The 1,153,433-nt window shown below is 30.8% G+C and overlaps 26 protein-coding genes and 3 non-coding genes across 39 annotated transcripts; 15 read left to right on the top strand and 14 right to left on the bottom strand.

The window, feature by feature from the left end:
- Positions 1–27,505: 27,505 nt before the first annotated feature.
- LOC113395168 (glycerol-3-phosphate phosphatase-like) lies at positions 27,506–39,106 on the bottom strand. The gene is made up of 6 exons (XM_026632731.2): positions 38,921–39,106; positions 36,253–36,410; positions 30,434–30,568; positions 28,569–28,776; positions 28,204–28,348; positions 27,506–27,842 (listed from the first exon to the last, which is right to left on the bottom strand). The coding sequence occupies exons 1-6, from the start codon at positions 39,006–39,008 to the stop codon at positions 27,689–27,691; spliced, it is 888 nt and encodes a 295-aa protein (XP_026488516.1). The 5' UTR covers positions 39,009–39,106; the 3' UTR covers positions 27,506–27,688.
- A 121,145-nt stretch (positions 39,107–160,251) lies between these two features.
- Positions 160,252–206,772, top strand: LOC113395179 (uncharacterized). Its single transcript, XM_026632746.2, has 9 exons — positions 160,252–160,403; positions 183,789–184,091; positions 195,645–195,745; positions 198,152–198,357; positions 200,027–200,167; positions 201,217–201,419; positions 202,908–203,092; positions 203,975–204,098; positions 206,574–206,772. Exons 2-9 carry the CDS (start codon positions 183,903–183,905, stop codon positions 206,679–206,681), a joined length of 1,257 nt encoding a protein of 418 aa, XP_026488531.1. The 5' UTR covers positions 160,252–160,403; positions 183,789–183,902; the 3' UTR covers positions 206,682–206,772.
- Positions 206,773–352,263: 145,491 nt separating this feature from the next.
- On the top strand, positions 352,264–663,941 carry LOC113395185 (protein TANC2). 5 transcript variants are annotated; one of them, XM_064216204.1, is made up of 18 exons: positions 352,264–352,371; positions 371,282–371,323; positions 418,486–419,043; positions 559,534–559,947; positions 560,625–560,738; positions 571,673–571,848; positions 572,186–572,330; positions 572,714–572,842; positions 573,016–573,147; positions 573,222–573,427; positions 573,518–574,964; positions 575,052–575,299; positions 575,459–575,744; positions 575,860–575,970; positions 576,083–576,240; positions 576,404–576,483; positions 576,677–576,911; positions 663,925–663,941. In XM_064216204.1, exons 3-18 carry the CDS (start codon positions 418,578–418,580, stop codon positions 663,925–663,927), a joined length of 4,350 nt encoding a protein of 1,449 aa, XP_064072274.1. In that variant the 5' UTR covers positions 352,264–352,371; positions 371,282–371,323; positions 418,486–418,577; the 3' UTR covers positions 663,928–663,941. The 5 variants fall into 5 exon arrangements, with proteins under 5 accessions (XP_064072274.1, XP_026488538.2, XP_026488539.2 ...); XM_026632753.2 differs by lacking the exon at positions 663,925–663,941 and adding an exon at positions 577,165–578,693; XM_026632754.2 differs by lacking the exons at positions 560,625–560,738; positions 663,925–663,941 and adding an exon at positions 577,165–578,693 and having other exon boundaries at positions 352,266–352,371.
- LOC113395186 (uncharacterized) lies at positions 578,809–588,058 on the bottom strand. Its single transcript, XM_026632758.2, has 14 exons — positions 587,952–588,058; positions 585,771–585,818; positions 585,317–585,532; positions 584,968–585,059; positions 584,661–584,724; positions 583,964–584,101; positions 583,323–583,394; positions 583,008–583,196; positions 582,708–582,935; positions 581,739–581,773; positions 581,564–581,624; positions 580,651–580,791; positions 580,217–580,447; positions 578,809–579,383 (listed from the first exon to the last, which is right to left on the bottom strand). Exons 1-14 carry the CDS (start codon positions 587,979–587,981, stop codon positions 579,063–579,065), a joined length of 1,866 nt encoding a protein of 621 aa, XP_026488543.2. The 5' UTR covers positions 587,982–588,058; the 3' UTR covers positions 578,809–579,062.
- LOC113395187 (activator of 90 kDa heat shock protein ATPase homolog 1) lies at positions 589,778–593,480 on the bottom strand. The gene is made up of 4 exons (XM_026632760.2): positions 592,835–593,480; positions 590,955–591,491; positions 590,509–590,665; positions 589,778–590,027 (listed from the first exon to the last, which is right to left on the bottom strand). The coding sequence occupies exons 1-3, from the start codon at positions 593,189–593,191 to the stop codon at positions 590,534–590,536; spliced, it is 1,026 nt and encodes a 341-aa protein (XP_026488545.1). The 5' UTR covers positions 593,192–593,480; the 3' UTR covers positions 589,778–590,027; positions 590,509–590,533.
- Positions 594,753–600,322, bottom strand: LOC113395181 (cytosol aminopeptidase-like). The gene is made up of 12 exons (XM_026632750.2): positions 600,012–600,322; positions 599,169–599,278; positions 598,696–598,831; positions 598,227–598,354; positions 597,869–598,043; positions 597,533–597,729; positions 597,152–597,254; positions 596,946–597,053; positions 596,565–596,670; positions 596,000–596,140; positions 595,538–595,611; positions 594,753–595,280 (listed from the first exon to the last, which is right to left on the bottom strand). The coding sequence occupies exons 1-12, from the start codon at positions 600,168–600,170 to the stop codon at positions 595,086–595,088; spliced, it is 1,632 nt and encodes a 543-aa protein (XP_026488535.2). The 5' UTR covers positions 600,171–600,322; the 3' UTR covers positions 594,753–595,085.
- On the bottom strand, positions 600,536–601,795 carry LOC135193494 (alpha-ketoglutarate-dependent dioxygenase alkB homolog 6). Its single transcript, XM_064216203.1, has 2 exons — positions 601,534–601,795; positions 600,536–601,280 (listed from the first exon to the last, which is right to left on the bottom strand). The coding sequence occupies exons 1-2, from the start codon at positions 601,576–601,578 to the stop codon at positions 600,639–600,641; spliced, it is 687 nt and encodes a 228-aa protein (XP_064072273.1). The 5' UTR covers positions 601,579–601,795; the 3' UTR covers positions 600,536–600,638.
- Positions 602,879–607,643, top strand: LOC113395180 (uncharacterized protein). The gene is made up of 5 exons (XM_026632748.2): positions 602,879–603,063; positions 603,133–603,413; positions 604,661–604,858; positions 605,701–605,860; positions 606,359–607,643. Exons 1-4 carry the CDS (start codon positions 602,982–602,984, stop codon positions 605,848–605,850), a joined length of 711 nt encoding a protein of 236 aa, XP_026488533.1. The 5' UTR covers positions 602,879–602,981; the 3' UTR covers positions 605,851–605,860; positions 606,359–607,643.
- On the bottom strand, positions 613,897–620,967 carry LOC113395169 (cytochrome c oxidase assembly protein COX15 homolog). Its single transcript, XM_026632732.2, has 7 exons — positions 620,743–620,967; positions 620,006–620,138; positions 618,220–618,352; positions 617,501–617,687; positions 615,606–615,867; positions 615,135–615,403; positions 613,897–614,203 (listed from the first exon to the last, which is right to left on the bottom strand). Exons 1-7 carry the CDS (start codon positions 620,902–620,904, stop codon positions 614,063–614,065), a joined length of 1,287 nt encoding a protein of 428 aa, XP_026488517.2. The 5' UTR covers positions 620,905–620,967; the 3' UTR covers positions 613,897–614,062.
- Positions 624,274–626,732, bottom strand: LOC113395183 (tubulin alpha-1C chain-like). The gene is made up of 5 exons (XM_064216201.1): positions 626,656–626,732; positions 626,375–626,582; positions 625,837–626,309; positions 624,988–625,344; positions 624,274–624,671 (listed from the first exon to the last, which is right to left on the bottom strand). Exons 1-5 carry the CDS (start codon positions 626,662–626,664, stop codon positions 624,414–624,416), a joined length of 1,305 nt encoding a protein of 434 aa, XP_064072271.1. The 5' UTR covers positions 626,665–626,732; the 3' UTR covers positions 624,274–624,413.
- LOC113395171 (3-oxoacyl-[acyl-carrier-protein] reductase FabG-like) lies at positions 627,989–628,939 on the top strand. Its single transcript, XM_026632737.2, has one exon. It carries the CDS (start codon positions 628,108–628,110, stop codon positions 628,870–628,872), a length of 765 nt encoding a protein of 254 aa, XP_026488522.1. The 5' UTR covers positions 627,989–628,107; the 3' UTR covers positions 628,873–628,939.
- Positions 631,022–638,976, bottom strand: LOC113395172 (protein takeout-like). Its single transcript, XM_026632738.2, has 6 exons — positions 638,816–638,976; positions 634,830–635,058; positions 634,435–634,565; positions 633,652–633,789; positions 632,111–632,265; positions 631,022–631,540 (listed from the first exon to the last, which is right to left on the bottom strand). The coding sequence occupies exons 1-5, from the start codon at positions 638,880–638,882 to the stop codon at positions 632,114–632,116; spliced, it is 717 nt and encodes a 238-aa protein (XP_026488523.1). The 5' UTR covers positions 638,883–638,976; the 3' UTR covers positions 631,022–631,540; positions 632,111–632,113.
- LOC113395182 (protein takeout-like) lies at positions 652,554–657,621 on the top strand. The gene is made up of 4 exons (XM_064216206.1): positions 652,554–652,776; positions 656,502–656,626; positions 656,711–656,863; positions 657,461–657,621. Exons 1-4 carry the CDS (start codon positions 652,658–652,660, stop codon positions 657,607–657,609), a joined length of 546 nt encoding a protein of 181 aa, XP_064072276.1. The 5' UTR covers positions 652,554–652,657; the 3' UTR covers positions 657,610–657,621.
- On the top strand, positions 661,283–667,470 carry LOC113395173 (protein takeout-like). Its single transcript, XM_026632742.2, has 4 exons — positions 661,283–661,526; positions 666,318–666,448; positions 666,827–666,982; positions 667,243–667,470. The coding sequence occupies exons 1-4, from the start codon at positions 661,402–661,404 to the stop codon at positions 667,389–667,391; spliced, it is 561 nt and encodes a 186-aa protein (XP_026488527.2). The 5' UTR covers positions 661,283–661,401; the 3' UTR covers positions 667,392–667,470.
- A 2,158-nt stretch (positions 667,471–669,628) lies between these two features.
- On the top strand, positions 669,629–670,743 carry LOC113395170 (uncharacterized). The gene has a single exon (XM_026632736.2). It carries the CDS (start codon positions 669,716–669,718, stop codon positions 670,736–670,738), a length of 1,023 nt encoding a protein of 340 aa, XP_026488521.2. The 5' UTR covers positions 669,629–669,715; the 3' UTR covers positions 670,739–670,743.
- A 670-nt stretch (positions 670,744–671,413) lies between these two features.
- Positions 671,414–674,681, bottom strand: LOC113395175 (superoxide dismutase [Cu-Zn]). Its single transcript, XM_026632744.2, has 4 exons — positions 674,392–674,681; positions 673,908–673,958; positions 672,217–672,387; positions 671,414–671,932 (listed from the first exon to the last, which is right to left on the bottom strand). The coding sequence occupies exons 1-4, from the start codon at positions 674,455–674,457 to the stop codon at positions 671,753–671,755; spliced, it is 468 nt and encodes a 155-aa protein (XP_026488529.2). The 5' UTR covers positions 674,458–674,681; the 3' UTR covers positions 671,414–671,752.
- A 1,162-nt stretch (positions 674,682–675,843) lies between these two features.
- Positions 675,844–678,211, top strand: LOC113395174 (uncharacterized). The gene is made up of 3 exons (XM_026632743.2): positions 675,844–676,104; positions 676,186–676,236; positions 676,314–678,211. The coding sequence occupies exons 1-3, from the start codon at positions 676,066–676,068 to the stop codon at positions 676,923–676,925; spliced, it is 702 nt and encodes a 233-aa protein (XP_026488528.1). The 5' UTR covers positions 675,844–676,065; the 3' UTR covers positions 676,926–678,211.
- Positions 678,212–681,314: 3,103 nt separating this feature from the next.
- LOC113395166 (uncharacterized) lies at positions 681,315–1,080,823 on the top strand. Of its 2 annotated transcripts, none has more exons than XM_064216205.1 (3): positions 681,315–681,358; positions 681,799–681,871; positions 684,335–685,166. In XM_064216205.1, the coding sequence occupies exons 2-3, from the start codon at positions 681,799–681,801 to the stop codon at positions 685,057–685,059; spliced, it is 798 nt and encodes a 265-aa protein (XP_064072275.1). In that variant the 5' UTR covers positions 681,315–681,358; the 3' UTR covers positions 685,060–685,166. The 2 variants fall into 2 exon arrangements, 1 of the variants encoding a protein (XP_064072275.1); XR_010309272.1 differs by lacking the exon at positions 681,315–681,358 and adding an exon at positions 1,080,813–1,080,823 and having other exon boundaries at positions 681,762–681,871; positions 684,335–685,122.
- Positions 685,401–688,139, bottom strand: LOC113395177 (uncharacterized). Its single transcript, XM_026632745.2, has 5 exons — positions 688,016–688,139; positions 687,641–687,671; positions 686,464–686,606; positions 686,107–686,244; positions 685,401–685,771 (listed from the first exon to the last, which is right to left on the bottom strand). Exons 2-5 carry the CDS (start codon positions 687,641–687,643, stop codon positions 685,591–685,593), a joined length of 465 nt encoding a protein of 154 aa, XP_026488530.1. The 5' UTR covers positions 687,644–687,671; positions 688,016–688,139; the 3' UTR covers positions 685,401–685,590.
- On the top strand, positions 701,381–701,453 carry Trnaa-agc (transfer RNA alanine (anticodon AGC)). Its single transcript has one exon. It is a non-coding gene; the product is annotated as a tRNA-Ala (tRNA).
- Positions 715,915–771,878, top strand: LOC113395164 (uncharacterized). Of its 5 annotated transcripts, none has more exons than XM_026632727.2 (6): positions 715,915–716,117; positions 716,618–716,741; positions 743,230–743,319; positions 763,698–763,848; positions 769,296–769,417; positions 769,912–771,878. In XM_026632727.2, exons 2-6 carry the CDS (start codon positions 716,676–716,678, stop codon positions 771,031–771,033), a joined length of 1,551 nt encoding a protein of 516 aa, XP_026488512.2. In that variant the 5' UTR covers positions 715,915–716,117; positions 716,618–716,675; the 3' UTR covers positions 771,034–771,878. The 5 variants fall into 5 exon arrangements, with proteins under 5 accessions (XP_026488512.2, XP_026488511.2, XP_026488510.2 ...); XM_026632726.2 differs by having other exon boundaries at positions 716,598–716,741; XM_026632725.2 differs by having other exon boundaries at positions 716,588–716,741.
- LOC113395163 (formin-binding protein 4-like) lies at positions 773,344–782,784 on the top strand. Of its 2 annotated transcripts, none has more exons than XM_026632722.2 (10): positions 773,344–773,735; positions 774,682–774,816; positions 775,056–775,239; positions 775,399–775,678; positions 776,340–777,194; positions 777,658–777,791; positions 780,293–780,416; positions 781,521–781,622; positions 781,865–782,038; positions 782,356–782,784. In XM_026632722.2, the coding sequence occupies exons 1-10, from the start codon at positions 773,528–773,530 to the stop codon at positions 782,449–782,451; spliced, it is 2,292 nt and encodes a 763-aa protein (XP_026488507.2). In that variant the 5' UTR covers positions 773,344–773,527; the 3' UTR covers positions 782,452–782,784. The 2 variants fall into 2 exon arrangements, with proteins under 2 accessions (XP_026488507.2, XP_026488504.2); XM_026632719.2 differs by having other exon boundaries at positions 781,518–781,622.
- On the top strand, positions 797,218–892,805 carry LOC113400846 (uncharacterized). Its single transcript, XM_064216286.1, has 8 exons — positions 797,218–797,419; positions 874,972–875,871; positions 876,208–876,320; positions 876,543–876,735; positions 878,498–878,557; positions 886,689–886,878; positions 891,588–891,768; positions 892,026–892,805. Exons 2-8 carry the CDS (start codon positions 875,040–875,042, stop codon positions 892,065–892,067), a joined length of 1,611 nt encoding a protein of 536 aa, XP_064072356.1. The 5' UTR covers positions 797,218–797,419; positions 874,972–875,039; the 3' UTR covers positions 892,068–892,805.
- On the bottom strand, positions 975,573–976,178 carry LOC113400821 (uncharacterized). The gene has a single exon (XM_026640491.2). The coding sequence runs from the start codon at positions 976,161–976,163 to the stop codon at positions 975,588–975,590; it is 576 nt and encodes a 191-aa protein (XP_026496276.2). The 5' UTR covers positions 976,164–976,178; the 3' UTR covers positions 975,573–975,587.
- LOC113400937 (GS homeobox 1-like) lies at positions 1,039,880–1,040,791 on the top strand. The gene has a single exon (XM_026640637.2). It carries the CDS (start codon positions 1,039,880–1,039,882, stop codon positions 1,040,789–1,040,791), a length of 912 nt encoding a protein of 303 aa, XP_026496422.1.
- LOC113400956 (5S ribosomal RNA) lies at positions 1,057,285–1,057,403 on the bottom strand. The gene has a single exon (XR_003369105.1). It is a non-coding gene; the product is annotated as a 5S ribosomal RNA (ribosomal RNA).
- LOC113400957 (U6 spliceosomal RNA) lies at positions 1,058,430–1,058,536 on the top strand. Its single transcript, XR_003369106.1, has one exon. It is a non-coding gene; the product is annotated as a U6 spliceosomal RNA (small nuclear RNA).
- Positions 1,080,824–1,099,119: 18,296 nt separating the features above from the next.
- On the bottom strand, positions 1,099,120–1,148,423 carry LOC113400897 (uncharacterized). The gene is made up of 17 exons (XM_026640573.2): positions 1,148,406–1,148,423; positions 1,125,359–1,125,453; positions 1,118,081–1,118,715; positions 1,117,599–1,117,730; positions 1,111,927–1,112,105; positions 1,110,272–1,110,411; positions 1,109,975–1,110,111; positions 1,107,451–1,107,636; positions 1,104,556–1,104,696; positions 1,103,918–1,104,056; positions 1,103,298–1,103,498; positions 1,103,006–1,103,171; positions 1,100,872–1,101,076; positions 1,100,542–1,100,718; positions 1,100,192–1,100,357; positions 1,099,846–1,099,961; positions 1,099,120–1,099,761 (listed from the first exon to the last, which is right to left on the bottom strand). The coding sequence occupies exons 2-17, from the start codon at positions 1,125,405–1,125,407 to the stop codon at positions 1,099,255–1,099,257; spliced, it is 3,276 nt and encodes a 1,091-aa protein (XP_026496358.1). The 5' UTR covers positions 1,125,408–1,125,453; positions 1,148,406–1,148,423; the 3' UTR covers positions 1,099,120–1,099,254.
- LOC135193501 (cilia- and flagella-associated protein 157) lies at positions 1,107,836–1,109,696 on the bottom strand. The gene has a single exon (XM_064216241.1). It carries the CDS (start codon positions 1,109,689–1,109,691, stop codon positions 1,107,862–1,107,864), a length of 1,830 nt encoding a protein of 609 aa, XP_064072311.1. The 5' UTR covers positions 1,109,692–1,109,696; the 3' UTR covers positions 1,107,836–1,107,861.
- Positions 1,148,424–1,153,433: the final 5,010 nt, after the last annotated feature.

The raw sequence follows: 1,153,433 nt of genomic DNA, 5'->3' as shown, positions 1-1,153,433 counted from the left end.
TAGGTACCACCCACTTATCACCTATTCTATTGCCAAGCAAACATATTTAGTGTTGCTGTGTTGCGGTTTGAGGGGTGAGTTAGCCAGTGTAACTGCAGGCAAGGGGAATATAACATCTTAGCATCCAAGGTTGTCGGCACATTAGCACGGTATAATGAACGGTTACTATTTCTTACAGTACTACGATGGTGACCGCTTGCCGCTTAATTAGATGAGCCTTGTTTTGAAATAATATTTAACGTGTTTTGATATTCTGGTCAAAAAACAGTTTATTTTTAGGTCTACGTGAAAGTTCTCAGTATTATTTTATAAATATAATTCTGAAGAATATTACCATAAAAATAAATGACCGACGCATTGCGGCATCGATACAGCATAAAAATGGCAAAAAATTTAACACGCGGCATACTCTGAGGGTGTCACGTGTATATACTCATAACTTTGTACTTGTGTTTGTTTATTATGTTTTTTCTCATTTCAACTTAGTACATATTATATGAAAATACTTTCTACTGTCAAATGGTAATATGTATCTTTTCTTTTATTATTATATTTTATCTTCAACGACGTATCGTCTGTGCCTTCGATGTATCTTATTATTAATCGGTATCAATGTTATTGTAATGTTATCTGGCAACACCAACATGCAGGTAATGTTGGTATTGCCAGATAACATCACAGTCAAAGATTCAGAATTAAAAGTTTATTAAAACATGGTATTCATATGCAATATAAATATAAGTTTGTATAAGGAGCCGTATTTCCGGATGACCAAATTCAAAATATTTTTTACTTAAGTAGACACATTAAAGCACTTGAGTTGTCATGTTACAGTGGTGAATTAAACCGGTTCGGAAAGTAGATTCTACCGAGAAGAACCGGCAAGAAACTCAGTACTTACTCTTTCGATCATTTTAATTAATTCTTCATTGACTCAGACTGCGTCCTCGAAGGAGTGATATTTATTTTCGTGGGATTCTGGATTCCCTAGCCGATCTTGATGTTATTCGGCCGGTATGTTTATAATCGGACCATTTCTAATATGGATTGCAATTTTAGTTTGTAATCCAAAAATCAATTCGACACTTTTGTCTTCTCACCATTGTTCCCAGTCTTCACTGTCGCTAATATGAACTAAGCTAAGATATACTAAGAAGCTTTTCGCCTGAAACCCCATACAGTGGTTTTAATCATCATTGCTATCATGCAATTATATCATTTTCGTCGCACAGTTTATACAGATGACCGTCTAGTAATGTAGTCGATGTATGTAACAATTAGTACATTAGAGTTTTTTTAGTGTAATGTTTATAAAGGCCTATTTCTTGTACTGTACTATTGGACGACCCAGTACTTAATAATCCTTAGAAAAAGAGACCCGGTCACCCTATTCTGTCTTTGTATTAATAAGTTATTATCTCATGGCCACCTATAACAATATTATTCTTTTTTTTAAAGCAATTTCTTGGTAAAAACTAAATTTCATTTTCTTGTTTATTTCAAAACGAAACGTAGATTTTTCTCCAAAAAAAAAAGTAAAAGAAGATAAGCGAAAGGTTTACGAGCAGTTCTTAAATCTCACTGTTTCTCTCAATGTAGCCCTCGTGGAGCGTACAATGTTATTTACGTACCGGTGGAATTTCTATCGTCAAGATCGTAACACGTTTGTGCAATGGTTCGTGAAATTTCCAAAAGAAACTTTTATTGGGATTCCGCTAAACCGAGCGAAACCGAACATTCATACCCTCGGGCCAACAAAGCTATATCTCCTTAATAATATTTTTTCAAATTAAAATAATATAATGGAAGAATAAAAAAATATTATTCTTCCCGGATCGGAATACGGAATAGTTACGAAAACGCAAAATTGATTTACTTATTATTATCAATTCAAGAAATCGTATAATTTGATTATGAGCTGATTTATTTATAGTTTTCATATTTATAACATTATTGTACAAGGCTATGGTATGCTTTATATAAGTGCAGCAAATAAATGAAGTAATATTTTACAACCGGTTGCCAGTCTGGAATTCGTACTGGATTTGGAGGATTTAATTCTGTTGCATATTTTAGTCAATAAAAATTCGCCAATCGATATTTTCATCCATACTGTTGTAATGCATTGTACACAGGTGATACATATATTATGTAATACATACGTTTGTATATTGTAATATTATTTTTTTAAAATATTTTTTTAAGTGCAAAGTGAAAAAGTTTCTTCCCTTTTAGGGTTCCGTACCTCTAAAGGAAAAAATGAACACTTAGAAGATCACTTCGTTGTTCGCCTATCCGTTTCTCAGTCAAGACCCTTTTTCTCAGGAGCGTAAAGGTATAGAGTTGATATTAATACCAAATACTAAAACTTGCAGTTCGATGGAGCTGTTAAAAAATTAGGCCTTTAAGTATTCGTAATCAAAAGTTATGACTGCTTAAGTCGCATATCCCATACATTCGTAATGGGTATCATAACATTTAGGGTACATTCCGTTGACCTAGTAATCAAACTATTCGTTCATGAAATTTAAAAAAGCATTATCTTGTAGCACAATTATAGGGAAAAATTCGAACATCGTAAATTTGTTGTTATACGTCTGTTCGTCTGTCTGTAGCACTTGCCTAACCCTTTTAAACATGGTTGCTATGAGTATTTATAAAAGATTGACATATGCTGTCGATGATTTATTGCGTTAGATATTTTGAAGTATTATATATGTATATTTAATACTTATTAAGTTTTTTTTTACAATATTTATTCATTTATGAGTAAGTAGGTTTATATCTCAACAGGTTATACCACATTTCAATAATATGTTTTATCAAAACGTTTTAAAGAAGAAATATTTTAATCGCTAGCAACGTGAATATTTATTAAGTATATGCGTAAAATACGCTTATAACGAATGTAGGGTTTAACGTTCTATTTTTAAACACGGAAAATGTACAAAAGGTTGTTCAATTCACAATTCGCGTCGATTTTCGGTCGCCGTGGAAATGTTAACAGAATTAGCGCTCTTGTGCCAGGTGTAACCCGCGTGTGAGCTCGGTTTTACTGCGTAGTTAGACATAAATGCTAATATTTTTCGTTCTTATATCGACGATATAAGATACATTTTTGATTGGCAAAGGGAACGTTTAAAGGTAGCCTAAATTTGAACCAGTCGTAGTGCAACGAATCGAATTGAAGCAATTAATGGAGTGCCTACTATTTTGAGTTCTTTAAAAGAAATTCGATTTATTTTGACCTTATACTTACAGTCGATTTTGTATTGTTAGTTCATATTGGAGAAATTTGGACATGTAATTGTTGTGTTTTTTATCTAAAATCAGTATGTAAGACGAAAATTAAGATTTTAATAAATTCAATTACATATATAATTACGTATATAGTTGAACAAGCTATTTGGCGCCTAAATAATTTCTTAGTTATAAGCATCTCATTATATAATCTAATAACTATTTTATATTCGTTTGTAAGAAATCAAAATATGTATTTTATATACGTGTCGATTTGTTGGCAAATAGTAATTAAAACAATGTCTTGCATTACTTTTTGCTTCAATGTTCGCTGTATCTTTTATCTTGTCTAAATCCTCTAAAATCTATATTTAAACGACAGAATATTCACGCGAATAGCTAAATTGATGCACAGCGCTGCACTTCCTCGGCTAATGAGCTGTAAAGCGGTAGATTAGACACCGTTCTCGGTAATAAATTACTCTGATCTATACGTTAATACTCTACTTAATACTGTATTTAGCTTGTAATAGTTTTACCACCTAGTTTCCTTTTTATATTAATAGTGGCTATCTTTATCTCATACCATGTTAAACTTCATTTTAATAATTTTCTCTAGATTTTAGTTTTTTTTGCAGCCTTTATAAAGTTGATTTTTATTTTTGCTTTAACTGACTTCTAGATATGAGGAGTTTCTCAAATCAGCTTAGAGTCTATTTGTGTGTAACATACACCACTCACAACAGCTTGTAAATTGTCGCAGCTGAGCTTAGGGCTCTTCTCTTTTTGAGGACAGGTCAGCTTATTCCACCATCCTACTAAAATGCGGAATGGTGAAATATTTGGCAGTTTGGGTGAGCTTCAAACATGATTTATAATTAAAAAAAGTAATACACATACAAAAAAAATAACTCATGGTAATTAATTATTATTAACAAATATTTCTGAGTAAAATCCAGTCATCCAAAGGATTAATATGCAATTTTCTGCTATTCGTTTCAGTTATAACAATAAATTTATAATAAATTTTAAAAGGCTATACTTAATAAATCGCAAAAGTTTTGAACGTTCCAATATTATTTTTTTAAAGATTGTAGCAATTGTAACTAATATTTTAGGTAAGTTTAATATTACGAATCAGCAGATTGCTATCAGCAGCTGGCAGCTTGGATATGATGTCTTGTTGAATAGTTATTGGCACAGTTAAATTATCTAACGTTGTTAAGTAATAATATTTTGTTCTATTTGATTAGTGTCTATCTGATCTTTTTATATAATTATTTAGTACATATATATATAGTGTAACTTGATATATATATGTTAACTATCGGAGAGAGCAGTAAGCTAAGGTGCAATTTAATTTTGTTTTGCATTAAAGTATATAAATAAATAAAATAAATTATAATATTGAAGTAATTATAAACGTTTTATTTAATTTTAATCTCCCACATATTTGTGTGCCTGGTTATCCTATAGATTGCACCCGATAATAAATAGTATAAGCTATCCGTTAAAGCTTTATTAATTTGTTGCGGCGGACTTATGCATCGTTGCTGTGGTTTAATCTTATTGGATGTTACCGCAACATCAGCGCTGTGCAATCAGAATGTTGTAGTAAAGTGATATAGGTGTTTTCTGATGTGAGCTATTTACGCGATTTATAAATGCAAACAAAAGTTAAGTAATCTAAAAAAAATAATTTTAATTTTAGTTTTCTACTAAGAAGTACACTTAACGAAAAAATTGTGACCATCGCGTCTGCAGAGACGCGATGGTCACAACACAACACTGCACAGAAATTATATATTTGAGTAGCAGTACTCAAATATATAATTTCAGTGCAGTGCTTTGGCTGCACGGCTTTAATAGAATAAGGTTCTATTATATTATACCGTAAAACATATATTTATTTTGGTTTACGTACATCAGAAAATCTTATAGTTGGCACGTTTTATATAATAGTTTTATTTTTTTTATGACATTATTCTGCAGCTAACAGCAATACTTAATATTATTGTGGTCCTTTTTGTAGGGCGAGTGTGCAGTAACTACAGGGACAAGAGACATAATTAACAGTTTAGTTTCCAAGATCGGTGGCGCAATGACGATGTAAGGAATGGTTAATATTTTAAGGTGCCAATGTTTATTGGGAGTGGTGAACACTTACTTTCAGGACATTTGCAATTCCATGTACATATGCCGTAAAAAAATTCGTATGATGAATCGGTTATTAGAAATATTTCGGTTACCAAGAATTATACAATAATGGAGTAAAAGTTATAAAACATATACTTTTCGTTAATGTGGAGGTTCTCATCTAAACGTTCAATAGTAAATTATCTGAGGATGGTCATTGACGGATGGACTATACCTATGTGTATAATCAATCCACAGGTTTACAACGTCCTGCGTGTACAATATAAATAATAATACCATTTTAATTTAGGATGTTGATGTTGCTCCCGTGCTTCTTAATTGCCTCTCAGATGTTTGGCGAAATTACGCGAACATTACGAGAACTAGAACGGGTTAAAATAGACAACCTATTTACTAATTTGGCTGTGTGTAAAATAACAAAATGCATGCTACATATAATTTAATAGTTAATTAATAGGATAATTTTAGATTATTTTATAATTAACATTACGGGCCTTTGTTCGAAATAAACATACATTTATTATTAAAATCAACCCATACAAACGTGAATCAAGTGAACAGAGATAATATAAAATACTAATATAATTATAAAAGGGTAAATTCAGTAGTGAAAAATAAATTTTGAAATTTGATAAAAAATAAAACTTATGTAGAAATTTACATAAATATTCTGATTTAGAATCATAAAAGCACACAATTGTTTTATTAAATTGTATTAAAATTAAAAGTCGTATTCTTTAATCTGTATTTCACGTGACCTAAAACACGAGCCGCCATGGTGTGGCTTCATATAGGCAAAAACTGTCAGTTCAGTGTAAACAGTTGGGTACATATCTATCAACTTTCATAGTAGTTGTACGTGATGTTACTATCAGCTTTATTTATACATATAAACGAAAAGGGCAAAGTATTAGATTTTAATAAGGGAGTTTATACTAATATTAAAATGATCATCACATACATGCAATCGACTTTTAGTTGATAAGAATCACGTTTTGCGTGTTCCAACCAAACATTCCTCATTCCAATATAATATGGCACTATGATAATCAACTGTTCTGGAGTTTTATTGCTAGTATTTGTAAAACTAGACATCAATAAGACTAGCAATAGAGATTGTAATTCATTATTTCCCCGAAAATAATGAATTATCGTTTGTTAATGTTGAATGAGTGCCGGTCGTAAATACGCGACTGTTGTTTTTACCCATATGACTGACAGCTTTTTGCGGGAATAAAAAAGGTTTGAAATTTAATTTAATCATGACAAGAAAGGGTCTTTATTTTGCCGAAGTATATTTTATTGTGGTTTTTATTAGGAAAATCAACATTTTGATGAATTTTCAAACATAGTAGAATATCCAATTGAAAAAATGTAACTCCTTACTAATTTAAAAAATATATTAATATACTACATTTGAAAGAAACGGTATCTTCAAAACAAATTAATAAATAAACATATTTAGTTATTTTACCTAGGTCGTCTACAGCGCTCTAGCTCTAGAAACCTTTCTAGCCCGTAGGTTTTATTTAAAATTAGTGACCCGCATCGGCTTTGCACGCGTGCAGATATTTTTATATATATACACCGTCAGCTAAAAAAAGTATAATCCGATCATTAGTTCTCAAAATTACTCCCACCATACAAAAACTAAATTTTTAAAACGTTATAATATTTTATAAATAACATCGTGTGCTCAAAATATATGTACGAATAAATGGTAAAAGATTTAAGACTTTACAGTTCACCAGAAGTTTTCTTTAGTTTGCATCCTGTTCGCAGTCAACAAAGTACTGAAGTAAGTTTAAACTCGCTGACAGGAATGTTTAAACACTACTAACAGTGTAAGAATAATAATGACAAAATTATCTCTTTCGTCTTGTGAAAAGTGCCTCTTCATGTTTGTTTAAACTCTTCTTAAGTTTATATTTAATATGACGAATATTACTATAGCAATTTTCATGGTAATGGTCTAAAATTTAAATTTGGAATTATATAAATACTCGTAGTTACTTTGATTAAAATTATTCTTGAAGCTAACAACGTCTTATTTATTTGGGATGGGTATAGTGTGTGCGCGTATGTGTGTTTTATTTTTAAATGAAGAACCATATATATTCATCAGATTGGATTAATAGAAACTAAACGTAATGACCTAAGCTAATAAAGACATACCTACAGAGATGGGAGTGTTTTGCCGAATTGCAAAATTGTCGTGCTCAAATACGTAGTGTAGTCCAAGAAAAGTTATAGAAAGACAAATGACAGACGTTTTTTTTTCATTAGCTCCATAACCAGATCCATACATCAATTCTTCTTGTCATATGAAACAATAAATAAATAAACCTTACATGGTTTGGTTACAAGTGCTTCTTTCAAACTTCCCATTTCGTACTTTTCACGAATTGAATTTTTTCTGTCCATAATGTATGTGAAGTGAATTTAAAAATAATAAATAAAGAACTGCCAACTCAAAACCACTTTTATTAGGAAATATTAAACAAAAATATACGGCACTTTCTGGAGTTTTGTTTTATCGAAATTGCAAATAATAGTTTAAACTGTTGAAATTTAATAATTTTGTGTCGTAAATGTTGTTTATGTTTAATTAATAAATATGTCATAGGATGATATTAAAACCCTTAGAAACGAATGAAAATGATTCGAAGTTAACGAGGAAAATTTTGGAGAGATGTGCAGATATGTTTAAGGTTCTAGGTTCAAAGCAAAGGCTAAGTTAAAAAGTTTTTAGGGTTTTCTGTCTAAATATTCTGTGTACCAGCCCATAGAAGTTGGAAGTGTGTATGCTCCCGTGGCTCGGAAAGAAGTGTTTACGCACACATTTGTGCATTATGTATTACTCGAAATTGGCCGCCGGAACCGGAAATCGCACGACTTCTATATAAATAAATAAGGAGACGTTTTTTGTGTTCTAAAATGAAAAAAGCTGCGAAAGTAGCACTTTGTACAAGCCCTTCTGGGTAGGTACCACCCATTCATCGGATATTCTACCGCCAAACAACAGTACTCAGTATTGTTGTGTTCTGGTGTGAACGGTTAGTGAGCCAGTGTAACTACAGGCACAAGGGACATAAAATCTTAGTTTCCGAGGTAGGTGGCGCATTGGTGATGTAAGGAGTGGTTAATATTTCTTACAGCGCCATTGTCTATGGGCGTTAGTGACCACTTACCATTAGGTGATCTATCTGCTCGTCTGCCTACCGATATCATAAAAAAAGCCAAACTTATACCAGAAAATGCAGCGCGTTTCGGAGAAGGCGTAATATACATTCATGGGTGATAACGTCTGCCAATGGTTTTGTTTGTATTCAATTTATTATTAAGATAACTTTCAAATAAACTGAATAATAAAAATAATGCAATTTTAATTATATTTAGTCTGAAAATAATATCACTTTATTCTTATTAATTATATTGCTTAAAATCATCTATTTATAATAGTAATTTAGTAGCTTATCGATTCTAAAGTGTCATAACGCATTTGCATTTTAAGAAGCATGGTGGTGCCTATTTTCAATTCAGGTGACAATGAATTGTTAAATCAATGAATGTTAATATTGTCTTATGTAATTAATGCTTTTTTTATGTTTTAAATTTTTAATCACTAATATTAATTGATTACTGTCCTTGTAATTACTTTTTTAAATTGTTATTGTAATTATTTTTGTCCTTATTACTTCCTAATTCTAATTTGTTTTAGATATCAGTGAAAACTTGATTGGTTTATGTGTTATTGTTTTCATATTACTGTTCTAAAGTACTGTTTGCATACCTAAAAAAAAATATGTATTAATTAATTAATTTCTTTGCATTGCATTTGTTGAAAGAGAATAAAAAAAAAATTTCTAAGAAAAATTTTTTTTCTAACTTTAATTGCGATGATGACCACTCGCCAGTCGTCACTTTCGAAGGTTATATCAGTCACTCATTGCGGTCAAGACAAGATACAGTCCAGACAAGTTACACGTCGCCAATAAAATGGGTAGAAATTATATAATTATTTGATATGTCACGTGAACAAAGGTATACGAAAGAACGATACAATCTCACGAAATTTTTTGAGCTCGAATTCAATTCGAATTTCAATAAAAAAGCATTCATAAAAGATCGTAGTCGAATCAATTATATTAATATCCAGTTAATTGGGTTGGATATAATATGCTTTATTATATGCGCAAACATATAATTTGAATCGATAATAATTTACAAGAATAAGGCTGATGAAATACACTTGGTTAACTAGACAAAATTATATTATGCAGATAAAGATTGACAAGCGAGAACATAAAATAATTGATGAGTAAGCAGTTTCAACTCAAATGTATCAATCACAATTTACGTTTCCAAATGTAAAAACAGAAAGAAAAACCAATGAATTATTCTTTTGTTTATATGTTGTACCAATATTAACTTTAATTTAATTTCCATTAAGTTCAAATACATGGAAACCTACCATTGGTAAAATTGCTTCTCAATATGAATCAAATGCGAATCCATCCCATTATTAAAGCAGATATATTAATTTTGCAAACAGTAAATGTGACATAGTAATGAGGGAGATGCAGATAGCTAATTATCGACATAATGGCCAACGAACGACAGTATCTGCCAGATAGCCGTTGAGGTTTATATTGTAATGAATTACCCTTGTATTGTTTTAGTTAATGAAACGTAGGATGTAGGATAGGATGCATTGTGTGAACATGTGGATTACTGAAACAGCCATTACTGTTTGTGTTCACACCGTACGACAGTCAGGCTTTATGTTCATTGTTTCAAATCATTCAATAGATGAATCATTAAATATATAAATCGATTCCCAACTTCTTCCCATCTAATACCTAAACAATAGCATTATTAATTAAACTCTGAATATATACTCTAAAAATTACTTAGCGAAATACGGGTACTGCATAAAAACATGTATTCATGATCAACATTAACGAAAAATTATCTTATTAATTCGGTCAACATTTTGACAAGATCTCGGAAAATGTGTAATAATAATAATAAAAGTGTTTTTTTTTTTCATTCAAGAAATGAAATACAAAGAACCAATAAAATGTCGAAAAGTATTGGAGTTATTATTATTATTATTCAAATTATACAGGGTTATTGGTAATTCGACGTATTCCCATTAGGATGTGATAGGGGTGATTATTTGTGATAATTTAAACCCCGTATTAACATCATTATTTAATTAATTCATACTCTATCTGATACATACGTCACTAGAATTGAACAATTGAATAAAATAAAGGCTATCAGGACTGCCAACGTGATCTATAAATCAAGCGGAGACGCGTAGAAAGGTAGGCAATTTGCGACAACCGATTGATACAAGTTCCAGTATCAGCCACGTTTCGATGTGATATGCCCAATTTTCAGGTAAGGGTTTTTATATAAGAAGTAATATGTAAATTTGCTTTAACAGAATTATTGTATTTTATAATAACTGCTACCTTTTTTCCATTTACTTATCTCCATACATATTTATTGTGTTCTGGATTTTATACTCAACTAAATTTTGCATCGTCAGTTATACATATTAACTTTTTTTTACGATATTTGAAGGCTGGGCAAATTGACCATCTGATGGTAAGTGGTCAACACCACCCAAACATTGATGCTGTAAGAATTATTAACAATTCACCGCCAACCTTAGGAATTATGTTATGTACCTTGTGCAATTACTTTCTACCTTCAACTAGAACACAACGACACTAAGTATGGATGATGACACATGGATGTCTTAAGGAAAAATAATAGGTAAGTTTTTTTGTAAGGTAAAACTCCTTATTATTTATTCCGTGTCGACATCCGGAATCCATCTTGAGTGACGTGTTTGTTATCATCTGATGATAACAAAAATGACGATGCTTTAATGTGTTATTAATTGAAATATACATATTATATACAATTACTTTAATCACAAAATATATATAATATTAATCACAAAATATAAATAAGTTTAGCGAATCGGATTAAAATAATTTGATAAAGAAACATTCTTAGTATTCATATCAGATTGTTTCAAGACCACTTTTTGGTAATATTTTCTAAATGTGTGCTCTTGCTTCCAATTACCAGTTTCTAAAATTTTATCAATAGTAAAGTCCTGGATCCAATTAAAAGATGCTACCGCAGACCGTACGGAGCGTGGGGATGCTTCCACGCCTGCTTCCCTCAAAACTGATTTCACCCAACCTCCAATCACAGTCCTTGATGCAGCCTTAGGATTTCCTCTTGTTGTAATGAATAACTCCATCAAATTTTCAGATACGTGACGATGTTCATTGGAGAGATGTATCATACAACGAATCCAATAAACGCAATCCAAAGGTTTGCTTAGATGTTGCAACAGTTTCCATCCCGACTGGCTATAATTTACGCTGTTCGTTTTAGCATAGCATAGTATTATTTTGCTCAATATATCTGCCTTCCTCAATACTTAGCAAAGTCAAATCATGGACTCTGCGTCCCGATGACAAAAGAAGTAGGATTGCTGCTCGTCTTGATACTTGATACAAGTTTGTTTCATCTGGAGTATAATTGTTCAGGTATTGTATTACCATTTGAGCATCCCATATAGGCGGTGCAGCATTCCTTATTCTTGCAACTGAAATAGCTTTTAGCATATGTTTCATAAAGAAGTTAGAAGATAATTCGATTTTTGATGAAATATTTGTAAAAGTTGATATGACCGATTTATGAACTAGTATTGTTTTGTATGCTAAACCTTCAACGGTGTGCAAATAGGCTAAGTAACGAGCAACTTCTGTTGGATTTGGGGCTTTGTAGTCAACAGTATTACTCATGCACCAGGATTTCCATTTTCGCCAAGCTGGTTGGTATGTTTTTAAAGTCGACTGTCGCCAACTGGATAGTAAGAGAGATTTCTCTTCTGGCGTCCAATTTTCAATCATTTCCGCCCACCCAAAATCAACCAAGCCTCCAAATGAATTTGTTGGATGTTCGGTGGGTGGAATCCAGTTGTCGTGTACAGTAGCACTTCTTGAAGGTTCGGAATGTGGTAAGGTTCTCGAATGGCACGGCACTGTAGATCTGCCATCGAGAACGTTTTCTCCCACTTGGGTGCAATAAGTATATATACTTGTAGACCTTTCGCACTGTTTAGCTGAAACAGAACCCGAGGCATTAAGTTGGGAGGTGGAAATAGCCAAGCTAGTCTGTAATCCCAATGGTGGCAAAAAGCCTTGTATAGGAAAGCCGTCTGGTCGGATATAGCTAATGTGATATATTTCGGTACGACGTGGGCTGTCCTTGAAGCGAATAAATCTACATCTGGGGTACCCCACATTTGAAAAATCGTCCCAGTAGCCTGCTGCAGAAGATGCCATTTCGGACATGGTTTCATTCTGGACAACGCATCGACTTCGCAGTTGTAACGGCCTGGAAAGTACTGAGCCGTAAGTTGAATGTTCAGGAGATCCATTACTTTCAATAACTGCATTGTGAGATTTAAAAGCTTCTTCGATTTGGTACCACCGTCTTTATTGAGATGGGACATCAGTGCGATTGTCTGTCAAGAGAAGTATATAAGCATTGCGTAACTGGTCCTGTTCGTGAATACTGACTTTGTGGACTGCAAACAGTTCTTTGAGATTGACATGCCATGTTTGCTGTGCTGTGGTCCACTGACCGTAAACAACCTTGGTGTCCCCAATTTGCGCTCCCCAGCCTATATCGGAAGCATCGGTTGTGAGGTGATGACTTACTGAGGCTATGTGAATGGGTAAGGAGCCTGACGCAGACGTCATCCACCGTTTCATGTCGCTCACTACAGAATCTGTAAGGTTTATTTTTTGTATGGATGAGACCTGGGGAGTTGTCGGCTGTAGTATTGCACTGTCCGACAATGCATTCTCTCTCGGCGAATAACAAATGAGGCAAAGTTGAGTCTGCCTAGAAGCGACTGGGCTTGCTTGAGAGACCAACTGCCTCTTGCGATCTGTTGCTGAAGTGCCCTGCGGAGCGTTAGGCACTTCGATTCCGACAGGGTCTTCGTGTTGAGTTTTGTGTCCCAAGTCACACCCAGAAATACCAGGCGTTGAGTCGGAATCAGCACAGATTTGTCGAAATTTATTGACCATCCCAATTGTTTTAGAATGCTCACGAGAAATGCTATCTGATCGCTTAGTAAAATTGGAGACTGGCTGGCTAGCAGAAAGTCGTCCTAATACAATACGCACCTTATGTTGCGACGCCGCAGGTATTCAGCTATCCAATTGGTTACGGTAGCAAAGATTCGAGGTGCTGAAGAAAGGCCAAAGGGCAAGCATGTCATTTGTAACAGTTCGCCCTTGTAAGAGAGCCTCAGGAATCGCCGATGTACCTTCGCAATGTTTAGGTGAAAGTAAGCACGGCTCAGGTCTAGCTTCACCAGCCAGTCTTTTTCCTGTAAAAATCCTGGAATTCGACAATGATTTATCAGCCGAAACGGTTTTATTCGAACAAAGTTGTTCAGCTGTCTCAGATTGAATATTGGACGGAACGATCCGTCCACCTTTGGAACTAGAAAGAATGTTGACAGAAAACTGGGGGACATATTGGCTCTCTCTAATATATCCATGCTCAACATTTCCTCAATTTGTTGTGACATTAGTGTACTTTTCATCCGCATTATCCGTTGCTTGCATTTTGCGAATCCCACGCACTTGCCTCCTTCGTCCTCTTCCCCTAAATGATCGTTGACGTTGTACAGTAGCTGAAAAGACAACGAAAAATATTTAAATGTGATTGTATAATATATCAAATCATCTACGTTGGTAATTCTAGTAATCGATAGATGCAAATATTCTTATCGAATAAGTAAAGAAAAGAGTTAATAATTACCAAGTGGCATATTGTCATTTGAGTCGTCACTGCTTGAAGAATTCGCTTCGGATGGAATTATCTCTTCTTCTGAATCGCATTTAGTTTCCATATCTTCGCCCTCACCGTCTGACTGATCCTCAAGCCATGATTGTAACGATAATAATATTTGATGGCGCCTAGACATTGTAAAATAACTAAATAACACTGTTTGCTCCACGAAAGTAACAGTTGGTATGATTCTATACAATTAGTTTCACATGTAACATCCAGGGCTATAAAAGAATAATGTAAATATTACGACCTACCTTCAAATGGATACTGTTTATCTTAATAAATGCCGCTTGGGTCAAATGACCCGGCGCCGTCTTTGTAGGTAAATGGTATGTTTATTTAATTCAGGATGATAATATAACAATAACATCAACAGTACATTGAAATATAAACTATTTCATTAAAAGTCACGGGAGGACATAGCACCCAAACTAATAGTTTCGAAATTATCAAACGATAAATTTCAAAACGGGTCAAAAGACCCCTGCCCGTCTTTCTAGTGTTAAATAACGTTTCAATGTTATCGAATAAGGTTTTTGAATTCAATGCAGTATTTTTTCATTGGACCAGTCTATCAAATTTTGCAAAGTTTTTTGTAATTCTTCTTTTTGAAGAATTAAAGCGTTTGATAAAGCAGCAAACGAACGTTCTAATAGATGCAGTCGATCAATTAAAGAAATTGTGTATAATGAGGTTATAAATTGATACTTAAAATTTTAAAGGAAAAATTTAATTTCTTATTTTAGAGCATTTAAATAAAAGCTTTTTTAAAAAACGTATTTTTCTTTGAATTTATTTTATAGGTTTATTTTTGGGGAAATATTTTTAACTACATATTTGACGGCGCATGGTGCGCCATCTTGTTTATTCATACTGGTTGGAAAAGAGTGTGAATACGGCGCTTTAGTGAAGCGTCGCGTCGATGGTAGCGCGGCAGCCATCTTGGATCGATATCGCTAATTTTCAACATTATCTTTATTCTTTTGTAATAGATTCAGTGATTTATGTGTGTTTGTGTATATAATTTATTAACGAATCGATATTGATGACCATTTTAAATATATCTGTGTGATTGATTTGTTTAATTAAAAACTTACTGAATTTGTGGATCGTATAATCGTAATCGTTTGAATATACGCCCACTTATCTTGAATAATCCTGATATTGCTAATAAAATGTCTATATATACAATGTTCTACTAAATAAATAACATTGTCAATAAAGAAGTTTGTTTTTGATTTTTTATGCATTTCTGAACATATTTTTATTTATTTTTTACCGACAATACAGCTACAGTCATAACCTTCTATGTCTACATATCGTTGTTAAAAATTGACAGTTCGTTTGGCGCGGAAATTATTTAAAATTATGAGCGTGAAAGTGTTTTTTCCATTTTTGGTATTGCAAAATGGTTATTCTTTGGTAAGTTAATATTTCTCATTTATAATTATAACACATTGATGAGTCATTACGAATATAGAGTGACACCGGCCTGAGGCCAATATTACGAGGTATAATTTACCTGTTTCACTGTATCTGTTTTTTTCCACGTGACGTTATTTAATGTTTATTATTTTTGCAGAATATGATTCGTAAGAGTCGTGAAGTCCAGCTCAATAAAAATGAAATCCGAATATTTTGATAAGTGATAACAGTGACGAGAAAGTCGATTTACAGCTTGACGAATAAAATGTTGATACAAGATGACCAAGGTGTCTTAAATGTCGAGATCGAGGATTATGTATCTTCGTGATAGCACCGAAACACAATACAGTTTGCTAGTTTTCAAATGGAGCCAAAGAACATGCTTCCCATTGTTTTTCATGATGAGTTCGGAAAAGTAAAAATCTGAAGTCGATATATTGGCTTCTTTTGATATTTGTATACGTTCATAAAAAATAATGGGATTTATAAAAACAATTCAATATTGGATTCCTAGTAATTTAGTTATGGAACAGCGGTACCTTATATGTTAAATGTTATGCCAAAGGCTTGGTAGGATGAAAAACATAAGAATTTAAATTTCTGTAATAACGAAGAAATAATGGACACAAATAGTTGAGGCTTACTTATCCTAATATAAGAGAGCCTACAAAATCTGGCCTGTGATGGAACATTTAACAGTAGTCGGTACCTCGTTTCAAAATGTACTCATTTATATAGAACAGCAATTTATAGACAAACATATGATAAAATACAAATAATTGAATAAATCGATTAATAAATATAAACCCATCAAATGGGGCTTTAAATTAAGGTTATATATTTGTTTAATTCGATATATGGACTTCTTGGACTGAGTATGGGTTGGGTGAATCATTTGAATTGCACTCAAAAATACAATTACGGAATTCACGATACCGTAATTATATTTTTGGGTGGGTTTGGTGGGTATTAATATAGATAAATTCTTATTTTTTTTCTTTTCTTCTTCTATTGTTGCATTACAAGCTGTTTAATCAAACTACCTAAGTCTGTATCGAACGTGTTTTTTTATATTTTTCATGAATAAAAAAAATCCCCAAACTATTGACTAAGCCATTAAAAAGCATGAAGCATTTACAAGCAAAATGTAGCTCTTATCGATCACTGATTATGTCCATTATGATATTGTGTTCCAGAAATTTCAAAATAACGATAATTGTTTCGAGTTTGCTATTATAATTTTTTTTTTGGCGTCCAATTGATCAAAACGCTTTAGCTTTGCACTCTTATAAAACGAGTTCACATCCACTTATTGGACCGAAAGTTAATAACTAAGAAATTCAAATCTTAATTGTCAAATTTATCAACTAAAAACAAACAAACGTGAACAAGATATGTTGTTTATGACTATGTATTAAGCCCATGACTTAAAACAATTAAAAGTAAAAGATTTAAATAATACACCATTTTAATTTATTTTACAATTTTCTCAAATGAGCAAAACCGTCAGGAAGTCCACTAACATGTAGTATTGTATTTACTCGGTCATAAATTAGTTTATATGTAAATTTTATTTTAATAGCATTTGCATAAACATACGAATTTCGAAATGGCTAAATGTCGTAGTCTATTTAGAAATTTATCAATTTTTTGTTTGACGATACTAAGAGAAATTTAAGTCAAGATTAACCCAGTCGTACAGAGATTAATAATGTATGAAAACTCTTCGAGCGAGGTTAACCCAAAAAAGATTTAATAAATTCCTAAAACATACCACGAAATAGCTTAACGTTATTTAATATACGCAACCTTTACATCGTCTAATGTTTTGATAATGTCAGTTTCGTAGAATACAGGCTATTTTTCGGTAGTTTCTGTGTGATATTCTTATTTTATTTCATTTTTTGTCTATAATTTTACTAACTGATATCAGCATTTCCAATATTATTTAGCCAAAAAATTTCCTAGAAGATGAAAAAATACATTACGAAAATTTCAATTTAAACTGATCATCATGCCTTATAGTCTAAGATCCCGCAACAAGATTTGTACATTAATAAAGTAGATAATCAAAATCTATTTTTTAAGTAGTATCAGAAGTGGAGGAATTATTTTTTCATAAGGTGCCAATTAAAAAATTTGCCGGCAGTACCAGTAATTAAAATATTATTGATTGACTTTTAGTGAAGTATTTCTTGTAATTGCAATCATTGATTAAGATTCTAATCACTGGTCCATTTCAGCTGTATCGAGTAGTATTATTCAAACTTATGGAATACACCTTTCTGAACAAATGGGTATCAGTTGTCATTTTACGTCACGCTTAGACAAAAAGTTATAATCGCTTTTCAAAAAATAATATTATTTCAGAAATAATATCTCTTATGATGTGTAAAGAACGAAGTCTAGTTTAACACCTTTGATATTGAGAAAATAGAAAATGACTATAAAGTTCGTTCGGAAGTCTGCTGCAAGACTGCTCGAGTGCTACGAAAAAAGAACAATTAAATGTTGCTTTTAATAAAAAGCGCGAGCACTTAATAACCAATGGATGGCGAATGCGATGAAAGCTTCAACGCCTTGCTTATTCAAACAAAACTTGAATATTCTTCAGTTCCAAGGCACTTTAAGAATCTTCCAAGTTCAAAAGCACAAACATTTCTGAAAGTAAAAGATACTTTGAGTTTGACAAAAACTACATCTGCAATTTTCCTGTGGTTTTTAAATGTGTTACCTACCCAGACTGGCAACGTCCTTTCACCGAGTGAAAATATTAAGTTTATAAATGGTCCTAAAATTTACCTATTTTATTTCCATAGCAGCCATATTATAGTGTTTACGATTGTGAAAAGGTAGTGTAATACTATATTAAGCATAAATCTCCGACGTGGTGTTCAAGTATTTTTATTTTACGGTACAGAAGCAATACGTTGGAATAAGCCAGGCACTGTTGTCTTCATAAATAAACGGATAAATGAAAGTTATTATTTCTTTGCGAATAAAATATTTTTATTTAAACCTGGTAAAAATTTAGAGCTATAACATGTGGCTACAAGAATACCTAAAATATATACATTCTAAATAAACATTTCGACTTTGATCAGTTATACAAACGGATTTAACAATTATACTTATATGACGGCGCGCTGATTTTTGACTAATTGTAATGATAAAAATTACGAAATTATTATTTACGATTTTTTAATTATGTTTTAGTTTTAGTTGATTATGTGATAGTATTAAAAATATGAGCGGTAACTCCGAATAGAGTAGCGGGTGTCGCCTCGAGGAATGGCGGCCGTCATTCGTTTGACAGCTGCCGCATGAGGTGCACACGTGCTAATCTATTGGCTCTAATCTAATTATAATAGTGTTAATTGTGTACCTTTTGTGTAAAATTTTAGAACAATAAAATAATAAGACTTTAGACGATACGAGTGTGCTTTTATTTTCGAATTCCTGCCGTTACAACGCCCACTATGGATAACGACGCCCAGGATCGCTATGAGATCCCTTCTGACGCTCCTTTATATATATATATTTTATGTAGTCGCTACCGGGCCTGGTAGTCTGAATGAAGACTATCTACTAAACAGTGCACAAGAGTTAGTGCAAAGAAAGGGAAAAGGAAACAGCTCTATTCCTTCACTGAGATGTGATGGTAAATTATTAACAAGTTCGGCAACACGATAAATTTGGGTACGTGCTTTCTAAGGCATGGGAGAGCAAGCTCTGCTGCTAAAATATCAATTTAGTAGTAAGAATGCGTAGCTTGCTATCATCCCCATGGGGAAACGTGAAGATTGATAGTCAGATTTTGTTCAGGAAGAAATTAAAATTTTACATTTTATGCTATTTAAAATATGTAATATCTTGGTCATTATTCTAAAGACCGAACACAGAATCTGGTACGTCTGGCAACACGCCATCTTGCTACCAAAGAACGTACGTAACTTTTCTATGCAACGTGACCAGAAAACCCTATGAATTCGATAAACTTAAAAACGTTTATGTGGCACAATTTACTTTCTTAGTTCATACAACAGCCGACATGATATTATATTTTTCAGCTTATACTTGTGTATGTATTGGTCAAATGGGAACGACATGTGACTTTGTTAAAAATAATAAATTGAAAATATATTTAATTAATTTTTGTCCTCGGCATCGCCTGCGTGTGAGGTGCGGTGTCAGGCGTTACGATAATTAATAAATTTTCGTGAATTATTGATAATACACATCAATTTCACCACGCTTTCTGTCTACGAAATAAATGCCAAAAATATTTTTACAAAGTTATTTACGTGACTATATTCAAGGAATGTAGTTTACATCATTCCATATTTAAATGCTCGTTATCAGATTGTCTATGTTGATATAGTCGGTTTGTAGTTCGTATGCAAAGCAAATTTGTGGCAATTGTTTCATGAGATAATAGCAACATCGGTTTAATATAAGATTACGATAATTATAATATTAATCTTGCTAAAATGACTTCATGTTTTTAACAGTGATTATTAAATAATATGCTCGTGTACATATATATACGTATGTATGTACATATAGATACGTAAGAACATGTCACATTACAGTGTGTAACAGTAAATGACCGGCATTCTTGGGCCAGCATACAGGCAAACTGCTGGTCAGTTACTAAGCATTCATGGTTTTTCTGTTTGACCTAAAGGTTGACTGGCAGAGAATGCCTTCAGGCATTAAGTCCGCCTTTTGTCCCATTAAAAGTTAATGGGACAAAAGGCGGACAAATGGTGGTCAATAAAGCATTTAAATAAAAATAAAAAAATAAATAAGCAGTATATTATTAAGTCAAACCAGTAGTTATAAAATAGGCAAAACCAATAGTTAGAATATTCAGATATATACTATAATATAACATAACAATGTAATATTAATTATTCTGTAGTAACAACTCGTAGTATTGTAACAATAAAATATATAATGATAAACAATTAATAATTGTTTTTATTCATTTTATAGGGCTCCTATAGATTGGAAGCAATGTAGGTATGCGATTGTTATAAATAAAATGGATTTTATTAGGTAACCATCAACGCTTCTTCGCTTCTCAGATGTCAAGACAGATAACAAATTGTCCCCAAAAGTGAAGACGGCCTTGTTAGATTTCTTAAAAGTTTTTAATAGTCCAGCAGATAATTATCCCCACGTACTTTAACTTCCCAACATACTTTCCATTATTTCTTTTTGATTAAAAAATAAGTCCTTTATTCGGCAACAGAGGAGCTTCGTATAGGAAAAGGTTTTTTTTTTGTTATTCTCAGTTATCACGAAATTTTTATTAAAATACAAATATGAAAATTTGTGGCAGCAATACCAATGTTGTATTTTATTGTTCTGGAACATCACGCATGTTTTAGGATCTACAAAAAATAATTTAAAAACTCAAAACTCTGATCAAATACAACAACATATTTTAATGTGACTAAGCTAGCTAGCATGAAATAAACGATATGATACCACATCCTCTTAAATGTAATCCACAAAATCCGACAAATTATTAAACGCCTAGTTTCATCAAGATTAAATTAAGGATGGAAGGAAATATTACTTAAACAGATACAAGCGCATTTAATGCGAGTTATTTGGGTAAAAGGGTGACCCTTTAATTACATTCAGATTAGGACTGGGCCCTTGGCAAACCGTGGTTTGAGATAAATACTTTATGACCACTAACGTTACTAAACAATATGGGTTTAAATGTCGGTTGATTAAATTAGTTCTAATTTCGCATGTAATTATCTTTCTACAAACGAAAAAACAGTGAATAAATTTTTCAATAACCAACGAAATACATGTAATTTTATAAAAGTTCTATTAAACAAAAAATATTTTTTAGTATTTGTTCTAGATAGGAAATATTTCGCCATTCCTTATATCGCCAATTCACCACCGAGCTTGGGAACTGAGATGTTATGACTATCATGCCTGTAGTTATACTGGTTCACTCAGACTTCAAGCCCAAAACACAATAATACAAAGCATTGTAGCTTTGCGGTAGAACATATGGTACCTCCTTTTTTTTTTTGCTTAACGAGGAGGAAATGCATGCCGCCCGGTCGGGGCACTGGGACGGGTATGTCGAACTCAACCGGGCTCTAATGCCCCGTGCCAAGGCACGCTAGTGCTAATGCCCTGTCCTACCCACTAAAACCATCCTCGGGTTTCCACCATGCGGCCGAGTAGTGAGGCCACGGGATCGTTAAGGGCATGTAACCGCGACCCCACCAGCGGCAGCCGCCGTAAGGCGGCTGAATATTCATGGAAAGTGCGCCTAGAGCGCGCCTTCCCCCTCATCCTCCACGTGGGAATGTGGCCACGTGGGAGTGTGTGTTCACAAGTTCATGAAGGTCCGCTCACTTAAGTCGACGCGTATTGCACAATAAGCAGCTGCTGCAATCAATCTCAAGTTAATATCAGTATTGCAATGATAAAAAAAAAATGCACGAAAAGGCCATCGATATTGCTATGATTAAAAAAAAAAACGGTATGAATAGGACATCGATATTGATTTACTTCTAACTAAGGCTGACCAAACCTAAGTATAAAATACTTACAATAAATATAATATGATATTTCGAAAAAATATATCGTAAAATGTTTAATTGAAATACAAATACATTATCTGTAGACAAACTATTATTATTTATCAAATAAAATATTTCATCTGATTTCATTTTAATTAATTAAAATATTAAATCCTATACATCATTCCTACAGAAGATAAATATTTTCAGTGAAAATATAAAATTCATTTCAACTAGCTGATGCTATCTGAATGCGTATTGGATACGAAAAAGTATTTTTATTCCTTCGTTTTTTCTGTCACTGGCTAGCGTTAACTGTTGCCGTTTTTTAGTTTTAATTGTACTTTATATATACAGATAAATGTATAATGATAAATGTTCAAATATAGAATACACAACGCAATTAAAAGGAAAACAAATAATAAATTAAACGTGTTTAATTTGCGAATGGCAAAATTTTGTCTAAGTTAGATAAATCAAGTAAAAGTTATAGGATTAGTTGAAGAATATGTAAATTATATGCAATGTAATGGACCGGAAATGGTTGCCGGGTAAAGGCTTTATCAATTTTGAAAAATTTCTTCTCGTTTACTCGCGATAATTTTCGCCGCAACGTTCGAAAATTAAATTAACTCAAATTAAATACTTTAACAACTCCAAGCTTGATCAACTTTGTATGCACGTTTTTTGGTTTCTATCGTCCTTTTGAATTTCTCAGTAATAGTATTTAACTGTTTTTAATTAGAAATACAGTAATTATAATATAGCATATGCATACATACTTCTCGGAACGCCACTGTTTTAATTATAGTCTGCTTAACATGATATTGATATTTTGTTTAATATTTATTCAGGTAAAATACACAGCTTATGCACAGCTATAAATTTAATTGAATTCCATTGTAATTTGATGTCATGTAAATAAAAATCTGTTATACTTCATCATGTCCCTCATTTCTGTGTTCGTAAAGGCAACTATCAAAACTCTATAAACGCTAGTAAGTGTATATTAATTTTATGAGACCGATTAAAACAATTATTCTTTATAATTCAAGTATTTATAGTCTATGCCATTAATAGAAGTAAAAAAAAAAAACTTCTTTGACATTGAATTGACATGATGATTAAATAATTAATGTTTGTGATAAAATGTCGTTTCGAATGTCAATTTTTTATCTAAAGATTGGAAGTAAAGTAATCGTTTTATATTCTAAATACAGATATACTAGTCAATAAATGTTTGTAGTGTATAAAATAGAAGAGCTATTAACAAATCGCGTGGGACATGTAAATGTAAGATTTATGTATTTCTATTCCTTTTGCAATTGGAATTGACTATACGTAGACAATATTGTACAGTTTTTCGTACGGTAAAACTTATTATACAATAGTTTTTACTTTTATAAAACGATTTTTTTATGGCATTAGATTTTTGTGAAGGCTACGTGATATGTAGCCTACTAAATATTTTATCCGAGATCAGGTGGAGCAAACAAAATTCCCAAAGTGTGACGTAGATTTATTGGGGGCGGTAAAATTGCTAAAATTGGGTTACGTTTTATCGGATCAGAGGAGGTGAGGACATGTTCACGTTGAAAGGTTGAAGTGAACATTCTAGCGATACTTTACATATTTGATGTTTTAAGATAACAATATTAGATATTATGTTGTATTTTAATATTTTGTTTAAACTTGATATGCTTCCAATAATTATCAAAAAACTTTAGTGACGTATCTTAAAGATCTCCTTTTTTAGAGTTCCGTACCCAAAGGGTTAAACGAGACCCTTTTACTAATACTCCGATTTCTGTCCATCTGTCCATCTGTCACCAGACTGTATCTCATGAACCAAGATAGAAATTTTTACAGATGATGTATTGCTGTTGTCGGTATAACAACAAATACTATAATAGAATAAGAAAGAAGAATATTTAAGTGGTTCACCCATACAATAGATGATTTTTTTGCTGTTTTTATTGATAATGGTACGGAACCCTTCGTGTGCGAGTCCGACTCGCACTTAGCCGGATTTTCTTTATTTGTTTTTATTACTCATTTTCTAACGATCGTAACCGATTGTGTAGATAGCTGGGAATCACTATATCGACTTACCTAAAACAGAACACAATATTTCATATGATAAATAATAATTACTAGTTTAGCAGTTTAATATTGGTGTAGTTTAGTATAGGATAGGTGGTAGTATTTTTCTTAGTTTATCTGAAATATAGACGTTCCAAATAATGTTTGCGTTCATCCCTAAGTTTAAGATGGATAATAAACTCAAATTTATCATCATGTGGTTTTTTATCTATTCGATAATGACAGCGATTTTGTATTTTACAGTAAATTAACACAAGAACGTCTTAAATATGATTTAAGATCATATCCATCGTACAAAATAATGTTAATAACTTTTGATAATACATTGATAATCAATTTCATTCATTACATTACTGAGTCTTTTTATTATTATTATTCTTTTAAAATGTTGTATAATAAGAAAATTGTTAAAAAAAAAACAAAAAGGCAATACTGCCACTTAAATATTTTTGATCAAACATCATCCACTAGTTATTTACTAAAAAAATATTATATAGAAATATTTCGCAATTCTAAAATAGTGTAATTTTTAAATATATTACATCTTTATTTATACTAATTAAAATAAAATAAAATAGTAAATGACAAAACATATAGCGACGCAAAACTATCATATCTAGCATTTTTATTATAATATATTTTATATAAAAAGCATAATTAGCAAGATGTTTTTCACATAACTTGATTATATAGAACATTGTAGGAAGCCTAACAAAGTTAAGAATATAAAATACATACTTCGATCTTATTAATTCGAAAGTCTAATATTCGTTACGATGGTGCAAGACCGCTGTAAAAGTGCAGTGACGTCGACTTTCTTAACATTCTAAAATATAGCACCACTGCACTATGCAGCAGTATTCAATATAGTTCAAACGACAGTTTTACGAACCGTAAAGGAAAGTCCTAGAGTGGCAATTTTCCACAAGCTGACAAAGGTCGTGTCGTGTTATGTTTGGATGTAATCAGCGATTTTACGGTTTTGGATATCTTCAACAGAACATTCAGCTTATTCGATTTTTAAATTAAGAGAATCATAAACATTTTGTCGATTTTTATTTAAAACTCTTAAAATGAAATAAAATACAAAAATAAGTTGTAACAAAAGATAAAAAATACACATTTATGTTTTTTTTTTAAATTACATTTATATTCTTTCATGATACAAAGTTAAACTTTGTCGATGTGTTCAAAAGTCATGATCAAGAAAATGATTTCATAATTTCATAAACTTACAAACATAAATCCTTTTATAAATGATGGTGCTGAAAATGTAACCACGGCCTAAGATACAATTGTCATATAATTCAATACTGAACAAATTATGTATCGTTTTAATTGTGCTTAAGGGGGACACCCTTGTTTATGGTGTCCTAGTCCGTAAGGAATCTTTTAGATTTTTATCCTATTTGAAGAGAGGAAACTTGGTTCAAGATATGTGTGACGGTTCTGTCCTATACGATATCTTATTTTAAGAATGTCTTCCCATTCTACCCACTCTACGGAATTGAGATCTTAACAGGCGGTATTTTACAAATTATATTTTTAGTTTTCTTGATGTAATTATCATTTGTTGTTCCTTTACTCGCTCAGGGATTCAAGCCTTTGTCCATCGTACATAAAACCATCGCCGAACACGCATAACAAAGTGGCTATTCGAATGTGTGATCCAAAATTCGAAGCGCTAATTTCGAATAAATATCTGAGAAGCAAGTGTGAATAATAGTAAATATCAGTGAGCATCTATGAGTGAGTATCTATGATGCTTGGCGTTGAAGTCCACCGGAGAATGTTAGTGCTGTACGTGAAACTCAATTAATTATGATGTGAAGCGTTAGTTAGTACCATTATAGTTCATTCCTTATTTGCTGAATTTATGAATATTTACGCTGACTGGATTATTTTGATTACATAAAATTTGTTTAATTTTATTTAAGGTAAAGGTGATAGATAAGTCGTATTGCTTTTATTTATTTTTTTATACCATTTGTTTGCGGACGAGCATATGGGCCACCTGATGGTAGATGGTCACCACCACCCATAGACAAAGGCGCTGTAAGAAATATTAACCATCCCTATGCGCCACCGACCTTGGGAACTAAGATGTTATGTCCCTTGTGCCTGTGATTACACTGGCACAAGGGTTTGAATAAAAACATCAATTAATTAATTTGGTTATTTAATCATAGAAAAAGTCACTATTTCATCATATAACAAGCCAAACCAAATGCTGAACGTCGATTTACGCAAAAAAAATTAAGTTAAGATTGCCCAGTATTATATTATTCATATCTAAAAAAAAAAAAGAATTTAAGAAATTATGAAATGAAAGAACACATTTCGCATTATTTTTTTATTAAGGCTTACACAAAGATAAAACGCAATTACAGTAATACAATCCCCATTAGAAAGATATAAAAAAGATAATAAGCATTTAATTTATTGATTATTAAGCATTAAGAAGCCTTGGATGTTTTTTTTTTGTATAAAAATCTTTTAGTCTTACTCAACTATGGCCGATATGGAGGTATAATGTGTCAGTTGATTTGTGTTTATTATGAAGAGAAGTCTTAACAATACATAAGTTTTAAGAAAAATTTATTAAGTACTAGACTACTAGTACTACACTACATGGATTTTAATTGTATAAAAATTAACTATGCTATGTTACGTACAAAACGAATATCGGAATTGCTATTATAAGAATCATTTAATATTGTAAGTATAGATAAGCATTAAGCGCGTTCTGAAATTATCAATAAATAAATAAATATGATACAAATGTTCAGGTACATTATAACTAACAGTTATACAACAAAAAATATTTTTAAAAACTACAACACTAAAGTACAAATAAACAACGAGCTGAGATGGCCCAGTGGTTAGAAAGCGTGCATCTTAACCGATGATTTCGGGTTGAAACCCAGGCAAGCACTTCTGAATTATCATGTGCTTAATTTGTTTTACATGTGCATAATTCATTTCGTGCTCGGCGGTGATGGATAACATCGTGAGGAAACCTGCATGTATCTAATTTCAACGAAATTATCCCACATGTGTATTCCACCAACAATGGAATGGAATATGCTTCAAACCTTCAAAGGGAGAGGAGGCCTTAGCCCAGCAGTGGGAAATTTACAGGCTGCTAATGTAAAGTACAATTATTAAATACTTCGTGGATATTGTTTTACTATGTGCAAAAATGAAAATAGTACACTTATTAGGCAAACATACGTCATTAATTACAAGAAATATTTCTTTAGCTTTAATAGGAGATAAGATTAGATTACTTAAGATAATATAGGAACTAAGCTTCCCAAGGAATCAGCATAATAATCTGGTTTAAGTGATTCGTGTGACATCATTTCCTCTTTTGTTTTATTGGTTAATACCAGGAGAGTCTTAAAACCTGAAGCTCTGCCCAAACCTACATCTTGTTCTATCCTGTAAATAAGACACGAAGTTAAAATGTATTTAATAAAAAATAAAATCTGAACATTTCTGAAATTGATCATTATCATCTTAAGTGCAAATAATATTAATTTCTCTTCGTCAACTTTGCTATTGATTTCTTGGAAGTATTTATTATAAATAATAAGAATTAATTATTATTTAATTTTGGTTACGGTTTTTATAGGAAATTGCAATATTGATTTAAAATACTATTAGTAAGTTTATTAGTAAGTTTACCTATTGGAAATATATCTTAAATACCTTTATTATAAAAACGCTAATATAGTAACAGCATTTCACTGTCAATTATATACATATATATATAAGATTTTTTTTGACAAATCCTACTTACATATCACCAATGAATAGCACTCGGCTCGGATCAGTAACGCCCGCTCGTTTCATAGCAAATTCGCCAAACGCCTTGCCTGGCTTACCGAGCAATATGGGTTGCCGTTTCGACTCTACGCTTACTATATCGCTAAATACTCCAGTACCTGTTTAAAAATATGAGCAATAACATAAATGCCTAATAAAATCGTCAACTTTTTTACTTATTTTTTTCTATATTAAATACACAATTTAAAGAATACCTTTAATAACAAGTGAAAAGCGTATATAACATGAAATGCAAAACCCTTGCAGAATTTTACATGAAATATTTATGTAATTTTTTTTATAATGAAACCCCGTATATTCAGAGTGAAGATTTCATACCTAGAGCTAAGGACCCCGGCTTCAAGGGTACGTATCTGTCAGTCGCTCCATTAACAAAGAGTACTTCTGGCCTCTTGAGGTAAGTAAGAGCCTTGTACATCTTTGGCAGGTTCACCTTAAAGTCGCTATCGAAGACAACCGCACCTATCTCTTCATCATCGGTTAAGTATTCTATATAGTCCCCGTAATAATAAGTACCGACTTCGGGCTGTAAGAAATTTATGAAATTATATCTTGACTTAATTTTTAAAATGTAATAATTATATGTATATATATAATATTTTTTTAATGGAAAAAATACTTTACATATTTTATTTTTATTATAATGAGGATAATTTATTTTTGTAAATACATAAAATATTAATGTTAAATACGGATTTGGATTTGAAGTAATATTTAATGTAAGCAGAATTTTAGTATATTTCTATATATATATATATATAGAATGAATCACACAACTATGGACCGTAAGGAACAACTAGTTCGGTCTTATCAGCTTATGTTCAAACAATATTCAACAACGATTACTGCGAACTACATCGATAGTGTAAATAGTGGTAGTTATATAGACGCAATGTATCGATTTTGATTTAATATTTCCCGGTTCATACAGTTATGTTAGACAAATTCGCACACACACACATCCACACATTTTATACATTCACAAAGTTAACACATCCTTCCTGGGGCACGGTATTTGTCTCTATAATTAGAATCCGCAGCTATTTTTAATTTGGCCTATTAAAAAAAATTAGAGCCCATGTCAAAAAAGCTTTGATAAATAAGGCATATAACTCAATACAAGATTATATTAAAGATAAAAAGTGTGGACTTACTATTTATTGACTTCTAGGCAGGATATATAAAAAATAGAAAGAGTAACTACTAGTTTCTTGACGGTTCTTCTCGGTAGAATCTACTCTCTGAACCGGTGGTAGCTTTAAATTTAATTCAAGACGGTAACATGATGATTCAAGAGCACTTTTATATAGAATACTCGAATAAAGAAAATTTTGTTTTTACACCCTATACACAAGCGCACGCACTGTCAATGACAACACAGTTCTTGATTTCTATTGTTATAGTTTTTCATGAACATTATCTAGAAACTACTAAAAGTTCCTGTATTAAAAGAACCTTAATCAATAACTTAATATTGACAATCCCCATAATATTATTGCTAGATATAGATCCCAATTACCAAAAAAAAGGAATATATTTTTACTAAACTAAAATTAACAATTAATAACAATATTACATCTCAAACTAAAACATAAAAGATATTTTATTATGTAGGTGAAAATTCCACGCAAATGATATTACGTAACAAAATCATAACTAACGAACTGATAACCCTCTTATAAAAAACGGTTGATAACTGACATTAATTTGCAATTAACATCGGTTTATACAATTTTCATCGTCCAGGTAACAATAGGTACAGCAAAATTTAATTCGATCGATACCTTTCAGCGTTCTAATTGAGGTAAATAGTTACTATGTTAGGCATTGTATGGTAGGCATATTGTAACGAATGTAAGCAATTGGATGGATAATTTAAATGATGAGGTTAAGTATTCAATTACTATGTGAAAATTATTGATATTTCAATTTAGTTTACGTAGTATTCAATTTTGATATCATTGCCTGATTCATAATTTAAAAATACCTAAGTTTTAACCCTAAAAAATCATTAGTTGTGCACTAACAAGGTTATATTTTTCTATCAATTAAATATTTATAATATAATATATAACAAAAAAATATATTGAAACATCTTATCTGCTAAAAATTTTTGATCTCAAGTATATTTTTTATTTAATTTATTATTTAAGTTGTAATTAATTTAAAGATTAATGACTTACCCCTTCTTTGCATTTAAAGCCATGTGATTCCAGCACTGAGATGGTCTCCGGGCATGTTACACAATAAACTGTTTTGTTGAATTTAACTGATTTCAAATACTCGCATATCGCTGATGAAGGGATTGTGAGATTATCCTAAAAATAAAACATACTCTGAATTATAAAAAAAGTACAATTTCAGATAAAAGAACAATTTTCTTATATTAAATAAAATAATCTGTTAAAATATTTTATAATTATACTGAGACTGAATTTGATCGCCATCCTATTTTTGTTACGAAGTTGAGAACCTAATTAGATAAGTAACTTGCTTATCTAAAAACATAATTATGTGACAATAGTATTATTCAAATAAACTCTAAATAATTACGTCATGTAGATGTTTTTATTTTTATTCGTTGTTATATGGAGTCGAACTGGCATATGGGCCACCTGAAAGTAAGTGGTTTGCCAATTACTAGGTACTGCAAGAAATATTAAAACATTCCTCACAATGTAATTAATACGTCATCTAGGTTGGAAACTAAGATACATGTATCTTGTGACTGTTGTTATACTGGCTCACTCACCTGTCAATACTAAGCTTAGTTGTTTGGCGGTAGATCGGTTTGCACAAAGCCAACAAGCAAAAATAGTATTATATGCCAATTTAATAAATATTAAAATGATATGATATACGACTATACTATGACATTCATTTTCATATAACCATTAAATTGCATTTATAACTTTTTAGACAAAGATATTAATTATTAAGTAATTATTTGTATTAATTTATGATGAATAAATAAAATAAAAAATTTTTCGTTGACATTTACCTGATTATAACTATACCACGAAAAAGTGAAAATATAGAAAAACGACGTCTTTAGATTTTCCTACTTTACGATATTCAGATAGCGAGCACTTGGGCTATGTGTAAATAAACGATCTACGGGATTTTATTAAAATTGAATTTTTTGCTGGCAACTTGCCCAAGATCAGCAACGTAACACTGTTTTATAAATAAAATAATACAATTCATTATTTGTTTGACTAGTACACATAATAATATAAATAAGGTGTATATTTGTACTGTGAACCGAATAACATATGTCGAATAAATATGTTTTATAAGTTTCACTAACTCATTATTAAAGTGATAAAAACTCCAGGTTGAGTCAATTAAAAATTTCGAAAAATTAAGTTGTTGGATTTTGGAAATTGACAGTGTTAACACTGTCTGTTCCTCTGAAAGCGCATAAAACTGTTGGTCCTGTGCAATATTTGTTTCACATTGTGTCAAGTAAAATATAATGTACTTGTGTTGTATATATTTACTCACTTTTCTTTCATTAATATTATGTACTACAAATCATTAATAAAATATTAAAGACTGGAGGAATATTTAATACGTATATATCACTTCAAATCATTGAATTAAATGTTCTGATTCAATCAAAAGACACTTTTTAACTGCAATTCATACTTTTGTAATACCCATTTTGGGTATGTAAGAGTTAGTATGAAATTAGCACTCTCAAAGTAGAGTCGCCTCAATAGACTCGGCTCACTATGAAGTCTAAATGCTACTCGGGTGCAAGATAACGTACTCCCTACGATCGTCTTGTAGTCATGGCAACATATCAAAAAAACATGCTAATACTAATTGCGTAAATTTCATTTTAATGTATGATTTGATTAAAATAAAACTTGTATTATACAACAGAATAAGGGTATGTCTACATTGCTTGGCACGAACAATACTACAAATTACGCTCGGATGACGTTATGTACGCGAGCCACGCATCTGAGGACCATTTGGGCATTATAAAAAACGCAGTGCGTTTATCGACCTCGTCCTGCCTCAATTGCATACTAAACCTTAATATTATGCACTTTTCGAATTAACTATTCGTAAAATTAATTAGTCGTTTATCAATATACATTCATATTATATTAATATAAAATTGTTTGTTATAAATACGCAGATGCGGAATGAAGATAGAGTAATACAATAAACATGATAATTACGGCAACCTAGTTTAGCTGGGGTGAACTAAGTAGGAGCTAAATAAGTTCCAGTTCAAATTACTTTTATAATTTACTCAGAGCACCTCATGGGTAGCATTATTTCTATCTATTAACAACGACGAGTTATTTTGTTGTGTGTTGTTATGAATGAAGGGTTACATTGCCGAGGTGTGAGAATACGAAAACTGACCTTAATTAGGTTGAATTAAAACCTTTACTCGGTAATTGTTACAAACAAAAGTTTAAAAAAAAAGTATGTTAATTATAGAATGAAAAAATGTATTTATAGAATTATCTCTCTGTTTCGCAAAAATTTAAAAGCAATTTCAAGGAATAGAAATAGACAAGCAGTACCTTTTGTTTACGTAATTGCATATTCGTGTTTTGCTCCAAAGCTGTTCACATGCTTTTTATTTTTATTGATAGCAGCATATTTTACTTGGTGGTAGGGCTTTGTGCAAGCCGGTCTGGGTAGGTACCACCCACTCATCAGATATTCTACCGCCAAATAACAGTACTCTGTATTGTTGTGTTCCGGTTAGAAGGGTGAGTGAGCCAGTGTAATCACAGGCACAAGGGACATAACATCTTAGTTCCCAATGTTGGTGGCGCATAGATGATGTAAGGAATGGTTAATATTTCTTACAGCGCCTTTGTCTATGGGCGGTGGTGACCACTTACCATCAAGTGGCCCATATGCTCGTCCGGCAATCAATGCCATAAAAAAAATATATATATTCAATAGGCAGGAAAACTTCGGATTATTTTTGCAACACATTTTATTTATATTTTTTACGTAATTGATTCGCGTAAATCGCGATGAAACCCCTCTGTCGCCTGATAAATCAGTGGAGGACGAGACGTTGTGCTGAACAGACCTCTGACGCTTTGCCTCCGCAAAAAACACCGGACAAAAAAGCACAAAAATATTCTCAGCCCTAATTTTTTCGTGGTGTAATTATGGTATAACCCATCGGGATTAGAAATCTTGAAAATATACACATGAACCTGCCTTATCAATATTAACAATATTTTTTTGTTTCCTACCGTTTAACAATAGTTTGTTATCAAACCTACTGTATTTTATATGTGAATCAGCGGGAACTCCTATCACTAGTTAACTTTATGACTTAAAAGTGAATCCATAGCTGAATATTACATTCCTTTTAGGTTCTATGTATAAGTTAGACAAATATATATATATATATATATATATTTAAAATATTTTGTAGTTTTATAATTTAATTATTTATTTATTAAATAGTTTCTGAATATTACAAGATTATATTAAAGATAAAAAAGCGTGGACTGATAAATTATTTATTTGTAGGCAGAATTATAAAAAAAATAATTGTACTTTACTGACATACTCTGTAATTAAAGTAGTGGAAAAGAGTTACTACTGAGTTACTTTCTACTTGAGTAAGGAATATTTTTATTTTTATGTATTATTATTATGACTGGTAGGTACGGAACATGCACTAAAAATTGATAACGTGAAAGTTCTTCGTACAAAACGAAAACAAAGACGCTTTTCTCTATAGGATATGAATTAATATTTCGATAAAATCTTTCTATAACAAAATTCTAATTTCATGCTGATAAAGTCGAAGGAAATAAATGGAACCAGTTGGCAGCTGGCAGACGGTGTATTCGTAGATGTATTGAAATATAATATTTTCGTATTTGGTGAATAAATGCTTATATTATTATATTATATTTCACATGTTCTTTTATTTAAAAACAAGTCAAGACCGACGTTTTAACGTATGGTAATTCGATAAAAATAAACATTGGTAAAAATTTTACAATTATCTGTGAATTTTTTAAATTAATAAGGTCAAAGATAACATTCTATTAGCACGAAAAAAAACTAATCTAGAGCAATAATTCGAATGAACGGAGGTATTTTGTTTTGGACGTAAGTCATATTGTTGTACAAAGAGATGTAATTAATTTTAAAATCATTTATCAATTCAAGTATGGCTGGCGTGACGTCAATGTAAGTAAAAAAAAATCTTACTATCTAATGAACACGCGACATCTAGCCTGTTCTAAATCTGTGGTCAAATATATGTAACCGTATTTATTCGAACAAAGATTAGTTGTGATAATAAAATTGGCAATCATCTATCACAAAGGGCCCACAAGTATTAATATAATGTATATACTATTATATTCTTTCTTTTGACACAAAGGCTTCTAGATTTGACTGATCAATCAAGTCTTAAGCCTTATTTGGGGCATTATTATATGAAGCATATTGAAACTACATCGAAAATACGATTGAAATTATAGGTAATATATTTCCAGGATTTCGATTATATACTATACTATACTTTGTAGAGAGCCGAGATGGCCCAGTGGTTAGAACGCGTGCATCTTAACTGATGATTTCGGGTTCAAACCCAGGCACCACTAAATTTTCATGTGCTTAATTTGTGTTTATAATTCATCTCGTGCTCGGCGGTGAAGGAAAACATCGTGAGGAAACCTGCATGTGTCTAATTTCAACGAAATTCTGCCACATGTGTATTCCACCAACCCGCATTGAAGCATCGTAGTGGAATATGCTCCAAACCTTCTCCTCAAAGGGAGAGGAGGTCTTAGCCCAGCAGTGGGAAATTTACAGGCTGGTAATGTAATGTAAAAAAGAAATACTTTGTAGGCAGAATATATTATACTTTGTTGACGGCCTCGTTGGTCTTATAGTGATATAAGGCCTCATCTTCTATAAGTCCTGGTTTCAAACCCCAGGTTAAGTCATTAAAAAGTTATTTTTTTTCCCTCGAAATACACGGAAAGCTGTTGGTTCTGCGTCTGAACTCTTTCCGGTCACGTCGGATATGCCGTCTCATCGGATTATGAGACTGACGGATTAGAGTGCACCTGTGTTTGCGCAAACATTTGTGCACTATAACTATAACATGTCCTGCGCAGTTGGCTGGTCTACCTTGAGATTGGCACCTTAACCGAAATCCGTCAGGCCAACATCATACCTTTGTAACATATATGTATATCATCTGTAGTGATTCGTCTAATCTTGGTAGGGATTAATGTAAGTCATTACAGTCCCATGAGACATAATATTAGAACATATATTTTTTACATTTCTTATAGAGCCAATGAATAAAGGCGGAAGTGAAGTGAGTGAAGTGATTACTTGGTGTAAGGCTTTGTGCAAGCTTGTCTGGGTAGGTACCACCCGCTCATCAGATATTCTACTGCCAAACAGCAGTGCTTAGTATTGTTGTGTTCCGGTTTGAAGGGCGGGTGAGCCAGTGTAGCTACAGGCAAAAGGGACATAACATCTTAGTTCTGTTCTAATGGGTAATATTTCATACAGCGCCATTGTCTATGGGCGATGGTGACCATTTACCATCAGGTGGACCATTTGCTCGTCCGCTTAGCTTTGTCATAAAAAGGCGGAATTACCACACGTGGCTCGTTTTGTTTATATACATATAGTATATTAGAGGTATTTTTTAATTCGGATAAGTAGTTCCTGAGGTAAACGCGTTCAATCAAATTAACTAACTCTTCGGCTTTACAATATTAGCATAGATATAATCACAATTGATTTTTGCTCTAGTATCTTAGATACTAATTACACCCTCATGTCAATGCTGAACGTTATTTAATGTATGAGCTAAATTATTTTATGATGTGAGACTTGAATGTAGTCACACTGGCTTCTTTTTATAATTAAATCACAGTACAGTGTTTAAACAACTGGTCTTATAAATCGTTTAACAGGAAAAAAATAACAATTTATGTAATAAGTATTCCGTTGTTTAAATACTTACAAAACCGCTCTTAATACCAGCCGCTTGAAATAGCGATTCATAATTTTCTTTTGTTCGTAAACTATTGTTTGACACGAAATGCACTGTCTTCCCAAGCCGCTGCATCAGTTCGAAGAACTTGCCCACGCCTGGTAATGGGGTTTTAGCCCATACGACACCTGAGAAAGGAAATTATTTTAAAACTACAGACGATGTCATGACCATGGAATTTGATGACGTCATAACTATTTTTACATTAAGTATTAAGCCGACGTCAATGTACCAAGTACATGGTGATTCGAAAATCACAAATCTCTTTTAATTAAGTATTTTTGTTTTTAATTTTGCTTTCCTAGACATTATTCAAGAAAAAATAAACAAAAATCTTTCACTGTTCTAATTATAGATTGGGGGGGGGGAGGTTACGATACAAACTATTGTTAATCAAAATAAAAAATGAAGTACAGAAAATTTAAAAATTATATCTTAGCTTGTAAAGCTAATAATATTATAAAGGTAATATATTTAATTAACAAAATTTGCAATTAAACATTTCATACGATTCTTCCAAAATCTCATAATCACTATGCGTTTACACTTTGCATTTTTTAGTTTTATTCATTTACTAAGACGGACAAAGCTGTTCAAAATGATCAAGAAGTATTTAAAATAAAATTACAAGGAATACCGTTGAAATAAAGTTCGATAATTCTGTTTAATTACTTGATAAAGGAATATGAACTGTAAGCTTAAATATATGTTTGCAAGCTGTTGTTGCTATGCTGAATGTTTGCTAGTACTGGAAGAATAACTTTGACACCATGCCCTATTGGAGCAGCGAGCTGAAATAATATATAAAACAACCTCTTAAGAGGAAAGGAAACCTCTGTCTAACGGTGGGATATCATCAGGATGCACGTAATAGCAGATATGATAAATTATGTTAATTATGTAAATTGAGATTTATCTTATGTTATTGTAGTAGTAGTATTCGTAGTAAATATTTATGTATACAAAATAAAAAAGGCATATAATAATAACTTTGATTAAATTTTAACATAACATAATTCATATTGTGGTATATATGACGTTTTCACATAAGAGTTGTTTCAAATTTAATTCGTAGTAATTAAGATACTTAGAACGGATAAGCAAAAGACGGGGAAAGTCCATTATATATTCTCCATACACATTAGGAAGCCTGACGCAGATAATATGATACATAACAAAAGGATGTTACATCTGTATAACATGTTTTTTTTTTAAATTAAATTTGGAGAACAACAAAAATATCAAGATATATAATTTGTTTTAATTGAATATATTTTTTATAATTCATTTGATTGATTTTGTGATTCGGCTTGAGTTGACTCCGCTTACTTTTAATTTAGAAGGAAGTACGTAATTTAATGTTGTCCAACGCGTGTAATTAAAACCTGTTTTAATTTGCGCTATTTTTTTTCGAATTAGCGTAGTTTTTTTAAAAAAATGTGACGCAAATGCACGTTTATGAACACGGGCCTCATTATATTTTAATATTTTACAACTTGTAACATACCAGATGAAACGTTACGATATTTAACAGTTTTAATCATGATTGTTTCTTTATGATTTTCAACGATATTACGACTGAGTTCTATTTTCGATTTAACGACCTGAAAAAAAAAATACAACTTCCAAGGCGTACATTTGTATCAATATGTAAGGATGTAACTTCTTATTTATTTATTTTCTACTACCATGTCATAGTAAAAGATAGAAGAACTATACAACATCTTTTTTTTTTTATCCAAACAAATTCTCAGAAATTACACTATCGTGCAAAAATGCAACATCATGATAAAAGGCTGAAATGACTCACATATTCAGTGTGTTTTCCTGCGTTAATTTCCTCCTAATGTTTTTGTTTCGTGTTTCTATTACGTCATACTCTATTAAAACTATCTTTAGTTGATTAGAATTATGAACACCTTAATTTATCCCGTCAATTCTTTAGTACAGAATTTATTTTAATGGTATAAAAATTGCGTACCATATAATCTGCTTGTCGAATTACACTAGTATCAAAGCGTTGCAGCATAAAAGCAGGACAAACAATTCAGTTAATAACTATAAGGTTGTTTTAAATACTGTGATATCATCTCATGGTCTCTAATGATAAGAACTATGAATATAATTAGTTAGTATTTTTTTAGGTTGCAAAACTCAAATACTACTGGTTTATTTTCGGTATATCAAGCTTTAGATAGCGATATGATTTAAATTAAAGCATAATTAACAATTTATGATTAATGTTGAACGAGAAAGAGTTCTATTTTAATTCTAACCAGGAGCTTAAATTTATTCCACCCGACATGAAGCATATTTGAATCGATTGCATTGAATTTTTAAACTGTTGACCCTAGATGTGACAATGTTAATGTCACAACTCAATCAGCTGATACGAAAAACAAAACCAAATGAAACATACACGATGTCGCAACCGACATTTAGTAATAATCACATGTTACGTTAATGTAACGTTAAATGTAATTCATAAAATGTATATCAGAAATATTAAATAGCTTAAACGAATTTCAGAGGTTACTTATCTCTAAACATGACGTAATGACTATGTAAGTCAAACATAGCCTAATTCCCATAGCAACGTTCAAACAGTATCGACCGGTACACGTCTGACGCAACTTACCGTCGCAATCCGAGAACACGTGATCGAAAGAAGCGAGAAATTCTTTTAACTTATTCCCATCTAATTCCATAAGATTCACTGGTTCCATGTCGATTATTTCACTGTCACTTCAAAATCGATAAACAATTATCGAGTCGACACGTGCGATTCTAACCTAGTATGGGTGTGTACTGCGCTCGAGTCGCGAGGAACGTAAATAAATATAGACACTGGTCAGGGCTTTGTAGCTCTTATTTCAAGTTAATATAAGAATTATAATTGAAAAACATTTTAATATGTGAAGTGGATGTCGTATGGTATAGCAGACGTTTCCGTTGCTACACGATTCCTATTATTTGACATTGAATAACATGTGTCATTTGAAAAAATTTAGTTATATCTGTGACATTTATATATAATATAAATAAACTAATATTCATTATTTTTTTTCATTGATAAAAATGACTTCGCACAGATACTCAAAATTAGCATAGATCTTACTCGATTACGATGCTCAAGCTGCAGATAACATATAAACAAAAAAAAACTTAACAATTTATATAATGTAGTGTAATTCGTTAAAGCTATTACAATTATTTATATTTATAAAATATGTGTTTGCAATAGTTTTAAGGTTTAAACTGACAAGTCTTTACTAAATAAAAAATAGTCTTAAAAAAGTGTAACAACAGCATTTTAATGTATCAGACAATTTTATAAACCTTTTCTAAGGACTTTTGTTTACACATACCAATAAGAATCTCGTATGAGCGCTCAGCGTCTGAAGCGTCAAATTAATGGGCCTTGTAAGAACAGTGTTATTCTACACAAAAACGTCTCAGAATATAATATAGAACTACTGCATATGCACGACTATAACTTTAATTAATAATATACATAAAAAAACATCCTTCTTTCAAAATAGTGACGTCGGATTGCATCACAATATTAATGATGTCAATATATCTGTTCTCTCCACGTTCAATTATATATTATTTTACTATTTTTATTCTCATATTAGTCATCTCACGCACACTAAGACATCTTGTAAAAATGAGAGAAACTCATACTAATGCTCACCGATAATGTTGTGTGGAGGGGCGTGCCTTGACATATCATATTTTGATCAATCCCAATTTTATTGTATGTTTGTCTGTGAGTGCGTACATATGTTATCTACATTGTAAAGTCATATTTTTCATTTCTTTTACCTTTCAAATGTTAAGAAAATATAATTATTTTAAATCACGGGTATCTTAAGACTTGACTCTGACCTATTGTGTTAAGCGCATTCAATGAATACTAGGATCTTAGCAACACGTAACTCGATCGCTGTAAACAAACCCAACAGTACAAGCAATACCAAGAAAAGCTTGACTCAGGCAGGCGGTCTGCCATAAGAGTATACTGAACGAATTAAATTGCTCTATTGTTTGCACTCCAAATACATATAAGATCAAGCAAATGACTATGAATATGATACTGAGCAGTCATAATCGGGTTTTTCAACCAATTGGCCCTTAATTTTTAATAATTGGTATGTAAAACATATTTGCATAATGTGTGCGTTGTATCTAGTTCAGTATTCGTGCGGTGTCTTATGGAAACTCTCGAGAGACCAGTTAAATATTTTATTCCACAATAAATCGTCTACATTTGCAGGGATGGCACACCTTGCTTACAATTTTGCAAAAGTTTTGAATTAATCAGAAGACCTTTATAATTGCTATTATCTTATGCTATTGAATTTATTATGAATGTAAATTGTAGGATATTCAGTAAATATTAAGTAAATTAACAGATTGTAAATGTGCCGTTGCTGGGCAGTTATCTCTTGAAATTTAGATTTTATTCTAACACGTTCCTCAACAACTATGAGGAGACATATGCAGCCCCATATTTTATTACAGTGCTGCACGCCATGATTTATAAAAACGTTTTTTTTTTTTTACTTATTCTATTTGTATCTCCACATGTTGTCCGTAACTTTGGTGCACCTTATCTTTAATTTGTATCAATATTATTTTAGTGTGCATGCATGTTTTAATACCAGCTAGCATTACAATTTTTTTTTTATTATTTTGTTTTTAAAGTTAAAGCATATGTATTACAGATATAATCTGCATTATAAGTCATAGATTCCAAAGAACGTATTCATTGACTCGGAATTTATCTTGAAGGGGTATATAATACTGCATTACTACGCAGTTGGGTTGTCTGGAAGAGATGGCTAATTAGCCATAAGGCCGCCCATTGTACAACACATTAAATTTATACTATTTTAATTTTAAGATTTTGTATTTTGTGTTTATGGTGTACAATAAAGAATAAATAAAATAAATAAATAAACAATATAGAATTAGTAAATACATGAAGTACCAGAATAATTTGTACATTATTTTTATTAACCTAAAATATGCAACCTTAGTCTTGGTAAGTATGATGTTGTGTGCAGTGTGCATGCAGCGTGAAGTGTCATTTGAAACTGCGCTAGTTTTACAAGACATAAAAACTGAAAAGAACTAAGTGCTCTCAAAACATGTTAGCGTTTGGCAAAAAGGCTAGCTGTTACCAAGCTGTTTTATGATGTCTTTTATACGAAGAATATTCCTTTATATTTAGAGGAGTAGAAAGACTACGTTACGTATAGTTGGGCAAATAACGAAGCCATTGGAAGCCGTTTACATAGAGACAAAATGGTCGCTTGTTATTTATTTGTCAAAATCGTATTGTATTAAGATTATTAGAACGAAAATAAGAATATGTCAGTTCATTTAGGATTGAAATTCGATGAATAAGTTTTAAATGATGAATGAAATATTGTGTTTATCGTAATTTAAAACTGTTAAATTTTTAATTCATAATTTACAATTATATAACATAAAATAAAACCTAAATAAGTATGTAAAAATAAATATAATAAATAAATAAATATTGGACAACATCACATACATTACTCTGATCCCAATGTAAGTAGCTAAAGCACTTGTGTTATGGTAATCAGAAGTAAAGACGGTACCACAAACACCCAGACCCAAGACAACATAGAAAACTAATGAACTTTTTCTACATCGACTCGGCCGGGGATCGAACCCGGGACCTCGGAGTGGCGTACCCATGAAACCGGTGTACACACTACTCGACCACGGAGGTCGTCAACAAAATCAAAATTTCTACAATGTTTATATCAAATTATAATATATTTGATACTACAGCAATGGAAACTTTTCTTCATATCATATAAACCGATAGACGTTACAGCGACGACCTTGTTATATTTATGACAGGGCGCATCTATCCATGCCATGGAAAATACCATGACATAATTCCCTTCATTCGATCAATTTTCTATCGTCATACAGCTAATACTTTATTTATAATAATATCACCGCATCTTATGTATTTAACATTACACAATTTAAAACAGTTTATAAACGTACAGAAATCTAAGTTTCTGAATTATAATTTTTAAAATACCACTAATTTTAATAAAACTCAATCTTAAAATAAAATTATAAATCCGGTAAGATATTTTGAATATATGGTATAATGTATATTTACAGTAATTTAATTAAAAAGGAAACCTGTCTATTTAATAATAAATACCAGGGACATATTAAATACAATAAGACAATGTTAAAAACAAATGCTGCGTAGATAACATTTTTCAAAGTTATTAATATTTTTCAAGCCGAGCCGAGATGGCCCAGTGGTTAAAACACGTGCATCTTTACCGGTGATTTCGAGTTGAAACCCAGGCAAGCACCACTGAAATTTCATGTGCTTAATTTGTGTTTATAATTCATCTCGTGCATGGCGGTGAAGAAAAACATCGTGAGGAAACCTGCATGTGTCTAATTTCAACGAAATTCTGCCACATGTGTATTCCACCAACCCGCATTGCAGTAGCGTGGCGGAATATGCTCCAAAAACCTTCTCCTCGAAGGGAGAGGAGGCCTTAGCCCAGCAGTGGGAAATTTACAGGCTGTTAATGTAAAATGTAATGTAATATTCATTACACTATTAGAATATTAACTTATAACGTTTATCTGTAGAAAATATCTACGGAATGAAGTGATGTTCATAATACAATATGAAACTTAATCTGCTATCTATAGTCATTTGTTCACAGACATTTAGGATTAAAAAGGTTTAATTAAAAGGATCGAAATCGCTCCTCCAACAATAATAAGAAAACAAACGATAAGGCTTATAATAAATATTAATTTAATTATTATAAATTACCTTTAAGTTATACTTGATTTAGATTAATCATTACAATATTCCATAATAAATTATTTGTCATAATTTACGTATTTAGGATGATCTAGTTTAGTTTATTGTAAAAAAAAAGGTATAAAACAATAATTTTGCTCAATTGTAAAAATCTTATTAAAAAGTTTTTTGCAGAAATAATAATTTTAGTATGAAGCTTTTGTGCAAAAATATGAAAGAATGCTTTTTGTTTTTGCATATTACATATAACCGTCAAGGTACTGTGAGTTCATAATTCAACAACAAGACTATATAAATATATGTCCACACGGGAAACGAGGTTGGCCCAATTGGTTCTTAAATAGATCTAAGCTACTGCTCATTATAGTTGTCGAATAAATTTAAATATTCCACTGAATAAACAATTTACCTACATAATGAATGCAAATCAGAAAAGGTCACTCGGTGATTGTCTTAGAAAGGCGACGTGTTTTTATAGGAATGGAGCAAAAAATGTAATTAGTTTAATTTCAACTACTGTAGTCTTACGCTGTCGTTTGTTTTTTGTTCCTTAATGTGTTTCAAATTAATTTACATTTAGGAGTTCTGTAAGTGCTAAATATAATATTTAAAACAGTGAATTTTCATACTATACAATATATTTATTTTAGACTTTTGACGTGTTGAATTATGATAAACACAAAAAAATCACATGTAAATTCAGGTGCTTGTTTGAGATTGAGCACGTAATCTTGGTTAGGATACATGTTCTGATCGCTGGGCCATTTCGGCTTTTATGTTACAATAGCGTTGTTTTATTTACTTGCATAACTTGCTTTAATAAATTCACAAACAAGCTTCGCCATTAGAATTTTTTTATTACAAGGACGCGTTATTAAAGTATCTGTTATCATATGCTATCATATTGTAAATATTGATGTATGGTTGGATGGATGTTCGTTACTCAATCATGCCAGAGATGCCAGAGATGCCTGTAATAACACATTTGTTACTTCTCATCCCTAACACTCACTAACCCCTCACACCTTCCTATCACAAGCGGATGAAATTGAAGCGGAAACTAGTAAGTTAATAAAAAAATATCGACTTGCATTATTATCTGTACGTTTATAAAAAGGATATTTATGTCTTTGTATATATATTCTGTAATATTGTCATTTGTATAATTAACATTACATATAGTAACATACATCAAAAGATATTAAGTACCGCTTCCATTTTCTATTTAGTTAGTAAGAATACTACAGAAACATTAATTTATGTGGTCCTGACAGGCAACTATATTTTCCATTACTATAGCCATAGCTAAAATAATATAAAGATAATGAAAGTCATAAATACTGATAATATTGAGACTTAATTACAATTCGGAAAATTAATGACGACAGGAAAGTCCTTTAATGTCAACATTTTAGTGATATTTATCTTTTATTTTATATATAAACCTTCGGCTACCTCAGTTTATATGTCATGATTTAGTCATAAAATTACGCTAGTCACAGTTATATCTCTATTCGTTTCTATCTATAGTCACAGGATATTAAAAACGAGTACAAATGCAGTGTATAGAAAACGTAACTTTACAAAAGATCACGCGTTCAATCGAGCAAAAATGACTGTTTTCATTTGCTTGGTGGTGAAGAAAATATTGCAATCAGCACGTATCAGCTAAAATTGCTGTGTATTGTACGTTAAAATGCATGCTGTGGCCGTCTTAAAGAGTCGCACGCTTTATATTAAGTATAAATATGTTTTTCTGTATAACATGTGTAAGTTTAGTGACTGCTGATGGTTCTCAATAAATAAATAAAATAATGTATGTCGGCTGGAGAATTTTATTGATGCGATATTTTTCAAAGCGCATTCCTTTAAAAAACTGACATTACCTCAAATAGTTACTTATGTTTTATTTAAAATTTTGTTACTTATGTTTATTTAATAGAGAATATAACATGTTATAGTATAGAAATAGGGTAAAAACCTTCAAAATGCAACTGGATTTCGGACTGGATTAAAATTTAATTTAATTTGATGTTGATTTATATTTTAAGTAAGTTGTTAAGCGAAATATAATACTAAAATTACGACTTTAAAATGAATATTATGTACATGAAATATTGCGTAACACTGATTAATTATTATTAATGCAGACGCTGTACTTTTGAATGTGATACCAAGTTAGCCGAGCGAGTGAACTTTTGCAATTAGGTGGAGAACGGAGACAAATTTTCTTTGTCGCGTTGATAATATTAAAGTTTAAAGACCTAGACGTTGAACGCAAAAATTGAGAAATGTCTGGAATCGGTACAGCTTAAACATTGTGTTCTAATTTATTGCTATGATTTGAATATTTTAGCTATGATTTTTATAGTAAAAGAAATAGTTTACCATTTAAACCTGTTGTTTGATTAAATTGATTTTCATTGCTCATAATGCTTACGACGACTGAACGACCGTCGTCAATTAGACGATTTTAAACTAAAGATGGAATATCATTTTTATGTTATTTTTAAGTAATTAGGTTAGTTTTCGAATAAGGTTTGAGTTTGAGACAAGCGGCTACTTGTTAAGTTGCTAATTTGTTACAAACTTTAATTTGTCTGATTTTAATGTTTCTAAAGTTATTGATGTTTAGTGAATATAAAACTATTATTTTTATTAAAAAGTCAGTTTTAGGAAGCTATGTTTCCTATTATCATCGAAAAATCCTCGATAAATAACTTTTTTAAAAGCTTTTATTTAACTTGCAATGTATATATGTATATATGTATGTATGTATGTGCGGGTGGAATCTTGCTACTCAATTTTGAAGCAGATATCTTTAACCGATTTGGCTGAAATTTTGTATACACGTTAAGTTTGGGTGACAATACACGATATATGCATGATACAGCTTTTATGATTAAAGAAATTGTGTATAATGAGGTTATAAATTGATACTTAAAATTTTAAAGGAAAATTTTACTTTCTTCTTTTTAGAGCATTTAAATAAAAGCTTTTTTTAAAAAGTATTTTTACTTTGAATTTATTAAGAATAGTGAAGATCAAAAATGTATAGAAGTAGAAGAACAAAAATAGCACTACATTAAATAGGATGATGATGCTTCTAGACACCTAAAAGATATTAATATTTTTGTATCTAAATTATTTATGCTAGTGTGAAATGATTGATATGTTTTCGTAGACTACAGTTCCCATCACCGTGAAAAATTTGTCGATTAATAACATTTGTGAACATCGAAACAGTAAATAAATTATATCATCTACGTAATTTATTTTCCGTAAAATAATGGCGTTCTTACAAGAGAGGGTTAAATATTTCGTCAGCTTGGACTAATCAGTACTTACTACCAAATAGTAATTTTCTTCTATTTTTCGCAGTTAATCTTTTATTTTATCATACAGTATTTAAAACAATTTACAGAAACTTCAATTAAAAATTCTGATTTGTCATTAAACATAAATAAAATGTATTATAATTTAAAGTCATCAGACATGTTTTATCTGCAAGGTTCGTAAAATCGAATTTGAAAGTAGATAATAATTTTATAACTCCAAGGTGAGAAGATTGATAATAATTTGGCCCTTAGGGCGTCGTCGCCGACAGTATTTTTAAAGTTACGACTTGTAATGGCTCTCGACGAGCATCTTTCTCTCCTTTTTCCTTATTAATAAGTTTGACTGTTGGAGAATTGTTAAAATTAGTTTGTCATTCTTTTGTTTTGTTAGTATTTTATTGATAGTTAATATAATTTAATTTGCCTTATCAATTACATTTTACTTAATAAAAAAGTTCATAATGCCAAACATTTGTAAATTATTTAGTATATATCAATGTAATTTTAAATTTTAAAACAGATTTACCACTTACTAATAAGTTTCCATCTATGTAAGGACATGGTAAGTGGTCACACCAGCAACATAGAAACTAGCAATGTGCATGTTGTAACATAAAGCCATTAAGACTGCCTAATAGGTCACTTACATCCTTATCAAAATAGGCTACTGAGCCAGAGTAATTATAGGCACAAGGAACATCGAAGTAGTTCTTAGCATATTGTTAATGTATTAAATGGCACATTCCAATTACAATGCAAATGGAATGAAGTTTGCAGTGATCGTTCACTCGTACAAAACCTCGTAAAAAACAGACTGTTTCCACAAGCAATGAACACTTTTCTTTTAACTCAAGGTATTGTAGATTCAGATCCTTCTCTATAATTTAATAATAAACTCTGAACCAACCATTAAGAATATAATTCTGTCTTTTGTTAGTAGTGAAAAATATTATATGATATGATTTAATTTTCTAGCCGGTTTTAACCGAAAATGAATAAGTTATATTGAAAATGTTCAAGTGTACACGAAAATTGCCTCACGCTATATTGAATATAAGATTTATGCCTTCGTATATATTACATCAAAAAATCATATCCTTGTTGTGATAAATTAGGGCGATGTGAAATTTATATCCAAGTACACCAGGTAGGCAGTGGTTTTTCATCATAGTTACAGGAGGGGTCATATCAGAATGGACGTTTTCGAATTTTGAACCTTATGGTGGTTTTATTTAAACTTTGTTCGGCATATGTTTCCAGAAGACCAGTATTAACGAAGATATATCAGTGATTTATTGCTTTTGTCAGCCTTCAGACCCTCCTAGACCTTCCTTTGAAAATATTAAAGTTATAGTATAATATATTCCATCCTTAATATTACTGAAGATTTAAGAAACGGACTCTTTTATTTCAATACTCCTCTGTAACTCGTACTTGCTCAGTTAAAATAAGAATTATTATTACTTACTAATATATAGTTTATAGTAGATTATATTCAAATACTTTTAGTTATTATGTTGATCCTATGTTTCGGTTAGGCAAAGAAAAAATATAACGCCCTCATCAATAAATTGGTGTTATATTAAGGCTTTGAAAAATGCACTATAAAATAAATTTATAAATTTGAACAATTACAATATTGATTTTAAAAAAATCCAATAGGTTCTTGCAAAGAATATTTATTTAATAATAAATACTTCAGACTAAATATTAAATATAGCAATCACATTGTTTTTAGTTTACGAAAAACATCCATTATAAAGTTCGATTCTTATTTAATCCTCTTAAGTATTATAAGATTTTTTTAAAACGCTATAATAAATATACTTTACTCTAATCAGAAATGTAAACTGATTTCCATATTTAGAATATCAAAAGTGTTGAACTTATATAGAATCTTTTATTTCCAAGTTCAATATCAGAGTGATAACTAGCGAAATTCTGAACAGACGTACCCTACATCCTAAATTTATTTTTTTAGTTGATGCATTTTCAAACAATCTTTAAGAACTGTTTTTAACTCATTAACACAATCCCAAATGCGAATTTCCATTTTTATATCTTTAGAAATTACTAATTTACATGCAAACACTTATTATATTTAACGCACTTAGCATATGAATTTTAAGAAATCCTTAGTTTTCATCAGTAATCGTTCATTACTGAGTGAGTGAATACGTTAGTTCGTATTCACTCACTCACCAATTAACGCACCGATTAGTGCATTGATCTGAAGACATTATAACTATAACAATTCGATATATGTATATATATATATAGATGTGTATTTGAATATAATATATATATTAATTATGGATTGACGACAGATTAATAATTCTTACAGATTAAAAAGTTTAGTTAGTCATAAAAGAAACGCTGCCATTAGGCTTAGGTTTAGCTGGTGGCTTAGGTATTCTGTAAGAAGAAACTCGAAACTCACCGCAGAACACGAGCATGCAATCGAGTGTGGTATGTTACATAGACTATAATGATTTAATTTAATTTAAATTTATAGGGGTACACTTATAAAAACACCGGAAGTCGGATGTCAACATTTCACGAGTGAGATGCGGAGTGATTTCTTACATTATCACGATGATGAGTAAATCTATCTAGATTTTCGGTTACTTATCAATGAAGATTTTACTTTTTAAACTTGAAACAATTTGATATTAATTTATTTACAATCAAATCAATTGACTAGAGAGTCAACATCATTAATATATTAAGTTTTCTTGTCAGTTAAAATCGACTTAAAATGCACAGAAATAGCGATTTTCTTGAAAAACTTAATATATAATCTATACAAATAGGAATTCTAAAATTATATTTGTCGATGTGATGACGTCACGTAATTATTTGCTATACTTATTATAATTTTCGTTTATTATTTGTTTTTTCGTTTAGCGGAAAACAAAAAAGTCATATGGTATTCACCTCGTCGTCAATTGCTTATCCGAGTTAACTTAACATTAGGTTTGAAGAAGTATAACTATTATAGTTTTTTGTCTTTTAATGAAATATCAATAAGTTGTATTGATTTGACTTTTATCCAATTTTTAAAAATATAATAAATTTAATGTAAAGTAATTCTTTATCCGTCCCAGATTCGCAATACTTTCTCATCCTTTATTCACACTGAGTTAGAATCTCTTCCAAAGAAATATAAACCACATTGAAGTACACGAGAGATCAATTGGCTTATTATCATAATGTACCGCCTTACACTTTATTTGAATAATACACAAAAAGCCTCTTCGTTTCGGTATATTTTTTAATATTAAATCTTCCGTTATTTTAAGAGGAATGCTTTGGTATAAAAAATTATAGATTTTAGTATAAATATGTTTGTACTAAAAATGTTAACAAGTTTATTGGAATATATATTATTCTCAGTCGATATAAGTATGCGAATCTAACAAATCGAAGTAAAATGGATTGGTAGTCATTTGCTGGTTATGTAATCAAATGGTAAAGACTTTATATACAAGTTTTAACAACGACCTTTTTAATATTATACTCGCCTTGTAACAGAGTTGCACTTGTTGTGGCTACGAGCTGGCTTGGAGCTCAGCATGTGCTCCAAGGTTGATTGGTTATGATGATAATGAGGGATAGAGTTTTATTTGTCTACATCCTTTGTCTTTATTTTTACAATTAATTCTGCGAACATATTGACATCCAGTGTTTAACTGATATGTTTGCCGGTATGGCAGGTAAATAGTAACTAATTGAGTTTAATTATAAAAAAAAAAAAAAACATAATAGCAAACCGATGGTAGGAAGGTGCCAGGGTTATTAGAGGTTGACAGTTCTATGCCTTGGAAATCAATTCAAACCGTTTTTATCAAAATAACGACAACAGCGATCCTGTTAGACTTTGAAAATGAAAGTATAGAGAGTACACTTATTTTTAAATCGAATTAGGCAACTAGCTGAAATAATCATTATAGAAAATTTAAAAAATACTCATAATTATTATTCTTACATGTTTCGAACATTTCTTCTTCCCTTATTATAAACTACCAAACAAAAAAATAGGGAGACGTTTGAATAACAGAGGAGCAAAGACACTGAACTGTTTCGTCTTAGTCTGTTTATTCATAGTAATAATTATATACTCGTGTATATTGTCTGTGCTATCTACTATGTTATCTGATATATCTGCCACTAAATTTGTACGGATCACCATGCCTGAAATATTGTCAATAAAACTTCTTACTTCAATAATATTAATTGATTACCATCAATAAAACAATATTAGTGGATCTCCCGCGAAACTTCGCGCTTCGAAAGATTTTTTAGGAATTTCGAAACTTATGACAGGTTTTGTTTTGCAAGTCACTTTACTATATTTGGCGCCAAAATTATAAAACCTCTTTTAAATATATTTTTTTTAATATCAAATAGTAGACATTCCTTCAGTTAGAATTGGAGTTTGTTGACAACAATTTACTTTAATTTTGTTTACGTTTTTCATTTTTTTCTTATACAGTCGTTGTACCGCTCTCTAGCCGGCCAGTAACGTTTTTCCGTACTCTGTAATTAATTCGTTGTTAAAGCATCACAATTTGCAGCTATCTTCCCATAATCACTGGGACAAAAATCGTCTTACTCTTTTAATATAATATATAAGATTGTATTCGTGGACTTATTAAATTAATTTTAATTCATTTTTACTGCTACGATTTGTTACTGTACTTAAATTTAGAAATTGTACCAGTGGCACGTTCCCAAATATCGTCAGACAGATAACTTCTATGAATTTTAGCGCTAACGTTGATTGAGGGTAACAAATGTTAAGTTAGATAAACACATCAACTAAAACTAATGTGTAGTTTGCGAAAACGTGACCTTATTAAAGTAACGTGAGCCGTGAGAAGTATGCTTAATTATTTCAACGTAATTTAACCGACTATTGACCAAGGCAAGATACATTTAGTCTAGAGTAACATTAGTTATAAGCTTTTTTTATTGCAAGTTTTTAGGGATATAATTTCTATATATATTTGTTGGTAATTCTAATTTCAGGAACTATCAATTCGATGCTTTTTTCTAATGTAACATTTATCACTCTTCCACCTAAAGATAAGGTTATTATAAGACTTCATCCACAATGTTTAGTTAATGCTTGTTGCTGAATACTTATCTGATTTTGACACATGATAAGTGTATGTTCCTGATTGGAACCCACTTTCTTCAATTGAGTGTTACCTGTTCTATTCACTTTTCCATCTGTCATTGTCTTTTTACTCTGTTGATTAAAAATTCCTATATAAATAAGTAAATAACATTTGTGAACTGATCGGTTATAGTTTAAATTGAAATTTTTATTGTTCACTCTATACTACAACTCACCCGGTTGCTAAACGATTATAACTAATCTATTATAATTGAATAGGTTATCAGGAGTCCTATTAAAATTTAAAATGAATATCCACAGCGACCATGAATGTAAGAATACACAACATATATAAGAAAACTGTCATTAGAGTCATAATGTAATATAAAATCGACTACATTTGTCTGCATATCAATTTCAACTTAACACAAAAATTTACATTTCATTTAATATTCAAAATCATTGAAAGATGCTGTCAGCCATTTATAATATACTAAATCTCCTTATTCGAAACACGCTGCTGGTATAAGTTACATGTACATGTAGATTTATTCAGTTGGCCAATACAAAAAAACTTCCACATTTATCAATATAAATAAGTTTAAAGAAAACAGATAAATATTTAAAAGTATTTTGTTTTATGTTAACTGAATACTTTTGAATATGTATATTATTCCATCAACTTAAAAAAGTATTACCATTAAAATAATAATCCTTAAGTCCGAAATCTTTATTCAATGCTAGATTGCTGTCTGACAATTACTTATTCATCACTCTGAAATATGTACCTCAGACTTGAGAAGGAATATCATAAGAGATTCGATAATTTGGTTTGACAATAAGATGAATAATATTAAATTTTTACTTGAAATGTTTGGAACGCGATCTTTTCATTCCCAAGAGTTTAACATGCAACATTGCAAATTATATGAATTGTTTAGGTTTTCTCAAGGTCACCAACTACTATATACAATACAATACAAATGTACTTTATTGTATAACAAAGTACGAAACGCGGTATTATCCCTTATTTAGCAAAATACAATTTATTTTTTTGCACAATAATTTAAGATTTATATCTTACAAGTATTTCTATAGCTATTCAAAATACTGATGAAAACTTTTGAATGGGATTTTATACTCTTTAGTTTGTTTTGAACTTTAACTGTTGGTATACTATTTTTTTTATTGAAAGTATCATTATTTATGTAAAATAAATAGCAACAGAACAATGGGGTCATAGTAAATACGCCATTATACTTATACAATTTTTAGCTAAAAGATTTTAATGTAAATAAAATTGTATATACATAGTTAATGACAGTTATGGCATAATAATATACAATATTACATACATCAACCAAGTAAATATTACATACATATCAAGTTTATTAAGCAAAGACAATACATAAAATCAAATACCTATTTGATTTTATAATATTGTATTAGCTTACCTAAGCTAATACAATATTATAAAAAAATTAAATATTTGTAAAATAAACAAAATTAAAAATTTAAACAAATGTAAGGCTATAAAGGCTACATTGACAAATTTGTTACAGACTAAATATTTATACACTTCAGTACATATTTTTATAAATTGATACATAAATTTATCTGATTTAATTTATTTAAAAGAATTCAAATACAATAAAATTTAATGTCAGGTTTTAAAAACAATCATGTACCTATCTTGTGAGCCATTATTTACCCTTTTGCTTAAGCGGGATAAAATAGTTTTTATTAAAAATTTCAATACCAAGAAGAAAAATCAACAATATATTGATGGTGAAATTAAAAAGTACTTAGTGAAGAATTAAAGATTTAGGAACTGCCTAATGCCTATATAAATGAATATTTAAAAGACATATTTATTAAAAAAAACAACCAACATTCTTAGAGGTGAAGTTTGTCTCCCGCCTGTTGAGTGCTCACAAGGTAACGCACCTTTAAAAAATACCAAAAACCTATCCACAAAATTATTTATTTAATTTTTATCAACAATTTCGAATCATAACCGCCTACGGCGCTATTGAATAGCAGCCGTTCCATAACAAACGAAATCCTCTGCCTGTGATTTTGTCACAGCGGGCGTATTATGGAGATGTATACTGTAAGCGAGGGGAGACGTATACTGTAAGCGAGGGGAGACGTATACTGTATTATCTACCAACGCTTACAGTTTTATAAAAACACTGTAAGAGAAAAGCTGTCAAGGCATGGCATGCAGCTGTCTGATAGTTTTTAGAAGTAGCTCATCAAGGCGAAACATCGGGATAAATAATAATTAATGAATGCCGTTTGGCACTTAATTATATCCATAGATTATGATCTCGTTGTGCTTAATAAAATGGGTATGGTGTCATTCTGCTTTGACTGGAAAGTTATTTAAAGATTACAAATAGGTGAAAGTAGAATTTCACAATTTTTTTTACTCAATTTTCTTGACCACGGCTTTACAATGGAATTAGTGTTCGTTTGATCAGAGACCGGCTGATAATACTATTTGGAATTCCTTTTTTCGCAAAACTCAGGATTTGGAATCTAACCCAATTAAACTAGATAGACATAACCTATATTTTAAAATTCAACATGTAAAAGCCGCACCATAATATCGCACCGATAAATATCTTGTCATTATGTAAAGCCTTACGTCTTTTAACATGCCTTTTATTACGCGATATTCAGTGCATGACGTTTAGACTGTCGTAAAGGCAGTTAGCGTCGTCTTAAATTAAGAGGTAGACTGACTAAAGTCTCAAACCCACTATTTACTTTTCGAAATTCAAAAATGATATATAAAATCTTAATAATGTTAGATTGATACTGAAATTCTTAGGTTAAATAATCATTATTTGTCAGCATGCATCTTAATGAAACTCTGACTTTAATACTTCTATTATATTTAAATTTCCGGGTTCCAAAGGCACACGGTACGTTCACATTGAGAAAATGAAGTTGGTTACAGCTGTTAAAATTGCCAAAAACATTTTAAGTTAATATCGTTCCCCCTTTTATCAAAGTTAGTTGATATAAATTCGTGACTCCATGGCTCCGTGGATATCAAAGGAGTGTGGGCTATAAAAAGTGAACTAAAATACATAATTTAGTATTACATATACAGCTTTTGAACTTATTCACCTAACGTGATTTGAGAACGTCATGAAGTAAATTTATCCGCCATTCAGCGAACGAAGATGCTATATTTAGGTTTTTTCTCAAAAGGATCCGATGACTCGGTCCAGCTCGGGGACAATTGTGGACTATTGCTTATAACTTAGTCTCGAAGCTGGTGAAGTTTTGGACTGGTATTGAGATTTCGATACCTCTAGGCAGAGTTATCTAGTTGGGAAGTTTGGAGAACTACATAATTATAAGAAACTAGAGTTATAGTTATATTGCCACCATTATATTGTTTCAGAAACTAGCATGCTTAGTAGCATGATCATTGTTTAAATATTTTTTTTTTTTTTTAACACTAATATTTGCTTTATTTTTATTATTGTCAAAGTACAATTTGAGTCAATGATTACACTATAATTAATTTCCTTTTTAAGTATTTTCAACAAGTTTCAATAAATTTATACTTAATTTGGTGGAATAAATACACTAATTCTATTTTATATTTTCATTTCGTATAACATTAGTTAGGGAAAGATCTGAAAATAAATTTTTAGTAGGTAATTCCGTTAAAACAAAATTAGGTTGTATGCTTAAGCCGTATATTTGGCTTATCTGTTTAACATCTGCTCCCTTGTCTATTGCTAAATTTTGTCAAAAATCACTTCGAATTTTGAATTAACTTAAACAATTAAAATGTCGAAAAAACTTCTCCGACGTTATAAAATTTTATTTCGATACGTCTTAGTATACTTGGAAAAATCTTTGTAATATTGACAGACTATTAATGACGATTAATTAACGCTAATACATTAATTTGATATACTAAGGCGAGGGTACTAACAAAAGACCTACAAGCTATGATCCAATATAATTTACCGTGCTTTCATTGTTGTTCTTGCGTTAATTATGCGTGTGTTAAGACAATGCCCCCAATATTCATTGGTATGGCAGGTTTATTCTGCTTTGATAATATATTTTATTTATATACGGATAAATTTCTAAGCATTAGCATTAGCAGCCTGTAAATTTCCCACAGCTGGGCTAAAGGCCTCCTCTCCCTTTGAGGAGAAGGTTTGGAGCATATTCCACCACGCTGCTCCAATGCGGGTTGGCGGAATACACATGTGGCTGAATTTCGTTGAAATTAGACACATGCAGGTTTCCTCACGATGTTTTCCTTCACCGCCGAGCACGAGATGAATTATATACACAAATTAAGCACATGAAAATTCAGTGGTGCCTGCCTGGGTTTGAACCCGAAATCATCGGTTAAGATGCACGCGTTCTACCCACTGGGCCATCTCGGCTCATTTCTAAATTTTTCAATTTTATATAATTCCACATATTTTGATTTGGATATTTTTTGGTACTCTAAAACGTACGTTGTTCGTTCACCACCAAACACGAAATTAAATATGGTAATGAATGAAATAATATTGTTGTGTGGGTTAGAATCACAAATTTTGGTCAAGATTGACGTGTTATATCCAATAGGCCGCAGCCCTTCAACGTCAACTGCTATTGTGTTTGTTAGCTTACAATAAAATGTTTAGTAGTAGAATAAAAGTGCATTATTCAATCATGCTTAGTAGGTAAAAGTTGTAACAAGTCATGAGCTCCCAAATTTACACGAATGCATTATAATAAATTGGCGATTGTATGGTAAATATAAATCGATTTTTGATCAACCGCTAGGATTTATTCAGCTTACTGATTTGAGACCATATGCTTATTTTGTATAACGTTTAAATCAGTATAGTTATGACGGATTTTATTAAAATATATATATATTTTTAATATCGCGTATATAAAAAAGCGTGGATATATTATAATATATAAAATTAGTAGGTGGAGACGCAAATGGGATGACGCTGTAAGTAATATTTACTACTTTTTACATCAGCGTAACGTCGCCACGCTGTAAAACTTCCTAGTTCCTATCTTGTGCCTGTAGTTGTTACTTTGGCTTAGCTAACTCATCCTGCAAATTGGAAAATAACAATAAAAAGTTTTACTGTTTGTGTTTAATTTGTGATGAGTGGGTGGTATCTACTCAGACGGGCTTATACACAGTCCTAACACCTGTTATTGTGTGGTTGTATTTGCTATTGATAGGAACAATAATAATGATATATTTTTTTAATTTTATCCAATATAATCAAAATCAAATATATTTATTCAATATAGAAGTGTTTACACTTGCTTATTGATGGTCAAAAATCTACCACCGGTTCGGAATTTAACACCTTGGACTTGAGAAGAACCGGCGAGAAAATTTCGGAAAAAAGGCGATTCAGTGGGATATATATTTTTTATTTTCATGTTACATTTACAATAATAAACATATTTTTGTTATTTGAAACAGCCTGGAGGCGATCAAACATGGCAATGCATTCAGGGTGCTGATGGGGCTGCCACGATTCTATAGTGCATCGGAAATGTTCGTGAGAAGTCAGTGGCAGCACCAACAGCAAACTTGGCATGATCGCTAGCAGACTTGAATGCTTGTATATCAATAACTGTTGAGCAATCTCTAACGGAATGCCGCAACAGTGATTGTAAACTGTGTTTCTTTTTGTTTTTATTTATTTTACTAGTATAAAAAATGCTACTTACGAAATGGGCATGTAATCTGAAATAAATGATTTATTATTAATTATTATTATTAAAATAAGCCATCCGTGGATAAATTACAAAACAGGATTCAAATTGTGTCTTTATAATATTTAGTTAAGACAGAATGATTCCTTTGATTAATTGCATACAAACATTACCCATTTCTATTTACTTTTACGTTGGTGGTAGAATACATTGGAATAATGAAAATTCAATCAATGCGATACCAGCTAACAAGTCAAAGGTAAATGTTTGCGCTAATCAGTGACAAAAAGTTCTCGAAGCCGCTACGTGTTTAAAATAAACGGTATTTGTTCGATGTGGAATATATCACGAACCGATTTTATGGTCGCAATCTATTAGGCAAAATATTCCGTGCAATTTTAATGAAGCTAAAATAGTATTTATTTCAATGAAATTTTTGATCTAGGAAAGTCGGTCTCATTTTATTTATTTTATTTTATTCACACAGGATATATATAAATTTGATATCAATTACAATTTTATTTAAGAAGAAGAGTAATTAATAATTATATTACTTGTTTTATAATGGTTTTATAAGTAAGGATTTACAACGTTTGAGTAGTGGTATTATAGGTAGAGCATGCTTTATAATTTATAAAGCATGTATTATAAAATTACTAGACACTTCGAAACTTCGCGTTTATGCAAACCTATGACAGGTTTTGTTTTGTTTTAATTTCATTTCATTGTAAACTGCCAGTCACTCATCCCTATTTGGCGCCAAAATGATGAAACCTTATTTAATTGAATGACAATTTACTTTAATTTTGTTTTCGTTTTTATTTTTTTTTCTCATTCAGCTGAGGCTTCGCTTTCTAACCATTCTTTGTAACAATTTAGTAAATTGCAATCATGAATTATCTTTAATTTTCTGCACATCTACGGCTGGAGCTCTTGAAAATGTGACCATAATCGATTTTTATGTGCAACTATCGTCCCATAATCACTGGCCATAAATCCGCTTACGCTATTAATATATAAGATAAACCAAAATCAGTAACATTTTAGATAGTTACTTAACTTCCTTTAGTTTACACAAAAATAAATGCTTTTTGTAGTGTGGGGTTTCAATGAACTCTATCATTTTACTTTAAAATATATTTTTATATAAGTGGAATAAATGATGTCTTCAACAGCCAGTAAAATCATATCATTGAAAGGAGTTCGACTATAATACAACCTCTTTTATTTTACAATACATATAATCTGTATTTATTTTTTTGCGAATAATTAAATACCAAAATGATGTTTGCATTAGTTACACTGTTATTAGGATTGCTTATACACTATATTACAGCCCCAAGGAGCGGAATAGTAACCATAAATATAAATCAATCTGATAAGCTATAGACAGACAATTATCATGTGTATCAAATAGGCATGTAATCCAAATTTAATGCGGGTGATACCATGGGCTGTTATGATATCTATAGTATCTACTATATAGTATGTTACTATATCTAGCCATAACTAACTAGTATTATATTACATACAAATATTATATGGAATAAAACACAGCCGCTTTTAAATCATTTGAATCTGAAGTCACAGATTCTAATGCAGGAACAAATTGGACGGTACGTGATTAATAAAATGTGCACACACTCATCTATATATAGTCTTTTAAATATATAATTACATAAAACAATGCAGCGAAGTTTTTCGAAGTTAACGAACATATAACATATATCTGTATTATAATTTAGATTTGAATTATTTAAAATGTTGCAGTTTCATTTTCCAAGCAATTGAGTTTATATATTTGCATTAATTAAAATAAAAAGAACTTTGTTTTTGAAAACGTTTTAAAGATCCATAACTTTTAACAATAATAGCTTGCCAAATTTACTAACAATTATGAATACGCAATTATCATTTACAGTAAGAATTAAGTATCAAAACATTAAGCTGTAACATTTACATTGTAAAACGGTTATTGAATTAACTTAATTTAATCTCCATTTCGGAAACCTTGTGACCTTAATAAACATTCGGAAAGGCATTCAACGAGACAACATTGGGATAAGGTTCGAATTGGGTCAATGAGATAATCAAATGTATAGCATCATATAGTTTTAAACATTTAATTTGATTGATTATTTGTTAAGTTTGATTTGTCTTCTTAGGTATTAAATTTTCTCTTTTACGAAAATTTGTTGTATTTATGATAAATATTTAGTTTATAAGTCCTAATAAGTAATTTAGGTTTATTCTTGAATAAGAAAATATACATACATGAATTGTATCGGAATTAGAATTTTACTTCATGTTAAAATATAAAGATTCTTTATTATTATTTTTTTTTATATCGATATTATAATTTACTTCAAAGTATAAATTAAAGATTCTTTATACTAAACGAAATAATTAAACATATAATAAGTTATTTATTTGATAGAAAATCTTAATCGAGTAATATCTTGCCTAGAGCCGCAAATTAGTAGTGGAAACCTGTATTTGTCTCATTTTAATGAAATTCAGCTACATCTGTATCCACCAAACCGCATTGGAGCAGCATCGTGGAATAAGCTCCAAAACCTTCTTCTCAGGTCGCTCTCCCCTCACATCGAGCGATATTACTTGATAAACGCGCTATTCTATTTTCACTATGAACGATCAGCTTTACATGAACGGAGGACGAAAATCTTGAAATAGAATTTAAAAACCTTTATTTCTTCATGAAACGATGCCCGTTCCTTTCACGGCAATGTCAATTACCTTTATACACATGAAAGTTAATTTTATGTCTCGCAACTGAACGGCGTATTTCGGTGTAATCGGCTTAATTAGAGCAAACATTGTGTTTTTAAGAGCGGTGATTAACTTACTTTTTAACTTGACGCCAACAGAAGTTACTATTTTGCTTGACGCACCATTATTTTATACATTTACAGATTGCTTTATATAATTTTACTCGACGTTTATTATAATTATGTAATTGTAATTATATACCTATATGTATAAATCTTATGTGCCAGTCATTGTTAGCTGCCAAAGAGCTGTGTTTTGTGGTAGAGTGTTACGGTTTAAATTCGTAAACGTATGGAGTTACAGGTACAATGGACATAACATTAGATTCCCTAATCGGGAAATATGTATTTTGAAAAAATATATATTGTTGCAAGCCAATTTTATACGAATAATTAAAAAATATAGTCTATATCTCACACCACTAATTCATCTTCTGTAACTCCAACCGATACCGTGGAAATCGGAAGTTAAATACCAAGGAGTCACACTCGATAGAAAACTAAATTTCCATTCCCACATAAGTAGAGTCCGCAAAAGAGCAGCGTTTGTATTGGGAAGACTGTATGTGATGTTGTGTAGGCGGAGTAAAATGTCCCTTAGAAATAAGACGACATACGAGTCCTTTCTTTGTCCATATTAAAGTGTCCCAAATTAGGAAACTTCAGCTAATTCAAAATCGATTCCACCTTATCGCCACGAACTCGCCGTGGTACATTCGGTACGTAGATCTCCACAAGGACTTCGACATCGATTTGATCGCCAAGCACCTCAAAATACATTCTACGGCGTATTTTTAGAGAGCTAAACAACACAGTAATCCGTTGATAGCACGAGCATGTCAATATATCTCCTTCAGAGGTAATCTGCCAAACAGACTCAGGCGTCCTATGCACGTCCTGCTCAAACTTCAAGGCTGAGTCCACAACCAACTAACCACAACGCCCGTTGGCGCTGTAAAAAAAAAAAATATATATATATATCCCGCTGAGTTTCTTTCGCCGGTTCTTCTCAGGTCCGAGGTGCTAAATTCCGAACCGGTGGTAGATTTTTGACAATCAATAAGCAAGTGTAAACACTTCTATATTGAATAAAGATTTTTGATTTGATTTGATTTGATTTGAAAAAGGCCAGTAGGGCCAACAGAACGACTATATACAGACAGAAAAAACAACTTCTATAATAGGTATTTATTATTGAATCGTTCTAAAAATTTAATTTTGTTTGAATAACACATATATCAATACTCAAATTCCAACTGCTATATAGAATTTTTAACATTTTATATATAGTACATTATATTACTTTAAAAAGGTAAATTGTTTGCATGTATTTGCTAACACGTTACCCCTGTCTGTCTCGAGTAAGCGGGAAAACACAATATAATTAGAACAAATAATTTAATTCCAATATAATACTTTTTTATATTCAATAAATATTTACAAAAGACTTCGTTATGTACTGATGAAATTTGAAATAATCAAATTTAATCAAAATAAACTTCATTTACTTAGGCTCTTAGGAACACATAAATTCTGAACAATAGTTCACAAGATAATATAAAATTTAAGTTATCGCCGGTTCGAAGAATCCAGTCGTTACTCTTTACCTTTAATTATATGTAATACCTAATTTTATTGAATTACAATTCAATTTATAAATAAAATATCCTTCTTCTTTTTATCACGTATAATCAAACGGACCGGTGTGTTACTAAGTAACTGCCTGTAAATGTCCCAATCTCTGGGCTAAGACCTCCTCTCCCTTTTGAAAAGAAGGGTTGGAGTCTTGGGAAGACACATGTAGCAGAGTTATTGCGTTTAAATATATATTATAATCTATACTTGTATATTTATTTACATTACATTTTACATTAACAGCCTGTAAATTTCCCACTGCTGGTCTAAGGCCTCCTCTCCCTTTGAGGAGAAGGTTTGGAGCATATTCCACCACACTGCTCCAATGCGGGTTGGTGGAATACACATGTGGCAGAATTCCGTTGAAATTAGACACACGCAGGTTTCCTCACGATGTTATCCTTCACCGCCGAGCACGAGATGAATTATAAGCACTAATTAAGCACATGAAAATTCAGTGGTGCTGCCTGGGTTTGAGCCCGAAATCATCGGTTAAGATGCACGCTTTGTAACCACTGGGCCATCTCAGCTCACTTTTTTTATTTATTCACTATTAATGATTATAATATTATATGGAGATCTTCACTCCGCACCTCTTATTGATTGTTATCTTTGGAATATGGCAGATTAGACGTATGTTTAAATATATGGCACAATAAAATGTGCATGGCTGCAGTTAAACAAGCTAAATCTTTTTCCTGTGACAATTTGTGAATATTCATATAGTATATTTTAATTACTAACAGTATTTATAACGGGATATTTACCATGTTTTTTATTTTTATTTGATGGAGCTCGATATTTCGACATTATCTACGAATGTCTTGTTCACGAGACTGACGTTTGCGGGTAGATGTTGACGGCATTAGAATAGATGTTAGTAATAATAATAACCATGTTAATTTAAAATCTTATATAGTATATTTTAAGACAAGCACTTTGTACGAATATTTCGAACAGGTAAGAGATATTAATAATTATAATTAAAATTACAAATATGTCACCCGCATTCGATTCAAGAATATCCTTGACGAACAAATATTGTCGTGGGATCCGCGAAGCCATTTGCTCTTTTTATCGTAATGTGATTTATTATATAAAAAAGGAAACCATTTTAAAAGTACTACGAGGGAAAAAATAATATTATTGATATATGAAAAATAAAATGTCATACCTTTTAGCCACCTGAGCCACTTTACTGCGTAAGGAAACTAACCTTTTTTTACTATAATTTCACATATTATATTCGAAGCACAGAAAACATTTTATCGAAATATTATGGCACTTGTCACTCATAAAAGTAGGTACAGGAATTCAATACAATTCCTTTATGTATGATCCCTTTTTGTAACTCCCAAAAAGGGTTGGCTTTTACGTTCTCACTTGTCATTGGGAAAGGAATAAATTCAATGTGAACCCATTTTTTTACGAGGGCTACTTTTACGCGAAGGTATTATTAACTCCTTATTATAAATTATTGCAAGGAAATCTATTCGGCTTCCATTAGACCGATTCTAAAGAAATTCTTAAATGATAAGCGATCTCGGTTTTGTGCTTTTAACAGTGCCCTTTACTTTTGCTTTGAGGAAATGAATAAAAGATCAGTAACAAATTGCCGTGTTTTATGAGAGTTTAAAGAGAACTCGTATAATATCGCTCGGCTTAATTACTAGTTTTATTTGAGCTTTGTAAAAATTTGGATAGTAAAGTATTAAATACTTTTACTATTATAGTTATTTTGTTGCAAATTTATGGAATTAATTTCATTCATTTAGTTGTTATTAAATTTTTGTTATGTTTTGTTATGTTTTGATTCTAAGTTTTACTTTATTCTGTAAACACATTCGGACACGTTTTTTAAATATATTTTTTTATGTATAAAATAATATGTACGAATAAATAATTGTTAAATGTGTTGTAGCTACGAAGTGGTCATGAAAAATGTGTCAACTTTAATTGTGATCGGTCAAACGGTGTCAGTCTTATCTCAAAGATATATTTTGTCTTAAACTTATGAAGTTTAACAAAGACTTTAACAGTGTGCTTTGTAAAACACAAAATAAATTTATAAGAAAGCGGTAATTATTGTGATAATAATTGTGATATGCAGCAACAAAGTATTTAAAAGTATTCATAATATTTAATTGGCAATATAAATTATTGACAACATTTGAATTTTTCAAAATACACAACCGTAACGTAATACTTAATATATTCCTTTCCATATTTTGATATAACCCTTAAAATATATTAAGTTATATCACGGTAAAATTCCACTAATCAATCTTGAATGCGAGTGAAACCTGCGATCCATCAACAAGAACTTAGCATGATGAAATACGTCATGGCAAATGAGAAAAGTTTGATTAGTGGAAAACCTTCAGAAATTCATTAGCGCACGCAACGCGGAGTGATATTATGCCAGCGTTAATAAAAGTTAGGAATTGGGCCTGTCTAAGAAGACTACATAGACTTTTTGTCTTCGTGTTTGGTGTAGCGTTAATTAAAAAGTAATACGTTAAACAAAATAGTCAGATCTCTTACTATAAATCCATGCAGTGATTTTTACAAGAATATTTCAAATTCGATGTAACTATTGAAGTAAAGAAATTAAGTTTTAACATCTTGCCAAAATATATACGTGACAAATAACAAACTTAAGAAGATACCCTTCTAACAACAATTCACAATTAAATTCAATTTTTATCCAATCCATTAATATATAAACGTGTAATCTATTTTAATGAGAATGTAGGTTTACGTGACTATAAACAATTCAGTGATATACGACACCCTGTGGTAGTTTATTTAGAAACCGAAACACATATAAATATTTTTCACGTCTGTCACTTCCAGAACTGACTTAAAACACTAAAGCGGTAAATCCAAAGTAGAATTTATTTCGCATTGTACGAACACTTATTCAAAGCTAGAAGAAATTGGTTATACCGAGAAGTGTACGCTAGTCATCAGTGCGTAATCCTCAGATAATAAAAATATCAAAACATTAAAAAAAAAATTGCGTTATCATATATCAGTCAAAAGTTTGATTTTACATTTCGTTTTTGTTCCTCTTACGGTTATTTTCTGTGTGAAATGTTTTATTAAGGTTTATCTCATCACAAAATATATTTACTGTACATACTTTTATTATTAATTTATTATTTTGTTCCATACTTTAATAACGTCACTAATTGAATAACATTAAGCCATAGCCAAGCCATAACGAAATAATAAAACCGAGTCCGAAGGGCAAAATTCTTAAGGACTTTTGAACAAAACAACAATTCCGTCAGCTCCAAAAACCGAAAACAATAAAGCGAATTGAATTTTAAATCAAGAAAAGGGTAAGTCATTGTTCTCAGTTATATCCAAAATATAATTAGGTATATTAAAAATAAGTTTCAAATATCAGAGAAACTATGATACATCGTAAAATTTCAAAGATTTTATTTAAGACCATATTTATGAATTTGCAATAATTTTATTCGCTTGTAACATTAATTGTATTATTTGGTTTGTAATTCGACCTCTAACATTGTTAATAGTATTTATTAGCAAAAGTTGTAGTTAGGTATAACATGTTCATTGGAAATACATTTCTAATTATTAATCTCGTAAGCCGCCATAGCTATCCCCACCCACGTTGCTTTTCGCTTCATGGATTTCACCTTTGATTTAATATTTCATTTATCACTCAGAACTAAGAAAAGTAAAAAAAATATATAAATGAAATAAAATCCATTTCGAAACTCGAAAGGATATTATTATAAATATGAAAAGCAGACAAGTAAGAATCCGCTTCAATTTGTTCGATGAGCGTATTCTAAAATAGGCTTAAGAGGTGACATTAATTCGCACGAATCGCGTAATAAATCAACAATTTTTATTATATTCCTTAACAGATTTGTCATAAGAACTAATTTTGCAGATAATCTTGTTTGACAGATGTAAATCTAAAGATGTTTAAGTTTCTATTCACGCTTCCCTCCCTTGTGAGAAAAGCTGAGAATTTACGCCGACTTGTGAATATATTGTTCGAAATACAATTACATACATACATACATACATACATACATACATATGTATGTAGTTACCGTTCGTGTCGAGGTATTGTTTCGTAGCGCTCAAATAGTTTTTATTAAAATTTAGCTACGCTTATATTGAACGCTCATGTTGTAAGTCGTGAACCGTGATGTCCATTGTGAAGTGGATAAAACATTGTATTTTTGGCCGATGATTTCGGGTTCAACCCCCAGGTAAGCGTAACTAAAATTTCATATGCTTAATTTATGTTTATAATTTATCTCGAGCTCGGTAGTAAAGAAAACAATGGTGAGGAAGCCAGCATGTGTCGAATGGAAATTTGCTACATACATATGTATGTATGTACATATCCGTCAAACGGTATTGGAGTACTGTGGTGGAGAAAGCTATAAGTATTCTCTACTATAAAGGAAAGGCCGGCTTCGGCCAACATATATCTATAGGGTGTTTCGGCTTATTGGTTTTTACTACATTTTTATAGTATAACATGTCGATTCTATGTGGTTCTACATGTTATGATATGGTTTTGTGGATGGAAACAGTAAATTTAAAATAGAGGATTGAACACCTGGCATGAAAAGGGCGTATGAGTAAAAAAACAATAGCATATAAAATCGTGAAAACTTCAGTCATATTAAAATATAGATTATATTGGTAAAACTTAGCAAAAGAATGCCTTGCTCCCCTAAACTAAAACTGGTAATATTTTTATGTTGTCCTCCTAACCGGTTCTAGACTCGGCAGCTATTGATAAAAAAAAACCTAGCTAACCGTGCAAGAGCTATTATAGCGCTCAAATGTATGTACAAATAAAAATACACACTCTACTCAGACAATGTTTATTAATTACAATTACATTAAAACATTCAAATATTGAATCTTACTTAATACTGTACAACAAGCTTTACTGTTGCTTGACTGTATGTATGCATGTATGTGTGTTATTGTTCAGCTCGTCGATCTCCCCCCGAAATTAGGTACAGACATTAGGAAGCTGTAGAAGCAACATACTAGTATGCACTAAATCTAGCTAATTGAGTCTGCGGCGAGCAAGAGCTACTTTATTACAACGACGAAGACGGGATGAATCGTGCTGTTAACAGAGCGGAGATATAAACTGTGCTTCGGTAATCACCAATAAAGCTACGTTCTTATTTTCCACATCTTCTATCCTATAAAATAAAAATAGAATACAAGTAAAGTATATAATGTAATTTATTTAAGAACGTATAGAATTATTTTTAAATAATCAAAGTCAATGTCAAAAATTTGTCGGTTCGGAAATTAACACCTCAAGCAATTATTAATGAATGAGCGTCATTTAAAGGTCGCAAAAATTATTTTTTACATATCGTTACCAACTTACGTAACCTTAGTAAATACGTCATCAGGTATCTTCATAAACCATATCAAATAGAACACTCACCTTAATTGCTTGATTATACCTCATCAGTTAATTAAATGGATGCGTCTTATGTTTGTTTCTTGGTTGAGCATCCTTGTAATGTTAGGCTTTCGGGTAAATATTAAACTTGTGTAACATAATACACGAACAATTAAGATAATAACTACTATTACTAAGACTAGTTGATGTTTTGACATAATTACAAACAAGATTTGACTATAAATACTAATTAGTTTATACGGTAATAGTAGAAACTTATTAAAGTGCAAAATTAAAGTAAAACTTACTTTTTATTTTCTTTCACAATTAAAAATAAATCAAATCTTTCTCTTCTGTCATATATTCATACAATTGTTGTTTTAAGATAGTTAAAGAAATTAAATCAGAAGAAGAAATGAGATAGATGTTTTTAAGTTGCAGTTTTTAATTATTTAAAAAAAAAAGCTCAAAACGTGATAACTCAAAAATGGTTCACCTTTGTTGAATTTTAGCTCTATAAAGGGTTATTGGTAATTCGAAGTATTCTCGTTTGCGATAATTTTAAGCCCCTAAATTATATTTTTGTTTTGTTATTATTGTATAGTTTTAAGTCTAAGCGTCGAGAACGAATACCGGTTAATTATTACTTTTGTCCCTCAATACTAATATGCTAAAATATTAGAAATAAGTAGCAGTACATTATACGTACATTATACGTACGTTATACGTACGTTATACGTACATTATACGTACATTATACGTACGTTATACGTACGTTATACGTATGTTATACGTACATTATACGCAGGCTTTGATTATGAAAGGATATCAATACATAGTCATAAAAATGACAGCTTAAGCTGACTGAGTAAATAAGTTAAAAATATAAATTATTGAGCTGAAAATATGGCTGATTTTTTTTCTGAAGAGAATATAAATATTAGTTGAACTAATGTAATATGTTATAAATATTTGCATTGAATTTACATTATTAAAAACAAAATTCAAAAGCATAATAAAATGCTTGCGATTCAGACCTTTGTCTTCGATTAAGGAATTTTTGAATTACTTTTCAGTAGTAAATTCCTTCGGGTAAGATTATAGGAGAAATTTAGCACTAGACAGTGAGCAGCTGCAAATACTAATTAAGTTTAAGCACTTTGGTTGCTGAATTTGACAATACGTGGTCGTAATCTGGCTGTATATATGCATATTGACTTTCGTTGTGCAGGTGACGACTAATAATAATCTTCCTACAATCCTCGTCGCCAAGTAAATTATTTTTTTCATGATTGTACAAATTTCAAAATAAATATAATCGTGTTCTATTTTTATTCAAAAATTTCGACAGCCTGATTGGTCAATTTATAAGGCCAGCGACCCTGAGCCTGGGCCGAGCCAATTATAAATTCTTTGAAGAATTTCCGGTTTAATTGTATAATCGATTATTTCTCTTTTGTTTCTGCACAAATTAGACTATTCTTCGGTAAAAAAACCAAGGTTAATTTAATCAGCGTTGAATTGAAAATTGGCGTATAAAAGAAAATGTTGAATGCGTCACGATTAGTTTTGTTGTTATATTTGATTGGGTCATGAATGTACCGCTGTATTCGTTTTGAGTAAATAAACTATATTGAATTTTTACTCTATGGTTCAAATATTTTATTTTAAAACGACAAATTAAATTTGGAATAAAAACTTCTTATCCGTTTCATCGTTTCCACCGCATTTTCCCACTATTAATGACAATTCTCTGATAAATAAAATATAAAATTTCTCTTTCTATTGCAAAGAGCAAAAAACGAACTGATGTCGCAGATGTCCATGGGCGGTGGTAGTCACTTTCTATGTGATGAGCCTCCTTATGGTTAGCCACCTATGCGATTAAAAAAAAAACAGTGACACAAAACGTCATGAAATAAAATTTGAACTCATTTTATTGAAACCTCACTCACTTACTACATTCACGACAGAACTTTAAAAAAAAAGTTAGATTATATTATATATCAAGCGAATGGCGTCTTAGATTCAATGAAAGATATTATTAGATAGAGGCGCTGTTTCTATATGTAGTAGAATTATATCTACATTTTGGTAACGTTCATTTTCAATATAGCGAAACCATTTTAGTCTAAGATCCGACTAGTGATGTTACGCGCTATCTCTCTTTCACTCTACTTTTAAAATTTACTATCTTTAACAGCCAGCAACCCTTATTTGCGGCCAGATTCAATTAGGCAACCGTATATTATAATAAACAGAAAAAAAATAGCTTTAATTTGATATATAATTTATGAATGTACGTTGTGAGTGTATAAACGTAACAAAATCATACCTGTGTAAACCTGGCTGCGAAGAGGTGCGGCCAGATGCGCAACGGCAACCATGATTTTTCAGTCTTTATAGGTGTTGCCGTAAAGTGGACGACATTTTATTGAAAAAACAAGTCAATGAAATTTTTGACGAAATAAGAATTATTAATAATTTAATTAAAAATACCAGCGGCCACATTTTGATAGGCAACCTGGTAGATATAAATTCTCCTAATCATAAATATGTGTAAAAATTTGGTTTTTAGCAAACACTCGATGGGTACACTGATTCTGCAGCCGGACCTCGTACTATTTCCCTTTACTTCTAATATAAATCCTCGTAGTAGAATCTAGGTTATATTCAAATAATATAAGCTACGCAACGCTAGTAACGGATATTTATTTGAATGTTATCCTTGTCAAAAACAAAAAACAATTTGACTCCAAGATTAAGGTAGGTATTTATGTATATTTTTAAAGTATTTGTTGTTTTATGTTGTTAGTATCGAGTATATTAGTAAATGAATCAGGATTCATATTCAAAATTATACAAAAAAAGTTATTAGATTTTTTTGATAATAAGTTATAAGTTGTCAATAACATTCTTATGTCTGAGAAAAAGCCGTTGTGAACTGTGGTCCTGTTGTGGTTCGTCCTATCTGGTCGTTACTGTAAGAAAAGACAATGCCTAATATGTACTTGTGCAAACATTTTACATTTAGTACAGAATTTTAAATTTAGATTAAGATAGAAAGTTCTAATTATTGGTTAAAAAAACCTTTAACGTCCTTTACATTTTGTACACTATGAAATAGCGAGTAAATTATTTAGATAATGCTATAAAATGCTTGTAGAATTCAAAGAGGTCGTTCGCCTCTTTTAAATTCAAATTTCGCTTTTAATATCCTGTATCCTTCTGCACTGAATGACCGCTGCCGATGTTTGGAATGTTCTAGGAAAGCCACTTTCATTTTGCGCAATTAACGAAGCAGATGTTTTGTTCTAGAGTCACTATCGTCAAAATTGGAATTTATGAATATAAAATATATAATTTTATTTATTGCTCGATTTATTTCAATTTCAATATTTGTAGGACGCGATGTGGGTTTAATGAAATGAATTGAATTTATATTTAATCGGACTTTTACGCTTAGAAATAAAAATATGCTTCAAGGTGCAGTTGGTCAAAAATAAAATCTTTTGTTTTTATAATGTGAATCCAGTATTAACAGCATGTGTTACGTTAATTCAAAAAGGAAATCAAACATATTCATCACATTCTTAGTGCATATCATCTATTTATTTTAAACGGTTACTAATTTAAACAAAGTAACACGATATTATAAGCATGTAGAACTGATCCCTCACAAATTTGATTTAAATATTGAGCACGATGATATATTTTTCAATGAATTATTTTGTCTATCAAGCAATGAGTCCTAAAGTCAAAGTCTGAATATGTGATGATTATTCTTTAACTTCTATAAATTTTAATTTTTTTTCTATATTATGAAGAATCCACGTTATTATTTTTATGTGAGTCATTAGATAATTTTAAATTTTAATTTGTAATTGAAAGTAAGTTTAGTTTGACGCGATCGAGATTTACTATTTTTTTTTAATGTGATAGGTGGCAAACGAGCAGGTGAGCAGACTCACGTGATGGAAAGTGACTACCGCCGCCCACGCACATCTGCAACACCGGGGGGCTTGGAGGTGCATTGCCGGCCTTTAAGGAAGGAGTACGCTTTTTTCTTGAAGGTCCCCAAGTCGTATCGGTTCGGAAAAACCACCGGCGAAAGCTGGTTCCTCAGAGTGGTTGTGCGAGGCAGAAAGTTTCTTAAAAATCGGAATATAAAATAAAATAAAATATAATAAAATTTCTCTATAAATTTCACTTAAAAATGGTAAGTCTATACTTATTTATTTATCTACATTACTATTACCGTATTAAATCAGTTGTCAGTAATTATAATTATAAATGAGCTGAGAAAATTAATAAAATAGTTGAGAGTATAAATTTATTACAAAACTCGAAAGGGATTTGTCTTGTTTACACCGCTGCTTCATATAAAAGTAGCTTCGACGTGATACTGATACGATTAATATATAACCAAATTCAAATTCCCCTAAACTATTGTATTTTCTCATATAATATAACCAAAATATATGCAGAGAAACTTACTTATATCGTTGTTGGCAGTAAGTCGTTGAATAAAATTTGAATTCTTATTGCTTTTCGAAACCACATCTCATTTTCGGGTCGATCCTAAACCAACACCAGGATTTTATGTATCATAGTTATGGAATAAATACATCCAATCTCACTTATAAATTCGTAAAAAATATAAAATCGTTTTATCATTATTTGTCAGTTTCATGTATAACCGTCTCGTGGTACATCTTAGGTATGATCAGTAAAGACGGTGGCGCCATATAGCGGCGGTAAATAACAGAACCGGCTCATAAGCTCCTGATTTTTCTTTAGTTACCAGAGTAGATCATGCCAGGTCAGCCAGTAATTTTAAAATGTTATTAATTAAATACTTTAATTTTATCAAAAATCTCAATTAAATTGAACAATAGTATACAATTTCTTGAAACTTGCTTTAGATATAACATTACATTACATTAATAGCCTGTAAACTCCCGCTGCTGGGCCTCCTCTCCCTTTGAGGAGAAGGTTTGGTGCATATTCCACCACGCTGCTCCAATGCGGATTAGTGGAAAATCAGTAGAAAAAAAAAAGATTTAAATTGTTACATTCTTTTTAAAATATATTTTGAAGTTACGTTTTTGACTTATTTTGAAAAAAGCTAAAAAACGTAAAAACTCAAAAATTCACTTTTGCATATGGGGGTTAAAATTATCGCAAATAGTCACCCTTATTCCCTCCTAAAGGGAATACATCGATTTACCAATAACCCTGTATATTAGATTATTTTACTCTAGAATAATAAAAAACATAGAAATGTAATAATGAACTCGATCGTTATTGTAATTATATTGATACATATTGACAAAAAAATAACTTTGAAGTGACTTACACTTCGTAAAGGGCCTTTGTCTACGTACGGAATCGATAAAGCTACCAAACCAAGTGCCATTTTTTTCAATAGAAATGCAATTATGAAAGTCAATTACTGCGAGCTGGTATGTGACTAGGCCCTAGCCTAGTAGTAACCTATTACTACTACTATCCGCTGCAAATCAGAGGTACTGTAAGGGTACTTATAGTAAGGGTAGATACCTCATCCATAAATAAAAAATGTAATGCGATTGTATTTAAATGAGTGAAATTGTAAATATGTATTTCATGTCCTTATTACAATTATGAAACATGCATTAAGTCGTGTATATGTTACTGTAAAAGCTTGAACTACGGTAAATCTTAAGATTTTTCAGTAAAACCTAAGATTTACCGATTATGAATGGTAAATGTCCATAAAACTTTGGGATTCGAACATTTGCCATCATTCACTTAGTAAATCTTGAGATTTACATGTTAGGTTAGGTTGGAATGGTAAAAGTCCGAAAAAGTCGTCCCTTTATAATAAATACTTACATTTACCAACTCATGTCGGTAAATCTTAGGTTTTACTGAAAAATCTTAAGATTTACCTTAGTTCGAGCTTTTACAGTAACATATATATCATAATTTTGCGACGAACTCGAGTTTTTATAATGGCTTAACCACACTCCCGCCGCGCGCGCCGTCATTACGTAGAAGCGAGTATTTAAAAGGCCGTTGCAATTAAATTTTAATACGATACTACGTTTTAGTGCATTCAGAAGAGGTTTAACGGTACGTTTGGAGTATTTTGTTCGAGTTTCGTTCGTAAATGGACATTTTTACTGTACTGTGAACTTTTGAAAAGTAAGATTGAAATTCATATAAAAATTTACTTAATACTCTTAAATACTGTTTCTGGATAATGTTTACTTATTTTATAGCTGTAACCTTTCAACATATTATTTTATTATATAGCAGTTGACATAAATAAAAATATTTTAAGTTCAAATAAGAGCGGGATACTGAGTTGAATTTATTTTTATTGGTTCAAAAATGTAATAAATATTTTAACTAAGAAACATCAAACGATTTCGTAATAAAAATTCTATACTATATTATATACGGAGCTATCAAACGTTCAACACTCTAATTTGTACGCGCAATTAATTACACAACGGCGCCCATCACCACGTCCTATCTACATCTCATCCAAACACCCTAACCTAAGCAAAAACACCACTTAACCTGATTAGAGCCGTCAAATAGGTCGTAATCTATCAAACTGAGAGGTTACGGTACCTCGTTGTCTCGCTGCTAACTTCTGGGATTCCAACAAGTCTGATATATGACTCATTTGGGAAACACACGGAATTATTTCAAATCAAGCAACTTTAATATTAAAATATATTACGTCAATCTAAAACAAGAGTAGCACACAACTCAACACTAACTTGTGGACAAGTAGTGTGAGCAAAAACACAAATGCAGACTTTATTCCCTTACTGTTGTAATTCGATGGAACGGTAAATGTTAACGTCTGGTAAGAATTGAGGCGCAGAACCAACGGGTTTCCGTGCGTGACACGGCAGTTTTTGCACTGTCAAATTATATTTTTCTAAAATTTTCGTCGCAAATATACGCTATATTAAACAACTGTTTTTTACTATATCACGGGCAGGCAAACGCGACCAAAGCGGGATAGGTACACAGTGGAAATTCTCCGCCTACGTACGAAGCACTTCGAATTAACCTTTATCATTCGCATTGCTAAAATGTGGAATACTTAGCCTGAGTCTGTATTTCCTGATAGGTAAAACGTTATTGTCTTCAAATCTCGAGTTACCTGGTATCTTCTAGGCAAGCGTGTTACGTCGTAGAACGTGTCAATGCTTTACAACAGGCATGACAGCGGTCAAACGCTAACCTATCATGGGTGAAAAAAAAAACAACACAATTGTCATAAAACATATAATTGATATTGAAAATATATTCCTCTTATGTTTTCTAACTTTAACAATTTAAATTATGCTGGCTAGATAGTGTTGTTGATATTACGGTTGAAAAAAATATATAAAATATATATATTTTAAATGGCAGGTAGGCAATTCGACGCCGTATATTTTAGAGTTCGATGTTTAAAGTTATATGTTCGGAGCTTTGTTGTTGTTCTGATGCTTATAGCGACTAAGCCTCGTTAATCTTCATAAGATAAATTAGTATGTATACGGCTTGCTTGTTTTCATTGCCGCTTGTACAGATTACACTTTTCAAGTATGCTTGGATGGACAAATTAAATTGCAAGGAATAGGGAATAATGCTGAGATGTTAACGATTTTCGATGCATTGGAAAATCGTAAGTAAAATGTGAATCATTAATCGTCGAAGACAACTATTATTTGTTAAGCCTACTTCTGTTACGTACGGGCTTGAATCAGTTAATTTAAAAAATATATATATAACAGCCTCACTTGACCTGCTTTCTGTATCAGGCAGTATAATTTAAATCTATTGAATAAAAAACAAAACGCAAATTAATTTAAATTAAACGTTACATGGGGTAAAAATTGTATATTTGTTCATCAAGTTCCTATGAACTAAAAATGTTTGAAAATATTTTAATTTATAGACACGGCTCTTCTATCTTTATTATCTATAAGTATTGATCGAAGCTGTCACTTCTTGCGGTTATTATAATTAGGTCAACGCTAAAGATATTTCTCATTAACGCGCAGCAGGTCAGATAATTATACAACAAATGCATAATATTATATTTTATTTTTATGTAAAAATATTATATGGAATAATTGATATATTATATAAGTTCTTAATATATAAATTAGTTTACATAATATTATAGTGGTCCAGCGTAAATTCGATATACTGAAATCGTTTACTGCTTTTTTCAACAAATTGCCTAAGTTTAAGCCATTAACTACACGCTGTCGTGTATTTACGACTTTGTGTTAATGTTTTTTGTTACTTCCTTTCAATAAAAATGCAATTGCTTTGCTTGAATTATGCTTATGTTCGTACTTCAGATTAAAAATATTGTTTAAATTGTCATAAAATTATCGTTGTATCGATTGCAGTATTTCACGTCGATGTAAATTGTTGTTTTGGTAGTTTTCTTTTAATTTTGAAATAATAAAATCGGCTTGAGTTTTTTATATGATAAATTCTGATAGTGTTGCATAAGAAGAACTCATAATTTATTGGAACATATGCATACAATTGTTACTACTTAACATTCCTGTAAATTTAATGACACGTTTGGGGAAGACTACTGTTCTCATCGTTATAGGTGCGACCAAAACATTTTCGAATATACTTGGATAAAAAAAAAAAAAACTGTGATAATTAAATTAGAATAAAAAACTAAAGGGATATTAAGATATGTTCTCGTTACTCTGAAATTCAATTATATTTTTATACCATAAAATATAATTTACGTGTCATATTCATACATAGTACAATAAAAGCGTTGAAGTAATGTTATTATATTACACACGCTCTGCGAAAACCTCGATGACAACAAAAGCCGAGGTGTGATCTCGCAGGAGACATTATTTACAATGAACGTTAATTCTCTCACGTGAGCTGCCTCCCTTTTATCGAAACTCCCCCTCGGCTGTCAATATCCATTTAAAAATATTGTATTAGATAGTTACATAAATGGAATCGCGCAGTTCAGACAACGGTGAAAATTTAATGTAAATAATTAATTCTTGTAAGTATTTTGTGTAATGTTCTACTTCTCAGTCTGTCAAAAGCCATTTCTTGGTTCCCATCTTCCTATAACGCATTCAAGAAGAGTGTGAGTCAATGAAGAAAGTGGTTGAGCTTATACTGTTATAGAGTAGTAAATTATCAGAAAGTTCATATATTGTAAATATATTTATGATTCAATGTGATAAAATTTGAACGTTGTCTTGTTTTTTGTTCAGAGAAATGTTTTGTTTCTTTTATAGACTATTAAAATAATTTAGAATCGAACAATATATATTTTTTCTCTTCAATATGCTGTTATTATTTTGTGCAATAATATGAGCTCTTATGCATTCAGAGGGAGCGTATTAAAGTGTTTTAAAGGCTTAATTGCGCTCCATAATAATCTGTATGAACCACTTCATAGAGCATTGCCTCGATATAGTATGCCAGTCAGACCATTATTTGTAAAAGTTATTAAAATGAAAAAAAAAGTTAAAAACTCTTAAAAAATACTCTAAGTTTTAATTAGTCTGTACAATCGTAGTGAGTGTTATTGTATTCCAGACACAGGTTCGGATAAGGAGTTGGGAATTGTTTTACGTGACGCGTTATAACGAACGGAGAGTTTGCACGAGTCTCGACTTACTAAGATTTCAGTTTCGAAGACTTTGTCGTTTAATTTAATATGTCACAACAAGACCGACGTCTGGAATAAGTAATCACGCAATCTAAATCCTTGACTTGGGATATTTTAAATTTTTATCTTACTTTTGTTCCTTTATGTACTTTATTCACAATCAATAATTTATAAACGGAAAAATCTTTAAATAATAATAAGTATTGCCTACACGTGATAGTGAAATGATGCAAGCGTAATCGTTTAATTTGATTACTATAGTTTTTGCGGTAGAGCGGTCGGGAATTAGACGGTCGATCGCTCATTGCGACACGGTCAATGCTTCGATACAGCCTTTGCGGTGTGGCTATAAAATTAAGATAATAAATCGAAAATATTAATTAGTTTTTATATTATAATAAAATGTCTGACACTATTGAAACTGATAATGATGCGACGCGATTACACTTGCGAAAATATAAAACAAAGTGGCTAAGTATATTAGAAAGTGTGTGTGTGTGTATATGTAGGTATGAGTGTGTGTTGGTATGAGTGTATGGATGCACACTCGCGTGAATTTGTATTTGTGTGCTAATATTTCTTACGGCTCTAATGTATATAGCTCCACACTTTTGTATCACCTATATCCTAATAATAATAATCCTTTAGAAGTACATATATGTAATACGCCTTATAATTAAAGTATTGAGGAATGGCAGCGAATATCTTACCCAGGGAAGGAGCAATCGACTGCTGAGACTAGTGGAAAAAAATTTTTTTTACTTCTTGTGTCTATACAATGTTTGTCACTGTCTATATGAAAATAATCAACATTGTTACGGATATACTTGAAGTCGATGAAGAAGCCGATGGAAACAAGCTTAAGTCAAAATAAAACAGAATACAGAATCATTCTTCGCGTCATTAATTTGGTCGAACTAATTTAAGGATATTTTTGGATTTAGTAAGGTGAAGAAAACAATTATTTATCACGATTCTTAACACAAAATTTGGTATATTAATATAATGTATTCAACAATTTTCGTAAATATGCGTTAAGTTTTGAACATAGCACGCTATTGCGCATTAATATGAATAATAATAACAATAACGCATTATAATACATTATCAAGTAAATATATGTGTAGAAGTATTCTTATCTAACTATATACTATACTACTACAATCATTTTTAATTGTTTCTTACTTATATTAACTAACAAAATCTTGTTCAAGTCATCGCAATGAAAATATTTCAACAGCTTGATATACCGAATTCGACTTCTTTATCTCTACATGGACATAAAGCTGTATAGTAGCATGTGTTATTAAGTAATGGTTCTTTTTTATGTTATAGGTGGCAAACGAACAGGTGGCTCACGTGATGGAAAGTGACTGCCACCTCTCATGGACATCTCCTATACCGGGGGGCTTTAAGGAATGAGTACGCTCTTTTCTTGAAGGTTTCCAAGTCGTATCGGTTCAAAAAAACCGCCGGCGAAAGCTGGTTCCACAGAGTGGTTGTGCGAGGCAGAAAATGTCTTAAAAATCGCGTGGATTTTCGGATATCTAGGTGGTGCGGGTGAAACTTGAAATTTTGACGAGATGTCCGAAGGTCAAATTCAGTAGCCGGGATTAATCCAAATAATTCCTGGAAATATTCTCCGTGAAAAAATTGGTAGAAGGTGCAGAGTGATCCAATATTAATAAAAATTTAATTAAGATATTTTATTGTTAAGATATTTAAGATTTATGTACTCTTTTCTCTTCAACTCTTTCCAAAATTCCTTCCAGAAATCAGGATGGTGACTGTAGTTTACTGATAATTCATAATTATATCGTGATTTTGAATACGAATACTTGAGATGAATACTGAAAATATGGTACATTTATCTGGTTTAGATAAATGTACCATATTTTTCAGCATTATTCATTTCCATTTCCTCTACACAAATAATTCGATTACTGTTGTATTCGTAGCAAAATGGTCGGGAATCATGCGGTCATTGAACCGCTGTGTCATGGTTTATGCTTGAATAAACCCTTTACATGTGGTTATCAAATTAGATTACAAGCAAAATGTATTGCTCAGATGAAAAATCTTATCATATAAATCAGACCAAATTATCTGAAATGCTAAATTATTTATAAATAATATGAAGAAAGCCTGAATTAAATATATATAGATTTAAGTATAAATATAATTGAAGCGTCAATTTTAAAGGTTGAAACAAAAGCAATATTGGTGCCAAAAATGTTTCATTAAATCACAATTCCCTTCTCAAGTTTTAGGTGAGGATTATGTTTTTTTTTTATGAAGTAATGAGACGAGGTTTATGATATTGTCATTTTTTGAGCTTATATTAAGGTTCTGGTTGTTGCTTGGATAGAATTGGATAGAAGTAGTTACATAAATGATAGGATTATAATTTGCGTCTTCCGTCGACTATTAAGTAGGTATTTTACGCGACCACTGAATTAATCTTAGGTTATCTGTCAATTGTACATGATTCTTATCTGTTAATTATCAAAAATACTGACAGCAAAATCAGAGACTACGTCATGTTGTGGAATAAAATTACACAATATTAAATAAGTTTATTCTGTATTATTCATCTAGTGGTTAACTTGGGGTTGTTGATCGAGTTAGAAAGCTGATGCGTATGTAAAAACGGTCCGGCAGCCTCTCTGACCCGTATCAAAGATGGCCATCGTAAGGGTTTTAGTGGGTAAGAGTTTCACATAACCCGCTTCCCTCTAGACATGAATACATTTCGAAGATTTCCCCTGCGAAAAAAAAAAATTGCTTGTACGATTTCAAATATATATGCAGAGCGCAAAACTACAAACAATGTCAAAATCTATTTATAAAAAGAAATTTATTCACTATATGATTCCAATACATATTGGATAGCAACTTACAACTTTTCTTATGTAAAGAAAAAACAGTAGCTACTTCGTTGGAAAATTTAATAAGGCAAAATAAAAAAAACTTTTTGAGTATTACTTTCTTAATATGAAAAAATGCCAGTGAGAAACTTTGTAAAACGAAACGAGAAATATGTTATTAATATATTTTTTATTTCTTAGAGACAACGATAATGTTATAAAATTGATTCAGCAGAATGAGTCCGGCGTATTTTTGATAATATTATGAAGAAAAAATTGTTGCGTTTATTGCGATAGTTTCAAAATCTATTTATGAATTTTTATAGACTGAAACAAAGCTCAAAATTTGTAAACAAAAAACCTACTTGAGCATCGTTTTGAGCAGCAAAACTCCTTACGGCTCTCTGCGTAGTATTAAATAGTATAGATTTTTATTTATAAATTTTAAATCACATTCAAACCTATCGCAGGTATTAGACTATAGAGAAGTGGAAGGTTATATGTTTGAATAAAGATATCTCTAAAAATGTTACCACATTAAATATTTGGACTTTCCTTTACAAAATATATAAATTCAATAAGTGCAATACAACCATATCTAGCTTCTAAGTTCTTATATAAAATTTTCTACGTAAATAAAACATTTTGCTTACTTATTGATATTTCAAAATCTATTAACGATTCGGAAAAGAAATACTCATAGGTCTGATTAAAATCCTGCCAAGGAGCTTTAGCGAATTAACAATACAATTGAAACACAAGTTATTGCTGCTACATATGCTATATACATACATACATATATGATGATGACATTTAATTAAATAATTAATACTAAATTTTAACATATTAAACAGTTACTATACTATCCGCCCATTATCTCGCTGTTAGCAATATGGTCAAATATTTTTTTATGATGAAAACATAATTATAATTAAATTTATATGTTTTTATTACGATTCTATGTATTCGTATAACATATTTAATTTTGTAGTTTTAAAAATATTTTTCACAAAAATAATTAACTGAAGTGGTTCATTTCTGTTTGCTTGATATTTTGTCGTAGCGCTTAATCCTGGTCCAGATTTTTATAAAACAGAAGTGGACATCATCTTTTTCGTATTTGTTTCCTTGTGTGCGTAAAGTTAAAAGTGAAATTTTAATGTTATTATAACCGTACATTTTTAAATGTCAAAACAATGTTATTATTTTCTACTTATTTGCTACTCTTTTAATAATTACCACGTATTGAATAATTTAATTATATTTTATTGCAATTTATTTCAGTTGTTTTGTGTGAGTGCAAATAAGATATTTTTTAAAAATTTTGAAAAATCTTGAAAACTACATAAACTGTTGGCACAGAGATGGTTATGTGATTATAACCCGGTGAAGTGAGATGACCGACCTCGAAACAGAGAGAAGCCGAGATTCTATTAACAAGCATCTTCCACCTGATGCGCCGTACTCCACTTTTTGATCGTTAGAAAGAGCTACAGCAGTTGATGCAGTCAGGCTTAAATTGGAACACATGAGGTCGAAGCCTCACTTATCCAAAAAAGTATTTCTCTTTATATGTTTTTGTATTTTTAAAAACAGTTATTTTTAAATGAATAAACCAATAATTTAATTAGTATATTTTGTAACCTGAAGCAACTGTCCGTGCGGGCCTTTAATATGATTATTACCGGAGTTAACGCGGTTGAATGGTTGGAAAATACGCGGTCAGTGGGCCATTACGCGACGTCTAGTAATCGGATAAGCTCTTTAAATTATTATATTGGATATTTGAAATTACGCACAGATTTTTACACATTATTTTTAACCCTGGAAATATTAAAAAGTGCTTATACTAAGCTAAGACATTTATCGCTCAAATAAATATTTCAAACAATGATTTGTAGACAGAGCATGTTTTGAAATATTATTATTTAATTATTATTGTTTAATTTAAACTATTTTTGATTTAGTCTTTATAGGGTAAGTCGTCATTAGTTAAAAAAAATAGTACTTCAATTGATGTAACGTTTACTTATCATACAGTAATACTGAAAAGTGTATTTGGTGAAGAAAACCATTTGCATCCACTAACTCGTAGAGAGAGTTGATGGTCGCTTGATAAGACATGAAAGCGTAACAAACAAACAAACTCACTTTCATATTTATCACATTATTGCTTTTAAAAAAATGCGTTGTAAATTTATTTGTGCGTGACTTATAAGAATTACTAATACTATGTTGTTTGTTAGAAAGAGTCATGATGCGGGTATGTTCTCAATGTCAATTAATAACAAAATCGATTCTAAGCCACAAAATACTATTGGAATATTTTCGTAACATCATATCGTAAAATCGAATAATAATAAGATAAAATAATAAGATTTTTATCATTTAGTATGATATCGAATAGACAACAATCTATTATAACTAAAATTAGTAAATAACATTTTAATTTTGCTATTTTCTTTAATTAAATGTATTTATTAATTTAGTATAAAATACAAGAATAAATTATTAGACGAGGACTAATAGATAAGGCGTATTACACAATACTAGAAGATTAAAAATATTGGAGTTATTCGTTGATTTGCATACGAAATAAACATGTATATAATAACCGAAGGGAAAGAGCTATTATTATATATATTGATTCTCTTGTCCTTTTTGGAATATGACGATTCAAAAATTAAAAGAGCCTATTTGAATAAAATATACCTTAGTGATATAAATTGTTTACCTTCAAAAAAATAATACCTATAACGATTAATTTACTTTTTTTTTTTTACTTTAATGTATTTTTTAATTTCATCTGGAGTTGATTTGATTTTATCACAAACATCTTTTAACTTTATTTCTTTTTGTTGTCACCGAAATATTCATATTTAATTTTTTTTAAATATGAATATAACGAATTTAATGATTTTCTAGTGATGATCTATATATATAAAATAACATGTCCTTACTGACTGATTCATCATCGCCGAGCGTAAACAATTAAAGTTAGGGCTAAAAAAAATGGTCAAATCTTTAAAATGGCCATTTCTAAATAGCCTGTTCGAGAGAGCTCTACGAGCAGTCTGATAGGTCTACCCCACGAAAATCGAACCACAAAGGTGATATACAAAGAGGTCTTAAATTAACGTAATATTTTAAATTATTCTGTAATATAATCAATTTCCACGCGAGCAAAGATATAATATAAATGTGGATGAATATAAAGGTAGAGGACGACCAAAGAAACGATGGATGGATTGTGTGAAAGACAATATGGTTAGAAAGAATGTTACTTGTGAGATGACGTCCGACAGAGTAGTATGGAAGAATAAGACATGCTGCGCCGACCCCAAGTAAAATTGGGATAAGGACAGGAGGATGATGATGGATGATGATGTATATAATATGTTATATGAGTATATATTTTGACTGACACTGACTCTAAAAATAGCTGATCGGTTATAAATAAAATATATTTAAATAAAAAAAACATACATGCTAATTAATTTCTCATTTACTAACAGTATTTATAACGGAATATTTACAATGTTTTTTATTTTTATTTGATGGAGCTCGATATTTCGACATTATCTACGAATGTCTTGTTCACGAGACTTGTCTGAAGTCAACAAGACAATCAAATAAAAATAAAAAACATGGTAAATATCCCGTTACAAATACTGTTAGTAAAAAAATAACTGTGTTAATTTAAAAAAAAAATATATCTCATTTATTAATATATAATATTATTTTAAAAATTATTTATTTTTACCAACAAAATATATCGATATTTGAATATAAAAATAAATACAACTATAATTCCAATCCAATTTATTTGAGGCTATAAGAATTTTACATTATTACCATAACCAATAAAATATTCAATAATAAATTTTGTAAATCGAAGACTTAACCTAATTAATTAGCATCAATTTCCTAATTAAATTAATAATGGTTCCTTCCGTATTGGGGCTTCCGTCACAGAGTTCCGAAGTGGCAGGCTCAGAGCGCACTTAACTATGTTTAATGGAGTTTACCTACTCTCCACGGACAAAGTCGCTCCTGACATACTGGCTCATTGATATGCACCTTTAAGAATATCTCCGTTATTACGTCCTTAGGTGGAATACTCAATACAAAATGTCAAAGTATAAAAAAATAAATATATTATTATTATTATATAATCCTTATACTAAAAAGGTACGAAGTTGATACTAAATACAAAATATTTTTGTTTCTAACATAATATTAAAGAAAATATTTAATGTTTAAAGACAAATTAAACATAAATTTAGTAAGAATAAATTTGGTCTCCTAAGTCTTTATGTTTTTTGATAGATAATCTAAAATGTAAAATCAAATTAGTGTCTAAAAAGCTTGATGTGCTTAGCAAAGCGAGACAGACGTCGGCTTAACGTCTAAACACTACAAAGTGCAAATTTAGCCCTACACAGAGTACTGGTCTCAGCCCTGGACGGGACTCCTCGGTACCGGATACTTCCATTTGACCATAAGTGATGTTTTCACCCTTTTTGAACTGCTTTTTGGCAGTTTAGCATTGGGCAGAGATGTTTATTTTTCTAATGTTGATTTACTCTGAATATTCTACCGCATTTTTCATGGGAATTATTTGAATAAATTTTATCTTTGAACATCGTATTAAAATTATAAATTTCATCCATACTGAACCTCTCGAAATCCACGGTATCGTAATTTTTAAAACAATTTTTGTTTTACAAAATATTCTGCGGAACAAGCGGCAGTTTTTATAAAATGATTCGACTTGAGAACTTTCAAGAAAGAAACCTACACATTTCTTAAAGGCTGGCAACGAACCTCCGACCCTTCCAGAGTGGGCTATGGTAGTCTTTCCAACAAGTGAGTCGGCTGCACGTTTGCCACCAACGCTATGAATAAAAATGATATCGACGATGATGTGGGAGGGATGTTTATAGAAATATGAGTTAACTACGTTAATAAAAACATTGTAAGAATTTGTCAAATTGGATTCACGCTATTTAAAATTTATATAGAAAGCAATGCCTGAGTAGTTTGTACACCGGTTTTACTTGATACACCACTCCGATGTCCCGGGTTCGATTCCCGGCCGAGTCGATGTAGAAAAAGTTAATTAGATTACTATGTTGTCTTGGGTCTGGGTGTATGTGGTATCGTCGTTACTTTTGATTTTCCATAACACAAGTGCTTTAGTTTAACTTACATTGGGAGCAGAGTAATGTATGTGACATTATTATTATTTTTTTAAATTTATATTACACACACACACACAATTACGTGACACACACACTTAAATAAAAAAAGACATTCAACAATGTCTGCTATTTTTGGAACTATGAAACAATGGATAAAAATAATTATATTTTGACGAGGCAAATACAGTTAAACAATAAGAAGTTAAACAGTGTCTCCATAAGCATTTTACAAAAGATAACACCGATGATTCTGAACGGTTAAAATAGTGGCAGATTTGATTGAATTGTTTCGGATAACATAGAAAAAACTGTAAATTGAAGTTGATACTTCAAAAATATCAAAAGTGACTTAACAAATTGAGCATGCGGAAGTTGCATTCGAAGTGGATGCCGCGTTTGCCCATACCGGACCAATAACAACAATGAGTCGACAATTGAGGGCGCTTTTTGAAGCTTTTCAAGCACGATAAAAAGGATTATTTGCATCAATATGTGACAATAGATGAAAAATGGATTAACTGCTACTCACATGAATCATGAAGTCAGTTAAATGGCAGCCAATGAAAATTCAAAAATCGCAAACGCAATTTTTATGGTATCTATAATTTGGGACTCGCATGGTATTGTGTTCATGGAATATCTAGGTATTATTGAATCGATTTAGTTTAGAAATTAGGATAAAACGATCGTAGATGCAAAAGAAAAAGTGCCTTTTCACGAATATGAGATCTGATGTCAGTCAGAAGTCAATGGACAATTGTTAAATTTAATCAATTACGCTTCCAAATTACCTCGCCCACCGTATTTACCTCCCATCGATTACTGTCTTTTTACCTTAGATTCCAAAAAAGTGCCCCAGGGATTAGTCCTAAAATAAAGAAGTGATCGATACTGAGGTTTATTTGAGAGCAATAACAAATGGTTCTACAGAATAGGCATCGAAAAGTTAGACGAAAGATGGAATGATTATATGATTACCTTTGAAAGAGAAAATGTTGATAAACAAAGTCGAATTTCTAAAAATATGTGTTTCTTAGATAATTATATTTATTGATTAATTGACAACTTAACTAAAACGTCATAAGTACGGTCTTACGTTTTAGGATAAGACACTAATGTCGCACCAAAAATACCCTAATATTTTTTTTTACTTTCAACAGCCAAGGACGTGACGTAATTAAAATTATGGAATACGATATAAACATTATTATATACGTGAGACACTTAAATAAGATTCTCACGTATATAAAGATAGACATCTGTGACTTTAAACATTTCAATGACATGACGATTATTCATTACATGATGAGAAATAAATTTAAATCTAAATACGTCACTATAATATAAATGACTACTGTAAGTTTTTTCATGTTAAAAAAATCAATATCTGATCAGTACATCTACTGATCTTTAGTGATAGCAATATCGCATTTTGGCTTAATTTGATAATCAGGTAATAATGATAAGAAATTGTCGTTGCATTATTATGGGAGCTGTTATCTGTATAATTTTTTTTTTCATGTAACCGCAAATTAATTACTGATTATATCCGAGAATTTATTCATAATGCAATAATAGCATTATCGCAAACATTTGTTAACGTGGGATACGTAGGATGTAAATTGTTTTGTCCAAACATTAATCTTTTAATTTATTTAAAAAAATCTTTTGAAGACTATTGTATTTTAAAACAAATAATTTCTAATTATCTTTTATTTGATGATTTTTATTAAACACTAAATATTATTTATAGTAACGAATACAATATATTAACACCTGTTGACTTTTCCTTATCCTATTTATTTCGGGTCACTGCGTACAGTGTCTGTGTGTGTGCGTGCGTACGTGCGCGCGCGCGCGTGTGTGTATGTGTGTGTTTGCGTGTGTATGTTCGTATGTAAATGATTACATAGATAATTAAATAATATAGTATCACGTCTTACGACAATATTATTAAAAAAAAAATAGGTATGAATTATTTAAGCATAGTTATTAGGAAAACAATCTGATACTGAACAAAAAAAATGTGAAGTTTATTTAAGCATAGCACGCTGTTCTTTACATATTTTTCTGCAAATTATAAATATAGCAGTAAATAATTTCGTTGTAGTGTTACAGTGTCATGACTTCAGACAAAATCGCATGTATACGCATGTATGAAGTTATTAATGAGCTAAAGAGTACAATAGAGGCTGATGAGCGTGATTATCATATCAGTATTACCGTTAGACTCCAGCGAAACCACGAATAGAAATTTGCATGACCGGTAGATTATCTTTTCATTCGCACTATATACATTGAAACATATTTTTTAAATATAATAAGAGTCTTATTAAAAAATGTATATGTGTCAAAACAAAAAATAATACTATACAATTATTTAGACTGAAAATACTAAAAATATATAACACGATGTTTGCCATTTTTGATAGTAATAACACACTGTCTATATTGTATTTAACTACTACTACTTACATAAGACGTAAATAGCATTTACAAGAGTACATATGTGTATAAATCAAAGATAGCTACTATACAAACCATAACGTCGCGGAATGGTGACTAGAATTCTGCCAGCGTTTTTTCGTTTCATTCGCAATTTCGACTATCTGGGTGAAAAATTAACTACTACATTCTTTTAGACATTTAGCCGTCATCATAACATACAAATTTAAGTAACAGCCTATAAATTTCCCACTGCTGAGCTCAGGCCTCCTATCACTCTGAGGAGAAGATTTAGAGGTCTATTCCAACACGCTGCTTCAATGCGGGTTGGTGGATACAGACGTGTTTCGTTGAAATTAGACACATGCATGTTAACGATCCTGACGATATATTTTTTATTTTACCGCTGTGCAAGAGATGAATATTTGATTTAAATTATTTAGTTTTGTTTTGGAAGTAAAGCTTCATGTACAAGTTTATTATGAATGAAATGAAGTAAATTGTTGATTAACCTGTATATATTTTCACACGATGGACATTTTTTTTGGGATTTTTTTCATACACATTAAGTTGAACTTTCTCAAAGGTTCAATCCAAATTACATTGTTTATTTTGAAACTATTAACAACTATTTCATAGATTTATTTTAATAGTATTTAAGTACACATTCAAAGCGTAAATTTGAAAAAATAAATAAAACTTATATCTTCATAATATATCATTATATAATCGATGACAATATTTTATATATATTACAAGACAAGCAATATAACTTATTGTGATTCTTTTCCTAGAACTGTTATTCCTATTTCCTAGAATACCTATATATATATATATATATATCAATATTATGCTCAATTATATTACTTGCTCGTAGATTATAACATCTAACGATAGCAATAAGGTAAAGGATGTAAAAGAAATTGAATAAAATGAATTATAAATATACTTGTACATATTTTATTCATTGTAATGAGAAAAAGAATATGAAAATGTTATTAGATTAATCACATAACGTTATTTTAATGTGTGTCACAAAACAGTTCATTTTAGTAACTTGTTTGAACACACTAACGTCAGAACCTACCAACTTGATAAAATACTTATGCGTTAGTTTGTCCACTTATTAGAAAAATCTAATATTATAACATCACAAGAGTGTTTGACTGACTTGTTGTTAGAGTTTTGTGCAAACAAATCTGAGTAGGTACCACCCTCTCGTCAGATTGTATAGCCAAACAGAAATACGTAGTATTATTCTGTTCCAACTTAAAGAATGTGTGAGCCAGTGTAAATAAGAGGTATAACAACTTAGTTCCTAAGGTTAATATTTCTTACAGTGCTTATTTCTATAGGTGATGAAGACAACTTACCATCAGGCGAAACTCATTAAATAATAGCATAAGTATACGATATTTAATAACAAACATTATATATGTATTACCGTACCTCGCAATATATAAATATCTCAGCGAATTCCTAAATTTACAAAAACAAAACTAACCCGCCTCGTAGGACAAGGTAAGACATATGTTCAAAGGCTGTTTTCCAAACTACTTCACTTTTGGAGTCGTTCATGTTTGTTTAGTTCTTTGCTATTTCACATAGTTGGCAGAGCAGGTGCATACTTGCGATTCAAACTTGGCAAGAGTGTTGTAACATTTCGTCCACCTGCGTCCTCATTCATATAATATGTCAAGTCGCCTTCGGAAAGTGTATGTCTTCACAAGTATTACCTACCATATGCTGACTATGAACGTTTTAGTTCTTAATCATACCAACTTTATTACGTTTAATTTTAATTTCATATTAAAATAAACTCAACAGAACGTGAAATTTATTCGTTCAGAGTTATTTTCTATTAAAAAAAAAACACGACAGAGACAATCGTAGCGCTCTTTCAAGCCTCAGTTGTAAATTCTCTGCATTTCATTCAATAATCAATGTAATTGAAAATTCTGATAAAATATATTTAATATTTGAATTATAATAATATTATTGATAGATTAAAGCTTACGAAAAGTTCTGATCTAAGATTATTATAGAGATAAAATGGAGTTCTGTATTTTACCTTTATCTATTTTTAACCTAGATTCGGTTCGATTATACATTCAATACGGTAGTAATAGTGCTCATACGTTCTATAAAACCCGGTTAAGTGTTATTGAATATATATTATTCTTTTCCAATTAATCTGTTCCTAGTATTTTGAATTTATAACCTGATTACAGACAGTATTTTTAAACTCCCTGTATGATATATGTACATGATAGAATGTGGAAAAGATGAACATAATTCATTATTATGTTTAATTCATTATTTCGAAGGAATCTGAAATGAATCAATATTCATTTCAGATTCCTTCGTCGTCTTCGAATTTGAATCCAAACAAAAGACAGTGACATAAAAAGTTTACATCATCACTTAAGAAATTCGTGGAGTCGAAATCGGCCGGAAAGTTGATGATTTAGATTTTTTGGGGTAGTCATTTTATAAATTGATTATTAAGAGAGGCGTACCACAATAACCTGATCTGACCCAAGAATATTGAGCTTTATAAATAAATCAATTAAAACAACCTATCAAGGAAAAGAAGGAGAAAAAACGAAAGGTGTCTCGGTTTTGTAATACAACGTGTCGACGTACAAGAGCCAAGTTGTCTCGCCTCTTGAATTCCTAATATTTTGATTGTAATGTTTTGATTTCATCTTTCATAAACAAGAAAAAGAATAATTTAAGCAATTTTTAAATTAAATGACTAACGACTTTATCTATGTATCCCTTTTCGTCCGAATATATTGTTTTTTAATCATTTGCGATTGATTTAAATTGATATTATTGGTATCTATTAAAGATATTCGGTTTCTATCAAGATAATTAATGTTTATACGATATAAATCTATTCGTTCACTTCGATCGATTTAGTCGTAATAAAGATGTTAGGAAAATTGTTTGTGGTTTTGGTGCTCTCCGTTTATAACGGTCAGTTTTTTTTTATAAATATATTTGTTATTTAATATAAAAATGAATTAAAAATAGTTACTGTATAAATAATGACCGCGTAGAATGGTGGCAAAAATGCTAGGAGCATTTATTCGTTGCATCGCAGTACCGATCCTCTGGGCAAAAAATGAACCATCGCCAAGGCCTCCTTTCATAATATTTTAATATTAACTTATAATATTTTCTAGTTAAAATTATACGTTTAGTTTGTTTTTACATTATTTTATAATTCAAATAAATATTATTGACAATAAAAAATAATTGATTGTTCCATACTTCTTAATATTAATAAAATGATATGAGCTAATGTTAATATTAAAACAGTATATGTACATTTTAATTAATGAAACATTTAATTCTTAATGTCATTACGATTACAATTATACATATAATATAAAATTGGAGTGTCTATTTGTAATATTAAAATAACTGTTTTTTACTAAATGCATATGTCTGTTTGTTCCGGCTAGTCTCTGGAGAGACTCGACCGATTTTGACATGACTTTCACTGGTACATAGTTGATGTAATAAGGCGTAACTTAGGCTGCTTTTATTTTAGAATTATATATATATAATAATAATAAAGTCACGCTGCAATGTCCATATACACCACTCCGACGTCACGTCGGGTGCCTTCCAACGACTAAAGCTGCCTAATACAGAATTAATAAGTTATAGTAAAATCTGCGAACTGAACAATAGCATTTTATTAAATTCAAACGCGCACGAAGTTGCGGGCACAGCTAGTGTATAAAATAAAATTAATTATTTTTATATTCCATAGGGCATTGCCTTAGTGAGATAAGGCTAGAAGACCGGCACTTCACTTACATTCGGCATGAACACTTGGGAACTAGTATGAGCATCCCTAAACATTTCGAAGACACCTTAAGTTCTTGTCACGTTATTTTCCCAAATGGAGTGATGTATGAAGTGTATCCCAGGAATACTATTCCACACCAAAATGTATTTCCTGCGAGCGGCGTTCAACCGTTCCAAAGCTGTGGTATTGAATTTAGAAATGTTGGTGTGGAGTTCAGCGGTGTTTACGAGCTGCTCTCCACTGTTTTACACTCCGCGGACAACAGCTTGTCCTTAACAAGACAAAGAAACCATATGGTTGTAATTGAATCTGACTTTAGATCAGATGCTGCATAGGTTCGACATTTTATATTTTAATTTAATTTCAAAGATTTTTGGATATATATCTGCAACGTCTTCTGATCACGCACACGCAATCTGTAAGTTTAATGAATGTCCAAAGTTGCCTTTAAGGTCGCTGTTAGCGGTAATGCCATATCTGTTTGTAATTTGGTAATCCCATTTTAATAGTTTTTATCATTATATATGGAACACTTGTTAGTTTTTAATTATTTCAAAAAAATATGATATCTATCTCTGTAACTAAATATAAATTAAATTTTGTTTTTCATAAATCTATAAATAGTTTTATTTATTTTTTTCTTATTTTTTAATCTAAGAATTCTGATGAATATTCTTTAATTTATTGAAATTACTGTTTAATATTTTTCCAATGCTAGTTACGAAATATTAGATTCCTAACACGCTCATTATGACAATTATAGCTCATATTCTCTTATGTTGTATCATTATTTTTCGCTAATTTAATCAGTATTTTAATTTACAAAGGACATCGAACCTTTGATTTTTCGTTATTTATTTACTGTGCTAATTGACACTAAAATATTATTATTGTCTGACGTAATTATATGTTAATAATGTTTTGATTTACTTCTCGAAGACGTCATGATTTATGCAATCGCAAGTCTAGACTACTTAATTAACAATAATGATGTTACAGTACCTAGTTATAAAGCAAGACATATTATTACTTTTTCGGTAAATATTAGTATTGCTATATTTTATTTCGAATTGTGTCTGTAGTAAATAGTAGCTCCGCAGTCTGACATACTCATGACTCTGTATCACATCTCGATGTTGTCAACACAGCGAGTATCTAAGAAAAGATTTTTCTTAAAAGACATATCTGAGCTGAAGTTGTAATATCATCTCTTTAAAAAAAGTTAAATAAAATATTCGTTATCTAAAATCACTACTTACATAAAGATAATCTACGTTTGTTGAGATGGTTATCAATCATATCTTATTGTTATTAGAATAAAAATTAGCAGTCAAGTACGTGCTGATAGGGAATCTATCAAATTAAATCGATTAACCTCGCTAGATACCATTTGTAATCACTGATAAATAATGCTTTAAAAGTTTTTTTCATTTAGTACTTCACTTATATTTTTCTTATTAATTCAATAATTCGTGTTTATGCTGTTTTGCTTAACCGACGGACAAATAAGCCTCCATATGGTAATATTAATCATTCCTTACAAATACAATGCGTCACCGATCTTGAGAACTAAGAAATTATCCTTGTACCTTTACACTGGATCACTCGCCCTTCAAACTAGAAACCAAACCAACCAACCGACCAACCAAAACAACCCTAAAACTTGCTGTTTTGTATAAAATATTGATGGCGGTACTTATCCGGTTTGCACAAAACTTTACCTCCAAGTAATCATTTTTGAGTCTGAGTATGCATTATTATTTATTTAAAAAAAAAACAATCTTTATGTTATCAGCCTAATATTGTATATACAATGTCCATTATATATAGATGTGACTTGTGATTTCTGTTCGCCATATTATCGTGATAAAAAATTGACCGCAAATTGTTGAAATTTGACAAAAATGGTAGAACGCGATCATTGCATAACTATAAGAACTTAAACGTATAAATAAATGTTTTTACGCAAAAAGAAATTTACGCCAACTGGAGTCTGAAAAAAATCCCAGACTTAGCGGGGCATCGCTAAGTCTGGGATTTTTGATATTTTTTTCTTACACGAATCGTATCAGTCCGTATCACAGTACTGTAAATCGTTTAAGTTTCTAGCTTAATACCATATGATAAAGAGAAATTATTTTGATACATTTACTTAAAGAGTCTTTATTTATCTATCTTTCTATTTATTTATTTATTAAACTATCACTAAACACTTAAAATTAACAACTAATATAGTTAATATTCGAACATACTCGCTGCTGAATTACAACCGTTATATTTTTCATACCGTATATTAAGACACAATATTGAAGTTATTGGTTTTTAAATTATATGTAAAATATATTCCCATTTGTATTTTTTTTAAAAACAATGTACGCCTGTTTGTTCTCGTATCAAGCGAAAAACTATGGTGGATTTTAATTAAACTCTGCAGCGACAACTATCACGGATCAGTTTAATAAAGGAAATCTTTAGCCTGAAAATAATTGGTCCTATGTTGTTATATCCTTATAAAGTCATTTTTTTAATTAAACAGGCTATAGATGTATACTACATATCACCATGAAACTTACTATATGATACATAAAATCTTTTTCAATAATTTACAGTTTGACTCTTAAAAAGAGTAAGAAAATACCATAAAAACACTGTTTTTTTTTTTAGAATGGTATCAATTTTGAGCAATTACTAATATTCCAAATTGCCTCTACATTCAAGCTAAAGCTTGTGACGACAATAGTCCAAGGGGTCAGGTTCGATCCAGCGACATGTTAGATCGCTAAGCGGAGCGACATTGGCGCTTAAGATTGATAGCACACCGTGTTGTGATTCTACCTAAAGTAACTGCAATAAGTAATTTGATCGCTTTCACTAAGATTTTTTTTTAACTATTATGTTAAATATACAAAATAATTATAAAATAGTTACAAAGATGTTGCCTTTTTATGTACTAAAAACAAAGAGTGTTCACAATACGTTCAGTTTAAGTAATTAATTACGGAAAAAATCAGTATATAATTTTTTTATTTACATCATATTTTTCTTTAGTCACTTCATATGTAAATAAGTAAGTTTAAATATACAGAGGAAAATAAACGAAAGGAGAGCTGTTTATATGGTAGCCAAGCAAATGACTCATTTGATGGTAAGTAGTCATTTGATGGTAAGTAGTCATAGCCGTAAAAAAAATACTACAAAAATATTTAACATTCATTGCACCGGTAATAAACCTGGCCATAATAACCACGGTGTTATATTTTTTACGTCTGTAATTGCACTGGGCGACACGTTCTTAGCTGAGATACACCAGCGTGAAGATCGACTATTTGGTATTGGTGGAATACTTACTTAAGTGGGCTTTACAAAACCCAACTGAGTAACAAATCCCTACCAAGTGCCTATGTTTTTTCTCCTTTAGATTTCATTTTAAAAGTGGCGCTTCATCAGGCTTATTAAGAAGTGGAGTGCTTTAGATTAAGAACTCGGTTTTCTCTTTTAAGAACTTTGTATTTTTAATTCTGTCTATCTTTTATTTTAAAGTGGAAAGTTCAAAATGCACTTTTGCTGTTTTCGAGTTCAGAGTTGTTCTCTTTTTAAAACAATGTATTTTAAGGCATTTTTATTGCTATGAACCTTTTGAAAATATGAAGTTTTACAATGTTACTATTTCGCTTAGTAGTTTCTCGCTAGCAACTTATGTGATTATTGTTTGTGAAGATAAAATTTTAAGGTAGAACATGATGCGTACTTACATTTAAGATCTTCAAATATTCATTCAGAATTTGTTTGAAAACCTTTTAGTGAGAATATAAAATAAAAGTAAGTGTATTGTATGTAGCGTTTATTTAGTTGAAAGTAAGTAAATGTTGCTATAAACTTGTGCATATCTTTATTACATTGTCTTGTGATGAAAAAAATAACATAATTAATATTTTTTGTATATGTATAAATATATTATATATACATTACAAAAATATTTTTGTTTCTCGATAAAAATGATCTATATCTGATCTGACGAAGTTTAGCTGCTGAGCCACCCGGTTTTCAACCAGGCTACAGGTCCGTGGACTATATCCACACTATAGAGCTATAAAACCCCTTAAACAATTTACGTATGGGTTGGAAGGTGGGTCTACGATAGATTGGACCGGATACTGAGTAAATGTACGAGTAGGTTCATAATTGCAAAATCGCTGGTACAAATTATCGACATACTACGTAACCAAAGCGTATGAACTTAAGCAGCTAATAATTGTTAAAATAATGCATTCATAAGCATTTGGAGGTCATAATTATGTATGTATCAACCATGATATTATTTTAGACGTAGATAAAAAAATTGGCTTATTCTACGTAGATAAAAAAAATCAAATTGAGACCTTTATTTCAGTTGTATGTTATAGTTTATGAATAAAACAAAAAATAATTTATAGAACAGATTGTCGAGTCGTTACTTGACTTCAAAATTCAAGGTCTAAATTGTGACTTAAAAACTTAAATACGCCATTTCAAAACTCGTTTCATAGAAATTAAAATTTTAACTGCAATTTCAATAGAACTGACGTGGAAAATTCGTAGCAATTTCGTTTTAATGCCAACGTTTTTATGAAGCTATTATTAATAGGGAAAATGGTATAGAAGCGACGTAATGAACTATTCAAGCCGGTAATTTTTACGTTCTTTTTAAAGGTGACTTTAAAAACTGGCTCAAGAGTACAATAGGGCCTGACGAGCGTGATTATCATATCAGTAGTTTCGTTAGAGTCCCAGCGAAACTATGGATGGAAATTTGCATGACCGGTAGATTATATCTTTGCATATATTTTTCATGGAAAATTGTTTCATTTACATTTTAAGTTCGAAATAAAAATGTTTAAAATCTGATATTTAAAAATAGAATAAAATATTATTTAGATTTAATTAAAATTTTAGTAAAATTTATATCAACAATTATTTATTGTGTAAACATTTCACTCGGTTTAGGTTACAACAGATGGGAATAAATAGTAATAATGTTTTGTTAAAAAGCTTTGTGCTATTCGTCAAAGCCATATTAGAGATGAATGGTAAGATAATTTTAGCTTTATTTATATTAGATATTATACCCATTACCTGGGTATATTTCGTCATTAAAGACTGAAGTGAGCTGCTCTTCCAGGTCCTGTTGGCTATGAATATGCTGAAACGTTGGTTGTGTCAATTAATTTGTCATAGATACTCTTCCCTGAATGTTCTTTGAGGAAGGGAGCATAGAGAATGTGTAATGTTGAAAGTGTGTCGAGGCTTATCCGATTAAACGCCTGCTAAAGATTGCTAACTTGGGTTTTCTAATTAAGAATATCTATGATTCCTTATAAGCTAAGAACTCCAATAAGCCGGGTATACTTCGAACATTTTCCCTGCCTGAGGTAAAAGGTTCTAACAATTTTTATTGATTTTATGCTAGGAACACACATTTACGCCCATTCTATACATGAAGCAAGGAGTACCAACGGAATACCCACTAAAATATCAGCGGTTCCCTCTTTGTCGCTGGTGTCACGGTCGGGACTTCTCGAGGGATGGGTATATGCGGTTCTCTAATACATAAGCGTGTACTCGGGGTATGGAGGACCCCCTAGCTACAGCAAAACTTATGGCTGGGGTAGAAAGAGCGCATAACACCGATGCCTTCTTCCTGATCTGTTTCGGTGGAGTAACTCAGTGATCAGTACTCTTCCAATATTTCCACTACACGGCTTCCTATTGTGACATGACGTTTTTGCAGAAGAAGACCATCTCTTTTACTGGAAGGCTATGCTTAAATTCAGTACTCTCGCTACCAAGCATGGCACACTCAGCAACGAGAGATCTCCGCCGATAATTTACGTCAATTACTTTACTGGGCCAAAGCCCTGACTCGCTTCAATTTACCGGACCCAGAAGAGTCGTCACTAGATATCGCTTACACCCGGAACCAGTACGCTGCGGTCCACGACACCGTAGCCTCATCGCTCTCATCGATATGACTTTCTACGGTCTCCGTAGAAGAGCCTTGTTACGAGCGGTGAGCGCATTCACCAAGATGGGTGGAACAAACAGTGCCATGGAGTGTACCACATCGGCGTATAAATGCCTACATGATGTTTCTCGTACTGCTTACGTTGATTAGACGGCGGATCAAGGCAACGGCGTTAGTGAGATTCGGGCCGATTTAGCAAAATTCTGCCCAAATTTCCCTCTTAAGTCTAAATACCTCTCGTGAAACTGCAACAGTCTCGATTTCTCGTCTAAACCTCCAAGATTGTAACATACGCAAATACTATGCAAAAATGAAAGACAAAGTTAAGGAGAAAACCATAAACTTTGCTGAAAGAACATTATTAAAAATGAAATATGGATATTTCTAAAAAATTCCTGCGAAAAATACTGTAATTCTGAACAAAAATCGAATATTAAAGAACGAATGAGACTTCATAATATCACGAACTGAACTAATCATCTCAGTTTTGAAATTCTAATAGTTGTAAATTTTACATTTCCCTCGACGTAGACTGAAGTCAATTTTTCTTAAATCTATAGGAATTGTATTTCAAACAGGTTTAATTTATTTTTATAAAACAAAAGCTCGCAGATAAACTTATAAACTTAATATGCGTGTGATTATAAAAAGGGTTAAAAAAATATTTTTTTCATAAACTTTATTCCTTCAGAATTATGCCCACATCAATATCTTTTAATTACAGTTTCTTTTTTATTACAAAAATAATTATTAAAAAGTGTCAAAAATAAGTTGCGCCATTCAAAGTAGTTGAAACGCAACGCTATTGGCCCGATCGAATGAGACGTCACAGTCTACAATATTCATGTCAACAAGTCGCCCGGCCTCCAGTGGCGGACTCGGGGAAGTTCGTCACATTCCGACATGGAGGCAGAGGAGGAAGGTGCGCACTAGGCGCGCATTCCATGTATTCAGCCGTCTTACGGTGGCTGACGCTCGTGGGGCCGCGGTTATAAGCCGCGGGCGTTCCCGTTGCCTCACCACTCGGCGGCATGGTGGAAACCCGAGGAGGTTTTAGTGGGTAGGACAGGGCATTAGTTTGGTTGAGTCCCACATACCCGTCCCGGTTCCCCAACCGGGCGGCATGCGTAGATGCATGTCCTCCTCGTAAAATTAAAAAAAGAAGGTATTTCTATACAAAGGTACGAAAGAAAAAATGGAATTAATAAAAATAAATAAAATGCCTATGGATAATAATGAATATTACAACGAATTTGTAAACCTATGGTATTATTTCACAATTGCTATTCTGATAAATATCACTTCGTATCTGTTGACTCGGGGCGCGGGCGAGGAGAAACGATACGACCGAGCATGGAGTCAAAGGCAGATGTATTCGATTACATTAGACCATTAGTTACATACACATTAGACCACCATCTTTCTACTTTATTTTTCTGTTACATGCAGCTGGTTAGATTATCCATGAAGCTAAATCACATCATTTATCATGGTCAAGGATTTGTTTAACCACTCACTTAAAGTAATACGTTACATTATGCATATAACATACAGTACATAAGTGCTATATTATAATTATTATAGTCAACGACGTGACTAGTTTCTCAGATTTCACGATGGATTTCGGCAGTGATGATCGAGTCCGTTTTCATACAATGCTATGTAGGTAACATAATCACTTATTTCAACCATAACAGGAAAAAAAGCCAAATAAACAACATTCGACAGCAAATTGACGCGATATAATTGGTGTAGCTTGTTTAATCTGTGATATTCACTACGGATTTGCGAGAAATGGCGTTCTAAAGGTCGACTAAACTGTTATCGGAATTTTGGAAGTCAAATTTAAGTGGAAATAAAATTCTTAGAAGTGTACAATATAGCTGAGTTATTAGCAAATCGCATGAAATACGTAAATCTAAGGTTTGTTTATCTTTTTTCTTAATTCCATTGGAATAGGCTATAAATATATATTTTTGAAAGCTATTTCTGCAAGAATCCAAATGAGGTGGCCACCTCATGGAATGTGTATCATCCAAAGTCATTGCACATTACTGATGTAAATGTTTTCAATCGAAATTGTCTTGCACAAAGCATAGGAAGTTAAACAAGAAAAAAAACAACATAAATTAATAGTGTTGTATATGTAGAATTTTTAATTTCCGTTATTGTTATTGATATATTTTATTTTGATGATACACTTTAATTCAATACCTTTATCGGAAACGGATTTAGTAAAACATGCAATGTACGCAATTAAAATTTTGTTTAAATTATGTCAATATGGCGCTTTTCATTATTGGGTCAATAATAATTTAAAATAGGATTAATAATTACTACACAAATATTTTTAAACTACATATTCATGACTTTTTATTATAATTTTATTCTCTTTAAATTTTCGCGTTGTATATTATTACAAATTACTTTAAAATAGTAAGAGAAAAACTCCGCGATATTAAGACGAAGAGTTTCTAGGAATACATAGCGGTATCCTTTCCGACGTTAAAATTCCGCAGATATTAATTTTGCCCATTATAAATATATTTCATATAAATTTAACTGACTTTTAGACATTAATGAGAAATATTATTTAATGGAAGTTATATATATAAAAAAAAAATTTGCACTTTGCATTCTATATGTTACAGTAACATAATTGATAATGAAGATTATATTCTGAAAAACGAGTCTAATCTTATTGCCATTCATATTTATATTGGATTTCTCTCTCGGATTCAAAAGTACTTTCAAGGGCCTACGAGAGGTGGATTTGTTGTTGAAATACTTGATACTGACTTATATTTAGTAAAATATTAGGCCTTGGTTTCATATCGGTTTTCTTCACCGCTACTTGCTTCAATTATTACACTTTGTTTCAGGAATAAAAACTAAGAATTAAAAAAACATAAGCACATGCAAATTGGTTACGTCGTATAAGGAAAATATATCAAAGCATAAACACGTATGTCATTTATATGTAGCAATTTATATGAGCGTTAGGAGATTTCTTCTCGATCCGTGATCCATTGCGAAATCAAAATCAAAATCTACTTTATTCATGTAGGCTTTTACAAGCACTTTTGAATCGTCATTTAACAAACTATTTAAAGTAAAGCTACCACCGGTTCGAAATGTAGATTCTACCGAGAACCGCCACACCGAACGAAAGATGAATATTATGTACATGACAACAAGTCCATTAACTTGTTCGATATTGCTGTGGGTTCATGTGGTTCTGTGAAAAATATTTATTTTATGTTCAATAAATATGTATTGCCAATATAATTTATATAGAGACCTAAAGGTAACTTTCGTGAATGTAAAAGAGCAGCGATTACAATGTCAAATACAGCTGCTCGGATATATTATTTGTTAAAATCTCTGATATATTAGTTGCTTTTATTGTTTAAAAGATTATTTCGATAGATCTGATTTTTTCTCATGTTGTTTCTGAAAAAAAGTTATCTTGCTATGCTAACAGCAGACTCTAGTTTTGCATAAGTATTCTATGTAAAAAAAAAATGAGTACGTAATAATTATTCTTATTTATAAAAGTTTAGAGTTATTTTTTTTTAACTCAAACTGTACTTAATTAACTTTCTCAATAAAGATCTCTCCTTCTTCCATTTATCATATGTGCGAAGTCAAGACTTGTCACCAGTACTCAATAAAGAGAATCCAATGACCAAGGCAAACGAACGATCCCTATAAAGAGGTCTCTTGTAATTGGACGTTTTGATCATTCCAATTGTCATAATTTCTACGAGGTTGTTATCCAATGTTTATTGTTGATTTTATTATTCAAGCCTCGGAACATTATTTTAGAAATGGCATCGTAAATTCAAAGTCATTCATTTGACCTTTATCTGATTTCATTATTAATACTAATAACTCATTTAATACAAATAATTATATTAAAAAAGCATATAACTTGAGTATTCACTTAGCGGTTTTGTATAAGTCTGTCTAGGTAGGTACCACCCACTCATCAGATATTCTACCGCCAAATAGAAATACTCAGTATTGTTGTATACCCATTTGAAGGATGAGTGAGCCAGTGTAACGACAGGCACAAGGGACATAACATCTTAGTTCCCGAGGTTAGTAGCACATTGACGACGTAAGGAATGCTTAATATATCTTGTAGTGGCATTGTCTATAGGCGATGGTGACCACTTACCATCATGTGGCCCGTTTGTCCGTTCGCTTAGAAAAATAATAATAATTCAAGTAAAATATTTTTGTTCCGATATATTGATTGCGTTGAAATAAAATATCACTGAGAGATTTTTTAAAATCAAAATGTTATCGGCAAAATCGTGGTTTATCTTATCGTGGAAGATCTTAGCTTTAAAGCTGACCTATAACATCTGATTTTACACGTGCATGGTTTTTGTTTCTTACAATTCATCTAGTAATAGTAATCCAGTCAAGTCAGAGGTCAAAATAAATAATTAAACACAAACCGTGATTACAAACTTTATCTTGTTGTTCAAGGATACTACTAATAAGTTTCACATATGCCACTTAAACGTATTCTACGTTCCGTGTTGAAAACAGCCTTTTACATTGTATTGAACGATAAAATTGCTCCTCATAAAATCTGGTATCATATTGGTTTTGGATCAGTTGTGGCGCGGTTAATCCTCGGGAGACTGTTAAATTTGTTGTGAATATCGTATTGGCATGAATGTCTTTACACACGGCCGTTTGTATTCAAGTTTTCCTATATATATAACATATAAGTAGTATTTCAATAGATTTATTAACGAATTTTAGGACTTTATTAAAATTATTCAGTTAACAGTTCTTGTCAGTTCTTCGCGCTATAGTCTGAAACTTTTACGATTGCTGATGTGGCCGAGTTGTGTCCTGGCTTTCAGCCACTTGGTTGTAAAGCAATAAGAAGCTCATAACGTTTCGTATAATCTCTGTTACGACGTGGATACCTACATGAAATAACTTAATTTGAGTTACAGTGATTCCATTTGTTTTGATAATTTTTACAGTAAAAACTTAATATAAATATATGTTAACCTACATCATGTATAGCATTGCCACTTATTATTCAAAAAAGCAAATAAAGAAGTAAAACTGCTCTCTAAATTTGTTATTAGAATTTCCTCTGACTATTATATTTATTTTTTTTAATAACTGTAAATTCTACAGGGATTTATATTACAGGACAGAGGTTTTGCGGGTGTGACTCGCTTCACAAGTTAGAAGAAAAATGCGGAACATTAGTTCATGCACAAAAATCACAATTTTTATTTTTACAGCAAGGTAGCAAAATAAAAAAAATATTGAAAATTGATTGCACTAACCAAATACGAGATACTTTAAACAAGCGCAAATTGTGCGTAATTGCAAGAATATTAAATGAGCAAAAATATACCAATAACCAATCACGTTGATCTGTTGCTCCGTGCCTTCACGCGAGTAAGACAAACGAACTAAGTCTCTCGACATTTTAATTAAGGATTTATTAATTTTAATCCTAATGTTATTGAAATGTTTTGGTATCTTTAGGTAATTTGGCTCACTTGTCCTTTAAACTCGAACACAACAATAGTAAGTAATGCTATGCTTATTTGGCGGTATTATATATTATGAGGAGGTATTGGTACCTCTCTTTGTGAATTAGCACAAAGCGCTAACTTCAAGCAAAGAACTGGCTGAAATTACTAAGATGGCAGAAATTCTGAATTAATCATGTATTCTAAATGGCATAACGTAGACCGAAATTACTTTAGTTTCGAAACAACTTTAAATAGGTGTTCGATTTGTTCAAACGATAAAATAAAGATAATATGTCGTAATTCTAAAACCGAAAGATAAAGGTTAAGAACAGAACATTAAAGTTATACAAGCATATTTGACGGTTATTGATGCTTGGGCATTGTCTGTGTTCGGTTATGTGTCGGTAAGTAGTGCCAAAACTTTGTGACATCGTATTCCGATTTGAAGGATGAGTAAGTTAGTCTTTTTCAAGATACAAGGGACAACATCTTAGAGTTTGTTGTTGGGAAGAAGTTTCAAAGTGCAAGAGTGATTCCTAAATAAATTCAAAGTAAAAATACTTTTTTTAAAAAAATATTTTATTTAAATGCTCTAAAAAGAAGAAAATAAAAATTTATTTTCTTCTTGTTAAAGAGGAAAAATTAAATTTGATTTAAATAAAATCTTTTTTAAAAAAGTTATTTTACTTTGAATTTATTTTTTACTTTTTAGTTATGAATGTCTAGGTTTCTGAGTCTATTCATCTCAATCAACGCATCATTATTGCAAGGTCGTTTGCCGGTTAATTTCGAATAGTCTAAATCTTCAATAACAATACTTTCTAAATATTTTACCCTACTTAAGGCCACGTATGCTTGACCAGAAGCAAAGAGCTTCTTGCCTAAATAAACAACGGCGTGATCGACAATACTCCCCTGCATTTTGTGTACTGTGCAAGCACAGCATAATATAAGTGGCAGCATTCTTCGTTCCACGGTTCCGTGACTATATTTTGCTGGAAATTGCACAGACTTGGGCTGAATGAGGTGAACACCGTCTTTACCGAAATCTATACGGACGGATGGTATATTGGATTAAGAGTGATGTCAGAATATTTTTCAATTTATTCTTGACAATCTCTTTCATTTAACACCCATATTACATAAGTGCATAAATAATAACTATTCTGCCATCTCGAATGTTCCACCATACTGAATTTATAATGACGTCACATTATTTTTGGAATTACTCACATCGAGCCCTATCATTTGATACCTATATCGCAGAAGTGTATAAAAAATAACTATTCTGCCATCTCGAATGTTCCACCATATTGGAATTAGAATGACGTCACATTATTTTTCGATTTACTCTCAACAAGCCCTATCATTTGATACCTATATTGTAGAAGGGCATAAAAAATAACTATTCTGCCATCTCGAATGTTCCACCATATTGGAATTAGAATGACGTCAAGCAGCTTATCGAGTTTTGTCATCCAAACTTAACGTGTATACAAAATTTCAGCCAAATCGGTTAAAGATATCTGCTTCAAAATTGAGTAGCAAGATTCCACCCGCACATACATATATACATACATTGCAAGTTAAATAAAAGCTTTTAAAATACAGTGTTATCGGTTTCACGAAGATCACTATTGTATGTATAAAATTTGCTAAAATTATTCTTTCTTACATCAGGTAAGCAAACACTAAGTTTCTAGTTTTTGGCATTAAAAACTAAATTATTCATAAGAGGGTGTGCCCTCTTATAAATAAATAAAAAAAACTGAAGCATAAAAAAGAGACATGTTTGATTAATTGCACTGTTAGACATATTTTTCTTTTGTAAAATAACCTAAAAATGTCATCGCAACAACTTTTTTTTTTTTTTCCGAAGTAATTGTGGCCTTTTAAATTATTATTTTTTAATTTTAACACATTTAAGATTTTAATATACGTTACAATCCATGTATGATCTTACAATCTTTTTTTTTCCTTTAATTATGGTCGAATGAATTTATGTATACTGTATACTCGCAGTCTAACATATAAGTAAATCACACCATAAGAAGATTACTCTCATGTTTTGTCATGTCGAGTGTGTGATGAATTGTTAATGATAATCTTAAGTTCTAAGTATGTGGTCGTTGCGTATCTCAGAACTTTAGCACGAAATCTGAGAAGTTGAATGTTGAAATTTATTTATATTGTTTTTTATATTTGATCCAATCGTTGATACTACAATTAAAAAATATATTATACCCTTGATTAGTAGTTGTGCTACTAACAATAATAAATTAAAAAACTAGTAATAAGACAACGGTTAAGCACTGTGAATATATTATTAATATTGTACATCAGAATTTACAGAGCTTATCCAGCAAAGAAAATGAAATAGAATTATTTTTAAAGCACTTTAATATTGACATATTTTGTGTAACAGAACATTGGATCTTGTTATATCAACTACCACCTAGTATTAACAATTATAAATAATCAAGTGCGTTCTTTAGAAAATCAGATAAACACGGAGGATCATAAATATATACAAAGCAGACGATAAACTGTAAAGACCGAAAATACATTGTAGATCTTTCCATAGAGCGCACTATTGAATTGTCATGTGTGGAATTCGAGCATACTATAGTAATGTGCGTATACCGACCTCCACAATCAGATTTTAACCTGTTTGAATGTGTGCTAGAGGATGCCCTTAAGCGAGTTTGTACTGGGCGAAAGAATGTTGTTATTTGTGGAGATTTTAACATTGATATTTTAGTGCAATCTTCCATAAGTACAAGGCTTATAAATTTATTTCAGTCCTTTAATTTAAATAAAATGTTTTCTGAACCTACAAGACTATATCAGCAACTTCCGCAACCTGTATAGACAACGTATATTGTATTTGTGAGGCCGTTAATAAGGAAATCTTGTCAAACCTAACATCGGATTACTGTGGCCAAATGGTGTCAATAGATATAAAAGAAAAACAAAAGAAACAGAAAATCACTTGTAGGCCAATTACTTTAACAGGCTTAATTACCTTAAATAACGCTATACAATGTAACCTTCGAAATTTGAATTTTAGCTCAAACGATCCGAACTTTTTATATAATTCACTTTTAAAATTAATTGAATAAAATATTTCAGTTAAAATCTTTTTATCTAAACGATCAAATACAGTTCTCAGACTGGGCCACTACCGGTATCTATATAAGTCGAAATAAATTATATGAGCTATATGAATTTAAGAAATATAATCGTAATTATAAATTTCTCAATTTTGTCAAAAAATATTCCAAGTTATTTAAACAAGTTTGTCAAGCAGCTCGTTTGTTGCATATTAAAAAAAGAATTTTAAAATGTAAAAATACAATGAAAACTACTTGGGATATTATAAGTTCAGAGACAGGCAGAATGAAGTTTGATGCAGGGCAATTAACCCTTAATATAAAAGGGAATATTGTAAGTGAAGACTTAGATGTGGCCAACCAATTCGCAGTATATTTCTCTCATATTCCTTTGAATACTACTAAAGAACTTAATGCGTCACCCAATGACGCCTTAGACTTACTTAAGTGTCGCGTTCCCCAGAATGAGTTAGAATTTTCTTTTGAGAGTATAACTCCGCACGATGTATTAAAAATTTTTAAAACATTAAATCTTAAAAAAACCAGAGATATGGGATCTATCAGTTACAATTATTAACAACGTAATTGTCGACTTGGCTCCTTGTTTAGCTATCATTTTTAATAAATGTATACAATCTATATACATCACAATAACTGCTAAAATGTATACAATCACAAGTACTTATTTTAGTAATTTTCACAGTCTTATGTCATATTGAATGTTGTTATGGGGTAATGCAGCAGACATTGAAATAGTATTTATTCTGCAGAAAAGAGCTATCCGAACTATTTACAATATTAGCTCTAGGACATCATTACGCGAAAAATTTAAAGAAATAGGTGTATTAACGGCTGCTTCACAATATATTTATGATAATATAATGTTTATACAGAAGAATATACAAAAGTATTCCATAAAAGCTGATATACATACTATTAATACAAGAAATAAGAATAAACTTGTAACCCCTACTCTCCGTTTGCATACGGTAAAGAGAACGTTTTTGGGCAATGGTATACGCATATATAATAAGATACCGGGAAATGTAACCAATTTACCATTTACGAAATTTAAAAATTTTATTAAGACTACATTAATTAATAAGTCTTATTATTCATTAAAAGAGTCCTTTTTAGAAAAAAACGCCTGGATTTAGGCACGGGTTCCATCACAGGACACTTAATTATTGTAAAAAAACAGCATTGTAAATCTGTTTATTTGCAAGAGCAACTATGCGAGTTTCTTGCCGTTTCTTCTCGCTGGAGGCTGCTTTCCGAAACGGTGGTAGTATTTTAATATTGACGATTCAAAAACGCTTCGTTGTGAAGTTTACTTGAATAAAATTGATTTGATTTAATTTGATTTGATTTGATTTGAAATTTGTATACCCATGAAATATACATAAAAATACTTACGAGTATAATGTAAAGTGATGTTCATCTCTATAAATGAATCTGGTAGTCAAATATATTTTCCAGTTTTTCCTTTATTCATTTCTAATGGTTGTCAATTTGTTGTCCGTATTAATCGTTAATTTTATCGATTTTCAATCGATTTTTAGTCACTTTGTGTATATTAATAGCTAGGCTTTCCCACGTAAAAAGCAAATAATCAGCCCTAAAGGTGAGAAACTTTGGAAATTTGTCACTCAATGTTTTAATTATTAGTTGTTTATATTTTCCTTCAATAAACTAATTATAGCAATGAAACGCACACATTCTAATGTGATTTGACTTGTTTCTGTTCTCTAATCAATGCTGGCTTTTTTGAGCAATGCAGTTAGACGAGCCTTAAACTGCTACATATAAAAACATTAATTCTTATTAATTACTAAAACTTATTTTGCTTTTAAAAACATGAAATAATATTTCCCTTAATTTAAAATATAAATTAAAATAAAAAAGAAATCTTTTATGGATACTTACATTATTGTTATTAAAATCTATACTAATATTATATACATAAAAGTAACTCTGTTTGTCTGTCTGTTACTGTTTCACGGCCAAACTTCTAAATTGAATTCGATGAAATTTACTATGAAACAAGCTTGAGCCCCAAGGAAGAACTTTTTAATACTTAACATCTGAAGATTTTTAACTCGTAAACGCCAACAAAGCCATGGGCGACAACTAGTATTTAATATTTTGAATTATTTCTGGATAGTGAATGTAGGTACATACAATGTTTTTATTTCATATAGTCTAGTGATACCATATTTATATAAAGGTATATAGTATAAATAGTTAGCTATTCTATAACGGCGCTATATTTCAATACATGACTCCGTGTAGCTACCACTTATATATACAGTGTAACCTTCATGTTAAGGACTCAATGGTGTATGTATTCAGAACCGAATTCTTTCTTTAGTGTAAGTGAGTCTTAAATAAATTAGAAAATTTTGACAATCACCGTTATTCTTTTTTAATATTTTTAGTTAAAAATTTGTTTAAAATCGAGTTCATCGGTGGGGTCGTAATCCGTGAATTTGGCCGATGGAAGCCTGCATTTATCGGATGAAAATCCACCATACGTGTAACCCAATCCATATATGGAATGAGCTCCAGAACTTTCAGAGATTATCTGCTCAATAATGAGATATTTAAGGCCATACTTTAGTAATTTAAAGATATTAAATATTCGTCAATTTTGGGGTGACCTAAATAAATAATACATTTTACGGTAAGTATCACGATTAAATTTCCACAGAGAATATCAGATAATTCAGTTTGTTATTCAAAACACGATGACGGAGATTTGTACGCAATTTTCCTTTTTGATCTCCACCGTGCAAACAAAACTCCGTCAAGGCAGCAGACGGCTCTGTCTTTGCATAAAATATTAAGGCGATCTCGAACACGGTCCGTTGGAATATGCGATGACAATTTTTGGTTGACACCATTTTTATATTACTAATAAATAAGAGTACCTTTTTAAAAGATAAAAGTTTTAACTTGTGTGTGATCATTTTATTTTATTTAGAAGTATTTACATTCGTATTAAAATCACATCAACCTTTCAAGAAATGTGACATATATATAAAGTTTACGTATATAATTATTTTCGTTCTGAATATTGAGAATAATGCCAAAAAAAAAAATACAATTTTGAAACGTTAACTACGACAACTTAAGTTTTTTATTTTGCCAATCAGTATCAACATTATTATTATTTACTCGACTAATGTTATCCAAACTTAAAAAATGATACATAAAAGCAAAAAAAAGCTTTCATTTTATTTAAAAACATATAAGTATTTTGTTATCTACTTATTTATATATGCATGAAATGGTTTATTCGTAAAAAAACCTCAGACATAAAAAAGCGTTTATTCTTTTTTTTAATCGATGGAATTGTTTGAATTTGCGTGAAGGCTTTTAACATAATGTCTTCAAGGTAGGCTCGAGCCAAATCGGATAATCGGTTGCAAATAAATTCAAAAACACATCGTAATGCATGACAGACTTGGGATGGTATACCAAAAAGGCTTACTCTGACTGTATCTTAAAACCATAATTATATTTTGTATGCGAACTGATGATATAATTACTGTGTAAATTATATACGTATTCTATATATATAAATGTTATGTAATAGTTTATAATACTAGGATATCAGCAGACGCCAAGCGTTTTACGTGTGGATAAACTAACAAACAAACTTAGTGACTTGTCGGTTGCAGACAGTAATCCACCTTCACAGAGCTTATGTGGTAGACGTAAAACTAATACGTTTTATAACTGAGCAAAATATATGTACATAGTTTCTGCTAGGAAATGTTTTCGTAAATTCGTCCGCGAACACAACGGGTGTAGTGGAAAAGTTTTTTAACTATTCAAAGGGAATTCTCAAATTTCATGGTTTTTAAATTTTGCAATGTGACGAACCAGAACGGAGCAAAATATTAAATTATAACACAAACAGCGAAACAAAATAGAATAATTAAAAAAAAAAACGTTTGAAGTCGTTGCTATTAAAATTTTAGAAATTAAATTTTAAAACCTTCGTAGTGAATTTATGATGCCTATATCATATGAATAATTATTATATATTGTAAGAAAACCTGACCCATAAATTCCAAAATAATTACCAGGTTTGAGAAAAAATGGATGGTACTGCTTCAAATAACACGGTTCAAATTATATATGTATATTTAGTAAGGGGAAGGAAAAAAAAACCTCGTGTAGATTTTGTTTTATCCCAATTCAAAGGATGTAAAGTTAAAAAATTAATTACAATTATTTCACAAAATAAAATGTAAAAATATTTTCTTACTGCTGTAATGAACGCTAGGATGCACTTCTGTTTGGAATAACGGATAACTCTTGGAACAAATTCACCGCGGAACAGGATTTTGGATCCGTGGAAAAAAATGCGACATTGTCTCTACAATAATTGTAACATATAAATAACACATATATAAAAATAACGCATCACTGTAAGTCGAGTTTCAAAGATATTTCACGAGTAAAATACGAAGTAATTTCTTACGGATAGCACTGTTGGTTAATTATTTATTTCTCCGCATCGGTAGTACATATTTGATATCCAAAGAGTGCGTACAATATTCTGTACAGAATATCAATTTAGATTCTGGCTATTTTTCTATGTGTGTGTCACATCAATGTCATAATTCTACGTACTTATGTGATAGAGCGATAGTCAGATTTCAATTCAAGTTTCTTAGAAGTATGAATTATCGTGACACCGTATGAAATGTGCGGTCAAGTAAAGAAAATACTATAATTATTTGATCACGTTGCATCTGATGGATTACGCGGAGCCTATAGCCCTTTTCATTGTTTTTAAATGAATCCAGAATCGTCTAATTGTAAAACAGGTAATCAGAATACTGTTGTCATTGAAATCGAATTGCGAAATGGTCAATTTGTTTTATTGTCAAGTCAAACCGAAATTTAACTACAAATGTTCGTTAATAATTGGACAATTAAATTACTTGCTAAATGTTCGTTACATTGGTTGGTTTTATATTAATTTAAAAATGGAAAACGAAGACTGTAAGACGTAAATCATGTAAAAATATTATGACAATAAAAAAAAGTATCTATTAGAGGAATTAGTAAATATGTGAATATTTTTATATACACGAAAGAATACATGATTTAATGAGAAATCACAGTCAAGGTTAAAGAAAGTCATGATCCTTAAACTTATACTAATTTTATAAATATTTATTTGTGGTTTATCAAATAAAGCTATCAACAAACTCAAATAAAAATTAAGGTAGGATGTACTATATCTATAACCAGAGTACATTGTTGGCAATAAATTTACCAGAATCGCCTTTATTTGACGTCGATAAATTTATAGCGTACTAAATGGTGGCTTTCTCAGGAATAAATTACTGGTTGGGTTACTAAGTATCAGGTCAAATACAAACTGATAACAACTTTTAACTTCTGAGCTATTTATTGATCTGATTACATAGGAATTCAGCAATTATACATATTTGAAGTAAGTGTATACATAAATTAACAATGTATACAGTTGGGCATTAGGCTAGGTAGATATTATAAAAGAATGCGTAGTATGAGATAAATATGATATTCAGTACTTGAGAAAATCAGAATAAATATTATACATCGGCAAATATCAGTAAAAATCGTATATCGTATATAATCGTATATCGAGCGAGAAAGCAAATATTTGCTGTCTCGCTCGCACATTAGCTCATTAGCACGGCCATTTATTACTAGGATCTTGCTTTTATGAAATGATACAATTTAGTTTTTTGTTTATACAGTGTTAACTTCTTTAAAATCAGATTTTAATTTTTGATTTTTTTCCAATTGCGAACGAATTGAAATTATTTTTACTTTACACATAATAATTTCGGCAGGATGTTAGTGGATGCACAGTATTTATTCTGAAGTACTGTACTTTATTATAACCGTTATTAAACAAAACACATTCCACAAACATAGTGAACTAGGTGAGGAGAGTGCGGTATTAGGATATGTATACGTAATTGTAAAGCTAAGGAAAGTATTATCAGGAATACTAGAATTATTCCTCCGAATTCTACGAATAAATATATTTTATATGACATCGTATATACATACATATGCATTAAGGAGTGCTGAGAAAACTTTGTAATTGTTTTTAAGTTATTGCACGCACAAAGTGTGATATTAGACATAGTTAAAGCCCATATAGTTCATCAATAACAAATTTGTATTTTCAATTACTAATACTTAAAATAATGATTTGTCGAACAGTCAATCAAATATTACTTACTAATAGTTTAAACATATTTTATTCACTTATTGACTAAGCGATAACGGTAATAATCTATTTATTTCAACAGATATATTAGTAAAGCGATAGACTATTATAAAAATCAGTTGGTAAAGTAGTATTTTAAAAGGCGGTAAAACTCAGCTCACCATTGTTGTAAGCCAAGACAAGTGTAGTATTGGTCTCGTTTAAGCAGCAAGTGTCGTCAGAGAAACCGGGAACATTACTTCTTCAGACTCTATGCAATCAAACAATACAATATTAAAAGGAATTAAGAAAATGAATTAGATTTCTCACTTACTGTCTTATTAATATTATATTTCTATTATGAAAAAACTATAATTTTTTTTCATGAACTGTGTATCCCAGTGATCAATTTTACAAGTATATCATAATTAAAACATTATGTTTTGTATATTACAGTAAATCTCTTTTAAACATTAAGTCAAAGAAATTATAAATAATAAAAAAATAGTAATATACGACAGACACTAGTACTAGTAAGGTGAAAGGCGAGTGTTTCAAATGTATCTCGAATTATATCTTAATTCTGTAACGCTTTGCCGCAAGGAATGTCTTTATTGCGCGGTAGAATTTCCACGGAATTCAATAAGAGATCGGGTTTGAATATACACGTGTATTGTATTATATACTAGTTTTAAAAATATGTGGTCATATTTATATGCTATATAAATGTTATTTTAACAATATCAATTTCTGTTTTTGTTATGAAATCAGATTAATTTATAATATGAGTTCTCAAATAAAACACATTTGCTTTGTATACAAAAATCATAACTATGTATTATTGTTATGTTTTACACGGCCGTAATATGTGTAAAAGCCAAATGAAAAAATCCAATGTTTTTTGATAACCCTTCTTGAAAATGCTTTTGCTAGTGCTGATGTCACGCCACGGTACAGGTGGTTGATGCACGTGGTCGAATGATGGACGCGTTTTACGAAACAATCCTGACGTCCACTCATACGACATCCGCGGTTGGTAAGAGGTGGTTATTTCGTCCTGACAAAACAAAACAGCTTATTAAATAGAACTTAAAATGATGTAAGAATAATATTTGTTATTTTTTTTTGCTTTAAAGTATTATTTTAATGCAACCACAACCTTTCTATTATTCTCAGGTAGAAGTGTGTGATTTAAAACGTGAAGATATTGTGATGGCGTTGAGACTGTGTTCCCGATACATTCCATTAAATAAGTTTGCGAGGCTGTACTGTATTTTAATAGAGTGTTTTCGTTGTGAGCCCCTACTATTACAATTAATAAATAAATCAATTTGAATATCTATTTTAGAAGTCCTACTTCAGAATTAGCTAAAATTATGTATAATATACATAATACAAATAAGCGAAACTAGACAATATAGTAGAGCAACAGTCATCCAAGTGACTCAGCTCTTAAAATTTGTATTTAAAAAAAAAAAAGTATTGTTTTAATGTTCTTTCGTTATTTGTTCTTTGGGATTGGTTTTGATTTGCAGCATTGACTGATAAGAAATATCTATCGTTTTAACTTTTTTCAATATATGTGATAATAGTATCTCTTATAAAGATTGGATACGGTACTTAATCTGGCGAGAATGATAAACAAATAATCAGACAAAGTGCTATTAATGTAATATAATTAAATTGCAGCTTTGCTCACTATTGTAATATTACCGCTATGAATTTAAATGAAAAATAAAGACGGACAGCTTAAGTGAAATAGAAGGAGACAAAGAAATCCCGATGTCAGAGAAAGCGCAGCGTCGACTCGTAACCACGACAGACGCAACTGTCAAAACGTCTTTAAAATTCGAATATAACATTACAATACATAAAAAATATATATAGCATAAGTTGGTCTATTGGATACGGGTTATAACATACTATTAAAAAATATATTCTGTAAATATTTATTTTCTTATGAAAACATACCAGTTTATTCTGAGAGCCTGAATCAAATTTCAATTAAATTATGGACAATCAAACAAACTAGTGATCGGACGGTACATAATTTAGTCTATAGAAGTGTGTATATAGTCTTATAATGAAATTGAAAAGATTTTAGCTTCTGTTAAACTACATAGAAATTATAGATCTCTAAAAATTTTTTAATTCAAAACGTATTTTTCTGTTTTCAATTTTTTAATTAAATTAACAAATTCATTTCAAATCATGTATAATTACGAGCTAACATAAAATTTAAGAAAATTAAATCTTAATGCAGGTCTTTAATGATAACTAAATGAGAAGATCATTGTCGGAGATTGTATTAAGAAGGACTTTAGTATTTGTCAAACAATATTTACAAAGCATCATAGTATATAATCGTAGGGAACGTTGGCCACTGATATATCTGTATATATTTTTCAAATAAAGATTATTATTATTATATATAGATATTTGATTTTTAATACATACTGTATTGCCGGTGATATCATCACATATGTATATAAATTTAGCTCCGTAATATTTAAGCCGAATAGTACAAAGCTAAAGTTTCAAGGGGAATAGTCCAATACACGTGAGAAGCACATATTTTAAAGGTCACGGGGTGGCAATCAATTCTATCATCTCGCTTCAACGTCACGTTTTAACACTCTCTTATTTGATCCCTGTTATCTAGAGCTTTTACGCCCATCTTGAGCTAAATCCTTATAAAAGACAGCAGTTTTAAACGATATCCTCTATAGTAAAAGGAGGAAATATTGTACAGGTGCTTTAAAATGTCTATTCTTAAAAATAAATGCTCTTAAGATTTTGCAAAAATATACATACATCTTGAATTTTTTTTTTTTTTTTTTGTGTTATGTAATGTTTTAAATTGTAGATTTTATCTCTTTTATGCAATGCCATTTTTAATACAGTAGTCCATAATTACCTTAGCCGTCGCTATTTTCCATAATTACAACGCCGTCGGTGTAGTATATACTATTAAATATTTAACGAACGACAAATAAATTGGTCATAAGCAAAAAAAAATCGTAAAATTTAACAATATTTTAATGTAACTGATACGATTTATGGGAATCACTTAAAATTACTTAAGAGATCTTCGCTCGTCAATCCTAGGACAGGTAGGCATACAGCGGGAGGACGACCCAAACTCACTCCCGCTGCGTCGACGGAGACCTGGTCGACGGCGCCGTGACCATCTAGGCCGGATGCCTTGACTTTGACTTTGACATAGTGGTTGGCAGCGGAACTTTACATTCGCTGCCGCCTAGCCTCCAGTGGCGGACTCGGGGGGAGTCCGTCACGGTTCAGACGGAGGCGGAGTCGGAAGGTGCGCCGTAACACCCTGGCGTGCCTTTCGTGGCGAGTCGCCCTTTTACAGCGACGGCCGTTGGCAGGGCCGCGGTGGTGAGCCACACGCGTTCCCGTAGCCCTGTCGCCTTGCGGTGAGGCGGAAATCCTAGGAGGTTTTAGTGGGTAGGACGGGGCCTTCTGCCCCGGGAGTCCCACATATCCGTCCCGGTCCCTCTTCGGCCGGTCGGAATGCGTAAATACATTTCCTCCTAGTAAAAAAAAAAGCACAGGTAGGCAGCTCCACGACATACATATACGGCTACAATTGTTAGGTTAGCAATTGCAATTATGGTTTTTTTTTATGAAATTGTCTCACAGGATACACTTCTTTTCAGATGACATACATTCAACAAAAAATATTACTGGGTCTATATTATAAGCTTGAACCGGAACCTTAGGCTATTTTAACATCGTAAAAAATACATTAAATTACGTCACAAATTCACATCAATGTTAAGTATATTTATAATAATAATAATATTCATTATTATAAAAAAAACAGTTTTATTAACATAAAAAAAAACACCGAGATTTCGCCTCACAATAGTTCCTGCTAGGATATAAGATTATAAAATAAAATCCCGTTTACCGTTGTACTTTAGCCAATTAATAAATTTAATGCTTATTATTTAATTTGTAGAAAAGAAGATATATCCAGTTCCTTGCCGGTTCTGTAAAGGATGCATTGCGACTGTAACACGACGATTTAAAAGTGCTTGAAGTGTTTTACTTGAACAGAGTATATTTTGTTTTTAATTTGTTGACATTTAACCATATTGAATATCCATACTAATAAAACAACCAATGATAGTCATCTTTATTAAAAAATAGGCGAAACATTTCTATGACAAGACATGCATGTAATTTGACATGACCGCACGCATCAGATGTGCTGCAAAGCTTTGAACAGAACCGTATTTATTTTCATGACTGGTAGGTAAAAATCGTTGAAAACAGTTTGTTCCTAAAAGTTCTATACCTTAAATATCGATAGAAAATGCTATAGGGTAGATAATTGTGGTCCAATTACTTAGCTTATGCCAATAGTCAGTTTAATTTAATTAATATTAATAATATTTTCGAAAAAATTCGTGGAGCGAGGAGATATTGTTTGTTTTTCGTTACTTCATTTTAATTTGAGCCAAATGCCATTGAGACTTGATGTTATAATTCATATATATATTCCTGTTTTTTTTTTTATATCGGAACGCGGACGGGCAAGTATTCCATCATCGGCTATAGACATAAGCGCGGTAAGAAATATTAACCATTCCTTACATCGGAAATGTGCGATCAACCTTGGTTACTTACTGTTTTTTTTATTTTGTTTTTATGTCATAGGTTGGCGGACGAGCATATGGGCCACGTGATGGTAAGTGGTCACCGACGCCCATAGACGGCACTGTAAGAAATATTAACCATTCCTTACATCGCCTATGCGCCACCACCCTTAGGAACTAAGATGTTGTTTCCCTTGTGTCTGTAGTTACACTGGCTCACTCACCCTTCAAACCAGAACACAACAATACTGAGTACTGTTATTTGGCGGTAGAATATCTGATGAGTGGGTGGTACCTACCCAGTAGGGTTTGCACAAAGCCCTACCACCAAGTAAACACTGGGTCATCCAACCTTCCAACCAGAACACACCAATACTGATGTTTGTTTGGCGATTGAATATCTGATAAGTTGGTTCTTCCCAATCATCAAATATTCAATAAACATAAAATAGGTAGTCCTACCCAGACAGGCTTGCACTAAGCTTTACCAACAAGTAAAATACTTGTTGTATTTATGTATGTAAATAATAGTCTTATACTTTATATTAGTTTTATACTATATAGTATTATACTCTCAATAATTTATAATTTGACTAACCCAGAATTTGATCCCACACCCGGGGGTCTGCAACCGTAAAAGCTATGTACATATGTAATGTATCTGTTATCCTAAAAACAATAAAATTTTGTCGTAGATTATTTTTCACGAATTTTATTTTTAACTCCTTTATTTTGCTCTCCAGATCACAGATTTCTATTTGTTAGGACACATTGCTTATTCGATATTTCTATAGAAACTTGGCGGACAAATATTTTGTCAAGTCACAGATCGTATTGTATTTTTACTTACGGTTCACGAAATTTTAATATTTGTTTCAAACAATGAATTTATATGGAGATGAAACATTTATTAAAATGCAAATATGTTTCATTTGATGAAACTTTATATTCAGATTTTATACGCGAAGAAAAGTCGTGTAGCAATATTAAGATAAAAAATGCAAAAGGCCACAATCTCCAAAATGACCCAATGGATTAACGTTGCGTTTTAGCAAGGTTGCATGTTTTTAATTTGATTTCAGGGATAAAATCAAAAGTTAGAAGGACTCATAGCCGAGTCCTAGATTTGATGAACTGAAGAAGATGTTGGGACTCGGCTGGATGTGGAGGATAGGTGCTTTGACGCAATTTGGGAAAGGCATAAGTCAAGCTGTGGAATACTTTTTAAAATAAAATAAAGCTATAAAGCTATTCAGGGGAAATTTGAGCTACTTTATTTTTTTATAAATAAATTGTTAATAAACTAAAATCTTGTTTTGTATTTGAGGAAATTTTATCCATATATTTTTATCAATTAAATCAAGATTTTTTTATATATTACCGATTTATGAATCCATCAATCTCACATTATTTATGACATAAAAGAAAAATGAAGATGAACATCAATTTTCCCGTGCGTACTTTTCTTGCTATATAATTATAGTAAAATACAATACAGTATTATAATAATTACTTATCCCATTTTCCAGTTGACTTCTTTAATATAAAATAAATCCTCTCTATACCCTCGCGTATAATATTTATCCACCTACGAGATAGTGTCGGCTTTCAATGGCTGTGTGCCGTAAATTTTATTTTTGACGTACGTTGACATCGGTGTCGCTAAAAGCTGTTTGTGTTGCGCTCCAACAAACAAATTACACGAATTAGCTGAATAAATTAATTTGTAGCCTTTAATGTGTTTATTTATTTTTTGTATATAATTTCGTTCCATACGGTTTTTACTTATTAGTTACAGAACCTATTAATATTTTCCGTTTGCTGTTCCTAGTATTCATTTATAAAAAATGTAATTTATCCGTTATGAGTAGTGCACATTTTACTAAAATGTATTTATTGAAAAAAAATTACTCAATTAGTCATTTCTTTCGGTAATATTTAGTGTGTCAGATTTCATACATAATTTTACACTTTTATCATATTTTGATTACTTAATACTCAGTTCTGTGACCTCACTTTAAATCTTTCATAAATTATAAAATTCGTGTAAAATTATATTTATCTCTCCACAATATCCATGTCATGATAATCATTTTACTGTTTGGCGGAAGAGTATCTGATGAGCGGAGCAAACCAGACGGGCTTGCACAAAGCCCTAACACATTTTGTCCAAAAAGAATATTATAGTATAAATATTGTTCAATTTCAGAAAAAAGAAACATTTTTATACTGAATAATAAGAACTATTATTTTAACTGTAATATTTATACAGCGTATTTCAATGACTGTTTTTTCTGAATAAAAATTCACGAACGAACAAAATAAACTTTGCAATATTTTAAAAAAAGAATTAAACGTTATTTACCAGGAATTTAATTTAAAGACTCCGAAGCTTTCAACTACGCCAGTGATTAAAAAGGCAGGGCTTTGTTTTGAGCTGAGATGTTGGTTTTAATCCGAGACTAACATCAAGAATGCCCGCAAAGAGAATAGAATGGTTGTATCAAGACTGGCCGGCTTTTTGTGTAATGAACTAAACGTGAATTGTTTGAATGTATAGCTAGTGTGATATTTGAGAAGTATATTACGGAATGAGGGTCTATTGTCGGGCTTAAGATTAATTTAAAAACGACATTTGTTTTCTGAAAATGACATTTAAGAAATTCGTTAAAACACACAATGTTTTCTTGTTATTCAATAACAAATAAACCTGTTTCTTTTCTTCAATAAAGTTAACGTAGAATTTTTCATATTAAATTGACATAGTTTATTTTCCCACATATAATATATTTCAGTATATCACACCTAGGCATAAGTGAACCAACGTAATTACATAACAACTTACAGCTTAATCAAAATATATTTAAATGGCAAAATAAAACAAACTGATTAAAAAAACGATGTGGTGATGATTATAATTCCTACTTAGACGATTTTGCCCACGGCGGCTAATCTCAAGGGAAACTAATCAACTACGCAGAACATATTACACAACTGTGTGTGCAAACACAGTTGCACTATATATTCCCTCACTCCTTTCAAAGAGGAAAGGAAAGAGTTCAGGCCCAGGACCTACGGCTTAGCGTTATTTCAAAGCATAAAATTGTACACACTTCCAAGTACTAGACTTCGGAATATTACTATAAAAAAGCCTAATAACTATATGTCAGCCCAACCTGGGGTTTGAACTCGGAATCTCGGAATCTACCTCCTTCTATCTAGCCATTATTTGTCTAGAAAAATGAGTCAATGACGATGTATATATATATGTTAGAGCTTTGATAAATTACAATTCGCGGCATAAGCTAGAAAATAATAAGCAATCAAAAAATTCTTATATTTTGCAGTCAACCCCAATACTTTAACATAAACAGTAGGCAAACATATCCATTTTATTCGTATACTGGCAAAACGATTTTATCGAACTACAATAATTGCAGATCTAATAATAGATCTTCATTATATACCTATCACAAAAAAGATAGAGAACAATATTTTAACAATATACTTGATAATGACAAACTAATTCAATTTTAATTAAATACTTATATACTTGTGTCTTTATTTATTTATACATTTAATTTAATATAAATTACATTTAATTTATTTAAACGTTAGCTAAGCATTGACAATACTGACTGCTACTGCTTACTGCTGTGTGCTAAGAATATATATAAAACATCAGTTCTGTTGATCAGTACTAACCCTGTGAAATTTAATGCATAAGATAATTAATACGAATATTATACTATGTAATATATGCTTGCACTATTGGTGTACTGATTTTTTCAAAAATGTAATACATACATATATATATATATATATATATATATATATTATGTCTATAATAACTAAACTATTAGGGATCGTGGCAGATCAAATGGAAAGGTAGGAACTATAATATGGAACTATGAATCAAAACCCATGCTAGCCAATAATACGTGATTTAAAAAAAAAAAAAAAAAAGATATTCGATTAAATTTAAAAATCAATCGTTAGAATTCTGCTAAAAGAACACCTTGTAATAAAACATATGGTTACAATTTTTTGTTTTGTGTGTAGTCTTAACATTCTCTGTTCTATATACTCGTAAGTTAGTAGAATATTTTAAACCATGACTTTATCGAAAGTATAGGACGCCAAATCCTCTAAAGTTATTCAAATGAAGAAAGCCACAGTGTTCCGCATAAATGCATATTGAATTTGTTTACGTTTACTAAAGCTCGAATGGAGATAGGTCATACTTGTGTATTGGAATTTGAGCCAAGATCTAGATACCTGTATGACTAAAATAAGGGAAGACAAATAAATAATGTAATATATATTTTAGTAGTTGCTTATTACACTGCAGATCCTGAAGACTTGGATTCAGATCCTGGATTGGTCAGTAAAGGTATTGGGTTTATATGTTATATTGTTATGATATTTACTTACTAGTAAGGTGTCAAGTCCATCTGGATAGGTACCATCAACCATAATATTAATTCTACCGCCAAGCAGTGTTTTATTATTGTTGTATTTCGGTTTGAAGGTTGAATGGGCCAGTGTAACTACAGGCACAAAGGAGGTAACATCTCATCAAGCTTGGTGGTTCATTGGCTATGTGAGGTATGATTAAAATTTTATAAGGCACCAATATCTATCGGCAGTGATGACAACTTACCATCAGGTGGCCTATTATCCAATAAACAAATTTTAAGAGTTTTTAAAATGGAAACGAGTTTATTAAAAACATACGGAGTAAAGAGTGGGCGTGATTACTTTTGTAAACAAAATTAAACTTTGTATTTAGCTTGGATATCCTAAGGAGTTATGATCTTCTTCTAAATTCATAAGTCATCGATTTCATTAGAATAAATTATAGTAACAGAGTAATAAATCGCCCAAATAATTGTACTAGTAGCATATAATACAGAATGATGTAAACGAACACATTACCATCGACTAAATATAGCATGATATATATTTAAAAAATCTAACTCCTTTGAATTTTGACACTATTATTTACAAAATAAAAATATTTGAAATTAATAGATTGACAGAAAATATTAAATTATCAATATGGTAAGTGCATCATAAAATAGAATTAGAATTAATCAAATAAATTAATGTCATACTATCCTTCAAACGATAATATATTTTTCCTTACAATAATATTAATATTCGATGTATACGGCAACTCACTTTGCATCTCACACTTGAAATGTTGAAAACCGACTTACAACGATATGATATTTTGAATTTTAGTCAATGTTGCATATCACTTTATTCTTCGCGTTCTATGGTGAGTGTTAAGTTTGTTCTCCCAGAATAGCTTACCCGCGTCTGGAATTATCCGTGTTCTAAATTTCACGAATATTGCTAGAATTCATATGGGCTTAAGAGCAGGAAAAGTTTTACATTCATAGTTTTAATAAAGATCCAGTTGGATAGTTCCAATTCTATATATAATTATTAAGTTTTTTTTTTAATGTAGGTGTGGCAGTAATAGTAAGGACGATTTCAAATTAGTACTCCAAATTCGCTTAAGTTTTATTTTAATGTTTTCATTAATAGTATTTCTTTATTTAATATTATTGTTAAAACTAAAGATATACATTGATATATATATATATAATACACACCTTAGAGCACATAATTAGGTACTTTAATTACAAACCCTCATTTATACTGTTTTATTAAGAAAATCCGCCTAAAAACCACGTTTTTAAAAAAAATATATTTGATGGATTTTGTTCTTTTTATCGTCTTATAAATTGCGCAATACTAAGTTCCCACAATTATACATCATCTTTCTTCCCATAAAAACATTGTTGCTTATTTTGATCTCTTATAGTTTAAATAAATATATCAACAATATATTCAAATACATAAGGCCAATAGTTTCATGTTAGCGTGAAATTGGCTCTACTCAGCTTAAACTACACAGCCAATAAGCTTACTATGATACTCGGATATTGCAATTTCAATTCTGGTTTCGGTAAAATATTTGAAAATTGAAATATTTTGTTTTAAAAAAAATGTCATCGTCGTGTCATAAAACTGTATAAAAGTGAAAGTTATACAGTCATTAATCCTAATCCGTCAACTCATTCCTCTTTAATCTTCGCAATACTTTCAGTTTCGACGTTAGTGCTGTACCAATTAGTAGCGCGCCGTTAGCGAGTAATTCACTGTTACAATCAGGCGCTGTGGACGAGACATTCGATGCTGTATTACGTGTCGTTTCAAATTAATATTTTATTTGTTGCTTATAATATCTAGTAATATGTGTATTCGAACTCAAAACTAATGTTTACAAGACGAAAATACTCTTACATTCTATATAAAATTGATGTTGGCGTATTATTGCTCTTATAAGCACTAAATAATATATTTACCGACAATAATAACACTGTTTGACCAATGATCATAATTCTTTAATATAGCCTTCATATACGAATAGTATACTACAAAAACAAGGAAGAGATGAGGTAGCTCGGTGGATTGAATACGTAGGTTTTAATTCGCAATAACAAACCTTATTGTTTATTAGGTATTCGTTTCAATACTAAAATGTACTTGGTGGTAGGGCTTTGTGCAAGCCCGTCTGGGTAGGTACCACCCACTCATCAGATATTCTACCGCCAAACAGCAGTACTCAGTATTGTTGTGTTCCGGTTAGAAGGGTGAGTGAGCCTGTGTAACTACAGGCACAAGGGACGTAGAATCTTGGTTCCCAAGTTTGGTGGCGCATTGGTGATCTAAGGAATAGTTAATATTTCTTACAACGCCCTTGTCTATGGGCGGTGGTGACCACTTACCATCAGGCAGCCCATTTGCTCGTCCGCCTACCGATATTATAATAAAAAAAATAAAAAAATCCACAGATTTTTTTTAAAGCATTTTTATCATCTATTTAATATAGATGATAAAATTTATTATATTAATTATTGAGTTTCAGGCGTATAAGTTTCTCGTTAGTTCTTCTCGGTAAAATCTTAAAAAAATCTTGAAAAAATTAGTAGTATAAAAAAATCTGAGAAATCTTCTAAACCAATATGCGTTAAATTTAGAAGATGCAGTGCGTTTTGGAAAGGGTTTTAGTTCACATGACAGATGACGCCTTCCGTCGGTTTTTCCCGTGTTTAAGAAATGGTAAAAGGTGTATTATTATTTATTAAATATGTGAATACTTTAATAGGTTTCTGTACACTTCTCGTGAATTGTGAAAGATAAATCTTTTAAAAATCGTTGACGTATTGACGGTTAATCTTTAGTTGACAAAAAATCGTTATATTGGAATAGCAACTAATCTCGTTCAATTCCTTTCACACGTAATATAACCCTCAGTACTAAGACCAGTAAGGTTGTGATTAAGGACAGTACAATTATTTCTTGCTTAGCACTAAGCTACCATCTTGTTTCTTGAATCTTATGGCTGGTTATGAACTACTGAATTACATAAAGGAATTCAAATTTGAATATAGGGTTATCGTAATTTCGATAACTTCATTAATAAATGTTTCTGATAAAGACAGTACCGTATTGAATTTTACTTGTTTTTCTGTCTTTTGTGATGTAGCCTGCGCTGACGAAAATTACTTTTCATTACATTTAATAGAAACATCCATAGAAATATATTACTGCATGACAGTTAAGTAGTTCGGCAAATTCACACATGTCCACCTGAACAAAACAATTTGAATGGTTGGCAAAATATATAATATAATTTGCACAATTGGATTAAATTATTTAGCCGTCAGACTCAAAAACTTCTACACACAGACTTGCCATATACGTACGACAATCATGAATGACATTTGCGCACAATGTGCGTGAGTGGTTATGAACGTTGACTGATCTATTTTACCACAAGCATAGTCTATTACACGTGATTATACTGTTAATGCGCTTGTGTGGGTAGGCTTTATTTGTGCTTAAGCAGATCGGAAATTAATTGTAAACTAATCTATTATCAAATCTAAATTTAATTAGATAGTTATAATTGGTGTGAGAGTATGAGAATTATGTATATTATAGTTATTGCGTGGATTAATTAGGGTGTTCAATTTTAATATTCAATAACAGCATTTTTATATAATCCATAACTCACTTCTCTTTAATTACCGATAAAAAAAAATGCAGAACTTTTATAAATTAAATAATCCATCTATTTGTAATGACAATGTAATGACAGAGAGCGACGTAAATATACTGTAAAAGAATATCATATTTAGCGTTCGCTTGCTACGCTTGGCAGTTGAGCGAGCTGACACGCGATGTTGATAAAAATATTGTTGACATTATAGTGTGCAAATTTGACAAAGTATTTGCTGGTTCATAAACAGGAGCTTCTAAATCATGTGACATGACACGGATTGCAGGTTTATTTAGGAATAAAAACAAGTTATAAGACAACGAATAGTGCGATGTGAATAATTGCAGATAAATGTACACGAAATATTTAGTTTCAATTAAATGTGTTATTAGAGTAACGTTCAGATCACTTATCAGACTCTTATTCATTGTTTTGGAAATGAAAACTTCTTATCGAAGGATAAACCGCTTCGTTACGTAACGCGTTACGGCGCTAGTCTGTCTGGCTTCCCTTTCTCTTGCGCATACGGCAGCGATTGGTTTAAGTCATCAGGTCTGTCGGGCGTCCCAAGACGTATACATATTTTTTTTTATGTTATCCCATGCGTAAGCTGTCTATAATTTAATAGACTATATGTAGTATGATGGTGGGTATTATCCAATATGGTGGTTACCGGCCATCCATCGGATGGTATGATCCATGTATCAGTTTTTGGTGCCCACTTCAAACAATCTTGGCGTTCACCGCTAATAAATTTCACGCATTGGTCTTTCATTCGTATTGCACATGACTGTATGTTTAAGTTTATGAGTTATATTGGCGGTATGGAATATTACCGAAATAACCCAATAATATAGAATCTTAGATATAACAAACATAAACTATAACTTTATTAAACGCGTTAGTGCCCACATTTAATTCTAGCACTCAAAAATCTTTAATATACCTCCAGCATTACAAGTCTTAAGGGTTCTTGAACAATTTTAAACAAAGTATTCAAGAAGTGCTCAGTTATTGTTTCTTTTTTACTAAACATTCTTTGAAAGTTAATATATTATTTCAGTTTGGTTTTGATATAATGTCATGATATTGAGTAAAACGACATGATCATAAATTGTCTAGAAGTAAAAATAAATATGCAAGAATATACCAATGTCATTGGTATAGAATTTTAATAAATTGAAGTAATAACTATCCCATTATGCGTATCTAATTAGAACCTCGGAGTTAATATCGCATTAAAAATAGTATTTTATTGATTTATAATTTATTTTTCTGACATTTAGACTCAGAGGTATCATATGTATATAACCTTAAACCATAACCAATTAAAAATAATATATATTTGAGTAAACCTAATTTAAGACGTCAAATATAATACTATAAATTAATATAACATGAAATGAAATAACATGATTTTATGTTAAGGAACCTTAAAAAAGTTGTACTTTATACCAAATGTTTTGTACATAACTGTGTTAAATGATGATTTAAATATTTTTATTGTTATAACGACAATCGGAGTAGTGTAAAATAAGTCAGACGCCTTATTTTTCTTTCGTTTTTATTAAATATATTTTAAGTATATCAAAGGCAATAGTTATTATTAATATATATAACACAATTAATAGATTGAGACAATAAAATATATGTATGTTTGCATATTTATTATTTTTTTATTAATTATATTATTTATTTAATTTAGGCAATTGCTCGTACAAAATTCGATCATGTCTTATAAAATAATACGAATTAATTCCGAGAAAAATAAAAGGAATGTTAACATTTTATAAATAATTTAATTTTATTAATTATTTCCTATATTTTGGTACGATAAATTTATTTATTTATATAAAGACTTTATTGACCACTGTAAAGTAAGTGGAACAAAAGGCAGACTTAATGCCTGAAGGCATTCTCTGCTAATCAAACAAGCAGACCTACGTGGTCTTATCTATAAAATACAGATACATTGAATACAAACACAAATATTATTTAAAAATATGTTCTTAATCCTTATACAATATATAATATATTAACCAAATGATAAAGTATTTAAATAAAAACAAGTCAGGAAAAAATTATGTATAAAATATTTGATTACAAAATAGAAATAAATTAAAGAGGGTCAACTCTTTGAGTAAAGCGAAATAAATGCACTAACTATAGTTGTTTTACTCGGATACCGACAAAACGAAGTTAGTTGTGTCGTTCTGTAGCCACTATCTTTTTCAACCTCATTCCTCTTTTAAATCGGCAATGTTTTCCCATCAGAAGTAATTCTGTCCAATTAGTCGAGTGCTTTGTGATTAAATTCCTGCCACAATCTGATATTTCAAGAAACTTTAACGTTAACCTTATTTCTTTTAAATCATTTTACAAATAATCCAAAAAACGATTTCAAAGCTGTATTTTATTAGTTTTAAAAATACTCTTTTATTTTTCCCCAGTGGCATAAACTGTTAAATTTATCTGAGCACTTGTTACTTGGCAAAAATACCACTGATTTAAAATGTTACTAAGATAAGAAACAAGAAGAAACTTGACAATTATAACTCAATCGAATAAACATGTAACATGTAAAATAAAATGAACAGTAAGTGTAACGTAATATAACGCAACTAATGTTTTACTTTGTTTCATAACATTTCCATAAGTTTTGGTAATAATTTTACATTAATGTGAGTGCAGTTGCATAAACATATGTAGCTGTGACAAACGGAATGAAATATGAGACAGCGTGGTGTACCGCAGGTTGAGCTGTCTTACATCTGCCGTGTAGGAATTTAATATCTCTTGTAACGAAATGACAATAGTATGTTAAAAAAATTAAAACAAAGGAATATGGGGATCACAACATTTTAATAAAAGAAAAGAAATATTTTGAAACAAAAAATATTCCATAGTAAAAAAATATTTTTTTATTCATAATAGTCTTTAAAATTTTGTTTATTATAAGAATGATTCAAATAGAAAATTACTTAGAATATTTAGTATCGGTGGCTAGAAATTCGATGAGTATTATATGCCCCATTTTCTGTTATGTAGATCATACGATAATTTATTATAAAAAATCAATTGATTTGCAAAAAACTCTGTTGTGTATATATATTTTGACTTTAGTTTTTAATTAATTTACGTATAAACGAGTAATCTTTGTTCTTATGCTTGGCTCCTACTCACGTAACCTCCAATAGCGTATACTGAAACTGGCATCATTCATAACAATTCTAAAATAATAAATCTAGTATGTATTATAATAAGTGTTTCATTTTATGAATCTGTTTTGTTCGGATTGCTTTCCTTTGTAAATAAATATTATAATCTAGCAAAGTTATGCTATACCAAACACAGGATGATACATCGCTACGGCAAATTGTAAGCTGTCTTCAATCATTTTTCGTACTTTGAATTTCAGAAGATCCCACAAGGATCTATTCTTGTTCCATTTTTCTTTCTCTTATATATTAATGAATTACGTTATCATTTGGATGACAACACCAGATAAAATTGATTCTTATTCATTCTGACTTCAAAAAGTTGCCGATCACTGTAATAATATAAACAAAGATGTCTCGAATATAGTATATTGGTCTACTAATATACTATATTTACAGACGTTACATCAGATAAGCATAATAAATGTAAATTGAAATTCTTTTTAAATTAGTAGAATTTTAGCAATTACTAAATTTGTGAATAATATTGAATACCAGTTTGGCCAGAAATAATAAAATACACATGATTATATAAAATTATATATATTCAATGAAGTTTTTTCCTTCAAAACGTTATGTAAAAGAAAAGTAGATTAGAAATAAAATTAATTTTCTTAGCGGACTTACAGTCAATTCGTTAATAATTCATCAATTTTACAGTCAGTTAATTAACATTTAATTAATTATAATTTTGTCTCTTTTGGAAATTCAATTTTGTATTTAAAATAAATTTAGACTTCCACAAAAAATATCATAAAATTCCGTCCAATAATTTCTTCGAATAAATTCTCCATCCTTTATTTTCACAGTAGAGAAAACGTGCATGTTATTTCTATAGTCGTCTTCTTCTTATTGGTGTACTAGATGAACCTGCGGCTTTTCCCATGCAAAATTTATAAAACTCTACAAAATTCATAGAATGCGTTTGAATACCCTCTCGAGAGAAAGTAAAATGGGTAAATTAAAAAAGTAGCATTTGTCCTTCCCCGGCACTCAAACTATATCCGTACCAAATTTCTTCTAAATCGGCGGTTTAATCGAGCAGAGATATTTTCGCGTTTATAATATTAGTATAGATTGCGAAATAAAATTGTTAGTGTTCATACATTTATACAGATTAAACTGTGTTAATCTGTACGATTTATCAATCAAAATTTTGATTAAAAAAGCTTTTCTGGTGAACGACAGTCAATAATTTCATATTAAATCCATATAAGATAATTCTTCCGTTATATAGTACACGATAGTAAATACCAAATAATATTTGTACATATATATTATTTCTGGAGTAATATTACGAATTTATCGGTACGTTAACAAACACATGATATTAAATTCCGACAGGAGCACAAAAGTGTACCTGTAGCACTGTATTCGAGCCATGTGATTGTTTTGGCATCCGCTACAGATGTTTATGCAACTGTACATTCAGAGGAATAAGGATGACTTCTAATCGGAAATGTAGCGCAACGCTGAATGAAACTTTATCGAAATTTTGTTGACTGTGCGACAATATAGTCGTTAACACTGAGCCTTACCACCTACAGAACATTTTGAAATACTCAATGCTATAGCATGATTGTGATCCAAATTTAAACAACGAAGACTAAGAGAAATTCATTCGATTATTCGTTAAAGTATTGTATATGCGGTTGTTAAATATTATTATTAGTACTTAAATAAAAAATTACCATATTTATTTTATTAATAATAGTATATTATTTTAAAATATTAATTAATGTAACTCGGTAAGAATTATCAGTTGACGGTGTAATAACATCGTAAATTGCGTGGCTGGTGTATAGCCAACGATAATCTAATTGACAAAACTATACACCCAACGGCGGGTTATTATTTTTACATCGGATTCTTTACTATCCATAAAACAGAAAAATATCGCGCTATCTAATGCTATAAATTTAATAGACGTTTAACCTAATTTTAGCAAAAGTCAGGATTATGGTAATTTTGAGAATCAGCCTAAAGTATTCTCGGTGCAATTTACAATACAAAACATTGTTACTGAGTTTCCAACTTTTGTATATTTGAGTAATACCGTGATATAGAGTTATAAAGTTTTGTATTATCACGTGTAACAATAGAACAAACGAAATTGTATTTATACTTATTTGTCTTGAGTCAGATGTTCGTGAAATGTTTTACTTTTATTCGTTACTTTTTGAATGTAATAAGAATATATTAAGAAAGTTTATTAAGTTAGAAAATATAAATAATAAGACGAGCTAGCAGAATGTGTGGATGTGATCTAAAGATATTATGGATTCAATGCAATTAAAACACAGTTTTTCAAGTTACGTTTTAATCAATTTCAAGCCTGTGGTCGAAGTGACAACGTAAAATAATATTCATATCAAATTCAAAAGGAAAATAGCGAGGTCTGAGAATTCACCCACTAGAAATAAAGTATGTGGTGGTTAAGTCCATACCTTCCTCTTTAATAGCTTAAGATATTGCCTGTCTTTCAGTAATTAATATATTATTATATAAGAAAAAGGTAATTAAGTAACACTTGCTTATTGATAATCAAAAATCTATCAGTAGTTCGAACACTTAACATTTAACACCTCGGACCTGAGAAAACCCGCCGCATGAAACTCAGCGGGACTTTTTTGTTAAATGACATTGTTTACAATTATTTTTTTCATACAATAACAATAAATATATTTTCATTATTTGAAACAGCCTAGACTACTTTCCGAACAGAAGGTTTAATTAAATACTGTGCCATGGCAATTCAAAAGTGACTTATATCTATAAGCCTATTTGAATAAAGATTATTTTGATGTCGTTTTTTTTTTGCAATTGGAGTCTTTTTATTAATAATCCTTGCTTTGTCTTGTCTTTTAAAATTAAAGAGGATAAATGTCATATTTCTTTGCTAAAAAAGCCAGTATCGTGTTTTATAAGAGTGATTCATCTTAATTCAAGATCTTATTATTTTCAACGACGACGGCGAACTTTACTGAAAAAACTTATTATATCAAGCCATTTTAGCTGTGGTTACAAGTTATCTAAAATAATATACATTGTTAGTGTAATTTATTTGAAATAAGATTTATATGAAGTAAATTAATAATTTGTTTTTGAGTGATCAATTTTTTAAATTTATTTATTTTATTCTATTCCGTATCATCATTCAGATAATTTTGGTTGTAAAAAATAATTAAATGTATAAATAAAAACGGTTAGCCTGAATCTTATTACAAAACTTTGCTTCTTATTCAAACTATTTTTTTAGTATATTTTGGTAATGGCTTTTGTTTAAATAAAACGACAAATGTATTTAGCATTTGATGTAATAATATATTTGTTTATACAAATATTGTTTAACATTTATTCTCTAGTTTTGGAAAAAAACTTCTGCATCCAAAAAACCCGGTATCGAGAACTTGTACTACAAATTAATGCGTGACTCCCTACATTAATAAAAGGCTAAGTCGATTCCAAGTTTTAATAAAATTGAATCCATAGCTTAGCTAAATACAAACAGATGAATTATGAAATCCCCGAAAATTTTGATTTAATCCTCATAACGAAGGTAGTACAAACAATGATTTGCCATTTCACATTAAAAAATTACAAAATTTTCATTTAATACGTATGGCTCGAAGTTAAAAATAAACATTGTCTCTTTGCTTAGTGAAAATTAAGTTGCTTAAGAAAATCGTAACTATCCCAGACGCGAGTACAACTTTTTCCATTTCCAAGTAAGTTAAGATAAAAACAATCGCTTCTAATTTATAAAGGCTATATCCAGAGCGATGGTGCTCTCGTTTTATTTATAGCGAGCTCCATCCATTGTACGTGATCGGGGAAGTAAATGTTGGCACAATTAGGCACGTTAAGGAATTTGTCTTGGACATACTTGGTTGAGTGTTTGGTGTCATTAAACGCTTTTTTATTTATATTTTAATTAGTTAGTTTGATATTTGTATATTTTTTTTAATTTCTTAGATTCCTTATAACTTCAAGATATAGCAAATCTAGGACGTCACTTAAAGTAAATGCTCCACTACAACATAGTTACCATTCAATTCAAGTCTATAAAAGTCTATTAAAAGTGTACATTAAAATATTAATACGTATTCCTAACGATAGTTTATTTATTTCGTTATTTAAAATTCAAATTGAAACTATCGTTCCATTTATTCATTCTATTAATGTATCGCTTAGAAAACGCTTAAACAACGACCATACCTCCCGTGACCCTTAATGGGTGTTTACATAGAACGGGAACATTCGATAAAATGGATTATGTTTCTCTTAAGCATCTTTCTCACTTCTACACTAGTGCTGTCCTTATCTCTCCCCCTTAAACTTTGTTAATTAAAGCATTTCTAGTTTTAGTCCGACATTAAAGTTTTTCAATTGCTTCCCAAGTTTCAGCTTGACATCGGCTGATATTAAAAGTATTTTATAATGAGGGATTTAATTGAGGAGTAATTGAATAGATAATTAGACAACTTTCTAAATGTAAGTTAATGTTTTTAGAATAATTATATTTTATTATGTTTTCCCAAGGTAGTGGTTCTCTAGTGTGAAATTTTTTTCAAGACTGTTTTCTTCCACGAGCGCGAGTAAGTTCATTGTAAAATCTATAAATTAAAAATAAAACCAAACTATACTTTGTATAATACAATAATGACAACAAATCGAAGACATATACGGGTTAAAATGATATAAATGTTATTTTACACGGGTATAAATGATTTGGCTCGATACTGACTAAAATCTTAAAAAAATATCTTTTTATTTGTACGAAATACAATAATGAATTAATTTAATATAAAATATTGTATATTTATCATCACTAAAACACAAATGTATGCTAGCTTTAACATCACATACAAACAGAACGAGCTAATTAAAAATAAACTTGTAAAAAATTAAAACATAGTTTAATCGTGTAAAATCATGACTAGTATATTTTAATAATATAAGACTTAAATGTATTAACAATTGACTACTATATTTAAAAAAAGAAATGGAATATTAGTTTAGAAGAAAAAAAAAATAGATCAGCTTGTCAAGGACAGATGGTTTAACTTTTTGTGGACTCGAAAACTTAGTAATATTTATTTTTCCTGTTCATGACGATGTCCATGAACGATTTTGACCACGATGGCCTTTATTAAAGACTAGCGTAGGATAAATTTAAAAATTAAATTAAAAAATCACAAAATTTCTGTCCTATAAATAATAAAGAAATTACTTTATCTATACTAATATCATGAATGCGAAAGTAACTCTGTCTGTCTGTCTGTCTGTCTGTTGCTCTTTCACTGCAATACGACTGAATCAAATTTGATGAAATTTAGTATAAAGGAAGCTTACGCCTTATAACGAGGGCGAGCCGCAAGCGTCAATGAGTTTTTTATATTGTCAAATAATATTACTTCATTATTATATTAATAACAACTTCTCAAGTTTTGGTTTCGTCATTAATTTGATGTATCAACTAACATACAACTCTAGCATACAAATATTATATAATATACTATTAACATAAAAGAGGTTAATTTTATATATATTATAAAAAAGAAAAGAAAAATTACCCGTAATTATAGAAAACCCAATTTAAATTCAGTAGATCTTATCATTAATAGAAACTTGTTGAATTGAATGAATTAGGTATAAGCAATGAGATCAAAAGCTTTATCGTAACACCGCAATGCTTAAGCTTATGCTTATATTATAAAACCATTTCGTATCCCATTAAACCAAAACATCATATAAATCATACAAAACACCAAAATGATTTTATACATTTTGTGATTTATCTCATGCATTGTATAGTATCTCTGTCTAAAAAGTATGGTATTAGCACAAATTTCCCTTTTAATTTTGATATCTGTGCGTTCAAATCGTTTTTATTTTACTAATCAAACATATAGCCGTATATAGTTGGTTAGTAAACATAACATGTTTCGTTATTGCGCCGTGTAATAGTATAATAATTCTGAATCAAATTTCTATTTAAAATGTACAAAATAAATATTTTCTTTGCTTTGCAAAGATAAAACATAAGAAACATTTCCTTCAGAACAAAGACGTTTACAGAACGGCATCGGGAGCAATAATATGTAGATCATAGGTTCGAATTTAAATACAGAAGTATGGCCTATCTCCATCCCTGCCTTAGCAAACGTAAACAAATTCAATATGCATTTATTCGGAACTCTGAGGCTTGCTTTATTTGAATAACTTTAGAGGATTTGGCCCCGTATTTGCTTTTAGCTAAGAATAAAAGCGCAGCGTTATTTAAACTGGTTAATGATTTTGTTGTGAATTAAATTGTGTTTTTACATGAAATGTCGAATTTATCGAACATATCGAATTGCTGTTTTTACATCTAGGATTAAGAAAATTGTTGTAATTTAATCAAAACAATTATTCCATACAAACATGATTTTGTAAATACATGATAGTATATTATTTTATATATTATGTCTAATTATATTATTTATTATGTATTGTATATTTTTAATGACATCATAAGTAAATACAATTAGATGTAGATGAATTTTAATTATTATTCTAGTAATTTAAGAGACGTTTTTGGGTGAATAAAATATAGTTTATTTTTTAAATCCTAGAATTTGTTTATGTCAACTGCATCAAAATTCAATCAATGTAATAAATTTGTATGTGAATTACAAACATACGTGTAATCTCTATTCTCTCATCTCTCTGATAGATCAACCTATCAGACTAAGGACGAGAGAAATTTGATACGACCAGAGAGAGATCAGGCAGATGATCTAAACGTTAGCGTAGTAACCAAGTCCAAGAGGCCAAGAAGTATTATATCGCCAAATTTCTAACTTAGGGCAGATACTAAAAAATCTTCGCAGACAAAATCCAATTACTTTCATTGGCCTGGCCCTAGGTAGGGAAACTTGGACATTGTAAACTGTAGTCGTACCAAAAAAAAAGACCTAGGAAACACGTTTTCCTATTTTAGTAATAAAGTAAATAACTGTACAATTGAAAATACAAATTGCTCTTAATTCTGGTACATACAATTTTAATTCGAAATACTTATTGCTGTTAATCCCACATAAAACTTTAGTAATGCAAATTTAGACGAATGACGAAGTAAGCTGTCCCCAATTTTACACGATAGCCAGTCCGTAGAATTTACGATACTATAAAGGCTCGACTCTATTCATTTTATGAGATGAATTTCATCACCGTTTTAAGGGAAATCGCTTTCTAGTTATCTTTATTTCCATTTTACGACACCTGCAAATGAGATTCGTATAAAATTGAAAGGAATTCTGATAGATTCTATTATAACGACTTAGACATTTTTTTGTTTATTTAATTAAGCGTCTTTTTTCTTATTTGCTTAAAGTAAATTTCATTTACGCTATTTTTATTTGTTTCAATTTTTTTAACGTGGAGTTTTTACTGGTAAGACATGGTACTAAAGTACGGATTCTTGTATAAGTGCGTTATACTAACTCCACGCCATACAATGTTATCTAAACTTTTACATATAATAGTATGGTTATTATCCTTTAATAATAATCTTTAATTTTATTAGGTATTCATTTCAAGAGTAAGCAAATTCATCACTTTTTATAATGTTTCTACTGCAGTCATAGTGTATTAATTAGGACATACATATGTATCTTTGTTGCGTTGCGTATTTATTTAATAAATGCTGTTAAATAAATTTAAAGCATTTCAAAGGAAGTCAGTGAAAACTCAAAGTGATAGTAACAAAATTTCAAACAATTCGTGTTTGACAAAGTTAGTAAACGAACATAAGTTGAACGGATGTGAAATAATCTTGATTACACTTGTAGTAATTTCGATGCGTATTTATTTAATAAATGCTGTTAAATAAATTTAAAGCATTTCAAAGGAAGTCAGTGAAAACTCAAAGTTATAGTAACAAAATTTCAAACAATTAGTGTTTGTCAAAGTTAGTTAACGAACATAAGTTGAACGGATGTGAAATAATCTTGATTACACTTGTAGTAATTTCGATGGGTTTTTTTCATTCGTAATATCACAGAAATGATCAGACTTGACATTAATATTCCAATTGTTCAGTAATATTTTGTTACTATATATTACTGATACAAGATTATCGCCGTGGCGATAAATTAGTGCTGAGTTAAAAAAATAAATACTGAAAATGAAAACTCATACAAAGTTTCATTTAAATGTGGATGAATTTTGAAAAAGTTATATTACTTTCTATATTATTAGTTTATTCATAAACAGAATCCTAAACAGTAATATTCATATTACTAACTTCTAGAATCACGAATTTCTATACAAACTTTTACTCCTATTACCCTTGGATGAGTTTTCAAAAGTTGTGTCTTATATTTATAGGTCTGTTTTGTACAAGATTATGCGTTAAAAATAAATGAGTGAGTCACTTTTAGAGTTTTAATAATGATATATAAAATCATGCTTGTTTTTGCTATATATATACGTTTACACATCGTTCATCTAATTGTATCGATTTTATGTATTGTTGTTGCTTATATTTGCGTAAATGTTTCTGATATAATACAGTCGTATAATATACGCAAACATCTTATATTCGTTTCTCGCATCATTTGTGTATTAAACGTAATACGTGGAATGACTAACTTATAAGATTACTTATAAGATTTAGATGAGATAGAAAATCTGCCAGAGGTGACACGAAGGTGTTCTTGACTTCATTTAGGCTTTGTTTTATGATATCATTAGGCGCAAGAGCAAATGGGCCACCTGATGGTAAGTGGTCACCACCGCCCATAGACAATAGTGCTGTAAGAAATATTAACCATTTCTTACATCGCCAATGTACCATCTACTGTGGGAACTAAGATGTTTTGTCCCTTGTGCCTGTAGTACACTGGCTCAATCATCCTCCAAACCGGAACACAACAATACTGAGTACTGCTGCTTGGCGGTAGAATATCTGATGAGTGGGTGATACCTATCCAGAAGGGTTGCACAAAGCCCTACCACCAAGTAGAACATTGAAAAGGTTTTATTCAATTTAGTGATACGAGTAAAAATACAAATTATATAAAAAAATATTAAAAGACATAAGTACCAAATGTTTAACTTCAAACACAGGTGTTATATTTAACAAATAAAATAAAAGTAAAAAACCTTTTTAAAAACAAGATTTTACTTGAATGCGCTAAATAGAAAAAATATACATAATTTTACACTAAAACTGTTACTGTTAACGTCATTTTACATTTGACACAATTTATATGATAAAAAATCTTTGTTGCAGAGATTTAAGTACTCGCAGTTAAAAATTTACTTAGTTTGTAAATTTTAGTAGAAAAAAATTATTCATATCAAATTATTTAATTTACTTGTTTATCTACAAAAGTAAATTCAATTCTTAGTTTAATGGCTTTTAGTTGTGCCACAGGGCACAGATTATTTCGCCAATGTCACGTAGGATGGAGAAGACACGAATGAGATTGATCGGTATGGTTGAGATAACAATACACAAGTAAATCTCGCGACAAGCTTTTACGTCATATAAATTGTGTCAAATGTGTCAAACATTAAATTATTTTATGAATTAACTGTAAAAGTTTTAGTGTAAAATTTTCTTTTTAGCGCATTAAAAAACAGCTTGTTTTTAGAAAGGATCTTTACTTTTATTTTACTTTTTAGTAATTAGACTCGCATTCGAATTCTCAGTAAGTTCATATGATACCCATATGGGCAAGCACTAAAAACTTACTCCGCCATTGATTAAGAGTGAAATCACATTATTTTTCGAGTTATTCTTAGCGAGTTCTTTTATTTGATACCCATATTGTAGGAGTGCATTAAAAATAATTGGTCCGCCATCTTTTTTATGCCACCGTGTTGTATTTAGAATGAGGTCACACAGTTAATCAAGCATTTTAAATAAAAACTTTTCAAAATAGTTAGTCAGCTAGCAGACTTGCTTGATGTATTGCTATATGCTTGAGAGGACCGAAAGCAAAACTTTCTGTAAGAGTCTGAAACTAACACCAAAAGTTTATTTAGAATACTATTAACTGTTTGAAATTAATATAAGTTCTAATTATAAAGTCATATTTTATGTATGAATAACTCACAAGCAAAGTTTCTAATACCTGCGTTGAATGACATATAATATAAGACTGAGTATAGGATATCGAATGTTTATAAATGCGCGATTTGTATTTAAATATTTTCTTCTTCTTTCTTTCTACTTCTTCAGTTGCCTAGCATTTATTAATTCCAGCTATTGCCAGGATCTGCCTTCCGACTAAGCCTATTCTGCACGGTGTTTAGCGTCATCCTGTGTAAGTCAATTGGCTTTTATGTCGTGCTTCACGACATCCAGCCATCGCTACCTTATGCGCCTGGAAGACCTAGTTCCAGGGATAAACATATTAAGGCATTTTTTCTCGACATAGTCCCTAAGGTCGACGCGCGACATGGCCTTACCATATCACCTCACCTAATCGGGGACCTTATCCGCTACGTCACGGTCCCCGAGACTGCCTCGGGTGAACGAGCAGGACTTACTGATTTATTAATTATTTGCTTGATGATGAGCATAAGATTATAAGTTCACTATCACTTACATCCCCAAATAAACATAACGTCACGTAATGCTATATATAATATTAGAAATATTTATGTGGCATATACTCTGATACAAAAATACACACATACATAAACGAGATGCAATGGTCTAGTCAAAAATAGGGTTGTCACGGAATAACAATATTGTTGTTTTAAAAAAAAAACTTAATTGTTGTTCTAATCTACTTGTGTATAAATCTTAATCGTAGATTGAAAGCATTTTAATATTGAATAGCCTCGAGCTCAAGACCGTGCTGGTAATCATAGCCTGTGTGTGCTTATCTTTATAGCTTGAACTGAGGCTGAGGTTCAAATATGTATCGTGAACTTTATTTAGGTTTGACCGATACAGATATCGTTTTATGGTTTATAAATGTTATGTACTGTAATCGAAGTTGTGAAGTTAAGCTTGCAGAGATTTCTAGTTAAGATTTTTTATCTTGTTTTACATTACTTATTTACATAATAAACAGCTAATGTAAAATTAATCAATGTGTATATAACATAACGAATTATTTGGGTTTTAAAGGAAATTGGTATAAAAATAAATTAAAATAATATCCTACATGTAAATTGATGGAGCGAAAAGTGTAAATTTAAAAAATGTCTTGTAAATAATAGACGAATAATCGTTCAATAAAGTACATTAATATCAATTAATTGTTCTTTACGACATGGAAGTAATTTGTATATATTCACACAATTTCATTAAAAAATGAATACCTCATTGACTGAGGAAGGATATATTTACTCTACGAAGGCGGAAACTCGGCGCTTCAAGTTTGTCTTTGCTTCTCGTGTTTATGGAAAGTTTTTTACTATTTCCATAAAAATAGTCAAAACTTTCGACTTAAAGGTGAAGTTGAGTGAGATGTAGCTACAGGCACACCATTGTGCCTGTAGTTACGCCTGTCTATGTCCCTACATAGCGTCTTAGTTCCCAAGCTCGGTAGCGCATTGGCGATGTAAGGAATGGTTAATATCGCCATCGTCCATGCGCGATGGTGACCACTTACCATCAGGTGGCCCATTCGCTCGTCCGCCAACCTATATCACAAAAAAAAAAATACATGCTTTGTAAATTATAATAATGTCATTTGATCGAAACCTCGTGGACGTTGCAATCACTATGCATACTAGCACTTGTGTCTATGGTGTGTATGATGTTGTCGACGCTACCGGCATATTCATCGGCCATGCGGCGGCTGCCTCAGAAAGGACCATCCTAGAGCACAGCCTCAAGACATCTATATACAGAGGCGACATCAAAGTCGCCGAGGCTGTACTCTCTCTGATCGAGCGTGGAAATTTAAAATAACATGTCCGAATGTTGTTTCTTAATAATCTAGCGTTCGTTATAGTGTTATAGTAGTTCCATGGCTAATGATTTCATTTGCGATGTCATTTCAATTGATTGGGACATTCAAATTAGTCACAAACAGTCTTAATTACATTCAATGTAGCTATGATTTTATTAATTTATATTTTAGATATATAAATACATATACTTATCAAAATTTCATGCTGATCCTACATGATTTTCGCTTCAAACAAGTGTGAATGTAAACAGTTTATGCACCTGTAGCTATTCAATGAGAAGAAACTCGAAACTCATCGAAGAACACTAGCGTGAAATATCACTATGTGATATGTGATTTTGACTTTAATAATTATCAAATTATTAAGATACATCTATCAAAACGACGTACCACACAAATGTAAGTCAGTATTCAACATTTCAAGAGTGAGATACGAAATTAATTTTTACAGAATCGCACTGCTGCTCACACGTTTCACGCATGGCCGCGTTTTCTATTGGTATTTGTGCTTCCCAATACGTTCGGAACATAGAAGAACATATTCACCACGCTGGCTTTGCAAGAATATCGAGTCTTGAACTCCGTGATTCATAAATCTGATTGATAATTCTATTTTAAATAAGTAATAACAAGAGGGGTATCAAAATATTTATGAACTACCGCCCAAGTTTAATCGAAATTTGTTATTCTGTAAATGATTGAGTAATAATTCAAACTGCCATACTTTAGAAATAAAGACCTATTTTACAAAAACGGAGGTCTGGTGTAAATAGTGTTCATTACCACGAGGGAAATCTTGTGCACATCAACAACTTGTTAAGGCTATGAATTCCCGAGCGTGGCGAAAATAAAACAGACATTTTTAATTATTTGGTAATATATTATCAGTATATTTTCCCGAATAATTAAAATGTCCCCAGTCCTTGAAATATTTACCATAGTTAATGCTATGTTATATATTAATAAAAATAACTGGTTTGATGGAGTGGAATGAGACGACAGTTTTGCTTATAATACTGTTTATTACTATGTAGGTCCTAAACTAAATTACAGTCATATTAAATTTAGTTACAGTGGTTAATTTGTTCCAAAACTAAAAAAAAATATGCCAGCTAGCAACAATCAATGAACTATGAAATGAAATAATTTGTCTGATTTAAAATTAATGTTTAGGCGCCACTGACGATTAAATGACTATATTTATAATAATTGAGTACACCGTTCGCAAGGCCGGCTTAAACTTAAGTTTGTATATAAAAAAAAATTAAAAATACAGTTACACGTGGATAATGCTAATTCTTAAGGGAACAGGCATGCCATTCTTGGAGTAGCACCAGCAGGTATCTGGACACACTCAACCAGGAAACTGCAGCCGTCCACACTTAATATTTCAGCTTAAGATTTCTACTCTATGTGGTAGATAAAAAAAAAACCTCCGTTAATATGAAATATACAGGTTTAAGAATTAAGTAAATAACCAAAGATAAATACCTTGAACGAGGGATGTAAGCAGTAATTTACCTTTTGGAGGTTCAAAGTCCTGCTTACTTTAAATGACAATTTCAACTCCGGAGGAACATTCCAATGGGTCAAAAATCAATGTAAATTACAAATTAAACATGACTACGACTTTTTGAATTGCAAACTAACGCATTTAAGCAATAACAAGAATTAAAGACTTACATTTTTTTAAGGTCGGTAGAAATATGTTGTAAAAAGTTTTATCAAAGTTCAAAACTCCATTATTAATATGTTCTGAAAATATATATTATGTTGTTAAAGCACTGAAGTAATAATCAATCACAAATTAAGAAACTAAACTATTAAGGTAACTCACCGATATATTCAGTATATAAAGTTTGAATTCGGTGTTGAACCGAAGATGTAAAAATGCAAAAAGAACGAATCGAATATTTTTTAAACTTTGAAAGGTGCGGGAGGGTTGCCAGTATCACCACCAAAATTAAATAGGAATAGGCTATTTGACAATGCGAAAAATAAAGTGTCAATTATTGTAATCAGTATAATATATTATGAGTTTAAAAATGGTTATTTATTAACGAAAGTTGAAAATAATAATTAATTTATTCAAAAATCCATAAATATAAATGCACCTGATACAAAACGCTCCTGATTGGTCGGGCTTATGATGACGTCACTTGCTTGTTAACCTCGTTTTCTTACTGTATGTGGATTATATGTGCCACAGATTACAATACAGGCAAGTAACGTCACCGACCCCATTGCAGCGCCATATTGTCAAAGTAGCGTTTTCGCGCGCTATTTAAATTTTTTATTTGATAAATGGAATTTTTAATTTGATATTTTTCAGCAAATATGTACTAGAATTAAAAAAAACAACTTTTACTGGGTTACTTAACCTCTACTAAATAATATAAAATGAATTTTAAAAACCAATCAAATAGCCTATTATATCCATATTTAAATCAAAGAAATAATTATTTTATTTAATAAAAGACAATTATAAGGCAAAATAAATCTGTCATAATAAATTTCCGACATTTTCAAACAAATACTAACCTTTATATTGGATGACAGCTAATAAATTAATCTGAAACGACGCGAAATGAGTTCCAAACGAATTAGATAATAAAATCCAATAGTATTAATTATTTCACTAAACCGATAAAATAAATGTAATTTATTTTATTATTTAAATTATAATAAAATGCCAAAGTAAAGGGTTAGCAACACCAATATAATGGAAGTAGTAAATGGGCTAACGGCACGGATTTTAGCCAATTGACAATTTTAGTTAATTTTAAAAAAGTTAAAATTATAAAAATAATTTTAAACGTAACAGCTATTAACATTTTATAATTATTTTTTTACCACAATTTTTTTTCGTTATTTTTATAATTATTCAAAATAACACACATATTATAAAGAGAAAAAGTTTGGTTTGATTATTTTTTCCTATAATTGTTATTAATAATAATAATAATAAACATTTAATACATGATTAAATTTATTTATTCGATTACTATATTGTTATGATTTTAGAACTTTGACTGACTCTCAACTTTCAAGTAAATATCCATTCCATTCCGTTCCTTACGTTAAGTCAATAAAAAGTTTAAGTTGTTCTGTTCTGAATTTTCCATTCAGTCTAATTTTATTTAAAATATTTGTAATAATTAATCTCTTGATATTGATGTATTGATTTGACTGAATTGCTTGGTAATGTTGCTGAATAATACTTTATAGTGTCATATAAAATATTATTGTAATGTATATGTTTTTTTTTTTAGCATTAGCAGCCTGTAAATTTCCCACTGCTAGGCTAAGCCTCCTCTCCCTTTGAGAAGAAGGTTTGGAGCATATTCCACCACGCTGCTCCAATGCGGGTTGGTGGAATAGACACATGCAAGTTTCCTCACGATGTTTTCCTTCACCGCCGAGCATAAACACAAATTAAGCACATGAAATTTCAGTGGTGCCTGCCTGGGTTTGAACCCGAAATCATCGGTTAAGATGCACGCGTTCTAACCACTAGGCCATTTCAGCTCAATGTTTATGTAATGTAAATAAATAAAATATACATTATTTGAAATGTCAAGTACATTACACATATTTATTCGCAAAATATGATACAGTTACCATTTATCAATCATTCGATCCACTATCCCCATATTTCTTTCGAAGATTTCCCAAAGTAATACACAAAATGGAGTACCTGAAAAACATTGTACAGAAATGGAATATTTATAGAAATTTTGCATATTGTAAATACATTTTCTACCTTCGTTTCACTTATTTGTGTCGCATGGAATCCTATTAATTTAAAATAAGGCCTCCACTATTCTCAAGCGACGATATGTCATCCTGTTGCTACACAATGCATAGGAAAGGCTGGCTTTTAACATGCCCTTGTCATAGTAAATTTCAATATTTGACACAGTTACTCTGATACTGTGATGTAAAAAGCATAGACGTACAAGGTTATACCTAAAAGGAAATGTTGTTAATAGTTAACGTTAATTAGAACAAATTTATGTTTCTTTATTTATTAAATAATATGTTTCGAATATAAGAGAGCTAACTCTATTTTAAATAGACATCATAATGAGAATAACTTGTTTAAACATTTTCAGGTTAATTTTAAGCCTTTGTTAATATATGCAAACATTAAAATGATTATAGTGCTAGCATTAGGAGCAAGAATTGATGTCTTAAAAGTTTATGAACACGAAATGATAGTATGAACATTGTACATGAACGTTTTATTTTTATTTTAATTACTTTATGAAATATATTGTCCTCAGTCACGTTTTACTTCATTACCTTAATTTTAATACAATTATTTAATACGTAGATGCCGTATGGTTTTAGGAGAATTATGGAGTCAGCCTATTCTAAACTACGGATGAGGATCAAGGGATTTTTAATCTAATTGCAACCATAAATACTATAAGCACTTCGCTTACACAGCGTCCTCTATATGGCGTAGGAAACCACCGACAGTCAAAAACTTTTTTGGTAACGACAGGAAGTTGGTTGTAAATGTCTACCAACCCTTTTTATTGAAATGTTTATAAAACATACTTTACCCTTTGACCCTAAATGAATAAGATAAGGATAAGTAAATGATCATCATTTAAGAGGTCAAATCGTGGTTGTAATATATTTAAACAAATAAAACATTTAAGTTATTAATAGGGACTTTGTGGTCGTTTGGCTCTTTTGATAATACAATTATCTTAAAGTAATAAGATAACTTTATCTTCTTTGTGTTATAACCCGTGCAAAGTGATAGAACCAAGAACTTTTGTTTCGATATATGATATATTTAACAATATGATATAGGATAGGCTATATTAACCGAAATAAACGAGGAAACCTAATCAATTTTATCTATGGCACAAAGTCTCTAGAGATGGATCGCCATTCTTGGATTATCTTAATTCTACCGAGAGGACAATCAATCACATATAAAAACAAATGACACGTTTTTGTTGCTATACTTGATTAGGTATTGTCAAGGTCAAGTTGTTGAATAAAGAAACGTTTGCTTAAAAATATTGTATACTATTTAAAAATAAATAAATAATAACAACTTAGTTCCTAAGGTTGGTGGCACATTGGTAGTGATTTGGACAGTGGTGACCAAAGCTGTGCCAGTGAGGCTACCTATTTGAAATAAAAAATATTATTGTGCACGGCTCTTATTTTTTATAAGTACTTAGTATGAATCATACATTGTATCATAAATCATATGGACCATGTACTGTGTGATACAATACATTTTAAATTACAGTGTTACTGTGTAGAGTAGTGAGCCAGTTTTATGAGAGATAGAATGGATTCGTTATAAATTATAAAGTAAATATTGGGCAGCATATTGTAAATATGTATAGTATATACAGTAATTATGAGTTATTTTATTATTTTAGCTAAAATATTTACATAAAATTAAACAATTGAGGATTAATGTGGTAAAACTTTTTTCGTTCAAAATCAATGTTCAATTTGTCTTATTGCTAAATAATAATGGGGAGGTTTACCCTATTTTCATTCAAGTCTCGATAACAACAGCATAGTGGCTATAAAATTTTTAGTGTTTGAACGAATGATCGAAGTTGGATCTTATCCAAACATCAGCACATCCCTAAATGCTACACGTATTTTGAAAATCGTATTCCAACCTGCTATTTCAAATAAAGAAGAGATTTGTTGTTTCAAAATGTTTGCCTTAATAGGAAGTCACGAATCGTAAAACTCCTAAGTTAAGTTATTTTGACCAACAATTTATGTAGAATAACATTCTGCAATATACAAAGATATTCCCTAAGAATGTTGCTTGCTCTTTGTGTCGGCTTTTGTGAATTACCATAAAGGACAGTACAGGATATACGAACTAAGATAATAAGGAAGTATGGATGTAATGTACAGTAAATTTATCACATCCTAAGCTATTATTTAGGTAACAAAGTGATTAAAAACATCAAAGGCATTGCTTAAATTTATTGAAAAATAAATAAATATTTTCAATAAAATCCTATACAATGATGCTTACCAAAGACAACCCTATGTACCCATCTGGACACAACGACCTCTAGAGTTAAAATATAGGTACATGTACATAACCATATTGTGCTCACGTCATAAAGACGGCGACTTATGTCTCTCACTTGGCAGCATACTAGGCAATGCTCTTCCCAAACACAGAGAATTTCATATACGTTCATGGACAGCTAGAGTTGACATGACCCAGTGTTTAGAACACTAGAATCTTAACTGAAGATTGTAAATTCAAATCTGACCAAGCACGACTGTATTTTTATGTGCATAATTTTTGTGTATAATTCATCCCTTGTATTAAAACATCGTGTCGTAACCTGTGTATATCAGAAGAATGGATGAAAGAAGATTGTTAGATCTGATGTGAAAAATATATTAGTGCTTTAAGTGGTAAGTCTGTACGCTGTGATTGCAAACGGAATGACGCTCTCTTATAACATCATGGCACCTCGGACTATGTTCCTGGTCCCTGTAGTTACACTGGCTCACTCACCCTTAAAGCCGTAACACAACAATACTAAGTATTGCAGTTGTTGGTAGAGTCCATTATTAATGGGTGATACCTATCGAGACGGGCTTGCACAGAGCTCTACCACCAAGTACATATCATAAGTAATATTAAAAACAGTTATTTTTTTAATTTATTAAATGTTTATTTCGCCAGACACTCATATGTTTTCTGCTGTCAATTACTTAGCATTTTTCGAAAATAAAAATGGTGTATTTGTTAAGAGACGAGAGAAAAGTTAAACTCTTTGTGAATATATTTTATCGAGTTCGTCCTCATGCTTCCATAGCCCGATTTGACAGCAAAAACACGAACAATATTCAGAGTGTTTCATGAAAATAATATTTCTCTATGGATTCGATTACGTACCGAAACTTTATTTTTTATTTAATTACATCGTCTGATAAATAAAAAAGAAAGAGTTGATTTTAGCTCGATTAATTATTTTGTTAATTTACGTTACGTACGTTAATTATTAAAACCGTAGTAATTATTGAAACAATTTCAGTTATTAATTACTGAGTCTAAAAAGTATAGAGAGTAAATAAAGAATACGGATCTATGAAAGAGAATATTATTTTGAAGCTTTCATATAAAAATAAGATACCATACAAATTCTAATGAAATAACATTTATTTATTTTATTGGGTTACATGTTTGCTGGTATGAATAAAAAGTCAACTCTCTTTCGAAATGTTTGTGACTACGCTGAGTCAAATAAAAAAAAACTGCCAAATAATTATTTCAACCAGCACTGGTTTGGCTTTCGGGAATAAAAATGAAAAGTTTTCAGAATTTAATTATCCTTAACACCTTTACTTTATACTTTTGTTTTATTATTGTTTAACGACTTATATATTTAGACTGGAACGAAACAATTTTAATATTTCTGTCAATATTCAACAAACAAGAGTAATAATACCATTGAATATTAAAATATTTCTATTCAATATAGTGGAGGCAAATACATATACGTATGACACTGGTGACAGTGGAGGGCTAGTTCTTTTTTTGCCCAGATCGGAATTACGATTCAACGGGGAAATGCTGCTAGCGTTCTTGCCACCATTCCACGCGGTCAAGATTTATACCGTAACAATTTTTGTTTCATATTTGTATATATTTAAGGGCTTAATGTTAATAACTCATTAACAATTTTTATATTTAAGTAATTTAAAAATATGTATGTCGTAATAATAAGAAATTGATCGCCCTACTTTACCTTCCAAAATTCCAGCTTTAATTATTTGCCTTCGAAATAACTTCGTTGTAAAATAATTTAAAGATTCAAAACGTTCAAGGACATAATAATAACAAATAAATCAATTATTTTAATAAGTTACTTACGATTCCATTGACAAGTAATGAATAGTAGCCTTGAAATTCGTTTTCGTTGATTATCAAGCAGAATATATAAATTTATTACTGTAAATAATAAATGATTATTTTATAAAAAACTATATACAAAGCAAACCCGCTTAGTTTTCCCTCGTCTAGTACTAAGTAATTAAGTAGGCCGGGGTTTAGGAATTTTGTCTTTAGAACTATTTGTAATAAAAAAATGCATTTGTTAGAATCTCATACAGGCTTTTCGAGTGGCGGCTGAGAGCTGCCATGATGTTATAAGAGAGCGTCATTCCGTTTGCAATCACAGAATATATTTTTCCCATCAAATCTAACAATCTTCTTTCATCCATTCTTCTGATATACACAGGTTACGACACGATGTTTTAATACAAGGAATGAATTATACACAAAAATTATGCACATAAAAATACAGTCGTGCTTGGTCAGATTTGAATTTACAATCTTCAGTTAAGATTCGAGTGTTCTAACCACTGGGTCATGTCAACTCTAGTTGTCCATGAACGTATATGAAGTTCTCTCAGTGTTTGGGAAGTGCATTGCCTAGTATGCTGCCAAGTGAGAGACATAAGTCGCCGTCTTTATGACGTGAGCACAAAATGGTTATGTACATGTACCTATATTTTAACTCTAGAGGTCGTTGTGTCCAGATGGGTACATAGGGTTGTCTTTGGTAAGCATCATTGTATAGGATTTTATTGAAAATATTTATTTATTTTTCAATAAATTTAAGCAATGCCTTTGATGTTTTTAATCACTTTGTTACCTAAATAATAGCTTAGGATGTGATAAATTTACTGTACATTACATCCATACTTCCTTATTATCTTAGTTCGTATATCCTGTACTGTCCTTTATGGTAATTCACAAAAGCCGACACAAAGAGCAAGCAACATTCTTAGGGAATATCTTTGTATATCGCAGAATGTTATTCTCCATAAATTGTTGGTCAAAATAACTTAACTTAGGAGTTTTACGATTCGTGACTTCCTATTAAGGCAAACATTTTGAAACAACAAATCTCTTCTTTATTTGAAATAGCAGGTTGGAATACGATTTTTAAAATACGTGTAGCATTTAGGGATGTGCTGATGTTTGGATAAGATCCAACTTCGATCATTCGTTCAAACACTAAAAATTTTATAGCCACTATGCTGTTGTTATCGAGACTTGAATGAAAATAGGGTAAACCTCCCCATTATTATTTAGCAATAAGACAAATTGAACATTGATTTTGAACGAAAAAAGTTGTACCACATTAATCCTCAATTGTGTAATTTTATGTAAATATTTTAGCTAAAATAATAAAATAACTCATAATTACTGTATATACTATACATATTTACAATATGCTGCCCAATATTTACTTTATAATTTATAACGAATCCATTCTATCTCTCATAAAACTGGCTCACTACTCTACACAGTAACACTGTGATTTAAAATGTATTGTATCACACAGTACATTGTCCATATGATTTATGATACGATATACGATTCATACTAAGTACTTATAAAAAATAGGAGCCGTGCACAATAATATTTTTTATTTCAAATAGGTAGCCTCACTGGCACAGCTTTGGTCACCACTGTCCAAATCACTACCAATGTGCCTTAACCTAATTAAATAATAATCCTTAAATAATAACCTTAGGAACTAAGTTGTTATTATTTATTTATTTTTAAAGAGTATACAATGATTTTAAGCAAACGTTTCTTTATTCAACAACTTGACCTTGACAATACCTAATCAAGTATAGCAACAAAAACGTGTCATTTGTTTTTATATGTGATTGATATCTTAATTCTACCGTGAGGACATCACGGTAGAATTAAGATAATCCAAGAATGGCGATCCATCTCTAGAGACTTTGTGCCATAGATAAAATTGATTAGGTTTCCTCGTTTATTTCGGTTAATATAGCCTATCCTATATCATATTGTTAAATATATCATATATCGAAACAAAAGTTCTTGATTCTATCACTCTGCACGGGTTATAACACAAAGAAGATAAAGTTATCTTATTACTTTAAGATAATTGTATTATCAAAAGAGCCAAACGACCACAAAGTCCCTAATTATAACTTAAATGTTTTATTTGTTTAAATATATTACAACCACGATTTGACCTCTTAAATGATGATCATTTACTTATCCTTATCTTATTCATTTAGGGTCAAAGGGTAAAGTATGTTTTATAAACATTTCAATAAAAAGGGTTGGTAGACATTTACAGCCAACTTCCTGTCGTTACCAGATTCTAAACTTACTTGGAAAAGCTTTCGATTGTGGGTAGGTTTCCTACACCATATAGAGAGCGTTGTGTAAGCGAAGTGTTTATAGTATTGATGGTTGCAACTAGAATAAAAATCCTGACTCTATAATTCTCCTAAAACCATAAGGCATATAAGTATTAAATAATTGTATTAAAATTAAGTTAATGAGATAGCCGAAATGGCTCAGTGGTTAGATCGCGTGCATCGTAACCGATGATTTCGGGTTCAAACCCAGGCAAACACCACTGAATTTTCATGGGCTTAATTTGTGTTTATAATTCATCTCGTGCTCGGCGGTGAAGGCGGTCTAATTTCAACGAAATTCTGCCACATGTGTATTCCACCAACCCGCATTGGAGCAGCGTGGTGGAGTATGCTCCAAACCTTCTCCTCAAAGGGAGAGGAGACCTTAGCCCAGCAGTGGGAAATTTACATGCTGTTAATGTTATTGTAAAAATGTAAGTTAATGAATTAAGACGTGACTGTATACAACTGTACTTTCCAATATAACGAGATGAACTAAAAAGAGATAAAAGAAAAACATATGTGCTATCTTATTTCGTTTAATAAAATTCATATGTATGGTAGGAGTTTTAAACTTAAAGTAAATACGCCGTGAAATAAGACTGTAACTTTCAATTCAAGGGACCGTGTTTTTGTGTGCGTGTGACAAATGTTTTAAAATATTTGATGTTTTATTTTAGTTATCGTGTAGCAAAAAAAAAAAAACTGCCATAGAGCACTTTTTTGTAACCCTATTTATATAGTAAGTAACAAAACATTAAAAGAGTGGTGTAAACGAGTTCTAACTTAAAGTTCTTAACGACTAACGTTTTTTTTTAAAAACCTTTTAAAAATAACGTTAACATTATTTAACGTCAATAAACGAGTCTATAGAGCTTGACGAAATTTAATAAAATAAGTATTTTTTATGACTTTTATTAATTGCCAGAATAAGATTATTTGTAAGTGAGTCCTCTCTCGACAAAATTAAGATAACCCGAGAATTAGACGATCAATCTGGTTGGGCTTGGTTGGAGTTTAGTGCCACAAATAAAATAGATTAGATTTCTGTTATCAATATCCTTTTTTGTTTTTATTGATATTACTATCTGTGATTCAAATATATATTTTCGTTTATAAAGTATAGTCTGATGTTGGATTTGGAAATTATTTTTATTATTTTATTTGGGTTTGAATTTACATCAATGAAAGAACATGATATTTCCCTTGTATGATTAGATTTTCTATCATGATCACCTGCCCTGTCAGTTCAAAAAATATATATATTTTGAATTTATGACGGTGCATGGTGCGTTATCTTGTTTATTTATACTTGTCGGAAATTAGTGTCAACTGGATTTGGACGGCGCTCTAGTGAAGCGTCAAGTCGATGGTGACGTGAGTGGTGAGAGTGACGGCCGTCTTTTAGCGACGGTTACAATCAATATCGACTATTCAGATTTTAAGTAAAGACAAAATAGAAGATAAATTTCTAAGATTGCTTATGCAAGTTGTTTCTGATAATTTTATTTCTGACCTAGTAATAATCGGTAGCTACATTTTAGATGAAGGTTTATAAGTAATTGATAATGATAATCTAATAATTATTCTAAAGTACTGATAAACCTTTGCGAGTCAATATCGCATAGGGGAGATTTTTTTATAATCGTTCCTCGGAAAATGTAAATGAATGAAACAGAAATTTCTCGTAAGATTCAACCGTTACTGGATGCACCACCTCCCAAGATTGCAATCCTGTCCGGAAATTTCTCGGACTTGCGTCTTATATCCAATAATTTATTCATGAATTTACTAAAAAAAAGTTATGGTTAACTTAATTATACTTAAAATATTACATTACATAATAAAGTATTAATAATAATCCAAGTAATCAGACTATGTGATGTAATGATACTTTCCTGTATGAATCCCTATAACGGCGATATGAGTATATAAATATTTTACTTGTTTGAGCATTTATTTAGTAAACAGGAAACCAAAAAAACATAGAATTTTATAAATAGCAAGTTAAACGCGTGAGTACTAAATTTATTTGGTTAAATTTATTTTATTAAAAACAAATATCATAAATAAAGCATCATATTTTTTCACATGAAATATCGATATTATTGTACGCGAGGTAACGGCTGAATTTTTATGTATTAATTATTTATAGTGCCATTATAATCATCATCCATCTGTTCACTGCCATTTTATAATAAAGTGCTAAGCTATTCTTAATAAGTATAAAATCAATTAATTCTCATATATTATTTAAAAAAAAATTGAATACAATTTTAATAATTTCTGTATTTTTCAATCACGTAATAAAAACTAAATATTATTTGTTTTATAAGTATTATATTATTATTGATTTTACAAGGAGTATTTAGTGAAAAATTATTACGGGCGTACTGATAATATTACAGGGCTTCATTAATTTATTGTCTCAAGAACAAAGAACCATAAAAGCAATCACATCCGCAAAAAGGTAATGTTTTCGGGAAAAGACGAACGAAACTCGAGGATACCGTTACTTTATTGTGTTCCCTTGAAACCAATTCATATAGTATGGCTTTATTAGTATGTTATGAAAAAATATATTTCGCGTGTTACTTAACGCGACATATTTTTTATTATGTCTCTTTGTATGTCATAGTCTATTCTAAATTATTTAGGCGATGATAAGTTTAAACATTGCTGTATTTTCCTTTTGAATGTCAATATTCAACCAATCGCTCATTAAATAACGCTGTAATCTTTAGTATTTTGATCTATAGAATATAAGCTTTATATTAACAATATTTAGCAACGTTAACAGTTCATTGACTGTTTCAAATTAAATATTCACTCTCTATTTTGTAATTCATTGTCTCGTATAATTTCGTAATGTGTATATTGTGAGTATTCCAGACAGAATCACTATTAATATTTCATATAAAAAAATTAAACAGAAAAATGGCAAATGGTTCCGAAGCAAGCTGCTTGTTTAAAAATTCCATCAACAGCGAAACGTTTTGGATGACCGCTTTTAATTATAATTCGTGTAAAAACGTGCTAAAATGCCGGTACATGAAAACAAAATTGAGGGTGATTATAAAAAAGTCCCAAGTCAGTAAATGTTTTTTTTGAAATTTTGCGTGTTTATTATTACTAATTACCATATTTCATTAGAAACGAAAAACTGCAAGTTATTAAATGAATACTTTATTTTATGTGCTAGTGAAATTCGTATTAGCTTAAAATGATTGAGAGTATTAGTAATTGAATATTTTTTCATTATGCACAAATACATTGAGGGATTATTTATTATATTAGACAAATCAACTGTACTGCACATATGGAACTGTGTGTAATTTAACCTCCACAGAACTCTAAGTTAAAAATGCTACTTAATCATATAGGAGTTAAGCTATGTATTCGCAAAACCTGAGGGGTCGATGCGTAAAAAGAAACGTTGCTTTAATTTATTTACATTAGTCTAAATAAATATTTTTCATTAACGAGCCATTAAAATGAAGGGTTCATTGGTTTTGAAAATATCAACCGATGTTTTATAAAAAATACAAAATAGTGCGGAAAAAACTAAACGAAATGTATCTGCGTTAATGATGAAGTTTACCTTAAAATTGTTGTCATATATGTCATATTATATGTATATATATATATATGTCATATATGTTTTATGAACGTGCTGCTACTGGTAGATTTCAATTTTGTTATAAAAACTGAAGTTTCAAAAAAAATCTGTTTGCTTTGAATTTAAATGCTTATGAAATAACTAAATTCGGGCATTTTTACGTAAAATTCTCTGAATTCGGATATGTATAACAAGCCAAACAAACGCCAATCCGTACGCGTTAGACGTACATTTTATTTTATATTGTCGTTTATGAAACATCGTGTAAATAAAATTAATGACAAGATGATTGACAATAGTATAAGAAATATAATATTTCAGATTTACTAAAAAACGTTTTGTTAATAAGGCGAAAATTATCTGTGAGGTTATACACGTGTATGTGGAACATCTGCAATAGAGTAAATATAATCTTCCAAATCAGTAAAATAATTATTTTTAAATAGTCTGTGATCAAATATTTAAAAAATAAATACGGCGAACATACATATATGTAACTCCTTCATTGTTATTTCGTTTGAGAAATACTGTAAAATTATCAACTTCCAAAAATAAGGTCTCAGCACTTATATACAATGTACATACATCTAAGCTGATCTAGTGTGGGTTGGTAAATATATTATTATAGCTTATATAACCATAATTATGTGGCCGATTTATTTACCGACATGCCGGTAGAAGGATACTTTCCTACATAACCGAGCGCTATCGATTGGACCACTAAATCTCAATCAATTATACAATATTTATTACATTTTTGCCATAAAAATCCTAGTATCCAACTTTAATCATGGACTTGGTAAAGTTTGATTGGAACGAGATTATAACTTAACACCCAATAATGTTTTACTCTTAACAGTGACCGTACACTTTTTCTAAATATAGTACTCATATATGTACATACACCGTTCTTATAACTTCTTTGTAATATAACGTCACTATAAGTTCGTTCAGTTAATCACTTATTGTTTATGCGTTTAAATGTTTCCTTATTAATATAAAATACATTAGCACTTTATCTCTGACTCGTTTAAACATTTGCCAATTGAAATTGCTCATAAATACGAATTAAAACAATAAATATGAAAAATAAAATATAAAGATAATTATTACAAAAAAACTGTTACCAGCTGGTTTCATAAGTGCCTATTATACTAGCAGAGCAGTTAAAATATTAAATTAGGTACTGAGCTTTTATTATTTATGACGTAATTTAATGCTCAGTATATACAAACTGCCTAACGTTTTTTTGTTTACCTGCCTTTGCTGTTAAGACAAAGCGACTTAACGTAAGTTAAGCCATTACGAAGGTTATGACTTAGCTTTTATTTATATTAATTCAGTGTGATATAGATTATACATGTCCGCGAAAAATCACGTATTTAAGAAAACCACGTGCCCGAAAATAATTATTTTAATAATTGAAAACTATTTGATTGTTAAATTAATAATATTTAGTGAATTTTAAGATGTTAAATTAGTCAGAAATATTTTACCGTCCATAAATAGTTGTTATATTGAGTGAATAGTGCCCTCACCCAATTTTGTTATAAAAGGCCGAACGCCTGCCGGTTTGTGGACCCCACCGACTACGTTCTGAGCCGAGGTGCGATCTCGTAGGAGACACCCTCAGGACGAACGTCACTCTCGAGCCCAAAAGGGTTCACCTTAAGGCAGAGTTTTAACACTCGCCCCAACGTTCGGTGACGCTGTAAAGGCCAGTAGGGCTAACAGCACTACTCAATCAGGATACAAAAAAAATACGGTTTGTGGAGGCTTGTTCGAGCAGTCGGAGCAATCGGACCTCATCAGTTTGGAATAAATCAGAGAAGAATATTTCTTGTGTTTAATTTCATAACTTTGAGGATGGATAGAAAACCAAACCCTGACATTCGTGACGTCAACAATGCTGACGTCATGTTTTTTAAAAACAAGCTGAGACAAGCTACTCCGTAATACACATTGATAAAATTATTGTTATTAAATTAATTTATTAATTTATTTATGTAACGGCCAATTTTTCAAACGTCAGATACCTTTTGATGAATAACCCCCAAATTGAGTAATAAATCTATGTGCCTCTTTGACGGTCAGACAAATGTCTTTTCAATAGATATAACAAGATACATTGCCGTTTAAGTTGAAATTATTTCTTCTTTTTTCAAAATAGCAAGAAATTACGGACATTCTTGTTATGGACTATTGACGACCAGGCCGTAAATATCCTACAGTCGCAGCACAGAGAACTTATTTTTAGTACATTTTTAATACCTTAATTATTTAAGTTTAATGACTTCTATGTGCATATATTATTTGAGCCGTTTTTATATTTATTTGTTATTTATGTTTGTGCTTGTCGACTCGAAGAATTAAAATTTCGCAATTACTAAATCGCTTTTGTATTTGAGTCTATTATAATTGAAATAATACCGAATTACAGGCACAAGACAAAAAACCAAACCATAAAATCACCACACACAATAATTGATAAGAAAATAAATGAATTAACAGAGTTACATCGGTCATACTAACATCACTGTCGGAAGAGTGAATGGAAACAGAGTCCGATTCTGTTTCACTATCACTAGCCGTGGATATGATGAGTCGGTCCATTTCTTCATCTATAAGGCTGTAATTTTTTAAATTTTGCTCTTCCAAATGCTCTGCGTGTTTGCATTGAGCAGCCCAATCTTCCGTTGAGATACTCTTAAAAGCCTCTTCGGTTATACTCATTATTTTTTATGGGTCTTGGGACACGTTTTTATCCGCCACCTTTATTTTCACAAGGCTCCAGATTTTTTCGATCGGGTTGAGTTCGCAGTGATAAGGCGACAATTCCAAAACCTCATGGTTGTGAGCACAGCATATGTCGGTGGACCTTAATTTTGTTTGACAAGATCGAACAATACAGCTTTTGTCCAGGTATTTTCAAAATAGATACCCTTTTCTCGCAGCCACTCTTGCAACTTACTTTTGATGCTTGACATTGAAGGCGCTTTGTTTAATTGTGTACAGTGATAAGGAGCGTTATCCATTACCACAAGAGACCTTTCAAGTAGGTTAGGAATCATTTTTCCCTCAGCCCTTTAAGGAAATTTGTTGAGTTCATGTCGTCGTGATAATCTGAAGACTTTCAATTAAATTAAGTATATATCACTTGCAAGTTTTTTTTAAATATATATATATCTTAAAAACAAAAATAATAGGAATATAACAACAATACAATAAATCGGCAAAAAAATCATTGGCACGGCAACCCTAAAACATACCTGTCATTGCGGCGACTCTCTTGCGAAAATTGTCTAGTGGTATTAAAATACCTTGATTCTTTTGTTCCGCATCACAGAACTCCTTCACCTTCAATATAATTTCTCGAGCAGAGATTTTTACAACTTTAGGCATCACGAAAAATCCTAATTAACGCATTAATCTAATTAAAAACACACAAACATCTACCACAACAAACGAACTTGATAAAATTGACTGACTATTGACATCGAAAAATTACAACATGGCCGATCTGTCAAATTTGAAAGTATTTTTTTGTTCCACAATCCACCGCGGGACTTCTTTCATGAAAAGGAGTATACAATGAAGTTCGCAATTAAGATCCACGGGTAACTATTAGCTTGTTACCTGAAAATTGAAAATGCGTCAATTTTATTTGGCCATTTCACAGTCAGATAAGCTAATTCACTAATTAGTTCTTTTGGTTATTCGAAGATTCAACGATCAGCCCTAAATAGTGTTTGTTCATTATCAAAGTATTTTTGGAGGTGGGCAAAAAGCCCTTACTTTCGCTTGCTGATACGATTTCGACGTGTCAGCTCATTGTTGATTTGGGAGTTTTAGTGTTCCCGAAATAGTGTATCAATTAACCTTTGTTAGCTAAAGTAAATACGACAGATTGTTGATGAAGAAACTACTAAAAAAAAAACCAATCCAACCAGAGAAATTAATTAACACTTCCATAGTTCAATGACGTCATTTGTATTCTATTTGGTAGTAAAATATAACATAGGTTGTGTACTGTTCTGAGAACACCTAGGCAGATTAATTAGTATTCAAGAGTGGTATCTACTGGCTCAGACATTGAGCTATCAAAAAAGAAACGCTTCTGTCATAACTTCGCATTTTATCCATTTACAATAAAAGTCACTCACTTACAATAAAAGTTTGTTGTCGCCTATGCTTAATACAGTCTGATTCAAAACTTAATGTTTATATAATACTTGAACTATTAACACTACTATTCCTTGCCGGTCCTTTTCGATAGAATTAACATTCCAAACAAGTTATAATTTCGTATAATCCTATAAAATTACGAACTCGTAAAAACCTTCTCGAATAAATTTTATAATGATTTTGAATAGTCTTATATCTATTATTTCAATTTAAATCAATTTATTTAATAGAGTATTGTTAGAGAATTTTCAGGAAATTAAGACATAGCCAGATCAGCATTTCCTACCCTCCAATTATTTGTCACGGCTTGACAGTGTCGGGTAGACGAAAGAAGCTACGACATCCTCAGGCTCACTTTTGTGCGGACTGCGAGCGGTGTTCGTTAGATAGTTTATTTTGTAATATTCATGGTCCTTTTCATTTTATCATTAAAATATACTAGTTTCGTACTTCGTAATGATTGTTCTTATTATTTATTATTAAAACGGTTGTGTTGGTTTTGGAAATTTGATTAGAAATAGTATTCATGTTTAATGTGTTGTGCTGACTAATTATAGGAGATTAGTTGCATTTTGTATATATTTTTTTATTTATCCTACTTCTGGTTTTACTACCTTAGTAATAAAAATAAAATGGTTTTATTTCAAGAAAATTAGTAACAAGAAACTAATCTCGACAAAAAAAAAACAAATATCTAAAGCTTTTGTTCTATTCTTAATATAAAAGCAAAACTCGTAGACGAAAAGATTGCTAGATTAACAAGAGTTCCAAGATCGTTGCCAAATGACCGCAATTAAGATGCTCCAATTAAAATAGCATCTACTTAATGCAACTCGTATTATACCGTAAGCTATTTTAAATTAAGTAATATAGTTAATATTAACAAAAGAAAATATTGTACCGATTTGAAATTTTTATTTAGACTAGGATGATACAATATTAATATATTCATAGATTTTCAAATTTTATGAATATAGAATCAACGTAGCACTTGTTTACAAGAATCTGTTATTACGTTTACATTTATTTTTATTTTTAGATCTGGATATCAAATTAATTATAATTAATTATAATATAATATATGAAATAGTGAAAATTGTAAGTAATCCATTCTGTAGTTAAGTTTTTATTTTCGAGTACACAACCTAAAGAGTATTCTTAGAAGCACGATGAAACCATAACTGAACACACGTAATTTATAAGCCTTTGTAGCTTTTTTTAAAGTAACAATAAGATAACGTTGACAAAAAAATATCACATTTTTAAATAATTATAAATATACAAAATAAAAGTGTTCGTAAAGATAAATAATAATTACAAACAAAAAGCGAATGGTATTCAAGTCGAGGTAGTTCGTGAACAGAACGTTTGAGATGCAAATCCCGATGTTGATAATCTAAACCAGGTGCTCGCTTTGCATTTGCATATATAATGTATATATACAATATATCAGAGACGAAATAAAAATGTTAGCATATGTATCTTGTGTTAAGTTGCATATGCAATCAGTTGATTCGTATGAATATTAATGCTGAGTAGATAACCATTTACCTACCAGTGGAAATACGTTATGTTAAATGAATGAATGATGTACGTTGAGAATACATGTTACTTTCGACACAAAAAATGCAAATCAACGAGTTTTTTTAAATCATTAATTTAGTTTATCTGTAAATGCATAATGATGCGACTGTATATGATTTTTTTACATCAAAAATTTTACGAAATTTATATTCCTTTTTTATTATATTTTCAATCGTTACTTGCGACGTTAACTGGGGACATTTTTGCATAATCTTAAAATCAAAGAACATTATGTCGATAAGACATATTGTTCTTAGTTCTTATAATCTTACGTGATAACATCAAACTACTATTTTGCACGCGAATGCACTGATTAACCATAAAAGATATTTTTTTTCCAATATCATAATTATAAAAAAAAAAATTCAATATTGAAAAAATATATGTAGATAGGATTAATAAGTATGTCCGTCACGTATTTATAATTGAAAACGCAAACCAATGTTTTTTTCATTGTTCTTTGATCGTATGTAATCATTTCTTGATATTTTTTTCCTTATTTATGTTACATGTTCAATCAAAACAATTTGAAACCTTATAAATAAACATGTGAAATGTTTCAATTAGAGTTGGGATGAACGGAATCGAAAAACAATTATATTAAGACAATGAATAGTCGAAACCAGCATCCACAGATAATTGCATTACAACGAGTAACACAACATGTCGTTAACCTGCCACTCTGTAATGACTAATGTCGCTATAATCTATGGCTTGATAGCATATTACTGTGTACCTCAGTCCTCCTTCAGCCGTCGTGACGAACGGACGTGAAGCTCCGTTCCGTTTTTCCACAAATTTATCTCAATGAAAACTTGAATCGGACCGAACTCTGTGGTATAAGCTGTGCTCTTTTGTGTGACGTTTTGTGCACGTTTAAACTTCGGATTTTGTTTTATTTTGTAAGTATTTTTATGATATGATTTTTAAGTATTTATAGCTTCGACTACACGTAATAACCACGATTATTCCGTGACAAAATTTAACATACAATTTATAATTTATTATCTAATCAAGATATTTTATACTTATAGAATAGAAATAGAAATAGGTAGAACTTGGCAGTATAGTATGTAAAATATATTTCAGTAATATTAAATACTTCAAAGCGCTCCTTTTGAGAGTTTTTAATTTTGGATATGTATCGTTGTGGTTACACTTAATGATATTATTATAAATAATCGAATATCATTATATTTGCCCTGAAAAAGTGATACAGCTCCGTTTATTTTGATATAATAAAATTAAAACAACCCCGTTTGTTTGTAACAAAGAAACTAAATTTTCGTTGAAGTTGCTAAGCTTATAATCATCTTACAATATCAAAATTTTCAATATATGGTAAATATTTTGAAGCCTCGATGTATGTAGATGTAAGTATGGGCGCTGCAAATATATTTTTTGCTTATTTATGAATCAATTAAATAATCTGTACATATGAACCTACTTATTTTAATAACAAAGGTGTATCATACGTAAAACCACTTACACAATTATTTCCATCTATACAATTATCGGTCATGAATGAAAAGTTAACCAGAGAATATTAGCGCTGAAACCAATTACAGCCGACGGGTTTTCGACAAATATGATTTCGTATGGGTTATTCGATTTAATTATTTTTTATGCTCAGTGACTTGAATCAAAATGGGCTGAGAAAATCTATTTCTCATTGGAAACAGTTCGAGTTGTAATCATATTTTCAATTTTTATGCTTTTGTATCTTTTAACAGTGACTTGAATCCGTTGTTCTTTTTATGAAATTATTGTGCATTTTTCAATAATAATAATAAGTTAACCCAGCGTACTTATATATAAAAATATTAAAATGTGATAAATGGATTATGTTACCAACCATTTCTGAGAACGGTGGCAAAGTGGCATTATTAGCTCGTTTTTGTCCACAACCGGACATAGGTTAAAGCACTCCAAGCACGCCATTGAGCCAGATTTTCGGCGTTGCTAAAAAAATTATGATTTCTCTAATTAAAAAATTAAGCTTAACGTAGCTAAGTTAGCAAAATCGAAGTATAGATTTTCATCAATATAACTCTTTGAAGCGACTTGCAGTGTCCACCACAAATTGAACATAAGCTGGGACGTTCCCTGAGGAATCGACAGACGACTTCCAGCCCGCATCGAGTTTAATCGAAAGAAAAATAGGTGTAGAAAATACATTTCCCACAATTCTTTTGAATCGACTTGAAATGCCTAATAGTGATACGGTTTTATTTTATTTCTATTCTATATTCAAAACGTGTCTAAAGTCTACATATAATCCATTTCGTAAAATAACATACCTTTTTGCAAACAAACTCATTAAAATTAAAATAAGGTAAATTGACACGAATACTTATAACTGTAATTATTTACTATTATTAAGTAAAATTTAATCAAATCTTTTTACAAGTTTTGCTTATGAATATTTCCATACTTTTTTCCTACTTATAACTACCAATGCGTTTTACCCTGAACGTGGTCACTAGCTGCGCGACTAGATCAAAAACCAAATTTCGCTCACGATCCCATAAAGCGAGCTATACTGGGAGTATATACATAGAATCTACATTCCGAACTGATGGTAGCTTTACTTTAAATAGTTTGTTAAATGACTCCAAAGTGCTTGTAAAAGCCTACTCGAATAAAGATTTTTTTTTTTATTTGATTTGATTTGATATAGCCTAATATATATATATGCCGAGAATACAGAGAATCTGGGTACAAGCCCGTGTTGGATCAAATGTTTTCAGGTTTTTCTGTAAAAAAAATAAACAGCCGAGAGCTTGGAAGTTGACAATGTTTATATTGTGTTTCAGTCGTGAGCTGTAGGCTTTGCACCTCTATCTTTTACTATAAGACTATGATGATTATGTCAGTAAAGGATTATACTGTTGTATATTATAGTACACATTTTTGTGCGCTATAACAAGTCCTGTGCAGTTAGCGAGTCTTTCCCTTGGGAAGGCCATCGCGGCTGAAATCGGAAATGAAGACATCATCATCAAATAGCCACTTATACCAATGTTACTTGTAACAAGCCAACTAAGCCAGCCGACCACCCGGGAAGCTAGGTACCTCCTACTCATCAATTTTCACCAAAAATATTTAATATTTCTCATTGTTTTACGGTTTTTGTGTTCAGGTTAAAGTAGTCCGTGCTATTATTAGTTCAAAGGGTATAATATAATATTCTACAATTTTAGGCACCATAGTGCCTCTAACTTTTTTCCTTCGTTAAGGTTCAAGCTTGCTTCATAACAAATTTCATAAAACTCAGTTCAATGGAAAATGTAATAGGCATAGTTTCTTTCGTATTTACAATATTACTATAGTAACTATTACATGATTACATTTATAAAATAATACATGACGAAAAAAAAAAAGCGAATACAGCATTAAAATTCAAAATAAGAGTTTTAGTCTAATATAAAATAAATGAAGGTCTTTTAGTATCTTTAATATAACTTCTACATTGCGAGCGCGACCTTTACTGTCCACCACAAATTGAACATAAGCTGGGATGGTCCCGGAGGATTTGACAGTTGACTACTAACCCACATCTAATAGGAAGAAAAATGGGCTGAGAAAATCTATTTCTCATTGGAAACAGTTCGAGTTGTAATCATATTTTCAATTTTTCTGCTTTTGTATCTTTTAGTCTAGTTCTTTTGAAACTAAAAACACAATGAATTCCGTTTTCATTTGTTTAAATTTTCAAGAAGACTTTATTAAATCACACATAACTTAATTGAAAAACTGTTTTAATCAACAATTTTAATATAAAAAGGGCAATTATTTTTTGATTGACTGAATTTCAGCTCAATTTACACTAATAATATATAGAGACTTGAAATTTCAAGGAAACCTTCGTATTATCAACAGGTTTATTAAACATTGTATTAAGATTTTTTTTTAAATGTATTATATTAAAATATAAATTCCATGTTTTGAATGGGACAAAATAAAAACTTCGTTCATAATCAAATCGGTCCTCAAAGCGTCGAAAATCGTCCTCTCTGTGCGTTCGAACTAACCATTAGCCTGTGGACAATATCGGACTAGTGCCAATTTTTCTATCAGTTAGGTCTTTTTTTAAGTGCCTACTTTTTCCCGATCGCTCTATGTTACCGTAATCTCTGATCTTGAAAAAGCTTGCATAAATATTTTTTCCACTCTACTTATAAATTATTTTATCTGACATTTTGACAGAGATGCGCCTGTCTTGATCAAGAATTGACTGGAAGCTAGGGGCGCGCTCGGACGTCAACCGCACTTACAAATTCAAATATAAAATATGGTATTTGAAGACACTTCCGGAGCAATCAGATATATTACGAGTAGAAAATGGAACGATAAGATTTCAGGTGTGAGTTAGTTATTTAAAATTCATATCTTAACTTGAAACCTTCATGCACAACCACAGTTGGACGAATAATATTTTTTTGATTAGATATTACAAAACTTAAGAGTTTAATAAAGACTATACTACATATCGATGGCATGTGTTACAAAATGTTTTGCCATTTAGCTGCTACGACAGCCTTAAAAAGACAAGACAAAATCAAAGCTACAAGACGTAAAAAATTTTTGAAACTTTAATGAGAAAATTCTAAAGGCATCTTATATCAAGAAAACAAAAACGCCATTATTAGGAAAACAAAACAATCATGAAGTATTTTCGCTCAAGAAAGGAATTTCGACTTTAAAATAATTCAGTAACTTTGTATCTCTTGTTTAATTATATAATCATTTATCGGGTTTTGAGTTCAGTTTTCGCCCCTGAAATAGGTTTAATGGGCCGTACTAATTTAGATATTTCAAACTATGCGATGAAACTTTGTAGTGGTCCTACAACGTTATACGGGTCAGATGGTTAATTGTCAAAATCGATAGTACAATCGCGTTGTAAATTATATCTAAAATTGTGACATACAAATTTGAACCAATTAATTTTTCAACTGCAGTCAATTATACATATGAGTAGTCCTTTAACTGCTTTTATTGTATTTATTTAATTATACACTAAATGAAATGCTCATTCACTGGCAAATTGCACAAAACCGTGCTAAAATATTGATTATCCTATATAAATGTTATATCCATTTAAATCAATTTCCATCAAATTATTTTTGTTTTGATTAGCCTTTCTATTTTGAAATTTCTACATCTCATTTATTTTATTATTATTATTGATTAATTATATTTACAAAAACAAGTATTTACATTGTCTTCCATTGTTAGATTCAGACGTTCGCATTAATTAACTCGCTTTTTTGTATCTTGATTGAATAGTGCTGTTTGCCCTACTGGCCTTTACAGCGTCACCGAACGTTGGGGCGAGTGTTAAAACTCTGCCTTAAGGTGAACCCTTTTGGGCTCGAGAGTGACGTTCGTCCTGAGGGTGTGTCCTATGAGATCGTACCTCGGCTCAGAACGTAGTCGGTGGGGTGTGAATTTAAGCACTGAAAGAATTTACTGACGTCACGGCCGCCTCCGTGACGTCGCTAGTCTGGGTCCTCGTTTCCGCCGGCGGAAACGCTGTGAGTGTGAGTTGTGGTGGTTTTCCCTACTAATGGCGCGTTTGCGATAGTGAAGCTATCGTCGTTGCCGTTCAGGACGTGCATAGGTCACCTGAGTCTGTTAGGTAGATTACCTCTGATGGAGGTGTATTGGTAAGCTCGTGCTATCAACGGATAGCTGTGTTGTTTTGCTCTCTCGAAATACGCCGTGGAAAGTATTTTGAGATGTTTCGCGATCGAATCGATGTCGAAGTCTTTGTGTAGGTTGACGTTACGGATGTACCACGGCGAGTCCGTGGCGATACGAAGAAATCGATTTTGGATGGTCTGTAATTTTTTGATTCGTGACGCTTTGATATGGGCAAAGACAGGACTCGCATAGGTCATGATAGGACGAATGCAGGCTTTGTATAATGTCGTCTTATTTCTAAGGGACATTTTACTCCGCCCGCATAGTACGAACGCTGCTTTGTTTCGGATTCTGGTTATGTGTGAGTTGAAGTTTAATTTCCTATCTAGGATGACTCCTGGGTATTTGGCTTCCGATTTCCACGGTATAGGTTTGTTAAATAATTTAATGTCTCCCGGTTTGCCCTGATTCCACTTGATGTAGATGGGGTTTCTGGTGAAGTGTACTGCTACGCTTTTGTCGGAATTTACCTCGATTCTCCATTTCCTAAACCAGTCGCCTAGTGCGTTGGCTGCGGATTGGAGTCGTTTTGTGATTACCTCCGTTGAGGTCGATGTTGAATATAATGTGGTGTCGTCCACGAATAAGGCTAGGTTAACCTTTTGTGTGACGTTCGGTATGTCATCGGTGAAGAGACAGTACAGAATCGGGGATAGCGCGGAGCCCTGAGGGACTCCAGCCCTGATGGGTCGTGACTAGGACAGGGTACCTTCGATTCGGTAGCGGAAGGTGCGATTCGTCAAGTAGTCCCGTATGATGAGAACGAGTCTGTCTGGCAACCCTAGCAGTGTGATGAATTGTTGCGGGAAGCGCTTAACGGCTTTATCGGTTATCCGGTCCGCACCGGGAGACTTTTTTACTTGAAGAGCCTTGACGATCGATCTGACATTCACTCGCGAATGAAAGGTCCTTTTATTTGCATGTCAAAAAAAAAAAAAAATATCAAGTGTCCTCGCCCTGGTAGTCGCAACAAATCTATTTTTGATTTTCCATTGACAAAGACTAAATATGCAGCAAATGCATTTATTAATAGATCATCTAAACAGTACAATAAAACATTTATTGAATGTGATATATTTTATCTCTCATTTAAAAAATTCAAACTACAAGTAAAAGACATATTATACTCTGAAGAGCCTTAATTTACTCATGCATTTTTAATTAATTAATTATAATTTGATTATTTATTATTAAATTATGTTTTCTTGATTTAAAAATTAATTTATATTAAATTAAATTATATAAATGAATTATATAATTTCATGCACCTATTAAATATAAAAAATGTCTTATTTTGTAATTACTTATGATTAATTTATAAATGGAAACTGTTTTGGTTTAAGAATTGTTTTATATTTTTTTATTTTATTGTAATTATTTCACTGTTTGTTTCCTGTATAGTAAATAAATAAATAAATGTCATTTAATCTAGAATAAATGATTACAAACATATTGTACCCGGAGGCTTATAAAAATAAAACCACGCCACCGTTATTCGTTGCTACATCTACTCATCAATTCTATATTTAGTCCCAATATTTAATTTTTTAATAAATAAATTAATTATGTAGATTTCGAAATATAATCCTCGTCGTAAAATATATGTATTTAATTACAGAAAATGTAAAAAAAGTTTATCAATCCAAAAGTTATACCTACATAACTATATGTATAAACTATAAACTAAAAATAGAATTATTATATATTATCATTTCTCAAACAGAAAAAAAGCTATTGTTTTAAAAAGATAAATTGGGTACTAGTTTTTTATTGATACAAAAATAAAATCGAAGACCCAAAATGCATTGTATTAATGAATTTTAGCAAAACTGTTTTGGCGAATAGTTATTAAAGGATTAGCATATTTTAAAAATAAAATTACATGTGGTCTTTCGTTAACAGACCCATTAGGTTAAAGAAAAAAGTCCGTTTTGATATTTTTTTCTGGTTCTCTCAAATTTTGAGATATAATTTTCACTTTTAAGGTGGTGATTATTTTGAAAATCTTTAGTATATATAGAATATACATATAATTATAATAATATATAATTTACTTGATCTCATGTTGTATATAGTATAATTGGAATATTTTTCTGTGAAAAAGCTTCTACATTTTAATTTATAAAAGCGTGCGCGTTTTATATGAATAATAATACCGTATGTATTTTAGCTTTACAATAACATTATATATCATATGAAGCAAAAATACTCTACGCTCTACAACTCACATATAAATCTGCGCTATTTCATCCTTGATTTAACTTTAGATTCATAAAACACTTCACTTTTAAGTAGGACTTTTCTAGAAACAATTTGAGTAGAACAATATATTCAACAATATAATAAATGTATTTCTCGTTTGAATTATTTTCGTTCCACTAATATAAAGAGTTATGAATTTATATATTTCTTTTCATATTCGTTGATCAAATGATTTATGACGTCACCGACACGAAAACACTACCTATTCCATCAACGTACTAAACTGAGGTACTTTTGCGCAAGAAGCATTCTTAGAATGTTAGTCTCTCAGAGCCCTTCGTGACCTCACTAATAAATATTAAAATCTTCATTATAAAAGCAAAACATTTGAATAAATAAATAAATAATTTAGCTATCGAAGTAATTCTTTATTTATTGTTCTTTAATTTTTTAACTGACCTACCAAGCACGAATATGGAGGGTTGTCGTCAGATCCCGGATCATAAGGTTGTCAAATCATTTTTCCATGCAGATAATACTAGAAACTGGCTTCATATAAATAGGATCAGAGCAAGCAAATCATATTTACGAACTTCATTGTAAATTTTATATCATTCAATTTACAACTTATTAATTGGAATCGATATTCATTAAATTATTTATGATGTAAAACCGGTTAAGGTATTCCAAAATGTATTCCGTAATTATTAAATTGGTTAAATCAAACTTGCTTCTCGTATTCTGTTATTGTTTCGACATTTTCTACTAAAAAGTTTTAATTTACTTGGTGGTAGCTAGCCCATCTGAGTAGTTACCACCCACTCATCATATTATATTCTACCGTCAAATGGCAATATTTAGGATTCTTGTGTTCTGCTTTGAAGCGTAACTACGGGCACAATATTTCTTTGCTTGCAAAGTTGTTACGTAGTAAGGTAGGCCAATACCACCACCAACAAACGATTTTATAAAAAATAAAAAAATTGAATAAAGTTTTATAGTCATTTCTTGGTATCTATTAATATGATTCTCTTAATAGTTAATTAATAATAATAAAATAAAATTGGATAATTGGTGAATTTTGTATTGTCATCTTAAAATTACGAAAAAAAAACTGATATTATTTGTTTAGGAATTTGGAATCCGATGAGATCTCATACAATTATTAATTAATACAAATCCTCAATACAATAGAATTAATTTATTCAAATTGTAATTAATTCCGTGGAGATCGTAAACCTTTATGATTTCAACAATGAAATTAGGCAGATGTTTTCGAATTATTGCTAGAGTATAATGCGAAATATATATAATCAACTATCAATATAGGGATGAATTACTAATAGCTATAAGACCTAATAACTTAGAACCGCTTAATATATATAATTAATCCCTATTAATTAAGTTATTCAGTGAAAAATGTTAATTAAGATATCGGTAGAGACCGAAAATGTTAATTAAGGCATCGGTAGAGACCGATATTACCGAACACCGAACCGATACCGAACATTTTTCACTGAAATCTCTACCTCTAGAACAAGTTGTCATATGAATTCTGCAATAGAATACAATAACAATATTATATTAACAATCACTATGGAATTTTGAATTGTTTAATACGATGTTCAAACCGTCATGTAAAGTCATATTTAGAACCAGGGAAAAATTACGTGTATGTAGTTGGTATTCTATCACCAATGTATATCTTCTACTATAACCGATATATTTATATTTCATGTTAAAATATTAAATAAAAAAAGAAAAAATAAATACATATTTCATACGCTTAGTAAGTTGGCTGGTCTGAATTGAGGCTCTTTTAAGAGTGTTGTGGCGCTGTTACACGCGGGAAAAGTTAAGGTAACTATCCTTACCAATCTTCTTAACTTATAGATTTATGTCAAAATCTGTCTCTCAAATAATGGTTTTATATAGGGGTTATTTATTTTATTTTTTAAATTGCTTTGGTTTATTGTTGCTATATCACCGTAGCCGTACGTAACTAAATTCTAACTACGATAAGCTATAGGTTTCTCTTAACGTTAGCATTCACTCACTGAAAGTATCTTTATAATTTAATTATAAATGCTCTGAAGTATTGTGAAACTGATTTATGAAAATTTCGATCTCTCTACAGCTTTTGATAATTTGAGTTTCAAATACTTAGTTATATAAGTATCCTTTGAAGAGGTAAACCGCTCCGAAGTAAGGGTGCTTTTCATTAATTACAGCTTCTATAAAATAAACCAAAGGCAACAAAAAAGGATAACTTGATTTATTTTCCCTTTAGCCTAACCACGGTAGGCCAGCACTTTTAATACTAACATTTACAAGTTATAGCTATTTATTTAACCCTTTTCGTAGTAATATTTGAAATGAATTTATTCTATATTAGATTTTGTAGAAATTGATATTTATTATTATAGAAAAAAATATTAAATTTTCTGAGTGATCATTTTTTATATAACATTCGAAGTTTTTCTAATAGATTTGATTTAAATTATTTTGACTAATGTATACTTTTAGGGGTTCTCAAAGTTTGAACTTAATTTCTTGGGATATCTATATGTACGATGTACATGCATATGTGTGTGTTGAATAACACGGTAGCTAGATCAATGCTTTCTATCCTTATATGGCCATGCAAACCGACATGATTTCCGATTTTTTTTATTATATTTCTAATTTGTAAGAAATTCGGAAATTACTTGATTTAATTTAAGCCTTTCCTTGCTACAATTTATGTCATCTGAAACTGACGTCATCTTTCTTGCCTTACATTGAAAATAGAACATACATATCTACTAATTTGTGTTTTTTATATATTATATTTACTTTAATTTTAAGTATGATTAACAATATCAATATTTTTGAAATACATGTAATTAAACTTATAAATGACAAATAAACATTATTGGCATTATAAGGCTAAATTAAGATGATGATAAGGCTGAATAGATATGTTATCTATCATAACATATATTCTTAGTAGCGTAAAAATTTAATTAGTGTAACATGAGTTCAGGGAAGATTGAAATAAAATGTATTAATACTAAATCTCATTACTCTATTAGTGGTCGAAGAAATATTAGCAATGTGTTTCTGATTTTATTTATCTCCACTAATATAAATAGTAAGAGGTTTTAAACGCTACTTTTCATTAGGAGATGATGAGAGCTAAACATTGTAATTTCCACATTCATTTTGCAAGGAAAAATTTTAAAACTTCTATATCAACTAAGAAAGGAAATTGGAGTGGCAAATAACCTTTGTCCTCTGTTTCTTTGACAAGTCCTTTCAAGTTATTTGTATGAAACTCGTTTTCTACTTAAATTCACTCAATAGTCTTAACGCAGTTATATATATGGTAAAATGCTAAAAAGCTTAAAATTAGATAGGATATTATATTTTACTTATCATTATTTGGTTTCTCTTATCCTATATTGAATCAATGAACAGTGTGTGTTTACTGAATGGAACGGATTTGGACCAGACTTTCGGATAAACGCCCATCCTCCTTAGGTATGCTTTTCATAGCGGATTAGTCCCAACAATTGGTGAAAGTGCTTAGCAAATAAAATTGTTTTTTTTCTGACACCTATTGAAGTGGAGTGGTTCTATTCTACTTAGAAATCTAGTCACAAGCCAAAACCACTTCGTTAAAGAACCATTAATCATTTATCTAACCAAACATTAGTTCGAAAATCAAATACTATGAAGGAAATATAGTATATTATATCTAGTTCGATATTTATGTAATTTAATCATCCCTCCAATGTATATTACCTACCTCACTTGAAGACTCATCTCTAACTTTACTCTATTCAAGTATTCATTTACTAATGGATGAAACGATGTCAGTTGTTTGAACCTCGAAGCCAATATTGTGTAAAATAATAAAACACTGAAATTATAATTTTAAAAGATTGAATTGATGTTGAGGGATGGTTTTTGTATCTTAAAAATTGAGTACATTCTTAAATACACACACACAACCTTAGAAACAAATGTCAACGAAGATAAAATTATGTCTGTATACTTTAATAAGAAAATCATTGTTTAGCATCGAGTTTATCTGGTCAATTTTCAGCATTTCATAAAACAGTTTACATCGAGACCATTCTTTATAAACAAACGCAAAAAATATTATATAAAATTTAATAGTAGTTATTTGTTAGTAGACTAACCGTACTAGCTTCACACGAATATTATAAGGGTCTTCCTAAATGATTTATATCGTCATACAATCATATATCTCCAGTGGTTTAAGTTGAGCACACAAGTGAAGCTCCCAGTCAGGATGATATTTACCATCTCAACAAACATCGTCATATTAAGCCAATTTATAAAAAAACCTTGATGAATCATACACTTAAATCTACTTCATGAATTACTCCGTTCGTTGGTAAAAAGCGTATGGGAATCCGTTTGGTATATTTTGTGTTGGTCGCCGTGCAAACCGTGTTTTACAAAATGTATAGAATTTTTATTGTAACAAAATATTTAATATAAAATGAAATAGAATTATTTTCCATTGAAGTGCCCATAGTTTTCTGTAGGTTATAGTTATTTGGATCACGCTGAAAGCTATAAAGTTTATTTTTAGAGCCTTTTAAATTAATTAATCCTTTATATTGAAATTCTGCTAATCTTTTATTTTTTGTTATTAATACAATAAAAATAAATAATAAATTTAAAATAGATATTAATTAAATATAGAAAACTTTAAATTTGTTTAATATAAGTAAATAAATAACAACACTATTCAGATATTCAACGAACATTTTTCGTGTCAGACATTCAATTTTAACAATTTAATATTATTATATTGTGACCATTAGAACATTTCTATTGAAGCTCAAAACTATTTTCTGATTAATGAAAGAAGCATTAATTAAAAATAAAACTCTCCAATGATTTGCTCATATCGAGAACAAAGCTGCAATACGTACAATTAACGCAGTGATCATAAAGAATAATTGCAAACCACAGCAACCGCATACCACAAGTAATTACTACAAGATACAACTGTATGCTCAGAATTACTTCATGCAGTGATGATAGTTCGATTGATTGCTGAATTACATCGCCTATGCAACGACTTTTGTGTTATACAGTTCAATCGTATAAATGTGATACTATGTATTCTTAAAGAGCCGAGATGCAAGCACCGCTGAATTTTCATGTGCTTAATTTGTGTTTATAATTCATCTCGTGCTCGGCGGTGAAGGAAAACATCGTGAGGAAACCTGCACGTGTCTAATTTCAACGAAATTCTGCCACATGTCTATTCCACCAACTCGCATTAGATCAGCGTGGTGGAATATGCTCCAAACCTTCTTCTCAAAGGGAGGAGGAGGCCTTAGCCCACCAGTGCTTATGTTGAATGTTATTGTATGTATTCTTATATAAGGTAATTTTTTATAATTAGTTTTCAAAGTAGTATATGAATCGTCTAAAATAAAATAGTATGTATAAATTAGATCTGTTTGTTGCAAACTGAGTTTATCCTTATTATATTTTTTTATTAATTTTAATCCAACTCGATTGATTTTAGTAGTAAATAACATATTTTTGTTGAAATTTATTACTTTAAAAGGTAGTAATGTACAAATTGTTGTATACATACAAACATATAAATGCTACACCTTATCATCTTATATGTGGAAATATAAAGCCGAATAAGTCAAATCGTAAGTCAAAACTTATTAAGTTCGTTATGTAATTTGTAGCATATTATATTACTTCGCAAGCAAGTAGGTTATATAGTCAACAATCGCTCAACTTACCCATCCATTGATATGAGTAGCTGTGCTTATAGAGAAGTAAGCTTAAGTGATTTAGGGAAAGCCGAACCGACTTTGACTCCGTTTGATGTATTAAGCACCGATAGTGGATAAGTCGTGTCTTGTTACGCTCTGTTTACATAGTTAAGTATTGCCTACTTCAATAAAATTCTATGATTGGAGCGAATTATAGCAATTATATAAACCGTTCATTTATTCTATACTTGGACTATAATATAACATGACCTTGTTTCTTTTCTGCAAATCACGGCAGTATTTCAACGATTAATAGTAGTTTATAAGTAAGGAAGTTTATAGGTATAGACTTTACTTGTGATAGATTAATTCTTATATTTTATTAAAATTAAGAGATATATGAAGTCCACTCTAAAAATACAGAGGGAGTTAATTTATTTTAATTTCAAATATCATCATAAAAGCAGACATATAAAATAAACACATACTGTAACCACTGTACATTCATGATGATATAATATGTAGGATGAACATACTTAAGGACTTAGGTTTCCAAAGCGTCTGAAGCTTCAGTTTGACATATTAAGCCTCGATGCTTCATGATACGTGGCGAATTGCGGTCTCGTAACGCCTGTAAATACAATCAATTTACAACGTTTAACACATTCTATCATATTTTTTACAAAGCTACATTGTTGTAGGAGTTTGCAGATAATGCATGTACAGATAAGCTAATCATTGCCTTTAATTTCTTTTAAATATCTGGTGGTTAGACCTTTTCTCAAATTTGCAAAGACTGTTGACTGTGTTAGTTATTACTATGAATTAATAAGTTATTATTGTTACGGTTTTTGAATCGTACAGGTAAGATCTATTGTACAGGGTAAAAATAGTTTAATTATAAAAATTTAAACTTTGTAAACGTAGATGAGCACATTAATTTGAGTCCTTTATGCGTAAATATACAAAATAACGGTTACTAAAACGTAATGTTTAATTTTGTGTAGTTATAGCTTTATTCATATAATTTATCTATTACTTAGCCACAATTTTAAATTCTTTATTTCAAAACATGAAACGTACCATCATCTTAGCAATGATAATAAAAATAAAATAGCTCTGATGGTCCTGATTCTCTTATTCAAAAGTATAAGCTCACTTAACTGTATTAGTCCTGTGTAAAATAGTGTAACGGACTATACTATACTATTTGCATATAAACGTGACAATGAATTATTGTTATTTAAATACATAATTATTTTAAACATAACATCTGTCGCAGCGCCACCTACCGGGTTCAGTATAAGCCGTCCGCAGACCCAATTAAGCACATATTAAAATTTAATCAAAATTGGTCGAGTTGTTTTGGAGAGTTTACATACATACATATATAGAATCATAAAAACATGCATACAAATAAATTCATGACATTGCATAGTAAATGTATATGTCGGCGATTCGCCAGAATTCTCCCCGGGATTCATGTAGATATCCAGAAAAACACTTTTTGTTTTGCATTAATAAATTTAATATTAATAGTAATAATTGTATAGTGATTGGTTCTACAATTGTCCGAGGAATGCCCGCCTGAATTTACTTTTCTACTAACTAAACTACGACATCCTTTTTTATATCAACAACAAGACCATATTTATTTTGTTACAAACATAATAACTATTAATGGCTTATAATAATAAAAAAATAATATAAAATTATTTTTGATCTTAATTAAAAATCCAAATATATTGTAATTAGCTTAATTATTTATCACTATCTATATTAAAAATATACCGGACAAATCAAATTTACGCCTTTCTTGACAAAAACAAATCATATTTATATTTCAAAATTATTAAAACAAATTTTATGACAAAAATAGATCATATTTATATTTCTAAATTATTTAAACAGTATTAGTTAATAATTGCCATAACCAAAACTTCTATTAAATCTTAATTTATTTAATTCCTTACTTATTATAATAAATCTGTCCGGAAATCATAGGTTTAACGCCATAGGTACAAAACAAATGTTAATTACTTGCTTGATACATTCTACATTCCAAAATAAGAAATATAACTTAGTATTATCTAAGATTGATTCTAAAATATGAATTACAATTTATTATTCTACATTTTGCTTACTTTATTGCTAAGAGTAGATAATAATATTTCCTGTATTATTAAGTCCCAAATTAGCTGATAGATGTCTCTTTACAGATTATAAGTTTTATTCGATTTGTTACATATATTGACAACAGATGGCAGCACTGCCGAGCGCCCATACGGCCATACTGACTCAAGCGCGCTCTCAGCGCTTTCTAAGTTACAAAATAATTAACGGAATTGACAAATAATTAAACAAGAATTCAATATTATTTAAGCACACTAATTAAATAATTTTTAGTCACAACAATTAAATAACATATAAACACAAGATTTCAATATTATTTAAACACTAATTAAATAATATTCAGACATCAATTAAATAACATATAAACTCAAGATTTCAATATTATTTAAACACTAATTAAATAATATTCAGACAACAATTAAATAACATATAAACACAAGATTTCAATATTATTTAAACACTAATTAAATAATATTCAGACAACAATTAAATAACATATAAACTCAAGATTTCAATATTATTTAAACACCAATTAAATAATATTCAGTTAGAACAATTAAATAACATATAAACTCAACATTTCAATATTATTCAAACACCAATTAAATAATATTCAGTTAGAACAATTAAATAACATATAAACTCAAGATTTCAATATTATTTAAACACTAATTAAATAATATTCAGTCACAACAAAACAAAATTATTAAACCATAATCTTGATTCAAAAATGATCAGGAAATTGTGTAATGCAATAAAATCTTTACAAATAATAAAAGAAAATTTTACAACATTGACTCATTACTAAAACTTTCATAATCAAAAATAAAACAAAATGCTTTGACACATACAGTTTTACCACTCTAAGGTAAAGCCAACACCAGCAACGGCTATTACCTTACAATCAAAACGGGCAATCACCCAATCTGGGATCTAGCCACCAACAACACAGGCATCACCCATCCTGGGATCGAGCCACCAACAACACAGGCATCACCCATCCTGGGATCTAGCCAAAATCAAAACAGGCATCACCCATCCTGGGATCTAGCCTCCAAGACCTGGATAGGGATACGCATGGTGGCCAGCCAGCGCTTAAGGAAGGATTTTGGATAGGAACATATTAAAAACATATTAAAAACAAAAAAAAATCATAAAAAATAAATACAACATACGAATAGATTTATTATCAGTAGTAGAGGCTCCAAAATTAACAGGAATGTTTGCACAATTATCGGATGCAGTGGTAGAGGAATGCAATTCGACAGGCATTCCTTATGCATCTTATTGTTATTCGCCCATACGGTCAACTGATTGGAGTCAGAATCACTTTCAAATGGGTCGCATTGTGCAAGAGGAGCAGCCCGCAAGGAATCATGAGTAGCAATTTTTTTTTTTTTTGGAACAACCACGGAGATTGACATGCTTTAATCTATATCTGTCATTGGGTAAGATTTGTAAAATTCTAGAGTCTAGTTGTGTGACGTTCATTGTGCCGTAGTAAAACAAAGTCACCAACTTTATATGGCTTAATTTTAGCTTTGCCTTTGTCAAATCGACTCTTATCCTGAAGGGATCGCTCGTCCATCCTATCCTTGCAAGCCGCTCGCAATGGATCTAGATCGTCCGTTAGCACATCGTCATCAACTTGTAACAACTTAATAGTCGGCGGTGAGCATTTTTTTACCAAGTAAAATTTCTAAAGGACTTTTGCCCGTACTTTTCGATATACTACAATTTATAGCTAATTGTAAATCTTGAATAGCTGAATGCCAAGGCTTATCGAGTTCTACAACTGACATGTTATCTTTAATTACTTTCATAAGGCGCTCTACCTGTCCATTTTCTCTACTAGCGCCTTTCGCCACCACGTGATGCTGAATACTAAACCAAACTTTTGAACTCTGCGGCTGTTATACTCTTATCTTGGTCAGTAATAAACAGAGTAGGGGTGCCAAAAATAGATATTAAATTTTGAAGGCACTTAATTGCAGTTTCGGTAGTGCGATCGTTAGTATAGATCATGTGAACATATTTACTGTACCCGTCAATATAAACAAAAGCATATTTGAGAACCAGTATTGTTCATATAATTTAGCAATCAATTTCTCCCAGCTAAAATGTTGAAGAGAGTTGTGATAGTTACTAATCAGATTCCATCTGTACTTGGTAGAGACAATAATGAGCTTGTGAGTTTTATTATCAATGTGAACTCTAAGCCTCAATAATTTATTTTGTGTAATGATGTAAGTATCGGCAATAGTTTTAGGAATAGAGTCACCTTTTAATTGCTCTACGATTTTACTTAGGACTGGATCGCGTTTCTGCTCAATGAGTAACTAATTGTGGTCAAGCGAGTTATTTAGCAATTTCCAGGGTTACGCAAGCGCGACTTTAGTGGTAGAATGAAATTGACAGATCGAGTGTCTTTTTTTTTTTTTTTATATCTATGGGGCTACGACTGAAATAGTCTGCTTGTGCAAGTATTCGAATTGTCCTTCGGGGACTCAAAAATAAGCAGTCTTTTCTATTGAATATGGTGAAATGCAGATTCCATGAAAACCCGCGGCCATATCTAAACAAGTGAAATAACGTGCTTTCCCCAACTTATGAATCTGATCAGCTATAAGCGGAAACGGAAAATGATTTAACGATATTGGCATTTAGCTCGCGAAAATCTAGTCTGTCAGACCAATCCCTTTTTTTTTGTTAATCGAGTAAAATGGGACTACTGAAAGGGGATGAACTGGCTCGTATGATGCCATTAACCTTAAGATCTTGAACTATCTCTTTAACTATTTCACGTTCCACAGGCGAAAACCCGTAGGGTCGTCACTGTACAATTTTAGTTTAGTCTAGATTCTTTAATCTTATTTTTAAAGAACCAGTTGTCACCTGTGAAACACGATTCCCACTGGTGAAATTGTCTTTATACTTACAAAGTATTTCCCGTAATGTTTTAAGTTCTCGGGGATCGCTTATATCAGCATCAAGATTTAAGGTCAGGTCACTACTAAGAAGAGCCGTATTAATAACGAACTCACGCTTTAGAGAAATGCTATCTTTCTTTAATATAACGCTAAGACCTGGTACATTTAAAAGGTCGAATCCGATTAGGACGTCAATTTTTGTCTGTGTATCAGCGACTACATAAAGTTCTAGTTCTACATAAATATTGTCTATTTTTACTATAAAGGTTATACTTTTATTTGCTTTTATTGGAGACCCACCAATACCCGAAAAGGTAACATCTACACTTTTACATTAATGGACAATCGGCACCCGTGTCGAAAAGGCACGAATAAGTCTTGTTACCTATATCTACTCTGATCAGACTGCGCTCTAAAGATTGGCAATAATATAATTAACTAATTAACAATAATTAACGGATTTGTTTAGTGTTTTGAAGCGCTCATCATTCTGTCGGTGAAAACAATTCTTTTCAACATGACCTGGACGATGGCAATACACACACTCAACATTTTTAGAGCCATTCGAATTACTAGATGGAACTGATTTATTAGAGTGATCACTGGTAGTTTGCATTGATACTGGATTGACCTTAGGGGCAATCCTCACTTCCTTACAATCGCGAGAAATATGACCAGTCTTATTACAATTATAGCATTTAATAACACAATCCCTTTTAGTTACACTGTATTCAGCAACACGTGGTTTCTTTTTTTTCTTTTTTTTTTTATTATCATGAATATCGTTATTTGACTTTACGGACGGTTCTAGTTTTAGTTTACGTTAAGTTTTTAAAATGAAAATTAATTTATGTAATGATTCAGGCGTATAACGCAATAGGTCTGAGCGAATATATTCTGGATATAATAAATACCTGTAACCACAGCATCAACCACAACCACCTCCGCATCCGAAGCCTCAGGTCTGACTCGTTTGAACAACGTCCACGCTTATGTGGCGTATTCAGCATAACTCGATGCGTGATCAGAAGTAAAGGTTCTCCACTGCTGAACGTTGTCTGCGTACCGGAACTCCCTGCCAAAAGTTTGAATTAGTTTACATTTCACTTTGTCACACGTGGTAGCACTGAGCGACCACGTGTCAGCCTAAGTCTTTGCCCTTCCTCTTAGTTGTAAAATAGCTTTCATGAAAGCCTCGCATGTAGGTATGTTGAATTTCGACATCGTCTCGTCCACGTGGGCGCACCAATCTCTGATATCATGAGATCTTTCGTCGGGGTCGAATAGCGGCAAGTAAAAATCATGACGGTGACGTGGCGGTAATGATCCGGCGCTGGCAGCTGTTCGTTTCGTATCAGAATTTAAAAGACTCGTGGCCTTTTCCATGGTAAAAGTCGGCTCTGGTTGACGTGGTAGTCCGGAATCACCGGTCTGTGATCCCACCGCTGCTGTCGGCGATTCGCCAGAATTCTCCCCGGGATTCATGTAGATATCCAGAAAAACACTTTTTGTTTTGCATTAATAAATTTAATATTAATAGTAATAATTGTATAGTGATTGGTTCTACAATTGTCCGAGGAATGCCCGCCTGAATTTACTTTTCTACTAACTAAACTACGACATCCTTTTTTATATCAACAACAAGACCATATTTATTTTGTTACAAACATAATAACTATTAATGGCTTATAATAATAAAAAAATAATATAAAATTATTTTTGATCTTAATTAAAAATCCAAATATATTGTAATTAGCTTAATTATTTATCACTATCTATATTAAAAATATACCGGACAAATCAAATTTACGCCTTTCTTGACAAAAACAAATCATATTTATATTTCAAAATTATTAAAACAAATTTTATGACAAAAATAGATCATATTTATATTTCTAAATTATTTAAACAGTATTAGTTAATAATTGCCATAACCAAAACTTCTATTAAATCTTAATTTATTTAATTCCTTACTTATTATAATAAATCTGTCCGGAAATCATAGGTTTAACGCCATAGGTACAAAACAAATGTTAATTACTTGCTTGATACATTCTACATTCCAAAATAAGAAATATAACTTAGTATTATCTAAGATTGATTCTAAAATATGAATTACAATTTATTATTCTACATTTTGCTTACTTTATTGCTAAGAGTAGATAATAATATTTCCTGTATTATTAAGTCCCAAATTAGCTGATAGATGTCTCTTTACAGATTATAAGTTTTATTCGATTTGTTACATATATTGACAACAGATGGCAGCACTGCCGAGCGCCCATATATACATATACACGGAATAATAAAGTATATTAAAAGGAATGACATTATATTAAACATACTTTTTTTCATACATTTTTGGTGAAATCGTTCATGTATTCAAGGATATGTTCGTGTATTGGCGAAGAAAATGACGTACCATTTTTTGAGGAAAAATCTCGGCGCCAGCATTTTTCCGTACAAAATTCTATAGATTTCAGGTTGACCCGCGCCGAATATCATACTCGTTGCGGCGCATATATAGGGGTATGGTGCTTGACAGCTCGGTTCAAATTGGACGCGTGGAGTGATGCGCTCGCCACATCGGCCGCGTGCAATAATGCACATCTAATTACATAATTAGAAATTATACTAGGCGGTGCAGCTGTGCTGGTTATACTGCGAGGCTGCTAGCTATGGTTGATTATTCTGAAATATGGGAGTGGCGCAGATCCGTGTGTCGGTGTAGTGCCTACTCATTTATCGATGGTGGATGCATGGCAAAATATAATTATAATGAGAATGTGCTTCGTGCACTTTACCTATAAATAATACAAATTATTATTACAAATGACGCTATGGCAGGCCGTCATATGAATGAGTGTTCTCAATGAGACATCATATTTATTATATAAAAGCGATATAAAGAAGGTCGGGGTTTACCTCGTATAAAGTATAATAATGAAATTAATATGATATAGAAACGGTTTGATGGTAGCCGACTTACGAGAATATCTAATTAAAAATACGTATGTACTGGGCGATACACACTGATACTAGAGGGTTACCTCGATGACTATTAATTATGAAATTTAAATCAAGTATATTAACAAACAGCAATAAGGCTATAAATAATGATTGCACTTCCTTCAATAATAATTAATTTGTTTAAAATAACTAAACATATTGCTTGTCAACTTTGTCTTCCATGTTGCAGATTCTTGTGAACCGTAAGCGAAGCAAGTTGTAGCGATATTATATTGTAAAACTGTGACGATCGGCGGATGCAAGTCCGTATAGCGGTCGAACTCAACATTCTTCATGTAAAATTGTGACGATCGACGGACGTAAGTTCGTAAAGCGGTCGTTATAAAACTCTTCAAATATTATCAGTAAACAGATTCAAGTTTGGTATAACTGCTTGGTACGATCACGACGATAACAATCTAATGATGTTGATGTTTTAAGGTTTTTATTGTTAAATAACAAAACCTTTATAATATATTTGTACTATGCACATGCAAAATGATCGCGCACGAGTACTGTACTGAATATACTCTGGTGGATTCTTGATGATTCGACGCGTGGTATGGGGCTGTGTGGCTCGACCGAGAGTCACTGCATTAGTGTCCCTCGTGGCGATGTCGTCTTGAATTTGCGTAGGTGATGCAGTTGCGAGGTTTGAGGTTACTGTATAACGTCTTCGGCGATACGGTAGTGTCCCTCCTTCTGGTACCAATGAGGCTGCCTACGTGAGATAGTTTCGGGGTTTGAGATTACTGTATAACGTCTTTGGCGATATGGTAATGTCCCTCACTCTGTCTTACCGGGTTGCTAGAGTATTGTATGTACTATGTGGTACTGCGTTATGGCTGGTTGACGTTACGATGTCGTTATTGATGTCTCTCATCAATCAGTAGTACCAGAATCACGACCGAATGTTGCAGGGCGTTGCGGAGGCTGAAATAATGATGAAGTGATACGTTCATGCAGTGAAGGACCCAAATAATAGATTTCATCCAGGCTGGCATCACTATATATGGCGCACTAATCGCTTTATACGAGAAGTGTCATTTGTAGCAAAATGTTCGTCCTTTTAGGGACGCCTCCTTAGCACAGTGTTAAGGATATTATAAGAGACATTGTAGTAGGGCACCTATTTTAGTAATAAGGCTGCGTATATCTCTTTGAAGTTAATTATCACGTGCAAATAATGATCTGAATTCTAAGCTGGTTATATATCTATATATGGTATCGACTATCGGGTGTGTGCCTGTAGGCTAGAGTTAAGTATATCCACTGTATAATTTTAGATTTAAGTAAAACGTGATACGCGAAGCGTATAAAATATAATATAAGTTTATAAGCTAGTTAAGAAAACGTTCGATTTAGTTAGAAGTCTTAGATATAAGTCTTATATATAAGAAGAATACGATTATACGTAATATGATATATATATTCGTACTTTATAACCTACTATGGTAGAAAATATAACATTAGCATTAGCAGCCTGTAAATTTCCCACTGCTGGGCTTAAGGTTTATAAGCTAGTTAAGAAAACGTTCGATTTAGTTAGAAGTCTTAGATATAAGTCTTATATATAAGAAGAATACGATTATACGTAATATGATATATATATTCGTACTTTATAACCTACTATGGTAGAAAATATAACATTAGCATTAGCAGCCTGTAAATTTCCCACTGCTGGGCTTAAGGCCTCCTCTCTCTTTGAGGAGAAGGTTTGGAGCATATTCCACCACGCTAAAAGTGTATTCACAATAGTGATACGGAAAAAATACTTATTTTGATAATAAATTCGTAAAAATTTACAAGTAAATCGTTTATGTTGACTACGTCGTAGCGCCTCGTAGCAATTTGCTACGCATTCTTCATGGGCAATATTATTAAAACGACTCTACTAGCTAGATTTTTTTATAAAAATACAATTTGATATTAAGAACTGAAGACATTTTTATGTATCGATTTAAATAAGTTTTTTTAGACTACATAAAAAATAACTATGCCTTATGTCATCGCTTTCTAAAAAAAGTCGTAGGTTCAAACGTTCTTCTAGTTAACATTAGGAATATTTTAATATATAATACTTATTATACCCATATTTTTATATTATATTTATCTCCAATTGGGATTTATTTTTGATTTGCCACTTTAAAAAAAATATAGAGTTGGTTTTTTTTAGTTTTGTTTACGGTCATTGAAGGTGTAATTTTTAAGTTTTAGGTTAAATATTTTAACACTTTTTAAAATGGACTTGTTAGTTTTTAACTTTATGTACTGTATTGTATCAATAATTATTTATTTCCAATTAAACGTTCAGAAAATATCTTGTATACGTGCTCAAAATTATATTTTACAAAATACACATTGCAAAATAATATCTATTTCCAAGTAACATAAAATTCAATTAGTACTCATACATGTAGTATGAAAAAACAATTAAAATAACAAGACGGAACAATACGATGAAAATTAAAAATAAACAAACCCGATTGGAAATAATCCTTCCATTGCTCCAACAAATAACCAATTGCATTTCTTGTTACAGATAAAAAAAATGCAGAGCAGAAAACGTCAGAAGAAACGGAGACCGAAGTGGAGTGCAGTGAAATGAGTTCGACAAGGGAATATGTGACTTAATTTTGTACACATAAAGTTAAAAATGGCATCGTATTTCATATGCCCAGTGGGCAAAATTTCCAATAGAGATTTGTTGTTGGTGGTTTTGTTTTTGTGTCAAACAATAGTTTGTGACAGCCAGTGTCCGAAGTTCGCGGAGAGACCTTTGGAGACAAGAGTTCAAGACGCTTCCATAGTTTTTAGAGCTGTGGTGGTACAAACAAATTATCAGGTCAGTTGAAATGTTTTGCTTATTTCTTAGACAATAATTCGTTATATAAAGCCTTATACCACTTAATAATATGACAATACTATTCTTACAAATCGTTGTATGTAAAACTGTATTATCGCATAATTACATTTATACAATAAAAAGTATATATAGAAAATTTTATTACAAGGTTATTTATTATATATCAATTTTATCTTATTTTTATATTTGTTTTAACTAGTAGAATCAACAAATACTGTATTAGTTAACCAACTTTTAGTTTAAAAAACAGACGGTAAAAGTTAAACAATTGCCGTCATCATAATTCGCGTATCCTGGTATTTCTTCTCGTTAATTTATGGTCAGCACAGTGTAAACTTCATGAAAAAAGAACTTGGCAGAAATTTATAACTACCTAATGTGATACCTAACGTAATAGAAAAAACTTTTTCTAGAGGTTTGGCTTGCAGTCACTACACATGTTTATGTACAATCTAGTGGAAGAGTAAGGTAGAGCTGATGATATCGAAAGGTGGGGTGATACGGTAACAAAAACCAAAACTTTTTCCAATTGTCATCTCATCACGCCTGAATAACATGTCTTTCACCATAAAATATTTGCATTTCGCCAATATTGATTTTTGTGCCGTTTCTAACTCATATTTATATATACATAATTATAAATCGATGTAAAATAATTACCTGTATATACATTTTCTACTAGTATTTATTAATAATTATTAGGTTAATTTTCTTTTTTTATTAATTGTTTAAAATCCGTAAACCTAACCACATAAACCCAAAAGTTATCTGCAATATATTGCTGTTACGGGATTGAGAAAAAGGTGGTACAAAAAGCGGCCTTTGTACCACTCTTTTATGTATTTCTTGTTTATTTTTTTCCTGTTTTGGTGTACAATAAAGTATATTGTACCCCGTCTTATTGCTTCCCCTAGCGACTGGAAGGCTGGATTTATTTTTCACCCAGAAAATCGGGATTGCGTTTCAACTAGGAAACGCTGCTAGCATTATTTCCACCATTGCACGCGGTCATGATTTGAAAAATAATATTTTTAATTATGAAATTGATTCCTTGCTAGAATAAATTGTTGTATGTGATCGTGTAATATATTTATTATTGTACCAATGGTCGAATAAGAAACAAATTTAACTTCATTCTAATATCACAATAAAGCTCTATCAAACACGTCACTTGACAAAATTCATAACGATATAACAAGCACGACTATCATTTGTTTGTCACGTATTAAACACTATTCAGTACATTATCTCACGCCCAATATAATTTGAATGTTGAATCATAATAACGTCATGCAGTGAAAATGAAAACAGAATTTAAAGCAAACGTAATCAGTAGCGTTCAATTCTGCGTGAAATTGTTTTCGATGGATTATAATTGTTAATTCGTGTTCTAAATATAACAATAATGATTTAATTATGTACTTACCATAAATTTTCAATCAATTATATATAAGAGAGAATCCGTTCTGACTGAAAATATTAAGAAGTTGAGTGCAGAGTGTGTTTTCTATACCGATTGGTCCAATTATTTCGAACATTGAATTGCTCTTGATTGAAATTACTAGTATTCTTCTAAAACGTTTTAATATTTGTTTGCTTCTTTTGAGTACTTTTTAAATTATAATTTAAGTAATTACTTCATAACAGGTTTAACTGCTACATAGTTATTTGAATATTTAATTTGGAGGTTCAATAAAAATTTTGCCACCTTTCAACTTTAATTGTTGATTTAGGTTTTTATTGAAATTAATTTGACCCCTCTGTTTGATTAGTGAAAAAGCAAAAGCCCGTAAAAAAGCCCACCTCCAGGCCAAGGCCTCTCCACTTTTTTTCTTTAGGAAAAGTAAGATTTGTTTTTTATTACGATGCGTATTTAAATCCGACTTATACAGAGTTCCTCACTATGTTTTATTTCATAATTATACCATCAAATTAAATTAATAATTTAGTTTCCGTTTGTAAATATAATTTATAAATATCAGCACTTACAGAAAATTGATCAAATCCTGTGTTAAATAGGAGTTAAAAGTTTATACGGAAGTTCGTAATTTGTAAAGCTACAAAATACTACGCCATCATATTCATATAACAATACAATAACAGATATAGATAAGAATGAAGAGAAGAGAAGAGATAGAATGAAAGAAAGAATTGTTTTGTTTGTAATCTATTATAACAATAGACTATACCAACATAATAATAACCATGGCTATTTGTACATCTAGCTCACGCATATAACGCGCATATAGTTATATAAACTTACAAACACTTAGTTCCAGATTCTTCAGCGTACAAATAATAGGTAAAATAAAAACACGTTTATGATATTATCAATAGCTTTGAATAAACAAATTAATATTAAATTTCTATCTTATTATTACAATATCATTTATAATTTACATTTTATGATAATAATTATATTTATAATATTCAAATGATTTGCAGTGTCTTACGTTAATAATCTAAATATTGGTTCATTGGACTCCTTTCGCTTTTATTTTCGTTGGTTGACATTTTAAAACGTTCGTTCGTTAAACCCAACCATTATATTGAATAGTTAATTGCTATGAATATTAATGTTATATAATGTTAAACAATAAACTTAAGAATAAGAAATAGAGATATATTTAAACCTAAATTGTAATAAGCTATATTCTTAATGCATTTTTTTAAATGTCTAATAAAGAATTAAGACAAAATGTATTACATGTTGGAATAAACTTATTTATAAGAGCAATGAATGTATTATTCTTTGCATGTTTCACTTTTCATTTTTGTTTCTATAAAGAAAATTTTATGTCTTTGGGTTAATAATTATTGAGATTATTATTTAGTTCTACGTACGATTTAATGTTATCCATGTAAAATGACGTCAAATATTAGATTTCTTTTTTGCTTTGAATCCGCTCTTAATGATGTTGAAGTGCATAATTTGCCAAATATAAAATGCCATCATCTCCCTTGTTCGCCTGAAAAGTCGTCTTTAATGGGTGAGACAAGGTTCTATACTGTTTTTGACACTGACCTTTAACAGTGTTTTATAAACATTTACTTTTGATAAATACAACGTCATAACTAAATCACTTTTATACATTTTTTTTTTACAAATAACAGCTTATAAAACAAAAGGCAGATGAGGCGTGCGGAATAAACCAAAACGGGTAGCTAATTTCATATAAGTACATATATATTGAACAGTTTTATTTTTGTATGGATGATTTAATTTATCTTGTTGTAAGATAGTCCTTTAATTTTACAAACTATTGGTAAATCTAATCTTTTGCCAGTTTCTTTAATAAGCATTTTTCTACTTCGTCTATTTGATCACATTTTTATAAATTAATCATATTCGTAGATACATATTTTGTAAATAGTTGATGCGAGAATTATTAAATAAATCATACTCACAAAAAACAGATAAAAAATATATTTAATGAGTCTTATAGTAAGAATGGGATATATATATATATATATTTGCATATATATATATTTATATATATACAAATATATATATATATATATATATATATATGAGTGTGTATTTATTGCTTAAGAAAATAAGTGTTAAAAAGAAAAAAATAAAATTACTTAATTGTTATAACTAGCGACTTGCTCCGGGTTCATACTCCAAAATCAATGTTAAGTTAGAGTCGAATCAGAGATTAGCAGGTACGTACGGCATGCAAACAAACAAATTTTAATTTATTATAATATAGGTACGCCAGACAAATGACCTCATTATTGTTTTTCATTTACGCGAGATACGCTCTCACAAAGTTTATGCCATCCACTTTGGATTAGACCAGCTGTCTTCTAAATATGTCGCGCTATGCAGTACTATGTCGCTAGGTAATTTAATAAGGTATTTACCATTACACATACGTAATATATTCAGTATACACTCTTGAAGAAATGAAGTTCCATTCCATTAGAAAAAAATAAGTGTATGAATTCGTAAATTATAACTTACAGGAGAAATTGTAGTAGACTTAATAATAAAATAACTGATGTATTATTCCAAAAATATTAAGATATTGTAAAGCTTATTTCCTTTTAAAATTTAGCTTTACATAGATCACAAAACATAAATTATCTCTATATTTCAAATACGTTGTATTTTTACGAAGATTTGTTTGATTAACCTAATAAATCTTTCTTGAATTAAATAAATTGTTATAAATAAAGGACTTCTTTACAGCTACAGCTAGAGACATCATTTTTCCTCATAAACTACGAGTAGATTGTATGACCCTAAATAACCGTTACGACATAATCTTTATGGATGTTTTATGTTTATGTACGTCATTAAGTAGGTTTTATTATATCGTACTAGAAATTAGATGTTATTATTATTTTAATTTTTTAATTCAGTTTTTTTAGTAGACGCTATAGTGTAATGGAAAATTAAATATAAACAATGGTGCACAATTCATTATTTCAGCATATTTGTATTAAATTTTTTAATTTAACAAGTAATAAATATACATGAATATATTTTTGTACGTACTGTGCTTAAAAAAATATACGCTCAATTCATATAAAATTATTGAGGAAAAAATGTTACCTATTTTTCCTTAACAATGCGACTACAATTACTACATTCCTTATTTATAGTTTTCATAAAATATTTGCATTGTGCACAAATATATTTTTATTTTTTATATTATAATTGTTTCCTTCTTTTAATACGAACTGAGTATCTCATTAAAAACGCCTCGCTCCTTTGCATGCCCTGTGTAAAGTGAAGGATATATAAGTTAAGGATTGGCTTTTGATGAATAAAAGACATGAACATTTATGTATGAATTAATAGTTAACTGACCCTTTAGGAATAAACTTGTATTATCTAAATAAAATAAATTCTTCTTTTTCCTCTTGGGGTACATTTCATGGGTCAACCTTCAGCTCTGTAAATATTCTTGTAAAAGTCTATTTCAATGAAAGAATCATTTCAATATGTTTTATATTGATGTTTTTTAAGCAAATATTCTGAGACGGATATACGAGACCGCAAAGCGCTGACGGCTATTCTAAGGCAGTATAGCGATTCCGTAGCAGTCTCTCAGTTGACAACGGAGTATGTTTACAATGTGTCTAGATTCACATTACTTGCAATACTACACTATCTCTATCTATTGGAGAACTTTTAAAAATCTCTGGGTCCTAGTTAATTTGGGCCAATTCGATATTAATTTGTTTTTCATTCGAGAAATGACTAGAATAATAAACTATAAGTCAGAAACTTATCAGCGTTTACGTTTCCCGTGCCTCAGAAAGTCTGTAAAGCTGTTGGTCTTTTTAGAATTTGCCATCCCATCACATACTGGCTGTGGTAGAAATCAGTATCGATCATATTTCATAAAAAATCATATTTCGTAAAAGAACAACAGACAGACAGAGTTACTTTCGCAATTATAGTATTAGTCTACTTGATTTTGAAACATACTTATGTTAATAAAATGCTTGTGTGCTTAGATTCAAGTTAGGAGCATCTTAGATGAAAATGACGTTATTAATATAGAATTAGAATTCATAACGAAAAAACGCTAATTAATATTGTTTAATAAGTTAAAATCACAGGTTACAACTAAAACGATACTGTAGGAATAGTAATAGAGTGATTAGGACTGACAATCAGTATATAATATACTTAAATAATTATAGAAAAAATATTCATCGTTGAGCTAAGGCAGTCAAGACATAACAAATAACATTGAATATATCTACTTAGCAGTAAACACACGCATGTTAAAAACTTCTAAATATAAAACGATTATCTAATTTACTACGCTATATATTGCTGAGTATTCTGTGAAAAGACAGCATCGTAACCGGTCCATTCCAGAGCGATGTTCCTCCTAATTTGTGGGATTGGTCGAACTGATAGTTGTTTCTCGTAAAAGGGTTAATTGTGTTAAGCTTTGAATAACCTAAGGCAGTTGGGGGCTTAGTGGATTTCTAGCCGCATCAATGTTCCGTTTTCAACATTATTAAAGTTCTATATTATCTTTATGTTGGTGAATATATTATGGAAATTTCAATAGTTGTATAATAAAGTAGTTGTACTAAAGGCATTGTGACGATAACAGTGACTAGGAAACGTGCTCCGTCTGATGAATTCGCATTCGTTAAGACGATTTATTCTTAGTGAAAGTGAGCAGGGAAGGAGTTGCACCCTTTATGGGTTGCATCAAGAGAGACTTGCATTTATCCAAGCCTGCTTTTAAACGTACATATGTACCGATAAGTAGTAATGACAATTTTTTTTGGCACGCATTTCACGTCCGTTCAGTTTCACTGCAGAGTAGTTTGGTCCATTGTGCCAGTCAAGAAAAAAGGTGAACTTCTACTAATGACGCACTTTTAATCACCAGTAACAGATGAGAAATAATACAGGAATTCATGTAATTAATAACTCATTAGCTTACTAGATACCCGGAGATCATAAGAATGTTGTGTGTAGTGTATAGTTTAACTAAAGAGATTATGCTTGTTTGTTTTTATTTTGGCTAGAAACTTATACACTATAATTGCAATTAAAATTGAGAAAAGATTTAAACTATATATCAAATAATATACCCTTCTAGTTATTATTTCGTACAATTTGATATATAAGTTACGAAATTATGAGGCTACAGATTCCAAGGTCAATTAAAACCGCAGGTTGGGACGGTAAAAGGGGCGAAGTGTGTGTACCGTGGATTGGAAAGCAAGTGAAGCCGTTAGTCCTTAGTTTTAGAATTGTCCTCGTTTTGGATTATGACAGTATGGGAACAGAGAGTGCACATGTGTTTGGGTACACTTGTCAGTTATATTATGTGTATAATAAAAAAAAAAAGCAAAGACTATCGAGAATTTGTTTTGTCAATGCAGTGTGTAATAATAATAATAATAATAATCAGTCTAGAAACTTCGTGAATGCCTCTATGATTATAAGTGATTTGCTAATATTTTTAGAGCAGATCTTATACCTACAACTAGTCAATGGAACACTGCTGAGTAGTCTTCCTTTTCTCGTATAAATCAATTTCGAAGATGTGTTCGCCATGCTGCTCCAATACGGGTCAGTATATACAGAGTAAAGGTTCATGTTTTTTTTTTGACGCACATGTTGTTTATATTCAGCGCTGAGATAAATTATAAATAGAAATTAAGCCCATGAAAACGTAGTAATACTTAATGCGAGCTCAAGCACGTGCTCTTCAGGTAAGATACACGTTTTCTGTTCACTGGACCTTGTTTACTCAACATTTTTTTATATTTAAAACAATCCATCACTGTATATATTATTACAAATGTAAAACACAGCTGTTTTGATAAAATGATCTAGTGCGATTCTAAATATAAAAAAAAATAACGGACATTTCTATGAATTAATTTATTACTCAAAATATTTTTTGTGGTTTTACTTTTATTTATAACGTCATTCGCTATTGATGAGGGTTTAAATGTATTTTAATTTGTAGGTCATACAATACGAAAGAACCGTTAGCTGAACCACAGTTCATGCAAGAAACAAGTTTCATTTCCATCGTGCAAGGGTTGTCGAAAGCGGAGTAAATCGAGATTAAAGAAAAAGAAAGAAAGATCGTCGTTACAATCCGGTGTATAAAAATACTGAACACGATAAGAACCAAATCTCACAATGACAAGATATTACGAACAATATTATGTACTTCACTTTTGTGTTGTGTTTTTCCAAAGTAAATATCATGTCATTTACTAAATAGATGCGTCAATTCTGGTAGCACTAAGCGCTTTGGGCGCTTTAACTCTTTCTTATAGCTTACGGATTCATCGCTTAAGGTATTATACCTTCAAATATTTTTGGAAATTGGAGAAAACAGCGTAAATTCCCATTTAATTTTTTTGAAATGATAAGAAATGTCCGTTAAATTTTAGTAATTAGAATAAAGGATATAAAATAATAAAATAAAATAAGTTATGAATTATGATATGAATAACCTATCTGTTAATTATTACGCAAAATTGGATCTTATTCAGAGACAAAGGTTTTATAGGTGCGCAGCGCGTAATGGTACTGTCAAAACATCATGAACACCATCCCTCATAACTCTTTTCGGAATTATCCGTTATAGATTACCAATTGTAAAAAGTAATAAAAACTTTAATCATTTAAAAGCAATCTATAAATTCACTAACTCAGTAGCACTCCGTTATAAATATTATGTTCTATTCCATACATTTCTATATACTGGTTGATGATTATTATTTGTCTATATGTTTGATATGAACAATCTATGGGCGTGCCTTCGGGGTAAGACCAACTCGTTTGGCAAATGGCATGACACTCTCGTGATTCTATTCTCTTATGTATGTGTGGTACGTAGTACATAATGATATCAAGAGACCCGAGAGACATTTGATTTATGTCTTGAAAATTAGGCCGATTCAGGTTCATTATTTCAGTGTTCACTTGTTGTTTTCATCACAAAAATATTCGTAGTATGAAGGTAGTTCCACGTGAGGATACTTGAATATTACTCATTGAGTAAGCTGGAGACGTGCTGTGTGATCAATAATAATTTACCAAAAATTACAGAAATTTTGCAAGGATATACCCAAAGGAATCCATCCACGCGTTTGAGGTACAACCACAAGAATATTTGCACAAGACATCTGCACGCTATTGTACGTGATCGGGATGTTTGTACTTGTTTTACGTGTAGTTTCAATCACCTGACACAAAGTATCTTAGTACGAAGTGTAGCATCCTAGCCTATTTAAAATATATTTCTTATTCTAAAAATTAATTAATGAATAATGATATCACATATCCGAATACATGTTTAGCCATAGATATTTAAATTAACACTCATATGTCTAATAATATCAGCCCCCTGAGTATCTAGAGTATTTATCATTAGAGAAAAAACGAAGATTACAAATCTACAGAGCAGTCTGGGCGAATATTTTTGACATATTGTTTACGTATTATATAGAAATGTTTGTATTTCAAAATAAAGGAAATTTTACTAATCGTCAGAAAATGCCTTGATTGGTGAAAACTAAAAGCTCTTCTTTTGGAGTTTGACTTAAGTAAAATAAATTATGCAAAATTTTTACCAAAACCATGGGCTGATGTTGTGTGAACGTATGTATAAATTAATATAAAGAATTATTTCCTATTGTTGTTGGAATATTGTGGCAACATCGTTACTATAATACGGTGCAAAATAAACGAAGTGTTAATTAGATTTTTATACAAGTAAGTATTTTTAAAAATACAATTATTAATCAGAATAATACATTTAATTCTATCAAAGTAACAATTATTATTATTGACAAACACGCAACGAACGTTGTTGCCGTCCTTGACAAAAAAAAAATTGACACCGTATATGTTATGAGTTCTTATTTATAATATAGTTTGAAAATTAATTTTATTAATAAAAAGTGGTACTTTCATAAAATTGTTCATACTCTACCAAATAATGTTTATGTAAACATTTATACTTCATTCATCACAACATCAATAACGTTTATGTATTTACATATTTTTAGAAATATATGTATTTTTTAAACTGATGAAATTTTTCGATTCAGTAAATTGGTTACGACTTCATGTGATGCGAATGTATGAGTGTTCAATATTTAAACGAAATGTTTGATACGAGTATTTTAACTCACGGTAGAAAATCATTGATTTAATGTTTATAAATGTTTAAACGATAAACTTTCGGATTGGTGATATAGGGAATGAATAATACTTTTTACAGTATCAATGTCAGTGGCACTTACTATCAGTCATTTGATTACATATTATCCATCATCATTTGTCAGTCTGCCTGCCAAAAATATAAAAAAAAAACAATAATTAAGACACAAGACTTGTCATTAATTATAAGATATTGAAAATTTTGTACATTTTCGTCTATTATAATTATTCATTGTTCCTATCATGTTTATGAAACATTATCTGAAATAAATACTATATTACTAAAATAATATTTCACTGTATATTGTGTTTTTATGTTATGTTAAGACGCCTCGTTTTAAATATTTGTTTTTTTTCTAAAAAAAACTTATAGCAAATATATTCGTACGTTACTTAGTAGCTGCAACTCTGTTGTTAGTTTTTATGTTTCCACCAAACACAATTATGGTCACGATTAATATATATATTTTTTTCTTTTAACAGATTTTTTAATAATATTTCAACGTGTGAATCTTCTTACAAACCATATACATTTACAGATGGTCCAATGATTAAATATTTATTATGTTATTTACATATTCACACATTATTGTAACATTTAAAAATATATATGAAAAACTTACGGATTGATGGGTATATACAAATATATTAAACATTTGAAGACGAAGAAGAACGTCAAATAAATCAACCCCACTAACAAAACGTCGTAAGTTTCATCAGATGATTGAGACACTTAAGAACTGAGCAGTTTGAAATAAGGTCGACTTTCGTGTAACTTCTGTTTCGTAATCGTTGAAGTTGGAGAAGCGTTTATATTTTTTCCGCGTCTCTCCATTACACGAACACGGCTGTGGAAAACTATTTCTCGCTTGTAACAATAAAAAAGTTGTAGGCGTAATATACTGTGGGTCGACGTGACTCGAAATCATTTACGCAGCTGTGATATTGTTCTAACTTACGAACTTTATAAAAACTAACTCCTCAGGCCGTAACAAGTCAAGGTACTTGACACAAGTACAATTACTCATACCTTTCCCGTTAAGCCCTATGCTCTCGAAAGCAAAAGAAAAGACATGCTTTCGAAATTTAAAATAAAAAAAAACGATTTGGATAATAATTGTATAAATAAAAGGCATAACTATAAATTCAAATAAGAAATCTACCATTTTTATCTTTACAATTTTTTTGTATACAGATCTTTGTGTATATCGATCGCACGCTTCGGAAACGCTTCTTTGGCCACCAGAAAGGAAATACGTGATCATTTTTATTTTACTATTGGGAACTGATTGCTTTGAATATCGCATCTGGTGACTAAACTTGACAAACTCAAATTACTATTTATTTTTATTCAATTCCATAATTTTATAACTAAAAGTAAATAATATATTTAAAATATAAAATTAGTGTTCGAGATCTATTTAACATGTTACTTATTAATATTACACCATATTTTTCTTTCACAAACGTATAGAAACATTCTAGTAATATTAAAACATTATTTCTATAATTTATATCTTTAGAAATATCAAAAATGTTACACTGGATTGACAGAGTCGGTTCCTTTTCTATGTATAACATAAGTCATACTGCTCAAAGATTTGGTAACCTTTCGCAACAAGACGCCAGCCCGACATCGACTCTCGGGAATATTATTTGAGGAAACTACAAGTGCTGGGTGTTCTGCTCACATTATAGAAAGATTTCCTCAGATACACACTTCGGTCGCCTTTTATGACATTCAAGACAGAGCGGGGTGTTTCTATTTTAATCCCTGGGCTACATTTATAAAAAACGAGTTTTTTTTTTCATTTTATTTGTATAAAATATGTAAAAAAATATTTTTGTTTCAGATTAAAACGCTAGATTTGGCACTCGTGTCGATATATAGAGGAGGCGTGGAACTAGCATCCGTCAGTCAATACTCTGGTTCACCGTACAATACCACAGACAGGTATTTATTTAAACCAATAGAAACAATAGAGATCTATCTAGACATTATCTTATATGTATATAAGGAATATATTCTTATTCTATAATAAATCAAATCAAAATACTCTTATATAATATTGTACACCAATAAACACATACATAAGTCACATTCAAGAAAGATGCACACGAGGCGGCCTTATCGCTAAAACAGCGATCTCCTCCAGGCAACTTTAAGGTAGAGAAAAGAAACAGAGATAAAAAGAGGTAGGGGTGTATATAGCAGAGATAAACATAATACATAAATACATTAAAGTGGAATAATAATATATTGAAAATATGTTTAAATAATGTACAGTACTAGATACATAGGTACCCTTGCATATAAATATGTATGTATATAATTAGATACAATTTATATATAAAATTAATAATAAAATATATGAGTAAATTCACGTGCACTTTGGATACTTCATGTTATACTCATGTTAATTGAAAAAAACTTAAAAGATGTGAGACGAGTCCTAGTTTCTATGATCATGGAGTAGACTTAACGAAACCCATTTCAGTCCTTGGGCTTTCGGAAATATATTAAGCAGTCATATATTTACTTAATACTCTATTGTATATACTAGATATTAAAAAAAATCAATAGACTTAGTATAAAGGCACGCTTATCTCTTACAAAGATTTCTGAACAATCAAGAAGGACAAAGTATACACATAGTATATATATATGCCTATATCTGTTCTTAGAGTTAAAGCTATTCTTCGTATCAAAATTCATCAAAATCGGCTCAATGATTTCGATGTAAAGCGCAATAGACAGACAGATAGACAGATAGTATGGATATAACTTCGAACGACGTTTGATTTCGGTTGATCGGAAACGAATACGAACTTAAGAACAACTTAAACTTAATTTTCAACTTTGATATCTATCCCTTCTTTTTGACCTAAGTATTTTTAGTTAGAAAATAGTTTTGAAACAACAAAGGCAATAACTGCTTCAGTAGTGCTAAAAGTACAAAACTTCTTCAAGAAGAGTGTTGGAAACACGCATAAGTTTTTAAACACGGTAAAAATTACGAGCGCATAGCGTTTGCGACTCATACTGAGATTGTTTTGCTTAAGTGTCTTGTGCTTGCTGTTTACTTACAGATTCACCTTTACTTTATACTTTTTAAGAATACAATAAATATCTTGTAATTGTGTTTCTATAATAGTTACTTGATATCGCATTCTTTTGATTGCTTAAATTTATTAGACAATCGTTATCGAAGTTACTGAATACTGACTTAAAAAAAAAGAGATTGATGAAAATTACTATGTACTATTTTTTTTTTACATTTTCAAATTTCTCTAACATTGAGTTTAAATATTCCCAAATTCAATTATTTTATAAATAAATAAATAAATTTAAATATTTTATAAAAAATAAATAAATGTTTCATTAAATTGCCATAGTAATTGAACAGCTTAAATTAACATTAATATTTACTGTTTAATTATTACCTACAACAAAAAAATAGCTAAAGCTTTTTTGAAATTATTAATATCTATCTTTTCTACGATATGAATCCGGGGGTAATACCTTATTTATACTTAGCAAATATCGCTTTATAAACTCTGAATAAAATATGACATTCTGGGTTGTTGTAATAATCCGCTATAAGCTTAATTTTGGTCGCCACAGAAACTTCGCAGAGGCAAGTTAAAGATTAGTGTGGAACTCAATTAAACCGACGGAGTTCGCAAAGATCGCGATCCGTATAATTAAATTTTCCCAGCAAAAGTGTTTCGTGATTGGAATGTAGGCACTCACGGCGCACGTGTGAATGCCCTTAACATTTACTTTTGTAAATTCAATTTGCTCCTTCGGGGGCTAATGTAAAAGCCTCGTTAGCGAGAAAAGATTTAATAAGAAAAGTTTCATTTAATTCACATTCCGTGTAAAAAATAAGAGGCGGTCATCAAACAGACTACTATTGAAACATGAATAGTCTTAATTGCATTTTATGTAAACTGAAAACTAAATTACACCTTTGAAATTTATTTATGGGTAAACAATAATCGTTAAATTGTATTATATTTGCCCTCGTGGTTATAATACAAAAATCTATTCAAAACGTGATATTCCACGACCTAGTTGTATCTTGGTTAAATTAAAAAAGTAATATTTTCTAGAGATCCTTCTATTTATTTTTCATATATATAAATGGGTTTTGTTTCGAATAAAACTCTACTGTTTGAAAAATTGTACACGATTGTGGTCAGTGGGAACGGTCTGAATAGCTATTAATCACTTCGTTTTCATGCATACTGAGATAAATCTGAACGGATTTATTTCTGAGATTAATACTTAGTCGTCAAATAGAAGATTAATTTTATAGAGGATATACTATATAAGACTAAATAAATTGCTTCTCAGACAGGTGAATCTGAAAATAGGTCCTCAACTTGAGAATTGCTTCAATTGGAGCATGGCGCCGCAGAGTGAATTGGTGGTTTTCGCAAGGGTCAGTGATCCAGCAGTGGACCTAGAAACAACACCTCCAGATGGCCCATGGTTAGAAGCAACTGCTGCTGCGGTTCCTTGGAGCCTGGGTGTTGATATAGCTATATGGAATGCCGTTGGTATGTATTTTGGTTTAATTGTTAAAACATCGAAGTTGTATAAAAAAATCTAAACGTTTTTTTGTAACTTTTCCAATTTAGCTGAGTTATACCCTTACCATGACCCAAGTTAAGTCGATATATAAGATGCAAATAAACTTTGGTTAAGCGAGTGATGAATGATAATTTGTTTGAAATGTATATAAGTACGTATTTTTTTCACAAAACTAAAACTAAAGTTAAAACCTCGCAACATCCCAAAGCGAACTCATCTATCAATATCTGAACTATTAACAGTTGAAAACCGAATAAAGTTTGTAACAGACTGTAAACTTAAAAAAAAAAAAAAATTAAAGGATAATCTATGTAAATATTTTGAAACAAATGCAGTTATACATTTTAAAGGAAGACTAGATGTACATTTACAAAGAACAACTGTTGGACAGAGTTAAAAAGGTTAATCTACACATATCATAAGAGCTGAAATATGCATGATGTTATTTACTACACTACACGTACCTCGCTAGACAAGCAATAAAGTAAATGCTTGTGTTATTTATTTCATGTACATAGTAGACATAACAAATTAAAATAATAATAAAACGTACAATATAAACAATAAGAATTAAAACACAACCTATTTATCTTGTTCTGAGAAAGGAAAACGTATATATTTTTAAGGATAATGTTTCTGAAAACGTCGTGTAAAAATACTAAGCTGTTTGTTATAACCCACAAACTGAATCGCTTAGCCAATCTTCAACTTATATTTTGGTATGATCAACTGCTTTAGCAAGATATCGTTTTGTAGGCTAGAATTGTTTTTTTGTTTAAAATGTTTAGTAGTGTTTAGTAGACAAACAAATTTTTTTATATTATATTACGAAAAATTAGCAAAATAAAGTTAAGTATATAATTTTTTATTATTATTTTAGTTTTTTTATGTACTAATCTTAAGGCTATTTAACAATTTCCTTGTCGTGTGTATACTGTTAATTGTTTATCAATTGCATCGGCTATTTGGTCAGGCACTTGTTAACATAAGCAACAATTGTGTGAACAAGGTTATTCTTATCGATTGAGTTGTAAGGCTTATGAGAGAGATTTATATATATAATAATAATAATTGATATAATTACGTAGTATAAAACAAAGTCGCTTACCGCTGTCTGTCCCTGTATGGTTAGATCATTAAAATTACACAACGGATTTTGATGCGGTTTTTTTATTAGATAGATTAATATAGAAGCTTTATATATATAATACATGAACAATATAGTAAAGAAACACTGATAATTTTAGACATTTCTAAATTTCTGTCGTAAATAAATACATTGTGCATTTAATATAGATCGATATGGCCCTTTACAGCATGTAATTTTAAATGAATATTTTCGAAGATATTAGAGATTTAAAGCGCAGGGACACAGCGGATTGTATTGTCATTAGACTGAAATACTGTGAACGTTGTAAGATATTATGTAGTATATTTAGTATCAGCATTGCACCCGTGCGAAATTGGGGCGGGTCGCTAGTTTAGTTATATATTAATATGAAATATAATTTCGTGTGTTATATAGGGTTTCGTCCTGTTGAATCTTTGATATGTTATGATTGAATTACGAAATGGAGTGAAGAGTTTATTAGAAAGACGTGTTTTACGATTATTGTTATGATTATATTGTTGCAGGTTGGGCAGGATGGGGAGAGTGGGGACCTTGCAGTAAAACCTGTGGGGGAGGGAGACAGATACGCAGGAGGTACTGCTCTAAGCCGTCTTGTGAGGGTTACGGCGAGCAAGGGAGGTCTTGTAACTCCTTCGACTGTGAGGGTCAGTTTGCTTTATTAATTGAAAAAGTTTGTTTCTAATACAATTCAATTAAGTATTGGAAGAACTTTTATTATATAATTGTTAAAAAATTTAAATTTCTAAGTTACTTTGATGTCATTTTGATATATGCACTAGTTAAATGTTACCGATAATTAATTTTAACATTTAGATTTAAAGAGTCGCGATGGCTCAATGGTTAAAAGACGTGAGTCTTAACCGATGATTCCGAGTCAAATTCCAGACGATCACCACGAATTTTCATGTGTTTATAATTCATCTCGGACTTGCTGGTAAAGGAGAACATCGTGAGTCACATGTTATCAACTTGTGAAGTAACATGGTCAAGTAATATCCTCAAAACAGAGGAGGTTGTGGAAGATTTAAATTCTGTTATTTTATTTAGAAATTATAATTACTTTTGAAATTATAATTTAATTTCAAATTGAAAAATTATTATGAAAATACCATATATTTATTTAGCAATTAATTATTACTAATGTATTTATTTAAATATTATTTAACTGTAAAATAGGTTATTTTTAACTAACAAATTAATTTAATAATATGTTCCGGAGAGTAGTGATTAAAAAGTCTTGTGTTGAATTATATCTTGTGATTTATAACAAAGGCTTTAGAGATAATATGATAATTAATAAATTGAAATTTATTCATTTGTGTCTTCGAAAATAGATATAAAAAATGTTGTAAATTCATACACCTTTAAAACTATTAATTGCAACAATTGTTTTTATCTTTGACAGAGTATTTCTACCCAGAGACTAATAATAAATAAACAGTTAATTATTTTAAATTATAAGTAACAGCTTGCTTAACTCGCTCAACTATTGTAGTCGACGACTGTAGTTTATTGAAGATAAATTAAACAAAACACAGACTTCTTCAGTCTTACTTAATAAATAATATAATTAGTTCCCAAGAATATGTGCCTAATTCAAACACTCCATTCCATTATAGTTTAATTTATTGAACTTCTAAATTTTCTCCTTTAGCACCAAACTATGTAGAGTCAATATTAATTAATTATGCAGGTACTATAAATCCTCTTGCACCGGGCGCAAGACGTAACTTCCATCCTGCGCAGGCGCGCTGGGGTCCAGTACCAGACCGGCCTCATGCTTTCAGCTTAAGACCAAACTCATACATCTGGATTGCGTCATCAGAACTATTCGCCTCGGGGAAGACATTTCCAAGAGAATTCACGCTTTTCATTTCTTTGAGGTTAAGGCCAGAGGTAAGTAAGATTGTAGACAGTTGAATAGTTGTTTAAATTTCTCAGATTTTAAGAAGAACGTTTAAATGATTCATTTGGAATTTCCAACCTAATGATATTTTGCGTAAAATAAAAACCCAAAAGACATATCTATATATTATAGTTGAATCAACTGCTTCGTGTTCTAAATATGTTGTATAATTTACTGAGAATATTAATTAATTTTATAAATAAATAATCGGATAGAATCGAGATTAATTAACTACTACTACGTGCTATTCAGCATCTAGTACCACTGAATATACCTATTCGACAACAACAATGAAATCACTTTTATATTTATAAATTAAAGATAATGAAAATACATTTATTTTTAACAGATTTACGTAAATATATGATTTCAATTCAATAAGCAACGTTTTGCTATGTAATTTAGTTTTTTTGAACTTATTTTAAGGCTTACTTTATCTATAATTTTAGATTTGATTATGAAAAACATCTGAATCTGCTTTAAGAACCATATTGGTGCTCTATTTATTTCAACTTGTGTGTTAAATAAAAAATGTAAAGTAATGTACGTTAATTTATTGGACTACAGAATAAAGTAACGACTTTTGTTTTCATTTGAATCGAATTGGATAAATCAATCATCTAACATGTACTGAATTATATTTAAAGAACACCTTTACGTAATTATATAAAATATTCGGTCGTAACAGCAAACTTATTTAACTTACACAGCTTTAATTAAAATGAATGAGAAACGAATTACAAAATAGTTTTTTTTTTTGTAAGCAGAAAAAATTTCCGGAGCGTGACATAATTTATGATTATAGCAGTTATTACGGACCCAAAAAAGAATTTTCCTCTATAAAGAAATTTTATATGCCAAGTATAAAGTGATAAAGCTAAAGAATATAATGATGTTATGACAAAATATAGCATCGCACCTTTGTGATTAATGATTCTGCGATTTTAATGATAATTTGTCGCTAACAAGCCTTCAAAGATTTTCTTTTAAAGTGACACTTTTTAGTTAGATAAATGTTAACATTAATTATGAGCTAGACAGTTAATTTGCTTCAAATTATTACAGTAAACCCAGTTACTTTTTTTTGTAAACAATATATAAAATTTGGAGATTGGAGTAAAATACTTAAAGTTGAAATTGTTCAATTTTCATTTTTATTATAAAGCAAATTTGAGTACCCAGTTTTTGTTCTGAATCTGTATTATAATTTATAAAATATGCAGACTTTAATAAGATGTAACATCCCAGTCTTATCTTCAGCTTGATAATATAAAATTGTACACGTGTAACTTAATTTTGTCATACATTGACACGGTATAACATGACTTTAGATATATACTACCACAAGAACAAAGACTTCGATGTGTATATTATATTATCGTATGAGCTTAGGTAATAGCAATTCAAGATTAGGTCAAGACATAATATCATGTCTGTCTCTGTTGTTATTTTCGACCAAAATATCAATTTTCTTTCAGAGTGGCGGTTACGGACAAGGTACTCTATTCTCCCTCCGTTCTCGTCGTCGAACGGGTTCATTCTTATCACTTGAGCTAGCTGGTAGAGGAGCTGCTCGCCTCGTCCACGCGGGTGGAGGATCTTCAAGATCTATTTACTTAGCTGTACCTTTGTATGACTTCAGATGGCATCATATTGCCATTAGGTAAGATTAATATTTTACCTTACGATTATATTATATATAGAAGATTAAGTCTTTTGATGCGATAAAAGAATGAAGCAACATCGTAACGTTTAACAAAGTGGAAAATGTAATATCATGAATATATTATAAAGACTCCTTGAACTGTTTAGTGCTAAGATTGCGACGTGCTTAGGCTCCTATGAGACGAAAATATTTAATCAATTATTATTTAAATGTTTTATTTATCTTACTTTTATAGGCCGATATATTCAATTAATATTTATATACAACGGGAATCTTATAGTTGAGTCAATATAACCTTCATATGCAGAGACCTTAGTAGGAGAAATTTAATCTATTTTTTTTCGGATTTATTTATGCGTCCTGGGTAAAAAAAAAGAAAACGTTTAATACTGAGCGAGTGATATAGCGGTTCTTTTATAAGATTTTTTTTCGGCATCGTTTGTCACGTCTAGTTTTTAAAACCTAACTCAGAGTCGGGCCAGTAAAAAGTATTTGGGTTTTTGTGTCAGGTAATTCTCAAAGGCCGCCCGGTAATTCTCAATACTCTGGAAATATTTACACTCAAGCACCTCGGAAAGCAAGTGAAGCCGTTAGCCCTACGCCGTTACTCTTCTCGGTCGTGTCAGATTTCTTGTTCGAATTTTAATTATATCGAGTATAAGAAGCCTATTTAAAAAAAATATAGGCACGTTGCTCTCTAATTAAACGAAAAACTTATCGAGAACGACTATAGACTTAGTGTTCAGAATCGAACTAAATAATTACATTCCTAAACACATATTTTTTTAAAATTATTGAGGCTTATTAGTTCAATACAAAAGAACAAAACAAACAACAACATTTTTCTTATATAACTTTAGTATTATTTCATCCAATTAGCGTTCACGATGACAACACGGTTCGAATCTACGTTGATTGCCGCTGGCTGAGAACCGACGTCCTTGAAAAGGACGCTTTAGACACACCGAGGGACGCTGATCTCATTATCGGCTATCTTTTTTCAGTAAGTATATATTTATCTGTAAATAAAAGAAACACAATTGTATTTCGAACAATAAGTTGTAAAGATCAAACCTGTTTCGTATGCTTGTTTTTTTATACAATAGGTGTAATTTACTCCTAAAACTCACTTGAATGCGTCTGCTAGTAAATTACCCGTATTAATCATTCCTAAGAAAAGACAAAAATAAACTCATAAAACCCTTTATATTATTAACAAAAACATTAATCAGAGGAATCGAACTCCTGACCGATATCGCAGCAGACAGTTACTAACTTTATAGTGCCAATTCACTCTGAACGTGAAACATAGCTTGTTGTTTTGTTATGTGGTTAGCATATGATTTTTAAGTCTCAGAACAAGAATATCCTTAAAAAAAATTCTCCTTCCAAAGTACTCTCCAAAGATGTCATCCTAATTTTTTCGCTAGAAAAACTAACGGACCATAAAACGGACACGGCAAATATTTGTACAGCCCTCGTAATGTTTTAATATGACAATGTTTCTCCAATTTATCTGTCTCGTGAGATTGTATTTTTTATATTCATTTTGTTAATTTCTCTTTTATGTTTAATGTTTGCTAGGACCTTTCAGCAGACAGTATTTATATATTTGTTATTCTTTCGTTACTAATACATATAAATTATACATTAATAAAAAATAGAAAAATTAATAAAAATTTCAAAACATTAATCAATTAAAATTAAAATACTCGAATAATTACTAAGTAACTATTTTAATGTTCATATTTAGAATTACTTTATGAACTCGTCATACGAACAACAATCTTACCTTATTTAAATCGTGCAACAACACACAACAACAACACAAGATACAGTATATAATTATGTTGTGTTCTAAACCCATCGCTCGACTTTATTTTTAATGAAGTAAGCGAGTAACATTTTGAAAAACATACAGAAAGTAATAACACAGTCACGAAGATTCTTATTACCATTTAAGTATTGTCGTATTATATTATTATCCTTTAAATATATAATATTAGAAAGATATTTTTTTTTTTTCTTAATTTCGCAGTCTGTGGAATGTGCTACATATCCTGTCCATAATTTAACGACCGATGTATCATAATACAATTTATTTAAGAACTTGGAAACGCGTTATGTTTTCGGTTTGTTATATTATTTTCTTGTACGTTTTTTATTCGTTTTGCTACACGCAACTGAGCTATCTAAACATCAGAATGAATTATCATCATTGCTTTTCAATAAAGGATATCTCGCATTACGATAAGTATATTGTATATAAACTTATCAATAAACAGTTCATAAATAAATTATCCCATTCCAATTGAAACCTATTCCAAATTAAATTTTAAATCATTATTTCATCTTCAACTGTCACGTTTTTCTGTAAAGTAAACCCGAAATAGCTAAACTTTGTGAATACTAAAGTTAGAGGCAACTAACTTGACTTTGGCAAGTCTAATTCTCTTGGTTTCGAAGTGCTCTCAGACGTTTTGCTAGATTGTCGAAAGCTAGTTAGGAATCTTCTGAGTGAGTGCTAATTAAATAGCATCTATTATACGTGCAACTAATTTCATTCAATATAAATATGACACAAATTTAAAAGTGAACTTCATTATAATGTTATGTAAGAACTTTTATGTTCGAAATAAGACAATGTATAAAAATAAAATAATGAATTCTCCCAAACAACATTCTTTATTACATTTCGCTTCGCTTCAGGCTTCTAGACAATTCCAATAAAGGGCGGATCAAATTGGAGGTCTGTTTTTGATATTTATATCGCTTATATATTATATTTGCTGACAGAAAATTGAAAAGTTAATTTCGATGTATTTATAATATACTCGTTTTCATTATGCGGATACGGATTTTTCCAATAGATTGATCTGAATTGAAGAATTAAATTGTTTTTTATTTTTATTTTAATAGCTCGCCTTTAGTTTAAAGTTGTTGATGATTAATTTAAATAACTTGGTAATTATGAGTATGCTCTGTTTTTCAAGTTAATAGCTTTAAATGCAGGCCTTTATGGAAACCTGTTTGGATAGGTACCATGCACTCATCCGCTATACTACCGCAAAACAGCAATACTTAGTATTATTGTGTTCCGTTTTGAAAGGTGAATTAGTTAATGTTACTACCGGCGGAAGGGACATAATATCTTAGCTTTGAAGGTTGATGGCGCATTTATTATCAGGTTTGACCATTTGCTCGTCCGCCAACCAGTATCATAAATAAATAAACACTTATAAACAAGCCAATAATCAATAAATCAATAACAATTTAGTATTCAAATATATTATTGGAATAGCTATTTATTATATTTCATATAGTCGCACTCTGTCAACTTTGATAGAGTGCGGCTATATGATACTTGCTAGCATATTTAATTTAATAATAATTTATAATCCACTGAATTTAAGCGTATACGTTGTTTTATAAAACGCAAAAGAAAATTTAACCCTTTATATTGCCTTTTTTCTGACAGGGAGATTTAGAACAAATGGTTCTTGTACCAAAAGCCGGTCAAGCTCACAAGCAGTGCTCGAGTCAAGTGACAGGCATCGCTCCCTTCGTTACACTGCGGGACACGTAAACAGGTATACTAATTTGAATTAGGAAAATGTTTTACTCTTTTAACATGTTTATAAATATAATCTATCACTCGTTTTTTATTATTTCGTTTTACTTTGTGTCAAAGTAAATGTTTTAATATTCAGCGTGAAAAATAAAATATGATTTTTTTCAAAATATTTTTAAAACAAATATTAAATTTTATTTTAATTATAATGTTTTATTTATAATAAATATGAAATACCTAATTTAAAGTATCAAATTTAATCTCTTAATTAAAAGAAACGTGACAAGTAAAAGGCTTTGAAACTGTATATAATATCAAATAAAAATTGTACAAGAAACCTACTAAATTAATTGAATTAATATAAGGTAGAGAAAACAGAATTGAATACCTATGAAAATTTCTGGCATCTAATTAAATACAGTAAATTAGCTTTTCTTACTTAATGGTAATATAACGTTGCCAAGTACTTTAAATCACGCAATCAATTTCAAGATCGCTATTTTTCTCAAAGAGAAAACCATACACAATGTAAGATTTTCTACGTGAAAAAGTGTTTTTCTTATTTTTTGGCTTCAAATAATACAATTGGCACAGTTGATTGATTTTTATAATATCAGTGATCTTGAACATGCTTAATGTGGTGCCAACTAGGACCTACATGGTCAAATTCCTTGAAAACTACTTAATACTTTATAACAACAAATATTACTAAAGATGTGTACCTTAATTTATATTATATACATAGATAATATGTAAGTAAATAAGTAGTACATTTAAAAAATTATGTTCAAGTCAAGTGTTTTATATAAGCATTGAAATCCATCATTGTAAAATTTTTCACACACCATCTAATAATTAAGAACATTTGTACATGTTTTGTCCATTTCTTACTAAGACATTATTGTACACAACAAACAGAGACAAAACATGATTTGAGCGAAATATTAATGTTATTATTATTCTATAACAGGCGATAAATGTTTTGGAACGCTGAATATTTAAGTGATAGCGTAATTTGAATTAAAAAAAAAATAGTATAGAATATGAATTGTTTATAAATTTAGCTGGCCTAAAGTGTAAATAAAATTTAAAGTAGTTAATTTATGTAAAAATAAGTTTTTTTCCTAATTTTAATAATTTGACCTGTATGTTGGAGATATGCTTTGTAATGGTTTTGACCTCAATGTATTTTAAATAGTTATAGATTGTATCCTCTAATATTTTGATTTATAAAATGTACAATAACCTTGAATGTTCTTAATATTTGTCTTGAGTAATTGATAAAAGAGAATTATGCTAAATATTATCTTGTTTTTTTTTCTGACATAAAATAAATTTATCAAAATGTGAGTGATGTAAACAACCGTCAAAATGGCCGTCATGGTACGACGAAAATATGAAATAATTTTTAATCAAAGAGAAACAACAGATAAATATAGGAGTAAAGTAAATAAAAAGTTAACTTCGTTATTAAATGACAACGTAGATTTTACGTATTGCTGATTAAAACCACAGGACAATGTATAGTATTCACATAATGTCTAGTATCCTTTCTACCATAACAGTATAATTGAACAAATTACCAAATTCAAGCACATATACACATTTATAATAAAATTATCATACAAAATAGGTACCTAAACTAAATGGAGTTGAAATATCAAATGTAATGTATACATCACAGTAGACATTATTAGTTCCACTGATTCATTATTAGAGGTAAATCACTGCCAGTGTAATTCACTGCAGTTGCAAGATATGGCTGCAACACAATCGTTAGTCAGTACAACATGACTGGCAAGTTGCCAGCCAGTAATACAACCTCAAAGCAACTGTGTGAAATGATAACAGAATGTGGGTTGTAAGAATGCCATAATGTTTTATACTGTGTCAGGAATTTTATTCCATTCGATTTGTTGTGTTTTAATTTGTTGATTGTTTTTATATGTTACATAATTTTTTAATACCTTGATGTTAAAATGTTGATCTGGTACAATCAATTCGTGCTAGGTATTGAAAGATTTTATTTACTCCGTAATGTTCTCGTACATATAAAATATTTTTAAACTTCAATCTGTGTGTGGAGGCTTAGTGTATAATTACACAACACAATTTATTAATTGTATATGCATATATAAAACATTTTAGTTAAATATATCACTAACTCAATACATATAATACATTTACGTAAATGAACAAAAGTAATGAAGGTTAGGTTAGTTGTTAATATCCTCAGTGAATTTAACCATTATCAATTCTGTATAATTTTTAAACAACATTTTAACCTTGTCCTAACTTTATCGTATAACCCACGGGCCACGGGCGTATAATAAACGTCACTACATCTTTTTATTTATAATAAAGTGTTCTTTTTTTATCTTTATAATTATACAACTCCATTATAGACAATCCCTATCAGTATATATGTTTATTCCTTTGGTAAAGTGAACGTAAAACGCTGGCGGTCGTCCAACGTGCGCAGTTTCATTTCTGAATTGGCAAGAGCTTATTGAGAACATAGTTCAACTTTCGTACGAATGCTGCTAATTTAATGCCTTCCAAAATTGTAATAGAAAACGTCAGTTTCAGAACTAGTTTTAAATTAATTTAGTTTTCGCCATTTAGCATAAAAAATTCTCTGTGAAATGCGATATTTTATAAAGTTCTTTTTGAATTTCGTATTTCTTAGTGCAGTTTTTTTTCCAAGGAACAGATGTTTATGAGAATTTATTGAAAAAAAAGTTTTAATTAAAGTAATTTACTGTTTATAAGTGAATTAGTCAAAAATAGTTGTTAAAATACAGTCATTTTAGAACAAGTGGAAGTCCATTCAGTGCGTTGGACGCCGATCGTCGAATTTATATTTCTTTTCCAGGTTTGGACGACGTTGATCGGCGTAATTCGTACTCTAAAACACTACAGTAAAACAAATGTTTTACATTAAATTAAATTACCTACATGGTTACTCGAGTGCAAACATTATAGAGATAAATTAAATAGTATGGTATACGGTTGCTATGGTAACATAGTCAAGATCAAAATGATCTTTGCGTTTACTTCGCTAGCCGTGGTAGCTACTTCGTACCAGTGACTCTCTTTATCATTTTTTTTATATTACGAAATAAATCATCCAAAAATTTCATGAAAAACAACAATATATGAAGCTTCTGCGTTTTTCTTAACACTATGTTCCACGGTTATGTTTTTTAAATAAAAATTATATTATATATCCTGGAGAGCTGATTTTGTCTTTAACATTTTCCTGTATCAATTTGGTAGACTTCAGCTCGATTTTGTGATGATCTATACTTCAACGCCATACAAGAGAATGGAGAAAATATACGAGCGTGCTAATCTCTTTCGCAGCTGGATGTTAAGCTTTTTATTTCTATGCAATAAAAAAGTTAACCTCTTTCCTTTATCCTTTGATTTAAGTTTAAAGATATGGGCTTTTTCTATAAATAAATATATATATTACAAAATATATCTAGATATAATAGTATAAAGGCGCCTTATGTCACTATATCTCCGTTAATTTCTTTTTAACCACTCAATGAATTTTTGATGTGATTTTAACTAATATAAGGGGTTAGTAATGAGAATATTTTCAACAAGGTTAAACTATGACGATGTTTTAACCAAAACATTGTTTTCGTACCCTAACACAGTTAACGCTGGCTATACTTTAGGATATTTGTCAAAACAATGTTCTAGAAAATTGTGGATTATAAAAAATCCACAAAAAAGTCCCCCAAATCAAGTATATATTCTAAGGTGTATTCATAACATTAACAACTATTTTTATTTATATCAGTTCATTAATAATAATCCTTATGCAGATAAATATTTTAGCTACCATAGATATTTAAATGATAATTAAAATCATCTTTTACACAATATAATTCGAATGAGATTACTTTAAAGTAAGTCACTAATTCTAAATTACATGCAAACGAAAAAATCGTTTGATGCAAAGTCGGATTACTAACTATAACTTTTTCTTAAAATATTTTTTACTAAAACGATTTTCATTAATAACATATTTACTTACTTATATAAACTAATAAATAAATTAACGTTACATAACTACTGACTTTATATTTTCTATATTAATATATTTTACCCGTGCGATGCCGGGGCGGGTCTCTAGTTTATAAAGATAAATTAAGGACGTTCCTTTAGAAATTCGCACATCGCCACGTTATAAGCACGTGCGCGTCATAAATATATTTTAGATTTAGAAGGCTTTCCTCACGGATACTTGTGTGTTATAAGAATTTAAGAGGAAAATAGGCGTTGAATGCTACAAGAACATAAATTCGAAATATTAAATGGAAGCTCAGCTTGTTAATATTTATTTTACAATGAAATATAAATAATACTCACTTCGGCTTTCTCAAGCTGTAATGCTCTTAAAGGCAACGCTATTCTTTCCTGTCCATGCTGATCTTTGTATTTCCAGCCATACATAAAATTTATAAAACTAGACATAATAACATGAGGAGAGTCTATATTTGCATTCTAGTTCCACTATGAACTAATTCATAAAAACATTATGAAGATTTTTATATATCTGCTTCGATCAAATACAATTAATTAAATAAACGTACAACTTATAACAAGCGAATAGCTGTGGGCACGTTGAATCGCATACAAATGGGTGTAAGTGTCAAGGCAACTCAACTCCAAATTTAAACGCAAGTGCAAATACATCGTGACAATGACTTTGTGCAGGCCTCCCGATAATTATACCATTCATACTCTGTATTTCTGTATTTGAAGCACTGAATTGAGGATGTGTAATTACAGGCACGGAACGTCTTTGATATGATGATTTTATTAAATTCATAAAAGGGATACGTCAGATGCTTTTCCAGAATCACGCTGTCGCTGCGTTCACTTAAAAGTCAGAGAGGTAACTTTGTTTTGCTTTTAACTTTCATTTAAAAATAGGTTGACGTTAAAATATACTTCATATTATTTTTGTTACTTTTATTCTCGTTTTGTAGTAATTATATGAACACTTATTCGTACTTAAAGAGTAAGTTTTCGATGTTTTTTTTATGATATAGGTAGGCGGGCGAGCAAATAGGCCACCTGATGTTAAGTGGTCACCACCGCCCATAGCCACTGGCGCTATAAGAAATATTAACCATTCCTCACACCGTCAATGGGCCCCAATGTTATGTCCCATCTGTCTATAGTTACACTGGCTCACTCACCCTTAAAACCGGAACACAACAATACCTGGTACCTACCCAGACGGGCTAGCACAAAGCCCTACCTCTAAGAAATTTCATTTAACTGTGCTGCTACACATTGGGTTTAATGGATATACATACAAATGGTAAAATTACGTCTTACACATACACATTGTAATGTTTTACTTCATCGAGCACGAACATTATATTTCATCTCGTGGTTGGCAGAATTATTAACACGATAAACCAAAACGTCGATATGAAATATGGGTTGCCTGTTGATCCTTTTCAAAATATATATTGACTGTATATGCAGTTGTAAATAACTTTATGAGTAATGATAATTTTGATACTTGCAAAATACTGAGTGTTTGTCGGTTTATTTTTGATAAAATCTAGATTCCGAACCGTTGGTGGCTTAAGATTTAATGTGATTCTGTAAAATGACTATTGAAAAGTTCTCGTAAACACCTACTGAAAAAATATTTTCTTGTAATAGTGCTTTAAATGTTAAAGTTTCTGTATTTATTTTAAAAAAAAACTACTTACATTAATTTGTTTCGTTATTTTTGAGTTATTTTAATACTGCGTATCGTTAAAAAATGGCACCAATTTATTTGTGTATGTTCCTTAATCACGCAGTCAAGGTCTGTGGTAAAGAGCTTATACCCAGGTTTCGTGTTCAATATTTAATAGTTTATTGTATATATCTAAACTTTTAATGAAAACTGTAATTATACGTTTGTTAAATAGTGTTTTATTCATAGTTTTAATAACTTTAATTTTTTGCTATCAAATGTATGTTTCCCGAAAATAAAATAAATAAATAACTATTTTGGCTTTAAATAGTTACATTTAAACTCTAATATTTTAGTTGATTAATTGCAGACAGTTATATAATTAATATATATGTTAATTCAAGAACATAAATAATACACGGTAAACTCTCTGGAGGGTTTTGGTCGTTAGTCTCCGCGGTGACCGGCCTTATTGGGGATTGTTGTGGAGAGATGGTAAGACGAAATTTTTGAAAGTAAACAAAGACTGGATGAGAATAGCTCAAGACAGAAAAAAATGGAGTAAGATGGGGGAGGCCTATACTCCTCGAGAGGTCCTTAGTTAAAATTAGATAATAAAAAAAACTCTCTTATTACTATTGTTACAAATGGTATTAAAGAGGTTTAAATAAATAAATAAACTGTCTGGACTCCGGCGTGACATCCATTCCTGCCTTTATTAAACGTACATAAAATTGGTAAAGTTCTGTTATAAAGAGGATGTATATATATCTGTATTAACTAACTCATACTTATATTGCAAAACAGCAATGTGAAAATATTTTATGATACATAAACTCACCAATTCATATGGTTCAATTGATGGGAGCAGATTACTTTTTATCTTGGATAACCTGGTAACAAACTATTGTATTTTAGAAGTAAAAATATAATTTAAAACAAATTACCACGAAACCGAATATTGTTGAGGTGAGAAGTCCAACTTGAATGACATATATTGAACATTCACAACGAACTATTGAATTTCAATATTATTAAGAACAATGTTCTGTAGTTTAAACCAAACAACGATGCTTTTAATCGGATTATGAAAGTCTAAGCTACAATACCAAGAATATTACGTGAGAGTCCACTGCGTGATATGGAGGAGATACGTTCCTTATAGTTACTGATATTTACACGCCCCGACACGACTTTTAACGGTATTATAATTTGTTATAGGTTATTTAAACCAATATAATTATACTCATATTTTAAAGAAATACGATGTGTTTAATTAATATTTATACAGTTTTTTTTTTTTACATTAACAGCTTGTAAATTTCCCACTGCTGGGATAAGGCCTCCTCTCCCTTTGTGGAGAAGGTTTGGAGCATATTCCACCACGCTGCTCCAATGCGGGTTGGTGGAATACACATGTGGCAGAATTTCGTTGAAATTAGACACATGCAGGTTTCCTCACGATGTTTTGCTTCACCGCCGAGCACGAGATGAATTATAAACACAAATTAATTACATGAAGATTCAGTGGTGCTTGCCTGGATTTGAACTCGAAATCATCGGTTAAGATGAAAGCGTCTTTATAATATTTATTTTTAAAATTCGAATTACTCTATGTGTTTTTATAATTATGAGTTTTTTTTTATTAATAAGCAAACATGCAAGTTCTCCGCCTAATGGTAAGTGGTCACTACCGTCCGTAGACTTTGGCACTGTAAGAAATATTAACCACTTGGATTGCCATTGCACTACAATCAACCTTGGAAAATAAGATGTTATATATAGTTACTCCCTGTAGCTCACTCAAAAATCATTTCATCAATTAAATTAAAAGAGGTAGAGTTAATGAAATAATAATATTAATGTAGTCATTATAAAATACGATACCATCTTATCGGATTTAGTAAATTAAAGTCTCAATTCATTAGGTGCTGAGCGTCATTCCATTCACGCAGTCTTTCCGTAATTGGAATTCTATAGAAGATTAAGAACTCATAAATCAAGTAAAATTAAATTTACGGATTAAAAACAGTAAATTTAATAAAATATTTATATAAATTGAATATATCGATAAAAATGACGTCACTTTTAAGACGATGAAATTAAAATTATGAATATGCTGTACACTTTATAACCATCATATGCGTGTTGGAACATAATAACATGTAACAAAATTTTATCAGAATTTCCCCGGTTTTCTTCACTAGCGAGCACGAGATGAACCCGCAACCGTCTCTTACAATTTACGTATTCAAGCCATTGAACCATATTTTTTTCTCAAATATAAACTCAAAACCAATTTAAAATACAAAAAAAAATTGGGGAAATAATGGTAACATGACTATATACACGGAAGATAAGTACCCTTAGAGAAAATGTACTCGTAACTTCATATTCCTTTGTGCTTCGTATTATATTCGTCTATTGGTCCTGTATGATATCACGTCAATTTATATTCAAGTATACAGAAGGGGCTCATTTGATACCTCAGGAACAATTTTGTTGCTTAAATTTTATGTACAGAAAACCTTTGATTTTATCAATAAGAAGTTTTATTTGCTATAATGAGTATTCACTCATGACTTCAGTGAACTATGGTCCGAGTTTGAATACAACCCGTCCAATGGTTTCAGTACGATACATGCTCAGACAGACAATGTACAATGATTGTGATAATATATTAGTATTATCATAAGTCAGTCATGCGTCGGAGACATGTTGTAGTAATAACTAGGACATGTCTCGGACGCATAGTTGATTGCCAAAACACTTAACACAATCCCTGTTATAATATTTTCAATGTTTTACTTAAAAAAATATATCATGTATTTTATTAGAAATTATTGTGATTTTACTTTAAAGTCTTTTTACCGAGATATTTTTCATAGATACTAAAACATTTTTCTTTGTAAGAAATATCATAAGCGCTATCTAATGAAACGCAGATTCAGTTTTCAGACGTTTTTCGTCACTATCAGAGATAGTATGGCATACTCTTATTAACGATAGATTGCCACTGCTCGTTTAAATGTGGGTATAGAGAATTATTCGCATCACGTAAGCGCCTTAATTGGAATTCTCGGTGGGATTTAGGCATTATAAAGGCAGATTGACGTCAAATAAATCATTGTGATGCTCTCTGAATTCAATTTTAATATTAAGATCAAATATTAATGACGATCGTTATTCCGAAAATAGATTGAGCTTAATTAAACTAATTTATATATCATTATTAATTAATTTCGCGTGTCTTACTTTATCTTAATTCTAATTAAAGATTTTTGACTATGTCAAGGTAACTCGTTCACATGCACGTTACTATAAACTGTTGTTATCTGGAGTTACATTATTTCCATTAATTTTATTTCCACCTAATGCGTCAATTTGCGGCTATTCTTTTGGTTCAGTTTTGATATTTTATTTATAAGCTGGGTACGGCTAGTCAATTAGAAATATTTTAGGACATCGTATTTCATTTGTCTTCTTTTATGTGAACTGCTGGTAAAATCCTAACTATGTACTTTAGTCCTAAGTACTATGTTATCTTAGTGGTAGCTCTTGGTACAGGCCCGTCAGGTTGGGTATCATATACGTATTATATATTTTACCATCAAACAGTAATACTTTGTGTTGTCGTGTTCCGTTTTCAAGGTGAGTGATTGAATGGTGAGTGAATAGGTGTAATTACAGACAATAAGATCCCAAAATTGTTGGAGCATCAGCAATGTAAGTTTATATTTTTACAGTGCCAATGTCTATGGATGACCACCAGATAGTGACCACGAGATAGTGACCACTTGTCATCCTGTAGCCCATTTGTCAGTTTGGTCACCTGTTTTAAATGAAAACTACTGACTCAAATCTACTATAAAGTTAACAATGACTTCTCATCGTATTAAGTAGTATTCTATCCTAGATATTTAAGGAAGCACTGAATGATAAACTAAGATTTTATTGGATGTACCAAATGTACATTTTCGCCGAGCGACTAGAAGAGCATTTCGACATTAAAAATTAACACTTAACTCAGTTATTAAGTTATGAATTGTACATGGACTAATTTATAATTAAGATTAATAATTAATTTATTCGGTAACCATATTAATTATCTGAAGTGTTGAGGAATGATGCCACTAGCGCAGAGATCCAGGATCACCAGACTGAATTTTTCTGATTGTATAATAGCAATAAGCCCTACTAGCTAATAATGATTTTGGTTGCGAGTACTACTTTCATGTATCACCTTGAAATTAGAGCCATCTCGGGCACTAAATGACGGCCATCCTGAAGAGGCCTACCATGAGATAGCATTCAGTTCAGAAAGTGTTTGATAGGGTAGAGAGGCTTCATTTCGTAATGTTAATTTTATCGATTTCCATTGATGATACGTCTTCACTCGTCGTCATTGATGGTAAAAACTATGTTAAATGAAACTATGTCATATTTTTATATAAAGAGGGGTTTAGGTACAGATATCGTACTGTCATTGTCTCGCAGGTTTTGTAAAGGACTCCCGAGTCTCTCTGGAAGGTTATATGCTGGCTTTCACTATGAACTGATGATAAGGGATCTTTGTTGTTGGTCTCGGTCTAAATACACAACAGAAAGATCGTACAGAGCATTTCTAAAACCTCAAGTACTTGACACTTGAATCGATATTGAAGTCTTAATGTAGGTCAATAGTGTGTATCACGGAGAGCTTGTGATTTCATCGTATTACAACAATACAATGAAATCTATTTTGGATCACCTTTACTATACTCATTAGAGAGTTATTCCTATAGAAAAAGACCCACGTAGGTTATAATAAGATGAATAAAGATTTTGGCCAACTTTGTCTTATTTTTAAGGAATCTTTTAAATAAGGAATTAATTTTCCAAAAAACGTATTCGTTGAGAGAGACGTCAGTCCTTTTATAGTCTTTGAAGGTCTTGTTACGAAGTGGGAAGATAGCACGCGCTAAGTGGTTTGATCTGTGTTATTTTCGTTTTCAAAGAATACAATGCCAAATATTTTTAAGTACAACGTATTATGATGACGCCGCCCAATATTAATGACGTCTTTAAGTAAAGCAAATGTATAGGCTCCTTAAAAAAGTTTTAAATATTTCTCCTTACTTCCACAATAAAAATCTTACTTATAATATAAAAATCTAAACTTATACACCCGCAATTTTACTAAAACGAACGTCTCGTAACTCGTAACTTTTAAGACCTATTATGCCTGCCTATCCAAATAATATAAGACGTAAGTCTCCTTCAACTCAAAACTTCATAACGTTGCGGTATTTTAATCTGAAAACTGTAAGTACTTATAGTATTCTTTAAATCATTATTTAACAAATAATGTTTGGACTATTAGAGTTAAGATGTTCTGAAACTTGAAGCATGTTATCAATATTAATATATTTCATTAAACACCTTTGAGTGGGGTATCAGTAGTGGCTTTGTGCTAATTTGTCTGGTTACCTATGTGTCTTGTTTGGGTGAGCCATACATAAAATCGTAGATTTCGTGCACTTCCAGGGAAAAATAACAATTATTTTTTTTATTGCACTTGTATCGAAGAAACCATATACCTACCATATTATATATAAACAATAATAGATCACGTTTCACCAGATTATTATAAAAATAGGTAAATTAAAATAATTTCTAACTCCAGCTCGTCGACACTATTACAAATATCAAACATCTAAACTTTTGCGTTCGAAACATAAAAAAATATTGTATTAAATTAATATTCAATTACGTACTAAGAATAACACCAAAATAGATACTTTTGATTATTCTCTAGTACACAGTTTATATGGATGCATAATATTAATCTGCTCGGAAATCGGAAGTCGGTTGGCTGACAAGTCACTGTTGAATGCAGCAGCTGCTCGAACGAAATACCGTATTGTAATAATGCTCTATTCATATTTTAACAATCTTTAATTAATATAAAGATTATTCAATTATTTTTTCAAAATAGAATTGTTTTTCAAAAAAGACGTCGTTATTGTAGTACGTTTTTTGTCCCATTAACTTTGTGGTGGTCAATAAAGTATTTAAATAAATAAAATAAATAAATACGCTCTCGTATGTGTGATTTCAGTAAAAAAATATAAATATTAATATTACAAATGTTATTGTTACAAAATGTTAATGTTACAAAAAATACTTTACACACCTTTGAAAACAGTTTCATTCATAAATAAATAATTCATTTATTGAGGGATGTATCCCTTAGTAACATTATTGGCACGCCAATCTTCTTAAAAAAAACTCTACTTAAAAAATGACGGACTTCAAGACTAAACTATATTCGAAATTTCAACCTCTATTTCAACCCTTACGGGTAGAATATCCAGAAATGCTTAATTTCGTATCTACATATTTTTAATCAGTATCCCAAAAAATATATGCTTCTAACCTAAAAAAAATTACGGTATTCCGTACAAACTTTCAATTCTTATTTCACCCCTTTAAGGGTAGAATATCCAGAAACGCTTAAATAAGTATCTACTTATTTTTAATCAGTATCTCAAAAAAAAGTTTCATGTTTCTAACTTAAAAAATGATGGACTTCCCTACAAACGTTCAATCCCTATTTCACCCCCTTAGGGGTTGAATTTGCAAATTTTCATTCTTAGTGGGTGTCTACTCAATAAAATGTTCCTATTCACCAAATTTCATGGCCCTAACTTTAATAGTATACGCTCGACGATATTGAATCAGTCAGTCAGGACTTCTTATTTTATATACATACTAGCTGTGCCCGCGACTTCGTGCGCGTTTGAATTTAATAAAAAAGCGTGACTTTACTATTATTTTACATATAATTCTAAAATAAAAGTTACTCCTTATTACATCAGCTATCTGCCAGTGAAAGTCCCGTCAAAATCGGTCCAGCCGTTCCAGAGATTAGCCGGAACAAACAGACAGACAGACAGACAGACAAAAATTGTAAAAAATGTTATTTAGGTATATGTACCGTGTATACATACATATGCATCTAGTAAAACGCGATTATTTTAATATTACAAACAGACACTCCAAATTTATTATATGTATAGATATAGATAGATCACAATTGCGTTTTCACGTGACATAGTTTGTCAATATACGTACAGTTTTTTTGTAATCAGTTAACAAAGATAGTTTGAAATAAAAATAAAGCAATAGGTACATTATGTATTATGTCATTTAAACGAACATTTTCTGTTATCGTATCATACTGTAGCCTTGAGGTTGTATTACTGACTGGCAGCTCGCCATTTTATACTGACTAACGATTGTGTTGCAGTCATATCTTAAGTGCAGTGACTTATAAATGTATATAACGTATTTATAATGTGTATTGAAACAAATTTTGCGGTTAAGTTTTTGTTGAAGATATATATTTGAATTTATTTCATTTAATCAAAGGTGTGTGTGTGTGTGTCTGGTGTGGTGGGTGTCTCGTGTACGGCTAATATGAAAAACCAGTCAATATTATTTATGTTGAGAAATCAAAAAATATTATAGGTACTGTAAATCTATGCGTATCAAAAAATATCATTATTTGATAACAGCTACCATTCCAACTAAAATATTAATAATAATGCAAAGTACAATTGAGTTTCTTCAACTCAATAAAATTATGTCTTTGTATATATTAGTGTATATCAATCACTTATTTGTAATAATGTTGAAATATATCTATATATTGCAGAATATATATTTCTTTTCTTAAAATACAAAGGGGTTAAGTCATCAGGATATACATAAATTCCGCGATCGAATCTGATTTTTTGAACACAATATTAACGTAGAAGCAAAGATCAGTATATTTATAAGAGCATTACTAGTATATAAAAATTAACAAAAACATTGTCCGACTAAATATTTTATTATTTAGTATACGTTACGACAGCAACGTTTAAGAACAAATACTTAACAACCGACAAAACCTGATAAACGATAAACAAATAAAAATATATACAGTAATGTAGGGACTAGTGATATAAAGAACATACTTCATAAGCAAATGGACTATCCTTGTAATAGAGTTCAGCTATAATTTAAATTATTTCTTAACATTACACAAAAGAAATGATCAGACTAATGGTACTAAAGGATACTATAAGATACTAAAAGATATAATGTTGCCTACAACAAGCCACGAAAAACATTTCAAGTAATTGGTTTAAGGGTTGTTTCAAATGAATTGAATAACATATATAATAGTATAAAAATATCGTGTATTAATATAATACACAATAGTCGTTAATAGCTTATTCCACAATATTATAAACATTATTAGTGCTCAAAATCTTGACCATCGTGTAGACTCCTTAACAATATAAGATTCGCCTGAGAGATCTTTGTATACGAAAGAATGATTTAGTTTTTTTACGACATTTAAAATTTGAAACTCGAATATTACGTAAACTTATTATTATTCTCCTTTACGCCACTATTATAAAAATTATAAACAAATCCTTTATTTATTGTATAATTACCTTATACAGCATGACTGTTTGAATACTATCGATACTTAAAGACGTGATAGTTACGGGTTGCACGCCGCACTCACCGCCCGCACCGGCATGGCTGGCAATGTGTCCACACTTCATTTATTTAAATTTAAATTTATGGATAATTGATCAAAAATTAAGTACTTATTTTTTACATAATTCGAATGAGAATCATGTACTCACCAGTCATCGATAATTCACCAGTCATTCTGTATGTGTTAAATGCTGTCAATCATTGGACCAAATATGTTGAGTTTCTTATCATAGTTATTTTATTTCATATTTATCTTAAATTACATTGTCTTGCAGTTTAATATGTGATAAGAACAATCGACGTAAATTATTAAAATTTAACTGCCTAGCATGGCGGCACATCGGTGACGTAAGAAATGGGTAATATTTCTTACAGCACCAATATCAATGACCTGTAGTGACCCTTACCATCAGGTGGGACATTTGCCTTTACACCTACTATTTATTAAAAAAAAAACAAATAAGACCACTCCTTATTTTATGTGATTGCTAAGTAATTATCATTTCTATAAACGATTAATCTATACTTCTATACTAATATTATAAAAAGGAAAACTTTGTTTGTTTGGTTGTAATGAATAGGCTCAAAAACTACTGGACCGATTTAAAAAAATCTTTCAGCACACGAAAGCTACATTATCCACAAGTAACGTAGGCTTAATTTTATTTTGAAAAAAAAATAGGGTTCCGTAAGATATTTGGGTTTTTCGGATTCAAGGTGTAAAAAATCAACCAAAAAAGTTACTTAGTTTGCGTACGCTGCCTAAACTATAAAAGATAGAACCATTAAATGTTCAAATTCATTGTAGATCTTATAAATATCTACAAAAAAGTCCGCGACACACTATACCTATCTATGTCGAGTGAGGCACAACAACAAATTTTTATTTAAAAATCTTAAATTTTTTTGGACTACATTTAAATGCATTTATTTTACTAATGCTATTAATCCTTATCAAAATAATTTCTCCCAAGAATGAAACAGTCAACGAAATAAACAATTTAATTATGCAGAAAGTACCGGGTGAAGTTAAGTGCTATAAATCCATAGACACCGTCACTAACATCGAAGACACAGTGCACTACCGCCAGGAATTTTTAAATTCTCTTAACCCCGCTGGGCTATCACCTCATGAACTGTCGTTAAAAGTTGGCACGATAATGCTTCCCAGAAGCTTAAGCCCCCCCAACATGTGTAATGGCACGATACTTCTTATAAAGGAGCTAAAAGATAATTTAATAGTAGCGAAGGTAATTATAACCGGCCCTGCAGCTGGTGAATTAGCTCACATAGCGAATATCTTCCAATTCCTACTGATTTGCCTATACCCTTCAAAAGGCTCCAATTTCCAGTAAAAATTTCTTTCGCACTAACGATAAAAAAATCCCAGGGCCAAACATTCAAATTAGTAGGAATTGATTTACGAAAATAATGTTTTACGCATTGGCAACTTTACATTGCCCTATCACGGGCCGGGGCTCCCGACCATCAGTATATTTTGTTACCTGAAAATAATGTAACATCAAATGTTGTGTATAGAGAAGCTCTACAATAATCACTTTAGTTATCTATCCTAAAAGAACGGGTTGCACTCCGGGACAGCCGGTAGAAGTGAAAACTTAGTATTAATTACATTTAAATATTTTCATCATTAACAACTTTAACATCCACATAAAGACAATATATGCACATTACGTTACAATAACAGCCTGTAAATTTCCCACTGCTGGGCTAAGACCTCCTCTCCCTTTGAGGAGAAGGTATGGAGCATATTCCACCACGCTGCTCCAATGCGGGTTGGTGGAATACACATGTGGCAGAATTTCGTTGAAATTAGACACATGCAGGTTTCCTCACGATGTTTTCCTTCACCGAGCACGAGATGAATTATAAAAACAAATTAAGCACATGAAAGTTCAGTGGTGCTTGCCTGGGTTTGAACCCGAAATCATCGGCTAAGATGCACGTGTTCTAACCACTGGGCCATCTAAATACAAAAACGCTACTCTTTAAATTAAAGCAACACATTAAATTTTAAAATCAATTTTTTTTCTCAGTGGTGAAAAATACCTAGGGGAAATGTTCATGAGTCGGTAAAATTTTGTTGCAAGTTAATCCGACACTTTAAAGTCGACGAGCTTGGCGTGTGACCTACCTCTTCCATCAAGTTTTTAAGCAGAACTGGGGATAAAGGCGGATTTCTATTTTAATTTTAGTGGTTATTTCCAGATCTCGTGAATACGAATAGTCCCTAATAGATTGAACTATTACATTGGAGGAACATCTTGTGAAATAGTTTGCGATGATAAAATATTTGATTTAAATGAATCTAATGTGATCTCACTCGTGTTATTTCGAATTTCAATAGAAAATTACATTTTACTACTTGTAATAATAAAAGCATGTATTCGATACAATGAGAATGATATTATTATTAAAAAAAGTACTGACAATTGTAACCTATACTCAGATTTGATAGCAGGTGAGCTTTCAACACGTTTTATCTGTACCATAAAAATAATAATTAGGAATACAAAAATCATTTTATAAATTGTAAAAATACAATCGTAGTAATATTAAATAAAGCAATGAAGATAATCTACAATCTTAAGTTTGACTCGAAGACATAATTATGCTGAATACCTAAGTAGGTATATATTATGAGTAGATTCGGAAAATAAAAATTAACAGTTCAATAATATACATACAGTTACAAAGAGTGATGATATAAGGATTTGGTTATTTCATTTATATTATATATTACACTTAAGAGCGTAGTTCGTAAGCGACGAATGCCAAAAAGTAAGCAATATTTAAATAAAAATTACTATAATATTGTGTGATATATAACACGGAGAACTTTTTATTTACACTTTTGTGTTCCCATTTAACCAAAAATACAAGTATAATGTAGCAGCTATATAGCTTAAAAAATGTTAATAGAAAAGGTCGATTTCAGTGTTTGGAGTGATGTCGACGATGAATTTACTAAGTTATTAATACATTTTTTATAAATATCATGCGGTGAAACTTGAGATACATCTACTTAGATACTGAATGTATTTTTTTATCCATAATCAATGTTCCAGATTTAAGATATTTTGAAAATAGTAAGCGCAATTTTGGCGTTCCGCAAGGACTGTCCTCTAAAATCACTCGTTTAGAATAAAAGTTACTAGTTAAATAAAACTTACCTAGCTCTATTTACTAACACTGTTTCCTTCATTATTTTAGTTTTACCATGATATACATATAATTACAGTACATTACATTTGCATTGTTTTCTTTAAAGACAAGTGCTGAACTTTTTACAATTCTCACAAATTAGCTTATATTTGTGTTTGTTTGTTTTTTTATTACATGGTTTCTTTGCGACTCATATTGTATGATCAACTTATAATTCACTGGTTTATCATTATTTTTTGCTTTAATGGAAAAAAAAATACCAATTTATTTCAGAAAATAAAATTAATGCATGTCAGATTTTATGAAAATATTATTGATTAATTATTTATAGCTCTTTATATTTGAGCTCTAGATTGTAAGTCTCCATGGATGAAATAACGACAAAATCATCTCCACGGGCTCTACTGCCAGCATTCGATAGCAATGACAATAACTCACATTAATGCGTTATCCTATGAGAAACGTTAAGGTAAGATCTTTGCCCGTAATGATTTATGACTAGCCAGGATTGTGAAGAATAAGACCATTAATGAATATACTGTAATATGAGCGGTGATCACGAACGTAATACCTTTTTATTATAATTGATAGTACTGATTTGACCTTAAGCTTGAAAGATTGAAAGCTTTTTTACAAATGTTAAAAATAACGGTACTCTTATACTACCTATTCAAATATGATATGTAATTTATCACTGTCTAAATCAAACAATTCCTTTAAAGTAACGACTCACTCTTGAATAACTTATTTGCGAGTTATAGTTAAAAATCCATTACAACAACGCATTAAATAAACGCAAATAACGTAAACGAAAATCGGTTTTAGGCCAGTATCTGGCTTACCACCAGTTTACATGTAATTTTTTTCAGAATTTTGCTGATGACCGCATTATACTTTTGCAGTTCATAATGTCACGACGTAACATAAATAATTCAGGAGTCCTTATGACAGCACATCCTCTTGAAGATTCGCATACTGAAAAGAAATGTATTCGTTTTAATGCCTTATAGGTCTTCCGGCTTTAGATAGTGTTGTTATGTAGAAGTGCATTAAGGAAGAGTTTTTAAATCAATCTTCAACGAAACTCAAAGAAACTGTAGCATTTTGTTACCTGGAATGTCTTTCTTCTAGGAAAAAGATGAACAAAAATGTAGATATGTTTGTAGGACAGAATTCATATTCTTATGCTTATTTTAAATTATATTGATTATTCTGGAAAACTTTGAAGCGAATAATCGGCACAAATGTTCAGTTTTAATGGCAAATTATATATTTTAGCTCTTCGTAGTTAAAGCGATATTGCCTCCGCTGGTGACTAGAAGTTTGGTCAATTTCTCATTCAAAGATAGAATTGTGAACAACAGGAAAATGCTGACAGGATCCTTGCCAGAAATTATTATGACAATAAAGTATCATTGAAAAAGACAAAAACGGCATAAAAATTTAAGAAATACAAGCAGTACGAACTCTTGAGGTTCAACGGGGCAGGTACTGAGAAAAACGATATAGATAGTGAACAGCTTCTACCCTTAACTACCAAAAAAGTAGTAACCCTCAGTAGTAACCCGGGTTTTTCTGTAATACATTACAGAAAAACCCAATAACTTCATTTCGGTCCGACCTGTGATTTGCAGTCTTATATCCACTAAACCGACAAGGCAAGGCAGACAGACGAAAGACAACATAAACTCGTTCGGATAGTTGCTTTGAACATTTCTAAATGACGTTGTACGCTATAGCTTTAAAACTTTTAAACTTATGACTAAAGTAGAGCCCACATAAGAGTCGAGCATGTTAAAAATGTAGGTCAAACAAAATCTGAATTATATCTTATATAGTTTTAATTGAATTTCAATGTTCAAATATAATTTTATAGTTACAACTAAAACTTGATTAAGGAAAAACTTTTCCGAAATTCTTATCGCTATAGGTTAGTGAGTGAAGATGTTATTCAAGCAAATATCCTAAGGGATTATAAATGTATAATAACATGATTGAATGATTTGGACGGAATGAGCCAGTAAGCAATCTCTATACAATGTTAATTAATGTTTAAACCAGAAGATTCATAATTTGACACAACAGAAATAATTTATAAGGGTTATTCTTTCACACGCGACGGTGATCATTTCAACTAGAAAACCTTAAAAGTGTGCATAAAATAAACATTTTTTTATATTTAACTCACGTCTTTATCTGGTCCTCCTATAGATCATGAACACGCGATCTTATTTCTATGTTGATTCTATCTTTGTAGCCCGTTCTTAACAAAATACTCACTAGAAACAAAATATTTTTCTAATACTGTTAAAAATAATGTCACTTCCACTTCGATTAAAAGATTTCTGAAGTACTTAATTAATTTCCATTTCCAAAAACGAATAATTGATTACCTGCCCTTTATTTCCAATGTATATCTCCGGCAAAAACTCAATTAGACTTAAATAATTGACACAATGACTAAGCACCACATTTTTTTCCCAAATCGTATTTTACTAGACGCTGATTTAAAATAATTGTTATAATACAATTTCGTTCTATATTTTGATTTTCTTGACGCTTATTAATTTATAATATTTTTATGATAGAATATAATAATTAGTAAATTTTTGGTATAATTTCTACTTAAGAATTATTATTTGGTCTAGTCTAGTTTTAGCTTTATATGCACATTATGTTTTTTTAACAGAAGTATTTAATCAGACAACTTTTAACAAACTTGATGTTACCAACAGTATGCTACAGACTATGTAACAGGAAAAAGAAGACGTCAAATATAAACGTGAATGTCAACGCTGATAACGTAGGTATTATCATGAAAAACTAACTTAAGGCGTCAGGGGCATTAGCGAGGATTATTCGTGAAGTGGGAATGTCAGGCGATTCACGAGAACCGTGGAATCACTGCCGGCCTTATGGAGCGGAACTGACGGACGCGATTTACAACTGTGGAGATAATAAACGGAAAGATGTTTTTGCTGGAGGCGCAAAGAGTTTAAGAAATGCTCAACTTTTTGTAACATTCGCTTCGAACTCATAAAAACATTGAAATTTATTTTAGTTGTTATTAAGAAGCATTAGATATGTTATTCATTATTACTTATTAGTATTTGATTATTTATATTTAATTTTCTATTATCACTTATTGATCTATATTCGAAACTGCCCAAAAAAATTAGTTTTATTTAAATCTCTTCAGATAATCGAATACAGTAATAAACCATCATATGATGATGGTAAAGTGAAACGCTATGAATATTTGAGAAGATTAAAACCTAAATCAAACATTCAATACTATCATAAATATCATCCAAAATAACGTTAATGTTTACTTAGCTTATTAGATATGAAATTGGTTCCATTGAGGTAGAATAAGCGATTCTCTCCAAACTCATCTAAGCAGATTGTCAGATTCTGGTCGTTACTTGTATTTTGTCTCGTTGGAAAAAGCTAGCTCAACATAATTGGGCTTTCCACGAAACTCGAGGATTATTTCCAGCTGAGTAGACACTGAAATGAAATTCAAGATAACAATGGTATTACACAATTATTAAATAAATAAGAAATATTATGTTCCTACTACGCCTAATATAGGAAATTAAACATATTTTTAATTTTATGATCATGTTATCAAATAAAGTCCTTGGTGGTAAGTCTTTGTGCAAGCCCGTGTGGTGGGTACCACCCGCTCATCAGATATTCTACCGCCAAACAGCGGTGATTAGTATTATCGTGTTCCGGTACGAAAGGTAATTGAGCTATTGTAACTACAGGCACAAGGGACATGATATTTTAGTTCTCAAGGATGGTCGCACATTGGCGATGTATGGAATGGTTGATATTTCTTATATCGCCATTTTCTATGGGCGGTGGTGAATAATTACCACCAGGTTTCCCATTTGCTCGTACAACCTCTATAATTAAAAACACGTAAGATATGTTTTTTTTATTTTGTATATACTCAACAAGAATATGTCACTCTAGAAATCATTTGTTTCATTGACTTTAAATTGTTAATAAATCCATTAATTTGTCATAAAGTTAAAATTAACTGGTTAATATCGTTACAACAGCAAAGAAAATTAAGATTGATTGAATATTAAATATTATTTCGCCTCTTCATAATAAAATTAAAGCCTGATTCAGCCGATTTAATAAAATAACCGTTCTGTATTTGCCTTGTCGGGATGCGGTTGAAAGAACCCTCTTGATTAAAAAACATATAAAGGATATGTTTTATCCTTTGATATTTTTGTGGTGATTAATTTGCAAGTTCATTTGAATATTTGTCAAATTTTTTTTTGTGTTAAGTTTTTTTGTCGAATGAATATTTCATTTATAAAATTTATTTTATAGAAAGAATATACCCATCGTCTTAATTTTAGCTAATTATAGGCGTTGAAATTTTAAAAATTTACTCGAAAATATTATATATATATATATAAAGAAAACAGACAAAGAAATATGTCTTGTAGTTATGTCTCTGACCATACATCTACAAATAAATATTCACACACATACACACGCACACACACACTAACATACACACAGTTATCCATGGGCAAAAAAAAAACCTGAAATTCCTAAAAATAATATATTATTTTACTAAGTTACGTATTTCTTAGGTTTAATTTCTAAAACATTTTTCATGAGATAATTATGTAACTTCGTAAAAGGAGTGCTAAGCACTAGCATTAGAAGAGATTTTATTAGCACCAATAGTGCATAATAAGGGAAAATTAGTAAAACTTTGTGCAATTTTCTCTTCGTATTCTGGTTTATAGGGCGATTAATGTTAATTAATTAAATGCCGGTAGCGTATTGACTGTGTAAAGAATAACTTATATAATTGATAATGACAATGTATATAAATATAAATAAGTACATACTCTAGATAGCTAATTTGTTACATACATTTGTTATTTGAAGTTTAAAATGTCAATGTGGAAATCGTAGATTCGAAGAAGAGGATGCTATTGTTGGTAACGTAATTACATAAATATCTTTGTTCTAAAACAAGAAATTGAGTGAAATTGCTTATTTAGCTAAGGCTTGTAACTCGTCGGACTTGATAGACATTTTAATCAGAATACTAAACAATATGTTATCAAAGTTAATTAAAATATTGGCAAAGGCAATAGTTCGATTCATCTAGTTACTGAATAGACTACTGTTTTTTGCACTAGCTTTTTCTCTTTGAACTTAATTATTGTTATTATTATATTCAAGTTAATATAAACTAAAAATGGTAATAAAAACTGAAATGAAATTTTACTCATTCGACGTCGTGACTGATAAATTGATTATTAAAATTATAAAATAAGCCGCGAAATATGAATCATAACATGAAAATAGAATATTTTTAAAGGACCATATTAAGCCAATCATATTATTTCAATGATTTATTTAGTTCACGAATCATAACTCGGATAATAGTTTGATATGTTTTTATTATTTTCTGTTTTTTAAGTTTATTATTTTGTTTGAAATATATTGAAATAATTAATTTAAATAAATAATATATTTAAAAAATTTCGACCTCAATATATACTTCTTATGATAAAACCATATTGTAATAAATATAATACTAATATATTGGGCTACCTTCTGGTTTTTTGGATTTCGGATTATTTTTTGGATTGGCTCACCTTTTTTTTTTTTAGTAACGGCCCAGTAGTTTTCATGTAGTATTTAAATTTCCTTTAAAGTCTTTCCTAGGAAAACACGTCAATTAACAGCATGTAAATATACCGATCATAATATGGACCATATCCATTTTAGAATAAGGTGAGGATTAGTTACATCACTCTGCTCCATACAGTTTGTTGGATATACATGTGGTTGATTTTCATTTGGAGCACGAGATTAATTATTATACATAAAAATTACACATGGGAATCAGTGGTTTGGGTTTGAAACCGAAATCGTAAGTTAAAATATATCAATAAATCACCGATTACGAGATCCGGATATATCTACGTATATCATTTACATATTTCAATCATAATGATATCTAAAAGATTATCACAAGAAATAAATAGGTGAGAAAAAATGGAGAAATATATTGCATTCGTAATCCAAAATAATATAAATGTAATAACCATTCTTTGCCGATCGTAACGTGAAACTCATAATAAAGTAGAACGAAATATTGCCGTATAAAATATGAGTGAGAATTGAAATGAAACGCTGTAATGAATAAGTATTTGTAGGATTTCATATGATGTTAATACATTTCATATTTGGGTATTTTTTTTTAGTTCTTGTAATGGTAAATATCGCCGTCTGGCGCCAGTCGGGGACTCTTTTTTATGGGACATATAAAATTGTCTAGTCTGTATGTTGTCCTTGTTGAATTTTCCAATTAGTAATTTGACCCAAGTAATAACTTCTAATCCGATGAATAGCCTGGGGGTGTTTTGCAAAGTTTGCGCAAACAATAATAATTTATTGAATACTAGCCGTGTACTCCGATTGGATATCCCATCGGAAACATTATTCCGAGTTTTTTTAAGTATCATTGTTTTTCCCTATTTACCTCGATTTACCTAGATCACGGCAAACTATCCGTAACACTACTAACAACCATCAGAACTTATTGACCTCTTATAATGACAATATAATTCAGGTCAATGAAAAATAAAAATGATCTCTGTTAATACTAACCATCGATGATATATTCTTGGACTTAATCTGTTCCTCATATTTCAAATATTAAATTTCATTATATAAATTTTGTGATACATAAATGACGTTCCTTTTCTTATGCAGAACAAAGTATGATACAGTATTGTTTGATGATGATATCTCATTCGTTTTTGAAATAGTTGAAAGAAAATAGTTACATTATGAAATTGTATACAATGCTACCTCTGATATAGAATAGAATTAGAAATATTAGAATTTATATCACATAACTGTTGATCTAAAGATCAATGAGGATATTAAACCCTTTGGATTTGTGAGTAGACTAATTTTTCGATGTTCATACGTCATTTTCCATTATTCGCGTTGTTTCAGTATCAGTTTAATACTCTGTCACCAGTCGATCAATATTGCATTATCTCTAATAATAAAAAACATAAATGACGTCATTATACTTTGATATTGTTTATAAATCGGTTGGTCATAATTCCATTATATCTAATATATACACACATGTTGATATATCTGTAGTAAATCAAGTAATACCCAAGTTCCATTCATAAAACGATTTCTAGTTATTCACAAATCCATACACAGCGACCTATTGTAAGACTCTTTGTCTTCCGTTCAATCTGCTGAGTAATTTGACTGTGAAATACACTAGCTGTAACCTGATCGAAGTCTGGCTTGCTTCGGGAGATGAGATTCGTTAGATCGTGTTGCGATTTGATCTGTGTGAAATAATAATAATTTATTTACGTAAATCAGAAGGAAGATGGATATGTCGATATTAAAGAGATCCATCTTTCTCAGAGAAAGCCTCCTTACTTGACTTTTAAATTTCCAGAGGGTTGTCTTACTCTATGAAAAATAAAGAGAACTTGTTAATTACTTTTGGAGTTTATAATTATTATACTAACTAAATGAAATGCATAATATTATGATTTCGCATCAAGTTATTGGTTAGCAGATAAATTTAGGAACTCGTTTAAACTTTACCGTTTTGTTGTACAAAACTTTATCGCAGTTATACAAGGTGAAATTAAAAAGAGTTAGACCCGTCACATCGTAAAGAGCCTAATCGTCGAAGTTTCAAAGTCCAGAATTCGACGAGTCACTTCCAAAATGAATCGGTTAAGATTGATGATTATTTATACGTGACGATTCAGATACGACCGGATATTTTGAATACAATTCTTATCATAAATATTTTTCAGCCAAACCTTTATAAGTATTTTAATATAAACTAACGTAAGATTTTACAAGTACTGATACAAGAATAACAATAATAAAATAAACCTTTTTTAACTTGTTATCGTTGTCAGAGATCATAATATAACACAAGCCATGGCTTGCAAAAGTCATGAGGAAATTGCAACATATCACTATTAACAATAGTGTATTATCGAAAATAATGCGTGAAAACCAAAAAAAGTACGAAAAGAAAAACAAGTCTTATGTTAAAATAAAATGCAATTGTTATTGAAATCGTATCGATACCGTTTTGTGTATCAATAAAATGACTTGGCTTTTGTGAAGATACAATAAGCCAGAGCCGGATTAGGTCGTATTGTACTGTAACACTTAATACTCGCTTATACGCTAAATAATGACGCAAGAGTGACGTTACAAGAAACGTGTGCTGTAACTTAGAATATTAACGATATCGGAGTGAAACACGTTAAAGGCGGTAATTGGTTCCAAATTTAAAATTCCTACTATCTTATCAACATCATATATAGCTACACCAAATTAAAAATAATGAGAGAAAAGTCTTCGTTAGTATATTTTTGGATTACTCACAGAAAACATTTTTGTTTTTCGAATTGTAATTAAAAATAATAAAATATTTGTGCTCCGTGAAAATTTCCCAAAAAAAAAAATTAGTTAAATGAATCGATTGAAAATATTTAAATAATGCTTAAAGACTTATTTGAATTACGTAAACAGATTATAAATGTATATAACTGACACAAATACCTAAGCATTCCAAAAACGAACGGATTTGTCATATAATTTAGTTTACCGGGTCCTAAGCAAATCCTTTAGTACATTCGAGCGTTCAGTCGGTTTCAACTCGAATAACGAATGAGCCTCTAAATACGCGATCGGACCGCCGTAATGGGTAAACGCATTAAGGTTCAAATGTTTCCATTGTAATTTCAACTAATTTCATTAGGAAGTAAAATTAACTTACGACAATTGTTGTAATATTTACCAACACATGTAACTATAAACATATATATCTAGACTTTTCAACTATCTCGTATGTTTATTCTATAGATTTAAACGTTTAACTTGTTTTCAAGATCATTCGTCATGCGTTAGGCTTAAAAAAGTATCCTATGTCCTTCCTTAGAGTTAAAGCTTCATACCAAATTATATCAAATTCTATTCTGTGGTTTAACCGTTAAAAAGTAACAGATAAACAGAAAGACTTAATTCGCATTTACAATATAAGTATAGGTAGCATAGATCAATAAATACAAATCATAAAGAGAGGAAGTTACGCCGAAACACAGGCTTGTTTTGAAAGTAAGTACAAAAATTTTACACAAGCTATTGTTTCATATATTGCTAATATCCTGTGTCAATTTATTTATATTCGTCATCATAATTAATTCTTTTGTGTCTAAATAACAAAAATATTAGATAAATATTAATCTATTCATCGATATCGATAATAATCAGTGAAGTAGCGTAATGGAACGAACACGAAGATTCCAAATCCAAAAGTGGAACGTTGGAATGGATTAATAATATTTAAATGTGTATAAATAAAATTATCGATTAAAATAAATTGATTTTCAAATATTTACGAATTCTCAGTACGACTCTATATCTCATTGCATTACCAAGCCGTTAAACTTGTGTTCAACTTTTTATCCACAATAGCAGGTAACGTACAATGCGTTCCGTACAAAGAGTTTTACATTTATATGTAGTCCAGAGTATTATGGTAATGAGGATGCCAGAAAGCTCGCATCGGAAACGATAGTCTCTGTTTCTGCTGTTAAATATTTAAACGTTGACCGTTTCGTAATACTATGGATTTCGTTATTTTCGAACTCGTATTCAAGTAAAGAGCATTAAAATGCCTTATAAATTGTACATATAAATAAAATACTATCAATATTAATGACAAATAAAGTATAATGTTGATTGTGATTTATTTGAAAATATAATTAAATATATTACTCTTAATGTAGCTTATTGCTTAATAATATATGCTAAATTTTAGCTTAATTTATTTGCAGACTCTTAAATTAATTAAGGTTCTTCTAAACATTAACCTTTTTCATTTTCACCTCTGTTCGTAGTGCTTATTGATATTACAAAGAAAATCCTAGCTAACATGGACACAATTTCGTCCTATAAATAAATGTTGTACAAGCCTTTCATTCTCAACCTCTAATGGGTCATAACAGAGTCTTTAGGTCTTGGGTACCCTCATTAATTGACTACCCCTTAATTAATAAGAGGATTTCCGAGACTTTTCCTTGCACTGGCTATATTAATAGTCACCCGCTTGACATTACATCGACTACTTTGTTTTTATTCTTCAGTTTATGAATAATTAAATTATAATGAAATTTAATAAATTAGTTAACTTTAAAAAATATATTTTATTATAATAACAGAACTATATTGAATATGAAATTATATTGATTAATATAAATCTGATTTAAAAAAGGTTATTCTGAACAGCCGGTAATACACTCGCGTCCATATTGATGGGTTTTTACCTTACAATTTATTATGAAATATCCATATTCCATGTGAAGCCATCACAAATTTAATTTTTTGATTTTGAAAACACGTGTGTCATAAAAAATAACGTAAATATTCAATGAATTTTTTAATAATATTTATAGTTATTTCGGATTTATCTTTAATTAAAATAGTGCTGAAAAAAATTGTGGTGGAACCTGAAATAACAAACGTTTTGTAACCGTTTGTTCTGGAGAGAATCCAGTCCAGTTTTTTAAAATTTTCAATCGCTTTAAACGTGTATTGTTACATGAATATTTTATCGTCAAACGAGAATTTCAGTTTATTCATATCATAAAATTGTTGTTTCTTTCCAGAACATGTTTACAAGTTGCAGACTTCGAGGCGAGCGTGTTTTTGAAGACTGTTTTTCTTTACCGTAGTACATATGTTTTTTTGCTTATTTATTAAATAATACAATAACGAGTGTACTTTAATAATAAGACTACTTCTATTTTCAGAATTTAAAATCTTTAAGATATGTCTAAACCAATACAAAAACGTTACAAAATTGCAGTACACAACTATTCATTAAATTACGAGCATTGTACCCACTGATACTGTAATACTAGTATTTTAGTTATAAACTAAAGACTAGACACCAGTCTTTATGTGTCATATTTCGTAATTAAAATCACGAAATTGCAAAAAAATTCTTTTCCTATATTTATCTCATTGAGGAAGAATATTAAAAAAAACATCGAAATTGTAAATGCGTTGTATGTCAGACAGTCATTTTAAAATTTAATTGAGTAGATAATTGAAGGTGTTATGTATTATAAAAATATATATTAATTATGGTCAAAGGCAAGTTTACAGATAAGCCTCGTATTATTGTATGTGTTTGCAGAAAAATACATAATTTGTTTTCCTTATATTTATTGTCTTGTATTTGAGTAGGCGAAGTGTAATTAACTTCTATTTGTAGTCCCATCGTCTTCCTTCTCACACACAAAGTCACACAAATTAGTACAAACAATATTGAAGTATTTGTATTTATTTTCTTGGAAAGAAACATAAACTTATATTACTTATTTTACTGAGGCACGATGACTTGTATGAAAATAAGTAATATAATAATTTAGACTTGAAATGGCCCAGTAATCTCGCCACGTGAACTTTAATCGAAGATTACGGGCTAAGGAGCTGAAAAGTATTAATGAGTTTCCACGACTAATTTGCGTTTATAATTGATATTTGCGTTTATAAATTCTGTTCCTTATGTGACCACCACCAGTGTAGTGGTACATACTCCAAACTTTCTGCTTAAGAGAAGAGGTCTTTTCTAGGATCTACTGTAGTCTGTAGCTAACTCGTAATTCGTCATGTAGCAAATACTTGGTTAGTTAATTATTATTATAATTTTTAAACCAGTAACAATATGTTAAAGTAACAGTCTATAAATGTCCCACTGATGGCTCAAGACCTCCTATGCCACCGATATGGGGATGGTTATATGAATATATAGGAGGTGGTTGGGCTAATTACGTAGGTAAGTACGTTCTAATTCGTGTCAGTGGACATACACATATGTTGCATAATTTAATTAAAATTAAACATATTCAGATTTTCACACGTATTTTTTTGAGATGTACCAATCAAGCAGATGAAAATTTAGTGGTGCTTGCCTGGGTTTGAACCCGAAATCGTCAGATCTTGCCTGACGTTCACGTTCACGTTCACGTTCTAACCACTGGGCCAAATAACATTATTTCCAGATAACTCAATGAAATCTTCTTTTTGGCTAGCGTATGGAATTTGCCATTTCTTATTTCCGCTTCGGAATTGGATTCACTTTGCACCATAAAAGTACGTCGTCTTTGATATTTTTATCTCAACGTTAAATGTCTTAACGTGCTTTAAGCTCTCCACTTGACAAATTACGTTTGAAGTGAGGGCTTTGAGGTCATTTAAGATAAATGTGATTTGAACCTAGTTCAAAGTTCGTATCGTTTCTTTTTTTTAATAAAATTAAAAGCTCAATTTAACTAACTTAGACCAATCAGAGACTTCATTTAATTTATTAATATTCAATTATTATTTAGGAAACATGAAGAGATGGTAAACATTTATTAAGTTTTATTAAAAGAAGAAAATATCGTCAAGGAGTTTGTCTGTTCACAAGTTTTACAAAACAATATACTACTAATTTTATGTTTTAGCAGACCCATATAATTAGCGATCTCTTAAAAATCATTAAAAATATATATAATATATGTAGTTTTATTTCAAAGCAAAATTTCCTCAAGAAGTATCAAGACAAAAAAAATATAATCCCACTGAATTTATTTCGCTTGTTCTCACAGGCTGATATTTATTTCTGAACAGGAGATAGATTTTTGACAGTCAATAAGCAAATGTAACGCAATTTTATTGAATAATGTTTTCGTAATAACGAGACGATTATAATCGTAAGTTATTCAAAGATAAATAATACTTTAAATGTCACTTATTTAATACAGAGATTTAGGAAACCAATTTTAATGATTTTTCAATCACAGGAACATGGACCAAACATCACACAGCACACTTATTCCATCTTTATAAAGGTAAATTTTAAAGTCACTCTCGTGGCACATCTTATACGTGCTACAGAACTGACAGCCGTATTTCCTCGAGATGTTTTTCTACGTAAAACGAGCACTTTCAGATTTCAACCCGGAAAATATTTGTGGAGCTGTAAATATATTGAGGCCAATGGAAATAAATTTCTTTGGTGAAAATACCGGAGGAACATGAAAGAATCCATCCAATACGTCAACGGTACCTTATGATAATTGAATTGGATGGATTTATTATTGGATCAAATGGAACAGTAGTGATTTTTTCATCGCGTACATATTCATCTTCTATTTTATAGGTTCGGGTTAAAATAATTTATCCAAGTGTTTTTTTTCCTCGTTTTCCTACTTTATATACCGTATTCTTAATTGCTAATTAAGACTGAAAAGTTTCTGCACAAGATTACACTGATGAATGGATAAATAAATTTCTCTATTTCTTTTATACAAAATTAAACTATCTTTTTGCACAACTATTACATATGTAGTACAGACTTTTTAAAATGTAGGCTTCATCCTATTTAAATATTATAAAATTAGAGGTAAGGCTTGTTGTAGGCTCATTTGGATAGGTGTTACTCACTTATCAGAATTTTTTCCTTCAAACATATAACCGGCTTGAAAGGTGAATGAGTCATTGTTACTACAAGCACAAGAAGTATAACATCTTAGTTCCTATGGTTGGTGGCGCATTATCGACAAAATTAATATTTGTTTCAGCGCCATTGTCTATGGTCCGTGGTGAACACATACCATCAGATCCATATACCCGGCGGTCAATCTTTATATACCAATATATCGTTTATTATGATTATTTGTTTACTCTCGTGTAATAATATTTTATTTATGTATAACGGATCATTTAGTCAGCGCATGTAGACAAATTAGTTCGGTAGCGCTTTTTCACAAATACCATTAGTTTAGTCCAAAATTTTAATACTACTAAAAACTTTATAACAAATAAATATTTTCTCTTTACACTTCCTCATAAGATCCGTTTTCCAGGATAAAAAGTAACCTATATGAAATTCCAGACTATAAACAATCCTGGGCCAAATTTCATCATACTGCGTTTCTAGCGTGATTGAGTATCAAAATTCCATCAATCGAGACTCACATTTATAATCTTAGAAAGTTAAGACAATTTGGAGTACCTATTATGTAATTTTTGACTACATTTATAAAATATGAATAATATTTTATTATATTTAAATTAAGAACAAAATACTCATCTGGATGTATGGTGACATCGTGTTTGTCATAGCCGCTCCATATACTCAATCTCCTAATCATCAGATTTAAGATAATACGAGTATGTCCTTTTGTGTTTGTAATTTATCTGACTCATACGTAGTTCAATCGTTAACATGGTCAACACAAAATTGTCGTTTGCCAAAAACAACTGATCGAGATCGGTACTTCCAAGAGCTGACCAATAACTCTAAAACCAGAAATATAATGCTATACAATCGACAGTCCAAACTACGGTAATTTATGAAGGAGGTACAAAAACACGCCAAAAAAGTCATGTTATAAAGCCTAATCAAGCCGGCGAGGAAAGTGTAGGTCTACTAATACTACCCATTACGCCAATCAGATGTCAGACTGACAGAAACATAAAGGTAGTAGTTTTGTATTTTTCCAACAAACTTCAACAATTAATTAATCGTTTTATGTTTCACTGTTAATATATATATATACTTTAGAACTACTTTGAATAACAACGTGGGTCGTTCCGTGTAGCTCTTTACGGTGGTAGTTAAATTATAATAAACTTGCTACAACTATATATGGAAGATATATGAATTTTAAAAACAATCAAGAAAAACCAAAAGGAAATATAAGCAAGTGGTATCCTATAGTAATATTATTTGCAAATAATGTTAAGTACGAATCACTTTATAGAAAATTTAATCATTGAAGATTCGATTTAAAATCATACACAATTTCACCAAACGAAAGAGAATCATTAATTATATGTCGCATTTCCATCTGTCGGTGAAGGAAAAAACATGGCTACATCCGTAACGCGTTCCGACCGCCACATTGAAGTTTGCACAATACGAAAACGAGCGCGTCATATTTCCATCTCTGATTCTTTCCCTCCTACACTTGAAGCCACAAAAAGGGCGCCTAGCGGTGCCTATTTGATTTATATATTCGAACTGATACACGCAAGTGTAAGCCGTTATGTGAGATTTATAATATACTTGATTTGAATCAAGTAATTCATAAACAAACTACATTACTAGATTAGAAAATTTTGGGTGTAGATACAAATATACACCCTAATCTACTTGATTTTAGTTTATATTTCAATTCAATATCTAAAGCTTCATCTATATCATATATATATATATTAAGAAGTGCTATAACACAGATTTGATGACGCTGACATCTTAATTTTCGAAATATCTTTAAAAGATCAAATACCAATACTAAGTACAATAACTATTGATACAAATCTACGAGTTATCCTAACTTTATTAATTTAAACGAAATTATACATTTTCATTAAAGTTAATTTAATATTGTGTTATTTACTATGAGTCAATTACCAAATACCACTAAATGTATATATATTATTACTTTAGATACCAGAAAATTCAATAACAATTCTATGAATATTTTAAAATTATATAGAATAATATTTGTTGAACGAATATTGTGTGCACATTATAATGCTAGTATTTGGAGCATGCATCGTTAATAACGTTGAAAACATCGTCGTCACGCGAATTTCCATATCCATCCGAACAACTCTTGTTGTAGTGAACATTGTGAATAAAGAGTCAACATTTCAACTTCAAATTACAGGTTACATTAACTACATATCTACGTACGCTATTTTGCATCCAATTTATATAACGATATTGTTCACATTACATTACATTAGCAGCCTGTAAATTTCCCCCTGTTGGGCTAAGGCCTCCTCTCCCTTTGAGGAGAAGGTTTGGAGCATATTCCACCACGCTGCTCCAATGCGGGTTGGTGGAATACACATGTGGCAGAATTTCGTTGAAATTAGACACATGCAGGTTTCCTCACGATGTTTTCCTTCACCGCCGAGCACGATATGAATAAACACAAATTACGCACATGAAAATTCAGTGGTGCCTGCCTAGGGTTGAACCCGAAATAATCGGTTGCGATGCACAAGTTCTAACCACTGGGCCATCTCGGCTCATTGTTTACATGATCTTCGGTTATTGAAATAACGGGAGATAATTTATTTTAATTACATATTAATGTAATAAAAATAAATGACATTAAAATCAAAAACATAAAAAATAAAAATTTTAATGTTAAACAAAATACTCGGTTGTACAACAATATTGTATTTCAGTATTGACGTTGTTTTTTTTATTTTACTGGGTAGGCATACGACTGTACTTCGCCCAATGGTAAGTCGTAGTGGAGTCCAACGCGAAGACGGCCAGTACAGTCAGGATGAATGCACTTTTTGTCATTGGCAATAATGGGCTATTTACACTACCCATAGACAGTAGTGCCTTGAGTTTTTTTAACCATTCCTTACACCGCCATTACACTACTGACCTTGGGAACTGGGATGTTACGTCCCTTCAGCCTTTAGTTACATTGGTTTCCTAACCTTTCAAACCAGAACATAACAATATTATGTATGACTGCTGAGCGGTAGAATATAATATTATATACTAAATTATCATATTATGATGAGTGGGTGGTACTTATCGAGACGAGCGTCTACGTATCATGTACGGCACACAAAGTACGACAATTTTAGGATAATAAGGGCTTACATTTAACACGTAACTATTAAACTTTAGGTGGCCTAATCGATACTAATAAAATAAGAATTTTTAAGTTGTAATGGCAAAATTTAGTTATTATGTGTAGTACATTTTATTAGATCATCAAAAATAAAGTATCAGCTACAAGTCAAATAAAGAGTTAGAACTGAAAGCCTATTAAAAAGGTATGATTACTTTACAATGCTCATTCAATGTAGCTTCGTTATAACACAATACTTTTTTCTAGGTGGCAATTACGCAGATGCGTCTCTCAATTTCACTTCAATAAATTGCCAAAAACGCTGCACATAATAGCCCATCGCTTTTTAACTGTGAATAAATTCGACATGTTCTCATAAAGCACATCACTCCAGTATAACAAGCATCGGTTTTAAATTGAACATCCAGTGAGCAAGTCATCTCTATTATTTAAATGACGGAGTAAATTATCTATGTCCATAAATTGCTAGGCACTTTTTTTAACCGCTATGAAAAAAACATAGCGAACCTAGAAATATCAAGTTGCTTTAAAAAACTTCAATAAAATGGGAACAATCCAGCTAAAGAATAAAACGAAACTAATTCAATCATAATTACCTGGCTTACGTTCCGTCCCGAGGAACCGATTCTCTAAACTTCAGAATCCCCGCAAAAGCAGACGGGTAAAAGAAGGTTTTTATTTTTATTTATCATATTATATTAATATTCAATATTTCATCAAATTATGTTATTTTAATGTGCATGCATTTTATTGCGAGGCGGCACCATAATCTGATTATTTGGATTGCAAATTTATATCGAAAATTATGCATTGAACTCTACACGTCGACGAATCTCACGACGTTATTTTGTCTCGAGTTTATTTTTGTTGAGTAGCGTTTTTATATTATAGTATAGTATTTGTGGGATTCTAGATTTCTCAGCTGATCGGGATTGGTCTAGTTTGTCTATAATCTGGTCATTTCTATTAAAAACTCTTTAGTACTTACCATTTATGCTCTCAATTAAAAAAAAAAAACATTTTAATGCATATCTTTGTAATTCGAATAGCACATATGTAGCAAGTTCAAGTCATTAAAAAGCAAACGCTCGCATTATTAAATATCTTCAGAATTAAAATGGTGACTAAAGCGAGTTTCAAACGATTTAAATAACATAATTCTGCACCTTTATTATTTTTCCCTAAGAATTCATAATTCAATAAAAAATGGACTGACTGGAAGCTTATTCATCTAAAGTTGTTAGATTGCTGTATCTTGTTTAAAGTTCATTTAATAAGCTCCTTTTTAAAATAATATATGTATTTTAAACACGTACATACATTTAATTATACTGATAAGTTTTGTTTGAAGTAACGATGTCTTAGAATATTTCTTGTCTTTTTTTTTTTTATTTTAATTCCCTCCTAGTAAATTTTCCAGTAATTAAGTATTATATAATTTATATATTTTATAAAATATGTAAAATCAGACCTTTATGCTAACTATCAATATGTTTATGTCGGAGATGTCAACAATACGGGAGTTGATTTGACGAGCCGCAAGCGTTGTCAATATTACATAACGCTTCGACGGAGTCTAGATGGGTTGGTGCGAGTCGGCGATACTACACTTCAGTGCTAGCCGCCGTACAGACAACACGTCTAGGAACTGTCTCACGACTCGTCATTATTATTGTATTTAAAAGTGATTAAAAGTAAATCGTTTGAGTGATTACGGAAGTGTTATTATTTACCCGTACCCACATTATGCCCACACATAATGTCTGAAGGTGAGGACATCCACTTAGATCAACCACCCATGGTGTCATATACTATCAATAGTTATAATAGTTACTATCAATAAGTAAGACCAATCAATTTGTTAATACAGAGATTGATAAAATTATATAACAATCATAATTTATTACAAAAGTTTTTTTATGGTTAGTAAAGAACTGAGGAATGAAGATACCCACACTTGTTGTTTAGTAAATATAATTACATCGGAAACAAATACGGATGGAATCCTTGGGCATACAATTGTTTCTTCAAATTGGAATAAAATAATTCTTGCCACAAAGTCTGACATTTCAAAATAGTCTAAAATTTATAAAAGAGTTTATAGTCATCAGATATTCCATCGCCAAACTGTTGTACTCAATTTTATGTTCAGGTTGAAGGGTGAGTGAGCCAGCGAAACTACAGGCAGAAACGACATAACGGCTTAGTTCCCAAGATGGGTTTCGCATTGGCGATATAAGGAATGGTTAATATTTACCACTTACCATCAGGTGGCCCATTTGCTATACCTATATCATACAAAAATATATCAAGTAACGTAAATCAAAATAAGACAACCGAATCACTGACTTCGTTCTATTAATAGAATTATTTTAAAATTGATTGATATTCATAATAACGATTTGGCGTATCATCGTCGTTTTAAAAATGATATCTTGGTTGTTGAGTAATAACATAACATAATCAGCCTGTAAATTTCCCACTGCTGGGCTAAGGCCTCCTCTCCCGTTGAGGAGAAGGTATGAAGCATATTCCACCACGCTGCTCCAATGCGGGTTGGTGGAATACACATGTGGCAGAATTTCGTTGAAATTAGACACATGCAGGTTTCCTCACGATGTTTTCCTTCACCGCCGAGCACGAGATGAATTATAAACAAATTAAGCACATGTAAATTCAGTGGTGCCTGCCTGGGTTTGAACCCGAAATCATCGGTTAAGATGCACGCGTTCTAACCACTGGGCCATCTCGGCTCACTGGGCCATCTCGGCTCGGGTTGAGTAATAACGTAAAGCTATTATAGCATACAATAGAAACATATTATTAGAAATCTACTGTGCTATATTTAGATACGAAAAGCGCTTAATATAATATTAAATAACAATTATCACGACCATTTCACATTTAAATAATTTCATAATGGTTTTGTTGGCATAATTGTTATAATAGACTAAATTTAATTCCCATTTGACAATTTGGTTAGATATAGGTACATGTAGGAACGATTCATTGAAATAAAATAAATAGATTTATTATATTACTTTTATAATAATTCATAAATAATAAAAAATATGTCCGTTTGTTATACCATTACGGCGTAGGCATGAGGAATATTCTGAGAGGATGATTGTTTTTTTTATGTTGGTTATAAAAAACAACAAAGAAAATGCTGATTGTTAAGTCTTTTTACCACCTGAAGAAACATCCATTATTGTTACGTATAACGCAATTTTTTTTTATGGTTGCGTTCCAGCTCAAAACGTGAGTAAGGCAGTGTACTAGTATTACGTTTTAAATCTCATTGTTGCTAGCGAATTGACGGCTTAAAAAGTAATTATGATATAAGTGATTCCATATGTCTTATAGTGCCACTATACATCATATCAATTGACTCACGTTACTTACCATCAATTGATCCATTTCTGTTTTCCTTTTCAATAAAAAGGTTAATTTCGTGCCTATTGAGGTATGTAAATAATTGACAGACGCAGTGTTCGCTGTAACCAATTTATAAGCTAACAAATAAAGTAACAATAGATTCATACCTCGCTCATAATTTTTTTTTATGGTATAGGATGACGGACAAGCATAATATGAGCCACCTGATGATGAGTGGTCATCACCGTCCATAGACAATGAGGCTGTAAGAAATATCAACCATTCCAATGCGCCACCAACCTTGGGAACTATTGTAAAGGCTATTCAAACATGGGTATCCAACCATGATGTATGAATATGCTTGTAAGATCTTTAAATATTCATAATACGTCCTTACTTAAGTAATAACTGTTTTATGTAGTAAAAAAATCATACAAATCCTGAGAAATATATGACTCATCAGTGAAGGCTATTATGAAAATATAAACTCAAATTCGGTCAACTCAAAGTCGGTCCGCTGTGTGGTAGGTGGACGAGCGCTTTTGGGAAAAAGCGTGCACTACGAACTTGTCAATCATCTTTTGTCATCATACAACATAGTTACACGATTTTGCCGCCTTCCCTAAATTCAATGTAGGAGTATTTTGTATAGCAATCGATGGCACTACAGGATCCACTTTTCACCATAAGTGAATGTTTTTTTCAGATTTTTTTCTGCACCTAAATTCGGTTTTTTTTTTACTTTGACGTAAATTACTTACAAATTGTTCTATGAATTAGTAGTCTATTTAAAGGCTGATGCTAATTCAGACATGGTTTGACATGTATTTGATTTCACTATAGTTTTTAAAGCATCGTTATCAGTTTTCATTATCAGTCGGCCACGTGGCTTATTTTTGCGAGCATCATTTTTAAATCGGAAGCGACCAAAAACCCATTCATCTTTCATTTGTGGTTCGCGTAATTAATTCTCCATGCTGTCTGTGCTGCGTTGGTTCCACAAAGGAATACGAATTCGAATTTAAAATTTTTCATCGTCACATAAATTTTAGTATTAAAGAAAAATCTAAAATAAATGAATTACTGATTTCTAAAAGCAATCTCCTCACAGCAATATTATAAAAAATATTTGTATTTGTTACTCGATGTAGAATAATGCATATCGAAATGTTATAGATCATATTAACAACATAATATCAGAAAATTGAGGTACGCTGGGCATGACCAACAGCTGTATTGGCTCTCGTGATATTAAAACTGTTATCTTCTGCCGAAGTACATATACGGATACGTAATCAATGTTTAAGACGAGAAAATTCTAAAACAAAATGTCCAGCGTAATGAGAACGGTATAATATCGCAGCTATTCAGTTTTATTGGCACTTGGGGGGAAACTTCAGTCGTATGGAACGAAATGCATATGAGACTGAAACTAACATGGGCGGTGAGGAAATGGATTCCTTGAGTTTAGTTTGACAGTTTTTGGTACTTATTGAAAAATTAAAACTACGAAAATGTATCTTTAGAGCAGATAACATTTACATACAATATATTTTTAGCTTTATAGCGTTAAAATTGACAAATAACATTATACATACATACGGGTAAGGGTGGATCGGAATGCATAATATAAGTAATCAGGCACACAAGCACATACACTCACACATATATACATACATATAACACAAACATACTGACAATTATGTTTATTCCATTGTTCCTTATTGCAATAAGCCCATCTTATTCGGCCGACTTATATCGTTATTCAAGCTGTATAACGTTATGAAAACGTTGTAATGACACAGCCATTACTTTTTATCACCTCTTGAGATAACGGCTTGGCATCAGATGCATATAGAAGATGAGTTCACGTTATTGAAAAATCGAGTCAAATGAACTTAGGATTATTTAAATCTGTTGTATTTAATTATGGTTAATATTTAAAGTTTTTTGGCACTATAACAACTATTAACGACCTCCGTGGTCGAGTAGTGTGTACACCGGTTTTCATGGGTACGCCAATCCGAGGTCCCGAGTTCGATTCCCGGCCGAGTCGATGTAGTAAAAGTTCATTAGTTTTCTATGTTGTCTTAGGTCTGGGTGTATGTGGTACCGTCGTTACTTCTGATTTTCCATAGCACAAGTGCTTTAGATACTTACATTAGGATCAGAGTAATGTATGTGATGTTGTCCAATATTTTTTAAATAGCTAATTTGTTATTTATAACGTATTCAGTTTGTGTGATTTGTATTATTAATCAATAAATAAAGGTTTTTCTTAGATCTGAGATAAATTATTTCCAAGCCAGAGGTAAGGTTTGTGCAGGCTCATCTTAATGGGTGCAATGGGTATTTTGTATTGGTGTGTTGCGGTTTAAATAGTGGATAAGCCTGGGAGTTCATAATAGGGACGGCGTATATACTTTAATCTTACATTACTGATAGATTATGCCTGGAGTTAAAACTCTTGATTACATATTGATAATAATCAATATGCAAGTATCAATATGTAATCGTTCTATACTTAATAAACATAAACACTGACTTGACTTTAATAAGGTTTTCGTTAAGCTTTATATAGAAGTTATCTTTATGATAAATAAAATGAAATGTGGATAGCGTGGGCAGACTTAAACCGAGACGGAGCACCGAACTATTATAATGAAACCCAATAAACAATAACCACTATTTATTAATAATATAATGTGAATATAAATCTGATCTTATATTTGCTCCATCGTCATCCCACACTAATTTTAAGAAAATACTTTAGTTTTTTCTTTTTAAGAACATACATATTTTTTTTACATATATTGAATGCAAGGTGCTATTTTTATTTATTTAACAAACTGTTCAATGCAATATTAAATTGAAACATAAAATTTGGTTGTTTCAATTTTCGCATTTCATTTTATATTTTATTCTTGTTTTAAGGTTTTATCATTATTTTAAATAATATAATCTTTCCATTTTTGGATATTCGTTGGATTTTAGTATTTCTTATAATCTGATTTCAGAAGTGAATTTATTATGCTCTAAGAAAGTAAAACGTCAATATGAAATTGCGTGCAACGTAAAACATCTATAGCCTTAGGCCGGAACGCTACTGGCGCGAAGATGCTCTAATTCTGTCACTTTGGTGCACGCTATGAATTATTTTAATTCTTAACAAACTAGCTACGCCTCATAATTTCACCTCCTTTTAATTGTACTAATTAACTCAGGTGGGTAAACAAGCTACTTGATGCAAAAATATACTTTCAAATCAAACTGATAGGTTAATAATAATAAAATGAATTTTTACTCTACAACTTTTTAATATTATGTGACGAATCTTTTATTCGAGCGTTTTCTTAAGCTTGTCGCAGTTTTGAATTTGATTGTCTTTAGAATAACAATAAATGTATTATTACTATTTAATTTATAATAATATTAACTGTTATTACGGAGGCCACTTTCATTTTCTTTGTTTGCGAAAATAAATAAGAAACAAAACAATATGAAATCGTAAATGCCGTGCAAATAAACATATAAATGCATCGAACCCGAATTTCGTTCAGTCTGGTGTAAATGATATCTGTGATAACAACACTGACGCTGATATTGATTGAAAAAATACTATCAAGCCTTTGTAGACTACAACAAAGCTTTTGAGTCCTTGAAATATTGAATATACATTTGAATTATTTAGGGGAAACTTTAAACAGGGTGTGGTCGAGTAGTGTGTACACCGGTTTTCATGGGTACGCCACTCCGAGGTCCCGGGTTCGATTCCCGGCCGAGTCGATGTAGAAAAAGTTAATTAGTTTTCTATGTTGTCTTGGGTCTGGGTGTTTGTGGTACCGTCGTTACGTCTGATTTTCCATAACACAAGCGCATTAGCTACTTACGTTGGGATCAGAGTAATGTATCTGATGTCGTCCAATATTCTTTTAAAATATTCTTTTTTAAAAGTAATATCGAACCGCTCATATAAATAATAAAAAAAGTTATGCCTAAAATATACACAAAACATTTTTCTGATTAAAATATGCCAATTAAGAATTGAAAGTAGTATTATTAATATTATTAAGTTGTTATAAAAAATTTAAATAAGTACATCGTATAGTAAATTTTTTTAGAAGAAAGTATATAATCTTTAGATATTAAGGCTGTAGTGGAAGTATCATGTACAAGGAAAGCATTAGACAGAAGTTTATGTTTGTGTCTAAACGAGTCCCGTGCCGGAAAGCAAATGATCATAGCGTTCAGCACAATACACATGTTTACGACATTAAACTAATTACTTTGTTTAATTATAATTAAGATTAATTAGAATCTTTGTGGAAATCTGAATCAGACATATGTATATTTACTTATAACTCAAGATAATTATTTATGAATATGTTGATTATGTGACCCTTTCAATATTTCAAACTTAAAAACCAAAACGATTCTTTTTTATTGAAATCTTTATTCATTTTATACGTAAATATCTTAAATATCGTATTCCAAAATTGTATACAAAATATAACCATTTAGTAATTTAATTCGAAAAGACATTAAACTTTTTCACAGTTGAATATGTTAACATACAAAATGGCGATTCTGAATCAGTGAGGCGTTGTTTATTCGAATAAAAATAAGATTTATGAATAATTTATTCAGCTCGTTTCACCATCTGCGTTATATCTTTATTTTAACTTTATTACAATTTAATTAGAATACAGTTGTAAATTTAATATTTATATATGTTTCTTGCGAACTCTATTAATTAAAAGGTGTATTGATTTTAGCAATTCTGTATTCTAGCTGTTAAATATAAATTCAGTTTTATTTAAGTAGTTCTATCCGAGGCTAGCCTAGTAGTCAGAGAACGAGAATCTTAGCTGATGATACGCGTTCATTCCCGGGAAAGCATCGCTACATTTCTACGCGCTTAATTTATGATTCTAATTAATGTCCTGTTCAACCTGAAGTGAAGCATTATGAATTTAATTTGACACTTAAAGGTTTCCTGATATATCGAATTAAATTCTAACACGTGTTTATTTTAAGGTATAGGTAGCAAACGGGCCCATCTGTTGGAAAGTGACAACTGCCGCCTATAAACGTCTGCAAAACCAGGGGACTTGCAAGTACGTTGCCGGCGTTTAAAAATGTGTAAGCTCCTTTCTTGAAGGTTCCCAAGTCGAATCAATTCGGAAAAATTGTCGACAAAAGTTGGTTCCACAGAGTGGTTGTGCGAGGCAGAAAATGCCTTAAAAATCGCGGTGTTCTGTGTTTTCAGACATGTTAGTGTGGATGTAACTTGGTATGTGGAATTTAGCAGCCGGGATTAATCCAAACTATTTTTTGGAACATGTCCGTGAAAAATGCCGTAGAAGATGCAGAATGATTTAATATCTCTACGCAAAACCAAAGGATCTGTTTGAAAGGAAAGGTTTGAAATAAACTTCGTCACTTCCCAGCAGTGAAACATTAATTATAGTCTGATACTTAACTTTAGGTTTATATATCAATTTATTTTTTTATAAAAAACTAGGATTCCAACGTTAAATTAAACTGATTAAATTTGTAGAAACAGCAATAAAATGTCTGTTTTCATGTCTGTCTGTTATCCTTTCAAGGCTACACAAATGTGTTGATTTTAACGAAATTTAATACAAAACTAACTTGAATCTCGAACACTGCTTTTTCCTCTTAGACAGACAGACAATACTTTCACATTTATAACGTTTGTACAGATACTAGGTTAACAGCGTGAAATTTACCCCTCCCTCCAGTGGTGAATTTAAAAAGTAGCCTTTTCACGGGACTCAAACTACCTCCACACCAAATTTAATCTAAATTGGTTAAACGGTTAAATCGAGAAGAGATAAAAGCTACATTCGCATTTATAATATTAATAGAAACAGAGTTACAACTACCTAAATGTCATAAATATATAAAACACTAAATATTATAAGTTTTATAAAAATAACCCTGGAATGAGAAAATACGTTATTTTGCTTTTACTAATATTGTCAAGTTTTTTATTACGAAATAACATAGATCACTTACATCACACGTGGGTCGCTATTTAACAAGTATTAAATTTACATATTAATTATAGGTACTTTGATTTAAAGCGTTGCCTTAATATAATACGTGTGATTAAAAAAGGACAGCGGTTGCGCAAACCGTCACATACAACAATATTACACTCAAATTCTGTTATTATATAAAGATAATTAATTTTGTTGTATACTGGCCTATCACTTAGAAAATACGGTTAAACACATGTGCTATCTCTAAGTAAGTAGTCACATCTGTGTATTCCTTAATTTGCTGATTATCTGCCCACAGCCTTATGAGATAAAGTCCCCGGATAAAATGTATCACATAAAGATAATTATGTTGCTTCAATATATAAGCACCTCGTAATATTATGTAAAATAAAAACCAAACCAACTTGTTACATATGTGAATAAAAAGAATGTTTTTGAATTATTTAATTTCGATAATAATTCACCGGTTTACAAAATTTGAAACAAGAAAGATACCAACTCATTAAAAATACCTTTCTCTTATCCCAAGGTCACGATTGGGTTTCTAGGCTGATTGGTGGTACTCGGCCAGCCTATCCTTGATAGCGTCTATTTTGGATCGCAATTGTAAAGTTATAGTGAGATCTCCTTGGTAGTCGCCGTTTGTGTCATATGTTTTTATGTATCTTATTAGATCTTACGCGCTTGCCTATAGCAAATGCTTCGTTTGGTGATTTTATTATTTATATTCGAGCAAAACAATCTATGACATTATTGCAATTTTTTTCAATTAGAAAGTAGCCATCAGCTAATGAAGCTTGTAGAACAACCGAAGGTTTCATGTTATTTACATATCCATGGATATTATAAAGTCTATTAAGATTAATCATTTTTAACAAATATAAAGTTTCCATTTCACGTATGGCTTAAGACGCAATCATATGAGCAAATTGAAAATCTCTTTGTAATACTAAAATAGCAGCAAATATTGTAAACATATTTGTTTCTTTATTTTATTAATATCATAATCAAATTCAAGCACATGCATACACACACGCGAACACACATATAAAATTGTAAGTTGTGGATTATTATTAAGTTAATTATTGATATACATGATAATGATAACAAGGATATGTATTAAATACCTACGCTTTCCATTACATAAGAATAGCATAATTATGTCACCATTAATTTAGATACTTGGAAGTAACTAGTACCTATAGTACAGGCTCGGCCTAGTTTAGGTACTAGAGTAACGTGTACCAACGTGTAAATAAACACTGAAATTATTGATTATAACTATAAACAAATAAAATAATATATGTAAAACAATATTAGTTCATAGTTTTAGTGGTTAATGTAATGGGCGCTTACAATCGACGCGACTACATACGCCATAATGACCCGTATTACTTACACTTAACACTTCTTTTTCTATGATACACTGGCCGCTGTTGGATAGTTATAATATGTGGTCGATGCCGAGGGTAGCGAACAAAAACTTTGTTGTTAATTGTATTGTCACTGATTGTATTAACCGCACTGCATATTCTTTAAAATCTATGATGTCGGTATACAGGTTTTGATTCTTGTTTATTTTATCAATAAATGATTTGAATTTGAATTTTGAACGTATATTATGTATCATCATGTATTTTGTAATTTCCTCAATGAGTAAAAAACATAATAGAATTATTTATATGTACTGTACATTAATTAGTAAAAGTGAAAAGTAAAGTGACAACCTGAAAGTGTCACATTCAGTGGGACAGAATGGTTTGGAAGTTTTTCTACCACGTTGCTCTTCATTCTATTCGAACGAGAAATAAATCACAAGAAAACACAATTATGTTTACGCTACTTTGAACCAGAAACCATTGGTTAAGATTCGTGTGTTTTAGCCACTGGGCCATCTCTGCTCTAATAAATAATTATTGGAATTCAATTTAAAATTGATTGGCGATACTTCGTGGTTAAATCAACAATTTCACTTGTAACGAACCTGTCCAGTGGTTCGATTAAATAAGTGCTCCTAAGAGCAAACTTCAAAAACATACTGTGATTTTGATTGATCATTACTTTATGGGAGATCATTGTTCCATATAACTCAATTATATCAAAGGTCGGTCATATGTCTGAAAAGATAGTGACCTGAAAGTAATAGGGTTGACGGTTAGAATTCCAAAAACAATGCATTGAGTAAGGTACTGATATTGACAGACACGTAACACGGGTCCATAATGCTTCTGACGTGTTGATATATGACTTTGTTAAGCATAAAAGTGTCTACTTTTTTCGATACAAACATTTTTTGGCGACTAAAATTTTGCTTTAGTTAATTCTTATATAGAAAATTATCATAATTACTCGATATTGAAATTGAAAATGTTTAACTATTTTAGTAGTACAGGTCTTTTTAAGTATTTAATGTAATACTCTATAAGCGGTCCACAGGTGAGGCAAGGCTTCCTTTTGGTAAAAAGATTTAGAGCGTATTTCATCAGTCTGTGCCGAATTTCATTCGAAAACAAAAGGCTAATCCTCGTGTTGTTTTCCTTCGCATACGAGCAAGAGATGAATTAAAAATACTAAGAAAGGATATAAAAGAAACTCGTTAGTTTATTTGTATTAAATTTATAATTTAGAATATATTCTAATTCACTTTATTTTTATATATGTTAAAAATTACCAGAACATTAATAACCCACTGCTGGGTTAGCCTAATGCTTCTACTCCCTTTGAGGATAAGGTTTTGAGTTTGAACCCGCAATTATCGGGTAAGATTCAAGTGTTTTAAACACTGTACCATCTCAGCTTATCTAGCTTCAATCAAGCCCTCGTTTATAAAGTATTTCATAACATCAGTTTGTAAATTATGAAATAATAAACTATTTTAAATATTATATTTGATTATTAATTTTATTTTTTGAATTAAAATTATTTCTATCTTATTATGTCTATCTTAAAATAAAATATAATTAAAATAATTTGAAACACAATTGCTAGTTTTCATTAATTTTAAACCCGACTACAATAAAAATGCGTTTGACAAATTCTGTGAAAGTAATTTAATTTACAAATTAAATTAATTGTACATTCGATAAATGTTTACATACTCGTAATTATATCAACTCCGCTAGTTATCGCTTAAATACTCTATTGAAGTGCATTTGACAATGACAAATCATAATTTATTACAGTGATAATAATTTCGATTGAAATCCTAACTTACTGAAAGCCATACATCAATATATTCAAAGCTAATAATTTCTATCCGATAATAAATTGAAATAGCATTCCATTTTAAGCATATGTAATGCATAGATAACCGAATTACCCACTAAATAGGTGTTTCGGTGAGCCAATTTCGGTTGTAGATTCGCTTAGGTTTCACACAAATCTCGAACATAATACCCATTCGGATCCAATTCGATCCAGGCATTCACGTGAATTAAATTTGAAATTGAACGTTCATAGCGATTAAAGTATACTAAAATAGTTCCACCTGCCGCTATGGCTGTACTATTAATACAATCGTGGATTTCATTATTGTGAGATATTATGTAGTCAGTAATTTTAGATCGAGTAAAATTTAATCGAGAAAAATAATAAATAACCAGCTGATGCTGGTATAACACAATGTGAAACTTGGTTGAGTTTTGGATTGCTTCGTTCAAATTACTCAGCAGGCACATGACTGTTATGTATAAAAATCACAAGTACTATTTAGTACAATGTTGCTGTTATGGACAAAATGTGCCTAAAATCTGTGTGTTTTATTTTTTGTACAATATATATATATATATATTTAATTATATAATTAATCAATATAAATGTACTTTAATGATGGTAAGTATGAGTTGCTTTTATTAAATGAATCTGTATGTACATATATAATTGAATCTTTCAGCGTGATTTTCACATTTTCATTTTCAAGCCGTCCGATGTATTGCCTGCGTAGCGTAGTAGGTTCGGTAAATGTTATAATTTCACGGTTATTTTAAGTTTAATATTTCATTATTATTTACTTTAGATTGGTTTCAGAATGGTATGCAAAAATGTATAAGTTTGTTGGATCTAAACTTTTTAAACTTTAAAGTTACCTTGTAACTCTTTGCATTTATTATAATTAATAAACATTAAATCTATTTCTATTTCGGAATAAAAATCCCGATGATAAGACTATGATACCATAAACTTATTAACCTTATTTTATTTATTAATATTTTATAAAAAATATAAAGTTAATTAGAGCGAATTTTTATAAAATTATAAATTATATTTTTTTACTATTATCAAAACCTCAATGTTACTCTGTTTAACCGCTAGTCTGGGCTGATGAATAGAAAACGAAGTGGCTATTGTTACCAAATAACTTTTAAGTGTGATATCAGCTATTCTTTTGTTCGGTGACCTAAATAACGACAGCATTTATTACATTTTTATGTAACAAGGTTAGGTCACTCCCTCGCTATTTAAGTATTGTTATACTCCAGTTTAGGTTACAATACTGATTTGAGTAAAAAATATGTATAATGTATGCTTCATTAGAAATTATCAGTTATTTTGTTTCCTTATTCTTTTCAATTTTGTATAATAAACTCATACATACTGAATAAAATAAATAGTATTTTAGACTAAACTGAAACGATTTTTTTTTTTGTTAAGTACCTGTCGGTTCGTTTATATTTCTGGTACTAAAACAGTATCGAACTGGAATAAACTGGATTTATGTTGACTGATAAGACTCAAAAATATGCGCTAGGAAATTTTCTGAAGTCGGTGCCAACTATAGAGCAGTTTTTATCATCGATAACGGTTGCCATGTTACTGAGAAAAAAAAATATACGAATTTTGACAAATATATTCCTTCAACAATAACCAACAGTCTAATAAACATATTTATATCTTATTTTAAACTAACCTGTTTTTTAAATATATATCAATGGAAAAAAGAAACATTGTTTACTAATATTTTTAGTGTCATTATTAGCAAGTACTAGTAATGTTTTAAATTAGTTTATATCGTTTGGCTTCCTATTTTTAATAAAAAAAAATTATGAGACCATTTGGGATCAATAAATTAAGTTTAAATGATTCAAATTAATTATCTTCTAGATTAAATTAAAGTGGATTTAAGGTGCTCGTGTTCCGACTGTTGGACATTCTCGGCTATTTTGTAAGATTACTTGATAAAAGTTTAAATAGATGGGGAAAAAGTGGGATTAGCAATCATTGATTGTTATACTAAATAATAATTTAATTTTATATTTAAATAACGTAGATAAGAAGATGTATGTAAATAAGAATAATTACAAGTATTACATTGCTTGTTTTCTCGGTAAAATCTATGTTCTGAAAGATATTTTTAAATTTAATTTAATCTTCCCACATGACGATTCAATAATTTCGCTTCAAGAAAAATACCTTCTAGAATAAAGTAAAATTTTGATTACTTTAGCGCCATTAAAAAAAAATACTACCAAATATTAACAGAAATAAACGTACGAGAATAAAATATATCGATTTTAATTGTTCTAACGTCATTAAAATATATTATTATCTACAAAATATTAATCAAGTCGACATCTGCCTTTACAAAATGATATTATATCAAAATTATAAACATATTCCACAATTTTAGCGCAATGAAAAGTTGAAACTAACTGAAAAGGAAATTGCATACGTGTTCCGATTCACAAGTAAGGATATGAAAAATTAACTGTATCCCCCGGGGTTCTGGTTCATCTTTGAAATGATGGTCGTAGTTTTGTAACAACTATATTTAGAACGAGGAAAATAACTTTGTGTAATTTAAAACTTGTTACTTTTATATACACATTTTATAATAAGGAATTCAAACCGCTTTATAATTATGTGTGTTTGACGATTAAAAAAATGAGAGTTGTCTAGTCCCACTGCTGGGTTAAAGCCAGGGCTCCTTTTTGTTGAAAAGAAATAGAGCTTATTCAACCGCGTTTCTACAATGGAGTCGTTGGCGGTTTATCTTCTGTATATGTATATAAACGCGAAATACCACTCACATAACACCTACAAACTTGAAATTGGTCAGGTTGTCCTTATAGGGTGTAGAGATTCGCTATTTACGAAATCCGGATTTTACGAAATTCCTCCCCTAAGATGGGTTGGAAGTTTGTGTTTTATAAATTTTGCGCGGGTAAAGCCGCATGTTCAGCTTATCTTATTTAAATCTTTTTTGTCTCAGGATGTAGGATTACACTTATTACTGCGTTATTTGTGAGCAACGTTTCAATAAATGTAAAACAAATAACAATAATTAAATATAAATTTGCCTTGAGAATTTCAATCTCTAATATTAGAAATGCGAAAGATTGAATTATATTTAATCAAGCTAGAATGTCTGAACGAATCTGAACGAAATTTGGAATAAAGATAGATTTTGGTTTGGTATAGAACCTTTGATACCTAAAATCAGCCACACCCCCTCCCCCTTCAAATGTGGGTGGGTGCAAACTAGTGAGCAAAAAAATATAAACATTAAAAATACCAAACAAATGACCTTGTGAATTTTTAGCAGGATTTCCCCGTTGAATCGCAGTTCTGATTTTTTGGGCAAATAATGAACCAGCCAGAAATAAAAAACTGGGTGTTATATATTTTAGAAATGTTCTCACACTGCAACTCACAGTTCATGATTTTTAATTGCAAAAAGCGCAAACATTGAATAAAGTTATAATAATTAATAAAAAAGCGCATATAAATAATTTCGAAGTCGATGAATATTTGTACCACTTTTTTTGTTTCAGCATCATCCACTGCTGCTCCAGCCTTGTTGCAACAAAAATATTATCATGTATATTTAAAGCATTTATATTTTTACACAATTGTACGTATGTCAATAAAACCAAACACTATTCCAATTTAAACTTGAAGTCCCTGTACTGTGACATTACATAATTTGTGTGATCAAATGAATTGTAATTGTTTTCTATGATCTGTCGATCGCCGATCTAGTGTATTAAAAGTAATTAGGTTTTTACACTCAAACCTTTTCTGATCATATTGGATTGCTCATGATCATGCTGAAATCAGTGAGGAGGAAATCATATTTTTTTATGTCATAGGTGTCAAACGAGCATGGGGCTCACCTGATGGAAAGTGACTACCACCACCCATGGACATCTGCAACACTGGGGGACTTGCAGGTGCGTTGCCGGCCTTTAAGAAATGAGTACGCTCTTTTCTTGAAGGTTCCGAAGTCGTATCGGTTTGGAAAAACCACCGGCGATAGCTCCCACAGGTTCCACATCACATCTACATCTAGGTGGTGCGGGTGTAACTTGGAAATTTGATGAGATGTCCGAAGGTTAAATTCCGCAGCCGGGATTAATCCAAGCTATTCCTCGGAACATTCCTCGTGAAAAATTTCGGTAAGAGCAGTACTCCATGTGAAGCCGATTTGCGCCTTGTATAGTTTTAGGCGATGGGCAGACGTGAAATACTGCCTTGCCTTGTTGTGCACACCGAGCATTTTTGACTTTACCTTCTAATTGACCGCGAAACTGAACGAGGCTTGAAACATCGACGCCAAGTATTCCGATACTTGCTGTGGCGTTAATAGGAATGTTCTCAAATCGTGGAGATACGACAAATGGCAATTTTTTAGCGGTTTACGTGCAAACTTGCGTCTTTTTGGTTTGAATTGGTTGAGCCGGCCGCAGTCCGAGATTTTATTTAACTCATCTCAATTTCAGACACAAGTTTGTTCCGTTTTTCGTCGACGTTTTCCGAGAAATATTAGCACGGGCGGTGTATGAGGCATCAAAACGATACCTAGAAACAGTTAAATACTTTTACTACTCTAAGCTATATTAAATTATTTCATAGAACAACAGCTTTATTCAACCGAATTGAGAAGTAAAGCACGAAGCAATATAATTTGGCATGCAAAGTCACTAAAGTATCAGTTATAAGAAAACAGTAAAGAACAATAAGATTAAGAGCTCGCTTCTAAAGAGATTTCGTTTCACTTTATCATACGGCTATTTTACCACCAAAAGGTAACAAGAAAACCTTTCTTATTGCTTTTAAATCCACCATTTACTTCGTTCAACGAGGTATATGTGATAGGTTTCGGAAATAATATGAGCTTTATTATCATTGAGTGGACGCGTCGTTTGGTTTAATAATATTTTAGGAAGATTTAAATCAAAAACGGAGTTGTCGTGGGACCACTCGGTTGGAACAAAGTTGCTTTCGTTTTATAATATAGATAAATTAACAACGTAATATAATTAAATGAGTATCACATAATTTTTATTAAAAATCCTAAGTGAATTAAAACATTAACAAAAAAAAGTTTAAATAATTTTATATAAAACGGTATACAATATAAATAGATACATAGAGAGAGAAATGTCGCCTGGAGAGGGTAGAACGCTTAACCTTTCCTCTGCCAGTTCACTCTTTTTAAGCCTCGTAAATGAAATTCGTTCCAATAATAATTTCTTCGATGCACATGACCTACAAACAGTATGTATGTCTTTTTGAAGTTACTTAAATTATTTATATCGTATGAATATTTTTACATAGCCTACCAAATTAAAATAGAGTTGAAGATGTATTATGTTGTTAATAAACGTTCTAATATTTTCTGTAAGTGGGCAGGTACCTCTTCATAAAGTTGGTTATATAATTTATATAAACTAGACTATAAATAACACAATATATTAAAAATATTGTACACATTTTTTTTTTTATAAAATAATTTGTTATTCTTCAAGCGATTGAATATACTACTAATAGTATATCGTTACATTTGTCCTTAGTCTTCGCTCTGCAAGAAACATAAACTACGCCCTCAACGGGCCAGCAACAATTGGAACTCCATTTTATCAAACTACAATTCTCAGAAGTAGCCCGAGATTTGGAAGTGGGCAGCTTAAAAACTTCCTTGTTCTTAAACTTCAAGTTGCCGTCCCATCAGATTATGAGCAAGAGAATAGAGAACACGTACATTTGTAAACACGCACGAGCACTATTATTGTCTTTTAATAATAACAGAAAATAATATAGTGCTACATATAATAATATGTAGTTACTATTGATAATAATAATTACCACCGTGACCAAAATCGATTGGAAGGATATCACAGTGTAACTAGAAGACAATTGAATAAGTTACAAATCGGTGTAACAGAATCCTCTAAATGCAACGGACAAAGTTGAATCCATTTTAAAGTTAGTTCGGGCGAAGCTTTTAGCGCAATAAATGCCTTCCTTCCTACTTTCTTAAAAGTTTCCTTTAAAACAAAAAGAATTGTTTCTTATCCTAGAACAAACGACCATCTCGTGTCGCTGGCCGACGAACTTTGATATTAAATCAGTCATGAAACTACTTTAAAATCCCTCTTCTTTGTTTATTGCACTTTTTTGTTTTATAGCTCATCTTATTACTTTGAGTACAATGTACATTTTCATAAAAAAAAAATTATATAAAAAACTTTATTCTTTCGTTATACTAGCCTTGCAAACTAACCTTTTTTTACAATCTCACAGATATCTGTCCATTAGTAGATACAGTACAAAATTCGCTTATTTGTAGCAGGGAAGAATAGGATTCTAACATGCAATCATAACCTCCAAATATTCAATCAATATACACTCACTTAACTCTGCAATCGTCTATAATTACACTGGTTCACTCAAATTCAAATAGAATTATACAAAGTTTTCATTTTGGAGTTAGCGTATATAAAGTGTAAATAGTACTTACCCAGAGGGCCTTGCTCAAAGTCCTACCCATTTTTATATTATTCCAAGTTTCAATATAGTAATACTTGTGACATACACATAAGTGATACTTGTAATTTTTCTTTGCTAGATATATTTTATACGAATAATTTAAAAGGTATTTTCCGACTGGCTGCGAAATTGTAAGCTTTTCAATATCAATTTGTCTCTGAAATATTTCTCACAGTCTATATAATCTTATACTGAGCTTCATCGATATCTCCTCGAGCCACCGATAAATTAGTTAATTATAATATTCAAATATCGTAGTAGAAATCAATAATATGATAATGAACTGCTTAAAATGTTTGTTTTCGATTAAATATAATATCGTATACATTTTATAACGATGTGTGTGATAAATAATCAAAATGTTTTCAAACCAATTCTTAGTTTGATGGTTTATAGTTTTGCCAACCAGATCAAAACTTTTTAATTGCCTCTGATGTAGTAGCGATGTCAGTTTGAATGTCAGTGACATTTTTTTATTTTTTATTTTGTCCGGAATAGTTCATGTCAAAGATTATAATAATTTCGTTACCAGGCTCTTATAAACCAGGCTACCGGTTAAGGTGTAGTTTTTAGACTACTAACTTACTAAATATTTAACTTTATTATTAAAAGAACACTTTATATAGTTTTCCACTTAGATATTCATCTTGCGAAACAAAACAATTCAAATTATGAAAAACTGATATTAACGGTACGGCCTGAGAAGAACCGGCGAAAGAAACTCAGCGGGTTTTTTTATGTTGTATTTTACAATTAGCTTTCATACACTAATAAAAAATATATTTACATTATTTGCCTGAAGGCGATCGTCTCATTCCCAGGGTGGGTAATCTACTCTTTCCGGTCGTCTCGGATTGCCGTCCCACCGGATTATGAGAGTGAGGTAATAGAGAGCGCATCTTTATCTTTTTATCATTATCAGCCTTGGTGCCTTTAAAGTATTACATAAACATGCGTCTCATATATTTTATGTAATATGTTTATGTAATATTTTTATTTTTAATCTGAATTGTCTACAAAATATTCAAGACATCTAATTTGGACATAAATTAAAACTTCCGTGCATTTATTTAATATCAGAGTCTATCACAGTTACGAGTCAAACACTAAACTTTTCAGAAATAGTAAACTCTGCTAGGAAAATATATAAGGATATTTATACAAAATAAATTAATAAACAGATATATTTGTTCGATTCATCTTTCCGACTACTTGTTTTAGATAGATTACAAGATATTAAAAAAACGCATGAAAAACATTTACGCTAACAAACATATATTGTACGTGTATTAGCAGAGTGCGAAGACATACATACTGTGCAATAAGAATTGAAATAAATGAAAAATTTACTTAAAACAATTAAATAAAGTTACTTTTAATACCAACAAGTTCAGTCAAGTCTTTAAAACATTTCGAATGATATTCAAAAATGAAAGTAGTTTCAAATTTCTTAAAGTCCAACTAAAAATAATCCGTCTCCTTGTAATTACTGATAGATATCACCGATATCGAATTAATGGCAGGAGCGTTCAGTCGATTAATCTTTTAGCGATAAAGTTAACGAAGTATCGGGAAAATGGATTAGAGTGGCAGCGGAAAAGTGAATATCGAAATAACTTCAACCCACTATTTTACCCGCATCGAAGAAAACATTTTAGTTTAAAATAATTCCGTAAATACTATTGACCAATCATTCTTCTATTCCACATTCTAAGTATTTGGAAATGTATTCAGTCTTTTAATATATTCGAAATTTAAAACAAAATTCAAATATATAAATAATATATAAAGAATAAAATATCAAAATTCATATAAGCAATATCGTTATATTTCAAATTGCAACTCCCCATCCGAATTGTGTCATAATTAATTACAAACGTCATTAATTTCTATACATAAACATAATTCAAGACTTAAAATCTGGCACTTAAACTAGTTAAAGCCACAGATCTGGCCAGAATAAAACCTTCTGTATTTTATGTTGAAAATTTCTCAATACCAGCTCGGAGTTAAAAAATTGGAAAGCTCTCTGTCGTTCGTCTGATTTATCTCAGGGCGTATCAGATTAACGTCAAATCGGACTACGTGGGTGACGGAAGAGGGTACCTGTATTGCGGATTCACTTGTGCATCTTCTACACGTATGGCTATCACTTGATAGTAGTTGTCTTGTTTCAAATACAATTAACGATACTATAAAATAAGAACATGTTTTTTTGTAATGCCTAACTGAAAGAACAACAAAACCAGTATAGAACTGATTCATGGAAGACGCAGCGCGTTTCGGAGAAGGTTTTATAATCTACTATTTGTCACCCGCGGCTTCGCTCGCGTTTAAGGGGGTCCGTTGTCATGTGTTGGGTAAAAAAAGTAGCTTATGTCCTTCCTTGGAGTTCAAGTTTGCTTCATAGCAAATTATATCAAATTCGGTTCATTGGCAGTGAAAGAGCGACAGACAGACAGACAGAGTTACTTTCACATTTATAATATTAGAATAGATTATATTATTGTATACTTTTATAAGTAGCTTCGCCATTTGACCCCCTTTAAATTTAGAATATCGAGAAGCGTGAATTCTATATTTTTGGTATATGTCTCCCTTTTCATAATACATATTTGTTACTTTTATGTAATACATGCGATAAATTCTTTCAAACACAATTTATTTAAAAGTATAAAAAAAATATTTAATTAATACCGTGCAAATAAATTCAAATTATCTTACGAAAAAGTATAATTAAAATCTATGCAATAAACTATATTTCAATCTTAATGGCTCAATTTGTCAAATATAGATGAACTTAACGAGTGAAAATATCTTCAAGCATAATAACGTTATTAAGTGAGTCTTAAAATTTCTTAATTAATTTATAATGAACTTCGCGTATTTATGACTTCGTCTAATTAAAAAAGCGATTATTATTACAGACTTATGTGGGTTTGAGTAAAATGGAAGTTTCTAGAATATGAGAACATTTTATAATACAAAAAAAAAATGTATTCAATTCTTGAAATAATAAACATGACGATTACATTTCGATTCGCATTTCTGTCAGGCTTTTTTTACTATTAACTCATTACTATTACTGGTAATAATTGTTCTAAAGATCAACCCACACACACACACACACACACACATACATTTTATATCGTCAATTTAATCATATAAGAGTTATTTGCACTGAAGATTTAAATAAATACTAGCAGCAGCATTGATTCACAATTCCAATCGTATGGGCGAAAAGTAGACCAGGCTTCCTGTCCAAATGGACCTCTGAAGCTATGATACGCGGTGTTATTCGGATTGATAACTATAAGGTGTTTCAACTGCAAACGGGTCAAAGCTATAACTTGGAATTCATATATTTTATAAAGTAATTTAATTTGTAATTATAATGACTTAGAATTAATAGATAATCCAATATTTTTTGGAATGTAAAACTATGAAGTTAGATAATTTATAAATAAATTCTTGCAAGTCGTCGAATAGGTATATATAAGTAGGATACATGTACACCGAATCGACAGTCATGACTGTTCCATATCAATCAGAATATCGGGGAAAGCAATTGTTTAGCAAACATTCAATTAAATATGCAAATAACTCATACCAACACTCCAACTTATTGACGAGTTCAGTATCTCCAAATATAATTATTGTTGATGTAATGCACCTATCCACTAAATTCATCACAAGAGTAGCACATAATTTTAACTAATTTTATTGAATATATTAATAATTATAATTATTTTAAATTTGATAAATAGCCTTTTATACCTATCTATTATACATTTTCGTCTCCTTATTCTTTTAGTCAAGATATAGCTATATAATTATGTATTTAAATCATAATTTACTTTTAATTTATTAAACTATAAATTAAGCTCTCTATGCAAGCTCGTCTGGCTGGGTACCCATTATTACTCTTTCTAACACCTAAGAGTAATACTTAGTAATTAGTATTGTGGTGTTCCAGTTTTAAGGGTGAGGAAGCCAATGGCACGATCAATTTCAATTAGTTATTTATTCTGCATATTAATTTACAAAAAGTGTACCACATATCTAGTCCAAAGTAAACAATAATCCAGCTACAAATTTACATAAAAAAGTGGTGTGAAAATTAAATATACATTGCAAAACACAATTGCAAAATGTCGATAACCGAGAATTAGCAACGTTACATTTTAAATAGATACCGCGAAATATGGCTTGGCGTCCATTTCTTTACACGGTAAATTAAACTACAAAAGCGATAAAAGATATACGAAATAATCAAATGCCGATTTCTACTTGCATATTTACGTAGCAGGTGATATTGTTTGCCAGAACAACTGACAAACAAACCGTCATGGCCCAGTGGTTAGAATTATTATTAGAATGCGTACATCTTAACCAATGATTGCGGGTTCAAACCGAGGCAAGCACTACTGAATTTTCAATTTTTTACTCAATTTGCTTAATTAGTGTTTATTCATCTTGTCCTGTCTTGTCTTGTCTCGGCGGTGAAGGAAAACATCGTGAGGAGACCTGCATGTGTCTAATTTCAACGAAATTCTGCAACATGTGAATCCACCAATCCGCATTGGAGCAACTTGTTGGAATATGCTTCTAACGTTTTCCTCAAAGGGAGAGGAGACCATAGCCCAGCAGTGGGAATTTACAGGCTGTATAAGTTGTTGTTGTGATTTTGTTTATGCATTCTAGTGCATTCATTGGTGATTTATTATTTTGTGGAGATTACTTATTGCCGTAGTGTTGGTTATGATTAAGGTGTTTAAAATGTATGTGAGAGTGTGTTTCACACTATATACACACACTCACAAAAATATCACTACAACTATGAACATAACAGTGGTCATAGTTGTAGTGATATTTTTAATAATTATTGTATTTTGAACTTGAAAATTCTTATAATTTTGCCTTCAATCTACTCGTGTAGATTTCCAAACGATAATTTTAAAATCACCAGCAAACGCTAATAATTAATTAGAAGCATAATTTGGTACACGAAGGGGACAATTTCGACAGTATTTGTACTACTTTTTGCATCGGCGTGATCACTATTGAACGTACCAATCGATTTCGTTGAAAGCGTCCACGGCTACAATTTAATGATATTTTAAATTACGTCATGGAATATCATACATTGGTTGTTCTCTGCAATTAGACGAAAAAGTAAAATACATCTTTGTGTAAACGCAAATAAAATTTTAAACAAGTCGAAAATGAAACTTTTCGTTGGTATTAATAAATAATTAATTTTAATATCGGAAAGACAGTGATGATCACAGTATTTATTTTTTTTAATTTGATATATCATTTAAACAGTCTTTTATTGAGTATCATTACTTTTAAATTTTTTTAGATAATTGACTTTTAAAATTATTAGAAACATAAACCAATTACAAGTTTATGTATATTGAAAACTTATTTAAGATAATGATGAATACATTGAAAACAAATGAAATAAATATATACAAATATTTACTAGAGAAAAGTAGGTTAAAATCGGTATAAGTAAGTTTTCTCGTTCAAACCAATTGACCGTATTACTGGAAAGTGCGATCTCGTATACGTCAAAAGCGAACTTCTGTTTTATTCGGATAAAGGATTTTATCTATATGTCTAGTTTAAATCTACTTTATCAGACGGAACTGAATTATCAGCTTATTTATTTAACTGTCTCTTTGAAAGTTATTTTAGTTTTTCTGGTATTTTGCAAACCCAGCTGAGAGGGGGCCACTACGATGATTTTTATCAAATGTTTTTTTATTTTTTATTTATATAATTTTAACTATTATTTATTTTATACAATAAAACATGAATTTTGAACACAGCAAGTCTTAATAATGATGTAATAATCTAGTATCAATTAATTAGCAAAATTTCTTAATTAACCTTTTTTCTCAGGAAGTAAACCTTCAAAATATTACCCCGGAAGAGGAAGCCGATTATCCCACTATGACCTGTGAGGGCCATTTTTGGCACAGATCGGAGAGGCTGTGAGATCGTCTCAGTGTACAGTGTCTATGACAGGTTGGCTTCGCTCGTGGCTGTGCGGACCTCAAGGGTCAAAGTAGTCTAGCCATTATAATATTATCTAATTATATTTTTATTGAAATATTTCTAATTCAAGATTACAATAGTTTTTGTCTCCTTATATTCTAATAAAAGACTATAAATTCCTTTTATGAAATCCCCTTAATATAAATCTTTGAATTTGTTTGTAACATTGTAACGGTAAATTATGTCAAGCTAACAAAAGCCTTGAAACATGGTCAGCAAGTTTTGAAGATTAACGTCCGATAGTCCTGAAATATTTTCCTCTATACATACTGAAACTAATACCACGTCGTCGCTCTGTTTTATTAATATAAGGGACATATCTGCTCATGTTGTCATAACAGGTCTTAACTCATAATTTGAAAAGATATCTAACGATAATATTATAAGTTACAACTGACTCTTGAATCCCCAATACATTACCCCAGAGGAATTACTTCAAACATTAGCCAAGCGGCATAAAAAGACTTTTTGAATATTCAACGGACTATAACCAATACGCATCCCATCAATATGATTTGTGGATCGTTATAAATAAGTTTAGAAACGCAAATCCGCGTTACTATTTTAGAGGAGATAGAGGGTTTCAATTGATTTACTTGGATTTTTACAATGATTTAAAACACAAAATGTGAAAAAAATATGTAAAAAGGAGACAAAAACATACTCCTTACGTTTTAAGGGTGTTAATTCTACTAAAAACTTGTCAATGTATCGCAATCGAATTGGGAATATATAATAAATATTACAAGTTAGTATAATTACAAAATTTAATACAAAATAGCCTGGATTCAAAATGATTATCAGATTTCTTATTATTCTGGAATATGAAAATCTTCTCAGGAAACTGTGCATAGAGATATATAAATAAATAAATCTCTAATATTTACAATTGCAGTGAGAATTTTTCATTATTTTTTAGGAAAGCGTTATGGATAATGAAGCCCATGGATAGTCTGCAGCATAAAGCACTGCTATTATTTGCGAATAATGAGTACCAAGATGTCATCTCCTTCACGCGAGATTTAATTATTTTGAGTTCAAAATACATCGCTGAGGTAATCAAACGGGTGAAATTCGTTTTGAGTGTAAGCTTAAAATGTAATCGGAATATCGCTAGTGCTGACTTTGATGGTAATCCCCAATCGCTAACCTTCCGTCCCCTGTAATCCCCTAAAAGGAAAAGCTGATTTTATAGTCCTCTTTAAATAGGATATTACGAGGATGAAATGAAATGATTTTCTTAAATAAGATCACTAATTATGGACAAATTATGCAACATTCCAATGCAGATTTGATTATAATTATTTGATTTTCAATTAATAAGAAATATAAATTCATTATATTACATATATAGCGATGTTTATTTTCAGTATTCGGTATGTATACAGTTTTGCCCCACCTTAAATTTAAATTCATAAGATTTTCTCTTTTCAAATTTGTACTTTAAAATACTAGTTATTTTAATTTACCACCGTTCGCCAGTCTACTAAAAACTAAGTTTGGGTGTTGGACTTAGGAAAATATGGTTAAAGGAACAGAGACCGCACCATTGGAGCAGCACTAGCTGGATTTTGGATACACTCAGCCAAGAAACTGCAGCCACCCATTACAACCTGCAATAATCCTCCATTACAAATTATGCAGGTTCAATAATGATCCAAGTATCCAAAACATAAATTAAACATTTATCGAGGGATGAATCATGATTTTACCTTCAGATGTCTAAAAGTCCAGATCAAAATAAATAAAGATTTCCAGTTCAGAAATTGCTAGATGTCGGTAGGAATATTTCGTCAACAGTTTTCAAACTTTAACACTCCATTTGTTTTTATATTCTGAAAATATATTTACTACTATAACGTTGAAATATCAATCAATTATGAATAACCAGCGATAATTATTAAGATAACTGAACGAAATATGTAGTATTAAACTTAAATTCGGTGTTAAGTCGTCAGTAGTATAATGGTAAAAGTAAGAATGCGAAATACTTGAAACTTTGAAAGGCGAAAAGGTGAGCAAGACCATTATCTGTGGAGAAATTACCCTTATTTAAAACGAAGTTAAATCCATATTTAAATTTAAGCAATAAGTAATTATAAGTCAATTATTATTAGGGGTAAGGCATCCGATGTAATAAATATTGCGCCCCATTTTCCATAAAAATATACCAACATAGTAGATGATAGGAAATAAATCGACCTGAAAATATGCAAGATGACCACCAAATCCCTTTTTGTAACCAAATCAATTAATAAAATTTAAATTTAAATTTCACTAACACTGAAACGTGAAAATAAATTTAAGTTACTTAATATATAAAGATTAAAAACGAAAAATTGGATTAGCAACACTTCACCACGTAAAAGTTTGACGGAATAGATTTAAGCGAATTAATACGTTTAAGTCGCTTAAAAATTTATTAGAAAATTAATGTAACAAAATGACTTCAAAACGAACAAAAACTTCTGGATGTTTTGGCCAAATTATAATGAAATGATGTCAATATAAAATTGTGTTTCGTAAAACCTATATTATTATAAAGAAAGATCGAAAAGAATGAAGGAGTTATGATATCCTCCTCACTGATTTCGGCCACAACATTCCCGCAAAACACAAAACAATGTGTACACATTCAGAGGTTTACTTTCTATTTTCTCATTAACCTTTCTCCATGGTATGACAATCGAACAAAAGAGAGTTCAGGCGCTGGACCGACAGTTTAACGTGAAAAGCTACTACTGGAAATTCCTTGACATAGAAATTTAATTACTTTTTATTGGACTGACTCGATGGTTTTACCCGAAACATCCACTAGATCAACGAGATGGTGATAAATTATTCCAAACACCCTATAAAAGTGATTGGAAGAACAATCGACGGCAAACAACAGCACGCTTTTGTAATTTTGTATTTATGTGTACTCACTTACCGTCTTTGTAAAGGCTTCATGGCCGTGTTTGTGATCATGTATGGGTACGAGTATATCATTAATCTTTTTAATCATTAATTCTACTCGGTATGTAGTAACTTTTTGTAGAAAAGAAAATATTTTATGTAATTTATCTCTAACCGTTTTATTCATATTGGTCTTTAACATCCCTAATATTAATATAAGATTTTAAATTAACATGGTTATTTTTATTACTAACAGTATCTAAAACGGGATATTTACCATGTTTTTTATTTTTATTTGGTGGAGCTCGATATTTCGACATTATCTACGAATGTCTTGTTCACGATATATATGTCATATTAATGTCATGAAAACAATTTACCAGATTTTTTTTATTAATTTGACGGCTAGAAAAGAGGATTGTTACTGGCACTCTATTAGAGCATCGCGACTATGATAGCGAGGCAGCCATTTTGATTAAGAAGAGATCGGAATGTCAACAACTTGCCATGTCATCGGGAAATCGCTATCCAATATATAGTAATTAGAATATTTACTTAATATATTTGTTAATAAAGATTAGTTTAACAGTTTTATTAATAAATACATTTGAACAATAACCTAGATTGATATTGATGAAATCCATCAATCCATACTCGTAATGTTAAACAATTTTAATTTAATGTAACTTATTATATTGTGAACTGTTCAGAAATTGTTTATAAAGAAATATAATATGATGGAAAGATAAATATTAACACGCTAAAATAAATTGAGGATGTAATTTTAATTATGTTTAACGTAATATTAATTTGAACAAATATTCAAACGAATAATGTCTGAATTAATATAAACGATTAATTCCATATGTAAGCTTTGAAGTAGTAAGTTTTTTAAGTCTCATCCATATTAATTACAAGTATTATAACGTATTGTATATGCTGTCAAACTGTAATTATGTAACGTTGAGTTATGGGATGCAATTTTGAGACTTAATCACTGATTTCCGCTACTACCGGCGTAAGATCTATACATTTATGTATAAAAAGTATAAAACAAATTACCTTTATAAATCTGTCTGTATCTCCACTAACTTCTTTTTAATCACTATACGTATTTCGATTTTCTTTTCATTAATAGAAAAGCGATAAACAAGATAACTCTGTTTATACAATTTGTAAATATTTACTACAAAATTGCTAAAGTATGACGAGGTTTTGTCCAAAAAACTGTTTTCGTACGCTCACTTCAGTGACGCAAAACTTTAAGAGTTACATCAAAACAATGTAATTGTAGTATAGTCCTTCTTCTAAATACTCGTACATTCAAAATAAAAATAAAAGAGTCAAGAGATATAGGTTTATTAATTGTAAAGCTATTTTATACAGTTAAATATTCTAATAAAAATATTAGTTACCTTGGACATTGAATATAGATTAAAGTAGTCTTTTACACAAGATATATTGAATGAATACTTTAGAATACTTTACAAATATCACTGATTCCAAATTACGCGCGGGTGGGTGGCTGTAAAAATAATATGTTGTTCTTGGTTAAGCCTCAACCCAATTTTTATATTTCTTATTTATGACATACTTATGCATAAAGTAATAAATAAATTGCGATTCAACGGGGAAATGCTGCTAGCATTCTTGCCACCATTAAACGCGGTCAAGATTTATACAGTAACTATTTTTATTCATATTTGTATATATTTAAGCACTTAATGCTATCAATTCTTATGTTAAATAACAATTACAATAAAAGTTATAATATAAATATAACCTATTTAATAATGTATTTTTAAGCAACTTCTCATTTTATTTATAAATAAATGCACAAGTGCAATGTCGGAGTAAGTCACTAGTTACAACAAATCAAATCTTTATTGCGAGTTATTCAGTGTTATGAGAGGTCGCTCGACAACTGATGCGGGAATGGCGTTTCTTAAACATATTTACGATGCATGTGTTAAAGGTCAAGCTCTTGATCTCATTACTTCATCCTTTAGTCAAAGAGTCCAACAAGTTTTCATTAATGGAATAATGTATTCTAGAACTATGCTAAACATGGGTGTTCCACAAGGATCAACTTTAGGTCCTTTTCAATTCAGTATATATAAATCACTTTTCTTTCTAAGTTTAAGGTATTTTGAATATTAAATATCTTAATGTAATTGATACTGTGTTTTTAGGAATAACATTGGATTCTAAACTTCAGTGGAACTCATTTATTTATCCAACAGGAAGACTCATTCACGGTCAGAATAATCAGACAGCTAACTGATATTGTTTTTATTTTACAAAAGAGAACTGTCCAGTATATTTATAAACTTGGAGCTAGAGACTCCCTATGGGATGATTTAACAGAGTTGGAATACATTTACGTAATAATATATTTACAATAATGTTATGTATATTCACAGTAGCATTGATCACATTAATAGAATCAATGAAATAATTGTATGTACACGAGACGTAATGCTTGAAACACCAAGTTTTCGACTCCGTAAGTCAATAAATCATTTTTAGAACAAGGTATTCGGTTCTATAAAATTCCGCAGATATTTTTAATTTTGCTAATTCGTAAATTCGATTAACGATTCAAAAGTGCTTGTATAAGCCTACTTGAATAAAGTATATTTTGATTTTGATTTTAACTACTAAGATTTGGTATACCTGCAGATTTATAATCTTATACTTCCTAGGATCCGGCCATATGTTAAAGGCTAATCCTTTATTAAACCTATCATATTTTGTTAATTATATCTAAATTAAAAGAAAAAATCTATGGTATGAAAATAATTAAATATTTTTCTCCTATTAGATCTCGAATTAAAAAATAGGTAGCGAATTAAAAAAAAAGGATACAAAAAAATTAAAATTTTCACAGCAAGTTAATCTTAAATGAAGTACCTACGTATGTTTTTTGAATTCAAGTATAATTATTATATCCAAAATTACGTAAATACATATGATTTATATTTACTGTTCAGTGCTCATGAATGGCTTTGCTAATGAGTGGTGCGTGTTACTCGTTATTAATAGCCCTTATTAAATTCATTCCCATTAATCGTGTTTATATATTAATCAATTGCTAGACATTATATATTATGTAGATTAAATATAAATAATGATAAATAATGTCATTAGAATTTTTAGAGCCATACATTACATAATTATATATAGTTATGTTTGCTAATGCCATCTATCGGACGTTGATGGTATTATCACAGAAATGGTCACGCAAGTGTCAATAGTAACCTCCCATAGAAAGTTACAACTAAATTGATTGAACGATGTGTTATCATATAAAAAAGGAAAAAAAAAATAAAGAATCAGGATATATTTATCGATTACAATCATGTATCTGAAAGTTTTCGAAAGTTTTCGTCTTCCTGTATAGATCGCTTAGAAAGGCGCACCGCTTTACGTTAAATTATCAGCGTTTTAATAAAATAAACTTAACAAAAATATATTTTTTGGCATTTTTTTGTTGACTTTACATCGTCCCACTCACACGAAGACATCTTGTAAAAACGAGCGTGCCTCAACGCAAATATTATTATAAAAAGTAATTTATCGTGGAGGGACGCGCCCTCGTGATGTATAGATCTATAACATAGTGAGCTTTCATATTTTAATAGCTTAATTTTAAATAGCTATATAAAGGTAACATGACTACGATCCAAGCGATATATCGATAGATTGACGACCTCCGTGGTCGAGTAGTGTGTACACCGGTTTTCATGGGTACGCCACTCCGAGGTCCCGGGTTCGATTCCTGGCCGAGTCGATGTAGAAAAAGTTCATTAGTTTTCTATGTTGTCTTGGGTCTAGGTGTTTGTAGTACCGTCGTTACTTCTGATTTTCCATAACACAAGTGCTTTAGCTACTTACATTGGGATCAGAGTAATGTATGTGATGGTGTCCAATATTTATTTATTATTTATTATAGATATTTAAATCCCCTGTCATTAATATTACATTTGGTGACACATTATTATAAAAGCAGTATCATGTGTCAAATCGTATATCGTAGTAAAATATTGTCCGCGTAAAAGTAAACACTCTGTTGCTGTTAGCTTGCAATGACGGTGATAATTAAAATTATGACCCCTTTTGTTGAGGCACTGCCTGCCATACTGACATACTGATTATACTATTTGTTGGCTAGTAGAGTCAATCATTGTTTTTTTTTTTCTATGAAGTAGTTTAAGAGTCGAGATGGCCCAGTGGTTAGAACGCGTGCATCTTAACCGATGATTTCGGGTTCAAACCCAGGCAGGCACCACTGAATTTTCATGTGCTTAATTTGTGTTTATAATTCATCTCATGCTCGGCGGTGAAGGAAAACATCGTGAGGAAACCTGCATGTGTCTAATTTCAACGAAATTCTGCCACATGTGTATTCCACCAAGTGTGAGCAGCGTGGTGGAATATGCTCCATACCTTCTCCTCAACGGGAGAGGAGGCCTTAGCCCAGCAGTGGGAAATTTACAGGCTGATTATGTATGAATGTTAGGAACAATTCTGTCGGAAAGAGACTTGAGAAAAGGAAGAAGCAAAAGTTTGGAATACTATTTTTTTGTTTTTCATTTAATAAGACAGTTTTTGAATAAAAAATATCATGTACGAGACAAAATATGTCTAGAGTTTGATCGCTACGTCAATTCACCCACAAGTTCTCTAAGCTTTGTCGCTTACTCGTCGAAGGGCAAAGACAAAAGGCAAGCCAAACGCGAGGCAAAAAGGTGTTTTATGGTTAGAAAATTCTAGTATCTTATTCTTTTCAATACTATTTTTGGTAAAAAATATTATGTTATCAACATCTTTTACGTTATTTTTATTTGGCGCACGTTATTTCAACGTAAGCACACTAAGAATGGCTGGCAAAGCTACTTCCAGTCTGTAATTTTTATATGTACATACCTATATACTAAAAAACTATTCTGGGGATGCCTAAGTTAAAAATATATATGACGTATATAGAGAAGATAGTTTGAGATGGAATAGCTACAAATAATTTTTATATATGTGTGTGTGTGTGTGTAAAGAAACACTATACTTTATAATATATACGATACACGAACTCTTATATCTTTACTGATTTAAGCAAGAGAAAGCAAAGCGTGCCTATTAGCCTAACAGTTGGAACAAAGGACATACCTACTAACTTAAGTTAACAACGCAGTGATCATAAGGTGTGACCGAGTAACGCTTTTGCTTTGTCAGCGCCTTCTGTGAGAGGCGCTATTAGATATTCAATTCTCTCGTCTCCATTTGATTTATATAAATACAATAATCGTATAAAATTGAATGAACCTTCTTCAGATAGTCGTTAATCATCTGTCCATTTATTGGAAATTCGAAATTCGAACTTTTTTATGTTTTTGACTTTCAAGTAAATAACCCCTTTAATACTTTGTTGACATTGCGTATAATATTAATATAATTTACTCTATCTATCTGTCTATTGTTATTTATTACATATTTATAAACTTACTTAGCCTAGCGTCTAGAACTACATCGTTGATCAAGTAGAAGCTACTAAGTTTATTTATATTTTTGAAAATATTAAATACCTAAAAAACCAAAAAAATGTACCAAATTACTTCCCTTACGTTATTTTAATTAATTTCATTTAAGTATCTATATAAAATGTAACTTATGAAAAGATTTCCCGCTGTCTATAGGATCAGTTTATTTCTTTTTGATGTTGCTGTATAATATAACTTATAAATATTTTACAGTGTATAAATAACCGTACCAATATATCGGTGCATATTTCATCCTATTGGAGTAATTCATCACTTTTACTATGAATCGTAAATACTGTATCAGTAGTCAGAGCGCGTATCTCTGTTCTGGGGTATACGTGTGCGTTTAAATTATTCGCTGGGAATACTAAGAACTAGTCATGCGTGTAGTTATGGCGTTGTACAAAAAATATCTTTATGTATATGAATATACAACTGAACTATGCTTTAAACAATGTCTTATTATAGTTTTTTTCACTTTTAAGTAACAGCCTTTGTTCTCATTCTAATGAAAATTATTAACATAAAGGCCTTAATTAAACACGAATAAAAAGTAAAAATAGCTACTGTACAAATCATGACTGCGTGGGATGATGGCAAAAATCTGTGACTTAAATGATAGCAGTATTTCCTCGTTAAATTGCATTTTCGATCCTCTAGGCAAAAAAATGAAACCAGCCCTCTTATCATCAATAGAGGCAATAAATTAAGGTGTTATACTTTTAATAAAATGAATTGCACTAATACTCCAAGGTCCAGTGTTTCAACTGCTAATGGAAAAATCTATTGTAATTGAATTAAACAATTACATTAAATTTGTTCGCTGAAGCTTTTTCCGCAGTGGCTTTAAACCACTTTGATAAATAGAATCAAATCGAATGTATTTTATTCAAGTACACTTTACAATAAAGTATTATTAAACTTTCAATATTCAAATTCTATCATCATGTCGGAAAGCAGCCTCTACTGAGAAGAAATGGCGTGAAATTCGCATAGTTGCCACCGTTGTTAATCGGTGGTCTTTTTAAAATGTGATAATATAAAAAAAATAATACTTCATAGTGAGATATATCCTCAAAATGCATTATCACTAATACAAAAATGATTTATATAAAAAAAAATAGTTCTTAATGATAAAAAGACAAAATACGTACTGTTTGACATTTTATCACTTTAAAATCCACATTCTGAACTAGTGAGCTTTTGATCATTTCATATCACAAGTGTTCATAAAGTGGACGAAATTTAATTACTATGAGAATAATGACAGTGTAGTGAATGAATTTGCTGGTTTTGAAATAAAATATTATGTTCTTATTTCCATTTCTTCTCTAAAACGCTTATGCCCGTCAATAAATACCACAGAAATATAAAATATTTTAAAAACAAACTGATGTAATATATCAGTATGTTTTTCTAATTTACCTATATATAACTAGCGACCTGCCCCGGCTTCGCACGAGTGCAATGCTGATACTAAAAACTAAAGAAGACTAAAATACTACAGAATTTCTTACAACATTCACAGTTTTTCAGTCATTACACAATACAAACCGCCAAGTCCCTGCGTTTTAAATCTGCAATATCTTTGAAAATATTGATTTAAATTACATGCAGTAAAGGACCATAGTAATCTATATTAAATGCACAATGTATTTAAGGTACTTAATTGGATAAGTTATTTTGGGTTATCCCTAAGAGATAGACATATACCATCGGGGACTTTTTTGAAGACTTTTTTTAAGGTGTACAATACTGTACAACATTATTTTGATCTATCTCGTAGGATTTAGCCAGCGTTTGCAATGTAAACGCAAAAATTGTGTTTATTTACATCACTTTAGGGACCTCTAAAATTATAAGTGTTTCTCTACTATATTGTGCATGTATTATACATATAAAACTTCCTCTTAAATCATTCTAACAATTAAAAAAAAACCGCATCTGAATCCGTTGTGTAATTTTAAAGATCTAAGCATACATAGGGACTGACAGCATTAAGCGACTTTGTTTTATACTATGTAATGATAATTATAAATATTAGACACCTTGCAAAATGGTGTTATAAAGCATCTTATTAGGCCTATTTGAAAATTGAATGCCAGTAAATTCGTTTTTATGAAGTAAAAATGTAAAGTAACAATCTGTAAATATTCCACGACTGGGCCTATATTTTGAAAGAGGAGGCTGAGCCTTCTTTGAAGCGCTTACTTATAATTTATTTCTCGCAAGCAAAGTAAACCAACATATTGATGGCATACAATATTATTAAGATATTAAGTTTTAATAGGACGAAAACGGGTGCCGTATAATTTTATCTTTCAAATGAAATTCATTATATTTTAATAAATGAGTGTACAATTACGTTTCATTAAAATTGAACACAAACATTTATGAAAAATTAATTATTTACCTGCCATTTATAAATAATTAATTAGTAGCGACCACTTTCAGCGTTGAAATAGTGTTTATGAAAAATTATCATTTTAATATGCACTCAGATTATTCGGTCTTCATTCCAAACAATACTTAAAAAAAGATAATGAATTGAATCAATTCATACGAAGTTTTCGATCAATCTTTATTATTTTATGGCTTTAATACATTACACAATGACGAATAATTAATTAATCGGCGATAAAGACTAGTTACTGACTAGAGTTGTTTAAAATAATGTATCAAGCAACATACAAAGAAATTAGTCTTTATAAATTCGAATGAAAGGAAATCGATAGACAAACACTTGTGAACCTATCCATGCTAAATGTAGATTCACTAGTTAAGTCTGCCGCCAAACCGCAATACTTTATAATTCTATTTTGATCTGTGTGTGTTGTTTGTAAAATTGTTTATTTTACTTAGAATTTCGGCGTCGATGTTTTAAAGTGACCAATTATTGCAGTAGGTCCATTTCCTTGGTAATTGTATAGTAAATGAAATTGCCCCTATGTTTGTAGCATTGCAAACATTGCAATGCTAAAAGCATAATTGCCATTATCCTGCTCGTTAGTCCTTGTACTTAGTGTTTAGCGTGTGTAGCGTGTATGATCCATAAGCCATACGCTTCTCTAATAAGTCCTTATGTATCTGCATATGTACGAAGTATTGTGTTTTCCTGTCGTTCATCTATGTGTGAACTTATGTATCTTTTCACCTCAAAAGAAAGAGGACGAGATGTATTCAAGACTGGGCCGAATAAACACCCGGGTACGCGTCACTTGTTTTTCCGTACGTATATACGACAACGGCCATCCTACGTTTGAATTATGTGCCTATATGAACATTATGTCGTATTTTTGTAACTAATCAAGAAATCATACGATACTTATTAAGTAATGTTTTGCTAAAGCGCAATTTTACTTAAATAGTGTAAGATATCAATTATGCAAGTTAATTACAAATTAAATAGTAGTGAAAGGCTTAAGCGAATTTATTTATAGGGAGGCGGACTTTGTGGCAGCTGTACACAGAACAATCCCTATTCACAGTCTTTTGTACAGCGGATTTTAGTTACAATAGCCTCCGTAATAAAGGGTGTTGAATAAATTATAATGATAATTAAACGAGTGTCCTTAGAGGTTTGTGCAAATAATTTGCCGAGTCATAATTTCGCAGAAAGTATTCTACAATATGAAGCCTCCGTTGCGAAGTAAATTTGTTTATATAATACAGTGATGTTATTTTAAGCTCATATTACTACCTACTAACCTTTATAAACGCATTTTTTTAATATAGAAAATTATTAAAATTATTGAATATCTAAAAATATAATACTGAATATAAATATAATTACTGAATAATATAAGTTTTTAGATAATTGTTAGATATTGCTCTAATTATTTTTATATTATAATTAATTAAATTTTTCTTTAATTTATATAATAAATCATCCTTATTAATAGTATATCGCTTACCATGAACACACCTTTATGAAAACGCCGTTATGTTACCTCTGACATTTTGAAACACTTCGTTACTGCAAGCGCTGTTGCGCTGAAACTAGTTGCAGGTAATTACAACTTCCAGCGCGGATTTAATGTTAAAAAGTAAAAAGTCAACACGAGTTTTGAATATGGAATTGCTTCACTATTTCGCACTCATACTAAATAAGTATATTATATCTATCGCAATATAAAACTTCGTTAATAAAAATTAGTTTAAAATTAAACTATTCTAATATTTCACGATTTTCAAATGTTACGTTTACTTTTTAATTCCGAGTTAAAATGTTTGTTTAAAATAACCTTATGTAAAGTTAAATAAAAAAAAAATCTTTACGACATTATTAAACCAATAAATGGCCTTGAAACATAAAAGACTTGCTAATCGACAACATCAGTCTTCCTCGATAAGGTTAAACCAAACAATTTATATTGTATATAATACCAGCATTCCCCAGTGTACCCTTTAGAAAATACTTCGTACCCAATTCAAAAACGAAGCCACACCATTAAAATTTCAAAGAAATTTACCCCTTATACCACAGAGCAAGAGCCTATTTTGCCATGCATTAAATCCATCGTATATTCCAAACGAGCAATATTAACGATGGGAACCTTGGTGAAAGCCACTATCCTTTGAGCTTTGAGAGATTGACGTTATCGTAAAGTAATCATATAATAATAACTTATTTAATGACGAAATATGTATACCATTATTAAAAATATTTCACTCTCGATTTTAATATTTAACTTTATTTATTTCGTATCTACATTCTTACGTACTTACAATATACATAGAAAACATAGACATTATTATATTTCTAGGAGTGTATTGTATTACTAGAAAAGTGGTGGGAACATTCACTGAAAACAGAACATCTGCATTAGTTGATATGTATATTCCTTTTTAATTTCGTTTGCGAGCGGAAGCTCCGTTAGTTTGAATTGCGATAGACGGTTTGATCTGTGAGTACTTATCTAAATTTGTATAAATGTTTGATTTGTCCTTATTTCTGTTTTCTTTTGTTACTTAGATTAGTTTTCATTCATTGTTATAATTATTTTGAAATATACAATTGATGTTAATACTTTAAATTTTTTAATGAATATTCCAACTGATTCCTATTAAGTGTTAAATTTTAACAGAGAATCTCACTGACAAGTGATTGGTGATTTTTTTGCGTGCTATTTGACCAACGAACGCGTGCGGTGCGCGCTTTGGCCATCCAAAAGGATTCATATCCATAAGGTCATCCTTAATATTACCAATCAAATGTTACACATCTTAAGCGACTACTGTAAAGCTCATTATTAGTTTTAAATGCATAATAAGAATTGTGAAATATGTCGAAGGCAATTATAGCTCGAAAAATTTTATAACCGCTTTTAATCCGGAGAAGCACCTGAGTTTTTCATGTCACCGAGGTTCATTTAAATATTATTATTTGTCGATGATGTCATCATGATTAACTAGCATGTTCTTGAATTAAAAAAATAACATTTCATTTTGTAATGTTTCGTCACGGATATGATCACATAATGAGTATTTTTTTTATATATTCGTAATATTCCTGATATCCTATAATGATTTCTGCTTAAATATGTGTATTGTGTGGCGGTCGTTTTTCAACGCAACATCGAACAAATATAATTTAAATTAAGTTTTTCGCTATTGACTATTTAATTGTTTTATTGGACATACAACGTGTCTATTGCAACTATTTCAATTCGATTGCTTTAATGTTAAACAAATGTAATCAGAATATTTTATGTTGGAATTATTATTATTATTTTCCAATAAAACGCCATTTACTTTTACCGTTAATTTATTACATATCGATAAAGAGAATTATTACGCAATGACGAGCATAGCGATACCTCTGTAAAGTGGATAATTACCCGCCGAATATTCAATAAGTAATCCTTTATTTCCGAAGTTTTCATTCATTCAAACCTGATGTTTTTATTTTTACACGTGATGACACTTGACAATATATAAAGTAAACATGTAATATAGAATTTCTATAAAGTCACGATAAAACACGTGCTTTGTGAAAGAATTTAAATGAAAATATATTATATTGAAAGACGATCCTGCGCTCGAACAAGCACTTTTGATTCGGTATTTTATAAAGTTTTAGATTAATTATAAGATATTTTATTCTAACATCGACTTTAATGACATTCACCCGAGAAAAACATGCAAGTAAATTATCTAATTATGAAATTACAGGTATTATTTAATAATGATGATATTTTTATATATATAAGTACATATCTAATCAAAAACAACGAAAAACAAAATTCAAGTTTTTCTATCTATAATAATAGGTAAACTTAATTTTAATTTATTATATACTTTTTATATACGATTTTATGAATTGATTAAAAATTGCTGCAATTTTGAAATAGTGAAAGTAATGTATATGCATCTAGCAAACTAAGAACATAATCGAAATATCTAGTACCAATTCTAAAGTTGTTTGATTGTAGTTAACCAAATACACATGCTGCGGATCTAAGTCGTCTGGAGACGATAAATGAGGAGCTACCGAAGCATCGAATTTAAAGTTATAAAATACAGTAGTAAATTATATTACATATATCTAACGACCTTTTGATTTATGATGATGACAAATATGCAGATGACACGTGTTTGTTTTATTTTGGGAGTACTATAAATTCAATCTTGGTAAAGCTCAGAGCGATCTTGATGTATTAAACGCATGGTTTCAGTCTAATCTTCTGACTATAAATATTGCGAAAACTAACTTCATTGTATTTGCAGCTAAAAACAAAAATATACCACCATTTACGCCTCTTTTTATTAATAATATTAAAAGAGTTTATAATGAAAAATACTTTAGGACTTATTTTGGACAGTGGCATGACGTGGAAACTTCATTTGGATAAAATAAAAACTAAACTTGTCTCTCTCACGGGAGCATTGCGAGGCATAGTTCGATGTCTTCCACAAAGAGTACTATTTATTATTTATAATTCTCTTGTTAAGCCTCACTTAGACTATCTTGTCGAAGTTTGGGGAACTGCTGCTAAAACTCATATAAATTCGTTCCAAACGGCACCAAACAAATTAATTAAAAGACTATTGAGTTATAACTACCTAACATCAACAAATAAAATTTTTAAAGAAACAAAAATAATGAGCATAAATCAATCTTATATATATAAAACCTGCGTTTTAGTACGTAAAGTTTTAAATAGAGACATACATACACAAATTACTTTTACTAAAAAACATCAAATACAAAAAATTTAATTAAGGAATGCTAATGACCTAATTTTACATGCACCAATGCACAATCATGGCAAACAAAATATTTTGTATACAGGTGCTAAACTATATAACCAGTTGCCGAAGGATATTAAAGATTGAATCTGCTTTGACGTTTAAAAGACTACTTAAATACTACATTCAAAATAAGGTTGACTTAATTATTCTCTAAAAAAAAAAAAATATTAAAAACATTTTCTTTTTTTTTTTTCTTTTTACAGCACAAAAATTACATTAATATGTCAAATGTTACATTATTTCTGCATAAATATAAAATATTTATTGCAAAACTTTTATATAGTAATATGAAGAAATAAATAAATACAAAAAATAAATAAATTAAAAAAATAATAATTTAAAAAATAATAATAAAAATAAATAAATTGTTAAAATAAAAATATAAGTTGTGGCACATCTAGTTTTATGTCGGTTTTATATCGTAACAAATACGACGGTCGCGAAGACGTTGAATGAGTCGTGCTGGTCAGACTATATTATTTCAGTTCTACCCACACAATATTTTTATAACTATATTATTTCGCCCTAACCTTCAAATATTTGAATACTAAATGTTTTATAAAGTTTTATGTAATCTAATGAGTGTTTGGTGATTTCCGGTTTTGTCCCAACAATTTTTGTATGTTTTTTATGTGTTTCTCATATAAATGATTCTTTGTAAATCTTTTTGAGAAATAAAGATCTTTAAACCTAATTAAGGGCGGTATACTTTGAACATTAGGTCCCGAGCCCTTTTCACTTAGCGACTTCAAAGGGTTTGTAATAATTAAGGCAGTAATAATATAGTGACCATATTATTAGAGTTATATTGTTTGTACTTCATTTTAATACTCTGTGATTGGAATGGTGGAAAAGAGTACCGATCTAGAGTAACGACTGAGTTCCTTGCCGGTTCTTCTCGGTAATCTAGAGTAACGACTGAGTTCCTTGCCGGTTCTTCTCGGTAATCTAGAGTAACGACTGAGTTCCTTGCCGGTTCTTCTCGGTAATCTAGAGTAACGACTGAGTTCCTTGCCGGTTCTTCTCGGTAATCTAGAGTAACGACTGAGTTCCTTGCCGGTTCTTCTCGGTAATCTAGAGTAACGACTGAGTTCCTTGCCGGTTCTTCTCGGTAATCTAGAGTAACGACTGAGTTCCTTGCCGGTTCTTCTCGGTAATCTAGAGTAACGACTGAGTTCCTTGCCGGTTCTTCTCGGTAATCTACTTTCCGAGCCGGTAGTAGCTTAACATTTAATTCAACACTGTAATATGACGATTCAAAGGTGTTTTTATGAGTCTGCATTCATAAATAACTAAAATAATCATACATTTTAGTTAAATTAATTTATGGCATCCTAATGTACTTAACAAGAGGTAATGTACTTAATAGGTTCGATAGTAATAACATATAATATAAATCGTTGCAAATTATAAATATAAGTACACAAACAATGTATAAATAAGGCTTATCATACCTATCAATTAATTAATTATTAATTAATTAAACATTTTTTAATTTTTGTTTTTTTCGGTGAGCTTAATTCTTAAAATATGTTTAATTAATTATCTTATGATAAATAGCGGCGAAGTTGATTTTAAAATAAATTAAATATATATGGTTTTTGTATTATTAGGTCAAAATTTAATTTGTTGTATTGTTGTATGTTTATTCTTATGAACTTGACTTAAAAGAGGAGCAATTAAATAAGCTTGAGCGTCTTCAAAATCTTTGCATTCGTTTCATATTTGGTCTTCGTAAATATGATCACATCTCCGACTTTCGCAAAAAGCTCAAGTGGCTCCCAATTCGCTATCGCAGGAATACTCATATTCTCCATCTTCTTTACTCAATTCTTTTTCATCCTTCAACTCCGCTCTATTTAAAGGAGAATTTTAAAATTTTATGTACTACTCATAATCGAACGCTTCGTTCTGAAGATAATTTACTTTTAAAAATTGCTCCTCATTCGAATTCATTCTATACAAATTCCTTTACAGTTCAGGCTATTCGTCTGTGGAACTCTCTTCCTATTGAAGTAAGACGTGCACAATCACTTGCTTCATTTAAAACTAAGTTGAAACAATACTATCTTGCACTTTAATGTTGTATTTAATTTGAGAGAATATTAGTTTAATTTTATATATAATTTATATCTAATGAAATACATACATAAATGTATGCTTGTTAGCTACCAGGTACTGTACATTATTTTAAATATATTATTATTTAACTGTAATGTATTCATATATTATGTTTATATGTGCCTTGTACACCCCTACCTCTTTTTATATCTGTTTGTTTCCTCTACCCTAAGGTTGCCAGGAAGAGATCGCTGTTTAGCGATAAGACCGCCTCTTGTGCATCTTTCTTAAATGTGATTCAACTTTATGTTTACTGGTGTACAAAAAAGAGTATTTTGATTTGATTTTGAACAGTGTCATCGCTGGGCAGAGAAAGGAACTGAGTCAGCTAATATACGGAAAATCAATGCTGGGAATGGTATTCATTATATCTCGACTTATATATCGACTGGACTTCACAAATCAGGGATTGTCTATTGTCTTTCATTATTTTAACTACACCTTTACACTACTAGACAAAATCTTCCTAGCACGACGTAGATAAATTAAAAAATGAATAACGGTATCTCTTCATAGATATATTATGTAAAATATTTACTCATCTCAACTACTATAAGTTCAGTGAAATTGAGAGATATTAATAGATAGATATTGATAGTATATTTATAAATCAAATATAAATGTACGAGAAACAAATAACATAATTTTATCGACTCTCGGATCGTAAATAATAAATATCGAAAGTCATTCCTTTATGTATACAGCTGTATCAATGTTAATATCCGTTCGTGAAGAATATGAAGGAAGGACGAATAATGTCGACAAAACAAAAGACGCGGTCGAATGAAAGAACATTTGTCGGGCGCAATTTGTCATCTGAATGTATAACGATCCGTTGATATTTGCTGCTTTGTCATGGATTGTATTGTAATTATGGTGTTTTTAACGATACAATCGGATTTCGTGATATCCATTCATTTTGTAGCTTTACAATAAACATTGAGCCATTTTGAAATACAAGATTAAATCAGAATAATGCGTGATACCCATTATTTTTTTCGGAATGAAGATTTTACGTTGAAGACCTCACATGAAAAAATTGTACTAATTTGTACCCGCGACTTAGTGCGCTTGTGAGGTGAAAGAGTCAAAAGTCAGGTGCAATGTACCCTATGGCCTTCACTTTGTTACAACGTGTGCGCAAAACGAAGATGATGTTGATCATTTAAGGAGTTACGATGTGAAAGCTTAATAATAGTTACTGAATATTATTTATCGAATAATACGTCTTGTAGTGTAAATATATGTGTACGTAAAACTATATTTAGTTGATGTTCTTTAGAATTAACATCAAGAATCGATTTAATTTAATCCTGTCATATGTTTGTATGAATTTATTTGAATGATACATTTTCTGTTGAAGTGGTTTTTTATGATTTAATAAAATTTTGTTTGAATTTGTTTACGAAGTAATGTTATTAAGTAATGAATAGAAATGACTTCGTGCTTGGTGGAGGTAGAACACCCGGCCACCTGCCCAAACGTGGTTCCACCAGATATTCTACCGCCAAACAGTAATTCTTACAGTGCTAATGCTTATGCAGTCGTAACTACTCACCATTAGGTATCCCATTTGCCCTTGCCTACCTACACTATAAAAAAATGTACATTTATTAAGAAATATTTCTCAGCGTTGCTAAGAATATAATCTAAACAAGTAATTCCTATGTTTTAAATACAGTGTAAATTAAAATCATATCTGCTAATATGTGTTGAAATAAACATATAGACCTTAACGAAAACCAAATGAAGATTGTAACGATTAAATATAAAAGAAAATAATGAACACTGTAAACGAAGAGTAATGTCCAATGAGACCATTTGAACTTTCGTCGAAGGCAATTTATCTGTCCGCAAAATAACCACCAATTCCACCATTTCAACGGTTGCTCTGTCATTATTTTTATTTCGAAGTAAGCGTATGAAAATAGTACATTATATAACTCAATTCCTTAACATTTATTTCTTTGATTTTACTATATTTATTCGACACTGATCAGTTGCCAACTATAGACCATATCGTCCTTTCATAATTATACACGAAAAATAAAACTAGCTTAAGACATTTGAAAGTATCATTGTTTGTAATTTAATCTTGATCGGCACATGAGCTTTATACACATGCAAGTAGCGTGTACCTTATAAGCTACGTATCACGTATACGTTTTGCAGAAATTGCATTTTTTACTTGTCGGATAGAACCCGTAGCGCGTCCATACCTTGCTTTGCGTTGTATAGACTATTCTGTTCCAGTCTCGTTTAATATCCCAGAATATTACTTATTACATAGAAATAGTTAAAATTTTATTTTAATTTAAAGTAAATAGATTATATTAACGTAAGTCAGTAATTCTCAAATTAAGCAGTATAAGCGAAAAGGGTGTTTCGCGTGGATTACTGAAAATTTCGTTGAATCGTCACTTTGTATTCAGGTCAAACAGATGTTTGAGCACCGTCAATGGTTGAGAATATTTGTATTAAATGATATAAAAGTAGTTGGTGACATAAAATAATAATAAACCATAATCCTTTAACGGTCTATGAATTGCCCATCATTTTGAAAGTTGTACTTAAAAATTACTAGAATACTTTAAGTAATTTAAGGGTATAATATATGTGAGTAATAGAGTATTTTAATAAGTACATCGTGAAAAACAATAAATACATATTTAGTAGAAACCAGTTAAAACTATGCTTCTTATGTTTAATAGAAGAAAACGGTTGATTAACGTCGTATTTTATGATATAAATATGTTGTTGTGTAAATTTTTAGAACTTATGCCTGCGTCCCTCATGTGCCCTAATAGAAACCCAGATAATTTTTCTACCTAAGTATAATTATAATAGTAGTTATTTATTTTTACAACAACATGTTTATCATTTACTCATCTTTACAAACATATCCTTAGATTTGTTAAAATATAGTGCATCAGTGTGACTCTTTTGAATTTAATAATAAGTACACAGCCCCATGTTACGAGACAAATAATAAACTTTAATTTAAATATAAAAGCATTTGTAAAAGATTATTAATATGTCAATTTGCATATTTAAAGTTCTTGCAGAGGAAGTCGTTAAAGAAACTAATTGATCCGACATATGCTAATAGATAAATCATAATAATGTGAAGATAGATAGATATATTTTACTGTATCCAATTCCATATTTTTTAATAAAACGATATGCTACGCATATATACGAATAGTCATAGAGTACAGGATAAAAGGCCTTATCGCATACAACGAACACTTCCAGGCATAATTTCTCACAGAAACTTAACTGTGTAAAAGAAGAAAAAAATAGCGAACATCCTACAGAATATACCTGTACTAAAAGATAGCATTATATTTACGATAATAGAGGTTATAATAATGTAAAAATAAAACATAATATTTCGTAAACGAAATACGTACTTAATTACATAAACATAGAACGTTAGTGTAGTAAACTATTACGATTTCCGGTACGATATGAAACTTTATTTTAAATCTTTTTTATTTCTTATTTTATGGTATAGGTTGACGAACGAGCATATGGGCACCTAATGGTAAGTTTTCCCCACCACCCATACATAATGACACTGTTAGAAATATTAACCACTCCTTACATCGCAAATGCGCCACCAACCTTGGGAACTAAGATGTTATGTCCCTTATGCCTATAGTTACACCGGCTCACTCACCCTTCAAACCGGAACACAACATTACTGAGTGCTGTTGTTTGGCGGTCGAATATCTGATGTGTGGGTGGTACTCACCCAGGTGGACTTGCACAAAGCCCTAACACCAAGAAAATCTAATTTATCATCGTACTAGTTTCCGCTTCCGTCTTCATATTCGTGAAATGAAAGTGCTAACTTTAGTAATGCCAATATTTTATAAACTGATTCTCATAAAGGAACACAGCGCCATTAGAAGTTACATGCGGCAACAATTAATCAAAATAAAAAAAAATCTGATACCTAATATTTAACATCGTTTATTAACAACTTATTTTTAACTTACATTTGTTAACGCTTGCGTAAGATACTTATCACGATATGTTTCTTCTAAATAGAGTTTAACTTTTTACCTAGTTGTATCTGTAGATCAAAACTTGCAAATTAATTTTAAACATTTTCCACCTAACCGATTGAGCTATAACTTTGTGCAAACTTTTGATTCTGGAGAAAATATCTAACATATTAAATATTAGTAGATAGATAAAATAAATTCCTGTTTATAAAAATAATTTTACGTAGCTATAATATTGAAATATTATAAATAAAGACAGGTCATCGACCTCTAAATTGTAATAAACACTTCGTCGAGTAAATTAAGGTATTATCGATTGATTTGTCACTGCTCTGTAAAAAGAAAATGTTATACTCGATGTGACAAATCGTGGGTCGTTTTTGGTTGGCTTCCATTTATTGACTCCATTCGTCAAGTTGATGCTTTCAATTCGTATGAGTTAGATACCTCGAAAGATCTCACTTTCATTCTATTTAATACGTTAAATCTAGCTTCATAAACTATAGTAAAAAATTATAACACACTTTAACACTAATATATATAAAAAAATAAATAGCTATTATTGCCGCTATAATAATAATCTGTTATCTTTTTTTTTTACTTAAATAAGAAAGAGATAGCACGATTTAGTTAAATAAACGTAGTTCAGATATTGTTATATAATCAACACCGCTATCTGATTTCATAGTTATTAGGGATCAGGTGTATTTATGTTTACGTAAATCACAATCTCATAGCCGGAATTTTTAATTGAATACCGACTTATATAATTAGCGACCCGCCCCGGCTTCGCACGCGTGCAAGGCTGATACTAAATATACTACAGAATGTCTTACAACTTTCATAGCTTTTTTGACATAAGACAATACAAATCGCTATGTCCCTGTATTTTAAATCTGTAATATCTTCGGAAATATTCATTTAAATTACATGCAGAAAAGGGCCATATTGATCTATATTAAATGCACAATGTATTTAAGGTACTTAATTGGATATGTTATTGTGGGTTATCCCTAAGAGATAGACATATACCATGACGGACTTTTTTGAAGTCTTTTTAGGGTGTACAATATTGTAGTACATTATTTTGATCTATCTCGTAGGGTTCAGCCAGCGTTTTCAATGTAAACGCTGGCTGAATTTACATTGTTTATTTACGATATCTATTTAGAAACCTCTTAAATTATCAGTGTTTCTCTACTATATTGTTCATGTATTATACATATAACCCTTCCTCTTTAATCAATATATCTATTAAAAAAAACCGCATCAAAATACGTTACGTAATTTTAAAGATCAAAGGGACAAACAGCGGTAAGCGACTTTGTTTTATACTATGTAATGATTTATAGAGTGCCTAGTCGAAGCACTATCTTAAATAGTTGCAATATGAGGTCCAGGATTTTAACCCGGTATGAATAAACGGTAGGTATATCAGTCCATAAAATTTCGATACGTTAAGAAAGTAAGCTAGCGGTGTAGCAATGGCCTACCCGTAGATATGGATAATATTGATCTCTCTCTGATCACGTAACTTATAGATCACTGCTTCGATTCACATTAGACGGAATATTTTATAAATAGCTGCTTTACTTTTTCTTTTTTTTTTTTTAGTAATACAATGTATTTTTAACATTGAAACATTTAAATACTGGGCAATCATGGAATGCATCTTATTTAAACTTTTTAGATTTCAAACAATTTTTTCAAATTTTTTTTTTTTTATAGAAACACAAATAAACAATAAACAGATATCAATAACAGTTGCTCTGTAAAATATTTTGTTACAAAGTATCAAAAAATATTATTTTTAGTCAACGAAACGTAGCAAAATTCATAAAGGTTATTTTCGAAATCCTTAATAATATTATGTGCGAAAGACGGAGCCTGGATTCGTTGCCAACAAATGCATATTTATTTCTTCAATTTATTTACTTGGTTGCTCAAGATCGTCGCTATAAAACCGCACGGCCACACATTGCACATGAAAATTTCAGCTCCATTGAACATAAGTGAAAGAACCGCAGTTTTTCCGCGCATTTATCACGAGCTCACAATATCTCGTTTGTAAAGAAACTCTTAACATTTAAACTTTATTTCGGAAACTCTGCCATCTTCTTTTACTTCATAAAATACATACATTATTTTAAATAAGAGAGCATTTTCCTTTGTATGTTTTCTACTTATATTAAGATAATCATTTTGTCTTTTTAATTGCTCTATTTTTTCGTTTTTCCAACGATAAATACTCTGTAAGCAGATGTTTCATTTGATTTTGATTTGATTCAATCTTTTTATCATTTACCAAAATTTTTATTAAATATTTTAAGAACTTTTAATTTTACAACACCAAAAGCACAGCTTGTAAATTTCCCACATCTAGGCTAAAAGGTAGGCTACCTTTGAAGAGAAGGTTTGAAATTTGTTCCACTATGCTGCTACAATTCTTGGTAGTGAATATATATGTGGCAAAATTTCATAAAAATTAGACGGTTTTCCTTAACCACCGAGCAGGAGATGAATTGTAAACACAAATTAAGTACATGTACTCAGTGGTGCATGCCTGCCTGGTGTAATGTGGTGCCCTAAGAAAGGAATGAAAGCCGAGACTACTGAGTAGATACTGTTTTTATTTGCAATAGGTCGTACATTAAATAGGTACAAAAGTAGGTTACATAATGTATAATGGTTAATAAGTATATTTAGTTAATATAATCTATTCCCTACATCTCACTGGATTCGAACCCGCAATCATCATTAAGATGTATGTGCTCATTAATTATGTGTAGTCTAGTTAGTCAGTCTAGTATTTAAGATTAGTAACAGTAGCAAAAAACTAACTTACCATTTTAAGAGAAATATAGCTATAAGTCAGTTTAATTTATTTAAAAATTAATAATTATTATAAAGATCTTATTCGAAGTAATATTTAACAGTCGCGTATATGTATTATCTTCATATATTAATAATTACTACTCCTATAAATAAAGTCGTCGCATATTCAAAGAAATTATCGTCAATTTATTTCACTGACAGTTTTACATCACGAGTTAAAATTTCCCTCTCGCCTTATATTCCGACGAGCACACGTTACTTGGGGTTATTCAAATATTTATGTGAATCTAAATCGTTACACACGGTCGTGTAGAAAGGAAATTGTTTTTAAAATAACGTTTTTGCTATTATAATCAGAAAACATTTCGGTGAGATATTTTTGTAGAACCGACGCTTTTATTTTTCTGATAACATTATTTTTTAATCCTTTAAATTGTATGAGTATGGTCAATTAGACGTTATTATAAAAACTATTTTAAGCTGAACTACAGGTAACGTGATAAAAAAAAAAGTTTACGTATTATAATGTTAATAATTTTTAATAGCACTAGCCCATTTGGGTAGAAACATGACTACCTTTTACCTAGTGGTTACGTTTATGATACTAAATTTTTGCTCCGTTTTCATGTGATAATAAAACTCCTTAAAATTTAATTTAATTAGATGACTTGCGTGGAATTTAGATTTGGCCTAAAGCTATCTTTGTAAAGAGGGTAATCTCGAACGTACGTCCGGGTACTTAAACAAGGTTGATAGTCTAAATCTCTTTACACAGGTAGCTTCCGCCTTGTTATTTATTTTTGTTCAAAAAGAGCAGAACCCTTTATAACTATAAGTACTATTCAACTATTAAATCACGACTACATCGGTTTTATTTATTTTCTACTAATTAAAAAGAGCAATATTTAATTTTTATTTTTCTAGTAAATTGTTATTTAGTTTTATTTCCAATTTTAACCCAAAATCATTATATTTATTACACATTATATTAGATTACAATGAAACAAAAAAGATTACGTGAATATTGAAGGAAATTATTGTAAAGTAAAAATTTATATTTAACTAATAAGAAATAATAACAAAACTACCAGTCTGTAAATTTTTTACTACTGAGCAAAGCTTTAATCTGTTAATGAGAAAAAATCGAAGCCTATATCCCCACCGACCTCCACTACTTGTATACAAAAGTAATCTGAATGTGTTTCGTATATTTTTTCCTTTAGGAATTACTAGCGACCCGTCCCGGCTTCGCACGGGTGCAATGCTGCCACTAAATGTACTACATAATGTCTTACAATGTTCACAGTTTTTCAGTCGTTAGACATTCACATTCGTAAAGAAATGTGTTTATTTACGACATCACTTTGAAGAACTCTAAAATTATCAGTGTTTCTCTAATATACTGTGCATGTATTATACATATAAACCTTTCTCTTGAATCAGTCTATCTATTTAAAAAAAACACATCAAAATCCGTTGTGTAATTTTAAAGATCTAAGCATACATAGGGACAGACAGCGGTAAGCGACTTTGTTTTATACTATGTAATAATAATTTAAGAATTGTATTATATCATATCCACAATCACGTATAACTATGAATATGTCAATTTACAATATTTACCCTTTCAATAAATTTGTAATTCACCCTTTTCAACGAAAATCGTTCAATTGTTTTTTGCCCATAATCATATACTCATAAATAGAAAAACCGAATAATGCTTTCGAATAATGTTTCATTCCTCTTCTGTTAAATAAAATACAAAAAAGTCTATGGTCTATGTTTATGTATTTATGGATCACAAAACAATCTAACCGTATGTCATACAGCGCTGATACATTAGGTTCGAAACCACAATCTGCTGCCGGCGGCGTCAAGGATCTGTTAAGAAGGCGATCATTCGATAGGCGTCGTTCAAGCGGTGTTTTTGATCGTTCCAGGCTTAACGCTCACTGATAATGTAGCTCTACATTCAAAATCGCCCTAGAATTCTCGTTTTTTTTTCTCTTTTAATATATAAAACAGGATATCTAAGCGGGTTCATTCTTTGCTGCAGGGAAATTATCTACGGAAGGATTTATATAAGGAATGGAAGTGCAACATTCTCGTCATGGACTACGGTGGTATTGTAGCGTATATCTGTTATATATTTCAATCTAATTAGTTAAATATTATAATATTATTAAACTAAATACACCCGTATTCGTATCCGCATTGTTTGAACGAGATAATATCAGTTTCAAAAAACTCTTATGTTGAGAAAAGCTAAAAAATAAGCGTTATTTTTTATATTATCGTCTACATTAGTGTTTGTATGCGATTCTCCAAGATAATTTTAGTTTGCGAATATCATTGATGCCTTTTATAACAATAGCCAAATCTACAATTCTTACAAATTTATTATATTATAATTAAAATTATTAAACATATTACTTGAAATATTTCAAAGATAAGAAAATTTACAACAACTTACATCGCAAAAGATAACAAAACTTATTTAATAAGTAATCAATTAAATCTTAAATTTTAATCAAACAGCTATATTTAGCGATATAACAGTGGACAGTCAGCCTTAATAGAGCTGAATTCGGGAGACATTTTCGATTTAATTTTAATTCTATTAAATTATAATTTGAATTTAGCGTTCAATCGATTTTTTACGTTACTCGAGTACAATTTTATTCGATGCTTTCAAATTGGTTCTGACATATGCTTTTGCGTGATGGGCTTAAATGATTTACGAGCTTATACGAACACTTAAATCAATTTGGTTTTACTTGTCATCTTTATAGTTAAATTGTATTAAAATATCGGTCTGTGAGTGGTTTTAGTAACTTGCAAAGATATATTTAATGTTTTTACTTCGTTACTAATTTGTATTCAATTTAAAATTTGTGTATTTTTGAAGTCGAGGAAACAAAGAAGTTACTTGTTAAAAAAATATATATATGTATATATCAGTAAATTCAATTCTGAAAAGCTTTCAGTCGTCACAAATATGAAAAATCTTCTTCAGAAATTATACTCGTACTTTCAGTTTTACGACCGAGACGGTACAAAACAAAAAGATTGGAACATCAGGCGGACATCATCGTATTGACAATTCACGAATATAATTTCCTTTACTTCCCGAAAAACGTTTTTTAAGTAGATCCGAAATTTAGATAAAGTGCTAATTTATTCATTGGCAAGGAACGCCGTGAGCTTACTGGATTCAATTTAATCTTAAATTCGTAATTTACTTTTGATCTTAAATTAAAGCTCCATCTTTTGCCCTTTGTGTGTACGGGGAATTCGCGGATTTTTTTGATTTATCGTTTCATTCAATGTAACGAAACAGAAGTAATTTTATATACGTAGCATTCTTTCGTTATTCGTATTATGTAATCATTGCCTTGTCAATTCTAATGAACCGATATAAACCATAATGATGTATACATTAAAATAAAAATTAATAACTGTTCAAAAAGTATATACGTATGATTTTTGTAATACATAAAGACTTTTTGTCTATTTTATTGTATTAAACTAAATAATAATATTAAGCCTCACGTGAAGCAGCACAAATTATACAAATAGTATTAGTATTTTTAGTCAGACAAAAAAATGTTTTAAGCACTTTGTTTTACTTTGTATATTTAATGATGTCTACAATGTTCTTTGTAAGTTTTTTTCTTATAATTTATTATTGTTATTTAACGTAAATACAAATACAGCGTTTGTAATAATTTCATATAGAGTGGTAATATGATATTTATTATAAAGATTTAACATTTTTAAATATAACAATAAGAGATAAGAAAATGAACTTAAATATACAAAACTAACGACCTGTCCTGACTTCGCAAGGGTGCAATGCTAATACTAAATATACTACAGAATGTATATACAACATTCAAAGCTTTTCATTTAAATTACATGCTGTTAGGGCCATATTGATCTATATTAATTGGACAATTTATTTAAGGTACTTAATTGGATAAGGATTAATGCTTTATTGCTTTAAATCTCTTCGTGAATAAGCCATTATTTCTCGTAAAAAGTAAAGATTAAAAAATGGTTATTGTGGGTTATTCCTAAAAAATAGTCAATTTTTGTACAATACTGTAATACATTATTTTGATCTATCTCGCCAGCGTTAGCAATTTAAGCGAAAAAAAATGTGTTCATTTTCGACATAACATTAGAAACATTTAAAATTATCAGTGTTTTTCTACTATTATATATTATGCATGTATTATTATAAACCTTCATCTTGAAATATTCTATCTATTAAAAAAACGCATCAAAATCCGTTGCGTAAATTAAAAGATCTATGCATACACAGGGACGAACAGACTTTGTTTTTCAAATTTCAAACACACAAATCAAACCAAATTCGTTATTGCTTCGTAAAAATAATTTTGTCTTATGATAACGACGATAATGACAGAATCTCTATCATATTATATTATTAAAATCACCTACCAAGAATTTTGGCAGTTAATACATAAAGGCGTAACTAACAGATAAACCAACTCACTTTCGCATTTATAATATTAGGATATAAAATGAATTTAACTATAAAATAAATTACAGATGAGATTCTTTTTAAAAACTGGCATTCAAATTTATTCAAACAATTTATATGAAACGCAAGTACTCGCGCTGCTATCTCTTAAACTAATAGTATTTTCTTATTTAGAAAGCGGGGCGATAATCATTGAAATTTGAATTTAAAAACATTGGAATTGAATCTGCACCCCCATTTGCTTTGACTCCATCTTGCTCTGAATGCATTAACATTTTTATGAGAACCTGAAGGTTTCGCTGAGTTGTTTATTTTTCAGCTTCAATGTTATGTAGTATAATGGGCTTTCTCAGCAACAAGAAGAAAACGTAGGACGTTACTCCGTTTTTATTTCACCACGAACCTAACAATAAATTCAAATCATTTTTCATTAACATTAAAATAAATTACTAGCGAAAAAAAACTTTTAAACTACAACTAAGTTTTGGAACTTCATAACCTAAATATCCGAGCTGCAATGATAAAACTTTTATTTTAATTACATTCAATTTTTGTATGTATCATTTCTTAACAATATTAAAATTTTAAATTATATTTCTATAAGTCTTTAGAATATAGATGCGTCGAATTGATGCTTAATTGTCTTACTGAATCTATAATTATTTCGTTTAAATAATATCCCACAAAAATTATAATAATATAATTAGGAGTCTCCATTTATTTATTGTCCCATGGCCTTCAAACCACCAAATCCAGCCCCTTTTTTGATTATGCTGGAATAACACATTTACGATTTTCCTTCCTTTGCATGGAGTAAGAGGGTTTGTAGGACTCATCTGTACAAAGGGTGCCGGAATACCCTTTAAAAAATCTGTACAGTCTCTACGGAGGACGTCACTGGTACGCTTGCACATAATACCGTGTCGACGTGCATTTAAACTATTTATTTTAACATTATTAAAAAAAAGTCGGCACTACTTGGTCGCAAGATGTAGGGTTTACTTCTAAAAATATGCAGCTATCATTCTTGTGTACAGTTTTTTTAAGTATGTGTTTACGTAATAATGCTGACTTTGAAGTCAGTTTACATCAAAAAACTCTTGTATATTTTTCAGTTAGTTATATTTTACTTGGATTCTATTTTTAGATAATAATTATTATTTAAAGGATTAAAAATAGAGATTAAATATAGAAGTAAAAGAGAATACACGTAAAGTAAATAAAGTATGGGATATTGTATTAATAACGCCCTGTTAATGTCCCTCTGCCGAGATGGCCCAGTGGTTAGAACGCGTGCATCTTAACCGATGATTTCGGATTCAAACCCAGACAGGCACCACTGAATTTTCATGTGCTTAATTTGTGTTTATAATTCATCTCGTGCTCGGCGGTGAAAGAAAACATCGTGAGGAAACCTGCATGTGTCTAATTTCAACGAAATTCTGCCACATGTGTATTCTACCAACCGCATTAGCTCCATACCTTCTCCTCAACGGGAGAGGAGGCCTTAGCCCAGCAGTGGGAAATTTACAGGCTGATTATGATTATGTAATGTCCCTCTGCTGGACTAACGCTTTTAGCAGAAGTTCGGCTCATCAAAACAGTATGTAAGTATTAATCATCAATAAGAAATAGCGTTTGTAAATTATGCTCTACGACTCACTAAAGATATATAAAGAAAATAAGAAATAAAACATAAATCAAATGCAGTACGACTCGATGACTTTTTTGGTAGGGAAAAGGCGAAAGGCTATACTAACGTATATAGCCTTTCGTCTTTATGTAATTTTAATTAAATTTAAAGAGAGGTCTTAGCAAAGTTTTTTTTATTTAAATAGTTGATAGATGATAGGATACAATTTGCATATATAATAATAATCCGTCGGAGAACAATTCATTCAGTCTTTGCACAATTTGTATTTTGCAAAAAAATGCGCCACTTTTATGTCATTAGTAAGCGGTCTGAAAAATGGCCCAATGATGGTAAGTGGTCACCACTATTATTAACCAATCCTAACAACGTCAAAGCGCCACCAACTATGGGAAGTTAGATGTCATATCGCTTACGCCTGTAGTTATAATGGCTCATTCGCCCTTCAAACCGGAACACAACAAGCTTTTTTTTTTAAATTTAATTTACGACATCCACGGGCTCACAGTTGCCCGTGCCTTTTTTTACGTTTTGTTTTTATAAATTTTATAAAAATAAAATTATTTTTTATTTTTTTATAGTTATGTTATTTTATATTTTTACTGAACATCAGCAGATCTTCGCTGGACTTCGAGCTTGTCGTCTGGCCATCGTGGCCCACACTGACACTTTTTTTTTTTCAATTTAAAATAATATATAAATAATCCATAATATATAATATATGATAATATATAGTATATAAAAAGACTGTATATAGTAGTTGTTTTTTTTTTATCCTAATTACTGCAATCCAGCGGGCCCTGCTCCGTGCTCGATCAGAGAGAGTACAGGCTCGGCGACTCTGATGTCGCGTTTATGTATAGATGTCTTGAGGCTGTGCTCTAGGATGGTCTTTTCTGAAACACCCGCTAGCGTCGCTACCATCGTTCGTGTAATAGACACAGGTGTTAGTGTGTCTAGTGATTGCCACAACTGCGTGAGGAACACTTTCGTGTATACGGAGCCTCACATTCTTCGACTGGACTATGATAACGTCGCCGTAGGTCTGTCCCTAAGATTCGTGGATGGTCATGACGCTTGACCCTTCACCTTTTCCGTATCCCTGGTCTATCAGGAGTTTCTTTTCCTCCTGCGTATGGGCCAAATATAGGGTTTTGGTTTGGTCGGATGGTATGTTGGCGTCAGTGAATCTCTCCATTTTGAGGGAGTGGACGATGGGGCTTGCAGAGTAGATGTTACGGTAGACCTCGCTAATGGCGTATGCGACGTCCAGGGGGTTTCGGTGCGTACAAGATAACTCACGGGTGATGTTTGTTGTCAGGGTTGGTCGGCAGTACCTCATTTCGAACAGATTTTCTCTGTCGATATAAGGCAACAATCCAAATGCTTGGCGGTGTAAAATAAATGTTGAGTGGGTAGTACAAAGCCCTACCCAACTAACTCTCACATTAGATATATAGTATTTCAGGGTTGTATCTTTTCCTTGATAGATTTTAAACTTATCCACCGCGATATTCCTATCTGCACTATACTTATACATATATCTTGATTTATACATTTACTGCCGAGTGTTAGATAAATTATACAGAATGAGTAAAAAGAATTGGAAATTATACTAATATTTATAATACTAATATTTCCGAAAATATATTTATTTTAATGGAGATTTTATTATTTCAGAGTGTCAGCTTTTGGAAACATAAGTTATAAAAACCCGGTTAATATTTTAATAACGTACCAGTGCTTAGAACACGAGAATGTTGAGTCTTAATAATTTTTTCGTGTTCAGACAGTTAATTAATGATCAGACAAACAAACTAGTTCGTAACTATAATTCATTTCGTACTCGGCGTTCAAGGAAAACATTGCGTGGAAACCTGCACGTGCCAGGTGAAAATCTGACAAAATCTATCTACCAACCCGCATGGAGCAGCGTAGTGATTGAGCTCTAAACCTCTTCAAACACTGCCCTGAGCCCAGCATCGACTCATTTACACACTTTTTTGTTGCTTCCCTTTTTTTTTATAATTTATACATTAGAGAGACGATGTCTCTATAAATCGAATTCATTTAAGCATGTTAAGTAGAAGATTTCAAAAAAGTCCTATCGTAAACGAGAATCGATGACGACGAAGTGTTACAAGAGATAGGGTATCTTATGTCACAATCTGCACGTTCTTATTCCTCGTAAGGCATTTTGTTATCTGGGTGTTCATCTAAAAAATCGACGATGTACCAAAACCAGTGTTATATGTTATACATATATTATTTATATAGTAAATAATAGTGCTTACTGTAAACATCGCATTACTATCGAGTGAACGCACTTATAGACAAGATTTTAATGTATTCGAACATACTAACAACAAATTTTCACAAACACAATATTTATTTCCAGGCAGAAAACAGCTTCTGTAGTTAAATCTAGCAGACACTAACACTGTCTTATAAATTAAAGCTTATGCCAAATTTAATAATTATTACGTAATTTATGCATAATATTAGTACACAAAATACGAGTAGAGACATACATGATTAAATAAAAGCGAAAGTTAGCATATTATGTTGATTCAGTATGTATGTATTTATATACATACTACGTAAATAATTTATTTTTCAATAAATTCTCAGTGTTTGCTGTTTCTTCTGAGTAGAATCTGTATTCGGAACTGTTAAGGATCTGTAATGTTAAACCAATACTACAAATGCGTGTTTAAACTTGTGGCGATATTAATAACAATATGTGGATTTTTAAACCGTCAAAAACTACGAGAAAAGTACATAAATGACCTGTCGGATGATAGTTTCAAACGCCTAACAGCGTTTGAGAAAAAAAAATTTTTTTTTAGCCCAATTCTGGACAGATTTAAAAGAAGTTGCTGTTGCTCTAGCTTCTTCTGGTTCTTCAACTCTGTTGAACGGTAATCGAATGGCAAATTCAGTGCTTAAACTGCCATTGAACTTAGCTTAGAAAAATCGCAGAAGATCCTTTGGCAACAGATAGTAACGGTATGATTACTTCGAACTGTGAATTCTGTAACATTGCCTAAACACAAAAAGCAACGTCTATCCCGATCGGAAAACGAATAATTTTCTTGTCATAGAGTTGGCAAACTAGCAGCTACCTCACCTGATGATAAACGACTACAACCGCTCATGAACATCTGCATTGTTGTGTTTTCGGTAGAAAGGTGAGTAAGTTAGTTTAATTGCAGATATTAGAGACATCTTAGCTCCCAGGGTTGGAAGCACATTGGTAAGGAATCGTTAAAATTTCATACAGCGTGAATATCTACGAGTGGTGGTGATTATATGACATCGGGCAGTCCATTTATTTCAAAAGAATAAATAAATAAAAACTTATTATCTGATTAAAATTGAAAAGTTATCGCAACAGCCATAATAATGTAGAGTTGTTATAGAAAGGAGTATGATGATACATCACGCTGCTCAAGTACGGTAAAAATAAACTACATCCTAAATACTATAATGGATTTCAAAGCTAGACAGTTTATTAGTTTAATAAAAGTGGACTAAGTGTTAAGCTAATAACTACCAAGTAATAAAATGCAATGTTATGCCTTATTTATGGTAAAGATAAGTTCTGTTATATAACAAGCCTTGCATCAGAGAAACTCGTAAATTAATCCATTTATTAGAACTCCTCTCTTTGAATAAAATGTAAAGTGTTTAGAAATTAACTATCATGCTTTAATTAATTATACAAAAAATAATCAAAGAAAAAGAAAATAGTAAAAAATCTTTATTAATAAAACACAATTTAAAATATACATTTATATTGTTACACGAAAAAACCTCGCAAAAAAGTACCAATAAAACCGAGGTGACGTGAAATTGTGTAACGACCGATGGTACAATGAAAAATATTTGCTCAATATTATTAGATTAACGAAATATTTCCATTGTACGGAATTTCGTTTCGCTGGAAATAGTAACGGGGCTTATAAAATAGTTACAGTTTGAGCTTCGTTTGTTTGAATATTATAATGTAAATTGTATATCCTGTTAATGTGCACGGATTATATTGTATTTCAGATCGCTTAAATATAATGAGGAAATCATATTGATTATATAAATATGTCCATGATAGTAAAAATCTGTACAAAAATGTTATATAAATATATATTTATTTATTTATCATTTATATATATGTATATGTCATATCCCTGACGGCTTTGTTAATACACTTTATAAGGCTACTAACTTGTAGGTACAGTCAGAGTAAGAAAACCTTCATCAGTTTCCAAATTCATTCCTTTATCAAGTCGTAAACTCTTATTACCTTTTGAAACTAAAGCACTAAACAGACAACTGCATATAAAATTAAACTAACATAGTATGATAACTTGGTTCAAAATAGTGCAACATCTTTGGACTACGTCTAGTGTCATATCAACATGAAACCTTTTTAATAGCCTAATAAGTCATTACAAGATTTAAATTAGATATGATATCTTCTACTGAGTTGTCAGTCTGTCAGTGTCGCATATTTTCTTGCAATATCTTGCAATTTTACAACAATTAGAATAAAAACGCTTGTAATATTATTCGGCCGTTGTTTTGAGTGACGGTTAATGTAATGACGTGACGTGTGATGAGTGGTTCCATCGGCACCGGGAAATGGTGGTAATTCCTTGGCCTGCAAAAGCGGTGGATATAAAACCTATCGGAAATCTATGAGATTTGATGGTGCAGTGGTGGATAAATAATAACGATAGAACCAAAGCAGCTGTCTTAGAACATTGCCGAAGTGTTTGGGAGAGCTTCAGAAGAACCGACATATGCTCTCGCCTTGGTGGATCAATGCGACAGCGACTAATAGAATAAACAAGATTTGTTTAAATGAATAAATTTTACCATAATTACTATTTATTTTTACTATTTTATTTACTACTTCCGTCCTGCGATTTCACCCGCGTTCCCGAAAGATTTTATGTTTTCCCGGGATACAAAGTGTCCAATATGTTATTCCAGTATATATTCTATCTCTGTGCAAAATTTTATCCAAATCCGTTCAGTAATTTTTACGTGAAAGAGTAACAAACATACATCCATACCTCAGAGAAATCAGCCAGATCCATACACACAAACCTTCGCGTTTATAATATTATAAATATATTCCTACTAATATTAGTAGGAAGTAGGATTACTACTATACACTCTCTTTTATAAGAGACAAGATAATATCCTAATCTCCGATGTTACACGAGCATTCACGAAGGGCTATAAGGTTTCGTGAAAAGTTGGTAATTGTCATCCCGATTGATCTTATTATTATTATTACAGTTTTTAAACGCTATTATACTCTTTGCTAGATGCGACTTATAATGACATTGCGACGCAATATGTCATACTCATCGGTAAAGCAGGTTATCGCTCATACTGAGGACACGAAAATAGATCTTAAGGTGACGAACCTTTTCTTAGCCCGACTGTACAATAAAAATATATTTAGTTTAAATTAAGAATATCTCAGTAGCATTTCTGTCATATTATAAGAGTTAGGGGATAGAGAGTGCACCTGTGTTTGTGCTAACACATAAACCAGTCTCTATTGACAATGGTCGCCGCGACTGAAATAGATCAGGATTACAGTGTAATAACTTTACATATTGGTTATAAATAACAAAGAAAAAATGAATAAAAATGCACCAACTTCATAATACTTTAAACTGAATACGTATTACGTTCTTTCTTTAATATAATCTTTCTCATAATACTTTGCTAACGTATTATTGATATCCCATATCTATCCCATGAAATGAAAATATATTATTCTGATAATTAGATAATTCACAGCTGTTGTGACGTTGGCCAAAATAAAAATGTGACTTCCGATCTTATATTAAATAAGTTTTTATTTAAACTTTTTATTTTATTAATTAATCTAAAATTTTTACACAATTACCTTTTCTCTCTCTCTTTAAAAAAATTAAAGCCGCTTAGGAAGTAGAAGCTGATTAGTTCTTAAGCGGCTTAGCTTAGTAGATTAATATTTTTTCTCAATTGCTTAAAGTGTTTTACAGGTGTACAACTTTATGTTTCCAGGCAATTTAACTTATTTCCACTTTAGCATTCTACAAACACGCTGAAGTCGGTACTACCTAAGTTATTTTTTGTACAAATTTATCTTATCTTGTTACTTTTAGAAGCCCAAGTGTAGTCAAAAGTAATTGCAGAAGTGAATAATTATTTATTATGGATTCAATACTTTACAAGCATAAAAATAAAAGTATAGTATAATATTTTATAGCCTATGAAATTAATATGCAACAGCCTTTACTAGATTAACCTTTGCCGTACTATGGAAAATACGTATAAACAGTGTTAACTAACAATCATTAATAAGCTCTTACTCGAAATAACCACAGATTTAGTCAGCGGTCTAAATTATTCAAATTGATTTGATGAACTAAATTCCATTCAAACAGTTATTGATTAATATATCTTTATTCATAGTACAACACTATTCCAGTTAGCCAGTTATATTCTCTTTAATTTTTCTTCTTAAGTTCCAATAAAAACTTCGGAAACACGCAAAATGCCATTTTTGAATCCTTAATGAATATCATTTATTATTCAAGATTTCGACCAATGATATCGCGTCATTTCAATGTCAAAGTTATTTTTTTTGGCATTACTCGTTTTGTGGTTGGTTTAAAAAAAGGTATTACAAGATGTCAACAGGTAATCGTGTTAATTAAAATAAGCAATTTCTCGAATTTTCTATTTTAATCGCAAGTGGTCTAAGATCTCTTACTTCTTAATAACATGATTATTTTAGTTTTATTAAGAGATATCTTACACATACTACTACCAAGTTCATTCACGAACATTGAAAATTATATAAATTAAAAATAATATCCATATAATTTAATAACAAACTTATAAATCAGCATAACAAAGGTACAACACAATTGTAACCGCAACACTCGTTTTCCGAGCTGAGCATTTATTGCATGGTTACAAAAAATTGCATTTGCATGTTTTACTTCAAATATTTCTATTGTTATTTTGAATTAACCGTGACCACATAAAGTAGACAATTTTTAAAGTATATATTCATAACTATGATATGGATTGCAGATTATTGGCTTTACAAAACCACTGATATGCTGGACAAGCTATAATTAGCTTGACCTGAATGTATTTTCAATCGAGACGTGCGAATAATTTATCCTGCATATATAAGATAAAATTTCGTGATTCGAAACGTATTTAATTTAAATCCTTTCCAAGGGCAATATGCTTTATTTGTACAAGATTCTATTTTTTTAAATGATTTCGAAAAAAAAAGTACAGCATATATAGAAAATAAAAATACTTTTACTAGAATTCCCTGAAAAGCTTTTGATACGTTGATAATAGTTGTATCTCACTATTAAAAACATAAAATTTATTTTTATATTTAAGTTATTACAATAATATAACTCTATGCAAAATCCTAATACGACTTAATGCGGTGAAGCAATCAGACGACTAAACAAAAAGCACAAAGACGAACCGCTTTGAACTGCTTTGAACCACTTTGATCTGATTTGATTGCACGCCTCGATGAAGTTGATAGGGATAAATGATTCCATTTGGACCATTAAAAGCTTTTAGGTTATCGAAATGAAATTTAAAAGATTTACGCTCAATCCTTTGATTGAAGAGGGTTTGGTCAAGCGTAAGATTTCGTGACTCTTTTCAAAGTTTTAGCCTCAATACATTTTATATAGGTTTGCACAATATTAGCTAAAGATAAAAAAAATGTTTTGACATTTTTATAAGTATTTAGATTTGATTAAATACATTTTTTGTCATATCTTGAAGACCGGCAACGCTATTACAAACCTGCCAGTGTTGCGTATGATCATTTGCGGTAGTAGACACTTTCCATCAGGTGATCCTCTTGCTCGTTTGCTACCTACGCCATAAAAAGCACAATTAACATTGAAATAAACGATCTACTCATATGCCTATGCAGGCTGCACTAAACTACCTTGTCGCACATTCGATTTCCTTTATAAAATTTTTATTATTTAATTTAATATTAATTTTATATAAAATTTCGTTCTTATATATGCGGTAGATATATGACGACTAGAACTGTCAAAGTACAATAGCCGCTCGATGAGGCTGGACCGTCATCTCGCCGATCTACGATTAGAGTTTATTGATATCAACTGGCATATACTGGGACTATTTGAACACCGAAGACTGAGGGAACGCACAAATAAGCTTAAAGTCAGGTAGCTTACTCTAGTTTAAGAATATGATCAACTTTCCTAAGGTGATGTCACTTAATTAATCAACAAGGAAATCAGAAGTATGTTGAATGATTTCCCACCGAAATGAGGAGTGGCTTATGTAAATATTTGTAGCCGATAATATACCATTTTTCAACACTATTATCAAACACTTGGTTTAAATTATTATAAATGGTCTAATATCATGGTCTAATATCATATTCAATACCGGAATTTCTTGAAGTGTAAATAGGACGACGGAGCAGCTATGTTAACCTAGAAGTCCATTATACATAATAGTATTTCAAAGAGACGAAATTAATATTATGAAATAATAAATTGCTTTTTCTTGCTTTTCCCGAATTCACGCAAAATTGCTAAGCCCATAAGCTAATGCTAAGCTATTAGAAAGAATACATTATGTAATTTGAAAACAAACGTTTGCGTGTTGATATGATAATATAATATAGAGATATATATAAAGTAGAACTAATGATTATTTTGAGTGATTAAAATATAATTTAAGATAGCAGAATTCAGTAGTGTTAAATCATAACTTAGATGTTGTTTCCAACACTGCGCAGAGCATTTTATAGTGTTTAAGTGTGCGCTCATAAAGAAGTGCTCTCTCAATTTCCTCCCCTTGATAATCTAATACTTGGACGATCAAATAAGACCAAAGATAGTTCATGTGGTAGATACCATCCACTCATCGAATATTCTGTCAAACTTACCACCAGGCCTTGTAAGCTAGCCACTAGACTGACAAAACAAATGTTATACTCTGTTTATATAGGGACACATACTATTCATAATTAGTATAATAATCATATAATTAGTAATGATATTGTTACAACATCGGCTAACCCAAGATAGACCTGGGATAGTGGAATATTTTGTCTGTATCATTATATATTTTAGTGAAATTGTTTGTTTTCGAATACAAGTCAACATAAATAATTCCAAAAAAAAACCTTTTTAAAATATTTTGTTTTTGCGTTAATTATTCGATAACGAAAAATTTTATACTATCATTCAAAGTTTTTACTCTATCTTTACTTAATAGACGGACAATTTATACACAAAAAAAACATTGGGCCAAATAGATACAAGCAAAAATATTTTAAATTCTATTTTTTTGACTTAGCAATAAAAAAAAATTTCATACAGCGTTTCTCCTATATTTAACATGAAGTTAAGTTTTAATTTGATTTAATCTAGACACATGATTATTATGTTTGTATTTAATTTTACTTAAAATTACAGTAAACAAACATAAATTATTGTCATTCAGTTTTGAATAAATTTCAACCATAATAATTTAATATTTAATTTAGATTCGATGAAAAGTAATAGATAGAAAGACTGTTTGTATTACATTTAACTTCTTACAAACTCTTTTAATAAAACATTTCACTTTGTTGAAAATGAGTAACCTGTTACAATTCGAAACGAGCCGAAAACTTTGACGAAAGGTATTCTATATCCAATTGTGAAAGGCGCCAAGTTTACGCATAAACAAAGGAAGGTTTTAGTACTAAGCCGAATTCTCGTTACGAACTCTGTAAAAAGTTAGCGCCCTTTATTTGGGAACTTGTAAGACGGGTCAACATGTAACCACTTAAACGTAGCTTGCAGTGGAATTCTTCTTTTCTTCTTCTTTTCTATAAATAATTTAGTGAAACAAAACAGAAACCGGACATTTTGATTAGTTATCTCATTCTGGGACTTCTTATGGGGTGGTAAACCGCTTCTTTACGTAACGCGTTGCGGCACCAGTCTGTTTGTCTTCCCTTTCTCTTAAGCATACGGCAACGATTAGTTAGATTACATAAGTAATCACTTCTGTCGGGCGTTCCGAGACGCACACGTTTTTTTTTTCATCTTTAGAACGCTAAGGTTAATATTTTATTTATAACTAAACATCTAAAATATTTGTTGTACTGTTTAAGTAATACTATGTATTATGAAACAAAGCCACTCGACCGCGTTTTCTGTCTAACTCAAAAACACAGAACGGATACTCATACAGTTCTCTCCAATGGATGAGGTGATTTATATGGAAAGTTTAAGTATCTAATTCAGGCGTTAAAATTAAGCTTTCATAGAATTTACTAAAATATGACGATAATTATCAATAATTCATTTTAGTTGTTTATTTTTGGACGCGGACAGTAAGGTCGATATTGGCGCGACTTGTAATTTGTTAAAAGTGTTATTTGTGTTTTATTTGGATTTGTAAACTCAACTGAGTAAGTATTTTACTTCAGTATGTATGAATTGGTGATATATTTATGTTAAGATAAATTCGAAGTTAGAACTATTTTTGTTTTGTTAGTAAATTGTTTAAAGTAATTTATATTCTTGTATTTTTTTAATCTATTTCATTTCTGTATGCTAAACATATATACCCGTAAAAAGTCGAAGGTATAAATAATAAAAAAAAAAATAGTTTAAAATTTTTAATACGCCAGTTGTGAGATTCACATAAATTACATCCTGTATCTTCTGAATACATGTATTGTCTGACGTAGATACGGTAAGTATTCATTATGTTTTGTAAAAGTATACTCTAAATTCGCATGCAAAATTTACCGAGAGGCTGGTTAATTTATATGGTTGTACGTCTGAGTTTAAGTCGGGTTGGGTAAATAGAAAGTTGTAAGGCTTTCCTCTCGAGAAATTCTCAATAGTATCCCCGACTTAGAAAGTACTCTTTCTTCCGTGCATCGGATAGCAAGTTAAGCCGTTAAATTCTGCGCATAATCACTCTTCGAGAGGCGCAGTCTTGAGCATTATATTATCTTCTCACCGAGTCTAGTCGGTCGGTTGAACAACATCATCAAGGAAAATTTAATCATTAATTCAATTCGATTTAGCTGTATTTATATATTATACTCGTATATATAAAAAAATCAGCGTTTGCATGTGTGCATCAATATTCAGTTTGCAATGTTAAGTATAAATAAAAAATATTTGGCAAACATTTTTTAATGTCACGTCATGTTTGGCTAATACTACCATATTAATTTGCATTTGCAAGTTAAAAAAAAAAAACACGCGACTATTGGACGAATATGATACTTCGCATTTGTGCGATGTTTGTGTCTAATAAAAAAACTTATGTCATGAGAATAATTGAATGTAATAATAATATTATATGTATATTATGTACGTTTATCCAAATAGCATCAGGTCAATCATTCAAAATATTTAAAAAAAAGTTGCACTTAATTGTGGATTTGCGTATATTTGTAAATTGTTTGCAAGTTGCAAATAATAATAATAATACCTAGTGAATTTGAATAGAAAAAATATTACAATAAAATACAAGGGAAATTTGATTTTAGTTCAAGGTGCTCGATCAAGTACAATTTATTTCCTTCGTCTTTATCCTATTTATTGTATTTCATGTTGTTTGTGGTATTATTGGAAAAAGACTAATTAATTGAGTACTTTATCGTTTAAATAAATATATATTACTTCAAAATAATAGATAAATCATTATATAATTCAATTAAAGATTAAATCTGCCTTTCCATGTGTATAGTTATAGTGAACAATACATACTCGAAGAATTATAGTGTGTATATACATATATATGATTATATTAAAATGCTAAGATGACATTTTCTAATTAATATTACAAGACACCTGGGCAGATGGTTTAAATTTGCATTTACCTTTAGTGAAGATGATCTAGACTACTTCATTTGCAATAGTTTATCTCACATTGAACTGAAGTTAATTATACCGTCAAAGGAATACTGAGTATATTTTTTGCAAATTTCAATTATATTCTGAGATGGAAGAGGCAAAAATTGCATTTTCATTTATGCATATTCTAATGAACAAACTAGAAATATTTATACCAAAGTTGTATTTGACAAAATTCTAGCACAATTTCTCCGTCATTTCGTAATTATTTGTAAAAATTACATTGTTATTTCGTAAAAGCTACACTTTAAAAGTAACGACCAACATGTCTGTGGAGCTACAAATATGTTATATTTTTAACAATATATGAAAAACGCTTAACAATAAAGGTTTATAATTTAAGAAAAAAAAATCTTTACAAATACAGGACCCTTGATTATAAGGCACATAATTTTTAATCAGAAAGGCATATAATTTGACAATGATTGAAATATTATAAACTAGGTATGTTTCTCAAAAACTGATTTTTTTCTATTGGCCCAAAAGATAGTGATTTTCCAGGCCAGCTGGATTAATTAATTCGATCGGCTTTACATAGTAGGGGATTTTTTATGGCTGTATTTCAACCGTAATTGATCGTTAGTGATGATAACTTTAGATAAGAGGGTATGATTGGAGTGTAGGCAACTTAAAAATTAAAGATAGCACATTTATTTGGTATAAATATTTATAGTATAAATTTATATTTGACAAGGGAGACAACATTTCTAATTTTGTTTATTTGAATGCTGAATCCGATTGATTCAAAAATATTCTTAAACGAATCTAATGTATAAAACCTTCAAGATAATTTTATATTTCTGTTTGAGCTCTAAACGTTTTTAGGTTAAATTATGTCTTCATTTCTCTCCTGTGGAACATTACGTCTAAAATAGAGGTTCTTTTACTGCGATAGATACTCTTAAGATAGTTGGGGTAAGATTTAGGTGAATAAAACTTGAGAAAAGTATGTTATAAATTTTAAAATTATATATTTAATAAAAGTAGTGCATTTCCAGCAGAAGTTCTGATACGGAATTCCAATTTTATGGGTATATATAATATGTACCTTCTCATCGCCTCGTTGTCTGCGTCGTTTGTTATGAGGGCGATGGGAGAGAGTTTCAAGAGAACCAAAGAGCTCGCCAAGCTTTGGTATGATCATCGTCGTTGGCAAGATCTGCGAATTTTACCTTCTATCAGGGTCTAGAGAGTAAGGTGTCGTCGTGTGTATGCCGGTGTCGTGCGATCGATAGTCCACTACGGGTCCCTATTTGGTAACACAGACTGTCGGTCTTTCACGGTCGTAGAACTAAGACCAAAAATTCGCAGCGGTATGTGGCAAAGTGTGGAGATATCATACACAGCGGCAACTCCTAGCAAATTAAGCATATCTACGGTACGATAGGATATGGCTGCGATAGCCTATCAGCGGACCCGCATCCTTCATCAGAATGGCGAAAGCGCAAGCCCTCTCCGAGTGAAATATCATACAAAACAATAGACATTTTCCAATAGGTTTTACTGACCCTTGATTTGCTATTTTAGTGTTGAGGAAAGAAAGCAAAATATTTTATATTCATTTATTTGTATTATTTATACAGTTAATTTTAATAGATTTTGACGGCACACATTCTATAAATCTAGAAGTAAAACGTAAATGAACAACACCAAGTTACCGATTCCTGTGGTAAGGTATTCGTTTATATGGAAAAAAATCTTATACGATTTTTACATTAAATTTTAATTACATTACCTATAAATAAAAATTATAGAAATCTATACTCAATCCATACTTCCATACTACTCATACTTCCATACTAATATGATAAATGCGAAAGTAACTCTGTATGTCTGTCTGTCTGTCTCGCTTTTACGTCAAAACTACTGGACCGATTTAAATTAAATTTGGTACACAAATAGTCTAGAGCCTGTGAAAGGATATAGGCTACTTTTTATTTGGAAAAAGTGCTGCAAGGGGTTAAAAAGAGGGATGAAAGGTTGTAAGTTGTTGATAGTATTCTCATTTTTAGGACTAGAAGCATAAAACTTATATTTTAGTCTGTATGCTTATAAACTAACATATCATGACACCCACTAAGGACTACCCCTAAAGGAGTGAAATAAGGGTTGAACGTTTATATGGAAGTCCGTAATTTTTTAAGATAGAAACATGAAACTTTCTTTTTGGGATACTGATTAAAAAGGAGTAGATATTTATTTAAGTGTTTCTGCATATTCTACCCCTACGGGGGTGAAATAAGGATTGAAAGTTTGGATAGAAATCCGCCATTTTTAAGATAGAAACATGAAACTTTATTTTTGGGATACTGATCAAAAATGAGTAGATACATATTTAAGCGTTTCTAGATAATCTACCACTAAGGGGGTGAAATAATGGTTGAAAGTTTTTATTAACGTCGTCATTTTTTAAGCTAAAAATATGAGACTTTATTTTTGAGATACAGATTGAAAATTATTAAATACGTATTTAAGTCTTTCTAAATATTCTAACTCCAAGAGGTTTAATAGAGGTTGACTTTTCTTTTTATTATTAAATTTTATAGCATTAAATTTTATTTTTGGGCTACCAATTAAAAATTATTTGATACGTATTTAAAAGTTTGTGGATATTTTACGCCTAAGGAGGGAAATTGGGTTGACATTTCGTATATAGGTTAGTTTGGAAGTCCGTCATTTTTAAAGTTAGAAGCATGAAACTTTATTTTTGGGCTACCGATTAAAAATGAGTTGATTCGCATTTAAGTGTTTCTAGATATTCTAACCTAAGGGCTGAAATACACACCAATGTGGTATACAAAGAGGTCTTAAATTAATGTAATATTTTAAGTTAATTTGTAAATATATTCATATTCTACGCGAGCGAAGTCGCGGAGAATGTAACAGCTAGTACAAGAATATATCATAGGTGACAAAAATGTGTTAAGTTCTTGTCATTGATTTTTATGCAGGAACTATATTTTTTCATTAGAGTAAAACTTAGTTTCTACATTTTCTTGTTGGTACTTTTTCGGTAGAAAACTCATTCAGTCAGTGTGGGCCACGTCTTCTAAGAAGACGACAAGCTCCAAGTGCAACAAAGATCTGCTGATGTTCAGTAAAAATATAAAATAACGCCACAATTTATAAAAATAAAATGTAAAAAAGGCACGGGCAACTGTGAACCGTGGATGTTGTAAAGTAAATAAAATATATATATATATATATAATATTACATAAACTATATTACAGTAACAATTAGAAGTATTCTTGAAATACTTAAATTAACTCTGTTCCGGTAGTACGATGAACGAACGAGTGTACTGAAGTGAAAAGAGCGCCACTCAATCCCGTGATTAGCAATGTATTGATTAAGCTATTGTTGTTATTGTCGGTGCATATTCTTATGCAATGGGTTTATAACATCAGATGGCTTATTACCTCGCCTACGTTCATGGAATTAATAAAGTAAAACCAAGTTAGATCACGTAGAAACTAGGATTTCCTCGTATTGTAATTTGCACGAAACTAAGTTGTTAGGGATTAAATAGTTATGAATATGAATTCGTCACTCTGAGTCGTTTGTCCGATCTTCAACTTCGCACCTTCATATTAATATATTCCAACACCAAGATATATACTTTTTAATAAGATATTAAAATAATATTATTATGTAATTAATATCGAGCGGAATTAGTGCACATACGCAACACGTATTCTAGTTTATAATGTAATTATATATATGTAATTATCTCTAAACATTGTATAAACACGAGCAGTAAATATTTTATAAACACTACCTTTCCGTATCCGAAGTCACTTATTCCTTGGGCAAGATGTTCGTATCTTTAATAAAATCTAGTCTCTAGTAATCTTAACTTTGCAAATTATTCAATTTAAATCTCATGTCATCTTAAAACATAAATAAGTTTTATTACTTAAAAATGTATTATAATAGATGATGTAAAAAATATAATGCGAATTAGTATTCATAGTCTTTAATGAATACTATAATTATTTTATCGTATTATTAAATACATTGTCGTTTGTTGTCAATTTGTTGTTTTAATTATAAAATCCTGATTTTATTATTTGACAAATAAGAGTCATAAATATAACATAACATAACATAATCAGCCTGTAAATTTCCCACTGCTGGGCTAAGGCCTCCTCTCCCGTTGAGGAGAAGGTATGGAGCATATTCCACCACGCTGCTCCAATGCGGGTTGGTGGAATACACATGTGGCAGAATTTCGTTGAAATTAGACACATGCAGGTTTCCTCACGATGTTTTCCTTCACCGCCGAGCACGAGATGAATTATAAACACAAATTAAGCACATGAAAATTCAGTGGTGCCTGCCTGGGTTTGAACCCGAAATCATCGGTTAAGATGCACGCGTTCTAACCACTGGGCCATCTCGGCTCTAATAAGAGTCACAACTGTGGTTTTTACTAATTCATCAACGCTTCAATTTATTTAATCACGTTATAACACGTCTGTTCACTTGTTTCCCACAACTGTATTCCCCTTTGGACATTGTCACGAGTAACCTCCGTGGTAATGTCCAGTGACACTAATACTACGATCAAGATCAAGCCACAATGGTCACATACCTTGTAGCGAGTCATCAGGAATCCGTCAGAGTATCTTACATGTCGTGCCCCGGCTACGTAGTGAAGTTTAACCGAATAAAGCAATCAATTATAGAAGTTCTCTTTACGATTTAAATTGTGTATATATATTTTGAATAGTTACTTATATATACATATAATGATAAGGCGGTTTATGTTCAATTAATTGATTTTTGATAGTTATGACGTTAAGTTCTTGAACGTATTACACGTATTGCTTTAAGAAAATTATGTAAATTAAATTTGAGCTAAGATGGCCCAGTGGTTAAAAGAAGTTTAAAGATCCATAATTAATTTCGATTTGTGAAAACATTGTGAGAAAAGTGTTTTTATTATAATAAAGAGGAAAGTTTTATTTGTCTGTTTTCGAAAACCGATTACATTATTTTTTCAACACTATTTTTATATAGATAGTAAATTACATAACTTGAGTTCACCCAATCACGTTTACTCTCGTAATTTCAGTAGTTTAAGATAAAAATATAAAATCACGTTTTTTAATAATGCTCCAATATCTAAATTTTACAATCATAAGCAATCATGTTATTATTTTTAGTAACAGCTGACGGCATTTAAAAAAAAAAAAAAGGATATCTGTATTTATGGCAGTCTTAAATATCATACCATATAATTATAGCTCAACAAATTATTAAACAACTAATTAAGCCAATAATTTAACCAAATTTCATCAAATTCGGTTCAGTGGTTTGGTAGTGAAAGAACGACAGACAGACAAACAGACAGAGTTACCTTTTATAATATTAGTATAGATAGATAATAATAAGAAATTTATAAATTTATTTATTATTTTAATTAATAATAGACTTATTCAATAACCATCGAATCGATGTATCCTGTGTTGAAAATATTTTTTAAGCGAATTCACAGTGCATAAAGTTCGTATTGACGAACTCGTCAAGTCAACGATTCATTGAAGACTATTCACATTAATTGCATGCAGGACGATCATCACGTTTCCTTTTGTAATGATCGTAGTTTACAATTGTTGCGAATTTAATTAAAGCGATTACTGCCTCGATCTCAATGTTATGTACTGTTCAGTTTTATGTATATTTTGCTCCAAATTTTATTTAAAATTGTTCGTAAATAAAGTGTTTCAAATAAATTTGATTTGTATCTTAACTGATGACTGCACATATCGGACAACATTTCAACTCACCTGTCTCCACTATTCCACGAGTACCTTCTACACAAAAAGGAAAAATATTTTGCCCAGCTATCTAATAAAAGGGGCATTTGTTTCTTTTAACTATTAACCTATAAACATTCATAATAAATAAAATTATATATATTTGCTTAATATTACAATACATTACATTAGCAGCCTGTAAATTTTTTAGTGGTTTATATTTATGTACCAGAAAAATATTAAAACAGTATTATTGAATATTTTTGCTGGTTGTTTAATTTATATTTCGTTCAAACCGTGGAAATTTTAGTTGGATTTACTAAAATAAGTTATGTAAAATAAAGATTCTTCTGCAAAAAAAAATTGAGAAGTGTATATTTTAAATTCGAAATTAAATGTACTAAAGAGGATAAGCCCAGCAACATTGTACTATTGGAATTTTGTAAAGAACAAAATTGTAAGAATATATATTTCATCATAAACAATATATTAAAAAAAAATTAAACATGATGTTGAAAACTATTCATCATGCAATGCAGTGCATGAAAACAAGACTCGTACAACAGACTGTTAAGAAGACGAGGAATCGATAATGTTGTTAATACTACGCTAAGCGAAGGCCATCATTAGAAGTGCTTGCGACAAAGGAAAAAGTTTTAAGGGCAAAACTCTTAAAACCTCTTGTTTGCAGTTAGCCAGGAAAAAAATCCCTGATGTTTATTATGACACTTTGTTTAGTCGTTTTGTTTTAGTGTTCTACAGCAATGTTAATGCTTTTTTTTATATATTTTAATTTAATTTAATTACCTCCTATAACATACACATATTCGTGACATAACACAAATTCCCCGATATAGATTTATTACAGTTTTCTAAAACTCCAAACCCATTTAAAATTATGTTTATTAGTAAAACTACTTATGCTGGTTGTAAAAGTTTCAAAAGTCTTCCTGAATTTCCTATCTAAAAATCTCGTTTTAAACAACATTGATTTCTTTATCTATGTAATTCTTAGTTAAAGTATCTTAAGATGCTTTGGGATAATAGAACAAAACAATAAGATGAATTATTATTATTTCCATTGAGAATTATATTAACTTTTAGACTTATATTAAAGATTAGTTTTATCATTATGACTATAGACAAAACTTCTTAAGTTCTTAGTATGACTTCTAAATCCATGAAACGAATCAAATTACGAGCAGATAAAACCACACTCAGTCCAATTAATGGAAGTGTAACATAATTTTAGTATCACATGATACGGGTTACGTGACTGCAATAAAAATACTATATAATAGCTTACGAATCTAAACTCCATATACATGTATGTTGAACTGCATGCAATAAATATGAATAGACCCTGATGAGCTCGCTGGTGCTTTAATATAGATGGTAGTCTAATCGTGAGTAGATTTTTCCTCGATTCAAATTAAGGACATTGTCGACTGGAATATGTATTTTTTTCTTCAGATCAAGAACTTTAAAAGGCTACGTTAAATGTTATGTGTAGACGCTTTAAGTACACGATTATACTCTTACGTATTTATATAAATAACGCAAGTTTACCTACTTTCTATGTCTTCGATTTATGTACGTATATCGTTATGTATGTATGTATATATATATATATATATATTGTGTAATATTATATTCTACCATTAACTTAACTTTTATTGTCAGTAATAAATATATGTGTCGTATAAACAAATAAATTGACTCACAAAGGCCCGCCTCTCTACGGTTAACTCACATTCTAAAATAAAATAGAAGATAGAACTTTGAATTATTGATAGGTATGAAAGAAAAACCATGATAATGTAGTATATTTGGCAATAAAATAATAATGTTGATGTTACAATCTTAACGGTACAAGGTCAAGACCCAGAGGGCAACCTAAAACCAGATGTACAGATGTGGTCAGAAAAGATCTTAGTTCCTGCAATGTTACTGAAAAAGATACGTCAAATAGAGCGAATTAGAAGCAAAAGATGATGGGACGATAGAGCATTTGCTTTTAATTTAGTAAAACTATTACTTACGAACAAATTATATTGCAATACTAACGTTTAAAAAAATGACAATTTTAATTAAAATTCTCCTTTGAAAATATAAACCACATCAGAATAATAAATTATAGATATATTATAAACACTTACCATTAATCTATCGGTTGATAGATTTTATCATAACATTTAAAATAATTAATCGATTATAAGAAATAAATGAAGCGTTTTCGTGCTTATTCTTATAATTTTATTGAATCATTAAATTCCAAATTTGTCTATCTCATCGCATACCTTCAATATATACGAGAAGTATAATTTAATATCAAATAACAATAACCTATAATAACAAAGGCATTTCATTAAATCGAGAAGTAATGAGATTCAATACAAATTCAGTATTAATATCATGCAATAATATAAGATATAATGAGATCGTATCGATATTAATGCGTCTTGAGCTTAATACAAAATAAACTAACTGTTGATTTGGATTAGTATTCTGTGTCAGTTAAGAGTTCAAAACAGAACCATAATTAAATTTTATTTAAACTCAAAATAAATCAAACATTATTAAAGTGTTTTGTTGATTATGGTTATGTTAACAGCATTCTGTCTATTTAATGTTTCGTGTTTCGTGAAATTGACAAAACCTTCTTCAATCTCAAGTCAAAAATTACTTAATCTCTAAGACATTATTTACCATCTGGTTTATTTCATTAGTCGTCTGTTATACTAAAAAATTGATAAGTAAATTAAAGTTTAGAGAAGTGATTTCAGAAATTTTATATTTAATTTAAGTAAGGTATTATTAAAAATTATATTGACCCGATCAAAAAAATAAATTATCATCAGCCAATCATAATCCACTGCTGGATTAAAGGAGCCATTGCTCCTGGTTCTTCGCTTTTCATATCCAGTCGGGTTCCACCACGTCCTTTAGGTTACGGTCCACCTGCTCCGATGTGACAGTCATCGATGCCTCGATATACGTCAAAAGCTCAGTGCCTCGTCTGTCTAATAATCTTGCAAGCTATGCGGCAACTCTCGTTTTTCTCCGGATAACCTGGTTACTGATTTTACATATCCAAAAAAACACCGTTAATAAATATAATGTAGAATAAGACTCTGTTTTTCATTTATATGTATATAGACTAGTAAAAATAAAAACATTTTGCATGGGCAGGTTTAGAAATTATTATAATATATAATTATTCTAAAATATGTTTTGTATCTTCGCTATAATTTATAAAATACATAAAATGTTGATATTAATTTTGCCTAGACGATCAATATTTATCATATTCTTTAGCAAACGTTAATTTTGAAATATAAGAAAGACACTTAAATCCTATTGACATACAATTTATTGCTTTATAATTGGATGTTGTACACAATCAAACTTGGTCCAATCAAATATTACCTGAATAAATTATCATAGGCATCTAGGTCAAACATTTTAAATGCAATTCAAATAATTTTCTCTATTACTACGTAATAATAGCCTCTACTACACGTTCAATCAAATAAAACACATTTACGTAACACAATAGTGTAAACATCGAAACACGCAGGAGCTTTAATTAAATTATTATTATCTTTCAAAGTTTCACAGATCTAATGTGTTTATTCATTTTTTTTAAATTACTTACTTCTAAAACCGCCATTGCTTCTCTAACCAGAGTATCTAATCTCCCCTTTTAAAATGTAGGCTAGACGAAATAATCGACTAACATTATTTATTATATTCCGTATGCCGTATGACGTAACGGCAAACGGCAATAGACGTTTTATATAAAAAAAATAACTACGTAATCAAACTTAATTGAAAGGTACATTCAAATATTTCAGCAAATGAATTTATTGTAGTGTAAAATAGTCTCTAGGTATCCAAGTTATTTGCTTGCTCAACGACAAACATTTATTCCTTAATCTTTCGAAAAACAAAAACCGATTAGAATTTTTCAACAATTGGATTTTCGATCTGATCAAATCCAATAGCATCCAAAATAATAGAATGAAATAAAGTATAATTATGCCTATTACATTATTGTGTATTATACTTGCGTGTAGTTGTATGAAAACACTAACATACAACACATAACTGCAGCATTCAAATTAACAACAAACACACGGAAAACTTGAACCATCGAACTAATTTTTTTGAAATGAAAAATATAACGCAATCCGATAAAAGTTCGGTTTTGTTTTCAACTTAAAGTTATTAAAGTTTGTACGGCTTCAGTCGAGTTGACTGGTCTACTAAGTTCACAGTTAACAGAAAACAGAGTAGAATTTCATAAAATATGAAAAACCGATTGTGTTCGTGTTCTAAGCAGCTAGATTTACTATTATTGGGTTAATAGGAATAATATTAATTTTAAATCCAATTTATTCCCATAACGGCATAAATATATAAAAATACAGCTCTCTCTCTCTCTCTCTCTTTCCCTCTCTCTATAATTCTCATCAATAATATTAACGGTGGTCCAATCGTCGGGGCGTCACGGTAGCATGCGCAAGCGTTTTTTAGTGGGTAATCCGACGCCGTCAGCGCCGGCGAGCCCTAAATACCGCCCCACTTCGCGTGGGGGAAATGCGTAAGAGCGTTTTTCCAGCGAGAAAAAAAAAAGCTTCGCTGACCCTAGACCCTCTGACCTTGGAATAATAATTAATATCTAAGAATAAATATCACTCTTGAAGCAAATTAAATTGTCGGTATGCATTAAACAATATCTATTTCATCATCTAATTTATATATTTTTTGCTTCTTTATTCTTATATTAGTCATCTCACTAACACTAAGATATTTAAGTAGAAGTGCCATTATTGGCAATTGCTGATTATTTATCGTCAGAATTACTTCTATTGCACTGTCCCTGTATTGGAGCAAAGGAACAGAAAATATGTGGCCCAATGTTAGCCATTCGATCAAAGAGGCAGTCATCGACAGTTTATGAAGAGTCTCTCTATAGAGTCGCCGGATACTACCCGCCATAATTGCTTACACAAAGCCCTACCAACTTAAGCACGAATTTAAAATTATTTTTGTAACGTATTTTATACTTTACTACTGTAACTTCTATTTCTAAAACTCCTGATCTGAGTTTTCAGTGGATCAATGAGTAAACATCATGCAGAAGGCCGAACAAAAGAAACTTATTTAATAATTTGATAGTTGCAATTTCCTATGAAACCGGATTCAATTAAGTAGTTTTAACTTTAGAATAATGCCACTGAGTTTAATGAGTCTTAATTTATTTGTATTATTTTTTTGTCTTGAACTCTGGTGGAAGAATTAGAAGAAATTACTAAAACTTACGAAATTCTTCTTTCTAAAAAATAATAATTACGCAAGACTCATCGTTAAACATTCCTACAACGCTCGTAGCTTCAATTTCATTACTTTGAGATCTTGATGAATATAATTCCAGCTGTTAAATGATTCAAATTGGAAAAAGAAAGGCGTCGCATTGCTTTGCCAAAAATGTGAAACTAAATTAAATTTCTCTTTTGTTTTTGAATTCAAGATAAGCATCATTCTCATCAGACGCGTTTGTCTGATTCGTTTGTAAAAAACGCCCGGTGAATAAATTTGTATTCCAACGGTTTCATTCAGTGGGGATCCTTTTTTCCATTTAAAATGAATTATCGCCAGATGAGGAAAGAATAGAGTCACTTACCTGCCTGAAATCTCTGACTTTGCAAGTTTATTATGCAACATACGAATGAAGATTGCGACGAACAAAAATATTATTTATGACTTCCTAATTAGCCTTTTTTTATTATAGACATGAATACAAGTTCTTTCCATTTAATTGGAATAAGGAAAGTTTTTACTTTTATGTAGACCAATTTTCATAATCCTTGTAGCATGTGTCTTACTTAGTTAACCAAAATTAAAATATCTCACCTGAAACAGTGCTATACAGATTGTGTATGGATGTTTACTTTAAATTCTAACTCAACTAGGTCAAAAATAAAGTATAGAGAAAAACATATGACGATAATAATTTAGATTTTGAGTAGGACCTTCAATATACTCAAACAGTTCGAAGTAATGTTTTCACGTGTTTACCATATACTCTTTCATCTTGACACCTATACCACTGAGTCAGCAGTTAAAAGGTCGATGTCATGCGATCTTTCAATGGAAGGACTTTATATAGTTCACACGATCCTTCTGAAACTTCTTAAGATTTCATTTGAACCTGTTGGTGTCAAGTTCTCACTTTACTAAAACTCTATCTTTAGATACCTACATAACTATTAACTTAACAGTTTTTGGAACTTTATTATAGAGCTATTCGTCTTAACAACTAGGTATCTAACTTATTAACTTTTGGTTATTGCATTCCGATTAGAAATGAATTTGAAATTCAAAAACTATTATGTAGATTTTATTAATATGGAGCCCTTTAAATCGAATTCTGTCTACGTTGACATATCTCAAGAACTAGCCAACTATTTAGGATCCATAGTGTAGTGCACAAGTATAAGCAAACACCGAAACGTTTCCTAGCTCTCATAATCCGATAATACGATTTTGCAAGCTATGTCGATAGCTCCGGTTCTTCTGCAAATTACAAAATTCCTGAAATAATAATTCTATTTTAAATACTTCAAAAATACCACAAGCATAGCTCGCTTCATCGCACTTTGAGCTACTCAGAATTATTGGACCAGTACCAGTGCACTCCAGTGCTTATAGTATTATTACTAGGATTTGTAGTGTTCTTAATTAAGAAACATGAGCGTTTTAAGAATTTAGAATCTTAGTATTTTCACATTTAACAAACAATATGTTTTTTATTACTCCAATTAAATACTACGCTATTAAAAAATACTACCGTATCGAATTTAATTAAAACTTTTTCAAGGATCCTGAACGTTTCAGTTGTTTAGTTTGGTTCAACTATTTTTCTCTTTGTAGATTTGTCATAACAGTTTAGTACAATATGACTTTTTATATATACAATAAATACTAGAAGCGATTACAAGTATTACTTTATTGTCTGCAAATTCATTTCCTTTCTAGAAACATTTTATAATACAGTACTAACGGGCGGACCTTAGCTCTGGGCTACAGACAACAGATTCATTATTTAAAGAGCCATTCGCTATATTCATATCGTAATGGTTTCGTATAAATCTGTACATATTTCATTCTATTTAAAGATATTTTAATGTCTACAATATTTCATGTATTGTTACGTTTTAAAAGCTTTATTTGAAAGTGTTATTTGCTATAATATGAATATTCGGTGAGGAGGTTACCACTTCAATAAAACACCTGTACAAAAATAGACTAGATGATTTCATGTTTAATCGTACTTCAAATTGTTACAAAAGTTTCAAAACAACTATTAGATATGCTGTAAGTTTAATAGTTACTAAAACCTGTTTCTCCCTTTATTTCTGAGCTACTTCCCATTTTTTGTTATTGTAGGCCACATCTATAGTCTGGCGACTGATGCTTCGTCGTACCTGAACCACTCAAAAAAGAGATACATTTTACAAGCATGTCAGATGCAAGATTTGGTTTTTGAGTCTAAGAAAATTTAGTTTAAGTTCCTTTAGTTGCCCTATTTCTTGGAATATTGAAGCGACATACGTCAATGTTTTTAATTTAAGATGCTTAGCGATGATTTAGCGTTTCTACTCCCGACATCGCGCGGACCAGAACTCTTCGCATTTGCTTGGTATACATGAGCCATTACGTTTTGCTATTTCTTTTGTTATTTTGATTTAATTTTGTCGTATGTAACATTTCCTTATATATTTAAGTGAGTCTGTGGCCAGTTGTTTTTTTTTGTGTTACCGTACTTCTGGTTGCTAAATATGTATTTAACAAAACAGTTTTTGAAAAGTTTTTGGAACGGAAAGAAATACAATCTCAATCTCAAAGTATATATTAAATACGATAATATATATTATATAAGATTAAATACATATTATATTGGATTACATATATCGCATAGGTAATCAAAAAAAATAAACGTGTCAGATTCACCAAGAACAATATATTACAGTCTGAAACCGAACTGCAATAAAATAACCTTTAAAGAAAAGCAAAGAAGCCGATATGAAGACATATACTATACAAAAACCCAAACTAACATACAACCGAAAAAAAATATAGAAAAATGAGCACAGAACAATCAAGTAGACATTGAATAGCAAACCTAACTGTCATCTTGCAATCTCCCAATACGGTTATTCAAAGCAGGAGAGCTAGACTATAACCCTCCAAGTGACTAAGTAACCCTGCAACGGATAAGTGTTTTACAACTGGACCTACAGCAGTTAAAAAAAAAACAATTTGTATATCTATGCTTTCAACGTTAACAGGGCTTATTCCAATTGCTGCTTCTCAGTTAATGTCATTTTTAAGCCTGCGTTTTTTAGGTGCGTGTAACTGCGTATGCGCGTATAATCTATCCCATCAAAAACATAAATGTAAAAATGAGAGCCAAGTCCAATATTATGATATATACCTTGGTAGTTGACTTCAACGATAAAAGAAGTGAGATCTAAATGGGTGCCAAGTTCAAAGGTCCTTCCTGAAATTTATTTATAACTACATAAAATATCATTTCTTCTTATAACTTAGGATAATATATTGTAGCCTAAGGTTTGTCTTGGCTAGTTCTCATATACGAATTATATTATATATCACTACTTTTTGTATATAAATATTAGTAGGTACTTATTAATAACAAAATTAATACCAAATGGTTTTTGTTAAACTATTCTATTTTCCTACGTTAACGGGGTATAATTGTCTTTTTGTTCTATATTTTCTTGTACCTCTGAAATGTTCGAATGAAAATTGCCCAATCAGTGCCCGGATTTTTTTTACGCGTTTTCTGTTTATACGTAATTTGGCCAAGTCGGGGCGGTATAACGTGCGCAGACGGTTGTACTCTACAATAGAGCTCTCTTGTGCCTTGATTTGACTTGGACCTAAATTGATAATATGTACTCCATCTAAGGTTTTAACTCTCGAGAACCTAACGTAAGCCTGCTCTTTACTAAATATAGAGAAGCCTATGTCGAGAAGAGCACTGTCAAGGCGAAAGCCTTGTGCTTTATGGATAGTATTAGAATATGCTAAGCAAATAGAGAATTGTTTCCTTTAAACATATACAATACTTAATATCTGAAACTTGGTTTTGACGTCTAGTTCGAAAATTAAATTGTTATTTTACATGCGCTATTGCTGTTATCGACGTCCCAATGTACCTTCTCTATTTTTCCATTGGACCCATTCACCAGTCCTTTGCTGACGTCAGCATGCTTGCTCAATACTGTTTTTCCAAGCAATAAGAATCCCCATTTGTAGCGCTAGAGTACATACTTAAACCATCCCAGTTACAATATACACACTCTACTACAGTCTCACAAGACCTATTTTTTTGTTGTATACTTATGAGCGTGGTTGCCACTCGCTCGGACACGTCAAGGTTTTATCGCAACGCTCCTATTCCGCTGCTCCAGCGTCGCGTCGCGCGCCTTGTACCGAAATGCCTATTATTATTTTTATTATTTAAAGTATAATGATTTTGCAACATTGATGTGCGCTAAATTCCCTTTAATAACGTAATAAATACGAAAGTCGACTATAATCATAAGTACTAAAACGGAAATATTTGGATTTAAAAAAATTAAGGGTGGTATTCAACTCGTTATATATTCACGTGAAGGCCTTAAAATCCACATTAAGACCGGCTGTCATAAGTTTTGATTGCTGGTTCTTACATCATTTTTTTTAGTTATTACAGGAACTAAGTATATAAGTGTTCCTAATAGACCCTATAAAATGAAAAATTATAATAAAATGATAAAAATTTACGAGTTTCAGTTACATCATTTTTTCCTTTGTATTGGCCTAATTATCTACCTGCATGCCAAATTTGAACTTTCTAGGTCACCTGGAAGTAGGTAATAGTTTTGATCTATAGGTCAGTCAGTGATAAAAATAACGATTTTTAGACGTTAATATCTAAATAACCGTTTGAGATACGTTTATAAAATTTGGAACACATATGTATCACGCGAGTCTTAATATATGAGCCAATTTTGACACGTTTATGTCAAATAGTTTTTGAGTTATGAGGGGGTCAAAAGTGGCTCCAATTGGTTCGTGTAATATTACACACGGTGCTGCTCGCCAGTTCTGTTACTTGAAACTTGGCTGACACGCTACCACGTGTCTAGATAAATTCAACTACTATAGTCAAGCCAATCGAGATAAATTGCCGTGATGGTATTATATTGTTTATTCCATAAAACTGGGTAAAACGGCGTTCCATTTACAATGAAATGTAGAAATATTTGAAACCATGCATTTTTAACAAATAATTTGTCAAATAGCAGTAATGTTCATGCAGGATTTTTTTTTAAATATTCTATTAAAAAAAGTCTAAACTTTTGCACAGTATTTTTTGTTTAAGTGACTAATAAATATTTGAATCACAATCGCACAAAGCAGCGCTTCAGAACATTAAGAAGGACTTAGTAGGTTCGTGTGAGGTCCGCCGTCTAGAAGAAAATATCAATGAAGACGTAGTATGAATGTAGTCATACATTATGATTACCTGTGTAAATTGGCCTGTACGGTGTGGGCGTTCTAGTTAAAAAAAAACACAAAGAAAATGTTAGTCTCCATATGAATATCTGAGATGCTGATATGCACCTCTATAGAGATTTCATCTCAAGACAATATAGACAATTATTATCTGAAGATCTAGCATAAGCTCACGACTCTATCTCCACGAAATACATAATGTCTATAGGAGACTTCAATGCAAAAATCGGTATACCCAAATAACTCAAGCGCTTGATAAGGTTATGGAAAATAAATGAAAGGATGAACGACTTATTCAATATGAATGTCACCTTAAAATAATAAATACAATGCTTAAGTTGAAAAATACAAGCAGATAGCTACGAATCTCTCCTGACAGAAATATAAGAAACGATATTAATTAGATCGACCACAATACGTTACTTATTTTCAAAGTACAAAGTTCCCAGGAGGGAGACAGAAAACGGATTGAGGACAATCCATTTTGGATTACAGATTGATAAGAGCCACCATCATCCAAAAATGAAAGAAAATATAAGAAGAACCTTTTCGAAAGTATCACGATCAAAATAATAACGTTCTCAATATTAACAAGCTTAAAATTACAAAAAGGAAAAGGAAAGAGTAGTATATTATCATAAAAGGCACTAGATCTCAAGAAACAGAAATAAATAACAAACCCGGACAATTCAGATAGGTAAGGCTAAACATAATCTACAAACTAACAAAGAAACACTTAAAATTTGCCGACGACATCATTCTGTTAAAAAAAAAATCCAAAATAGTTAAGTATCAGATACACTTACCATCTCGGTACAAAAAAAAATAGAAGTGGTTTGGTCACTTAGCCTGGTATGAAGATGATAGATGATGAGATGATGATGAAGGTGATGGACCGTAAATTTAATAAAATGTGGTCCACGTGGCTCCAGGAACAGAGGCCGACAAAGCGCCCGATGGATGGTTGAAATAGGGGAGATGGCCATGGCTAATCACAGCCAGAGACAGAGAAAAATGGTATTCCTTACTTTTAGAAATCATATACTTCTAAACGTACGGAAAGAATAAAGCTTTATTGTTATTATATATGACGAAGATAAAGAATATAAATCCGCCAAATAATTTTCGCGGGAGCATAGTATATGATTAATGTAAGGGCCCACCCTTTTATTGATGTACGGCGTATGAAACCGAATCTGACGTTATAATTTTTTTACTATATCTATCAATCCGCGCAGAAGGTTTATATTATACTATTCATTTACTCACTAAGGTAGGTTAGGTTTGAAAGGACGAGTAATGTAACCCGCAGAACCAACGGCTTTATAATTATGCTCCCTTGGGCGAGGGATTGTAGTACTAACTTCTAAACTCCATACTGCTACTAAGATAGAATTAGCCACTATCTTTTATCAGAATAACTTGGAATTCGTAACTCAAGCGTTTGAATCTACATTCTTATAAACTAGCTTTTAGACCCACTAAGCAGTTGATTTTATGAAAATTACAAAAAATTGTTAAAGTATATCAACACCGAGTTTTATCGCACAAAATTACCAACTTTATTTTTCCTCTTTAACCGTCTTGTAATCGGTAAAAAACTTTCGAACCAGGCATCATTAATCATACTCCTGTAATTACAGGTCAACTTTTAATGTTACATCAAGGAGCACCTGAAAGGACTACGTAATAAAATTTACCTTTCACCGTAAAGGACATTAATCAACCTTTGTTCACGACCACACGGTATTATCTTCTAAACTATTTATAACGAGGTGTCTGTGATAGGGTTGCTGATTTCAACAACATTTTCGACTCACGCTATATTCTTGTACAGAAAATAAGTTGAGCAAAAATTTGATATTATTGAATAATACGGTTAGGAAGTTTTTCTAATATATTTTTAAAGGTGTTTGTTTGTTTTAAAATTTAATATCTATAAATATAATATCTTAAACAGTTCAAGCTATCTCAATATAAGAAGTAGCTGATCTGCGTAAATTTGCCACCTTTTTGCTTTCGCGTTTATAATATTATACGTATTTATGGGTAACTGGACAATAGAGACTAATGGCAACTTTATTGCGTGGCCATACTGATCGCGGTTTGTAAACAAGCGGTTAGCGTTAAGCGTGCTATTAAGTTATGTACGTCATCATATGACACGAGATTCTAGTTTTTTACTCGTTTAAACTAGTTTCAAAATAGTGTTCGAGTATTTACTAATACTATTCGAAAGTTTAATTCAGAATATTGACATATTATGACTAAACCGACAACAATAATATGATTTCTATTTGGGTGATTTTATTTTGTTAAGTTATGACTGTCATACTGGACTGTTACTTCGACTGTATGTGGCAAAATGAACAATAATGAATTTAGAGTCAAACTATTTAACTGTATACTTATTTAGAGCCGAGATGGCCCAGTGGTTAGAACGCGTGCATCTTAACCGATGATTTCGGGTTCAAACCCAGGCAGGCACCACTGAGTTTTCATGTGCTTAATTTGTGTTTATAATTCATCTCGTGCTCGGCGGTGAAGGAAAACATCGTGAGGAAACCTACATGTGTCTAATTTCAACGAAATTCTGCCACATGTGTATTCCACCAATCCGCATTGGAGCAGCGTGGTGGAATATGCTCCATTCCTTCTCCTCAACGGGAGAGGAGGCCTTAGCCCAGCAGTGGGAAATTTACAGGCTGATTATGTTATTATGTTATGTATACTTATTTAATCCATTGATTAGATCGATAAAATGATCGTCTTCCTATCTATGAACTAAAATCCCACATATTCATTTCGGCACTTGTTTGCTCGTGTTATACTAATCAGGCTGCGTTGCTTATCGTTGCTCGACCGCTTCCGCGACCGCTTATATCACCCAGTCGCGTTTACTATAGACGAACGTTTGTTGTAATACCGCTACCTAACGGTTAAATAATGAATGAATATTCGATCGCTGCGAATAAACGCTAATTTATTTATGAATAAAGGAATAGTTTGGGAGCAGTATGGTACCTTCCTGTGAGGAAACTAATTTCCTATTATTTTCATATTAGTGATTTATTGCTTTGTGTAAAATATTAACACAAATGTATATTAGAAATTTCTATACCTGATGGGATTTATAGCTTTCTCGTGTAAATATTATATGTTTTTAATGAAATAACGAGTAGTAAATATGGTATTAAAATGCTATAAAATAAAGAAGTAAGTACGAGTTATTTTTGTTATATCATTGTACAACTGATACGAAATTATTATAATCCTTTCGACTAACAATGCGGAAGAATTGCAAAGTATATTTACTAAACAAATTAATTTACCAAAAGTTACAATCACTATCTACTACATAAAATAAAAATTAATCACGCGAGGAAGGTTAGTATTTATGTCATACGCAACTATCTTCAGCCAAATTTTGTAGATAACTTAGCAAATTAAACGGCCAATCACAGATGCAGCGTACGCTTCGAGAATTACACCTTGAGTATTGTTTATGAATCAATAGGGGACCTCTACGAACGCTATGAGAAATGCCATACGTAGCGTAGCATTGCTTATTGTACCTACGTATTCTTTCTAAATATGGATGTAAGCCAATTATAGCATAACTATTTGCCATCAGAAGCTTAAGGAGTACAACGGCACATATCATACTTAGAATATCAGGTCAATCAGGTAAAGCTAACGAAATGAATAATATACGAGTATGTCATTATCAAAGTAGTAGAAGAACTCACTAAAAGAATCGCATTGATTATACATAATAGAATTGTCTTATTGACGCTTCCGACTGTTCGAAACTCATTGAAGCACTATTTTTGAATATAGCTACCACGTGAAATTATGTCAAACGTATTACGTAAGCAGAACAGTCTGAGCTCGTCGTATTTTTATTGATATCCTATGCTAAAATTATCCTTAAAGAGAGAGGTCTTAGCCTAGTAGGCAGTTATGTTAAATTTTCTTTATTTTCTATTTATCTGTAAAACATAAAGTAAATATATAACTGCTGAGCTAAAGTCTCCTCTCTTAGTATAGATCTATATGTAGGCCAGGAGATTATATTTCTTCAATGCCGACTACGATAATTCAGGAGAACATTCACTTTGGATTTCTGTTTAATTTTCGGAAATTGCAAGATTACTATTAATATAAACAGCACTATAACATACACATTTAGTATATCTATACTTATGTCGAAAATATAAATATAGACAAATCTTTATATACCTAGTTAGAAAAATACTTTCATTTATACAACGTTGATTAAATTACTATACTGTTAATTTAAGTTAAATTTCTTATAGCGAAACAAACTAATAAAATGTTACAACATAATAAATTCAATTAAAACTCACGGCACGTTTCCTATTTCATTCGGCGCAATTTTTAAATCTTCGCCCGTATGACGTGTGGAACTACGTGCAATGAGTTCTTAGATAATAGAATTATAAAACGCGCTAACTAAAAAAATTGCATATTTTTCTTAAATGTGTTGACATTATATGACACAAATAAATTTACTTGGTGGTAGGCCTTCGTGCAAGCCCGTCTGGGTAGGGGGTACCCACTCATCAGATATTCTACCGCCAAACAGCAGTACTCAGTATTGTTGTGTTCCGGTTTGAAGGGTGAGTGAGCCAGTGTAACTACAGGCACAAAGGACGTAACATCTTGGTTCCCAAGGTTGGTGGCGCATTGGTAATGTAAGGAATGGTTAATATTTTTTACAAAGGAATTGTCTATGGGCGATGGTGACCACTTACCATCGGGTGACCCACTTGCTCGTCCGCCTACCGATATTATAAAAAAAAACTTTTCTGTGAAAATCAATTATATTCTCCTATTCTTAGACTGGTATAAAATTTATGAATATGGATATATCCAATTACAGTGACATATTATCAAAGTATCTCATATACGCGTGGTGGAGCCAGAATTGATGTCCACATGCATCCAGCGAAGACCCGTTTCCAATTTTCGTGATGAATGTACCGTTTCTAGCTTTCAATATCGGATTGATCTTTGTTATATAAATTGGAAAATTTGAAACGTGAACAGCTTGAATGCCTTTCGTGTCAATAACGAAACTTTTTTACTGTATATTTATGAGAACTTTTTATAAATATTTTGCCACATTTTGATTCGAGTCGACAATGATAAGTTCTTTCCTATGATGAAATCTCAAATAATCAATGAGGCTTAACAGTACGAATGTTTATCTTCAGAAACAGTGATAAATTCGTATTTTCGTAATCGCATAATCTCCGCGTGGGTTTTATTTATTCAGACGTCTCTAAAATATGAGTTAAAACCACTTGGTTTAACTTATAAAAAATTGTGCGGTATCTACGCGACCCTTTATGATAATATTGTAGAAGATATCCTTTATTATTTCGATTACCCGGATAACAGGATGTACAAAAAACTGCCATTTTTTTGAACAAACACAGTAACGACTACTACTTACTTGGTGGTAGGGCTTTGTGCAAACCCGTCTGGGTAGGTACGACCCACTCGTCAGATATTCTACCGCCAAATAACTCAGTATTGTTGAGTTCCGGTTTGAAGGGTAAGTGAGCCAGTGCAACTACAGGCACAAGGAACATAACATCTTAGTTCCCAAGGTTGGTGGCGCATTGGTGATGTAAGGAATGGTTAATATTTCTTAACTTACCATCAGGTGGCCCATATGCTCGACCGCCGACCTATACCAAAAAAAAATGTTTACGTTAGTACGTTTTATTTTTTGACATTTATCTTCAATATGCTTATATCTACCCAACAAAGCGTACAACTGTATCCGCTCTCTGAATACATAACAAAATTTTGCTCTCAAATCGCGCTGTTACAGCACAGCTCGAAATCGCGCGGTTTCCGCATGCCTGAAGCGCGGAGTGTTTAATGCGTAGATACATATTTCTGCATTGTAATTGCATGACACTTTTACGTTATTCGTAAAAAAAACTAAACTATACGTAAAAAAAACTGTGTTCGAAGTGTACAGAATATTGCTTTGTATATGTATTTTTGTATTGACTTTAGAAATATTATATGTTATTCTGTAAGTTCATGTTTACATTTATTTATATAAAAAATGTAACGGTTTGTTTTTATCAAATAAATAAACAACAAAATATATAATAATAAAACGTATTCTATTCTTTTATTCAATTGAAATTTTAATGTATTTTTCTGTTATATATTTAAGTCTTTAATTATGAGTTTAAAACAGTAATGGGAGTAATAACAATTAGATTAAGTCAATGTTTAAATTCATATCGGTCGAAATACGTTACTACGTTAAGATGGGATTGGAAAGCTAGTTATAGTATTATGACGTTAACTAGAGATGGGTGTTTTAATTTTTTTTATTATATTATTGAAACCACAACACCTAAAAATATTTAAATATAATGGTTATTTTTTATCTGTAATTATATTGATGTTTAGAAATTGTTGTTTTAGAAATGTTTAGACTTAACATTATCTCTAAAATAACTGACGTATTAAGTCTGTCCAGACTGAAGACAACACAAACAATTGTAGCATTATATTATGAGCAAAAATAAATTATAGCAGGAGAAAAATAAATACAAGATTAAACTAAGACTAAAAATATTGCACTTTTGATTTACAATTAGATAATTATTTATTATATTTTAGTTTGACGCTTGTTTGCAGTATTGTTTACACAGTTAATACAAAATTGTGAAGGAATGAACTACACTATTATTTTTTTATGATAGTGGCCATTGTTATATTATATTTTACTTGAAACTTCACCTGGTTAGCTGTCGCGGTTCTAAGGATACTGGTACGCCACAAGCAGGTGGTTTAGGTATAGTAACCTTAAGTTATGAAACTCTAGAAAAATTATCTGGGCAATCACACTATCAACTTATTGTGCGACGTCGGTCTGATTAATACTTATTGTTTCTTATAATAAAAAAATCTTGCAATAACACTACACCCGGCAGATGAAACGTTGAATTTGATGATTGAAATAATTTATGATACAGTTTAAAAAGAAGTGCAATAAACTATACTACTTCGTTAGTAAAATAAAATAATATGTATTTGGTATTTTTATAATAAGACAGAGCAATGAGGTATAAGATATACGCGCAACGCACACACAAAGGAGTAAATAACGTCAAGCCGTTACCCGTTACGACATACAAGTCGACCTTACCCCGATAGATATTTCACACCAAATATCGAGTAGTTTGAGACTACTATTTACAATATTTATGTGTAATTAAAATCAAGCGTTCACGCTAATATAAACACATTTACCACAAACATCCAAATATTGAAGTTACAAGATAGAATCGAACTCATTATAATAACTTCCAAATGCCAAGTTAAAATAAAATATTTGCATAAAATTTTCAATAATCAAAACACGTTTCGTAAGACTTCAAAGCCGTCGTACAAACTAAAAGAATTGGCGAGTCAAATGTGTCTGAAGCGTCGTCGTCAGCAAAGTAAATTTCAAATCCGCATCTTCTCAAATTTACATTTCAACGTCTGTGCTGTCATTCCGAGACTTCAAGATGTGAAGCTAGAAAATGCTATATTTATTTAAACTACAGATCGATTTACTTATGTGGCATGTTACTAAATAGGATTTTAAATGTCAATCGTTCAAACATTGCATAAGCTTAAAATCCTTGTCAACGTGAAGGAATAAAATGATTATTAAAGTCCTTTTTTTTAAATAAATAAAAGAATAAGTTTACACTTGATGAAAATCAGGCCTCTTGAAAACAATAATGTCTAATTTGGTTGTGCTATTGTATGTACCCCAACCATCACACACGAGTGCATCCCCTACCGAGGCGGTTTGAATCAGGAACGTAAATGAAAAACATTTTATGTGAATTGATTTGATTTCAACGACTAAAGAATGCCTCAATTTGCGGTATCTCTTCTTTTTAATTTATAACTTACCGAAAAGGTAATCAGTGAAACTGGCGTATATAATGTCCTTAAATACGGGAGTGTGTGTGTGTGATGAGTTAGTATTGATTGTGATTACAAAATTCTTAGAATATATAAAGACGACATGACAAGACATGACGGTATAAAGTTCTGTCTAAATGGAAACTCGGTTATTTGTTTGTATGGCTTCTTTAAAGCCCATCTGAGTACACGTACCATAGTTACTACCATCAAAGATACTATACTTGAATACAATACAATACTTGAAGTGTTCCGGTTTGAAAGATGAGCTAGTGTAATTAAAGTACCGAGGGACAGGAATTACTATTGCTACTTAATTACTGCTGCTTAATAGAATAATAATCTCCAGTAAGCACTTCAAAAGTAATTATTTACATTTTTTTATAATTAAAGCAACAAAATCTATACGTGTCTTCATTATCGTTCAAATAAATCTATGTGATTATTTTAACTAAAATCACTTGTGGTTAGAGATTGCCTAATCAAACATGTTCCGATTATAGAGTATGTTTAATAGAAGTGGCACATGAAATGCAAGATGAAACAAATATATTTTTTTCTAAAGTGCCACGACAGACAATTTTCTCCGCCTCTCTTTTTTGTTATAAAATTCTACTATGATATCTTGAAATTATAAAATATATAATAATGTGAAAATTTCGTTAAGATAATCTTATTGGTTGTTATTGCATCAAGGTTCAAACCAAAATGAAAAATGTATCTCTAATATTACTAATATTACGATCGGAATGTCCCAAAGAATAAAAGGTTACACATACTGCATTTTTACTTAAAATAGATTTTGTCACGACACTCACGCTGAATGTCATTTCTAATTTTATTCTGTGGTTAACTTACTATGTCTGAGAATTTGGTTAATTCGCTTTGCGGTGATTAAACGGGACAGACGATTGGATTGCCGTTTGAATAATAATGGAGATAAATTTAGGACATTTCATAACGATCTTCGGTCAAATTTACGATAATTTACCACGATTTAATGGAGAGGATACATTAAACGTAATTTAATTGTCAGTTTATTTTTATATTCAGTATAAATAGTACAATAAGGTCGCTTTCTGCCTCTGTATATATCTCCCTCAACTTCTCGAACACTCAACGGATTTTGATGCGGTTTTCACTAATATTTTGTACGAAATGGCTAAACTATGACGCTTACAAGGCTAACGCTGGCTAAAACTCAGGAGACATAACAATGGCCTGTATTCATTTTATAAGTTTACTCTCATTATAACTGTTATAAATTAGTAAAAAATTATAGATTATTTGCGAATCCATTTTCTATTTTGAAGGGCTGGAATGGCTGCATCTGCCGGGATTCTAGGCCTAGAGCGATTCATATTTTATATTAAAAAATTCAGTAGCAGCCCGGCATCGCAAGTACATACTCCCGTGTCTCGGAGAGCACGTAAAGCTGAAAATGACACTATTCCTTAAAAATTGACACCGTAGCGGAAATTGGTAAGAAGGACATTTCCAAATTGTATAACTGCTTGAAATATCACATGACGAAATGATGACGATATTTGAATAAGATCTCCATTGCAAGTTACTCAAACACATTTTGAATTCAGATTTTTAGTCGATATATAGTCCTTGTCCGTTTTTTTTTTTTCTTTTTATGGCCTGTGTAAAAGAGGTGACAACTATGAGAATTTGAAACCGTTTAGTTTCAAAATTTGAAGAGTTTAGTAATGATGATGATGACGAATAGATACTAACTGTAAGGTTTATTTTAATAATTATCCTAAATTTAAAGTAGCTTTACCGGGTGAATGATTTTTTTTATCAACTGGGCACACTGGTGGCCGCTCGGTGGGGCGGGGCATCAAAATAAGATGGCGGTTGGTTACCAAGCGCGGGAAGCGACATTTTAAAAAGTTACCGAATTGTATTTCAAGAAATATAGTCCTTGTCACCTTAATAATTGCGTTTAATTATAAAATATAACCTTCGTCGACACGTTCAGTGACATAAAGGGGATTTATTTTTACATAACTGTTTTTTTTATGTGTTCTAGTACATACATATATGCTTATAAAAGAAGAGATGTACTATAAGAACTACTAAACGAATATAACAAAACTCATAATAGAAGATGTAGGGCGTTTTGGACAAGGTTTTAGTGTATAATCTTATATAAATAGTTGCGCCTTGCGATTTCACCCGCTATAAATTTAGACTATTAAAGTGACAAGTGTAAATTTCAAGCTCTATTAGTATATATATCACAGATAACCTAAAAGACAAAGCAAAATATTTTAAGTGAATATGGTTTGATATATCACTTCTGGCTTACAATTATAACTAGGATACATACTAATAACTAGTAGGGTAGATTAATAATATATGTAATTGGTAACGTTAATTGTGAGAGATGAGAGTTTTAGTGATTCCTGTGTTATTATAAATTTAGACCTATTCTGAAATAATATCATGACTGTGCGATTTGGATGAATTTAATAAATAAAATTATTGGTACTCTATTAGTGGTTGTTACCATTCTTTGACAAAATAAAATTCGTTATTCAATAAGTAGTACATTTACACTTGCATATTTAAATATGTACTGTAACAGTTTGTAAATAGTCAACTCCTAGTTTTGATCACTTTTTAATTAACTGGAAACTGTGGCCGGAACTTATTTGATTAAGCTGCTGGTTTTCTCAAATGATTTCCTTCGTGGATGAACACGACATGAATTAGAAACATACTAATCACATCAAACTCTGTGATGCTTGCATCAAATTAACCGTACTATCTTCGATTAAGATCAATATGGTCTATCTGGGCCCATCCATGGTCCACTGAGCCATCTGGATTCCTATCTATATCTATATTGGTATAATATAAATACATATTACCTATTTTAACAGCAGATATGACCTTTCAAAAGATGGTTATTAACGACTGTTTGTCTTAATACGATATTTACAAATGTTTTTATAATGGAGTATCATTTGTTTTAAAGTAAAACTATGTTGATTTATTTTTTATAAGTATTAATTTCCATCAAAATAAACTTTGCCAAAAATAAACTGTCTAAAAAGAAGTATTAGGAAAGTTCAATATTAAGAATGACGTATGTAATAGACTTTCCTTACCTATAATATTATATTTCTAAGCTATATACGTGACTTCTTTTATTGAAGTTTGATATATAAAAATGTATATGAAATCCTTGTCAATTTGTGCTAACCAAATTGCTAAACGTTCAACTTATAAAGTAATAATAACATTTTAATTAATTTTTGAGTTGGAGTTTAAGTATTATATTATTTTAATAGACAACTACGTAGTTTAAACGAGTATACATAGTTTAAAAACCATAAAAACACAGCATTATAAAATTAATTACCGCATAATATAGATGTCCTTGTGTTTATATCCATTCTAATAATTCTATATTTTAGTACATTTTATCATATTCTCCTTTATATATGAATAGGAGTATTTATAATGAATTTTGCAAGTTCTTTAAATTCGATGCGAGCTATATCACATTTTGATACTTCTAATTTGTTTCTAGACAATAAATTGGTACTCAAAGCGCAGTATAATATCTGAACCCGAGCTTCAAGGAAATAAATTAACTTTGACACCGTATCTAAGTTATTGATTGTCAAAGATCTAACGAGTACGACGATAACTTGCATAGTGCTAACAAACGTTGTGTGTATCAGATGACGAAGCCAATTGTTAGTTTCAAGAAAAAACCAACTCTTCCCTTATAGAAGAATAAAACATGACACGCTTCAAATTGCCTTGGTCTTTTTTGTCACGTCACGAGGCGTTAAGCTTCACGTTTTATTTGTACCCTAATTAACTCCGTAGGTTTTTGTGGGAATGACATAAATGGTAATGTAATAGTACCCGGAGGACATCATAATTCATAGGCATTCGTATTTAGGAAAATTCAAGCCACGAAAATTATGATTATATATTTTTTTTTAGGAACTCTAAAATTATTTTTTATTTAATTAGGCTTTATTAAAGTGAGTAAATCATATTATTAAACAATAAATTATATAGTGTAAGGCAATTATTACAATGATGTCTTGTATTTTTTTATTTATATTTTTTATTATTTTGATTATGGTGATGATTTTTATATTTTTTAAGTGATTTCTATTATAACAATTATGTTATGTTAGTTAATTTGTAAATTGGATGTATGTTGTAAGTTGTGCTTTAATCAATAAATAAATACAAAAAAATGAGTTTCAAGTATTTTTATTTAGTAGTTGCTGAATCCGATTAAAAGAAATGTCTTCTCTTCCTAGTACATTATTTTGAAAAAAATAATCTGGTCAATTAGAATCTATTATTTGTTAATATAGTTCTACAGTATTGATAATTTTCTGCAACATTATAAACCACAGTACTGTTCGCAAATACGCAATAAACGCATCACAATAAAAATAAATAATTTCAATGAACTCTTAGCGAAGAAAACTAAATCAGTATTTTAATTTATGTATTCTTTGAACAAAATACAATATTGAAAAATCTATACTTGGAAATTTACATAAAACATTCTTAAATGTTAGAACATTATATTTAATAGTTGTAAGGCGGGGTATGTTGAGAAAACGTACAATAAAAGAGGCATGTTTCATGCATGAAACAGTACCTGTGCAGAATGATTCATATCTATATGACGCTAATTTCAACATTGTTCATTATTTAACATATATTTAAAAACAGAATTAGCTTAAATTAATTAATTTAATTAGCTAATAGTATTCCACGGCTGGATATTTTGAGGGAGCCCGAGTATTATTAAAGCTTCCAGTTCTACGCCATTCGCTTCGAGTCGAATCCGGCACTCTCTTCATGACCACGCTGCGTTTACCGATAAATATAGTTCGCTGAGAATTTGGATTAATAATAATTTCATTACAATTTTTTTTTAAGACATTGATACGACAGACATACAAATTCAGACACACGGAGATTTGTCAAATTGTGACTTTCAAAATTGGGACCCATGCGAAAAGATGAACCCAAAAAAAAAAAAATTATATAAAATTTTCAACTGTGTTCTTATCACTGAAAAAGCATAAGAGATCATAATACCCTTACGGTTTTCGTGGCCGCATTAGAAATGGCCAAACGTAATGTCAATTACATATAGCCCACGCAGACAAATTAATGCGTAAACACGTAAGTACCAATTTGATGTTAATTCCCTTGTGTGCTCATAATAGTCGACTTAGTTTCACGACTAATCTCTACCGAAAATCGACTTGTTATCGAAAAGCACAAATAATTAACTACGATTATTGACCGTTTGGCGAAGTTATAATGAGCCTTTAAAACCGATGGTAGTAAATTCCCTTTCGAGCAAATTCAAATATATGAACAGTTATTCCCGATATTGCGATAGCGTGAAGTTGGTTTATTGAAATTAAATATTTGACTATCTCCGGGGCACATAAAATCAGAACGAAAACATAAACATCCAAATCATATTGCTGTTAGAAACTGTACCGCTGCGTCACCCGTGCGTAATTGGATATATCGCAGCGTTCATAACATTATTTAATTGCAATATTTGTCAATCTCATTCCGTACTACATCAAAGTAAATTTCAGTGATGATATAATTACACAGAATACATCCATAAATAAAAATATCTATCAAGGTTAATTTATTTCCGACCATGATATGTTACTAGACTTATACGACTTCAGTCCTGGAATGCCTACCTCAAATTATCACAAATTTTAATGCTACTTATATTCATATTATATAAATACATATACGTACATAAAACTTTATTTATTATAAGTAAATGTTTTTACTCGATGCGCAATGAATATATATATATATATCTGAGTCAATTTTCCAGCTAGGACAAGTATCTGTCAAATGTTTATGTGGTCAGATTAAAAAGCTATTAAATTATAATGATATATTAAGCTAATAATATTATACTGATCATTATACAATCTTACAGATACTCGTCTGTAAAATACAGATAATAATATATATGTGTGATACATCTCAAACCCAAACTCATACGATACGTGCGACAGGCATTCGTAAAGTTAAGTTTTATTGATAAGCGGTCGGTGGAATCCAACCCGAGGTTAAGGGAGATTTTTCCATCATTTTGTGGTCCTTCGAGATACGGATATTTAATTTATATAAAGCGGCCTTAGTTTCGCCTTTGTCGGTTTCATAAATTGCATACATAGAAACTTTTCACAAGTAACTACATACAATTGAACATAAAACATTGATCACAAGAATACGGCTATTAACAAACAATTATTTACAGAATATTTTTCGGTAAATAAATATTATAATATTTAAAAACAGTATTTATATATGTTCCCTTTACTATTATACATTTTTTACAAAAAAAAAAAACTACTCTCATCATAATACACTCGACATTTTATTGTATCGGCGACATTTTGATTAATGAAATTATTGTTTCGATGGAGTCATATAAAATGAAATTCTTTTATTATTATATTAAATGAAAAAAAAACATATTTAGTATAAATTTGTTGTGCGGAAAAACAGTTTCCATTTTTAAATTCGGTTGTCGGCGTGTGGCGGTTGTACATATATGATTATAATTTTATTTTTGTTAATGTTTACCGTGTTATGTTAACCGTGAACAGTTTGTAATTAAATGATCATACGCATTTAACAAATTTAATCTATTTTAAGTAAAACAAAAAAACTGTTCAAGTTTTATTTATTATTTTTATTAGTTGTAATTCAAAATGGGAAATAAAAAGTTATGAAAAAGTTACATTATCCCAAAAGGGACTTGATATTAAAGATGAAAAAACATTGTTTAAAATAAGGCGTTGTGATTTAGAATCGATATTTAGAGATTTTCAGGAATTACTTCTGTTTCTAAGCTCTTTAGCTGGCCCCGAAGTAGATCAGGATAAACATATGGAAGGTCGTTTTGTAAATTACTGATGACTATTTAAGCATCATTTCAGACAAATGATATTCCCATTACATAATCTATTGAAAATAATAATTCTCTTCAAAATTCTGCATTGCCAAGTATTTACATACCTACTTTTTCTCATTACTTTTGCTAGGAAATTGGATGAATACAGTCATTTCGTAGATCTGTTTTCTGCCATTATAGGCCACTGTGACAAAAAATCCAATACACAAAAAAATTATCATCACCTGGGGCTTTAGGCGTTGAGGCCGAGTCGTCGCTACAATATTTATCAATTATTTATGAAAATTATCAAGTTGTTGTAGATATACTGAAGCTTAGGTATGGAAATAAATGCTTGCAAGCAGACAGATTATTAAATACATTATTATCATTGCTTCAGGTTCCAAAAGGAATGAATTCATTAAAATATTTCTTAAATACATTCTTAGAAACAACCAAATGGTCGGAAAAATAAGAATTCCTATTGAATAGTGGCCTTACTTTATTGCACATTAATTTAAATAAAGTTAATATATATGCATCACTAAAGCGGCAATTTGGGAATAAATATGTGTATCATGATGAATTACCTAACTTTGATCATTTTATTTCATTTAGCTAAATTTTTGGAAACTACTGATTCATAAAAATATTTAATATCTCATAATTATATATATATTTTTTTTTATTTACTTTACAACATCCACGGGCTCACAGTTGCCCGTGCCTTTTTTCACATTTTATTTTTATAAATTTTGGCGTTATTTTATATTTTTGCTGAACATCAGCAGATCTTCCCTGGACTTCGAGCTTGTCGTCTTCTAGGAAGACGTGGCCCACACCGACATTTTTTTTTTCAATGTAAAATAATATATAAATAATCCATAATAAATATATATGATAATATATATATATGATAATATATATATATGATAATATATAAAAATACTGTATATGGTAGGTTTTTTTTTTTTTAATGCTAATTACTGCAATCCAGCGGGCCCTGTTCCGTGCTCGATCAGAGAGAGTACAGCCTCGGCGACTCTGATGTCTCGTTTATGTATAGATGTCTTGAGGCTGTGCTCATAATTATATTATATCATACAATAACTTATCAAAACAATAAACGTGGAATAATTCCTAAATTAAAACCAACGGAGAGAAAAATTTTGTAATGATTTATTCAAGATGTTTAAATTCTCGTTACATAAATAACTTCCATTTAAAATTAATTTGTGCTAAATGTAAATCTCCTAAGCATAATTCCTTATTACATTTTGATACTTTATTTACAATCACTATTATTAACATTAAGTCCTAAATATAAAAAAAAATGAATTAAAAATAGTTACAGTAATTATAATTGTTTATTGAGAAGTAAGTACATAAAAATATAGTTAATTCTATGACGGAGACTGTTACAAAACCCAAAACTGAGAATAATTTAAGTGGCAACAAAATATTTCCACTGCCGCCACAGCTAGTATCGGAATACATGGCGTTGATGTTTCAAACCCTGTTCAGTTCCGCGGTCAATTGGAAGGTAAAGCCAAATTGGCGTCAAAAAGCTCGGTGTGCTCAGCAAGGCAGGACGATACTTCACGTCGGCCCACCGCCTAAAACTATACCAGGCGCAAATTCGGCCTCACATCTCCATGAGGCCGAATTTGCGTCAGAGTTTAGAGCAGTACTCCTACTACTCTGACCTCTGGACGATCTTATTTATAATAATGTTGTTAAATCTTATGTTAATGTTATTAGAAAAAAGTTCCAGTCGTGCAGCTATTACCTTTTTCTTGTCTAGGTAGTTAGTTTTAGTGCGCGCCACCGAGGCACCCGCTTCCACTGCCATATCGTCAGTATCCGTTCATTGTACTAAATCCATTCTGAGTTCATTATTTAAATTTTTAAATGCCATAATATTTCTAAGACAATAGAGCTAGTTATGGCCAATCTCCCACAACAACACACAACACTCAACTCCACTCAACATTTAATTAATTAGAAATAAGTTCGATGTCATATTCACTTTTAAAACACACAACTTTTACACCTATAACTTTTTAATTGGGCAAATGTCGGGATACACAAAATAAAACTGTAAGTGTAAAATTAACTTTATTTTACCATTGTAGACACAAATGTCATTATACGAATTACGATTAAGTCAATAGGTATTAATAAAACTGCCGATATGTGAGAATTTCTGTAGAGGTGATAAAATCAATTACGTGATGTGATTGCACTTTAACTTGCAAAAATTTAACAGTTGTTTGTAAAGTTGTATATTTCCTGACCTGATGACACAGGTTTAAATCATTCCAATATTTAACTCTGGTAGTTCTCTGGACCCCAACAACTATAGACCAATAACAATACTACCTACCCTATTGAGGCGGTTTATAATTCTCGACCTATCCATTTTCGTTATGACCATCGTGTAATTATTTGAATGAATTTGAGGTATGGCATCTTTTAATAGGTTCGTCAGCGATATTTTATTCTTTTATTTATATTTCATAGTTTTATATTTTGGGTTTTCTGATAAAGACTTGCTTAGCCTTTCTCATAAGGGAGGATGTAAACGTCCTCCCCTACATTTATAATGATTACAACACCACAAAGAATATCAAAACGTATATATTGGTTTCCCTTCCTTATTAGTTATTGGAATCTCGTTTGACCAATGAACGATGAGTTTTTTTATATGTGAAAATTCGGTGATTAACAAAAGGGAGCTCCTTTTTATTTCGAATTTAAAATTTATTAGTTGTGAGAAGTGAATACAAGTTATCTAGGACTCTGAGGTAAGCTTAGAATATAACTTATATATTAAATTTTTAAAAAAGAAAAGCTGAAGATATATAAATTTATACCTTTTTAATTTCCAGTAACGATTCCTGAGAAAAAATGGAATTATTGTAACTCAAATAAAGCCATTTCACGTATACATACGTTAACCACGCGTTCAATCAATAAAGCTTACGCAGAAAACAAATCAATTGAATTGATTATCTCTTTTTCGAAGTCGCATATTAACAAATATACCTTAGCGATTTTATCAATACAACCAGACTATATTAAAAGTAGCATTAAAATAAACGTTCACATTTCATAATATTTAAAATATTATGTAACATTTATTAAACTAAGTTGAAATGAAATTACAATTTAATTTATATAAATGAATACCACTTAAAACAAAAACATGTATGCTTATTTCATGTTCATAATAGGTAATAATTGATAAAATAATTCGATTTTCGAAAACCGATATTAATTGGATGTACTCGATTATCTCTTTAACAAAGGTAACAGAAAATGAAATTCATATGTTAAATTAATTGAATTTTCAACGCAATTACAAGAGTTTATGTATTTTTCTGTGTGTGTGTGTGTGTAGCGTGAGTACGCACACTGTGTTTCACGTTGTGTTTGTATTATTATATTTTTGCCACGGTAATATTTTTCATTTACCTATACACGTACAGAGCTACTGACTCAATTTCGCACGTGTATAATATTCTACTCTGACATATAAAAAAATATTATAATACAATCAAAACAACGATTTCTCCGTGTCTATTTACTACAAACGTCACCATACATCACGGCCAACCTTTTTCGAAACATTTTTTCAAATGCTATGTAATTGCCGTTTGAAGGAAGATGTATGCAGTTTATTAATTTAGCTGATTTTTGGTTGTTTGTTTATTTATACATTCTACACACTTATAAGATAGAATAGATAAATAACGGATGGCATACTAAGCCTGTACCCAAAAATATACCAGCTCTGGCGCTGTAAGACATTATTCATCCCATCACTTTAAATGCGTCACCAACCATGTAATCTAACATGTTATATTTATTGGCCTTTGGCTCACTTACCCTTCAAACCTGTATTTTAAACCAGTAAAGAATTGATTTTAGATGGTCTGAGGAGTTAATCAAAAACGTTCAAACAACCGTGAACAAAGCTCTACAAAAACGTACTATGTCAAACTAAGTAATTAGTTACGTAAATGAATACTACAACATACTCTCACGTTTCAATCCACAATATATTAGCCTTCAGAAAAGGGTTACGTGAAACGATTTCTCATTAAGAATTTATTGGTACGGAAAAAATCTAAGGTTATCTGGAAATCGCGGCAATTAATTAATTGCAATTGCCGCTAAGCGAACCGTCCGTGCCAAAAGGATACCTCTTTTTGCTCATACTACGTACGTAAACGTTGCAATTTAAATTCTTTAAATTCAAATGTTTTAGGTGTATTGTTTCACAATGACTTTTAATAAAAACAAAGCAGGTGAAAAATAAATACAATATAATGTGACTTCTGATCAAGAAGAATTATAAGACGTCCGTTTAATACTAAGAGTATACTTGATGATTTAAGAAAAAGAACACATAATATATAATTTTATGATTTTTAAAGATAAATGTATAATATTAGTAATACTTTGTCAAATAAAGTAAAGGCAAAAATAGTATGAACGCATAGCATAACATCGCACTAACGAATTTCAAAAACAAATAAACAATCCGAAATCTGACACGGACTGCACTCGGATAGGCCGCCATCTTCCTTTTCATATTTCGCTCACATCAATCACCGTTGTTTGACGAAAGAAACGAAAAAATTCCACATAAAACGAATCACGGTGAACATTTTTAAAAATTCTCTGTGGCTGTAAATTCATGTTAGTACCAAAGAATTATATATGACAAATAATGTACAACACAACGATTTCAAAATATGCGTTACGATAAAATAATAAAAAATTAACAGCCGCTCAATAATTTGCACATTTTCAAAATAGTTTTTTATAGAGAACAGAAATTTAGATTCTCCTGCAAATAAAAGTTTATAAACATATCATATTTTGAAATAAATTATATTATGAAAAAACGTAACGTAACGTTTCATGCCTTTAATTAAATTCAATAAATAAAATAAAAAAGTACCAATTCTCAGTAACTATTGATGAAAAAAATAATAATTTACGCTATCTAATCGAGATAAATTTACATTCCTGTAGAGTTATTTGGTTGAAATTGAAATAAATTCAAGGAAATTACCAAGGAAATTGTTTTTTCGCTTCGATGGTTATTTTAATTAAGTATCCTCCCAAATATTGGCCGCGTTCAATGAGTTTTTGAGCCTGTGTTATTGAAACTTGTATTTTGTGAATAAAATCTAAAGTACATAATTTTTATAATATTTTATTTGTTTGTTTTTGTATTGGAAATCAATACCTATAATCCAATTAATTACAACTGTAACAGCTACTATTCCTATTGCCAACAATTGCTGTTTCTAGTGGTGGAGCCGAGATGGCCCAGTGGTTAGAACGCGTGCATCTTAACCGGTGATTGCGGGTTCAAACCCAGGCAAGCACCACTAATTTTTCATGTGCTAAATTTTTGTTTATAATTCATGTCGTGCTCGGCAGTGATGGAAAACATCGTGAGGAAACCTGCATGTTAGACAGATTTCAACGAAATTCTGACACATGTCTATCCACCAATCCGCATTGAACAGCGTGGTGGAATATGCTCCAACCCTTCTCCTCAAAGGAACAAAAGGCCTTAGCCCAGCAGTGGGGAATTCCCAGGCTGTTGATGTATGTTGTGTTTGGTGGTAACATGCCAAGTTAGGTATACACGTATCTAGGTTGAATGGCAAATTAGACTCCCGATAAGTTGTCACGTGTACAATAATATATATTAATTATTATTTTACTGTCAATACACCAACTCGTGAGGCAAATTTATATCAGTCAACAAAACTAAAAACAGTCTTACTTGCTCTTTACACTGGAACATAAAGCACAAAGCCATATTGCTTGAATGAGACTACAAATGAATTTCTTTGTCTGTTGAATATTTTTTGTTTATTTGGCAAAGTAGAAAGCTATGAAAATACGCAGGAACAATAACGTAGGTGCATTTTTCATGCTATATAATTTAATGTTCTTTAAAAAATATGTACGTACGTACAAATAAAATGACTATAATTAATAGTTAATTAATAATAGCTATAGCTTTTTCTTATATGATATTAATGTTTTACTTTTAAAATGTTTTTTTTTTAAATACCCGTTGGAATATTACCGTAATTAAGTCCATATTAAGAATGCTTATGCTTTTTTTATGACGGAATAGTTAGATGGGAGGAACAAACAGGTCACGCGATGTTAAGTGGTAACCATAGAAGCCACCAATGTATCGTAAGAAATATTAACCATTCTGTACAGTATCAGGGCAAATTATTTTACATACAAGAAAAACTTATAATGATAAATTCCATTTCTGCAATATTTGCAACACATTTAATAAATAAACTTATTAAAAAGATATTTTAAAACGAGTAATTAAAATTTAACCGTCCTTGGTTATCTTTATTAAAAGTACAGTTTGTAAATATTACTTTATCAATACGTAGAATCTACTCTAATGAGATGTTGAGCTTTGCTCATGGTTTCCCTTACTATGTTTACTATCAAGTCATATTCGTATATTATATTTTCGAAAATTTTATGCTACCACACTACATGCGTATATCTTGGTATATCATGCTTTTCGGTTGGTGAAGATAAAATATAAATAAATTCCCTACGCGGCTAAAGAAGTTTGAACTTTAATTACTATTGTCCAAATTAACTTAGTGTTGTGGAGAAGTGTATATACATTAATGTCGCCACTTGAAGACCTCCTATGTATGAAATCAACAACACTTGAGTTTACTTGAGTATTGCAGCGTACATTTTGTCACTAAACGAGACCGTTTCACCAAATATTAAATTTAGTTAGATTTATTAAATCATTTACCATTTATGTTCATGGCTATCACAGAATTGCAATACAGTCTTAGTTTTGCTTAGTTGCACAAATGTGTTCGATCTTTACTATACTGTTACGATCTTAACTATTTTAAACCCAATAATTCTTCACGTGGTCGCATAGGACGGGAATCTATTTATAAAAAAAAAACGCATCAGTCGCCCGTTGTCAATCAGTGTAAATTCAGAAATATCCATCACTCGAAAGAAGGTGAGTATAGTCACTGGAGTATTTATCTTAAAGCTATCAGAGGAAACAAATTAAACACTTTAATACATCGGGCGTGACTAAAAAAGAAATGTAGGGATGTAAAAAAATCTATCGTAAAGTGATACTATAGTTAATCATACTGGATGTGGCTTTTGATTTTTTAAATGTTTATTTTAATTAAGAGGTATAAAATATAAATATAGGTTTAAAAAAATATGTTAATCGTTACAAGCATTATATAATCACTAATATGTTGGATTGTTTATATATACATATGTCTAGACTAAAATAAACGAGCCAACTTTATTATCTTAGTGTGCGTAACTGCTACGCTTGACATTCGTCAAACGCCATACTACTTTACTTAACTTAGTGACCAACTGTTGACCACTATTTTTCGACGCGTCCTCCGCTTTGAAATTATGTTTTATACTCTTTAATTATTTATATGTCTCAATAGACAGAAAAGAAAAATTATGTTGAGTTGACATTAAAGGTTAGATATGTCAATAATAGATTTGTCAGATTTGTATTGTCTTTATTATTAAATATTTAAATCTCATAAAATACGTCAATAAATCATAAAATAGATTAACTCGTTTACATAAAATATTAAATGAGTTCATAGTTGTACATAATTAATCTTATTTTTTTTTGAGTGAAAAATATTTTATATCTATTAGTGCTTATTTTATAATCTAAAGAAACTGGTGAGTTGTCTACTTGAAGACCTAAAATGCTAATGACGATTAAAAGTAAGTATTTGTAAGATCACAAATATAAAAATAAGAATATCTCAACAAGACTATTTAGCAACAAAGATTCAAAATAAAAATATCTAAGTATGTGGCAGAAGGCCAAAGCAGCGGCTAAAGAGCTATGGTCGATAGAGCGTGTCCTTGTATGAGATACAATCTGTGTACACATGCTGGCTGCATCTTTATGTAAACGATACATGTATGTCAAGTCAAAGTCTTAAGCGTTTTTCACATTATGTACATATTATTTACAAAAGTTTTAGATTTAAATAAATAAAAATCTACTTATTTCTATAGTCTCTTCAAAATTTTCTAATTCCGTTCTCCCTTTAACGTAAGTGTGACGGTAAAAAATGTCAGTCCCCAGATATCCGGATTCTAAATTTGTGGGGCAACTGCGTCCCTTCGACGTATGTCGGCCATTCTCTTGTGTTTCATTAGTAACGTTTTTTAGTAAATTTAAGTGCCCCACGGTGATGTATAGGTTTGTTGCATCTGTGAAACTTATCAATTGTTGAAAAATAAATGAAACACTTAATTGATATTTTTATTCCTCTTTATTAAACTCTTATTAAAAGAAGATTCTAAAATAGGTTAAGCCATATATCATATAGAACAACAATGCGGTTGTTATGGTAATGAGAGCCGAGATGGCCCAGTGGTTAGAACGCGTGCATCTTAACCAAACTCAAAACCAGGCAAACACCACTGAATTTTCATGTGCATAATTTGTGTTTATAATTCATCTCGTGCTCGGCGGTGAAGGAAAACATCGTGAGGAAACCTGCATGTGTCTAATTTTAACGAAATTCTGCCACGTGTATCCACCAACCCGCATTGGAGCATCGTGGTGGAATATGCTCCAAACTTTCTTCTTAAAGGGAGAGGAGACGTTAGCTCAGTAGTGGGAAATTTACAGGCTAATAATGTAAAACAATGTTATGGTAATTATAGTATAAAAGCCATGAGTCAAGCCGCGGTGAATTTCTGTAGGAATTCGAGCTTGATAGGCTGTTGGTCTCGTGTTTGACGCCAGTTTCCTCCTTAAGCTGATAGTTTCCCTACTGCTTATACAGGATTATTTGAAGTGCTTAAATTGTAAACTAAGATAATCACAAGCTGCATAGGGAAACCGAATTGCAAAATGACAACTTGAAATTCAATTCATAAATGGAACATCTCTTTTAATTATTATTTTCCTAAATATTTGTGACAACTCCCTTATTCTTTGATGTTTAAGAAATAAGTGTTACAGTTTACATGGTGGAAGAACTTTGTGCAATTCCATCTGGGTTGGTACCAACCATCCAAACAGCAATGATTAGTATTATTGTGTTCCGGTTTGTAGGGTAAGTGAGCCTGTGTAACAACAGTCAAATAGAACATCATATCTCAGTTCCCAAGGTTGGTGGCGTTTGGATTATGTAAGATGTGATTTGTTGGCGCTAATGACTTTGGGCAGTGGTGATCACTTACCATTAGTACTTTCAGCCCTCACCCTAACGATGCCGTAAAAATAAAATTAAAATTAAAAAATGAAATCAAGATGTTTTTAAATAAAACCTAACTAACAAAAAAGCTTAATATTAGAAGTTAATTGAATTACAACGATTTAAGGATATTTTAAATATCGTTACTTAACAGAATTATAAGTTATTTTCCGACGATTGTTCGGATTCAGTCAGTTTCTTAAAAACGACTTAAAACTGCTCAAAATATCGAGATGCTAAAATTTAAACCGAACTCATGCCACTAATAAAATAAATTTAAAATTATGCCTTATTACGAACCACAAAACCGACACATTAAATAATAGAGCAAATTTAAGATTGTTTTAAAAAGTCACGTTTAGCCGACGTTTAGAAAATTAGCTTAGCGTCTGAATATTATAATTAGTAACTGGTTTGATCATGTCTAGACTTGTCAGCTGACTCATGTCTGGATAGAATTAGAACGAGCTATGCCAGCGACTTCGTTAACTTAGACGATGGTATGGCGATACAGATTTTGACCAAACCTGAAAATCTTAAAATAATCTCTTCGTTCGCGGGATTAATGATATCGTATATTTAATATAGACTATGACATAATCAACTTTGTATTTCATATGAGTTTAGATTGCCTTATTTAGTGATAAGACTTTTGCAACTCTGCGTCTGCTTAGATATCCACTGATCATATATTCTACCGACTAAACAGCACTAACAATTAGTAAATCATTGTCTTTGTGTTAATATTGCGTAGTTCATTTCATTACCATCAAGTAGCTTATTCGCCAGTCTCTATACCTATTTCAAAAAAAAAATAAATAAAGACAATATTTTTCCAAATTCTTGCCATTATTATCAATGAAAAGGTGATTATTGTTTAAATCAACCATGCACTGTCAACTGTCCTTTGTATTTTTTTAACAGGGCATATTAAACGCTTTCCAGGATCCTGGGATCCATTATATTTACTTTACAAAATATTTTAATAAGCTTAGGTCTTAAGGCTAAGTAAGTTGTTGTATTTTTAATGATTTAGTTAATATTTTTCTGTACTAGTATCAAGCGCAACGAATAATTTTATATTAGAATTTTTTTATATATATAAATTTAACGACCGGAAAAGTCCTTGAAAAATTTACATTTATAATTATAATTACATCTATATATATAATTTACGATAACAAAATCAACAAGCTGAAGTAGATTTGTAAGTAAATAGGTTTATGTACTTAATTATCATTACATTTTTATATTTACTGCCATCATCTTGTAAATGTACTCGAAACAAAAAATTTACGTAAAAATTTTACGACGTCCGCACCGACTTTTACGGCGCCATTTTAAAAACCACGTCACGAGTAAATGCGAACAACTTAATATTTGAGTTAAGTGATACATTCGGAATCAAACTTTATTCCTTTATATATAAGTTTTAAATTTGGGTGTGTATAAAATGGCAAAATTCATTTGAAACCATCTTCGTCTAACGAGTTTACGCTAAAAAGAGACGACAACTGAAATTATCAAAGCGTTATAATTATAATTTTCAGTCTCTTTTTAAAAAAATATTTCTGCTTTTACATTTCAATCAGATTCTTTAATTGACACATGAAAGATAATCAAAGTGCAAAAATTGTGTATATAACTTTTTTATTTCCCTATTGATATATAAAAACTAAAAAGATAAAATTGCAAATATGTATGTATGTTTGTTTTTGAATTACGAATAAACCGTTCGATTGGAAGATTTTATTCCAATTAATCAAGCAATCAAGTTTCAGTTTAAGTATAAAGTAGATTAGCTTAAAAATTTGTGTTTTTTTACATTAAGAAAACCTATCAATTGTGATATCGATATGAATCAATCAGCACACAGCGTCAACTATATAAATTAACTATGTATTTTAAAACATATAACATTCAAACTTGACTTTAGATCCTGAAAAATAACTGATGTGTTTTTTATAAAATTGGTAGGCGAGCAAATTGGTAAGTGGTTACCACAGCCCATGGACATTGGCGCCGTAAGAAATATTAAACATTCCTTAAAATACCCATGCGACATCAACATTGGGAACTAAGATGCTATGTCCCCTGTGCGCTGTTCAGCACTGTACTTATATTGACTAGTTCACCCTGTAAACCGAAAAAAAAGAGTACTAAGTATTGCTGTTGGGCGGTAGAATGGTACCCGCCCAGGCGGGCTTGACAAAGTTCTTCTACCAAGTAATTTTTTTTTTCATGTCAGTACCTGTAACCAATGCAATAGAAGGCGCTTGCAGTGACATCAAATACTTTATAGACATTTTATTAAATAAAAAGATATCAGATACTTTTAAAACAATTGAGTCATCACGTATCTTTCGACATACTTTGATAAATTGCTGAAAATTTAACTTACTTAACGATCTCAAAAAACCTTGACAATGTATTAAAATAACTTCAATCGAGCCGAATAGTAAATGTAGGAAACGCAAGTTTTAATAGCTAATGAGAATAGGAACTAGCGTAGATTCGACGCTATTAAACCGAGGGCCGGACGTTTATTTTTGGATTATTATCTTAACTAGTATAACTAGTAACGAGGAAATAAATGGAATTTCAGTTTCTCGTACGCTTTCCTGAGTGAACGAACGGACGGTTCGCTGAGTTATTTATATAAATGCGGCGAGGGCGCGCGACTTCCCCTCCTTTTGTTCCTATTACGTTGAAAAATAGATCCGAAGGGTGTTTGTGGGTACGCATGAGTCAGTGATGGTCGGCGCGCCGGCGCGTGCGCATAACCGCGCCGAATTCGAATTTCAAACGTTTCAATGTGTGTGTTGAGTGATTTATAGTGCTGGTGATTTTTCTGTGCCATATATAAATTATTGTACCATTTTTAAATTGGTAAGAGACTTTTTATACTATCTTAGTTTTAATACCATTTTTAGTTTCCACGTGTTTCTAATATTAGCCGCTCCATATTTTTAAGTGCGGCCCGTCTAATATATATTTTTAACGATCGTTATTTAAAGGTTAAGTGAAAAATTTACAAGACATACCTACTGATAATTCGCAAGTAAACTGCGAAAAATCTAATCAGTAACCACTAACTATAAGCATGTCGCATCTTGCGCCCTTATATGGAGTTTTCGTGATGTGGTTCTGAAATGTTTTATACTACTTTATAAAAATCAAACGCAGTTTTTAAATACCTTGCTGACAGCTAAACCGCTATGGTGTGGTATTGATCAATGAACTGAACTATGAGATTAGCATATCTCCTTAAAGTTAATTTAAACTTTTAATGTAACCTAAGTAGTAATTAATTCCAAATCAATGTATTATATGTTTCTATATTTAAATAATTCTAATCTACTTTATTATAGAATAATCGTAAATACTTGTAAAAATCCCTAAATAAAAACAGTTTCGCTGTATGTAAGTAAGTCTTTATGGCAATGTAGACAAGAATCGCCTATAATCATTCCAATTGTATGTAAATTAATTAAGATTACACGATACAGATAAAATATTAAAATAAATATTTCTTAATTTCGATAAAATTTATTTTGTATACTTTTTTTAGAATTATTCAATGAAACTGAACTGTCCATGGGGGAATTAACCTCAATAAGTCGCAGAGCGAGGAAAATTAACAACGTATAAATAATGTTTCATTATATAATTTTTTTTTTTTATGTTACTTACTTTTCTTATTAATGTACCATATTTCTTACTTAAAGTAGTACTATAATAAATACCTCGATTATTATACACTTAAAAGTAATAACACAAAAAATATCAGGAACATGGACTAAACAGTTTATATATATAAAAATAAAACGTAAAATTACGCGTCGAAAACCACGTTAACAGTAGAATAAACGGGTCGATGGCCTCATTCTGTTAATAATTTTCCGGCCGTCTGTTGGTCGATTTCCACAGCCGTTGCGAGTGATAACGGATTTTAGCTGCGAGATCGCGTAAGCTATCTTCACCTAGATATTAGCTCTGAATATTTTAATATTTAAAATGTAATCATAATATAAGTATTTTAGTCGTTATTTAATGAAACTGTTTAGAACTAACAATAAATGTTGTAAATATGTGCTGTTGTATAAGCTTTTCATGTAGCAGTTATAAAAGGTCGAATGAAAACAAAAAAAAAGTATTTATTAAAAAAAAATCTCTAATTGTCCTTATAACAAGTTTTTAAAGTCGCTATTAGACCATTATTACAAATTATTATTTTATAAATATATTTTTATAAGGTCCAGGAATTAAGTATTATTACAATAAATCAATTGTTCATTTTTATTGATATGAAATTCAGAAGATTTCTATCATTGATGCCGTCTTAATTCATTGCGGTCGAAATTGAAAAATATTTAATTAAATACTAAAAGGTTTTCTTTGTAATTCATTATGTTAATAAAAGTTTTGAAATTCATTTAAAAAAAAATACTTTTGCTTTTAATTCGATCCTATTCATTTTTATGAACGCGTCAATAAAGTTGCTTTAAGTGAAATTGTTTGATTGATGTGACAAATTTCTGACCTGTCTGAAGGAGATCCAAAGTTTGTTAGAAATATTCACAAATCCGTTATTAATGTTTTTTTTAAACATTAGTAATTAGTAGTAATTTAATTTGGTTTGGTAATATATTTTTTTTATGTGTAACAATCTCACCCACGTTAACTCCTACACAGCTCAGTAGGTATAATAATTCGGTAAGAACAAACTCCAAGCTAACAGCATAATATGATCTTGAAATGTCACAAAGTGAGACGCGATATTGACATTATTAATTAATTAAAATATTTATAAGATACGTACATTAAAATATTGTATCAATGTAAACTAATTTTCAACATTTCACGAGTGAGATACGAAATGAGTCGTTTATTAAACATGAATAAAAAATGAACCTATCATATTGTTTATGATTTTCAAATTAATATAGGATCATTGTTTCTTCTATTTATAGTCGTCGTTTATAAATAACTAGTGGGTCGCACGTGAAACTTCTAGTTTATTCAACAGATTTTTACCGAAAACCTATGACAGGTTTTTTTTTTTAATTCATTTCATTGTAAGCTGATGACATCTGATCGCTTGTTTTACAATTTTTTTTTTTATACAGTCATTACGCTGCTCTTTACGTGGCCAATAACTTTTTTCCGCTCTCTAAAATTAATTCTTTGTTAATTCATAACAAGCAGATATAAATATAAAGAGGATTCTTGATTACAATTTATTAAAATAAATCTACGACTGAAGCTCTGAAAAATGTGACTTCAGACCATTTTTTTATGTGCAACTATCATTCCATAATCACTGGGACAAAAATCGGCTTACGCTATTAATATATAAGATAAAGACGGATCTGTCAAAGTTAATATCAATATGAAACCTTGTGCTAATGAATTTTTTTTTAAGTATTGAACAATTGTATACTGGTAATTTTTCTATTGCTTAGCTTCTTAAGTGTAAGTTAATATGTAAATATCGTACACAAACGAATACACCAACTACCAATTTTTATTTTTTACTTTCGTGTCATTGGAAAGTAAAGTGCCTACGTGATTGCTAAAAATGTAATATTTAAAATAAAATATAGTTTTTGGTTAAATCACTACAACTGATACCACAATAAAAACGGCTGAAAAGCAAAAACAAACTGTAGAACTACGTACGAGGTGTAATCAAGCGACGCAAAGGTCCGGAAAATCGTTCGCAGCCAGATATTGGGATACGCGATTATCTTATCTATACCAACACAATAGAGACCGAAATAGCGTATACGATAACTTGTATAGATAATAACGAGGATCGGTACCATGGGTACCGGATATCGTAGCGCCTTTATAAACCTGAAGTGGGCATGACAGTCTAGTTTGCATATGTATAGGCTGATAATATTGAATAGTTTATCAATCAAGAAGTAATCTCGTTTGATATCCTTTGAGGTATTCAAACTCCATTATGAGATTATTGTTAAAATAAATAATTGATTTTGTAAGAACCTCATCTTGATACCTAAGTATGAGATTTGGTGCTAATTCCACCACACTGACCGCCTGCGGTTTGATGGATATACTCGCACACATGCGTCATTTTTTTCCCGACGTAACCAAGTAGATTGATTTAAATTATAAAAAATGTAACTATACAAATGAAAGTTTATTTTACTTAAACAAAAAAAAAATATCCTCTTCTTTCGAATATCATATTTAAGAAAACCGTATTTACATCTGCTAGCAATATTTATAAGTAATAACGATAGAGTGTAAATATTTGTTGTAAGTCTTTGTTGCAAGCCCGTTTGGGTAGGTGACACCAACTCACCGGCAAACGGTTATACATATTTAGTATTTCCAGTTATGTTCCAGTGCGTATATGCATAAGGGACATAATATAATTGTATTAATAGTTGCATCCAAGGTTGGTTAGATTAGCGATGTAGGGAATGGTTAAAATTGCCTACATCGCCATCCCGGGTATCCAATCTGCCCGTTCGCTTACCAATGTAGGTATAAAAAAATGGTTATATTTATACCAAAAAAAACTTTTTACGGAAAAAATGAACAAAAATGTGACTTTGGTATCTTATGAATAATCATGCAATAACAATAAATACAATGCTTACTTTATGTTATCGTATTGTTTGTTTCTTATAACATTTCATTTGTGTTGTCAATATCAGAGTTACATAGCAAGTATTCGATTGCATTTCATGGTAAGGTTTTAGGAAATTCAACCGAAATTGCATCGCAGTCACAAATCCGTGCTCAACGTTTACGAAACAAACTATATCCAATATGCCGCTAACAAATGACTTTGACTATAAAACTTATAGACAATTTATTATTAGAATTACTGTATTAAAATCTAAGGATAAATAAAAATTAAAAACAAGACTAAATAAATCTGAACATTATTTTATTTATTATATTAGTATTACAGATTTTACCTATAAACGAAACTGATCATCGATCATAAAAATATTGATACGTGTATGTATGTACCCGCATTGAATCGTGGCAGAGTGACCTCCGAAATCTCCCCATTAAGGAAATGTAGGCTTTAGCAACCGTGGGACATTCACAGGCTTACAACAACGTTTTAACTTAGTTTAAGTATATTATATAATTTTTGTAACAAGGCAAATCATATAGTCTCAAAAAGTATTAAATAATAACGACTAACCTAAAATTACTTCGTATGTTTGGTCAGACTGCGTATATAAAACGCTTTTGCAGAAAACACGTTATGACCCCATGGAATAGATTGCCGATATTTCGAAGCATCCAATATGGATAGCTTTATACACTAGCGAGCCACGCTACGCAAACTTTGTCATACTTGAATTTTCAATCAGGGTTAAATTTTTCATAACATGGTAGCTATTTCAATATGATTTCGCATGGGTATAGATTGATGTTTTATGACTAAAGCAAATGGAATCTCTGTATATATTTTCATTCAGGGTTTAAGTAAAGTTAAGAACAAATCACACGAGACAATATTGAAATGTCTAACTCAGCATGAGAGGATATTATTAACATTTAGACTATCTGAATTCAGTGTAATCGAAGTTACGCCGCCGTACTACAATCAAATTATCCTCTGAATATCACTTCTGGTAATATGGGCTTTTAATAAAGGAGCAAGCAAACAATTATTTATCCAAGTGGATCTCATATTTATTTTTTCTATTACTATTCATATAACTGTAACGCGCTTTATTTTGTATTATTCTGTTAAAATAAAATACAAAAGACTTATGAAATTATACTCTTGAACTTAACAATTAGTATCAAAATATGTAGCAACCAAATTAATTAATATCCGTCCAATCACTTTATTGCAATATATTTATTCAGTTATTATAAAAATGTGATTCATTCATCAATGGCTACCTCAGTGTATTTTTATTTTAAAATATAAAGGTGCGTTCGGATATTTCATTTTATAGAATGTAGTGATTTAGTCACAAATTTATTTGGACAGTATATATCAAACGCTTTGGCAGGCTAAGCGACATGGACCGACGCAATAGATTGGTGACATTTTGCAGCGTTCAGTATTGATGACTAGCGTTATCAGACCACAGAACGCTCTCTCGAAATCAAAATAAATTATAAAAAATTCAAAAATCATTTTTTATAGAATAAGTATCAATTTTCCAATGACTACGATTAATTATAGATAATGATATTTTTTACGGATGATTAGATTGTATATAATTATATATTGGTAAAACAGTGTTTTATATTTTGAGATTTTTCATCACATTTATCTTCATTTTATCCTCGTAATAAATAAACTGAAACAATAATTAACCATGAAACACAAAGAAACAAACATATATGTATATATTCATTTCAAGTTTTTATAATTTTATTCCTATATTAATAATACTAGCTGTTACCCGCGGCTTTGCCCGCGTAGAATATGAATATATTTACAAATTAACTTAAAATGTTACGTTAATGTAAGACCTCTTTGTATACCACATTGGTGTGTATTTCAGCCCTTAGGGTAGAATATATTCAGAAACGATTAAATACGTATCAACTCATTTTTAATAAGTGGCACAAAAAAAAATTCATGCTTCTAACTTCAAAAATGACGGTCTTCCAAACTATTCTATATACCAAATGTCAATCCGATTTCCCTCCTTCCTTCAAAGTGAGTAGATACTCACTTTTAATCGGTAGGCCAAAAATAAAATTTCATGTTTCTAACTTCAAAATGACGGACTTCCAGACTAACCTGTATACGAAATGTCAACCCCTACTCTTTCCCTTTAGGCGTAAAATATCAAAAAACGCTTAAATACGTATCTACCCATTTTAAATCAGCAGCCCAAAAATAAAATTTCCTGTTTCTAACTTAAAGTTTAATGCGTCTAACTTCATAAATGACGGACTTCCAGACTAACCTATTTCAGAAATACCAACCCCTATTCAACCTCTTAGAGGTAGAATATCTAATAACACTTAAATACGTATTTAATCATTTTTAATCAGTATCTCAAAAGTAAAGTTAAATATTTTTAACTTAAAAAATGAAGGACTGCCATAAATACTTTCATTCCTTATTTCACCCCCTCAAAGGTAGAATATGAAAAAACGCTTAAATACGTATTAACTCTTCTTTAATCAGTGTCACAAAAATAAAGTTTCATGTTTTTAACTTAAAAAATGATTGACTCTCATAAAACTTTCAACCCCTATTTCTCCCCCTTAGGGGTAGAATATGCAGAATCACTCCATTTTAATCAGTATCCCAAAAATAAACTTTCATGTTTCTAACTTAAAAAATTATGGACTTCCATACAAACGTTCAACCCCTTTTTCACCCTTTTAGGGGTATGTAGTATGTCCTTTCTCAGGCTCTAGACTATTTGTGTACCAAATTTCATTTTAATCGGTCTAGTAGTTTTGGCGTGAAAGCGAGACAGACGGACAGAGTTACTTTCGCATTTATAATATTAGTATGGATTAGCTTTTCTTGTACCTAATAATATATATGGTATATATTATACTAACCTAACCATTCGAAAAGCATCAAGATCATCCAATATTTTATTATGAAACATATTATTGAATCCAGTGAAAATGTTTTAGATTTTAAATTTTATTGTTTAAAGTTTTAGTACCTTCCTTCCATATTCTGTTTAACCAAACAAAAATTAAATTATACTGAGTCTGTTTTTTTAAGATTGCTAGTAAACCAAAATTATACTTACGAGGAAAATCTAGTAATATAAAATCGAATGTTTTTGCTTATTTCATAGTAAATCGCGCTCGATCAGCTTCTGGATTATAACAAAATTTTGCATAAGAGTTGATTATGCCATCAGACATATGTAAGTACCAACTCGTATTTGAACAAAGTGGTGGCATAACTTCGAAACGTAGTCCTTAAGAAAAAAACCTTAGCTCAGTAAAATGATATTTAAGATCTACTTTAATTAACATAAAAATTATTAACTTTAAGTCCTTAAATATATACAAATATGAATTAAAAATAGTTACTGTACAAACCCGAGTAGAATGGTGGCAAAAATACTAACAGCATTTCCCTGTTGAATCGCAATATTGATTGATTTTTAATAAATGTTGTTTAATTTTAATAAATTTCAACATTCATGAACTTTAATTAGAATAAAAACCACCATATCCGTTTAACAAATTAAAATTAATATTATCAATATATTTTGAATGAATACATCTAAAGATATTAAATATTTACTTTACAAATCTTTTATCGATAGTTCTGTGTAAAGCGAATATCATTATTATACGGATTCGTCCGTGAAACCTTCTAATAAATTTTAGCATTCATTTGAGTTAATTACAAGATATTCTTATATATGCGTATCCTCCGAGCTTCTTATTTTTGATGTATAATATTATGGTCTTCAATAAAATAATACTTCGTCTTTTGTGGACTTTAAATCATCATTACATAGTATAAAACAAAGTCATGTACCGCTATCTGTCCCTATGTATGCTTAGATCTTTAAAATCACACAACGGATTTTTTGATTCGCTATAATAATGTGCTACAGTATTGTACACCTTAAAAAAAGTCTTCAAAAAGTCCGCGATGGTATACCCATCACATTTCAAGCAATACAGCATTAATACTTATCCATTTAAGTACCTTAAACACATTGTGCATTTAATATAGATCAATATAGCCAGTTACAGAATGTAATTTAAATGATTATTTTCCAAGATATTACAGATTTAAAACGCAGGGACATAGCAGTTTTTATTGTCTAATGACTAAAAACTGTGAACGTTGTATGTAGTCACAGCATTGCACTCTTGCGAAGCCGAGGCGAGTCGCTAGTATATTATATAGTGATTATTCTTTAGTATCATATGACGTGACAAATGAAATCGTAAGTGATTAACGTAATATTGTTTATATTTTGATATGCCTCATATAATGATATATCCAATACGAAACCACGTCAATGCGTCACACACATTACGTCATGAATTCGTCATTGCAGCAGAGTTTTGGGGCCGTTGACAAAATTCGTTCATCCGTTGCCCAAATTTGTTTCACCGACACTAATTGGTCGGGCAGATGAATTATTAACGTTTTAATTGTTTACTCAAAGTTGACCGTGGATTAAGTTGGCAACTTTATCCATTTATTCATCTCGCTTGCTGATTTATGGTGCTTTTTTAATTTTTTGTAATCTGAAGGTTTGTGATCAATTAGCGTGAATATATTGCTTTAACGAGAATATAATAAACATAAATTAAACTATAAATAATTTGCAATTTTACTTGATACTTATAAATTACTTTTTTATTCTATTGTACTGTATTGTACACACATAACATAACATTAGCGGCCTGTATATTCCCACTGCTGGGCTAAGGCCTCCTCTCCCTTTGAGGAAAAGGTTTGGAGCATATTTCACCACGCTGCTTTAATGCGGGTTGGTGGAATACATATGTGGCAGAATTTCTTTGAAATTAGACACATGCAGGATTCCTCACAACGTTTTCCTTCACCGCCGAGCACGAGATGAATTATAAACACACATTAAGCACATATAAATTCAGTGGTGCTTGCCTGAGTTTGAACCCGAAATCATCGCTTAAGATGCACGCGTTCTAACCATTGGGCCATCTCGGTTCTCTGTACTGTATTGTAATAAGAAACTTTATTACGTTTTTGACCTACTGTATCTTTAGTATGAAATTACTTTATAAAATAAAAAAAAACGTAATGATTTTACAAGCTTAAATGATCTATTATATTAATATCAGTTAATAAATATTCCATTCAATAAAAATTACTATTATCTTATTAATTAGACACAAAATCTAAGCTTAGCCCCCTTGTTTTTTTGATTTAATTGATTTAATTGTTGTAACTAAAACAAAAATTGTACATTTTTTGTTTAAATTCCAAGAGTCATCAGTCTAATTAACCAAAGCAACTTAGACAACAAATAGAAAACAGGGAAAATAGTTCTTACTTAGTTTAGCAAATTCTGTTAGCAAATATTTCGTCACTGTAATGTAACCATTCAAAGCGTCAAGCAATCGACAGCCCTTTCCCGCAAATGGAAATGAATTTCACCCTTAGATCTTCCGCACCAAATGACATAGAATTCAACAACCAACAAAACGAGAACTTTTGATGTGTGAGCGACACGTTCAGAAGAAATTAGAAAATTAAGCGACATGTATATACTTTGTTTACATTCTGTTAACAGAGCCTTTGAAGTCGCGTAATAAACAAAACACCCACATACCAACAACGAATACATACAAACAAGTATGAACCTTATTTTAGTACGAGTAAGAAGGAAACTCGATTATCATAATTTAAACCATATCATACATGTTTTTAGTGTAGCATTACTCAGTAATGGGTATACGGAATAGTGATGCCTCTTTACGTCCTAGAATGTTTCATCATGTTATTATACTTATAAATTGCTATTTACTAAAAATAAGTATATTGTGTACTATTGTACCGAACTAGTGTACCGAACCGGTGGTAGATTTTTGACAATCAATAAGCGAGTGTAAACACTTCTATATTGAATAAAGATTTTTGACTTTGACTTTGATTGTTCGTTTATAAGACAATATTGCTTTAAATATTAAAATCAAAATATACTTTATTCAAGTAAGCTTTTACAAGCACTTTTGAATCGTCATTTAACAAACTATTTAAAGTAAAGCTACCACCGGTTCGGAATGTAGATTCTACGAGAAGAACCGACAAGAAACTCAGTAATTACTCTTTTTCAACATCTAAAAATACAGTGATTTTAGCCTGGAAGTCAACAAGCACTAACTCCACGCTTTTTATCATCTATATGATATAAAGATTGCTCTGAGTAGATTTATGTGAATCTAAATTTTTATCGATACATTTTCAAATTTAAATCAAAATAAAGTTTTTAAAGTGATTCCATATGGTAATGTTACATAAACTAGTTAGTTATTTTTTTGTCAATGTCAATTCATACGAATTTGTTTGACATAGCTTCTAGTAATATATAATACCTAATTTAGATAATATTTCCAGTCGTCTGTAGCGAAAGCAACCTTAGATTGTAAGTATAGGTCGAAAGCTCTAAAGGTGATATCATAATTTTGACATGACGTTAATAAGTATTTGGAATTCCAATTCAAATGTTACATGCTGTTTAAAACTGAAATTAATCGAACACACCTATTTGTAGACGATTAAATATTTGGCACCTCAACGTATTCGATCCCAAAACATAGTTACATACATACATACATACATACATATGTACAGACATACATACATACTTACATATGTACATACATACATACATACATACATACATACAACATACATACATACATACATACGTACATACATACATACATACGTACATACATACATACATACGTACGTACGTACATACATACATTTATATGTACGTACATACATACATACATATGTACATACATATATACATACATACATACATACATACATACATACATACATACATGCATATGTACAGACATACATACATACATACATACAACATACATGCATACATATGTACGTACATACATACATACATACATACGTACGTACGTACATACATACATTCATATGTACGTACATACATACATACATATGTACATACATACATACATACATACATACATACATAGAACATACATACATACATATGTACGTACATACATACATACATACATACATAGAACATACATACATACATATGTACATACATATATACATACATACATACATACGTACATACATACATACATACGTACGTACGTACATACATATGTACATACATACATACATATGTACGTACATACATACATACATACATACATACATACATACATACATACATACATACATACATACATACATACATACATACATACATACATACATACATACATACATACATACATACATACATACATACATACATACATACATACATACATACATACATACATACATACATACATACATACATACATACATACATACATACATACATACATACATACATACATACATACATACATACATACATACATACATACATACATACATACATACATACATACATACATACATACATACATACATACATACATACATACATACATACATACATACATACATACATACATACATACATACATACATACATACATACATACATACATACATACATACATACATACATACATACATACATACATACATACATACATACATACATACATACATACATACATACATACATACATACATACATACATACATACATACAACATACATACATACATATGTACGTACATACATACATACATACATACATACATACATACATACATACATACATACATACATACATACATACATACATACATACATACATACATACATACATACATACAACATACATACGTACGTACGTACGTACGTACGTACGCACGCACGCACGCACGCACGCACGCGCACACACACACACACACACACACACACACACACACACACACACACACACACACACACACACACACACACACACACACACACACACACACACACACACATATACATACATACATGCTCACTGTTGTTCTTTTATACAATATTTCATTCATTTATAAAATTATTGTATATAGAATAGTGGTACTGCCAAAGCAAAAATCTTTACGTAATTCAGGTTCCAAATGATTGAATGCAAAGATTTTACCAGCGATGAAATAAACATTTAATTTCTATAATGATATGTATTAGATAATAACATTATCCATCCACAACCTACATATACATATATTTCAAGAAATATCTTATCACGTTTGAACTCGATTAGAACAAACGATGCTCCCGAAGCTAAGTTGTATTCAATGCGCTCTCATTTCCATACTATTAAACCTTATGCGTCCCTTGAAAATGAACGGCACGAGAATGACTTTGCAAAGAAATAAGTAGGCACGCGAATGAGCCACGGCAATGAGCACGCACGACGGCGAATGAAAATGAAATTTGGCTTTCGGATTTTGTCCTCGGCGGTTTCTCTCGTAAGAAAAATTCCTTTCTAAATTTACAATGACTTTGTTAGATTTTATTATACGACGATAAAGGATAAGCGAATTGGTTGGAACATTAATGGTCTGATAATTTCATATTGGACTATTTTTTCATAGTGCATATATATATGATAATATTGTAAGTAATTATTATTATTTTGATATTGCGAAATTGAAGACGACTCGAATGTGAACAAATACTACGATAACTATATCTAGTACTTTTCAATCTTATTCATTAACTACCTGTGACCGCGACTTCGTACGCGTTTGAATTAAAAAAAAAGTTATTGTTGTAGCCTAAGTTACCCCTTATTATACCAGCTATCTGCCAATGAAAGTCCCATCAAAATCGGTCCAGCCGTTCCAGAGATTAGCTGAAACAAACAGATGGATAAAAATTGAAAATAATTTTATTATGTTATATGTGCCGTGTATACATACATATTATGCATTTAGTAAGAAGCGGTTATTTTAATATTACAAACAGACACTCCAATTTTATTATATGTATTGATGATGATTAGTTACCATATAAAGTGTGTATGAAATGATTAATAAATAGTATATTGGATTCCAAAAATGAGCTGGCCAATTACAACGTAGCTGGATTATCTTTTTAATTAGTTTTTTGCATATAATTTTTACACCTACTTAACTGTGCCTTACTTACCCACCCATAAAAACAAAAGCTATTTATACCACAAAAAACAAATTATTTTTATATTTCCATGTTTTGCACGTGCATAAAAATTCTGTTATAAGGTGTAAATATTTTCCTAAAAAGTCACTAACTAACTATGCATCCAAGTAGCATGATGTAACATTTTTGTGTTACAATCAACAGTAACTCACTTTTTATATAAATGTACCATAAAAACGCTGAAACATTTTTACTTGGTGATAGGGCTTTGTGGAAGCCCGTCTAGTAAGGTACCACCCACTCATCAAATATTCTATTGCAAACTAACTACGCTTAGTAATGTTGGTTTCGTTGGTTTCGGATTAGAAGGGCACTGAGCCAGTTTAAATATAAAAGTACAATGAACTTAACATCTTAGATGTCAAGGTTGGTAGCACATTGATAATATGAAGAATGATTAATATTTTTTATAATACCAATGTCTATGGCCAGTGGTGACCACTTACCATTAGATAGCCCATTTGCCAGTTTCCATACATGACATGAAAAAACCTACATATAGTGGTAATTTAGTCTTAGATGTTTTATAATAAATAATTTTAAAAAGAATAATGTACATAAAAAAAGAAAAAAAATCAATTTTCGAAGTTTTTCAGTAAAACATCAAGTATGTTCATTTTTATTAAGTTTATTTTGATATTAATCAAACAAACACTTATCCTACGGCATAAAATATTTAATAAAACAAAATGAAGCATCTATTTGCTAGCTGTATATTGTCTTTATTTATTAATATAATTAACTTCAATTTTGTAATTTAACTCTTGTGAAGGCTAAAGTTTATAACGATAGTCATTAAATATTTCTTTAAGATTTTTTCACATATATGCAGAGTAAATGTAATGCCACTGTTAATAGTTACTAAGTAACATAGTATATCAAGACGCTTCAAGGCGTTGAATCTAAGCGATGTCTTATGCAATAAGCATTTGCCGTTCATTGGCATCTTACCACTTTAAAGCAAACTCCACTACTATTTCCTATTTCATAAGCAAGAGCTGCCTTCGTCAGAAGAGACAAATAGCCCTCGTGAAGGGGTTAGGTAGTTGAACGTAAGCTAATGCATTATTTATAAGTCTGAGCAACCCAATTTCTACCGTCTTTCTTACAATGGATAAAACTCGTTAGAGGCAATCAAATTATTTATAAGACATTTTAAATATAAAAGGGAACTTCAAATTCGAAACTGAGAGTTTTATTAAATTATCGTCGTTCTTTATTTTTCAAGTAATCAGTATGTTTTCGCTTTTCATTTAGTATTTCTTTTAGCTTTGCGATTGTATATCTTTATGCTTGTGGTTTTTTTCACGTTTATGGAGATTTAGTTTATGTCTATGTCTACCGTTGATAGGACTTTGTGCTGGCACGCCTGGCTGGCTAATATCGTTAACTTTACCACCAAATATCAATATTTAATATTCCTTTGTTTGGGTTTAAATGATGAATCAGTTAATGCAATTACTGTCACAAACGGCACATGGATCATAACGTGGATCTCAAGATTGTTGGTGCACTAGGGGTGTAAGACGTTAAGTACCAGACGTCTTAAGTACCAGTGTATATGGCAAAGCAATTTACAAGCTGGTTCATAAATAATGCATTCCTATATTTCATTAAAAAAAATAAAAAATAGTCGATAAAACCTCATTAATTATTTAAGCAAATTTACATTAGTTAGTTTTGATATAAATTATGTGAACGACTTAAATTACTCAATAATAAGGTCTAGCCATAACAAACATTTGAACTCGTAGTCACACTTTAATTGGCAGTGTAATAACGTCCTTTATTCTATTTTCATTTTACTAAAATATTTTCAAGCTATCGTATGAATACGAAATATACAGTTACGAAATATTAAACAATTTGTAATTTCAGTAGTTTACAAAATAAATTCACGTTTTATAATAATTCTCCAAAAAATTTATTTTTTAATACATACTTGCAATGATCTCATAATATTTGTATTTGTGTCAGTCTTAAATACGAATGTGATATAATTAATCATGACATCCTATGACGTAACACCGTATTGGAGGCTAGGGCTACTCTTTAACAAATTTTACGTAACGTATTTTGATAATTTAATAGATTTTTAAATCGGCAATATAGCTTTATATTTTTCATTTCAATACATGGCAGCCAATGAATCGTTGCAATCGACTGCTTGTCACAGTGGTACTTGACAAATGAAATTTTCCAACGAACTGACGGTCGCCGATAAGGAAAATGTAGTTATGAAATTTCCAATTTTCAGATAATTTTAAATTGTTCTAAATAACATTTTTTAATTCATAACATAATATACCTCTTGATTTACATTATACTCGTAATATGAAAAATATCAATCAAGGTGTTTCGTTAATTTATTTTATTTTACCAAGAAATATATCCCTGGTATCTTATAACATATTTTTATAGTCTAACAATATTTTCAGAGTTTATATTATACTAATTTTCACGAATAGGTATTCAGCTTCCCAAAGTACGTGGATTTATTGTACGTATTGTATTGTATGGGTATAAAAGTGCCACGATAATGTTAGCTATTTTGCACTTCAAAGTAGCTTTACATATTTCAATGAATTTCTTAAGCGTTTAAAGCATTTATTGAACAATTTAACATGCCTATAAAAAATATTGTTATATGTATAACTATCACAAGTTACTTTCCGATATTAATTATAATAACTGTTATAAGAATTAGACCGGACTTATAATGCATAAGACCCGTCTGATTATTCTCTAATGGCAACATACAACAATCGGCTTATTATAACAATAATGTTTCTGTAAATAATATTCAAGAATTTACATTTGAGATAAAAATAACGATGCAATGATAATCATTATTTCAATTACACATTAACTACATATTTTATATAACTAAATTACATAATTATTAATTTATTAATATTCACAAACATATAATGAACGATGAAATATTTTCAAATTGTCGTCTGGTGTTTTAAATGATTTATGAAAAAAACAATTTAAAATTTAAAACCACAAATCAAATAAAAGTTAACTGATAAATTGCACAATTCGGACGCAAAAGCGTTGAGTGTTCACTACAAGTCTCACATAGCTCATAGCCCTTGGTTATTAAACTGACTTTACATCCTCAACTAAATATGCCGATCAAAACAATAGAAAAAATAGTTGTATTATAATTATGAACTTAAAAAAAAGCTTTAGCCCTTCACGAATATTTAAAACGACAAGTTTTGAAAAATCTGAAGTTTTTATAAAAACTTTAGATTCAGATTGACAACAATCTTTTTGAATCTCTATCTCGAAGCGTTTCATTTAAAAACAGTTTTAGAACCATGTCCAACTTCAGTCCAGTTGTTTGGTTTCCTCTCTTTCTGATCATTGTCTCTATCTTCCTGCATTTTATTTAATAAATCTTGAACGATTCAGGTGTATTTTTTTTTTCATAGGAAATAATATTCATGTTTTAACTTGTAAATCCGAATGCGGGATTCCACGCGACAATTTAACTTTACGATTCGACTCACGCGCCACAGTAACTGTAAAACGTTTTAACTCAATCAAATAAATTACAAGCGAATGCATAGAAGTTAAAAAAAGATTATATTAAATTTTCTTTTTATTATCGTCCATAAATCTAACCGTTTTGACTATATAATATTACATGCTATAACACAATAATGTAAATCTTACCAACCTACTTACTGCAGTATTACTTCTATTACTTTTTAGTCTTTGCTTAAGACTCTTCTTTACTCGAGTAACGGTTCTTCTTCCGCTGTTGTTCATCAGACAAGATCATCCAACTTTATATATAGTATAATCTCAATGGTTTCTATTTATTACGAACAGTTGAAACGGTATATCTATTATAAGTTTAGGATTGAGCACGTTTTACATTTATCAAGATTAAGGAAATGCTTCTGAATGACCCTTTTAATTAATTCCTTTTCTTCGTATATTTTAAGCCTATTAGCTTATGGTATTGAAATGTATTTTTAATTCTAAATGATATAAGTGAAATATTCTGCTATTTAAATTGCATTGCATTTGGAAGGCCTGACTGACTTACATTATATACAATTAAAATTGTTTTGTGACTTAGACATGAAGCAGGAAAAAAAATTGAAAAATTTAATATGATACAACAAAATAAGGAAATATGCCATAACAGCATTAGCGATTCTATAACCCAACAAGCTTGCGATCAAATCAACCAGACAGTAAAAATAATTAATACATACCATTATCTGCTGAAATATTTCGGCCTGTACACTTTAAGGGAGCCTTCATATTAAAATGTATATAAACGTATGAATTAAATTAAAAAAAGAAAAATTAAAAACTATTCTATCAAACCGGTTGCAATATTAACGCAGCTGTTATCACTCTACAGGAAAATATCATTATTACGTATTCCGTTATCGTCATTACTGTAATCAATTTCGTCCCCGTTTTCATATCCCTGTCAAAGTATATATTTTTTATTTCCTCCTGTTACACAAGTGAAGTTTTATCGTTTTCATTTAAAATTCGAGCTACAAAAATGTTTTTAAATAAAATAAAACTTTTTGACGCACTCGTGATTTCTACTTATTGAAATAATTTAAGTTCAGAGTTGCTGCTGTTTTTTGAGAATATTAATTTATTAATAAATAAAACAGACACACAAGTAGGTCATCTGGTAATCGGATACCTCCGGTTTTAGACATTTAATATTTAATAAGGAAAATCCAATTCAGTACTAGAATGTATTTCACTTTACCTTCCCTTAGCTTTCACTTTTATCAACCAACACATAGCTAACCAAAGTATTTTCAAGCGAAGGCATTCAGAAACAATACTTTTTTTTCAAAATGTAGCTATTACAAGCATTTTTAAATCGTCATTTTACAAGGTTTAAAATAATCTTATATTCAATAAAATGTCCCATTTATTTATCATTTGTTTTAATCTTAATTTATTAACTAATGTTATTTACCAGAAATAATAATGAGTTATTATTAAACAGAGTATTATTCGAATAAAATAGAAGTGGTATTGTGACGTATATGTTTAGACAAAAGACAATACAATTATAAATATAAAATATAATAATACCTCAATATGAATAATATACCAAGATAAATCGTCTACGAAATAAAAAGAAGTGCTTGTATCGTGGGAGACACAGTCGCGAGGGATTAACGTAGAAACGTTTTAAATCCAAAGTCGCGTCTTTTGCCGAAGTAAGGATAAGTGTACTCAATGTTTTGAGGAAACCATAAATTTATATTATTCTTAAAACGAATAAAATCATTGGCAGGCTACAAATTAAAATATATATATATTTTGTAAAATAACAATATTTTTTTTTATCATTAATCGCCATATTATACATGTGGTCAATTGTCTCGGCGATCCATTGTAGTCAAATGGGCCGAATTTACTTTATGACGCTTCACATATATCTTCTTTCTTCAATGTATGTCTGCTTATATTAGCAATGACTACATACATTACACACACAAAACAACACACAATTAAACACAAATTAAGCACATATAAATTCAGTGGTGCTTGTCTGGGTTTGAACCCGAAATCATCGGTTAAGATGCACGCGTTCTAGCCACTGGGCCATCTCGGCTCACTTAAAATTATTGTATATATTATAATATAAGTGACAGCAACTGAATATCCCACTGCTAAAACTCATTCCTTAACACTGTTTTACTGTCGTAGACTTCACATTTCACCACTATTTCTTCCACGAGACATACATATAAACATAAGTACGAACTTAGCACAAAAAATAACCAATGAAACATGTTAAAAATGTAAATCACATTATTCTGTTTTAATTTATGATAGTGTTCATAGATCCTTAAATCTTATTTTAAATTAGGTACCTCGTTTTAAGGATATAAATGGATAAAATGTTACAATGAAATTTGGCATGGAGCCGCTGAAAACAAAAGCCGTCCGTTAATTAAGAATTATTTTTTGTTTCAGGGACAGAGAAGATTTATACTTTAAACCGGGACAATATCAGCTGTAAGTTTTTGTTTATTTATTTTATGTAATAGCTTTTTGTATAGATTTGATGATAGAAGAAAGTTAAGCTTTTCTAGACGACACCCCCCCCCCCCGCGTAATATCCAAAATTTCATTTTCATTTCCAAATGTATATAATGACTGGACTATACGTCTTTTTTAAGCAAACTAATAATATTGTGATTAGTAATAACATAAATAAGCTTTAACGCATACTTTAATTTGTATTTGATCTGTATGTAATTTCACCATTTCGACCAAATTTGACCATAAACTTTGTAAATTACCTATTGTTTCACAACATACAACTTGATATGGTACTAAAAGCCCTCAAGAGACAATTGAAATAGCGTAATATAAAACAAGGAACGTTAATCTTAACTAAATGTGTCTCGCGAGCCGCATTTTCGTCTCAGCGTTCCGATAGCGTAAATTCCTTACTTCTATCCCAATCTGTATATGACTCAATATTACTTCGAATATTTTATATCACTTCAGATTGAAATTATCATAATTCTTCAATGTTTTGTTGATATATTTAAAATAAGTATAATGTGTAAGTCGAGTCACGGTTGATAATTTAGTATTTTGTTTATGATATATAAGCGTTGATAACACAATGGTTTATAGGTCGCCTAGCAATGTGAAGAGTTCCAGGGTTGAACCTGTGCCTTTGGGCTATTGTCGTCACTAGTCCCAGCATAAACTATTTGTTCAATTGGAAGGGTGAATAGGAATATTAGTAATAAATTTGAACGGGGCATTGCTAATACTAATTTGAAAAAAATGCTTGTTAGTTTTTCAGTATATGACATTTTACGTACCTATATTTTATTAATTTTCAATAATGTACCACTGACCTAAAATATCTCAAACTGAGAAAATACTATATATATATATATAAAAACTATGCAAATCAATATAATTATATATTTACCTGTGAGTACCTAAAGTTGCAAGTTTTGTAATATCGTTTAGCACACAAAAGATGGTTAACGACATTTTTATATTTTTATATAAATCTCTATTTTGAACTTACACTTTGAAATAAATTAAAATATACCAGGAAATCCAGGTATCTATCTTCAAAGGGAAATCTTTATTTCTATTGGAAATTAGTAACTTCCAACGGAGATTGTATCAAAAGTAAAATATTGTTTCTGCGTAATCCTCCCTATAGTGTAAAAGTGCGCTTTCATAATCTGCCAATTCTATACTACGGGAAAGAAGTCATTCGCAGAACCGATAGCATGAAACGACAAGCTCTACGAAACAGAAAAGTTTAATTTATTATTGGTCCTATCCACAAGTTGAACTCACTTCCTTAAAAAGACGCAGCCTTATAAGCGAGCAACTAGATCAACGAGGCGGCTATATAATATGTACATATATCAAGTACCCAAATTTAAAGTTCAGTTTACTTTCCAACATTAAGTGAGCAAGTCGATTTAATGCCAATTTTTAGCAACTTGTCGTTAAGAGAAGTTAGTATTACTTTTAACAATAATTTGATCAGAAAGTTCGATTTGAAAATGGAAAGTTTGAAAAAATCTGCGATATAATTATGTTTCCCACTGCGAGTGCCAGCATATGTATCATCCAACAGAAGCAGGTTTTCTCACAGATCACGACCATAAACATTAATTAAGCACATAAAATATTAACGGCAATTGCCTGGGCTTGATACAGCAAACCTCGGTTAAGATAAAGTAGTTCCTACCCCACTATGCCATCTTGGCTCTAATAATCTCTTAATCATTTAATATGTTAGTCAAGACTTTTTTACAAGAACTACCATAAAGTCCGCTATCAATGGAACACGCCTTATTTTAATTACGTTTTACAAACAGTAGGTTTGATATTTGATAAGACCTCAATTTTCAATACTGTTTCGGATACCGTATTTCAAAGTTAATTAGAAACCTTTTTGTTGTTACTTTGTGATCTTAAATTGATCCGTTCGAAGATTAATATAATTTTCAAGAAGTCGCTATTATAAAGCATCTAATTAAATGTATACTGATAAAAAAATATTATGTACTATATGCCTTATTCCGTTAATGAATAATTGGTTATCTACACAACGACTTACATGATATTTTTTTTATTATTGCGAATAAATGAGTGAGTTTTCATGTCAAACTCATCATCATGATGTCATAGATACTTATTTATAACTATAACATTTTATAAACGTACGTAAACATGCACGTCTGTTCATACTGGTTTTTTCCGAACCGGTGGTATATTTTTGACTATCAATAAGCAAGTGTAACAATTCTATATTTAATAAAGATTGTTGACTTGAGTTGACTTGACTTAATACAAATAACTTGTCACTGGTTAGTTCAATAATATTTACATCCCTAATAATATTTCAACAGTCTTTAAAATATTCACATGAAGTTATCGATACAAGTTAGCATTTTGTAATCTGTCATAAAATATATCGTACAAAACCATTTGATATCCGTATTTACACAGCTCAAATAACATCAAAATCTTAGTTTATAAATTTATTACATGATGTTGTGAAAGCGAGCCAGCTATTAATTATTAATACAGAGCTCATCTCCCGACGTTCCTCAGAGACTCGCTCGAGCACTTGATGTACAATAATCTCTTTGACGTCCCTCGGGCATTCTGCTTGTGATAGTAGGTATCTTTGAAGAAAAATGCGTTATTATTCTCTTCATATTCATAAACGTAATTTTCGTTGGAACGAAAACAAAGGCATAGAAAACACATTGATTTACTTAATTTTTTCTTAGAAGGCGTATGTGTTCACATAAATTACAAATTTATAAATATCGGTATACATATACATATGTATATGTATATAAAGTAGGCCATACAACAAAATGTTATGTTACTAGAAACCTAGTTAGTTACGTACATGTAGATTAACTTATGAAGAAACATTGGTAATCGGTTGTCAGGTAATTTGACAATATTAAAAAAATACGTCGTCACTGTAATAATATTGGTTTCAACCTTTCAAACAGACACAATTTAATATTTTGCTTTAGACTTTGGCCTTTGATGGCATTTCCCGAAGCCCTATCACTAAAATAATATTCATTTGGTATTATTTAGCATACAAATTTTAAATAACAAATTACCCACATTACGTACATTAAGTACAGACGCTGTGTTGGAATCTTAGAATAACTCCCAGTGTCAGTGTCATGTCAGAGCCGAGATGGCCCAGTGGTTAGAACGCGTGCATCTTAACGGATGATTTCGGGTTCAAACCCAGGCAGGCACCACTGAGTTTTCATGTGCTTAATTTGTGTTTATAATTCATCTCGTGCTCGGCGGTGAAGGAAAACATCGTGAGGAAACCTGCATGTGTCTAATTTCAACGAAATTCTGCCACATGTGTATTCCACCAACCCGCATTGGAGCAGCGTGGTGGAATATGCTCCATACCTTCTCCTCAACGGGAGAGGAGGCCTTAGCCCAGCAGTGGGAAATTTACAGGCTGATTATGTTATGTTATGTATGTCATTAAAAATAAAATAAATAGCTTTGAATATACCTTCAAAAATCAAATAAAAATATAAGCATCGCGGATAAACCCTTACTCATAAGTATGGTATATATATACCTTTTTGTTTTTCACATTTAAGTTAATGGTTTCATTTATCAAAGTTAATATTGTACTCGGTCAATTTAATTTTCGTCGAATCACTATAATTGCGATATAAAATGACTTCAGATTTTGGGTCAAAAGTACTTTTGCAGTCAAGTGGATTGGTCCAACCCCCGAAATATGTGAAGCAAAATAATACCACCAATAAGAAATTCGCCATTTACATAATTGTGCCTTTACGACGCTCAACTAACTTTGTTCTCTTATAAGATTACGTCGGCGTAGATACACATATTTAAAGGAAAGGATATAAGATGATTGTGCCCTTGACAAAGAGTTATTTCATTATATATAAATACAATAATATATAGTCAGTAACTTTTTTTTAGGACAATTTGATTTTATAAAAAAACACTAAATAACGTCGTAACTGTTTTTGTAGCTACATAAAAAACAATTGTAGACCCGTTACAATATAATACAACATTATTAATTAGTTCATAGATGATAGAATACTTTTAAAACAAAATAATCTCTTCGTAATTTTTTAAATTAATATTACAAAACAATTAGCAATTAGTTCTTATATATTCGTTTGTCTATGAATCTGTAGGCAATATTATTAATCGTAGCACAGTCGTAGCAGTCTTAATAATATTGCTGGTATGGCACAGACTTTCCAGTTTTATTTTTTTTTATTATATATTTATTGATCCACAGACGTTTTCGTCTCTGCCTTTTTGAGTTTCGTATGTTCAAAACACATCGTTATGGTGAAAATATCCGAAAATTTAGTTATAGGAATCAGGCTCATGAAATCAAACAAGAACTTTTAAAAAATAGTGGTTTGTTAAAAATATGAATATCCCATTGTCGTTCTTCAATATATTATTCATCAACATTCAATATCGGATTTTATGAAAAATTTATCAGTTATTGTATATTATGAATATCCTATTACTTTCCGGAAAATAAATGCTTTGGAATCTACATGAAAATATATTTGCAAAAATATGTGGCGGAATAAACAACAAACTAATAGATATGTATAATTATACACACCTACAGATAATTTCCTCAATCCTCCATAACGGGGATTTCCAAAACTCAGCCGTATAGCAACAATTTTTAAATGAGATAATAATAAATGAGTACCAAATAAAATTCGACACTTTTACACAATAATGCAGTTAACCAGTGGCATATATTTATTACATAACTCAAAGGTGTAACGACTAAACACTAGCTCCAAAAACAATATGTTAAGTGCAAGGAAAATTCAATTTCGTTTGAATTAGAAAAAATAATTAAATTCTGTGCCGTTGATGGTTGTACATTTTTCACTCACGCGTACTAATATATGCTATATCCAAGAAATACAGGCTCGCGTGCCGCAACCTATTCTAGCCCTGTACTAAGATGCTGAATAATGAAGACAAAAACCTGTAATCATGAACGCTATTTGTGTAACACATATTTATTTCCTTAATGTACAACAATCTGCTTATTATAGTGATTTACGGACGGACATTAATATCATGGCAAGGTTGTATTTTGTTTCTGAGTTCTAATAGTCTCAATAGCTCAACGGTATACGGGTCATCTAGCATAAAAATCAGACGTTAAATTCCTTCCATTGACCAAAATATCTTCCCGGGTTCCTAGCTGAGAATATTCGTTACTTCAAAAAGGGTCTAAGTCACAAAGTCAAATATACAAACGGGATTCCTTCTTATTAATTAATCTTTGTAACTTTAATTTAATAATATTTTAATTTAATACTGATCGATGTTATGAGGAAGATCTTGAGCATGGACGTGGATAGATATATAGGAAGGGGACGACCAAAGAAACCCATCGTTTCTTGGATTGTGTAAAAGACGATGTGGCTGGTAAGAATGTTACTTTAGATGACGTCAAATAGAGAAGTATGGAAGAAGAAGACCCCAAGTAAAATTGGGATAAGAGCAGGAGGATGGTGACTGATTGATATCGCATAGTATATAGATATAATATAACGATAACGCAGAAGCAACAAATATGTTATGAATTGGTAGAAACTAGTACTTGGCTGATATTCATTGGATATAATATAAGTGGTACATTAGTTTACAATTCCCCAAGGCACACTCAAATATATTAGTTTTGCTGTAGAATATAACTGAATGACAGATGGTTGGTATAAGAAATCCATTGACCTTGAAAAAATATTTTGTAATAATAAACATATATTTACTAATCTGAAATGTTACAGACGACGACACATTCGTTACATCTTATATCAACAAAAAATGTTAAAGGCCGGAACCTCCGCGGACTGCTTAAGCTAACAACATTGTAAATATTTCATCTTTGATTTCAATTTGTTCTATTTGAAACCCTGTCTTCAAAGGTGACAGGAGAGCTGGTACAATTCATTAAACTGTTCGGAATTGCGATTCAATGAGTTAATACTGCTAGCATTCTTCACATCATTTAGCGATTTGTACATACTTATAATATCCTCACTGTAAACAAATTTTAAAAAAGTTTTTGTATATGGATAAATGATGATTATACGTTATTACGAGTGTAAATATTTTAAAGTCGTAACTCTGAATTGACCGTGGGCGTAACGTGATTTTTATGCTTTTTTCTATTCTTTAAGTTGAAAGTAGGTTACAATGTCCTGTAATCAAGCTGATACGCTCATATTTTAAATATTTTATCATGAAGTGAATCAAAAACTATTCCGACGAAAGAGTAATTAGGTCTCGATTCGACCTCGATTTTGTTAATATATTGTAAATCCGAATGTAATCTATACATACACTTTGGTTTACCAACGCGAACTGCGTCGATGTTGTGTTTGATATATAGTTCTTTAAATTTGTAGTAAACTTTTTGTAAGCATTGCGTGAAAATAAAGCTTAATAGATTCTACGCATTTCGGGAAATTACTCATAAATATTTATTACTCTTAAAACGATATAAAACCGTTTCGTGAGGAGCCAATCACGGAATATACCAATATCATTTTGTCATGTACCATGGATTGAATATATTATTTCAATGAAGTGCTATACTCATATTATCTGTTGAACGACCCCTATTAAAAACATATTACTTGCTATAAATATATGCACAAATCATTTTATTATTTTAGTTTTTCATGGAAATAACAGCTTATTTGTTAATGTAAAAAATAAATTCTAAAATATGGGGCCAAAAGTAGTTTGTAATAAAAGTGTAAACTTTTCAGTTAATTTTAAAAGATAACTGATTTTGGCGCAATTAAGGATTTCCGCGATACTAATTGTTTTGATAAATTTGAACATATCACCTTTAACAATAGAGTAGATATACAAAAGAACATAATTACTTTTTTGCTTCGCATGTTACAAATATGTATACAAATTCAAAACATATGATAGGATATAATAATATCATTGATGATGATGATGATGATGATGTTTTCTCGAATATTTTTGGTCTAACCCGTGATTTGAACTTCGAATTTCTTAATCAACAGCCGAACAAACTCACCACTAAACAAACGAGGCAATTTTCTTGTAATAATATGTAATCCGTCAAAGCCTGTTTTGTTTACTAAACACAACGGTGTGACCCAAATAAATAAGTGAGATTCAAATAGACTGGGATCATTATGGTTCTGCGGGAATAATGAGGTGCTTGTAGTGGCAATTTGGTTCCGCGTCATGATTCAAAAGAAAGTTTATTGTCCAAATATTTCTTGAGACGGGCTTTGAAAACGGATTTCTTTAATACATTTGGACGCTTGGTGTGAATAAAATTTCATAAATTGTACAGATTAGAGCTATATTTTTTATTATATTTTAATGTCAAGATGTTCAACGTTCGTCGAACTAGACGAGCAAATGAGCTACGATGTATTGATGACCACAAGTAATTATTGACACTGGCAAAAATCTTCCTTTCATGATATCTAAGAAATTATAATTATTTACACTCACTTTTCAAACTGTAATACGACAATACAAATTATTTAATAGTAACAATAATCATGCTTGTGCAAACTCCAGCTAATATGTAACAGCCACCAAATATAAAATTAGTAACTAGGTAAGGCCTCTTCTGCTTTTCAGTGAAAGATTGGAAGCATATACTCGAATTCAAGTTAGTCGCTACACATATGGCGGACGTCCAGGTTTTCTCACGTTATCCTTTACCGCCGAGTATGAAAATTATAAATACAAATTGAGCACTGTAAGGTTAAGGCTACTTGCCTGGGCTTAAACCCAGTTTTTTCGGTTGACATTCACGCGTTAAACTATTGGGAAACCTGTCTCGATAATGTCTTATATAAATACAAAAAAAAACTTAAATTTTATTGTTTTATAATAATAACATATATTTTATTATCTATGAAAAATTGATAACCGCTGGGACCTAAAGGCGACCACGAACCGGATGACGCAGCGTAGGCCGACCCCCACAAGGTGGACCGACGATCCTTTACGTGTTCCGGTAATCCGTTGAACGCTAAAAGCGCAAGACCACGTCGTGGAATTGCTTGGGGGTGGTTTTTGTCCAGCAGAGGACATCTTCCAACTGACATAATGATAATAATAACGAAATCATAATATTATCAGAATATAAATATTTGATATGAATGATCAATATTATTTAAAAAATCTAAATATTTAAAAAATTATACATGTTATAGAAAAAAATGTATTTTTTCATCATTAAACAAAATATTTAATTTTTTTGTTGTGTTTGCATTCAAATGTATCAAGATATTATGTTCTAATAAAAACTTAGCCTTGAAACCATTAAACTATCTCAGTAAGCTGTGCTGCAGACTAGACTAAATAGGGCTACCACATACTAAAAGCTACACTATAACTACTTTGTAATACTGAAAACAAAAAGTTTTTTTTTTATTTTAATTAGTAAGTGTACTGTGTCTGGGCTATGTGATGGTAAGTGGTCACCATCACCCATAAACATTGGCACTGTAAGAAATATAAACCATGCCTTACCTTGTTTATGCGTGACCAACCTATCGAATTTAGACTGGCACACTCACCATTAAAATTGAATCAGAACAATACCGTGTTTTGTTTTTGAAGGATAGAATAAGTGATGAGTCGATGATTACCCGAATTATATCGGCGTTCGTACAGTATAAGAGATGTTCGATAAAAATAATGTTATATTTGTTAATGTTTATTTTATTAAAAAATAAATAATTTAACTAAGACGGGCGCGCCTTTGTTAGTTAATCGATTTATATACATGTGATTTTTTACTTTTATCAAACATCAAAAGGCTTTTGTGTCGTTAAAAAAATAATCCTGAAATTAGTCTTTTTACGCTGAAATCTGCGCGTCGTGTCAACCCTAGAATGAAAATTGAAAAAAAAAATGGCAAACTTGGCAGCCATTTCGGTTTTTTTCGCTAGCCAATTGACACAGTTAGGAAATGGAGAACTCGGTCAAGCGTGGGCGAGCCACAACAAACTGTTTTAAAATAAAAATAATTTGTTTCGAATCACGTAACTTCTAGCCGAATTAAATGAATAGTTTAAAAAAGTCTATCTAATATATTTTTCATTATAAATCTGAAATGTTGGGTTGAACGGGCTATTATATAGCCAGATACCAGATATGTGTACTTTGCGTTAGATTCTTGAATACATGGTATTATATATACATACAACAGTCGTAAGCTTGATTTGAAATAAATACAGTTTCATGATATGTCAATTCGAAATTTTAATTTCGATTCGAATTTGGAATAAATTTAGGAATTACTAATATTCCTATTTACCCCTCCTTATAAGCTTATCATTTGTGCTAGGAGTGGGTACGACAATATACCAAGTGTCCAGGATCGATTCTGCTACTTTTTACATCGCTAGGCGGCCTATAAACTATTGCATTATTGACGCCATATATACATATAATGCAACACAAACGCCATTCTTACGAAAGTATTACTTCAGTATTCCATTGAAAAAACTAAAGTAATTTATATACTAGCAATGGGTTTCAAAGTTATATTATTGCGTCCGATGAATCCAAAGTTTACATAAACATATTTGAACATTGAAATCCTTAGATTCAATATCTTAATCGTGAATTAGACTGTCTGTACATAGAAAAAAGACAGAATAAACAGTAACAAATTATGTATAATTTATTATTGTTTATTTCTTAATATAATAAGTAAACTGAATATCCCAATACTGGGCTAGGGCTTCCTCTTCTTTTTGATGAAAAATAAATGAATAGGAAGCGTAATATTCTACAGTAATATTTATGAAATTGTTTAGAAAATCTAATTAGAATTATTCTTAATTTTCATAGTAACATTTACGTTTGAAAACGATTTAATTTTTATTAATTTGACCTATAACATAATTGTATAACTTAAACAAAATTATAATTTAGCATTTATTTATTCATGCATAAAATATTACCTTTACAATACATAAGCGTACATTTAGCATTAATTTAATTAGAAGTTATTATTATTATTATATAATGTGATATGATTATTTATGAAACAGATCATCATTTAATAATCTCATCGGTTTTTTTTTAAAGGCCGCACAATTCGAACCGGATCTAGTTTCACATTTAATTTATATCGTAATAAAATATTTGTAGCCTGGGAGTACGTGACATCGCCAACAAGCTCCAAGAAAGCAGGCTGCGCTGGTTTAGGCACTTCAGAAGAAAATCCCCAGAGTACATAGGAAATTTTGTGACCAATCATAACGTTACAAGGTCAAGACCCAGAGGGTGTCCTAAAACCAAATGGACAAATATGGTCAGAAAAGATCTTAGTTCAATGTTACTGAAAACGATACATCAAATAGAGCGAAGTGGAAGCAAAAGACTAGGACGGCAGACCCCACCATCAGATGGGAATAATAAATGTACGAGAGAAAGAGAGAGATTTGTAAATCATTCTTAATAATGTATAATATTGTAATATATTTTGAGTTTGCTTATAATTTGATATATATAAAAATGCTAATTTAAACTCACGTAAATCAAACAACGTTTGTACTAAATTTACTTTCGCATTAGACGAGACGAGACTAGAATAAACTTATCAGATAAGTAGGACACTTATCTAAATGCGACTGTTGCAAGATTGTCGGAACTTGCTGGGTATATCCCGATATTCCCAAGTCTAAGGTCTTTTGAACACAGAATGTACCGATAAATAGGTTAAAGTGACTTCGTGAATCTTATTTTATAAAATGACGATTCAAAAATGCTTATAAGATCTTTTCTCGAATGAAGTATTTTTTTTTTTAAATTTAATTTTAAAATCACTTAACCTTTACTTTTTAAAATATAAGTCACAATAAACATATACATTTAATATAATCACTTGTTTACTTAACTTTCAGTTTAACACCTTCAATAATACATATTGATACTACAAGAAATATAACTAATATATCACAATTTACAAAGCCGTCTTGATGCCTTGATTTTTGATATCTGTCAGCCCTAAGTACAGAAGTCCAACGACCTTAGAATATAAAGTACGATATTACCCCAGGGTAGGGTAATGGCTTGTGAATCTACGCAAATCATTCTTATTTGAATTATCTGTCTTGCTTGAGTACGATGCGAAGTTTATCTAGAATACTGACATTTGATCTTTGATATATGTACATAATAGACTAGGTAAAGCCACCATTGCAAAATCCATTTTCCTCGCCATTTTTTCTTTAACACCAATCGTGAAATAAAATCTAAACACAAATCTTTTTTGGGAAATGTTATTTAAAATGATTCGTGTGCCACCTATTGTACGTTGACCGTAATTAGCAACACGTCAATGCATCGAATATAAACTTTACAAGCATTATTATTTTTTAAATTCAAATAAGCTGAAACACTCAACCGTTACGGATAAAAAATTGATCTGGACTGTACCAGATCAGTTATACCCTTTTTTTTGTATTTCATTTTATGACGTTATGCTATAACGCTAAGCTTTAATCCATTATCGTTCAAAATACAATATATCAATCTCCTCTAGAATGGTAGAGGGCATCGTTCTGTTAATTTTATTCTGCATTTTAAATTAACAACAGTTTCACTAAAAAAATATTTATACTAATTATCAAGTTCAATTTGTTAAAATATATAAAATAGGACTCATCTGAAACAAGAACATTTTCGTTACAAATACACAAAAATATTTTAATATCTATAATGTTGAAATAAATTGTAATCCTTTTTACAAAGGTTTTGCCCGTAATTCAAATTAGTCTGCACAAGACAGGTCTAAACATGGGTTCCTGTAATAAGAAGATAAATAAATATCTCGTTAAGATTTATAATCTATTCGATTTTCTAAACTTTTTTTAATACATTTTTTCGACAAGTGATTTTTAAAAACCAAATCTGCTCTGAAGAAAATATTATAAACTCGTAACATTAAAATATACAATTATTATTAACGTTAACAATTAGATGTCATGTATAGTTTCTTAGTTTTAATATCTAGAACAAAAGACTGAATTAGGCATTTAATTAAAACCAATATATACAATACAACACAAAAAGTTGCTCTTGAAATTCAAGAAATAAAAAATACTCACAATAATAATTGCAGAATAAATACAGGAGCCGTTGGTCCTGAACTCTCTACGGTCGTGTCGAGTTTGCCGTCGCGTCGAATTATGAGAGGGAATGAGTGTTTGCGATCACACTCGTACACTATAATATTATTTCCTTGCAGTTAGTTAGTGTCCTTTTAGAACGATCGCCATGCCTGAAGTTGGTACTAATACGTTACGCTTTCATGGCTACAGCACTGAACCAAATTCAATAATTTTTCATATGAAACAAGCTCGAATACCAAAGAAGGACAATCTTTTACACCAAAAACCTAACGACACACAACACGCGAGCGAAACTGCGAGGGAAAACTAGTTGCAGTTGGTTAATGCCCTTTTAGAACGATCGCCATGCCTGAAGTTGGTACTAATATGTTACGCTTTAATGGCTACAGCACTGAACTAAATTCAATAATTTTTCATATGAAACAAGCTCGAATACCAAAGAAGGACACTATACCAAAAACCTAACGACACACAACACGCGAGCGAAACTGTGAGGGAAAACTAGTATCATAAATATGAGGTAGAACTTTACTCTACATATACAGGTTTCTTCACGATATTATAATTCAACGCCGAGCACGAGATAAATTATAAACACAAACGAAAAAACTCAGCCTGTCCACTGGGTCCCGTAAAGGTATTTATATTTAATTTAGTACAACACAAATAAAAGCGCTTTAATGTTTTCACTTAATTTTGGTGGTTCTAAGGGTGGAGTTTTAATTAGGGTCTTAGGTCTAAATGATTAAACAATCATAATTATAATAAATCGGTTAAAATAAATGTTTAAACACTTTTTAATAGAAATAATGATCGCTAATTTGTCGAAATTTGAACGTAATTCATTCGAATTAAAATGAGAGTTAATATGAGTCTATATATTAAACTACACAAACCTGGACCAATTTAGGAATATACGTGCCCGAGATTTTTTGTAGATAATATGCATTTTTATGTTATCCGTACTTTGTTGTAAGTACCCTTTATAACTAATATTCGCCCATCTTACCTGATTCTACTGGATTAAACTTGTGTAATATTAATAAGTTATATTTCTGTCTTACTGTTTGATGGTGAGTGAGCCAGTGTAACCAAAGGCACAAGGTATATAACATATTACTCCGCATAGTTGTTCGTATCTCTTACAACGCCAATATGATGACAGCGCAATGTATTTCTAAGAGGGCGGTGATGACCACTTACCGTCTGATGCCTCGACCGCCTACATATTTTGTGACATTCTTTTTTTTTATTGGATTTCTTTTTTCTTCTTTTTTTAAAGATTTTTTTATTTATTTTAATTCTGCTTGTCTGATCCAGAGTCTGCTTTACTTATTCAAATTAAAATACATTTTGTAGAAAATATTATTAAAGTTGTATTAGTCAGATATCAAATAAACATTTGAAATGATTGTTATTAAGATTTATTCATAAAAAGAAAAGTAAGGATCAAAGATTTTTTTTTTAATCTTACGAAATATATATCGTACGAGTAGTATACTAAATTAGTTATTTATATATATATATATATATATATATATATATATATATATATATATATATATATATATATATATATATAGTATAGTATATATAGTAACTATTTATGTAAAAGACCAAAGTAACTATTTCATTTGAAATTTATATTTCAAATAAGTTTTGTAGCGATGTATGAATTCGGGATTTGAAGATCTTTAAAGTTAAAAGGTTTTTTTAATGTCAAAATTCGGCCTTTGATATTAAAAAAATACTTCTTCAATTTATGATTTTTTCTAAGAAAGACGAACTTTCTTAGTATTTCATAGACTTTGTGCCAGAGAGAGAAACACTGAGCAGTTGACGGGACTTGCCACCTAATTGTTGGCTTAAAACCAGTATGCCTACTTTCACCCCTCGTGATGCACTACCTGCGTAGGCAAATTTTGTTAGAGCAGCAGATTTCGTTTTCAAAAATACGTTTAGTTGACTATATTTTATAAACTCAAATTCATATGAGTTTAACATTAAAAACATTTATAAAGCTTTAAGTGCTAAAATCCTAAAACACATAAATAAATTTCATTTTCATAATTGAAATAAAAAAATAATCAAAAAATATTCCTCATCGTATAAAATCTTCAAATCTAATCTTCCACGTAAACTATTTTGAATTCCTGCAATTCACTAGAGCCTACATTCTTTGTAATTTCTTCATGAACTGTGGAAATAAGCAAAATTTCATCCCAAACAATTTAGAAATATACATTCAGTTACAAAATTTGCGAAATAAACAAAGCCACAGGTGCGGAGGTAGAAAATTAAATACACGCTGTAAGAGAACTGCCCACATAAATAATTCGCCCTTTAATAAGGGAACGAGTGTATACTGAGATCTCTGAATAAAGTAAACTAGAAACGTCTCGCAAATTGTACTTATATTATGAATAGCGACTCTTAAACACTATTATATATGTAATCCCTACAATTTAATATTTCAGAGTCTTAGCTTCACGGCGGCATAAACTCTTAAATCTATATTCAAATGTTTTTAATAAAACCTCTTTGACACTTAGAATGTTTGGCCTTTGTAAAATAATTCTATGATATTATAAAAAAAAATTGGCGTCGCGCTTGTTGAAAGATATTTTTGCTTGAAACGCGATACTGCTATCAATTAAGTTTATAAAGCATATCACAATCACCGCGCATTTTATTACAATTATCACTATATATATTATACTAGTTGTCGCCCGTGGCATCGGTCGCGTTTTAGGGATTGGTTGCCACGTGTTAGGCAAAAAGTAACCTATGTCCTTCCTTGGAGTTCAAGTATTCTTCGTATCAAATTTCATCAAACTTGGTTTGGTAGTGAAAGAGCGACAGACAGACAAATAGAGTTACAGTCACATTTATAATATAAGTATAGGTTGTTACCTTTGATGTTATTATTTCTCTCAATTTACATTCATATATAAATTATATATATAATATTATAAATTGATTTTATTCTTAATCTAATATATCATTAGTTTTTATTAATTAAATATACTCATAAATACCTATATATATATATATATATATATATATATATATATATATATATAAATATATACAAATTCTGTCGCTTTCACTATTTTTAAATCCACGTTAAAGTCTGTACAATTGAGACCGCTTATTTTATCTTGAGAATGAAGCTAAAAGGGTTCTGAAGAGACTGTGTCAATAAAATTTATCAGAGAAGTTTACTAACTCTCACAATGACCATTGTTGAACTAATTTCGAATTAATATTAACGGAATTATGATGTTATAAATTTTTTACTAAAGGTACCAAAGGTTACTCAGGTAAGGTTAACCTCATTCTCAAGATGAAATAAATTAATAAATTAAAACTAACAATTAATTCAAGATATAAAAATGAAATTGATTATATTCGATGTTTAATTGTTATTGAATATGTTTTATTCGATATCATTTGAACTGCAATCCATTTTAATCCAGTTGTTGTTTTTGTTCATAGATAAACATACTTCTTATTAATTTATTGATACAATATATTTGTCTATTACAATGCTGAATATTATATATTTAAACGATTTAAATGATAAGGTCTTTACAGTTTTCAATCATCATTTAAAAAGTATTATATTCAATCTAATATTAATTCAGCTATTATAAAATATATATTTTATGATTTATTAGGTAGTATTTATTAGACTGTTTATTACTAATAAATACTACACTACCGGGAAATAAATAGTGTCACTACTAATAGTACTCTTTGCGTTAAATAAAAGTTAATAAACTTCTTGGCGGTAACTTAAATGGTAGATGTAATGATTGGTTTGATATTTTATATTTAAAATGATTATTTTTCATAATTTTTTCAATGATTTAATCTACGTATTATATTTTCGAAAAATTTCGCAGTATTTATATCATCGAAAAATATAATTTCGCAATACGGATTATTGTTAAAGGCAATTGACTTCCAACCGAGCGTGGGCCCTTATCCCGCAGTAAAACTCAATGAAAGGGAAACATTGATAGTACATGCTACTCCTGCTCGTATTAAGTCCTCAAATCTTGGTAAATATGGATAAACTCGTCAGCGACGCTTGGACGGAGTTAAAGTGGAATCGTTTCATTAGAAAAAAGGCACTCTTGCATACATTTGAATTTTTTTTTTCATAGCTTATTTTCGTCTATTTTAATGATTTTTTTCTTCTCATTGTGATCGTAATTATTTGAAGTCCTTGTGACTGTCTGTTAATAAGCTGGTGTAAATAGTTTATATTGTGTGTTCTGGCAGATGCCTTTTGAGGATAAATTTTATTACAAGCATTTGCGATGAAAGGATATACCGAACTACAAATACTCATTAAATCTATTTTAATCTCAAATACTCTTCATTCTGCTGTATGGATGAATCAAGCCCTTTGTTTACCTACACTCATCCATAATGCATTAATGCAAGTCATTCACCCTCAACTTAGGGGCTAGGATGGGACAAAGGCTGAAACATATCGTTGTTTTAAACTAGAAGCGATTTAAACTTCCAGAGATATTTTATATTATTATTATTATATTTATATATTATTATTCATTTTAATTAAATCTTACCTTATGAATCATAAAATTATAACATGTATAATATAATCAATGAAAAGGAGTATCTTCTGAGTTTCCTGTTGGTTATTATCGGTAAAATCTACTTTACCGACTGGCGGTAGCATGAGATTAAATTTAATTTTATAAGTTTTCGATTTAGAGATTATTTTAACAGTATAAATAGTATATTTTGATATTGAAAACGATTCCTTAGAATTGTTACAGATTACACATTAACGGCCTGTAAATTACCCACTGCTGGACTAAGGCCTCCTTTCCCTTTGAGAAGCAAACCTTCTTAGCAAGCATATTCCACCACGCTGCTCCAATGCGGGTTGGTGGATTAGAATTGTTAAATAGAGGAATATTACAAAATATATTTGATGGGTATTTCAACGTTGTTGAAGCAATATTACAAGACAATATTTTATGTATATATAACATAATATATATATATATATATAACATAAAAAATGATAACGATGTTTGTTATGTTACATTTGTTTTCTTTTAAACACAATGTTTTTGGTTTATGCTTGTGTCGCTAAAAGTTTAAGACATAGAAGCAAGCGTAGTTTATTGTAATGAAAACTTTTACCATCTGGGGTTGCGACGTCTAAATGTAGATGTTTCTTATCTCCAGAGTATATTTTAATGGGCGGTGACGGCTGAGTTATATCCATCTGTCAAAACATAAAATATTGTCTTGTAATATTGCTTCAAATTCGTTATACAAATTATGTAACGTCAACTACCATATTATTTGATACGAAACTTCTGTTTCATCTCTTATGTCAAGTTTACATTTAAATATATAATGAAGCACAAAGTGGAATAAGATACATAAATTATGACAGAAAATGTGTATTTAAATGACTAATTATAGTTATTAATAATTATGTATATGTACTGAAAACAATTATTTATTATTATTATAGTAACAAATTATTTTTTATGAATAATCTTCTGATTAAAAGTTATTAATTGTATTTAAATGGACAAAATTTAAAACTCAACTTATTCAATTTACTTTAATGATATTAACGAACTAAATAGATGCCAACTTGAAATAAGCAATCATTGTGATTCGTAATGTATGATAAAAAAAAATATCTCAAGTTTTTATGAAATAACTGTTACGGACATCATCATATATTCTACCGCTAAACAGCAGTACTCAGTATTGTTGTGTTCCGGTTTGAAGGGTGAGTGAGTCAGTGTAACTACAGGCACAAGGTACATAGCATCTTAGTTCCCAAGGATAGTGGCGCATTGGCGATGAAAGGAATGATTGATATTTCTTACAGCACCATTGTTTGTGGGCGAAGGTCAACTTACATCACCAGGTGGCCCATTTGCTCGTCCGCCAATCTATATCATAAAAAAGACATCTCGGTGCTAATAGCAAAGCAAGAAGTTTTCGTCAATTTAAAAGTTACCAGTCCAATTTAGATCGGAGACCCTATCCTATTAGGAGCAAATTTTGAAACATTTTAGATATATTTAAGGTTAACCAGAAAGATCATTCACGCTGTCGAACGCTAGCCATTTTATTAACGCATTAAAAACTCTTTAGTTTTTCACTTATTTTGGAAACTACTTTCCCGTTCTTTATTTAAAATCTGCTTTATTTATTTGCCCCGCCATTTTGGCTGTATTTGCTTGTCTATTGATCAACTAATCAGACACTAATGGTATCCTTCCGTATTTTGTCTGATTATTTTCTTCTTGCGTTTGTTTATCTCGTGGGATTCATTCACCTCAATATTCGAAAGTTAGGGTTGAACGGAGTTTTACGATGATTGTACATTGGAACCAGGTGTGGCTAAACTAAAAATACATGACAGTGATTATATTAGGATTATCGTTCTAAAAATAGCACCCTATAAATTTAGAACTCGAAGTTTGATGAATGGTTAGGAAGCGTTGTTCTATCATAGCTGGTTTAAATTTGTTGTGTACTTTCAGCGTCTCGTGGACTTATAGAACCGCTTACTTTTAATTCATTTTATTATATATTGGCTGGACCCACGGCTTCGGTGGAATTCGGTTTGTAATAAAATTCCTTATGAAATATCTTAATAATTATTATAAATGGAGAGAATGGTGTCCGTATTTAGAAGTATTATAATATTATATAAAATCTTAATAATTATTTTATATAACAATTCATTAATTTATTATTATTATAGTTTAGTACCTCTTAAAACAAAGTATTCCTTAATGTGTAGTTCCTTTTTTAAATAAAAAATATTAATATTATTTAATATTTTGGGAATAGTGAAATATTCCCAAAATATTAATGTTTAATATTATTGTTTTATTTGTCTGATATATTATGTGTTTGCAGTTCAGTTCATTTGGTTTTGTTTAGTACATGAAAAAAAAAACATCTGAATCGAATTCTTGTATACAAATTAAATTTGAATTACGTGTTTATTTGAAAATTCAATATATTATTAACATGTTACCCCGGGGTTGTGGACTTGCTTTATCGCTAAGCAATTTATCTTTTTAAAGATAAGTCAACTTGTTAACTTCTGTAATTTAACAAGATTACTCGGAATTCAAACGAAAGGAAACAAAATTAAATGTTTAATACTTAAGCATTTCATTTTAATTTTCAGTACATAATTCTTATAATATTTACAATATTTTCTTATAATACTGTAACTGCATGCATTTATTAATATTATATTATATACGCAAAAGAAAAGTCCTAATTAAGTAATAAATGCAAAGGATATTTAAGTGACCCAATACGGCTTGTATCGTATTAACTCTACTGCGTCATAGCTTGTATTATGCTTTTAATTACATGCAATTTACGTCAGAAACAGGATCCAATTAGTTTCAAATGGCCGTTAATTATACTAAAGACTATGGTGTTTATTACGTTTTAATTTCCAGTTGAATATACTAGCTTGTAAATTATTACAATCTCATGAGTTTACCTGATTAATGTACTGACATAACATATTAATATATCGATATTAATCTCACTCATGTAATTAATTTATTTTTCCGGTTAAAAAGTAATCCACGAGACGTATTTGTTTAAGTAGATTATTTTTATGTTTATGGATAGTTTTATATTTCCGAATTCAGCGCAAACTAAATTACGAACTGGTTTTGTATACATTAAAAAAATCAACAGCTTGATGTAACAGAATCACTCGACTATTTTAATGAAAAAAAAACTCCGCACTCCAGCCTTTTTAATATTCAGAAACTGTATTCAATTCAAAACAAGCGAAGTGTATTTTTAAACAACTTTGTAGAGCGCGATAATATTTATTTTAAGGTTCCGTTCAATTTTTATTTCGTTTTTATAGTAAGGCCATTGTCACAAGTATTATCATCTATCATCATTCGCCTGCCCTTATCCTTTTTCTTTGGAGTGTATTTATTTTTCATCCTAGTCAAATTTTTTACTGCCTTTCACATTGCATCAACAAAAAACATATATCATAAAAAATAGTGGCTTTCTTTTTTACTTTAAAGGCATCTACTATCATTGTTCATACCTAAAATCTCCACGTAATAGAACATACATATATATCGTATTACGTGTCCATGCCCTGAAAATTACTTTAATATATTTTTTCTATCACGAATGCTTCTTTGTAATTTCCCCTTAAAAATTTTCGTCGCTAAATTCTGTTTTCAGCTAAATTTTTATTTGTCTTTGATCTACCATCTTATATGACCTAAGACTCAGAGTTAACATCATCGATCGATCGATCATGACAACAGATATGATGGCGATTGAATAAACTATCTCCCTTAATTGAAAAGGATCATATATAAGTTCTGTTACTTGTCACTATTTTGTTTACAATAGCATGTATGAATAATAATGTACTATCGTTATTATTACAGTATTCCTTATTTGAGTCTGTTCTTCGAAATAAGATCGGAGATTTTTTAACTATGAACTTTTAAAGGAGAATAGTCCAAAATCATATCGAATTTGCCAAAAAGGGTGAAAAATTTACATTCGACCTTGACCAGAATAATCTGTTCTCGCGTTTTATGCATGTTTGCATCATGCTTTCTGTTCTGATCCGGTATTTGTTCACGCGTCCCGAAAATTTCATATTTCCTATGAAGAAAAAAAAAACAGTGTCGCCAGAATACATCAGGAGTACAATATTCATTAGAAAATCTGAGTAAAAGTAATAGTTGTAATAAAAAACATGACATTGATCAATGGTGCAATTCAAACTTAAGTTTTTATGCGGGCTCCGCATTCGTGCCTAGAACATAAAGCAGCGCGAACGCGAATGTGTGTGGTTTTCGCATCTGTTGACGCGTTTTACGCATGTTTGCACCATGCTCTCTGTTCCGATTCGGTATTTGTTTCCGCGTTTAAGTTTCAAACAAGCGTATACGCAAACGCATCTACTCTCACATCGTGAATATATAATCTGTTAGCGTCCATGCAAATTGAGCGCTAAACTCGAATTAAGCTAACAATAGTGAACATGCAGGAATATGATTTTTTAAGGTGATTGTATTGGAAAATCTCCGCGTGATTTATAATCACAATTCAATCAAAAGTCTGGACCTTGCTTTTCAAACTATCTATACTAATTCTCTGTCTATCTGTCTACTACGCTTCTACGGCTTAACCACGGAACCATATTTGAATGAACTTAGTATGAAGCAAGCTTAAACCCTAAGAGAGCATATAACATACATCTTTTATATCAAAAACCTACACAACGAAATCGCATACGAAACTGTGGGCGAAACTATATAAAATGGATTCTCTACCTAAATTAGATTTTGTTATCTTTGTTATTATATTGGTATAATTATTTTTTATATAAAATATATATTATATAATATGATTTCCTCAAGATACTTGCATTTAGCTATAGAATATAATGTATTTGAAAAAGAAGGTTTTACCCAAGTGCCAATGAACCCAAAACTAAGAAAGAAAATAAAAACGCCTACTGTTTCGGAGCACGTAGCGAATTTACGCATTTCGCTTGATCCCGAACCCGATAACCGATTTGGCATGCGATCACTGAGCATAAGGGCACGTGACAACCGTATTTTGAACTTATAAGCCCTTTGTGATCTTTAAAGGAATTTTATTTTTTTATACATATATTATATATAAAAATATATTATATATAACATATATTTTATGTTATGCTTCCGGATCAATATATGTTGTTCAACAATGTAGTGGTTTGAATTACGAGCATTATCACATTAGAAGCGTTACAAGGTCGTCAATGTACGAGCAAATGATGAAACCAGCCCAGTGCTATAAGATCATACTGCATGACTAAACATTTTTTATTATATTATATAAGCTCTTGCTAATATTTACCTAAATTAATCCAAATCGGATGGTTCGAATAGCAATTTCCAGTAACTAAATAAAAAGTAACTATGAATGAACATTGTTTTATCTTGGCCATTTATACTTTTTAAAAATAGCTCGAATATTTTTATAGTATTTATAGTATAAAATTTAATAATAATAACTCAATTTTTTATGAGATACCGAAAAACATAATTCGTTTTTTTTTTAATTTTTAATACGGTAATTTTTCGCTGCAATGGTTAATTTTTTTTAAGAAAAACTTTATCATTTATTACAGATATTAAATTTTTCATTTATACAGATAATAAATTATAAAAATCTTATAAATTGTACGATTTTGTGAAGGAAATAAAACCTTTTCCTTATTTCAAACCACATTAAAATAGACAGATATATTATTTTACATCAAAATTTTCTATTCAGTCAAAACACGGAGTCGTATCATTGAAAATCTTTTAAATCAAATAGAGACGTCTTCCTGATTTTCAAAGACCTTTTCAAATCTTTTTCATTTCATATCTAACTTTGAAAATTGCCTGCAATATGACACACTCGTAAAATAAAAAGTTAACTAAAAACTCGTAAAACAATTACCTTATAGTATTATCAGCTATGTTTCAATAAGTTGTGTTTATTAGGTAACAGAGCTGGCCTATTGTAAAAACATATAGTGTAAAAATTCCGTGTTGATACCTGGTCAAAACATCAATTGATCATTGCTAACTAACTAAGCTAACTTTATCTATATATTTAATACGATTGCATATCCACAGTTCTAACCGTACATATATCGACATAACAAAGACTGCGTTTTCAGTTGATAAAATTCTCTATAGCAATACGAAGTTTAAAGGACGTAAAGTAATCGATCAGGAGCATGAACTCCTTCCGGTCGAGTCGGATTTGCCATCCCATCGGATTACGAGAGTGCATATGCGCAGTTGACTATTCTTTGTTAATAGTGAAAAGAATAGGCGCCGCGACCGACATTTGGCTGAGATATGCGATTTCGGTCGCGGCGATTATTCGATTTTAAAACTATAATAATCGATTTTAAAATCGATCAACGTAGTCAACATATTTTATTAAAACACGCACCTATTTCATAAAGTTATGCCCTCCATTTCAAATCCCTACATCCATTAATAAAGGTTCGTATGAAATCTAGCCTTCGACATCTGTTGTCCACTGCTCATATTTTTTCCATCACTAACTTCATATAAACTTTCTACCATCGGACTAACGACCTAGATCAAAAATACGATCTGCTACTAACTGCGAAAAGATGTTTAAAAACTGCCTCCGATTTGTCATCGTCTTTTTTATTATTTTTATTTCGCTTTTGAAGAGTAACCTTTATGCAACATTTTCACAGAGTTTTCAATTTCCAGCTACAATAATGGTACATTATCAAAGAATTTCCCTTTATAGGAATAATATGGGTATGCATTTATTTGAGTTAACATTCTAAAAGATTTAATTCTATGTATGTTCTATTAGATTAAGTATTATTATTATTTATAGATATTGATTTTATCCACTAAATTATTTAATCATCTACTTGATTAAAGGTAATTTTACTTTTACAACTGAACTTCGATCTAGTTCAGCTAACGAATCTGAAGTCACTGGAATCAAACATTATATATTATTTATAATTATATATATATATTGATGTTATAGGTCATACGGAATATCTCGTTTTCTATTTTTTTATTGCCTGAATCCTTAATAATACCTATAATAATTTTACTGTGTTTATACATGTGTTTTATGCGTTTTACTAAAGATACAATTTGAAAAAAAACTCGTCGGCAAAAGCTTGTATTAGTATAAGATCGAATCGGATCCTTGAATTGTTCAATTTACATGCGCTATGCGACCTATTCTTTTGTACCCCAGGTCTTTCGTACTTGCTCTGATTTCTAAATGAGATGACGAAATTCCACTATCTGTTCCTCTGGCTTCGGAAGGGTGCTTTTAAATGAGCAAGAAGAATCCAACCGGCAAGAAGTTTTGTGAGATATGTGTTGAATTTCTAATTCATTGTTGCGTCTGGTAACAGAAGACATTGATCCTTCTATCCATTTTTTATGTCTATTTTCGTTTTATGTACAATAAACTATGTTAGCTTTCAAATTCATATACGTTTTGTACCATTACAATGAATGAATCAATTTATATTTTAAAATCCTACTGAAATAACTATTACGAAACAATAACAGTAATGCTAATTTAATTGTATTATCAATACAATGAAATCTTTATCATTTAATAAGAAAAATAAATACGTACTTTTTATTATGGTTTCTTCAATTTCGAGTTAAATATTTGGTTGTTGTTGTTGAAGATTGTTGTATGTTATTGATTTCCGATTTTTACTCCTGGATTTTTCATTTTCCTTTAATTAATTTTACTTAAAGGCGATTATTGAATTTTTACTTGGTCCAGAATTTTTTTGATTTATAATCATTCCCATTCGAAGGTCTGAGAAGTACCTATCCCATTTTATCTGTTAATGTTTAAAGCGTTTTGTTTGTTAATGTCTTTAGATGCATAGTGTGACTATACCCTGCCTATCTTAGTTAAAATATAATTTTACGTTTATATTTTTTATATATAAATATCGGTTTGGCTCGTGATTTCGTCTAGTTAGTTAGGATCCATATAACGTTGATTTTGTGTAATAACCGTGTTCTTTTAGAGCGTCAGAGATTAATTAATTTGAATAATAATAATCGAATGTATGAGATACCGGTCCCATTTCCTTTAACACCTCTTACGAGTAGCTGAAGGATGTCGCTCCTACCCATCTTTATATATTTAACTGTTTTGAAAAATATAAAAGGGGGAGGAGGTTGAATTTAGATTCCAACCATAGATCGGCGAACCTTCCTCGAACATGGGAAGTGCAATTTTATAGTGTGCCAACACTTTGTTAAATAATATATGAACTAGAACTAAAGTCCAGCAGGTATCACAACCGTAGCTGAGGTGTATAAAAGACTAATAGTCTTATAAATAAACTAGACCGTAGTCCAACGGATAGCACAGTAATAACTGCGTTATTCAAATCGACCATTAGACTTATAAATAAATCAAGAAACTAGACCGTGGTCCAGTGGTTTTCACAGTCATAACTGCGGTGGTTATAAAGCAGCCAATGCCACAATAATAATAATAAAAATAAGGATCAAAGTCCCATAAATATTCAATCAGTCATAGCTGAGGAAATCTGTAGTCAATGGGTTAAAACCTGGATTATCATTGCATTAAATCACTGTTTCTCATACCAGTTCAAGTGCACGACTGTCAGGCGGCCTAATGCAAGCAAAACGTTATTCGTTGCTATATCCACTGTCGCAGAGTGTCGTTTTATCGTAAGATAATACGTATTAATTCCAAACATAATGGAATAATATTCAATGAAACTCATAGATTATCGCGTAAGAATCATTTAATAGATTTTATACTCATACAGAAGAAAAAAATCATTTTTCAATATATGAGTCTTCAGTTCTAGTCTTCAATACTTTAAACGTTTACATTACCCGTATCTAATATAAGATATTGTGCTATTGATAACTTATATATTTTTGACTATAACAATACTTATATAAGTAGTTGTTAAAAAGTAAAGATTTCGCCATGTATTAGATATTCCCGATATTCTAAAAATTTTTATGTTTGATGGAATATTTCTGTTCCTGCAACCATTTCTTTTCTGTAAATGAAATAAAAAAATCCAATGAATAAAATGTTTGCAGTCTGTTCTTAAAAAAGCAAATCAGATTGCTTACAATCGAACGTCGAGTCTGAACTTTCATCACACCGAACAATTTTCAAAGTAAATATATTTTAATAAAATACTTGTGTATTCGATAATTCAAATGAAGCTATAATACATGTTAAGAAATAGATAAGAGGAGTACCTAAGAAAGCTATGCAGTTCTCTAAATATGAATTATAAAAAAAAAAAATTCAATATGACGTAATAAGCTCACAAACTCATAGTTGCCACATAGTTATTTACTTACGATAGAAATATTTATAAAAATGGTAATAATCCAAATCGAATACTCACTTGTGAAAGCTTCGAGCACAAACTAGTAGTGTATATAAAATCGGAAATGAAAATAAGATATATTTGAATATTACATCCTGACGGTGTGACTAATGGCGTGGAGGCGGTGACGTCACGGGAAGCGAAGCAACGGAAGCGGGACCGCCATGTTTCCCTTCATTTGCTCCCGCGCAAACTTGATCAGTATTTTGAAATTGGAATCGAATTGAATACCGCAAGCTAACGGATTGCTAATTTGTAATTTATGATCCAATAAAATATTTTCACAAGTGAGATGATATTCTAATCACATAAACTGTATTAAAGTTGAGCATTACTTTCAAATTAATCGTTTCAATAAGTAGGTACTTACTTTTTATACAAATTTAAATTAAAAACTATAGATAAGCCGATCTATAGTCTTTAATTTAAATTTACAGGTTAGTATCATTCGTGGTTAAATTGTAAAGTTGGTTTTGTGTTAATACGGTCCTTTACGTCCAGGTGAACCAGATTAGGTTTATCTAACAGTCTTGTGGAATATTGTCCCATTCTTGTAAACTTGCTATTCGTAGTGCTGCTGCTGATGTGGGCACAAGATCTATCGCACTTATAGGTCATTTTAAAATGTCCCAATCATGCCAAAAGTATATAGCGATTATTATTACAGCGATAGGCCGTCAAAACCCCGCTGTTACCGTTTTGACGAACCATGTCGATGAACACAAGTTCCGTTCATCCATTCATTCAGATCATATACGAACCAATGCAACTTACGCTTGAGACGCGCTCTTCAATGCAACTTTGATCGTATTTGCCACTATTTTTCAAATATCCATTCTTTAATTATTATTATTATTTATGAATTATGGCCATTTCGGCCAGTATTTACTTTTTAATTTATGTAAATAATAAAAAAACGTTTGAAAGTATATAATCCTGAATTCATGTATATATATTGTAAGCGAAAATGTTCAGATATTCAGTTTGTAATCGAAATGACCATTTAAACGTTAACATATGTTTATTTATAATTCACCCTATAAATATCAAAGGTCACATTTGTAAATAAGTAGCATGAGTCGAAAGTGAAAAGAACATTTTTTTTTAAATTTCAGATTCACTAATTTGGACATTGACCATTAACTTTAATTCATGATGAAATAAATTTCACCGAAAAGAGATTAAGGCGAGCCAAAACACATACTTCAATTTCCGAGATGGAAGCGAACAAATACGACAGCTAGACATTAACATCAGAGCGTCGCCCTCGGACCCCCTGCAAACGGATGGGATGTTTCCGCTCCGAAAATATAAGGACGCAAATAGCCACTGAGTACGAAGGGCATTAGATAAGCATGATTCATAGCAGGGAATATTTAGAATACTTATTGTCAATGTTTGCTTTCACAAGTTTGAGTTTTACTTTTTCAAAATGGTAGACCACAACCACTCTAGTAGCTTACTTCAAATTAAAACTGTAACAAAAAAATATATTCACATGGTCTTTTACTAACAGTTTTGTCGAGTTGAAGCAGGCTTGAAATCTCGGAATATGAACTATATTTTAAAAAAATACTGAAATTGACACATTTATTATCGATATGATGAGATAGAAACAACCACAACACACACACAAACATACAAATATATATTAACAAATCACAGTAAAAAATCTTGACATAAAATCATAAATCTATCATCATTTAAACTTAAATAAGGGGTGAGAGCACGTGACAAGCACGTGGCGTATTTTATCTCACTCTGGTAAGATGTACACTAATTGATAGCATGTGTTCAATGACTTAAAGTAAAAGTATACTCCCAATCTAATGTAAGCCGCTATGAATTTTATATACATACGTTTACGGATGCAGGTGACTTGATAAACATCGTTTTTTCTCTTTCTCTTATGACTAGTTTTACATTAGTACGAAGGAGACAAAGCATTTTATAACTTTACATCCGATTAACTTTTATTTGAAAAAGACTGGAGAGTATTCGTATACAGAGGCTTAATTAAATCGTTGTGTAATTTATCTCAAAATCATTAGAGCAGCGTAGTATTAAGGTAGAAACCTTTTCCAAGCCTTTTCCTCAAAAAGACCTGAGCCCAGCAGTGGGATATAAAGGCTATGACTTAACTTTATATTTCATTACGAACCTTTGAAAAGAGTATACCTACAAGTTTGAGTATACTAGTAAAGACCTACTTGGAATGACGATTCTACTAGAAAGTCTATTTACTCGTATAATACTACTACATTTACAAAATTATTTAGAGTAAATACAAATTTTTGAAGTAGGTCTTCTTTGATTGTACAGATTATATGAAAGTGGCGTTGTTTCTCACAATACAACAAGTTACGAAAATTTTATTTTACAAATATTGAAGACTTTGGAAATCACCATCAATTTGGGATACCTAATCAGATAAAGTTAGCCACAATTATTGGAATATCAACGAAATTAATTGCGTAAAAGAATCCAATACGGAAATTAGAAATAGGTTAAAATATATACAATAAAACATTTTCAATAAATATATTGTTACTACTATAGACAAACATTTTTGTAAGTTTTTCCAAACAGAAAACAATGTGTATGACTCATTGTTGGAAAAGTTCTTGCAAAACATTTCGAATCGTCGACAACTGACGGTTCTGCAGTAAGCCGCATGCCAATACAAAACGGATTCTATTTCGTGTACATAAGTTATGAACTTATTATTAAATTAAGAAAGCAAATAATTTTAACTTTGACGATTCATAAATTCAAAATCTTTGTAAAAAATACATTGGTAATGAAAGCATATTATTCAATACAAGATTATATAGAGGAAAAAAAGGGTGGAATAATACTTGTTGACTTCGAGACAGGATGTATGTATATTATATGTATATATGTTACTGTAAAAGCTCGAACTACGGTAAACCTTAAGATTTTCCAGTAAAACCTAAGATTTACCGATTATGAATAGTACTTTATTCATAAAGTATATTTTGGTTTTGATGAATTTTTAACTTAATATAAGATAAATTAATCAGGTACATACATCATGATAGGTAGTATATCGGGAAAGTAAAAAGAAAAAAATATTTATGTTAAGCATATACACAATTACATATTAACAAAATATTTGAGTAAATATTATACAAACTATTTTTGTTTCCAAGTTTTTTACAACTAGACATTTAAATAAAATATTACCATTCGTTACTTTTAATTCAAAGACGTATCAATTGCTATCGGCACACGTAATAGTTCCATAATGCAGAAAGTTCCCACCTAATAATCCTTTGTAACAAAGGAGCTTGACAGATAGGAATTGTTACGTATTGTTGATTTTTTTCTTGCCTATTCCACGGTACTTTGTTTGAGATTTGGAATTGTCTTTAAATAATTCAAGCAAGGTATTCCACATATAAAGTATATTCTGATGTCGTCCTTAGAATTTGACTACGGTAGCAATTTCAAGGAAGACCAGCCTACTACGCAGGTACGCACGTACGCACGTATATTATAGTGCTCAAGTTTGTGCAAAAACACAAATGCACTCGATATTTCCTCACTCTCATAATCCAATGGGACAGCAAATTGAACACGACCGGTTCAAGTGTAGGACTAACGGTTTTACGTGCTTTCCAAGGCACAAGGAGGAACACACCAAGGAACGTTCCAAGGAGTGTACACACCTCCAGCTTAGTAACAACTAACATTTTTTCGACAGAAAAGTCCCATAACTTTTTATATGTCCACCTGGGGTTTGAACCCAGGTTTCAGGTTTAACGACCTCATCAAGCCCCTACACCTCAGAGAGATAATATAGTAAATACTCTTTAAACTATGTAAAGAACACACGTCGTATTTTTTCGACGCTTATTATAAATTTTTGGCCTCCTTCAAAAAATAAGGATATACAGGCGGATTGTGTTGAATCATTTTTATTGAATAGGATAGGGTAAGTACACTTTCCTGTGATCCCATTCAACATTGAACAAAAGTAACCGGATGTCACTGCGCTTTTATATTCAATAACATGTTTAAAAATATATGTATATTAGTTTGTTATATTTAATGATATTGGTGGTAACTTTTTTGTACATTACTTCAATGAGCTTTGTAGAGTAAAATTTGAATTGTTCAACTGTTAAGAAAAATGAAACAAGCAAATTCTAAAAAACGATTAGATACGAAACCATCACAAATGTACGTTAAGGCTTCAAAATGAAATTCCCCTTTTTCCATTGAGAACAGAAGTTGATTTTCCGCTCGAATAAATGTTGATTTTTAATGTTATTTGTTGGGCACAGCCGAGAAAATTATGCGAAGGAAGCGTCGAGCGTGATTGAGAGACTGCCAACGGCATTACTATAAGGAATCGATTTCGACGCCCCTACCAAGAATCCGATTATATCGGTAAAAGCCGAAAGCCGAAAAATATGGTTAAAATTTGATTTTTTTTTAGTTACATCGTGAAAGCTAATCGGAAAATAATTTACCCGATGGTAAATGGGCGGGCCCATAAACATTAACAAAATATAAGATGTTTAAACCATTCTTTACGCCGCAAATGTGCAGTCAGACTAGGACTGAAGTAATATGTCCCATATGGCCGAAATTATTGGAGCAATCATACATCTAACTGGAACACGACAGAACAAGACAAAGTACTCATATTTGGTTGTAGGATAAATGAGTATTAAACTAAAAAGTAAAATAATATAAACTCGGGTAGTTATGTATAAAAAAAATCCAATTACAACTATAATACTAATTTCGATTCAATAAATAATCAAATCAAATAATTATTTTATGAAATAAATCATAATTAAATTGTGCAAAAGCTCTTGACTGGCTTTGATTTCGCCATCTTAGGTTATGTAATTTATAACGTTACTTTATATATATTTGTTTGTATAAATACGATAAATCATTAGTATTTTACAGTGATTAGTATAATTTAACATAGACAATTTATACATTATATTAAGCTGCTTCAAATGAAAGTCGCAGGTTGTAACAGTTGTACCTATATATTCATACATCTAACAATTTCACTAGCAAAAATTTATTATGTTATCGATCTATTTGTTAAATTCTTAGATTAGAACCTTTTTATTTAAAAGATTGGTATTTCTGAAAGAAACCGCTACGAAGTTCTGTGATATGTTTTTTTAAATTATATTTTCATGCATTGAAATTGAAATACCTTACTAATTAGGAATAAATACTAGGAATTATTGATTGACTCCGTTTATAATAGCTTTCAGTTTTAAAATCGGGCGGTCACCTTTAAGTTTTCACGAACACGTGATTCCTTTATCGCCGCGATAAAGGAAAACTTCGTTAGTAACACTGCATGTGTTGGATGCAATTTTTTTACGTGTGTATCCATCAAGTCACATTGGAGCATCGTGAAATATACATTAAAACCCTATATCTACTCCAGAAGAGGAATGGAAGCAACCAAAATAAAATCAAAAAATACCTTAGTCTAGTAGGTATGAGTAATGAGTACTTTTAAATTGACACATTTTACAATGTTAAATTTAATGTAATGCAACAACTGGCGTGAAAAATAGATTATACCGTTTGCTCAACTGCGGGAAATTCTCCTTTACTTGCTTTTAAATTTTTACTTTTTATGTTTAATCTTGCACGTTATTTTTCGATACTAGAAAAATATTATGTTTTTATATTTTATCAATTTCGAGTTGAAATAGTACGAGCAAAATCGGAAGATGGGTATTATCGTCAAATAATTTCCTATTACCAGCACACACTAAGCCATCTCTCCCATTTCCCAAAACAAACACTTCCACATTGTGACTTCAGCGTTTTTGCGCTTCCAGAAAGTACTTTTAAGCCGAGATTCGTATCAATATACAAGTTTTGTTTCAAAATTACAATTCAGTAATATTTCCAATTGCGTTTATTATTATTATTTATAAATTTGCAAACACACCCTTACGTTTGTATGTAGGTTCGTCACGACATTAATTTCACCCACACCAACACGTTTACAAGATTCACAAATACTACATACATCGATCTGAATTTAACCCCCTTAATAGTTTAATTTATTTTAATCAAATAATTCTATTTTTAATAAAAATGTAATTAAAATTTTCAGAAGACGCTATATAATATGACGATTCAATTGACTATTGAATAATCTTTCTTACTTGAAAAACTTGGAAAACTTAGGCTTCGAACCTTATTTAAGCATTTAATATTACTAGTGCGTCAAAATAGACAAAGAAATATTGGTAAGCTTACCATAATATATACATATAATATTGTTATAAGTGTTAGATGTATTACAAATGAAATACAATTCCCGTTCTTACAATAATTTTTATTTCATAGATTAGTGGTTAGGCAAATGGGCCATCTGATGGTAAGGTGATTCATATTTGGGTTGTACGAAACACTAACTATTCCTTACATCGCTAATGCGCCAACAACCATAAAACTATTTTTTTTGACACACATTTGACTAACCTAATTATAATATGAAAATTTAATATAATTGAATCAATTAACGTATAACAATAGATATATTTGAAATATTAATATCTGGTTATTATATTCAAAGAACTCTTTGTTTTGCTTACGGATAGTATTGTCTATTTAATTAAAAACTTAATAAAACAAGAAAATAAGCTGCTCATAAATTAACTCTCATTATATTTTACTGAACGTTTAGATACAAATCATACGTATTGCTTATAGCGAACTATAATTATGTTTTTTGTTATTTGAAATATCAGCGGAAACCGTTTAAAAGTATCGACTAAATTGATTCATAAGGTAATTATTATTAATACGCTCCGAAGCGCGGCTAGGCATTTCTAGTACCGTTCGAAAACTGCCATCAGCGACGTCAAACTTAAATGGGGTTTGATTTTAACAGATACTAGATATATGGAGAATCGAGGACGATTATTTAAATTATTAAACACAACCTAAATTTCTTCTTCAGCCTCGATACAGTACTTATGTAATGTATTTTATGTCCTACGACATGTCTTTAGAGGAAGAAAGACATACTCACCTAATGTTTATGAATAGTTTTCATCCTTTAATATTTTTTTTAATTTATTGATTAAATAAATTTGAAGTCAAAAAACAAAAACTAATATATGTTTAGACTGTTTAAATTCCTAGCTCGGAATTCAAATATTTATTTTGTTTATTCATACTCAATATGCAAATGTTGAGCTATACAAATAAATTAATTAGACTATAGTAAACAAAATATCAAAACGTCTACAAAATAAACTAATTCGTCATTTAATAATATATTCGCATTTTTTCTAACAATAATCATAAATAGACTCAAAATATAAACGTCAAATGAAAGTAGGAATATTAAATTAATTCATTCATTCATTCAATTTAAAAATAATAACAATGATAGTTTAAAAAATTAAAAAACGCGGCTTTAGCACCCAAAAAAATACAAAAGCAAACCCTTTCATTTGATTCCCATATCATAGGGGTGCATTTCAAATAGCCTGTCCGCCATCTTGGACATCCGCCATATTGGATTTAAGTCACGTGACTATTTTTTTCGTATTCCTGACAGCAAACCCTTTCATTTGATATCCATATCCATATGAGGGTGGATTTCAAACAGCCAGTCCGCCATCTTGGGTAGGCCGCCATATTAGATTTGTAATGGCATTGTAATCTTAGCTAGTCATGTATTGTTATCAGAACTCAGAGCGTGTGCAAAATTTCATCCTAATCGAAGACCGGGAAGTGGGTCAAATTAAGATTCCAAGATTTTCTTACATACATACATACTTACAAGTGAAGCTAAAAGCGTATAAGCGTGTTAAAAAGGGGACTCCAAAAAGGACGAACCACAAAGTACATACATTACATACAACACCCATACTTCCACCAACTTCACAAATATGATAAAATCACAGGATACATATAGTAAAATGAATTATGTACATTAAAAGAAAAAAATATTGCTATAACATTATAATAATAACTTAAATAAAATAACTGAAGATATTCAAACAAATTTATTCTCATAGCTACACATACATGTCCTTCCATTATTTGCTTACAATATAATTAGTTCCCGACTAGTAATTTCAAAGAAATCTTATAATTATAAACTTCAGGCATTCGGCAGAGGACAGGCTGAATAGGGTCCGGAATGCGCTGAAATCTTGTGTGTTTGGAGTTCCAAGAATTCCGTACATGCGTTAACCGAGGCATGTTGAATATTTGCATTCCTTTACGAAATTTAAAGCAATAAGAGCCGATCCTTTTTAGGTGGAATGGTAGATCTTGAGAAATGTCAAGTTGTAGGGTTAGTATTTCAGACGTTTATCGTATGTTTTATTTCAAAGGATTATTTGAGAGTTTCGAGATGCGATGAGATAATTTTCCATTCATAAAAAGGTTTTTTTTAAACGAATATACTAATTGAAAATAAGCTGTGATGTATTTAGATAATGCTTGTAGTTGTGATGTATTTAGATAATGAATGAGAGCCAAGGTGAGGTGGCTAAGGTGTGTCATGAGCAAAGATTGCGAGTTCAATTCGAGCGACGCAAGAAGGTTATTAATATAATTCATTTAATTATTTTTTTTAAGTCATTTGTGTTTATGAAACGTCAAATACTCAATAAGTGAAAATATTGGTTATAATTACAATAATTGAATGGCATTTGTACTTATAAAATCAAACTTTGTCTATTTTGAATAAAGTAAGAATCAACGAGATAGCCCAGTAATTAGAACACGTGCATCTTAACCGATGATTTCGGGTTCAAACCCAGGCAGGCACCACTGAATTTTCATGTGCTTAATTTGTCATGTATCTAATTTCAACGCAATTCTGCCACTTGTGTATTCCACCAATCGTCATTGGAGCAGCGTGGTGGAATATGCTCCAAGCCTTCTCATCAAAGGGAAAGGAGGACTTAGCCCAGCAGTGGGAAATTTACAGGCTGCTAATGTAATGTAAAGAACCAACTAAAGAAATCAATGAAATTAGCTCATATCTATACAATTACATTATGGGAGTTTTACTGTAAGCCTTCGAGGTCTCTGCATTCTCTAGCCAAGTTTCAGTACCTATAAATGTATATATTATACTGCTCTATAAACTATCATAATGTCAAGATTATGTCAACCGGGTAAGTTATTTCTGCGTGAAACCAGAAAACAAATCGACAAAACTCTTCTTTTTATAACTTTAATAATATATATATAAACTATGTGAACATACTTTCATGTGATACATAGTAGCATTAGCCAGAAATAGAACAGAATGTTATGAAAAATATTGCTGAGTTCAGTTTTACGTAAAACGTAACGAAATTTTGATTTATCTGGCGCCGCTAAAAGCTTGGAAACGAATAAGCTGAAAGATAGAGAGCGTGTGTATTAAGATTAAGTACGATGAAAATTTATAAATAAAAATAGTAAAAATTTTATTTAACAACGTTTTACACATTTTACGGAACTAAATAAATGTCTAAATGATCTGGGTATTTGACTTGCCATAATTGTCAAGTGTAGTTGACACGTAAACGACGAGGTATTACAATACATTCAGTACATTAACGAGCTTCTTTTTTTAAATTATATTTAAAAGTTATGTAATAAATATATATTTTATTTATGTTCCATTTACGGTTCAAAGCGATTCATTATTTTCATTTAAAAAAAAAGTTAAAGGAGGAACGATGTCATTAATTAAAATTCAAACAAATTTAATCAATATTTCTTAAATAAATAAAAAGCTTGCGAAAAAAATAGAACCCTGATATTAAATTAGTAGTCAACAATTCTCAAATCTTAGTGTCTTACACTCTTCCTACGTAAACTGACATTTCATTAAGATTCCCAGCTCTTCCAGAGTGCTACTTTATTATTAATTGCAACCTCTATCTTTCCAAGTATGTTGAAAGATATCACGATATTTGTTTTACGGGCTTAAAAGATTTTGTTTACGCTTTGTTTTAAAAAGTTCGAATTCTTTGAGTCTTAAAATCTACAAAAAAATAGTCTGTTGAGTTGATTTGTCAGTACACACAACGCACTACTTCGCCCGTGGGTCTAGACACATACGCGTCCTATAAACACACTTTATTGTACACCAATAAAACTAACAATAACAGACAAGGAAGATTTATAAGAAGTGGCCTTATCTTGGATACAACAATATGTTCTAGGCAACCTGAGCACATGAGTTTACAAGAATGCTTAATATAACTTACGTCAATATTGATACATATCCTTCGAAAATTCGTCCCGTAAGCGGGTTAAAGAGAAGATAGACATTAGTTATTTTTAAGCTATATATATATATTTATAATGAAATTTATGTTTTGACTGCTGTTCGTAAATAATAGTATGTTATGAAATTGTAAAAATCATTGCTTAATTTATAAATTTGGAATTAATAGTTTCTTTAGAAGTTATAATTTTTTGAACAAAATATACATGTAACAGATCTCGTATCAGCGTTTTAATCGAATAAAAAGTTAAGCCCCTAGGCGGGATAAGTAGAAAATAAATGCTTGTATGGAAAAGCGTTATTTTATTAGTAATAAAAGTGGAAGCTCTCGAGTTTTTTAGTCTATTTGCCTGCGCGTAACCAACTCATTGCAGTGACTATAGAGTAAACTAGAGAAGGTTTAGCCAAATAAAGTTTCTTAAACTTTTTAATTTAAGAAAAATCTGATAATTCTGAAAATGTTTAGTATCATCCTCCTGTCCTTATCCCAATTTTATTTGTGGTCAGCGCAACATGTCTGACAAATAGTGAGTGCAATATATCTATATTGTATATGATTTTTATTTTGATTATTTCTTACGCTGCAAATTTTTATCAGACTAATTTCCGCCCGTAATCTCACCCATGTTAGGGTCGGGGGCTTTAGATAGACTTATCTAAGATTAAAAGTTATCTATGTGCTATTCTATTGTATAATAGGAATAGGAATATACATAGGAATTTCGCAGATAGATAGCTATCTGCGAAATTCCTTTCATATCCGTTCAGTTCTTCTGGCGTGATTTAGTACCATCAAAACAATCGCATAATTATACAATATTAGTAATACAATATTTGTAAAAGATACGCAATATTTAATTGAATCATAGGATACAACTGTGACAGTGCAATACAATTTAAATAAAATAATTGTAAATATGACAAACTTAAATAAGAAATAAATAATTTATCAAAAAAGCATAATTTTTATAATATGTATATATAATAATAAATAAAAGATAGAACCATCTTGATATTTATTAAGCCCGTCACAAAATTAATACCAAGGCGAGACTTAGCCACGCGGCTCTGATTTGTGGGTAATATTACGGAGGATTTAATTTAATAACGAGCTTGACTCTGATATGCCTACAGTATAACAGTTCCTATTAGATTGTTTAGTAACAGCCTGTAAACGTCCCACTGCTGGCCTGAATAATAAGACTTATTTATTAATTTAGTCTTAATAAACTTTTTAAATTTCGTAAATGGTAAATTGGTTACATTTCCCGGTATCTTATTATATTTTTATTTTTTTTCTTTTATTTATCTTAAGGACCACTAGTAGCTACTACATGTTTCAATGACAAATGTAACACAATTAAATGAAAATAGTTAACATGTAAAGCTTTTTAAAGTAGCCACAACAATTATATATGCGTATACCATTGCCCAAAAACGTTATCTGTACCGTATGCTAACGGTTCTTTAAATTTTTCGCGTATTGATGTCCTAGAGCTAATATTGTAAATAGTTCAGATAGCTCTTTTCTGCAGAATAAATACTATTTCAATATCTGCTGCATTACCCCATAACAACATTCAATGTGACATAAGACTGTGAAACTTACTAAAATAAACTAGTCTAGCAGTACTAATGTCCGTGAGTTTTCTCATTGTTTTATTGCATAAATGGTACTACTTATGTAGTTTTCCTGCTAGGGCATACAAATAGATGCCCCACTGAAGTTTGGAGTCAAAGGTTATCCCTAGAAAGGTCGTCGACTCAACAAACTCAAGCCTTTCATTATTCAAAATGACGGCAGAAGAATTTGATTTGACATTTGGCAGAGAACTTACTTATTTACGATGTATTAAGGATATAAAAACTCAGTGATTGCCGGACTAAACCCCACAATCTCCAGTTGAAATTTACTTGTTCTGTCCGTGTCTGTTGTATGTTACGATTTATTACCAATATATCAGAATCTGAGAAACCATTTCAAATCCATTCCTTACATCGCTAATGCGCTATCAACTTTAAGAGTTGAGATACGTCCCTTATGCCTGTCATTGCACTGGCTTACTCTACTTTCAAACCATACAAAGACGGGCTTACCTATCTACCATCAATTGGAGCAAAATTTTCTAAATCTGCAAGAAACTAGCGTCAGATTTTTGATTAGAAAATGATGAAAGGCATTGATTTTATTTTAACATTCGAGTAAAAAAACTATTTCTACACACTACCAGTATTAAGCAATAATTCGTAAAAATGTAAGACTTTCAGAGGATTAATTATTATTCAATCGAATTAAATGTTTAAACCTTGTCTGTTCCATATATTTTTACTTTATATATTCCTTCAATTGTTAACTGATTTACTTTGATTGAATCATCTATTTCATTTATTCAATTCACAATGAGAAATTTAAACCCGCGCCTTCACGCTCACATTTAACATTGTTGAGTGTTTCCTATACAAAAAATCAAAGATACGCGTAAACCAGAAGTGACAAAATATAAATTTATTGTATCTAGTCTTATATTATAATTAATGACAATGTATTAAAATTATATCTTGATACTTTTTAAAAATATACCAAAATCTACGTATGTACTAAATCAGTTTTAAATAGATTCGCCTTCTATGATGATGGAAACCGTAGTCTTTCTAAAACATATTTATTATAAAAAACCATATTGAAAAGATACTTTACTTGAGCAGGCTCTTGCAAACACTTTCGATCGTCGTTTTACAAGATTATATTCAATGTAAAGCTACCGGATCGGCATCTAAATTTATCCGAGAAGAACCTCATTAGTATTTTCCACAAATTAAATACATAAGTATGTATAATATTTATCAATATTCTTAAAATATTAATTATAATCAATAGTAATATGGTGTTCACGCCAGGCTTATTAAATACTTCCATAATAACTTGATAATAATTACTAATTTGAAGAATGATAAATATAATTTTCTGACAAAATACTATTTTCAAAATTACTTCAAAATTGATTTAATATTTGCATTGTAAATATGCTGTAATTATTATTATTATAAGCCTTGATTAGCAAAATTTGTAAGCCCGTATTCGTATATTGAAGCTGATCTATTGACAATTATCAAAGCAGGTCGTTACGGTGCGGGTGTTGGACGAATTCAAAGCTATGAAGTGCAACTATTGAAATCACTTTTCCAAATTTCATTTTTATGCACAGTTTTGAACAAATATTACGCTAAACTCTTGGACTCTTGGACATAGACTTGAAGAGGATTTTAATTATTGATAGTTTAATTATGATTTTATATATTAGACCCATTGGTTAAAATGTATATCATACAAAACGATAACGATCATTAGTAGATATTTGTGGTAACGAGAACTGACAGCTCATTAATCACCGATATAACACTCGGGCTGAAACGTATTCGTATTCGTATGGCCATATGAAATATTCTTGCAGAAGGCGAGTGTGATTGTAGATGATTAAAATAGTAAATCAGATACGTTGATTTTGTCCAACCTTAGACTTATAAGGTAACTGCAGACACCAATTATTATTAATCTATAAAATAACTAATTCGTAAATTAAAAATTACTAGTCAATATTAATAATTTTCTTGGTTGAAATACCAAATAAATTAAATTTCTGTAAATTGATTATTTTAAAATAGATTTTTTCGTCATTTAACACAATTAAGTCGCCTCTAAATTATCTATATCCTCAGATCAGCTCGGCGAAATTTATCGTCAAAACTTGGTGTAATTTATGTTCGACAATAAGTCAGGGCATTACCCCAAAAGTTTTCGGAGCTTACTTCATTATTTGGTTTGCTTATATTTAATTTATAGGAATTCCTAATCAGCCAACTCACTTTACCTGAAAGGGTTATTTATAGAACAATCCCTCTAAAATAAAAGGAATGAATGTTGAATATTTAAAGGCTAATGTTTTTTTACTGCTTATAGCAAAAGTCAAGATGTATGTCTACAAAGATGATTTGATAAGCGGCGATATGATTTACTGTATAAACAAAGAATCTTTCTAAATCACGTCATATCCTTAACGACTTCAATGAAAATCTAACCAAAGGTGTACATTTAATGAATTTCATGTTTAATTAAATTGCAAAAACATTATACGGACTTTGAAATCTAGTTAAATGTCCAACTTATTCAACTATTTCAATACATCCGATGCATTAAAATATGTGTGTAGTAAAGTTGAATTTATGATTAAGGCGCCTGGAATTTAAATCACCTAAATCTAGACATTCAATATTGAATGTAATTGTAGTTCATAGCTTTGAATTCGGACAGCACCCGCACCGTATGGGCATGATTTGATCATTGCAACGTAATATATCTATCTCAAACAACGAACGCACAAATTTTCCAGAATCATTGGAAGGCAGTATATTCTATTCATTGAAAATGTATAAATTCTTAATAAGTTCTCAGCACAGAAGATTAAAATGAAATTTAGTTAAATTGTATATTATGTTGTAAAAATATATGTATGTACACATTTTTTTAATTACTTTAATATTTTTTTATAATATTTACGCTCAGCAAATAGAACTACAAAAGTTACTAAAACTACATAGCTGTGTAAATTGACAGTAATTTAATTATAAAATCCGCAAAATAAATAAGAAAAATAGAGAAATCAGTTTACATGCATTAAAGTCACAGTTTAATGTAAAAACTAAGTTTATTTATTATCAATAATACCTGTAATTGTACTCGCTATAAGTGAGCCAGTGGCCATCCCATAAAACCTCACTACGAAAACAATTCCCGCGTCTAAGTTGTATTTAAAAATCTTCTCAGTTGGTGGAACTAAACAGACCTTTACTAACACTCGTAGAAACTTTAACAACATATGAGATATTTTCACAGCTGACATTTGGACAGAGATTTATTGACTTTTGGGCCAAGATACGTTCGTTTTGAAGACCTGCTGCATTGCAAATATAAAAATATAATAAAGGTAAAATTTAAATATAAATAAATGTGAATAAAATGTTAAATACAGACTTACATCAAGTACACTTTAAAAATTTAAATATAATACTACAAGTAATGCAGCCAGCAACGAACGCGTAGTTTGGATGAATAACATCCAGGTCGAGATTCCCATAGGGCTGTTGGCTCTGGTTACTAACTTTTCAATATGGATTTTAAAATTTGATTATTTTACACAAGCGATAACACCTACTAATTCTATAATGCATATTATAGATAAAATAGACAGCAGTAGTAGACTCTCCAATAGCTACACAATAGTACAGGAAGGACATCATTACTTGCTAATTTGCTGTCAATTGTTAAACCTATGCTGTTTACATAAATAAATTAAACTCCAAACACAATGAAAATAATTCCGCACGAAACTACAATTAGTAATTAATAAAATACCCCTTCATAATGTCATACCCACACATCGAAAGGATTGAATCAATGAGTGTAATTATTCTTTAGACTGCTTTGACGTCAGAACACAGCAGTACGTCATTCAGTTCGCTTTGATCACCGCAGCGAGGAACAATCGTCGACTCTGAATGCTTTTCCCAATTGAAAAGGAAATTAGAAAATATAGACAGTAAACAAAAATCAATTCAATTGATTTTTGTTTAACGCGTACTTCTTTGTTACATCAATATTATAAAATATAACACTCAAACTCATTATAAACATATGAAATGTCATTATGATTCAAATGTTTTTCTAGAGTATACAATAGCCCTATATTACACGTAATGCTTTACAAGTAATCTTCCTTTTACTTGATGATAGGCTACTTCTAATCATTATATATATATTATGTACGTCTGTTTTTAACTGAACTCCTAGACAGTTAGACTTTCGATGATATTTTTGTTTGTACTTGACTGGGTCTCCGGGTGGCATAGATTGTACTCGGTAAGTAGCGCTGCGATCTGGAATAAATACAATTGTTTTTTCACCCATACGAAGTCAGGACAGGTGTCTTATATAAAATTAAAACCTTTTAGTCTTTTTAGTACATTATACTTAGAAAAAGCCCGCCTGGGTAAGTACCACCCACGCATCAGTTATTCTACCGCGAAACAGCATTGCTTAACATTGTTGTGTTGTGGTTGAAATGAGCCACTGTAACTATAGGCACAAGGGACATACCATCTTAGTTCTCAAGATTGGCTATATAAGTTATAATAATATAATAAAATCTTTGATAAAAACTTAAATTAATTACAAACCAGTTTTATACGTACGACGTAGTGATTTTCATCAGAAATGATATTTGAAATACAATTCAAGATGGCTTTTGATTGCGCTCGAGCCGTCGTACCGTGCGGTCGTGTCGGAATTATATTGTATATCTTCAGCGTGATTTGCAACATTAAATCTTTTTACGTACATTGTTTATAAACATTATTAGCAAAGGAGATATGAACTCTAAATAACTCCTAAAGTGGTATGCCTACGTATAATAAATTATAAATAAATATTGGACAGCATCACACACATTACTCTGATCCCAATGTAAGTAGCTAAAGCACTTGTGTAATGGAAATCAGAAGTAACGACGGTACCACAAACACCCAGACCCAAGACAATACAGAAAACTAACGAACTTTTTCGATGTACGACTCGGCCGGGAATCGGACCCGGAACCTCGGAGTGGCGTACCCATGAAAACCGGTGTACACACTACTCGACCACGGAGGTCGTCATTGATTGGTCGTCAATGATTGAGACATCCGTTCATCTATTTGGTAACTTATTTATTTATTTATTTATTTACGCCAAAGATGTAAAAATATATTTTTTGATTTAATATTTATACAGATAGAGAGATTTTAACGTATGATATACTCAAAATATGTTTCGAACAGCTTATATCCAACTCGAACGAGAAAAACTAATAATTTCCGATATCAATGTCAGATATTTCTGATACAGTCTCACGTTCCGAAGCTGAGGAAATAAATTCAACAGGAAACGAACCGCGGAGTTTTGAAAACTAACACTAGCCACAATTTAAAGCTGAAACTTTCAGCGAATACCCCTGGTAATTGTCGCATGCATACGATTTTAAATTTTTATGCTTGTCGAATTTTTAGTAGCTATTTCATGTCCAACTTTTACCGTCTATGTATTGATGCAATGCAGATATTTCCTATCGAATTCTTTGTACTGGAAAACTGTCTATGCGTAAACTATCCAACTGACATACAATCTAAATTGTGGCTAATATCCAAACTTAAGCAATGAATGATGCAATATATTTTATAGAATATATTAAGTATTGTGCAATAAACTTCAACTGTTCAAGGCCTCTCCATTTACTGTCACTGTACAAGCTAAACTTAAGCTATTTAAATGTATACTATATAGTATTCATCGATTTAATAGAAGTGATTGACTAAACAGATGGTATGTGGATATGAAAATCAAAACCCTGACTGATGAATTTTCAATAATATTTCATAGTGGTCATAATAAAATCGAACGAACTCAAAAAATTATCTTCGTAGACCCAAACGAGTAAAATATGCTTTAGAAAATTTTATTAAATATATTAGACAAATTATATTAACTATCAATATAATTACAATAAATCAATAATATACCATCGCATTCAAATTCGTTAGTACAATTAAGATGTTTATCAAAACGTCAAAACATCAATTTCAAAAACAAAATAGATGCGATTTTTTTATCTAACCGATTTAAACAAAACAAATGGTTTTAAACTAATTTAAATATAAAGAAGTAATTAAAATATTTCAGTCCTAGAAAACTCTTTGAATACTCTTCAGGTATAAACATAGTTATAGTTCCGCTAATTAACTACTTGTAATAACGTAACCGAGCTATTTAAATGGTAGTCACAATTTGCAAAGTTAGTCTGACTTGTTGATATGAGCTTTAAAAATTGTGTTTCGAAGTAATTTTATAACCAATTTACTAAGAAAAAATATGTATTTATTTTATGATATAGCGTCAAGATATTTTGTCCATTAACGTTTTACTTCTCATAAAAATCTTATACATACTAACTTCTATTTATTACTTTATTTAGCTTTACAAACGAGTGAAATGATGTATCTTGTATACCTTTTTATACAAAATTTAATGTCTAAGATGTTGACCGTTAAGGAGTTCCACTGTGTGAAACTTATATTGGGTAACGAATCAGGTCATGATTACCATAAAAATGCATAATCATCGAAACGCATTCAACATGTACAATTTTAACTCCGTAGGATGAAATGGAGGAAACATTGCAAATCAAATATAAACTTGTAATGAAACGATGATTGCAGGAAAACAGTAGCCGGTTTTAAACCCACAATCTTCAGTTCAGATTCACAAGCTTCCGCCACTGAACCATCCAGCCCCAGCTCTAATAATTATACTTATGTAAAAAATTAATAAAGTTAATTTAATTTCTAAATGTCCGAATATAATTAACAATTCAAGTTCAATAAGCTCTTTTACTAATTAAGTCCTTTTTCAGTATGCAATTTACTAAATAAAATAATAAGCAGCAACTGTTTCCTTAATAAAATATACGTTTTTTTCGTTTTTATTGTCGTATTTATAAGCAGCTTGCAACTTGAAAATCTCACAATCCTCTTAATTAACCAACTTTATAACGCTAGCAACTTAAACAGCGGTCACTTGTAATTACACTACGTTTAAATGTCATAGCTTTGTTGTCGAATTGCTTTTGTTGTTGCTTTTATATAATGAAAGAGTATATATTTCAGTATAAATAGTAAATAGTGAACAAATTCATGAATCGTTGAAAAGCATGATATATTATCATATCATATATCATACTAATACATTATGTAATTGTTTTTTTATACTGTTTATTATACATAGAGTACATTAGTCTCTAAATAACATAATCAAAAATTGATTAACTGTTGTTTTATAAACATCCTTGTTTATGTAAAACGTTTTTAAGCGAGATGAGAAGATTTCAATATCGAATTAAATCGCAACAGTTTTATATGTAACGTTACAAAAGGGCCGTTTATTTTGTATTTTTTTTTATGTAGTAGGTAGGCGGACTGGCTAATAGCCCACCTGATGGTAAGTGGTCACCACCGCCCATAGACATTGACGCTGTAAGAAATAGTAATCATTCCTTAAATTACACCAATGCGCCACCAACCTTGAGAGCTAAGATGTTATGTCAATTGTGTCTGTCTCATTCACCCTTCAAACCTGTTATTGTATTGCTGTTTGGCGGTAAAATATCTGGTGATACCTACCCAGATAGGCTTACACAAAGCCCTGCCACCAAGTATGCAAATATGAAATATGAAACATTTATACGAGTAGAGCGATGTGATGATAATATTAATATGATTACTTTCTTTGAGGTCAATGACATTGTATAAATATAAACCATTTAAAATACGTTGCCAACCATGGATAGCAGCATGTTGTGTCTCTTGTCTCTAGTTTTTAATTTCCCGGTGCACCTTTTAAGCTGAAACAGAAACAGAAAGTGAATTGAATGTCTCTTAATAAAATAATGAGTATTGTGCTGGAAGAAGCCACCAGTGGAACGTGCTCTTAATGTGTGCCACTAATTTTAACACCTAACTTGGTGATAAAAAATTCTATGCACTTAATTCTTATCTAGAAGTAGATGAAACGCGCAACTATCAGTAGTAAGACTAATAACAATAATTATCATATAATCTATACTAACATTATAAACACAAAACTTACTTTTGTCTATCTATATCTATTGCTCTTTCGCGGCACCTGCTGACCAACTCTTAAAACGTAAGCGAAGACGCGGGTGACGACTATTCTGTAATAAATTTATCAAGCAATTGAATTCTGTCATAAAAAATAATAACGAATTCTGTAAACATCGTTACAACAGTAATATACAAAACAATACGATTTAATTGCCCGTGGCAATTTCATTTCCTGCTCATAAAGGTTCTATTCTAACAAAGGAAAAGTACAGAACCGGTAACCGCTATACTCATTTCCTTTTAATTTCCCTTATCGAAAATCCTACTGATTTATATTCGGTATTTGTAACAACATAAAACCTTTTATGTTTATTAATTTCAGTTATACACAAAATATATTGAAATAAATGTTTTATAAATATATACAATAAAATGGCGCCATCTATCCCATTTTGTTAAAACTTAGTAAGGGTCCTAAATCAAAGTAGACAAAGCAACGCTCTCATAAAGTCGAAAGCGTTCATTTTATCGTAGTGTCAATACTAAGAACTAGGTGGCGCTGACGCATAAATGAAAAGAAAAAAAATGTCCATACTTTAAAAACAGAAAAATAATATGGTGCTCCTAATGGTTATTTTTCCTTATATACATACATGGATTTTTTGGAGTGACAAATCACTTTTGACCGACTCGCTAGCAAGCACACCGAGCTTTAAGCCTCGGCCAATAAGCAAGTACTTATGTAGCGTTACTAGTTAGTTAGTTAGCACTACCTCCTTGATTTTAATTGGTTCTGCTCCAGAGCTCTTCGTAGATTCCCAGTCGTAATCTGAATTGCCATCCCACCCCTTGTCGAAATCTGTCAGTTGAATATTATATAGTGTATTATTATTTCAACAATTTTATACTAATGCCTTGTTTTTATCAAAAATAATATCTAATTTATTAATTTATCTTGTTTCAGATTCACTTTCACAACTAGGCTCACGAACGAACGAATAATTCCAAATGCGTAGTCAAAATAAGTTCCTAAAAAGTAGCTTAAGTTAGTGTAAAATGTACAATTCGAATGAATTTCTGCACAGTGCGGGCGTGAGCCGCCACATGCAAGCGACGGGAGAAGCTCCATCTCAAAAAACGAGTATGAAAAGACGGTCATGTGAAGTGCCTTTAGGCGACATATCGTCAAATAATTTCAAAGTATCCCTCGGTGATATCACCAATGATGGGCCAAATTACGACTGTCGCTCACTGAGATCCAACAGGTCGGAAGACACGCGATCGCTGCGCTACTACAGGCCGATAGACAGCAGAAGTGTTAAGAACTTCCGTTCATCGTTAGCTGATCTATCCGCATATTCATTATCTCGTCCGCCGAGCTATGACCAGCTGTCGAGGCGGTCATTGGTCGAGGGTCCGGATTTAAATTGCAATACGTCAAGCATTGAAGGCGTGCTGTGGTCGGATGAAGAGGAGAACGAGTACTTCTACCACGAGAATGTAACCACTGCTTGGAATCAAGGTTAGTCATATATATATATTAATTTTCGGTGAAATCACAATTACCTTAGTGATAAAGGAAAATCTCCTTTCTTATAATATAAAAGATACCGAGCAAACGCTATAAACTGCACGAGTTTCAAATCCTTTGAACACAAGCATAACGTATGAAAACTGAACACGATTCAATACGTTTTTTAAATATAGAACCAGGAATTAAAATCAAACAAGCGATCCTTGATGTGAGCCTATTGCCGTTAGGCATCAACCAAATCTAATATATAAAATACTCCGAACTTATTAAAAACTAACCATTAAATATATTATTAAGCAAGGTATAAACTATAAATTATTTATCAGTCAACTTGCTGTTTGATGGTATAAAACATTTTTTTATCGTTTAGCCAAATGTATTAGGAAGCTTACGAATACACTTTTTGATAGAATTTTTTTTTATATAAATTACATAAAATTATGTTACAAGTTAACCCATCGACGTGTTAATGTCACGCTAATGGGATATTAACCGAATTAATGGAATTAATAAATTTTATTTGAACTCTGCTCACTAATCGCCTTAACGCTTTCTAATCTTTATTTGTGTGAACATTTATGTAAAACGATCTTACTGAATATTTATTCAAACATCAAAAATGTTTCTTACGATATAAATATACATATATTTTAACAATTAAAACCTTAAAAAAATGCTTGATTTTGAACTGAATTTTGAATAATATTTTACAAATTGATACATGATACATAATAAAATTTTATAGTTTCATCGTTTGATACAATGTCTACATAAATATAGAACGATCTTGGTTGTAGGAATTTAAAAAAGTAAGTATGTATAAAATATAATATGATATGATATCGCTATTAATATTATAGAAAGTCCAATAAACGAAAAAAAAGGCCCAACAAAAATAATGCAATTCTAGCTCCTATGCTGTGGTGCATATGGTTCAAAAATAAATAACATTCGCCAACTTTTTGGAGGTATTTCTTAAAGTCAAAATCACACTCAACTGCATATATTATGGGAAGTTCTGAGATTACTCATCTCGCTAACACGTAAGTGCATTTCAGTCACTGCCGATGTATTTCAACAATTTCCGCTGACTGTTACGAACGAAAGATTCAATTAACTCTAGGTAGAGTTTTACCTAAAATAATGTGAAATCTAAGCTCTTCTTAAATATTTTAAATGAGTTTAAGACGCTGGAATTTTATCATCCCATTAAAAGTAATTTTATAAATAAAATTTTAAATATAAAAAATATAATGATTTCTTTAAATATGAAGGACTTCAAGCAAATCGAGACTCAACGGCCTCTTATCTTCTTATCAAATTAAAATATTTATTTTTTGAACAAAAAAATACTTACCACTTTAAAAGAAAACCGCTTATGCATAAACTATCTAAAAAAATATTTGAGAATTCAGTTCAATTAAGAAAAAACTAGAAAATGTTTAATGTTCATTTGCTGGAAAAAAAATAATGTTATTTAAATATTACGATTAGTTTCAATATTTAAAAATAAATCAATTTTTTACGTTGACACTTGAATAGTCAGTACATATTTCAAAAGTAGTGTTGATTTAGACAAATGAATTTGTCTGTATTGAATATGCTTTGTCTATCGTCTTTCTCCAACAGTTATTTAGCTTTTAAAAGAAAATGCACTAAAAAATATTTACCCAGAATTTATAAAAAATGTACGATGGATAACGCTAACCGACAACATTATCTTGATAGATAGCTTCAAGGTAAGAGAAGCTCTAATTGAATCTGCCAACGACACTGATGTAAATAGTCGCCACGCTTTCTATTCTGGAAACTTTGAAAGTATACTTTGAAAGCATACTTAAGTAGAAAACAAGTCAATTACATTAATTATGGAAAAGGAATCGACTGAAGATAACCGATGCAAGCACTTCTTTCAACGCGAATTCAGCGAGTGACAAATATTGTAACCGTCGTAGTAAATATTTAAGACAAATATTGGACCATTGATTTAAAAAATTGAGAACTCAGGGATAATACAGGCTGAAGTAAATTTAAATGAATTTAAATAATTCATTATTTTAGTAGAATTATTATAGCCGTGAAGAATATTGATAAAGAATCAATTAATACGATATAATATTTTTTATTTTTATTATTTTATTTATTTTAGTGAAACAAACAATTATATGACACTATTACAATGACAATATATTAATATGACAATATTACATACATCAGCTAAGTTTCCACTGATACTGATTACACAATTAATAAAATTAAATAAAAAAAGACTAACATACATAAAATCAAATAGGTAACATTATACAATTAATGAGATCAATAAAATAATAGAGAACGTAGAATATTTATCCGTTTTACTCATAGACCTTATAATTCCTAATCCAATTCCTAATTCTATCTCTCGTGAAAGATAAGATTTGTTCCTGTAATAACACTGGCCCACTCACCCTTCAATGTAAACCAATATAAATGCTTCATACTATTAAACTACCTAGACGAGCTCCACCAGTTACAAGCATCTATCATAGAATTATTATCAATAATCTACTACGTTTAACTTAACCGTTAACCTAAGAACTTTACAAAAAACAAATTAGAACAGTTAATTTTATTCAAAATTAAAGTGGACCGTTTAATTCTTAAAGGAATAAAAATTAAATTATTCGTTACCATTTTTATAAGAAAATGTAGGTTTAATTGATCGCAATTGCCTCGTTAAAGACGAAGCAGTTCAGACACGTGCTTATACTGGAATCGATAAACTATTATCTGTTAGGTGGTCTCATTTCGATGGAATAAAAAATCCGCTCTATAACTAATAGGAGAAAGAAAATGTGCACGACTTTAAGTGTCACGATATACGAAGATCACTGTTTATAAACATGCGATATTATTACCTTATAACGATAACGACTATCTGGTGCGATTGTCGGATGGCTTTATTTTTTCTTAGGTCATTTGGAATTGGCAAATTGATATTTATACTTGACCGAAAACAACATTTTAATGTGTTTTCTAATACATCAAGACAAAATTTTCTTTAAATCTAAAGATCTGAAAGATTCAGATCTTTCAGATACTGGCAGATCAGAGACCTGTTAAAAAAATTAACAGAGCTCGCATACTCAATGATATATGTGTCACTTAGAATTAGAAGGACTTAGATCTCATCCTTGTAATATTACCATAATACCTTAATCTATTAAGTATTTAAAATATCAAAGTAATCAGTAGAGTTCCACATTCGGAATGAATTCGATTTTACAACTTTTGTTTGCTTTCTCAATTAGTTTCTGACGACTTCATGATAGGGTTTTGTGTAAGCCTGTCTGGGTAGGTTCACCACTTACTCATCAGACATTCGACCCCAAAACAAAAATACTTAGAACTGTAATAATAATTGAGCCCGTATAACTATAGGCATAAGGACAAAAAATCTAAGCTCCCTAGTTTTGTGGTGCATTGGCTTTGTAAGGAATGGTTATTTTTTTTACAATACCAATGTCTATGGGCTTATAACCATCAGATGGCCCATTTGCTCATCCGCTTATCAATACTATAAAAAGACGAAAAATTTAATCGAAAAACGAATACGTTGACGTTGTATAATAAATCAAATTTTATATAAATTAAATATTAAAAATAATATTATAATCTAAAAGCAGCAAATAAGGTAGGATTCTGAAGTCTAAATTGAACCAAAATATGATTATTAAATAATACTTATTCGGATAAAGTATATTTAGAAAAAATATCATGTGAAACATCTTAATATAACGTATAATAACTATTGAATTGTTAGAATCATCGATAAAAATTATAGTTTATTTTTAGCTTTGATTTTCAAATCGGATACGACTTAAAGGCAAAGATCACAAGATCACACATGAAATCGTATGAGTGTATCCAGTTTTAAATGCCATGTAATGCGCTTAATGGTGGAGCAAAAAACTAAATAATGCGGCCCTACTAACTAACATCTCCACATAAATAAGTCCAAACGATAACTTCGTGAAAAATATGAGTCCAATCAGTTTGACGTGATTTTTTTATTTACCTTAAACAACCGATTATCTTTGTATTTAAAAGAAAACTAGTTGATACTGAAATATATTAATATAAATAACAATAGAATAATTGTGGCAATCGATTCAATTCTTAGTTTAATGGCTTATAGTTATTATCGGGTACAAATCATTTCTCCTGATAATGGAGTAGGATGGAGAAGACACATCGTAGTATTAGTAGCACGTCATATTTTTACAATCGTAAAATAGCAATAAATATAATAGATACTCCTTCCGAAATAGACACACTATTGTGTAAAAGGATTATAATTACTTTTAAATAAACAAATAATTTTAATTGATTAGATTATATGCTCGACTTACACTAAAAACAAACATAGAAATTAACAAATGATTAAAAAATTAAAAAGTCATAATTTTGTTAATTAAGGCTAGCTCGTAGTCGCCTCTTTGGAACTAAATTAATTTTATAGTTCAAATGTATGTATTATCATTTTCTATACACAGTCGCGAATTCCATTGCTTAAACGCAATTAATTCAATATTTGTCAATGTAAATTAATTATACTAATTGGTCTGTATTTACGATGCTAGATTTCTACATTGAAATCGTAAATCTATCGACTTACGTACCGATAGTAATCATCGCTGGACAAGGGAATCTAATTGGAACAGTGATTGGCGCGTCCTTTCTCACTTTTTATCAGTTTTATAGTATTAACTGTCACTATTCCGTGATAATGGAGTAAACGTATAACGGTAGAGGGTTTATGTAAGAACAAACTTAAAACTCATCATTGAACATAATCGTAAATTGGTAGAAAATGATATGCGAGACTGACTGACTACGATAGTTACAAACGCAACGTAAGGCTTTTTAAGTTCTTACTGAATAATACTGCAGGACTGAGCTGTATTTATATTTATATTCCATACTCTAAAGACTTAAACTTTTGTATTCATAAACTCCTCCTGTTATGCGACTAAGTACCAAAACTTAATTTAATTAGTATAGTAAATAACTCAGTGTAATTACATGAACAAAGGACAAAACGTCTTCGATTTCGTGGTGTTCACTGTTGTCAAACTTAATGATGACTACTTATCATTAAGTTTGACAACAGTGATTGACCAAAATTATATTATTTAAGTTAGCCTGAAGTTATACTCTCCGAGATGTTTACTCATTTACTTTGGTCAAAAAAACTAGTAATTCTAATTATTACGTATTTCTAACTACGCATTATACGTACTTACATCTCTAGTTCAAGTTACAGCATTCTCCGCCTCCATACTTAATAACAAATTTAAATAAAAAAGACAATAATATTTGTGCAACCAGTCGTGACAAATTTTTGTCCTTATTACTTAGTCTCAATACTTAAACATGGTTATGCGGTCAAGCGTTATCCGTAAATGAAAATTACAATTATGTTATTTGGTCCAAAAAATCAGATAATCAATGTAATATATTTGAAAGAAAGCATAAAAAAGCATGGATATTTAAATTTTATGACATATTCCGTATTTTCCCAAGAAACGAGAGTTGTTAACACTTCTAGCTTCCAAACTTCAGACTGCTTTATTAATAGTTCTTTTCTTTTTACGAAAACACGTCGAACTCCTTAGCTTTTCTTTTATATGTGAGGTTTATCGAGTTCATCAATTCATCGATATAGTGATTAGCTTATAGGACAACAATCCCAGTTCGAAACCTGGATCAGGCAAAAAAATATTTTTTTCTTTGTAGAAGTTCTCAGTTAACTGGAGTTAATAAGTTACTCATGCGTCTGATCTCTCTCTCTGTCATGTCATACCTTTCTTCTCTCTACACTATTAAATCTGATTTTTTAAATTATTTATACATTTGTATACATGTATAATTTATACGAGAAGATGAAACGCGTTTTGGAGAAGGTTATAGTTAAGCAATAAACTGCGCTTCGCAGTTTCAACTGCCGGTAAATTAAGACTATTGATGATTGATGTGATAGACTTGAATTTCACATCTTGTAGTTAATAACCATTATGTAAAAGCGATCCTGCGTTCCGAGCCGAGATGACCCAGTGGTTAGAACGCGTGCATCTTACCGATGATTTCGGGTTCAAACCCAGGCAAGCACCACTGAATTTCATGTGCTAAATTTGTGTTTATTCATCTCGTGCTCGGCGGTGAAGGAAAACATCGTGAGGAAACCTGCATGTGTCTAATTTCAACGAAATTCTGCCAACCCGCATTGGAGCAGCGTGGTGGAATATGCTCCAAACCCTCTCCTCAAAGAGAGAGGAGGCCTTAACCCAGCAGTGGGAAATTTACAGGCTGCTAATGTAATGTAATGATGTTTATATATATGCGCTATATATTTTCAAATTCATCGGAAATAAGAACAACCTTACAAAACATACCCTTTTCTAACAGTGCTATCAGAGGTCTTGATAATAGTTTTGCTAATGTTTTCATTGAGCGCGTTAAGTGGTAACCAAGTGATAGTGATCAAAGTAGGACAGCAATACCATCCTACAAGTGGGTTGACGTCATTACCGCGTCTAGACTAGACTGGCTATTGACTTATAGCCATACTAAAGCACAAGCGACCGACGATACTTGCGGGTAATTAGAATTATTGCTTTAGGAGATTAGTTTAGACACTGAAGACAAGCAAGAATATGAAGAAAAAAATTTTTTTTTTTGCGTGTCAGTGAAAAAGATATCAAAGCACATTTTCAGCAGTTTCATTTTATTTGTGATATCGAGAGAACCATTTCAAAATTAGTGTAGGTGAAAACTATCTCTATCATTGTAGGAGTAAGTATCTCTTTAATTGTAGAAAATAAAGTAAAATCATATTTTAGTCCGATAAGAATTAATAGCACAATTCGTACAGATTTCTAATTATGATTTTTGCTTCGTGCTCGAATTAGGGGAGTGCCCCCTAGTCTCTTCCATATGCCATAAAATTAATTATATAAATTAAGGAAATAATGTATTTAAGAATAAGAAAAGCATTTAAATATTTATATGACTGCGTGTAGGTGAAAGTGCGTGTGTGTATAATTGTGTGCTTGAGTGGTACTGAGTGTGAACAGTACAGTACAGCATTTTACAAAGACAAAAACTGTGTTCGAATACTTCAGTTTTGGACATGGTTTCCATATAATAAATATTATACTTCATATTATTGTCTATTTTCCTTTCAATAAAGATAGAAAAAAAGGTTACACTTGTATGTAAATAATATTTAAATTTTTGTTTCGAAGTTTGAAATTCATATTTAAAATTACGTGATCATTTTATTTATAATAAATCGCAATTTCTTAAGATTTAGGCTAAGTCTTAAACTATTATGGAGTACTTATACCGTACTCTATATGCAAATGAAGGGAAAATGAGGACGCTAATCCAATAGCTGACGCTGATCTACAGCCTGGACGCAGACTGTCATTAGACGATAAAAAGGGTGCCTTTCAACTTGGTCATGATACTATATATAGAATAAAAACATAAAATATGACACACAAATATTCCGTAAGATTTTTAACAAAAATACTTTTGTATTTTCATAACAATTTGTAGTGTGAGAGTAGTACAAATGATAAAATTCGAATTGAATCGTATCGTTCAAATCATATTGATACGTATCTTGATATATTTTCGAATTTTACTAATCAAGAAATGCATTATTTGTATAAAAATAGCCCTGATCGTAAAAAATGGCTTTGAGGGAACATTACTAGGAGACGATATCATTTGTATTCCGAACTCACAAAAGAAACGTTTACGACCAAATAATTAATATAATACAAGAAGTAAGTAGTAAAAAAACGATTACGCGAAAAAAATTAGTATTGCAAGCACGAAATTATAAGGGAACAGGAAATGAATTTAATAAAAATTATATATATAATTATAAAATATAATTACAACCACAATATATGCAGCCCTAACCTTAAGCCATACCATGTAGATACTTGGTCTTGGTAACACAAAAATTCTCAAAAGAGCAAAGAGTAAAATTAAATATTAATAATTAAATTAGTCTTAACATTCGTCGGACAACACGCTGAATCGTTAATTTGTACATGGAAAACTTACGAACCGTTTTTTTACTTTACTTGTTTATAATTTAATTTATTAATGTTACTTCATAACATTGTAGGTGTTCATAATAAAAAAAAATATCATTAATTAACTCAGTAGTTATAATTAAATCGAAGAACATTTTGTAAATTACACACTTACATAGTATATTGTAAGTAGCCGTTAATTGGTAATTAACAATATTATTACGACCGTATCGTTTAAAAGTAAAAGGCAAGAAGTTAGCCCAACCAATTATAACATGAACGCCGCCTACGGTTATGTCTCGCTTAAATTAAATGTTAGTATATTAGAAAATATTAAATTAAATTATGCATATTTAAGTTCTTAGAAGATAATTATTAATTCGATAAATCCTGATTATATGGCTTTACAAAACAATTTAATTCTTAATGATAATCATTATAAGTATTGTAACAATATATATTCCACAGCTGCTCAATTGCGGTTTTGATTATAAATAAACATTTAGCCGAAATTACGTCACACACAAGTGCAGGTATCCTCACAATGTTTCACTTTGCCTAAACCTATGGTTTTTCAATAATGTTTTGACAATGATATAGTTTATCCTGAAAACTTATAAAGTGTCGTTTATTGCCGCAAAAGCTAACATAAGTTTTAATTTCATATAGGTAAATTTGTAGGTCACTTATCGACAAATCTTCAAATATATAAGAACTTCAACACATTAAATTAATATAATACTTATATTACGAAAGAATTTACTTTAGACGTAATTATTATAAATAAACTCTTTTTTTTTTTAGATAGCTTTTTTTTAATATATATATATTTTTTTTTAATCTGGCAACCTTATGGCAACGCCCATTTATGTCGGTACAGCTAGCAATATCAACCATCCCTTACATCGGTCGGGAACTAAGATGCCATGACAATTGTGCCTGTAGTTACACTAACTCACTCACCCATCAGACTGGATCACACCTGTACTAAGTCATTGTTGATTGGCGTTTGCACAAAACCCTATCACCAAGTGAAACTACCTAACAAATTTTCTACTTTAACTTTTTAATAATAATACTATCTCTGATTACAGACGACTTCATATTTTTTTTTACATATGTATAGAGAAGTTCGTATTGCTCGTTTTTTGATAGTGGCAAAAAATTACGATCTTATACAAGACGAAATAATGTTACGAAATCTTTAACAGGTCTCGTAATTATATTGGTTTTGGTGAAAGTTAAAAATAAACCGATTATTTTATTCATGTTGTACTTTTTATATTATTTCTCTATCCCCGAATTATAGACTATACCTTTTTACTTTTGTCTTTGTAAAATAAAAAAAAAAACCGCAGTCACTTACCTCCATAAGCGCCTCACTCGCTATGCATACGAGTATCTGTAACATTCAATACAATCAAATGTTCTTTTTGTAATCTAATACTAAAATAATAGACTAATACATATATAGCACGATAATTATTGTTAAAATATATCACTAAATTTCACAGTAAAAGTTTCACTGTTTAATAAAGATATGCACAGTTTTGGCTCATTCCTAATAAGCATATCTAGTGACGATACTTTTTGTTTTTATTTTTTTTATAATAGAGGTAGGCGGACGGGCAAAAAGTCAGGTAAGTAGTCATCGTGGCCTATAGACATTGATCCGGTGCCTGTAGTTACTCGTTCTCCAAACCAGAAGACAATAAAACAAAGTATTTTTGTTTATCGGTAGAATATGAGATGATGAATATGGATACTATCCACCCAGACGAGCTTGCACAAAATCATACAACCAAAATCTCTTTCGGATTAATTACTTACCCGATAGAGATTTGTCTTAAAGATTAAAAACATAGAAAAACTAAGAAAACACAACACACAATACTTACACTTTATTTAACTTGAAGTTGAGTTTGTTGAGTTGAGAAGTTGAATCCATTTACACAATTAGTTATGTAGATCGTATTTTTTATTTAAAATCCAAAAGCAGAAAGACAAATTATGAGCCACCTGATAATGTTCATAAGTTCTATTAACAAATCCTTTTATATCCAAAGCATCGGCCTCCAATCTAATCTCGGATGAAACATAGCACTACAAACTATTGATGGTTTAGCGTTAAAATAACCAACAAATAGTCTGTACTTAAGCAGATGGGCTTCTAAGACCCTGCGACTAGAGAAAGTGTTTTATCATGATTCGAAAGTTCTATATTAATCAGATAAGTAGATTTTGCATATATCAAAAGGAAATGAACAATTTATTTGTTCTCTTTCTTGTTTTGTTTTGTTTTTTATTTATTATATCGATAGGCGGTCGAACAAATGGGCCACCTGATGGTAAGTGGTCACCACCGCCCATAGACAATGGCGTTGTAAGAAATATTAACCATTCCTTACATCACCAATGCGCCACCAACCTTGGGAACTAAGATGTCACGTCCCATGTGCCTGTAGTTATACTGGCTCACTCACCCTTCAAACCGGAACACAACAATACTGAGTACTGCTTTTTGGCGGTAGAATATCTGATGAGTGGATGGTACCTACCCAGACGGGCTTGCACAAAGCCCTACCACCAAGTACAGTTTTGTATTGTAGTAATGAAGTAATTGAAATCGTTTATAAAATAAAGCACTGCTCCAACCACATCATATGTATTTATTGGTTTATCGAATTGAGATTAGATAATAAGCAACATGGAATATGCTCTATAGTTTTAAAACAAACACAAACTCAACTTAGCATAATGACTTTGTTTGACAAGACCGAGTCTGTTATATCTCAGACAAGAATCTGCCCGCTATTAACCGCTGGTAGCCGCTTTCGTAGACTTTCCACACATTGCTTTTGCTATAAATAATAACGTTCGCACGGTACATGTATTTTACTAAACGTAACAACTTTCTATCAAAGGGTGGATGCAGACATTGTAACAATATTACGCAATATCATTGAATCTTATTTGAGATTATTATAGTATAACGCGCCTTGTTGTTGTGTCGTGTATGGGTATGTTGTAAAAAACATATTGTTAATTAAAAAGTAAACTAGATCGTTTTATTCTAAATTACGAAATATATCTATTCACTTGCACTAATTTTATAAGCCGCTTAATTGTGTCAAAAAAATAATAAGTATTCTTTTGTGTAACACCAGCATTGTTACTTGGAGTTCATACAACGAATCCATACAACGAATTCAACATCAATCCACCGTCATTTTTTTTTGTTTTTATTACTATATTCCAACTTGAAATCTTAGCCAGTGCACTACCCATCGCAATTTAAATGTGACTAAATATTAATTAACAAATTTTATTGCCACGTTTGGAAGTGCCTATGATAAATTACCTTACGGAAAATCTCATGTATAATATGAATACCGTTCATAAAGATTAAATAATACGACAATAATGTCTTAAAGTGCCGTTTTGTACGTTTGCAGTAAGCCTTAGCGATAATTATATATAATGTCCTACGACAACTCTCTTGAGCAATTATCGAATTAGTGGAAATCGTTATTTAGTTATTTTAACCAGTTGCAAACATATTTAGTTTTGTCGATCAAGTTGCCTTTTATTATTACTATTTTATAACAAAATGTTATTAATCATTTTAAATTACTGCATAAAACATATTACGTGAAATACATTAAACACAAAATAACTTTTTTTTGTACAAATGGTGCTCCAAGTATTAATGTATAATTAACAATATATTATAAAGTAGACTGAAGATGAGGATAATGTGGCTTAATTGTAGCGTAAACTAAATTCTCAATGGGTGCGGAATCCAAGGCTATCAAATGAAAGTAAAAGGATGTAATTGTTGTACAGCTAGGGATAAGCATTAGGTCTCTTTTGAGGAGAAGATTTGGAGCTTATTCGACCCAGCTGCTCTAATGCGGGATTGTGGATACACGATGATGTCCTTCACCTAGAAATTTTGCGGTATTTACCCCGTATTTGAACTCTGAAATCATCGGTTAAGATTCCGTTTTTATCCACTGGACCATCACGGCTCTTAAATCATATGAAACCGAGAATTAATTAAAAAAAATTAAGGAATAAGAATATTAAGATGTATAATAACATTGTATTATTTAAATTTGAAACCGAAGAGATATAACTCACATAAAAAAAAGAGGTTGGATTAAAATTATTAAAAAAAAAAACTAAATTAATACATTTATAACAAATATTGCAGTAAAGATATATTTGATATAAAGTTGCATTTATCGCCCAGTCGTCAATTAAAACAAGCAAGCAGTGAATAGACGCAGAATCAATTGACAAGGTTCAATGTACCGAATGGGTAATAATTACACGGTGACAGATCAGAACGAGCTGTTTGTAGTTAATGCAAATGCTATGGAAAATTGTTTGCACATAATACTAGCTGTTAGTTGCAGCTCTTGCGGAATGAGCCGGTTCTTTTTTCAAATTGTTAAATAAAATAAATAGTTTTTGTGGAACGTCGATCTATGAGCTCAAAAAACAAATTAATAAACTTTGCCTTAATGTAGGTGAGACAACACACTTTTTATGTAATAGGTAGGCGGATGGGCCATCTGATGGTAAGTGGTCACCACCGCCCATAGACATTGACGCTGTAGGAAATAATAACCAATCCCTACATTAACACAATGCGCCACCGATCTTGGAATCTAAGAATCTCTTGAGCCTGTAGTTACACTGGGTCACTCACCTTTTTAACCGGCACAAAATTTGTATTTGATGAATAGAATGGAATATGTATCTGATGAATGGCTGGTAACTATCCAAACGGACTTTCCACCAAGAAATATGAAATATAATGTACAAATCATGAAAAATGAATATGAAATATAATATAAAAAAAATAGTTTATGAGAACTATGGTTTAACTAGTTTTCGACCGCAGATTCGCCCGTGTGTTCAGATGTAGGTGCTAGTTTCATATTTTCGGGATAACAAGTTATATTATGTGCTATTCGAAACTGTAATCTATCTTTTTATCTGTTATGCCGTAATTGGGTAGGTAATATACACGCATCTTTCTAAACTTTCGCATTTATAATATACCTAAGATGTCACAAAGAACTATGACGCAACAAAGTTGTTACCACCGAACACTATGATTCGGGCTAAATGAAAATTTTATATTACTCAAATACAAAATTAACAAGATCTACGAAAAAATTAAATAGCAACTTTATCAGTAATAGCGATTTCAGGCAACCTCAGGTGAAGTAAGATTACATTTACAAAGAAGGGAAGCGCGAGTATATAAAAGCATGTATAATATAATTCAATTGTATGTTATAGAAATATTCATTTATATACTATATAAATAAAAAGGCAATGATATATAACGTAAATTTTAATATATATATGGAATATCAAGCCTCGACCATAATATAAACGCAAATTCTAAGACTTTAAATTCCCACGGGAAACCGAATATTGCGGAAACTTCTCCAAGCAAATCCGACTCGTGCTTAACCGCATTTTTTTGCTTCTACATACTATTATTTTTATTTATTATTTGTAACACGCCTCTAATGAAAAGTCCTGATTTTTGTATTGGGTTACCGACGAATGCTTACAAACTGCATACCAGATAAAAAATTTAATGAGAACATATTATAATTCAGTCTCCATTTACATAGAACAATAACATTAGTGAATTATAGATGTGTTGCATTTACCAAAATTAACTTCCATTATGACTGAAAACAGATTAAACAGTCCAGTACTAATGCATCAAACTTAATTATTCGGAACAATTGAATTCACAGACTCTGTTTATCTTTGCTAATGTACATTACCTTAGAACAAGACCATTAGCAGAAGTTCAATATGCTATGCAATAAATGTAGGAGGCATCATATATAAGATACAATGCTAGTAAAACAAAGATATATACTTTTAAACGTTTGACGACGTCCGTGGTCGAGTAGTGTCTACAATAGTTTTCATGGGTACGCCACTCCGAGGTCCCGAGTTCGATTCCCGGCCGAGTCGATGTAGAAAATGTTCATTAGTTTTCTATGTTGTCTCGGGTCTGGATGTTTGTGGTACAGTCGTTACTTCTGATTTTCGATAACACAAGTGCTTTAGGTACTTACATTGAGATCAGAGTAATGTATGTGTTGTCCAATATTTATTTATTACTAGCTGTGCCCGCGACTTCATGCGCGTTGTTTGAATTTAAGTTATTTGGATATTGTAGCGTGATTTTATTTTTATTCTGTATATAATTCTAAAATAAAAGTAAGTTACTAAGTTACTCCTTATTACATCTGCTATCTGCCAGTGAAAGTCCCGTCAAAATCGGTTCAGCCGTTCCAGAGATTAGCCGGAACAAACAGGCAGACAGACAGACAAAAATGGTAAGAAATATTATTTTGGTATATGTACCGTGTATATATACATATGCATTTAGTAAAAATGGGTTATTTTAATATTACAAACAGACACTCCAATTTTATTATACACTAGCTGTGCCCGCGACTTCGTTCGCGTAGTTGTCGGAAACACTATCATGATTATCGTTTGATTGCTCACGTTGGTTTTTGTTATTATAATCGTCAATAAGATTTAATAATATGTTTTACAGTACTTCAGCGTAGATTATATTTTTAGTTTTATTTTCTTGTGGTAGAAGAACATACTGATTTTGCCCGCAACCCGATCTTGACAACGCGACATATAGTTGGCCGTGTGAAAAGCAGTCTTGACGTAAATCGATTCCTACGTGTTTAAATGTTTGGCCCTGTGATTTATTAATGGTTACGGCAAAAGATAACTTAATGGGAAATTGAATTCTTTTAAAATTAAAAGGTAAATCATTTGGAATCATTGGGATGCGAGGTATAAGCACTGTTTGACCAACTGCCGGACCATTCAAAACTGTTGCAACGATCACGTTATTGCGAAGGAATTTTACTTGAAGGCGGGTCCCGTTACATAAATTTGGTGGTTTAAGATTTCTGAGGAAAATTATCGCAGCACCTATTTTTAACTTCAGGGAATGTGGTGGAAGGCCGCTCGGGTTTAAAGAATTGAGAAACTCTTGTGGGTAATGGACAGCATCTTCTTGATCCATTACATTATCAATAGATGTGTAGGTAGTTATATCGCCTGGAAGTTTGGTTAAAATTAGGTCGTTAATTTCGTCAACGCTACTATTTCTCGCCGCCAATATTGCCCTTTGACACATCCATTGGTAATCTTTATTTTCTATTTCGACGATATTAGGGTAAACTTTTGATATTAAATCCTCTATGCTAGTCACTTTTTCTCCTAAATCGCGATCAATTTCAATTTTATTTTCAGAATGAGGTACTTTTCCATCTCCTATTAAAAGTAACTTTGAAGGAAAATTTGTACTTCCTCCCCCCAAATGTGCTCTCATATTCGTAGATAGTTTTAAGGTATGGACAAATTTCCATAACGGTGAACTTTTAAGGCAAGACCTTACAATGTCTGCTCTAGTTCCTCTTAAAATTACCGGTAAAGTTTGTCTAAATAAATTACCAACATCTGTGTTTTTATTGCTTATTGTTATACGGTCAATTATGACAACCCTTTTCTTAAACATAAAAGAAATATTGTACAATAGTGTACGATTGCGAATATTTTTTTTGTTAACAATTCGATGCAGGTGTATCGACATCTGGATGTAAGACAAAAGAAAAAGTCAATTGTAAATAAATAAATCACAAACAAAATTCATACTCTGCCAAAACAAACAAAACTGTCAACAGGAAATGTAATAGTAAATCTGAATGACTTTTCTTTGTCTTGGATTAGGAGAAAAGTTCATGAATTGTAATACCTGACGGTAGACATGTTTGCTTAAACACTCAATTTTGATTCCAATTTTCTGTCATTATATAGGACCACTATGTACGTATAGGGTTTAAAAAAACATCAAGAAGAAGTGTATTTATCGATAGACCAGATTTACAAATTTGGAGTATATCATATATTTACAAACCTACCTTGGCTGACACCACCTCCAAAATTAACAATAATTTTAACTATAATATATTATCGTAATAACTTTGCTGACTTTTAAATAGTCTAAATATTTTTAATTTCATTTTACATAGTATAAATCTAAAAAATATTGTGATCATTGTTTGTTATTCATAGGTTTGTGTTAAGTCAGATTTAAAGTGGGTAGGTACATACTTATCTCCTTGCGTGGAAACACAGAACGTACCTACATATTGGTAAGTAGAATAAGTTACTTGATTATTAAGTTGTAGAATAATAAGCAATTATTTTTTACTTTTTAGAGCATATTACTTTTTTTCTCTTTTGAAGTCAGTTTTTTTTTTGTTAAAATTTTTGTTTCTAAAAGATTCGGCCAAGTATCGCTAACGTGCTCCTTAGAATTGTTCCGTTCCCTTCCGTACCGTTACTTTGTCAAGGATCCTATGCTCAGAACCTTACCAAACTTTCACCATAGTACCCTTGAAGTATACCCTTTATAATAAAAAAAGAATCATTAAAATTGGTTGGCACAATTTTGAGTTATTCACCTATTTATCACGCACATACATAATGCACATTTAAGACTTATATCGTTTTCATAGGGATACCATCATCGTAACAGGATAAAATTAAAATGGGGCCCCACGGGAAGCACTACCTTTCAAATAAAAAAAATAAAAAAATACAGACGAATTGATGACCTCCTCCTTTTTGAAGTCGGTTGAAAACAAACAATATTAACTTAAACGTAATAAGATAAACAAACCGAACAATAAGAAGTTTAGATTGTTTCTCCTTTGGTGTTATTATTTCATAAGGTGATTATAGTACAACCGTGTTGAATATGCTTGAACGTAATAGAAATTACTTGAAATATTGAACTACTAATTTATTTGTGTAGTCATTTTAAACGATATTCACCTATTTGCTTATTTTATTTTCTCAGTGATGATTAATCTCCATCGGTGAAAGTATCGCTCGCCATTTTGAACTTTTTTACGTCTGTAATGTAATTTTTATACCTTATTTATACTGTGAAACGTTTGAATTGTTTACTTGCAAAGTACGAAGGAATGTTCATTGAAATTTTATCTTATATCGTAAGTTAAAACTACAGCAGATTATGATTTAAATGTAATCGATTTTAAACGATAAAAAATAATGAGCAAATAAGCTGATAACAAAACCTAATTTTGATAAATAATTTAACTATTAAGAATGTTAATTTTTTAAGTCGTTATGTGCATTGCTACTTCGCAGAACTACACCCGCGGGTGAGAGTGGCGAGCGCGGCGGCGGGGCTGACCCGCCTCCCCCTCAGCCGCCGCCGCGCCCCGCCTGCTAGCACACTCTTAACAAATAGACATATAGTGTCACGGACTTTTTTTTATTATTAAAAGAGGAATATATCTTTCATACACATTTTTTGAGTAACTTAAAACGTTTATGCTGCGCACGCATCGAAAGTCCATAAATGTGAATAATTTTCCCCGTTTTTGCAACATTTCTCACTGTCGCTGCGCTCCTATTGGTCGCAGCGTAATGTTATATAGCCTAAAGCCTTCCTCTATAAATGGACTATTCAACAAAAAAAGAATTTTTCAAATCGGACCAGTAGTTCCTGAGATTAGCGCGTTTAAACAAACAAACAAACAAACTCTTCCGCTTTATATATTAGTATAGATATGTATAGATTTATTTATATATGTGTGTACTTTTGCAAATTTATATTGGGTTTAAGGCATGAAGATATTTTAAAACAGAATCCGGATTGCCTGATTTGTCACTTTATCTTCCTTATGCCTTTGGTATACTCAAATATCTATCTATACTAATATATAAAGCGGAAGAGTTTGTTTGTTTGTTTGTTTAAACGCGCTAATCTCAGGAACTACTGGTCCGATTTGAAAAATTCTTTTTTTGTTGAATAGTCCATTTATAGAGGAAGGCTTTAGGCTATATAACATTACGCTGCGACCAATAGGAGCGCAGCGACAGTGAGAAATGTTGCAAAAACGGGGAAAATTATTCACATTTATGGACTTTCGATGCGTGCGCAGCATAAACGTTTTAAGTTACTCAAAAAATGTGTATGAAAGATATATTCCTCTTTTAATAATAAAAAAAAAGTCCGTGACACTATATGTCTATTTGTTAAGAGTGTGCTAGCAGGCGGGGCGCGGCGGCGGCTGAGGGGGAGGCGGGTCAGCCCCGCCGCCGCGCTCGCCACTCTCACCCGCGAAGTAGCAATACACATAACGACTTAAAAAAATTAACATTCGTAATAGTTAAATTATTTATCAAAATTAGGTTTTGTTATCAGCTTATTTGCTCATTATTTTTTATCGTTTAAAATCGGTTACATTTAAATCATAATCTGCTGTAGTTTTAACTTACGATATAAGATAAAATTTCAATGAACATTCCTTCGCACTTTGCAAGTAAACAATTCAAACGTTTCACGGTATAAATAAGGTATAAAAATTACATTACACACGTAAAAAAGTTCAAAATGGCGAGCGATACTTTCACCGATGCAGATTAATCATCACTGAGAAAATAAATTATGCAAATAAGCAAATAGGTGAATATCGTTTAAAATGACTACACAAATAAATTAGTAGTTCAATATTTCAAGTAATTTCTATTACGTTCAAGCATATTCAACACGGTTGTACTATAATCACCTTATGAAATAATAACACCAAAGGAGAAACAATCTAAACTTCTTATTGTTCGGTTTGTTTATCTTATTACGTTTAAGTTAATATTGTTTGTTTTCAACCGACTTCAAAAAGGAGGAGGTTATCAATTCGTCTGTATTTTTTTTTTTATATGTCTGTTACCTCATAATTTTTCACTGGATTTTGATAATTTTTTTTTGTTTGAAAGGTAGTGCTTCCCGTGGGGCCCCATTTTAATTTTATCCTGTTACGATGATGGTATCCTTATGAAAACGATATAAGTCTTAAATGTGCATTATGTATGTGCGCGATAAATAGGTGAATAACTCAAAATTGTGCCAACCAATTTTAATGATTCTTTTTTTATTATAAAGGATATACTTCAAGGGTACTATGGTGAAAGTTTGGTAAGGTTCTGAGCATAGGATCCATGACAAAGTAACGGTACGGAAGGGAACGGAACAATTCTAAGGAGCACGTTAGCGATACGCGGCCGAATCTTTTAGAAACAAAAATTTTGACAAAAAAAAACCGACTTCAAAAGAGAAAAAAAATAATATGCTCTAAAAAGTAAAAAATAATTGCTTATTATTCTACAACTTAATAATCAAGCAACTTATTCTACTTACCAATATGTAGGTACGTTCTGTGTTTCCACGCAAGGAGATAAGTATGTACCTACCTACTTTGAATCTAACTTAACACAAACCTATGAATAACAAACAATGATCACAATATTTTTTAGATTTATACTATGTAAAATGAAATTAAAAATATTTAGACTATTTAAAAGTCAGCAAAGTTATTACGATAATATATTATAGTTAAAATTATTGTTATTTTTGGAGGCGGTGTCAGCCAAGGTAGGTTTGTAAATATATGATATACTCCAAATTTGTAAATCTGGTCTATCGATAAATACACTTCTTCTTGATGTTTTTTTAAACCCTATACGTACATAGTGGTCCTATATAATGACAGAAAATTGGAATCAAAATTGAGTGTTTAAGCAAACATGTCTACCGTCAGGTATTACAATTCATGAACTTTTCTCCTAATCCAAGACAAAGAAAAGTCATTCAGATTTACTATTACATTTCCTGTTGAACGTTTTGTTTGTTTTGGCAGAGTATGAATTTTGTTTGTGATTTATTTATTTACAATCGACTTTTTCTTTTGTCTTACATCCAGATGTCGATACACCTGCATCGAATTGTTAACAAAAAAAATATTCGCAATCGTACACTATTGTACAATATTTCTTTTATGTTTAAGAAAAGGGTTGTCATAATTGGCCGTATAACAATAAGCAATAAAAACACAGATGTTGGTAATTTATTTAGACAAACTTTACCGGTAATTTTAAGAGGAACTAGAGCAGACATTGTAAGGTCTTGCCTTAAAAGTTCACCGTTATGGAAATTTGTCCATACCTTAAAACTATCTACGAATATGAGAGCACATTTGGGGGAAGGAAGTACAAATTTTCCTTCAAAGTTACTTTTAATAGGAGATGGAAAAGTACCTCATTCTGAAAACAAAATTGAAATTGATCGCGATTTAGGAGAAAAAGTGACTAGCATAGAGGATTTAATATCAAAAGTTTACCCTAATATCGTCGAAATAGAAAATAAAGATTACCAATGGATGTGTCAAAGGGCAATATTGGTGGCGAGAAATAGTAGCGTTGACGAAATTAACGACCTAATTTTAACCAAACTTCCAGGCGATATAACTACCTACACATCTATTGATAATGTAATGGATCAAGAAGATGCTGTCCATTACCCGCAAGAGTTTCTCAATTCTTTAAACCCGAGCGGCCTTCCACCACATTCCCTGAAGTTAAAAATAGGTGCTGCGATAATTTTACTCAGAAATCTTAAACCACCAAATTTATGTAACGGGACCCGCCTTCAAGTAAAATTCCTTCGCAATAACGTGATCGTTGCAACAGTTTTGACTGGTCCGGCAGTTGGTCAAACAGTGCTTATATCTCGCATCCCAATGATTCCAAATGATTTACCTTTTAATTTTAAAATAATTCAATTTCCCATTAAGTTATCTTTTGCCGTAACCATTAATAAATCACAGGGCCAAACATTTAAACACGTAGGAATCGATTTACGTCAAGACTGCTTTTCACACGGCCAACTATATGTCGCGTTGTCAAGATCGGGTTGCGGGCAAAATCAGTATGTTCTTCTACCACAAGAAAATAAAACTAAAAATATAATCTACGCTAATGTACTGTAAAACATATTATTAAATCTTATTGACGATTGTAATAACAAAAACCAACGTGAGCAATCAAACGATAATCATGATAGTGTTTCCGACAACTACGCGAACGAAGTCGCGGGCACAGCTAGTAGATCATATATTACGAGTCGTATTCGCGTGTTGGGAATTTCGTACTTTTCTCTGTAGGATTTTCAGTTGGATTTTTCTCCAGCTTTTGTTCAAATATATACTTACTACTAAGGAATTACTAATATTCCTATTTACCCCTCCATTTAAACTTAAAACTTGTAAAATATTAAAATATTTTCTACGTAAAATTGTGGACGAAAATAGCTCAAGAGGTCAGGATCGATCCTGCGACTTTTTACTTCGCTAGTCGGCCCTTCAACCATTGCACTAATGACGATTACAATATAAAATGTATTAATATTAAATTAATTATAAAAATAAAACAATTTTTTTAAATATAATTTCCGCCGTACATCAACATTTAAAATTAGAGGTCGTTTATTTTCGCTATAGTCGTGATTGAGTCTATAAGCAATGTTTGAGTACCAAACAACAGACAGGTACAACATTGACCTTAGAATGGTCTTTCACTTTATATATGATGCCTTAAGAAACACCATCACATAATGGCTGAGGCGATATAGCTCAGCGGCAGCTGCAACTGTTTCTGCTAGTTAATACATATCAGTTAACATTAATGGTTTTTGTCAATTCGTATAATGTACTGCTAGAATCAAATCAACTTGATAAATACCAATGCATATTAAACACTCTTAAAGAGTCTAAAGTAATTGACATATATAGCAATAACAATCCGAATAGGATACCGTAAGACGACAAGTTACAACACGTTCAAACACGTTTAGATTAAAGCGCCGCTACGGGAAGTTACTAGTCTCTACACAAGCTTAAAAGCCAGATGTGCATCGATGCAAGGAAGGCGTCTATAAATAATAAATATTTATCATTTTTACAGCGCTTCCGTAATTAATGTACAGAAATAGACGCATCGCATTCAAATTGAGGGAACGAGGAAAATATTGGAAACCAAGGTCTGTTTTTTATGAAGTATATCAAAGTAACAGTCGAGAGATGGACAAAGACTACGTGTTTTCAATATTAAATCTGTATTTCAAATTACATAATCCGATCATAAAATCCAACGTGGTTTACGTTACGAATGGCCTAAAATTTCTTGACGTAATCGTATTAAGAAAATAGCAATATCTACTACTATTATATAAATATTGTATTCTGATAAAAGAAGGTGTAGACTAGTAAAATGATGTATATATATTACATTCACTTTAACAGCCTGTAAATTTCCAACTGCTGGGGCTCCGTTTGAGGAGAAGGTTTTAGAGCATATTCCACCACGCTGCTCCAATGCGGTTTGGTGGAATACACATGTGGCAGAATTTCGTTGAAAATAGACTACATGCAGGTTTCCTCACGATGTGTTCGTTCACCGCCGAGCACGAGATGAATTATAAACACAAATTAAGCACATGAAAATTAAGTGGTGCTTGCCTGGGTTTGAACCCGAAATCATCGGTTAAGATGCAAGCGTTCTAACCACTGGGCCATCTCGGCATATATATTATATTTGTTTTTTTTTTCTTAACATGTTGAAGATGATAACCTCTTGACCTATTTCGACCACGGCGGCTATTCTCAAGGGAGACTAATATAGGATATAGTGTGTGCATGTGTTGCACACACAAATACACTCTCATTATCGGATGGGAAGGCAAATATGCCACGAACGGAAAGAGGTCAAATGCAGGCCCACTTTCCGAGTCATGGGAGTGTAAACACTACCGACTTCTATACTGTTACTCTGTCAATGTTTTAGAGCAAAATTCAATAACTCTTTTGCACCCTGAACCTTGGAGTCGGTTGTCTCTTACGCTGGCCTCTCGACTAACGAGGTACTATCGAGGTATCTAATGTTATTCCATCACAGAACATGTAATCACATTAAATAGTTTAAAATAGTTATCCAGATACCCAGACATACGGCCAGTCGACTTTGTTTTATACTCTTTATTAACTAATTATAAATAGTTTAATAGCTGAGTCTTGCGGCCTGGACCTAGCATTGGCAGCACACTATAAGCTCTAAATTGCTCTCTTCAAATATCACCGTAATATAACGTACTCTAATTAAAAGATATACAGTACATATATTCTATTATTGATAATTTTTTGTTAATAAATATATTTCTAAGATAATATGAGTTTCGACTGAGATAAATCTAATATGCATTCAGTCTATTTAAATTAAGTAGGTAAAAAAATTTAGAAAAGTAACAGCTCATTAAATCAACATACTGAGATAGTATTCCTATTAAAAGCTTTTTCCATCACTTCTCGTTACCGTTCATGCCTTTTTAAATTCTACTAACTCAAAAATCGAGTTGCATTTGGATCGAAGTTGCATCAGTATGTAATCGGGATCGTATCATAATCGAGATATATATATATCATCATCCTCATCATCCTCCTGCCCTTATCCCAATTTTATTTGGGGTCATCGCAGCATGTCTTCTTCTTCCATACTTCTCTGTCAGACGTCACTCACAAAGTAACATTCTTTCCAGCCATATACAGGGTTATTGGTATTTCGACGTATTCCCGTTAGGAGGTGATAGGGGTGATTATTCGCGATAATTTTAACCCCCATATGCATTATGCAAAAGTGAACCATTTATGAGTTATCCCGTTTTTTAGATTTTTTCAAAATAAATTAAAAATGCGACTTCAAAAATTTGTTTAAATAAAAGTATCAATCAAAATATATTTTTTTAACTATCGCATTACCAATAAACCTGTATATATATAGAATAGGTATAGGAACGTAATCGTTATATGGTAGCAGAGTTTACTTATAGGTATTGCTTGATACGTTCATTCCGCACAAGAGAAATTATAAAGACAAGTGAAGAATTTTATTAGATCATGTGTACTTAATATTGCACGACATCTTATACAACTATGCTATCTCGATTAATATGATAAATAAAAAATAACTTTTACTTTACAAAACACTTTCTTACGCTCAAAACTGACAACTTCATTCAAACAAATCAAGTGTTGTACAGAATATGTATTTTCTCTCCCGAGAGAATAACAATGAAAACAGGTTGCTACGTCCGTGTAAGGCAAACAATTTACTTATTAGAAGCGCAGAAAAATGTGGCGGTTAAAATGGTGCTTACCTTTAATTATAAACTTAAAAAATATTATAAACAGTTACTTTTTATACAAATTATACGACATACGATTTAATAAGGTAGAGCTATGTCAGGTTAAAAAATGTTTGCGATTGTCATATTATTTTGAAATATATTTGAAAAAATAAACGAAAAAAATACTAATTTTTTTTTTTCATAAAGCTGAAAGTGACCTTACAAAATATATAATGAGTATAATTTATATAAAATGGGTTACTGCTTGTGCTGTGTGACGGTTGATATTTCTTATTATTTTAAGTAAAACTTCTTAAATTTTCTAATTGAACCAAACAACGAAGAAGTTTTGTAATTTAATAAAATTGATATGTATATATATATCAATATGTATGTATATCTCAATATGTATATATATCAATTTTATTAAATTAAGAAACTTCTTCGGTTTTTGGTTCAATTAGAAAATTTAAGAAGTTTTACTTAAAATAAATTAAAGAACAACTATTTCAATTTCTTTATTTAACGGCCATTACCATTTTAACAATACAAATATTTTTATAACGACATTTTAGAACACCCGGCTACTTTTTGCCACCGCCGATGACTCACAGAGTCAACGATCGCGTCGACCACATCTCTGATCGCTTTTTTTCAAAATACGAGCTAACACACGCATTCTAACTGTGACGTTAGAAAACATTGATATTATTTATAATGTTTTTATAACGATATCATATCAAGATGTAGCATGATTGAAGAGAAGTTTCTAACAACTGTTATTTCTACAATTTATAATAATAATGATGATGATATCCTTACACTGTGCAGGAGTGATTATAGTGCACAAATGTGTGCGCAAACATTCTGTTCCCTACTTCATAATACGATGTGTTAACAATGCAACACGATCAGAATTCAGGCGCAAGGCCAACGACTTTAGATGTCCAAGACAAAGAGTGTCGACACTACCTTCTGGCAAATTCCGGGTTGATATATTTCTTCACCCCGTCCCGGTATTTAACCGAGCTAACCACTACACTAGCAAATATATAATAAAACCTAATTCTGCTTAAGATGACCTTAACAAGTAAAGCCGTTAGTAATGGTTAGTGTGCCTTTAAAACTCGACTCCAGTTTCGTTTATATTACAGATTAATCTTATTTTAATGGATATTTTTTAAATTCCTCTCACGATCCGCCCCACTTTTATGTCTGACATTTATAATGTTCACCCTTTAGTGTTTTAAAATGCATATCACGTAATGGTAGTGTTACAATCACACCAATTAATCTACTATGAACGCGATCTCCAAAAAATGTTAAGTATGACGTCATAAACATAGATATATATCAGATACAATAGATAATGGTATGTTTATGTTAAAAAAGATTAAGAGTGGAATTGTGAACAATTATTTTTTTGTTTTTAATAGTTTAAAATAAATTTCGGTAACTAACAAGTATTTGGAATTTAATGAATTGAATGAATAAATACGATTTTGCTAAAGCTAATGCTAGCTTCTAAATTATTAAAGCCAGCTAAGATTACGGTCAAACTATATTTTAGATCATAATTGATTTGTATAGAAAATGCAAGCAAGCATAATATATATTTCTCTTTAACTTCACAATTAGATAAGCAAAAAGTAAAAATTATAATCATCGGGCTGTTATGTATGGTAGAAAAAAAGTAATAGATCGACAAGAATCAAATAACAAATGGAATAAATCTGTCGGAAAAATGGAATAAAAAACAATGAGAATGTTCCAAAAATGGGACGACTAAGAATGTTCGGGGAACATCCTATCGGACGAAGGGAGAATTTTAAAGAGGTACCTTTATTTGGAGATGTTTGGATACCAATGATGAAAAAAGCACAAGTCCAGATACAAACGTTCTGATCTTTAAATACCTTGACGAGTTATATCTAACTTAGAAGTTTTAATTTTTTTAATATAAAGGTGACATAGAAAGTTAAATATTTATCCATTAATTATTGTAATATCACAGGAAAAAAATAAAACATTTTCTTTAAATGAAACTTTTTTTAATTAAGTTATTTTTTTGTTGTATGTACTCGAAACAACTTCCTTTTGACAGACGACCAGCAGTCGATCACGAGGCTTACCTGAAAGTCAAGTCACATGAACTTGTTACGAGAATTATAATATTAATTCATTATATACAGTTTTAATTAAAAAGGAAAGTATTTAAACAAAAAATTTTCTTTAATTAGCCTGTACTAAGTGTCACAAGAGCCGAGATGGCCCAGTGGTTAGAACGCGTGCATCTTAACCGATGATTTCGGGTTCAAACCCAGGCAGGCACCACTGAATTTTTATGTGCTTAATTTGTGTTTATAATTCATCTCGTGCTCGGCGGTGAAGGAAAACATCGTGAGGAAACCTGCGTGTGTCTAATTTCAACGAAATTCTGCCCCATGTGTATTTCACCAACCCGCATTGGAGCAGCGTGGTGGAATATGCTCCATACCTTCTCCTCAACGGGAGAGGAGGCCTTAGCCCAGCAGTGGGAAATTTACAGGCTGATTATGTTTATGTAAGTGTCACTACCAAGCGCAAAAATAAACATTCATATGTGCAATTGAAATAATAAATTTGCTCTATACTTTTTACTGCATGGCAATTAAATATATTGAGAAGTTGCCAATTCACGAAACTCTTACATGATATCATTTTAAGAACTACGATATATTTATCGTAGTTCTTAAAATGATTATTATAAGTAATAATATTTTAAAAATTAAATATCTTAACGACACTTCGTAAACTAGGTTAAATGAACCTTTGCAATTATTGGAAATCGAAGCAGTAATATTACGAACTATTAACACGTAAAAGACTATCATTATATCGATTTAAACTATTCTACGAATGGCGATTTAACAGCAATTACGATCTTATAATAATCGTTATCAATATATGTATATATGTATCCACATTACAAATATATTTTAGCTTGTATTTTTAATGTGTTGATGCGATGCACGTATGAACAGCTTATGTCCTGTCGGGGCAGCGAGAAAAATAACAAATAAGATATTGTCTAAGCTTTATTTGCTCATGGGTTCGGCTAAAAGAGAAAACTTTTATGAACTAAAATAATCTAGAGACTATTATAAACATAGTTTATGTAAGTAAAATTTATTGAAAAAAAAATTGGGCACGCATGAATTAAAATAATATAACCCATTTGGCGTCTAAAGTAGCATTTGATTACATAATTAAGACATTTGTGAAATTCTATGTATGTAGGTTAAATTTAGTATTAGCAATAAAGATTGAGTGAGCTAAAAATGCCAACACTCTGCTATTTAAGACGTCATAAACCATGACATTCATCACGTGTCATGGAAATACAGTTTCTTAAATTACATTGGCTCACTCAAACCAATCATGCAAGAATATTTATGCTCTAAAATTGTTTGTTTTTTGATATGTATTTATATTATTATACATATTATATATATTATTATACATATCTAAGTTTAAGTTAATATCCCACTCTTAAACTTAGACCTACTGTAGAGAAGAGGGTATAGTTCTTATTTCGCCAGCCCAAGTCTATATATTTGATATGAATATAATAGTTAAGAATAAATACTTTGATCAAATCAATCACTATTTTGATCAAAGTGTAAGCATAGCCGCAGGTTGTCTGTATAGTAAAATATTACGTGCCAAAATCATAAAGCAGAAATCGTGAAAGTTAAACTGTTTGAGTAATCAGATTGACCATAAAGAAACCGTCAGATTGGGTGCGGTTAATAATTTATCTTCCATCCACTGCATTGATAACAATTTCCGACCTCGATTCTACATGCAAAAACCTAAAATTCAACATGGATATAGACAGACAAAGTTACTTTCGCATTTATAAAATTAGTTTATATGGTTATATTTAAACATCTTGGTTTGAAATGGCGTTTTCGATACCGGTTGTTGTTTTAATATTGGATGATATGTAATAAAACGAATCAAAAAGTACTTCAAAATGTTGATTTTCCTAATAACTTTTTTTTTACTTTTTCACCTCAGAAGTCCGTCATTTATGGTTATTATGTTGTAATTATTAGGTAATATTTTTTATTCTTCTAAGTTTCCTTGCAAACTGTAAACAAAACTTCGCGAAATTAAATTTTCGCATAGAACTGTCACGATTGTCTTGTAATGTGATTTTTTTCAAATATAGTGTACTACTGTACCAATTACTTCCTCTGGTTGAATCTAAATTCCGTTCGTATGGGTAAACAAATAATCAGACCTCCTGTAATAATACGTATTAGTTTAATTAGTTTTTGAATAAATACGTAAACAAACTCTGCAATATCCCGCGTTCCTCATCAAGCTCACGAACCCCAAAAAAACAATCCCTTGAGATGTATGCAATATTTTATTTGGGATTTAGATCAGTCTTAAAAATACAACTGAATTAACTAATTTAGTCCAGAGATCAACAGCTCTGAGATAGTTTCGTGGATTTAACAGAAGAAATTTACAGAACGGTTGTTAATTAACTAAAGTATTTATACCCAAATATGCGACAGCTTCTCTAGCTGTATATATTATTTTGAATTAGATAAACAAATATTATAAAACGAGCATCTGACCAAAGGATGTCTCCATCCGCAACAGCAAGGCAAGCGCAAGTCACTGTGCCAAGTGCGTGTGTGCCACACAGGCCATAAACGTTTAAACTACACTTTTTATACAACAATTTTTAGTCTCAAAAATGCTTTAAAGTAATTACTCTGTCATTTATTCTGATAAGAATCAATACTGAGAGAAATAAATCGAACGAAAGTTGCCGTACATTACGTTTGATATAACTGTTACATTTTACCAGCGATCATCTGAATAGTGTCCACTCTGATTTTCGGTATATAAATGTTCAAAACCTTCATAAAAACCCATCTTGATGCCCGGACAGGTTTACAAATGAAAATACAAATATTAACATATTCCGGTTTTCATTTTGTCGTTTACGAATTACCGAAGATTGATGGAATGCTAAATTATATGTTGGTTCCGTCAGACGAAATTGGTTTGGGAAATACTCTAAAGCAGCACTTGGTCATAAAAACAAGGGACGCCTGTGGGAACGAGTCGGCTTTATCCACATTTCTTTTTTTTTTTATTCGACCTCCAATCTCGAAGCAAGGAGTTATTTCGACCGATTAAATTTTTATAGTAGTCCATTATGTATTAACGACGTGATATCCAATCAATTATGAATATCATTTTATTTTCTTGTGACAAAAGTTTCAATATTTAATTAGTGATGATTATAAAATGCGGCATGCCTTAAGGAATTCAATGGCTTAAAAAATAATACCTTTTTATATTTAGTTGTTTTTTTTTTTTTGAGCTGAACCCTCTTAAATGGTGATTTTGTGTCATTCATTTTACTTCTTTTTCTTTTCTTTTGTTAAAAGGAACGACAACGACACGAAAACTAACCTAAACTAAAAGATTCAGTACAAAGTTTATTTTAATTTCAATTGAATATTTCAATTCATTTTATTATAATCTATACTTCATTATAGAAAATAACTTACACAAATACCTATAGTCGAAATCAACATATGATCTAGTTTGAACTAGTAATTTTGTAAAAATAATATAATTTATCCTACACAATTAGCATTTTTAAATTACGAACGGTGAACATTAAAATGATTGCGTGCAAATGTGTGGCACAAATTATTACTTGCGAAAGGGTCGGGCCCTATTAAATGCTAGATTTGAAAAATAGTTCTTATTACAATAGTATAAGAGCTATAACGGTTGATATGTATCTCTGTATGACCCATTGTACCTCATTGTTCTCAGAACGTGGCAGATCAATTCACAATACCATCCCTCACGTACAGGAACGTAAAACTAGACCTTATAGGCTTTATTACTTTAAATTTAAAGACTACTATTCATTGACAGTTTTTTCAAGCTTTAACTCGTGGTTACTATTTATAGAAGTAACAATACCGGTTAATTTTATTTTAAACATGGACTTTCACACGTTTTGACATATAGATTGAATACGAATAACGCTTAAATGTAACTCGTTAGGTATTTTTATCGTTATTTCTTCATTTGTAAGTCTGACAAGCAATCGGAATGCTTGATAAGTGGTGACCACTTACAGAAATTGGTTCTGTAAGAAACACTAACTATTCTTTAAATTCCTAATGCCCCTCGAAGCATTGGAACTAAAAAGATAAGGTGGTATAATACACTGGCTCACTGACCTTTCATTGACACAATAAATAATAGTACTACGGTATTCATATTTAACGGTAGAATAGAATAACTTGTAAGTGGAGTCTTCCCACATTAACTTCATAAATACCGGTTACAAGTTATATTATAGTAATTAAATATCTATACATACATCTACGTAGAAACAACCTTAGGACATCTTGATTTAAAGGGAGACCAACTACAATTTTTAAATTCTGGATGAATTGGCTGAATGAATCGGCTCATTGAAAGTGTCATTTTTATCAAAACACATATATAGAAAAAAAAATGTTTAACAGGTAATATTAAAATACGATTTTAAAATATGTATGTACTTGTAAACTCTACTTTTTCAAAGTGACTATTTTTATTAACATTAAAATTGTTAATTTGTCTCGCTTTCTTAACTGACTTAGTAGGTCCTATTAATAAATTAGACTTAAATTTTAATTAATTCAAGGCAGGCTTTTGAATAACTATTGTCTAATTAACTGTAAATTATTTTAATTATCATATACACCTAAGAGATATATATATCTACATAATATAAACTTAAGTATAATATAAAAATTAATTACATTGTTTTCTATATCAGATGTGACCATGCTTTTTGTTAAAAATAGTTTCAGGGAATGAGTAAAGAAAATTTTGTTAATATGTATTTAAAAAATAAAAAAGTATCGTTTTGAAAAAATGAAACCAAATTTATAAATTAGCGGTGAGTAACAAAGTGTATTATTCACTCAGTTACTTACATTACTTACAGTATATTACTGTAAGTAATTAACTACCTACAGTATAATGCTAAACTTACTCATTCAAACTTTCGTCTGCTTACGAATTAAAAATATTTTATATTTTAAAACAATAGTTTTTATGGTATAACTGCGGCTGTTCAGGAAAACAATAATTCTTTCATTCACAATGGCACGTTTATAGAAAATAGAACAATAATCGCAAAGGGCACTCTAATCAGATTAGTGCGATCTGTGTATGTATGCGTAGCGTCATGCGTCACTCATTCATTCTCATTCGCGTCGGTGATTCGGACCGTGCAGGTCGTCAGCGCGCGCGCCGGCCTTTCAACGAGCAAAATTTAAAAAGCCGTTGTAATAAGTTGAATTAAGTAAAACTTAGAATAAAATTGTGCGTGTAAGTGAAGTGCCGGACAAGTGTGTGACCTTTAAGTGAAATGTTTAACTAAGTGCAGGAAACATGAATTCAAAAAAACTGGAATACTTTAATGATAATGACTCCGTGGATGAGAAAATTAATCTCAGCTGTCTAGGTGAGTTTTTGTGTCTCAATTTTGTTCACAATGTGTTTATATGGAATGTTAATTGACTTTGATGCCATGGAATTACAGAGGTGTTTGTGCATAGCTGATAGGAATATCGAGGAAGCTACGTGCCTTAAATGATAAGATGTGGCGGGACAGCTATTAATGACTGACAAATAAATTGACAAGTGTTCTGATTACTGCACAATAAAGTTTATTGATACATTGTTAATTATAGATCATATTTGTTATTTATAAATTCGATAACGAATCTAATAGTAGATTATTTGAGACAAATATCATGTTAGATTTAAAATCGTTTGCTTATTTACTATTAATAAATACAAATAGTCATCCTATTGCTCTTGTTTAAAAGTAACAATTATTACTAAATATTTTTAACACTATAGTCTTAAAATTAAATATTTTAATTTTCATTATTTTAATTTTCATTATATTAATTTTCATTACTCTATAGGAATTTCATAACATTTCATGTCATGCATTTAATGATTGAAAAGCGGAGGAGTGAATCAATGAGTAATCTTAAAGATTTTTTATATTCTGACTCAGCCGTACTAAAACTATTACTTAAAGAAAACTTTTCTATTAAACTTACACAAACAAAGTTACCTCTAAAGAAAAAGAATAGAATATTTATATAAAAAGTAAAACTAGCAATCTTCTTGCATTGCCCAGAGGCTAAAAAGGACCAGTACTTTTGTCTCTGTCTAATGCAAAGCTTTAGAATAGGTGAGATGGAGTCATTATCTTGTAACTGTGTGGGTTCGTCTGCCTATGCGGTATGCGCTGCACTGTTAACAATAACATCAAAATGTATAAAATAATGAAAAAATAGATTTAAGTAATTAAGAATACAAACCTCGATCAATCAAGGCAAAAGTCAAAAATTGAAGTGGAAAATTTTCGACAAAATAATAATACAAAACTAATAAATTATTTATTTACAAGATTATTTAATAAACCATGTCGTACACTAAGTGAATCCTTATAAATTTGCTTTTTTTTAAGTAGAAATATTCAAATATGATTTATTACTAAACCCAATCTTCAAATCTGCTGACGACACGATGACCCAAATACATGATATAAACAATCTAAATGGTGCTATCTCGTTTGTCTGGACTCGTTAATGACCTTAAGAGTATTAAGACGTACCATTGCATGTGTAGAAATTTTTATAGTTACTAAAATCTTTATAGATTCCTTTTATTTATTAATTTATTGGCAATTTAATTTATTTTTGTGAACGAATGCATAGACAACATTAATATAAATAATGTGAAACTAAAAAAAACATACGTATTAAAATATCCATTTATATTCAGAATCTCTTAGGAAATAACTGTAACGTATTTCCTGAATACGAGTTTTTTTTATAGACAGCGTCTAAATAGAGTATATTTAGTTGTTTCTATTTATGTTTTGCAAGTATTATGAGCAACTTGAATCTGTTATATGTTCATTTTACAACTAAATTTGTACAATTTCACGCCTTTTAAATGTTTATTACCTTTTTTTAGCATTCGCTGAGTGATGAGAATGCTTTGCAGACTATTCAAGGATAGAATAAACCAGTTTTGATGTCGCTTATCATGATTGAATGCATAATATGTATTATTATTTTGTGCAAAACGTGCATGACTTTGATACAGGTATTTTAATTCCAACAGATTTTTGCTGTTGTGCTTAAATTAAAAATTGTATAATTACGTAATATTTTAAATGTATTGAATTATTGTTTTAAAACAGTTTGTTCATTCGAATACACCTGACGACCTTTTGTAAAGCTTTCCAATTTTATAAGGTAATAAAAATAATAACGTATTTGATCAAGTAAAGCCGGATAAAATACGGTTAAATTGCCGTAATTCGAGTCATAATCCCGAGCTAAACGTTTCAAGCTTTCACTTACATCAAATGGGATTTAAGAGGATATTTTGATAGTAACACAAAAGCAGTTTTCTTTGATTAATTTAATGGTTCAGATTACGCTACCTGTCATAAAAGTGGTTTTACTAGAAGAGAAACTTCATTGTCGGTTTCGTATCGTAATGTTAGACGACCGACTTCGAATTGGAAGTGGCTGGTTATTTGTTCAAGTATTTTTTTTGTTAGACTCAACATTCAAGTACGCACGACCGTGTAGCCTCTACTCCTATAACTATGTAAATATTTCAATATCTTTGTATGTTCATGTCATAGATAACGTTCATGATTATTATGTTCACTATTGGAATATTCAATCTAGCTTTAACATTTAAGGAGTATAATTTATGTATCGACGTTGAAAACATAGTTACTATTTAATAATATTGTTATATTGCAATTGTTATTTAACAAAACCTACAATATCAAACATATTTTATAATACATTTCAATGTATTATGATTTTTTTTTCTTAGTTACTTCCAATAACTATCTCAAATCATCTTTAAATAATAAAAATAAAAATATATTTAACATATTGATGTTCCTACATCAAGGTCTTTATTGCGTTAAACATTTTATACATTATATTTTTTGATAACCCTTTTTAATAGGACAAAGGCGCGAACATCTTGTGTGGTCGGCTGATTAACTCGCAAGGATCGGTTATAAACGTATTTAGCACTACCCTTTGTGATTTTTGAAGGGTAATGAGGTGAGACTGATGAAGACTTCCATAGTTTAAACTACCGAAAATCGTTTGAGTTACTTTCGTACACGACAGCGTTTCGTTAATTTTATCGAACTCTCAATATTTTTAAACATAATACAATTCAAAACATAAGACATACATGATACCAAACGCTACTAATAAAATGTACTGAATAGGTGTTGATTAAATCATATTTATGAAATATATTAATACAAGCAATTTGAAAGACTTAAAATCTAAAGAGTTTCATTTTAATATAACCTTAAATCTAAGATCTAAGTCCCAAATGTTAGATACTTATATAAAAACAAAAAAATAAATATTTGGGTCTAACAATGAGATTTTGATTAAGATTATAGGTATTTTTATAATTAATGCAAAGGTCATAGACAGGATGGATAGATCATTAACCCCATGATACAATGCGGGCGGTGCATATTTTAGCAAAGGACTGGGATATAAAAATTCCAAATGTTAAAAGTAATTAAAATAGCGGCTCGATGAAAAGTAACTTTACGATCATGCTCGGTTTCGATAAAGCGATTGATAGTATGTTTAATATAATGAAAGTAAAGATGTAGATAATACTGATGCAACCGTAAAATGTAAACAGAATATTTTATAATCAGCAATATCTAATTGTGAAAGCAGTACAAGTACTGGTATACTGAACTGACTTAACCTGTAACAACAAAAAATATAATGTATTTAAATCAATTAATGTAAAATATTGATATTAAGAATGCAGATCTATGAAACTAATTAATAGTCATTTTTAAGGTTACTTGGCAAACGCTGACATCAATACGATTGCTAGATTCTACATAAAAATGTGTCTTCGAATTTAGCACATGGACTTTTTTCAAGGTTTCGTGTAGTAAGCATGATAATGCTTACTCTGAATTTATTTGTTTTGATTGTAAGACGATTCTCTTTTGTCAATGTATTTGATATAACGAACGTGATTAAAGAATAAATCGAAAAGTCGCTTTATGTTGGAAATTAAATAATTGAAAACAATTGACAACAAAATGCAACTATAGTCTCCAATATAAACTTGTTTTAAATAAATAAGAGAATTTAATTTAAAAATAGAATAAGAAAATAAAAAATAAGAATAGAGTAATAATCTTTGTGGTACAGGATTTTCTCTATCAGAGTATTATTGTTTTAAGGTGAATTTGGGAAGCAAATGAAGACAGGGCACCTAAACAAACACAAATACAACCCGAAGTTTAAAATGGAAAAGTCACTAATTGTTTCCCTAATATTGACTATGCTTTTTGAACACCGTTCCGTGGAACATATAATGTACATAAATATACAAGTGGCTTCATGCGTATTGAATAGATGTGATCATTTAACCGTTGTTGTTTTTGATAATCTTATATTTACTGAATTCGCTGGCAACTTGACTTCATCAATCTAAGGAAGTTTAGAAAACATAAGACTCCTATTATAGTAAGTGACTATAATTTTTTTATTTTTTTACGTAGCTGAGGTAATAAAATAATAAAATTGATGACGTAAAATGACTGTTCAAGTTTCAATTAACATTACTGACACTGTTAATTTAAATAGAAAAGTCGGCAAGAGACTTTTGGTAGTAAATATTCTCAAAAGGCGATGGAACAACTCAAAATTACCTTTTCGTTTCCAAACAAGGATTTAGGTTTAATATGAGAACAAGAAACCGGTATAACACAACAATTAACACTAGAAACTATAAATGGTGTAATTACACACCTGGACGTGGTGGTTTGCTCGCTAAATTAGCGTGTAGTTCAACGAACCTAAACTCAGTTGTGTTGTATAGAAATCTTGTTTCCTATGAAGTAATTTATGGGACGTCAAAAAGTCATATCACATTGAATACGAAACATACGATAGATGATTAAAATTTAATGAAATATTTAAATCGAGGAATTTGATTTCGAGGAAAAAATAAACATGCAGATACTTAATTTCAAAAATATTATGAAAGTATATGTAATCCTTAGTAGTTCTATTTGAAATGTAGTCATGTAAAAGCCGCACCTAAAACTATTAAATCAAAATTACTTTAAATGTACCTATTAATATGATATGTATATTATATCGTCTCGTTTCAATAACATGGTTATGAAACCCAACTTCATTGATCGAAGGTCTAACTATAGACGGTTAAAATTGTTGTACCTAATATCCAAGAACATATTTTTTGTGTACATGCAACTTATATGTAAAGGGTCAATAAGAGAAGGGTCGGCTCGAACGTTGGAGACAGGTGTTTGAGTTCGCGTTTGGGAGTTTTTTGCTCCTTTATCGATCGCTATTGCTCGATCTTTTTATGGATTCTCTTCAATATGTCTTTTTTGGCCGTTAAAATACTTGTAGATCTTCTGTCCTTATGTTTTATACTTCTAAACATTACCTTTCTATCGTATCAATTTCACGTTAAATGTTACACGAGACTAATGAAAAGAAACATGAAAATACATTAGTCTCTCATTTTACAATTAAATGTGAAATAAAACCATTTTCAAATGTTAATATTACGTATCCAATTACTACACTACACAATAAATAGAATAAATGAATGGGCAATATCAATTCAATCATCAAGCTTGTCTTAAACAACGATCATGAACATCGAAACAAGACATCGGTTAAAATTATATAAGAGGTTAGATCTGGTAATTAGTTTTATGATTGCATATTTCTAATTATCATTCAAAATTGACACTCATCAAAGCATGTTTGTCATTTAATGTTACCGAATGTTGGTTTCATATATTTAATGATTATAAAAAATATTATGAATACATTAATATTAATAATTAAAACAAAATCATTAACAAACAGCGGGATGCAAGATCATATACGTGGGTGTCGAATGATCCTACTATCTTGCTCACTCGTGTAGTGTTAAATGAAACAAAAATCGAGGCCAAGAAAGATACGAAATATTTTTTATCATTAAAAACCAGTGTTCCTGATCCTTCATTGATATTATCTTTTAGTAGATGCAAGTCGTACTCTTACTACCATCGCATATAACAACGCTGCCAAATTTCATTTAAAAACATGTACAAGAATACTAATAATAAATTTATATCATTTCATTTAACACTAACAACACCTGTGTACAACAAGACACAAACAGCTACGACGTCATATAAAAATATGCTAGTGAAATTAAAAACGAAACTTATTCAAATAGGTTAAATAATTATATTCATAATCCAATAATATAGGTATATGCGACTACATAAATCAACTTTGAAAACACAGAAAAATTTCAATATGGTCCAGATATACTGGTTGCATCACAAGAATCACTACCTGTTAATGGTATAAAAAAGGACTCCATAAAAAGACCAGCAGTTTCAAAAATCGATACGACAAACAAAATTGAACTTTAACGCATAATAATAAATATTCAAATAGCATGCAAACGTTTGAACCATTATGCCATCTGTCGCTCCACAGACGAAATTAAATATCTTGGTGATAGCAGTCGGATCCCACGCTAATTGAAATGGTTTCGATTCTGTTGTTACTTTTATCATTCTCGAAATAGAATTGATTATTTCTAAAATCTTTTATTTTATACCGTTCGAATTTTTTTTTACATTTAACATCGAAATTGATTTTACAATTGTCGCTTTTGTTGATCTTAAATTGAATTAATTTAAAGAATACTAAGCTTTATCAATTTCTAATACAATTTTAGACAAAAATAACATAAGATTGTGGAAGAAAATAATGGTTCTTGAAAACGTGGGCTAGAGAAATTTCGTCCTATTAAACATTTCCAACATAGTCCAAGATACATAATAATTTGAGGATTAATTATGATTAAACTTCGGACAAAGATCGAAAAGCTAGCTCTTGTTTTATTATAAAATTTTTTATCATGATAAAAACGTTCTTGTGTTTATATGTGTAGAGTCTCGTTTTCCATAGCATATATACAGCAATTTGTTTAGCTATAAGTTCTGTACGTTAGAGATTTATGGAGAAGACAATTAACCATTGATTGTCTATCGAAGGGTTCGCATTTAGTAAGGATTAATGAAACTTAATTTTGTTTCTTCTGATCTCTCTATTAATAATTTATGAAATGAGTACTGTGTTATTTACTGCTGTAGTGGAATAGATCTATGTACATAGGTTATAAATTTTACTGCAAAGATAAATCTGCGGTATTTTATTCTATGTTCAATAGTTAGAAAAGTATTTTCTTAAAAAGTTAATTCTACTTGAACGATTTAGTATACTCGATTTATACTTTAGGTCAAAACACAGCTATAAATATTAAAATCCAGCAGTTCTTAAGTATGTTCTAATAAAGTTTGTCACGTATTTTTTTGAAATTTAAAATTTGGTACTTAATAGCATTAATGTGGAACCCCAAAAATATGCTCATTAAAATTAAATCAATTTTACAAATATCGCAAAAAATAATAATAACGCGACGCAAATTGATAAATTCAAGTTGAAAACTGAAAGTACTTACATGATGCAACTGAACAAGTACACTGGGAAGGTGACGAAACTATATCATATTTTACCATACAAAACCAAATTGTCACTCGATTTTCTGACGTAACGTTCAATATTTAAAGGTCATTGATTTTTTCGTATCGGGAAAGTTGAACATAATGATGTGTTACGTAAAAAAACTCTGACATTATAGGTTTCGTGCTAAGGGGCTCATTTCTTCGAAACAAGTAAAATAATGGTTTTACCAAGAATTTGTTTTCAACTGAGCTTATGCGAGATGACCCAGTGGTTAGAACACGTGTATCTTAATCGAAAATCAGCCTACTTAGTAATAACAAAAAAAAAATTGCTTATAATAATAATAATTGAACTAGAATATTACAAAGCTTATTGAATTAAATCACAAGAACAGATAGTTTTTCTATATAGCTTTTGCAATTCCTCCTTATTGGGCTAAAGCATGTTAAGGAAATTAAACGTGGCTTGTTTGACCTGGACTTGTAAGGCCACCGAGAGCTTTAGTCGTAGGCGTAACATATGAATATATTATGCACGAAACTTAATATCTTGCAAATATTATTTTTGTAAAAAACGAGATCATTAACAATATTTTTAATAACGGTAGATTGATTTAAATTATATCTTTCCACACTTGTGTCAAATAATTGTGGGTTTATTACAGCACTAGCTGCTCCGGTTGATTACATCTGCGTCGAACTTTACTTCTTTATATTAAATGGGCTATCTAACGCAAAAAGATTTCTAAAATCGTATTGGTAGATCGAAATATATAAATAAATATTTCATAAATAGCAAAGATATATTTATTTTAACGATTTATAATATAAGTATTTTATTTAAATATTTTTGTCATAATTGTAGATGGAAAATGTGTCTTTGAATCCATTTTTGAATACATACTTTCAATAATTTTAACTTCAAAGAATAAATGAATAATTTGATTTCTGTTAATCATCTTGATTTGTACCACGAACATATATTAAGATTTTGAAGATATTGATTGGTGATCACCCAAAATTTCATTTCCTGCAATTAAAATGTCATATTGTTGCTAATAAATTCGGTTTCAACAAGGCTCTTCATAGATTTTATATGCGGTGTCATTCACGATTTGACCTCAAACGGGATCAAAAAGAAATTATGCCATTCGATTAAGTCCAAAATCACACTCTAAAGTGAAAAGTAAAGTAAGATAAACTTGATTTTGTTATTTATGAGTTCTTAATATCTGTTTTTCTCATATATATTTTATTTTGATACTTAAAAAGCGGCAACTATTAGAAGATTTTGAATTATTTTGGAAAGTGAAATTGAATAACGCTGTGGTTTCATTTTATCATATGTATACGAATATACGAATAGCTTTTAAAGTTTTTATTATCATGTACCTAACAAAGTACATAAAAAAGTATTCGAATTCGAAACTTATTGCTCAATACAATTTATATAGCTTGTACTGATGAAGTTTCATTCCTACGGTATCATCAAAGTAACCATTGTATTTGAAACTGGTACCTACAATGGATCGTCTCTCAAGCCCCCATTTGTACTTCCAATAGCAATACCAGATGAACTAGCGATACCTTTGCGTAATAAATTGACTGCCGACATTGCATTTGAACGTATGCACCGTTAACGAGTAATAGAATGGCGCTTTCACACTGCAGATCACTCCAGCAGCCGTAGCAGAGTAAGATGCCTATTCATAAGAAGAAGTAATCGAATCACTGACCTACAAAAGTCATCGCGTCGGCAATAAGTTCTCGTATTTATTGCTCTTACTCTGATATAATACTAAGATCTATATTTAGAAACTTCCTCGTGAAATTGTCTCATAAATTTGATGGACTTGACAATGCGAATACTTAGTACACGTCAAAAAAATTCGAAAGTAGATGAACTATGCTGTAAAGCTCACGTGCTCAATACGAGGTGTCTTCATTATTCCTAACAAGCATGATATCCAATTTCATTGCCTCCCCACGATCTAGCATTCGTGTGAAAGGACTTTATCGTTATTCAAAATAAATTATTTTCCCAGACCTTTAGTAGAGAAATTCAGTAATAAGTATAAAGTATTAAGCATCTCAAACCCTTCATTTTGCTTTGCTTTCACCGACTTATTGCGTAAAGTTCTATCTAAATAGGAATCTTTTACTTTGAAACTGCCTGAGGTTTAACTATTAACATAATTGTACTTTGCTTATTCGTCATTTCATTTTCTATGGTCTTTTAAACCGAATCAGTCTCCTGTTTCATTATTATTACTACGGATGTTATAATCTCATATCATTCGTTCGTTCGTTGAATTTCCTACGTCAAGTAAATATAGTGTAATTTTTTCAATATTCTTATGTCTCAAAATGATATTTTTACATGTTCACGAAACATGAAATATTAACAAATATTTAATATTTGAAAGTCAATAACATCTCCATATTTTCTAAAAAAGTACGGTTACCTTAAACAGGGTTGCATACTATTTTTGATTTAATATATGAAGATTCATACATCATATCTGATATTTGTTTTGTATAATGTTTTCAGTATTTGTTGCTCGATTTGATAGTTAATTTATAGCTTTCAATTGTACGCACATAAATAAATTTTGTACATAATCTGTACAATAACTTTGGACATCAATTGTTTATATAACAATTTTCACTTAAATCTCATGTTACATATCTAAGCGTCATGTTATATTTACCATAAACAGTCTATAGTACAAATTTCTCGGCATCGTATCAGTCGAAATACCTTATCGTACTTTGATGTTTAACTTCCTGTAGTTATTTATTTTAGGGCAAGATAATAAAGTAACTTATGATCACATTGATGCAATCTTTATCAAGCATGCATTAACAGGTATTTGCACCGACGATCCTATTATCTAAGAAATAAGAGTAATAATTGCATACCGTGTAGTTAGTTTATTACTTGGATATTATTTTATTTACATGTCTTAAAAACATTGCAACTCGATTTAATAAAATACTACCAGTATTGAATATAATCTTAATCTTATTCTATAATTTAATCCAAACATTTACCAATATTAAATATCTTATCAATCTATAGTTCTTAACATCAGGTATGTAAGTTTATGTGTTAACTAAAAGAGGTCATAAAGCAATTGTAACTCAGGAACATAAACTGTTATTTTTATTGCTATAATATACTCGTGTTATGTTCAATTATGCAGTTAACAAGAGTTATGCATTAGGGCACAGTTGGAACTCCTACAACATAAGTTGAAATTAATATTCGTATCATTCAAATAACGTGTCTCTTGATCTACTTCTCTCAAAAATAAATATTATTTTATAAAAGAAGGAGATGTAAGCCGTAAAGTGAGTAAAAAAAAAAATAGATTATTTGGATTCTTTTTTTAAATTTTTACTATTGAGTCTACCATCCCATTTTTTAACCTAAAGCGATAAATTATATAGTATTGTTATACTTTTTCTCTTTAGAAATGTAATGTTTTCTTAACTTTTAACGGTATTTCATTTGTTCTCATATTCTTCATAGGTACTAAGTAATCTTATGCTAATTAAAGCTTAGCCGATTTATCTGTCTGAAACTACACTTAATTACTGCTGGTAAAGCATTTTAAAAAAGCCTTATAGTTAAATAATTGAAAAAAGATAAAAATTACTGATTTTTAGTAATTAGCCCATGGATATATATCAAACCGAAATATAAATTATAAAACATACGTACTGATACTAATCATGGGATAAAAACGGAACTCTCATGTGATACTTCACGGTTTACCAATTTTATGACTTCCGAAACATTCTTAATGCCTCTATGATCATAATTACCATTCATATGAAATATAATTTTAGTAATTACCACGGCGACCTTTGTTATTTATGTAATTAGATTGAAGTCTATTCAAAAACATATTTCTTTTGTATCTATGATTAAGATTAATTGAATCTGTGAGTGCATAACACATTCATAACAAGGTACGCCGTAATTGAAGATTTTATAAAAATAAAGTTCAAGGTAAAAATAGTTTAGAAATTGTTATGCAGGAAGGAAGGATCCCGTGATAAAATCCTAACGAACAATACTTGGGCACTTCGTACATCATATTGAGAACTCAGTGCTGAACGAAATTATATTAAGATCCTTAGTAAATATAATTGTACGTATAATTTTAAAATATCAAACAGCGCCAGTGAAAGGGACAGAATGAAAAAGACACTAACCGATTCAAATGCCAAATGAAAACTTGCTACGGCTAACCGAGTTTCACATGATCAATTCACTGTTCAACGTTGATCAACCATTAAATCAGCGCGACGGGATTTAATTGTGAGCAAGTTAATTAGATTGACCGTTGAATGCGATAGCCAAGATTTTACCGGCCGTGGGAATGCTGCAAATATTGTCGGAACCTAAGTCAATGGAGGAATATTTTCTGTGTGCGTGTGTGAATTAATTTTGCTGTGTTTAAAATGTATGATACTTGTTGTTAAGTAACCAAAAATGTTATAGTCCAAAATTTAAACGTATTCCGATTTATACATTTGTATATATTCTTCGTCATATACATTCTGTTAATATTTTGGAAATGGAAGTTCCAAGTAGTTTCTATGTAACATGTATACCAAATCATAATAATTACCGTATACATGAATATCTTAATTGTAACTGTATTTTAATAAAACCCCGATATACTCAAATAATTCCATTAAATTTAGATAAAATTTTAGTATGTTGTTGTATTTCCCAGTATCAACAAAATTGGAATTTGTATTGGGATTTATTTTAAGTGTAGCTACATTGTTTGATGCGTTATTCATTGCATGTGATATTTGGGAACTTCATGGACTTGCTCTAAATTCAAGACGCGTAGAAATCAAATGTTGATAGTTTCTGTTAAAATAAGCCGTCTTTGCAATCCATGAGTCATCAAGTTTTATACCGGATATGTCTTTGGTGGTATTTAAAACAATTTTTTTATTTTATTTTATTATTAAATAATTTAATTTAATGAAGTGTTGTTATTCAACATTAATCAATGTATTTATAGCTAAATAAACCGCTACAAATCAGTCACTTGTTATAGAATTCTATCTGTTGATCCGATTTTTTTTATGCGAATTCACAGTTGTAAATATATTTAACCAAAAGCTGCTTTTAAGGAATAGTATTTAATTATTGTTTTACCACGCTCCGATATAGTACGATCACCATGTACGTGCAGATTTTCTTACGATAATTTCCGCCACCACTGAGCACGAAATGAATTATAAACATTAATTTAGTTAACGAAAAACCTAAAAGCGAGCATTATCGTTCACGAGCAAACGTTTCTACACGCTCGGAAATCTCATTTCATAGTGTATTTATCAGTATTCCTAAGTTAGGTATTAGTTGCACTTTATGTTTTGCGTGTCATCGTTCACCTTAATGTATCAATCCGATTTATATATCAGTTTTTCATTAAAACCTATTAAATCAAGTCCTATATTGTTCATGTGGTTTTGCTATTCGCTGCATCAAAAACTAATATACTCGTATGTCATAAATTTCAAATCGGTCATGCAGCAAACGATAATAATTTAATCCATACATTGCAAAGATTTTTATTTATTACATCATTCTACTTTACTAAAGTCATAATCTCGACAAACCAATGAAGTGAAAAGAAATTACCGAGTGGATAATTCATGAGGTATTCAATTCCTTAAATGGTTATCGGAAAGTGATTCCGAAAATACACCGCGGAATCCGTTGCTTAAAAAAGTAAACAAAGGCAAGCGAGATACGAAAAATCAAAAGAATTGTATTGCTAAGATTTTCGCGTATAATATATCGACGGTTAAATTGAAATGAGAATATTTTCACAGTTTAAGAATGATGTCATATTAATATGTTGGTCAAATAACAAGTAATAACTTTGTGTATTACTCATCCCCTATTGATGTTTCTTTAAAATGACTTATCGTGTATTATTCATTATTTTCGCAATACCTAATCAACTTTTTGATCAGACTTAACTTTATCACATGTTTTAAATTCAAAAAAATGTCCTGTATTATAATTAAAATAATAATTTTACAATTATGAACATTTACCCATTTCTATAAATATTCTTGATATGAAAACAAAATAACACGGGCCATTCATCCATCACACTTGACTTCGGTCTATATTATGACTTTGCTAGTCTTAGAATTATACGTAATATTTTTTTTACACGATGGTATAAAGTGGACGCCACAATTAACCATTTACCTTTACTTAATTATCCAACTGAACAGGGTTAAAAAAAAAATAAAATTCACAACATGATGTAAACATACGCACAAATGTGTTCCCTAAAAATAACATCTAACTTACAGCAAAATAAAATATAATCAACATACCAAAAGTCATCTCACACAATACAAACCTTGTAACGTTTAAACTCCCACAAAAATTTAACCAGCGTAATTAATTGTTATACTCTATAAAAGATCTTGGTACTTACATCATACAAGAGCAGTTATATCGTACGTGTTATTATTAATGATAACAATTGATATTACGTAACCGTACCTGTGCTGTGCCCACTATGATGTAATTCGTTGATTGATACGCTCATTACTCAGCTTGACTTTAATATTCTTAGGATCAGATACTAAGTTTGTTTCATGTTCATTTATATTGATATATATCTCAGTTTCAATGTTTAATTATGAACTGTCGTTATCTATTATATATTTTATAACATTTTCATCAAAACATACTTTTATTTGTAAACAATGGATTTATTAATATTCAATCCATTTACTGATTATGTCGTGTATATTTCTCTTTATAATCAATATTACTTGAATTATTTTATCGGCTGTCGCACGATTTAAATAATTTTGAATAATTTCCAGTTTTTTAAGTAAATATAATATACATCCCGCTATTGCAGGGCAAAACATTGTAAACAAATTGCCTTAATTAAGACACAAGATGCATCTCGTGTGCCTGTAATTACTGTGGCTCATTTATATTCTACGCAGGAACGGCATGTATTCCTTATAATACGACATTGCCTTGGTGTGAATACTTTATGATTGAAAATTCTCCTACAAATTGATATATACTATGTATATAAAACGAACATAAAGTGCATTGTATTTGTAAGAAAATGAAAAATTGACAGCATTCAAGTATGAAATGAGCCTTATCTATTGTCGTAATTGGTAAACTCTAGAATATTATAGTTCTACAGCATTGTCGGAAGCAATTATACGGACGGTGTCGTCTATAGACGGAACGCCATTTTGAGAACTACAATCCCAAATGACAAAGGCTAAACAGACAGGCAGTCTAAACTGTAATTTGAAGTTATTAATTCATTGAACACTTTTGATTGCTCTATTATATTATTTTATGGTATCAAACCATATATCTTTCTTTAAATTATATTGCTATTACAATAAATTATTTTGTAAAACTATAAAAAATAGCACATATATAATATTTTTAAGATGCTTAGATTACGACAATATAGTATGAACTTAAAACGAGACCAGTTGATACTTTTTTTGTGCTAATAATAAGAAACATATCTTTAGAATCGATAACTTTTCAGTAACTCATTTTATTTCTCATATTTCGTTACAAATTGATATATTGTATAACCTAACTTTGTAAACGTTCTCTATATTAAGCTATCGTATACCATTCATCAGAATATGCTTTTAATAAAGGCCTCGAGCGTAGCACCAAAATACATAATAAGTCACGAATTGTGACTTAATTACTATAACAAGCAATATTAAAGAAATTTTCTATTAAATTCACGTCGATTTCAAATCGCATTAATCTTATCTTTGAAATAAAATGAATTGATTTTATTAAAGGAATATACAAATGTACTCTTATTTTATTCTGATATTTCGATCAAATCTTTATTATTTTTTTCTAAATTTTAGCCGAAAAGAAAGAAAACAATCGAATTTAAACTATGCAACATTTATGTAAATTCTTATTGTTCATATTACGTAACCATAGAAATATTATAAAATGTTATTTTTCGTGACTTCCTTAACATTCTTAATAAATACTATCTGACATTTCTTCTAGTAAAAGAAACTCCAGTTTGATTTAAAGTATAATAACTATCAAAATATCCACTATTAAGTTTTTAGACATTGATTAATCATGTGCTTAATTTGTGTTTATAATTCATCTCGAGCTCGACGGTGAAGGAAAACATCGTGAGGAAACCTGCATGTGTCTAATTTCAACGAAATTCTGCAACATGATTATTCCACCAAGCCGCATTGGAGCAGCGTGGTAGAATATGCTCCGAACCTTCTGCACAAAGGGAGAGGAGGCCTTAGCCCAGCAGTGGGAAATTTACAGGCTGTTAATGTATATATGATTTATCGTGATGGTTAAAGTGTATCGTTTTGTAAAGGTTCTACTTATATTAGATGCAAAACCTGAATATCAGAGCGTATGATCGTGATAGCAAAATAGTAAAAATCCGTCAGTTACAACGTTCAATATTAGGCTTATTAATAACATTTATATTTAGATGTATGTAGCAATATAAGAACGGGAATACTGATAGTTGGGAAATTGTAGAAATTTAGAAGGTATCCATTTCAAGAACAGATCTACATCACAAATACTCCCGCAACGTAATCAATAGAGAGTATCATTTCTTCAATCAATTCAACAATAGGGTATCGAGAAATCAGAAACAGTTAACTGACGGTCTATTCCAATATATCGGAACGATTTCAATGTTTTATTTATTTAGCTGATAAGATGGAAACTGACATCTATAAAATTAGCTAATATTAGAATTATTTACGTCTAGAACTTAGATATTTATTGCTACAATTCTTACTATTCAAATACTTAAAAATAAAAAAGTCTTATTTTAAATATATTTATTTAGCATTTATATTCCGTTAAAAATAATAAAAACGCAATCATATGTATGATATGATTCCGTTTAGCAACTACAGTTACTTGCTTAAAATTTTCAAGTAAATTACTAACCTAAAAGCAATCAAGTAGAAATTTTACGACGTTCGATTGTTTTTATTTATGATTTACAGACTGCAAAACGGTGTTTAATATTTATTTATAATCTAAAAACGTCGTATTAAACTTCTTATTAAGTATTGTAGAATTTAGACAAAGTTTTTGCTAGTAAATGTAAATACACGCATCTACACACAGTATCTGAACATGTTAACTGCTCAATAATGTATGAGAAATATCTTTGAACTCATAAATAATAGCAATAACATTGAATCTAATGTTCTTTATACTATCGTTATCAATCTTATTATCTGTATTTATTTCAACAAAAATATCATCAAGTACTATAAAAGTCATGTTCTATACAGCTAAAGGTACAAAGTACCGTTAAGCGTTCTAGACAGTAATAAAATGATTAACACCTTGGTCCATTTGATCAGAATCGTGATTGGTGGATTCGCTTACACGTGAAAGTTACAAACTTACAAGTGGTCAATGTGTTTCTAGTTTGCGCTTGAGTTCAAATCCGATTTATATTCCTTATGGTTCTAATAAAGTTTTATAGTTGTAAAATATATATATTTCCTTTAACAAAATTCTACCGCTGCCTCCGACTGAGTTAATTCATTACTTGAAGTGTACAATTTTGCACTTTGTATCAGAATTGAATCTTAGAGTTCCAAATCGCTGGACACCTCTTATACCTTATTTATATCTTTCGTAATTTATCTCTCATCAATTGATAATATCCGAACGTGAGTACATTCAGTTTGACCATTAACTGTATTGTTGCAATTTGTCGAACTTATTTACTCTAATTCAAGATTTGCCCCTTAAGTGTCTAGTTCAGACAGCAAATTAGAATCGCTAACTAGCTTTGAAATGACAGCCTTCACGACGTAATGTCGTCTCGTAACGATAATAATTAGAGCCTTAGTATTATCATTATATTTCAGTTCAAATAGAAATGTTGTTACTCAAATTTAATAAGAGCTATTTTGTTTCAGGTAAACTCTACAAATTGCATCAGTTTCGTAAGCAACCAAGTGAACGTCGTCGGTGAATTATATCATTTTTTAAGAAACTTTTATGACAAATTCTTTCGTATACATTTTTTTTTATATTTTAGTATAAAATTGTGTGCTTCTCAATCAGATTAATAATTAAAACTACCATTACGTAATACATTTAGTTACATATTATTATAGAATATGATAAAAAAAAACGTTTGGTAAATGGTTGCCAAACATTATATTTTATTGCGATTAGATCGTTATCATAAGCTTATCGTGGAGATTACGTTAACCAAGAACAAGTAAGGAAAATGACACTTTCAATTGTTTCGAACGTTTACTATTCACCCACACATAATTCACAAACAAAAAGAAATTAGTCAAGACGACTCATTGACCAAGTAGCACAAACCAATACAGAAGTTTGACGCATTTTGTAACCATATTTGCAGACACACCGGCGATACTACAACTTTTCATTGATATAAATGGTGTAGGCGGACCGCTTTGACCGCTTCATTCATGGATTAGGAAACATAGCCCACGCGTTTAACGGTTTCGATTATAGACGATGCATTCTAGTAAATTGCCAGTTAATTAATACGATACTTATGTTGTGCCGTTAATTTCACGGAATACAGGAAGCGGTTAATCAATTTTGTACATTTGTCCCACATGTTGTAACATCGCAACAAGAACAAATCAAACCCGTCTCGATACATTGAAGACGAGTGGTCTTCAATGTATCGAGACGGGTTTCAAAACCGTCTTCTCCAACGAAGTATTTTTATTACTGTTTAAATTTAAATGATATAGAATTTTGTTTTTAATATTGCAAGAATTTAACTAAATTAGTACCTCCGTAATGTGAAACAAATTGAAATGTTAAATGATCGTGTTATATGATGCTAATCTAATCGCAGTATTCATCGTGATTACCAAATACTATATAAACAAGGCGAGTCAAGACACCTACATGCGACAAATATAGTGACAAGCGACACTATTATGATCCTAACGATCGAGTCATACCTAATGATAAATATTATTTTACATTTTTATATTAATTTATATTTTATTTCTATTCGCAAATTTTCAATAAAATGTCTATTAGATGATAATTAAAAGTGCATGTTAGTTTTACATAAGTATATATATATTTAGTTGATTATAGGAAGGTAGACAAGGCAATTGTTGTACATGTTTATTAGTGGTATTTCGTCTAAACACACTGATATTAAGAGATATAAACCACATATTTAAAAGTCAATGTACAACTAACCATGGGATCTTAGAGGCTTTAGTGGTTGTGATTGCAATTACACTGGATCACTCACCATATTAACGTAAACAAGTTGCTCACAATGAGTAATACCACTAATTGTATTTGTGGCGGCATTTCTCTTTGAAACTTTGTCATAACATTGTATACTTTTTAAAACTTAGCTGTTTTTGAAACACTGTTTTCCGTTTTTTTTTTCTGAGTTTTGGACTTGTGCTGTGGATGCGACAAGCTCAATATAAAAATTTAATTTGTGCAATTAATTGATTATATAGTTATATTCTAAAACCAATCAATACTAATATAATGCATTGCATATTTTTTTGAATATAGAACAAACTAACACACCTGCTGCGTTTTCTGATACTTTTTGTAACTACGTTGCAAAAATAAACGCCTTCCGTTACTTCAAACTTCGAAAGTATGGAATCGTTTAAGCATAAACCCAGACGCGAACATTTCTATTAGTGATGACCGCTACCCCATTGTCTGTGTGATAGTACGCTCAGGCAAATGGCCTATTGTTTGCTGATATCCGATATTTAAATCCAATTTAATGGTATCGGCGATGTCGTATTTTCTTGGCTTTTAAACTCTATGTTTAAATATTTGTATCATAATCGAGCATTTTGTTATTTTAATTTTGGACTTTTAACTTCTGCAAAAAAATGTTGATCTTGGGTTATACTAAGTATAATTGTGTTTTTGCACCAATTTGAGCAACTATCTCGTGTTAGTTTTTTACACATATGTTTAAAAACCAAAAATGTTTAAATAACACATTGATGGTAACAAAATTTGAGGTAGTCTGATGTTTAGAATACGTAAATTATAACCGAGCAATGCGGATTCAGAACACAAACTTAAACTACAGAATTGACAAGTGCTTAAATTGTGCTTTTTATTAATCGTTTCGCTTCGTAGTGAGCGGCGAAGAAAACCATATGAATGAAAATCTACAAAATGTTTGTTCACCAACCCGCAGGATGGTGGAATAAGGTTCAAACTCCAAACATTGATAAATGTACCCAGTAAGCTAGCAGACGGTAGTAGCAAGTAGTAAATTAGTATAACGATAAAAGTGAATTAGTATACATTCCTTCAATCTGTTCGTACTTTAGCTTTACGCCAAATATTTCAATCAGTTTTAAGTTAAAATCTCAGCTTTATCTTGCTTTACACATATCTCATTGCCGCCTTTTCGCTTTAAATCCATAAACTATTCTTTCCATTAAGGTACAGGGTAATAAAATACACTTAATTACACGCGAAATGGTGCTGCCGATTTAATTTATGCATTTTCTTCGACCACCCAGTCATATCTAAAAATAAAATACTACTTGCTAACGTTTGATTAAGGCTTCATCGTAAATTAAAACTATAGATTTATTCTATTCGTTTTTAGAGAATACCATTCGATTCAAAAGAGATAGGTCCTAAGTTGACGTCTTAAATTAATTTGAGTTTACTTCGAAGATGTATGCAGTTAACGTCGACTTTGGTTAATTTAGTTTGACATATTTTTTTACTAAATTAATGATTTGATGCTAATAATTAGCATAATTATTATAAATAATTGATAACTATCTAGTTGTCTGGAAATCATTAACGAGATTCCACAAAGAAACTTTTAATTTCATAAATTTCGGACACAGTTTTTTTGTTACATGTGACATTTAAAAATTGTGACAGATAATCCATTTATATTGAAAGCGCATGTAATTACCGTTCAGATTGACATTTAATTCGATATGTTTCGTAACCACTTTCCCAGTTAACTGTAACGAGATTGTGTAACTTAGGGTTTGTTAGGACACTTGTACACTTCAATCAGAGAAACGCCTTCGAATAGTTTTATTTTCGCAGTAACGAAATTCTTACCAAGATTTTATTGCTTTTATGTAAAATCTAGGATCGAATTTATAATTTCTGGAGTGTTTGTAACTGATCTTATTCAGATTTTTATATACATTTTTATAAATGTTATAAAGTTCAGAAATGTTATATCAAGTAATCATTAAAATAATAAGTGTTTTTTTGTTAAATCTAATTGCAATGTTTTAGTAGGAAATATATATAAATATCAATAAGGCAAAAGAATTACATACATAAACAAAATAAATGCGAACAAACTCACGGAACATATCTCGTTAAATATTTATCATAGAAATATAGTCGCTTACAATAAAATGTCTGATGTCATGCTCTCAAAGCTAACTGTCATATTATGCGAAACAAGTGAATAATATTACGCAATATATTTCATGCTTCACGGTGCTAGAGGAGGAAGCGTGTTTTGCAAAAAACACGAGGGTCGTGCCTTGCTTGACTGAGTCGTGAGGCCAATTAAGCAAATAAACTTGCTATTAAAGTCTCTTACCCCTTGCGTTGATAATAAACGTATTAGTCACTAGCATTATAATTGTAGACCTCAGTATGAAATTAAAACCTAAGGGCCTCGTTGTCTCTGATTATTTTCCAGAAAACATATTTATGTATAGACAAAAAATTAACAACTTTAGCTTAATTAAATTAACAAACTCATGCATAAAATTAACCAATTAAATAAATTTAGCGTTTGAACATTCATAAAAAATCGCCACCCAGCAAGGTGACGTTCTTTGATGTTTTATTAAAAAGTTAAATTTAATTTATATAAAAGAATCTCTGTTTCGGCATAAATCTTTTCATGTTTTGTCTTATATAAAGGTAATAAGAGCTATTTTTGAATGTTTTTCATGTCTAGAGCGATTTCATTAACGTTTCCAAATTTTATAGGCAATATTTCAAGAGAAACAACCCAGTGTACACTTACATCGACATTCATGAATGGTTTCGCCGTTTTCTGATATCACCGATACCTTTTGTGAAATGGAATTAATGAGAGTGCATTGGTCCCTCGTTTATGTTCTAAATAATCTTACTCATAAAAAATTTAACCATTGATTAAGGTATATTGTTTTCACTTGTCGTTATTAAAAATGGAGTTATTTACTTGAAACTTTATTATTACTTTTGTAAGTATTTTTTTATGAAACAAACCAATGTCCCAATTAAAATTATTTTCGTAATTGCTGTATAAAGTATATACATAATATATTTAACTATATTTGTATTATGTCGCTTTAGGTAAACGTCCGTAAAATCGGAATATTATGATTGATTTCTAACTAAATTCTTGTTGAGTTAGAGACTCGAAATTTTGAATATAGCCCTAGATAGAATGATAATGCAAGGAAATTAATAAATATTCATGTGTTGGTATTGTAATGACTATGAAATTCATTCTTATGCATTATTTGTCTGTACTTTCGATGCAACCTGAGTAAAGCACGTTGCTTAATTGGCCCGAATAGGCTCTGTACCCAATCAGTGAGAGTAATTTCGGTCTGCGAGGTGACTTTTGATTTGTAATTTACTTCTGTATAACAGTTTCTTTTTGCTGTTAGAGAGAGTCGTTAATGCCGTGCATTTGTGTTACGTGTTACGGAAATATATGTCTTATAGTCATTTTAAGTAAAAACGGATAAATAACAACCTGTAAATTATTTCCTGATGGGCTAACTACTGGCTACGTTTTGGAGCTTATTCCAACGCACTGCTTTGTGCGATGGTAAATATACATATGACAGATCCCACGCTTGCTTCATTGCCCATCAAGTGATTAATTTTAAACACAAATAAAGCTCATGAAAATTCAGAGGTCTGTACCCAAGTTTGTACCGGCGATCGTTTGAGGCCCTGTATTGGTTAAGTGACGTGTATTTTATTACTTATAATGTATTGTAAATATATTGTTAGTATTTGAAATGGGTAATAAACGAAGTTTGTTCTGATATATATAAATGTTAATAATAGACCTTCCACTTTTCCACTTCATTACATAGTATAATACAAAAATAACGCTTTCTGTCCCTGTGTATGCTTTGATCTTTTAAATTACACAACAGATTTTGATGCGGTTTTTTTTTAATAGACATATTGATTAAAGAGAAAGGTTTATATGTATAATACAAGCACAATATAATAGAGAAACTGATTATTTTAGAGGTTTCAAAAGTGATGTCATAGATAAACACATTTTTTTGCGCTTACATTGCAAACGCTGGCTGAACCCTACGAGTTAGATGAAAACAATGTACTACAGCAATGTACACCTTAAAAAGGTCTTCAAAAAAGTCGATGATGGTATATGTCTCTTAAGGATAACCCACAATATTTTTTATCTTTTACTTTTTACCAGAAACAATGGCTTATATTCGAAGCGATTTTAGGCAATACAGCATTAATCCTTATCCAATTAAGTACCTTCAATACATTGTGCATTTAATATAGATCGATATGGCCCTTTACAGTATTTAATTTAAATTAATATTTTCGAAGATATTAATATATTCTAAGATATTATTATAGCGGTTTGTATTGTCTAAAGACAAAAAAAGCTGTGAACGTTGTAAGACATTCTTTAGTATCAGCATTCCACCCGTGCGAAGACGGGGCGGGTCGCTTGTATATTAATAATGCGAATTATTTACTTGACGATTGCACATTTGGTATAAAGTATGTGAACAAAATAACGGCTACAGAAAAAATGTATAGATACTTTAGTTTTATAGTTGTCATAAGAGCAAGTTATAGTCCTCGTTTTCACACCAAAATTGCGATACACTAAAAAAAAGCTGTGAACATCTGTGCAAATACATGTACTTGTCAAGCATACTTCCAACCGGGCATTGAACTCGTTATACAATAGATATTTAACGAAGGATATCCATCTGACCGGATTATGTCGGATTTGTCTTAGTTTGTAAAAAATATACGCCTTCGCCTAACTTGCATAAACTTCAGACTTTTAAGAACTTATTTTACTAATATACCTGCTTTGTGCGTTTCAATATAGCGATAAACCTACACCAGATAAATATTTACACGTACAGATAAATATTTTTGTCATGAACACTCTGTCGATTCGATTCACTACTGTTATCGTAAAAGTGTGTCAAGAACTTTTAAGACTGAATATTTCCGGCGAAATATTCATAACAGCTACAGGAAAAAAAAACAGCAATACCTTTTGCTATTTCTGTGTTGACTCTAGAAAATGCATATAAATACTAATGAAAAGTCACAAATTATAAAATTAACGTTAATTGTAATATTAAAGCTATATTCACGTGATAGGGATAGCCCTATTCATGTGATTTCAAAAAAATAATTCCATAGTAAAGAAACCGAATTATTTGAATTTTAAGTCCTCTTTTATTAGCTGTAAAAATGGTTACACTAATTTTTAATGCATACATGTGTTAACTGATTCTAATCTGCAGGAGGTTGTATAAATTATAAAAATGTCCGTTAAGCTAAAACAACTTTTCGAATATCTGCTAATTATAGTACGTTTGAGATGATCAAAGAATAAATACCAAAATCAATCTTGTATAATCTTAAATATAAAATATTCGTGCCCTTAGTGACGGATTCGTTTACTTATAACTTCATGAAATCATAAAATTATTTCTTTCGTTAATAAAAAAAAAGCCGTTTGAAGCCACTTGTGAACATATGTGCTACCAGTAGGCAGGAAGGAAGTTAGTTATTAAGCCGTACAAAGGGATACATCCAACATTTATATTTGTAGTTTAATATTTTTTTATAATGACGTCACAGCAAAAATTTGGTTCTCATAATTAACTAGCATTTAAGAAGTACGTTTTTATTATTACTACTTTTTTTCATATACCAAAACAACAAACATAATAAAATATAGCGTCATTTTTAATTACAAATGATTAAAACCATTATACAACGAATTAATGTAATTTTTCCTGAATCTTAGAACACTAAAAAGCAGTCGGTTCTACATAGAACTACGAGTAAATAGGTATGTTTTCATTACATAACTTTTACTGAGAACCACACACTGTGACACCGTTACGTAATTGTCTTTTTGCGTGCTTTTGGAAATTTAAAAGATCTTACAATATGTATGGTTCTTTTGTACAAAACAAGTTTTCGTTAATTCCGCTTAGTAGGTATTTTCTATATATTATATAAATTAAAACACCGAATCAGAAGTCATTTTCTTTCGTATAAAATGCAAATAGGTTTATTGACATTCGAAATCAGTTCGATAACAAAGGTGACATTTATCGCACGTAATAATTTAGTAGACAGTAGTTTCTGCAAAATAAATAACCTTATCTAAATTCCTTTGATCGTACTTTATCTACATTTTCAACATTTACTTCATATTTATTTACTTTAATGTGACCTACCACAAAGGTCCGATGCAAATGGCTAGTCACTACGTGCCAACGAGCAACGCGTTCCGCTCACAAATAAAGGCTATTAAACTTATTCTTGGCAACGATAATGCTTGACAAAGGTACAAAAATTATATCTTAAGTTGTGAAGGAAATTTCAATATGCGCTTTAGTTACCAACTAACGATTTAATTTTAGCGTATCTAACATAAAGACATAATATTTAATTAATTTTTCCGCATAAATTCAAAAAGCAATTTTGACCTGATTTTGAATTTGAGATGATTTAAGTGCTATTTACGTTCTATAAGAATGAAAAACTCTTGCTTTTTCTTTGTAAAAGTAATGTAATTTGACCAATTCTGTTCCAATACGTGTTGTGCTAAATACATGTTGTATTTAGCTTTTGTGCGTTCGTGTGAATTATTTTATAATAATGTTATATTCTAGAGTGAAAACCAATCTGTTTCGATGGAAACAGATTGGTTTTCATTCTAGAATATAACGGCCATCGCCGGTCAACGCTTTGAGTTGGTGGCCCCGAGCTAAATAAATAATTCAATAAGAATCTTTAAAACATTTAAAGACGCTTAATGAGAATGTTTGGCAGGAAAATCTCTAATAGTATTAACCGAAAATTGCTATAAATACCTAAGTTTCAAATATAAACATTTTGAACTCTTGGAACTCAATGATGGTATTTTTATCAATAAAATAAATTTTGAAACAACTACTGAAATGTAGGACGTCATCAATCTTTATTTATTTATTTAATATAAAGTCGATTATAATAAATAATAGTTATATTTCAATGTGATTCTGTCTTAAATTATGAGCAATATTAGTTAGGTTGGCAATATATATATACATATATAATTTAGAAACAATAAAACAACACTTTTAGTAATATTAATCAATCTCAAGTAACAAAGGTTTCATAAAATTAGTTAACACAAAAATGGAAGCAAAATGTATAAAACAGTTCCAGTCACAAATAAACATTACGTAAAATTTATTTATTTGCATAAAATATTGTAGTCATTTCGAAAAGGATAAAGTAATCATTTATGTCATGATCATATCCCGAACGGCCATTGTCCCTTATTGAAAAAAGGATCGCTTATTTATTCCTCCATTATGCAAATATATGCGTTGGTAGTCTTTGAAAAAGAACTTTAATAACAATGCAGTTAATTCGATTATTGATTAATGCATATACTTATACGGATAAATGAAAGATGATCAAAAAAAACAATGCTCAAACTTGACTTCCCCATGCAAAAACTGTCAATGCTTCAACGTGGAAGTTGCAAGTTAACTGGCTTGCACCATTGACTGATTAAAATCTTAGCTCCAAAGTATCGTATTACTTTTAAGGGATAATGAGGAAGCAAGTAACCCAACATTCATGGCCGATGTTCAAAATCTGATACAAACTCGGTATATATTTTTTGCAATTATATAATTTTGACGCTCGCCTTTTTATCTCGGTTACAACATTTTATTTGAGCTAGCTCTTTTTCAAATACGCATACATATCTGCATGTAACATTGAATATAAATAAGACTTGTATCGACAGCTACTTTAGAATAAAACAGTAGCTACTGCCAACGCCCTGACAACCATAGAATTTATGAAAATTCTATGGTTGTCAGAGAATTGACAGTGTTATGAATAACTTACATCTCTCTCTGGTTGCTCATTTGTCCGTAAGTCTGTTCTATATATAAATTAATAGCTTAAAAGTTTAGTGTCATCGGAATTTAACTATATTCTAAATTATTATCTGTAGGATAAGAGAAAGTGGTTCTAGCTTAGCTTGCAAAATTTGTCCGAAACAAACTAACAAACATTGCGAGGTAAATAAAAGATTGAGAAATCTTACCATAACCATGACATAAGATTACCATAAACATGAGAACTGTCATGGTTATGGTAATCTTCAAAATGATGAAAGCTACATTGCTTGGATACATTTCTGTCACGGGTATCTATATCACAGTCATGGTATCTCAAAACCTCTAACTATAGGTGCGAAATATTTATTCACACCTTTAATTGTATGGGTACTTATCTGTATGGCTAAATATTAAAATGAACATCGCCCTTTGTCGTGTGATCGTTTGTTTAATTTGAACATTTTAAATAACCCATTTAAAACTATCAGATGATTCAACTTTTGAAAACCGCAACATACATAGTTTTTCACGAATAATAGCATCCCATTCAATTTAACCTTGTTTCGCACAGGATATGTTCGAGCACAATGCCTCATTTCGGATGTTGCTTTTATGTACAATAATTTTGCAACAATTGTTTTAATACATATCGTCCATAAAACTTTACAAAGAGTTTATTCAAAATTGCAGTAGCAGGATGTTAATGCAGTGTTCACGATGACCTCTGGGTCAAGCGGAGCGAATTTTTCATACTTGGTAAGCACAAGTATCTTATGCGAAAAATCTAGATTGTACTCTTTTACTTTGTGGACAACATAATGAACTTAATTTAAAAAAAAGTAAAATGGAACAAAACATTCAGAAAAGAAATGACATACGGGATTCAATATGGCGACCAATTTTATCTGACCATTATTCCCTAGAGATTTCGTCATAAAAATTTAGCTTAACTTGTCAAATCATAGTCTATTAACTACCCCTTAAAAGTACCATATTCACCTCATCAGATAATCGAAACAATACTGTATTAAAACTTAAAACAGTGTTATGTGTATTTGTCTAGTCTTTGCTCGGTATTTGTCGAGCTGCTTATTTTTAATATTTAGATAACAATCAATGGTAACACTGTTGATATAAAGAATGAAAAACTAAAGCAACTGTTACGTATATTTCTGAGAAAGAATTTTTCATATCTCTAGGTGACATCAATGATAAGAAACAAGTTTATGAATGTTAATAACACAATGATTCTCTATGAACCTCTTTTATATTTACATCAAAATTCTTCATTATTACATCAAGCTTTTATAATACTTTTGTTTTTCCTTGAAAAAATAAAATTTTATTTTGGCTATATTTAGAATATTTTTAAAAAAAGAATGTAATTTCTTTATCTCCTTAATCTAAACTGCTGTCGGCGTTTTCAAATCAAGCAAATGTACCGATATTATCGAAACGCGCACACGCAACGACCATTTTTGAATTTACACGATATGCTAGCGCCGATTACGCCTTCCACATATAAAACTAGTTTACGACTGTTGTTACCTTTATGTGCTATCTTTATCTGTACACGTTACAACAATAGTAATTCATACTTCTTGCTTTAATAATTTAGTCCATGAGTTTTATTACTCAAAAGAGGTTTATATGTTATTTCTAGTTTGGGATAAAAATATTTTTATTAACTCCAAGCATTATATATATGTATAAAAAGTTAAAAATTTAAGATACTGTGTCAACTGAAAAGAACAAACAAACTGTCACTAACTGTAAAATATCGTTAAGCAAATATTTCAAATATATGTTTTCTATATGTAGTACGATGCTCGTAAAAGTACTGTAACATTAGTATCCCGTCAGATCAAATAAAATAAGTTTCATAGGTAAGACACATACCGCTTAAGGCAAAAATGGATCTATTTTCAACGTAAATGAATCTTGCGCAACTTAATGGATTCGATATGCAGAAACAGAACTTTCTCGAGTTTAACTCGGTCTGGAAAGCCGTGATAAGTTTCCTCCAGGCAAAACAAATTATACATCAACATTATTTATACTTACAAACGATCGACCCCCACCTGTCTGTGCGTTGAACGGTTTATTATCTAGTAAAAGTTATACAAAAAACTCTTAAATATTGTATGGATATGTTTTTTGTATGTATAAAACTTGCTTATGTCTGCATCATAACCTTATCTGTATATAGATGTATGTATCACTTTCAAATTCATTCTACGTTAATGGTCCTTTCGAAAATGTAATTGCATACTATTGTATTATAGCGGTTTAAGTGGTTATAAAATGTAATGACGAACCTAACAACTCAATAAAGTCCGTTCATAAAGGTTGTATTGAACGAAAATATTCTTGCCACTTCATTATAGAGGACTTTTGGCATCATTTCTCAACATTTAGGGTTTTAATTTCTCAATCTCAAGTTGGTCAGGGTCAAAATTGTCTAACAAATGAACGATTGTTTAGTCGAAATCCTCAAAAAAGTATCCATTTGCGTATTATGTCACAATAAAAAATACCATAATAAGTGAGTGGTAGGTATACCTGTAGTTATTGCAACTGTTCGTAATTTAAGGATATCAAATTTTGTCGGTTTTCTTAAATTCAGGCAAATAAAATCTTTAATATGATACAATAAAGATTGGCTGGTTCATATTCTGGAAACAGTTACGGTATCGTTTCTTTTTATTTCCGGTATTATTATTTTTATAGCTTTTTGTATTATACTGATTAATTAAATGATACCCGACACAGTAATAATTTATTATGCCGTAAAATGGTTTGCGTATATTCTTATATCAACATCATTAATTTATGTTTAAAAGCCTCCTAAAAAGAGAATGAAAAGTAATTAATTGGAGACCAAATCCGCCGCAACAGTGAAAAATTTTCGTAATTTCGAACGTTTTCGTTTCATGAGTAAGTTATTTTTTATCTTGAATTGCTTAATCATTTTCAGATTTAATGAGATTTTTTTAAAAGAAAAATGTATGACAGCATAGCACAGCATAATTAAAATATGTTATCGATGGACATAAAACTTCTTATCTTTTTTTATTTCAAACGAATCGTTGAACCTAGCTGGGAACCTAGATGACTTATTTTAAAATCTATATAATTAAGATTAATTATATCCAAAATAGCCAAATTATTCAAATCAATGAAGTATTTAATAGGTAAAATTGTTACCATGCTAATAATTAAAAAAAAGTGTATTAAACAATAAAAGTTACTTAAAAAATATATATAAAAATATATGTGTTAAGTTGCATTGCGTAAGAATTTTTGAACAAAGAATAGCTCAATAATGTCCCAAATTCACATTCGTGATATCATAAGATTCAAATGTTGCTTCGTACTGTGACCACGTACAACTTTGAAATTTGTTATATTTATAAAATATCTGTTATATTTATTATAAAGTGTCGTGTTAAATTAATAATTTATTTTTTCTAATAATACGGCATGTGTCTGTTTATGAAATAACATTGGCACATTATTTTGATACAATTTTAATAAAACGACTTAGATATGTTTAAGTCCACTATAAAATTTGCTAACACACAAACACACACATACATAAACGACAGTTTTTATCTTATAAGTATATGAACCAGTTTTTAGTAACAACGAAATTATAAATTGTCTTAATATATTAAAATGCACCAACTAGTCTCGTTAAAAATACAAACATTACATGTTCAAACATGCACACATCTTATAAAAGAGTAATTGAATAGAATGAGAACACCGAAATTTCGATGCTGTTTGTGAATTAATTTAAATCTGTTCAATGTCGATAACATTTAAGACATGTCTTTGATGATTTGGACCGTTTTGATTTATCAATTTAATTTACTGATACAATATATGCAGCATGAAGATATTATTTGAAATCGATGCTTAAAGAGTATTATTATACAATCTATATTTATTATGGTTTCTGTTAAAATACTTTCACTCTACAAATGCAATGGTTAATCTTGTGTGGAGATATGTTTATGTGTGCGTGGCAAATCAACGAAATTACAAGCACAACGGTCGTAAGAACGTCATAGGCAAAAGTGACCACAAATCTTCAAATGATTGATTGCTTCGCATTCAAATCATTCATAAGACAACGACGACAATGATGTTAAAATACTGTAATTTTGAAATCATTTCCTTAAACGCATCAAATGATCTAGAACTTTACTTAGTTAATACTTTTGTACTATAACAGAAGGTAGTCAATTCCAGTGAATATGAATAAAAGGGAAAATTGTGAAATACTCAGAACTCGTTAATATTGATAACACGTTATCTATCGAGGCCACGAGTGTCTGAAACGATATCTACGATTTTATCAGCCGATACAAAACCTGGCGGCGCTGTTCAATTAGGCAATTGGATCTTCAAAATATTATGTTTTATTTTACTCTTTCCGTACTATAATCACAATTTCAACAAGAAGCAATTCGTTTTGATTACGGAAGTTCGTCTAAGAGGCGTAATTCAAAAGCCCCAATAAAACACATAAAAACACATTTTAAGTTTGGAGTCGAATGTAACGTAATATGCTCGTTACACAAAAAAGCACAAATTTTGTGCTTTCTTGTGATTCCTGTGCACGGTCCTTGTACAAGAATAATTCATAGCATGTAAGAATTACGTTATTTAAGTCTGTAGGTACACGAAAATTCTTACCAGAATTAAGTTTTTTGTAACAAAGTGTAGGGCACCCTTATACAAAATATTGTTCAACGGTGCACTTAAACAATACTTTGTATAAGGGTGATTGAATCACTTATCTTTTATGCAGGGTATGAAAGATAAGTTAATGTAACAAAATAATATAGGTCAGTAACGCATTACACGTCGCATAAACTATATAGAGTATATTCTGTCCCTTACAATTTAAATAAGCAAGCACTTAAGCAATCTTTAAAAAAGTTCCGCCAACTATCATCAAAACTATTTTCTTGTGTTCTTTTTAGAGACGATTTTAATAGACGTAGCTTAATCTTAAGGAAACATCGATTTGATTTTATTTTTTAAATTTATAATAATGTCTAAACTCTTGAAAATGAGGTCTTAAGTTCTAAATTAATTATTAATAAAATTGCTTCTAGTTTATCTTCACCGAGAACAATTAGAAAGTTTTAATTCAAATCACTCATTTGTACAATGGCCAAATATAATACGTATGAACACTACCGATAGTATCTGTTAAGTTTATCGACACCGAATAATTTGATAGAGAAAGTTCAATGATTATTGAATTCCTTTGTTTATATAATCATATATCGATGTAATATAAGGAAATATTTTATTTTTTATATTATATTAAATTCTGACCAATGCTTCACCCGCATTGGAGAGACAGGTGTTAGGTACCCTTATTTTCCCCCTTTTATATCCCTTACTACGTATATGCAAAATTTTAATGATGGTTGATTCTACAGTCAAGACGTTAAAGTTTAACAAACAAACAAAGTCACTTTCGCATTTTTAATATTAGCTAGGATTTTGCTCGTAATGGAATCTAATAAGCGTTTATTGACCTTTTGATATTCTTTCCATTTAAAAACTGTATACTGTAAAGGCTTAATTATCTATATATATAATAAAATTGGAGTGTCTGTTTGTAATATTAAAATAACCGCGTGTTACTAAATGCATATGTATGTATACACGGTACATATACCATTACATTTTCATTACATATAATTTTTTTACAATTTTTGTTGTGTGTCTGTCTGTTTGTTCCGGCTAATCTCTGGAACGGCTGAACCAATTTTGATGGGACTTTCACTGGTAGATAGCTGATGTAATAAGGAGTAACTTGGCTACTTTTATTTTAGAATTATATAAAAAATAATAATAAAGTCACGCTTTTTTATTAAATTCAAACGCGCACGAAATCGCGGGCACAGCTAGTCATAATGTATAAATAGTTACTGACTGTAAGCCGCAAGAAGGAAATAGTGTTACGTAAGACATATTACCAGACACTTTGACCGGTGGTAGCTCTCTGTGCAGCCTAAATTGCTGTGGTTTGATTTGAAGAGTAGAATTACATATATATATATAAGACATATAACATTTAAGAACTGTAATTAGTAGTGCATTAGCAATATTAGTGGAAGTCTTCATGAAAAAGGAAAATAGTGAAAACTTACTGCCAATATTGCCTATAAGAATACCTTTAAAATAATTATTTTTTTACCAACAAAGAGACTAATGTCTTGCTATCAAAAATAAAATTTATGACAGTAACCAAGTCGGAATTAAATTTTGATAAACAAAATGAATGAATATGAGTCATAATTTTACAACGCTAATATTAATAATTAATTGTAAACGGTCACGATACTGACATACAAATTAGGACAAGTTGAGTTATAAATCAATCAATATGTGTTTCGTTCATAATACTTGTGAATATTATACAACGAGCTGTATCTGAGACTTACTTGGACTTTAGACACGGTGTTATATCTAACGATATAAATATACTTTGGGATGCCTTCATTTGTCGAGGTAAAAAATTCATAAAATAATGCTGACTTAAAAAAAAACTGCTGTACATTAAAAGGGATATGTTTTTGTTCTTACATAGTCCCTCACAAATAATCCTGTAAAAATATATTATACAAAAATACAGATGACGGATAAAATTAGGATGGTTTTATTAAAAAGCGCCCATTCTTTGAAAGTTAAATTATGTTTTGTTATATCGACAGTAGTGTCGATTTAAAGGAGTGTAGGTTCCGCCCCTCGATATATTTACATAGTCACAAAGTTTTTGTTACCAATTTACATACCACCTTATTAACATTAATGCACTATTAAAATACTATGCTTTATTATTAAAATATTATTTTCGTCTTCCTTACTGTACTTTAACAATATAGATATTCCTATTAATTTTATTTGTCATAATAGGTGCAAGCAACAACTTAGCTAAGTTAGTATTTTTTTTATAAGTACTTTAAACTAAATATTGTTTTTTTCTGATATGACGATAGAGATTAATTCAAAAGAACGTCAAATAATACATATAAATGATACGACATAAAGCTCAACTTACATGGTTAGTTATAGTCATTGGATGAATAAAATCGGACTTCGTATAACAGTTTAAAAATAATCTTTAGAAAATATCTGTCAGAAGTCCTTAATCTGCTATTTATACTTTAAATACAATTAATTAAACTACTTCTGTATTACTTAACTCGGACATTTTAATGCAAATTGTAGATTCTATTACCGTTGAAAGTCTCATTAAGTATTTGGTTTATGTGGAACAAATGTGGTCGATGTATGGTAATTGATTTCAAATCCTTAACGCTTAGATGGTTATGTTTATTATAAATAATGTTTTCAAACTTTTAATTAATGCGGTGTCTCGTTAATATATTACAAAAAGAACTGAGTTTTTTGCCAACTGTTTCAGTGGAATCTTTATTGTAAAACGCTAGGCACCGATTTTTTAAGAAAACGGGTGCTTTGATTCTTACGATGGAATAAAAAAAAATGTACATATATTCGTAATATAAAGCCAGAACGACACTCACTCAATATATCTTTAATATTTAAACTCAGTTTGTTATTATATATCGTAGTAACATTAGATCATGAGGTACCAGTGTAAGTGACACCTCTATCGCTAGTATTTATAGGAGCATAGCATTGCCTTAGACGTTCCTGACTAATATTAACCATTTATATACCCTTACTTCATTACAAACTGTGTTGAAAGTATCTGGGATAAATAACGGCCTACCTGACCCACCGTAGAAATGTTTTTGTTACCTAGTTGGTTTCTTTCACAATGCGGTTGGTTAAAACACTTACGTGCTCAATTGGATGCGCTTTATAAAAATTCCATTAGTCGACTTTAATCCGAGAGTTAAGATGGGGTTGCTCATTTATCTACTAGATTATAGTTTCTGACAAAAAATAAAATTATTTGAACTGATTAATTCATAAATATTATCTATGCTTTAACAAGATAATAATAAACAATTACAATACTAAATATTTTTTAAACTGTAATAAAAATTAATAAAGAGTATCGCATCAAATTTCATATCTTATGTTATTGTTGATAACGATAAAGTTACAGCTTATCGGTTTTTTATCGTTACCAATTGGCGGTCAATCGTCTGGACGGCGCCAATGGCTTAGGGTTGAATATAATTCGAACTTATTATCTACTATATAAGAGCCACCCACGTGGTTAAAACTTTAGCCAGTTGTCTCTAAGCCTCGACGAAGTTCATCACTATCGGTAGGTATGTAGGGTTCAAACAATCAAATCTTACATGTCGTTAAAATTATCACGATATTAGAATATTCTTTATTCATGTCTTTAGTCATGTTTACTTTGTGTCCTTTCGTCGTTTGAAAATACATTTCTGACGATGATATGTAATTAAATTTGCTCGCTATAAAGTTATGATCAATGTACAGAACAAAAATGTATCAAGGAGATCCCATCGTGATAAAAGGAAATATCGTAAGAAATTGCAACAAATACAGCGCACTAAAGTCCTTAGCATTTTTCTTAACAGTCGTGAATTGCCAAGCCATCCCATATTTACTCTCACCAGAAACACAAGTTTTGACCTTTCTCGGGGATATAATAATATTGATTTTATAAGTACTTTCATGTGCATTGTTTTTATATATTAACTGATTTATGCTTAAACATATTATTTTTTAGATTAGCGAAATTGTGAATTTATTTTTATTTTTGGATAACTATTTTTATTTTATTATATCTTTGTCATAAATGATCTCCAGCTACCTAGAATCTAGTAAAATACAATGTTAATAAATTGATGACTTATTCATAATTTTACTCAAAATAATAACTATTATAATTAGCTTAAACGTTGTTTTAAAATTTACTTATCGCCAAAAATAAAATATTAAAATAAGATCGAATTAAAAATGCACATTTAGAATTCGCTACCGAATCTTAATATATTTTATTCGTTTTAAATATTCAAATGTTTTAAGCCTTAGTGTACAGGAAATAAAGTTGAATTTTAATTAAATATGGTCTATAGCACATATGTTGTGTTAAGACATTCCTTGCCATAAATAGTATTGGTTTAAAGTATCTGACGCCGGCGCCTGAACATACTTGAAATGAAACCTCGCCTATGTTATCTGCATTTCGTACAGTGAAACACATGCGCAATTAAATTAAAAATAATCTTATTTGACATTTAAAGTTTTTTATTTCTGGTATGACTTTCCACGGTCCAGTTTTGGACCACTTATGTATAAGTTATTGTGACGTCAATGTCAATAAATTTGTTATCTGTTATTATTATTATTAGTTTTCCAATTATAAGGCCAATCTTACCAATTTTGGCGACGATCGTAAGTGTGTGCTTTAACTCAAGTGCAGGCAAGGTAATTCCTTGCCTTATAATCCGATATATAGTTGCCCGACCTGAGGTTTTTTTTTTTAACAAAACAAAAGTCAACATTTGGTTCATTTAGCAGAATTGTCTAAAACATAAAAAATAATCTTACGTTTACACACTTGTACTTATTCATATATTTACTTACAAAGAAGTATGTAAAGGAATGCCCATATATAGCGGTAAAGTAAGTGTTGTACCTCCGTTATCAGCGGCGCATGCGTCGAACTAATGTTCTGTGCGATAAGTTGCAGCTCAGCAATTATATACGTAAATACAAAGTGTGTTTGTAATTTTGTACTTGTTTTCAACTTTGATACTTGTGTATATAGATCATTTATTTACAAGTTAATGTATACTTGAGACTTTCATCTAGTGATATTAAAACATGAAAAGATTTTCTGTTCATGTATTATTTGAAACAAAATCCTAAGCCATAATAAGATTATAAATAAAAATAAGACCAATATTAGATTTTTGTGAACTCTACAATTATATAAGCGAATATTATTTTAATTTAATTTCACTGTAAAATGTGATTTGTTGCATTGCATGCAACACTCATTTTGCCCCGATAAATTAAATAGTTCCCAGATAATATTGAGCAGAATTTATAATCGATTTCACATAAAAAATCACGGGACCCGTAATTAATAAAATACGTCTATTGTTTCAAATTCACATAATGAATTTTAAAACGACCTTTAAGCGAAAGGTTGATTAATTCAATAAAAACTATTAATTCCCTTGACATTTATTAAATGAATACTTTCTTTTTCTCCGTTTCGTTCAAGTTATATATAAGTAAGTCATATTTAATTACCTGGGAATGAGATCTATAATTTCAAAGGGATTATAAAATCAGTTAAAAAATATGAACACTCTTAGTGTTGCTCACTCTGATTGCTTGTGTGGAGTTCTTTTCTCGAAAGTTCGACAATAGATTCGATTACAAATTCTGACTATATTTGACTATTACTATATAAAAGTTGCATATAAGTCATCACCATCTGTCTAATTTTACTGGAATATCATTTAATTGGATTGCTCTCGGTTATATTCGAAATGACGAACAAAACATATGACGATTCAAAATTGTACTTAAATAAGTTTGTTTTAATTTTGATTTTATTATTGATTCGATAGCATTTTTAGAATAACACAAAAATAATAACATGTTTCACAGATGTATAAAATATATATTTAATGTATACTGACAACATCTATTAATGTATAAATTCTATGACCTAAAACTTAACATGTGACAATTCAGCGATTCAGAGTCACGAACCGTCGTTCGAACGAAAAGTCGTCACCATTTTTCTCTGTTACGGTATTTACGATTTAAAGTCATTATACGGTACGTATTGTTATTAATCCCAAACCAACAAATACTTATTAGAGACCCGTATATTTGTATATAAATGTAAATTCTGTTCATTATTTAGTTCATCTAGTCGTGACTCACACGTTTTTTTAACTTCTATTGCATATATTTGAGTCCATACAAGTCTATTTATAATAATAAATTCCTTTGATATTGATACTCAAAATTGTATAGAACCACCATGGCACGATTTCGACTCAAAATTGATAGGTTTTAACAATAGTCGCAATACGGAAATAACGGTTCTTTGTTCGTATGTATTTTTAACTGAATGCCGACTCTAATCAATAGTCGAAACTGTGATTCCGTTTGTCTATTAAACATTTATGACTGGCAGTTTAGTTTTTAAGTTTTACCGCGTTTGTTCGTGTAATAGAACACTTTCTAATTATTTATTTAACGAATAATATTTCTCCGTAAAACTATGATACTGATATTTGTTGTCGTGATTTAAGGTAGTTTCTTGAGCTTTATTTAATCATTTGAATACGTTACGTTTTCATTCCTTTATTCTTTATTTAAATACTAAATTAACCTGTAAGCGATTCTACATAATACATACATACATTTATATTAAGCATATACGTTAAATACCCAACCAGAATCACTAATAAAGTCCTACTATAGATGGATCACATTCAATCATATCCCTAAAATAAGAATACGATTTACGTTTATTGGTATAATTTAAAAAACAAGATCTAAAATTTGTTTTTCTTTTACAGGTAATATACTCTTTTAAGGCATCAAACTCTTCGTGGTACTCTTGGTATGACTCATTGTATATAACAAATATTTATGTATACCTACTAAGCTAAAATAACCTCTGTTGAAGTAAAACGCTAGTATCTCTAAAAGCGACGAAATCCATGTTTTCTTTGTGTTATCTTAAACCAACATACAATTACAGCACCTTCGTTATGATCCTTGAAGGGTTATTCCGAGATTATATATCGTTTCAATTTTACAAAAAATATTTTAAATTACAAAATTATATAAAAAATGTAATCGGATTATTTAATTTATTTCTAATCCAATTTAACTCTACTAATATTATAATGAATACTTCACCCATTTACGGACTTATGTAGATATAATATATGTACCAAGTTTTTAGTGTGTTAGGATTATTTATGTTCTAACGTAATATATATGTATAGGTATATATTAGGAGGATGTATCTATTAAATTTTGTTTATTCCAAACTTGAAAAGTATCGATTTTACTTGCCATATAATTGACGTAAGGATTTAACAAATCTGGATAAATAGTCTTAGATTTTGTTTATATATAAATGTAATCATACATATTTTATTACAATTACAGCTATTCCTGTTTCCGGTATTATTAATAATTAATATTTAAATACCGGAAGTCATCGTATCCAAAATGTTATTTTCAAATTCCTAAAAACGAATCTTCTTAAAATAACACCCGCATCGTTAGTCTACTATTTATTATCAAAAACCTTAAAACAGTTATTTTTATCTCATAGTTAAGTTGTTAGGCTTAGTTGTGGCGTTGCTGTATTTGCTTTTGATAATTTCGTTTTGAGTTCATTTCGCTTTGACGGCGTCAACCAAATTTCCTTTTACGGTTAGTTCAAAGCAATTTAGATTTACACGTGTTGCTTTCTCTTTAAAACATTACAAATAAAAAAATACTGACAGAACTTAAAAAAAACCTGTTAAAACATAGATAATGCAATTCGTTATAACTTGAAAAATAAACTTTTTCGTTTTTTAATAACGAGGCAAAGATCTCACCGTAGTAGGAGGTGAATGGTTATGAGTTTCTTATTTTAAATAAAAGAAACAGCAAATGAATCAGTAAGCCCATTAAAATCCTCGAAATAATTCATAATTTATAAATTAATTTCCAACAAACGGATAATATTTATGTTTACGTTTTGTATGTATGTATTAATTATTTTCTTTTGTATAATTTATACTATACGAGTACATTCTTTGTAAAAATTAGGGTTGACTGTGAGAGAATGCCCTTGGTCGTTATTGCATTTGCATATAGTTATATAAGCGATAATAACTTATATTTATCAAACGTATCATAATATATGCATACGAACTTTTATTATTTTTCATAAAATATCATAACAATAGGGCTCACTTTACTATCGACTAATCACTCTAACGTTTCCTTTATAAATGTACTCGTATTTAAGAATGTAACCAAAACTATAAAATCCTTAATAACTACACTATAAACAAACAACATTAAACTATTACGGACGAAGCAACACTGATCTTTAAAACAGCATTTAAGATGTATAAGGCTTATGTGATTCCCTATCGAGTTATCTTACATAGAACAAACTTAAGTCACGATCTCTAAGGTCTAGACATATCTAGACTGTGATTCAATTAACCTTTTCATGTATTTAAAGCGATCTCTCATAAGTCCCTTAGTGATAAAGGCTGCATCATAAATCTTTTTAGAGGGTTTTAACAGTTCGTGACTCTAATGACGTGCGCAGTGTAATTTATTATACTATCGCCTCGCACTGTAATTGTACTGTAATTCCTCACGCTTCTTATGTTGGGATACATCAATCATCGTCAGTTAGAGCCTTGACCTTACAGCGTCATATGTGATTCGATTTACATAATACAGTTCCGCGACTTATCACGCAATTACATAAAAATATATGTGTGTTGAAGTATAATTTCACACAATAAATATACCAATAGGAATTTCTATTTTCAAATATTCAAAGCAATTAGTTCGAAATAAGCGTGAAAACTTGTAACTATCATCGTTTTCAACGCATTTGATTTTATATTCTAATTGTTATTTCGAATCTGTTAAATGTCAAATTGGCTCGTTGCCCGTTTCAAAACGAAAATTAAAATAAATACAAATGTTCTCAGCGATAAAAATCTAATAGAATGATTAAAGAAATGTTCAAAATAATCCGTTATAACACTAAAGCTGTATTAGCAACCATTTGGTTCCATTAGTATCGGCTGTACAATATCACTAGTTATTTTGCGTAGAAAGTGTTAGGGTCAATGTTCATTGGACTCATAGCTCGAGAAATTCGCATCTACTTTCTTAGCTGTCGATTTTGTTACTCATAATATTAAGATCCAACGAATTTCATAAGGATAAGATTATCTATGAGTAAGCCGATTTAAATTACAAATCTTCGTTGCAGTGGAACACCCGTTTGGAACGACGTTCTTTTCACAATATACTATATAATAAAAAACAGACACAATGAAATAAATTAACAATATTTGAGAATAATTAAATAACAAGAAATAACATTGTAATTAAGATTCAAAATAGTCTAAATAATAATTTATATTAAATTGTATAAAATAGAAAGAGACAGAGAGAAAAAGAAAAAGGGGGAGAGATCGCTTGGAGGGGGATAACTATTTCTGCCAGTTTAGTCTACTGTAAACCGCGTATATATATATTATACACAATTAAATCAGGATATTGTTTCAATTCAATATCATAAAATTATATACTGATGTTTAATAAATAATCGACTATTTAAAATTCGAATCATTTCAAGTTCTAGTTGTGCCTCAACTTACCTAACTCACGCTCTATAGCTATGTACTGTTCGAAGAACAATCTACGATCGAATGTAACATATCTCTGTGCCGTACAGATTGATCGCTTTCTTTCTGTCGACACGTAAAATCTCACCATTAATCAATTAATGAAATGGAAAGCAACATGACATGCTCTGTTACACTACAAATAAAATAAGTACCTCTGACGCCTTATGAAACTGATAGTCTTTGCATGATTGGAGATTAAAAACTAAACAGAAATAGATTAGGCTTTTATATCAATATTTGTAGTGAGTTCATTCGTTCACTACAAATAGTTCTTAGTTTAAATAATAATTACTAGTAATAAGAGAATGATATTAAAAAAATATGATGGACTTGATTTTTCTTATTTAATTGCAATATACCCAATTAGATATACATATTACAATCCTATTAACTTAACGACCCAGCAGAGTTGTTAACCAAAACTCTTCAACAAGAAACTTATTACTGAGGTTATAAAAAACCTTATATAATAATCGTGGTGTCTTCGTGTAACATGACTAATACTCTTTGGAGGTTGAAATATATAGTAAATTTTAATGTTTAAAAAATTCTTAATGTTTCCATTTTAGGGTTCCTTATTTCCAAGCAAGTAGACAACCTCCCTAATGACGAGGTCACACTCAAGTCTCTTTTATTAATTCATAGCGTAAACCATTTAATTATTTCCTACAGTTTTTAATTATTGAACCAATATCGTATGAAAATAAACTTTGGCAATGCATTGTTATTCTATGAAACTTGCAAAAAAAAGACGTTACTAAAATAGGAATTTATTCGAGTTCTCTTCTGTTTCCGGTTTATCATGCAAACGCAAACGCTCTACTTTACGTGCATGCGAACTTCAAGGTCTCATCATTTAGATAGCATGGATTTGATTAAATACATTCAGTTGATTCAAAATAAACGATTATAGCCGTTACGAAAATAATTTTCAGTATTATTTGCTGTCTTACAATTAGTCATTCTTTCGTATTAGCGCGTTAAGTGAAACGAAACGTATTTAACGCGATAAACGTTTTGCCGAAATGACAGTCATCGACAATGATAATCAATTAATCATTTCTCACTCGCTTTCCGATTTTCTTAAGCGTGTTATAATGACAGTTTTCTTTGACGACTTTTGCTTTTAATGCGAATTTCGGTTTTCAAACTCATCGACTTTTACTACTTGTCACAGAATCTCACACAATGGTCAGCGCCATTGGTAATTAATTATGCAAAATATGTTATTTTTACATTTGTAAGTTATCGGTAATAAAGCGACCATAAAATTCTAGATCTGGCATGCTTGCATCGCAATTTTTTTTTTTGTTGGTTCAAAGTTCTATTGAGTTTCTATTAATATGAGCATAACTGTGTTTTTAAATTATTATTAATTAAGTCATTTTCAAATCTCACAAACTTGCTTATACACTTAGTTAAAAAACCCCAATCTAAATATAATGCACTCTTATCTCCGCCGATTTCATCATGTCCACGCCCCCAGTTTCTCTTCTCTATCAGATGGGCGCAGTGACATTTGCCATTGGTTTGCCATTGCTCTGGCAGACAACGATCGAATCCTCATTGCATTCAAATAGCCAATATATGCGGGATGTAATTTTGTTAGTGAAAGCATGTCGAACGAACTCTATACTCAATTTGGTCTACTTGGAAACTGCTTCGTGATGATAATATCCATTCAATGTTTTTGCGATTCAATATCTCAAAGATAGATAAATTCAACAGGCTATTGTTTTAGACGAAGTAATTTTAGTATGTGTTTCATGCGTTGAGATATGACGATTTGGATAACTGGTTAGCGCAGCGGCAATTTTTCTTTCAGTATAGATTTCATATTTGTTAAGTGTTGCTCTTCAATACGAATTTGAGTTAAATACTTACATATAACTGCATAACGGTTTTGCTTAATGTTTTATAATTTAGCCCAATTATTGTAGATATTAGGACTTTATTTATTCGAATTATTAGATATTAGATTTTTTGTCAGTAGCGGGCCGAAGAAGCACGCAAGCCGGGCGGCAGTGTGCCTCGGCAATCACGTAATGAACCCTTTTTTCATTGGATTATCATTATATCATACTATGAGAGTAAGAGAATAGATAAGGTTGCGCACTGATTTTCAAACTATACCACAGTATTGCGTCCTCACATTACTACTGTGATACTTTTACGTGTGTAATTTTTGTTCTATATCAGTGTTATGGCAATATAAATTTTATTAAATATATAATTGTATGTCAAATATAATATTATTCAACAATAATTATAATAGTTTTTGTACTAATTTCAAGTATGTTATCTTCCTATTTCTATGATACTTGATATTATTAATCTGTACCATTAATTATTAAAATGAATTTTATCAACGGTTAATTAATAAAAAATACCTGAAAAATAAACCAATGGTGCGTCGAAATTAAGTTTCTTAACCTGTCAATTAATAACAGACAAATGGACACAATAATAAAGTATAAGATTGACAGACAATTATTGCAAAAACGAATACGAAAATCAAACCTGTTTAAGTCTCGCTTTGCGTGTTTTTGCGCCGGCGATAATAGTAATATTATTGTAACAATGGCAATCTAGACGTATGATAATGACCTAAGTATTATATGAGCTAGCCTTGGCAAGAGTTATACGCCGATACCGGTTCGTTCGTCACATCGCACCGCTCGTGTGATTTAAGCGAGTGTAATAGTATCATTTGCATATATATGTTATTCAGATAATTCCATTTTTTGTAAACATAGGATTAACGGATTTGACACATAGGCCCGCGAACAACACAGCTGCTGTTGTCGTGACAAAGAATATTTTTGTTTTTGTTTGTCTTTAAGTGCCACTGCAGACCACCAACTAAATATCTATTATGATGTGCGCCTTGCGCTATTCATTGTACAGCCAATACAAGTCACTCTTTAAATAGTAACACAATGCTTTTTTCGATATTTATAGTATTTGTCATATCTAAACCGATTTACACAAAGCTCTAACGAGGAACTTGGTTCGTATATTGTGTTTATTCGTAATAAAAATATTTTAACTTTTCAATATTTTCCTATGCCTAAAGTAAATAATTTGCAATAATACTACATTCTTATTACGGTTGAAATTTTCTTAATAACTGAAAATAACAATAACGTAAACGAAGGTTATGCTTAACTTTATTACTAAGATTGTTTTGACGTGTCTCTATTCATACTGTTTGAAATGATTACGGTGTGACTTGAGCTGCATTTCAAGACATATTACTTGTTATTCGTTACTACGTGACTTTTAAACTAATCCTATGATCTCGCACAACAACTGAGATCATAATCGACAATACACAAAGGGCTTAACTGTTGAATATGTTTACACAATTACATATACGCATATATAAGATAGATCTTTTTTGAACAGACGTAAAACTTAAACAATTCTTACATTAATTGCAATGTATTCTATATATACTATATAAGTCTTGTATATTCTTATGAACCATCTCGCCAATGGTGATAATGTTTTGCAATGACGTCATTAACTCAAACATAAACTTGATTTAAAAACAATACAAATTAAGAAACAATACAAATATCAAACGCTTTTTAACGTTAACTCAGTTAAGTGAATCTTTCATTTTTAACGCTTGTTAAGGTCCCCATAACAGTAAATAGCATCTCAAATGTGCTTCACGTTTCTGTTTTCCGCTTTCAATTTTCAAACAAAACTCATGGCGTTCGGTCACGAAAGTGAAATTGTATGGAAATTTGTGAAATATTCTTCATTTTAGTACAGTATAGTCAAAGCGTGCTTAAGTTTATAAATAAATAGACTCTAACATCGGTTGGATGAAAGTTAGACAATTGAACTGGCCGACTTTAACAGATAATTCTGTATGATTGATAATATTCATACGATAAAGTAGTTAATGGAGAAGAGTCAACCATTCGACTGAATCCAGACTATCGATTGTTTAGACAAATAGAGAGTAGACCTACGCATAGAAATGTCTCCATTGAGGATAAACGTGGACAACAAACTTTATAAATAGTAACTACAGAGTTTATAATATAGCTTGCAGCTTTTATTTCGAGCTGAATAATTAGGACATAAACTGTGTGCGAAAAAAAAAATCGATATCAAATTTTGGAAATTGACCTTTAATCACGAAACGTATAAAGGACATAATTATTCTTAGATTTCTTGTTTATTAGGTATCAAAGAGTTTACAATATTTAGTCAGTATGCACCGGCAAATATATATTTCTTATTGATGCATATTCTTAATAATGCTAATAAATCTTCATCTGCTTTTATTCATTCGTTACAAATTAATTTCTTTCAACGCCATATTATAACTACACAATCTTGATCTTTAAAGACAAAAAAAAACATCCAAAAAAATTCATATAAAACCTTGTTTTTTTTTTTACTGTTCTAGTAACCGGAGCGGTCTGTCCGTATAAATGAATAATTCAAACACGTTACAACAGTACTGTAATCACGATTAATTAGGACTAACTGTTGCTCACCGATAAGGAAGGCTGCGCAGGCGCCGCTACACCTGTTCACATGACGGATCTAGTTGAATTTAAATAGAATGTGAAAAACTAGTAGGATTTGCTTAACGGAAATTTAAAGATGGCATAGTATGGTAATTCTTGATAATAAGGGTTAATGGTAATTATGTTGTAATTATCAGATGTTTTTTTCTTGTTTTCTTATTTAAATTGCACAAACAACTTGCTACAGTTGTCCGCATGCGCTACTAAGATTCTTATTCAGATATATTAGGAAAATCTTTCAGAGATATTTAGTTTTCATTATTTTAGATATTATATGTTTTTGGATTGGCTTTATATTTTTTGTCAATACCTTATTCAATTTCTGTTGAATTCAGTTAAATATATCATAATATAGATTATGATATGACTTGACGACCTCCGTGGTCGAGTAGTGTGTACACCGGTTTTCATGGGTATGCCACTCCGAGGTCCCGGGTTTGATTCCCGGCCGATTCAATGTAGAAAAAGTTCTTTACATTTCTGTTGTCTTAGGTCTAGGTGTTTGTGGTACCTTCGTTACTTCTGATTTTCCATAACACAAGTGCTTTAGCTACTTACATTGAGATGAAAGTAATGTATGTGATGTTGTCCAATATTTATTTATTTATATATTTAACTTAATTCAATATTTCATATGGCAAAAGAATGAAGCGACTTGAACATAAATACCCTTAAAACATAATTATAATCTTAAAGTAAGTTCAATGCACTTTCGAATCGCGGTTGTTCTATATACAATATTAACTTCATCATCCCAGTATGAGGTAATAAATAAACCTCGCCACACAATTTAAATCCTAAAACAAGTCTCGAATAAAAATACTACAAAGAAATGCAGTAATACCTACCCGGCAAACATTGTAGGGACTGTGTTTACATTGGGTGCGCCTGCGCAGAGTTTCTAGAGATCCGTTTCGTAGAAAAACATAAAATTATATTTATATATTCTTTTCAAACTAACTTGATACAGTAATATTTACCTTTAATGTATTTAAATGAATAATAATGAATTTATATTGCTTATGAATTTAATGTACGGTATTGCCTTATGCTTATTACAAAAGACAAAATATATTTATTTTACTACTAAATTAACCGGAAATTTAATCGCTTTGTATAATAATAATAAATTATATAATTATTAGCAATGATATATTATATCTATATTATATTGATATGGATGTTAAATGATTCAAAGCCTAATGCTTAAAAAGCTGCCATTAGTGATAAACCTAAAATAATTGATTTTGTAATGATTCATTAAATTATTGGGTACATTTTATTTTACAATAGCGTAACCAAAAGACGCATATTACTATACGACTAATACGAACTTTCTGTAGACATCAAAGTCTGTGACGTCATAAAAAATGGCGGTTTAACGTTTGCAGTACAATATCGATCAATTATCGCGTCAAACATTTTATTATTCACATTAATTAAATATATTATGTTTTTGTTAAATATTATTTTATTTATTTATTACCCGATTAAAAATTTATACTCAACCAATATTTTATATAGTGTTTATACTTGACGGTTTTTTGCAGCCTTCAAGTGAACTAAGAAATGGCATTACGTATAAATAACGATTATCGCTTCGAATACAGATATCCTACGCGTATAAATTGATATTATAAGATAAATTAACAATTATTTGCGTTGTATTAGTTGCGACTTGAATTCTAAATTTAATTTGTTGTTTCAATTTAATGTCACAGTAATATGAAGTCCCTCGACATTATAAGAGCTACGTTAGTGGTTTGCATGTTGCAACTTCGAACAGGTCTCTAGGATTTTTAGTAGTTAATTTTTATGTTTAGTTTAAAAGGAAGAAAATTGATATTTTTAAAATTTATTATCTTGATGTTTTGCTACATATAAATCATTCAAAGAAAGGGTTTGATTGTTTCTTTTCATGAACAATCTATTTATCTACTTGCTAAATTTATGTTGGCTTAGCCGAGATGGTCCAGTGATTAGGACGCGTGAATCTTCACCGACGGTTACAGGTGCAAACTCAGGTTAGCATCATTGGATTCTAAACACATATATGGTATTAGCCCAGCAGTGGAATGTTAACACGCTATGACTTCACTATGTTTATTAAAATTAATAAGCGTATTTGAATATCAAACGAATTATATACGATATCCGAGTATCCGCAAGTCGTGGTATTCTTAAGCATTACTGTATAGTTAATTAATTCCAGACGTAGTTCCTGATAAGGTTTACAAATAACAAGTTATTGTGCGCAGCTACTAGCTTTGATTAATCCCGGTTTATATATTAGCTCCATTACATTTTAAAGTTTATTTACTTTATGTTACAATATATTTGAGCGAAATAAAATAAACACCAGAACTAATATAATTAATGGTTTGAATTTGTAATCCTAGATATCTCAATATAATTCCCTGTGTTGATATGTTCAATGTATTCGTCAATTTGTAATCACATCCGTACTTTAATCGTAGGCTTCATAAGAGAGACTATTTATACAACTTTTAGATTGAAGAATAACTATAAAAAGAAAATTTCTTGTTTTTCCAGCTAGGAAAGTTGAAATTTTTTGGCTTTTGTCTAATATAGTGTATTATACATATATACCTTTTTCTTAAATCACTGTGTTTATTGATGAAAACCGTATTAAAATCCGTTGCGTAGTTTAAAAGATCTAATGGTGAGGAGCGATTTTGTTTTATACAATGTTAAGCGATATAAGAAATAAATAATGTCATAGGTAGGTACTAGCAAAACCTGGCAGACGTTATGCCTACCATACCTACAATTACCTACAATTCCATTTATCATGGTAATTGCTTAAACGGCATAGATGCTGTTGTACTGCAATGCCATCTAGCGGCGAATTACATTTAAGTGGATAGTATAAAATCGTCTACAGAAATGTATTCTAAAACAAAAGGCACGTATTAAAAGCGAATACAAAATTATTATAAAGCGAATTAAATATCCCGGTAGCGCGAAAAGGTGCGTCTTCTCGTTAATACTTTACTTTAATAAATAAATTTATTATTGACTTATCAACAAATTGTTAAATACTATATACACTACCGGGGATTTACATTCGCTTTAGATTTTGTATTAGCATTTATTGCTTCACTATATTGCTTTTTATCTGTTTGTCTTTTGTTTTATAAACTATGATTATACATATTATTTTTTATAGTTTGTTTAACACTAATCTTAACCTTATTTGAAGTCAATAGTACGTACTTTTAACCGAGTTGGCGATCAAAGTATTGACTTGGAAAGTGTTCAAATATGTACATATATATATATGTATATTATAATTAATAATGTAGTAAATTAGTAACAATTTATGTTTGTTTCGTCTACAAAATATCTCCTTGCAAGAAAAATTGTAAGAGCGTATATTTATACTGTTTTTGGAAAACGTTAGATGAATCTCGAGCTTTATACGTAAGTGCCTCATTGGGAACAGCTTTCTCTCCTGATAAAGACGGAGACGATAACTATGAGATTTATGAATCCCCTTATCTCAAAAAGTATCATAATGCGTACGTACTCCGTGTACTGAGTCAAAGAGTACAGAATATTAGAAGTGCTATGATGTCATTTGAATGTTAAAATATATAAAAGAACCAAATATGAAACCGTCATCCCACCCACTCGATCATACCTACGCTAATTATTTACGTATCGTATTTTATCACGCTATGAAAAGTAAGTGAATTAATGTCTATAATACAGTATGAATATCGATACTTCAAGTTGACAATAATAATAAACGCTAGCTTAGAAAATACATGATTTTAAATATCTCTATACAATTTAGAAAGGTGATAGACGCGCTGTGTATAAGTATTATGTTATATAGCTATGGATTAACTAGACTCCTTAGTGTCATTGTCGGTTGGTTGGTTACAGATATTTTGACGAACATACTGATCCCAATTGGGTTTAAACTCGATGCAAGCGAAGTTTCGTTTAAAACTAGATCCGCTTATACATATTTAAAGGATATTTAAACTCTTTCTCGGTATTATACATTCAATTATGAGGTACCACCTACCTACCACCTACATTACCATTAATTACTATTAAAATTACGCAAACAAATTCAATTCAATATCAATCGATAATATTGAAAGCAAAATATCCTATGAGTACGTAATCGATATCCATTATTTATGTGAATAAATATCCAAGCGATTCTGAACTTATGCACTCAGACCTTAAGATTAATAAACCCTTGTACATTTAGACAAGTACATGCAGAGGTAATAGTGTAACAACAAATCGAGTTCAAGCAAACATAGAATCGGTTAAGTTTAAGCTTTGTCACTTTTTGTTTGAATAACTGTTAATCTTAAAATGGTTACAAATACTTATTTTTGGTTCTATTGTTAAAATGTTATCAGTTAAACTAGCTGCTTTCCTTTCACTTTGCTTAGCATTAATTTAAATAAAGATATTTCATAGTGAATAAAAAAAAAATCCGGTAGAGTTCAAACAAACAACTTAACACGAAAATTTTCAACATTTTATTGTTTGAATCGCAATATATAAGTTAGAAAACAATTATTTTATCGTGTGAGCTTTTAAGTTCCCACTTTTTGAGTCCCATACTTTTTTTCCGCACAAACGGTGACGCTTTCGCCTCCAGTAGAACTATCACAGGCAAAAATAACAATTAGTTAATCAGTTAAATTAACAATAATCAGTAAATGATTTCAAAAATGTAATCTTAAATATTTAACTAAACTTTACTTTCTTAACTTAAGTTTTGTAATATCTTAACACTCATAATTTAATCATTATATTTAAAGAAATCAAAATGAGTAGGTTAATTAGCTCTAGTGTTTTGTCGTTTCAATAAAATGAATACATAATCATTTTTATAAATTGGTTTATATTTTTAATTTACCAAAATATTGATATTAAACGAGTTAATGTTTGTAAATGTATCACCTCAGCGCTGTAAAAAGTTTCGGAAGCACATAATTTCGTTCAATAAAATTCGGACCGGATACAATTTATAGCGTCAGACGTCGCTTCTTTTGATAACTCGTTCAAACACTACCATGTCGTAAATGTGACAAATTATATCCCTATCAACTTGCTTATCGTATAATAAATATGATTTGATAGTTCCGACGTTGAAAATTGATCACCTTTAAAAGGTAACGTTCAGTATTTAAGAAGCATTTTGCCCGTAACTTTGCTCTGATGCGCATGTTCGTGTTTACGTATAGAACATATATACCTATTGTACACGTTACCTTTAAGAAATATATTCAACCCTTTTAAAGTGTGAGTCTTAAGAGAATGAATTAAATATATATATATATATATTTTTTGTATCAAACATAAAGCAAGTAGGTACATGTAAGAATTGTTCCTTTTTTAAGTATTTTTTCCAGAGGAGATATTCTTCAGTTTAAATTTAACGGTATGAATGAATATTAACAATATGCAAATAAACAACACGACTAATAAATGTATTTATTGAAAATTGTATAAAACACAATGCCAAATGGTATTTTATTCCAGTCAATTCTAAGATCAGAAAACACATAGTCCGAATAATACAATAGAAACAAAATAAAATTTGTACATTCTACAGAAACAAATATCTGTATAAATGAGAGAAGTATCACTATACCAAGAAAAAATCTAATTAACTCAAATTATAATGAAAAATATGAGAAGTACTCATGTTTATTAGAAACTGTCTACCCATCCGGTCTTCGCACAGGTAGATTAAGGGTCATAAAAAGTTTATATTTAAGGACGAACACATAAAAAAGAAATATTATTGTTTATTTTGGACAGGTCCTTTGATGATTTATGTAAAATACCTCAAAGTTCCATCACAATCGGATGAAAACCTTATTAGGAATGTATTGGGGACAAACAAACAATCAAATTTATTAATATAGATATGCTTATCTATCATCACAACCATCTCAATTAAAAGAGAGATTTATGGTATGTCACGACCGTTTCTTGAGAAAACGACACCCGTCGAATTGTTTCTAATAAGTTATTTGATAAAACATACAAAGATTTATAGGAACCCTTTATTGGATGTAATAAAATCATTAAATTGATTTATTGTTTTTGAAAATAGTTCAATCTCTTTATAAAATACTATATTATAGATATCATAATAAAGATTAAAATACTTTTTTATTAAATATTTACCTGTTTATAAAAATAAAAAACTCGTAAAGGCCCAAAGATGGTCCGAGATCATTGCGTTACTAAATAATAATCGTTTATTAACGTTTTTTTAGTATAAACATAAACCAAAATAATAGTAAAAAAAATATTTTATTATTTAAAAGTAGAAAAAAAGTCAATGGAATTATAATAAGTACAAAAAACTACACGAAAATTGGTATGAGTCCAAAAATGTGCGGATATTAAAGAAGAGAAAAATATACATTATAAGAAAAAAAAACAAGTTCTTGAAAGCACGGGCCAACATTACATCATAGGTTAAATAAATTCAAAGCTAACATTTTTTTCACCATCTTTCTTTTAAAAGTCACACTAAAATTATGTTTTGTAATATCAATTTGGATTTTTTTATACAGAATCAAATGAATACGATAATATTATAATGATAACAGTTAAAACCAGAAACATCATATAAATGTATAATTTTAATTTAGCAAAAAATAATTTTGTAATACAATAAAATATAACATAAAAAAGGTCGTTAACATTATAAGATTTTTAATATTTAATTACATGATTTATATAATTATGTTTTATTTGATTTTATTAGCATACAAATACGTCTAAATGAATTTTAAGTTCATATTAATATAACTTTATCATATAAATAGTTTTGATACTGACGTAGTTAATTCGAAAATAGTATCGTGGTAAACTAATACAAACAATCTTAGTATAAAATACATTTAAGTTAACATTTTATAATTGAATGTACCAGAAAATTAAAAAATATAAAATATGTCAAAGATAACTTAGTATTAAAGCCATGCCTTGAATAGATTTATTTCATTTGAAATGAAAGAGCTAAACAGGCTTATTATACCTACTAGGGTTACGGCATCGTATAAGTACGAGTAGGTACTGTCCTAATAAATTATAACACCAATCAATAAAATATTACAGAAATAAATATCCCTATACTGACAATAAATAGTAATTAATATAATATATATTGGATTTTTTTCTATAATCCTCTCGTAATAAACTCAAGGCGAAGTGTGTTTAGTAATTACGCTATCAACATTCGCACAGAGCATCCTGCGAAGGCGCCACTAATGAGTTGGGCGCATCAATCGCTCACAATGAATGATCGCGACTCATTGCCGGCTAATAACTTCGTGCACCAACGACAAACACGCTTCACCATCGTAAAATATTATTGATGAATATATAGAAGACTTTTAATTTAATCAATCAAATCTAAACGTCAATGAAATTATGTTTGTCTTCATTTCACGCGAATCATTCGCCTGCCAAGTTCTTCTAAATATTTACACGTACAGTTACGTATTCAACATAATATATAGGTATTGCTAAAATGTATTTAACGATCTTAAATAATTCTATACGAAGTTCTTTTCAGTCATTCAGTAGGTATGCAAAATAATTTATGCTAAACCATGTTCCATAATATTTTCGTTTGGTTCTTTATTGAGTAAAAAGCAAATGCATGTGAGTAATTCAAATATGTTGAAATATTAGCCTAAATATTGAAATGGCTATAAAAACAACTTACGTCGTATATTAATACAATGGTTTTTGACGCCAAGGTCGTTTTATTAAATGCAATATGCATAGGCGACAGAATATAACGCATTCCACAGATCAATTTGTTTAATATTTCGATCACAGACCAAAAAAGTTAAGTAAGAATAGAACCGTTCTCAAGGTGAACATTGCTTTGAATGTATTTGATGCCCAAAAAAATGAACTAAATTTAATTAAAAACGTTTTTCAGCTCGCACCTCACTGTCAGACCAACGACAGGTACAAGAAAATAAAAGAATTTATTATGTAACATTTACAATTAGATTAGATGGGCATTAAAAACCTAATCATTAATAAAAAAAATGTACATAAAAATTGTAAAATATATAATACTGAGGCTTCCAAGGCTAGGAACAACATCTGAGCTACGTATGTGCTTTAGATGAATTCATAAATACTTTTTCGTTTCGCATTGATGTTTAATATTTAGATACACTTAACATTAGTCTATGAAATTCATTCAACATCATATAAAGTGATTAGCTTGAAAATAATTTTAGTCATAATTTTTCCGTCTTATCTTGCAAGTAAACATAAACCATCGGCTTGAAATATTCTATTTCCCAGAAATACCGTTAAGAAACACAACATACAACGTATTTAATAATTACCGTACAACTTTTAATTACTTACAATTAAATTGATATATCCCGCTAGAAAACTATCCTGTCTATTGATGACTTTCAAAATGATATGCATATTCAATTAAATACTTACGAGTACGTCATCAATCGTTATGCTATAATTTATTTAAACGCGACGCAACTACGGTTTTAAAAATCAATGCGAATTATTATTTTTACTAATTTATATATGTATATATATATAGTTATGTCCATTATAGTGAAATGTCGTACAATTATGTTGCAAATTTTATTTATATACAGAGTCGTGTTGCACTTAATATGCACGGTTCATAAAATGTTAACTCTTGTATAAATAAATATTATTATTTAATTGTTATTCTGATGAAGTTCGCTACTCTGCGTACATTGTGATTGGTATAAAGTGATCGCACTTAAAGCAATCGTTGGACATCTAATTGATTCTATTGGTACATTTGTACTGTATGGACATTGAAATGCTTATAGCAATTTCTTTGAAATCTAGATTCGAAGAAATTAATAAGCGTTTATTTGTTGTAACAATTTAACAATACAAGCGACTACCCTATTAAATATATTATTTCTTAAATAAATTAATTATAAATGTACAATTATACATGGTGTATTATTTTTAGGTTTATTAAGGAAATGACTTCATTGATGTGCCCAAAAACATCTTGTCGTTGGTATATGACGTAATTGTTCGTTTTAAAATATAAATATAAAATTAAATTATTTTTACTGTACTTAATGAATCTTTATTTTACTAATAGTAAATACTTTTAGCTGATACCATGTTAGAATATTTCAGTCAACAATCAAGTAAAATACACAATAATAAATTACAGTTCATTGACAATAAATAGCATGATCATTGTTCGCACTTCACCAATTTACCAATAGAATACTGATCAACATCGACTAGCTATCTATTAAATAATACGACATTGTAAGCCATTGTTACAAAGAATTCTTTTACAGTATCATATTGCCATATCAAAGTACGGAAGTACAAATCTTCAGACAACACTTTATATTATAGAATAGTTTGATAACGCATGCCTAAAAAATAAGTTAATGCTGAAATAAAATACTGTAGAGGCAGATTGTCACGGAATAAAATATTATGATACCAATTTTATTTTTCATCAATAAAAGAAGCCATAACTACTAATGTTTTATTTACACAGTGTAAATATTACTTTGTCTGTCGTTATGCCCCTTACAAACTACTCTATTATATTTATGGGTTACAAAGGGAGTCCTCACACGGGCTTTATTTAAACAACGCGCGTCTATGCGGCTGTCAGACATCAAACATACTTTGACCTTACATCGACCTTTCCAATGAATGTTAACACAGCATCACTACTTTAAAGCGAGGCGAAAAATATAGAAGCTACTTATTTTATATTATTTATTTTTTAATTTACTTTACGTATAACAGATAAAATATAGTAAAGATAAGGAAATAGTTCGTTAGTGTTTTTAAATTTCTTCACGTTTCAAATAGATCCTTTGGAATATGTTATTATAACGCTGATGGTGATGAATGTGACGATCCACGCGTAGGACAATATCATCCGACGCAGGTTTCTATGAGTTTCTTCTACTATCTGAACCATCATGACGGCCTACTTTAGTAACATATTAGCTATAATAATATGTATCATATTTAATGTATGTTTGAATATGGTTTTAACCTTATATCAGATAAACATAAATCAAGCTAAAACTATGTATTTAAAATATTCAATTGATATCTAGTAAATTTACAATTTTAATAACAATTAATCATAATTTCCATGAAAATTTATCAATTTATACAAATTGCATTCGCTTTAAAATAATAAATCACACATCCGCAAGGAAAATTCTATTTATAATAATAATAATAATATGAAATTGATTACAATTTATCTAAAATATTAAAATTTCGCTATCACGTGAAAATCGCGAGCTGCGAAAATAGCTCTAATCTCAAAGTTATAAAGCCCAAAATGCTATTTTATATCAAGAATCTCGCTCGTTCGATTTCATCGCCTAGCTTGTTATTGCAGTTAGAGGTTAAAGGTTTGCCCTTTTCTAACATGCATTTTCTAACATGTAACATGAATATGGTGCGAGGACTTTCAACATTATAACGTTGTGTTTTAAATTAATTGCATTATACAAGAATTCAATTAAATACAACGAGAACCTTGTAATGCTACAAGCAGAGAAATTATTAATCTACAAGAATACTTTATTACCAATATAACATGAACCTTCGCTTATTTTATATAAGGTATCCAAATAAACGCAAAGATAAATTATATTCTAGCTTATTCTATATATTATTACTACGGAACTAAACACACTCCGCACTGTAACAGTACTGTATTATAGCTAAGTAACAAAAAATATAAATCAGGTGCCTCAAATATATCTCTCTAAAACATAATGTTATTTACGTAAAGGCCTATTTTAGGTCCAGTTTTATTTCTTGGTGTCTGATTCTGTGATTTGTTAGCATAATTAAAATGTAATATCATATTTTATTAGTATTTATGAATAAGTTAGATGACACTCAGTTTATGGAAACGGTTAAATAATTACTTACAATACAAATGATACAAAAACACTCGTAGATGCGTGGGTCGAATACAGTGCATTATTTTCGGTAAAATATTTAATAAATTTTTGAAAACATATAATGTTCTATCAAACACTAAAAAAATAATGGTTTTTTAAAAAGCATAATCAACATCATAAAAAGTCAGTACTTTGATGTTAGCTGAAACGCGAAATTTTAGTATTCCACAGCAATAGGACGAAGGCGTATTTTATTATTATTTTTGTAGGCTTTTTTCATCACTGCTGTATGCTATCCCGCTGTACAACTACCCACTCATCATTTATTCTACCGTCAAACTGGAATTGGTGTGTTCCGGGCTTAAAAATAAGACATCCAGTGTAATTACTGACACATGGAGAATAACACTTTTTTTTCTAATCTAAGGGAGTGGTTAACATTTCTTACGATACTGATATCTAAAGATCTTTTACAAAAATGACCACCTACCTTCAATAGTCAATTTGCTCATCTCCCGACTCGATAAAAGAAACAATACCTATTTGCGCTCGTATCACGGTTGTCCGCAGTAATCGTAATTCGTGGTATCTGCCTACATCTGATATCGTCGTGAATACACAATACGCAGAAGTGTGACAATGGCCATATTAGTCTTGTAACAGATATACAAACGGTCCCACACGTACAGGTTTAACTTTATTATATGTTAATACGGATTTAACGTCTTGGTGTTCGTTGTCGAAGGTCCGGATATACTAATGATATGGAAATTGTTATCTATTAGAAGGAAAAGATTATATTATACATAACTCGTAATCTAATTACATCTTGTGCCATGATAATACGGTACTTTATTTTTTAATATGTTTTTGGTATATATTGAAACGTTAAATGTACGAATGTTGCGACAGCTTTTTTATTTTAAACAGCTAGGCCGTCTTATATATGGGTCATAAGTGAGCACCACCATAAGGTATGTAAGGAATATTAACGAACCCTGACATCGCGAATTCACAACCAACCTACGGAACTAAAATTATACGTAACTTGTGATTGTAGTTATACTGGCTCATGTACCCTTCGATTACGGTTTGACAACTCAAGAAGCTTTGATGCAGTAATTAGTCAAAACGTCATGAGTAATAACATTTCACATTCTGTAGTATGTTTAGTAGCAGCATTGCAACCGTGCGAAGCCGGGGCGTGTCGCTAGTATATATATAACATTACTATAGATGTATAGCATTACCATAGATCTTGCCTAAGCGATAAAAACTGATTATGGTTAGCGCCATATGTTGCTTTCATCGCGCGAAGTTAAAATAACCACTTAAAACAAGACATCCTAGAAAATAAGATCATAAATAACCATATATACATAACATAACGTAACATAACTTATGCACAGATTAAATAAAAAAATACAGAATGCAAGTCACAAATTGTTCAACATCCATAACCTATATTTGCACATATAAATCTTTATATTTCTAAATATTATTTATTAATATAAGTAAGATATCTTACAAAGCATGGGAAGATTATTAAAATTTCAACTTGGAATGTAACCTCTGACCGCCATTTAATATTTCGTGTCATTAACGACTCAATCAAATGCATAAAAATGTTTATTTAAAAACATATTTTTATACTTAAGAGCGCCACTTGCAATGTAAATTTTATTTTACACTTTTTTTAATTCCTAAGGTTATATTGAGTAAAATGGTTTATATAAATTCTAAATTTATAAAATTAAATTTCTGCTTCTTTTTTTTTTTAATTAAATGTACTTATATTTTTATCTACATCCTAAAACAATAACAAATTAGTTTACTTCATTTTATTCTCAATGTGTGCCAATTTTTAGCTGAATAAAGTGGTCCTCGCTTATATCTCAGTTGCTAGATTTAACCCGCTCGTAGTAATGTGTAGTTAAATAAATCATGTAAGCTTGGATGGTAAGTGAATTTTTAAGATTACAACCATGGAATATCCGTCATTATTTATTTACGTGGATTTTATTCCCCAACATGACTTTAGAGTAAAAAAGCGTAAAGTTAGCGCACATTAACAAAAATCAATAATTCTATAAAAGTAGGTCGGTTCCTAAGATGAATGCAATGGAAAATATGTTAGTCTAATCATATAAATTGGACGTAATGAATCGTAAAATTTGTATTCCGTTATAATCCCGGACATACTAATTAAAGTTTTACATTTTATGAGTGGGTGTCATATTAAAAGTCATATTCAGCCACACGTGTTTTATTTCTATTGTAAAGGGTCCAATCTTCGTTATACTTTTTTTTCGTTTTTAATTTTATCGAGTATAGGTTTGAGAAATTTCAATAACAGTCCGAAGTTAGGAAGTTCATTCCCGTGCTCAGGAACGCACGTAAAGCTATTACCTGACCTGCAACTTATTTTTTCCAACGTCGTGTTGTATTGACACATAACTCACACATTCAAAGTTAGAGAAGACACGTATTTACTTTTCCCCCTGCGCTTGTCCCAAACTATTTGGAGTCTACTCAACATCTTTTTTATTTCCATTTTCCCTATTATTCGTCATCAGATCCATCACATATCCATCTCTCTCATATCCCTCCATCCATGTCTTCTTAGATCGTCCTCTTTCTTTCCATCCCTCTACGCTCATTCTCATCAGTCTTTCCGTTACGTACTTATCCACTTTAATAATAAATAAATGATTATTTCAAATATTACCTACATAATATATTATTACAATTAAATACAGTTAAATGTCATTAAGTTAACGATTGCATTCCATTTATGAAAGCTTTACTGTACAGGTATCTCCAACGAAATCTAGACTCGGAGATTGCTTAATCTTTAAAAATTTATGATCATATTGGACTTATGGATAGTAACAATACTGTATCATAAAAAATTAATTGAATCCTACCAGTTTTCCGTGTGTCAATTTAATTTACAGAGCCTCGAGACGTGCGATTTGCGTCTTGTTTTTTTAAACGAAAAGTAATTTAATCATGTTTCGTATATAATAAATAAAGCAGCTATGTCATTAAATATTGTTTTAATGAATGACCATCTAGCATTCCCTATTTAATTTTACTTTAAGATTTTAATTTCAATATAATGATAATATTCAAATTCAATAATACTATTATGGTCAGTAGCCACCCTCAGGCATGACTGTTATTTATATCATATGACATAGAGACAACTTTTCAATCTACAAATATTCCATAGAAAACTTGCCGGTGATACGGCTTAACAGTGTAATTTTTTCGCTGGATTACTTTATCATCATATATCATAATATGTTATGTGTTATGAATAATTTGCTTAAAATCTTAGAAACGACTTTCCCTACGTAAAATGTTACATAGCACATATAATTTTTTTTTGTTAAATATAACATCCAATTGATTTGTTATATTTTTGTATAAATGTCACCATCACACGTGTAACAATTCAGTCACACGTATGTTTTGTTTCTATTGTAAATGGTCCAATTTTCGGTATACTTTTTTGTTGTTTTTATTTTTATCGAGTTTAGGTTTGAGAAATTATATAACAGTCAGGAAGTTCATTCCCGTGCTCGTACGTAAAGCTACTATTAGTATATTATTTTTATGTTTCATTATCGCATTCATAATTTAAAGGCTTGTATCACATAAACTTTTAAAATACATTTTAAAACTTATAGCTGTCAGTATATGAGTGAGACAGATCTATTTTTTTTTTAATGATCTAGTTGGCAAAGAGCAAAGTGCCTTCTATCTATCTCAGATATTTTAACGTGTGACAAAAAAAATATCCTAAGTTTTATTGAAGTAATACATAAACTTTAACTTTTACTTCTATACACAATCAATTAAATTGTAAGTATTATGACGATCTTCTTAATGCGTCCACTACAAATACGATAAGATAATACGAGTACAAAAGATAGAAAGTGAAATGGCATGTATTCTCGATCACAGACACCATTTGTTCATAAGTTCGCATTCCGATATAAGGAGTCTTTATGTTAAATGTGGTAATAAATAGTAGCCAAGTAATGATTTATAGGAATTCGAAAACAAATAGACCTCTCTCACACAGTAATTTATATGTGTTACGTATTATCCCTGGTACGTCTGTTAGTGATCGTGTAGCGTCTAAGACACGACTGATTGAGATCATATCTACATATTTGTCCTGTTAGATGGTGCGGATTATGTAATCATTTCGTATATTATTTAATGCTGGAAAAGTAACTCACGAAATATTATATTAAAATATGAAAAGACTAAAATTATAGGTATGTAAAATTATAAGTAAAATATCTGTATAGAATTTTAAGTAAGTTAATTTACCAACAAAATAAAACATATTCATTAATAAAATACCAAGAAATTGGAAGGCAGAAATATAATGAACATATTTATAAGCATATTGTTTCAAAAGTATATTCATCTAAATTTACCTATAATATATTGATAATAATATAATGATATCATAACAATTTAGAAGTTCATTATGATTAAAATATATATAAATAAAATTATACTAAACATGATATCACAAATACAGTTTTATAAATATCGGATTCCGTTACTGACTTTTATCTTTTACATTACCAATAAAAACTCATCGGTTCTCATCCTTCTATCTATCTTACGTCGATTCCAAGTTACTTAATTTAGTGGCAATTAAAGATAAAAATATTTTCATTATAAATCCTAACGAAGTAACAAATATTGGTTTTCTAAAGTCGTTACGCTTTGATTTATTGTAACTAAACTACAACTATCTGAAATAAATTACTTTTATACAGGATACAATATCTTATTTGAATAAATTATAAGTCATAATATTATTCATTTCGTTAGAGGATTTATAAGTTTCATTAACATGATCTGAGAATATATTTATCGGTCAATAAAGAATGTTTAAATTTTATTTTAATATTCGCTTGAAACATTGTATCGGAAATATAAAATACTGGCTGTTCCATGTGATTTCAATTGCGATAAATATTCGCCGCTGTGTCGTATCCTTATACTATCGTTATATAGTCTATCTCCGTTTTAATAAATGAATAATTTGGAAAGAAAATATAATAGTTAGTGTTAATTTATTTAAATCGAACTGACTGTTACTGAACTCATAATATTATTGTATAGACTAAATAATTAATGTAACAAATATTATTGTGTTAAATATACTTTCTATATATTTTGTATATCACAGCGTTTAAACGGAAGATTCTAGAACCTATTTTAAAAACCTTCGGAAAATGAAATTTGCCGATTTGACATTTCAGATTAAAACACAAGCCAAGCTATTGTTATTGTTCTGTTCAATTTTCGTTTACACATTCTGATTAATTATTTAACCTTTTTAATCTTGTCGGTGTTTTCAAGGTGACTTTAAATATGGCTAAAATCAGTTTATTTAATTTGGACGATGGAGATAACTAATTAGTATACAGAGTATTTTTGTATGCACGCTTAAAGCTTCGTACTTGGTAAGGTGTAAACAAATAAACCTAATAGTCCCTTCGCTTTTTTTAATAAAAAATATATTTAACTACACGTATAAGTTCTTCATTATTCCTTATACCTTATTCAGCCATAATTTAAAAAATTTCAACATAATTACAGCTACATAATTATACGACACCAAATAAATCATTTCAACTAATTTACACCTGATGTTAAGAATTACGGATGCAGTATTTACTATACTGACATTCTTGAGCATTTGCCATTGGATAAACATTCTTATTTCCTTACGAATTAAGACTATGGGTTATGTTATGTTTGTATGACCATGTGTAAAAGAATTGCGTTGGCATACGGGTGGCGCTGAAATTGGCGCCTACTTATTACTCACCGTCTCAATGCCAATTCAGGTGACAGTGGAACGTCTCATTGTTAGCGCTATGTGTGGGAAGAAGGCAACTTGGAAAAGCAATTTCTTTGATTTATATTATAATAAAATCAACTTTCATTTAAACAATATAAATTATTTGCATTCCATAAGGTACAGCTAACGAACCGAAATAAATTTATACAATATTAGTCATTAATTATTGGATCCCAATGTCCCGAGAATCGGACGTGAGTATCAAATATAATATGTATATCAAATACTTAATACTGATTGAATAAAATTGTCGAGCACACTTTCAATTACATTAGTATTAATTCTGACAATTGAAGCCGTTAGTCAGCTTAAAAAAAGAAAAAAGAACATCTAAATATTAACCAATTGGATTGATATCTTTATCGGATTCACTTTCAATTTAAACACGATTATGATTGTGTATGTTTCAGATTGCTTATGATTTGTCCTCGACTTTGATTGGCCTCATTTTACTGAGTGACACATTAAAACGTATCTTGTAAATCGGATTTGAGTACGATTCAAAGGCTTCATCCGTTTATAAGGTAGGACGACTGCTTATCTGATTTTAGTTTTACAATATTTTTATTTTACTGTAATACGAATTACTTTAATACTTCATACATAGACGACAGTCGATATGGCTCAGTGGTTAGAACGCGTGCATCTTAACCGGTGATTTCGGGTTCAGGGGGCCTGGGGCAAGCAACACTTAATTTTCATTTGCTTAAGTTGTGTTTATATAATTCATCTCATGCTCGGCGGTGAAGGAAAACATCGTGAAGAAACCTGCATGTGTCTAATTTCAACGAAATTCTACATGTGTATTCCACCAACCCGCATTGGAGCAACGTGGTGGAATATGCTCAAAATCTTCTCCTCAAAGGGAGAGGAAGCCTTAGCCCAGCCGTAGCAAATTTACAGGCTTTTACTGTTCTGTACAGTGACGACCCATTATCATATGCCATGTTTTTTCACTGCAGGGTTCTCGCCCGGCAGTTATTCTACTACTAGTATAATTTAAAAGATTCTGTAATATACGAAAGATTGATTTGAACCCGAAAGATAAAATAGTTCCAACGATTTCTGCTTTTTTATATTATAGTACTCGTCCATATCTGTAGTAACTTTTATAATTTATCAACTTTGCTAAATATCTCTATCACCTTTTTTCTAGATCTCGTCTTATCTCTTTCCGTATACTTTTATTACATTGGAAATAAATCATCGTACTCAATGTCGTATTTTGGCAGTACCTCCTAATTAATATTTCAAGCAACGGTAATTACTGAAACCGACAAAAAAGTGAAAGCAACATTGCTAGTGTAAAAAAAGAATCCATACGTATTTACTTTCTACTTATAATCGGCCTTGGTACTTGAAAAGAAATTCCCAAATTAATCTAAGATACTTTATCTGATCATATTTTTAATCATAATGGCCGGTAGCCAGATATTAATTTATTGCGTTATAATGTTGACGCTGTTTGACATAGCGGATAGCAGACACCGCATGTAGTGGAACCCCCACCGCCGTTCATAAAACGCTTTCGTTTCGGTGTTGATGGTGAAAACTGAAAGTGATACTGTCAACATGTGTGTGGCTGTGGCTAGCCGGTTTCTGTTTAAAGTAAAAAAAAACTTGACAGACAATTAAATTGAAATTTAGTTCATCATGAAAATATTCAACCAAATTTGGATTAATAATAAATATCTTGTTTGAACAATATATTCAATTCAATTCTTAGTTTAATGGTTTTTAGTTGTGCCACAGGGCACAGATTATTTCGCCAATGTCACGTAGGATTGAACAATATATAAATGTTTTGAAAACAATCGATTGACGTTCTCAAAGTATTGTCTACGTGTATTACCAAAGGCAATATTTAATTTAACTCATTCACTGAAATGGAATGAGTAAAATTAAATATCTATATTATTAACATTACAAAACAAAGTTACTGCAACCGAGCAAAATGAAATGTTGATTAAATTTGACAGCGGTGTTAGGTTTCCCGTTTAGAGTACGTAAACATTTATAAAGTCACAACACGTAAGGCCTCCTGTCATTATCAAGGCCATATGTACAAATTTTTTGCTAACACAGGTTTCTTAACGAATTAATTTGGCAGTTTTATTGTAAGAATAAACAAAAAGTTTATTTTCTGGGTCGATTCCTTTTACGTGATTGTTATTGGTCAATCAAAATTCAGCAACTTTTTTTATTTTTTATTTGATTATATTATATTAATTTATTGAATTAAATTGAATACAGATTATGTAAATATTTGTAAGGTCGTTTTGTTTAATATACAAGCATCAGGCCCATTAAATGAATCAACATTCTTTTGTTTAATTTATAACGCTCGGTAATAAAAACAGATCAGCCTTGTACCCACATCCATTCTGACAATCGTATCAACGGAAATGCTAATATTATGCCCGATTAGGTGAAGACCATTGTGATCAAATTCTGCAGAGGAGAGACGAGAAGACAATTTAAGAAAAGTTTATATAACTATTATACATATATTATCAACTTAATACTAACTGTTTTAAAACACTGCGCGTGACATCATTGTTGATATCGACATAATTACATTTAATATTATTACTAATAAATCAGTATAGGTATTCGATAATATATCGGCATTATAATTAAGAAAACATTTTAAAAATAGAATTGTAATGAATTTACAATATTATTTATACGATCGTACTAATGGTCGTCAAAGAACTGTCAGAATAAATGATATGCGATTTTTTGCGTGATATAATTATTTATAAGTAAACGTTCTTTAGTTCATATATTCCTTGCCATTGATTATGAAACGTATAGACGGTGCGAATATATATGTATGTAGTTTAATAACAAGCTGTAACTTACACTCGCGTAGTTTTATACTCAATTAAGACATTTTTTCATAGCATCCATTAGATCAATCACTTCATGATTGACAGGTGAAAGTGGAACAAACACACAAACTAACATTCTTTATGATATTTACGTTATTTCTTAACTAATGTTAATGATTAAAACAAAATAATATCCGTTGTATCCATTCTAATATGGTCTCTTAGCGATACGGTTTGATAAATTATGAACGAGACATTGTGGGTGATCAAATCAAATATGCAACATTGTCGCCTTGACTTTTGGTTATTAGTTTAACAAATACGAACCAGCTTTGTATTCTATTAGAAATACCATCGTATCTTGTGATGTGTTTATATATTTAGCCGACTTACGGTGATACGATATTTTGATTCGTGCCTTTAAGGGCTATAATCATTGTAATCAATGTCGTATATCACTTTTCATCATTTTACGATTTTATGTATATTTTCGTTGAGGTAAATGTTTCGTTGAGGTTTTTTTACGTTATGTTATAATCACATAGCCATAGAAAGCAAAGATATTGTTTTTTTTTATTACAAAATCTTATGCAAACAAATTATATACAAATCTTAAAAGGTTTTTTTTGTGTTAATGGAATTATAGTTGTCGCTCGCGGATTCGCTTCTGTTTTAGGGGTTGCTCGTCAGGTGTTAGGTATAAAAAGTAGCATTGGAGTGCAAGCTTGCTTCATTCACAAATTTCATCAAATTCAATTCAGTGGTTTGTCAGTAAAAGACAAACAAACAGGCATACATACCGACAGAGTTCATTTCACATGTGTAATATTAGAATAGATTATTATAGATAACATTTATTATGGTTTTTTGATCATCGAAATTTACTTTTTTTAACGTAAGGCGAACGTTTGTGAATATTTCACTAAGACTTGTAAATCATAAATATATTCATTTCTTTTTTTTTTACAATAAATATGTGCGTGTAAACAAAAAGTGTATACAAAGTACGATAAATTGTGTGTAACTGAAATGAATTTTCAAGGATTGACTCTCACGTATCAACAAGCAAAGTTAATTAAAAGTAAAAAAAAAGTACCAAAGAGGATACATATATATCAATAAAGAATAAAAAAATGACATAATAATTCCCTATGCCTTACAGATACATCTTACTTAGAGCTATTAAAAAAAGTGGGCCAGCAAAAATAACACAGTCGGGTGGTCCGCCTCAGGTCATACAATAGATTGATAGTTATTGCTGGTTGTCCGTATGTAATGGTACCTTGTATATAGTTCAAACAGTAATTTGTGGTTTTAGAAGACGACATTCTCTGATCAAAATAAACGTATAACGGAACGATTATTTCCTTGTCAATTTATGTTATTTACTAATATAATAAAATTTATTTTAATATTTAAGGATAATAAAAAAAATAGACAAGAATTTTCACATACAGTGATTTTTATATATATACTGTATGTATATTTTTTTCTAACAAAGGAACAACATGTAAATTTTAAAGCGTGTGTACGCAGCCTTATCCTGATTATTTATTACTGTGAGTGTAAAACTGTCTCTTTTAGACTTGCTCTATTACTACCACTACTATTTACTAATTAAAATATTTAATTAATTAAAAATAATACTCAAGCGATCGTCATGAAATTATGCATACATGTTGTCAGAGGTACAAAAAAGAACAGAGCGTACCTAAACACTCCAAACATGCAGTCGAATCCGCTTACGGAAACTAGTATGTTTTTATTTTTCAATTTCTCATTATCTTCCATTCAATTAAAGCAAAAATAAATCGATACAAATTTGTTGTGATACGGTAGTAGTTTTTATTAAAATCATGACACGTTCGAAGTGGGTGTGAAATTATTATGTACTTATAAGGCCGTGTTAGGCCTTAAGCCTTATGATGAACGAGACCAGATGCATTTAATCGACATGAAACAGGTAATTTACCGGTAGACATCCCGTTAATGAGATTAAACATCAAGACAGACCTAAAATTGATGGGTTATAAGATATATTTATAGCAAGGGTTCATATTTGTAATTGCTGTTAGTTAGTAATACACGTATACTTACAGATAACCGGCTGATTACAAATAGTAAGTATCAAATTCCAATAAGGAAATTTGTTAATAAAACTCAATATACTATTAATAGGACTATTAAAGAAATTGGTCAAAGTACATTATGTATAAATATTTGATGTCAGGAACTTCTTGTACATATTCATTTTAAACCTACAAACTTCTTATACATAATTATTGTAATAATATTTGGTGTGTAGTTTTACAAACATTGTCTTAAAATATTTCAAAGCATATAAACACAATTTTTATATATATGTCTTACGAAGAATTCTTACAAAATTTTAAATTAAATAACTTTATAAGAACGTACATATATAAACGACAAAAAAAATATATTAAAATGTAACAATATTGTTTTGATATCGACGACAATTATGAAAGCAAATTTTAGGGTGTAATTCGATATGGTAAAAGTATCACGAGCTATCAACGTAATGGCATCTGGAATTTATTAAAACAAGATAAAGACTGAGAGAACTTTAGCATAATTTTGTATTCATTTAAAAATTACATTCAAAGTTTATGTTAACCGACAAATGAAGAAGGTAAGGAGATTGCGTGTGAAAGGCGGAGATTCGGGAACTATAGCGAACCTTTATACAAGTCATGTTCAACTGACAACTGTAATAAGGAATAATGATAAACGTTATTCGACTAAAATGAATAAATCCGTCACGGATGTCACTAATATAAGCATCAAAAATTTACACATGTACTATATACGGGATCTACTATTTAATTTCACCGCCTACAGAAATAAATATCTATAATGGTTCCTAAGTTATAAACAAAACAATGAAATCGTTGTAGATTCCACGATATAGTCGTGGTAACTCAGAAAGACAAGGTCCTATTTGTCTAACAATAATAATATCTCTTGTAACTTTGTCTACCCGATACTATTTGAACAGATGAAAAGTTAACACGGGAAGGTTGTCGAATTTCTATTTTAGTCCTTGTTACTTATTTATAAGGGTTATTTTTATGTGGAATATTTTGATAAGTATTGTCGTCAAGTTTTGGTTACTAATGTATTTACTGTTTAGACAAGTTTAACGGAAGACAAAACGTCACTATTTATTCCATTTACTTAGCACTATATATGCGTATTTATATATGTATGTTTGATTTTTTAGATTAATTAATTGTCTGTTTTTCTAGTCAAACAAAATGTGTGTTCTTGTACATTACTATCTAAAAACAAATGAAATACGATAAGAGTTAGTTAAGATCACACTGCAAGGAATAAGAAGCACTAGAATTTGATCCCCATGCTGGCCAAATGATGGTTTTAATATATGTGGTATTAATAAGATACATTTAATCATAAACGAATCCATAAATAGCTTCAAAGAAAGCAAATGTGTTTATTTTTAACATTATGATATACTACAAAACATAAAGCAGGCGACCCCGCAATAACTCAAGACGATTAGCATTAACTCCTTTTGATAATGTCGGTTAAACGGGACTTATGATTTCGTTTGTAGTTTTATATTTAGAATAATTTATTATTTTGACTTTTTTTGTAAGAATGGACAGGTTTTTGGGATTTGTATTGATGCGAACTTGTAAAAAATATTAGATTTTATGTGTTTTATTTCGCGAACTAAACAAATCGTACATTTATAATGAAAGCTAGAGAGTTCGTACATTTGTACGTTCTATCTTAAGATGATATGTTTTTGCGTTAGATAGTCCGTCTATAGAAGTGGATTAAGGCTCTATAACTTTACGCTACGAACCTAAGGAACGGACTTGTAACGATAAATGACAACCAATCGGGCGAACTGCGTGGTAAAAGGATTTAGATCATGAGATGAACTTGAAATGATAATACATGCATGTATAATTCAAAGTTAACGCGAGTGAATTTGAGAGGCATATCTAGTCGATTGTCTTTTTTTTATGCGTATAATCAAATAGCATCGAATGTGTTTAAAACTAAGCGCCAAATTATTGTGTTATAATTTTAATTAATATTATTAAAAATATTATTAAATACTTACATATTCAATCAGCCGGATTAGGGATTCTCTACGCTACTGCACACTATTCTACCTTCGTATAAGCCGTTACATCCCAATTTATCGTTGGATCGACCGTCTTCCTAAAAATTAATCTTTAACTTATCCACCTATTAATGCTCATATTCAATAATATATTTATAACATCAATATATAATATTAACTTCATATTATTCCCATTCTACCATTACACGCGGTCAAGATTTATACAGTAACTAGTTTTAATTCATATCTGTATATATTTAACGATTTTATGTCAACAATTCTTGTGTAAATTAATAAATATATATTTTAAATAATTACTTTACTTGATATTAAGTATGTATTATTCTTTAAACTTATTGTATATTTGTCATTGTTACAGGTAATTTCATTCAACCATGCCACTTCAAATAACACTATGAGCTTGGTACTCACGAGAGGATTCTCAGAAAGTGTCAAGCTGAGCAGAAATTAAGTAAACAAGCGTGGCCTACATGGAGAGAAAGTCGTGTCATGTGTGTACCCGGCCTTAAGTGCTTTTGCATATTAAAATATGGTTTTTATTTCACTATGTATAACACTTAATGTAGACGGTAACACCGATTATCTTTACCCTTAAACATTCATGCTTTACCTGATTTTTAAATTGTTGAACTTGGTGTACAAAATTTTTTTATATTATCATTACTTTTTCGAATTTGTTCAAATCGTTTTTATGTAGAAACATAATATATTAATTCTTTATTTTTACAGCATCTTTGCCGCCAAGTATTCATTAACTACGTAGACAAATTTCGAACATTTTTTAATTTGCCTCTTTTTAAAGAAATAAAACATTTTACTATCAATATAATTAATATAAATATCTTAATACAGTTACATAGTTCAAAGAAGGATAAATATAAAAACTTATGTAGCTTGAATTTTGATTAGTAATATCCTCATTACAATCCTGGACAACAACACGCTTTACGGTTTCCACTTAGTACCTTTAAAACTTCGTCGCACATTTTGAAACCACTTATGGATAATTATTATAATTATGTTGTAAAGTAATAATAACCGTATTACTTACTAATTAACAAAATGTGTTCTGAAGTATTGAGGGAAATTATTGCGAAATAAAATTATAAGTATTATATTAATTGGACATCATTTTATTAATAATTATATTTTTTTCTTGTTGGATTCTGATAAAATTATATAAGCCCAATGGTTTTTGATACAGCAAATTCGGAAATCGTAGAATATTATAATATATTAACATTTAAGAAGAAGCGTGTCTAGTTTTAGATAGGCTCGTTGAGAGGATTATCCATCTAATTTTAAATAATCTTAGTATAAAACATTATTTATAAACGTTTAAATCTTATTTTGTGACCAGCTTAAGAACCAAATTTTTTACACTTAATAAAAATATTCAACAGTATACAATCAATTAACTGCAATTTGTATCGCTTTAAAATTTTCTTAAAACTCAATAAAATTCCATAATATAATGTGAAAACGCTAATTCGATGGCTGCTTTTTTTATTTTTACTGGTCATATCGAATCTTGTCACATCAATACGTAGATTATATTCAAATTGAGGTTCTTAACAACAATTTCGTATAAATTTGTCCGCAAATTTTCTTAAACGATAGCTGTTTTCGGTTAAAAACGCCCGAATGTACTGTCAATTTGAATATAAGTTTTTAATATAAAATTATTTTATGTTAACGCATCAGGCACGGACATTGTAAACAGTATTTATTGTGTACCACCCAAAATCTTGACGATAAAAATTTCTTTTGTTTTTAATAAACTTCAAAAATAAAGACCCTCAAATAAACCCTCTCGCTCAGTGGCAGATAGCTTAATTTACAGCTGTGGTTTAGTAGTGTGTCTTAGTCGGAATATATTTGGGTATGTTTACTTATTTACGTAATGTAATTTAAAATTCACAACATAACGTAGACTAAAACTCCCAATCGTTTACGTATTGTTCTCATTTTGTAAAGCGTCTAATGACATGTATGTATTCTTCAAATAAAATAGTAACATATTCAAAGCGTAATCAAAGTTGTATTCATAATATTATTTCAACTTTCATCGCTCGAACAATATCAGTCTTGAATCTTATAAAACGTGATGCTTTGTATCTGAGCTTTAAACTCAGTGGGTCATCACGACTACAAGACAGACAAACACATCACGCTACTGCTTTTTATTAGTATATAAAATATATATATGTTATCTTATTGCTGACAACGATATTAGATAGATAGAAATTACACATCATTCGTTAGTAAATGAAAGCATAGTCTTATCGGGTATTAACAGACACAAGACACGTAACTTATAGATAACGTGTTTAGCTGCGCACTGACAGTGTTCATGCCTGTGGACTTATTCATAGGCCTTTATTATTTACTTAAATTAAAAATATATAATTTAAGACCTTTACTCGAGAATAGGATTTTTTATCGTATACAATTCACGTATGATATGGAACTGTAATTGGTTAAAAGTGTCCGAATTTTTTTTATTTACCTTGAATATCTAGGCGTTTTGCACAGATGGACTGGCATTTGAAATTGTGTAACCTTTAAAAAAATGTTTTATAACATATATACATATACACGATTATAATGTTAAAGCTATGCACTGAAATGAGCTGGATTTCTGCAGCATTTAAAGTAGTGTTATTATCATTAAAAATATGTTAAATGCAGTCTAAATGCACAACAAGATTTCACTAAAACTTGTAATTTACGCAATGCAACTCACTTCTAGTGATATCAAAGATAAGTAGCCAGTTCATTTAACGCATTTAAACGGCCATTAAAATATCTGTAAATATAAATATATTATAAATTTTATACACCGTAAAGTCTATATTTCAAATGATGTATTGTCATAATTAACTAAAATCAAAAACTTATGACAAAGTCATAACTTTGAGCAATTGGTATACATAACTTATTTTCCGATCCTCAAACCAACTAGGCTAGGTTACTTATACATTATACCAAAATTAAAATAAATCCCATATTACAGTTCTCGGTTTAAAATCTCATTTAATGTAATGAATAATATCGGTACACGAAAGAAATACATATACAATTACGTTCATGACATTGACACATTCGTTTAATGTTTTGACATACGTCAAACCACCCAACCTTATAAAAATAAGTCAGTTGTCCTGCTATAACAATATTACGTGCCATTTTATATTTATTTCTATAAATTTCTTTTTAACGGGCACAGTATAGCTATAATCATTATTATTACCAAACTTCTGTTACCAGACACTTACTCACCGAAAATTGGTAAAAATTGTAGTAATTGAATAATTAACTACATTTCCTGTCACATCAGACCTACTTCTTCAAAGCCTTTCGATCTCATAACCTAAAAACTTTTAAATTAACCAACACTTTTATTTATATAAACTTTATTTACTTAATTGACATAGTATTTTAATATATAATCTAAATACGAGTAGATTACTAGTATGTTAATAAACGTAACTAGTGCGAAGGATTAGTGTGAACGACGAATTAATTATTTGAGTAAACATTTAGGTTACCTAGACTTATTTAAACTTTTACTTTTTGTATTTATATATAGATGCAAATCTCGATCTGCATTACTTGCACCTAAATCAACATCTAATGATGTTTAACTAATTGTTAATGAACTGTTAATCATTTAACAATTATGAAGCGCCTACGTCACTGAAGAACTTATTCAATTAAAAATAAAAAAAACGGGAACAAGTATATAAGTACTAATAATTATCAGATTTTAAATTAACATGGTTATTTTCATTACTAACAGTGCTTAAAACGGGATATTTACCATGTTTTTTATTTTTATTTGGTGGAGCTGGATATTTCGAAATATTTCGAAATCAATCAAGTAATAATTATCAATTGCAATACATAGAAAAATATTATTGGTACAATACACGTCCACGTAAATTATATTATATAAATAAGATTGCTTAATATAGGAACTTTTGATGATAACTGTGTTCATTGAAAGTTTTTTTTTCTGTTTATAATCAACAGACATCAATCCGTTTTAACGTGACGATGTTGCTTTATCTAGTCCGTATGGAGTGTAATTTCACATCTTCAAATATGAATCAATTTACGAACCCAACAACAACTTCAAAATGTATAGAGAGATATCATTTTGATTAATTTCAAATTTAAGCACATCTTACTTAGTTTGTTTAGCTTTCTAAACATTACGACATGCGATGGTTTCTTTGCTAGCTAAATAAATTTGTCCTAACCTAACTTAGGAAGATAGGTTTTCCATTCCTTACGATTTTTATTTTAGAACTTTTTTTTGCTTCGTTGATTATGACGTTATAATAAAATTAATAATTTCATTTAAAAAAATCTCTATGTTGATATTAAAATAGATTTTCGATTACACTAATTTGTATGATCACTATCCATAAATTTACAGAGGATGTAAAATTTCAACATGTCATCAGAAAATATCTTATTATGGTTTTTATGGCGACTTTCCGACGTTTATTATTAAAACAGTTATACAGTGATGATAGACTTAAGTCGTTTAAAATTATAGATCCCATAAAACTTTGTGTTAGCCTGTATAATTATTAGTAGTATAACTACAATATATACTCTGGCAAATGTAACGCAAATTAAAACTATACTTAAAATTATTGTTTATTTGTTGATGTCATTTAAATATAGAAACTTACAATATATAAGTAATACAAAAAAAAACGTCGCTCACTGCCTTTGTCTGTATCTCCGCTAAATTCTTACATAATATATATTTTAATTGTAGTTAATAAATAACATTTTAATATTTTGTACAAAATGACTGAACTATGATGTTGTTTTATGCAAAAAACTGTTTTCGTACGTTTACATGGTTAACGCTGGCCATAGAAAAATATAGATCTTAAACAGGCCAAAAGAAAAGTGTTAAAAAAAGCATGTGTCTATTTGTCTGTGTTTTTATTTTAACCAAGTGCAAGACACAATGTCGGTATAATATATTAAATTAAACAAGTATACATAAAATACTGTACAATTTTAATTTATGCTCATTTCCTAGATTTTATGTAGGCATAGGAGTTATACTACTAATAATTGTACAGAATAAGGCAAAGTTTTATGGGATCTAAGGGAATTAAGTAGAACGTTTATGTAGATATTGGTAGAGATAAAACATTAAAGGTTACTGCTAATTGAACCAAGTCAATTATTTAGAAAACAATCATGGTATATTTTAATCCAATCAGCGTTAACGAAATAAGACGTACGCCTCACATATTTTAACGAATATAAAAGTAATAGTCAAAATTGTAATGTGTAAACGGTACTTTTCATTCACAATATTCTAAATCAGTTTTATCTAAAGCAGTTCAAATCATCAATTGATATCAATTGTCACGTTGATGGGTGTTGAGTCAGATGAAACGGATATCCGTTAACTATCCGGTATCCGGCCTATCCGGCCGCCATAATACTATCCGGCCGAATACCGGATAGCTACTATTCTAATACCGGATAGACATCCGGCTGAATAAAAAAAAACTGGATAAAAGAAACATATTTTTGAGTAATTCTTTAGTTAGTCTTAGTATCACTTAACTTAAATAAGTATATAGTTTTAGTTGTAAATTTTTAATCACACAATAGTAAGTTAATGTAATATGAAGAAAATGAATGAATTAGTACTCATACTAATTTCTCTGCATTGAGAGGTAGCAGGCGGTTGCGTTTCTCTTCATAAATAAGGCCAGCTTCAGAAAAGTCTTTCGCTATACATCCTGCTGCAAGGTGCAGAAAGGTAGATTTTGGCAAACTTTGTTAAATTTGGGTATTGTTTGGCATTACCTGCCCACGAAGAATAAGGGTCACAATTGCGATCGGTTAAGTTTCGCCGGATATCCGGCAGCCGGATACCCGGCTATCCGGCCACATGGTCGGCGAATATCCGGTATCCGGCCAAACTGCTATCCGTTTCATCTCTAGTTTTCACGTTTATAAACATCGCACGACTGTATAAAACAATCATAAAATTACGCGATTCAAAAATTTAATACACAAGTATTATCCACATTAAGAAAGTTATTAATTATACAATGGAAATGAAAAGTAAAAAAATCGTATGTAAGTTCGTAAAAATAATGATATATCATTTTCTGGCTTTCAACGCATTAATCTTAACAGTTATGTAAAAACATTTAAATTTACGAAACAATTATTGGTTATTATTGTAAACGCATACGCGAAGCAATAACTAATAATACATAAACTTTTATTTTCAATATGATGGACATACAAAGTATGATCTTGTAACTGATGATGATATTTCACAAGTAAATAAATTGAAAACCGGATATTTGTTTTTTTAATTATTAAACTAAAAAAGTATTATCACTTAAAACCTAATTAAATAAAATTACAAGTACTATGTCGTATTTCAAAACTGAGTGTAAAACTAATATTATATACTATTTTAAATTTATAGCGACAGTGCGCATAAATACTGTTTTTTTAACTTTAAATAATCTAATAATATAATATTTATCTAATTCGTATTTAATCGAACCTCTATTTACATCAAAAAACTCTTAGGTACTTATTTAAATTATTTATTTCATATATCCTAGAAAAAGACTTGTTTCGACTAACATGTTTCATGTCAGCTTGATATCGTAACGCAAACCCAAAGTATTACATAAAATATATATATATATATATATATATCTGTCGGTCAATTATAATAATTATTTAACACGTGTTTCATTTCACTTTCATGACAGATAAAACTTTTACATTTCATTAGCTTACTACATTTTAAATTATATCCAATTTAGTGACACAGATTAACAAATACAGATAAACAACCTATTGACTTTGACAGTGATGCCAGCCGTGAAATTTATTCCTGTTCCCTGTATTTATATTAGGTCACTCACCCTTTAGACTGAATGAAGTCAAATAAAACAAACTTACATAATTTTATTAAAAATATGTTATCTGTATTCAAAATATTCAAAATAAAATATATAATCTGTAATAAAATTAAATACTTCGCTTTAATAGCTATCAGCTTTATTGTAAAATCTTGTTGTATACTTAAACTGAGGTTATAAATATCATAATCCCTTTATAGTACCAATTTTACTAATGGCCTTAATTTTATTAGGTCTTATTTAAAATATATACATAATTTTATATTATGGCCTAACTAAATTTTTCCCTCACACTTCGATGATCAATATTTTTATGGTCACATTATTAAAAAAAGCTTCCAAATTCTTGGCATAGCACAACAGATTCATATTTTATTTAACATACCTCAATGCTAAATGCAATACGAATCTGTCAAGTGTTAAACAAACATATGTAGGTACTAACATACACATTTATTTTACCATATTTATTCTAACATTTCTCACGAAGACGTAGTAATTCTACAGATGTATAAACTCTCATCCCAATAATCAAAACCGTACCATAACATAATTCATTCAAAACCGTGAAACCGAACAAATACGAGAATCGTGTACGTTTAAGAATACTCATCATTACTGATTGTGGAATTCCATTGAAAATAATTTAATAGTTTAATTACGTTTTCGAAAGTAACAAATAATAGCCTAAATAATAAAAACCGAAGATAATTTTTATTCTTTATTTGTTTACTGTATATTTTCGAAATGCTACCAAGCTTTTTTTTCTAGAAATTATATTTATTTATATGATAGATACTCACAAATAAATAATATAATTGTAAATACTTTAAAGTAATTGCTATTTCAAGTTGTCAAAACCTTGACATAGTGTTGCACTTGATTAACTTGAGTGTAATCGATTGTCGATTAATAAAACATGACTTTAAAATGTATTTTTTTAATAAATGCCAGTAAAACAATGAGCATAACTTAAGGTTGAAATAACGATTATATAACACAAACAGGTAAATGTGTAAATAAATTTAAACAAATGATTAACGATTTTTTTTTTGTCTAATTAAAATTACTTTAAAATGGAAAGAATTTTAATTAAAAAATAACGTTTAAATCATCGTTGGATTTTAAAATATCCTTTCAATTTAACACATTTAACGAGCACCAAAATCCACAACATAAATTTCGTCGCAATGTTTTTTTTTGGTGATAATTTATTTTTAAAATTTGTCTTACAAAATTCGAAGACACCTGCATAATGAGTGAAAATTTATAAAGAGCTGTTGTCAATATATTCTTAAGTCGGCGCTACACATTTACAAACTATTTCACCTACAGGCAATAGTCAAAAATAAATTTTTGACTAATAGTTTATTTGTACTATTTCTTGAAGAAAAGGGACTTCGACTATTTATATTTAAAATGTTAATAGAACCATCTCACATGTTGCTTATTAACTTTTATCAACATCATTGCAGGTGTGGCATCAGCATTACATACAATGCAAGATATATTGTTTTTTTTTCCTTTTGACGTGGCTTGTAACTAGAGTAATATTATGCTTGTATGTAGCCAAGTAATAACTGTATGGCATAAGAAACGACCAGCTTGGTTTTTCTTAATCCTTTACTCACAAGCGCAAATCGCGTTGAATGTTACAATGATTGACCGTTACTTTGTATCCTAGTTTTCAACGACACATTAATAATTAATTGGAAGCCTCGATAGCTTAACGTTACATGGACCAACTAACAATGTAAAAAGTTGCAGAAAACGACTACTCAGCAGTCTGTGTGTTAGAACGGGTACTACTTCAGTGAAGTATTACCCATTCTAACACAGACTGAACGCTTAATTGGAGAGAAAATAGGAATGATAGTACAGAATTGAAAAAGGCTATGTTTATACTTTATTTAAATAAATTTATTGCTTTATAATCTTTCAAATAATTATATTTTTATAATATAATAATTTGAAAGATGGAATCTAATGATACTTTTTTGTTTCTTATATTGTTCAGAATCATGTGTTTTCTTATTTTAAAAAAAAATAAGAAAATATTTTTATATATGGAAATGCAATTTTGATATTTATTCAACTTATAATTAGATAGATCGGGAAATATACGAAAATGTTATAATAGTAGGATTAATAGCATACATATTTTCTTCATACGAATTTATTCAATTGCCTTAAAATAATAAACAAACTTAACAAGAAAACAAGTTTATAGAAAATATTCAGTGGCCTCAGTATCAGATACATAACTATGATTATTTATTAGAAACTGTTAAAATAGCCACTGCATTAAGTAGTCGGCGGTTATCGGAGTGTAGGGACAACACTAATTGGTTTTACAAATGCGAGTTATAAAATCTTTTAAACTTTTTGTCATGCTACATACTATGAGTCTTTGCTTACAAAGATAAACTAACACGATTGTTTTTTGTATCTGTGCACAAAATAAAATATAATACCTAAGATTACTTAATTCACCAAGCGGAAATTCATTAAAATCCATCTAGTACCGCATGAAATCAAACATTTGTGTAACGGGCAACATTCATAACGTTATTATATTAAAATCCAAAGTTTTATATTCTCTATACAAAAAACTTTATAATAGTTTTGTGGCATGTATTCAGATTTCAGATATATTATTGTGTGGCTATCAAATACGTCATTAGCGGTATCGGACTTTTAATTTATTATCGATCGGTTTTTATAAACGTTTAATTAAATAAATGTAAATGATTTCGTTAAAGAAAAAATTCGTTGGCCGTATAACTTCTTCTCCAACTCATCGTAATTATTGAGATGTTTATATCACAGATATATTTTGAAGTTATTAAATTTGATTTTATTTTTATATTGGAAAATACATTTTTTACTTTTAGTCTACAATAGATGGACCAAAAGATTGTATGAGAGATTTAAAGTTATTAAAATATTTTCAATACTATATTATAAGGTATTAACATCTAAACTAATTTGCCTTCCATTGTTGAAGGTAACTAAATCATTAAATTTATATACATTCAAATAGGAAGGGAACCAAATGAATTAAAAATTAACTATCAAAATTGGTTCACAGTCGGCGAAACTATCGATGATGCCCACAAGAAGAAGACCAAATTTAATACTCCTTCTTTTGAAGTCGGCTAAAAATCATAAGCCCGAGCATAATAACACACTAAACAGAATAAAATAAGTTCTAAATTCCATTAATTTGGCGCCATATATATTTAAAATAGTTTTTTTCGCAACAACTTAGAATTTGTGAAAATATACCTGTCTGAATGCACGATAGTCGTGGTAGCGAATCGAGAGCAGGAAGACCTAATAATACCTGTCTGGCAACTAATGATGTGCGGACTATCGACAAAAAATACAGTCGTAACGTAGACGGCTTTGACGTTAATTTAGATGTCACTGTTATCGTAAAAAATCATCTCGCTGTAATTATTCTCTTCACTAACTTTGTAGCTTTTAATGATTTAAGTCTGTGAATAAATCTAGAATACGCTTATGGAATGTAATTACATTTATACTTATTATTTGCCATTTTATTATACTTTCCCTACCAACTCTGTTATTAGCTTCTTTACAACTGTTAGCGTAAGCAGCATGTAAAATGGTTGAATATTATAAAATTAAATAAAAAATAACTTTTTTTTTAAATGGTTGCTGGTTTATCTGCAGATCCCAAATTATATAAATAGCTTTAAAACGATGAGGCTACCATGTATTTATTTTTTTAGTTTATTGTTCTATATGTGAGTGTGACATTAACAAAAGTTGTTATAATATATAAGAACCATAAGATAAATATACGTATATTATTTCACATTACATGGAACCAAACCTTATTTTTTTGTCCACTAACTGTTCATTAATTATATAAATATTTTTAGTAGTTACATAAAATCGCAATCAAAGTATATCGATATTTCAACACCTCTGTCCCGCCAGACACATCACTAGCGGTGTATAGTTACCGGCTGTTGAATCAGTGCCTTCATGCCTTGTAGAGGGTTCTCGGTTCTCTATATAGGACAACTTCGCTTGGACGCAAATCTTACTTATCTTTGCAATCAAGTATCAAGTTTATTCATATATTTCTTAAGAAAACGACCATGATGTGTTCGCGACGTCGTGGTATATTGCTTTCAAGAAAGCTTTATTTACTACAAAATGTACATACTTTATTCGTGTTACATTTGAAAAATTACTAAACAGTAATAACAAAATTGTAACATTGCGAGTCGTAAATTAAAATATTAAGGTATAGTAGCAGCACGTAACTATCCCACTGCTGGACAAACGCATACCGGAACCACTTCGTGGTAATATGTACGTATATTGTGTAAGTGGATGTTCACGTTCAAAGCATGCAGATTTATTGACCGTGTTTCTTCACACCGGGTACAAGATGAATTATAAATACAAATCAATCGCATGAAACTGAGAATTAAATGAAAATAAATAATAAACCTATATCGTCATTCTAAGCTAAAGTTAATTTAGTTTTCAAATTCGATAAAATTCCGCCGTGGTTCGAGCAAGATTGAGCGATACACATCCTAACAGATATATTTTCTCACTTATAATATTAACATTGCAATTTTGAATTGATAAAATAAAAGATTGTAATGAAATCATATGTGATTCATTCATCGTTCATCGTTCATTCATTCATCGTTAAGCATGTTGGATTGCTTCTGCGCCTCTCTTCTGTTCTGACTGACTGACGTCTCCTTACTCTTTTATAGTCAGTGGAAAGATAATGCGTCTGATTTTGAGCAAACATTTGTACAATACTCTATAATATATCTTGCGGTAGTTATCACATTGTTCATTCAAATTGGCCGTGTTTTTCGATTTTTGCTTTGTCTTCCTGATTTTTATTATAATTTTCTATATATAAATATGGAAAGACTTCAGTATCTTTTTCACCTGTTCGTCAACCGATTTTCAGTTTTTTTTTTTGGTAACTTATTCCAAACTATTATTTATATGGTGCTAATTAATGTATTTTCGATGTCATTTGGAACACTTCTTCAAATATAACAACTTTATTATTTATTAAAACATACAAGTTATGTAATAAATGTAATAATAAAAAAAATATATATTTTAATCTAAACACCTGTACCTCTGTATCGATGTTCAATTTGAATATCGAAGACGGGATACGACATATGATTCAACCTCATCAAAACATCACCATAACCGCAGGCAGACGGTACGCTATATCAATATTCGGACAAACTAATTGGTATTTTGCAAAGAAGCAATAAATCTTGAGATAGCATCTGCTCCGGAATTCTTATATATTTAATTCGAAAGTTATGAATCTCGTAGTTTAGCAGCCTGGAGCATGAAGATCAATTTTTATTAACCAGTAATTTTATTTAATTACTCGTATCGTATCCAATAAACGTTGCATAGTATTCGTCCAGTAGCTTGTCGATAACTTTTTCTGCGTGCCATAATGATCATTACCATCATCTACATTAAATACCAACAACTCGAAGATTTTACACCAATCACCATTTAGGTATATTAATAAAATATTTACTCTATAGTTTTTTATTCTTTATATAATTATTGTATTGAGTTTTAAAACTAAAAATAAAATTGCTGAACTAAGCTCCTCTCCCTTGCATGAGAAATCAACATTTGAGTTATAGTGGTAAAATAAAATAAAATCATAATATCAGTCTCAACGAGGAAATAATAACACGCAGAGATTTTAGCTAAATTATTTAACTAAAGTAACATATACTTTTCAATTTTTACTATTCGTGCAGTTTTCTTTCACCAGAAAATAAAATAATAAGTTTCTACCCATTAATGCTATGGAATTTATTCCCTATTACGAAATAAAGTATGCTGATACTATTTCATTAAATTCGACAAGGATAATTAAAAACGTTAATAGTTTTATAAATTGTATGAGTACAATACAAATGCGGAAAACATGAAAAAAAATGTTATCTATCTATTTTAATTGCAAGTTAAAGTGTCTGATTTAACTCGTAAATAAGCAGATAAAATGCAGCAAAAAAAAAAAACACTAACAAAGTTTAAATTCGATTTTACACATACGTCCAAGTTTCCAAATTCTTTATAAGTTTACTTATTTAAATAAATTAATCAAAGCCATTTCAAGTACAGGCACCTTATATATTCATTTTGATTATATCCGTTCCACTTAACACCGTTTTCTTAAACGTTTAAAGAAATAACTTGTTTTTATTTAATTAAAAGATAATACCCTATTCGATACTTGCTTAGAAACGTATGTTTACGTTTCTAAGCAAGTATCGCGAAAAAGAAAAAACTAGATTAAATTATACATGGATTGGAAATTAACTTCCGTTTTTTTTTTTCTTTATATTTGAAAGTGTTAAAATATCAGCGACAGATTATATCTCTACGATCAGGTGCGGCTTGTGTCCGCGCCTCGTGTGTCGGTTGAATATGACGATACATTTTATCATATTCTCCTGGGAAAAACATCCACAATATAAAAACCTACAACTTGTTGCCCTAGCTTACGCTTGCTTCCTAAGCGGGCCTCGTATTTGCTGTTTTAAGACTTAATCTTATTAACTAAATATATATAAAAAATTGTTTATCCTCAAATTTTACAAATGGCGATTTTAAAACAAAAGATTAATTTGTGACTAAGTTTAGTTTTATTTGTTTTAGTTATGTTTCTTATTATTTAATATAGAACGTCCAAATATCGATTATTAATAAACCTATTTAAATGGACTTAAAGGTATAGTTTGTAAGCGAATTAGAATACCACTATTTTTTACTTTGTAAAGCAAAAACTCAATGATTACGCAAGCTTGATTCATGCCCACCAAACCGAGCTACAGCTATTTAGTTTAAAATTTACCTGTACCTGTAAACCTACCTAAAGATAGGCAGGTACTCAATACAAATTAATGTTATGACCACTTCTTAGTAAAGAACAATAACAAACAATATATTATACAGTTAGTATCAAATACCGACCTTGTGTCTTATATATAAATTACTCGAATTCTTTGAAGGCCCAAATAAAAGTAATAATGACCATAGACAAAACACACGTATGACTAATGTATTTCGTGCGCACACTCAGCCGAAAACTAACCTCTCATTCCATTCCATTCATTCCGAGTCACAAAACAGGGAATGTTATTTTAATTAGTACAATTATTTAAAAGTCCTGATTAAATGCCTGTCTTAACTTGTAAGGACACTTGGCCACATGAAAGAATGCACATTTTTGACATTTTATTTCGCCAACTGTAACGTACTAAAGTTTTTGGCTTCAGGAATTGAACTTCTATTAATCGCGAAAATACTTCTTAAATCATTACTTGTGGTAACGGTTAGTTCAATTATTGTCATATTTGGAGTAAAATCTTCTTTGAGTGTGATGGTGGTAAAGGTTTGAGTTAAGTGCTGGTCTTTTAGGTCGGTCTTATCACAGTAGTGAGATTAACTTAGATAGTAAGAGATAAATCAATGTTTATCTAAATGTAAGGTGGAAATAGTTCATTTATAAGATCAATAAAGGAATAAATATTTTAATTAAATTCTAATCGATGTTTAACAAATAATAAAATCGGTTATTAAGACATAATGTTAGGTTAGAACTTCATTTAAGTACTAACTCTAACGTGTAATTATCACCTATGTTACACATTTCCTGCTTACTTTAATGGCTAGATTGACTGTATTTTTCTCATTTAATTACTTAGGAAATGAATGTGTTAGGAAAATTTACTTAATTATATATTATGTACTTCTAAAGCAAGATATAAGAACTTTGTCATACTATGTACAATGTAATAAAATTATCGTTTATTAAATGGACTAGTATCAACAAAATATCGATCTTGTTCGAAATACCAGCATTTTTTTAAGTTTAATTATTAGAAAAAACAGTAATAACATTTGAAGAAATCTATTACTGTTATTTACATTCATTAAAAAAAGCATTTAAATTTACATTACACATTCTCATTTCACACATTCTAACAACGCTAAGGTAATTTTACAAGTAGAAATGTTCAAATAAATAAGGTACAAAAAACATTCTTTTTTGTTAATAACTTTTTTTGCACTAAACAAAAAAGGTTGAACTTTTAATACAAGGTAAGTTATAATTATTTACACCTTCTTTCCAATTTTCAACCATATAACAATTTTTTTTCACAAAGCTATAAGCAAAAACGCTTTTCACCCTCTCAACCCCCTAGCGTTCACCCCAGAGGGTTGAAAATTTTTAATTTGTTATTATTTTAACGTCCGAAACCACATATCAAAAAATCATAATCATACTAATTACTTGACCTTTCACGGGCTTTATTGACTGGCCTACAGCTGTACTGTAGTTTATATAATATTTCATCACACTGTTTTGGCATTATTCTATATTCGAAATACATGGAACATATTCCATATATCAAACCATTCGGCATAATCAGGTATAACAAAAAACCGTCAATATTATTAATATATTAAGTAATATTAAAATAATAGTAATAGTTAAAATTACTGAAAAAAGCTGCCATTCTGCCATTCAATTACAAAGCCCTGCCCGTAAATTATTTAAAAAAAAAAACAACTTTATGCTGAGAAGAGACGATGTACAGAATAATGATAATTAAATGTAGCAAATTGTATACATCCACTGTTTCACTTTCTCCCGGCTTAATTTTGGTCTTAGATGCTTTTCCCAGTTACACTAGTTCATGTCGTGAGTCATGATGCCTCTGTTTCGTGACATTCATCATTTCCATAATAACCTCATCACCCATAGCTTCGAATAGAGTAAAATATACTACATGTGTCTTAAAAGTACAATATAGATCATTTGTTTATAATTTAAATAACTTTTCTACATGTTTAGCCCTTTTCATTAGCCTTTAATTAAAAGTCAACGTAAGGCAATTCGATATTGTTAATAAGGCAGCTATTACCTCGTGCAATAATTCGATTATGTATGATATTAAATGATACGAAACGCGTTTGTCCCTCAGTGTTTATAATGAACGAGATTTGTTTTGCCTTCCTAAAAATTGGCTTCTGTATATTTTTTTTATTAATTTTCTACACTTTTCTTCAATTTAAACATGAAATCGTTTGTTCCGCTTATTTTTTTAATTTACATCAAAACCCATTGTTTACAAACATTGATTTCCTAGATTACCAAGGAGGTAATGTGACTAAATATTACGTACATATCAAACCAATTTCAATCAAAAGCTACATTAAACACAACGGTGATAAAACCAAAAAAAAAAATGTTCTCGAATTGTTTGCGTCGTTACTTTTTAAGTCGATCATCGGCTTAAACATTTCAATTATGTAAATTATAAAAACCGACGCTTAAATAATGATTTATTTTATATTTATGTTGCTTTGATAAAGACTACTTATTTAGCTAATTCACGCGAAGCCGCGGGCGAAAATAGTACATTTGTCAAAACAGTAATAAATATAATACAGTAACTACTATGTTGAAGCTAATCGAGCAATATTTCTTATTTGGCGTTAAAAGTAACAGTTAGTTGATTTAAATAAATATTATTTTAGACATAAAATTATTTATATATTTATTCTACGGGCTGTTAACCGTCTGCTTCTGCGGCCGTAATTTTTTTTGTTGTCCGTGATGTATGTAACCCATCTTGAAGGCAATTTGAATCTATCGAGCCATTTGGTTGTTATATTGTACAATTAACATATATTTATAATATTACTTAGATGTATTTATTAATTTATTTATTTCAAGTCCCTTGTAATATTTACGATCAATAGCGACTAGAACAGACAATATACTGCAATAGGTTGTTACAACTGGTATTATTACAAACATTTATAATTTTCAATTTTTTTTAAAATATTAATCATTGTTTCAATCATATTTTAAAGATAATTTAACTCTATGATAAAACGATGCCATGGCCAAAGTAATAGTTTAAGTATTAGGGGCATATAATTGTTCCCCCCTATTTAATAATGCCAAGATGATTTATTTAAACGTGACATAGAATACGGATCAACACTTAGAGTAATAATATTCAATGGATGAACAGATTAAGTATATAATAAAGGCACGTGACGATACAGCCATAAAATAAAGCTCTCTTAATTTTTTTATTTATTCTATTAGGAATTATTTCTTTATTATTACTATTAAATATGCTTTATTATTTTTTTGTTTCGGTGAAAGAAAAAAAATCGACTAATTAATTAAAATCGAAAATATATTAATGATTTCTTTGATCTTTAATATATTTTATTTGAATAATGTGACACTTCACATGTGAAACTCTGAAATATATTACAAAATGAAGCATTAAACCTGTGTAATTAAACATGTGAAGCGTAATTATATCGCTAAAGTTAACGCGTACTGCGCATGCGCACCCAAATGTCTGTCATTGTTAAACGGTACCATAATTTATTACGAACGGGTAAAAAGTTTGTATAAAATATATTTTAAACATAAAAAGTTTAAATATCTTGCTTTCTAAAAGTATTATTGGTTTTCACCAATCAATCATTATAAACGTTATCTTAGTAGGCTTTTGACAAAAACGTTTAATTGACATTTTTAAAACCAAACCACGAGAAGCTGTAACTTTGAAGATTGAGGCTAGTATAAGGAAGAACAGTATAATAGTATAGTTTCACTATATTTTGTTCTATTTTCAAATCTATTACATGCTGTACATAATTAAAAAAAAACAATGTGTTTACTATATATTTAAAGAATAGTAACTAAACTCACGTGTTACTTATTTGTACGTTTTATAAGATCACATCTACATTGAGTTGAAAATATATAAAGTGTCCTGGATTGTATTTCTCAGGGATTTACATTCGCTTTAAAACAATTTACACCCCGTAATTTCTTTCTTAACTTTTTTTCCACTAAGAGCTGCAATTATGAAAATTATTAACATTGTTTCCAGCGAATCGAGTGCTCGGACTTTTGAACCAATTATTTCGTTTTTATATCGTTAATTTTATCATTACTGTCGGATTCAGTTAAATCAAACAATCAATGGACACGCAATGTTAACGAGACATTTAAGAATAAGATTTTTGGTACATAAATGAAAAAAGCAATTTCGGTAACCTGTCATTTTGAACTCTCGCTTGCAACAATTTTTCAATTTATAAAGGCTCAGGAAATAAGTTTCTATATAATAGAATGCTTGCTGTACTGCTTATGTATTGTTAAATTAAATAACAGAAGATAATAATAATAAAAAATAAATATATTTTTTTTTACATTGCAGATTTATACTTCATTATAGAGGTACTTACTGGTCGCAATTAAAAATAACTAACGTGCAAATCATGACCGCCAGGAATGGTGGCAAGAATGTTAGCAGTGTTTCCGGGTTGAATTGCTATTCCAATTCTCTTGGCAAAAAAAACAGTGATGTTATATATATATATATTTGTAATTAATCCAAGGGTCAAGGTTTTTCAACTGCAAATATTACATGTGTTAAAAAAATCACAGTATTGTAATTCATAAATTACATAAACATCTCAGTCGTCCGATTCGGATCAGGTTTTCATAGTCGGAATCTTTTTTGTTTTGATGTTATCATCCATTATATGTGAATTTATAGAACGATAGATTTTGCATTTCATTCATTGATATGTACGTATGGTTTGTATATAGGTCCATGTGCTTCTAGTATATGGTATAAATATGTATATTTATATAAGGTAGGTTCTTTTTGATTTATATTTATACCTTTGTGGATTAATTTAGTTTGTGAATAAGTGACGTCAGCGATCAGTAACAGGAACTGTAGTGTAAAGCTGGTATACCTAAACTTTAGACATTGGCGTGATTATCTGCAACACAAATATGATATATGCGTGTGGTTGTGATATATTGTTGAAGTGAGACGGTTATCAGAATTTAGGAACCTGAGATTTGTTCAAACTACGAGTGAAGATAATATGCTGGTAAAAAACATTAGCCGTTGTCCCTGATCACTAACCATTAATATCAGAACACAGCAATACATGGAGTTGATGATGAGTGACAGTACTAGTACAGTGTTGCCTACCACCAGTAATTTATTTATTGGTTTAATTTACTTGTAGATATATAATTTTTAATTAATATAAAACATATTCTATTATAACTTCGATTTAAACATCAGACGCTTAAGATTTATCTAAGATGAGATTTTGTTAATTAATTTAAATTTACATTGATATATTTAATTAAACAAAATTACTCCCAATACTTGTTAATATTCAATTGAAATGAGCAAGACAAATGAAATTTACTTGAAAAAATTAAACCTGTGCTAATTTGTACATACGAATAAATTTATAGTTTTAAAAATAATTTAAATTGTTCAATAATTGAATTAAATTAGGTCATATACAATTGTAAAAAACTTACGTATAATAAGTAATTAGCTTAAGTAACTTTATCGATTACAAGCAATTGGCTGAAATTTTGTTAAAACACAAAATATATTTTTTTTAAATGACCGCAATTCGAATTAAGTCTTATCGCTTTACGGTTTAAACAGTAAATTTTGAAATGAACTGATTTACAAAATGGCGACCTACTTTTTCTCAGAAATTATCATCAGGCAGCTCAGTGACGTTGATTGAATTTAAGACAGCTATTTAAAATAATTATGTAGAAATAAAATTAACCTCTGCATAATAAGTAATCCTGATCAAAAATCGGTCAAAGCTATCAACTTCAATGAGATAGGATATATTATATAGATGGATATCGATCGTGAACTCTTTTTCTCTCTGTATTTTCTTACTCAGAATTTCTGAATTAATAATCTTAGTTTCAGTATTTATTTTTAATTTGAAAAAATACTTATGTTGAATCTTGTGACTGACACCGAAAGTGATCCGTTAGAGTTTAGGATTATCGATATCAAAACGTCTTTAACTTGTATTTCTCTAAAATATCGTCAAAATAATAGTTTTAAAGAACATCAAGATAACAAGCTGCGCCATAATATAGTTAAGTTAGCCGCGTTACTTGTCGAATGTCACAAAGTTTAAAATACTACGTCTATTAGCGTAGGAGGCGCAGGCGCAGCGATTGAAATCAACCAGATAGTGTCCGGAACTCGGTTTAAAACACAAAGTTACATTATAAAGAGTCCAATTAAATCCGTCGGTACGCGCTGGCTTTAATACAACTTTCACCTTTTAATTATTTACATTTGCCGGTACTGAATTGACCTGATATTATCGAAAGATTCCATCTATTTCATACTGATCGCTATTTCAATTATAATTAAAAAATGGGATTTGTGTTTTTTAAGTAACATTTTCTTAATTGCAATCACTATATGACATATTATATATAATTCTGATATTATATGTCATATAGTGATGCAAGCGTTACTAACATTCTTATACATATTTCTACTTTTCAGTTTGACAAAAGTTGAAATTTCATTCTTGTACTAAAATCTAATTCACTCATAGAAAAAGCAAACAATTATTTGAATAGAATCAAAGTTCCTTTAAAACTAAACTGTATAGTATAGTAATTATAAATGTCAATATAATTTTTTTTTTAAAAATATATCTTAACGTTCTGTCAATGTAAGTCAAATTAACATTCAACATTTATCGTTAGCTGCATACGATTCTGTATAAATATTATAAGTAATAAAGGGTTTTCCAATAAGGTGTTATTTTGATATTCAAAGAAAAATGCCATTTTTTAATATAAATGATCGGATGTTGATTTCATTATAAAGAGGAAGGTTAGACGTTAATAGTGAAAAATAACATCAGGCAAATGACAACCACGACCACGCTTACAGGACAATATTCTTTTCATAAATTTTTCCATAACCGAATCGCAAAGTGGCTGCCCTATGTCCTCGATAGCCTCACGAATTCAATCTTTGAGGTCTTGAATCGACGCTGGATTGTTGGCGTAGTCTCTTTCACGTGGCCCCAAAGAAAGAAGTCGCAAGGTGTTAAATCACAAGATCTCGGTGGCCAATTGTGATCACCTCTTCGAGAGATAACACGGCCCGGAAACTTTTCCCGTAAAAGATGGTTTCGTTGCTTGTGTGGCACGTAGCGCCGTCTTGTTGAAAATAAACGTGCACGGGTTTTATTCTTCACATCACTAACTTGTCCCAACAGCTTGAATTTTTTACCAATTTCTGTATTGCGGTCCGACAAGGTGCTTCACGATAACCCAAAAATTTTCGAGTTTTACGAACCGTCTCTGCCAAATTTTCACCATTTTTATAGTGATTTTTAATAATTTCAATGCTTTGTTTAAGCGTGTATCGTTCCATCTTTATTAATGTCGTAGTTTCTACTTGTTAAATATAAAAAAATTACAGCTTCAAAAGTGAGATCTACCGAAATAGCGGGCTATTCAAAATAACACCTGTTATTGGAAAACCCTTTAGTAGTAAGTATTCGTATTCGAATTTGGCGAAATAATACGACAACGATTTAAAAAGTTACGAGAAATTCTCGATAAATCACACGGAATAATCAAAATATAACATCAAAACCGGCTGTTAATTCGTTCGGGTCAATGATCCACATACAGTATGCAAGTATTCCTTTTTGAAAATGTTATAAACGATGCATATTTCAATTTATACAAAACAAAAAAATACTATGTAAAATACTTTATTAAATTATTATCAATAAAATTATGATGTCATTTTTTCGGTGATTGTACGGAAATCGATAATTGTTATTTGACTGTTTTTATATTTATTTAAAGTATCTATCGATTCTATGGTAATAATTGTAAGGATCAACGCTGTTTAGAGTGATGTAAAACAATAACTTCAGCACAAACGCCATTTTAATTTTTTTTTTTAATATGTACTAACAACAATACATTTTATTCAAAATGGCGACATCATCAAATTCACAATTTTAAATAAAGAATGAATAAAGAAGTCGCCATTTTCAATTTAGACTGTTATTGATCCAAAATTTATAAACAGAGAATGTTTTGGAATTTAAAGCATTTACTTACAAGTTTATCTACGTAATGATATTAAGTCACGTTAGAAATCCAAATCTAAAATAAAATGTCATTAAAATAAATATGACAATTGCTGACTTTATTTTACTCGCATTAAAGCAATAATCTGTAACGTTAATACACATATAAAAAACACATTTGGATAGTTAAAATAAAAATTATTAACGTCTCAAGAAACGTTAAGCTTATCAAAACAAATTTCTTACAAATACCAAAATATATTTGAAAGGAACAATGTGCTAACCCTAGCTTACCACGATATTGGTATTAAACGTGATTCACGGCCCATAACAATAAATATGCGTGTTACGAAAAAGATAATCCGAGCTCCTTTTCCGTACTAACGTTACACAACGCCAAGTCACATAAGGCATTGGACATACACGGGTGCCAATAGAAACGACAGTTTGTATCTCAATTCAAATGGCGACTTCATTCCCTTTTATATGCTAATTTTATATCTATCAATAAAATATAATATTTAATCTTTTAGAAAAAAAATAGTAATTGCCAAAAGTATCACTGCCGAATTAGTAAATAAAATATTTTTAAACTAACGTCAAGCGTCACGTAACGTCAATGTAAATTTTATTATTGTGACAAAAATATGGAAAATTTATTAATTATAAATCGGTACAAAAGATTTAAAAGAGCAGTAATTAATTGGGATTAATGATCAATTATCTCCGAATATTGATGAATTTATTATAATTTAAAAATAAAAAATTGCTGAATTTACAATTAAACATTAAAATAGTCTTACTTTGCCCCTGATAACCGACAGTTATCGGATTAATTAGAAAATTGTATTCATTGAGAAAGTTTCTTAATATTAACGAAAACCGCTTGAAATTATATAGCACACAACTTGCACCTAACACATTATATAGAAGATGGCAAATTTTCATAGCAGTTAGATAGTGTAGGAGTTTTTCTCAATTGCACCTCTTGTCTAATAAGTCTTGTATAATAATAATAAGTCACTTTCCTTCATATTCAAGACAAGTCGAGTCAATTCAATGTACTAAGTTCCTAAGTTTGCGCAAACGTGCAACAGCTCCGCCATAAAGGGTGCTTGTCAGCTGAGTTTAAGATGTTGACATTTTAATTTCGAACGCCTTTGAATTTAAATACACATATCTAATAGAAGTTTCTATATGAATTGGGGTTACTCTATCGTAATAGTTGAGTAAAAAATTACAGAATATCAATTCTATTGTAATTAGAAAAAGTTACTGAATAACGTATGCGTAATGATTTGAATAGTACTATATTACTAAATGGCATTTACTGTTGACACGTTTTGATCTTTCCACACATTTAACATTCTATTTAATATTCTTATTATTAATATTCGTCTGCTTATGAAACGACTTATTTTATAATATAATACTCTGCCGAACCATTTGATGTTCGATACCTAAGTTGCTTATTATATAATTACTTGTCGAATGAAATTAACATAGAGATGATATCATCATTCGTATCTCCAGAATCATATATGCAATACGATGGCTCTCGTATTGGTCGGTATTATATATTCGTCATATGCCTAAATTAAACCTTCTAAATTCCGTAACAAATGACTACAACAATTGGAACGATAAAATATTACATGGCAAAAATCCATTCACCAAACATTAACACGTATTAATTTTATAATACCAGTTAAATTGATAAAATTTCTGGTAACGTCACGAAGTCCATTGGACAGTTCTGTAAGGTAAGACACCACTGAATTATGCTAATGTGATTAACTAAGCGGTGTAGACGTAAGTCTTTCCGAGATTGTTATCTGTGCGTAGTTACCTACTTTAGTCTCAAACTATGTCAAATAGATTCGTCCTGTCGTATACTGTTTAAACATCCTAAACTATTGCAAAAACCAAAACACATATGTTATAACATTGAAACATTTCAAGTTATTCAAAATATTTCCTCTAAACTATGAAATATATTTGGAAAAATGAAAGCTACCTTTACATGTTTTTCACCTCAAAGGATGCTAATGAGAACATGAAAAACAGATGTTAAGATCAAACCATATTTCTGTCGAATTATATACATAAGTCTTAATAACAAAATATTAGAGCAAAATTCTCTTAGCAAAAGTCTTAATGATGAAGCTAAACGTATTCAAACCCATCTCACCCTTGCTCACGGTCTAACATATAATAACTTAAAACAATCTTGCAATGAAAAAATATTTAAAGTGTAAAATCAGTACGTGCAACAATGAAAATAATAAAACAATATCACTCACTCACAATCATAACTACAACTGCCAGCTAGATTTAATCGTACTTTAAGATTTGAAGATTTAAGCATATTGATTGTGAATCCTGAACATCCTACAGCACAGCACCTACCCAGATATTTCCACTGAGTCATATGATTAAGACGTGTAATTTGTTATTCGTAATTTGTCTCCAGCATGTTCGAATTATTGCTTATGGTTTTCCTATTTAAAATCTTTGGCACACCACTATGAAATACGTCCTTACGCATGGAGATATATGCACATTGTACGTTGCTTGCATGTTCATGAGCATTACACGTTCTGTAGGGGAGAAAGTTATATTTACCTATCGATTTATTTCTCATCTATTCTAAATGTCTGCAATGAAACAAACATAAATAATATCCGTCCTACTTTCTAACTTAAAATACGTTAACCACCACACTCGTCAATACGTTGTAAATTGTTGACAGTTCTTACGTACGCGTGTCATCTAACGTTAGAAGTTATTGGGAAATACATATTTATGTTCCTTTTTACTCGACTACGGTAAACGAAAGGGGTAATGAATAATTTTGCCTGCTTTATATGAACGATGTTTCGTTATATGCGACGGAGAGTTTTGTGTGGCATAGATTTCCTGTTAAAATCTATCACATATCGATATTTATATAAAAAACACGTTGAACAAAATAAAAGCACTAAAACAAACAAGCTAACTTTATTATCTTGGTGTGCGTGACAGCTACGATTGAAACTCGCCAAACATCATACTAGTGTGCGTGTACTTAGTTGGCAACTGTTGCTCACTACTTTCTTCGACGCGTACTCAGCTTTGACACTATATCCAGACATATGTATAAATAATCATTATTCAATACTGTATAAAAATCACCAGATTACATATACAGTAAATAATGCCCTTAATTACAATATTTAATGAACTATTCAATGATTATTAAAGTATCCAGGGGGTAAATTTCGAGTCGAATTTTATGTTTTCTTATTAATATGTAAATGTAAAATTATTAAATCGACAATTTCGAAATTAACACCGCCTCTCTCTTTATTAATATAGAAGGTTTTTTTGTAAATATATGTTAATGTTAAAAAGATTAATAATATTAAAGAATTAGGGGTCCGCAGTTCAATAAATAACTATTCCATCTAAATATTAGTATTTTTTTTATTTTTCTTGATCTTCATTCCTGCAACTCTTGCTCACCCCACACGGGGACGAAGCCGCGAGCAGATACTGCAGATACTAATTAGATACATATTTCTTTACGAAATTACCAAAAATAAATAAATGTTTAATCGTTTCGATTTCTTCACTTCGTCTTAACAATAATAATTAATATGTTATTTCTTTTTGTTCACAGGTAAATACTTCAATAAAGAACAAGACATCAGTTCCCGTTACTATTAACGTATGAATTTAAAGGCTCAAATAAACAGTCCGTCTAAAAACGTCAACAGCAACCGTTGAAGAATTTCATTAAACATTTAACGTGCCCAATAAATCTGTAATTGCCTTTTTATCGAACCCCAACCGATGAGGACGATTCTTATTGTCTTGATATAAAAACTTGACGTCTTGACAAGTGTCCACTGGCTGCTATCAATTACTTTCTTGTATCTCAAATGACTTATAAGGAACGCGTCATACTAGTATTGTATCTAGTCTAGACTTCCGCTAGAAGACTCGGGCTCATTAGACGCTGAGACATTGAGATACCGGTTACAACTATTCAACATCTGTTCTTTATCTCAGATAGTCTCTGTCAATTTAATTTAAAACTTTGATAGAATACAGCAATATCATATGTATAGTAGGTACTATTGCTTAAGCTTAAATAAATATCAACATATCAGCCTAAACAATAAATGTTTAGTTAAACGATTGATTGCTCTTTCTGACATCATTGATTTCACAATCGAAAGAAAAATACACAAACTTTTTTAACTAACCACCTACTAAATAACGTTAATAATTAATTATGTGGCGTTAAATATACTACTTAAAAATTTAAACGCAAAAATGGTTTTAAAAAAATTATACAAAAAACGGAACTGCCATTTATGTCAAACTAAATTAAACAGCTCATAAAAAGAAAAACTAATTAAATTCTTAAAATACCAATACAACAGAATATCCAATCAATGTGATAAAATAAGGTCATTCATTGTATGGTATTCCTGAACGGCAATTACAATACCAGTTCCTGATTACCATACTAAAACTCACATTTCCTGAAATACCAAATAAGTGAAGCTAATCACAGTTAATCGACTTGTAACGATCACTATCAAGTCGAAGGTTTTATTTAAATTTGCATTCAACGCATCACTGCGAGCTTTTATAAAATAGGTTGGCCAACTGTTTTTGCTTCCAAAGACTCGTCTTGGCTTCTGACACATCTTTGTGATTACATTTCTATTTTTGACAATTCTATCTTTTGCTGTACAATAGATATACGAAATATTTTGATTATAATACTTAGAATAAGTCAGTCAACTCTAAATAAGTGCTAATCCTATTACTAACTTACTCTCAAGTCATTTTATTCTATATTTCCAATTTAAACATATATTTTTCTAGTTGTGATGCTAATCGATGTCTTAATAATTATGACCTTAATCGGGCTAGCTTAATACTTTTAATATGTGCGAAAATTATTATTGGTGGTATTTACTTTCGATGAGATTGATCATTACTTCGTAATTAACACTACACATTATAGAGGTGTGTCTTTACATAATGACATATTTATATTATGTTTAATAAAAAATAATAAAACAGTCAGTACAAATAATTAAAAATCAAATTTGAATTTAAAAAGACTGTTATATTCCATATGACGTAACGTCAATCATTTTAATGTTTATGCTCTTAGGGATAACTTCTTTAATAATTTTTAATCGAAGAATAAAATGATTAGCAATTTCTTTGCTTTATCTTGAAAACTCGATCGTTCCTTTCGATACAATAAAAGGGTGCTTAGTGGACAAGCCATGGTGTCTTTCATTTTGATATCAATCAAAGTATGTCTCAAGCCTAATCTATTACTGTTTAAATTGAAATAAAGGTGTCTATAGAAGGATCACCTTGTTATCCATAAGATTAAATGCAGATCAATGTACTATATATACTTTTGCAAAATCACCTCTAAATGTAAAACGCTAAGAACATTTATAGCACAACAAGTTGAATCCTTTATCCATTACTGGTATATTTCCATCGTATTTTGCCTGCCTCTGGATCTGAGGAAGTACAATCATCTTCACTATGAAGTGAGCCTATTATCTACTAGGCATGAGCCTATTATCGACTTTGAATAAAAACGATAGACAATTCCAACGCAGACGCCAAGAACATAAACTCCATTATAATACTGTCACTTGTATTTATGTTCTGTTTTGTGCGTTTCTGTATTAGTGTAGGAATGGCTTGTAGCTGTCAATCAGACCCTAGCATATCTTCATTAACTACAGAAATAAATCTTAATAATTTATATGTTTATTTTATTTCCTTTCAGGCAATTAATCATGCAGTAAAATACAGAAACTGTTGGTACTAAAAACGATCTAATTCTTTATAGCGAACTTTTGTACGGTTAACCTTGATGTAGTCGTCATTTACATAGAATATTAAAGCAATTATGGATCTAAGGTGACTCCTAAGAGCCGAGAGGTTAGAACACGTGAATCCTAACCGAAAGTTAAAGTAAGCAGCACTACATTTTCATCTGCTAAATTTGAGTTTATAATTTAAATCTTTCTTTATATTGAAGGAAAACAATCTTCATGAATTTTAATATGACTCTTATATCTCACATTGGAGCAGTGTGGCGAATATGCTTCAAAACCTTCTCTAAATCTTACTTTACTTCTTTTAATTATAAAATAAATGTGAGAGTAACTCTGTCTGTCTGTCGCTCTTTCACTGCCAAACCGCTAAACCGAATTTGGCGAAATTTGGTATGAAGCAAACTTGAACTCCAAGGAAGGACATAGGCTACGTTTTCTGCCTAACACATGACAAACAACCTCTAAAACGCGAGCGAAGGCGTGGGCAACAACTAGTCATACATAAACTCATATACTGTAGTTTGGTAAATATACTTATACCAAATAATTGAATAAAATTAAGATGCGAAATTAAATAATAATTAATCGGCAAATTAACGGTCCCTTTTGTATGTAATTATTTTATGGAAAATTTTAAATCGTCGAAGACAGTTATTTAACAATGGTATTTGTTGTCTGATATTCTTACTCGTATTATATGTTAATACAAATAAGTTCGTAAAGCTTTGTCTTGCAACAATCTTTTTCTGTCGTTTTGGATTTGTCCATCGAATTATGAGACTATGGGAAAAGAGATGGGACATACATACTAAAATATGTCCTGCGCAGTTCGCTAGTCTCCTTGATAATGGGCGGTTTGCCCGAAATAGGTCATTAGAGTATCATCATGATCACCTCTATTAACACTTTTATATACAAAATAGTTATAGAGCAATTGACAGCGACACGAATATCGAAGTTGAAGATATTAAAATATAAGTTACTAACGTGTTAGACCAGTAACGACACCGATTAATACAGAAATACGAGGCGTAAACAGTAATTACGTTTAATGTAAGCAATTATTTCAAATGCTTTATAAAGACTAAATAAATCGTAACTGAAACTCTTTTAAATTGCAAATGAATAAGTTTAAAATTACTTTTTTTTATTTTTGTGGTTTATTTTATGAAGTGATAAAAACGTAATTTTTGGCCGATCCCTGGAAGGTCTAAATGACAACTAAAACTGTTATCGGTCTCATAAAAATTAATATTCGTCTTAATGTATTTCGTCTTATAGGGTAAATTTGTACAGTATCGTAATGCTTTGTCTTTCTCTATCAAAAGCCGAATTACTTATGACAAAAAGAGACATATTATTGTGTCACTAGAACCGAAAATGCTACCTTTAATTTTAACCAAAGATTGAGAAGATTCTAATCCAGGCAGAGATGAGGTAAATACTATTTGTAATACAGATACGTATATTAGAGTACATTGTGAGAAAACTTGCCGGTACAATTTAATTAAATTTATAATTAACTCCGAACCTTTTTCTCGAGAAGAGGAGAGACTTGTCCTGTATCGAAACATTTACAGGGTTTTACTACTTTTAGTTGAATAACGATAACCTTCTATAACCTTCTATACAATGAAATTATTAGTACAGCCGATATATCAAGGCATAAATATTAATTAAAGAAGACAGAAATCGAAAACAAAGTTAATTAAGTAACATCCGTATAAAATAACGGTCAAAGTCATGTTTACATTCAACATATAATTTACAAACGTGATTTCACTGCTCGTTAAGTTAAACCGTAAACTCGACCGTGTTGTGACAGCGCTCAGCACCTCGTCCGTCAATCGCGTCGATGACACAATGACAAGCTAATGGCTTATATGTAATGACGTGTACACTATTTTAATTCCGCATTTAGAATTTATTGTATTTAATCTAATTTCTATTAATATCCATGTTTTTAGGGTACGCGTATGCTGTTATTGTTTGATCTCGTGTATCTCTAGTATGAATTATAATTTACTTAATTAAATCTGGCATGTTTAATACTTGATAGTTAGATAGATAAAGGATTTATTGTTAATCTCTAAATCAATAAAGCATACTTATAGGTAATAATGATCAATACAATGAAAGGAAAGAAACGCACAATTATAATAATGAAAGTTAACTGTAAAACTATGCGAAAGCTCTACGGCTTGCACCTCAGAAATCCTTTTGATGTAGTCAAAATAAAAAAAAAACAAACGAGGATCTATATTTTTAAATTAAACTCCGCTCATAATGAACCTGTGCTGCCTTGAGAGATATTTGTGTCATCTATTCGAATAAATAATATATAAAAATATTATTAAAATTTAATCAAAAACTAATTTCTTAAAGAATTAGGTGAAAAGCAAAGTCGAACGTGTGCGACACCGTAGATAGGATCACCACGATGTCTCATCACGAATGAGATTTCGTAACAATTCGTGCGAATGTTCGTATTGTCGTCACGATCTCCTGATAGCTATCTTCCCAGAATACGGCCGTGGAACAGAACTATAGTTTACGACGTTAACAAAACCAACGATAGTTAAATAAACCTTTCAATACACATCTTTCTGTACGATCTAGTATTGCTTTATTGAAATTTTACGATTTCCTTGGCTAAGATTCTGTAAATTTTATTAGTCAGTGCGTTCCTGCCACTGGACTTGTGTCATTTTGAACATGAGAAATGCTTATTTTAAGTGTTTCAAAAAGGAATACGTATTATCGGACCGTTGATAGACTGTGCAAATGAGAGGTCCGTAATCGAATGGACGACGCAAGTGAAGTGGCGAAGAAATACGATAAACATATTATTATCGTTTATTGCCCCATTAACGGATAATATCATTAAAATCTATATAAATATGTAAAGTTACAATAAAATAAATTTTAAATAAATAAGAAAGAAATGTTTTAAACTTCATACTTTGTTTTTAACCTTTATGTCAACCATTCATTTTTATTGTCATGACTAGCATGACCTAACTGAACTGACAGACGTCATGAACGCATTCTCTCAGCTTTCGATCTTAAAAGACCTGTCGACAGACAAAAGCCGATCTAAGATCATATGTAATTATTAATTAAAATATTTACAATAATAATCATCTTATTTAAAAGGAACGAATAAACATTATAAGATAAAATCACTATTACAATCACTTTTGGATCGTAAAACTGACACGGACTTGAAATGAAGATTCACTAACGCAATAAGAACTTAGTGCAATTACTTTTATTTATCAAAAGTATTTGATCACATAGGTTTTAATACTTATTTCGATATCCAAGACTTCTGTAAAATAATAATTTTTATTTAATAAATGAGTGCAATTTTATATAATCATATTGGCTCAATAAACAGCTGTATTGCTAATCTATTATATATAATCTTACGTTACATTTACATTTCAAAAAAGTTAAATAAGGTCGAATTTTTAATGACCAATTATGATGTAAATAATTTTAAAGTAAGGCAACATGAATAATAAAAAAATTAAATACATTATAAAAATGGAATACTTTTTTTATTTCATTCAAATGCGCAATTTCATATTAATAACAAAACAACTACATGTTCTAGTTAAGATTAAATCCTTCACACACATAGTTTAATTTATCCGAATATCAAAACTATAAATACAACAAGGTAACGATTCCGAGATTGCTTCTGCGTGAATTAATCGCGTCGAGTGTGAAATGCACCTCGCTGCACTGCAATCGGCCACTCACCCTCATATTTATGTTACTCGCTGCTCATAAAGTACTTACATCCGATTGGAAAGGGTAATTGGGAGTGGATTACTTTGCAGGTGTCTTTAATATATAACGTTTCAGCCCGCACACGATTTTGTCATTATTCTTGTATTACAGGAATATTCGATTTATATTTTATTTACGCTTGATTTATTTGAATAATTATTGTGTTTAATTTGAAAACCTTGATTGGAAACTTTCGCGCGTGATCGAAATTCCATTAAATTTGTGTGGTGAATATTCAGAACAAAATCATTTTCTTTCTTTTGCTTTTGCAATAAATACTAAATAAATGTACGACACTTTTTACTTAGACGTGAGCACTCGAATATTTTCTTCTTAAATATGAATAGATAAACGTTTTAGTAGTTACATGCCTATTAGACTAATATTATATAAAATATTTTTTTATTTTAATTTTAAAATATAAATTTTGTATTTCGAATTAGTCTGAAGTATTGTTTTGTGATTGTAGGAAAGTACCAATGAATAACAGTTTCGTAGAACACCGTTATTTAAATCTATATATCCGGTTTAAATTTTGCTCTACACTTTATCTCCTCATCACAGCCTGTCATATTATTTACTTACAGAACCTCAAAGCCGATTACGTTCGATAGAGACTACTCTTATATAAATGTGATATATTGAACAAGTTATTAGCCGTGATTTAGTACTTTTATTTGATACTAGACTTAACAGATTAGTTACCAGAGCTAACTATATAATGCTTTTATAAACAGAAAACCAAATAGACAATGGTATTATGTATTGTTACAAAACCTCGCTGATCTTAAACACACCCATTTAATATTACGCCTCTATTATCACAGATCTAAATGCCTTTGGCTACGAAAAACAAAATATCAAATACGTTGTTTCATAATTTAGTATTCCTATAAAATACCATTGCAGGTCGCAGGTCAGATCTCAAAATATTACACGGAGTGAAATGTATGATGTAGTGTACTTTACTATTTACTTTTATTTAACTTCGCTTATTATGTGTAGAACAAATCTAGCGACTGTACTTTAAACCAATTCCGCTCAACAGATTTTGAAATTTTGTTCAGTTTTAATGAATAGGACTATAAAAAATGGCTTACTGTAAAACGTAATAAAACCTAAGAGAACGTATGAGACATACATACGTCCATACCTCTAATTAACATTTGAATACTTTTAACACTTTTTATTCGAAATTTATAATATTTATTTATTATAAATTTCCAATTAAGCATCAGCTTGAATCGTAAAGAATACTAAATCAAACGGAAGCAACTAGAACCATACGAATTTAACTTAGTAGTCAATACCGACAGTTTACAGTTTAAGAAGATGGACCGTAACAACTGCATTGCGTAACTTCGAGTTACTGTTCTGTGGAGGTTAAATCAATATAAGACAAATAAAATTATATTTTCTCAAAATTTAATATTCAGCCACAATGTAAATATAAACTTTTATTACTATTCAAAAAGATACAACATAGTAACCAAAGAGTAATCAATGAGCTGTCAATAAACAAATAAATTATTAGCACATCTGTGATAGCGCCAAACTTCTTAAATTGTTTACAATCAAAAATATGTTTTTATTTCAATAAATTATGTCATATAACCGCGAAAAGATAGTAACCCTGATTCGTCCTCCTATATTAGTGACATAAATAATGCTCCCAAATTTAATGCTATTTAATCCATACTGTGACTTTTTTATGGCATAACAGTCACCTGATGGTAAATGGTCACCACCGCTTATAGACGTCGTTGTTGTAAATATAAATATAAATATTGGACAACATCACATACATTACTCTGATCCCAATGTAAGTAGCTAAAGCACTTGTGTTATGGAAAATCAGAAGTAACGACGGTACCACATACACCCAGACCCAAGACAACATAGAAAACTAATGAACTTTTTCTACATCGACTCGACCGGGAATCGAACCCGGGACCTCGGAGTGGCGTACCCATGAAAACCGGTGTACACACTACTCGACCACGGAGGTCGTCAAATAATAACCATTCCTTACATCGCCAATACACCGCCAATCTTAGGGGGCTAAGATGCTTGTGCCTGTTGCTACACGGACTCACTCAACCTTCAAACCGGAACACAACAATAATAAGTATTGCTGTTTGGCGATAGAATATCTAATGAGTGGATGGTACCCACCAAACGAACTCGCATAAACCCATACCACCGAGTAAAACTAACGCACAACAAACGACAAAGTCAAAATGAGGTCTTTTTTAGCTCCTTTTTGTCATAATTGATTATGAATCTTTCTAAAAACAATATAATCTTAATAGCTACCGGTCTCTTCAAATACACATATGTAAACAAATATCATAAACCAATCACTGCGATACAGATCTCACTGCCCAATTAGGTGGTTAAATGAATACCGTATCGCGTTAATATTTTATAGTGATCTACGCCTTTTTTGTAATTGGTTTATCAAATATCGATAAATATTTCCAAACATGTTGTACAAATTATACTTTTACTACCATTAACTACTTTTATTAGCAATAAAAGATACATATGGCGGATATATCTATACACATCTTCGAAATATACAGCTTCTCTATAGACAACTTTCTGATATGTTATAGATAAGTAAGCCAACTTTCGCGGGAAATCCGCTTCGGCTGATTTTTTTTCTGTAACAGCAAAATATAAACAAGACCAAAAATATGTAAAAATATATACATATTTATATTAGGTATATCATGATAATTATAAAACAATAAACAGACGATTAAAATTTTCAGTTTCTGCATGAAAATCAATACCGTATTATTTTCTAATTACATTATTAACCAAAACTTTTCAATCAAAAATTAAATTTGAATAATATTTCTTCTGCTCTAGGTACCGGATTGTAGGAGAAACTACATGTTTGTGAGTTGATATTCACTACATAACTAATAAACTGATTCCTAACTTAGTTTATTAAAGTATCAATAATACGGGGTGTTTTGATGCCTTTCCTAATATCTAATAATAGCTGTATACTGAATCTTTGGCTATGTAACTTTAACTCCTGTATAATACATTTGTATTCCTTGAATGTAAAATATCAAAATTTAATGTCTGACCGACGCATTTGATAAGAAAAATTCACGAATTGTCTCGCTGTTCCATATCGATCGGGACAAAATAAGATTAAAAAATCGTTGTGTTTACATAGAATCAAACCCGTATTTTATTTCAAATCTAGGTGTGTTACTAGACTCTTAGTGCATTTTAAATCATCATGATAAATTCGAAAGTATTAAAAATTTAAATTAATAGTACACTAGGATATGACTAACTGACAGTAATATCTCTAATGATATAATTAAAACAGCTATTCATTTACGCAAATACCAATTAACCCATGAGTCAGGACAATGAGATGAAATGACGACACATTCCCATATCATTAAATTGAAACATTTCATATATATATGCCTCAATCAACAGACGGACAAACCAGAAAAGAATCCTATAGATATGTTATTATATATGATCCATACCTACAAACATAAATAGTTTTATAATAACTTAATACATGCTTATTACCTTTAAGTAAACATTGCAAGTAATTTTGAATAATTATTATTATATGCCATGAAAAATAGTTCCAAGATTTTGAGTATTTTTTTTATAATTTTAGCCTCAGGTTGCTTATCCCACCAATCTTTTCCAAGTACTCTTAAATGAAACATAAAAAAACGTTCGATTGACTTGTATATTTATTATTTAACCAACTTTTTCAGTAAACTTTTACACTATGAGTTAATAATAAAAATATTGTGAAAGTTGAATTATATTATATTATCGTCATAACTTTTGTTATTCATGTCTTTAATATTACAAGTACAGCGTCTGAAACTTTTATGAGTATTGTTATAATTCTGACTAACTAATAGAGCCTCTTGGTGAAGGTTTATACTCAATCGGAATAATTGACTACTTCCATCTACGTATTACTCCTATGTACTTTACATCTCATCACGTGCTCACTCAAAAGTAATTTCGAAACAAATGAATATTTTATATACATATGTCGGATCATCAGAAGGGAATACTCTGTGGAACCAGCTTTCGCCGGCGGTTTTTCCGAACCGATACGACTTGGGAACCTTCAAGAAAAGAGCGTACTCTTTCCTGAAAGGCCGGCAACGCACCTGCAAGCCCCCTGGTGTTGCAGATGTCCATGGGCGGTGGTAGTCACTTTCCATCAGGTGGGCCTCCTGCTCGTTTGCCACCTATGACATAAAAAAAAAAGGGCCTTTAGAATGTTCTTGGCTGTTATCCTCCATGGTGGACGTGATAATGGCGGAATATCAGAAATAAAAATGCGTTGTAACTGTTCAATAGTACACTATTATTTAATTCCCAGTACACGTACACAAAATATAATACGGTTAGGTTGATTATCTTAGGTTGAGAGTCAATAGATTTGAAAGTGTCTGCCTCGTGCGACGATTACAAGTTGAATGAATCAGCTGTCAGCACGTTTTATGACACAGTACCCTATTCGGGACTACCCGCTCTTAACATTAATATTCGATTACATTTAAACACTTTGTTATCACAAAAATTACAATAATTATCAGACCGGATACAAACAATTGATCAACACGAACGTCATTAAAATTAATCAAACCATGATTAATACTAAATCTTCCTATGAAATTATCAACGCGCCGTCTTATATTTGTTACATTGAGTACGTATTTACACTTGCACTAGATATTCAGCGGTAAAAATATATGCAACAAAAATAATTGCTACTCTCGGTTGCAAATGAAAATACGCTTCTCATAACTCATAAAAACAAAATATTTTTTACACGTTCTAAAAGTAAATTAAATATAATTGGTTTCAATGTTCTAGGAACGTTTTATGGCTATTTATTATAATAGCTGTATGTAATAAAACATCAAAACAAGATTTATTGCACCTGCAAACATATTTTACGCAGTAAGTTCTTACGATATGTTTAGTAACTAGCTAATACTCGCAATTCTGTCCGCGTGGCAAATTATAATATCGAATTTATAAGATAAAAATATTTTTCATAAACTGTATATATATTAATTAACATAAATGTTGTGGATTTTTATGTAAAAAAATTGACAATCAGCCCGAATGAAAATAGAATTTGACAGGATTTATTCACTTGTTCACTTTTAAGACCGTTAGTTTTAGGACTAACGGTTTTACGTATCTGTCTCTTCCCGGTGCAAGATTGCACTGCTATTAGATTAGATCATTCATCATTGGAGCGTGAGAGAGAATGGAGAGTGTTTCTGTGTTTACAGACACACTTGTGCTCATGCGCAGGCTAGACTCTATATTAAGGTGACCTCCTGTGGTAATAACAGCTAAAAATAATCGCGGAACAAAGATATTAATAAAAGAATGTCGGGATCTTTTATAGCTTTTAAATATATGACCAGACAGAAATGACTTACGAGTTTACTAATATATACTATTATAAGTTGTGATGGAGCAACTGAATTTAAAATCTTAATAGAATAGTTTTTAATAGTCAAATATTTCAAAATTTAATTTAATTTTGTGCAACGAAATATAAAATTACTATTTGAAGGAATTAATATCAACTGGTATTACTAAGTCTCGTAGAAACGTGTTATTATTTTTTTCCTTTATGATCATGCAAATGTAAAGTAATTAAAAAAAACTACAATCAGCAATCACTCAACTCAGTAGACACTATTCATTTATCATTATGACAAAAAATCTTATATGGTCCATTTAAGCTTAATCAAAAATAAATAGTAGTACCATTTAAAGCAAAACATTGAATACGTCTAAAAACAATAAATACAAATAAATATGAACTTTTTCATATCAAAGATTCAATTCAGTGAATCTTTTCACCTTGAAATGAAGAATGAGTCAACGTCTGCCGACCCAGACAGACGTTAGCTATCCAAAACGCGGCATTCGCTGTCTCTTTTCATTACTACATGGATAACAAGGACAGGTCAGTACCATCTTCCTGGAGAATCCTATTATTATACAAGAACATACAGGGACTTGAATCAAGACATTCTTTTAGGTCTTCAGCCTTTACATGTATTTAAGATTTATCGTAATGTATTACAAATGATAAATAATATGTACAGTATGTTTATATTATTTTTTCTTACCACCTATATCTCAAAATCTCAATGGAACTCAAGGCGTTAATCTATCAGCTAAATCACGTCGACTGAAATTTAATATAATGCATTACCACATTTTTAAAACTATAATTTTATGGTGCCCTAACCACGCTTCTTATTTTTACTTACTTTCTTAATAATTTAGGTAATTCAAGCAAATCGATATTAATATAATGAATGACACTATTGAACTCTTTGATTTGACTTTCAATCGTAAGTACATTACAGAAATGGGCTATTACATTAATAAGGCATTTTGTATAGAATTTCGGAGAATAAAACACTTAATGCTTAATCATTGTGAGAGTTACAAAATAATAAATATGAACTAAATTCGTTGTAATTTTAAGAAAGTAACTGTATGGAATATAATGTCTTAATAAATACTAAATAACCGCACTCTAGTTAATTGTGTACCGTCAAATTTTAATACGACCAAATTACTGTTATTATTGTAAGTTAAGAGATATGAATTATGGGCATTAATGGAGCTATATAAGCATTAATGAGATAAAAAATGTGGTTTCTTTTCACATAGTCGAATCTTAATTCAAATTACCAACGACATTCTAAGTCTAATCATCGATTTTACGGATGACATCCTACGAATAACATTCGCTTTTAAGCCACACGATGTACTTCGGAAATCATCAGTCGTATTCTCACAAAATTATTGTCTTTTCGAATGATTACTTAGAACATCAGAAGTAATTATTATTTGTAAATATCATCAACATCTTCAAGAACTTTATTTTTCAAAATTATACAATTCAATTTTTACAACTTGATTGATTATACATTGTTTTCTGATTAATGCAATAATTATACGCGTTAAATTCGGCCGTATTTATTCAGATCAGATTAATGCTTGTGCAAAAAATTGTTCTCATAAAGGTCAGAAAAGGAAAGCGTGCCTCGGGCTCTTAAACCAGCTGATGCAAAATATTGTTTAAAAGAAATTGACCATTCATGAAAATAATAAATCAAGTTGACGATCGTTAAACTTTAACTCTTATATTTTGTATCATAAAAACTTTTTTTCTTTAAATTAGCAAATATAAAGGCACTAATACTTAAAAAGAGATTAAGTCCTGCAAAAGACCTAAAGATTTCGACGTATGCGCGTACTATCGTCAATCTTACGATGTCATTTGTCTGTTTAAATCAAGACTTACAAAGAGAGTGAACACACACTTACATTTTTGTATTCGCGACATTGAAATTTAATTGCTATGTGCTAAATATTAACGGATCGCTTAATTTGAAATTGATATAAATCTTGGGAAGACGTTCATTACGAATTTCACTGCAATCGGACAAGTCGATAAATCAGAATTAATTAAAAACTGCTGTAATGTTCAGAGTACCATATAATACATTGAAGATATCACGGACATTTTAGTTAAAAATCATATGCTTTAAGTTATAATTAATCTTGTTCAAGTTTAAATCACCTACATTTAATTCTACGTGTTCATTTATATGTAATTGCTTGTACTACATTCTCGCATAAAATGAATTGTGCAATTATCTTCCACAAGGTAACGACAAGGATATTCAGGCTTAAATAAATTTCCATACGAAATTCTACAATGACATCAGACTTTACCTTAAACATCTGATTTAAATAATATTTAACTACATAACACTAATAATTTATTTATGTTTTTTTTTGTTCCAGATTTAGCGGCGCTACGACAATTATTGGATAGCGAAACTGGCGGCACGACTTGTCCAAGTTGTAATATGCCCTTTGATAAGGGTAAAAAGAGAAAGTTGATTGACACGTGCGGTCATGAACGGTGCTATTCCTGCATGTTCAGAAACGAAGCTTGCCCTATATGTGCCAGAAAAAGTCAAGGGAGGAGGCAAGTCATGGAGAGGTATACACCATCACCACAGCGACAAGTCGATCAGGAGTGGCAGTCACCGACACGGCTTCCAAAACCACCGAAACAACCATCGAGTCTAGCTCAAAGTTGTCCCACACCACCGCACACGAGGAGAAGATTCTTTCTGAGTCCCAAATCATTACGGAGTCCTTTTGGCCAACGTAGCAGTCGCCATTCACATGAAAACCACGTGCCTCTTTCTGGTAAGCTATTATCGCACGCCATCTTTTCATTTGCATACCTGTGGGACCACGGTGGCCTCCGTATTGCATTGCGTTGCGTAAGCCCTAAACACGCAATGCACTTTACTCCATTAATATATTGGACCGACTAAAATTTCATTCACTAAGCCTCTCACTTTTCGAATAGATTCTTTTATGAACATAGAAACGAGGATTCCTCGAGACGTAAATAATGGTGAATGACAATTGCGCCTAGCCCACGCGTCCCCGCCGGATGTACGTAGGGGGTTCCGCAAGGGACCGGTTGTCTGCCTTGCGTATTTATTACTTTAGGTACAGATCAGACTTTTGCAATCCTGCCCGCGCAGACAGCGGGCCGGCGAACATTATCACACTATCTGGTACATTTTCGATTTCCATTAATTACATCATTCCGGTCCCGTCGAAATATAAAGCAGTTTGATCACAGCTGCATGCTCAATAAATTATAGTTTAAATTCAATACAACACTTGCTCGGGTGCTACTGTTCTTAATCAATCGAATAACATTTCTGTTCATAAATGTGTAACAACAATCTTTAACGTATATTTATTTTATTGTCTTCACAATTACAATAAAGTAATGAAAATGCTTACTGCAATATTTTAGTTCAAATAATCAAATAAATGTAGAATTATTTTGTTGGGTATTTTAACAGGATTACCGGAGGAGGGTCCCAGAAGTGCGGCGTGGCCAAGTCTTGTATTCAATAAAATAAGATCGCTGTGGTCCGCTCATTCCTCCGTTCCTCACGGACTCAACCAATTGACAGGCACGGCAACATAATAGTAAAAGTCTATTGAAGGAATGTTGATCGATAATTTTGTTTCTAAAACATCAAAAAAGTATAAATTAACATGAAAGAAAATTAATTAAATAAATCATGATTAATCACTTTAAAAATGTAAAGTTTCTTAAATAAGATATACGACGTCAAAGTCGAGCTCTACAATGTTCTAATTATTTATGTGCAAAACAAATACCTCTGTCGGTATTCGATCCACATTCCTTCGAGCCCAATCGGGCACGGCCGCTCGATTTTTGCACATCTTTTTGCCTGTTTGCATTTGCCAGTCGTCTCGGTTATTTGATGCACAGCTTTTTTATCGAAACCAGTTTTTTGTTTGGTTTTACATCTGTGTTTAATTTGCGTGTTTTTATTTTTTTTATTTACAAGCTTACATCTCCATATCTGCGAATGCTAATTTATTCATTGTAACTGTTAACATATCGATATAATTGGCTATCAATAGGTTGTGTAAAATGAACCGACAATTTTATCATTGCTTGTCAGTTACCAACTCTAGAAAGCCTTTCGTTCCTCGCATGATTTGAGGCTTTTGTGATAGAGTTAGAAAGATAAGCTTAAACGCTATGAGAGAGATTTATTTTTTTGGAAATTTATTAAACCTCAAGAGGTTGACAGTTACAGTTTTTCGTATCATCTTTAATATTGCTTCATATTGTTGTTTTATAGAACCTCATATATTTTAAAAATCACTTACGACAGTAATATTACAACTACACTTCATATCACTTGCATAAAATACCTTAAAAACAAAAATTAATTTTATACTTATATTTTTAATACACACCAAATATAAATATATTCCAAAGGCAATTTAAATGTGATTTAACGTGATGACGAAACAAGATGGCTGCTCCTGTCTCGGAGCAATTTTGAATAATGCGTACATAACAAGTAGCCATGTATTGCGTTTAAAGTTAACAAGTTTATCGCTTACGAACATCGTCGCTGGCCATTCGAGGATATTATGGTTAACTTTAGTCGCCTTTCTAACTCCTTTTATACCACAGATTTAGCATACAATATGTTTGCCTAAACTGCTAAAGGTATTATCAAGATTAGGGTTTTAGAGTAAGGTTGTCATTTTCATGTCGGATTTATTGTAAATGAAATCTTGTCGACGGCTTCATCATATATTAATATATAGTTTTACCTGGCATATGAATCTCGTGATTAAGAATATCCTAAACCCAATTTGGTATAGCCTTGTAGTTCCGACAGACAGTCTCAACCTGCGAAGGTGGTGTCTGACTAAGTATTTTTTAAGCACATTCATTTTCAGCATTTGCTGTTTTTGTATTTCCAAGGTCCTTGCCAAGGTTAGTCACCAAGCTCAGCATCTGGCAGGCGGCGGGCGTAAATGCATAAGAGTCTGCTAAATCTTTTTCATATAAATGTTTATATATTACGTTGACCTCAACAAGTTGGATTAGCATTAAAAAATGGTAATGATAAACATAATTAATCTACAAAAAAACTCCTCTACTTAACTAATCTCAAAGTATCTCTTATTTGTTAAGTTATTTACTAAGTTATTTGTCTGTATCTACATTAAATTATTCATAATTAATTTAATTACCGACACTGCCCAGTTACGGTTTAATACATTTGTATAGTATATCATACATTTTATAAATGCTCACAAATGTACAAAATTAGATAACAATTTTTTATTACATCCAAACTGTCGTATTATAACAAAAATATTTAGAAAAAAATAAAATAAAAAATAAACTGTAAAGCTAAAGGAAATAACTATTACATTGAGAGATTTACATAAACTATTTGGCATAATTAAAAGAAAACATAGTGGCTCAGAATCAAGCTGGTATCCAACAAACTTGCATAGAATGCTGATTTATTTCCATGAATACTGATAAATTTATTTTCAAACTAATTCCATTTAAGAATTATTCGTAGTATCCAGATAAAAAGGAAAAGATGTCGATATGGTGCAATTACCAACGAATATAAACGCATGTACGCGTTCCTACCAACTTGTTTCAGTAATGAAATGAGAGGAATGTATTTCCCTCATCGAGACTTATATCTCTATCTTGCAATTTGATTGAGGTATTTAATCCGGCATAATCTGACAAATTGTCGGTCAATAGCATTGTTGTGGGCGAAGGTTGGACGGATTGTTCACGCTGAGTGGGTTTGTCGTTTCGGTTATATAGAACAAGGTGAAAGACGCCCTCACTGCATTGGACCCTCGTGGAGTGTCAATCAGACGATGCAAAATAGTATCGTGATAATTGACTTTAATATAATTCTCGTCACAGTTACCATTTAAAAGATTTTCCAATATTTATTTCACCTACTAAAAGGATCATGATAGTTGATTAAGATGCAATTTTTTTTTTTAGATACTCATATTTTAGAGAAATTGAGTTCTTTGGAAACGACATTAATAAACTCTATACCAATAATACTACATATAGTTAAATAACTATTTAATTTATGTTTGTAAATAATCTTAATCTCATTTTCAAAGTCAAAGGCCATAGGTCTATCCAGCTTCTTGATGATAAGAATTGGAAATAGATGTATTTTCTAGACGATATATAATAAATTCCAATATAATTTTTTAAAACCTTTTCGACCGAGAATAATCTTTCAAATGATTAAATGAATATAAAAGGACGATATACTTAAGACAAAAAGAAATTTACGATTATCAAAATTGTTTTATTTCAGCTTACCCGCCTTTGGAAATAAATAAATAAAACTTATTTCTTAAATAATCAATTAACATTTAACATTGAAAACAATATAAAAATATAGTTTGTTTTCATTTAAATATTATGGGAAGTAATAGAAAAGTAAGACTCTTTTTAGTGTTTTATAAAATGAGTCGTATAAAATCTAGACATTAGTACAATGACATTTATTACGTCATTAAAAAATAACCAACGTTGCAAGTGTTAACACACACGACTTGATATAACGGTACAATTGTCAATGGGAAGAAAAGTCAGAAGGTCAGAAAGCAGCCATTAAAACGAGATGTAGAACTTGCATCATTTAAAACGGACTATAAATGAGGGCAAAGAACACAAGCTAGCGGATTGTCGTATAAAAAAACCGGTTTCAAATTATTATTGTAGTATTTTTCAGTATAATATATATATATAAACTATTTATCTAATATAATCAAATCATTTCTGTGAATGTTAAATCTTTCGATCAAGAGATGGCACTGTATGTACTTGGAATCGCGCTGTCTTGATTTTCTACATTGCAATAATTATAATATTAGATTTTAGTTTCAGTAATAGATATGGGGACTCCATGGTGATGTCAAGGCCTTTATGGCCAAGAGTATTTACTATACGAAAAGTATAATTCCATGTTAGTATATGTTCAACCATGTGAGGATATTATAATTGCAAGTCCAATATTCAGATGTTATCTTATAAATCGTATGACGCGCTCGCTGCCTCTTCCGCTTGTACGCTATGATACTCCGCTCTCCTCTTGTGACGTTCATTGTGTAACATTTCTTTTAACGAAACTTAAAGTGTCACGTCAAACTGCAGACAAGACCTCGTAACCCGTAAAATTTAAGTGGGCAGGTATTGTTCGGACTGTCGATCTTTATTGAGGACTGAGCTATAACGATAACCAATGCAGAACGAACGATTGTTTGAACGAATAATGGAATGAAAGCGTTTTGTACGACATTTAAAGGTTTTTGTTTTTTAATTTCAACCTGATTGAATTGGATTGCTTTATTTGCGATTTTGAATTGTAATAGTTGGAACTATAAAATATTAATTTAATTATTTTATAATTTAACAACTATACTATTTTTAAATAATCTTATTTCTACATAAAATTTATCACGATATAAAAATAGTCCATAAGTATTAATTTGTTTCAAATTGATTAGAAACTTAAAAACATTTTTATTAAAACGACTTTAGGCCAATGCAATAATTAATTATTTTTAGTTGTTTAGAAGTTTCCTAACCTCATAAAATCCAATGCAGTATTCAGACCTATAAAGCTTTGTCAAATGTAATTTTAGCATATATAATAGGTAATACTTTCTGTGACCTTTGAAAACAATAACAGACCCGTCAAGCGTATCAAATAACTGTAGGCACTCACATCGTGTGAGGCCTTGACAGAGCCCGTCCGTCACTCCATCAAACTCGAAACAGCGACTATGTTTGAAATGGTATCACTATAGAATAAGAGGATGTCTATACATGACCTTTACCTTTGAATTTTGGTCAGCTGTAGAAAAATCCGTTAAGATAACGTAGACGTTTCATCATCGTTTAAAATCTGTTCTGATTCAGTAAACCTTAATCCTAAACTTGGCCCTGAATAGTTATTTAAAAAACATTTCACTTCCAAATATTTATCAAATGAATAAGAAAAAAGTGTAAAAAATCCACGAAATTTTTATTTAATGTAAAGTATATTAAACTAAACATTCCAACATTCTAAGTCACTCCATCAATTGCATATCATCATATTCCTAATGATGCTAGATGTGTTCAATTAGTTCTATTTAAATAACTCGAACTCCATTTATGCCATTTATAGTAGATTCTGTGTTCTTTGACTCAAAATATTATATAACATTTGTAACTGACAATTGAATTATACAATGTGATGTGACTATTGCCATGGACGTTGTACTTTTAAATGACTTTTGCACCTATTTTTTTGTATTTATCAAGAATAAATACAAAATGTCAATACTCCAATATCTTCCGACACAGTTAATGGTTCAGCAAAAATAACACAGGTACATACACAAGTTTTAAAGTCACCATTTTTAAAATATAGAACACTATTGAAGAATTTTTCCAGTAGTATCGCGTCTGTGTAGTAATGTACCTAACATTACTACACAGACGCGTGGCATTGCATATCTTAGCAAAGTAATGGTGTAATATTCAGGATTAATTTCAATTCAATTTCCTATGTGTAATAACAATACACGAATGCTTTGTTGTATTCATAATTCTATCGTAATAAAATTAATCAAATCATAATTGATATAAAACTTCCATTTCAATTTAATATATTGCTTTACATACCCGATGAAGATTGATTACGTATTGAAATGTAATACAAACTATTGAAATAATAATTAAAGAAAACAATATAAAATTTAGTTTTTTTTTAATAATTCCTTATTAGTGTATATTATAATTTTAATTTCTTTCCTTACGAGATATTTGCTTGGCAATTGGAAAGTTTCGTTGCCTTTCCACTGCTACAGATCGTCTTGATAATTGCCACCCTAACCCGTGAATCTCGAACGGGATCTCGTCATAATAAGCTTCGGGATTGGTCCCGAAAAATTACTCGCTGTATCGCAAGATCGGGTTTGCGTTCCTAATCATAATAACATACGCAAATTTGAATTTCGAAATTAACTAAAAAAAGAAATTATACATATATTTCTAAACATATTTTGAAATGAAACAATATGTCTCATGTTTCACTTTACCGTTTCCACCATTTTATGCAAACGCTGCGTGGAAAATAGAATATTATACTCATATTTTAAATAAATTCTGTTAATTCAAATACAAAATCAGATTTTCAAGATTGTATATATTACCGTTACCTTTAATTACCTTTAACTCGCCTTAAATATAATTCATTGAGAACCACAAATTTAAATGTTCCGCTCGACGACTCCGGTTACAATGGTTAGTTAATCTTTATAATTATAGTATTATATTTCATCGATTTTACGCGGCCCGTGTGATTTGATATTACATATTATCTTATTTTTCATATAAAGTAATAACACGTTAACGTTCTTATTAAACACAATACACATTAGCTTCGATGAAAAAGTATAACTGAGTAACTTGCTTTTTAGACTTATCTATTTAAACAATTGAAAAATATTGATGGTTTATATGAAAGTCTAATGCAGATGTTTAAAGATCATCTAAATTATTTTACAAACAGTATCTGGGTCGATTGTTTGCCTTATTAATATTCTAAAAAATAATATTTACAGCAATCACCACCATATTGCATCAATACCAGCTGACATGTGTATGATGGGTCTAATTTTTTGCCTGCATATTATTTAATATATATTAGAAACATTTTTAATATTGAACGCATTCAAAAACCATTCCTCTTCAATATCGTAGGGCATTCCAGTAGTCCATATTAATATATGTATATTCGGAAACTGTCTGTTGCGTTTTCAAGGCTTAAACTACTGGACCAATTTAATGATTTAATAGATTTTATTAAACATTTAAATATTTACGATCCGTTATGAACTTTGTTCAAAACAGTGTATTCAAGTGATTATAATACATCTATTTTAAACAGTAATATATATCCTTAGTTATTTTAATGTTTGTCTTTGTTACAAATACTATCGCAATCTTTATACAGTTGACTTCCAGTTTACACTTGACGTGGTCACGAACAAACTGACCCACATACAGCGAGACATTTATTTGAATAATATCATTAGCATTATGAGACGTTAAAACGTTGTATATAATAATATTAATTAAAAATATTACGACAGTTTTATTGAAACTATTCGAAATGTTTTTTGTAAAATATAAATAAAACGTTATAAATAGAGTCGCTTCAATATTTTGTTTCGATTTTATAAACCATTGAAGCTTATCATCAACTATGTTAACAATAAAATAAGTCGTTATTATTTTCTACGATTCTGGCCATGGTGGCTGGTCTCGACGGCGACTAGTCAACTACTCAGGATCTTAACTATACTACATCTTAGAATTACTTGACAGATAATCACAATAACTTTATATAGATCCAACCCAAGACTTTAATTCAGTATCTCGGGGTCTGCAGCCGGTTAACTAGTCACTAGACCAAAAGAGTTATTTCTATGATATATTTTGATGCATAAAATACATAAATATATAGGTCACCTGATGATAAGTGGTTACCACTGACCCATAGACATTTGCGCCATATAAATATTAACCATTCCTATCTACATTGGTGGTGGTTACACTGGCTCACTCAACCTTCATACCTAAAGTCAAAAATACTTGTACTGCTGTATAACGGTAGAATGTTTGATGAGTAGGTGGTACCTAAACAAAAAAAACTTTAAACTTAAATAGGTCTTTATTACTTAGTAAAATAACAATAGTTGCATTTCCTACTGTACGATACTATATTCACTAACTAATATTAAGTACAATGATTTAGTTAAAGAGCGTTTTAATGTCTCGAGTTAACTTTCTACAGCGAATAATTCGAATGTCGCCGTACAATTATTATTCTAATTATACGTTTAATTTGAATCATGACTACGAATGTTTCGTTGATTCACGAAAACCATAAATTATGCGAGCAATTTCTCAAGTCTCACGACCTGTGCTCTCTCTTACTAATATATATAATATAAATATATAGAAAAGGATAGATAAACTACGTCTTTAACATTAAATAGTGAAAAACTATATTTATAATTTTTAGTTGCTTCACTATATTATTATATTATACACTATACTTTACTTTATACTTTATTGTATACCCCAAGAGAAAAAAAATACAAAACATGGAAACGGCCCAAATAAAAGTAGCATACGTTTTTGGCCACTTTAACACTACATAGCGATCTCTTCCAGGCAACCAACGGTGTAAGTGATGACTCATAGGATCTCTTATCTAATATAAGTTAAAAACTAAGAATATAAATATTCTTTAAATTATAAAACAAAATATATGTTTGAAGTTTATATTTTGTATGATAAGTAATATTTAAAAACTAAATCTATACCTATCTATAATTCTCTATTTTATTAGGTATAAGAATAATGAAATATAGAATATATAAAATAAACATAATCAATTGTTCTGCAAAATATATCAAACATTTAGGAACATTTTCTTTTTTTTAATTTTGGCTTTTATTTGTGCCGAGAGGATTTAGGAACATTACAGCCTGGCATCATTGTATTGGCATTCGAAAGAAAAAGATAAAGCATTATTTAACTAATTACCCCCTAAATAACATTTATAAGTACAGCCGTTTATGTTTGAAATTTTGATAATATGTCGAACACTTTCCCATGAACAATCGGTCAAAGGAAATCGTTTAACAATGGATGTACAGTCCGTTCCCCATCGACTGAAGCCATGAAATTGTCGTTGGCAATTTTATTGTTTTGTTTTGGTTATCCAGTAGTGTTTCTATTACATAATTTTAAAATTATATTTATTGTAAATATTTCGAATATTACTGTTTTTTTTTTTATTTATTGTTATATTTATAGCGTAGTATTTATATATTTATATAAAAAAATTCAAACTATTTGTCACTTTTTAATATTTTTTTAATACATTTCTATTAGTACCCTGTTAGCATAATATACACAAACACAAGAAATAGTTCAACTGATGACGTTGTTATTTAAACAACAAATGCTTAAATATACCCAATATAATACGCAAGTTGCTTCCAAAAAATGTCTAATAATATTTACTTGCATACTAAGGCTTCAAATTCAACGAATAGTATTACAATTTATGTGCGTTTTTAAGTGTATGCGTGTGTGCTTTTGTATATATACATATATATATATTTGATTTATTTAAAATATAAGATCTGCGATCAAAAACAGCTTGTATGCGGTCGTTATGATTCTCAAAATATTTTATTTTGTTTACCTTAATCTAAACCAATAATGAAATTATGGTTTCAAAGAAAACTTTATTGTTATATCGACTTCATTTTAAATCTTATATTTCAGTACCATTTTTAAAGTATAATATCTTAAATCTTAATTACAAAACAAAAGTTTATCAGTCAGTTTCGCTTGCTCGTTTTATCTGCATCTGTATCGTATTTTCCGTGGCCATACATGGTATCGTATTAAAATGGCAGAACTACGTTCAGTTCCCACATAAACAGGTGCACGTCTCGTCTTACACCGCAGACTCCGACAAAATCATCCCAAACTTTTATGGACGAGTGCTTTTTTTTAATTTAACGGTCTACAGGTTTCATCGGAATATTGAATAGGGATATGATAAAACTGGTTTACACAAATTTCGTATCCACACTTAAAAATAATTATATCAAGGATTCATTGTATACAATAATACACCTACTATGATGTATCGTTAAACGTTTCTTTTAATTTTTCATAATATTATGTGATTTAGAGACAAATTTTAAACGAGCAAATTTTTTTATATAGTATAAACCAATGTATAAATAAAAATAATAGCAATGGAGATAGGTCCGAAATCGGACCTCACTTGTCACTTTCACCCGGCGGTAGGGATTTGTGCAATCCCACCTGAGTACCCACTCGCTAATTACTTTACTGCCAAGGATCAATACACTGACTTCTCATGTCCCGGTTTTAATGGAATGGACGGTATATAGATGGATTATACTTGTTGCATTGTCAGTGACTAAAAATATTTTATTCCAAATAAAATATAAAAACTTATATAAATCACCGTTTATTTTATTATGCTGTATTTGTTAACTATAACAACAGCGAAAATAACTTTATAGAACACTTTAATTTATTATTATAGTTTAGTTCTTGCAAACTTTAGCGCACAGTAGATAAAATATCATGTTCTCTCTCATATTGTTGATAAGAAAGTAAGCATAACTTAATAAATACTGTGGGAATCGTTGGCTACAATATCTCATAATCCATGTGAATGTACAACCACTTCCGCATTTTTTTCATCTTATAATTATACAGTCAATAAAAGGTTACATTTTTATAAAAGTTGCCCTCTAAGAAAGTTAAAGGTTATTGAACTTTATTTGCGTGACGGCAGCACGATAAAGTCTTTTTATGATATTTGTAGGCGGGCAAATGGGCCACCTTATGATAATTGGTCACGACCGCCCATATACATTGGCGCCGTAAGAAATATTAACCATTCCTTAACAATGCGCCACCAATATTTGGAGCTAAGTTGCTATAACCCTTGTGCTTGTAGTTACACTAGCACCCTTCAGAACGAAACACAACAATAATAAGCATTGCTTATTGGTGTTAGAACCTATGATACGTGTGCTTCCCTACACGGGCTTGCCCAAAGCCGTTACCATTACAGTCAAGTAAAACTGCATTTTTTATTAATATGCAATTATATTGACCGCATCAAACTATCCAATTTATTTATTAACACGAGTAAAAGTAATCCAGATAAATTCTTATACCGGTACGTCTAATTAGAAGTTGTAAATAAATACTTATAAACGGCGTTGAAGCCATTTATAGCTTTTAAGTGTATTCTATAATTTATTTGCCATATTTATTTAATTGTGATGTTTCTTACTTCACAACTAAGACATACCAACGACCCGTCACTGGAAATCTACTTGAATATCTTTATTCCGTTGCAATTATAGTAGCTTTACAGAGATTCTTGCGCAGCTTTCGGTATAAAATATTTTCAAACTAAATTATATTATATTGTTTACTATTGAAAATGACATGAAACAAACTGTTATACATATATATATATATTATAAATATCAATAATAATGAAACTGTATTTTATTGTAAATAAATTATTATTTCGATGACCTGTATACAAATAGGTATTGCAATTCGATAGTTGCATGATTTTATTTGCAAATTTGGTTCATTTGTGTTGCTAGTCTCACATAATTATATTTTGAGCATGGGGTGTTGATTTATGAAAAAAAATGTAATATACACGCCACATATTATTTTACAGTTTTTCTATTTAATTTCATATACGTCGTAGTTAAAGTTAATAAAATATATAAAGTGTTGTATAAATACGCCTTAAATGTTTTATATTGTTACATAATACACATTACAAATACAGCACCAGCATGGAATGTGAGTGATGCATGTCATCGACATCAAATATCTTGAAATAACGTGTAAAATATTTTTCAGATGATGAAGGCGGTCATATCAAGCAAGGATACGAGTCAAGGCGTCAGAATGATCTCTATATGCGTTTGGGTTTGTTGCTGGGGGAGCGACGCGGATCCCGGAACAAATCCCGTGATAGTTGCACGTCACTGGCCTCCTTAGACGCTCAAACTTTGGCATCGCATAACACAAGTCCTGTGAGTTTATTTTGTTTATATACACACATACACAGACAAATACACGTACACGTATATCAGCACACGTAAAAGTGTAGTAAGTAGGTCGCATTCAATTATATTTATCTAATTATTTCCAAGTGATGTACGTTTACCCACTCTTGTTCCGATAACTGATTCCGTCGATTAATATTGACAGCAGCTTATAGTTAAACTAATCTAATAAAATTTAATTCTAATTAGTCCACAATAGTAGACATTGATTTATACAACTAATCGATGTACCAGTATTAAAATCTCAAGGAGCAGCTACCATACACTTTTGCCAATAACAATCTTATCAGAGTTTTGTTTTAAGGTATCAACGCTAACGGGTTCATCAGAAGTGGATGCAGCAACTCCTATTGGCAGAGACTCTCTCGGCTCCCTCGCGTCCATGTCCTTGTCGGCCGCTAGCAACTGTTCGTCATCCAGTCCTGGCAGCAGAAGGCACTCTGTTAATGGTTCGTTGATATAAAATTTAATAGACTTTTTTTTCAGGAAGGTTATATAAAATAAGTTCCATAGCTAGCGGATTTCTTAAAAAATGTTTGTTAAGTCGTGTTGGATTGTCATCCCTACTATGAGAGTGAAGGGTAGAGTGCTCATGTATACAAAGTACACCCGTGCCTCTTATCTATCAACCGCGTACTGCGTTGTCTTTGCTTTGACATCAAATAGTTAAATTTAAATCATACCAACAATACATTACAATTTCCTTGCATAATTGTATGTATATTAATATAATATAACTCACCTTCCTGTATTTATACATCTGGATTTATAATTTGACCATACCAATTTTTCAAAGTAATATTTATTAATTCCATAATGTTTTTATTTTCAGCGTTGCAAAATGGTCGGGAAGAATTGACACGGATGTCGAGCGGCTTCTTTAAAAACAGGAAGACAGCGGCCAGACGGTCAGCTCGGGTCAGCAGTAAGCAATCTACTACATCTTCAGAATTGAAGAAAGGTACTAAAAATATTGATTACTTATATTAAACAAAAAATAAATATAATTTTTATAAAAATATCAATAATTTATTCGAAGTTTATTTCAAAGTACATTAATCAGAAGTATGAAAGACAAATGATAATTCCGGGTAAAGTTGTTTTAATGCATTGTTTTTTTTTTCATTAATATAGTTCACCCCACACCTCAACTGACTCTACGACCATTATTCTTTGAAGTCCCTTCGAGTGAAAACGAAAATGTCTTTTCTGGAAGACATTGGTTGATAAGAGATATGGAGAAAGCATTGGCGTCGACTTCTTCTGGTAAGATATTTTATATCAGTTAATTTCCTAATTAACAGTAGTTTCAGATTTTAAATTCAAAATCTTCATTACAGGTATACTAATCTCAGGCTGCCCAGGCACAGGAAAGACAGCGTTAATTCTTCAACTCGTGGAATATTCGTGCTTTGGTCGTAAAAGAAACTTCGAATATGAGGAGCTAAGAGAGCAGTCAGATATAAGGGAAGTCTTGCCTGAAGAAGTTGCAGCAGGAATGGTCACTCATCTAGCATCACAAGTCGTCGCATATCATTTCTGTCAGGTATGGCATATTTTATATATCATTCAAATATTTTTTGTTGTTAATAATCAAAGTATATGTATTAACATAAACGTATACAATTATTCGCAGGCCGACAACAATAGCACATGCCTAGTAGGTGAATTCGTCCACTCACTTGCAGCACAACTTTGCCAAGCACCAAGGCTGCAAGCTTACAGAGAATACCTATTGAGTGAACCGCATCTGTTAGCTTGCCTCTCTTTAAAAGAATGCATTGCTGACCCGGATTTGGCTTTCATGAGAGGAATCATAGAACCGCTTATAATTTTGCGAAAGAATGGAAGCATAGATTCAACAAACAGCATAATTCTTGTTGATGGTCTCTGTGAAGCTGAATATCATAGACCAGATCACGGATATACAATCGCTTCTTTTCTAATAAGACACGTTCCTGAAATGCCATCTTGGCTCAAAGTTGTAGCAACTATTAGAACACAATTTCTTGAATTAACGAAACAATTACCATACACAAGACTGGGTTTGGACGAATCAGACAATGTACATAAAGATTTGCTAGAATACTTCAACGCAAGAGTTCAAGCTGCACCCATAATAGAGACAAATATTAAAAGTTCAACGGGAAAAACTGAAGGCGTACATAACTCGGTTATGAAGTTTGCTCAATACGTTCTTCATTTGAGCCAAGGATCTTTCTTGTTCTTAAAACTAATTTTGGATCTTCTTGAAAGGAGTCACATAGTTGTGAAATCAACAAATTACAAAGTTGTACCCATATCACTAGCACAAATATTTTTACTTCAATTCAATTTAAGATTTCCCACCGTACAGTCGTTTGAAAAGGTGACACACATATTAAGTGTTTGCTTAGCTGCCTTATACCCGCTTACTTTGGTAGAAATTTATTATTCGGTCAACTCTTTACTTGTCGACACGTTCTTACCATGGGAAGAATTTTGTCACAGATTTGAAAGTCTTAGCGACTTTCTCGTAAAGCGTATTGATAACACTTATATGTTCTTCCATCCATCGTTCAGGGAGTGGTTAATACGTCGCGATGATAATGAAAGCTCCAAATTTTTGTGTGACTTAAGAGCTGGACATTGTGGTATTGCCTTTAGACTATCAAGGGTACAGGCTCCTTTAGACCCAGAGAAATCTATGGAATTAGGACATCACATTCTTAAAGCTCATATGTACAGAAACATGGGCCCGGCACAATTAGGGTTATGTCCTCGAGATTTGCAAGCCAATATGGTCGCTACGAGTTCTGCAAATGTCGGTGAAGCTGTTGCTAACTTAAGGAATATATATACTCCAAATGTGAAGGTTTCACGTCTAATGCTATTAGCAGGAGGGTCGCCAAATCAGATAACAGATTGTCTTGGAAATGCGCCGTTATTGTGCATGTATGCTTATCAAGGAATTATATCAATGGTTGGATTACTCATCGAATTCGGAGCTGATCTGGAAATGACAAACTCTCAAGGGTGTTCAGCTTTATCATTAGCATGTCAAAGAGGTCACACTGATGTCGCTAGAATGTTAATAGCATCAGGTAAGGAGATGAAACTATTTTATCGTTTATACTAAAATCCGTTTTATAAGACATTCATAAAGTTAATTTTTTAAATTTATATTACAGGTGCTTCACTAAGTCACACCGATACAGCAGAACAGACTCCGCTTGTACATGCAGCTAAAAATGGTCATCGAGATACCGTAATATATCTCTTGGGATGCCAGACAGGAAAAGAGGACAGGAATTCAATAGAAATAGATGAGGACAATATTGAACAATTAGTGCCTGGTTCTAGACATGCTCTAATAGCCGCTGCTCAAAATGGGCATTTAGATATAGTAGAATATCTTTTGGATACAGCAGAGTTAATTGTAAGTGTCACAATAATTTTATCAACATGTTCAATGAATATTCTTAGAACATATATTATATTAGTAGTTATATGCCATCAACATCTCCAGAACCACTTTTCAAGTCCATGAAGTGACTTCATTATGTTCAAAATTATTCATCTTAATTATATTTTACAGCCTGACGGTATCTGCCCTGTAACCGGTGAGACCGCTCTAACAGCAGCTTGCTCTACTGGGAACGCTGCTATCGCTGATGCTCTTCTCATCCGAGGAGCAACACCATACTCTTTAAACGCAAGACAAATGTCTCCCTTAGCTTTAGCTTCGAAGAACGGCAGAACAGCTTTGGTACTGAGATTATTAGATTCAGGGGCAGACGTGATGGGATCTGGAGGAAAGAACCCTCTAATATTGGCAGCGGCTGAAGGTCATGCTGAGGTCGTAGAAATGCTTTTAGAACATTGTAAGTTTAAATTTTTTATTAACATTTAATTTCACATTTGATGAACATTGCTTTTTTACATTCAAATCATATTTACAGGATGAGAGATATGTAACTTATTTTATTTTTTCCTTAGGTGCTGATCCAGATGCAGTTGATGCTGATGGTATATCGCCACTAGGGTGGGCAAGTCTACGATCAAGAATACCGACAATACAAGTGTTATTAGACAAAGGAGCTACAATCGGTGAGTAAATTGATTTTATCAGATGTGAATAATAACATAAATGTAATAATGTTTCTGTAATCATAAAATATACCTTATTAAATTACTATACTTTATATTTTTAATATTATAGATCAACCAGATGGAAGCGGAAGAACACCACTAGGCCTCGCTTGTGGAGGTCCAGCTGAATTAGTAGAACTCTTGTTAGAACGCGGAGCATCTCTGGAGAGAGTCGATCATAGCGGACTGAGACCTTTAGACAGAGCTATTGGACAACGGAATGTTCCTGTAAGTAATATAACATTTTCGTAAATTCCAACAGTTTTTAAAGTCATAAGACTAACAGTGCTTACAGCACTTAGATAAGACTCATAGATATAAGTGCTCACATTAAATCTATATTTCATTATATTGTTTTACTATATTTATTACAAATTTGTTAAATTTCTAGGTGGTCAATTGCTTTTTGAGAAAAGGGGCTAAACTCGGTCCCACGACATGGGTAATGGCAACAGGCAAACCAGAATTTATGTAAGTTGTCATTTTATTCGTCATTTTATACAACACAAATTATTAAATGAAGTTGTTATTTCAAAATGAATTTTAGTTACGTTCTGAATGTTAATTAATTAATTACACTTTTCTATTGTCTTAAAATATTCATATCCATGATTTTGTTTAATACTAATATATACTAATAATATATTTAATTAAACAATTTCAGGCTAATACTCCTAAACAAGTTGCTTGAAGACGGGAACATGCTGTACCGTAAGAACCGTCCGTCCGAAGCCGCTCACCGCTACCACTACGCACTCAAGAAGATCAATCCGCTCATCAGCGACGAGGGCCTAACGACGCCTTCAACTCAACCTGTTCCACACGAACACGTGTCTGCCTTCGTGCAATTAAAAACGAACCTCTTGCTGAACATGTCTAGGTGTAAGAGGAAACTTAATGTGAGTATCGTCTAAATAAATTCAACTAAACGATAAATATAAAGACGATACAAACCTGCGACACTAGTAAATAGATCTGCAAACTAAAACAATTATATACGTAGATTATTCATATACGTATATGTTTAAGAAAATCAACTACTAAGCTTTAATCTATTGAAATACTTATGCAATTAAAATGGATGCACCAAATATATTTTTTGATTGATTATATAGATTTAAGAATGAATAATGAGAATCATTGAATCGACAGGAACCCTCGGAGGCGTTGGACTTGGCGGCGCGCGCGTCCGTGTTGCGGCCCAACGCGTTCGAGTGCTCGTACGCGATGGCTCGGGCCATCTTGGCCCTCAACAAGCCGTCCGACGCCTTGCCGCACGCGCGACGAGCCTTGCTCCTCGCACCTTCCACGGATATGTCTGCCATGAGGACTCTGAAAGCCCTCCAGCAGGAGATCCTTACTAGGATCAATACTGGGACCCACAATCTAAACGCCGATACGCGATCGATGAGAAACTATGATAGCATAAGTCTAAACATGCCGTAAACTTCTCCTCCGCTCCGATAACGTACAGATTGATCAACTTATATAAACTTTTTCATTATATAAAGACTTGATACTACAGTGACGTTTGTATTGGCTCCGATGTTCCTTAATGATGTGGTAAATAATTCGATAGTAAAATTTTGTGATTGTTGCATTTAGGTTTTGATTTACGTGATTTAAAAATTGAAAATAAAAATAAAAATGTATGTCCGTATTGTGAATATCGTTCGTTTGTTGAACTATATATGTATGTATAAGTCTTATACAATTCGTATTGAATCCCGTTGCGTGAAATATATTATATGCTTGTATAATTTACTTATTTTAAATAATAATATTTCGTTTCATATTTCTTTGTGTATATGTAAGATCTATTATTATTAGTGCTGGCACATTCATGTTAGCGTAAGTGCGATTAAAAAGTTGTTTTTTTTTTTTTTTAAACAACCATAGCTGTTGAGTTTTCTCAAATTTTAGTTTTAGTTTCATACTAGGCAATAACAGAATTATCTCGATCAAAATGTTTCTGTAAATAAGTATTATTTCTAATTGTATCTTAATACATGGAAATGTATAGTTTAGAAATTTTAGTTTTTATCGACTCGAATATATAAAACCTAAAATTTTGGCTTGCCTTATGTTATCTGTCTTATTTTTCGTAACTCATTTATTTGATTTTAAATTTGATTTTGAAATATGGAATTACATATACGTAAGTTATTAGAATGAACTTAAAGTAAACGTTATTATTAGTATTTTTTGTTATTATTGTTAAAAAAATAGTCTTGAGTAAAACTCGCATGCCCATTTTCTTGCTTTATTTTAATTTATTACTTATATTTTAGATAAAAAACTTATAAACAAATAAAAGCTTAATGTATTGAAAAAACAAAATGGTATCAAAATTAATATCTTGTGTGGTTTTGATTGTAACTATTATATAGCGTGTTTTAATTATTTATTTTACGGATGAAATTACAATATATTTTATCGAATTTTAATCATATTCGATTTCGACGGAATTTTTGAAATCGAAGTTTTATAAAACTTCTTTATGTTTTTTGAAACTATCTACAATAAACCAATATTTTCGAAATTGATAAGACTGAAAAAAAATTGCAGACCCACATTGCTACAGATTCTTGTAATAAAATGTAGGATTTTAAGAATAATTATAAGTACAATAGTTTCTGTGACAGTATATAATAACTATAAATACACATATTGCTTCGAAAGTTTGTTTTATTATTTTATAGAACTTTAAGACATTTAAATAAAACAAATATGAATACCATGTTTGCAAAATATAACGAATTTCACTAAATAAGGAGTGAAGGCTACTTAAAACAATTTGATATTTATAAAATTTTATTCTAAAAAATATAAATCACTTAAACATTCTTGACATCCGTATCTCTTTCAATCTTATTAATCTAATTGTACATTATTTCTAAGTATTACATAAGCAAACCTATACTTTTCAGGTTATTATCTAAAAACATCGTGTTTATCGCATAATCAAATCTCTAGTCAATTTAAAGTAGTCATTTATCTTTATCTCATAAAATGTATACGTTAGAAAAAGATAGCGATATTTTTGTAGATCACGATCTGAAAATGCCATCATTATGAAGGGAATTTATAAAAACCGGACCTTCAGTCGTTCGAGCGTACACTGGTTGAATAACTAAAATTTTCTCTGTTGGTTTTACATCTATCACTTTTACTGGGGGAACGTTTCCACCAGCAAAAATTCCAAAATCATACATAGGAGTTCTTTTCGTTAGAGTTATTCGATTTTTTTTCGAGTAGTCTTCTGACGTGGAAAGTCTTCGTTTAAATGTATCCAAATCCGACAATTTTCTTATTTTTTTCATGAGACCTGTACACTTTTCGTCGTTTTTAAATTTTAAATATGGACAACTCTGAAATAACCAATTAATTTAAAATTAATCGGAGCATTGATAAATAATTGAGTTTCGTTATTAACAAAATCATTAAATATCAATAGGTTATTACAACCAAAACAGCAGTAAAGCCAAATAAACAACATTCGACATCGAATTAGTGCGATGTCATTGGTCGACAGCTGTAATTATCTATAATATTCATTATGTATTTAAGTAATAAAAGCGATTTAAACATCTACGAAACTGTTATCGGAACTTTGGAAGTAAAAATTAAAGTGGATATAAGTAGTTAAGTGAAATAGTGTATTATAAATAAATATACATCAATCAAGAACTGTTCGTAGTGCCCAATAAAGTTGAGCTACTAGATCAAATCTCATGGAATACGAAATGTAAGGTTTGTTTATCTTCGATCCTTTTTGAATTAGAAAAGGCTATATGTATTATGTTACGTCACGCATATAATTATTAATAGGTTTTCATTGAGTAATAATAATAATATATATTAGCAATGTCATGACGTCGGTGAGTTGTTGTGTATCTTTGTGATAGGATCATTATCATAGAACAATAAAAAATCTACAAATCTCTATACATTTGGCACAAGTAGATTTGATTAAACAAAATACTTCTTCTGTCATAATAAAAACATTCTACACCAAACTTCATTGGAGCAGCGTGACTTTTACTATTATTGACTTATATCCAATTTTAACAGCCCAGTAATTTATTAAAAAATATTAAAACCTTAGTTATCTAAAAACTCTTTTTCAAATTATCCTCTTAATGTTGAGAATTAGTAGAACAAATTCAAACAACACATATAAGATGACAGCTACAAAACTTACCGTAAACATAGAATCGATTAAATTTAGCAGTTTTTTAGAAGTACTACAATGGTCCCTGTATAAAGGTGCTGTATCAAAAACATTTTTGTACATATCTTCAAATAGGGGAGGAAAATCTCCCGAGTACAACCTGATACTGTTTCTCATCTTAAAACGATCAATAAAACCGTATTTATTTAGAACATCCATCTTCTTGAGAAGACACGTCGATGATTTTGTGGAATGTTTACACTGAAAATTTTGAACATTAATAACCTTTTTGAATGGAGAGTGAACCAATGTAACACCAGATACTGCGGGTACAGGCACATACACAACGTGTTGGTGGCGCACTATATGTAAACGATGGTTAATATTTCATAATGTATTTGGTAAATAGAAAGCTTATACTTAAGCAATTACTAAAACACTTTGTTCAAATAAAAAATACTTACATTCACAACCTCGCTCCAAATTTTACTCTTAGCAGCTGGTTCTGGGACGTAATCTAGTTTGTAGATCATGTTAACTCCACATTCAGAACTAATTTTTGAAGGTATGAAATTGGGTACGTCGCAGAATTGACGACGATGTCTCTGAATAATTTAATTTAAAATAATTAGCAATAGGAGCTGCTATTGGTCACTTGGACAAAATACATGGATGGCTTATTTGTTAAAGTAATTATTGAAAATACATGTAAATTGGAATCATCTTCAACTTTAAACAACTATTCAGATAATATAAAAGTCGATTTCAGAGATAAGGTTTCAACTTCAAGCCGTAATACTTGAAGTATTTATGAAAATAATATTAAAGTTTTGCAAACAATCTAAGTAGTCGCAATCAGGGACATATTTAGTGAAGAAAAAAGACGTATAATTATGATACTTCTTTACATCAGACATAAGTTTTTTTCTTAAACCAAGATTTTATATGGCAGTTCACATTACTTACATCGCTGGATAATATTGTGACCATTCCCAAGTTCAGATCTTAATCAGTTAAGTAAAACTGGTTACACTTTTATTTTCAAAAGCAAGATGTGACGATAAAGGTCCACATATTTTTTAACCTAACAAAATAACCACTAAAAGAAAATTCGCAAAGTAATACCAGAGAATGTAGTGCCTTTAATTATTATTATACACATGCTCTTTTGCAGTTTTACGCTTTTAATTTAGACTATTGACGTGACAAGCTGTTATAATTCCTAATAGAAATATTATTTTAAATCATTTTAAAATACACACCTGTGCATGAAATAAAATTAGTAATTAAGCACTGTCGATTATTTCAAGAATTATCAAACTAACTTAAGATAAAATTATAAGTATTGAACCCATGACAAACTTGATACAAACTTACTGGTCTATATTTTGAAGAGCTTATTTGACAAATCACTCCTTCTTTCACTGAAGTGGAATGTCTGAAAATCAGAGAATTAATTACAACTTATTATTTAATGCAATTGTACTTGTCTTACGTTGTTATTGGTTAAGAAATTAAATATATATTTCAATTATTTTAAACTAACACTTACTTGCAAGAATCGTTACTATTTACAACGGGACAATTCTGAAACAAAAGTTTATTTAAGTTCTTTTCTATTCTCTAAATTATTTAACATCCTCAATGTATAACAATAATCTATACTAATATTAAATAGGTACAATTTGTTTCTTTGTATGTAGACGTTAATCTGCGAAACTTTACACAATTTTTAGTACAGTTTTTCTTACTGGTAGAAAGCTTAATTATTCCTAAGTGCTAAAAAGGGTATAAATTAAATTAATATCGAATAATTTTGTTTAGTAATTAGTTAATAATAGAATTTTATTAATAAAATTAGTATATTATATCCCTTTTATTGAGCTTCCAATTATGAAAAGTTTCAGGAAGTTAAGGGGTCAATATTCCGTAGGCATAAAGCAGCCGAGGTACCAAGTCCACCCCTGGTAATGACCGATGTGTAATGGTGGCACCTATCTTAAAGGACTTACGCCGAAGCGCCACCACTAGTAAAACTTACAAGTTTTATGATTTAGATCTCGCTTAAAAGCTCAGACATTTAGAAACATACGAAATAATTTATTTGTATTTTGTGGTTGTCTTAACTAAACAACTAGGTTCAACATCTAGGGCTTCATCTAGGTAATCTTTTTGCTTTTATAAGCCTTACCCACTGGTACAGTTCTGTATTTAGACATTGTACTTTTTTTCACTACAAAAAAGGACTATGTCTAAATACAGAACTGGGAAAGCAAAATTATACTAACCAATAAAATCAAAACATTATCGTTGTCGTTCTGAAATTTTCTTATTTTGCTAACACTCAACAATCGCTGCGATTGAGTCGAAACTGGATCTGGATAGAATCGGAAACGTATCATAACAGATACAAAAATTATAGTAGAATTGACCCTGGTCGCTAAATATCTAGCTGTAAACCTTTTTTGATAATAATGAAAATTGAACAAAAATTAGATTTTGTTATTTCCTTGTAACTTACCTCAGTGAGTATATCAAAAGTACACGCCAATATTTTGTTGATTTCACAATCGGCATCATATCCAATTATCGGTTTGTTCAAGCATTGAGTGACAACCCTAGCTTTGGACTTGCTCCATTCCGGATGTATTTTTGTCATGTTATCCAATAACTTCGAAAATGCATCCTTATCCACAACTCCTTCGGATATAATATTTAGCTTACTGAACACGCAGATTTGTTGTTCGCACTAAAAACAATCTCAAAATAGAAGAAAATTACTCTAAATAATCTTATTTATTGAAAGCATTTGTCAACTTACGGATATAGGTACGATTTGAACGTCACTACTTTTAAGAGATCTCTGTGTCTCAGTTGTAGTCATATATTCACTGTTATTTACAATAGTTAATCTGTTGTCGTCATCCCATTTCAGTTTAAAATCACATTCGGATCGCCATTCGTTTCGTATAAAACCATTCATATCACAGCAGTCTAAGGGATCAATCGGCTAAAAAATTTTTTTGACAGAATATGAACAGAATAAAACATGAAAATTACATAATTTAAGGATTAAATAATGAAAAATTAATGATTTCCTAAAAAGAAAAAGCGCGTAAAAATAGTTTATAATTACCTCCTCATATTCATTAAAAATAAAATTATCTATCTTTGGTTTATTTTCAGAATAAGTTGTTGCCAGCGTTGCCTGTAATATATAATTATTTTTATTTTTTTTATTTATTATATATAATATTAACAAATTTTAATAGTGTTTAATTAAAAATAATCATACATAAGGACTATATAACAAATAGTCGATTGAATGTAAGTATATGTTGTTTAGTATGCAGATTTAGCAATTGGGAGCTAGGAAATTGATATCGTGACACTGCTGTGCCGCAAAAGCACGTTAAGATATCGGTCCCGTGTCTGATATCTCTCTGGTTGTATTGGCTTCCCCTTGTATGGATTACATGAGAATTTCGAAACTCAATGTCCTTGTGTTCGTGCACACGTTCCCTGATTTCGTTGCTGTGACTGAAATTCGGGCAAAAGGGCACAATACTATTTTCAAATTACGATTTAGTTACGTAACAAATGTATTAGTTTATACCATCCTAATAAGACCATTTAGTATAACATAAATTACTGAATTCGTGATATTGACTCATGTCAATTCTAATTTTACACAAGGTTTATCTAAATAAACCTTAAGGAATAAACAAATTCTATTGATTAAAGAAATATGAATAAGTTCATTATTTTGTTACTTACCCTTTCTATTGTATGAGATAAGGGATCGTATTTTTTCTGTGTCATAAAAACATGATAGTGGATTAGATTCTTAAAACCGCATTCCTTTAATGTACTGTTGAACATCGAGGGCAACGCGCAGCATTTGTTGTTGAAGTACTTGAAACAAAATATTAAAACTTATTTATCACAATCTACTGATGATGATTAATATCATCAAATATATTTTAATTCACAAGTTTTATGGAGGACATATCATGGAAATGTTTACCAAATATTATGTTTCTGGCTTTCTCAAATTTTAGTTTCTCATCAGAGGAGTCAAAATAAACAAATATTTGCGATGGCGTTCATTATTTTGCGAATAAGTAAACATTTTCGGTTTCAGTCCGTGTGTTATTCACACATTAGTTTTAATTTTTTGCGAATACACCAAACAATAATTGATAAAAACAATGTTATCTGTCTTCAAAGGACAACAACCAACGCCTTTACATTCAAGTAGAATATTGATGTTTTATTTTTACTATGGTGACGAACGATGTCTTAAAAAAATCCTTATTCAAAATATTAGCACCTTCAACTTCCCCTTTCGATCATTCCTTCTGCAAAATTCTTAATTAAAATAAAAATACTTCTCCAATTTAATATTCAAAACCACTTAGGACACAAAAAAAAAACATTTTATTTATCATTATTATTAGTTCAATTCACTTACATTTCTCATAAACATCTCAGGTCTCCTTTCAACAAGTAAATTCTTCTCAAAATCATTATACCGGCTGTAAGAGTACAAAGAATTAAGTAAGACAATCGTATTGGATTGCACGTTTTGGATTAAAGATATTTCATTTTTTTTTTATTACGGAACATGGAAATTAGACATGTTTATTCTAAATTTAAAAAAAAACTAATATTATTGTGGGTTAATACAGAATCAAAATAATGCAAAATTGACAATTGACACAGGGATCTGAGAAATTACTTAGATATTGTCTTTCAATATATTTAATAGTACTTTTTACCTCTGTGAAAACAGGTAAGTAGCGTCAGATACGGCAAGTGATTGAAGTGTCGCGCAGGCATCTTCCTGTTTCCAGTATTCAGCAGGACAATTCTAAACGATATATAAATAATTAAAACGGAACACGACCGAGGAGGACGAAAATTTAACGTTTAAGATATACGAGCTAAACTGAAATCAATTGGACCTACTATGATTTTGAAAACAAAATAAAGAACTAAAAATGGGTATACTAGTTAAAACAAATCAGAACTAATATATTCATCGGCAGCAAGTTCCATCCTAACCCTCAATCATTATATTCGACATTAGCTAAAGTTTTCCGAAGTTAATTAAAAATCTAAACGTACCTTATTTAATTGATCTACAATGCAGTGTATTAACGCTTGTCCAGGGCAAGCTTTACTGTATGTCCTAGGTGTATTTTCATAACAAGCCTCCAATGCAATATCGACTACATTCTGCCAGTCTTCAGGTAGATTACTTCTTAAGAAAATACCGTACTGCTCTTTTGATGGCAAAATAGTCAGATTAAGTTTCTCATTAAAACAGCTCCATTTTTGACACTAATGGAAATAAAATTATACAGTATGTTATTAATATTATAAGCTTGAAAGTATGTCTGTCCTACCCTGTGAGGATCCACTGACAAGATTCTAAATAAAGTTAAAAGGAGAATTATATTGTTATAACATTAGATACATTTTTTGTTATTTTTTTGTGAAAATTAGTACCTATTTAAAACGAAACTAATTCGGAAAAAGCTTTAAATGATATTTACAAATATAAGCGAAATATACTTACCAAGCGGTTACCACCTATATACAATTTTCCGTTGCTTTGAGCGTATACCTAAAAAATAAACCACAAAAAAATACTTTTATGTACCTAATTTATAATACATATATGTATCACTAAGATCTTTATACTGTTGAGGTATTAAGATCTTATTGATGAGTTTAATGATGAAATAAATGAAAAAGAGATCTTGTAATGTTCGTGCCATGTTAACCACCGATACGTTACATAAAATTGTAGGTATTTAAAATGTTGGAAAGCGGTAACTTTACTGAGTTCCTTGATGGTTCTTCGCGATAGAATCTACATAATTTGGCACCAATGGTATATCAACATTTAATATAATTCAGTAAAACGACGATTCAAGGTGCTTATAAAAGCCTACTTTGATAAAGTATATTTCATTTTATTTGATTCCTAGAACGATTAATTAAATGGTTTATGATTGTTAGGAATATTTCAAATTAGTAAAAAGTAGTAAAACTGACTATGTCAAAACTATTTTCTATTATATTTTAGAGTAGGCTAGAAGGCGTATGGGTAGGGTCTATATCGGAGGACTTTGTAATAATATTTAAAATATATCGTACTTAATAATTTAACAAGATAATAACTTAATAGTGATAAGAATACTATGACCTCGATTATTCCTTCATCATCATGATTCAGTCAAACGCATTTCACTGCTTAACAAAGACCTCTCCGATGATCCCGTACAAAGATCTCTCTGATCTCCTGGTCACGGAATATATCAAGAGCATTTGATTGTACGGCACATGAAACTTTATATAGGTACTTAAGTTTCAAGATTTTTACTTTAGTAAAGAAGTTGAATGAAATATTCTGTTCGTACCTTAGTACGAATAATGACCGATTAAATAGCATCAATAATAGGTATTTATCTAATTTGAAAACAAACAAATTATTTACCTTTCATATCACATTTATTTGTGACGATAATTACGTCTACTATACAATATACAAGTCGTGTTGTTGTACTATAGTACATATGTTTATATTTCTTTGGGTTGGCGCTTGGAACAGAGAAACGTTAACTGATATAAAAGTTCAGGACATTTGCAATCTCGGAATTTGAGCTTCAGTGTGTGCAAAGTCCAGGGCATAGTTAACCACTAACTATCAAGTTTCTCATTCTCCTCCATTCATAATTAAAAACAACAATACTTTTGTTCTGTTAATTAATCATGAAAGATATACAAATTCAAAATTAAAGTATAACATACTAGCCGACTTCGTATGGGTAAAATAATACGTACAAATTGTCATGGTTCTAAATTAAAAAAAAAACGACCATCTTAAAATTGAAATTTCCAATAATTCTATATTAGAGCATGCTTATGTTGTAAAATAAACCAAATTTAAACTGTCTAGGCTCAGTGGTTTTAGCTGTGATTTGATTGTCAGTTAGAGCAAACAATTTTATATTTAGGTATATAAAACTTTAGGGAGCATATTTGAAAGTCAATTTTATAAGATTTTTAAAACAAATTGAAAGTTGCCATACGGAATGTAGATTCCAAATAGGAGAACCGATATTAAACTCAACAATCAAACTAATCAGTAATTAAACGGTTCCGATAACAATCTGAACTATTCATGTAAGAATATTCTAGAACTTTATGTCAGTTAAAAATATCTATGTCATGGTGTACATTCATATAATCATACTCCCCACCACCTTCTTACCAAAACTATAGTTTACACTGATTTGCTGTTCCTATTTAGAGTCTAAATAGGAACAGCAAATCAGTCTAAATTTTAAACGTAGGTAGGTACAAAATATTTACTTAACATCTTATCGTAAACAATGAAGACAACAGATATGTACAAAAATAAAGACGCACAGGATGATTTTTTGTGTTATAATACATTCAAATTAGTCTAAATATTATTTCCCCAGAATTACGGAAGACAGTATAAACAAAAGAGTTATGTTATATGTTCAAATATTATAACAAACTTATTTTTGGTGTTATGTTATTGTAACTATTTATAAGTGACACTAAGTTTATTAATAAATATTTTATTAAGACACTGAGAAAGCGTAGATAATTACGTAATAATATTGGCTATTAAATTTATCCGTAGAAAAATATGTATGTAAATATTTTAAAATGACAAATGTTATATAATTTTAATGTTTTGTTTAATATAAAAATAGCTTACCAAAAACAAAAACAACAATAAACACCGCATGTCTGTATCATTTCACAACGAGTACTAGTCGATAAGGAACTCTTAATTTATTGATCTCGTTACAGGTCAACTGATAACACAAATATTGTACGTATTTATATGTCACATTAATAACTTTTAAATGTAATCATAGTCGTCATTAATATAGCCGGACGAGGAACGAAGATGCTTGCTTCTATATCCTTTTTTTTATTTTGTTTGAAAATATACTATAATGTCATTTGAGCGTCGTTAAAGTTGCCGGAAATTTTATGTTCTTAACAATTAAAAGTACTAATCTACCTAACTAGTCCCTTTTTTGGTCATCTGTAGGTCAGAACCTAGCCAGTGACATGACATGACAGAGGTTGCGGGCATCGTTTTTTCATAATGTTGGGTACGTTACGCCACAGAATTGCTTCGGTCATGACTCGGTAAAGCTAATCATTATTTATATTATCTTTGACCGACAACATATAGACGATTTTAGGATTGAGAGATGATGAGAATGGATTGTGAATTTATTTATTAATGAAACTTTTTGTTAAAAAACTGCGTGGTCATTAAAATGTTTTGATGTTTACGAAGATAAAGAGTGAAATTTATTATCCTTTATACCTTTTATTATCCTTTTTGGTTATTCCGCATTGGGACATTCTGTTAATCGAAACAATAACCCTAGTTTTTGTTTGAAATGTGTTCTGATTTGCTAATAACTATGCAACAAATATAAACGTTTCTGTTTAAATGACTTTTTATCCATTTATCAATTATTACTGTCTCAACTTCGTACGAGTAAAATATATAAATATTCGAGTATCATTTATCCTATTCCTTAAAATTGAAATTTACAAAAAAATATTTGTAAGTAATAGGATTTGAAATGTTGAATTGTTGTTATGTTAGAAAAACGCTTCAAAATTTTGATTTTCCTAATAAAAAGCCACAAAAAATATATTTCGGCAAAATAAACACTCGTTATTGCCATAATATTATTCCCGCAAAAACGCTGTCAGTAATTTTGATGACGTCAGATTGTTAAAAACAACAGTCGTGTATGCACCGCCGGTACTCATTCAACGTTAACGGTTAAAAATATTTGGTTTCTTTTGGGAAAATAATGAATTTCAATCGCTTTCATGTGTTTGTAGTATCTAGTTGTACAAATACTAGCATTAAAACTCTAAAAAAGTTTTTGTCAAAGTGCCAGATGATTGGATGAAGAATGTTTGGTTGAAACACGCAAAACGAGATTCTTATCCACTAAAACTCGATTCTATGTATGTGAGGATAACTAATATTTATTCAATATAAGTAAAATCACCTTATTAGAATCTAATAATATTTTGCCCTTATTCTTGTTTATATATAAATAAAGTTGATGATATCATACCCTACAATTATGTACCTACTATGACAGTTGATACAGCTGCTTACACTGAACTGACAGTTTTTGCCTGCATGACGTCACACCGTGGCGGCTCGTGTTTTAGGTCACGTGATATATAGATTAAAAAAACAATAATTTGCTTTTATGATTCAAAATCAAAAAATATTTAGGATTTTACTATATAAATTGTGTATACTGTGTGTGTATACTACAAGTGTGCCAGTCCAGCCAGAACCAAGAGTAATTTCAGACTCAAAGAACACATCTTACTTCCCGAGCTTGGTGGTTGGTGGCTTACTTATCATATATAAATTAAAATAATAGTATTTATTATATCATAGGCAAACTTACACAGCTAACTATCAATATTAATGACAGCATTCATATGCTCAATAATGGTATTAGAAAAATAAAAAATAAAACCACATTTGCTTCCTAACATAATTTATTGAAAAATCCATAGATTAATTAATCTGTTTCACAATGTATTAGCTAATAAAGCAATGAGACATGTTTATACCCATTCATTTACGCTTTAAATGTATACAAATACTAAAGCGAGTGTGTTTTGAAAAAAATGGATTCCAAATCACAAAGTCTTATTAAGTGAACGAATTAATGTTGCATATATTCCAATCAAAATTATGTTCAATGTGTTAGCAGTGATACAATTCAACCTGAAAAAAAAGTGTATTCTAAAATGTTTAGTATTAATAAATTAATGTAAAAAATAATTTTTAAGGATAAGGTTATGATGTCGTCCTGACCGATTTCCACGAGACCAACTAACTATAAAGTACAAGTGTGAGCGCAAACACATGTGCACTCTATTCTCTCAGTGTCATAATCCCAAGAGCAGTAAATCCGATGGGAGTGTACAGTTCCAACTTTCAGACAGTTTGAGGATTTTTCTATAAAAAAATATTTTTTTATTAGCCCGCCTTGGGATTTGAACCCAGGCCCTCAGGTTCTGCGGCCTTATATCAAGACCAAAGAGGCAGACAAAATATAAAAATAGGCATAACAATTGTTTTACAATAATTTAGCTCTTGCATTGGAATCCAATTTCAATGTCTATTTACAAATTGCAATAATCTTGATAATTCTATTGTTAAGCATTATAAGTCGGACCCAATTTGAAGTCTTAAATATGACTACCTAATTTCTCTAAGCCATCTTCAGATCACAGGAAGGCACCAAAGCCGAATGCCCGCTTAATGCTGTCAAAGTAATACCGCCTCCAGTTGTCACGTGTTTGATCAACCTCTGTTGCTGGAACAAGATCCTGCTTCAGAGTTACTAATGTATGATCATCCTGGAATGAAAAAAGTAACTATTTTAGTATTTGGTAAAAGAGTGGTGATAGATTTAAGCAATCATCGGGCTTCTATATTGAATAATTATTTTTAATATAATCAAGAAAATCAATTTTAAAATTGGAAACTAAACATTTATTTAAATAAAATCATCAGCTTGTTAAAATTATATTAAAATTCATACTATTTATAAACCACAACAACATTGTAAAATTGTTGTTATCTTTGTGGTTATTTCTAAATATTGGTTTAGTTTAAAGTTGAAATTAAAAAAGACGAATACATTACCTTTTCTTCTATATTAAAAGTGACTTCAGAGAAATGTTGATCAGGCCACTGTTTATATCTCCAGTACTGTACAATTTTCTTCCCTGGCACTAGTTCTCGGAATTCTCCACTAACATTACCACCAAACAATGAAAACTTGCCACCTTTCTCGGCTTCCATCTTCACATGACCTTGGGTGAAAGCAGTCACCATTTCTATTCGTGTCATAGCATCATAAAATTCATGAGCTCGACATTGGAAAGACTCCGATAATTCAATAGATTTAGTGTCTAATTTACAACCAACTTGTTTATTCTGGGAAGTAACTACCGGCTCCATGTTAATTTTTTTGTTGAATCCACTTGTAATGGTCGAAACATTGTCTGGTTTTACTGGGGCTTCACCTTTCTTTGGCAGGATTAAGCCCTTTGAGAATTCTTCTTTCAAGCTTCTTATATACTCTTTCAATTGCTTACGAATCTCATCTCTTCCAACATTATGCATAAAAGCTTTAACTCTCTGTGCTTCGTCACCACTGCCTTTGATTGTGACAGTCATCTGAAATGTTTAAAATGCCCCTTTGAAATATTTTGGTCTTATTTTTTTTTCCTTTACTTAACTAATTTCAGCCAATTTACAAGATATCCTAGTCAGGTGCAAACACAAATTTAAATTATACATAATATTCAGCCCTATTAATAAATCTATCATCTGCAATATTTAGCACAATGTGACTTTATTTTATTTTTTATTTTTGCCAAGGTAACAAACAGTTAATAATATACATGAAATACATGAAAATGTTTATTAAATTGAACATCAAGCAATCAAGTTGTAATTTAAGACTAATTCAGACATGTAATTTAATTAATACATTATTAAGATCAGAAAGTTTTGTCTTTAGTTTATTTTTAATATGATAAAATGGTCTCTTTTGTTAAATTTAATATCATCGGAAAGGTCTTGGATCTAGGACCTAAATTTGTACCTTTACAATGGTTTCATATGATACCCAGCTATAGTTAATTTACTTTGATACGTTTTCAAAGTTAATCTACTTTTATTCTGCTTATTACAAATTATTTTTTGATTGATAAATACAATTTTGAATTTAGTTTTAAAATTATTAATTTCAGTTTTTAATTTTTAAATATGTATAAAGATTTAACTTTCAGAGTAATTAAATACCCAAAAGTATTTTTTTTTTTAATATAAGCTATGTTAAAGTAATATTTATACAATTGAAAAGAGAAAAATAAACTTTTTGATTTCTAATAAGTAAATTGCAGTTTTGCAACATACCAAAAATTCCATACTATAATTTCAATAACATTGAGTTGCTACCTTTGAGTATAATCTCATGTAAAAAAAAATATTTTTAAAATTTTTATGGCTTAGAGTTCATGTATAACATACATATTTAGTATAACTACTCACTAAATATCTACTTAATGATAATATTCAATCTATAGTGTACAAGAAGTTTCCTTAGAGGCATCTTCTTATTAGAAGATGCTGGCAAGGCTTTGCTGGCAGCAAAGTAAATTTCAATATATGAGAAAAATATTAGTTTAAAATGGAGATATAAACAATTCATATTCGTATAATATAGCACCATTCTAGCATTCTTGCTGCCATTCCACATGGTCAAGATTTATACAGTAATAATTTTTAATTCATATTATAATATTAGTATTTCTACATAATGACATATATATTTTGAAGTGTTTGTATCATAAATGTAACATATAACATTAAAATATGCTTTGATTTATTTCATTTATTATTTTAATAAATAGTGCCTGTTTAATTTAATTTTTATGATTTCAAAGGATTAATGATGATGATGATTATATGATTAACACTGTTAACATAAAACATTAAATAAAATGATTACTTACATCTACTTCACTGACATCATTTTCTTCAGACAAATTCGGGATATGGATCTCTCCCTTCACTTTATCCTTGGCACCAGCCAATAAGCCTTCCCACTTCAATTTTATGTCCCACTCATAAAAGAATATTAATTTCCCTTTCCTATTATTTGCAGTGGCCTCGCCATCTATCTTTTCTACTTCAGTTATCTTACAATCTATGCCATTTTGCGCTATCTTCAAATTATTCAGCAACTCTTTTAACTGATCTTTCGACCACGGTCCTGCGTTTTTCTCGGTCCAATGCCAATTATTCACATTTGTTGCATCGGGGCGTTCTTCCACGATCCACCGAGGATCACCTTCTCCCCATTTGGCCATTTTACAGTCCCAACGTTAACACGAGGTGACCAATGATCGGCGTTTTTTAATCACCACAAATAGATGTAGTTCAAGGCTTCTCGATTGTTACTAAGATCTTATTTATTTAATTAACTATTAACCATGCATCGCACTATTTTTCACACTAATATTAACTTATATGTTACCTCTACAGCTATTAAAGTAGCAGACTTTTACTAATATCGGTTAACAGCAGACAACTCTTATTCATATTTTTCGAGAAACGTCGTGAATGAATGCGTGAATAGAAGTCAAAACTGGAAAAATGACATATAAATGCAATGTTTCCATAACTATTTCTCAGACTCCTTCTACATGTCCAGAAAATCATTTATAAAAACGAATGAAATACTTTTTAATAATTGTATAGATTACATGGGGTATTTTAAATATATTTTAATGAATTAAAATTCACTTTATTGACTGCCTGACTAGTGGACTGCTAGCTACTAGTTGAGTAAAGTTAAGGCAATTTTTTAAGTTATTTTATTTCGAATTCATGAAGTACTAGCGATTTCTTAATAGTTTATGATCTTATTTTGTTTATATGATGTAGCGACTTTATCCAAGTCTATTTGATTGAAATATATATAACTTTCGGGAAATAATTTACTTATGGCAACATCTTTGCATTTTCTGTAAGTTTCTAGAAACTAATGTACCTACCAACATTAGCATTTATATCCGGATGTCAGTAAATTATTTCGTTTTACGCATAACCTAACATTTTTTGTAAGTACTATAGTATTTTTTATTTATTTATTACTGACATACATTTCATACTGGAATTCAGTAATGAAGAGATAATCAAAACTAATTTTATCATTAAGATTATATTAGACAACTGGAGTAAGAGGTCTAGCTTAGGAGTGTTGACACTCTCGTGTCTCATAAAAGACCTAGAAATTCATACCAATAAACTTTTTTCCGGTTGTGTCTGATTGCTTTCCAATCGCATTATAAGAGTAAAGGAATAAAGAGTACATTTGTATTTACGAACACACTCAAAGAATTCTCCCGTACAATATCAAATACTATAAACAAATGAAATGTCAGATATTTAAAAAAAATTGTGCTCTACTGAATTCGCAAACACAATGTCCTCTTTATTTCTTTACAATCGGCAGCAATCCAGGGTTTTTTTTTTAAATATAAGTACTAAGTAAAAACCAAGTCTCAAGGAGTAGGTTCGGAGCTCCTATGTAGGTTGGTGGATACACGTGGCATAATCTCATCCGCTACATGCAGGTTTCCTTCACCGCCAAGCACGAGATGAATTATAAACATAAATTAAACAAAGATTTTAACTTAGAATCATCAGTTAAGATTCACATCTTTTCACCACTAGGTCACCACGGCTATACAAAGTTACTATTTTTTTTATTGAAATAAGAAATACATAAACTTAAATGAGGATTTGAATCAGACAACTAAAAAAAGCCTAGTTATATAATTTATTTATTACATAAATAAAAATGAATACTTTACAAAATGATTTACATTTACTATGAAACAACCAAATAGAAAATATTTGAATGTATATATCTATATCAGATAGTAAATGTTGTGATTAGAATTTTTGATTCCGCAGTGATCAATTAACATGATTCTTGTACATATACAAATTTCAGATTTCCCTCGACATGTAAGTATGTAGGTGCAATGTTTTTTGTCTAGTAGGTGATGGTAAAAGAAATGCTGCTGATTATTTTATTAGCAATAATATTGGCCGTTCTATCATTAATTTGCATTCTAATAATTATTAACTACTATGGTCATTCGCAAACCGATACAGACAATACTGGGAATTTAGGTAAACAATACAGTAAATTCGGGGTGCACTCGTCTAGACCGCTTAGTCGTTCCGGCTACGTCACGAATCCCGCGGCGAGTCAGCATGATTGTCAGCGTGTGAGTCGGTGTGCTTGTCGGCGAGCGCGGTGTCGGCCAGGAACGCGGCGATAGTGCGCGCGGGTCGGCCGGCAGCGCGTCCGGGTCGCAGATACACGGCGCCCCCCGCTCGGACGCCCGACGTGTCCACGTGCAGCCACTCGCCGCACACGAAGTGCTGGCATACATAAGCTCACTACTTCATCATCTAATATATTAGACTATACTACTTACGACTATATCCTTGGAAGTTTTATAATATGCAAATATTATATTATCTCTTATTAATATGTACTTTAAAAAAAAAACCGAAAATAGCAGACCTGATCAATCAAAATCAATTGTTACATTTGTGATAACAGAACCTACAAACGAATTATCTATAAAGATTGATACCTGTGCATACTACTTTCTAAAACATTACCATTACATTACCTTTAAGAAAGCTGCTCCCTTACAAATAGTAGCTGTCCCTGAGCCTTTGTTCCGCAAGTCAACAGATGGATCATCTGTAATTAAAACCCGGTAAAGTCGAATTAGACTCGTAACCATGAGTGAGGTGAAAGCTTCGTATTTTTTCGAAACTTGTTTCTGCACCTTTAGATGTTAAGATTAACAATATACGTCATTAATCATTTCAATTCATGGTGAGATATCTAGATATATACATTTCTTTCTTATTAAGTGATACTTCTGAAATGCTGAATAGTACCTAACGAAAACTCATAGTAGCAGCGCAGAGTTAAGGATATGACAGTGTTACCCTCCCGTTCCTCGGTAAGCACGTGAAATTGCGAATCTGCAACTGCATTAATCTGAACCTGCGCATTATAATAGGTTGCCGAGACGCAATTTCAATCAGGATATTAATTCTATAATGTGTCCAAGTGTTCTCACCTCGCACTTGTCTGCGGTAGTAGTCCCACAGCGGCAGGCGCCACAGGCGGTCGCCCGTGCGCGCGCCCGCGTCCCGCGCGCCGCGACACACGTGCTCGCTGTTCGTGAACACGCACGCGCACGCGCACGACGCGCCCACCGCTGACACCACGGCGTACAAGAATATATCAATTTGTTAAACTAACCACAAATAATGAAAGAAATAACATCTATATATATCAGACTTCATCGTTTTATTACTTTTAATTTTCTGTAACCAAAAATTGAAGAAATAGGAAAGAAAAGCAAAGTTCGGATTTTCATAATTTATATAATAACGGTTAAGGTGAACTAAAAATCAACATATATATAGTTAGCTATAAATATAGTTCAAAAATATACAGCACTCAAATTAATATTTCGTAATGCCTTACTGTACAGTTTGGTTACTGCGCCTTCAAGTACGTTATTCGTTTTTGGATAAATAAATCTTAATTTAAAAAATATGGACTGAAATAAATGCCAAATAAAAATGTTTAAAATCAGTTTTAAAGAAGTATATGGTACTTGAATACACATTACATACGTGCGAGAGAGGCGACGTCAATTACGAGCGCAGGCTTGTACATAGCCTGTCCGTATACCAGTGCGTCGGCCAGCAACAACTGACTTTCTAGATCTGTGTCCTCCACCTGATGATTGCATTTGAAATATTTATAGTGTCATTGTAATGCGGAGCCTTTTAGCTATTAACCCTCATACTTTCTAGCATTATTATTGATGGCTTTAAAAATCGATGAATCCAAAAAATTTAATAAAAGCATGTTACTATTTGTTTGGAGTCCTATTATAAAAGTCAGTGTTATCTATACGTCCATAGGATAGGACAGTTGTTTAGTTTTTAACTTTTTTTAATACTAACTACTTCCTACAATAAATGCTACTGCCAGGAATATTGGGAAGCGACCTGCATGTGTAAGCCGTTGAGTGCGGGCAGTACGTCTCCCGGCTTGAGGCAGTGTCCGCTCACAAGCTGCTCGCACAGCGGGATCACCGCGCGCACATGTAACGGCACCTTGAATAAAAAAACTAAAGTATAGAAGTTCTTTCACTATGCTAGTATATAAAAGGAAGAATATATTATTAAAATAGATATTTCATGACAAGTGTAACCTTGAGGATCGCGAGTGTCCGCATCACTGCGAGGACGACGGCCGCGCCAGCCACGCTGCGTGCACCGTGCATGTCGCGTGCAGAGCGCAGACATAAACCGCCACTGGAAGGTACAATTTATTTGTTTTTATTTTTTTTAATAATAATATTTAAACTGTAGCTCAGTTAACAGCAAAACTTAACATAATTATTACTGTGGAATGAAAATAATACAAGCAGAGTGGGCTAGTTAGGTGGTTACTTTGGTGGTTATATTTTCTGCCATACATATCAATTACACAATTTTTCGCCATTAAGAAATATTTTCTTTAGTGACAGAAATTTAATAGAGAAACAGTCGGAGAGCTTGGCTTTCATGTAAGTGAAAGGAGTGCATATCACCAGTCGAAGGTAAGTCCGTCTGCGGCGAGCAGCACGGGCGGGTTGTCGGCTCCGCGCCACGTGCACTCCAGCAGCAGTGGGGCCTCGCACGAGCCCGCCGCCACCGCCAGCACGCCGTGCATGCGCTGCGCCTCCAGCCACGCACGTTCGTGCGCAGTCACGTGCACCCCCAGCGGACACAGAGTATCCAGCGCCGCCTACCACGGTACTTTGATATCGGTTTGTCTTATGTAAATTAACGGATGTTCGTTGATTTGAAATCTATTATTCGTACTGAGATCTAAAAAATCACGTTGAGAATATTTTTGGAAAGGTGAAAAAATTAACATTTACTACCTGGGCGAAATCAACTGGAGTCATTTTATTAGGCGGCATATCGGTCAGATATCTGGCCCAGTTTTGTGACTGCCCGTACACTACACCAGTGTCCCATTCCTCTTGTCCCTCGGAACCGTGAAGAAACAATTGAACCTCTTGATGTCGATCAGTGCTAGATTTGAACTCTTCGAATCTAATGAAACATTGTGATTATTAATGATGTTAAATAATAAATAATGTTGAGAAAATCATTTAAAAAATCTCGAACGCAATAATGCTTATAAGCAAACTAGATATCTTTATTTTTTTATTAACAGGGAAAATATTTTTCACGCATATCGGTTCGACATATATTACACCAGCATGAAAAACGTACCGCCAGGCAGCCAGATGCGCAGCCTCTGCGGCGGCGTGCGGTGCGCCGGCCGCACATACCGACACGCGTGCACAGCCGCGCTCGCACAGCGCACGCACGCCCGCTCCCACCATCACCCTCACGTTCTCCTACCACAATGCAGTGTTTATTTACAATACACTTTTAAAATAAACAGAATTATATAGACTCGATTTTCATATTTATTTCATATATGAGGAACTTAGTATATTGTGGTTGTGTATAAAAAGCTTTATAAATGTTAGAATTATTCCCAAATAACTGAGTGACATAAATATAACTTACAAAATCGATAATATCTATAAAAGTCCTAATAAAATAATTTAATTTGGTACCTACTTACGTTAAATAATTGTACAGATTGGAACTTACGTTAATATAGAGATTTCGGCAAATCATTTTCGTTTTAATTGAAACATTTAATGAAAATACGTATTTTTAGTGTCCATACCCGAGTCTCATCTAACTCCTCCAGTTTGTTGTATCCCGGGTCCTTCTTGCCCAGAGACGAAATGGCGACAGGACCGAACTCCGGCACCACGTCGGTCACGACGAATGCCTTACCCAACTTTAGTTGACACGACAATCTGTTAAGATTATTTAAATTTGTACGACGGCAATGTGAATATCGTAGCAATCCATTAGCAGCCGTCAAAACAAACAATATTGTGGACTCGTTCGTAAACAATTATATACTTATATTTTAAGTATTGTGGATCTGGGTAGTAGAGGCAGGCGTAAATCCCTTAAGAAATGGATTATTTACCTGAATTCCTGTTGCCAGTGATATTTTATAATGAGTGCTAAAAAATGTTTACGACAAATGTAAACGACCTTTCAAGTAAACCAAACAAAAGTGAGCAACAGAAATTTTAATGAAATCGTCGTCGGTTAGTTAATATATGAAATATCATATAAGCTTACTCATTTAAATATCCGCATATCTTGCCACCACTTCTCTGGTTGATTTCTTCAGCGATGGGTGTCAGCTCGAACTTATCTTTGTCTTCGTACACCCCGATAACCAAACCACTCTACAATTATTATAAGAACATGTTAATCATGTCTCATGCAGGTACGTTGTATTCATACAATATTTTAACAATATTAAAATGAATATCCACAAATCGAAAAAAAAAAACAAGATTTAATTATTTTTTGTCAATTTAACATAGTTTTAATAATTTACTATAAAATAAAAACTTAGTAGGTTTTTCTAGCGAAAAATTTCCAGTAATATCCCTGAGTCTGAAAGTGGGAACTAACGTGTCTCGAAAAGCACGTAGCCGTTGGTCCTGCGCCTGAACTCTTTCCGATCTTGTCGGACTTGCCGTACCATCGGATTATGAGAATAGAGAGCGCACCTGTGTTCGCGCACACTGACTGGCATCCCTTGAGATTAGCCGTCATGGCCGAAATCGGTCAAGACATCATAAATAAAATGTATGAAATAAAATTTGTTACAAATAACACAGACACTGTTTTCGTTACCAATTTTTAGTTTAATATATAAGAATGGAAATTTCAGATGGAGCAACAAGGTTAGCCTTAACCCTAACAAAGACATGGTCTTAAAGATATTTTTATTGGATTGATTCTGTGAGATTAAATCTCTGAGTACATTTAGCATAATAATGTTTAAAACATTAAGAATAACTTGATGATCATCTCTACAAAATAATGGTATTATATAAGATAGTAGGTAAAACATTTTTAAATATCCTCATCTTTAAAAATATTATGAGACAATTTTTTTATTTTAATTACCTTATTTCCTTCAGTGTTGGTGTCCTGTGCTTCATTCTTTGATTTTTTTTCAGCTGCAGTATTACATTCACTAGGACCTACACTACTACAATACCTAAATAATCTACCAAAATTTACCCTCCACAAATTTTTACTCGAAAATAATTTTGTGTAACCCATTATAAAAAAAAACAAACATAACACAATAAAAATAACCAACTAGATGTACCACATTGTATTTAAAATTTTAATTTAGTTAAAAAGTTTAATCAAGATGGACATGAAAAATTAATATATGGAGCATTTTTTTCATCTGCGTTTAACTTTTGTACTAACATCATAAATATTATAGTTTATGCATTTAATTTTATGTTACTAGATCAAATAACTGCTAATTTAATGTTATTTGGTATAGAAACAGATATAACATTAAAAGAAATAAAAAATATATTTGTAATAAATTTATATCATCCTGCAACTACAATCAATTGGAATTATTTTAAAGGTAAAAAAACAAAGAATACATTTTTAAGAATCTGTACTGAAATCATTTTTAAATACAGTCATATACACACACTTTGTCACAAGTTCATCCCACATGTGAACAATAATTATCATATTTATCACCCATTCATAAATTGACTTTATTCACCTTTTGTTACCAATATTAATTTTGAAAGTTGTTGTTTTTGGCACATGTCTTATTGTCAAAGATATCCTTGTATCACGAACCACTGTTGTATCTTTTACATACTTATCAGAACACATATTTAGGTTCACTACAAAATCATCCAACAAATCTTCACTCACTTCGTCAATACTATGCAAATAGTAGCTAAACAACTTATCCTGTAGGACAAGTAAACTTCTTGGCTCCAAGAGAAAAGAGAACACTGGTTTTAATTTAGAACATTCATTAGATATTGGCTGCAAGAATTTTAATACTGTATGTGAACCTGCAGAGATTGTTGTTATTGTAGGGTAGAATAATGATCCATCTAGATGTGGGAGTATGCCTTGATCAGGTAAGTATTCATTAACAAGGACATGGTTGGGTTTATTACCATTCATTAAGTTTAAATGATGAATTCTCTCATTATATGTTTGCAGCCAATGTGGTATTTCTTCAGCTATCATGCCTTTACTGTGTGGAATTCCACCCCAATTCTGTAATCTTCTGTTGGAGAGCTGGGTCCATTTTGGTTTTGGAGATGAGTATATATTTGATAAAATATACTTCTCTTCCTGCGGTGTTATAAACTCTGATACGTAATATGCTGTTGGCTCGACCTGTTAATAAGGAGTTACATATTGTATACTGATTTTAAATGATAACAAGATTAGACATTACAGTATAAATGTGTATAAGCATGATAAAAATTTATATCTATTTAATAAAACGTGTGTATTGAAAATGAATAAATTTTATAAAATAAAAACAAAACTTCATGATAAGGCTGATCATTTGAAGGCATGATAACTACTAAAAGTTATAACATTATATGGATAAATTTAATAGTAATTATAATAAATAATAACTCACAGTGGTTACTTTATACTTCTGTATAGGAAAGGTATCGTTTATCATTTTTTATTATCACTAAAATGACAAGTGACTCACAATTTTACTAAAAATTATAACAATAACATGCGTATACAAAAATATTTAGGTAAAGTAAAATAATTTGATAATATAAATAACAATGAAATAAAATACTTTTGGTGTTTCTTTTGAATATATTTACAAAAAAATAAAAAATAATATTTATTTGTTCACAGAAACTATTTTTAAGATTCTCATTATATTATTATGACAGGTAGAAGACAGGTATAAGTAATATTAACAATTTGACAGTCAGTTGACACTTGACCATAAATCAGGATAAACTTTTAAAAATTTCGAAAAAGATATTTAGTAAAATAAAGGTTTTAATTCGAAAATGTATATATATTTTTTAATTTAAGTGTCTATAATTTCCAAATTCTAATCACTTATTACTTTCAATCTCCGACGAGTGTCTTGGTACATACTTTTTTTTATACAAATTACACAATACTTACATTTAAGGTACATACATATACTAAAAAGTATCATCTATATTACGTATGTACTGTATTACATTTTGATTTACCCCTTACTATTAACGTAGCTGGAACCGAGGTTATATCATGGATAGAACTTGGAAATACATTGGAAATGACAGACATCTTCAATTGCTCTTTGATGCATAAAAATATAGCTCAAAATAAAAGCTCAAATTGCAAAATGGAAAAAGAATTTTATATTACTCTTATTATATTAAACGGCAAGTGCTATTGCAAAAATATGTATAACAAAAGTTGTAGATTATGCTATTATCTACAAAAATGGTAACCATACTTTTTTTTTATGTATCATCTTTCCGTAGATATCGTGATGTCAAGGATTCGAAATACAAATATACAGTCGACACGGCACGGTCTGTATAGATCATCGGACGTTCATTATAAGTAATGGTAATGGTATCGAAGTCGAAACGGTAGAGACTTTAGAAATTTCTTTTATAATGGTGTACTTATGAACTCCACCTATTTTTAGCGCTATCCGAATTATTGCAAGCTTACCGTTTATTTTGATTGGACTGAATATTGAAAACCTTACTATCAAAGTTTGAGATGACAGTATTTTATTTTTAACGTTTTGTTATTGTAAATATTGCAGTTTAATTTTATAAGAAAATATAAACTTTATTTCACAATATTGAGTATCATTATATAAATAACAATTGCGTATAATTTATATATTCATTATTTTAAATATTGGCAAGTAAACAGTTACCTACTTTTTATTTTTTTTTACAAACTATTAAGTAATGACGTTTGCATGAATTCGATGCATTATCGAAACATATACAGCTATCTTTTTGACAGGAACGGACAGGCGATAAAATGTTATTTGTTAATATTTTTTTGTAAATACCTATTAATGAGCGAGCGTATAATGTGATCACGATGGGCGGTTGCATTGGAATAACTAGAAGCAGGAGTGGGCCCATAGAGGAATCTTCGGGATCGGTGTCGCGGCCTAATTCGGGTAGGTCAGCGACTGTCTGTCGCCGTGGAGAGGTGCGAGTGGGGCTGACTAAAGCGGTCTTTGTTTTAGGCGGATTGCGGAAGAACCAGTCACTGTGTCACGAGACGATAAGGTGGAAATCTGATATGCCGTTAACGGAGGGTCAATTGAGGAGTAAGAGGGATGATTTTTGGGATACTGCTCCGGCGTTCGAGGGTCGTAAAGAGATCTGGGACGCACTACGGGCGGCAGCAGTTGCCGCTGAAGCCATGGACTTTCAGCTCGCGCAAGCTATACTTGACGGTGCTAGTGTTTCTGTGCCAAATGGCTACCTGACAGAGTGCTATGATGAATGGGGGACCAGATATCAGGTAAATTGTCAAGTTGGCAGTTTTGCAATACTCACTTTGTAATCAAAAATAAAAATATTATAATATAATATTTTTTTTACATCTAAAAGTGCCTGGTTGCATGCTTCAAAAAGATCACTACTACCAGATGTAAATTTTAACTATGCTAAATGCAAATAATTTAATTTATACAGTAAATCATCTATATTACATTGAAATCCTTCAAATAACTATAAAAAATATATTTTATGCTTTTTTGGGCTATATGCCATATTTTTAGGTAAATATGTTATATACTATTTACAGTTTCTACATTAAAAGTGTATTATTAAAGAATAATATTTATGTAAACATAAGCACAAACTACTACTTAGATATATGAAAAAAAATATGTAGTTAAATATAAATTATTTTTAGTATATGACTCACATGTAAGATTATTTACTAAATAAGCATTATACAAACAATTACCTAATGACTAATTAAGCATTTTGTTGTTTATTAATATATTTCTTGCAGTAAACATTGTTCTATAGTAAAATGATGTATGTAATATTTTTCACGGCACAGTAAACTATGTAGAAATGTTTTAATTAGAATATAAATAAATACACTATGATTTTGTTTAGCCATAGAGCCTTTCAGCATTTTAGAAGGAAAGTAAACTGGCAAATAGGCCACCTAGTCAACATGACTGATCTTAACCCACCTTCCTGGTTCGGAAGGTATTGCTAACAGATCACATACTCTACTGACAAACAGTAATACTTAGTATTGTTGTGTTTCCATTTGAAAATTATCAGTGAGCCAGTAAAATTACTGGCACAATGACATAACATCTTAGATCCCAAGGTTTGTGGTGCATTGGTGACGTAAGGAATGATTAAAATTTTATACAATGTCTATCGGCAGTGGTGACCACTTATCATCAGGGACCATTTGCTTGTCAATCATCCTATTTCATAAAAAAGACAGAAAAGTAAAGCTAAATGCATAAAATGGTAATAATGAAGGTTTTATATTTGCTGTGTTGCACTTGTGATATTGATCTTGAATTAAAATATTGTAACTGGTCACTCTGCAATGTGAAACTAGCAATCTGATCCTGACCCTTTAAGTTAATGTTGCACAATTAGTGCTCATTCAATAGTCTGCAATTTGTCTGAGAGTGATAAATATAGACATTGCTGTTGTTCTTTGATCATTTTGTATATTGTGTTTTGAATTTGTAACAGATAAATTAATCACTAAATGACGACCGTCTCTAGGTTCCGATATACTGCCTGTCGGCTCCTATAAACATGATGAAGGAGGCGAGCGGGCGCGACTCGCCGGCGGAGTGTTCGGAGCCCGTGGAGGGCGGCGTGGCGCTGGCGTTGCGGCTGCGGCTGTCCACCGGCGGCCCCGACCTCGACCTGCCCGTCTGCTCGAGGCACACTATTGCGCACTGCAAGGCCAAGCTACACGTGAGTCCCCATTCCGTGATACGTCCCGTGTCGCTTCTGCTTTGTACTTTAATTAGTGGTGTCGCATCTAATACGCCTACTGTAAAAACCTTAAAGTGATTACGGCTCTTCTATCCTCATCACATATTCAGCTACAAGCGCCATACTTAATATACTACAGAAACGTCTTTATATACAACGTTCACAGCTTTTTTGTTATTAGCCCTAAATTTAAAACCGTAATATCTTCGAAAATACTCATTTAATATACATGCTCGAAAGGGCCATACTGATCTATATTAAATCCACATCCAGTGTATTTAAGGTACTTAATTGCATAAGGATTAATACCATATTGCTTAAAATCGCTTCGTAAATAAGTCATTATTTATTGTAAAAAATAAAGAATAAAGAATGGTTATTGTTGGTTAATCCTAAGAGATAGACATATACTATCGTGGAATTTTTTGTAGACCTTTTTAATGTATACAGTACTGTAGTACATTATTTTGATCTATCTCGTAGGGTACAGCCAGCGTTTTCAATGTAAGCTCAAAAAATGTGTTTTTTTACGACAAACAGCGAGAAGCGACTTTGTTTTATATTATTTAGTGATATGAAAAACATGCAATTTGCTTATAACTCTTATATGTCATGTTCAACAAACAGTGCTTGATTAACATATATTCAATTATAATACAACTCTATTCCACTAAACTTTTGCCAGTGTAACTACATCACTAAATTCAATATATAGGTTGTATATTTTTCTGTACTTATTGCAGAAAAAGTTCTAAGTGTAAATATACACGCGAGGCATATATTTACATGTCTCATCTCTAAACGAGTACCCGGCTTCACAGGCTCAGGAGAACATCGAGCCGTGGCGGCAGCGCTGGTTCTACGGCGGGAAGCTGCTCGGTGACCGCCTGCTGGTGGAGGAGGCGCGCGTGACGCCCGGATACGTGGTGCAGGTCATCGTGGCGCCCGATGAGCACGAGCCGCACAGCTAGTCGCGCGGCGGTGAGTGGCCGCACGCACACGCACACGTACACGCACGCACGCACGCACACGCACACACGCGCATATTAGTGAAACAAAAGCAGGACGAAGGTTGACTGAGCCGAGGTACAGGCACAAGGGATATTACATTTTAGTTCCCAAAGTTTTTATTATTTATTGGTTATTTGAGTAATGATTAATACTTCTTACAATACCTTTGTCTATGGGCCGTTGTGACCACCTACTATCAGATGGCCCACTTACAAACTATATTAAGTGAAGCTACCACCGGTTCGGAATGTAGATTCTGCCGAGAAGAACCGGCAAGAAACTCGGTAGTCATTTGCCAGTCCACCTATCAATATGACATAAAAAAATGCACACATGTACAAAGTACATAACACTTAACTTACGTTTTTATACATTCGTAAACTTACATTTATCTTTATATTTTAATTCTATAAAGTAGGGATATATAAAATTGTATTCATATTCCAATAGTTATATATTTATTTTCAGAAATATCAATCCAGGAAGTAACTCAGTGACGTAACCGTGGTCACGACCGACACAGCCGAGACTGGCTCTGATATTCTAAATGTTCCCTAACCGTAGTCACTATGAGAAGGATCTTTAACGGAATATGTAGAAATCATAATTTATCCTTTACGAAAATTTAAATCGCTGGACTTAACCGCTTTTGTTTTCAAACATTTAACATTTGCCGGTTACCCTTAAACAGTTATATCCAAGTATCAATAAGACTTTATCATATAATCTAATTTTTTGCTCTATATAAGACAAATTACTAAGATGCAGTAAAAGTGGAAATTATAAATATATAATTTATATTCTTATATATATAATTTGATCATGTCCGTCCGTACGCCACTGCCTCGTTTCGCTAAACATAGCCATACAAATAGCATTTTCTTCTGAAATTGTATATAAAAGTAATTAGTGATTATTTAAATATCGTCTCTCGTTTCATATGTTAGTTTTTTTTCTACTTTAAAGTTTAAACAAACAATAATACGAATAAGTATTGTATAAGTACGTTTATTAGAATTTATCATGTCTAAAATCTATCAAATCGGGTTACGAGTTAATATGTTACCAGTACAATTAAAAAAAAAAACTTTTTTTTTAATAAATACTTTAAATAATATAGATTCATAGCGAGAATATTTCTAGCGATTTAAATTGTTCGTCTCAAGGTACACCTGTATAAGACATACAATGGAATTTAAAATGAAATTAATAATGTGAAAAAAACTAAAATGATATCAGAAATATGTTTCATACTTAGGGTACTAAAGTAAATAAAGGACCTAAATCGTATTTGTAGTGTTTGTAGAGCTATTACTGTCGCCGAACTGTAAATATAGTAAAGCTAAAAATAAGGGTATTTGATAAAAACTTATGTACGCTTTCGTAACATGCGCACGCGTGCATGAAGCAAAGATAAAACATGTAATTAATGTATTTTCTACTTATCCGTATTCGAGGCCTATTGCAAATGGACTTATTTCAATTGAGTATAAATTAGAAACGCTTGACTAATTGAATCGAAACAAAACCGAGCTTTTTTGTTCAAATTATAATATCAAATTATTTTAAATTCCTAAAATCTGAAGAAGATTACTATGAAAAATACTGTCAAATATATCAAATAATCGTATTTACAAGTGCATATGTTGATGAATTTAAAAATATGCAAAGGGCGCACGTTCTCATATAAAATATTATTTGTATAGTTGCACGTTCTATGTGTCACCGTCATGTTTGTGGTAAACGTTTGTTGTCAAATAATTAATTCATTGGAATTAAATTTTTAACGAGTTTCTCCTTTATAATAAATTGTATTTATTGAAACAATATTTATGATTTTTCAACTTCTACATTAATTCAAGGAATGTTTGTGCATCATTGACATTATAGATCCAAAAGGTTATTAAATTAAAAAAGTGCGAAAAATACTAAAATGTACGAAATGAATGTACCAATGTTGATATCGGAGTGTGTCTGCGTAGAATCTGTTTTGACATAACTAATTTCATAAGATTTTGATTAAGAAGTGACATTAGACATTTATGCGTTGATTTATAATTATTTTTACATCTGAAAATAATATTATTTTGGATCGAACGATTTTCAGATTAAATGTATTATCATACATTATTAATTCGCATGCACTTTTATAAATAATAAAATAATACAATATTTTAAAGAGCAAGATCTCATCCACCAATGGGGAAGTTCAAAGATCATGCGTCAAATATAAAACGACCTTATTGGTTGATTTCATCGTCGAGTGGCGGTTGATTTTTTTTAACAATATTAGCGAGATAGCGATTATCTACTAAACTTATAATTTTTGTTTTGAATATATCAATATTAGTTCTATAATCATATGGTTTGTATTGTCGATAAGCGTCGGTCGTGCTTGACTTTACATGAACGTAAATTTTAAAATTACCATAAATTTTTTGCCATATTGAACTTTAATTAATAAAAAGGGTCTATCGAGTGTACGATAAAAATATAGATGAGTTATTTCAATATCGTGATTTTGAACGCCAATAAATTTCAATACTTAATTTTCTTAAATTCTTTGTGTTCAAAACTATTATAACTCACTGCCATATTTGTAATTGAACAAGTATCTTTTATTATTTATGAAAGTATCGGATTGGGTATTATAAATTTATATGTTCCAAAAGGCCATTTTATATTTCTAAAAACTATATCAAAAACATAATATGTTACCATAAATATATAAACAAATTGCTTATGTAATTATTTTTATTTGGTTAATAGCTTCATTATAAATCATTCATTTTTTGAGGTACCTGAGGATTGTTTTATTTATATGATAGACATCAAGTTTTATGAAATTCTGTCCAGTGAATTTAGCTTGTTAGCTTAAATAATATAAAATTATACTAAAATCGGCTATTCTCAAAAAAAAATTGACATAGTAATATCATATATCAATCAGTTACTTGTCTATCTGTGCTGTTGGAATTGACTGATGCGTGATTGCGTATATTTTATACTAAGGAGACCGTACTAGGAAGGCTATACAATTAAAAAATTGTAACGCGTGTAACTTTCAGGTCCTTTGACAAATGTATATCGCGCTCAAATTCGACCTTATGATTTGACTGCCATCGCATCCAAAGAAGTTATACTATGAAATAAAAAAGGGAGTTCGTTATTCCTTATCCAGTAATTGATAGGAACACATATATATTAACATCCTTTTGTTTATACGGCGACTTATATCAGCAATATGTGTGAATTTTAATAAAATTTTGTTTCTTAAATGTGATTGCTGTAAATTGATTTAGTATGACTGATGTTACTTCAAGACATGTGATAGCTTTATGATTATTTCAATTATTTCAAATTATGCCAGTTATCACGTTCAAAGATAGCATATCATCAACGAAACTATATCGTTAAATAGATATATTATTTTGAAATTAAAACTTACTAAATATAAGCGGTTCTATATTTCAAAGGTATATACTAAAATTTGTCTTGTGCCTTTTAATGTTTAATTTAAATATGTGAATTCATTCTAACACTGAAAGTATGAAGCGCTTATTAATTGTTAATAATCTCAAATTATATTATCTAGGTTCCAATTTCAAATAGAAATAAAGTTTGATGTTGCAAACTTCAAATATCACATATTTAAAATACTACAATAAAATAAAAAATAAAAATAATCAATTATATATAAATATTATGTACTAAAAAGGCCATTATTATTTTCTATATACAATGATATCAGTTTTGTAAAGTCTAGATTATAAATGTAAGATTATTATAATTTTAAATACTTAGTGCTAACAGGCTAGCGTAGAAAATATATATCTGTGTTAACATAAAAAAGAGGCTTAATTAATAAATAATCTGTAATATATTTATAAACAACACTTGGTTACCATAGATAACAAAAGATTATATTCATTAATATCAAACATAGACAAATTACAATACAATGTCTGGGTAAATTTTAATAATTTTCTGTCTCTTCGTATTGGTTTAGAAGAATTCTCTGGAACATATCTATGTAATTACATAGATTTATTAAATTATTTATATTATATGAAAGTTATTTCGAAAAAATGCATTTCCTTTCAAGACTTAGGAATTACTGTATGGTGCTAAGAGGTTAATTTCTCTCATTACCTATGTATGTTATACATAAATATAACTTATTTATGTTTGTATACATGAATTATTAAATTATAATTTTTTTCAGTGTATTTAAAAAGAAAACTATATTTTAATTCTTATAGTATATTTAATAAGGGAAACATTTAAGATCTGTAAACATTTTTTTTTACATAATTATACATGTCTTAAGTTTCATCGCCAATTAATTGTAAAAAAAATACAACTTGGCAACAACGACGTTTTTTTATTTGTTATCACGAAAAATTATTGTATTTGGCTTGATACATATCTAATGTTATTTTAATTATTTTTGTAATATTATAAAACTACATAAGTTTTAAATTATACGTTGTGAGTTTCAAAAGCATTTAAATTTTTTGTAAGTGATATATTAGGTTGTATGTACTACGTGTCGAGGAGATTTTTTCTAACTTTGGTTTGAATTTGTGTACGTCACATCACACGGCTTTAAATAATTTATCGAATTTGTCTTACTTCATCTGATTGATGCTGAGTGTGTAATAAGGGAATGTTTTTCTTATCATTTTATATTATAAAGGTGTCTCTATAGCTTTAAAGACTTGCTGCCCATATCCAGAAATGTTATATATATTTTAAGTATATATTATGATGTAAGTTTCCTTTTTCTTTTAATTAACTTTATTATTCTGTTCCATAGCAAATGTTATTTCAATATTCAATTCAAATTAATCAAATAATTAAATTAATTTATATTTTCATAAAGTTTTATAGCAATGCTTTCTCTTTAATTACACCAAGCGCAATGCTGGATTGCTATGGCGTTTTCAGGAGGATCGTAACCGGCGTCCTGTTTCAAGTTTAAATACCATTCGGGCAGTGAGTCTAGAAGTAATATAGGCTGATGATTTTGACAGTTTTCTTCGGTAATCAATGTATGTGGGCGCATCGAGCGAGACAAAATCGCAAATGAATGTGCCTAACAGTTACAAATTTAAAGCTGGCAACTGATATATACTGTTACCAAAACTGTAACGTGATCTTTACGAACGCAGTGTTCAGTCGTGGTACATTTACGTTTGAATTGAAGATAATGATTGCATAGAAGAGATGTTAATTTAGATATTACATATATACTCGAAGCACTACGTGTGTGGTAGCATGAAAGACTCCCGAAGGAAGGGATCCGAATCTGAAAAAAAACCTAGTGCTCGCCGCATTTGGCTCGGTTCGCTGTACAAAAAACGAACGAACATTGAAACATCTGTCATTGCGTTCGTTTCAGGTCAGTCGCCAGTTTAAAGTTGTGTCGTTTGAAATATAAATTTAAAAAAAATTGCCTGTTTGAATCGTTAGTAATTCGATTTTTTTTTATTAATGCAATTTTTATCGCCTTAAAAATGTAAAAGCGACACCTCTGTGCCCGCTATAGATAAACAGCAACTCCAACGTCCCTTGTTTACATTATACTTATAAGTATTTGAAAATATGCAAGAATATTCAAAAAATCTAGTTCTATTCGCGCTCAATTTAATAGACGTAGAAGTGAATTGAATTTCAGGCCATATATTTCTCGACTGGTACATATTGCAACCTGTTTTGACATATTATATTTTGTAATTATACTGACGTTGTGAATAACAAATACGGGTACAATCCAAAATTTTCTATATTTCGCTGTAAAAGAGCCTTAATATCAATAATATACTTAATTGTGCTCGATATCTAAATCTCAGTATTTATAAGTGTATATAATATGATAATTTATAAAAAAAAATAACTTTAGTCACTGATTGGAATGATTACATATTTTTATTTGCAATAATCATTAGTTACGATCTACTAAAGGTTGTAACGCACTGTTCGTCATTTCAATGGAGTTATTATATATATTATTTTGTTTTGTTTTTTTATTAAATTACTTCTCATTAAAAACCATCATGTTGCGCTCTTTTTTATTTTTATCTTCACTCAGTTGAAGAGCAACAGAATTTGAAATTAATATTTTTTTAAATTTTTAAATCAACCTATATAGCCAAAACTTACGTACCTATATATATATATATATAATATAACATAATATATCATGTATTATCGTAAAATATTTAATTTTCAACGTTAAATGAGGGCGTTTGTTAGAAAAATTGTAATTTTGATTGCAGTATGGACAACATATATGAAAAATATATATTGTTGTATTTTTAGACTTCTACTGTTCGTTGCATTTAGTAAAGAATGCGTTTTCTTTTGATATTTGTTAAACTTTAAGATAATTGATCGGATGCCTGTATTTTATAAGTCTGTAGATAGATACGTATTATATGATATGTTATATAATTAATTAAATAACAAATTCACGTTTATCGTAACCATGTTGTATATTTTGGATTGAAATTAACTTGTTTCATTATGATCGTCAATCGTGATCGAATTTGGACAAAAGATGGCGCTATTTAGACATTAGATGATACATTTTATATGATTGGTGTGATTAACGGACAATAAATTGATTTTTTTTCATCATATCATAATATTATTTTATAAAGTAATTATCTTTAATAAAAGGGTCGAGACCCGCTTCATTTACACAACACAAGTTACGGCCTTATTAAATAAAGTAGCGCCATCTCTTGACGAATTTGGACCTCATGTTTAATTTAAATTATAACCATTTCTGTCACACCGTATTGGAATTTAGAAATGTTTCAATAACCATATTATGTATCGAACATGTTCTATGCTACTACTAATTTATGTTATTACATTTGTTCGGTGTGACGGAAGTGATCGGAATGCGACTGCGTTTTGTAAATAAACAACTGTAGAGTGTGTAAGCAATATTAGCATTTTAAATTTTCAAATAAAAACCACTTTGTGAATAACTTTACGTGATGTTTTATTTTTACCTTTTGCTTTTTGTATTGATACTGTGAGGAACCTGTCAAGAATTGTACCAATTTATCATATTTTCAAGTCATCAGTGGAGCGGCGAGACTTTGAGACTGTATGACAAACTAAGGAGTTTGTTTGAACATTAAAGTCATTCATAGATGCCGTAGGCAGTCAAAATTTTACTCTTGTTTTTCTAAAGTGATTCGAGCAAATTTCTCATGCTCATACGTTGCAAAATGAGCGAACTACATTGCGTTTTATATTAAAAAGTTTTTATTCAACTTAGGACAACAACAAAATTGGATTTTTTTCAAGCTACATAATTTTTATTATTTGTGTTAAGAGTTTGTGTTCATTAGACTGAGCCATTTAACAGAAAAATCATTTTATTTTATTCTGAATAGCAATTATTTTAATGAAATTTAAAAAGTTTATTCTTAACGGATTTATTTACTAAAATTATATCCAATATCTAAATCTCATTGCCTTTGATTAGTTTAATTAATTTGAAACTACGTCAAAGTGTGAGAGTAGGTTATGCTGAATAACTGTTATAATAGTTACGTATAGAGAGTAAATATTTTAGGAAAACTTATAAACTTAAGTACATACATAGTGTGATAATAAAACAAATATTAGATAATAGGTTTGAGTGCGATAAACAAACATATGAATATAATGCAGAATTGTTTATCTATTACAATTAACAAAGCAAAGATTTATGAACAAACAGATATTTGTACGTGCACACACTACGGATGTCATATGTTAATATATATACTAGGAATTTTTACTATTTAATGTCACGAAAGAGTTAATAAGTTAACGTATTACCGACCGTATATGTCAACAATATATGTACAAATAGCATTTGCATACTACCGGTTTAAAAACTTATAAACACAAGAAAATAGGTTACGTATGTAAAGTTACATTTAAAAATAAGGTACAATATATGCAATAAGTAAGGATATTTTTTTAATAAAACAAAAATAACAAAACAAGAAACTACATTTATTACTTATAATAAATACATTACAATCTGGAATACTGTTCTCCGAACTTCAACGATATTTACACGTATTGATATAATCACAGTACTTCAGTTCGACTGAACGCATTGACCACGTGCTCAACGAACCCGCACCGCCCGTCGACTCCTCACTTGGGGATGTACTTGAGCAGCTTGATCTCGTGCGTGAGCCATACGGCCAGCGTCAGCAGCACCAGCGAGCCCGCCTGGTGGCTGGCGGCCACCGGCGTCGGCACGTACGTCAGCAGCGTCGTGATACCCAGACCCACCTGCGGGACGACATGCATTAGTACATAGTTGAGTCCGACCACATCATTCCAAGCAAACGAGTTTATTTCGTATGCTTAAAAAAGTCGTAATTGCACAAGGTGTAGTTTTCACAATAGGGTATTCTACTATGTTTGAAAAAGTACTTAAAAATGTTGATTTTGCTAAAAAAAGCCACAAACAAATATATTTCGGCAAAATAAACAATTTTTCTGGCCATAAAATTAAATGAAATTTTCAACCTTTTTTATTCCCGCAAAAACGCTGTCAGTCATTTTGGTGACGTGACTTTGATGAAAACAACAGTCGCGTATATACGACCGGCACTCATTCGACGTGAACAGTTATAAATATATGGTGTTTTTGGGAAAACAATGAATTACAATCGCGTATCAGATTATATTGAATAGACAGTTTTTGCCTATATAGATATGAGTAGTTAAGATTGATAAAAATATAATAATCAAGTGCGACTGTCTCTGTCTCTGTCTCATATAAAGAAACAGACCTCAGGTTCTGGGTTTAAATCCCACATCGAGTCGATAAAAAGTTAGAAAAAAAACTCTCAGTAACGACTCGGAATCTGGAAGTTCGAAGTGTTGTAAACTTCCAAATCCCGTGACTCACACAGCACGTAAGGCCGTTGGCCCTGCGTCTGAACTCTTCGTCTCAGATTTGCGGTCCCATCAGATTATGAGAGCGAGGTCATAGAGTGCACATTTGTTTGGGTACATACTTATGCACTATAATATGTCCTGCTTATTTGGCTGGTCTGACTTGAGATTGGCCGCCGGGCCCGGTGTCGATCAGGGCATCATCAATCAAGTGCACAATACGCAGGGTTACTAGCGAATCTCATGAAATTTATAAATCTAAGGTTTGTTTATTTGAGTCTTTCTCCTATGGGAATAGAGTACAGATTTGGGAGGCGACCTGCAGCCAGGCGGCGGCGGCGACGGCGAGCGCCACGCGGCGCGCGGCGGGCGACAGCGGGCGGCGCGCGGCGAGCAGCCCCGCGGCGCTGGCCGCCAGCAGCGTGCCCGTGCCGAGCACGCGGTGGTCGAACTGCACCGTCGTGGGGTTCTCCGTCACGTTGCGCGCGCGCGGGCGTAACGACAGGATGTCGCTCGGGATCCACTCGTCGCCCATCTTCGGGAACGAGTTGTACACGAGTCCCGCGTCGAGGCCGGCCACGAACGCGCCTGGCGACGAGGAAATGCGTCAAGTGTACGGGCGACAATTGAATCGCGATACTGTTACTCGGAGGCATCGTAGTAAAATAATTCAAGAAGATTTAATTTTAACCATATTGATGTAAAATATCATAATGTCTAATTATAATATGGCACTAGTATATTGTGCCCAACTTTCAACTTGCTAGGTAGGTCTGCTAAGCCTACTTACCCGAAACGGCAGTGAAGAACACCATGGCTTTGACTGTGTGCGCGAGCGCAGTGAGACTCTTCAACGCCTTGATTCTCTTAATCGTGTAGCCCGAAGGGAATGGACGAAGCATTCTCAGGGATCCGGCGACGAGGGCCGAGTACAGAATGAAGGCCAAGCTGAGATGAGCGGCCAGACGATATTGGGACACTCTAGGAACATCTGATGGGCCTTGGAATCTGTCTTCAAGACCGGATTTAACCATGTACCAGCCCATTAGCCCCTGAATGGAAAATTTTGTTTTTTAAATTGGTCGAATTATATTGCACTGTCATTGTATTTGTAAAATTAACGCCTTAACATTCAAGTTAATATAAAACCATTTTAATAATTTTAGGAACATTATCTTATTGATCAGCAAGCTATCAATAAGGTAATGTTCCTTGTTCTCCAAGGTAGTGGAGTCCATTGTTAACTGCCAGCTCCTGCGGTATCTAGGAGTACCAGCTGATTAGTGACCGCCAGTACGGATTCCGTCGGGGTCGCTCAGCCGGTGATCTTCTAGTTTACCTGACTCATAAATAGACGGACGCAGTGGAGAGCAAGGCGGAGGCATTAGCAGCCATTCTGGACATAGTGAAGGCCTTCGATCACGTGTGGCACAAACAGCTTCTTTCGAAGCTTCCTTCCTATGGGCTTCCCGGGAAATTATGCAATTGGATTACCAGCTTTTTGGCAGATCGGAGCATCAAGGTCGTTGTCGACTATCACCGTTCTATCACCCACTCTGTTTCTTCTGCATATCAATGACTTGTTGCAAATCAGTAACATTCACTGCTATGTAGACGACAGTACCGTAGACAACTCATACACCGGCCGTGCTAATATTTCTCGGGAAAACGTCGAAGAAAACCGGACCAAACTTGTGTCTGAAATCGAGTCTTCGTTAAACAAAGACTCGAACTGGGGCCGGCTAAACCTAGTTCACTTCAATCCCAAAAAGACGCAAGTTTGCGCGTTAACCGCCAAAAAAATACCATTCGTCGTATCTCCACGATTTGAGAACATTCCGTTAGCCGCCACAGCTAGTATCGGAATACTTGGCGTTGATATTTCGAGCCTCGTTCAGTTCCGCGGTCAATTGGAAGGCAAAGCCAAATTGGCATCAAAAAAGCTCGGTGTGCTCAGCAAGGCAAGACAGTATTTCACGTCGGCCCATCGCCTAAGACAATACAAGGCGCAAATTCGGCCTCACATGGAGTACTGCTCTCACCTCTGGGCGGGTGCTCCCCAATACCAGCTCCTTCCATTTGACCGTATCCAACGTAGAGCAGCTCGAACTATCGACGATCAAGCCCTTTCTGATCTGCTTGATCCTTTGGCTCTGCGTAGAGATGTTGGTCACTCTGCATCATCTACCGAATTTTCCATGGGGAATGTTCCGAGGAATTGTTTGGATTAATCCCGGCAGCTGAAATTCACCTTCGGACATCTCGTCAAAATTCTAAATTTCACCCGCATCACCTAGATGTCCGAAAATCCACAACAGCGCGATTTTTAAGACATTTTCTGCCTCGCACAACCACTCTGTGGAACCAGCTTTGGCCGACGGTTTTCCGGACCGATACGACTTGGGAACCTTCAAAAAAAGAGCGTACTCCTTCCTAAAAAGCCGGCAACGCACCTGCAACCCCCCCGATGTTGCAAATGTCCATGGGCGGTGGTAATCACTTTCCATCAGGTGAGCCTCCTGCTCGTTTACCCCTATAACATAAAAAAAAAACTCACAGTACTTGCAAGAAAATTTAGAGTAAGATTTGTCTACAATACTTTTTTGGTAAATTGCGTAGCTTTTAAATTCGACTAGCTATAACTATAACACTCCACTACCGAGATATACCGCAGTATACACTCACTTGCGCGGCCACGAGCACGCAGTAGGCCCCGACGCGGACCTTCATGGCGCGGTCCAGGTACCCGCGCGCCCAGAACCACGCGGCGGGCAGGAACACCGCGGCTCCGATGGCACGGCCCCACGTGCGGTGCGCGTACTCCATATACCAGATCCGCTTGAACTCCGAGATTGTAATGTTCATGTTTTTGCTGGGCAACGGAGTATAATATTAGAAGACACGAAATGTACGTATACGCTGGTTGGGCTTCGAGCGGGCCCGTCTGAGTGTGATGGTAATAAATACCCTGATATCAATTTCTCTACAACCAAGAAATTGTCGTTGTTGTCAATAATAATATTGCCGTCATAAATAATATAGATTGAGTGGGCCAGTGTATTCTCACATAAGATATATGATATCTTAGATGACATGGTAGGCTCCAATTAAGAGTTTAAAGTCTTTCATACTTTTTGCAGTATATATCATTGAGCTGCAGCAGCCTTTTCTTGCAAAACATAACTTTCCTAATGTAGGTATTGAGACGCATATATCATTCTTCTCCAGTTTCTCGTAGAAACACTTCAATAACTTCCATACTTGAAGGTAAACTTATTGAATAAGGGCGGGGGAATGGTTAGTGTCCATTTGTTTTAAAATATTAAAGCTGTATCAAAATCAGTACCACAATGACGTCACCACATAAAGTATAATACAATTGATTAAAATAAGTATATACTTACTATTTGTATTCAGGGTATTGCTTATATGTCTCAAATTCTGTCTGCCATTCTTCTTCACTTCTAGGAAGCTTTTCTCCTAGTAGCTTCCATGTCACCATTGAAAGACCAGACTCTGTTAAACGTGTTACTCCACCTTATAGAACAGACAATATGTTATTGCTATGAACAAAATCTTATGTTCACACAGTAGTTTGATAGTTGATAGACATTTTTTTAAACATGCAATATGTATATATTTTAATAATTGAAAGATGTGTGCAAATATTATTTGTATTTTTTACTAGCTAAATCAAGGATGCATTGCGATGGAATGCAATGATCTTATTGTGTTTATTCTAGAAGGTTGACAGATTTATACCTTTAACTTTTTTAAAAATTATTTTAATGTAAGTGTATCACCCCCCTTTATGTCTTTTTTAGCATGACCATCCTAATATTATATAAATGGGTTTGTTTGTGGTATATAATTCAATGAACATTGTTGTAGAATGCATTACTTGTAACGCATTCTACAACAATGTTCATGGTCATATGGTATAAATTAACAATGTTCATGGTCTTGACCATTAATTAATTATGTAAGGGTTCAGAGCAGAAAATGGGGATTAATAAATGAGAATTGTTACGTAATGTTTTGAAAATCGAAATTTAATATTAGAAATGTAGTTCCATTTTTAATTAATATAAATAATTATTTTTCTAATGTACACTTTGATTTGCATCTAAATTTTTTTCTGATTATGTACTTTTTAAAACGATAATGTGTTAGTAAAACAGGTAAAATACTTAAGTAACAAGAGGGTTCGAGATTTTATGTTCCTTTACATGGAGGTAGAGGAAGGGGGGTTGGTAGGCGTATATGTCAAAAATCGACAAAATCATCCTTACGTAATTAATGAATGGCGCCCTATGTGTATGTAAGACCGTCATCTGCAAAAATGTAAGACGTAAAATATAGAGCATAAAGAATGATTAAATATAAGCAATATATTGAAAAGAAGAAAAAATAAACAAACAAAAGAAAAAATATAAGTCATATTAAATACTTTTATTACAATATTTCTATTTTAACATCAAACTATGCCCTAATTAATATTATTTCTAACATAATATATAAACATTGTATTATATATTTAATTGAATTTAATCACTGTCATAAATTCAAGGAACAATAAAATATATGTGAATTTTAAACTAGTTCTAAATTAACACTTATTATTTTTTATTGTTCATTAACTTAATGTAATTAAATGAAAAGATTACCAAATAATATTTATCAATTTAAATATTATTTAATATCTTTGCTTATTAAACTAAGAACAATATATTTGATAAAGATTTTAAGAATCTTAAAACAAAGATCATAATATACCTTCTCATCACATATAATATTATTTTAAAATGTTAATGTAACAGTTTTGGTATAATAAGATCATTAATTATAAAGACTAGACAGAAGCCCTACCTAAATGGTATAAATTAACTATCCCTATCAAAAGACCAATCTACAAGTCTAGGACATGATAAATGTACATTGTACAATATAATAAACCAACAATATATCATAAAAAAAACAATACATTCCCATAGCATATAAACTATTACCCCTCTCGTCTACATTCCAAGAAATTTGCAAATTATTCATAGATGCTTATAGACAACTATAAAAATCCTAACATGAAAATAAAGATTTAATATACCTATTTGCTGCCATTAGTAGTACTGACAATAATATTAATTATATAATAGATGGAAAATAGTAGCGTCAAGTATCCTGCAACCATACCTAGGACTACAGCAGTAAACACCATTCCACTGCAGCCAAGAAGCCAGTACCCAACTGCTTTACTCTGCTTTGGCTTAGGTGATGTAGAGCAGAATCTTGCAATAATGCCATTTGATTTGATCAAGTCCCGTAGCTGAAAATAAAGTTGATTTAAATTATTAATTATTCAAAGTTTATAATTTCAGTATTTATTTGTAAAAATTTACATATAATTTGTTCAAGGTAGCAACATGTGTTACATTAGGCATTACATTATAACATACATGCATTCTGTTTGGTTACATTGCCACACACATCACACACACACTAACAATGGTGCCAGAAAAATCACATTTCCTATCAAAGTAAAAATTATAAGGTTTATTAATAAATCTTAAACATTGTATATAATAGGTGTACTTATTCATGAATGCTCTTTTGTATCGTAAATATCAAAATTTTTTAGGTCTTCAATTATTATTGGTTATATTAAGTACATATATGTTATGTAGAAATGTTTCAACCCACAGAAATGCTATTACAAATTTTATTAGGATTTAAAAGTAAAATATATTAATAGTTTAAAAATATTTATGATATACTATTATTTTATACACATGGTTTAAAAAAATTGTGTCATTATATAAATGCTTTTCTTTTATATAAATAACTCTTATGAGTGTATCTGTGGGTTGAAACATTTCAGTACAACAGTGTCTAATTATAGAATCATATATTCAGGTAAAGCATATACTTACAGTAAAACATTTATTAAATCCTGTATTATTTTTTATGGTTCTAGCCGATGTAATTAACTTCCTTGAGGCCAAATGGCTGTGTATACTTGTGTTTGATCTCAGCAGCTTACTTGGAGCCACTTTCAACGACTGAATACAACGACATCCTTGTGTTATCCACATTGTCACTGGAATAGTAATTTATATTTATAAATTAAAAAATAGGTTACAATAATATTTGGTAGTCAATTGCTTAATTTATCACTATAGTTAAGTTAATATGTTGGCAGAACATAACCGATAAGGATTGACATTATTATCACAAATAAGTACCCTAAATAATCAATATTTTTATCGATTAAATAAATAATTCAACGTACCTATTGTCGGTGTTCACTAAAATTATTGTGAAAGTATTTAATGTTGAATCGTACCATATACTAATTTCAGTACACTCACAAATTAAAAAAAAAACTAATTCAAATAAAAGTTAATTAAAATATTTTTATATTGCAAAATTTTTAAAGTATTATTAACTCTTGCATATTTTGTACAACTTGATGCAACTGTAATGTCAGATGTTGACTTCGTCCGCACCAATAGCACGCGACACGCTTTCGGAATTCGGATTACGGAATACGGAATAGTCGGAATTCCGCTAAAGTTAAATGTCATTAATTGTCAATGTCATTAGTCTCATTACATTTATGATTAAAATAGAATAAAAAAAAAAAACAAAATTATTAAAAGCCATTAAACTAAGATTCGAAATTAATATTTAGTTATATTTGTTGTAAGAAATGAATTGAAATAATAAAAATTATATCTTTATATTGCATTTATCATTAATTGTATTATATCTACTGTTATATTGATTCTACTGTTGTGTTGTATTGCTTGTACCAAAGCGTATGAAAGTAAGTTAAATAATTTGTGGATGAAACCGATGATATTATCACTATATCAACGATACAATATATATATTTATATATGGGACAGTGTTACCAACTAGAACATTGCCTTAGGTAGAAGCTAAAATTGGCATCAAAAAAGCTCGGTGTGCTCAGCAAGGCAGGACAGTATTTCACGTCGGCCCATCGTCTAAGACTGTACAAGGCGCAAATTCGGCCTCACATGGAATACTGCTCTCACCTCTGGGTGGGTGCTCCCCAGTACCAGCTCCTTCCATTTGACCGTATCCAACGTAGAGCGGCTCGAATTATCGACGATCAAGCCCTTTCCGATCTGCTTGATCCTTTGGCTTTGCGTAGAGATGTTGGATCGCTCTGCATCTTCTACAGAATTTATCACGGGGAATGTTCCGAGGAATTGTTCGGATTAATCCCGGCTGCTGAATTTCACCTTCGGACATCTCGTCAAAATTCCAAATATCACCCGCACCACCTAGATGTCCGAAAATCCACAACAGCGCGATTTTTAAGACATTTTCTGCCTCGCACAACCACTCTGTGGAACCAGCTTTCGCCGACGGTTTTTCCGAACCGATACGACTTGGGAACCTTCAAGAAAAGAGCGTACTCTTTCCTGAAAGGCTGGCAACGCACCTGCAAGCCCCCCGGTGTTGCAGATGTCCATGGGCGGTGGTAGTCACTTTCCATCAGGTGAGCCTCCTGCTCGTTTGCCACCTATGACATAAAAAAAAAAAAGCTTGAAATATAATATCAAAAATTAGTACTTCTTCGGAATATTAAAAATACTTTTTAACTGCATGTCAAAAATTAAATACATACAATAAAATAATAATAATTATTAAAAAACTACTATAACACTCACTCATAAATTACAAACTGTTTACAATTCAAACTTTTAATAAAGTAGACATTGCAAATAAGTGTAAGGTGAGGTGAGATTGTCCATTTCGTGCGACTTGATTTTGTGCCTTAGCGAACAACTTCACCTTGTAGTTTTCACATCATTCTGTGCGCGAGCCTAAACAAAAATAACTTTATTTTTTTTCATAACGCGTCAAAGGTAAAACTTCAGTACAAATACAGAAACTTTAAAAGTTGATACATATTTTAGATCTACCGAAAAGTTGGTAGAGTTGGGAGTACTGCAGTAAGAGTAATAGTGTTCTGAGTTTTAACACCAATATAGATACTCAAAAAACATCAATGAAAGTGTGACGAGGGATTTTATAACCAAAAAAGATTTTTAATTCTTTTTCTATTGTGCCTCACGATATGATTCAAGACTTACCACTATCGACGAGATCTAGGATTTTTTCACTCCCCTCATCCTAAATTAAGAAGATCTTACCACTGCTAAAGGAAAAGAAAACATGTCAATTCAATTGTAAGTGTTAAATCTAATATCTACTATAGGTATTTCATGAATATTTTTATTTCGTTATACGCTTCTTTAGAATTACTAGTAGTTAAAGATGACTTATTAAGGCGAAAATTTATAAAAGTTATTAAACAGCAGAAAATATGATTGGATGCCCTAATAATTAACAAAGATTTGATGATTATAAAAAAAACTGCATAGACTAATAAAATCTGCAATTCTTTTTACTCTGATTGATATTTGTAAATGTTTCGTAATACAAAACGCAGGTGCGTCCTTACGTTGAATATTGCTCTCACCTCTGGGATGACTCCGCTGAGTACTTAATGGAAGCCTTGGATTAATTGTAGCGACGTGCGGTCCGCATTATTGGCGACGTAAAGGTCACAAACACCCTCGAACCTATGCGTTGCGTCGAAAAATAGCAGCGCTGAGCGTTTTCTATTGACTGAATTATTCTCCCTAATGCCTGCATCCCTTTTCCTTCACAAATTTACGCGTGTTGGCTCGCGACGTCACCCCTAATTGTGACATCGATCCCATCGCACACGAAGAAATTTGGCAATTCTTTTCATTGTCGCACCACCAGAAAATGTAACTCTCTGCCAGGACACGTGTTCACCTCCTCTTATAACCTGGTTGCCTTCAAACGAGGCGTGAAGAGGCATCTTGTGGACTGGCATGGCGAGGGCGACCAGTGCAGCTCATTGCTGACTGCACTGGTCGTCTTCGCGATTGGACTTTAATAAGTTAGCTTCCTGACTAACTAACGCCAATTACACATGAAAATTAATATTGTGAAAACACAGTGAAATAAAATATGGGGTGTAACATGAGACGAAGAACAAAATGTGACAATGAAAGAGTGTGTATGAAAGTTGGCAGTGTAATGTGTAATTATACAATTCTGCACTTAAAGCCTTTGGCCCTGTACCCGATTTCTTGTTATATCGGACTTCAGTAACATAGGATTACAAGAGTTTTCAGATCATATTCTTGCAGGTGTGTGACCTGCAAGAATATGCCAGGTGTTAAAATGTGGAGTAAAACAGATTTTGACGCAGACACATATTTGCGCGGTAGGTTTTTTCCAAATCTCTTAGAGTTCTTTGTTACGAATCTTTGAGTTTCTTCAAAAACTCGCAAGCCGCAAATTTAGTTAATTTAGCGCACCTTTAGTCGTTCTAAAGATACTAAAAAGAAATTGGTAATAGATTATAAAAAATGAACACGCATATTAATAAGTTTACTTTTTATCTGGGATGTGATTGATTCCAATTACAAAATAATCTTTCATGTAAAGACAAAAATTCTAAAATATATAACCTTCTACAAACACAATAATTGAGCTTAAGCTTTACGAAGTTGATATAATATTATGTTTAAGTTTCCAATTCTCTGTAATCATTTGATAGCGCTTTGATGTTTTGCAATGCATATTTAAATTCTCTTTCTTCTAATCCTTCACCAACGTAGTGATGTACAAAAGCGCGTTTTGCATACATTAAGTAAAATTTTTTACAAAGACGCTCCCAAGCTACCCGTACAGCTGATGAGTTGGATACCATTACAACTGCTCTTTGCATCGCAGCTAAATCACCACCAGGGACAGTTGTTGGTGGTTGAAAATTTACACCAATCTGCAATAATGTTAAAATTAAATTGTTTTGAACTAAATATTCTTTTTGTTTACATATTTACTATCACTAACAAAAAAAAAAAAACATAATATCTTGTTTGGATACCTTAATTTTTTATTGATTTGAAATACCTTATTTGTATTTGAAATTGATACTATATACTATATTTTAACATTAAATGTGTTTGTTGGATAATAATGGATTAATCATCGATTTTACAAAAAGATATTAAAAAGTATTTATATAGTGAAGTTTTATTATTCTTTACGAATGTGGTTACAAGGTATATGATTTATGTATAGACGAAAATCCAAACCTTAAATCCTGTTGGTGACCAAGGTACAAATCTTATAGTGCGTAAGCTTTTTATGTGAGTAATAGTTGAATTGATATCATTCGGATTAATATCTCCTCTGAATAATAAACAACACGACATGTAGCTTCCATTTCTCGGGTCACACTTGATCATCTGATTGGAAGGTTCGAAACAGGACATCATCAACTGTTGTGTGGTCATAGTTTCGTGCATTGATCTAGACGGCGGAACGAACGGAGCGAATGTAACTAAAGGATAATGAATTCTTGGATAAGGTATTAAATTTGTTCTGAATTCTACCAATTCCACATTTAAAGAACCTTCAAATCTCAATGACGTCGTCATACCGGATACTACCTGTAAAAATAATAAAATATATTTAATTTAAATATGCAAAACGTCAAGAATTCTATCAATATAATGATTCTAAGCATAAGCTTAGACATAAGTCTACTCCTCGTGGTTATGGAATAATTGTCATTCTACCTAAAAAATGAATATTATTGTGAATATACCATAATGTTGTTTTAAATCTATTGCAACACGGCCTGTAGTATTAAAAGAAACATAGCGGAAGAAATCTCCAAGGTTAAAAAGAGATCTTAACCGATGGTCGATATAGTCGGAGTCAGCACCTTTAAGTTTTCATCTGCTTAATTTGCGTTCATAGTTTATCTTATATTCGACAGTAAAAGAACCATATTGACATAATCTGAACGTGTCGGATAAAATTCCGTGTACACATGTGTACATGTGAGGACTCCAAACTATCAAAGTGTTCTCAATGCAGCGTGACGCTTAAAGGATGCTATTTTTATATTTACCATATAAATATATGAAGTACTCTACCTGGGCAATAAGTCTGTTTAAATTTGTGTAAGTAGGACGCGGTACGTCTAAAAGACGGGCTAAAATATCATACAATGATTCATTGTCAAAAATAAAGCACACATCTTCTGTATCCATACATGCATGCGTTGTAAAAACAGCATTATATGGTTCTACAATAATTGGCGATATCTTAGGAGCTGGATAGATTGCGAATTCTATTTTCGAGAGTTTTTTGTAATCCCTTGTCAGTCCATCCAGTAAAAGTGCTGTAAAACCCGATCCTGTTCCACCTCCAAAAGATCTAAATATTATGAAGCCTTGCAGGCAATTACATTCTTCAGCTACTAATCGAATTCTGTTTAATGCTAAATCAATCATTTCTCTTCCAATGCTGAAATAACCTCTTGCAAAATTACTAGCTGCGTCTTCTTTACCGGTAATTAAGGATGTAGGGTGAAAAAGGCTGCGATATGTTCCCGTTCTTATTTCATCTAAATCAAAAGTATCAATTAATTATATCATCTTTATATGATATGCTACGTAATTTTTAAAATACCTATTGGTATAGGTTCCAAATCAACCATGACAGCTCTTGGAACAACTTTACCACCGCCAGTTTGATTAAAAAATGCTCCGGAACTTATATCATTGGAGTGCGCTAGTATACCGTCAGGCCTAATGCCATGTTCCAGACAATATAATTCCCAGCAAGCGTTTCCAACTTGAACTCCAGCTTGACCAATATGAATGTGTATTACTTCTTTCTGAAATAGTTCTCAGTAAGTATATTGCAGTATTTTTTATTTATTTTAAATCATGCTAGTAATTCGGTCTCACAATTGCCATTACTCTAGTATTTTACTAAAAATTTTGAAAAATAATGTGATATATTTTTATTAATTATATATTTTTTACATATTTCTTGTCATCTTTTTGATGTATTTTAAAGTAAACTGTCTCCCTGACAATAGTTTACATTTATTTCTTTAAAATCAAATTGGTCTTGCGTAGCTGTTACCAAGGTTTTGAGTGTAAGTATTATCTGGGGTATTTTTTTCCTCATTATTTATTTTAAGAAAGAAATGTTAGTATTACTTATTCCTTTTTACTAAATGAATACAGTATGGATGTATATAGGATATGTTTAAGAACAATAATAAATATTCATTTAAATACATGTCAATAAATTATATTGTATAATCCGTTTATATAAATAGACATGTATCTATATACACCGTATACTGCTGGATGTATACCGTATCGTACCTTACGATACGGTTTATCATAAACCGTATCTGTTCGTAAAAGTACTGTAACTAAAGTGTTACTGTAACAACAAGTTAGTTCTCAAAGTTATCCAATTTGGAGGTTGCTTGAGAGGAGAAACGACACAACAGAGTACGGTACGGCGTGGCAGGTGGTACTGCAGCGGTACCACAGCAGCCTGTGGTGACGCTGATAGCGAATTCTAATTTGGTTTCAGCACCGAGTTTTCATTCAGGCCGCCTTGCAACACACCGTGAAAGTTAACGACAATTCAAAAGTCATGAGATGCGAGCTTTAGAGCAGTTTAAATTCGCTTAATTCTAACTAGTAAATGTATATATTATTGTGGCTAATATCTATTTCTAGTTGTTACTATTAATTTAAACAAGGAGGAAATTTATAGTCAAAAATGAGTTTCTTAAAACTAACTTAATTACAGGGTAAACTTTACTTTGTAGTTGGTAACTTTTTTTATTCACAACGATGCAAATAATTCATGTAAGTAATATTATACGTAAGTGCATTTAAAATGCGAATAAAACTTCTTTGATAATCTTTTCCTACTTTATAAGATATTTTATTAAAATTTTAAAGTGTTCATAATTAGTTTTACTCTTAACTATGGAAGTGCGAGACCGTGCCAAGTTGCTCACTGTCCCTGGAGAGTGAACTAGTGGTACAAATTTTATACCTCTCACAGTGCAGAGAACTATGGGCGAAAGTATCTGTTTATCATCAAGTTTCCGTAGTCTTCCTAAAATAAATTCAAATGAAATGTCATATTAATGTAATGTACATTTATATTTAAAATGTTGACACATGGAACACTTGGCTGTCTGGAGCAAAATCATTGCGATTCATAATTAAAAAAAAATAATTAATTGACATTTGACATAATGTGAAGTAATATGTAAACAAGTTTCATTTTTACATAATATTAGCTGTTATCTATTTTTACATTTGATAAGAGTATACTGGAAAGACTATATTTAGAGAGTTCTTAAACTAAAGAGTGGAATAAAAATGAACTTCGCCGGAAAAGTAGTAATTGTTACTGGCGCTAGTTCAGGAATCGGTGCTGCAACTGCTGTGTTTTTATCTAAACTCGGCGCCAAGTTATCCTTGACTGGAAGAAATGTGGATAACTTGCAAAAAGTTAATAAGGACTGTGAAAAATCAACATCGACATTTGTCGTACAGGCTGATTTAACCAAAGAGAATGACATTGAAAAAATTGTTAAAAGTACAGTCGATCATTACGGAAAGATCGATGTTTTAATCAACAATGCCGGCATCATCGAAACGGGAACTATTGAGAACACGACTTTGGCCCAGTATGACCGCCTCATGAACACTAACGTGCGTTCAATTTATTATTTAACAATGTTAGCTGTTCCGCATTTACTTAAAACTAAGGGCAATATTGTAAATGTGTCCAGTGTGAATGGAATTCGATCATTTCCTGGAGTTTTGGCTTATAATATATCCAAAGCTTCCGTTGACCAGTTTACAAGGTGTGTAGCATTAGAACTAGCTGCTAAAGGGGTAAGAGTAAATTGTGTCAATCCTGGGGTTATTTTGACTGAGCTTCAGAAACGAGGAGGTCTCAGTGATGAGCAATATGCAGCATTTTTAGAGAGGACGAAAGAAACTCATGCTTTAGGCAGGCCTGGGAAACCTGATGAAGTAGCTGCAACCATTGCATTTTTGGCTAGTGATCTAGCTAGCAATATTACTGGGGCAAGTTTGCCTGTTGATGGAGGCCGCCATGCAATGTGTCCTCGTTAAAATATTTATAATATGTACTTATTCTGTAAGTATAATGTGGGATGCAGGAATATGAAATTGTACTATATGAAGCAATGTGCCTTAATTTTTATTAATTTTAACATTTATGAACTATATTTTATAGCAATTTTTTGCATTTTCGTTTTTTTTTGCATTTAATAAAGTTTGCATTATTAATATTTGTTTTATTATATTTTTACATTTCTAAACTGTACTCATGTTATAAATGGAAAAGTAACTGTCTGTCTAACTGATTTTAATTAAATTTGTCTCAAAGCAAGGTCTTAAAATATTTTCACAAACTGAACTCCAAGTGAGCGAAAGCATAGATACAAGGTACTAATTTATATTTTAATTAAAGAAAAATTAATTTTTTATTAGCCTTTATTTTCTTTTATGTATTTTATTAGAAACAAAGATATTATAATTGTTTAAGATCTATGTAGCTATTATTTTTTACATAATTTGGCCTATACTTCTGACAAAATATTAAATAATATTTAAATATTACAATATATAATAATAATATATCTTTGTTTCTGGTATAGCAATAGTAAGATATTATGGTGTGTGTGTGGATGATGAAAGGATGACTTCCAACTAGCTTCCCACAGTAATCTTATAATTATTTAGTTTTTGTCATTGTGTAATATAAAATATTCTGATGATTATATTGTTATATTGAATAAATAAGAAACAACCAAGATGACTTAGTATTTTATAGCATTAACTTACTCCATATTAACTTTTAAAATGAATCTTAGTGGTTAGTGATTGATCAATCATCATCAATCAAAGTGCAAAGTAACATGTTTTAAAAAACTCCTTGCTTTTATTTTATTTTTATGTACTCCTTGTAATTATTTTCCATATCGTATATTTTTTAATATATTAATTAATTTTCGTATTGCTAGTCTTGCTAGAGACTTAGTCCACATATGACCACAGTGTTCAAATAATTATAATACATAAACAGCTGGAATTGGAATCAGTACATTTAAGAAATATTATAATTAATTGGGTCAGGCCAGTTTCTGTATTTATAAAGAAATAGATTCTTAATAATGTTTTAGCTATACTAAAAGTTACAATATAAACGAAGACACCATTAAAACTAAGTTTTGCTTTCAAAGAAGCTTTATCCCAGTCTTCCTTACAAAAAGTGATGCTGTGATATACTAAGCATAAACAAAATGAGAAGCAATCAATGTTAGGTTTGTTCAATTTATTTGTCAATCGAGATAGATAAGATTATATAATTGTTTTATATCTTTATATAGCTATATAAAATTTTAAAGGAATTACACAGAACGAAATTATATTAAATGTTGTATTTATTGCATATCTCTTAATATCATTAACTTAAATATAATTATCACAATGTCTTATCATTAGTGTTGAACTGTTTGCAAAAAGAGATAAATAAAATCTTGGTCATTTTAGTCTTAAACAAGTTGAAAACAAATAGATTTATGTATATTTTGAACAAAGTGCTGTCAAGATGCTAACAAAACTACAAATTATGAATTTATTCCATTGAAGTCTTACCAGTTCAAACCAAAATGTATATTAATAATACATTTTAAATTCGAATCTTACTATATTATTTATACGACACAATTTAACATAGCAGAATTTGTTTTTTTTTTCTTGAACAATGACAAATCAATTAAATATTTTTAATATTCACTATGGATAAGGTCATTACAGTTTATCTTAACATTATAAATCAAAAATTTAAAGTGCTCACTATGTTTTGTCTCACAATAATTTGGTACCTAATTTATTATATTATATATATTATTTAAGTAATAAATGGTAATCATTTTAATATTAATGAGGTAATAAAACTATTTCCAGTAAGATGTAAGTAACATAAAATATGTTACATACTACCTATCTGTTTTATTACTAGAAATAAATTGTGACGTACAATTTAACAGATTTATTTTCCATACAACATATTATCTAGGCTATAGATAATACAAAAACAATCAACAAGGTATTGCATTCAATTTATGAAATTCGCTAGGAAATTACGTTACTGTTTCGGAATATTGCCACAACTTGGTATTGGATGTTAAGTAAGACTATTTATTCACGTTATTATAACGTACAAAATTTAAAATATAATTTTAATTTATATAGGTACTAATACAAATAACCAAATAAATAGAATCATGATTGTTAAAACTCGGATGTCGAGTCCTAGTATTTTTAATATTTCAAACTAGGTCCCGACATCTCTATTGTTGAGCCACTGGGTTCATACTATTTATTATTAATTAATAACTGTTGGAACAGTTTAAATTAATTTAATAAAACGGAACCTAATAGAAACACTATATTATTCAGCAAGCATTTGGTATCAAATTGTTGCAAGTATTACAAACAATAATATCCGTTTCTCAACAATTAGTATAAAAATTATAACCCTTAACCTCAATAATTCTTAGAAAATTTAAAAACAGAGTTCATTTTTTTTTAAATTGACCAATATGCTATCATATTATGTTTTATGATAGAAGAAGTTGGTTGGCTGGAATAGAAGCGAATAGTTTCTTTGCTTCATTAACGCACGCGTTGATGATTGTGTCGAAAGCGGTGGGTGCGATGTCTTTGATCACCGGCTCCCAGTGCTCATTGATCACCGCGTCGATTGTGTCCGCTAAAAATATATATTATGCTTTTGTTTTGATAGATGATTATAGATTATAAAACAAAAAGGTAGATGGAGCGCGCAGAACATTATAGTGAAGCAACTAAAGCTAATATAAAGTCGTGGTTATGCGAATTGAAGCGCCTTTTTATACGCCAATAATTAATAATTAAAAAAAAAAACAATTATTTTGAGGTATAAAAGAGAAACGGGTGCGCACTAAGTACCGGGAATTTGCATTCGCTTTTATTGCTACACTATAATGTTTCGAGCGCTCTATTAATTGCATTTTGTTTTATAATCTTAGGACATAATGTTAATAATTACTGGTAATAGGTTTCTAAGACACGATCAAGATGCTTCAAAAACCTTTGATTAAGTCCCGCTGCTATAATGTCTTAAAATAATATTATTATTATTGGAATAACGGAAATTATGTTATTGTATAAGAGTTTACAGTAGGTTTTATTAATATAAAATGTCTAAGAGTTGTTAGTAATGATATAGATCGAGTTAGATTGAGATGATATAGATGTGTTAGATTATGATGAATATAATGAAAACAATTTGAATATTCACCATTCACTGGGATAGCAATTGATCTGCGGGTACTGCCAGAAACAGTTTCCTAACTTCTTCAACGCACGCTACAATTATTTGATCCATGGCTGGTGGTGCTATTTCTTGCATTATAATTTCCCAGTTTTCGTTAAGGAATCTTATTGTTGTGTCAGCTGTAATGTAACGTGGTTCGTAATGCTTTGAATATGTAAAACAAAAGAAAAATAGTTGTTTGTAATTTATGTAGTCTGCATCGTTATAATACTTTATGGTCATCATGTACTGTATTGATTAATGAGTATAAAACTGCAACACATAGTATCCTTATAAAAGTATAAGATATACATATTATTGGTATTTGTATTTATTCTTAAGTTGTTTAAGCTTAAGGACCTTTAACAATCGTTAACCTTTATGCATCAATAAAATAATTATAATTATAACATACTTAACCAAAAGGAAAGACCATAGATAATATATAGAAATTAATAGATAAATCTACAAAAGTTAAAAATATTTATACTGAAATTATGAGACAGTATTATTGATAAATAATGTTATATTCATTCAAATAAACAGTGTAACGTTTAAACATAAAGATAATTTTTAAGATATTTCCAGTGTACTTTAAAATTTACCACGACCTCTTGATTTGATGGCCTCTGTTCTTTTATTTTTGTTTAAGTATCTTATAATTATTTTATTGATACATATATAATAAAGGTTAATGATTATTTAAGGTTCTTACGCTTAAACAAATTAATAAAAAACACAAATACCACTAACCTTGATTTAAAAATATAAACTTTTTACTCCGATCAAAATCAAATAAACACAAAATTATTTGTCAGAGTAATTTTTTTATTGACAAATGGAACTCAGTTTTATTTTATAAGAACAATTAAGTATATTTTGTCTGCAATTATATACCTTTGTATCAATACATTTTATCTTTATGTCATCGGCATTCAAGAGTCACGGCGTTTTAAGAATAATTGTAATTATTTTATCTTTTTTTTATATTGTATAGGTCTTCTCTTCCACCTTTGATAAATAACAGACTTACCACAGATTTAATTTCAGAATGTTTTTATATATTTGAGATCATCGAGATCAATTCAAATATAATGAATGCTTATAGTTTAATTGCAAGGTTTATGGAGTTTTATAAATATAATACCTAGCAGGAGAAAAATCATAATTCAATAAATAGTTATTGATTTATCTAAGAACTTCAGTGTATGTAATGAATCATGCGAGTACTAACAATAAGTATCTACTACGTATATTTATTTATAAGGTACTTAAATAATTATACGAGAAGATAATAATTGTGGTTCGAATTTTATAGCGACACGTCATTCACTCTCTTTAACTTTTTTTTTAATAATTTGTCTATATCTTTCAGACTAAGGAGCCGGACAAACCGCTTGATCGACTGTGCTCCCACACAGTCGATCAATCGGTTTGTCCATCTGCTAATAAATCTGATAGTTTTAAAGATCGTTAAAAGTTCAAATACATCGTTAAAAATTAAATAAAGGAAATGAATATCTTACCGAGCTCCTTGTTTCCGTTGAATAAGTTGGTGAACTTGAACTGTGCTCGGTCCATTTTGTAACTGTCCTTGTGATCGGTGACAGTCCAGTAACCGTCGACTGATTTGAAATCGTATTTGATCACAATACGAAGGTTTGCTATAAACGAGTTAATATCATTTAAATCAATGTGTTACTTTAATTCAATAAATGTTAATTTTTGTCTGACGACGACGAATACGACAACAGTCCGTCTGATATTTGGTCGGCCTTCAAAATGTACACAAAACATTATCATCATTATCATTTATAAATAAATCTCAGTAAACATTATAAATATTAAAAACGAGGAACATAACGAGAACTGTAACAGTTGAACGCCTGAAACATGAGAGCATATTGTACGATGCATAATTATTAGCACAGTATCGTCGAATAGACCGGTTGGAATTTTTTTATATGTCATAGGTAAATCATATAGTACGGAATAACATTCTTATTAAAATAAGTGGTAAACCACTAATAAATAACGGGCAGCTAGTTTTATAATAAAGGTCAAAAGTCAGTAGAGTGGCTAGGCAGATAGGTCCCGGTGCGGAGTTTCGTCCAGAAGAAATGAAGTCTCTGCATACTATTTATAAAAATATACATGACGAGTAGCTATTGTAGACTACTTTTTGTTTTATTTTATCTTCTGAGATTACTATTACTGTTATACCAAATAGTCATAATTTGGTATTTCTAGTATGGCAATACAATCGCTACTATCAGTCGAAATGTTAAATAATTTTATAAAACGCTTACTGATCTTGATCTTGGCCTGGCCGTTGCCCCTGATTGGTACGATAAGCACCTTTCCGTCCATATCATAGTGCGCCTTCAACGTCACGTTGGCTGTGAAGTCCAGGACAGCTTTACCCTTTTCCACGTTCATTCTTTAAACAATAATTGAATAAGTGAAATATTATGCATTAGTATTATTTCTAACAACACAATCGCAACATGAATACCATATATTTGGAGCCCACACAATTTCAATATGACGTCTCTATAAATATAATATGGTTGAATGAAAGCCGCTGAGTTGTGTATAAAAGAGAAGGTATTTGATTGTTTTTTTTTTTTTCATTAATATTTGGCAAATGACTCGTCAACTTTACAAAAATAATTGATATAATTTTTAGCATGATTGTACTTACTTAAAGGAATTAATCTTGAATCCTCCTAATCCAGTCACAACGGTATCTTCGAGGATGATCTTTAAGGCGGGATTGTTCACAACAACTTTACCCAGTTCCGCAGGGTCTAAGGGTTTGATTCCCAGTTCTGGGATGCCTTGGGCAAACTTTGGCCCGGCGACGGTTATAGCGGACTCGATACATTGATTGAGTTTTGGGTCTGATACTGAACAGGCTTTGATGAACGTTGCTGAGGAACAAAACTATAAATTATTAACAAATCTTCAAAAAAATAATATAAGTTAAATATTGAAGTAAAAAATGACTATAATCGCGCTATATAGTTTTTGATTGAGTGCAGGTCCATAATTGCATGATTAGTTAAGTACATACATAGATTATTTTATCATTTAATAATTTAAACAAAATAAAAGTAATCATTTTGAACAACAACATTTATAAAAATAGACCACACAGATACATTTTTTTTTAAAACAAACGTCACTAACTTGAATGATATATTAAATATATTGAAGAAATATATTTAGAAGGTTTCAAACGACTGAAGTATCCTTTGATCGAGGTAATTAATCGAAGCGAATCACAATGAAGGAAACAATGTAACACGATTCAATAGCAATTACTGAGTATTCTTATTTGGAAATATATTATCATCTATCGTTTAACATTGAATTTATTAATCATCGATATAAACAAGTTAAAGCGATTGTTAGTTTGTGTATTGTAAGTTTTGTCAGACACGTATTATACATTTCTGATGAATTAACTCTTCATGTTACCTTAGTACTGCTAAACCACTGACAGATCATGAAAAATAGCGCAAAAAATTGGCTTTTTCTTGTGCTCGCTGGGGAAACGTATTTTTAGGCGTTTTAGTTCTTTCATATAACCAATACATGAATTCACCGCTAACTTCATTCTGTAGTCAGATAACGTCAGAATAATTTAATGAATGTGCGAAGCTACTAGCATGAACTTGATAATTTCCTTAAAAATTTTGAATATAGAAAGATGATATTCACGCTTGTCACGTCAAGAGTGAATTTACGAAGCGCAGCTGCTTATATAATATAAAATATTCTCCGGTATATTTTTAGTTGGTATATTGGTTAGTTAGTTGTTTTCAGTTGGCATCAAAAAGTATACTCGTTCATTAGAATATATTATATGTCAAAGTATAATTACTTAAGTGATTAATTTGCATTCCTCAATTTATCTCATCTACATATAAGACACAAATCTATACAAACGTATATAGAGGTCCAGGCTCAATAGTTCTAAATGTATTAAGTACGCAGGTATGTACCTACCTAAAAATGAAATCAATTCAAATATCGAATTAATTTGTTTTCTTTCGATTGAAATTGTAATTACCTACTACTTTAATCGTTCCATGTTTTGTATTGTTCGTGCACTAATTTCATAATCGATTATCCGAAGTAATTAGCAAGTTATTCGAGTATTACGAATATTTTACTAACGCTCATCTTTAGTAACAGCGTACCTAATTAAAAGCATTTTTAAAATGAATAAAATAGAAACATATTATTTTGTCCAGACAAATGAGAGTTCAACAATCAACTTCCACAAGAACACGTGGAAGATATACTAATTTCTAGATATAAATAATAAATGTTACAAATTTGATAAATTGAGCTGGACTTAGTATATCATCCGCGATGTCTATAAATTCAGTCTGCATTTAATGACTTTATTAGATCAATATCACATCAAGGAAAACCTTTTCATCTTGCTATAAAGGATAAGATTAAGTGGTTTCTCCCGGCTGCCAGTAAGATTAATACCAAACAAATTTAATCTATCCATGTATTTTCTCTGTGAATCTTTATATATATAAACTAACAGCGTTAATTCATTATTGAATTATCTGATCATTAGATTCATAAATTAAAATATTACAGGAAAATGTATGATGAAACGATCATTGTTTTTTAATGAAACAGCACGTTTAAATGATTATTTTTAAAAACCATCGCTTGAAGTGACCGCGGTGAATATACCGTGGGCGTATATATGTAATAAAAAGCTATTTATTTATCTTGTATCTATTAACATATACATCTGATCAATCAGAATCAGGATGCTGACTATAATTATAGTAACATGTTCGGCCAGACGTTAGTCGGCATATTAAAAAAACCAGTTGTTTGTTTTTTATCATTTTATAAAAATATTATTATCTATGCTAGTTTTATAAAGCTGAAGAGTTTGTTTGTTTGGTTGAACTCTTACTAGAATATTTTAACAGATGAATGTTCATAGTAGCTCATGATACCAAACTATTTAATTAAAAAAATATATTTGAGCAAAATAAATACGCAATTATTCATTAATGTTGACATATATATGAATATTGTATCAGATATATCATAATGTTTCATGCTTGATTTAGCTCGACTGAAGCGTAACTTTGCATGTAAGATTGTTACAGGATTTCTTTCGAAAACGTACTTCAAACAAGCAATCATAGTTGCCATTGTTCAGTAAATATATCACTTGGATCACAGTTGAAGGTTACAGATTCGTATACATCTCGTGAATATAAGACTAAAAAGATAAAGTCTGAGAAAAAAAACCATCGTAGGAAAACGTACAGGAGGGAAGTCACGTGTCAAATCATAGTATGACAACGTGTTTCTCATAAATATTCGATTGAAACTTTATTGTCTACGATATTCATTAAATTATATGAGGATACAGTTAGTAACTACTTACATATATATTAATATTATATACTAAAACCTGCTTCAGAACGCGCTGCATATAATGATACATGTTTTATGTATATCGTCTCCTCATTAATTATTATAGATTATATTCTTTTATCCAATACAAGTAAAAAAAAACCGGAAACAACTGATAATAATATCATGGCCATTTGTTTATACTTTATTCAAATCATATTATTTCGCTTCATAATCTTCTTCATTAAAGAAATCAGTCTTGATAATATTAAAGATTTATTGTTTATTTAAAGATCAGATCAGATAAAAAATAAATCGCATATATACGAGGTTAAAAGGGAAGTAGCTCACTACATAGCATAATTTTGTTAGGATTATGTTTATAAATTATATAAATTATAAAAAGTAGTAATTGTCTATAGGATCATCTGAATGCTTTTGATTACAAGTCTATGTCGTATGGGTTGTGTCTGTGATGGATAAGTTATTAAAACGTACATAGAGTATTAAAATATACACGAGGCTAAAAACGAATAATGACAGTAATACAAGTTTATGTACGTACTAGACCTACTTAAACAGTACGCCGTTAATATTAAATGATGTTCAAGGAGCCTTTGTGTTGTCAAAAGCACAGTAAACATATATCTCTCAGTAAATACCTTCGTAACGTATCAAGGTATCAAGGGGCGACATTGACATTCCTATGTATTACAGTTTATTCACAGACCTTAAAATATATTTATTAAAATAATTATATAATATATTTTTATAAAATATTATATAATTATATATAGCTTATTCTGCAATTCCTTTAAAATATGTCGATATAAGAACTACTTTAAACATTGTTTTTTATTAATTATAGAAACAATAAAGAATATAATAAAGAAAGAAAGGAGGTTAAGTTCAGGTCTACTAGTTAAAAGAACTATAGATTATTTATCTTAAAATGTTTATCTTTCTCCTAATTAATATTCGACCATAGATTTATATCAATTAATAAAAGAATCATCATCAAAATAATTCAAACCAGTTTACAAGCTTTTGATACATACACACAAAGAAAGTTAAGGCTGAATTCACAGCTTCCTTTTGTAAGTCGACCAAAAACTTACAAAGTTCCATAGAGAGATTCAAAAGTATTTTTTTTTTAATTATTTATAGCCAAAACCTATTTAAAACAAATAATCATAAAATTTTATTATAATTTGTTTAATTATTGTAGTTATGTAGACATTTTTAGATTAGTCATTACTATTAAAAAGTGAATATACTCACGAAGCTTTCCTGCGCACGCGCCGGCGATAAAATAAGCTACCGCGAATAAGCACAACGACACACGCATTTTGATGTTGGTATTTAAATATGAATATTATAGTAAAATAAATAAAACTTTACGTTTCTTTAACCGTGGACGTCAAACGACTGAGGTACTGCCATTCAACGCCTACTTATATATGTTGCGCAAAGGCAATAATTAATACAGCAAAAAAAAATCAAAGTGCTAATATTATTATCATTGTCTCATAGATGTATTTTTTATTATAACATAAACAATAGAGATAGTTGTCACACCTATTTGTATTTTTAATCTACATTTTTAATTATATACGAGTAGCTGTATAATACAGAAAAGATGTATTTCTAGGAAAGCGTCAATGTAGTAATTTCTAGAGTCCGTTATAGAAATTATTATTATTTTAATGCCATGTCAATGTAATGTTTATTTATTTTAATGAAAATGTAGGCATGGAAAAAAATCGATACATATCACTAGATATGATATTATATTTTCATAAAAATAAGATAGTGTTTTTTATGTTTATGTAAGCATAATAATATACGGTGCTTTCTTCGTAATAGTCATATTAACGCTTTTGTAAGTTTAAAAAAAATGGTCTATGCTTGCTCTTTTTATTGAGTATATGACAAGGTTTGGTTATATGAGTAAAAGGTGTTAGATATTATATGGTAAAAAGCCAATCATATAATATATATACTAATATTATAAATGCAAAAATAACTCTGTGTGTTTGTCTGTCTGATGCTCTTTCACGTTCAAATCACGTAACCGAATTTTATGAAATTTGCTCGAAGCAAGCACAAACTCCAAGGAAAGACATGACCACATTTTTTATACACCTAACACCTGACGACGAACCCCTAAAAAGCGAGCGAAGCCGCGGGCAGCATCCAGTAATATGTATAAATTAAAAGCCTAAATAGATTTTTCATATCCATATCTTTAAAATTAATATTTTCTTTCTATGCGAAAATCATAACATATTTACTTTTATTTTATGCCGCTTTATTGTAAAATATGAAAAAAATTATATGTTACTATTATAAATTATTTATTAAGCCCGGCTTCGCTCGGGTAAACTAAATAGAACTAAACAAATACGGTTTAATTAAATATATAACATTTTCAAACATTTATAACATCACCCGTAACGTAAACAAACATGGCCGCCCGTTGAACTGATATATCATTGAATGTTATGGATTTTAATATCGAAATCTCGACAATACGAATTTCACGTACTTATATATTATGTAATCGACTAAATTTCATTATTTTTTAACGATCTATACTTGGTTAGGTTTCGATCGAGTCTATCGTACCGACACGAAATTAAGAATATAGATTTATATATAACAAGATCTGATGATTTTGTTTCTAACATCGCAACACATACAACATGCTTTTACTCATAAGTATTTTTTTATAATTGAATCTGACTAAAAAATGCTATTAGGTGTACACATGACATATTCTTTGTAGCGGAATTGATTTAGTATAATTACAGTGTCATGTCATTACTTAAAATTGAATTAGGATAATGACGGTGCTTGAAGACGTCTGTCAAATGCCGTGTAATTTGTTAAGATAGATTGTAAAGTTTTTTTTCGCTATATGAAATTGCTTTAAACAGAAAAGCGACGACAATCATAAGGAAATAGTTCAAATATTAATACTACACTTACTTATAAAACATTATCTTGGTAATTGAGATGCTAGGTATCTAGTTATTTTTTATTGTAATGTAATTATTATATTATATAGGAACAGCGAAATAAATATGAACAGTGATTGCCTATAGTAAATCGAAATCTAGAGAATCTATTTTAGAATTACATTTGAGTAATATAGTACTAAATTTTTTAGGCAAGTTTTTACTATTATTACTATTTATGTTTTGTTCAAATTCAGATTTATATAAGTTGTTTTTTCATATTTAAATAGACAATATAGACAACAAATACAACACAACAACTTCGGTCCTCTCATTCGAATGATTTAAATATCTAATTCGTATTAAATAATTATATGTTACATATGCTCGTATAATTTATGTGAATGTGGTTTTATCCCTATTATTTTTATATTATTATATTAAATACTTTTAATATATCAGACATAATGACATAAACACGACATGAATCCAAGGCTGATATGTCTTAGCGCTATTGTACTGAAACGTCCGTGTTTCTAATTAGCTAATTAGACAAAATTATCCAGCATTTTGATCAAATGATATGTATTTTCCTTTATACGTGTAATAAGTTGAAATTAGTCTATTACGATCCTTGAAATATCGTGTCGTATCGTATCCAAAAGAGTTAATTTTATTATTCAAACATCTACTGCGCATGTGCATAAATATCCTCAAAGTGAGGTATTAGCTATTAATAATGCCAAAAAAAAAATTGAGCTTTAGATTAATTAAATCTATCGAAAATTGTCCGTGAGATTTAATATTGTAGGTTTATTGGGTTTCCTTACGTGAAGACTCTACAACATAATATATTATATAATTATATTCGATTGTCTTAGATACCTATGTAAATAGGCAAAAACAAAATAGTCCAGTACTGTTATTTGTTCTTCGTTTGTCAACCGATTTTCTTTTTTATTGTCTGGTAGATACCAATACAAAAAAATTATCATAAGAGAATTTACTTGTTTGAAAAAAGTAAACTACATTAGTATTAACCTGCTGCTTTTCTAGTCCATTATTTTTATTAGAATCTACATCAAGTAATTAGTTAAGTAAATCTAATTTAATAAATAATATTATTTTAATTTAATTTGTCTGAGACTTCATTTATACTTAAAAATACTTTCCTGGCGATTTATTCTTCAGAAGAAATTCTCCAGTATATATTTTAACATCGTAAATACAACTATTTATATAGTTGCATAATAATTAGGAATTTATTGTTACAATTTAACAAACTCAGTTGCAAATTTACCAATTTAAATTTTAATGTTAATATTACCTGAGATGAATATTCAAAGGTTTTTATTTGCCAGCAATTAATTGATTATACATATTTTAAAAATTAAATAAATTAAAATGTTTGCGGTAAAAAAAATATAATCTTTTGTCAACACGTAATAAGACTGTTCCAGCCAACCTGTTCTTAAAAATGAGTAGTAAAAAATAAATTGAATTAATTGGATGTCTTTTGATTAGCGAGTAGGAAAATATTTCAAGGGAACTGGTTAGAGACCGAATTATACGAAAGATTTCAATCTTAATTCGCTTTAGTATCGTATGTCAAGATAATGAAATGGCTTACGAATTCTAACGACTTCTGACAACGAGTAACGTATTCCTCATGACATCAGAATTGTGACCACGACTTTATTTATAAAAAGATCATAGACACATGTATTACATTATATATACAAATAAAAATCCTTCCTTTACCAATGATAAAAGAATTGCGTCCAATACGGTAAATGTTAGGGTCGATAAATAGATTGAGCTACTTGAATAAGTTTATCTTTTTGTATATAACCACAACGATTCGAAAAATATTAAGAGTTCACCTATTGCCTTTTCGCCGCCTTTTCAATTAAAGAAATCAATAATGATTACCAAATAGTTAAGAGTGTTCTTAACTATTTGGTTATTACGCTTCTTTACTATGAACAACTGCAAGGTGTACGGGTGAATTACTTTAGGTTCTATGTTATGCTGGTCTCAGATAGTAGACTAGAATAGGCACCTCCTCATTAAGCACTCCTTCTCCTCATACATCCTTCCAACCCTCTACAACTCGCCTTCAAAAAATGTTAGTTGATATTTATGACAAATATTTGAGACCTGTTTCACTTTAATGCTGAGAGCCTAACGACTAAAACAGTAACCGACTTTGTTCTTGATTGATGAGGTGTCGCTAAATTCTTATTATTCGTCTAGTTCTTATAACTTTAGGTCAAGTTGAACATTAACTTTAAAAAATAGTCTCAGTAAATTATTCCAAACACTTCTCGTATAAAAAGGCACACGTAAACAAGTATATTACATTTGTATGCTTGTAAATAAAAAATCACTTTGTTTTTACATAAGTAGGTAGTTCAATGATCCTAGGAGCCTGTGACATTGTTGGTAGCCATCAATCAAAATAAGATAAATTTTAACTGTTATTTCAAACACAATGGATTGTAAAAATCAAAAATACGTTTTTTAAAAAGAGTATAATGTGTATTTTAGAGGATGACTTAGGTATTTGTTAACGTTACAAGCTACAAACGAAAACTGGTTTATTCTTTTATTCTTATGATTTTTTTATTAAGTAACATTTTCTGATGAACCTTTTATAGGTTATTCTCTTCGTAGTCGTTTCCTCATTACTGAGGGTCGTGACCACCATGCGTGTGGCTCTCCTGTACACTTCATATATACAGGTAACTAGGCGCCTATATTGTTCTCCGATGTTTTACAAAATATGGAAACTTGATAGATTTATTTGTGTCGGAGTTTTCTCCTTAAGTGTTTTTATCAACCTTCTATTCTTTCTTGTGACTCTGACTATTATCACTTTCCTTAGGTACTTATAGCCGAGCCACGTCTATCTTATGAATTCTCGGTCGGAAGCTTGGCGTGTCATTATTATTAAAGGGTTTCTGTTATCTCCCTACTTCAATATTATGTCTCGTTAACCTGATCTATATGCCAACTACTTGGACATTTATATAGCTCTGCTTAGTTTGAAAACCGTTATAGTTCCGATCGTTCTAGACCGGCATTCGGTGAAGTTTATTATAAAAACCAAAATAAAAATAATACTAGGAATAAGTAACATATTATATAGTTATTTGCAACTAGGCAAAAGAAGAGATAATGAACTATGAATAGTGGAACCGATTTAACCCTTAATAGTTTTAATTAAAACGGAGCAGCTGCTACTAAATAAGCTCGTAGAAATAAATCTATTCGCTTGGACTTAAAAATGCCACATACATATGGACTACAGAGCCAAAAAAGAAAAACAAAATTTTGATAAAACTAACCTATTAAAGTCTCGCATATCCTATGAGATCTGTTATTTTACTAAATATGAATTTGGCATTAAATTAAGGGAAAATCTGAATTGTGTGAGTGCGCATTTTATTACACCATAGCTCATACATCATTCATACCATAAACAAAGTGTCGTGTAGATACTTTTGATTGCCATTAACGAATTACATTGATTGTCATCCAGGTTGTATGGGAATTATGGCAAAATATTTCGTAGAAAGCCAAATGAGTAATAAAAATAGTTTTTGTTTGTTCTTTATCCTTTATTCGTGTCGTGTCGTATAAATAATATAATCTTGACTGTATGTATCATAAAAACGACGGGCAAAAAATGTAAAGAAATACCTAAATATCAACTTCATAATTAACTCCAAAATTAATTAAAGTAATAAATCGTCCGATAAAATATTTCCATTATATTACATTTTATTATAATAGGAAGATAAACAAGATTTTGCTCTTGCAAGTTATGGAAATTAAAGATTATAATATGTTAGAAATCAAATCAAATCAAAAGGTTTCGTGCATTTAATTAGTAAACATTTCATTAATAAGAAAATATTAAGTAATTTATTTTATAACATTTATTTAAGTATGTCATAATTATATGAGAAACATGAATTTTGTCTATAAAGAACCAAATGAACCAAATTTACCACATATGAATTATCATAGAAACAAATTTGTCCACGGCTTATAGATTCAAATTTGGGTCATTTTAAGCAAGGTTACCCGACCACTCGCTTTTTTTTAATCTATTTTTTTGGGACTTTTTAGCGACAAAGCTAAATGTCAGGCCCATCGTTCCCTTAGTAACAATTCCACCTCCAACATCCACTCGCTTTAGAGCAGACAATTTTTGGTTGCACATAATTTGGATTCGATACTATCTTCTAAGGTATACGAATGTTATAGTGTAAAAAAACAATTTTAATCTGTGATATTTATCTGAACAAGGATCTGATAAATAGTTGGAGAAAAGAATGTACCTTAGAGAATAGACACATGCTATTACTATGTGCTATATGTACTGTAGGATTTTTAAGACCTACTATTTTCTGGAACTCTAATGTTTATCCAGCGTTAGCTTTGTAGGCATACGATAATTTTTGATTAAGAAATCGTCAGGGCTCAGCCAAAAATATTTTCAAATCATATAAATAAAAACATTTCCTACGTATTTTTTTAATCAAGCTGTTGAATGTTTGAGAATAAGTTAGAAGAGTTACAAACAAAGACAGAAAGCAACTATATGTTACAGTTACTGAGGTGGTTATAATATTTTATAAAGGTTAACCTTGTTCAACATCTTACAGACCTTGACAGTGAGAACAGAGTTCACGTATGCTATTAACAAAACACATCTCCATAAAATATACTCGAAGTAAATTAAATCGAAATGTTTAACGAAAACAAATATTATTTTTTAAGTTATTCAATTTGTATAATAAATGAATTAATAAGTAATTAGAGTCTTATTATTATTACAGCAATCTGACATAGTGTGTACCAGCAATGCTAAGTAATCTTGGTACTTTTAAATATATTTTTTGATTAATCGCCAGAAACTATCGTTATATTGGAATGGGAGTATTGACGGCGATCTAGCGTAATCATGGACGTATTTCTGAACAGGCCGAGTAGGCCCTAGTCTAAGGCAGCAGTAGTTGCGCGCGTTTTGAACCAACATTTAAAAACCCTAAAACATCTACAGCATTAAAATACGTCCCATACAGAGTGCAACAGTAGCCAACCGTACCGACTTCGTATGTGTAAAATCGATTACTTTTTTTTAAATAATTAATATGTCATTATAAACAAACAAATGTATAAGTCAATTACTAATGAGCAGAAAAATGATGTATAATGTTCTCTTTTGAATAAAATTTAAAAATATTCCTATATATTATATTAACAAATCTAGAAACAAATAATGAAATATTCCATTGCCGAGAACCATTAGTTATCTTAAAGGTTGACACGGACAAACGAGACGAGACGAGACGTGGATAGTCTAAAAACATTTTTCATTTTCTTACTTAGTTTATTTTTATTTTTCAACACCAAGTATTACGCAAATTAACAGATATTTTAATTGTTAATGTTATAAACAATTATAAATTCAAATAATGATAAATTCGTCGAATATAGTTAACATTTATAATCATTAATAACTCGACTTTGGAGGCGTATGTGACAGTCGGTCGCAATGCCTTCGTGACATGATGATGTTAACGTACCTACACAATATTATCTGCGTGACTGATAACGTAATTAAGAAACTGATTTAAGACTTTTAAATCCTTAGTATTCTTAATAGCTCACACAATAAAAGACATTCTCCTTTGATTAGGAATTTGTATACATTGAAATTAATATGTTGTATTACAACCAGCTTAAAGCTGGTTTTAAGCTCACCTTTATATTATTTTGTTGGGTGTGTAGCTAATGTCAATTTACATATCAAAAAGTTCTACGTTTAGTTTTGATATTTTTCCTGTAGAATATACATAATAGAATATAGCCTACAGATACAGAAATTGTTTTTTTTTTGTTGTAAAAAGCGTTTTGGTCCATTTTTATTTCATCTAAATCGTAGTACCTTTATCATAACCGTCTTCTGAGCCAAGCCGAGATGGCCCAGTAGTTAGAATGCGTGCATCTTAGCCGATGATTGCGGGTTCAATTTTTTATCTATCCTGTAATTGAATTTTTTTAAGGATTTAACAAACACTAAAAGTGATTTTGGTGAAAGGTATATAAAAACTCAAGCAAAATATTTATAACAAAATAGACACAGGTTCCTTTATAAGAAAATGTTGAATTAGAAAATTTATATCTTAAAATTTATATAAATGTAACTTAAATTATAAAGTTTTAAAAATATATTTGTATATTATTAATATACCCTCACACGGATTAGTGACTTATAGAGTATCTTGGTTTGTAAAATGTTTGTTTGGCCTCGTATCTTCTAATAACTATAAAAGTGTGTTTATGAAATGTTATAGGCTACTTGTTATGACAAATAAAGATTTGTATTTATGACTTGTTATCACAGAAATTGGCAAAATAAATACTTTTACAATGAAATGCAAAAAAAAAAGCAAAAAAATGGCACATAAGTGTCGATATACATATATATACTTCTGTCTCGAAGTTGTTATATTATACACTGTAAATAGCCACTCAATGCCCATCAATTTCTATCGCCATAATAATTGGTATCTATATTATATGTAAACACGAAGAATATTTTAGCCCAAGTCCCAACTGATAGTAGTTGACAAATAAATTAAAAGAATCATTGCAACGTATACAAGGGAGTAGCTAGTGTATTGTTAAGAACGTTTTAGTTTTCGTGATTTGTCATACTCTGTTAGCTTGGATAAAGAGAAACACGCGTTGATATTAAATCAGGTGGATGGGTGGAACGTTGAATAAGTCAATAAGTGCATGAGTAAAAAAGTAGATTGGAGGATAATTGAGTGAATATTCGTCGTCTTTGATCAGTGTCTCCTTATCATGACACACGGAAGCAAAACGTGTACAATCATGTCACGACGGATTCCTATTACTAACGGTCGGAATCTTCTATGATGTTTAAAGGAATATTAATTATTCCTTACATCGCTAATGCGCCACTGATCTTAGAAACAAAAATGTTGTCCCTTGTGCATGAAGTTACAATACTAAATATTCCTGTTTGGTGCTCAAATTTGTGATGAATAAGCCTTACCCCATAGCCCTTACTTTCATTACACTAATGTACTAATAACATAAGTTGTAGAAACGTTAATAAATATGCGCCTGATAAATAATAATAGCATTCAGTATATACAGTCACAATAAAGTGATTATACTAATTATAATTAATAGGAGTTGCAGTATATAGTAACCCAACATAAAGAAAAAAGAATGTATTACTACAAGTATTTAAAACTGGATATTTACCATGTTTTTTATTTTTATTTGGTGGAGCTCGATATTTCGACATTATCTACAAATGTTTTGTTCTCGTGAACATAAAACATTCTATGATTGTAATTTGTGAAAACACTAAAACAGGGTTAATTTAAAAGAAATGGATGATATCAATTTCATTGAATTTGAATGAAGGTTTGTATTTTGTCATGCAATTTATTTTTGTGAAATTTATATTTCGTACACACACAACTGGTTAGAATTGATGAATTGATGTCGATAAATGACGTGAATGTACTTTTGTAATCTTTTCATTCTATTCATTTTATTTTTATGGTTTTTAGTTGTGCTAACAGGGCACGTGGAATTCGGTTATCCACAATAGCCGCTATTAGTTTGTTTATAAAGTTAACAGTTAAATAGTCGCAAGCTAGAACATAGCGCAAAGGATAATTTTCGATTACTATATCAATAATTGTGCCACTGACAAGTAAGGAAATGTCTTAATTGATTTTGTTAATTTAATTCTAAGTTATAATCATAATTTTTTTTTCAAATGTAAAGGAGTTCCCAGACACATTTATATGTTTAAATTATGATAACATATTATGTACCAGCGTCTATCTAAATATTTATCCCGAATCTAATTCTGAAATGCAAACAGTTTGATAAATACAAATAATATCGCTTGTTTTATATATGAAGAGGTACCACGCACCACCTGATAAAGTTTAAGAATGAATTCACTTATACAACAAAGTTAAGAATATTTAGTTGATGGAAGATATGGTTTGAAAGAAAGAATGCAATAAACCAAAATACCTGGATGATGACTCCCTGGACTCTGTTAGACGGGAACGGGAATAAGGCAAACGCTACATGTTATTAACACATGACCCTTTGTCATGGCAGTCCGTCAGGAAATATCAAGGAAACCGGCCCGGCCCGGAACCGTAGCGGAAATGCTAAAGCGACACACGTCGTAAATATTCTTAATTTTCGCGCCCTTTACAGTTGAAACACTTGGACCTTGGAGTAATAGTGCGAAAACTTAAAGATCACATCCCGACATATTTACATAGCTTTTACTGGTGACAGGGGCGCTTGTTCGTTTATTGATCAGGAAATCATTATTGCGATTCAATGCATACACGAGGTCATGATTTGTGCAGCAGCTATATTTTCAATTTTATTACGGCTATTTTAATTACTAAATATAAATAATTATTATGTGAACTAATAAATCTAATTTATTAAGTAATAATAAAAGGTATGTATGTGTATATGTATATTAAATAGAAGTTTTTCTAACCACACATTAATGTTATCAAAAACTATATAAGTAAACCACAGAACATTTGTGTCTCATTTTGTTATAATCTTATTTTGTGAATAGATTTAGAAATGAAAGTATTTGTGTTGTTGTTTTGTGTCGCAGTCACCAGTTGTACTGGAAATGATCGTATTGGTAAGACTTTGTAAAAAAAAATTCAGCGGTAAATTTAAAATTATCCACATAATACTAAAATTATTAAAGCAATTCAATACTTTTTTATAAAATAAAAATAATATACAAATATGTGTAATAATATAAATATATTTTTGCTCTGAAGCCAATTAAAATCGCATAAAGGTACTTGAAACTTTAAAAAACAAATTTACTTAATTTTCGATCAATCGACTGTATTTATCGGACCTAATATAAAACAGCAACGCTTTAAGTATCATTTCATATCATTAGGCATTATAATAAATTTTGTTGGCCATTACTACACATTCGAAGCTCCAGTGGAATTTTCATTTCTCATATATAGCTGGTAGATTCAGTTACACGACACTCACGATGAGGATAATTAACCGATATTTGTAATGTTCGATTAATATATATATACTTTGGTCTCATAGTATCACATCCTATTGGTTAACTTAAAATAATGCTATAGACATAGAAACTATTTATTCATGCATCAACAAAAGTTTGGGATATAGGCACGCAGACAGGCAAATGGGGAACCTGATGGTAAGTGATCACCATATTATAGACATTGGAACTATGAGAAATAATAACGATTCCCTATTGGCACCAACGTTGGGAGCTAAGATGGTATATGACTTGTACCTTTAGTACTGTACTGTTTAGCGTATGAATATCTGATGGACATGGGTCTTCTTGGGTGGTACCTACCTAGACGGGCTTGCACAAAGCTCTACCACCAAGTAGAACTCAGCTCTCGAAACTGTCTTCGGGATGTTTTTAACAATGTTGGCACACTTACAGTGATTCACTAACTTACAATAATGTCCAGTATAATTTACAATAATGTGCATTATATCTACAATAAAATATATTATTTCGATAGAAACATTGCATAAACAAGAGAAGTTCCGTCTCCGCAAAGTGAATTCATCCTTCCTTGGGCAAGGTGTATATGCTTCTATAATAAAATTAAGTTTAATACAATCAATGACAATAGCAGCACCAATGAGCGATTGTTTGCTAACTGCCAATTATCTTAAATCAATTTAAATATAATTTAAAAAAATACTTCAATTAACTATAAACTATTCTCTCTCGATAAAAGATTATTAAAGATATATTTATAAAGTTAATATTTGTCGTTTACCTAATGCGAAAAATAAAAATTCAAGTGAATTTGATTATATGTATCTCTGTAGGTAACTTAAATATAGGAAAACACTTAACGATTGGGTTGCGTGCCGGTTCTTATCAGCATGATTCCGATACCTGAGGTAGCTTCAATTTAATCTTTTGAAACGACATTCAAAAGTACTCGCCAAAGCCTTTACAAAGTTAATTATATTCATCTTATATTTTCTGGCAAAGACCCGGTCTGTTGCATCGTTTATGCAGATAACAAAGTCATTATAGTTTACGATCAAATTTATTATTAAAACATAAACTTATCAGCTTAAGTTGGTATAATTACTAAATATAGTTTACAAACCGAAACTCAAGAGATAATTTTAAACTATGTGATTAAATATATTGTAAAGTTTTTTTTTCTTTAAATACACTTAAAGTTTTAATTCTTCCATACACCCATATCAAATATAATACCTATTACTCAGATATCATGTGTTTCATTAATTCATAATATTTAATTTGCCCTTTTTATACGGCCACCAATACTAGAGCTTAGGCTGAATTAGCAGCGTTGTGGTAATTTTCCACGACACGTACTGAGTCATCATTCGGAGCTTGAGGTAGCTATTTCGAGTTGGAGTCTTTACTTTATTAATCGACGCTGTAAAGGTCAACAACAATTAGAAAAAGAAAGACATGCTGACATAGCATTCATCTGGTTCATATTCCGTTTTTTTTTCGTTTATATACTCATTCGTTTTGATATTTTTCTAGTTATATTATTTATTAGTTGGATATAAATTTGTTATGTTATATATTTCATACAACGACGGAATGTCTAGTGTTGAAAATAGTATTTCTGTAGTTTTTTTCTAAAAAATGGATTTTACACATTTGGTAAGAGATACACCGAAATGCTTATGAAATACAAAACACGATTTCAATCAGATTTTCAATATATATATATATATAGACACACACACACACACACACATATATATATGTATGTATCCTGTGATGCAAAATAAGCCACGATGACCTTTATCAATGTTTAATTAATTACTTAATTCAACCTCTAAAGGGTTACCATACTTGTAGCAAATTGTTTAGAATCTTGTCTCTATTTCCAGATCTATACACAATAGTGGATGTTTTACATGTGTACTTTAGTATATTGTTTATATGTCTTAATATATATAAGTACGTTTATGACCAAAAGTACTACTGAAAAAAGATGTATATAGGTACATACTATTTCTACGACATATTTCAAAATTTCCACGAGTTTCAGCAACGACAACATTATTATAGTGTGTCATTTATAGAAAATATATTTAATGTTAAAATTTTTAAGGTCAGTTTTTTTTTCTAAATTAAAACTTATACACAAAACGTATTATTTATTATGCACATGGTATAAATCGCAGGAAGGAAAATTGGTGATATTAAAGATTACGTTAAACAAGTTATATACCTTATTTAAATGTATGTTTCTATATCTAATGATCATTTATCATATTGAATGTGATATATACAGTCATAACAGCCATAGTTTTAATTGATTGATCAGTGGCTTTTTTCAATTATATATTTCTGTTGCTATACAATTTACATTCCCCTGTTAGGTGTTATTATTTATGTTTCAATATTATTGATTATTTTATTTAACAATTTAATGCTATGTGGATAACGATATGATTATATCTTACCTAAAGATCTTATTAATCTATACGAAGCTGCAATAAAACTAGTAGTAACAGGTATCTTAACGACTGCTTATAAATAAATAAATATTTGACAAAATTTATTAGCATATACATTACTCTGATCCCAATGTAAGTAGCTAAAGCACTTGTGTTATGGAAAATCAGAAGTTACGACGGTACCACCAACACCCAAGACAATATAGAAAACTAATGAATTTTTTCTACATCGACTCGGCCGGGAATGGAACACGAGACCTCGGAGTGGCGTATCCATGAAACCGGCGTACACACTACTCGACCACGGAGGTCATCAACTGTTTAATATCAAACAATGTTTAATAAACAAAAATTTTAACAAAAAAAAAAAACATTTGATTGTCCGTCTGTATGTAATCTAGAATATATTTTTATGAATCTATGTTACCGCATTTGTTTTGACACAGTCCGTGATTTTTTAAATTCCTTAGCACCATTTATCACGCCATGCCACGCGACAAATTCAACATGCCTAAGGTTATCATCTCAGCATGCGCTACCCATAGTAGCCGCTGGTATCCCGAGCCTGGGCATGATTTCTCTGGACCCGATGGCAATGAAGCAAGTCAAGGCAGTTCAAGCAGGACTTAAGATGGAATTCAAAAATACCATTGTTAGAGGATTAAGGAATTGTAAAGTCTTGGAATTGAGGTAGGATTATTTATGTTAATTTGTTGTGTCTTTGAATTTTTTTTTACTTTTGATATAAAGAGGTGTGATGTGTCGCCATTATTAATATACACTTACCTAGACATATAATTAAACAACACTTGAATTTTGCCTTATTTACCTTTCTATCATCAATATAGCCAATTAATTCGCCTCAATATTATCTCATTTAATATCGAATTATTACTACAAATAACTCACGATAACTCCAAGAGGAATCTTATTCTTGAGGTTGCATAGTACTTAAGAAATATTAAACCAGAAAATACAGTAAAAATTTACAAAGAAACGCTTCTCGTTAGAATTTGATTTAAAGTTAAAGATTGCGTAATCATAATTCAAAATTTCAATTAAACAATATCAGCCTTGTATATCACGCAATGCAGGTCTCTAAATTTAAAATCTTCTTAATAAAAATAAATAATTTACGTTTTATGTTTTGAATAAATATGTAAATAACCCAAATGACATTCAATGTCGCGTTTGTTTTTTGTTTAATTTAAAAAAATATAAAATATAAATTTGTTTTTTATTATATTATGGTTTGTATTTAAATTATTACAACATAAACATTATCTTGATAATATCAGGTAGGTATTTTAATTTAATGGAGTCAATAATTAATACTTGTACCTAATATCGCATCGATACCTAATACAATATCGCAAGCAAACCCTACATAAACAAGTAACCTGTTAATTGCTAATAATCAGTCTTTGAGGATAATGCCTTTTACATATATAGGTAAACAGATAATATATATATTGTTTAAATATTCCTGTAAAGTTATTTTTAAAACACCGAGTTAATCTTCTAAATGGCTGTTGAGTCGACACTAATCTTGAAATGACACTTCCGTCGTAACGACCTCGATAAACTTAAGTAACCGTAAATCCTTAAAATATTGTTTACTTTAAACTACTTAAATGGATATTTATTCACACGTTTATTACTGTTAAAATATATATAATAATTCACTTAGTTATTATTTCATTAGGTTTATGGTATTTTTTATATGGTATTTTTTAAAAGCGATTTAACTAAAATTCTGTTAGAATTAACGTTATATTATAAGAATTTTACGTATGTAGGTATCCTAATTCAAAAATGCTATATATTAAAGAGTACTTTTATGTTAGAAAATATGAGGAAAATGATTTCATTGTTTATATAGGTAGTATGTTCCATTGTTGATTCAGGCGAGCATGCCTCACAATGTTCTATGTACAAAAGTTGTAAGTACATATTAACCGTAAAGTACCTGAGGACAATGAGCTGTTACGAATAGAACGTAACTTAAATAGCAGATCACGGGTTTAATCATACGAGCAGCGTTGATTTTTCAAGTATCTCATATTCATGTCGTTTGTAGCTTAAGGCAAAGACAAATATCATATGTCGATGGGCTGAATTCTCTCCTGTATTTGCCCAACGCTGGGACATCTAGTAGGTTTTTCTTATTTATTTTGTTATCTAATAACAGATAACAATATACATCCCAGAAATATAACATGAAAGTAGAGTGCACAAAACTAAAATAAAAATAATAAATTGATACACAAATAATATAACAGAAGATGCATTAATATATTTGTATATGTTTTATGCAATTAGCTTTATTAGCCATTCAATTAACAGCCTAGCCTTTTTACTAATCGACGCCGTTAAATCAGCAGCCTGTAACACGATCAGTCAATACGCCTTTGTAGAATACGGTAGGTTATTTGGTTTAAATAGTAATATTGTTTTTTGTAGGTTTTTTTGGAACATAAGTGATTAAATAAAATTTTATAAATTAAACAGCCAGCATCTTTTTTGTGATGTAGTTTTTTTAGTCTTTTAATTGAAAGACTAATTATGTTGCGAAATATAAATTTACCTGTTAATTAATTAATTAATTAATTAATTAATCAATTAGTTAATTGTGGCCACCTGTTTCGTGTGCCGTTTGAAATATATAATGAACCGTCGCAATTCTATTTCTAATTTAATAGATTTAATTGGTTCATTAAATCAAAAAAGTTTTTGTTGTATATAGTTAGTGAGAGTGTTAAGAGTAGTACATCGGTTTCATTGGCAATTTAAATTAACTCATTTGATCTTTGTCCATTATACATGGTACTTATAATTTAAAGTCAAATATTATCTCTGGCGACAGCTATTATAGTAAAATAATGTTCGTTTTATTTTGTCATTTTTTTATTGTATTTATGTATATATGTAAAGATTCTGTAACAGTCGGATCAATTGTGATATCATCAACATAGAAATAATTTGACGAATGCTAAAATGCTGATTTCGCTTTAAGGCAAATTAACCATAAATGGATGTGGTATATATGGTTCACCTAGGCTTACTTACTGGCTTACTTGAAAATATTTTGATTGTTAATGCTTGACATCTATCTCGAAGACAACCAACGAGGGTTTTCTATCAAATTTTCCTCCTTTTTAAGGATGGCAAATTTTATCAAAATCTGTTGAAAAATCGATACATATAGCATAAACAAAGGACCTTGATCCATAAATTTACTGACCTGGACCCGAAATCTATGTTACTGAAATAGAAAAAAATATGTTAGATATAATGTTATCCAAAGATTTTGCAATCGCACATAATTTGAATATTGGTATAGACCTATATTTTGTTATTGTTATGTTGGTATGAACTAGAGTTCAAAATGTTTGTACAAATTTGAATACTGGTTTAATATATATGCGTTATATATAGTACACACACAACAATTACAAATTATCCGTTCTATACCAGCCAAATATAAGGTAGGATATAAGTAAGGTAATGCAAAAAAATTATAACATTATGATAAAAAATACAAGAACCTACACAGTGCGTATACGTTTTCGTTGTAAAGTTATCGATAATATTTGTATTTATCGCTTATGTATAATAATCAGATAAAAACGATTATATATTTTCCATTTCATACGCGCTCTTTTAAATAGTCGATTTGTAGCTCAAAAGTGTGCGAACACAGAACAAACTGTGATTCAGAAATAAAGCTTCTCTATTTAACAGAAAATCACGTAATATAACTTCGAAATTAAGATTTCGAAAATTTCGAATTCAATCGCATTTCAAAGGCTTATAGATACATTGTTGATTACTATTTGCAAATTTTCTGTAAGAACAATATAAAGTTATATATACCTTCATGCGCTGAGAGTAATCACATACATATATTAATTTAATCATTTATTTAAACTACTATTACAGACAAAGAAATATATACACTAAAAGTGTTACGGTGTGGTTGAAGATTTCAGCACTTTAAAACTTAAATAAATATTAATTACCATTTGCGTAAGATAACATACAAATATTAAAATTAGCAATTTAATGTTTCATTAATACATCATTGCGGTATAAATGCAATTTATAACTAACTTAAACGATATAGGTAATATTTTGTTTGTAGTTTTTAGCAGTTAATGTGGTACTATAATATTTTAGCTTGTTACTAGTGTCGAATGAAACTGTTATGAAATTACGATAGAGTGCGAAATTTAGACAAAATATTTTTTGTAACCATACCATTGGTATTTGCTAGTATTTTGTCGTTCAAATTTGAATTTCAAAGGATCTCGCCCTTGTTTCTATAGTCTGAGTCTAAAAACCATTTTTTACAGACACCTATTTTTTGTTTATGGTATGCGCCTTTATCTAATTGGTAACCGTTTATTTTTCAGACGTTTCAGCCACAAAACAGAAATAGATCTGAAGTGTTCCGTGACTTTGATTGGTAATTATTCATTAAATGGAAAGCTGCTTGTATTACCCATTGAGGGCGAAGGGAAATATAAAATTAAAATACGTAAGTGGATCCTTCATTGTAAAACAATAATTTGATATATTTAAAAAAAAACTAACGCTTTTATATTATCGTTCCTTATTTTAGAAGACGTTATAGTAAAAGTGGTGCTGGATATTGAAGAGTTAACGTCTGACGGTGAGCGTTACTGGAAGGTGAATGGTTTCAAGCAAACTGCTGATGTCGTGGGCCGGGCTCAATTCAATTTCCAGAATATGTTTAATGGGAACCGACATCTATGTGAGTATTATTTTGATTAATAAAACATCTGCGTTTTGAGTCACCTCTGTGACATACTTATGCAAAAGAAAGCAATACATCGAAGTCTTGAAGCTATAAGAGGAGCAGATTACTCAATAAAACTGTATTGTCAATTTACTGGTAGTATTTGCCCCCCCATTCATTGAAATACCAATAAAATGTATTGCTCTATTGTAAATTGAAGGAAGGAAGGACAAATAAGTGTTGGTTCCTAAAATTAAGGAAAACTTATATTTCTGATAATGGAAATATCTAACGGCGATTTAATCGCTTGCCATCACGTGCCATTTTTCTGCATACTACCTATTAATAATGTTTATATGAAACAGTGCCATAAAATTGTAGTTATTTGAGATCATTGTTCTAACTATAACCCGGTCAAAATATCTGTGGACACTACCGGAGTGCGGAATGAATGACTCCCTGTGTTCATCCTGTTGCGTCAGTATAGTTTACACATTTCATATTTGCCGATATGGCGTCATTGACACCAGGTCCACAGATATTTTGACCGGGTTATAGCGCTACCCCACGCGACTAAAAATAAGAAAAATAATAAATATACCTTCTTTACAGCTGATCCGGTGCACGAGTTTGCTAACACAAATTGGAAAGACATATTTCAAGAGGTGGCGCCTCCGATAGTAAACACGATAGTGTCGCAAATAGTTGATGAAACTATTAAATTCTTCGATAAAGTACCGATCCGACAGTTGGTTCTTTAATTCGATTAACATATCTATTGAATAAATAAATATCATACAAAATAAATGTAGTTATTCCTCTATTATACCACTATCTAAACAAAAACATTTTGTCTGTAGTGCTTTGATTAATGAAGACCATTTAAGGCCGATCACACATATCTGTGAAGTCAGTGACACAGTACTGACACCGTAAAATAGATAATGAATATCTCAAATTTCTGAAAATTAAGAGACGGGGTGCGCTTATGACACTTCTTGATTTTTTCTAATTGAAATTTTTCTTTAATTGTTTTATAAATATTTTAATTATACATTATTTAAGTGTTAAAGTTAATATTATTCATAATTTAACTATAAAAAAACGTATTTTTTTATATATAATATTAATGTATTGTCGTTTCCGTGGGCACCGGGCGTAAAATTATAATTAATTACAAATAGCTTAATAACACCTTAATTATAACAATATAGGCCTACATTTTACATAAATGCGTTCTAATATAAAACAAATTTAACATTTAATAAAACAAAAATAAATCAAATACGAATCAAACATTTAACCTCTCCGGTTGCACACTTAAACTGTGTTTCGATCTAAGATTGCCAGTACGTTGTTTTATTTATTTTGATCATAGGCTTAAGTTGTGAAATATATTTGTGTATCACATCAAACTTTATATAATTTATTTGGCGCTGTAATAACACTGTATATCACTTAGGTCAAAACTATATTTGGGTTCAATCCCAGACAAACAAAGTTTATTTATCCATGAGCTAAATTTTTGTTTATACTTGTGAAAGCATCTTGTGGGTATATATTTTAAAGCATTTAAATAATTTCGCCGAGAAGCAGCGTTATAGATGATGCTCGAAATCTATCTTATCAACAGAATATTAGCTTTCGTAGATAACATTCGTAGATGACAAGCTCGTAAACAGCTTGTGTCGTGTAAGACTATTCCTTTTTTTTTCTTTTATGATATAGTTAGGACGAGCGAATGGGTCACCTGATATTAAGTGGTCACTACCGCCCATAGACAATGGCGTTATAAGAAATATTAATGCCTGTAGTTACATAGGCTCACTCACCCTTCAAACTGGAACACAACAATACTGCTGTTTAGAGATACAATATCTGATGAGTGAGTGGCATCTACCATGATGGGCTAGCACGAAGCTAAGTAAACTAGTAATTCAATTCTATAAGAAAAAACTCGAAACTCACTTCTAAACACGAGCATGACATGTCAGATTTACTATAATAATAACTGAAACTTATACGATACACTTATTAAAATGGAGTATCGCCATAATTCCGTTTTTAACTGTCCCCGTGCAAAGTTTAGAGCGAAGTGAATTCTTACGGAATCGCACTGCTGAAATTAAAATCCGACAGACAACTTAAAATACATATCCTTGTAATAAAGTAGCTACATATCAACCATAACAACATTAGTAAGATAAAGCTAAGCTCTTTAAACCATTAGCGAACACAAATCAGCACAAAAATAAAAAAATAAAAAGTCGGAGTTATAAAGGATTGTAAAACTGCATACACAATTTTATCTTATTAATAAATATAAGTAGAGTGTGTTAATATAAGTTATTATATTTTCATGTGTTTTTTGTTTTTATAATTAATCTCATGCTCGGTAATGTTGAAAAATATCGCTAGAAAACCTTAAACTATCGAATAAAGTACCTGTGTGTCCTTCAATCCCTTTTTTAAGAACGTGTAAAATAGTCTCTTCACCCTCTCCTCTAAACGCTGACTCTAACAACTTTACTTTTATAAACTTTACTTTACTTTTAATTTTATAAAACCAGCTCTCGGCCGTAAGGACCCTTCCGTAATTAGATTGAAGAACAAACTGGGTCCAAACTGAACATACAGGATTCAACTCAGACATAAATAACACACAAAAAAACGATTACAGATGATCGTACTCAAAAAAGGGAAAATCAACTTTATAATTAAATAAAGCAATACAGTCAATGTTTTTTGCTCCGACTCCATAGATATATATATGGAGTATATTTATAATTATAAAATTCTTTGGTGTTATATATATATAACAATTATTGTACTGACGTGTCATATTCTAACGCATATAAATATCCTCAATCTTCATTTCAATTCACAGTTGAGATCCTTACCTCGGACTTTAACTATATTACTAGTATATAATATCTACAATGTTAGGCATCATCTGTTTATTATTTGCCTTAAACGCTTACACGTCGGGTAAGAATTTAATATTTTATATTTTAGAAATTTAATTAAAATAATACTGTTTATATTTTTATTTTATATTTTAGTTTATTAACAATATTATTTTATATCTTTCGAATATCTTTTATATAAATATCAGTTTTGAAGTCTAAACGTAAGTTTCTAAGCACAAAACGATTCATGAAAATCATAAGCTCCAAAGGATCGGATTAATTATTATCTATTAGACAGTGTAGGTAACGAGACCTCTAGCCGATGCGGGGTTAGGCAGGTTAAATAAGTTTTAAATTTTATAATTAATGAAATTGTCCCATTCGAAATGGCAAATTAAATAAATTCATTTATCATTACATAGTTATAAATAAAATTGCATTATGGTAAAAAAATATCTTTGTGGAACAGTAAAAGAAGACGAGAAGTGCATTGTCCCGACATATTAAATACGGTCCCGAAGCTCCAGTAGTTTTGCGTAATATGTATTCATACATTTTGAACGAAATTCAATTGAATCCTCTTATATATTGAATTCAATCTTACATATAGAAAACAATATATAAGAGTATTTTCAAAAATGCTATCTACTTCATACCGCTTGTCCCGACTCGTATCGTGTAATATTATTTTTGAAGTATTACCTTTACGAAATGAGAATTAGAACACTTTAATCTAGATTTATTAGTTTTGTTTTTTAGAAATATAGTATATCTTAATAAGAAAAAAAAGAATTTATTAACACTCGACGAAGTTTTGAAATAAAACTATACATATCGAGATGTTAATAAACTTATATCGTATGCCATATTTTTTTATAATAAAAACATACGGACCTAGTTTTTCTACAAAATTATCAAAGATTATGAAAATTAGAGTAAATGCTCAGAGGAGGAAAAACGTTATCAGTTTTTGCGTGAACAACTAACGGTTCATAATTATCTAAAAACTTAGTAAAAGTACAGGCAAGTTAAATCAAAGATAAGCCGCCAAAGTGCAACTGAAATTGCTCCTAACTAAGTGCTAACTGTCAATTATTTTTTCTGTATAAGACGATTTGAGCGTAGAACTGCCTATGCTTCGTCGAACTCCATGTCAATTTTATTAAAATACATATACATACAGTCTATTGTTTAATGTGAATTGCTAAAATACAATGGGACAGACTTATTTTCGCATTAAAATAAATCGACGTACATCGGAACTTTAACGTACATAAGACAAATACCAAAACACGATTTTTTACCATTATATTAATGGATATTATATATAAATCATAGGGTACTTAACATCTGAAGGCGTGGAAACCTTTTGAATTATAAAATTACTTATCAGTGTAAAAATCACTGAGCAAAAAATATCATAAAATTAATATTCATAAAAAAAAACATTTATCTGTTTATACATGTGTATGAGATGTAACATTTGGAATTATTCTAAATTTTTAATAATGTTTAGATTTGAGTACAAAATTATTTACATTTTTCAAAGCTTCCTTCATCAAACCATGCAAGCCCGAAGATTCTGCCTGTATCATATCTTCAGCAAGCCTTGCCATTCCATTCTTTGCCAAGGGTCAGCCAGAGATGGGTATACAGCCCATGGATCCACTGAAGCTAGAACTCATCAAGAGCGACCAGGGAGGTCTTAAGATTATATTTAAGGACTCCACCCTGACTGGCCTTAAGGACTGCAGTGTTGAAAACATCAAGTAAGTTCTATTTTAAAGTTTTTTTATAAACCAGATTTTTCAACATCAATAGTTATACAAAATATTGGTGTTAAGTGAGTAAATGGTGACCAAGAGGCTGTACATCTTTTAGGTCCGTACATCTGTTAAGGCTGTTTTTAAGCCGTCTAATAGCGAATGAGCGTGGTTGGAAATTGTGAAAATTTTACACTACTAATACTTTATTGTACAATAAATGATAATATATATATTTTTATAAATCAAATAAAAATAACACGGATTCTCCTCGAACTACCCGCTTACCCGTTACTCTTTCATAAAAAAATAATAAAGAATCAGAAAGTTTACATATTAAATGACAGCTAATATTTAATATCTAATAATAAAACACTCAGAAGTGATCTATTTGCATATATTATATTACAGTAATGAAAGTTGATTTAAACGATAAATTTTAACCATATTTTCCTTATAACTTGTCATTACCGCATTCAACAACCTATTGTCTCCATTGATTATTATATTTATATATAATTATGTATTGAGTATTAAATTAAGTGTGTTGAAAACATATATTTAAACAGCAATTAAATCCAGGTTATGTTCTAATAGACATTTATAATCTCAAAATAGATTATGGATGCACGTATTTACTTGAAACATATCGCGTCGCATTTAACATGTAATATTCTTATATAAGAATACTTACATACTTTTCATATGTTTTGTGTTGATATAAAAAATATGTATTATCTGTTTGACTTAGAGATATATATTCAAATTTATTATCCTCGTAACATGCAATAATCGCATTATGAGCCAACACTTTATAAAAATACAATTTAATTACAACCTTTAAAATCATTTATAATTTACGAGATCTTCTCAGACGTAACCTGTTTCAAAAGTGCGAGGTTAGAATAATTAATTGCACTATTTATTTATCGTCATATGTGGCGGTGAAAAATATTGAGTTTTCTGCTTCTCAGTCCGCAATTAAGGTATCCTAAACTCAAATCGTATCTCAAAACCTCGTAAAGTCGTTGGTCCTTCGGTTGATCTATCTGCGATCATGTCGCATTGTCGTCCTATCGAGCTATAAGTTTACATACAGTATATTTGTTTGCTAACAAACAAACTTGTGGATTTAATCATGCACAGGTGATATTATAAGATCATCTAGGAGATATTTTGAGATTGCCTGGTACCGTTTTAGTCGTTATTCGATGAAGGAGGAGATAATTATTATATTTAAAAATATTTAAAAACCGTAACTGAAAAGCAGAGTTTTATAAAACAACCAAAGATCAATTATTTCTGTGATCTGAGGTGGCAAGAGGATAATATTAAAATAATCAGTATTGATATATTACTACAACCTTATTATTATCAATTTTTGCAAATGTACACAGCCATAATGTTCAGACCTTTTCTTTGAAATATAACTATTCCAATGCATACTTAACATCATTCGTGGTAGGACTTTGTGCAATGCTGGCTGGGAAGCTACCACTGACTTACAAATTCAACTGCCTCATTTTCATCAATTCATGGGTAACTACAGGCACAAAGGAACACAACTTAGTTCCCAAGGTCGGTGGCGCCTTGGTGATGTATGTAATGTTTAATTTGACGGCGCCGAAGTCTTTGAGCAATGGTGATCAGTCACCATCAGGTTTGCAGGCCCATTTGCCCTAACTATACTATAAAAAATGAACGATGGTTTATCCGCATTACACGTTTCCTCCACAATAAGAATCGCTTTCCTTGAAGTTATTGTATAACTATAACGCTAAATTACTGTTAATTAGCTGTCGACCAATGATATCTCGTCAATTTTCTGTCAAATGTTGTTTATTTGGCTTTGCTCGTCTTATTGCTGGAATAGATTATACATACCCAATAATAACCATTTTTTAAATTGAAATTGGCCAAATCCTTGATATTGCGTTGTCTTTACTTCTAGATATTTACTTAAAAAAATAAATGCTAATTTCTTAGTTTAAAAATTTAGAAAATGAATTTATTGAGTTTCATCCCCTACTTAGATTCCATTGGAACCTACTTCGAAAAACCTCGCAATCAATTTTAGTTATATGTACTGAAAAGTCTAATTTTTATTTAGCGTATTTAAAATAATAAACAGTAGCTACCTGCTTATTAAATGCTTAACGTGATTGCCGTGCAAAGACAAGGTTTTCTAAGCGAGACCAATTATATTTTCAACTACATAATAACTATATTATTTTCTTGACATGCGTTAATTATAATAAATGTAATAAAATTACCGTTATTAATATTAGTTTTTCCTTTTGCTATATCTCAGGTAGATATAGCAAAAGGAAAAACTGTATACGTGAACAATATTTTATTTATTAAATACGAATTATTATTACTGGTCTGTGACAGCATAGACAAGTAACCATCAGATTTATTTTACCCGGAGTTTCTATAATCGCTTTATGCAATTTTTTTTAAAACTGGTACTGTTTTGGAATTTATATGATATTCATTACTATTCAACAACCAAATTGTTACTATGAAATTTTCTCTAATTAAATAGAATATTATAATATGTATCGCCCTTTTAAACTTTAAGTATTTGATATGTAAGTCACGAATTAAAATGAGCCTGAAAATTTCCATACTAAACAAAATAATAGGGATAAAAGGATCTAGGAAATATACTTTCTTAATATCTAGCAATTTTTTTTCTTTCCTGCGAATTTATTGTCGTTTATAACATAAAAAACACATCTACGCAATTATACTTTGCCAATCCGCTAAAAATATCGTATATAAATCACGATTTGGATCTCACTAGTTGATTATAATTTTTGTATACCCTACAGACGGTTTGAAGGTTCAAACCTGAACCATGGAAGCTTACAGTAGATCATATTTTATTGTACTCGCTGCATTGAACAAAAAAACATGACAATTGATCCTCCGTATTTTTCATTAGTCCACTCTTTACGTACATAGAAAGGAAAATATAATAATGGAGCGGTTAAATATATATTATCGGTTAAATAAAAACAGCAGAATTAAATGTTAGCAGGTTGAATAAAGAATATAATAGATATTTGTAGTAAGTAGGTATAGCTGATCGATAAAAGTTAGATACTCAAAAGTTACACTGAACTCGTCTGCCAATACTAGGACTAATTAATATCTAAAACTACAGATTATTAAAAAAAATCTAGTTATAACTAAGACTAATTTATAGCCAGATTGTCAATACAATAATTTGTAAATCATTACATAGTATAAAACAAAGTCGCTTACCGCTGTTTGTCTCTATGTATGGTTAGATCTTTAAAATTACACTACGGATTTTGATGCGGTTTTTTTTAATAAATAGATTGATTCAAAAGGAAGGTTTATATGTATAAGACATGCACAATATAGTGGAGAAATACTAATAACTTTAGAGCTTTCCAAGATAGTATATAGTGATATCATAAATAAACATATTTTTTGCGCTTGTACTGCAAACGCTGGCTGAAACCTACAATATAGATCAAAATAATGTGCTACAGTATTGTACACCTTAAAAAGGTCTTCAAAAAAACGTTATAAGCCATTCTGTAGTACTCGTATATTTAGTATCACCATTGCATGCGTGCGAAGCCGGGGCGGGTCGCTATTAATCTAATAAAAAAAACCTTAATGATATTTCTCCTGCCCAGCTTGTCGTAACAGACTGATATTTAATAAATAATTATAAAGTAGGTAAGAACAAAATTATATGCTTTTTTTTACTTCTTTATAATAAATGATACAATAGAAATTATATTATGACAATAGGCTATTATAGATCATTAATGTCTAATAGTACCTAAGACATTTACGACATATAATTATACGATACCGGAGCGATGTTCGTATTCCAAGCATGAGCTACAAACTACATTTAGCAATAATCAAATGTTACAGTATAGTAAATACGTTTATGACTCCCATTCTAATTTCTTTCAGAGCGCCTTTTCTTTGAGTTTAACGTGATAGTTCGGCCTTTACTTTAAATGCTAGATGCGCAAGATAACACGTTTTTTAGAAATAGTTCGGAAAAGCAAAGTTTTGTAGTTTTAATTAAGTGTAATGTTAATTTTATACTATATAATATACATTTATTGTTTGATTTATTTACTTGGTGATAAAGCATTGCGCAAGTCCTTCTGGGTAGGAACCACCTACTAATCAAAACTTCTACAGCCAAACAGTAATACTTCACACTGTACAGGCACAAAGTACATAAGATCTTAGTTCCACAAGGTTGATGGTGCATTGGAAATGTACTTCTTACAGCATTAATATATATGTTCGATGGTCACTCAATGGTAAGTCCATTAGGTGGTATTTTTCATTGTCGGTCTACCTATTTTATATATAAAAGAATATGTATTGATTCTCAAGCATTAAGTTGTGTAATTTAAAAAAAAAACAACCTATACTTGCGGTTCACCCATTTTGTTTTGTTATATATTCGACTACATTTTAGTGCATATCTTTGATTGGATGATTTTAAAAAAATAACGTGCAAATGTATTGATATATGTATATGGATAAGTATTATATCGTTGTGATCGTGACATATAATAAAGGTACTGAAGTAATTAAAAGCATTTGGAGTACCATCATAGGAAAAGTATGAGATGAAAATCATTTTAAAATGTGACGCTAGTTTAAGTTACAATCACAGGAAATGTAGGTATTTGAGAGAGGACATAACGTCTTGAAAATTGAATAATTTGAAAATTCCGGTCAAAGAAGTGTTTTTTTTAAATAAATTTATTTTTGTTAACACAGATATGATACATCTAAAATGAAACAACATGTTGCTTTAAAATGTAACTTGGTACTCACGGGAGACTACAACATTGATGGACAACTATTAATTTTAACAGCCCAGGGTAATGGCAAATATAAGATTACTATACGTAAGTATATGCAAATAAAATTATAACAACAATACTTTACTAATAGGAGACTTTTTTTGAGTTCCTTATCTGAACAAAATTAAACCGATGTATAATTGTATATATCATTTAAGAATATGATACCTTATCCCAGAAAATGCAGTGCATTTCGAAGAAGGCTTTCATCATCATCATCATCATCATGATCAGCCTGTGTCATTCCACTGCTGGACGTAGGCCTCCCCCAAAGCGCGCCACTGAGCCCGATCTTCGGCCTTTCTCATCCATGGTCTACCGGCCACCTAAAGGCTTTAGTATAATATAACAATTATGACAGACAACATCTGCCGACAGATTGCCTTCTATGTTATATTTGCCTAAAATAATAACGTATTTTAGAGGACATGCTGATTAAAGCTGTCATCGACATTTCTACGGTTAATGGTAAGGATGGAAAACCTCACTGGCATATTTCCAAGTGGAGCTACACTTTTGACGTTTTAACTGGGACCACCTTTAACTTCGAGAATCTTTTTAACGGAAACAAAGCCCTTGGTAACGTATTGAATGTACTTCTGTATATTTTGATAAAATATGTCGAAGATATATAAGTAAAGATTTTATGACAATTTTAAATTAATTTCATGATACACAATAAATAAGTTGTTTGAATATAATTTAATATATTCTAGTATTATTGGTTTTACTTAGTAAAACCAAATTCAAATTAATGATTCATGGTTTATAATTGCAAAACATTTAAAACTCCAATTGGAACAAAAGAAAAGGGACATAATATTTTGATAAAATTTCAGCTCAGCCAGTGTTAGATTTCGTCAACACCAGTTGGAAGGATGTAATGCAAGAAATAGCACCACCAATCGTCGATGCCATCATTGCTAAAGTTATCCATGGTGTGGAATCCTTGTATAAATCTGTACCCATTGACCAGCTGCAAGAATAGAAAAAACATTTATCACAATTAATTATGTACTTAAAATTCAAGATTTGTGTTATAATTTAATAAATGGTTTCAATGATAATTATAGTTTTATTAATATGTCTTTGTCGTATGTACATAGAATCGTAAGATACATGTTATGCGGAGGAATGAGGACGATGTTGTAAGGAAGGTCTTGAGCATGGATGTGGATGGATATAGAGGTAGGGCACGACGAAAGAAACAATGGATGGAAAGACGATATGGCTGGAAAGAATGTTACTTGTGAGATGACGTCTGACAGAGAAGTATGGAAGAATAAGACATGCTGCGCCGACCCCAAATAAAATTGGGATAAGGACAGGAGGATGATAAAATAAATTTGATATTAGTAATAAATAGATTATGTTTCCATTTATGTTCGATATGTTAGGTTAATATGTTATGTTAATATTCGTTTTTATAAATCAGAAGAAAAAAATAGATTTTAATTGATACTTTTTTTTTAAATAAATTTTTGAAGTTGCATTTTTGACTTATTTTGAAAAAATCTAAAAAACGTGATAACTCAAAAATTGTTCACTTTTGCATATGCATATGGGGGTTAAAATTATCACAAATAATCACCCCTATCACCTCCTAACGGGAATACGTCTAATTACCAATAACCCTGAATAATATGAAAATCTTAACTCGTCGGAATCTCTATTGTAGGGGCTCCTCCCTTGTGACCCCACAAATGGGACAATTGTCCTGGGAGACTCAATCCGGCGCTGATCTCTAACTATTTTAAGGAGTATCAAGTTAAATAAACTAAATGCTAAAAAGAAAATAAAGAAATAAAACCACAATTATTTCGTTTTTGTGAAATATGTTAGGTATGTACTTATGTAATTAAAGAACGTTATTATTGTTAATGAGATATGGATATCTTAGTGTTAATGACAAGAGTAAATATATTTAACAGTATGCTTTAGCTGTGGGTAGGGTTTTGTGCAAGCCCTTCTGGGTAGGTACTACCCACTCATCATATATTCTACCGCCCAGCAACAAATCAAATCAAATTATTTTATTCAATATAAAAGCTTATTACTACTTAGCACTTACTTATTGATTGTCAAATAATACAGCTCCACCAGTTCGGAAAAGAAAATACTATAACCTGAAAAAAGCAGGGGAAAGAAACTCAGCGGGTCTTTTTCTTGTAAATCTGTGATTATTTACAAATATTCAATATCAAAAAAAGAAATAGCCAGGAGGTGATCGTTTCATTCCCAAGGTGTGCTATCAACCATGAATTCATTAATTGTATAATATTATATACACTAAACGAGTGTAATATTTCAGAGATAGCATTGTTTACATCATACTGTACCTGCTTTCTATTAATTTTAAAAACTAAGCAGTCATCATCATACTACAGCATGTTTCTTCCCAACAAGAAAGGGCAAGTAATTTATGTATATGAGGACCTGTACCAACTGTGACCTCAGGAGACCTTTTTCCGTCAACGTCAACCCAATAAAAAAAAAACAGTCAAAATTCTATTGTTAGGATAAGAAGTATAAGGTCAACCACACATTCTCTAATTCAATAGTGATAAAATTTCCTGATCAGAGTTTCATTTTGAGAATTTGGATATGTCACAGAAAATCCCGGAGGCATCCTGTGACTCCTCCTAGGCTTCATAGATATTTTTAATAAGCCTGATACCTGCGTCGGTAGTCGAGCGACCCCTCATAAATTCAAATTTGATTTGATTCAGATTGTCTGTTAAAGTATTCTAATAATTTATATGAAAAATTTTGCTGAGGGTAAGTAGTATAGAGTTCGGCCTATAGTGGTTGGGGTCTGAAGAACTACCAGATTTAAATATTGGAATGACTTTACTATGTTTCATCAGGTCAGGAAATATAACACGTTGGACACAACTAATAAAAATTGTTGCAAGATAAGGTGCAATCACATCGATAATTGAATTTATCACCTTTACCGAAATATCCCACAGATCGGCAGTTTAAATAATATCTAATGACTTAAACGGCATTATATCAGTGATAAAATATAACACAAATAACGTTATACTTACTATAAAAATTACTATAAAATATATTTATAACTTTTATTATATATACTATGAAATTATTTTTACTAGCAGATACCTATGTAATCAAATGGCTGATAATTTTAAAATACAAAGGAACACAAAATCAACAAAATGACAAATGACAGGTGTCAGGTGTCGTTGTCAAAATATGCCCATACTTGCATGCACTTTATTTGATTCTTGAGTTTAATTTTTAAAATCATTTTATTTCGAACATTTTGTATCAGCTTTATCTTGAAATATGCTTTGTCCCGAAGTTTGGAGTTTTCCTCCACCCAAGGTAATAACTTCATATAAGAAATGTGCTAACTTGGAAACTGTGATAAGTGCAGTTGAACGAAACTGTTTTTATAAAAGTGCGATTGTAACATGTGCAGATGAACTACATACGCCGCAACAAATTACTGAAATTTTACTAGAAGATACTGATTATTACAAGGTGTTCAATTGTCCTTTAACAGAATTTGTGGAGCCAGCATTTATACAAAATTTTGTAAAATCGGGAAAACTATATTGTCTTACAGCAGATGTTAACTGCATAGTGCAAAACTGTGCAGCTATAACCCCTGATGGAGTATTAACATTGAATATTCTCGAATCTACATATCAAACATTAGGTCTGGAAGGAAGTAAATGCCCTCATAACTATTATCAAGTAATGATTAACTTAGTAGACATAAAAAATGTAGAAAGAACCCGAAAAGCCCTATCCAAAATTAAGTCATTAAATTTTTATGTATCTTGGGAACCAGATAAGAATAATGTTTGTCCATCATCAATTGCAAAGTATTTCTGTGACAGAAACTTTGAAGTGTCATGTCACAGCTTAGAAGTGCAAAAAATAACGCCAGATGTCCGAGAAATACCAACTTTAATAGATTGTGAGATAGAAGGAATTGTAGAATGGATTGGTATGCTGGCACATGGAGCAGAATTATGTCCGACAGAGGATTATGTTAGTTCATACAGTGAGCCTGAATGTGATTCACCATTACAATCATCTAGAATATCACTATTAATTATTAAAGGATTTTTAACTCCAAATATAATATCAAATGCATGTAAATCCTTAGCAGATTATGTTGAATCTCGGGAACTAAAAGACTATTGGTCTTCAATAAGCATACAAAGTATAGAGGATAGCTTATGGCAGTGGAGTGCTAGTAGCCCTAAAATGTTTCAGTCCCAAAATAGTTCATGTAATTTTTTCTTTTCTGAAGGTGGATGTGCAATTTATTCAATAGGACAATTAAGATATTCATAACTTATTACTGGTGTATTTATTTTGTTTATCTACATAGAACAACATGATAAGCTGATTTTATATGCTCTGGTGCCATATACCATACCAATGTATATTTTTAATACATTTTTAATACGGTCATTACTTTCACTACTTAGTTTAAGAACTTTCTATAACAAGAACAATTCAAATCATTTAAAATAAGTAATTTCATTAGTGATAACCAACATTAAATAAATTTATAGCTTTTGCTGTTAATAAATACTTCAATAGTCAAAATATTGTACTGCTTTCTTCTGTATTATGCATTTCCACTTGTGTGAAACCTGATCAATTAAAAATCAAGAATTCATGTTATATGTTTCTGAATATTTGTGAGACAAAGAAATCCCAGTAGCATTTATACTTCAGAAAGGCATAATTGTCTTGTTGTTCATGTAACATTTGTTTTTTTTTTATGTAGGTTTAAATTTCCTGCAGTGATACTGAAAAATCATAGTTTCACAAACAAGGAGTTTTATTAATGAACTGTTGTAATAATATGGACATGTTTTTCATTAAAAGTATAATAGGTTATGGGTTAATTTATTTTAATTTTAAAACCAATGTATAAATTATGGTAATATTAAATAACATTGAAGTAACCCTCTGCATAAATTACTAATAAAATCAAAAACATTTAAATAAAAATTCAAGTCATATAAGTATTTATTTAATAAACAAAACAAGCTGCAGTCTGATATTTCATATATCAACATTCCCTGCACCAAATAAAAATTAAACCAATACAATCACATTTTTCACTGATTCAGAAATGCTACACAGGCTTTGAGAAATAGTTTGGAATATAATATTTTAACCTCATCTTATACACTACATAATTCTATACCTCTAAATAATAATAAGACAATAATATTGAGTGATAAGATGATAACAAGATATAGACATTGATACTAATATTTCCCACTTAGCATTGATATTAAAAGGGACAGGTATTGATTAAATAGTTGCAAAAATTGGAAGACTATCAACTACTTAAGCAGATTTGGCTAATCCAATCACTCCACAAGCAATACGAGCCCCAGCATTTCCTGTGGTCTTGCTGAGTTCATGGCCCCCAACACCAAGATCATCAGGATCGGCGTGTACTACCAAGGTGCGTCCAATGATACTGTTAGGTCCCGCAAGTGAGATTTGGGAGTCTTGAATGTTCACCTAAAATTAATATAGTTAGTTTCAATAGAATGTATCACATTAGATAGAACTGAAGTTTTATTAGCCTCTCAGTTACCACATTAATACAATCTATGTGATATGTTTCATTATTTTATAAAATAAATGTTTAGACATAAGCACTTGTATCATACAAAATTCTAAATTTTCTGAATCTTAGTGGTTTTGTATAGTACACATATCCCACCCAATACTTTTACCCACTATTATCAAGCAATACTTTTAAGTCAGTTTTAATTCAAGCAATGAGTTAATTGTTATATTACCTTTGTGACACCACCATCAGTAGAAGCTTCAATGTTGCCAAGATCTCCAACATGACGGACTGAAGCATTGGGAGCTCCGTGTTCTTGTTTCAAAGGATTGAAGTGAGGTCCTGCTGATGTGCATCCATTTGTGTTGTCACCAAATTCATGCACATGGAATCCATGTTTGCCCTGGAATTCAGTTATATTATTTGTAATGGAATAATTTAAGTCTGCATTATATTATATGGTAAAAAAAAAAGTAAAAAGATTAATTATTATTTGAAATGTATCCAACATTTTATTAGTCCTTGAAATGCAACCTATCCAACATATCAAGGATACTTGTAAAGACAATTATTATCTTAAGAACATTAATGATTGATAAGATTCATTGACTTAATGAATATGTGTCTCATCACACTTTGGGTTTTTACAGGAAAAAGTCTACAATATCATGGGTTTAATTATAGTATATACATAAATGAATTATGTTCCAATTCTATGTATATAATTTACAAAAGAAAATGACTTAATATCATAATAGTATAGTATAATAGTAATAAAATGTCATAATCGTCTGTATACTAATTTACCTTCAGCTAGACCTAATGGATGTCATAAGAACCAACTAAGGGTTTTCTTTTTTTGCAACCACATCTTATACCTCATCCATGAAATGAGGACAAAGTGAAATAATCCACTGACAAAAGCATTACTAAAACTAATTAATAAGAATGAAAGATAATTATTATTAAGTCCAAAATTCATTATAGAAAATAATAAACAAATGTCATCAAGAAATTCATTTCGTAATTCAGAAGCATATCAGTTATTATACATCAGTTAAATCAATAAGTAGCACCTTTAATTATACAAAGCAATCTATAATTCTACAAGCATACTCATTATGAAATAACTCATTATCATGAAAGCAAGGTCAAGTGACCCATGTACGCATATCAGATAGGTATAATAATAGAACAAATTGAAAATATTTTTTTAATTGTAAGGTTTTTTAAAACTAGTTGTAACTTGTAATAATAAAAAACCTAGATATATATATATATATATATATATATATATATATATATTTTAAAACAAACTTATGTAATTTGTGTTCCATATGAACTTGCTTACTTATTTTGCTTTAATATGCAATATTTCAATACAAATAAATTCATTACTGTTTATATCTTCAAAAATATAAATCTTTATTCCTGTTTATTATGGACATTTCTCCTAAGCAATTGGACTGATTTTGATGAAGTATTTTATGTGTCTTTGAGTAGGTCCTAGATGGATTAGATTGGCCCCCATAGGCACTACCATAAGGAATACAAATTCTTATTTCACCCAAAGTCCAGATGGGCAGTTAGTTACTCTATATTTATCAATATTTACCAAAGTACTATGAAATACATATTTCATAGTACTTTGGTAGTCAAGCCCAACATACAACATAACTTCCTAGAGTCCACATTAGAAATAAATATATTTGAAAGATATTAACATTAAGTTTTATATAATAATAAGATTTATTATTACACTTTAGTGACTATCTAGTAAGACATAAATATTCTATATCAAGTTACATTTTTTCATTATTTGCAAGTCATTGTAGCATACAAATATTTAGTAGAAATAATGAAAGCTAAATCAATAACTGCGATTAATTATATTATATTTAAATATCATAGATAATAATTTACCTTTGATAGTCCCTTGACTTCTCCCGAAACTACAACAGGGGAACTGTCATCCTGAAATAATAAAGAATCATAATTAATATGGTGGTCTTGTAACTGAGATTGTGTATAGTTATACACCACTGATGAAATCATTAACTTTTTATACAATATTTTTTATAGACTTTTTTTTTAAGTATTATAGGTATTCGTGATCATGACCACTCACAGCAATATATTTTTTTAAAGGGACTACATAATTGGAATGCAATTTTAAGTATATACAAAGCTCTGCAATTATACATACACGTACCGTACTTGTATATGTAATAAGCTTCTAGAAAATGCGTACATACTTAAATGTACATAAAATAATAATCATATACATTCCTTATTTTAATAAGTTTTAGTTTACCTTGTAACATAAATCTTACTATGAAATTACGTCAACCTCAAGGTTATCATGACGAGCAATTATAACATATCAAATATATTATATCAAAAATACCTTCTGATCGAAGAAGACTGTGCCACTTATATCACCATTTAAAACGCACACTGCTTTGGCCGGCATTATTATGCAATTTATTATTTAGGAAGAATAACTATGGTAGATATTGTTCACTATGTTTACTATGTGAGGGAAAATGACTTAAGCTTAATTAGCTATATAGAGATAAAAAGTACAGTCAAATACAGATATTCACAACGCTGCAGTCTGCTGGGTAATAAAATGAATATTTGTATTTGTTGAAACCTCAAACATATAGCCGGTTTCTTCTGATATTCTGACGTATATAAAAGGTTTTAGGTAACTTTTCAAACGATAAGTTATCTGTGGTTATTTTTTGGATGATATGATAATTATATTATGGATGATGTCTAAATATAAAGAGAATAATACACCAAATTATTATACGATAAGACTGATTGAGTTTATTAAGGTTTCTAAATGTTCAATATGTTAAGACAATTAATTAGTTTATTCGAAATAAGAAAAACAGCTGGTTATACGCACATGTCATTTATGCAAACCTAATATTGCATTAATTAAAAAAAAACATATTGCACTATGAACATTCACTAACAGTTGAATTCGTAAAAAAGTATATAAAATCACCTCGCGCCAACTTATATCTGAATAAAATAACAAATACAGAGAGAACCATACAAATAGTATGGTTCTCTTGTAGTAAAATTTAAGTTGTTTTAATCGACTTTTGATAAGGGCTACAAAAATACCGAAGCTATTATAGTAATTTTAGAAGGTTTGAAAAGCCGAACATTACATACTTATGCTCAGTATTGAAAGAAATATACAATACCGACACCCCTGGGTCATATATTATTGTATTAAGTATTCGTTACATAAAAAAACAAAGCAGAAGTTTAGTCTATATTTGTTTTAATAACTGAATTATAGATCATTTGACAAGGTAAAGGAGTGAATGTAACTTCTTTATAAATTATTCTTTATTTTACCGTTCCATGTATTTCGTACACGCCGTTATAATATTTAAAAAATATCATAGAAATATAGTTGTGTTGTCTTTTTAGATCTCCTTAATAAATAGTTAACACCATTCCAATATTCGTATAAAACAAGAATAAAACCAAGGCTAGTCTTAGAAATAATAAATTCAATCCCAAAGACAGACCCCACCTTTTAATTTAATGTGCGTTCCTACGCTAATAAGCAAATAGGTAACTGTACTCTATATACATTTTACAATATAACTGACACTCTAGCAGCTTACTTTGCATCCATTTGGACAAAAAAAAACGGGAGAGTCATCGTGAATTTAACCATATTATGTATAAGGTACCTAATACATATATATATTATAATTATTATTGTCTTTTATAAAACGTATTTTAATAATAGTAACACCGTAATTTTGACACATGTTATGACAAATCCATTTCGGATTGATTGACAAAATTTGACATATGACTTTTAGTTGTCAGAGATTCAAAACAAACCTAACCTACCTACTTTGATTTACTAAAGAAGTGGTTACATACTTTTTGTTTCTAAATTAAAAGGAAGATTGTTAGCGCCGGCGCAATAGTGATTCCAATATGTCTACTGCCTACAAAATTTGGTGTCGACTAAAATGAATATTTTATATTATTAGAATTACATATTGTCTATACATTATAAGTTTGCATTTAAAAAAATATGGAGGAAAATGTTGCTATTGCACCAATACTATCTCCGGTAAGTAGAAATTCCAAATAAATTAAGTAGCCCACATGGTAAAATTATAAAGTACATAAGTTTTTCGTTTTTAATTTGCAGGCAATATCTGCTGAAGTAGAATCTACGCAAATTATAGAGGAAGGCCCTAGAGTAAGTCATTAAATTACGGAATTACTAATTATATTTATATATATATTGTTGTATAAAATCTCAAATTTTTGTTTTAGGTATGTCCACTTTGTTCTTCTGAAATAAGATTTTTTTTCATAAATTTCAATGAAAAAATGTTAATGTGTGAGAATATTGAATGTGAATTTCCATTTGGGTATGAAGACCTACAGTTTGTACGGTTTGAAAATGAAGAAGACATGAGTGATGTCATATCCATAAGAACAAAAAGAACCCACATTTCACCTGTAGCAACTGGTTCTGTGATTTCTACAGCTAGCTGGTCTGAAATAGACAAAATCAATAGAGTTTACGATTCAGAGGATAGTCAGCTAGAACAACGATCATATGATATTCAATCTCAGAAAGAAAAGAGAAAAAATAAAAAAAATACAAAAGATAGTGAATTTTTAATTCAGAAACATGTTGAAGATATCAAAGGTTTGAACATGGAACTAATGGAGATATCTGAGACCAACAAAATAATTAAAAATGAGAGATGGATTAAAAATCTCATGACATTGCAAGGAAAGTCAGGTGTAAAGCTTTTAAAACCAGAGGAATTAAAACAAGTGAAGAAGGACAATAAGGATATCAAAATAAATATTGATACTGGTAATAGCTCTAATATATCAACAATTAAAATCCAAATTGCTGAGACTGATGTTTAGTAAATCAAACTGATGTACCATCAGTGACTGTGTTCAATTTACATAAAAAAAATTAGATCTAAATTGTAATGGTAAATGTAATTTGAGAGATGATCATTATTAAGTTGCAGTTTGATGATGTGTAAATGAGATTTTACCTCAAGTTTTGATAAAAAAAATCGCAATTCTGCCTTTTTTATTTTTATTATTAATAATAAATTAAGAGGGTAGCCTTGTTATTGTAATTCATTTAAAAAAAATGTGTAAAAATATTCAAAGTACAATTGGTACAATCAGTTTCATGTTTATTCTATCTATTTAGAACTGGTGTTATTTTTGTAAAGCAAGTGTTATAGATAGTCATATCTATACCACTAAACTACTATAGAATATTGTTAAAAGTACCTTAGAAATGTGGAACACATTTGAGGTAATCTTTTACTATACTGGTATTTATTTAATTATTAATTTGAAATTATTTCACATGTGGAATAATGCATTATATATAGTTCTACTGTCTAGTAAAGGCTTCCTGTGCAATTTTGTGTTTAATCAGCTCTAATGCAGGAGAAATTGACGCGCACAACATTATTTTATACTTCATGCTTAAACCTGGCTTAAGTTTTCTCTGTTTAACACAAAAGGAAGTCCTTAACTAGCAATTGTACATTTTTGTTTCTTATCACAAATATGAATATTTAAGTTAATTTTAAAAATTGTAAATTATGCTTTCTGTTAAAGTATAAATTACTTACTTTTGTAATGTAAAGAAAATCAAACTGAAAATATGATTTACATTTTTTTTTGTTTTTGTATAAGAAGGAAGATGAGCTAATGTACTTTTGGATAATGTAAGAACATAGCTTATTAGTAACAAAACTCGAAATATAACAAGCAATTGTTCACAACTAAATTAACCAAGATATGGGCGAAAACAGCCATTTTTTTAACATTTTTGTTTTGATGCTTTGTTATACCTTCAAAAGCGAGTAGAAAGTAATAGATAACAACAGATATAACATTCGTTCTCATTGTGCACCGTGTGGTATATTTGCAGTACATTAAATAGTTATCGGGTGCCCCATTACCTGTCTTCCTTCGAATTTTGAATATTTAAATTTTTTTTTCTTGCAACAAGGAGACCACCATTTTTGTTTTTTATTTTTTTTTTGTTATTTATTTTTTTTATTTATGCCTCGCATATTAGTGTGGAAAAACCTTTTAGTATTCTTGTTAATTGTTATTAATAAATTATTAATAATAAAAGTTATGTGATATTAGAGTACTAAAGTACAAACTCATAAACTACTTTTTTGTACTGTAACATTTGTTTCATTCTACTCAAAGAATCTTAATTTATAGTATGTTATTATATTACAAATTGTTGTAATATGATGACAGCTGACTTTGAAATGTTCAAAGAAAATTAAGTTGTGTGTCCATAAACCGCTTCCATCACTCATAAGTATTGGCGCCGTAATAATTTATTCATTTCATTCCCTACATGGCCAATGCCTCACCAACCTTGGAAAATCCTAACTCCCTTGTGCCTATAGCTGTTTGGCGGTAGAACCCTCCATATGTTTGATGGAAATCGGTCACGTTTGTATCGACCAACTCGCATTGGAGCATGGTGGAATAAGCTGCAAATCTCTTCAAAAGGAGATGATGCCTTAGTCCAGCCTAGTAGACTTATAACAGCTATAAAGGTACCACACCTTAATAGGATATCTTTATTGCTTGATACATTTCATGCATAAATAAATAATAAATATTTGACAACATCACATACATTACTCTGATCCCAATGTAAGTAGCTAAAGCACTTGTGTTATGGAAAATCAGAAGTAACGACGGTACTACAAACACCCAGACCCAAGACAATATAGGAAACTAATGAACTTATTCTACATCGACTCGGTCGGGAATCGAACCAGGGACCTCGGAGTGGGAGGTCGTCATATGCATGGCGATGAAGAAAGACATCAAAATGCGAATATGTCGTATGTTATTCTGACACATGTGTTTTTGCATAAATCAGCAATGTTACAAAGAAGTAAGTTTCAGTTCATTATGAGATAGGTGGTTTTTTTAAGCGGCGCCACACTTTCGGTGCTGCACTAACATGCTCTAGTGAAATTATAAGAAAGCTGATATACGATCTTTGCGGACAAGAAATTGAAAGTGATACTTTATCTGTCCAAGTATTTTGCACCAACGTGTTACCTGCTTTCTTAATAACTACAATACATATCTACATCTATCTATAGTAATAAGTAATAAAACGTATTAAACAATGTCGCTTCCTGTTTCAAACTACTTAACGGATTTTTATGCGGTTTTCACCAAAAGAACAGTGAAGGTAAAATAAACAAGGAAGGTTTGTGTACATCATTGGTGGATATTTTGTACAAAATGCCTGAACTTTGACGTATTTTACCTAAAAATTAGATTTTTGTACGCTAATAAGGCTAAAGCTAAAACATTAGGAGATACATCAAACCGATGTACGAGAATATATTAGGTCTTTTTTCAAACCTAAAGAAATTGTCTTCAGTATAAGTTCCGAGGTATATGGTTATTGGTGGTGGTGGTATTAGACTAATAATAACTAAAAAACTACTCCATATTGTGAATGAGTCATAAAAGTATTAAATTAATTGTCTATGGGAAAATCTTAACATGTTTCATTAGTTAAGTAAAGTCTATGTTGGATACCTCTATAATAATAATGAATACGTATGATGTAATAAATTAATAGTTAAAGATGCCTAAAGGCTAATAATGATAATCCCTACTAACATTATAAACACTAAAGTAACTCTGTCTGTTTACCTCTTCACGCTTAAACCGATGAACCGATTTAGATGAAATTTGTTATGATGATTATTTGAGTCCCGGAAAGGACAGGTTTCTTTTTTTGTTTCACCCCTGTAGGAGGTAAAATTGAGAGGTGAAGGTTTGTGTGCTATAAAGTTTTATTAATTTCACTTTTTTACAATACTGATGTACAATATTTTATGAACGTAAATAATGCTCATATTTTATTGCATGGCATTGTTTTTCTGTATCGCTCACTTTATTGGTGCTTGCCTACATTGGATGAGGATTCCAAAACTTTTCTTCAAGTATAAAAATAAATAGACAAGCGTGATTTTGTCCACTGTATCATCAATATATTTATAATATATCGTTTGTTATACTGTATATAGTTTTATTTTTATTTTTAACTTGGGTAATAGATGCAGACTTGTTTTACAACTCATAACAGTGCCATTAGGAGAGATACAGGAATTTTAAAGGAAAATTTCCTGCTCTAATCAAGTTATCGTAATTATAAGTTGTAATTGATAGGAAAGGAAGTCGGAAGTGTTAGGACGCTCGAGAGTTTTGAACCTGACTTTCGCCGCAGATAAGTTGCCAGTTACTGCCTTTATACAACGAATTATTTAGTTCTAGTTGGATAAACTAGTTAATACAACTTACCGTATACACCATGTATGCATTCATTAAAATTAATTTGTTGATGACTTTGAAAAGGATCTATGTGACATATAAATTGAACTAGGATACATACAATATTTGCTTTTTTAAAAAACCAGAATATGGTTAATACTGTGATTTTTCTTCGATGATTTTCTCTGCGTGCACGTTGCAATGCACTACCCATTTAATCTTTGTCGCATTGTACCCTTCTTCCGGGAACTATAATATGTCCATAATATGTTACTGTGTTATTGTCTATTATATAATATATATTGTCGCGCAACTGTGACACACGCCCTCGCTTTGGCATGGTTACCGGGACCGAAATAGATAGGCAGATTAAATTAACCACCTGGTATGGTAAGCGGCTTTAGTGGTTACATAGACAGTGGCACTGTAAGAAATATTAAGCATCCCTTACATCGCCAATACGCCAGCAACCTTGGGAACTAAGATGTAATGTCCTTTGTGCCTAGATATACGCTGGGCCACTCTAAACTTCAAACTGTTTGGCGCTAAAATATGTGATGAGTAACCCACTCATACATTGGTACCTCCGGGCTTGTAAAAAGCTACCACCAAGTATCATTTATAAGTAATATTTGAAATTAATATAATTATATAAATTTAAATGTTATAAAAGAAATATGGATTTGAAGAATAAGGACTACAATAATCCTTATTTAGTATTTTTTATCGTGATAGCACGAGAACCTCTCCACGTGACTCTTCCTCTCACTTGACCGGATTTAACGTAACGATTCTTTCACTGAAATTTAAATAATTCAAATTATTAAGAGAAAATTGCAGCAGCAAGCCCGTCAATGTCGGTCGAGCTAGTTCGTTCTCCCCATCCGAGGCTATAAAGATAAGTTTGTCTTCGTTGTATGCTTCATCGCAGTGCGTACCATTGCACGGTAACCATCGCGTTGGGTTGTGAAGTGTTTTAAAGATTACGCATATTAAAGGTAACATTTCGTTATATATTATGCAATTATATTGTGAATACTTAATAAAGTATAGTGTGATAAGTATTAATAAATCATATATTATTTTAAAAACTTATTAAAAAGTTTATTTAATTTGATTGAGTGATATAAATATTCATCGTAAATTTTAACGAAATAATTATTGAAATTATATAAAAATATAATTTAGCTATAATATAATGTTTTAATGTACCTAATTAATTATTTTATGCCTGGAAAATGAGGTAGCTGTTTATATCTATGCAATATATTTTATTATATACACTAACCTATTTAAAAATATTTCCAAAATATATTAATTGGCTTATTTGATAGCAAAAAATACTTTCTGAAATAATAAGTTTTTTGAACAACTCTACCGAGCTATAATTTAAAAGTACAACGGAATAATAATATAATCCTTTGCTATAAACTTTCAGATGTTCAGACGGACAGTTTTCTTACTAACAATTGTACTGACAATTTTGCAGGGGGGCTATGGCAAAACATCTGGTAAGAATAATTTTATATATTATTTAATAATCAAATGTCTTGTAAAACAAATAAACATAACGTAAATGTGTTTTTTACACAAGTGAGTAAGTAGGTAAATAAGTAGGAAATAGTTCATCAAGATTAGTTACTCAATAGGAATATCTTTTGCCTGCGTATAAGCGAGCAGCAGAAACCCAAAAAGACTTATTTACGTACTCACTCACGTAACTAGTAGCTCAACATTAAATTTAAATATGGAATGAGAAACAGAAAAAAACGCTTTGTTAAAATACTTATGTTAGACATTTCACGATCTAATTAATACTATTTTTTGGTTGTTTAATTTAAATTGTTTGTTTTCGTTTATATCTTTATTGCACATTATCAAATCTGATTGAAAACAATAAAAAAATGTCATTGATAATTAAAAACGGGAGATAGGTTTTAGATTTGTAAATATCTTTTTTTCTTACTCTTGGGATTTAGAAAATAAAATATTTCGTTTATTTACTTTATTAATTATCTACCGACTTACTGTGATACGCTATTAATAACTATAACATTTAAAGAAAACACGAATCAAAATTATTTTGATTTGTGTGTCCTGTGTACTTTCATTTTTAAAGTCAATGTTGCATACCTATATCTTTTTTATTTCATAACCGTGATCAAGATGATCTGAGTTTGTTTTTACAGAGTAGCTCTACTGCTGTTCTATATTGCGTCATCTGAAATTTAAACTAGCGGCAAATTAGAAACGTCTTAGTAATATTTAAAAGTCATTTATAATAATTTACATTCAAAGTAAACATTTTTAAAAGTTTCTTGAAAGTCTCGGTAAAAGTATGGCTTTATAAATTGATATATGAGCTGCATAATGATTTATTATTTCCTGGTATTTAAATATTATATAACTTCCAACATTATTGTGATTTTATTTTTAATATAGCTCATAAAATCATTAATACACTTTCCGTTATAATAATACGACTTCTCATCGCGTCTTTACGACGTTCATCCAGTTTTTATTAAAATACAATAATTATCTTAATTTTTATTAATAGAGAATTATGACTCCTGGTGTGTATTTAAAATATGGCCGCAGAAACTATTAATCGAAGGTTTTTGCCTTAAAATTAATATTTTAAATTAAAAGTAAACTATTTATGTGGTCGAAAAGCTGTCTTCAAAATAAAGAGTAGTAACATTTCCAGCAAAAATAACCCCATAGTCAGCGATCAATAAGGCACGTGTTTAAGTAATTTCACATTTATGAGGTTAATATTAGTTATTGAAGTAACTGTTAAAATCGAAAGTATATTACCATCGTTACAGAGCCGGTATTATATTTAACTTCAATAAATGTATATCTGAAAGTAATAACAAAACGCATAAAACTAAGCAACTGTATATCCAATTATATAACTAACAATATTTTAAATAAAATAATGAAATATATTTTGTTACAAGTTCTATTATGACAATAAGGTTTATTGTCAACAATCAACCAAATTAAACCTTAGTAATCTGTAAACTTGGTTGCGAAGAATTGCTTAGAAGAAGGTTTTAAATTCACCCGACCACGTCCAGGGAAATTGTTAACAAGGCGATGGCGTAATATGTTGGAATAATATTGTTTTTTTTTAGATTTTCATTATTAATTTTATTAGCAGTCGAGATATTTATTTGTTAGATCATGTACATTTTAACCGAATTTCCAAACCCGGATTTTATGTACTTTGAGCTTATAATTCACCCCAGGCGAAGAAAAACATCGTCCTGCATGCGATGGATGTAAATCTGATACAACTTTTTTTTTAATTTAAAATATATATACTTGTTGGTAGGTTTTATTTAGAAGTACTATCTTTATTTTTAGTACCTAGATGATTACCGATAGTGTTATTTTCTAATTATCATAATAAAATACTAAATGATAATCAATATACTAGATAAAACTATAGAAGCTATTTGAAAATACCAAAAAGTTGGGTAGCTTGTTTATATTATCATGTGGATCTCTTCACTGGTTAGTGTAGTTTTTTGGGATAAAATAGTCATTAATCATTGGCATCTACACTATATTTATGCTTATCACGTCGTTCCAATGCTTCTTAAAAATAAAATATATAATAATACAAATAAAGCTGAGATGGCCCAGTGGTAAAAACGCGATTCTCTTAATCAGTGATTGCGGATTCAAAACCAGGCAAGCACCGCTGAATTTTTTTGTGTTTAATTGGTGTTTATAATTCATCCCGTCCCGGCAGTGAAGAAAAACATTGTTAAGAAACCAGCATGTTATTTCAATGAAATTTTGCCACATGTGTATCCAATAATACGCATTGCAATCTCCTTATCTTCTCCTCAAAACGGAGAGAAGGCCTTAGCCCAGCAGTGTGACATTTACAGGCTGTTACTGAGTAAAAATTATCATACCTTTGATATAGTTCCTTTTTTAATAGTAATCTTCTGTTTTAGGAATTTCACAATTCTGGTCGGACGACATAAAAGTGTTCGACAAAATTTATGGAAAGACATCTGATAAGGAACTTTATGGAGTGACTCTCCCACCGAGTATCAAGTTCGACATAGACAGTAAAATACCAATTCAAATCGAAGCTTCTGAAAAGAAAGAGAGATATCTATCAAATGGGAAGAATGTTCTAGATTCAGAATATTATCCTTACGATTTAGGAGATACTTATGCAAAATTATTCTCGAAATCATTATATACCGGAAAGTCAAAACCATCTTCTGCGTTGCAATTCATAAGCTTTTCAGATTTCAAACCTATAAGTGAATCGACTGACCCAGAAACTTATAGCTACCTAAAACATCTAGAGAAAATGAGTGAAAAGAAAAATGATTTAACAAAACATTACAAGACTCACATCGTAGCATCAAATTCTGAAGAAGACGAGGCTTATAAAAGTATTCAAGACATATTAGACGCTCACGAAGCGAATAAAAATAAGGATTCCAAGGAAGATGAAAAAGAATTTTCAAGCCCAAAATCAAAAAATAAGTTTAATGACGAAAGTGCACGATATACGAGAAACAGAAACAGGAGTAAAGTAAGATCAGTGAATGGAAATAGCATAAAATCTAGATGCATTTCTGGCAGATGCAGGCTAAGGCAAAGCTCTTTACACACTGGACCGTATTTGCGAAAAATACAACATTACAGATACTCTAGACGTTAGTTTAGGACTAAGTGTTTTTATATATTAGTTATTTATTCGTATCTAACTTGTTCGAAGCCATTAGTAGCGGTAAGACATTTTACGAATGTATAAATGGATAATAAGACTTAAACTTAGTTGTTATTGTTTTTTTTTTACATTGTTCGTTTTATTTACTATTTATTTAAGTTTATATTAAGTTCATATTGCCTATATATAATATCCTGTTTTTTAAACAAGATAATTTTTGTATTAGGTAAGGATAAATAAAACGTTATGTATTTAATAATGTTATAATTTAAATCTTAATAAATAACATGTAATTCTTCAAAATGATATTATTTTAACTTTTCTCTAATTTTTTTTAGGAAAAGTAATGGAGAAGTATTGCATTTTCACTCATAATGTAACAATAATAAAATAAACCCTTAACTATGAAATTTCTAGATGGTATAAGCACAATGTGCGTCCTCCGTGCTTAAGTCTGCTAGAACTTTCAATGTTTTTTGACCAGGGTACTTTTATTTAAGAATTCATTTATTAGGAGTTTTGTTAATAAATGAAGTTGGGGTTCATGTCATTCTGTCGTCCTTGGTTGGATAATGGATTGGACGGGGTTTTTCTTTTCTTATCTTCAATGCCTTGAAGGAGAAATGGTGGAGCGTTTGCCTGGCGCTGGTGTCTGTTGTCCAATTCACGCGTCAGTTCGTCTACAAAGTGCCCTCCCGTCTGCCTGGAGAAATAATTCGTTAATACTTACTTTTTATTTATTTTGCTCATTATAAAACATATACATAATTACTACTTAGTGGTCGTTCACCTTTAGCAAAGTTACATTTTTCATTCGTATTTTAGATCAATTGTTGAACTAAAATTATTTTTTTATGATTCTGTTACTATACTAAAGTATAGATTTGTATATGTATACTTATGTCACTCAATAAAATGCAAATTCAAATGTCCTATCATCATCTCTATTTCCTCCCTTGATTTGGAATGCCCAAACCCGTGTAGAATTAATATAATTTATAACTACATGTCGGCCACATCAATACTAAATCAACGCACCGTTCTGTACCTCTACCGCTTTCGATATCCTCGTCCGACGCCTGGTACATGGAATAGCCTCGCCGCGACAGTTCCTCGTCCGGAGCCAGACCAGGATTGTGAAAAGCGTGGTTTCCACCTTGGCTCATTTTTAATTTTCTGTTAGAAATGTTAAATAAAAAGTTAATTAACAAAGTCGCTTATTATTATTAAATCGCATAAGGTTTTTCCTAAATACAAGATACTAATGTCATTATTGCTGATTCCTTATGTAGATTGATTTGTGATATATAACACTTACCATGAAATTTACGCATTTAAAAAAATGAGTTTATTTAAGTCCTAACAATTTGTATAGCTAAGTTACATTTGACTTACTGAACTCGTAATCGTCCGCTGGCACTAAGGTCTTTAACCTTACGGCGCAAACTGGCGACTTGGGTACATAGCACGATGCTCATCACTAAGAGCATCAGCCAGGCCCCGCTGAATACGCTCACGATTATGATCGTCTGTGTTTCCTGGAAACAATTTTTTATTCGACATTATTCCCAATCATCTCATCTTTCAATATTCATTTTGTTACTATCTATTTTTTTAAGTATCGCGTATATTTAAAAAAAAATCAAAAGAGATCACTTTATTACGAGTGTCCGATTGAGTTAACTAGTGTTATTCTATAAGAAAAAACTCGAAACTCACCGCGGAACACGAGCGAGATATGTGAGAAATTATAGGATACACGTATCATTATGGCTTATCGACGAAAGCAGGTTGTGAATATTTCACGACTAATATACGAAGTGAATTCTCTTAGAAACGTACTGCTGCTTTCTTACACGTGAATTGTCTCGTCTATAATTTTTGATTTACATTTCGTATCTAAAAATAACGTTATAATTTTTGTTCTTGTTTTATTCCGTAAATATTTATACCCTAAAACCAACCAACACGCAATAACTCCTAGGTTATTTTAATAATAGAAGACAAAAAAAGCGATTGCTAGTTTTCTACTACAGGCGCTATGTAAATTGTGGGAATGTATATTGTATAGTATGTTATTTTACTAATAATTATTTATCAATGTCATCTACGACATCATACTTATATAAAAAGGTTCAAAAATAATAAAAACCGGTATTATGTAAATTTTTTAAACAATGTTTTATCAGTTTACAGTATTTCCCATGCTAGTACTTAAACTACACATATTCGTCACGATAAAATGATATCACCCATTACCCAATCATAGAAGTATCGCAAGAATTTTAAGATAAGTAGAATAATCTACGACATATTTACGTAGTCTTAATCCAAACATATCCATAACGAAAAAGAAAAAAAATCTCATAAAATCTACTGCAATTGTTTATTTTCACTAATTAGTCCACTAAACTGACTTTCCATTTACCGTTTAAAATAATATTATTATATATATATATGAGAGAAACAGAATATCTTATGTTATTATTATTATTTCTTTCATTTGATTTTGTTATTGCAATTAAAATTTAATTTATTTATATTAAATAATTTTTAACATTATAAAACTTACCATGATGTGTCCCTTAAGTCTTTAACACTACCTGCAAATAAAAATATTAAGTTGTCAAATGTTACGAAAGTTATGTTAAAGTAAATTAATAATCATTTACGTTTACCACAAAAACCATTAATTTATATATAAATACCAATGCAATATACACGATTCTAACCATGAAACAATTACAAGGAAACAACATTCTTTCTATATTTTCAGCGTCCACTTTGTTTTGGAGATAAAATTTATCTTGAAGACATTAAATGATAGATAGCTAACTTATTCTTAGAATGATATCTTATTAACATATTTTGAAAAAACAATAAAATGCATCGAAAACTAAAAGCTTTGAAGTTATATAGAAAATAAAGTAATCAATTAATTATTTACCATATCACTAAGTGTAGGGACACATGGTTCACGATTCGAGCGCGCGGCTCGCACTGCGCGCTATCTAGATAAGAACTGATAGCGATTACTAACATCTCCGCTACGTGGTTATTCACAATGATATCTTTATCTGGTGTTATTGTGACTCTTATAATCTTAAAAATAAAAATACTCTATAACATGCTTTCAACGTCCACAGAAGTCAGAAGTCTTGGTGATATATTTTGCTTTACAAATCGTAAAAGAAAAGCCATAAGAATTATTAATAAGATTTCCTCTAAATTATAGTTCCATTAATATTGAATTGATATTGGTGAACGATATTAAAAAAAGCTAATAAAAAGTCCAATTAATTGCGCATCGGATTATTTTGCTTGTGTCATGTACCTAAGAAGTGTAAAATGAAATTAAGAAGGTACATACAGAATAAAATAATTTCATTGTTCAATTGACATAAAATAATATATTTATAGTAAACTATATTTCAAATGAGTTTTATTAGTACAAATTGATTTTCTAAACAAATGAAACTAAACTAAAAACTCAAAAAATAATATATTATTGAATTATATTTTTAAAAGTTTCACACAGCATATAAAATTATTACGTGTTACTTTTAAAACCAACTTTCACATTTAAATAATGCCTTATTTTACTCTGGCTGATCGTGCAACTGAGTCCGTACTGTTCAGGGGAACAAATGACGTATACGTACATTTCCATTGGTATTACTATCGTAACTCCAAATTCACTGTGACAATTACATAGTCGAATATTGCAATAAAAAAAAAAAACATTAAAATCGGTTCACAACTATTTTGAAGTCTGTTAAAAGAACCCAAAATTCGAAAGATTGGAACTATTACAAAAACAACGCCTTAAAACAGGAGACAATTCTAATAATTTATTACGGTTACGACATGTTCCCGATTCTATTCTGACCCAATATCGACCGAACCTCAACTGCATCGTTGTGTTAAAACGGCTAAACGGCAACGTTCGATTTAATTGCGATAAAATGACAAATCGTTAGTAAATCGGTAGGTTGTATTTCGTGGAAACAAAGTCGACGGAACAAAGACGACCAGTGGCTATATGTGACGTCACATATCGATTCCGCATTCTTTTTAATTTCAAAATTTTTAATCTAACATAATTAAAATGATCAGAATAAGTCATTATGTTATCAATTATAAGTAAATAGATAGAATTTATTATTTGATAAGATTTATTGAAGTGTATTATTAGAATAATATTTATTAATAATAAAATTTTTATAAAGTAATTTTGTTTTATGACTGTAAGGAAAGTTTGTTTTTCACCTAATAAATAAGGGTTTTGTGCCATCAATTATATTGCAAGACAAACATTATTAATTTGTATTGTATGTTCCGGCTAGAAGAATAACGAAACTAGTGTGCACCTGGTTGTTTGGCCTACGGGATAAAATAAAGATTCTGAGATCCTGGGTTGCATAATTAAATCTAATTCCATCGGGTTTTGAGGAATAGATACATAATACAACTGTGTTTGCATTATATACTGAGTTTCCGAACTTTGTATACTTTCCGAACCGGTCGTAGATTTACATAGATTTAATTCAACTATGTAACATAACTTGAGCTGTAACTTGAGCTCGCAATTGTCTCATTACTAGCCAAATGTCTCCTCTTCTCCCAATCAAATCAAATCAAATCAAAAATCTTTATTCAATATAGAAGTGTTTACACTTGCTTATTGATTGTCAAAAATCTACCACCGGTTCGGAATTTAGCACCTCGGACCTGAGAAGAACCGGCGAAAGAAACTCAGCGGGATATTTTTTTTTTTTTTTTTTCATTTTGCATGTACAATAATTATTATATTTTAGTTATTTGAAACAGCCTGGAGGCGATCATTTCATTCCCAAGGTGTGCAGTCAACTAAAAAGTCATTAGTGTTGTAATATCCTTTAGCACACAAACGCTCTTTAACGATTCTTTTGAATTTTATAATTGAATAATTTTGAACGTTTTCTGGGATCCTGTTGTAAAAACGTATACATTGCCCCAAAAAAGAGTTACTAACCCTGTGTAAGCGGGTACTTGGAGTAACAAGTTTATTCTTGTTCCTAGTGTTAATAGAATGTACGTCACAATTTCTGGGAAAATCGTTTATGTTTTTGCGTACATACATAACATTATCAAAAACAAATTGAGAAGCGACAGTCATTATTTTAATTTCTTTAAATTTATCTCTTAACGAATCTTTTGGGCCCAGGTTATAAATTGCACGAATAGCCCTCTTCTGCAGTACAAAAATAGTATTAATGTCAGCTGCATTACCCCAGAGTAGGATGCCATACGACATTATACTGTGGAAATAACTGAAGTACACAAGGCGAGCCGTATCCACATCAGTCAAAAGTCTAATTTTTTTTACCGCATAGGCTGCAGAGCTGAGTCTATTCGCCAACTTATTTATATGGGGGCCCCATTGGAGCTTAGAGTCTATTGTCATACCAAGGAACTCTGTTGATTCCAAAACATCTAATGCTTCCCCGTTTAAGCATACACTCGTTTTGTATGTAAAAGTATTTCGGCTTTTGGTCAGTTACAATTTTTAAGAAACAATTATTTTTATTTAACTAATAGAAAAAAAAACAACGGCCATTATTCCGAAGCTAACATTGACTTTCTGTTTAAGGATCATAAGTTTAGAAATAACGGATAGCAGGATAAATGTATGTATATTTCGACAAAAAATTGTAAACAAGAATTAAATAATTGTACTAGGTAGGTACAATCCCTAAACAAAACCAGTCGTTTTTTCAATATATTAACGGGGCTTTATTGTTAAAGTAAACGAAGCTTCATCTGACGTATACACATTTGCCCATCACGATGTTTTCCTTCATCGACCACGAATAAATAATAAACACAAATTAAGGAAATAAAATTTGCTTGCCCGCATTTGTGCGAACAATAAGACCTTAATTGTATTTTATCTATTTTTTAATACATATTTTTTAACGCAATGGAAACATTCGGAAAGGTCGCTTGACGGAACCGGGTTATGTGGGTTCTTGCTTACTACGCCCTGGTTATAAACTGCGACGGCCATCTTCGGCACGGACCGGAGTCGTCCGTATCTTTCGAAACCATAACGGCTTTGAATAGGGCCTACGGCCTTCACGCCTACTACACGCCCTGCGGAGTTTCACCGACACTATTGCTCGCAGGAAGAGGTTTCGACCAGCCTCGCGAATTACGATCTGCCTCTCCAAATTCAACGCGGGGCACACCTGGTTTATACTTGGCAGTAGGCCAGTACTTGTAAAATTGTGTTGTATCTGGGCTCTCTCTGCTTTAGTGATACCACTCGTAACTCACTCAACCTGGAACAAAGCTGAGCACAAAGCATTCATTTTGGGGGAAGGAAAACGGATGAGAGGTATTACTTATTCGACAAAAATATAAATGTTGGAGAAAAACATCGATTTTAGTATTATTATAATTAAAATTGCTCCATTATACGATTTCGAAATCTTGAATCCATTACCGTTAATTTCATGAACAAGTAACCTTAATATAATTGAAGATAATATTTGAAATTACTCTTCAAAATTTAAGTTTCATTGTTAGCAAGAACCTTCATTCGATCATGGATGTCAATCAAAGTCTTTGTTATATCTTCATTTAAATTGATGCTTGAGGCTTAATTTCTATTTAAATTAGATTCTATTCTTATATGAAATATCTTAATTATAGAAGCATAAAATTGATCATAATCGAAAACAATCTCCTCTAATGACGTGAGGTTTAAACTTTTGCTATTTATTACCACGTTCAAATAAAGGACTGCAAAATACCATTAATCTTCTTCTGTTAAGAAAAGTGATTCGATGCCTAAATCTGCACGTATCAGATGGACGAAATAATAATTAACCACCATCAGGTTTCCTCCAAATGTTTTTCTTAGCCATGGAGTTGAAGATGAATTACAAATGAAACGCGTAAGCTGTGATCGTTAGTTAAGATAATTGCTATTGTATGCAATACAATATACTAGGCCGTTTCATCTTATTCAGGGTCGTCTATTTCCTGACTATCCCCTGTATTTACCTGAGGCTATTTGTTATTTTAATCACGACCACAGGGTCGTTTAAACTATAACCTTTGTGATGTAAAGCGCTTTTTGCCAATAACTCGTTAAATATATGATTAACTAATAAAACATCAATGAGAGAAATAAATACACGATTTCTCTCTTAGAGTTAAATTAGTCCGATATCCGACATATTAAACATATTTTTATTGCTCGGAGTTCGGTTATATTATGATAAGCTTAGAAATATATTCCTATAACCATATTCCATGATTTCGTTCCAGGAATAACTTTGGGATCATTTTCGTGCATTAATGGATTAAGTTATTATATCGTTTTTACGTAGATAATTTTTATCTATTTATAGTACGTAGTATGATGGTAAAAGAGTGTTAAGTAGTTACTACCACCCATGGCGCAGTGCTGGTGGCTAGTTGGTTGGTAAGAAATACTAACAATCAGCAGTCACTATGTAGCGCCGAAAACTACTATGAAAACTTATCAAAATAAATATGAAACCATATGTAATACCATGTGAAACTTCGAAAAGGCACAAGTTTAATTCAAGATATTTCCCAAAAATACTCGCTGGGTACCATATGAAACCAAGAATAGGCACATATTCGATTCAAGATATTTACAAAGATACTCGCTGGATACCACATAAAACCTAGAAAAGGCACAAGTTAAGGTTAATACCTTTGCAATGATACTAAATTAAATGATTAAAAAAAAAACACAACAATACTAAATAGTGTTCTTTAGTGGTAGAATTAGTGATTGGGTGTTGTCTACCCAGACGGACTTGCACAAACCCCTATCAAGAAGAGACAATTGCATTCACGATATTAAGGAATTACAAATATTTTACTACATAAGCAATTAAAAGAAAAAGTCTATATTCTTAATACAAATTTTCATTTTCATTAAAGCACAACATCAAAAGGGAATAGAATAGTATTATATTTAAATCATAGTAAGATTCTAGATCACGAGTGATTTATGAATCATGTTATAATGATACGTCAAGGTCGGTATTTTTGGATCGTGAGGTCAAGAGTCTGGGGTCAGCAGGCAACTGTAACTGCCCAGTATGTAACTGGCATCTTGTTTTATCTCGTGATTTAGATCTATTCGTTGATTGTGTCCATTGAAATACGAAAGGAGTAAAAAACATTTTAAAACGAATTGTTTCTGATAAGTGTAGATTAATACAAAATATTTTTAATGCGATCCTGACCTGATAAAGGCAAAGGCAGTCAATATCCAAGGCTAGTCAATTGCGCAGTAGATATATCATGCATCAAACTTGTGCGTAAACGCAAGGGACTATTTATGCCATGACAAAAAATCTGATAGATTTAAAGTCAGGCACTGGAGCAAAAGATTTATGGTATTTTTGAAATACAAAAGTGTAACACTACTAATACTTATTTTTAATATAGAATGGGACTGAAATCCGCGATTTCAGTCCCATACCTTCCGATATCCACTTTTTTCACACATTATCCACAGCCAACTAGGCTGTTCGAAATAAAATACATTAATGTAAACAAGTATTAAGTTTTGTTACTACTTGTAAATTACTTACTTATCGCGTTATCTCGGACGAATGATGATATCGATAATATATAAATATTTGTATAAAAAATTAAAATAGGTTCGCATAGGTACAAAAAATATATATGATAGTGGGTACCAATATCAGATTTTTTTTTTATATATATAAATCACAGATTTTTTTTTCGTACAATGGACAAAGGTACAGATATGAAACATTGATGTTACAATGAGATCGAACCCACTCGCTATTGACACAGCATATCATTGAGTTTGACAGCTTACGTCTGCATTGAAATGGATTTAAATCATCTATTCAACACGGCTTGTATGATGTTTGTTCTCTTAAATATCTATGCACTTAACCCATATAAACCTATGTATATCATAGCCTATAGCATAACATAGCCATGAACTGTCGTGTCTGAGATAATTGTTTTTAACACTCTTACATTATCGTTGCTAAACATTTTATAAAAAATAACTCACTATTCACTCATTTGAATTGTTAGAATCGAAAATATAAATAATTCACTTTGATAATTGTCGTTAAAATTATTATTGATATAGAAAACATAATAACTTAAAACACTTTTACTAATTTATACTCAAAAACTAAAACTCGAGAACTCCTTTTAATTTTCAAATTCATTCAGGCAGTTATGAATTGTCTTTTCACTTAAAAATAACATATTATAAAACTGTTTGTTCAAATTAACATTGTTAATATATGTTGCTGTTCTTACATCATTATTATATGAACTACATTATTGATAATTACTAATGTCATCAGTTTATATAAAAATGAAATTCGAGTTATTAATTTGACATTAGGAATCACCGTTAGCATTTCGCAAAATAAGACTGACGAATAAGCCCAATTATAAGTGCTATAGATATATGTATGGTGCTGGATCCACTTTTTCGCGTGGTTATCACGATTTTATTTCTACACATATATATATATATGTATACATATATATATATATATTCATAATTCTTATTTAATAATTATAATATTACTAGTTCCATTTAAGCCTTATGGGCTTTATTTTAATAGCCAATGGCTATACGTCGTCGTTGTAGAATCTCTTGATCGACCTTTGAAATACAACCGAGGAAAGATTATCTCTCAGCTTCATCTGTCACGCCCACTCGATCTGTAATTAACCATACATAAACTGTTTTCACATAGTTGTGGGTTAGTCAGTAAGTATCATACTTAGCAGTAATAGGTAATTAGGATTTTGTTGTGATTGAGGTGAGGCATATATATATTTAAGACAGATCTGCGTTTATAATGGACCACGACAGAATACGGTTTCAGATCACGATAATAAAATACGGTCTCCATTTCGATTAATCCAATTGCGTGGTATATCATTGACAACATGGAATTATATGTAGACTACGTAGAGGTCTAATTGTCCATGTGTTTATTATTATTTATAAAAATACTTATCTCTACCTTAATAATGAATATTTAAGATATAGTAGTTACCTATCTGCATTTGACTTAACTCCTGAATAATTGTATCGTCATCTAGCTTATTCTTCTTCTTGCAAATCTTGGCAGTTTTATATCTCTGCTACAATAGATAGAACTGGCAAAGTTTAAAAATCTGCATAATCATTTCAGCGGGGGCTTTACTTGCAACAATACGTTCTTGATGAATTAGTAGAACAGGAAAACGGTAAACGGCAACGATCACGTTCCGATTTGTTTGCAATTTGTTAGTAGCATTGGGCGCCAGACGATGTTAACAAACTTCAAATAACAATATAAATATTTGGATATTGCCTTTAACTTATTTACTAGTATGCTACAAGCATACTAGTAAATTTGTTTTTTATTTTTTATATTTTTATTAAGAATAGAAGAGATTCTATTTACTTAATCGAAAGACTGTGTTTTAGTATAGAGAGTGTTTTAAGATATGTTCTTTTTGTAAGCTAGACATAGAGATGATCGAAAAAAATATCTTCATTAAATTTCTTGAAATCATAATTGGATCAATCATTACTTTTCATACGACTTATTTTAATCTAAAATTTTGAGGCCCAAGGCCCCATAAATCACGAGGCTGTAGGCCGTGGCCTACGGCAAAATAAAAGTATTTAATAACGAGATTGCCATCATGAATCTGTGAAATGTCTCTCATTAAATAAGTACATTGAAACGAGTCCAAAATATTAAACAAAACGTAATGACAGTACACACAGATTGACCAATATTTATTACATATTTTATTATCAAACGTAGCCGACAACATTTTTACAAAAACAACAAGTAATCGGTTTACATGGACGTCAGACATATTATTATTATTTTATTTTAGAAAAGAAAGCAGTCCGGTCTATTTATAATTCTGGAGCTAGGGATTCCCTTCGGGATGTTTTTAACAAAGTAGGAATAGTCACTGTTGCGTCAAAATATATTTACAACAATATTATTTATATTCAAAGTAATACTGATCACTTTGATAGAATCAGTGATAATCATTGTATGTACACGAGACGTAAGGATAAGCTCATAACGCCAAGTTGCCGACTCCGTAGTCAAAATATTCTTCTTGGGGCAAGGTCGGATACCTTTTTCTATATTAAAATTCCGCGTATATTTTTAACACAGCCGATTTATAAATTCAAATCATTCATAAAAAATACATTAATAAATAAACCATATTATTCGACACAAGATTATATAGATGATAAAAAAGCGTGGAGCTAGGAGGTATTTGTTGACTTCCAGACAGGATATATTATATATATAATTGTATTTCACTAACATAACAAGAGTAACTACTGAGTTTCTTGCCAGTTCTTCTCGGTAGAGTCTACATTTGGATTCGATGATAGCTTCACTTAATACAGTTTTGTAAAATGACGATTCTAAAGTGCTTGTAAAAGCCTACTTGAATAATGTATATTTTGATTGATTACAGAGTAAATATATACCTACTATACACAGGAAAGTCCCCGTTATATCATAAGATAAAAACTTATTTTATCCGTACGAAGTCGAGGCAGTTAGTTAGTAATGCATAATTGCATCCTCAGAATGTGCGTATTCGGAACTGTAGCATTAGTTATCGAAAGCATTCACCTCGCTCATATTCCTATATATTGTTTCTGTGCAACCATTCCTTAAATTTCAGCTCAACATACATCGCACTTATAATAATAATAATGTTATGACAGCGCCACATCTCAAAGACGATCCAACTGCGCAAGCATAGCACTTTCATGTTCTGATAGGAGTTCAATTCAACATAACCAGAGAGATATGACGTAGGCCTAAGGATTAAGGACCTTTAGGCACAGCATATATACGGCATTGCAGTTGCAGTATAATTATAAGTGTGAATAAATGTATGGAATCATTTTAACAAATGAGATTGCAAAGGTATTATTAAATTAAATATGTATTCGTTTCAACATTTCGTGACTGACTGTCTAATGTTGATGCAATATTCGTTTAATGACTGATATTTGTTAGTCTATCGTCCATTATGACATTTACGAACTAAAACATATGTAGGTACGCAGGATTTAACTATACATTAAATATACTACTGGCCAAAGATAACTATTTAAATAAACAAACTTTAATTTAGATTTTTTTTTTTATATTAGTTGAGTTTCTAGAACCACGATTTGTATTATATAGCTATAATATATATACTGTGAGACTCTGACTATGTAAGCAATTCAAAACCTTATTGTATATTAATATAAGAGCGTTTTTAGCGTAAAGTTTTGTATTTCAATTTTGATGGGTGTGTCATCTCGACATTGTGCTCTTAAAATGTCAAATGTTTCGAAGTACCTACGTAATATAGGGCGAATGTACCTATTAAAAAAATCAGTCATGCCTCTATTATTATTGAAATATCGATTTGCAATGGTTATGCCACAAGACTTTTTATTTATATAAATATAAAGTATTTAAATATAAATAGCTAGATGAAAACCCGGCTTTGCTCGGATGAAATGAGTTAAACTAAACAAATACGTTCTATCATTTATTTTCCATAATTTTTTTTAGACAATGTGATTATCAAACATATGTATTTCTATTTATGTGGTGAAAACTAACGATAATCATTCTTTACATAGCTTTCTGAACGCACCCGTAAATGTCAAGCATGGCCGCCCGTTGAACTGTTATGTCATTGAATTTGCTGGATTTAATATTGAAATATCTCGATTATACGAATTTTACGTATTATGTTTTCGACTAAAAGTCATAATTTATACAAGTACAAGATCTTTTTGACAGATGTAAATTTTTCTGATCGATATAACTTTGCAATGACAACGTTATTATTTTCTTAATTTAATGATTTTAAAAATTGTAAAAATATTTAAAAAAATACATATAATACAAAAGTTCCTAAAGATTCAAGTGTTATTATATATTTTAAGACTTTTTCTATTATATATTATTGCTTCAACGTAAAATTTAAATAGAAACACTGAAAATAATAGACGCTTGTACAATATTACATCGGTCGGACGGTAGGGACGCGAATAACAGGCAGTAACTGCTACAAATATCGATTACAAAAATCCTTATTAAAAAAGATCATTGTTAAGTTATTGTTACGAACTGAGGTTCTTTGGCTAGTGGTTGGGGTCTCTTTAGCTGGTATAACTCTTTTTAGAAAATAATTAATTATTGTAAACGCGACCTCAAAGACTACGGAAGGGACTTTCATACGAGTGATAGTTTATGTTTATAGTTTATTAAGATATTGTATTATTGACGATGATTATTATTGAAGATGTCACAAATCATACCCACTGGGAACTTGACTGGCGCCGTGTAATACAATAAAGTAACGATATAAAGTATTAGTTATACCCTTACTCTGATAAACTTTAAAATAATAATGTGATAAAAATATAGAACAGTTATAAAAATTAAAAGCAATATTTAATCAATACATATCCAATATGTAAAAGTATAAATAACATATAATGTAGTCACAGCTTTACTAGCCAGCTAAACAACAAATTACCTAACGACTTAATCATTTCCAAATATAAAAAAACTAAATACATACCAATTTACCTCTTAAATTGAATGTACTATTGTCCAGTTTTGCTTGCGTTATTTATTTTAATTCGTATCAACGTCATAGGCTAATTTTGAACTTTAAAATTATATATCCATGGTTGAATTTTGAATGATATTCTCTAATTTGGAAAGATACCCTCATTATGTCGTTTTCAGTAGATTAGGCACTTGAAAACAAATTACTCATCATTTTACATCTAATGATCATCATTGGAAGGTTGATGTGAATTATTTTAAAGTACCTATTTGCAATCCGAGGTTCTTTTGTGTAAATCTATATATAGATATTATAATAAAATCGTAACGAGATCGTTTGTGTACAGGATAAAGTTATTTTTAAAAAATAATAATAGATCGACGTAATGAAATCAATAATAAATTAAAGTTTCCTGCATGAAGCCATCTACACCGAAACCATTTCATCTACACTACATTAATATCAATACTATATCAATAATATATCAATATTAATATCAATACTACATTAAGGGCTTCCAGGGGTCCGGCAAAGCCGGTTAGGTTTTTGAAAAAAAAACGACGTTTGTTTTCTTCCTCCGTCCAAGAGTGTGAGTAAGATGAGTACCAATGTAATTTATTTTACTGATGTAAGTAGATAAAGAGTTATTTAACATAGAAAAATCAAAATAGGGGTTATGATAGTAGACTTAAATGAGCCGTGATGGCCCAATAATAAGACGTAAATTTTAACAGATGATTTTGAGTTCAAGCTCGTGGAAAGCACGACTGTATCCATGTGCTTAATAAACATCATGAGTAAACCTGCACGTGGTCGATGAGAATCTGCCACCAACTCGCATTGATGCAGCGTGGTGGAGTAAGCCCACAACTTTTTCTTCTAAATGTTTAGATATTAAAAATAGAGGAAGAGCTTGAAACCTCCTCAAAAGGAGTAAAGGCCTTAGTCCAGTAGTGCAATATTTACTACTATCTTTTAGTTACGAAACTATGCTAAAATATCTAACATTTAATGTATTAATTTACGTATAGTTTTTGTTTATTTATATTGTTTTTCTTTAAACTGCAAACAAATATTTTAATTTCAATCGCCTGTAGCTCATTCTTAAATCGAGCACGTAAGGACGCCAACCACCTTTATGGCGGCGAGGAATCAATTGACTAGCTGAAGTATGGTCGGTTAATATCAGGCAGGTTAGCGGTCATTTACTATTACTGACAGCTCTTTTCGTTGTCAATACAACAGACACAGAGATGACACTGATTGACAATGTCTTCTCTATGTCTGTTATTGTTGTTATATTATTTTTGGGAAAATATCAGCTACAGTGTACTCTTTGACTACATCACTTTTATTAATAACTCTAACTTATTTGTAAAAGAGAAAGAGACCATTGTGCATAGGTAAATATGGGGCCATACACGTAAGTATATAAATTGTAATCAGCACGGCTTTGTGGATGGTAGATCTACAGCATCAAATTTAGTGTGTTACGTATCTGTAATTGTCGTTGCCTTGTATGAGAAAGAAGAGGTTCATTCAATATACACAGATTTCAGGTAAGCGTTTGATGTTGTGTACCACAGGATATTATTGAAAAAAAATGAACATATAGGAATTCATGGTTTTTTATTGAGATGGATCGAGTCTCATCTAGAAAACCGTTTACAATTAGTTAATATTCGTGGTTTCAAATCAACAGAAAATTTGGAAAAAACAAAAATATAAATAAATTGTATGCTTGGTCTCTTCTGCTGTCATGGACTAGACGCTAATGTCGTGTCTACATCATGAGAAATGTAATCATATGTATTTTTTGATTGTCATTTTGTTTTGTAGACCTTTGAACATGAAATAAAAAATAAGTTAGAGGTAATTACCCATAAAAAAATACCCATTAGACTTTTTTCAAATTTATTCAAAAAAAAAAAAACACGGGCACAAAAGTATGTTGAACTACAATTAAAAAAAAAACATAATCATCTTTGAATGGAGCGATTCAAATCATAATGATAGAAATTTACAGCAAATTCGTTCGTTCCGCAATTTCAGTTCATTCGTTAATAATATATTACATTACAATGTTCTATAGGCTAAAGAATCTGTAAAACAGAAACTATTTCAAATTTAAGTATAAAAAATACATACACGAAATAAAGCCTTATTTTTAAATACCTGTGGCAAAGTTTTTGAAATATACTGACTTTTTAATTTATTAATCTTAATAGAACTATAGGCAAAGTTTGAAGAGAGGCAAACTTAGCCAGTGACATGGTCTAATTAAAATTCATATTTGAAAAAAAGAACACGTATCTAATAGTCATCATTTACATAACTTAAAACAAATGTTACCTATTAATTAAATACCTACTTGGTATATACACATCAATCTACGTAAAACTTGATAAAAAGTGTAATCATACAATCTACTTGTAATTTTATACTGTCTTTACTCTTATGTCAATCATCTCACGTACATTTTGTAAGCACGAGTGTCACTCAATAATAATGAATAATAATTGAAGGTGGATGGGCCCGCCTTCGCTAGTGAATATATCTAAGTATAACATATTATGCAATGATAATCTAAATATAATTGTGTAATTTTTTTTTTATTCGTTTTCAAATATGAAGGATAATTTCACCAAGTCACTCACGGGGGGGCGTAGCTCAGATGGTAGAGCGCTCGCTTAGCATGCGAGAGGTACCGGGATCGATACCCGGCGCCTCCAATTTTTTTTTATTATTGTTTTGTTTATACGAAAACTGTTTTAGCTTCCGTTGGCATAGAACCTAACTAATAAAGCTGCTGATCCCGAGTTTCTAAATATTTAATTTTGTTATGTTGCTTACTGCTACGGTGCTGTACAAGCGCTTTTGGTTTTCACATTTCAACACGCTCTGATACATTGCCTTTTTAAAATCGATACCAAACTTCGATCAATATGGGATGGGCACAAAAAATAAAAAAAATCTCTCATATAAATTCATGTTAAGTATGTACAATTCAGTGTCTATTTTGTATTAAGTTATCCCTAATAGTTAAAACGAGATTCGCTTTAATAACTCTTAAACATAATTATTAATAATTTTTAAGTTATTTTTATTTATAAGAAAAACACAGTTTTACATGATTTGAGATTGGCCAATTTTAGAACGTTTTGTAGTTCATAACAATGAAAACTTTTATAAAAGTCAATTGTATTTTTTTACATCTAGTGTGTATTTTATATATTTGAACAAAATATTCTGCCAGTGCCACATATGATAAAGAAGACTTGGTTAATTTTAATTGTATTGTATATTTTTATTGTATACAACATTATAAACATGTTTAAATAATAATAAACGTTAAATTATATTTTCATGACAAAAATATTTATTGCTAATGACAAAATTTGTCATTATTACTCATATAAATTTCAAAAATCGTTTGTCCAAGAGTATTTTTTATCAGATCTCACGTGGGAACAAACATTTCCATTTGTTCATTGTTCATTTTCTTTGAAATAGACAATAATTTGATTTGAGATATTAATTATCTACGTCATTCATTGTCTTAGAGTAAAAATGTCGTATGTGCAAAGAGTTTACTTTAGAAAAAGAACCAAAAACCGTGCTCTATAAATCTTATTACTATAGATGTCTCAACAATTTAAGGAATGGTTCATATTACTATTGTCTTTTTTTTTCTAGATAGAGACTTATTAGCTAGGGAAAAATGGTCTTATAGATTTCTAAATGATTTATAAGTAAAACTAGTACGTGCGTTTCAAGGTTTACTATCCAAAAATAAAGTCATAAATATTGCATTTCCAAGGTTTTCTCACTTTACGGCGGCTTAATTGTACAATTGTTATTTTTCTTTTTTATTTTAGATCCGGTTTCAATAATATATATGACGGAGGCGGATAATATTGATCTTAAAATGACAAAGGAGGCTATTTCTAAGGAATGCAGAAATTCGTCTTGATTTTTTTGTATTCTTTTAATATATTTTGTAATTTATACCAACGCTATACTCAATTAAAAATATAACGGATTATAATGCAAAATAATCTGATAGAAATGGACATACTTTGGTTATGGATTCAGCACGTATTGCATTTAGCTTTACACAACATAATAATAAATACATTTTCTTTTGGAGCATCGTTAATATATTCATCAAACAATTTATTATAATTACGACTAAACGACGAAATCAACCCAATAATCTAGGATCGAACCCACAACTTCACATATCTGAGAAGCGTTTATAACTTTAAGCAATTGATGATTTGACTCATGAAAGAATGCTCTGCCTCATCTAAATGAGCCATAAAGAAACAGGGATTATAAATCACGATATTATCTTAACACGGAGATGTAAATTACACAGGATCAGATGGCCGTGACGTGGTGCAATATTCATAATTTGCTTAAGAGAAAAAAAACACTGCGATGAATGTTTTAGCAAACAAAACCCTACCGACCGTTCATAATATCGATAACAATCTATCTTAAATAATTAATCGGTCTAATTTGCGTTAATCCGTATATTTTTTTTGTAAATCCTATGTACTAGTTTTGTATTTCACAAGTCTTTAATTATTAAAAAAGATAGACCAACACAATGTGATTTTGCACTTACGAAATGAATATTGAATGAAAAAGTAATAAATAATTAAGTATTATAATTATAAAAATGAAACAATAATAATCTTATGATTAAAGGAGTAAAATTATATTTCTTTACAGCACGAATATTTGGTTACTACAGTAGGTATTACATAAATCAAAACGATAAATTTTATTACATTTTTTAAATACCGAATACGAAGAAAACGCACATTACTTTCATAAATATGTATCTAAATATTTTTTAAATTAGTAGGTATGTACTTATTTAAAATCTGCCAATGGTAAATTATGATCAGTAAAATATTTATATTAATTTTGTTGTAACAACCAATCACGCTTTTAGCTTCTAAAATGATATAACATTCAACGTATGGACGCTTTTCCTGACCTTTACAAGATGTAAAGGTATCCCTTTTGATTTAGATAAATATTATTCCAATAAAAAATAATCTTCTTTGCAATTGTTCTCTAAGCTTATTTTTCTGATTATATTATTGTACAACTTGTTTCGCTCAAAATGCATATCTTGCAGGCAATTGTATGCTCTTGGTAATGGCTATTCGTGGAATCTTTATTATAAACAGTAGTAAATACACTTATTATATAATTGCGGTTTGCAGACTATCACTATCTTTTTCAGTCTTTGGTGGAAAACCAGCCTTTGACCTTGACGATAAATCGAAATCGTATTGTTACGTACGCTTGTCCGAAATCAAATTTATGTTTATGAGATTTATTATATTTCAATGGTAATGCGTTTATGATAATTGTTATTTATTGTGCTTGTGTTGCATCTGAAAGAATATTTAGCGGTAATATTAATACTCGGTTGGTTGGTAGGGATTTGTGTAAGCAAGTCTTGGGTAATTACAGCAATACTTAGTATTGTTGAGTTCCGGTTTGAAGGGTGAGTGAGCCAGTGGTACTACATAGTAGTAGTGCTACAAATTACATACATCTCAGTTCTCTAGTTTGCTTATGTAAGAAATGGCTAAAATTTCATGCGGCGCCAATATCTATAGGCAATGGTGACCACTTAACATAAGGTGCTCCACCCATATATAGCCCGTCCGCCTACCTATTCTATAAAAAAATCAGATTTTTAAATGATTCAGTGTATTTTATTTACCTACTGTATTTTTTTTACATCACGCGAAAGCAACTATAACGTTTTTTTTTTTTTTTTAATTTCAATCACAGTAAAATTATAGTAAGTAGGTACTTACTACATTTAGAAAAAAATAAACTATTTTTAAACCATTACTGGGCTATGCTAATCTATATTATCTGAGATAAAGTGTATTTATTTAAATAAACTTAAATACCTTAAATAGTTTATCGTAACCTTACCTTAAGGGACCTGCTTACCATTATATAATGTACCATTAAATAATATGTAAATAAATACTGATGCTTGATAACTTTCAACAATTTATGCTTGTTGGTCAAAGTAGTATAAAGGTAGCAAGTGAATATTAAAAAAAAAAACTAAACCTTCATATTCAATGAGCACGAGAATGTAGGCACTCGTTAGAACAATATGTTGCACCATATAATTTGTGGAGTAATTAATATATATGAAGATATGGTATATCAGTGTGATTTATGTGTAATTAAGATAATTAATATCAAATTATTTTCTTGTAATAGAATATCTAAATGTTGAATTGTGATGAAACCTGAATCCGATTGCCTATGAAGAGAGATAGATAAAATCCTAATCGAAATTTTTATGCAAAATTTTGTACGTTACGATTTTTTTTGAAGTTATGTACTGCTTTTAGGGCGTTATGAAAAAATATTTTGAGATCGTTTTTATATAATGCGCGCGCACAGTGTTATATGAAAACTATATGATGAGGTTGCTCGCTGAATCGGCAATTGTCAAGTTGTTCGATATAGTACTTCAACTATCTTATTTAACAATGTTTATTTTATTAAAAAAATAAATTACGAATGTTTATATCTGTGGTTGAATGAAAATTGAAAGAAACTAGCGGTAACAATATTATTATTAATACTAAAGTCGATTATTAATATTTTATTATAATAATAATTAAATACCATTTTTAATTATTCCGAAGACGTAGAAATTCTCACGCGTACATTACCATAGCGGGTCATAAGTTCAAGCACCTTTTTTTCTACTCTTATTTCCAAAGTTACCAGTAACGCTCGACAATAGTATAGACAAAAAAAAATAGAAATTCGCTTGACAAATAGATGTTAAAAAGGTCAATAAGTTTTGTTGATGCTTATTTATATATTTATAATTATAGTTCTTGTTTTATCAACGAATTTCAAAGTTAATTCCTATGCAGAAATAAATACTTAATTGTGTACATTGAATTCTGTTACGCAATTTAGTTTTGGTTTCAATACGATTGGTCAGTATAACAAAAGTCGGACGTAACGGTGAAATCATTAATAAGGAAATCTATACTTTGTAGTCTTAGAACTAGTCTCAGAGCTATAGTGACCATTCGACATGAAATATTTCACCATCTTGTATCAAGTATAGAAATCATTGTGTATTACTGTTTTATTAGGCATATCATCTGTAAGTTAGTGTGTTCACGTTAGATATAGATTTAATGAAGATGATATTTTATTGTTGAAAAATTTCAAAATATATATTATAAATTGTCATCTATCCAAAGCATCGTCTTACTAATAATTGAAGTACCTATGTGTAAGGTCACTTTTATTCTGGAAAATCAAAGCTTGTTTCTTATAGAGTAGTCAAGAAATTTTACATTTAAATCAAAGCCAAAGTGATCTCTTCGTAAAACAATTTTGGAGTTTGAAATTAATGGTGCATTCAGTATATCTATTGAATAATCGTTTAATTGTTTCATTATCCAGCAATACGACCTCTGACAGAAGCGCTTATTAGCTTCGGATGTTAGCTAACCTTTTGTTGGACCTGCCTATTGTCAGACAATAAGTGGGTCAATTTTATTGATAGTTCAATTCAAAATCCCCCATAGAAAATTTTAGTTACCTTGAGAATGTAAGAAGCCTGAACGAATACATAGGTCAGAAATACGTGACTGAATGAATGAAAAACGTGAATCACATTCATGATTTTCCAATAGTTTACAATCGAATCAAATTCTAAATAAAATACTTGACAACTGTGTTAATATGAGTATTATTTAATTGCTATATTAGTAATGATTGTGAAAATGATTAGGGCGTTTACGCCAGCGCATATGATAGCTACAAAATGAATGGACTTATCTATTTTTTTTTGTATCCGTGCAGTGTGAATAGAGCTTAAAAAGGCACGGGAAAACTGAACTGCCACCTCCTTGGAAATGCTTTTGTTTGTGGTTTCCTCCTGGTCGTTTAGGCGATTGGAATATTATTTGACCCTTCTAAGACACTCACGAAACCGGAACCATGTTAAAATAATAATAAAAGTAATCTCCTTTAATAAAAGTATACTCCGACAGTTAATTTTCTCATCCAGTCGAATGTACAAGGAAAGCCTTTTTTTTAAAAAGATATTTCTTTGCTGTTTTAAAAGAAACACAACCAAGAATATAATTAACAGATTTGTCAATGTATGTACGTATGAATAGGTTATAAAAAATCACCTTTTAAAAATTAGTTGTTTTAAACTAATTTGTCGCGACCTTGAATTTTAATTCCTCATTGTTGGCAAATAAGTGGGCACACTTGTGATACAATGCGTGTGAAAAACACAACAATGAGATTTAAACGGATTATTTTACTCGGAGAACGCAATTTGTCTCTTTATTACTTGTTTTATTTCTTTTGGTTTTTATGCTAACATCTCACCCTCAGCAATATACAAACTTCAAGCTGCCCTTCTAAGGCAGCCAAGTATTTTATGACAACAAAATACAAATGCTTGAAATTAGCATTAATTGATTTTCATGCAGAATAACAGTATCCATTTATTGGTTTCTCTCTTTTCGGTTCTATTCATATTATTATTATTACAGAATAATTCATTATTCAAACGTATCTTTCATAGCGTGACTGATTCCTTTTTTTTAATTTGCTTCTTGTCAATGGCTGATGTTTTTTTGCCTATATTCAGTTTAATTAACTCAATTCTATATATTTTTAACATAATGTCATATTCATTCCATTATATTCTCGTATCAGCTAAGAATTGAATTTGAGATTTCACTCATCAGATCCATTAGATGCACAATTGTATCTATTATTTAACACCTTTTGTTGAGTAATTTCACTCAAATAATAACCTATCGCTAAAGCTTAGTGAATCACCACCGGCTAGTCGTGATGGTACCATGTGATTACGATGGTTATGCAATTCGTCCAAGGCTCTGAGATTTTTAATACATCAATTTATTGCTACAGGTAAATATATTGCCGCCTTGATCGATAAGCAAGTCGTGAATTCTTTTTGTTTATTGTTACCTCGGTGGACTGTAAGTGAAAAGTATTCTTATAATATACACAAACAGTTAATTACATAAAAACAACATAAATAATACAATTACCTTTTTATTGGTATTCAAAGCACCTTTTTTATTTTTAAGTTCGATTTATTTTTTAACTATTATATTTTACCATTTTTAATTAAGTATGTGGTTAAATATTATCACTATGCTTAGCACATTTTTTTGCATCAACCATAATCAATAAATGCTATTCATTTAATTTTATTTCTCAATACGTGACCACCGATTTCGATTATTTAAACTGCATGATATCTTAAATATTTATAATAAGATATCTTAAAATTATGCATGTTTCTATCGAATGCGGCTTAGGAGTTTCTTTATTATAAAGTAATGCATTAACGCTCTGTTCACTTACTTTCCGGTAACATCAGACCAAACTTGACTTGACTCACTACTATAGTGTATACACATCCAGCTTAAATATTTATTCATAAAAGGCAGACATCACGTATTTTCATATGGATAGCAAGCAGTAAAATACTTATTATAGGTCTCGTAAAATTAATTATACAATAAGATTATTTTATAGTTGTTGTACGAATTATTAAATAAGGCTATGCAAGATATGGTATTAATCGAAAAAAAGGTATCGGAATGTTGTTAAACGTATGGATTGAAAAAACGTGAAATTATTTATTTTTATTTTATTTTATTTAGTGAGTTCTATTAAAAATTGGCTTTATTTGCTTTCGCGATATGTGCTTGAGAGTAAATTCAGGTCATTTTGATTAATGTTATTCGCAGTGTACTAACTTATCTTTATGAAGAATCGAATATGATGACGACGACGCCGAGTAAGATAAAGGGAGTAGACATGTATTATTATCTATTGACGAATTCTTTACATAAGTGTTTCTTAGTTCGTGTGATTAAATTATTACAAAAGACAGTATAATTCGATTTGAACCGAATGCATTTGTCAAAGCTCGGAAGCGCGACGCAGACTTTAAACTCAGCAATCTGTTCGACCAAGTTACATACCTTGAGGATTAGTTGAGGTCATTCTTAAAAAAAAAAAAAGTTTAAATTTAATTAATCAATTGCTCTGAGTAAAATTAATGCAATGACATGCTAATGCATTCCATAGGAACAAATGCGAAATTCATTGATGGATTTGAAAGTTAAATGTAAAAACTATTCTATGCGATACTGACCCTTATATACGTTAGTTGTCATACTTATTTTATTGTATATCGCATATTTAGAATTTAAATCATTTGAAGCTTAGTTTTACAGGTTGTATATGAACAAAGATAAATTTTATATTTGTTTTCATTGGCAAGATCCTGTCGCAACAAACTTAGCAACGTCCACTCTAAGACCACTCGGGTCAAATGTCAAGAGGCACATGGCATAATTTAGTCATACATATATATGTGCATTAAGACATATTACGAAATGTGTCAAATCATGTGAAGTTTGGTAAAAATAATAACTTTTATTTGTTGAACTCGCAGAAATATTCATCAAACGAAGATTAATTTCACTGAATGTAGATGAATGAATATTACTCACCAGTAGATATATTCTGTAAGAAAAAACTTGAAACTCACCGCTCGTGCTATGTCAGATGGTGATATCCGACATAATCATAAAATATATAGGATACACGTATCAAAATTTTTACAACATTTTGATATATAGTAAGTCGTTTACAACATTTCATAAGTGAGATACGTCATTATTCATTTCAATTGTAATAATATAGATTTAAACTTTCCAGATGTCCTAGCCATATCGTCTGCCACTCAAAGAGAGACTCCTCCTTCTTTACTAGACACATGCCTTGCCTATACGTACCGTAAACATGCGTATTAAGGTTAATCATATTTTGTATGAAAAATATATATATTTCAATCTATGTAATTTCCTTTGCCACTGATAACTTCACATACGACGTCTTAGATAGTATTCATTTGTGCCTCATGCTCTTATTTTACTGTAACAAAAGAGAGCATATAATTATATATAAGGCTTCAAATTAAACATTAATATACAATATACATATAAAAAATCAATAGAAACTTTCTCAATTAATAATATTGATTAGATTCGATTATATATCTTTTTTTTGTGGCAGTTATTTGATCAAATCATTAAGAAATAGTTAAATTGTCTATGACTACCTTTCAAAGTCTTTAACAAGTTTTATTACCTGTATGACTCTAGTATCTATTACATTTAACAGTATGCCAGAAGGCTAAGTATGAGTAAGGCCAAAGGACTGTCATAATAGTTAGTATATAATGATATTAGTAGTGATAGCAAGACAAATAAAACACACACATACACTTTAGCTTTTTACTCCCTTTTAGTTGAATCACTAGCCAGTTTGTTTTACTGGTTCACTTTGATAAGTTTTGTATATATATGTAGGTGACCCTACACTATCAATCATCAACCAAAAGTGTGGTGTAACAAATGTTTAATATTTATAAATAACTATGTACAAAGCCACGTTTTTTATTAGAATGCGACAACAAAGCTTCGCCGATGACTATTTGAACTTTAATATTTCACCACTGAAATGTCTTTCAATTATTTTATTTTTTTGTACTGGCAAAAATTAAGGTAACTGTGTGGTGACTCGAGGAAGCGCTATCGAATAAATTATTAAATTACAATTATTAGTTATTCCTAACAGAAGAGATCTGTAATTAAACATTTACTTATTTACTTTATATACTTGTAGTAATTTTGATTCAATGTTGATCTTGAGATAAAATATGTTGAAACTGCTTTTTATACCAATACGTAATAAAGCGTGTAGTGTATAATACACATTTTTTTTTATTGATAACTATGTAATCTTAGCATGAATAAACAATCAATGTAGCATCGAATAAACAATTATAATTGATTGCGGAGCGATGCACACGCGTTCGCTTTAATCGAGATGAGTTCAATCGGAGATAGTAATCGATACGCTTGTGTACATTTTTTTTCTGTCAATCGAATTATGAGACGGAATCTAATTTGTACTACTTTTACTATCGAGATGGACCAGCGAGTTCAAGCCGAGCAAGCTAAGTCAGCTTACGAAGTTTACACGTGCCTATTTCTTGTTTAAAATTCATCTCGTGCTTGATGATGACGGAAAACATCGTGAAGGAAAACTACATTTAGTACATGAAAATATGCCAAAAGTTTGTCGACCAACCCAAATTGGAGCAGGGTGAAAGAATAACCTTAGACGAGACTTAACCCAATAGGGGGGAATTTGTTTAAAATCTACTCATATAACACTACGTTTGAAGATAACACATATATTATAACATATGCGTTATCGTTATTTTAAACGTGTGAGGTTAATATCTATAATCGTTTCTCAACAATTATAGTGGGCCACTCTCCTACTTGCGACCATTTGCAAATGGATAACATAGCTCGAAGCAAGAATGTATTGATAAAATCATTATTGTTCGTTTGATTAGGCGATTAAAACTCTTTAAATCATGTTTCCATTTGAGTAAGACATGGTCATACTAGGGTTGCTATTGTCTTTTTTAGAATATTATGCAGTATTATATAAAGTAAAAAAAAATATTTATTAAAATATAAATAAAGCGAGTGTTGAAATATTAAAAAAAAAAACAATATCTTCTAAGAAAATCAACCAATAAATTTATAATAATTCAACTAACTGTCCTAAAATGATAATTGTCACTGTTCACTGGTAATCCTGATCGTGTTCAAATAACTAGCAATATATGGAAATTCATTGTGCCAATGGAACTCATTTAGCTTTTAGGAAAATGATTTTGTTACTGGCTTGTTGCTGAGCATATATCGGTTACTTTTAAAGTGCATACTACTTGCATAAAAAATATCTTTCAAAATACATTTAGGAAAACATGCGTTTCTCAACCCTAATTCAGTTGGGTCTAATGTTACCTAAGTGATGTAAGATAACCATTTTTGAATTACCGTGAAATATTTACGTAATATAGTTATATAGAAGGATGGTCACTATTGAGGATGGAGATATAGAGACTGTCTCTTATATTATGAAGAAATAACACTAATCTTAAATTCCGCTTTTCCCAGCTGTTTCTTATTTGATGTTTCAAAGTATTAACTTTTTTGTAAGGTAAGAAAGATGTAACATGTATAAACTTCGCGTTTATTAAAAAAAAAACATTTTAGGAATTTCGAAACCTATAACAGGTTTTGTTTTGATTTCATTTCATTGTAAACTGTAACTGTAAGTCACTTATCTACATTTGGCGCCAAACTGATGAAACTTTATTTAAATACATTTTTTATAAGTTAGTTATTTATTTCTTATATTCTAACCGGCCAGCAAAATTAATTCTTTTTTAGATTGCAATCAAATCCTCTTTATTTTTCTGTATATCTACGGCTGGAGCTCTTCTACGTGCAGCTATTGTCCCCTAATGACTGGGACAAAAACCGGCTTACGCTATAAATATATAAGATGAATTTATAAATCATGTCAACAGGGTAATAAATATAAATACACGCTGTTGATGTTCTTCAATTAGAATTCGATGAAGTATTTGTCTACATTTTCAAATGGGAACGTTACAATAGCTTGTATTTTATTCAATATTTTTTTGGAAATTTCGATGAGCAAATGGGCTACCTGAATGGGCTACAAATGTTACCCCCCTTACCTTTATAAGTATTGGTTCAAGTGTGATGTTCAAGTATGCGACCCATTTTAATTGGTTACTTGCTGAGTAGGTGGAATATTTCCTGATTGGTACCTATTTGAGTATGAAAATTGTTTGAGCCTCATTCGGTTCGAAAACTTATTAAAAGTAATTAATATAATTGTTTTATAAATATAGACCCCGATTACAAATGTGCATATGTGTCAAGTGCGATGTTAATGATTAAATAATTATGCAAATATTTTTGATTCACTCGCCGATAAAGAGACTTTGCACACTGTTTGTGATAGAACTTTATACAAATCCATATTTAGACCAAATAAGCGATGAAAAGCAAATTTTGTTTATGATTAATAAAATTATCAAATTATATTAAATATAGCTAAGTTCTTTATTGTGTTCCATATTAACCGTCCCTTGGATTACCAATACGCCACGAACCTTGAAAATATTATGTCTATTATTAAAGTACCTAATATATCTATAGGATGATCTATACATTTGTTTGTCTCCAGTATTGGTATAATTCTTAGCAGAAGCCAGAAGTTTGTCTATTGGCAACTAAATCTGATTACTAAATTGATATAAAATTAGATGTACCTACATAAAAAAAGATTGTATACTCAGAAAAAAAATATTGTAATCGCAAAATGAAAATAAAAGAACTACATAAAACTCGGTGTGCGTAAACATATCCCCTAATCACATTTCCATTAATCACGCTTTAGTTGTCTGTTTGTCAATCATCTGCAATACAGACCTTGACCCGCGACTATTTACTTTAATTAGCTTCGACTTTTTGTCTGTTCGCCAGAGGGATCCTTTGATCTATGAACTGCCCTTGGTCGTGTAGCTAAGTATGGATGACAAATTCCATCTAGTTTTAGTCATCATTGTCAAGTACTATGTCATATTGAGTTTTGGTAATGAACGAAGTTAGATGACGTAGGATATGAAGATTGATTATTTCGAATAAACATTTAATTTTAATACTCACTCATCTTTCATTAGTTAGACATGGTCCTTTTGGTTGGAAGTGACGATAGCTCGTATCTTGGCTATTTATAATTAGTAATTTGGTATCGGTTTCTGCATGGAAAAGTAAAAATTATCCGACCCATGTATTTGGGGCACGTCCTATATGATGATGGAAATAAGATAACTATACCTTTTTTTTACTAGGGGTGGAACTATGCGGCTGCCGATGTCCCGTCGAGTGATATCAGTGCGCGCTGACAGACTTTATTAGTCTTCAACTATTTTTAAGTCAAAATGAGATTTGACATTATTCGCTCTGGTTGACTCATCTTTACGCATCCTTCCTCAACAGACTGTAAAGCTAGCAAATTAATTAATTTTCTGACTTTAGATTTTTACAATATAGCACTATACCATAATTATCCTAATTCAGTCTGCTTAAAGCCCCAGATCACGCAAAAAAAAACACTTTCTGGCAAGATTTACAAAGTTATATCTTCAATGATTTTTGTATTCAAATGATATGAGGCATTTATCGGCTTTACCAAATAAAGAAAGGACAATGTTTTGATCATAGATTAGAGCATTTTATTGGATCAGTTGTTTACGTATCAACCAATAATAGTTGTGTATGATTGTCATATAATTCCTGGGATATCCATACATTCCTTTCCATTCCTGATTAAAAAGGTAGAAATTCCTGAACAAATCTCCGTCAGTGAATTTTGGCCACGATCGTTCTTAACGACTAGTAAACAATGCAAGAGGTATACTATATACTCAAAGTATCGTCACAAGCTCAGGAGCATTCTGAAATTCCTTGCACTCATAGTTCGGCACATCAATTCGACACGACCCGCGATAGACTTATATTATTAAATAAAAAAATATGAGAAAAGTCATGAGATTCGATAGTTTCATAATTTTGTCATTTTATCAATACAGATTAGGTGGTTTATATTTTTTATTAAACAAATAGTATAAGCCCGCGTACACACGTGATTTTTTTTCAATTTAAAAATAAATTACGATGAATTAACTAAACTGAAATATGTAATTACGGACATAATATTTTTGTTTTATTTGATTTGGATTTATCTAAAATCACCTTAAATCAAACTACTAAAGTAACTCTTAAGCTAAATTATTTTTATAAAAAAAAAAAAATATGGAACAAAAAAAAATAGCATGCAGAAATATTTTTTACAATATTTTCATACTATCCCAATTTATCATATATATATAATCGAGCCTTAAATATAAAAAAAAATGTGTTCGGTAATCTTACCATTAGTAATTTCTTATAAATGGTCTGGAAAGGGCAATACGCGTGGGAAAAATGATTATTACTGGTGTTAGTAATATGTTAACAATTTTAATATTTTATAGCGATCTTTATATGGTGTTGATGATATTTCAATAAAATATAATGTAACATGGTTAATATAAATACCTATTATCTTAATGAGATAAATAATTTGTTGCCGGCTGTATTGACAAGTCTATACTACTTAAATTATATGAAGTGTCTGCTTGTTTGAACACCCTAATTTCAGGATATACCTGTATGAGTTGAAATATTTTTCTTTCCAATATTTAATGAATTCAATAAAAAAAAATGCGTAAATTTACGTATTCGATATAACTCATGTTTTGCCCAACACTGATTTTTATGATTTAAATATTTAAAAGCTTTCTTCTATAAAGGTTAAGATGTTTTCTTAAAATTGTCATAGATATATATTTAATTAAAAAATTAAACCGGTACGTGTCGAAAGATTTTTTTGACGTGGGTAGCCCATTTGGAGTGAAGCTGCGCTGCGAAACAAACGACCACACTTAGTCTAGAATCTTAAAAAATATGTAATTTGCCAATTGTTCAAACGTTAAATATTCCTTTGGAAACATGCATAATCTCTCATGACATTAGTCGTAAACGAACATATTATTATGATGAAAGGCATTGGGTCCTTCCATACTATCATTCGTGAATTACCAAGATTTGCATCTGAATTTTATTGCAATTCATATATGTACATACCTATCGAAACAGGTGTACCAATCGAAATAGGATTAAGAATACTTATCTTATAATTACTCTAGTTAGTCGTTTTTTCACATAAAATAAATATCAAACAAAATGTCAGAATTATATGTGCATTAAAAAAGTGATTAATTCAAAATTAAGCTATTAAATGTAAATATCTAGTATATCCGCACCATATTTCTTAGAGACATAAATGTTAAACTGGTCTTACATGATACTAAGAATAAAGATGGAGTAATATTATACATCATGTTCTAATAAAAAAAAAGTGCAATAAATATTCAAATTCCTACTAAAAAACATCCGTAATACGAAAATGAGACATAAAAAGAATAACCATTAATATTCGAAACAGCGGATGAACCACTAACCCAACCACGAACAAACTTAAAAACTATATTCAAGGACGCAAGCGGAGTAGGGAACGCGTTGTATAGCCGATACTAAATAAAATATCAGTCGCTAACGCGTCGAAGATAGAAGTGCACGTGTCGCGAAAATACATTAAACGAACATCGATAATTTAAACACTTAATGCTATAGTTAAAACTTCAAACAAGTGATATTTCCAGTGCCGTTAACACATTAAAAGTCATATTTAACCCAATTTTATGTAATCGTTATTAAAGGTTAAGCTCAGTGAAGGTACGAGTTCACCCTTATTGTTAGGAATTCTTGTTTATATTGAACTTAGTTGAACTACTTAAGTTATTATAAATTTATGCTAAATTATAATTGATGTCCATTTAATGTTGATCAAATTAGCGTAAATAAAACAGACGCATCATTTTTGATGCTTAAATTTATACAATGCTTTTAAAATTAGATCAATTATAATATTTATGAATGAAATATTTATGACGAGTTGATTATTTATAATTTATCACTGCATTAATGTGATCTATTTATGTATATTTTACTATTTCATACTATAATTAATACCAGGTGTTAATTAATATAGAATATATGAATACACAAATTATTATAGGTTATGTGTGATTATTTGTAACAGTAAACAAGAGCGGATCGTTTGTTTTTCATTTTAAAATTAATGAATGTTTAACCAGTTTGATGTATGTTTTGAATAAAGAGTTGTTTGAATTTTTAGTTGCCAGAACTTTCCAGGTCATAAGTTCGTATTGCAGATAACGGAGTGATGAAAATTTGACTGTTACTACCTAATCAAGTGCGCATAGTGTCGACATGGAACGTAAAGTTTTCTTATTTTGGTGCGCAACATTGATATGCTGTTTCGTTGCTAGTGCGAAGGTAAGAAAATTGATTTTTTATTTTGAACTATAAATTTTCAAAACGTCCCGGGTAAATTGCATTTGAAAGTATGTTTTGGATTATTCTGGGAGCTGACGAGGAAATTTTTATGAGGTACCTAGGCAGATGGAACACGCAATTTCGGGAATGTCAATCATACTAAGATCATTCGCTTTTGATTTTGTATTCGCTTTTGTTGCTTCACTATAATGTTGCGCACGCTCCATCATCCATTAAAAGCATGACTGTATCATACGTCCAAACTGTCCGCTAACCGCTAACTGAATTTTTCACAACGTGAGAGTTACACTGAAACGTGGCCTACAACGGTAGGTTTGATAATTTAAGTTTTTCTTTTTAATACTTTATGATGAAAATATGCAATCAAATGAAACCATTTATTTCAACATCACTGTTTCGGAAAAAAAACCCCGAATAAACGCAGTGGGAATATTTTTTACATTATATCGTAACCACTTGCTATGATATTGAATTTTTGACTTGATCGCTATCAAAACTGAATGAAAAAGAAATTGAGTATTTTAATACGAATTTATTACATTTAAAATATTTAAGAACTAACTTTTCGTCATATTATACAACTATAAAGGCTAAAAGTCAATATTCGTTTGCAACTGTTTCGGTTTGTTTTCATAAATAATTAAGATGGAAGCCCTTATGACGTATGTTGCAAGCACTTATTACAAACGAGACACGTATCAACCGTTAACGCTCATTGAACATAATTACCATAAGATTGATTGCACTAACACTTATTATGTACTGTTAGTATATAAATTAAGATCGTAGTGTTATGTTGCGTACTTCGTATCTTTAGGGTTGTCGTTTAATTGAAGAATACGAGAATAATATGTTTATATATATCTGTAATTACATTTATCGTACATATTATTTTTGTTGTATGTCTGACTTCATCTCATCTGAATAAATCTTCCTTACGGTATATTGACACGACCCACAGCAAGTTCAAAGTAGTTGAACCACCTGGGAGAAGTTTCGTTTAATTCGCTGTTTTTAAAAAAAAACTGTATCTGTAACTACAATTCGTAAACGTTATCTTGGAAAAATATGTGCTTAACTAAGTTGAAATTGTACATAAAAATCCGATCAGTATAAATAAAGTAAATATTTAGGAATTGACTTTTCTTTACTTGGCCAATCAAAGCCCACAAATATCCCACTGAGGAGCTTATTTCACTTCGCAGCATACCTTGGTGGCAGATAAACATTTAAAATAATTTAACTTGATAAATTATGATGTTTGCTCCAAAATAACTTACTAGAGAAATTTACCAGAATAAAGTAAAACTCATACTTTGTGCTTGTGACCCTTGACTTGTTTTTTAACAGATATTAAAAATATTGTTGTTTGCGTAGATTATCTAGATTATTTATTGATGATTAGATAAATTTTTCACTCATTAGTTTTTACACAAAAGTAGTTACTTTGATAAAACCTATGAAAAAAAGTCTAGAAAATAATTGTAAAAATACGCTGTAGTTGCTTAAAGCACACTTCGTATTACCGTATCGTCTCACACGTTGCTTGTTTCATATTATTAATTCAATATTGTGAATGGCGAAACATAAATTGCCTCTTGTGAATATTAGTAACCTATCTATCTAGTCAGCTAATTTTATTAGCTAGCAAAATTGTTTTTATATTATTAAATTTCATATTAGCTAAATATATTACTTCAAAATCTTGTTAATATGACATTTTGAAGTGACAGTACTAAAGACAAGCAAATGTTATTCGTTGATGGCGAACGGCAGTCATCATACTACTTCAGACTAGTGGATGGTAGGGTTTCCACCAATCATCAAATATTCTACCACTAAATAGTAATACCTGTCTGAAAAACCTAGTAAAAATAAACATTTTATACATTTGAATCATTACACAATAATCATCTGTACTGTGTTAGGTTAATTTTAGTAGTTTTACTTGGTGGTAGGTGCCAGCCCGCCTGGGTACCACCCACTCGTCAGATATTCTACCACCAAACAGCAGTACCCAGTATTGATGTGTTCCAGTTTGAAGGGTGAGTGAGCCAGTGTAACTACAGGCACAAGAGACGTAACATCTTAGTTCCCAAGGTTGGTGGCGCATTGGTGATGTAAGGAATGGTTAATATTTCTTACAACGCCTTTGTCTATGGGCGGTGGTGACCACATACCACCAGATGACCCATTTGCTCGTCCGCCTACCGATACCATACTCAACAATTACATATATGATCATATCAGAACCATGTAATTTCAGTGTCTTTTTAAGTGATGCATACATAATATTATTAATAAAATTATATCGCTCTAAGCTAAAAATAAAAGGTGTTATTTTTTAAATTTGAATAACAAAAGTTTCAGATATCAGGATCAAATTATTGCACACCTAAATCGCGAAAGGGTAGTGTGCGTTTCAAATGTTTCATAGTTCTTAGCTTTCGCTGATTAGGAATCTTCTTTAATACTTCTAATTTAATTTGAAATCCATTAAAATATTTGTTTTAATAGGACTATGACTGTTCGAAATGTAATTAATTAAATTAAGGTAAATTATTAAATAACGTTCTCGCCACTATTGAGTTGATTCATTATTAAATTAAAAATAAAGTCTAATAATGGCCTTGTTTGAAAACAGGATATATTTTGAAAAAAAAATCTAAAAATAATTGACTTAAATTATTAGTATTAACAGCCTCATAAATATAATCAAATAAATATATTTTTTTCGATTTTATTTTGGTGATATATGTAGTTAACACAACTATAACCTGTGCTATAATTTATGACGCAGTACTTATACGTTGAATCATAATATAAACATTATATTTTTCGATATTCCTTATAATATGTTCTATCTTTCACTCTATAAAATAACTCAATTTCATATCGGAATATTTCTAGAGTGTTAATTTATATTAATAAAATTAACTTACTATAGTTTTTGCCTGTTCAATATTTTATCTTCTTTTTTACAATATCAAACTAATGATGACGGACGGAATCAGTAACTATTCTTTTACTACAACAAGATTTATTAGTAAGACAACTTATACATACAATTTGGTTGATATTTGTCACTGAGGTTACGTGTTATTGACCTCTGATAAAGAGATGGAACAATAAACAAGTATTATTTACATTAACCAAGATGTTATCTTGCAACCTCGTTTATATTAGACTAAATACACCGACGTTGCTTTTTATAGCCTTCTAATAAATAATAACACAAAAAAATGATGTAACATTGATTTTGTATTAATCTAAATTAATATTTAGAATTTGGAGTATTTGAAAAACGGTCTTACACGAAATACTTACTGTATTTATTGTAAAATATTATTTAAATTATAAAGCGCAAATTTCTTTTCTATTAAAATCGTTATCGTTAGTCAATAGTTATTATTAAAAAAAAGACTAAACATAAACAATATACCCCTGTCTTACATTTCAAAATTTATTATATTCGGTGGAATCGATTGGAATCGAGAATCGAAACGTTTTTTATTGCATTACGAAAATTATTATTACGAGAATGATTTATAATATAACTATTCAATTTAACGGTAAACTGAGAGTCGCGATAAAAAGTCATCTTCATAGTAATAGAATAATAATGGAACAGTATTTGGAATATTCAACTTTAATTTATATTTTTATGCAAATAAAATAAATCATTTATTGAAGTCAATAACTAATTCATAATCAATAATAATACATAAGATACAATGAATCGCAAATATAACCTTCTATTGTATACAAAATATATATATTATAATCTATCAATCATCAAATATTGAAAAAAATATACACAAGTAACAATCATATACAGCAAAATAACAAAAACATTAAAGAACTCAAATCATAAGCAACCGACTATTCAATTCTATCTTAAGTCAACTAAATATGGCTGCCTCGCCGCCCGTCTGTCATATCTTTTCTTCTTCCACGTCGTCTGTCCGGTGACGTCACTTCCCCGGCGACGTCACTCAAACTTCGTTCAACAACACGGCCTCTCCTGACATGAGAACGTCCTCGTTCTCTTTTGTTGAATGAGTCTGTACTTCTCTGCTAGGCCCCGCTCCTGACGAGGTACTAGGTTGAACATCTTCAGTTCCAGCAACTTGGTCTCGAATGGCCTCATCATCTGATGAGTCTACACCTACCAAAAAAAAACATTAAACATCTTAGAAGATAAATTACGCTATGAAGCTATTAACAAGTGAGATAGAGGCACAACGTGAAGCGTATCTCACAGTTTGTGACATAAGGGAGGAAGCACGACGTGAGGCTATCCCAAATGTACGAGATAGAGGCACGACGTGAAGCATATCTCACAAACTAAACATAAGGGAGGAAGCACGACGTGAGGCTATCCCAAATGTACGAGATAGAGGCACGACGTGAAGCATATCTCAAAAACCAAACATAAGGGAGGAAGCACGACGTGAGGCTATCCCAAATGTACGAGATAGAGGCACGACGTGAAGCATATCTCAAAAACCAAACATAAGGGAGGAAGCACGACGTGAGGCTATCCCAAATGTACGAGATAGAGGCACGACGTGAAGCATATCTCAAAAACCAAACATAAGGGAGGAAGCACGACGTGAGGCTATCCCAAATGTACGAGATAGAGGCACGACGTGAAGCATATCTCACAAACTAAACATAAGGGAGGAAGCACGACGTGAGGCTATCCCAAATGTACGAGATAGAGGCACGACGTGAAGCATATCTCAAAAACCAAACATAAGGGAGGAAGCACGACGTGAGGCTATCCCAAATGTACGAGATAGAGGCACGACGTGAAGCATATCTCAGGTACATAAGACAGAGGCACAACGTGAAGCATGTCTTTTACTTACTCTCAAATTATGCAGCACAGGCTTCAGCAGTTCTCTCGCCTCGTCAAGGTACCATGGACCCACAGATCTCTGTATGCTCGGCTGGTCCTGACATAACTTATTGTACAGCCTAAGTACATACTTCTTGTTGATTGAAAGAACGCTTTCATAAAGTTATGGTAAATCGGACATCAGTTTCAATTTTCAACACTTTCATTTAGTAAACCTGTCTTTAATCATGTTACTCAAAATATCATAGAACAGGACCTTACCAGATTCAACGGGGTGACGGAATTTGTTAAAAAATATCCACTGATCAACAATCAGAGGAGGTAAAAGTCGCTCGCTAAAATCAACGCACATATGATGCGTGCCGTATTTTTTCGTGGCTAAATGGATTATCTTGCAATCTTTATGTTGAGTAAGTCGCTGACACTTACCTCTACCTAAGAAAGGAGATTCTTTCGATTATTTACTGATTGACATAATACCTTTTTTATCTGTTGTAGTTGCCGTTCACGTTATAAAATATCCTGACAACTTACGAATAACTTCGTGTAAATGTTGTAAATTCTCATCAATAACTTTGGTTTTTAAGGGTATATGTCTATAAGACTCAATCGTAAACACATCAGTCACCTCATTGGAAACATGTTTTAAATATTGACGATCACACGTACAAACGTATGTAACTCCTTCACGGTTAAGTACATCAGTGCCTATAACCACAGGACTGTTCATAAGTTCTGATGAAACTACGAATAATTCTACCTCTAAAATAATTTCATCTAACTCAATCGGTAAAGTGACATATTGAGTGGTTTCTATTTCTTGTCCTCCTATACCTCTTAAAACAAGAAAACATGGTTTCCGAACACAATCAAAATATTTCAGTAAAGACAAGGAAATTAAAGAAATAGTAGAACCGCTGTCAATTAAAATGTGTACTGGTACACCACATATAACTGCTACTACCACATCATTATCGCGTGTATCTTTTTTTTCCTTACAGAAGTTAACATTATCCCTATTTCGTGTTTCTGACTTCAATTTAGCAAAACAAGTATCAACGCGATGACCAGACTTTTTGCAAAAAGAACAGGGCTCGGTTATCGTAACAGATTTTGAATTAGAACTATTCACATTAAACGAAGAACCATCAAACAAAAGAAGAAACATCTACCATCAACAAATTGACGTTTTCTATTATTAGTGTTACCACTATTAATTTTAACAAAATCATTTCTATTATGCGACACGGAAGCTCCCACATCGCGTTTAGAGAAATCGGGTTTCACATATATAGAAAAGAATTCTACCAAATCATTAGGCATCAATTTCGCGTTAGTCGCGGCAGCGCGTATCTGTGGATCTGTGACACCACGAATAATTATTGCAGACATTAATTCATCACTTAATCCCCGAACGATTCGGAGACGAAGTAACGAACGACGTGCATAATCCGCATAGGTGGGATAATTATTTGAATCCGTATTCATGACATCAAATAAAATATTTGCAGCGTCGGGTTTTTTTTTAACATAATGGCTTAAATTCTCTCTTAAAATTACTCCAACTACGATCTGTTGTAACCCACTCATTAAGCCATAATCTAGCATCACCTTTAAGACAATTCCCTATACGAGGGAGGCATTCATTATCACTCCATTTGTTAATAGCTATCGCGCGATCTACCTCAGCGCACCAAACATCAATGTCATGAACACTGGGATCAAAGTTAGAAATATAAAATGAATGATTTACCAAAGTATTTATAGAACGAAATGCATCTACAATTCGCTCAGTGGTGGTTATTTCTGCATCAGTGATACCACTCACAGATTGAGTCCTCGAGGAAGACCCAGCGCCTGCCCCTTCCACATTCTTTGTCACCTGCGGCGTCCGTGTGCCAAGGTCCAATGGTACGCGTGTAGTCGCGGCTTCCGACGTTGGCGATTGTTGCACTTTATTACCTTCTAATTTATTTAGACGTTCAAGAATAAAATCCATTTGACGTCTAACATTACTAGAGGACTTGTCACGATGCCGGCCATGTCGACTTCGTCCTCTTTCTCGGCTACGTCTTTCACGCTTTTGGTCAGACATTATTAACAAAATACTAACAACGTTAGTATAACCATATAGCATAAAATCTGAAATCAAAAAATCAAAGTAATCATCACGCCTTTAAAGAGAAAAAAATTAAAAACGTTAAATTCAAAAAAATATATGGACGCTCATATTCATGCGTGAGAAATATATGAAAATGTCAGAAGGCGAGTCGGATAGGGCATAAACCCAATCCCACTTCTGATATAATCTATCAATCATCAAATATTGAAAAAAATATACACAAGTAACAATCATATACAGCAAAATAACAAAAACATTAAAGAACTCAAATCATAAGCAACCGACTATTCAATTCTATCTTAAGTCAACTAAATATGGCTGCCTCGCCGCCCGTCTGTCATATCTTTTCTTCTTCCACGTCGTCTGTCCGGTGACGTCACTTCCCCGGCGACGTCACTCAAACTTCGTTCAACAACAATATATATATTATCTGTTAGGTGTATCGGCGGCTTTACAAATAACAAAATAATTGTATAATTCTTAAAAAAAAACTTTACAATCGCCTGCGTCGAAATGATGGCCAAGCCTAGCAATAAAAATGTCTAGTAATTATTATCATCAACTAAAATAATATAATTTTGATTTGTTTGTATGAGAATAAACCTCCTCACTCACTATATCCTACAACGGTGCTTTGAATTGCTTCCGCTATATATTATTAACACAAGAAAACCAGTGTAATTACAGACACAAGGTTCATAATATGGGATCATATTATGAACCTTGGGGCAATACATAAAACGTCCAATTGTTTGTTTGTAGGATGTAATATTTGGAACCAATGATATAATTATAAAAAAAAATACTGGTAGAAAGCTACGTGAGTGCCGTAGGGTGTCAATTATATTTAGATCATGACATTTTCTTTTTGAATAATATGCACCCTGGCGCAGCCAGGGCTGGTTGCTAGTGCAATTTATTACCATTAAAGTCGCCACTAAGTGATATATTTCTACTTCCTGTTAAAAATAACGTGATAAATCTTAAAATGAAAGGTAGCAAAATGAAAGGTTATTTTAACGACACGGAAGAATGAGAGACGATATTTGGTTACAACAAAGAGGTTACGGTATCTAATTGTTCGTAAATCTATGATGATATTTGAAATGTATGTCACAGACTTCCGCGATGTCTATTCGGAAGTTTATCAATGCATTGTCGTATATACATGTAATACAATTGTACCAAGACTTGTGTCTTACCATGAAATATCTTGATATACTTATAAATCAGCCCTTTCCGTCCACTGCTAGACGAAAGCCTCCGAAAGATCTTGGACAGCCCGGGTTCATTTCGTACCTGACATATTTTTTAAATCGTCCGTCATCGTCGCCACAGGGTGTACACTAAGTTTGTTTAAGCGTGGTCTCCATTCAACACGTGTCGGCTCTATCGGCAATCAAGTAATAAAATCAATCTTTGTTACACTTAAACAAAGACAAATTCGAATAGGTTTTTAAAAACTATGTTAGACCATCATGTTTTTTCTAGGACAATTATTTAACCTGATTTTCCCCAGGCTCTTTTTTAAACAAGTATGTACGTGAGATTCCGCAAATATCCTACAGCTAGACAAAAGGCGAGGCTAAGTACGATTCGGAGTTTATTGTACTAAGCGGACTATCACATTAGCGGTAGATATTACACCATGTTTATATTTTCACATGCAACATGCGATTGCTTTAAAAACGCGTTTAAGTACTTTAAATGAGTGAAATTAATTATTGTAGATAAGAATGTCCTTGAAATAATTAATTAATTAATTGATAGCGTATAATATGGGATGATGAAACTGAAAGGACCCACCCCCTATATAGCCAAATCTGTTCATGCTTTTTGAATTCGTGGTGGAATAGACTCACCTGTTATAAACATAAATATTACTTTTTTCGGGCAGTGGTGTAAAAATACTACATATGTATTTGAACTTGTGGTCCGTGTAGTGCAGACCGTGAAGAATAACGTGTTCTATCCACCGACACATAATACTAAAATAAAAATAAACAAAATCAAAATATTCTTTATTCAAGTAGGCTCAAAATAGTCTGTTACGAGATTAAATGTATAGAACATAATTACAGTCATTAAAATATTGATGTAAGGAACACGTATTATTCGAAACGTTCGTATATAACACAATTATCATATTATGGACAGTTGTCGAGTAATTTTGATATTATACTATTTGAAATGATTTGAATTGTTGTTCGCACGATTTAATGTAAGGCTATTTTTACACTAGTATAAAAATATTCAATGTACGTTTAAAGATTGTTTAATATGAGAGTACTTACTGTTTTATTGTATTGAGTTGATATGAGAGTACTTACTGTTTTATTGTATTGAGTTGTTAATCTCAACAATAATTAATTGAAATTTATAAACCAAGTAGTAACCACGTAGTTTTATTCAACCTTATTCTAAAACTATAGTAGGTAAATGTTATATTTCAATTAAAAAAAAAAAAAAACAATAATAACATTTTTTTAATTGGCAATTGATCAGCTTTACTCAAAGCATGGTTTTTCAGTAAAGCGATTACGCAATTGTCTTCTTATAAGAGACGACATCAGATCAAATGGCGCCTCAATCATTTAAAATTGAATGCAAACATTACAAATGATATCAGAGTCGCCACGTCTAGCAATTGGATACAGTATAAATGGAAAAGGCCTCGATGATGTAAATGTTTATGTGATTTCAAAAATAAATAAATGTGCATTTTTTATGGCATTTATCTACGCTGGTTGAATGCAATTATCCAGTAATGCCACCAAAAATAGAGATAATATATAGTATGTATAGGTAATTTGTAAATAGAAATATTGATTTCTGTGCGACCCGTTCTTTAGCCTTTCTATCGAACAACAATTGGGACACATGCGTATCGCAATTAAATTTATTATAATAATAATTATTGTTGTGTTCGAGTGCTCTTTGTTTTCATTTACGATTAAAATAATATTTGACATTACACGATGTGATTCATTTTATTTTTTTATATAATCATGACCATGAAGACCAATGAAATCTAACCTAATTATTGGATTGCGTGATTAGTACTCGACTACGGAATAGAAAATTATGCTAATGTTTACACTTAACAGTTTAAATTTTCTTAAAAGTTTATTTGTTAACATGACATCTTATGTTTCTTTTTTAAATAGTCTTTTGAAATAATTATATTGCTTCACTTAGGTTCAATTAAAATAGTTTGTTGATACGTTCTTTCATATAATAAAACTAGTTGATTTGTCTGCAGTTTCATTTGCATAACATTCTTTGGAATGATTAATCATCGTGAACTTTATGGACACTGATAAAAAATATAATTCCGATAATACCTGTTCAGCATCACATGGAAACCATTAGATAGATTATAATTATCTCGATCTTTTACAGGTCTAAGGTATACAGACCATTGCGTATGCATAGCGATGCCAGCCTCTGGTTGGATCATGACTTGTACCGTACCGTATCCGAATTTAGCACAATTTTTACTTTTGTTGTGGAGGATTATTTGAAAATGTATAATGCAATATATTTAATCTCTGTATACAAAGATTTAGCGAACAAAGTAGCGGGACTGCTCTTTTACAATAACTTTAACGTTAGTTACGTAACATGGTCAAACTTACATAATAACAAACCTATTGTGTTTTGAAGTCCGTGGCTTGAATAGGTACAATTTAGTCATTGACATTAATCTTAATAAGTTTGGTTTAGGATTAACTTTCTTGTCCATGATATATAATATTTACAAAATAGTCGGTATACAAATAAGCATGCAATTTGAGTGTGTAGTAAATACGTAATAATAAAGTGGATTTTTTTGTAAATGTTTATGTAAGAAAAATATATTTGTTCTTGATAAACATTTATCTACATAATATTTGATATTCCTCACCTTATTTTGGAAGCTTTTTATTTTACAACACAACAAATCAACCGAAATAAATCACCATAATTTCACAAAACCGAAAAAAAATTCATAATAGTTTTACTATAATTAAATATTATACGATAGCCATTATCACGAAGCTGTGTCTGTATTTAATTATTTTTAAAAAGAACATTCCTTGTGTTATAATTTATTGTTTGAATTAAAAAATCGTAAAATATAGACAAATAAAAGACAGATTCAAGTGTGTAATAATTTTTTTACACATGTATTGTTAATGAGTTTTGTTAGGATGTAAAGAAATTAATCATGTGATCATAGGGATGTCACAATGACAGCTCACGGATGATAGGTATTTTGACATTACATTTCATAATAATATTATAATCTGTCATTATTTTCACTATTATAACGGTCGGCGGACGTAAATGCCAATTTAAATGACAATTTGACACAATAATTGCTAGTGAGTGTGAATGTTGAAAAACTTGGTGTAATTTTTTTGTCGGATTGATTACTAATTAAAATAGTAATTGCTTTTTGATCTATAGTGGTTAGGCTAGATTGTTCATTATAAGGTCTCGAATTATAAAATCTCCAGGGAGTGTGCCTGATTTTGAATGTCAGAAAACATTTGCATTCCATGGATTCTATGGATTTACTGTGCTGGTTTGTCCATCGGGAGACACTGCGAGCAGTTACCGGAAATTGCGAAAAACGTGTAGGTTTGAAGACCGATCATGGCAATATGAGTCATTGATAGGATATCATTATTCATCAAGGGGCACCTTGCAACCTACCAATAGGTGCTTATAAAATGCAATAATTGGTTTTAAATAGAAGCACAATGGTAGCAAGATTTTTAAGAGGATATCCTCCATCCTATTTCTGAATTTATCTTTTCGACTTTTCTTCTTGAAATGATTTTAGTATATTCCATTATTTTCCTTAAAATATTCATTATGTAAAACAGAATGACTTTGTTTCTTAAAAATAATACAATGTTAACTCATTATCATTTTCTTCGTAATAATATATTGTGGTTTATAGTTTCTCAGAATACTGTTATATATGTAATTAGGTGATTGAATAGTGAGGAAGACCATTTTTTCAAAATTACTCCTAAACCAGATGATATTTTTTGATCCATTATAATATTGTGCGACGCCATTAAAAAAATATTACCAGTGGCTAAGGCGAAAAAAATTGTTGGTTAATATACGAAATGAATTGATTCATTATATGGTTCGTCTTTATAAATATGGGCTGCTTTACGAACCTTTAACAGATGGTAATTATAATGTTTTTTAGGTGTACGAACATGCAATATTTATAAATTTGAACTTATCTGAATGGCTGAAGTGGCTGCTGATAATATCATATTAGGCTTATATATACATATTAAAAATAAACTTTACGTATTTTAATTTGCCTTCAAATACATTTTATTCAGAAAATATTATACGATGAGCATTGGGTATAGGTATAGCCTTTTGGTATAATAATGTTATTCGATTCAACAAATTAAAAACGGCAAAATCGATACAAATATAAAATTATAATTATATTCTACATAAATGTATTAAATTTTAATAAATGATAAATATAGAAAGCTTGCAAAATATAACAGTTTCATTAAATATGAGCTGCCTAATATAAAGTAAAGAATATTTCCAAAAATTATGTTCACACATGATTTTGAGAGTATTTCTCAAAAATCACGAAATTGTTTTAGTGAATTTTAAATTTATTTTGAAGTTATATGAGTCAAAATCATGAGGCGAACTATTATGAAATAAATGCACATATTGTAAATTATGAAATAAATTGCGTTTCACGGTTGCTCTAAGGCGCTAAATCGACGAATTGGAATGAGATTCGCCACAGTATTAGTGAACGCTTTGGAAGTTTCGATATCAATTAAATACACCTATCTTATGCCGGATTTAAACTGTAACACTTTTGTTGTAAATAAGCGTAGAAACATCGAGTAAATCAGGTTTGTTTATATCATTTTATTTTACTACCAGTAAGTAGCAACTACTTACTTTCGTATCAGTTCTTCTCAGTTGATCATCATTTCGAGTTGGCGGTAGCTTTACATTAAAATACAGGATAATTTTAATCAAAGCTGTCATCGGTTCGGAATAAACTCAGCAGTTACTATGTTCGACCATTTAGTTACAAGGTTGTCAATCAGATATATATATGGCTTGAAATCAATAAATGCAAACTCTATGTTTTTTATCTTCTATACCTACTTATAAAATAACATGTCCTGACTGACTGATTCATCATCGCCCTGCGTAAAGTATTAAAGTAAGTTATTCATCTACATAATGACTTATCTATATATGTTTTTATACCAAAAGACTTAATTTTTTTAATTGGCAAAGTTAACAATTATGAACGTTTAAAATGATGTAAATGTGCTTTTAGTGAATGGATCGGCAGATTCGTGATTTTTTTCTTATCTTAAGCCATTCTTACAATGACTACAAATTGTTATTGAATCATCACTCTGATTTAGTTTTATGATTTCCAAAAATTCAATTTCACGGTGTTCATTTAAATGAAACGAAGAATAGTTTTAATTAAACAGGAAATCTTTTTTTGTATAAATTATATTTATATATAATATCATAACAATGACTATTATAATATCAACATCGTGATCTATCGTATATATTGATCAATTTTGAATATCAATTACTTTTTTTTTATTTACAAGATTCTGCTATACTATTTGATAGTCCGCGTAATCAATACTTGATGACCGATAGAGGCAGCAGTCGACCTACCTTCAGCTTTGCTTATAGAGTATAAGATTATTTTTTATTAATTATGTTTCAAAAATTGCTATGTCAAATTTAATAGTTTGTTAAGTAGATATCATTCTCTATTATCGTAAGGATTTTTTATATACATAACATTTATAATTATTATTATTTGCTGCATGTTAGGCAGCTCATATTAAATATGTGCATGGGGGAATATATTTGTAATGGTAGTCTAGGCTGATAATACATACATATATGCATATACTTTTCACTCAGCACAGACTTAATTCAGTTTACAATACTAATAGAAATAGCAAAAAGAATTACTTAAACTCTATAAAGTAGACATAAGCTGTCGTGTCTTTGTTTTAATTTGTTTTTTTTTTTTCGTGGAATAAGTATAATTCAATAACGTTATTTTCACTATCATTTTTTTTGGATAAAAATTCGTTAGTCCTGACTCCTGACTGACTATTATATTCACAGAAACAACATGAAATAAACATATGAACTAAAACATGAACTAAATTTTTTGGATATTTCAACTGTTAGGCAAATTGCAGTGGTAAATTGTACTAATTTTATCCGTACGAAGTCGGGACGCTCAGCTAGTATTATACTTACGATTGTTTTTACATTTGTGTATATACGTTAATCATGAAATTTAATGAAGTATTAGGTAAATAAGAACGTGTTCCTTTTCTAAAAAAAACAAATCAATACATCAGTGACTGACCTTTTAAAACGTTTTATTCGTAGACATTACGCGGATTTTCGTTAGAGATTCATCTCAACGCGGTCACGATGTGGATGTGTTTGTATCCCTTTATTGTATAGAATTTAAATTTATCATTAAGTTACAATAAACGAACCCATACAAATATTTTTTTACTGTTTCTTTTATAAATAGCGTTATTTTTTGTTTTATTTTTTTTATTTATAGTATCCGGACCTTTATACTAGAATCTAATTCCAATGCCCTGGTCTAATAGGCAGGTACTTTAAAGTGGATGATACATGAAATTTTTTCATTCACCGCCAAACATACCAATTATAATTATACAAATTAGGTACTTACAAGAAATATTCAATTAAGATGTACGCGTGATATACAATATATAAATAACAAATATATTAATACCCATTTTATTTATTTTGAATTTTGATAAATATATAAACTTCATAATTATAATTATGTTGATACAATATGTTTTCATTTAAGTGCCTTTTCATTGAACGTGCCAAGACCGAAATAGAAAATACATCAAAAACTCATAAATAATTACTATTTCTTAATACAAATATTTTATTCAATAGTTAATTTGTGTTGCAAAATGCGTTTGCATACAACAACGCCAAATGACGTTGACGTCGTTAACTTGCCAATATTAACATATATAAAAATAACGACCACTTCTTTTGTATTTCATTCTAAATTGATTGATTTTAGTATATAACAATAATATTTGATCGTATTTATTTGGTTATTACATTACATTAGCAGCCTGTAAATTTCCCACTGCTGGGCTAAGGCCTCCTCTCTCTTTGAGGAGAAGGTTTGGAGCATATTCCACCACGCTGCTCCAATGCGGGTTGGTGGAATACACATGTGGCATAATTTCGTTGAAATTAGACACATGCAGATTTCCTCACGATGTTTTCCTTCACCGCCGAGCACGAGATGAATTATAAACACAAATTAAGCACATGAAAATTCAGTGGTGCCTGCCTGGGTTTGAACCCCATTTGGTTATTAGATCAATCAAATTAATAAAAGATAGGAAGGTACGATTGTTTTTAATTTTGAAATATCCAATTGTCAATTGTAGTATTTTTCTCACTTTTGAAGTTTGTCTTGTCCAAAGAGAACACACTCTTTGTAGTATTTTCATCATACATCGCTTTCTTTAGGCACACTTTACGATGAGTATTTATTAATAACAATTTTGAGGTATTTCACATTGTTAACTTTATCTCATTGATTTACCTAAACCTATTATCTAACATATAAAAGAAGGGACATTATGAGATGAAAATTACGTAATTAGTACCTCTGTTTTTGCGATCGATTGTGAAGATTCTTACAATCGATCTTTTCAATTATTGTGTGATAAATTAACAATACATCGTAATATGTTCGCAGGTAACTTGTTGTTAAAGATAAGTGCAGTGCAATTTGCATTGTGACTTTTTTCTTTAGTAAAAGTACTAGCAAGAAGAAGCCCGTCCCGACTTTTTAGGTATAAATTTCGTACAAACTTATAACTCCCGTTTCCCTCCCTTAAACTTTAGTTTAAATGTTAAAAATTATTTTTAGTCGATGGTACGTTATAAAATAAATCTATGTGCCACATTTCAACTTTTTTAGACTCATTAGTTTTGATTGAGTGTTTAAAGTTAGATGACTAACGATTTTATAAATATAGATTATGTTCTTAAAATAAAAATAAAAAAGCTACTTCCTGCACACGCCAGAGGTATCGAGTTAAAATATTAGCATCCCGTAAATATACTACTACTATTTTATTTAAAAAATACAAATACATTTTTAAAAAGTCCAATGTGAAATTTTGCCTTTATTTATTTAATTATTAAAAACAATAGAAATTTAAACTTGTAGAGAAAGATTTTACCGTAAAGATCAACGTGAAATATTCAAATAATACTCATATTAAAACGTTTCTATTTATAACCTCGCTTTTGAAACTATTTGGACGCGAATCTTTTAAGTGACCTCACTGGGTAAAAAAAGCGGTTAGATGTAAATTGTTTCCAATACGCGAGTGAGAGTGTTTAGCAGTGGGTCAAGTTTTGACCCTTGTTTATGATTGACCTAGTGTTTTTACAACTATGCTATGTTTAAAAAGGTATTTTAATAGTAACAATTTCTTTAAAAACAGTTTTTTATGTCCCATACTGGGTAAAGCTCCTCGTGATGTGAGGTTTACGGTTTATCCGACAACGCCGCTTCGGGTTTGGTGGATAAATATCTAGTATCTTCTATATGATACATGGTGTTTTCCATAAGATGTTCTTGAATTATAAACAAAAATTAAGTCAGTTCATTTTTGTCCGGGACTGAAGTTTGAACCCGCAATAAGTGTTCACTTAAATCAAGATTCACGTGTTCTAGCCAAACGAACCTTGTAACAATTTCTTAAAACTGGATATAACTTTAATAAAAGAGAAATATTAATAATATAAATAATATTAATATTATTAACTTTCAATATCCAATTGACTTTACTATGAGGCACTATTTAATTGTCGCTAATATTCGTTTCCTCTCGAAACGAAAATTTGAATTTGTAGTTGCAATTGATAAAATTTTGTGTTTATTATTTTTCAAAACTTATATATATCCTTCCTCCTTTTTGTTCATTCATATAAATGTAAATATCTTCACGAATATCTTCACCGCAAACTACTATAGTATAACATTTACGTCTTTTGGGCTTTTATAAGGATGTCAGAAAAAATGTTAATAATAATACGTATTATTCATGCAAAAAAATACGATATTTATGTCAGCAGAAACCAGTTTCAAGGAGGTAATAACTTGCACACGGTTTTTGAAGAGTGTTAGTTTAATAAATTCCTTATATAACTTTGTTATACTAAATCAAATACTAACATATTTAGAGATGAGCTCACTTTTGTTATAAGCCTACTGAATGTATATATTTGACGACACATTTTCTTTTATGGCAAACGTGGGTTTGTAAAGTAGGATGAATTTATTTTAAATATTAAATATATTATATAATGATTTGGTGTTATTGGTACCGATGATTTAATTAGGTTTTTATATAATAATGAATACCGGACCATAGAATGAAATAACACTTAAGTATTTAAAAATACGGTTATACAGTCAGTAAATGTTCCATCGCTTTTCAAACGTCTACTATCTCATTGAAGGGAAAATTTATTGGTTATTTCACCGCTGTTCGAATGTACTTTGGTGGATACAAATGAGGAAGAATGACACCAAACACAATTTCAATACGATGTTTACCTTCACCACTGAGCACGAGATTTTTAAACACAATATAAGCAGAAAAAACTCTGTGGTTTTTGAACTCACTGGGCCATCTTAATTCGTAATTAATTTAAAATAATAAAAATGAGGGCCGCCAACTTACCATATATCAACTTTTTGATAGTTAAAAATTTTAATGGTCTTTCACAAAATCGTGAATCATTTTACAATGAATTACGTGTCGTCTGTGGGTAGACATCTAACAATGTCGCCCGGAACGAGTTTCAATTTATTGGTTTTAGTAGATGAGTTTTAGATATTTATTTATAATTATTCAAATATTTGACCTTGGGTACTCCTGTGTCTGTGTAATGTAACGAATTAATGCTACTAAAATTTTTACTTATAATATTTCCTTACAAGACTCCTTGTAATAAAATATTATAAGGAATGATACGATGATTAAAATAAATCAAAAACTTATCATGTTTGATAGATACTTTATATATTTTTTTTATTTTAAAATAATAATTTTTTTATCATTATCATCAATAATTAACATGTAGGTACCACGTATTATGTATCACAATGTTTAGCTTGTGATAACCGCGAATATATAGTACGAAGTTGCCTTGCGTGATTGTTACCACGGTAAGGTGAGGGCGATGCATGCATTTCTGATAAAACCGTGGTGCACAAGACTCGGCTGGTATTGATCGGTGATCTCTATTGAGAGGTTAGCAAACGAGCGCGCAAACTGTAACCAATCAAGTGTCTCTCAATGAACGTGAAAGTTAACTGCATTCGATAAAAACAGGGTCAACTCAAAACTCTAGAACTGTAGAACTCTTTATAATCGAGAGAACTATATTATTTTGCTTTTAAAGACAGAAGTAACAACTCCAGCCTTATAGATTTATAAAACGGTCTTCGTAGGTCTTCATAAGGTTCATATTTACATTTGGTATCTGGGTGATTATAATATAATAGTAAATTGCTATATTGACTATTACAATTAGCGTTCTGACGTGAATATTGCCATCCAAATATGGCGGAACGTTGTGTGTCATTTGTATTAACGGTATGATCACAAACACATTAACCCATTTTTAATATTAGATCGAAACCAGACTATGCATAGACACCTTAACAGGTTATATAGGAAAAAAAAATATTAAAAATCTGTAGCCGCTGACGAGTAGTGGCGTATACGTGCATCATACCGAAGATAACGGTTTTAAAAGCAGGCAACACCAGCAGCAATGCTTGGTATTGTTTAGTTCCGTTTTGAAGCATGAGTGAGCCATTGTAATTACAGGCACAAGGGATATAACATCTAAGTTCACAAGGCTGGTAGTGCATTGGCAATGAGAGAAATTGTTGTAATTTCTTACGGCAGCAATGTCGATGAGTAGTTGTGATTTGGACCATTTGCCTACCTATAATAAAAAAACTAGGCAAACAATAGTAGGTACTAAACTAAAACTAAGATTAAGTTGTTAATAATTTATAAATATTTATATCCTTATAAATTGTAATATGTATTATCACATAATATAATTGATGAAAAGTAAATGAAATGAAAAGATGAAAAGTTCCGCAAAGTAGACCCATATGAGATGATGACACCGCAGATGAGTTTTTGATTGGACATTTGACATAAAAAGCCGAGGGATTAAACCGAGCAATGCGTAGCCTTATCAGTTAGATAACGTTTGCATGTAGAAGTTTTTCATATGTATTAAATTGTCAGTTCAATGAAGAAATCAGAATATCAATCAATGAACATCTACAATTGCGCATATTACATAAATAGAGAGAATATTTATTTTTGTTGTGTAGCATCTTGCCTCTCGCTTTGTTGAATTCTGCGGCAGTGATGTCGCGATAAGGGACGGAAATGTGTAACAGGAAGTCAATGGTAGTAGATGGGGTAGCAAACCATTTTCCTTGAGGATTTAATGTTAATATTTTTTATTATCAAGGTGAGATATCAAATTTTACACATGATATACTGCTACTACTACAGACTACTACTACAGATAGGATCGTTTCCCTTTTTCGTTTTAAATTATAAGTATATATTGTATACATTATTTATTTAACATTGCTTATTCTTAATATAGTTCAGGACCGACGGTTCTGATTGTATACGCGTCTTAATATAAATTTAATGTAGTTGATAGATAGAGCTGCGTAACAGATTTATTGAGTGTATAATTAGAATACTATATGTCAAAAACTATTGGAACTGTTGCCTTGTATTGAATATACAAATTAGTAATTAAAAATAATCAAAAAACCCAGTATGGAATAGTACGCCCACATTAGTTTTAATATGGTAGGTACCCATTACTTGGTTGCCGTAGATTTGGTAACCAAGCCTAAGATACTTAAAAGACATTATGCCTATTCATTAAGTAAAAAATGTTGCTTAGTTCAAGGTGAAACATGACAAAATAATCTAAGTCAGATTATATTTTAAGACAAATGAAAATAAAATTTGACAGTAATCTCTTGGATAAGACATGATGCCTTAAACTAAATTTGTCAATGAAAAAAAAATAAAAAATATAATGCCTTATAGGTTGATAATGTATACCTTTTATTCTTTTTATTTTGTGACATTAAGTCTGTTATCTGTGGTGCGCATTGTGTTAACTCAAAATTCCAAATAAATATTCGCTTGTGACAAAAAGAGCTTTATTAGGCAGTATAGGTACCTACTTGTGTCCTCTAAAAAATGTAGTCTATGAAAGCAAAAATAAATGGAATGTATAATCTAATAGTCTATAATTTTTATTTATTCAAATTTCGTAACAATAGCTTTTTTTTCGTAATCCTTAGAACTATATTCAAACCAATAAATAACCTAAGTTTTATAAAAAAAATAACACACAATTCGAATGTAAATCATTTGCGTGGGTGTCAACAAGAGCAATTTATTTCAAAACTTTGACGATTTAATATATTAATAGAATGTTTTTTTTAAATATCTATCACAGTAAATTTAAGGTTATGTGCTGGTGTATGTGTTTTATTTCCACAAATTATTAGGAAATTAATTATATAATGCAAGAGTAATAAACTTTAAACTATTAACAGAATACGTATAAGAAGCTAATAATATTATAAATAATAAAATTGAAACTGAGTTAACTTTATGTTCATTAATTATCATGCGAGATGTTCCATTTATCAGTAACTCATCGAAATTTGCATTAAAACTAGTTTTAAAGCGTAACTACTGAGTCATTTACTGGGTCGTCTAAATAGAATCTACATTCCGAGCCCGTAGTATCTTCACATAACTGTGATATTGCAGTTTGATTTTATCAACATATAAATGTGTTTGCAAAATACAGTGTAGAGTATACGGAATTAACATTTATGCTGATTGGCAAATGGGTTATCTTATATTAATAGTGGTCCACCGTCCATAGATATTGGCAATGTAACAAATATTAACCACCCATTACATCACCGATGTACCACCAACCTTAGCAACTAGATGTTATATCCCTTGTGTCTGTATTTACACTGGCTCACTCACTCTTCAAACTGAAACACAACTATATTAAGTATTGCTATTTGGCGGTAGATTATCTGCCAATGCAGATGGACTTGCGTAAAGTCCTACAACCAAGTCGAAATGTTAAGGACCAGTGGTACGCCATTCGATTAGTGTATCGTGTAGATGTTATAATTATTTATGATCAATGTCGCATATCACCTTCTGAAATTTCACGATCGTGTTCTGCGGTTAATTTTAACAGCTTTACTGATATGAAAAAGAGAGTAAAAACTTTTTTCTTTAATATTATATGTACGATATTGAGATTGTGAATGATATCGCATAGAATAAAAGTCGGTGGAACCAATTTGTTAACGTAATAATTAAATGTAAAGAAGAATTTACGCAAGAATAGAATGTGTACGCATTCGTAGGTCAGTTGTCTTTAAACCTTGTGACAAGTCCGGGTAGGAACTACAGGTTATTTATTTTGTTAGAAAATGAATAGAAAGGATATTTAAAATACGATTTGAATATGTGTCATAATTTTTTCGAATATCAGAATGTAAGCTGTTAATTAGTTAAGTAATTGATATTTTCCGATTTAAAAAAAATATAATATTATTTTCTTCATACTGTTGGCTGCATTGTATATAGTATTTCTATAGAATCTGAATTCCGAATTGCTGGATTTACGATCAAATTAAATCTTAACATGACGATTTAAACTCGAATAAATTAGGTTTTAATTTCGTTTCGTATCTATTTATATTTCTCAGAGGTTGTGTCAGCCAGTTTCATTGGATACGGTTCGTTGGAATATATTTTTATTAACATAGGTACTTTTACGTATGTATACATACCTGTACATAGATATTCCATCAAATTAAAATTAAATTTTGCTTAATTATATCATATGTTCAAAAGTCAAACGAATACTACTTAATTTCATGTCTTTTTAACAGCTGAATAACTTGTTTTATCTCTTAATGTTTTTTTGACGATAAGCTTAGAAGTTAATTAAATTTATACATACTATTTTGGTTCCTATATTCTTTTAAAATATTTGTTATTTTTCAAAAATAAAAGATTCCGTCTGCATCGACTTTTAATGCCTTTTTATGAATTTTTAGTCAAACAATCCGTAAAATATGTACATATGATATAGAATAATTTGTTGTTTTTAGTTAAAAGCTTCCTTAACGTTCATCTCAATATCTTTAATATATATCCTAGTTTAATGTAAAACAAAGATAAATTATACTTTGATTTACAAGTAAACAAGTTATAAGACGAGTTTGAATCTTGAAATGATATTTGTTGAATGCCAGTGCGATTATAAGATTACGCTTTATTTAGATTTTATGCGATATCAGATAACATACACAAATATTAGTCATTCGTTTATGCCTTTAATGAGTAACAGTATGTTATTAAGACTTAAGATTTAATTCCTTTATTATAGCACTTTACTTCTTAATATGTGTATTTGAATACGCAAGTAACTACGGAGTTAGGTTAAGATATCATTTTCATTACATAGCAGGTATAAAACAAAGTCGCTTAACGCCGCCTGACCGAGACTTTACGAGAAATAATGGCTTATTTTTGAAGCGATTTTAAGCAATACAGCATTAATCCATATCCAATTATGTTCCTTAAATACATTTTGCATTGAATGAAGATCAATATGGTCCTTTACAGCATGTTATTTAAATGAATATTTTCGAAGATATTACAGATTTAAAACGTAGGGACGTAAGCGATTTGTATTGTCTAATGACTGAAAAACTGTGTACGTTGTAAGATATTCTGTAGTATATTAAATATCAGCATTACACCCGTGCGATGCGTGGCGGGTCGCTAGTAATAATATATTTTCTTAATTACCATATAGACCGCATCTTAAACAATATCCTTGAATTCCTTGACCAATTCTTCTTTTTACATGACTTGGCGAAATTATGGTATTTGTTCAATAAAAAAAAAAACAATAATAAAAGTATAAGAAAAACATTGCCGTAAATTTTAATTTCATAATATAAAACGTTACTCACATCAATTCTTATTTTCATCGGTTAAACTAGATTATAATATATAATATATAATATAATATAAAGATGTTTTCTGGTCGAGTGGAATATAGCCATCCAATCTCAATTCGGTGTATATTGAGTAAACTAAAATTTTTTTGTAAAGCACAACCATCAATTGCACATGTAAATATATCAATAACCCCTAAGATGATAACCAACTTACTAGCTAAAGCATCCCAAAAATAATATTGACATCTTGAAAATGGCTGGAACTTCATTATGTATAAAAAAACGTGACATGATTATAAAAGGGCATATAAATGATGACGATATAAATGGTATATTAGGTACGCGTAAACTTAGTAGATAAAGTTTTAATATATTTTTTGTGTAAAGCAAATGACAAGAGGATCTTGCAAAAAAAATTGGACCAAAACTAATGAAGGCAGTAAGCCATATAGAACTAATTAAGCCGTTCTTTCTTAACGTAACCTAATGAATTCAATAGGGCAGATGCATCTTGATTGAAAGCTTGTTTGTTTTCTATTCAGTATTACCGGCCATTGTCTCAGTATTGCATACGTTCATAGTATTTTTTGTTTCGCTGTTACATATGACTGAGGTTTTCGCCATTTACTCTTTGTCTGTATAATTATGTGAAATTTTGTTAATTTATCTACTACAACATAGTTGAGTAAAATTCACGTGGCAATTTAAATTGACATTCTTATTTCTGGCTAATATATTCCCCAATCCGAATAAGAAATCGTGATGGATTAATTTGCATATGTTTCATCCTATAGGTAAACTTAGGTATCCATAAACATTTAGTTAATCATTTTAATTCACAACTGTTTTATATACCTACGTTATGTTGTACTCGAATCGAATTGTCGAATCTCAAGGTCATTATTTATAGTTTTTATTAATTCTTATATTATTTATCGTTCCTTCATGTAACTCGAGGAAACATTGCATATTATTATTAATGTGACAAGGTGATAAAGACAGGAAGTATACATGTATGTGGAAGTTTGCAAACGTTTGTTTAAGTAAGCACTTTATCTTAATTAAACTATACAGAAGTATTACCTGATAAGCTAAATTTTGCTTTCAACAAACTTAATTATATTCATAATATTATTATTATTGTACACTATTTTAAAATTATTTTTTTCAAAATAAAAAAAAGACTTAATAATTATTAAAAAATACAAGTTTGATTGTACCATTAAAAAAAGCTGAGTTGTTGTAAATATTATCGATATTGATTACAATAATATAGTAGCTAAATGAAAATGATATCATGTACTTTGGGTAATGTCTTCGACAAATTTTACCTTTTATTTAATTGACAGAAAACGTGTTTAGCATTGGTATGCTAAACCGTAAATTAAGCCCAAAGAAACAGGTGAGTGTAAGGTAATACCGTGTCCTACTGTTGGGCAAAAGCTTTCTCTCTTGAGGAGAATAACAGAGATAGATCAGATATAACAGATTTTTATGTTATACATTTCCTCACGATATTTTCGTTCACCACCAAACAAGTTGATTTTTAGACATAAATTAAGCACATGTAAATTTAGTAGGCTATTCCCAGTTAGGCCCAGTCTTTGGTTTGGATTCAATAGTTTTTTTTTTGTAGTAACGGTTGGCGGACGAGCATATGGGCCACTTTATGGTAAGTGGTCACTACCACCCATAGAGAATGGCGCTATAAGAAACATTAACCATTCCTTACATCTACGAACTAAGATGTGATGTCACTGTAGTTACACTGGTTCACTAACTCTTCAACTCGGAAAACAACAAGGTAGAATATATGATGAGCAGCTGATACCCAGACGGGCTTGACAAAGCCCTACCACCAAGAGACCTACATAGACTTACTATTGTATAGTTAATTCATTAATTCAAATCTATAATTTTTATTTCCTGACCTTCTAATGTACAATATGTAGTACGAGATATATACCATCTACTATCGCTACGTAACCTATGACTTATTAACTATGCAACTTCAAGCCAACAAAATTATAGTACTCGTAAGAAAAGACTGCTCGTCACCCACTTTATCGATTCTAACTGTACCTTAATTTAGAATTGGTCTCGTGTTTACGTAAGCATCTCGTGACTGTATTACGAACGGAAGGCGTTACGGATAATGACCGGTTACTGGTATATAGAGCAGGTCGGCTGATTGTAGAAAATGACCGACAAATCTTCCGTAAAGGATAGTTTCAAGATTACAAAGGAGGTTTACTTTTTTTATCTAACTGCGCCGCAGTAACGGGCGTGTTGCATTCACCTATGCATGTCTAAACCGATTAATAGATTTAGTCTCGCAGTTTATCCGATTACGACGGAACCGTGGAGGTTTAACTATGTGACCTTAATTTATCTATATTTGAGAACTTTTACCTGAATTTCTCTTTTTAAAACATTAATTTTGATGTATTTTTGATTTTTAAGTTAATAAGTCATAAATCTTAAATATCCCTTGTTTGATAAGTTTTTATGTCATTGTAAAAAAAAACACATGTTTAACTTTAGCTTGTAAAATATCTAGTATAAGTGTTTATTTGAATTCTATTTTTGAGCGTATGTAATGACGACGGTTTTTTATCGTGTGCTAAGTAGAACTGCACTTGCGGCTTCACGCGCGTGTAATTTAAATAATTTAAATTTTGTATTTCACTCCCTCTAGTGGTGAAATAAATCTCCTATCTCCTTCCTCGGGACTCAAACTATCTCAAAATTGTATCAAAATCGGTTTAAGCGTGAAGAGCTACTTTTGCATTTATAATACATACCTATTAGTATCGATTAAGTAATACTATCCATATTTTCACTAACTAGTTACTTATAAAACAACACGATAGATACCTCTTACATTAATATTGTATAACGTGAAAAAATGTAAATAAGGTACTTACAGTATACATACAACCTATTTGTTTGTAACATACATGTGTATAGGAACAAAAAATAGGATTACATTAACAACAGTTACGTTACAAGTTATTAACGAACATGTATCATTTTGTTTTGTTCTTTTCAATTAAATTTGTTTTTGATGTTTTGCATAGATGCATATTACAACACAAGGCATGAATAAAAAGTCCAAGAAATGTTTAAAGTTTGAAATATAAAAATTTATATTTATCAAAAAAAAAACTCATAGATAATTGTTTCGTAATTCGTATTTGTCTACAAAAACGTCAGAGTGTTTTTTTTAAGCCTTTCACATTTATAATTTCTTTTCCAGACGGGTAATCGAGTGAAGAGTCCGGCGACAAGATTCACGTGTCAAGGTCGAGCGTCCGGCTATTACGCAGACGTCGAGACCGGTTGTCAGGTGAGATATTATAGATTATAGACTGTACATCGTGTGTATTTTTGAAGAAACAGAAGCGTACAAAGAAGTCACCTGTTGCAGACCATGATGATCAGAGTCAACAGGTTTACTATCATTTATTCGCATTTATTGCATAACCACTACGATTTTGTGTGTGTGTGTCATTTTTTGACATTTTCGATCAGGTTTTTATCCTTTTCTAATTTTCGAAAACAAACAATTTTTAGTTTTTCTGTGGTATAACCATTACCAATTTGTAACAATACATTTTAAGTAAAAACCGGTCCGTCACTTTTTTCCCGTGTTTGTCAAACGTTTTTTTTTTTTCGGCAACCTTTTTTAGTATTATAAATCGAGCCATAAAAGTGTGTTTTAAACACGTTTTTCAAAACTGGTTAGTGCCGAATTTCAACCAATTAGTGGTACCTAATTATTAAATCACGTATTACTTACGGTGAATGCGAGAGAAAAAAAGTTCGTATTGAAGCGTCCTATGTACCGTCTACATGTTTTCTGATTTTTCGGGAACGTCGAAACCGCCGTCGAAGTCTTTCATAACCAACAACTACTACGTATGTATATTTTGTAACGATAAATTTTGCCTCTCAATTAGTATTATTTTTCAAAAAATATTAAATCAATGAATTAAAAGCAATAATAGATTTATAGACTGTTGACCTTTTCTGATTTTTTTAAATTAAGTATTACATTACAAGCGTTTTTATCGTGCCATCATTCAGCAAATTAATTCGAAACTGATATTACGAAGTACTCTAAAAATATCGGTCTTATGATTTATATACATATTTCCAAATGTAAAAAAACAACGAAAAAGTCACATAATATGTTTTGATATTTTTTAACGCTTTTTTTAATAAAACTTTTAATATATTTGATATCAAATAATTCACAGCCTATTGCCCACTCTAAACGACAAGAATAATATGATACCTCTTTTTATCTTATTGACCTTCTTAAAGTTTTTAAACTTTAAGTGTTTTGTTGTTAATGTTTATTTGTTTAGTAATTAAAGGTATATAACAAGCTACCTGATGTTCAGTAGTCACTTATGATGGCATTATGATATATCACCACTTACTAACCGCGTCATATGCGCTGCGTCGCCATATGGGCGCGAATTTCATTGTCATATCAAGAAAAAAAAATATTATTAAGAGGAGTAATAAATATTTTGTTCAGTACAATTTTTCAAGATTTTTTTACTTAATTTCAAGGAAATACGCGGGACGTTGACTGTTAACGTGATGACTGTTCGGAAATTATTCCAATCTTGTGATGACATTGGAATATTATAAAAAAGTAATTCCATGATCTAAAAACAAAACCATTAATCTTTTCAAAAAGTTTATTTATAGTGACGGCTTCTTTATTATGTTTTACTATTTATGTATCTTTCACAAGACACGAAATGTCTAAACGTGTCTTAACTATGTCAAAATCGTTTTGGTTTGTATTTAGTGAACGCATCTTTGCTATTTATTAACACTTGACTTATTTACGGGACTACGCAACTACGAGATAATGTAATTACTAAACACATTTTTTTTAAATAAAGGCATTATAAGTTATTAATTAATGTATAGTAAATATTAAATAACATTTCAAATACCGTCGCATTTGTATATACATAATGCATACGCGTTTTTTTGTATTAAATAAAGTTACATTTATAAAAAAGTAAAAATCATCGTGAGTTTAGTATTGATAGTTATGGTTATTTGTACTCAATACCAGTGCAAAATAAAAAAAAAATTTGATAGTCTTGAGAAAGGAGCGAAATTAGATTGGTATATAAAAAATAATTATATACAATTAAAACCGAGTTCTGATATAACGGTCATAACTATCATATTACTAACATACTGGTAACATGTTAGACGTTTTATTAATAATGATATATGCGAAAGGGATAATTTTAAAGGTTATAATTATTTGATCATATTAACAGAATAAAAAACATCAATGAACTCGTCCCTTCAATTTACTTCAAAAGTACGTATTGTACAACAGCGCTTTGCACTTATAACGTTTTATTTAGTATATCATTTGCCTTAATTATATATGATTAATTATACATAAATATTTATTTACTTTTGATACTATTATCTAATACTGTTATAATGAAATTAGTATAATGTATTCATCAACAGGGTTCGTTGCCACGCAAGATGAACTTCGGGCAAAGCTTAGGCTAAATTTACGATTCATATTAAACTTTACGAAAATTTCGGTTTCACAACTAATTAGAATTTGAATGTTCCACTAATAAATACTGATCTGGAGATAGCGGCCTATTGTGTGCTTTTCAATTAGAGCCATTGTTACATCGTTTTGTATTTGAATAAGGCACTACCTGTATCTAACGATGAGATCAATTAGCGATAATTTGACGCAATTTTGAGTATATAGAACTGTCGCAAATTTTAATTTTGTTGCCACTAAATTATCTTATATATAATATTAATACAGAACTTAAATAAGAGTATGAAAAGACTAAAATCCATAAAATACTTTATATATTATACCCTTTTAGTTCAGCTATGATGACCGAATAATTTTATTGTTTGTTTGAAATATCAGCTACATAATATGTTTTACAATTCTATACATAGAATTATTAAAATAGTTTTTATCTTAAAGGTTTTCAAATTGTATGAACTTGATATAACTTTAACTGGATATAACCGGAAAGTAGAGTGACATACGTACCTACGTATACGTACTTATATGACGTATTTTAGTGAATTAACCGATACGACTTGGGAACCTTCAAGAAAAGAGCGTACTCCTTCCTGAAAGGCCGGCAACGCACCTGCAAGCCCCCCGGTGTTGCAGATGTCCATGGGCGGTGGTAGTCACTTTCCGTCAGTTGAGCCTCCTACTCCTTTGCCACCTATAACATAAAAAAAATAAAAAAAAATGTTACAATTATTTACTATTGTATTGTTTTAGGTTATGAGTTAACAGAGAGTCTACTACTATTATGCCTTCAAAATTAAATTAACCTCGACCGTACCGTTCAATCTCTGTCGTGTCTTCTCCATCGCACGTGACATTGGTGAAATAATCTATGCCCTCTTGGCAATAAAAGCCAAAACAAAACTATCGAACATTATTCAATAAAAGGATTCTTTAAAATGAGATTATAATTTTATTAATTGACACAAGCGCTTCTATGTTAATTATTTAAATATATATATATATATATATATATATATATATATTATATATATATATATATAATTAAATATATGTAAAATGTTAATTATATGTGAATTGTTAACAAGAGTAATAATAACATTGTAAAAGTGATATCATCATAGAATATCATATAGATACTTTAAAGCTTCTAAACTTTGTGTGCATGTGTAGTGTTTGTGTGTGTGTAATATTTTATTAAAATATAAATATAATGTTTATATAAGTTATGTTCGAAAACCTATAAATTAATCAACAAGAATGTTAGTTGTATTTACCGTATCAATTATTATACGAAGATGTGTAAACAAGTCTATTAAAAAAGGTATTTTATTTATCCGGGAAATTACTTATTAAGTTCATCGCTAATCACCGTAAAGCATGAAGATTTACTTTTTATAAATATTAATGTGTGAGGTAAGGTTGATGCTACATTGCTGAATAAAATTATTGCCCTTGAGAAAATTATTTTGGATTTTCTAATCCAAAAAAAAAAGAAGGGCAAATATCTTCGTTATTTTGGATAATATACATACAAAATAATTTGTCGTCTTAACATTTTAGGCTAATTTTTAAAATTATTTATTTAGTACGTTTTCCATAGTAATTTTTTAAGAAAGTTTATTTCAAAACACAAAAAAAAAAAAAGTTTCGTAGCCATTTGTCTATATTTCATCAGTAACAAAGTTCTATCCAAATTCAAAGTTTTAACTAACCATATTGGTCGTTATCTTTATAGTTTTAAATTATAATATACAGTAATAATAAAAAGTCAAGCTAAAATAGATCTCAAATTATAGCAAGTATGAATAAAACGTTGAAGATCTATCCAATTAATCTTAAATAATTTATGAATATTTTTTTTTTCGTAATAGCAGTAAAACAATTTTGCATTTTAATTTTAATGGAAGACTATAAAACGTGTGATGCAATGCCTTAGCCCATTCCGAAGGTGATCTGCTTCCCATAATCGGTAACACTTACTTGATTGTAATGAGACATCTGCATAACATGGCCATTGACATTATAATACTTATCAATATTAAACAAATTAATGTGTGTTTGTTTATATTATACACATGCGCCACCAACCTTGGGAACTAAGATTTTATGTTCCTTTGTCCTTGTTACATTGGCTTACTCACCCTTTAAACTGGTATACAAGAATACTACGTATAGGATGTTCGGTGGTTGAATTTGTGATTCAGCGTCTGCAAAAACTGTTTTTGTGTACAAAAGTATTTTGGGGTATTTTATTATATACGATTTGCATATACAATTGACTGTACTTATCTCACTTTGTATAGTGCCTCAATTCTCAAGGAGTATATGTTCACGACGCCATTGTGTACGAATTATATAAAATTTACAGTCAAGTGCTAAATTGCGGTTACCGTCTTCCGTATGAAATTTGCTCGCAATTTATAAATAAGTTAAAATTGTTTAATTTCGTTTTAATTCCCCTTTAGATGTACATTGTACACAGTTGTACGGTGATTATCATTAAACTTTAATTTTAATTGATCAACTGGCTGATAAAACTTGCACCATAAAATAGATAATTTATATAATTATTCATACTATTTACTCAGCTTAACATGTATTTAATTGTTCTACTAGCAGCAGGTGACTGACTAATGTAACAGAACGAAAAATGTTAATTAACAAATTTTGTTGAATGGGTTGAATGGTTAGCTGATTGGCTATTAACGAATGTTAGAGAAACAAATTTTGGTTTGATTGATTGATTAGTCGATTTGTTAATTTGTACCCCACGCAGTAATCAGCCCAAAACTCTTTGTTAAAATTATTTTAAAATCTTAATTTTTTTATCTTTAATTAATGAATCTCAGTAAATAAAAAGTTATTAAACGAGAAGAAAGTTTATACATATTACAATACAATTGGCAACATCAAATTACATTTTTTTTTTATTTAAATTCAAGGCAGTAATTTTAAGTATTAAAATAAATATTGAATTAAATAGTGTCATAAATTTAAAAACAAAGTCATTTCATTGAAATTATTGCTAATGCTTACAATGCTAACATATTTTAAAAGAGAAAAATACATAAATATAATTTAGTGGTTTATTTGATCGTCTGCCTTTCGATATACGTTTATTATTATCAATAAACAAAATGACCAATCTTTGTGTACGCTTTCCTAATATTTGATAGGATTTATAAGTAATGGTAAGTTTGTATATCTATACTAATATATAAAGCGGAAGAGTTTGTTTGTTTGTTTGTTTAAACGCGCTAATCTCAGGAACTACTGGTCCGATTTGAAAAATTCTTTTTTTGTTGAATAGTCCATTTATAGAGGAAGGCTTTAGGCTATATAACATTACGCTGCGACCAATAGGAGCGCAGCGACAGTGAGAAATGTTGCAAAAACGGGGAAAATTATTCACATTTATGGACTTTCGATGCGTGCGCAGCATAAACGTTTTAAGTTACTCAAAAAATGTGTATGAAAGATATATTCCTCTTTTAATAATAAAAAAGAAGTCCGTGACACTATATGTCTATTTGTTAAGAGTGTGCTAGCAGGCGGGGCGCGGCGGCGGATGAGGGGGAGGCGGGTCAGCCCCGCCGCCGCGCTCGCCACTCTCACCCGCGGGTGTAGTTCTGCGAAGTAGCAATGCACATAACGACTTAAAAAAATTAACATTCTTAATAGTTAAATTATTTATCAAAATTAGGTTTTGTTATCAGCTTATTTGCTCATTATTTTTTATCGTTTAAAATCGGTTACATTTAAATCATAATCTGCTGTAGTTTTAACTTACGATATAAGATAAAATTTCAATGAACATTCCTTCGTACTTTGCAAGTAAACAATTCAAACGTTTCACGGTATAAATAAGGTATAAAAATTACATTACACACGTAAAAAAGTTCAAAACGGCGAGCGATACTTTCACCAATGCAGATTAATCATCACTGAGAAAATAAATTATGCAAATAAGCAAATAGGTGAATATCGTTTAAAATGACTACACAAATAAATTAGTAGTTCAATATTTCAAGTAATTTCTATTACGTTCAAGCATATTCAACACGGTTGTACTATAATCACCTTATGAAATAATATCACCAAAGGAGAAACAATCTAAACTTCTTATTGTTCGGTTTGTTTATCTTATTACGTTTAAGTTAATATTGTTTGTTTTCAACCGACTTCAAAAAAGAGGAGGTTATCAATTCGTCTGTATTTTTTTTTTATATGTCTGTTACCTCATAACTTTTCACTGGATTTTGATAATTTTTTTTTGTTTGAAAGGTAGTGCTTCCCGTGGGGCCCCATTTTAATTTTATCCTGTTACGATGATGGTATCCCTATGAAAACGATATAAGTCTTAAATGTGCATTATGTATGTGCGCGATAAATAGGTGAATAACTCAAAATTGTGCCAACCAATTTTAATGATTCTTTTTTTATTATAAAGGATATACTTCAAGGGTACTATGGTGAAAGTTTGGTAAGGTTCTGAGCATAGGATCCATGACAAAGTAACGGTACGGAAGGGAACGGAACAATTCTAAGGAGCACGTTAGCGATACTCGGCCGAATCTTTTAGAAACAAAAATTTTGACAAAAAAAAACCGACTTCAAAAGAGAAAAAAAATAATATGCTCTAAAAAGTAAAAAATAATTGCTTATTATTCTACAACTTAATAATCAAGTAACTTATTCTACTTACCAATATGTAGGTACGTTCTGTGTTTCCACGCAAGGAGATAAGTATGTACCTACCCACTTTAAATCTAACTTAACACAAACCTATGAATAACAAACAATGATTACAATATTTTTTAGATTTATACTATGTAAAATGAAATTAAAAATATTTAGACTATTTAAAAGTCAGCAAAGTTATTACGATAATATATTATAGTTAAAATTATTGTTATTTTTGGAGGCGGTGTCAGCCAAGGTAGGTTTGTAAATATATGATATACTCCAAATTTGTAAATCTGGTCTATCGATAAATACACTTCTTCTTGATGTTTTTTTAAACCCTCTACGTACATAGTGGTCCTATATAATGACAGAAAATTGGAATCAAAATTGAGTGTTTAAGCAAACATGTCTACCGTCAGGTATTACAATTCATGAACTTTTCTCCTAATCCAAGACAAAGAAAAGTCATTCAGATTTACTATTACATTTCCTGTTGAACGTTTTGTTTGTTTTGGCAGAGTATGAATTTTGTTTGTGATTTATTTATTTACAATTGACTTTTTCTTTTGTCTTACATCCAGATGTCGATACACCTGCATCGAATTGTTAACAAAAAAAATATTCGCAATCGTACACTATTGTACAATATTTCTTTTATGTTTAAGAAAAGGGTTGTCATAATTGACCGTATAACAATAAGCAATAAAAACACAGATGTTGGTAATTTATTTAGACAAACTTTACCGGTAATTTTAAGAGGAACTAGAGCAGACATTGTAAGGTCTTGCCTTAAAAGTTCACAGTTATGGAAATTTGTCCATACCTTAAAACTATCTACGAATATGAGAGCACATTTGGGGGGAGGAAGTACAAATTTTCCTTCAAAGTTACTTTTAATAGGAGATGGAAAAGTACCTCATTCTGAAAATAAAATTGAAATTGATCGCGATTTAGGAGAAGTGACTAGCATAGAGGATTTAATATCAAAAGTTTACCCTAATATCGTCGAAATAGAAAATAAAGATTACCAATGGATGTGTCAAAGGGCAATATTGGCGGCGAGAAATAGTAGCGTTGACGAAATTAACGACCTAATTTTAACCAAACTTCCAGGCGATATAACTACCTACACATCTATTGATAATGTAATGGATCAAGAAGATGCTGTCCATTACCCACAAGAGTTTCTCAATTCTTTAAACCCGAAGCGGCCTTCCACCACATTCCCTGAAGTTAAAAATAGGTGCTGCGATAATTTTACTCAGAAATCTTAAACCACCAAATTTATGTAACGGGACCCGCCTTCAAGTAAAATTCCTTCGCAATAACGTGATCGTTGCAACAGTTTTGACTGGTCCGGCAGTTGGTCAAACAGTGCTTATACCTCGCATCCCAATGATTCCAAATGATTTACCTTTTAATTTTAAAAGAATTCAATTTCCCATTAAGTTATCTTTTGCCGTAACCATTAATAAATCACAGGGCCAAACATTTAAACACGTAGGAATCGATTTACGTCAAGACTGCTTTTCACACGGCCAACTATATGTCGCGTTGTCAAGATCGGGTTGCGGGCAAAATCAGTATGTTCTTCTACCACAAGAAAATAAAACTAAAACTATAATCTACGCTAAAGTACTGTAAAACATATTATTAAATCTTATTGACGATTATAATAACAAAAACCAACGTGAGCAATCAAACGATAATCATGATAGTGTTTCCGACAACTACGCGAACGAAGTCGCGGGCACAGCTAGTTGCATATAATTTTGCAAGAGATTTTATGTCCGTCGTAAACTTGTACTTGCAACAATGGGAGTTTTCACACGCTAACGTCATGTATAGACTCTTCACATAGTAGAGATATTATCTATGGGGAATATGACGCTGTTAACAAATACTATAATACTAACGAATTTAACACATGATATTATTTGTTACATGTAAGGTTACATGTAATGTTTCTCTCAAAACATACAGTTTTAAGTTACACACGATGTATGTGTATAAATAAAATTTGAATTCAAACGTTCAAACCATGATCTAAAACCTAAAAACTATGGGTAAAGAACAATTTAGAATGATGAATGACTAAGTATGTTCGTCGGTCTGAAGTATTTCTTTGGTATCTTTGATAGATTTTTACCAATCAATAAGCAAGTATATATTAAATAGTAATTTGATTTTGACTCTTCTGGTATAGCCAGCAGCTGCAATTCTCACTGCTAATCTCCGGCTTTAAAACATTAGCCTTACTAAGAAGGCTAGTGTTTACTTATTGAATTAACAAAATATAGTTTTATGTTTGATGTACTCATACAAATTAATTTATTTTAAAGTACACCTTATAATGAAAGGTCGAGACAATGTATAAAACAATAATAATAAAATATTTTTATCGGTTAATATAATTTTCACTGGATGACTTGCTTTGTAGTCATTATGAATCTGATGAATGATCCTAACCTTGACCTTAACTAAAAGTAGTTTAAAAACCGTGGAACTGATTTTTCGGTACGTTTATAGACCCATGAATGAGAACGAGTAAAATTCAGGAAATTCATAGCTGAGTCTTGGTCTAGTTTTTTACACGTGACCTTATTTATTCTAATACCAATAGTAACAATTATTTCAAGGAACTTGACCTGCATTGTAACGTTTTGTCTTTGATTAAATTAATGTTATTTATGCCTTGAACAAATTTATACTTTAATATGCTTACTTTTAATGTGAAATTTAATTGTTATGTTCATGAATATAAAATCAACGTTGTTTTATTTATGAGTAACATCTTCGTGTTGCGGGAGGTTTGACATTTTATATCTCAGCATCGAAGGTGTGTTGCGGTGGAATGTAGGCATTATTATTGTTTAATATAATTAATTGTGTAACATCACTTTGTATTCATTAAATTATTATAAGGTGTTCGATTATAAATAGTTTTATAACAAAAACAGTTTTCATAATAATTGAAAGTTATATCAGATCAAAAATATTTTCTATTTGGCACGTGTAATATTTTTTTTGCAATTGATTTAAACATATTCTCTTTTTTTTGTCATATACATATCCGTTTTTTATCAATTTGAAATAATTGTATCCTTACTCCTCATTGGTTGCTGACTAGCCGTTCCTCGTTAGCCGTGTGGAAATTGAATCTGTGAATTTGTATACATATAAAAATAATTCAAAAAAAGTAACAATAATATTCAAAAATCTAATTTTGTAAGGAAGCTTTTTATTGCATTTTACTAATCAGTTTGAGACAGATCCACGTACATAGCAGCAATCGAAAAATGTTTTTGACCGGAAGCCTGGTACTTAGACATTACTAGCGATTTTCTTAAGTTTTTATTTTATTTGGTTGCAATAATTAAATAAGATTTTGATTGGTAAAAGGAAACTTAAAGAATGGCTTACTTATAAAAATTTCACCATACTAAAGTATACATACCTAAATCTAATATAATTTAAATACAAAAACAAACATAACATTTCCATATCAATTTGAAAACATTTTGCTCATTATATTTTAAATACTTGTGCAATATACTTATAATTTAATAGAACAAAGTCGCACCGATATCTAGTACGTTGAAATATAAACCTCATTTAAAACCAATGTTTCAATATAATTAAAAGTAATTCAGCGTAGACAATAATAATTATAAAAAGCAAGGTCGCCTTTATAAGTAAACAGTGACCATATTTTCAAATTACCATGCCATACCATAGTTTTCATTCCAATCGGCTTAATAATTTAGAAATTAAAAAAAAAACATCCAGTAAGATCCTAATGTTTGGATATTAGATTATCAAGTATTACATAAATATAAACAAGTTGTAATCGGGTTAAGCCAGCGCCCTTATTATAATATATTAAGTTCGATACTTAATTAAAAACGTGCGCATTCCAAGAGGCCTGTCAGTACAGCCACGGGTATACACTACTTATCAATTCTAACAGATAATATATAATTATATTATCTGTTGGAATAATATTAAAAAAATAACTAATGGTGAAAGTATGTTATATTTATAAACATTGATATTTAAATATGTTAGCGTTCATTAAAAGGTAACTGCAGAATGGGTTTTAAATAAAATTGGTATTTGTTTAATTTTTATTAATTAATTTTGTGCTCATTTGCTAGTACTAATGAAATAGGACTTAGATGTATTCGTAACTTTACAGAAGATTACGTTGTTACTCTCATAAGCCCAAAGGTGTACGATCGTTTCTTTCTATGATTAAATTAAAACAGGATTGACTTTATCCTAAGCCAGCGTGTATTTATGGTGGCAATATTTTACCACTTCTATTGTTAAAGTACAACTATGATTATAATTATCCGTAGGTTCTTGAAATAGACTTCGATTTTTACTCTTATCGTTATAGATGTAAGTTCCTCATTTAAACTTTAAATATTGAATACATGCTAAGAACTATGACTATTGACGACGACCTCCGTGGTCGAGTAGTGTGTACATCGGTTTTCATGGGAACGCCGCTCCGAGGTCCCCGGTTCGATGTCCCGAGTCGATGTAGAAAAAGTTTATTAGGGTGTTTGTGGTACCGTCGTTACGTTTGATTTTCCATAACACAAGTGCTTTAGCTTTTGGGATCAAAGTAATGTATGTGATGTTGTCCAATATTTATTTATTAATTTATTCATTCGTACTGACAGAACTAGAAAGTACAGGAAAAAAACCCGTTAATGATCTCAAATAAGAGTAAGTAACTCACTCATTAGATATTCTACCGCCAAAAAGCAATATTATGTATTGTTGTGTTGGCACAAGGGGCATAACATCTTAGGTCCCAAAGTTGGTGGCTCATTGGTGTTTTAAGGAATGGCTAATATTTCTAACGTTGCCAATGTCCATGGTCGATGAAAAACACTTACCATTAGGTGGCCCATTTGTCTCCCCGCCTAACTATAAGATAATTCATGTTTTAATAATGATATTCCTTTTTATTAAAAAAACACATTGCATTTTATTTCAAACATTTATAATATGTACTCTACAAAAGTACTGTATACCTACTAATAATAATGACTTATAATTTGCGAAGTTAACAAATGCTATATAATTATTAAATGTCTTAAACTATTCTTGCATACAACGCGTCCAAGTTAATATGCCAATCACTTTACGACCTGTGATTCGGATGGCATATTACCGAAACAAAAAAAAAACCTAAGCCATGAGGCAATTCTTCGTAATGTAACAATAAACTACTTACGTAAACCATTCATATAGATATAATTTAAAATACCGTATGTTGATTTGAACTTCAGCCTATCGTTGCCGCAGCAAAAAAAAAGGTATATAGCTACGTAGCATAAAAAAAAAAATTAATTTAATAGAAATTCATCAAATCGCAAGAGCCTATTGAAATGCAACATCAATAAAAGAAAATGACGAATTTTATTCATGTTGACGAAATCACACAACGAGATTGTGTCAACATTTTATGTAAGCGATTGAAACAGACCGCTCAATCTATTTCCTTTTATTGTAACGGTTACAGCTTAATATGTGGCCAGCATCGTTGATGAGACACGCTTTAAAATGAATGTTGTAAGTAGCAAATTTTAAATGGCAACTTCTTTCTCACTTTCTATTCGTCAAACTTGTCATTCCGACTAACTGAGGTACAACAGTATGCGTGTATCCTTCAAATATAATAATAATTAATATAGTCAATGTCGCATAACACTTCCCGACATTTCACGATTGTTTTCTCTATCGAGTTTCGAGTTTGTGCACAGAATCGCTCTGCACTTCGTCGATTCGTTGCAACCTCTTGGAGGGTTGGATGCTTTTTTTTAGTCTTCAGTTTTAATATACTTTTCTAAGATATTAAGAGGCTATAACACAATTGTTAAGAAATTATGAAAAAACTCTTAAAGTAAAAATAACTTTTGTAAATATGTATGTTGTTGTTGGCTGGGGTAAGTACGTCCTCTCCTGTAGAAAAGGTTTACAGTTTATTTCCCCATGCTGCTTCAGTGCGTATTTATGAATACACATGTGCCAGATTTACATCCAACATTCCTGACGATAATTCTTCACCGCCCACAAGATTAATTAACAAGATTAATAAACACAAATTCAAGAAGTGTTGCTCGCCTGGGCTACCATCGCTATACAATAGAATAAGGACGTAAAACTAAAATTCGTCACTTAATTAACAAAACATTCCACTTTGGGTTTGTTTAATATTCAAATAATTATATACCACTTGAAATTGAAAAATTAAATACTATATCGGGAAAGGTCTTAAAGGCGATTTTTTGTAATAGCTTAATTAAAGAATTGTGGAACAATAAAACTCGTGTATTTTGTTTTGTTTTCAAGAATAATATATTATTAAAACAAGCAGATCGGCTTCGCGTGGCTCTGGCTACGTCATAGATTGAATCATATTACTTTAATCATATATAAAAAGCTGAGATAATGGTAAAAAAATCTTGTCCAATTACTGATCGATGCGCGTTCAAAAACCATCAAAGATCTTTTTATAGATACATAGAATAAAATATAAGAAATGACGTGTATTATTTAATACTTACATGAATATGAAATAGTTAATTTTGAAACTAATACGACAGCTTTAATTTTATCTGGTATTTCTGAGCCGAGAGGTGTTATTTTAATGGAATAGAGTTACCGTGCATAGGTCAGTCACAGAGTTTGTGTATGATGTGTGACTACATAGTATCCATAGTTCTATAAATATTTGTTGCTAGGCGTAATTTACATAACTTTACATTTTTTTTAAACATAAGTAGATTTTGTTAAACATAATATCGTGCTCCAAAATCAATGATTCAGAAGTCATTTTATTAATTACTTTTTAATAATTAACTCGTCACTGTCAACATAACATACGAGCAAGGTAATCCATGCGGTAATACTCATTACTATTACATCTCGTGTTACCAAGATGAAAGTGAGCGCGTCCGACACCGCTGATCCACTGATCGACTTCACCTTGAACTTTCGCTTCTCTTACGTAACAGCTGTGGGTTACTGTTGATCTTTAAATATTCGATTTAAGTTCTGACAAGCGACAAACCATTATACGTGTTCGTCAATTTCGATTCTCGAAATATAAATCACGAGGTAAAACTTATAAATCAAGCAACTTGACAAAAAGATATTTTTTTAAGTTCACATTAAATAAACGAGGTCTCGAAATAATTGCTGTCCGTTTATGGAAATTTCTTGAAAGAGACGGGTATATTTATAAAAAATCTTAACAGTATAATTTTAGTAATGATATACAATGGTAAAAATATTCTATGTACATATAAAATTTATTCTATGTATTGTAACATAGTATTCAATACTAAGAAACGACATTTGGCGTGCACTTGCAAACATACTACTTAAAATTTAAATTCCACAATGTTATTGTGCGAGTGGTTCGCAAAATAACACAAATATCTGCAATGATGTTCTCGATTCTCTATATTTTCATATAGTTATCCGAAAGGTAACGTCAGCTATTCTAAGCTTACTCATAACAATAATAGTTAATGAAGTAAGATGTAAATAACAGGATATCCATCCTCAAGCCCACGCTGTCGCCTAACGTTTTGCTTTCAGGTCAAGGTGGAACACCAATCTAAGCCACCAGTTCAAAGCACTTTACGTCGATAGTTTAGTTACAAAATGAATGATTTTTTTTGTTATCAACTCGTTTTTAATATATTACAAGAATACGCGAAATATATTTACATTTATAAAATAGTTTGTCCTGACTGACTTTCAACGCACAGCCAAAACTATTGAGTCTAGAAAGCTGAAATTTGGAATATTGGTTGAAGTGATTATAAAGCTATTTTTTTTTAGGGGGAAATGTTGGGCTAACTTCAACTTTAACTTTTAACTTTTTTTACCCTTCCTAAATAGGCTGCTCATCCCGAACACAACGTTTATGTCTAATTATTTATTTTTCACTGAAAGTTATCTTTTTTAATACAATAAAAATAATACTTTGGATAAGTTGGAAAATAAATTAACATGGACTATATTATTATTTGTGTACTTTTGTCGTCTTGCGGTGCAATGCTTAAGTTCCATTTTACGCTGCCATTTTTATTTAATATATTTAGGTACACTCGCACTGCCCATGCTTATGGACATTGTAAGACATATTAACCATCGCTTACATATTTAATGCGCCACCAATCTTGAGAACTAAGATATATGTATGTAGGTACGTGTAAATAGGCGATTGAATTTGTGGAAACTGGGTACCTAACCGGGATTTTTTATAGCCCTACCAAAAAGTTTTTATCAGAATATACATATTATGTAAGTATGAAATATATCCCAAATTCTTTCAAGCTTTTGTTTATACTAACAATCCGACCCGACGTCGCAAAGAATATAATTTCGATATACTCATACAAATTATATGAATTGTTGCTCTCCGAAAATTGAAAACAAATTAAATACGGTATGTTATATACAAAGCCTACGCGGATGAAGACGCAAGCACAATTTAATTATTATTTATTTACATAAATGTTGTAACATTATAATACATTGGATTTGGAATGAGGAAGATATTTGTTAGGAGTTCTAACCAAAATATTGATACCGTCTTGATACCGTCGTCGAAGATAATTGAAATACAACGCTCGTACAACAGTAAATTATTATTTATCTTATTTTCTACGGTATATGATATAAAATTGTGTATCAAAGAAACTCATTGCTCGATTTTTTTATAATGCGTTGATCTAAATGTTATACCTTTTTTGTATCATGACCTATACGCACTTCAGTAAGGTCAATTATTTATCAGATTGGTATTGAAGGAAGAGTATGAAGGCTTCAAAAATTTGTTTATAATTTTCGCTAAACTGGATTAATCCAGTTTTTGTTATTGTAACATGTTTGTTTTTGAGATTTTAGGACTAAAATTATAGATTCAATGTATACTGAATCGAATATTGTGAGGGAAAATTTTACTAACATACTCAGTCCGAATATATAAAAATAAAAATAATATAAGCAGTCATTAGAGATTATTTACAAGAACCTGTACTGACAAAGTTGCCAATTATTTAAATTATACATAAAATACAAATAATAATATATAAAAGGGTAGGAACTTTTCGAGTAATGATTCAAATTCACATTAAATCCGCAGTAATCGGATGTATAATTAATTGTCTTTTATCAAATAACAAAAGTTACGTATGTTATTTGATTGCTGAAGAAGAGTGGCTTCTCGGTTGGTAGAATATACTTTTGGAACCGGTGATAGCTTTTCTATAATTTCTTAAAATGAGTATTCAAAAATGTGTACATAGAGTGCTTGATATAAGAGGTTTTTTTATATAAGTTATTGAGTTCAATTACGATAACGCACCTACTTTTTTTAATCTATTTAATAAGTAAAAACTGACGTGTATTTGGTACTATTTCAACTAGAATAATTAACATATACTCTATGAACCAATCGTGAGCCTGATTGCGGTAATCTTTCCTTTGGTAAAAACATTTCAATAGAGACGGTTTCATAAGAGATTAATGTCTGGGAATCGTGTCTTTTGATATTAGAAAATATCGAGTGTCGTCTGCCCGTTTGGATTGAACGATTTTTGATCTGTTATTATTCACTCGCACAATACTGCAAGAGGTTTTTAAGACTGCGAGTATTTTTTATGTTCGAGAAGAAGATAATTGAAAAAGATAGATCTCATTCACTTGTATATTAGAATGCCATAGTCATCCTCCTGCCCTTATCCCGATTTTACTTGGGGTCGGCGCAGCATGTCTTCTTCCATACTTCTCTGTCGCACAAGTAACATTCTTTCTAACCCTATCGTCTTTCACACAATCCATCCATCGTTTCTTTGGTCTTCCGCTACCTCTATATCCATCTACATCCATTCTCAAAACCTTTGTATATTAGAATGAGGTGCTTTATAAGTAATGACAAATTTGAGCGTTACTTGTTTTTTTATAGATTGATAGCCGCTGTACCTATGTATGAAAAACGGTGAATTTATTTAGCTTCGTTTATCTTGAAGGCAAACGGTATAAAATAAACCAATTAATACCGACACTTAATTGAATAATGTGCTGACGTTCAACGTAGAGATTTTTGTTAATTTAATTTGCTCTCTTATACGTCAAATGAGAATTTGATAGAATGATTACAATAAACGCACTTAAAAGTAAATTAATAAGATCATAACGCTTAATGTAAGTTTTAACATTGATCCAAACAAAATTATAGGTAGATCTACTTTTTTAACGCACAAATTTATAACTCAAATAATATCATTGGTCATATTCCGTTATTTTCTTGTGTACCTTCAATTTATTGTAGAAGTACGTCGTTTACGTTAGTCGTTAAAAAAAATACGCTAGACCTGATTCTCACCGAATGAGTTGCGTGTACTATAAGATCGTTAGCGGATTGCTTAACAATAAAAATATTATGACTGAAGATGGTTACGACAGTATTAATGATAAAAATCTATGTGTTTTGTTTTGATTTAGTAAAATATAAGTGCCACTTTTGTTTTGTAACTACTGCTTGCGATCGCCTACGTTGCTCTTAAATAATACAGTAAGATTATAACTATCGTTAATATGGGTGGTAACACAAAATTCCATTGTTGTCTTGGCCTTGCTATGCGAACGAATATAGTTTCATCTCCAAGCACACATAATTTTCATTTAGTAAAACTAAAAATGTATAGACAACCAATTATTATCGTTTAGGCATATATTGGGGAGGGATTAATGTTCTTACAAGAATTGTTCAGATTTCATGAGGTAGGAAGGTATGATTTAAGAAGTAACTGAGTGAACTTTATGACTCGAGATGAAAATGTGAGACCAAACATAAAAATAGTTCTTAACTTGGTGGTAGTGCTTTGTGCAAGCCCGTCTGGTTGGTACCATCCACACATCATATATTCAACCGGCAAACAACAATACTTAATATGTTTTTTGTTCCGGTCGGTGAATGAGCAAGTATCATTACAATACCAAGGTTGGTGGTGCATTGGCGATCTAAGACATTGTTGACATTTCTTAAAGCCGAAATGTCTATAGGCGATGGTGACCACTTACCATTAGGTGGCCAATTTGTCCGTCCGCCTTCCTATGTCATCAAATAAAAATATTGAAAATAGTTTTTTTTTATACCAAAACATGATCATATTTTAAAACAAGAAGTTGTTCTACCAGCGCATGCTCATCTGTGATCATTGGTACATGGTCAACTGCTCCAATTCCGAGAGCGATTATGACGCTAATCTTCTCATTAGTAAGGCTCTACGTATTTTAAATAAATGATGATAGATAGGAGACCGGAGTTTATCGTGTATTTACAACGGAGATTAGCGAACTATGTAGAAAAATTATACTTATGTATATTCTTTAGTCGTAATTATTTTTAATTTACCGCCGGTTCGAAAAAGGAAATACGACTAAGAAAATCGGCGTAACGTTAAAATCTTCTAATAATTGTATAAAAATGTAACACTGTTATCTTCGACTTCTTATACCCTGCAGATTAGTTATCACTGCAATAGTATGTGTTACATTATATCTTCAATGACGACAAACGAAAAAAAAGCATAAACGATCAATTATTAATAATAACCAGAACTATTGATTGTATAAAACAAATTGCTAGAAATAATAAATAAAACATGTTATTACATCTTTTGAATAAGTCTTCACCTTAGCGGTTAGTTTACTAATTGAATAAGATACGATTTACAAATCATTACAATTAATTTAGCGTAAAAAAGTAATTACTGTTTAATGATAGGCGCATCATCCGTGTATGATACAATACATAATACTTGTTTCCATAAACACGGGCTATGTAATACATATGTACAAACATAGTCGGAAGTGTTTACATACGGTTAATACATGCATAGATGCGGCATTCAAAGGTAATTAAGTTGTAAATTTTCTTAGCAATTATCTTAATTTTGAAGGTTAGTTATCTTTAAATTTAAATAAGTTTTCATAGTTTGTTATTTGATGTTAACACCTTAAGTTAAAAATGTTTCGTTTTAGTATTTATTGAGTAAGTATTTGTTATTATACTAAAACAAAAAAGATTATGTATTATTTTATGACGCTTGTTCGTGAAACTATCTATAGTCTAAGATCCGGCTGCAGAATCAGTGTAGTGTTGGTCTGGCTGTGAAGAGGTGCGGCCAGATGCGCAACGGCAACCATGATTTTTCAGTCTTTATAGGTGTTGCCGTAAATTGGACGACATTTTATTGAAAAAACAAGTCGATGAAATTTTTGACGGAATAAGAATTATTAATAACTTAATTAAAAATACTAGCGGCCACATTTTGATAAATATGTGTAAAAATTTGGTTTTTAGCAAACACTCGATGGGTACACTGATTCTGCAGCCGGATCTCGTACATAAAAATGTCGAAACTTTGGGTGTCTTAGTTATAATTATGCAAAATATAAATGTTTCTTATTTAATAAGACATAACATTGGGTGTCATAAAAATAACCAAAGGCCAAGCAGCCGAATCAATTGCTTTCAATTTAAAAGATATTTAAAATAATGATTACGGACGGCCTCGTTACATTTTTAATATTTTAAGGAAGCGCACATTCTTTTTTTCTTTTTTGTAAGTCTTTTAAATACAACTATTATTGATGAACCGCGACTATTCTTATATCCTAAGCCATGGCTATTTTATTTTATTTAAACCGAGATTTTAACAAAATATTTTTATTATTTTAGAAGGGTACCAAAAAAACGGTCCTCAGTATGGTCAAGGGTTCTCTAATAGCTTTAATGATTGTGATCCAGTCTTAATGATCCTTCTTTGAACTGGATATATTACAACCATTTGTGTTATACTGTAATTTTCAAATAGATGTATATTATAAATAATCAGGGTAGACATAAGCCGCGCGTTTGGGATAAAGAAATTATTAATTAAAAAAAAAATTAAACATATTTAAGAAACAAACTATAACACTTATTTAAACTTGTCTTTAACGCAAATCTTTATAGACGCACATATATATATAACGTATCACTGTTTTTTCTCTAACTTAAATAGAACCGTCTTCAAAAATAAATGGTGTTTGGTAAATATTTTTCTTCGGCTTAATTGACATCTGTTATTTTTGAGTTTCAATGTAGGTACGAACAATTAGACGTTTTGAGTTTATATAGGAACAAGGATTTTTAACGTTTTGATATGTAGTTTTGTCTAGATAGAGTCATGTTCATGCACTATTTAAAATCACACACAAGCAAAAATTAGACATTTATCTTCATAAAAATAGGTGTTTTATATTACTAAAATTAGTTTATCTTCTGTAGAAATATAGAGTTATGAAAAACCAAAATCGTATCATTATGTGTGCTTTATGAAAAAGTATTTTATTTGTGATTAATTTCCATGTTTTCTTTTCCCCAGGTCTACCATATGTGCGATGGTCTAGGCCGGCAGTTCAGCTATTCCTGTCCAAACACGACGCTGTTTCAACAGCGCATGCTCATCTGTGATCATTGGTACATGGTCAACTGCTCCAATTCCGAGAGCGATTATGACGCTAATCTTCTCATTGGTAAGGCTCTACTTATTTTAAATAAATAATGATAGATAGTTGACAGGAGTTTACTTGTTATTTGCAATGGAGACTAGCAAACTATGTAGAAAAGCTTATAGTGCGTGAATGAGCGCAATACTTGATGGTAGGGCTTTGTACAAGCCCGTCTGGGTACGTACCACCCACTTATCAGATATTCTACCGCCAAACATCAATACTTAGTATTATTGTGTTGACACAAAGGACATAACATCTAGCTCACCAGGTTGGTGGCGCATTGGTAAGGAATAGTTATTATTTCTTGCCACGTCATTGTCAATAGATGGTGGTAAACACTTACCAGGTGGCCTATTAGCTCAACCGCCAAAAAAAAAAATGATGGATGCAATTTCCATTACAATACTCATAATGTGATGGTCCGGTCATTCGACGCGTTCGTGGTGATTTTAGGCACAGGATGAACGTCATTACGTATTTTCATACAAATTTTAACTAACTAACTTTTAAATTTTGGTTTACTACTGAAATTTTCTTTACCAAAAATGCAAATTTTTTTTGCCCCACCTGAGGCTTTTTTGCCTCAAGATCTGCAGCCTTAATTCAATTCAATACAAGTTTGTTATAACTCTTACCCTAGTATTCTTAATCAGAATTAATAATTACTACTTGACTATATGTAGTAATTAGTAATTATTTACTAAAGTTAAGTTCGCAGGCTTCATTCCAACTAAATCTTTTGCTTATTTAATACGTTTCATATGCTTTTCACGACAAGCAATGAAAAACTTTGTTAAGAAATTCGTACTCCGAATCCTTTTGTGTAAGGAAAGAAATAAATTCTATATAAAAAAAAAAGAAACTTGTCCTTGTATTTCCGAAAGCTCTATGTAAGCATAAATAGTATATATTTTATTTATTGTAAATATTTGTGGGCGATAATAACGTTGGCGTTCAATTTTTAAGAAGGTTTTCTAATCTCGGTAACAACGTCTTATGTTGGAAATATTATATATATATATATATATATATATATATATATATATATTCTAAACAAATATATATAAGGCTTTTATTTCTTTTAATCAAATTGTGAGCCAAAAAGTTTGAGAAAGTGTGACAATTCAGCGTTGTACAAGCACACCTAAATATGATAAATAGGTGATAGGAGTTTCTTATATATTCTTTTAATATTTATCTTTTATTAGCGAATCGTTATATGTATATTTTTGTATACTTGTTCAAAGTTGCAAAACCTTTTTGTTGTTAGGCAAATTATACTTAGTACTAGTTATTATTCTAGCCGGTTAGTCAGATAAATGTGGCACGATAGCTATAATTTATTGTAAAAGATAAACTGTTGTTACGCAAAACATAGACTTTCACTAATCAAATTAGTTCGTACGTATTTTATGTTATTAGTATAACCTATGTTAGACTAAGACACGTAATTGAAGATGCTTAGTATAGGATGGGTTTGGGGTATTATCGCCTCAAATGGAGTGAACTATTCAGAAGTGACAAGTTAAGTCCTATTGTTTAAATAAAACGTTGGTAATATTTGGTACCCATATATGGTGCCTCGTAATTAAAAACAATCTTATCTGTTAGCAGTAATAGCCAGTAGATAACAAAGGCTTCTTCTATCTATTTCAACTTTTACTGTGCCGATGCGGGTTGGTCATTCGATGTGATAGAATTACATCCGATACATGCACGTTTCTTAACGATGAATTATAATGATAAATGAATTACATGAAAACTCAGTGATGATTTAATTTCATTGCTCATTTCATCATTCAATAATTGGATTTGAACCCGCAATCTTTGGTTAAGATTCATGTACTAGTCACTGGGCCTGGTCTCGTCGGCCATCTTATTATTAGTACAAAAATGTATTTTTTTGAAGATCATATATTAAACATTTCGGCTTCATTTACGTAATTCAATTCATTAATAAGGAGAGTCGTAGTTTTCTCGAATTTTTAGCATTCTTCCGTTAATAGCTTCTAAAGTTAAACCATTTAGTGGTAGGGGGCTTTGTGCAAGCCCGTCTGGGTACGTAACAAGCATTCATAAGTGAACCAGTGTAACTCACTTGTATTGCACAAGTGACATAACATCTAACTTCACAAGGTTGGTGGCGCATGGGCGATGTAAGGAATGGTTAATATTTCTGTAGGCGGTGGCGACCACTTACCATCAGGTTTAAATCATAAAAAAACAACAAAACATTTAATAATAATATTATTATAAACACTTACTTCTTATTTCGTAATAATTTTATTAAGGATGTTTTTATAAAAAAAATCAAAGCAAGAATAAAATCGGTTAATAAAATTAAAAATACGATCCATTTACAATACTATCAGAATTCGAAATCCATGTATTGTTCGTTACCTTCAATACAAAGGCCGGCGCGAGTGCATGTTATCAACCTTGTCGGTCTTCGTGTATATCCACGATACAGCCTCAATTTGGAGCTATTCTTAACTGATGGTCGATAATAATAACCACGATCTATCAATCAATCTAATCATCTGACATCATACGAGCGATCAAAATTGAAATATCATTTATTCATGTAGACTGTAGGTGCAGTGCACCAGGGCCCGAGAGCTCTGGGACTCTAACCTAAGTTTTGAAAAGAGCGGGTCAGCCAACTCGTCAGTTCCTGAAGCTAGAAAACCACGACCCTGCTAACAAGTTTTTTTTCCTATCTATAATTTTGAAGGGCAATATAAGTTAAAGGCCCGATTATTTCCTATGCACCGGGGGGCCCTTGCCCATCTAGCTGCGCCACTGAATTTGAACCTTCATGTTACACCCAGCTCCCAGTTTGGAATAGAGATTTGGGAAGAAACTCAACAGTTATTCTTTCTCATGATGACGATTAAATGACGTCCACCATTTTAAACTACAGAGACACAAATTGGTACTTGACCCTATTATACTTTATTTCTTTTATTTTAAATGGTACAAAGTTACTTTTACGTTGCGTTAACTTGGTGTCAGGGCTTTGTGCAAACCCGCCTGGGTAGGTACCATGCACTCATCAGATATTCTATCGCCAAACAGCAGTGTGTTCCGCACAATGACAATGTGTGGTTAATATTTCTAACAGCGTTACCACCACGTGACCATGTACCATAAGGTGGCCTATTTGCCCGTCCACCTACCTATATCATATAAAAAAACGTTACTGATTACCGTTACACCATTATAAATCATACATGATATTCATATATACATACACGCATATATTAATAGTAATTTATAGTGAAGTTACATTCAACAGTAATTTTGTGATTCACAAACAACACTATGTTATTCATTCGGTGTAGTCATCGCTCATTTATTTCAATTATAGACAAAAAAAAACAGGAATTCTTGAATATTGTCTAAAGCAAACATCAGTTAGGAATGTTATTAGAAAAACAACAAACACAGCGATCTGACTGCAATGTCCACCCACAAAACCACACTCGATTGCTCAACGCGCAAAAACATGTATGAATGGCCAGACACTTATGTAATAATTACGTTCATACATATTACCAAGAATAATTTGCCATTCAATGGTTACAGGTATAAACTCTAGTTCATTGCCCTTGATCTTTCCCGTAATACGCCCTTTGTATGCTGTGCATGGACATTAATAATTAGTGTCATTTTGCATACTCTTATGGAAAGATTTAATGTATGCGTGTGAATAAATTATAAACTGTACACCATGTGTAAATTTTCGAATTGTATTTATTATTACTAGTGGGTCTCCTGCGAAACTTCGCGTTTATTCAGAAGTTTTTTAGGAATTTCGATACCTATAAACAGGTTTTGTTTTGATTCCATTTCATTGTAAACTGCAAGTCACTCATTTGCATGTGGCGCTAAAATGATGAAACCTTTTTTAAATTATATTTTTTATGTCAAATAGTATACATTAGTACAGTTGAAATTGGAGTTTGTTGCTAAAAATTTGTTTTAATTTTGTTTACGTTATTAATTTTTTTTCTTACACAGCCGTAGTACAGTTCTCTAATCGGCCAGTACCTCTCTTAAATTAAGTCTTTGTTAAATTGTAACAATTTAGTAAATTACAATCTCAATACTCTTGAATTTTCTGCACATCTACGGATCAAATTCAAATTAAGACCATGACTGATTTTTTATGTGCAGCTATCGTCCCATAATCACTGGAACAAAAATCGGCTTACGCTATCAATATATAAGATTTAATCATATTGTTTTACATGATTATTTGTAGAACACTAATAAACTCGTAGGACTGTATTACTAATACCATAATCAACCACTTTGGATTTACAATTTTTAATAAATCAACATTTTCAAAAATCAGGTTTCACTTATCATAATAATAAAGTGACTACGAACGTGTATTTACATAAATCTAGTTTAGTCATTTAAGTAATTAAATTGGTAGTATATCTTCGTATTTGGAAGTACTTTCTAAATAAGTTATCGTTTACAAAAAATTTAAAAGCATTAGTATTTTCGGTAGTATTTAATGTTTGCAGTGCGTATGGATAACTAAGTTTTAAAGCCTAAATTCCAATTTTCGCATCAATGTGTGACATGCCACAACATTACGAATGATTTGATTAGCTCTAATATATTTTTGTAATTATTGAATTTTTAATAATACATTATTAATATAACATAGGTTTCGTATGTTAACGAAGGTTGAGAACCGTTGAGTTTCTGAATTATAAATGACGTGTAATAAAGCAATTGTTGATTAATCGTAAAAATTTCCCAATGCTATCGTATGAGTCAATAGTTTGCCAAAAGAGTCTTCCACATTTGTTGTATATGACTCATTAATTCATGAGACTATTTTTTATAGAAACGTGACTTTAAATTTACCAAATCATTTTATCGTATCTTTTATTCACATTACGATTCTAAATTAATTATTTTGAGTATGCAATGCGTATACATATGTAAGCCACATAAAACCCGACCAACAGAAACTGTGGAACATTCTAATTATTATTATGTATTTCGCTGGTAAAAGTTAAACGTACCATACCATAACTTTAAGTTTATGGTTATTACATTCTAAATTGTAAAGATTAAACTTATATATACCATACCATATATATAAAAATAATTTGAGTTGACATAGTCCGAATAAAAATTGAACAACGGAAGTTAAAAATCGTTGCGAAATAAATGCGATCGATGGTAGTCGTGGCAGTATTTTTCAGATCATGAAAATCGTTTCATTTAATCCACAATTATTATAACTGTTATTATTGCATGTTGTACAAACCTTAATTCTGTTGATACCAATACCAATCAAGTCGCAAGAAAACAAATAACTCACAGCTTTGAAGGCAAGTAACTGTCGTTGCGCATAAACGCGTTAAAAATTAAAATGGATTGTATTTGTATGCTAAACTATGACAATTAAAATAATAATTATTCTATATTTTTCATTTCAGGTCAAAGGGACAAGCCGTTTGTGTCTGACGAGGAGATGCGTCTCCGAACTCCTAGACCCGATATACTATCTGTGCCTCCGAATGATAAGTACTACGATGGATTAAGAGAAGCTGAATCTAAGGTGAAAATGATAAAATCTCTGAATTGTTAATTAATATTTATATTTCACATCCTACTCGCCAAATTGTTTTTTTGAAAGAAAGAAATATTTTTTATAATAGCATATAAAATAAGAGTATATATTTATCGATCCTAAAACTTGTTTTTCAAATACATTATTAATTTTTAAACGAACATCATTTTTTTTATTGTAATAGTACATATTATAATAGTAGGGCTATTGAATATACCATATAAAGGCAATTTACAGATGGTCTCTTTTCCCCCATTTTACCTAAAGATTGTGTTAAGAATAGGAACGTAAATATCCCAAATAGGTAGAGACCTGTTGGGGATATTTATTTGCACCTTGCACACGATAAGGCGAACTATGTACATTATACGCTTTTTTTAAATTGCATAATATGGCTCCTAGAGATGAAATGATGTAATTTTGTAGTAACGATTTAAATATTCAAGATAATATTTTTAATAAGTGTATTTTTAATATTTCAGTTTCCAATTCATCCTGATAACAGCATTGTTGGAATATCAGATTCAATTTTAAACTCGAACGACTTAGATAGTGACAAACCAAGGTATAGACCACCTACCTCTTGGTCAATGAGCACCAAAAAGAAACCACGTCCAGTTAATATTGACACCGGTACTTCGAATTCTAATTATTTTAACAATGTTAGACTAAACTTTAATGAAGGCGTTGGTGATAATAAGAAAATATCTTCACAAAGTCCTGGTCAATTACCTTCAACTACTAATAATCGACCACGTGGAAATATTAATCCACCATCACAGGACTTGAGTCCACATTTTTTGCCACCAACTACAACTGAAAGAAATGATGATTTAGGACTAGATATCAGAGTTAAGCCCACTCCAGACCCCGTGTTTAATTTCATAAAACGTTTCGATCCGAACTCTCCAGACTCAATTAAAACAACGATGACGAAAACGGAAATTATTGATCTGAATCACCATTTACCTGATGGTCAGGTAAGTTCAGAAGAAGATAGGACTCCACGCAAAAACAAGAATTTTGGAAATAATTTCAATGTACTGCAGGCTGATAAAAAGAAGAGCTCTACTGATGGGTCGCGATTTAATTCAGTTAACGTAAAGTCAAACTCCGACGCAAACATAGAATCTTCTAATGTCCAAGTACCAAAACCATCCAAGGAACTCTTGCCACCCAAGACTGACATAACAGAATTGGCATCGACAACCATGGGACCGCCTATTTACTATGAATGGAAATGGGCTGTACCAGCATTCGACTTAGAGCCTCCTAAATTAAGTAACGAAACCAACACAACGACACCTAAACCAGTTAAACCTGGGAAGAGACCATTTAGTGTTGTAACTCGATCCACGCCAAAAATAGTCGATCCTACGCCCAGTAATACTGAGTACAACATTAGTTCATACTTTGTCCCGGATTATGTGTTTCCTTTAGATGGACCTCACCCAGGATATGACGATGAGGACGCGCATACGTCATTCCAGGTTCAAGTATCTAGACCTGGTAGGGCTAGTTATGGAGAAAATCCCGCTTGTCCTCACTGTCATCCGGCGTACCTTAACCCTGGAACTTGCGAACCGTGCATTGTAAAGCGGTAACATTCAATATCAAATAATGACTTCATATATTTAAGTTTTTCACTGACATTCCAATCCTCACAATTATTGCAGCAAAAATAATGCAAATCGCTGTCGTTGATTAAATACGACTATTTCATTAAGTTGAGTTGACAAAAAACGATAAATCTTATTTATTTAGGTAAAAAGTTTAATAAAGTTGAGGTGTTTTGAATTTAAATAAATTACACTTGTATGGTTAGTATCTGTAGGTAAACAAGTCAAAGATGAATTTCACTTAAAAATGTGATGTTTGCATAATTATTTTATAATTATCAAATGATAAATGGTTAATACCATTAAAAATAATCCGTATAAAAAATCGTTTCTGATGACGTATTTAATCCAGCTTTAAAAAGCGCTTTTATCCTATTACGATCTGCACCGCACGGTTTCACCTGAGTCGCTCGTTATTATATAGTATAACCTTTCTCAGTCAAAAGGCTGTTTAACGCAACCATCTTTTTTTACCGGATTGATAGATCTGGTGATTATCGCATTCAAATAAATAAAACGAACTTTTCAGTTTAATATAATGTCACAGAATGTAGATAAACCTACGTATATTTTACCTACGATCGAAAAAGTAAGTGACCTATTTATTTGATCATATTTTTTAACTGAAATGTTATTTTGAAATACAATATTACTTGTTAAAGTAACACAAAACTGTATATAATATAATTAAGCAGAATGGAACAACTTGTAAATTATATGTAAGTAAACATCATATAAGTTAGCTATAAATATTTATAATATTGTTTATATTTGTACAATAAAACATGCCTGTTATAATACACATTAAGTTACAAATAAATAATTAAAAGTTCTTCGTTTTATTGCTTTAAACTAAAAATTGTAGGTAATTATTATTTTTCCAAATATTTTGTTTTTTTTTTTAAATTGACATAGAAACTTTTTGAACACACAAGTATTCACTATACCAGTATAATAATGAATGTATTTGATAAAAGTATTTCCCAGTGTAATAATATTTGTAATAATTATAGTACAGTAATTTGTAAAGTAATAAATCATTACTAAACATTATTATTACATTAATATTCGCCTGGCCTAGGTGTATTAAAATAGCTATAATATTCTTAAAGGCTCCTAATCCGCATACACAGGAACAGTAGGTACTGTTCAATCCTAATACACCCTATATATATATACTATTATATATGTACTATTTAAAATACTGTTTTGAATATATGGACGACTCTCATAGCCGTTCTCTTCGATTATAATTTAATCGTACAAATGACCTCTCTTCATCCTTTATACAAAATCCTTTTTTGCTTTCAGACACGCTCAATCTGTTCATATTTTCTAAAAATTAAGTAAAAGCTTATTAATTAGGTATTTAAATATATTTACTATTCTAAATAAATAATGTTGACCTTAGAGTTAAAGGTGTATTCATTGAAATTATTAATGTTGAGTCTACATTACCACCTTCCAGTACAATTCCTCTACCATGAAGGTCAAGGTCGTCTGGAAGAAATTGCTATTTAAGTAATTGATGGCGCCCAAAAACTTATTTGAAGATAAATGTACACTATTTCATCTAAAATTACTTCAGCACTGATACAGCATATTTAAAATTGGCAGTAGGATGCCATACATTTAGTTGTCCTTACGTAGAGTTTTTAACTTTTGAATAATATCAATCCACAACAGCGTGATTTCTAAGGCATTTTCTGCCTCGATCAACCACTCTGTGGAACTAGTTTTGCCGGCGGTTTTTCCGAACCGATACGACTTGGGAAACTTCAAAAAAAGAGACTACGCCTTCCTTAAAGGCCGGCAACGCATCTGCAAGCCCCCTGGTGTTGCAGATGTCCATGGGCGGTGGTAGTCACTTTCCATCAGGTAAGCATCTTCCCCGTTTGCCACCTATACAATAAAAGAAAAATACAAATTGAACTTACATACTATGTACATTACATAGTAATATCGTAGTTGAAAAAATAAAATTTAACTAAGTTATACTATTTATAAAATAAAATAGAGGAACATCTACGAGTCATGGCGATTTTGGCCGAGGAAGCCTATCTCAAGATAGACCATAAGTCATGTAATATATTACCTTTAACCTTGGAAGTAAAAAAAAAAACTCGTTTATATAAATTGTTCTCATTATAAAGACAATGCTTAAAATAATGATAAACTAGATAAAATGTGTGTACTATTTAGAATCAAAAAATAATTCTGGGTTTAGAACTGGGTTACTGTTAATTACTTATCTGTACTACGCAATGGCTATATGTCAAATACAAATAGCCGTCATGGCGTCGAATTAATCACTATTCGCTTATGTCATTAATGTCAAATTTCACGTCGCGAACTATTCGCTAAGCATAATGGCTAGATGTTTTTACAATTTGTAATTACAAAATAGAAATCTGCATTTCAGCGTTCTATTAAAGTTCATTAACTTAGTGTATGACAGTAATACAATCTCGTATCGAGAATGAGTAAATTAAATCCACTAGGGCTGTTAGTCAATTATGGTGATTCGGATGAAGACATAGATGAAGGATCACCATTGTCTGCAAAACATAATGATTATACGACTAGCAGACTAGCGAAAACACCAGCGACTTATCCGGGCTATGAATCCAGTTATCAAGCTCCGAACACACCTGCCGGCATTCATCCAGCACCCATACCGCACTGTCGTAAGTAATTTTTAGTTACGATAATTGTGTTAGTTGCAGAACGATAATAAATATAGCAACTTAATATAATAAATATTTGCTTGGAATTATAAAGAAGTAATTTAAACATTTAAGCCATGAAAATTAGACTGTTGTCAAATAAATACTTATAATAATGTCCTTAACGAATTTATATGCTCTGAAACGTGCAGGATAATAAAGTGCACAATTGTAAATAACAAATATGTCGAAGTTATTTAATCAAATTTTTTAAATATACTTTACAAATAATATTATTTAATAATAAAAATAACATAAATACACTAGTCACAATGATTTTTCAAATAACACATACAATTTAAGAGAAAAAAAGCTTACTATAAATTTATTACAATACAAACAATTCATCCCATACAAAAGTTAATATGTGTTATATTTAACTAACATGACTGTATTTTAAATGTTGGATAATAGTAACAACTGAGTTTTTGGCTGCTTTTTCTCAGTAGAATCTGCATTCAGAACAGGTGGTAGCTTCACTTAATATAGTTTGTTAAATGACGATTCAAAAGTGCTTGTAAAAATCTAGTTGAATAAAGTATTTTTGATTTATAAATGAAAACTGGTGGTAAAGGACATCTGGGTTCGAACCACTCATACCAATTCTACTATTCAACTGCCAAAAAGTTGCACTTTGTATTACTTAGTTCCAGTTTGCTCATCAAACTGTGCTTACTTAACAAGTGATATAAGTGTAACAGCTTTTTTTGTTTTAAAATGCCTACATCAGCCATAAAGAGTTTTAGGGGATAACTTAGTATTGGGTTATATATTAAAAAAAAATGTACAACAAAACATTGGTAACTTATATGACTTACAAGCCTTTTTGTGTTAGATATATGACATAATATAAATGACAAATAACATAATTTTTTTTTTTATAATGATCCATGCTTATTGCTTACAGCATGGTCCGCTTGTTATGATGAGAACAGTGGATTCACATATTACTGGAACCAGCAAACAAATGCAGTGACATGGGAAGCTCCACCAGAGTACATGCTTGCTCTCAAATTAGCACAACAACAGTTACATTTGTCAGGTATATAATAAATTAATTTTGTTAATGATAGGTATTAAAATTACAAGAAGTGGTTTAACAGTCTTATAGATCACATTTGCCACCAAAATTTAAATAGAATAAAATAATAAAACAGGGAGTAGACAAAATTAAAATTAATTTTAATCAATGTTTTTAAACTTGAGTAGATAATACAGTAATAAAATTGTTAAATACATAATAAGTTATATTTTGTTATGCAAGAGCTATGTTCAAAACAGGTTCAACAGAAGTGTCGGCTGAGGAATGGCAACTTTACCAGCAAGCACTAGCTGAGAAACAAAATTCACAGAACAAGATTATTGCTAAGACTGCTGTCAATACAACAAAGAAACCTGAGAAGGGAACAAAGGAAAAAAATTCAAAGAGTCTCAAGAAAAGGGCTGCTAGTGATGATGAGGAGGAGTAAGTTGATAAATTATTAGAAAAAACACACATAAAATAACGTAGTTATAACAGATCGCATTTTTATAAGCAAACTGCATATTGGTTTGTTTAATATTTTTTTAACAAGACTCGATTCCAAAGATGCTTAATTGCATCTTTTTTCTTTATTTTTTACAGGAAAATAGAACTTATCACATCCTACCATAACTCTGACTCAGAATCCAATGATGAATCAGAGAAGACTCCACCAGTCAAACCACCTCTACCAAAACCACCAAACAAGTTACCGAAGCATCCGCAGAAGAAACAGAAAACTAAACCACAAGTAGAATTTGGTCCACCATTACCACCAAATCAAAATTACACTGTGCCAATTGGTCCGGAACTACCAACGGGATTGCAAAACGAAAGTACACTCAAATCACCAGAAAATAAGGTTGATATTACAGTTAAACAAGTAAGTTTGCATTGTTATGATTATGAAATATTTTTTAATTCCGTTTTGCACCAATGATGAGAAATAAATCTGATTTTCGCTTAAAGAATAACAATACAAGGGCTCTGGAAACTCATATCTTTTTTAGAAATATAATGCGTTTAATTTTTGAATAATATTTTTTTAACTAAAATAATGGCTAACGTAAAATTATTAACCATTTGAAATCAATTTCGATCAGATTTTGTTTTCACATGGTTTTCTTTGTATTGTTTTTGGACTTTTGCCATATTTTTTTTTAACAAGAAAATGTGTCTCATGTCCTAAGCAATACTAAAAGGGATTTCAGTGAAATTGGAAATGTTATCAAGCATTGTGATGGCTAAAGTTTTCAATCTGAGGTGCATTTGTATATGATATATTAGATGTTTAATAAATATTAAGCTATACATTCAAAAATATTATCTTAATATTTGTCTGTCTGTATGGTATATGTTATATTGTTGTTCTTAAAACACATAGACGTAATTTACTTAATATTAAAATCATTTAATTATTTAACATAACTAAACTACCATGAGAGGTTAAGTATCTTCATAAAACACTAATGAAATTATGGTACTATGTATATATGATTATAGCAAAAGTATACATAAAAATTCTGTTTCTACTATCAAAACAGGATGCTCCTCAAACATCAAAGTCCATCGATGATGACGGCCAAGATGAAAATTGTCTCCTGCAAAAATTAAAAGATAAGGCAAAACTATTGGAGAAACTCGGTGGTGAGTTGCCTTCCGATCTACAGAAAATTATAAAAGACGATACCAAATCTAACAACGCCTCTCCACGAGGTGAATCTAATGCCGCTGAACTCGACATTGACGATTTATTACAAGAGATCGAGAAAACGGAATTGCCAAAAGTTAAATCCAAAGATATTAATGAAAGGCAGAAATCGAACAGAAATAGTACAAGCAGTTCTCCAAAAAGCGGTGAAAGAACACCTCCGTTAGAAGAATTTCATGCACTATTCCCGAACACCAATGGACCTTCAACGTCATTGTTTCCAAGCGCTGCTAATATAGACGAAAGTAAACCAGATATCAAGCCAGAGGCTCCAGTCGTTGTAGAAAAGGAAAAAAAGGAAAATGTCTACTTAACGAATTTAGATGTACCAATAGAAAACGTTGGTAGAAAGAAATTGAGGATATCTAATTCAGTATTGCCAGATCGGAGAAAGGAGAAAGTTGAACTACCGGTCTATACAACAAAATATTCCCAATTTATTGAAGGGTTCTCGAATGAAAGAACCGGTTTGGGTTTCACTAAAGAAGAAGACACTGGAAGTAGTCCAAAGAACATGATAAATTATGGCAATGGTCTAACATTTACTAAAGGAGAAACTTTGAATGAGGAAAAAAAAGATGAAGATCTAGATGACTTGACTGATTTAGTGGAAGCCAAGTTGAAGTTTCTTAATCAGTTGCAGCCGTGCGTGTTGTCGCCGCTGCAGGAAATGTTGATCCAGATGCAGGTTTGTGTTTTGTATTTAATTCTATTTATATCTATATTATATCAGGTATGTTGAACAGATATAGATAAATTGTTATCTTTATTAGAAAAAGTTTTAAATATTATCAATATCAAGATTTCAAAGGATTAACTTGTTTGATGTTTATATTGCATCATTGGATCTATTCGTGCATAGGATACTTGTGAATCATAGGTAGTGCCAGTGCCCTAAGAATGATTAAAACTCCCCCCAAAGTTTTTATTATTAACCCTATTTGAAAAGAACATAACTTTTCTTTCCTTTAATTTAGTTTTTCTTAACTTTCATTTGCATTTTCTTGCTTCTTTCTCATAGTCTTTCCATACAATATGTTTGGATTTTTTGTACTAATTTTCCCCTAAAAACCCTTCCTCTGTACATCTTGATTCCCCCCTAAATTCGGTGAGAAATTGTCGTAACTGCACGCGCCCGGTCGCGGTTGCAGACGCTGGTGTCGGCGTTCCGCGCGGGCGCGCTGTCGGGCGCGTACTGGCGGCGCTGGGCGCGCGGCGCGGAGGGCGCGCTGGCGCAGCACGAGGCGGCCGCCGCGCCGCCCGGCTGGCTCTGCGTCTTCCAGAGGTACGCCCGTCCCTTACATAACCGCCCGCCCGTCTTGACGCCCGACGGCCGCGAGTCACACCGACCGCGTTGGATCGCTGCTTCATGTTTTTAAATCCGCGATTTTAACATCATTTAATGTGTACAATTGACATGGTGTTCGGTGCGACCTTATTAGGGACGAAATTATTTTATTTTCATATAATATATTTCCTGTTATAATAGCCACACCATTACTATTTTTAAAATACGAGTGTGCTTCGCGGTTAAGCGGGACCCCGTTAGTTATCTTTCTTTTAAATAATCATTATTCTCGATAGATTTATGACCTTGAACTCTTATCACAAAGACTACCATTTATAATAATTAATTAATCAGATATACTCATCTTTTATTAAGCGTCTCCCCTGTTCAGTTCTTTGCCACGCAGTGCTGTCAATGGCCGACTGTTGTTCGTTGAACTTTATAGATGCACTGTCACTGTGCTGTTGTCAGATGACTTTACTGCTATAACACTTATTCGGGATGCATCCTGACCTGATTTTAATGTGTTATCAGAGCTCTCTAGAGCCGTCATGATTGTGTTAGTTCAGAGGGTGATAATCATCACTCCATTTGTTATATCTAATGTCACCAATTTACTGAGTTTATCTTCTAAAGAAGTAACATTGTAAGCTTCTAAAATATGGTTAACTAGTTTTCAGGCTCCATTTATACTCCTACTTCTATCTACTAGTATCATCGCAATATCCAACTGTTAAAATAGAATTAAAAGTCATAAGTATATATGGTCCTATAACTCCTCAATCACCAATTCACTAGATAACTTGATATTTTTGTTCTCAACTGTCACGTTAAACAGATAATAATCAATTGTGAGAAGTCGAAGGTTTTTATAAATAGTTAATGGGCCAACTTTCAAAATGAGATAAAAATAAACTATTTATATATAGTGTATTATGTCCGAAGATATTTGGATAAACTACATTAGTTTCGAGCAGTGTATATCACTCGACACAGTGTATATAATATCGAGATTGGCGACTATTTGATTTTCATTTATTAGTTATTTCGATTTTTTTTTATCGTTTTAATGATTAGGAAGCATATACATTAAAAAATATCCTTCAACCCTCTTCCATTTTCATCGACATTCCGTCTATACGCACGTGGTAAAACTATAGTCCTAAAAATTTAATTAATAAATAAAATATTAGCTTCAATAGATGCTAACGTTTTCAATGTCTCTTGTATACATATTTATAAAAAAATAATTTCTGAATTCACGAATTCTTTAATATATCACTTATTGATGTTATCTATTATGTGTCGGTGTGACTAGCAGCCGTGAACTCTGAAGGTAATTGTTACGTGGTGTATTTTTTTTTGACAGACTTATTGTGGTGTAAACTTAATATGATGAAAATATTACTATTTTAATTTGGTGAATACGTGTATAGTTTAAAAGACTGATAACAATTATTATATACATTTGTTGTTTTTGTATTGTATAATTAAAAAAAAAAACTTGATAGGGATATGTTTTTCATGCGTTTATGTAACACCCTGTATTTCATTGCTTCTGTGATATATAAGTACCTGATATAGTTAATAGATTAATAAATCATTATTAATAATCGTAGTTTCTTTAAACCTTTTTATCATCCTGAGTTAATAATTACAATATTATAATTTTAGTAGGCGATTCAGTTTTTTTAAGGAGATTGTTCATTGTTATTAAAATCTAATTTATATGAAAAGCATTTTAACACCAATACAAGTATGTAGCTATATGTAGTGAAATTTATGGAAGAATGTAGAAGATAGAAGCTTAAGGAAGGAAAGAGAAGGCAAGAGAAGGCGACGCGCCGCGGACCGTGGTGAGAATGCAAATAATTTATTTAACATTTTTATTTCTTGGTAATACACTTTGATCTTTTTCCAGGTGGCCTTTAGTGTGGCGATTAACATTTTGTGTCTGCGAATATTAGAAAAATTACGTAGCAGGTGTATACTGAAAAAATGTTAGTAGTTGTACATTTGTTGGTGTTTAAACAAACGCAAAAGGGTCAAAGATATTTTAAAAATCGGAAATGGAAAGTTTTATAAATATAGTTCAGGAAATTAGGTTAAATTATTTCGCGGCAGACACGACCTGGAATTCTAACTAGAGGGATTAAGTATGAACAGAATTTTTATAATATTCACGTCGTGCGAGAATTCTTCCATTACACATTTACATCCGAGGATTTAATCGAGAATGGAAGAGTTTTTGTTACAATCATGTGTATGTTTTAAGACTGCCTTGTGATTTTAATATGCGACTGTATTAATGAATAGTTTGTGTTTTATTTGAAATCTAAAAGAAATGATATCTTCAAGGATTCAATGTAAAAACAGTTTTACAAAACAATATTTTAAGATTTATTTTAACGTTTTAAATCAGTCGCAGATTTAAAAGAACTCGGTGTACTAAAAACTTCTCCGCGCTAAATATTTCTACTGTTCCCTTGTGACTGCAGGTCTGAGGGGCGGTACTGCTACCGTCGAGAGTCGGACGGGTTCGTGCAGTACGAATACCCAGCTGTCGCCAATACAGACATGGATATTTGTACCACACCACCGCATCCAAGTACGGAACCGAAGGTGTGTACCATTATTGTATTTATATTAGGTACGATTGGTATGTACAGATACGCTGGTTCTGTTGTTCATTATAGTCATTTTATTCTTCTGACCTATTTCGGCCGAGCCATAGCATATTATTATAGTAATCAAAATCTATTTCCTCACCTGATTCGGTGGTAGGGCTTCGGATATCAGATATTCTACCACCAAACAGATATACTTAATATTGTTGTGTTCCGGTTTGAAGGGTGAATGTTCCAGTGTAGCTACAGGCACAAGAGACATAACATCTTATCTTCCAAGTGTGGTGGCGCATTTGCGATGTAAGGAATGTTTAATTTCTTAATGAGTTAATGTCTATGGGTGATGATGACCCATTACCATCAGGTGGCCCATTTGAACCGTCCACCTTCCTATAGTATAAAAAAAAACACTAAAACTCACTCATATAATCGACGCTGTGCGGTACTGTAAATACTTCCAACTTCTATTGTGATTTTCTTTACAGAATAACTCTCTAATTCATTCTGGCTCTTCCTAAGTTTTTTTTGGGTTTCTGAATTTATTGTAGTAGGTATTACATTGTTACACTTTAATTTTATCCTTTTTTTGTAACTTTTTTATTGTAAATTATAATATTATATATATTACAGTTTAGATATAAATGGCAAATAAAATATAAATATACAAATGCATGTCTTAGCGTGTTGTTTGCCGATTGCAAAAAATCAATGATTGTTACTGTTATTATATAACACGTTAGTAGCAACGTCAGTAGCAACGTCAGTGGCACCGGGACAATATTAAAAATTAAGTAATAAATAATTTTGTTCACCGTAAACTTGAAGTAAAATTGTATTAATTTGTATTGACAAACTCTGTTAGAAGTTTGTATAAGCTCTTATTGCCTTCTTAAATTTCCAGACAACTTGACATTGGCATAATGCATGTGGAATAACATTATATTAAATGTTATATACAAATATAAAATTAACAGAACAAATCATAATAATATGATGATTGTGAATTAAAATGACGCAAGTGCCTTTTGTACAATTACATTTCTAACACAAGCCATGAAACGCAGATGCTACAAATGTGAATCGTATGAATTTATAGCAGGAGGTGAACCCTCCGCCGCCGCCCCCGTCCCCCCCGCGCTGTTGGCGCACCACCCCCCCGCCTCCCGGCACTGACCCGGTGGCCCCTCCGCCGCCACGGATCGTGAGTTGGTTTGCTATGTTAATGATGCTTATTTGATTATATTTTACAAAAAACAGACACACTCGTTACGTTTATTCAAAAAAAATGTGACGTAGATTATTCGTATCAATCAAATAGAAATAAAACAGTGTCCTTATGTTCTGTTATTAGCGAACATTATTGTCTTCAATGTAAATAAGTAATGCCATATCAAATATTAGTTATATTTTATTATATGTTACATATAAGCTTTTCTACTTTAGCAAGAACCAAAGAAAGAAATAGGCGATGAATTGCAATCGTTCTACAACGATATAGCTGAGCTGGAGAAAACTTCGGGCTCCACAGAACCGAACTCTCCCGAGCCACCGCCGCCGCCGGAGATCAGCGACAAATCCAAGGATAAAGAAAACAAAGTGGTCAAAAAGAAGCCCAAGGTAAAAAAAATGGTTTTGGTTTTTTCACCTAACTTGATGAAACTACTTGAAACTGTTTGTTTATTCAAACGACAGATTGAATTAATATTAAATTATATAAAATATTGTCATTATTTATTTATATATATAGGGAGCAGCGATATTTCAGTTGGCAAAACGTTGGACTAAAACGCAAAATGTCGATCTCACGATTTAAATTTTCAGAACGCGTGGGAGCTTTGGCCGCGCGGGGTTTCACGTAACATGTAATTGTAATGTGTAATGAGCGATGGCAGATGAATGGCATTCCTAATGTGTATGTTCTTAATTTGTTTCAGATGAAGGTATCATCGTCGTTAGGGATGAAACAAAAATCCGTATCTACTCTCGTTGCGAAATGGCAACAGGTCGCTGATGAAATAAATTCTGACTGATTTTTTTTATAGCAATTGTAAAATAGCAAGTGTAAATATATTTGTATAATAATAAAATATTTTTGTCGCTCTAAAACTACCAAAAAGCTAATTTCCAAAAACTCCGTAATTTCTAAATAATGACAATCATATTATGTATTTAATATTTCTATATAGCAACATTCAATACCATAGATGTTTGTTTTCCAGGATGCTAGAATTGCCTTAATTTATATTTTTATTGAAGATATGACGTGAACTTTACGTAATGTATTTTATACTGTACATACTAGTTATATTTTGTATCTAACTTTAAATATTTTATGATTAAATTTAAAAATAATGCTCTTACAAGCGTTTTATTTATACCTTTCGATTGATTTTATTTCTAGATCAATGTAATTTACAAAGGACAAAATAAATTCTACGCTTATTCTTGTATAGGCTTTTTAAAATAAAAAACTTTGGATGTATGAATTCAACAAAAATATACGATATTCAAAATATAGTAATTTTATTTAAAAATAATACCCCTTTTTAAATAGATCTATTATCACAACTATTGTTATGTACAGCTCTTAAGTTGGCCTTAGTGCCTATGTAAATGGTTTTTGACACGACCCAACACACAACTTTATGTCAAAAAAAAGGTATAATCAATATAATTACTGGCAACAAGCTACCTTTTTTTCTCGTTGGGAAAACGCATTGCGCGTTTTCCCCACATAAAATCTGGTCGGTATCCACATACCGCCCCCCCATTTTATATGGGTCAAGTTTCACGACTCGCTCGTTCCCAGGACACCTAGTGCGCCCTAGTACACTAGAATACCCACTAAAAAACTAGCGGTACCCTCTCCGTCTTTTTGTCCGGCGCCTCAGGATCGCTTTCGCATGCTACCGTCACGTCCTGACGGTCGGCCCGCCTATGCGGGCCTCCCGTTCCGTTGCCTACTGCGTGTTTTCGCAGAAGGAGCACATTTCCGACCAGCACGCCTCGCTGCCGAGCATAGCGTTGATGACGTTTGGCACCGTAGGGCCCCCACGAAGCACACTCAGTCGGGCTGTGGTACGCCGTGTCCATTTGCGCATCGCACTTGTGGCAGGTCTGTGACACTTTCCGCCGCGCTATCCCGTGCAGGTAGTGCTTGCCGAAGCATACGTGTCCGATAAGTAAGTACCTGCGTCATCCTAAAAAGCTGTAAGCCTACTAAGATGTTAAAAATGCAATTTAAAAAATAATTCTGGTCGTAGTAAGATATAATGTTTGTCAATAATAATAATAATAATATCATGAGAATGTTACCATTCAAAAAATCCAAGCTGCTATCAATTCTATTTTACGATAGGTGATTGATATATCTTTATTTATAATACAACACTATTCAATTTAACTACTTATCTATATATCTTATTTTTACTCATATTATAAATGCGGAAGTAACTCTTGGTTTAAAGCAACTTCAAGGAAGGACATTTTATGCCTAAGCTATTTTTTATGCCTAATACCTGATTACTAACCCCTAAAGGCCTTTTCCCTTCCTGAAAGGCCGGCAACGCACCTGCAAGCCCCCCGGTGTTGCAGATGTCCATGGGCGGTGGTAGTCACTTTCCATCAAGTGAGCCTCCTGCTCGTTTGCCACCTCTAACATAAAAAAAAGCGAGCTGAGTCGCGGAAGATAACTTGTATCCTATAAATTACAACATTTTCCCTAATCACGGAATTAGTGCCTAAACATTTGAGTTCTGATTTTCAAGATAACGGTTGAATATGCAAATCATTGAAGATATTAACAAAATAATTTATTTAAGAATATTACCTAGGTACGTGGGATATGAAATGTAAAAGCTCATTGTAAAAAAAGCACATATTTTTTATTTAATAGTTTCAGTTATAAATATACACAAACCAAAACCAAATTATTGATCTGGAAATTTTGCACACACTTTTGTTATAGATATATACATATATACCATGTACATATAATATTACAATAAAGTTCAAAATTTTCAAAGGAATTATACTTAATATAATCTGAATATAACAAACGTTAGCAAGGTGAATTTAATAAATCAACAAATAATTAAATTTTTCACAATGATTTTTTACGAGCATATGAAACCGGACCGTGTCAAAGGATATTTGATTGGGTACAAAAAAAAGGCCCGTTTCACGTGTCCATTTCGGATTCAATGAATAACACTTGATTAGAGAATATTTTTTACTTTTCGATAAACTTTGTCTTTTGTTATACTTTAACAAATTACGTACCTACATTTAAAATGTCGGTATTACTATATTGGTGCATTGTTAATACGCTAATAAATTTCAAATAAGTTATAATTTACTCAATAAAATTAAAATGACTGGCTGACATTCAACGATAGGTCAAACAGGAAGAAATTTTGCCTAGGAATACCTTATGCAGCGTAGGTACGTAGTAAGAAAACATTTTTATTAATTCATCAAAAAGGGAAACATTTGGAAGGGAAAAATTTCTATAAAATATTGACCTTTTTTTCAATCTTTGAAATATGTATATAAATCGGCTTCTATTTATGAGTAAAACATCGATAAAGTTTTTCTGTGAATTCATCCCTTGAGAGGGTGAAATTGGAAATGAAAGTGTACAAGTTTACCTTTTTGATGTTAGAAATTGGTGTTTAGACATATGTTTCTGAGTAAAAGACTGCTGTTACAGCGTTTAATGTTTGATGAGATATCTTATCGGATATACGGCTAGTCGTTAATATAAAAAGTACAATTTAAGTTGTACACGTAGATGTAATACTAAATAAAGTATATAAAAGTCAGTTAGTTTACGAAATAAACTCATTCATTTAAGAAATGAGTACAATTGTTCCATCACACGTTAATTTCCATATTAATCAAATATCTCAACACTACAGTAGAACGCCGATTATCCGAATTAATTGGGACCGGCGTCGATTCGGATAATCGGACATATAATAAAGAAAAATAAACTGTCACGTACAGAATAAATTTTATTAAGTTTAACAAACACAGTTCTACAATAACGCTCGATTGAACATCCCGATCAGAGTAATTTGCAACCCCATTAGGCCTTAACAAAAATACAAAGTATAAAAATTAACAAAAATGACTTGGTTTTAATTTTTTATATTACTCTTAGGACCGATTCGGATAAAATTGGCGATTCGGTTAATCGGCGTTCTACTGTACGTCCATTTCGATAATATAAATATTTTGCAATCCGCATTCCGCACGCTGTACTGTACTGAATGTTATAATTAAATAGACAAGTCAGTAATTAAATTAAATAAAGTAGAAAAGACATCTTACATCAATAGTAGGCTTCGTTCATTCGGCAAAGTTATCCCCTAAGGCCGGCAAGTTTAGTCGAACAATAAATAATATAATCTTTGTGAAACAAATAATTACTTAGATGGCTTCATATTTACAAGTACTCCAAATACATTTATTTTACGAATATAAGTAGATTTGGAAATTATACTGGAAAATAATGCGTTTTTAATAATTCTGCCGCTATATCTAGCGGCAGAATTATTATAGATTATCTGCGTTCTGATTTTGTCGTTACTATCTATGGGTGTACCAATATTTTTATTTGATTTCATTTATTTGATTCCGATAAACACAGGCTAATAATAACAAAAAATTACCTACGTATATGACGGAGGATGAGCCTCAGTTTCATCAGTATGGTCCATAGTGGGTAAGTTTCAAGCAGTGGGTGTTAATGGGTAATGTTGTAGCAACGAAACACAGTAGATTAAACAACTCGTTTATAATATTAAATTGTAGTATCTTAGTTATAACTTGGAACGCGCGTCGGTATCAATATTCAACCGCACTGCTCGGCTGCTGCTCGAGAAATGTCGAGTGCGCCGCTCAGCCGGTGAATCATTGACTACGTCGAGCGTCGATAGAGGGCGCTAACGTTCCAATGATCTTCTTGGTGTGGTTTCTGTAGTTACTTTTTCTCATCATACTCTGCACATTTATATTTCATGGTAAAAAGTTATATTATCAATACAATATAAGCCGATTAGCCGATATTACAATACAATTTTTTTAAGTTTAACTTGATAAGAACTTCTAGACAGTTACTTACTACAAAAAACTTTATCCTTAAGGGTAAGGACTACTTACGGCTTACGGCCCTTACGGCTTAATCTTCTCGCCTGTGTGTCTACTGTCTTCTCGCTTAGGTATATTTAACCAGTATTATACATCCGTAAGATTATTACGACATGAAACGATGATGGAGGTTATCACACATAAGAGCCGCGCGTTTGTTTGATGGCTTAGTTTTATTATATTAAAACTATCTACCTGATTAGATTTTGGCTCAAAGGCTAAACAAAAATAAGACATTATAATAGCGCACAATAACGCATAGTCCAATGACAGGAGAGTGATCAGACAGCAGGACTAATGACTTTACATATTTTCCGACCCGTTTGTGCTACACACAAAGTAATCCTAATTCCGGACTGCTACTGAGAATTCCAAATTGTCCGATCTGGGTTCGAGTCTATTACCGCACAATTTGCAGCATTATTAGCTAGTAATTTTATCAGTCAGAAAGGTGAAAATACTATATCTACTCGGTGGTGGCTTTGTGCAAGCCCGTCTGAGGAGATACTATCCACACTCTATACTATCTACAGTAGAATCTACATTTCGTTCGTTTTTTTATGAATAAAATTTTATGTTGTAAAATAACATGACATTTATTGGCTGGATTTCGGAATATACATATTAATTCCAATTTTCACGGAAAAAGAGCTTAAAAGCTTTTGAATTAAAAAACCGTATATATGTAGATTAAGGTAGTAGTAAATTTATTCTCTCTATCCAGATTTGGTTATCGATTTCCAATATTTTTTACGTATCGGTAGACACACTTAATTTAGTACGGAACGGATAACTGTATTTCTTTTATTGAGGTTGAACGAACAAATCCTTAGAATCATACAAATTTAGATCCCATTTTTGGTTACGCAATGGCAATAGAGAATGGCTCTTTTGGTCGAGATAGACAAGTGACTTATTTTTTCGTCAATTTTTCTGCCATGGAACGAGTAACCTCCATATTCATTCTTTAATTCATTACAATTTATTCAACTATAAAAGTTAATTTAAATTATTCTTAAACTAAATTCATAAGACCGGTTTGACCAAACAAAATAATTTGGTAATTGTTAACGTCACGTTTAAAGTTAAACAGCTGTGCAGATAACCCGATAGTCGTGTTAGGTTAGTTAGAATTAATTTTAGCTAATTAATTAATTAAGATTAACTCTATATGAAGGTTGTGAGTTCAAATCGAGGCAAAATCCGCGAAGTAAATTTTGATTTACTTATCTAATTATTATTGATTCATCTCTTGTTAGCCGTTGAAAGATAACATCGTGAATCGTGTTGCACGAAATTCTGTAACAAGTGTATCCGTCCAGCAACCTACATTGGAGCAGCGTGATTTCATAATCTTTTCAAGAGGACAAAATGCCTTAGCCTAGTATTTGAAAATTTACCAGCTCTTTTTTACAAAAGCATGATATACAAAAGTTCTCTGGCAACACCAAATGAAATTCCAATTTAAATCTCAATCGTAATTCAAATTTGGAACGATTCGATCTTCGTTTACGAATATTCGTGTTTTACATTATACACTACTTTTCGGCTTATCATTTAAAACATTAAATTAAATACTATATGGTAAAAGTAAATAAAGCGAGCTATTTAAATTTAAGTCGCGTGAATATTATCAGTCCTACGCAAAGGGTTAACTAACTTAATAACATTGTCAGCCCTCGCGTATTCTTGTAATTTTACTGGCATTATACTCGTAGGTGTTGGATCAAAATTCTTATATTTAATCTTTGGGGCGAATAAATTTAAAGAACGGTTTTAGTAATTGGGTTGAATAAAATGTCAACGAATATACATACCCACACCACCCAAAATTCAGAACCCCATATACCTTATTCAGTAACTGCAATTACTAAATAGTATTATCACATTTTTCTATTTTCTCCAAACATAAAATCAATGCACCTGTCGGCTCCCTGCTGTTGCAGATGTATGGGTAGTCTTTTTCAGTCAACTGAAGCTCCTGCTCGTTAGCCACCTATTCCATAAAAAAATCGTATGATAATGTTGATCTACATTCAATGAAATAACCTTGCTTGTAAGTTGCTTCCACTAGTTGACGAATTTGTTTAAATTTTTGAAAACCACTCGAGTCTGTACACTGGTTTACACGGGCTCAAAACAGAACGCAGTCATACAAAGTTTGTTTGGCGGTATAATCCCTACTAATGTTATAAATTCGAAAGTAAGTCTGTTTGTTATCTATTAACGCTGAACCAATATAGATGAAATTAGGTACGGAAATAGTTTGCGTCCCGAAGGGCTAATATAGTTTTTATCACGAAAACCATCTCTTTAGGGTGGATAAATAGAGGGATGGAAGTTTGTATGGGGAATCAATCAATTGCCTGTGTAAGTATGTATGTATAAAATTATTTCATATATTCTTATCCTGGCGATAGTTTGATCGATGTAGAAGCTGACGTGCTCCATCTTGTTTTTTTTGTGGCATTGGTTGGCGGACGAGCATATGGGCCATCTGATGGTAAGTGGTCACCACCGCTCATAGACAAAGGCGCTGTAAGAATTATTAACCATTCTTCACATCACCTATGCGCCATCAACCTTAGAAACCAAGATGTTATATCCCTTGTGCCTGTGATTACACTGGCTCACTCACCCTTCTAACCGGAACACAACAATACAGAGTACTGTTATTTGCCGGTAGAATATCTGATGAGTGGTTGGTACCTACCCAGACGGGCTTGCATAAAGTCCTACCACCAAGTGAATCATCGTCATCTTTTGTTAATTTACAACACAGTGGTCAGTATAAAATCCTCCTACATCAAAAAGTACATATAAGTGATGTCATGTGATCGTTCAGTGTCGAGCCTATTAATCTCAAACATATATACTGACCATCCATTTTTATTTACAACAATAATATGAAATAAATCCCTATTTGTGTCCTTAAAAGAAAACCATTGTTTACAATAAATATTTATTTATATGAATCGTGATAGTCATTAGGGTAAAGCCGTCGATTATCCAGTCTAGACTGCGAGTGACTGGAAAACGGGTTGTTTTTGTTTGAAATATATAGAGTAAGGTCAATGACTCTACAACACATTGTTGACTAACATGAATAGTTTTGAGTTTTCTTTCAAGTTTCTATTAACTAACCTCAAATATTTTTTTCTATGTATTAAATGTAGTATAAATGTGTGTACTATATATACGAGACAAATATTTACGTCAGTGTGTGTATGGTAGAATTATTTTATCGTGCGAGTTAAATTACAAACTGTGGCGTAACAGTAAATATATTCCAAGAAGTAACGAGATACTTATATATTTAACCTTCACGTAAAACAAAAGTTTCTGAACATTATCTTGGTAGGGCTTTGTGCAAGACCGTGTATCAAAAGGTATCAGACATCCACACATCATATATTCTAAGGCTAAGCGGCAATAGTTAGTACTAAAGTGTTCCGGTTAGACGGGTGAGTGAGCCAAGTAACTATGGGCAACAGGGGCACATCCACCAACCAGTGTAATGAAAAAACTCTACAAGTACGGTAGAGTTATAATCAAATTAAAATATCAAAAAGTTGCACGCGACATTGAAGACAATATTTATAACATAATATAAAGGTTACGTCGGTTGTCAACATTTCATGAGTAAGAAGTGATTTCTTACATAATATGGCTGTAGGTGTCACAATACATGTGACTGAATTTTGTTGTTTAAAAAAAAAAAAAAAATTAGGCGCTTGAAAACAGAACTGCTCGTTCTATTTTATCAAGTAGGTCAACCCGGCTCACCGCTACTTGTTAACAATTAAATAAAAAAAATTACAAATGTAACGGATACTCGTAGCTTAGATTGGGGTTAATAAAAATTATTAGTTGAAATAATTTGTAAGTTATTTCGTTAAGTAAATTTCGGTATGTGGTTGTGCTTGTGTGTTATAACCGAAAATATTCTATTATTAGTGCCAAAGTATTCGCTTTATAATATGAATTATAATCTGTCTGTGTTGTAATTTGATCAAACAAGAAAGATCTCCATAGAATTGCAAATTACATACAAGATTAAGATCTAATTATATTTGTTAAATTTTTTTTTTTTAGTTGTAAAGGACTTGTTAGGATAAAAAATCATAATAACAGTATCTATTCTCAAACACTCATAGTCCAGTTCGCGGGAAATTAGCTGTTAACTTGTGGTCTCCTCAATATCAGGTACAGGTGCATTTGCGTTCATTATTTTTGAATACAATAAATAAAATGTTTATAGTAAAATATTTTGATATATTTGAGCTGCTTAAATATCCTTTAGTAAATAATAAGATGTCTTTTTAATATTTTCGAGTGCTTTTATGATGATATTCGACATATCTAAACAAAAACTAAGTGATTGCCGCCCGGAGAACTATAAAACAATAATATGAAATTAATGATTTCTTAAGAATAATTTGATGATAATCTACCATTTTATATATATTTTATATATTTTTTATAATAATTAAATATTTAATTTTTGCATTACAGATGGAAGCGGTTGGACAAAAATAACCTATATGACATTATCTTTAATCTCGTGACTGAAAAATTCGTGAATAAAGGCGATCCATGCTAATATTGTGTAGATAACACGTTGCCCGTTCCACATGCACGGAATACAATATCAGTAGAATAACAAAAATATATTTTGTAATTCTAATCGGAGGCTTTATTCATAAATCATAATGTGTTTTATATCAATCGGATTATAAAATCGGAAAGAATATGAATAATAAATCATACCTCTTATTACATGTAATATATCTATATAAATGTATGTATCAAAAATCAAAATATTCTTTATTCAAGTAGGCTCATAAAAGCACTTTTGTATTGAAAATTTTAAAGCCATCACCGGTCAAACTCAGTAGTTACTATTTTCCACAATTATTTTTTAAATATTCTATCTAGAAGTCAATAAATACGATGTTCACGTTTTTTTATCTTTAATATAATATTGTATGAGTGAGCCTTATTTATCAATGTTTTTATGATATGAGCTTTTTTTTGCCCAGAGGATAGGATTAGCGTTTCGTTTCAACAGGGAGAATGCTGCTAGCATTCTTGCCACTATTCCACATGGTCATGATTTGTATGATGTAAATACATGTTATAAATACATTATATGAAATCATACCAATATATAATATTAGTATGATGATGGCTAGTTTTAAAAATACAGTATACCATTTATTAATTTATTTTTATTATTAAGCCTAAGCACAGCGATATTTCACTGCGATGAATTAAAGTAAATTAAAATCAATGATGACAGCTAGTAACTCTCAAAGGAACGTTGCCGACTGTCACTATTGTCCCCATTTCACTGTATTTCCGAGATCAGCTGAAAATTGTTAAATAAATAATTTGTGATTTAAAATTTTACGCGTATTTGTCAGGTAATATATTTTGACTTAGAGAGACGGATTTAATTTATTTTATTTATTTAACTTTTTCAAAATTATGGTAATATTTTAATCTCGACAACCAGAAGAGGTTGTTGAGATTAAATTCTAAATCTTACAAAAGAATGACACGAAACCTTTGAAAGATAATAATTTGGATTTCCACGAAATTCATTTAAAGTCTTTTGATTCTGTTTTCCTGTAAGTTATAAAATGCTATACTATAAATAGAAAATTGGGTTACAAGAAACCGATTTAATTTTAATCACTCGCTACTACTGAGTTTCAGATCTGAATTTCCATTATCTCGAATCCGAGTTTCGGCAATATCAACAAACAATGTACATTGCGAAAATTAAAACATCACAAATTAAATTATGAATAAAATTATCCATTTTGTTATCAAGCAAAAAATTTAAGAGATTGAATTAATGATGATGATGTCATACTGATTGATTTCGACCATGGCAGGTAATCTCAAGGGAGACGAGCGAACTACGCAGGACATATTAAACAACCAACCAACCCTTGTTTGCACACACAATTGTGCGCATTCTCTATTCCCTCTCCGCCATAATCTGATGGAACGGCAAATTTGATACGAATGCAATGAGTGCAAGTACAGGGTTAATAGCTTTATATGTTTTATTGTGCATGTGACTTAGAATTTGAACAGAAAAAAAAGTTTTAAGTTTTCGCCCTGACTTGGTGTTGAAACCCAAGTTTGAAAAAATCAACTTAGCTTTTAATAAAAAAAAGCTTCGTTTATTTAAATAGGCAATTTTGAGCGAGAGGAAAGATGTAACCAAAATACTTTTATCATTAGTTAATTATTCAATTAAAAAAATGGACATATTGAATTTATTCAATATGATACCACATATGTCGTAGTCATTATTTTTCTACTGTTATTTCAATATTTTAATTTTAATTTTTATTTACAGCTAGCGACCCGCCCCGGCTTCGCATCGGTGCAATGCTGTCACTAAATATACTACAGAATGTCTTTAACGTTCACAGTTTTTCATTCGTTAGAAAACGCGGTTTGTAACCGCTATGTGTCTGTCTTTTATATCTGTAATATCTTCGAAAATATTCATTTAAATTACATGCTATAAAGAGCCATATTGATATATATTAAATGCACAATGTATTTAAGGTACCTAATTGAATAAGGATTAATGTGTATGTATCTGTATGGCTTAAAATTGTTTCGAAAATAAGCCATTATTTCTCGTAAAAAGTAAAGGATAAAAAATGGTTGTCGTGGGCTATCCCTAAGAGATAGACATATACCATCACGAACTTTTTTGAAGACCTTTTGAAAGTGTATAACATACGAAATAACTTAAAAATTATGTATCACATTATTTTGGTCTATCTCATAGGGTTCAGCCAGCGTTTGCAATGTAAGCGCAAAAAATGTTTATTCACGACATTACTTTAGAAACCTCTAAAATTATCAGTGTTTCTCTACTATATTGTGCATATATTATATAAACCTATCTATTACATAAAACCGCATCAAAATCGGTTGTGTAATTTTAAAGATCTAAGCATACACAGGGACAGACAGCGGTAAGCGATTTTGTTTTATACTATGTAATGACATCATCATTCATACAACGTCGAAACTAACAAAATTAACTTAGAATTATATATTAATTCTTTTGTTATTAACATGATGGCTTCATAATATTAATCAAGTAAATAAAAAGAAGTAGCTTTGATTATTCTAAAATAGTCTAAATTAAACTAGTCGATTTAAGCATATTTGTTTTATATACTAAGTAAATGCATCAAATATAATAATATAATTCGGCTGATCTGTGAACCTTTTTGTAAGTAAAATCTATTTTGGTTTTTATATTATATGATTCTTTAATTTTTATTGCTGAAATTCCTTTCAATTAAATTATATGCTTTATATTTATTGTTGAGCTATTTATTTACTAACAATATAGCTAAGCTTTTTTTTAACTTAACTCTCTTTTTTATTTAGAATGTGTAAACTAAAAAAACAAATTGAAAAAAATATATAAATAACCAAATTTAAATATAACCATCATTTTTTTTGCATAAAAATATTTCATTGCTGAGCCTCTAAGTTTGTTTTTAAGGAGGATTCAGAGTTTAATTGACCAAGCTGTATTGCGGATTGGCAGATATATCATATTCTAGGATTTATTCGTCATGATATTTTCTTCAAACATGGAGTACGAAAAGGTTTTAATAGGTACTTGAAACTTAGGAGTGCTGCCCAAAATTGAACTCGTAACATTTCTGAAGTAAAATTAAAATTATGTGTAGTATGCAAAGAATCAATACAGATTTTCAGTACAGATATATTTTTATGTCAGAGTTCATTGAAACTTTCAGTTTTTAAGAAAGGCTCTTTTCATTTGTTTCATTTTAAAATGGTATAATATGGTAATAATTCATTGTCAAAATTTTGCTAAAACACATTTTATTTGAAGTTGTTGATTTATATTAATTTTACGCGTGTCGTATTTGTTTCATCGCAAAACCTAGTATTAAATGAGTCATGGGCTCAAAAGTAAAGTCTACGTAATTTCGATTTTTACTTAATAAAAGAACAATTCTGTTTAATTTAACAACTCATACAGTCATAATGAATCACAAATTGTGATTATTTGTGTTAACACACAAAACATTTGTTCTTGAAATTTTATTTTACACTTTTATACTATATATTTAATACCCTGTATAAGACAGCTTGATCTTTTTGACAGATGTAAATTTTTCTGATCGACATAAACGAACATATTATTTTCTTAATTTAATGATTTTAAAAATTGTAAAAATATTTTAAAAAATACATATAATACAAAAGTTCCTAAAGATTCAAGCGTTATCCGAAACTTTTAAGATTTTTTCTGTTATATATTATTGCTTCAAAGTAAAATTTAAAGAGAAACATTGAAAATAATAGACGCTTGTACAATGTTACGTCGGTCGGACGGTAGGGACGCGAATAACAGGCAGTAACTGCTACAAATATCGATTACAAAAATCCTTATTAAAGATCAATGTTAAGTTATTGTTACGAACGGGGTACGTTACGGGAACGGGCCTTTTGGTTAGGGTCTCTTTTACTAGTGGTTGGGGTCTCTTTAGCTGGTATAACTCTATTTAGAATAATATGTAAAAAAAAAATGAATTCTAATTTGAATTACGCATTCCATCGTTCCATCGACTGTTATATATGTTATATTTTCTGTTTCTCATCACTAGCCCGTCAGTCAAAAAGATCAAGCTAACTTGAACAGGGTATATATAATATATGGTATAAAAGTTTTGCAATTTCTATAACCGATACTTGATACAGTTTCACAGACGCAGAATGGCTATTTTTATTTTTATTAGATAAAGGATCGAAATGTATAAAGCAATATTTCGCGGATTTTTTTTCGTTAATCCAACTATTTTCTGAATACCCATCGTAAAGTCTGTAAAAGTCATGGTCAATTTCTTAAGACCTTTTTCTTATAGCTACAACCGGGTAACCTAGTTGTCCCGTCTAAAATTTCTTCTTTGTTCGATAATAAAGGATAAAACTAATGAAGTTTTATAAAAATAACTTGATAATATCTAGTTTATTTTTATATAAATATGGCTCTTGATATTTTGTTTAGAATTTATCTACGATTTAGTTCTTTATTTTTACTATATTAATATAAAATGGAAAAATATATCCTCGGATATATTTAAAAAAAGCTTAGATACAGATTAGATTATTACTAAGGCTTAAAGGCATAAGTATTTAAGTAAAATGACCCAATATGTAACAGCCCGTCAGTATCAAAGTAAGCCCCGTAATGGCCAGGAATTCGGTGTACTCCAAGTTGTAATATTAGGATCACTATTTTTCTAATAAATTACCCAAAGATGTAAAAAATGCGGGATTTTTCAAAATATTTAAAAATAAATTTATAAACACGTCACGATATATTTTTTTATTTCATTTTTCTTATACACTGTTACCAACTTCACAACCGCCTATGATAAGTTCATTTTCAGGTTGAATCTAAAAGCAGTTTTTAAAATTTAATTGTTACTTATGATGATGACTGTCAATACTTATAATTATTGTTTTCTTTATTAAATCATTAATAAAAGTTGAGCATAAGTAAATTAAGTTCGGATATGAACCAGCAATCATATCGATTCACATCTGATCCACCTAACTCTAACGTAAAACGAAAAACAAGTCGTAAATATTTATGATTAAATAATAAGTTTATTAGAATATATAAGCTTTGAGAATGATGTCTTATAAAAGAACTTTACTAAAATTCTTCATCAAAAGTTTGTTAGATGACGTGTCTTCAAATTGCTTGTAATAGTCTAGCGTGGCATGAAAATGATAAGCTGAATACAAACTATGAAACTTGGAATTGCTTTTGAGGTTCATTTTATAGCTTTTTACTGACATATAATATTATATAATACTAATAAATTGAAGATTATACCAGTTTAGAATATACTATAATATAACATATACATACTCTGTACCTTACCTGTTAATGGCAGAAAAATCTATACAATCGTCGAAGTTTCCTTCTAATTTGAGATGCTGACCCTACTCCAAACAATTTATTTAACTTTATTTTATAAAATCATTTTTTAATAAACCTAATGTAGAAATTAATTTGACGAAATTCCATTTAATGGTATATTCCTCCTTCATCCATAGACACTATAATGATAGCACATGAATCGTCGTGAATGCTACATTGTTGAATTAAATATAAAGCTACCGGTTAGAAAAGTATATTCTACCTAGAAGAACCGGCATGAAACTCAGTAGTTACTCTATTCCACCATTTTAATTACGGAGTATATCAGTAAAGAACAATTACTTTTTTATATATCCTGCCTAGAAGTCAGTAAATACTAAGCCCACGTTTTTTATCTCTAATATAATATATAATATATTTTATAATGATTTTTTTTTATTATTATAAACTGTTAAACCAATGTTAAAGCGATTTCATGACACCAAAACTGGGGTTTAATTGTTCTCACAAAATGTATGCAATAAAAGAAACTTTAATACTTAAATATATTATGTATAACGATTTACAGAACCCTAAAATGAAAATAAGAAACTGAACGACTCTTATCATACATATAAATAATAGCCTTAGAAGTTCGTAGCACACGACGCTCAGTGTATCTACAGCGGCCGTTCGTAGCTGACGTCTACGCATTAACTGTGAAGCGCTACGTTCTTTCAGAATCGCTTTTCCCATACGTGTTTGTGTTGAAAAATTGTTACAAAGATATTTTTTTGGATTCTTTTTTTTTCATAAAAACAATAGTTAAAATGTTCGAAATGGACAGATCGATGTGATTACATATTGATTGATTTCATCGGCTGACGATAATGGTAAGTAAATAATGTCCGGTTCAGATTGATGTCGATATAATTGAAAATACGATTGGTTGAAATCTATACGATACATTGTACTTGAATTCGATCGCTCGGCGTTTCTCGTTAAGTTTTAATGATATTTTAAATAGTCGCTGCTGTTTCGTAACTTTTTAAATATATGTACTTCTAAGTAACCGTAAGATTTAGATGGACACTACGTTTTTAATTTTAAAATTTAAATAAATAAGAATGTTAATCTGAGAGGCTACATATTTACCACGAAAAAATTTTATCAGGAAAATCAGGTGTATCAGGAAGCGAATGATTTTTATTTTTATATTTAAATTGTTTTATTGTAACAATTTTGTTGTTGAATAAGGGTAACACGTTTTATATGTATTTGCGATTGGTGTAGGCGATTTGATAAGATTTTCAAGAGATTTCGAGAGAATTTTAGGCTAAGCAAATATTGGCTTAAATAGTAAGACTTATATTGAAAAAAATAATCGTTTAATTGTATCATGAACCCATTAAAGTTCGGCAAAGATCAAAAATATTTGTAAATAGACTATTATTATTCGTATGAGTTAATTAACAAGTAACAGTCATTCCGTTGCGATATAAGTTGAAAAGACATTAGAATATTAATCATCATCCTCCTGCCCTTATCCCAATTTTACTTGGGGTCGGCGCAGCATGTCTTCTTCTTCCATACTTCTCTGTCGGACGTCATCTCACTAGTAACATTCTTTCTAACCATATCGTCTTTCACACAATCCATCCATCGTTTCTTGGGTCGACCTGTACCTCTATATCCATCCACATCCATTTTCATAACCTTTCTCAGAACATGGTCCTCATTCCTCCGCATAACATGCCCATACCAAGACCGCCGGTTTCCAAATAGCTTCTCGGTTACCGGTGCCACTTTCAAACTTCCTCTTATGTACTCATTCATTAGACATTGACATTAGAATATTAATATTTTTCAATTATATTGCAAGAAATAAACGCACTTTAGATCTTTTTTTTGTAATTCGTTTAGTGTCTCGCAAATTAATATCCCTACTGTAAACGGAAGTTGAACATGAAATAATAACTTGTGAATTTATATAACTGTTGTTTTAAACCTAAAGGCGTAGAAAACTATCGTATCGTTTGAAACATACTTTGAGTACCATAAAGAAATAAATAAATACTACTTAGCCACTATAAATACTACTTAGCCACTAGATATTAGGTATATAAAAATATACCAAGTCATTTCGAGTTTTCACCTTCAGGGTTATAAATTGTAATCAATTACAACCAATATTGAGACATATATTAGTACGTATCGATCTCTAACTTATTTAATCTTTATCAATGTGCGTTGTATGTTTTTTTCATATTTAAGGAAGCCACGTATCAGGGTTGTTTCATAGAACCAATATATTAAAACTACAATCTCTTTAATATTACGCCTAAGTCCCTGAGGAAATTATACTTCAGTTAGTCAATTATAGTTTAGTCGCGTTCCAATTTATATTGGAAATATATACAACAATGTTTTTTTTGTATAAATTGTATATAACAATGAATTTAATTGAATTAAAGAACCATCGACCAAAACTTTCTTGCTTATTTTTATTTATTTGCAATCTCGATAATTAAACTCTGTCTCTCTCAGTCAGTACAGATTTCTCTATATTTCTTCAATATAACTTAGAAATCTAGGTCATTTTCTTTGAGAGGCTCGTAATTTGTTTTCTCTATTAGAATATTTATACATTTGCTTCGCTTTTTCTTTTGTACTTCTATTGGAATATTTTAATTTCATTAAATAGTTTCAACTATTTAATGAAATTAAAATATTTGTCTTTCAAGTTAAAGACATAAAAATTAATTAATAAAAAATGTTTTATTAAAATATGGTCTAATTATTTATCAATTTTTTGTATTCGTATTCCGATTGAGTTCAAGCTTTGTGCAGTTGTTATTTTATTGAACTCGCGTGGATGTTTATGGCACAGTATCGACAACACAGAATACGTGGTGCGGGGGTCGAGTCGCTGTCGATACCGCTTTAACATCAATAGCAATAAATTTCCTTTGTCTTTTTGTCGTTGTGTGTAATAAAGTCTATTATTATAATTGCAACACATGTCGAATTATTAAGTATTATATGATATATTGCCGAGATGGCCCAGTGGTTAGAACGCGTGCATCTTAACCGATGATTTCGGGTTCAAACCCAGGCAGGCACCACTGAATTTTCATGTGCTTAATTTGTGTTTATAATTCATCTCGTGCTCGGCGGTGAAGGAAAACATCGTGAGGAAACCTGCATGTGTCTAATTTCAACGAAATTCTGCCACATGTGTATTCCACCAACCCGCATTGGAGCAGCGTGGTGGAATATGCTCCATACCTTCTCCTCAAACGGGAGAGGAGGCCTTAGCCCAGCAGTGGGAAATTTACAGGCTGATTATGTTTTATTATGTTTATTATGATATATATCTCCTACAGCGAATTAAAAGGGTATTTATTCTCTATAATAATTAATTTTGATATTTTAGCGGACAGAGCATATCCGGTATGTAGGTTTTGTTGAATTTTTATTCGCAATTTGGTTAATTGTAAACAATATATTTGTTATACTCGCCGCAAATACGGGTTCGAGTGGGTTAATTTTTCTATATAAGAGTGAATATCAACGTTATAACTTTAAATACATCGTTATCTAGTGGCTTGTTTATAAGGTTTAACATGAAATTCTCAGAAGCAGCCTAGTGCAGTCAAGGTTTACATTGCCATGCGTGTAAATACGTTGCTCGTGCGCCTGAACATTCTCTGTTTTGTGTCAAACGTGTCATACGCCGTATTAGATTGCCTTGAATGGTTCATGAGATTTTGGTGGCTCTTATGTTTGTGCACACACATATGCACTTAAATATTTCGTGCATAGTTGGCTAGCTTCTGAATGGCCTCCGTAGCTAAAATCGGGCAGGAAGATAAAATCGTTAATATTCTTAATTTATACATTATTCTTAGCTTATAATTATCATTCGTTATCATATAATTTGTTAGATTAATAAAAATATAGTACAAGAATAAGTAGTACATTACCAAGCTCGTAACCAAAATAAATATAAAATTTGTAACAAACGATATTTTTGTTATTTGATAACAAACTTTTAACAGACATACATTTTTCTCCGAGCAAGAGACTTGACCTTGCTTCAAAACCTGAATGGAAACTGACGATTGGTCGTCTAAATTTTTAGCAAAAAGTAATAAAACAGCTCATTAACGTGTTGAATTTTAACATTTGCAATCTCCATTAGAGCCACGCCATTCTAAACGTCAAACATCAGATCGCGAACACTAGATTGATGATAACCTTAAGAAATTGCTAGTTTGCCCTCATTGGAGTGCAGAGGTCAGATAGCAATCATGTTTTCAAGTGGTGACCTAAAATACATCCACTAGTGCTGCAGGATAAAGAGACAATCCTTAATAATTTAATAAAGTGTAACTTTATATGACAAAAAATACTAAGATCTTCTTTTATTTTAATTCTTTTATTTCTTTTATTTTAATTCTTTTATTTCTTTTGTTTTAATTATGAAGACGAGATGGTCTAGTTGATAGAATGCGTTGATCTGTTGTAGTATACTTGTCTCAGCTATACAGTATAGGTACTATGACATTCGAAGGTTTATTGCTATACTCGTAGGTCGAAGGCAGACGTTGCTAGTATTCATAAGGCACACAAAAGGAATAGTCAAATACAATATGATTTGATATATCTGTGTAGGTATTAGGTACGAGCCGAGATGGTCTAGTGGTCTAACCTAATCGATGATTCCAGAGCTCCATCACTCAGTATGTACGTTAAAATTAATGTGTTTATGATTTATCTCGTGCTCGACGGTAAAGGATTAGGTTCCGATGCTTATTCTCAAAAGGGAGTAAGGGCCTATAGTGAGCACCTTGTTGATGCTCCGTAAAAAAAAAGTTAATAAAAGTGGCAATAAAATATATGTAGTTGTTGCGCAATATGATTTTTAAATACGTACTTCATAACGAACTATATCTCTACCTCTTTCCTTTGAGTATATATCGATTCAACCGTTCTTATTGAGCTCCATTTATTTGTATACATAAAGTATTGACGGCGGAATCGATATCTCGTAAGCTATGTATATAATATTAAAACAACGGGTTGTTAAATTTTATGTAAAAAAATACATAATTATAAAAAAACTCCGTTAAACAGATGAATCAATCAATAATATATTTTTTCAATAGTATAGTGGGACACATTATTTATTACAAGATCACATAATAATAAAAGCTTGGAGGTAGCAGTGGTTGATTTACATGGATGCTGGTATCTGATCCGATTTATATCGGATAAATAAATTATGTATCATTAGAAAGGTATTAACGTTCAGAAGTGTCTTGTTTCCTTGTTCGACCGGGGTAATGTAGCCTCAAGAAGTTTGATTATTTCACGTTATAAAACCTTTGGACCACATTACTATTCTGTCTGTGTGTGATATCAGAAAACAGCCAATGTAACTTGTCTTGTGGAATGCTTCTACTTCCGTTTGAATTACTCTCTTGAGAATGGCAAGAATATAGCGAAGATGTGTCCGTTAGCTTTAACTTTAACCTTAACTTTCTTAAAGAAAAACGAAATGTTAAGCGTTGGAATTTGTTTTTGTTAAGTTATAAACTGAAAGAGTTCTACGAGTGCATATTATAACGTGTGATATCTAGAAATCTAGATATGAAATGGTTTAATGCATTATAGCCGTATCTCAATGGGTCTCCATTGCGATCAATTGGAATATAGTGTTAGACGATATCTGAAATCTATCAGCAATTGACGTGATATGTCTTGTGAAATAGCTTCTACTTCCGCTGGAATGACCCCTCGAGATCAGCAAGAGTGTATGCAGATGTATGTAAACGTTAAAATACTAAGAAAATAAAATTTAAAAAATGGTTTGGATCTTTTCTGTCAAGCTTCTTCTTATTTTCAGATTTTATTTTCCTATGTTAATCATTACATACTTAGTCGTATTATCCAATGAGTTTTCGTATACAAAATATGTTTGACAATAGTAAAAGGTGACTGCTCTAAAAGCCTTTGTTCTGGTATTTTTTCTGTTATATATATTAAGAGCCTAATTCGCCGACGTGTAGCGAAGCATATTAACCATTTTATCATTATATTTCGTATTTTTTCTAGATACTTACACCTAAAATTAAGATAACCTTTTCTTTATTTCAACGCCTGACCTTCAGCTAAGATTTGTCGTATTAATTTTCTTTTCAAATCTGTCATTTAAGAGCTTTCTCTCTATCTTAAATGAATATAAGATTTTAAAATAGGAGCCAAAATCTCTTTTTCTATAAAATGCCTACAAATTCAATTTTATTTGTTTAGGTGATATATCAAATTCTGGTAATATTTTACCTTTGGTTATCGGTGTGGGACTAGATAAATACTTACGTAGGTTTTTCTGAATACCTTTTTATAACGTTGACAAAGCTATAACTTATGCTTTCATTACCGTTTTACAAGGACTGTCACAGGTGACACTTGGACATATTAATTTGTGGACTGGATTGAATTTCGCTGTTACGTAAAAGTGGAATTTTTATTTTAAAATTAAATTTTTGGTGAGTTTTTCGAAATGAAATTATATTTAATTGTAAACGTCTTCCTCGTTCATACATAGGTAGAGACAAAAAAATTTAAGACATAACCTAACATTGTAACCTAAATAAAATATTGAAAAAAAATCAAAGAACAAAATAATTTTCATCAAGATTTACTCGTATAAAACTTTGAATATCTCGAGCGTACATACCGAAAACCTATAAATTCTTCCAATGATTTATACGATAGTAAGCCCCACTAAATCTCCCGTGACGGTTGGAAATATCTTGGTCTAATATATTTTGAGCACGTGGATTTTATCAGAATTTCTTAATACATGCCTACAGAGTGTCGGTGTTTGGACATCTAATTCCTTAATAGCTAGAACTTTCATTTAACTTTGCTTGTTAATAATAGATTAAATAGAACTTTGTTTTTTATTATATTATACAAAGTGCTTAATTATTTGTTCGATGAAACGTAATTTATTTGATGGTTGGGTAAAGAGCTGTTTACCAAATACTCTGAATATTTTGTATTTTTTTCTGATATAGAACATAAGACATTTTAATGACATCCACGAAGATTATAACTATCCAGATACAAAATTAGCAAATCCTCAGTTCCTACAACTAGTTTATACGTTTGCTCGTCTACTTTCTACTAATAGCTGCTACATTTTTGGTATTCTTTCCTCAAATAAAATGTTCATTGCGAAATCTTTATAACTGCAGGACTTCATTTTGATCACACTCAGTATTATTTGACGTAAATTTGACTTTTTGTAAACTATATTGAAGGAAAAAGAAGCATCTTTACAAGGTAATTTTAGGAATTCAATTTTATGTTAGTGGTCATTGGACATCGGCACTATTTGAAACGAAAACCACCATCTGCCACTCTTTGTCTAAAGTTATGTGATTTTAAGCCGGGTTTAGATAGATACCTTTGCCTGAATCGATCACCGTATCATTCGTAGTCCCATATTAAGGTTCTTATTTCATTGTGGAAGCCTTTCAGTTTACTCCATAACATATCATGATCGTGTATCAAATTGTCCAGTTCTGTATCAGCTTTCCATCAATCATGCAATATAATAACTATTTTGGTCATCCAAAGTTATTTTATGAAGGGTCTTATTTCAGATTTCGGTTACAATAGCTTTTTTAGCTGGATTCACTCAGCATATCTTTTTCGTTATTTTTATTTTTACATTAACAGCATGTAAATTTCCCACTGTTTTGCTAAGGCCTCATCTCCCTTTGAGGAGGAGGTTTGTGAGCTTATCATCTACCGTCCTCATAATCGATCATGATGTTCGTAGGCGATATGGATATGATGATCGGATCGGTTAAATGGTACATACTCGGATTAAAAGGCTATGTTTCAAATGCATTGGAACTGAAGAGCGATTGGTACATTCAGATCGACCTACAAAAGCCATACCTAAAATAAATAAATACAAGGCCTGTGTATTGAACATTAAGCATTTAGACAATCATCGAATTTGTACATTAATTCCTAAAGACATTTATATTTAGTATTTGATGTGTTTAACGTTGAATTATTCGGAATACATACTAAAATTCTTTAATTTTATTAAATCTTACTCTAGAGAATCAAATTATCAATATTTGTCATCAGTTTGTTAAGTGATCGCTGTAACTTTGTTGCGTACGTTGGTCAACTCGGTTCCCGCTGTGGACAAACAATTGTATAGCTCATTCTATACGGCTATTTGCCATCTGTATTTGTACACAGGTATCTTAGTGGAAGTTTATTTCTTTGTTTAATATATTATATAAAATATTTGTACTGTATGTAAAACAGATTTTTATTTTGTATTTGACATACTGTTAAGGGTAAGGTACACGTAATACTATGCGTCTTAATCTTTATATGAATTAAAAAAATCTTACGTAAGTAAAATGTTTAAATAAGAATCAGTATAGTTTTCTTTTTGTAATATTAATACCATCTGTTTTATATCCGAGTTTTACGAAGATAGAACAATAATACCTTATGTAGGATCCTTCATTAGAGGATTATGAAGCTGCAGCACGACTGGGCAATCCTTTAATCTTGAAAATATGACTAGCTTTTATAAGAATCTTGAAATTTATTTTCTACGTATGGGAATAAGATTAGTAATATAAAAAGTTAAAATTTAATATCTAAAACGATTATGATATTTATGAACAAACCTCCACCTAGTGGTTAGCCACGTGCATTCACCATTGTGGAGCAAGCCATGGAGTAAGCTCCAAACCTTCTTCTCAAAAGGGCGAGAACGATATTGCCCAGTTGTGGGACATTAACAGCCTGTTACTGTTTTACTTACTATTTATAAAGATGATAGTTTTAATATCTTGGCTATTATTGGCAGTGTCTGCTTTTAAAGTATTATTTTAAAGGTATAATCTTAAAAATATAAAGTATGTAATCTTAAAATATTTTTAATCTATCTGTGCGCATATTTCCTTGATGGAATTGATTGAAGAACAGAAGTAAATGAGTAGTGACCGAAGATGTGATAAGAATACGACTCGTAATATTTTTATATTAAGTTATAGGAATATTAAGTTTAGTTTAATAGGAAATATTAAGTTTAGGAAGTTTATATGTGTAAAATCAGGCAAGCATTATTAAATTTTAATTTGTTTTTTTTTTATGTAATTGATCTTCATGATCTCTTGCATCACAGTAAAAAAAACATCGTAAGGAAACCTGTATGTGTCAGAAGAGAATGACAGATGTAACCAGCGTACTGGAATATGATCTAAAACACTCCGAAATGAAAGGGAGCTTAATAGTCCAACAGTGGGACATTTACCAGTTGTTAGTTTACAATGAATAGATTATAATGAGTCTAAGATTGAGTTTGTATCTTGAACTATATACCACTTGAAGCAAAAATACAAATACAATGTCAGTCTACTAACACACATCCTTAAATTAAAATACATATATTTGAAAGTAGATAAATATCTGGAACAAGTTCTAAGGAATGTACTCAGTATTTGTTCTGTGTTCATATATTAATCAGGTGATGTTTTAAGTAGACCGTTTTGTTGGCATTGGTGATTATCGTTTGTATTTGACGGTAATCGATTTAGCCTTCATAAGATGATTGATTCACTGTTTAATTTACTTTAATGCTACGCTATCACTGATCCATAACTGATCATTTTTACTGTACAATAATATTCTTCGTATTAACGCTTGTAAATCTTGTTTAATTGCAATGATAATCAATGCAAGGTCTAGTCACCTGACATTTCTTAGCTTCTGGGTCGCGACAAGGACAGAAGAACTGTATCTATGTGAGAGAGGAAGAAATAGCAAATCAGTTTTGCATTGATCAATGTGATCGGGCGAGTAATGGAATTTATTGCATAATGACGAATGTCACGCTTATTTCGCTCCGAATTCTATATATTGCGTTTTGTATTTTTATTTTATTTCTACTATTAAATTTTAAAATTCCATGCTGACATAAATATTATTTAACGAGAATATCAAACAACTGCTCTCAAGGATATTAGATTTCTATATACGTCGTTATATGTGTATACTCCTAGTCACTTCCACGTATTACTAACACTGATAATAAATGTATGTAATCCAATGCGGGTAAATACACTTTGTCTGGGTATATGGTTACAATAGAGGCAGTGTTACGCTGTTATAAAAACGTTCAAGTGTGAGCCGGACTCGTTTGGGCAGGATTTCGTGTTATTGAGCATTTGATGGAAATTTATAAATTTTTCTGTAAACTGTAAACATTAGGTATTTAACTTCAGTTTTTATTTAAATAAAACACAAACCCATATAATCCTTTAACACTAAAAGTAAAGATATGATCAAGAGGTAAAGGGTTTAATCTTTCAAATTACATTACTACACAGTCATATAATCATGTAGGTAAAATTTTAACTTTATTTCTGATGCGTATTCATGGACCAGAGCTAAATGTAGCATCCCTTTCGGTATGGTTTTCGACGAGAGGAAAATTTTGCGTCCTTTCTATACGTAGTACTACAGGCCTCTGTGTCACAAATTCTAAAATGAAATTCAGTCCAAATCACAAAGATTTTACAGACGCGATAGAAAACTGGCAGGTAAAGCGTCGCAATGACAACATCCCTAAGGAATTTAACAAATTAAAATTTTTGGGACACGCCAGTCCAAAAAACGCGCCCGTTTCTATCTTTATCAATTTCTGACTCAGAACACTGGTTACATGCAAAAGTCTCGGGACATTAAAGACACTGAATATATTCGAATTCCAACAATAGGCCCCGACTAGGAACACCGCAGTGCTTTGTGCACCGATTTCTGTGATCTCGGGGTATATTTTTTCCGATTTATTTGATGAAACAAAATAATGAACTCTTGCCATCACCGAAGGTAAAGGCTGCAAAAGCGAACAAATTATGCAAATATTACACTCTTATTCCAAATTATACATACAATACAATAAGAGATCTCTATCAGCTAACCTTTGAGGTACTGAGAGAAGAATGAATTAAGAAAGTACTTTAAATGTCTACGAATCCATTACATTTTGAAAATGACATAATAATAAAATAATAAGTTTCATACTGGTTATTATTACTATACAAATGAATAATACATCATACAATATATTAACTAATGGTAACCGTTTCACTTTCACGTTGAATATGATAAGTTTTGGAGAAGTAAAGCTTGAGATATTTTAATGATTTTCAAAATAATCTTGGTATATTTTGGACATAGACTTTGTGTAGAATTTTACAGCGAGTTAAGCATATTTTTAGTACAAGTACAACCAAATAACTTTACATGAAATTGCAAGAAGTTGTCTTAAAATTATGATGTAATGACCTTCTGAGATTAGATCGAAATTCCTATCGCACCTAAGAATGAACAGTCGGTCTTTGTTAACACTGAAAGGACAAAGGGTAGCCCTTCATCATATTCAAAGGCTCGAAAGAAACTGATTCAACCTTCTTTATATATATGAAGATATTGTAATATGAATGTAGTAATATATGAATGAAAATAAAATAGCAAAAAGGCATATTATAAATCAAAGAATATATATCTTATATAATAAAAATAAAATAAGTGAAGGAAATTGTATAGCCACTTATCTCACAATACACTATCAGGCAGATTTCCCACGAAATCGTTGCTCATGACGTGAAAAGATTTTTAAGGAAATGGCCCGTGGATTATTCAGATAATTTAAAAATGTTCAATGGAGTGTTTACTAAGAGCCGTTTATTGAGAACTTGAGTTCTGATTACTTCTGGAGAAATTTGTACCTACGGCTTTGTCCTTTATTTAGACTCCGGGAGGTAAATTGAAGAAAGTAGCCTATGTCCTTCACCGGGACTTAAACTATCTCGATACTAAATTTCATCTAAAATCGGTTCAGCATTTTAGAGGTAGAGTTACTTTCGCATTTATAATATTAGTATAAATTTACATATTATATTTCTAATATGTCAATCTAATTGCTTTAATTTTAAACTAAATTAGTATTCACATGTCAGTCAGTATATTCCTAACTAAACAAGAACTAATTATAATCTAATCTTTCTAATGTATAATTAGTTAGTTTACCTTACCACGAAACAACAATATATGTAGGTGTTGTCAGTTTGTGGTTCATATAACAAAAATAGTACGTAACAAAATTTATTTACAATCTATACATACTTTTCCGTTACCATAACGGCTGTTTTTTTTTTTAATTAAAAATATTTCGTTTAAATATAAGTACGAAAACAGTATAAATGTTTAATAACTGTTTTTAATATTTGGTCAAAGGTGTGCCAGCAAGCATGTGCCAACTTTGTCGGCTTCGTTTTGTCGCAATTAAAATTAAAACAATTAAAGTATATCAGAATTATCATCCCACAAAATATCAATATTATCTTATTCTTATATGAAAAAAAATCTTAAATGAAAAAGTTAACTTTTACAAAGGCCTATATATAAAAGTCAGGCTAATTTCAGCGTAGCTTTATTTGAATAATTTTAATAAAAGAAATTCAATAAGTCGCTTCGTTAGACTTATTATGGTATTAAGGACAAATTCATTAAAATACATCGTAACATTGTGTTCCTAATTCAAAATAATATATCATTTGTATATTTATTTTAGAACCTATATATTTAGTGGATATAACATGACATAATCTGAATACATCTTAACCGTAGTTTTTTAGAAATGAATAAAAACAGATTATAATTTTGTTGACATAAAACGTGCAATAAAACAAAAATTAAAGTAACTAAAAGAAACATTTAAAAACAAATTAAAGTAAAAAGTAATTAAAACGTAATTAAACCTCCTTTGACAATTTATAAAAAAAATAATTATAAATTTTTAAGCTAAGTTGGACAAACGTTAACATACTCATCTTTCCAAGATTTTGAAGACTGTATGAAATGTCTGCGTCTTTATTTAGTGATGTAATACTTAGATCAAGTAATTTCGTATCGTCTTAGTGCGTCTAATTGCTACAATATGTAGGCTTGTAAGGTTCCTAATTCAAAATAATATATCATTTTTAGAATATGGTTTGTTTTGAACAAACACCGATCAAGAGAAAGATCGTTCCTTAACATCGTCACACCAATGACGTGATACTGTATACCTTCTCTCTCATCTCAATATATATATAAATGTTCCCATTAATATGCTAACCTCCCGCAAACAAATTAAAATACATTGCTCACTTGTAATAAACAACCTACTTAATCTTATGAGATTTTACAATAGTGCTTCGTGTTTAAGGTAAGAGGGGAGGGGATTTCATTTACTATTTTATCTGGACGGTAATAAAGTGAATCCCCTTCTAACTGGCCGTTACGTTTTATTGTTTAAGACATTATTACGTGTGCTATTGGTATGTTTATTTATTATTATTTATATATTTTGGTGCTTAACAAAATTACATCATGTATTGTCAATAACCTCTTGATTTTTTTTTGTTTCTTTATTTATTATCACAAACAACCATTTGTCCATGTATGACTTATAAACTACTGAAACACAATGATAAGCTAATTATATGTAAACACCGCATGCAAGAGGGATTACAATAAAATCAGTAACTAAATCTCTTGTATATATTATGAGAATAAAAATTCTAATAGTAACATTTATTACAGACATAAAAACAATACATAAAATTTAAATTATATTTATAATACAAATAAAATATTTAAGAAAAAAATTAACCACCTCTATAAAATAACATTAGCTTTAATATTCAGTACAAAGTTTGTTTAAGTTTATGTTCGAACACGATTGTCTCTGAAAATAGTCGGATTTGAATCATATTTTTTTAATTTAATATGTCTTGATCATCTCAATTCTTTGACGACAACTATCGGCTATTAATATCACGCTGCTACTCAAAATGGAGGAAATGTGAGTTGAACTACGAGGAGCAGCTAGTAAAAATTATACGAGTATAATATGCACCAGCATACTTAAAATCATACTGCGAATTGATAGCCATTGTTTTTCGCTTTTTATTGTAAAGTTTACTTGAATAAAATACATTTACTTTTGACATACACAATTACCGTAATTATATCAAGTAATCATAAATGTATATTGTATAAGTATTATACTGTCATTATTATACATAAAAAAATATTACTCCTCAGAACATAAATTAAACATTTTTCCATCATCCGTATAATCTCGTATTAACATTTAACGTGTTGTATATATATTTATGGATTACAGCTGGTTGGTACCATTGGTATAATATATATATATATATATATATATATATATATATATATATATATATATATATATATATATATATATATATTTATATAACGATATACACAGGAACAAGAGTTTATTCAATAATAATATTTTTGTTCATTGTGTATTTTTAAATTATAACTCTGTCCGTCCCGGATTCACAGTACAAGGGGTCTACATAAAACGTTCACATTTAAAGATAACAATATAAAGGATAAAAATATTGATTTTTTTGCTAGGAACCTTCGCGGGCAAATGCATAGAGGCCAAAGTATCATTAATTTATTGTTTATTTAATTAAATGTATTTAATCTAATAACCACCGCAATTTTCAATTATCGAATTCGGAATCAGTGCAATAAGAGTATTTATTATTAATAAGCGAATATTTATGTAAATATTTTGAAATGATATACAATAGTGGACAACTGTGAGAGTTGTGAATCAAAACATTTACAATTGTTATTGATATCTCTGCTAATTGCGTAGTTAGTAATGGCAGTCTTTTTTTTTTTTTTTTATCTTTTTATTTAAGGCACAGGAAATATTTGTAAAGGTATTTGAATACTGGAGAATATCTTGAATTATATTAATTTTTAAAACGTTTAATAAAATAAAAATGTAAGTAACAAAAAACATTTAAAAATAAATTATGACTAAAAGTAATTAAATTTCCTTTGACAATGTATTAAAAAACTACCTGAACCTGCAGATTTACCCGGGCGCCCACAAGCCGTCGCTCCACTTTTGATCCCTTGGAGAGGTGAATCCAAATCGGTTCAGCGTTTAAGCGTAAAGAGGTGACAGACAGAGTTACTTTCGCATTTATAATATTAGTAGGGATGTCTTTTGCTTATTAATTTTAACTAAACAAGAAATACTGAGTTGGATTAATGTTAAGTTAGTCGTCTTTCTAGGATTTTGAACATAGTATGAAATGTCTGCTATTTTGAAACAAACTTTTTAACTAGCAGTTAGATATAAAGGTAATTTGGTGTCCTCTTAAGAATGTTATATTTCAGGTTTGTTATTAGTCATGTTACTTCGATATATACGATAAATAAATAATTATTTTACAATACTACATACATTTTACCGTGTGAAGTGTGTGTTGTACCATATGTGTTATTGGTATTACCGATCAAGCTCTTAGGAATTATTATACATGGTGTTACAACAAAATTAATTTTATGATCATACGTACTAGCTATAATCATAATCGTATATATGACAAACATTGGCCATGGTTCTTTTCACGTACTTGCAAGTTGATTTACCTCATATAATTTTCCCTCTGCTCTATAATCTTGGTTCAATTTTCTGCGAACCCAACAACGCAGCCGCAATTATTATGGATGATTGTTTACCAAAACGTTTGCTTATTTGCTTACTTTTTCGAAGTATAATTCAGTCATCCAATATTATGCAAAATTATCTCTAATAACATTTGTCATGACTAAACCATTGATTATATTAAATCGAAAATAAGAAATTTCACAATGAGATAGCCTAATAATATGGACGTGTCTAAGATATATTAATTATAAAAATATGGGAACAAATGGCCGCAGAATCAAGAAAGAAACTGTAAATGACTCATTGCTGGGGCTCCTTGTTCATTGAGGATATGCTTTATGGAGTATATTTTTTATTGCTTTATTAAACACAATCGTTGACTTAAATAGTTTATATATAAGCTTCAATGAGGTTATTGTCAGTAAGAATATAAAACATAAGTTACGTAGTTAGTACTAAAATTATTCCGGTTAAAAAAATCCTAATAGGGTGTCTTTGAACGGAATTATATAGACGTTTAATCAACTGGATACCTTCTGAAAATATTACTGTAAACCTTATGCAAAGTTTAATATCATTACATTTTTATGACGTTTTAAGTTAATTTAATTTTTAATAGCATAGTTTATGTAATTATTTGCACGATATGGACAGTTTTTTATCGTTATTGGCCATAAAACAAGAGCAATTAAGTTAAAGCGCTTGACTCTATCGATAATTATCTTTTGCTAGAGTTTCAATTAAGGAAAGCATATTCAAGATGCAAGAAGCATATTTTTATTGTAATTTACTTATTGACTATATATGTATATATTTTTAGGAGAAACAAACTTATTTATTTAAAAAAAAGGATACAAACCTTTGACTTATATTCATTAACAAATTACAAAATTATTACAATATTAAAATCAAACAAAAATTACAACTTAAATTTTAAACAATCAACCGATAAATTGAATGCAAAAATGATTAACACGCTCGTCATGAAACGACGTCTATACGTTACGAAAGCCGAAGGGCAAAAGCCCCTTGAGCGGGTAGGCAACTATTTTTATAGTTAGTGTTGTATGACGTCACGGCAACGTATTTAAATTATTGAGGTATGTACTATGGTGTATGTATGTGTATGTATTGAGGTATACTTTATTTCGTAAAACCCAGTAAATATTTCGTTAAAATTACTTAAGAGACAAAGTTAATGACGGTGATTAAGGTTAAGTCAGGTCAATTTATTATACGTCACACTTTATGAGGTGTCACAGGCGCCCTGGTGATTTAAAGGGTCCCTACATTAAATTCAACAATTATTTTGTTTATATATTTACAAAGAATGACATATTAGTTATATTAAATAATAAGAAATAATATTTAAAATATGTATATCTGATATCTTGTGCAAGCCCGTCTGGGTAAGTACCACCCACGTTTTACATATTATATCGCCAAACAGCAATACTTCGTATTTGGTATACAATAAATATGTACATATTATTTATTTAAAGTTACAAGGGACAAAAAAATTCAAAAGGAGCAATTTTTTATAAATTAATATCTTATTTTGTTATTAATGTGCTCTATACTGAAAATCATATTCTAATGCTTAGCTTGTACGTGCCAACGTATCGAGTCGAGCAATTTGTCTTACATTACATAGATACTCATATATATATTCACTGCCCAGTTTATACGCAAATCCAAACTGCTTCAGAAACTTTGGAAGGAATTGAATAGTTAAACAAGGTTGATTTGAAATCTTCGCAAGGCAATTTGTGGTGCTTATAATAGTATGCATAAATTATTATATAATGAATCGAAAACGCCCAATGGCTTAGAACACATTTTTCTTAACTGAATATTACGGGTTCCAAGTCAGGTAAGCTTAAAAAAATATTTGATTTTTTCAATACACTTGTGAACTTGAAGCATCGCTGGAATACAGATATAATATAAGAATTAAATTTGTTTTTCGTGTTACTTAATTACGCTAAATTCGTTATATACTCGTTAATAAAATATTATGCAAATCACAGAGTCAATTGATTTTTATTTGGAAAATTATAACTTGTTGCCCAAACAAAATTAAAATTTTTGCCTCGTCACGTTAGATAAAACATTTTTGAAATCAGATTTAGAAATTTGATAACACGATGTTGACATTCTTTTGACGTTGATTTTTATGAGCTTCAAAATATTGAAGTTATCCATTTTTACTTTGGAGTAATATGGCTATAAGTACATTAAAGAATTTAAATTAACATATTATTTTGTCTACTGGTGGATGAAATAAGGCTGGATTGGATGCGCTGGTTTAGTTTTCAACGTAATTGGAAACGCGATTCAACTAGGATTTTCCTTGATAGTATCTTGCATCGATCCTTAAGAACAAACTTGAGACTTTTGAATTTGTTCTTATAGAATAAAAAAAGAACAGTCTGTAAAAGTTTGGAGCTAATTTCAGCAAGCTGCTCCAATGCGGATACGCAAGTGGCTGAATTTTATTGAAATTAGAAACATTCAAGTTTCGTCACGATGTTATCTTTAGCCGCCGAGCACGAGATGAATTATAAATACAAATTAAGCACATGAAAAATTAGTGGTGCTTGCCTGGGTTTGAAATCGCAATTGTCGGTTAAGATGCACGCGTTCTAAATATTGGGCTATCTCAGCGGAATACGATTGTTAAATATGGAACATTGACTCTAATAATATTAACAAATTTATACACATATTCGTAATAAGGATATAATTTGTCGTATAAATCCCCGGAAGATTATGTAACACAAAATTATTAGCACATCATAAGATATTATAAAATTAGTATTGTTGACTTTTCTACTTATATGTATAAGTATAAGAAATAAAGACATAATCCCAAGTACCTTACCTCTATTTTTCAGTCCCTATTCCGAACTAGTGTGTATTTTAATTCTTATGATAATTTTGCTAAACGAATAAATTCACGCATAATTTGAAGCACAAAGATTGTGTTTTTTTATTTATCCAAAAGAATACTATGACATTAAACCAATATGCTCTATCTATGAGTAACTTACTTAATGCTGATTTTTCGACCGCTTATAGCGATGACAGACATTGTCAACGAAGTCTACCCAGCTGTAACCGGAGACAATGAGTTCAAGTATATGCGTAAACATAGTAATACTCTTGATTTCGAGTTAAGGTATGTATGATGGTAGTATATTGTCATATCGAAAAATGCGAGATGCTACTTAATATATCTTGTCAGAAAATCCCAAAAGATCCTTCGACCTGAGATTCGAATGAAATGAAATCAAAATGTTTTTAATTAAATAGACTTTTACAAGTACTTTTAAATCGTCAAGTGTCTTAGGATCTAATTAAGTACACCCGTTAAATATATACACTAGGTATATGGGCGTTTAGGTCGTTTTATTACATGTCATTTAAGTAAATGATCATGACGGTTCCATCTTGAGTAGGGTTATATTTGACAGGATTCAGAAAACTCACACGTTATACCTTAACGAATTCCAGTGTGGAAATTGTAGGCAATAATTCAGGTATTATTAAATATGGCAGAATAAAATTCGAAAAAAATGTCTATTACTTTGATTATTTATATGTCTTGATGTACATGCAAAGTTGTGAACGCGTCGAAAAAAATAGTGGTCAATAAGGCTTAGTGTACACGTAGCTGTCACGCACACTAAGATAGTAAAGTTGGCTAGTTTGTTATAGATCTTTTGTACAGCGATATGTATCCAGACATATAAATATAATCAAAGGTCAATTACCAAATAGCAAAAGAGATTAAGACGTACTTTACGTATATCGTTTCTAATGGTAATTTATAGGAGCTTTATATTTAGTATAGCGTGTCTGTTATTAAAACAACACACTCAGCTTCACTTCACTCCACACGCTCTTAGTAATGAAATAACCCATGAGCGAACCATTCAGACGGTTTTGGAGAAGGTAATATTTTATTAATATTAACTTATGCTGATCCCAAGGACCTGGGTACAAGCCATGGGCCGTGCCAGTAAAAAGTTATTAGATATTTTTCTGTTTTAGTCTATTAAGTTATGAAAGTGCACTTGATTTGCGGATATTCTTAAACATTAGCTACGTAGTTTGTTATTTTCTATCGAGACGAGTCGCCTTGGCCAAAATATCAGATTATTATATAGACGTATCTTTATTTCCAACCTACAGTTTGCAGGCGTCATGTTGATTAAATTAATTTGTACTATTCAATTTATATATTATTATACTATTTAGTTTAGGCGTTAACATGATTTTTTATTTTCAAAATTGTTAGCCAGGGATTGGTAATTAGCTCACAACTGACATGACAAGCTAAGAGTAGACTTAGATAAGGTTAGTGTAGACGTCAAAGTATGCTGAATATACGCTATTCTATTATTATTATTAGTTTATTAAAATATAATATTAGTTCCTAGAATCTCATAGCTCTTTAAGTAAAATCAAAAGTGTTTTAAATAAATATTTGCTTGACAGCCTGAATTACACTTTGGAAGATGTTTTTACTTTCTCTTAATGTGAAGTATACAAAGGTGTGAATAATAAATGACCAAGTGTATTAAAGTGACGATGTAGATATCACAGCTCCATGGTGACACACGTCACACAAAGAAGTGGTCTGGAAATAGAAAATCGATGGTACTTCTGTAAACGAACGACACTTATAAATGTACAAAATGTCAATTATAATTAGATTTTCTTACAAGGGTTGCGATTTTAGTACAAAATAATAAATACATTACTAAATTTCTGAAATTATTATAAGGATATTTGTTTGGCCATTACTGGTTGATCAACGAAAATGAAGAATCGACTTTCATTCAACTTAAAATATATTTGTCAATGTACGCATTTAATTCCATAAAATAAGATTCAATATCAAATTCAAAATATATTTTATTCAAGTAGTAGCAGTTTTTTTAATAAATATGTCGCAACCAGGTTTGAAAGATACATAAAAGTGAAAAAAAATAATTGCCAGTACACTCAGTAGTATTGAAATCGTGTACACTAATACCGACAGCAGACTATTTCCTCTACACGAAGGTAGTCTGGAAATGGTCGTTCTTTAGCGATAAAAGCTATTCGAATGGCATAAAGTCAAGAAACAAATGCAATTAAATGAAAATATATACGTTAAACGTATTCTCTTGTATATTTTTTAAGCAATGTATTTGAACGAAATAGTCGTTTTACCCTTGTTGATACATAAAAGTAAAACTGAGCTGAAATTTCGATATGCGGCGTATTTTCGAGTACATCTCTTGTTATACAGCGGATAAACACGGCTTAAAAACGTATACTTTTCCATAAAACAAGTTAATTATTATTAAAATAACTTCACTTGTCATTTGTGAAATAAATTGAATTCGGAATTATACTCGTATATTTTATAAATTCAGATACTTCACCTTAAAACCTGGTATTATCATTACATATTATGAATAATATTATATTTTTATGAAATACATAGGTGGAGAGGTCCCTTGTGCCTGCAGTTGCACTGGCTCATTCGCCCTTTAAACCGGAACACAACAAACCAAAGTATTGCTGTTTGGCGGTAGAATATATGACAAGTGGGTGGTACCTTTCCAGACTACTACTACTTGTACTAAGCCCTACTAACAAGTAATATTTTTGACGATACTAATTAATCGGATAGATAAAGCAACCTCATTAAAAATAACAACATGTACAGCGTGTAAATTTACCACTGTTAAACTAAGGCCTTCTCTCCCGCTCGAGGAGAAGGTTAGGAGCATATTTTACCACGCTGCTCCAGTGCGGTTTGGTGGATTCACATCTGGCAGAATTTCATTTCGTTTGTCGTTCGTCGATTTCCTCGCGATATTTTCCTTAACTGCCGAGCACGAGATCTGAGAGCGAGAGAACACAAATCAAGTACATGAAAATTCAATGGTGCTTTCCTGGGTTTGAACCCGCGGTCATCGGTTAAGATGTACGCGTTCTAACCATTGGGCCATCTCGGCAAAATAGTCTATACAGAATTGAAAAATATAAACTAACTTTGGCATGAGAATATTATTATTATTAGCTAGCTCTATATTAGCAAGAGATCCGATAATATATTTTTTTATAGAAACACTTATAAGTCTTGGGCAAGTAGACAATAACATCTCTTATATAATACAAGTTTTAGCTGCAAGTTTTTACTACTTTAAATAAGTAGATAGTCGAGTCCCAAGGCTCGTAGGATATCTACCCCTCCGTAAAATGCTAATTAACTTTTCTATTTCACGTCTGAGACAATTTACAGGGGTCATGTATTATACAAGGTAGGCAGGCAAGCCCAGCAGTTCAACACTCGCTCATTAGGCGGCTTCTTTTAACAAGCAGTTACAATAACAGCTCGTTACTATGTCAAGACGTCTTTTGAAGTCACAGTGTTGTTACGATCGTGTTGTTTTTTGTGTCGACCGTACTTTGTTTTCTTAAGCATATTCGTCGTTACATAAACATTTAATTTAGTTACTTGTATAATAGTAAATTAAAATTTAAAGTAGAAGCTTTTGTACGCCCAATGCTAAGGCCTCCACTCGCTTGGAGCCTATTCCACTACCCTGCTCCAATGCAGATTGGTAACATGCGGAAGATTTTCATCCTGTACGTGCTTTGCTTCCCATGTTTTTAATTATATTTTTAACACAAATTTAGCAGTGGCTGACTTGTATTGAAACCACTGATATTTCATTACTTATTCTAACCTCTGTTTGATATAAATATTTATATATAGGACCCAATATCTTCAAAGAAGTCATAAATAAATGTATCAATACCTCAATGGTTAACTGTTTGTCTTAAAAGATGTAAGATCTGTGTTCAATACGATATGTTTATCCCTAAGAGTATTGTAATAAGTTTAACACTTAACGTCGTTTACATGTGTCGATCGTAATCGGTTCATTTAAATGTCTTGTATTTCCTTTTTTTTTAATACAGGTAGGTGGACGAGCAAATGGGCCTTCTGATGGTAAGTGATCACCCATAAACAATGGCGCTGTTAGAGATATTGACCATTTCTTATATCGCTTAGGTAGATCGATTAGGTACTAACTTTAGAAACTAATATGATAGTTGTTACACTTGTCCTTGTGCCTGTAGTTACACTGGCTCACTCATCCTTCAAACCGGAACACAACAACAATTAATACTGCCGTTTGGGGGTAAAATATATGATGAGCGGGTGGTACGTACCCAGAAGGGCTTTGCACAAAGCCCTTTCACCAAGTGGTTAGTATTGACCGACAAATATAAATAATAGAAATATTTAGAAAACAGGCTAACTTTTTTTAAAAGTTTACACACGTCGCGTTATTTTAAATACTTCTAAAATAAAATCTTACCACAATTTTACAATTATCAAAAATATATGCTTTAAAAAAATATAAAAAGGTAAAATTAAGAAGTCGTTGACCTTTTACTTTCAGTACTGATATTTTTCTTCGTAATTAAATTAGGGTCAAATAAAAAAGATTCAACGACATCGCGTAACAAAGAATAAGAATAAGAAACGGGGACGACGAATTTGTTTTTTTGCAGAATAATTTGTAAAGAATTAGTATAATTATGTCATTAGATTATTGAAATTCAGTGACTATGGTACTTAGTAGATGTGTTTAACCTTGTAAAATGATAATTCCTGTAAGGCATCACATTGAGTATTTTGTTCGATTACATTAGGCGTAATATCCACGATTGTAAGGTTGAATACTTTGTAATATTTTAGCGTCATTACAAAAAATCTTACGGATATTTTTTTAAAAAAATAATAACAAAGTTTGAAATAAAATATATAAATCCATTTTTACCATCAGCTTCATTTAATATAATAGATTCAAAGATCTGCCTTTTAAATATTTTCTTTATTTTTCCAAATGATATTTTATTAATTAAAACTTCAACTGTATCTCTGTATGTTCATTGAATAATTAGTTGTCATTATTACGTGTCCGAATGAAATCTGCAGAACTGTTCTATAATTAAATTATTAATGTACATAGAACTATATTAATTTAAGGTTTAATATGAATACGAATGATGTATTTAAAAGGTATTACGTTCATTCCGATATTAATCCTGCAACTCATCCGATTCAATCGGATCGGTATCGCTTACGTGGAATTCGTACAAATAATTAATAGATGATTAAGCCAATATGAAAAGTTATTTATACCATATTTTGAAACAAGAATATTAGAATCAGATTAAAAAGGATAATACTTTTAGTCCTTTGTGTTTATAATTTTTTTTAAGGCTGTGGAAATAATAGAAATACATAGGACAACGGAGTTTCATTTCTTAGCTAATTTAACCAATTAGAAAACCAGTGTAAATAAATAATAAATACATTTTATTAATAAATAAATAAATAAATATTGGACAACATTACATACATTACTCTGATCCCAATGGATATACTATGAGATGGCTAAAGTGCATTGATAACAACGGTACATACTTTTATCAATGAAATATGTTTTACAAAAAAAATGACTTTATATTGCTCCCACACAAAGCGCCAATTTCATATGTAAGGACCTAATATATATACATATATACTCATATTAGGGAAACAGAGTTAAGAGCTGGAGCCGCCAGTAAAAAAAACTCAAGCGAACAAACGATCCAAATATTCGTTTCTTATTCCAAATTATGTCTTTGTCCCATTCGGTGTTGAAACATTTGTACCTTGGAGTAATTGAGCAAAAGCCTTACCAAACACCTCGCCTTATTGCTTCCACTAGTGACTGGTTTATTTTTGCGTAGAAGATCGGAATTGCAATTCAACTGGGAAATGCTTCTAGCATTCTTGCCACTATTTCAGGCGCTTATGATTTGTACAGTAACAATTTTTTTTTTATATATAATTAAGAAATAAGGCAAATCATTCACACGCTTTTAGCACGCATTAAAAATTACAAATGGAGCGTTTTGTCCAAAAATAATAGTTTAAAAAACTAAAAACACGGTTTTAGCACGCACTAAAAATTACAAAAGCAAACCCTTTCATTTAATACCTATATCATGGGGGTGCATTTCAAATAGCCAATCGGCCATCTTGGATGTCCCCCATATTGGATTTGTAATGACGTTTCTTAGCTAGCCATGTATTGTCATCAGAACTCAGAGCGTGTGCAAAATTTCATCCTAATCGAAGACCGGGAAGTGGGTCAAATTAAGATTCCAAGATTTTCTTACATACATAGTTAGTTACAAGTGAAGCTAATATAAGCGTGTTAATTAGTTTAAATTCATCATTTGAACGATGACATTACTAGACGAACACCCTAATATATATATTTCGATATAAATATTTAAAAGATAAGAAAAATAAAGCATTTAATATCCATGTCACGTTTCGTTACTTTTTCTAAACGATAAAAATCTTTTCACATGACTTTCAATTTAAAATTCAATAGAATTTTAAATAAGCGAAATTCCATTTGATACAATGTTAGATGTTAAACAAGAGAAACAAAGGAAATAATAGAAAGGACGGCGAGTTATTTCTGCAGTTCGAGTTAATAATTTTAGATTAATGAAAAATAACTTGTATAAAACTAGTTTCATAAACTTTTAATTCCAAAATTAAATTTTGAGCAATTTTATGACTATACTTTATTTATTATATAACTTGTGATAAGATTTTACTCAAGGTTTGTTTGTTTTTAAAAAAAAAAAAAACTTTTTCAAATAACGATGTCGTTAAGGAGTGAAAAATGGCTGTGATCGATTATTTTTTTTCTTTGAATCAAAAGTAATGAAATCTTTAATGATGTAATAATTCGTTTTATTTTTTATTTGTTGTTTAAATGTTAATTATCGTGCCTACAATTATTTAATCTCAAATTAGAAACAGTTTGCTACAGTAAAAACACTTGTGCAAGGAGCTTTTTAATTAAATGCAAGCATTTTGAAATTTTCGTTTGGCCAAAAAATCGCGAAAGACAGTTTTACAAACCCAAAGAGATCACTTATGTATATTATGCTTTTTGTTCATTAGTCAATATTAGTTATATACTCTTTGATATGGTTGCAGTAAATGATCGTTAACTGGAAATAAACCGAATACTATTTTTTATAACTCCAGTAATATAATACTCTCTTTTGAAAGAGATTACGACTTGCTCCTCGTTTTGAAAGCTGAAGTGAAACACGTTATAATTAAAGGCCTGTCAATCGCAGCAGAATGAACGTAATTTTTTTTTTGTGACGGTCAATTGTCTCCAATGGTTTCGAATTTGGTGAAGATAGAAATGACTTGACAAACAAATTCTGTTCTATATTTATAAAGATATAATTTTGTACAATTAAAACAATTAGTAAATTACTAAATAAATAAACGTACTAATTGTATTTTTCCTTATGAATTCCGTAGTGAATATGATGTATAATGTTTACACGTCAAAGTAATTTTTCTGACAACGCACGGTCTACATCAATGGGTTGAACAGGATGTAATTTTGCTCTGAAATTTCTTACGATATGTTTTGTTTTTTTTTTTATTTTCATTAAGGATGATGAAGAGGATATTTCCAAATTAATCTCCTAAAAAGGGATGTAAGTTTGTACGGAAATTCGTCATTGCTGATGTTAGAATATAGAAATCGGTTTTTATGGTAAAGAGCTTACTCATCTGTCTCTAGACAGATGTTAAAGTTATTTTATTGAAAATTCATCACCCACGAGAGTGTAATTTAAGATGAAAATTTGTATGGAAGTTCATAATTCTCAAAGTTTGAAATTTCGTATTTGGGTTTCTTTTTATGAGTATAAGACAGCTGTAAAAGGAAATTTTCTGAAAATTCTTCACCGACGACGGTGATGCTGAGAAAGTTTTTATAGAAGTCCCTCTTTTATCAATGTTTGAAACATGGGTCGTGATATTTAGGCTTCTGTTTATGAGTAAAAGATAAACGTTAGAGTGTTTTCCGATAGAAAATTCTGTCGGGTACAGGGCTAAAGGAAAAAATATATTAGTGTATACTGTATTTATATATAAAGAATTAATCATTCATATTGGATTTTTTCATATGCATAAGTTGCAGTTTTTACCACTAAGAGTTGAGGTCATTTGTATTAACTTTGCGCTAATTAAAAAAGTTTTACGTCTCACCGAACATCGATATCGAAAAATTAAGTTGGTTTTAGAAAGGTCGAAGTTATAATTAAGCGAGGTATTTTGCAGTTACTTTCAAAGTTTCATGAGATGACATTCTAAAATAACAATTATAAATTAATTTAGTTTCTCCGTCGAAAAGTCGAGCAAAATAACAATAATAAAGAAAAGTTATGACTTATGATCGCTGTTAAGCCCCACGTAGTTATAATACATAAAATACTTTGCGAAAGTTTAAAGTGTACGAAATTCCATAATGGGATTTTATAACAGATGCTATATCTCGATAAGAGAAACACTACCGTAAATGTACTGTGTAGTCAAAATTTTTATTTAAACATCAATTCTTGCATACTTATATAACGTATTGTTTTAAAAAGGAGAAAATGATATCTTAAAAATAAATTGATATTAGAGTACATTTTCAACGTTTATCAGAACAAAGTAACGATCAAAACAAATGAACATAATTATATTTATAATTTACGTTGCAGTATGATTTATTAACTTATTTTGTAGTACTTATTTCTGCTCTATTATGTAGTTATTGATATGTATGTGTATAAATATATACACAATCCACCTTAATTTTAATCTTCAAATATTCAAACCCATAAGTCGCCTGGAAGGAATTACAAGAAAGCATTAAAATTGAAGATTTTTTATAACTTATTTAATGTACTGTATAAGATAGTATAACAATAAAAGGAGTAACAGCGTATGAGTATCACACCGCTGGACAAAATATTGTCTTTCTTCAAAGAACAAGGATTTAAAACTTTTTCTATTATTATTATTTTTTTTTTATTTATGTTAGAGGTGGCAAACGAGCAGGAGGCTCATCTGATGGAAAGTGACTACCACCGCCCATGGACATCTGCAACACCGGGAGGCTTGCAGGTGCGTTGCCGGCCTTTCAGGAAGGAGTACGGTTCGGAAGAACCGCCGGCGAAAGTTGGTTCCACAGAGTGGTCGTGCGAGGCAGAAAAAGTCTTAAAAATCGCTGTTGTGGATTTTCGGACATGTAGGTGGTGAGGGTGATATTTGGAATTTTGACGAGATGTCCGAAGGTGAAATTCAGCAGCCGATATTAATCCAAATAATTCATCGGAACATTCCCCGTGAAAAATTCTGTAGAAGATGCAGAGCGATCCAACATCTCTACGCAAAGCCAAAGGATCAAGGAGATCGGAAAGGGCTTGATCGTCGATAATTCGAGCCGCTCTCGTTGGATACGGTCAAATGGACATGATACTGGCAAAAAGAGTCAAAAATGCTTGTAAAAACCTACCAAACTATTACGAGAAATTCGGATTGGTCTGTTGTATAATATTTTTTAAAAAACGTTTCTGAGGCATAAAAGTTTTAAATTTGAAATTCATATCAGCGTGTGAAAGTTTTAATTTGAAATTCAAATTAAAAAAAAAGACATTTCAAGTTCTTAATAAAGCAGTCACGCTGATGTATTGTTCTCTTTGTGGAACAGTTAGATAAGAATGTATGTATGTCCCAAGAAAGCTTTGTTTAGTCGCTGATGAATGATTCTCAGTCCATTGTACGCGCGGCTTAACAGCCCACTGAAAGATAGATAGATACATACATATATAATGGTTCGGTGAATTCATGGAAACTTACAATTATTATATAATAATGGATTGGGAGGGGTTTGCTTTGATTTTTAATTATTTAATGATTTTCATCTTTGGCAATAACTTTATGTATAGTTGACTATATACCATCTGGTATCATTTTTGACAAACTATATTCATTTTGATATAAACAAATAATATAATAATCATATTAAAAGTTTAGTATAGGTTTATAAAGGTTTTGGTTTTGACAATGAAACTCTTTAACGTTCAGATCATTTACGATACTGCGGTCGGGTCTACGAGTGTCGTGTCAACACCGACCGCACAGGGTTACACGATGAGGCGTGTTCTGATTGAAGTGCTTTGTAACAGAATAGTTTGATAGTTTTATATTGATCGAGTTTCTGTGCCCGCGATTCTCTTTGTCCTAGCGCCCTATCGTTCTTGGCTCCTTTAAGAGGTTTACATTTTCAGCAATATTTCATAATCCTTATATATATATATAAGGATTAATCATATCATATCATATAAAATATTCATAGTAATAATCATCAACGATACATAAATATTTAGGTTCTGTGTCGTATTGATAACGGCGAAAACATGTTTTATAAATTATGTGCCAAATTTTCTTTAAATATATACAGGATAGTTAATTCATTTATTATAATATTTTGCTTAATCTGTGGATTTATTTTTTATATCCCTATTTTATTATTATGTTCATTAAATCATATTAAAATAAATATATAAATGCCATTACTACTATTAAATATTGTGTTGTATTATTTCTCTACTTCTAAATCCTGTTGGCTTCTGATTACACCTGACATTCAAGTGTCATTATAATAAACCTTCAACCACGAAGTCTGAAGAGGGTCCAATGAACGTTAATCCTAAGTGAATCAATGTGTTTGTTTTGTATAGTCGTAAATATATAATTTAACATATGTTTATACACACAATATAACACCTAAAACACGCACACATTCAAAAACACTGATACTACTACATAAATAAGTTTATATAAGTTAATGTATTTCTGTTTGAGATTTTTATCAATTTATTTAGTTGTGTTTTCGTACTGTTTTATGGACTGTTTTATGTGCTTTTACGTTTCGGTACTCTTAATAAGATCGTAATTGTATTGAATGAATCTATGATTTATTTTTTACTAAAAACAAACTTTAACGCGAGCCAAAGAGAGGTATATAATAACGCATATAATTAAAAAAAATATTTAATAACTTTACGACGTTACTAAGACTCTTCAAAATATTTTACGAATTTGAAGCAAAACAAAAAGCAGTGTCCTAAAACCTACGCAACCAAGACGTGGACACTCACCATGCGACTGGTCCACAAATTTAAAGTCGCTCAGAGGGCTATGGAGAGATGTTATGCTAGAAGTTTTTCTGGAGGATCAAATCCAGAACGAGGTGATCCGACAGAGAACCAAGGTGATCGCCATAGCTCAGAAGATTAGCCAGCTGAAGTGGTAGTGGGCCGGTCACATCTGTCGCAGAACCGATAGCCGTTGGGTCAAAAAGGTTCAAGAGTGGAGACCGCGAATCGGCAAGCATAGTGTAGGACTCCCTGTGGCATGGTGGAGCGATGATGTAGGTAAGGTAATGTCCAGCAGTGGATTGATACAGGCTTATTATGATGATGATGACGATGAGTCCTAAATATACATAACATAAAATTTAATTTTTGTAATTCCAGTTGAGGTGACACTAATGTCTGTTTTATATATTATTGATATTATAATTTATATTTATAATCGGGCAAATAGTCTTATTCTGTGATATATGAGGTAAATTGAATATTTATTACGAAAAAATATAAAAACGTATTTAAGAGATTGGCTCGTACTATTATGTTAACAAATTACAATTTAAAATTTATTTAGTCAAAAATAAAACGATGCAATTTTTTTTTGTAATTTATCGACTAATACATTGCTTTAAAAAATATGGCTTGTACTAGGAAATATAAATAGTTCATTTTGCAATTTGGTCTATTCACAATGGAACTTATCCTTTTGTCATTAATCATTAATGAAATGTTTTAGAGATTAGATTCACGTTAATGCATTTTGTATCTATACTAAAATAAAATCTGAATTTTTTTTTTATTAATTGTGAAGTATGTGCAAATGATCTCCCATACATAGTTGTGCTTTGATTATATATGTCTGGATAGAGTGTCGCACTACAAAAGAACTAGATAAAACGTCGAGCAAATTTATTACCTTAGTGTGTGTGACCACTACGCTTGACACTCGCGAAACTTTTACGCATTCTCAACTTTGAATGTCTCTAGATAGACATCATACAAATAATCTAAGACTTTTTGGTTATTTCGTTAACATCTTCACTGTCTTCACATGTCTAGCAACTGCTATGTAGAATCGTTTACTAAATAAAAACAATAATTGTCGTATATCCGACATTACAAACCCGAAATGTGATTTACGGGAAATAGCCAATTTACTGTCTACAACTTTACTGAAGCGCAGATTAATGGTTGAATTGAAAAATGATTTTGTAAATTAAAACGTCCGGACGTCGAACGCAGACTTAGTCGATTAGTATTATAGATTAGGAGTCGCTAAATTGTACGATTATGTAATTTTAAATTGGAAAAAGTTTAAATTAATTATCATTTTTACATTACAGTATTAAGATTGATTGGTGACTTAAAATGATGACTAAACTAAATTCTGTTAATAATAATGAAAATCTTTATTATTCTTTTTTTCCTTAAGTATAATTTACAACGATCAGTACAGGTTTGACTATAGAAAAAATCAAAATATATTTACTTATTTTATTGTACGTTAGCTACCCATTTCGGCTTCGCAAGGATGGAATAAGGGTTTATTTAAAGCATGATACGTCTACCTGTATTGTTCTACGCAGCGCGCGTCAATTAGATTCCGCCGAGAATGAATTTTCGGTGAATTTACAAATAGAAAAAATAATACTTTTATTTCTAAATTTTACAATGATGGATTGTAAATATAAAAATAAAGCAGTGCTTTTTATTAATTTGTTTGTTATCATTGATCATATTAATCGTCCGAATTTAGTAAGCTAACAATGATTGCCTTTTTAGGGTTCCGTAGCCAAAAGGAAAAAAACGGAACCCTTATAGATTCGTCATGTCTGTCTGTCTGACCGTTCGTATGTCACAGCCACTTTTTCCGAAACTATAAGAACTATACTATTGAAACTTGGTAAGTAGATGTATTCTGTGAACTGCATTAAGATTTTCACACAAAAATAGAAAAAAACAAAAAATTTTTTTGGTTTCACCATACTTAGAACTGAAATTAAAAAAAAAAATCATCAAACTCATACGTGTATCGGGGTATCTATGGCTAGGTCTTCTTAAATGATATTGAGGTTTCTAATATATTTTTTTTCTAAACTGAATAGTTTGCGCAAGAGACATTTCCAAATATAAATGGCAAAATATATGTCCCTGTAACTTCTACAATAAGAGAATGATAAAACTAAAAAAATTAATGATGTACATTACCATGCAAACTTCCACCAAAAATTGGTTTGAGCGAGGTATAGTAAGTTTTTTTTTTATTATGTCATAAATCGTAAACCACAATTCCCCTTTCATTCAATCAACTATAAAAAAATCATAAACATATACCTTGTTACTTGCTGCTACGGAACCCTTCATGGGCGAGTCCGACTCGAACTTGGCCGCTTTTTTATTATAATATTAATGTGACTCATGATAAAGTTTTGTTGATCTGTTGATTGTTATTTTACATAAATGGCTTAAACGTACATTTTATGTTGTTCATCTAACGTTAAGCTAACATATATAACAGCATAACAGCTGACATAAGTTGAAATGTAGATTCAACCAAGAGGGGCTGACAAGACTTACTCTTTTATACAAATTATATTAAATTTTAGGTATGTAACTCAAAGATAACTAAATTATAATTATTTCTTTTAATAATGGTCGTGCAAAGGGACACCTTTTGCTAGAATTAATTCATTTCCCACTTTATTATCTTCCCCCCAAAACAGTGACAAGGTACCAAAAGCATAAAACAAAGTCTTATTAAACCTTCACGCGTAATATAAAGTCCTAACTTGCACAAATATAAATAAGCTCAATAAATAAGAGTGTTAAAGATTTCCTTACGAAGGCTTGATTTGGGAAAAAAGGCATGGAGTAAAACACCAATAACTTACCCGTCTAATGAAGGTATACGAAAGTTCAGCAAAAACTTTTAGCCTACGCGAGATTACTTTTCTACAAATGAAAATACCGACGAGATTAATCATTTATTGTGCCATATAGTTGATTTTATGTAATTTAAAAATATATTGCTTGTAGTGTTCAATGCGAGCTGAGATAGCTCAATGGTTAACTCGTGGATTTGGTAATTTTCACATTGGCCAGTGGAGTGGAGAGTTCAGGAAACAGCAGAAGAAATTCGGGCATTTTTTTATCAACCATAACAAACTTATGGCAAAATTTTTGAACGTCTGTTGCCTTTATTATATATAGATACTAAACATACACACATCGAATGATCATCGATTTTGATGTATATACGTATAAATTATATATATTTATATATATAGATATCTAGATTAGTGTTTTTCTTTACCACATATGTATATTTTCAATATTTAATTTTGTGAATCAACATAATACATTAAAAAATATGAATGGCTTCTGTCTGTTGGTAAAAAATATTTTAATTGACTACAGCGCTATCTTGCGAATCTTAACATAGTAGAAAAAACAAAAACAGAGTCTACATTAATGTAGGAGTATGTATAAAAATATATTTACTTTTTTTATTTTATTTTCCGTACAAAATCGTCTATAATGAAAAGAAGGGGCCTGAAAACGAAAATCTGATAATATTAGTATACTCTGTGGTTTTACAAGTATTTCTCTAAGTTAATTACGGTCATGGCAAAGTGGATTATCCTTTAATTAATGCATGAAAGAGTTTTTGCATCGAATTTGTTCGTTTAATTTTATTTCTAGGATATCTAATTGTATTGAAGCTTTAACTAAAAATGTTTTTGCTCCATATCGTATATTTGTTACGAACCAACTTATGTCGACTGAATTGCATATATTAGTAGAGGTTATGAATTAATTATTCCACTTTGTGAGAAAGCATCGGTGTACATTTAGAGTTGGACACCGTATTTCTCGCTACAAAAACTTGCGGTCCATTAGTAAACAAACAACATTGTTATCTTTCAAAATAAAATAAACAGTTGTGTTTATATAATTCGATATAATAACGAATAAATTTATTAATATAATAGAAATTTTGGTTCGTTTATGATTTCTGAATGATCGTGAAAATCCATTAGGAAAATGAATAAATTATGAGCAGAGGCATACTCGCTATGACTCGAATGACGAACGTTTCTATTAAATTGCTTGAATAGCATTAAGTAATCGGTTTACTTGAGAACACGTTTATGAAATGTGTGAGTTAATGATTAACAATATTTAATACGCAATATATATAGTATAAAGCTACCACTGGTCCGGAAAGTAGATTCTACCGAGAAGAACCAGTAAGAAACTCAGTAGTTACTCTTTTGCACCATTTTATTTACAGCATATGTCAGTAAAGAACAATTAATTTTTTATGTACCCTGCCTAGAAACGAATACCGTGCCCCAGGAAGGATGAAGGATTACCTTTATTATTTATTTTATTATTTACCTTTGCGAAGTCGGTTTTATCTCTTTAAAAACGCCAGCGCAGATTTTTTTTAAATATATCAATGTGCTTGTGATAAATTTTGATCCAACGTCTAGGAGGTTAATTTATTTGTTTATTTTATATATAAGTATCTTCATTAAACGCTTTTATGCATTAACACTTAAAAGAATGATCATATTTGAGATATTTTATAACTTTTATTTCGTAATTTAATTTTATTATAAGAATTGAAATTAATATTCCAACCTAATGAAATTGGAAATAAAGGATTAGGTTTGTCAATGATAATTCTTTATTACGTAAACGTTAATAAATTATAACTTGGTAGTCCTTTGTACATGTCCGTCTGGATAGGCCCAACCCACTCAAAATATTTAAATTATTAAGGAGCAATACTTATTATTGTTCTTTGAGGGTATGAAAGGCAAGTAAGTCAATGTTACTATAGGCACAACGTAACATCTCATTTCCCAAGATCTTGGACGCATCGGCTGTGCAAGGAACGGTTTAAATGTCTTATGGCACTACTATGAATGGGCACCTTCAGGTGGCCAAATAAACAAATTTTAATTGAAACATTAAAATCTAAACAAAACTTTAATTTATCAATTATTATACACATCCTGCCACAATGAAAGTGTCAATAACTAATAATTTAAGGTTTTGATACTCTCGTAACCAAGATCATTATATTTTAAACAGTATTGCATTTAGCTGTTAAAAAATGAGCGACGATATATATTATAAGTAATGTTTGTTATATTTTACAAAAAGTACTTCAAATATATACTAACATATACTTGTTCATGTAAAAGAATTGTGATCACCATGTTTATAGGAATTCTCAACACGAAACGGCTGAGAGTAACCTAACACAGGTATAAGAAGACACGTCCACGATCAATGAGACCACTAAACGTAAGAATATGGACGGGTTTCTGCATCGCAATTAATGTAGCTTAGCTATGTACCTATATATATATATATATATATAAATAAATATATATAAACAGTCTTTATTTACGTACTTACTTCTAGAGATATAATCAACGATAGAGTGATTTCTTAAAATTAAAACCTACAGAAATACACGGACTTTCTTATATTGTAGTCTATCATTTAACGTGTTTGTTTTTGGCTGAGAATTTAACATATTTTTATTGATAGATGGACTTAATAATAGCCATCTTCAATTATATTATAAATGCGATGCAATATTTTATGCAACGTGACGTGTTTGAAGACTATTACAGGCTACTTTTTAAAAACCATGAATGGATCTGTGGGGTCAAATGTGGGGTAATATATTTGAGTGTTAACTTCTACATTTACATCTGTATTTAAATTAAACCCCAGCTAAAAATCTTGTAATTTGGTAAAATGAACACGAAAATTAATTCAAGTTAACGAATCGGGACTCAGGAAATATTCGTAGTCGAATTTCGTTTATCATTTAGTTCATCCGATCCATTGATCATTTAGTTAAATTATGGTGGAGCTGACCAAACCTGCCTGGATAGTAACCATCCACTTATCACTTAATTCACCAAAAAACTTCTTAGTATTGTTGAAGTCAGAGCATCGTCGCTTACAGTGGACCGGATCAAGATGCTAGGCTTGAGGATCTTCGTCACAAAAACGAAGTCTCTCCTATTCTCCGGTCCACGTCGGGGTAGCGTTTGAGGGTCATATTTATTATCCAGGAGACGTTGATTGAGGTGCAAAGCTTGATCCTTGACGGAATATCGAGTTTCTGACAATTTTTTATCCAAATCAGAACTAGGATTATCAACATTGCTGACGCCTCAGGCCACCTCCTTCTCCACGGTGTTTCCGGCCCTCCCACGTTACGAGCGAGTACGACAGCTGCGATATTTTCTGCGAGTGATCCGGTTCGGGACCTATAGGAGGTGCTTGCTAATATTTACTATCCAGAGTCAGTGGGAGCTTAGTGGGTCAGACCTCTGGTCCAAGGACCCTGATTCGTAGGTAGATTTGGGGTCCCCTTCAATTGGACTGGCTACAGTGGAGGTGACCCGTCCCCTTCTGAGTCACTGGGTCGAGTGACTCAGAAGAGTCGCGGTACGCTGATATTTAAGGAGTAGGCGACGGCTCTATGCGCTGCTTTTGCACCCGGTAAGCGTCTTTTCTCACCGGAACTGGTCCTCTGTATCTTGCGAGCGCTCCTTGATATTGGAGGCGAGGCGATTATGGGGACATCACATTAGCATGCGCATGCAATCCGGTGACACGCCTAAAAGAGACAGAATAGGTATCACTTACTTTGTATTGAATATTCCGGTGCACTCGGCACCGGCGAGTTCACAGTCTACGATAATGATGTCTGCGGAGAACATAACTTATTTGTTTATGGTATTATTATTACAATTTATTTATAATAATGTATCATGTTATAGTCTAGTCACAAACAAAATTTGTTCTTTTAGGATGTATAAGGTTACAATTAATACATGAATGCAGGCATCTGTACATAGTTTTATTGTCATCGTCATTGGTTTAAATTAAATACATATTGCATTTTTAATAAAATTCTAACCATTTTCAACACTGACAATATATTCTAAAATTCCAAGATAGCATAATTTTCTGCCGTTCTAAATGCACCGCACGAGTGCAGTGCATGCCTTACACGACCACTTACGACGGGTCTGATAGAATCTAGCACTTAATGGGCTCTTACAGCAGAGACGTGCATTCTATAAAGCTCACAAGTATTGCTCTAGCGACGATTCTAAATAGTAATTTTCAAACCAAAAATCTAAATATACTTTATATCTCTCATATAATCTTCGAAACTCTTTTAAATCGTAATTTAAAAGATTAAAATAATTATTAAGTTAATATGTCTACTCTCCATAACAATAGTAATAAACTCAGTAGTTATCCTTTTTAGTAATAATTTAATCACAGTTATTATGTTAATTAAATACAATTATATTATTAATATCCTACATGATACGTAAAATCGGTATTAGCCGATGAAACAAATCTATTTAGATATTAACAACCTATAACTATAATCAAGTGAATTGCATATAAGATATAATATATTATATAATAAGATAAAATAGCTGATATCTATATTTTTGCACTTCCTCGAGATATCTTTTCATATCCATTATGTTTCATTATTATTTTTATTTCCAGTTTTCCCATCTATATATCTAATAAAACAGTAGAAAGCTTGTGTGTCGGTATATTGAATTTTTCGATTCGTCAAATAGTAGTGCATTATAAACTCAACTTTCTTGCAAACGAAGTCGCAGGTGATGCCAACTATTTATTACTATAGTGAGATTCATTAAAAACTTTATGCGATAACCATGTGAGATTCTGAGATTTGATTCATAATAATTATAGTAGTTATACTATATTATATAGTAGTACCTATTCGGTACTACATTTTTTATTTTAAAATATTTATTTTATTTTATTATGATTAAAATAAAATGTTTTAAGGTATTTTATGTGATACGCATAGACAGGTAAATTGTATAAGTGATACATTAGCGCTAAAAAGGACAAATTTCAAGCTTCACTGAGCCCAGATAGCGAGTTTGAAATTAAAATTAACGCTCCGGGAAGTTACATTCATTCAAGGAAATGGAAATAAAATTAGTTAAAGTAGTTACTTTTGTAGATGATTTTGAATATTCTCAAGTTGTCTCAAGAAGCACAGTATTGATCCGTAAACAAGTCGTTTATTGGTGGAAAGTAGAATTAACTTTATGACCCGTGAGCTGGCTTTGTGATAAGAGAATGGAAAAGTTTTACGGGCATAAGTTAGTAACAAATTAACCCTCATTAACCAATTACCAAATATCTCAAACGTATCTCGGCGTTTTGACGTTTCATGGACAAATTAAAAATTCAGAGGAATTGACCACGCTATCTTAATTTAGTAGGCTACGAGGGCTGCCTTATAAGTTGTGTCATTAAAATAAGTATAGACAATCTTATTAGATTGTCTATACTTATTACCATTTAATGTTTTTTAAATAATTCTCCGCGAAAAATAAAACTAAAATTAAAACTTTTGCATGCGTTCAAACCAGTTTTTAAAACATTTATTCCACTCCGAAATGGGGGTAGTCAAAATGGCCGATTTGTATGCGTCAACAGCTTTTTCGGGTGAGCTGAAACATTGGCCACGAAGACTGCTTAATTTTGGGGAACGCAAAAAATCGTTAGGGCTTAAGTCAGGGCTATAAGGCGGATGACCCAAAATTTCGACATTTTGGGTGCCCAAAAACATTTAGTTTGGCGGGCGGTGTGCGAACTTGCATTGTCATGGTGCAGTATCATACGACGTCTTGAATTGTGTTTTCGAAATTCAGTGATGACTTTTGACACAGTGGTCAGTCAGCGGTAACCGTCTTGCGATCTTCTAGTATAATAGTGGCGACGTGACCACCCTTTGCTTATACTTATTCAATTGATTTTGAACCGCTAATTGCAGACTTTTATGGAGTATATATTTGTTCTGTTTAAATTACTTTTGCAATTATGACCTCAAAGCAAACTATAAAGAATATAAATATTTTTTTATTTTGCGATATATATCTTACGTAAAAGTTGAACCGATCATAAATGTGTATCTTAACACAAAACCATAAAGGTAAAATGTAATTTTTTTCGTTGTTTGTTGTCCAAGTCATAAAGTATCTTAGTTGTAAGAAAAGTTTGAAAAATTCACTAAAAAATCCAACAAAGGGTTTGTTCCATACATCCATACGATCGGTATGGATTATTGTTCGATATGAGAAATATTATGCTTAATTTATAACTTAGATATTGATTTCGTGACATAAAAATAATAATAAACTTTTTAGTCTGTTACATACAACATATAACACGTTTATTATTCAGTGCAAAAAAAATGACAATCAAAAGAACATCGAATTAAAGTAAATTAGGACACAGCCACAGATAATGTCCGCATGACAAGATTGCTTCACGTTAACGTTGCCGATTAACCGTCCTTTCTATCCTCATTTCCAACAACACTAATAGTTAACACCCGCGAAAAAATAAAGGTGTTATCATTTTTTTTTTCAGGTTCGGTTTCAAAATACGTTTCCGAACATTGCATTTAAGATAGAGCAAGATAATATCCGTCCGTCCGTTAGATTAACTTTATTTGACGTTCCATTTTGTGACAAACGAAATTAAAATTTAGTTTATTTCTCGTTTTTTGATTGAATGTTCAGAAAAGTTATAGAAATAAATAAATATTAAAATGGATTAGTTGTAGTAGTAATTTCATGTCAACAGGGCAATTCTAAGGTACTGTAGTTTCATTTTAATTTTAACTCTGTAAGTCTATTTAAGTCATAGACTTTTGATTGATCTAAATGCAAAACAATAATGAGAAACAATTTATTTTCTTTGCAGTTTACTTTTATTTTGTATATTTTACAGTGATAAATAAAAAAATACATTAATTTAGCCATTAATAAAAATCTGCGTTTACTATAATGAGTTTAGTCTTATACAATATTATATAGGTTAGGATATATTTAATAATTTAAAAAAAAACTGTAAGTAGATATTACTTTTTTTGGCTAGTATGATAAAAAAAGGTTAGGTTCAGCTTTGGGTGTATATTTGTTTGGATAAGTTTAATAGGCTTTTTTAATTTTTAAGATGTTTGTTAAAAAACTGTGCTTATAATTAGTTTAGTCCAGCCCGTCAGTTGGTAGGTATTATTTATTATTTTTTGTATGTAAAACAATATCCTAATATGTATTACTTACTTAAACTTAAATATTTTTTTGACTACAAGTTACAGTGTTTTTTATTTAGTAGGGTGACACGATTTTAGGATTGGTAGTTATTAATTTCTTTATTTTTTCTTGGCACGCAAATATTTTACTAAGTAGTTGTGTCAGTACTTATTCATTATGTTAGTACTTATACAGGCCTCTAAGATATGAAATATAGTAAATTACCTAAAATAATCAAACTAACTCGATCACAAGAATCTGAAGAAGATTATGGTTAGGCGAGAGTTATTGCATCTCAAGAGCGTCATGTTGAATTATGTACTAGATAAACCTCAAAACTGAAGTCACAATTTTTTTAGAATAGTGGTCTCTTGGATTCAAGATTTATTCGCGAATCGTAACGCCATTACACGAGTCTGAACTTTTAAATGATACAGGATCTCGGTTAAGTTCTAAGCGATGTCGGAAAACGAACGCTCGGTCTCAGGAGACTCCCGAAGATCGCGAAGCGCGTCTAACTGTCTATTGCGAAGGTTATATCACATATTATTACGTAATCCGAAACCTTCATCAACAGCGACTCTCGCTTAAACTCTCAGAGAGTTCAGATGGCGAACGCTCGGTCTCAGGAGACGTCTGAAGAACGTAGTGCGTAACAGATTGCCGATCGCGAAGCTCATATTTTATCACCTTTATTGACAAAGACTCTCGAATTTGAACAATCCAGTAGCTGATAGGTTAGGTTAGCTGCAGTAGCCGATCGTGGACATCACAACGATCTCAGAACTCCCAAGTATCAAAATACGAACATTGGCTACGATTACAAACAGCTAGAGATAACTAACGTAAATAACAAACGAACCCGTCAGAGTGAGGAACATTATTAATAAGCTGAGCGAAAGCGTAAGTGAAATACGGTATCAATAAACAACAGACCAACGTCAATCACGATTAAATGCTAATTGACTTCGACTTACTCTAAATAGAAGATTATTAGGTTCATCAGAAGACTCTGAAAGTTAGGCAGAAACTACCATGTGGTTAAACCCTTTTTAAAGTGTTCCAGTGGTGTTGCATCATCTCTCTACATTTCACAATTAATATACGAGCGCATATCGGAGGCAATGAAAATGTATAAGAGTATTCGGATTTGTTACTCGGTAATGGCAACAATACATATCAACAGAAACGAGGAAATCTTGTCCTACTTGAAAACCTCTGCTGCACAGTTTTATAGATGCAAGACCTCCTACTATCTGCCGCTGCAATAAACATCGAAATTCTTTTATTTATTCCAGGGGATAATGTAGAGTTAAGGAATAGGATTATTTTACTATCTATCCAGTTTAGTTTTTAGAATCCCTGAGCCCTCCTAGCCTGCCAGCTTATATGATTAATTTGAATGTCACCGTACATATAATAAATAGCCCTTAGATATTTAAGCTAAATTAAAAATCGTTTACTTTTCAATTTTTAGCCCAGTTTCCAGTTTGATTTTAATTAAGCGTTGTTAAAATTTAACTAATTATAAACAAAGAAAATGAACTAAATGAGGGTATGACTTGTCCTGAGTTTTAAATTTCGAATTTAGTAAAAGACATAAGCTGGATAAACATTAAATTGGCTACTTAAAATATATTTACTTAAAATTACTTAAAATATCTACTTAAAATTTAAAGCAAATTAAAAATATAAAGTAAATTTAAGATTGTCCTACTTGACGAGACCCACTTAGTAGCACATTAATGAATTGGCTATCGGTTTTATATTTATTGAAAGGCTAGTTGTGTGTTTATAAACACAGTAAAGGTTAACCGACGTTCATAATATTATGCATGACTTCAGGAAACTTTGGGAAACACGCAACGATTACACGCAAACAAAATTTAAACAACAATATTAATTACAAATAGTAAAGGTCGGAGACGTATAACATAAAAAAAAAAAATCGGAGACGATGATTTCCCAATATTCTCGTTTAATGATTCAAGCTTAATTTCTAAAGATCACTTTGACGTAAGTAATGTTAGTCTTAATTTTAGTCTAAAAATTTAAAGATGTTATGATCGCTGGTAATAATATGTGTGGAAATATTATTATTACTTTATAAAATTTATAAATGACTGATTGACATACAACGCACAGCCTAAACCACAGTGGGTACTACTAATAATATGATAAAATTGGGCACAGGAATACATTAGGATCGTGTAGTGTAGTTGTGTCCTCACGATAAGGTGAATAAGGAAGTATTTCTTAAAAGTAATCTCTTATGGGAGTCAATTCGTCATTTCTGATATTGGGAAAATCGAAAACAGTATTAGGGTTTCTGTTAATAAGCCAAAGACAGATATTATAGTTTTTTTAAAAATTATTCCGTAAATCAAAAAGAAGTATAACGCACTTTATCTTAGTACGCTTTTATTTTACAAACACTCTTGAATCGCGATTTTACAGAATAAGAGTCTTAAATTGGGGATGAAAGTTTGTATGAAAGCTTGGAATTTTTTAAGTAAGAAATCTGAAAATTGGTCTTTAAGATTTTTGTTTCTGAGTAAAAGAGACCTGTAAAAGCATTTCTGAAAATTTATCACCCAAGAGGGTGAAATTAAGGATGAAAGTTCATATCAAAGTTCATTATTTTTAAAGTTAGAAACATGGATATCCATATTTATGTTGTTGTTTGTGATTAAGAGTCAGCATTTTTCAGCGCTTTTAAAAATTCATCACCCAAGAGTGTGCAATTGGGAATAATTTTATCGAAGTTCGCCTTTGGATGCAATGTTTAAAATATGGAATACGGTATGTATTACGAAAATTCAACCTTTAGGAGGTAATGTTGGGAATAAAAGTTTGTAAGGAAGTTCGTTATGTTTTAAGTTAGAAACATGGGAAACGATGTTTAGTCTTATGTTTATGTGTAAAAGACCAACGGTACATTTTTTTTTGTTGGAGTATCGTATCGGGTATTAATTATATTATACAAATGCTTTATAGACAACAAGTATTTTTATCATAAAAACTTTGAAAAAATAATAAAGAATATATCAAACATTCACCGAAAATCTCGTTCGGGTTTTTCAGAACAGCCTACAATTGATTTTACTTTTGTAGTGTCAGAAACAATATTATATCTTCTAAAATTGATGACAGCTTAAGGGTCTATCATACATGGTCGTGACAACTTTATTGATCACTGTTTTCGACTTTACTTTAAGTCACTTTTCTTTTATTTATATATATATATATATATATATATATATATATATATATATATATTTATTTGATGAGTCAGTTCGACATAGCGAGACCAATCATATATTGGTTTAATTGCCCTTTTATTTGCATTCAAATTATACCTTATAACTATGTGGACCCATTTATGAATGAGTTCTTGTTCATATGTTCGATAAATGCACCCAATTGTATGGTTGTGTTTGAATTTAAGTTTTAATAGATGTCTAATCGAATACATCACAGTTACAGTGACAGTTTACAATCTCTATTGATAACATGTTGCATTTGGTGGTAGTACTTGGTGTATTGTGGTTTAGTGTAGTACCAATGTGTGTAGGCGGCAATATCTATTTACCAGTACGCTACCTATTTGAAATAAATAAAATAAGTTGCTCCAATGATCTGATCAAATTATAAAGACAATTTAACATGCACGTGGTTTCAAGAGTATTTTTTAATTTCGTTTTGCGTATTTATTTTATATAAATTATTGTTTTATATAATTATAAAATATTATATTTAATATGCAAATGCTTCTAGTAGTAGTAGTAGTAGTAGTCTGTGTATGAATATATAAAAGTATTAAATAAAGCAAGGTTAAATTCACAGAAAATTGTAGTTGGTTAACAAAAGAAATCAAGCCTCTTTCAATACGAAGTTGAATTCATTGTTAACGGAATACATTCAACGATATTTTTCATACAAGTATATGTATGTTGTTGTAATTTTCACAAAGCTCCTGGAATCCATACAAATATCCGCTCTTTGTTGAACGTTTGACTTTAACCATTCAAGCAATAAAGCCTTTAACCTTTTAGACGGTCAAAGAAGGATTTATGTTGTGTATAGTATGTACTTGTACCCATTACTCTATTTTGTCAAGCATTAATTTGGATGTTGTAGTTTTAATGTTTTCGTAATGGCATGTTTAGTCTGTTGGTGATCTTTATATATCCACATCACATCACCCAATAATAATTATGAATAAAGAAAATATGATATAGAAAATCTCATTTGACGGTCTCTTGTGATAATATATATCCCATCAAAAACATAAATGTAAAAATGAGAGCCAAGTCCAATATTATGATATATACCTTGGTTGTGGACTTCAACGACAACATAAGTGAGATCTAAATGGGGCCAAGTTGAATAGTCCTTCCTGAAATTTATTTATAACTACATAAAATATCATTTCTTCTTATAATTTAGGAAAATATATTTTAGCCTAAGGTCTGTCTTGGCTCATCAGATATTCTATCAATCATCAGATATTCTACTGCCAAATAGTAATACTCAGTATTGTTGTGTTCCGTTTTGAAAGCTGAGTGAGCCAGTATAAGTACACAGCACAGAGGACATAACATCTTAGCTCCCAAGGCTGGTGGCGCATTAGTGTAATGTAAGGATTTTTTATCATTTTTTGCAGCCTCAATGTCTATGGGCGGTGGTGAACACTTATCATCAGCTGACCTATTCGCCCGTTCGCCTACCTATTCCATAAAAAAATTAAGCTAAACTTTCCGGTTCGATCTTACGAGAAAATTCGTATATTTGTCGTGTCAAATAATATAATAAGCTTGTAAGCAGAACAAACAAACGAATTCACTAATTCAATAATTAATTATTAGTATTTGTATGTGTTAGTAAATAGTTTGAACTCGTAAGCGGATTATATGGAGCAGGTATGTTAGAAATTCTGTCGTACTTTAGGGATGGGAATATATGAAAAAATTAAGTCGAACGGCAGGTACCGTTATTATCGAGTTTTGTCACGACAGGCAATTAGACGAGAAGTTTAATTGACTCCTCGTGTACGATACTCCAGAAATGCGAATTCAAATCATGCCTCCGTTTTTTTAGGATATATGTCTATTGGATTAAATCATGAAATTTAAAATAGAACGAGGTTTTTTAAGTAAAAAATAAAATCATTTTAGAAATGATTAGCGATAATTCAAAACAATTTATTATTAATTAATGGCTAAATACTACGTCACGCGATCGATAAAAACTGTTTGTTAAAATGAAAATCTTTTAATAATTAAAATGATTTATTTTTTGAGGTTGCTGAAAATTTTATACGAGTTATCGTCATCATAATTTTCCTACAATTATTTAATTAACGTTTCTTCATAAGGATGATTTAAGCGATTACCTGATAGAATGATCGGTCATCAAAATGCGATAAAAATAATCTTTTAATTGAATTTTCATATTTTATAAGCATTCGATATAAAACTTTTACATTACGGACTAACGTTTTATATGTTGTGTGTTTATCCGTTGTATATTTCATGAGAGCTCATTAATGTTAACTTAGTCGCAGTCCCTAGTCCGCTGTTTCGGCAAATTCAGGCTGAATTACAAAATATGGTTAAAGTGCTTGGTATAGATTTAGTGTAATGGAAAAGTGTCTACAAAAAAGTTAATAGTGAGTAGCTTAAAAATGGTTATACCGTCAGTTAGAGAGTTTTCGTTGTTATAGCACGGTAATATTATTGGTTTTGTTTGACCTGGCTACTAAAGTCCAAAGCTACTGATATATGTACATCTATTGATTTTGTAAAGTTCGATTTCTTAATTAAAAATAATGGCACCCATTAAATAAACGATATAAGGTTTTCTAATATGCAATTACAATATCATCTTAATCGAAAGCATATAATAAAGCATATAATGAAATATGTCAAATATGCGTCAGTTAATGGGTTAATTCGAAAAATTCCTGACATAAATATCATTGAATTGATGAAAGAAATATGTTCGTAGTAGACGCTCATATTTGTAATGTTCGTCGAGAAGTCCGACGTGATACCATTGGTAATGTACGAGCATTCTACGTGCACGGAAAACAATATTTATTACTCTTACGTGTAATATAATAGAGGTGTGTTTATTTGTAATTAATCTAGTAATATTTCTTTAATATAATTGTTATTTATTAGCTTGAATACTTGTAGGAATGCCTATTTGTGGAATATGAGATTGCCAGTAATTAGAATTTTGACCTTTTGAATAAGACCAATTAATTGATAAGAAAATTCTGCCTTTATTTAATAAATATTCTTAGTAACATTAAATGTTTTTTTTTCTATTTTCGCAAAGTAACAGGTGAGAGTTTTTGTATAGATCGAATAAATCATTAATTATCACAGTTATTATGTGAATATAATTTAAAATGACGTTATATTTATATTCATTATGATTTAAAAAAAAATACTATGAAACGAATGTGTAGTGTAATTAATTACGATTATCTACACATATAAAAAATAGTAACTAGAGAGATTCCTGACGATTTATAACGGTAGATTCTATATTCCGAACGAGTAGTTTATTAATCTTCTAAATCCTCGATTCTAAAGTTTTGTAGAATCTACTTGAGCATTTCAAATTTTTAATCAATAATCAAAAGTTTTCTTCTCGTTATTATAGATCCGCCCGCACAATTTTAGCTCTTTGAGTTACTTTAGGTTCAACTTTGATATTATGTATCACTACTAGGTATAAGTAAAAATCGTTAGTCTAGGTAGACGTGGAACTTAATCGAATGTTGGCTCTGGGCAAGTACTATTCAAATGCGCTCCTTGGTTATAGATTGCGCGACTAGCTCTCGTCTGCAGCACAAATATCGCTTGAATAGATGCTGCAGTAAGATTGTGAATATATATACTAAGCGAGTCGTATCAATATCGGTTAATAGTTTTATCTTTTTAATTTAAAATGCCGCAGTGCCCATCGTCTGTCTTCTCGCCAATTCATATTTATATAGGAGTCTTATTGCAATTTAGCATCAACAGTCAGGTCATGAAGTTTTTTGCCCAGAGGATCGGAATTTCGATTCAACGGGGAAATGCTGCGGCATACTTTCCACCATTCCATGCGGTCAAGATTTATACAGTTACTATTTTTAATTCATATTTGTATATATTTAAGGACTTGACGTTAATACTTCTTATGTTTAAATCCTTGTCCTTAAAAGAGAGGATACACAGAACTTTATAACAAGATTATAACCGTAATAACAAACATATTAAATTGAAGTTCCTATTTATTGACGACCTCCGTGGTCGAGTAGTGGGTACTCGAGTCGATGTAGAAAAAGTTCATTAGTTTTCTATGTTGTCTTGGGTCTGGGTGTTTGTGGTACCGTCGTTACTTCTGATTTTCCATGACACAAGTGGTTTAGGTACTTACATTGGGATCAGAGTAATGTATGTCATGTTTTCCAATATAAAAAAAATAAATAATGTAATATATTTCTATTATTTTGTAATAGTGTCAAATTCATAATATAATTCTGATCACATAGAACTTCTCAGGGTAATATAATAAATTGACTAGGATCTTAATTACATTCAACCGAGATTGCAAAGTTATATTTAATAAGGGGTGCGTAATTTACACGGCTTTGCTTTAAAGTCGATTATACTAATACATTCGCGGTTGAGAGTTTTGAATGATTTGATTACTGTATTTGTCTTGAAGTTCCTCTTCTTTGTGTGTAGGCTCTGATAATATTAAATTACGTATCTACATACTCACGATTAAAAAAAATGTTTTCAATAGTCGTAGTTGTAGCCGAATAATTCTAAATTAATTAATTAAATCTATTCCGAAAAGTTATTTATAAACTCAAAATTATAGATCCGAAAAAGAGCAATGTAAGATAGAACTTAGATATTTTTGATAACATCTTGAGATCCTTGACAGTATGCCGGTCACCAAACAGCGTGATGCTCTCTTATTGGGCTTTCTACTCCGTGCGTTTTGTGCGTTGCGCATATACTGTATAAAGTCGCATTACTGGGCTAAGGGCTCCTGTTTTATTCAAGGCGAAGGTTCGGAGCTTACTCGTCCAACACTATCGCTTGTCTAATACAAATTAGTGGACTCACGTAAAAAAATTATTCACCGTATATAGAATTCCTCATGATGTATTCCTTTACTACCACGAGCTCCAATATGTAAGCACAAATTAAGCACTCAATGCAGTGGTGCCTGGGTTTCGACTCAGAATGTTCTATATTCATTTCTAAATATTAAATTATAATACGAAAAATATATTTCATTTAGTAATGACGGTTGATGTTTTGAATTATTCTCTTCAATATTTATTGGTTTTGTTCAATTATAAATTACATCAATAAATATAAATTTCGATGTTTTATATCTGGGCGTCTTCTGACGGTCTATTTTTATTTCATTTTCGAAATGATATCTTTTCATTTGTTTTAATTGTTTTGTAATTCAACTAGCTAGGTAAGTTGAGCGATTTTAATTTTCGATTTGAGAATTTTATGTATCGTATTATTGCTTCTTCTTACGTTCTGATTGAAGAACAAAGAACCCTATTGAAATAGCAATAAGATATAAAACACGAAAACATTTAGCTAGTTATATGATATTTATAACTCAAAATGGTCATTTTCAGCCTTAGGTACTTTCGCTGTACGGAGAAGATAAGACGTGAAAGCAAAATATGACAAACATTTGTAAAGTATTGCCATAGTACTAAAACGTATCTAACTTTTCTATCTTTTTTACAAAGAGAATACTACTTTCGTTCGTTTCGTTCTATCTGAGATTCTGCTTTGCAATGAGCCTCTACCGTCATATCTATTTTAACTTCAAATTTGCCATAGAAAGATCAAATAGAGGAGAGTGAATAATTTTGACGTCTGCCGATTTAAATTGCAACTGCAGCTCATTGGCTGAGCCTTTGACGTCGTCAATACGCTGCCAACTGTAAAATAAATTCCGCTAGTCGGATTGGTCAATCATTTTCAAATTATCGGAATATTAGTATTGGAATTATATTTCAAATCTCGTAATATTGTTTGAGATTACGTCATCTAATTACTTTCTTATTTGTTATCAGAATGTTTTCAACATCACTTTATTTATGCAATTGTTTGTTAACTTAGACGGTGTGACTTCACAATAAGGCTATATTTAGATATGTTCGAATTTGATGAGATAGTGAGACAGTAGAATAACAAAACAAAAAAAAAACATCTTAATTCCTATTGTAACTTTTTAGAGTTTGATCTGATTTTATTTCCAGTAAGTCAACTCCACTTAATACAGAGTTCTATCATCATAACTGACTAATCTTGTAACGTTAAGTAATTATGATAATAAGCAACGCGCTTCGTATCCAATTTGCGATCTGACGGAACCCGTAACATAATGTCGCAGAAAGAGGCTGCGGAGCGGGCGCGTGAGGAGAGTGCCTCCGCGGATTCGCTCCGACGAAGAAGACCGGGGAGAAGGCATCAACGCTATGCGCACCTTCTCCCCCCGCTGTAAGCATCGCCGGGAGTAGGGGGGTTCTCTGTACCCCGGGAACTCCTCTAGCTTGGAGGCCCATGGTGGGCCAACCGTCGGAGCGTCACGGTAGCATGCGCAAGCGATCCCGTGACGATCCCTGTAAAGAAGGATTGGGTACCGCTGGTTTTTTAGTGGGTATTCCGGTGCCTTCAGCGCCGGCGAGCCCCACATACCCCCCCACACCATCGTGGGGGAAACGCGTCATGCGTTTCTCCAGCGAAAAAAAAAAAAAAACCCGTAACATCTTTCTTTTATTAATAACAATTTAATTTGTTTGTCCAGACACATTAACACGTAACTATGTACAACCATTAGCTACATAATAATACGAATATAAGTAAAACGAGATTCTGACACATTAATATCATTAACGTTTTCATTAATGAGCTTAGGGGTTATTATTATCTAAGCAACGTGCTTAGATAATAGATTCAGAAAAAATATTTCTCTAGATATATAATACGTACAAACGCATTCATATAAGCTGTTTAGTACTATAAAATTTATTCTAAAAACTGACACGATTATACAATCTGTAACCGGTTATTGTATTTAGACTTTTAAATGACTAATTCTATTCGATATTATTTGTTCAATAAAAATATAAATTATTGTCATCAACGGTGACAACATCTGTAGTGTTTTTATATAAAAATGCAACTTATATGATATATAAATATATTATGTTTTTAAAGCCTTTTGGCGAGGAAGAACTCAAATAGTTTTTCTTTATTTTTCAAGCATAAATGTTTCATGCATCAAAACTTAATTAAATTTTATAATTAACAACTTACTTCAATTGAAAGAAAACAGCGTTCTTTATAGCGCAAAACTAAAAAGACCAAGTCAGCCCAGTAGTGAGAACACGTGAATCATAACCGACGATTATAGGTTCAAATCCATTTTCATGTGCTTAATTCATGTCAATTGTGTATAATACCATCACCAACCAGTATTAGAGTAACGCGACAATGAACTCTAGGCTCAATCACATAGATAAGAAGTCTTTGTCTAGCAAAGAAACATTTACCAGCTGCTACTTATTAAAACCCTGTCAAAAAAGTCATTTTGAGATGTTGCAAGTAATTTAACAAATTAAGATTTCTATTGTTTTATCATAAATTTCCTTATGTATAGAGTATTTAGGACGTCTCTGTTTAGCATTTAACATAATATCATGACGTATGTATTCTTGTTAAATGTGTGATCTTCTTTAGATACAAATACTAGTAGAACTTACTAGAAACGACTATTATATTATTAACATATATAATATGATAAACTAAAATAAATATTTTGTGTATAATTAGCAATTTTCTAATTCTCTCGAAATGTTTCATTACTATTTTAAAGAGTATAGAGAGAGTAAGAATAATATTAGTATTATTAATAATATTATTATTATTTTCATTTTACCCTTCAGCTAAGCGTAAAACTTGTGGATGAAAAGATTGAGGAGAAATGGGTAATTGGTACCACAATAATAGTCAAAGTGGTTGGGTGTACCGCTGAGATACTGAGATTGCGAAAATAGTAAATATAATATCTTCCATTAATAAACGGTTGGACATGATCTTAACAGATTTATTTTCAATTAATTTAATTCTATTCATAATAATAATATATTTATTATCTATTTATTCAAAAAAATTTATATATGTACATAAATGTTTGTTTTCGGTATATGGAATAATATCTAATACAAAATGGAACACTGTCGTGTCAGTAAATGATTGATGATCGTTTTTAAATTATTGATTTTGGGAGACTTGTTATTGACAGCACCTACATTAGTAAGCAACACATGTTCCTTGAAATATTAATTCTATTGGGCCAAAGGATCCCTCCAAAAAGCATTATTCTAGAAATCTTCTTTCTTTGAATTGATTTTGTAAGATTTATTTTACGTAAGAGTACATGCACTTAGTAGAGCATCTCAACGGCAGTATTATAATGAGCATAACATTCTTAGCGTATAAAAATGTACATTGAGTGGGTGTCTGACAACATTAATGGTCAAGTTTTCGTTTTAAAAAATGTTGCCGTATAAATAACGTAACATTTCAGTGTAATCCAATCAACCGTGCTCCGCGGAGCATGAGGCTTACAGACGCGAAGTGCTATTAAGATAATGCGCACTTCACATTAAATTTGCATTGCTATGAATCGCGTTATAAGTCATTTAAAAAGAATATTAATAAGTAATATAGCCGATAAATGTCAGTGCTTGTTATTTTTAATGAGTACATACTTGATTTTGCCGTTTTGTAGGTCAGTGGTTAGATTTTCGGGCTACAGAGGTCTACAAAGTTTCAATAACCAATTTAAGGAATGGGTTTTTTTCTCGATTTTTTCAGCAGCATTTTAGAGTTATATAGTTAACATTGTTACACTTCAGTGTTTCGAGAAGCACGTAAGGATTTACGTTTCGTTTACTTTTTGTACGCATCGGATTTCCATCTCATTAGAATATGTCTTGAGAGTTTTAATTATTAGCTTACATTAAAGTTCATTAGTTTTAAAAATATCTTTTAATCTAAATGAAATAATAGAATTGAATATATTATTATAACATTTTAGAGTTGTAGTAGAATAGAGAGTCTATCTGTGTTTGCCTCCATTTATTCATTGTGTACGGTTAACCTACAACATGTTTACAAATTTCACCGTCAGTGCAAAGATTACCGAGTCGACCGAGACAAAACGCAGAATAGTATTCAAACCTATTGTTAATTATTTAATAAATTAACTATTTATACCTTAATATTCCGAGTGGTCAATTCCACAATACCTAGCACATTCCTGGATCATACACATTGCAATATCTCCTCTGACGTTTACCGGTTTTGAGATTGCCCATACAGTCTCAAATTCTGTCAGGCTTCCCCTTCAATTTATTCGATATTTATCGTAATAGGAGTTAAATAAAAAAAAGTTTATTTTGTTCACTGAAATGTATTGTGTATGAGCCGAGATGGCCCAGTGGTTAGAACGCGTACATCTTAACCGATGATTTCGGGTTCAAACCCAGGCAAGCACCACTGAATTTTCATGTGCTTAATTTGTGTTTATAATTCATCTCGTGCTCGGCGGTGAAGGAAAACATCGTGAGGAAACCTGCATGTATCTAATTTCAATGAAATTCTGCCACATGTGTATTCCACCAACCCGCATTGGAGCAGCGTGGTGGAATATGCTCCAACCCTTCTCCTCAAAGGGAGAGGAGGCCTTGGCCCAGCAGTGGGAAATTTACAGGCTGGTAATGTAATGTAATGTATAGTGTTGAATAATAATTTATATTAACGTTCCTCTGGAAAATTTCAGCAAGGACGACCATTTAAAAAAATAGTATATAGATTTATAGTACACAAGTGTGTGTGCACACACATTGGCAGACTGGCACACCATAGAACGTTATATCCGACGCGACTGGGAAGAGTTCAGGCGCGAATTTATATAAAGTCCCTGTCCATTCACAGTGGTTTTGTAAGAAGTATAAATAAAATTAATTACATTATCAATGCGCTATTAGATACGAGATCTAAGATATTAAACTCTTCTACTTAAATAGTTCTCCTAGAAATTGTAACTGGGTCCCAAATTAAAGTAAAAGTTTAATATAAATATACTTTGTGGTTTATAGTTCGTTTATCAATCTCACTGATCTGAATTGATATTTGGGCAGCAGGTTAACTGATTATGGTTTCTATAGAATAAGGGCTTAGCTTCTTTAAGTTCTACTAATCGGAAGTAATCTTAACAAAAAAAATAACAACATTTGCCACCTTGTGTATTTAAACTTCGAATTCTTTTTACTTTTAATTAAGTTAAAGAACAATTTATACTGGCAATATATAAAATTATTAAATTTCTACAAGTATGAATTCAGATGTTTCTTCTATTGCAAAAAAAAAACTTTTAAACACTTTCATCAAATTACATGTCATTCAGAAGAAGAAGTTACGAATCCCTGAAGTTTCCACCTTTATTTTGACTTAATACGGGTCGTTAACATTTTAAATCAGCCCGCCCTCATAGTATAGCCTATCCAGTAGAGAAACCTCCAGCTCAAACGATTTTGTAAACTATTATAACTTGTTCAATTTGAAAATATCATAAAAATCGGTCCACATTATTATTTGGAAAGACAATATCATTACATAGTATAAAGCAAAGTCGATTACTGCTGTCTGTCCCTATGTATGCTTAAATATTTAAAATTACACAACGGATTCTGAGGCGGTTTTTTTAATAGATAGATTGATTCAAGAGGTAGGTTTATATGTATAATACATGCACAATATAGAAGGGAAACACTGCTATTTTAGAGGTTTCTAAAGTGATGTCGTAAATAAACACATTTTTGCACTTACATTGCAAACGTTGGCTGAACCCTACGAGATAGATCAAAATAATATACTACAGTATCGTACACCTTAAAAGGTTTTCAAAAAAGTCCGCGATGGTACATGTCTATCTTTTAGGGATAACCCACAATAACTATTTTTTATCCTTTACTTTTTACGAGAAATAACGGCTTATTTTCCAAGCGATTTCAAGCAATACAGCATTAATCCTAATCCAATTAAGTACCTTAAATAAATTATGCATTTAATATAGATCAATATGATCCTTTACAGCATGTTGTTTAATTGAATATTTTCAAAGATGTTCCAGATTAATATCACACGGACATAGCGGCTTTTATTGTCTACCGACTGAAAGACTCTGAACGTTGTAAGACATTCTGTAATATATTTAGTTGCAGCATTGCCCCATTCGAAGCCGGGGCGGGTCGCTAGTTAGGTATAACCCTTTTTAAAATAGTTACAAAAAAAATAATAAGAAATGTTCATCAGAGATTACGAGTCTGTGTTGTTTATACGTATAACATATATTGCTTAAAATAACGGCTTAACAAATTGGTATTAAACATGACTAAAGTTTATGTCGGTCAAAACAGCCGTCGAGTAAGTGTCAGTAAAGTTGACCTACAGTTGATAAAGCGTGTAGTTAATTTTAAAACGTAATTCATGCGGTCTAAATTATTTAGTAGAATTGATCGTTAAATGTATGTATAAGTTGTTATTATTTGCCAAATGTTGTCATGTCAAATGTTATGTATGTCTTTCTATATATTTAAGGACTTAATGTTAATAATCCTTATGTAAATTAATAAAAATATAACTAACATTTTTTATATTAAAAAATAGGTAAATTGGTAAATAAGCCATGCGCAAAAGTCTATACATTTGTGCTGTAATAAATATTAACCAATAATATTTAATATTAAATATTAACATCGCCATCGCCATCAACTCTGGGAACTAAGATGTTATGACCCATGAGTGTATAGTTACACTGGTATTTGATGATATAAAAAATATATTTTATATATATATATACTGAGACCTGAGATCCAGAGCAGATTGGAGGATTGGCAACAGAAACTGGAGAATGTTGGCTTGAAAATCAGTAGAACGAAGACTGAATACATGTTCTGTGATTTCGGCGGTCTCTCCGGTCCTGAAGCCATAGCGCTTGATGGCGTGGCCCTTCCAGTCTGCTCCGACTTCCGGTATCTCGGTTCACTCATTCAAGGCGATGGCGAAATAGATCGAACGGTGAAGCATAGGATTAACACAGGGTGGATGAAATGGCGGCAGGTTACGGGAACAATTTGTGACCCCCGTATTTCCCTTAAACTTAAGGGGAAGATCTATAATACCATGGTCAGACCTGCTGTTCTATATGGATCAGAGTGTTGGGCTATAAAAGGGATGACTGAAAGACAATTGCATGTGGCGGAGATGAGAATGCTGAGAGGAATGTGTGGTGTTACGCGAATGGATAGAGTAAGGAATGAGTACATAAGAGGAAGTTTGAAAGTGGCACCGGTAACCGAGAAGCTATCCGGAAACCGGCTGTCTTGGTATGGGCATGTTATGCGGAGGAATGAGGACCATGTTGTGAGAAAGGTTTTGAAAATGGATGTGGATGGATATAGAGGTAGGGGAAGACCCAAGAAACGATGGATGGATTGTGTGAAAGACGATATGGTTAGAAAGAATGTTACTAGTGAGATGACGTCCGACAGAGAAGTATGGAAGAAGAAGACATGCTGCGCCGACCCCAAGTAGAGTTGGGATAAGGGCAGGAGGATGATATATATACAATTATATAGGGACTAGTTGTGCCCGCGAATTCGTGCGCGTTTGAATTTAACAAAAAAGTTATTGTTGTAGCCTAAGTTACTTCTTATTAAGTTTTCTGCCAGTGAAAGTCCCGTCAAAATCGGGCCAACCGTTCCAGAGATTAGCTGGAACAATCAGATAGACAGACAAACAAAAATTAAAAAAATATATGTTATTTTGGTACATGTACCGTGTACACATACATATGTATTTAGTAAAGAGCGGTTATTTTAATATTTCAAACAGACACTCCAATTTTATTATATATATATAGATAATTAATTAAGTGTATCATTATGCAACGCCCATCAAGTGATGTAAAAAAAGTCGAAAGATTGATACTAACCCCTCGGGCTATAGCGGTCCCCACCCCTCAAGTTCAAAGCTTAAATGGAAGGGGTAAATATTAGTAATTCCATATAATGGAGCATTAATACTATTCTTTAAAAAAACATGAACATGTCGCGAGTATGAATTCGTTATATAATAATATTAACATAATGCGATTCAATTAGTTGTGGCTGTGGATTTACTGGTGTTGGGAGTGCAATTAAGATAATGTACGGGAAACTATGCTCGCAATTTGCACCGCGACGCGTTGCTATAATTGTTTTGTTTATACCGCTAATGGGTTCTACCGCGGAACTTATGTATTGCGGTTAAAGTAAATCGAAGATATAAAGAAAAGATGACTCCTGTTGTCGTTTACAATATTCACGTATAATTAAATGCATTTTTTATCTTTGCCAATTCAAATTGGAAACTATTATAGGATATGGCCCAGTGTTTTAAACGCGGATTGCGGGTTCAAACAATGGCAAGTAGCACTGAATTTTTATGTGCTTAATTATGTATTTATAATTTATGTCGTGTTCAGTGGTGAAGGAAAACATGGTGAGGAAATCTGCTTGTCTAATTTTAATAACATGCCACATGAGTATCCATCAACCCGCAATGGAGCAGCGTGTTGGTTTAAGCACATAACCTTCCCCATAAGAGAAATGAGTTTGAAGACCAGTTGTGGGGCATTTTGAGGCTGTTACTTTTTACATTTATTTTACAAAATATTACGTAACCAATTTTTCAGATATCTTCTAGCAATTATTCTGTAATGCGATTAGTTTTTGTATAAATAATGTTACCTTAAGAATTTTAAGTATAAAATTTCATGCAACGGAAAACAAAACGGAACACCGGATAACAGGATAATAAAGTATAATTACTTACTGGTAGACTGTTTGTTAAGAAGTTGTGGTAAAAGACTGCTGAGTTCTGACCCTAAGTAATTCAAGTAAATGTCTTCGTAAAAACTTCGTCCAACTTCACCTTTTACTTCACAAAGACAGGTAAAATTATGTTAATTTTCCTCAACATAACCTAATTCGTATTATTTTCTTAAAATGAATTTATTTAGTGTCAGTGAAATGAGAAAATTGCAGAAGTAAGTACGGTTAAATGTTTTGTTAAGGGTTATAAATATAGGAGGGCATCACCTCCGGATCGATTTTATCCAAGGTGGTTATGGCTGTGGCTCAAGCGAGTATAGCATGTTTGTGCTGAAACACATCTGTAGTCATTTATTCACTCCTATAATCTGATGGGTTGGCAAACTTAACTTGACCCGATAGAATGTATGAGACTAACTGTTATTATGTGATTTCTAAGCGAGGGAGTGTAAACATTGCTACTTCCAAAGTTTAGGTTACTACTGAGAATTTATTGGTCTAAAATCGCTTTACTCGATTTGGGGTTAGTACCTTGGGTCTATGAACTTCCTTTGACATTTTAGTAGTTATCTGTTATTTTATATAAAAATAAAGATATCTGATAGTTACTTTTCTATTTTCCTGTCTTAAGCCTTGTGATGTAATGTGTCTTAATGCGATGCAATGCTATAATTATAACATTTTGGTATGCTATAATTATCCCAGACGAATGAAAATATAATAATCTATTAAGTAGCCGCTGACGTAACTAAGATAGAGTTGCCATATTTTATCAAATATTTAATAACTAGGTAACGATTTATATTATTTAAGTTACACTGATTATATAAAGTTATATGAACTTTTGTTAACATATGGTGGTGTTTCTTTTATAATAGCCAATATATTTAAAGGACAGTAATTACCGGTATGTTTACAAGACAAACGTTTTCTAGGCTAATGGCTTGCCGTATCGATTTATTGAACTACCCTCGCTACTAGTATTACGCGTCTGACGACTTTTAAGTTCAGAGTTAAAAAAAGTATTTTTAATGTTTAGTTTGCATACACTCTTTGCGGTATAAAAAAAGTTATAATATAAAAAAAAGATCGAATTTGCTTATAAAAAAAATGTCCGTCAAAAGATTTTTATTTGTCTGAAATCCAACCTTTTGATTATGTCTTTCGTCTTCCTCTAAGCGTCCCGTGATGATGAACATAATGAAAAACAGATAAGTACCTGTAATAGTGTTTCTTTATTTTAAAAATAGAAAAGGAACTCAGATCATACGTACTTCTCTTTGATGCTAGAGTAATATTTATTTATATTGTAATATGCTATGCTTATAAGTGAAATTTATGTTTAACAATCTTTTCATAAACTTAGTTTTATAAATGGAATCTATGTAAATATTATCTGGCTATTTATTTATTTAGTCAAGACGCAATATCCATTAAACTCGATTTTATAAAAATATTCTATTTTTCTATGTCACTCTATAAATTAAGAATTTTCTCTCGACTCGACGTATTGTGGAGATTATTACAGTTAAATGTATAGTAATAACAATATAAATTTTTATTCACAAGAAAAGCAGTAAGTACTTCTATATTTAAATAAAATATAATACAAATATCTTCTTGCAAAGAAGCATTTCCTCATGACTGTATGATTAAATCAGAAATTGTTTTAAAAAGGCAGGTGATATAAATATCTAATTTTATTGTAACAGACGATTTTCCTGGACATTATCAGTTTGCAGAATTATGATATTGGCTGTGTTATGCTTATATGCTTTGAAAAAGAAACGTAAATCTTCTTACTTCAATCTTATAGGATTATCGTTCCATCTTTCATTGGAGAGATTATTATCGGACTCTTATCGACACTCTATTGAGACATTCACGCACTCACCCTGTTGTACACTACAAGTCCACCTGTCATAAACAAATGCTAATCAATTAATTATATCATGTGTAAACTAACCAAGTTTTAAGATATCCAGTATAGCTGAAATTCGGCCAGGAAAACTTCTGTTTTGAATATCTTCAAAGTTATCTGTTCATGACATGAAAATGACAAAATTTCAAAACTCATCCAATTTTAACAGTAACGATTCAAGGCAAATAACGTAAATAAATTCTATTTCCAGCCTTCAAATCTGCTTATACCTTTCCTTTTGTTTATGTTTGTCATCGGCAATTTCTTCGAATTTCTCTGAAACGGCCGACGCTTATTAAATTACACCGCACCGTCGCGTTTTTCGAATGACAAAATTGTTTCCTTTATTAAAAAATGGATTACAATGTTTTTTCTCACTGTCACGGGACTGGATATAAATTATTGGGATGAAAGACATAATTGGTCAGGATTTTTTGGAAAAAATATTCCTTTTAAGCGAAGAACCGATGAGTATACAAATACGTGTCGAAATCTCTTTGCGTGATTTACGGATGCTGCGTGGGTTTATTTGTTCTATTTATACGAAACAACGTCACCATTACGCTCAAATAAAGTAGTCATAATAATATATCAAATAAAATAAAATAAGTAGGTAAGTACAACATCAGACATACTACCGTCAAAAAGTAATATTTATAATTTAATATATTGTTGTGTTCTGTTCTGAAGGTTGAGTGAGCCAGTGAAACTACAGGCACAAGGGACATAATATCTCCCAAGGTTGGTGTCACATTGGCGATGTAAGGAATGTTTAATATTTCCTACATCCTTAGTATCTATGGGCGGTGAAGACCCATTATCATGAGGTAGCTTATTTACCCATCTACATTAAAAAAGGAAAAAATGATTTATAATTATAATTCACAAATAGTTCTTATTCATTTATAGCGCTATTATTACTATAAAACTGATAAAATAAGCTAACCGCTTAATAGATTTCGCAGTGTATGTTCTAAATATCGTAAATCGAGGACTTTCAATAGCGAGACCATATCAGCTATATAGATTTTCTTTTAAAATACGTGAACTAGGGCCATCTCCGCCATTATAAAAAACCCGGTAGAAGATAGAAAGAAGGCTGGGATATGGCACACTTCAATTGTAATAACATGTAAAATAATACTTTGATAGCTGTTTGTATTACGAAAGAAAATTACATTCGCAATGAAACGACAATGAAATGTCATAAATAAATTTGATTCGACGATAAAAGGACGTTGTCATTAATTACATAATTTACAAACATACTTCGCGGTCATGTTATATACAATGATATTTATAATTTTGATTTGTATATAGATATTTATTTAATTACCAAATAAATATTAATAACATACTTTATTATGATGCTAAAGAGATTAATTATTGATGAATAAATTTTAAAGTAATTGCAGTATAATTATTTCATTCCAATATATCAATTCGTAGGTACAATGATTATTCACGATAATATGTAGCGTACTTACTGATCCAATTCTTGATTTTTTTACTGGTTGAAAGCTTCGTATTAATAATTCGTAAGTGCTATAGGGTATAAATTATATATCTAACGTATTATTTTCTTTATTAATAAATTACACCCGTTGTAAACCGGGGCGTGTATAACAACATCTAAATTTCAACGATAATTTCCATTGCGCAGTGCTTTTGTTATTATAACTTTGCTTGTTAATATTTTTTATTGTGGCCTGAAAGCCACAAAAATATTTAATTAACTTTCATGAAAATGTTTTAGATGATATTACTGTTCTAAATTTTGTTTGTAAAATATTTTACAACCCATTTTGATGGTTGACCTTAAACAGACAACTTCACTTGGTAGGGCTTTGTGCAAGCCCGTCTGGGTAGGTACCACCCACTCATCGGATATTCTACCGCCAAACAACAGTACTCAGTATTGTTGTGTTCCGGTTTGAAGGGTGAGTGAGCTAGTAACTACAGGAACAAGGCACATAACATCTCAGTACCCAAGGTTGGTGGCGCATTGGCGATGTAAGGAATGGTAAATATTTCTTACATCGCCATTATCTATGGGCGGTGGTGACCATGAACCATCAGGTGCCCCATATGCTCGTCCGTCAACCTATATCATAAAAAAGACACCTCATTCACACTGACCAATATTTTATTACGTACGAATGTTATTTATAAGTGTATGCGTTAGAGGCTCTGTGTGTGCTAATGCTTAATATGATTATGTAAACTATTAAGAGTTGTTTGTTACTGCAAATGTCTGTATGATTGACAATATCTTTGATCAGGATTTTCGAAAAAAATAAATTACAAATAAGCCAGACAGCAATAAGATGGCCAATTACTCTTAAGTGGGCTATTTCGTTGTAATATAAAAATACTGTACGCTAAAGGTCATTACTGTAAAATATTTCAGCGTGTGTATAATGGCCCATTTTATTAATTTTATTATAACAGCACCGTTTTACTTTGAGCCAACATGCTAAATATTCTAATAGAATTTTTATACCTTAATTTAAAAATGAAAGTGTCTCAGCTGATTATTTTGCTAGCGGTAATAATGTTTAGGAATATTTATCTTAAAGGTCCATTGTCCATCGAAAATTGCACCGATAAGGAAAATATCGATTTCATACTTCAGCGGTATCGTTTTATTAGAGTGGATTGGAGGATCTTAGATATGAAAAAGGGAATCGAATCAGTGGCAAATTCTCTCGATTGTTTATTAATATCGTCGAACGATATCGTATCGTTCAAAGTATTAGTAACTGTAAATAATATTTATGTACATGAAGTCTTCATCTACATAAAGGGAATGCTTAATTATTTTTTATGTATTTTGTAACGCTACGTTTTTTGTCAAATTAATTTTCATCATTACTAATTACGTGATCTGTCGAGTTTCATTCTTTTATATTTTTGATTAATTTAGTTATCAAATATATCTGCCCTGTCTATTTACGTATATATATATTATGTAATAATAATTTTATATTTTATTATTTTAAACTGATTAATATAAGGGCTTATACTATTGTATACAGCGTTGATGTGAAAGGTTGTTTAACTTTCTCCAACTACTAAACCGATCTCCATATAATTTGCGTAGTTTATTACTTTTCACGTTAAAGCTTTGCTGTAAAAACAAATATGTTGTAAAATTTTGAAGCCTGTTTTTTTAGAATTTCATGCTTGTTTTCTATACGATAAACGTACTAGGAACCTAATTAAACTTGGTGGTAAGATTACTTGGTGGTAGGGCTTTTTGCAAGTCCGTCTGAGTAGGTACTACCCACTACATTACATATCCTACCGTCAAAAGCAGTAGTCAGTATTTTTGTGTTTCGGTTTAAAGGGTGAGTGAGCCAGTGTAATTAAAGGTATAAGGGATATAACATTTTAGTTCCCAATGTTGGTGGCGCATTGGAGATCTAAGGAATGTTTAATTTTTCTTACAGCGCCATTGTCTATGGGCGGTGGTGACCACTTACCATCAGGTGACCCATTTGCTCATCCGCCAACTGTACCATAAAAAAAATATATATATTATATTAGCATACCTTTGCACCTTCTTCAGCCAATCCATAGTTTTCTATGGATTGGCTGAAAAAGGTGAATTTCTCATTAAGCTTGTTCGGCTGCGATCCTCGACTATGTATTGCATGCAGAGTGATTTTAAAATATAAATAACATTTTTCATCACAATTCATCACAAGATTTTTCGCCAGCATTCACTCTTTTACTTGGTTAGTTAAAAATAGATAAATATATTGAAATATATTATGATAATAATATATACAATATATAATAATAATATATAATATACTTATATAATCACCTAAGATGAATATTATAAAAACATACCTTAAATAACAATACTTAGACTTCAAAAGTTTAAAATATAATAATAAAAATATTCTTTATGAAAATAAACACATAACTATATTTGGGAATTATCAATATATAAGAATATGTGACATACCACCTACTACAAACATGTAGGTGTGTGCACTTCCTACATATCGAGGCGTGAAGGTTGATACACACCCACACGTTGATTAGTTATTTTTCAGCAAAAACTTTCCTGTACTCGGCTTCTCCATCTATTAAACCGACCTCGATCGTGCTGTCCAAAATTGTTGTCGAGAGAAATCGGTCGTTTGATGTTACACAGAATCCTTGAATCCCAGAATTTGAAGCACATATGTATCTCGCGAGTCTCAATATATGAGACAAATTCTACACGTTTATGTGAAATAGTTTTTGAGTTATGAGGGGTCAAAAGTGGCTCCAATTGGTTCGTGTAATATTACACACGGTGCTGCTCGCCAGTTCTTTTACTTGAACTTGGCTTGACACGCTACCGCGTGTCTAGATAATAGATTGGTGTCTTACTCCAGCAATTTAGCAAATACAAAGCCAAGTCCAATTGAGCCCGATAGAAACAATGGTGTAGCTTAAGGAAGAAAGTGCAATTACAAGTGCAGAGGACATTGTATATCCTTTTATGGACATGTCCGTTAACAATATAAGATTTATTCTTTGTACAATGTATTTGGGCAGTGCTGATATTCAACTGTATGACCATTTTCCCGTTTCTAAATGTTTATTTAAATTCAACTGTTAGTATGTCGTTTTGGAATTTTTATAAGCGAATTCTTTCAAATAATTAAATTAAAATATTGAACGAAATTTGGAAGCCGACGACAATGTAATCTTGTAATTAAATTTTAATTCGTTTTAATAATATTTACATTGATCGAATAGAAACTGGTGTAAATAGTTTTTTTAATAATTCCATTATAATCATGATTGAAAGATCCTCAATAGGTTATTGCAGTTGATATTGATATTAAAATTACGACCTGGTGAAGGTCGCGGGAAGCCGCTGGTTGCGGGCTGCACAAGACCGCTTGTTGTGGCGATCTTTGGGGGAGGCCTATGTCCAGCAGTGGACGTCCTTCGGCTGAGAAAGAGAGAGAAAGAGAGAGAAAGAGAGATAGTTGATATTGAGCAATAAGTGTTATGCGCAATAACAAGTCGTGTTCGTGCATTTTTTTGTGTTTAATATAATAGACACGCACGGTAGAGCAGTTAAGACGTCAAAGGGTAACAAACAAACTCAATTTCACATTGATTATACTAGCTAGCAATTAATTCTGTAACAAGACTTTTCAAAACTGCTCAAAGAGCTTGCTTGAAAATATAAGATTTCGATTGTGATTATAATTGTTCGCATAGAGATCTCATCTAAGTTCAATTGTTTACAAAACAAATCTCGGATGTGAATAAAAACTCAATACCTATTTTATTATACCGTAAGGTAAATAAAAACGAAAAAAGACGGCGACAATATAGATTGATGTAATGAAACGAATTTTATGATACCATTTCGCTTGTAAAGGATTGGATTGTTTCTAACGGGGACTTGCCTTTATTACCTAATCTAGTTTCACCCGCAAATGTTTATCGGTTTCTTTATTGGGAAATAAACTTAGAGCATTAAATTATCCGCCACAGCTGGAAAAGGTAGAGTGTTATTTATTCATCGATTAGTTACAGAAAACTCGGGTTCATTATATGACGTCATTTTAAGGAAGGCAGGAAGATAAATTGCCAAATGGCCCACCATCGTATTTAACTTTCACTTTACATTACGGAATCCACGAAGCTATGTCTCTTGTACCCGTAAGATACCGGCTCACTTTAATTTTAAACAAGACTACAGCATAATAAAGTACTACTTTTCCGTCTCGACTTCGTATGGGTAAAATTTATATAAAGCCACCCATCCTCCTCTATGTCACGAAATAAGTAACTATGCTAAATTTTCTAGGTTATCCGACCTTTATAGTTTTGGAGATCTCGTCATGAGTCAGCCGGTGGTATTTAGCTTATTGCGGTTTTGCTGTAACTTGGAGTAAAGTAAGTAAAAAATGTATTTATTTTTAGTATAATACAAATTTAGGAAAAAAGTAAGGTCATAAGTAATTCTTATTTATATAAGCTTTTAAAAACCCTCTACGGCTCCAGACTTAGGTATAACCAAAAATCGTATTAATATAATTAGGTAATGTAAAATTTATTCAGTTAGACCTAAACTTTGTAAAAAGTACGAGGATACTTCGTCTTAAAAGTAATTTAACCAGATTTATAAAAGATGCTATTATCGTTCGTGTCTTTTAAGAAATAGTAAAATGAGTGAATTTGTTAGCTTAAACTTAATTTTTATTGTACTATATCAAAGAAATCCATATATGTAATTGAATGTCTTCCGTTACTGAGTAACTGAGTGACTGAGTGAACGCACAGCCTAAACCACTGGTCCTAGAGACTTGAAATTTGGCACACGTATACCTTGATTATCCCAGAGGAGCACTAAGAAAGGATTTTTCAAAATTCCCACGGGATAGGGAATAAATGGGATTTATATTTTCGAACCAAAGTAGTTCTATCTCCGTAACTATAATTATTAGGGGTTTCAAATTTAGCATGCAAGTAGGTTATAACAACAACTAAAAACTATTTTTAGGATATTTCGGAATTCCCAAGGCATAGGGAATAAATGGGAATTGTATTTTTTTCATGAAAGTCCGTAGTCCTAGAAACTGGAAATTTGGCATGAAGATAGTTATTATAGCACAATAAACTAAAAAAAAACTGAAAATCATGATTTTTTTATTTTTATTTGCTTATCCAATATACCAATATAAATTGATCCCACACTGCGTATATTTTCCTTAGGAGCACGGCTCTGCTTACATTGGAAAATTTAAAAAAACGTGAAAAAAAGGGAATCTTCAACCATCTTCCCTTTTGGTAGATCTATGAGCTATTTACATACCTATAAATATGTACATGAAACTCTGTCCACGAGTCAGACTCGCACTTTATTAGGCATGTAGGTGAATTGTTATTGTGTTTATAATTAGTTTATTAATCCATACTATCCATACTATATATAATATTATAAATTCGAAAGTAACTCTGTCTGTCTGTCTGTCTCGCTTTCACGCCCAAACCACTGGACCGATTTAAATGAAATTTGGTACACAAATAGTCTAGAGCCTGAGAAAGGACATAGGCTACTTTTTAATTGGAAAAAAATGCTGTAAAGGTTTGAAAAGGGGTTGTAAGTTGTTGAAATTATTGTCATTTTAAGAACTAGAAGCTTAAAACTTATATTTTAGGCTGTACACTTATAAACTAACATATCATGACACCCACCCACCCAGGAGGGAATTTTGGAAATTCTACCCCTAAAGGTGTGAAATAGGGAACGAATTACAAATTAAAAACGTTTGTATGGAAGTCCGTCATTTTTAAGTGCGAAACATAATACTTTATTTTTAGGATACTGATTAAAAATAAGTACATAAACATTTAAGCGTTTCTGCATATTCTACTCCTGATGGGGTGAAATAGGGGATGAAAGTATGTTTGAAAGTCCGTAATTTTTTAAGAAACAAACATGAAAATTTATTTTTGGGATACTGATTAAAAATGACTACATACATATTTAAGCGTTTCTAGATAATCTACCACTAACGGGGTGAAATAAGGGTTGAAAGTTTTTATGGAAGCCCGTAATTTTTTAAGTTAAAAACATGAAACTTTATTTTTGGGCTACTGATGGAAAATTTAGTATATACGTATTTAAACGTTTCTGAATATTCTACCCTAAGGGCTGAAATACACACCAATGTGGTATACAAAGGGGTCTTACATTAACATAATATTTTAAGTTAATTTATAAATATATTCATATTCTACGCGAGCAACGCCGCGGGTGATAGCTAGTATTATCATATAGTAACTTTATATTAATATCAGCATCGTAAATTGATCTAAATTTGCAAAAAATCTCAGTAAGAAGAAAGTGAAAATAACAGAAAATAAAATTTCACAGCAGAAAATTTAAGTGTCGATTAGGTAGATACAATACAATGTACGATGTAGTTTCAACGATTACAAAATCCCTGATCAACTAAAGCTTTTTTTTTTTCACTTTATCACGAGATTCCGAACGCTCAAATGGTCTTATTGAGCTCGCTCGGGCTTTTGTTCACACTGATACTTTTAAAATAAGGTTTAAAGGAATAAAACGCTTGGAATCAAATAAAAAATACGCATTGCAATGAATAACCAGATAATTGAGATTATGAAGGTATTATCGTGGCACTATGGATACATATACGAAAAGGAAGTAGATAGAAATAAACATTTGATTCTTTACTTGGTGGTAGGGCTCTATGCAAGTTACCCAGTCGGGGTAGGAGCCCCTCACTGATATTCTGACGCCAAAGTCAAAGTCAAAAATCTTTATTCAATATAGAAGTGTTTACACTTGCTTATTGATTGTCAAAAATCTACCACCGGTTCGGAATTTAGCACCTCGGACCTGAGAAGAACCGGCGAAAGAAAAACAGCGGGCTATTTTTTTTTTTACCATTTTCCATGTACAATGATAATTATATTTTAGTTATTTGAAACAGCCTGGAGGCGATCATTTCATTCCCAAGGTGTGCAGTCAACTAAAAAGTCATTAGTGTTGTAATATCCTTTAGCACACAAACGCTCTTTAACGATTCTTTTGAATTTTATAATTGAATAATTTTGAACTTTTTCTGGGATCCTGTTGTAAAAACGTATACATTGCCCCAGAAAAGAGTTACTAACCCTGTGTAATCGGGTACTTGGAGTAACAAGTTTATTCTTGTTCCTAGTGTTAATAGAATGTACATCACAATTTCTGGGAAAATCGTTTATGTTTTTGCGTACATACATAACATTATCAAAAACAAATTGAGAAGCGACAGTCATTATTTTAATTTCTTTAAATTTACCTCTTAACGAATCTTTTCCAAGCAGCAATACTTAGTATTTTTGTGTTCCGGTTTGAAGGTTAAGTAAGCCAAAGAACTACAGACACAAGGGAGATTACATCTTAGCTCCCAAGGTTGGTGGAGCCTGAGCTGTGTAAGGAAAAAATATACTCGTATATTCCCAGAATCAAATGCTCTGCTAGATTAATATGTACAAATAGCTCTTGATTAATTTAAATCCATTTAAAGTACCATACTTTTCTTACTTTATCGTTCATATTGAATAAAATTATACCTCCATAGTTCGGATAGTAACTTCGTCGATATTCAAAATGCTATTTTTAGGCGAATGCATAATAATTGAAAAATCTACGTTATTTAAGATCGATCAAATGCCTCAATTCAATGACAAAGTTGATTAATAGTCTTTTCTCCTCTTGTGATTCAGATAGCTATATACAATATACACGTGGTTGGTAAAATCTGTTTACAAAATTGTACTCTTAATGTTTGAACATTTATATAAAACTTTATAATATTTAAGAAACAAAAACAAAACCCTTATCACTCTTGAGTATAATATAATGGATTATATTTTAAACCGAATGAAAGCAGCTAATGATCCGAAGTGGCGAATTAATTCAGCTCGCTTTGATTAATGGCGGAAAGTTTTCAAAATTCAATAAAATTTCAAAGAACAACAAACAAGAAGTGTTTTCCTTTAGAATGTTAACGGTAATTGTTATTTATATGTTTAATAATTTTTGGTTTCGATAACACTTTTGTATTTCTTGAATTTGTGTTAATACAGAATACATTAATATTATACGCGTTACTAGCAATATCACCTCTGAATTTTATGTACCTACTTTGTATTGTACGATTTTAAAATAACTCCAAAAAGTTATTTGAGTAATGTGTAGTACATTTGTTTTTTTTAATCAATCTATTCCGACAAATCGAAATCGAAGGTTTTTTATGGGATACGTTGCTCACGAGCATATGGGCCAACTGATGGTTAGTGGTCACCACCGCCAATAGACAATGGCGCCGTAAGAAATATTAACCACTCCTTACATCGCCAATGCGCCACCAACCTTAGGTACTGAGATGTTATGTGCCTTGTTCCTGTAGTTACTAGCTCACTCACCCTTCAAACCGGAACGCAACAATACTGAGTACTGTTGTTTGGCGGTAGAATATCCGATGAGTGGGTGGTACCTACACAGACGGGGCTTGCACAAAGGCCTACCACCAAATGAAGTATTCTTTATTAAAGTACGCTTTTGTAGAAGCTTTTTAGCCGTCGTTTTACAAGATTAAATCAAATTTATAGTCACTACTGGGTCGAAAAGTAGATTCCACGAGATGAACCAAAAAGAAACTCAATATTTATCCGTGTTACACTATTAAGTTACACTAATATTTAAATAGAGTTTAATTGTTATTAACTTGTATAAAATCAACGAATGCTAATTCCACACATTTTATCATTTATATAATATTTTATTTAGTAATACGCCTTATTAATCAAAGTTTCAATTCAAGGGTAGTTAATTATTCAAAATAGAAGGGCAATTTATTATGATCGTTAACGAACTCATGTCATTATTCCGGATTCCGGAGGTCAGGCGATGTGTACACATTTGAAATTCAATCATTCATCCAATCACTCGGATCTGATGTACTGCATCGATTTGTACAATTAATTTTACAATATGGCTGAAAGAGAAGGCTTTAGTAGTGACGTCACATGTAATTTAGCTAACAATAAAACTTCACTTGGTAGTATGGATTTATGCTAGTCAATGTAGTATGCGTTTTATTAGTCATTACTTTTGACTTAATAAATTTATCCGGACACTAATGATAATATTTAGTTTTGTGTGCTTGTAGATATCCGTAGAAATGCATTCGATTCTAGTGCAAGTGTTATCTATAGTACTTAAGTGATACTTTGTTCACGTGACATAATAAATACGTGTGTTTGTAATTTTTAAACATTTTGGTATTTCCTACCAACGATATTAACATTCTTCAATCGATGTACTCTAATTTAAACCATTAGGCGGCTTATCCTTCAAATGTTGCATTCGAAATCTAAACATCCAAGCTAATTTATTAAAAGTTGGTATTTCTCTGTCAACATTTCTATAAAAATGCATGTATTATTCGTCTTCACTATTACAAGTTAATTGTAAAAACTTTCTTAATCACAATTACGTATCATAAATAAATCAGATAATGTCTATGAGGATTGATTGAACTGTATAACATACTATTGCATACGAAACTACATTACCCAGTTACATAAGAAAGGTCAAGTCAAGGTCATGTCAGTTACGGTTCCCGACGCAAAAAGGATTTTCATGTCTCAAAGAACTGATAGTTTTCAGTTCTGAGCGAAAGAACTGATGCGTAATTTGTCTTTGTCTTACTTCATATAGACTGCTATCCAGTTTTTAGGCTCAATTAAGTAACCTCGTTTATCTCTATTCTTCCAGATCAGTATCTGCGACATAATTTGTTTTACTCAGACAATGAGTTAAAATTTTTATCTTCTAAATTAATAGAAATAAATGTATTTAGATTTTGAAACTAGGTATTAAATTTAAAGTTCATTAGCGATTTTAGCTTGGTACGCACATATAAAAACAGACCATTTAAAGAAAATGAGTTCGTCACGAGCAGCTTGACAAAACTCAAACTTCAAAATTGATGGTTAGTAAAAAAATATTTTATGTAGCTGGAGACGGCATGTTTATGGCAGCATAAAAGCCTTAATATGCCATTTACCGTCACGGCTTATGACTTACTCCCAGGAGTGCCAAAAGATTCACATGAAATCATATGTTACGTTAATAAGTGATAGGTAAGGAAGTAAGAAGATTTATACCCAAGTAACGCCTATATATTTTTTTTTTTGTATAAAAAAAGATCTATTAGCAATGCTCATAAAAATAGTATAGTATCTGTGTTGTTCTTAACTTTAATATGAGTTTGATATTTACTTCAAATAGTAGAAACAACATCTTTGTAATGCTGTATTGTGCATCTTGAATTTTGAATAATATTTATGCAAAACTTTTGCTCCTAAACACATTTCAAGTTTATCTGTTTCCCGAACTTAGAGATGTAAGTTTAAGTTCGGCTTACATAGATTGAGTTATACCGCTAACCAAACAAATGATGTCTTACATAGTTTAGAACTTGGTTATTTTGGATTCATTTATGTGGGAGAAAATAATTTTAAGCAACGATATAGGTCACATAGAGATATATAAATTTAAGATTTAATCCTGACCCTTCTGCATTGTTGTAAACACCTATTAGAACTATTCATTTCCTCTTGTAAGAATATTTCACTCTAATACTGAAAAAGATTTCACCTGTGAATAAATAATCGCCAACAAAAAAAAAATTGATTTGTACGAGTATATCATATAATAGTTGAACCTGCGGCTTTACCCGTCCGTAATTTATAAACAAAATACCTATAGCGCAAAAAGAGCCACCCCATTTTAATGAATGACAAAAAGTAGCCTATATTTTTTCCGGAGCTTAAACTATCTCCATACCAAAATTTATCTAAATCGATTTAGCGCTATAAGCGTGTAGAGGTGAAAGACAGAGTTACTTTTACATTTATAATATTAGAATATGTATATATTACTATGTATAACTGCGATACATACATAGTTCGTGTTCTTGTGTTTCGAAGAGTACCCCTAAGAACTTTTCTTTCTAAACCCTCCACTTGTCTAAGTTACAATTGTAATCAATTTGTAATTGAAAACTAATGAGAGGTTCGATTAATTATATCTGATTGGGTTCGGACTTTTGTCTTTTATTGAAACATTCCCGAACCCGATTCGATTACAAGTTGGACCCGAAACTTTTCACTTTCGAAAAGTTTTAGTAGAGAAATAGAGTTTTGGTATGCTCTTTTGAAACTTTTCCGCTATCCAGAATAAATTCCAAAATATCAGCTTAAAATTTCATCGAATATCAACAGTAAAGAATGACGTATGAAGTGTTATATTTAAGTCTATTTTCTCTTCAGGCTGCATTCACTTAGTCTGGAGAGTAAATTTTCTACGGAGTAAAATTTGAAGATTAAATTTCGTGTGCAATTTTCCTATATATATTAGTACTTATTCATTTATTTAAAATAAGTAGCAGATTTGCAAATAATAGTAAGTTGTCACCATCGCCCGCAGACATTGTTACTGTAAGGAATTAAGGTGTTATATCCCTTTAAACCGGAACACAGAAATAGTAATATTGCTGTTTGGGAGTAGAATATCTAATAAGAGTATATGGGATTCCCTCCCAGAAGGGTTTGTACAAAGCCGTACCGACTATGCAGCTTTTCAATATGGTTTCAAAATGAAACTTTTCTGAATATTTAGTATTCACTTCCCAACGTACTGGAATAAGCTTTAAACCGTGTCCTTATAAAGGAAAGAAGGTCTTTGTCCAGTAGTGGAATATATAAACGATGTATTTGCTTCTGTGCGTTACAAAAATAACATGCTCAACTACATGCTCTAATAGTAATCCAGTTTTAATTATTACCTAAACGTAAAGAATTTTTGGCTGGTATTGAAATGATTCATCGTTAAAACACAAAATAGAATGATGGTTTCACTCATCGCTCATTCACTTACTGATGTTCAAAATCGATGTCCGGTCCAGTTAAAACGAAATGTGAGAAAAGTTAGTGATACTAAATATAGTTTTCGAAGTAATAGTAGTAATAATTTAACATTTTATTATTTCGAAAGTCACAATTTTTATTTATAATACAGTAATATTTATTTATTTATTTAATATTTTATAATCTAAGAGAAGATTTACAATTAAAAAAAACTTTAAAAAAAGTCTAGCTAATTTGTGACTATTTTGGCAGCGGCGTTACTGAATACCTGTACTATCACCTGAAGGCGTAGTGACCAAACCGAATTACCATAAAACTCATTTAAACTGGGATGCGTAGTGCGTGCTAGTTTCACAATTTCCGTCTCGCTTCCCTCGTAATCACGTAAGCAGGATATTCCAGCGCCATTTTAATGACGTAGCTGGCGTGTTTTTTCACTATTTTCTATTACGATCTATTACACCCAAAAGATCTATTGCCGAATGGCAGACCCATTCTTTTTGTCTCTTTTTTTGGGATGGGAAAAATGTTCAGTAGAAATATATATTTTTGTTTTACTTTATGTAGTATTTGTCGTGTTAATTTATTTTAAAATTTATTTATTTCTTTTTAATAGGTTTTATATTAAGAGATTTTAATCTAAGTGCCGTTACCAGTTTTGAATTAATTAGTAATAGAATTTACTAGAATAGTTTACCTACGTTGAGTTTACGATCGTATCAGGTATTTCCAATATAAACTTGGAGCAATACTGAAAGACCAACGTGGCGCAACAGGGAGATATTTTAGGTAATTATCCACTTGGGAAATCTGTTGAAATACTCAGTTATTTCGTTAATCTTATAAAACCGAATAACTTTATATTTTTAACTTATTTAGATGAGAAATTTCATTAAAATTGTTTATTTACAAATAACCTTTGATAATAATGATAAAATTATTTTTTTTCGATGGTGATCAGCTTTAAGCTGAACTAGAACTACATATGTGACATTTGCATTAAATTATGAAAAATGTAAATGTTTTACTCAGATTATTTATATGAAATCTTAGTAAAACGCTTGGATTATATAATAAATTAAATATCGAATATTTATCAAAAATGTTTAAGTACATATTTGAACCTCAATATTGCAGAAGTTAAACGTAAAGCTAGCATCGGTAGGTAACGTAGACTCTACAACAATAACCTATTTTACTATTATGACCAAATAAACACATCCTGATTCATCAATAAATTAACGGAAATTCAACGAAAATAACTTCAAGTTTTTTTATTAATTCATTAAAATCAAAATTATATTCTATTCAAGTAGTCTTTAGAAGCACTTTTGAATCATCATTTTCAGTTTCCGTTTCGGAATGTAAATAGATTCTACCGAGAAGAACCAGCAAAAAACTGTAGTTACTCTTTTCCAACATTTGAAAAGTAAACTTATTTCAACGGACTTGTGTATACATGAAAAAAAAAGTACGTAAGATTTATTTCAAACAATGTAATATCTACTCAGAACAATGTTGAACGATTTAATATATTTTACATTGGAGGGAAATCCAGTTTGTTTAAGTTTGGGCTTGATAAGGCTCTTTATCGATATTAAGGGACTCATGTCATGTTCACGGAACTGAAATATTTCGAAAATAACGTACAGTATATCTTCTGACTTATATGTGTAGCAATTATATTGACAAAATTCAAGTTAAGATCAAAATATATTTTATTCAAATATGTTTTTACAACTAATAGTTAGAACCAATTAAAAATGGATTTAATACTCTATGTATGTATTAAAAATACATAAGTACTTTAAATCTGTTTGTTCTTCTGCTAACAAAAGACTGTTCATTGTTTTGGTTTCACTTTATTATGTATATATATATATAACGGGGCGCGGTTACTTTGGTTGTTGATTTGGATAATTAAGAAATCGAGTAGTTGGCATTAATGCTTGATGGCTGATTTACTTTTAAGACCGGGTCACCCCGAATGGAGTTGTAAGTGTCATGGCAACGCGAGTCGTTATGTTTTGACAAGCGCCTCGAATGTGATGGTTGCTTGCAAACCCATTTGCTCTTAATCGAGATGCATTATTGTAATCTTTTGATATTATTGTGGTGTACGATTATATAATCAATCAATACAGTGATTAGACGATATTAAATACGTTTTATTTTGTGAATATCTCCATTGCACGCCTACATAGTCTTCCAAATGTCGGATCAATCCCCGAACCCAACTGTTCGGCATCCTGCTCCTCCGTAACACAAAATGTAACATGTGATTTAGTTCACGATAGACTTTGTCTAATAATCTGTTATTAGTAAACACCTGTACCCCTAGTATGAGTTTCAATACTTCATCTTGCTGATTGAAATAAATACATCATAAAACGTTTACGAAGTATTTGTATTCGGTAGTATGAGTTTGACATTACACTTTTGCGATAAAACCATGATAACCGTCGAGCTACTCGAAATAGACTACACCACAATTTATATGTCCATCTCACTTACACGCGCAAAAAAAGGTGAGAAAAATATATTCGGCCATATTTATTGTATTTGACATTTGTCGCAAATATTGTCTCTAAAATTTTGAAGGTTATATTATCTTATTTTACAATGTTTATTTTATTAAAAGAAATAAAAACAGTGAATGTATTAATTTGTAAGTGTTTTTAGTAGTGGTGAAAAAAGAAGAAATTACATTGAAACATGATTGGCTTAAAGATTAATTTATCGGAGTTTGAAATTATTATAAAATTCATCAAGAGGTATGTAAACATAAATTTATTATTATGCTTAATATACAATACGATCCGTTATAATTGTAAGGACCGTAAATTTATAATAGAGAGTAGAAACGTTTTAAATAATTATAAACAGTGTATATTGTTTTCAATATAGAGGAATTTGAGTTAAACTGTAACTAACCTAACCTACAAGTATTGTAAATTTAATTTCCTTACAATTTTACGTTGATATACTTATACATATTTCAAATGTTGTTCTAATTTGTTTACAAAGTTTAATTTGAAACTAAATAGCTTACTTCGCGTTATAATAAATCAAACTTAACCAATTCAAACTTATGTTTAAATTATTATGTTAAATTGATAATACCCAAATGATGTTTGCGTTTCAGTATATTATAATAATATGCATATCTACATTAGCAGCCTGTAAATCTCCCACTGCTGGGCTAAAGGCCTCCTCTCCCTTTGAGGAGAAGGTTTTGGAGCATATTCCACCACGCTGCTCCAATGCGGGTTAGTGGAATACACATGTGGCAGAATTTCGTTGAAATTAGACACATGCAGGTTTCCTCACGATGTTTTCCTTCACCGCCGAGCACGAGATGAATTATAAACACAAATTAAGCACATGAAAATTCAGTGGTGCTTGCCTAGGTTTGAACCCGAAATCATCGGTCAAGATGCACGCGTTCTAACCACTGGGCCATCTCGGCTCATCTGCATATCTAATTATCATTAAATAAATAGACCTAATATTTCTATTATTAGATTATAATTATTCTATGATCATGATTATTTTATATGTTTGTGAATGTTTTAATAAAAAAATATTGTTTGTGATTACAGTTCCAAAGAAGAAATACAAACTTAGACACTACTATAAATATATACATCAATGCTGCATTTTCCAGTGTGACGCTACATCTATAACTTCAAGAACCTTTGGAAAAAATATACTTTAATATATTTAAAACAAATAATAATTATTTCATAACTTGTGTTTTATTATTCCTAAAATATAATTATATGTACTACATATGTACATAAACTTTTTATTTCAATTAAACAATAAAGAGTTAATAGTTTTAATTGTCTGTTTTAATATACCCAATTATTGAAAAAGTATAAATAACAACAACATAGTATTTTACTAAACAATAAGAGTGTCTTTGAAGTTGATTATTTATTAGAGTATTCATAACAAATCACAATAGTGAATAGTATTTATATACCTATATGTATGTATTTTTAAATCATTCTTAATTCAATATCATTTTATAAAATAACAGGAACCATATATTCAATAAAGAGACAAATCCATTTTTTAGTATATTTATTGTTTGAATTAAATAAATAGGAAATTATGTAGATTGCAGTTCAATGCATGGTCACTTGTTTTTTGGATGTTGTCTGCACCAAATCATCATTAATAGCGTATCTCATCCAAATAAAGGATTGGTACACTGATAGCCTGAAAAATAAATTTATTTTATTTTAAAATGATTACACTAAAGAATAATAGTTAATTAATAATACTATGCATGATCCCCATCATATCTTCAAAGCATTCTCAACTGCAATAAATCAATGAATATAAAAAAAAAGTAAAGTATTTTTATTGTTTTTGAAAATAAGTACTCATTTAAACAATATATGTACATATCACAATGATATCTTTTGTTTTAATATTTAGTTCTCTGCTATAAGCAATTTAATGACATTATGACAGTTAAATTAATTTTTTTTACACAATTATTATTTATGTTAGGATGCAATTTACATGCGTAAATCTGTCAAAAGTGTTACTCGTACTACCAAAATGTCGAAAACCGCCAGTTATTTCGGCTTCAAACTCGATAACGTTAATTGTAAAAACTCTTACTACCGATTTTAGTTCCTCTGCGTTTACGCTTGGGGCGCTGATAGGATTTGTATGAAAAGAATACCGAAAGTAAATTACTTGAACTTATCTGTCAAACTCGTACTAAGGGTACAGGTATAATAATGTTTGAAAACGTTAAACGGACTTGCCTCCATGACGCTGCTCTAAAACGGACGGCCTAATATTAATGTATCGTAAAAAACTTTCCTAAAAAACACAAGTTCTCTTAGAGACTATTTTAAAATATTTAATGTCATTAATTTGACTAAGTAAGAATCGAAGATGATATATAATAAAAAAAAAAAACTTCCACTGCCAAATAGTAACTGCTGTTTGCAGACCCAGTTAAAATAACTAAGAAATAATTTTAGTAGTAACTAGTATCGTAAATATTGTAATTAGCTTGATAACGAATTTTATGATTCACGACTGTAATACTTTTGTTGCAATTGCGCATGTAAAATCAACTACTTTTGGGAATAGTGTTTGACGTATTACAATTGGTTACATGTTATTCAAATCAAATCAAATCAACATTTTAATATTGAGGAATATGTATTATTTGCTAATAACAACCATTAATAAGATTAGCATAATGGTTATTGTTTGTTAATGAAGTAAAAATAAATGTTATTTTGAAAAATTTATTATTTTTGCACGATAGACTTATTTCTTTAAGTTTATGCCTAAACTATATGCGAATCTGTTTCTGCAAGAGAAAAAAGTACGAGAGGCCTTTCCACGACTTCTGACATGGAAGTTTAATCAGAAATAACCGTTCTATCTTTCTTTACAAATGGAATACAGATTTTCTTAAAGCGGTCGCGTTTCAATTTGTACCGGCCCTAAAACATCAGGGGAAAAAGATTTATGGTGCGCTATTAAAAAACTGTTACTGTGAGGCCGAAAATGTAGTGCTTTTTCTGTATCTGGTGAATTGTAATGAAGATATAAATTTTCAGAATTAGGTCGATACTGTTTAAACGATAATGTTAAGAAGGTACCAAAATAATTTTGCCATTGCTATTTTAAATGCATTCCAACAAATACCTTTTTAACGGTTTTTTTTTTTAAATATTTTTTTTATAGGTTCTCTACTAGACAATAAAAAAATTAGCAAATGAGTTTTAATTATTTAATCATCTCAAGCTGTCTTAAATAAAAAATATTTATAAAAAAATATATTAGTACTCGTTTTATTTTGTTCAAAAATTAATTATAAAATATATTAAAATTCAAGTCACGTTTAGCGTTCGAACAATAAAAAAATCTTCTAACATTCGACGTGCTCCTGATGGAATTCGCGTTAAATTAAGGGCGATTACCTCAAGAGCGAAGTTTTTCAAGTATAATTTAGATTTATTGGTTGCGCTTGTAAACCAAGAACTTAAATTGTGGCCTTAGAAGTGGCTTAAGAACTTTCTTTATAAATCTGTAAACATCGAAACTGAATATAAATTCTTTTCAAGTTTAAATGAGATCGACTTTCATGATTTTGTTTCTGTTACTGTGTAAATTATGTGCTCTATTTACATTTATTTACGCTTTTGTTACAGATTCCTCAAAGAGCATATTTCCAACAAAGTAAATTTAGCAACATTTGAAGTTTACGAAAGTTACAAAAATGTTGCACAGAACATCTTCTTCACGTCGACGCCGAGCGTCTCGCAGTGCTGCAACTTCTCCTCAAACTAGATCTCCAAGACCTTCAGCTCAATCTTCTCGTCGGGCTTCTTTGGCAACAACCGAAACTGACGATGAACTAGAACAAACACCTCAAAGAAGCCCTAGAGCGAGTTTGGCACCAGATGCAGCACTGGAAATATATCATCGAAGCCCCCGTCACTCCCTTGTACCAGAGACAAGATCAGCAAGAAATTCCATTACGCCAGAAACAGCATTAACTAGAAATACTTTGGCACCGGCTAGAAATAATTTAAGCGTAGAACAATCTTACGGATCAAGATTAAGCTTAAATCCTCAAGATTTTAATAGAAGTCCAAGAAATAGTTTAACTCCTGATATATCAGCCAGGAGTCCTAGAAGAAGCTTGGTTCCAGACGGAACATCATGGAATCAACCAAGAAATTCTTTAGTTCCAGATGTTGGACGTAGTCCGCGACATTCTGTTGCCAATATACAAATTGACCCTGCTCGGGCTCAAAAAGAACTAGGACCAAGTCCTCGAACTAGTCCTAGAGGAAGTATAATTCCAGATACGATAAAAAAAGAACTTCCCGATTTAAACAGAAGTCCAAGGGGTTCCTTAATTCCAGATTCACAAAGAAGTCCAAGAGGGAGTATTGCTCCTTCAGAGAGGAGTGCGAGAGGAAGTCTAGTCACTGGTGACGTGGAAGCAGCTAGAGGAATCAGCCCCAGAGGAAGTCTCACACTAACATTTCAAGAGCCCTTGGTGTCTAGAGAACGACGGGCGAGTGAAGATAGTCAATGTGCCTGTGAGTTAATATTAATTTTAACTTGTACTATAAATCCATCAAGAATTGAAGAAATTGTGTTTTCTGAATAATTAAAAACGCTTTTTAGTCTGTTTTTTAAACAAAAATTCAGAAAAGTAAGTGTACAACCCGTAACTGTATCATCAAAGTAAAAGCCTTCTGTTTAAGCAGAAACTTTGGAGCTTATTTTAATACGTTGCTTCATCTCGTTGACAGACGAGATTAATTAAAACCTCAAATTTAGCACCAGATTTAAACCAACAATCTTTCGTTCAATAGTCTATCGTCTAATTACTGGATAAGTTTCGCTTTTTGATAACACGTTTCACATTATAGGTACTAGAGGACGGAGTGTGTCCCCATATCGAGCATCGATGGGTGGTCGGCAAAGTGGAGCAACAGCTTTATCTGACACTGGTTCACGACGAGCATCCAGTTCTGTTAGTCAAGTATGTTATGTAGTATACTTTTTTAAAATACTTGGTAGAAGGAACATTTAAAAAAAAACATTTATATTATTTATTTGATTGAATGAAAACAACAAACTCTACTTTTACTTATTGTGTTTTATGGACTGGAAACTTTAAATGAATCGTATGAAATTAAGAAAAAAAAGTTCAATTTTAAAGTTACATAATTAACAGCAAATATTTTGTTATCTGGCAATAAAGGTATCTGGGGATGAGCAACGAAGACTATGCGGAGAACATGCTAAATACACCGAAAGAAGTGGTCTGGGTCTGGGGCTGGGAGTTGGTCTTACGACTTACGGTTCTGTTGCTTATCAGCTCAAAGATGCAAATATGGAGGCAACAGGTACAATTGACTTCATTTGCAGAGCTGCCAAGATTATGAATAGAACAAGTAAGTTATTAACATACTAATATAATTAAATTAATTCGCAATCGTTTTTAAGTTCACGAACTGTCAATTGATTTAAAAGTCAATCCTGAGAATATGGTTTCACAATGTTTCGTATGTCGTCTGCAGTAACTTAAAATTAGCTTGTCTGGAAAAAATAGTAGTTAATATATTAAATAATATCATTTAATTTCCGTTTTATTATAACACATTCGATTTTACTGAAATCAAATTCTTTCAACTTTTCTCGGAAAAAATAAAATAAAATTCGCTTTATTGCTTTATGCTAATTAAATTAATAGTAGTCTTTCTAGAAAATTAATGTAATTGCTTGTTTGCCGTATTTATATTGTATTATGGAATGCTGTGTCATTAAAAATCACGATAAATCACATACACGTCCGCATACATACATACTAAAGTAATGGAAGTAGAATTATCAGTACATTATTTTCGAACCAAAGACAAAACATCTCGTGAAAAATAAATCAATCTAAAATACCCTAATCTAATTTGTTATTGTATTTGCGATCATATAATATAAATATGTATATGTTTCTAACAACTTGTCATATAAAATCTAATCTACATTTTTAAAAACTTGACGTGTTCGTTATATGAGCGGTTGGTAGTTTGTTTTAATTTCCGCGAATACCGGAAATACTTTGGAATCACGGCTTTGAAGTTGAATAGTTCCTACCAACCTTTATTGCTTCTATTTAAACTTTACTGTTATCCCCTATAATGAATGAATAATAATTTGCATGGTTAACCTTTTTTTTATTTTAAATTGTATTATTTCAATAATTCCTTCTTACTCTGGCAACGGTCCATATGCAGCGAGCATTTGTCGATCAACTGCATCTGCATAATTTGCAAATGAAAAAATGCATTTTGGTGCAAGTTGGTGTCAAGTCCTAAAAGTACTTAAAAAGTCTCGTATAAAAATTAAATTGGCTTCTCATAGTAGTGAAAGTAAAGCTATTTGGTACTAATAAAAATGTGTTTTGCCTTCCAAGGTAAATCTTATCCCTTCAAAATAAGTAAGAGTTCTATCCATGATGAAAGTAGTTCCAGTGTTTCTAAGCCTCCGCATCGTGATTCTAGTATGCTAGAGATTACGTGACTTAATCCATTATACCTTGGCATATCTGAAAGTCAAAATCAATAGTTCAACAAAATTTTTTTTATTCTACGCATTTTTTAGGAGTGGATTTTAGACTTATAGTTCAGTGGACAGTATTATGTATATATCTCAAATCAAAATGAAAAAGGGCTGTTAAATTAAAATTCGGGTTTTACTCGTGAAGGACAATATTCTTTAGAGGAGCGCTCCGTGGTTTTAATGATTGAAGAACACGATTCAAGTGATCGATAATAACATTTTGTGGAATAGGAGAAGGATTTTAGTGCGTTACAATAGCTTTTACATGATAAGGGAAATTCTTCATACGTTAAAATCACAACATGGACGAGAAGTAACATTTCAATCTATGCATTAACCATAAATAATACACCATAAGTATTTTTATTAATAGCCGGTATAGACTCTAGTTAATCGAATGACTGCTTCATTTACGATTAATTTTTGTATACGGCATATACATTTTTGTTCTTATCTGGAACTATATTAAATTTCCACGTTAGTTGAAAATCTTTCGTACCAACACAGTCAATTTAAAGCTGAAAAGAAACAATAGCAATAATATTATATGCTTTTCGCTGTAGTTGGATAATTATTATAAGTAATTTGTTTTTGTTACAGTTGTCATGACCGTATTCCTGGCCTGTCTTTCAACTTTGCCGGTGATCATGTTAATTATGGGTAAGTATGAATATGTGTGTAATTAAAGAAAATTATAGCTTCTGTTTCTTAAAATTAAGAATTGACACTACGGGTTTAATGTAAATAAAAGAGGATGGCCTCAACCGAGGTGATATTATTTTAAATTAGTCTGGTTTACAAGCAGATAATAAGGACAAATAAAAATTTTGGATTTATACTAAGATATCGTAAGATATGCTGAAACTTTTTTTTTTTATGCTCCGATAATTATTATTTCTTAACTCTGAAAAATAATTGATAGCATTAAATATATACATAATAAATCTTGACATAATTACATATACTGAAACTTGTACATAATTACATATATAAAAGTAAAGTGAAATTTATTCTAATTATTGTAAATAGTATTTTTTTATTTAATTTAAGGAAAGTAGTTTAGCAAACAGGCCGCAGGGTTATAGCTGGTCATGTTCTTCCTTAGATATTGGTAGTTTAACAAATATAGACTATTTAAAATATAACAATTATGAATTAATCCTGAAAGTCAGTGTCACCATTGAAACCGTAATAAAGAATTATAAAATATTGGTACTTATAAGGTGAACATGTATAATGCACTCTCTTCTGATTCTCTTCTGATTTGTATAGAATATTAACGGTCTCTTTACTCCCTTTCGTTTGTTAATTTTTGTAAGGTTACAAAGTTGTCTATGTAACGAAGAAAAAATCCTTACTAACTTTTGACTAAGACCTATCAGTATAAGAATTTAAAATAAGTATTTGATTAAGTCGAACTTTGATGTTTGACGCCTGTTGGTGATGTAAACGTTCATTAGAGCTAAATTAACTTTCAAGCCGGTACCTACAAGTCCTGGTTTTCAAGGTTCGAGGCTTTATAGTTCAGAAAACGAAGAATTTCGAAAATGTCTACTTCCGCAATATATTCCTTAATTCCTTTGTTTTCATTCATCCCTTATGAATGTTTAGGAGTCCAATTTCAAGTATTAGTCTTTGTAGTCTAAAGAACAATTATATGAAGTTTTAACTTTGTAAGATTTATAATTAGGAACGGGAAAATTTAACTCTAACACTGCAATCCCATTAGGGAGTTAATTTAATTTTCATCGTACCGTAGCCAGATACATAAACGGAAACCATACAATTTTGTTCTGTCCGTTTATCCATATGTCCGAAAACTGTTTTCAATGAACTTGAACGAACTGAGAGAAAATAATAAAAAATCATTTCGATGCAAATAAACACATAGCGAATCGTTAGATAGGTTTTATAATCATTAAGTACATTTAAAATTGTTTGAACAAAATCATTATTACACGCTTGTAGTGTGTATACCGGGACGAGCTATTGTGTATTTTACTAATAAAAAGGTTGTATATTCGCTTTTGGACTTTATATATTCGACCATTCTTAAACAGAGTACTAAAATAGATTGTATGGTTACCTATTTTAGCTTACTTTAACGGAATTTCCTGGCACTTTCTCTTCTGTAATCTATACTGTACCTTCCACACACTTCCTTCATTTTATAGAGCATTACTTTCTTAGCCTTTGATGTTTCTTATTATCTTACCCTTCTTACATTTACGAATCTTAAATATATTGTAATAAATCTTACACAGTCGAAACTTTAAACCTTTGAAATGCTTTGCAAACCAAATCGTCATTCTAAATTTGAATATCTTTAAAGTCGTTGGAAAAAATGTTGAAATAAAAAAATGTGTCTTTCGAATAGAGCTACATTATATAGCTTTGGCTACATTTTCAACTTTTGCTAGTATTTTTACTAGTATTTTATTTTAATATAGGTAGCCGGACGATCGGTTGGGTTACATTGCCTTTGTAAGAAATATTAACCAATCCTTACATCGCCAATGTCCTACATATCTTGGTAGCTATGATGTTGTGTCTTTTTTATGTTTAATTAATATATATATAACAATATTATAAAGCTGTAAAATTTGTTTGTTTGTATTTAAGGTAACCCCTTAAATACAACAAACAAATTTTACAAAAAAGTAACTAATGATCCATTTCTAATATTTTTGTCATTAGTAGATTTTTAAATTATTCCCGAGTGCTATATGGTAAAAACTATTTTATATCATATAATTTTCTGTATTAATAAATTAAATCCGTGCGAAGCCGGGTCGGGTTGCTAGTATAAAATATATTTGCATCTCAACCAGACTCACGTTTGTGCTATTTCATTTTCCTTTATCCACTGTTTCCTTTTATTTTTAATTTGACATTTCTCCATAGCTCCTTAAAATTAATTTGAATATTAAATGCATACACATAATTCAAAGACAAAATATATAAATCATTCCTAATTACAAAATTGTGACACAGTATTGAAGTCAAAAACGGTACGATTAGAATGATTTAAAACTTAAATAGCCCTGCAATTTTCGTAATTAGTTATTATGTTTAACATTATTTACATATTACTGTTATAAATACTGTATCTATAACATAATCTCAGTTAAGACGTTGGTTACAAGTTTCGCGTAGCAACCGTTATTACATAACTTTATTTGTTTACATTCAAGTTATCGTCTGAAATTAACAAATTATGTATAACAGAAATTATTCAATTTCAGAAATAATCAATCTCGTTTATATGTATGCGATACGTTAGTTAATTATGTTGCGACAAAATTTTGATAACATAGAGAAAGAAAGATCCCAGTTAATCCTAGGTCGGGGCAATTTGTTTCGTAAAAATGCAAGAATTTTTTTTACAGTCGGTTTGGTTGACACCGCACGGTTTGTTGATTAACGACGAGTACGTTGGCTTACGACACCCACGGGTTGAGTGAGATGTGCCTTCACTCAGCTGGAAATCGCAGTAATATTAAATGAATATTAGATAGATGTGTGTACATATATTTTATTTGCCAAAATTGGGAGAAGCAAATAATATTATAAATTAATAATTTAGTTTATTTTTTTTTTACATTTTGATGTCTGAACAACTCAATCGTTCATCATGATATTTCATACATTTAATATTTTCATACGCAAGAAAAATATATAGGGTACAGTATCCTGCGACCCTCACATGTGGGCAAAGCAGTGGGCGAAAATAGTGTTTTATAAGAATCAATTTTTTCAAAATATGGTAAGTTAAACGTAAGTTACAGTGTATATATAGAATGCTTTTTTAAAATCTCAAGCTAAATAACACTACGTAAACACAGAAAAACGTCCTCGTCCTTTTTCAATTAATGAATTATTAATGAGCTACGTAAGATTAACGACATCCAGGCTCGTAATTAAAATTAATTTACCTCCGTATGTATTACGGATAAAAATATATAAAATACATTACCTGCGCGCCCTGATATTGGACGGGTCATTTTAAGCTTTTACTTAGTTACATTTAAAAAAAAAAGGTATTTAAAAATACTAATTTATCAATATATAAATTAAAGTAAACTAATATATGATATAAATTAATATACAGTTATATACAATTTGTAATTTATCTGCGGAAAGCACACGTATCCCACAGACTTTTCTGTTGATATTTTAGGCATCTATAAATCGTTCAAAGTTCGTCTGTCATAATTTTGACAGCGGCCAAGCTTGTAAAATACCCACCGACAATTTGCTCGCTTCTACGTTGACCTAATAAAGGCAAGTGAGTTATATCACAAAAAAAAAAATTAAATGAAAATACTTTACTGCTAATTCTTATCAAACGAATATATATAATAATTTGATATGCATATATTAAAATGATTTGAAACCCGTAGTATTAAATTAGTTGGCAAGACGGATGAGTCACCAAAGGGACCAACATTCCGGACCAAGTACATGATATATGATTTGTGATTGAAAAGACCTTTAAAATTACTGACTTGTATAATAAGGTAGAGGTCTCACTTTAAATAGAAAGTGTTATTGTGATAACCCATTCCCTTAGTCAGATTTTATAATTAATAATGGCTTAATATATTTAAAGCAGTAATTTCTCAAAATATAAATCGTACTATGAAATTAAAAAATAAATTATATTTTCTTAATATTCAAGGCATGTGAATAATCGTTGGTGGCATTTGTATTCGAAATATTAAACAAAAAAAGAAAGACTTAACTGAATTTGAACTCAGAACTCAGTTTTTTAATATCGTCAACCTTGGAAACTAAGATGTCATGTCCCTCGTGTCTGGTTCAAACAGGAACACAACTATGGTAAGTTAGAAGGTAGTAATGTTTGTATACTTAGATATACCACGTAGAATACCAAGAAGACTTAAAATATATATCAACATCATAAAAGTGAAAAAGCTACCTGTAAACGTACTAATTATTATACTAAGAATACATTTAATAAGTGTATATTCAATTAATACATATTTTGCATTAAACATTCTCAACGACTAAAGAATTTAATAATAAAACTCATCGTAACATGATTTTAATTGAATTAAAATACCTTCCAGTTTATCTTTTATAATATTGTAGCAAACTGAGTTATCAAAGGCTATTTCGTAAGCAGCGCAAACTCGAGGCAAACAAAAAAAAGTGTCACACTAAAGTATATTATTAGTTATACTTCATCTGGTGATTCTAAATGGTTAGTGTCTGTTTGAATAAACATATTTGAATACTGTATGTATGTATGTAACATTATTGCATTTATTTATCATTTACATTGAAATATATAATCCATAAACAAATGGAAAAAAAATCTTCTGATAATAAGTCAATCCAAATATACTATATCTTCATTTTAAAAACAAATAATTTGTTAAAAATTAAACTTTGACAATATCAATGTTTAAATAAAAATAATATTAAAAGATATTGTTATAAGTGTGCGTTCACCTTAAACGAGATCACTAGCAATCTCGGATTTTAAGCGTTTGAAATTCGACTCTCTTTTTTGACAAGATAATGAAATTGAATCTCGAATTATATCTTTACAGCAAAACTGTTTTATTTTACTTCCAATGAAAAATCTCAACTAACTGTAGATGATATTAGGATTGTTAATTTTAACTTTAAATGTCATATTCCATATTTTGTTTATACGAATCCTTTGTAAAATTTTTACAAAGGATTCGTATAAACAGTTTTATTATAATTTATTTTTTAGTACGATTGCTTTATTGTACTCAAAAAGAAATGTTTTATTAAGAATGACGACGTTAATCTGAATTTTGTTAAAGTTATTAAAGCAGTTTTTGTTTTGTTTCCTATAAATGATTTCCGTTCTATTTGTAAATGATCAAGACGTCACTTAAATTTGGACGTAACGTTTCGTCAATTGAAAATCTGCATTATTTGATTTCTTACGAAATAAACTCAACGTTAATAAGGCTTTGTGTACCCAATTATTAATTATTATACCGCAAAGCATCTATTGATGCTGATCTATATACAATATAATATATGTTTTGAGTGAGCTAGTTCATTTAAAGGGACATAACATTCTAGGTCGTTGTTTCATTGGTGGTGTAAGAAATTATTGAAGTTAAATCGTTTTAATCGGTGATTCGATAATCGATAGGTAGACAAGATCGACAGTAAAACATTAAGGATGCCTCATAGTTATTTTTCATTACATGAGAGAGAAGAAAGATATGAAGTAGCCTAAAAAAAGAAAGAGAGCTATATAATTCGATGCTTTGGAAGTTGAGCAAAAGAGAGCGACGTATATCACTACGACACAAAGCGATCGAATGAGATAAGTTCGCGCATGCGCGCGTTATAACGTTACGCGTTACGTTACGCGTTATATTATCTTCGTTACACATGAACAGGACGTAAGCATACGTTGTGTATTTCTTTAAGAAGTTTCACTTCTATCACGTGTACGGTGGTGTACGAGCATTTTTTTTTTCTTCCAGTACAAATGTCACTGGACGGTAGTTACTCCCTACTAGTCATGAATACTGGCAAATGTATCACCGTGATGATTGTGGTCTTCCTATAAACGAATACAAAAAGACATAGGGATTTTATCATTTAAACCGTTGCTGAGCTATATAAAAAAACCTAATAACATGAACTACAAAGATACCGGCATTAACAGAGGTACCAATTATTTCATAAATTGGTAACATTCACGTTTGTCCGAACAAAATTGATTATAAAACAAATCAATATTTTTTAGTTTAGAATATTTATTCTCAATTCAAAAACATAAATAAACACGTGGGTCTTCTTTATCTAACATCATTATCTAATCATCTTTATCAAAACAGTAGTAATTGAATAATTTATGTAATGTTTATTATTTAAACAATATAATAGAGGTATATTCTGATGTATCTAGTTTATTCATCACGTACGTCGCTTTCATTTTGATGTGTACCGTCTTAGCTATCAGTATGCAGCATTTGAACTAATTTCGCAGCACATAATTCGAATCGAGTTGTGTAACAGGATGTAAAAAGAAGCGCGTTCTATTCAATTTACTACAATACGACGTATGATGAATTGTTACACATTATTAGGGTTAACTACTGAGTCTAGCTTAATTTCTAGTTCATATGGTTAAATATCTTCTGTGTGTTTTGTGTGTGTAATTGTCGGTCATTTAAAAGTGTATAACATTGTCCCACAAAAGAGTTACCGACCCTAGTGTATGGACGCTACTAGATTATGTCTGTTCCTGTTTGTTCTGTTAATCGAATATACGTCATATTTGGGTAATGTTATGATTTTATTTTTATCAAATATATAGTGAATTAATATAAAATGAATATTTTAATTACATTAAATTAATTTTTAAAGATAAATCTTTAGAGCTCAGATTATAAATTCCGTCATTAGAAGGACATTCTGTAGGACAATGAACGTATTAAGGTCGACAGCATTAACTCACAGTGAAAACTAAGAGGTCGTTATAATGTTAAAGCAACTAAAATACACAGGCAACCCGTATCTACATCAGTTAACATTCTTAAGTTTTTTACTGCAACTGCTCCAGAGATGAGTTTACTTGCCAGGCTATTAACATAGTAGCTCTATTCGAGCTTAACATCTATGATGATGCCTAAGAACTATGTTGTATCTCTAACGTTTAATGTTTCGTAATTTAGAAGTACATTCGTTTTTACGTAAGGAGTTCTTACCTTAATACACTATGCTTGGCCCGAAACTATTGTTTACGAACTAGAACCTTCATACAAAAATTTCAAATAAAGAAAAAAAAATACGAATATTGCAATACATTTTTGTCTTCCTGATATTTCAATTTATTTTGAATATAGAATAATACTCGAATTAATTTGTAAAGGTATCTTGAAATTATTACATACATGGAAATTTCGAACAGCTGGAATACGAAACTACTCAAATATAACACAATGAAGCTCTTATTATGCAAGTATTCATAACTATATTTTATGTACATTTGTATATGCAATAAAATACATGGACTGTGTAATATTTTGAAAATTGCAAATAAAGTGATCACTTTTAATTCTATTTGGAATATTAGACTTTTGTTAGTGTTTCTTGTTGTATTTTATGTATATTTTACGTTAATTATTTTAAATTACAAATAACAATATAGTTTTATATTTGTTGTTCGCATTATATCTTGGGAACAAGTAAATATGTCGAGTCGAATTCAATATAATTTCACGAGATACCGATATGATCATTTAATTAAGATTGTCTCATAAAATATATATTAATAGTGTGCTGTATATTATATTTGTACAATATGCATAATTTAATAAATGATTTGAAACCACAAGCTAAACAGAAGATTTATATTTTCCTTTTTTAATAATTATTATCTTATTAGATGTTAAGGACGATATAAATATTGGTTTATAATTTTTTATTATTTCGACTCCGCCTATCATGAATCTGTGTATACGCTAAATGATATTCGCATTCCTTTTTTAAATTCAATGTGTGTAGTGTCATGTTCGGAACTATTTGACAACTTGTGATTGGGATATACACACTGTGAAAGTGGAGCACCGTCCCATCGTGTCTTTTTTTGGAATGCAATGATAGACGAGTCTCTCTAAGCGACATCAACTGGCATTGAACTTGTGTCGCATACACCGTTTCAATTGTGTTTCATATAGATATTACTACTATTGTACTACGTATAATATTTTAAAAACAATTGCAAAAGAACACAAGTGATTTAAGCTTATTTATTTTTATGCAGGTGTTCAGTACATTCGCGACTGCCCAGCCGAGCCTCGAATACCAGTGTACATGGTTGTTGGCGGTGCAGCTGGAGGTATAGGCATTTTCTGGCTACTGTGGGCTCAGCTTGCTAGTAGGAGTGCCACTTCGCCTGCTAGCATCCCCGAGCTGATACTCGCTTACACCCTGACTATATTTCTTATATGTTGGTAAGTTTAGTTATGAAATAAATGTGTGAATTAAAGGAACGAGTAGTACCTTATACGGTTCAATAGTTATAGAACTTTATAGGGTTTCTTCTTAGTAAAAGTCTACATCACTTGTCGATAATTTTATAGCTTAATTAATCTTCAAAGGATTAATTTAAGCCTACTTGTTTTGATTTTAGAGTTTGTGGTATAGTTACAAAATTCAATTGTATTCGTAATTACAGAACGAGTTTTGTTATATTATTAGAATTAAAAGGTATAAACTAACCATCAACGCATTTTTTTTAAAACTTTAATTTATCTTCTCGTAAACTAATCTAAAAATAAGTATGTTTAATAAAAAATCCGAAACAAAATATTACTTATAAGCAGTTTCCGTTAAGAAATGCAAAGGATGTCTAATTTCTAGTTTATATGTATATACATATCAAAAACAATGAATGGCTTTTATTCGTGCTAGTAAACTTATTACTATGATTACATATTATATTAAGTTAAGTAATTGTTGTAGTTTTAACCCGTCGATCGTCAATAACGAAATTTCGAATTGAAAATATCTGAATTTAAAATGAATTTCTAGTTATTAGTATTATCTGTTATTAAAGTATTTTTATAGAGGTTATTAATAAATAATTATATTCATAATAGTTGTTCATTATACTTACGAGCATGTCCTGTTTTTACGTATCAGTTTTTACTCATCTATCTATAGGTAAATTAAATTAAACCCCCGCCTTTCATCAGTATAGGCTACTTTACATTAAGCAGATATTAAAGTAATAAATACTAACTACTTCCTCGGTTCCTCACTTTCCTCCAGAAATTGTCTCATTTTGGGATAATCAGAATAATAGCATGAAATAATTTCATCCGATAAAATTATTTACGGTTTCCTATAATATTTTCTTCCGACTCCTGAGCCCGAGATGAATTATAAACAAAAATCTGGGACATGCAAATTCAGTAGTACTTATCAAGATCGTACTCGCCGATTCCTATTAAATGGGTCATCTCGACTCATTTTGGTAGGAAATTCAATTCATATTGCGTAAATTTGTTGGTATCTTATATTTATAAAAAATATTACTCGCCGGTAAGCCAGCTAGCATTCGAAGTTTAGCTCGCTATCTTCCCTTTCTTACAAAACTACTAATTCCGAACGAAATCCAGGGTATAATGTAGTCTGAAAAAAAGTTTTTTTTCTGTACAGTTAGGCTGTTTAACGATTTCATTCAAAGTTTTAAAAATATTCCTTTAACGTTCAAGCGAATTTAATGGCTATTGTGAATAGAAATCGTGAAAAGTTTTCGAGAAATAATAGACTGAAAATATACGAAGGTTTTCTTAAACTTGATGTAAAATTTTAAACTTATATTTCGGCAATGTTATGAAGGATAATAGAAATCATTTAATATTTGTATTTTATCAAGTTATATTTTTTATATTTATATTTTATGGTATAAGTTGATGGACGAGAATATGGGCTACATGATGGTAAGTGGTCACCACCGCCCATAGACAATGGCGCTGTAAGAAATAATAACCATTCCTTACATCGCCCGTGGAACCACCAACTTTGGGAACAAAAATGTTATGTCCCTTATGCCTGTAGTTATACTGGCGCAAATTAGAACACAACAATACTGAATACTGTTGTTTGGCGGTTGAATAGCTGATGAGTGGGTAGTACCTACCTAGGCGGGCTCGCACAAAGCCCTACCACCAAGTGGAGTTTTGTAATAATTACGCTATCAATTAGTAACAAGTGTACTAAACATATAATTTTGTGATGCTATATAAATATGCTATTTGTACATCCTAAATACCACTCGTAAGAACACGGGATTGGTACATACCCGTACATGAACCTGAACGCTGGACCAAGAAATGAATTACAAATCATAAAAACAATATTTTATTCTTGCTTAAAGCAACAGCTGAAAATCATTTAGGCCTCCTCTCCACTTGAGGATAAGGTTTGGAGCTTTCTCCACAACATTGCTACAATGCGGGTTAAATATACACGTGACAGAATGTCATCCGACACATATACATTTTCCTCAACGAATCAAAAAGATGAATTGTAAACAAGAAAAGTTTGAGCTCGGCTCTTTCATGTATTATTTCTTCTGATTTCTTATGTTACTTTTTGAATCCAATTCGTTCCATGTCAAAGTCATATTTTTGTTTTGCGGTACCATGTCATTTTAATTGGTAACCCTCGGGAGCTCTCATCCGAACGCGTTTGTTAGCGATTCATTTTGCGGGAATTATGTTTATATTGTTTTAACACTAATTAGTCAATTTCAGTTGATAAAACCAGCAACAACTTTGGAATTTGCGTGTAAATATTGTAGCTACTCTTTATAAAAGTCTGTCTTATGTTTATTATTTGTATCTTGTACTATATATAATTCGACATTTATGTATATTTGCTATAACAGCAATTGTATACAATTATAATTCCATATTAAAAATTGATATTATGATTACAATTCTACGTGATTACTGATTATATTTTACAATAGACTCAAATGTTTTTAACATTAGAGTTTTGTTATAGTTAAAACTGATTGGCATTATTAATCTGTGCAAGAGAAACAATTCTTATCATATATTTTTTTTCTTTTGGCTTTTATTTGTGCCAAAAAGGCGCAGATTATTTATAAGAATCCGTACAATCATATGTCAAATTGACGTCTAAACATAAATATTTTATTCTCTCATTACTGATATTAAAGGAAGTTATTGGAGAATTTCATTGGAACTCATATTGAAGTTCAGATAAAATAATATTTGTCTTATAACATAAAAATCATAAAAAATAACGTATCAATCAATCTTCTAAATAATCGTCAAGAGATTAAGGGTTCTTTAATTATAAATTGATTCAATAATAATCTTTATCTCAGGTTTAACCATCGAATCAAATAGAAATCGCCTTAAAACCAATATGGCAACTAAACCTGTTTAGTTAAATCACTAAATTCGATATTTGAAGCGAATTAAATCAGTCACGCCGAAGACCCTCGAGCGATGACAGCTGGCAGCTGCCACAGTAATTAACTATAAACAAATAGACGTGCCAATATTATACGGGTAATCAATGATTGAATAACCTGTGAACAATCAAAATAAATATATTATTTTTTCAAGTAGGCTCATAAAATCACTTTTGAATCGTCATATTATAGTGTAGAATTAATGTAAATATACCACTGATTCGGAAAGTAGATTCAACCAAGAACAACCGACAAGATACCCTGTAGTTATACTTATCCATCGTAGGACATGAATATATTTACAAATTAACTTAAAATATTACGTTAATGTAAAACCTCTGTGTATACCACATTGGTGTGTATTTCAGCCCTTAGGGTATAATATCCAGAAACGCTTAAATGCGCATCAACTAATTTTTAATAGGTAGCGCAAAAATAAAATTTCGAGCTTCCAACTTCAAAATGACGGACTTCCAGACTAACCTGTATACGAAATGTCAACCCCTACTTTTTCCCTTTAGGCGTAAAATATCAAGAAACGCTTAACATTATAACATTTTATAGGTATGTAAATAGCACATAGATCTACCAAAAGGGAACGATGCTTGAAGATATTTCCCATTTTTCAAGTTTTTTAATTTTTCCAATGTTAGCAGAGCCCTGCTCCTAAGCAAAATGTACGCAGTGTAGGATCAATTTATATTAGTTTTTTTATAAACAAATAAAAATAAAAATTCATGATTTTCGGTTTTTTTTAGTTTATTGTGCTATAATAATTATCTTCATGCCAAGTTTCAAGTTTCTAGGACTACGGACTTTCAAGAAAAAAAAAAAACTATTCCCGTTTATTCCTTATCCCTTGGGAATTCCGAAATATCCTAAAAATAGTTTTTAGTTGTTGTTATAACCTACTTGCTTGCTAAATTTGAAACCCTTAATGATTATAGTTACGGGGATAAAGCTACTTTGGTTCGAAAATATAAATCCCATTTATTCCCTATCCCGTGGGAATTTTGAAAAATCCCTTCTTAGGACACCTCTAGCATACTCAATGTATACGTGTCCCAAATTTCAAGTCTCTAGGTCCAGTGGTTTAGGCTGTGCGTTGTCTGTCAGTCACTCAATCACTCAGTAACGAAAGAGTTTTATATATATTGATTATGTCAGTTAAGTTAAATTTATGTATATCCTACCTTCAATTAAAAAAATACTAAGCCTAACCTTTTTATGTTATAAAGTATTTTAAGAGTTTTCAATGTCTTTTTATATGAGCATTAAATCTTTTAATAAGTCAATTTAAAAATAACAGTATCGTCATAATGGTAATACAAAAGAAATGAATAAGATTTATGACCGTTTGTTGGATAGTTAATAGTCATGTATTTATTTAATTTTTGTTAATACTCTAATCTCTAGTCCAATACTCGGTTAAAAATAAGTTTTGTTTGGGTATCCAACTTCAATATCATATTGATGATATTATATTACTTCTTTAATATCGTTTTGATTTATGTTATAGTATTGTTTTTGTTATAATTAAATACATTCAAATAATGCTTACAAGAAAGGCAGACTGCTTTTTTTTTGAGTTAAAAAAAACACCGCTTAAATTTTCCTAATAAATGGACATACTATTAATCTTCATAAGTTACATTAATAACGTCCAATTAATGTTGCGTGAGTTGAAGTTACTTATCTGTTCGACAGGTTCGGCTTTGGGAACTTCTGGATACTAAACATCATGTGGCCAGATTTCGCACCAACTCTATTTGAACCTAACAAATGGTGCCACCGCACTCTGTACGTGTTTGCGTTGACTCAGCTGGGCTTGGTATGGGGCGTGATCGCTCTGATCCTGATGATCATATCGGCACTGGTGATCTGTCAAGTAAGATAATTTTATAAAATTGAATATCAAGTAAAGTTGCGTAGAGACTTCGGTTTCGAAGGTTTAGTAGTAATTTCTATAAAAGCGAGAGTTTCACCGTTTTGTAGTTTATACGAATATTCTATCCATTTATCGGTTTTTTATTTTTTAATCCGAATTTATGAATAATATACACTTTGTATTCTAAAATAGATTCTTTTTTAAATGATAAAGGTTATTTGTCCATCGCTTAGGTTACCTTTAACTTTTTTAATTAGGTATTCGGCTGCGGTTGGCTGGGACCACCGAGGTACAAGTAGCAACGGCGCAGTGTCGTGCTCGAGCTGTGGCACAGAAATATCAACAACACGATGGACGTAGCTGGCGCACTCTTGCCTTTCACCCAAGTCGTCCGCCCCGAACTAACCATCCACGTCCAAGAAGTTCTTACTCAGGCTGATAAAGATGCACCAGACACTAAAATGAAGATTCCAGAAATAAACGAACCGGATAAGAGTGATGACGAAGGTTCAAAAAATGATATCAAAAATGTTAGTAGAAGAAATAGTGTTAGTCAAGCCTGATGGTTGTTGGTCGTGCTACCGCCGCACGGCAAAAAGCACGTGCACTTCGAAGGGGCAGACAGAATATACTACTTCTAATTAAGACTGCTCGTGAAATGGACGTCATTCAACTAGCATTTCTTTTTGCAGTAGTGCATAAGTGCGTGCTCATTACCAAAGCGATCATAATAACTTTGTGATATAATCAATTTGAGTTATTGTTTTGCGCTACGTAAGATGTATTATTTGCTGTGAATAATTGAATGTAACAACGAATACCTGTAATTATAGTAGAACTATATGTGGCCAATTTTAATATAATATGATATAGTCACCTTTGTAAACATATCCTATAACAACTGCGTGTAGTAGTGTATGTTATTTTGTATAAAATTATAAAAGCACAAATAGATTATTCTAAATATACAAATTAATTAATAATATTGTAAAATTATGTGTTGTCCAAATTTATATATTTGTGATTCGAATCTGACTCTTGAGATCATTATCTTCATTGATTTTTATATTCATTAAGCGACTTTCATTTTAATTTTATTTCACTTCAAATACCAACCTTTTTATTCATCTATTTGAAAAGTAAGTTATGTACAGGCAAAGTATCGTTACATTTTACTGTATATTAACGTCACCAACCGTTATTGCTTATTTCAGTTTCTATTGGGGTTAATTATCTCAGGGTTCAGAGAAATGGAATCATAGTAACTGCGTGGAACAGGCTTTAATAGAAATCGTGGTAACATGATATTTTTATAAATAGGTGATATTTGGATATTGTGTTTTGGTGTGCTTATCGAAACTTGAAATTATTTACATAGTTTTAATATTAGAATAATATATTTATATTGATATTATTTGCAACATACAAATCTTTGAAACTATTCCGTGAGAAACGAATACGTAACTTTTACAATATAAAAACTCGGAATATTTAATAATGAAATTATATAAGATTCCGTTTTGAATGAAAGCATTCTCGTTTTGGTCATATAAAATGTCGTCGTCGACATCAATCAACTTTTGAATTTAATAGTTGGCAAATGAGCAGGAGGCTCATCTAATGGAAAGTGCCACAACTCTTGGATATCTGCAACACAACGCATCTGCAAACACTGGGGTGTTAGCCGTTTGAAAAACTATTGTGTAAGGTAAAAATTGCCTGAAAAAATCGCACTTATGTAGATTTTTCGACAATTTTCGATCCGATCCTGAAAAAATATGGTAAAAGATGGAGAGTAAGCAGAGTAATCCAATATAGATCGAGTCGCTCGAAAAAGCTTGATTGTCAATTCAAAATCAAGTAAATAATTTTAAAAAAAAATCTATATTATAAAAAAACTACTATGTGAATATTTATTTTCTGTTGCAAATTAGTAAGATAACAAACACAAACTACGAGCGACAACAAATATGTATGGTATTTATCAGAGTGTTTGTTCTTTTGTATTACTACTGTACTAATGTAGTACTAATACAGCTATATATTTAAAATATATATATACAAGAAAAGTATTTTTTCATATCAAATACGAATTTAATAATATTTGTTTAAAAAATTTTATCCATAACAATTTATATATTATAAAATTATCATATTATCACAAGCTAATAAACCAAATATTTTATATTGCACATTTATAACAAATTGCTTTATTATACAACAAAAGAACTATTGATTTTTTCAAGGAAGATCAATACATATAAATGTTAATTTGGCTTAGAGAACGATGTAAAATAATTTTATACGACAAATGTGTTTCCTTGTGATTCTCGAGCACAAGGTGCATTATACGCACAAATTTAGAAGATTAAAAATCAGTGATGTTTTCCAGATTTTAATCTGAAATATTTTCTTAAAATCCACAGGGCTAACTCGGTTCTTTATATATGTTTAAGCAAGTAAATTATTGAAATGATAAAATAAAACTTCAAACAAATTTTAAATCGTCCCAGAATAGACCAATTTATGAAAAAAAGCTTTTTATATATATCTATCTTTTATCTATTCTTCTCTATACAATATTCGTACCAATTTAATGGAATTTATTATTTATAGGTGTTTAATTATTTAAATATAATATAAGTGTATTTATGTCTAGCAAAATGCTTTAGATTTGAAATCTCTGTATAGATAACTATATAATTCTATAAAACGTTATAGGAAAAGTATAGATTTCCGTAGTGTGTAACTGAAGTAATATTTTATTAGTTATACGTAATGATGATATTTTATTAGGTACTATAAGTCATAGGTGCAGCTTCAAGATGTAATGTAAAATTTCAGAACACTGAAGAGCTATTTTGTAAGGAAAATTAAATAAAAACAACGTAGAACACGATCGTGAAATATCAGAAAATTTATATGCGATATTGTCTATTAAAATTGTAATATTAATATACGTATCACCGTAAGATGGTTTTCAACATTTCACGAGCGATATATAAGGTGAGTTCTTACAGAATAGCACCGTAACCGCCTCCGTTCTTGTGTCTAAACTCTGTCTGATAAATCTTTGAAGAAATATATCTAATATCAATGAAATAAATGTAGAGTAGGTAAGTACCTCGATAATAAACGATTCGAGTTAGAAGCAGGCTTATGATAATTTTCAAAGTAAATCCATGTAATGAATAAAAAATATTCGCCTGAGTTACAGCATTTTTTTTTTCTATAACGCTTTTGTAATTAATTGGATAAAAATATATTCCGTAAAAATTATATAATCTTAGTATAGGTTAAGTGATTAGTACTAAGAAAAATTATAACCTATTTCATTCCTTCATAAAGGTAAATCATTAACATACATTTTTTCCTTGTAAAAGTTAATCTATCAAACAAACTATTTCTGGAAATGGGAACATAGTTTTATGTAGTATTTTTATATATAAATATTTGATCAAATGTATTATAAATTGCATAGACTGTTTTAGCTATGACTCATAAGCTGATATGGTCAATCTTGTACCATTGATCAACAATTTGATCTCCGTATGTGAGTACTTAAATAGAAAATTACTGAACATATTTAAATTGATATATCTTTAATACGTCTAATAATCGAATTAAGCGGTTTTGTTTCGTGTTAGCGTTATTAGTATTAACATTACAATAAATTGTATTTAATAGTAGTTATAAATCACTTGTATTAGTCTTGTATTTTTATGAACATAACTAAAAATATTATAGCATATACGATAAAATCGAAGTTATGAAACATAAATAATCACTGTGTAATTATTAGATAATATATAATAAAATAAGTATGTCTTACTGTTACAAACTTTTATTGGTGTTTTTAATGATTTGTGGTTTATTTTCCAATCAATATCTATCACCGAAATGAATATTAATTCGATTTAAGTATATGTGAAGATAAATATTATAATAGGAACATTACATCTTTCATCGTTGTCTAAAGACACAAAATATATACTTTTTAGAAGGCTGATCTACGCTCTTGTTTCAAGAGTTGCCGCTTACCTAGCTTACTGACTCTAGGTTTTTTGAGAGGCAATAACGTCAACGACGCGAATTGAATACAATGTTACAGGATAGTGTGAAAAAGCCTTTTGCTTATCATTTTATTTTATCCCCCACTTTAAACACATATACATAGAACATATTTATTCATTTATATCTAAATGTATAATTATTTCAAAAGAGTTCTTAGTCTTCTGTAATTACTATTTACAGTATATAGTGATTTTGACGACAGAGTCAAATTGCATAGACCATGATCTAATCCTTGGCATCAAAGACAATGGGATTTAGACAATTGTAATACTTTTTGCTATTTTGATATATTCCTAATACGAAATTATTCAAAATATACATGATGTGAAACTAACAGAATATTAATTTAGGGAAAAAATGGAAAGGGCCTTCCCTCTTGAGGATAAGCTTATTGATGGATATACATTTGATATAATTTCATTCGATCGCCATTCGATGTACGCTTGTTACTTCACGGTGTTCTGTACTTTCGGTCCGAACTTGTAATCTTCTGTTTAAATTTACGGTTTCTAGTTTTATGGAGTCTTGGTTAATATATACATAAATTTAAATATCCAAATATAATATACATCAAATATATCTTATTAAAATGCTAATTTATATTCAAATATATTATTGTTAAAGTTTATGAAGTGCTATGGAAAATTTATTTTTTACTTATATAAAATTATTTTAATTAAAACACAATTTTGAAGGCTTAATTCGAATCAATACTTCTTATAATTATTTGTATTTTATGTACAGAATAAAAACAGTATCATTTTTGTTTATAATAAACACTTACGTCTGTCAAAACAAAATTGGTATATAATCGTGATTTTTATGGGCAACACAAGCAAATTGAAAATCCACACATAAAAACTATATATATATTTACAAAGGCAAAGAAAACAAATTAAACTATAGCCAAATAATTAAAAGTGATTTCAGCTTAATTTACGTAACGTAATATTTTTCTTAAATTAATAATACTTTTAAAAATATCGTTTGAACTTTATTATTTTTCTCAATTTAATAGATATTAAAAGACGCTTAAAAGCATAATTAGGAAAGGTCGTGCGGTACGATGTAATACCCTTTTAATTAGTGAAAGTACTACTACTACTGCCTCCAAACATTTCGTTAAAGTTTATTCATTTATCAACCACATGTATACTATTTTTAATTATTTATAGTCGAAATATTGTTTCATTGTCAATCATTTGTTTTAAAAAAAAATGTAAAAGACGTAAGTTCTTAATTCAAAATATAAAATTTGCTAAAATAATAGATATAATATAAACCCTACGTAAAAATAGATGGGCATTTTTCGTTAAATAGAAAAAAAGTGTAACGACCTCAATTGTTGATTAGCGATCAAGCCAGGGAGGATCGTTTGTATTTTATAAGCCGATATTGTGACATTTTCGAAGCGTAACATAGTATTTTACGGTCGTAGCCTCAAACCCGTGACCTCCATAAAATATGAAATACGCTGCGGCAGATCTAATAAATTAACCCTCACCGCTCCACATTGTTTCTGTTTATAATCTACCTGTTAAAATTTTTCGTTAATTTCAATTAAAAATTGACTTATTTTGATGAAAATTATACCTATTACATATAAGTTACAACTTCTTTGTTAATTTAAGGGGTTGTGATTAAAAAAATTGTGGAAAAAGCCCAACTTAATATATGTATATAACGTGAATTGTCACATACAATATATTATTTTTTTTACGTAAAAACAGCTTTTAGTATACAAACTAGAAATTCGTTTAAAATATTCCATTAGACAAATTGGAATTTATTTAAATTTATTTTCAATTCTCGTAACTATTTGCTTTGTTTTGAAATATATTTTGTTGCTATAAAATATTGGAAAATTGAATGGAAATTGAATTCAATACAGGAATTATTTTTGTTTACTTGATATACATATAAAGATTATTATAAACATAAATAACTACAGTTTAAATACTGACGAAATACGTTATTGAAAATCATTCCACTATTTATTTTAATAAATTGTTTTATCTTAAGTGATTTACATTAATGCTTTTGAGAAACTAAATGTTACCGTTAATTAGTTTTTTATTTTATTTCTTAATATTTTTCTGCTGCTTGACTTGTATTTAAAATAAAGCATATTATATTATTATAATTTTATCAGTAAGAAACCTACCTTAAGAATAATAGTTGTCACTTGCTGGTAAGTGATCACATCTGTAAGTATTGTATGACTACGATTCTAATACCTAAATTATCTACGTACTGTTAACAACGAGATCTGAGTTTCCATTTAACCTGTTATTACTAGCGCACTGTCCCTTCAAACAACACAATACAATATATATATATATTATCTTAACTCATGAATAGGTGGCTAAGTACCAGATGATTCTGCACAATTACCTACAAACACAATTACAGCATTATTATTACAACCGCTTAAAGCGTATTGTAATATAATATTTTTGAATATGTTAAGTAAATACGTAATTCTATTTTGTTTTAGTCGAATTTTAATCAGGGAATTCGGTTACTATTTAAAATAAGCGTTAGATACACGAACTATTGCAAGGGGACCATTATTGTTGTTTGCAATGAGGATATAAACTGACACATGGAAAAATTTTAAGCTAGTTTTATAAAAAGAAAAATATGAAAATATATTTCGTTTCTGAAGAACCAAAATCCAACGTTTCTGTATAGTGAGTTATCTCGCTTGGCAGCACCCGTGTGGCTGTAACTTTACAGATGATTAGACATCGGACTTGCTTTCACTTCGCTAGGTCGCACAGGTGTGTTCGATTCTTTATCGAAATATCTTCAACTTTTCCTTTTCTATGGATAAATATAATAAAATTAAAATAATACAAACATGAATACAGATTGTTTTCACTAGTATCATAAGAGGCATAGGTGATTTCATAGCCTGGGGATAATTCTACTAACATATTACGGTTATGAAAGGTTTCCGATTCTATTCCGATCAAATTTTGACAGTTCAACACAAAAATAAAACTCAGTTTAATCATAACTGAGGGCTTCTACTGATTTATATCGATTTTGATACGATCACGATTATATTCCGTTCGAAGTGTTCCAGTTGCAGTTGTCTTAGTAGAGATGGAAGACGACTGAACGGCAACGACTACGTTTCGGTTCGATTGCGATAAAGTGATCATTTTTTATTAAAAGTTGCGCTCTGCTTTGCAAAAATACATACCATGTAACGCCAAACTAATAGTGTTTAAGATCTTATTCATTTGGGCGGTAAAATAAAGAGGTACTTTCTTAGTTATCCTCGCGGCGTAATACGTCACTTTGTTAAACGTTAAATTTGTATTGAAATTGGTTGTCTCATAATTCGCTTACAGACAAACATATGTTTTCTCTCTTATTACCTTGTCTATATGACAATCTTTTATATGTTCGAATATATTCGCTTCGAAATTACATATGAACAAATAAAACTTATGTAAAATTTTGTAATTAGTAAGCGGACAAGTAAATATACTAACGTAAAGGTAAAAGGTCACCATAATTGTAAACACTGGCGCTGGATGCCAATGTGCCAACCATGGAAACCAAATTCTTATATCCCTTACAGTGGTTCACTCACCACTAAATATGGTTAAATTTGATTACATAAATATACACATATATATAGAGTAAACAAATTAAATTATTAAAAACAATCTTTCCATCATTCATTTAAATAATTAATTTACTAAACGAGACGGATCTAAAACAAGAAACTCCGACATTGTTTTGATTGTTTCAAAGTTTTAATTTGACGTGACCCCTACGCGGGTTGAATTATGATTATGGTTAACTGCATAGATAGATCCTTGAAATTGTAAAAAGGGGATGAAATTTGGGGTAATTTGAAAAATTTGGAGTAATTTTATATACTATTATTGATAATAATACAGTTCCTGATATTGCCAAATACCGAAATTGGTTGGGACTTGTCCAGATTTAAAGGCTTTAACTCACCAGATATTCAATTATCTGACTATATATTGTATTGTTTTATCCAGACTAATATTTTAGATTGGACAGTGCTGTAAATCTTTTTAACAATAAAATATACAGTACTATACTATTTTCAGGTACATTTAAACTTTCGTGATGTTATAGTAAGATACTATTGTAGTAGATGCAATTCTGTAAAAAAGTTGAGGAAGATTGTAAAGATCGTCGTAAAAGTCATAAAATATATGAAAATATAAAAAATTGAGACTAAAAGCTAGTATACTCATCTTCGACTAATCTTATAAGCTCAGGACATATCGAATTAGTTCTAACGATTGCCATAATATATTGGCAGTTTATAAGGAATAATATCAGAGCAGTAGCCGTTTTAAATTAGATGTCTCGTTAGTAGATTTCCTTTAAAAGTATTATTAAAAAAACAGATGACATACCTTTCCAAATATGTTTTTCAAATACAAAAATATACAATTTCAAATGTTACATGTCAACGGAGTTTTTTAAAATATTTCCAGTGCACGACGAAAATCCTTTTAAACTATGTCAGTACTATTTCGATTAAAAACGGCAAATAGATCGGACAGAATCCTTTTAATTTTATTCATCGTGCTTTATTTATTTTCAAAAACATAATATCGAATTTGAAAAATAATCAATGAAATTAAATGAGTTAACTACAATAAATAATCTCCCTTAAACACGTCCTATCAAATAGTTTTTACAGAGCCTTTCATATGACTATTAAATACTCATATTGATTGACCGTCTTGTATATACAAATATGCAAATATCTTTGTTATGCTAATTTTAAAACTAATCATTAATTTTAAGTTTATAATAATGAAATCTATTATTTTATATATTATGTATTCGTTTAATAATCATTGTTACAATTCAAATTGTTTTTATTTGATATCATCAAGTGTGGAGAATTCACATGATTTTATTTTTTAATATTCACTTGACATAATTCAAACGTACTTAAAATTTTAAGTAGATTACTTACCTCTTTAATCAGTGGTACATAAAATATACTATACAATAAATTATGTAGGAGAAATACAAATATACACTTTAGTATATTCTAAATGTTTTGTTAATATCACAGTAGGAGTCATGTACTTATATTTATATTCCATATTGTCCATAGATTATATTCAAATGTAGATTAAATTATACTAAAAATATAGAGAAATTAATGTATTAGTTATTGCATTGTGGTTTTTATTGTATTCAATGTAATTGATTTATTTATTTAATGTCTAAATAAACTATGTATGCAATGCACGATTTTGTTGTATAAGAAAAATAAATAAATGTTTTTTTTTTAAAGTTGTGCTATTATTTCACAATATATATTATCATAATTCTATCTCTACTTATTCATATTAGACATTATAATCATTTAAAATAAATCATAAGGAATTTGTATACATTAAATGTTCCAGCTGATATGTATGCATTTCTTAAGCGGTCGCGTCATCATCGCGTTTTTTGAAAAAAAAAAATTGTTTATTAGAAGTTAGTTTACCGCCCTTAACATTAACAGCCTGTAAATTTCCCACGGCTGGGCAAGGCCTCCTCTGCCTTTGAGGAGAAGGTTTGTAGCATGTTTTACCACGCTGCTCCAATGCGGGTTGGTGGATACGGCCCTTAAACTGTATGAAATGTATGTATGAAAAAAGTAAGTATGTAAAAAGTCGCAGGATCGATCCCGACCGCTAAATTGTCGTCTTTACTTCAAACTTTAAGCTTCATTGGAGAGATACATAGTTTTAGTAATTCCTTATAATGGGGCATTAACACTATTCTTTATAAAGAACAATATAGTTTATGCCCAGAGCACTAATGACACCGACCTTGATAATTATTGAAAAGTAGAGGAAAATATTTATGAATTTGCAAGTTCAGAATATATTTTTTTTCTACCCTTATTTCCAAGTTTTATTTCCAAGTTTTATTTCCAAGTCAGTAACTGCCAAACAGTGAAAAAAGGAAAATCAGTAGATAGAGAAGAAAAAATATATGTATATATTCAACTCGATTCAATTTTGATGAATTAGTTTTATTATTACATACGAATATATACAAAGTACTTTGTTTAAGCTATGTAGTATACCTATATGAAAATGTCATCTAAACATGTTATTACCAACAACGCGTCAGCTTTACATTGCATTAAGTCAATTCACAAATTATGCAGGACTGTCATTAACCGTTCGTCAACCGCACGATAAACATGTTTATGCGTATCTATGGGCCTTTGTGGGTTAGTGGCTTAATACAGTTAACTACGTAATTAGATAACTAATCAAAAGTGATAAGGGTTGTCAAGTAATTTGTATACGATATCTTGTACTTATGTCCTCGTAACCTTACTTGATATAGGTGTTTAACGTAGGAGTTGATTAAACGATCTGTCATATATATATATAAGATGAGGCATACTTGCGACTACCCCACTTAGAGCGTTAGTTCTTCTTATTAGATGTATCTAAAGTGGTATAAGTCTTATGACGTAATGAGAGAACGAATATTTTATAATAACCATTGCAAAATCGTTATCTACAAATATTATATATGAAATTATTTCATATAGGAATAAACGGGCCACTCGATGGTAAGTGGCTTCCCCCGTTAATAGACTTTGACAACTGTTAGAAATGGTAACCGCAAATTTACATCGCCAACTGTGCCCTCAACCTTGGGAATTAAGATATCGTGCCCCTTGCGTAGTTACATGACCCAATTCTACCGCGACTTATTATTATATTTATTTATAAATTGAATTTTACGGAATGGGCGTTGTAGGTTTTTCCCACTGACGTCCCGATCCTTAGTGAGATCTCTGGTTTAAAAACTGCCAAAACTCGAATGTACCACTAGTTTCAACAGCACTAGATTTTTTTGCCAGGTTATTGATTGTTCTTTCATATACTATACTATATTACCTTTGCAGCATTAGCAGAAATTGGTTTTATTAAGTTATAGGATATTTCGCTCCGTGATTATCCTTTGTTTACCACGCTGATGCTAAATATAATAGGATAAATGAACTAAATCATGGTAAGAGAAGACTCCAGCAGGAAGCATGAACATCAACACGACTAAGAGAAGAAACCTCCATGAAGTCCAATTCGAAAAAAAAGGAGTTGCATTCGTTAAAAGTACCTTAAATTTACTGTTATTAACTATATTTTTAAATCGTTGGTACGTTGATCATTTTTTTATTAAACAGGTATTAAAATCTCTCATAATGATTGTGTGCTCAATACAGGTACTTATATTTAATAAACGTGTTAAATATCTTTCACTGACATTATTATATCGATGTCATAATAAATTTGCCCTCGTATATTAATCGCTTCAAGTATTTCGCTACAGATTCAGATGGAACAGAAAGCGAATAAGCAACGAACCATAAATTCAACATCGCAGACATATTTCCAGATTGAACAATTTATATGAAGTTACACGCATTATATAGAATGTTTTATATATTAGATGAAATTTTAATTTTTATAATTTATATCAGTTTATTTTTAAATTACGCGGGTACATGAATGCGGGTGAATGAGTGCGAATATTAACTATAGGATATTTTTTTTTTATGTTACAGGTGGCATACGAGCAGGAAGATCACCTGATGGAAAGTGACTACCACCGCCCATGGACATCTGCAACACCGGGGGGCTTGCAGGTACGTTGCTGGCCTTTCAGGAGTACGCTCTTTTCTTGAAGGTTCCCAAGTCGTATCGGTTCGGAAAAACCGCCGGCGAAAGCTGCATCCACAGAGTAGTTGTGCGAAGCAGAAAATGTCTTAAAAATCGCGCTGTTGTGGTTTTCGGACATCTAAGTGGTGCGGGTGATATTTGGAATTTTGACGAGATGTCCGAAGGTGAAATTCAGCAGCCGGGATTAATCTGAACAATTCCTCGGAACATTCCCCGTGATAAATTCTGTAGAAGATGTAGAGCGATCCAACATCTCTACGCAAAGCCAAAGGATCAAGCAGATCGGAAAGGGCTTGAACGTCGATAATTCGAGCCGCTCTACGTTGGATACGGTCATATGAAAGATGGTACCGGGGAGCACCCGCCCAGAGGTGAGAGCAGTACTCCAAGTATGGCCGAATTTGTGCCTTGTAGAGTCTTAGACGATGGACCGACGTGAAATACTGTCTTGCCTTGCTGAGCACACCGAGCTTTTTTGATGCCAATTTGGCTTTGCCTTCCAATTGACCGCGGAACTGAACGAGGCTCGAAATATCGACGCCAAGTATTCCGATACTAGCTGTGGCGGTTAATGGAATATTCTCAAATCGTGGAGATACGACAAATGGTGTTTTTTTAGCAGTTAGAGCGCAAATTTGCGTCTTTTTGGGGTTGAAATGGACTAGGTTTAGCCGGCCCCAGTTCGAAACTTTGTTTAACGAAGACTTGATTTCAGACACAAGTTTGTTTCGGTTTTCTTCGACGTTTTCCCGAGAAATATTAGCACGGCCGGTGTATGAGGTGTCCACGGTGCTGTCGTCTGCATAGCTGTGAATGTTACTGATTTGCAACAAATCCCCTAAGACAGCCTTAGCGAGACACCAGAACGCACGTGTTCGTGAAGGGAGGCGCACCAGTCTCTCGCCAATTCTGCCAATGTACTCCGTCTTCGCTTTAGCAATCACGTTTTGAAGGACCTAGAGGCAGAGTTATATTCCTTTCTGAATGCACTGGTATTTACATCACGAGACGTCGATGCGTTAGCCCAGTCTTGGTAGCGTTCCCATTTTCGGCATGAAGCCGTTTTGCAGAAAAGACCAAACCAGGGCTGGGACTTGCCACCGATGGGGACCGCAGAATACGGAATTAATAGTTCCATACCCTGAAGTACCACATCGGCGACAGAGTCAGCAACAACGCTCGGACCATCCGGCGAGAAACAAACCTGCCCCATGGGTAGGATGCAAAGAAGGACTGCATCCCATCCCAATCTGCTGACTTGTAGTGCCACAATCGGCGGCAGCCCACAAAATGAGGTCATGAGTACCGCGCAACCGGCACTGTACTCCGAATGAGACAGTGGTCCGACGAGCCCAGAGGGGGATCGACGGTAACCTGGTAGTCATCCGGATGGGAAGTCAGAAGAAGGTCCAACAGGGAAGGTATATGATTCTCCACGTCTGGTATTCGCGTTGGCGAGGTGACTAGTTGTGTCAAATCATATGCTAAAGCGAAGTCGAGAACAGATCTACCCGCATGATCGGTAGTTCGCGATCCAAGCCATTCGGCATGGTGGGCATTAAAATCGCCAAGAATTACGATCTCTGCGAATGGGTTCTGCTGCAGCACGGAATCCGTAGTCATTTGGACGTGCTCAACCAGTCGGTCGGTTTCGGCATTACCGCTATGGGACCTATAAAGGCACGCGTAGATTCGCGGATGGTCGTCGCAGTCTACACGCAGCCAGATAATCGATAGGTCCTGCCTTTCAAGGTTGCCGAGGCGTCGAGAGCAGATATCATCTCTGACGTAAGCGCACACCCCAGCTCGTGGTACAAAGGAATGTTCCAATTTGTAACCGGGGTAAGAGAGAGAAGTCGTATCGGCAGATATTCTCTATATCTGGGTCTCGGTAAGAAAGAGCAAGGCCAGCTTCGCCGTCTCAAGGTGAAAGTGAACGGCGTTCAAGTTGGAGTTGAGTCCCCTTATGTTGCATAAGTCCACGGTGAGGGTGGTAGGGGTTGCCTTATGATGCCTGTTCCGCTTGCCCCGAACAGTGGCGAGCGCAAAATTGCCCCCCTCAGAATTCAGAGGGCAGCCTGGGCATCCCTGCTCAGGTAGTGTACGTCCTGAGCATGGATGCCCAGAGAGGGATTTTCCACCGCAGTCGCTGATCGGTCGGTATCCTCCTGGGGTAATAAAACCAAATTCTACACAACCATTACGTTTAGGGGGGGAGGGGGTCGGGCCTCCGGGACTCTCACATACCGGACGAAACGCGGTATCATAGCTACCACTTTACGCCGATTTTAAGTGAGAGAGTAGTACTTCCCCGGGCGTGCCGGCCCATTCGGCTCCAACCCGAAAGTATGCAGTGTGGCACTACCACTAGTATAGGATGAAATTATACAAGGATAAAAGTGATTTACTTATAAAATTCTTCTTTTCTTAAACACAGTAGCCTAAAAATGGTGGGCGAAGACTTTTTGAGGTGAAATCATATTTGACATATTTACCAAAAATATGAAGGAGTTTTTGGACGAATTTTTCGAGAAGAAATTCCAGTTTCATTCACAGGCAGGTTCCAAATTCAATTTGTCGAAGTTAGTGCAAATTTACTAATAATTTTTCGTTAAACTAACAAAAAATAGTTTGAGTGTGAGTTGGTTTGTCCGTATTATCTTATCCATACATATATATTTACTTGATACATTTTGAGTCAGTAATAAAATAAATTATGGGTTGTTTATTTTGAGTACATTTATCTTTTGCATTATTAATCAAGCGCTTACCATGGCATTGCTTGCTGAATTAAATTTGTATGTAGTTGTTAAATCATGAGGTGTAAAAAATAAATGCACGAAAATTAAGCCGTTCATTTTAAAACAATTAAAATCGAGAATGATTTAGTAAACATCACTGTTTAAGTTTTCCAGAAAAAAAATTAATCATTTAATGAACGAACCGAAATCTCCTGCTAAAAAATTGAGTTAAAAACATTTCATAAAAATGTGACATTTAATAAAATCTTCTATGTCAAGACGCATCAAGGTATAATCAATACTCGCCCTTCTGAACATCTCATAAATAATCATACGAAGAGACGTGAACATTATTGAAAACGAATAAGGCAAGAAATAGAATAGCTTCTTTCAAATGGGTCACGTATTATTGTTTGGACTCATATGAATGGTTGTATTTAAATATTATGACAAACTTACAAACAAAACAAAATAAACGGAAAAATAATCCATCTGATCATAAGATTTAATTTCCCGTAATCCTGCCAGTACATTACCTCTATAAACCTTCAGCGGAAACACAAAACTTGAGTGCCGGATGACTAGTATAGTAGACCCAATCTGGCTAAAAATAAATAATAAATAAAACATAGTGTATACATCGCCTGGCCATAAGCAGTAACGCGTATAATTTACAAATAGGAATGATACTATGTTGAAGATAGGCGTTGAAGCCACGAGGCTGCAAGCAATGATTATCGTCACATATGGGGTAGCGCAGAGTGAGCACCAATGACATATATTTGATAATTATTCTGAAGGCTTTACTTACGGACATGTCTAAGAATATATAAATTTAAGAATTAAATTTAAATGTCACGATATGTTCGTACCTTTGGCGTATCTTTTATTTAATTTGTAATTTTTATTTTGCGCCTTCGTATATTTATCACCAGGCAGCAACACAATTAAAGTTTGAGTTTTTTTTTTTCGTTATATGATATTTATGTACTGTATAAATGTCTGTCTGCGTAAGAAGTCGTTGATTCCAGGTGACACCTTCATAGTTTCGGAATGTATCTTGAAATAATATCAATTATTATTCTCAATGATGTATAGTGGCAACGTAATGTCGGTCACATGAATATTTTTAATGTGGCATCGTATTAAAGTGTGAAATTAAATCGTAAAAGCTATGTGACTAATGGCCGCGTATTGCCTCGAATGCCATAAAATAAGAATGAATAAAATGCAAAATACCCTCATAATTACGGTTAAATGGTAGCCTCTCGCGATACCTACTGATGATTGAGGATTACATTGATGGCTTTTAAACATATCAAGATAATAAAATATAATAATCATATAAAAATGAGGGACAATTCATACTGATTAAAGATCCTTCAATTATATTGAAGTAAGATGTACATGTACAGGTAAGTTAGATGACAGGTTTAGCTTTCATGTTGCATGTGAAAATACAGAGAAGAAAGCCGATTTACGGTCGCAAGTTCAGTAAGTATTCGAAAACTGGTTTGGATGTCATCTAAAAAAAAATATCGCAAAACTAAATTAATGAGCATAAAACAATTATACAATTACAGCACCTGCACTTTCATACGTAAAACTATTAATAAAGATGTCCATTCCGAACTACAATTTAATAGCAGCAAAAAATTTGGGCGACCATGCACTCGACGCGCGAGTCTTATTGTTTTGCCTAAAACTCGTATAAAGTTCGTTCAAACCGCAATAACATATGATGGTGCGCGTCTTTATAACAAGATACGCTCAGTCATTAAAAATATTGACTCATTCGATATATTGAAAAAGCGACTGTCTCATTATATTATTACAAAAATATGTGTCTGAGTATGTAGAATGGATTGCTTTGTGTTTGATGATTGTGTGTTATTTTTGTAAATTGTTTGTATTTTTTTCAATTGTGTTCTCGTGTAAGTGATGTATTTGCCTTTATGAGAATAAATAATCTTTAAACCTATGTAAAGTGTTTGGTAATAAAATACTAAATCCAGGACTAACTATGTGTTTACTTTTTTAAAACTACAAAATACAATTATTTTATATACGCTAAATAATCTCATTAGGAGAATTACAACTCTTAATATTATTCAGTGAAACGGTACTGTGCGAGCGCTAGACTGAATATAGTCATCTCTGATGGCTTGTTATGGTCGCTGCATTAGTATCTTTCGTGGTAATGTAATTTCAAATTTATTTGGAAAATGCAGTTTCAGGACTTGAGGCAGTTGTACAGTAATGTGCCTCCTTCGGTTACTGATGTGCTATCGAAGTGGAATGATTTTGGGGCTAGAAGTTATTGTATGTATAAAGTTTGCAGACATATGATACCTTCATTTTATATTACCGGGATACTGGAATTGTATAAGTTTTATGTGATACTGAGCTATGACTAGTTGACGTTTTTAAATCCATGTATTTCATCAATCGAACCGAATTTTGCAGGGAGTTGTGGGGGCTGTAATATTGCGCTTATAATATGCCAAATCTTCGTGAAAGGATCATTTTACATGAGAAGTGTTGTTTTAAACAATACGATCCATTTGATTGTAAACTTCAGTTTACGTTAAGGTTTATGATCAAAACAGAGTTTTAGTATAAATTAAATAATAATAACAAGGAAATGCTTTACATAGTAATAAGACTTAGTTATAAGTGAAATACAGAGTTAAATAATGAATTCATAATATATAAATAGTTTTTGAAAATCAGTATCACAAAGAACAAGTGACTCTAATGTAAAGTTATAATGACTACCGTGTAGTCCTTATAACAAATTACATTGAATCCACTGGAGTGGTACACGCGGTATACCGCAGAATATTTTAATTATGATAATTATTTGATGCAATTTAATTTGAATATGTTTGGAATCATTACTGATAATCTGTGGACATAAGCTGGTGAAGTTGTCTCTTCTTCTAAAGATATGTTTGAACTAGTATGAGCCATTTCATGATTTATTATATTATTATAATATCATACGTCTTGTCCCTTTGGAATTTTTTAACGTTGATCTTTATTAAGGTAATTGATGTGACTACTGCTACCTTATTATTCATGGCAGCTACAGCTGAAATACCCACTGAACTACGGTCTAGTTTATTGATTTATTGATGAGAGGTCAGTCTATTCCAACTCCGCAGCTGTGTTACTTACTGAACTTTAGCACTACGATTATATAATTAATCACGTGCAGGCACACCATGAAATACATTTCCAATGTACGAGTAAGGTACAGAGGCAAATCCACGTTATCATACACAAAAAATCTGTTTTCCCTTAAATATTTTGTATGCGAACGAGTGTCCTCTTTCAGCTTAGCAAAACCCACACTATTTAAACATTTAAAGTGCTTACTTCTCTTAAGCCTTCGATTAATCTATTTGCATTTATTGTCGTTATAAATATAACACTGTATCTGATATCTATTCAAAATTTATTTAACTCTTTTATAGTTGATTGAACTTTGTCTTATGCTGTACGAAACATGTTTATTACGAAAGTAATGTTACATGAATCCATCCACGTTCTAAAAATATGTAATCACGCCTCAAACTGATATATTAGTATAAAAATGATTTATATTTATTTAAATTAAGATAGGCAGGTTTTTAATAATAACAAACGTTTTTTGTAAAATCTCCTTTGTATCTGTCGAGTCCTTTATTCATAGCATATAAAGCAAATTTGACAAAAAACGATTTCATTTTGTCAATCTTTCTAGTTGGTACACACGATTTTAAGGTTGGAATACATAGTGCGTTTGAACAGTTCAGCCAAGCTACTGAATAATACTGTAATATATAATAATCAATTATATTATTTAATGTATGTCTTAAAGTTACAGCTGTTACACTAAGATATTATCTCATGCTTAGGCTTGCTGTATTAAAAAAAAAAAAACTAAGACATATTGCATTAACACATTGTGTGTTACAATATAATTAGAATAGCAGTTGAATCAACCTTTCAAGGACTAAGAAGGTATTTTCTCACTAGCGAAACGTTTATTTAATTATTAACTTTATACTCTAGTTTTATAGCCTGGGAATTCTCATCAGTTAATTTTGTATAGACTGTGTTTATTAAAGTCTAGTCCAGGCGTTAAATAATATAGCTGCATAATAAGCTTACTTTTTGTTAGTTTCGCCATTACTGCTCAAGCACTTCGTTTGCGATAATATCAGAAAGGTTAATTTTAATTCTGATTAAACTTATAGTAAAACCCTTGATATTCATTATTGGACTTGAATCGCGTGTGATCTAAATTTACCCGTTCTTGGTCAAGATTCCAAAATTTCTTACATCAATAGCACAGTTACGTAAGATCGATCAAATTGTTAAATGAAATAGTTTCTTAAACGCTTTAATTCAACTATAATTTGTACAAATTTTGATGTTCCACATTACAGTACAACATTTTATAATTTTGTCGAGAACTCTCTAAATACATCTCTATGCCCATTTAAATAAATTCAGCTGTTTGAACGTGTTTGAACATTAGACATACCGTTATAGCACGTACAAACTTATATCAATAATAGGTACAAAGGATAAATATTATTTGGACGACTATATATATCAGTTCTTAATATATTCCTGGAATGTAATTTGTAATAATAAGTTTTTACAAGCACTTTTGAATCGTCATTTAACAGACTATTTTAAGTTAAGCTACCACCGGTTCGGAATGTAGATTCTACCGAGGAGAACCGGCAAGTTCCGGCGGCTTACTAGCACACATCCGATTGTTCATGACAATACTAGAAAAATACTTTTAATTTAATATGAAAATAATCCTTTTATGCTTCTACATAATTTTTTATTGTTAGTTCATTGAATTACCCAATCAATAGTAAATATTTATTATGATCTGTTACTATTGAAGCAGTCGTAAGTATTTATTATTATTATTTACTGTTTCGTATTCAGTTATTTATAGATATGCTATTTATGATAATGCTTGACATGTTTCAGGAAATTGCGGTTCCCATCATCGTAAAGCGGATGCGTCAATTCCGCTACAACCGGAAGATTCAATAATAATAATTTTGATTATATAACCGCGTAACACCTCACTCACTCAATATTCATAAATGAGATATTGGAAGGGGAATTCTTGGAATCATAAATATGACAGCAAGCAAAAAGTATGGCGGTCGATCGTCGCCATTTTGTAATACCTGTCAGTTTTTGTCTTAACGTAATTTCCACTCCACTCGTATTTTTATTTCACATGCCTTTTAAAATATATTTTAACAACTATTTCACGTCATTTTACGTGCTTAAAAATAAAACTCGCTTATAAACATTCCTAAATTAAAACCACTAAATTCTAATTGTTTCTTTTTTCACATTAATTTGTCATAAAATAACAGTCTGTAAGTATCCTATTGCTGAGCTAAGGCCTCATCTGACATTGAGGAGAGAAGGTTTGGAGCTTATTCCTGACGATGTTTTCCTTCATCGCTGAACACGAAATGAATTAAAAATATTAAACACATGAAAATTCAGTGGTGCTCACCTGGATATGAACCCGCAATTATCGGTTAAGATGCACGTCTGCATCTTTATTGTAACATGTCCTTAATATTTATTTCCTTTATATTTTTGTTATGTATGTATGAGATTTTGATAATAATCATTATTGTTTGATAATAATGATTATCATCAAACTCTCACACTCCCGTCTAGTCCCGTCATACTCAAATCCCGCAGTTTTAGATTGGGATACAATGCTTACCTTACATTTTTAGTATTATATATGACGGAGCATGCGTAGCGCCATATGTTGAATTACGTCGGGACTAGATTTGACAACTACTCGTCACTGTCAAAATCTAGCGGAGCGTCGTGTGGATGCACACATAATGGCGGCATTCAACTGGGAAAAGAAACCGTCACCGTAAATGCACTACAAATACGACGAATGGCTATCGTTCCGTGTAATCTACGATAGTTTTTGTTAATTTCGATTCATTTGTGATATAAAGTGAATATTGAGACTATTCATTTGATTTTTGGACTAAACACTGATTTTAATTATATTTGAAGAAGTAAATTGATTATACAATTGATTTTGACGTTTTATCTTGTTATCCAATTGCACCTAGAAGTCATAAATCATGGCTAATACTGACAAAGGTGATCTCTCGCCTTTATATATATAATAAAAACAACAACAACAAACACGTTTGAGATTCTTTCATGAATTTATAAAGTAAGAATGTTGTTAGTTACTTTTTAATACAAATATTTATTACAATTGAATCATCATTACAAAAAATATTTTTAATTAAAGTTGAACTCGCAGTATTATGTTCTGTTTAAACTCGTATAACAGCTAATTATTCTGTTAACTAAATATTAAGCATGTAAATAAAAATGATTTTTCGATTAGAGATTATTCGATTTTTATCGTGTAATATATTCTTTATCGGAGTTTCGCCATGAAAATCCTACTGTGTACGCTATCCCTTATCGGTTTTCGATTCACTAAAGGTGAAGGCCGCCGCCCACTGAACTTGTTGGTGCCTAACTTTATGTATATCGAATTACCGACTCATCCCTTTTGACACGAGCTTTATTTGTGTGAATTACTGTGTATGTGAATGTATCATAACATTAACTAATATGTTGCCAGTGTGATATACTGTTGTGATACTTTGTGTGTTTACATTGTTTATGTAAAAGGAATCCATTGGTTTATATATAGGGCTTACGATAACTTTGTAGTGATACAATGCAGGGCTTAGTAAATTACATAAAACCTGCATGAATGTGTAACTAGTGCTATATTTATTACACAAACGTTACAATACAAAGGAATATATATATATAAGCATTTTTTGTTGTCATTCTGTGATTACAAATTAAGATTGGATTACAAGACTAGGGTGTTCATAAGTTTATATCGTAAGTTTATTTTAAGAATGAGAAAAACATAGTGTGTCATCTTTTTTTTTTAGAACGATGTTGTTTGTTATGTGAGAATTATTTTGATATTGAAAGTGCTCGATTTGATGGAGGCAATAACTTATCTCTCATTTTTTTGTTTAATTTTTTAAAAATGTTCTACAGAATTTAATAGAAAAAAAGGGTTGGTTGTCGGATGATATCAGAATTTATAAAATCTAAATTTGTTTAAGAATAATCGAATAAGTTTTCCATTTTTAGCGAGGCGGGATTTGGAATAAATAATTTTCAACCCTGAATCGTGTCTCCCGATAAGGCTTTAAGTGAATCTTAAGTTTTAGGGGATAACTCAATTTATCAACAACAAGTCAAGTTTCGTTTTATTTAGAATTAAGTTGATTAACCTTTGTTATGCCATTAAGCGAGCGTATTAATGGACTAATCAATAATAATCACTTCTACTTACGACACACTCTTGTTAAATTAGTGATCATAGGAATAAAAAGAATTTTATAACTGTGTGTTATGGCATATTTATACTCTAAGTACGTAAACTGTGTATATTTTTATTTATTTCAGAAATGTCGTAATAGGCTATTGAGTGGTCAGTTACCTTATAACACATCCACTGATAGGTTAAGAAATACAATCTACTTTCCACAGAGTTACTGAACCAATCACGCGCTCTATTACATCTCTCGTGATTGTAATGAATCCTGACTAATTCACAATTTATACCGAACCACAACAATACATAGTCTCAGCAATAATCTAACATAATCATCATAGTATTGAGGCTTTGTCTAAGAGTATTTAGATAGTGTAGATATATTTATTAGATTACAATTTTTTTATTTTATCATTTATATACGAATCGTTTTCTTAACCTTGAACCATCGATGTAACTTTTTTTCGCGTAAATACCGACATGGGGCCTGACAAGCCCATGCGTTCAAATGTGTCAACAAAGAATCATAATGCTTAAATACTGTAGTTACTAAGGGTTTGTGTAGTTAATTGGATACTTTGCAACAAAAAAAAATATGTGTGCTCGATCAATATCCATTGAAATACTAAGAAATTCTGAGCTCTCTATATTTTATTGTAATTTTTCCGATTAAATTACTTGAGATTGTTACTTGTTACTTTTCAAAAATCTTAAAAACATGCTAAACAACATATCTTAAAGGAATAGATTGTAACAAATATTGTGAAAATTCCACAAACGTCATGAAAATCCCTTCCATTCCGTGCATATTTGTATGGCACACTGCAGATAAACATTATTCTTACAGTAGCTACAGATGTAATTTGATTTTTCTTTGAAGCTTCTAGAGACGTTTGGTTTTCCTTTTTTGTCTATCTTTAATTTTGACCAAAATGACCAAAACTTAATCCTTTGGGTACTACAAAATAGTCACACTAGCACCGCCGTTGAATGTATGCGGTCCATGAAAAATTATATAAAGATTTTATTTACGAAATTTGCGCTATTTTACAAGTGCCTCTGTATCAATAACCTAGAGGCTAAAGTCGAAGCTGCTTGAAGCGGCGTATGGGTCTGTTTATGGGTATATTTTACTAGTGCTAGGCCAAGGTGATCAAAGGTGAAGAATATTTAACTTAAACAAAAATTATGTTACAGTTGTAAATTTATATCTACCAAAATACACGTTATTATCAATAATATTTCATGTTTGAAATCACTCTATTGCAGATTGTTCGGGTTTACTGAAGCGTATCGTGATATAATGAATGATTGTTATATGTTTTGGCAAGGACACATCACCGTTATTGTATCGACTACAAAAACTTTTATTACAAATCAACAAATATATTTTTTACGTTTGGTGTTTAGTAGATGTAGCTTTATTGTCAGTATCGTGTTTATATAAGCCATAAAGTTATTTAAGCTCATACGCTATTTACAGCGAGAACAGCGAGCTAAAGTAATATTTATATTAAAATCTAAAAATCTAGACTTCACGACGTAAGAAAATTATGCAGTCGCGGTTTTTTCACATCCAATTAATTAGTCAAAGTCGCCGCTTAATTAGCAAAGGAAAGGAAATCTGACGATGATTAAAATTTCAAGACTATACAACGTAAAACATTGTCGCGCGAAACATGATTATAAGACACAATGATAGTCAGTAATTCTTCCTACGAACATTTATTTAGTACAATTTTTTATTTGTTATCACAAATGTTCTTAAAATAAACATAATTCATACGGATCCTTTTACAACCCTTATCATCTTTTATAGAATATTTGTACCAATTTGGGCAATCATTGTCACAATTGATCGAAATTACATAAGGTAATTGATTATTATTTTACAAAACATCATTGTAGACAATTTTTTATAGAGCACGCCCAGTTTAATTATCATGATTGTGAATATGTATCATGGTTCTGTTTTTATGTTTCGGTCGATCGATCGTGCATTGTACTTATATGTTTATTTTATTTTTTATTTGAAAATTCATCGATTTGCCCAAAATATATGTATTTTCTATCTTATTATAGGTTATATAAGTATATATATATATATGATGGTGAGCTAATGAACCGAGATGGCCAAGTGATTAGAACTCGCGCATCATAACCGATCATTGCTAGTTCAAACCCAGGCAAGCACTTAATATAGTTTTGTAATATGAGAATTCAAGTGCTTGAACTTTCTTGAATAAGTATTGGGTTTAATGAATATTATAATAAACACAAATTAGACTTACCTTTTCATAAATTACTCCTTGATCTCAATAAGAAATTTCTAATATTTTTAGTTGGACTACCCAAGTATGTTTATTAAATGCCAAGTAGGGTGATGTTTTTTGGAAGACGATAGTGTTTTATTCCCATGCCTCGGAGAGCACGTAGTCATTGTTTTTAGGATCCCTTTTTCTTTCGCGTCATAGTTTTATTCACCAATAATGAGAATGGCTATGACGTGATGTGATCATATATATAATATGTTGATAAATTGGTGGAAATGGTATTGGTGAGTTCTTTTAATACTAATTCGAATAAAGTATAAATCACGCTTTAACTATATATGTACTTGATCTCGCATGTAACACGAACGCTCCATCATTCACATAACTTATTGCTACCGTTTATTTTATCCATTTATTAACAGCTATTTATTTTATTGTAACATGTTTAGTTTTTTAAAAATAGTGAGTCATATAGATCGAAAATAACAAGAACATTAAAATCACATGTCACCTCGTTTTTTTTTTAAATTTAAAACTAAGAAGCGCAGCTGCTTAAATAATAAAGTAAGGTACTACAATCTTCTACGAAGGATTTAGTAGGTTTCTTTCAGTTAGGCGTTAAAAAAAAGGTCTTATCATTTGTAGATTTTTCAATTGTAAGTTGTTTTTAAAAGTAAGAGTTTGTAAATGTGCCCTTCACGATTTTTTTCATAATCGCCAAGTATTACGTGAATAATAAACATAAAATATGCACATGAAAACTCAGTAATGCTTGCCCAGCATTTTATCCAATTTTTCGTTAAAAAAAAATTATTTCGTCTACTATGTCGATAAGAAAATCATGCATAGTTATTATTGGCTCCACTTAAAATATACTGAGTTTGTTTAAATGACCAAGAACGTTGTTTAATTACAACTGTAATAAATACGTTGACCAACAATTAACTTAGTTGTTTCAACTTTTACACGAATCCACGAGCAGTTAAAGTAGGTATAAATAGATACCTAATAAAAGATCTAAAGGTAACCAAAATATGTTAATGATGAGATATCATCATGTCCAAAATTACTATGTCAGTATAAAACTAACAGCATATTCTTGGGATATTGTAGCCAGTGCATATCGGACGAAGCGCAGCGTAGCGTAGCCTAATTTAGTGCAACGTTTCAAATTCAGTGCTGACAATGCCAATCCTCTTCGTCACTACAAGTACTATGCTCATACTTGAGCTATCAAGAATTTCTCGTAGCAGTTTGAAAAGCCTGTAATACCGTGAACCCTGTCTTGCGATAAGAGTGACCTTGAGCTAGCGCACCACTTCTGCGTAATACCATTGATATTTAATTAATTGTGCTGAAAATTTTATCGGAGATAATTTTATTTTAAACTAATAATCTCTATTAATCTAACACCTTAACCCGTATCCGGTTACAGATGTGTTAAAATAGTGTTATATGACTTATGATGTCATCATTTGATATCATTGTAAAAATGACACTTATATAACCGGGTCATGACCTCGATAAACCTACAAAGATATCACCCTTACCCTATTTAGATAAAAGTTATCTACACGCGATTAATCTGACCGCCTTCTGAAGAGGTAGCGGTTCAAACGCAATACATTCTAAACTTTTAATAGACAAATAAAATACTGGTAAAAGAGCACTGAGAATAGATAAAAACGCGTGGACTTGATCTTGACTTTGAATTCTTAGAAGTAAATTATTCCTTGACGACATTTCTCTGAATGAATTTACTACTTAAAATATACATATTATTACACTGGTCCTATTTTGATGGAATAATATGTATTTTCATAGTTCATTTATTATATTAAATATAACAAAAAAGACGGTATCAAGTGAGGCCTGACCTTATTCTACGTTAAGCGTGGTTAGTTGGTGAAGCTCACGGAGGATAGGAAACATTTAAGGAACGGTATCAAATGAGGACAGTAGTTCGATAATAGACATTATACCGTAATTTATATTGAAAGGAAGCAACGTTGTTTGTTTACTATTCGCAATTATAACATAATATTGTGTATACGGATATAATATCTATGCTTATATTAGGTCCTTACATATGAAATTGGCGTTTTGTACGGGAGGAATATAAAGTAATTTTTTTTTTGTAAAAAATATTTAAGTAATCAAAGTATGCCGTTGTTATCTATGCAATTTTGCCATCTCATAGGTAGTTTGTTTATTCCCTTTACTAAAAAAAAAACATGGTGGCGAGAATCAATAAACTCTTTGAAGGCGGTTTGGACTGCCGAATCGAACTAGAACTGAAATGCTTTGTGATGGATCCGCTTCCAAAGAAATCTGTTTATATTCATCAAAATGATATTTTCGACTCGATTTATTCCACGTAATCCCAATATATTTTGTTCGGCCTGAATATTTTAAATAATAGTTGCCCGTCCTAACTTCTGGTAATACGAGCAGGAAAAGTGAGACTTACATAAATTAATAAATAATTATTAATATAATATAATCAGTGTCCTATTATCTTTAGCTAGTATTACTACTTTCTATCTATCTATATAGCTAGTATTATTATTTCAGCGTTAGTATGTAATGTTGGTGCCCTAAAAGTATCTTTTAAAGATTTTATGACTGAACATTAAAAGTTATCCACTACTATCATATATAATTACAAATATATTTACATTTATATTCATATTTACATTTGAAATCTTTTGCAAGACATTATATAACATAAGATGAAAATTTCACTGAAATTAATCGTGTAGTTTAGGAATAGCAAGCGATCAAACATGTAGACGCAAAAGTATGATAAAACTATTTAATTTTTCTCCGTACAAATAAACTATTACTTTATACGTAGAATATTTCCAAGTGCAAAAACAGAGACATCCAACGGACGTTATGTAAGATATTTTTTAAGAAAGTTGAAGTCTACGTGTTCGGACTACATGTTTATCGGATCCGTGTTTATTATGCAAAATGAGCAAACGATTTGCCAAAATCACTGAAGTTTCAAATAGTCATAATGTTTAACGTTAACACTGAAAAGTTCCTAAGCAGATAACGTCTTGGCCAACGACTATATAGAGAGCAGGCCGTCCTCTTGCCACTAACTAGTGTTCACAGCGCCACCTGGTGGCAATTGTGTTTCTCTTTCGATGATAAAATATAGAAAACGCTGTACAATTTCTGTATTAATGATAATTAAAACAGTAATTTCAAGAAAGCACAAGTTTAACAACGCCTATTACATGTTGTTAAATGTAATAAACTGACATTTCTCTTAACCTATCCGATTTTTACTTTTTCGTGAAAATTTTTGTTAATTTATAGTGCTAATGTTGAGACGAAAGGTTAAGAACTCGACAAAAAGCTTCAATGGCGCTCAGCGGTTTGTTGAGTATCTATGAGCGCCCAAAGTTGTTTTTTGTTAATTTATTATACATGACCTTTAAAAATAAATAAGAAAGACCGATATTTTATTTTTACAGAGTTTTTTGTCACAAACTTATTTAAAACGAATTTTATTCAAAATTCAATTCAAGTCCACGTTTTTAAAAACCTTTTAAATGTTTAAGTAACAATAGTAATGTAACTTTAGTACATAAAATGTAATATAATATACGTTATCTCTAAACTATCTAACAAATTATATGTAAATATCACTATCGAGTGAGTAAGCCAGTATAATTTCTGGAAAAGGTATAATAAAATAAATAAATAATAATCAGCTCAATCTTAATGTCAAATAAACCATACTATTGTATATAGATCTTTATCAAAAAAATATTTTAATATATATTTTATAAATTTTGGTTTAGTTAGCCTTCTCACTTTATCAGTATTAAATACGCTTTTGCGTTGTATTAAAAATAAGATATTTTTAGAACAAAGAATTCAATAATAAAAACTTTAACGACGGTTTAACGCTACAAATTTCAATGCAGTGTAACAAAATGGCTCCCGTTCAGATCGATTTGATGATGATAACCTAACTGCAGTTTCCGGTGGCTACTTTATCCAGAAGTGCATAAATGTGACTGTATCCATTTTAAAAGAATAAAATTTTATTATTATTATATTATATATTTAAAACATACAGCTAAAATGTCAATCACAAATTTTCTCAGAAGAATGAAAAAAAGTTTTGAAAGCTTTGAAAATCAGTGTTGCGCTATGAACACGATTCAACGCGTAAGCATTTCGTAGCAGGTCAATATCGAAGTTACTTGGATAGTTCCGTTTGAACATCTCAGGAGTAGAGATGTTATACAATGGACATTTCTTAGATTTAAATGATACGACTATTAAATAAAAGGAAAAACGAGTGGTTATATCATACCGCCTACATATACTTATATTATTATCATACAAAATATATATCATCATATATCATATAAAACTTATATCTTATATCTATAGGTAAAATGGAAATATAAATTTCACAATATTTAATGTAAGTGCTGCAAAATTTAGCTTCAGAAATCTATTTTTAGAGGTCGAGCGTTATTTAAGAAAAAGGTTTTACAATCTTTATAATTGAATTCACAGGGCGTCTCTTTTAGTCTATGTATGACGTATGACGAACTTCTAACTTCAACGTGTTGAAATTAGAACGTATTCATGCCAATCTCTCGCACCCAAGCTTTTCGACATAGTCGCAAAATAATTTTCAAAGACCTTTATTGTACCAGATAGTAAATGCTTCTCCCTGAATAATGGTCGTTCATCGGTCTAGTCGCTGCAGACTCCGCGGTCGTAGGTTCAAACTCAATGTAAAAATATTATTGCGTTATTTATTCTTTAAAACCAGGTTTTTATTTAAGGTAGCTGCTCTGAGCCTGGAAGTTGGTAGTTAGCATAGCTGAATTTCGGAAAGCCCGTAAAGCCATTGGTTTTGCGTCTGGAGTATTTCAGTTCTAAGAAAATGCAATTGTTTTTGCACACACAATTCAGCTATCAAATGTCAATGTACCAATAATCTTCGCAATTAAGATTTCAATTCTTGCGCATGTACATACCCTCCAATCATTCAATAAAGAACACAACATTACAGAAAATTTTATTTTATTTTCTTATGTTAGCTCAGCAAAAGGGTCAATTTTCATTAAATTGCAACCAAATTATTGAAGAACATAGGTCTATTATTATTCTCAAAAATAATTTAACAGTAAAACATTATTCTTCACCATTATCTTGGCGTGTATCGTTTATCTCTATGTAGTAGAAGACTTCAGGAAAATCCTTTGTCAACGCTTCTATTATATCCTTCGGGTAATGTGCGAGCAATTACACTTTATGAGGCTTATCCTCGTGTCATCAACGTGTATACGGGAAAAAGTATGTAACAGACATAATAATAGAAAAAAACAATCAGCTTAGGATCTCTTAGCGACAAATGAATCGGTATACATAATAATCAAATAATGACTTTTTTTTGCAAAATAATACTCATACTTGAGGTGTTTATGGACACTTTGAACTTACTTCATTTTTCATTGGTATTTAGTGTACTACTTAAATGTAGTTTAATTTATTTAAATTACAGTACTTAATGACTGTGGGTAGTCGAAGGAAAGTTTACGTAAGTAAAGTTAACAAACAAAACATTATTTGGATATAATGAAATTTTGATCATATACATTATAAATTCTTAATAATTGGAATTGTGAAGCAACAGTTACTTAGAACACAACTATTAAATTATTAGAATATCTGAACAAAAGTAACAAACAAGCCTGTAGATGGATCTATCTCCACGTGAGGATAATATTTTTGAAGTTTACGACTTCACTAACCACGCTGCTCCAATGTGACTTAGAAAATACATACATACATACATTTGTCTCATAATTCCATCCAACACATGCGTATTTAATTACAAATAATGAGCACAAATCAAAAACTTGAGTATCTTGGCTTGAACCGGCAATCCTAATACTTAAATACTTTCGTTCATCTGTTCTAGCTACTGTGCCTAATCATACATAACAGAACTATCATGGCTCAAGACAACGGTGCTTAGCCTGATTTTCAATTTTAATAATCTAATTGTATTCATAATCATAATAACTATTGATCTCATTTTTGACGGTCAGATAGAACTTTATAATGCTGCAGGTGTTAGCAGTAAATTCTGACAAATTATTTCAATCAATTCAACAAAAGGCCACTTGTCAGTTGTGAAAAAAGTTACGGGCTGTTATGTAATGTTACGTGACTATTATTTATTACGTACTAAAATATGTAACACATTTAGGTATTACTCGAGTTTCAAACGCGATCATACCAATTTTATTACCCGACCAAACAAAGCTGCACTACTGCATCTACGTAGTCACGTAAGCTCGTAAAATAAAAAAGTAATTCATGTAATGTAGAATAAAATATAAACATGAGTAAATATTTCGTTAAAACTCATAGCACAGGAGTATAAAATGTTTATAAGAATAAATACTGTCACATATTTTTTAAATACTTATTAAATACTATTTTTTCTCGCTTTGTTATATATTATGTCGTAGTCAAAATTGAAGAAAGTCATCATCATAAACGATGTGTTTCAATCATCTTGTAGGCGAGTCCTAACGAAATCGTCGACATGACATCGTTTCACGTGATATGTCTTGAGTTACGTTCAAGCAATTACTCTTTATAGCGTTGTATACGCTTCGTACTAACGCTAGCAGCGATAAAATGTATACCAATAACTTTTGATAGCGGCAGTCTTTTGATTTCTCTTCTATAAATGACGATACACGTCAAATATGTGTACTACGTTGTACGTGTTTCATTCCATACTTTAAACAAATTAAATCAATCTAGAATTATTATTTTTAAATAATATATATGTATATTAAAATACTTCAGCTATATATAGACTATGAAAATCTTATTTTTCTTGTAAAATATAAAAAACCGACTTAATTATGGCTTACCCTTTTTTCTTAAAAGAAAATAATAAACACGACGCCTGTTTTTAAGTTATTAAAATTCCGTCACCTTGTGCTAAGAGTGGGTATAACAATAGCCGAGGGATGAGAAGCTCCCACGGCTACGGTAGGCGGTCTATATTCCTTTGAATTGGTGAAGTTAAATAATACACATATTATTATATATTATTGAAAAATATACATAATATGGTTGACAGCTTCAAATATTTTTTTTTATTCACGCTCTATATTGACGTTTGACGGTGGTCAAACAAGTAAAATACAGTATTAGTTTAAGCTATAGAAATTTCGTGACGACAAGAGAGCATAAGACGCCATCTTGAAAAACGGTTTTATACAAAATAACATAATCAGTGCCCTAAATTAAAAAATATATCTTCTACCTTATTTATAGAAAATTATAGTTAATATTACATCTTAAAACAAAACTTTTTTTTATGTATATACCCTGAGGTAAAAAGTTGTAACCGAAAAAGATTTCCAGATTAAAGAAAGTGTTTTCAGATTTTTGTATCTACAAATATTTTCAAGTTATTTAACAAAAGTGACGATTGAAAATATTCCATTGACTATAAATATAAAAAAAAAAAACTTGTATTTACATTTAGGAATTTCCTGAACGATCTCACTTTTAGCGTTATATTTCTTGGTCTATAACAAACACTTATATCCTACTCACATTGAAGGAGGATATATATTTGATGCCATTTACGAATAGTTCTGCTATATTGTGCACACAAAATTTTTATCGATTTATATACAGTTTCGATAAAAATATCGCTGAAATTTGCAAATTTTTTCATGAATCCATTACTTGATATTGGATACCATAGATTATTCAAGATCTTGACCAATGATACTGCGTAAATTCAATGGTAAAATTATTTATTTGTCTTTGCTCCGATGGTTATAATAGGCTTTACCAATATCAGTTTCATACGATTCGAGTCTCGTAAGTTTAAATGACACGACTGAACCAGACCGCTCATATTCGCTAGAAGCATGCACAAGTTACAAGCCAAGTTGCAAGCCGCGATGAAGTTCTGCCGGGAATTAACTCGCTTCCCGTATTATTCAGCATTTAACTTCAGCTGATTTATGCTTGAATCGCCTTTTCTAAGTGCTTGAAACTTTAAAAGTCGCTCCTACATTTCTTGTTACTCGGAAGGTTCAATTCTTTCACGATTTTATCGCTCTCTTGATGTATTTTATAGCTTATTTTATGGATGGTTAGCTTTAGTTCCTGATTTTACACAGATAAAATCCTTTTATTTAGAATAGTAACAAAATATTCTCTAATTATATTCTTTACTTTTTATAGGTTCAAGGTATTGAAATTAAAATTTAAGATATAGTTGGTAGCGAAAATACTAGAAGCATTTTTGATAGCTACAAAATATTTACTATTACAAAATATTATTTGGATGATGAGAATTGGCTTCAGAGGAATGACCTGTCCAATGGTTGCAAATAAAGAACGAAATGTTACATAAATATTTAATTATAACAACGCGTTCTAAGCTGTACCATGACGTGACTGCTGTATTCACGGTTGACAAATCGCTCAACAATTAACAGCACTCATTGAAATTTCTTATGTACAGTCAAATGTGATAGCTCGATCTTAGTTCATCATCAAGACGCGCGAACTCTTCAAAAATTAATTGGCGTCTGATAAGGGAACTGTTCAATAGTCACAGACACGAAATTTTGTATAAGCATTCGGTTTTGATAGCCTATAAGTGCTACCCCGATATAGCTATTGCCAAAAGGGTTGCTTCCTGTCAAAGGGACTGCTTAACGATCAACAGCACAGGTACGACATTTTGTTTCGCATTCAATTAAGCCATCTTAGTCGGGCACAACTTTTTGGCTTTATTGAAGAACAAAGTTTTTGTAAAGCAAATGTCCTGGCAACACTAATAAATTAATTTAATTGAATTAAGAAACATGTCGAATGAAAACTAAATCAAATAAAGTAAAATTGTGTTTTATTTTCACGCAATTTATTATCAAAAAAGAAGGATATGAACGTCGAACTATATGAAACTCATCATTTCGTACATTAAATAATTTTAAATGATACATATCTTGTTAAAATATAATATAAATTAGTGTTTTGTATTTATTTATTGCACGCGTTTTCACATCCGTGGGGGATCGTGATAACGCGAGTTTCTTTTGCTACACCGTGTGTTATACTTCTATATGGAATTCCAATCTGAATTTGTTCGTATTAAATACTGATGGTATTATTATTTTATAATTATGTGACAAAAACAAATATTAAGAGTTATCCTACCTAGTTATGTAAATATTTAGCACTAAGCGCAGTATGCTGTATAAGAAGTGAGTATGCGAATGTAAAATTTAAAATGAAAACATTAGTGATTTTCCCAAATTTCATATGAAATTCTAATATTCTAATGCTTATCTAATCAATTTATTTACTATTTCACAGTCAATTCTTGTTTTTATTTTCCATTTTATTTTTGAGTAAAATTGCGAGAAGATTCCTGTCTTGTCCTTCAGTGGAACTTTAATACATACCTCCTTTGTTTTCGTGTCTTCTCCGTCATTATAATGTATTGACAAAATATTGCCATTGCCATTGTTTTATATAGCTAAATCTAAAGAAACACACTATAAATTAAAAATTAAGCTGTATCAAACATTCAAAAACATAAACATCACATCCAAAATTGCTTAGAAAATGATCAAGGCAAATGTTTTACCTCTTGCGTCACCTTGTTATGAAACTTATAATAGATTAATCACTTGAAGAACTATGTTTCGTACTTTCATTACTTGAAGATCTTGTCATTTTAAGGTCAAGTTGTACCTAGCTAGTAGAATAGTTTATTATTTTGTAATAGTCCGCTGTAATAGTCTCCAGTCTCCACAAATTTTAAAAAATCTTAGGCACACTTTAGATTCGTAAATAAGCATCATACTCGGTATTTCATTCAGCGTATGCTCCTCATTAAAATAACAATAAACACAGATTCAATACAAACTCTCTATCAAACTCAGTGGTGGTTGCTAGATTAATTTCTCCGACTTTTGTTTAAAAACCATATGTTCTAGCCCCAATCCCAGTAAGAGCAATATATATAATTGTAAACGCTTATTTCATCACAAAGGTTTGCTGACTGTGGGTTTGGGTATCCTCTCGATTGAAGGACACTCGAGTTTTGCGAGGGACACAGAAACCTCTCGACGGCTCCTTGGTTTTAAGAGTTTTTTTATAGGTCACATTCGGACCAATTGACTCACAATTATCACTCTTATTTCAATTAGTAGAAGAACAAGAATTACGTGATAACTTTAAAAGCCATTCTATCTAATCAAACAAGATGTCTGGATATAATTATGTACATAAACTGAAATGAGAATGTAAAAGTACATTACATTAATTTATACATTCATTCGTTCGCCCATGTGAGTTTTATAAGGACCTAAAAGATAGTTTTCAATTGTATAATAGAATTATCTTGTTGCATTTTGTTGGCATACGTGACCACTCATAGAATTTCTATGTCAGCATTGGAGAATTTCCTTGGAAATTCATTGGAGAATTTCCTTCCTCCTATTTTATTGGATATCCAGTGTACAGATATTTCCTAGAAAAAAAACGTTTTAAATTTTACAAACACAAAGCTATAAACTAACCGCTTTGAAGTTTGGATTTTACCAAGAACATGACAAATAAACTTTTTTTTATGTTATTGGTGACAAACGAGCAGGAGGATCACCTGATAGAAATTGATTACCACCGTCCATGTTTATGTGCAACAGACCTCAGTAGGTAGGTAATCTTTAATAAATATTTGTTGTACATAATAATAATTACAATGAAATGCATAATAAATCCTTTATGAAAGTAGACTAAGATTAATTTCGTTTTTTAAAATCCATACAATCTTCTAAGTATAATTGAATAATGGAGTAGTTTTAACATTTATGTATTACCTAAATAAAATTAGTCTTACTTTAGTAATACAACTGCTGAATACCTAATATATTTTCTTAAAACATGAACCCATCAAATCGTCCAAATCAGTTGAACACATCGAAGTTGTCTCTATTCCCTTACCACAAAAACCTTCGTAAACCCTCCGTCGATTTCAGTCCCTTAAACCTTATATCACTCGAACCTCGAAAACTCCGTTCGTGTATATTTTTTCGTCTTTACTACGCTTGGAGATAATGATGGCGGACCTTCAACGAATATATCACTTTGTTTTATCTTCGCAAGGGTTAGACATTGAAGTTATGTTATTCTTATAGTACAAAGGGATTGAATGTGTATAATATGTACAGTTGCGAGTGTATTTTCATGTAAATACTTAAACAGATTTTAGCTTATTTAGTTACCAATCACTTATTATTAAGGCACAGACAGAAAAATATATGCGTAAGATAAAATAAAAATTTAAAAGGAATTAAAATGTATACGATAAATATTTCGGTGCCTATGTTAATAAGTTTTGTGCGCTATGTAAAATGCTAATTCGATTAAGATTTTTTTTATTTTTTATAAGTTATCTTAAGTTATATAATTAACGCTCATTTTCCGGACACGTAGCGGTGCCTTTCGTTAAGATAAGAATTTCCTTATTCTGTTAATCAGTGGAATTGTGATACAGTAATTACAAACTTTAATTTCTTATAATAACAGATATGCATAAATCGAAATATACTTCATAGAGGCTCTTCCAAGTTTTTTTGAATATATAACAACCGACTAGAATATTAACAGAATTACTTAATTTTTTAAATTATGTGAAAATTACATACTGCGTCAAAATAACACATACTATTTATAAATAAATATGATTTTGACACTTAAATTTCTTACGATTGCCAGCAAATTCTCAGAATATGACCTATTCGTAAGACATGTATTATTACCTGCTACGTAATTACATTGTATGATTGTTAAATTATGATTTCATCAATCACGCCAGTCTTCGTTGTATGAGTTTCATTTCCACATTTCCACTGTATTGCAACGTAATTTTTTCTTAATAAAGCATAATAAAAAGTAGTATTAAGTTATAATTTAAGGTTATTCTTAATATTATCGATCTACTTATCTCGTCTGTCTATAATTCTAGTTGAAAAGTATAGAAATATATTTAACAAATGTTTTCTTATATCTGAAAAATATTCTCGTAAATACAAAGCGAATCCGGGACCAGTATTCAGACTCGTATAGCTCCCCGGAGTATCGAATGAGATCTCAGATACATTTAGATCTAAATTAGTTTGGTTTCATGGGTATATACCTACTACAAGGTCTGTGAGCTTAGCAAAGTTACTACTGCCCATTTTTTACACGTAACTGCTGCTCTGGGCAATGTTAGTATTTTTTTCTGTATGAATTGGCACAGATCGTAACTAAAACAGCTGTATAGATGATACAGCACTTGAATGAGCTGTCATATGCAAACTTATTTATATTAAAGTTTATTGATATATATTTTTTTTATTATTTGGAAATTTGACGAGGTAGTACTACTATTACTACTACTACTAATTTTTGTTATTAACTGACTTTCACGGGATGTGCAAAGTCTCTACCTTAGCCTTACATTGAGAAATGTTATAATAATATACTTTAATATTAAGACTTACTACCGATTACTTAAATTAAGAAAAGAAATACATTAAGAGTTATAAAATATAATCCTTTATTTTGTTTCTTCATTTATATATATATATATATATATATATATATATATATAGTTTTCATGAATTCAAAATATTTTCCAATAATTACTCTGATTGATTTATCGATTATCCATATAAGTCCATAATAATAATAAGCCGAGATGGCCCAGTGGTTAGAACGCGTACATCTCAACCGATGATTAAGATCTACACCACTGAATTTTCATGTGTTTCATTTGTGTTTATAATTCATCTCGTGCTCGGTGGTGAAGAAAAACATCATAAGGAAACCTGCATGTGTCTAATTTCAAACAAATACCAACCCGCATTGGAGGAGCGTGGTAGAATATGCTAATTATTAAGTATTAAAATAAATTTACAGACTGCAGCAGGCAGTACATGTGTGTCCATAATAATTATGTTAATATCAATATAGACCCTTCAACTATTTAACTATATACTATTAATTTCAATTACTGAACTCATACAACGAAGATTGGCGTGAGTGATGAAATCATAATTTTACATACATCCCAAATCGGATACATTCTGGGTATTTGCTGGTATTCATAAGAAAATTAAGGCTTATTATTAAAGTTGTTAATAGAAAAGTCATATTTATCTTTAAATAATGTGTGTTTTGATACTAAGATATAACAAAGGCAATTGAAATTGTGCATTTACATTTACGTTATTTGGTGACAGAGATTTGGTACACTTTGCCTATTCAACTGTAAACATGCGCTTCACTTTAAAATTATTCTGCATACTTACCTTTCTATCTGTAGGTACCGACTAATATTCGGTCTTCCATAATACTCTATAACGAAACTTACTGACGACTATAACGAGACTTTTATGACGAATGAAAGCGTTTTATCATATTAATAATCAAGTCAAGACACCGAGAAAAATCGAACTTCCGATTTTTTAAAATCTTAGGACGATTTATCTATTAAAACACTTCCAGCAAGATGGCGTCGTAGACATAAAGAAACATAAATCTTACATACAATATTTTTCCTTATCAACGTTTGCCAACGTTTGCTTGCAAAGGAACTACAATTTTCTCGACGACTACTTTGAAATAATAAAATATTCAGCATTATATAAGCATAATATATATTCTGTTTCCTTCAATAATATATAAACTACTAATGTCAAAATTTAATATTAATCAGATTACTTTTCGTAAGTCCGGTAAAACAAAGCTTGAAACCTTAATCCTTAGTATTATTGTTTTATGATATTAACGAGTTAAGCGATAAATTTGTAGACAACAATGAAATTAATTAAATATGATCAGTATTAAGTTAATGTTAATATATTTTATGGTGCCCCACAAACATAAAATACAGAAATCTTAGCACTGAACACAAAAACAAAAAATAAAAAAAAATAAAAATAATACTTAAAATATAAACAAATATTTGACGTGTTGTACAACGGGCGGATTTATGGCTAATTAGCCATATCTTCCAGACAACTCAATCTGAGATAGATTTTTTAAAAACATCTGGGTAGACGGTGCAGTCATAAACTAACATATAAATATTTACACACTAATACTTATACCTATTACATATTATATAAATAAATTATATGTGACTATACGGCACAATTTTTTTTTAAGATAATAAACTGTTAATACACCAAAAATAATTTAAGTCGTCTAAATATTTAACAGAAGAAAGTTTGCTAGCATGATAGTAGGAATTGGAAGTACAGATGGGAGACGCCGTAATGAGCTCAAAGCAGGGAATATTTTCCTACAGTCAGTAGCAGTATTTTATTTATACTGAACATGTTAATGTCTGGTCTAAATTCACACCAAGATCTTTAACGGTGGAGCAGTAGGATATTTTATTATCTCTGTATTCAACAGGTGGTAAATTTAATAAATCGAACTTCAAGATCATGTCTGCGTTACCAATTATAATAACTTTTACGTGATTTATTGTGTTGATGTTAAGTCCGTATCGCTTACTCCACTCAGAGATTAAAACAAGATTGTCATTAATAGCATCAATTTTTGCAGGAATAATTGTTGGATGGCGATAAGGCAGGTAGGCAGAAGAAATGCATAAAGTGATATAATTAATAAAAATTGCAAACAGTAAAAGAGATAAGACGCCATATTGAGGAACCCTAGCCCCACCATGAGGAGAAAGTGTCATTAAGGCGAATACGATGTCGCTGGCCCTTGAGGTAACTTTAAAACCAATTTTTAAAGGCCGGCAACGCACCTGCAAGCCCCCCGGTGTTGCAGATGTCCATGGGCGGTGGTAGTCAATTTCCATCGGGTGAGCCTCTTCCTCGGTTGCCACCTATCACATAAAAAAATATCTACCACTGATGAAGATATGTTAATAGAACCTAACCAACTCAAAAGGATGTCATGATCGACGAAGTTAAATGCGTTGCTAAAATCCAAAGGAATCAAAATTGTGAGTTGTTTATTATCCATGGCTGCACGAATGTCATCAGTAACCTTATCCAGAACTGAGACCGTACTATGACCTGCACGGAAACCTGTTCGGAGAGGGTTGAGAATGGAATTATTGTTGAGGAAAGTGTAATTGTAATTATAAAAATTATCAATTAAAGAGAAAACTCAAAATTCACATAGTTATAAAAATATACTTAGGGTTACATATTCGATAAAGGGGTGAACGAATTTTACAAACTTCTAAATAAAGTTACGATGAGTAACGCAATAAGAGCTGTACCAGATATTGGTAATTTTAATGCCGGTAAAGGGTTGGATACAGATTAACAGAGAATTGTATGCCACGGTTTCGGATATCGGACTGATCCAGGAATTCGTTTAATATTGCCTTTGTCAAAGTTTGCAACTTTCACTTTAAAAGAAAGGTAATTTATGAGTAGAATCTATCCTATTTTAAGTTTGTTAGTATCGATAAACTAGTAAAACAGACCATACGAAAATATGAGTACATACGACTTTTCGTATTTTATAAGAACAATACAAATAATATTATTTTAAAACCAACTTTACACGGATTATTGAAATGGTTTAGTTGATAGGGAATTATTACGATAGACATAACAAGCCTAAGTTTCTCTACTAGTAAACATCTAAGCCAAGTTGACGATAAATACTCAGTTAATCGCAAGCCATTATACTTTATCGAGAGCCTTGTAAATCAATATGTAGCACCACAGAGATGACATCCTGGTTCTAAAACTTGGTTATAGAGCTCAAAACTTCCATTCAGAAATAGGTCGCCTTTACCAATATCGATTGAGAATAGAGGAGGAAGAGAATACTTTTCTTTGGTCGCAAAAACTAAGGTGAAAGGTCTTATCTTCATATATACAACTAATTTATTACACAAAACATTGATATTGTAGTAATCATAATTGAGATTTATTTATAATATCGATTGTTATCAATAAAAATTAAAACCATAATATGACTGACATAAGATATTTTATTGATAAACATAATTATTAACAAAATTTAATTTGGTTACGCCTGTAACTATGAACATCCTAATTTCAGTGGGTGATACATTTCGTTCAGATATAAACGCAACAATTAATCCAATAATTATGCCAGTAATTATTTTTTATACTAGTAATTTATACTTTAAGCTGCCATTAACTAATTCAATTAAAATATCTTGGGGTTCTTAATTTAAATCATTGATTTTTGCAATGAAATAGCCAATCAAGAGGATCTACCTAAAATACCGACTGATTTTAGAAATATATTCTATACTTTAGTATAGTAAAATCAAGAATTTGGTTTTTCATTCGAAACTTTTTTGAATTTATTCAAATCCAATTTATTATTGCATTAATTTTCTGCATAATTAAAAAAAAATTAAATTTTTTTATTGATGTTTTCCTTCACCGCTGAGCACGAGATGAATTATAAACACAAATTAAGCACATGAAAATTCAGTGGTGCCTGCCTGGGCTTGAACCCGAAATCATCGGTTAAGATGCACGCGTTCTAACAACTGGGCCATCTCGGCTCCCACTGGGCCACCTCGGTTCCCACTGGGCCATCTCGGCTCATATTTTATAAAATAACGAAAATACAAAAAAAAACACAAAAAGCTTGTATGTTCAGAATTATATACGCAAGTGTTATGTGTATTTTGTACATGTGTGTACATTTTACGGCCAATGTATAAATTGAGAAATTGTACAAAGAAACTTACATGCATGCATGCAGCAATATTACATGTTCCTAGATCATAAGGACACTAGTATATCTTTTTTATCAGAATGTTTTCCTTAAGACGTTGTACAAAAGATCCACAAGGGCGAAATGCATCCGCCATTGCTAGTCTCTCTAAAAGATTGGCTGTAAGTTGTCACCGGCATCTATTCCCGCGTGTATTCAGCGTCCAGAACAACATTTATAGTTATCTTGGTTCTCTTCTAGTGATTGATTTTAGTTCTATACTTACAATACAACTGTTGTATATGTTTACAATACAGGTTGATTTTGTAACTTCACTGTGCAGGTTGTAAATATCGCTTCTATGGAGATTATTTGTTATTATATGAGATGCATGACTTTGTGAATTAATTATATTCATAGCATAAAATACCAAATAAACCAAACAAATAGTAAGAAGGTAATAATAATAATATATTTAAGGATGCATTCAAAGTCAAAAAATATGTCGTCGCCATATTTGTATCCAATAAGAATACCATGAAACTGAAGTTGTGACGCTCTACATGCACTTCTATTTATTGAAAAGATTTGACTCTTTTTATTTCAAATATTCGACTAAAATAGTCCATCAAGTTGATGTGTTTACAAACTGGGCTAATATCCTATCTATCAAAACATTACCTAAAATATAACACCCTGTATAAACATTTCTTAAGGTTTATCAGGATCGGTTTGAGCAGGTCGTGTTGATCGTAGCTCCTGTAGGCACACTATCAAGCGTGATTGATGGACCTTTCAACCCTTCGAGAAATTAGTTTCCAATAATGATGAATAGCACAGCTGTATTATGTCGACACAAGAAGATTTATTATTGCGTAGGTAAAATTCTTGACTTAGAATTGAGGCTGATGTTTTAATCTGTTTTGAGTGTTGTATAAGTTATGTTCTCGATGAAACAATTCTGGAAATATTTGTTTTCCTATTAGATAAAGAGAGTAGGCAATTATTTAGGCCCGAGGACGGCAACGCGTACTAGGTGAAAATATCCAATTAGGCAGTTTCTTTAATATAACGACATTGCAAATTTCATATTATGGCACTTGGACATACTAGTGATGTATTGTGGCCAACCCAGAACGAGCATATAGTGATTTGTGTCGTGGCTTTTGTTATATTCAATTACAGCGTGTTGCGGCAATGGAGGAAAGCCATAACGCGTTCTGATCGCTGCTAATTAAATGCTCTGCATACCGCTCAGTGGTTTTTAATTTTGGTCCAGATAGCAGCGAAAGCTTGTATTCATTGATATTAATCGATAGAATTGGATACTTTATTATTCCGGATATTTAAAGTTCGTGTTTTGAACGTAAACATATATAAAATAAACTCCTAAATGCCCTGCTACACGTACTAGGATTTAATTTAAAAAATATTTAAGGTCAAAAATAAGCAAACTGTTGATGGAAAGTTATTTATTTTTATTGGACATCTTTTATTTAGCAAACAGGAATGGTATCGCAAGAATCTGGTATATATGCTTCCACATTTCACTTCCATTGACAAAACGTATTGCCTCTGTAACTCACATGTAATTTGAACACCGTGGGACAGGATGCAGTGTTTTTGTTCATTATAATAAACAAACCAACCAACATAAAGCAACCACAAAATAAAGACGAAACAGAACTAATATAAAAATTATAAAACAAGTTATATTAACGATACAAAAACATTTGTAGACATTAAATGTTGAATGAATACAAATAAAGGGTAATATTTTTGCTTCATAAGAGCCGCGGGACTCTTGACACCGTTGGTTTATATGACAAGTTCTTCTCCTCGAGGGTAATACATATTTTATAAGACAGCGAGTTAAAATTAAGAGTACGTTTCATTTTAGAGTAGTTTGTGAGTTGAACTATGCCGTAGCCAATGAAGAAGCTGGATAAATGTTACATTGATATAATTTATTATATTTTTTTTAAAAATAGTGATTTTTAAATAAATTTCTACTTCTGGGTTGCTTTCCTTATGAAGCGACGTTTGAAGCTAATTCGATCTTGTTGTTTCAACGTGCGTTGGTAAATAAACGTGTGACAAATTTAATAATTTATTTGAAATACCATCGGCATATTCACAAAAGCAATGCAATCAAAAGTACATGGACCGACGCAATGTGATACACCACTACAGGTATTTACAACACTGTTAAATAATAATAAAAAAGTAATACATTCTTAAATTAATAATAAAAACTTAAACTAGTACAAATATAGACAAAGAAAACCCGATTCATGTATGCAATGTGTGTTCTAGCAACTGGGTAATCCCAGCTCTTTAAATATTCAATAAATATTGAAATTTAAAAACACAACTATTAAAGTGGAATGCTTTTACATTTAAGCCTTAAATCCTTCTCTGGTATATATTTGGGGCTTAGGCCCAAAGGCAGGCTTTGGATAGGAATAGTAGGTATGCACAGAATATAAACAGTTGATACGAAATCGTATAAGTAAGTATACCTGTAACACAAATCCAAAGACCTGAGTGTATTTATTTATTTAAAATTTTGTGGTACAAACATAAAAGCGTAGTGTTCACAAGGTGAGCTTAATGCTTAAAGCTTTCTCTAACGGCCAATCTAAGGAAGTGCAGGAAGTTCGTACTGTGTACAAAAAAAAAGATTATACAGAAAAACGCCTAAATAAAATTATACATAAATATGGACACACGAAAATATATGTATATAATATACATACAAAGCCCATGTATATAATTATGCGGATATAAATTATAAAATATATTTCTAACTAATACGCAAACGGTTTCTGACAAAGTTGTTGAAACTACTTTCACAGATACTAAATAAAATAATTGATGTTTTAAAGATCGCATAACTTTCATTGGAAGGAGTACTGCGTTACGAGTGTTTCCCTTTTTTCAATGTTTTCCTTGTTTAATGTTTTGGATGGGATATTTTTTTATTTTATGAACTTAGACAGACTTGCAAATTGAACAATGATTTATAGTAGTCAGAACCACCCAGAGTCTTTGGCATAATAAGAAATATAAATCATCCTTTACATCGCCAATAGGCAACCTTGGAAACTAAGAAAATACTATTTTCCTTATGTCTGTGGTTACAGTACCTCATTTTTAATGTTTACTCATTCAAACTAGAATATGTTTATTTTATCTTTAATACCGGCTTGGAATTAAGAATCTAACGAAAGGTGTGCCAAAAGTATCTTAGTAATTAAATACGTATGTGACTACGATAATGACCCTGTGGTTACCATCGAACTGGAAACGATCTTATCTTTAAACATCCATTATTTTGATCTTTTGAAGTTTAATTACATTGACACCCACAGACGTCCATTACCAGTCTTAAAATATCTTCGAACATAAAACTTCAATGCGTCAAACGTCCCCTCGTCAATTTGGACATTATGTAAATTTTTCGTTTCGGACGAAATGTAAACTTTTCAACATATTTTTTTGTTTGAAAATGGTGATTTTTCGTTACATTAATCATTGTCTGTGAAACACAACAATGTTTACAATTTCATGACGAATACGAAAGGAAAATATATTATAAACACTAGTCGATTTTTCGTTTTGTCGTCAAATAATATTATGTACTGTTATATAACAAATTATAAATACATATAAAAGGATTAATTCTCGTAGGATCAGTGACATTGTCAAGATCAGTAAGGCCATCAATTATAACATAACATATTGCATAAACAATAAAGTAAATATAGACATCCGGTTATATTGATTCAAATATGTAGGTAATAGAAATAAATGCTTAACAACCAGATGTTCATAATTATACTATATGTGGCATTATTAAATAGATTTAGTTAAAGCATGTAATTTTATACATACATTTTTACTTTATACTTTTCAACTAAATTTTTAGCAAGTTATTGTTTGACTTCTGAGGGTTTAATTATATTTAATGAGAATAAATGGGCCACGTGGGCAAGTAATTAAACTAGCTCAGTTAAGTATTGATATTGGACTGTAGAACGAGTGACGGTATCCACTGGCATTCATCTAGACAGGTCTACCGCCGGTTATTAAATGTTGTCTAGCATATACACTAGTCTGTACTAATAGTAATAAAATATAAAAACAAAACAAACCGAAATATAAAACAAAAATCGCTTCGGGTTCAATAGACCCCATAGAATTAAAGGTACAATTATAAAGTAAGCACAAAAACACAATATTAAAATATATATATTTTTTAATATTCTGATAGTAACTGTATTCATAGAAGTAATAAACATTTTAATCGACGGAAGACTCCTTTTCCTTGAGTGGATAAATTAGTAGTAGTTAACTAAGTTATACAACTCAAATTCACGCTTTACGTTTCGTCATGCACGAAGAACCACTATATAACTTATACATCCTGACAAAGTTAGCTCATTTTAAAGCTGCTTGGGTATTTTCGTGCTTAAATAATGTATTTATACGACAGAAGTTAGTAGTCGAGATTAAATATACGGAGCTCAGCTTACTTCCAGGGATTTTTATTTCTAACTGAATACAGCTCAATCCTTAATAAGATTTAATAAAATTCAAGTGAAATATTCCGTTTTAACTGTGACGTTTTGTAAGAGCAAAGGATAGTGCAGGAATCCGAGTAATGGAACAAACCGAGAAGGTTCTGTGGTTTTGAAATGAGGGACACAGGTTCAAATACTAGTGCTTGTTCAGAAGCACTGAATTGATAATGATGATTATGTTTTCTTGTTATCGTGTTCTACAGTGGAGAAGAACGTCATGACGAAACCTATAAATTTTACTGTTAAATTTCGGACAATATGTTTGCTTCGAAGCTTTATATACAAATAGGTTTAATTTTTGACTTATAAAATAAAGTTAAATGTGTGTTAATAATTCAAGATGGCTGGAGGAGATAAATCCTAACCAAATATTCGAACCAATTATTTGTTTTGTACTTATAATTATTATAATGTCACGAGTATGTAACTTTGAATAAGCTATTATAAACCCAGATTTTGGTTTGTCCGCTTCAGTAATTTTCTTCCCAGGCTCCTTTGTCCGTTGTAATAAGATGGAACCATTATATCACTGTATTACGTCTTAAGAGAACTATATGATCCCATCATGTACCATCGGACTATTAAAACATTACGGAAAGTACAAACACTTGGAAAGTTGTATTGTATTTAGAATGTATTGTCTGGCCTTTTTTATATCAATATAAAATCTGCTCCAATGAGGTCAAAATGTCAATAACAAGATGTAGAACAAATATTTTAACTACTCTTTGATTATAAATACATTCGGTTTTGGTTTGAACTTTTTTTCAAACATAATTTGTATTTTACTTGTTAACTTGAAAAACAAAATGTTTAAGAGATCTCCAGAGTTTTAGGATAACAAATAAGGATATTAGCATATTTTTTTAAAATAATATTTTGAAAGGTTTTAGCTATTGTTCATGATATTGTAATCCTTCTTAATCTTGTAATCTTCACATTAAAATGATTAACGGATTTTCACAAAACCCAATTTTTTGGATGTTTGTGTATTCGTGTGTATGGATGCTTGTACCAAATTTCATTGTTTTAGAACTATATTTTATTTTACTTTTAACACTTGACCCCATCACAACGCTCTAGAAAGCGTACGTCATACATGTCAAATTCAAAACCTGTACGATACGTAGTTAAATACGTCATTGTTTTGAATATTGACATCTGCCCGTCCCTTTGTATCGCACCTCATTTGATTCACTTGATGACAGATTTTCAAACATCCAATTTTAAGTTTTTGTTTTTAGTAGTACAAGAGACCGACTATTTATTATTTTACTCGATAGTTTCTGGAAACATCTTTACAATTTGATATAACTTGCAATTCCGCTTTATGCATAGTTATAATATTTTTAAATCGCGTTGGCGTTTTATGGTTCGTTCTAAGAAAACAATAAAATACGAGTGAGAGACTTTCTAAGAAAAGAATAATACATAAGATTACGCTAAGCGAAACGAGCGGGTGTGAAGCCTCTAGTAAATATAATAATAAACAACTTCATTGCACACAACAAGAAAAAAAAGAACTGGTGTTGGTTGGTGATTCTAAAAGCCGTAGTATTCCTGAACTATTACTTAATTTTTGTTAAACCACCGATAAAACTAAAATAAAGTTTATCGCCTTCAATGCTGGATCATTAAGCTTGATAGCAATTTAATGAGCCGTACTGAAACTATTCACCGGAAACGTATTTCATCGAATCATTAACATAAGTACTTCTACGTAATGGTCTTCAGACGTCCAACAGATTAATTTAAAACAAGAGCATTATGCTTCGATTTTTTAAATGAATTTCATCGTGGAAATGGATTTGGCATTGACGTGGCATTTATGCACTAGTTGTATTGTTACTAATACTAATAAGAACTACGATGGTAGTTTGTGGACTAGTAGGTGGACAGAAGACGTAGTTCATAAAAAAGGTTACAATGATATTCCTCATTATGAGGAAACGTGTTAATCCTAACTTAAAATTGTTAAGATGAGTTAACAATTAATTTAACGGCGGCATGAAAACTCTAAACAATGTAGTTTAAAGAGCCAGAGTAGCTGTATTGGTAATAGCTTTAACCTACACGTACGAGCTCATCGCTCTTAAAGTTGTTGCTGGCTCCTTTTAATTCTTATTTTTCTTTATTTGTTATAGCGGTCTAGTCGGTCTTTGTAACGATTATAGATATAATATTGCTCTATGTCAAAATAACTATATATTTTTTTACATTAAACATGATAAACATATTTACTTCGAGCTGAATGAATATATTATGTGCGAAATTTCAGGCCTTTAGTCATACTACTATCAAGTCTATATCCTATCTAATCTATATAAACTTTCTCGGACAGTAAGAGCCAAATAGATATTAGAGAAGTATTGTAAAATTTTAACACAATTTTACAAAGTACCGACACAACAAACAAGATTAATTTGAAAGTTATAATATTCCAATGTATTTAAAGGTAAAATAAGATAAAATAAGGTAAAATTTTAACACAATTTTACAAAGTACCGACACGCATATAATTTTTAGTCGACTATAATGATATATAACAAGATTAATTTGAAAGTTATAATATTCCAATGTATTTAAAGGTATATAATAATATTATTTGCAGTGATAATGCAGAAACGTTTATTAACAGTATAACACCTTGTCTTATTGCCTCCACCGGTGACAGGAGGGTTCGAGTATAGAAATTGCGACCCAACGGGGAAATGCTGCAAGCATTCATGCCACCTCGTCAGTCGGTTATAATTTGTACTGTAACCATATACAATTATTATATCATAATTATATTTAATTATTTACATAAATTACATCAATTATCAATGAAAATATAAATTTAATAATAAAATATATATTGCATAAAAAGATTACTGTCCATGCTGCTAAGAGTTTTGGCTTAAATATTACGGTCGGCCGCCTGCCTGACACCAACCCTCCTTGGGAATGCTGTCGTGGTGGTTTACCCGTCACCGTGCGGGTAGCTCAAAGTGCAGGTGATATGCAGTGGGCCTTAAATTAAAATAATTATTAATTATTAATTAATTATTGCATAAAAAGATATGGATGTTTTATCATTATATTATAATAACATACATATATCTCCTACACATTTGTATAATTTGCGTTGAGAATGACTGGAGTCACAGAAATTAGTCAGGAGGATCATCATCGTCACTGTTATAGCAACATAACATGACAATACTTTTACGCTTTTTGAACAATAATATTGGGACTCTTCCTTAGATTTGAATACCGACCTCGAGACTCATTTTTTGTCTCAGATAATTTCCAGGTATTTGTCATATACAACAATTTACACGGTGGTTCGGTTTTATGCAAGCCCGTCTGGGTAGGTAGCAACCATTCATCATATATTAAGATATATACCAATGAGTCATAATTAGTTTCATTTTATTCCGGTTTGAAGGGTGACTGACTCAGTGTAACTACAGGCACAAGGGAAATAACTTATTAGCTCCCAAAGTTTGTGGCACATTAAGCATCTATATAATAATTATATATATATAAATATAATAATTAGTTTAGCGCTAATAGATATGGGCGTTGGTAACAACTTACCATCAGGTGGCCTAAATTCCGTCCTACCTATTTCATAAAAAATACAAACCTCTTTCAATTTAAACGATTATTTTTAATAAGTCAATTGCGCCACTTGGTAACTTAGATATAGAGATTGAAAGAGTATAATGTATGTAATAATATAAAAAAGTATAATGAACATGCACGGTAATAGCATTACGTATATCTGAATGGTATTCGTTGAATTCTATTTAACTGTACCAGCATTAGAAGATGGCTATCATTAATTCTTGGAAGTACTAAGAAATAATGCGAACTATCTTTTATCAAATTTATACAACCATTCTTTAAGCTATTCAGTGAGCTATTGTATATAAAATAACACAATTTGTTAACATTTGAAAGTTTATTAACATGAATCTGAAAACAAATAGCTGGTATTTAACTGGGCAAACATTTTAAAAGCGTATATTTCATACCACTAAAATGTATCTCTATCTCCCACATTGATTTCAATATTTAAGTATACAGCTTTACTTAAGCTGAAACATTTTACTCACCATAAGCCAGGATTGATAGTATTTTACAATATTAACAATAATTTAACAATATTTATTCGAATAATTTCTCGATTGCGTTATATACATATAACTTAAATATAATAGAGTATTTTTTATCCATCGGGTTCTGATGCAAATATCGAAGCTGCATATCCAGCCAAGCGGCTTTTTGATTGGCAATTGTAAATATCACAAAAAGACAATGTACACCGGAAACATTATACTCAGGCGCAGTATAAAAAAAAATCTATATATTAAATTACGTTACAAATTTCTCATTAAAATTTAAAGTGAATTATTAAGCATCACTCAAAAAGTTTTAGAAGTGAAGCTAAAACATATTGAACAAGATACCAAAATTAGGCAAAACTTTGAGAACTTTCGTAATAGCTAGTTAAAATTTGAATTTAATTAAGCTTTAACTACTTTCCTCCCTTGATTATAAACTGAGATAATAAATTTATGTACAGGAAGGATTAGACTTATTGTTATTTATTCTTAAATAATTATCCGAGCGAATGCTATCTACGCCTGTAACGTTTTCTTGTTAAGTGACATGATGTTCCTCCAGACAAGTACCGACAAAGGTCGCTGTTTTCGCAGTGACTAGCTAAATGCGTAAATTTTAAAGGGCACAGGTATGTCTGCTTGTATAGGTGCTCTCTCCATTCCGTCATTCTCATAATCAGATTGCGCGACAATATGACACAATCAGAGAGTTCAGGCGCAGAAGTATGGAAATATAATCACTGTATTCCAAGTTCTAGCATCCTGCTAATAATTTATTGAGAGAAGACCACAATAACTTTTTATTTTTGCCTTATAATTTACTAGACCAAGTAGGGGCATAAATGTTATATAAATTATCATAAATTAACGATATAAAGTCTCAGTTAGAAGGTACAAGTTTTATAAATTTTCCAAGGATCCATTAACAACCAAGTACTTACCCTACAAAATTGAATAGATTTTGTTTTTACTACACCTTGATTAGGAGTAATGGTTATCAGTCAAAGTAAAGTTTTTGTCTTTTAAAGCAGTAGTTATTAAACTTAAACTACCACCTGAACGCCACTACAGTGCAAAAATTCATTAAAACAAAAATCAATATATAGAAGTATCAAATATTCTATAACAAATTCTACTGAAATTCAATCTTGTAAACAAACAAGTCACGAATAGCTGGAATAAAAGAGCTTGATTTAATTATTTTGAATTTAAGCCGACCGTGTGCTTAAATTAAATTAGAGCAGGGTATAATATGAGCAACCCAACCAGGTCAAATCAAAATACCCCGAAGTTATGAGAGAAAATCGACTTTCTCGTGAAGAGCTTAGGAAGCTGTTCCGCTCACTGTTCGTGGACATTTTCATAACATTTCCTAGGATACATTTAATTTTCCTCAAGATTTTGTCTAACCAGTGAGCATTGAACATTGTAAATAATAAGCTCTTAAGGAAATGTCCTGCTATATTAAATATTGGCTTTGTGTACTAACCAAATATTTGTCAATACAAATAAATCTACTATGTACATCTAGCTACTACCTAGCCTAGCTACCTATATGATTGAAGATACATCTGATTTTCGCTTTTCGTTTTAATTTATTTTTTGTATTATTATATCTTATTTATATATTTAAATAATGTTTCCTTTTTCGAAATATATATATATATATATATATTTGCTTTGATTACATTCACATTTAATTAGTGGCTATAACCACTATGCAGTTTATTCAATTTGTAGAAAATTGGGTCAGAGCTTTTCACTTGTTTTAAAAGCTAATAAAACCTTTATAACATTTCGTTTTCAAGAACATGAGTGAGCGTAGGGAGGAATATAAATAGTGTTCTAAATATAGGAGAAGTGGATACCTAATTTGAGAAGAAAACCTTTAATATAATTTATTGGCAGGCTTTCTTTTAATCATCGGTGTGAATACACTGATTGTCACTTTGAAATCGTTGTGACAAATCAATAAGAAATTAAGCTTATGTCATTGCTATTTGTAGCATACTCATTAAAAGTATTTACAGAAAGTTATTATCATTACATAATCCAATGAATATTTATTAAAATTAATCTATATTGTTAACGATTTTAAAATATTTCATACACAGCTTTAATAACGCGGTCGTAAATCTTTCACATTTCACCGAGACTTAATTAACGAAATAAAATTTCATGAAACACTAACGTAATTTTTATCTAATAGATTAAATGACATGCCTCTTCTTTTGTTTATATTGTAATAATTAGTAATTTGAAACATTTATGTTATACTTTTCTTTACATGATAATAGCCAAGATAATATGAGATATATATAATATTAATATCATGGGTACACGTATCAAAATGGCGTATCACCCCAAGTCAGTTGTCAAAATTTTACGAGTGACATTCGAAGTGAATTTTCACAGAATTGCACTGCAGATGACAATACATAATTTGGTACTTTGAGCTAATCCGATAATGGCTGGATGGATGGATGGATATAGTAGACGGATAGAGCATCTCTACAATGACAACATATGTAATTCCATCAATATATAGCTCATATGATTTTATTTTGACGAGTCTCATTAATTATACTGACAATGTGTGCGTGTGTGTATGAAAGAGTGTCTGCATGTATGTTCGTGTGTGTGTGAGCGTGTGTGTGTTTTAATAAAATATATATTATTTATGATTGATGTGGCTGTACAATTTGTTTAACAATGGGTAAAAATTAATAATACATTTGTTCATTTCACATTTTAGTTCATCCAGTAAAACCTAATAACAGTTTTATATTGAATAAATTTATGCGATACAAAACAATAATAAGGAAGTAAGTACTGCCGGCTGTAGATGGTAATTGCACAAATTTGTCGGAGTCGACATTTTTGTAAATTTTCAGAATGAAGTAGGTATAAGTGATTAAAAGCGAAATTTTCTCTGGAATTATGCGCCAGCTAAAAATTGTGAAATATTCAAATTGGCTAACAAGGCCTAGCACTTGGGACGTCAAAATAAATTTTAGCGAGTCGCTTAGCGAGTCAATCAATTTTTATTCCAGTAGGCTCTTACGGCCACTTTTCAACCAATCGTGCGAGATTTCAATGAGTAACTTAACATGCTTAGATATTCAAAGTAATTAAATTATTTAAAAATAAGGTGAAAATGAAATATGAAAATTAAAATATACTTGCTAAATTTATAAGCTGACCTAGCAAAGATGTATTCATTATTAAGAATAAATATTGAAACATAATGTATGTATTGTTATTTGTGTTATATAATGTTACATACGAGTATATATTTAAAAGTTTGTTTTCGATAAGAGCCTAGTTACCCGAATCGAGAAGGCAGCGAGTGTCATGTACTGACTACTGAATAATCTCAGAGGACCGAGGGAAGAAGTTCGCCGTCTCTATAGCGGTTACCTTTATTATTCGCACTGCTAAACTAGGGAATATACTTTGCCTGAGCCTTTTTTCCCGATAGTTTGTGTCTTCAAATCTAGAGTTAACAGGTAACTTATAGGCAAGCGTGCTACACCGTAGACCGTGTCAAAGCTTAACATTAGGCAAGCCAACGGTCAAACGCTAGCCTATAATGGTTATTATAGGCTACCTAGGTTATTATAGGCAAGGTTTATGTCGGTGTTGTACGATAACCCTCAACGGGGAAACGGTTTGGTCACAAAGCAGGTACTAGCACTGTAGGTATATAGCACATTATACTACGAGACAGCAATGGTCTTAGCGTGCTTTCCGCTTTAGAACATTCTGGTAGATATGGACGCGACAGTCTATCAGCAGAACCGCATCCTACCGCCTACCGACATCGCAGCAGGACGGCAAAGCGAAGGGAACCTTCTTAAACATGTAATAAACTTGTTAAACGTCTCGGTTGTTTTCGAGAATACCATTGTAAAATCTGGGGCGGAATTTGAAGAAATCTTAGTCCATGAGGTTAGTCGAGACCAATCTCTGCGTGCAATCGTTGATGCTCCGCAGGCCGCGCGCTGCCGTACGCACAAGGACAAAAACAAACTGGCGGAGCACAGTACGGGAGGATGCGTTATATCAAACCGTACCGCAGCCTGATCCAGCATAACGATTTAAGATTTACGAAACATTTTTGATCAAAATATGGTATTTAATGCGATATTAATATAGGTTTGCATTAGAAGTCGTTGATTCCAGACATCTTTATTGACTCAGAAAGTGTCCTTGAAGGGTTGTTTATTGCCTTTGTCTGATTCCGAATTTCTTCTTTCGGTCTGGATGGTATTCGGTAAGTCTTTTCATAATCGGGAAAACACAATTTAAACACATACTCAATTCAGTGAAGCTTACTCAAGGTCTGAAATCCAAAATTACATATACATATTTTAATATTCTTAATTTTAGGTAAATGACTGTAAATTGCAAACATTTCATAACAACTTTAAGCGTAACCACTACACTCTCGTCGTTATATAGAATTAGTGCTCGGTTAGATTGCAGGTAATTACTAGTTAAAGCCTAATCGCATTACCTGGGCCTTTGACTGTGTATGAGGTTAGTGCATACGCCGGCCACCTTAACTCAGTTAGCTGTATGTTCTTGGATTTACTCACTTTGCTAAAATATATTCAGTAAACTTTATCATAGTAATCAAATTATTGTGATGGATTATATAGTACTAGCTGAACCTGCGGCTATACCCGCGCGAATTTTATAAAACACAAACTTCCAAACCCCGTGTTACCCTTAGGGGTAGAGTTTCACAAAACCCCTTCTTAGCGGATGTCTACACCCTACAAGAAACCTACCTGCCAAATTTCAAGATTTTAGGATTTAGGTATTTACCGCACTTAGTCGAAGGGCTTTGTACAATGCAATCTGGGTAGGTACAATCTACTCGTCACACATCCTACCGTCAATCAGCAATCTCTAAAAGGCGATTCAGATCTACTTTACAATGTATTTTTTTGCATCTTTGCATTATTTTTTTTTTATCTTAATATTCTTTATTTTAGCGCTATATTTGTATTTATATTTTTGCTTTTTTGAAGTGTAACTTCTATTGAAGCGCCTTGGGGGTTTGACCGTCTCGTATACAATTTTTTTTTCACGCAGTGGAAACCTTCAGAAAAGTATCCGGGCTTCTGAGAGGGGACACCTCGTTATGTAGAGTTCCTTTCCACTAAAATCCACTACAATAATCGTCCTCGTCATGGATCCGATAGGCTAGATAGTCACGACGAAATCCGACAAACAAATTTCTCACGTTCTCTTAAAAATAATTATTTGATTTCTTACGCAACTCGAATACAATAAAGATTTCAATGTTGTCGATACAATAAAGGATGTTCTGTGCCCTTTGGGAATGTATTTCGCTTTTACTGTATTCCCTTTGATGTCTGGATAAAATAAAAATACGGCATAATGTAAATTTTTGTGGCGGTAAAAGTGTTAAGGATATTATTGAAAATCTCTCAAAATAGTTTCCGTTCAGTTATGTAAAATTGTGTCTTCCGAGTAAATGGGCGTGAAATTTCGGGGAAGCCGGGATTCACAAATGGTGGTTGTTTAAAATGCAGCTGTGTAACCTTGACACAAAAAGGTCTTTTCAACTTTCAGCCTAAGGGTAAATAGAAATTATTTTTTGGAACTATTTTAATGATATTGTATGGTAATAGCCATCTGTATTTTTCACATTACATAAACCACAAGTAGGGCAACTATTTGTTGGACGAAATCTTTCGCCAATTATCCTCGGTAGGTACAGGAAATCATATTATTTGAATATTGTTTGAAATTAAGCAGAGTATCTTAAGATTGAAGAAAACATATTATGTAACTAATTTATTCGGTAATACTTATTTCACTTCTGATAATTTTAATTACTATTTATTATTTATACTACTATTTATTAACCGTCATTTTCTCTGTGTGAAGATTTCTACGCTTTATGGGCAAACTTTGTGTAATTTAAATTTCGATAAATCGTTAAGTTCTTGTTAATAATATATTTTCCTAGCACTTTTTATCCTACTAATTAAAAATTTTCTCTAACCGTAGTATGAGTAGTATGGCATTTTTATTTATACTTTTCTTAAGTCCGGAAACCATTCAGCCGAATTTATATTTATTAGTCGAATTCGGTGTCGACAAATTGAAAATTGTTTTAACATATTTTTTGTAAATTTTCAGTTGTTTTGCACTTTTTAACACTGAATTTTATTGATAAATTATTCATTGAATATTTGAATTTTGTGTCGCAGCAATGTGTAATTGCTTAAGATCTTTTTTATGATGTAATTATTTTTCTGAATTCTTTTTCGAATATTTGCCTGAAGAAGTTTCTTATTCGTTTTGTATTACGTTACATTAATTTATTCAATAAATTCATATTTCAAGATATTTACGCTCTAAATTTTTCAAGCTCAAGATACTTAAGCAATTTTTTTACTCTGTTACAATTATTTTGAATGGTCTAGAATATTTTTTATAAATATGTACTATGGGTTTATATAAGTAATGCAGTGTCTGCAGTATAAGACCACTGTAACACAATTAATAGCGAGTGCAAATAATTAAACTCCACCACTTTGATTAAACTCGAAGCGAACGTGTAGCATACCAAGATGAGAAAACTTAAGATTTTCATCTAAATTTAGTATATTTGTTATAAGGATTTTAACACGAAGTTGAAACAGAATCTAAAACCTGAAGCGAACGATAAACTCATTAAGGCATAAAATGTTAAAATAAGGAATTGATAATTCTACGATTAATTTCAATTGTGTCGTAAGTTTATTAAAGAATATGTACAAATATATACATATTATCATTATACAAAGTCTCCCCGATGCGTCTGTGTGTGTTTGTTTGGATGCGATAAACGCAAAAACTACTGAACGGAATTTACGGTTTTTACCAATGGACGAAGGTTAGATGTAAAATTAAAAATGTCTAGAATGTTAAGTTGTCGAAAAAATCAAGCCATTTGGGAGCGCCGTGTAAACCAATATAGCTATATATATAATATATTATATAACGATATTAACGTATTACGTATTAAGTGTACGGAGCTTAAAATTTACAAGTTACAGTATGTTTTATATTGCCTATCGGTCCATGTTGTACCGTTCCATAGTGAACTCGAATAAAGTTAATTCTAATGGAACTTAGGCACATTTTAATCCAAGGAAAAGTTCTCGAAACAAAGTACCTACTGCTGTTGATAAAATTCAATGAAAACTCGCTTAATTAATCTTTACCAGCTCTCTTTAGACTTTTAATTTAATCTAGATCCGATAAGTACGTGCAAACTACTAGACTACTCCGGAGAAATAGACTTTTGGAAGAAGATAGCAGATTCAAAATCTATAAATTAATGGAGGCTATATGAAATCAATCAATGAGGCTGCTTGAGGCATCTTGAGAAATCGTTGATCTAATCGCTAGCTTTGTAGGTGAAGAGGACTTGATCGAGTTAAAAGTACAATCAATGTTATTTACATTTAGTTACATATCCACGCCACAGAAAGCGCGTAAACTTGTTAAGCTTGCGCCTGATCTCTGTCTATTCGCCTTGCATTCATTTCAAACAGATTATATAAGTTTTATATACGTATATTTGTACTAGTACCAGTAGTAGTACAAGCCATTTACAGGCTCAATGCTGGGCAAAGGTTGCCTCTCCTCCTCGCTCTAACTACTTGCTGATATTAGTAATGAATTATATTAAGATCAAAGTTCATATTTTTTTAAAGCTCCTACGCTCATTGTTTGGATTGATTCCAATAAAATATAACAGACATTACGCCTTGAAATGTATTCAGTCGAATAATTTTATATTTGTAAATTATAATTCGAGAATAACTATCAATTATTTATTCGTTGCAGATTGATTATTACCTGGTAAATTAATTTAATACACTCAAAATATCACGCAATAAATTATTACTACTCAAAATATCAATCATAAATTATGACGATTGCAGTTTAATTTATGTCAAGTGAATTAAATTTTATATATTCTGCTGTCAATGGTAAATAATGTATTATTTATAACTTAAGTATTTATGTACCAACCTACTTGGTGGTTGGGCTTCGTGCAGGCCGTTTGGGTAGGTATCTCCAACTCATGAGATATTCTACCGCCAAACAGCAATACATAGTATCGTTGTGTACCGACTTAAAGTCAGACTTAGTACAGGCACAACATTAAGCTGAGGCTTGTTGGCGCATTGGCGAGATACGGAATTGTTAATATTTCTTACAACGCCAATGTACGATGGTGACCACTTACCATCAAAGAGTAATTTGTCCGGTAAGGTAGTCCACCCACACCATAAAAAGTATGGTTGACCTGTAATAATAACCATGAAGGTCGATTCACTTTAGCGTCAGTGATTTCTGTGCGGAGGCATTCCTTTGTGGGACTTTGAAAGTAATTGACTCACTCTCGTGTAATGCGAAATAATTTATAATGAAATCGAAGTTTTATGATTCTGTTTATATTCAATAGCATGCGTTATGCCACACCTTCTTAATGTGCTGTAAGTATGTGCCGTACCATTCCATTTCAATTTAGAAGAAAGACTATGGGAAAAAATTTAAACAACAAAAAACAATCGATGCGACACCCAACCATTGGTCCTAAGATTATAATTTGTCATCACAATTATAATAGGTTGGAGGGAAAGTTCTGTCATATTTTAAAGAAAATATTTGAATTCATTTATAAAAATATGTGTTTACACTTGCTTTCTAACTCTTCGAACCAACACAGCAAAACAAGTATCGATTTTCAGGCGTATCATTGATGAGTGGGCGATATCTCTCTTAAAAGTATACCTTTACTCAATGATGAAATAAATAAAACTTTATGTAGGTATATAAAAAAGTAACTGATCGCGAGCGACTGAGTAACTGATCGGAACATATATTAAATCATTTTCATGATTTTGATTTTCGGTAATATTTACTCGCATCGTATAAGTATGTTGATTCAAACCTTAACATGTTTCAACAAAATTGTCGTATCCTACTCGAATAAAATAAAATGCAGTATTAAATTAAAAAAACAATAATTTCATAATATTCCATGTCGAGTTTCAAATTATTATTCAAAAGATCTGTTCTCAGCTTCGCTTTAGCATATCATTTGACACAACTGGTCACCTCGCCAACGCGAATACCGGACGTGGAGGATCATACACCTTCCCTGTTGGACCTTCTGCTGACTTCCCAACCGGATGGCTGCTAGGTTATCGTGGAACCCCCTCTGGGCTCGTCGGACCACTGTCTCGTCTGGAGTACAGTGCCGGTTGTGCGATACTCACGACCTCGTTTCGTGAGCAGCCGCCAAGTGTGACTCTACAAGTCAGCTTATTGGGATGGGATGCTGTTCTTCTTTGCACCCATGGGATTTGTTTGGGGCAGATTTGTTTCTCGCCGGATGATCCGAGCGTTGTTGCTGACTCTGTCGCCGATGTGGTGCTTCAGGGTATGGAATTGTTCATACTGTATTCTGCGATCCCCATCGGTGGCAAGTCCCAGTCCTGGTTTGGTCGTTTCTGCAACGCCGAAAATTGGAACGCTACCAAGACTGGGCTAACGCATTGGCGTCTTGTGATGTAAATACCAGCGCATTTAGAAAGGAATATAATTCTACCTCTAGGCCCTTCAAAAACGTGATTGCTAAGGGGAAGACGGAGCATGTTTGTGCATAATTAAGTCGTGTGTGCCAAATTAATTGTGTAAAACAATGCTATAACTTGACATATATGTTTATAGGTATCACACTAGTTGCGTATGATATCTATAAGGTTATGTTTAAATTATCATAAATATTGCAATCACTAAAACGCAACAGCTATTAAATGCGTATCGCACGCATTTAATAGCTTTTTAGTCCTTGGTGGTGAATCCAATAATACTACAGTATTGCTATTTGGTGGTAAACAATATGGCAACTTGGTAGTACCTACTCAGGATTGTACAAAGCTAAGTAAAATTAATTGCTAAGGGTACTTAGTATAATAAATACAATTTATGTGTTTACCCCTACCTATGCCGCTACATTAACCAGGAATAGCAGATCCACCAAGGACTAAGAAACGAGGTTTTTGTCGTGAAATCAGCTATTTAATGCGTGCGATACGCATTTAATAGCTGTTGCGATTTAGTATATACCTATGTATATATGTCAAATTATAGAATTTTTTACACAATTAAGTCATGTGTTTCAAATTTACAACATTTAAATTTAAAATCTCAGCATAGATATTTTTAAATTAATATAATGGCGATGATGTATTTCCATCATCGCCCCACGCGCGTATCTCTCAGTTCAAAGGTTTTATTAATTCCATTCCACGTAGGTTAATTGAACAACACACAGCCGATATTTTACCTCGAATTTCAGTAATTATAAATTTTATTTTTATTCATACTAGTTACTTTTAATAGTGTTAAATAGTGAATTATAAGTAGCTTAAATTGGCAATACTGTCATTAATAAAATCAAATTTTGTACATTTTTTTCATGGATCATGATTGTGGTGATTTCACCAACAAAAAGCACACCTAAGCATTAAAAATACAGAAAAAACCTACAAAACCTTCCTTCCCGCGAACCTTACAAGATAGTTAGTCTACCTTGTAGGGGCCCTGCCCAAACTGCGTTTTCCGTTATGTGGTCGCCGTCGGCCGTCGGTTTTATGAGCTATGCGCCCCGCCCACGGCCACTTCAGTTAGGTTAGGTTATTCTTCGGACTATGTCGGTAATTTTAGTTAATTTCTGATTTGGTCTCGTAGGGAAACTCCGAGTATAGCCCTTTCTATAGCTCGTTCCGTGATTTTGAATCTTCTTATGAGGCGCTTAATAATTGACCACTGACCCTGTTCGCAGACTTTCGACTAGACACACCGTGGTATTTGGGATGAAAATATGTAATGTAGCTTCCCGAACAATGACCAGCCTAGTTGGGTTCGGCGATCTGTTTCTCAAAATTGGACCTGCCTAGTTGGATGGTCTGTTCTATGTAAATATATTTTCTACAACGTCGAGAACGTCGACTCTGCAGAGTCTCTAACCTTTACTTGGGGGGTGCAACATGGTCATTCGACATAATTTATGTCTTGTTCCTGTTGATTCTTAGACCTATTTGTAGAGAATCTGCTGAGGTCATCAAGCATAGTGCCGAGGTCTTTCAAGGTCTCAGTCATGACCAATATATTATTGGCAAATCAAAGGTGAGTTATGTACTTGCCATTGATATTAATGCCAAATCTTTTCCAGTCCAGACATTTGAAGATATCCTTCAAAGCAGCGGTGAACAGTTTCGGAAATCTCAGGTCTACTTGTCTAACGCCTCGCTTGAGTTGGATTGGTTTCAAATTCTGATTCCGGAGTCGGACCGACATGGTATCGTTCTCATTCAGGCACTTTAACACCTTGGCATACCGGTAGTCGATTTGGCATCTTTGGAGTGACTTCAGCAGACCCATTTTTAAATTTAAGGACTATAATTAACTTTCTATTTGCAATATATATTCGTGTGCAATAGTTTACTTACTCTAAAATACTCTAAATTTAATAAAACAACTATTTTTATTTGCTATTAGAACATAAAGCAGTACTCAGACAAGCTTTCCTTTCAATATCGCATTATCCGATACAAAAACCTTAATAACGAATATAGCTACCGACACGTGAATCTATGTAGACCCTTTTTTTATTTTCCACCCCTGTCCATGTGAGTATCAAGTGACATAGCTATTATGATAGGAGCGTCGAGGGCGTGACACAAAAAGTTCATATACTGAACTCAAATACCGTCCGTGTGGCGTAATGCACCCAACCTTTCATAGACTTGTTTTGATGTTACATTACAGACATGGTGAGATAACATTTTCACAAATGCATGTGGTGGTTTAATTATTTAAAGAAACACTCAAAATAACAGTCTATTAATGTGCCACTGTTGAGCTAAAGCCTTTTATTCCTGACGAGGATAGGTGCTTATTCCATCTTTTTGTTCCAATTTGGACTCCAATATAAATTGAGCACATATATATTCAGTGATGCTTGCTCAAGTTTGAATTCACAATCTTCGGTTAATGATAGGTTTTAACTACTAGACTATATCAGCTCTATAATAACTAACTAGTCAATTATATTCTTACCAGAATTACGACATTCCGAAAGCTTGTTTCGGTATAAAAAGTCAAATAACTGACTATGAGTGTTTCATCGCCGGACCAAACTTCCTCATACGTATCCCTAAAGTATCTGTTTAAATGTTAATCCATTACTCCTAAATGCAGAACCAATCAATTAGCTACAAAAAGTTAATTATACACGAAAAAGCTTGAAATGTCTTTAAATTGGCAATTAGAGCATTTCTCAAAAAGCAAGTATGAAAAACTAATTATTTTATTGAAAATTTAATGTGAAGTAAAATACTTCCTGGAAGTGTTCCAATGTTATTTTACATATTAAGTTATTTGGTTAATATATACGAATAGACAATTTAACAGTAAAAACATATCGATATATAAATTGAAATGAAATTGTCTTTCTTGGTAAGCGCAACACTTGAGAACGACTGACCCGATTTGCATAATTGTTTTTTTTTGTTTTAATGGTCGTAATAGAGCAAATGATGAGGTTTCACGAGGAAGAAAATTGAAAAAGTTATCCGTAATATTGGAAAATTCGGAAAAAAAACTGATAGATTTTAAATTAAAGGGTATTATTGTATTAAATTAAACTTTGATAATACGTCTATTGGGTGGGTCAACTAGACTTTAAAAAACCAATGACTGAAATGAAAATGCTTCTTGTATTGTATTTGCGAAATGGTGAAATTTAATAATAGTACCAGTACTATTAGTACATAATATCTCTATCTACTGATAGTATCATAGCATGGCAAATATGATAAACAATTTCCAACGAGCTTTTCATTTGCTGGCAAAGGTATATGTACATTGTACATATATTTCAATAGTAAAGTATTCTGGAAAATTAAATGAATTTACAACAATCTCTATATCCATAGAACAGTCTCACCGTCTTACGTGTTACGAGATTATGTGACGTACTTACACTGTGAACCTTTTAAATTGATAAAAAGAAGTGTAATTATTTCAGGGTATCTGCTCTTGCTGCTAATTTTCAAAGTTCACTTTTCGGCGAGGTAGTCTTGCTTTTTACGGTAGTTTATTGCCGGAAATAAAATATTGATATAATAAGTTTGAATATCTCCTATATGTATGTATGTAACTGATATCCTCCTAGACAGTTGGACCGATTTGGATTACATTTTTCGAGTGTGAGATGAGTTCAAATTGGACCCATTGGAATAATAACTATAAATGTGTTTTTTTTTCTAAAATAAAGAATAATGCGTTTCTTAATAATAAACTAAATCAGTTACCATAAAGCAGCTTTATATATTTATTTATTGTTTGCGAAATGAAAAAAAAAACAGTAAGTAAAATTAACTATTTGCAAGATTTTAATAAAACTATCGGAAAGACGATATCGTTTGCACAAATTGCATCCATATTTACGAATTAAAATATTGTTATACTAATATTTTGTCTAAGCATAAGTTTAATTAATACGATTCGAAAGTTATTTTTATTCCTATGCGTTATAATTATTTATAAACAAAATTATGTTATTTTTTCCAGTAATGAAATATCTTTATTGAGGTTGGAAATAAAACTTAATAGGTTCCGAGGGCTATTAAAGTTCAGATCCGTAGCGGACGATAAGTGAGTTTACTTTCCTGCTACTAAGGTTTAATAACGACTTCACATTTCCTTTTACTGCACCACGTAATTAATGTAATGTATAAAATACTGCCAACGATATCGACGCGGAGTTTTTGACCATTTGTTTTGTTCTTCTACGAGCTGATCTGTTGACTGTGCTCAAGAAGTCAGAATTCTAATTTAGAAAGATATTCTTTTTCAAGGAAACGCCGTCGTTACACTTTTTATGTTTCTGCAATACCATTAAGCATTGTTAGTAACGTAGACGTAGGAGACTGTAAATTAAGCGCTTCTTCTTACCAAAAAAAACTGAAGATAAATGGACTGTTTGAGGGTTGTCAAGTGCGAAAATTTATTTGGTATATGTTATCAAATTAAATGAAATATAAAATGATAATTAGTTCGAGACGTTAGTTTTCCCCTGAAGAGAATGGGTAAAAATGTTATGGTTTTTAAAATTTTAAGTTATACCTTACGTTAAAAGTATAAACTTTTCCCTATTTCCAAAAGATATCACGACCTCCATTTGTACTACTACACAACACGTATGTATATAAATAAAAATTTCTTTTTTACATGGTACACGAGGTCAAATGGGTCACTTGATGGCAAGTGATCAACATCGCCCATAGACATTGGTACTATAAGATATATTAACTATCCTTTACATCACAAATGTGCTACCGATTTTTGGATTTAAGATGTTATGTCCCGTATGCCGTAGTTAGGTCATTCATTTTTCAAACCGTAACATTCAAACATTTTTTATGCATTTATTAGGTGGCACTTTAGCATATATTTTGGTTTACTACGCATTAAACTACGCCACAAACTATTAGATATTTTAAAGCAATGTTTTATTATTTGGTGGTGGTTCATAGTGATGTCAAAGTAGCCAGTGTATTTACATCTACAGCAGCCAAACACTGTGCAACGAATTAAAGCGAGAGTCACCGCAACTGAGGTTTATTTGTACACCTATGTATGGATGTAAATTCCTTTCATACTTTATGGAGCAATACGAATATGTTTAAAAGTACATACTTATATGCATTATTTATAATAAAATATTTTTACGTTATGGAAAAAAATCGTTATAAAAGATTCATTTCGTAAGTATATAAAAAAAAACTTTTAAAGCAAAATGTAAATTTTTAATTGTAAAAATTTCATTTTTTTAATTCTGATTTCACTCTTTCATCCGTCCACCATCCATCTATCCTTCTAACCACCTATCTTTGTACTGTCTTATCAACTATTGTCCATCAAATCCACTTGTACTTAAATTAGGCTATGACAACATAAATAAACTACAAAACATTTATCGAATCCACACATTAAAATTATATTAATGATAAAAAAACGTGAGCTTAGTATTTTTTGGTTTCTAGTTATAATATAAATGTAGTAGTTTATTGGTATACAAAGTAACTACTAAGTTTCTGGCCGGTTTTTCTCGGTAGAATCTACTTTCCGAAAATTTACATTTAATTTAACACTGCACCATGAAGATTCAAAAATGCGTTTATGAGCCTACTAGAATAAATAATATTTTTATTTGATTTGATTTAAAGAATGTATTGTTTTATGGTGTATTCTATATAGATTATAAACTAATATGTGGTCAACCATATGGCGAACATCACTCAGAGCCAACCAAAAAAAAATTAAAACAAATTTAACGAGTAACGTGATCATTATTTAGTAAATTTATGTTACGTACTTCTGTAAGAGTTATTTCTATAACACTTACATCAGAGTTAAAGTAAAAACTTGATAAAAAAAAGTATGCCTACAAGCTAATAGCAAAATTTTTATACAAAAACTACTTTTTTAAAAAGAAACAAAATATTACCTTTACATAATATGAGTACGATAACTTATAACACAAACACAATCTCAGTTCCAAAAGAACTTCCATTCTCTGTCGCCTCACCTATAATTTTAATTACAAGGAAATCCTTTATGCAAGTTTTAATAGTGTTATCGTTTAGTTAGAGAAGTTGGAGGCGCTAAGTCTTTCATATAGTATGTTAACTTTCTCACACTAGACTGCATCATTACTTTGGTTTCAGTATATTTTATACGGTGTATACATTAGAGAATATAAAACAATATTTGAATAAGTTTGGTGTAAAAATTTAATTTTCTTGTTTTTGAATTTACACTCAAAGTAATCGGAAGGATGAAATAATTAATATAACTCTCGCTTTTTCGCGTATATTTTTGAGTATAGAGTTACATCATTATTATTTTCACAATAATATTGATTATTTTGAGAGTATCATTAATTAGTAAAGTATTCTCATCTTTAACAAAATGCTGCGCTTATTTTTATTTTGTCGCTATCAATTTTATATAATATACGTTTAAAAAAAAAAAAAAATATATATATATATATAATTATTACTACCAATGTTCGCGCCTGCGATTTCGATTTTAATTTAGATGTATATATAATGCAGATAATTAATTTAATTTTAAATAACATTTTTTGTAATTAAACCTTTTTTTACAACATTTATAAAAAAGAATGTGTCAAGGCGAGTGTGCTGTTTTTTTCTTTTGTTTTTTAATCAATTACTTATGCCAACAAGACAAGTTGTATTAGATGGCAAGAACATCAATATTATACTAGTTTTTAAAGTAAATTTTTGTTTTAATTGAGTTCGGTATCGGTCTCCAGTGTCTAAGTAATAGACAACCAATATTATATATATATTAAAAATTATAGAGTTTTTATTTATGGATTTTCAAGCAGGATTTTCGTAATCAACGAAAATTAATAACTACAGAGTTTCTTATTCGTTATTCGCGGTATAATCGTAATAACGAATCGATACGGAAAATTTAGAAAACGATTAACAAAACAGTATACTCGTGTAAACCGTATAAATTGCGTTCTGTAATTGTTTACTCTAGTATTTTCAACATAATGTTTTGATTTATATGTGTAGAATGCCCTTTAGTAATAATAGCATATTCCCAAAAGGTTTGTAAATAAAGTAAAAATCAAGGTCTGTATCCAATTTCATTTCATCTCAAGAGATTCAAATGTAACTTCAATCGGGTCCACTATCAGATCTCCAATGTAGAGTCGTAGATAAATGTGACCGCTGAAAACCAATCATATAAAAATCCCTAAGGCTCAATGATTCAATAAATAGATTAAAATGTACTCATAAGAATTAAAAAATAAATCACAGTAAAACATTTGATCGCTTATCTAATCAAGGTAATCTTTAAATATATAGTTTGTATATATAATAACAAAATCAGCCTGTAAATTTCCCACTGCTGGGCTAAGGCCTCCTCTCCCGTTGAGGAGGAGGTATGGAGCATATTCCACCACGCTGCTCCAATGCATTGTTGTTTGTTTGAATACGCATGTGGCAGAATTTCGTTGAAAATAGACACATGCAGGCTTCCTCACGATGTTTTCCTTCACCGCCGAGCACGAGATGAATTATAAACAAATTAAGCACATGTAAATTCAGTGGTGCCTGCCTGGGTTTGAACCCGAAATCATCGGTTAAGATGCACGTGTTCTAACCACTGGGCCATCTCGGCTGATTTTGAGCTGATTGCACATATACTTAACACAGACAATCACTATTGTACATTTTTTAGCACTTTTTATTGATCTTGTGAAGTGTGAAGGAAGATATCGTAACGAGTATTCTTAACACTTTTTACTTCAATGGTTGAAAGAAACTCTAATGCTCAACAGCAGCGTAGTGAAATAATGTATAAATATTTTATCTTCAATTTGAGAAACGAAAAGATTACAGGCTCCCTTTGTTATATTTTGTGTTAATCCATCAAAGGATAAGGTACTTTTGTCCTGGAAAACGAAAGAGTTTGATTGAATACAAAATCATCAGTTAAAGAGCCTTTAAATAATATATTATTTCTATTACTTTTTTCTTATAAATCAATTATTTACCTTAAAATTATTTACAATGAAATAAACTGGCTGTTTGTAATTACTCAACTTACAAACAATCAATGAATGCGAAAATTGTAAAATCATGAATATAAAAAATTATCGACTACTAATCAAATAGTCTTTAAAGATTAATTATATGCTTTAAGTACCTTTAGAATATGTAAAATGTAAAGGTGAAGGATTTTTTCATAAATGAAATCATAAAGCCAGGAGCTAAAGTAAAAGTAATTTGATGTTAGCATTTACGTATGTAGTTGTGTGGAAGGAAACAATTTCTTTGCAACCACATTACGTTTTGAGTCCGCAGTCGAATGGTTACGAGCGAGGTGACAATATCTTTACATTTTTTATACAATACGATATTATATTCAATAGCAACACGACTTACCAATTGAAATATAAATCATGTGTTGAAGAATTTTCTTATTTAAAGGTCTTGAGGTGGATGTCTTGTAGCGGCTTTACCACATCACCAATTACAACAGAACTTGTATTTTTATTATAAAATGCTTCAATTTTTATTCTGCTGTAGTTAATGCAGCCCGCACAAGCTTCGTTAGCTTAAATCATGTCTTGAATACAAATAGCACGAATTTCGGTAGGTTAGTAGTGACCAGTATCCTGTTGCCCTTGTATTTACGTCCCAGTATAAATTGTTGAATATTATTCTGATTGATAATTTGGTCTATTAATTTTTAGTTTTAATAATTTATAATAAATAAAAAAAAACATCGATAAGTAAAATTTTAAGCCAATAATGTAATAGACAATAATTATGTCGCTCAATTATGCTACTATCGACTCAAAAGTATATCAAAATTATATGTTTATATTTTTTATTAATTTCGCTATTGAGCTCTATGTATCAGTAGGTACTAAAAGTGTGAATAGATCACTTGAAATCGCGTAGATATCTTGTAGCAATCGTAGTTGAAAGGCACGACGGCGTAGCGTATAATGTTTATCGCTGCTACGTTACACTATTTAATACACAAGTTACACAATTTAGCGTCTATCGTATTATGTAATAATAGAAAACAACACAAACTGAAGAAACAAGATAAAATCAAACCGAGATCTATTTTACAAAGGAGGTGTACGAAGTAATACAGTGTGGCCAACAAGGCATATAAAAATTTAGTAGCAAACATCAACAAACTTCAGTCTGTTAGCAAAAAACGAAGTGTCTTGTTGTCAATACTTCGTGAGCGTTCTCAGTTTATTTATTAGTTATTCCATCTTGTGATGTGACGCGAAAATCTGTTCCAAAGAAAATAAAAGACAATGGAATATATTTTTATAGGTAAATAGGTTTTTGATCACTTCTATACTGTTCTCACATGATATTTCGACTAGAAACATAAAAACTTATGAAAAAAACTAAGTGTAAGCCGAAATTAATTGGTACAAAAAGGTTTACCTTTTTATTACTACCAATTAACTTCCAAGGTTCAAAATAAGCAAAAGTATGTTAGGTGGACAGACTCACCTGAAAAATTGTATCTCAGTAATCCTGCTTATTTGAAATTCACAATATACATTCTGATTTTGCATTTTGTTTTTTATACCGTCAGTATGCTTTTTATCAACGGGGCTCTGTGACACGTGAGAGCACAGAGGATAATAATTGGCTTCCATTAACATTTAGGGTTGAATGGAAGTGAATGATTTATGGCTTTATAAATACTTTTGTATAATTTTTACGAATAAGTAAAAAAATATATATTTTTCTTACCAAAGAAGAATACGTAATGTTATCTGTGATACGTATTGAACTGTCAAACTGACACAATAATTACGTCTCTTTATTTCTTTATTTCTATATCTTGCATAGAAAGAAAAAAAATATAAAAGTCCCTCAATTCTCAATAAATATAACTCGTAGATTTATAAACAGAATGTAAAAGATAAAATAATTCAGAAGCCGGTGTGTGATATATTTAGAATAATCAATAAAGTAATATATAATCAAGTAACGATTATCACCAGGTTACCAAAAAAATATATAAAACTAGGAATCATTAATATATTACAAAGGATTTTTTTACTACCCCGGCAGCCCTACTCGAATACGTATTCGGACGTATTTGTCGTCACCATTGTCACGCAAAATGCGGACCTCAAGTCCTTATTCCTGATGCTCTATTTGCCTTTTGTTTTATAATCTGAACTCAAAATAGTACCGCTCTTATAAATCTTCCTATAAAAATGCTATGTACTATTTAACGTTCAAGTCCACAATAAAATGGTAACAATATAATAATTATGTTGCAATGACACTTTCTCGTATAGACGTGTTTATCATGTACTTCATCTTAATTTATATTCATTTCATTTATCTTATGTTACCATTCTTTCCTGTCTCGGTCGCAGTGGCCAGTCTCAAGAGACCCCAGCCTACACTTACAGAACTACACAGGAAATATAATAGCACATAAGTGTGTGCGAAAATACAGGTGCACTCTATTTCGTCACTCTCATAATCCAGTCGGATGGCAAATCCGAGACGGTTGGAGAGTTTCGGTGCAAGACTTTACGTGCTTTCCGAGGCAAGGGATCACATTTCTAAATTCCAGACTCAAGGGAGAATTTTGACCTGACGTTTGAACCCAAAACCTGTGGCCCTATATATAGCCAATATACCATCAAGGCAGTCAATTATCTACTACATACTAAGCAAACTCAGTACATACTACTGTCTTTGAATACGTAAGTTTAGGTGTCGTGACGTATAAATGTAATCTCTTGTTTTGCATCTCATATCCCACCTCTGCCTCTCGATTGCCCCCTCGCCATTATAGCACGACTCACCCCACCCCTGGCCCGCCTATCTTATAATTTTTCGAATAAATACAATATTCAGAAGGCATTTCGTTTCTTTATTTTGTTTCCTGTCTGAACGCTCACTGAGAGTGTTTTATTGATTATTTCGATTGCCAGAAACGATGTTTTGAATTCATTGCATTTATGTATCACACCGATGATAAATTAAACATAAAAAAGGAAACGCATACCTTCAAAATATTAAAAACAAATACCCCGTTGAAATAAAATATATATCAAAGGAATAATATATTTCATAAAAGGAAGGTTTGAAATAATATCTATAATATCATAAAATTATTAATAAAATAAAAATTACGTAACAATGTACGTGCAAAACATAATATTAAAAGTTGATATCACAATTCATTTTCTATATATATATAATCGTATATAACAACAACATATTAATAACATATATCAAAAGAACAACGAAATCGATGGAGTCGGAAATGTAATTTTCCTTGAAAAATAATTTGTTAACGTCATTTTCTGAATTTCACAAGAACAAATCTAAAGTAATTATTGAGCGTATGTTCTTAGTAACCTAAAGGTGCTTACATTAAATGACATTTTATTGGTGTTCTTTTATAATAAGCTAAAATATAAATATAACAAAACCATAAACAAACGTATTTAGCAAATTAAATCTATTATTGATTTGATGAATGTTCAAAAATTTACTTAACTTTAACCTAACGACACCGTTTTATTAGCTACGGTGAGCTTCGCGTTATATTAAAGATGGAAGTTTCTTTGAAGATGTGATCTCACCTTTATTTAATTTAATAGAAACGGATCATTGATAAAACACGTTCGCAGTAAACTCAATATCGATTCGAGAAAAAATGAAATGTTATTAAGGTGTGATGTTGTAATAAAATTTGCTCTAGTCTTTATAAAATAGCAAAGAAGTGAATGTTTACACGATGAGACCCTATTGGTCTAGTGCCTTTTTTATAAGGCTTTAGTTCCCGAGAAGTTGGATTCAAATCCAGTTTGTACCTATTAATATAATTTAGTTTTTCTGACACAAAATTCTAAGAAGCAAGCCCTGATTTGGATGTTGGAAGTTGGAAGTAAGGTTCATAAGGTGCATGGAGTAGTTTACTAAGGAAACTTAAAACTATAAAAATCTGCGGTTGTGTCGGATTCGCGGTGTCATGGGATTATAAATGTGAGGCAACAGAGAGTACACTTATATACACTCTACTGTACTTTCGTACTTGTATATTAGCTGCATCAAATAAACGTTCGAAATTCGTAAATGCTATTGAATCTATAAAAATCTGAATTCTGTGAGCATAATATTGTTATATATTTAAGAGCTTGTTATATTTATTGAAAACGGTGAAAATACTTTCAGTCTACACTAAAATAAACCGAAAGATTAAAGGAGAAAAGGATTTCTATTTTTATCCAGTTATTTGATTTGTGATTGATTTTATTTCGCAATAAACAAACTAATAAATACAAATATCTACTTATTGCTTTGTATAATAAAAACACGTGATATATCGTTCCAAGAATAGCTACCTCCTCTATGCGACGATATTAAACTTTAAAGTCCCGCGTTCGACAGAGTCGAGTGTACGATAGGCATAAAACTAAAAAATATACGAAAATAGTCCTTACAGTTATACTATAAGAGCGATTTTAAAATATAAATGTAGCACTGTACTCTTGAATACACGATACGCCCTCAAAGAGTTGACTCTACAATTTTTGGTATATTTTCAGTTATTAAACTATATTTTTCATTTTCATTTCATATTCTGATATTGAAATCAGTCAGATAGAAACTGGTCATTTTTTTAAACGTTGAAAAGATTTTACTGATAGTACATTGATGTTCTGTAACGACTCACTTCATATCTCACTTGTGAAATATTGATTCTGACTTACTGTGATATATGCATGTCTTTATACGTTATTATTAAATAATATTATTGTTAAAAATTGTCTAATCAAATAGTGAACTGTTACTAATTCCAGTGTACACAATCTTCTAAACTACATAACTAAAGATTTGAGTGATTTGACCATTTCACTTATACATTACTAAGTTTCCAATTTATCCCTGGAAGTGAGTGTTAAACTTGCCCGAGGGTTATCGTTCAAACTTTTATATGCCAAGACATCCCTTATTCAATTTGGACCTTTAAAAATTATGTATTATATGATTCAATCTATTTATTATCGAAAAGCAGCTGATACTCCAGAGTTACTTACACGTTATATAAAATAGTCTTCCAAAAGTTTCTGGAGCTAAAAGTATTTGATAAAGACCAAGAATAAAATTATAGAAGATTATTTGTCAGTAGAAACGAATGTAAGAATTTTTTTAAAAGAATTGGATTGTGTTTTATTCGTATTCGTAAAGTACGAAAATAATACGTAAATTGATGTAGCTTGTACGCTTCTGCCAAAAATATTTGATATAGTCAATTTTATGACTTTACTAAGGGTGAGTAAACAATATTTTAATAAAGTTGGAAAACAATTTAATCGCTCGTTTTTTGATACAAATATAATTTAATATAAAAAATAAAATTAAAATACGGCCAAATTTATAAAAGTATATTTACAAACAAATTATGAAAATAAATATTACTCGTACCAACGCGTATATTCAACCTCTTGAATAAGTTATGATACAGAACTCCAAATCGCGTTATAATACGTAGGTCCGTAAACAGGAATTTATACGCTTCAACTTTGTTTCGCCTGAGACATGCATAATTAAACACATTGAACTGTTACTCGGGTCAAAATCAAGGTAAACCTAATGCATTGTACTAGTATTTACGTTCAATACATAAGCACTTCAAAAGCCCAGCAAAATATGGATCATAATACCTATAATTTGCTATTTAGTAAACGATAAATTATACCCCGCTAATTATCTTACCGATGAATTATGAAATTGCCAATTTTAAAAACTAACAAGCGTGAATATCCACAAGATTCTTACTATTTACGATTCCAAATTCAAATTCATTTTGAACAAAAGACGACCTATACCTTGTTCATTACAGCTCCTTGAGTCCTGCAGAGGTATACTATAAAGTGATTGGTGATAATTTCATTGCTAGTCAACCGTGACTTGACTAAAATTGCTGCAGACTACTTCTTTTTCACGACAGTATTCCTCCACACACTGCAAAACTGACTGTCTCAAACTACAGAAGTAACAACTGCAAACTCTCCGTCACCCAGCGTACTCACTGGAGCTTTAGCCAACTTATTTCTATTATTTCGAAATTTGGATAACTCTTTATACCGAAAAAATTTACATCTGGTGAGATGCCTTTAAAAAGTTTATCAAATCCCATCCCCAGGATTTCTTCTAACCGAGGTACAATTGAGCTTCCATTAAAATAGCAGAAGTGTATGAACAATAATAGCCAAAACATCGAATAATGTATATAAAACAGCAATTTCATATATATAGATCAAATATATTGACGTATGACCAGTTATTGTACTATTTTACTGCGTATTTCGGGACAGCCAAATACTGTCAGGATAGGTATGTTTTTAATATATTAAATAACTTGAATGACATTTTCATCTATTCTATTTTAAAATGTCCCTGCTATTTATTTATTTCGTCAACAATATCTAAATGGCTGCGCTGAAGTCGCTTTGAAATGTACTAAGTATTTCAATTGAATTTTCGAATGTCCGTTCCAGCTCTTTTCAAGATTATTCGATTTAGAATAACAACTACAGAGGTGAAAATCCAACGCATACTTACTCATTTTTTGTTATAATGATATAAATATACTAAAGTAAATCATGCATGTGTCAGAGAGTAGCAAATATAAGAGATTGACGTGATTACGTATAAATCCAAGGTCATAATATAACTTGCATCAGTTGATATACTATGTACATTACCGACACTAAAGTTATGTGCAGGCCCTCTCGGGTGGTTCCACCCTCTCATCAGTTATTCTAACGCCAAACATCAATAGTTTGTAATGTAAATTGTTCGTAACAATATTATAACATCAATAGTTTCATTAATGAAATGGCGTCTGGTTTAAAGTGTGAGTTAGTATTACAAGAATAGACACATAACATATTATAAGATCAGCTAGGTTGGCCGCAAATTGACAGATTATTTGGTAATGTGTTAACATTTTAGACCAGTGAACAATTTTTTTATCATATAATTAAAATTTGTAAATAAACATCAAATATATAAAAAAAATCGCGTTCAAATAAATAAGAAATAGAGTTTTCAAGAAAATATGCTATTTTTTAAATTCAGCCTTAAAACAACTTTGGCAATAAATCAGATCAAGAACGGTTTATTCGTATAAGTCAGATTATCCTAGTAACCTCTGGCATCTAATAAGAATTATTACTAAAACATAGTAGTAAATCCGTGCCGTAAATATTTTAATATCAATATATTCTGTTGTGTGTTTATGATAGCTGCCGTGTGATTATACTTCTGCGTTTCAGTCCAACGATCTCCACACTAGCAGTACTTCCTAATTTTTTAGTTATTTATATCTATCATTTTAAAATAATTGAATACTTTATCATAAAAATGAGCTAGTATTAGTATTTATGTTAATAATATTATTATTACTTACTCTGGTATTTTAAGCCAAGATGGTTGGGATTGAGTTTTGTTCATAACTTCGGAAAATTTTCGTAAAACACATCTTGCTATAAATTATGGTTATTTGGTAATAATTACTGATATTATTCCAAGAGCTTAACCTCTAGTTGCGATGAAACGGTTTTTTCACAAAAATGTTTCATTGTTTGATGACAATATTCTGTATCGATATACGCTGCAGAATAAAAGTTCAAAATCACATCACGCCATAAGAATAAGGCTTTTATGGATTTTGCTGATAAGTTGCTTCAACTTGGATATAGATAATTTGACAAGATTTAAAAGTTATAACATTTTAAAATTATGAAGAAGTGATTTGTTTCAAATATACAATAAATAAAAAATAAAATAAAATATAATGTGTCGTATATTTGTGTATGTAGTGTGGGTCTCTAATAATTTTCCAAATGTAATCGAACTAGAAATTAGAGTTAATAATAATATTGTATATAACTTTATATTTTAACAAACTTAAATTTAATAAAAAATAACACTTACAATTGTTAAATTTTACTTTTCTTATTTTACATAAATATAATTTTTATCATTATTTTGGGGTCCTCTATCTTGTGGACGACTTGGGGCTGTATGGATTGGATTGGCCTGGCCTTTCCTTAAATTAGTTTAAATTGGCCCTCCCTTAATTCAGAACCTGTCTGATACAAATATTGAATTGCATGTTTTAAACTAAATAGGTAGTACATTTACATATTAGTTTCATAGACAAAGGTAACATCTTAATCATAATGATGTTCTCCTGACCCATTTTGTCCATGGCAGCCATTTTTAAATGATACTATTACAGTTTACAAGTGTGTGCGCGCAATCACTATTTCCTAGACATCATAATCCGTGGGAAAGCAAATCTGAATTAAAAACCAAGACTAAAATACCAACTCATTATCACTAAATATTACAAAAAACTTCTTTCTTTCGACAGCAGAATAGCTCTTATAGTATAAATCCGTTATAACGACTTCTTCTTTCTTCTCATCCAATATACCTTAAATATTTAGAGATTTTCCTTAAAATAATCTAATAATTTCTGAAAATGACAAAAAGTTATATAAAAGGAATTTATATTTTATTTTCATTAAGTATTTAATTAAAGTTAGTATAGATCAATCTTGATACTTACGTCATAAATATAATTTAATATATTACATTAATTATCCGCTATAGATATTATTTAAAATTATAATTACTCCTGTCATTGATTTTAACAAGACGACTAAAATGTTATCAGGGCACTGAACCGTAGCAATAAAGGTTATACTATAAATAAATTATATTGGCAGCATAACTTGAGATTAATTTTATTAACAGAGTTCTCGGTTTTGTATACAAAATAATAGTAAAAAACTTCTTACAATTATATTATATATCGATTTCTCGGTATGGGGTAATATAAATATATTTTTATTTATAAAATTTAGGTAGACTGGAAATGGGACTGATTTCTATGACCTACGAAAAGTCGTAGATTCATTTGTGCCCCTGAGGCTGATGTCGTTCCCATTCCTAGAACAAGCTTTACGCTTCATTGAAAGGGAAAATAAAATAGTATAATACAAATATGTAGCTACATATTTATTAGTTAAAGCCAGACTATCAACCACCTCTTGTCACGTCCTCAAAGCTCCGTTGTTAATAAATGTTGTCGAAACAATTTATATTCGTGAAATTAATAATTTCTTAAATACATACTGAAATTAGAAATTCCTGCACTAAGTATTTTAGTTGAGGAATTTATATTATTAGCGACACAGATTACAGTGACTGAAGCTTAAACTTTGTATTCCAGATTAAAGAATTTGCTATGTGGTTTCTGGCATGGAAGCTAGATTAGACCAAGTCCAACTGTGATTTAGAGCCACTGCAACCGGAGGTGATGTAACAACTAACTAATTGAAACAGTTGTATAAACGTACCAATCAGTACCATTAACTTTAAGAATGTCAATAATTCATCAGGCGAGGTACCGAACCACTAGTAAAAAAAATCTTCAAAAGGAATTTCAGCCTGTCGGTTGTAAATATTTTTACGTTGCATTATGTTAAAACACAGTTTTTTGCACGAGAAATCTTCGAAAGATATAGAGATCGTGGCCCCCCACGATGGTGTTAAGGGATTCTCAATTGCTAAAACCCATGCAATGGGTTAGATTAGAGTTTAGCCCGAATTTAAGTCCTATGTATTACTTTAAACTAAGTTGTTGTAATACAAATAATACTTTTAGGTTATTACACCATTTTAATATATTGAGATTTTAACGCCCCACCACCTGTTAATTTTTGCGGCTTAAAATCTTTTTCCATTATCAGCTTTCTGATTGACGTTGTACGTTAATTATTTCAACGTACTCAAACAAAACAGGTCTGTACACTTCAATATTGATTTTCTGCTTTAACGTATTATCCGTATGCAAATAAAACTTTAAAATTTTTCATCGGAATATTGTAAGAGATTCGAAATAGCCAAGTGGCTAGAACACGTGACTCTTAAGTAAACATTGCGACTTTAGGCCCAGACAGCACATCTGAATTTTTATGTACTTTATTCATCTTAAAATCGTGGAGATATCTGATGTCTCATGAATATCTACCGCATTTGTGATGATGATGATGATCATATTCTCCTAACCAAATTAGCCGCAGCGGCTGACACTGAACATATAATAGAGCAGTATTGTGTGCGCAATAACAGGTGTGTTCTAGTTCATATAATCTGATGGGATGGCAAATCCGACACATTTGGAGGAGTTAAGTTTCGAAGCACGGCAGTTTAACCACTTTCAAGTTCCAGACTTCGGGTTGCTACAGAGAATATTCGATTGACAGAAGTACCCAATAAATTTTATATCAGCTTGACCTGGGGTTAGAACCCTCAGAATCGAAGGTCTTATCGTGCCACTAGACCCACGAGGCAGCCATGTGTATCCACTGAACCGCAACAACAGAGCCGATAAATAAACTCTTAACCTTCTCCAAAGGGCAGGAGGCCGATGCTTAGCAGTGAGATATCAACAAGGTGATATTTGATAATCATTTTATTATATTGTATAAATGTAATATTTATTGTATTTTATTGTAAATTCATTTCATTAATTCCATGACAAATATAGACCATAAAATTCATACTTAATTGATTATTCTAAATTTAGATTTAATTTAATACGCTGTAGTATTATATTAATTAATATCGTCGTATAAATTGCTGCAAAAATCGAGCGAAGACAGATGAACACTTTGGTCACGGGGTCACAGTGTCGATACTCTAACGTCCGTCGACCCTCTTCAGATGTAGGTCAGATTTCCAATATTGAGTATGTTAGAGGCTCAATTTATAATAAAAGGTTAAAAAACAAAAAATAAGAATATAACAAAATCGAAAACATATTTAATGTCAGTTGACAACACTAGGGAGTAGATTGTAGACTTTTAAATCGGCATTTAAATTGAATTAAATATAAATTTAGCAGCGATTCCACTGACAAGTGAAGATTCGGAAAAATACGAGACAGTTTGTTGTGTATTGAGAGCACAAGAGACATAATTTCTTTGTTCCCAAGGTTGCAGGCGCATTGGCGATGTAAGGAATGGTAAATATTTCTTACCATCTGGCGGTTCATTTGCCCGTCCTCCTATATCACATAAATCAAAAATTACTTTTACTTTTGGCAGGAACTTTTGTTGAATTTGCAACACATACAAAATATATCATTACGTATATAATAACTTTTTTTGGACCTTGGAGTAGGAGTGTAAAAAGCTTTATTAAAAGTATAATACCTCGCCTTATTGACATCACCAGTGACAGGAGGGCTGGTTCATTTTTGAGGATCCGTATTTCGATACAAAAAGGGAGATGCTGCTAGTATTCTTGCCACCATTCCACGTAGTTATGATTTATACAGTAACTATTTATAATTATTTGTATATAGTTAAGGACTTAGGATATCTTAATAGTTCTTATGTAAATACGTTTTAATTTATCCTGTAAAATTGATTTATACAATATTACAACTTACATATACTTTATATACTATACAATAGGAACATAAAACACACACTTGACAATTCAATGGCCTGACGGAGCGCAGCGACATATATAATATCGAATACTAAAACCTTCTCCGAAACGTGCTAAATCTTCTTGTATGAGTTTCAATGTATATTGGTTTAGTAGGAAATCTTTACAAAAAAACGTTTCCTCGTTTATTAATTGCACATTTTATATCTTATTATACGATTGTCGCTCTTCTTGTCTATATTGTCTATACGAATAGACCAACATTTTTTTATATTTCAGAAGAATTTATCCAGACGCTTTATATTCAACCAAATAACTATACCTACATATTTGAAGTCTGTAATGCATTTTGACGTGTTAATATTATTATCAGTCTACAATTTAGGTAGATTTAAATATGATTGAAGTCATATTCTGCTAGCTTACTTTGCGTCTATATTTAGCCATATAAACAGTAGCAAAAAATCAATACAATATGAATTCAATTAAACATAAAAAACACTTTTATATGTTGTTGAATTTTAATCAACTACCAATTTGAATAAACAAAACTTAGGGGAAGTTTTATCGAAATGGTTTGATACGTTATTAACGAAAACATACAAATGCTCTTATAATCAAAAACCTTTATATGCGTGTATTATGTATATGAGATGTGAGTATGTGTGTTATGTATATCCGAGCGTGTATGTTTTATATAATATCAGTGAAAGATTATTTCCGAACTTAACAACACATAACACAAGTAAAAGTCATATTTGAAAATGAAAATATTATCTTAATTTTTCCTCTCGTGTATATTATAAACTTGGAGGAGCTGTTAAACAGTTTTCTAAGAAAGTCGAAGGTTTAAAGTTTTTATAAGTTTCTAAGTAGACTCGGAAACTAGTCAAGCGTTCTAGAGCATTATTCGAGAATGTTTTCATTGAAAACTTCGGGAGAAAATACGAAATATTTATATAACGGTGCAGAATTTATTGGATATACTTTATGATGTTATAAAATGATAAAGAGGAGAGACAAGTTCAGTTATTTATATACATGTAAAAAGATTTTTAAAAATTTAATTTAATTTAATTAGGTGTGAGGGAAAACGTAAGGAATTTAAAAAACAGTAATAGTCTTGATGTTAAAATCAATAGCTCGGACTTAAAACTTAATTTTATGGTAAGCTAAATATTTATATATTTTTTTTCATAAAAAGTGTGTTGCGTATACGAATCGACCAGCACAAAAAATATTATTTTCAAATTTAGAAAAATTATGTTATGATGAGGTGATTATGATTGGGCTACCAAAAATTTAAAGACTAGCAAATAAAAACTTCATTAACAATTATAAATAAGTACCTATAAATTATTTAATTAAATACGTTATGACTTTGAAATGGTAGACTAACCTGATAATTAATAATAAAAAATGATTTAAAATTATTTAGGTTTAAATAAGGTACTTACTACATAAACGTTTTTATTGAAATACAATCATACAAAGATTTTTTTGGGTCAGTATCTTTCTTGGGCGTATGTAAATGAATCCATCAAATTTTTATCACAATCAAAACACACAGGGGGGCAAACATACAAACATTAATAATTATTTTTATAAAATACACTACTATTACCATTTGACGCAATAGTTGTCAGTGCAATGACGATTTGAAGTACTTGTTCGCTCGCCAGCCTATACCCGTACAATAAATAACAATTTAAAAAAAATATATATTTATGATTTAATTTATCAATGTTTGTAATAAATAGACGCGTTCTGTAATCTCGTTGAGTGTCGTCACTTGACAATGATTGATGTTTCGTGCCATGACCCATTCCACCTCATTTAGTCTCAGAAGATTTTTTGTATAAAAAAATTCGCAAGGGATCTAAAATTTGCGATATATTTTTACATTAACTTTAGTACTAGAATGACCTAGAACATAAGCCAGTGCCTTATCTTCAGTGGAATGTTAAATAAATATAAATATGATTTGTCTATTGACATTCGATTTATCTAAGTCGATTAAGGCGTCTAGTCTAAACAATAAACATAACTCTAAATAATAATAATGTAAATAAGCGCTTCAAAATAGAAATAGGCATATCTAAATAAATGTAAATAAAATAAACCTCAGCACTCATATTTCAACTTTTCAACCCACAACCCTTCAACTTAAGGTTCAATATTGTGCATTTTGTTAGACACAAGTCCAATAAAGCATTTCTCTTAACATTACTTGGCACTTCAAAGTTACTTACGTCTAACATTTTCACTATCTTTTATCGTATTTCCTTTAATACTTGTACGTTTTGAGAAAAGTTTCAAAACATAAGAAAATGAGAAAGACCTGGTTTCTTTTAAACGTCTTAAAGGACGTAATGAACTGGCATGATACTTTTAGTTAATATCTTACGACAGAGTAAAAACTCACGTAAAATATGCCTTTATTTGAAGTAAGAACAAACCACTACAAACCAACAAACACAACAAACCACAAAAGGATACATTTTTATTCCCTCTAAATTAGTAAAATTGAGGATGTCTTGATCTCCAATTGTTCCAATTTTTTATTTTTGTGGATTATGTACAAATTCCTTGATTTGGAATTGTATTGTGTGATTAAAAAGTGAGAAAATGTAATCATTTTAGGAGATTTTGGAAATCCCACAGATAATGGTAGAAAAATAGTAGGAGCCCAAGCAGTATTCCTTTAGTTTGTCATTTATATAAATGTAAACACAAATATTTAGGCTGTACCGTGAGAATTACTTTGTTCCGTGTGAAGGTTTTTTGGGCTGTGTATTGGCATTTTTAAGCATAAAGAGATGTAGGCCATAGTCCACAACGCAATGCAGGTTAATGGCAGTAACATTTACTGAGACGAATTAACAGTACATAACGAAGGAGGTACGTGCCGTAGGATCAAACTTTTGCGTTGCAGTCAACCGATCTTCGACTCAACACTATCACTGGTGTTTAATAAATTATTTTTTTTTACTAATTATGAAATATGCAAAACACTACTTTTCATTTTAATAATACCATTACAATTATTTAAACATTTTCTACAGTTTAAAAATGAATTACTATTATTAAAAAATAACGACACTTTAACATAATTTCGACGGCGATTGATTTTTATCAAAAAACAAAATTTTTATTAGGTGCATTGTACATTTATAAATTAAAATACACCAACTGCATCCAATGATTACCAAATATCACAAGTAAGTTCCTCTGATTTCTGTGAGTTACCTTATTGTGATTTTAAACACCTTATTCTCGAGGCAAATTAATGAATATTTACATTACGAACGACGTTTAATCATATTGTATCATTACGTAGTAATGATATCAAGCTAATGTCCAGTTCCATAACTAGAGTAGAGTATATGTGCCAAAGTTGACATAATATTTATATTTGCCTGTAAGAATATAATAATAGTGTTTTTAGGGTTCCGTAGCCAAAAGGCAAAAAACGGAACCCTTATAGATTCGTCATGTCTGTCTGTCTGTCTGTTTTTCCGTCCTATGTCACAGCAACTAAAGAAACTATAAGAACTATACTGTTGAAACTTGGTAAGTAGATGTATTCTGTGAACCGCATTAAGATTTTCGCAAAAAATAGAAAAAAAAGCAATAAATTTGGGGTTCCAAATACTTAGAACTGAAACTCAAATTTTTTTTTCATCGAACCCATTCGTTTGAGTTATCTATGGATAGGTCTTCAAAAATGATAATGAGGTTTCTAATATCATTTCTAAACAGAATAGTTTGCGCTAGAGACACTTTCAAAGTGGTAAAATGTTTGTCCCCCCCGTAACTTCTAAAGTAAGAAAATGATAAAACTAAAAATAATATATGATATACATTATCATGCAAACTTCCATCCAAAATTTGATAATTTTATTTTACATAAATATTGTTATTTGCTGCTACGGAACCCTTCATGGGCGAGTCCGACTCGCACTTGGCCGCTTTTTTATTATTACAGCAATTAACATTATGTATAAGAGTATTTAGAAAAGAAGTCTTGGTTATCATTGAATGTAATAAATATATTCATATATAGGCATAGAAAAAAAAAGTACCCTTATCTCCTCTGTATGTCAACATTATTTTTTTGTTTCGAAACTATTGACGAACATGTTATGTATAAAAAATAGCTTTCGGCATTTCTATTCCATATAAACTTAATATTCTTCACTTCATACTCCTTTGTCTGCGTTATTTTCGTAAAAGTTTTGTTTCACTTATTCAAATTTATGAGCTTATTAATTATGACAAAAACACTTATAATTATAATAATCTAATTGAAACATTTAATAGTCAATTAATATAAATAATAAATAAATATAAATAAATATAATTAAGCACACAATCTCTGGGATTCCAGATTTCTTAATTCAGACTGTATAGACTTGATTACGTTTATACTACCAATGACAACACACGTCATGTCAAAGATGAAAATCAATTATCATTTTGTTTAAATTTGATTTTTTTTATAGCAGTAGTGACAAAGGTATCGCCCAGTTGAGCCTCAATTTAATTATTAAAATAATAAAAACAATTTAATTAAAACATTTTAGACAAAAACACTTATAATTATAATAATCTAATTGAAACATTTAATAGTCAATTAATATAAATAATAAATAAATATAAATAAATATAATTAAGCACACAATCTCTGGGATTCCAGATTTCTTAATTCAGACTGTATAGACTTGATTACGTTTATACTACCAATGACAACACACGTCATGTCAAAGATGAAAATCAATTATCATTTTGTTTAAATTTGATTTTTTTTATAGCAGTAGTGACAAAGGTATCGCCCAGTTGAGCCTCAATTTAATTATTAAAATAATAAAAACAATTTAATTAAAACATTTTATTAGCCAATCAATTTCAATTTAAACACAATCACATCACTTAGTTAAGCACAATATCTTTGGGTTTCAAGGTTTCTTATTTCAGACTGTATAGACTTGAGCACTGCATCTAATTCTTCAATAGTCGTGCTGTTCTTTCTCGACATCAACCATTTCTGATGACCACGTAATGAACATTTATGGAATAACATATAATCATCGTTCACTTTCGTATATACTCTTGCCTCATAACTGTCTTCCGAGAAAAAAACGGATTCTGGATCGTATATGAGAAATTTCACTTGGTTATGGCCCATTATCATACTTTTATAATTTCCATTATGTCGGTCCAATAAGATTGGATTATCATCAAAGGAATATGGGTTCTTCGATTTGTAAGCGTCCACATATCTCTGGACATCAGAAGGCGACGCCTTCGTCATCACTGTCTTAGTACATGAACTTGAAGGCACCAAGTTCAAGAAAATTGCAAATTTGTAAACATCATACCAAGTTCCAATTAGAAAATTGTTGTCAAAAGGCTCAGAATATCTATTAATGCACGCTTGCTCCACCTCAGTCAAAGCGATCACGTTTCCAAATATCGCTAATACAAGTATTAAAGACAAGAAACAAGCCATCCTCAATTTCACAGTAAATACTTGATTCTCAATATAATCTTACTGTTGGCACCCTTATATTTATAGTCGCAATCATGATAAGCAAGAATTTATTGCTGAGTAATTACGTAATATATTAGTCTAAGTTGATAATAATGACCATACAAGCTATTAGTCTCGACTTTGTGCGGGCAAAATAAGTATTTGTAGTACGATTTTTTAATATGAGAGCCGAGATGGCCCAGTGGTTAGAACGCGTGCATTTTAACCGATGATTTCGGGTTCAAACCCAGGCAGGCACCACTGAATTTTCATGTGCTTAATTTGTGTTTATAATTCATTTCGTGCACGGCGATGAAGGAAAACATCGTGAGGAAACCTGCATGTGTCTAATTTCAACGAAATTCTGCCACATGTGTATTCCACTTACCCGCATTGGAGCAGCGTGGTGGAATATGCTCCAAATCTTCTCCTCAAAGGGAGAGGAGGCCTTAGCCCAGCAGTGGGAAATTGACAGGCTGCTAATGTAAAAAAATGTAAAATGAAGTAAGGTATCCCAACTACGATGGACGACCCGATGCATTGCGTGAAAAGTTTTTAACGACCTATAAATTTGTTAAATAAAAAATTTGTAGACTTGTTGTAGGCGTGAATCAAATGTCATCAAGGCAAGATATTCTATCTTTTTCCCTAATGGAATGGGGGGTATAACAAACATGCACACCATTTAATCCTTCAGACTTGGACCTGAATACATATGTACATAACATGTGGAATGTGGGTGCTTACTGACGGATTGTTAAACGATGTACAATGATATGATATGATGAGGCACATATGTATTTTTTGTACATAACGAAGCATATCTCATCGATGATGTTATCCCTCAAGTATATACCCATCACCAGTGTTCACTTTTTCCACCATTCTCATGCCTAGTTAAGGCATGGCTCAACGGCTTTACGTCCTTTTTAAGTATGGTAATGTGAACACTGCCATATTCCAAACTTTTTTGTTTTAATAAAAAATGCAATAATTTATTTATTGACCCTACTGCGGCTCTATAAGCTAACTGCTAGACTTCTAATAATGGTACAGGATCACATTGGTATCTGTTCCGCTCCTTAGAGTCATATCGTTATGGAAAATAGCTTTTAGCCTTATAAACGGAAAAAATATTTTGTTGAATTGAATTGTTGCTGGCTATTATAAACTTTATAAATTAAGAACATTACTAAAAATTAAAAGAAATTTGTATATAGATTTTATTTATTTTTATCAAAATAATTACTGATTATTTATTAATTAATCACTTAATAGCAGCTGAATTATTTTTAATTTGCTCTGATATAAATTATGTAACATATGAATTATATTTTTTTGATAAAAATCTACAATTTAATGATTTCGATATTTGTTAATCGGTTTTTAGATTGATCGTCCTTTCGTCAAACTCAAAGTCAACAAAATATTTTGTGACATATACCAGCTGTCATTTGTAAATACAGTATTTTTTTTACGATTTTTTTTTCAAGTTTATTCGGCAAATGACCCACCGAACGGTAACGGTATTACCATACCAATATTTACCGTCCCTTAAGTTGTCAATGCTTCACGAACTAAGATGTTATGTATGTAGTTACACAGGCTCACCTATCCTTCGAAACACATCAATACTAAGTATAGTAGTAGAGTATTAGTACTGTTAGTTACCCAGATGGGTTTATACAAAGTTCTATCAACAAGTAAACAAAATAAACAACAATGTCACATTCCTCGAGAGAATCAACGCGTATGCCAAATTTCATCAATCAAACAATCCATCCAAACTTTTAAAGGTTATTGAAGGAGAAATATTTAAACAAATATTTCACACTCACGAGATCAGTGAGGTTGAATAATTACGTAATTGCTGTTTTTCAAATTTCACAGTATGCGAGCTGCCGCTGGTGCTCATAATTGAAATAATAAACAAATTAAAAAGGATCGTGATTGCATAAGTATCCCTTACCGGTTTATGCAAACTGGTCTGGATAGGCCTGATGATATTACCGGTTCGTTTATTTATGTTTGTGGTAGAATTAAAACAAGGCTTTTTATGTCATATAGGTAGGCGGACTGGTAAGTAGGACATCTGATGATAAGTAGTCATCACTGTGGCACTCTTATAACTCTATCAGAAAGTTTTTTTTATTCGATCAATAGCTTCTATGTGAATATACCTAAAAAGGAAGTTATATTGATGAATTCATATTTACTTAAGATAAAGTAAAAAATTGATTTCTATACACAATCAAATGTAATTTGTCATCGACATAATCTAATTAAAATCAACTAAATATATACATATATATCCTTCTTACATCAATTTCACTCAAATTTCGATTTTAAATTATTTTTTCGGCTTTCTTAATCATTTTAAATAGTCTTAAGACAAGCAAATACAACTACATACATAATATAAAATTAATATCTTGTAATTAATGTAATTAACATACATGCAATGTTGTAGTGCTTCTATGGATGCGCGCCTCTGAATGTAACAATGAAGTGGAGAACCTGGTTGCGTATATGGCTTTCTGTATTTGTACGTCCCCCAGGGAGATTCGAGCTCGGTATGCATTTGTAAGGATTTAACAACTGAAATATCGTATATAGTAGGTCCCCTTGAGGCGATGAATCGGGGACGGATTTTGAGTTAGCACGAATCTTTATGTTCTGCACTTAAAACTATGCAATAGATAGTCGAAGAAGTTAATTATTATTCAGATAATCTTCAATATGTCTTATTAGTTGGAAATTTAAAGTACATTTCTGTTTACCGGTAACAATAAAATTTAGTGGATAGTAACCAAAATTTCCACAGCTTATTGATCAAAAAGACTAACATATTTTGTTAAATTTAAAAGATTCAAATACTTGAAGCACAACTGAACGTGCAAGCAAAATCAAAATCAAGTAAAATCAAAACAATCTTTATTCAAATAGGCTCATAAAAGCACTTCTGAATCGTCATGTTACAATGTTGAATTAAATTTAAAGCTACCACCGATTCGGCAAATATATTCTACTGAGAAGAACCGGCAAGTAACTCAGTAGTTACTCTTTTCCAACATTTTAATTACAGACTATGTCAGTGAACAACAATTATTTTTTTATATATCCTACTTAGAAGTGAATAAACACTATGTACACACTTTTATCTTTAAGATAATATAAGCGTGAGTTAAAACTATCATGATCCAATAGGATGGCAAATCTTTAGATTCCTTGTTATTGCAGTTAACACAATATCGATTTCTTAAACCGTCTACGCACTGCTGTCGATTGGCCTGAAATTTCATCAAATCACCCGTAAGTAAGACCGTCTTGCAAAAATTACCCGTGTATTTACATTACATTACATTAGCAGCCTGTAAATTTCCCACTGCTGGGCTAAGGCCTCCTCTCCCTTTGAGGAGAAGGTTTGGAGCATATTCTACCATGCTGCGGGTTGGTGAATACACATGTGGCAGAATTTCGTTGAAATTAGACACATGCAGGTTTCCTCACGATGTTGTCCTTCACCGCCGAGCACGAGATGAATTATAAACATAAATTAAGCACATGAAAATTCAGTGGTGCCTGCCTGGGTTTGAACCCGAAGTCATCGGTTAAAATGCACGCGTTCTAACCACTGGGCCATCTCGGCTCAAGGCTAGTGTTCCAGTGTATTTATTAATAATTAAATATTATATCAGATATGTATCAAATCAACAAACATATGGAATAAATTCGAAAAATAAATGCGTTTGTGTTCCATACTATATACAGTTACATTCGTGTATAATTGAGCCTGTGGAAACCATCGTTTGTGATTCTGTGGAAATGAGTTTTTGGCAAACAACTGTGATATGAATCGCAAAAAAGTTCCTACGAGGGACGAAAAGGTTTTGTTAAAAATGGCGGGTACAGCAAGAGTTAAGCCGATTGTTTGGATAACAAGAGTATTTTTCTCGCTTTACGAATGAAGCTGTTACTGGCGGATTTAGTAATAGGGACGTACTTAAATCGAATTCCTAATTTAATCATCTAATTCCATTCCTCGTTCATAATTAATACACTTACACTTAATACTCTAAATAGACAATATTTTAAGTTGTGTATAAAAACATTTGTTCATCAATATGTATAAGTATTTTAATACGATAACTATATAATATAAAGTATAATCATGATTATTTTAAAAGTTTTAAAAATGTATACGTAACCTGTTTCTTTTTCTGAATTGTATTTAAGATATTTATGAAGCCCTTATCCATCCTAGGTAAATCCTTTCTACTGCCACAAACCCGTATTAAATGTACACCAATAAATATAAATCTGCAAAATATTACAAAAAAAAATCAAATATATTTTTCCTTATGTTATATAATCTATCATATCTTGTCTATATCAATAGACTTTTTATCATAAACATTATTAAATAAAAAAGTAAATGCAATAATTCAGCAAAATCACAAGTAATAGTATATAATAATCATAATCACCCAGAATAGATCATACTATCATTTTAACCCCGAATAAATTACATAGAATAGAAAAAAACAACAATATCTTTATACCTAACTCAAATTTATATTGATTAAATCATTAGCTATATTTTATTATTCGATATCGATTCTTTAGGGTTCGTACATCACTAGTTAAAATAAATGAGCTTGTTTAACCCGTTACACGTAAAACGTACGTATTTTTTGTGTTTAAGTGAATATTTGTTACGTTTTATTGAATGTACTATTTCTTTTGATACCGACCTCGTGTATTCGCCTTTCTTTATTTTAAGATCCATTTATTTTTAATTTAAAGATTAAAATAAATCGTTCCTGTCTAAAATCACGTAATATTTCTTCCTTAAAAATGTATTAATTCCTTGTTATTATGAAAGTATTGGACTAAATATGATGTTAAAATGGAAATATTTTTTCATTCCAATTAGAATTATTAACTTTTTTTATATATCCATATACTCGTAATAAGTTTTGTATATATTTTTTTTTATAACGATGGAACGTATTTGATTTATCATTTAAAGAAATTCATTCTATTTTTTTAAAACTGCTGTTCTAATATTTAAATAATAAATCTTTAAATTAAGTAGTTTATTTATTTTTTGTTAAATCAGTATTATTATTGCTCTCAAATATTCTTGCCGTGACAAAAAATGTTAACAATATTCTCTAATTTTATTTGACATTTACTTATTAATAGTGTAAGAATAAAATAAAAATGGCTTTGTGTTTTTTATAACATTGACGAAAGCAGATTACAGTTTCATATGAAATCAACAATAGCACGAAACTGCTAATTACGTAATGATTGACACATCTATTATCCCTATTACCTCATTATCGGATAATCACGAGACACGCGTCTGTGACGGGGCAGTTTGGGGATAAACTATAGAATTTAGGGAAACTTGAATGGGACAGCGTATGCCTTTTTTTGGTGTTTTTGTCAAATCTCTACAACGCCGGATTAACGATAATTGTAAGGACTGAGGAGTAAGGAATTTGTATTGAATATAAAAATTATTAATTTTGATACATTTTTTTTTAAATATGAATTTAATGAATTTATAGTCATGATCTAATTTTTTATACATTATAAATAATTTATAAAAAAATACTATGAACTAATACTTCTTCTCGCTAACCTTAATTATAAAGTATATTATAATTTCTCCAAAACTCGTTATACTATACAAATAGGGGGATATTTCTGTTTAAAAAAAATAAAATTAATATAACTGTTATAAAGCATAGTTTGTCCGGTGCGACATTTCGTTTCATTATTTTATAACAAATTTTAATATTAATTTAAATGTTTATAATCTTTATCACACAAATAAAGTTCACAATTAACATTTAAATATACAGAAAAACAATTGTTAATAATAATAAAAAAAGGTTTATTATAAATTTACACAGGGCCAATTGAATAGTGTGTTAGTATTAATTTTATAAAACAAATTAAAGACATATTAAATCAACTACTAGTTCCTTTAAAATATACATCAACGCATATCTTCATGGAACTTAATTAATAAAATTACGGATTATTAAATTATATAATAGCGAGCAATATTAGACACAACAAAGAGTAATAGAATTAGCAACAAGCAAAATAAACATATATTATTTTTGATTGATGGGTCTTGCTTCCTGTAAGAACTTAAATATTGTTTAAAACTAGCTATATATATTTCTACACTTTTTGTTTCTAATAAATAAAGATGATTATATTAGGTTTCTGATGAATTTCAGACAGCCAGCCAGATTTAGAACACAAATTTGTGAGCACACATCGATGGCCTCTCTATCTCACGTTCCGTATTCCGATGGGAGAGCAATGCGACGCGACAGAATAAGTTCACGAACTAACGGGTAAATAATTAATTACTACCTTGCTTAACAATTAAAACAAACATTGTTTCTATTACGGGAAAGTTGAAAACTTTGTGTTGGAATGGTAGTGTTTTAATTATCTGAAGCAAAATTAAACTAAAAAGTTTATTCTAACTGATATCGGAGGTAATGTCAACGAATACTTTTTGAATGTTATGAATATTTGTGTTAGCTTTATTAACGAATTAACCAAAAGAGCTGTCATTGAAATAAGACTTTTTTTAAATAATGTATTTAAATAACTTTGTTTAATATATTTATTTATTTATATAGGAAAGGAAAGAAATTATCTGATTATTGCTAGATATCCACGCTTAAAAATAATACACTGAATAATTATTTTAATTATAATTTCGAATTGGTTTTATCTCAGTTAATGAATTTATCATTCGTTAGTATGAGTCATTTGATAGAAAGGTATAAGTCATTAATTTATATAACTCTTTTTTCTTTGGAGTCGAAAAATCCAAAAAAATAATTTCATTTGTCAATAATATTAAAATTAAATATTTTAAGACGTAATAATACAGCAAGTCTAAGGAATATATTGAAATTAAATACGCTTGCTCAAATGTCAACATACGGCTGCAGAAACCGTAGCAGGGCCAATTCCTGAAGTCGAATGTATAAGTTTGAGATTGTGTGCTTGGCAGGCAAGGAAATCTTATAAATTATAATGTATTCGACTTTATTCGGTTCACTACGTACATATTTAATCATGGACGTTAATATATTACTATCGTACAAGTAACGTCAATATTTTTTTTGTGACATAATAAATCAGCGATAGAATATCTAATGAGTAGGCGGTACATACGCAGACGGGCTTGAACAAAGTCCTATACTACCATAAGGAAAGGCGAATGAAAGTTACAAAATCGCTTAAAAAATCGAACGAATTCCAAAGCGCCAGTATTTATTTAAGGTAACTTCCTTTTCTTTTGAAAATAACATATGCTGTTTATAGTTTCTCTTGTAAACAATTTCAATATAATAACATCGCATCGGAGACGTCCCGGGGCGTTCGGTAAATGAACTGAACATTCTAGCTTTATTTTGTTGTAAAGGAAAATATGGTAGAACACAGACTAAAATCGGCAGTTAGACTAGTCTACCAATTTAATAATATATCATACCTATGTATTTATATGTACGATATTTAATAGGTAGATGTTTGAAATGTTGTCTAAATCTGTCATATCGTAAATTATCGATTTAATATATAAGGTCAGTTATAAGGTGAAATCCGCGTAGACCACAGTGTACAAAGATAACTCAAACTAGCAAATTATAAATTTACACGGATTAGAATCAAAAGATGTACTGTCTTCTGTTTCTCACGTTTACTCTTCAATTTAAATCAAAACTAATAAATCTATTAATTACAAAAGTCTTTTTTTATATATATCTACACTATATAACTACGACGAATTAAATAGGTTGTAATGATTTCAAATATATAACTTTTAACTAGATAAATTTATTTATAGTCTTTTACCAATGTGTAAAAGTTCTTACTAAACACTTGCGTGGATACAAACTTGAAATCAACGGGCTGGGTTATGTTTAATAATAATAATAATTCATTGTGCTAAAATAACTAATTTGTTATGACTGAACAATTAAAGGTGCTTAGATACCTATTTTGAAGTATAAAGAAACCTAGTATAGAAATATTTTAAGTATATATATATATATATATTTTAAGTAATAGGTAGGCGCACCGGCAAATAGGCCACCTGATGTTAAGCGGTCACCACCGCCCATAGACATTGGCGATGCAATAAATATTAACCATCCATTACTTCACCAATGCGTCACCAACATTGGGAACTGAGATGCGATGTCCCTTGCGCCTGTAGTTACACTGGCTCACTCACCTTTCAAACCGAAACAAAAAAATACCAAGTATTGCTAGTTGGCGGCAGAATATCTGATGAGTGGGTAGTATCTATCCAGATGGGCTTGCACAAAGCCCTCCCACCGAGTAAATATTTAAGTACGAAAAATGAACAGCCTGCGTTTTTAACTGCAATCAACCTACCGTATTATTTAGTCTACTCATCTATCGTATAACATCGAAGCGACACTGTGATGAATCATTGTAAAGTCAATTATTAACCAGACGAGCCACGAGATTAAAATTTTAATATGATCTCACCGCATCAGAGTGAAATTCGATTTAAAAGTATAATTACTGTGCAAGCAGTTTCAGGCGCATTGTATTTCACATTTATTTAGCCATTTTAAGGCGACCTAATTTTTTTATACATTATGAATGATATTGTCACTGAAAAATGAAACACGTGATCTTAACAAAAGGCCACGGGTTTTAAGCCAAAAAAGCAGCAAACAGTTTAAAATTCATCTTATTCTAGGCCGTAAAGAAAATTAAATTATAAAACTTGTATATATTGAATGATATTTTGGCTCTTACGTAGTTAACAAACCACACTGAAGGATCTAGTGACAGGGCGTTTTTGAGCCTCCAGTATTATCCTATCTGAAGTATTTATCTGAATCTCATATTTAGAACTTTTTTATACTAGGTACCAACACTAGTATCACTGTATTTCGGCTTAAAGGATGATAAGCCAGCTAATTGATCACAAGGCATATAACAACTTAGTTAGCGAGGCATTAGTGTAAGCAAAATTTAACTCAGCAGTTAAAATTATTGAAATCATATTTTTACATATTTAATTCCAACTCCATCCACAACAACAACTGTTTATTCGACTGTATTTCAATGACTAGTTATTATCTCTCCAACAACTTGATTCATGATGGGAATATTTGTTTATATAATATAGATAGGCGGATGAGCAAAAGTACCACCTGATCTCAAGTGATCACCACCGCCCATAGACATGAGCGCTACAAGAAATATTAATCTTTCCTTTTCCTGCGCCACTAACTTTGGGAACTAAGATATTATATATCTCGTGCCTGTAGTTACACCGGCACACTTACCCTTCAAACCGGAACACAATAATACTAAGTCTTGTATTAAGCCTTAGAATATCTGATGGATGAATGAATTTTTTTTTTATTTCGGTATCTATTTGTGAGGGTTAACCACGATACTTATTTATCTAAGTTGTTCTTAACAAACGGCACAGCGTTGCGCGAGGGTTGACTAAAAGTACCAGAGTCTCAATCGTATCGACTTTCGAAGAAAATATACTCTTATATAGGGTGCACTATCTTCATTTTCTTTTACGCCAAGTTCATTTATACGAGTGTTATAGTCAGAACACTTATATACCGACTTCCTTTCGTTATAATAGTTATATCATTTTCTAATCTAAAAATGACATTATATTGTAGGTATTAATAATGTATGTATTCTTGAATTAAAATTAATAAATACGTTCATAATAACTGCTTAAATCTGACATTATTCATATAAAATGTATGATACCCTTGTATACACTTCTATTCTATTTTAAAAATAATTTGTGCTAAGAATCGTTTATGATACATAAAATTTAATCCATCTGTTTGTTTAGTAATATTTCAACGTATTAGCGTTTTATGAAGCTTGTTATAATTCAAGGGAAGCACAAAACCAAACTCGAATACAATTGAAATGTTACTCTTAAAATATTGCTCTTAAAATAGATGTATTGGGCCATGAAAGACGCAGAACGAACGTATAATTTTAAGAATAAATTATTTAAATTTGAACTTAAAATAGAAATTAAGTTTACGGATTGTTTAAATTGTTATACAATAAAAAAATATTATTATATTCTTGAACTACTACTATTCCTGAAATGTTATTATTGTATTTATACATGGTAATATGAAATAGTTTAAAGCTTCTTTTATAAAACTCAAGTCCCATAAATTGTGACGTTGATATTTTTTAATGATTAAAGTATAAATAAAATATATTTAAATGCAAGTCCAAATCAAGACATCGCTATTCGCTGAGAAATCGCCAATCGCTATTTTTGTGGCCCCAGTATTACTAACTCAATAAATATAAAGCAGCCTAGCCCTGTGAGAACATCAAACAAAAATATGAATCGTTGTTTCATTATATTGATAAAGGCGGATGTTTGTCAGCCTGTTGCCAAATTTATAAAGCGAGTTTTGCCCTTTGGCAATGTTTTTGCGGTGTTCTTTCGATAAAGATTTTGTATAAAATTTAAAAAAAAGGTGACGTACAATGAGGAAAGCTTAAAAATTAATCTGTGTTAAAAATTTAGTATATTGTTAAAAATATATTCAATTCATTTTTCAATGAAACAGATCTGATAATCACATTTATTATTTATAATAACATTTTTAATTTGAACTCGGAATATATTATTATAATGAGATTTCTTGAATACTATTTTAGTAAATAGCAATATGACATCGACTAAAACGCACGTGTTAACATTTGTCCACGCGTTAACGTTAGTAATTATTAGTTATGGTACCCACATAAATAGTTTTGTGGTTTACTATTGGGAAATGGGATAACCTTCCACCACGTGCGATAAATTAACTCAAACATTTAAATATAACTTATAAACTTCGGTAATATAAGAGAGTTCTTGTTTTTTCATAAAACGGAAGTAGAATTCCTTGTTATTACGAATACTTCCAGATCTAACGGATATTGCTATTTTACTAACCTTGTTACACAAATGAAACAAAGATTTATTATTCTTAACATATATATATATATATATAAAGAGAATATCAGAATTTATTTATTTATTTAATTTTAAATTAACATAATAATTAATAATTAACATTCTACCTATTTGATATTCATATGTAGCGGAGTAAGAATTAATTTAATATCGTAAAAAAACTGACTTATAGTGATATGCTATTTAATCCGTGCATTCTTTTAATTAATAACCTGTACCTGATTATAAATCATCTTCTTATAATAGATATTAACTCACGAAGGTGCGCCCCTCCACATTAAAATTTATCGGCGTTCGTTAGTGACGTTTGTGCTTACAAGATGTCTTAGTGTGCGTGAGACGAATAAAATAAAAGTGAAAGCAGCAATAAAAATACAAATTAGTTTATGCAATTACCGTTTTTAAAGTTATACTTGTAGTTTAACGGGGAGGGGCGCGCTCTCGTGAATAGATCTATCCTGCTTCAGAATAAAACGTTTTTTTCTGCTGGCAGGGTAAATACCTGAGTTCATAGTCCTGATAGAGATTGGGTTGTTTGGTATTCTTACTCACTAAAACTCACTAGCACACTCATTAGCGTGCTCCACCCATTGCTAGTGGGGAATCTTTAGACAAAGGACATCTTCTAAATCGATTATCTAAATACTAATAAAAAAAACACATCAATGCATTCTTTATATTGAGCTTAAGGATAAACTACAATTGTCTATAATAATTTATAGAATAGAACAAATTAATAGAATATGGAATATGGAAAATATATGGATTGTTTTCTTATAAAATTCAATCTTACAAAAGATTTTATTACTTCTAAACTCTATAATAAAATATTCATCTTTTTATTAAGTTTTTTTAAAAGTAAATAAAACTCAACATTAAATGAATCAATTTTAAACGAAAATGAGAATATTATCTATACATATAATAAAATTACAATGTCTGTTTGTAATATTAAAATAACCGCATTTTAATAAATACATATGTACTTATACAAGGTACATATATCAAAATTATTTTTTTTTTAAATTTCTGTCCGTCTGTTGGTCCCGGCTAATCTCTGGAACGGCTGGACCGATTTTGACGGGACTTTCACTGGCAGATAGCTGATGTAATAAGAAGTATCTTTGGCTACAACAAACTTTGATAACATAACTTTGTTTTTTTGTTAAATTCAAACGCGCACGAAGTCGTGGGCACAGCTAATTTGATAATATTTTTATAACTCGCTCATCCATAACACCCCTATAACGTGTACTCGTATAATACTTAGTGTGTTATTACTTATTATTTATACAACAACAACATATTTATTTCAAGCCAATTACGAGCAACGATGTTTAATGCCAATATTTATATTTTAGTTTCAATTTGTTGTATAAAATTGTATCTACTTTTATTTGCAATGAACTATTTTCGTTTACGCTAATGGTAATTCCGTTTATAAAATGATAGTTAATTGTAAATAAAATAGGATGGCATTCATGTTTAATTATAAGTTACTAAATCAAGTTGGCTTAAATTAACTTTATATATTAGCTGTAGTCCACGTTTTCGCTCCCGTTTTAGAGGTTGGTCGTAATGTATAACATTTAAGATTTATGGGTACGTACTCAAGTAGCCTCATTAAGTTTTGTAATTATTGAATAGTAATTCAGTTATTGTTTGCGAGATTGAATTAACACATTATTGCAATTCCACAATGTATTTGAAAAATTACATAATCATTTGTTGATAGGTGAAAGTGTTGGATAAAAGTCCGCAAAATCCAGACAAGACGAATGATTTCTTCCTGTTCAATAATATGTATGTTGTAATTCATATCTTGCTTGATGATGAAGGAATACTGTAAGAAAACCTAAATGTAGATGTTGCTTTGATGTAAAGGTATATTGACTAGCTTGGATAATTAAGTTTTATTTTTAACTAGCTGTGCCCGCGACTTCATGCGCGTTTGAATTTAACAAAAAAGTTATTGTTGTAGCCTCAGTTACTCCTTATTACATCAGCTATCTGCCAGTGAAAGCCCCGTTAAAATCGGTCCAGCCTTTCCAGAGACTAGTCGGAACAAATGGACAGACAGACAGAAAAAAATTTAAATAAATGTTATCTTGGTAATTGTGCCGTGTATACATACATATACATTTAGTAAATAAATATTTCATAATAATATATTTATTTAAACAACGCAACACTATTTTTTTTCACCGAATTTATTTATTGGTAAATATAGTCTTTGTTTATAAATTATTTCAATAACCATCAATTTCGAGATTTTACATCTGCGACTCGTCCCGTTACGACGACAATTATTTTAAATATAAAAAGTGTTACCAATTCATTTTTAGCTTTCACAAATATTCAAAATATTACAAACACTTACAATTACAAACACACAAGTTAGATATTGTTAGATAATGTTAATAACAATAAAAGTCTCAAGTTCAAATTTCTAATTTTAGTAATTCAGCTTGAAGCAGCGTTTACTTTACTAAAATAAGTAATAGAATACGCCAGTAGAGCGTGTACTATCCTCGTGCTAGCGTTATGATAACACCTCGAGATACTGACGGAAGTAGCAGCTGAAACAGTATGTTCCAATAAAACTTTAGTAGTAAAGCTTACTTTCTTTAAAAGATGTTCATGAATATAAAAAAAACTTTATAAAAAATAAATAAAAGTAAAACATGCCTCTGGGACAAAACAGTTCTTGAATGGTGAGCATGAAGTTCTTATAATGTGGGCAAGGGAAAATTATTAAAATAAAAAATACAAAAATTTATGTATTTCTTTTTATTATTCTAATCTGTATAGTGGTTGACCACAAATATAAAGACGTAACGTCTTCAAGCCTATGAGGTAACCGATGATCTTGGTAGCCATGGAGATACCTGGAAAAGCCAAATGATGAACACTTACGACTATTATTAAATAACGCGTTAAAAACACAGACGTAAAAAAGCATTACATTTACATAGTGTATATAAAGAAACATTTCTAGAAAAACTACTTAACTGTGGACTTTTATAGCTGGATGACTACCTGAACTCCTTCTTCATCGTTTGACAATATGTAATACATACGAAGAATAAAACATATTAAATATTTATATCTTATGTAACATATCATCAGTATAATAGTAGAATATTATATTAAATTTATAGCGTAACTGTAGCTGCATATTGCGTAATATCCAGTGGATTACCACTCTTTCCATTGAGTCACTAATGGAACCACGTAGCCCATTACATGAAACGTACTATAGTACTCTCCTTTCGTCTTTATTAATTAATGTTGAATTTAACATAAAACTATATTAATCAATACAGTAATAAATACTGTTTATATTTGTCGCAGAAACATTAACCTTATGCACGATATAAATACCTCGCGTTAACTAAATATATAATTATAATATATATCGAGGAAGACTTTTTTGGCGACGAAATATTCGGTAACGAACCGAAAGGAAATGTTAGTTACCATGCTTATACGGTCTTAATAATATTATGATGTATCCTATTTTAATATGGCCTAATATGAAGGGCTTGTTGTTAAGCCTCTATTAAATATATCTATTTAAGAGCATAGATTTACGCGAATTTAATATTGAAATGTTATAATTTACAATAAACTTTATTATAGATGATATAGTAAATTAGAATTTCATTACGGAAAAAACTTTTTCATGTAAACCTGTACTTTAGAAAAAGTAAAAAATAACCACAATTAAATTTTAAAATCTGTACCACTATAATTAATAATTACTAAAATCGTTTTGTTTTAACACTTCAAAGTAACTGAAAACTTCGAAAGGCTGATTTAAACATATTACTAATTTAAGCTAAATTAAGTTTTATATTTTATAGAAGAAATCCGCAATTATTTAAAATTGCCTACAAACTATCGCGTAACGTAGAAAAAATAAGACTTATTGATAACAACTTTAAAGTCTATGACATAAATCTTCTAACCTTCTAACCAGGGGTACGAGCTCATGATTTCATAGCCTTTGCTCTAGCATTGACAATGAACATGTTAAAATTTTAGTTTGTTATAAACTATCTTTACAGTACTATAGAATAACGTTTGTAAGATTAAAATATAATTTAAACTAAATATTAAATGAATAATATTTTTATTGCAGTAGCCTCTGACATTAAGAACTCTGTAAAGGAAAAAAATCTATTAAGAGAAGACTTGTACTTACAACGAAACCACTGACTCGCGTGATTACTTGTTTAAACCTGACTCTACCCAGAACAACGACATTTAATTACCATTTACTATTTAAATGATGTAAAAAGTAATAATAATAAAGATTCAATTAATAATAAAGGTTATTTTATTAAAATGATATTAGCAACAATAGTTCAGTGTGTTAGAAAATGACGTTACTGTTTAGTATGTTCGTTAGAATGTTATTCAATTTATTCGTACTTACAATTTACAAACTTCGTATCGTCGTTTGAGAACCTAAACTGAATGTTGTAATAAGTTAAAAGTATAAAAGCTTAATATTTACCAAACATGGTATATTTTACAATTACAATGATGAAATATATATATATTAATTCTTCAAAAAACGAAACTAAAGTAGCGGTTTGCGATTTTTGATGACGTATTACTAATGTTTTAGTTAAGATTTATCAAATTTAACTGCAATCCATCGAGTAACATAAAAAATGAGCTTAGTTGATAACTTGTTTCTCCTTTTATTAAATCGGTTAAATTTCTAATTTACATAACATATCTACCATTAATATAAGTTTTTAATACCTAATATAAAGATAGATGTTCCTGTGTTATTTTGAATTATAGTTTAAACGAAACAAAAAACAATCTCTATAAAATTTAAAAAACAAACAAAAAGAGCACAAACTCAATTGGTTTTCTGCTAGTCATTAAAGAGTTCCACTATTTACCTCCTGACCTCATCATCATATTGGTCAATGATACAAAAATATAATATTATATTTTGAATTACATTACATTACTCATCAAAATGTAATACATAAAAAAATACCACAAACAGGGTAAAAGTCGTCATTTTAGACATCAATATTTGATTGTATAAGGCTTACACTGAATGCCCACTCAGCATATATAATCTCTAAGCAGACAGTCTTACCCCAATTTTAAGCCTGGCTGAATATGGACTTACATTTTTGTATATATTAAGACCTAATTGTATACATTTCATTGATTTTTATGGAAATGTTTTATTTTTATTTACTTGCACTTACGATTTATGAAGCTGACTATTTCGTTTTAATTGTTATTACCATACACAAGTGGCATATTTTTTCATTTTTGTTATTAATTATCTAGTATGTGTACTGGGAATAGCAACGGCACAATTCAATTTGAATATAATTAAATAAACTAAAATAATAGTTAAATATCAAAATATAAAAATCGTTTTCAGAAACGGGGAGATGATATTAAAATGAAATTTCACATTTATATAGTAAAAGCTTCCACCCACGATTCGTTTCGCCCATCTAACTTTGGTATCAATTTATTTATACTTTTCTAACCTTCTCCTCAAAGGGAGAGGAGGCCTTTAGCCCAGCAGTGAGAAATTTACAGGCTGCTAATGCTAATGCTAATGCTTATTTATACTTTTGACCTTTATGCCGTTTACGTTCTAAGTTAGTTTTTGAAGTCATTTTTCCTTTCATTTTAAAAACAGTAACCCATAATTTATATCTTTAATAAAAATTAGATTAAAATAATAATACACTAATTTTCGGAGTAGATAGACTATAATTTATTCAATATTTTATCCCTTACGTATATCAATTCCAGTGCAAGAGCAAAACTGCAAAAGTTAAATAGTTTCGTAAAATTGTATTTCCATATTAAAAACAAGCCTCATCGAGGCGTTTAACAAAAGAATGCAAGGCCTTTGTTAGTTCAGCGAATAACATTATTTTTCACGAATAAACTGAATGCGGAAATAAACCTGCACGAGATAGAATTAATATGAATAAAAAACTCGATACACTACACTTAAAAATCTGTTAGGTTTAGAAAATCGTAATACATTCTATAGTAAATTTGATTTTGGTTGGATTTCATGCAAGCCTATCTGGGTTATCTACCTACGTCTTCTATTCTAGCGTCACTCTCACTTTACATTAATGTATTCCGTAAATTGTGTATATGTCACCGTAACTTCAGGCCTAAGGAAAATATCTCGGTAGCGCTACATGCTAAGGAATGGCTTACACATATTTCTAATTATATAATTTCTATGGGGCGACCTCACCAGGAAGCCAGATACCGAGTAGAGTTGTCTATATTGTACGACTGTTATAAATCAAAAAAATATTTGGAAAATTCGGATTCAAAGTATAACTCCGAAGAAAGGGTACGTATATTCGTTATATTATAAATCAATTTAAAACTATTGTAATGATGACTAAGAATTTTTGTCATTTTAATAACTTTTTTATAGTTCTCATATGTCAAGTAATATTGCCCAGTAAATTTAAGAATTTCAAATGACTAACTTTAAAATTTACTTAAACAATCGTTAATTCATGACGTATAAAGAGAGAAACTTTGTTGTAATATTGTGAATATATTATTTATTTCGAAATAATAATATTTAACAAAAACGAATAAACTAAATCGCGACTGATAGAGACAGTTGAGAACCATAAATCGATCCAAATGTTTCAAATGTCTTTGATATGATATTTATCAAAGACTGCAAGCTCTATCATTTCCGTTTAAATGTTATTCCACTATGGTAGAATATTGCAAATAAATTTAAAATATTTATATTTATACGACATTTAGTTCGTATACTTCTTTACAAGAGCAAAGTTCTGGATTGTTCGACAATGAAAACGTCTTATATAACTCAAGATACCCATACACATAATTCATTTCAATATTAGTACAAGCTACTTACAAACATTATTTTTGAAGAGCAAGATTTTATAGTCTCCTTTAGCTTGTAAATAATAACACAGAGAAAAAGGATTTAGTGAATAATCAGCCAGCCTGCAAACGTCAATCTTCCTTGGGAACAGTTTTGCAGGAGAGTTTTTGTCCATTATATGACTAAGTGCTGGTGGTATTAATTATGATAATGGCTCTCTTCTATACATAAAATAATTGACATTGAACTTTGTAAAATTTCTTCAGGAACCATTAAATTCTTCTTCGGTTCTTAAACAATTTCATTGTCATAAAACTAATTATATATGTATATCTATAATAACATAATTATATCTATGCTATTCATATAATATAGAAGTATTTTCCTTTTTATAAGTTCGTCACTTTACAATACTTACGTAATACAGTTCAATACTTATCTAAAGGGACTTCAAAGGCATGTCAGAAACATGAGGTGAAGAAAAGAGATTTAATTTCTCGTTAATTTTGTACTGCTCATTTACTGGCTAAACTTTGCATGCTTATTAACTTACTTACTTGGTATATTGGTCATTCGACTTGGAGATTTTGGAATTATGTAGTACCAAGAAATTTTAATATTAGGTACTAAGTTACCGTTTAATCTCAGGTTCTTATAATATTATCAAAAATTGTTGAATTTTTGAATATTATAAGAACCTAACATTTAAGTATTTATTTGCCGTTATTTCAGGTAATTTTATAATGACCACCAAACATTATTTCAATTTTTTTTTTATTTTTACTTCGGGAAAGGATAAGCATTGTTGAGCTTACGTTTATATTAGTTGTTCTTAGGATATTTTATTATGTATACCACCGCATATGTGCTAAATAATAACCATTTACCATCAGATGGCACAAGTATCCGTCCGTCTATCATACAAAAAAATACCTTTCTCTTAGCAAAACCACAAATAGACAACAGCTACGTCGTTCAATGTACATAAGTTTTTATATTTTGTTATTGAATTTTCAATTAATCCTCTTGATTTATAACAATAGCACCGATGGAGGGAACTTTAAGGTAAGCTGATTAGGAAGTTTTCGGCCACCTAATTCTTGACTTCTTTAACTTAAAAACACGAAACACATTTTAAAAAATACTGAATATTTCGGCTATCTATAACAGCAATTTAAACAACAACTGTATTCATATAAAATGTATGACAATGATCGAAATACTACATAATACGAACGATAAATTCGTAATAAATTAATGTTTATTTTAGTTAATTATATAAGAAGCTATAAAAACTTTCGCCGATACACCTACAAGTATGAAAAAGTGCAAAGAAAACGTGCCGATGCATTGAAAAAAATCTCAAATATCAAAATAGCCGACGCCAGAACGTCTGCGACACTTCATTCATCGTTTTCGCATAATTCATTCAATTTTACGTTCATTCATATATTTTTTTATAATTCGTTCGAATGTTTGGGTCCATTGTTGCTTCGATCCCTAAAAGTGCTGTTTGTGGTAAATTGAATTTGGTAATTTATTACACTTCGGATTTTAAAAGGCAGGTAGTTTTATTTTGTGAATGAATTAACAATGAGCGAATGTACTCGATCTTTTTCTATTAAACTGACCTTTCCTTTTCTTCTCTTGTAGTACAATTTTTATTTCATTCATGTCCAGTTCTAATGATAACGAACCGTAAGTTATGTTACAAACGCCTACCATTTTCATGAATAAGAATATATATTTTAGAGAGTAAGTTCTTCAAAGTGTAGTTAGATTACATTACATTCATGTAATTAAAATTATATTTGAAATTTTGTCAGTTCAGTACCTACATCGTATTTAGGTTAGAGAATTAATTCGCATATTTCGTTTCGTTTGTCAAAAGTATTAATACTTATCTTTAAGTAATAATTAATATTGTATAAAAGTTTGTAATAGATTATGATACGAAAAAGTAATAAAAATATTCATCTGTTTTCTTAACCTGTAAATAAAACTTTTTTTGTATTGAATATAATTAATATACCTAAGGTAATTTGAGTAGAATCTAAATTTCAGTAGAATATATTTTACGTACTAGTGATAGCTTTAGTAGGTATACATTTTTACAAACGATACGTAAGAAGTAAAATTTTTGGTGATTTAGAATTTTTAATGTATCGTTATAATCCAATACCGAATAAGTCAGAACACATTACTATAATTAGGGAACGTACCCTTTATCCAAGGCACACGCAAGTATTGTTATAATGATCCTTTATTTTCAGCCGCGGTAAATGCTGTAATGAAAAAAAATGACGCATATATTTATTCCAAATTGAGACTGTTTTGTTGGCACTTGAAACACTTGGATCTTGGAGTAATAGTACAAAAACGATATAACAACGTCATATAGACTTTAGTTTCAACTCGGCTTAGACTCCACTGGTGACATTAAGCTGGTTCATTTTTCGTCCAGTTAAACGGAATTGCGACTCAATGCTTAACTGCTATAAATATTACCATTACAATAGTTGACTATGTTTTCACAGGGTTTAATTATTGATCTTTCTTACAGTTTCCAGTTTCCCATAAGTTTTTAATTTAGGGCAGACTTAGCAAATAGGCTACCTGATGATAAATGGTCACCATCGCCTAGAGACATTTGCGCTGTGTTCCTAACATCGCCAGTGCACTACAAACTCTGTGAACTTAAACTTTATATCTCAAAGTATATATACTGCCAAATCACTGTCTTAAAAATACTTACATAGAATTATTGTCAATCACACACCACCAACAACAGATCATAAGCCCGTGTTCGTACAAACTCCGGGATTAGAGCTTGCATTAATCCCGGAAATCCCATCAATCTCGCGGGATCCGTGGAATACAAGCGAGTGCGTTGTGCGAACACATTGTTTTTTTTTTGACGTTTTAAATTTTAGTAAAATACATTTATCGCTATAAATTTGATTTAATTAATTTATATTTATCAAGACAATACAAAGGACACCGTACTTGCCGTTACAGTTACGTACGGCTTTTTGATCCAAAAATCGAGTACCTATTTAATTTTGCTTATTTTTTACCTGTTTTTTCGGAATAGTCAGAGCATTTGGCTTCGTTCCAATCGGTGAAGGCACACTTGCAATGCGTTAATGATTTAAATTTCTTGTCAAGATGACTTAGAGTACACGTGGCTTAGAAAGTTTGAAGGTCAGGGGCTTAAACTCGGGCAAATAGCTCTGAATTTTCAGGTAGGTAAGTTCTACTTTTAAGTAGCCCGTACCTAAGCGCCCAACCCGTATATCGTATCGATTGCGACGATATGGTCACATATCATCAATAAAACACAAAAAAAACCGACTTAAATAGAAATATCTGTCTTAATCGAGTCGAAAATGTTTTAGATCATATTGCGATTATAATAATTATTTATTTTATTACTTTATTAATCATGTATTATTGTTGATAGTAATTGAAATTATTTATAATATAACAAAAGTCGCTATTGGTATCGGTGAGATAAATGCAATCGGTTTGAGTTAAAACGATTTCTATCGACATTCCAAATAGGTTCATACGTACGTAGTTTTTACTATATGTTTTGTTTTTTTTTTTTCATAATTCAATTGGTCAATCGATATGAACCATATGTAAACCCATTGTTCCATTCATTCTTCTGTCACGTCTCGATTTACATTTATTATGTAACATCGTCCTTAAATATATTATACTCTTCGATGTAATTTTTTTTTTTATTGTTTGAATGGTCGTAATATATACGTCCGTGACGATACTCCGATCCACTTATTAACTAACAACACTTATTGTTTTTGTGTTCTGGTTTCAAATCTGAGTGAAACAATGTAACTACAGACATAAATACGTAACATCTTAGTTCCTAAGGTATTGGTGGCGCATTTGAATGTCTGTGGAAGGTGATTATCACTTATTATATCATGTGGTGGCCGCCTACTTGTAGTATAAGAATTAAATATATTGATAAGAAATATTTACTACTAAGCGTTAAGGAGTTGTAAAATATCAGCGCATACGTTTTATTAAATTTGAAACCAAAAAAAGCTTAGGGTTTCTGTTTGCAATACACGTCAATTAAGTGGTTTCGGTACTTAACCCTTACATGTTCAAGAATCGGCGATCTTTTGGCAACGTTTTGTAAATCGTTTGTACCAGACGTCGGCAACCTTTTATACCTATTTTGGTAAAGGATCCGCGATGTCTATTGTGTGCGATATGTCGAGAGATAATCGATTGTGATCGATTAAGATAATATCGATATTGTGCTAACCGATTTTTGTCTGGCGGTACACTGTAAAGGATTGAAAGATAACAAATTTTTATTTACAGTAAAAAATCACATTCCGAAAATTTTGAAGTTCATGGTGATATTTTACTTTGTTTAATTTAAAGAGGGGAAAAGGTACGGAGCTCACACCACGATGCTCCAACACTTGCAGATTACAGTGCTTAATGGTGAAGGAAAACATTGTGATGATGTTTAGCTTTACCAACTAAGCACTATGAAACTCAGCGCTTGCTTGGGTTGGAACCCGCAATATTTGGTAAATATTCTCGGCAACATTGTTTTACACATTAATAACAAGATAAATTTTATTTGAAAAAAGTTTTAAAATGCCTAAATACTATTTTTATTCAAGGATGAATATAAAGTATCTGTTTGTTTAAATTAATTGGCAAATTTTCATCAATATTAAGAATTCGGCTATCAACAGGACAATTGGTTAACGTATAGGTTAGGTTAAGGTTAAGCAAGTAAAACAAACATATTTATAAAATAAAAAAAAAAAAAAAACATTTGAAATAATTATATTACAGCGTCTAAAATTAAACTGCAGTTCGCACCGCAGCGCAAATTAAAATGATTACCGGTTACTGACGCGGAATGAAATTAGAAAAAATAAACTGGAAATTGCATTACACGGAATGAATTGGAATTAAATACGAGAGTAGATTTTTATGTAAAAACAGGAAATATGAATTAATTTCTTTAAATGAAATATATTTTGCTATACTGTTTCATTACGTTTTTATAGAATCTTATTTAATAATAGTCTATTAACGGTTATTAAAAAGGAACAGTTTGTATTTATGTCACTCATAAATTACAATTAAACTCAATTATCAAATAATACCACGCGAAAAAACAACCTACCACGCAACACTGGTCACAGTTAACACAATAAAGAACAATTAAACTGATTGTAGTGTATATTTTAATTTGAACGGTTACTAAAAGACTGAATGAAATACAGGTAGGAAAATTTGTTTTTAATAAAATATACTCTATTTTCAAGGCATAAGGATTATTATTGATTGTGTGTTAAATTAAAAAAGGGCGTCAGAATACAATAAATTTACATAAATTTTGAATGGATTTAAATAAAGGGAAATAAATATTAGTGTCTTGTTCAAAGCACTCGTTATGAATACTGTCCTTACAAATTAAGTTCGAATTAGAATTCTCTGTAGGTTCGCAAAATAATCTACGTAATTCAATAGAAATTAATTAAAAAACCACTCATGGATTCGTGGTATTATTCTTTAAGGGCTTAATTTCTATATGACATATTTTACTAAAAAGTTTCAAGTCTCCTCAAATTACCTCAATGTAAAAATATTTTTTAATTCTATATAAATGACTGACACGTAATAATAATAATAGTTCAAAACTATTTTGATTACTGTAGAACTCTGTGTGGACTTTAATACAGATGAACAGAGTCTGACATGATTTGAGTTCAGTTTTCAATTTCAAAATCAATTTAAACTTGAAACTCATCAGGGAAGGATATGATCTACTAATTAAGCAATTCGGTGCGAATGCGATTCGAACTTACCGTTTATTTTATTTTTATTAGGGAAACAAACATTATAGTATTACTTCAAATTATTAAATTAATTCAAGGACACAAGTCAACAAGGTTGCCACTCAAAAATCATAAAATAACTCAGAACAGCTCTAAGAGAGAACAAATATGAAATAAAATAATTATTTTCTTCGTAAAGCTTTCTTGCAGCATAATATGAAAGAGAGTTGCTTCGAATAATAGTTTCCTAATAAAACAGGCATAGCAATGCATGCCAGGCATTGTAGTTGTCTCATTAATATATTTCCCAGCTCAGTTAAATTAAATTATCGACGAGAATGACTTTTTAAGTATTTAAGATCATGATAAAAATAAGTAGCCTACATATTCCTCAAATATCGACAACGCGCATGGGAGCTCCCTGTTACTGCAGAAGTCTAGTGACGAAATACATATCGATGTATGTCAATTATTAAAATATTTATTTGTAATTATTTTTAAATATCTTTAGCTAACTTCGAAGATAGGGAAACACAGTTTTCCGCTCTTGTTTATGGATTTATTCTTAAACTAATATTAGAAGAAAAAAGTACGGAAGTTTTTATCTTTTCCTATTTAAATACGAATAACACATAAGTACTAAGCTTATCGTATTTAAGCCGTATTACGGTGACCGTACCGTACTGCATTACGTAAAATGACTTAAGTTTAATGAACTTTAAACCAGCCCTAGCTAATCTCATCCTATTGTTTCAAGTAGATGGGATTTATGGAATTAAAATGACCTTTTATTTTACATTCCAGACCACAGATAAAAGATAAATAAAATTTAATTATTCTACATGAACCGACGGCGATTATATCAAACGGGAGTTTGAACAACTCGTTATTTGCTCAGCCTTCAACATATTTAAAATGTAAACGTGACTTTGTTTTTCTGCTGTCCTGTTCTAGTCTCAATCGTAAAAGGTGAGGAGATAATTGTGTAGACCTTATTAATAATGTCTAAATTAAATGAATATTTCATTCAATTATTTGTTTTTATCAATAATTTCCTTATAGAACTTCGCAAACGTGCTTATATATTTTTTTGATATTACTCCAGCTAAATTGAAAGGATACTGAAGTGCTCTATATTACAAAAAAAAACTAAGCAGGCGAATAATTTTAGTGATTATATATCAAGTGATAATTATACCTGTATGATTGTGTATTTTTGTGATAGTTACTTTAGACAAGAAAACAAATATAATATCAGCCTGTGAATGACTCACAGGCTTTGAGACGATCTTTGAAGAGATGGTTTGGAGGTAATTTCAGCACGCTGCCCAATTCAGTGGAGCTTGCTCCCGCTCCGGTTTGAAGCTGCAATGATCGGTTAAGATGCATGCATTTTAACCACTAGCCCTTATCAGCTCTCAAATAACAACTATTAATAATAAAGAGATTAATTATTAAAACTTTGGTTACGTTCGAATAAAAACATTCGTCTCTATAACATGCCTATTAACGAATTTTTAGTTTCTAGTTTCCAGAGGCTCTCGTACTTATAGGTCGAGTAACGACGGTGGAAAGTCTATAGAATAGCCCACTTTGCAAGATTTTATTTAACTTTGCTGATTGGTATGTGGTGCCAAATCGTGCAGCTGAATTTTACCTTAAAATAGTCATACATACATAAATACTTTTTGTGACGCAAATACTAAACAGGCCGTCACTGAGTATATGTTAATGTGATATGAATAAGAAGCTTAATTTATACAGCCCAGCTTCTAACTAAAATTACATATGCCAAGGCGTGGTCACACGTTGCTATGGTGACCGCCACGCCCCTATAAAAGGGGTCGGGCAGATGCGCGTGAGTCGACAAAACGTTAAAAGCTTGATGAGACGTACGATAATGTTCTCCTTTATACTTTTGTTATTAAAACGTTACGCGTCAGTCATATATATAGAACTAAAAAATATTTTTAATTTTATAACTAAATAAAAACGGCGCTTTTTTAAATAATTAAAATTCTGTTATAAAAAAAATTGTAGCTGTACTGAGGAGAGCCATTCATTAAAGAGTTATGATATCAGACCCCAGATTCGAAATCTAGTACTATAAGGATATATTGAATCGAAGCTCGAAGCTAAAAAGAGTGCAGTGCTTTATTCCTTTGCTTTTACTAGATGCCGTTTGGTCCTGCGCCTAATCCCTCTTTCGTCATTGCAGATCACTATTCCGTCGGTCAATAAGAGTAAAGAAATAGAACACCCGTATAACACACACACTTATATAATTTTTACCATAGTTTAAAATCAATTTGAAAGAATAATTGATATATACATTAAATTCGATATTGAAGCCACATAATATCATAAATTATAATAACAATAAAGGGAACTAAAAAGGCATAGATATAAAAATCAATGGAATGCATATTAAAATAAAATTCATGCAAATAATTATAATATAAAAATATATTAGAATCGGTTCAACAGTTGTATTGTTGAACTTGGTGTTAGACTATGCATTTACGTTTAAAACTTTGTTACTATTTTAAATGCACAAACAAGCTTATTAAAAAAAGTTTTTTTTTTTAATACAGTCAAATTGCAATTTGTATAAATTATAAAAAAACTAATATTCTTACGATAAGAAATGAAAACAGTAGGTAAGTGGCTCGTTATTTGAAAACCATTTTTGTGTAATATTCTACAACGCTATTTACTGAATGATCAAAGATAAGACCCGTATAACTTGACTACATAATAATTGACTGCTTAAATCTGAGGCGAACTCGTTTTATTTATAAATAATTATACTTTAGGATAATTTATGAAATGAATACATTTCACAACCAAAAATTGATTGGAATAATTAGTAAAAAACGTGCAGACAGCTTAGTCAGAATGAGATTTAATTTACAAAAATACGTTTCAAAATCTGTAAAAGTTTCCCTAATATACTTTATAAAGATATAAAATTAGTAGATTTCAAGAACTTATATGACTATTATAACAGACATTTTGATTCAACTCTAGTTGTCTCCAGTGGCTTCGCTCGCGTTTGAATGCGGTTGGTAGTCAGACCATTCCTGGGGTTCAAACGGACTTTATATAAATATTATTAAATTCGATTCAGTGGATTGACCATCAAAACGTAACAATCAGACAGAGTAACCTTTACAAAACTAAAAGTCTGACTGCAATAATTACATTGTTATTTTAAATGACGTATAGCTTAGCTTGTCCCAAACATTAAGTCTTAACTCCATTACCCCAAACCATAACTATGACATTCGATTTAAATGTTTTCATGATAATCGTAGATTTTTGCTATACTTACCCATTCAAAGAATTCTTATGTTTTTTACGTTGCTTCAATAGAATGTTTTCAGTTATTTCTCTAATTAAATTGTTAAATGAAAAACTTAGAATAAGTCATCAGTCATTACTAATAGTGCAAGTAGGTAATGTCAATGGCATATTAGAAATGTTTTATCATACTTTTAGTTTCGTAGCTTTTTGAAACTAAATTATTTTGAATTATTATTTACAAATTATCAATCATGATTTATTTCGCCCAAGTATGCATATTAGTCTGTATTGGTCTCCACTACGAGTATATCTTCCAAAACCCGGTTTCACTGAAAAAGTGAGCTACAAAGTGAGTTCTTATAAAACAGCTGTTTATCTAACTTATAATAATAAGTAAGAATTTTAATTAATAAGCCTGGTGACAAAATATAAACTACCATATATATATAATAAATTCATATACTTTTTAATAAGCAACAAGACCACTTTAAATCACTCCTGTTATACTTTATACCAGAATGACGTTTAACACCTCATATAATGGTATTAAGTTACAAATGCTCCCGACATTGTGCTAGTGAATGGCGCTCGAGTTACGCGTTCATTTTTATTATAATTGTCACTTTATTGCCATTTAAGCGATTATGGATAAGTGATTTTATCGTCGTAATAATACACCATTTGAATTCGAATTGTAATTTTAATAGTATTTTCAACTGGTCTTATTTTGTTATATTTCCGTTAATATTATCTGTATTAAATATTATGTTTACATTTTTTACATATCAATGTAATATCAATTTTAAGAATATTGCCTTCACTGGTGAAAAGAGTGACAGGAGTGCGATTCAACGTGGAAATACTGCTATCATTCTTGACACCATCGCAGTCAAGATTTAGACAATAACTATTTATAATTCATATTTTGATTTTAATATTTAAGGACTTGATGTAAATAAAAATTCTATACATGTAGGATATTATAAGCGTTCTTTTTTTAAATATCAAATCAACATTTTAATCTTTCTAGTAAGTATACTCGTATATTACGGCATAGAGTCGAACTTGTATTTTTTTCTTCAAGGTCTTAAGGTTATTTCGGGAAGGATCAGTTGAAAATATTATTAATTGCTTTTAATTATGTACGATACGCTAAATATGTTGTAGCACTATAAGGGTCAAACAGGATCCGATACTTACTCAATCCAAGCACCATTTAGGATTTCAGTTATTTATTCATATAAAATAAAAGGATACAGTGTTTGTTTATTATTTAGTCCCGGACGATATGAAAATATATAAGATATATTTTACACAGTATATATATGTAGTATCAATCTGTAAATGTGAAAATCTTATATGAAGACCTTATCTCTTTTCGAAGAAAATGTTTTGGAGTTTATTCCACTACGCTATTCCAATTCTTTCTGATGGATACAAATATGACAGATTTTTATACGACACATGAAGATTTCCTCAAGCTGAATGACAGAAGTTAAGCAGATATGAACCAGTGGCTTGATCTAAATTGAACCCGCAATCGTATCTTGTCTCAGCGTAAAAAAAGTTTGATACCGATGAATTATTTTTAAAATACAAATAATCAATACATACTTTCAAATTCATTTAAAATCTTGAATTTGTGCTTCCAGACACAGCGAGCATATACAAAATATTCATTAGTTAAATTGTATAAATTACCGTAATGTGATCCGATTCCAAAATAAACAATACAATAATAAATTTCCGTATTAATACGTCTGAGTATATAGGTGTGTATATAGGTACCAACCTAACAGATGAGAGACGTCAAAACTTACTCAATAAAGGCCCTATCTGACTTCAGCGTCTAACTTTGTAAAGATTAAGCTTCGACTTCATTATTTGCGCTTCAACTTTATCAATGCTGTTGACTTTAGTCCCGGGAAAAACAAGTCTGGCACAGACGAGGCCGTCTCTCTGAAAACAATGTTCTTCAGTAAATACAAGAACTCGCATAGATATAATTGAATTGTATGTCGTTTACGTACGTTAAACATTCGAAACATTAATCGATATTTAAAAAATATTTCTTACTTTTTTATTATTAAAATCGTTTTATTAATATAGAGTTTACAAATAGTTATGTCACCATTTCAGAAGATTATACTGAATGTAAGAATATTTTGTATAGATTCTACTGAGAAGAATTTGTGTTTTACTGAAATTGAAATTATGACAAGATATGCAGTAGATTAATTATTAAATACTATAGATTTTGAGTATTTATTATATATTTCGGAAAAGTAAAAAACGATATATCTATATAAATTATCAATACGTACGATTAATTTTTTTCATAATATTTTATGCAAATGATAAGAATGTTTTTTTTTAAATAATAAACATTTATATTTCACAAATACTTTATTTTTTTACTAATAACTATATTAATAACTAATAACTATATAAATAAAAAAATGGTACTTGTCCCGTTGCTGGGTGAAAACCCTTATATCTCTTTGAGGAGAAGACTTAGTGCCGATTTGACTATGCAGCTCCATACGGTTTAGTAAATTATCATGACATGCCGGTTTTCTCATGATCTTTACTGCTAAGAATCAGATTAATAATAAAGACAAATTATGCATGTACAAAATTTAGAGGTATTCAACTGGAATCTATATAAACATAAATATAGATTTTGTGAAATCATTTATAATTTGCTGTAATTAAATATTTTGATAAGTCTTATAAAATTAATAATTTAATAAATACGTAAAAGTATATATAAAAGTTTTTTTTTATTTACTTCATAGCAATCAAATTATATGTAAGATTAAGTCAATTACAAATAAAACCAAATAGTTGTGGCTTTATTTTAATGCCGTTAATAAACGGAAGGCAATAATTTTATATGAACTTAAAATCGAATCATGTGTCATCATTCAATTAAAAATAAAAGCTGTGTATCCAATAGACTGACAGATCTAATAAATATTATAAATTATGTTGGTAGTACACTACAAACTCTTAGTTTGGTGATATTTTCTCTATCAGTTTATTTACTCAAATCGACCCGGAAAAAACACGCCCGATTTAAACTTTGCAATCACTGCGCCCTGTAAATAAGCAGCGCTTTGCTAAACACTGCATAAGTTTAGCCAAATTTATTTGTGTTTGACTTACAAACATTTCAACCATTCAAATTCAAAAACTAGGAAGAGTTAAAATTATATTATAACTTATTTACTGGGAGATCACTTAAATTATAGAACATAGGTTTTATTTTAGTACAAAATACATTTCATTAAAAACATAATTTTCATAAATGTTCAACGAACGAAATTTAAAAAAAGTTTTAGTCTTAATTGTACCAAACTCGGATATAGAACTCATCTCTGTTATATGACAGCGACAATGATATTGACAGGATGAGACAGCTCTTACGAAAAGACTGCAGTGAACTGTTAAAAAAAAATATCGTATGAATTAAAAGATACGAAATAAAATTTCTAAAGAATATTACAAAACCAACAAAATTTAACACACCATTTTGTTGTAGTGGGTGAACTGATATTTTTTCTTAAACATAGATCACTCACTAACATGGATCACGTGATAAATTGTTACACAGATACAGGAAAAACTCAGGAATAACTCCTGAAATTCCGTACCGCGGCTTTTAGTTTGGATAGAAAATAATTTTATCTAGGTCATGTCCCAATCGTATGTGATAAAATTGCTCTTTCAGAATTAAGATATTTTCGTATATAACCTGAAAAAACAAAGCTTACAAAAAATAAACCTTTGATAGTAAAAAGTAACATTACAGCCCATAATATCCTGGACAAAAGTTTTCTTCCTTGTTTACGAGAATAAATGGTTACAAACTCAGAAGTACGAGTATTAAAAGTATTTGCTGGTAGATATGAAATATTGACGATTCAAAAATGCTTTATTGTTAAGTATTGAATAAAATAAATATTATTTGATTTGATTTAATCAAAAATAAATAAGTTATGGTATATCTACTATACTATAATGACTGTTTAGTAGCTAACATGGATGGCTAAAGATATTAAGATCCTGATACACTTCTCTAGTGTAAATCTCAGGTCAAGCACCATGTTACATAGACTATTTCTGCCAACAAAAGTTCAATAATAAGCCGGTTAAATAGTTAAGAAGTTGGAAGTATTATAGTAAAGTGCCTCAGACACTAAGTAAAGCCGTTTGTTCTTCATCTGATCTCCCTCCGATCGTGTCGAATTGCCGTACCACCGGATTATGCGACTGAGCTAATAGAGTACGCTCAGGTATAACACCGTATATTACCGTTTGGATGAGCATTCCTAATGACAGCATTACAGCTAATGCATTTTAAATGGCACAACATTACGGTAATATCAACATATATTTTTATGGTATAGGTTGGCGGACGAGCAAATGGGCCACCTAAGTAAGTGGTCACAACTGACCATAGACAATGGCGCTGTAAGAAATACGGATTGGAAGGAATGGTTTCCTTAAATCGCCAATGCGCCACCAACCTTGGTAAAGAGATGTTGTATCCCTTGTGTCTGTAGTTACACTGGCTCACTCACCCTTCAAACCGAAACACAACAATACTGAGTACTGCTGTTTGGCGGTAGAATATCTGATGAATGGCTGGTACCACCAATTATTTGAATACTTAGTTACATACGATATTAGAATTATACGAAAAATAAGATTTTTTCAAGAAAATTATAAATGCAAATTTTGACTGTAATGAAATTTGTTTAAAACATTAATACATACATACTTCCAAATATCAATAGTCCATTGAAATGTTACATTGACTGAACTTTTTCTAGAGGACGTTATTTTATTTATGGGGCATGTAGGGGGGAATGTCATGTCTTGAAAAAAGGGGTGGAAACATATTTTTAACTATATCTCTGAAACTATTAATTGTACGGAAAATTTGTAAGGACATAATTGGTAGCAAATCGTTGGGGCTACAATTATATTTATGTGACTTTTTACTATAAACCTTAAATTTAAAAAGTTATAAGCAAAAAAGTGAGAAAATTTCACCACGCGACCAAATTATACGAGCATCTAATTTAGTTCAGTAAAAATACTTAAAGTTGTAATTTGTTTTTATATTAATATTAGGGTGCAAACGGACAGATAGGCTTATTGTTACCTCTGATAATAAACGTTAGTACTATGAAATACCATTTCTCAAGTCAATGAATACGTCGCGGGACAATCTCTTAAGATGTTATTTATTTGTTGCCTGAATACAGAGTATTATTGTTTAGCGTTATATTAACAGTTGGGCGTAGTTTTAACACCACTACATCGTGTAACCTATTCAAGGAATATGGTATGTTATCGTATGTTTACTAAACGGCTCTTATATTGCACTAAATCAAATAAATATATTTTTACTCAAATTATTTCGATATAGTAATTAAGTGCGCTATTAGTATTTTACTAAAATTTTGAATTTTTCCTTTGATAAATTTTACTATTATTTTAAATATCAAACGACTATTAAAGTATACTTATTGCCTTACTTTTTATCATGTGAAATAATAGTATTTTTTTATAAAGCTCGTTGTTATTCTTATAAGAGCCAAGACCTAATGTTTGAATCTTCTAAAAGAAAATTGTAACGTCTTCGAGATTTAAGACATTCGTTATTACTTCGAAATAGTATGAACCCTGTTCACGCTACACAGACCGTAAAGTAGCCATGTGATAACAAAACTAAATCGTTAATAATATAACATTAAATTCATTTACCCGTGAAATATTTTCACATCAAAAGAATTTTTTTCGCCGACTCGTGACACACACCTGGACTTTTATTGAACCATTGTGCATGTTTTTAGGTAACAAAAATCTACAACCTCGAAACGAAGCCGGAAAACTTATCACAAGATTCTCTTAAATGATAAGTCTAAAACATGACGACGGCAAAACTTTAAATGCCAAATATTTAATCGGAAAATAAAATAGTTTCGATGATAAAACAAAAGAATAACGGAATTGATTATATTTTGTGTTTTCCGGAATATTATGATCTCCAATTATATTATATATATATATATTCTTACTTCTCCTTGACCTTGTCGCTTGGAAAGACAAAATTACTGATGATAAAGATATTTGTCTAGGAACTGTTACTTACATAGTTATAACATATTAATAATAACTTGACTAACTTAGAATTTAATGCTATAAATTTTACTGCAGAGCAAAATACTCTTCTCTTAAATACACAGTAATTAAGTGCAGCAGTAAAAGAGGAATAAATAATTCCTCGCGATGTTTACTCACGACAGAAAGCTTTTTGGGCATATACAATTTATGACATTTAATTCCGTCATTAGCTGATTGGAGTTATACTGTTTTCACAAAGAGCATTTAAATTGTCGTAACAACCAATTATTTTTAAGCGTATCCATCTCTCATAATCCTTATGTAAGTACCTCTAACTCTATGATTGTGGAAAACCAAACTAAAAACGTTTCCAAGGAGACTTTAGACATTACAGATTGCTAAATCTTGTTCATGCAGTTTGATGACCGACCGACAGTAACTGAATCCCAAATAAAATGTCAATGTTAAGTAGCTGATTGGACTGGGGAGGTTCGTTGGATTCGTTTCATTTCATGCCAGCATTTGTATGTGATGAATAAACCCCCCGGACTGTCGTCAATGTAGATTTTTTGTTTCTGTTATTACCTATAGTAATAACTGAAACAAGACTAGACCCAAATAGAGACTTTTTATAATATAATACAATATATATAATCTATACCAATAATATAAATACGAAAGTAACTCTGTCTGGTTCCTCTTGACGCTTTGACCGCTAAACCGATTTAGATCAAATTTAGTATAAAGATAGTTCGAGTCCTGGTGAAGGACATAGGCTACTTTTTTAATTTACCCCGCGAGAGGATAATATGATGTGCTACAAACTTTACCTAAGTTTTATAAATTTCATGCGTGCAAGGCCGCAGGCTCAGCTATTAATAACATATACATAGATTAAAACAGAAGTAAGCACGAAAATCATAGCTAAAAAATCTTGTAATGCAATTTTTATATAATGATAAATTCAAAACACGCAAGCTTCATCATCTTGTTCCCTGGATTTGAACATTACTATGGAACCTTTGCGAACCACGTATTTTTTGCGGAACATAATGGTCGTCACGTAAGATAGTATTTTTTTAGGTAAAAAGAGTACAACGATTCCGGGTACAATTTGTTATCCAAGATTATATAGCAGGATTTTTTCCGTACATACATTTTTTTCTTCAAACTAGATGAGAACGTATTGTTCTTTATTCATTGATAAATTTAAAGTATAATTAAAATATAGAAAAGAAGAGTAAGTGTTATTTAAATTTCATGCTCAGTATGTAAATGTCATCATCATTTCCAAATCTTATCAATTCACTGAACATAGAACATACCTTTTCTGCTGTGCCAATTCACATAGGCACCAATGTTAATTTATTGGAAATACTACAGTATTCAAAACGAATATCTTTTGAATTTTACAATTTTCTGAATTTAATTTAACAATACATATTGCGAATCAGTGATTGAAAAACCGCGTGTTTTATTTATAACACACAAATACATATAAAAATATTCGTAAGAGATTATTAACAAATGTTTGTTTCTTTTTTACGATATGCGTTGGCGGACGGCAAATGAGCCACTGCGGGAAGTAGTCAAGCAGAGCCCATAGACGTCGACGCTGATAGAAATATTTACCATTCCTTACATTACCAATTCCTCTCATTATCAGTTTCCCTTCAAACCGGAACACAACAATATTAAGTATAACTGTTTGATTGAAGTATTTGGTTTGGTTGTATCTGATGAGTAGTTGGTAACTAAAAGTGGTTCTCAAAGTCCTACCACCGATTATCAAGAATACAATATATTACATGTAACCTCTTTTTATACACCCTTAATTATTTAATAGTTTTTAGACTACTGAAAGTAATATCAAAATAATTAAATTTAAAATTTGTCTTAACAAGTATCAAATGTTGTCAGACATTTGTACTTAGTATAAAATATTGTTATTTGAAATAGTTGCAGTCTTGAAATATTGCTGTTTTTTTTTTGTAGATAATGACACAGCATTTCATAACACGTGTAAGGGCTTAAGATATTTTTTACTTTTAATATTAATAAAAATAGAAAACTAATTTTGTAGACTTAATTTTATTCTTAAGTTGAAATGAAATAAATAAGTAAATAAGACAAGTGGGATTGAAGTAACTTATCATTGGTTCCATGATATATATATTTAATAGTTACGTAGAAGTATTTATAAAAAAAAAAAAAAATTGCGATATTTTTTAAGATTTTTGTTTTCTAATATCAAAAAAAAAACGAAAGATTTTTCCGCTCTTTGATTTTTTATTATCAGTTAATGAAATAAACTTAACTATTATTTATCCTAAATGAAAATCAACTAATACAAATCTCATATTAAGGTATGTACTTAATGTTTACAAATAGTTCAGGTGTTTAACTACGGTACAACATGTGTTTCACTTTGAACATCGATTCTCGGTTAGGCGTATTTCGATTGGAAGGTTTTCTTGAGAATGGTTCCGATTTCTTACGAACGATCGCTACTGCCTTAGTATAAGTAACAACTACATTTTAATTAGACGTTAGTTTAAATAAAACAATAGTGATACCGTATTTAATTTAATTAATGCTCGGCATTGATTACTCTTCGTTTATTTTATTTATACGGAACCCAGTATATAGAACTTACGAACTTCAGCGTTTATAACACATGAGGAAGCAATCGCTACATGTGTATTCATTTATTTAGGACGACGTTTGTTTATTATTTTATTTGCATGAGAGAATCTGATTTATATAGAGTCCAGTAGTATATTAAATTTTCATTGTGTATTTAGCTTATGAAAGTAGAAATTTAATTAATTCGGTTATGATTACAACTACAGCTATTATGTTATTGAGTTATCATTTTTTCATTATAATTTAACAACATCCACGGGCTCCTAGTTGCCCGTTCCTTTTTTAACATTCTACTTTAATACATTGTGGCGTTTTATATTCTATATTACTACTGAACATCAGCAGATCTTTGCTGGACCTCGAGCTAGTCGTCTTCTTGGAAGACGTGGCCCACACTGACTTTGTTTTTCAAACATTATAATTACGATTACGCTATATATAGTTATCATACGAAAGGTAAAATAAAAAAGAGACTACTAATTTATTTAGTGTTAGGCTTTGTACAAGTTCGTCTGGGTAGAGTAGGAAAACAGGCACAAGTTACATAACATCGTAGTTTCTTAAAAAGTTGCAGTAGTAGTCATAAAGAGTACTGTATCAAATAAATAACAATACTGATTATTTTACGTAGTACCCAGAAGTCCTCAAGATTGGCCTTGCAGTATTTTTACTAATTCTTTAAATTCCATTGGATTTTTTATACAAATAAATGATAGCCGTACACAAAACTGATAAAAAATGTAGATATAGCTCTCTGTGTAAATTATTAAATGGAACATCTTTGAACTTCAAAGTTGGCCTTCAAGAAATCTTGTAGCGATAACCTTTGTATTATATTTTCTTTTGTTTCTTGATATCGTATATGGAACTGTTTAAATAAGTGATATATTTAAGAATATACAATTTTTTTAATTTTAAAGTTTAACTTGGGCAAACATTTCTGCTTACCTGTGAGTTTATGTACGACACATAAAATCCTTTGTAATACTAGAAAATCCAAACTGTTGAAATATTACACAATGTTTGTTACAAACATATCTGTTTCAATTTCGTCCATGAAAGTGTAGCTATGTATGCGTTGATCCCCGCCGTGCTCCGGGAAGCACGTTAAGTATCAATCGGTTATTATTGATACATATTACAAAACTCCGACAGCGAATTAACTGTACATCGAATTCATTTATAATGCGTACGTAGTACATTGATATTGAATATCATATGAAATAAAATAAATGCTCAAACATGAAGCTGTTTATTGACATATACAAAATAGAATGACAGAAATAATGATTTTAACAATTAAAAATAAATTCACCATATTCATTAACGTTTTAGTATAAATATATACATTACTTCAATTTAATAAAAAATATATTTGTCTACCTTTTCATACAATTTAATATTACTAAGCTATACGTTTACAGCTATATAAACTAGCTGCAAACAGGTAAAAGCCTCCTCCATCAGCTTCCATTTATTTCTGTCATCGGCCTCGATGACATTATTCGAGCTCGCACATAGCTGCGGGCGAGTATTTTGTATACCAAATAAAGTCAAAACATAGCCAGTAGGTTTATTATACTTTTATTTTTATTTATTTATTTAAAAATAAAAAATATATATGAATAAGCTATTTAATCTTTAAAATTAATTATAAAGTCACATAAGTTAATAGATCCCATATATTTTTAAGTTTAAAATTTATACTCGCAATAAGAAAAAAAAACGAAGATGGCCCAGTGATTAGAAAGTGTGCATCTTAACCGATGATTGTGGGTTCAAGCCCAGGCAAGCACCACTTAAATGTCATGTGCTTAATTTAAGTTTGGCGGTGAAGGAAAACTTCGCGAGGAGTCTGCATGTGTCAAATTTCAATGAAATTCTGTCACATGTGATCCACCAATCCGCATTGGAGCAGTGCGGTGGAGTAGACTCCAAACATTCTCCTCAAAAAAAGAGAAGAGGCCTTAGCCAAGGAGTGGGACATTGACAGGCTGTTACTTATATTAAGCAATATATTTTACTCTTTTAAGCAATAGAGAAAAGAAAGTTCCTTTGAAAGTTACAATTGTGTTTGATTTTTCGTCTTAATGAATATGATGTCGTGATTAACAAATATAATTGACACTGCAACCATATTCTAGAAGGTAAAGTTAATTTACTCGTGAATATATAATTGGAAGGGATTAGGGTAAAACAAGAAGCCGCCCTACTTGGTGCCTTTGAATACCAATAAGATATTTTTGGAGGAGAGCAGACGCGAGACAAACACATTGAGAAAAATATCTCATATTTTAATATGAAGGCATAAGTATGCTTATTACGAACTATCATATATTTGCTTGCTAATATTAGGTTTATCCATTTAAACGAACATTTAATGATCAAGCTATATTTAAATTAAATTCCCAAAATAAATTAAACTCTAATTTTACATAAATTCTAATTGCTTAGTACAATTTTTAATTATTTTTACTCTATGCATATCAACTAAGTAAAGTAGACGTAAATCAGTACCCTTTTAATACTTTGAATATCGATGAGCATGACGATGTTAAATGTAATATTTTGCTGTACAAAAGTATTTTTAAATATTTAAAAAATAATAATAACAGTAGGATATCAAACGTACATATAAGCTATCTGTTGTTTAGTATCACTGCCCATAAACATTATTACTGTAAGAAATATTAAACAATACCTAAAAATTTCAAAGCAATGCTAATCATGGAAACTGAATTACGATGCATTTATGTCTGTAGTTGCATAGGCTTTTGTTACAGACGTGAGTGATGCTCAAACGGAAGCTGAGCAATCCGTATTTTGGCTTGATAGCCAACTAGTACAAAACAAATCGGTATTCCAATTCTGTTAGCAGAAATACATTAGCTTTTTAGTTAATAAAGAAGATAAAATAGTAAGGACAGTTACATACGTATGTATGTGTGTCGCGTCTCTTAAATAGGCGTCACAAATGTAATTATTCTCGTATATTTCTTTACAGCAATTTCCGGCGGATTCCGCGTAAAATAAAACAATTAAAACTAAACGAACTGCAACCACAAAAGACCAAAAAATTTAAATATGTTTTATTCAAGTAAACTTAAATGTAAACAAGATTTCTTGCCTACCGAAAAAGAGAAGCAAAGACCTCAGTAGATTACAGCTAAATACTAATCCACATACACATTAACAGCCTGTAAATTTCCCACTGCTGGGCTAATGCCTCCTCTCCCTTTGAGGAGAAGGTTCGGAGCATATTTCACCACACTGCTCCAATACGGGTTGGTGGAATACACATGTTGCAGAATTTCGTTGAAATTAAACACATACAGGTTTCCTCACGATGTTTTCCGAGCACGAGATGAATTATAAACACAAATTAAGCACATAAAAATTGAGTGGTGCTTGCCTGGCTTTGAACCCGAAATCATCGGTCAAGCTGCACGCGTTCTAAGCACTGGGCCATCTCGGCTCTTCTAACTAACTCCACGCTTTTTATAATCTACATAATTTTTTATTAAGAAGCGAAATATATATGTATTAACACGAGTTAAATTAATTAATTATCAAAGCTAAAAGTGTCTGCGGGATTTTATTATTGAAGTGAATGTGTTGTCTAGGGAAGGATGTATTGACTTTGTGAAGACGGTAACTTGTGTACAAGTTTGTTTTTACTTTCCGTCTATAAATACGTTAATAATGTTCGTCACTGTTTTCATCAATAATCAATATTATTGTGGATATATGTGATAATTTTTTTAACTCTGTCACAACTCCCCGAAGAGATAATTAGAGCTCTGAGATTGTAAACAGTCCGAACGGTTACTTTTTAAATAATGAATAGTAAACCGGGGTAAACCTTCAAACATAGAAATGTTTGAAGGTTTACCCCGAGGGTACAAACATTAGACGTAATAGAATGCAAATATCTAAAATATACTAATCCAACAGTTTTGATATTAGTTATTTAAACATAAATATTAAATCATTCACTACAATAAAATCATTATAGCTTCGAAATTTAAATATAATGTAGCTCAGCTTACGTTGGAAACGTCATAAGTCGTTTTACTAATCTGGTATTCTATAGTCGTTGGGTATTAGGACAATGTTGCTTAGATAAATAGAGAGTACAATGATTTCATATAGATGCTCGCAGCTACGTCCTTGTTGTCTAGAGTTTACGTAAGCTTGTTGATCTGAAGGAGAGAATTAGTATGGAGCCGAGGCATCTGACGACAAATTGTTGTCAATTTACTTGCTAATTTATTATTCATTGCTCTGTAATGAGTTGTCTCGAAAGACGTTGACTTCCTTTGACTTTTTGATCTCGTTTGTAATGTTTCTTACAAAAGATTTCTATTATTTATAAATTTTTGGAATCTTTGAATATGGAGGATATTTATTTAAATGCTGAGCATTGCGATGGGGTGAGATTTTCGGAAGTCATAATTGTACTTAATGTATATTTTTGAGAGTAGTATCAAGAGCGTGAAGAAAAAAAAGGTTAGTATTTTAAGTATAGTTTCGGTTTGCTCGTAGTCATAACAAATCCACATGCGTCAAAACAATAATTACCTAAGAATGTGTATCGATAATAATAAACATATTTTATAAACGGCGCTTCAGGGTGTGTTGGAGCAGACTGTTCCTTCTAAACTCCAAGCGTAGGTACTCGCGAAAGTGTACCTTGTTCGTTAGTGGAGGCCAGGGGGAACGGTGATTATCCAGGAAATACAAAAAACCGTTTTCTCAGCGAGTAAAAAAATAGCTCAAGCAGCTCCGAACTTTCAAATAAACGTTCTGAAATATTATAAATATGTAAAAACAAAATAAGACTTGATTGTTTTTTTTATTATTTATAAATATGTAATATCGTATGCTGTAATAAGCGATATATAATTATGTAAAGGAATATTTTTATTTAAAAAATAAAGCAAGCTATAATTCCAAACAATGTAATTTCATAAAACACAAAAGATATATTTTGAATTTCTCTTCACGTTGTTTATGATAAAACATATATATATATATATATATATATATATATATATATATATATATATATATATATATAAATAAATAAATATATATTGGACAACATCACATACCTTACTCTGATCCCAATGTAAGTAAAATTATCAAGAGAATAATTTTATGTTGCGACTAAGTCTAGTGGCCATTTATAAGGGTGCAGCCTTCAGTTTTATACGCTTTATAGTAATAATTAATTAACAATAGAGATTCAATATAAATTTATTATACAGGAACACGAAAGTCATTAGAAATTCCACAAAAATATATTAGATAATTTAATGCTGAATATTAATATTGTGTGTTGACGCGTTAATATTATATTAAATAATTTAATTATTTTATTATTGAATGTATTAAAAGAACTTTCGAATTAACTTAATTTTGTTGATTTGTTATAGTTCCGAGTATTGATCTGTTTAATTTAATTATTTAATCGAGCTGGCATGTTAAAATAATATAGAATTCAAAATTCAAATTCAATATCTTTAAATTAATTTTGATTTGGAAGACATACCTGCTTAATGACGTTTAGGTTTTAACCCGAGTTTTTTATAATAAAGTAAGAACGTTAACTGCCATTTTTTATTTAATTAATAATAATCTTGAAATATTATCCATTCTATTATAAATGTATCAACATCTAAATTAATAAAATAATACAACACAAAGATAGCGCCGTTGTTATAAATCCTGCCGTAATCCTTGCGTGATTTTATCTCGTAAAAGCTGTAGGCGTCAACCAAATCATTCAACACAACAAAATTCTTGGTTACGTAAGATTTGACAATTACGCTTAAACACGCTAAGAGCCTCTTACCGAAACTATTAGAGAAATGCTTTATAGTTTTACCTCAAATTGTTATTAGTTGTAGCTTTGTTAGAATCAAATTTAATAAAGGCAAATGGAGCTGTTAGTGCAATTTTGTAATATATCGTTCTATAGTTAAGTGAGGAAGCCAAAAAACTACGACATAGACACAATTATATTTTATCATAATTATAATTGAAATATGTATTTCTTTGTATCATCATATATTTATCTTAATCTTATTGTTATGTATATCGGTATATTTGTTTGAGATTTCAAAATTCGACATCTTTAATGGAAGTTGTCATAGACATGATTTTTTCACGGTGAAGGTTTGATCACTATCCGCTAGATTACAACTTCCATAGTTTAATAATTATGACAATTGAAATATAAATATATAAATAAAATTATGGTATATCGTTCTTTAATCAATATTTAATAAAAAGCGATTGCAAATCGTTGTCTTATCAACTTTGGCCGCTAAAACAATTCGTATTCTATTGGAAAAAATCCAAGATTGTTACTGCTAACCTTTTTAGATTTGTACTTGAAATGGAATAGGATTTCTGCATTTAGCACAGAGCAATTATGAATTTGGCGCAGATTTGACTTTCGACAGTTAAATTCGATGAGCCGTCTTGACGCGAGTTAGATTTGAAGATTTATTGGATTGAAGTTACTGTTCTAATGATCTGTGTAAATGTGTGTCATTACCCGGGAAATTGTTACAAACAAAGATTTAATGGTGAAATAATGATTATACAGAAGTTTTTCAAATTGGTATTAAATTATAAGGACGTATAAGGAAAGTATAGGCTGGTATTAAATCGGAATGAACAAATGACAAAACAGACATTGTGTGATTACTAAAATTTGTTACTCGTTATTACTGTAATTACTTTTTCCGAGCTTACATTATTTTCCTTATTTGATGGCTTGATGAAAATTCATATGAATAATATGTTTTTTTATTAAAAATGTTACTCGTCCGTCTTTGTGTGTGACCGCCTTTTCTTCTTACATTGCTACAACACTGTAGTAACAAACCTATTACATTAACAGCCCAAATTTCCCACTGCTGAGCTAAGGCCTCCTCTCCCTTTGAGGAGAAGGTTTTTGGAACATATTCTACCACGCTGCTCCAATGCGGGTTGGTGGACACACATGTGGCAGAACTTCGTTGAAATTAGACACATACGGGTTTCCTTACGATGTTATCCTTCACCGCCGAGCACGAGAATTATAAACACAAATTAAGCACATGAAAATTCAGTGGTGCTTGCCTGGATTTGAACCCGCAATCGTTCCACCATGGGGCCATATTGGCTATTATAGACATAGATAACAAGACTATAACAGATCATAAATAAATTAAAATAATGAAGTCGTTACCCTCAAACAATATTTTTGAATGCAGGCCAAGCCACTAATTGTTAGAGACAGCAGTTACTCTTCACGTAGATTCTTCTGCCGCTCAAAGAGCAAGCATCTACGACGGGCATTAAAAAAACTCCTGGGCGTTAAATTCTTCGTGTTTAGCAAAAATTTGTTCTGTTCTGTTGGGCTTTCTACTGGCTATCGTTATTATTACAATTCGTTAACTAATATTTGTTGTCGTTAACGAGACCCAGAAGTCCACATGGTTACCAGCCAAGACCGAAGTATCTTTCGAAGAATTCGAGGTATCTTAGAATTAAATCAGCAACACACTATATTAATATAATCATATGTTACGATAATATCAAATAATAATATTTTTTGAGAATAATACCTCATATATATCGTGGTTATAACGTTAACGGAATCTAAAATAATAAATAGAAGCCTTTATTTACGTGTAGCGGATATCCCTCATTCTGATTCTCTTCATATCTTATACATAAAAATAGATAAAATTCGACACCTTCAATGAAAGTTGTCATAGATATTCTACTTCCACGGTGAAGGCTGTATACCATCCGCTCGGATAAAACTCCCTGTTAACACGTTAACTTTTATAGTTAAACAAATTGCCATATCAATTGATATGCATATTTACAGGACTTTTTCTTTGGTTATATTCAAAGCATCTTCAAGATATCTATCTTTTGTAATATTATTTATTGTTACATTAAGGTACGAGAAGATATCTACATTAAGTCTTTCAAAACCTGAATCACACACACACATACACATTTCAATGTTAAATCTTAATTTATATTTTTACGGACAGTTAATATTATTAACATATGCAAATTCTCGCTTACAAAACGGCAAAGCGTGAAACATCAAAAACTAATACTTCTACATTTAATTAATTCAATGATGTAGCATATCGAATTATATGCCATTCGACTGGCAAACGGAATGAAAGAAACAAATTAAACGTGCCATTCAAAACATACCAACTGGCTCCATTCGTCACACGATGTCATCAAATTTTAATAATTATTTGCTATTACAATTGACACCATATGCTTTATTTCCATTCCATAGAGCTGGTTATTGAATAAACATTTTTAATTTCAAAGCAGTGATAGTGATTGTTGCGTTTTCGAGGGTAGTCATTGCACAACTATAGGAAGCACACGGAATGAAGTAGCTTGGAATTTTGAACTGTATTGCATTACTCCAGAGTTCATATTCTAATGACAGACACTGTGAAGGGTGATTATTTTATTGATAGTAAAATTGTTGTAAGTGTATTAAATATTTCATTTGAAAATTAATTTAATATAGATAATATTAAAGGTCAGTTTCGATTGTATTCATGTATATTCGAAACATATGCGGATACTTAACGCATATTGAAAATTCTTTATACATTTTGAATGTAATAATATAAATGTTTGGATTTGATTGTGATTGTGGCTGATTCGCTGAGAGGTTTTTACAACGTCACCGACAACTATAATTGGGTGCATGTTAAGTACTTGGAACCTCAATCTGTTGAATTTTGGTGTCAGGTTCAAGTTTCGTAATAAAGAGATACCATTATAATTTAAAAACTTGCAAAGTAAATTGTTTAGGAACTTTAATTCAATTACAATTACAATTAAATCGCGCCACACTCAAATATAATATGATAATCTAATGCGTTACAAGCTTTTAGTTAGTTTGTATAAAGTACCCCTCTGGTTGGACATTGCTCACTCATCGCATATTCTATCGCCTAACTTCAATACTTAATAGTGTTATGTACCGCTTTAAGGTTGAGCCAGTGTAATTACACGCACGAATGACATAACTCCTGAAATCCCAAGGTTTGTGGCGTATTGTCGATGTAAAGGATTTTTAATCGTTGTAACAATGCCAATCTTTCTATTGGTCTTCGTTCCGACTTATAATCAGGTGTCTTAGTTACCAGTCTGCATACCTACCTAAAATAAGAAAGTACTTCTAACATAAACAACACGAATAGACAGTCAGATCAATATATGTTTATATTCGGACATTACAAAAAAAATTGTCATGTCTGGCAATCGAACCTATGTATAATTATTTGATTAAAAAAAGTAATCATCTTATTCACTAGAACATATTTAAAAATTGCAAATATGTATTAAATTTATCTAATTCTGTGGCGTTCAGAGTATAACATTGTAGAATGAAGGATTAAATATTAATTTAATAAATAGACAACGGAACCCTAATGAGAGACAAAAACAAACGTTAATTAAGAGCTAATCTCGTCAGACACGTGACACAATCTATCACGCTAGAGGCGCTTGTAGTACCGAATGTAATTTATATTTAATGTACTCATCTATTTATTTTCAATGACGGTAATTTCATAATTTCAGAAAACTTCTTTGAAAGATTATTTAAATACGCCTATTATGTGCGTCTATATATAACTCTTTGTGTAAGGACGTATAAAGCAAAATTGTTAATCCTTTACATGATTCTGTATCGGTAAATCCATTTCAAATATAAAAATAAAACATTTTATCTGTAACTACAATAAAATATTTTATATTCTCGAGTATTGCGTTTGATCAAAGACATAAAAGAATATTTTTTTCTCAATAGAAAAAATTAAGAAATGTCCTCCAATCTTTACATTTGTTTTTATTTATACTCGTAATGCTTATAGGTTATTGAAAAGAGGTGGATAATTATTATATATAAAAATAATCAATAATCTTGTTATTAGAGATTTTTTTTTAAATCCTATCGTTTTATTTTTGTAAATATCTTTACGAGGTATCTCTATCTAGTAGGTACGATATAAAGCTTTTGACGCTTAAAATATTATTGTAATTAGAATTTATGTTGAGCCGAGATGGCTTAGTGGTTAGAACACATGATTATTCATCCAGCGGTTCAAAAACATCAAAGCTCCATTCGATTTTCAAAATACGTCATCCCGTGCTCAGTGGAGATGGAAAACATCGTGTGGAAATCGACACAATTGCACATTTCTAATAAAAACAGTTAAATATATATACACCAACCCGCAGCGTGGTGAAGTAAGCTTAATTAGGAGGTATCTTAGCCCAGCAGTGGAAAATTTATAGACATGTTATATTATAACGAAACAAAAACTATACAAACTAAAAAACATACAATTGAGAAACTCAAGAGTGATACACAAAGTATTTTTAATATCAATATAGTTTTTACAACTCTTTATAACAAGTACTTAACGAACTATCAATTATTTCAAGTACAAAATCACGTACACTCAACGTCAGTACTTATTAAAACAACCCCACGACACTAAATACCACATTATCAACAATACAAAAGAACACAATTTCACGCAGGGGTTTCAACGACAAAACGCATTTTTTTTCACCCAAAAACACATACAATAACATTATTTATTAGAAAGAGGCGGATCAAGGAATTTTATTTGGCATAAAATTTATTATAGATATGACGTAAAAATTGATAATAAGTGGAAAGTGTGTCGATAAGATTTAATGACGCGGCAAATGGGAGACGAGTGTGGACAGATGTTTTGCGCAAGAGGTCGCTTGCTTCGTGTTTTTTGTCCTTATTACGGTTGATATTAGTTTTATTATGGGTTTTAGAGATACATAGAATTGGTTTTGACTATATTTTTTGTTATGCTTCTGTGTAACATGAAACTTTTTATTAAGAGCAAGTAGATAGATTTTAGACCACCTCATTGCTCATAAACTTTACCAGTATGAAACAATAGTCATGTTTCAGTCTATAATTTAAAAATGTTGAGTGAGCCAGTGTAATAACATGCACAGGGGACACAATATTTACACTTTTGTAAGGAGTAGTTTATTCTTTCTGTAGCACCAACGTATATGGGTGTAGGTAGATGGGTGACCCACTTATCATCAGGGGGTCACAAGCTCGCCATTTTTTTTATAAAAAAATAACATGGTATTCAAAGCCTAATTAAACAATTGGTTGAGAGAGTAGATTAATATATACTACATCAGTCTTCCTTTCAAGTAAGTAAGTGATGCAAGTCACTCAAGCAGATGTTAACAGTGGTATAGACAGGTGATTTCGATAAAAAAAAACACAAAACACAAATTTGAAGTATTCTTATCACATATCAAATTATAGTTACACATATTAAGTTGTTTTATTACTAAAATGTGCGTTTCTCAAATTATCAATGAATGACGTAACGATAAACATAATATATACATATATATATTTAATTAATAGAAAACCAAGTGTGTCTTAGTAAATACACGCAAAACTGGTTACTTAATACGGATTATTAGAAAATACATTTCAGTTTAAAATATTAATCACGAGCTCAAGCTTTGTTTGTAATGTTAAGTCATTTAAAACATAATGAATAATTTGAAGTAATAAAAAAACTGCTATAAGCTGCATATTTTTATTGATATCGTTTAATATACAAATTAACACAATATCTTTTACTGTGCCTATACTGGCACAGTGAAAGGTATTTTTTTTATTTGTATCTATTATAATATGCCCGATACATATACATATTTGAAACGTTAACACAATCCAAGTAAAAAAAACAAGCTTAATACTTATTTAATAACATATTTTTTTTATTTAATTACCTATATATTTTAATTCTTATATAAAAACTATTTAGTAGATATACACAACACATAACTGTACATTTAAAGTCATCATTTAACTTCAACGAGCTATAAGCACATCTGCCGAATCAAAGATATCATATTAAATTCGATAAACGATTAAAAATAAGAATCATTCGTTCATTGATAACCATTCACCGTAGCAAATTTCATTCAATTCATCCCATACAATCACAAGTAGCACTCAAATACTATAAAAGACGACAGTATCTGACTTCACGCTTTGAAAAAGTCGGAGGCACGCATGAAATTCTATCGCACAATACATTATAAATATAATAAGATAACAGCGTGTCAATTCAACATTTTCTTCACACAAAAGCGAAAATTGTCCTAAATATACCAATAATAGAGGTCACATTATCGCAGCAAGTAATTCACAAATTTTTAACAATACATAAATTCAGTCCACTATCGACAAATATCTCTATAAATCTTAATACAAAGGAATACTGGCGAAGATTGAATGTCTCGTTGAATATTTAGTTGCATGTTAAGTTGGAGGAATCATAAGAATAGCGTCTTGTAAAACGATTTGTCGCCGCATGTCAAATGACTCTTATGAATGAACGAGTGTGAATGGAATGTAAGAACGGTTATGCAATCAATTAGAGGGGGCGGTACTTGTACAGATCATTCCAATTTCAAAAGAAAAGGTAACTCTTGTGTGTTCATGAATTTAAAGATATATTGTATAATTTTTGCTTCCAATCGTAGTTCATTCCATTTACCATGTCATTTTATTTACTAACTATGGTAATCTGTCCTTTGATATATTTTATATATTAAAGAAATTATTATTTAATCTTAATGTTCTTTGACGTATCAACAAATTATTTTCAATTCATTTGCTATTTTAATTTAATCGTTTAATAAAAATTTACAAATCAATTATTCGCCTGAAATATACTCATTAGAATTATCCATTCATATTTTTATCAAGTAGAAGTTGTCCCTCTACTGGTACAAAAAAAGAAAAAAAAAAACAAGAAAAATGTAGAGATAAAACTACACTTTTAAAATACTTATGCCATGGCCTTCTCGTCTCTTGATCAGATTTATCCTGTTTTCAAGCTCATTCTACCATGGTACTGCTGTATTACTGACAAGTGACAGACGCAGTTTCCATCACGAATTATAAACACTAACTAAGCTCATTAAAAATTGGGATAGATTTATACTCGCATTTTTGGTTAGAATCGTCGTATTCCATACACTGAACCATCTCATGGATCGTGGATTTAGTGGCCCCATATATCAAAAATTAACAAACGAAGCCGCTATCTAAAACGGTGACAATTCGCTTCAATGGTCTTATATTGCATGTGACATTCATTCATAAATCGAAAGTCGTTTAAAATTCGCCCCTATCTGTGTGACTATAGAATATGTTTTCCCAAATCACATATATCACTATCATCCATAACGCGTCTTTTACGTAAAAATTGTGTAAATTTTTCGGTACTTCACTAATGTGATTACTTGAAGTGACCGTGTAAAAGTAATGGTTTGTACTTAAACTGTAAGTAATGGATTTCTGGGACGTAAGCTTATGATCTAAATATATATATATATATATTGTGACTAAGTGTCCATACCTTTAATATGAGGTAGGACGTTGTGCACTTATCAATTATTCCAGCAACAAACGTCAATAGTTTGTACTTGGTGATAAAGTGCAAGCTTGTCTTGGTATCCACTCATAATTTATTTTATCGCTAAACAACACTACGTTGTTGTGTTTGAATAATGAGTGAGCCAGTTTATTATATGTTGTGTTTTAATTATACGCTTTAGGAACATAACTTCTTAGTTGCATAGGTTGGTGGCACTCAGGTCACTCATTTCCCAGTTCACCTTCATATTATAAATTTAAGTAAAAATTGAGTGAGCTAATATAATCAAAAGCTCAAGATCCCATAGATGGTGACGTATTGTAGATATCAGACAAGGTTTATATGTTTTTGTCAATGCTACGGCTCTGATACTACCAGGAATTTTTCATTTTTTATTTTGTATTCGCTTTCTTTGCTTCAACTACAGATTCCTTGCGGTCTATCTACCTTTTGTTTATAATCTGGAGTCTACGGGTGAAAGGCCACTGATAACATCAGGTGAATTTTCAGAAAAAAATCGAAGTCACCTGTTACACATACATACATAAAATCTATTTCAACGTGTCTGTCATGGATATTATTATTAAATGATCATCAAAGCGTTCCTTTCCCGTCCCGGAAGTTCTGTTGATACCGGATATGCCGTCACAGTTTAACTTGTATAGAAAATTAATACCACTTTCAATTCCATTATACCGCTAAAAGTTTAATTTTGTTTTTCGTTTATTCGAAATTAGTTCTATTACTGGTAAATTAACTTTGAGTGGTCAATAATGTACCAACTCACGTATGAAAACTTATGAAGCGTAACTGTTTTTCTAACCGACAACGATGCAATGAAGGAGGGTTATGAATACAGTAATTATTTAATATTATTAATCGACTAAATTTTGTTTTTTTTTTACGCGTTTTACCTTCGTGAAGTGGGTGCTATATGCGACTTGCCGGTGAGAACGCCTGGTGCGCCTAACTCACCGAAAAACCTACTAAAGAACCAGCAGCCACTCCTTCTCTTCAGGGGAATATCATGGGATAACCCTCCTAATCCTAGCGACGCTTACAGTGGGGGATAAGGTACGCAAAGCGCCGACGCCTTCTCCCCCGGTGAGTAGTTATACTATAGGAGTAAGATCTTCTTTGACGATTGAATTTAATTACATATATATGTCCCACAATAGTACCTTTGTGGACGCTAATACGTATAAATAACTTAATTAGTGATCGACTATTCTACCCCCGAACAGCGGTAGGATATTACTTTTGTAAAATTTCTTCAGGATGTTTTTCTTTATCAACGAACCTGAGGGAGTGAATACTGAAACATCTAAAATAGCCAGTTTCATCCATAAGCCACCATTAATTGAGGTTTCTGTATTTATAAAAATCTTCGTAAATATAACAAATCATACTCGAATGTTGATAAGGATTATGTTTACAGAATATTCACAACCCAACAAATAACATCCCATCAGTTAATATTATATATATTATTTAAATATAATTTTGCACTTCACACAGCCTCGGGCCCGGATATTAGCAGCCAATAAATGCTCAAAGCATATTTCATTAAATATCATTCGCAAATATCATTTAATGATAAAATGAAAGAGTTTTTTTAATGTTTTTGTTTTTTGCTTTACCACCCTTTGCTTTAGGTACCACCCTATCTTGAGATATTCTACCGCCAAACAGCAATAATTAGTATTTTTGTGTTCCGGTTTGAAGGGTGAGTGAGCCAGTGTAACTACAGACAATACCAACAGGCACATGGGACATGACATCTTAGCTTCCAATGTATGATATAAGTAAGGAATGGTTAATATTTCTTACAGTTTCATCTATGGACGGTGGCGACCAGTTACCATGAGGTATATTTATGAGAAGTTAATTAAACAATCTTCAGATAAATCCTTTGTGTTCTTAATATAATAAGCTAATTCCGCCAATTATCGCAAAGTTTATTCAGAAAATACTGTTTGAAATTATTAATACATGGTTATTTATATGTGCGTGATATTTAATAAGAACATTAATAATCGTCGTTGAGATTTCGTGTACAAGAGACAGCAATTTGTTTCACGTAATTGGCAGAACGTGGATCACGCTCAACGGAACAGTCAAAGATTAATCAACGTGGTCGCTTATGTTTGTGAGTAAACATCTATAATATATTATATACAACACTTGTGATAGAAGTCAGTTCAAGTTTAAATGGAACAGATAGTAAATTCATTTGAATGTCGCGTCTATCGGTCTGTTTAAACGTGTTAAATTAAAAAATGAATTAATGAAGTTTCAAACGGCTTACATCAATAGACTGGATAAAGTTAAATTGTTTAGTTTATTAAAGTTCTGTCTCAATTGGCTGAAATATAAAGATGACTGCTGATATTATCGGAAAAAAAAATGTGCCAATTGAAAACGCTGCTTAAACCAATAAAGTCATACCTTTGTATTACAATATAAATCTTATTGAATGATGTATAGCTAGTATAATCTTTATATATAAAAGCGAAATACCAATCACTGATTAATCACGAAATCTTAGAAACTATAGCACACAACCTTGAAATTTCGCAGGTAGGTTCGTTATAGGGTGTAGACATTCGCTAAGATTTAACGAAACTCCACCCCTAAAGGGGTAAAACGGGGCATAGAAGTGTGTTTTATAAATATTGCGCGGGTATAAATACTTCAATATATTTAAAAGCTATTACTAAGGTTGGAGGAACGCTCTTAAAGAAATATTTTTTCCTTTATAAAACAATTTTCTTCGATTTAAAAATTCTAAATAATATGATTGACAACAATCTCTATAAAACTCAATCTGTATCACAATTTATATTTATAGGACAGTCATATTACACGATTAGATTCGAAAATTTTAATTGCAAGAGTAATCTACATAAATTTATTACCGGTAACATGTTACGGACAAGTTCAAATAAAAACTGTATTACGTTAAAATACTATATAACAATAATTTAAAAAAGATGATTGAATACATTCGCATGACTAGTGATGTTCCTCCGGCTATCCAGTACAACCAGCCCGTCCCGTAACATTAATCACAACATATGATACTCAACAAGGTATGACGCTGCAACAACGAGTGCGCGAAACAAATTGTGTTTTGGCGTGACACATCGGGAATTTAATTTGCTATCCTACGTACAATAGTGAAGGGAACATTAATGATATCCCGCGAAAAGTAAAAATGTGATATCCATTGCTTACATTTATTTTTATTTATTATAAATGAAATATACCTATATACATATGATTACGTTCTAGTATATAGTGCCAGTGTGAAGTTTCGTAAATCTGTTCAACATTAGCATCGACATCAGCTATTATTAAACAGGAAGTCACACATAACAATTTCATAACGTATAAAAATAATTTTAAATAAAAAAGCAATAATAATGACCTCCTGTCCGATTACGGTCATGGCAGGCAATTAAATGGCAGAAACGCCAACAGCACAGGACATCATTATATTATTATGTGAGCGCAACCACAAGTGCACAGGTTTTCCTCATTCTCACTCTGAAAAAAGTTTTGGGGGGCAGGACTAACAACTTTACTTGCTTTCGGTACGTAATTGTAAACACTTTTCGATGCCAGACGCATACGCACGCACGCAAATCAATAAATTAATATTTATTATTATTATATTAATGGACTACTATTATTAATATTAATGGACTCGGAGCTTGAACTTGGACCCTCGGGGATCTATAAGCTCGCTAATAGACCAACGAGGTAGTAAAAAAAGCAATAATACAAGTATATCGTGTCATTAACTCCTACACATTTTCACGGATTAGTTTCGATCGTCAACTCATTGTAAACACCGTGAAAACACCATCAAATGTAACACACGTGTTTTATACACAAAGGGGTGAAATAAAGTATAGGGTTATTAGTCATTAAATATATTTCAAGACTTTATAATGGCAAGCATTTTAAAAAGATCAATGTGTTAGCATAATTTAAAAAAAAAAAAACTATATATTAAAAATGATAGATTATTTTTATTATTATACTCGTATATGAAAAAATATAAAGTACCGTACGATAACATAATTATCTTATATCCTGAACCACATGTACATATACATGTACGAAAAAATAAGATAAAAAAATTGAAATAATATACGAGTACATGCAAAAACGACTTACATGCGATTAAATTAATTAGTAAATTAGATAATTTCCGCTATATTGCCTTCTCAGCACAATGTACAATTTGAATGGAACTGAAACAGTTAACTCGGTAACGAGAAATTTTCATTCTCTTACGTAAAGGAAAATACTCGTATATGTAAAATAATGCAAATTACTTTTCATAGCAATAAAACTTACACTTACTCTACAACAACAGTTATTGTATTTTTAATGTTGATTTGAGATAGAAATAATAACTAAATTTTTTATTATTTCCAAAAAAAAAAACTAATTCATTTCACATTTACAATATAAAAAAAATTATAAAGATATATTTGTTTGCGTTTTTTTTAATTGAATTTAAATTATACCGTTATTTGAAATGAGAAGACATAAAAATAATTTTTAATTTCAAGATTACATTATATTTTTAACTAGCTGTGCCCGCGACTTCGTGCGCGTTTGAATTTAATAAAAAAGCGTGACTTTATTTTAGAATTATATGTAATTTAGATTATTAGACTAATTTACTCCTTATTACATCAGCTATCTGTCCCGTCAAAATCGGTCCAGCCGTTTCAGAGATTAGCCGGAACAAACAGACAGACAGACAGACAAAAATTGTAAAAAATGTTATTTAGGTATATGTACCGTGTATACATACATATGCATTTAGTAAAACGCGGTTATTTTAATATTACAAACAGACACTCCAATTTTATTATATGTATAGATTGGATATATTTTTTTAACATTACAATTGTTTTTTTTTTATATACAGAATACGTAGAGGCTTACAAAGCCACCTGGTAGTTAGCAGTTAGCCCATAGGCGCTGTAAGAAATATTAACCATTACTTACATCACAAATGCACCACCTACCTTGGGAACTAAGACGTTATGCATGAAAACAGTGACACGCACACTTCATACCAGGGGGTCAATTCTACTAACATATAACGGTTATAATACGTTCCCTGAACACATTAATACCCTACTAAGTATTGCTGTTCGTCTGTAGAGTATGTGATGAGTAGGTGGTATCTACCCTTGATCCCTTTAGCTCTCGCCCTTATCATAAGTCAATACAATAACAATAACATATATAGTTATTTACATGCATAACTTGGTCTACTTTAACTAATAAGTTAAACTAAAATAATAAAATCGATCCCTTTATAACCTTTAAACTATTTAATTTAAAATGTCACTTAAAAACGTATAATGCTAAAACGACAAAGGAACAACAAATTTCGAATAGTAAACTTTTAAAACATTTAAACCACTAAACGACAATGCGACAGTGGATCGTTAAAGCTATAATAAAATACAACAATGCTATTGTGTATTATATTCGTAAATGTGATTGTGGCAAGGGTGACATTGTACAAGAAAAAAAAATAAAGGATAAGCTGAAAGCGTGTAAGGTATTGATGTGTGGATTGTGCGTTAGTTATATATATAACATGAAGATTAGATTTGTATCTATTACATCTAAATCTAGAACCTTTCATGTTATAGTTTAAGCTACTACATAATGACAGTAAACTAGTCGTTTTTGTAGACTTAAAAATTAATTCTTTTTTTATTACTCATTATTATGTGGCAACATTAATCTGTTACATTTTTTTTTTTTTTTAGTAATGAATATTAATTCAAAATTGTATTCATCTTTATTGTCTTTCGTTTATTTTGCTTATTTCTATCAAAATTAATTAAAACAATATTAACCTACCTTCATAAGTCTAGAACACTTTAATTATATTAAATAATGATTACTCATAAAGTGTTCATTACATTTTACATTTACATATATAGAACATTCAATGATAATTTTTTGAAAATATACAAAATCGCTTTTCACTTAGACCATATGATTTTAAAAAGTTTGTCAGAATCTTAAGAGCACTTCGTTTGACAGTGATTGGCCACCGCGTACCAATTACAAGCCTTGACATGGGAATTTCTGACTCCTTATGTTTAGTGAACCGGAACGAAGAAGTTCTAGTGAATGAAACAATAACAAGTACGTATTATAGTAAGCAGATTCTGGCCGTACGGCTCATTGGTTTGAGGAGTTCGATATAAAGGTTCGATTGACCGTGTTGGGAACAGCCCGTTATTTTTAGTTCATTTCTCGACAGGCATTTTAAAGCATTCTGAGGTTGAGCATTATTAGTAGTAATTCAGGTCACGTGACTATTGACGTGTATAATTTGTTTTGTTTCGGTAGAATAGTACATATTTTAATCAACTGATTTAAATTAACTACATTTAAAAAGATCTTAAGTGCAGTAAGTTGTGATTGTTCTTTATTATTTCATTTGAATTATTTATTTTATTCAGCTTGTGCGAGATGGTTAAAACTTTATTATTAAATTGTAATTGCATTTTTGTTGTTTAGTAGCTAGCTTTTACGCTACCTAGTTACTTTACAAAAAATGTATTAGTTTCTCAAGAATTGGGAATTTACATTGGTTATACTCCCGTGCATCGTAAATTTAATGTAAGAGATATTTGTTGGGTGCGCTATATAATCTGCACATTTGGAAGCGATCAAGCATAATTGTTTATTTTTATAAACAACTATAAAATATTAAAAAGAAGTCATCGCCTCTTACCATGGAAATGATAAGAATGCTTCGTATTTATTTCTATGGCAGGAATAAAAAATGCTATGTAAAAAGGAAATATAGATTAAATTTTGGTTTTATGTTAAAAAATTTCATATTTTTTTTCTGAAACAGTAAAAAAGAATAAATATCCGATACTTGATTAACAAAAAGTTTTAATATTTAAAAGGTTTCTTAATTTAGTTTCCATCTTACGTAAATTGAAACTTAATTACTTAAATGAAGTATTTTAATATACAGTAAAAACAAATAAATCTGTAATTCAATAAAGTACCTCGAAATAACTGAAAGGCAAAACAATGATGTTAAGTGCTATTTGTAACATAAACGGAATGATTTTTATTTGTTTTTTAAAATAAATAAACGGTACATTGAATCGAAATTGAATTAATTGTAGCAGCGAATATTTTGACGCCGTCCATTTGCATATTTATAGTAAAACAATGTCTAGTAACATTCGATTCGATCGATCGATTTTAAAAATCGAATAGATTCATTGTTTGTTTGAACGCGATAATAAAATCAAATGCCAGACCGATTTAAAAAAAATGCTTAAGCGTTAGGTAGCTCATTGATTAAAAAACGTTATAGACTATGAATCAAGCTATTATCGATAAGACGGAGACGAAACCGCGCTGAGTAGATAGTGGTTTAATGGTTTAAGATTTTTGATGTTTCATAAAGAAGTAAAAATATTCAATTAATTGATACTTACAACTGATTTACAAAATTACGTAATGATTCTTGCTTTTTGAGTTTAATTCACTCGGTGGTAGAACCTTTAGCGAGGGTGTCTGGATAGGTACCACTCATTACATATTCTACCGCCGCTGCAGTAATACTATGTTTCGTTATGGTCTAGTTGAAGAATAAGCAATAACTAAAGTCACAAGTGACATAACAACTAAGTACCCAAGGTTTGTGGCGCATTGGAGATGTCAGAAATTTTGTATGGAGTCAATGTCTATCGATTATGGTGACCACTTATCATCAGGCGACTAATTGTCCTTCCAGTTCATCCGAATGTGATAGTGAAAGGTAACCGATAACGGTAATGCACTGACCTAATTAAGATTAAAATATCACAAGAATATTTTATTAGCTCTTCATAAGGAATACTCAAAAAAAACAGCATAATGATTGCTGACTATCAACTCTAATATTGACCGCTGATTCTGCTAATAAATATTATCATTTGAAAATTAAAAAAATAAACAATACTAATTTCGAAAATATCACCCCACTTCCAAATCGCATAGTTTAATTTTATTATCATCCCCATAGTTTGGAATGCGAAACACGTGGTGGCTGATTCGATTCCCGCTCAAAATATTAGCGACATGCATTCAAATTGAAAAGGGTGGGACGTGCGATGTTGACATATATTATATGTATATGTAAATTAAACCATTAAATAGAAATATGGTTTCATTTCGTTAATTGTTTCTGACACATTATAACAATCAAATATAATTAATATTTATAATATATAAATATATACATACCTATATGTTTATTATACTAACCGAAAAAAGTTAGTCAGAATTTTATGTTACTGTACTACTATGTGCTATAATATATACTAGGAAATAGTAATATCATTTACTTCCTGGTATGTAAATAATCTTACTCTAGTCTTGAGGTATCTCCATGTAACCAGAGTTAGATTTTATCAAACAACAAGCTAGAATAATGCTTCTATATTGAATAAAGTTTGTTACTTTGACTATAGTGCAGCGATCGTATTTATGGAAAGATAGAGCCTGTTTCATAATGGTTACCTCTCCTCCTCAAGGACATATCATCATGGTTTTAACCTTTTTCAATAACAATAACTTATATTTCAATTAGACAATCAAACCCATACGTTTTTTCCATATTAAGTTCCTTACATTAGATATACAAATGCTATAAATTATAAGTGCAATTTATTTTAAGAAGTCTATGAAGAATTTTAAATTAAAACATTTTTCAACATGAAATTGTTATTCATACAATGTTATATATATTTTTCAATGTTTGTATAACAAGTGTAGTTCAATCTATTTCACTTGTTATGTATCAACAATATTTTAAACAAAGACTTGTATAGAATTTTTCTTATAAGTAAAATAATACAAAAAAATGTGTTACAACTGAAGATAACTTACACAAATCAATGGCGACCAAGCAACATAACCGACAAATTCTCGACCTTATTCCACTAGCAAACGTAGAACTATCAATTTCTAATCCGCCTCCCAAACAAGCTTAAAATTTAAAATAAATCAATACATTGTAAACCATTCACAATTCATTGATGAATGAATGAAATAACCATGAATGAACAAGTGGATTGCCAGACAGTGAGGCGTCATATTGTAAGAAGTTTCTAAGAAAGCATTGTCAACTTTTATAGTATGGACGTTGACTTTGGAATGTACAATGTGCAGGTGGTCATTAAATTACCTTTTCAGACTCATTTCCGTCCGGCTTTTGTGTTCTGTTAGTTACAAGAGCTCGGTGCTTGAACTAATTGTATTCTAATGCCTAGTACAATTTAAGAACGTCGGTAAGAAATTATAAACAATACTAGTTGTCGTCCGCGGCTTCGTTCGCGTTTTATGGCTTGGTTGAGTTCAAGTTTGCTTCATACTAAATTTCGTCAATATCGGTTCATTGGTTTGGCAGTGAAAGAGCGACAGACAGACAGAGTTACTTTCACATTTATAATATTAGTATAGATTTAAATTCTAAAATATTACGTCTGCTAAGCCTAAAATATAAAAATAAATAAATTTAATTGTAATTATAATACTCTATTCTATGAGTTTTTATGTCTATGCCGTATTACAATTATTTTATTGTTCTTATAAAAGTAAGTAATAAAGTATTCTTTAGTAAAGTCAACTGTCCTCTTAACCATTTCTATATTATTTATCATAGTAATAAACATTTTATTCATACATTTTACGGTAAATAAAACGACTTCATAAATAACTAACTTCATTTACCTTTCGAATAACTCAGAAATATGTTTTGTCAATAATGTAAACTGCAGTATTACAAAAGCAATTTGAGGTAGCTTAATAAAACGCCGCATTGATAACATCCATAGTTTTGAAGTCGCTTAATAATACTTTGTTTGCCAGTAGTATATTAAATGAGTAAGTATGACATAAACGACCTTATCGTTAAGGACATGCAATGTAAAAATTTAATATTACTTCATGTGATGTGTATATTTGGTCATAAGTAACATTTTATTTATTAATATTATCATTTTACTTTTGTCTTAGTCTTACAATACAACTACACACAAAAACACGACTAATTTAATATCTATACATAATATAATCTTCATTTATTATTTTATTAAATTACCAATTAATAATTTATCCTAGCTTTTATTAGCCTAGCTAGGATAGTCAGTACTTGATCTATGTTTCGTTTGATGACCATGTTATTGTATATTAAGACTTGTCATAGTTCAACCATGTAATTGTTTTTAAAGATGATTTTTGTGTGGAATAAATATTATTATTAGTATTATTATTATTTGACAAGTTTTATATGAGTTTAATTATAACATGGATGCATTTGAAACCAATATTTTCTTAAATTGAGTATGAGGTCCCAAGACACAAGCTTGTTTCTATATTGTAAATTCTGTTAAAGTATAAGCTCTTTATTTAATTTAACCTGCAAGCAATAGATGTAGCCCATATATATGTTTATATAATTATAAACTAAGCTAAAAACTAATTGTCTTATGTGGATTCACTATGAATAAATATGACCAATAAATAAATTATAAAATAAATCAAAGATTTTATTTGGTTTCATTAAACTGGTGTAGTTTTAGTATTTTTACGTTAATATTAACAGTAAGTCACTGGATCAAATTGGACAATGCAAACAATCAAATCGGACACAATTGTTGCGAAATCTGCGATGACCAAATTTGTTAATTTTTGAAACCTGTCTGTGGCGGAAGATATTCTGACACATGTACCCAACGACCGGCTGTGAAGCAACATAGTTTAATGGACTTCGTATTTATATCATTCTTACCAAGGGGCCTTTACATAGGAGTTAGTAGAATTAGGAATTGTTAATGTTTTTTTTTTTTATTAAAATCTATAAACACTTACATAAGTTCTGCCTACTACAACATTCGCTTTGAACTTGAACGTACGTAATACATGAGCGATTTACTTCGTATGAAGCCTCCACGTTCATTGCTTTCCGCATCCAGCCTTCTTTTGTTTGATGATCTACAGTTTTTTTTTGTTTTTGCTGGAAATAGGCATAACGCGTTTCCCCTCATGAAATGACGACTGATATGCCGGAATACCCACAAAAAAACCAGCGGTACCCTCTCCGGCTCTTCGGCGGGCGCCACGGAATCGCTACGTGACGTAGGTTCTCTAGGCCTCGTCTGTCTGCAATCTTTCGACATACGTGACCAACTGACTACACAAATATATATAATGCGTATTTTAACAAACATAGATTAACAAGTCCAAGTTCTTCGTTCAAGTCCATGTACACCAGATTACCTCTGTTTTAATGACCGTTTTCTTTATAATCTTGGAGATGCTCGGACTACTCTCAGGAAATCATCCTCTTTATTTAATATCTTAATTTTATATAATAGTATTTTATATTTACTTAGTAATAACTTGTCATGGTTAAATATATGTAAATTAGTATGGATACGTTTATATATGCCTATTAAATTGACATGTATTTAGATTATTCTCTTATAACAAGTAACACTAAACTTTCTAGATTTAATAATACTATGATATATTATATCCCTGTGTAGTCGAGTTACAAAGGTAACAAGTTTATATTATAAATACACAGTCTTTTATTCACAACATATGGGAATTACAGAAACTAATTTATCTCAACGCGTGTTGACTACACAAAAGTTGCTAATTTCGATACTTTGGAGACGATTTCACGTGGACATCTAATAAAATAAAAACAGATTTTTTATTAATATTAATTACCTTAATTTAATTTCAAACGTGAAATATACTTATAATTATAAAATGAATCATAATTACACCCACCTGGATATTTAAACTGAATACCCTTTCAATTTTGTCTTAACCCTTTATTATTTATCAATAGGGAATTTCAACCTTAATTGTTGAGGAATATGGCATAGAATCCTTAAGCTTCTAGTAGATAAATATTTCGGTAATGTTTGCAACATATTGTTGTCTTGCCCATTGTTCCATTTCAATCGTGATGCGTGATCGTTTACAGATTCGACAGTTTTTTTTTTTTTACAATGAAAGAAATTTTTAGCAAAAAGGATTATTTTTTTAGTTTGATCAACATCAAACAGACGATGCGGATGAAATAAAATGCATTTATACATTATGTGACAGTATATATTGGATTTGGAGACCTTTCCAATCCGCAAATAAAAAGTTTAAAAATGTATAAAAAAGGTACCACATGGTCTTTTGAAATTTGGTCTCTTAAAACGGAATGCACCAATAACACTATGATCTAAGTGTCACATATTATCATGTAATAATTATCTCTTGTGCCTGTGGTCACAATAGCTCACTCATCCTTACAATCGGAGTAGAGCAATACAAATAATCACTAAAACCTACTAAAATAAAATTGTAAGTTACAACCTATATAGCCTCGCAGTTTAATCACAATTGATTTTCGTATGAAGCCTGAAGTGTCAGCGATAAAGAGACTGGCAGATTAGCACGATAACTATTAATATTAATACACGAACACTAACCATTCGTGTATTTACAAAGCGTGTATTAAACATATTTACGCATAAGATAACTAATTATCGATACTAGAATATTGTAACTATTATATATATGTATGTATGAATCTGCATTCAGCTGCGGAGACATTATAAATGAAACCTTTATTCATAAATCATTATGCTATTATTCTTATCTTATCAAATGAATACGACCATTCATTAAAACAGATTTGACAGTTGTGAAAGTCGCAGGTTCGACGGACATCGTTGTGCTATTGTTGTACCCACACCTACCACAAGTTTCACGCTTAACTGGAGGAGAAAATAGGAATAATAATTATTCCTTCCAAATAGGCAATGATAGGATTAATTAGACAAGTTTCCTTATTTAAAAACAATAGAGACTTTTTGTTGTGACTCTTTTTGTGTTTCGATTTTTTCATACTAATATATTGGTATTGCTTATCGATAAAATATATTTTCGACATCTACCAAAATTTATTTTTAATATTCAATTTATAATATATAGTTACAACGTATACATAGTAAGATTTGATTGAAGATTACGTTTAGTAAAAGTAGAGATAAATTTCCTCACGTTATATTTCTTTTTTGAATTATATTCTGAGAAATCGTATCGTTATAGTATTATAAGGTATTATTGTAAAATTTATGTATCTCTCAATCATAAAAGGACTATAAGAAATAAATCACCACGAATCAAACCAGTCGATACCATACGAGGGACGAAAAAAATATGTTTCAATGAAGCACTAATAATCACATCAAAACACATCATATTGCACTTAACGTTCAAAAGAAGTCCAAAGAGTTACTCTCAAATTATTCCTGACATGATAATAACATGAATTGATTCACAATTACTGCTATAACAATATTATTCAGCCCTTTTAATATTTCATAAACTAGTTCTGTAATAAGGGTTCCTGGAGGGCGGAGCTAATGTATACCCACCCTTCGATTTCTTTTACCAGTATCAAAATCACGTGTACAGCATACGGCTCATATTATAGGGTATTCGTACCTAATTAATGTGTTGCTACTATGTTGGATTAAAAGGTTTTGATACTGGGGATTTTTATTTTAATATTTAAATACGTTTCCATTTTGTCTTGATTTATTATTATTGAACGATTGATCTTGGATAATTTATTTGAAATGATCAATACTTAAAACTATTTCAATAGTTAATTGTAATTTACAGTTATATAAATACCTATTCAAATGGATCAAAATATCAATCTGTCCGAACTTTTGGCGCCAATATTTTATCTGGCAGCAGTTTTTAATTTGTTACGAACAAATTTTAAAAATCAATTAAAAGTAATAACTTTATTAGTATTTAGTTAAAAGTTTCTTGACTTTTATTAAATAAATAATTGTAAAAAATATATTGGCAATGCAAAAATCAAAAATCTCAATAAAACAGTAACGAAATTGAATTTAATGAGACAGATATGAGGGATGTTAGCGAGCCATACAAAATTATTCATAGCTACTAAAATGCTCCATTCATAAGAATACAGTTTTTTTTTCACTAACGCTGGGGCTGACGGCTCACCGACAAAAGGGTGGGACGGGCCAAATAATTGCCAAAACGCTTCGAGTGAGGCCTATTGTATTTATTTACAATGGGGTGCACTAAGTGGGGGTAGTTTTTGTAATTGTTACTTTAGGAGATCTCACCCTGCGTAATCAGTCACAAGGCGAACGCCAAACAGGGTGCAACTCAAAATGTCTCGTTCTTTCTTAGTGGACGCGTTAATTAGTGAGACGAAAGATTGCAAGAAAACTGAAATGTCAAGTGATCCTTTACAAACTTACACACACCTCATGTCACATCACCTAGACACCAGACCGAAGTTTCTTCCATACCCATACCCGGGAAGCTTGAATAATTTGCTAACTCTTGGGTTACAACATCAGCAAAGAACCCCGGACCTCTTCAGGCCGTTCTTGGAGCAACTTAATTTTCGCTACCCATTGATGCACCAACTACCGCGCCAACCTGAAATATATGAGCCGCCCCAAAGCGAAGGTCGTTCATTTGAAACTTACTTGAAAACTGAAGAACAAGAACCTGTTAACTTTGTTAATAGGAGGAAGAAATCAGTGTCTCCGTACTTACATCATCCTTACAAGCCCATCGCTATATCACCTGCTAAAAGTCAAGGTCAGAGATCTCCATCTTTATCTAGTGAAAGTCGAAATGGTACTCCAAGTCCACCACTCGCTCATCCAGAGGAGTTACTCCCAGGTTACTCTCAAGATCTAAAACGGATGCCGTTGAAAGAAGATTCTAGCAAACGTATCCGAACAGCTTTTACAGGAACACAGTTACTCGAATTAGAAAGAGAATTTTCAATGAATATGTATTTATCGAGATTAAGAAGAATTGAAATCGCTTCCAGGCTAAAACTCTCAGAAAAGCAAGTTAAGATTTGGTTTCAAAACCGTCGTGTCAAATTGAAGAAGGAAGAAAGTCCTGTGACTAACGACGGAAAAAATAAGAAATGTTGCTGTTCGAAAGCATCTTGTTCATCAAAAAATAGTTCTTCATCCTGTGAAAATGACCAAGAACAAATAGATGTGGTCAGTGACAATGATGGCAGTTTTGAAGCCCAAAATCTGTCACGATACTCGTGATTTTGATAATAAATTCAGTTTCATACACTACGTTTATTGTATTGTATTAAGTAATTGTGCTTTGAAAAATCTGTGAGACAAATAATTTGTACATAATGAATTGAATCTAAAACGAAACAAAAATTTTGCTCACTATGAAATTTAACTAAAAACAGTGAATATTTAAATGTAAATATACTTAATTTATAAATCGCATGTGTAAGGAATGGAAGTGATATAAAATATATTTTCGTAAATTTTTACCGCTTGTTAGATATAAATAAATTTTATGATATGAATTTTCTTGTTTGATTTCTCTGCGGAATGCCGGAGTGTTGGCGGATATTTGAGGGGATAAAAGGAATGGCATCACTAATTTTATTAGGGAGTCGGAATCTCAAGTGCTTGTAGGGTATTGGAAATTTTCAATTGACATACCTATCAAGAGCATACTATTGTTTATGTTTATAATTAAATTTATACTTGAATGTAGAGGACATTTTTTGCTTAAAAAATAATAGATTTTTTTATAAAATATATACTTATTGGATTTTTTAAACGTTTGAGAATATTTGATACTTTCTTATTAGAATTAAAATAAATTAAAAACTCGTTAATATCATAAAAAAATTATGAGGAAAAAATATAAGTCATAAAATTGAAATCAAATAAAAATATCAATATAAACCTTATAATAACCCAGTGCATAGACATTTCAATATCTAACTGAAGGTCGCTGGTTTAAATCCTGGGAGGTATTACTAACTTGTACAAGTATTGTATGTGTATAAAATTCATCTCATACTGATAATCTGGATTGTGAAATAAATTAATAATCTTCTCGTTAGGAGAAGCCAGCAGTTTTTACTTTTTTTAATTTTTATATATATACTAGTGCCCAATACCTGTATTCATGTAAACATATATTATTACTTCTAATGGCATTTATTAAATAATTATACAAAAAGTAACTTTAGTAAGTCACTTTAATTTTTGTTGCTTTTATGTCAGTAAGTTTTACGGATGAAATATTTTTGTATTGACCAATAAAATAATTAATTTAAAAATTAAAGGAAAGTATTAAAAAATACTTTTACCAAATCAACACACCAATATTATAACACAGACTTAAAATATAAAGCTAACACAAACTGTATAATATTTTTGTTCAAGATACCTCTCGTATAATTTTTGATAAAATTTGTAAGGTATTTTAGGCCTACGACGCTATACGAATATATTTTAAAAGAAGAAAGTCGTTTCTTAACGTCTGTTCCACTGATCTATATCGAACTCTTTTAATCAATTGTTTCTAGTTTTAGTAAATAGTATGTATGAATATTTTAATATTTCATGGGATATCACTTATTATCTCGACATCGTAAATGCGGACCGCCATCTTGTGCTTTATAACCCAAAACAATCTACAAAATATTTATCTATTTCTAAGTGATCTACAAAAAAAAACATGACAATATATTACATATATTTTTAAAAGAGATCCAGTCTCTAAATTTATATTTTTAAAAATAGGAAAAATAAACAATGACAAACCAGACAATTAAGATATGAATCCTTAGCAAAGCAGATAACTTAAAAACGATAAAGAAAGATTTTCATCCGACATATTCAGTACACGCGGTTTCCTCAGAATGTTTTCGTCCAAAACTGTGCATGAGATGAATTATTAACACAAAATTTACACGTGTTTAACTTAACTAAAATTAACTGTAAATTTTGTGTTGCTCACAAGTTTTAACCCGTAAACATCGGCTAAAATCGGCCATCTCATCTTTATTATTGTATATCAATACTAATTAACAAGTATACATTTATTAATTAATTATTTAATTATTAATCAAAATATTATAGGATAAAAACTCGGTTTTATCCATGCGAAATCGGATCGGTACCTAATATTTATTTAAAATAAAAAACACAAATAAGTTTGTTTGGGTTTTAATAATCAAGTCCAATTATAAAATCAGAATGTAACGCTAAGCCCCACAAGCTCCCACGAGGGAATATATTTGCCGACGACCATCATCTATCTAAAATCAAATAACGTAATTATTTGCCGAAACCATTTATTATCTATGGCAGGACGCGTGCATCCGTATTACCACAAAATGTTACCATTACAAATTTCATAGACGACTCTAATTCGTACGCATAAGATTCAAATTCGAATAAAAATAAAATTAGGAAGCACCGATGTCATTTTGTTTTATGTTTGAACTGTGCTATGTTGCACCAGCCTAATAAAACGTCCCATATCATTCTGGAAATATTATTACAACTGTTTTGGTTTAGAATAAGGTTGATTTTACAGTGACAAATAAGTTTTACAACAGTAGTTTAGGTTTGTAAAGCCATAGGACGCCACGCGGCAGTTCATTGGTGTCTATTTGAATTTGGAAACCATTCTGAATTTGTTTTTCATCAGTCGGCTCTTCTTTACGTCTGAACTGTCATTAAGTGTGTTCTCATTGTTGATCTGATTTATTTGTATTAGTTCTCAGTGAGCGATCGAGTGGGGTGGGAAAAGTTTATTTGTTGATAATTGCGTCATTTAATTTTGTTATTATCAGCCTGTATTTACCTCATTTTGAAAACTTTTTCAATGAATGAACTTTTTTGAGAATTTTTTCAATTTCACTTATCAAGCGACAACAGCGAGCTATCTGACTTACAAAGTAGCAAATTATATATATTAATTAATAAAAGAAGGAATGAGATCGAAAATTGGATTGTATCGAATAAACAAAAATAGCTATTTATTTTTTAGACTGCGCGGAATTAATTACTTTGTGAAACAGGACGGTAATCAAAAAAATATTGTCATTATCAGATTTTTTTTCAAAGAGCCATGAAAATAAGCTTATCTTTTCCGTAATATCAATAATTACGCATTCCTTAAGCCAAGTACTCGAACAAAAAATAATTAAAATATTTACACCAAATAAAATAACATTTACGACTAAACATTGTTCACAAATCATTTCTTATCTTAATCCGAAAATAAAATTTTATTACAACAACAAACAAATTCACCAACGTCCCTTGTTACGCTTCCTCTAATTATTTGATACACTCAACGATACCAAACAATTAATTTCGAGGGTCAACAAAATCAACACAAAATCGTCTCTATTTCTCTTAATGTAAGAACTATTGAAAATTTATAAAAGTGCTACCCCACAATAAATCCTGTATCACGCTGACAACCGTCTGTTTTGTCACTGCTAATAGGTCACGGCTTTCAAAACGTATGTTATCACTTACGTTTTCAACTACAATTCATTTTCAATCTTATTTCTGAGACATTAAATCATATTATTATCTGTTCACATCTAACTATTCGTTTAGTATCTTTTTGTTTTCAACAATTGTTGGTTTTTAGTTTTCATAAATAATTAGAATATTGAATTTCTGCATCTTTACTTATAACTGATTTTAGACTAACTAACACTATAACAGCTCATCAGATAGCTACATGTATGCGACTAGCGTACTTAAATATGAATTTAATATTCTACCAATTAAAGTTTAATTTCCTGTAGCAATCTTATACTCAGTTATGTCGTTTTTAATAAATCGGTGGAATGAGATTCAGAGTACAATGCAATATCATTTGCTAGCGTAACGAATAGATCGGGTTTGATCCTTGATAAATGGAAATTTAAATTTGTTTCAAAGTGTATTTGCGAAGTTTAGACTTGGATTCGTTTCGGGTCGTCGCTGTAATGTTTGATACAAGCTGTCGTATTGTTTATTTAAAATTCAAATAAATGTAGTTTTTCAATTCAATTTCAAATTCAATTAAATTGAATGATCATATACACAAATAGTGTAACAACATCTTTCATGGAAATTAAAATATTTTTTTATTAATTGTACAAATACACAAGAAGGTGTAACATAATTACATATTATAAAACAAAGTCGCTTACCGCCCAGGTACAGACACTGTGTATGCTTAATAGATATTTGATATTATATTGATATTTTAATAGATATATTGATTCAAGAGGAAGGTTAATATATATAATACACGCACAATATAGTAGACAAACACTGATAATTTAAGAGGTTTCTAAAGTGATATCGTAAATAAATACAATGTTTTGCGCTTACATTGCAAACGCTGGTTGAATCCGTCGAGATAGATCAAAATATTGTACTACAGTATTGTACACCTTAAAAATGTCTTCAAAAAAGTCCGCGATGGTACCTATATCTTACAGGGATCCTTTACTTTTTACGAGAAATAATAGGTTATTTTCGAAGCGATTTTGAGCAATAAAGCATTAATCCTTATCCAATTAGTTCCTTAAATACATTGTGCATTTAATACAGATCAATATGGCCCTTTACAGCATGTAATTTAAATAAATATTTTCATCACAGATTTAAAACGCAGGGACATAGCGGTTTGTATTGTCTAATGTCTGAAAAACTGTGAACGTTGTAAGACATTCAGTAGTATATTTAGTATCAACATTCCACATTGGATCCAGGGCGGGTCGCTAGTAAATAATAATTCCAGAAACTGTTACGAACCAATTCGTGTACAACAAATATAAGTAGATAAACCGTTTGGAAATAAGAAACTTTAATAATAAATACTAATTCTGTAAAGCCCTCGCATAAAATGTTATTGAAAAAAGGAATTTATTGGAATTAGTTATGTTTCCCGCTTTTCGATAGAACGTGGATGCATTTCTTTGTGCGAACAAGTAGTCAGAGAGAGTTTTGTTCGTAAAACATGATGTATAGATTAGATTAGATTATTAGATTATACTTAGATGTTAATAATAACTAGTTTTACACAATAATTATGAATATTGACTGTTCTTAATTTATCTTGAAAGCATTTTCTTTTTTAATATGTAAGTTATGTAACGAAATCTAAGGGACGAGCGAAATTTGTTTATCAATATCAATTTGGTTAAATACTTACGATTTGCTCACAATAATTACAATGATAATCAAAATATCAACCGCTCTCTGTGTATTCAGTTAAGTTTACTTTTGTTTCATGTTGTTTCAACTTTCCGACGACCTTTGCTTTTCGTTGTTACGGATTCGATCTCGCCTACTCTCTTATTTTTAGCTTCTTCCCATTTTTTTTACATTAACTGCCTGTAAATTTTCCACTACTGGGCCAAGACCTCCTCTCCCTTTGAGGAGAAAGTTTAGAGCATATTCCACCACGCTGCTCCAATGCGGGTTGGTGGAATACACATGTGGCAGAATTTCGTTGAAATTAGACACATGCAGGTTTCCTCACGATGTTTTCCTTCACCGCCGAGCATGAGATGAATTATAAACACAAATTAAGCACATGAAAATTCAGTAGTTTATAATTATTTTATTTATATTTTATTATAATTGTTGCCTGGGTTTGAACCCGAAATCATCGATTAAGATGCACGCGTTCTCGTTCCACTGGGCCATCTCGGCTTTGATTATTTGTTGTGATTTAATTAATGGTATTAAGTTCATAAATAGTCGCTTGTGAATCACGAGGCTACTAAGTCACATCACGATTTAATTACAATAAAATATCAAAAATATTCTCGCAAAATGAAAAGCGTTTCAACGGGAATGTACGCCGTTATTTACTGTTATAGCAGAATTCAAACAATACAAGCAATATAGCTATCCAATACTAGATTAAATTTACAAATAATAAAAATGACAAGTTCTTAGAACATTGAGATTTATTTTTAGTTATTATTAATAAGGCCGCAATAAAATAATACTTAAGGTCTTGCTTGTCTTGCGACTTTTCGGATGAGACAAAGTTGTATAAAGTTTTTGGCATTTTCCTTTGACCCTTTAGCTTGTTTCGACTATTGTTTACTTATACAGATGAGACATAACATACATATATAATTGTATTTAACTAACATGACTGTATTTTTAGATGTTGAAAAAGAGTAACTACTGAGTTTCTTGCCGGTTCTTCTCGGTAGAATATACATTCCGAACCGGTGGTAACTTTACTTTAAATAGTTTGTTAAATGACGATTCAAAAGTGCTTGTAAAGGCCTACTTGAATAAAGTATATTTTGATTTGATTTGATTTATTTCGGTACTTACTTCGGTGGTTTTATAAAACCCGTTTAGATAAGTACATCATTCGACAATCGGTGTTAATACAGGCACAAATGACGCACATTTACAATTGAGTGGAGGGGTTTTTACCTCTTACTAATACTGTAAGAGATACATGTCTATGAAAGGAAAAGTTTATTAATAATTATTTATTTACTTCGATTCAATGTTATTATTACTTAATATGTACAACACATATCTTTGTATTATATAAACTGGAAATAAATACATTTTGAACAGGAAAAAAGCAAAATATAGCAACAAAAACAAAACGCAATATTAAAAAGCTAAAATTTTTTTGTTAACAAAATTTAATAAATTTGAGTTAAAATTTCTTAAAGCGATTCCTTATTACATAGGAATACCAACGATTATATAGATCAGTTGTCAGACGTGTGACATGTTCAAATCATGTACAATAATCCGTTCAGAAATGTCAAAATGTATGTACATATAAATATTCAATGATCAATACATACTCGTAAAATACCAACATTTCTGAAAAATACACGTGACACACAATTACGTTTGGCGTCGTACTGCTAACTTGCAGGCTCAGCATCTAGGCCGGTAAAAACTAGCCACGAATTGACTTTCGTGCTCCAAATATTCTTTTATGTACAGTTACACACATTTATGTACAGTATCAAAACATTCGTTTTGATACAATGATATTCAAACGGTGTTTCTTTTGTAAAATCAAATATCTCTGACAATTGCCATAGGGAAACTAAAGACCTTTTCCGAAAATCGTGCTTTAAAACGTCGCCTCGTATACTCTTTTCTGCTTTCGAATGGTATGCCTAAGGAAGAATTAGAATATTTTACTTAGATATTATATTACTATTTGTATAATAAAATAAATATCTAAATATAAATATATCCTCGATGTAGTAATTAACGTCTACCTTCTGGCAGATATCCGCCAAGACAGCCACACACAGGGGAGAACCGCCTGAGTAGAACATATTATATTGGAAATGTGTACGCAAATATAAATGCATTATCAATTCCTGAACTCTCAAAATCGAATGGGAAATCTCACATGACCGAAAAGAGTTCATGGGTAGGACCAGCTTTTCGTACAGAATGAGTCAAAAATGTGCCAATAATGCCACTACAAAACTTCGGAAGGCTACTGACAATTTCTCGACTGAAAAACCGAATAACTGTACACCAACGAGGCAGTCGGCACACTAATGCATTTTCCATGAAATAGATCTCAATTTAGGCTCGACTAAAAGCCAGTGTCAACATTGCTTAACTTTGAGTTGATAACAAACTCGACTCAACGAAACTTTGAGCAGATAACAAAACAAGACTATCAATATTCACATTATAATTTTTGACAAAAGCATTATTACTTCGCATTTTTCATTTACATGATTCGACGTATAATGCTTAGTTTACACGAGCTTAGTATTTCTCATGTACTCTAATACATACATCGGGTAGACATTTATTAAATCTATTCGCATACGAAGATACGCCCCTCCACATTACGTTAATTACATTTTAAATTAAATAACCTTGTCAAATATGAGCGAAATTGTACTTTATTTTATCTTTATTCTTAGTCGTCTCATGCACACTAAGTATGCACACCTTTTAACCACAAGCGTCATTTACTCACGCAAATATTTCACGTGGAGAGGTGCATCTTCGTCAATGAATATACGGAATAAGTACTTAGTATTAGTGAAAGTGCCAGTGTAAATAAATAGAAGTCAGTCCTCTTTACTTAGCGGCAAGTGGACTATTCCCACCACAATTCACTAAGCACTCGCCGATTGCTTACCGTGTAAACAGCTACTGCAAGTATTTAGCGGCAAACTGAAACGACAAGGGATAAAATAATGTTTAAACAAACTGCGCAAAATAAGGCGGTGTTCCATTTCGAGCGAATGTCTGGTAACTAATAACTTTCTACTAACACTAACGTGTAAACGATAACTTTTCTCTTGTTTCCATTAGGGGTCAGCACTGGGCGATTAGCACTGATGACAATTACTAAGCTCATGTAAACGTATCATAAATAATGAACATTTGCTTTTTGGTTAATGAAACAAGTATGATAGCATGTAATATGTTGGTATCATAAATTTATCGATGCCATTAATATCATATTCATTGCTTCAATAAATAGATTCTGTATTGATTGTTTTCACCACAAAACAAAATCATCCAATCGGAAAGCAAGAGCCCATTATAAGCTATGTTATTTAACGCGACATTGGCTGCGATCAATTTCAGAGAACACCTGCTTTCACGGTTCGCTCGTATGGTTAACGGAATTTTATGGGTATTGAATAATAATATTTGTTTTTACTATGTTTAAATTTAACAATATTTATTATTAAAAGCCTTTCCCTCAATGTCATCGTGGTAATGGAAATGCGTGCTTTTACCTTTTTTTTTAAACAAAAACCAAATCAAACAAACGAGCATTTGAAATTATAATTTTGTTTCGTTAACCAAACAACACGAGTCGGAATAAAAGTCCAGCTACATAGCCAATAGTTCTTTTATTTTCTGCAGCGAATTTTGAACATAGCTTTGCTATTTGAACCGAAAAACATTTTCAAACGGCTCTAGTTACCTTGTTCGAAATAAACCTTTTTAAAACCGGTATTTTTATTGCAGCTCTTATAATAAGCTCATATATTAGTTCTCTCTTATTGTTTTTTATTCCGAGTAAATATCGTGATTAATAAAAATTATACCGTCGAATTAAACTTCAACATCGGTATTAAATGTGTATGCGAAGCATTTTTTGATATGATTAATCGGAAGGTATATTTATTTTAATACTAGCACGCGGGCACGTGGTTCTGTGTCTGCGTTATATGTTTATCTGTATGATATTTAGCCAAAACCCACACACTGAAGCACACAAGCTAAATGGTACAAATTTCATTTCAAAATGTTCAGCGGTTTTTGCGAGATGCGCGTTCAAAAAAAACATAGATCTCTCCATCCATACATATATAGTTACTTGAACCACCTCTTAACACAATTATTGGGACTGTATTTTTGATTGAATAATGAGTAAGCCAGTGTAATTACAAGCACAATTTATAACTTCTTATTTCCTAACGTTGGAGGTGACTTGACGGTGTTAGGAATGATTAAATATTCCTTATAGCGTTAAGCGTCAATACTTTTGGACATATTAAAATAGGTAATGATATTTGAATCAACGCATGAAAAAATACAAAACGGATTACACGGGTCGTCCACCGTGGGGAGAATCAAAATTGAAATCACTCGACTACATATTATAATATGTTATTTAACTATCGAGAACCAAAAATATAATTTTACCTGAGCGTAGTCGAACAGCTAATAAATTATATTTTCATTTCACTTCGCTTTGAGAAGAAAAAGCGGTAAATCCTGGATTCAGTCAATATCGGCTACGAATATATTACTAACTCCTGAACCCGTACCTCACACGAAACATTATACTTTCAAAGTTTGGATTTAGCATCTACTTTTTCAAACAGTGATATTTTGTCATTCATTCGAAATAACTTGAATCATACTTTTTAGCCTAAGACATTTATAATGAAACTTTTTTCATATATTTAAATGAAATGTAACACGAGTGAGTACTCGAGTCACGTTCGGAGTCAAGGGACTACCAATGATTGGTTCTCGCCATATATTTATAAGATTTGAATCTAAGGATGAGTATTAGACTGTGGAATGATATATATGTTCTTGTTTAAATTATTATTATTTTTTTAGTTACGGCTGCTCCACACTGTCACTAATACTATAAAATTTATAATGAAAAAAACATTCTTCGTCAAATAATCAATCACTAAGTTCATTTTCCAAATCGGTTTCTCAGGTAATAAATGTAAGATTTATTTTAAATAACTAGAACAACATGTTTTACCACTTTTTTGTTAACCTCCTTTTTTGTAAATAAATTTGAAAATGTTTGCAACAAAAAATCTAATCGTGAATGAAAAATATTAACAGAATCGTCTAGAAAGTTGATATAAAGTAGATGACATAAATAATAAAAGTAATACACATGAACTCGTAAGCTAGCTACGTATGGTCAGTCATGCTTTCATGTGTAAATGTATGCTTTTCTTAACACATTCCCTGTTTATATATTATATCCGATTTAAAAAAATCGATTAGTGTACAGTCCATAAACAGTATGTATAAAAAAGCTCAAAGCCATGTGTTACCAAGGTACGCATTTAAAATTTTAATTATTAAACAAAAAGTTCTTAAAATAAATATATGAAAAATATATAAATTAAAATAATTTATGGTTTTAGTTAAAATATTTTTCAAAAACATTGATATATACGAAAAGTCGAATTATATCTACAAATCTGTATATATATATTGACTATATAATATAGAAGTTGATATATCTGTTTGCAATTTATAGACAGTGGTTTGACAAATTGAAAAGCTAGTACATAGTATATAATTATTGTATTTTTAGAAGGTATTATACTATTTACGTTTAGTGCCGAGGTACTATTTCTGTACCTCGCCAATAGATGTTCATTTAGGACATGCCGTTCTACTATCGTCATGATATTCGGTATTTACAGACATAACTACGTTTACTGGGTTTTGCTAGTAATGTAATATAGTATAGCCTTTACGTAAACACTATTCAAAATATATTTAAAAAATACATAATCAATTAATATCACATTCATTATATAGCAAAATGAAGTATATTTAAATAATAAATAAACTGATTTTAAATTAACAGTACTTTTTTGCACTGAATTATTTTTAAGCAAAAAGATATCACGTTTGCTATGTAAAAAAAATCCTGTTAACTATTATTTTATACAACTTTTTCAAGTTTAAAAATAGAAATCACGATTACGAATTTAAAATAAAAAAAATATACCGAATATTCTATCTAGTCGTCGGGCATGATTTTTTTCTCACAGCGAGACATTAGATTTTACCTTGAACCATGTAAAAGTCCCAGAGACCTTTTTCTAAATTCAATTTTACTTTGGCCGACACCTCAGAACAGATTGTGTTATAGAAGTGAAAAGAGCGTTGCATTATAATATGTTTAATTCAAAACGACCCTTAAAAAAAAGATTTTTATCACCCTCGTCGATAATAACACAATTTTATTAAATATATTATTAGGATATTATATTAATTTTTAAGAACGCTTTTAAGTGTTTAGCTAATAAATAGGTATGTATTTTATTATATTTTTTTTGTTGTGTTTTTTATGATCCAATTCTAAACTTTATTAAGTTTAAAATATGAGAAATAATAATTAAGATTGATTTATAAATAGCTTTTGTTTACGATAATTAAAAAAAGTTATTCAAATTTTAAATAAATTGTATTTCGTTAGGTACTATTTTATTCTTTTTGTTACTCTGTTTAGATGCCATTTCTAAAAAAAACTTATTGAAGTTGACTTGTTAAAATATTTACAGTATTCGTGACCTATGGGATATGTTACAACGGGTATTGTTTTTAAACATAAACATAGTGTATATAGTATATAGTTCATTATTAATGCAATTCGTGATTTGTTTGATTGTTATTTTAAAAAATCATATTAAATGTATAAACTGACGACCTCCGTGGTCGAGTAATGAGTACACCGGTTTTCATTGGTACGCTACTCCGAGGTCCCGGGCTCGATTCCCGGCCGTGTCGATGTAGGAAAAGTTAATTAGTTTTCTATGTTGTCTTGGGTCTGGGTGTTTGTGGTACCGTCGTTAATTCTGATTTTCCATAACACAAGTGCTTTAGCTACTTACATTGAGATCAGAGAAATGTATGTGATGTTGTCCAATATATATTTATTTAAAATAGTTTCCGCCCGCGTGGGGGAGGTTATGTATATTAAATAAAATATGTAATATTATTTTATTATCTAAACAATTGATTTGTAGTTATATCAATTGTCATGTTTTACATTATAAAGCAAATGTTGACTTGAATTTCAAGATTATGAATTTAAGTTAGTATTTAAGTAATTCAGACGTGACAGTATCATTTTATAAAGTTTATTAACTTCATATTATGCGAGTTTGTATTGGTACAATCCTGCAAATAATTTATAAGCCCTTTCTCGCTGATTTTGCTGAAATTTTGTACACACTCGTTGGTAACGATACGATCTAGTACGTTACATGTTTCGTTTTTGTTCAAAGATTAAAAATAAGCTTTTTAAAACGGCTTCTTAATACAGTATAACATATAGGAAAATATAAGAGGAGAAACGCCAAATAAACAACATTTGACAAGAAATTGACGTGATATCATTGGTCGAGAAATTGATTAATCTTTCATATTCATTATAAATTTGCAAAAATATGGCGTTTTAAATGTCGACGGAACTTATCCGAATTTTGGCAGTAAAATTAAAATGGATATAAATTGTTAAGTGTGTTATAAATATATATTAATCATAATAAACTCTTAGTAGTGCACAATATAGCTGAGTTATTAGCAAATTGCATAAAATATGCAAATCTCAGATTTGTTTATCTTTATTCCTACTTCGATTGGAATAGGCTGTATATATAATTACAATTAAGTATGGTAACTTGAAATATTTAATTATTTAAACCTGATAAGAGTGAATACACATTGACACCGAAGTTTAGTTTGAAAGCATTCAACTGCATACTTTAAGTAATAACTCAATATACCTATTTTATCAGATTATATCCTGATACAAATAAACATATTTACCTTAAAGATCGAGCTCGATTATGTCAATAATTTCGACCACAAAATGATTCAATTAAAAAACCTATCGGTTTTTCATTAAAAAACCCATCAACGTTATATGGATGACTGCGTCCCACCTGCTAGAGGCCGTGAAATTACAGATAATATAGAGGGTGTCGGACTATCGTAAATCGATCACATATTCAAGTCACACTTGTCAATATAGATACGTATTTACATTGTGTACTTTTATCGGTTCTAACAGTAACAGTTTTACAATTAGCTATGTGTGTCTTATGAAAGTTATGTATGCAATAATAATTGTCTTTAGTATGTACAATATGGTTGTTGATTAAATATAATAATATTACGCACGCGTTATAGTCAATTTATTGTTACAAAATTTCTATGTTTAAATTGATAAATTAAAAATAATTTAATTAAAGTATCTAGTATTATGGTTTTTTGTTTGTGTTAATGAAACAAATGAATACTGCAACAATTGTAAAAATGATGTTTTAATATTTTCAGAAAGTCAACATTTATTAGCCAATTTTATATGAACATAATCAAAATAATAGGTACTCAACGAAAACAATTTGAAACGTAGTTACCCTTCGTAATTACGGCATGATAGCGGCACGTGTCGACCAAATATCCCTATTTTAGTCTGTTTGTTTGTTCCTATAATCGCATCAACCTCGGGCAATGTCCGTAACAGATATAGAACAATGCAATATTATTTTTGTACGAAGTTTTTAGTATATAGCAAATTATTAAAATTCGCATAAAATTAAATCTTAGATGGTTTCGATTCCATGACAAATGAGAAAGAAATATATTCTTACTTTATCGTTTTTTGTGTGCTCATGTTGTGTCTCATCCTGGGTTAGAAGGTGAAGACTGGATAAACCATTTGAAATAATTTATGCACGTATGATCCTGTATGTTTTGAACGAACTTCGGACGCATTATCGCAATGCTGTCAGAAGAAACGTGTCCGCTATAGACCCTCGCGTCCATATCCGTCAGAATGTCCAACGGTGCTAGAGTCTGACCGCATGGATGTCGAATTTAATATCGGGATTATTAATTATGAGGATGGCCACACTTCGATCTGATAATTTTGGCATAAGTTAATTCAACTTGACAGTGATACTTTAGTCCAGAATACATTCCTTTATATTTCATTAGTCAAAGTAGGTTTTTGAATCGTCATTTTACAGAAATATAGATTTTTCCGAGGAAAACTGGCATGAAACTCAGTGGTTATTATTTTCCTTCATTTGAAATAAGTACATGATGTTAGTTAAATACATTATATTCTGCCTGAAATTCAACAAGTATTAGCTCTTACAATCTCATATATAATATTGTGTAGAATAACATGCCTTATGTTTTTCATTTATGTTTTTTTAACACACGATTTGAATTTATAAATCAATATTTAAAAATTTCTGCAGAATTTTATTATAAAAACAAATACCATAACCGATGAAGGATTTATTGATTTTGCGCAGTCGGAAACTTGTCATTAAAAGCTTATCCTTACGTCTTGTGTTCATACAATGATTTTATTACTGATTCTAACAAATTGTTCAATGTTACTGTGAATATACAAAACATTGTTTTAAGTTACCTACCTTGTTAGAAACATCCCGACGGGAGTCTCCAGCTCTTCGATTGTAAGTAGACTGGATGGCTCTCTTATGTAAAATAAAAAATGATTCAATATATGTATCGTAACCCCAAAGAAATATGCGATATGGAATAATAGTGTAAAAATAAACAAAATATACTAGACGAGCGGTATCAATATCAGTTAGTTGTCTAGCTTTTCTAACCGCTTGTGCTGCGGAGTTGACTGCTTGTTATGGACGATAAATGAGGATACGTACGCCTATATATATATATTTTCCGTCTGATAAACAAAATAAAAGGTACGTTCTATAAATTATTCATAATTGATTCTTTATTTTCTCCAGGCAGCCATCGCAATGATTTTAATAATCGAAAGCAGTTTGCGGCAAAATTAACAATGTTTTTTAATGATGTAGGCCAGCTTTTAAACCATTCTCTAAATAAAATCAGAGTCATTCGACTCCAGGGAAATCATGTTTACGATGGAACATTTAGTACAAAAAATAAGCATTTTTCTTTTTTATTTCTAACCTTCAAACAAAGATTTGAGGAACATTTAATAAACGGTCCTTGCCTTAACAGTTCTTCTGTACTTCATACACAAAAGATGTATTCATTCTTCAAGAACGAGATAGTTGCGATTACTTACAATAAATAAAAACTCCTTTCATGATGTCGTTCACAAAGTAGCAACATTTTGTTAGCTAGCATCACTATATGTATATTTAAAAGTAACAGCCTCTTAACATCCCACTGCTTCGGCAAAGTCCTCCTTACTCCTTAGAGAACATTATATTTTAAAAAAAAACTCTATTCCAATGGGAATAGGAAAGAAGGTAAATAAACAACTTTGGTCTTTGACCTTGAATTGACATGACATTTTAGTTACATTAGTGAGGAGAAAATTATTGAGTGAATGGGTAAAGAATGCTAAGGAACGATATATTTTATTGGTTTTACGTAATTTTTTAAATATTTTTTATATAAATTGCAGGAAAGGTACATATTCAAATTTTTAGATAGCAGCATTTTTAGTCTTAAATAAAAATTTGGTCGTTAGTTTTGATTTGGATTGTGGTATTTCGCAAATAGCCTTATTAACTTATAAAGAGGTAATTATTTTCAGTGATAAGTCATAGAAACACACTCACAATTTCATTTATATAAATAGATTTTTATTCCCTCATTTATAAAAAGAAACATTGTATGTTTCAATAATGAAGTGGCATTTTCAAGACTTATGACGTATTGTATAATATTTTTTTTCACCCCACTCACCCCATATCAGGACGGGCCTGGGTACATATTACGATACATAACCATTAAACATACTTACTTTAAGTACATATAGCAAACAATAAATTTAAAGCTCAAGTTAAACGAAAAATATTGCTTAAAACGTCATAATTAACTCATCATTTAATTTATTAACATTAGGCTAGAAGTCATTTCATATTTATTAACATAAACATAATAATAACATAATCAGCCTGTAAATTTCCCACTGCTGGGCTAAGACCTCCTCTCCCGTTGAGGAGAAGGTATGGAGCATATTCCACCACGCTGCTCCAATGCGGGTTGGTGGAATACACATGTGGCAGAATTTCGTTGAAATTAGACACATGCAGGTTTCCTCACGATGTTTTCCTTCACCGCCGAGCACGAGATGAATTATAAACAAATTAAGCACATGTAAATTCAGTGGTGCCTGCCTGGGTTTGAACCCGAAATCATCGGTTAAGATGCACGCGTTCTAACCACTGGGCCATCTCGGCTCTCATATTTATTATTGTGTGTAAATTATCAATTAAAAAGAATTATTTATAGAAATATTACAAATAAAGTAAAATTATATCAACACTCGAAAGGACAATTCAAATTAGCTATTTATATGATAAAAAATATTTTTAGATGAAACCACTGTCACCATTGTCTTATCACGCTATATAAGTACACATAAGCACTAGCATAGTAACGGAAAGAGTAGGAAAGATAGAAGAGGGAATTTTTTTAGCTGGTCTACTTTGAATTTACTAAAACCGCAAAAAGGCCAACGACACGCGGTGTTCCCAGGCGGTCACCCATCCAAGTACTGAACGCGCCCGATGTTGCTTAACTTCGGTGATCGGACGAGAACCGGTGTATTCAACATGGTATGGACGTTGGCAACAAGAGAAGTAAAAATAATGAACATTATCTATAAACTATTTTTTTAATTAAAACAGTTACATATAAAGTAATATTATAATTGATTTAATCATATTATAAGTTGCTGTAAAATTTACACCAACACATTCAAAGCGCTAATACAACACGCCATTTACATAGTTTATGTGAATGTGTACCTAGATATATTTTGTTATTATGTATTAGTAAATTAATGTGAAATGAAATGCTGCTATCATTCTTGCCATCCAATAGTCTTTTATGTCTTGTTGCCACAATTCCACTCTGTCATTACTTTTACAGTAGCTACCTTTACCTTTGTATATAATTAAGGCCTTATTTTAAATCATTTTTATATAAATAAATAAAGGAAAATAAAATACTGAAATATTTGTAGTAACAGTTAATTATTGCTAATTATATTTAGTTTCGTTACAAACGCCATCTAGTAAAATAATTAGTAACTACAAAGCATAATGCATTGTAACAACTAATGCTACAAAAAATTTACCAGAGATGGCGTTATATGCTAACTGACTTGTTCCAGTATCAAGAGGGGCCATAGTAATTGTAAAATGTATTTCTGCAAAATACTAATAGATGGCAGAGAATTTACGTATAACGTTCGGCTAACTTTGGAAATAGGTATTTTCAATTTAAATTTTCTTACTTTTTATTCCTATAGTTTTCTTTTAAAAAAATTATATAAATTGATTCAACGACATTTTTATGTGCTAAAAAGCAATCGAATTTTCAAACATGCAAATAGTTTACTCTTTGTATACCTAGATGGCGTTTTTGACAGAAAATATTTATGTTATTATGAATATGTTAAATTTTCTCATTTTATACCATAAATAGACACTACTAAAAATATTTTTTGTAAATTATCAAGAGACTTTTTGTATTTCTTTCTTTCTTCTTCTTTTACTGATGTATTTCAGTTTTAGACATAATTATCCTAAATCGCGCTATCGAAGTTTTGTACGTCATTGACTATATATTATAATTTTTTACAACATTGGTTGTACTCGCTTCGGCAGTACATATACTAAAATTGGAACGATACAGAGAAGATTAGCATGGCCCCTGCGCAAGGATGACACGCAAAATCGTGAAGCGTTCCACATTTTTTGACAAATATTTATTTGAATAAGAAATATATTTGGTAATACTTATTATTAAATCTAAAATTTCTAGTGAACTTTATCAATTAGTTTTAAATAGTCTATTAAACTATTTCTTGTCTCAATAGATAGATACTAAAGAATACATAACATTTATCTATAATTACGTTATATAATTATTTTAATCTGTCAAGTAAAATTGTGAACTATGCATATTAGTTTTTAAGATATTGCACAAGTATGTGTGGATACACAGTTGCTCTTTCTATTCCTTTACTCTTGTAATCCTTTGGAATGGCTAATCTATTCGACCGGAAAATATAGAGAAGGCTTTCCGAGGAACAGAAATGTTAACATTGCATACTTCCTTCGTATTATGTATATAATACATATACGTAATTATATTACTCCAATATAATCAAGGATTTGAACCCAGGACTACGAGATTTGTAGTCTTATAAGCTAACCACCTAGACCAACGAGTCGGTTATCTCACTACGTCCATTATGTAATAAATAAATGTACAGAAGCATTAAGTATATTCCTGTGGTTTGCGGCTTCCGTGTATAGAGGTACCTACCACGTATATTTTATAAATCAAAAATTGGCTTAAATAAATAGGCTTAGACGCGGATTTTTAATCCTGTCAATACTATAAACTACCTATTCAACGGTCCTTGAACTTTTGCTAAACCTTTTTTTTATTATAGTCAGGTGGACCGGCAATCGCAATAAACTCAAAAACTACCAAACTATTTTTATACGATTTTCAGTAACGGACGTGGAGTGATTCATGAGTAAACTACTACTATTTGCTCTCCAAATATTTTAAGGCTATGTTTAGTATATTCATTTATATTTTATGTAAATTGACTGAAATATGATGATTGAACTTGTCGGAAACAAATATATCGACCAATAGAGATTTATAATATCATACATAATTTCAGCCGGAAGACGTCCAATTCTGGACGAAAGCTTCTCCAAAGATCTCCATAATAGCCGGTCTTGCGCTTGCATCCAGTGGTTTCAGATTTATTTATAATATGATATGAACGTTTTAAGTCCTCTTATTCTACTCGTGCGAAGTCAGGTCTAGTAAGTAGTATGTAATAAATCATTATAAATAGCAGATGTAAAGTCGAGTCGATATAATTTTTTTATTTTAATTTAAAACGCAACTGTGACTACTTTAATGCCGAATTCGCAAAAATATTATGAATCGTATCTACTGGTACAAATGAACGAAAATAAGTTGAAAAAATTGTGTGTCTTTTTAATTTTCTTCGTTATAACCAAGAATATAAACGTTAAGTGGTCCGAGATGCGACGGGCACTTCAAGCAAATCAGCACTTTGCATCTTACTTATGTCGGGACACGCTCTTCTCGGAGATAAAGTTAAGTACATATTAGGAATACATTTTATTTTGATAGAAGTTAACGTAGTCCCTTATACTAAGGAATTTAAAAAAAAAATCTTTTTTTGAAAGATTTTTCGTGAAACTTCTCTTGGCGAGCCTGGAGGTACGACCGACTTGAGTGGCGTTACGGCAAAATCCATGATGCTTTCTTATGTTGTCATGCGCCACATCCACCGCTCAGAACTCCATTATATGCGTGTAACACGTATAATATTATTAAAATAATAAGAAAAAATTATATTCCTTTTTAACGAACCTCTTTGTTTTTTGAACAGACAACTTCTTATAGGAGGGTAAATCGCTTCGTTACGTAACGCGTTACGGTCTGTCTGGTTTCCCTTTCTCTTACACATACGGCACCGTTAGGCGGACTCCTGTATTTCGGACAGACATAAAATTTTATTTTAAAGTTACCTATCACTTTTGTCGGCACACATATATTTTTTATTTTAGTCCATATTTATTTATTACGTTTCTTTAGTAATAATAAATTATAATATCCCATGATGGCAAGGCTCATTGTTGTATTGCAAATTTACTTTATATCAGATAACTCTGTCATGAATCGTGGCAAATAGGTCAGATGTCAATTAAAAGACAGTTCACAATGAAATACCTATATTTATTAATTATTATAATAAGTCTACTGAGCTCAGGCACGTTTTTAAGCATATGATTATCCTGAATGTAATATGTAATTAAAATGTATTTAGGTTTCCTTATTAAAATGGTCAAATCGAATTCTGACGTTTCAGTGCGTACATTAAGCAATCTAAAAATTATATCGAATTAATTATATACGACGACGGGCTTTATGTACGGCCGAATTTAATTACTGACTGTCTAGTATCTACCCATTAGTATTACGAGTTTTCCGTACCTATAATAAAAAGAGTAAATTATGAATTAGCCAGACTACAATATATCACTAATCGAATATGTAGACCAGCTTTAAATACACAGTATGATCAACTGAGCTTCTGAAACCTCTCGGGTAGAACCCAGATGAAAGAACCAGTGTTTGATTTGTTCAGTGTTCAGCGCTGGCCTTTTAATGCAAAGCGCGCTCGCTTCTAGAACAGCGAATGTTGAAATTGTCACACGATGACAGACACTCTTAACATTCGCTTTTTCAAAAGTGTTACTAATATTATTACTGTTTCCCCTCCAACTATGTTTAAGCCCATGTTTAATATATTAACTATACCATAATTTGATTAACACATAAGTAGTTATGTATTGACTCGAGGAGAAACTGTGAAACGCGCGAAATACGAAGCGAAACGAATATGCGATTTTTATTTCGTTTAGCAAATACTATTGTATGATACATATTTACTACTAGAAGATTACGGGTTCAAGCCCAGGCAAGCACCGCTATGCATAATTTATTTCTAGCTGGGCGGTGAAGGGATTTGTTCCTAAGATGTTTTTTCTCCATTTTTTTTCTATAGCTTACTTCCTAAGTATATCAATCTGCGACAGGTCTCTAATTTCGTAAAGGAATAACTTTGGTTACTATATAAATATTCTTTATTGTACACTAAAATACATACGAGTAAAACATCAATATTTATAAAACTCAAAAATGGTTCACTTTTGCATAATGCATATGGGAGTTAAAATTATTGCAAATAGTCACCCCTATTACCTCCTAACGGGAATACGTCGAATTACCAATAACCCTGTATATATAGAATATTATTAACAAAATTACTTTATAATTTGAGGAATACTATCGCAGTGAGACAGAGTACCGTTATAATCCTATGCTTGTAATATTTACATAATATATTACCATTATTTCAGTTATGGCATTTTTACTAAAGTCGTTATTCCGCGTTCGCTATAGCCGGTTAAGTGGAGCTCATACGAATAACTTTGGTTCCGTATAAATATTTCTAATTAAATTTCTCATATAACTTCAAACATTAGTTCGATATTTTACATATCTAAGTAATATCAAATATTTGAAAATGTCAAAAGCTCAAGAGTAACTAGCAAATGAAAGTTTTATTCGAATATAGCATATTGAGCAAATCGAAGTAACCACGTATAAATGAATTAAAATAAGGGTATGAATATAATATATATTTAGCCTAGGTGCTATAGTCGATGTCCATAAATATTCATGTATGCATATAACGGAAACTTGCAGCGCCACCAATAGGGATACGTCAGATTTATGTCAGTTCGAACAATAATTGTTGTTTTGGTGGTCATGTTATAGGTCATATCGTTTGGACAGCAACAACTTACGCAATGCGTGGTGCGTGCGTTTTAATCGCCTTAGTGATGTATATTCTTACATGACTGACAAATTTATCAGGTAATTTGCCACAGGTAGCTATGTATATTTTCATTCGTTGTAACTCGCTAGTAGATGGTACTGTATCACAAGTACATAATAAAATACACCGTTTAACCGCCTAATTTATAGCCATGAGTATTCGATGACTACTTGGTGAATAGTTTTAGCCCAAGTAGTTTACAAATACAATAACAAATTGAAATTCACATTGTAATTTATAAATGCATTCATATTAATAATTATAAATCAATTGACATTTCATTGTAATTTTTTTATTTATATTTTTCATGAAAACTGGTTAATACTATTAACAACACTAATTTGGTAATTTATTACTCTGGTAATTTGTATCGTAATTCACAATGAACACCTTTTTATTAAACACAGTTGTGACATTACATAAAGGTGCATTCTGACACACGATCGCTGTGCACTTCGTTTTGTATTCGCTCAAACAACCAGCACCAAGTGGAGCGCTGAAAGCGAAGCATGCAACTTTACATGCTCCAAAAGCGTCAATACGATTCAGTTATAGCACGCTGTGATATAGGTTAGCGAAAATGCTGGATACGCTCACTTCCTTTAATTTGTCACGTATTATTCATATTAGTGTTTTTCTCTATTTAAAGTAGGAAGACAAACAGGCTGATAGTAAGTGGTCACGATTACACACATACATAAAAACTGTAAGAAATATTAACCATACAAAGCCAATACGCTACATGCCGTGGGAACTAAGATGTTATCTTTCCTGTAATTGGCACTGACTTTTAACATAGACACGTGTATATTTTTATTTTCTTCTGTGTAATGGCTTACAAGCTGTTGCAAAATAGAAATTATTTATGGAGTAAAATAAATACATAAATGTTAGCTCACTTAATAAATAAACGAGGCGTTTTTATAACGCACCCAGGAATTCTAAAAGTCCGATTACTATGAAAGTGGATGCTGGCGTTCTATTCTTAACTGGAGCTGATTTCTCCGGGAAAACAATTTGAAGCAGCGATTGTTGGGACGTTAGCTGAACTGAAATCAATCAGTAACATAGCAGATTGTGGTTGCTGTTTAAGTTTGTATTTATTTTTCGAATTCTCTAGAGTTATTTAAAAGAACGAATTCACAAACACTGTATTATAAAGGAAGGGGTTTTGTGTGTTTATATTTTTCCATTATTTATTACATATAGTATTTGTAAATATTAAAATTTTCTATAGAAATACATACAGTTACATATATATATATTAAGCACACCATTCAAATGTATTAGATAACAAACAGCATCTGACTGTTACATAGAGACAGATTTTGAACGTTTAATGATTATTTAGATAGATTGCATAAAAAACTATATAATTTAAATATTTTTTATTAATCTGGCAACCTTAAATTCACCCAAAACAGAAAAAATCGGTAAATCGTCGTTTTCCCATGAAGACTTTTTCGTCACAGATATTAGGTTTTTCTTTAACGGTTTTTGAAAGTGTTTTTAACATAGGCTACATTGTATGTAAATATGTTGCATATTTTTTAAATAGCTTAATTTGCTAACGTAGTCGATGAGAAAATTGTTGGCTTTTGAAGCAATTATTGCCAAAACTATAACAGATTGCATCCTTGCTAGGTTTTTTGTATCTGTTAAATAGTTGTCTCTAACATGTCTACAGACAACTCAGCCATGGATATATATATCCATAACATATAATAACTCATATGATAACTTACATATATAATTGTAAGTTATCTATTAGTAGATAACTTACAATTATATTTTACAAAAGTGGATTATATTTGCCACTTTTTTAACAAAATATCTACATAAAATAATAATTTGAATACGTTAAAAAAGAACTAAAAATTGTATCGACGAAGTTTGATTACGTCTTCCTGTAAATGTTGTTCAGATTTAAAATTTATAGTTTGCACACATAGTAATTACTTACGAATTCGTCATTGGTGTGCCTTATAATATTAATGAAAACTATTTCCATGGTAAATAAATAAATATAATCAATCAACTAAAACATCTACAGTACAATCGAACAACTAAAGTCGGCTCGAAGTTCAAAACTTGTAGATACCGTTGAATTGAGTCAATTAATGTTACAAATTGTCAATTTATTGAATTGACAGAATAACCATTTACCAACTAACTTTGGGTATACCTGTCAAAGCGACGTTCCATCGTCTATTCAGCTACAGCCATACCTACGCGACTAAGCGCGTTAATTACAACTACGCTACGTAGCTTATATTATAGAGAAACATCACGGCTGTTCCCGTTTCCTCTTTATTATGTTACCCACGAAAGCAGCCAAAGCGACGAGTCATGTGTTTATTTCCTATCTCTCTTTGATTGTATATTTAGATTTAATGAGTTCAATAATTAAACAACGTCACTGCCAACATAAAATAGCTCATAATAAAAATGATTTTATCAATTTGTCTTTATATTGTGTATACCTAATATAACTTTGTATGTTTGCGTGTTTGCATTGAGCTCATCATAGCTCCAAGCGCCAAGGTGGTAACTATCATCTACCATATTATTAACATTTAACATTGTTGAGTTTTGATTGGAGTGTACATACAAAAATGTTTCAGATCGCGATTTTTAAATCTTAAATACCAAAACGAATCCTCATATAATAATGTACTCTTAATGTACTCCTCTAATACCTAATTTACTTGAGTACTCAAGTAAATTTTTATTCAGCTGCGCTCCGTAGTCTTTGGTTCACAATTATCTCGTCACGGCTCAAAGTAATTGTACGTAATTTAGATTTGTTTCCTATATTTTGATAAATAAATATTGTTTCCTATTTATAAATATAATATATCTAAATATAGAACACGAATGCGAACATGTACATTTATAATTTTATTTTTAAGGACATTCGTGCATGTAAAGCTTCATAGTGGAATATCTTCAATATCATTTTAATGGTTATGTCATCGCACGCAAAAAATCTTGTTGATTATACAAGAATCAATTATACATAATATTAATACGGTGTATAGCAAATATATTAACGCCATTTCTCATCTAAATTGTTGAAAGTAGATTAATTCCCAATAGAAGTCCCGAATACATAATTATTAAACTTGATTAAATTTTCGCACAATCTATGGTTCATTTCATTTAAGACTGTAAACAACTGTAATTTAGATAGTGTAAGCAGACGACATTGAAGTAAATTACGCATTCATGTTAGAAATAGCGGTGTTTTGGTCCCTATGGACTTTGTATGCATCGCTTAGCAAACAGGACAATATCGTTTGATTTCAAGGCCTCAGCTTGTCAAATTTGCTGTCACACTCAGAGTAATGTTATATTTTCATAAATTAATTATTGCTAAATAAACCGACTTATGTGGACAAAAGACCTAATTAAGTGGTTATACATATTTCACCTTATTCGATTGGGCGTTACCAATGAATATTCCCCGCGTAGGCCTCAACTCCATGCGTCCTGTGTTTGAGGATAAATTTCACGGATCTGTTGAGCAGAACGTCTCGTCCCGGCTTAATATGTTAGGTGACCAAACGATTGCATCACGATTCGTTTCAATTTCTTACGTCAAAAACTTGTTAAAAATATTATAAAATATATCTGGCAAAAGTAAGCTAAGGCTTCCCTTTGTATAATATATTTAATATACTCATTTTAATAAAAAAATTACTTCGTAATTATTTCTCCTATTTATTTTAATTTTTAACTTTCAAGTTTTTATATCGATCATATCGTCCTTACATACATCCACGTCTTAATTGAGGCCCGTGAATAAGAATTCACGGCCAACTAATTGCTCGGGATTAGGATCTTACTTAACTCTAGTCAAGTAAGATCCTAATCCCGAGCAAGCTAGAGCTAGGGGAGTTCCATCTTATATTTCGAGTAGTTTCTCCATGATGAGTAGAACAGAAAAGATATACTTACCTCTATGTATAGTTTTATTACATATGTAAGTTTCGGATCTGATAGTAAGAAAAATATAAACTACAATTTACATTTTAAAACTGAGAGAAATATTAACATACCTATTAGTGAAACATTAGTTTTACCTGAGTCGAGATGGCCCAGTGGCTAGAACGCGTGCATCGTAACTGATGATTTCGGGTTCATACCCAGGCAGGCACCACTGAATTTTCATGTGCTTAATTTGTATTTATAATTCATCTTGTGCTCGGCGGTGAAGGAAAACATCGTGAGGAAACCTGCATGCGTCTAATTTCAACGAAATTCTGCCACATGTGTATTCCACCAACTCGCATTGGAGCAGCGTGGTGGAATATGCTCCAAACCTTCTCCTCAAAGGGAGAGGAGGCCTTAGCCCAGCAGTGAGAAATTTACAGGCTGTTAATGTAATGTAAAATGTAGTTTAACCTTTGGTCAATAATGCACTGGTTATTTGATAGAATATTATTGTCAGGTAATCTTTGTGTGTAAACTCGTAGTAACGCTTAGAATATGAGTAATCTTATAAAGTTCAAGTACAAGAGATAGATCATTGTGGAACATTGCTTTCTGTCTATATCAATACAATAGTTGATGAAGAGACAATTTTCCGATTTATAATACAATAGAACTGAACCTCAAAGAAAATTGTAGTAATCGAAAAAGAGTATCGTAAAAGATGATGACTGACTTATTTTATAGACTTTTTATTAATTCATCTCGTTCGTACTTGTGAAAGAAAACGTCGTTAAAAACGTGATGTTTCGGAAATCTGACACAGCTATGTACAACCATTGTTATGATTTAAAAAGAGAACATTTCAACGTTACGATCGTCAGCAAAACAAATATTGATTCACAAACAGAACAATAATTTAATTTTCTCAATGTTCTCCCAAACCTAAGACGCGTATCAATGACAAAACGCCTTTCTTTGATTCCAAATCACTGTCACGATTCATTATGTCCCTTTTGAATATCTCAAAACATACAAAGGATGCTTTCAAACCATTTTTTATCATCAGAGTATTTTTATCAGGAAAATCGGATATACGGCGTCACGGTATCAAATTATTTGTATCATAATAAGATTCTCAACATTGAATCACTGTTTCCCGTATTATATAAACACAGCAGTGATATAAGATCTACTTATAAAATAATGATCATATAATATAGGAGTCTATTTATGAATTTAAAGGTATAATTTTTTTCAGTCTCAAAAAGTTTTATTCTAAATTATAATTAAAATAATCTTTCAGTACAGGAAGTAGTCAGCTTTTCATTAAATCACATATTATGTCATATATTTACCTTCACTATAAAAGAATCACATATTTCGTGCCCCGAAATTTGGTAGAGAATGTGTATTCTAGGCCATAACGGATATGCATTATCCACAATGCGTATATAAAAGAGACCAAATTTTCAGAGTTCCTCCAATGCCACAGGCGGTTTTCCTCATAATAACGCTCACCGCCACGTGACCTGAGGCAGAATATAGACATGAATCTAGTCATTACTACAACATTGGAAAAGGTTAATGCTTTATTTAAGTATTATGCCCTTTAAGCTGATTTTGATAAATATGAAAGGTGAAGAAACTATTATTTTTGTGTCTTTTACTTCATTTAAGAAAAAAACATTCTCGTCATTAACTGACTCGTCGGACTAGGGGCTAATTATAAGGCCGCAGGTATTGGTTCTTAAATTTGAATTTTGGGTCCGAAGATCTTGGGAAGAAACCCCAAAAAAAAATTTCAATAACAGCCTGGCAGGGAAGTTGGAAGTGTGTGCACTCCCGTGCCTCGTAAAGGCCGTAAAGCCGTTGAGCCTGCGCCGGAATTCTTTCCAATTGTGTCAAATCTGCCATCCCAGCGAATTATGAGAGTAAAGGGATATGAAATATAATTTATTCCGTGTATTTTACTTGTATTTTGAGAATATCCACCGTGGCTAAAATCGGTCAGGATGACATCATTAATAGGCCAGTTAATAACTTTTTTTGCACTAAACAAAAATGGTTGAAATTTTAATACAAGGTAAGTTATAATTATTTACACCTTCTGTTCAATTTTCAACCATCTAACAATTTTTTTCAGAAAGTTATAAGCAAAAACGCTTTTCACCCTTAAAACCCCCTAGCGTTCACTCCAGAGGGTTGAAAATTTTAATTTGTTATTATTTTAACGTCCCAAACCACATATCAAAAAATCATAATGATACTAATTACTTGACCTTCACGGGCTTTATTGACGAGTTTACGTAATTCTAATATTCGATTCGAAATTCAAAACGTCCATTAACGCATTGTTGTCGTTCATTAGATTACTTATTTAGATTTATTCATTTCTTGTCGGTTCTTCTCTCTTCGCCTATAGAATATACATTTTGTATCAGTGACGGAGATTTACATTTAATTCAATTCTTTAACACTACAATTCAAAATTTATTTAAAAGCATACATAATTATTTTTATTATTTTAATAATCATAAATGCGAGTACTATCTCCGCACATAATAATTCCATGTAATTATCATCATTTGAGAAAATATTGACACTTGATTAATACTATGTAAGAAATTTATACAAATATCAATAGGCCTTTCAACAGCTTTCTCTTTTCTCTATTCTTCGAGGCACTAGTATATTAAAGTAGGCTTAAATAATGAGTTAGCGTGTCTAGACGTGCTAGAGAGAACCAACCTGCCCCTAAATTTAAATTTAATCTTCTAACTAGCCATGACAAACAATTCTAGTCCTACTTGTTACAACATAAGGTAAACTTTAGTGTAATACTCAATTTTAATTTAAGATATTAGTTATTGATGATCACAAGTTATGTGCTAAGCATGATAACTTCCCGAGTTGCTCTTCATACTCTATCTCTTTTACTCTTAGTTTTTGGGAATATTGTATTTATTAACTTTTCCTAAGCAATTTCAGTGTTCCATTACTATGGGTAATTACTATTTCTCGTAATAAATCGATGGCAGTTTGTCTCTATTTCTGTCTACCTGTGTTAATGATTCTATGTTGAAAGTAGAACAGGACATATGTATGAGTAAGGAAGAAGTAGTGTGTGAAGGAGACAGATGAGAGAGGAAAAAGATAGCAAATGAAGTAAGGTGTCTGAACTAAGAGTTTGATACGAGTAAAACATTAACTGTTATGATATGATCGACGGAAAATTCGAAACCACCGAAAATAATTCAGACGTGGGGTCAACGTGAAGTAGTTTTAACAACTTAAGGCACGGGACTATAACTTTCTGACTGTGAAACTCAAAATTTTTGAAGGCAAACCCGAATCAAGATTTTAATCCAGGATATTAAGATTTGAAACCACATAAATAACCTGCATTTAGCTCCCACGATTCAGCTAAAATCAGCTTGAGATATGTATGAACATACTGACAACACTGTATTCAAATGGAATGCAAATATTATTACACTATTGATCTCACACCAAGTCATCTTTCAGATCAAAGAAGCCTATTCCATATTTCATCATTTCCAGTGCATTACAATAAACGTATGCTCGACCTTTTTCCTTATATACATATTTTTGAATCTTTATATTGTCGAATCTTTCAATCCCTACTGGTTTTACAAAATTACTGGTACGTTTAAACAGTATTACGTAACAAATTATTTTCATAAACAAACTTGAAATTTACCGCTGAAAAACTATTGCGAAAAGTCAGATAGGTGAAGTTGTCTACAATATTAACTTTATTTAAAGGATATACGGATCAAAATAGCGTATCACAATAAATCAGTTTATCACGTTTTAATACGACGTTCTTTCAAAATAGCTGGATTTATTTTATTCTTTGTTAATCAAGTTAATATGACAAGATTTTAATTTTAATTTAATATTGGTTTCAGTAAGATATAAAATGCTCTTGAAAATGTTGTCCATTGACTCTTACAAAACACCTTTTCATTTATAGATAAGGCACATACGGACAGTTTTATTACTATATACATGATATATTTTATTACCCAATTGCGTTTAAGAGGCGACCTTAATGATAAAAGCGTTCTCTTCGCCAACCCTACAATTGTAAGAAATAAATGGGGTAGGCCGTGTTAAGAGTAAAATGTTTAAGAACTGTAATCATAAAAAACTCTAAACTCTAAACATATCTTTAAAGCAAAAGATATTTAAAAAGACACACTATCTTATTAAAAATATTAATGACATCTATATGTAGAAATCACAAAAATAATGACTGACTTTACAATATATTTTATATTGCAACTCTTAGTTTTAAATAACTATATATTATCTTATATATGGATAGGTCGTTCTGTGCCATTCGTATATAATGCTTTGTTATATATAACAATGCCTTAGTTTTCCTTAAAATTTTAATGAAACAAGGTATATTGAAATATCGAGTAAAAATTAATATTTTAAAACTGCTAACATTCGGTGAACTCGTTATAGTTTATATATCAACACTGCACTATTGTACTGATCATACCTCTCACTGGATTAATTAAACTTCCATTATCTTTAACAACTCATTTTATCGACATGAACTTTTATTATTATGTAAATATTTTGTACAAAACGTCAGCGCGATTTAAAAGACTATTAATGCCATCTATACAATTTTATGAAAAAAAAAAAACTAACTAACATAAATAACCCTAACGATTTAGACAATATATTTTATGGTACTTATGAAGTATAACAAGTATACTGAACGGATCATAAACGGACAAAAACCTCTTTTCATTCTAATGAGGTTTTAGCAATTATTCTACCGTTCACAGCGAGGTTTACACGTGGCGGAATTGCATCCCGATGTTTTCCTTTATACCTCCGCCCGAGATTAATTACTGAATCAGTAAATTTGGCATATAATTACTCAGTAGTGTAATTGAACTCTTAACCATAGGTGTTATATCTCTTAAGCCATTTCGTTTTTATTATAAAAACTGTTCAAATCATATAAAACTTTCTTACCAATATTGTCTGTTTTAAAACAAAGACACGCTTTGGACACGCTTCAGTAGAGGCGGTAGAGTGTAGGAGTACAAATATATATAAGATTTTTTCTTGTATTCTTTTTATTAGGACGACACAATTAATGAAACACAATTGAGTTTCTCTGTAAAAAGAGATTTATTTGGATAATTTTACAATAAGAAAGAATAAAATAAAATTTTGTATTTACCTACGAATTTTTACAAAAATAATATTTACATACCTGTAAAAAGAGAAACGACATTTAATGTTTATTTATTAACAATGTCTGTTCCTAAATCACAAGATACTTTATACTTTACTTTATACAATTACGAGATTGATAATATTTTTCATAATTATATTTTTTATAATTTAGTTGTCATGTCACTGCGCGTTCGATGACGGTTGATGCGCGGAATTCAAATTAAAGAATAAATTTAATTTATTTTATTTAATTTAATTTTAGTCCTTGTCTATTACGAAAACATTCATTTTTTTTTCCACATCAAAGATGGCTATATCAAGTGTTATTACTCCATTTGCCTTTTTAACGCCATTAATCGTTTTTAAATTAGTATTGTTGCAATGACTGGTTTCCTTATTTTTTATTTTTAACAATTTAGAATTTATTAACGAAACGTTAGACCCAGAGTCATAGATTCCAGACACTTCAACATTTTTATTCAGTACTAATTTCACTTTGATCAATGGCGGTACTATTAGTTTTTTGGATCTTCACACTGCAATTCACATTCCAATTCTGAATTATTAACGAGCTTTACTTGCTTTTTATCTTTTTCAGTATTTGAATTTGTTTTAAACCAGCATAAATCTTCTGAATGATAGCGTACGCCTTTATTTAATTTTTCACAAATGCTACATTTTTTTTTCTCTGGCTTAGTATCTTCTTTTTTCTTGATAAATTTTCTTCTTGAAACTAAATGTTCTAATTTTCCAAGTTCACTAAACAAATTTTTTGTTTCTACGATTTGGTCTTTGTTGATTTTGTCTGTTATAAAATCTGGTAAGCCGGCAGCAATGATATCAATAAGAGTCCCTTCATCTATTGTTTTTCTTACCTCTAGTAAAAGTTTTTCTTTCTTTACTGCATATTCTAGTAAAGATCCTGATTGGTATTTGTAAGATAAAGCATACTTACTAGCAGTCCAACCTCTATTAGCATATGTTTCCAAAAAACATGATTTCCATTTTGACCACTCGGAATGTAAGCTAAGTTTCATCATCATGGAAGAATACCAATCAGTGCATGATTTTTCAAGAAATAATCTGAAGATTTCAATTATTTCTTCTTCTTTTACGATACTAAACCTTGTACATTCTTTTTCAAATACTTCCATCCACTGGTGTGCATTCGAACTTTTACCATCAAATTTTCCAATCACAAACTTGTCAGCTAAATTTTTAATACTTTGTTTTTCTTTGTCTTGTTGACTTTTAACAAATGTTTCCAAAATTTTCACTATGGGATCTTCTGAACACCTTTTACTACCAATAGTCATTTGTTCTTGGGTAGTTTCCTCTAAAAATTGATCCTGAAACATCATGTTTCCATCCTCATCAAAATATGTTTGTAGTATATCCTGTGTTGTTTTTATCCAAACACTTCTAGTTTGATATCTTTTCTTTAATGTATTTTTCACGGTAAAGAAGGTTTTCGAGGTTTGGATATGTTTGTGAAGTGATACTGCTTGATATTCTTCAGGCATAACGAAAACTTTTCCATCTTTTGTGGCAATTGCGGTTATGGCGATATAGTTTGACTTTCCGTCTATTGATGGTTTAATTTCAAACGTAAACTTCAACGACTCCATTTTTTTTACAATAAATGTCGTTTTATAAGATTTTTTCTTGTATTCTTTTTATTAGGACGACACAATTAATGAAACACAATTGAGTTTCTCTGTAAAAAGAGATTTATTTGGATAATTTTACAATAAGAAAGAATAAAATAAAATTTTGTATTTACCTACGAATTTTTACAAAAATAATATTTACATACCTGTAAAAAGAGAAACGACATTTAATGTTTATTTATTAACAATGTCTGTTCCTAAATCACAAGATACTTTATACTTTACTTTATACAATTACGAGATTGATAATATTTTTCATAATTATATTTTTTATAATTTAGTTGTCATGTCACTGCGCGTTCGATGACGGTTGATGCGCGGAATTCAAATTAAAGAATAATACATTTTTTCTTTACATATAAATAACGGAATTACGTTGCGATTTGATATTGATAATTGATAATTATCTGTGAAACAGTAAAAGGTAGGTACTTTGTTTTGGTACATTCCGGTTTGAAGGATAAGTGAGCCAGTAACGGTACATAACATCTTAGTTCTAAAGGCGCATTGATGATGTAAGAAATGGTGAATATTTCTTACAGCTTCAATATATATAAGTGGTATTGACTATTTACCATTAGATAGCCGACTGACCGCCTACGTATAACAAAAAAAAAAACAATTAAATTAAATTTAAATAACCGAGTGAATATTAAATTTGGAATATTGTCTTATTTCCATGAAGGTAGATGAAATCGTTTTACCATCGCGTAAAATGATGTCGGCTCTGGCATTTAACAATGGAATTTAATTCGATTTTAAGACTGGTTAAATATAAGTAGTTGTATAGTGATCTAAATACCAAATAGACAAAGACTGAAATTTCCCACGGGTAAAGTAGGACTGTATTATGAGCTTCTCATAAAACTACCTCGTTTTAATTTCTTAAGCCGGTAACACAACACGGTCTTCACAAATTTCAGAGTTTTCAATCCGTAAAAGAAATCTCATCTGTGTAAGAGCTTTCTTATGAGCTTGCTAAGGCGTGAGTAAAAAACGTTGTAAATTTTCAAATATGGAAGCACTTGTTTTATTCATTTTGAAGTTTATGATTCTAGAATTTGGAAAGGTAATAAACAAAACTTTTTTTTTTATTAAAGAACATAAAACACAGCGAAGGAATATTACCTCTTCCAAACGAAGAAAATTGTAATAAACCACAAAACCATATTTATTAATTTTTCACTATATTTTTTTATGACGTCATAGTATTTGTTCAGACTAATCCGTCTAATATTAATCAAGTTGATAGTTGGATAAAACTTTTTTAATTCAAGCATATATAAGTACTCGTTGTTTTTATATAATTATTATTTTTAATTATGTTAAAATGTGATAATGTGATTTGTAAAAATTAAATATAATCGGTGATGTATGTTTTGTTTTATTTAAAAAAAAAATGTAAATGTTAACAATTTTCATTTTTGTAACAGAAATTTTCGCTTAAATAAATTAAAGTTTATTTAACTAATATCGTGGATAACTCAATATATATACGTAAATCTAACCCATATAATCTCTCAAATGAAGTTCGTAGGATATCAACTTTGATGATTTTATAAGTCACGCCATTTCTTATTGAATACAGCAAAGAACTTAATATTATGACATATAACAAGTATAATAATAATTTGCATATTGTGGTTGGTAATGGCTGCGTTAGATTCACTTTGACCTGCATTTCGAATTTAAATAAAATAAAAACAACACAGGAGTTTGATTGATTAGAGTCTAGAGAAACTTGTACTCGAATCCATCATTTCGGTGCGCTCGCTTTCAATTCGAATACGCCGGTGATTGCGTATCCGATTTACAATTAGCTTGTGTTGTTCTATAAATTTATTTCTATAAAGAATAACGCATAAGTCTAATTTGAAGATGATACACATATAATACATCTAGTTTGAAGATGATACAGTATATAATATAGATCTACAACGTCGAGTCACAGAAAATTGCATTGAGAATCAATCGGAACCCAAGACGTCATACGATGTAAAATAAATTGAAAATAAACTATGTAAAGCAGTTTCTGTTCCCTTGTGTTGTGAATGTGTGATTTTTCTAGAAATTCATAAAAGAAAAATAGAAGTACTTGATCATCTTTGAACAGGATTGCCTTTACAAAAACTATTGCTACGAGTATATTTTGTAAGTATGTACCAGTTCAACTGTTATTTTAGTAATGTCAAAAACTGTAACGTTAATTTACAGTTTTTTTTTTCTAAATTAGTATAACTATATTAATATGAAATATCGAAATAATTAGAGGACGTTATATCCAATTAAACGTTTCATCTTAAGTTTGTAAGATCGCACGGTCGAATGCTTCGTTTTTTTGTTTTTTTTGTTTTTTTTTTTTTCTGGCATTGATTGGCGGACGAGCATATGTGGTGACCACCGCCCATAGACAAAGGCGCTGTAAGAAATATTAACCATTCCTTACATCACCTATGCGCCACCAACCTTGGGAACTAAGATGTTATGTCCCTTGTGCCTGTGATTACACTGGCTCACTCACCCATCTAACCGGAACACAACAATACAGAGTACTGTTATTTGGCGGTAGAATATCTGATGAGTGGGTGGTACCTACCCAGACGGGCTTGCACAAAGCCCTACCACCAAGTTCGTAATATATATAAGTACCCACGTGCATGTATAAAAACGATGAGTTGAACATTAAAGATTTTTAATTTTTGAAATCACAATTGGATTAATAATTTTAACAATTACCTAAATACAAACCAAAATTTAATTCGTATCAAATATTGTATTCTTTATTTTAAATTGAAAGTCGCTGATATATAAATGAATATGACTTTGAATTGCTACAATGAAATTAAAAAAAATAAATAGACAAAGTTATTATTTAATATCCATAAATGAAAGCAAATGGTAAGTAAGGATCTTAAACCGTAATAATCTTCTCTCATCCCGTTTGATCCGGTTTCAGTTCTACTAACTGCTTTCTGACTAGATATTTTATTTATTTTTTAATTATCAATATTATATAAAAAAAATATTTCAAAAGGCAAATAAAAATCACCGAACAAACACTTGGGAATTGAATATATAAAATAAAAAAACTGTACAAAAAATATTTAAAAATAAATCAAATAGATTATTTTTTAAATATTAATATGTACTACACATATGCTTATAAATATATAATATTTATTCATATATCCACCTTATAATAAAACTATTTAAACAAAAAAATATGTATTATTTTATTATTATTCTGTTCAAAATATAATATTAATATTAAAATAATGATGGCAAATATTTTATATATATATTATAAAATAATAAAACGCGCACCATCAAGCATGTTTTCTTTTGGCAATTTTTTTTTATTCTTACTACACATTTGGCCTATACTGTACATCGTCTACAAGGACACAACTGGCATCTTTTTCTTTAAATCTAAAATTGAAAAGGCACTTCTACTACTTAGTTTAAAAGACACAATTACTATTGTTCGCCTGAACAGACAACGGTACTTAAAAAGATGGTTCTTTATAATATAGTTTTATCTTTATATTTTATATTGCACGAACATATATAATTATTTTTTAAGATTAATAGACGATCCACTACCATTGGAGATTTTAGTTAATATTGTGTGACCAATTCTGGATTAAACCAGTTATCATTGATCATCTTTTCGTTGTTTGTTAAAAGAAGACCCACGTCCTCCACTGCAGTGCATTGGTAACTCGAGTTATAATTATAGTAATTCGTTGACGGTTTTTAAGTGATTAAAATAAAATATAATTTTAATCAAAATCAAATCAAAAAATAAAAATAGGTAACGAACTTTAAAAACAGGGTACAGAATAATAATGGTAAGGTACAGATAGACTGGCTACGAAAAGGATTTAGGACCTCACGCTTATGTTGATAAGAGATATTTTGATCCTTATTTTACACGTAATATTTATTATTCTCGCTTGTAAGGTTTAGTATGTTGTGTGACCGTTCACTTGATAAAATATTTTATATATTTGAATATATTATTCAAAAGATCTTAATCAAACGTGACGGTCTTCGGAATGGGCTCTCACGTCGATCCTTTGAACCTTATAAAATACTCGAATATAAAACGTATTGTTGAGGAAAGAAATGGTATAGGAAATTCGGAATTATTTAAACCGTAAGAGAGATTGAGGACATTGTTTCTTTTGTAATTTTATTAGTTGTGCTTTGTAACAGGGTTTTTGCTTTGTGCAAGCCCGCTTCGGTAGATACCACCCACTCATCACATATTCTACCACCAAACAGCAATATTTAGTATTTTGACTGAAGGGGGAGTAGGGAAGTGGAAATACAAAGGACATCTTATTTACCGAAGTTGGCGGTGTATTGGCGATGAAAGGAATGATTAATTGGCCTATTATATAATCAGGACATCCATTTACCCGTTCACCTAGTAATTTCATACAAAAAATACACGCACATCTCAATCCATGACCGCTGGTTCAAACATTGGTTATCATTAAATTTAAATGTGCTTACTTTAGGTGTTTAATTCATTTCGTGCTCAGCTATGTAAGAAAACATCATTAGTAAACTAGCAGACGTCTAATTTTAATGAAATTAGACGTCAAAAGTATGAACCAAATCAAGCCATCACAAGCCATCAACTCAAAGGGAGAAGAGACCTTAGCCCAGCAGTGGGACAATTACAGGCAGCTTAGTCATCGTAATCATAATTTATATTGTAAATATACTTTCATTTGCCAAGGAAAAATGCTTCTGAGCGAAGTACTTGTATTCTATGAAAATACATTATAATATTATAATTATCTATAAATTACTGAATTCAATGTACAAACAAACATAGAAATAATAAACAGATACTTTATGTTGGAAAAATGGTCCCCACGATTAGCCTTTAGTTTAAATGTTTTGTGATGTCACGTAAATATTATATTTTAATCATGTATAAAACATATATTTATGAATTACTGGGTTTTTAACCGCGATAATTTACCTGACGTTTCGACAAATTTGCATCTGCCGTGGTTACGAGCTGATTGAGAGCTTCAATATTAAATAAATTTAAAATGTATTGTGTCATATATTTTATAACAAAATATTATATGTATAAAATGATATTATAATAATAATAAATGAATTACTTATGTACATGTGTCGCCGCGAATTAGCGAAATTAGCCAATTCGTCTTCCGATTATAGAAAAAGAAATCTCCTAAGATTAGGTCGTTTATCAATTATTTTGAAACTATCGAGTTTCGAATTTTCATCTTCAGCGCTACGGCATCAGCATCCTCTTAACTCTATCGGTTTTTTAAAACACTCTAGGGTTACCGCCAAGACCAACAAGTTTTTTTACCTAATTTAAAAATAAACAAAGGAAAGTCATTTTAGCATAGACTTAGAAAGTAGTTGTAATAGAGAGCCGGGATTTTTTCACCTCTTTTAAAAAAAATACAAAGGACAATCTATAGGAAATGACTATTCTATGAACGGAAGATAGAAGCAGAAATAATTAAATATACATTTATTTTGTTCCTCATGGAAATGGTCATAACGGTTTAAGTAAATGTTTTTAGATGTATTACTTAAATCGCACAATTTTTCATTAAAAGTACAAACCAAAAAGCTTGAGTGACGCCCCGTCGCCCACTATCTTATTAATAAAACATTTTCTTATATTGATTGTAATTAATTTATCACTTATTATTAGAAAGTAAGTATAATCATCGCTTTATTACGTCTTCATCGTATAATGAAATCGGTATGGTTATATAATTGTGATACTTCGCTATGATTTTGTTTTTTGGTATTGAATCGTTTACTGACGCGCTGCTTGCAAAAATCAAAGCAAAATACTTGTTATGTCGACGAAGTTTAGTCGCGTCGGGCCAGCGAGGCCTTTGTGCGAAGTTTTGTGTTCGTCGTAACGGAACTCGTTCGTCGTGTGCCAACTTACGTCGAACCTCCGATCGATGCATACGATAGAGCAATTACTTTGAGGCGGTAACTGCACCTGCGCGTAATGGGGAGTATTGGAAAGTAATAAACGCTACGTTTAACGAGATTTTAATTATAAAAAGAAGCATATTTCAAAATGATGTCGTGCAAAAGATTTCTAAGAATCTTTATGGAAGTTTTGTATTTTGATATGATTATTAATGAGTAATCACTGATGTTGCTGGTTCTACTCACTGATATTAACGAATATGAAATTTCAATAGAATAATCACAGCTCGAAGGTAAATAATTGCTAAATGTCTTCTGTCCCGAAGAATTTTCATTTGTATGTGTATGTAGATGTTGTAAATAGTTATCACAAACAATTTATGGCGGTTTTTAATTTATTATTTTATTAATTCAAAATATATGTTGTGGAGATGATAATCTCAGATTTAATCTACTTATATTAGTTCTCACGCTGTTCAAAGGCAAATGACGTCATACGCACATACATAAAGGTCTCGAAAAACCATTTAGAGTAAAGTACTATTAGACATTTATGAGCATAATATATAGCGTATATATTTTCAGAAAATATGATCATTTTTAGGATTCCGTAGCCAAATGGCAAAAAACGCAACCCTTATAGATTTGTCATGTCTGTCTGTCCGTCCGTATGTCACAGACTCTTTTTTTTCATCAAACCCATACTTGTAAGGTGTCTATGAATAGTTCTTCAAAAATGATGTTGAGGTTTCTAGTATCTTTTTTTTAAACTGAATAGTTTGCGCGAGAGACACTTCCAAAGTGGTAAAATGTGCCCCCCCCCCCCTGTAACTTCTAAAATAAGAGAATGATAAAACTAAAAAATATATATGATGTACATTACCATGCAAACTTCCACCCAAAATTGGTTTGAACGAGATCTAGTAAGTAGTTTTTTTTTTCAAAAGTTATAACGAACTACAAGAACTTCTATATTATGTGCTGCTACGGAACCCTTCATAGGCGACTCGCACTTGGCCGCTTTTTTAAATTTTTCTTTATTGTCTTTTAATTAATAAAAATTACTTAATTTATGCATTAAATTAGAAACTAGAAAATTTGTTATAATTAATTTAGAACATAGATGACCCAGTGCTTACGACACGTGAATTGAAATCGGATATTGCGTATTCAAACCTCGATAAGCATCACTGAATTTTCATGTGCTTAATCTGTGTTTATAATTCACTTTAAGCTCGCCGGCGAAGAAAACAACTTGAAAACCTGCAACGTCGGATGAAAAACTACACGTGAACTATCAACCAGCATTGCACGAGTAGTAGTGTGGTGGATTAAGCAACAAAACTTCTCCTCAATAACAGAAGACTATTACATACGAGTATATATATTTACAGCTTCAAACTATTAATCTACTTTTTACTTTGTTTAGGGTGTACCTTAAACATAAAGATTTTGTTTTAATAATGTCAATAATAGTTGAGTGATTTTAAAACTGATCATAAAACAATCGTTTATTTAATTGAAATTGTTATTTTAATAATAGTTTTCTAGTATTATATAAAAGTAACATACGGTATATGTCTCACGGCTGGCAGTGCGAGTTGGCGGATATGCCATCTAGTTTTAATCAGGCATTTTAATTTATCAATTTTTCTAAGCAGAGCTGCTCAATCAGCAGCCTGAATAACATTCAGTTCAACACATCTCTCGTTCATTGAATATGATAATTTGCTTTAAACTCTTCTCAAAAATGTCATAGGAATAAAAATATGTTGAATATAATATAATTTTAAGAAATAATTTACCCAACTATTTTCTAACCTAATCAACATATATTTGTTTTATTTTATAGATATATAGTAGATATATGGCAATATATCATCCGACACATATCTATATATAGGTTTCTGCGAAAGATATGGTCTTTTCTTTCGCCACTTCATGAGACGAATCATAAAACCTGGTCATAAAAACTTAATGTCTATGAACTGGAATTGAACCCGTTATCATTGGTTAAGATTTACGTGCTCTATCCATGACGCTACATCAGCTCAATAATATACTGAATACTATTTTATTTCAATTTGCATCAATTAAGATTACACAACAATTCAATATTATTAAATGACCTAACGCTAAATACAAAACAAACATCATCAGCTATTATGGAGTGCTCTGTAAACTGCCTTCGCATCTAAAGTACATATTAACAGCATATAGGTTTTGTAATGGTGTTTGTATTCGAGTGCTGAAATTGGTTTTGACTTTGATTTTATAACATATTCCAGTTTATGTCGTTTTATTTCACTTTTTAATAGCGTATTGAAATATTAGGTGAACTTGCGGCGTTTCCTGGGAGACATTTTTAAAAGTTTACCTTTAGCATACAAGCTGTCACCAACATTTTACCCCCTCGAGGGGTGAATTAAAAAGCCTTTGTCCTTCCCCGGAACACAAAATGTCTCCACACTAAATCTGTGAGGAGGTAACAGTTCCTTTCGCATGTATAATATTATTATAGATATGGCGCAATAGCTGTACTGTTTATTTGAAGTCCCCGAGAGCTTGTATTTGTTTTAGCTGTGCATAAGCGATATAAAATATTTACACCGTTTAATATACTTTTTTTTATTTTACTTTTAATTTTAATCAATTTGTTAAAAAATTTACCCACTATTATTTGTATTATAAAATATATGAAATTTATGCCAAAAACATAATGTAAAAAACAATGAAGACAATAAAAAAAAACTTTTAAGTTTTCAACTCGGGTTTTAATGTTCTCAAAACAATCGATCGCGTATGTTTATTTCTATTAAATGTACAGGTTACATTAAAATAAAAAAAAGGTGTTTTTAATTAAACTAAATTTTATATCTTTGACACCTTCAAACATCCTCAACTTTCGATTAGAAAAAATCATTTTATCAGATGCCAACAAAAGTTACGTACGAAAAAACTTTGTTTTAAATATTAACACCCACCGTGCCTTCCCTCAATTTATTCCTTCGGTGATGGATTTTCAGGGGTGCAATTTTAAGGTATTTTTTACAAGGGAATTTCATTTTATATTTTTAGTTTACGTTTAATTTTTTATTTTTCAGTCTGAAATGTGTACGATAACTGAAACTTTTAACGAGTTAATATTTATTTAAATTGATTGAATTCGTTTTCGTCGATGTTATGTATTCACTCACGAAGGCGCCTTCGATTAATTATTTTTCAATATAATAAACTTAAGTGTTTTATTGCACACTGAGACATCTTATAAGCGCGAGCGTTTCTTACTAATGCATGCCAATAATAATAATTTATCAGGAAGGTGCGCCTGTGGATGATCTGTAGAGCCTACAATATTGTGTTGACACTCAATTTAAAATCTAAATATGTATGTATTTTTTTTTGTAAAATGAATATTCAAAGAACCTAAACATAATTATTAAATAATATACAAGTGACTAAATCAATTAATTATATCATGCACCGCTGAGTAAAATAAACGTAATTAGTGTGGCCTCTGCTATTATATTCACAAGAGCGAACCAGATACTGCTGGCTTTGAATGTATCCCTAATGACACTATGAATTATTCAGACTTAGCTTGTTATTGAAACCTAGTCGCTTAAAGTGCAGGACTAAATATTGTTAATTTATTGTTAAGTAGTTTGTGTATGTGTTGAAATCTTTGCTAAGTAACTTATCTCTGATTTTTTTTTTATTATTAAAGATTTCTGCGCATTGCGAAAATTTCTGGTTCACACTTACCTTTATAAAAACCGATTTCAAACAATATTCCTATATTTTACTCCACCGAAAATGATATGGCTTGTCGATCAACAAAGATGACACTTGATAACACTTCACCAATAGATTAACATTTCACTGTTATTCAAATATATATAATATGTTTTACATCCACGCTGGTTCGAGAGCATATAATTTCGTAACAGAATAGTATTCTATTTGAATTCAACTCGTAATTGCTTGGCGATCAATCACGCCTTATAACAACGACAGAACTAACTGATCTCCAGGGAAATACTTGTTCATTCAATATACAAATATACGGTTAATAAATTCTCTTGCGTATCGTCCAATCCATTCCAGTGTGCGGCGTTCATTAAAAAAATGACATAGGTACCTTTAAATCAGAAAACATACTTTGCGTTCAGAAGCTGTTTACTGTCTAAATAAAATAGAGCATATTCACGTCGTACTAATTTTAACTATCGAGGACGATAGTTAAACTTTACTTAGTGTTAGGGCTTTGTGTGACCCCTTTAAGATATGTACCGCACTCTATTCAACTACCAAACAACAATACTCATTTTTTATTTAAATACTTTATTGACCACCACAAAATGGGACAAAAGGCGGACTTAATGCCTGAAGGCATTCTCTGCCAGTCAACCTTTAGGTCAAACAGAAAACCATGAAGGCGGTAATAAATAATTGACAAAACATAACAGTATACATAACAATACTTAGTATTGTTGAGATTCGGTTCGAAATATGAGTGAGCCGTTACATAACATCTTAGTTCCCAAAGTCAGTGGCGCTTTGACGATGTTCGAATAAGGTTAATATTTCACAAAGTATCAATGTTACCAATTCCTATTCTGTCTATTTTAAATAAAAAAGATTATGTATCTCAAGTTCCCAGCTTGGGTAAATTAAATATAATTTATTTTTTCTGCCAAGGCTTTCTCAGTAGCAAACTGGTTTTAGAAAGTTGGTATTTCCTACCGTGCCTCAGTAAACGTAAATCGTTGGTCCTGCTGTATGATTTCTGTCTGTTATTGATCATCGAAAACCCCCAAAAAACTGTGAGAGTAAAAGGAATTGTTGGTATATTTAGTTATAGTAGTAATAATAAAATAGACAATTCATAAAACTTTTATTATAGATTTTAACCTTATTAAATTTAGTTTAAATAATGCCAGTAAATGTATAAAAATGTATTTTATCATTTTAAAACTTTTGGTATTTAAAAACGAAACGATCTTTAATAAGTGTCGCCTTGTATTCAGGCAGGGAATCTAAAAATACCAGAGCCCAGTAATTTATTCTTTAATTAATTTATACGTTAAAGAATACTATCTTAATATGTCAATAAGATACTGCTTATTATGATTCGAATTTTTGTTACTATGGTTAGCCGTTTCTTTCTAATGACGTCACAGTTGATAAGACTATAAATCCATTAACGGCATTTGATTTATAAAATCTGCCGATATGCATAAATAGCATCTAAGCCGGATAGAAACGTTAGTTTCGAAAGTTTGCTGTTAACCTGCTGTTTGTACTTATATTGTGATTTCAATGATTATCCGAAATGCTGTTCCAGATTTTGTAATTTGTAATTGCAAGACTTTAGAAGTTACAGTATTTGTTAAAGGAGAATAACGTAATGTGCAACAATATTATACTAAATATGTATTCATATTCACTGTTGTTTCTCTTAGCACGCGAAGTAAAAATATTTATTACCAACTTCCTGGAGAAAGTTTTTAGACTCCATAAGAAATGTCGTACATACTTTTATACTTAACAAGGAATACATTAAGAACTTTAGTTACAAAATTAACACACAGCTTTTTTTGTACTAGATTATATTAATATTAAAAGTCCGTGTATTAGTAATTATTCATCGAATTACATGCAGGGTATTTATTTTATATAGTATACTTTCCTCAGGGATGTTGGTTCATTTTTTGCCCAGAGGAACGGACTTGCGATTCAACAGGGAAATACTACTAGCATTATTTCCAAGCAGTCATAATTTATACGATAACTATTTTTAATTCTTATTTGTACACATTTAAGGATTTAATATTCCTAAGAATAATATTCTAAATATTATAATTACTCAACCAGTATATTTGATAGTGAAGAATATTATTAAAAAATAACATACACCAGTAGAAAGACATATCTAAATCGACAAATTATTTTTGATTATATTAATTAATGCTATTAATAAAGTATATTATTTGTTATCACTGTATATAATTTCAGCTGCAAGAGATTGCTTCGGTACAAACAGATTATGTAAATTGGTTAGTTGTGTAATTAATGCATTGAAATCCGGATTTACTGAATGTAGTGATGAGATTGTTTTAAAAAATCAATACATATTAATGATAATAATAATAGCATATTAATGATTTTATGTTTTAATTTTTAACGAAAAGTAACATTGATTTAAATCAGGTTAACATCCGTGCGGTAAAAAAATATTTACTATTTTTATTTTTAAGTGTTACTTTAAAATAAGTTTAAAATTATCATTACTTTTTCTATATTATATATAATAATGTACAAATTGGTGGCTTTACATTACAAGAGGATTTGAGAGCATTTACAATAGCTAAGCAATCCATAAAGGTCCCATTTTGGCGATGATCTCTCCTCATAAGGAGAAGATTTTAAGCTTATTCCACCATGATGCTTTAATGCGGGTTAATGGATTTACATATGGCAGAATATCCGACACTTGCACGATTCCCCGAGATCGTTTATTACAATACTCATCACGAAATGAATAAGTTTTAAAGTAATAAACTCTTATGCTTAGCTAATCTCTTAAGCAAACTTTAATAAAAAGAGAATGAATGAAGTTATTTGTTCAATATTTGGGAGTATGAAAGAATAGTTTTGAAACCCAAATTAATTAAGGAATTACTAATAATCATATTTACTCCTCCTTTTAGACTTATCACTAGCGTTTGGAGTGGGGACGATAATAGCCTAAGGGGTCAGGATAAATGGTCAACTTTTTACATAGCTAGGCGGCCCATAAGCTATTGCGCTATTGATGTTTCAAATATAATAGCTGTGTTATATGTAACGCAGAAAATATTATTAACATTAATTAATGTAAAAATTAATCAGCTCAATTATATTAATTTATAGGTCTTAAATATTAATTTAAACTTATGGACTTAAGGAGCCCAATTATAAAAATATATATTATATAGCTAAGCGACATACATATATACGATTAGATATATTTAGATCACACATATACAACTGACAGAATGTCGGCCTTTGTTATTAGTTACATAAAAGCTTTTAATGGGTCTTTATAAAAAATAGGTTAAAATGTAAAATAAAAATATATAGAGATATTTTTTTCAAAGCACTTTAAGTCTCAAGTACTTTATATCCTTCCACATCATAAAAAATAATTAACGGACGCAACGACGATTCATCTACACGCTTTGTCTTGAACCATTTCCTGAAATCGGAAGGCTGATGTCGGAAGTGGTTACGAGTGGTGGGGTGGGGGGTAAGGTGCTAATTGCGCTTCTGTAATTACGAGCAATGACAGTGAATAGCGCAAGGAATACGGGCAGAATTTTCGAATTAATATATTTTACTTTAAAATGTGGAATTGCGTTGTAACTTTGTCATCTCATAAGTTTTTTAATTATTCTAAAATATATATATTTAAGTATCAGATATGTACAATGATATTTACGTTACATGTACTTTTGATCTATTGACATCCGTGTGTCAAATCTAGGAACTGCATTGTAAACTAATTCCAGTGCATCGATTAAGCTCAAATTTTAGACAGACACATTACAAATTTAGACAGACAATATTAAAATAAAATTAAATAAATTATGTTTTTAATATTTACTAAAACTTCAGTATTGCGGTCACGTCAAAAGTGAAACTGCACATTTTTAAAAAAAATTGTATATTATAAAGTTGTTATTTCATTATTTACTTGTTTTAACTTATTGTTATATATTGAGAACTAAAATAATTTGTGTTCGTAATTATGAAACCTCTCCACGCTAGGTCGATTCGTACTTTAATTCATGATGTTTCTTTAATTGTCAGAAGCCGTAATTATCCTCGATGTATAAAAACTAATTATTTACAAAATCCCAAACATCAATTTAAATTTATCCAGCGCATTACGTCAATCAAATACAGAATGTTTATTATTATTTAGGAAAATTAAATTAAAATAACATTAAAAGTCCAAAATTTGTTAATTCATGGATAACATTAGTTACGGAAATTTAATTAATTTTCATACAAAGTCAGCACAGTAAACTCTAAATTGTATATTTATGTTAATAGCGGGATCCAAAGTTTGCGAAATATTAAAATTAAACAGTAAAAATGTATTTAAAACTTTAACACAACATTATAATAAGGTGGTTATAAAACTGAAAGTTAATGTGTTAAGTTTCTAACTTGATTATTCGCTTTGCAATTTTAAAGTTATTAATGTACCTAGTTTTTTACTTCGAATAGAAATCCAAGTTTATATGTATCCAAGTAATACATGGTTCTATTTTATATCTATTTATATCAATCGTGGGTATTTCAATAAAAACCCGCATGTCACTAGCGTTGGCAAGATTGATTGACGTATATAGCTACGTTTCATTGTAGCACCTCACTTGGCGTAGCATGTTTGCGTACTGTCCGAATACGAAAATACGTAGAGCAGTTATTATCAAACATTTTTGATTTAAAAATAATTGGAAATTATTCATTATTGAGAATGGTTTTTCTCAAGTGTATAGAGACGCCATCCATGATCAGAAAATGGAGTAAATATTTTATACATTAATTTAAAAGTCATAATTCTGTTAGTTGTGATAAATTACCATCTTATAGTTTGTTTCTTAATTAGGTAACTAGTGCTAGAATATATGTATTAGCACAATGTTTACAGGCTAAAATTTGTTAAAAATAGATCAATTAATGTATATTAAAGTAAATAAATTATTAATTATAAACAATAAACATATATTCTGTACCAACAAGAGTGTGTAAATAAAAAAATAATAATATCTTAAAACAAAAGAACCAAGTGTAAGAAAATAGGCTGGAACTTAGCACAGACTTAATAGGGCAGTGAGTTATTTAGCGCGTCCATTATGACTAGTGTTCCTACTAAGTGACAAAGCGATGCCTTGAATAAAAAGATTTATTTAATAATAACCTAGACGGGGCAGCGTCGAGATAGTTTTTTTTTTTTTAAATTCAAAACAAGAACGTGAAAATTGTTTAAAAAAAAAATCAAAATATACTTTATTCAAGTTGGCTTTTACAAGTACTCGTGATTCGTCATTTAACAAACTAAAGTAAAGCTACCACCGGTTCGGAATGTAGATTCTGCCGAGAAGAACCGGCAAGAAACTCAGTAGTTACTCTTTTTCACCATCTAAAAATACAGTCATTTTAGTTAAATACATTTATACATGTATGTTATGTCTCCTGCCTGGAAGTCAACAAGCATTAACTCCACGCTTTTTTACCATGAATATAATCTTGTATCGAATAATATGCGTTCTTTACCAATGTATTTTTTACAATTGACTTGAATCTATGAAACGGCACAGTTAAAAATGTTTGCAGAATTTTATTATAGAAGCTTGCTCCAAGAATGATTTATTGACTTTGTGGAGTCAGAAACTTGGCGTTCTAAGCTTATCCTTACTTCTTGTCCACATACAATGATTATCAATGATTTTATCAAAGTGATCAATGCTACTATGAATATACATAATATTGTTGTAAATATATTGTGACGCAGCAGTGAGTATTCCTACTTTGTTAAAAACATCCCGGAGAGAGTCTCTAGCTCCAAGATTATAAATAGACCGGATTGCTCTCTTTTGTAAAATAAAAACCGTCAAACATCAAAAGGTACCCTTTGTATTGCAGTGTTAAGGTTGTACGCGCTTATATACAATTATAAGTACAAGGAACAATAGCACCTTAAATATCACGACTGTCGCCACAAAGAAGTATCGACCTGTAGTGGAAATGACCACTCACATCATATAGTCCACTTGCTCATTCATTCATTTTTTTTAAATAAATAAAAAAATTATAATGTTAAAATAAGGGTGTTATGCCTGTTCCTTCCTTTTTATAAACATTTGTAAAATGATATATTTGATTTATTACAAAAATACTTTCTCACTGAACATGACATGGATTCAACTAAGCATTTCATTTCCATATAAAAATAGCTCGAGAATAAAAGAGTTTCTTATACGATAAGTTGTTCTATTTTATCGCTCGTCATATAGAAGTTGTATTTGTAACTCGCGCTTATGTTGTATACTAGCAACTAATTTGAAGTAAAATCATTTAAACGATAATACTATTGGAATGAATGAAATATCACGAATTGTATTTTTATTTATTTTAGAAAGGCAAATTAGCAAATGTGCCACTTGATGATAAATGACGACATTCGCCCACAAACATTGGCAATGCAAGAAATAATAACTACTTCTTACAATAAAGATGCTCTGATATAAAAACGTGCTATTTCTATTCATAATAGGAGTACGGCCAGAGGGACCCCGATCCATAGACTATCTCTGTAAGAAATTTTAACCATTATAATGCATCATCAAACCTACCTTAGGATCTAAGATAATATATCCCTTGATAATTACACTGGCGTACTCATCCAACAACCGGAACATATAATACAAAGCTTTGAGGTTTGATAGACTAATTGTTGACCCATATAGTGGTACCCAATAAGCTAGGATAATACACAGATGGAATAGTATGAGGTGCAATGGAATAATGGATATATTAATTTCATCTCTAATTCGCCCGATAAACTAATCCTCTCCAATTGATATTCCAAAGTTTTGCAGGGAAGGTCGGGATAACAATATTTTTAGTGCGAAATGAATACTATAATTTTAAATGTTATCTATCTATCTGCCTATGAGCATGGTAGTCAGCAGTCTACATATCTTATATATCCTAATTGTTAATTGATCATCTTCTACACGTCATTGGTCCACCTTGCTGGATGATATGTCTGTAACTGCGGTCGTTCTACGGATAACCTCGTATAGATTGTCAGATAAGATCCTTCTACGATACTTCATAGCAGGTTGAGGGACCTTTGATTTGTAGAATAATACAGCAGTCGGTTTCACGTTTCGATATCGTATGTAATGGTTAAACAACATTAGTTGGTAACTTTAGTTATCAAATATTATTGTTATATATATTTATATATAAGATGTGATTGTCACCTATATTTATTACAAGTTTTACAAAACTAAGTATAAGTATTGAAAATTGTTTTTAATTGTTTAATCGTTGCAACATGCATTCAGTAAAGTGTTTTATATAGTGAAGGTAATTCCATTCGAAAGTAATCGTCCCATTGTCTAAACATTGAACTAATAGCATCAATTAACATAATTAAGCGCTCAGCCAGTCCCAGATGCTCACACTAAGCGGTGCTGTTCTCTCGGCGACGTGGTGTGACCTAATTATCTAGGTCACAAAAACTCCTTAACAAATGTCGGTACAGTGGTCACGTTTTCAGATGCAATGATACTAGAAGTGTAATTTAATATAGTTCTGGAATATTTATTTATTATTTTAGCTGTGGTATAAATAGTCAAATTAACTTTGTGCCTTTATTGTTCATGAGGAATCTAGACTTCATTATGTACAATGCATTTTATCTTTGAAACTGAATAATCTAAATCAAATAATAATAAACGGACAGAAGCTGTAATAATGCTTATTTTTTTATTTCATCGCAAATACTCACAATATCGATTTCATTTATTGTATCCAAATAAATAACGTTCTGAGTAGCACAATCGCCCGCTTTTCGTTGTCAACGTCCACGCAAAAGCGAGTCCTAGTATTCAGTTCTGTTTACAGCACTGAACAAATGTATGAACAAATAAATGTGTGTATACATTTGCATTTTTTTTGTACCATATAGGTATTTTAGATAAATAAATAATAAATAAAAATTGGAGAACATCATACACATTACTCTGATCCCAATGTAAGTAGCTAAAGCACTTGTGTTATGGAAAATCAGAAGTAACGACGGTATCACAAACACCCAGACCCAAGACAACATAGAAAACTAATGAACTTTTTCTACTTCGAATCGGCCGGGAATCGAACCCGAGACCTCGGAATGGCGTCCAATAAATAATATCTTCTTTAAACCACATAACAAATTTAACGATAATGATGACCGTCTAGACCATTTTATTATTTTACAATTTAATACGAAACTTCATAATTAAATATTTATAAAATTATTATTTTGTGTTAAAATTTACATTTATCCATACATTTGTCATTTTAGAAATTCAATATATTGGTCTGTACGCAACGTAGATGTAGGGATGTAATGGCGGCTATGGAATGGAATGCTAGCAGTATATCCTCGTTTTAATCACAAAGCAATATTTTGAGATGACTAAATAATAATATTACTGCGTTCTGCATTTTCCTCTATATCCGTGTTCGTCCGTTTGGTCATTCATTCTCGAGGGTTGCTCGCTCGGGAGGATGAACTGCGAGCGGTCCGGATCGAATTACGAACCCGTTCTTTGTTACAAATTACTATTACTGTTTATATACAACAAAGTGTTTGATAAGATACTGGACAAAATCCATACAGATAAACCGAGAGAGCCGTTTTATTATATTGTCTAACTGAAAAAAATTGCTAAACCAATTTACATATATTTTATAACAGAAGACATAGTGCGTTTGAGAGGGAGTTTTAGTATATACTATTAAAAAATAGGCGCTCTTCTTTAATATTGTCGTGACAAGCGTTAATTTCAAGTCCTTATATTTATATAATTATATAGTATCGTATAAACATTATCTTAAAATAAACAATGAGATGTATTTTATTTTTGTACGTACATACAACGTTATAAGCATATTCAAATATTACTTTGGTAATGTTATCTACGTATTAACAATAAGAGTATTACTAGAACTCAATCTACTTAAATATTATTAATAAACTTTAATCACATATTTCTCTGAAATAATAAGGATTCATTCATTGAAAAGGATCTTCTGATAACTCAAGTACTTTGCTTTTTCCGTGCACAGGATTTGTAGTAATAAATGTGAAAAAAAAATTTCGTTTTATTCTGTCCTATTTTCTATGCGATCACACTTTTTACATTTTTAAACCGGTCTGCATAGGTAGATCTCCACTAATTCATAAGTTGCAGAAACAGTTTTCAAGTATAGTTATAATTATTTCATTTTATATTTTATTGCGAACGGTGTAAAGAAAATATATAGGGTATTTATCGTTTAAAGCGATCTTTCAAAGAAGATCTCTTATGAAAGTAGTTTCGTATGAGAACAGATAAGAGAGGATAAAATTAATAAAGATGTATTTTTTTATAAAGAAAGATAAGTGAAATAGGAAATTAATTTATATTAAAATATAATTATTAATTAACAACATACAAATAATACGAACAAAGTAATCATATTGTCTGTAGTGTAATTTATTATTTAATATGTACATATTATAAATGTCATTCTGGTTATATCTAGATGTAATTAATCCATATTAATAATTAAGATTACCTCGTTGCTTTAGCAGTCAGCTTGTAAGACAGATCCGAGGTTCTGGGTTCAAACCGCGGGTTGGACTGAAAGTTTGAATTGTGAACATTCCCATACCTCGGAATGCACACAATCCTTTAAATACTTTCCGGTCGTATCTGAATTGTCAATCTATCTAAGTATAAGATAAAAGGAATAGAGCGCGCTTGTATTTACGCACACACATGTTTACCAGCTGGTAATATGTAAGAGCCGAGATGGCCCAGTGGTTAGAACAGTGGTTTAAGCCCAGGCAAGCACTACTGCATTTTCATGTGCTTAATTTGTGTTTATAATTCAACTCGTGCTAGGCGGTGAAGGAAAACATCGTGAGGAAACCTGCATGCGTCTCATTTCAACAAAATTCAGCCACATGTGTGTCCACCAATCCGCATTGGGGCAGCGTGGTAGAATATCCTCCTAACCTTCACCTCAAAGGGAGAGTAGGCCTTAGCCCAGCAGTGGAAAATTTACAGGCTGTTAATGTTAATATGTACCGGCTTGTCGCCATATCTGTCAGTAGAGTCTGGATTAATCATTATGATTATCATTCAGGGGAATTTTTATACAAATATTTACCGAAAATTTGATTACTTATTATTATCAAAATTCTCATACTCAAAATAAATTCAAAATGGAAAAATAAAAAGAAAATTTTATAGACTTATAAGCAAAGCAAGTGCATTAACCACAGTCATCATCTTTCTATATGGAACAGATGTTCCTAGCAAAAGTACTAGGAACTAGTACTAAAAACATAGAAGTTGTAAAACTCGTAATATAGTTGTAGTCTCAAACAGACAGTACTCCGAAAGCATTAAACCGTGCCTCCCGAAGGAGGTAAGTTCAGTAAAGTGGCGTAAGTGCAGGGGTAAAATGTCACGTACTTTTGATAATCCACGCTTAAAACCTATTCTTATGAAGGAGATGAGGACAGACATTGTCTACATATAAAGGTATGAACATTTTACAATCAGTCATGGATATGCAGAATTTAAAGGCTAAAACGCGTGAGTCGAGACCGAAGATTGGGATTTAAGCCCGGAGAGCATATTTGTTTTTTTTTTAAAGTTTTTATTTGTTTTTATTGTAAATTTATTTAGCGTTTAATAAATCGCCCTGAATAAATCTAGATATATCGACATTAAACTATATCAAATTCTGTTACATCTGTATCATGATATAATCTCACAAGCAATTACTATAATTAGCCTTCCAATTAATAGCCTAGTCATTTTTCTAAGCAGCGCCGTTCAACTCTGAAAGACATCCGCCGCGGGGCGCTGGATCAGAATGGCGCCAGGGGTGACGCCCGGCCTCCAGTGGCGGAGTCAGGGGAGTCCGTCACAGTACATACGGAGGCAGAGTGAGAAGGCACGCCCTACCGCATTCGATTTGGGTCACCTATTGCCGTCTACCACTGACGGCTCGCGGTCTTAAGTGACAGCGTTCCCGTAACCCTACCGCCGTGCGGCGCGATGGAATTCCGGGGTTTAAGTAGTAAGACGGGGCCTTCTGCCCCCGTAAGTCTTCCTCCCGACCAGGCGAGAAATGCATTTCCTCCCAGAAAAAAAAATCATAATAATGTCCTAGAAGTTCAAGTTTGCTTCATACCAACTTGACATATCGGTATATTTTGGAGAATTCACATCATATCTTTATAAATTATAGCCTATGTGTGATTCTGATTTATATATATTATAGGAAAGTTTTAATAAAATCTATTCCGTAATATTTGCATGAAAGACCAACAAACGTACAAACATTCGTCTTTATAATATTAGCAAGGATAGTGAAGATATACCTGAAAAAAAAAACGTATAATTCAGAGCTCAAGATTTTCGGTTGAGATGTATATATGTTTGAAACCAGGTTAGAACTGGTTGTTGAATACATGTAAAACAGATGTATTAATTTATTGTTTATTATTTGTGAAATTTTCAATTCGCCCTCGGCGGATAACTGTCTTATCTCGATTATACTGCATTGGAACATTGTGATGGAGGGCAAACCAAAATATTTACTTGAGAACCTGACCAAAGCCCAGCAGTGCAACATCTACGCTCAGTTAAGTAATTTTCTATAGAAAGTATTTCGTAGATAGGCCATTTATGCTCTTCGATTTTCAGTTTTTTTTTTCATTACCCAAAATATGTTTTTAAACAAAAAAAAAATTGGTTTAATGTTGAATACTTAGAAAACTAAATTTCTACGAAGGTATCGTACCTTATTTTATTACACATTCTTTACCGTTGTCCCTTTTAGTAAGCCTTCAGCTTAAATATTTATTAGCAAAAATGTATTTGTCTGTGCATTACATTTCAGGAGAATGTTATGGATATTTATAGTAAACCCTTTACCGACTATGTCATTATTGTTTTTTTCGTTAATTTTTTGGATCCCAAAAGTTTTTGTGGGCCCATAAGCTGAAGGGGATCCCGGGGTACAATCAAATCAAATATACTTTATTCAAGTAGGCTTTTACAGGAACTTTTGAATCGTCATTTAACAAAATATATTAAGTCAAGCTACCACAGCAAACAGAATCTCTTTATCTCCTGGCGACGCTTACATAGGAGGAAAATGGTGGGCATAGCGCCGAGGCTTTCTCCACGGTCTTTACTGGTGGAACGGGTCTACGGAAGCACTCTCTTCACGCCCCCACCAGAAAGACACCATCTCCACCTAGCACCTGCGCGGTCCAGTCGGCAGTCCACTATATGGAGATCTTAATAGCGTGATTAACGATTAAGTAGGAGAAGATTATCTCCACTGTCGCCATGCATGCTGATGGGGACCCCAGATTTTCCACGCCTCTGCGAATCAAAGCTAGTTAGGCTAGAGCCCTGATTTGCCCCACCACCCCACCCGATATCAAATAATAATTAATTATAATATATTATAATATAATTAAATATAAATCATAATTATATGTGCCAAAAGTAAAAACTAAACACAATTCGAAAAGAAAAGACTATGACTTGTGTATCCTCAAATATAGTCGCCCTCCGAACATACATACATATTTTAATTATTTATTCCCAGAATACTCTTTAATTGTATTCAGATCCCTTGTATCAGTGCTTTGTATAAAGTGACCCTTTTAGGTAATACATTATTCAAATTCTGAAGTGCTAGATCGGTGTAAGGCAATTTTACAGAGTTAATTGCAAAGAGACAGTCAATCCCGAAGGCCCGTCTGTGTAAGTTCGTTCCTGAATATTGCCGTTTCCGGGAATTTCATTTACAAATCAGTCTTTCATCGAAAGATATCTTTGCACTGCAAATATTTGTATTCTTATTAGTAGCGCCAGAACTAAATAAAATAATTTATGTATATGTTTATGTAATAGAATATTTATTAATTATATTTATAGTCATAAAATAGCAATTAATATAATAATGCAGCCGAAAATCAATACTAATTAAGCCATTGTTTGCTTGCTATTACAATGACAAAGGGCATAATTAGGTTTTAACTATTAGGTATCATTTTATCGAAATAATCTCATTTTATACGGAACAGTGAGTAAACACAATACCAGTATGCTACTACTAGTATTATTTGTTTGAATTTTAACACGTTTATAAAGATGATTAATTTTCAAATATGCAAATATAATACCAATAATATAATCGGTCCGAGAATTTATTTCTCTTTCATTTATTCAACGTTCAATAAAACTACCAATGCAAATTGCAAAGTATAAAGAAGAACGAAATGCAAAACGCTTCAAATTAATAATAATAATCATTTTATTTATTTTGGAAATTATTCATATTAAAGTCATACTTACTTTAACATTTTTTTATTCTACCCATCCGAGTAGCAAAGGTAATAAAAAATATGATATCAACGGTCTGACTAGACAGGAATTTAATATCGGAGCGAATGTGTTCCAATTAAATCACATGTCCTTGTTAGGTATAGACGTGTATACGCAATAGTATGGATAAAAGGCGAAGATTTCTTTTATAGATATTTTGCTAGGCTTCGTCGGCTTCGCAGAGGAAATATTTAAGGGTTCGCCGCGTTACATTAATCAGTATCGAGCTAAGCGATCTATCCACTTGTACAATACATTTTACCGCACGATCTACGATCTTTCAGACATTTATTCAAATATCAGCCAAATTGCAAAGTTATATTCAAAAAATACCTAAATTTACCATTTAAATTAATTGCGATATGTTTTATGTAAAAAAATATTTGAGCTAAACTTAATGATTAAAATTTGTTGTATTCTTTAAATTTTGTATTTTCATACTCTGATTTATGTATAAAACATATCATGAAGATATATATAATATAACTAAAAATTCATGGCACGCATTTATAAAAAAAAATGCCATCATCAACCTTGCTGTAGATAGTTTAATCAGCGTAAGCCATGTTAGCACCCTAAAAGCACATTTTAACGAATTTCATGTGTCTGCTGAAATTTCGCCACATGTGTTTTCACTGCAGCCGTAGAATAAGCCCTAAAACGTTCTACTCAAGAACCTTTGTCCAGCACCGATATGGAATCCCATTACATTTTCGAGCTGTTACTTTGATGTAGTAAATTTTGCTGTTGTAATTTGAAGATATTTCGGATATTAGCATGTAGACGACTGCCCAAAAGGGGAGTGCAATGTTTTCAGGATTCTAGAGTGCGAGTTCCTTTCTAACATAATTTTAAATGCCTGAACAGATGTGCATTGGATGAGATATCATTAGATTCTTTATATTATTTCGAGTGAAAGTAATCTTTTTTAAGCCACATTGTAGCATCACTGACTCAATTTTTAAATTACTACAACAGAAGTGTTTTTGTTTTTTTTCAATATATATTTCAATAAATTATGTCAATTGTGTATGATGAATCAGAGTTAAAATAAAACGATTATTCCAAATACAAAATTAAAGGTTTTTATTGACATTGCTTTTAAAAGAAACCAGTTACAACAGTTAAAATGTAAATGTAATTCAAATTAAATGAGTCATGTATACGATTGATATAAAGATTTTAGACTTTAAAATAAAATATAATATAATACCACAAGAATAAAACAATTAATATACGCTTTTATAATTTCAAATAACTTAATAGAAAAGTAAATTAATGGTATTTAGTATCTAAAATAAATTAAAATTATATTACAATCCTTATTCTATTATGGCTGTACCTATAAATGTCGCTTAGGAAGTGATTAGATATACAATATATTTGTATCTTCTTCTTTCTAATGTCAAATCAATGATGTTAGAAAGAGACAGTCACTGTTTAATAAACACTTGCTTAACAACGTTTATATTTTAGGCCGTTGTTTATTAATTAAATTGAACAGAAGTTAGTAAGACAATAATAAATCATTTTTAATATTAATAATGTGTATTAAATAAAAATGACTAGAAATTTAATTGAGATCCAATTAAAAATATACATCTACAAAATTTTAAATAATAAATATTATATAAATAATTTAAAAAAAAAAGAAAAAAATTATATGGCTGCAATAACTAAAATTAAAAAACAAACTACCGTCAGTGTGCTCAAGTAAAATGACGAGTTTTTTTACATAATCTGAGCTCACATTTAGCACTTATTCAAAGGATTTAATTGCATCAGGCAGTGGCCAGTAGTATGGCGTGATGTCGCTTATTCACGTGCTATTTGGGATACGTGTCATTTCCAGTTTCAAAATTACTCGCCATATTACACATAAGATTCACAATTTCATCTTAACAAATGAAAGTTATCTTACAATAAATAGATACAATATCACATAGTTACTCAAACCTGGTTTTTTTTTTTTTTATTTAAATAAAAATTAATCAAATATTGCACTGCCCGAATATATCAGTCTTCTAAATATTAAAGAAAATGTTAATTTTGTTACAGTGCGATTTAATACATACAATGAAAATGTCTAATTTTAAGCCTAAACAGTCGTAAACAGTTTGATTATAAAACTCTTATAATAATACGTTTATATGATCCTACGATGTATATGTCGATAAATGATTTGAAAAATAGAGGATTCTGGATATTACATTATTATCCACACTTAGAGACACACGTTAATTTGAAAATCATATAAACACGGCACATACGAATAGGATTTCAAAAACAAACACAGAATAAGGCCGAACGCCTTGAATATACCGAAGATGCCATTCGTCATCAAGTCATGCTGTGCCGAATTTGATATGATTCTTAGAAAATATGAATATGATGATGATATGAAAGGTAATTTCAAGTTATAGATTTGGTCCTTACATCCAACTACTGGAATGATACTAAATATACGGGATTTTAAGATAAAATATCTAATGTTGCCGATTATTAAACCACGTTAAACACGTACATTAATACTAACGTATGTTAATGTTTTAATGGGATGTAAATGATGCTACATGATTTAGACGATGAGACAAATACTGGGTTTTAAATTTAAGCGCAAGTCTAAACTTTTCATAATCCCCACTTATGTATTTATTTTTATATTACATTTGTAGACGATGCTTATCTTTTAATTTTGATGTTAATATTAACCCTTATTGAAAATAAACAAGTAATATTTCATTGAAAGTTTAAATAAAAATATGTACCACAGACTGAACTTGGAACAGCACAAATCAAATGACATAAAATCAAATTTTCAACTTAAAATTAAAACTAAATTCAAAAGTTTATTGAAGAAACTGATATAACCACGGAACATTTGTTATTTGTAGATAACTTAATTATAAATGTTATTGCTTGATCTCATTTGATGTATCAAATGAAGTTTTGTACGTTATTGAAAAAAAAACTTTATTCAATCGATACTTAAGCCTTAACTTCATATTTTTCATTTATTCTATTGCTATCTGGTGAATCATCTGCGAATTTTATTTCGTTTGAAGATTCAGAGTTCTCATCCGCAAATCTAATGTCGTTAAAATCTGTAGTTCTTTTCAATGTATCGTCTTTTTCTCTTGAATCATTGACACGCTTAAGAGTAGATGAATTATCGTATTCAGATCTATTCTCTCTTCTGTGTACTTTAACAGGGGACATTGTGAGTGTTAGATCCTTCATCGGTATCGTTACCTCGTCCTTCCTTCTTTTATTTCTTTTCGGTAATTTAGGAGAATTTTGTAAATCGCTAACACTGAAATTTAAAGGTTGTATGATGCTACCCCTATCCATGACTTTTCGTATAGATTTTATAGATTCATTTGATTTGTTTGAGCGGTTATCGGAGTTTCGTTTCAAAGTGCTTGATGATGGTCTTTCATCGGGCGATTCTGTATTACTACCTGGATCTGGGCGTAATTCTTTCGGAACCACTTCCTGGAATATTTTGTTATATTTACAAGATGAATATATAATATATTCTTAATTATTAGTATTAAAGTTTAAATTAGTGAAATTTACCTCATAGATCGGTACTTTGCTCTCATCAATCTCTCTAATAATATCGCCTTCTTCTATTGGTGGGATCCAAACAAGAAATGCTGGATCCATACCTAAATAGGAACCAGGTACAGAACCTGAAAAATGTATCTCATCAAATTTCAGCAAAGTAACGTAGATAGCAAAAATAAAACGCTATTCTAAATATTTTGTTTTTTATCGAACACTTGGATCTTAACAATGCAAGTTTAGAAAATTACTTAAATTCATTTACTTAACATACTTATAAAATGCTTTAATTACTTTATGATAAAGTTATGAAGTACGAAAATTTTTTACCTCGTGGTTTGTGTTTAGTTTTACGTACCAGCATTATTTACTTCATAGTCATAGTAATCAATTTCCATCTCAGGGTGTGAGGTCAGACTCAGATCTGAACGTAGAAGTCTTCTATTACAGGTTTCCTTATTATGCTTAGGGTTGTCACGAATTTTAGCAGATGAAACGCCACTCAGTGCTGGTGAGTACCAACCCTAAAATATTTATATTTAATTTTTATTTTTTTAATACCAAGAATTTTGAATTGAATTGTTTTATTTATTTTACTTTAAAATTAAAAATTATAATGTTTGTTTTTTAAATGTATTATATATATTATATTATTTTCACTCCTGCGACGTTGTCGATATTTAGGATATTTGCAGGTGAAATAGTTACATTTGTAAGAGTAGCAGCAGATATTGAAGACGAGGCTCTGCTTACGCTTCTATCCTTTTCCCATGCACTGTCTCTGTCTTTTTCACTATAGCTGTCTCTTTCGCTGACGCTGGTGATGCTTGTGCTTATTTCTGCTGTAACCGCTTCACTCGTTGATGTTTGATGAGGTGAAGTGATCTGTAATTATATTACACTTAAAACATTTCTGCTTATAATTAAGACAATTCTTAATTTAAAATCATAAATTATATATAGCGTCCATTGGACTTGCAACGGTATATTTATTGGAAAGTACATTTTTGATTAAAATGTGTGTTAATATTTTATTACCTGCGGAACATGTGTATTTGAAACTGTATGCGACCGGCGTAATGGTGAAGGAGCTATACTTTCCGAACCAGTGGCAGCGGGTGCACTACTAGATGACACATTTTCAGGGGTAACGGTAGCTTGGCTAATTGCACTACCAGCGCTTGCTACACTCTCATTGTCTCCAATATCTGCTTCTACGTCGGTCCCTTGATCTTCTTCATCTCTGTTAGTATTCATTTTAATTTATTTAAAAACTGCACTTTTCAAAAACGGCTTTTACCTTTAGAAGGAACACTTAAAAAATTTAATTAATATTCAGCATATATCTATTTTTAATAATTCTTTTTTTTTAATAAATCATATATTAAATTTATCTTCTATTTAAATACATCTTAAAATAATATAATTATATAAATACACATAATTTTCGCATGCAAAACGTTACAACTTTTCGCATCACGATAAATCTTCAACTAACAAAATGTAATAAAGATATTTGGTCTTTTATTCTAAAGCGTCCACGTAACTGCGACTTCGGTAAAGAACTGTTTTCTTTTATGTTTTGATTGTGTTTTTATTTAGCCGTGGATTTATATATTACACTATATATTGGACAATATTACATGGAACATGTTATGGAAATCAGAAGTAACGACGGTACCACAAACACCCAGACCCAAGACAACATAGAAAACTAATGAAATTTTTCTAAATCGACTCGGGCGGGAATCGAGCCCGGGACCTAGGAGTGGCTTACCCATGAAAACCGGTGTACACACTACTCGACCACGGAGGTCGTCAAATTTACAATAAATAAAATAAGTTCTTATATTAACCAAAAGTTTTTCTCTTGCTTGGATATAAAATCTTCGATTCACTGGATGTTAAAATGATTGATTACAAAATTTATTATTACATGAATTGAATCTTTAAATGGTTTAACGGTGACAGGTATGTCTATTTATCGATGAGTAACTTAGCTCGCAGATATTAAAAAATATATAAAGTTTTCAGTATGACACTTAATATAATACTAAAAACGAATATTTAATAATGACACTTGAACGAATCGATTGGATGAATCAAAGGTAACAAAGAACCCCTAAAATAAAAATTTCGCAAAATTGACATTATGTAAAGATTGTCTCCTCTAAATATAATTATGTTTTTAATATCCTAATGCTTCAGCTGTACGTTGATTTCAGTTATTACATTACCTTTTATGTAACTATAATATGGATATAGATTAAATGAGTAGATAATTGATGAATAAGATAATTGTTTTTGACATCAGACATAAAATTTATTTTATACATAAGCTATAATATTTCTTAACGTTAACTTTACGATTGAAATAAACAAGTCAGGCTCAACCCTCATTAACAACTCCCAACACATCCGAGTTCAACACAAAGACGTGTCATTCGGAAATAAAGTGAAAATTAACAAGCAATCATCACTCCCCATGTATGTATGAAACGTGAGTCAACAATGGCACTGGAGTAATCCCTACTAATTACGTACTCCAGTTTGTATTCTAGTTTGTTTGATTCATAGCTTCTTGAATTCACACTCGAGATTTGTTGACAAGTTAACTTCGTTTTGTATGAGGGTTGACTGTTATTAGTGTTTACTGAGGCGATATACTATGAAGAAATCAGAGTTCAGTAGGTGAATTTTGTTGGTGTTATATTAGAAAATTGTATTCAATATTTTTATTTAATATTTCGAGTATTGTAGGAGCTGTAGTTTGTCATAATCATAACTAATGAAATATGCTTTAAACTTTAATTTAGATTAATTAAAATTAATTACAAAAACCAGTATTAATTTTATATTATCCAAACCATATTCAAGACAAGGAATAGAATGAATCAAATTATTTGTTGAAAAATTTACAAAAAAAATAAAGTATGTAAAAATCTATATCATACTCATTTATCGCAAATACGAACGTACTGGAACAATTACCGTACTAAGAGGTTGATATAATAATTACGAATCTCGTAATTACTATATTTGTTACTTTGCTTTATACTTACTGAATTCTTGAGGGACCAATTTAGCTAAACTCATTTCGTTTCGTACGATGAAAATGTTACCGTTAGACCTTTCAACTACACGATTTATACCAACAACTACCACAACTAACCTTGGTTCCATAATATCTGAAGTCCTATCAGAATCTCTGAGTCTAGTGTGGCGAGTTCTACCTGGGAGTAATCTGCGTAAGGAGACACCACCACCCACAACTTCCGACAGTAAAGTGCTTCGTGACCCAGTAGTGGCACCACCGAGCTCTAGTGAGGCTGAACAGGCTGTGAAAAGATTTATTAAATCAACACTCAAACCCATTACAAACGAATATAGTTTTTTACAAATTAGCATCTTTAGCAGGTATTTGTTAATATTTTGTGATTGAGTGGATTTTTCTATATCAGTACCATCGCTATCAGTGAGGGATTCCTTATCAGCAGCGCGCTGATAGGCCCTCGTTCTATGTGCGGAATGCGCCGCGAGAGCAAGTGCGGCGAGAGCGGCGAAGGCTGCCAGAGCAGCGGCCGCGGCTCGCGCTCCGCCACCTCCACGCCACCAAGCACCACCACTCACAGACGCCCATGCAGCGGACGCGTTTCGGATTGGTTCTAGAGTAATTAACAAAATGACCGAATTAATATTATACCTCCTACATAAATAGGCTATGACCACAGTGACAAAAATCAATGTCACATGATATGATAATTATTACTTTTGTCATGGTAAGGGTTTTTATAAATGGTCACTATTACTAGAAATATTAAGTTTCTCATACACTAATGAGACACCTTGGGAACTATGATCTTATGTCCATTGTTTCTTCGAACTCTGGTTCGAAACAACAATATTTAGTATAACTGTTGGTTGTTAGAATAGATGATGAGTGGAAACTAAACCAATGAGGAAGTTACCAAATATAATTTATAAATAAGTAAATTTTACCCACTCAATAATTATAGTTATTTTTACATATATGAAATAAAATAATTAGCAGAAACTATACTAAAGCTACATTACAGAATCTCACCGATCTGAGAAGCGTGTGCTAAGAAACCGCCAGCACAACGCTCGTTCGTGTCTCCAGATCGCAGCTCGACGAGGATGTGTCTTCCGCCGGCGATTTCAACCACACCTCCGCTATCTGTTGTAGTTTCCACTTCATCTGCCTTTGGGATAAAAAATAAATTAAAAATATACCGAGCCATTCATAACTGTAGCACAAACTAAGAAAATACATCATCGGCTGTACTTATGAACACTGTTTAGAGGTGAATTTAGTTAATCAATGCCGTGTCTTTATTTGGAACAAGTTATAACCCGCGGCTTCGCTCGCGGTTTGAGGATTGACTATAAGGTATTATTCCCACAAAGTTTTTACAAATTATAGCTTATGTATTATTCTGATTTGTAAGCTATATTATTGTAAAGTTTCATTAAAACCCATTCAATCGTTTTTGAGTGAAAGTGTAACTAACATTGAATAATCGGTGTTTGAGTAATCAGAATAATCAATGTTTAAATAAACACCTGCTAAAAAACGTTCAAAACTAAGAATGAGTGTTTTCACAAATGACTTATTAAATTAACATTATCTCTATATTCTTTTTTAATATTTTAATAAAATAACAGCACAGAAATATATATATCTAGATTCCATGACCGTACCACAGCTGAACTGTCCGGCCCATCCCACGACGCCAAAAGGGGCGAACCTAAAGAATCTCCATCCCTAGCCCGAAGCGCCTGTCCTGTACAGGGTAGTTTTACTGCTTCGAATCGCAAACGTACCGCGAGTCCTTCTTCCGCCTAAAAAATAATTTCGAAATATATATGCACTTAAAAAACAATATTCTATAAAATTTAATCAATATCAAATCCTGTGCGTATTGTTAAATTTAATGAGAAGGGAGGATATCATTCTAATTATCTAATGTATACCTTGCATATATACCTTGATTGCTAAAGTATAAATAAATTCAAAATAGTTTATGAATTTTAACTTGACAAACTACTGCAGGTAAATTTCTTCTGAGAAGTTATGAATAAATTGAAACGATGAAGAATGATAATTATATATTGGAGAAATATGAATATTCGTGTTTTTTTTAAGTAAACTACACATTGTAAAAAGGTGTCCACGTATTTTGTGATTTTCAATATAAGCGTGCCTGTGTTAAAATCCCATATAAAAACCGTCATTATTGACCGAATGATTGAGCAAATTCTTCGTCAGACCCGCCTTTACTTGATTCGACACTAAATTCGCCACAAATGGCTGACTTTTTTTTTTCACTACGAGCAAATAAGATACTAACTAAACGCTGAAATAGGGGGACAAAATTGTTTAGATCTCGATCTACGATTAATGAAACGAAAAATTATAATTATTTCATAATTCACGACGAAGTAAATAAAGTATGTACATTTTTAATTGACGTTCTTTAATTTTTAAACGAAGCTGAAGAATAAATTTAAATGTTTTATACCAAAACTGGCAGTTTTTATTATTAAGCGGTTGATTTTCCGAATATTAAACTGCCTGGTCGTAGTTGTTGGTTTATAAAGCTGCAGGTCTCGAGGTCCACAGTTCGAATTCTGATTTGGGACAGTTTAAAATGTACAAATTCACAAAAATAGTCTGGGGGTAAAAAGATTGGCAACGTTACACTCTAACTCCAGATTTATATGCATTGGTCCTGCATCTGGTTATTTAAGGACCGTGTGTAATCGCCATCGGTCTATAAGAGTGAGGGAGTAGAGAGCAACTATGTTTGCGACATTCAATTGCAGTCTGTAATAACTTACGTGCAAGATCTACATGTATTTTTGTCACAAATATATATGCATATATTTTTAAATCAATAACAAAATAATATCTATGGTTCTATAACCATTCTGTTAATTCATCTTGCAAACTGAAAACTAACAGCACACAACGTAAATTCCAATTTCCGAGGTATTATTGAATTTGTAGGAAATTAAACGTAACAAGATGTCGCGACGGATGTTGTTGTTCAGTTACCGTCAATGGACGGTTAAACTGAAGTTTTGATGGCTTGTAACTGCGATACTGAATTGAATTTAATTTTCATTGTATTAAGACCTCAGTTGGTTATTTTGATAATTGAATTTTAGAAGTACGCTCGACTTCATTCCAGTCTCTAAATTAAATATATCTGATTTCATGATTATAATTATTTAAAAAACGATAATTTGTTTTCTGATGTTATGATTATTTTAGGTATATTTCAAAAACTTTGAGTGAATGAGAACATAACAGAAATTGTAAAATTGTTTTTAAAGGCACCAAAATTCAAATATCATTAAAATATTTAAATATAATTTTATATATATTTTATGAAGGCCGAATTAATGTGACCCTTTAAATAAATAATGCTGTATAGCATTATAGCGTTGTCATAAACAGTTTGAAACATGAATATGTAGGAAAGTGCCTGTATTGTGAAACTGAATATTATCGAGTAGAACGTATTGAATGTTCCATTACGACACGTCGAATCAATTAAAACCACAAATACGATGTAACTTCGTTAACGATACATCTATAAATACCTGCAATTCAATAGTTGAGGTTTGGCCAACTTATGTATGACAATATACAATTACTCTAAACGACTACATAAGTTAAGTTAATGTTTTAACTATTATTTTATATTATAATATAAAAATATTGTATTTAATTTAATAATAAAATAAAAAAGCGTTTTTATTAAAAATATATATTCGACTATGATCACGGATTTTATATAGCATTTTATTTTTCCTTAAGAGCCGAGAGCTCAGTAGTTACAAAAGTGCGCGTCTTCACCAATGACGGCCTTAGCCCAACATTGAGAAATTTACAGGCTGTTAATTTACTTGTATGTAATTTAGTCAATATTTATAATGCAAAGCATACGAATTCTAAATTAAATGTTCTGATTCGGTCAAAAATAGCGTTTTGAATGGCAAAGAATTTGTTATCAGAAATATAAAAGAAAAAATAAAAAGGATATAAATAATTTTGCGGAGTAGTGTTGTAACATTGGTAAAGATAGTTTATTTAAAAACTATGTCTAGTTCATAATATAGCAAATCGCATCTAAATCTAAGGTTTGTTTTTCTATTTGTATTTTTCTTTCTGATATTTTAATTTGTTTAAGTTACTGTATTACATAAATAGATACAGATTAAGTGGTTATTGTAGTGTAGGGTTATTTCTGTTATGATTATTTGGGACATCGGATATTAAGGAAACAGTCTCTGATAATGTACATACATGTCAATCACGCCAGTATACTTTATAAAGTCACACCTAAGGGTAGTATCGTAAATATATTTCGAATTACAACACAACACAATTAAAATTTAAAAGCATAATGATTATTTGATTTAATATACTATCTATGTCAATTTAAATTTCAACAAAATAAAATAATTATATTATATTATTAGTATTCATTTTTTCCTTGCACGTAAGACGTAAAATATAATTAATATAGATATTTTTTTATACAATATAATCCTTACTATTATAAATAAAAATTAGATTTCACATACCTGCAGAAGCCAAAATGATCTTGCTGGGCAAGCTCTTGCTGAGCCAGCTAAGAGTCTAGCAGCTGGTGCGAGGTGTAGAACGCATCCACATCTACACCTGGCACCTATTTCTGCCACCACCATGGAGGAATCACCGGCCCAAGGACGTGCTGTGCACTCGCAAGCTGCTAATTCTACTGCTTGACCCTATGAATTATATTTTCTTACATTATAATTATTTTTTGAATTCTAATACTTTTAAATATCATTTTGGAAAATAAAATTGCAAAACGGATAAGAAAATAATAAAAATATTATATTTAAAAATATATATATTATTAACTAATAAACATTAAAGTCATAAGTTAGTAATTTAAAATATTGTTAAAAAATATGTCATTTCCACTTTATTGCAGTAAGTTTATTGCACATTTATTCTACTTCTTTTGCTGATTCTTCTTGCGCTTCACCCTCTGCTTCATGGTCTTCGCTATCATCAAGTTTATCCTGTTCTTGAACACTCAAATCCTCCTTCGTTTCAGTTTCATCCTCTACTTTTTCCTGAGGTTCTTCTAAAATAACTGTTTTTGAAATAATATTTTTTTCACTACTGATATGAGCTTGCGATTGTAAAGCCATTTGAGAATATTGTAAATCTTTCAAAATTGATTTTTGTATTTCTAATTTACTAGCTTCTATTTTTTGTTCAATATTCATTTCACTTTCAGAAATTTCCTCTGGTTCACCCTCACTCGAAGTCACGCCAGACTTTATCGACGTGACAAAAGATGGTAAACTGTCTTTTCCTGTCAATTCAGGTTCAGTAGAAGGTGGAACCAGTTTTATACTAGGAATAGTCTTAATACTTCCAATTGATGAAGAAGAAAGAGTTGCTTGTGACACCCCTTTTTCAGCTTTAACCGAATCTTTAGAAGCAACTGACATAACAGTTGTTGAAGCAGATTTTTTCTGTAAAGGTTTTGGTATAAATCCTAAGTCACCTTCTTCATAAACTCTTCCTAAAGATGCTATTGAGTCAGATGATGCTGCGTGTTGTATTTCGCGATACTGTGTTATCAAATCTAACAAATGTGATAATAAAACTTGTCTATCCATAATTTCTCTTGTTGGATCTTTCGTAGCCCAATCGTCTAGCTTAAGTGCTGCCTGTATAGCTATTGCGGCTTCTTTTAATATTCGTTTGAATTTGGCACTTTCCTTCGAAACTTTCGTTGTTTCTACTAATGCTTTATTTTGATCACTCATACGAGCATGCAAATTTTGCTCTAGTATTCGAACTTGCAAGGATAAATTTTCATTTTCTTTGACAAGCTTTTGAATTTTTCCCTGTAATGTTTCAAAGTCATAATTTCTTTTTTCATATAAAGCCTTTTCTGTTTTAATTTCTTGAAAAGCAGTAGTTAACTGATCGATAACTTTGAGTTGTACAACGTTTTTATTTATTGCTTTATCTCTCTCCTCTTCAGCTAACTCCATAGCTACTCTAGCAGCTCTTTCACTGTCTTTATATTTTTCGTTTTGATCAGCTAATTTAGCTTGAGTTGATAAAATACTATCCAATTCGTTATTTATTGCTATATTTTCCCTTATAACTCTGTGTGTTGATGCAGCTATTCTTAACTCAGTAGCATCTTGAAAATCTTGGGCCAACTGTAATAGACGAGCTTCCATCTCTTTCTTCAGCTTATCTTTACCAATAACAAACTTCTTTTCTGCATCATAAATAACTCGCTTATACTTCATTTCTTGATCTTTAAACGCTTGTTCTTGTTTATCAAATTTCTTCATCAAATCATCTCGTATAGCCCTAAACTCTTCCAAAGTATTTAATTTTCCAGCAAGCAATTTATTTTCTGAGGTCAATTGATCTTTCATAATAGTGAAGTTTCTTTCCAAGTCAGTAACAGTTTCTTTGAACTGTGCCGTTTCTATCTCTCTTGTTTCCTCTAACCCCTTAACTTTTTCTTTTAGTTCATTATTTTCCTCATTCTTTAAGTTTAATGTCTTTTTTAAGTACGCGATAATATCAGCTCTGTCTTCATCGAGCTTATCGTATGCCTTTTGCAGCTCTTCATTGCGTTGTTCATATTCATCCACAGCGGTACGTAGTCTTGCAATTTTTCTGTTGCATTCTGCTACTTGTAGTTCTAAAAACGTTCGCTCCACTTCTGTAAATGTGCCTCCTCCACCTTTGTGAGTTTCTTCCTCTTTTCCTTTACCTTTGTCTTTTTTTGGTGCCATATTAAATTAATGAAATAAAATTATATCAAAAGTGATCACACGTGTCATTAAGAATGAATTATGACAACGTATATTGATTAATTTGTTGCTACGAAACAGTTACCTTGGCAACCAAACCTTCGATCGTAATATAAAGGTTAGTTTACAGCTTAACCTTTCATATATATTTTAATTTTATAAAATTTAACACTTAACAAAATTAATTAAAAAATAGTTTTTTACACAATTTATTTATTACTAAAGAATTAATCCTATTGATATTTAAAATGTACAGAATATTAACTTCACAAAATTTGGCTCCATAGGCGGGCGGCGGGCTATCACAAAAGCGATGACGACTACGAGTACGCGTCGAGCAATGTGCAGGAGCAGGACAAGCAGACCACGCGGACCACTCGCCCCAACCACCAGCACCACCGTCTGATGAAAGAATAAGATCAATATGTTTTTACCGATTACTGTGTTTACATTTTACCTTTATTAAAAATTTGTACCAATTTTTGAGATTTGAAAATAAATTATAAATGACTTGTTATTTATTTATCTAAGATAGTATCCATATATGAAGCATGATTATTACCGGATAGAGGCAAAGTCGGGAGGCAATCCATCCTCACGTCTGCAACTGCACCTGTAACGGCTTGGGAAACATAGACGAAGCAATACTCAGGATATCTTTCGCTAAACAATCTGCAGTCAAATGAAGCAGTGTGCTGACCCCTGTAACAAGATACACAAAAATTTTAATACTAATCAATTATTAATGGAAACAACTTTGATACCACGATTGAAAACTATGCTTTTAACTCCTACTGTTTTATATGTCATCAAATGCCAATAAATATCTCAGTTTATCCGATCGCATAAACTATTCAAATTAAGCGAACGAATAGGGTGAGTTGACATCACAGTTTATAATATTTCATGAATACAGATAAGGGCTAACCAAGATAAGTACTTGTTTTCTCTAAGCTGTCGCTATTTTGCAATACCTTTGTCCAGAGAATGTATGTCTTGCAGGAAACATAGCGAGCGAAGGAGTGCTATTAATTTATGACAGTACTTGCCAAAGTGACTACTGTTCATCATACAATTAATACCTTTTATCGGCGTAATATTTTACCTTGTGATTTTTTTTCCTTTTAGATAAAATTTATTTTATTTATTATTATAAATTCACAAATAGAATACCTATTTACTGTTTTTATATAACATGCTATTTATTTATTATTTACATTTTTTATTAAGTAAAACAATATAACTAATTATTATACATACACTAGGACAAGAGGAGTGAGCTAAAGGTATTGAATTAAAGCAATAATTTAATATATATTTTTCATGATAATATTTACGGGTTCGCAAAAAAGGGGGATTAATTACAAAATTAATATCGGAACTTTGGAAGTAACATTAATATGGATATAAGTAGTTAAGTGGGATAATGGTGTATTATAAATGTAGATAGGAGAACTGTTTGTAGTGTGATACAGCAGATCTATTAGAAATTCACATGGAATATGAAAATCTATTTTTTTTTTTTGTTTAAAATTACTCTTTTTCTTTTGTAATACGCTATACGTGAATTAATTATGTTGGAAGAAGTAAAAAATAATAAATATGGAAAAGTATAGTGGTATAGTACCAATTCATACATAATAATTATAGCGTTAGGAAAGTTTGCTGATGAATCTTTGACTGCTTCAAGAGATTAATATAAAGCACAATGTAACATAACTTAAGTCTGCAAAATATACGTACGTAAATTGTTTTTAATTTCAACGTTCAAGCAAAGTTAATGCGTATAAGAACTAAGAAAAAGCTTTCATTCGCTCTAATATTTGATATCCCATTCTTCAAATACCAATATAGTTTATATAAAATTTTCAATTTAACTTTATATGTACATACATTGTAGTTGCGTTTGATGTACAAGCGGATATTGAAAGTCAGATCTATTGTACTTACTTTCTTGAATATACATTGAATCAGTTGGATATCATTTGAATTGTATCTTTTTTAAGGAAGATTGTTGGGCAAATGGGCTACCGTCTACTTTGTGGTAATATGTACCGTCAAACACTCACACAGTATTGCATAGTAAAAAGATTTAAGCAATTACTATTAAATACAACCTGTATACGTCATATTTGTTTTAATCGTTAGCCTCTACAGCTGAAAACTTCGATGGTCAGTAGCTTTATGTGTGTTCATTATTACTGAAATTATCCTTACCTTCTAACTCTTCTTTCAGCAACATATCGCAGTCTATCCGAATCACGTCCGAACACCCTTACTCTATCAGCACCTTCCAATACGCACTCTGGATATTGGAACAGCACCCGTACTCCTTCACCACAAGGAAATACGGATCCACCGTGCACGTTCAATACGAATTGTTCAGACCAGTCCGCCTAAAAATAATAAGTAATGTAATTTCCTCGTGTAAACAAGAGTTAAAATTATCTCTGTCTTTAATAGATAAACAAGATGGCACTGGTTATGGGATACATTGATCATCCAGCTTGATCTTTTCGGTCACGGTGTTTTCATGAGGAAGCCTGCATATGTCAGATAAAAAAAATCCAGATTTATATACATCAACTAATATTTGACCAGCGTGGCGGAGTAACCTCCAAACCTTTTCCTTAAAAAAACGCCATATCCCGACAGGAGAGACATTTCCCATGTAGAAGCAAAGAAATGTACTTCTACATTCATAGTTCACGCGAACGAAGTTGAGTTCACAGCTCTTACAAAATAAATGAATATAACACCATTCAAAAGTCGAGCAATGGAAACAAAAATAGCCTTCATAACTTTCGTCCGACAGAAAAATATGAAGACCACTTAAATAAATCGCTAACGATGCTTGGTATAAAACAGCATTTAACTAAAGATATAAACAGAAAATGGTGTTAAATTAAAAATGTGATTTTAAAGCAAGTGGCTGTGAAAGTTCGAAGAGCGCTAGTTTATTATGACGAAATAGTCTGAGCTTTGTTGCGAATTTTGAATTTGGCATCCGACCTCGTTGGACATTTTGCTTGATTTTTATCATCTCATATTCGTAGAGTGCTCTTCTCAATGGACTCTAATAAATGCTGAACGGATTCGCTTTATAAATTCTACTTTCATAAGCTGTGAATAAACACACAGACTGTCCTAGCTATTTCTAATAGGAAATAATGATAACGGTGATAAAACCTGGAACAGAAGACCGATAGACAACTCGCAATGAAGCGTCGAAAGGTTTAAGCTTGTAATCCTTTTGCAGGATGATTGGAGTTACAAAAAGATGGAAAAAAAATACACTGCCGGTCAAATTCGTATTTCATGTTAAGGATAGCGAGCTATATTCTATAACTATAACAGGCACGTGTTTGTGCCTATTCTAAAAAGTACATTATTACTAAATATTTCCTTTCACGGTTCATCATAAAATTAATTTATATAAATATAAAGGCAGAACCTTTCGGGGTATTTATAATTTATCATTTCAAAATGAATATAGAAAGATATTTATATAGAATATCATTTTTATTTGTATAATGTATTATCTATTTGAATTATAAACAAAACTCAAGAATTGGTGCCACTTCTATTTTAATCCCAGAAATAAAAAAAAAAATCTACAGTTCTCTTTACAATGTTATTACGAGTATTTATGCCAAAAGAGCATAAAATAAAATACTACTAAACTATTTAAGCATATATTTTTTCGGTATTTATTATAAAAGGAGAGGTAAAAGTCCTTCTAAACGAAAATCAAAGTTAATTAAGAGAAATAAATTGGGCAAATTTCGACTACAATCACCATAAACTATTGATAAATAATATTATCCAAAGAATAGTAACCACGTCTCTAGGTTAAAATTAAAACCTTTAAATCAATACTTTTTGAAAATACGAAATCATTTGTTCTCTATTGTACACAATAATCGACTTCTACACTTACCCAAATTTATTATAATACAATTAAACTGTTATATTTATAAGATTCAAATTACTGCCGCGTGGTCTCCCACAGAGTAGCTTTATCTTCAACTCAACCCGTAAGTCGTAAAGGCAAGCTAAAGGAACTTTTACCGCTTAGGGTATACAAAATTACTAAGCGCCTGAAAAATCAATATGGCGGCGGTATTTTTCTTTCATTTTTATAAAAGAAACTGCATCGTACTTAACTGTGTGGAATAAGAACAATGAATGCCGACAATTTGTTAATTATTAAAAATGTATTATAGGAACAATTTTTTTATGTATTAGGTAGTCAGAAGTGCAAATGGGACTGCGGATAGACATTGGCGCTGTAAGAAATATTAACTAGTTGTCACTAAAGTAGGTACCATCAACCTTGGGGAACTAAATTCATTTGTCGGAAGAATATTTAATGAGTAGGTGGTACCTACCCACGGCTTGAACAAAGTCATATCATCTACCATCAAGTAAACTATCGATTTAGTCAAAATTTTCTTTTGGATTCCACATTTGAAGTTAGCATGATCAAAGTCAAATTAATATTAACATTACTTTTTTTCTTATTTCATTAACACATATTTTGTTCTTTTATCTTTATAATCCTACTCTACAGACATGTTAAATGTGCCTTTTGCGTTTCTTTCCAATATACTGAGTTTGATATGCAATTATGATTTATTTCCAGGAAACATCAAACTCAAAATTTTAGATTTGCAATTTTAGTTAACCATATTCTTCACTGGCAAACAATTAAACTATTTAAAATAAAAATCAAACAACTTATCCTTGATTAGTATACTTTTAATGAAACCTGCATATAAAGTAAAACGGACATATTTATCAATTTCCAATAACAGCATTCCCATATGTTTGGTAAATCCTTTCAATTTAGGTAACTAGTACATATTTAGATAAATACCTACACTGTTATTACCAATAATAATACAGCGGCAGAGCTGAATATTTGCCACAATTTATCTCTGAGTCTGATTGTGATCATCGTTTATACATATTGTTATTAATTTAATTAAAATACCACAAGCTTCAAACAGTCTTAATTTTGTCAATTTGAGTTAAATAGAAGTACAAAGCCAAGTTTGCAATGACATACAGTCTTTGACTGGATTATATTGGATATTCAGATTTAAGAGTTTATGGTGCAATTTCGTGAGAATTGCGTCATTGCATTAAAAAGCTTAAATCCCTATTTAAAAAAAAAATTTCGCGGGATTTTCTTTTGGATTTCACATTTGAAATTAGCATGATGTCAAACTTGGTGGTAGGCCTTCGTCGGTGAAAGCCCGTCTGTGTAGGCACCACCCACTCACCATATATTCTACCGCCAAATAGAAGTATTCATTATTGTTATGTTCCGGTTTGAAGCATGAGTGAGCCAGTATAATAACAGGCACAAGGGACATAACATCTTAGTTCCCACGGTTGGTGGCGCATTGCCGATGTAAGCCGGCCCATTTGTTCGTCCGTCTACCTATATAATAATAATTTAAAAAAAAACGAATAACATCACTTTGACACATTTGTCATATTTTCCCACGTTTTATTAAATGGGTCGATAGTATCACTTCGTTTTTTTCTTTTGTATTTGTAGTCTCTATCGACGTGTTTTCTGTACCTTCGGTTCCCGTGCCTTTATTACAAAGTGATGTTTGGGGTGACTTGGTCTGTCTTTGACTGGAATATATTGGATATTCAGATTTGATGGTTTATGATGCAATGTCGTGAAAGTCCGAGTCATTTGAAATTCCATTTACAAATAATGTTATAAAAGAGGTACAGATACGGATTCACGCGCATATTAATCTTTCATAACTTTAACACGTGTAAATTGGTGCCCTACTGTTGTATACTGATCTTGTGATTTATTGATTGAGATTTTTTTTTGCACTGTGTATGGCTGAATGAAAAAGCTACAGAATCATTCAAACTGATTAACAGTATCTAACATCATTATTCGTATTGATAAAGGAACGTACTTTATTTTATGAATACCATATCTAGTAAATTATAATGATATATTCATTAGCGCAATAAGAACTCAAAGTCAATATTTTTTTTTATATCTACGTATGTCATTTTCGCATAATAAATAAAAAAAGTGAATGTTTAATTCATATAATAAAATTTTTGGCATAAAATAAATGATAAAAAATATTAACATAAAGTTGGAATTTGGATGATTTGGAAGACTTTTAAATCATATTTTATTAGTAATTTATTTTCAATTAAAAATGTTTGAAGCCACGGTGCTGCTTCACAGTACATAATCATAATAATATCAAGTCCTGTTAATCTTGTATAACTGACGTATGACGTTGACATCAATAGTGACGTTTGGCGTATTTATAATTTTATAAAAGGCAATGAAATGGTCGCTAAAAATGTAAATAACGATATTTCATCCAAAATTTCAAAAAAAAAGACTGCCCTGAATTTATGAATGAATGAGTCAATTGATATTCGAAACTAACAATAACATTGTAATATTTTCACTTATTTAAAAGTTATGGTGGAATAAACAAACGTGTACGTGAGAAAATTAACTTACAAGTTTATCGCGTCTAGCAAAATGTGCACGAGCGACAGGTGACAAAGTCGATATCCGGCTTATTTCCTGTATCTTGTGGCATGCGCCGAGACAACAATTGTGAAAAACGGCAGATAGTACTATTTACAAATTACCAATAGGTTCACTTCTACTAAATACTAAATCATTATTTTCAAAATGATTTATCTTTAAAAAGGTATCTTGAACATTTTTTCCACGCTATGACGGAATCAATTTCTACTCGTCGATATGATTTTCCCCTTTTTGTGTTCACCGCAAAATTTTGACCTAATTATAAACACAAATCAAAAACATCTCAACAAATCTAGGAGATTCTAGCCCATATGAACCAGTTTATTCACTTACCCGTCTTTGCTGATTGAGTCATATGGATCTGAGTAGGATTTTAAATTTACCGATGTTGCATGAACCGTCCCTTCCCAGCATCTACAAACCAATCACCAAGTCGTTTCCACACTTTATACCACGCACTATTTGCGCTTGCTCATATAATATAGGATTGGAACCGATTGGGAACTGGGCAAGAATTACCGTAAAACATTTCATGGCAAATAAAGAATCAAATATTTTACGATGAAAAACAAACAAAGGGTTTATTTCGTCCGCAATAAACATTCTCAGTACCATGAATCTCAATAAACAGATGCGTGCACCCAAGCTTTTGTATTTGCTTCACAGTTCACAGTAAATAAATCTTGGACATATTCATGTATGTAAATCGTATGGGCTTTTACCGTAGTTCGAGGCACTAGGTCAAATGGTAGCTATAAATGTCGCGATACTTGAAACTGGCAGACTTTTGTGTTATTTGCTAGTTTTACGAGACGTTCGGTTAAAAAGTAAGTTTAAACTAGACTCGACCTTATTCATTGAACAAAAAATCATTAACTTAGACTTTTATATAAAAATGCTGTTAAAATGGTCTATTTAAATATGAATTTTCTTAATTTTCTCTGCCTGTTCGATTTCTCAGGATACTTTATAACGTTTGAAGCTATTATTAATTGTATTATTAAACCGGATTATCATTAAGACTCATTTTTGTCGAGGCTTTACTAAAGTTATGATTTTGAGTCGTTATTTTAAAAGTATTCACCGACATGCTAAGTTTTAAGTAACACCTTTTAGTAATGAACGCTATATGTATGGGCCCTGATCTGACTACGGTCTAAAAAAGATTTCTATTAAAATTTATTTGCATACTAGTAAAAGATGAAAATTAAATTACGTGCTAAGTGATATAATTTATATATACTTTCCATTATTAAAAAAAAAATTAAGTACACATAACATTACAGCTTTTTTTTTATAGCAGCAAAAAGCAAAATACCAGCAAACATACCTTAATAAATGCCACCGCCGAATCCTGGGGTCCAGCAGCTGCCGCAGGTCGTAATGTCAAGGCATAGTCCCCAGCTTGGCCAAATAGTTCGCACCGTAACGTCATGGTACGCCGTCCTGGGAACCCGTACATCTGTAGAGGTGAACGACATTACAATTGCTAATCCAAATGAAAATAGCACGTGCGTGTTGTTAAATGATTCATAGCAAATAATATATCGTTGGTAAATATTCGTTTTGTTATTTATAAAAGAAGTTTTAAATTAAACGTGTTTGGTAAATAATTACGATAAATATGTTAACACAGAAAGGATAGCTTTTATGATGGTTTAATATTCGGGAAATTTATAGAGCTTCTTTATAATTAAATTACCTTTAAATATACCCAAAACTTAAAGGTGAGGTAGCAATAAAACAATCCATTAGCGGCTATGAACTATCCCATGTAAAACTATTGAAACAAATAACCGTAGTCATTAATACCTGTTCTGAATACAGCACGTGAGCATGAGAACTACTATTCTTTCCATCACACAACACCGCACCGCCACTAGAATGTCCACAGTACAACAGTTCTAACCAATAATCAGCACTAGTTTCCACTGGTGTGCACACCACTTTCGGAAACTCCAAAATCGCCGTCACCTGCCTCTCTGGATAGGTTTGTATCTGTTCCGGAGTAACATCTAAGTTAGCAGTCGGCCAAAGGACATCAAACTTCCAAGACTTGACGATACTGTCCCCGGTTTCCATGATGCCACCTTCATTTAAATCTCTCTTCACTCTCTCACTAGTTATTGTGGCATTGTCGTAATCAAGGAATGTCTCTTTATCAGCAACAATTTCGAGATAGTATATGCCGCCTCTAGAGAAATATCCGCAAGGAAGAGTCATGCGGCTCTCGGAGTCTAGCGCGAGAGGCATGGTGGCTAAAAGGGTTCTCCCGTCGTCGTCTTCTCGCGCGAGGCGTACACGCAAGGCGCCAGTCCCGGTCACGCCGCGCACGAATACATGCACGTCTCCCCCAAGGGCTACAAGGCTGGTGGGTATTTCCAGCCATACTTGACTGAGATCAGTACGATCTTCGTTTGTGTATGGATTCACAAAACAAGCGCCGCCTGCAAAAGACAAAAATAATGATATAGTCATATTTTATTAGTTTCAATCATTTAGAATATTTTTGTATTAAGACGTCGTATTTGTTTACACCTGTATATTGTTGTTTACACCTGTAAAGACATATATCACTTTGAATTTTACCTATAAATCATTTTTTAATTTTTAATGTTTAATGATAAGTTGACGGTAACTATTTCAATAAATAAATAAATATTCGGTTTTAAAACCTTATAATACTAAGAGAGTAAATGGAATTGTATAGTTATTAAACATTAAGGAATAATGAATGTTTAGCATAATTAATTTTAAGTGAAATTTAATGTCGATATTCAAGCAACTTAATAATTTACAAAGAATTTTATTGAATCAACTTCAAAAATTTGGCGAATTAGTTACCGTTAATGGAGTGTAAAACTCTTCGACGAGAACAAATCGTTTCTTTCACGAAAACTTAATTTCATTTTCAACGTATTTGAATACTATTATATTAATAGAAAACCTGCGGCCGCGCGAAGTTTATATAACACAAATTACGAACCCCCATTTTACCCCCTTAGTTTTGTAAAATCCGTTCTTAGCGAATTCATTTGCATCTCAGCTTATGTACCCTATGAGAAACCTACCTGCCAAATTTCAAGTTTATAGGCGTTATAGTTTTTAAAATTTTATATGTGATTAATCAGTGAGTGGGTATTTCACTTTTATATATATATATAAAAGTGTATATATATATAAAACAATACTGATATATCTTTATACTGTAATAAAATTATGTAAATGAAGTATTATTTGAAAATAATAATGTTGTAATCATGCTTATATCCGTGTCTGTACAAAATTGACAATAATATATATATATAAATATATATAAAAATATATATAAATATATATAAAATATATATATATATATATATATATATATATATATATATATATATATATATATATATATATATATATATATATATATATATATATATATATATATATATATATATATTTTTAAATACCTAATGTACGTATCTATGTGTATAGAATGAAAATACAATATATGATCAAACTTGTTAGTAAGTGTCCTTTTTTGAACAAGAACAAGGACTAGCACAAAACGATTACGAATTCTTGACGAATAATCTATAATGAACGAAATAAAAATCTTCTTTATGTGCCCGTTCATTTTCTTTTTCTTAATGTATTCTAACTTTACTGTCATCGATGAAAACTGGAAACAAAATGTACGAAACACGGAAATTCATATATACATACATATTTTTTATTTTCAATAATGATCATTGACTAATTTCAACTGCTGCGTGGACACTGGACACCTTATATAATTAATAGCTTTGACGAGTAAAAGTAAAATTAAGGTATAAGTGTACAGATAACCTAAGAGTAACTCAATGTAATAATGTGTATAACCCCAAACAACAACGACGCGACCTCGCGTCGCGACATGTTTACTGCGACCGCACTATGAGGTAACTAAAGTTATTCCTACGACCGTGAATCTTGTTGGACGTGCTAACTTAACATGTCTAGTATAGCGTATTCTCTAAAAACCTCTCTCTCAAAAAATAATTAACAGAGATGTTTAAGATTCATTCGATTAAATAATTTTTTCTCATGATAGAGTTGAGTTTAGGCGATAATTCCCAACGGAGAAGAGCTAACTGCGCAGGACGGTTTGACGTGCTTTCTGAGCCAAAGTGCAAACACTGCTACCTACAGACTAATGAATAATTCAATTAAGAATATGAACCCTGACAATTGCATTCTTCGAAACAACAATGCATAAATTACATACTAAAAAATTTCAGGCGCCTTAAGTAGTGTTTGATTCCAACATATTTGTCTTACATTTTTTAAAGTCATGTAAATGTCGCACCGCTGTTCTAAGGCATCATCCCCCCGGAGGAGAATATTTGTAAGGATATTCCAAACATTCGCAAACGACGTATCGTCATCGGATACTTGAATTTCGTATGTAATCAGAATTGGAACATTGTAGCAAATAGTTCGGGTATCGTATGTGTATAACGTATGGCTTGAGACACTCACTTTGAAATTCGTACTTGAGTGGAGTCAGACTAAGTTTACCGCTCAGAATGATGTATGTTAGTCTTGAAATTACCAGCACTTTTTCACATGACGTCTTCAAAATTATTCCATTACAGAAATGAGAATTCCTAATTTAAATTAGAGATGTAAGTAATAAATTAGAAATGAAATATATCAGTGATATTTACCTCTACGTACAATGTCGAGCAAGTAACTTTTCGATTTGCACAAACAAAATTCATTTCCTAACGAGGTTAACTTGGATTGAAATTTTGTACAAAAATTCGTAATTTCCGATGAAATATAGGGGAATGATGTATGGGAATTCGTCATTTTCAAAAGTTATAAATATGGAATTCGGTTTTTAAGCTTTTGTTTACGAATAAAAAATCTAATACTTCAAATTCAGTGTGCTTTTAGATAATATATACTATTACATCGTCTAATAAAATATAAAATGTTATCTTTATTTATATGCGTTATATTTATAACGCATATAAATAAAATTTAACTTGAAAATTTAGGTAAGTTTATCTGGACTTCAACAGAAGGTGCAAATATCAAATTAATCCGCATAAGCTATCCATGGATATCATAAATTTTCTTTTTATTTATTATTCATTTCAAGTCTTATTCGTTAATATTTAAAAAAATAAACCACCGTAACTGATGCGTATAGCGCGGTTTTTCGGCTAATTTAACGAGACCTCAACCGTCTTAAGCGTTCTTTGAAATTACTTATAAAACTAAATATTACGTTGAAAATTGACGTTTCAACTTATCTCGGTCGCTCCGTTCTTCTATCGTTTACATAAATTAAGATGTTTTGGCATTAATACCGGCATAAAGCTAAGATGAATGAGGTGTTTTGTTTGCGAAATAAATTTCACGCTTTGTACGAATGCCGGGAATAAGATTTAGTGATGTTTTTATATTTATTTTTGGGTCGTAATGAATTGTGAAACGCTTTGAATATACAATGGTTTTCAAAAGCAATGTGAATTTTAGACAATTTTATGTTTATTTGAATTTAACTCGGACATTCTCTCGGGGAATTCGTAAATATTGTTCAATATTGACTCGATTTGAATATTTATTACATTTTAGTCTCTTAAAACTTAAATTTCAATGTTAATTCGGCCTGAATGTTTGGATTTTGAATCTGACTGCAATAAATTTGTCACAGAGATCGGATTGACTTACTGATATTATTGCTAAAAAAAAGTGAACTTAAGTCGAACAATATTGAATAGTATTGTAACATATAAGCCGCAGGTGCTGCTATGATATAAATATAAAAATGGGCACTTTGTATTAAATCACACACTTCGGGTTATATTGTAATTATCCTTGAATGTGTTATATTGTTTTTAATATAACGGGCTGATTTCAGTCATTATAGACACACTAATCTAACCTAAAAGATTATGTAATATCGATCCTTACAATTTTGCGACTATTTACAATGTTCTAGATTTGTTATACGCTAACAGTCCTTACTATTTTTTCGGTGACTAATGCAAAACGAAAGGTTAGTTTAAAAGACAGTAAAAGATTTCCTGTATCTTTATTAATGTTTTTTTTTATAATTTTAATATTATCTCTATTTTCTATGGAATAAAATTAGATTAAAATATGATTTCTATATAAAAAAAATGCATGAAGTTCTTAAATTTATACTTACTAATATTATGAATGCGAATTTAACTCTGTCTGTCTGATACGCTTATACGACTAAACCACTTAACCGATTTTGATGAAATTCGGTCCGAAGCAATCTTGAACCTGAAGGACAGACATAGACTTTTTTTAATTCACCATCCAATGGAGATGAAAAATTGTGAACACATTATTTATCGAAATCAAAATGATATCCTTTCATTTCATTAAGATTGAAAATTTCAATATCAACTTGCTTAAGAATTTAAACGAATTAGAAACTATTTCGGTTTCGCTTGACTCGAGCCTTAAAATCTAATTATGTTGAACCATTAATTTAATAATTTAACTTCTACAAACGACGCTTTTACATAATATATTATATTATGCTATTAATAAAGTTCGAATTAGTGTAGTTTTAATCGGTCGCAGATACCTATATATCTTGATAGAAGATACCTTGTTTATTTAATATAATTTAATCACTTAAAATAAAACTTTATTTGATTAATTATATTAAAAACAAACAGTTTACTAAATTACTATTGCAAAGTCCTAGCTGATTTGGTCTTCGACCCTTTCTAGTCGAATTTATAATAAAGAAAATATCATCAAAAAGACAGTACAAATAAACCCTGTAATTAGATTTTTTGTTAAATATTTAAATAAATAATTACTTTATAACGAACAAATAAACATATAATATATATAATAACACCTTAATTTCATATATATAATAAATTCAAAGGTAAGAATATCCAATACCAGAACAAGAGGATTCCAGTTAAAGGGTAATGGTATGTGTTTTTAGTTTTAGCTCAACAATAAATTGCTAAGCACTTTCATATCATAACACTAGCGACCCGCCCCGGCTTCTCGTAAAAATAAAGGATAAAAAAAGGGTTATTGTGGGTTATCCCTAAGAGATAGACATGTACCATATGAACTTTTTTGAAGACCTTTGAAAGGTTTACAATACTGTAGTACATTATTTTGATCTGTATCGTATGGCTTAGCCAGCGTTTGCAATGTAAGCGCAAAAAATGTGTTTATTTACGACATAACTTCAGAAACCTCTGAAATTATCAGTGTTTCTCTACTATATTGTGCATGTATTATACTTATAAAGCTTCCTCTTGAATCAATCGGCATATTAAAAATAACGCATCAAAATCCGTTGTGTTATTTTAAAGATCAGACAATGGTAAGCGACTTTGTTTTATACTATGTAATGATGATAAGTACCTAATTGTTCTATTGTACATACCTCAAGGCAGTTACAATTAGCCCTGAAATTATGTATAAAATGTGACATATTTTATTTTTAAATGCCCCATCTATAAATACTAGCAAATCTTTTAAAATCATTTATAAAGTGCTAGTCAGATAATTCAACTTACTAGACGCGATAATCTGATTTCCCACAGAAAAGATAGAAAAATATTTAAAAAAATGTTATGAAATAGCTTAAGGCTAAAATCTAGGTTCGAAAGAGGCTAAGAGATCAATGGGTCGATTACAGAAAGGCTGGCGGCTACGAGCAATAGCCAGGATTTATGAGTCTGCCACCACGCCTCAACAAGATTTTATTCGTTTTAATCTTTTGTTTTCAACATAATTGTCTTTGTTTTATATAAATTTTATGATAGTATTTGTACATGTAATAACCAATTTTACATGTATTGTTTTTTTTTTCATCCAAAAGAATTTCTATTATTTTGTTTTACGAGATAATTATTGTATGAATTCTCAGAAAACGTTTACATTGGAAAATTAATCAATTATACGAGTTATCGGTATCCATAGAAGATTGTCCATATATTTTTTACATGGGGCGGGCATGCGTAATGATATGAATGCGCTATAGGTATTTTTATAGATAATACATACTACATACATTAAATGTTTGTCTTGGAGACTTCCATTTAGTTCAGTGAAAAGTTAATTTCAAGTAGAAAAAGTCAAACGAAGGTAGTTGTTAAGGTTACTGAAATTTTCATATTTCACTGAATACGAAACTTGGCCATAACATTCGTTTATTGAACAACGCTATTGCATGCCCAAAGAATGATTGATCGTTTTCCGTCTTCACGACCCTCCCAACTCCCCCTTTTAACACGAAGATGCGTAAAATCTCGTACCCTATTATAATTTCAAAATGAATTTCAGTTTTTATTGATATCTGACGTATATACGACTTATATTCCAACTAGTTTACGAACGTGGCTTCGCTTGGGTTTTTAGAGTTGGTTGTCAGATCTTATTCACACAATATCTTTATAAATTATAGCCTATGTATTATTCTTATATAGAAGCTAAATTATTGTGAACTTTTATTAAAATCAATTTAGTAGTTTATGCGTGAAAGGGTAACAAACATCCAAACATACAAAATTTTACCTTTATTATATTAGGTAATAATACTAATATGAGATATAATACGTTTTTCGTTTATTACGGGAATTCCTCATGTCTACTCTTCGTCAAATACGGACCACGAAATACTAGACGTGATCTGACATGATATTGAATAATAATTTATTTAAAGCCTCGTACGAGCATCACAGCTGCTACGCCCCATTTTAGGAAGTCACTGTGTATGTTTTCACATTATCTTACATTTTTCATAGTCATCCGTGTAGTCATCTATGTATGTACATGAAGTATGAAAATAATAATATGGCCACTGTTCCTAACATCCTGGATTCATACCTGGATTTGGACTAAAAATAGCCTGGAGCTTGAGCCAACTTCTTGGCTATGTTTACGCTCCCTTATCTCGAATAGCATATCGAACTGGTCATGTTGGACTTACCTTCCAATCAGATTATGAATAAGAAGATATGTTATTGATAGATCGATCCACGTACAATCAGTTTCAAAAAAGATTTTAAAGAAGGTTAGTAGTGGTTTTAAACTGACCTGCGACGATGAGTAGCCGCAGTAGAGCGGCGTAGTGCGCGCGGCGCATGCTGCGTCACCGCGCCATCAAGCCACACCGCTCAACACGAGGCGCTCTAAAACAAAGTAATTTCATTAATTTTAAAAGTGATAGCAACAATCACTTATCCTGCTTGTATCTGTTCGCTTGAACGGTATATAAATTAGTGTGCTGCAGCGCTAACGTGTAGCAAGTTATAACTGAGTGGATAGTATATAAAAAACTTCTTCATGTATATATATTTTTAACGAAATGTATGACACGTAATAATCAATTATTTAAGAACAATAATATCTTCAATAAGCTGGTTCACATAACTACACCAGTCTCAACCTTTATATTTGTACTAACGGCATTTTTTCTGCTATCTATTTAAAAAAGTCACTACTTGTACTTTTGTATGTAAATTAACTCCTAAACGGTTGAATCTTTTTCGATGATCTCTTTGTTGTGTACATTTGAGTGGATTTGGTGGCGCTGCGATCGGAATGTAAATAAAATTATTATTTCAACCTTATGAAGTCGCGACGGGCAGCTAGTATTTTTATATATTACTAAGTGACGCCCGGGCTTACAATGGTTTACCCCGCATATTATATGTTGGCAATTCCTTGCCAGAAATCTTTACGCAAGTTCAAATATCGAACAAAGTTTCTATTCAATTGAGTAAACGTAAATAATAAACGCTTTACTTGATGGTAGGGTTGGTGCAAGCCTGTCTGTGAACACAACATGCTCAATATCGTTGTCTTCCGGTTTGAGGGGTGACCGGACATAACATCTTAGCTTCCAAGATGGGTGGCGCATTGGTGTGCTGTAAGGAATGATTAACATTTCTTACAGCGTCAATGTCTATGGGCGGCGGTGACCACTTACCACCAGGTCCCATTTGCCTGTTCGTCTACTTATATCACAAAAAATACAATAAAAACATAGAATACAAACAAAAACTAACATTCGTTTTTATATAAAAGACTATTAATAAATCAAGTAACTATAAAACTGCCAATATCATTTCCTTCGAAAGAATAATAGGTAAATAAACGAGCTGTTCTATTCGATTAATTCAAGTCACAAGCGAACAAGGCAATAAGGTACATTAACAACTGCCCATAACAAGTATTATGTTAGATGTTTAACGAGAAGGTACTTTCTTCAAGTCAAAATATTGTAAATTTATTTTTATAGTTGGATAAGTAAAAAGTAAAAAAAAGTTTTTTTTTATATCTTACCATAGTTACGCATAATAACAAAATTAGCAAAAATTCGTTCTAAAATTCGTTCGTAAAAAAAGTCTCGTTCTATATTTTTGTTTGTAAACGAAATATACTGTTCATTGATGTTTACTATGAATACTATTAGATATTGGTATGCGGTTTTTTTTTTAAATTTTAATATTAGTCATACCTCCTCTTAATGGTAATATTTAATGAAAAGCTTGTATCAATTACGTGTCACGTATTTCAACACTTGCCCTCATCACTCGCAACCGGAATTCGTCCGTTACGCTGAACAGTTTCTCCATCCAGACAAACCGAATAGTCGTGATAAATTAAATTTGCCCTTTAATTTAGGCGTCGTTATAATATAACTAATATTCTTTTATATGATACCATTATACAAAAGTTATTTGTTTGCTTTCACGTATCTTACAAATACATATAAATAAAAACGAAAATTGACGGAAAATCTTTTTAATTTATTTATTAATCGATCCATAAATGAGGATTGGGATTACGAAACATAATTCGCAATTTCAATGTAATTATTTTACTCAATTAACAAGATTCCTTATTTACTAAATAAGAAAAATAAATAAAAAAGAAATCTAATAATGCGAAATATTAATTTACAAAATATTTCATCTTTTTAATAGAAATGTACTGAGCCAAAGGACACAACACTTTTGTTGCCAACAGTATAAAATGTTCGTAGGGTTGTCAATTTTAAGTGTCCCGAGAAAAGTGAAGTGTTACCAAATATGAATCAATGGATCTTGTATATATTTTTTATGGTATAGGACATCTGCAACACCTGGGAGCTTGCACGTGCGTTGCTCAAAGGCCAGCATGCAACGTGCAATTTTAGTGCATCAATAATTATTTATTATTTAATTGTCCTAATATTATCACAATATCTTGTAGCATAGAATCCTCTTGATATAATATATTAACCCAGCACACAACTTGATTAAGTTTTTGGCAGCCCTAACCAACTCTCCATAGGCACGTATCAGAACACAGAGCACGTGCCCGCTTTATTTGCCAACGTTACACAGCAGCCGGACCTGGACCGTTTGAGGTAAGATCGCTTAGGCGCAATGGGAAACTAAATTTTATATGAGTACACCTATACGTTTGGAGCAAAAATATATTTTGAAAATGGCACACCTTTTTCACTAAAGTAGTATTTGATAACTGTATACCGCGGCATATGGCAATTGGTCTACGTGTACATATTTGATGACATGAAAGAATCATTACAATATATTAAAATAATATAGTATAAAAAGGATTGATTAATTTCTCTTGGTTTTATCAACTAGTAAAAAATAAAATTATTAAATTACCAGGCATTGAAATTGAAGAAATAAAGGCTTACTATCAACAGATCTTGTCAACAGACAAAAACCAATATGGCTAAAATAAATATTAGCCATGAATGGCGATATACCTAACCTGCGGCTGATTACTAAGGCAGTCGATTTCTTTGACTACTACGCAAACTAGCCACTAACATCATTTGACTCAAACAAATACTACAAAATACACTAACTGGTAGGACAAGCCGGACAACTATTCACACAATATAAGTATTGTGTACAATAAGTACACGCATTCATACACACACAGAAATAATTACTTCTAAAAATATAAAATCAAAAATATCGAATTTTGAAGAAATAAATGTCCAAATAACACATAATAATCAAACAGTACGTTAAAATAATTTCAATTAAAGCGTCATATTCAAGTCATCAAAGAGCGCTTGTAAGCGCTGATGATAAAGCTGAATTTTTATATAATAAATAATTTAAAAAAATATATAATTTCGTTTTTTGTGTGGGTTAAAAAAAGTAATCCTGTGGTTTTTTTATCCACTGATTAATTATTATTAACAAATTTAATCTGCATAATTCATATTCCATGACGGCAAATGCATAAAAAATATAAAAAAGTGAGTTAACTTAGCATACATAATATTAATTGCAGATAATAAGTACTTACAAGAAATACTCCAACTGGATTTGTAAACCCTTTTTGTATTAAATTCTATGCTACAAGGCAAAATAGCCTTTATTTCAGTCGACATAAAGAAGTAATCATTCTATTTAAGTTTGAATATTACGAGTTATGAGATCTATACGATGACAGTAATAGAGTCATAACATAACGTTGTCCAACCGCAATGATACAAACAATTTGTCGAAAGCCGGAATACGCTTAGATACTGTCACTCAGTAGAGGCTATTAAACGAACAAAATCTGACAAAAAGATTATCTCAAAAATCGTTAATAATTTCGTGCGCGTATAAAATATTTGCTAAAAAACCCGTAATACGAGTATATAGAAAACTATTTAAAAAAAAACGACTTTAAAATTAAAAGAAGATGTAAGGTTTAAATCAGAGTAAAAATAAACTCAAATATTTTTTATTAAAAGGTTTTAAATGTTGGCTCTACAAATATGTTTGAAGTCGGAGTTCACCGCTTGGCGGAACCAGACCAAAAAAGGTTAGCTCGCTAAAGATTTTTTATTGCTAAGTGAAACGTAGTAGTTTTTGGGGATTGTTCAAACTACTTCACTTTTGGAAATTAAATTATGACTTGTTTTTAAAATAATTTATTTTATAATTTTAATTTAGAGATATGCTTTACTAAACTCGATTGTAATGGAAATTTAAGATTGTAGATTTAATAATTAATTTTATTATTGATTAAGAGTAAAATTTTTATTATTATTTTTATATTTAAACTAAAAATGCTTTATTTTATACAAAACTGGCAGCAACACATACTTCAGTATACATTTCCTACATTCATTGTCTTTCTTGTGGCCCCACCGCATAACACCACAAATGACGGGACGTGGACAGCACATCTAAGCGTCATCATTTACAGCGCAGCCTCATATTTCAGCCCGTCCTGTAGTTTGCGGCGACAGAGAGATTAAATGGTATTAAATGATGTTATTTACGACCAACTTACCGAGAGATATAATACAATTATTGTACTTACAACTTCATAATTCTTATTTCATTAAATATATAAAAACAAACACGCAAGAATTTAATATAATGCGTTTATCAAATACAAAATTAATTCATGAACTTACTGAAAATTGGAATCAGATTAAGAAATTATTTGAAAGATAAATATATCTAATAAGAGATTATAAAAAACACATCGTAAATAATGCACATGAGTATTTCACTATTGTTATTCCATCAACATAATAAATACATAAGAGTTTTTCTTAAAAGAACTATTTAACCATTACAGTGTATCCTAACAGACGATTCCAATATTGCAGGAGTCCTTAGTCCTTAAACTACGAGATGAGGGTATCCGTTGACAAATAGCTTTGGTCGCTTGGTAACCGCTCAGCTTAAGAAGTATTAACTTGATTTGTAGCCGACATATTTCATGTCTCCACCCACTAGTCACTTAGAGTTTCTTTAATGTTAGTAATTATAGTATATAAGTTATGATAATATGACGTAATGAACATGTCTATAAAGTTTTTAATGAGAACATGACTTATTATATTCCAGTGCATGTAAGTACGTGTTTAACGTATATTTAACGATCCACAATCAAAAAAAGTACAAGATGGGAGTTAGACGAAATAGCTTATTCGAAATTCGATGTTGACAATAATAATTACTAGTTATCATAAATAAAACAAATTACCTAAGTCAAAAATAACTATACCCTGTACAAGATAGTTTGATCTTTTTGACGGAAGTAAATTTTTCTGATCGACATAACTTTGCAATGACGAACATAATATTATTTTCTTAATTTAATAATTTTAAAAATTGTGAAAATATAAAAAAAAATACATATAATACAAAAGTTCCTAAAGATTCAAGAGTTATTCGAAAATTTTAAGATATTTTCTATTATATATTATTGCTTCAAAATAAAATTTAAATAGAAACACTGAAAATAATAGACGCTTGTACAATGTTACATCGGTCGGACGATAGGGACGCGAATAACAGGCAGTATCTGCTACAAATAACGATTACAAAAATCCTTATTAAAGATCATTGTTAAGTTATTGTTACGAACGGAGGTCCTTTTGGGTGGGGTCTCTTTGGCTAGTGGTTGGGGTTTCTTTAGCTGGTATAACTCTTTTTAGAAAAATAAGCTAAAAAAATGAATTCTAATTTGAATTAGGCATTCCATCGTTCCATCGACTGTTATATATATGTTATATTTTCTGTTTCTCATCACTAGCCCGTCTGTCAAAAATATCAAACTAACTTGAACAGGGTATAGAACAATAGAAGACTTATTAAAAGTCAAGCTTAAAGTCAAACATAATTATAGAACAAATATGCCAAAATTTAAACATAAAATCAGGACTAATCCTGTTAATAAAATTTAGTTTCAAAGCTGCGCAATTTATTTATTCAAAAGCTTTAGACTCCAATCAATATAGTAATGTCAAAGAAAATTACCACCAAAATAGATTTCTGATATTAATGAAAATTCTTGAATACAATACAAGTTTGCAACTTGAATACTCACACTAAATGTACATTACATTTCAATTTAATTTTGAATTGGTTCTTAATTTGAAATTAAAATATTGTTTGGTTTATATGTTTCCATGTCAAGGTTTTCAAATTTTTGATGATAATTAGGGCATTTATTATTTTATTTTTAGCACCGGTTAATTTAAAATTATGCCCTAAACCCACCAAAATATACACAGACTCTTCAACATTTTAAGCAACTTAATTTTCTTACGCTCCAAAATCGTAGAACTAACTGAAAAATATTTGTTATAATGTAGATACGAAGCCTCTAGGGAAAATTTAGCATGTATAAGTTTGTAATGAGTAAGCAGTTTCAGAGCACCTTCATGCCACCCGCAGTAAGTGGCTGTGAGGGTTGAATATTAATTATAGACTCCACAAATTTATGGAAAACTAGTGTAAATAAGTTTCTATGTTGGTGAATACTGGTAGAGGATAGTAATATCATAATTTGGGCTATGTTTGATTTGAAAATATATAGTTAAAGCCTTTTTTTATTATTATTAAATCCTTATTCACAGGAATACTTAACATGTATTTTAACTAAACACAAAATTCAATAATTTTAGGCAAAGAAGTAATCATTTAGCTTACATTTACGTAGAAAAAGCAAAATGTATATAAAAAATGAATATTTTTAATATATTAATACCTCACAAAATCATATTTTTTATTTATTTTACTAGAAACATTTATTCCACTGTACCTTCCAAAGTTAATCATATTATATAAAGTTTGTCAAACTAATTCAATTCAATGATCTTTATCTCTTTATCAACAACATTCGTAAGACAAGAACCCTAACAAATTTATCAGGTCGTTTCGACCTTAACACTTTTTGGAACCCTTAGGGCCCTTTTGACCCTCACTAAGAGTTTGTATTTTAATCTAAATAATGCAGTCTCAATGACCGTACAAACTGCTTTCCTTGACCCTGCTGACTCAACTTCGTGATACTTGGATTGGAATGATACCTTTGATGTACAAAGTTTTTCTAAATGCAATTATACCTACCGAGTTTATTTCTAGCATTAACTTTAACCTAACTAGCATCCAGTCTATTATGCAGTAGTCTGAGTCCCTTCGAGCAAATCAATGTTATTCCCTTAGGAATAAAATAAAACAAAAATGTGATATGTTTTTGTGTTACCTTAAAGATATCAATTCAATTAAGACTAATCAAGCCAATTAAGACCCATATGTAAATCAATCGATATCATGTTAATACATCTCACTACACGCTCTATAACATGACACAACAACTAGCTTTAACGTGGCATTAACTATAAGAATAGCTTAAGAAATGATTAGTTAAATATTGCAGTTTTATTTTAAAATGTCATATTAATGATGGCAAAAACAAAGAACAGTGTTCAACAAGGCCGCATACGTAGAGATGAGTTTTAAATGTTTTATAGTAATATACAACAAACACAACATATATATGCGGGAATATTATTGGGGTGTCGACAACGATCGTAATAAAAAAGTACCTCTTAAATATATAAAATAACAACACAAAAACCGGCATTTCAATTTTGTTTTTTATTCAGAAACAAATAAATATCACATACTTGTAATGTTAATGTCAATCTAAAATCAAATAAAAGAATTCAGAATAGCTTGTTTCTGTAAATTTTATCCCAGATACTTGACATTTTGTTTTGGCAGAATTTAGATCTGAAATTCGCCACCGAATTTCACACAATTGTCTTTAAATTAACGTTGGTTGAATTTTGAATTATTTTTAGCAACTTGTCCATTTCTAAAGCTACGACATAATAATTAGAATATAGATTTTAAGAGCACGATAGAATATTACTATTCAGTTTTAAGTGATAAGTTTTTTATCGAGGGCATTTCGGATATGAGTAAAGTTCTTATAATATGCAATTCTTTATTTTTTACATATACCTCTGCTATGAATATATTTTTTTAATAAAATAAATATACTTACACAACATTACAAAATGCAAGAAACAGCAATACAGCAAATAGATTCACAGTACAAAAGGCGGTCCCATCCCTTAAATATTTGATATATAGATGACTAGTTTAATGGACACTTGAAGTTTATATTATAACGTATTTAATTAAATTAAGGCTATATGAAATGTTGAACGAAATTATCTCGCAGTAGTTCATAGTTATTCTAGACTAAATCTAAACTAATGATTGCCCGTGACTCCGTTTGTTAGTTAGACCATTTTTTTAACCACCACCTGTGAAATCGTTTCTCTAATTCTAACATTTGTTGTAGTAAAACAAACAGTAACTCACAATTATTTTTATCTGATAATTATGTTTTTTTTTTTGCTATTCTTATTATTTAATAAATATTGAACCTGGATACTGGCACTAACGTTAATAACAATACAGAAACACTGGCAACATTTGCAAAGGGACGATTGCGGAAGCGCCGTTAAGTCGGAGATCGGAGAATAACTAAAGCTGAAAGTCTGCAAAGTTTCATGCAACTGAAAAGTTTCGAGCGAATTAAGTAACGTGTGAGTAAGATACGTGTTATGAATTAACTTATAAATAAATTATGAATAATCTAATATTAATTATATAGTTATTAATAATTATTTAGTTGGTGATAGGGCTTTGTGCAAGCCCGTCTGGGTAGGTACCATCATATTCTACCAACAAACAACATTACTCAGTATTGTTATGTTCCGATTTGAAGGGTGAGTAAGCCAGTGTAACAGGCATAAGGGACATAACATCTTAGTTCCCAAGGTTGGTGGCGCATTGGCCACGTAAGCAATGGTAAATATTTCTTACAGCGCCATTGTCTATGGGCGGTGGTGATCACTTACGATGATTTGGCTTATATGCTCGTCCGCAAACCTATACCATAAAAAAAGAATAATAATACAATAGCATTTTGTAAAAAATTATCTTAGCAGTTTTTAGCTTAGAAAGGGAAACTGGCCCTTTATATTTAATATTTAATAAATACTGAATTAATGAATTTCCAGTTGTAATCATTATGTCAAAATTCTCCTGACATTAAACAGCTCTATATGTATTTAAAAAAAAAAAAGTTAATCTATAAAAAGCAATTTACCGGTTGACTGATTATGATCAACGTCAAACAGCAGTTAATTTAACTACTGGCCTACTTAGGTTCTTGTCCGGATTTAACCATCTAAGCAAAGTTTACAGATTAGAGTATTACACAAGGAATAACGAACAAACCAAAAATAAAAACGATTAAACAATAGATTATATACATGATAACAAATCAGGAATCGAATTTATCCTATGGCATTATATTTTTTTTTTATAAATGATTAGACAAAATCACATATATTACTCTGATCCCAATGTAAGTAGCTAAAGCGCTTGTGTTATGGAAAATCAGAAGTAACGACGGTACCACAAACACCCAGACCCAAGACAACATAGAAAACTAATGAACTTTTTCTACATCGACTCGGCCGGGAATCGAACCCGGGACCTCGGAGAGGCGTACCCATGAAAACCGTTGTACACACTACTCGACCACGGAGGTCGTCAAAGATATGAGAATATTACGTTGTCAAAATAATATTATATTTTCAAACTTAGGAATATACATAAAACAATGAAATATAAATTTATATAAACAAAGAAGAAAAGTACGGCGGCAAATTTAAAATGAAAGACAAACTATAAAGTTTTCAACGTGGAACAGCGAAAAGCCCTTTATAAAACCTTAGCCTTTGTCAAAAAATTATATTCAAGCTAAGAAGATTTCCACAATGATGAGATGCGTTTAATTTTAATTAAAGTCTGAAGCACCTCAGCATTCCTATGACTTATTCCGGCTAAGCTTAATTAAAAAAATGCCAACATTCACTTAAAAATATCCCGTAGAGATTTTCACGTCTCTTGTTGATTTTAGCTATCGAGTTTATTTATTTTAAGGAGGGAGAACTGAAAAATATTTTAGTAGTCCAGCTTAAGGTGCCAACTTACAATAATGATTGAAATAATGTTTGCCAGTAGAAGACTAAGGTAATTTACCAAGAGTGCATGCATAGAAGCCAAACGATCAGTAGGCTCACCTGATGGAAAATGTCTGCGACCACTCATGGGCATCTGCAACACCGGGGGGCTTGCAGGTGCATTGCCGACCTTTAGGGAATAAATGCGTCTATTTTTGAAGGTTCCTAAGTCGAATCGAAAAAACCACCGGCGAAAGCTTGTTTCACAGAGTGCTAGAGCGAGGCAGATAATACCCAAAACTCGTGCAGTTGTGGATTTCTGGACTTCGAGCTGATGTTGATAAATTTTGGAAGTCTGACAAGATTTCTGGAGGTGAAATACAGCCACCGTGATTAATAGAACAATTACTCGGAACTGTCCACGTAAAAAACGAGGTGGAGAGTGATATTTTACTTCACCGCCGAGCACGAGGTGAATTATAAACACCAATGTACTTAACTTACATGGAAATTCAGTGGTGCTTGCCTGGAATTGAACCCGCAATCATCGAAAAAAAAAACAATGTATAATATAATTTAGAACAAAGTTAAAAGACAAATTAAAACAAAAACGAAATGAATATCAAAGTGTATATCGTGCTCTTTCCGCTCACTTGAAGCTCCTTGTGTAATAATTAATTAAAGGCACTTTTGAATATTGAGGATCGACACCATGAAGGTGAAGTACAAGAGAATTTGTTAAAAGTCACTCGGTCACTCTTACTAATATCTGAATTTTGAAATTTTATGGATCTCATACCAGTATTAGACTGGGCGGATTTTAATCAAACTTGGTTGAGGGTCGATTTTGTCTTGGAGTGAAGTTAGGTACGTTATTCACATTATTTGTAATCAAGTAATTACTGTAATATAATTTACTTTGAGTGATACGACGGAACATTTTAAATAACAAAAAACAAAATCATTTTTTTGTATTACAAAGTAATTTTTCGAGCAAAATAAATTGCCTTTTCTATTCTCCTAGTTTCTAATTATTTAACACGTTAATTCCCTTATAATCTAAGTATAATTTCATTTTCCTATCAAAATAGACATCCAAAGAGGAGAGATTCAGAATATACAATGAAAATAATATTATTTACCATTTCAAATATCTTCTTCCATAATAAAGTCACCCTTACTGCCAATTTTCAGCTCCGTGGAAAAATATCAATAAAACAAATGAAACGCTCACCCCTCAAACAAAAACGATTCTATCCCCAGAAGAATTGTTTCGTGCTACAACAGAAATATGGTGAAAGTTGAATGAAACTTTCACAATACGATGATACAGGGTAATGAACTTGCTGGAAATTGGATGAAGTTGGACAAAAGTATATTAAGAGGTGGTGAGTCTGAAATGAACAATGCATCCTGAAATTATTGTTCTCAATTCTGGTAAAACAGAATCGGTTTCTTTGAACGAAATAAACCAGCAGAAAAATCAATCATGACTGGCGTGTTTTTCTTATTCTAGTGATAATTACTAAATAAATATAACCTATAAATAGATTGAAACTATTCGATCCGTGAAATTGTTTAACGAAGTATTCTGAACATCGATGTTTAAATAATGAACGCCTTCTCGAATCTGTTTAATATAATATTATATTTCAAAGCATTGCTCCTGTAATAGTGACTCATCTTCCTTATACGAATATTTATATCGAGGCTTTATTTATTGTTACTATTTGTTATAGTATTAATAGATCAACTAATCTTTATAGCTTATAAAACTGCAAAACCCAAAGTCCTTAATAAAACTTATTTAGTTTACTCCAACGAAAAAGTATTAAAAGACCGGAGCTAGGACTTCGGTAGTGCTTACAATCCCGATCCCGGTAAGCAATTAAAAATTTAAAAACATCAGTCGCGCCTTTGATCACACTTCGGTTGAGTATGGAATCCTAACAAACTATGAGTGCTTGGCTAATTCTATAACCCCTGTATGGTTGGCTATATCTTGAGATTGGCTATCGTGTCAGAATTTTGCTGAGGAGAACAGTATTACTAAGAGTAGTACTATAAAGATTGACGTGTCCATCATATGTACTAATAAAACTGTTAGAATTATGTTTAAGCCAATATATCTCACTTACCACGTCAGTTATCATATGTTTCAAGCAAACGAACGAAACAGTGTAATTATGGATACAACGGCGTAACATATTATTTGTTGTGTATATATTTTATATTGATCTAACAAACGCATTTTTTTAAAGATCATTATGTCTTTATTCCATATCAATTAATGATTGTGACGTATACGACAGAAATTCGTACTTTTATGATGTACGAATAAAAATTCAGATTGCCGTAAAAAAGTGTCAAAAGCGTAGTGAGAATTTCAAACGCTTAGCTTTTTTTTAACCTGTCGTATCGTGAATTTTTGTTGGTCCTATTCATATGATGTGTTTCGTTTTAAATTTATCGTTTGATTAAAAACTTATGGTAAAAATCTCTTATAATGATCAAATCAAACCCGGTTTATCGCGATCGGTTTTTATTAATTATCTAACACTGAGTCTCTAAATTACTGACTTGTTAGTAGGGCTTTTGAACAAATCCGTCTGAGAAGGTACCACCCAATTCTCAAATTGACTGCTGCTAGATATAAATACTTAGAATTTTTGTTTTCCGATTTTAACCGTGAGTTAGACAATATCATTACATATCAGTTCCCAGAGTTGGTAGAGCATTAATGATATCAGGAATGTTTAAAAATGCAGTGTTTATAGGCGGTAGTGACCAATGACCATACTGGCGCCTGTTCAGGTGGACTACCTATTTGACAATTAACTAAAACTCAACTTAGTTGTCAAATGAGTTTTATATAAAAAATAGATTATACAACGAAACTAAAAAAATATTTATTAATTTATTTTATATCCCGCTCTAAGCAAATACCACTTCTCCAATTTGATTGCGTAATTTATTATAAAGTATCTTTCTACCGAAAAGCGTCCATCAGACTAATTACACTTTAGTAAATTTATTTTGTAAATGCATAGCTGTCGGACCTTAATGCAGGGCTGACAACTACTAAAAAAAGTAATTAATAAATAAAATGTAATAGACCACTAAATTAATCAAAAATAATTGCCACAAAATAACTGTTATGCTTTTTTTATAAAATAAGTAGACTGACCAGCAAATGACCACCTGATCGTAAGTGGTCACCTCCATAGACATTGGTGTCGTTAGTAATATTAACAATTCCTGACAAAACCTATGCATGGCTAACTTTGGAAAATAAGATATCATGTCCCTTGTCTGCTAGAGCATCTGCAGGCGACACTCTAGCTTACTCCCCCCACAAATCGAACCATAACAATACTAAGCATTTTTGTTAGAACATATTAAAAAGTCTATAAAATATTTTGAAAACATAGCAAAAACAAAATAGTAACAAGTAAACATGCTTTGACAATTAAAACACAAATAAGATTTTGATAATAGTCTTAATTTTTTCAAGTGCTGGTTATTAGATATAATTATCTAGCCTTATTATCTTTAAGTTACCAACCCTACAGTTATTATTAATTATAAAAACCCCGCGTGTGACCAGCCAACAGCCGGTTAGATTTTACCAAGGGTAATTGCAATCAATTAAAAACAAAATCTTCCCTATTCTTTCATTAAATTATAAATCACAATACTGTATAGCGATAATAAAATTGGAGACAAATGTGCTAATCGATGGTAGATGGTATTCTCAAAATGATATCTTCGGTGGGAAGGAAGAAGTTCTGAAGCGCAACAAGAACATATGGATCGAAATGGAACTATGATTCTATGTGCCACCGACAATGGAAATTACGATGTTATTCTATACCCCCTAACTTACAATCGCAGAAAAAATATATAAGCTTATCATTGTCATTTTAGTAATGTAGATGACGTTCGAATTTTTGGCAAGATATCGCAAAAAAAACATATAGAATATAATTTCATTGAATACTAAAAATCTTAATCAGCTACGTATTTGTATTTTTAGAGAAATTGAATTACATACATATATCAAATGTACATTACATACATATAGAAAGAATGTCTTGTTGATAATATTAATTTAATTTACCATCCAGATTTTGAATAGGATTTTATATTTTACACAAAACAATAAAACATCCGTTATAATAAAGGAAGAATTTTCGATATAAATACAAAGCTTTAAATTAACTTAACAGCTGTAAATCTTTGATAATTATGATAATCAACCACCAACTACTTCATTGTAGATCGGCGGATGAACCATTTATATATCTCACTAAAAATAATTTACAATATTATTTTTTCTACACATCGAGCATAAAAATCGATTTCATTAGAAGTTCATTCAGTCGAAACAATAACTCAAGCTATCTATTCCATTATCAGAACACCCATACATTACACTACACGATATAGATATATGGCAAAACCATGAATCAATGGGAAAGCCGTGCCATGAATCATTGAAGAACTGGTCGATGCAGTCTGCACGCGACGTGCTATTGAACTTTACCGTGAAACTATTGCCATTATGTACCAGCTGTTAGAATATTAATGGAATTGAAACTATGTGTTAGTTAATATGCAACATTAATTTCACGAAATTCCATGTTAACAATGTGGTTTTCGTTGGTGCGGAAAGATTTGTGTAGTATGTTTGATACGTCGTTATATAATTGGAACTAACATCCTGTGATTGTTACTAAGACTGTTGGAGCAGTAATTAGGTGTATATTGTTTGCAGTAAAAGATGTTTTGGATATAATCTAATTCGAAATTTAAATTATCAATTTATCAAGAAATTAGAAATTATATGCATTCATTTTTTATTTATTTATCTGCATTGTTTTTTTAGAACACAGTATAGCTAACAAAAGGAAGCCAAAAGGAAGACTAAAAGGATGGAATGATTCTTAGCAAAAAGAATGTATCAACGTGTTTCGACGGAAAAATTAAATAGAAGAAAAAGCCTTCGCCGATTCGTAATAAATAGAATGAGGGCGAGTGAATGATGGTGATTTATTTCAATAGCAAGAAGGCAAATGCTCAGACAATCTAATGAACAGCGATCATTTCCGCCACTTACCTCCAGTTTCTGTAACGCTGATCGAAATCAAATTAATTAATTTAAGTTTATTCGTAATGGTCATTGGTCGGTAGCAACTGATGACGCAATAAACGACCAATGAGCGTTCACTTTTAAGCAACATAAATTTATCTGACTTTTGCCATTTTAAAACTCGGAGGTTAGAGTATTCGGACCGTTTTAAATTATTTGAACGACATAGTTACGATTTAAAATAAAGCTTTTATTACCTTTACATGTGTTACAACAAGCTTGTTCTTTCTGATAGTAAAATCTAAATACTAAACATCAGTTTTGTGTAAGAAACAGCGTTTGTCTTTTCTAGTTACTTTCTTCCGTCATTTTAACGGACAAAAAAATATTTTAAATTTTTTTCATATAAAATAACGAGTGCTCTAAGCGATATAATGCGCGGTAATATCATAAATAACTTTCTGAAGCTTTCAGGAGCTTTTAAAGCAGCCATTTACGAAAGTTTGTAAAATAATATAGCTTTTACAAAAGTTCATACATTACTTTTATATGATTAATTTCTTATGACGTGTGATTGAATGTTACGAGGTTGGTGGCGATTGATTTAGTAAAAGTATCAACTTGTATATTTTTCACCCCTAATCATGGACCTCCTCTCCTCTTGACCAGATATATTACAGCTTGGTAAAATTCCATCCGTCGCATGAAGACATTCTCAGGCTTCACCTCGCCTGTTTTCCATCATTTCCAAGAACGAGGCGTATTATAAAAACTCAAATTTTAGAATGACTAACTGACATGCTACGCACAGCTTAATCAGCTGTGTCTAACAGAATGAAATTGCACAGGATGCAACGTAGGTGAGTGCAAAGTAAAGATGGTTGCATTTAATTGGTCGTAGGGTTTTGTGTAAGCCCGTCTGAATAATAATACCTACTCGGGTATTCTACCACCAAATAGCAATGCTTATTATTGTTGTGTTCCGGTTGGAGGGGTGAACGAATATTTGAATACACGGTATAAATTAAGTATCAAGGGACATAACATCTCAGCTCAAAATGTTGGTGGCAATATGGTATGATGTTCAAATTGATTAATATTTCTTACTGCGCCAAACTCTATGGGCTAAGGTTACCACTTACTATCAGGAAGTCTATTTGTCCACCCAACTATTACATTAAAAATACTTTTTGCTCATTATTGAAGAGTTAAGAAATATATATTAGATAGACTTTTTATGAATAGAAGCAAATTATTAATATTATAGAAATTAAATAGAAAAACTTCTAAATAAAAGCTAAAACATATTAAATCCATTCTAGTAATAGTAAATAATTTTAAAAAAAATTAAATTTACTTTGTGAAATGAAAGTCAAACCTCTGAAATGATATTTATTAATAAAAGAATATTCTTTTCGAGTATATACTCGAAAAGAAAACATATTATTATAATGTCTGACACAAAGTAAGATAAATAAACAATTTCTCCGTCGCCTCCACATTCATATATTCGTATTTCTCAAATATTCAGAGAGAATTGCTATAAGTAATGTCACTCACTTGATTGCTCATCAAAATTGTTGACACGGTTTTATTTTTCCAATACATCTTCTGCCTCGAATATTCAAATTGACTTTGTGTTTAAATAATGACGACAATAATGTTTGATACACAATTTTAGTCCCTATCTTAGTCAATTTTAGGCTGTAAACTGGGTGTCTGTACTATACTGGACAGACATCATTTAAAAGAAAACTCATGAACGCTATTGCATAAGTTTTTTTTTGGTAATAGTATCTAATTTGTAAAATTTAACCAAAGATGTCAAAGATAGAATCCAAAGAAGTAATAATTTATTATTTATTCATAAATATAATTTACTAGCTATTCGGCATTTCATACTCTAGCGTTATGTTCTGATTATAACTACATTATTTGAATCAGAAATGTTATATTTTCTATGTGACCTTTTTTTAAAAATAAGTTAGAATCCATATTTTTTCAAATAATACTGATCTTGAGATGGCGTTAAACGCGTTAACTCGTTAAATAGAACAAACAAAATGTTCAGCTTCTTTCGTTATATCAGAATATTTCCAAATTACAAGAAGTGACATGTGCGAATCCGGGTTTATTAGCGAGTTTATAACTAGATATTTATGAAACCTCTTCAATATATCACCCTCCTCCATTATCTAGACATTATTCTAAGGTGCAACACGCAACGGCACTTTGCTGATTGTTTGTTATCTTCTCACTGTTATGAAACATCATTTTCTATGGGGTCGTTAAACTGTTATTAGGCATATTTACCATTGAAATGGGCCGGGGCTGTTTACATTCAAAATAACCCATGATAGCATCGATTTTACATAACTTTGTGGATATTAGATTTAATCGGTCCAAAGTCTAAATGTACATATATTTATAATGTACATATATTTTTAATTCGTTAACATATGGCAAATTTTATTTGAGTTTAATTTAAATTTCACGAATGTGTAAACTGTGTTTTGCGTTAAAATTTATGACTGTTTATGACACATTTATATTTGAAATCATCTCGAAGCGGTTTTCATGTTTTATGAAATAGGCTTACAATACAACAATGTTCATTAATCTGATATATGCCATACTATTTTTGTACTTATTTTGCACATGTGGGGGGGCGGCAGGCCTGTCTTGGAGTTCAAGCTTGCTTAACACCAAATTTCCTTAAGTTCGGTTCAGTGGTTTAGCCGTAAAAGCGTAACAGACAAACAAACAGATTTATAGAGTTACGTTTGTATATTTTACGGAGATTACAGTAGAAAATTAATACACCAATTTTGAGAAAATATGAGCTTCATTAATATTATTCAACGATAAAGCCCTAACTTATTTACGATTTGTTTTTTTCTTACGATGTACATGAGTAGAATGTCCAAAGGTGAAATGTAATGGCTTGGATTAAGCCAAACAATCTAGAAACGTTCCCCGTGAAAAAGCAGTAGAAGATGCATATCGATCCATCTTGACGTAAAGCAAAAGAATCGAGCAGGTCGGAAAGGGCTTGATCGTCTATAATTCGGTAAAAAAAGTCACGTTAACGCTTAGATAATATCACCACAGTAAGCAATTGTCAGTACAGAAACAACAAATGGCGACATTGTTGTTGATCATAGAAAATGTAATTAAAAAACCAAATTTCCAAGTATTTTTATTATTTAATCTTAACGGAAACCTTAATGGTAGAAAATTTTTGTCATTTATAATTATGAACGTGAAAAGCCGTTATTATTATTTGTCAGAAACATTCGACCTTAATTGACATATTTCTACAAATTTACACAAAAACTTAATGAATTATATAACTATCCCTTCCTCATGAATTAATTCGTCTATTGGTAAAGTAAATAATTTTATGTATTATAATTAATTAAACACGATATTAAAAATAGCTCCGTGTTATAAAGCGATATGTGCTCGAGATTACAAGTAAAATAGTGCTGTTAGACCATTCGCAGATAATTCCCACATTTCAGCTTTTGGACGCAAACCAAAATGTTCCCGGGCCGCCAAATTTTGTTTTTAGAATTTTAAAGGGGTGAACTTGACTGTATAGGTGTAAAATATACCTTATGTCAAATGAATAAAGACTATCAAAACGAGACTCAAATCCAAAAATGCATGCCTGTAAAATATACAATTTATAGATTTGAAGCATTTTTGGAACCATGCGTAGACTTTTTAATAAAACTAGTTGCAGTTGAAATTATTTGGTTCCGTAACTTTTCCAATTTCTAGAAAAAATATTTATTCGCCTTCGACCATAACCATCAAAAGCACCAATTAAAAATATCGATCCGATGAGATTGATAGAAAACATAGATATATAATCCCAAATCCAACGGATTGGAAAACTTCTAAAACTACAAGAACATCATTTGTACATTCAGCAAACTCAGGTCAGAAAAATAGTAAAAATAATTTATATAAAAAGCTGAGAAGCTATACTTTTAAAACCTATTTTATTCAAACAGTATGTAAACATTTCGTGTCATGCTCAGCGAAATTAAGGAAAAAAAAATGAAGAAGACTGCATTTTTAAATAATCTGGCTATATTCAGTAAAAAGGGTTGTAGCTATGAGCTCGGGAATATTTTCTTATAAAAAGGCTGCTCATTAATTTAATATTCGTGAGCTACTTAACTACATGTCTGCTTCTGTCCAGTAAAAATAAAAGGATAATCTATTATCTTCAAGGGGCAGCTCCCATTACTGATCGTGGCACACTTGGCTCTCTGCCAGCACCATGTCCACTACTTTGTACATACATACATATTAGATGTTCTGATGTACAAGCATTAAATTATCATAAGGATGTTATAATGTAAGCAATTGTCTTGACCAGCACAAATTAACTACAGAATTTTGTTTAAATAATATATAATAAAATAAATGTAATTTATTTTAAATTACATATATAAATTACATATATAATAAATTACATTTATTTTATCAGTGCAGTGAAATAATTAGTACAATTGGATTTTATTATCTAATTCGTTTGTTATATTTGTCTAGAAGTCATTTCGCATCATTTCAGATTTATTTATTAGCTGTCATCCAATAAAGGGTTAGTATTCGTATGGAAATATCGGAAATTTATTATGACAGATTTATTTTGCCTTATAATTGGCTTTTATTAAATAAAATAATTATTCCATAATTATTTCTTTGATTTAAATATGGATATAATAACTATTTAATTTTGGTGGTGATGCTGGCCACACTCCCGCACCTTTCAAAGTTTCAAGAACTTTCGATTTCGTTCTTTTTGCATCTTCGGTTTAACACCGAATTCAAACTTCAAATTCGATATACTGAATATATCGGTGAGTTACCTTAATAGTTGAGTTTCTTAATTTGTGATTGATTATTACTTCAGTGCTTTGCTTTTGCATTACAGCATATATCTTTTCGGAATATGTTTATAATGGAGTTTTGACGTTTGATAAAAATTTTATACAACATATTTCTACCGACCTTAAAAAATTGTAAGTCTTTAATTCTTGTTTTTGCTGAAATGTGTTGGTTTGCAATTTAGAAAGTCGTAGTCATGTTTAATTTGTGATTTACAGTGATTTTTGACCTATTGGAATGATTCTCCGGAGTTGAAATCGTCATTTAAAGTAAGCAGGACTTTGTACCTCCAGAAGGTAAATTACTGCTTACATCCCTCGTTAAAGGTATTTATTTCTTGATTATTTACTTGATTATTGAACCTGTATATGTCGTATTGCAGGAGGTTTTTTGTTTTACCCACCACATTGATTTGAAATATTAAGTGTGGACGGCTGCAGTTTCCTGGTTGAGTGTGTCCAGATAGCTGCTGGTGCAACTCCAAGGATGGCATGCCTGTTCCCTTAGATATAAACAATATCCACGTGTAGCTGGAAATTTGGTGATGTACCCATTTTATTTTTTTATACAAACTTAGTTACACCGGCCTGGCGAACGGTGTACTAAATAATTAAAAATACAATATTTGAATCGTCAGTGGCGCCTAAATTTTAATATGTAATAAGATAAATTATAATGCATTGAATTTTCAAACATTCCTTTTATCCCAAGTGACCCACGCTGAGTCTAGCTGGCATATTTTTTAATTATCTATAGTACAAAAACTGTAACTAAATTAAGTAACTAAACTTATTGTAAGATTTATAAATTTTTGTTTCTACAATTAAATAGTTATATAACAAAACTGTTTTCTTCAAATCCATACCCACAGTAAAAAGGTAACAGCACTATGATATTCTTTACGCATTTGGTTTTCAAGTTGAGAATATTGTGGCTTAAATCGGTCACAAGGATATTATCATATCAATATTAATGAGGTATAAAAGCTTATAAATTACAAAAGGTAAGTAAAGTATCAACTTCAAAGGCGATGTATCTCATTACAGACTGCGGCACGCTTGGCGTGACGCCAGAGTTAAACTTTTCGGACGTATGACAATATTAAACTCGTATAATGTCACGTCATAACGTCACAGTGTTACATAATTGTTTCGAAATTCAATAAACCTTTTGTTATTTTAAATTAATAGTTTCGTTAGTTAACAATTTTCGATAACTACATTTTTAATTATTCCGTCGCTAATGCCACCACTAATAATGCCATTAATACCAAGGTACGAATATATTATGTAAATATTAGCTAAATGTTTTTTTTTCTATTTAACTGCTGTTTTTGCAGAAGCAACGCGAGTAGTAGATGATATGCCTTACTAATCACTAGACTAATATATAATCCAGAAAGTTTATTTGCTTGTAGCTAATTTTAGGATCTTACTTTTCAATTTATAAAAATATCTGTGTATTAATATGGTAACCAGACTGGTTTTAAAATTAATGTCCATTCATACATTCAAATAATCATTAATCTCGAAAATTTTAAGAAAAGATTAGTTTACGATACATATTACTAGATATTTCATAATATAATACAGAAAAAGTTTATATATAGTATCATTTTAAAAGTACCTACCACATGCAATAAGTTTAATGTATTTACTCAGCTTGTAAGTGAAAAGTTTCATACACTTACCGTCGCTGACCACAGCGTGCTTGGCGTCACGCCAACGCCTTGTCAGCCATTAAGCTACGATACTACACTACCACGTGACACGTATTGTATTTGTTTATTGGACATTGTAACGCATTATTTAAGCTTATCTTATATAACTTTCAGTGAAGATTTAAATATAAGTAAATAATTCAACCTCTGGTCGACTTAAAATTTTCGTTTTATTCGTCAATAATAATAGTTTGTAATCTGAAAAAGTTTATGCATATGGAAACAATTCTATTTTCTTGAATTTCGTTTTTTTTTATTCCTTTATTTTTAAGGGGCCTTTATAGGCAGCCTATATGTCAGCCCCATTGAATTTAGTTAATAAATGGAATATTATATGACTTTTTTTGTTAATCTAATATTTATTACTGTTTATTAATTAATTCGTTCGAGGATACGGGACTTATGTCGGTAATAATTGGAGGATAAGAGGTTTTAGATACTCCAACGTTGAAGATCGGTCAATGCGAAAAAACCTTCACAAAAATCCAGTGTTGTTAAATCGCATAATATTTACGGCCGGTTTTCTTTCACCGTGCCATGAAAATTCGACCTTTGTACTTTTCACGCAAAACCTATCATGCGAACACGCAATGCATGTCGAGTCGTCAGTATATAGATATATTTCAAAGTTTATAAATATAAATTGATTTCTAGTAGACGTATGGTTCGCGTTCGTGACTTAATGGTCGTTATTTTTATAGCATTTAATTATCTATCCAATGCGGGTTGCATTGGAAAAATGTGGAGAAGATTCGGAGCTTACTTCAAGTTCCAAACCTTCTGCATACAAAGAAGAAGAGAACTTTGGTCAGCAGTGGAACATTAACAGGAAGTTAGTTCAATGATCTATTTGAAACATTATTTATGGTTGAAAGGTCTACGTGATGTACGTTAATCGTTAACCAAAGAATATCTATACCTTCCATCTATATCATCCTACCTTCAAGAAGATTCGTAAACTTTCTTCTAAAGAGCAGAGGAGGTCGTAGCCTAGCTGAGGCAACATTTACATATTGATTTACTTTTCTATTTTACATAATATACATCGCCCTGCGTGTAAAGATGTACTTGATTATTAAGGCTTCCAAGCCAGCTTTGGTAATGTTGAATTAATTTGAAATTTACTTACGCTTGCGTGCCTGGAAAATTGTTTACTATACATATTTAATTTTAGACATTTACCTCAAAACCGTAATTGTTCAATGTTCATGCATGGGTTGTTTTACAATATACTGACATTTTATGAACAAGTTAGGCATAAACGCTTGCCATTTGCATACAATAATTGCTTTTGTTAGGAAAATGTACCTTGAATAATAACGGTTTTTCAGTTAAATCGTTGTTTTTACGATTTCTCTTAGATTTAAGTGTGTATAATTAGGTAATTTCGAACGCGTTGTGACATGTTAAAATTTGGGGTTCCTCGGAAATTCGTTTATAAAGATTTTATGGGATCACACCTGTGATAAACGACCTCGCTTGGTTGGCTCACAAGGTTGACCGTAGCTTTGCACGATATGTATTTTATATATTTTTTATGAAATAATTTCCAATTTCAGAGTTTCTTGCGGATCAATGATTTGTACTCTCTTATTGATTGACTTACCTGATTGAGCCGAAACACGATGTTATCTGAAACAATAAATTTAGCTTGTTTATTTTATGGCATTTTTTTTTATTCAACCCAAAACATTCGAATTTGTGAATCACCCGCCACTAGAAAAAGGCACAACAAGCATTATACGATGAAATTATCCTACCAGCAAAATACAATAATCTTTTAGTTCCTTAATATTTCTTGTATTGTCATTGTCTATGAACTAAGGTACCGACAAAAAAATGACGGAATAGTTCATTGTTTACATTTTAAATAGTTAATATCTTATATTAATTCGTTCAAAGTTACTATTCTAAGATTGTATCATACGTTACGACCAATCAGAGTAGATAAGGCCTCGAACGAGGACGAGGCGCCATCTTAACTTTTTGGCGGGAATTGAGTAATAGGTACGAATGGCGGAATGCTAGATCGAGGTGAATCATTGGGACAGTTGATATTAAATAATAATGTAGTGGAGTGGAGTGAGATCGAGGTCTGCTGCTACTCCTTATCCCGCTACCCGATTGTAGATGTTTAATTGATGTATTACATTAGTTTAGTATTAGTAACTGTTAGATGTTAATTAGTAAAACATTCTGAAACTTAAATATATTGTACAAAATAGTTAATATTTTGTTTTCACGACTCGCATCCTTATGACGCCCACTCTTTATATCAAGATATTTTTTGTGAAAGGCTACAATATTCAAATACGATCTCAGATGTTCATATATAGTTGTGGATTGTGCAGATCTTGACGCTGTACTAAAGGATCACTGCAATATACTTAATACCAAAAAATAAAAATTAGATAAAATAAAAAGAAAAAGTGTGTCACTATATAAAAAAAAGATTCGATAGGTAACAAAACTAGTTGATAACAAAAATTGTTCCTTATATCCATAATTATTTTTAGTAAATTAAGTAGAAAATAAGTAGAGTAATAATAAAGCACAAGACTTTCTGAATTAAAAAAATAAAATCAATACATATCCTAATAATATCACAATAATCATACTAATATCCCAGTTAGAGGTACAAAATTTTTATTCCATTGGAATATAAATTTATTAAGGAATATTGGGTAACAAAATTTAATAAAGACATTAAATGAGGTTTATAAAGGGCTCTCCAAAACACATCGAAAACTCTCAAGGACATCACCAAGGGTGAAACAAATATGTTTACCTTTAAAGCAAATAAAATTTTCCTCAAACGGAAATGGTTTCTGCGACCCTTTTCCTATTTATAAACAAACGGTTGAAGAAACTTTTTTTATTTTAATCCTACATAAGAAAAGGAAGACAAAAACGTTACTAAAAAATCTTCATAAATTATATATATACGTCATGACAAACAAACGTAAGGGAATTCATTATCAAAGCTTTGTGTCGTATTTCTAAAGACAGTTTATTTACTAAAAAGGAAATGTTGTTTTTTATCTTCAATTTGACCTACAAAGGAGGTGTGCAGCCAGCCCATGCTGACTCACCCTGGAATGGAGGTACAAAAATAAGCTCGTATAGGGTATAGGTATTAGTGTTCCTTTATCCTGTCTTTTTTTCACACTAAAAGTTCGAGTTTCAGAAACATGAATTATGGAAAGTAAATATGATTCTGTAATTGAATTATAACATACGCGAAATATTAATGTTATTCTTATATAAACTATACGTAATTATGTTTAAGTAATTAATATATCATCAAGGTTACACAACATATATCACAAGCGAAATTAGGGGTGGAAAAAGCCAATGTAAATCGTAAGGCGTAGATCCTCAGTACAAAATAAAGGTTCATTTGAATAAGCAAACATAAGATATCAGGAAATACAGCTGAAATACGTTATAAAACATCACAAGAAATATATTCCCAATTCGAGTCAGTCACAAGCGAATGACAAGCTTATGACATAACAAATTTCTTCATAATAAAAGTCCTGCCATGTGTTTGTTGAAACGATCATCTCCTCTATTTATTCATATATATAAAACTTTAACTATAAATATTATAACAGTAAATATATATATCGCTTTTATGAAATATCAGAGCTGCCAATTACCTTCCAACTTGATAGACATGCAACAATCACGAATATTCCAAAAGCTAGAAATCCTGCACAAAACAAATGATTAATTGTTTATTTTACAATAGTAACATACAAAAATAAAACAGATGGATTTTTAAATTTGATATGGTTATTTGTCAATATTATTATTAATTTAATCCTTTATTTTAAGATTGTATTTTGTTTATTATTGGTATTAACGAGCTGATCTATATCTCGAACCAATAAAACCTCATTTGCCACAAGTAACTTGATAATTCGTTTAATTTTTTTTTTTTTATGGCATTGGTTGGCGGACGAGCTTATGGGCCACCTGATGGTAAGTGGTCACCACCGCCCATAGACAAAGGCGCTGTAAGAAATATTAACCATTCCTTACATCACCTATGCGCCACCAACCTTGGGAACTAAGATGTTATGTCCCTTGTGCCTGTGATTACACTGGCTCACTCACCCTTCTAACCGGAACACAACAATACAGTGTACTGTTATTTAGCGGTAGAATATCTGATGAGTGGGTGGTACCTACCCAGACGGGCTTGCACAAAGCCCTACCACCAAGTAAATTAATTAAATTTAGATTGAGTCTAATTAAAAATAAATCCTTTTCGTCAAAATTTTCTAATAATTATAATCTAAATAAACTTTTAAACTACTTTTAAACCCGTCAGGTGTTACTTCCTTTGATTCGTTATGTCCACTCTTTAAAAACTAATATTTCTTTTATTTTCAACTGTGTGTTAAAACATGCTAGATCGTATTGTTACCAGAAACACATTTGTATGTAAATTTTTTAGATGTTAGATGGAATTGGCTTAAAATTCAATTGGAAGATTTGATTCACGCAAACTAAAAATATATAAAAATGTTAATAAAAAGTTAAGTTCAATAAAACTTAACATATTATTAAACATTATTATACAAACAATAAAAATTAACATAGAATGCCGGTAAATAATAAATATGATTTTTTACTATTATATATAGCAATGAAGTGTGTATATAGCATACGCCACCCACATCAGAAGTATAAGGGAGCGTCATGCCGTTTGCAGTCACGGCATATTACGAGTCGCTTTCACCCCCGAGGCGCCTCGGATAGATCACATCAAAGGTTGGAAAACAAAAGAAAGTTTGATTAGTGTATCATAAAAATATAAACAGTAATTTTAGCTCAATTATATAATAAAACTGTGTTACATTTGAACTAAAAAAATATCTTTAAAAATTTCTCTGGACTTTTATAAAACATAAATATTTGCTCTAACTTTGCAATTTGTCAGACATTTTGGAACAGTAATTTCGGAGATAATAAAAGTTATTTCAGCGTACGTTGACGTATTAATAACAGGGTGGGCGGGGAAAATAACTTGTAGTGGTGCTGATTGTATTATAATATTTCTTTTTACGAGTTACAAAATAATTTGGGAATTAGGTTTCACACAAGCAATCTTTTGATTTTGTGAATCACAAAATCATAATGTAAGTTATTTGACATTATTTAAATGGTTTTCTATATACGCTAAATCATTTTGCATAAACACTTACATATAACATGTAAAGTTTGCCACTTGCACTTCTGATTGTAACTGCCTTACCAGCGTTTTAATTCACGTAGAAGATTGGAACTATTTTTATTGGTAAAAACAGATATATACGTTGACCCAATTATAAAGTAATTTTCTGCAAAACATTTCGAAGCAGACTGAAACTAGCGAGTATAAAATGTTACAGGACAAGTACGGTTTTGTTACAATTATACATAAAAGCAGAAGTCGTTGAATTACAGTATCCTGTGGGAGTTAAACAAAACTAATTCCGTTTGGACGGAACGGCAAACAGCACAATAGTATCATGTTCTAAAGAAGATTACAAAGACTACAGTGTAATGATAAGTATGCAGAATATTAACAAAAACGTCACAAGGCTAACAACGTCGCGAGACGAAATGAAATAACGATATATACATACGTTCGCAAAATTGCTAAAAACCGTTATATATTTTTTTAAAGAGTTGAATATCGAACGATATTCGAATAATATCAAAAATAAATGTAAAAACTACTGCACTAACTAGCTAAATACATTAAAGATTAATTTCGTATTTTTACTCTACACATAAAATAATATTATGATGTTTGATAATAAGATTAAGCAAAATAAACCGAGGCCAAGAGAGAAGTCATTTGCAATAATAATAATAAATCATCGCCATCCATTACCCATCTATAAAGGGATGAGTGAGTCAAAGCTACGTAAAATATTAAAAAAAAAAACTTCAGTGACCATAAAATTAAACCGATATAAACAGATACGACATAAACTAATCGATTTAAATGGAAATTTACTTCCGTGTGTTTACAGAACTAAAGCGTAAAGACGTTCAAAGACAACGAAATTCTTGATGTAAGATGTAGATCTCATTGTGATTTTGTTACGAGAAACTAAACACTCGTGTTTAATAGTAGAATACACCAACTTACACAAATTATACAAAATATATTATTGTAATAAGACTAGCGGCAACCAGCTAATTGTTAGAATATCATATTATAGAGATACTAAATAAATATAATGGCTTTTTTGCAATACAGTTTTAATTTTTAGAGCTATTTTGTAAGAATAAACTTGAAGTTTATTGCAGAATATGATCGCAAAATGTCATAGACTATAATGATTCATTTAAAGAATAAGCCCTAAATAACCTGTAGTTTTTCAACATATCGCGACTCTAGTGAGATATGCGAAGTGAGTTCATAGAGAACACTGCTGCTATGTTACTTATAACAACTATGTACTAATTTGACGCGTTTAGCTTTTAAACTGTGTTCGTGACGTGACGCACAAAGTAACAAGAGCGAGCACTTAACAAACTTGTTGCGCTTTCAAAATATTCGTGAACTGTTTCGCGTTACGTTATCGTCTTGCTATATATAATTTGCTAGTGTGAAACTGTGACATACATA

The sequence above is a fragment of the Vanessa tameamea genome, chromosome 11 (genome assembly GCF_037043105.1).
Source record: "Vanessa tameamea isolate UH-Manoa-2023 chromosome 11, ilVanTame1 primary haplotype, whole genome shotgun sequence".
In the NCBI taxonomy this organism is placed as follows: Eukaryota; Metazoa; Arthropoda; class Insecta; order Lepidoptera; family Nymphalidae; genus Vanessa; species Vanessa tameamea.
The sequence above is the reverse complement of the archived record's forward strand: the minus strand, read 5'-3'. Positions and strand labels throughout refer to the sequence as shown.

Coding starts and splice junctions, on each gene's coding strand:
- LOC113395168 (XM_026632731.2), bottom strand. CDS start 39,008: ATGGAACCAGTGAATCTTATGGAATTAGATGGGAATAAGTTAAAAGAA. Junction 28,777..30,433: donor GCTTTAAATGCAAAGAAGGG/GTAAGTCATTAA, acceptor AATTTCTTACAG/CCCGAAGTCGGTACTTATTA. Junction 27,843..28,203: donor GTGCTATTCATTGGTGATAT/GTAAGTAGGATT, acceptor TCTTATTTACAG/GATAGAACAAGATGTAGGTT.
- LOC113395179 (XM_026632746.2), top strand. CDS start 183,903: ATGGCATCGTATTTCATATGCCCAGTGGGCAAAATTTCCAATAGAGAT. Junction 198,358..200,026: donor AGCTATATGGAATGCCGTTG/GTATGTATTTTG, acceptor ATATTGTTGCAG/GTTGGGCAGGATGGGGAGAG. Junction 204,099..206,573: donor TTATCGGCTATCTTTTTTCA/GTAAGTATATAT, acceptor TTTTTCTGACAG/GGAGATTTAGAACAAATGGT.
- LOC113395185 (XM_026632753.2), top strand. CDS start 418,578: ATGTACAATTCGAATGAATTTCTGCACAGTGCGGGCGTGAGCCGCCAC. Junction 575,971..576,082: donor AGACAAAGGAGCTACAATCG/GTGAGTAAATTG, acceptor TTAATATTATAG/ATCAACCAGATGGAAGCGGA. Junction 576,484..576,676: donor ACAGGCAAACCAGAATTTAT/GTAAGTTGTCAT, acceptor AAACAATTTCAG/GCTAATACTCCTAAACAAGT.
- LOC113395186 (XM_026632758.2), bottom strand. CDS start 587,981: ATGCGGTGTTTATTGTTGTTTTTGTTTTTG. Junction 585,533..585,770: donor ATATAGGTGGTAACCGCTTG/GTAAGTATATTT, acceptor TATTTCCATTAG/TGTCAAAAATGGAGCTGTTT. Junction 581,774..582,707: donor CTTTTGATATACTCACTGAG/GTAAGTTACAAG, acceptor CTTTTGTTTCAG/AATTGTCCCGTTGTAAATAG.
- LOC113395187 (XM_026632760.2), bottom strand. CDS start 593,191: ATGGCCAAATGGGGAGAAGGTGATCCTCGGTGGATCGTGGAAGAACGC. Junction 591,492..592,834: donor ATGATGTCAGTGAAGTAGAT/GTAAGTAATCAT, acceptor TAAACATTTCAG/ATGACTGTCACAATCAAAGG. Junction 590,666..590,954: donor CTTTTAATATAGAAGAAAAG/GTAATGTATTCG, acceptor TTTTCATTCCAG/GATGATCATACATTAGTAAC.
- LOC113395181 (XM_026632750.2), bottom strand. CDS start 600,170: ATGGGTTACACAAAATTATTTTCGAGTAAAAATTTGTGGAGGGTAAAT. Junction 597,730..597,868: donor CTCCAGTTGATTTCGCCCAG/GTAGTAAATGTT, acceptor GTACCGTGGTAG/GCGGCGCTGGATACTCTGTG. Junction 597,255..597,532: donor GACGGACTTACCTTCGACTG/GTGATATGCACT, acceptor TGTACCTTCCAG/TGGCGGTTTATGTCTGCGCT.
- LOC135193494 (XM_064216203.1), bottom strand. CDS start 601,578: ATGATAAACGATACCTTTCCTATACAGAAGTATAAAGTAACCACT. Junction 601,281..601,533: donor AGAAGTATAAAGTAACCACT/GTGAGTTATTAT, acceptor CCTTATTAACAG/GTCGAGCCAACAGCATATTA.
- LOC113395180 (XM_026632748.2), top strand. CDS start 602,982: ATGGGCGGTTGCATTGGAATAACTAGAAGCAGGAGTGGGCCCATAGAG. Junction 603,414..604,660: donor AATGGGGGACCAGATATCAG/GTAAATTGTCAA, acceptor GACCGTCTCTAG/GTTCCGATATACTGCCTGTC. Junction 604,859..605,700: donor ACTGCAAGGCCAAGCTACAC/GTGAGTCCCCAT, acceptor CCGGCTTCACAG/GCTCAGGAGAACATCGAGCC.
- LOC113395169 (XM_026632732.2), bottom strand. CDS start 620,904: ATGTGGATAACACAAGGATGTCGTTGTATTCAGTCGTTGAAAGTGGCT. Junction 615,868..617,500: donor GCGTGCTCGTGGCCGCGCAA/GTGAGTGTATAC, acceptor TTTTCCATTCAG/GGGCTAATGGGCTGGTACAT. Junction 615,404..615,605: donor GTTCTTCACTGCCGTTTCGG/GTAAGTAGGCTT, acceptor CCTCGTCGCCAG/GCGCGTTCGTGGCCGGCCTC.
- LOC113395183 (XM_064216201.1), bottom strand. Junction 625,345..625,836: donor TAAACAGACTTATTGCCCAG/GTAGAGTACTTC, acceptor TTATTTTTACAG/GTAGTATCCGGTATGACGAC. Junction 624,672..624,987: donor GGTCACCAACAGGATTTAAG/GTTTGGATTTTC, acceptor ACATTATTGCAG/ATTGGTGTAAATTTTCAACC.
- LOC113395171 (XM_026632737.2), top strand. CDS start 628,108: ATGAACTTCGCCGGAAAAGTAGTAATTGTTACTGGCGCTAGTTCAGGA.
- LOC113395172 (XM_026632738.2), bottom strand. CDS start 638,882: ATGCGTGTGTCGTTGTGCTTATTCGCGGTAGCTTATTTTATCGCCGGC. Junction 634,566..634,829: donor TTCAAGATTAATTCCTTTAA/GTAAGTACAATC, acceptor TATTGTTTAAAG/AATGAACGTGGAAAAGGGTA. Junction 633,790..634,434: donor CCAGGCCAAGATCAAGATCA/GTAAGCGTTTTA, acceptor ACTCGTTTATAG/CAAACCTTCGTATTGTGATC.
- LOC113395182 (XM_064216206.1), top strand. CDS start 652,658: ATGATTTCTCTGGACCCGATGGCAATGAAGCAAGTCAAGGCAGTTCAA. Junction 652,777..656,501: donor TGTAAAGTCTTGGAATTGAG/GTAGGATTATTT, acceptor TTTATTTTTCAG/ACGTTTCAGCCACAAAACAG. Junction 656,627..656,710: donor GAAATATAAAATTAAAATAC/GTAAGTGGATCC, acceptor TCCTTATTTTAG/AAGACGTTATAGTAAAAGTG.
- LOC113395173 (XM_026632742.2), top strand. CDS start 661,402: ATGGGTATACAGCCCATGGATCCACTGAAGCTAGAACTCATCAAGAGC. Junction 661,527..666,317: donor TGCAGTGTTGAAAACATCAA/GTAAGTTCTATT, acceptor TTGTTAACACAG/ATATGATACATCTAAAATGA. Junction 666,449..666,826: donor CAAATATAAGATTACTATAC/GTAAGTATATGC, acceptor AACGTATTTTAG/AGGACATGCTGATTAAAGCT.
- LOC113395170 (XM_026632736.2), top strand. CDS start 669,716: ATGCTTTGTCCCGAAGTTTGGAGTTTTCCTCCACCCAAGGTAATAACT.
- LOC113395175 (XM_026632744.2), bottom strand. CDS start 674,457: ATGCCGGCCAAAGCAGTGTGCGTTTTAAATGGTGATATAAGTGGCACA. Junction 673,959..674,391: donor CAGTCTTCTTCGATCAGAAG/GTATTTTTGATA, acceptor TTATTATTTCAG/GATGACAGTTCCCCTGTTGT. Junction 672,388..673,907: donor AAGTCAAGGGACTATCAAAG/GTAAATTATTAT, acceptor ACTGAATTCCAG/GGCAAACATGGATTCCATGT.
- LOC113395174 (XM_026632743.2), top strand. CDS start 676,066: ATGGAGGAAAATGTTGCTATTGCACCAATACTATCTCCG. Junction 676,105..676,185: donor TTGCACCAATACTATCTCCG/GTAAGTAGAAAT, acceptor TTTAATTTGCAG/GCAATATCTGCTGAAGTAGA. Junction 676,237..676,313: donor TTATAGAGGAAGGCCCTAGA/GTAAGTCATTAA, acceptor TTTTTGTTTTAG/GTATGTCCACTTTGTTCTTC.
- LOC113395166 (XM_064216205.1), top strand. CDS start 681,799: ATGTTCAGACGGACAGTTTTCTTACTAACAATTGTACTGACAATTTTG. Junction 681,872..684,334: donor GGGCTATGGCAAAACATCTG/GTAAGAATAATT, acceptor CTTCTGTTTTAG/GAATTTCACAATTCTGGTCG.
- LOC113395177 (XM_026632745.2), bottom strand. Junction 686,245..686,463: donor AGCGGACGATTACGAGTTCA/GTAAGTCAAATG, acceptor CATTTCTAACAG/AAAATTAAAAATGAGCCAAG. Junction 685,772..686,106: donor AGCGGTAGAGGTACAGAACG/GTGCGTTGATTT, acceptor TTATTTCTCCAG/GCAGACGGGAGGGCACTTTG.
- LOC113395164 (XM_026632727.2), top strand. CDS start 716,676: ATGGAACGTAAAGTTTTCTTATTTTGGTGCGCAACATTGATATGCTGT. Junction 743,320..763,697: donor ACGTCGAGACCGGTTGTCAG/GTGAGATATTAT, acceptor TCTTTTCCCCAG/GTCTACCATATGTGCGATGG. Junction 769,418..769,911: donor TAAGAGAAGCTGAATCTAAG/GTGAAAATGATA, acceptor TTAATATTTCAG/TTTCCAATTCATCCTGATAA.
- LOC113395163 (XM_026632719.2), top strand. CDS start 773,528: ATGAGTAAATTAAATCCACTAGGGCTGTTAGTCAATTATGGTGATTCG. Junction 773,736..774,681: donor AGCACCCATACCGCACTGTC/GTAAGTAATTTT, acceptor TATTGCTTACAG/CATGGTCCGCTTGTTATGAT. Junction 774,817..775,055: donor ACAACAGTTACATTTGTCAG/GTATATAATAAA, acceptor TGTTCAAAACAG/GTTCAACAGAAGTGTCGGCT.
- LOC113400846 (XM_064216286.1), top strand. CDS start 875,040: ATGTTGCACAGAACATCTTCTTCACGTCGACGCCGAGCGTCTCGCAGT. Junction 876,321..876,542: donor CATCCAGTTCTGTTAGTCAA/GTATGTTATGTA, acceptor CTGGCAATAAAG/GTATCTGGGGATGAGCAACG. Junction 891,769..892,025: donor CGGCACTGGTGATCTGTCAA/GTAAGATAATTT, acceptor TTTTTTAATTAG/GTATTCGGCTGCGGTTGGCT.
- LOC113400821 (XM_026640491.2), bottom strand. CDS start 976,163: ATGGCTTGTTTCTTGTCTTTAATACTTGTATTAGCGATATTTGGAAAC.
- LOC113400937 (XM_026640637.2), top strand. CDS start 1,039,880: ATGTCTCGTTCTTTCTTAGTGGACGCGTTAATTAGTGAGACGAAAGAT.
- LOC135193501 (XM_064216241.1), bottom strand. CDS start 1,109,691: ATGGCACCAAAAAAAGACAAAGGTAAAGGAAAAGAGGAAGAAACTCAC.
- LOC113400897 (XM_026640573.2), bottom strand. CDS start 1,125,407: ATGCGCCGCGCGCACTACGCCGCTCTACTGCGGCTACTCATCGTCGCA. Junction 1,118,716..1,125,358: donor GCGGCTACTCATCGTCGCAG/GTCAGTTTAAAA, acceptor TGTCTTTTGCAG/GCGGCGCTTGTTTTGTGAAT. Junction 1,117,731..1,118,080: donor ACGTGCTGTATTCAGAACAG/GTATTAATGACT, acceptor TCACCTCTACAG/ATGTACGGGTTCCCAGGACG.